The 1113042-nt window shown below is 36.1% G+C and overlaps 1 protein-coding gene across 1 annotated transcript; it reads right to left on the bottom strand.

Annotated features, from left to right (window-relative positions):
* Window positions 1-177044: 177044 nt before the first annotated feature.
* Window positions 177045-1050339, bottom strand: LOC145680968 (heat shock 70 kDa protein 4L-like). Its single transcript, XM_081752186.1, has 16 exons — window positions 1049990-1050339; window positions 941344-941545; window positions 895625-895747; window positions 894390-894626; window positions 884640-884884; window positions 849475-849551; window positions 797813-798068; window positions 785800-785924; window positions 751760-751941; window positions 721974-722099; window positions 711673-711912; window positions 675109-675329; window positions 527205-527246; window positions 386512-386688; window positions 257534-257710; window positions 177045-177814 (listed from the first exon to the last, which is right to left on the bottom strand). Exons 1-16 carry the CDS (start codon window positions 1050094-1050096, stop codon window positions 177487-177489), a joined length of 2865 nt encoding a protein of 954 aa, XP_081608312.1. The 5' UTR covers window positions 1050097-1050339; the 3' UTR covers window positions 177045-177486.
* Window positions 1050340-1113042: the final 62703 nt, after the last annotated feature.

Here is a 1113042-nt window from a genome sequence, read left to right as displayed (position 1 = left end):
CGAAAAAACAAAATACAGGGTAACTAATACTTTGTAGCGTAGCCCTTGGCATTAAGAACTGCTATAAGTCGCCGCTGCATAGAATTGACAAGATTTGTACACATGGCAGAACTGATTTTGACCCATTCTTTTGTCAAAATTCGTTTTAAGTCTCTTTTTGACGAAACGTTTTTACGTGAACCCTAGGTTTCAGATAAGCCCAAAAGTATTTTATAGGATTAAGGTCAGCGGAGTGAGAAGGAGTGTGCAATTGTTTGGTTACATTACAAATTAACTAGTCCCTATGTATACCTGCCGTATGTTTGGGATAGTGATCATGTCGGAACATATAAGTTGGTAGCATGCCCAATGTTTTTGCACTTTGCTTAACATTTTTCCGAAGAATATCGAGGTACGTAGCATTATCCATTGTACACTTTTCCAATATATAATTGCAAGCCTGGATTTTTCTAAGCCTCTTAAAATTGTGAATTTGGCAACAACGCGCTGTAGGTTGAGAAGGGAAGTCATAGGAAAGAAAGAGCAGTGCAGCCTTCCCGACACACTTTCTTGTTTACTGTTTGAAATATCCAGAACCTGTTTCATTACTTAATGTACAGTTAGTTTCAGAACAAAATAGTACTTTCGCAAGTGCAGAAAACGTTGTTGTGTTAAAGAAAACACGCAAGCTTTTGACCGAAAGAAAATCGAAAAAAAAAGAGGATTTTAAGGAGTTTCCTCTATCAATACAACTGAAAGAAATGTTTACAGTGTATTTCGGTAGTCGTTTCTTTCTATTGGAATTCAAAACTTTAGAACCTGGTTCGAATCCCAGTAGGTGACTTTATTTTAAAAAGAAACGTTTCTGCTCTTCTTAGTTTAAAGTTTCTGATTTTAGGATTAATTTCGTCCTTTCTTTCTTCAGGAGAAGTTATACTTCACAAAGTGTCTAACGTTTATTACAGTTTGTGTCCAAGTATTTCTCAAACTCCAAGGAAATGAATAATTGAAATTTTTTTCTAATTTTCCTTTTTCTTTTACTTTTTTTAATGTTAGATAGATGCTACTAAAATGAGTTAAAGCGTTTAATCTTCCCAGTGTGCGTATTGACTGTGCAATGCAAGGGATTTATCCTGACAAAATGTGTGCCCTTTAAGAAGAAATTTTTTCATCTCTGGTACGGTTAGCGCCCATCCCCTCTAGAATGTTTTTGAATCTTCAGGAGGGTAGAAATAGGGAACAACTTTTATTTTGTACGTGAAAGTATTACAATTAGAAACAAATCTTCTTTAAGAAGATTGCTTTACCGAAACTCCGTTATATATTTGCCCTTTCCGTGTGGCCGGCCGTCTGCGAAACGAAAACTTCATAAGGATTACTTGATAGGTCAGCATCAAATTTATTTAGTAAGTATGACTCAAAAGTTAAAAATCGAGTTCAATTATTTAGGCAATAATCAAATTGGTAACAAAAATAAGCATTAGAGTTTTTTTATGCTCATCACTATAGACCAAAAAAGTAACATATGCATATGGAAAAACGGTTTTTCTGATATCGATTAAGCATATCATGAGTACGTTTCATCTATATCCTTTATATCCTTTACTCTCTACTAAAACCAGAAACAGTAGAAGTCCACTACAACTTTCGGTTTCAGTATTGATTTATATAGACCAAAATTGATAAGAGATAGCGAGAAACATTTGTTTATCACTGCGAAATTAAAACACCGCTAATTCTACAGTAATTATGTGATATCTTCAAATAGATAAAAGATAATCGAAAAGTGGATCAAGACCTCCCTAGACGATGTTATTTTGCATGAGGTACCGTTATCACGAGCCACCTAGTAGCTTTCCGTTTGCAGTTATTTAGAAACGCGAAAATAAATACCGATTTTCTAAATATCTGGAAATCGAAAACAGATAAATGAGTCATGATAACGGTATCTCAAGCGGAATAACATTGTCTAGGGAGGTCTTGTTCCACTTTTCGATTATCTTTTATCTATTTGAAGATATCACATAATTACTGTAAAATTAGCGGTATTTTAAATTCGCAGTGATGAGGCCTCTTAGAACTCGATTTTGCGTTCTAAGAATATTTTCTGTTTTAACTTCCTATTCAAAGCGGAAGTTTCAACTATAAACTACTTCTATTTTTGACGTCGATCGTCATACAACAACAAAAAGTAATAGATTCCGAGAAGCGATTTCTTGTAGCAGAAAATCGACCACGTTCGGTTTTAACGTTGATCGCTTTAAAGTAAAAACAGTAGTGATGCAAGAAGTGCCCTTCTGCACTCAATTAAGTATCCCAAGATTATATCCCGTCTTCACTCCAATATACTACAACCAGGAGTTGTAGAAATTTAGTAGAACTTCCGGCTACAATATTAAGAAAATATCACGCCGTACAAACAACTCCTTCACGTACTGTATAAGGATCAAAGAAGTAATTGCGTGCTTGCCCGTCAAGCTCAGTATGATCATAATTATAAAACAAGTAGAAGTGACACGTGTACACTACCCGGAGTGATTTGACATGCCATATATATATAAGTGTTGATATGTTTAAAACAAAATGTATAAAACAAATGTTTAAAACGAGGGCTGTTGTTTATTCAGTTTGTTTTAAACATTTTAAACAAATTGTTTTAAACGTGTTTTTTTTTCGAGGGTGGATGAACATGTTTAAAACAATTAAAATGTCAAGTTGTTGAAGCTAGTTTAATTTTCTAAGAAACACAACCCATCCACCGCAGGATTTGTGCATGGAGTAAATTACAAGCAGAGTTATATTCTTATTATAACAGCAATTACTGAACGAAATTCTGCACAACAATGTCCGTATAACTAAACTAATAGAAATTCGAGTGAAGTATTTGAACATTTCTTAAATTCCAAGAATAACGAAAGTTAAACACACTATACACTATTCTAAAATCCAAATTCACAAATTCAAAACTTGAACATTTTTTCGTCACTATCATTTCCGTAATAATGAACAGTTCTCATATCATAAGATGTAAGAAATACTTTCACAAATACAATACAACTCAAAGAAGAGAGCAGTGACTGCCTACAAGGTAGCAAGATAGTCTACTACACATTTCAACTAAACAGTCTTCAAGATTCATCTCTATCTGCGACATGAATAACTAACAATGATTAGTATCTATAGGATAAAAACACAATTAACCTTTAGACGCCCGCCTATAAACTCTCACGTTGGGGGCTTTGGTGACCCCCTAATTATCACAATCATGATTCATACACTGTTCGAAATCTTGTAGAGCACAAATTCTAACGAGGTAACAATCATGCAATTTCCGCCATATTCGTAGAAGAAGAAGAAGAAACACAAAAGTCAAAAAATGTGAAAAGCTGATTTTGCGGGACCCTGGCAATCCTTGCAGTCACCCTACGCTGACAAAATGATGCTAATGTGTAGGACAGACACTTGTGACAATAATACAAAAAATGGTAGCTATTGCTGCAACATAAATCGTGATAAAATTTCATAACGAAATTCCTATAAAAACGCCATGTATATCAGTTTCGAACTGCTATTGCAGACTTCCGCGTTGGCGGCCCAGGTGATCCCCCTAATTATCACAGTCATGATTCATACACGGTTGAAAAGCTTATAGAGTATAGAATCCAACGAGGTAACATCCATGAAATTCCCGCCATACTCGTAGAAGAAGAAACAAAAGAAACATTAAAAATATGAAAAAATGACTTTCCGGGTCCTTGGCAACCCTTGCAGTCACCCTACGCAGACAAGTCTAAGTCGTCAGAAACTTGTGACAATAATATAAAAAATGATAGCTATTGATGCAATACAAAGAGTAATGAACTCGTTTTATAGGAAATATTCTCAAAAAGATGTTACGCGCAGAAAAAAATCATTGAATGTGATATTCTCTTCCCTCCTCCACCATGGTCCCACGTTCATATGAAAATCATTTTTGCTTCACGCACCATGTATAGTAACAAGAATCATGCTTCTAGACCAATTTAGTGAAATATATCTTGTCTTATACGGAACTGTTCTGAAAATAAATGTAAATTAGCCAAATCCCCCCACCCCAGCCCCCTCTAAAAGTAATAAGTACACATACAGGTTATTATCATGTAGGGGACAACTTCATTATTTCACATACCAGCGTTTATGGTTGTACCACAGAGGGGGGAGGAGTGGTTCCCAAAACCTGATGAAAAAAATAAAATAAACGAATTTCACCCTCTCCCCTCGGCCGCGGTAACTCCCCCCCACATACTGAAAATTCATACTAAGGAAAGCTTCATTCCCCAGGAACACATTGGTACCAAAACATCTTTCTAGCTTAATTAGAGGTGGTCTATTGATGTTTATTGTAAAAATAAATGTAATTTAAGTAAAATAAACGAACTCCAAAAATCGGCCAAATTTGACCCCTCCCTACTCCACATATAATCAAGTAGTACAAATACAGGATGATATCATGTAGTGCCCTACTTCATTGTGTCACATACAAATTTTTATGAGTGTACCCCTAAAGGGGGGAATATCTCCCAAAAATTCTGTTGAAAATACAAATAACATGATTTTTCTCTCTTTCCACCTCCCGCCCACATACATAAAATGTACACCGGCGGAAAACTACATTCTTCGGAAATAAATTGGTAAAAGAATCATCTTCTGACCTTAATTAGGAGCTGAGCTATTGAGGTTTAAAGCCATGACGCAGCAGGTGCGTCAATGTTCGTTTAAAGATAAAGAATGCAGACAACCAAGAGATCATAACACAGAGAAACTAAATTACACATTCCGTGAACGGAGATCGGGAAACCCCCAATTTCTTTCTCCGGAATTGAACATTTGGACGGATCGAAATTAGGGAAGTTACCCAAGTTTGGTCTAGCGGTTAGATAGCAAGCAATATCTGGTAAAAATATAATATATATGCCTATTTAGGTTATTGTTTTAAACAAAATAAACATTTTAAACGTGCTTTATTTTTAGCTTACAACAAAGTCATTTGTTTTAAACATTAAGAAGGTTTTAAACGAATAAACATGTCTTGAACAAAAAAAACATCCTTTTTGTTTCTTTTTTCAACTTTGATATATATATATATATATATATATATATATATATATATATATATATATATATATATATATATATGTACGTGAGACGTTCAACATATAAGTTTCCCTAAGCTGTAAAAAATGTATTTTTTAAGGTACACTTATAAACTATAGATACATTTGTAGGTGGGTCCTTCCTCATTTCTCCACGTAATCCTTTTTTTGAGTCAAATATTTGTCTCATCGTTGCACCAATCTGTGCAAATCCTTTGAAAAATTCAGAGCTCTGGCTATTTAGCACTCTCCCCACATTCGGCTTCACTTGATCACCAGTTGACAAAAGATCAGGTCACTTATGTCGAACCTGAATTCTTCAGGGAAACGCTTCTTCATAACACAAGCTACCTGGTCTCTTCTTCACGATAACGCCCACCCTCACTCAGCACGCAAACAAGACACAAAACTGAAGAATTAGGTAGGAACGACTGCCCTACTCTTAATACAGCCTCCATTTAGGTCCGTATTCCTTACATCTGCATTGCAAGGTGAACATTTCGAAAGAGATGAAGAAGTGAAGTGGAATGTGAAGAGAGTATGAAATAGCCAGAGCCCTGATTTTTTGCTAAGGGTGCAATGGTGAGACAAATGACAGAATATCAATGGGAAGTATGTGGAGAGGTGAGGACGGACCCATTTACACACACACATACACACACACACACACACATATTATATATATATATATATATATATATATGTTATAAGAGATCCGTTTCTTTGTTTTGTCAAAAAAAAAAAAAAGAATTCCGCCAAGTAATGGGCCGTCAAATTCGGGGACTCCAATTTATGAATTGTAGAAGACATGGAAAATGGTCAACTTCGGAGCCCCACCATTCAGCTATAGAGACAGGTAGAGTTATGTATGTGGTATGTACACACATGTGGTATGTACACACATGTCCAAAATTATTGTCGCATGTCTATAAATATGTTGTTCTAGGAATATATTTTGATAACGAATTCTTACAATGTTAGTATTTGTATAATCGGGGAAGACATGTATGTGGCAAATTTCATGTGAAAAGAGCAGTAAATAAGAACAATAAAACGAAAATAAAAGTTTCTTGTCCATTTAGCAACATTTTATTTTACTCATTATAATTTTCATATTTATAGTTCTTTTCATGTAAAATTTACCACATATATACATTTCTGATTATACACATACTATCAGTATTAAAAGTACCCTGCACAATCATTATCAAATTATATTCTTACAAGAAGACAGATATAGATGTGCGACAACCATTTTGGATATGCGTGTACATACGGATATAAATAAACTATATTTTATTAAGGTTTGGTTTGCTCATGCGTATCTTTTAGTACATAAATTAACAAATGAACGTCACCTTATCCAAAAAGTCAAAGTTTGTGAATTTTTTCGAGCACCTCCGGTTCAAATTTTAAAATTCTGTTTTCACGGTTGGTAAGACCTGGTTACCTGCTTTGCGAAAAAAAAAACTGTATTGCTTCTGTGTGTAACCGTTTTGTCGCAAAAAAAAAAAAAAAAAAAGAGAAATTGTGACTTTGATGTCACAGTTTCCAACACTGGAAACAATAAAAGTGCAACAATTTGATGATGTTTGTGGTTCACGTTCATTAAATGAAGAATAAAAGTTTTCCTGACTGCTTTTTATTATTTTGATCAAAAAATGCTCTCTCAAATAGTAAAATGAGCCTCCCACTACTCATCCGTTTTCTTAAACCCAAGTAACCTGAGGTGGAAATTACGATTACGAAACACAAAAATTTTAAGATTACTTGAAACGGCCATCCAATAAATTCTGATGATCTCTAAAAAGCCGGAATTATTACCTCAGTGATGATTTGGAATGCTCCAGATAAAGTCCCAATAAATACGATGTCATTACAGTGATAGAAAAAATGGAAAAAATGTTAAAAGAATCGATACGTTTTCTTACGCCTGCCATCAAATTAATTTACGGACTTTTTAAACAGAACAATCCCAACATAAGAATGGGTCACTCGAAGTTTTATAATATTCAACCAAAGTGGGTCAGTCCGCAACCTGCGAGGGAAGTGTGTGTAATGTGTGTGTGTTGCGTAAATTTTAAGTTAGCTGCTACTGCGTTGCAACAAATCAAAGGTGCAGCCTGTATTGAAGCTGTCATGAGTAACCTGTTTTCTGTAGTAGTATGATCCGTAGAAAATGACAGCTGTCTTCTTCAAGAATGTGGTGAATGTCCTGGAGTGGAAAGAATAAGTGGGGAGTATTTAATTATTGATCCTGATGAAAATGAAACTATTAGGTATGACATATGAAAAAACAATGATCTCGTTGAAAAAAAAAAAAAAAAAAACTGCCACTTTCTGTTTTCGTATCGTATATTGCTGGTTTAGCTGTAAGAATTATAATTCATGATTACATCAAGAAAATCCAAAGAGGATTAAGTGCTACCGAAAAGCATCATATAAAATTTCAAGATGCAAATTCTATTTTGCTTAATGTTGAGATCGCTGAAAACCAGTGGCGTATTTAGGGGGGGCTTCCGGGCTTAAGCCCCCCCGAAATCTTACTTACTATAGTAAAGTATATGAAATATCTTGCAGAATTTTCACATTTTCAGGCAAAGCCCTCCCCGAAAGTTAGCAAAGCCCCCCCGAAAAAAAATCGTAAATACGCCACTGCTGAAAACTAAACTATTATTCTGCAAAGTGAAATTCAGCGTTATCACCAGAAAAAGGGACAAATTTCCATTTTTACGGCAGTGGTATATTATTATGAAACAACTGACAGTCTTGTTGTAATAAGCGACGACAAAACACACGATTCGTCTCATGTACTCATAGCCATAGACAAGATTCTAAGAATACTCGAAGAAAAAAAAAGTAGAAAAAGTTTCGAATACATTAAAATAAGTGTCTACAATTTCCCAAGCCGTATCAGTGATTTCTGATGGTGCTGCATCACACTGTATGAATCACCTTCAGATGTTCGAAATGCAGACAGGTCCCATGAAGCAGTGGTTTTTCAGTGAAACTGCCCATACAAGAGTCTCTGCCACGGTATTGGGGGAGGGGGATTGTAAAGAATGTGGCAACGCGGCATAACCTTAGGCAAAAACAGATAATCATTATTAAAACTGCAGAAGAATTCGTGAGCATAGTGCAAGTACAAACTCCGGGTATTACTCTCGTTTTGTTCCCTGGAACTGAATTCGACAATTTGCGAAATATATATATATATATATATACATATATATATATATATATATATATATATATATATATATATATATATATATATATATATATATGGAAGAATGGGAAAGTGTGCGACCGGTAACTGGTATTCAACGAAGTCACCATGAACTAACTTTATGCTTCCCCCAAAATCGAGCAGTTCAAAGTGTAGATGTAAGAAGTGTGAAAAAAAGGAACATTTGGTACATGCATATATGATGACCAGTGGTGGGTAGCAGAAATATTATGAATAAATCATGAATTACGTGAAGTGTTGTTTCTGCTTCCACATGGACCTTCAGCATTGTACAAGTTTTCAGAAGAGTATGATAAGAGAAATGAAAATAAGTGTTTTGTGACTATCCACAATGTGCTACGAGTTGTGAATGCACCAATATCTATTGGAGCATCTGCACGGTTACATGCTGTTAGCGAAGAAGACACCGATTGGTTCATGTAAATAAATAAATAAATAAATAAATAAATAAATAAATAAATAAAAAATGAAAAACCTCAGTCAAATTTTGTTTCCGAAGACCATTTTAAGTAAGCGAACTTAAAATTTGTATGTTTCGTAATCGTAAATTCCATTTCAGATTACTTGGGTTTAAGAAAACGGATGAGTAGGGGGAGGCTCATTTTACTATTTGAGAGAGCATTTTTGATCAAAATAATAAAAAGCAGTAAGGAAAACTTTTATTTTTCTTTTAATGAATGTGAACCACAAACATCATCAAATGGTTGCACTTTTATTGTTTCCAGTGTTGGAAACTGTGACATCAAAGTTAACGGAACTTCTCTAACTTCAAAAGGCTGTAGTTAATTCATGAAACATTGGTCGATAATGGTATTTGTTGTGTCTATTATTCATGTAAAGTTGAACCATCTGACAAAATTTCAGAATTTTAATATATGGTGTTTTCGAGAAAATGGCGCCGAAAAAGGGCGATTTTTTGGAAAATATGACCATTTCTCGAACTTTTTTGCGACAAAACGGTTGCACACAGAAGCAATACAAGTTTTTTTTTCGGAAAGCGTGTAACTACGGTACTTTATACCAACCGTGAAAACAGAATTTTAAAATTCGAACCGGAAGTGCTCGAAAAATATTCGCAAACTTCGACTTTTCAGATAAACTGACGTTCATTTGTTAATTTATGTATACACGACTCCAAAAGTGCATTACCACCTGCAATTCTCGTTTTCCTGCAATAGCAGGCAACCCAAAAAGCTCGGCGGTTGGGTTGGTTGTGAATTCGAAAGGCGCTGGACCAAACCTCAATTTTGTAATAAATATATCAGTGTGGCAGACTGCAAATAAGGGAATAAAACAAATTGTTAAAAATGACAATAATATTATCATGACGGAGATGGATGACATCAAAAGTTACAAAATGATCTTACTTAAGCAGTTCAAACAAGATGAATGGCAAGAAACATATATCAGAGGAAAACATTTCTCTCCTCACCTCCCAAAAAAAGAATCTCATAAAAAAGAAAAAGTTACATAAAGTTACGTAAGTTTTAATATAAAAGCCCCACTCTATATTGTGAAAGTTGACACCCGAAAGGCAAGAACAACTGAACCAAAGTCAATGAAATTGTGCACAGATATTGTAGACGTAAAAGGAGGGAATACGAGTTTCGTATTTTCCTGGAAAAAACGGTTGGGTGGGGCACGGACCCCTCCAAACCTTTTATCACGAAATATCAAAACTGCTAGTAACCGTATCTGAGATGTGTGTAAAGGACATGAAGAATTGCAACGGAACATTTTGTATTGAAAATACGCAAAAACTAAAAGAATACGGCCTTTTTAAATTTTCTGCGGAAAAACGGATTTAGGGGCAAAAGCTCCCACCCAAAATGTTGAAACTTGATGTCCGAAAGGCAAGAAGAAGTGAACCGAAGTGAACGAAATTAAGCGCAGATATTGCAAACGTAACATGAGGATACGAGTTTCGTATTTTCCTCGAAAAAACGGTTAGATGGGGCACGGAACGTGGCACGGAAAATAAAATGTGCTGGTAACAGCATGTCAAATGTGTGTAAAGGACATGAAGAATTTAATCAAACTGCGTCTATGGACAATACGCAAAAAATAAAGGAAAACATTTATTTAAATTTTCTGTGAAAAAAACAGTTTTAAGGGGAAAAAGCTTAAACCCAAAATTTTGAAAGTTGATGCCCGAAAGGCAAAAGGAAGTGAACCGAAGTGAATGAAATTGTGCACAGATATTGTAGATATAAAATGGGGGAATACGGTTTTAGTATTTTTCTGGAAGTAACGGTTCGGTGGGGCACTAACCCCTCCAAACCTTTGATCACGAAATATCAAAACTGCTAGTAACCGTATCTGAGATGTGTGTAAAGGACATGAAGAATTGCAACGAAACTTTGTGTGGACAAAAAATAAATGAATATTGTTTTTTTATTTTCCGCGGAAAAACGGTTTTAGAGGGAAAAATTCCCACACAAAATTTTGGAAGTTGACGCCCGAAAGGGAGAAGAAAAAATGAAATCTTTGAGTTTTACGTCTCGCGGTTATGCCGGTTAGGCTAAAGGAGACAGACGCTGATGATGAGTAATGAATGAAATGGTGGAATGAAGAAAGTGGGAGGAAACGGAGAACCCCTAGGAAACCCACGCACACGGTGTTTGTCCACCACAAAGTTCACTGGGATCGAACCCGGGACCCCAAGCACCAGAGGTGAATGCTCTACCACTGAGCCACGGCGGCCCCTGAAAAGCAGAAATAAACCGAAGTGAATAAAAATTTTCACAGATATTGAATACGTAAAATGAGGATACGAATGTCGTATTTCCCTGGAAAAAACGGCCGAGTGGGGCACGGACCCCTCCAAACATTTGACCACGAAAAATAAAAGTTCTTGTAACAATATGTCAAATGTGTGTATAGGACATGAAGAATTGCAACGAAACTTTTTGTATGAACAATACGCAAAAAATGAAAGAATACGTTTTCTTAATGTTCTGCAGGGGGCAAATGAACCCACCCCAAAAGTTTGAAATTTGACGCCGAGAAAGCAAGAAAAAGTGAACCGAAGTGAATGAAATTTTGCACACATATTGTGAAAATAAAATTCACAATTCCGTTCCGTATTTCCTGAAAAAACTGTTAGGTGGGGCACGGACCACTCCAAACATTTGCTTAGGAAATATCAAAAGTGCTAGTAACAGTATATCAGATTTGTGTAAAGGACATGAAGAATTCCAATGAAACTTTATGTACGGGCAATACGCAAAAAAAAAAAAAAAATGGAGAAGGGTTTTTCTGCGGAAAAACGGTTTTAGGGGCAAAAGCTCTCACACAAAATTATGAAAGTTCACGCCGGGAAGGCAAAAAGAAGTGAACCGAAGTGAATCAAATTGTGCACGGACATTGTAGACATAAAATGAGGGAATATGGGTTTGCTATTTTCCTGGAAAAAAGGAGTGGGTGCGGAACGGACCCTCCCTAACGTTTGATCACAAAATATCAAAAGTGCTAGTATGTCAGACGTGCTTCAAGGACATGAAAAATTGGAACATAACTTTGTGTATGGACAATACGCAAAAAGTAAACGAATACGGGTTTTTCTAAGTTCTGCGGGAAAACGTTTTTAGGGGGCAAAAGCTCCCACCCTAAATTTTGAAATTTGAACTCGAAAGTCAAACAGAAGTGAGTCGAAGTGAGTGCAAATGTGAACATATATTGTAGACATAAAAAAAGGATACGGGTTTCATATTTTCCTGGAGAAAATAGTCGTGTGGGGCACGGACCCCTCCAAACCTTTGATCACAAAAAATTAAAATGCTAATAACAGTATGTAGAAAGTGTATAAGGGACATGAAGAATTGCAATGAAACGTTTTGTATGGATAATACGCCAGAAATAAAGCAATACGGGTTCTTCTATGTTCTGTTGAAAAATGGTATTAGGGGAAAAAGCTCCCACACAAAATTTTGAAAATTGACGCCCGAAAGGCAAAAAGAAGTGAACCGAAGTGAATGAATTTCTACACCGATATTGTAGACGTAAAATGAGGGAATATGGTTTTCTATTTTCCTGGAAAACAGGGTTGGGTGCTGCATGGACCCCTCCAAACCTTTGATCACGAAATATTAAAAGTGCTACCAACAGTATGTCAGATGTGTGCAAACAACATGAAGAATTCCAACATAACTTTGTGTATTAACAATACGCAGAAAAATGAATACCTTTTTTTTGTTCTGCGGAAAAACGGTTTCAGGGGCAAAAGCAACCACCCGAAATTTTGAAAGTTGACGTCCGAAAGGCAAGAAGAAGTGAGCCGAAGTGAATGAAATTGTGCACAGATATTGCAGACGTGAAATGAGGATACGAGTTTCGTACTTTCCTGGGAAAAACAGTAGGGTGGTGCACAGACCCCTCCAAACCTTTGATCCCGAAAAATCAAAAGTAATAATAACAGTATGCCAGATGTGTGTAAAGGAAAAAAAGAATTGCAACATAACTTTGTGTATGGACAATACGCAGAAAGTAAATGAATACGGGTTTTTTTATGTTCTGCGGGAAAACGGTTTTTGGGGGGCAAAACCTCCCAAACAAAATTTTGAGTGTTGACTTCCGAAAGGCAAAAAGAAGTGAACCATAGGGAGTGAATTTATGCACAGATATTGTAGACATAAAGTGAGTGAATACGGGTTTCGTATTTTCCTTTAGAAATCGGTTGGGTGGGGCACCGACACCTCCAAAGCTTTGATCACAAAAAATGAAAAATGCTAGTAACAATATGTTAGATGTGTGTAAAAGACATGAAGAATTGCAACAAAACTTTCTGTGTGAAAAAAAATAAAGAATATGTTTTTCTTTTTTTGCGGAAATACGGTTTTAGGGGCAAAATAACCCAAAACCAAAATTTTGAAAGTTGACGCGCGAAAGGTAAGAAGAAGTGAACTGAAGTGAATGAAATTTGGACAGATATTGTAGACACAAAATTAGGGAATAAGTTTCCTTATTTTCCTGGAAAAAACGGCAGGTGGAGCACGGACCCCTCCAAACCCTTCATCACGAAATATCAAAATATCTAGTAACAGTATATCAGATGTGTAACGGACATGAAGAATTGCATCAAACTGCGTGTATGGGTTGAATTGAGTTGATTTTAGTTTAGCGTCCCTTTCAGCAGCGAGGCTATATGAGACGTGGACCTACTGATTAACGTGGAATCCGAACCACATGAGCTCCCGCCGGGAATCGAACCCGGGTCACCACGCCAAAGGCGCGTACGCTAACCGCTTAGCCACGGAGGAGCTCTGCGTGTATGGGCAATACGCAAAAAATAAACGAATACATTTTATAATTTTGGTTAAAAACGGTTTTGGTTGGCAAAAGCCCCCGTCTACAATTTTGGAATTTGACCCCAAAAGACAAGAAGAAGTGGACCGAAGTGAATGAAATGTCCACTAATATTGTAGAGGTAAGGTGAGGGAATACGTGTTTCGTATTTTCCTGAAAGAAAATAAAAACTTGTGAGTGAACCGAGGCGTTGAGTTGCGGGAGAAGTGGACCGAAGCGAAAGCAATTGTATGTAGATATTGGATATGTAAAATATGGCCTCTCGTGTTTCACAAGTGTCGTGTCTCCATCCGATTTCTTTAAATTTGGCAGATCAAGTAACAGCAAACACAAACAGTATAGCGTATTTTATAGTATTTCAGGAGGCACCTTTAACACTTGCAATGTTTTTTCAGCATAAAGAAAAACACGTGTCGATTTATTTCCAGTTTGCTATTGGTATGCCAAATTTGAAGCAAAACGGATAGGAACACTTGAGAAACGCGAGAGCCCTTATTTTACATATAATATCTACACACAATTTGATTTGCTTGGGTCCACTCCTTTCTGAGCTATTACGGTAATATTTCCTTTTTTTTTTTGGATGGGACCTAGGCCCCAACACTGTTTTTCCGCAAAAATTAAAACACGTTTCATATACTGTTTTGCAAATAGTCCCTTTACGAAGTTTCGTTCCAATTCTCCATATTCTTTAGGAACTTTTGCGTATGCTTATTTGCACTTTTGATATTCCGTAATCAACGGTTTAGAGGGTCCGTGCCTCACTCAACCGCTTTTCCCAGGAAAATACGAAACCCAATTATCTGGTTTTTCGTCTACAATATCTGCGCACAATTTCATTTAATTCGGTGCACTTCTTCTTACATTTGGGCCTCAAATTTCAAAATTTGGGATGGGGGCTTTTGCCCCCTAAAACCGTTTTTCCGCAGAAAATAAAAGAAAAACCGTATTCGTTTATTTTTTGCGTATTGTCCCTACACAATGTGTCGTTCCAATTCGTCATGTCCTTCAAACACTTCTGTTATTAGCAGTTTTGATATTTCATGATCAAAGTTCTGGAGGTGTGTGTGTCCCACCTAAACGGTTTTCTTTGTTTCTCAGGAAAATGAGAAAAACGTATTCCCTCATTTTATGTCGACAATATCTGTGCACAATTTCATTCAGTTCGGTTCACTTCCTCTGGCCTTCCGGGCCTTAACTTTCAAAATTTTGGGTAATAGCTTTTGCTCCCTGAAATCGTTTCTCAGCACAAAATAAAAAAAAACCGTGTGCCTTTATTTTTTGGTATGTTGTTCATACACAAAGTTTCGTTGCAATTCTTTGTGTCCTTTACACACATTTGTCATATTGCTACTATCACTTTCGATATTTCGTGATGAAAGTTTTGGAAAGATCCGGTCCCCACCTAACCGTTTTTTCCAGGAAAATACGAAACACGTGTTCCCTCATTTTATATCTGCAATATGTGTGTAAAATTTCGTTTACTTCGGTTTCCTTGGTTTTTGCCTTTGGGGCGTCAACTTTCAAAAATGTGGGTGGGATCTCTTGCCCCTTAAAACCGTCTTCTCCGCAGAAAATAAGAAACACGTATTCGTTTATTTCATGTATAGTATCTACCTTCCAAATTTTATCAAAATCGGAGTGTTACAATTCAGAAGTGTTGCTTGTTAATAATATTTTTCTAAAATGTTATGAACAAATAGAGGGAATTAAAGCGAAAAATTGGGATCAATTGGAACTTCGGCTCCTACCAACATTGAAAGAAATGACAGCACAAGTATTTAGATGCAAGGTAGACACAAAATTTAGAACTGAGATTTAACTATATTTCTGTCATGATTTTGATGCAGACTTCGAAGTTCTTAAATGCTAATTAAGTCAGGATTTCACATCCAAATTAAGTTGCAACATAATAATTCTTGTTAGAAAACCCGAATCGGCAATGCGAATTTAAGATTAGCCGATACTTTAGATAGCATGGGAAAAAGGTGAAGAGTGTAACCTAAGTGTGCTGCCAAGTGAGTTGCGAGGCGGTTTAATAAATTGGATGTCTTCTACTCGGCAGAGTCCACTTCAACCTTTTAATTTTGTTTTAAAACAAAACATTTTTGTCATGAGTTACATTTAGGGATGCGCACGAGACGAATCGAGACAGGATTTTCCTGACAAAATTCGAGTCGAGACATGGCACTTCCAATAGAGAAATATACATTTTTCGAGTCGAGACATCACTTTTACAGCACATTTTCGAGACGAGACAGCCACAAATCTTGTCTCGTGCGCATCCCTAGTTATATTAGCACACACTACATGAGTGACAATTTATATTATGATAGAATATACTATGAGCTTTAATAGAAAAAGTGTAGACACTCGATAATTATTTTATGTAGTAAGATTTCAATAGATTCAGTGCTTGATCGTGCCGTGTATGAAGTTACAAAATATGAATTGGTTTCAACAGGCGCGGATCCAAGAGGGATTTTATAGGGGATAGGGATACAGCCCCCCCATGACGCTCAGGTGTACACTGGATAGAGTGGGTTTCAATCCTACTTTATTTACACTGGGTAAAGTGGGAAACTATGGTTTAGTCCAGCGTTTCCCAACCTTTTTCAACTTGCAGCACACTTCAGGGTAACTTGAATTCTCGCGGCACACATATTATTATTATTATTATTATTATTATTACTATTATTATTATTATTATTATTATTATTATTATTTGAAAATATAAAATACTGTAGTATTTTTTTTTGATTACTGACATCCTTCTCACAGAGAAGAAAGCTAGACCACTGTTTTTTCCCCGTGGTAAATCATTATGCTTATTTTTCATTTTAATTTAAAAATAGAAAACAATTACAATCAGATATAGGGCTCAAGTTGTTAAAAATACACTTTTTTTTCGAAAACTGTATCCAACCTTTCATTAAGAAGGAGGATCACTAAATAACGAACGAACAAACGAATCTCTTTTACTTTTAAAACACAAATATAGGTAATTCGTATGCATGTTTACTTTGCCGGAAGGATTGAATAATATTTTAAAATTTCAAGTTACGAAATAGTCTGTAAGAATAAAAAAGCAATAATGGTCATAACAATGATAACAAATACTTTTTATTCAAAATTAGAAATGTACAGAAAAATGTTCTACAGAAAAGTAACACAGTATGAAACTTTAAATTTTAGATTCATGGTAGTAATTTGAAATACAAATATACCTTTTTCTGTATGTCTTGCAATTTGATTGCTATAGAATTAATAATTTTGTTCCGATTTCCTCGCGGCACACCAGCGATCCATTCGCGGCACACCACTGTGCCGCGGCACACCGGTTGGGAAACGCTGGTTTAGTCCATCCCTTGATCATATTCTGGTTCTGCGGTGTTAATATCTGGTCAGAACTTGCTGTTCCAGAAGCCTTAAGTTCATACGCGATAAAATAGTATTTCCGCATTATGCACTTTTTTAAACTATTTTCAATATTTGTATGTATCTTCAGATAAACCCTCCGTGAAAAGTTTTATTTATTGGATACTGTATTTCTGACGATGCTTCCATTATCAAATAGTGTATGTAGTTTTATTTAACATAGAATTGCATACGACAAAACAGTAGAAAACATTCTCATTGTTTTAACTTTTCTTGGGTTGATTTTGAGCTTAACGTCCCTTTCAGCACCGAAGCTATATAAAACGTGGACCTACTAATTAACGTCGAATCCGAATCACATGAACTCCCTCCGGGAATCGAACCTGGGTCTTCCATGCGTTAACTTTACTTGAATTTGGACTCGAACGCTCTGCAGCGGATTTAAAACGGTGGACTTGCCACCCCTGAGTTTTTCAATGAATGTATTTCTTAGTAATTATTTTAATTTTACTTTTGAAAAGGTGTAAGCATTTTGCTTTTTTTTTAATCCTTGAATTATACGTTGTCAGTGTTGAATACAGGTTTCATTTTTGTACGTGGCAATAGTAACTTCTATGGTCCCCTCTCTTCTACCTCTAGACACAGAAATATTGTTTTTAATAACGCTAAATTACGATTTTTATCAATAAAGAGTGGCTGTCCTACTAACTCTTGTATCGATTTCCTGCTAAGCAAAGATAAAGTGAATTTGAAAAGGTAGGGGAACGGTAGGTATCGGCATGACATCACGCCGTCCCCCATGCCTATCTTTGCCCATTGTAATTTCTTAGGAACTGGGGGGACACCGTACACATTTTTGGAGGTGGGGGACGGCGTCCCCTGCATTCCCAAGCACTTTTAACTCTGCTGCTAAGTATTAATTGCTGTAAGGACTAACGAAAAATATTATGTGGTAATTCTACTACTACTACTACTACTACTAGTAGTAGTAGTACTACTACTACTACTACTACTACTACTACTACTACTACTAATAATAATAATAATAATAATAATAATAAATGATCTGAATGATAAAGATATTTTTTAACTTTCTAATACAATCTCTGTGGGCTTTCGCGAATCTGGATATATTGTTTTTATGAGGAATAAAGAGGCTTCAAACAACGACGATTTGTATAAAAGTCTTATCAGGTGTCTGACAGCTGACCTTGTGTCTGTTTTTTTAACACAATGTTACAAGGCGCAGAAGTGTGCGGGCATTTTGCTTTTTTTTGCCTGAGTGTAGTTTCAGTACTAAAATCAAGACTTTCGTTCTGTCGTTGGCACGTGTCGAAGCAGCTTGTTTGCTGTGCGATGTTTTGCCTTCAGGCGATCGACTAGATAGAAAAGTCAAGAAAGAAAGAAATAAACAAAACGATATGCTTGTTTTATGGAGATATGCTTGCTTCTTGGCATTAGTGTTTGAAAACCAAAACTGTTCTGAGTATTCATTTTGTTATGTCCATAATAAGTATAAAGGGAAATGTTAATTCTCATATATAGTAGGGGTAAAACTGAGGGGGAACGCGAGGGTAACGTTATATATATTAAGGATGGCCGGATCCGGATCTGAAAATCCGGATCTCGGATCTGGGTCCGGATCTCGAATCTCGGATCTGGATCCGGATCTCGGATTTCGGATCTGGATCCGGATCTCGAATCTCGGATCTGGATCCGGATCTGGATTCGAAATTCGGATCTGGGTTCGAAATTAGGATCTCAGATCTTGATTCTTATCCAAACCCACATCCCACCCAAATTGTGATAAACTTGAATATCAAAAATTCGCCGAAAGAAATTTCACGAAGTCCTGACAGTGAGGAAGAAAACAGAAAATTAAGAAGAATACTGGCAAGTCTATTTGTCTCCTTCAATCTACACTAAAGATTAAATGCTTGCCTAACTATAAAATAATCTGATTTGATCCGGATGAGAGTTCGAATGTCGAATCTAGGTCCACCCGGTTACAGGACTGAGATGAAATACATACATATTTATATTTGAAACCGGAATACAAAACACGAATATTTAAAATTCCTCAATACACCTATTTCATTGACAGTTAAGAAAACATAAACAGTTAAGATAAGTATTGACTAGTTTTTACGTATATTTATCTTGCTCAGTCTGCTCAAAATATCAAATGTATAACTTACAATTAGATTTAATAATTATTTAATAAATCACAATATGAGCACCGAGAATAAACTATGAATTTTGGTGCCCCTTATATAGATTTGAAATTTCGGATTCATACATAGAATCAGGCTGAAAGATAAATATTTGAGATCTGGAAACCGAAACAAGTGCTAGTACCAAGATCGTAGCCGTTTGTACCTAAGTAGTGCGAGCGGAAGGCACTTGCACCAAGTCCGGGTGTACTTTGGGGAACACGAGAAACTAAAAACAGATATATATTCTTTTTCAGGGTCAAGTCGCGCTTTAACATGACTTTTCATGAGTGTTGTGTTTAAATACGAAAACTGTAATGGCGACTTGTTTGAAATAAGTGCCATTTTTTTTAGCAATAAAGTTAGATACTTTCACATTGAATAAAAATTAGCAAAGCACATTTCACTGATGAGAGTGCTGGTTCTTATGGAAGCTTTCACACTGAACCGAAGATTTCCTCATGTGGGTATCGGATTGCCACAATTCTTCTTTCTGAAAGACGTGGTTTATCAGGAGGTCGGCCAAGATTCTTTTGGACTTAGCGTGTAGACTGCTTCTAGTCTCAATTATTCAAATATAGTAAGACTAACCGTATATAAAGTTGGTTCGAAATGATTTAAAATGAAGGGCGCGGTGGCTCCGTGGTAGAGCGTTCACCTCCGGTGATTGGGGTCCCTGGTTCGATCACAGCACGCGAGGTGTGGACTTTGTGGTGGACAAACATCGTGCTCGTGGGTATTCTCGGGGTTCTCCCGTTTCCTCCCACTTCTTTCATTCCACCATTTCACTCATTTCTCATTATCACCGTCTCCTTTAGCCTAACCGGCATAACCGCGGGACGTTAAACTTAAAGATTTCATTTCATTTCATGATTTAAAATATCACTAATTGACCTTAAGAGTATAATCGCGATTTATATATTCGTAAATTAGAAAAGATGTAAAAATTAAGCGTTAAAATAAATCCGATAATTCCTAATGCAACCTAATAATAGCAATAAAACTCCTTATGTAACATTTTCAAAGCTAAGATTAACAGTTATGTTCTTGAAGAGGGTTTATGGCAACATAGATTATAAATCCAATTATCATAAGTAGTACCGCTAACAGCCCCGCATTTCACATCACCATCGCCCTTCATCCTGACAATTCCGGACATCCGGGGCAATTCACTTACCCACAATGACTTTTCAGGCGTTCTAGTGACATCAATATCTCAGTTTGGGTTTGGGTTCATGCTTCGGTGAACTTTGACTATCACCATCAGCAGCTATTAGAGAATCAGAACTTATTTCTGTATTAGATAATGTGGGTAACTATAGCTTTTCGTCTATAGAAGACTGAAAGCCTGCCTTCGGTGCCCGTGGTCATGGGTTCAATTTCCGGAGAGGCACTCAACAATTTCGATGTTGACCCAGCATCGTTTGGGAGTTATCTTAAGTAAGAGGTAGCGGACTCCAGTCTAGAAAGCCGGCATAAGGACTTTGGGTGTCGATGCGTTGACTACACATCCCCACTTTGAACGTAAAGCCGCTGGTAGGAACCAAAGGACTGTCGTGCCAAGAATTTAGTTTGTTTTAATTATCATAAATGCCTTCTTTATTATTAAATTTTATCCAATATTTTCTTTTCAACTAGTTTGCGAAACTCGGAGCTAGCTACTTGTTTTCTTTTTAATTCGTGTTCGTAGTTAGAAGAACTAATCACTAAGGAAAAACAATCTTTTCAATAAAATTCGTCTCGTGTCTTTCGTAGCTCTAAGTTTAGTTATTTTTATTTTTTTTAAGTTGAAGAGCGGTTTATCATTTTCCCTCGCTTTCCCTATTTTTTTCTAGTTTTACCTATATTTCTTTGCACGGACATTGCGCCTATACCCACGTGCTTAGTGTGTTCGTTTACAAAAGCGGGCCATTTTCCTGCCACTATAGAAAGTAAGAGTGCACTGTATCAGAGGAATATTAATTGACGTATGTAAGTGAATATATCTGTGACGAAGTCATAATTACTCAGTTTTTGCATCGTACATAGTTTCCTCATCCTCATTAATCTCTTTACCTCCGCTTCCTGAATTCCAGTTGTAGTATTCTTTCTTGATAGCGGACTGATGTCTCATGTAGACTTATTAACTATAACATCAGCAATAAATAAAGTACGGTTTAATTTGCACTAATTTTAAAACATTACATTAATTAAATAATAATAATAATAATACGGAGCGAGCTCAGGCTACTTGTTATGATTCTTGCTTCGCAATTGGATAATACCGGATTCGAATTCGGAGACCAGCCATCCTGACTGAGGATTTTCCAGGGTTGTTTCTCAGTTATACTGGGCAAATGCTAGGTTAGTACCTTGATCTTAGGCTCTGGAGACCTTCCTTCCATTCCTTTTCCAATGTTTTCATCTGTTGATTACTACAGTGTAAAGTAGCCTCCGAGGATGTATCTGGTAGCTTATAGTGAAAAAACAATAACGACGTAATATATCTTCACGAAACGTGTGGGTTAATTTAACTACAGCCTTACAGTCCCAATATATAGCTAAAGTTTTAATATCAATTTCCTGACTTTTAAATACTATTTTCATATTGTTTCATCTTTCAATTTTCTCATGTATGTTCCCACCGAGAATTGAATCTGAGATCACATGAACAAATGCGAATATGTTAAATATTTTTGAACTCTTTAATATACAAAACACAAAACGCTTGAATGATACGACGCATGGATATGTTTTGGTTACCTCCTGCAATGTATGTTTAAAGAAACATGGAGGGTGAAGAAAAAATAATAGAAATCTCTTTTATATTTACTCCTTCAACACACGACCGACCTCAGAAGGGCAAGCCATAAGTTAGGTAATAAAGTCATACAACGAACAAAACCATATCGCTCTCCTGAAATTCTCACGCCAACCAGTCTATATTTTTTGTTGTATATACCTTCGAAGTGAAAGATATTCATTATTACATTTGTTGATGGTTGGACTCTAGTGAGTCAGAAACTACTATTAATAAAGAGTTTGTTTTGTCTAGTATTCCTGCGATTAAAAGGGCCTTATCTAAATGATATTTCATTTGTATATGAGAAAAGGAGAAAGTTTATTTTCTAAGAATAAAATAAATACTATCAATGTGAAGCTAACATTAAGTTTCGAAGAGGAGCTAAACAGAAAAATTTGTTACCATTTACATCAGTTTTCAGACAGTTCACTATACTCTGAAATGGGAAGAAATCAAATTTGGAAACATTTTACTAAAGCGACTTCGACAGAAAGTGCAACATGTAAATATTGCAAGGTTAAAATAAAATAAAGAACAAAGGTAGCACAAACGTGTTACGGAAACATTTAAAGGCACAGCAACCTACTATATCAGTGAATCCGAAAAAAGTTTTAACGAATTTTAGATATTCAATTTTATAAGATCACAATTTCAGATGTAGGTTTGGATACGAATCAAGATCTGAGATTCGAATTTCGGATCCAGATCCGAGATCCAGTTCTAGGTCCGGATCCGGCAAGATGCGGATCCGGATCTCACTGGATCCGGGATATCCGGATCCGAAAATTTTTGGCCATCCCTAATGTATATAATAACATAGCATATTTCTTTCCAAAATTTTATAAAAATTATTTATTTTATAGAGTTCAAAATTCGGCCAAATGTTTGCTAGTATTAATATTGCATGTTCATTTTTACTTTTTCTTGCTAAGGTAATATTATAGCGCGCTAATTAAAAATTAATTTTCTTGCATTTAAAAGCTGTTTAAAATATTGGTTGCATTTTGCAACAGTGCAGAACAGCAGATAGGAATCTAACCAGGTAAATTTCTTTCTCTCTCTTCCCTCGCTAGGTCACGTGCGTGAACTTAGGATTGTCCGCGGAGAAAAAGAAACCGATGGAATGCAGATTGACAGCAAATAAGAACAAAGTCTGTTTTCTTTCTCTTCATAGATCGTAAAGATTTCCTTGATTCTATGTAAACATCTCCGCGAATAATTACCTGTACAGGAATATTGCAGCTAACAACGTACGAGAGTTTCAGAAAATCTATCTATGTTGTTTTCAAGTGTGGGGAGTCTGTTCATCTTATAAAATCAGTTTCGAACTGTAGAGCGTAGAACAAACTCACTTATTTTTTGCATCAACTGACAAAAGTTTATATACAGATCAAAGAGAAGTCTTAGTGCGTTTTCACACGGCAACGATAATATCGGTGGAAGCATCGATAATGTCGGCGGTGAAATTGACTTCAATGTACTCAAATCGTAGCTTACACACGCCACCGATATTATTGGCCGATCCTCCGACACGCAGATGCTGTTGGCCAAGCCCCAGATAATGTCGGCGGTATCGCCGACACCGATTTTGTCGGTGGCAATGTTTTCTTATGATTGGATGCACATGTGGCCGATAATGTCGGCCGGCCAGTGGGTTAGATGAAGAGAGTGAGTGACAAGGCGCTGTATATTTTTGTTTCGTTTCTTGTCTTTGGAATTTTGTTGTTTCCATTTTTTCTATTATAATTGTATAATAATATTATTATTATCTTGTCCTATAAACAACTTCGGAACAGCTTATTATTTTTTACAGTCTCTGTTTTGGAGTAGCTAATTCCCTTTATTAAATAAGTATAAAATGGGGGAAGTTTGAAGAGTACTGGTTTCCCTCTAAATAGCTATTACCAAATAGAATATAGAAAATTTAGATAACCAAGTTCTTGATTATTTTCCACTAATTTTTAATTTTTGTTCTTTCTCTCTCTGTCTCTCTCTCTCTCTCACACACACACACTCTTTGATGGTATATTTTTTAATCTATTAATGCATTTAAATTTCAATACATTCTGGAAATTAATTTAAGCGTAATTTTCAAATTTTGATACACTGTGAACATAAGCAGATGGAAAAAAATCCTGATTATTATTACTTCCTTTTATTTTCATTAGAATTGTGTGCAGATCACTTTTCCCGGTTCCACTCAATAAGCAGTGATTTAATACAATATTTTTTGACAAGTCAAAGTAGAATTATTATTTTGAAACGAAACCAACACATTCAAACACTCTTTCCCAAGCTCCAAGGACAAGTTACTCACTTGGCATTTTCTTGATTGTGATCTCAACAATAGGGATGTGACTTCATGCTTCACTTGTTACAGACTTTTTCTCTCACTTCCGAAACTATCCCAAATCTCCCATTTTAAAAAATAATGTGTAGAATGGCAATTGAAAACAAAGACCAAGGCTATGTATCCAAGTTTTCCCTCTCCCCTTTGTACCGGGATCGACCCCCTAATAGAGTTCTGCATTTTACCTACAGTGACTGGATCAAAAGGTTGTGTATTACTGCATTCTTACCTTTCTAGTTTTCCTTAGATTTTTAGAGATGGCAGGAATTTTTCCATTCGATATTTTAATCGTTATTGAACTTGTGGAATGTAGACTTTGCATATGGGATAAGATAACAGACCCTTTCAAGGACAGGGGGCGCGGTGGCTCAGTGGTAGAGCGTTCACCTCTGGTGCTTGGGGTCGCGGGTTCGATCCCAGCCCCCGCCAAGTGAACTTTGTGGTGGACAAACACCGCGCTCGTGGGTTTTCTCGGGGTTCTCCCGTTTCCTCCCACTTTCTTCATTCCACCATTTCACTCATCTCTCATTATCACCGTCTCCTTTAGTCTAACCGGCATAACCGTGAAACGTAAAACTTAAAGATTTCATTTCATTTTTCTTTCAAGGACAGGATTGAAAAGCAAAAAGCACGGCGAGAAATTTATGCAAGCCTTGTCCAGGATTTTGAGTTCATGGACAAAAAGAAACGAGAAACGACAGGTATGTATGCAACAGCGCAAATCTGTCTTCAACATTAGGGGGGGGGGACGGGTAAGATCGTTCCCATATTATATATATACATATATAGCGATGTTCAAAATATTTCTGTAGCCGAGAAACAATGCTGTAGAGGATCAGGGGAGCAGAATTGTCTTCAACATTGGGAGGCGGGCAGATTTGAGGCTTATTCTGAGTGGACATTAATTTCATCTCACTTTCCTTTCTAGCGATCGGACACAAATAATCAAATTTCTCTCCCAAAAAACACATTTCAAATCGGATTATTGGGGAGGACAATCTCCCCAGTTCCAAGATTGGAGGGGACATGTCCCCTTCAACCCCCGGGATTTGCTCCAGTGTATGTATGGAGCATTGTAAAACAGAATTACTAATTCGAATTTTATCATTTAATCTACTATGACATTAATGTTAACTACATGGAAAACAAAATAATATATATACATGTGTTTTCATTGGGAAGGCCAATGGGGTCTGAATTTGAACGTAAACACTATCGGGGTTGTCACTATACATCTGAGCAATCCCGATAAATATGGACTCGACACAAATATTGGTCATTTTCTACTACTTTTACATGTCCCGGTAAACGCCCCCTGAGACCCCCTTGGTTCGAATTGTGAAAAAATCGCCTCTGGCCTCCAGCCGATACCGCGAAAACTATGAATATGACACTAAAATCTGCCATTTTCTACTACTTTTACATATTCCGATAAAAGCCCCTATGATCCTCTGGTTCCAATTTTGAAAAAACCATGCCTCTGGCCAGCAGCCGATGGGGGCAGTATTTGGAAGTCAACGCCTGTGTGAGTATCACCATTCATCTCAGCGACAGTGAAAACTATTGATTTGAGACTAATATCGGTCATTTTCCATTATTTTTACATGTCTCGCAATTCTCCACCCCGGTGACTCCCGGCCCATATACAATGGTGGCTGAATTAGAAAATCATCGCTAATGAAAGTATCACCATTGATCTCAGCGACCGCGAAAACTATGAAATCGACACTAATATCGGTCATTTTCTACTACTTTTACATGTCTGGGTTAACGCCCTCCTGAGACCCCCCTGGTTCGAATTTAGTCAAAAACGCTTCACCTTGGTCTGGGACCTGAACCAAGGTATCCGTGTCCAAAATTTGGTAACTCTCGGCCAACTTGTCTGGTTCCCAGGCCGGTCCCGGTTGAAAAAAAAACTCTTCGTCTTGATCTGTGGCCTAGACCAAGCTACCCGCGACCAAATTTTGAAAACTTTCGTCCACTCGTCTGGTCCACGGGCCGCACACAGATGGAGAGACAGACACTCAAGCAAACTCTATTTTATTTATATTAGAAAGGTCAGATCCACCGTTATTGTAATAGAGCGGTGCTTGAGTGATTGATCGTAGAAATTCAAAATCCAATGAGTGATAATTTCATAGCCTTGTTTTATTACAAGTTTAAACTCTTTAGTCAGTAGAGAAGAGGGCATGATTCATGGGTCAGAGTTGATGACAATGGGTTTCGGTGGGTCTTGGGTCACAGTGTGTGACAGTGGTTCATGGTGGGTGGTGGGACAGAGTGAGTCACGGTGGGTCATGGGTCACATTGGGTGGTGGGTCAGTTGGTCGTGGCTAAAGTTTTCATTGCCCCACATTGAACTACAGTGTTGAAAATTAATCAGTGAAAATCAATTGCAATTGATCAATCAATTGAAAGTAATTGCTGTGGAAATCAAAAATTGCAATTGAATTAATTGCTAATTAATTTCAATTGCAATTGAATGACTGAATTCAATTGCAATTGCTTTCCACTGCAATTACTTTCAATCGATTGATTAATTGCAATTGATTCTCCTTTATTAATGGGCAACTGCAATTAACAATTAACCATTACTTACTTCCGTTGTCAATTGCAATTAACAATTAAATTTACAGATTAATTGTTAATTGTCAATTCAATTGAAATTTGCCCAACACTGCCACTCTTCTCTTCACTGTCCCGATCCGGCCCTTCAAACTTTTTTTTCCTCCTATCATTTTTCTTCTATACTGCCTATTTGGGAAAAGTCTCAATGTAGAGGATTGCTAGTGGTAGAAACGATGCATATTCGCCGTTCTGTTGGAAGGGGGGCTGGTGGAATGTGCCGTAAAATTTTACGTTGCCCCCATAGGAAAAAATCTAGATTCGACACTACTAATATATATACAGATGGTGATCAGAAAAATGGAAACACCTGAACGAAATTGAAACTTACCAGATTAATATGGTGTCGGGCCGCCTTTCGCCTTCAGGACAGCCTTGATGCGACGTGGGATGGAGGCATAGAGGTCGTGAATGGTAGCAAGTGGAATTTTACACCATTCCTCGTGCAGGGCATCGGCCAGTTCTGTGAGAGAGGATGGAGGTGGAAATCGTCGCCGGAGTCGTGTTTCCAAGACGGACCACAGATGTTCAATTATGTTAAGATCTGGGGATTGGGCGGGCCAGGGGAGGTGTTGAACTTCATCCCGATGTTCCTCAAACCACGCTGCAACAACGCCAGCTGTGTGAATGGGTGCATTATCATCCTGGAAGATGGCGTCATTGTCCGGGAACAACATCCGGACCATAGGATGCAAGTGGTCTCCTAACATTGCGACATAATCGTTGGCAGTGATTCGTCCGCTAAGTGTGACCACAGGACCCAATGAAAACCATGATATTGCGGCCCACAGCATCACCGAGCCGCCACCATGTTTCACAGTTTCACGGGCGGAGACACTGCAGATCATAAGCTTCTTTGGGCGTTCTCCACACATAAACACGGCCCGTGTTGGGAATAGGGTGAAGGATGACTCATCCGACCATATCACACCTTTCCAGTCCTCAACGGTCCAAGTTGCATGGTCGCGGCACCATTTGCGGCGTGCGAAAGCGTTACGGTCCCTGATGAGCGGTTTGGCCCGTGCAACACGACCCCGTAAGTTCATGTCATGTAATTCGCGGCGGACTGTGATTGTCGAAACAGGATGGGGGAGGTGCTCATTGAGTTCCTCCGTCACTTGCTCCGCAGTGGCACGACGGTTCTGCGTGACAATGCGCTTTAATACCCGGCGTGTCCTGTCACTCATGATTTTCTTCCGCCCACTGTTCCGCTTCAACGATGTGGTTTTCCCGTGTGTTGTGTAGGCCGTCATCACCTTCGACACTGTCCCACGCGACACACCTAACACAGTAGTCACTGCCGTCACACTCACTCCACATAACCGCGCACCAACAATTTGCCCTCTTTGAAAATCTGAGAAATCTCCCATTTTACACTACCTCCGTCTGCTGCAGCCACTGGACACTGCTGTTCCACTGCGCCTAACGTAGTATGGAGACCGACCTATCACACCACCACCAGCGGTCCGGCGCTACGGGCGCCACGACACCACTGCCAACCCATACATCTGTCGTGTTGCCAACTACAGGTGTTTCCATTTTTCTGATCACCATCTGTATATATAATTGAGAAACACTATGTTTGTGACTATAAATCTCCCGAACCGCCCCACTGATCTTAATCAAATTTGAAACATGGATGAGTTTTGCGGCTGGGCTGGTTTTAGCCTATTCACTTTGATGGTACAACTTAGGGGGGGGGGTAAAAATAAATAAAATTTAATAACTCCTGAACCACTCGACCAATCTTGATCAAATTTTCAACATAGATGAAACTCAGGCCTGGGATCGTGTTATTTAAATTTGACGAAGTACCGTGGGGGCGGAGAAGGAGGAGAGATATATATAAAAATCAATTTATATAAGACTGAAAGCCACTATTTTTGTAACTTAATAACTCTTGAACTATATCTTGAATATCCGACCGATCGCAATCAAATTTTCAAGATATATGAGGTTTGGATCTGGAAACATTTTTGTAATTTTACTTTAACGGTACATCCTAGGGGGGAGGGGGAACGTATAAATAGAAACCAATAAAACCTAATAACTTTTGAACCATCCAACCAATCTCGATCTAATTTTCAACAAATATGAGGGTCGGGCCTTGGGTGTTTTTTTATCGTTTCACTTTGACGAGCCAACGTAGGGGAGGGAGAGGGAGCAGATATATGTAAGAAAATAAAAATAAAAATGTCTGTCTCTGTGACTTTATTACTCTTGAACCACCCGACCGATCTAAATCAAATTTTCAATATACATGAGTATAGGGGCAGGGATTACTTTAGGCTATTTACTTTGACGAAACAACGTAGGGAAGGGCGAGAGGGAGAGAAATTTAAAAATGATCAAAAATGACCGATATTAATGTTGAATCCATACTTTTCGGGCCCAATGAGACAAACAGTAACACTTCTGATGCTGTTTCAATCCAAGTTCAGCCCTAATAGTTGGGAAGGGGGAGGGTACAATGGAGGAGAGGGGGATAAACGTTTAAAAATGATCTAAACTGAATAATATTAGTGTCAAATCAATAGTTTTAGGAGTAGCTGAGATTAACAGTGACAATTCTGATTTCGTGTGCCGCAGCACGGGGGAGGGGGAGCTATACATAATAATAATAATCGAAAATAACCAATATTAGTGCCTAATCCATAGTTTTCGGGATCATTCTGATGAACTGTGACATCTTCGATCCGGTTTAAATGCAAAATCAGCTCCGCCACTTGCGGGAAGGGGAGAAAGTGATATATAAAATGATCGATAATGGCCACTATCAGTGTCAAATTTATAGTTTTCTGGGTCGCTTAGATGAGCAGTGGTACGTTCGATCATGTTTAAATTCAAATTCAACCCCACAACTTGGGGGAAAGGGAGGAAGAGATATTTAAAGATAATGGAAAATGACCGTTAATTAGTGCTGCATCCACATTTGTGGGGGGTCGCTGAGATGAACAGTGACACTTTCGTTGCCATGGCCCGCAACATAGGGGAGGAGGAAATATATATATAAATGACCGAAAATGACCATTATTGGTGTCGAATCCATGATTTTTGGGGTCGCCGAGATGATCAATGATCTTTCCGATGCTGTTTAAATCGATGCCATTAAAAACGAAAACAGCATATTTCACGGGTACTAAACACATGAAATACGGAGTTGTGCTTTAAAATTTTCATTTTAACTTAGCAAAGCGGGTAATATATGCTAGTAATACTAATAAAACTCAGGTACTGTCCTTTCTCTATTTCAAAACCACATATTTTTTAAATCTCTTTGCTATAACATCTATTACTGGAGCTATGAGTATATTTTTGTTTTTCGTCTTTATACAACACCAAGGTTATAAAGGAAGATCTTTTTAATGTGGATTCGGAACTTGAATCTGATAGGTCGTTCCCAACCATACTATCTCGCCTCCAGAAAAACTGGATTACAGGGCAGAGTCTAAAGCAAGAAATTTCTCTCTCTTTTGCTAAAAAAAACTTTAGTTCGCATACTAGTCATAGCACATGTTTAGAGGTTTTTCAACGAATCTGTATGAGACGAGACCTGCAAATGACACAATACTGAAAGTTGAGCTTACACCGGGAGTCGAATCTGGTATCATCCTAAAACAAAAAAATCCTAATGGCTGACTACTTTAATGCTCATAAATCATTCTCATGTAAAAATTTTTGGTGAGCCCGGCCCCCTAGACTCCCCGTGGATACGAGCCTGTGTGACCCCCCACCCTCGAACACAATTTTCTGGAAGAAAGCCTCTATTCTGCCTTTGGCTGTCTAGTTTACTGAAAACATGAAAAGCAAACTAGATCACAGAGCATATAGTTGGAAATGATGGACATCTTGCATTGCAGACATATTTCGTACCGTTGATGATTTTGGGAGGTTTCCCAGGGACAAAATTCCCCTCGGAGTTATATCTCCTATGGTGCTCAATATGAGTTGAGTTGATTTTGTCGTCCCTTTCAGCAGCGAGGCTATATAAGACGGGACCTACTGATTAATTGACAAACCCGAACTACATGAGCTCTCACTGGAATCGAACCCGGGTCTCTCACGCGAAAGGCACGTACGCTAACCACTTAGCCACGAAGAAGCTCGGAGCTCATATTAGAAAAGAAGAAAGCACATTATGGGAATTTCAGTGCAGACAACTAAGTACGACGACTGTTAAAAGAATATTTTTCATCTTGAATATATTGTGATAATGGTCAATCTTATTCGATAATGTCATTTTTTAAAAAATAGCATTCTCTTTTCTGTAACTTACTACAGTATACAAGTTAAATTTCACACAGTGTGCAAAAGAGGGGAAGGGATTACAACGTACGATGGGCTTCGTTCGCTTCCTATCCGATGGACAAAACCTTTCTTGTAAAATTCAGCGTTTCAAAGAACCTGTGTGGTTGCTGATTGCTACACATAAATTGAGAGAATTTTAGTACTGTCTGCCTGAAGCAAAGTCTTAATTTTAGTACTGAAGCTGCCTGAGGCAAAAAAGTAAGCACACCGCAGGCGTGGTGGCTTCTGTGCCTCGTAACATTGTGTTTAAAAAAACAGACACAAGGTCACTTGTGAGTTCTTGCAACTGATAAGGCTTTTTTTCTTTTATACAAATCATATTGTTGTTTGAAGCCTCTTTATTCCTTACAAAAACAATATAACCAGATTCATGGGAACCCACAGCAATTGTAATAAAAGTTGAAAAAATATCTGTATCATTCAGATACTTTATTATTATTATTATTATTATTATTATTATTATTAATATTATTATCACATAATATTTTTCGTTAGTCCTCACAGCAATTAATACTTAGCAGCAGGGGTTAAAGTGCGTGGGAACGCGAGGGACCCTATCCCCACCTCCAAAAAACTGTGTACGGTGTCCTCCCACTTCCTAAGCAATTACAATGGGCAAAGATAGGCATGGGGACGGCGTGACGTCATGCCGCTACCTACCGTACCCCTACCTTTTCAGATTATTCCATCCCATCTAGCCTAATCCCACCTCGCCTAACGATTTATCAGCCACTTATATCTCCAAAATAAGAATGTCTACCATTTTAGGCGAGATGGGAATTTCCATCTTACTTAATCCCATCTCGCCTAAAATGGCGGTAGGATGCAAGGAGGGAATTTCTGTACTGAAGAGGGAATTCCTCTAATAGAATTTTAACCAGATATTTCAATCAATATTGGCAATCTCTGTCAATTACAATATAAATATATAATAAGTACTATACAAGAAGAAAGCATAGGGGGAGGGCGATTTAGTGGATTTAGTTCACTTTTGTTTTTTTTGGGAATACTGGAAATTGATTGGCAAGGAGAAGCTAATCAGAAACAGGATAGAAATATAGAGGGTGTTTCAAAACAACACTTACAACGTTTGAGAGCTCATTCCTGACACCATGATAAGACAACCTGGGTGCACAATGCTTCTTTTTGGCGCTATGACCAGGCAAAATCCAGTCGAAAAAATGCCCAAAACAGCCGTAAGTCGAGAACAAAATGTCGGATCGAAGTCGGGGAAAAGGAAATGTATATTATTTTTAGCCACGGCTTCCATTAATGCACAACCCGATATGGTACAGAGGCAGCACAAAGGTCACCTCAAATAAATTGAAGAATTATGGGGATATTTTATGAAAGGGGGTTATAGCCCCACATAAGTTACTGGCACATGCAAGGAGCATTAGAATATTAATTCTGTGACATTTGTGAAAAATCTGGCGCTCACTGGCATTTCCGGAACAAAATTTTGAATTTTTATAAAGGTACATCATCTAATGCTTCGTCCCCTGTGCCCCCCTAAGGCGGTGCATTACCAAAATAGCATTCCAGATTTCAAAAATGCATACTCTTTTGCTACAATGACGCCAAATTTCACACTAATTAACAAAAACACCTTCTTCTCGTATGTCCCTACTAAGGATATTTCTGGTGATTTTCTTACTTTTGAAAGGGGGCTGTAACCCCATTATCAGTCACTCTTACATGTAAGGAGCATTGGAGCATTAATTATGTGACATTCGTGATTAATCTGACGTTTACTGACACTCCGAAAATAAATTTTGGGATTTGGTAACACATCACCCACCAGCTTTTTACGGCCCTTGCCCCCCGAAGGGGGGCCTTCTCAAAATAACGTTTGAGACGGCTTTACTAGCTTTGTGAATGAGTGTTTTTGCATTTCGTAACAAATACAGCTCATTTGCCCAAAAATCTTTACGAATAATTATTGGAGAAAACTGCTATCAAAATTTAACATTGAACCTCCCATAAGGAAAATGAACTTCTGTGTTTACATTTCCAAAAGGGGGGCTAAACATTAATTTTCTTCTATTTCCTTTAGAAATTCGAAAAATTCAGATATTTCTCAATAAGAGTGCCAAATTTTATATTAATGGTGTGAAAACTTCATCTTCTCCCAGTGCTGTAGAAAATTACACGAATTGTATAACAGTCTATATATATATATATATATATATATATATATATATATATATATATATATATATATAATTCAAAATCACGTTTTCAGTCAAAAGAAAAAAACATTTCATTTGTTTACCTTTGGAATACCAATATCTAATCTAAATTATCTAGACCCTCAAAAGTATTGTAATATTTATTTATTTATTTTGTATATTACTGTTACGCACACGCCTAAAATGCCATGATTGTTCTTTCATTTTAGTAGATATTTCTTTTAAAGTTGTTTTTTAAGTAACATTCCGTATTTTGGAATGCAAAATATTGATGATAATGCTTTTACAATAACTTTGTTTTCCTTCTGTCGTATCTTCCTTTCTCACCTCGCAAAAGTAGATTTATGGTCAAAAATGGTTGGAAAATGAAAATAGGGATATTTCACCCTGTTTGACAAGTCTTGTTATAAAATACTGTACTTAGAAGGTAAATTCTGTACCACCAGACATGTCAACTCTGACGCGAAATCGTAGCAGTTATAGTAGTATTAACTGTGGTCGTAGTAGTAATAATAGAAGTAGTAGTAATATTAGTAGTAGTAATATTAGTAGTAGTAATATTAGTAGTATTACAGTACTTTGCAGTCTTGAATAAAGAGTCAGTTTCCCAAACACACTACGATTAACATAGACTGACAGTAAGACCGTACGAACACGGCAAAAGCAGGGGTAGTGGAGGACATTTAAGGGAAAAAATGACATTAATTTCCAATCCGTGCTTGAGTGCCCGGTTCCAACCCGGAAATACGTGCGCCCGGTTCGGCCCTATAGCATTTGTGTCCGGGCCGAACAGGACACACCCAGCCCGTGCAGGGCTCTGATTCATATCCACTGCAAACGCTGTTTTTGTTCGATTTCGACTTTTATTTTAGTACTCAGACGAGAATTGTGTTATATGTCTTAATTTTCTGCATTCTTTCACATATGAAAAGATTCGTTTACGTATCTAAATGTATCATTACGTATGGAGAGCTAAATGACAAACAGACATGTGCTGATATTAATACAAAGTTTCGAAATATTGAATTATTAAGTATTTCAATCAATGTTGCTTTTTTATACAATTAATAACAAGTCTTATTATATTTAAAAGAAGAAAAACACATCTGCAAAATTTCTCCCGATTGCAAAGGTGGACTTCGAGGTTCGAACCTGGTTTACTTTTTCCCGAAGATACCCGAAGCTGGACTTAGAAAATTTTTTCCTTAAAATAGCAATAAAGAATGCCCTCGACCTTTGAGACAACATGTACCTTTCGGGAGTCAACTTTCAAAAGTTTGGTGTGGGTTCTTTTGCCCCATAAAACTGTTTTTCTGCAGAAAATAAAAAAGCAATCCTTTATTTTTTGCGTATTTGTCCATACAAAAAGTTTCGTTGGAATTCTTCGTGGCCTTTACACACATATGACATACTGTTACCATCATTTTTTATATTTTGTGATCAAAGGTTTGGAGGGGTCCGAGCACCCTAACCGTTTTTCTCAGGAAAATAGGAAACCCGTTTGCCCTCAATTTAAACCTACAATATCTGTGCAATATTTGATTCAATTTGGTTCACTTCTTCCCGTCTTTCGGGCGTCAACCTTTTTAAAATTTCGGGTGGGTCTCTTGCCGCCTAAAACCGTTTTCCCCCAGATCATAAAAAACCCGTATTCCTTTATTTTTTGCGTATTGTCCATACAAAAGGTTTTGTTGCAATTCTTCATGTCCTTTACACACATCTGACATACTAGCACTTTTCATATTTCGTGATCAAAGGTTTGGAGGGGTCGGCGCCCCACGCTTCCGTTTTCCCCAGGAAAATACGAAACTCGTATTCCCTCATTTTATGTCTACAATATCTGTGCACAATTTAATTCACTTCGCATCACTTCTTGCCTTTCGGGCATCAACTTTCAAAACTTTGGGTGGGTTCTTTTGCCCCCTACAACTGTTTCTGCGAACAAAATAAAAAACGGTATTCCTTTATTTTTTGCGTATTGTCTATACAGAAAGTTTCTTTGAAATTCTTGGTGGGCTTCACACACACCTGACAATCTGTTACTAGCACTCTTGATATTTCGTGATCAAAGGTTCAGAAGAGTCCGGGCATCAACTAACCTTTTTTTAGGTAAATACGAAACTCGTATTCCCTCGTTTTATGTCTACAATATTTGTGCAAAATTTCATTCACTTCCGTTTACTTTTTCTTACTTTTTGGCGTCAAATTTCAAAATTTTGGGATGGGGTCTTTTGCCCCATAAAACCGTTTTTCCGCAAAAATAAAAATCCCGTATTCCTTTGTTTTCAGTGCATTGTCCATACAAAAGTTTCGGTGCAATTCTTCATGTCCTATACACACATTTGACATACTGTTAGTAGCACTTTTGATTTTTCGTTATCAAACGTTTGGAGGGGTCGGCGCTCTACCCGACTGTTTTCTCTAGAAAAATACGAACCCGTAACCTCATTTTCTGTCTGCAATATCTGTGTAAATTTCATTTACTTCGGCTCATTTCTTCTTTTCTTTCGGGTGTCAACTTCAAAATTTTGGGTGAGAGATTTTGACCCCTAAAACAGTTTTCCGCAGAAAATAAGAAACCAGTATTCATTTATTTTTTAGTTATTTTGCATACACAATGTTTCGTTGCCATTCTTCATGTTCTTTACACACATCTGACATACTGTTACTAGCGCTTTTGATATTTCGTGATCAAAGGTTTGGAGGGGTCGGTGCCTCACCCAACCTTTTTCTTCAGCAAAATACGAAACTCATATCCTCATTTTACGTCTGTAATATCTCTGCAGAATTTCATTTACTTCGGCTAATGTCTTTTTACCTTTCGGGCGTCAACTTTTAAAATTTTGGATGGGGTCTTTTGCCCCCTAAAACCGTTTTTCGCAGAACATTAGAAAGTCATATTCCTTTATTTTTTACGTATTGTCCATACAAAAAGTTATGTTGCAATTCTTCGTGTCCTTTACACATATCTCAAATACTGTTACTAGTACATTTGATATTTCGTGGTCAAAATGTTTGAAGGAGTCCGTGTCTCAGCCAACCCCTTTTTCCAGGAAAATACGAAACCCGTATTCCCTCGTTTTAAGCCTTCAATATCTGTGCAATATTTCACTCAATTCGGTTCACTTGTTCTGACCTTTCCAGCTTCAAATTTAAAATTTTGGGGTGGGTTGTTTTGCCCCATAAAACAGTCTTTCCGCAGAAAATAATAAACCCGTATTCCTTTATTTTTTGCGTATTGTCCATACAAAAAGATATGTTGCAATTCTTCATGTCCTTTACACACATTTCAGATACTGTTACTAGTACTTTTGATATTTGGTGATCAAAGGTTTGGAGGGGTTGGCGCACTACGGAACCGTTTTCCCCAGGACAATACGAAACCCGTATCCTCATTTTACGTCTGCAGTATCTGTGCACAATTTAATTCACTTCGGCTCACTTCTTCTTGCCTTTCGGGCTACAACTTTCAAAAGTTTGGGTGGGGCTATAGCCTTTAAAATCGTTTTCCCGCAGATCATAAAAAACCCGTATTCCTATATTTTTTGCGTATTGTCGATACGAAATGTTTCTTTGGAATTCTTCATGTCCTTTACAGACTTCTGACATACTATTAATAGTACTTTCGATATTTCGTGATCAAAAGTTTGGAGGGGTCGGTACCCCACGCTTCCGTTTTTTCAAGGAAAATACCAAACCCATACTCCCCCATTTTATGTCTACAATATCTGTGCACAATTTCGTTCACTTCGGCTCAATTTTTCTTACCTTTCGGGCATCAACTTTCAAAATTTTGGGGTGGGTTCTTTTGCCCACAAAATAATTTTTCCGCATAAAATAAGAAACAAGTATTCATTTTCTTTTTGCGTATTCTCCATACACAATGTTTCGTTGCAATTCTTCATTTCCTTTACACACACCTCACATACTGTTATTAGTACTTTTGATATTTCGTGATCAAAATTTTGGAGGGGTTCGTGCCCTTTCCAACAGTTTTTTCCAGGAAAATTCGAAACCCGTATTCACTCATTTTACGTCTACAATATATGTGCACAAGTTCATTCATTTCAATTCACTTTTCCTTGCTTTTCGTTCGTCAACTTTCAAAATTTTGGGTGGGTGCTTTTCCCCGTAAAACAATTTTTACGCAGAAAATAAAAAAAAAAAACAGTATTCGTGTGTGTTTCGCATATTATCCATACATTAAGTTTCGTTGCAATTCTTCATGTTCTTTAGACACAACTCACATACTGTTACTAGCACTTTTGATATTTCGTGATCAAATGTTTGGAAGGGTCCGTGCCTCACCGAACCTTTTTTTTGCAGGAAAATACGAAACCCGTATTTCCTCATTTTAAACCTACGATATCTGTACAATATTTCACTCACTTCGGTTCACTTCTTATCTTTCTCGCGTCAACTTTAAAATTTTGGGGTGGGTTCTTTTACCCTATAAAACGGTCTTTCCGCAGAAAATGAAAAAAAAAACGTATTCCTTTATTTTCTGCATATTGTCCATACAAAAAGTTTCGTTGTAATTCTTCATGTCCTTTACACCCATCTGACATTTGTTACTAGTACTTTTGATATTTCATGATCAAATGTTTGGAGGAGTCCGTGCCCTACCCAGCCGTTTTTTAAAGTACAATAAGAAACCCGTATTCCCTCATTTTATGTTTATAATATCTGTGCAGAATTTCATTCAGTTCGGTTCACTTCTTCTTACCTTTCGGACGTCAAATTTCAAAATTTTTCTTGGGGGCTTTTGCCCCCTAAAACTGCTCTCCGCAGAACATTAAAACCTCGTATTCCTTTATTTTTTGCGTGTTGTCCATAGAAAAAGTTTCGTTACAATTCTTCATGTCCTTTACACACATCTGACATACTGTTACAAGCATTTTTGATATCTCGTGATCAAGGGTTTGGAGGGGTCCGTGCCCCACCCTACCGTTTTTTTTCAGGAAAATATGACCTGTATTCCCACATTTTACGTCTGCAATATCTGTGCACAATTTTATTCACTTCGGTTCAGTTATTCTTGCCTTTCGCGTGTCAATTTTCAAAATTTTGGGTGAGTCTTTTATATTAAACCTTTACTTTATGTAACTTTTTCTTTTTTAAAATTCTTTTTTTTAGGGGGAGAAGGAGAGAAATGTTTTTTTTCTGATATGTGTCTTTTGCCATTCATCTTTTTTGAACTGCTTAAGTAAGATCATTTTGTAACTTTTGATGTCATCCAACTCCGTCACGATAATAAAATTGTCATTCTTAACAATTTGTTTTATTTCCTTATTTTTCAGTTTGCCACACTGATATATTTTTAACAAAATTGAGGTTTGGTCCAACGCCTTTCGAATTCGGAACCAACCCAACCGCCGAGCTTTTTGGGTTGCCTGCTATTGCAGGAAAACGAGAATTGCAGGTGGTAATGCACTTTTGGAGTCGTGTATACAAAAAGTTACGCATGCGCAAACCAAACTATAGTAAAATATAGTTTATTTATATCCCTATGTACACATCACAACAAGTATTATAACTCTACCTGTCTCCATAGCTGAATGGTGGGCCTCCGAAGTTGACCATTCTCCATGTTTTCTACAATTCATAAGTTGTACTCCCCATCTTTGATGGCCCATTACTTGACGGGAATTTTTTTTTTCGAGAAACAAAAAAATATGGGTGTCTTAAGAAGAAGTCTAGTTGCTGTAAAAAAAAAAGTTTCAACAATATCTGAGATGATGATGGTACATTTTTTTACCTGAGTTGAAATGGGAGGCACTATATATATATATATATATATATATATATATATATATATATATATATATATATATATATATATATGTATATATATATATATATATATGTATATATATATATATATATATATATATGAGTTCACAAATATATCTTCAAAAATAAATATTTGACAGCTTAGGGAAACATATATTGAACGACCCACGTGCAGTGTTGGGCAAATTTCAATTGAATTAACAATTAACAATTAATCTGTAAATTTAATTGTTAATTGCAATTAACAATTGAAATAAGTAATGGTTAATTGTTAATTGCAGTTGGTCATTGAAAAAGGAGAATCAATTGCAATTGATCAATTGATTGAAAGGAATTGCAATTGAATTCTGTAATTCAATTGCAATTGAAATTAATTGGCAATTGATTCAATTGCAATTGATTTTCAGAGCAATTACTTTCAATTGATTGATCAATTGCAATTGATTTTCACTGATTAATTTTCAACACTGTTGTTCAGAGAGGGCGTGGGGCAATGAAAGCTTTAGCCACGACCAATTGACTCACCACCCGTCGTGACCCACGACCCACCATGACCCACTCTGACCCACCACCCACCATAAACCACTCTTACCCACTGTGACCCACAGACCCACCAAAACCCATTGTCATCAACTCTGACCCATGATTCACGCCCTCTTCTCTACTGACTAAAGAGTTTAAATTTGTAATAAAACAAGCCTATAAAATGTCACTCATCGGAGTTTGAATTTCTACGATCAATCGCTCAAGCACCGCACCAATACAATAACGGCGGATCTGACCTTTCTAATATAAGTAAAATAGGGTTTGTTCGTGTGTCTGTCTGTCTATCTTTGTGCGGCCTGTGGACGAGACGAGTGGACCGAAACTTTTCAAAATTTGGTCACGGGTAGCTTGGTCTAGGCCCCAGACCAAGACGAAGAGCTTTTTTTTAAAATTCCTTACTAGGGGGTCTCCAGGGGACGTTTACCAGGACCGGCCTGGGGACCAGAAAAGTCGACCGAGGGTTACCAAATTTTGGTCAAAGATACCTTGGTCCAGGTCCCACACCAAGGCAAAGCGTTTTCAACAAAATTCGAACCAGGGGGTCTCAGGGAGCGTTTACCGGGACATGTAAAAGTAGAACGATATCAGTGTTGATTTCATAGTCTTCGCGGTCGCTGAGATCCATGGTAAAACTCGGATGGCATTAGCTTCCAAATTCACCGTGTTCGGCTGCGGGCCGTGGGTCAACGGGAAGGGGGGGGGGATACCGAAACATAAAAGTAATCCAAAATGACCGATATTATTGTCAAATCCATAGTTTTCGCGGTTGCTGATATCAATGGCGACACTACCATTAGCGATGACTTTAAAATTCATCCACCGTTGTATGCGGGCCTTGGGTCACCAGAGGGGGGAATTCCGAGACACGTAAAAATAATCAAAAATGACCGATATTAATGTCAAATGCATAGTTTTCGGGATAGCTGAGCTCAATGGTGAAACTCATGACCCCGTTTACTTTCATATTTAGCCCCCATCAGCTAAGAAAGGGGGTCATTATAAAGGGGATCACGAGACATGTAAAAATAATCCACAATGATCGATGTCAAATCCGTAGTTTTCGCGGTGGCTGAGATCAATGGTGATACTTCCACAGGCATTGACTTCCAAATACAGCCCCCATCGGCTGTGGGCCAGAGGCATTGTTTTTTTCAAAATTGGAACCAGAGGATTATAGGGACTTTTACTGGCATATGTAAAAAGTAGTAGAAAATGGCAGATATTAGTGTCACATTCATAGTTTTCGCGGTATTGGTTGGGGGTTGGTGGGGGCCAGAGGAGATTTTTTCACAATACGAACCAAGGGGGTCTGAGGGGTGGTTCACCGGGACATGTAAAAGTAGTAGAATTTGTGTCGAATCCATATTTATTGGGGTTGCTCAGATGTATAGTGACACCCCCGGTAGTGTATACGTTCAAATTCAGCCCCCATCGGCCTTCCCAATGAAAACACATGTATTATGTTGGATATATATTCACACAAAATATATCCAATTTTAGAAATGTTTCTTAATTGTTCTCCCGTTGTTCAGTTCGTTTACATTGATATTTTATTTGATCCATGCGAAGAACGGGCATAACAGCTAGTACGAAATGGTAGAGTGTTTGTTATGGAACAAATTACAATGAATTCAATTATATAGATAATAATTATTTCCTTGTTGAATTATAGATACTTTTCAGTGGAAAACTGAATAAAATTTAAAAGTCCAAAATCAACGTAAAGCAGACCAACGTAAAGGAAAAATGTATAAAATTTTCCATATAATTAAGCTTACAAACTTAAATGGAAATTTAGCTTAATTACATGGAATTTTTTTGTGTCGTTTTGTGCGCCTATTTCCTCGTTTTCTGCGTCACCGGAAATGGGTCAATGTTATCCTACAAATATGGCGGAGCAAGTTAATGCTGTTCCGTCAGGAAGATTTCGAGGTCGTTTCCTTCACATCATCTTGTGCGTGTTTTCTACCGTTTTGTAAACCTATTTCCACGTTTTGTGAATCAGTGGTAGTGGGTCAAAATGGGCATTCAATGTGGGAAGAAAAATGATCCACTCTCCCACCAGTATCGAATTTCAAGATTGCTTTTTCGCATTGTTTAGTGCATGTTTTTACCGTTTCTGCGCATATTATCACTTTTTGTAGGCCAACGAAAGTGGGTCAAAGACGATCTGCAAATATGGCAGAAAAAGACATATCCATTCCACTTTCACGGTCCATTTTGACCCTCTCCCACTGATGCACAAAGCGACACAAATCATAAAAAATGTGAAGAATACGACCTCTACATTCGATGGTGACAGAACAGCATTATGTTATTCCGCTATACTTGTAGGCCATTTTGACCCATTTTCGTTGTCGCACTAAAGTGGAAATAGGAGCACAAAACAGTACAAAGCAGGCACTATACGATGCGAAAGAAACGACCTCCAAATTCGATAGTGGCGGAACAATGGCTCTATTTCCTCACACATAGATGGACCATTTTGACGCATTTCTGGTGATGCTCAAAACGTGGAAGTAGGCGAACAGAACGGTACAAAATACACACTAAACGATGCGAAAGTACCAACCCCGAAATTCGATAGTGGCGGAACAGTGACCCATTTAACTCCCACTTTAAAGCCTCGTTTAACTCACCTCGGGTGATGCACAAGACGAGAAATAGGCGCAGAAAACTTTTTTTTTAAAAAAAAGGCACTAAACGATGCGAAAGTAACGATCTAGAAATTCGATAGTGTGTGAACAGTGGGTCATTTTCGTCACACCTTGGAGACTCATCTTGACACACTTCTGGTGACGAACAAAACGTGGAAATAGGGGCACAAAAGGTAACAAAACAGGCACTAGTCAATGCGAAAGGAAGGACCTCGAAATTCGGTAGAGGCGGACAAGTGGGTCATTTTCGTCACACTTTGGAAGCCCATTTTGACACACTTCTGGTGACGCACAAAACGTACAAAACAGGCACTAAACGATGCGAAAGAACCGACCCCGAAATTCGATAGTGGCGGAACAGTGATCCATTTAACTTCCACTTTAAAGGCCTGTTTAACTCACTTCCGGTGACGCACAAGACGAGGAAGTAGGTACAGAAAACTTTTTAAAAATATAGGCACTAAACGATGCAAAAGAAACGACCTAGAAATTCGATAGTGTCGGAACAATGGGTCATTTTGGTCACGCTTTGGAAGCCCATTTTGACCCACTTCTGGGGACGCACAAAACGTGGAAATGGGGGCACGAAACAGCACGAAAATTCAGTACTCGATGCAAAAGGAAGGACCTCGAAATTCGGTAGTGGCGGAGAAGTGGGTCATTTTCGTCCCACCTTCGAGGCCCATTTTGACCGTCTTCCAGTGACGCACAAAACGTCGAAATAAGCACACAAAAGGGTACGCGGTGTGAAATTAACGACCTCGAAATTCGATAGTAGCGGAACTCTTGGTCATTTTCGTCCCACCTTGGGGACTCATTTTAACCCACTTCCCATGACGCACAAAACGGAAGTAGACGCACAAAACGGCGCAAAACGATGTGAAGGAAACGACCTCGAAATTCATTGGTAGCGGAAGAGCAATAATGTTCCGCCATGTTTGTAGGCCCATTTTGACCCACTTCCGGTGATGCACACAATGTGGGAATAGGCGCACATAGCGACACAAAACACGCACAAAAGATGCAAAACAAAGTACCTCGAAATTCGTTGGTGGTGGAACAAGTTAATGACGCCGTGAGCACCAATATAAGTATATACTGTAGTTCTTACCAAAGGGCGCGGTGGGTCAGTGGTAGAACGTTCACCTCCGGTGCTTGAGGTCCCTGGTTCGATCCCAGCTCGCGCAGTTTGGACTTTGTGGTGGACAAACACCGTGCTCGTGGATTTTCTCGGGGTTCACCCGTTTCCTCCCACTTTCTTCATTTCATTCATTTCCCATCATCACCGTCTCCTTTAGCCTAACCGGCATAAGCGTGGGACGTAAAACTAAAGATTTCATATCATTTTTTGTAGTTCTTACCATCAAGGCTGAGAATTGCACCGTCCAATTTTTTAGCCAAAGTAGAAGCCCAACCGGAATAGTGATGTCAACCGACCCGGCTCGGTTCAACTGAGCGTATAGCTTGAGCTGGCTTGGTTGGGATTACCCATCGACTGGGTTCAATTGAGCCAATGGCTTGAACCGGCTCGGTAAAGACGAGTTATCGACTCGGCTCGACTGGAGCCAATAGATCGAACCAGCTCCGTTGAAACGAGTCCATAGGCTGGGTTCGAGTTAGCTTAACTGAGCCAATGGCTCGAACCGGCTCGGTTGGGGTAAGCAATCAGCTCGGTTCGGTTCGGCTCGTGTGAGCCTTCGGCTCGAGCTGGCTCGGTTGGATGAGCTGTTGGCTCGGCTCACTTCTCGGTTTGACTCGATAAGTGAATGAGCTGTGAGCGAGCCGCTTGAGTCGTTGACAACCCTAAACCCGGGTCGAGCAGTTTTAAACATGTTTGGCTGGAGTCCCATAACTTCTAACAATTTTTGGCTCGAGCCCGAATACTTGCTCCTCCTGAACTCAAACCAAGAACCTCGTGACCGATGTCCTTGCCTCCTGAAGATTTCTTGACTACCGAGATCGACAGTTAACTAATTTTTAGTATCCCGATACAAACCGCCTATATTCCATGTTTATACAGGTATACGGTGTTATAACAATAATTAGTTATAGTAGTAGTAGTAGTATCATCGATAATTATATTGTCTATGTAGGATCCGAATTCAAGTCGAGTTGGGGGAAATTTTTCGAGCCGAGATCTCGAGTCGAACTCAAAGATGTCTGCTTCGAGTCGAGTTTTAAAGAAAACTCGCTCGAACTCGCTCGTGCTCATTCTTATTGTATGCATGACGGGCATATAGAGTTCTTTCGAGGGGGATAGAACCATATACATAATATATTTAAACAATACTTAGTTTCACGGCTTTCTTCCCAGGGGGGGAAAGGGATGGTAGGTATCCAGCATTTCTTATAAGTACCTTATTTGAAATATGTAAAACAGTAACAAGTGGACAATACAATATACACACATCTTCTTATCTTCAGTTTTAATTGCTGATTTCAATTGCAATTAACAATTACAATTAACAATTACAAGTTTCAATTGTCAATTGCAATTAACAATTGAATGTTTCAATTGCACCCTTTGCAATTGACAATTAACAATTAAAAGTTTCAATTGCCTGGTGACCAATTAACAATTAACAATTGACGAAAATTTAATTGCAAATTTTATGATTGAATTCAATTGCAATTGAAATTAATTGTCAATTACAAATTGAAATCAATTGCAATTGAAATCAATTGCAATTGATTTTCAGAGCAATTACTTTCAATTGATTGATCAATTGCAATTGATTTCAATTGATTTTGCCCAACACTGCCCACGTATAATACGTGATTGTTGAGTACACATATGCGTGAATTTATCCTCCTGTGGAAAAAATATACAATTAACACATTCATTCTTCCTCATTTTTAAATTCCGAGAAGTTTTGCCAAATAGTTGAACTTCCAACGAGTGCTTCATCTTCATCTCGTTCTTTTTCATGTTTCAATGCTGCCTTAGTTCCGTTTGTTCGTGAACTTCGTGCCGCTACTGCCTGGTGCTCCTTGACAAGTGTCAATAGACATGCTGAATTCTTTAATGATATAATTACACACTGATAACTAGGTCTTAATATTTTTGACACAAAATATTTCTGAATTTTAACTAGTGTTCACTTATGCTTATTTTCGAAATGTAAACCAAACCAACACGTACTCTACAATAGTTAAATGTTCTGACTTTTGCATAGCGACAAAATCTAAGCAAGTTTGCAAAGGACGCCGATATTCCTCATACGCTGCCTAGGAGCCCCACAGAAAGATCTAATACACTAACAATTAACCAACTTGATTTCAAGGTTTGCATGTAATTAAATTGTTCGCGGTCCTTGAAGAATTCTTTGGAAGAACTGGTGGCAAATATTAAATTATTTATATCTGTGGATACAGGTGTGTGTTTTACAGGTCCTGAAACATTGTAATTTGAATAGGAAGGGCCGTGCTGTCAGCAAAGCAAGTGGGGAGTTTGCCCCAGACTTCATGTCATACGGGAGTAATGTCATAGGACAATATAGGCTATTTAAAAGAAAGTATAAATTTATTTTTTTAAAATCAGTCTTGAAAACAAAATATTTAGAGATGGTGAAAAATCATTTTGTAAGGCACATTTACAAGTGATACCAAAGATGAACTGAAATAGTGTGACGTCGCATCTTCCTCAATGCTATGGCGATTACCATTTTATTTGCTAAACAACACGGGCTAAGAAGCGATGTGTTTAATTTCCAGATTGCAATCAGGGAGTAAACGAAATTGTTGTATATATTTTTAAAAACTTGGTTATATTCTTAAAAAAAACAGGTATTATGTAAATTGTATATTAAATAGCTACTATTATATGTATAATGAATGTTGATATTGATTAAAATAATAAGAAGCAAAAAATCTGATGCATGTCCGCTTATCTGAAATAGTGATGAGCGCAAGAGTCTTGGTCCTGTAGTTTTTGCAAGAGTCTTGCATGCAAGACCAAGACCAAGACCAGGAACCCCGATGCAAGACCAAGTCCAAGACTCTTGCGCAAGAATCTTGCACAAGTACCGGTAATACTTTAATTTTTTATAGAATGTAAAAAAGATGAAAAAAAAATCATTACATCTTTTACTTGAATTTCTTGGCTTCAGTAAAAATGCCGCTGGAGTGAATGTGTTCCCAGTAGTTTGTGCAATCCGTGTGAGTCGATCTGCCTCTGTAGCATATAGCTATAGTATATCGTTTTCTGAATTGGTTTTCACGTTTTCTGTAGATATTACTCGCTTTCAAGCACATCATCTTGCGCCATGTGAGCTTTTTTGGTGAACAAACGATTCGTTCCCGTCCTGCCTAGCAGCCCTCTGGCACTTTGTACAAAATATTTTCAATTATGTGATCTTTAGGCAGAACGGGAATTCCCATTTTGCATAATCTTTGCAGACAGGGAATTTTATGCGGAAAGGGATTCTTTTAGAGAAATGTAGCACTGAAATGCTTGACTCGTACCGTGTCTTTATGCAAATCGGAACTCGTGTATTGAGTCGTCCATTTGCAAAACAACTCTTGTCTATTTACAGAAAATCCCAGAAAATTAAAAAAAATGTAGAATCGTGATATTTTGTAGAACTGGCAATGTTTCAGTGTGTTTATGTGAAAAACTTAAACATCCTCAAATATTTCCAGTTCTACAAAATGCACTAGTACTAGTTGAAGGAAGGTATTAAAACAGAAAGTTGCTACGTCAAGACGAAGAGACTAGCTGTGGATCACCGAACGTCGAACCTTCTCAGTTGCAGCAAGTAGCCTGTCAATAATGGCAGAATAGCTATTATGGTGATGATCATATATTTAGCAATATTGACCAAAAAAGAGGGAAAATTAAAATAATAATAATTATTATTATCAAACCTCTTAATATTTTAGAACAATTTGAGTGAAAACTGAAAACGACTCAACTGTCTATGTCTTTTGTGTAAACTTAATTTATATAAATACTTTTGTCCTGTATTAGATATACAAAATAACGGCATCAAACTCCAAGTTATTTGAAGTCTCACTTGTGAATATGGATTACTAGCATCAATTACCCAGTTCGTTGGGTTAAACTTAAAAAAAAATAATAATATGTTTCGTTAGTCAGTCACATTTTATTAGTAGTAAAGCGTTCTCTGATATCGGTCATTTTCGATTATTTTTGTATTTCTCTCCCCTCCTCCTCCCTAAGTTGCGGGGCTGAATTTGGATTTAAAAGACATTAGAAGTGTCACTGTTCGCCTCAGAGACCCCGAAAACTATGAATTCGGCACTAATATTGGTCATTTTCAATAATCTTATATATCTCCTCCTCCCCCATGTTGCGAGGCACGGCATCGAAAGTGTCATTGTTCATCTCAATGACCTCGAAAACCATCAGTTCGACATTGATCATGGTCATTTTCGATAATTTTTATATATCTCGTTCCTCCCCCAAGTTACGGTGCTGAATTTGCAATTAAATGGGTTCGGAAGTATCACTGTTCACCTTAGCGACGCCGAAAACGATGGATTCTACACTAATATTTGGTCATTTTTGATCATTATTATGTATCTCCCTCTAACCCAAGTTACGAGGCTGAATTTGGTTGTAAACAGCATCGGAAGTGTCAATATGCAACTCAGCGACCTCGAAAACTATGGATTCGATTCGATTTGATTGGATTCGACTAATATTCGTCATTTTCGATCATTTTTATATCTCTTCCCTTCCCTCCGTGAAGCTACGGGGCTGAATTTGGATTTGAACTGTTTATCTCAGCAACCCTCAAAACTGTAGATTCCATTTTAATATCGGGCATTTTCGATCATTTTTAAATATATTTCCCCTCCTCCTCCCTAAACTGCACTGTCAAAATGATATGACAGAAACCATCTCAGGTCCGATCCTCATCTATGTTGAAAATGAGATCGAGTTCGGTCGGGTGGTTCAAGAGTTATTAAATTTTATTTTTGTACATTTTCCATTCCCTTCCCCTCCATAAGTTCTACCGTCAAAGTGATTTGATAAAAACCACCCCAAGTCCGAACCTCATCTATGTTGAAAATTTGATTGAGATCGATCGGCTGGTTCAAGAGTGATGCAGTCACAAAGACAGTCACTTATATATTTTTTTACCTCCCTCCTACCCCCCCCCCCCCTACGTTGCACCGACAAAAGTAATGATAAAAATCGCTACAGGTCTAAATTTCATCTATGTTGAAAGTTTGATCAAGATCGGGCTTGTATTTCAAAAGTTGTTTTATTTATTTTATATATACACCTTCCCCTCCCCTCCTCCGCCCTAGGTTCTACCATCAAATTGAAACAAACTCTAAAAAACTTTCCAGGACCGAACCTCATACATGTTAAAAATTTGATTGAGATCGGTTCAAAGTTATTATGTCACAAACTTAATTACTTTTATTTTTATTTATATTGATTTTTGTACATCTCCTCCACATCCCCCTCCCCTACGTTGCTCCGTCGAAGTGAACTGACAGATAACATTATGGGCTTGAACCTCATCTATGTTAAAATTTGATCGAGGTTGGTCGTTTTGTTCAAGACTGAGACCCTATTAAGTTTTATTTGTTATTTTAAGTTCTTCTCCCCTCTCTAAGTTTTATCGTCAAAGTGAAATGATGCAAACACTTCCAGGCCCAAACCTCATCTATGTTGAAAATTTGATCGAGATTGGTTGGGTGGTTCAAGAGATTAGGAGTCACAAAAATAGCCACTTTCAATTTTATTGCTGTAGTATAATGTTATATCGCTCAATCCTCGATGTGCCGTATACCTAAGGAGGCTAAGAGTTATATTGATAAACAATTATTCAACATCGAAGCACCCGTCCATGAAATCAAACTGACGGTCATATGCACTAAGTTTTTGTCAATGTCATGAAAATTTTATTTTGATATTAATTTTATGAGCATACATTAGAAATTTATAACGGATGCTTGAGTCTTGGAGCCAAGGTCATACCCATGTAGTCGACACCTATGGTGCACGGTATTACCGATGTTCATTACTACATTTTTCTTTAGTTTTGGAAGAACACCACTAATATGCTTTGAAATGAAATGAAGTATCTAGTTTAACGTCCCACGTTATTCACTAAGTCTAAGGGAGACGGAAATAATGAGAAATGACTGAAACGGTGGAATGAAAACAGTAGAAGGAAACGGAAAATCGCCGACAAAATCCACGTACACAGTGTTTGTCCATCAAAAAAGCTCATATGGTGCAAGATGACACCTGTGTGGCTTGAAAACGAGCAATATCTACAGAAAACGCGAACAGCAAATTCAGAAAACGACATACTGTAGCTATACGCTACAGGGTCAGATCGACTCCGACGGATTGCATAAACTACTGGGAACACATTCACTCCAGTAGCATATTTGCTGAAGCCAAGAAATCCATCCGCTTATTTTTTACATACTATAAAAAATTCAAGTAGTGCCGGTAGTTGTGCAAGACCCTTGCGCAAGAGTCTTGGTCTTGGTCTTGGTCTTGCATGCAAGACTCTTGCAAAAACTGCAAGACCAAGACTGTTGCGCTCATCACTAGACTTAGACAAATTTACACGTGCAATTATATATTGAAGAAGTGTACCATCAATAAACTGAAGTCTAGAAACAACATTTGCAGAAAGGCACTCTCAAAGCATAACAGAACCACCTTCATGTTTTATGCTGGGTATCGTATTGACAACATCGTTGTCCAAATTGGGTTTTCGCCGCAGCGTGTGGACTGCGTCAGACCCAAAGATATTAATTTTAGTCTCATCTGATCATAATACACTGTTCCAAAATTCCTGGCTCTTGTTAACATGTTTTTCTTGCAAACTGAAGTCGTAACTTACGGTTCTTACAACTTACGAAGGGCGAAGGGTATTCGACCATGGTAGCCGTATTTGTGTAGCACTCGACGAATCGTCTTTGTACTTACTTTCTTACCTGTAGCACGTTCTATTATATTTTTGACTTTTGGAGCACTTACTCGGGAATTTGATTTCACCTGTCTCAAAATCACTGTCCCGTCCTTCTCACTTAACTTCTCATTCTTCAAATTTCTTGGTTTAACTCTCACTGAACCCAGTGGCGAAGATTGGACGTTAAAAGTGCGAGGTCAAGACATGATCTGAATATTTGATATCAATCTTAGTTTCCCTTGTTGTTTCTAATATTTTGTTTGACGAAAAGTTGTATAACTAATAGGATACTATCTTTTTTGTTTAAATACCGTATATCGTATTTCATATTTTATTAAGTAAATTGACGAGACCAAAGGAAGTACGTACTAGCCCTTTGTACTCTTAAACAACGAAAGTGTAAGAAGAGATTTGATTCCTTGCTCATGAACATTTTAAAATTCTGTCTGGAAAATTGTGTGATCAGATTATTTAATACCAAATTTACAAAACAAATACATAAAAAGGATAATATTAATCATAGTAATAAATAATAAGGCTTGTTTTGTAAAAGTTATATTGAAACTGGGGATTAATGAACAACTTAATTGTTAATTCCACATATGTTAGTAAAGGTATGTTACTCTTAGGAAATGAAAGACAGTAAATACTACATGCATATGCTACGACATTTAAAGAAATATTTGCTTTTGCTGCTTGCCGAAACATGTTCGTTGCCATTAGGTGCAGTTTTCACTTTCTTGGAACACATCAAAACACAATACTTAGAATCACTCGATACTCCAGTTACAAAAAATAATCGTAAAGTCTAGAATTAAGTTGAATTCACTAAATTTGATTGTATATACATTCGTACACCCCTAAACACACCACTTCAATCGTGTATTACATTGCAAAGCAATGGAAAAGGTAGAAGTTGTTTCTTATTACTCTCTTTTTAGTCAATATTCCTTATTATTAGAAATAAGAGAAGACATTTTAGGAACTGCCAATTTTTGTGCAATTAAAGAATAACTTGTAAAAGACTTTTTTGTTTGAAATGTGCTCTCAATTAGTTTCAAAGCAGCTGAATAACATATCAAGCTCTTGTAAGAAGAAGTGAAAGTATGTAGGAAATGTTGTGCTTCAAAGGTTAATTTTTGGGTTATTTTCAGTGGCAATTACAACACAATTCCTGTAGCATTCTTAACTCCACGGGAACACAACAAATACGTGCTCACGCAACGGCAAATATTACATGGCACCATTTTCTCTATGAATCAGTAATACATACAAAAACTTTACATTTACAAATGAAACATTAAAAACATGAGTTACTTAAAAAAAGGGGACAACTGCCCACCTTTGCCCCCCTAATCGCCGCCCATGACTGAACCAATATACTTAAACTTATTTACTACGTATTAAACTGTTGTGTGCCTTTTTCCTATTAGTTGTCCTATTTTTCTTAATGACCATCCCTTTAATGCTAGCTTTACGATTGTCTCTTTGACGTTCTCTCTGAACTCTTTACTCTTCTCCATTTTTGAAATGTTTATCTACCTGTGTATAGCCACCAGCAAAAGTATACCCCCACTAAGTAGTCTAATTTAGGGATGGGACTTGGGTATTTACCCACTGGGTAGGTAAATAATAATTGGGTAAATACCCGGTAAATACCGAAATTTTATTTACCTACCCAAAAAATGGGTATTTATTACAAACTGCAAGATTACATAATAAGAAGACATAGTGGATTCTAAAATAACAGTATAAAATCTTCCAGACACAAATGTGGTTAAAGAAAGATGCAAACTTGCAACACTGGAAACTCAATTTATATCTGGTAACACTGTTTCAATCTTCCCCGTTTCTAATTTAGTTCAGTACTGATATTAGCTTTGAGACTTGTTGAGAGTAAACGTGCCTCTTACCTTAATTGAGTTTCCTAAGTTTTATTTTACTCAGAGAGAGAAAAAACTGAAAATGGGTAGAAGGAGAAGTTATTTTTGCAGCGCATACAATATACGAAGTGATAAATCAGTAAACTGCAAGTACTGTGGTAAAACTTATAAACACGCAAATGTAAATAAAATGTCAGATCATGTGAATAAGTGTTTCAAGTGTCCTGAAAGTTTGAAGAAAACAATTTTAAAAGGTTTACAAAGAAGAAGTTTGTCGGATTGTTAGCAAAATACCGGGACGGAACAAGTGAATGAAAGTGCACCACCTACGCCAAGTTGTAGTACCAATAAGAGCATTGATGACTCTTTAGTGACGAGTGTGACTGATAAAACTTTGATGCCAGTTTCATATAAGAGGAGCTCCTCCACGAATGAACAAAGTTCATCTAGTAGCATTGCTACTATTATGGATACAATGACAGCTGATGAAAACGTAAGTATACATATGCATAGCGTAAGAAATGTAAGTTAATGGGTTAATGAGCTCACATGTCCATCACGTATCAAGTTCCGTTTTGTGTAGAGCAAGAAGGGAGTAGTTTGCTCGTCCGAAGTGCTTATAACGTGTCTCAAAAATCAGATAAAAATTGCAAATGGCAAAGAATAGTTAACTAGTGTAATTAATGTAAAGGGAAGTCTTTACTTTAGCCATTTCAAACTTTTTTTTTCAATTCTTCGATTCAGTGATTTCTTCTTTCGATTCCAATGCTCCAACTGAACATCCAAAGGTAAGATCGCTTTAAAAGGGAGTAGTATAATAGAGTAGGGTAGAGTAGAGCAAGATACTGATAAGTAAAGTACAGGTAGGAACAGGTTAGCTTAAGATTAGGGAAGTTTTTACCATTTTTATAAAATTGTGCGAAACCGAAAGAACAAATCACGAAATCGAAGAGTCTAAAAAAATGAATGACGCAGGTGTTTTTTACTAATTGTATTACATATTTTGTTTCATATAACTCAAGAGCTTGTCATGTGACCTTGTGGAATGAATTAAGAAACGACAGGTCAAAATTGATTGGTCAAACACATGCCAAATATTCTCAAACAGTTTACATATTGTAAATAATGGCCAAATGGTTAAGACAAGTAATGGTCGAGTGTTAAGAACATTATCCAAGGAAATATTGACGTTTATGTAAGAAATGTATGATACTTGTAGTTTAAGACATGCATCCAAATTCCCAAGGTTCACGTTAATCACTTCGTAAGTAATGTTTATTAGAAATTTTGTTACCATTGTTTCCATCGAAATTAAACGAATGAATTACTTAAAATAATTACCTTTCCTACTCGCTTAGTTCAGAATTAAAATGGAAGGACATTCTTAATGTGCGAATTGATTCAAGAACTATTCATCTTTACTTTTTTCACCTTTTATTCATTAGTTTCTTATCTGGGTTATTACCCCTAGCAGAAAACTTTTAAACATTGATGTTTTTACTTTCATTACATGTGTACAATGAACTTCGTTATTGACAAAAATATGTACAATATTCAATTCTTACGTTAAAACTCATGCTTTCACTTTGCTCCAGCAAAATTTCTCATATACCACAAGCATGTGTGTATTGGGTCAATTTCCAGCGTACCAGCAATTTATGTTGAAAGCTAGGAAATACCAGCAGTTTTTTCAGGAGAAACAAGTGCATATTCCTGCTAGTACGTTTTTAGAAAATGATGGTTGCATGGGGGTGAACGACAATTGTCAAATGTGACGTCATTTCCCAACACTTATAGAAAATCTATGAAATATAGAATTGTTAAGCACAAGGGCATAATTTCAAATATTATTTCGTTTTTAATATTATCTTTTAAAAACCAGTTCCAACCAAACGCACAATCTTCACACAAATGGTTGAATTGTACTTGGCTAAGATCAGAAACTGTTTTCCATTTCTAGATTTCTAGGTTAACAACTTTCCGTAAAGGGAACACGTAACAGATATAGCTGTAGTTGATTTTTTCCATGTGATAAATTTGTATCTACAGTGAAAATTGAATGCATGCTGGTTATGTGTGCAAATAATCTTATGCATTTATTAGTGGAATAGGTTAAGATACGTGTTCAACCTATGTTGGTTTATTTTACAACATATTTTTATATTTTATCTTCTAGGCAATGTTAAACAGAATGCTAGCGAAAGCTGCCTACGTAACTGGAGCGCCATTGTCCATGGTGGAACATCCTCTCTGGATAGATTTCTTCAAGCGTCTGAGACCTTCATTCAAACTTTCAGATAGAAAGTCGTTGTCAACTTGGCAACTTGATGCCCAGTTTAATGAAATGCAAACACAGCTGCGTGTAGAGCTACAAGATTCGAAATATCTAAATCTTCAATGTGACGGTTGGAGTAATGTTCGCAATGAAGGAATAATCAATTTCATTATTACCAACCCTCATCCAATATTTGTTCACTTTATAAACACGAAAGACAACCGTCACACTGCTGAGTACATTAGAGATCAAGTATTTGAAGTCATTGAAAAATACGATCCCAGTAAGTTCTTTGTTCTCATTGGCGATAATGCAGCAAATATGCAGAAGGCTTTTTCTCTTGTCCAAGAAAAGTACCCCCATTTGTAACCATTGTCATGTATAGCACATACATTGAACCTTGTCTGCAGTGATATTTTGAAGTGTTTTTCAATTTCATCATTTATGACAAATATTATAGACATCATTAAAACAGTTAGAAATACTCAGGTCTTGAATGCACTTTTTCATGCAATTACCAATGAGAAAAACATACACACTTCTCTTACTCTTCCATGTAAAACCCGTTGAGGAAGCTACTTAAAATCTCATGAAAGTTTGAAAGCTACAAAAGTCACCCTACAGAACTTAGCTGTTCACGAAACCACTGCAAGATATACATCATTTATCAAAGACCACAAAGCAAGGTTACTTGACGATGAAGGTTTCTGGGTGACAGTTGAAAAGCTAATACACGTTCTCAAACCAATAGTATCCTGGATAAATGTATTAGAATCTGATGAATGTAACATACACCGAGTTTTTCCGGCTGTCAAAGAAATCGAAGAGCAATTAAGAAAATCTGTTCCCGAATTCCCATTGTCCAAAGCAGAAGAAACAAATATTCTTCATAATTTCGAAAGCAGAAAAGTTACAGCACTCCAACCGATTCACTATGCCGCAGCATTGCTAGATCCATCATCACAGGGGTTTGACTTGACTCCAGAACAACATGTTGATGGATTGGAGTTCATACACAAGGTTGCAGAAAACATGAAAGCAAATCTTGTAAATGTGATGAAGGATTTCGCACGCTACAAGGCAAAAGAAGGTTTGTGGGGCAAGAAGTTCATTTGGACAAGTTCAGGGGAAATGAACCCAGTAGTTTGGTGGCAAGGTTTGTGTGGAAGTACCCACTTATCTGAAGTTGCACAGCGGATATTAACAGCACCGGTATCATCAGCCGCCACAGAAAGATCCTTTAGTACATTCTCAAAAGTTCACACTAAGTCAAGGAATAGACTGACTACTTCCAGAGCCGGAAAAATTACGTATATAGCTTATAACTGGAAACTGCTTCACCGGAAACAAAAGCCGAAAGTATCAACACACCGTACAGAGACAGAGAAGATTGTTGAGTCAGAGCAGCAGAAAGGCTTAGAAAATACGTTACCGCAAGATACAAGTTCATCGCATTTGAAATGCACTATAGTATCAAGGAAAAGGAAAGCCTCTGAAGAAGACAGTGACAGTGACATTTCTTCCGTGTGCGAGATAGATGAAGACATTAGCAGCGATGATTCCATATACTCATTCCATGTATCCGATGAATCTGATGAGTAATCTTGGTAGAAATGCTATCCCATAACGAGATAACGCTTTTCAGTTATGTGTATAGAATATTTAGAAAATGCTGCTAAATCTTGAATGTTCTGTAGTTCATTTGTTCTTTTATTAGGTTTATGATAGAAATGACGTGGATGATGCTGCCAATTGAGATGTCTGAAATCAAAGTGAACTAACTGCATTTTGCCGAATTTTGAATTAAATCATAAAATCATTTCAATTAGGCGTACAAATCTAATGCCACCGAAACAGAAACTAATAAAAGAAACTGACGTAACTGTCATTTGAAGCCCATTTTCCATTGGCCCTTTATCTATCTTGTTTCCAAGAATGCTAATTTCCCGCAAAACACGAAAATACAGTTACTTCAATTTGGCTTCAGACAGCTCAGTTTTTACTACATTTTGATGTTTAGCTAGCAAGTGTAGTTTAAGTGTGAAAGTCCCCGCATATATACTCCTACCGTTTCATTTCTAGTTAATAAAGCATACATGATGTGACAGAAAAATATTTCAAATCATGTCAATATTAATAACATGTTCCCCATAGTCACTTGTAAAATGTAAATTGAAAGAAAAGCACTTATCCACGTTCAATGTATTATTTTAGTTTCTTTATTTGTAGAAAAAAAATATATTACTATTATCAAAACAGGAACAACAACATAAATCATTTGTATTAATCAAAATAATAAATTTACTGCCTTTTAATACTTGTTCTAGTTTCTACTGGATCTACTCTTACAATTTCATTTTTTTACGTACTGCAAAATAACGTCTGTTCCACATATAGTATTGAAAATGAAAAATACGCGTATATTTACCCAATTTGGGTAAATACCTGGGTATTTACCCAAGGTATATACCCAAAAAATATTTACCGGTAAAAATCCCATCACTAGTCTAATTCCATTACTTGGGGTCCAAATAATTTGCAGTTGTAAGCACGCCTGGATAAATGCAACCCAACTTACACGTTGCTAGCCCTGAGCAACGTGTTTATGCAGGTAAAATCGTGAAGTAGGTGACTAACGAAACACCTCTCCATTCTAAGATGAATCTCTATGGTTACAACGGTACGTTTTATATTTTCTTATATTATTATTTTCTTGTAATTTTGGGCAATAAATTATTCAAAATATGTACTAGGCTGGCTGCAGAAGAAGAGAAAGAAATGTTTAAAAAATATGATTGTCGATAATGTTAAAAAATAAGATCTTCATATGTTACAATAATAAGGCTTTGGATAGTATGTTGTCAGGGGCAACCATATAATATAAATAAATGAAATCAATATAAGGAACGAAATGTGTGTTGGCTCAAATATAAAATCAAAAAGGAAGAACCAGCGATATTATCGTTGTATATGGTGCCGAAACCCGGGATGAAGGAAAAAAAAGTTGATTATATATATTATCGTTGTATGGTGCCGGAAACCCGAGACCGTGTGTGTATCGTTTCGAAGTTGAGTAGAAGCGGACAACATTGAGCCAAATGAGTACTATAGATAATGGGTCGGTCGACAATCCAATAATGAATTTTCTGAACCACATGATGGACATATTAAGGGAGATATCTCAACAGATCAAGGATCAATCTCGTCAAATTCAGAAGATATGTCAGCAGATCAAAGATCAATCTCATCAAGCTCAGGAGGAAGTTCAACATAATGACGAGCAATTTGAAAGAGTAAATCAGCAAGTGGAAAAGTTGGATCAGAAGCTAGATCAATTGCAGCAACATTTTGGTGAAAAATTGGAGAAATTTCAGCAACACAATGATGGCAAGGGGGACCAGATGCAAGAACTTTGGATAGAACTAGCTGAATGTTCATATAAGCATACTGCCGTACAGATTGGACCAGATTATCGTAAATTTTCTCATCGTTCAAATGTTTTTAGTTGTTCTCCTGATATTGTGTGTAATGAAGATTCTGGTAGTTATCAGTATGCGAAAAGTTATAATCATCCTCATCATATCCAACATGATTTTAATCCTGTGGTTCATGTTGCAGGAGATAAGTTGATCCCAATATCCGCGAAATGTAGAAAGAAGACGTGTGTTTCCAACAGTGCTTGTGTTGATGGATCAAATTAATTAAATCTGTTGAATTCTGTATTCAACGAAAAGACCAGAATGATGTTGGCGAATGGTCTGATGGTGTCTTCGCAAAGCGTGATACAGTGCGTTGGTTTCCATCATTCAAGCGTGACGTTGCAAAATTTTGAAAATCTATCAGTGATGCCATACATTGCTAGGTCGAATCAAACTAACCTTAATCGAGACCAACTTCGATGTATTCATGTGAAATTGAAGTGCGATCCCAATGTGCAAGATGATGTCAAATTCATGTGTACCGGTGATGCAACCGAACCTAACCACAGAAGAAACAAAACTCGTGGTAGGACAAAGTACCGTGAGCATTGTGGAAAGAAGAGGTACAGACATGTTAAGAGACACGATATCTCGACATCAATAAAGCGAAAGAGAACTGAACCTAATTTTACCGGTGATGTAACCAAACCTAATTCAAGTAGTAACAGTAAAAGTGATAGTGATTGTGCATACGAACGTAATTTTATCGGTAACATGATGCTATCTAATCACAGCCGAAATAATACGATTTGTCAGAAACGCTATTCAGATGGCAAGAATTACGGCAAAAATTCTCAAAATAAGAAACTAAGAACTGTAGAAGTAAAGAAAGCGATTTCGATTTGGGACTTTCAATGTGAGTTGAATGAACTTGTTGGCCATGTAACTTAGACGGGGATTCCGATGTTCGCAAAGATCGTATTCAATGGATTTTGCTTTAACTATCATTATGATTTCTCGGTTTATTGTATTTTACTTTGTTATTTTATCCTGAGTTTATATCTATAATAGTAATTTCTCAAGGAATGTCTACATATATCTTAATGTTATGTGTTTTCCTGTGATTGCCAAAATGAAATATCAACCACATTATTCTTCTTATGATGCTAATAAGACGTTAATTATTATGCTATGTCCTGATTATTATCGATATTTCAATCTCAAGTTATATTTTGTTTAACTACATCTTATACTCGATTATGTTGTGTTCAAAGAACAACTATATGAATATCACATACATCTTTTTCAAAACCTTCTTCATGTTGCCCAAATAGATAATGGTTGGATTGTAACAATCATGTAATGGGCCCGAAAAGGAACCAAATAACTTGTAAGTCAAATCTCGAATGTGCCTTATCGTCGTTGAAACGTATAAATAAATGAAGATGATGATAAAGTTTAAAATAAATATGATAATAATATTATTATAAAATTTAGTATAATATATATGTATAATTATATGAATTGTAATTTTTAAATATATGAGGTGCATTCGAAAACTCGAATGATTAACATGTATATGTAAACGGTCCAGAATTCTTTTTCTTTTTCTGAAGTTAATGAATAAAAAGAAAAAGTCCGTCGGGTGCCATAATATACAACGGTACGTTTGTATATTTTCCTGTATTATTATTTTCTTGTAATTTTGGGCAATAAGTTATTCGAAATATGTACTTGGCTAGTTGCAGAAGAAGACAAAGAAAAGTTTCAAACGATATGATTGTCGATAACGTTAGAAAAAGATATTAATATGTTAAAAAATAAGGGTTTGGATAGTATGTTGTCAGGGGCAACCATATAATATAAATAAATGGAATCAATTAAGGTGCGAAGTGTGTTGGCTCAAATATAAAATCGAAAAGGAAGAACCAGTGATATCATTGTATGCTTCGGATTGTGTTGTCCAATGAACACAACATATTATTCTCAATATTGCTGTGTATGTAATATATTATTTTGTTCTATACTTTATGTTCAGAGTAATAAAAATATTGACAACGTGTGAATCAGAAAATACTTGAACGTAGATGAAAATATCAAATCTAGAACAACTGCTGGAAATAAGTTTGTAAATGATTGCCTCCATTGACACAACTTCTGAGATTCTCCTCATTCCAACATCTTTTTCTTTCTGGAGAAAGGAAGATCTTGCTCGTCACACTGAGTATGCATTGAAATTGATATTGAAACATTTGAAAAGATTTGAACATGGCCGGGATTTGAAACGGGTCCGCCGAAGAGAAGTTCAATGCGCAAACCACTTACCTACCGCGTTACTTCATATCCACTTAAACTATTAGATAGTTAAAATTGTTGCATGTAAGACTATATACAAGCTACTAAGGAGACGTTCCTCGTGTAAGGAGACGTTCCTCATGTGACTGTTACTATGACCTACTCGTGGTTTCCTTCTTCGAATAAAAAAAATTGTATATACCTTCGTCAATGAGGAAAATAACACGAATCATTCTTTAAGTTCAGGCTATCTCAACGTTTTTAATGACAGTCCCGATTTACATTACTACTATTCTTCCTCGCCTTAACTTCTAATTTCGAAAGAAGGAAAGGCGGCAGGCATTATTTTCGCATGCTTTGAATTGTATCAACACGTGTAGAAATAGAAAGTTCTATTTTTATCTTCCGTAACTGCTAGTTTATTTTCTTACATCTGTTTGAGGAATTGTTAGTAGAGTGGTAAAGCATAAAACTCGTACGGCAGACACCGGGTTCGAACCTCGTCGTGACAAATATTTCCTTCTTTATTGGAATGTATTGTTTACGAAAGCGGTATTGTAATTCTGTTCTTCCATTATTATTATTATTATTATTATTATTATTATTATTATTATTATTATTATTGATGGAATGTCGAGACTTGGCTAAATATTTTATATTTTATGAAGTTGTTGATTGAATCTCAAGTTATTTTGTAGATATGGAACGTATCTCAAATGCTGAATTACTTTAAACATTAATATTTCTATGAGTACTAGCAGTAGAAGAAATACTCTTAGTAAAAACTTATAAGCAATAGCTGGGAAACGTTTGTGCTTGATCATTCGTATGGTTGACCCATACTAACCATATGCCTTACATATTCATCAATTGTTTGGTAAACAGGTTACGTTCCCAGGCAGTACAAATCAACGTTCATACGGCTAACATAATCTTATAGTGTTGTTTCGTAGAATACTGCTCTGTTGCGAGTGCACTGAAGAAAGTTGTCTCAACAACAAGATTGGGGGAAATTTAATATTTTCCATGTTATTTACATTTGAAATAACATTATTACAAGTGGTGAAAATTTCCTTTAATTACCCAATGGGAATCGAACCCACGACCACTGAGATTTCAAACCAACGGTTATCCCACTACTCTAAGATATCGCTCCTAATTAAGGGGGAAACTTGTTGTGAAATGTGTTCAGTAAATTGCCTCCTTTTACGGTTTTAAAACTGTAAAACTTTTGTTTTGATTATAATAAAATACAAAGTATTATTTAGAAATAATAGTCAAGAGCTTTCAAATCGAAATTGTCAGAGTAAATTGTTGGAAATGAGTGACAGAAGTAATATTAGTGGATGTTGTTGCAGCATTTAGATATGGAAAGTTTAACGTTCTGCATGAGTATCGAGGTTAAATTGTTATGTGAAACTGCAGTTTAAATATCTCTCTGGATATTTTTTAGTAGTTATAATCTTTCACGAGTCATTAGTATGCATTTCAGATTGTGGAGTTCAACATTTTATTAATATGCATTCCAGTCTACTCGATATGGGGAATGAAAATCTCTAACCATTGACCCTCTTAAGACATGGTGTGTACCCCCGCACTCAAATGTTCTTTTTATACATATTTTCTGTTCATTACGTTATTTTGTATGGGGAATTTACTTTTGTGAAATGTAAAAAAGGAAAATTTAAAATGTAAACAACCCGACGCGCCGAAACGCCAATGAACCACAAAATTACATCCTCTAAATATGTTAAATCGCCTATATCCGTGATTTATTTACGTTAGAGTGAGTTTAAAATACTAAAAAAAGTACGCCGGAGTGGGCGCGAACCCCCAATCTTATGATCACTAGGTGCGTGTGCTTCCGACTTCGCCACGGAGGAGGCGAAGGAGACGTCGCATGTATAGCCATGAATCGTTGATAGGCATAAATCGGTCTATTTAATTTGGCCAATCACAGTGCTCCTTAATATAAACGACCTGAAACTCAATCCATTGGCTTTTACAACCCTACGAAAGCTAAAAGAGTTTTGAAATAAATAACATTTGTATTAATGTTGTCCATTATTGAAAAAGTGTTAAAGCAAGGATATTTTGAAATTTGATACTTTTCCATATGAAGTTTTAAAATCGTATTAACAACTTTTAAACTGCATAAGAAAAATTCCTGATCTAAAGAATCATATTAATTTATTATTTAATACAAATTACAAGCCGCTGATACAAAGAGACCATGGAGCAGTTGGTAAAGCGTTGACTCCGATTTCGGAAAGTCGTTGGTTTACTTCCCGAGGCCGGACACAGAGCTTTTTCAGGCCGCTTCCTCATTCACACCACAGATGCCTAAAGGCAGTGAAAATCCTGGATCCGGATCTCTCTCTCTCTCTTTCTCTCTCTCGCTCTCGCTCTCTCTGTATATATAGGGTTTGTGATGTTTGCGATTGAGATCCAAATGGTCTAAAGTACGCAATAAACAATACTATTTTATAGCAATAAAGTATAATATAGGCTAAATGTCGTATACACCCTAAATATCGTAACTGCCCTAAAACAGTATACAATACGCCACTTATGCAATTTTAAATTATTGCAATTACAAAAAAATAATATAACTACATACAATGTAAGAGAAGTAATTAACTCACATGACTTTGTTGCGGTACACATGGATTGAAATCTAAATTCCTTGATTTATCTTGTAAGTTTAATATTTGCTTTAACGTATCGGGTTTGACATGAACAACAAAACAAAAAGGATTCAAAACAATAAGCTAATAACAAATTTGATTACTGCATTAGTATTGAAATATTTTGATTGATATTGAAATAATTGACAAAACCCCAGGGAAGCGTTGAATTTTAATAATCTTTGCCTACTTCCAAGTATGCAACACATGAAAACTGAGAAGTCCAATTCACGTGAAAAATTATAGGGCTTCAAGTACGGTTATCACAGGGTAAGAATTCGAGGGGCCTACTATAGAATTCTGTCACATGAGTATGCAGAATGAGGTTTAAAGAACCTTCTTCCCAAATGTGTGATACTCTAGTATATCCGACAGTTTCTGGGTGATTAGATCCCGACAACGGGCTCTGTTTCTTGAAACTCATGGATGTATAGCATCTCTAAACCTCTTTCATTGCTTTTCCTTGAATTTTCTGAAATTACGTGCCTGTCAAGAGGATTCAAAATCTTTTGCTGGCGGACCAAAATCTGAACAGCAATCACTGATCAAACAGGCAAATAATACTTTTAATTGATTACTATCTCAAGGGACTTCTATCTTAGGAAATTTGAAAAGGGCCACGGCTACTATTGAGGTCCTCGTAATCAGGGGTTGAGTAATTTCATATAGCTGTATTCAATATAGGTAATAGATATGACGCTATGACAGTTCTACCCTTTGGATTCATTTTTTAAAATAGAACATAAAACTTCGACTATTAAAATAATACATGGAATTGTATATTATTTTAATTATATATACAAAATATATTAATTATAATAGTAGATAGAATTAGTTCTTCATTGATAGTATGTGAAAATATTAATAATAAATGTTATTATTATTATTGTCTCAAGGGCCCAGGTGGGAATTCCCACCAGGGCCAGTCCACCCTGGCAGCGAGGACTTCGTTTCAGCCGCACTCCATCGATTCATCGCGAAGAATCCCAAAAGGACCAACACGACCTATCGCCAGTCATGTGTTTGCGGATATTATGTATTATGTTTTCCAGACGAACTGTTTCTAAACTGAGCTACGGGGGTCAAGATTCTGCCTCTACATCGTGAAGTGAAAAATCTTGAAATGAGTGCGTATATAATAATTGTATGAATTTGGATGGCGACTGTCGCCGATCTTTAGAAAGGGAACATGGGAGAACTATGAAGTAAATAGATGCGCGTAAATTTATTATAAAATTACATGGCGAACGGGCTTCGTTTTGTCTCAAACGGTTATCGTGGAATATACACAGTTAAAGGAGAAATCTGTTGGCCAAATTGAAAAGACTCAAAGATCCCTCTGCATGCGAAAGATCCCTCTTAGTTCATCGCCTCCGTGGTGAAATGAAAGAACACGCGTTTAATAATCATAAGGTTAATGGTTCGCCCCTACGTTCGCGTACATTCTTCTTAGATTCACCTTAATGCAAAGAAATTAGGCATATAGGCGATTTAACATATTTGCGGGAGTAATTCTGTGGTTCATCGGCGTTTCGTTGCGTCTCTACCCCTGGTTGTATAAATTTCAAAACGATTCGTCGCTGCGAAGGCGCCTATTTCTGGCGGGATGTCGCTGGTTGCCCATCGCTGGTACACAGACGTTTCCGGCATGGGGTAGCTCTAGCTTCAGGTTGTTTACATTTAAGTTCTCTTTTTCTACATTCGACAAAAACAAAACGTCCATACAAAATAACGTAATAAACAGTAATATGTATAAACAGTCCGTTTGAGGATATATATAATGTCTTCGGGAGCCAACGGTTAGAGAATTTGATTTCTCCAATATTGAGTAGACAGGATAAAATGTTGAACTCGACAATATGAAATGCATAATAACGACTCGTGGAAGAATATAATTTTAAAGAAATATCTAGAGATATATTTAAACTGCATTTTCACATTACAATTTAGTCTCGATACTGAAGCAGGACGTTAAACTTTCTCACATCTAAATGCTACAACAACATCAAATAATACTACTTCTATCACTCATTTTCAACCATTTACTTCCACACTTTCGATTTGAATGCTCTTGAATATTGTTTCAACATAATACTTTTTTATTTTCTATAACCGAAATAAGAATTTTACAATATTGGAACCATAAAAGTGTGGAATTAGCTTAACACATTTCACACCAAGTTCCCTCCTTAATTAGCAGCGATATCTTAGAGTAGTAAGATAAACGTTGGTTTCACATTAAAATGGTCCTGTATTCGATTTCCGTTGGGTAATTAAGGAAATTTTGTACCATTTGTAATACCGATATATCAAATGTAAGATAACATGAAAACATTCAGTTTCCCTCGGTCTTGTTGTTGAGACAACTTTCTTCAGTGCATTGTGCAGTATGCAATAGAAAAGTGAACTACGAGGGATGACGTCAGCCGTATCAACCTTGATTCGTACTGTCTCGAATCTAGCGTGTTTAGAGAACAATTGATGAATATGTAAGGCGTATCGTTAGTATTGGTCTTATGCCTTACGTATTCATCAATTGTTCGCTAAATATGTTACATTCCCAGACAGTATGAATCAAGATTGATACGGCTGACGTCATCTTGTATTCGTGTTTCTTAGGGCACATTTCTATTTTGAGTGAACTGAAAAAGGTTGTCTCAACACTACGACCGAGAATTGAATATTTTCCACGTTATCTTACTGTAAAAGCAAAATGTTTATTTACATATATTTATACTCCACTTAACTGGCTTACATTTTCTCTGTACTCGACAGATCACAGAACTTGTACTCCACCTATAATTATTGCATATCTTTCTTTGCCATTAGTCATTCTTAAAGAACACAAATCATATTCGTAATTCCACAACTAAATCTCAAGTTTACTACACTGCAATTCTTAGTATCATTCATATCCAAAACTTAACTCGAAACACACGACATAATCATCTATATTATTTACACATAAAACTTCCCTAACAACGTACCGGCCACTCACGTATTAGCTAACACTTTTCACCCAACAATTCTTGCGTTTTAGCCATACTTAACATTTTCTCAGTACCTAAGTGATTTGCATGTAATCTACTTAAATATATATATCGTAGTTTCCTTGGTACAATCACATTTCCATGAAAGAATAACAAGTTTCCTTGTATTTCAAACTCATATCTATGTTTAAAATAGCCCTTATGTTCTTTGGTATCAAGATTGCTAGGCATCTTCTTCGGCCAACCTTTTTTTGTCCAGTTGAATACCGTCTTCATTCAGCTATCTTGTTGCATCTCTAATGCTATATCATGTTCCGTTAACAGGAATGTCTGTAACTGACATATAATTTTTTGGTATCTCTTCATCTTGCGTCGAATTATCCAAGGGAAATCGTGAAAGGAAATCAGCCACTTTCACATCTTTATGGTACACAATATCAAAACTGTAATTATTTAACAGCAAGTACCATCTTAAAAGCAGTGGCATAATTGTGGATGGCGGTGTTTTAACACCAAATATCCATCTCACCGTTTGTGAATCCGTGAGAATTTTAAATTGTCTTCCATAGATATATTTGTAAAATTTTTTTACCGCAAATATCACTGCCAATGCTTCTCTTTCAAATTGGGAGTAATTTCGTTCCGTATGGGACAGCGTTGCCGAAGCACATTCTACTGTTTGAAAATGATTATTAGTACGGTTTAAGAGTACCGCTCCTACTCCTGAGGGCGATGCATCTGTCATAATGAAAACCTCCTCATTTTCCTGGAAAGGATGTAAAATTTGAGCCGTTGCAATACTCCTTTTAATTATTTCAAATTCATTTTGGTGTTTTTGTTCCCATTTCCATCTCACACCTTTATGCAGTAAATTCAACAAGTTAGGCATTTTCATAGATAAACCGGGAATATGCCGATGATAGAAATTAACCATTCCTAAAAATGATTGTAACTCCTGTACACCTTTTGGAGCCAGAGAATTTACAATAGGTTCCAATTTTGATTTGGCCGGTGCAATATTATCTCCATCCAAATCATATCCTAAATAAGTTATTTTTTACTAAAAATATACTCTTGTCTTTCCGTACCTTCACATTAAATTCTTTAAATTTTTCTAAAACTTATACAGTTCTGTCATAGCATTTCTCTACTGTTTGACCCCAAATTAAAATATCATCCAAGTAAGTTGCAATTCCGTCACATCCTTGCAGTATTTGATCCATAAAAATTTGCGGCGAACAATTTAAACCAAAAGGTAATCTTGACTGCCTGAAAAGACAACAAGGAGTGTTAATTACCAAATATTTAGTAGACTTCTCATCCACTTCTAATTGTAGATACGCATTACTGAGATCTAAAACTACGTAATATTTGGCTCCCACCACTTTATTTAAAATATCTTGAATTTTAGGAATAGGATAAGCACACCTTTCCGTGTACCTGTTAATGGTCTGCTTGAAATCAAAACATAAACGTATATCCCCATTCTTTTTTCGCACTGCTACCATTGGCGTCGCCCAATCCGAAAACTCCACCTTCTGCAAAATATTTAATTTACATAACTTGTCTAACTTTTGTTTAACTGCTCCCATGAGAGCATATGGTATTTCATAGGCTTTTCTAAATATGGGTATAGCATCCTGTTTTATCGGTATCGTGACTTGATATCCTTGAACGGGGTTATCAATACATTCTGAAAATACCGAATTAAAATCTTTCACAATCTTCTGTTGAAAATATTCTGACTCTTTTTGTGTTTCCAACACTGGTGCCAACATATTCTGATTTAAAAAATTACCCACATTTTGATGCCTCCACATCGGCGTTAAAATATCTAACCAATCTCGGCCCATTATAGGTATAGTCATATCTTGTTGAATAATAACAAACGACAGATTATAGTTTTGATTCTGAAACGTAACCCTGATATCAATACATCCCATAGTAGAAATGTAGGATGTATTAGCATTTCTTAATTTAAACGGAAACTCCCTTACTGGTTTTAATGGGAACCATATTTCTTTCTGCGTACTACTTATCGCAGAAACAACCGCTCCGGTGTCTAGAATAAATTTAATATCATGGTTTTCACATCGTAAGAGAATTGTTGCCGGTTTCGATAATACCATTATGCTGCGTAAAATTTTCTAGTTTGTTATAATAATATCCTACCGACTGCGCCAAATGTAAAAGCAAAATGTTTATTTACATATATTTATACTCCACTTAACTGGCTTACATTTTCTCTGTACCCGACAGACCACAGAACTTGTACTCCGCCTATAATTGTTGCATATCTTTCTTTACCACTAGTCATTCTTAAACAACACAAATCATATTCGTAATTCCACAACTAAATCTCAAGTTTACTATACTGCAATTCGTAGTATCATTCATATCCAAAACTTAACTCGAAACACACGACATAATCATCTATATTATTTACACATAAAACTTCCCTAACAACGTACCGGCCACTCACGTATTAGCTAACACTTTTTACCAAACACTTACATTGGAAGTATTAACATTTCAAATGGTAAAAATTCCCTTTAATTACCCGACGGGAATCGAAGCCAGGACCAGCGGGATGAGAAACTAACGTTTATCTCATAACTCTAAAGCATCCCTGTTAATTAAGAGAGAAAAATAAGGCGTAAAGTTTCTTCAGCGAATTGCACGCTTTTACCATTTCAATGTTGTGAAACTATTGTTTCTGTGATAATAAAATAGAAAGTGTTATGCAAAAATAATAGTCATAGTCATAAGAATTCCAATCCAAATTATCAAAGTGAATTGTTGAAAGTGAGTGATAGAAGTAGTATTAATGGATGTTGTTGCAGCATTTAAGAGGAAGTTAAGCTGCAGTGTGTTATGCGAAACTGCAGTTTAAATATATGTCTTTGGGTATTTCTTTCTAATTATATTTTTCACAAGCCATTAATATATATTGCAGATTGTCAAGTTCAACATTTTATCCAGTCTCCTCGATATTGGGATTATTAAAATCTCTAACCGTTGGCCCACGAAGACGTGATATGTGATCGGAGCACTCAAACGTACTTTCTAAACGTATTTTCTGTTTATTACATTATTTTGTAAGGAAGTTTTGTTTTTTGTGAAATATAGTAAAAGAAAACTAATAATGTAAACAATCTGAAACTCAAGCTACCTCATGCCGAGAACATCGATGGACCAGCGATGGGCAACTTGCGACCCCTGGGCAAAATTTGGATGTCTCGCAGCGGAGATTCACTATGGTTCCACTTTCGTTTTGAAAATTATACCACCAGCGTTCCATCAGCGGCCGAGACGCAACGAAACGCCAATGAAATACAGGATTACACCCATAAAACATGTTTAGTTGCCTATAAGCGTGATTTATTTACATTAAAGTGAGTCTAAGAACAAAGTACTCCTGGTGAGCGTGAAACACCAACCTTATGATCCGTAGGATCGTGTTCTTCCGACTTCGCCACGGAGGCGATGAAGAAGACGTCACATGTACAGGGATAAATCTTTGAGGCCTTTTAATTTGGTCAATCAGAGTATTCCTTACTGCAAACCACCTCAAATTCAAGCAATTGCTTTTAAAACGCAACGAAAGATAAAATAGTTTTGAAATAAATAACATTTGTATTAATGGTGTCCATTATGAAAAATGTTAAACAAGGATATTTTCAAATTTGCCACTTTCTTGTATACATTCCAGCGGAGTAAAACCCTAAAATGTTATTAACAACTTTCAAATTGAGACAAAAACAAAACCTCACCAACTGGTATTAAACTTTTACAAAAACATAGACAGGTTTTTAAAAAATGATTTTTGGAACAACACCGCTTTAATTCTTTTAATTGTTGCCCGCTACATGATTCCCAACTGCTCAAGTGGCCCGATGGGTTCAAAGCAATAAACAATTGAAAGACTAACTACAGTCTAACACTAGAAATGTTCTAAAATATTGGTTAAGTGCTCAACCGGTTTGGATAAGATTCTAGTTTCAAACCGAATGTGTCGGTTTATTTCAGAAATCAAACCGTAATTTGTTCTGTTCGTTTTGAAGCAGATACTGGATTGAATTGTTTGATAATATTCTTATATATTTTGAAACAAAGCCCGAACAATATATAATGGTTTCATTTTAGATTATGTAATTGTGGATCTGCTACTTCACTTTTGAACGAAATTACTAATCCCCATGTCTTTTTCTTAATAACTTACTTTGGAAGTACACATTAATAATCAATAGAAAATAAAACCATCTGCATTGCACGGTGAACTTCTCCGAACAGATAAAAAAAGTGAAACTGAATGTGAGGAGAGTGCTAAATAGCCAGAGCCCAGATTTTTCAAAAAGAGGTTGGCCAAATTGCTGTATCAATAGGACAAATGCGTGAATCTCAATCGAAATTATGTGGAGACGTGAGGAAGGACCCACCTACACATGTATAAATAGTTTACAAATATATCTTGAAAAGTAAATATTTTACAGGTTAGGGAAACATACATTGAACGCCCCACATATAATGTAACGTTTGATGTTATCTTTGAAGTAACCAGAACACACAAGCAGGTATAAATTTCCTAGGGAAATATTATCCCCTATAAAAGTTTCGGATATGAAAGCCATCTTGTCCAAAGTGAGTGCGTCCGTTAACAGACAGCACGGAGTGGTTTCAATTTGTAATGTAATATTTTATGTTATCTTTGAAGTAACTAGGAAGAGACTGGGAGGTATAAATTTCCTAGGGAAATATTACTCTCTATAAAATTTTCGGATATGAAAGTCATCTTGTTCAAAGTAACTGCGTCCATTATTTGTTTCAATTTATAATGTAATATTTGATGTTATCTTTGAAGTAACCAGGAAGAGACAGGGAGTTATAATTTTCTTAGGGAAATATTACCCGCTATCAACTTTTCGTATATAAAGTCTTTTTGACCAAAGTGAGTGCGTCCGTTAACAGATAGCAATGAATGGTATAAATTTATAATGTAACATTTGACTTTGTCTTTGAAGTAACCAAGAATGGACAGGGGATATAAATATCCTTGGGAAATATTACCCCTATCAAATTTTCGGATATAAAGCTATCTTGGTCAAAGTGAGTGGGTCTGTCAAGAGATAACACTGAGTAGTATCAATTTATAGAATAACATTTGACTTCTTCTTTGAGTATCCAGGAACCAACAGGGAGTAAGAATTTCCAAGGGCTAAATGTGGTAAATATTTTCAGAAGTAAAACATTAAAGGAACACAGGAATTAAAGGAAAAGCTTCATAGGCGAGTAGGTCTCGTGAAGATCTATTTTATACAAAATTTCATGGCTCTCGGTCACTTCTATCTGTGTGTAAAGCTAATAGCAGATGGACATTATTTTATTATTATTAAAGAAGAGAGTTTGAAATAACGTCCTTTCAAGAGGTATACTTCATTACTTCTACGTTTCTAGTGTTGGGAAATTTATATCTCCAGGTACATGCATGGTTCCACCATAGGACGCAATGAGGAGTTGGTGGTTCTTGTTTGTATATGGATGATTTGTTATGCTTCTTTACGTTCTTACGGATTTCCATCTACTTCTAATTTACACCATATTTCTCTAACTTCATCACCTTCCTTTAATTGCTTAATGTTCTTCTTTGTTACTCCATAACAAAACGACATGATGTCCGCAATATTATTATATAAAAGGTTATATTTCTAAATACGGAAGCACAAAATCCATGTATGACAATAACAACACTCGTATTTCAATACATGTTTTCCCCATTCTATCTTTCCCTTCTCCGTATACTTTCATTGCTGCAATTCGTTTCTCACTACTACATCCAACATTATTAATTCTAATAAACCTATTTTTCCATTCTAACCCTTGTACTGCTTCGACGGATTGTAAAAATCTACAGCGATACCCATTTTCGGTATCATGATAATGATGATTTAAAGAACATTTCTTGATACAAAATAAAAATGATTTAGATTTCTTTGTTCCTCAAAAATAGACATAAACGACAAACAAGCATATCGTGACACTTCTAGATTCTAAAGTTGTCATTTTGCTGATCATTACTCTAAAAAAGGAATTTTATCTTCATATTCCCTACTCCATAAACCTTTGTATCTTGAAGTATACTTCCGTATGTTAATTTTCTTTCGTATTAAAGAACCGAGTTAAAAACGCCTATAAGGTGGACGATCAAAAGAATTACTCAGTTCACTTATTACCATTCGAACAAAGTCAGAGAATCTACGAAACACACATTATGTAGTCTTAGTGGAAAATTTTCAATTAAATTTATCAATCATAATTTTATTATAAAGTGAACATTACACCCTATTTAATTATGAGCTACTCACCACATTGTGAAAATGTGAATGACTTTTCATATATAATTTTTAAATTCTCCTATTTACTTTTACCCTAAAATATTTGTTACAGCTTCCCTTACAGATTACAATCGTTTTCTGTCTTTATCTTCAATTGCTAACAGACTAATAAACTACGTACGTGCTCAAATTTCCGTGCTACTGTTTCATCTTTCTTATCTAACGTCACTCGGTGTTGAAAAATAACAATAGATTTCTTTTCTGTTATGTTTTGATTTTCTTATCTTCTATTTTTTACTTTTATATAACATTTACGATCAGCAGGTTAGAAACTGTTACGAAAATAATAGTAATTAACGAGCTGTACTATGGTAATCATGATTGTCCGTAAGTTCTCATTAATGTTACACATTTTTAATAGCAATTAATATTGGCTTGTAATGACAACTCAAACACACTTTCTAACTTCGTATTGCGTTGTGATGTTGATTCATGAAAAATAAATTTAATGGTGATCAGTGTACAACAATGTGTGGCCCCTGATATACAATATTTCTTCTAGAAAAGTCGTTGTATACTACGATTTTATAATCACATAAATAATTTCTCACATAATCACATAAATCACATAAATCTTCTGTCATCATAATCACATAAATCTTCTGTCATTATGTTTGTCTACTTCAGCATTTGTACACAGGTCTTTACTTTCTTTCTCTAATGAGAAAAGCTGTGTTACTCTGTAATATTCATTCAAAGGTCATCCATAATATTTCAGCTGATAAGTTTCTTGCTTCTCTATAGGATAGCCAAAACGGCATGCATTCTTGATTTATTCGTATCACTAAAACTTGGCTATGTGCTTGCACATTCCGTAAAAGGTAAATTAATAATTCCCATAAACGATTACGAATAAAAGTAAAAGGATTCTCATTTTCAGAAACAGGAGGTAATCTTATCCCTAACAATTTGACTATCATTATATATCGAATGTACATCATACTGTTTGTTCTATTATTCGAAACCCTCTATTAGTTTCACATCACAGTAATAGTAGTATTTCCATATCTAACTTATGTTGTACTATTTGCACCGCTTCCTTATTTCTTCGAGATTCAAACCCGGAATAGTGGAACGTTGTACCACTAGCAATCGAGGCTCCCTAAACATTGCTTTCTAAGTTTCACAGGAGCGCCTCAGCCCTAGAGATAAACAAATATGGCAAAATTACTCACCACCTTTCACATGATGGGAGAACACAAGAAAGTACTGCTTACATAGTTTGCGTCCATTTCAAAGCCACTGATGTAGGTTTTCTGAAAGCAGCGGATTCCTTCATCACATGTGAGCACTCTATGATTGAGGCATCTTGTCCCAAAAGTTTGCTTCTTAAAAGTTTCACACGACCACCTCAGTCCAGATGAGATACACAAGAGTAGCGAAAATACTCACCACCTTTAACATAATGGGAGAACGCTACAAAATACTGGCTACATAGTTTGCGTTCACTTCAAAGCCCCTGATGTAGGTTTTCTGAAAGCGGGGACTCCCCTTATCATATATGAGCACTCTACGATTGAGGCATCTTGTCCCAAAACTCTGCTTCTTAAAAGTTTCACAGGAGCACCTCAGTCCTTATGAGACACACAAAAGTAGCAAAAATACTCACCACCTATAACATAATGGGAGAACGCGAGAAACTACTGGCTACATGGTTTGCGTCCCCTTCAAACCGTTGGTGCAGATTTTCTGAAAGCAGGGAATCTCCTCACCATATGTGACAACTATACGATTAGGGCATGTTGTTCTAAAACTCTACTCCTTAAAAGTTTCACAGGAGCACCTCAGCCCTCATGAGATAAACAAAAATGGCGAAATTATTCACCACCTTTAACATGATGGGAGACCACGAGAAAGTACTGTTACATAGTTTGCGTCCACTTCAAACGATTGGTGCTGGTTTTGTGATAGCAAGGAATCCTTTTACCATACATGAGCACCCTACGTCTGAGGCATCTTGTCCCAAAACTCTACTTCTTAAAAGTTTCACAGGAGCACCTCAAACCTCATTATATAAATAAAAAGGACGAAGGTACTCGCGACCTTTAACATGATGATACAACACGATAAAATACTGCCTACACAGTTTGCGTCCACTTCAAAGCCACTGGTGCAGGTTTTCTGAAAGCAGGGAATCCTCTCACCATATATTAGCACTCTACGATTGAGGCATCTTGTCCCAAAACTCTGCTTCTTAAAAGTTTCACAGGAGCACCTCAGTCCTTATGAGACATACAAAAGTAGCAAAAATATTCACCACCTATAACATAATTGGAGAACGCGAGAAAATACTGGCTACATGGTTTGCGTCCCCTTCAAAGCCGTTGGTGCAGATTTTCTGAAAGCAGGGTATCTCCTCACCATATGTGAGCACAATATATGATTAAGGCATGTTGTTCCAAAACTCTACTCCTTAAAAGTTTCACAGGAGCACCTCAGCCCTCATGAGATAAACAAAAATGGCGAAATTATTCACCACCTTTAACATGATGGGAGACCACGAGAAAGTACTGTTACATAGTTTGCGTCCACTTCAAACGATTGGTGCTGGTTTTGTGATAGCAAGGAATCCTTTTACCATACATGAGCACCCTACGTCTGAGGCATCTTGTCCCAAACTCTACTTCTTAAAAGTTCACAGGAGCACCTCAACCCTCATTATATAAACAAAAAGAACGAAAGTACTCACGACCTTTAAGATGATGGGAGAACACGTGAAAGTCTGCGTACATAGTTTTCGTTCAATCCAAACGGTTGGTGCAGGTTTTCTGAAAGCAGCGAATCCCTTCACCATATGTGAGCACTCAACGCTTGAGGCATCTTAGTCTCGAAACTCTGCGTCTTAAAAGTTTCACACGAGCACCTCAGTCCTGATGTGATACACAAAAGTAGCGAAAATACTCACCATCTTTAACATAATGTGAGAACGCGAGAAAATACTGGCTACATGGTTTGCGTCCACTTCAAAGTCGCTGGTGCAGGTTTTCTGAAAGCAGGAGATCCCCTCATCATATGTGGGCACTCTACGAGTGAGGCATCTTGTCTCAAAACTCTACTTTTTAAAAGTTTCACACGCGCACCTCAGTCCTGATGTGATACACAAAAGTAGCGAAAATACTCACCACCTTTAACATGATGGGATAACACGAGAAAGTATTGCTTACATGGTTTGCGTCCATTTCAAAGTCACTGGTGTAGGTTTTGTGAAAACAGGGAATCCTCTCACCACACGTGAGCGCTGTTCTACTTAGGTAATGCGTCCAAAACTCTCCTTTTTATAAGTTTAACAGGAGGCCATTATGCCAAGAGCGATGATTAAAAACTGTGGGAAAAAATACTCAGTTTACTTAAGATGACGAAAGTGAGAACGTAAGAACCAGGACCACCACAAGCAAGTTTGCGGTGCTCAACGTAGCATTCCTTACAGTAGTACGCCAATAGAGCGTTATTATTCATTCATTCAAAGATATAGTTGGTTTTAACGTTATGAATTTCCCAAGACCCGCCATTGCTTTCATTATTTTATCCACATAACTCGATTCATTCTCATTTTACGTTCCCAGGCAGACAAACAGTTCATGTACACAATAGTTTCATTTACTGTTCATCTCTTGCGATCACATATCTACTGACAAATCCTTTTGATAAAATGTTTCATCTTTTGCTATGATACCGCATATCAGCGTTTTAACGTATTTGGTTCTGGTGTAATCACATTCTAAGCAACGATTAGCGCGCTAACAAGATACAATACTACTCTTTTCAATCTCAAGTCTTGTTGGTTTACTTCAGTTCTGGACGAACTAAAACGCAATCAATGTGTGAACATTATTTCTACATCGTGAATACATCAACATCGGAAGATAATATAATTATTATCAAATCTCTTCTACATGCATCTACCAACCAATTCTGGTGCTCTAAATTTAGCGTTCTGTTTCAGCAACAACGCTATATGTAATGTACACCTACAACTTAATGTGGGACCAGAACCACTTAAGTTCTCGCTGGGAATCGAACCTCGGTTTTACTGCGTCCCAACATACAAACACACAAATATGATCAGAACTACATGATCTGTATTGATCAGAAGCACATGATCTGTATTGAACAGTGAGGTCTTTTCACATACACAATTTCAGTGTTCACCTTGACATCCGTTTTACCTTAAGATTATATAAGACGTGCATCTAGTACTTAATGCGACCCGTACCACATAGGCTAATACTGGAAATTAAACAATCTCTTGTGCCCACATGTTCATTCTAGTGGTCTTTTTCCACTTCAAAGCTATACGAAACGTGCACCTATATGTTATTGTGAGGTCCGTAGGAATCCACCATAGGGGTTCCCTGCACCATACATTATCGAAAATATTATTATACATTCACCCCATTCGAGATCTAAATATTTAAAGATAGCGTATTAAATACGTACCTTTCCAACATATACTTCATAATATTTAATTTAGAGCACGATTCTAATACAAAAGTAAATTTTTAAAAGCACAGTTAATTATTCTATTCCTTTCAAACTACACGTTAAACCACTGTTAAGATAAATACGTCACTAAGTCCTTCTAAACTATTTTACCAGTATGCTATCCTTGTTACTTCAAGTCACGACACTAAACAAAAATAAAGTGTAAAATGTTAGTGTGCTATGCGGTTGATTGTACGCCAGTGAATGGTAGAGATGTTGATAACATTACGTGATATAACAAAACCTCTTTACGACGTAAACGGCGATGGTTCACAAAAGCTGACTCTGGCACAAGTGTCACCTTAAGGTATTCTACCAGATTTCTACTATGAGCGAGTACCTCACTACCATAACACTGGACAATAAATTTTAACTTTTTTCATGCTTCGGAGAAGAAAAGTATATTTTCTCATGCAAATGATGATGCTGAATACAAAAATGAAAATAAAAATACTGAATTGCTTCGAGTTTAAGTGTAATCAACGAAATATGTGTTATGTAGTGTTGTCACTTTTAGTTTCTTGAATTTTCTACTTGGCCTTTCACTTAAGTACAGCTATTGCTTCAAGTTTGTTCACCCGAGTATCGTGGTTCATATGTCCTTTTTTTCAGAATAAACCAAGCACGCAAATGGTACTATGCGCATGTGTACATGATGTTTAAGAGAAGGGAAATTTAAGGTAAAATTGGGAATTTCCAGTCCAAAAATCCCTTTTTTCTAATATAGCACCCCTGCTACAGCCCCGGCTAAACGTAATCAAATATAACATATCTTTGAAACTATCGTAGTTTATACCTAATATATGTGCCAAGTTTCATTGTAATATCTACAATAGTTGTGAAGGAAAATATTTCTCAGTTCTGCTTGAGAATACCAAATTTCATATAAGGAAAAGTGAGATATAAAAGAAAAAGAATCCAAGCACTACTATTTATTTGAGCATCATGACTTATACGTCATTCTCGTTAGAATAAAACAGGATTTCAAATGGTACCATAAGAATGTGTTTGTGTGATGTACGAGAAAAGGGGAGAATTGGGAATTTTTCGTATAAAAAATCCTTTTTTTCAAATTCGTGCCCCCTGGTGCAGTCCCAGCCACAGGTACCAAAATACAAGACACCTTGAAACTACTGTGGTTCATATGCAATGCGTGTGCCAAGTTTCATTGCAATATCTTCAGTAATTGTGAGGGAAAAGTATTTCTGAATCATGCTTGACAATACCGAATTTTATATAGGAAAAAGTGATATATAAAATTCAAATATATAAAGTGATGTTCGTATGTAAAGAGAGGAAAATGCGTTTTACTACAACGTTAGACTCTCTACATATGAGACAATCAATCACTTGACATATAGGTATGATAATTGATTATGTATGTGCTTGACAGCGTTTATTCCAAAGAATATATAAGCGTCAGTAAGAAATTAAAACTATATAAAGTGAAAGTGATAGAAAATAACTTACATGAATATTACAAATGACACCTCTTTGCCTATATCTTGTATTGTGATGGCGCCTCTTTGCCCCTATCGTGGGTTATTCCATGTCAAATCACCTAATTTTAAAACATGACCGTGCTTCAATGTCTCAGATTCTTTTCAAATATATTTCATATATAAATACCAATGAAATTATGCTAAATTAATTTTTTCCGATTTTTCGGATGAGAAATCGGCCAGGAAGAAATTTCTGAAAAATGTGAATTTTGTTTCAATTTCACTTTCCAGGACTCAGCATCATAGAACTAAAATTACCATAACTTCTGTATTTTTGAAGTTATTGTGCTCATCCAGGTCTCCAATGAAAGCTTAATTTTTGCTCTTTGAGCAGAAACATTAATGGGCATACAAAGGAAATTTTAGGGTCTTTTACAAATTGTACCATTGCTCAAATATTACAATTATGAAACTTTCGAAATTCTTTATTAGAATTATCATAGCACATACATGATATGGTTAAAATATAACAAGGGTGCTTTTGGTATTTTCGTAATTATTAATTTTTTGGTATTTTACATGTATGGAAATATACAGATTTAAGTTTTGTTACAAATTGTGTCATTCCTCGTGAGTTACAATTATGAAACTTTTGAAACTTTTTGTATAGAATTAGCACATAAATGACGGTTAAAAAATAAAAAGGGTGCTTTTGGTATGTTTGAGATTTTTTTTATTATTTTACATGTACGGAAATATACAGTGTCAGGTTTTGTTACAAATTGTGTCGTTGCTCATAAGATACAACTACAACACTTTTGAAGCTTCTTTGTGTAGGATCATTTTATCCCATACATGATCTGGTTAAAAAATAAAAAGGATGTTTTTGGTATTTTTGCAATTATTATTATTAATGTTTGTGTTTTAAATGTACAGAAGTATACAGTTTTACTGTTGTTTACAGATTATGTCTTTCCTCTGCAGTAGTGATGGTAAATTCCGGGATTTTTACTTTCTTGATTCCGGTAAGTAAAATCGGAAAAAATCGGAATTCGGAAAAATTCCGATTTCGGACAAATCTGGAATTCGGAAAAAATCCGGAAAATTTTAGCCATCCCTACTCTGAAGTGACTACTGTCAGATTTAAAACTTTTTCAAATAATCATTTTAGTAAATATTAGGCATGGTTAAAAGTAGAACTGGTGTAATGTGTAGTTTCGGTATTACCATAATAATATATTTTTGTACTTTAACTATGACTTTCAACTTGTTTCCCAATTGTACCATCGCGTACAACTACCAAACTTTTGTAGTTTTTTATAGGATTAACTTGGATTTACTAGGTATGATTAAATAACAAAAAGGGATACTTTTCTTGTAATAATTTTGCGGTTTTGTGAATGAAAAATATAGGCCTGGCAATGTAAGAGGTTGAGTGATTATTACAAATCCTGGAAACGTTAAACAACATACCGGTAATACTTCTTAGAATTACACAGATTTGCGTACAAAATGTTGTGTCCTATATTTCACAGCTCATTCTTATCATTGATAATATGATGTCTTCTTTTAATTTTGCTTTCAGTTCCGTAAGTCCGGGCTGATTGGCTTGTAAGAGATGAAACAGGAACTTCCCAGATGGTATTTTCAAAAGGTACACAACAAAAGTCTTCATTTTCTGGCCAGCAGAATATAGAAGGCCCAGAGCGATTCATGAATTGCACTCTGACGTACATAAATAATATACAAACATACCAAAAGCACCCTTTTTATATTTTATATCATGTATGTGCTAAAATGATTCTATTAAAAAGGTTTCAAGAGTTTCACAGTAGTAACTTATGAGCAATGACACAATTTGTAACAAAACCTAACACTGTATATTTCCGTACATGTAAAATAAAAAAATACAAAAAATACAAAAAGCATCCTTTTTATTTTTAACCATATCATTTATGTTCTAAGATGATTCTATGCAAAAAGTTTCAAAAGGTTCATAGTTGTAACTCACGAGCAATAACACAATTTGTAACAACTTAAAACTGTATATTTCCGTACATGTAAAATACCAAAAAATAATAATTACAAAAATATCAACAGCACCCTTGTTATTTCTTAACCATATCATACATGTGCTAAGATGATTCTATTTAAAAAGTTTCACAGTTGTAACTTGCGAACAATGGCATAATTTGTAACAAAAAACTATATATTTCCGTACATGTAAAACATAAAAAAATTATAATTAAAAAAATACAAAATCACCCTCTTTATTTTTTAACCATACCATGTACGTGTTAAGATGAATGTACAAAAAGAAAGAGTTTCAAAAGTTTCATAGTTGTAACTTTTGAGCAATGGCACAATTTGTTAAAAAAAAAAATCCTAAAATTTGTTTGGATGTCCATTAATGTTTGACAGTGTAACCTTTTGCAAGGCTCACAGAATCTACTGAAAGAGCAAAAATTAAACTTTCATTTGACATCAATTGGATCAGCCCAATAACTTCAAATATAAGGGAGTTATGGTAATTTTAGTTCCATGATGCTGAGTGCCAGAAAATGAAATTGGCGCCAAATTCACATTTTTCAAAAATTTCTCCCCGGCGCATTTCTCATCCAAATATCGGGAAAAAAATAATTTAGCATAATTTCATTGGTATTTATGTATGAAAAAATTTGAAGAGAATCTGAGACATCGAAGCACAGTGCTCTAGGTGATTTCACATGGAATAACTCTCTTGTATTGTGGTCCTGGAATATCTCTGGTGATTGTCCAACAACTATCGGCTCCAGTGGCCCTGGTATCGTTTCTCCATCATAGATATAACTTGGTAGAAATGTTTCCCAAGTTCATCAATGACTGCTCTGCAATTTTCTGGAAAGAAATCTATGTGGGAGTGAAACATATGTATATTAATGACATATTACAACCAATTGCTTGGTAGAAGATATTTGGTGCTCCACTACTTCCTTATACTTTTGAGATCGCTCGTTTCTCAGCCTAAACATTCCTCACCACTATTCGGAAAGAATCCCATGCAATCCTCTCCTTATCTTCCAATATTCCATCAAATTTTGGATCATTGAGGAGTTAGCCAATTTGAGGGCCAATAAGGATTTCCTGACCTGATATTATTTTCAGCAATTTGTGGAAGTTTACACAGAATATATTTGAAGAATACTTTTGATGTGTCTATCAATAGCCACCATTCATCGGAATTATCTTCTATGTTAAGTTTACTCACAAGACCTGTTACATTGTTACAACATAGCCTACTTTATTACTTTGCACTGAAAATACTATTCCAGGAGATTCTGACTTGTTCAAAACTCATACACTTTTAGATCTTCTGAAACAGCTTCCCACTACTTGAATTTGGATGTCAGTAGTTCTGCGCCACTTTTTGATAACCCCAGGTAATTTGATTCAGGTTGAGTATCATATGGTGTATAGATAATGATTATATTGTTTTTTAAAAAAATCAGGATCGGTGGAAGACGATGAATCTGCAGCAAAATTTGACAACCTGGGTCCACTTTGTCCGCCTTTTGCTCTTCATCGGATAAATCATTTGGAGTCAGGTACAGAAGGTAGTGGAACCTTTAGTTCTTCAGAATGTGGCACAGTGACGATCATCTCAAGGAATATTTCGATAAGTAGTAGTCCCCTTTTTGTTTCTGTATAGACCATTAATTGCAGGAACTATGCAAAAATGGCAGTTGGAAGTATGATCTGTCTGCTCTTTCCATATCATTGTAACTGCAAGTGGCATGCATGGTCATTTCCCTTGTAGCCAGTCCCGCAAGTTTGTAGAACAAGTATTACAAGAAATATGTGATGCCAACTTCTTGCCCATATGTCCCACTTCACAGACAACGTACAAGTGATAGGCTTTCTTTATGATATGCGTGAAATTCAGCTTTTCGTCTCACTTCGTTAAAAACAATTTGCTCTGCACTGTAAACACATTTACGTGACATGTTTATGCTCAGTACAGTCATAGAACGATAAATAATAATAATAATAATAATAATAATAATAATAATAATAATAATAATAATAATAATAATAACACTGGTCAACTGTGAAAATGCTTCGGAGATAAAAGTAACCAGTTCATACTAAATTTAGTGTGCTGATAACGAATATGAAATTAGTTTCTTAAGCGCTGCTTCCGTTTTGCGTCCCTTGGGGTTTTGGTAGTGTACGAATTGATTCCCGTATTCGACAAGTTTGTCTAACGATAACATTCGAGTTGATTCCCAACACTACGTACCCTCAATGTCCGTGTTGATTCCCGGGCTGCTTTCACACAGTTCCTGCAGGTGTCGCTACTCACTTGCGAGAAACCAGTTCATTGTGCGCCAGCGATGGGGTTTGAAGTGATGCCAAGTGAAAAGGACAAGCAACTGTTGGTGACAGATGGTTACAAATTTTGTTTCCATAAGTGTCTCGTCGGTGGGGTTCTAAACTTTTAAATTGTGTTGTTCGCTCGCAATTAGATCATAATCATGAAAAAGATAACTCTGGTGCATTAAACCGGCAAAGACTTAGTAATTCAGTCAAAAGGAAGGCGAAGGAAATTCGTGTGAGCACCCGTCGAAAGTTATACGCATCGAGTTAGCTAATAGTGATATCGACACACTCACAACATGTGATTTAGTTCGAATTAGGAAAAATATTAATGCTGCTCGCTCACGCAAGCTTCCGGAGTTGCCTAATAACTTTAAAGAACTGCACGAAGCCCTAGAGAAAAGTGTTTTCAACACAAACAGGGGCGAAAACTTTGTTTGTGAACGACTCAGAAAAGAATATTGTTGGTTTCTCGTGTGAAAATAATTTGGATTTTCTTAAGAGTTCGTAAACTTTATATGTAGATGGGACTTTCAAGTGCTGCCCTAAGCTGTTCCACCAAATATTTATAATTCACGGTGTAAATAAAAAAAAAAACTATTTCCCGTTGGTATTTTTTTGCTCCTAAACAAAATCTCTGAGACATACAAGGAAGTTTTGTGCTTAATTAAAAATATCACCAATCCAGACATTATATACGTTGACTTTGAGACCGCAATCCACCAAGCAATTGCTTACGTTTGGCTCCAAACGACTATAAAGGGCTGCAGATTCCATCTCGGTCAGTCATGGTGGAGAAAAATTCAATCCGTGGGACTGTCAAATGATTTTAAATCAAAAGACTCTGAACTAGGGGCACTTCTCAAAACCTTGTTTAGACTGCCTCTTCTCCCACCAGATCAAATTGAAGACTGGTTCGTAGAAGATCTAATACGAAAACCTACACATGAAAAACTGGATGATTTTTTTGATTATTTACTTGAGATCTATATTCTCGCAAACAGCGACTTCCCACCCATAATGTAGGCCGACTTTAATAGTAATTCTGAACGTACTACTAACTGTTGCGAAGCATTTCACTCTAAACTTAATACTCAATTTTACTCTCCCCATCCAAACATTTTCCACCTGATAGAAACATTGAAGGGTGTTCAGACTGAAACTTATGTTGAACTGAGAATCGAGAAGAAGACCACTCCCCCCCCAAAAAAAATGCGGGACAAACAGAACTATATAGAAGAACAAATGATTGAACTAACAAAGTCTAGCATTACCCGTTATGAATATCTTCGGAAAATGTGCTACAAGTTTCTCCCATGTACATAATTCCATTACTTATGCTTGAGAGTTGCAACTTAGCACGTAAATAATGAGAGGAACAATAAAATAATAATAATAAAAATGTGTAATGCATTTGAACTAGTGTTTCTTAATAGGTGGTCCGCGGCATCTTTGCTAGTAATTGTGTTTCCTGACTGTTTAATGACTGAGTTCAGTGATTGAAAATATTTTAGTGGTGTGCTTAGTGATGCAAATTAAGTTGACATATTTACTCCAGCATCTTTCAAGTAGTGAAAATGGCGAGTCAAAAGTAATTTTCTTCTTTTTCTGTAGTTTGTTCACTGTATAAAATTTCTCAAATTTATATTCAACTTGTATCTGTCAAGTGAGTTATTCAAAAGTTGAAAGTTGGAATTATTTAGGATAGTTTGCTTAACTACAACTTCACAAACAGCCAAGATGTGGTTGGCACACGTAAATCGGTACGGTATGCGAAATCGGAATCGCACGGTATGGGAATCAACTCGTACGCTAAGGGTAAATACGCACTCACCAGATGGAAATCAACTCGTACGCTAGGGGTAAATCCACTGTCAGCTAATGGGAATCAACCCGTCCCTTTCGGAATCAATTCGGTATCAGCCTTCTTAAGAACGCTTCGGGTTTCAAAGAAATACGTTATCACCGGATGTGCTCCGGTACGCAAATTAAGGGTTGGTGGCAACAGGACCTGTCTGCTTATTTCAATAAACTTCAATTGTTTGACTGTTAGTTTCACTGCTATTTTCAGGATGTATGCAGGGGGTGGGTACTTGCGAGTCTTGAACCCCGAAATTCCGACTTTTTGTAAATTTAGTCTAATTTCAGTTGCAATTTTACAAAGAGATTGCCTCCCGTATAATGCTGTAGCACCCATTGCAAACAATAATGGTATTGATATATGTTGTAGCGCGATCAATTCTGCGTACGCTAATACCAAATGTAAGTACGATGACCATCTGGATCATACCTAAAAATCGGTTTGAATTAACATGGCGGTCTATGGGAGGAGCGAAAAACAGTAGTTTTTTTACGATATTAGGTACGTGAACATCGGAAATGTTTAACAAAAAACTAAAAACAAGAAACTATGGACAAAAAGTTTTCTGAAAATGTATATCTTATCATCTGGAGAAAATCACGTGACATGAAAATCGGTAGCCGAAAAAATGTATATGTACAGTTGTTTCTTTTTTATATATTTACATATTTTTTATAGTTGGATGAGTTTTTTGAGTTTTTTTTATTTTATTTCTTTTTTTGGATTTTCGTAGTTTATTACTTTTGTATGGATTATCTTATATTTTGTCGTTTTTTGGTTTGTTTTTCTTTATCTACACTATTTACAACCTAGGTTCATCGTCAGGTTCGTATGGTTGCATTGCACTTCCGTCGAAGTGCCTATTTAGGAAGTCTGAAGGAGCGTGTATCGTTTTGTCAGTGTGTCTATAGTACCCGAGATACCATATTACTGCCATTACATGTGCGCAGCAACCTGCAGTTCTTGCACCGTTGTTGCAAGTACAGTAGTGTGCTTTGATGGCTTTGTGTCCATCTAAGTCCAAGTCACACAGAATGTACAGCATGTACTGCTTACTGCTCGAATGACACGATTGCATTTTGCCTCTTACAAGCATTGGAATTGCTGGCATATGTTCGGCATAGTCAGGATGATGATTATCTTTTACTATCGAGAACTCATATTCTCCATTGAACGCGTGGTCGAAGTAGTATGACTTGGCTAGACTTTTGATGTATGTCGAGCCTAGCTCGTTCATGTCTCGTTCACTCAACTCTGGGAATTCTGGTATTTCATCAGCTGTCATCTTTTGGAACGCTGCTCTCACTTTGTTCATCGACTGAAATAACGGAGCTTGCCAGTTGCGTTCATTGATCAAGCTGAGTAGCTTCTGAGCCGCCTGAGCTTCGTTCTTTCTGTATCTTCTCTTACTGTACGCGTTGTGCATGGCGGCTACAACTGTCGTGTCTCTAAGTAGACTTCGTATCATTCTACTCCTTAACTGTTTAGCCAAGTACTTATATTTTTAAGGTCTTGATTCGTGTTTTCGATTACCCAACGGACAGCTGTGCACTCTCTTGATTTATTTGCCTGAATGTCATCGAACTGTTTATTTCCTTGGTGGGATACGGGTATTTTAACTACAAATCTCTTTTCTTCAAGCTCATTTGCTACATGGGAGAATCCTCGGTCTAGTACGAACACATCACCTGTTTTGTACAACATCTTGAACCAGGTTTGATTCACTATCATGCGGAGAACTGCTCCATCTGACGAGTTTCCACCCCAGAAGTCATCTTCGATTTTCCTAGTACGGACTGTATGTATCCGTTCGGAGCACATATCACCATTGGCTTTACAAAGTTTCGCTTTTTATGTCCAGAGTAAGACATTCTTTGATATCGAAAATAGAGGCTCTTATTCAAGTACAAGTACGTACAATCCCACACCGTTATTATCGATTCATCGTTAGTTCCGTACAATGTATTTGCGAAGATTGATTGGCTATTTTTGAGATTAGCTCGAAGAGCATCTGCATCTTCTTGTGTTTCTATTTTTACACTTATATGTTTTGGAACGAAGTTCATCCACATTGACTGACGAGCATTCTGAATACATCTAAATACACGAGTATTATCAATTTTATATCTTAGTCCAAGTGATATTTGTGATACACCAGTGTACAGCATTGTCAGATATACTCCAAACTCTATCTTATTGCATTTTGATTGTCTATTAAGTCATCAAATTGAGCTTTAGTTCTACCTGTAGGTAGTGACATTTCCACATCTGACATTTTTGAGAAGGGATCGTTTGGCTTCTCCTGTACTGAACTACCGATTCTTAGTCCTGTGATGAGTTTACCCATTCATTTACTGGCAGCTCTGAGTCCTCACTGATCTTGTGTTGAACCACTTTTTCAAGTGCTTCTTGCTTGAAGTTGTCATCTTTTTCGAAGTGATCACGACAGAACCTTGTACCGATATGAACGACTATGGCCTCTTCAACCATCACTTGGGTTATTGCCTCTTTTGTCACGTTTCGTAGCGGTTTTCCCTTACACCCTAGTAAGCACTTCGATTTCGTCTTTGATGTTCTAGAGAATGGTAGCTTTACAGTTTTCTCTTCTTCCTTTTCATCCACACTAACCACATCGTCACTATTCCAATCTGTGTCCGATCCAGTGCCTGACTCCGAACTGGGTTCTATTTCCGAACCTGCACTTGAAAGTGATTTGGAAGCTCATCTCGATAGGCTGCGAACATTGTCTCTTCTATACATTTTCATAGCACACGAATTACAGAACCACTGTCCATTCAAAATTCGCTTTTGTGCACGTTTTAGATTATCGACACGTTTATTACAATTAGCACAATGCATGTTTGATGATGATGGCACGATCGTTGCACGCGAAGCTTCCTCGGTGCCTTCCGGATGTGCGGGGTTGACCTCTGTCGATGATAGCGACTCACGGTCGCGCGCCGTCGGAATTGCTCCGAGCGGCCACGCCCATGCTCCATGTTCTGCACGTGTGCCACGACAGGAAGTTAGTCCCGTTAAATGTCCAATCGTTACTCATCGATGCATAATGGCCCCGCCTGTGAGCGAGTAGTTACTCGTACATTTTCAGGACCGGATACTTCGTATCCGATCCGGGTTGACCTCGGGCGGGGAGGGAGAGACCATTTTTACGTGTCTACAACACAGCCAACTGAGCCAAGCTCACTCACCAAATATTCGTATATTCTCTATAGACCTTATACTGCCTCAGTGTATAAGTTCTATAGAAAATATACATTGGGGTGCTGCCTATGGCAAATGAGGCAATCTCTTTAATATGATTTTGCCTCGAATTGTATATGGACCCCCGAAAAGCTTAGGACCCCTCCCAAAATAAATTCCTGAGTATGTTTGTGGCTATCCCTATTGCTCGCACTTCCTCGCTGACAAAGAAACATCAACCACATCAACGTTTAGTTTGTATTGAAGAGTTTGTCAGTGAAAACGTGTTGTGTAAGGTCATTTTATAGTTACAATTTGCCATCCTGGACGTTTCCGTGGTGAGATATTGGATGAGTGTGTTTATTATTATTATCGTTCTATGACTACTGAGCCGAAACATGTCGCGTAAATATGTTTACAATGCAGGGCAAGTTGGTGTTTTCAACGAAATGAAACGAAAGGTGGAATTTCACGCCTATCATAGAGAAAACCTATCGATGCAGTTTACCTGTAAAGAGGGAGATATGAATAACAAGTGGGCATCACATATTTCTTGTAATACTTGTTCTGCAACCTTGCGGGACTGGCTACAAGAAAAATGGCCATACGTACCATTAACAGTTCCAATGATATGAAGAGAGCTGACAGATCATACTTCAAACTTCTATTTTTCCATAGTTCCAGCAATTAAAGGCCTATCCAAAAAAGAAAAAAGTGGACTACTACTTATCCAAATATTCCTTAAGGTGTTCGACCCTGGCCACATTCTGAAGAACTAAAGGTTCCACAACCTCCCGTAACATATTCCAGTGTTTCATCCGATGAAGAGCAAAAGGCGGACAAAGTGGACCCAGGTTGTCAAATTCTGTTGCAATTCATCGTCTTCCACTGATTCTGATTCCATAAAGCCAACATAAATCATTGTCTATTCACCAGTTGATACTCAACCTGAATCAAATTACCTGGGGTTGTCAAAAAGTTGCGCAGAACTATTGGCATCCAGACTCAAACAGAGGGAAGGTTAAGATCTAAAAGTGTCCGTGTCTTGAAGACGTCAGAATTCCCTGGAACAGTATTTTCAGTGGAAAGCAATAAAGTAGGCTATGTTGTAACAATGTAACTGGTCGTCTGTGTGAACTTAACATAGAATATAATTCCAATGAATGGCGGCTATTCATAGACTATCAAAACTATTCTTCAAATATATTATGTGTAAACTTCCACGAATTACTGAAAACAAAATTAGGTCAGGGAATCCTTATTGGCCCTCAAATAGGCTAACTCCTCAATGACCCTAGGGATTCTTTCCAAATAGCGGTGACGAAAGTTTTGGGAAACGAGGGGTCTCAGAGTAAAGGTAGTAGAGTACCAAATATCTTCTACCAAGCAATGGGATGTAATACGTTATTAAAATGCATATGATTCACTCCCACATAGATTTTTTTCCAGAAAATTGAAGAGCAGTCATTGGTGAACTTGGGAAATATTTCTACCAAGTTATTTCTATGATCGAGAAATGATATCTGGGCCTCTGAAGCAAGTATGCGCTTGCCGATTGTTGTTGGACAATCGCCAGAGATGTTCCAGAACCACAATACAAGATACAGGCAAAGAGGCGCCATTTGTAATATCCATGGAAGTTATGTTTTATTACTTTCATTTTATATAGTTTTAATTTCTTGTTGACGCTTGTACCAGTATATTCTTCGGAACAAACGCTGTGCTAAGCACATACATAATCAATTATCAACCCTATAACCTATATGTCATTTGAATATTTGTCTCATATGTAGAGGGTCTAACGCATTTTCCTCTTTACGTACGAACATCACTTTATATATTTGTATTTATATCTCACTTTTCCCTATATAATATTTGTTATTGTCAAGCATGACTGAGAAAAAATTTTCCCTCATAATTATTGTAGATATTGTAATGAAACTTGGCACACGCATTGCATATGAACCACAGTAGTTTCAAGGTATCTTGTATTTTGGCACCTGTAGCTGGGGATGCACCACGGGACACTACATTTGAAAAAACGGATTTTTGGACGAAAAATTCTCAATTTTTCCCCAATTTTCCCTTTTGTCGTATATTACACAAACACATTCTTATGGTACCATTTGAAAGCCTGTTTTATTCTAACGAGAATGACGTATAAGTCATGATGCTCAAATAAATAGTAGTGCTTGGATTCTTTTTCTTTTATATCTCACTTTTCCTTATATGAAATTTGGTATTCTCAAGCAGAACTGAGAAATATTTTCCTTCACAACTATTGTAGATATTACAATGAAACTTGGCACATATATTAGGTATAAACTACGATAGTTTCAAAGATATGTTATATTTGATTACGTTTAGCCGGGGCCGTACCAGGGGTGCTATATTTGAAAAAAGGGATTTTTGGACTGGAAATTTCCAATTTTACCTTAAATTTCCCTTCTCTTATACATCATGTACACATGCGTATAGTACCATTTGCAAGCTTGGTTTATTCTGAAGCAAAGGACATATGAACCACGATACTCGGGTGAACACACTTGAAGCAATAGCTACTTAAGTGAAAGGCCAAGTAGAAAATTCAAGAATCTAAAAGTGACAACACTACATAACACATATTTCTGTTGATTACACTTAAACTCGAACCAATTCAGTATTTTTATTTTCATTTTCGTATTCAACATAATCATTTCATAAGAAAATATACTTTTCTTCTCCGAAGCATGAAACAAGTTAAAATTTGTTGACTAGTGTAATAGCATACATTCACCCAATATATCACCATGACCACGTTCGGGATTGGAAATTGTAACTACAAAAGAACCTTAACCAACATATTTTCTCTGGCAAACTCTTCAATATAAACTAAAGCTTGATATGGTTGATGTTTCTTTGTCAGCGATGAAGTGCGAGCAATAAGGATCGCAACAGACGTAGGCAGGAATTTATCTCAGGAAGGGTTCTAAGCTTTAGAGGGGAAATTATATTAAACTTTGTAAAATTGCACCCGAAATTAGTCTAAATTTACAAAAAGTCGGAAGACCTGCAAGAACTCACCCCCTGCATATGTTCCTGAGAATAGCAATGAAACTAACCGTCAAACAATTGAAGTTTATTGAAATAAGCAGAACCTTAACCCTTAACTTGGCTACCGGAGCACATCCGGTGATAACGTATTTCTTTGAAACCCTAGCCAATCTTCAAAAACTAATTTCATATTCCTTATCAGCACCTTAAAATTAGTATGAAATGGTTACTTTTATCTCCCGAGCATTTTCGCTGTTGACCAGTGTAATAGGTACCCACAAACCTATAATAACAATGGCCTAGATGGTGAAAACCCTATTAATAGTTCTCATAAACCCAATGAAATAGCAGGAGTTCAAAATGACAGGAATATTGCTCTATAGCAGTGGTTCTCAAAGTGGGGTACTAGGACCCCTCGGGGTCCATGGGACGTAGCGAGGGGGTCCACGACGCCTAAAAAATGAAATGTGTTATAATAAAATGGAACTCACAGCTGTTTTGCAAGAAGTATTTTTTTCAGTTACTAAAAAGAAAGCAATTAGAAATTATACTTAGCATTGTGAATTTAAATGTTTTCCTACTTTACTAATTTTCTGTCCTGTGAGTATGATGAGTTGTCTAAAAAGGCATTGCAACATTTGATGCCTTTCCCTACCACTTACTTATGTGAACAGACCTTTTCTGTTCTTTTAAAGCCTGAAAGCGAAATTGTCTCATTGTGGAATCGGACCTAAGATTAATGGTAACAAAACTTATTCCGAATTTCAGTGCAATTATGGAAAAGCAGGAAGAATTTCATTCCTCATATTAGTGACCGCACATTTGAAAACATTGTTTATCAAGAGAATTAACTTTTTAAAAAGGAAAGGTGCATTGATTTTCAGTCTTGAAAGTTACTATATTTTCAATTGAAATTTCGTTCACTAGGAAACAATCATGTATCTTTAGAATAAATCACTTATTGCAATATGTTTCTTGATCTTTTTCTTGTCAGTGGTTATTCTAATCAGTATAGTTTTTAATACCATGTGAAATTTCAGATACACTGAGAAAAAAAATGTAGGTGGCATACTTAAAAACGTAGGTTACATTCGTGATTCCTGTAGTTTCTGGACTTAACGTACAACCGTATATAACATCCTGCAGCAAACGTATAGCTGAAAAAGTATGTATTATACGTACTGTCTGCACAAGTGCAATGACGTCATTCGTGTGACGTTATCTGCAGTAACAAGTATATACGGAGGTAATATCTAGCTTTGTGACGTCAGGGTCGTATGTAGCATGTGGGTTAATAATGACGACATACACTGACTATCAGGACGGAGCATGATTTCAAGAAGTATGCAATATACGTTCTGTACGTATGTTTCTTGCGTTCAACCCCGAGACAGCATCTATATTGTACTTGTGCCCCATACGTACGACTAGATACAGTATACGTATTGTATGTATGTATTATACAGATTTTCCTTATGTCGCACACAGCTTGTCCAGATACAGCATACAGAATATCCGTATGCACCATACAGAGTGCATATATGTAGCTTACAGACTGTCTGCATGCAGCATATAGATTATACGTATGTCGCGTACAGGTTGGCCATATGTAATGTATAGATTGGATGTATATAGCTAATAGGTTGTCCATATGAAATATACAGATTTTACCTGTATCGAATACGTATTGCCTTCTTGTAATGTATGGATCGGACATATGCAGGATCTAGAGTGTACGTATAGTGCACCATTATTAAAGTGCTGCAACATACTGCAAAGTGCATGATACATTCTTACTGTAATGTTGTCAAATATTGTTTTACTCTGTATGAAAACAAAAATAGCTTAAAATATGGTTGATCTCCTTTGTGCCAATAATAATAAAATTAACAATACTACACTTTTCAAATCTTAGTTTGGAGCAGTGAAACTGTCCAAAGAAATGTATTTACCTGCAGGGTGTCCTATAAGTTTGGGCTTCCTGCTAATTCGTTGGAAAGCTACTGCAAAGTCAAGTGTTGAAAAGTGACACAAGCGTTAATTTTAAAATTATGGGCACAAAGCAGGGGCGGATCCAGGACGGACTTCTGGGGGAGGCGGTCGGCGGTAATACTGCTACTTTTAAGAGCTCCAAACTTGTTATGGATGGGTTTATTTATATATAAAATAAGAAAGTTTCCTCTTGTGGGGGGGGGCGATCGGGGCGATCGCCCCCTCTGGATCCGCCCCTGGCACAAAGGAGGTTAACCATATATTAAACTATTTTCGTTTCCATACAGAGTAAATCAATATGTGATATATTACTGTAAGAATTTATCATATGGTTTGCAGTTAGTTAGTTGCAGCACCTCAATAATAATGCAAAATGCACAGCCTTATACAATCCTATATTCAAACTCAAACAAGATTTACGTACAATCATTTATTAAGCTGTTATCATCCATTGCTTGTACGATATAAAGATTATTTTACCTCATTCTTTTCCTTAATAGTATCTTCTACTAAAGTGCAGTTGTTACCACAAGAGGCCTGAATAGAATTTTCCAGAAATAACTTCTCTGTACATTTTAATTAACAGGTATGTCTTTTTTTTTTAAATGTCGCAATAATTAAAAGTGTGGTGTCAGCCGGAAACGTATTCGCTTACAATATGATTCCTACTCAGTACTCGCCATTAAAAATGAAACACCAAGAAGGAGACTGGGTAGATGCGCCAAAGTTCCCAGACCGATACCTAATAGTAAGTGCAGAATACTCTTAAACGTTCGCTGTATTCGCTGTGTGACAACTAGTGCTCTCAAACGGGTCGGGTTACGGGTCGGGTCGGGTCAGGTCAACTCGGGTCGGGTTATCGGGTCGGGTCAGTCGGGTCAGCTCGGGTCGGGTTGTCGGGTCAGGCTAATCGGGTCGGGTTGTCGGGTCGGGTCAGTCGGGTCAGCTCGGGTCGGGTTGTCGGGTCGGGTCATTCGGGTCGGGTTGTCGGGTCGGGTCAATCGGGTCAACTCGGGTCGGGTTATTCGGGTCGGGTTGTCGGGTCGGGTCAATCGGGTCAGCTCGGGTCGGGTTATCGGGTCGGGTCACTCGGGTCGGGTTATCGGGTCGGGTTGTCGTGTCGGGTCAGTCGGGTTATCGGGTCGGGTCAGTCGGGTCAGTTCACTTTGGTCAACTGAGTTTAGGTTGAGCTTAAACTCGGCTGGAGTCGAAAGCTGCTGTTTTTCACTAGCTGCCTAATTAAAAATAGCAATTTTCAATTGATTTTATAGAAACCATAAATCTATTTTGAACACTTGCAGCTAGTGTTTTTATGATAAATGCTTATTTTTCTACTTGTGTGTACTTTAATTTTTAAATGTGGAAGATTGATTTTACCAATCGACTGTAATATTAATATCTACGCCAATATGGAGTCTGGATTTAGAACAAAAGTAGAAGTTATTTAAGCAACGCCAAAAGAGAGATTGGATATGGACGACCAAGCCCAAGCAGGACCGCGGTGGCTCAGTGGTAGAGAATTCATCTCTGGTGCATGGTGTCCAGTAGCGTAGCTAGAGTTTTTTCAGGGGGGGGGGCAATGAAGGGCCCAAGAGGATTTTGAGGGGGACATCTCCAATATATATATATATATATATATATATATATATATATATATATATATATATATATATATATATATATATATATATATATATATATATGTGTGTGTGTGTGTGTGTGTATTCAAGGTGAATGTTTCCATCTTTTATTGTTCATGATTTTACTCTTTGGAAAACAGTGAAAATATAAGAATTTAGTACCACAAACAACTAGGATTCATTAATGCAATTGATTTCTAATATAAGTAAATAGTTATTTAATCATGGCGTTTAAAATATGTGTAGCTGGTTGACTTAAGTGGAAGCAAATACACTTTTACAGGTAAAGAAAATAACTTATAGGTTCATGCCTCTATTTGAAGAGGATCTTTCTATTCGTGTGGGCAGCAGCAAACATATCCACAACTTGTTAAAGATCTAACGATTTAGCAATTTTCTTCTCAATATAAAGTAACACTAAGTTTTTCAACCTATCATGAGTCATTGACTTGCGTATACAAGTCTTTAATCTTTTCAAAGAAGAGAATGACCTTTCACATGTAGCACTAGAAACTGATATAATCACAGAGATGATACCTAGCTTGCAGGTTTCTAGGAATGCGTTTTTGTAGACACAAAGAAGATCAACGAAATTCGTTAAGGAATCAGCTTTCGTTTTCTTCTCGTCTTCATACAACTTAATTGTTAGAGCAACCCACATTATGCTTTATTTCTTGTTTAATTATGCTTTTTTAAAATTATGCTTTATTATTAATTTCAATGATTATTTTACATAAATCGTGTATAATGTATATTTATCATACATCAAATATTCTAAATATCTTGATCTATTTATTGATATTTTTTTGCAACTAGTTTCTCTCATATTTAATGAACTTTCTACTTAATTCATTGTAAAGAGATGTGCTTTGCTCGAATAAATTTTTTCTATCATTTGTGTGCGCCTTACAGGTACATATATACAGAAAGGGAAAGTAAAAGATGCCACAAAAAAGTACAGAAAGTGCTTAAGTTCAAAAAGAAAACATAACAATACAGTGATGACGCCAGAGGGGGGCAAGGGGGGCGAGCGCCCCCCCTAGTAGCTACTTCTGCCCCCTGACTGCCACCTAGACTGCCCCCCCAGACTCGTACAATCTTTAAACATTCTTTATGTAGTATTATATATCAGTATCATAACCAATCTCATTGACAAATTGTAGTCTACTTTCCATGAATTTACTATGTGGCAGATTAATCCTCAAGCTTTCTTCTTTGAGCGTCTGGGTATGCACGCATATTTCTGTTTTCTAATTTAGCCCCTTTTAAGGTAAATTTTAGTTATACTTCTTTCTTATGATTTTTAATAATTGTGCCTAGCGAACAATAGTAGATCTGGTCGACTTGTTTTCTTCTCATTGGATCAACTTCGATTGGAAACAAAAGAAAGGTAAAACCAGTTACGTAACTTGTTTGTATTTGTCCAGGTTTGAAGTTTTCAGTTTCATATTTTGTTTTATTTAAAACTTCTTTTTTCTGAAACATTATTCTCGGCTTCCAATATTCAGAGGATGTGCTTATAATAGCTTAGTTTGCAACTACCAGGGCTTAATTTTTTGAAGGAGATAAAAAGAGTTGTGTTTTCCCTTCCTGCAAATGATAATAATAAAATTATGGAATGAAATTGATTCCCAATAAAATGTATTGTCAGAGTGCTGATCTTTAGTTAGTAATTGGTTTATACTAGTGCTCCTTTACTTATTTTGTTTCAAAGTACTGACGTGACGTCTACCATATTGACTAGGAACTGCTGAAAAATTCGTAGCCCAACCCAGAAGGAGTGCACGTGGATTGGTGAAGTTTTACTTCTTCTTCTCTTCTCCCGAGAGTCAATATACTACCTTGTACAGTGCTCCAGCTTTTGCAGAAAAGTTAAAAAAAAAAAAAAAAAAATCTAGATTTTCTCGCACCACTGTTCGTAGCACTACCCCTATCTGATCTAAAATGGCGTCTTTCAAGTGTTATTTAAGTTTGGGAAATAAGTACACGTAATAGTTAGACGGAGCTAAATCTGCGGAATAAGAATGATGATCTAGACATTGAAATCCTAGATTATGCAATGTCAGTTATGTTCGCAGGAGCTTGATGGACAGGTGTATTCTCCTGAAGGAACATAATTCCTTTCTTTTCATTTTCCGCAGCGTTGAACTTTGAATTTTTCTTTCAGTTTTGTAAGTAATGTAGAGATTCTGGATTAAATATCTGACCATTGAGGAGGTAGTCTACCACTCCATACTTATACCAGAAGAATGTTCCAAACAGTTTCTCAACCTAATTCTGTGTCTTGAACTTCTTGGGGCGATGGAGAAATGAGTGCTACTACTCCATTGACTGTTGTTCCGATTCAGGATCATAGTGGTACAACCATATTTCATCTATGGTTACTATTCGTCAGCGAAATTGATCAGCATTACGGTCAAATTGGAAGAATACTTCTCTTAATGCCGTTACCCTTTTATTCTCCTGACATATATTTTGGGAACCCATTATGCCGAGAACTTGCGCATACCCAAGCCATTCTGAATTATGCTACCGACGAGTTCCAAAGAAATGCCCAGAATCCCTGACACAAGTTTTGCTGAGAAGATAAAAACTGAGAAAGCGGGGTGCAGACCTCAGACTATAATAAATATAAATAGCTTAAATTATTTTTGTCACACAAAAACTGGGGTGGCCTAGGCCCTCCGGCCCCCGGCTATATCCACCACTGGCTGAAATGCTGCAATTTTCAAGAATAATGTCACAAATTGCATCCATGATTCCAGGAAGAGTCATTGCTTTTAATCATCCTGGTTGTAAAGCATAATTTGTTGAGAAATTGTTACGTTTATACTAAGCCACTTACTTCTTCACCACTATATATAACGGAGGAGAGTCCCGTGGTGTTTCACTGATTTCCTAATTAATTTACTTCGGTGACTTTCCTTGGTGGAACAAAAATGTTATAACAGTAAGGATCTGGATGTTCGTGAAATTATCTGTTTGGGCACACATAATCACTTCAGAGGCCTGAGAAACAATAAGAATTTCATTATTAATATGAAAATTTATATTTGTACATACAGAGATATGTTTTTCTAAACTACGATTTCATTTTTCTACCTACTACCTACACTCCTTCTGGATTGGACTACGACATTTTCAGCAGCTCCTCGTAAATTTTCTCTCTGTCTCTCTCTCTCTCTCTCTCTCTCTCTCTCTCTACATATATATATATATATATATATATATATATATATATATATATATATATATATATATATATATATAGAGAGAGAGAGAGAGAGAGAGAGAGAGAGAGAGAGAGAGCGAGTGATACGTAGCATATAGACGAATGTGTTACTTGTAGCATACGCGAAAGTAATTCAATTTTTGTTTAGGCTTCAAAAGTTTCATTGAAAAAGATTTCATGTGCAGACGTTACTTATTTGTTAGTTACAAATTTTATTTGAAATAAGTTTAATTTATAATCATATAGATCTAACATAAAAACAGCAACGAAATACACAATGTAATGTAAAATAAGTCAAACGTAATAAATATGTTATTTTTGGTATGGCAAATAGCCGCCCCCGAAAATGTATCTGCCCCCCCTTTGTCCCCCTAACAACTTAAAGCTGGCGTTGTCACTGTAACAATATAGTATGGAGTTCTTGCATACTATTCATTGTTGGCGGAAAAATTTCTTTTACTTTCTTTTCTCCACATCAAAGGATTACACCGAAAAGTTTACAGAAATGAAAATAAGCTTTTCATTGTTGCATTGTTATGTTCTCAATGATTTTGCATTGTAAATATTGGCTTTAAAAAATATTAACACAGTATGTTAAACTTTCAGTTAAAGAGAATTTTCCAAGAATTGTGCTATATATTTTAAATTATGCTTTATGCTTTATTTTCTAAAATTATGCTTTTAAAACTAGTTTCCCAATGTGAGTGTATTTTGGCGTTCACCCAGTGTCGTGACCATAGTGCTCTCAAACGGGTCGGGTTGACCCGACCCGACCCGTGACCCGACCCGACCCGACTCGGATCGGGTCAGTTCGGGTCGGGTTACGGGTCGGGTCGGGTCGGGTTGTCGGGTCGGGTCAGTCGAGTCAGTTCGGGTCGGGTTGTCGGGTCAGGCTACTCGGGTCGGGTTGTCGGGTCGGGTCAGTCGGGTCAGCTCGGGTCGGGTTATTCGGGTCGGGTTGTCGGGTCGGGTCAATCGGGTCAGCTCGGGTCGGGTTGTCGGGTCGGGTTATTCGGGTCGGATTGTCGGGTCGGGTCAACCGGGTCAGCTCGGGTCGGGTTATCGGGTCAGGTCAATCAGATCGGATCACGGTTCGGGTCGGGTCGGGTCATCGGGTCGGGTCAGTCAATTCGGGTCACGGGTCGGGTCGGGTCAGTCTTCAACCCGACCCGACCCGACCCGTTGAGAGCACTAGTGACAACGTGGTGACATCGGAGGCGTTGTGCAGCCATCGACTAAACATATTTATTCTTCCCTGCTATAGACATTCTGCAAATTTGGACTTTCCTGGATGCATCCTTCTTAGTGCAACATTTTAAGGAAAGAGCAATTTAACAGTCTCATACATTGCTTAAAGAAAGAGCAATGATTCTCAGAATTACTCGGAAGATATATATACACAATAATTTAAAACGGTTATTTCAAACTTTGCAATTCAAAGCACGAAAAGAACTATAGATAAAGGAAAACTGATTTTAGCCAAATAGTAATTAGTAAACTCAATCACACTCAGTACCATTAGTTGCTTGGTGTTATCCGTAAGTCAGAGATCACGGTATCTCATTTCGTGTAGATTTTTGCATTTGTTTAACGCTAAAAATGTATTTTATCGCTAATTGAACTCAGTACCATATATATACCGACAGGACGTACCTTAGTCACAAGGTGACATGAGTGAAACACTAAACTATTCGATTGACACCTGCGGCCTTGTCAACACTAGAGAAAGTTACAAAGTGATTAAGTAAATACGGAACATAGTTCATACAAAGTATAGCGATGTATGAAGTCTCCGTTTCATACGACTTGGATAAAGGATACATCTGAAATAGCAACAAAGAAATATATAATGATTTCTCTGGATAATTTGGATTAGTCCAGAATTCGAACACACACACGCTGGTAAGTCCAACATTTTTTTTTAACTTCTTTCTTCGGATTCCCAATAAAGTTGACTACTGAAAAGCTGAGTTATAGATTCTGTATTAAAACAACACCTTCGCTAGACATGTTCAGTATACACATTGTCTTACATACAGAACAATACATTAGTTATTAATGCATGTCTGAAATAATAGTGCTTCGTATAGAATTTTACTTCATCCAATCGCAATAGCACAAAGATAAAAAATATTGCTAGAGATAATGTTCTTATTACAGAGAAAAAGAATTAAAATGACTTAACATTAACAATCATTTTCTTTAAACAGTGATAATATTTTATTATAATTTATGGAAGAAAGAAATAACTTGTAGTACAGTATCTTTATTAGGGTTATATATTCGTACAAAATAATGTAAGTACAACTGAGTCTGTCTTCAGAAAGGGCGTACTTTTAGCCACAACCTACACTGCTTCTTTTGACTGTCTTTCAAGCAGAATCCTGGTTTGATGCACGAAATACCTGCAACAAAAATCAGAAAATATTTAAAATGTTATATTCAGTGTGCTTAATTTGGTTGTACTTAACAATACAAAGTATCTTAACATTTTTGAGATTAAATGGACAAAATCTGTTCGGTCAGGTATGGACTTTTGGGTTGAACGTAGAAAAACTATGAAGTGTTTATTGATGCTGAACAACAACTCAAAATTTATTACCTTTCAAAAGTAAGTGGGTACCTCAATGGTGTTCGGGCTACCATGGGGTACCTAATGTCTGTATTTTTTAGATATATGAAAATATATGTCTCTAAAATGTAAGGAACTGGCATCTGTTTACCGAAAACCTCAACTCGGTAAGCCTTATGGATATCGAGATATGGGAAAATAAAGAGCGACACTACAGAACTGTGGAGTTTGCGTACTAGATGGTGCAGTTTCGGAAACGTAATTACGAGGGCTTACAACAACCTCATTAGTAGTTTCAATTAAATACACTACACACACGCCCTGATGGGGGTTTTCGGGTACCATGATATTCCCAGAACTCTCATTTCTAAATATTCTAAAATATGTCTTAATAACGTTTTAAAGAACGTTAGAGGTGTGTGTTTACCGAAACCGCAAGTCGGTACGCCTAACAGTTACCGAAATATGGTGAAATAAAAAGCGACACCATAGGTACGTGGAGCTTGCATATTAGACAGTACAATTTAGAAAATTAATTAAAATATGACTATCAAGATATTGTCAAATAAAGGGAGGATCCATATAGTTATGGGGTTTTCGTGTTAGGTGGTAAAATTTCCGAAACCGGTCATGTAAAGTTAATAAGCATCAGTAGCAATTTCATCTTAAAATAATTAGGTATTTCCATGGAGTTTAAGAACATCATGGGGTCTACCAAGATTAAATTTTAAAAGTTTTGTAAAATAGATTTTGACATTTGTAAAGAGTATTAGAAATATGTATTTACCTAAAAGTTCCAGCTAGTACATCTAGCAGCTAGAGAGACACCATACAATAAAAGCGTATTAGATCTTGAAATTTCAGAAAACAATTATTGATCCTAACAAAAGTTAAATAAGATGGTACTTATATGGATTAAGTGAGTACCTCAGACTCGTCAGTACAATTTCGATCGAAAGATTAATTCAGCTCTAAATTTTCTTTGGACAATTCCAAGCGTTCATCGGGCTCTGAAATAAAGTGAACATTTTTTGTCAATATCTAATATAGCAAGCGAGATATAAGGAATTATGCATTTTATGACGTCGTAAAAATAGAGACCCACATGGATTTGTACTTTTGAGTATTTGCTGTAAGAAGAAGAAATTTCAGAAAACAACCGTATATACCTTAATAGACAATTAAATGGGCGAGGCACGATGGCTTAGGGGTAGAGTGCTTACCTCTAGTGTATTGGGTTCTTGGTTCGATCCACGGTCAAGTCAGTTTGTAGTGCACATCGTATTCGTGGGTTTTCTCGGGGTACTCTCTTTCCTCCCACCTTTGCATTCCATCAATTCTGTCAACAACATTCACTTGCTTTAATCATAATCTCCCTGAGACTAAAATGCATAATCGTGGGTCGCTACACTGAAATATTTCCTTTTATTTAATTTTAAAATTAAATAGGGAGTTAAGTATGATCGTATCTCTACAGGTTAAGTGAATACTCCAATAGTTTCTGCAAAAAAAGATTAGTTAAATACCCTACCACTAAGCTACTGTGTCCCCGCCCACTGAATTGTCTATTAAGATATATACAGTAGTTTTCTGAATTTTTTTTCTTATAGGAAAGAGCCAAAAGTACAAATCCGTAAAGATCTCTATTTTTACGTCATAAAATATATAATTCCTTATATCTTGGTTACTATCTTAGATATTGACAGCGAATTTTCATTCTTTTGCACAGCTCGATGAACCCTTGGAATTGCCTGAAGAAAACCTAGGACTGAACTAATCTTTCGATCGAAATTGTACTGAGGTACTCATTTAACCCATAGAAGTACCATCTTATTTAATTTTGTTGCCACCAATAATTGTTTCCGAAATTTCAAGATCTCGTACGCTTTTATTTCACAGTGTTTCTCCAGATGTTAGATGTACTAGCTGGAAGTTTTGGGTAAACACATATTTCAAATACTGTTTACAAATGTCAGATTATATTTTCAAAAGCTTTTAAAATTTAATTTTGGTAGACTCCATGATGTTCTAACACTCCATGAAGATATCTAATTACTTTAAGATGAAATTGCTACTGGTGTTTATTAACTTTCCATGACCGATTTCGGAAATTTTAGCATCTAACACGAAAACCCCTTAACTGTGTTGGTCCTCCCTTTATTTGACAACATCTTGATAGCCGTTAGTCATATTTTAATTCAATTTCCGAATTGTAGCGTCAAGTATGCAAGCCCCACATACCTATAGTTTATTTTCCCATACCTCGGTATCCATAAGGCTTACCGAGTTGCAGTTTTCAGTAAAAAAAAAAAAATCAGGTCTTTACATTTTAGAGACATGTATTTCCATATATCTAAAACGCAGAAATTAAGTACCGCATTGGAACTCCATTGGAGTACTCACTTACTTTTGCATAGCAGGGTAAAAACGCCAGTGGTTCTCACTTTAAGGTTGAAAACATACTATTTTGTCTCTTCTCTGAGCATCGTGAATCTGTCGGACATGTACCATAGTTGGAAAGACTCACTGATCCTTCCTATAATGACCATGTAGTTAGAATTAAAAAAGGAGTAGCCGTTGGAGGAAAAACAATATTTTAAAATCCTTGCACCAGTAGTCGTCACCTTAAAATCAAAATGTTCCAGTAGTAGTCAGGATTTTCTACCAGTGTTCGTCACTCAAATAACTTGACATAATTTATTCAAAAACGCACTGTGTATCAGTTTAGGGTTAAGAATACAATATAAAGTAGTAAGCTTAATAACTTTGCATCACTTTTAGCACTCAAGAAATAAAATAAAAACGTTTTTACATACTTTTTAAAGCAATTTCAGAGAGAAAAATGTTAACTGAATTCAAAAGTTAACTGTATATCACTTCCACGTTAAGAGTACAATATTAAATACTATGTTTAATAACTATACGTCACTTTAAACTCTCAAGAATGAAAATAAACGTTTGTACATACATTTTAAAAACAATCTGAGAAACAAAATAAGTTAACTGAATTCAAAATTTAATTATACATCACCTTAAGCTTGAGAATACACTATAAAATACAGAGATTAATAAAAAATGAAATCTTTAAGTTTAACGTCCCACGATTATGCCGGTTAGGCTACAGGAGACGGAGATAATGAGAAATGAGTGAAATGGTGGAATGAAGAAAGTGGGAGGAAACGGGAGAACCCCGAGAAAACCCACGAGCACGGTGTTTGTCCACTACAAAGTCCACACGGCGCGAGTTGGGATCGAACCAGGGACCCCAAACACCGGAGGTTAACACTCTACCACTGAGCCACCGCGCCCCCCTGAGATTAATCATAGTGCATTACTGAAGAATGAAAACAAAAATGTTTTAGCTACCTATATTGTATTTACATGTTACCGGTATTTCTCATTAACTTTTTTTTTTTGATACCTCATGATCAAGTGTAGGGATGCGCAAGAGAAAAGATTTGAGATTGTCTCCTCTCGAAAAGGTGCCGCGAAAGTTATGTCTCGTCTCGAAAACTGGATCCGTTTCTATTGGAAGAGCTCTATCTCGTCTCGAATTTCGTAACAAAAATTCTGTCTCGTCTTGTCTCGTGCGCATCCCTAATCAGGTCCATAGCCAAAAACTTCATTTCGGAGGGAGTTCGATAGGGCTTTGGGATATCCGAATTTAGATATAGATAATCGATATTGACAAACTATCGAAACGTGTTCGAAATATCGAAAAATACAGCAATATCGAAATATAAACAATATCAAAAATCGAAAATATAGAAATATGAAAGAGATCAAAAATATGGATATATCGATCAAAAATGGATATATGATCTTGGAATACGATTTGGTGGAATAATGAGGGAGAAAAATAATCATTGATTAAATATTAAATTGAAAAGAAATAAGAGCCTGACGCTCAAATACTTATCTATCCGGCACCCATCTTGATCCCCATAAAATATCATGAAGTGCTTGATTGATTCTAAACCCAATAATAGTAATAGTAATTTAACAACAAACACAGAATATATAATTTACGCACCTTGAAATGTAGAAATTAATGATTGTAATCCCCAGCTTTCCAATAGACGTTTGATTTCTCCAAATGAAGATTCGGATATCTTGTTTCTTCTCAAGCAATAATGGGTTACAATAATCAGTTGCAGTCCAAAGCCAAGTCACTAAGTTAAGCATGAAAATAAAGAATTCATTAGTTAGATGCATACAAAATCCTACGCATATAAATCCGAATCTACTTGTATTAAATTGTAAATTTAAACAAACTAAATTATACTACTTTGGAAAGCGTCTCCAAATATAATGTTTTCATTCTAAAGTGAAGGAATTTTTAAAATCGGATGACCCGTTTGCGCTGTACACTCGCTATGCGTCCAATGTGAAATGAAAATGCAACATTGCCATTTACCTGGACCCACAACATAAGTGAGTGAAGTTACTGTCTTTTACGCTAACATGTCGATGGCCAGCCCCCGTTTCAAACAGTAACTTCATTCACTTATGTTGTGGGTCCAGGTAAATGACAACGTTGCATTTTCATTTAAAATTGGGTGCATAAAGAGTATACAGCACAAACATCTCGTCCGATTTTTTTTAAAAAGTGTTCACTTTAGATTGAAAACGTCATATTTCGAGATGTTTTTCCTCTTACATTTTGTTGTAACTCTGATAATAACAGAGTTATCCTATGTCAGGGAACGTTTGAGACATCCTGTATACATCATAAGAAGTTCCTTTCTAAATTCTACACGGATGTGGTTTCATTGAATGTGAGGTGGGTGATACACATTAGGCCTTTTGGGAGTACGTCACACGGACGACCGTAATTTTGTGTTCAAAATTTTTATGAATTGATGGGATATGTGATACATATGGCCACGGACTAGAATTTTCTCAGTATGTCAAATATGCAATCAGATTTCATGCAGCTTAATTTGGTGAAAAGCTATTGCCAATTGAACGTTACATTTACCTCTTTCTTGCAAATGTTGAACCATGCCGTTAGCACGTGAGGAATGGATCGAAATAATCAAACTGTGGGGCGGGAGGAGTATATGTGCAGTGGTTGCCGATTGCAGTCATCCACAATGTGACTCTGTGTCACATGTTTCAGTGTCACAGCAATTAACTAAATTTGAGAAGACGGGGACATTCGTGAACATACATCGTAGCGGTTCAAACTCGCGGAACCTTTTTCCTTCCCCATTTTGAACCGGTACATGAAAATGCCATTTTCTCCATGTTTGCCTGCGCCGATTTTGAAAATTCCTTCACTAATCGATTTCTCTCGTCGAGTACTACAAGAAACAGTTAAAATCTCGCGGGCCCTTTTTTCTTCCCCATTTTGAACTGATACATGAAAATGCGATTTTCTTCATGCTTGCCTGCGCCGATTTTGACAATTCTTCACTAGTCGATTTCTCTCGTCGAGTACTACAAGAATCAGTTAAAATCTCGCGGTTCTTTTTCATTCCCCATTTTGAACCGGAACATAAAAACGAGATTTTCTCTATGTTTGCCTGCGCCGATTTTGAAAATTCCTTCACTAATTGATTTCTCTCGACGAGTACTACAAGAATCAGTTAAAATCTCGCGGAACCTTTTTCCTTCCCCATTTTGAACCGGTACATGAAAATGCCATTTTCTCCATGTTTGCCTGCGCCGATTTTGAAAATTCCTTCACTAATCGATTTCTCTCGTCGAGTACTACAAGAAACAGTTAAAATCTCGCGGGCCCTTTTTTCTTCCCCATTTTGAACTGATACATGAAAATGCGATTTTCTTCATGCTTGCCTGCGCCGATTTTGACAATTCTTCACTAGTCAATTTCTCTCGTCGAGTACTACAAGAATCAGTTAAAATCTCGCGGAACCTTTTTCCTTCCCCATTTTGAACCGGTACATGAAAATGCCATTTTCTCCATGTTTGCCTGCGCCGATTTTGAAAATTCCTTCACTAATCGATTTCTCTCGTCGAGTACTACAAGAAACAGTTAAAATCTCGCGGGCCCTTTTTTCTTCCCCATTTTGAACTGATACATGAAAATGCGATTTTCTTCATGCTTACCTGCGCCGATTTTGACAATTCTTCACTAGTCAATTTCTCTCGCCGAGTATTACAAGAATCAGTTAAAATCTCGCGGTTCTTTTTCATTCCCCATTTTGAACTGGTACATGAAAATGCGATTTTCTCTGTTTGCCTGCGCCGATTTTGAAAATTCCTTCACTAATCGATTTCTCTCGACGAGTACTACAAGAATCAGTTAAAATCTCGCGGAACCTTTTTCCTTCTCCATTTTGAACCGGTACATGAAAATGCCATTTTCTCCATGTTTGCCTGCGCCGATTTTGAACATTCCTTCACTAATCGATTTCTCTCGTCGAGTACTACAAGAAACAGTTAAAATCTCGCGGGCCCTTTTTTCTTCCCCATTTTGAACTGATACATGAAAATGCGATTTTCTTCATGCTTGCCTGCGCCGATTTTGACAATTCCTTCACTAGTCGATTTCTCTCGTCGAGTATTACAAGAATCAGTTAAAATCTTGCGGCCCTTTTTTCTTCCCCACTTTGAACCGGAACATGAAAATGAGATTTTCTCTATGTTTGCCTGCGCCGATTTTGAAAATTCCTTCACTAATCGATTTCTCTCGACGAGTACTACAAGAATCAGTTAAAATCTCGCGGAACCTTTTTCCTTCCCCATTTTGAACCGGTACATGAAAATGCCATTTTCTCCATGTTTGCCTGCGCCGATTTTGAAAATTCCTTCACTAATCGATTTCTCTCGTCGTGTACAAGAATCAATTAAAATCTCGCGGTCGTCTTTTCTTCCCCATTTTGAACCGGTACATGAAAATGCGATTTTCTGCATGTTTACCTGCGCCGATTTTGAAAATTCTTTCAGTAATTTATTTCTGTTGTCGAGTACTATAAGAATCAGTTAAAATCTCGCGGGCCCTTTTTTCTTCCCCAAGCCAATATTTTTGTATATTTTGAATGTATTCAAGTATGGAACAAAAGTATTATATAATTCCCTTAGTAGGTTTCTCAACTTCATATTTTTCAACTTAAATTTTATTTATTTTAATTATTTATTTTCTTGTGACTCAATATTTATTTGCAATCGTTCATTGGGGAGAAGGGTGGCCATTCTCAAATATATAAATATAGTATTCTTAAAATTTATGTGTTCTCGTACTATTAGTTTCTTCCACTAGACCTGGAAATTGAAAAATTAATACCTGGAAAACCTGGAAAATTCAGGGAAATTGAGTTCCATATTTATGTATGAACACTGCTATTTACAATTTTTTTTTTCGAATAGGGAGAACTGTACAAAAGGGTGTTTTGGGAATGGTATAACAATAGGTTTCTGGGAGTGTTGTTCGAAATGAAATCTTTAAGTTTTACGTCCCACTATTATGCTGGCTAGGCTAAAGATAACGGGGTGTTGTTCGCAGTGTTGAATTCAGACATTTACACCCGGGGGGGAATGTCAACTGCTCGGGGGAGGGTTATTTTTCTGTATTTTTTTCAAGAAAGCAGCATATTTAACAATTCCATTCACATACACATCTTACCTAATATTGAGACTAATTGCTGATAAATATTCAATGAGATTATAATTTTAAGAAAACAATCGTTTGATTTCATCTAAAACATTAAATAAAGACTGGCAAAAATAGTTTACACTAAACTTTAACTGCTATTTACAGTAACTATTTTTATTATTTCCTATATTCAGTAATTACTGTTTGTTACTAATGTAAAAATTTTTAAAAAGATTTAAATTAACTGAAATATTTTTTCTCCTAAAACAAACATACTTAGGAATATCTTAATAAAAAGTTATCATTCTTTCTCACACTTCTGATTCTAAATCAAACATATTAGCCTTGGTTTCTTCACTGCATATACATCAATAGTTTAGTTGACGAAATCTTCAGTAGGATTAGTGCCGTGTCGTGGAAAATCAGCGCTTGGCGCGAGAGTATACGACGGCATCCCCGTATATATGAGTGAGGTCGACAGACCAGCCGCCAAAGGTGGGAAAATTTTAAAAAGTAAACCCTGCTTTTCCTTGATTTTGAGCACTTTTCATTACTTTTTTCCTTTCATTCCTCTGTTTTTCTTTCCTTCTTTTCTTTTCTTTTTCCCTCCCGAATTTTTCACCCCTTACTTCGGCGCCCGGGGCCGTCGCCCCGCTTGCCCCTCCCCCATGGAACGGCACTGAGCAGGATCTTGGCCACCTTCAATAGCAATCTTTCACTTATATACTATTATCATATTGATAAATTCTATATAAGTCTCTAATCAAGGAGGGATAACTGTTCCTCCCTGATCCCTCTAAATGACGCCCACTGAATCTCACCCTTTAACTGAATTATTTTTAATTAAAGAAAGTTGTGTTTACTTTAACAATCGTAAAACACATTTACGTCTGTTACTTCCGATGCGAGAAATGGGATTTAGGCGCCCTATTTCAAATAATGTAGGAACTGTATATTTTCAAGAACTGAAGTCTGCTGACATGAGAGATTATATGGAATGATCGAAAGATCTTCCCTATCTTTGCTTTCGTATCTCAACCTGTGCTAGTGCTACCTACTAATATATAATATAGGGCGAGAGTATAGTACATACTAAAATACAAACCTTTCTTCAACAGTTAACAATTTCATGTTCTGCCAAACTTAGTCATAGCGTTAAGAAATACAAGTTTTATTCACTATTTGGTATTCTATCTTAGATGTTACATGTTAACATTTATATAGAATGGGTCTGCGTCATTTATATGTATATTGAGAGATTGGATTTCGTCTGCACGTACACGGACAGAAAAGCAAATAATTGGGTGAAGTAATTTCTACATTTTGTGACTGAAATTTTGGGAGTTTCTCCGGGGGGGAATGAATTTTCTTCGGGGGGGAGATTCCCCCCGGGCTACCCCCTGAATTCAACCCTGGTTGTTCGGTGGGGGTCAATGTTGCCAATTTTGGGTAAAGTCGCTAAATAAGGCGAATTCGACCTCAACGATAGCGTAGGTTGACCATAAAATTTTCAGTTAAAAACGGGACAGGTTCTTGCAACCCTAGACTTTTAGATCTACCTTTGTTCTTATCAGTGCCTTGATATCAGATTTCCTCCTCTCTCTCTTTGTTACAGAGCGGGTACTTATGAAAAAGGAAAGACACGTTGAAATTTGTTCAACACACAACCAACTGCTAAAACCTCTGCTGCCTTTCGAGCAGTACTGCGAACTATAGAGTATGTTTAATATAGGGAATTTCAGTTCAATTTTTGCCTCTTTGTTATTATTAATTATTAATACTTTTAAAAGGAGTAAAGATACTGGGTTTGTTATTTACTTCTTTCATTTACATAGAACGGGACGAATACTACTTTTTCCATCTACTGACGGGACGGCCGGGACACGCCACTAAAACGGGACTGTCCCGGTCAAAACGGGACGTATGGTCGCCCTACGATAGCGACAAAAAATATTTTTTTCCGATTGGAGACTTTTTTGGGTGATTTTTAAATGACGATTTACCTACTTACACATTTAGCGACTTTTTGCTCCAAACAAAATGTTCATCTGTAGAGAAGCATTATTAGTTCAAAACAGTTTTTACGTTCTTTTTTTCTGTTTGTTTGTTTTAATCAGCGCAACTGATGAAGAGTTTGGAAATACAGCATACTCACTGCCCCTGCATTGTTATGTTACCCTTGCCCTCTAACGAAGAACAACTACAAACTTGATGTCCTTTAGTTCGCAGAGTTTCCGTTGAGAAACACACGTAATACATCATTACCGATAGCAACAAGATTAGCTATAGATTGCGTGAATAAAGGCGAAGAAGATGTTTGTTATATTTGTCCTTTGGGGTCTTTTAATTATTCTGCACTTTTTCTTTTACAAAAAAAATGCTTAACGTAAGTACTGTAGTGTTAATTATTTCGGAACTATTTTGACCACAATATGAACAAAAGTACCCGAAACAACCTGAAATGATCCCTGAATTAAAGGATTGGTTGCGCCCTATTTACAAAGATGTGAGTAGAACCAGCGGCGCAAATCTGTCTTCAACATTGGGGGGGGGGGGGGTAAGACCGTTACCATACTTTTTTTGACGATGTCCAAAATACTTATGAAGTTGAAAAACAATGTTGTGGAGGATCAGAGTTGTCTTCAGCGTTGGGAGGCTGCAGATTTGAGGCTTATTCTGGGGGACATCTATTTTATCTCACGTTCCTTTGTAGCAATCGGACAAAAATAATCAAATTTCTCCCAAAAAACACATTTCAAATCGGATTATTGGGGAGAAGTCCCCCTCAGTTCCAAGATTGGAGGGGACATGTATCCGTCATTCCCCCCCCACGGATTTGCGCCAGTGAGTAGAACATATTGTTTAGTTTACATCTACAACTTTAAAACAATGCTTATAGACAATGAATTTCTCTATTATTTTTTATAGCGACTTTTCACCCAAAATTGGAGTCGTCATATCCCGTTTCGCAAACTTATTGCCAACATTTTGGAAACTGGTTGCGAAGAGAGCTACAATGGATGAGTCGAGTTATTTCGTCGCTTCCGCTGTGAACCTAAGTACAAGATTCCAAAGAGATTAAGAAAAAATGAAATGAAACCTTTGAGTTTTACGTCCCACAGTTATGCCGGTTAGGCGAAAGGAGACGCTGATAAGCAATGAATGAAATGGTGGAATGAAGAAAGTGGAAGGAAACGGGAGAACCCCGAGGAAACCCACGCACAAGGTGTTTGTCCATCACAAAGTTCATTTGACGGGGGCTGGGATCGAACCCGGGACCCCAAGTACCGGAGGTGAACGCTCTACCACTGAGCCACCGCAGCTCTTAAGAGATTAAGAGTCACAAACATAGTCACTTTCAATTTTGTAATATATATAGGTCTATATATTGCATCACTGACTAATAACTAAAATCCTTGGATTGTATATATAAAAGTCGCCCCCCTGCCCGTAAAAAGCTTCATTCGAACTCGGAATCGAACAATTGCATCTGTAAAACAGTGCTGATTTGATTTTAACGTTCCTTTCAGCAGCAAGGCTGTATGAGACGTGGACCTACAGATTAACGTGGAATCCGAACCACATAAGCTCCGGCCGGGAATCGAAAAAATGAAATGAAATCTTTGAGTTTTATGTCCTACGGTTATGCCGGTTAGGCTAATGGAGACGGTGATGAGTAATGAATTAAATAGTGGAATGAAGAAAGTGGGAGGAAACGGGAGAACCCCGAGAAAACCCACGCACACGGTGTTTGTCCACCACAAGGTTCACTTGGCGGGACTGGGATCGAACCCGGGACCCCAAGCACCAGAGGTGAACCTTCTACCACTGAGCCACCGCGGCCCCCGGCCGGGAATCGAACCCGGGTGTCCCACGCCAAAGGCGTGTTCACTAACCACTTAGCCACGAGGGAGCTCATCTATAAGGCAATGTAAGCAAACAAAAAAACGCACACTGGATGTTTGCGCAACTGAGGATCAAAACATTCTCAATGGAGTATGAGAAATAGTTAACGCCAATCAAAGTGTGCTTTTGCTTATTTATTACTTCGTTAATACTTAATTCCTTCTAGAAATAGTGAAACTATACTATGAAGAAACACTAATAAACTAATAACAATTACGTTGTATTTCTTACCACACCACGACCATTTTTACCACCCATAGAATTTGAACCTAGTACTATACTGCATTAGTCACGCCGTAACGAAAGATGAACACCTGGCACTCGTAGCTGTTGAAGCTGTGTTGTAGCTACCTGTATATCACGCGGCCTGCGTTGGTACTCCTCAACATAAATACCTCACAGCCCAAAGCCAGGAAACATCACAGACAGAAGACAGGGGCACAAGCAGTGCCTGACACTTCACGAACTCTAAACCCGCCAAGACTCAACTCAACATGACCTTCAATTACGTTCTAGAAACCAAACCAATGCTAAGGCACAAACTTACCAACTTCCTATATGAAAACACAAGAAAAAAAATCTAACTTTTTTGGTTCCAAAGTGATGACATAACAATAATACTAAAAAGGTTTTAATTTTCAGTAACCCAAACATTAATTAACTAGGGAACATAACAAAGCAAAAATAAATAAAAATAAAAATAAATTAAATTAAAAAATAAAAATCTGACAAGTAAACTCTCCCTGACTACTTTTTTTTTTAATTTCAGTGAGGCTGTAAAATATGTCAGTATTTTCGTAAAATATATATATTTCAATGTAAACAAGTTCTTTAAACAAAAGAAAGCTTTGTAGTAGAGCGCTTACCTCTGACGCGTTAGGTCCCTGGTTCGATTCCTGCTCCCGACAAATAGCCTTTTGGTGAACACTGTAGGTGTGGTTATTCTTAAGACTTTCCAGTTTCCTTACATTTTCTTGATTCCACCATTATCATGTATCTCATTGTCACCTTCTCTCTTACATTGATGTACAATCATGGGGCGTTAAACTAAAAGCAAAAAAAAATAAATAAATAAAAAATAAAAAAAATTTGCAAATATCCTAGTAAAAATGAGTTTTCTAGACTACACAAGTGGTCCCGCGTAGGGTAGTCGCTAGCGCTCTCGCCTTCGGTGCGAACGGTTCCGGGTTCGATCCCGGGGGAGAACTCTGTCGAAAAAGTATCAAAAGATTTTAAGTCCAGCCATCCTGAATGAGGTTTCCTTGGGTTTTCCTCATTCACAGCAGGCAAATGCCGGAGTGGTACCTAACATATAGGTCCCAGGCCGTTTTCTTCCTTCCCCAATCCTTTCTTCCCTTCCTTTCCCCGGATAGTGTACTCGCCGAGGAAAGTCATCCCTCATATGGGGTAACAAGGCCATTGATGCCGAAAGCCCAGAAATCTAAATCCTAAATCTTCACTACACAAGGAAATTTCCGCGCTGAAAACGGTTTATTAGCAATTATGTTAAGCAGTCCTGTAGTAAATCTGCACCAAGTAATAAATCGTCACATATAAAATGGAATGAATAAACACATAACATTCATTTTGCTACCTTGAAACATAATATGTTTCAAAACATTAATATTCAAAGTTTTTTCAAAATTCAGATTCACCCATTCCATTCTCCTCAATCATTTACGAGTTACAATAGTAAGAATTGTAGTCATAAACTACATTACTTACTTAGTACTATATTAAAGCAAGTTACACTAAAAGAATATATAATTAATGGAATATTTAACTAAAGTAATAGTTAACTATTGTACTTACCCAGGCTTTTGTTTCCTTCCTCTCTTCTGTTCCGTTTGTAAAGAACCTCGTTTCGCAAGCAAAAGACGGTAGTTCAATGACGTCAGCCATGGCGAAAGAAAGAGTGTCTATAGGCGGTCTGGATCTTACACACAGATGGACGTATATAACGTATAGCTGAAGTATTTAACATACGCATACGTATGTAAAATACGGAAAATTGTTAGATGTCAGACAACCTGCACCGACATGATGTAACATCTAAGCGGGTAAAAGGCAGTACCTCTGTAGTATATGGATAAAGTACTCTCCGTACAGATTTCCTTAGTAAACATAACGAATCCTTGTATTTGTACAATATACCGCTGTCCGGATAATGGATTTTTCTCAGTGTAGCATTGCAAGGGGTGTAATGTACCATTACAATCTGATGTAATGATATTTTTGATGGGAGGGTGCCAGAAATTTTTTCCTACGACTGTACTTCCCAGTTAGCCAAAAAAACTGTTTATATAATTTATGTCTTTGTTCGTTATCTTATTCCAAATCAACATGGAAGACGGTAAAATTTCATTAGGAATCATATTTTTGGGAATTAATATGTTTATTCATATATTAATTAATTATAAATCGCGTATATGGATATTTTAAATGGATGACTACAAATCTCACGGTATCAGTGCTATTCGGAAATATAGGCCCACCATTGGACGGAAATTTTGGAATAATTAACCAATCTACAATTTTGGCAGAATTGTCTGGACCTCTCTTCACCCCCCTTTTAGATATCTAAAATCTAGTTTAATCCAGATTTTACCATTTTTTATTCGTTTCAAATGCTCCACCGCCAAAAAAGCTTTGTTTTGATTGGTGCAGTTACCGACGCGACATATCAACACGTGAGCATCGATATACTACAGCAAGAAGCCGAAGACGGCAGACCCAGATTTCCCCAGCTCACCAAAAAGTAGAAATTAGCTAGAAAAGCTGCTTTAATAAGGTTAATCTAGTTTAATAGTTGAATAAATACCATCCAGGAAGCCACGGGGCCATAATCTACTAAATTGTAGAGCAAAAAACCGGACTGAATAGCTGAAATAAGAAGTGTAAGTCAGTGACGCCATGTTTTGCAGATATAATTAGTGATGGACAGGTTCTACCAAGTGAAGTGCATCAGTTTGTTAGTTGTCCTTAAAGATCCATAAACAGTTTTGGAAGAGTAGTGTTTCTCCCTTAAAATCTTTTGTCTTGAAAATTATTACTTTTAGGGTTACGTAACGCCTGTCCCGATGCCCTTTCTGTTCGTGTATGTAGTGAATGTGATTTTTGTTTTTACTTATCTAGTAGTAACATGGCGGTATTTATTTTCATTGTAGTTAGGATAGTGATCATAATGCATATTTAAAGTTTCAAGATGGCTCCTGTTTACTCCCAACTTGGGGGTACAGCTTCCAGCAGGGATGGGTTGAACGTATAGTTGTCATAAGGTTCCTTTCCCTTCAGGAAAGGGGGCTATATTTTTCAATAAATAGTTTGGGCATTAACTAAACAGTTTGAATTAAGAATGTGATTTAGTGAATACAAGGGCCAATTGGCCCTGTTCCTTTCTTTCACTTTCCTTTCGTAAATCGATAGAGCCGATTTAATATGGTAAAATTTGGGCGTTGTTTATGTGAGTTAGTAGTAATGATAATTAATGTATTCCGTAGTTATAGATATGGCATGCGTGTGTTTGTAATGTAGTATTATTAGTAGTGTGTGAAATATTAAGTGCGGAAGTGTATCATTTGCTATTCACATTTTCGTAATCGATTAATAATTAAACCCATCATACCGATTTATAACAATATCAGGAAATGAGAGTGATATAGTATCAAAATTCCATGTACAAGGTCACATTCAGTGGTTCAAGGGTTGATCGTATCGTTGTTAGCCCTTAGTGTCAGAATTTAGTACTACCCGTCATTCATATGTCGATATTCAAGCATTTTGTGATTTAGTTTCTATGAGATTGACCTTTCTTTGTTGATTAGCACCGAGCAAATATAATTCCCAGCCCATATGAACATACATTTAGGTAAAGTGATCCGAAGCCAAGGTTTTCCGAAAATTACACTCTACGTAATCTAGAAATTAAAATATTTAAGTAAATAGACATTGCATATATTTTTAACAGAAGTCAGCTGATATGATGCTAGTCTTCTTTCTGAAATTACAATATTAAAATGTTTTTCGTGGTTGCAGAATAATTTCATTGTCGCAGACAGAATTTCATAAAATTAAATGATATTATCGCAGATAATGTTACTTTCTGTGCACGTATATATATATATATATATATATATATATATATATATATATATATATATATATATATATATATATATATATATATTTTAATGAAGCTCCGAAGTATTATGTAGTATTGTGTCTGTGGCAAGAGAGTCTTGAGTTCGAGTGAGGTTTTGTGTAGTGATCGGAGTGAGAAATGTTTGTAGTGATTTATAGATTTTAAAATATTAGAATGAAATGTGTATATAGTCTGGGTATAGATAGATGAAATAGGGTGTTTATAAAATACGGCGTCGTAATAAATGAATAAAATGATAATATAAATATATTGTATTAAAGAATATAAATGATAGGACACCCATATATATATATATATATATATATATATATATATATATATATATATATATATATATATATATATATATATATATATGAGCCCAGTGTATACTCCGCCACGTGTTGGCCTATATATAAGAAATGTGTACGTGCTATAAACATCTCGGGTTCTGAACCCTACACCGGTACATCACGCGAACAGGAGGGCGATATATTGTTGGACTACGTTCTTGCTTCACAATTTAGTATGCTATAGTAGTAGTGTTTATCCATAAGAATCTCGTCTGACAGCATGGGTAGCATCATATAATCGCTGACTAGACATATTTAATAATCAATTATGAAAAGACAATAGTTGTAGTAGAATTTGGGGCTGTAGTTAATTATGTTTCGGTCGGTTTCAAATAGAAAATTCTGCGACTTGAGATTTTTTTCTTTTCACGTCACTTTTTTTCTGGTTAACATACAGTGTTCGCAGAGGCGACGGGTCGGATAGAGTTAAATAATTAAATTAACTGGTTACTGAAAACTTTCGTTTTCCCCAGATGTCGAACCTCCTCTCCCCCTTGAATATTTTCATTTCTTTTCTTAGTTTTAAAACTAGATAGTTATAGAAATTAATCGACACCTTCAAGATTTGGCACTCTTGCGAAGGGGAGCTACTGGTGAGTTTTGGCAAGTCAAAATCACCAGTGCAAAATTCAGTTTATTTTTTTAATTTTTGGCAAATCAATAATTAGGGTTTCTCTTACTTTATCAACTTTAGTTTAATTTTCGTACTTTCCTCTCGACCCTTCTCAGTTTCGACGAGGTCAGATAGACTTTTTTTTGGAAATTCTAAATTAAGAGACTACACCAACCTTCCGGTAGGGCCGGAGTCTCTAAGGACACAGCCGGATTATGGTGAGGGGGGAATTTCCTTAAAGGTTCCGCCTTTTTGAAAATTCCCTTGAGGGCACGGACTTGCTGTGAATTTGGAGACAATTTATTTAGTCTACGTATTTGGGTAGACCACCTTTTCGGCATGTCAAGAATATTTTGGCTATGGATTTGTTGAGAGTGAAATTCGACCCCTATCTTTGTAGGTTTAGTTATTCTCACTTAAGTCTTTGGCGCGCTATTCTTCTTCTTCTTCTCTTCTATCTCTCCTCCTTCTCCATTCTTCAATATTTTTTAAAATCTCAACCTGCCCCCCCTCAAATTCTGAACTTGTTATTTACCAGTTACTTAACGTATAACTGATCTGAAATTACCAGCTGAGACATTGCGAGACACGATTCATGGATGAAGTATATAGTAACTGGGGTTTTCCCATCATATTTTGACCCAATGCCGAAGTGAATAATGATTTCGTACTTGACGACATTTCAATTACGTTCCTTCAACGTTGTCCTTCTGGGATTCTTTCTAAATCCATTGGTCGCTTTCCATCCATTTTGGTTTAGTAAATCTTGTAATAATTCTGTGCCCAAGATTAATATTGTGTTTAGTTTATCTTTTTATACATATATAATTAGGAATGTTATATGTTACGTGCCTGCTTTACGTACTTTTTGGATTACTTCGAAATACATATGCGAAAACCACCAAATTCGTAGACACGCGGTATAAGTAAAAATTATTTTTTTTTCATATGTCGGAAGTTGTTTGTTCTTTGTACAATGTTGCAACCTTTTGAAGAATTATTGTGGGGGTCAATGTATAAAATGTGTGCGCGTTTAATATATATATATATATATAGATAGATAGATAGATAGATAGATAAATGTATACGTCGAAATGTAAATGTGTTTAATATGTGAATAAGATAGTAAAGTAAAACGTAGAATATTAAATGGATTATATGGATATATGTAAGAGCGCTCGTGTCTACCCCGAACATAAAGTGGTTGCCAAAGTTTCGAAGCAATTATCGACGGATGTAAATATGTAGATATTCTTTTAAGAATACCGCCGCGAAACTATACAAATTTTTTCCATTGTTCTGAATAGATGTAATTAGCAATCTTCTGTGGAATTATTGTCGATGTCATGTGTTTTGAAATAACGGCAGGTGTAAAACGTAACTCAAACCATAATGAATATTATCCTTGAGTGACCAACTCGACAAATTTTTGGAAAGTGTACCCTGAATTCCCCCTTACCTACATATATATATTCTAGACCCTAATCAGTGGTTTCCTTAATATAAATCATCATAATCCCTACACCTGTGAAAGATCGTCTTAAATCTGAACACTAGATACAAGTTACACGTGATAACTGAAAGGTGTCCCAGTAACGAACAAGTAGTCTGAAATTGAACAAATAATGAAGTTGTAAATGGACTGACACAAGAGGAAAACATCCTCTGACCAAATTTTGTCTTTGGAAGTCCCTAGGTGGGAAAACTGTTCAGCATGCGAGTGCGTCTACAAACTGTTAGTTCATATTTACTCAATAAATGATTATTATGAATATATCTATATATATGTATAAATATAAACGAAATTAAATGGAGCGAAATGTTTGGACACTATGAATAGTGCATTACTAATGATTTCGAACGCTCAGTTTTGATATACGCAATATGACGTATAAGAAGTTTTAGAATGTCTCGATGTGAGATAGATTCTCATAATTTTCCACTATATTCAAAAGTTTTTTCTTCTTTCCTCTTTCATTTTTTTAAATGTAAAATGAATGTTTTCTTTGCTTATGTCGTGAATTATAAATTTGATTTAGCATGCCTGAGAGATATATGTAATTATATTACATCTTTTTTTCCTTTTGTCAATGAGATTTAATATACAAAGCTAAATTCAAAGTAATGCCGTTTGATTGTTTTGACTTATAAAGATATAATGCTATGTATTCTGTTGAAGTATAACTAGAAACTAGTCCTTTCAATATTTTTTTTTATTCTTTCTTCTCCATAAATGTAATAAATGTTAGCGAAATCGTAGCTAGATGGTTTTCTTTAATGATATATACTAACCCCATACACTGTCCTGTGCGAATGAGTATGTGTATCTGAATGATAAATTTAGTTTTTAATTTGTAGTAGTGATACTGTTTAGTTATATTAAATTTATAATATATGTGTCATGATATGTGTTAGAGTTAACAACCAAGGTCATGAAGGACCGATACTAACTGATTTAAATGGGCTCTAGGAGAGAAGCCAAAAAGCAGGATGAGCCTGAACAGGACGTCTTCTGTCACAGAAGTTGAAATTCCTATTGATGCAATACATAAATATATTAAGTTGATAACTTTGATTTTTTTTCCTTTCTTCGGCTAATTCATATGTGTGGTCGATGTCAGATTATGGAGTTCAGAGACTGGATAGTTAATATTTACCATTCAGGATTACCTTATAACCAATTAAATTCCATTTTCACCTAGCTTGGGCTAGGTTTGGGCAACTCCCTCTTGTGCAGTCGCCTTGACCCAGGTCAGGCTCGTATGTATGGACATGTGTCTATTTCCGGATCACTTCAAAATTGATCCTCCGTTATTAACCATTCAAGTTCATTACTATATTTCCTGAATTATCCAAAAATGTTTTCTCCTCCAATCCTTTATATTTCTTCATTCTTTCTCTTTTCTCTTCTTCCCTGACTCCCACTGCTACTCTTCTTTCTCACTCTTCTTTTTTCCTATCACTAACAAAACTGAAAACGGGGTCATGACGGGGAGTAGTCGCTATCAGCACGGTCAATAAGTTGTTTCGATAGTTGTTTTTTCTTCGTAAGTCCGATATGGAATGATTAACTCGAAAATGAACGTACAATACTAACAGAAAGAATAATAATAATAAAATGTATTCATGATTTCAATTATCAGATATGAGAGTATTGTATTTCTTCCTTACTGCGGGTGACTCCTCCTTCCACCCACGATTAGATTTCCCTGTAGTGTGTTAACAGGGGGTCCGAGGATCGCTTTCCGAATGAACAGGGGTCCGTGTTATCGGAAAGTTTGAGAACCACTGCTCTATAGTTTAAAAACAACTCGGCAGTAAAAGCTCTCTCTCATTGTCTTCTTTATATACTGGCTAATCTCTATAATTTTGTTTATTGGAGCGCATATTCTGGAAAATTCCAAAAATTCTGGTTTTCGTTTTTTTTTTTTTTTTTTTTTTGTAAATCGTTCAATGCATAGTATTGTGAGTAAAGTTACTTAAATTACTGAAGATATAAAATAAGAAATCTTTGAAGAAAAGCAAGAAATCATATGTGTATATAAGTGTTCGTTTATTTAATTAAATTCTTTCAGATACACTAGTTTTGCAGCTATACATTTTTGGCTTATAATTAAATTTTAAAAAATGAAATCAACACACACATGAAAGAAAGAATGATTCTTTCGAAGATAATTCGCATTGCTTTTCTTATCAACTTTCTGTATACAATCAAAAACAAGGTATAGCTTTCATATTGAAATAATGTAATTAATAGAATTGGCTTAATATAACCAATACTCTTTTCACACTTACAAATTCGGAATCGAGCAAAACTGAACGAAGTTTTGAAACCTCTTTTAATTTCCTATAAATGTACTTCGGATTTAATAATTATATAGAAGTTGATTCATTTATATTGAGTCGATGTCAATGTGTAACTGTACCGCGCATGCGCAACTCATCGTCGTGAGATTGCCACGAGCCAAGCAACAGTATCTCGTTAACCACTCTAGAGCAGTGTGGTCGAGTGTAGTCTAATGCTGTCGAAACTAAAGTTTCTAGAAGGGGTTCGTTATGGCCCTTTCCGACGGCACCACACATTAGAAATGTGTCAAATGCGTAATTTTTGTATAGGTTATGCCACTATGAATTGTATTATACAGAGTTATGTGGCTGAAAGTCCTGGGTCCATCAGACCGATGTGATCAGCTCATTTGCAATAGCAATCTGCATGCTCTAAAACAGTGTCATGTGGTTGAGCGAAAAAGGAATTGCAGGAGGTTGTATGAACGTCATCTCGTGGGTGATCGATCGAAGTTTGTTACCCTTGATGAGTCTTAGATTTACATCACCGATCGTGGTAAAGTTAGTGTCATTACAGTCAGTCCTATTGACGAAAAGGGTGGAAGCACGTTCTTCCGCCAGTGCGCAAAGTTTTCCAAAATAATTAATGATTATAGCTGATTTCTCGTACAGGGTCAAACTGCATCTCCGAAAGGTGGAGCGAAACATGAAAATCAATGCTGCGTACTACCAGATTCATTCCCTGACTGAAATGTACCAGCATGTCATTCCAGCGTGAACCAGAGTGAACTGCACAAAGAGAAAGCATCCAGTTACACTGTGGAAACATCGCTGGAATTCTATTGCCCTGTGGAACAAGAATCTAAAATTTCGACAATTCTCTTCTCTGACCTTTCTATCAAGATTCCAAATACTAGCCCAATGGACTATTGTGCATTCGGATTCTTCAAGCGGTACTTGTCCGATCATCGAGTCCGCACAACCACTGGCATGTGGAAAGTGTTTAAAGAGGAGTTGCATGCAATACACATGGCTCAGCCACAATGCATTCTCCTAGAATGGAAGCTTCAATTGCAGGCAGTAGTCAGCAGAGGTGGCCTACAGATCGAACACGACTGGTAGTGCAAACACGACTTTTTCTAGGTAAATGGTACACTGAAATTCTGCTCAATACAAATGTGTCAACTTCTCTGTTTACTTATACGTGTATTATCTTATACAGTATGAAAAGTGTATGTATAACTGACATCCAAAAGTTCTATTAAATAAATACAACAAACGTTTCTGAACAAAAACTAATTTAAAGCATGTCAAAATACAGGGTTCAGCACGTAAAACCGGCCCGTCGTAATATTCTGGTATATTGTGTTTTTGGCAACACTAAAATAATCTACCTTCCTACCGACAGATGGCGTGTCGAGGTCGGGTCGACTTACGTGACCTGCAGCAGTCTCGTGCAGCCGCAGCCAGTGAAACTTGTCGATACCAGTTGAGAAAAAGGCCTCGTTGTGTTAAGCCGGGTGAGTGTCAGTGTGTGATAATGCCGTATTCGATACCCGAGCGTGTTGCCATTGTTGAAGGGTTCATTCTCACTGGATCTTTTATGAAAACAAAGAATTTGTTTCGGGAGAAATTTCCAGGACGTTCTGTGCCAGCAAAAAGCACCATTCAGGAATTGATTGAAAAATGGCGGCGTACAGGATCGGTTCAAAATGCTCCCAATGCTCGCAGGAACAGACGACCATCTGTCTGCACACCTGAATTAAAGATGCAGGTGGAGGAGATAATGACAAGAAGTCCTCGAAAGTCAACCAGGAGATTGAGTCAACAGGTTCGTGCGAGTGAGAGAAGTTGCAGACGTGTTTTAAGGGGACTGAAGTTGAAACCGCACCGGATAAGTGTTGTGCAAGAACTGAAGGAGCCTGACCTGCAGAAGAGGGTGCATTTCTGTTCATGGCTGTTGAGCAATGTTGCCAGTGGTTTCTTGGATCCACTAATGCTCATCATGAGTGACGAGGCGTGGTTCCACCTGTCTGGGTACGTAAATTCCCAAAACAACCGGTATTGGTCGACAGAAAATCCACAGGCAATCCACCAGGTACCCTTGCATGATGAGAAGATTGGTGTTTGGTGTGCCATTTCCGCCACGCGCGTTATTGGGCCCATATTCTTTGAGACGACAGTGAACAGTGACGTGTATATGGGAATCTTGGAGGAGTTTTATACACATTTGACCGAAGAGGAGCGTCAGTTATGTTACTTTCCGCAGGACGGTGCAACATGCCACACATCAGCTGCATCATTGTCCCTTGTGCATGAGATGTCTACACCAGAGAGGACAATCAGCAAAGGCTTGTGGCCTCCTCGGTCACCAGACTTGTCCACGTGTGACTTTTACTTATGTTGACTGTTAAAGGGAAGAGTATACGAAACAAATCCACACACAATTGAAGAACTCAAGACCAGGATCCAAGATGTCACCAATAGCATTACAACACAAGAACTGACAAGGGTATATATGAATCTCCTCAATCGTGCTCACATGTGTGTTGAAGTGGGCGGAGGACACTTTCAGCACCTGCTGTGAAGGTCGCTGTGAAGGTGAGTAGTCATATTCAATACATTACATTTCATTTATGTGTTGTAGTTAATCATATTCAATACATTACATTTCATTTTATGTGTTCACTTTACGAGCCGGTTTTACGTGCCGCACCCTGTAGTTTCCCTAATTTAAAAAAAAATGCTTCCGAGACAAGAAATGAAGTGTTAGGACGAAGTTAAACACTGACGTTTGATATAATTTCTGAGAAAGTTTGCTGTCTCGTTTGCATCTGAATTAGTGCTCATCTCAAGAAATACGTCACGAAAAAGCGCGCAATTATCCATAGAGCATTGAAACCACACATGACAGTCGTAAAAGCCTAACACTTCATTTCCCTTTTCGATAAATGCATTGAAGAGAATTGTCTTCACTTCCGTAACTGATATGTACCAGAATTGAAGCTTATTTTCATCAGGAACAAAATATATGGTTCCAGGGCCCATTTTATTGTAAGATAAACGTAGTTTCCTAGCAAACAGCTTCTTCAGGAACAGATCACATCTTTAAAGAAAATAATGGATACAAGTAAGTCAGTGTATAATTATTGTTCAAACTATTACAAGATTAACCAGTAATATTCACACTAATACATAAAATATTTATATAAATAACATTTTTTCAATTATTGTGACTTTACAAATCCTCTATATGAATAAAGAATATATAACATGTGGATCTGAGCATACGGATTAGCTTATTATATTCTACGACTTTTATGTTTAATATGATGAACTTAATCAGTAATATATCACAATACATGTCTCAATCACAAGCTCCAAAAGTTAAAAAATACATAACGATATGTACAGTACGTGTGTATCCAAGTGTTTCAAACACCTTTGCAGGACGATAGAAAAAACAAAGAAAATATACCAATGCACAATATTGCATATAAATGTTCAGAACTGAATCGTTGATAAAATTTTAATGCACAAAACCACGAATATCTTAAAGGAGCAGTTCAACTTAGAAATGCATTTTTTTATAAATTATTTTTATTTGTAGAGTTGAAAATTCTAAAAGAAATGGTGTTTGTTTGATCGCGATACCTTCAGTCGTTAGCGAGTAACAGAGGAAAAAAGATTTGTGATTTCCTTTTTCAGAACTGATTGCAAACACTTAAAAATGTCATTTACATGTAGAAAATAATATCTGATGGTGGGCTGCACAAAACGTTTTTATACTATAAAGAAACTTTTTTTCTATAAAGCGTAAGTTCAGAGTTTTACGAAAGCAGCTAAAAGTTTCGAAACCAATAACATTTAGATTAGATGGCGTACAAGAATGCTACAACACCTAAAACCTTTTTGTTAAGCATGGTTCCGATTCCCAAACGTAAGTATGCTCATTTTCACGTTTTGTTGCAATTTTTAATGATGACCCTTGTGCTTCAAGGTGTGTACAGGAGCACGGCATATGTGGCAAAAATGAAATAACTTCTGTAAAGTTTGCAAGAATACGAAAAACACTTTAACGGTTAAACTTATTTTATTAGCATCACTCTCCATGGAACAACTCTCTCCACCAGTTTCATTATCATTGTCACTTGATACAGAAAAATTAAACGTTGAATCAATATCCTGAGGAACACAGTCATCGTCACTGATTTTTTTCTACAAGCCGGTATATTTTACTCCCCAATTCACATTGTGTAGCAGTTGTATTTAGATTTATTTCTAAAACAGTACCTTCAGAATTATGAGTGACACCGTCGCTATTAACCTCTAATTTGTGCAGTAAATAAAGCTCAAATTTTAATGAAGAAAGGAACAAATTAATAACAAGCTGAAAATTGGTACAGCTAATTGGAATGATGTTCTAAACAACATAGTAAAAGTTCTCTGAAATCCCACGTGACCTTCACCGCCATATTGGAAAATGTTCGCTGGAAGTGTAAATGAACAATACCCAGATAAAAATAGCAATATCTTCGCTATGGTTGAACATAAAGACATAAATTTAGTGTCGTTTTATAGAACATAAATAGAGAAACAATTTTTCTTAAAACGCATACTTTTAGAAATATTTAGCTCTAAATTCTAAAATGCCGAAAACTACCGTCAAACGGATTTAAAATTTTGTTGAATTTAGAAAATAATTATTAACAAGTTAAAAGTTGACATAGATGTTAGTAAAGATTATTTAAATGACATATTAAAATCCCACAACTTCTTCGTTTGCCATATTGGAAAATTTCCAAATGTCCGAAGTAATTAAAGGTTATATTTTGTAAAGTGAAATACATAATCTGAACCGACCTAAATATTTGAGAAACTGTAAATGAAGTTGATCCGAAGTCAATTACGATCAATGTTGGTGTGAAGGAGAAACATTATGAGTGTTTAAGGTTATTGTCCGCCAACTTTGTGGCCGTCATCTTAGAAGCAACATTTTTTATTTTAAATGGCAACATGATCATGTAACATATTAAAAAAACATCTTCGTTCGAAGAGAAATTCAACGGTAAGGTTACTCTTTCAAAACCTACAACATGTATGAAGTTGTGAATATATTGAGGTTATGTTATGTGTGAATGCTGTGAAATGTGCTGTGCGAAGTTTCGAATTGAAGGATAAAGTAAAAAAAAAGCTTTGTAACATCTCACATTGTGTATTATTTAATAACCAGGAAAAGAGAGAGCTAACACACGTAAGAAATAAAATCACATGACATGTTCAACATGCCTACCGTTCTGTGCTATTCATATCCTTAACCGTGCGACCCAATGGCTCTGCACTCTGCGAAGCATAGTTAGTGATATTTGTTCACAGGCCGTAATGATTTTCCTTTTCAGGTAGCCAATGTCATTAATTGTACACTGATAGACAATAACTTTAAAGTGCCCCAAATATAGAAATTCAACAGAGTTAGGTCGGAGGACTTTGCTGGCCACTCAACTGATCCATGCCGACCTATTCAGCAATCGGGAAAGTGTTCATTGAGGCATCGATTACATTACGACCATAATGAGGCGGTGCTCCATCTTGTTGCCAGTATTGATGAAATCACTCTTTCTCGTTTAACAAAAGTGGCATAACAGTGTTTTCAAGCATATCTCCATATTGTGCAGCATCCGAGGTCCCACCAATGAAAACAGGTCCAATAAATTTTTCGCCCCATATTCCGCACTATACCATTACGTTACTTGCACCTTGCATCATTGGTACATCCATCCAATTAAGATTTGTATTAGCCCAATAACGGACATTTTGGTTGTTAATCTCACTGTTACATAGAAATTTCCCTCATCATTAAAAACAATGTTAAGGAAAAAATGGGTCACGAGCTATCTGGGCCAACGCCTACTCACAAAACTCCATTGGTCTATCACAATCATCCTGTAACAGTTTTTGTTTCAACTGTAATTTTTAAGGGTGCCACTTTTTCCTTTCTAATATTCCTTGAACACTTTTGATACTAACATTATGTTCACTTGATAGATGTCGCACACTCTTCATAAGACTTTTCACCAATACACCAACACAGCTGCTGATATGTCTGAATCAGTTACATTTCGTGGTCGTCCTGATCAAGGTAAATCATCAACATTTCCCGTTGCCCTGAATTTGCGTGTTAGTTTTCGTTCAGTACTGTCTGTCTCTTTTCGCGATTAGGATGTCACTCTTTGAAGACGACTGTTATTGCTGAACTGGTCCTCCAGCCAAAACGATAATTTCGATTCTTTCCTCTCGAGTTAGCACCCTGTCCTATCTAAAAGATAAATGTAAAGAGACAGTTAGTTGGCTCCCGTCTACACAATGTTCTACACATAACAAAATTTAAGTCTAAATCATAACATAATCTACCCTAAATCCATTCATAACTTCAAAACAGTTGCATATTTTGAAAGAAAGCTTTACCCAGGATTTCTCGGTACTGGGTAAAATGTTCGGTACTGGACTCACACAAATCTTAATTAGATAGAGGCAACAAGGATGCAAGGTGCAGGTAAGGTAATGGTGTGGTGTGGAATATGGAGTGAAAAACTTATTGGACCTGTTTTAATTGATGGGACCTTGGATGCTGCACAATATGGAGATACGTTTAGAAACACTGTTATGCCACTTTTGTTGAACAAGGAAGGGTGATTTCATCAATATTGGCAACAAGATGGGACGCCGCTGCTTTATGGTCGTAATGTAATCGATGGCTCAATGAACACTTTCCCTGTTGCTGGATAGGTCGACATGGACCACTTGAGTGGCCAACAAGATCCCCCAATCTAACTCCATTGGATTTCTATCTTTGGGGCACTTAAAGCTATTGTCTGCAGGGTAAAATTAATGACATTGGCTACCTGACAACGAGAATCATTACGGCCTGTGAACAAATATCACCAACTATGCTTCGCAGAGTGCACAGCCACTGGGTCTCACGGTTAAGGATATGCATAGCACAGAACGGGGGGCATGTTGAACTTGTCATGTGATTTTATTGCTCATGTGTGTTAGCTCTCTCTCTTTTCCTGGTTATTAAAGAATACGCAATGTGAGATGTTACAAAGCTGGTTTTTACTTTATTCTTCAATTCAAAACTTTGCACAGCACATTTTACAGCATTTCACCCATAACATATCCTAAATCTATTCACAACTTCAAACTTGTTGCAGGTTTTGGAAAAATAACCTCACCATTGGATTTCTCTTCGAATCAGAATGATCTTTATTATGTCACATGACTATGCTGCCATTTAAAATAAACAAGTTGATTCCAAGATAACGGCCACTAAGATGGCGGACGACAACCTTAAACACGTCATAATGTTACCAACCTAACAGTAACTTTGATCGCAATTGACTTCGGATCGACTGCATTTACAGTTTCTCAAATATTTAGGTCGGTTCAGATTTTGTATTTCACTTTACAAAATATCATCTTCCAATTACTTCGAACATTTGGACATTTTCCAATATGGCGAACGAAGAAGTTGTGGGAATTTAGTATGTCATTTAAATAATCTTTACCAACATCTATGTCAACTTTTAACTTGTTAATAATTATTTCCTAAATTCAACAAAATGTTAAATCAGTTTGACGGCAGTTTTCGCCATTTTAGAATTTAAAGTTAATATTTCTAAAAGTATGCGTTTAATGAAAAATTGTTTCTCTATAAAAAAAAATTGTGTTTTCTATGTTCTATAAAACGACACTAAATGTATGTCTTTATATTCAACCATAGCGAAGATATTGCTATTTTTATCTGGATATTGTTCATTTGCACTTCCAGCGGCCATTTTCCAATATGGGATTTCACGTGGGATTCCAGAGATTTCAGGGGACGTGGGATTTCAGGGGACTTTTAGTATGTTGTTTTAGAACATCATTCCCAACATCTGTACCAATTTTCAGCTTGTTACTAATTTGTTCCTTACCTTTTGGTAATTTGACTTTTTTTCTTACTTTGGTCACTGGACATACATCGGCGGTTGTTCAATGGCTCGGATTCTAAACCTTTCAATAATATACTTGGAACGGCATTCTTTCTCAGTTTGCGTGTAAATGATTCTCCTGGTCAGGCCCGTACCCACGAGGTGCATGCGGGCCAGCCTCCGTAAAATTTTCACCAGTAGGCTTGCAAATGAACTATAATATAGTGATGAACTATATGATGTTTGGATTGGCCCCCTAACTTCTACCGCCTCTCCCCCCATCATTTTAGGTTGACTATAGGCATGCTCTGGTATTAGCTTTTCTTTCAGTATACATGACTGCTCGAAGTCGGAATCTTCAAGATGCCTGCAACAAACACGAGTCTTTTTATTTGGCACAAAATTTTTCCTATTGATTTTGTTGAGCCATAATTTATATCGATCTGGTGATTTCTCACGACTTGGAAATGTAAGAAAAGATACTTTATGTCCTCAGCAGTTTATGTCCTTTAACCGCACGAGAATTACAACCATAGGCGCCGACTTGGAGAAAATATTGGAGGGTCCAAGCAATGAATAAATATATCATCATCGTATTCAACCGTTTTCAATTAACTGCTGGATGAAGGCCCCCTCTCCCCCAAAATCTCGATCGGCTACTCCGCTGCAAAATTCACACTGCATTGATCTTCACTTGTCAGGTCAGTGTTGCCAGAGTGTTGGTTGAAACTTCAGTGCTCTATTCAACACCAGTCTGAGCTCCTCCGTGGCTAAGCGGTTAGCGTACGCGCCTTTGGCGTGGGAGGCCCGGGTTCGATTCCCGGCGGGAACTCATGTGGTTCGAATTCCACGTTAATCAGTAGGTCCACGTCTCATATAGCCTCGCTGCTGAACGGGACGTTAAACTCAAAATCAACTCAACTCAACACCAGTCTGAAAACCGCCTTTTCTATCGAATAAGAAGGCTGTAGGGATGGCCGCGAGTGACTTCGAGCGAATTTTCTTGGAAACTCGACTCGACTCCAAACAAACATATTTAAGCTCAATTCGAGAACTCGGCTCGAAAAATTTCCTCCAACTCGACTCGAATTCAGGTCGAGTTTCAAGTCGAGTCGAGCCAGAACGAGCCAAATGGAGCTAAATTTTATGTAGTTTCTAGTACTCTCTTCAACTATCCTACATAGACAGTGTAATTATTATCAATGATACTACTGGTACTACAACTTATTATTATTATTATTATTATTATTATTATTATTATTATTATTATTATTATTATTATTATTATTATTATTATTATTATTATTATTATTATTATTATAACAACACGTGTATAAACATGAAAAATAAATGGTTTCTATCTGAATACTAAAAACTTATTGACTGCCGACCTCAGTAGTCGTGAAGTCTAGGAGGCATGGCCATCGTTCACGAGATTCTGGATTTGAGTTCCGGAGAAGCAAGGATTTGGCTAAGGCCAAATATTGTTAAAAGTTATAGGGCGCTGGCCAAACATGTTCAAAACTGCTCGGCTCGGGCTTAGGGCTGTCGGCCTGGGTGAGCCGATCTAAGCCGATGGCTCACCCAAACCGAGTCGAACAAAGCTGATAGCTCAGTTGGGGCGAATCGATGGCTCATCCCAACCATGCCAGTTCGAGCATTTCGCTCCGTTGAACTGAACCGAGCAAGTTTACATCACTACCCAGATTGAGCTTCTGTTTGGGCTCAAAAATTTGACCGTGCAGGTCTCAGCGTTGTTGGTAAGAACTAAAGTATATACTTAAATTGGTGCTAACGACATTTGAGGCCTCCTTATAAAATCCTTTGTTGTCTCGTTATCGAGACGAAATGAGATGCAAGCAGTGTCCCCTATCGTGAGCAACACTAAAAGTATTCCACTTTATCGCTTACATTTCTCATGGCTTTCGTTTTCCAGTCTGATCATGCCATGATTTTAAAACGAGTTAAAACGAGCTGAACGAGCGAGCCATTTATCAAACTCGACTCCACTTGAAACTAGAGATGCAAGGGCTCGGAAAAAAACAGTCTTAAAAAATAGTTTTTTTATGCTTCGCTTATTTGCTTGGGAAATTTTGGGATTTTTTCAAAATTTTGCTTTAAATTGATAAAGCAGACTTTGTTTCGCTTCTCTACAGCACAAAAACTCATTTAATTAGTGGTTGATGTACGTAACAATATAAAACCTAAAATAAACCACGAATTTCGAAAAGATTTTTTTAAAAATTCTTAACATATTTACACTATGAAATCCTAAGGATTAACCAATAGATGCAATAATATTTTAACCTCTTATACACAAAAGTAAGTACTTTTATTTTTAAAAAATGATACACAAATAACTATCAAAATTGTATGTAGTATTTTTATTTCAAAATATTACACACCCTCTTTTTGAAACGAAATAAAACATGAGAGAAATAAATTTATATGATAATCTTAAAGGCTGCACATCAAGAGCTTGGTTTCGGGTGGTTCTGCACATTCTTGAAACAAGTTTCAACTTTCATATACATTCTATGGATATTTCAAACAAATTATTTCATTCATTGATCACATACATAATAATCTGTTATCACCTATCAAGTGCTTCGGATCTGCAAAATCGGTAAAATTCCAAATTCTATAATGCACTGACTGTTCCTTAAGCTTGTTTAGAATCGGGCAAGTACCTTATTTTCTGTTCATGGATCATATGCGTAGTAGACCGTTCATCTGATCGTGTGGTATCCTAGGCTTATAACCACCTTCACGGTTTACCCAGTCCTGAAGGTTTCTGAATTTTTAACGACAGAAATTCAACTTTTTTTAAAACCCTATGGAATATATTTAAGAAGAGTGGAAAGAATCAATCACTGTTTCAATTCATAAGAAAGGCGACAAAACTTGTAATAATTAGCGAGGCATTTCTCTTAACATTATATTAACAAGATAGATTACATACGCAGATGAAATTATTGGAGATTATAAGTGTGGGCTTAGGAAAATCGATCAACTATCGACCAGATATTTACTATTCCATAAATATTCGAAAAGAAATGGGAATATATTACCAGTACCTTAGGTGTTTATTGATTTTAAAAAGGTTTACCTCGGATAGGAGGGAAGTATTGTACAATTCTTACAGAATTCGGAAAACCGAAAAAGCTAGTTAGATTAATTAAAATGTGTTTAAATGAGTCCCAGAGTAAAGTCCGAGTAGAAAAATTCTTGTCCATGAGCTTCAACGTCGAGAATAGTCTGAAACAAGGAGATGCGTAATCTCCACTATTATTCAGCATTACTTTGGAGTACGTTATAAGGAAAATTATAAGATAGCAACCAGGCCTAAGATCTGAATGGTATTCACCAGGTTAAGGCGTATGCTGATGATGTAAATTTAATAGGGGATAATAGGAGAACAATAGAAAGAAATGCATAGGCCTCACTAAAGGCTTGCAGCGACATTGGTTTAGAAGTAAATGCAGAGAAAACTAAATACATGGAAGTTCACCGGGATCGTAATACGACAAATTGGGATGCGTTAAAATATCAAATAATACTTTCGACAAACTGGATACTTTCAAATACCTAGGATCAATATTACCAGACCAAAATCATATCCACAAAGAAATTAAATGTCGACTGAAATCAGGAAATTAGTATTATTATTCAGTTCAAAATATTTTGTCGTCTCGAATTATGTCGAGGAGTTTAAAGCTTAAAATATATAAAACGATAATAATGCCTGTTGTTCTGTATGGTTGTGAAACATGATCATTTGCGATGAGGGAAGAACGCAGACTGAGTATTTGAAAATAAAATCCTGAGACGAATATTCGGACCCAAGAGGAACGGGAATGGGGGAAACTTCATAACGAATAACTGCATAATTTATACGGTTTACCAAACATTGTTAGAGTCATCAAGTCTAGGAGACTTAGGTGGGCAGGTCATGCAGCCAGAATGGAAGAAGGTAGGAACACTTTCAAAGTTTTAACTGGAAATCCAATCGGAAAACTTCCATTAGGAAAACCTAGGGGCAGATGGGAGGACAATATTAAAATGGATCTCGCAGAAATAGGAATATAAAGTAAAAACTGGATCCAGTTGGGTAAGGATAGAAGTCAGTGGAGAGCTTGTGAACTCGGCATTGAACCTTTGGATTCGATAAGCCATATATAGAGAGAATATATTTAAGTTAAGCACAACTGCACAACAGCCATGAGTGAGTGGTTACGGTTTGCACTTCTATCGGGAAGTCCGGGATTCAACCCCGAATTCGACCATTTTGACAAAAGTTTTTCTTAATTCCATCTGTGAGTGTAGAGATAGTGCGTGTACTGTGAATCCTGGCCGACTTCCTTTATCGTGTTTAAATCGTTGTTGTTACTAATTACCAGCAGTGACGGATTTGCGAAGGAGGTTATAGGGTGGGGATGTCTTACAGATTGAAGCCTGTACCCCGAAATTACGGACTTCCTAAAGCAATCGAAATATTTGTTATGCCTTTACTCATAAACTTCAAGCTCTTCTCAAATAAAAATTAGGTATTTTTAGAAAAACTAAACATTAATATAGAAAAATCCTCCCAAAATACTTTTCTAAATCCACCACTGATTATAATTATCAGTATAAAATGGTCTTCAAGGTTGTATCCGGAAGATTATTGCTGAATACAAACAAAACGAAATATTAGTTATGCCTATACTCATAAACTTCAAGCTCCTCCCAAATAAAAAAAATAGGAAATTTTAGAAAAAAACAAACATTAAGCAGAGAAACACCTCCCAAAATACTTTTCTGAATCCTCTACTGATTATTTCTATAAACTGTATTCAAGGTTGTATCCGGAAGATTATTGCTAAATCATTGCACAGCTACAGTATAACAAAAATGTGGAAGTACGCTCTGACAGATATACTGACAAACGTACGCTCTGACGGATATATTGAGAAACATAAGTTTAACTTATGTGCTAGAACCTAGAGTAGGCCTACTAATCTCTAAGAAATGAAACCCGGATGACTAAAAAAATGACGTAGAGAAGAATAAAATGTCGATAACTCAGAAGTTAAAATAAAGTTAAATATCCTCTACAATTGCCCTCAAATACTACGTACTGTACGTATGTTTATTTTAATTCATAAAACATATGCTCCATCCATCATGATGGTGAATTCCAGAGCGAAATATGGTATTTAGGTCATTAAATCTTATTTAACTTTAGAGTATACTATAAGAAAGGTATTCAAATAGAATAATCATGAAAACGAAAAAAGCCAAAATTTCCAAAATTCTCGTTTTTTAAAGTCTTTTTTTATGTGCATAAAACCATCGATTCAAAAAAGCCGGCTTTTTTGCATCTCTACTTGAAACTCGACCTAAAAAACAGTGACTCGGTTCGGAACTCGACTCGAAAAAATTACGTTTGTCTCGACTCGTGCCCATTCCTAGAAGGCTGTTCCTAACGTTGAATTAAAGGAATGACGAAGTTTACGACAAAAATTCTTGCTCTTCTTTGTTAACTCTTCCTCGGCCGGATTATATTGGAGAGGCGAGGACCCCACCTCTAAATATTGGGGTGCCAAAAGTGTCCTGCCCCACAAAGTCGGCGCCTATGATTACAACCGAAAATACAGCACGTTTAGGCATTTCTACCTCACTTCACAGACACAGAACGCGCTGTGCTAACACGTGTTTTCTACTTCGCACCAGTGTTTGTTTCAGAAAAAATGCCTTCAGGGGCACAGTTAGTATTCGGAGTGGCACATGTAATTTTCATACGATACTATTCTACTTATTATCGTATTATAGATTTATTGTTTTGGTGTCCTGGGGACCCTCTCAGAGCTCCGGGAGACAGTGAACCACCCAAAAGCATGTCTGGAAGAACTGCTTCGCACAACACTACATATTCACTGCTCTCTCTATGTTTTTTTAATACTAATGCTGTAGGAAGAAAAACTAACAAAAACGTCCCTCAAGAATTCAACACAAAAGCAAGGCTGCTAACGAATCCAAACAATCTATTAATCTATCTATCTAATAATCTATTAATCTATCTAATCTATAAATGTACTGCATTATTAAAAGTTTATCAGCTGCGCACAAGTGAGAGGTTGCTGACTTACATTAAGTTCCTCCCTAGCCCACGTGTGACGCCAGCATTTGCGTTTCATCAAAAAGAAACGCCTATAGAAGCTGAACGAGAGGGACTATCAAATTATTAAAAAAACGTGTCTCTTATTTTTTTAAATCTTCCTATTGCACCAAACTTGTTTTTAAGTCGAACTGCTCCTTAAAAAAAATATTTTCACTAGGAAATTATGGACAAGCATATAAACACAGTAAATGTATCTCCAATGACTGATAAAACCCTATTAGGTCAGATGGAGTGCTATTGCTAGTATCACAACGCAACCCAAGTTAAACTTAACATTTATCCAGGAGACGACAGTTGGTAAGGCTGTGGAAAACTGAAAGAGGTTTATACTGTGCAGTTGTTGCACGGGAAATGTATCCAATTTAAAAATAATCTATTTGGAGGGTGTTGCCCAAGAAGTGTCATATATCAGTGATATTACAATTCATTGTGTATATAATGTAGTGGTTCTCAATCTTTTTTGACTGACGACACACTTTATTGAACGTCCAGATCATCGCAACACACTTGTTTCTTATATTATTATTATTATTATTATTAATAATAATAATAATAATAAATCAATTAGTTTTTATAATGACTCTATATACCACTGAGCATTATTGCTACTGCTGGAGGTGTTGACTGGTAGAGTTTGTCTCGATGTTAACTATTATTAAATTCATGATTTTAAAATTCTTAAATTTCGCGACATACCTTAGGAGACTACGTAGCACACTAGTGTGTCATGACACACTGGTTAAGAACCACTGTATAATGCATTATTTCACTACGTACTTACTGTATATGAGAAGGAAAGAATACTACTGATCATACGTGAGTTAGAAAACAGTCGAAGTAACTCTATGAATATCGAATCTGAAACAACTGAAGGAAATAGGTTTATATATGTCCCTATTCATAGACCTGCTTCAATTCCCGGTCAATTTCGTTATTCGAACGTCTATTTCCTTCTACACGGAAGAACATCGTGCATTCACACTGAGTATGGATCGAAATTAAAACTGAACCAAACTGAAATTTCGGACCTGCGTGGATTCGAATCCAATCCACCTGGATAGGAATGCAATGTGATAACAATTATTTACGCCGTTCATTTAATTGATGTTACACAAAAACTGTCAGCTAGTTGAAAACTTTTCATGTAAGAGTAGTCCATATATTAAGGCCTATATGAAGAGATGATCATTACTCATAATAGCTGAGATACTCATAATTTCCTTCTTCAACTCAGAAACACGTTAAATAGACCTTTCTTAATCAGAGAAATTTCCTCTTTAATTCTTTACTTTGCCGATTGTTTTGGCGCCCCACGCAAAAACGTTACTATACTTATTGCAAAGGTCTATCGATTTCGTTTTAACTTCTGGATCTACTTTTTCTCCTATAACTAGTTTGTTTTCGTCAAATTTTATTTTTTTTCTTTCTAGTTCTTCGTCTTTTGACTCGACTGCGTTACATATTACATTTTTTTTCTGAGTAATGTAATATTCACCGTAGCCTACTACTGCGTTTACTTTTAACAAGACCTTCTTGTCAAATGGACTTATGCAAAGTTGTTTTCACGTATGATTAGCGACATACTTAAAGCATGACTACTGCAGGAAACATATGTTTGTCGAACTCTTTAGTATGGCACTAATCACGCGTCAGAACAACTCTGCATAAGACCCATTGGGCCTTATGCAGAGTCGTTTTGACGGATGATTAGCGTCATACTAATAGCCTGACTACTGCAGGAAACATATGTTAGTCGAACTCTTTAGTATGGCACTATATGTTTGTCACAACGACTCTGCATAAGGCCCATTATCTCTAACGAATTTAAAACTTTGGATAGCAATGTTCCAGGCATTAAAATTTTGTACTAAGCCTCCAATTTTCTGTAAGTCTCTAACAAGTATTCATTTTCTAACCAAGAATGTTGTAATTTCACTGGCACCTATATTTTTGTCCTAGGTCGAAAATTGACAGTTTTGCTTACTACAAATTTAGGCACTAGGCAAGCTTTTAATGTTATGAACATTTTCTGATACAGACACTGTGACGACAAATACTTGCAATACTTTCTTTGATGGTTTTCCAAATCTGTGTAAAGTTATATTCTGTCTCGGTAATCTAATTTTACTTCGTGTGGAAATAAAAAGTCATATTCGTGTGAGAAGTTTTCAATGACTCTCAAGGTATGATAGAAAGTTTTCTCTGCTATAGAAAACCTAATCACAGCTATTTTATTTATTGAAATTGAGTTGTGAGTTATTACTTTAATTCTCGTCTGTATATATCTGACTATAGCTCTTGGAGGAATTAAATTCCATTAGATTAATTAGATTAATTATGGAGCAAAGTGATATTTTTTACCTCACACTTCCTAGCAACAGTTCTATGGAATATTTTCCATAAAATACTCTTGCTTGTTATACTACTAAATTATCCCATTTTATTGTACTGGAGAATGGAGTGTGGGAAACAGCTGTTGTTGAACTACATTATACAAGTTCATTTCAGAATGTTTCCAAATATACTAATAATATTTATTACCGGCTCATGAATACAGAAAGCTGGAACATAACTAAAATCTTACCAGGACACTATTATAATGTCGATGATATTCTATCTCAAATTAATCATAAAAGTGATATATTAAATTTACAATTAAAAGTTAAAGCATCAGTAAAACGAATTGAAGTCAGTAGAGTAATAAAAGATCAAGAGAGGCGTATAGAAGTACGTCTATCTCCTGAACTAGCCAGAATACTAGGTTTTGATCACATACAACAAGAAGATATTGCAGTTGTGCATCATGCTCGTTATCCACCTGATTTACAAAAATCGCTACCTACACTTATGTATATTTACAGTGATATTGTAGAACCACAAATGGTGGGTGACACAGTAGCTCCATTGTTACGTATTATAAATACAAATATTACAGAGTATGGTATTAATAATGTACATATTTTTGACAATCCTCACTATGTCTCCGTGCAACGTAAACAATTTGATCAAATTATTATTGATTTAAGAGATAGTACAGGTAATCCACTTCCTTTCCAACATGGCAGTGTATGTGTAAAATTACATTTTCTCAGACGTAATACGGTATTGTAAATTTAACTTGTGTGAATATTAGTAGTAAGAAAACAAAATGCAGTATGAGTGTATGAAATCAGAATTAGATTTATTTGCGGGTTTGCCCACTCAAACAAGTATTATAGGTAATAAAATATTTCCATATAAGCCTGTGGCTTCAATATCTGATAATGCACCAATAGAATTTGTAGTCCCTGGTCATGGGAACGATTATGTGGACTTACCATATACAATGTTACATATTAAAGGTAAAAGTACTGGTTCTCATTTAACTCCTGCCGATAAGAAAATTGGTCCTGTAAATGATTTTCTCGATACAATGTTCAGCAAGGTGCAAATATATTTGAATAATCAATTTATTTCCTACTCCTCACATACATATCCATATCGATCGTATATTGAAAAACTAATAAATTATAATGCTAATGCAAAATCAACGCATCTTCAAATATCAATGTGGTTTAAAGATACTGCAGGTCATATGGACAGTGTGGCCGATACTAATTTAGGATTTAAACAACGTTTTCTTCTCACTACTATAAGTCAGTCATTTGAATTATTGGGTTATATTCATGCTGATATTTTCAATCAGGAGAAATTTCTACTGATTGGTGTACCACTGCGTATTAAACTAATTCCAGCTAAACCTGCATTTTGTCTAATGGGTGAAGCAGATACTGATGGAAAAGTTGTAATTACAGATGCAACATTGCTTGTGAAAAAAGTTGATGTATGACCCGCGGTTAAAATAGCACAAAATAAAGTATTACGAAATCCTAAATTTAGAATAAAATATCCTATAACAAAAGTGCAGGTGAAGACAGAAACTCTGCCACAAGGAATTATGGATAGTACACTTCCCGATCTGTTTTCTGGCATAGTGCCTAAACATATTATTATTGGGTTTGTTACTAACACTGCTTTCAATGGTACTTATCAGACAAATCCGTTTAATTTTAAGCATTTTAGTATGTCATTTTTTACACTGTATGTTGATGGAACGCCTGTACTATCCAAACCATTACAACCAGATTTTGATAATAAGCTATATGTACAACCATATTCTACGTGTTTACAGGTTCTGGTATTCATTATTCTAATCAAGGTATTGATATTTCACTTGTCGAATATCCTAATGGTTATACTATACTGGTGTTTATTTAACTCCCGATTCTAGCGTTAGTGCTGCATTTCATACTAGTCCACAACGTTAAGGAAGTGTACGATTAGAGGTTCATTTTAAAGAAGCACTGCCATCTTCTGTAACAGCAATTATTTACGGTGAATTCTCCTCAGAACTAGAAACTGATTTCCAGAGAAGAAATATATATCAATTAATTAAAAATGTTAAATACCCTTGAACTTTATGAGGCACTACAACACAATTTGCCTAAAAATCATTTTATAGGTGTACATGCTGCAGATGAGCTACCTCTGTTTATTCATACATTTCCGGCAGCCATGATTATAAATACTCATTCTAGTACTAAGCCTGATAAACATTGGGTTGCAATCTAATTTAATATGCGTGTTGGTGAGTATTTCGATAGCTATGTTATATCACCCTACATACAATATCATATAAGTTTTTTTTTAAAACGAAACTCTTTGTATTATACATGGAATAATAGACGAATTCAAGGTGACTTATCTCAATTTTGCGGACATTACTGTTTTCTATATGTAGCATATCGTGCGTCTGGTTATTCACTACGCTACTGTTAAACAATTCTCACTTACCACTACTGATCGTAATGATATTATGCTTTATTCGTTTATGAGAATGTGATGGTCACTAGCGCGAGATTAAGTTCTCCGTAAATCATATGTGTGATGGTCACTGGAGCGGGATTAACTTCTCTCTAAACCATGTGTGTGTGTGTACGTGTTTTTTAATCTCTGCGATAGTCTATGTTTTTTAACTCCGACATTGCCGGTCCCAAGCCCCGGATGCAAAAGGAGGAGGGTTGGGGATTCCTACCCCCATAAAAGAAAAAATAGCTTTGCTGTGTTAAAATAGGGGTTGAAAAGGGAACGAGTACACCCCTATTATGTTAGAAGCCTTTTTGCTATGTGTTCATAGTCATATATATTCTCTGTTATGTTAAAATAGGTGTTGGAAAATAATTCATACTCTTTTATTAGCTCTGCTATGCTACATAGTCTTATTTAATTTTTGCTATGTTAAAATAGGGTGGAAACATAAGCCAAACTCTTTTTTTTTAGCTCTGCTATATGTTCGTAGTCTTATGTAATTTCGACTAAGTTAAAATAGGGTTTGAAAAGTAGTCATAAAAGAGAACGAATACACTACATAAAAGGGAACAAGTTCTACGGCGGATGTTCGATTCTGCATAGCTGGGCGATTCGTGTGACACTTTACATAGGGGTTGAAAAAAGTAGTCGTAAAGGGAAGGAATACACCCCTAAAAGTGGTCGTAAAAGGGAACGAATACACCCCTATAACGGAGGACTCAACTTCCCGACTCGTACCTGAGTCGTCTGACATCGTGTATCAGGCGGCTCTGGGAAAGTCGTTTTCTGCTTCAGGCGGGACTGATGAAATGGGTACGAGGTCAGTGGCGTAGAACTGTTATTTTTAGTCTACTACCATTCCCGAAATATGACGTTCGCATCGTAACCCTTCGCGTTATGTGCAATACGGGCTATTTTATTAATACTAGGCCTTCCTAACTCTAAATAATCTAAAAAGTGTTGTATACAATCATCACCATAAAATATTTGCTGGGCTCTACTGCATACACCACACTGTTCACTCGCATTATTGTAGCAATTATAACATCTCCGCTGATACACTACCAGATTACGCTCATCCTTTGATATGCTCATTGTTATTTGCTTAAACTGACGACACTCCAATTACCATTTTTAGGAATAGACAAACGGTTAGGCTGTATATAACACAGGTGTTTTGGTGGCGTCATGTTGCAGCAAATAATACAAAACGACTCACCATAAACATCTGGTTCCGCCCTTTTTAACCACATAGGCGTGTAAACATGAATTGCGTATTGTTAAGGTGTTGCATAATGAAGATTATTTGTGATTAGCATAACACTGAACATCATAAAATAGATTAAATTTTTACAGGAAATCACACTTTCAGTTGTGGTGCAGAGCGCATTATTCTGCCATTTACTAAACAGACCCTTACATTTACCCACATGCCTGTCTTTGTATTATATTTCTTATGACACTCTTCACAATAATAAACACATGCAAATGCTGCTCCTAGGTTGGTAATAATATGGAAGTGTTTCTCAATATATAACAGATAGATACGTCTCTCATGTCCATGACCTTTATAAAATAGTTTCTCGCCAGACAGACCATCATATACTGTTAATTTATAACGTGTTGAATGATCTTGAATTTTTTACGTTTCCGGTATTCCTCCACCTTTAACTAGATATACTTTAGCAAATTGGCATAAGTTATCAACCATATTAAACATAATTCTTGGGCTCTAGTGCAAATACGTATATCTCTCTTTGTTTTCTATATTTCTGAGTAGCTCTACCCCAACAAACAGTGCATGAGCCAAACAGTATCATTATTTTTTTTTTTATCATAACAAGGCTCTTATTTTATTTAATGTATGCCGACGTCCTGGTGAAATTCTGCTTCACCCGGCCCTTAACAATATGTAATTCAAGATGGTGAAAATATATCACAAAACGGTCCTGATACAAGAAAGATTTATTTGATTGAACCACCTTCTTTAGGGCACTCCATACATTATCAGCATTCATATTTTTACCTTCTCTAAATGATAAATAAAAAACGTTTATGAGGAAGGTTCTGATCGATAAAGGTAACACCCACTCGATGATGTGGTAGCAAATTTCTCACTAAATACTCTATCAACTCTCTTATCGGAGGAGGTTTCATTTCGATCGTGAATAAAGTGCCATTATCTCTAAACTGTTTATAACTGTGTTGCGATTCAAATATTATGGTAAATGTTTCCATTGTTATTAAACTATAGAACCCTAAGTACCCTTTTCTATATTATTATGATTAACCCTCAATGTTTTTGAAGAATCTGAAAATTTAAACAAAAAAGCACATTTTCGAAAGGTTACAGCTTTTCATATTCTATTTATTATTTCGAAAGTGCAATGCAAAATTTAAAATATTGACATTTAACCTCGATAATCAGTACTTTTGGGACATGTAGTACTTGATGAACTATTGCTAAATGAGGAAACATCATCTGAATAGGTTGCACCGCTTACAAGTTATTTACGTTGAAATATTTGAACTTTGACCTCGATGGTCAGTACTTTTGGAACATTTGGCAGTTGATGACCTATTGTTAAATGTGTAAACAGTACTTCAACACATCGCGAAATTTAAAAGTTATTCGGGTTTAAATATTTTACCTTTGACCTCGATAGTCAGTACTTTCAATACATGTGGTAGTTGACAACCTATTGCTAATTGTGAAAACAGCCCCTCAATATGTGGCTCCATTTACGAATTATTCGGGTTTAAATATTTGACCTTTGACCTCGAAGGTCAGTACTTTTGGGTCATGTAGTAGTTGATGACCTATTGCCAAATGTCAATACAGTATTTCAATATGTGGCTCCGTTCACAAGTTATTCGGGTTTAAATATTGACCTTTGACCTGGATGGTGAGTACTTCTGGGACATGTAGAATTTGATGACCTATTGTAAAATGTGAAAATACACCCTCAATACGTCTCACCGTTTACAAGTTATTTACGTTTAAATATTTGGCCTTTGTGTAATTTCTGCTATGTTACATATGACTTGATAAAATGTTCGCCTGCTATTAGTTCGTATTCTTATGTATTCTCTACTGTGTTAAATAGGGGTTGAAATAAGTCATAATCTTTTATTTGCTCGGCTATGTTCATAGACGTATGGAATCTCTGCTATGTTAGTTAGGGATTGAAAACTGTCATACTCTTTCATTAGATCTGCTATGTTAAATAGTGATTAAAAAGTAAGGCAGAGTGTTTTATGAGCTCCGCAATATTATAAAGGAGTTGCAAAAGAGAACGAGTTCTATGGAGATACGCGTGACATGATCGTAGCCTTGTGTTCGTAATTTCTACTATTTTATATAGCGGTTGAAAAAAGTAGTAGTAAAATAGAACGAATACACCTTCTTCACTGGTATTTTCAATATAAAAGAGAACGAGTACATACCCCATATTCTTTTTTGCCCATTCAAAAAGGGTCATAATAGACAATAAAAAGTTACTAAATCTGGTTTAAAAAATCGGGCGTCTGGTAAGAAAACTTTCACCAAGTGACCTCACTCTACCAACGCAGATATTCTTAGTTTTCAATACCTTCTGAAATCGTATGTTGAATGTTATATACAAATAACGGGTACAGGAGGATCCAGAAGTTTGTTGAGCAGGTAGTGCAGATCTGGGACTATGTAAATTTACAGGATGTACTATATTGATAAATTTTAAGACATGATTTATCATCAAAATAAGAAATTTATATACGGTCTGTGGAGAGAAGTACTAAGACTGGTCCATTCTGAGCTAGGACTGTTCAAAAGTATAGAAAAACTACAGTGCAGCATGCGTTATTTCGAACATAAGAACCATGGATTGGTGGTTCATATCAGCCTAAAGGAGGTTACACATACGCGGTGTAGAAATGAACATTTCAACAATGCGTAATGTGTGCGCAAGTGATTCCTCCACGCGGCAAATTCTCACATGCTCCCAATAGAATACTCAGACATGCTGTGATTAAAAGGATAGTTCAAAGGAGTCAAAAAGTAAGGCTTGACAACCGTGAACATGTAATACGACGACGCGAAGTCGGAAGTGTTACGGACAGCCAGCTCTAGAATCTGTTTTGTTAGGATTAACTTATTCTGTAATGTATAAGTCAAAGTATAGTACACACACACATTCATAGTTGGGACTTTGTAGCGTCCAGACACGTATTTCTCGCGCTCTCACAATAAATAAAATGGATACCTGTCAGGAACTGTGCTTCCAGATACTCAGTTGAATGGAAACTAATGAAGACTTGTCGCAGAAATAGCATCTAACGGTCCTATCATAAAGGCATGCGAAGATTGCAAAAAGCTAGATCCAATTACTCTGTGTGGCCCACATGAATCCCTGCCTATTGCAGACATCCAGACCAAACTACTCCCTATTAAAATTCAACATTTCGTCTGACATATGACCTTCAGCACTGCGGACTACAAGGTATTCTCCGCTGTTTCTTCAATCAACAAAAACTCCCTCAACACGAGTTCAGGCCCTTCTCAGTAACAAAACCTCCACTCTACCCAGCTTAGTGCAGAGAAGCGTCCGTTCAAAATTCCCAAACATACTGTAAAACCAGACCAGCGGTTTCACCCAGTGTACCTACAACCAACAGTTTCGCACCATACTACCTACACCCGATACCTTAGATAATACGCAGGGGACTAAAATAGATACTTCCACTGTTGACTCCGGACATGAAGATAACATAAACTCAAATAGTGCAAGCTCTCCACCTGGAATCAGCAGATGCATCAAATCACCATTTACGACTACCCTGATGGGAAAGGCTATAAATTAACTCATGGAGCAGCTCCGGTCTGCAAGGACATTCCTTACTGTGTAGTTTACAATACTCATATAATGTTTAAAGGCAACTCTCAAGAGGACTACACCGCCCTGATTCAGTTCTGCAAAGAATTAGTTACAATATGCGCTAGAGATGACAAAAATAGAACCTCTTGTCAAGATCATTATATGGCAACTCACGATTGATACACAAGTAAACAACATTAAAACAACATCAACAGAGGCTATCCCGTTCTCTCTGTGCAACAAATGAAAGGCAAAGGAGTCTTGCAAATGCCTTTCTTTCTAGTTACTTTAAAGACAAAGGAGGTAGCCAATATTACTGAATTAACTTACTTGGAGTTTTATAGAATGAAGATTGTTCCGTATCGAGCTAAACCTTATGATCAATGCCAGAGATGTCAATGACTGGGACATACGCAGTCTTCGTGTCAAGCTCAACAGGGATGCATTAAGTGTCCAGGAAATCTTGTCTCCTATCAATGATCATGTAAATCGCAAAATAATACAGTGAAATGCCAAAACTACGTATGCGAAGAAGACAAGCTTTGTCCCAGATACCATTATCACAGTCTCCGGACTGATTCATTGATGCTGCTACCGATACAAAATCTACACTTAAGGAACTAGTGTAACTATTTAAGGATCTGAAACTCTCAGCCTTTCTTCATGCCATAGAAAAAGATACGCAAAATTCAAGATACTCCAGTTACAATCAGCAAAAGTATGATTGTGCTTGAAATCTTAGCCGATCTCATTTAACCCATCAGGACCGAACCCTTACTAGAGCCACTGTACTTACTAACTTCATTGGCTCTACCAATTACCCAATACCAGAATGGCTTTCTTCCAAACTAGCCAATCGTCTCTCCACTCAGCACTCAACCTCTATATATCCTGTATATTCATAATACTGTAGGACTGCGACAGTTGCGTCCGAGTCCATTTAAACTACGTTATGAACTTACTTCCTAAACTCATCTTCACGGAAGAGACAGGAGCTAACATTATGAGCTCGGAACTCACACAGCATAAATTGTCATGAATATCTTCGACCTTCGACACACACACACACAAATGTCGAGCTACCAAAGACGCGACATATGCGCTGGGCAGGAACTTAAAATTTCACACTTAACATTTACGCCAATCCAAACACATATCAGAGATAGAGCTGTCAGCACCCAGTCCTATGGATTGGAGCGTCACGCAACTCGAAACCCACAAATTTGAAATTGTCAAGATACCCTTCGACCTTCGTTTCTGACACGTACAAGCGTAAAACAATACATCAGAGCAAGTGATAATTTGGAAGTTGAGAGACACTTCCAACATACAGGAGACTGTTAGTTCCTGGCACTTCCAACATACAGTTCCTCATACTTCCAACGTACAGTTGACACATTCAGTGTTTTCAGTTACGTGTCTCTGCTGAAACAGAAGTAGCACCAGAAATTTTTAAAGGACGGTGTTGGAGGAATTAGCATGTTTTCAACGTATTTCTACAGCTTGTACAAGACTACCGATGATTCTATTTGATGTCATAGGTTTATTGTCATTCACTTTGGTGCTGGGAATGACGGCATGCCATCACAGAACTCTCAAATAATTTTAATATCTTCTGCACAAGTTACATCTTCAGCCTCGGGAGGTTTATATCCATTCCTTCTGCGTGAAAGAATAGAAACATGCATGAAGGCATGGAGGGGGTACGGACCTCCTTCGAAACCAAAAATGAAAATGACATTGTGTTAAATGTAATGACACGAAGAGGGAAAAGGAGGTTGCTTTTGTAAATAATTGTTAGAAATAGAATGACAAAGATTTTAACGTGTGTTTAACTGTTTGTTCCAAATGACAAGTTACATAAGCAGTAACCAATGATACGCAAACTTGAGCACAGCATTGTCGGCATATGCCCTTCTCATTATTCCCTCTCTACTCCAGCTTTACGAAGAACACATTAGAAAAATTACTTGCAATACATGGTGGCGAATGAACGGATTTTCCTGCAAGAGTCAGGGAATCTGAAATTTCTAGAAAAGTTGCGGAATTCTCAGAATTTTTGCTACTAGTTAGGGAAATTTCAAGCTTTGGAAACCATAGTGCCGTTCTGAAATAGTGTGGACACTTTTTATCATAATTTTTGTCATCTATTCTCTGCAGTATCAAACATGTTATTTTAGAATCAGTTTGCTATTTGTTTAACTTGTCACTTGGAGCAGATAGTAGTTGACGGAATAATATAAACAAAAAGTTATGTGGAAAGAAAGTGTTGTTAACTCGTCGTTATACGTACCCGCGACAAATTACCGCAGTTTTGCAAAAACACCTGCAATTTTCTTATTCTAAGACAATAGAGATGGAGGGGCAGAGTTATCCCCTATCCACCCCACCTCCATCTGACCCTGACCGGTTTTGCCAGTCAAGCCAATTGTTTCGGGAGTGGAAGGGCATGTTTTGGTCACCGTGAGCAAATTGCTCACGGTGCGTGTAACCACGTAGAGGTTGTTGTGAGCAGGGTGCTAACGGGCGTGTTCTAGTGTTAAGTGTTGTATTTTAGGGGCCGTTTGCTCAAGCATTCCTTGAACGTATTGTTTGAAGGGTAGAACAACAGGTGGCACTAAAATTTTCTGCAAATTTCAAGAGGAAATTATGCTTTGAAAATAAGAAACTTTACACAAAATTTAACAAGATAAAATATAAAAACTATCTCCTTTTCTGTATTAATTTTATAATTATAAAATTGAAAACAATTAGTTAAAATAGTAGAAGCCTTTACTATAACGTCTGCAATCATAAGTGCTTGAAAACGTTCTTTAAGATTGTATGTTTTCTGTCCTTAAACATGCTGAATCGAGAGGCCTAACCTCTCTTATGTGAGTTAATGTGCGAGCGAGGATCAAGTGATGCAATACGCATTTGTGAGCAAAGCACACGTACTGCATTTAGAGGGTTGACGAAAGTCTTCACTTTTGGAGGGCAGCTTGCTTTTTGAACCTCATATCATCTTATCATTCTTTCTTTCATCTTCATCTTCATTTGGGCTTCGGCCCTAGACTACGTACCTACGATGGCGGACTCAGGCAACACCACTGGACAGACGAATCTTGGCAGACATTCTGGCTTACCATCTTTATCTCCTTCAATTCCCAGCACTTCAGTAGCACAACCAGCCACTCGCACTCGGCATTTTTCTTGGGGCCATGAACCGATCAGTGCATCTAGAGATAGGCATCCATCAAGCGAATCTACAAAATCCGCGAAACGCATCTGGTCTCGCTCACCAATAACATCCATGGATATCGAGGTTGAACGACAAAATTCTGGTGTATCTTCTGCAGTTTCATCAAATCACGCTTCTCTTTTCCATTTCATACTTACTGATTATGACACTAAGTACACAAACCCTAAAATGATATTTCTACAAATTGCTAAGTATGTTCCTCGGGTTCGAGATACCCTAGTACAAATCGTTAAAACCAAAAATTGCTACATCTTAAAATCGAATGATCCAAATTTTGGAATTACAATCCGTAATAAAGCTTCTTATGAAATTTTTGGTAAGAACGCGTAACTCACTAAACTCACGGACAAGCGACCGAAACAACAGCCACCTCCTAGAAAACCTCCGTTTCTGTCGGTAGTCATAAGGGGTGTCTCTCCTGATCTAACTGACGCCGAAATTCAAGAAGAATTAGCACAGAAAGCATTTCAGTGGACAAATGTATTCGCATTCGCAATAATACTGGTCCTACATATATGGTAAGAGTTCTATCGCGGCGGCAAGATACTATCGACTATCTTCTCAGATTTGGAGCACCTATCTATAAGAAAATTCATCGCGTCGAACCATCTAAAACTCAGGGTCCGCTACCAATCCGGTGCGAAAAGTGTCAGCTGTACAACGACCACACTACCGGCAATTGTAATCAACCTAAATGTGGTTACTGCTCCGGCCTTCATGAAACCAAAACTTGCCCCAACTTAAAAGGACCACCTAAATGCAATACATGTGGCAGTGGGCTTCACCCCACATATAGCTATCGGTGTAAGGCTAAACCAGCACCTACGCCTGAGCATCCAGAACTTACTGTTCCATTAAAAACAGCAGACAAAACTACACCACCTACTCAATCAGTATTACTCTCGCTCACAGTTGAAGATCTCATACGCTACGTTAGTCTAGTGTTGCAAAACATATTTCCGTTTCAGCGAGCTCATGTCATACAACATATCATTTCTGCAGCCAAATCGCTTTTTAACATTAATCTTCATGCCACTTATTCTAATAATTATGTTCATTTTCATATTGGATCCCTGGAAACCACGGTTTAAAACCATATACACCGTCTTCTTCATAATGGGGATTAGTTTTTTATTTGTCAATATTCGATCCTTTAAGCAACATAAACTATTACTTGAAACTCTGTTATTAGAGGAGCATATTAGTGCTTTTGCTCTTTATGAAACCGCCTTGAAGCCGAATGTATGTGCTCGTATTCCTGGTTATCAATTACAACCCTGCGACTTTCAAGATCAAGCTGCTCGTGCCCAAGGGGGAGTTGCAATCGGATATTTTCCAAAATATCCAGTTCGGACATATACCCCGCAAGCTTTAGGGCATCTCCCGGAATACCTGTTAGTCACTTTATACTTTCCATCGATCATAATCAATTTCAGTACGATATACATTCGACCACGACAACCTATACCATTAGAATATTTCCGTTGCATAGCCACTAACCATCGGAATATTCTCATCATGGCGAATATTAATATTCATAGTCGTACTGATCGCGAAAAAACAGAGTTTCACGAGTACCTAATAATCTTCAGCTTTATCTTCATGTTCTTCCTGCACATACCAGACATATCAGCCAGACTACACCAGATGTCGTCATCACCTCTATCAATCTTCTTAATGACTGTCAGCTTGCAGTTCTAGATTCCATCGGAAGTGATCACCATCCAGTTAAATTAACATTAACTCGAGGAAAACCCCCATGTCCTATACTTACACCTCGTAGGGTTCTGAGGTATGATAAGGCGAACTGGGCTCATTTTCGGGAAGACCTGGAACATTCACTTTCTAGCATTACGCCTCCAAATACTGAAACCGAACTTACTACCTGTCTTACAGCTATTACTACGGCTATTCAAACCAGTGTCCATCAGAATATCCCGATGCAACAAGTTCATTCCCACAAACCGGCTTTACCACCGACATATCTTACGCTCATCCAGAAAGCCCGACAGCATCTTCGAGAATATTATCGAACCGGGAATGAAGCATGTCTTCATCAACATCGCCAATGGCAAAGAGCTGTTCATAACTATCTTGTCGCTTATAAACGCCGTAATTGGATCAAGACCTGTAACACTTTATCCGAGGAAGCACACCCTTCTCGCTACTGGAAGCGATTTCATCAACTAACTGGCAAGACCACCACGATAACCTACCCGTTAGTTGCAGATGACATCCCTCTGTTTTCTGACGAAGAAAAAGCCAACGCCTTTGCTACACATCTACAGACCGTTTTTACGCCAACAGCTGCCTCTAAACGCTCTGAACGGAAAGATCTGTCTTGTATTCCTGCACTACAACCTTCCACAGAACATGTAATTGACCCGGAACACCCACTCACTGCTCCTATGACTACCAACGAAATCCAATTAGCTCTAAAACGGAAAAGGAACACAGCACCTGGGATTGACAACATCTCTTATAGACACATCAAAGAAGCGCCATACTCATTTCTCCTGATACTGACAACAATATATAATTTCATACTTCAAACTGGAATCTATCCTTCTAAGTGGAAAGTCTCTAAAATTTGTATATTTCCAAAACCAAATAAGCCTGGCCATTCTGTTTGCTCTTACAGACCAATCCAACTCATCAGTATTTAGCAAGATTCTGGAAAAAAATTCTTGTCTCTCGACTTCATAAGTATCTTGAAAATACTATTCTACTGCCTATCCACCAAGCAGGTTTTCGGCCTCGTTTCTCCATAAATGACCAGCTTCTTCGTCTAAGCACCATAATTACAAATCAGTTTAACAAAGGGTTTCCATCATGCCTCATTCTTATGGATTTGGAAAAGGCTTTCTTTAAGGTATGGCACTATGGTCTTATTACAAAACTACAGTCATTCAAACTTCCCACATGCTATCTCAGGCTTATTTACTCGTTCATTACAAATCGCATTGCATATGTCACATTTGGCAAAGCACTCTCCTGGCCAATATTTCCGCTTACTGGAGTTCCACAGGGGTCGGCTCTAAGTCCATTATTGTATATTCTTTATGCTTCTGATATTCCAACAGTACCACGTAATGTATTTACTTTCCAATATGCAGACGACACAGCTTTTCTTGCACTTGGTAACACTATCCATCAAATCAGCGCTGTACTACAGGCATCTCTGAATAATTTCATCAGTTGGTGCAAGAAATGGCATTTAACCATTAACAACGACAAAACGCAAGCACTGGTTTTCATACCACCTCATAGACGTTCCAGAGTCTACCGTAACCCGAAACTGCTACGAATAACAGTTGATGGATACCAAATACGCACTACCAGCACTGCTACGTACTTGGGCGTTGTGTTCTCACGGGCACTACGTGGGGCCTCAAACCCGATGTTCTACTCCATACTTACAAGATGTTTCTCCGTCCTATTCCCACCTTTGGACATACTGCCTGGTGCAATGCCTCTGTTTCCTTCTACGGAAAACTTTGTATATTGGAGCGTCACGCTATTCGTCTAGCCCACCGACTTAAACTTCCGTATCCTACGTGGCTCACGTATAAATACATGAACTTTCCGAAGATCACAGAGCATATTGCACAACTTCGTAATCGGTACATTACATCTCGCATAGAAATGGGTCATCCACTTTTCTTGGATATTCTTCGAACGGATGCTCTCACTGATGCCGCATATCGTTACAAGCATACCCCTTTGAATATACTAATTTCATTATATGTCCGCCATGCAAACCTCACAGTAGCAGAACGCGACATCTATGCCATTTATATCATTCATGCTCATATTCCTCATGTTTTTCCATCTTAGCACAGACATCCTCACAACTAACTAGGGCTTCCCCCTGTGATCATTAGTCCCGAGTCGTCCCGGGACAGAAGATTTAACCTACATCTGTCTTACTAACTTCTTTGTGTTCGTGATGTGATGGCACTTCATCTCATATTACATCATCATTATCTTTTGTTTTGCTCACCGCCACAATTATCGCACAGTTTTGTCTTATCGCACATTTGCACTTATTTTTCAATTTATATTTCACTCTTTATCTTATAATACAGTATTTATCCTTTTCTTATCTTATATTTAAAATTCATTATATTTCACTTTTCGCACCTCCATTTCACAGCCTGTTCTTGTGTACTTTATAATAAAGATATGTTTAATTACCATAAATTATGGATAATAAAATGATGATATAACCTCCTTTCTCAACTGATGACATTACCCAACTTCCCTTAGCCCAACAAATTATTTTCCAAATTGTATTTTTGTTTAGAGAACCGCATGCCAAAGAGGCTGGAGAAGTAATAAAGTTTTTGAAAACCATCATCCTTATAAGAAGCCATTTCTCTCTTCTCCCTTCAAAAAAAATGTCCTTAAACCTGGATTAGCTTTAAATTTATTTGAGCAAATGGGCCTTAAGTGTTTAGTGTAGTAGTGTTCTAGTAGGTCACTACAGAGTTTGCGGTATCTGCTCTCGTAGAAAAAACAGGAAAACTACCTTGTTATACATCAACTGCAACACTTCGATATGCAAGAAACATAAGACCATCATGCACAAACTGCACCGAGCGTGGTCAAGAACCAGCTGCAAACGATGAGGACGGAGAAGGTGACATGTAAATATACGTTCTAAATTTCACTGGACTAGTTTCATAACATCACTGTTCTAGTACATCAAAAATTTTTTTGTACATTTTTTGTATTTGTAATAATAAAATGTGTGTCAATATAACGGAGAAAATTTCTTATAGGCCAAACAGCTAATGCGGCAATTTGCTGACAGCGCGTGTTCTGGCGTTACTTTGTAAATCAAAAAGTACAGCAATATGTTTACGTGGCGTGTTCTCGTGAAGTAATAGGAAATTCAAAAACTGTGAAAACATAACAAAAATTTTGTCAAAATCTTTAGGTTAATGTTGCTTAGGTACTGAAAATGTCTATAATAAGCTAAGAAACCAAAATTTCATAAAATAAAATTTTCACTCTGAATAAAAATGTAGAAATACTGAAATTAACTATCAAAACTTGCATGAGCAAATTGCCGTCATGGCGTGTCCTCATGTTACAATTGGAGGGCGTGTACTGACGAGTTAACATTGTATTCAATGGAGAAAGGAACGCAGATATTGTAAAATATTTTACAAAACATTATTGGATATGTACTTTTTATAATAGTGGATATCTACTTTTTATAGTAGTTAGGTCACATTGAAAGGAAAATTGTTGTATTTGAATGAACAGAGGAAGAAATGTAGATATTGTAAAATCTTTTTCATTACCTTTTTGTATTCTTTACTCGAGATTTCTTCATAGTTTGTTATTAAAATATTAACACATACCCATTTTATTGTCCTAACAAAGCAATATATGTTGCCAGTAAAATAGTTTAGGTGGATCGATCCCCTGGTATGATAACCACAGTATTTCATGTCACGCCTCCCCCCATTACGAAATCCTCGCTAAACAAACCAATATATGTTGCCAGCAAAATACTTTAGAATGATCGAGCCCCTTGTGTTACAACCACAATATTTCATACCACGGACCCCCATTACGAAATCCGGTATCCGGTCGAAACAGCTCATGGACAAATACCGCGCAAGGACAAAAACACATGCAAATACCGCGTGAAAAAAAACGCGCAACGACAAAAACACCGCAAGGGAATACCGGGTGGACAAAAACAGTGCACGGACAAAACCGCGCAAGGACAAAAACTGTGCACGCAAATACCGCATGAGCTAAAACAGACAACAGCCACGGAGAAAAACCATTGATGAACAGTTTGCACTAACCTCGCTCGCACTCGAGCTCACTTCTTTAAACTGGGTTTCTGCTCACTCAGGCTTGCGATCACTTACCTCAATTGGACTCGCGCTTCCGACCATTTCCATCAACTGTTCTCGCAATCATTCGCGCTCGCGGACACTTGAGCTTGCGCTCACCTCTCTCGACTGGGCTCGTACTCACTCGGGCTTGCATTCACACGATCGGGTCAAGTTAGAAATTAGGTTGAGAACCAGTGCCACAGACTTTACAATTTTTATAGACATCCTTAGGAAAGACGAGTCAGGAACAATTACAGCATAAGTCCCGTAAGTTTGACAACCCAAATGTCTTTACTGTGTTTCAGGTGGCATAATTGACAGGTACTGTTCCTAGTTAAATCGGTATAAGGACAAAAACAGTGCATGGACAAAAACCGCGCAAGGACAAAAATAGCACATGCAATACCGCGTGAGCGAAAACAGCCCATGGACAAAAACCACAGATGAACATTTTGTACTAGGCTCGCTCGCGCTCGAGCTCACTTTTTTTCCTGGGCTCGCGCTGATTTGGGCTCGAGATCACTTACCTCAATTAGTCTCGCGCTTCCGACCACTTTCCTCGACTGTTTTCACAACCACTTGTGCTCGGGGTCAATGTGGCTCGCGCTCACCTCTCTTGACTGGGCTTGTACTTACTCGTACTTGCACTCACACGAGCGGGTCAAGATACGAATTAGGTTGATAACCACTGCCACAGACTGTTTATAATTTTTATAGACATCCTTAGCAAGAGGGGTCAGGAACAATTACAGCAGAAAAAGAAAGAATTTTTATTTTATCTATTTAAAGAAAGCAGAAAATTTAATATATTGTGTTTATCAAATATATTAAAGCATATACTTAAAAATACATAAACATATTAAATTAAAAAATAACAATATACAAAATAATAATGGAATAAAGTAAAAAAAATAAGGAAAAGTAAACTGCTACAGAAATCAAAAGTCAAATTTCCTACTTGTGTTATTAATTTTCCAAAGGAAATCGGACTTCCTAGATTCCCTTTATTAATAGAGTTTAACGTACCTGGCATTCAGAGATGACAGGACTTCGAACTTCCAGAAGTAATGTCTATCTTCCGGTGTCGGGCAGATTAAATGAGTTTACTTATTTCTATATTGCGAAAATTTTTGAATTTCTTGTGTAAAGAATAAATAAACGATAGAAAATGGCTCACATAATCAAAAGCTTGCGTGTGAGCCTGATTCTAGAATTTTATTTACTTATTTATTTTCTTACCGCAACATATAAAGTTTATAATTCTTACTTTTAGCTAACAATAGTTTTTTAAAAGTACTTTTGGATTATTTTAACCACTGTAAAATTAACCTTTCATATACTTTAAAATTACTTTCCTTTTGGAATCTGAGTGGGAGTTCATTATAGATCATCGGAGCTCTGTAATATATTTGATATTGAGTTATAGATTTACTTGTTGCTTTAGTTTCGAAATTTTTTTGCCATATTTCTGGTTATGTACGCTTTATTCCGACCCATTCGTTTCTATTCTTTTTAACATATGTTAATACGTTCTGCGAACTTAATTTTAAAAGTGGTGACACTGAAAATTTGTCATACAGTCTATCTAGTCTAGGGTTGCCAGATTTTGTAAACGAAAAACCGGGATATCAATCTCAGGCTATACAGGATGATTCACGAAATATTGTACATATTGTACAGAAAGCTTTGAAAAAAATACCAAAGTGCATATGCTGAATTCGTATGGTGATGTTTGTGACATCTGGAGTGGCTCAGGAATCCCTCTATGGGGGAAGAAGTTCAAAATTTTAAATGAAAACAAAGATTTATTTTGCCCCCATTGAAACAATCACTAAATTTTGAACAACTTTGAGAGGAAACACTTTGTCATGTCTCTCCGTTTGAGAGCTACACGAGCTCATTAATACTTCAATGCTAGGAGAGTAAATGATTGTTTGAAACTAACGCGAAGTAAGAAAGTGATCGTGAGGAAGCAAAGGATGCAATTTTCGAAAACAGTGGTTTCTCGTGAATAACTCTATTGGGGGAGGCCAACTTCAAAAGTTCAGATAGAAACAGGAGGTCGATTTTGCTTGCGTTGAAAGAAGCACTAAATATTGGACACTTTTACAAGAACAGTTCATGATAGTTGGTACCGTATGGATACTACAGAAGCTAAGTTCTTGGGGAAAAGTATGATGAGATACAATTTGCGACGTCACATTGGGGTGAATTTTGTAACTTCATATTGCAAAATATCTTGAGAAACAAGCATCGGACAAAAAAAAAAAAAAAAAAAAAAAAAAAAACCTGTACGAAATAAAAACTTATTTTGAAAAATGAAATTAAATCTTTAAGTTTTACGTCCCACGATTATGCCGGCTAGGCTAAAGAAGACGGTAAAGATGAGAAATGAATGAAATGGTGGAATGAAAGAAGTGGGAGGAAACGGGAGAACCCCGAGAAAACCCACGAGCACGATGTTTGTCCTGCACAAAATCCACACGGCGCGAGCTGGGATCGAACCAGAGACCCCAAGCACCGGAGGTGAACGCTGTCCCACTGTGCCACCGCGCCCCCCTAAAGTTAATATTTTGCAGCGAGAAATACACGTATGCTAAAATTAATCTCTGCTTCCCTACTTAGGGGCGAAACTGAAAACCGATATGGGAACTCCATCATTTTAATTGCAGATTCGGGTTCTAAGGGAAAATTACGTAAATTTTATCCGAAATAGCTTGTCGAACTCTGATAGGTGGTGATGTAATCAGTTAAAGATAGGCTCACTAAGGTATCTTCAATTAAGTTTGTTAGATAGGAGTTTAATGTCTTTCTCAGCACCGAGGCTACATAAAATTCATACGGACTATTTAACGTGGAATTCAAACCACTATAATAGGTTAAAATCAGGGATGGTTTAACCTATCCCCATATTGATGCGCACGGGACGAATCGAGACAGGATTTTCCTGACAAAATTCGAGTCGAGACACGGCTCTTCCAATAGAGAAATATACATTTCTCGAGTCGAGACATCACATTTACAGCATATTTTCGGGACGAGACAACCACTAATCTTATTTCGTGCGCACTTCTACCTATCTGAAGGCCCGGAGCTAGAAAAAATAGGTGGGCCCTGCTGGCTTCACCTAAGAGATTTCTGTGAAAGTACACTCATTTCCAAAACGATTGTCGCATATCCATAACTGTCTTCTTGTAAGAATATAATTTGATAATGATTTTGTAGGGTACTTTTAATATACTATTGTATAGTCGGGAAATGTATATTTGTGGTAAATTTCATACGAAAAGAATTATAAATGCGAAAAGTAGAATGAGTAAAACAAAATGTTGCTAAATGGACAAGAAAGTTTTATTTTCGTTTTATTGTTCTTATTTACTGCTCTTTTGACATGAAATTTCAAATACATTTCATGGCATACTGCTCACATACATGTCTTTTCCGATTATACACATACTAACATTGTAAGAAATACCGGGCGAATTCGTTATCAAATTATATTCCTACAACATATTTATAGTCATGCGACATAATTTTGGACAGTAGGAAAGTTAAGGGAATATGTTTCATGAATATGTTTCATATTTTTGGTCATATTTTATTTTATAATGAAGATTGTATCTTCATGATTCTTTTTGGATAAGCAGTTGAAATTTTGATCAGAGCAGTTGAAATTTCTGTCCACCTGTAGGTCCGGGGCTATAGTCCCCTAAGCCCTCCTTAATCCGACCCTGGCTCAAATTTCAATATTTTCACACCCGGAATAGAATATTTTATATGTAGATGTTACCTTATCTGTAAACTGCAAATTTTATTTGAAATAAATTTAATCTATAATTATATAATATGAAACAACAATACACGTTGCACTATAATTTAAGTCAAACATAAAGCTATCAGTTTTGGTATGCAAAAATAGCCGCTCCGCAATAATGTCTGTGTGTCTCCTTTGCCCTCTAAGAAATTAAAGTTGGCTTCGTCACTGTTGTAAAATTGTGCCTCAGAAGAGGTGCGTGAAGTTGGCAGGACCACTTAAAGCTCAAATTCTGAAACTCGGTGCAGAATTTGAGTACAATTTGAGCTCTCAGAAAAACCAACTCCCAGAATTTGAGCTTTCAATTTAAAGGCTCTAAGTCCATTTGAAGGGTGGTCCTGCCAACTTCACGCTGCAGGACCACCGAAAGCTCAAATTCTCAAACTCCGTCCAGATATTCACTAGAATTTGAGCTTTCAAAAAAACCAACTCCCGGAATTTGAGCTTTCAATTTAACGGGTCTAAGTCCACTTAAAACCTGCAATTTTGAACACATCGTACCAGGACATATACAGCTCAAATTCTGAAACTCCGTGCAGATATTGAGTAGAATTTGAGCTCTCAGAAGAACCAACTCCCAGAATTTGAGCTTTCAATTTAAAGGCTCTAAGTCCATTTGAAGGGTGGTCCTGCCAACTTCACGCTGCAGGACCACCGAAAGCTCAAATTCTCAAACTCCGTCCAGATATTCACTAGAATTTGAGCTTTCAAAAAAACCAACTCCCGGAATTTGAGCTTTCAATTTAAAGGGTCTAAGTCCACTTAAAACCTGCAATTTTGAACACATAGTATCAGGAGACCAACAGCTCAAATTCTGAAACTCTGTGGCGATATATTGAGTAGAATTTGAGCTCTCAGAAAAACCAAAACTTAGAATTTGAGCTTTCAATTTAAAGGCTTTAAGTCCATTTGAAAGGTGGTCCTGCCAACTTCACGCTGCAGGACCACCGAAAGCTCAAATTCTCAAACTCAGTCCACATATTCACTAGAATTTGAGCTTTCAAGAAAACCAACTCCCGGAATTTGAACTTTCAATTTAAAGGGTCTAAGTCCGCTTAAAAGCTTCAATTTTGAACACATCGTACCATGACATATACAGCTCTAATTCTGAAACTCCATGCAGATATTGAGTAGAATTTGAGCTCTCAGAAAAACCAACTCCCACAATTTGAGCTTTCAATTTAAAGGTTCTAAGTCCATTTGAAGATTGGTCCTGCCAACTTCACGCTGCAGGACCACCGAAAGCTGAAATTCTCAAACTCCGTCCAGATATTCACTAGAATTTGAGCTTTCAATAAAACCAACTCCCGGAATTTGAGCTTTCAATTTAAAGGGTCTAAGTCCACTTAAAACCTGCAATTTTGAACACATAGTTTCAGGATACCAACAGCTCAAATTCTGAAACTCCGTGCTGATATTGAGTAGAATTTGAGCTCTCAGAAAAACCAAATCTCAGAATTTGAGCTTTCAATTTAAAGGCTGTAAGTCCATTTGAAAGGTGGTCCTGCCAACTTCACGCTGCAGGACCACCGAAAGCTCAAATTTTCAAACTCCGTCCAGATATTCACTAGAATCTGAGCTTTCAAAAAAAACCAACTCCCGGAATTTGAGCTTTCAATTTAAAGGGTCTAAGTCCACTTAGAAGCTGCAATTTTGAACACATCGTACCAGGACACATAGAGCTCAATTTCTGAAAATGGGTGCAGATATTGAGTAGAATTTGAGCTGTCAGAAAAAACCACTCCCAGAATTTGAGCTTTCAATTTAAAGGCTTTAAGTCCATTTGAAGGGTGGTCCTGCCAACTTCTCGCTGCAGAACCACCGAAAGCTCAAATTCTCAAACTTCGTCCAGATATTCACTAGAATTCCAAAAAAACCAACTCCCGGAATTTGAGCTCTCAATTTAAAGGGTCTAACTCCACTTAAAACCTGCAATTTTGAACACATATTATCAGGAGACCAACAGCTCAAATTCTGAAACTCTGTGGCGATACATTGAGTAGAATTTGAGCTCTCAGAAAAACCAACTCTCAGCATTTGAGCTTTCAATTTAAAAGCTCTAAGTTTATTTGAAAGGTGGTCCTGTCAACTTCACGCTGCAGGACCACCGAAAGCTTAAATTCTCAAACTCCGTCCAGATATTCACTAGAATTTGAGCTTTCACAAAAACCAACTCCCGGAATTTGAGGTTACAATTTAAAGGGTCTAAGTCCACTTAAAAGCTGCAATTTTGAACACATCGTACCAGGACACATACAGCTCAAATTCTGAAACTCCGTGCAGATATTGAGTAGAATTTGTGCTCTCAGAAAAACCAACTCCCAGAATTTGAGCTTTCAATTTAAAGGCTCTAAGTCCATTTGAAGTGTGGTCCTGCCAACTTCACGCTGTAGGACCAGCGAAATCTCAAATTATCAAACTCAGTCCAGATATTCACTAGAATTTGAGCTTTGAAAAAACCAACTCCCAGAATTTGAGCTTTCAATTTAAAGGGTCCAAGACCACTTAAAACCTGCAATTTTGAACACATAGTATCAGGAGAGAAACAGCTCAAATTCTGTAACTCCATGCCGATAATGAGTAGAATTTGAGCTCTCAGAAAAACCAACTCCCAGAATTAGTGCTTTCAATTTAAAGGCTCTAAGTCCATTTGAAAGGTGTTCCTGCCAACTTCACGCTGCAGGACCACCGAAAGCTCAAATTCTCAAACTCAGTTGATATATTCACTAGAATTTGAGCTTTCAAAAAAAAAAAAAAAAAAAAAAACAACTCCCGGAATTTGAGCTTTCAATTTAAAGGGTCTAGGTGCACTTAAAACCTGCAATTTTGAACACATAGTATCATGAGACCAACAGCTCAAATTCTGAAACTCCGTGCAGATATTGAGTAGAATTTGCGCTCTGAGAAAAACCAAATCCCAGAATTTGAGCTTTCAATTTAAAGGCTCTAAGTCCATTTGAAGGGTGGTCCTGCCAACTTCACGCTGCAGGACCACCGAAAGCTCAAATTCTCAAACTCAGTTCATATATTCACTAGAATTTGAGCTTTCAAAAAAAAACAACTCCCGGAATTTGAGCTTTCAATTTAAAGGGTCTAAGTCCACTTAAAAGCTGCAATTTTGAACACATAGTATCATGAGACCAACAGCTCAAATTCTGAAACTCCGTGCAGATATTGAGTAGAATTTGAGCTCTCAGAAAAACCAACTCTCGGAATTTGAGCTTTCAATTTAAAGGGTCTAAGTCCACTTAAAAGCTGCAATTTTGAACACATCGTACCAGGACACATACAGCTCAAATTCTGAAACTCCGTGCAGATATTGAGTAGAATTTGAGCTCTCAGAAAAACCAACTCCCAGAATTTGAGCTTTCAATTTAAAGGTTTTAAGTCCATTTAGAAGGGGTCCTGGCAACTTCACGCTGCAGGACCACCGAAAGCTCAAATTCTCAAACTCTGTCCCGATATTCAGTAGAATTTGACTTTCAAAAAAACCAACTCCCGGAATTTGAGCTTTCAATTTAAAGGGTCTAAGTCCACTTAAAAGGTTCAATTTTGAACACATCGTACCAGGAGTATCAAAAGCTCAATTTCAGAAACTCGTTCCAGACTTTGAGTAGAATATAAGCTTTAAAAAAAAAAAACACTTTGTTTCCAAACCACTTAATTTTGTTGTAGTTAAGTGAACACTTTTTTGGAAACTGGGAATTTACTTCTTCTTACCCAGGAAATGTAAAATTCCTAAAAGCGTGGATTACTATATGTGCAGTTACCTCGAGATTTGTATGAGGGGTTCTGCCCAATTAAAATACTTCCTTGAGTATTTGTAAACAGTGTTTGTAACGAAACGTGAGCAGTTATTTTAATCTTTTGAATGCATGAAGAATATGTTTTAAACACACTTCGAAGCTTACAAAAATATGCCCGTATCGTCACGGCTTCAGCACATTATTGTGTACAAATATTGTAATACGGCAACTTCAAATAGGTAACTGTCAAGCTATCTATTTAAAGTACAAAATGATTGTAATACTACTACAATTTAGATTCTACGCCATTTATTTATACTACAAGCAGCAAACTAGACTTTTTTTTTTAGAATTACAAGTTAGAAATTTCAATTACAAGCTACAAATTTGAATTGCAGCCAACAAATTTCTACAAAGGTTTTTATCCAGTTCTTGAAATTTCTTGTAAACTCATATCGACTAATAATAAATTATACAATTGTGGAATATGGCTACGAAAACATTTCAGAAATTTAGTACACTCTTATACTATATAGTTTTATATGTACACTCTGACTTGATTCGGTCGCAGCATACAAATATTCTATCTTCACCGGGTTATCATCACTGGCATAAGTTTTTCTGTCTTATTTTTTATACATTATACTTAGTGGTGCGATTGAAAATGTTAGGGGTTAGAATAGGTCTAAAAAAGGGAACGATAAGACGAATGGTACAGGCGAACAAAACCATGAAACACAATGAGAAATCCAGATTATAAACTATATTTAAAAAATTATATTTGCCTCTTTTTCTTTGTTTATCTCGAATTGTTGAATCTTTAGTTACTGTAGGCTACCATTACTAGTTTTTATTTATTCTGCTAATTTGTAGTTTAAATGTTTATTATACTTTCGTATTTACTTATTAATTCGTTAAAATTTCTGCCAACAGAAACACTACTCATCTAAACATTCCTATACTCTTTGGCCACTCATGCAGCTACGTTGCATGGAATTTTAATGTGTCAAATAATACCTCTATGCAAAGATACTATTCTAAGGACATTCTGATTTTAATTTACAAAGCAAATAATTCGTTTATCCTTTATTTGACCTATACCAAAAACATGTACACAAACATCGAAGCAGCTGACTTTTATACACAATGCATAGTATTAAATAGATTTATTGTTGTAGAGGAGTCTTTTGAAGGTGTTATTTATTTTTATCATTAACTCATTACATATTCCACACTTTTCATTGTTTCATCTACAATATGCAATGTAATAATGTAATGCCCAATTCCTTTTTGATTGGCATTGACAGAACGGATTGGAATAACTCCACAGGCAAAGACAAACACAAAACAGAAAGTGAGAAATCCAGACTGAAGTTATGTAATATATATATATATATATATATATATATATATATATATATATATATATATATATTGCTTTTTTACCTTGCTCTTTACAATTTCCATTACATTAATTTCTAGATTTAATTTTGATTATACTATAGTTTAATTTTTGATTTTGGGATGTACTATCTTTTTATTTATTTTCGTGCCAGTAAAGTTAATACACATCCAAATATTTCTCTACACCTTGACCACACACTTTCCTATGTCACATCAATTTTTGATCTGACAAACAATACTTTGGGGCAGATACTCCTCGAAGACCATTGTGTAGTCAGTCTAGGTGTAACTTTCGGAAATGACACTTTTACTATATTAAAGTGATATGTTTTCCAAGTAATCTTGTTCTACCTAGTTTCTCTAGTCTGAGACAATAAATACAGTTGCCAACATTAATACTACGAAGCAAGCCCGTATCCAGGGGGGTCTAGGGGGGCCGGCCCCCCCCCTAAATTTTTACTGGTCCCCTCTAAAATTTTCACGGTAGGTTTGCGAATGAGCTATAAAATGAGATGAACTAATATTTTTGGATCGGGCTTCCCTAACTTCCACCGCCCCCCCCCCTACATTTTCCGGCTGGCTACGGGCCTGCTACGAAGTAGCATGTAGAAATATAAAGTACTTCCTTTTATGATATTTGATACTTCTATATATGCTCCATTTCATGCCGAAAATGTAACCACTGATATATCTTAAATGTTCTTTTTTTCTCCAAACATATTTGATATTTTTACATGCCCCTTTATAGTACTAATGTTGACACGTCTTAGAGTAAAATAATAGAATAAGATTTATTTGTACAAAAGTCCCCTGTAACAAGTAACACTGCCATCTACCTAACACATTGATTGGCTGCATGGTTAATTCAAAAAGCAAATAATTCAAGAGTTTACCCGTTCTTTGATCGACACCAAAAAATTTGCACAAAAACAATTAAGCAGCAGACTTTCCTTATATAGGTAATACACTATGTGACCTTTGTAGATAAAATTGAAGGTTTTAAGTGGACTTATACCCTTTAAATTGAAAGCTCAAATTCCGGGAGTTGGTTTTTTTTTAAAGCTCAAATTCCAGTGAATATCTGGACGGAGTTTGAGAATTTGAGCTTTCCGTGGTCCTGCAGCGTGAAGTTGGCAGGACGACCCTTCAAATGGACTTAGAGCCTTTAAATTAAAAGCTCAAATTCTGGGATTTGGTTTTTCTGACAGCTCAAATTCTACTCAATATCGGCACGGAGTTTCAGAATTTGAGCTGTATGTGTCCTAGTACGATGTGTTCAAAATTGCAGGTTTTAAGTGGACTTAGACCCTTTAAATTGAAAGCTCAAATTCCGGGAGTTGGTTTTTTTTGAAAGCTCAAATTCTAGTGAATATCTGGACGGAGTTTGAGAATTTGAGCTTTCCGCGGTCCTGCAGCGTGAAGTTGGCAGGACCAATCTTCAAATGGACTTAGACCCTTTAAATTAAAAGCTAAAATTCCGGGAGTTGGTTTTTTTGAAAGCTCAAAATGTTAGTAAATATCTGGACGGAGTTTGAGAATTTGAGCTTTCGGTGGTCCTGCAGCGTGAAGTTGGCAGGACACCTTTCAAATGGACTTAGAGCCTTTAAATGGAAAGCTCAAATTCTGGTAGTTGGTCTTTGTGAGAGCTCAAATTCTACTCAATATCTGCACGGAGTTTCAGAATTTGAGCTGTTGTTCTCCTGATACTATGTGTTCAAAATTGCAGGTTTTAAGTAGACTTAGACCCTTTAAATTGAAAGCTCAAATTCCGGGAGTTGGCTTTTTTGAAAGCTCAAATTCTAGTGAATATCTGGACGGAGTTTGAGAATTTGAGCTTTCGGTGGTCCTGCAGCGTGAAGTTGGCAGGACCACCTTTCAAATGGACTTAGAGCCTTTAAATGGAAAGCTCAAATTCTGGTAGTTGGTTTTTGTGAGAGCTCAAATTCTACACAATATCTGCACGGAGTTTCAGAATTTGAGCTGTATGTGCCCTGGTACGATGTGTTCAAAATTGCAGCTTTTAAGTGGACTTAGATCCTGTAAATTGAAAGCTGAAATTCCGGGAGTTGGTTTTTCTGAGAGCTCAAATTCTACTCAATATCTGCACGGAGTTTCAGAATTTGAGCTGTTGGTCTCATGATACTATGTGTTTAAAATTGCTGGTTTTAAGTGGACTTAGACCCTTTAAATTGAAAGCTCAAATTCTGGGAGTTGGCTTTTTTGAAAGCTCAAACTCTAGTGAATATCTGGACGGAGTTTGAGAATTTGAGCTTTCTGTGGTCCTGCAGCGTAAAGTTGGCAGGACCACCTTTCAAATGGACTTAGACCCTTTAAATTGAAAGCTCAAATTCTGGGATTTGGTTTTTCTGAGAGCTCAGATTCTACTCCATATCGGCACGGCGTTTCAGAATTTGAGGTGTTGCTCTCCTGATACTATGTGTTCAAAATTGCAGGTTTTAAGTGGACGTAGACCCATTAAATTGAAAGCTCAAATTCCGGGAGTTTGTTTTTTTGAAAGCTCAAATTCTAGTGAATATCTGGACGGAATTTGAGAATTTGAGCTTTCTGTGGTCCTGCAGCGTGAAGTTGGCAGGACCACCTTTCAAATGAACTTAGACCCTTTAAATTAAAAGCTAAAATTCCGGGAGTTGGATTTTTTGGAAAGCTCAAAATGTTAGTAAATATCTGGACGGAGTTTGAGAATTTGAGCTTTCGGTGGTCCTGCAGCGTGAAGTTGGCAGGACCACCTTTCAAATGGACTTAGAGCCTTTAAATTGAAAGCTCAAATTCTGGGATTTGGTTTTTCTGAGAGCTCAAATTCTACTCAATATCGGCACGGCGTTTCAGAATTTGAGGTGTTGCTCTCCTGATACTATGTGTTCAAAATTGCAGGTTTTAAGTGGACGTAGACCCATTAAATTGAAAGCTCAAATTCCGGGAGTTCGTTTTTTTGAAAGCTCAAATTCTAGTGAATATCTGGACGGAGTTTGAGAATTTGAGCTTTCGGTGGTTCTGCAGCGTGAAGTTGGCAGGACCACCCTTCAAATGGACTTAGAGCCTTTAAATGGAAAGCTCAAATTCTGGGAGTTGGTTTTTGTGAGAGCTCAAATTCTACTCAATATCTGCACGGAGTTTCAGAATTTGAGCTGTATGTGCCCTGGTACGATGTGTTCAAAATTGCAGCTTTTTAAGTGGACTTAGATCCTGTAAATTGAAAGCTGAAATTCCGGGAGTTGGTTTTTCTGAGAGCTCAAATTCTACTCAATATGTGCACGGAGTTTCAGAATTTGAGCTGTTGGTCTCATGATACTATGTGTTCAAAATTGCAGCTTTTAAGTGGACTTAGACCCTCTAAATTGAAAGCTCAAATTCCGGGAGTTGGTTTTTTTGAAAGCTCAAATTCTAGTGAATATATGAACTGAGTTTGAGAATTTGAGCTTTCGGTGGTCCTGCAGCGTGAAGTTGGCAGGACCACCCTTCAAATGGACTTAGAGCCTTTAAATTGAAAGCTCAAATTCTGGGAGTTGGTTTTTCTGAGAGCTCAAATTCTACTCAATATCTGCACGGAGTTTCAGAATTTGAACTGTTGGTCTCATGATACTATGTGTTCAAAATTGCAGCTTTTAAGTGGACTTAGATCCTCTAAATTGAAAGCTCAAATTCCGGGAGTTGGTTTTTTTGAAAGCTCAAGTTCCAGTGAATATCTGGACGGAGTTTGAGAGTTTGAGCTTTCCGTGGTCCTGCAGCGTGAAGTTGGCAGGACTACCCTCCAAATGGACTTAGAGCCTTTAAATTAAAAGCTCAAATTCCGGGAGTTGGTTTTTTTGAAAGCCCAAATTCTAGTGAATATCTGGACGAAGTTTGAGAATTTGAGCTTTCGGTGGTCCTGCAGCATGAAGTTGGCAGGACCACCCTTCAAATGGACTTAGGGCCTTTAAATTGAAAGCTCAAATTCTGGTAGTTGGTTTTTGTGAGAGCTCAAATTCTACTCAATATCTGCACGGAGTTTCAGAATTTGAGCTGTATGTATCCTAGTACGATGTGTTCAAAATTGCAGGTTTTAAGTGGACTTAGACCCATTAAATTGAAAGCTCAAATTCCGGGAGTTGGTTTTTTTTGAAAACTCAGATTCTAGTGAATATCTGGACAGAGTTTGAAAATTTGAGCTTTCGTTGGTCCTGCCAACTTCACGCTGCAGGACCTCCGAAAGCTCAAATTCCGGGCTCAAATTGCAGGTTTTAAGTGGACTTAGAACCTTTAAATTGAAAGCTCAAATTCCGGGAGTTGGTTTTTTTGAAAGCTCAAATTCTAGTGAATATCTGGACGGAGTTTGAGAATTTGAGCTTTCGGTGGTCCTGCAGCGTGAAGTTGGCAGGACCACCTTTCAAATGGACTTAGAGCCTTTAAATTGAAATCTGAAATTCTGGTAGTTGGTTTTTCTGAGAGCTCATATTCTACTGAATATCTGCACGGGGTTTCAGAATTTAAGCTGTATGTGTCCTGGTACGATGTGTTCAAAATTGCAGCTTTTAAGTGGACTTAGACCCTTTAAATTGGAAGCTCAAATTCCGGGAGTTGGGTTTTTTGAAAGCTCAGATTCTAGTGAATATCTGGACGGAGTTTGAGAATTTGAGCTTTCGGTGGTCCTGCAGCGTGAAGTTGGCAGGACCACCCTTCAAATGGACTTAGAGCCTTTAAATTGAAAGCTCAAATTCTGGGAGTTGGTTTTTCTGAGAGCTCAAATTCTACTCAAATTTTGCACCGAGTTTCAGAATTTGAGCTTTTTGTGGTCCTGCCAACTTCACGCACCTCCTCAGAAGACAGCAGACAGGGCGAAATAGTTTAAATGAGGTTAATAAGCAGCGACTGAGAGCAGTAGGTATTACCATTGTTTACTGAAGTTCCAGCAATGAAGAGGTTCTTCGCTGGCAATTGAAGTATAAAATGACTAGTAGTTAATGCTCGTCATCAGAAAAAAAGTACTTTTTTTCTATTGAAAGTAATATTCGAGAAATTATTGCCATAACATATGATCTCTCTTGAATGTTTTTAAAAATCCATTTCTCCCCCTCTGGAAGCTCGACAACTTATAGGACGAAAGAATGGATGTGAATTTCAAACCCCTGGTTGTTTGTTTAGTAAAATTAATTGGCTACACAAATCATCCGAAAACCTTTCGTTTTTATCTGAGACATACTATTTCTTGCACGTTATTTTTTTTCAATCTGAACAACCAAAACCGAGACAAACAGACGCCCCGAAAGCCTTTTTCGGGACAGTTAATTGTATCATTAAAAACTGGGACTGTCCAGGAAAACCGGGACGTCTGGCAACCCTAATCTAATGTACTGCCAAGTCCTTGTTTTAAACATATTCTTACAATATTATTTTCTTGAACCATCAAAGGTTTTAAATAAGTAGTGTAAGCAGCACCCCGAATCAATGTATCATATATAAGTATACTATTTACAAGAGCATAATATACAGTACGTAATTTTTATGCTTACAATATATCGTTATTCAAGAAATTTATACAATAATTTTCATATAGAAGTATCTTGAGTTTGACAACCCAAATGTCTTTACTGTGGTTCAGGTTGCATAATTGACAGGCACTCATCCCAGATAAATAGGTATAACGACAAAAACAGCGCATGGACAAAAACCGCGCAAGCACAAAACAGCGCATGAACAAAAACCGCGCAAGGACAAGAACAGCGTATGCAAATACCGCGTGAGCGAAAACAGCCCATGGACAATAACCATTTTACACAATGCTTGCTCGCGCTCGAGCTTATTCTTTTCAGCTGGGTTCGTACTCACTTGGACTCGCGATCACCTCAATTCGGCTCGCGCTTCCGACCATTTTCCTCGACTCTTCTCGCAATCACTCTCGCTCGCGAATACTTGAGCTTGCGCTCACCTCTCTCGACTGGGCTCACTATTCTTAACTGGGCTCGCGCTCACTCGGGCTTATACTCACTTCTGTCAACTGAGCTGGCACTCACTCAGGCTCGCGCTCATTTCCGCCAATATGGCTCGAGCTTGCGATCAGTTCCATAAACTGGGTTCGCGCTCTCTTCTCTCAACTGAGCTCGCGCTCACTCACGCTCACGCTAAATTCCCTCAACTGGGCTCGCGCTCGGGATCACTTCTCTCAACTTAGCTCGAGCTCAGTCTGGCTCGCGCTCATTTCTCTCAACTGAGCTTACTCTCACTGAGGCTCGCGATCACTTCTCGCAATTGGGCTCACACTCATTCGGTCTCGCACTCACTTCTCTCGACTGGGCTCACGCTCACTCGGACTCGCGCCTATTTATATCATTGAGGCTCTGGCTCACTCTGGTTCATGCTCAATTATTTAGCCCGAGACCGATTGAGCGTGAGTGCCGAGCTCACCAGCGTCGGGCTCGCTACTTTGGACCAGAGCTTTGCAAACCCAGGCCCGAAGACGGCCCAGCTCGGCCGAGATGGATCTATATTCTGTGCCCGGCTCGGCCCGAATGTTGAGCCGGGCACGAATGGGCCGAACCCTAAACTGGCCGGGCAGAAACGAGCAGAGATCTAAACGGACAGGGCGTAACCTGCCTGAGAACAACTATGTCTAATAAAAGTCAATCCTTCATATGCAATCGAAAATAAGAAATGTGTCGTCATAATATTGCAATGTCTATTTGTCCTTCTCGAATAGGAAAATCGTGTGAAAGATTACCCAAGATTTGTTTTCTATATCCTTATTCTGTCTGTCTATTTGTTATCTGTGCTTGCTCTGTGCAGTCACGTTTATTATACAATAATACAGTTCATGGACGTAAAAGACTTATACTACACTCATTACTGCATTACGAGTAACAGAGAAGATATGTAAAACGGCTAACAAACTATATGTAATACTAATACTACAACTACTACTGCTATTACTACTATTACTATTAGGATTACGAATGCTAGTGGTAATCCCACTATCGCTGCCACTGCTACTACTATTACTACTACCACTACTGCTACTACTCATTACAATACTAATACGACAGCAAATACCACTACTGTTATTACTAGTAATACGAAAACAAAACAACGAAAATGAAACTTTGAGTTTTGCGTCCCAAAGTTATGCCGGCTAGGTTAAAGGAGACGGTGATGATGAGAAATAAATGAAATGGTGGAATGAATAAAGTGGAAGAAAACGGGAGAACACGAGAAAACCCTCCAGACGGTGTTTGTCCACCACAAAGTTCACTTGGCGAGAGCTGGGATCGAATCAGGGACCCCATGCACCAGAGGTGAACTTTTAGCCACCGAACAAGCGTTCCAGGAACACCTAATCGATCCGGCGTCTTGGTGATATATTTTATCATTACATTTTGTTCTTTTTGTAGTATCATACTATAAACAATACAGGAACATATAACAACATGTGGTATTTGCCTTCCTAATTGAACATTAGTACAAATTGTATTGATCTTATGAGCACGCCAGTTCACGGTTTCGACCTCCGTGCTCTAATGGTAGAGTACCAAATTCTACCTAGTAGGTCAAGTAGCCTACTTGACATTATCATACGTTCTTTAAGTAGCTACGGCTCAGGCCGTATGGATGATGATGGGAGAATTGGTGGAATAAAACAGTGGGAGGAAACGGGACTCCCACGCACACGGTGTTTGTCCACCACAAAGCTCACATAGCACGAGCTGAGATTGATCCGACAACCTCTAGCACCAGATGTGAATGATTTACCTACTGAGCCACTGTTGTCCCTCGTTGATCAAGCATCGGTTCACATTCTACGCTGACTGGCCATAATAACTAGCATTTCTCCGTTTTTTTCTGTACTTAGATGGTAAATTCGGTACCATCGGAGTGGTTTGTAGTAGTATTAGTAGAAGTAGTAGTAGTAGAATTAGTAGTAATAGTAGTAGTATTACAGTACTTTGCAATCTTGAATATAGAGTCAGTTTCCCAAACACATTACGATTAACATAGGCTGAAAACATCAGTTTCCGATCCGTCTTTCAGTGTTTGGTCCGAGCCAGACTGACCCGACTCGACCCGGAAATACATGTGCCCGGTTCGGCCATATAGCATTTCTGTCCGACCCGGAATGTGTCCGGCCCGGTTCGGCGCGGTGCAGTTTGATATTATTTGAAACAATTTGCTATTTCCTGAAACGGGCAGGACACATTAAATATTAAGTAGGTGGTCATAATGTTCTGGTTAGACAGTATCTAATCGTAGATGGTTGAGTTTTTATAATCTTAAGCATTGAAAGGCAACAAAGTCACAATGTTGATATTGATAAAGTAATCAACGAATACCTCTTCCAAATGGTTTGTCGCTTTGGAAAATTGTGAGCAGGTTCCAGAAATTGTTATGGGTTTTCATATACCGGTATTACTTGTGAACATTTTATTCTAATTTCTTTAGGAAAAATCTGTTTCTGTTGATAGTTTCTTAGTTCAATGTATAATTGCTTAATAATAATAAATTATTATACGCAATATTTTCCATGATATGAACAAGTAGTGACTGACTACATGGAACATCATAAGTCAAGACTGTATTTTCTATAAATTTTAGAGTGCCTTCATGAACTTGGAAGGAGAGTCCCTTTTAATATTTTTGCGGCGAGGTCCATGCGCCCTTAGTTAGGCTACTGTAAATATGTAAAAAAATCATTAACATACGTAAAAACATGTGAACATATTTTCAAGTGTATTATATTTCTGCGTCATTTACTCAGTGAAAAAATATATATGTTTCATTTATTTATGTTCTAGTTGCTTATTCTAGGTTACTCTAAAAAAAATTATGCATAACTGCAAAATTACTATCAGTAACTTGCCACAGACAGTTCAAATTTTCACAAGGAACAAATGAAAATGTATTCCAAGAAAATGGAAATCACATAATAATAATAATAATAATAATAATACAACTCTCAATTACTGCCCTGAGGAATTTAACTAAGAAATGGGAAGGTATCTACCCTGGACTCAACAAGGCACCATCCCAGCATTTGCCTTAAGTAAGACCAAGGATAATCAGAAAAAAAAACACCAGTTAAGACGACATAAAATGATATTTCATTTCAAAGTTGTGCAGAACGTTTAAATATCGAATTCTAACTATTTGTTTCTGCCTTAAATAAAGATGCAAAATGAAATTTCTGTAGGTATAAATTATTAGAAAGGCATATTGTTTCCCTTCTGCTGTCCTTCTATTTAAAGTCTCGTAGTTAGTTAATTAGAAATTATGTAGGTGCATCAGCAAAATGTAAAAATATGTACAGTAGACGGAAAATATGTAACAGAGATCAAAATATGTAACGTTATTTTGATTTATGTGGCTCCTCACATCGTAATTTTCCAGCATTTCTAATTTTCACCAACGTACATACAAAGAAAACAATGTAAGAACATAAAAATCCGTGGCTTAGTTATAAGCTATCCTTAATACTCGTGAATCTCTTTTACTCAAACAGAAATTCGGTCCTCATCTAGATTACGTTTGTTTTTACTTTGCACGCTTCCCGCCTAAAGGATGGATCTGTCTGAAATGCCTTGTTGCCACGCTTGGTTGAATTGAGAGTTACAATACGCTAGGAAACAGCAAAACGCCACTCCTCTCACAAATCACCGTAACACATTTCTCCGCTTGTGGCAACTAAGCATTCCAAATACACATGGCCGGATTAACCCATCTGGAGGCCTGGGGATAGAAAAAATATGTGACCCCTGCTGACGTCGCCTAATAGATACATTTCTGTGAAAGTACAGTAGGAAAGTTAAGGGAATATGTTTCATATTTGTGGTAATATTTTATCTTCTGATGATGATTGTATATTGTATAATTCTTGATCTGATGATGATTGTATCTCAATCAGAGTGGAGGCCCCGTCCACCTAGAGGCTCGGGGTTGCAGCCCCTCTAAGACCCCCATTAATCATACCCTGCAAACACGCACCAAATAGCAATCACTTCATTTGACGGGCTGGCTGACAACTAACGTCACGTACACGACAAAGCAATGACGTCTATTGGATTAAAACGTTCACGTGAGTGCTAGCTGGAAATACTTTATAAGTTATTCAAGTGCATTGGTGGGAAGTGTGTCAAACGTACTCTAAACTCCTTCTGCCATTGTCCTATCTTTCAGTACCTGTGCATATTATGGCAATGAAATTTGCAGACGAATTATGAGTAACGTGTATGTACTTGTTATACAGAAGAACAGATGGCAGCAGATTTAAGAATGATTAATGATTTTGAGTAAACAATTGAGTCTATGTTATCTCAGTACTAGGATGAATATATTGCAATTATATACAGTAAGGTATTAGACAAAGAAACTGAGCTACTCTGAACTATTGATTAGAGTGAATTGAGAGAAAAAAGAAAACTTTACGCATGTGTTAATTGCAAATTGAGAAGTTAATTAACAACTTAATGGTCCAAGTTCCATTTGAACAAAGATGGAGTATACTCTAAGTCATAAAGGGCATCAGTTTGTTATGCTTAAGCCTATACATATTGGAAAGAAAGAACTTCGGGTACCAAAACTCTGTGGAAGTGTGTTCAGTACGATACAATTCAGTGCAGAGGAAGACTCCATGTGCAAAATGATACACCACCGGTGAAGCGAGTGCACAGCCATGCACCTGATAAGGCAACGACTGAAGCTAGAAAATGTGTGAATGCAATCAAAGAAAGAGCAAGGAATACAACATAGCCTACAATTGCTATTAGAGCTGCAGCAGCAGAAACAGTGTCCCGTGCCACACCAGGAACAATGTCACGTGTAAGTGAATTATGTAGAACATTACGCAGAGAGCGTCAGCGATCCCAGACACCACCAGCAAATCCTCGCGATCTTGAAGTGCTGGAAATACCAGATCAGTATAGAATGCTTGACGGGGGAAGATTTTTAATGTATGATAGTGGTCCGGGAAGAGATAAGTTACTTACTTTTACAACAGAAAGAAATCTCCAAATGACGAGCAGGTGTAAGGAGTGGCACGCTGATGGGACTTTCAACGCAGCGCCTCCGTTATTCAGACAGTTATATACTATTCATGCTCTACCCTATGATACCACTATTCCAACTGTATTCGAAACTTTACCAAACAAAACATAACTTTCTTACATTCTTATGCTTGAAGCTTTGAAAGAATTGCACTCCAGGATTAGAACCCGAAACCATAATGTTGGACTTTGAAAGAATCGCAATAAATGCATTTCAACAGGAATTCCCAAATGCTTTTTAACTTCCAACAATGTATCTGGCGAAAAATGCAACAAACGGGTGAGTTGGTGAATAGATACACAAATGTAGAGAATTTTTCTTTACAAATTCAGAGTTAGGATCCCTTGCGTTCGTTTCTCCAGGAGAAGTTTCCGCAGCTTTTGAAGAACTGAAACAGATGGACTTTCTTAGAAACGCCGATGAAGACGTGGAAGGAGTGCTAAATTATTTTGAGGATACGTGGGTATGACGCCCTCAGCTCGGAGAAAGTCGCTGAAGAGCACCAAGATTTGATCAGCTCATATGGAATCAACGACAAAATGTAATCGATGGTCTGGATAGAACAAACAATTCCATTGAAGGCTGGCATAGAAGTTTCAATCATATTGTTGGTGCAGAACATCCCACGATTTGGAAGCTCATAGATTATCTAAAGAAGGAGCAGGAAATCAATGAAATTCAAATTGAACAGTATATTCGTGGTGACAAAATCCAACGGAAACAAACACAAAGACGTAACAGCTAGGATTGAAGGTTTAGTTGAAACTACCGGGACACTGATTTGCCTACTATTCTGAGAGGCATTGCTTATAATTACAATTTTTAATCATATTTGTGATTATGGAAATCGCAAGTGTAAGAATTACAGTTATAATACAGAATGAACGTTTCGAAAATATATGTATTTCAGACAAGTATCTTGGGATGGTTAATTCTTATAAATACATTACAGTTTTCTTTTCATCAGTTACTTTTATGTAGTTTCAAGTATAAAATGATAACTAGAAATATAATTTTCTGTATATAAACTATGCAACTTAAATGAGGCAGGCGAAGGGAAAATGGTGTAAGTTAAAATAATAGTTAGTTAAATCCCAAAAAATGGTTTCTCCGCAGCAAAATATACAAATTTGGTGGTGAAGTGGTTCGTATACCACTTGCGAATGTACTGTGAGTGAACCCACGAAAATACATTATTGAATATTACGTTACATCACTTTTCCTTCCACTGCCTCAAATCTGAATCAATAATTCATATTTGAATGCCCAAAATGTAAACGAATTTGAATGTGAAAATATTTCAAGAAGAAATTTTGTTCTTGTATATATTATTGGTGTTATTCCTGTTTAGTTGGACTTTTCGCATTCTGACTGTCGAAAATTCAGTAAATGTCATCATAATTTTACTAAGTTACTTATCTTGTATGTGTAGAATAACCTGGAATATAATACATTTCAAGTAGTGAAAAGACTATTATCATTGTAAATGTTGAATTTTTATATTAGTCTGCATATTGTGTTGCTTGAAACATAAAAAATCATAAGCATCCACTGATTTGTATATTTTCAAAAATAAAGCTTATTTTGTTATGTTGTATGCAGTGAAACTTTAATATGTTTCCAGTATAGTGGAAAGTATATTGTAATTGTCAGAATTTCATATTACAAAGTCTAGTATATCTGATTAGCGTACGCGCCTTTGAAGAGCGGACCCGAGTTCGGTTCCCGGTGTAAGTTCATATGGTTCAGATTCTAAATGTAGAATTATAGGTTCACGTCTTATATGGCCTCAGGATTGAGAGGAACACTAAACTATAAACCAATCATCCAAGATTAGTACTAGGCGAACACAGTTAGGCACAGCATATTCTAGAAGAATGCATAAGTTCCAGCTAACCAAACAAATTCACAGATGTAGATTAAAAATATGTGTAATATTTTTTTGAAAATTTTATAAGTAAAATATGTTAATTGACAAAACGAAGACTAATGTATAAGGAACATAGGCGGCCAACATCTAACTCACACATCAATGTGAACACGGCACTGAAAAGTTATTTCCTAAACAACGAAAAATTGCACGTTTGTAAACAATGCCTATAACATACGGTACAATTAGTAATATAACGGAGCCGAACCTTAATTTATAAATTATCACGAATATATCCAGTGGTGTAATGCTAGTATTTTTCGTAGGTATACGCTCCATTGTTTTTAATAGTACAGCGTATAGAATACGCAAGACTACTTGGCATATACGCACCCCCATATAAGTTCATTCTTTCGTAAATTTAAGATGAGTATACGCTGGATTATAAAACTTTAGGTGGGTACTTCCCATACGCCGTATACTCCCGTATACAGCCCATTATACCCGTGAATATATCTTTACTACTTATTTTAATCCGTAGTTTAGGTAGAAGTATTTTCTACTAAGAACTTAATTTCTACAGAACTTAATATATCGTAAAAGTAAAATATTTTGTTTCGAATGTACCCTAAGTGACCAGAATTTTATCTGGCGGAAACGAGACTCATATAAATCTCGGGGAGAGAAGGGTAAAACTCCCAGATTGCATTTTGAGCGCCAGCAGTTTTTTCAGATGATATAACCCACAAATAATAGTGATACCGTAGTTTCTTAAATAATACACAGTGACTGCGATGGTTCAGTGGTAGAGCGTTCACCTCTGGTGCATGGAGAACTTGGTTCGATACAAAGTCGCGACAAGTGAACTTTGTGGTGGACAAACACCGCGTGCGTGGATCCTCTCAGGGTTCTTCCGTTTCCTTCTACTTTTTTCATTCCATTTCATCCATTCTCACCATCACCGTCTCCTTTAGCTGCCATAACCATGGGGTGTAAAACTTGAAGATTCCATTTTAAATTTTAAACAATACACTAAAATTGCCAGTTCGAGGCATGGCCCAAAATATCCCAATAAACGTTGGTTCCAAAATTAGCTTTATACACATTCATTTTAATGATCACTTACATTTTGAACAAATTGTGTAACGCTTTGTTCATATTTGGTGAAAAACGAAACATTTATGTAAGTGTTTTTGCCTTGCGCGGTTTTTGTTCCTGCGCTGTTTTGTGCACGATGTATTTGCATGCGTTTTTTTTGTCCTTGCGCGGTTTTTGTTCAAGCGGTATTTGCATGCGCGGTTTTTGTCCTTGCGCGGTTTCTGTCCTTGTCCGGTTTCTGTCCACGCGGTATTTGCATGCGCGGTTCTTGTTCACGCGGTATTTGTGTGCGCTGATTTTATACATCGCTGTTATTGTTTGAGCGGTATTGACCTAGAACCCGAAATCGTGGCTACGTGCCTGGATATAAAGGACAAAGGGAGCGCAAAATATTACCACCTGTAACTTTTGAGGATATTCTAGTAGTTTCTAGTAAGAGCATATCGACAACAGATGCTGCTGTCTTCTCGTTTCGTTGAAATAACATGAAAAGAATTATATTTTCTCCCCTCCCCCTCCGCTTTGGATCAGCTAGTGATAAATTGACTGACTTGTCGAATAGAAAAACGTAAGGGTTAAAAGAAATGACTAGTAAGAACAGAGCATTTTCCCTTTATTTACATAGTTTAATCTCAATATATTTTTATAATCATATACTAGCTTTTACAAACACTTAGCGATCAAAGTGCAAACTCAACCTTAGAATAGAGAGAAAGTAGTTTTCTGACTCTTTCTTAAAGTATTACTTACGGAATGTAATTAATGTCTTAAGTGAAATATGGCACCAAATGTATTAAATTTTTGATTAGAAATTTTGACTCCAAGTTATTCTACTTCAATATATACATTCTTTCAATTTTAGTATACAGTACTTGTACTTTACATCTTATCTATATACTCTACATGGTGTATAGTTTTTTTTTATCGAATTAAAATCTCTTCAAATAATCAATTCGTTAAGTTTTTAAACAAACTTCTGACATAAAGTAAGGGATTTCCATAATATTTTAAGTAAAAGGAAAACAGGAAAGTAATAAACTAAATTGTAAGACGATATCGTCATGATCCACATCTAATGTGACTTTCCAGTAACTCTGTTATCTCCTTTGCATCTGCTTTTGTCTCCATCTTAAGAACTACTTGATGAAATATCTTCGAATTATCCACACGGCATTGGATAAAAACTCTGAAATCCTTTAAACATACACCTTTGATCTTTTTCCCTATAACGGCATTCAAAACAACTCCCCTTTTACTGGAGTTTGATAGAAACCATAATCGAAGTTTTCGTTCATCAACAGGGTCTAAATAAATGGTTCCAAAACCTTTATTTTCATAATTTGAAATCACACCCCATAAATATTCATTTTTTAAAAACAGCTCACATCTGTAAGAAAAATAAAGAATACATAATGATAAAACATTTTCAAGGTTGGTTGTATCTCATGTATACATATTCAGTATAACACTAAAATTTAAACAAAATAATGTAATAGTTCTCAGTTGTCCTTAAAATTTACAAACGGTAGAAATAGGATCAACACGCTGTAGTGTTAATAAGATCAACAAAATGTAGTGTAATTCACTGTTCCTTTTGTATATTTTCCGTTTTATAATGAATGTCTTACTCACTCTTAAATCAGGATGAGTGTCTCATGATTCAAAACTTAGCATACAAGACGAAAGATCGAAATTACGTCTAGACAAATCCTCCAAGACAATCACAACATAAAACCGAAATATCGACTACATAATATTGCTAACCACATTGCTTACCGTGCATCAATTGTAGCCTTTTGCTTCTCCCTCTTTTCTTTCTGTTACATCCCTTATTATACGATTCCTTCTCAGTCAACGACTCAAACGGCTTTCTTTTCTTTTTCATCAAAAAGGCTTCTTCATTTTTCTTATTCCTAACACTTCTTCATACGGTTTGCACCAAATTTTGAGCATCCTCCACAGAAATATCCAATTCTTCCAACCCTTTTTTTTTGTCTTGACCACTTATGAATCCTACAAAGTACAATATTCCACACGAAATATTTGAACGTCTCTTTCTTAGCGTTTTCTTTCCAGATCCACAAAATAAAGTTTTCTTCTCTAAAATACATCCAAAAAAAGGAGCAATATCCATATCCTTCCTTTTTGCACTATGCCTTTCAACAATACTCTTAGTAAGTCAATTGCAACCGTTGCGTCCTTACCCTAATTAAAAAGTAAAGCTATGATCTTTCTCCACTATTTTTGATGGAACATCTTGCTCAGCTGCTGCGATGTAACCCTAATAGTTTTGTAGTTATCACAAATCTCTGAATTCGGTTTGTTACCCAACTCTATCATTATTTTTCTCAAACACCTGTTGTTTTATATAGTTCATTGCCGCGTAGGAACAACTCATTCTTGCACTTGCTTCTCTATTCTTAACTAATGTAATTGGTATATAACTAACCCATTTCGATTACCTTTTCATTCCTCATATTGGATGTACCTCTTTCAAACTGGTTTCGAAGTATACAGTAAACCTTTCGTCATCCTCGCTTATTGTTTTCTTCTTCAAGATCTAGGTTACGAGGTCTGTCCTTGTAGGCCCTTAATATATTCTGTCAATTTTCGTAAGACTTTCTTTCACTTCCTGATTTAATTCCCATTTCTCGTTTCTACTACCATAACAATATGTCCTTGTTTTCTCCTACTTTCGGAAGATCTCATCTCTATGTGTATTTCCTAAAATGTTCTTACTTTTTCTGATTCTTTCTTGGTCTACAGTTTCTTGTGTATAATTTTTCCCTTGCTGTTTTCTTTTGTAATTCATTGCTAATTTCGTATATATAGTTCTGTCTTTCTCTGTATTACTCTATTTAAAGGTCTAGGTCTACCTTTTCCTAACCTACCGTTTGTTAGTACACAGTTTCTATCCTAACTATTTCCAAGTACTAGTGAAGTATATCTCTAGAAATTGGCCAGTCCTTCCAGCCGTCATTTTGTTCACCTAAGTTATATTATCTATGACACTACGATTCTATTCCTTCCCACTTCCAAAAGTATTATAATCTTCCATAGATATTTCTGACCAATACTAGATCCTTCTCTTTCACTCCAGTCTTAACGTCATAACCTCATCATTAACAAATTCTACTTCCACTACCTTCTCTTTCCGGCACTTGTCCAGAGTTACCCTAAGATCATTACGACCGCCCTTTCGTTACCTAACAACTTCCTCGTGGTTATATGGTTAACGAAGCTCCTTCGGCGCGGAAACTCGAGTTCAATTTTTGATGGAAGTTCATCTGATTTGGATCCAACATTAAACTGTAAGTCTCCATCTCATATAGTCTTGGGGCTGAACGGAACGGTAAACTCCAAAAAATGAAATGAAATCTTTCAGTTTTACGTCCCACGTTTGTGCCGGTTAGCCTAAAGGAGACAGTGATGATGAGAAATGAATGAAATGGTGAAATGAGAGAAGTGGGAGGAAACGGGAGAACCCCGAGAAAACCCACGAGCACGGTGTTTGTCTACCACAAAGTACTAAACTGCAAATCAACCCACCAGTTTATTGCTTGAGTAAAATATTCTACATGCTATCCTTTAACTTCACAAACTGTTACAAAATCTAGTATTTTGTTTCATTCCTCTTTAGGATTATCTAATTATTCTCCCTAACATGGTATGTACAGATCGAAGCAATAAAAGTGTTACAAAAAGTTCAAGTCCAAATTACTAACAAACTCTTGCGCCATGTGCTTATGCAATACTTCACACAATTTTGTGAGTAGAGAAATGAAAATATAAAATCGAAGTTAATATTTAGATTGAAGCTATTGGAGCTAATATTGAGATTGTTGAATTTCGTACCAGCTACTAAAAAAGTATACCCAGGACATTATTTATTGGGCTATTTTTTACATTATGGTACCGATGTTGGTAATAACAAAAAATTATACACCCCCCTTTGGGGGATATTGAAATGTTTTGCCAGGGGAAACAGCATCTATCACATGGAGGGTGTAAGAGTGGTGTAAAAAAAATCCCTGCTGCCGAAGAATGTTCAGTAGAAACAAGCTGGTTTCATAAGATGAATATTTAATTCATTATTATATTTCGTGTCAATTTTGAATACATTTTTCTTTGTTTTAGTTGTTCTAACTTTAAACTACAACGTTTTGTCTGATATTCATTACATCAATGTACAAACTCTCTTAGTTTTAATTGTTAATTTGTGCAACAGAACTTATTTTGCTTCATTTATTTGACACACACACACACACACACACACACACACATATATATATATATATATATATATATATATATATGGAGTAAGGCGAATATAAAGTGGCCAGGGTGGGTAAAGTGGTCATCGGCATTTCGGCATTTTTCTCGCCTGATATACCTGACACCTATTGCAAGTAGGTCCAAACAGTTGCACTAGCTGCCATTCTAGTTCTAGATGACAGAGAGGTCAGACGTAGTTGTTGTTCTGCTTTTATGAGGAAAAAGGTGTGTTCATCTATTATTGATCTAAGGGTGAGTACTAGCTTAACAATGATTTCTCCAAATTAAAGAGAATTTGATGATTATATAGGAAAGAGGCCATACTGAAAAATGCATATCGTGCCAAGGGGACACCTGTGCGTATAAGTGAGGATTTTTCCTATAGCGTTAGAGCCATTAGAAGAGAACTTAGTGAATACCGGGTTCAAGCCAAGGCACGCGGACAAAGGGTGAGAATGCAATTCGATAAGTTATATATTGATGGGAAATCTTATACTATGGAGGGCCTACAAAACACAAATGACAAAAATCCAAGTGATAGTGTTAGTGTGAGTTCAGTGAGTGTGAAATATGGAGACGCTTCAAAGAATCCAGCAGTTACAGGTGCTTCTTGTAGTGGTGGTCCCCTGCAGAGCCTGTGGTGGTGAGTGATGAAGAGTTTCCAGCTTTGAGACAAACAAAGAATGCAGCTCGAAGGGGGAGAGATCAACCACGCCCTGGAGGATGAAGCATCCAACCATGGGAGAATGACCTTCAACAAGGTAAGACTTCTCAAAGTGAGTGCAATGATGTGTTACGTAACAATGACAGCAAGTGTGGTATAGATAACGCAAAAAATGATAATTTCTAATGTATTATATGAATGCGAGAGACTTAGGGACAAAGCATGTGAGTTTTCCAGCAACATTTCGTTGAACAATTATGATATCGTAGCAATAACAGAGATCTGTTTGTCTTGTGATTATTTCGATAACAGATACCTAGTGTATCGCAAAGATAGCGACTATAATACAAGTGGTAAAACAAGGGGGAGGGGTGTTGCTGGCAGTGCAGAACCTGGAAGTGAGTCAAGTGGCTGTTACTGACCAGAGCCCAGAAGACATTCTAGTGAAAACTATGGTTAATTACAAACCGCTTCATATCTGTGTTGTGTTTTTTGAACCAAACTCAGATCTTTCATTATACGAACATTCTTTTCATTTTATCGAAAGTAACTGTACAATAGGTAGCACCAGTGGTGTAATTACGATTTTGTTTCGGGGGGGGGGGGGAAGGCTGCAGAACATGTGAAAATTCTGCAAGATATTTCATATACTTTACTATAGTATGTAAGATTTCAGGGGGGAGGATTAAGCCCGGACGCCCAAAGTCTCTATCATTTTATGTTATTCCATGACATGGAGTCACTCAATAATGTTACAAATAGCTTAGGGAGAACATTAGATTTAGTAATAAGTAATCTTTCCAATGTAACAGTAATAAGAGGAGCTCATCCATTAATTAAAGAAGATAATTACCACCCATCTATTTGTATAAGCTTTATCTTTATCATATTAAATCATCTAGAATAAAATACAAGATAAACATATTTGATTTGAATTTTAAGAAAGGAAATTATGATAATCTCTATAATGAGTTAGCGAGAATAGATTGGCAATATCTAAACGAATATACGGATCCAAATAAAGCAGTAGAAGAATTCCATAAAGTAATTTATGACATATTTGAGAAGTGCATTCCCATGAAAAGGCCGACGCAAAAAAGGTACCCTTGCTGGTTTAGTAACAGTATAATACAAAAAATAAAAGTTAAATGGCAACATCGCATAAAATAGCTTAAGGGAAGGGGAAAGACTAATCACCTATATCTTTATAACGAGTACTGCAGACCACGTAGAGAAGTGAAGCGTAAAATAGCAATAACACATAATGATTTTATCTTTAATGCTGAAAATAATATAACCGAAGACACATAATACTTCTGGACCTACATTATAAGTCAATCCCGACATCTTTCTTCTAAGTCTATGACCTATGACGGACGGAGTCTGACTAAAAATGATGAAATTGCGGAAGCTTTTGCTCAACACTTCCAGTCCATTTACAATAAATCCTCCTCCTCAACTAAAAATAGTATTGACTCACATACATACATGGGGAATATCAGAACTTATTTCATATCATGGAGATTAGTACAAGAGATATTGAGAATGGAATAAAGAAACTGAAACCGAATAAGGCAATTGGATCTGATAATATACCACCTTATATTGTGAAGGGTTGTAGTAATATTCTGAAATATCCGCTATATACCTTATTTAACCTCTCAATAAGGATAAATGTTTTTCCGTACATATGGAAAGAATCAATAATATGCCCAGTCCCAAAACCCGGCAATAAACATAGCATAGAAAACTATCGTCCAGTAGCTATATTACCAACAAAATTGCAAAAGTATTTGAAAGTGTCATTTATGATCAGGTCATGCATCATGTTAAATCTTCAATTTCAATATATCAGCATGTCTTCCTACAGAAAAGATCCACGATAACTAATCTCACCATCATTTCAGATTTCATAACTTCATCCTTCGATAATAATGGACAGGTAGATGTAATATATACCGATTTTCATAAAGCATTTGATACTGTGGATCATGGCATACTAATTGAGAAACTTGCCAGTTTCATTTTAGTCCCCATATGATAACGTTTTTCAATTCGTACTTGAGTGAACGTAGACAATCCGTTCTGTATAAAGAATTTAAAACTAAAAGCTTTCGTGTAAATTCCGGAGTCCCCCAAGGATCTAATCTTGGACCTCTTTTCTTTTTATTATTTATTAATGATCTGCCATTTTATATACATAACTCTTACAAATTACTCTTTGCAGATGATTTAAAAATATTTGCAAATGTGAAATCTATAGATGACTTTCTACTTCTACAACAGGACCTGACTAATATACTAAACTGGTGTACTACCAATAGACTCGAAGTAAGTATTAATAAGTGCAAAACCATGACATACAGTAGACGCGGAAGAAATGTATGACTTTACTTATTTGATAAATAGAATAAATTTAGAAAAAATAGATACAATTAAAGATGTAGGTGTGATATTTGACAAAAAATTAACCTTTGCGCATCATGTGGCAAACCAAAGATGCATATAGAAATCTTGTTTTTCTTATTAAAACGACCAAAGAATTTATAAATGGTAACACTTTAAAATTGTTTTATTTTTCTTACCTAAGATCAAAAATGTGAAAACACGTAGGCAAAAGTAGAGCAGATACAAAGCAAATTCGTACGTTTTCTCACGTACAAAAGGACAGTACTTCATCCAAAGTACGAACCGTATGATAATTTACTTGATAACTTTTACACTTCAGACACATGAACAAAGACGGACGTTGAACGATCTTCTTTTCTTACACAGACTTTTGCACAAGAAAATAGACTTTATAGACATAACTACAAAAATAATGATACAGGCTCCATCCATCAAAACACGCAAGGGAAATAATGGCCTCTTGTACTGCAGAAAAGCACGTACAAATGCACTGAATATGTCACCTACATGGAGAATTTGTGCTACATACAATAAAATCATTTAAGATTACGAAGATGTAGACATATTTGACTGCTGAGAAAAGTCATTCAAAAAACTAGTATTGAGTGTTCTGTAAAAAAAATGGTAAAATATATTACTTTAATTTGGAATAATTCTGTGTTCAAACATCAGGTTCATTATATATATATATATATATATATATATATATATATATATATATATATATATATATATATATATATATATATATATATATATATTGGTAGTCAAGTTTTGTTATACTGTAACATTATGTATTTAAGTTCATATGTAGACACTGTAATTGGGCAGTAATGCCTGTTGTGTTGATAAGTAAATAAATATAATATTTATATTATCAATTGTAATGCTTCTTAATAACTTTTCTATTATTTAGTAGTGTTTTAGTTGTGTTGTTCAGAGGGAAAAAAGAAATGCGAAAGGTATGGCGTGTAATGGGGCAAAGTGGACAGAAGCAGAGGCGGATAAAGTGACCATCTCACTGTGCCTGTGGCCACTTTGCCCGGCGCTTCCAATTGATCTAAAAGTTGCTAAATTATGCAATAAATTAAACTTAATATTTTAATATTGAAATAGCCGTTCACCTATTATATACTTAAGTCCATAAACGTAGTTAGGATTCGTCTGCTGGGGAGGGGGGGCAGACCTTTTGGTCGGGGTCGGACCTTTCATTTCAGGAATACAGATAGTCATGAAGTCAGGAATTAAGACGGTGAAGTTGTCAAAAAGTTGGGGGGCAATGCCCCCTATAGCTCCACCCATGCTTAGGTCTATATTCTTGAACGAAATACTATACAAGGTATTAAACTACTTTGTTCTGTTAACTAATAAACGCATTTGACTATTTTGAAAGGTATGGTTTTTGTAGCTTCTATTTGAATTCTCTGTACTCAGTACTAGTTAACTTTCTTACGACTACAGGTAACCTAGTATAATAACGGTCTCTGCCAGTCTTTCAGATTGGGTGGACTCTAAATAGATCACTGTTGCATATAGCCATAGAAGCAAAAACAACTTGCACACCATTTGTTGCAAGCTTCCATTGCAAGTCGGTCAAGCTTGCATAAGGCTTGATTCGAAAGCGTGCAAGCATGCCGCAAGCTCGATTCCGGTAAAGAAGTTACATGAGGGGAACCTTGCATTCAGTGTTCCATTCAAACTTGACGCAAGCGTGTAATGCTGGCGAATCCAAGTCATTTGCAAGTGAGTTGCGGCCCAAGCGAATAGCTAGCGTTTGGCTTGCACGATTGCCAAGCAAGCCTGAAGCCAATGGGTCGCCAGGCTTGTTGCCTTACAGCACACTGGATTCCAGTGAAGAAATGACATGAGGGGGCAACCTTGCATTCGTAGTTCCATTCAAGATTGTCGCAAGCGTTGTTCGCTGGTGGACGCAAGTTATTTCCAAGTTCGTCATTTCCACTGCGTCTTGCGGCCCAAACTAATAGCAAGCGTTTGGCTTGCACGACTGCCAAGTAATTCTACAGCCAATAGGCCGAAAGTTTATTACATTCCCGAACGCTTGCAGAAAGAATAACGCAAGTGATCTGCGGCCTTGCGGAAAGATTACAGCAAGCATAATGCAAATTTGCATCTCGCTTGCCAACAGTTTGTACTAAGTATAACGCAAGTGGTCTATTACCTTGTCGAAAGCCTACTGAAAGGCATTTTGGCTCCCTAAAGAACGGAGGACATTCTTGCGGAACCGTGTCGCAAGCTTGTAGGTTTCGTTACGATCCGCGAAAGTCATTGTCTTTTGCCCTAGCAAATAAATATTAAAGACCATTACAATTTTCAAACACTCTACAATGTTTTTCCACATATTATTTCTCCATAAAGCGTATTCATTGAGGAATACTTAATGTTGCTCAATGAGTACATTCAGTGGAGAAATTAATATGTGAAATAACATCGTAAAGAGTTTTGAAAATGGCCTGTACTCATACATCAACAGTAGTACTGAGAGCAGTATGGCTCGCCGAGTCAGCAAATTTTTTTTCGTTGTAGGTCAAAGATCAATGCCCTTGACCCGGGGTCAATGACCTAGGTTTACTTAGGATCACCCCTCTAGATTTTAATAGGAGTACCTTCCCCACCCCTCCATTTTGGCAGAGGTACATAGGCCCACAACTTTTAAATTTTGGAAGTTACCAAACCTAAAAATTTGCTCTGGTAGCATAGGACCAGGGCATGCACCTCTATTAGTATTGCCGGTCCATCTCATTCCTTCTCATGGGTAAAATTGCCAAAAATTTAAATTGCGGAATTTTCTGACCGGATTTATCCCCTTTGATGAAAGCTAATTATTTTATATAGTTATGTGGGCATGTATAGGGGTCCATTTCCTATTACATGACATAGGTACCAAATTTCTCAAAAGTAAATCCCCACGTTAAGCGGGTTTGCATATCCAGGCTCCTAACTATGAAAACATTTACGATCACTCCAACCCCAATCATTTCACAGATTCAACCTGTTGTATATAAGTTATTAGGACGTAAAATTGAACATAATTTATGCGAAAAAGACTTTTATGCATTGCAAGACCTGTAACTGCCAAATATTCACCACAAACTTATAGTCGTATCGACATAAACAAAAAGAAGTGTGAAGCAGGAAACTATTTTACCCAAAAGTCAAAAGAGACGCACTGAAGACATACGAACTGGTCGAGCGGTTTGGGTCAATAGTCTATCAGTCAGAAATTTATGTGTTCGAACCCTGAAGGATGTATTCGGTATCTTGTGTGTTTTTTTTTTTGAAAGTGTGTTCCTATTTTCATTAGAGAACGGAGAACATTTCTTTAAATAAATCTTTGGCCACTACTTTTCTCTCAAATTCCATTAGAAGGGAACATTATATGAATTGCAAATCTAAAATACACAGCTGAGAACAAAATATTATGTTCAATATTTCATTATTATCCTTTTATTTGTAATGAAAAACTAATTATAAGCATTGATGATTTCAGAAGATTCTCCCCGGGTAATGACCAATATATGAATGAGAGAAAACTGATAAAACATTATTAGTCCACTTTGAGCATGATCGAAGATAACTTATGACCACGAAGGGGGATATTTATGTGGACAGAGTCTCAAATTCTCCCACAGGTCATGCCCTGAAATCATCACTGTTTGAAAGGTTTCCTTAACAAATAGAATATTACATTTATTTCTCGTTCTACGTTTTGAAATGGAAAAATCATAATTTTAAAGTGAATTATAATACGATAAGCATAAAGATTTATAGAACTAATGAAGTAAATATTCTTGTGTAAGTTATCGATTTCTAATCACATTAAAACTCGAATATTCGTTTGCATCGCACTTTAAAGTAAATCCTCTCTCTATATAATTCTTACTGGAAAGTATGTTTAACTCCAATTACTTAATCAATATTTTTAATAATATATTTTTATTGTAATACTTTTACTATTCAATGTTGTATATACTACATTTCCCAAAGCAAATCCTCGCAAATGTAAAGTGGACTAATGAATATTATCAAATATATTATCATTTTGTTTACGTAAATACTGCATCGCCTCATTTGAAACTTCGTACTTTAAATAATAATAATAATAATAATAATAATAATAATAATAATAATAATAATAATAATAATAATAATAATAGTAATAATAAAATCATAGCCATACCTTTATCAGAAATTCAGGCTTAGTTAATAAATGAATTCAACGTGGTCTCTATTCGAAGTTCTATTTAATCGAATCCGATAGAAATACAAAGAGAAACTTCGAGAAAAGATAAAAGAGAAACGTTACCTTGGTGGGACTGGAACTAACCTTTAAGAGTTCCTTTCAATTTACAGATAAACGCCTTAGGCACTTTGTTTCTTTTCTTTAAGTTAACTGATTCACCGAACGTATCTCAGTAACTTGTCTCTGTTTTCTACTCGCTTATACACGTTTTACAATCATTTCCGTTAATCATGAACGACAGGAACACGAATACAAAAACATCTAAGAGAATTAAAATTGCAAACTCCCTCACCGAGAATCGAACCCAGGACCCCATACACCTTATGCACACGTGCTAGCCACTATACCAGCGGGGAAAGCAAGTAAAATGCATTTTGTAGTATCTGAAGTTTACACCTATTTCATCCTACTGTAATAATGTTTACCGTATTCGTTACTTTGAGGAATGATATATGTTATTCATATAGGTTCTATCACGTATTCGTTCATAAATATTATATAAATTATCAGAATTATTCATGATCTTCCATGGAAATTCACTGGCGCATACACAGTAGACAGACAGTGTAATTGATAGGTGAGTTCAACAGATATTATATATTTCGCCGTCATTATTTAATAGCTATGTAGAAGAGATAGCAAAAATGAGTCTTTATAATGAAGATGGAATTTCGGTAGGAGATAGAATGATGAGGTGTATACGGTTTGGGGTTGATATGATTGTTGTTGCAGAATCTAAAAAGAAAATTAATAAGATGTAGAAAACTTGAGAAAGGCTTCTGAAGAATAAGGGATGAAAATAAATGTTAGAAAGAAAAATCCATGGTGATTGAAACCAAGCGATCGGTGTCAAATATAGAAGTAGGAGCGGGAAAATAGAAACAGGTGACTAGTTTTTGATGTGTGAGTAGTGTTATTAGTGATGATATGACATGCGAACGTGAAATAAAAGCAAGGATAGAAATGGCGAAAGAAGCCTTTAAGATGAAGAAAATACTATTTTGGGGGCCTTAGAGTTGAAAAAAAAGACTCATAAAATGCTTCGTGTACTGTATTTTACTGTATTTATAAGACAGAAACATGGACATTACGCAGAAATGATAAGAAACAATTGGAGGCTTTCGAAATATCTGCGTGGAGAAGAATGGAGAGAAATAGCTGGGTCGAGAGGAAAACAAATGAGAGGGATGGAAATGGAAGGAGAAAAATATTATTAAGAAAAGGAAGAGAAACTGGTTGGAATATTGGTTAAGAAGGAACTGTATCATGAGGGATGTGCTAGAAGGTATAGTGGCAGGAAAGAGAGGGAGGGGACGAATTAGACTATATAGAAACATAATTAGGCTATTGGTGATATCAAAACAGAAAAATCGTATGTGAAGATGCAGAGGTTAACAGAAGATTGTGGAGAATGGCAGCTTCTCAGCTGCGGTAAGTGACCCGCTGGTAATGGCGGAATACTTCTAATAGAATGATGCTGATGATGCACAGTAGAAACGGAAAGATCCACTTTACTGTCATTGCTAATACGAATCACAATGCAAATTTCTACAAGTTGTCAAAATGCCTAGCTCTAAAGGCTGTAGGGAACTATCTGTTAGTCTGCGAGGAGAAATTATAGCCGAGGAAAAGTGGAACAAACTCTCATTCAGATCGCTTGGGTTTTGGGCTGTGACCAGAAAGCAGTGAAGAAATTGATTTAGCGGTATGACAAATAATAATAATAATAATACTAATAATAATAATAATAATAATAATAATAATAATAATAATAATAATAATAATAATAATAATAATAATATAATAATAATAATCTCAGAAATTTATATTTATTTCCAGCAAGACTTGTGCATACCCTCGTAATGCACTATTATGTTTCTAAACAGTCATAAAATTGTCAAGCTAAATTTTGAAGCGTCATTATAACTGGTGCTTCACTTATTTATTTCACAGTTCATTTCTGTCAGTAGCTTTCGCCCTCTTACTCCCACTTCATGCTTACTCAGGAGGAAGCTGCGCGTCCCCAGGTTGGGAACCACTGCTTTCCATTAAGGAATTCTGATAGCCTGTTAGCAATTTGCATTCTGACTAATATCAGTAAACTGCATTCTTCTGTTTCTACTGCGCATGCACCAGTGAATTTCCATGGAAGATCATGAATAATTATGATAATTTATATAATATTTATGAAATAATATGTAATAGAAATTATGTGAATAACATATATCATTCCTCAAAGTAACGAATACGGTGAACATTATTACGGCAGGATGAAATAGGTGTAAACTTCAGATACTACAAAATGCATTTCACTTGCATTCCCCGCTGGTCTAGTGGCTAGCACGTGTGCATAAGGTGTATGGGATCCCGGGTTCGATTCCCGGTGGGGGAGTTTGTAATTTTAATTCTCTTAGATGTTTTTGTATTCGTGTTCCTGTCGTTCAAGATTAACGGAAATGATTGTAAAACGTGTATAAGCGAGTAGAAAATAGAGACAAGTTATTGAGATACGTTCGGTGAATCAGTTAACTTAAAGAAAAGAAACAAAGTGCCTAAGGCGTTTATCTGTAAATTGAAAGGAACTCTTAAAGGTTAGTTCCAGTCCCACCAAGGTAACATTTTTCTTTTACTTTTTCTTGAAGTTTCTCTTTGTATTTCTATCGGATTCGATTAAATAGAACTTCGAATAGAGACCACGTTGAATTCATTTATTAACTAAGCCTGAATTTCTGATGAAGGTATGGCTATGATTTTATTATTATTATTATTATTATTATTATTATTATTATTATTATTATTATTATTATTATTATTATTATTTAAAGTACGAAGTTTCAAATGAGGCGATGCAGTATTTACGTAAACAAAATGATAATATATTTGATAATATTCATTAGTCCACTTTACATTTGCGAGGATTTGCTTTGGGAAATGTAGTATATACAACATTGAATAGTAAAAGTATTACAATAAAAATATATTATTAAAAATATTGATTAAGTAATTGGAGTTAAACATACTTTCCAGTAAGAATTATATAGAGAGAGGATTTACTTTAAAGTGCGATGCAAACGAATATTCGAGTTTTAATGTGATTAGAAATCGATAACTTACACAAGAATATTTACTTCATTAGTTCTATAAATCTTTATGCTTATCGTATTATAATTCACTTTAAAATTATGATTTTTCCATTTCAAAACGTAGAACGAGAAATAAATGTAATATTCTATTTGTTAAGGAAACCTTTCAAACAGTGATGATTTCAGGGCATGACCTGTGGGAGAATTTGAGACTCTGTCCACATAAATATCCCCCTTCGTGGTCATAAGTTATCTTCGATCATGCTCAAAGTGGACTAATAATGTTTTATCAGTTTTCTCTCATTCATATATTGGCCATTACCAGGGGAGAATCTTCTGAAATCATCAATGCTTATAATTAGTTTTTCATTACAAATAAAAGGATAATAATGAAATATTGAACATAATATTTTGTTCTCAGCTGTGTATTTTAGATTTGCAATTCATATAATGTTCCCTTCTAATGGAATTTGAGAGAAAAGTAGTGGCCAAAGATTTATTTAAAGAAATGTTCTCAGTCCTCTGATGAAAATAGGAACACACTTTAAAAAAAACGAATACTTCCTTCTGGGTTTGAACACATAAACTTCTAACTGATAGACTAGTGACTCAAACCGCTCGACCAGTTTTTTTTTAATTCTTTATTAACAGTTCTATCACATGTACATTGGACAGTTATAAAAGCAATACAAAAGCGAGTTGATTAAAAAAAAAGAAAAAAAAACTGGTTATAAATCTGAAAAATTTACAGAATTGTTATGGAGCTAAGACAACAAAATAATTTGCGAAGTGTTGTTTATACTGCACATTCATTTGCTGCAAATGGTACCTTAAATAAGACAAATACACATCGACATGATATGGTCGATGTGTGGTTAGCACATAAAGAAGCGTATATGCAGCGAGCCAGACTACACTGTTATTTTTTGCTTTAGGAAAATAGTTAAAATCTGGATATATCAGAACATCTGTAGCAGTAATATGAGATGGTGAAGAATGACAAATCTTACTTATGAGTGTACTAAATTTGGTCCATATATGTTGAATCTCTGTACAATATTGTAAGCGATGCTCAAGAGTATCTATATTATGACAGTAGTCACACAGATTACAAGACACTATACCGAGCTGATATAGTCTGTCTCGCGTTTCGTATTTATTATTAACGATAAAATACCAAAGAGATCGTTGCTGGGTAGTTAAAAAGGGAGCATTAATATTTTGCCAAATATAATTCCAATGAAGTTGTGGTTCTTTCAATTGAATGTGGGGCGTGACGATATGTTGCGTTCTGAGATAATGTCGGTAGAGTGCTTTGACCGACATTAACTCAATTTGTGCTCGTTCAATTAATGCATAAGCAATATCTAAGACGGGTTCACACAAGTGTGGGAATTTAATTCCCCAAGGAAAAATATGAATCGGAGCTTCAAGGTCAATGCAACCTAAACATGCGGAGAGAACAGATGACGACACACTGACCCTATCGTTCGTAAACAATTCAATGTTTTTTTTCAGCAGTAGTGATTTTGCCTGGAGGGCTATGTTTACATAAGCTACGCCACCCTGAGCTGGTAAAAGCTCAAGCTGATCACGTGCAATTCTCAACAGCTTGTGTTTCCACAGAAAGAACAAAGCGTGACTGTTGAGGAAGTTGTATGTTTTTGTGGGAAGAGGGAAAATCTGACAGAAATACCACAAAAGACTCAATGCTTTTTGTTTGAGAAATGAATTCCTACTGATCATGTTCATATTGCGAGGCTTATGCTGTATTAAAAGACCACGTATTTTGTTTGCAATTATGTCAGAATTGTAGTGAATGGTTTGTTTGTTGTTATTGAACCATTCAATACCTAGGATTTTAACCCTAGAAAGGTAAACTACGTAAATTTTACGTGTACGAGTTGGAAACACTGATGTGACATAGCACGAACTGTGTGTAGAAATACAAACCTCTAGATATGCTATCGCGGGTTAGTTGGCTTGAAGTTCCGACGTTAATTACTTCGATAGGTGTTATGTTGGCTCTGCCAAACGATTGAGTGTAGAACCTTATACGTAAATTTGGCGTATGTTTACCTTTTAACGTAAAATCTTATACGTAAGTTTAGCGTGTGTTTACCTTTAGCGTTAGTTTTCTTGCACGCATTTTTTACGTATGTTTACCATCAATGGACTATTGTCATTCGTAAATATTTAATTATTATTTCAAAAATGGTCGAGTGTGATGCAATAAATAACGAGGAAGCTATTTTACGGATATTAGAGGAACCTCAGATTCAGAAATGGAAGAAGATAACGCTGAACTTGATGTGAGATCAGAAGAAGAAGCAGATGACTCCGACAAAGATCCAGATTATACCCCAGTGAAAATGATATTGAACAACATTTTGTGTCAGGAATTCGAACTGTAGAATGTGAAATCTCAAATCCAACCAAAGAAGCGGAAAGTTTCCACATGTAGTAAAAACGAAAATAGCAGTTTCGCCACGCATTCAAGAGAGGAATCTGGATAAAATCACACAGAGACGGCAGTATATTTTAGAAATGAGAAGGCAAATGAACTTACATTTGACGAAAGGTAAGTGGAAATTAGTGGTATTAGTGAATTGCTAGGAAAGAATAGTCCTTGGAACACAAATCCAATGACAGATTCAAGTGGGAAGATCTCAAGAAGGAACACTGCTATAACTGCAATAAGCCAGTACGTGGTGAACATCAAATCAAAATTGTTATAACTGTGTGTGATGCGAACCAATCTGACATATAATGTGAAGAACTATTCAATATGAATTCAATATTTCCTAATAACAAAAATAAACAGTGATATATCTAGACTTTCTCAGAGTTTGTTCTTAAGTGTTAATAATGTTTATTTTGCTTTTTTTCTATGTACTTCTAAAAGATTTAGGACAATAGCAGCGCCGTAACTTAGATTTTTTCTGGGGGGGGGGCAGGGGGAAAGCATTAATATGTGTATTTGGGCCCCCTAGAAAAAGTTGTTTTTCTAATTCTTGTGCCCCCTCTCTTTCCATTTTCTCTTACTCTTTATGGGTCCCCGGAGCCTGCGGGCCCTCCCACACGGCAAGATCTGCGGTGCCGTTACTTACACCCCTGGGCCCGTTCCATACATAAAAATTAATTAAGGAGACAATATTGACAAATCTCAAAGCCATACGAATAAATATTATTTCTTGGGCCCCTAATAGTAAATATTTGTTTACTGAAATGGGCTCACGATTCATTTTTGTTTTATTTACCTTTTGTGTGCTGTTTTGTTAATGTAATTAGCGAATCTGTTTGATGCTTCATTTTTAATTTCATGTTCGTACCGTATATGAAGTTAGAAAATTTCTTCTTAAAATGGGTCCTCTCAAACCACGGGGAGCTTTCCTAGGTTGCAGTTGTCACCCCTGCCCCCACAAATTACGGCCCTGGATAATAGTTGTGCTGTAATACTATCTAAACAATAAAACTTCAATTTTGGAACCTTGAACAAACCAACAATAAGAGTTTCTATATGAATCGTATATTTATAGATCATTATTTAGTGTGTACGTAAATATTACGTATGTTTACCTTTAATGAGTTAATAGTGAAGTTTGCCTTTCTAGGGTTAACTGAGTCAGCAATCGTATAGTGCGAACTGTATGTAGTCCGGTATTCGGGGTGTATACATAGTAGTTTTGTTTTGTCTTTATTTAAAATCGCTCCAGACATTTGTTGATACCTGTGTAAAAGGCTCTGAATATCTTCTAAGGTAGAAATACTGTTAACATAGAAATGAACGTCATCAAGATAACTTGCGACAGAAATGGAAGCTTGATAAACTTGTATGCCAGTGAGTCTGGTTTGTGCCGCGTATATGAGAGGTGCAACCGAGAAACTGAATAAAAGGCTCGACATGCTATCACCTTGAAGAATACCATTACAGAAAGGAATGACACAACTGAGACTACCATTGAGTTTTAATTTAGTTGTCCTGTTATGATATACTCCTTGGAGCATGGACAAAAAGGCGCCATTGAAACCAAATTTTTGTAGAACTTTAAAAAGATACTCGTGTGATACCCTATCAAAAGCTTTCGAGAAATCGGTAGATAAAATAGCAACGGGCGTAGGAGAGGCAGTCTCATGATAGGCTATAAAATCTCTTATGTTAGCTAAGGCTTCATGAATTAAAGCTTGTTGCCCATGTCCATATTGACAGGAACTTAATAACTCTCCCACATATTGTTTCATACGATGCGCGAGACATCGTGTTAAAATTTTTAAGTCCGCACTTAAAAGGCTGATAGGACGATAATTGTCTATGAAGTTAGAGTTAGGCAGTTTAGGGATTAATACAGTAATACCCGTGGATAGAGATTCCCCTAAGGTACAGGTATTTCGATATTCATTAAAGAGGTCCGTAAGAAACGGGGCAAGAATATCAATGAAAGTAATATAAAATTCTAATGGTAAATTGTCAATACCAGTAGATTTACCACGTTTCCCTAATTGAATTGATCTCTTGACTTCATCAAGTGTGAAGGGATTGTTGAGATACTCTTGAGCATTTACATCTAGGTTTAGAGGAATAAAGTCCAAAAGAGATTCATCTTCATTATGTACATTAGGTTTTGTATACAATTGTTTATAATACTGAACAAATTGGGGAAGGACCTGCGAACCTTCATAAATTTGGCCATCCTTGCCCTTAATAGAAGAAATTAGCTTTTGTTTGCCTCTGAGTCGTTCTTTGTGAATTTGCACGATGTTAGCTTGTTCCGTGTCATCGGCCTGGACAAGTTTGCTTCTAACAAAAAAACCGCGCATGCGTTGTTTATGCAACGACAATAAATGCGCTTTGATTTCTTGAATTTGAGGCCTGACCGGACGGCCTCGTAATTGTTCTTGCATGTATTCTTTGAGAAGACTAGAGTAATAGTTGTTTTGAGTATTGTATGCCTGGGTCCGTTGAATACAATATTGTTAACTTATGGATCGAAATCTAGGTTTAATTCTCTTGTCCCAAAAATACATAAGTTTGCCCTGATAGCGTGATATTAACGGAAACAAGATCCGCCATTCCTCTCGAATTAAATGCTGATACTCAGGGTCCATAAGTATAGAGGTGTTAAAATACCAAAGGGGACTACTTCTCAAAAATTTGGATACTGGTAGGGTTATTCTCATAATTAGAGCATAGTGATCACTGAAACAAACAGGTTCGAGCTTAATATTGCGCACTTGTGCAACAAGTGAGCGGCTTATGTAAAAACGGTCCAAGCGACTAGATGATTGTGAAGTATGAAATGAGTGACCCGGTTCAGCGGGTCGAAAATAACGCCACACATCCACTAAATCATACGTATTTACTATGCGCTGGAGTTCGGGAGAAAAGTTAAAGTTCGGAGTCTGGTCAATGGGTTGTAAAACAGAATTAAAATCTCCACCTAATATACAAGGGTAAGTACCATTAAATAGAACCTGAGCAAGGTCAGTGTTGAAGAAATCTTGGCGCTCTCTCTTGTTATGAGAACCAGAGGGGACATAAATATTACATAATTTAATGCGTTCAAGCATACCAAGGGAGATTCGTTCATTTGGGTAATCATTAATTGTCTTAAAAGCTAGATCACTACGATAGATAATTGCTGTACCTAGCCCATTCTCTGTAAAACGAGAATAGCATGTATGATTGGAAAGAGAACCATATTCTGGAAGGGCCACTTCTTGAGCGAACAACACATCAATATCTGCTTTGTAAATAAAATCTCTTAACGCTTCTTGTTTAACAGGAGAAGTAAATCCATTTAGGTTAATGGTGGCAAAACTAAAACTATACATAAACAAAAATAAAGTGAAACGAAGTAGTAAACACTGCATAAAGGGCTGAAAATGATACCACAATAATACAAAGAAGATAATTATAAATCTTCCCCAACAGGGGTACCAGCTTTCAACTTTTTCAAGGTGGCCCGTGTTCGTGCACCTGAAACAGGTGTAACATCTGAAGAACAACCTCCTTTAGAAGTTTTTGAAACTCCAGTAACAGTTGCCTTTAATTTGGAAAGTTTACGTTTTTCATATACAGGAGCACTAAGATCGGATTCACTGGCGGAATCACTTGTGAGTGATTGCACATTCCGGTCACGGGTGATATTCGAGTCGGCTACCAATGGCACAAGAGACTGATTATCGTGGTCCAAGGGAGCACTAGAATCCATTTGTAAATCCTTTACTGACTGTTGGTCACCTACCTGAGCTAGTTGTCCTTCCTTGAGAATTTCTTGGGCCTTACATTCAGGAGTAGACTGAGGTACTGCAGTAGATTCCAGAGGGGCAATAACTTCCGGGCCAGTAGTACGATCTTCTTCCATTTGGAGGTCGGGGCGAATGACGGGATCGTGGGATGTTTCAGGTGCTGGAACGTCATGACTTGAAGAAATACCAGGGTGAGCAGAAGTGAGCAGAGGAAATTCCGTATAGTTATCAGTATGCAGAGACACCTTTTCATGTGGGAGATTATAAGGGGTACGAAGCGGTGGCAGTGGAGAACTGCGAACTGGCGGGTGAACTTTGAAGGGCGGACCTTTTTTTCGGGGGCATTCTTGAACAAAATGGTCCTGTGAATTGCACAACGCGCAAGTTTGGATTTGACCGGAATAACTACAGAAGAGGCGCAAACCACACACTGTAATAAATGAAGGAATATTTTGTTTAACCTTCATTTTAATTAATTTACGTCCAGTACGGGTGACATAGACATGATCCGCAGAATACTGTTCGTCTAGGATTGACTGTATTTCACCATACTGAGAAAAAAACTCGTGTTAACTGTTGATTACTAAGTTCCATGGGGCACAAAGACACCTTAACGACGGTAATACTGTTGTCAGCGAGATCAAGAGGAAGTAAATATTCCTTGTCACTATCGGTGAATTAGACTTCACCATGAGTAGAAGATAGAATTCGTTCACACAGAACCTTGTTGACTAACTTAATATACAGTTGTTTCTTGATATAGTCCAGTTCAATGCTGTGTATTTGATCTATGGTTAATTTAAACGTGTTTCGGATCCACTTATGGACAAAAATTGTAGAAGGCTTTTGACTTACTTGACCAAAATTTATACGTAAGGTATTTTCACGTAAACAACTCATGTCGAAATTTCGTCGTAGAACGACCACAAAATCACTCGAAGAAATAGAAGACTAGAAGACACTAATAAATTCAATATCCCACTAAGATAATCGCACAGTACACAAACTTAAATCGACTCGTCGTGTGTTACAACACTAACAGCGAGCGAGAGACGATATGAATAGCACGAAGTGTCACGAACGTATGATTCGTATGTCTTCAGTGCGTCTCTTTTGACTTTTGGGTAAAGTAGTTTCCTGCTTCACACTTCTTTTTGTTTATGTCGATACGACTATAAGTTTGTGGTGAAAATTTGGCGGTTACAGGTCTTGCAATGCATAAAAGTCTTTTTCGCATAAATTATGTTTAATTTTACGTCCTAATAACTTATATACAACAGGTTGAATCTGTGAAATGATTGGGGTTGGAGTGATCGTAAATGTTTTCATAGTTAGGAGCCTGGATATGCAAAACCCGCTTAACGTGGGGATTTACTTTTGAGAAATTTGGTACATTGATGCACCCATTTAAATATTTGGGAGGGGTAACATGGCCCACCCATTAAGTTTTGGAAATTGTAGCATTTGGGGGCATTTGGTATCATAGTATAGGACCCTAATACGTATCACTATAAATTTGGGTTGTCCATCTCGTTCCCTTTCATTGGTAAAAAATTGCCAAAATATAAACGTAAGTAATACGTTGTACGGTACCACGTGTTTGGTCATTAACATAATTCTGAAGTCAAAAATGGTACTTTTCAGGAGAGCGATTTGATAATTTTGATGAATTTCTGTATTATATTGTATCTATTCTAATTAACACATCAAGTTGATCTTGACATATATTGTCATTTATTCTCTTTTGTTACGTATTAGCTGGAATGCTTCGAATTTAGTTTCAATGGGGAGTGGCAATGACATCGTTTTTGACTAATCTCCTTTTACCTTTTCAAATATTCAGATATTATTACTGGTCAAAGGGAATAAGTCATTCATCAGTAGTTTTTTTTAAAATAATGGTTCCGTATTTTAAGCAAAAATAGAATAATAAAGCTTTAAAAATATCCATATGGATATTCTAGTGTTAGAAATATATCTGCATCAAGGTAATAAAATATACACAAGTGTCCACACCAACGTTCATATGTTAATCGCTGATTGTTCGTGCTCATCATCGACATCATCTATAATACTAGGGTCTGTAAAAGGAACGCCTCCGCATGAAGTTAAACTGGTATAAAATGAATGGTAGACCGGATCCAGCAAAGGTATAATAATAGTGAAATTAAGTCTCTGTGTTTTTCCGAACTAATAGTGTTGGGTCCCAATTAGGTTAGGGGTACTGGTACGTTTCTCACTGAAGCTGACCCACGACGTTGCAAATTCATACAAAGGAACTTGTCTTTTTCATCACAAGACGTTTTATACTGAATAAGTCCAAATTCTTTACCGTCGTAACCACCGTATGTCAAGCCATTTTACTTGTTTTGTTCCCCATGTGTATTCTGATGGCGATGAACAAGACTGGTCTTCAGAACTTCGGAATAAGATCGAAAGTCTTTTCTCTTAATTTTAACTACTTTGAGTGGCTTCTTTCCTCGTGCCATACGGACCAAATGGTAATAATCTTGTGGAATCCTAATTTCTACTTGAGATGTTTTCTTTGCTCTCTCAATCCGCGCATGAACGCTATCACACTCCATATGTGTATCGTCCTGGTTCAAGAAATTTGTAATCTATTAATTTCAAACTGTCCTTCTGGGTCAGAGCATAAGAACACATTGCTGCAAAATTTATGTTCCGGTTCTGTCCTCCGCAAGTGTCAGAGTACATTATCAAATGTGTCACTGAATCTGGCAAGCTCATGATATAGGAAAACTTGCATGACGCAATTTGATCTGAACCTCTTCCAGTAATTCCTTCATGCCACATGGAACTTTTAAAATTATGTTGGGTAGTTGGGGCCCTTTCATCGTTGAAGACTGAGGTTTGGTTTGTAGCTTACTATAGTAATTCTCTGCGTTATAAGCGGTCAACTAATTGAGCGGCAGTTAGCACTTGTCGTAAAGAGTGACACTATAAGACAAGTAACTTAAAATGAAAACAAAAGAGTACTTTGTGCTAACAATATTTTGATGTCTGATATTGATGGAGCTGCTAATTTGAGTGGATGCTATAAAGGAGTTAAAGCATTACTGGAGAAGGATAATCGTGAAATCATTTACACCCAATGCATGGCTCATACTCTTAATTTGGTTATGACAAATTTGACTGAGTAGATCCCTGAAGCTGCAAATTTATTTGGTGTGGTTGAAACCAATGCCGTGTTCTGTCTGAATACTACTAAAGAAAGAATGTTTGGAAGAAAATGATTGATGCAAGTCACGAGGGACAAGACAAACTAAAAAGTTCAACAAGTTGGCGCAACACGATTGTGGAGCAAAAACAAGGCACTGAATGCGGTAGTCGACAGTAACGAGTTTCGCTACGAAACATGAAGCCAAGAAGAGACGACTGTCTATCATCATCAAGATTTCTTTCATTTTTATTGTTCCTCTATGATGATGTACAGGACAGGAGTTTTAATGCGAAATCAACATTTCAAGCTTAACTTTACTGAATAATTTGACAGAATTTAACACTGTAATGATGTGCTCTGTGTTTCAGGACTTGTTTACAGAAACGAAGCATGTTTCAAAATACCTGCAGTCTCACGGATTGGACTATCGTACAACCTGGAGACTTGTAGACAATTTGCTGCAGCAGCTTCAGAAGAAAATAGAGGCAAAAGATGTCTGTTTAAGCTTTACGAAAATAGAAGAATATTTTGTGTGAAAAAACAACAGCTTGTGCAATCTGGTGTAGAGATAGCAATGGAAAAAGACTTTCCGCCAGAAGAATCTTAAAGAAGAAGAAAATGTCAGGAGAGCTTGCGGCAGTTGAACTGGAAAAGAAATATAAGTGAAAATGATTTATTCAGAATAAAAAACTTCAACGAAAATTCTGAATACAGCTGTTACATGAGTCAGTAATAGATTTCAGCAGCCAAATGAACTCCAAATGCTGGATCCCAAGCACTTTTCGGAAATCGGGAAGAATGGTGTGTCTGCAGGAGCTTTCAGAGTTCTTGCAAAAAAAAAACTAAATATAAAATAGTAGGAAATATACAAAGAACTCCAGCAGTTCTTTGTCGTGTATTCTGTCACAAAACGTTCTGGTTTTTGATGGTCATGAACAGAATGGTACCCCTGAATCCGTAGAAGAAGATGATGATTATGCATCTGAGCATGCTATGGGAGATGGAACATTTTGGACGGGATTCACGGCAAGAGTGATAATAATGCTAGAAACACATTGTGTAAAAAATTTTTGTCTTATGCAGGGAAAATTTTGTACCAATTTCTGTCAGTCTAGTTGTTTTAATAATTTATACATTGCATACAAACATGCGTTGTCTCTACCATGCACACGAGTGACATGTGAAAGGTGCTTCTCAAAGTTAAAGTTAGAGAGTAAACAAATTTCAGAGCTAATTTGTGTTAATACATTTTGGACACACTTTTACTAATGAAAATGGAAAGAGATATGTTAAATTTAGTGTCTGTGAACGAAGTTATTCAGGAACTCTGCCACTCATAATCTGAACTGAAAAGAATCTTAACGTTGTAAAATTATTAGTTGTTTAGTTGTTCAGCAGTGTTTTTCATTTTCAGTAAAACGTCGTGTTCATTCCAGAGTCAAAAGTTATTATTAGTTGTTTGTTACAATTTTCAGTAAGCTGTTCTGTTCTTTCCATAGTAAAAAGCTATTAGCTATTATTTGTTTAGTGTTTCAGCTACTATACAGAATGTCTCAAAATTCCCATGACGTACGGTAACTCTCTTATTATCAGAGTTACAACAAAATGTAGGAGGGGAAACCGTCTCCAAATATAAGGTTTTCAACCTAAAGTGCAAGAATTTTTCAAATCGAACAAGCCGTTCGTGCTGTACGCTCTATATGCACATAATGTTACATGAAAATGCAACGTTACCATTTACCTGGACCCAGAACATAAATGAATGAAGTTACTGTCTATTAAAAACTTTATTTGAAGACGGTATCTCCTCTTACATTTTGTTGTAACTCTGATAATAACAGAGTTTTCCTAAGTCAGGGGACTTTTTAGACACCCCGTGTGGCAATAGAATAATAATTATAAAATATTCTCTTGAAAGTTTGTTTCTGGAAATCCTGTGCTTGCTATGACATCAAATTTCTAATGACCAATAAAAAATCATAGCTTGCAAAAACTATTATGTAACAACGAATTTACCACTACTTTACGTGATGGATCATCGCATATGTTCATTGTACGCACTGGCGCAACCAGGAATTTATTTCAGGAGGGGACAAGAATATCCAATACAGTAGTCCGCAAACGACGTGCTGCACCATTTGATATGGACAAAATTGAAAGTTTGAATTCTCCTCATTACAAGCAATTTAGTTATCCTTAATATTAACTTGCTAAAAAACCTTAAAATGAAAATTCCAATTCACAGATTCCCTATTATTACGGTTAGAAGTTCTAAAATTTGCACTATAATTATTATTTTGTACATCTTTGTTTTTGCTTAAAATGACGCACTCTTTACTAACATTTATTACTCTAAGAAATTAATGTAGGGGTTTTCTCTGTGTATTTCTTTTTCGACAGTGTTTTGACTTAATTCAATATTCGTTTATGCATTGATCTATTTTGAAATTTCACCGAAATTTTTCTGCAGCGCGGCTGTATAAGATAGACCAGGTTTGATTCCGGGAGGCATGAGCCCCCAAGCTCATAGCTGGTTGCGCCACTGATTGTACGATATTTTAGAAATTGGTGTTAGAGTCTGAGGGCCCTCCAAGGTAACAGCGGCCTAGGCCCTAATACACCCAGTCCGCCTATGACGGGAGTGTAAGCAAACATTCATGGAGAACGACTTAAGCGAAAGCGATTGTTGCAAACCAATCAACAAGCAAACATAACTAATATCACCATTCAAATTTCCTACTTGTTACTAATAACCACATATATATTTCCTTCTTTCGCACAAACACTTCAATTTACTAACAGTTGACAAAACTCTTGTGCATGCATGATCTCCAATCTTGCTTTGATCAAAGTTTTTTACCCGTGAAGCAGTATTTACCGGGCCACTTTGTCGCAGAACCCATTTGACCCAGGCTCTTTTGACGCAGCGTCCTTATGACTCGGGCCCTTTTATCGCAGAGACCTTTTACCTGGGCCCTTTCGACGTGGGGTTGTTTTGACTTGCACATTTTGTAGCGGGACCACTTTTGACCCGGGTCCGTTTGACGCAGTGCTTTTTTGACTCGGACCCTTTTATCGTGGGACTCTTTTGACCCAGGCCCTTTTGATGAGGGTCGTTTTGATTCGGCCCCTTTTGACTCGGATCCTTTTGTTGCGTAGACTTTTGGTCCAGACCCTTTAAACACGGGCCCGTTTGACTTGGGCTTTTTGTAGTGGAGTCCCATTTCACCCGGGCCCGTTTTACGATGAGCCCTTGCGATTCGAGACCTTTTGTCGTGGGACTCTTTTGATGAGTGGCGTTTTGATTCGGGCTTTTTGACTCCAGCCCTTTTGTTGCGAAGACATTTAACCCGGCCCATTTGACGCAGGTCCGATTGACTCTTACCCTTTTGTAGCGGGGCCCCTTTTTGACACGGGCCTGTTTGACGCAGAACCTTTTGACTCGGGTCCTTTTGTCGTGGGACCATTTTAACCCTACCTCTTTTTATGAAGGGCGTTTTGATTCGGGCCCTTTTGACTCAGGCCCTTTCGTTGCCGAGATATTTTAACCCGGGAGCTTTTGTAGCGGGACCCCTTTTGACCCGGGCTCGTTTAAGGAAGGTCCCTTTTGTCTCGGGCTCTTTTGTCGTGAAACCCTATTGAGCCGGCTGTTTTGATGAGGGTCGGTTGGATTCAGGCACTTTTGACTCCTGCCCTTTTGTTGCTGAGATCTTTGACCCGAGCTCTTTTGACTCCTGCCCTTTTGTTGCTGAGACGTTTGAGCCGAGCTCTTTTGTCCCGGGTCCGTTTTGACTCGTGTCCTTTTTAGCGGGGCCACTTTTGACTTGTGACCATTTTTGCGGAGACCTTTTGACCCAGACCCTTTTGACGTGGGGCCGTTTTCACTCAGGTCTTTTGTAGCGGGGCAATTTTGACCAGGGACTGTTTGACGCAGGGCCCATTTATCGCGGGATTCTTTTGATTCAGGTCCTTTTAATGAAAGTTGATATGACTCGGGTCCTCTTTTGCGGAGACCTTTTGAACCGGGTCCCTTTGATGCGGGGCCGTTTGACTGAGCTCTTTTGTAGCGACGCCCATTTTTGACCCGGGGCGTTTGACAGAGGACAATTGACTCGGATCCTTTTGTTGTGGAACCCTTTTAGCCAGAGCCCTTTTTATAAGGAGCGTTTTGATTCGCGTCCGTTTGACTCAGGCCCTTTTGTTGCGGAGACATTTTCACCCGGCCCATTTGACGCAGGTCCGATTTCCTATTTGTTACTAATAACCACATATATATTTCCTTCTTTCGCACAAACACTTCAATTTACTAACAGGAGACAAAACCCTTGTGCATGCTTGATCTCCAATCTTGCTTTGATTAAAGTTTTTTACCCGTGAAACAGTATTTACCGGGCCCTTTTGACGCGGGACCTTCCTGACTAGTGCCACATTGACGCGAGGCCCTTTTGACTCAGACCCAGCTGACGCCTGGCCGTTTTAACCCGTGCCCTTTTGTAGCGGTGCCCCTTTGACCAGGGCCCGTTTGACGTAGTTCCCTGTTGACTCGGGCCATTTTGTCGCAGAACACATTTGACCCAGGCTCTTTTGACGCAGCGCCCGTATGACTCGGGTCGTTTTTTCGCAGAGATTTTTACCTGGGCCCTTTCGACGTGGGGTTGTTTTGACTCGGACATTTTGTAACGGGGCCACTTTTTGACACGGGCCTGTTTGACGCAGGGCCTTTTGACTCGGGTCCTTTTTCGTGGGACCATTTTAACTCGACCTCTTTTTATGAAGAGCGTTCTGATTCGGGCCCTTTTGACTCAGGCCTTTTCGTTGCCGAGGTCTTTTGACCCGGGACCTTTTGACGCGGGGCAATTTCGATTGGGGTCCTTTAGTAGCGTGGCCCCCTTAGACCCGGGCTTGTTTGAGGCAGTTCCCTTTTTAATAGGACTATTTTGTCTTGGGACTCTTTTGACCCGGCCCTTTTGATATGGGTCGTTTTGATTCGACCCGGTTTGACTCGGGCCCTTTTTTGCAGAGACCTTTTAACTCGGTCCCTTTTGATGCATAGCTGACTTGGGCACTTTTGTAGCGGGGCGTTTTTTGACACGGGCCCTTTTGACGCACAGCTTTTTGACTCAGGTTCTTTTTTGTGTGATCCTTTTGGCCAGGGCTCTTTTTATTAGGTGCGTTTTGATTCGGGCCCTTTTGACTCAGGCCATTTTGTTGCAGAGACCTTTTCATTCCGACACTTTTGACGCGGGGCCTTTTTGGTCTGGCCCTTTTATAGCGGGTCCCTTATGTCGCGGGCTGTGTTGACTTGGGCCTTTCTGTGTTTGCCCTTTTGTCTGCCCTTCTGACATGGAACCCTATATATAAGGCAGCAACTGAAATACCTGGGACAGGGGGGCCTGGTGGAGTATGAGTAAATGAATAACCGATCGACCCAGGGCGCAGTAAAATTAATTACGCCACTGTTCATATCTCTTTCTTTCTATTTTCTCGACATCATGCCTGGAGATGAATGTTCTGACTAATGGGCTACAGCGGCGAAAAACAATATACGCTATCAATATTATTGTTATGGATTTTAACTTAACATATATAGGGCAATAAAATGAAAAACTCTCTATCGGTATTTTACCCCCCCCCGTTGGAAAAAATCATGCGGGCGTAAGTGATTATGATGTTTCTTAGTTACTGTATTATATTGTTCTATATACGGAATAAATACTTCTGTGTTTTGTATAATAATAAGAACCTTATCTACATTTATTACGGTCCTTGCTTTACGACAGCGAAATATATTCACGTTCAGCGAAATCGGTTTCCATTCTCAAATAATTACAGTGAGAGGAATGAAATAATTCACGCACACATTTAGGACTTAGAAAAGTAATCTGCGAACATGTATTAAAGTTCTGAAGAGTGAAAAGCGCTAGTACCAGTTGTTAATAGTTATTAACTTAACATATAAGACAGTAAATTGAAAAACTGAGAATACGAATCTTTTCAGAGAGCACAGTGCGCTGATGTTTCTAATCTGTCTTTACTCCCTATACTTACGTTATTTCCCTAGTCAAAATAAAAACTCTTAAAAATTAATCACAATTTCTTATGCAACCATCCCTTCCTTAGAGTACTGCGCGGTCACATACCCGTCACGGCGATGTAAAGGCACTTTTGGCGACGAGGATACAAATATACGGTATCCTCCTGCTTACTACAGATATCAGTACGGAGCATACGTTATCCGTATGCTATATAGGCACTGCCCAAGATGTTACATCATGCCGTTGCAGGAGGTCTGACATCTAACAGTTTTCCGTATATCATATGCATATACTTAAGTTGCCTTCGTCAGGTATATGTTATATACGTCCATTTGTATGTGACATCCTGACCGCCTACATTGTTTCATACGGAAAGTACGTATAGATGGAACACTTATATAGAAAGTATCATAAAACAAGCATTTTCAGTTATACGTCTGCTGTACGTTAAGTCCAAAACCTACAGGAATTACGCATGTAACCTATCTTTTTAAGTACGCCACCTACATTTTTTTCCCTCAGTGTATGTGTTGAACGAAAACTGACAATTTAACCTCTATTACTCAGTGTTACAAATTAAGGACGCTACAGCTTCAATGACGTCCACATTTTTGAGGCTCTACAACAATAACTACGCATGTGACATGAATGAAACAATGCACATACACGGAATATTAGTCCCTAATATTATGGAAATGATATAGCGTATTTTGGATCAACAAAAAGGTAGTTATAAGGTAAATAAATTGATTTTTTCAAAAAGTTTTATTTTGAAAATTTGCTTTAAATAAATGTTGCATCAATCATACAGATAGTTTTCAATAGGAGTTAGGATCATGGTGCCGTTTACGACAATTTGATATCTCAAATCTAGTAGACAGTATTAAAATTGACATCACTACTTGAAATTATGTAATTCGAAAACCTACCAAAAACTATTGTTGTGATGTTATAGAAGTAATAAAAAGCAACAATTGTTTTGTAAAGTTAATACTAATACGTCATACCGATATTTCCCATTATTTCCTGATCAGTTTAAGACATCGGATTGTTTCAAACGGTATTATGATCTTTACTTCTATAGACAATCATGTATGTACGTGAGTGGATATAATCAGGGGTGAAAGTGGATCTGAAAGGGTAGGGGGACGCTTGACGACACGCCGTCCCTCCTACCTATCTTTCCCCATTGTATTCTTTTAGAAAGTGTGGGGACGCCACATATATTTTCCGGAAGTGTGGCGAGACGTCTCTTCGCGTTCCCCCGAACTTTTACCTCTGGATATAATACTTATCTAAGAACAGTTTTGAAATAAAGTTCTTTAAAAAAGACACATTTTCAATTCCTCTGTAATGGGAGACCGGGTTCGTTTCCCGGCGGGAGCTCATGTGGTTCAGATTCCACGTTAATCAGTAGGTCCCGTCTCAAATAGCCTAGCTGCTGAAAGGGACGTTAAACTCAAAATCAACTCAATTCCTTGTAACGTTCTTTCTATTTGTTCGAAATACAACTTTTTATGGTCACTGTATTACTTTGGATGTGCATTGTTCCATCCGTCTGATGTTTTTTATTACTATTTTACTGTAGAAGCCTCCAAAGTCAGGTGACCTTACAATGTTTGAGCCTGTAGCGTCCTTAGTGTTTAATACTAAATAATAAATGGGGTATTGTAAATTTTCAGTGTAATAACCTGACGTAATTCAATTAAAAAAAAAACATGATTTTATGCTGGGTTGGCAACATTGTTATTTTGATGGTATTGCAGGGTATACAAACAATGCCGTATGTTCATATTTATGTTACATAATGTTTCAGCTTTTTTTCTATTTGTAACTTAAAACAATATGTAATTTAAAAGTTATAGTGATATACCAAATAAATAGAGCGTGTGTGTGTGTTTCTAATCCACCGGGACCCAGCAGTTAGCAACAATGGGTGATACACATAAGGATGAATAAGTACTAGCGAGTATAATCTCACCTCTCGAATGAGATTAAGCTGCAAGTGAGTTCTTACTCGTAGTTCGTGTGCATAAAAACAACGAATACCGATTGAGATTGTTCTCACTGATATCCAGTTCCATCTCATGTGAACTTCGGTTTGATGACGTTTCATACAGAAATGACGTAATGGAGGCAGGGATGTTTATTTCCTTTCCTTTTCTAAATCTTGTGAGTGAAAATATGTTATAAAATTAAATTCAGTGGCGTTATTTATCCAGCACAAAAGCACGACTTTCTCTTCTGCTGGATTAGATTGATTAAAGTACGGCTACTTTAGTTTGACGACCAAGTTCTCAGCACTATATAGCCCCAACTCTCGTCCTAGTTTGAGGAGCTAATTAATATTGGACTAGCGTCAATTACCCGCTTCGCTGGGTTAAAATAAGAAAAAATAATAATACAGTCATGTTCAAATTATTAGACTCAAGCTCGAAAAATGCAAAATTGATGTAGGAGTCCTAATTTCAGTTCTTGAACATTTAATTTAATGGTTAAGGGGGCAGCGTACTAAATATTTTTCAAAAGCTAACAATTTTTCTTTTGCCCGTTTTTCGTAAGTGAAAAGAGATAATGAAATGTAACTTACCACAATAATTATGTTATTCTACACTTGAAAATACGAATTGGAAGAATTTTCAGTATTACCTTCCATATAAATTACAATGTAACCGGAATTTGAATTACCAAAAAATCTAGGTTAAGGCGGCGACTAGAAAAACGAACTCAACGGTAATTGATTTATCATGCTGTCTTTGTTCCTTGTTGAGTCATTTTTAAATAATATTTGTATTTATTTTGTAATAACTTACGTAAGTCATTACAAAATAAATAAGGATCCACCAATATAAGATCCTTCATTTGTTTATTGTACAGTTGAAGTGTTAATATTATCGTTGAAGAGCAGATGGTATTAGTAAGGGGGGGGGGATATTCTGAAAGTAGTGTTTCAGTTGTTGTTAGCTATTGTGTTTTTTCCTATCAAGTTACAGTCTGAAGTGTTGTGGTTGCTGTCGCAAGAAGTTAACGACATTCAAAGCGTTCATCAGTTCAAATGGGCCAGTTTAAAATGATCGTGACGTGTTTCGTGTATCAATCTTTTATTCTGTGTAGTCTTGTACCTAGTAATTGGAGTATAATGGGAAAAGCAAAAGACTTTTCTTCGTGTAAAATGGAAGTTAACAAAATACTTCTGGTGGAAATAAGACATACACTTCAATACATTGCTAGTAGAGTTGGGATAGAACAAAAATATGTGAGTAGAATCTCTCTTGATATGAACAAGATCCAAAATATGGTTGGAAAGTGTGGGCGAAAACCAAAGCTATCGTTAAGAGGTACCAGAAAACTAAAAAGATCGGCGCTGGGAAACAGAAGTGCAAGTTCTAATAGACTTAAGCATAAAAATGGCTGAGTATGTCCAGATATTTGGCCCGAAAGTGTTCGAAGAATTCTTTGTGCCGAGGGAATAAAAGCACACGGCCAAGAAAGAAAACAAAAATTAGAGCATACTCCAATCATGGCAAAGAAGCGCCTCGAATGGACACGAGGCCTAAAATATTTGACTGCTGACGATTGTAGAATAGTGTGTTTCAGTGATGAATCACGCATTTTTGTGTCTGATGAATGTTCACAATATGTGCGACGTTGACCTGGGAGAAATTCAAGTTGGAATGTGTTGAATAAACCCTGAAGCATCCTACTTCAGTCATGGTCTGGGTGTGGTCTCTGTCTTTGGGCCTGGAAGACTGTATATAGTAGAGATGGCGATGAACCACGACCAATACCTACAAATTCTTCAAGTAGAACTGCTGTCCCAGACTGCACTCTGGTTTAATAACGTACAGTTCATCTTTATGCATGATGGAGCCCTACGCCACCGGGGCAAAGCTGTGACAAAATTCTTGGAGGACAACGAAATTAGTGTTCTTCCGTGGCCAGGCACTGGTCCTGATATGAACCCGATTGGAAACTTTTGAAGCTTCATGAAAGAAAAGCTAGAGAAGAAGCAGATTAGAACCAAACTTCAATTGATCAAGGAGATCAACAATTTGTAGCACCTCGATGCTGAATTGAAGGCAAAATGTGCTAAATTCGTACATAGGATGCCACGAAGGATAAAAGACTTAATAACGAGTAAGGGATTTCATAAGAAATATTAATCTTTGTGTGAGATATAATTTTCTTGTAAGTATTCCATTTCATTTTTTTGTTTCCAATTTGGATATACACACTTTATAGTAATTATATTTGAATGTTGCGTACGCATTTGTTTTATTGAAATTGAAAAGCATATGCCACACCCACTAGAAATTAGGACAGAGTTACAAAGTAGTAATTTGGACTAAGTTCCAACGTATCTTCTCACGCAGTATTGTAAGAACAGTAAAATATTCAGAAACTGAATGTTGAGTCTAATAATTTGAACGCGTCTGTATAATCCGTTAGTCAGTCGCTTTTTACTATCACTGAAACGTTCTCTGATATCGGTTATTTCCGATCATTTTATATATATATCCCTTCCCCAAGTTGCGGGGCTGAATTTCATAGGAAATGGTAAATTTCGTAGGAAAAGAATTAAAAATATGAAAATTAGAATGAGTGAAACAAAATGTTGCTAAATGGACAAGAAAGCTTTATTTTCGTTATATCGTGCGAAATATCGTGCGAATTCGTTATCAAATTATAATTGTAGAAAATCATATTTATAGACATGGGACAAAAATTTTGAACATGAATGTACATTACCTCTATAGCGTCGGGAAACATATTTTTTTACGCCATACAGTTCTCGCATCCTGAAGCGCTCCAGTTGAGGAGAATCTTAGCCATTATTCAGCTTTTCATTTAATGGTTGCCACTACTTCCCATTTAGTTCTTGGTACTGTGAATTGATGAACGCCAACATCTGCAACGTCAGTTTAAAACCCAGTGTCCTCAACATAACTCGGGAAAACAACTCTCATTATACAGAGCATCACTTCTGGCTTCCAGTAAATTTCCAAGCAAATACTGTGCCATCCATTGTATTCACGACTCCAAAAGTGCACTACCACTTGCAATTCTCCTTTTGCTGCAATAGTAGGCAACCCAGAAAGCTCGGCGGTTAGGTTGGTTGAGAATTCGAGAGGCGTTGAACCAAACCTCAATTTTGTTACGAATATATCAGTGTGGCAAACTGCAAATGAGAGAGTAAAACAAATTGTTAAGGATGACAATTTTCTTATCGTGACGGAATTGGATGACATGGAAGGTTACAAAATGATCTTAAGCAGTTCAAACAAGATGAATGGCAAGAAACAGATATTAGAGACAAGCATTTCTCCACTTCCTCACCCAAAAAAGAATCTAATAAAAGAGAAAAAGTTACATAACATAAAGGTTTAATATAGAAGCCTAACAACACAAACAACCGTCTACACGAAACGAAAATAGAAAGAAACATAGAATAAGGGACACCAGTGGCGTAGCGGACTTGCGGCCCTCTCATGCAAGACAAAGCCCTGATCGCCCCAGTGGATCCACTCCTCTCTTGTGAAGTAGAGTTTGAAGATATGTAGCTCATGTTTGCTGCTGACGTTGCTGATTCTGCTTTCTAGGCATGGGCAGATGCAAAGTTGAGCAAGTTTTATGTAAAACCTGACTGGACCCGAAAACGATTCTCCAAATTCTGAGTGTAGTTTTAAGTACTAAGCGAAGAAGATATAAGGACGCGAGGCACAAGGATATGATGGATCATACGGAACTTCAATTTTCACTGCACTGCAATTATACAAATAATAATAATAATAATAATAATAATAATAATAATAATAATAATAATTATAATAATAATAATAATAATAATAATAATAATAATAATAATAATAATAATAATAATAATTATTATTATTATTATTATTATTATTATTATTATTATTATTATTATTATTATTATTATTATTATAAGAAGAAGAAGAAGAAGAAGAAGAAAGGGAAGAAGAAGAGAATCGAAAAGATTTTTCCCATCTTTCAATTTTTTACTTTCGTTACTGTCTCTTTCATATATCCTCCTATCTTCCTTCTTTCCTATTGTAACACTGCATTAAAACATGAAAGATGGGGCTGTTTTTCTGTGGATACTAAAAGTACAGTATTTGTTTTATTGGTTGACTGATGACCTCGGTTGTCGAGAATTCTAGGAGGCAAAGATGTCATTCGCTAGTTTCCTGGTTTCAGTTCCAAAGAATCATGATCCCGGCTTATGCCAAAAATGGTTAGAAAGTATCGTGTGCTGATCAAACTCGTTCAAAACTTTTTGGCCCAGGTTGAACTTCGGCTTGGGCTGCCTTGATACGAAATAAATAATGATAATAGTGCACACAAGACAAGATTCTACTAAACTGTCTTGTAAAAAATTATTCTACTCCCGTTATCGAGATAAGATGAGATAATAGAATTGTCCCCTCTCGTGAACAACATTAAAACTGTTCCACATTGCTGCTTCCGTTTCTCATAGCCTTCGTTTTCCAAACAATCAGGTGATGATTTCAAAACCAGTGAGAACTAGCTGCACGGACAAGCTAAATATCAAACTCGATTCGACTCCAAATTTAATCTCAAAAACAATGAATTGGCTTGCAACTCGAATCGGGTAAATTACCTCTAACTCGGCTCGTACTCGTCCTTACTGCTTTCAGATGTTCTGAGTTTGCAATCATCAATTGTGACAAGATTAATTGTTGGTGAAGACAAGTATCACAGGTTAGAGATCTGCAGAGTATTTATGCTTTGTATATCGCTATGGCAGCTTGTGACACACTCAATAGATAGGTAGGGGACATGGTGACTGAGTGGTAGAGAGTTCACCTATGGTACATGGGGTCCCTGGTTCGATCCGAGCTCGCGCCAAGTGAACTTTGTGGTGGAAAAACACCGTGTGCATGGGTTTCCACGCGGTTCTCTCTTTTCTTCCTTACTTTCTTCATTCCAACATTTCATTCCTTTCTCATCCTCACCGTCTCCTTTCGCCTAGCCTTCATAACCGTGGAACATAAATGTCAGAGACTTCATTACAATAGAGAATCAGACAGCATCTGCTTGTGGCTTGATCCGAAACGAGCTTAGGAGAATAGCAATACTACAAGAAGCAATAAACATTCACATTTTTAAACACATTGGTGTGGTTTGTGTGTGTGATAACGGTATAAATAGAACTTTCCTATTGTTGTATATCTATTCTTGTTTGCTGCATATAAACAAGCATTAAGCATGCGTTTTCTACGCGTCACACCAACACCTTCATAATCACTCTCTAGCAGTCGTGTTCTTGCTAGGTATTGGTAAAGAAGTCACTTCTTACTTTCTAAGTGTTCACTTCGTACTGTTGGCTGTTCGGGTCCTACATGCCGAAATGTCCTACATGTCCAAAATGTTTATACATGTCCCATTTTTAGTTTTACGTTCCACGATTATTCCGGCAGGCTAAAGGAGACGGTAATGATGTAATGAACGGGAAACGGAAGAACTCTTAGAAAAGCCCACAAGCACGGTGTTTGTCCATCAGAAAGTCCACACGACTCGAGCTGTGATCGAATCAGCTGGTATATTAGTATAGGACCTCAATATGTACCATTATGAAATTGGGTAGTCCACCTCGTTGTCTTTCATGAGTAAAACAAATGGCAAAAAATCAAATTTCGGAGGTTATTGACCTCCATTGATGAACTTTTATTACCTTATATTTTAGATATTGTCCAATTTAAACATGTAATATAGTACTATAGGACCCTAATATGTACCACCATAAATTTGGGTGGTACATTCGTTTCCTTTCCTGGATAAAAAATTTGCCAAAAATTTAAATTTCGGAGGTAATTGACCCAATTTATTCTTTCCAAAGAGGGTTTTATTATTTTATATAAGCATATGAATGTGTTCAAGAGTCTATTGTCTTTTATAAGGCATGAGTACATTGATGTTTTCATTTTAAAATTCGGTAGAGATACATTGGCTCACCCCTTAAAGTTTAGAAATTATCCAATTTGTTATAATAGTACAGGATCATCACAAATATCGTTGTAAATTTCGTTCTCTTTCATGTGTAAAAGACCTTTAAAAAAGTAAATTTTGAAGCAATTGAAACTCTTTCATAAGGATGGATGTTTACAGAGTTTCATTTCCTTTATACTTTTACGGTCACTTTTTAAAATTTGTTGGGTACATAGGACCATTTCTTAAATTTGGGAAATACCAAATAACCAAATTCGTAAACGTTTTCTAGGAACTGTTGTAAATGTTGGTGTCCCTCTTATGGCCAAATATTCAAATTTCGAAGGTTATTGACCTATTTTATGTTCTTGGATACGGCTTTATTATTGAATGAGTATGTTTATTCCTTTTTGTATGACAAAAGTATACTTGTGCACCAATCTTAGATTTTGGAAGGGGTACATTTTTTATTGCTAAATCAATAATTGGTAATTGTCTTAGAGTATGAATATAAAAATTGGGTGATATCCCATTCTTTGGGTAAATCATTCTCAAATATTAGTATTGTCACGTGGTCTGTTATTGTCCTATGATGTGATTAAGGAACCAGGACATTGATGCGTTCCTCTTAAACTTTCTAGGATCACTTTGCCCAAATTTGAGAATTGTCAAAATGAAATTACGTCATTGGTCTTGATTATTCCCGCTTATGCGCCAAAATATAAACGCAAGCAATACGTTGCACCCCGTGACTGACCTTGATGAAGTATGAATATATGATAGTGTACGGAATTCATTTCCTCTTCAAAATTTGTTGTAGTACTTCTTAAGTTTGGGGGTTATCAAATAACACTTCTACACAACAGTTGGTTCTGCTAAGGTAAACAATTGACGGAGGTTATTGACCTCATTAAGAGCTAACTATAACACATAATTATATGGTTAATTCTAAGACTTAAGTATATCAAGCGAGGTACATGAGACCATTCTTTAAATTTGGGAATTCTGATAAACAAAATTTTAGTATTAGGCGCGAAGCTCGATAGTTCAATACCTGATTAATATGAAACAATACTTTGAACTTTAGTCACACCTCATAGTCTAAAATCATTGGTGGTGGTGGATTTTACCTTGAGTTTTCAGAAATCTCATAGGGTAGACTTATTGAATCTTATGACTCATACTCTATAGGCAATACATAATACTTGATATTCTACAACACTGAAATTTAGTTACAAGGTGATATAGTCTAATTACTGCTAAAGTTATTGTTGATGCAATTTGATTGGTTGATCACTATGTTTCGTGCAATCTGATTGGTTGAAGATTTTCAAATCTATGGTGCATTCAGTTTTAAGTTTTGTTTAACATTTATCGATTACTCTTTAAAAATCTTTTCTTTAACATTTTCGTTCAACATTTTGCACTCATTGATAAATATGATCAAAACCGTTTATTTGTTAAACGAATAGTTAAAAACCGGATAAAGTTTGACGGTTAACCGTGAAACATGAAATTTTTAAGTTTAATTTTTTTCAAAAATTAGTTTGAAAATTTTTGTTTGAAATTTTTCTTCAAAATTTTGTTTGGAAACTATTTGCTTGAAATGTTCTATTTCAAAATTTTGTTTGAAACTTTTTCTTTATTTTTTTAAGAAATTTTTTGAAATTTTTTTCATTTCAATTTTTTTGATTTTTTCGTTTAAATTTTTTGTTTAAAAATTTTGTTTGAAAATTTTATTCAAAATTTAGTTTGAAATTTTTCGTTTGAAAGTTTTGTTAGATATTTTTTTTGAAAATTTTGTTTTGAAATTTTTTAGTTTCAATATTTTGGTTTCAATTTTTTTTAAGTTTGTGCATTCATTGGTAAAGAGTCGTTTCGTAACTGTTTAGAACAGAAACATCCTGCAAAACTGGTTATTATGATGCAATAGTACACGTCAGAACATAGTAATGCAACGTCATCAGTTTTGCATCTTATATAAGTCTCGTTCGAGCTAGTTTTCGTTATAACGTCTTCATGTCTGCTTGTCTGCAGTTTCTGAAAGCACGTGATGTATTGAAATTATTTACCAAGATTACTGATTTACAACATAATATACCTTATAGAATCTTAGCTGACCGAATGATGCCTACAAAGTTTGGATTAGGAATCGTAGAGAAGCTTGAAAATGATAAGAATATTATTTTAATAGCAAGATATTTACCCGTGGAAGCATCAAAACAAGAACTATAACTTTTCTTAAAAACTGGATCTATAACTTTATGGTACAAAATATTCTTGGCTCGAAGTCATCAATTTGAATTTAGTACACAGCCTATTCTGTGAATTTGGTTAGGTCAGCAAATTCCGTGTCACCATGTAAGCTGTAACAATTGAAATCATTCGAACAAGTGCGTTTTAGGAGAAAAGATGTGTACTTCTAACGATAAAGAAATCCTCTTCGCAAGCTATTATCCGATAAATATATTTAAAACAAAACATGTGATGATTGGTATCAATGCTACAACGTTTGAACCTGTTATTCGATTGGACAAAGGAGAATAGTTTGGTGTACAACTGACCTTTGAAGAATGGCAAATATTATGTAGAGACACGAATCGGCCATATGAATGATTATTTTTATGATGAGCTAAATGTAACCATAGTCAAATCATTAGGCTCAAATCATGAAGTGGTATAATGCCGTTGAGATCAAACATGAAAGCACTCTTAGCAGCAAAGACAACTTTGAAAGTGAAGTAGTGTTAAACCACATGTCAATATAAAAATGTACAAAACTCCCTCACCAGGTGTCAAGAACACAAGAAAGAAAGAAATGCGCGGCGGGAGGGGGGAAACGATACCGTAGTGGAAAATTCAGACTGCATTATTTCATTGTTGTCAATAATTAGTCTGTATTCCATTCTTTCTTTCTTTTGCATTGTGTTACATTTGATAACAAATATTGATAACCATTTCATGAACAAAACGAAAAAACTTGGAGAATTGTATATATATGTATTAAGATATACATATACTGTACGTTTAAAAAAATATACGTTGGAAGTACATTCTATTTTTATACACGTTTCTAATTTACAGAGAGCAATACAAGTGTGTTGTTGACTATTGTAAATATTCATTTTTATGTCTGTGTTTGTAGTAATAAAGGAAATCGTTTTTACCCCAACTCAGGAGATCTGAAAGCATTACTATCAGGTGCAATAAACAGTGCACACAGTATACATACAAATGAAATGAAATGAAATCTTTAGTTTTACGTCCCACGGATATGCCGGTTAGGCTAAAGGAGACGGTGATTATGAGAAATGAATGAAATGGTGGAATGATGAAAGTGGGAGGAAACGGGAGAACCCCGAGAAAACCCACGAGCACGGTGTTTGTCCACCACAAAGTCCACACGGCGCGAGCTGGGATCGAACCAGGGACCCCAAGCACCGGAGGTGAACGCTCTACCACTGAGCCACCGCGCTCCCCAGTATACATACAAATATATTTATTTCTCTAGAAAGAACAGAGCGATTTTTACGAAACTTTTAGGGTTTATTAAATATAAATCAAGGTATACTTAGGTATAATTTCTATGTTACTATATGTAAGGGGACAGGAGCTAGGGGAATAAAATATCTGAAAAAGGGAAATTTTTGAGGGAATTTCCCGAAAATCCCTGTGTTACGGGAAAACTGTACGTGATGGAGAGAAACCGAGTGCATATTCGAATTCAGCGCAAAAAGTTCCTTTAAGATCAGGTGATTTTTCTCATGTAACAAACAAAAAGTTTAAATTTGTTAACTAGTGTAGTTCAATACCTGATTAATATGAAACAATATTTGAACTTTAGTCACACATCATAGTCTAAAATCATTGGTGGTGGTGGATTTTACCTTGAGTTTTCAGAAATCCAATAGGGTAGACTTATTGAATCTTGACTCATACTCTATAGGCAATACATGATACTTGATATTCTACAACACTGAAATTTAGTTACAAGGTGATGTAGTCTGATCACTGCTAAAGTTATTGTTGATGCAATTTGATTGGTTGATCATTATGTTTCGTGCAATCTGATTGGTTGATGATTTTCAAATCTATGGTGCATTCAGTTTTAAGTTTTGTTTAACATTTATCGATTACTCTTTAAAAATCTTTTTTTTAAAACATTTTCGTTGAACATTTAGCACTCATTGATAAATATGATCAAAACCGTTTATTTGTTAAACGAATAGTTGAAACCGGATAAAGTTTGACGGTTAACCGTGAAACATGAAATGTTTGTTTAAAATTTTTCAAAAAATTTAATTTAAAAAAATTTTTAAATTTTTTTAAAATTTTTGCTTTGAAATTTTCTTGAAAATTTTTGAATTTTTTCCTTTCAAAATTGTTAGAAAATTTTGTTTGAAAAATTTTGTTTGAAAATTTGTTTGAAAATTTTTAGTTTCAAAATTTTGGTTTGAAATTTTTTTAAGTTTGTGCGCTCATTGGTAAAGTACCGTTTCGTAACTGTTTAGAACGAAAACATCTGGCAACACTGTTCATCACAATGCAATGGTACACGTCAGAACATACGGTAGTACTTGAAATGAAAACCACAAATCATTGAAATTGATCATTTTATTACACTGCACTGGTTAATCACATACATCCATACCAGATAAAGGATCTGGATATTGTCGATAGACTGTATTTTGAACTTCTTGCACTAGTTTGTCTTTTAATAATAATTTTAATCCCAATTGAAGTCTTCTAAGATCTACTGCATTGTCAATTGGTAGAAACTCAATCTCCATTTGATCACACACTTTTTATCAATACAGAAATGCACCCACGAACAATGCTGACATCCATCACACCATCTAGATACATGTTGTACAATATGAATAATACAATTTTCAAAAAAAATTACTTTTTCAGGAACATAATTGTTTTGTTGTACACTTCCACTGAATGTTTTACACACTGGAATACATTGATGATTTTGTTCCATTCCGTTTGCGTTAGATACATCATGTTGCGAGGGTCATGCAATGTATTCATTTTACGTAACAGCACCATCTTCTCTTCAAGGACTGTACGCAGCACCACTTCATGATTTGAGCCTAATGATTTGACTATGGTTACATTTAGCTCATCATAAAAATAATCATTCATATGGCCGATTCGTGTCTCTACATAATATTTGCCATTCTTCAAAGGTCAGTTGTACACCAAACTATTCTCCTTTGTCCAATCGAATAACAGGTTCAAACGTTGTAGCATTGATACCAATCATCACATGTTTTGTTTTAAATATATTTATCGGATAATAGCTTGCGAAGAGGATTTCTTTATCGTTAGAAGTACACATCTTTTCTCCTAAAACGCACTTGTTCGAATGATTTCAATTGTTACAGCTTACATGGTGACACGGAATTTGCTGACCTAACCAAATTCACAGAATAGGCTGTGTACTAAATTCAAATTGATGACTTCGAGCCAAGAATATTTTGTACCATAAAGTTATAGATCCAGTTTTTAAGAAAAGTTATAGTTCTTGTTTTGATGCTTCCACGGGTAAATATCTTGCTATTAAAATAATATTCTTATCATTTTCAAGCTTCTCTACGATTCCTAATCCAAACTTTGTAGGCACCATTCGGTCAGCTAAGATTCTATAAGGTATATTATGTTGTAAATCAGTAATCTTGGTAAATAATTTCAATACATCACGTGCTTTCAGAAACTGCAGACAAGCAGACATGAAGACGTTATAACGAAAACTAGCTCGAACGAGACTTATATAAGATGCAAAACTGATGACGTTGCATTACTATGTTCTGACGTGTACTATTGCATCATAATAACCAGTTTTGCAGGATGTTTCTGTTCTAAACAGTTACGAAACGACTCTTTACCAATGAATGCACAAACTTAAAAAAAATTGAAACCAAAATATTGAAACTAAAAAATTTCAAAACAAAATTTTCAAAAAAAATATCTAACAAAACTTTCAAACGAAAAATTTCAAACTAAATTTTGAATAAAATTTTCAAACAAAATTTTTAAACAAAAAATTTAAACGAAAAAATCAAAAAAATTGAAATGAAAAAAATTTCAAAAAATTTCTTAAAAAAATAAAGAAAAAGTTTCAAACAAAATTTTGAAATAGAACATTTCAAGCAAATAGTTTCCAAACAAAATTTTGAAGAAAAATTTCAAACAAAAATTTTCAAACTAATTTTTGAAAAAAATTAAACTTAAAAATTTCATGTTTCACGGTTAACCGTCAAACTTTATCCGGTTTTTAACTATTCGTTTAACAAATAAACGGTTTTGATCATATTTATCAATGAGTGCAAAATGTTGAACGAAAATGTTAAAGAAAAGATTTTTAAAGAGTAATCGATAAATGTTAAACAAAACTTAAAACTGAATGCACCATAGATTTGAAAATCTTCAACCAATCAGATTGCACGAAACATAGTGATCAACCAATCAAATTGCATCAACAATAACTTTAGCAGTAATTAGACTATATCACCTTGTAACTAAATTTCAGTGTTGTAGAATATCAAGTATTATGTATTGCCTATAGAGTATGAGTCATAAGATTCAATAAGTCTACCCTATGAGATTTCTGAAAACTCAAGGTAAAATCCACCACCACCAATGATTTTAGACTATGAGGTGTGACTAAAGTTCAAAGTATTGTTTCATATTAATCAGGTATTGAACTATCGAGCTTCGCGCCTAATACTAAAATTTTGTTTATCAGAATTCCCAAATTTAAAGAATGGTCTCATGTACCTCGCTTGATATACTTAAGTCTTAGAATTAACCATATAATTATGTGTTATAGTTAGCTCTTAATGAGGTCAATAACCTCCGTCAATTGTTTACCTTAGCAGAACCAACTGTTGTGTAGAAGTGTTATTTGATAACCCCCAAACTTAAGAAGTACTACAACAAATTTTGAAGAGGAAATGAATTCCGTACACTATCATATATTCATACTTCATCAAGGTCAGTCACGGGGTGCAACGTATTGCTTGCGTTTATATTTTGGCGCATAAGCGGGAATAATCAAGACCAATGACGTAATTTCATTTTGACAATTCTCAAATTTGGGCAAAGTGATCCTAGAAAGTTTAAGAGGAACGCATCAATGTCCTGGTTCCTTAATCACATCATAGGACAATAACAGACCACGTGACAATACTAATATTTGAGAATGATTTACCCAAAGAATGGGATATCACCCAATTTTTATATTCATACTCTAAGACAATTACCAATTATTGATTTAGCAATAAAAAATGTACCCCTTCCAAAATCTAAGATTGGTGCACAAGTATACTTTTGTCATACAAAAAGGAATAAACATACTCATTCAATAATAAAGCCGTATCCAAGAACATAAAATAGGTCAATAACCTTCGAAATTTGAATATTTGGCCATAAGAGGGACACCAACATTTACAACAGTTCCTAGAAAACGTTTACGAATTTGGTTATTTGGTATTTCCCAAATTTAAGAAATGGTCCTATGTACCCAACAAATTTTAAAAAGTGACCATAAAAGTATAAAGGAAATGAAATTCTGTAAACATCCATCCTTATGAAAGAGTTTCAATTGCTTCAAAATTTACTTTTTTAAAGGTCTTTTACACATGAAAGAGAACGAAATTTACAACGATATTTGTGATGATCCTGTACTATTATAACAAATTGGATAATTTCTAAACTTTAAGGGGTGAGCCAATGTATCTCTACCGAATTTTAAAATGAAAACATCAATGTACTCATGCCTTATAAAAGACAATAGACTCTTGAACACATTCATATGCTTATATAAAATAATAAAACCCTCTTTGGAAAGAATAAATTGGGTCAATTACCTCCGAAATTTAAATTTTTGGCAAATTTTTTATCCAGGAAAGGAAACGAATGTACCACCCAAATTTATGGTGGTACATATTAGGGTCCTATAGTACTATATTACATGTTTAAATTGGACAATATCTAAAATATAAGGTAATAAAAGTTCATCAATGGAGGTCAATAACCTCCGAAATTTGATTTTTTGCCATTTGTTTTACTCATGAAAGACAACGAGGTGGACTACCCAATTTCATAATGGTACATATTGAGGTCCTATACTAATATACCAGCTGATTCGATCACAGCTCGAGTCGTGTGGACTTTCTGATGGACAAACACCGTGCTTGTGGGCTTTTCTAAGAGTTCTTCCGTTTCCCGTTCATTACATCATTACCGTCTCCTTTAGCCTGCCGGAATAATCGTGGAACGTAAAACTAAAAATGGGACATGTATAAACATTTTGGACATGTAGGACATTTCGGCATGTAGGACCCGAACAGCCAACAGTACGAAGTGAACACTCAGAAAGTAAGAAGTGACTTCTTTACCAATACCTAGCAAGAACACGACTGCTAGAGAGTGATTATGAAGGTGTTGGTGTGACGCGTAGAAAACGCATGCTTAATGCTTGTTTATGTGCAGCAAACAAGAATAGATATACAACAATAGGAAAGTTCTATTTATACCGTTATCACACACACAAACCACACCAATGTGTTTAAAAATGTGAATGTTTATTGCTTCTTGTAGTATTGCTATTCTCCTAAGCTCGTTTCGGATCAAGCCACAAGCAGATGCTGTCTGATTCTCTATTGTAATGAAGTCTCTGACATTTATGTTCCAAGGTTATGAAGGCTAGGCGAAAGGAGACGGTGAGGATGAGAAAGGAATGAAATGTTGGAATGAAGAAAGTAAGGAAGAAAAGAGAGAACCGCGTGGAAACCCATGCACACGGTGTTTTTCCACCACAAAGTTCACTTGGCGCGAGCTCGGATCGAACCAGGGACCCCATGTACCATAGGTGAACTCTCTACCACTCAGTCACCATGTCCCCTACCTATCTATTGAGTGTGTCACAAGCTGCCATAGCGATATACAAAGCATAAATACTCTGCAGATCTCTAACCTGTGATACTTGTCTTCACCAACAATTAATCTTGTCACAATTGATGATTGCAAACTCAGAACATCTGAAAGCAGTAAGGACGAGTACGAGCCGAGTTAGAGGTAATTTACCCGATTCGAGTTGCAAGCCAATTCATTGTTTTTGAGATTAAATTTGGAGTCGAATCGAGTTTGATATTTAGCTTGTCCGTGCAGCTAGTTCTCACTGGTTTTGAAATCATCACCTGATTGTTTGGAAAACGAAGGCTATGAGAAACGGAAGCAGCAATGTGGAACAGTTTTAATGTTGTTCACGAGAGGGGACAATTCTATTATCTCATCTTATCTCGATAACGAGAGTAGAATAATTTTTTACAAGACAGTTTAGTAGAATCTTGTCTTGTGTGCACTATTATCATTATTTATTTCGTATCAAGGCAGCCCAAGCCGAAGTCCAACCTGGGCCAAAAAGTTTTGAACGAGTTTGATCAGCACACGATACTTTCTAACCATTTTTGGCATAAGCCGGGATCATGATTCTTTGGAACTGAAACCAGGAAACTAGCGAATGACATCTTTGCCTCCTAGAATTCTCGACAACCGAGGTCATCAGTCAACCAATAAAACAAATACTGTACTTTTAGTATTCACAGAAAAACAGCCCCATCTTTCATGTTTTAATGCAGTGTTACAATAGGAAAGAAGGAAGATAGGAGGATATATGAAAGAGACAGTAACGAAAGTAAAAAATTGAAAGATGGGAAAAATCTTTTCGATTCTCTTCTTCTTCCCTTTCTTCTTCTTCTTCTTCTTATAATAATAATAATAATAATAATAATAATAATAATAATAATAATAATTATTATTATTATTATTATTATTATTATTATTATTATTATTATTATTATTATTATTATTATTATTATTATTATTATTATTATTATTATTTGTATAATTGCAGTGCAGTGAAAATTGAAGTCCTGTATGATCCATCATATCCTTGTGCCTCGCGTCCTTATACCTTCTTCGCTTAGTACTTAAAACTACACTCAGAATTTGGAGAATCGTTTTCGAGTCCAGTCAGGTTTTACATAAAACTTGCTCAACTTTGCATCTGCCCATCCCTAGAAAGCAGAATCAGCAACGTCAGCAGCAAACATGAGCTACATATCTTTAAACTCTACTTCACAAGAGAGGAGTGGATCCACTGGGGCGATCAGGGCTTTGTCTTGTATGAGAGGGCCGCAAGTCTGCTACGCCACTGGTGTCCCTTATTCTATGTTTCTTTCTATTTTCGTTTCGTGTAGACGGTTGTTTGTGTTGTTAGGCTTCTATATTAAACCTTTATGTTATGTAACTTTTTCTCTTTTATTAGATTCTTTTTTGGGTGAGGAAGTGGAGAAATGCTTGTCTCTAATATCTGTTTCTTGCCATTCATCTTGTTTGAACTGCTTAAGATAATTTTGTAACCTTCCATGACATCCAATTCCGTCACGATAAGAAAATTGTCATCCTTAACAATTTGTTTTACTCTCTCATTTGCAGTTTGCCACACTGATATATTCGTAACAAAATTGAAGTTTGGTTCAACGCCTCTCGAATTCTCAACCAACCTAACCGCCGAGCTTTCTGGGTTGCCTACTATTGCAGCAAAAGGAGAATTGCAAGTGGTAGTGCACTTTTGGAGTCGTGAATACAATGGATGGCACAGTATTTGCTTGGAAATTTACTGGAAGCCAGAAGTGATGCTCTGTATAATGAGAGTTGTTTTCCCGAGTTATGTTGAGGACACTGGGTTTTAAACTGACGTTGCAGATGTTGGCGTTCATCAATTCACAGTACCAAGAACTAAATGGGAAGTAGTGGCAACCATTAAATGAAAAGCTGAATAATGGCTAAGATTCTCCTCAACTGGAGCGCTTCAGGATGCGAGAACTGTATGGCGTAAAAAAATATGTTTCCCGACGCTATAGAGGTAATGTACATTCATGTTCAAAATTTTTGTCCCATGTCTATAAATATGATTTTCTACAATTATAATTTGATAACGAATTCGCACGATATTTCGCACGATATAACGAAAATAAAGCTTTCTTGTCCATTTAGCAACATTTTGTTTCACTCATTCTAATTTTCATATTTTTAATTCTTTTCCTACGAAATTTACCATTTCCTATGAAATTCAGCCCCGCAACTTGGGGAAGGGATATATATATAAAATGATCGGAAATAACCGATATCAGAGAACGTTTCAGTGATAGTAAAAAGCGACTGACTAACGGATTATACAGACGCGTTCAAATTATTAGACTCAACATTCAGTTTCTGAATATTTTACTGTTCTTACAATACTGCGTGAGAAGATACGTTGGAACTTAGTCCAAATTACTACTTTGTAACTCTGTCCTAATTTCTAGTGGGTGTGGCATATGCTTTTCAATTTCAATAAAACAAATGCGTACGCAACATTCAAATATAATTACTATAAAGTGTGTATATCCAAATTGGAAACAAAAAATGAAATGGAATACTTACAAGAAAATTATATCTCACACAAAGATTAATATTTCTTATGAAATCCCTTACTCGTTATTAAGTCTTTTATCCTTCGTGGCATCCTATGTACGAGTTTAGCACATTTTGCCTTCAATTCAGCATCGAGGTGCTACAAATAGTTGATCTCCTTGATCAATTGAAGTTTGGTTCTAATCTGCTTCTTCTCTAGCTTTTCTTTCATGAAGCTTCAAAAGTTTTCAATCGGGTTCATATCAGGACCAGTGCCTGGCCACGGAAGAACACTAATTTCGTTGTCCTCCAAGAATTTTGTCACAGCTTTGCCCCGGTGGCGTAGGGCTCCATCATGCATAAAGATGAACTGTACGTTATTAAACCAGAGTGCAGTCTGGGACAGCAGTTCTACTTGAAGAATTTGTAGGTATTGGTCGTGGTTCATCGCCATCTCTACTATATACAGTCTTCCAGGCCCAAAGACAGAGACCACACCCAGACCATGACTGAAGTAGGATGCTTCAGGGTTTATTCAACACATTCCAACTTGAATGTCTCCCAGGTCAACGTCGCACATATTGTGAACATTCATCAGACACAAAAATGCGTGATTCATCACTGAAACACACTATTCTACAATCGTCAGCAGTCAAATATTTTAGGCCTCGTGTCCATTCGAGGCGCTTCTTTGCCATGATTGGAGTATGCTCTAATTTTTGTTTTCTTTCTTGGCCGTGTGCTTTTATTCCCTCGGCACAAAGAATTCTTCGAACACTTTCGGGCCAAATATCTGGACATACTCAGCCATTTTTATGCTTAAGTCTATTAGAACTTGCACTTCTGTTTCCCAGCGCCGATCTTTTTAGTTTTCTGGTACCTCTTAACGATAGCTTTGGTTTTCGCCCACACTTTCCAACCATATTTTGGATCTTGTTCATATCGAGAGAGATTCTACTCACATATTTTTGTTCTATCCCAACTCTACTAGCAATGTATTGAAGTGTATGTCTTATTTCCACCAGAAGTATTTTGTTAACTTCCATTTTACACGAAGAAAAGTCTTTTGCTTTTCCCATTATACTCCAATTACTAGGTACAAGATTACACAGAATAAAAGATTAATACACGAAACACGTCACGATCATTTTAAACTGGCCCATTTGAACTGATGAACGCTTTGAATGTCGTTAACTTCTTGCGACAGCAACCACAACACTTCAGACTGTAACTTGATAGGAAAAAACACAATAGCTAACAACAACTGAAACACTACTTTCAGAATATCCCCCCCCCTTACTAATACCATCTGCTCTTCAACGATAATATTAACACTTCAACTGTACAATAAACAAATGAAGGATCTTATATTGGTGGATCCTTATTTATTTTGTAATGACTTATTACAAAAGTTATTACAAAATAAATACAAATATTATTTAAAAATGACTCAACAAGGAACAAAGACAGCATGATAAATCAATTACCGTTGAGTTCGTTTTTCTAGTCGCTGCCTTAACCTAGATTTTTTGGTAATTCAAATTCCGGTTACATTGTAATTTATATGGAAGGTAATACTGAAAATTCTTCCAATTCGTATTTTCAAGTGTAGAATAACATAATTATTGTGGTAAGTTACATTTCATTATCTCTTTTCACTTACGAAAAACGGGCAAAAGAAAAATTGTTAGCTTTTGAAAAATATTTAGTACGCTGCCCCCTTAACCATTAAATTAAATGTTCAAGAACTGAAATTAGGACTCCTACATCAATTTTGCATTTTTCGAGCTTGAGTCTAATAATTTGAACATGACTGTATTATTATTTTTTCTTATTTTAACCCAGCGAAGCGGGTAATTGACGCTAGTCCAATATTAATTAGCTCCTCAAACTAGGACGAGAGTTGGGGCTATATAGTGCTGAGAACTTGGTCGTCAAACTAAAGTAGCCGTACTTTAATCAATCTAATCCAGCAGAAGAGAAAGTCGTGCTTTTGTGCTGGATAAATAACGCCACTGATTTTAATTTTATAACATATTTTCACTCACAAGATTTAGAAAAGGAAAGGAAATAAACATCCCTGCCTCCATTACGTCATTTCTGTATGAAACGTCATCAAACCGAAGTTCACATGAGATGGAACTGGATATCAGTGAGAACAATCTCAATCGGTATTCGTTGTTTTTATGCACACGAACTACGAGTAAGAACTCACTTGCAGCTTAATCTCATTCGAGAGGTGAGATTATACTCGCTAGTACTTATTCATCCTTATGTGTATCACCCATTGTTGCTACCTGCCGGGTCCCGGTGGATTAGAAACACACACACACGCTCTATTTATTTGGTATATCACTATAACTTTTAAATTACATATTGTTTTAAATTACAAATAGAAAAAAAGCTGAAACATTATGTAACATAAATATGAACATACGGCATTGTTTGTATACCCTGCAATACCATCAAAATAACAATGTTGCCAACCCAGCATAAAATCATGTTTTTTTTTAATTGAATTACGTCAGGTTATTACACTGAAAATTTACAATACCCCATTTATTATTTAGTATTAAACACTAAGGACGCTACAGGCTCAAACATTGTAAGGTCACCTGACTTTGGAGGCTTCTACAGTAAAATAGTAATAAAAAACATCAGACGGATGGAACAATGCACATCCAAAGTAATACAGTGACCATAAAAAGTTGTATTTCGAACAAATAGAAAGAATGTTACAAGGAATTGAGTTGATTTTGAGTTTAACGTCCCTTTCAGCAGCTAGGCTATTTGAGACGGGACCTACTGATTAACGTGGAATCTGAACCACATGAGCTCCCGCCGGGAAACGAACCCGGTCTCCCATTACAGAGGAATTGAAAATGTGTCTTTTTTAAAGAACTTTATTTCAAAACTGTTCTTAGATAAGTATTATATCCAGAGGTAAAAGTTCGGGGGAACGCGAAGAGACGTCTCGCCACACTTCCGGAAAATATATGTGGCGTCCCCACACTTTCTAAAAGAATACAATGGGGAAAGATAGGTAGGAGGGACGGCGTGTCGTCAAGCGTCCCCCTACCCTTTCAGATCCACTTTCACCCCTGATTATATCCACTCACGTACATACATGATTGTCTATAGAAGTAAAGATCATAATACCGTTTGAAACAATCCGATGTCTTAAACTGATCAGGAAATAATGGGAAATATCGGTATGACGTATTAGTATTAACTTTACAAAACAATTGTTGCTTTTTATTACTTCTATAACATCACAACAATAGTTTTTGGTAGGTTTTCGAATTACATAATTTCAAGTAGTGATGTCAATTTTAATACTGTCTACTAGATTTGAGATATCAAATTGTCGTAAACGGCACCATGATCCTAACTCCTATTGAAAACTATCTGTATGATTGATGCAACATTTATTTAAAGCAAATTTTCAAAATAAAACTTTTTGAAAAAATCAATTTATTTACCTTATAACTACCTTTTTGTTGATCCAAAATACGCTATATCATTTCCATAATATTAGGGACTAATATTCCGTGTATGTGCATTGTTTCATTCATGTCACATGCGTAGTTATTGTTGTAGAGCCTCAAAAATGTGGACGTCATTGAAGCTGTAGCGTCCTTAATTTGTAACACTGAGTAATAGAGGTTAAATTGTCAGTTTTCGTTCAACACATACACTGAGGGAAAAAAATGTAGGTGGCGTACTTAAAAAGATAGGTTACATGCGTAATTCCTGTAGGTTTTGGACTTAACGTACAGCAGACGTATAACTGAAAATGCTTGTTTTATGATACTTTCTATATAAGTGTTCCATCTATACGTACTTTCCGTATGAAACAATGTAGGCGGTCAGGATGTCACATACAAATGGACGTATATAACATATACCTGACGAAGGCAACTTAAGTATATGCATATGATATACGGAAAACTGTTAGATGTCAGACCTCCTGCAACGGCATGATGTAACATCTTGGGCAGTGCCTATATAGCATACGGATAACGTATGCTCCGTACTGATATCTGTAGTAAGCAGGAGGATACCGTATATTTGTATCCTCGTCGCCAAAAGTGCCTTTACATCGCCGTGACGAGTATGTGACCGCGCAGTACTCTAAGGAAGGGATGGTTGCATAAGAAATTGTGATTAATTTTTAAGAGTTTTTATTTTGACTAGGGAAATAACGTAAGTATAGGGAGTAAAGACAGATTAGAATCATCAGCGCACTGTGCTCTCTGAAAAGATTCGTATTCTCAGTTTTTCAATTTACTGTCTTATATGTTAAGTTAATAACTATTAACAACTGGTACTAGCGCTTTTCACTCTTCAGGACTTTAATACATGCTCGCAGAGCACTTTTCTAAGTCCTAAATGTGTGCGTGAATTATTTCATTCCTCTCACTGTAATTATTTGAGAATGGAAACCGATTTCGCTGAACGTGAATATATTTCGCTGTCGTAAAGCAAGGACCGTAATAAATGTAGATATGGTTCTTATTATTATACAAAACACAGAAGTATTTATTCCGTATATAGAACAATATAATACAGTAACTAAGAAACATCATAATCACTTACGCCCGCATGATTTTTTCCAACGGGGGGGGGGGGGTAAAATACCGATAGAGAGTTTTTCATTTTATTGCCCTATATATGTTAAGTTAAAATCCATAACATTAATATTGATAGCGTATATCGTCTTTCGCCGCTGTAGCCCATTAGTCAGAACATTCATCTCCAGGCATGATGTCGAGAGAATAGAAAGAAAGAGATATGAACAGTGGCGTAATTAATTTTACTGCGCCCTGGGTCGATCGATTATTCATTTACTCATACTCCACCAGGCCCCCCTGTCCCAGGTATTTCAGTTGCTGCCTTATATATAGGGTTCCATGTCAGAAGGGCAGACAAAAGGGCAAACACAGAAAGGCCCAAGTCAACACAGCCCGCGACATAAGGGACCCGCTATAAAAGTGCCAGACCAAAAAGGCCCCGCGTCAAAAGTGTCGGAATGAAAAGGTCTCTGCAACAAAATGGCCTGAGTCAAAAGGGCCCGAATCAAAACGCACCTAATAAAAAGAGCCCTGGCCAAAAGGATCACACAAAAAAGAACCTGAGTCAAAAAGCTGTGCGTCAAAAGGGCCCGTGTCAAAAAACGCCCCGCTACAAAAGTGCCCAAGTCAGCTATGCATCAAAAGGGACCGAGTTAAAAGGTCTCTGCAAAAAAGGGCCCGAGTCAAACCGGGTCGAACCAAAACGACCCATATCAAAAGGGCCGGGTCAAAAGAGTCCCAAGACAAAATAGTCCTAGTAAAAAGGGAACTGCCTCAAACAAGCCCGGGTCAAAAAGGGCCACGCTACTAAAGGACCCCAGACAAAATTGCCCCGCGTCAAAAGGTCCCGGGTCAAAAGACCTCGGCAACGAAAAGGCCTGAGTCAAAAGGGCCCGAATCACAACGCTCTTCACAAAAATAGGTCGGGTTAAAATGGTCCCACGACAAAAGGACCCGAGTCAAAAGGCCCTGCGTGAAACAGGCCTGTGTCAAAAAGTGGCCCCGTTACAAAATGTCCGAGTCAAAACAACTCCACGTCGAAAGGGCCCAGGTAAAAGATCTCTGCGAAAAAACGACCCGAGTCATACGGGCGCTGCGTCAAAAGAGCCTGGGTCAAATGTGTTCTGCGACAAAACGGCCCGAGTCAACAGGGAACTACGTCAAACGGGCCCTGGTCAAAGGGGCACCGCTACAAAAGGGCACGGGTTAAAACGGCCAGTCGTCAGCTGGATCTGAGTCAAAAGGGCCTCGCGTCAAAGTGGCACTAGTCAGGAAGGTCCCCCGTCAAAAGGGCCCGGTAAATACTGTTTCACGGGTAAAAAACTTTAATCAAAGCAAGATTGGAGATCAAGCATGCACAAGGGTTTTGTCTCCTGTTAGTAAATTGAAGTGTTTGTGCGAAAGAAGGAAATATATATGTGGTTATTAGTAACAAATAGGAAATCGGACCTGCGTCAAATGGGCCGGGTGAAAATGTCTCCGCAACAAAAGGGCCTGAGTCAAACGGACGCGAATCAAAACGCTCCTTATAAAAAGGGCTCTGGCCAAAAGGGTTCCACAACAAAAGGATCCGAGTCAATTGTCCTCTGTCAAACGCCCCGGGTCAAAAATGGGCGTCGCTACAAAAGGGCTCAGTCAAACGGCCCCGCATCAAAGGGACCCGGTTCAAAAGGTCTCCGCAAAAGAGGACCCGAGTCATATCAACTTTCATTAAAAGGACCTGAATCAAAAGAATCCCGCGATAAATGGGCCCTGCGTCAAACAGTCCCTGGTCAAAATTGCCCCGCTACAAAAGACCTGAGTGAAAACGGCCCCACGTCAAAAGGGTCTGGGTCAAAAGGTCTCCGCAAAAATGGTCACAAGTCAAAAGTGGCCCCGCTAAAAAGGACACGAGTCAAAACGGAACCGGGACAAAAGAGCTCGGCTCAAACATCTCAGCAACAAAAGGGCAGGAGTCAAAAGAGCTCGGGTCAAAGATCTCAGCAACAAAAGGGCAGGAGTCAAAAGTGCCTGAATCAAACCGACCCTCATCAAAACAGCCGGCTCAATAGGGTTTCACGACAAAAGAGCCCGAGACAAAAGGGACCTTCCTCAAACGAGCCCGGGTCAAAAGGGGCCCCGCTACAAAAGGTCCCGGGTTAAAATATCTCGGCAACGAAAGGGCCTTAGTCAAAAGGGCCCGAATCAAAACGCCCTTCATAAAAAGAGGTAGGGTTAAAATGGTCCCACGACAAAAGGACCCGAGTCAAAAGGTCCTGCGTCAAACAGGCCCGTGTCAAAAAGGGGCCCCGCTACAAAAGGGTAAGAGTCAATCGGACCTGCGTCAAATGGGCCGGGTTAAATGTCTTCGCAACTAAAGGGCTGGAGTCAAGAGGCCCGAATCAAAACGCCACTCATCAAAAGAGTCCCACGACAAAAGGTCTCGAATCGCAAGAGCTCATCGTAAAACAGGCCCGGGTGAAATGGGACTCCACTACAAAAAGCCCAAGTCAAACGGGCCCGTGTTTAAAGGGTCTGGACCAAAAGTCTACGCAACAAAAGGATCCGAGTCAAAAGGGGCCGAATCAAAACGACCCTCATCAAAAGGGCCTGGGTCAAAAGAGTCCCACGATAAAAGGGTCCGAGTCAAAAGTGGTCCCGCTACAAAATGTGCAAGTCAAAACAACCCCACGTCGAAAGGGCCCAGGTAAAAGGTCTCTGCGATAAAAGGGCCCGAGTCATAAGGACGCTGCGTCAAAAGAGCCTGGGTCAAATGGGTTCTGCGACAAAATGGCCCGGTAAATACTGTTTCACGGGTAAAAAACTTTGATCAAAGCAAGATTGGAGATCATGCATGCACAAGGGTTTTGTCAACTGTTAGTAAATTGAAGTGTTTGTGCGAAAGAAGGAAATATATATGTGGTTATTAGTAACAAATAGGAAATTTGAATGGTGATATTAGTTTTGTTTGCTTGTTGATTGGTTTGCAACAATCGCTTTCGCTTAAGTCGTTCTGCATGAATGTTTGCTTGCACTCCCGTCATAGGCGGACTGGGTGTATTAGGGCCTAGGCCGCTGTTACCTTGGAGGGCCCTCAGCTTGGAGGAAGCTCCTGCAGACACACCATTCTTCCCGATTTCCGAAAAGTGCTTGGGATCCAGCATTTGGAGTTCATTTGGCTGCTGAAATCTATCACTGACTCATGTAACAGCTGTATTCAGAATTTTCGTTGAAGTTTTTTATTCTGAATAAATCATTTTCACTTATATTTAAGTTCTTTTCCAGTTCAACTGCCGCAAGCTCTCCTGACATTTTCTTCTTCTTTAAGATTCTTCTGGCGGAAAGTCTTTTTCCATTGCTATCTCTACACCAGATTGCACAAGCTGTTGTTTTTTTCACACAAAATATTCTTCTATTTTCGTAAAGCTTAAACAGACATCTTTTGCCTCTATTTTCTTCTGAAGCTGCTGCAGCAAATTGTCTACAAGTCTCCAGGTTGTACGATAGTCCAATCCGTGAGACTGCAGGTATTTTGAAACATGCTTCGTTTCTGTAAACAAGTCCTGAAACACAGAGCACATCATTACAGTGTTAAATTCTGTCAAATTATTCAGTAAAGTTAAGCTTGAAATGCTGATTTCGCATTAAAACTCCTGTCCTGTACATCATCATTGAGGAACAATAAAAATGAAAGAAATCTTGATGATGATAGACAGTCGTCTCTTCTTGGCTTCATGTTTCGTAGCGAAACTCGTTACTGTCGACTACCGCATTCAGTGCCTTGTTTTTGCTCCACAATCGTGTTGCACCAACTTGTTGAACTTTTTAGTTTGTCATGTCCCTCGTGACTTGCTTCAATCATTTTCTTCCAAACATTCTTTCTTTAGTACTATTCAGACAGAACACGGCATTGGTTTCAACCACACCAAATAAATTTGCAGCTTCAGGGATCTACTCAGTCAAATTTGTCATAACCAAATTAAGAGTATGAGCCATGCATTGGGTGTAAATGATTTCACGATTATCCTTCTCCAGTAATGCTTTAACTTTTTTATAGCATCCACTCAAATTAGCAGCTCCATCAATATCAGACATCAAAATATTGTTAGCACAAAGTACTCTTTTGTTTTCATTTTAAGTTACTTGTCTTATAGTGTCACTCTTTACGACAACTGCTAACAGCCGCTCAATTAGTTGACCGCTTATAACGCAGAGAATTACTATAGTAAGCTACAAACCAAACCTCAGTCTTCAACGATGAAAGGGCCCCAACTACCCAACATAATTTTAAAAGTTCCAGGTCCCAACAGCTGAACATGATGAAGAAAGTTCCTAGGAGCCCAATTGCTCAATGAAATGAAAGAAGGTCCCCAACTGCCCAATATAATGAATAAAGGACTCAGGGCCACAACTGCTCAATGTAATGAAAGAAGGCTCCAACTGTCCAATATATTGAAAGAAGGGTCCAAGGCCCCAGATACAAACTAAATCACAGTTTCTGATAATACAAGACCATAGTGAAAGATGGACCTAGCCACAAATCCAGTAACAAAGGGACCTTATTGAAAAAGATAACTTACTGATTGATGAAAGGATGGAAGAGGAGTGTGTCTTGGCAGCATAATAACAGTGATCTACCAAATTATTTAGCTTTCTTCTGTTTTAGCTTTTCTCTTTTTCTCTTTCTTTCTTTATTGTTTCATAATTTTTTTGAGAGGGCCTAGGCCGCGATTGCGGCCTAACGGCTCTGGCCAGTCTGCCCCTGACTCCCGTCTTTCTGAGTTTGTATTCTCGTGACATAGCCCAATCAAACTTTATCTATTGCTGATTTTCCCCTTACTTGTAAAATTCCATTTCTACCCCTGGATCAAAGTATAGTATGAAAAATATTCTGTGGAAAAGATTAGTTTAATTTTACTGTGAGAATACATATGTGGATCTGTATACAGGGTTAGTGAAAAGTATTGGAACAGAACAATAATAACGACATGCGCGGACGGAGGAAAAATAAACGTTACAAATTGTATTATTGCAAAACCTGCATTGATTTGGTGTGTGGTCAACATGGAAGGCATCTTGAATTCCGCCATATTGCATATCACACAATATTGTTTTAAATGTAAAAGGTTATGATTTTACACTTCAACTTAGGCTTGAATATGCCCATAAATGAGAATGTGAACTCATTTATTACACATCATTTGTTTGAGACAGAGTGTGCTATGTTTGACATATGTATCTAATAGAAAAAATGTATCATGATAGGGCAGTAACAAAGAGATGCATAGACGGAGGAAAAGCAAATGTTACAATTTGGCATTGGTGTAGAAACTGCATTAAATGATTTAGTATGCATCATAGTAGCTATCTTGATTTCCGCATATTGTATACCACACAATATTTTTAAACAAAAAGAGTATGTGTTGAGTTTTGATTTTGAGTTTAACGCAGTGGCCAGGCCTGAGGAGAGATAGGGTAGACAGCGTCTATCCTTTAGAATGTTATATGTATTAAGCCATTAAGCCTAAATTACTAACTTAAAATTTTGCAGTTTAGATTCTGAGCTTAAAATTTCCTATAATTTATTCTGAGCTCTTTTTTTAATGCTTCCGTATGAAAGACAGACAGCAATGGGTCTCGCAAAACCTTGAACATTATTCCTATAGAAGCGTAGGAGAAACAAACAGCCACGTGAGAAATTAAAGTCCAAAGACTCGTGCTATGTAGTACAGTGAAACCTCTCTAAAGCGGATAGCTATGGGGAATCACAAATTGTCCGCTATAGAGAGGTGTCCGCCTTAGAGAGGTTTCAATATTTTATGACGTAAATTAGTAAACAAGGTAATACGCAATTAGAAAACAAATATTTTTGCATGAATCATGTATTTACGAATATTACAAAAATGCCTGAATTATCCACCGCCACCTAATACTCTATGTTCGAGGCACAACATGGAAATAAGATGATATAGTTCTCTGCTCTTTACACTTGCTACTACTTACTACATTTTAAGAATGTTGTTTTAATTTGTGAGTTAATTGCAGTCACAGACAATATGTGTACCCGCCGGCCAAAAACTTGTCTTCTGCTTGCTTACAGATTCTAGCGGAACAGTACCATAACGTGTCATCCCAAATTGTGGGTAACTGTCAAACACTTTTCTGTCTAAAACAGTTTGGGTGGGAGTGGATGCAAGCAAAGGACATGAGAGTGTTGTTAAACAGAGACTTTGTCTGGGTTGCTGAGCAGTCAGTTGAGGAGGCAAAATGTCACAATGCTTCCTTGATGACACATGTATGAATTACTAAAAATGTATTTTTACTGCACTTTCCAACTTGTTTCTAGAGAAAGTGTCCGTAATACGGAGGTAAATAATACCTATAAAAGACAGGAAAGACTGTCCGTGTCCGTACTAGAGAGTGTCCGCTTTAGAGAGGTTTATCAATATGTTTTTTCCTATTACAGTGTTTGGGGATTACAAAATATGCCCGTTACGGGAGGGGTCCGTTGGTAGAGGTTTCATTGTAGTACTTGCGAAAAGACAGTTGCTGTTCTGACTACGTTAACAGGGCTACCTATCTTCATTTTAAGCTGGATTTGTAAGTGACAGAAACAGACTGCTATTTCTTCTTATTTGTTTTCATTTTAAACCATCTTTCGAGCTCCCTCTATAAAATGTTAAATTGTTGTAACGTACCCTTGAAGAACATTAGTATATATATATATATTGTCCCTATATGTCTCCAACATCAGAATAAAAAAAAGAAGACTCCCTAACGAAAAGTTTAGATGTATTGGCAATTCTATCACTTTTATGTTTTCGAGAGTGACAAGTACCGGTACTTTTACATGTCCCAGTAAATCCCCCTCCCCCGGTTCGAATTTTGAAAAAGAGAAACCTTTTTGTCTTGGTCTGGGGCCTGGATCAAGGTACCCGTGGCTAAATTTTGGTAACTCGGTCCACTCGTTTTGTCCGCTGGCGCACACAGATACAAAGATAGATAGATAGACATACAAACAAACTCTACTTTATTTATATTAGATTCTTCGCACAATAATTGTGCAGATGAAAGATTTGAAAAATACCAAAATCTGGTCATTGTAGAATTAATAAATTATAGAAAATTTAGTATATATCAACAAATTCTTCCATACGGCAAACTGAATGACTTGATATCCACCTTTCCTAACACGTTTTGCTCAGATCAGCTTAAGAATGAACTTATCAACTTATGTTCCGATAGTAACCAACACATTTCTCTTCCCAAATACTTTGAATATATTCTCAGTAATGAACCTCAAAGCATATATCAGGAAACAACGAAGCTGCTAAATATGGTATTGAGCATTCCGTCAACTCCAGGTTTTTGTAAACATTCAATGAATGCCCTGAAAAGAGTGTAACTTACTTAACGAACAGCATGACAAACTTTCTGAATTACGGACACTTACAATAAAGAACTTGGTATGGAAGCTTTGTAGGATATTTGAATTCAAAGAAAGAGCTATTAATATTTTCGCCGAAATGAAGAATAAGGTATGGAGCTCATTTACAAGACTGTAAGGTATTAATTAGATAAGGTATTTGGTATTAGGTATTAAGTTAGGTGTTGTAAGGTGTTTGGTTTTTTACTTCTATCGTTTTTTTGTTTACTTTACAGTTCATTTCTAATGTATTTAGAAATGACTATCCCTAAGAAGGGTATGGGGAAGTAATGCCCCCATTTCTTGCAAATGAGGTACCATTCAGAAATCTATGCTTCGAAAAAAAATACTATTCACCAAATTTCACTAATTATAAAAGTTTATACTTAAAGGAAGATATTAAACATATCCCTTACAAATACTATATATATATATATATATATATACACAGTGAAACCTGTCTATGCTGGCCAACATTGTTTCCATTGAAAAGTGGCCAACTTACAGAAAATAAGCATGATTCGTGTATTTTTAGAATAGGATTTCTAGTATTACTTGGTTCTTAATAAGCAATGGCACGACAGCTACTTTAAAATAATGAATATAGATTAATCATTTAACTAGTTTTTGCTAATGAGCTACAAGTGTTTCCCTCAGAGCAAAAGATGTTTTGAGAAATGTTAAGGGAATTCATATTTCAAAACCTCCACTACCTTTTGACAAGAAGTGATGTGCAAATAGTTGAGAATTGAGATGGTTAGCTTTAGCCTTGAGAATTTTCCGGAATTACTAAAGCTCCCCACTGATGAACGAAGCTGATAGGCTATAGCTAATGATTTTACCAAAACAGATAGGGTAAACAAATACGTGCTATTATTTTCGGAATTCTTGTACGTGCTTTTTCTTATTCATGTCTTCCTTCCCCAACCCTCTATCAGGGTAATGTTCTGGCCCTTGACCTCCAAGAACAAACCTTGGGAATCTATGCTTCTTTGTCTCCACTTACAAATACAGAACATCTGCCTCGCGTATGGGAATACGAAAGAGTTAAGAAAAACAACAAAATGGTACTTTGCGTGGCCAAGATATGCAGGTAAATTTATCATTATCATCATAGGGTAAACTGTTTCAATGTGACCAACTTCCAAGATAGACAGGTGGCCAAGTTGACAGGTTTCACTATATATATATATATATATATATATATATATATATATATATATATATATATATATAAACATACATTGTGGCCCATTTTAATCATTCCACGGAAATATCTCAAGAATGGTTGAACATAAATGAACTGAACAAAAACTCAAATAAGAAATACCATGGGGCAAATCGAATGATGATATCGGGGTGCCCCCAGGGCCGCTCTTCAAGTGGACCTGAGGCCAACTTAAAAATTTTAAATAAAAGTATGGGGCGAGTGACACTTCATTCAATAGATCTTTAAAAACTAAAAAGCGATGTGGCAAAAGATTGTTCATATGGGTCACCGTTTTCAAAATGGCCGCCAAGACATCTTGCCTGTATCAGATAAAACGTCCAGTATCACTAATATGAAAACGGTTGAAAATAATAGCGGATGAACAGAATAGAACTCCTATAGGAAATCACAGAGGGTATTATTCATTCCACGCCTCAAGAATGATCCAATGGAGAAAAAGATTATTAAAGTATAAGTGATAATGCTAAAGAGGAAATCTAATTCTTAGAAAATTATCTTTCCGATCTCCTTCCGTAAGGGGTGAAGTGGAAATGAATGGTAAAATTTCAAATAAGAATTCCCACATTTACTTGCAATAGGTATGGTTTGTCTGAAACACTTGGTTGAGTTGAGTTGATTTTGGGTTTAACGTCTCGTTCAGCAGCGAGGCTATTTGAGACGTGGACCTACTGATTAACGTGCAATCCGAACTACACGTGCTCCCGCCGGGAATCGAACCCGGGTCTCCCACGCCAAAGGCGCGTGCGCTAACCGCTTAGCCATGGAGGAGCTTCTGAAACACTTGGGGTGTACAAGTGATTGGTACTATAATGAACCAATATTCTGCAGACGACTTTTGAGAAAACCAACGTTTCTACACATTGTTCTAAAATTGCATTGTTCGACAAATTGGTTTCGCATTTCAGTTGATTCGTTTTGCACAAATTATTTCCTGCAATCAAAATGGAAGGTACCGTTTAACAAGAATTTTACCTACTTTTTTCCATTACAGACATATATCTCATAAGAAACATGTATAAGATAATTTTGTAGTGTAGATACAATTTGCAAAAACTAAGGTTCTCGTTTGGAATTTCACCGTTCCTTCCCGTCCCCTTCACCCACTTATCGTTGGACCGTTTTCTAGGAATTAGATTTCTTCCTTTGCATTATGGCACCTTTACTCTAATCATCTTCTCCTCCGTTGCAACATTTTCTTGCTGTGGAATGATAAATACCCTCTGTGATTTCCTGTAGGAGTTCTATTCTGTTCATCCGTTATTATCTTCAACCGTTTTCATATTAGTGGTACTGGCCGTTTTATCTGATACAGGCAAGATGTCTTGGCGGCCATTTTGAAAACGGTGGCCCATATGAACAACCTTTTGTTACAACGCTGTTTAGTGTATGAAGACCTATCGAACGAGGTATCGCGTGACCCATATTTTCATATAAAATTTCTAAGTTGGGCCTGGGCTAAGATGAAAGGCGGCCCTGGGGGCACCGCGTCAACATTATTCGATTTGCGCCATGACTTTCCTATTTGAGCTTTTGTTTGGTTCATTTATGTTCAACCGTTTCCATATTAGTGCTACTGGACGTTTATGTGATGTAGGTAACATATTTTAGCGGCCATTTCAAACACGGTGACCGATATGAAAAACCTTTTGCCACATCGCTTTTTAGTTTTTAAAGATCTATCGAAAGAAGTCTCACCCGCCCCATGTTTCCATTTAATATTTTTAATTTAGCCCCGGGCCCCCTTGAAGAGCGGCCCTGGTGGCATCGCGACATCGCCGTTCGATTTGCCCCATGGTATTTCCTATTTGAGTTCTTGCTCAGTTTATTTATGCTCAAACGTTTTCAAGATATTTCCGTGGAAAGATTAAAATGGGCCACCCTGTATATATATAATGTGTGTGTCTACTCCGCCACTGGTTTAACGTTCCGTTCAGCAGCGAGGCTATATGAAAAAAGGCATGTGTGTCACAAATTGATGCTAGAATCTTCCTACAAACTAGGTTCATCGTCCCTTTCAAAAGCATCGTAGTCTACATTATTTATTATTTCCGTAATTTCTCGGGGCGAAAATACGCCACTATCATAAAACCACGACTTGTCGCGGTGGTATTCATAGCCAAAAGCTCAACTAAAAAGAAGGAATAGTGAGCAAACTACAAGAAGGATGTGAAACAACCATACACACTTCCATTGGCTAATAGAAAAGGGGAAAACAAAAATAGCTACATGTGTTTGCCTTTTGAGTACTTATATCTTTTTAGGATGTCATGTCATTTAAATCGACGCAATACGCATGAAGGTGAAGAATATTCGTGAAAAGTAAACAGAAGGGACTAGTTGTTGCTGCTGTTGTATTCTAACAGTCAACTCAATGTTCAACTAACGGAACTGACCTTGATAAGTACTGACGGAACGCCTTGTAACAAGAGGGCAACTAATTACCCATGGGTCTCTTGCAGCTATACAGCAAGCTGTGTGCATTCTGAGTCACTCTTCTCTAAGCCTGGCTGTGTTTGCAAAAAGGGGGGCAAGGATTAAGAAGCCACCCTTGCACACCTTGGGACAGTGTGACGGAGTAACATAAAATGATCGAAAGACGACCGATGTTAATATAGAGTTAATAGTTTCGAGCAGTGCCGTATACTGGTTTGAAAGCATGGGCTACCACTGACCTTGTATATTATTATTATTATTAATGATAATAATAGAAACAGTAATAATAATAATAATAATAATAATAATAATAATAATAATAATAATAATAATAATAATAATAATAATAATAATCATTAAATTTGCATAACAATGAACAAAAAGTGGTTGTTTTTTTCTTTTTTGAACGTTTGTTTTGAGACCATTAATTTTTTCCACCGTAAATGAAATTCCACCATACATTTGCGCGGTTCTCGTGGATTACATTCGTAAAATGTAAATTTTTAAAATTGTAACTTCCATCAAAAGTCGCCTCTGTTACTGACGTTGATTGTCATTCCTTAACAGTCTTCGCAAAAATTCTGAGTATAGTAACGTAATGCAAAAATGCAGACAGTCATTATAATTGTTATGTTTATTATCGCTACCTAAATCCCAAATTTTTGCGTTAACAAACTATTCTCGGGCCCTTGTTTTGCGGAGTTCTTTTGACCGGGGCCCTTTCGATGAGGAGCGTTTTGATTCGGGCCTTTTGACTCGGGCTTTTTTGTTGTGGAAACATTTTGAATCGGGCCCTCTTGAGGCGGGGCCGTTTAAGTTGGCCTTTTTATAGCGGAACCATTTTCGACAAAGGCCCGTTTGACGCAGGTCCTTTGACTTGGGTCATTTTGTCGTGGGACCCGTTTGACCGGGCTCTATTTATGAGGGGCGTTTCGATTCGGCTCCTTTCGATTCGGGCCCTTTTAACCCGGGGCCGTTTGACTCGGGACCTTTTGAAGCGGGCACCTTTTTCAACTGGGCCCGTTTGACGTAGGGCCTTTTGAATTGGGTCATTTTGTCGTGGGACCCGTTTGACCGGGCTCTATTTATGAGGGGAGTTTTGATTCGCCTCCTTTCGATTCGGGCCCTTTGAACCCGGGGCCGTTTGACTCGGGCCCTTTTGCAGCGGGCCCCTTTTTCAACTGGGCCCGTTTGACGTAGGGCCTTTTGAATTGGGTCATTTTGTCGTGGGACCCGTTTGACCGGGCTCTATTTATGAGGGGAGTTTTGATTCGCCTCCTTTCGATTCGGGCCCTTTGAACCCGGGGCCGTTTGACTCGGGCCCTTTTGCAGCGGGCCCCTTTTTCAACTGGGCCCGTTTGACGTAGGGCCTTTTGAATTGGGTCATTTTGTCGTGGGACCCGTTTGACCGGGCTCTATTTATGAGGGGAGTTTTGATTCGGCTCCTTTCGATTCGGGCCCTTTGAACCCGGGGCCGTTTGACTCGGGCCCTTTTGCAGCGGGCCCCTTTCTTACTCATCATCACCGTCTCCCTTAGCCTAACCGGCATAATCGTGGGACGTAAAACTTAAAGATTTTTCTATATCGGTCTTTTGCCCCCCCCCCCCCCTTCGTTGGAAAAAATCCTACGGGCGTTAGTGATTATGATGTTGCTTAGTTACTGTATTATACTCTTCTATACACGGATAATATAGAGTTAAGAGTTTCGAGCAGTGGCATATACTGGTTTGAAATAGAGATGCAAAAAAGCCGGCCTTTTTGAATCGATGGTTTTTTTCACAGAAAAAGCCGGCTTTTTTGGGAAAAAAACGAGAATTTTGGAAATTTTGGCTTTTTTCATTTTCATGATTTTTCTATCTAAATAGCTTTCTTATAGTATATTCTATACTTAGATAAGAATTCCATGACCTAAATGCCATATTTCGCTCTAAAATTCATCATCAAGATGGATGGAGCACATGTTTTACGAATTAAAGCTAACATGAAGAATGTAGTATTTGAGGGCAATTTTAGAGGCTATTTAACTTTATTTTAACTTTTGAGTTATCGATATTTTTTCTTCTCGATATCATTTCAGTTTGTCGTCTGTTTCATTTCTAAGAGCTTGGTACTCTAGCTTCTAACGCAGAAGTTAAACTTACGTTTTTCTATATATCCGTCAAAGCGTACGTTTTTCAATATATCCGTCTAACCGTACTTCCACATTTCTGTTATACTGTAGCTGTGCAACGATTTAGCAATAATTTTCCGGATACAATCTTGAATACTAATTTATACAAATAATCAGTAGCGGATTTAGAAATGTACTTTGGGACGGGTTTTTCTGATTGTTTCATTTTCTAAAATCTCCTAATTTTATTTGGGAGGAGCTTGAAGTTTATGAGTACAGGCATAACTAATACTGTATTTCGTTTCGTTTATATATTTAGCGATAATCTTCCGGATACAACCTTGAAGATCATTTTATACTGAGAATCAGTGGCGGATTAAGAAAAGTATTTTGGGAGGGTTTTTTTGTTACTAATGTTTAGTTTTTCTAAACATTCGTAATTTTTATTTGACGGCAGCTTAAAGTTTATGAGTAAAGGCATAACTAATAGATATTTCGTTTGTTTTAGACATTCCGTAATTTTGGGGAACAGGCTTCAGTTCGAAAGACCGCTCCCCCCCTAACCCTCGCAAAACCGTCACTGCTGGTAATTAGTAATAATAACGATTTAAGAACAATAAGAAATGAAGTCAGCCAACTCAAAGTACACGCACTATTTCTACTTCATAGATCGAATGAAGAAAAGTTTTGTCAAAATGATCGAATGCTGAGTTGAATTCCGGACTTCTCGATAGAAGCGCAAAAGCTCCAGTCAATCATGTTTGTTGTGCAGTTGTATTTATCTTAAATATATTCCGTAGTCCTTTTTCTGTGTGTGTTGGTGGGGTGGGGAGAGTTCCATAATGATATGAAGGGTGTGAGCCAAGAACATGGTAACTAACAAATTTTCAATTGCTGAGTTACGCAGCATCAGATAGGCAGCAACGCATACCGCTTCGTTTAATCCCTCATGTATAGACTTATGTGAAAAATCAGCTTTCCGACTTTCAAAATGGATTGTGCAGCAGAAAATTTCTAATTTCTTAAAATAGTAAAATTATGGGTTACCATGTTCTTATCTCACACCCTTCATGTTCAATCCCTCTTGTTAAAAATACAGAAAACTTGAGGACTGAATAAACCGTGATGGTGCTTATATAAAATTGTAGAATTTCAAGAATATACAAAACCAAAAGCTCTAGGTGTGCAGAATTTAAGTGTATCATATAAATCTAAGTATTTTTCATATGTTTTATTTTAATTTTATTTTGTTCCAAAAAGAGGGTATGGAATATTTTGAAGTAAAAATACTACATAGAATTTTGCTAGTTATTTGTGTATTTTTTTAAAAGAAGTATTTACTTTTAGGGTTAGCTGGTTTACACCAGCTGTTTTTCTTCTTTTTTTAAATAAACAACTGGTTTAAACCGAAAAAAAATAAAAGGTACGAAAAATGCGAATCGTGTGAACTTCATGGTGACGTTTCCGTACATCAAACCATCTGCATTAGTTTTATTTCCTTTTCACCTTTTGATCAAGGTATCCCATGTTCAATTCTCGGTCGAACCACAACCCTTCTTTCATGCGTAAACAAAGTAGCGGTTCGGATGTCACTTTAAGCGAAAGTCTTCTCCTTGATAACCTCGGTATTACGTAAGGATGTTAAGCCTGAACATACGAAACAAAACTAAATTGTATATTTCTGCATGCCTGAATGCCTGTTGTTTTATAAAAAAGCCAAGGTTGCTTAAATATACTGATATAAATTGACAAAATTTATCGATTGCCTACGTAGCTTCCAACATTAGCTTGGATTGTACTTTCAATGATATGTACGCACTAAATTTATAATTTAATACCTCAGTTTTAGCGTACTGATTATGATACGTTGACCTTTAAATTTTACATGCAAAGCAATAACAGGATTTGTTCCGTTATTGTTTTACATTTAGAGTAATTACGGGATTTTCCCGATGGCTAGGGCAGTAGTTTCTCAATTTAAGAAATTTACTGACCGGACTTCTTTAAGCTTATGTGACCTCTTCCAGCATAACCCCGTTGTTGCATAATAACACCAAGGCGAAACAAATTTATTTCTGTCAATATGTAATATAAATACATAAAGCAAAATATCTAAACCCAAAAAAAACCTGGTTTAAACCAAAAAAGCCTAGTTTAAACTCCCCCCAAAAAACGGGTTTTTGGCATTTTCAAAAACAATCATGGCTCTTGCCAACCCTGCTTACTTTTGTATGTAGGAGGTTTAAAAAAATCTTATTATATACATTGGTTAATCCTTTGGAATTTATAATGTAAATATGTTGAGAAGTAAAACTGTTTGAAATATCTTTTCGAAATTCATGGTTTATTTTCGAGGTTTTATATTATTATCGGCATCAACCACTAATTAAATGACTTTTTGTGTTGTAGAGAAGCGAAACAAAATCTGGTTTATCAATTTAAAGCAGAATTTTCCAAAAAGCCCAAAATTTCCGAAGCAAAAAAGCGAAGCAGAAAAAACCGAGTTTTTTTTCAAAAAAGCCGGTTTTTTTCCGAGCCCTTGCATCTCTAGTTTGAAAGCATGGGCTACCACTGACCTTGTATATTTTTATTATTATTAATGATAATAATAGAAAAAGTAATAATAATAATAATTAAATTTGCATAACAATGAACAAAAAGTGGTTGTTTTTTTCTTTTTTGAACGTTTGTTTTGAGACCATTAATTTTTTTCCACCGTAAATGAAATTCCACCATACATTTGCGCAGTTCTCGTGGATTACATTCGTAAAATGTAAATTTTTAAGATTGTAACTTCCATCAAAAGTCGCCTCTGTTACTGACATTGGTTGTCATTCCTTAACACTCTTCGCAAAAATTCTGAGTATAGTAACGTAATACAAAAATGCAGACAGTCATTATAATTGTTATGTTTATTATCGCTACCTAATCCCAAATTTTTGCGTTAACAAACTACTCTCGGGCCCTTTTGTTGTGGAGTTCTTTTGACCGGGGCCCTTTTGATGAGGAGCGTTTTGATTCGGGCCTTTTGACTCGGGCCCTTTTGCTGTGGAGACATTCTGACCCGGGCCCGCTTAACGCGGGGCCGTTTAACTTGGACCATTTTATAGCGGGCCTATTTTTGACAATGGCCCGTTTGACGCAGGTCCTTTTGTCTTGGGTCATTTTGTTGTGGGACCCGTTTGACTGGGTTCTATTTATGACGGGCGTTTTGATTCGGCTCCTTTCGAATCGGGCCCTTTGAACCCGGGGCCGTTTGACTCGGGCCCTTTTGCAGCGGGCCCCTTTTTTTCCTGTGCCCGTTTGACTCAGGGCCTTTTGACTTAGGTCATTATGTCGAGGGACCCTTTAACCCGGGCTCTTGTTATGAGCGGCATTTTGATTCGGCCCTTTTTGACCAGGGCCCATTTGATGAGGGGCGTTTTGATTCGGGACTTTAGTCGCGCCCTTTTGTTGCGGAGACCATTTGACCGGGGCTCTTTGACGCGTGGCCGTTTGACTGAGGGGCCGCGGTGGCTCCGTGGTAGAGCGTTCACCTCTACTGCTTGGGATCCCGGGTTCGATTCCAGCCCACGCCAATTGAACTTTGTGGTGGACAAACACCGTTGCATGGGTTTTTACCCGGGCTCGTTTGACGCAGGGCCTTTTGACTTGGGTCATTTTGTCGTTGGACCCGTTTGACCCAGGCTCTTTTAATAAAAGGCGTTTTGATTCGTTCCCTATCGACTCGGGCCCTTTCAACCCTGAAACTTTTGATACAGCGCCGTTTGACTCGGGCCATTTTGTAACGGACCCCTTTCCCACACGGGCCCGTTTGACGCAGGGCCTTTTGACTTGGGTCATTTTGTCGTGGGTCCCTTTTGACCCGGGCTCTTGTTATGAGTGGCGTTTTGATTCGGCCCCTTTTGACGCGGGCCCTTTTGTTGAGTTGCGGTTTGATTCGGGACTTTTGACTAGCATCCTTTTGTTGCGGAGACTTTTGATCCGGGCCCTTTTCACGCGGGGCCGTTTGACTCAGGGGAAGCGGTGGCTCAGTGGTAGAGTGTTCATCTCTGCTGCTTGGGGTCCCGGGTTCGATCCCAGCCCACGCCAATTGAACTTTGTGTTAGACCAACACCGTGTGCATGGGTTTTCTCGGAGTTCTCCCGTTTCCTCCCACTTTCTTCACTCCGCCATTTCATTCATTACTCCTCATCACCGTCTCCCTTAGCCTAACCGGCTTACACGTGGGACGTAAAACTTAAAGATTTCTATATCGGTCTTCCCCCCTTCCCTTTGGAAAAAATCCTGCGAGCGTAAGTGATTATGATGTTGCTTACTTACTGTATTATATTGTTCTATACACGGAATAAATACTTCTGTGTTTTATATAATAATGAGAACCTTATTTACATTTATTACTGTCCTTGCTTTACGACAGCGAAACATATTCATGTTAAGCGTAATCAGTTTCCATTCCCAAATAATTACAGTGAGGCGAATGATATAATTCATGCACAGATTTAGGACTTAGGAAACATGTCGTAGTAAATTCCTGAAGAGTGAAAAGCGCTAGTAGCAGTAATTAGCTCAGTCGTTCCCTGTAGTTCCTTAGTGAATTACATAAATCTTACAGATGTTGTATCTCTTTCTTTCTCTTCTCTCTACATCATGTCTGGAGATTAATGCTTGGACAAATAAGCTAAATGGCAATTTTAAAAAGTAAGACGATCTACGCTATCAGTGACAGATGTTGTGGTGTTTAACTAAACATATAAGGCAATAGATTGAAAAACTGATGCTTGCACTGATGCTTGAAATCTGTGCCTTTAGTCTCTATACCTACGTTATTTCCCTAGTCAAAATAAAAACTCTTCAAAATTAATCACAAATTCTTATGCAACCATCCCTTCCTTAGAGTATTGCGCGCTCACATACCCGTCACGGCGATGTAAAGGCACTTTTGGCGACGAGGATACAACATACCGCTGTCCGGAGAACGGATTTTTCTCTGTGTAGATTTGAAATATTTAATAATCTGAGGCAGTACTATTTGGAAAATGTAACGTTATGTTGGATTAAAACTATTAACCTGGTGGTGTCACAGAGTATATCATTTAATGCCCCCTTTCGGCTGTTGCATGGCACAAAATCTCATCAATTTTTATCTAATAGTTTAAAAGTCACAAGGGCATATCAAAATAAACGGTCCAACCTATAGATAGGTAGATGGATAATGTTTACTACCGGGAAATAAATATATAGTAGGTATGATTTGTTGAAACGTCTCTTTTCTAGCTAGTTTTGATGAACGTGGACTTTAGATTTGAGTACAAGTCTTTACATTTCCAGAAACAAATCATTCTATTGATTTGGAGAATCAATATACAGGCTGTTATCACGATAAATGTCAGCAAAGAAAAGAACACTTGAAAATGTTGTTTTATTTGTAGGTTTTCAAACTAACTTTTTCATATGGTTACTTTACTCGTACTTCCATTTTATTTTCCTCTTTTTTTGTATTCTCTCTCTATTGAAAATTGTAAACGAAAATTCATCACGTAAAGTAGAATTACATATGTTGTGATATCAGAAAGCAAATTCGGCATAAAATGTGGCGCTAGTTTAAAGAATGCTGTGTTCTGGATATGGTAGTCCGGACGTAGCTACTGAGGAATGATTCTTTTATTCTAGCCCTCAACTGGTGTAGTGAATTTTTAGTACATAGTTAGTGACGTGAGGTCCATGGGACCGCTTACTAATTATTAAATATAAAAAGAAGCACAATTACTTTTGAAACACAAACTTGTTTTAATTTTACATTGTAGCTATAGGGTATAATACACCATACATATAATAAAGAAATATAGCAATGGGCATGGATATAACGTGCTTAAAGCAATCTGGTATAAGTTTTCTAAGCAATCTGGTAAATAAATATAGCTTTATATGTGGCTACATTGATACTGATATGCAAATTATAATAAACGAACTCCTAAAAATTATTGTCAATGGAAGGCAAAACATTTACAAATTTGTGAAATTTTTGAAGTATATATTAGCTTCGCCAATTTTCCAAAGGTCTGTTCTACCTTACTACTCACTGCATCACTTTCACTTTCTGATATGAAACATGTAAAATGTAATTAACTTTCTTCTGTAAATATAGAATCATACACATTCACACTAGATGGGCCAGGTTTGTCAAACATATTTAACGAGAACAAGTGATTATAAAGTTTTCAAAATAAATAAAATATCAACACTGCCGAGCTCCTTCGTGGCTAAGCAGTTAGCATATTCGACTTTGGCGTGGGAGAGCCGGGTTCGATTCCCGGCAGGACCTCATATAGTTCGGATTCCACGTTGATCAGTAGGTCCAAGTCTCATATAGCCTCGCTGCTGAAAGGAACATTAACACTCAAAATTAACTAAACTCATGAACACTACCCTCGAACAAAATAGTAACACAATTAGTGACGTGTGGTCCCTGGGACTTCACTAACTGCAATGAAACGTAACCGTGGCGCTTAGACATCCGAACTCTACAGCTACTTGTAGCCAATTGCAAGCGAGAAAGGCACTAGGAGTGGCAGGTATTCAAGATCAATCGTCTGCTAGAGGGAGAAGAAAAAAAAAGGTGTTCGGTGTCCGTGGGACCTCACGTCACCAATTAAGGGCTAGTTATGTTCGCGCTACATTATTGACTACTTATGTGCAATTTATGGTGCATTGTTCCGGGACTTTTGGTGGACTATAACGAATAATATCCTTGAATTTGCACACAATGTACAGTTATTTGATTCCAAGCACTCTACTATAATGCGATATGCATTTTTCATGTAGATTGAAATAAATTTTCCATTTATTATCTTCAAAAATGTGTAGTGAACTGGTCGTGCATGTAGAATGATGACCAGGTGTCACGTCAGAAGGACCCAGACAAAAGGACGAGGATATAAAGGCCCACGTCAAAAGGGCCCGAATCAAAAGGCTCCCAAATTTAAAAAGCCCGATATATATATATATATATATATATATATATATATATATATATATATATATATATATATATATATATATATATATATATATATAGGGTGTAAAGAAAGGTTGTTTACAACGTTTGGGAGATGATTCTTCAGATGAAAACAAGTAAAATTGTCTATGTAACACAATGTCCATCTCGGCCTCCTAACCGAGGTACGGAAGTCCAAAAGGGTGGGAAAATAAATTTTGTAGGCTAATTCTGGCAAAACGACAAGAGATAGAAGGGCGGTGTTAGGCGGCCCACACAAACTCTCAACATGGACTATTCAAAGATACTAAGATTAGATGTGTACAAGGCGAGCGCAAGGGATTCCCCAAAGGATGCGAAGCATGTCGCGGACGTTATGAGGGCAAAGTGAGGCATCCTTTGGGGAATCCCTTGCGCTCGCCTTGTACACATCTAATCTTAGTATCTTTAAATAATCCATGTTGAGAGCTGTGTGGGCGGCCTAACACCGCCCTTGTATCTCTTGTCATTTTGCCAGAATTTGCCTTCAAAGTTCATTTTCACACCCTTTTGGACGTCCGTAACTCTGTTAGGAGGCCGAGATGGACAATGTGTTACATAGACATTTTTACTTGTTTTCATCTGTAGAATCACCTCCCAAGCGTTGTAAACAACCTTTCTTTACACCATATATTTTTTTTAAATTCCTCCACTACCCCTGCTCTTGCCGTTTTCTTACGGACTTACCAGCAGACGCATCTGCCCCTAACTCTGTGATAATCTCTCTCCTTTTTTTTTTCTCATCTCTCTTTTCGTTTTGTATACCCAAGTGCTAGGGGGTGGGGCTTTATGACCTGAGTCCTAAAATGCTTATCTCAGGTCTTAGTTTTCTTCTTCTTATATGCGTATCCTTTATTCTGGAAATAAAAGAGAAACATTTTTAATACATACATGATAACATAGATACAACACAATTTACAAACACACAGTACTCATAACACTACAATTACAACATGACTAACATAGGTGATCTCACCTGTATGAATTATCTATGAATTGAATTCAACTTTACTATTTTCTTTTCATTTCATTTATTCTTTTTTTTAGTTCATTACCTGTATGACTATTAGGTTTTTCACCTTAAACCTTATTCTATTATAGTTATTAATAACACTTGGTTTTCACCTGTATTACTGTACCTATAGACTTCCTAATTTTGGCGGTCCTCCGCATTTCAGTTTTTATCTACTTTTTTTACACGGTCCTCTGCACTTCATATTTCTACTTTAGATCACCATAAAACACTGAAATACTACAACTACACCATTACATTTCCCTTACTACACTACACTGATAAAGACACAAAAACACACGCACACACACAAAACACCAAGGACTTGGTTATTAGACTAAGATTGTTTGGCTATATTTATGATCTTCCCTAGACATGCAGAAATTTTATCTTCTTCTTCTTCTTGCCAAGTCAAGGCTTATTTGCACTCTGTTTATTTCTAATATTTTGCTACACAGACTGATAAAGCTTTAGTCTTTTTTTCTTTGTCTCTTATTATTTCCTGTATTCCATTTAGTTCAAAATCGTTTCTTAGATGTGCTCTTATATTGTGGTCATCTTCGAACAAAGTAATGTTCTCACAGTAAAAGGTTATGTGATCGGGTGTTTGGATATTTCCACAATCACATACGTCATTATCTAAAAGTCCTAATTTATAAAATGTAGTTTTGAATGGTCCATGTCCGGTTAAAAATTGTGTCATGTGTTTATTAAAATGAAGATCTCCCATTTCTAATCTTTCGTCAATGTTAGGAAAAATATTAAATAATCTTCGGGCTTTGGTGCTATTTGTCCAAGTTTCCTGCAATTTCCTCCTTATATAATTGTCCATTTCCTCCCTCGTGAGAATTCTGTGTTTAAATATTCTTTCCACTTTTACTAGGTTGCCCTTTTGCAGCCAATATCGACCTGCTTGTCTCAGTATTGATAGATATAAGGGTTCTATGCCTAAAAGAACTTGTAGGGCTTCCACAGGTGTAGTACCCATTGCCCCGGTCATTCTTATTAAAATACTTCTTTGAATACTATCTACCTTTGTTCTTATTGTAACATTTTCTAATAGTCTGTGGCTCCAAGAACTTGAGCCATAAGCAGCGATTGTTACAAATATTGCCTTGTAATATGTTAGACAATGCCTTGCCGACAGTCTAAAGTCTCTTGCCATTATATAAAAAATTTTATTTGCAATTCCGATTATCTTCTCTTTTTGTTTATTTATATGGACTGCAAAGTTGAGCAACTGGTCCAACCATATGCCAAGATATTTAAAAGTTTCTACTCTGGAAATGGACTTAATACCAATTTTTATAATAGGATTTCTTTCCAATTTCCCATTAACTAACATGTATTTTGTTTTGTCAGGAGATATATTTAATTTTGTAAGTTTACACCAATTCAATAATTTTTCCATAACTAGGTTTGACCTTGCTTCTAGTTCCGTTCGGCTTTTTCCATTTATGATTAACGCTATGTCGTCTGCGTAAGCCACTAAGCCAGTTATTTCTTCTAAGTTATTTATGCTTCTTAATCCTGGTTGCAACATGATGTCCCAGAGCAGAGGTCCCAATATAGATCCTTGTGGACATCCCTTTGTTATGTTTTTTCTTATTTCCATATTAGAAGATGAATAAGTTACTTCTCTGTCTGTGCAGTAACTTTTGACTAACCGTAGAATACCTGCGTCAATCTGTACGTTCTGCAATTCTTTAAACATGGCCGGCCACCATAAGTTATCAAAAGCGCCAGCAATATCGACAAAAATTACGAGAGTGTACTTTCCTCCTATACCTTTAGCTCTTTCTATTAGATCCAAAAGTCTATTTATTGCGTCTGTCGTTCCCTTATTTTTTCTAAAGCCGAACTGTAGTTTACACTTGCTTAAGTCTCCTCGCTTAGCATTTATTCGTTTAGCTATTATTTTTTCTAGTATTTTGCCTAAAATGTCCAAGAGGCATATTGGTCTATATGACTTGGGAGAGGTAATCGTACCAGCTTTTTGTTTCTGCAATATGATTAATTTGGCTTTCTTCCAGTTTTTTGGGAATGAACCTAATTCAATACATTTGTTATATAACCTGACCAAGTATGGTACCCAACTTTGTCTGCAATTTTTATAAATTTCGGATTTCAAGCCATCTGGTCCTGGCGCTTTGTTACTTTTTAAATCCTTTATAATTTCCTCTATCTCCTCATTATTAGTTTTTATTTCTTCTAGATTTAAGAGTTCACCTGGATTATAGTTGATATAGTTTTCCCTGTCCTCCTTGTTTTCGTCATTGTCTGTTGATGGGTCGTCATTGGGGAGTAACGTATCTATTATGTATTCCATTGTTTCTTTCATATCGTTTGTGTATGTTTCGTCGTCTTTTTTCATAGTAGACAGCACCAAGGACGGTTGTACTTTATCTGTTATTATTTTATAAGGCATACCCCATGGGTCCATGCTTAGTTTTTCCCTGGCAAAATTTGACCATGCCTTATTTTTGTCTATTTTAAGTTTTTCTTTATATTCATTTTTAATTTCAAGATATTGATTTAATCTTATATCCTTTAAATATGGATCTTGTGCCCTTTGGTACTGTCGTCTCTTGCTCTTAATTTCCTTTTTAACACTTGTAGACCTAAATTCCAAAAATAGGTTGTACCATTTGACCTGTTTTTACTCCTTTTCTTTATTGATTTTTTAACTGCTTCCAACGTTGAATTACCTATTTCTTTTATTTTGTCATTTAGTTGATTTTCATTAACACAGTTTAAGTCTGGCAAACGAATTTCTTTATTTAACTTTTCCCAATCGATCCATTTTATCTTATAAGGTATACCATGCCCATCAAGTCTTCTAATGCTGTTGTCCGGTTTAGTTATATCAAATCTTATTATTTGGTGGTCACTCGTTGTTTCACTGTCTAATACCTTCCAGTTAACAATGGCCTCTATAAAGTTTGTAGACGCAAGTGTTACATCAATGTTCGTCTCGTTTCCATTCCTGTTTCTGTATGTCGGTGGATTATTAGGCTGATTTATTATAATTAAATTTAGTTCGTTTATCATGTTTTCCAACTTTTCTCCTCTTTCATCCAACACGTTGGAATTCCAAGAAGTTGATTTAGCGTTTGCATCTGCACATATTAACAGTCTTTTTTCTGGGTATGTATTACAAATTGACATTATGTTTTCTATATATGGTTCTATGGGATGTGAATACTGAAAGTAAGAGTTTATCAATAAAAAATCTATTAAACCATATTTTATTTGTATACAATTTGTCCATTTATTTGAAAAATGTACAATATTTAAAATCTGTAGCTCATTGTTTAAAACTATTATTGAGGCAAGTGCTTGTCTATCTTCTCTTATTATTCTATAATTAAAATTTGGAGTTTCAAACTCGTCATTTTTAAAATAGGGTTCCTGTAGACATAAGATATCAATTTTCCACTCTATACTTGTTTGAATAATTTCTTCCATAACGACCTCTGACCGCATCGTGTTTAGTTGTAAAATTCTCAGGTTATTATCCATAAAACTTAAGTATGGTAGGTTTTAACCCAGCAATTGGGCCAGTCATTTTTGTGATTGTATATAATGCGGCCGTAGAGTCGTACAAAATGTATATAAACTCTATTCAAGTCTAAATTTAAATTCCTTCTTGCATAAGCCATGTCTACAAGCTCTAGAAGTTGTCTTGGATTTGTAGGCAAGTTATTCAGACTTAATTCCATTTCATCCTCGTCTTGTGAGAAAGGAAAGACTATCTGATTTCCATTTTCCTTCAGATTGCAAATTATATGTCTCAAGGCTAGTCTTAAAATTGCAGACTGCTCTAATCTGGAGAGTTTTAATGTTAACTCAAAGTTATCATATATATTTGCAGGATCAGTGTTATTTGTTCCGTTAATCCTCTCTTGTCCATCTTGATTTGAAGACTGTCTACAGCTGCTGCTGTTTTGAGCTTCTCCCATCTTCATGATTGTTTTCTGGGCTTCTCGTTCTTCGCGTTTAGAGTTTCCAGAATCCAACGTAGTATTACGACTGACTTTATTCGTGTTCTTTTTCTTCCAATTTCTCTTAAAAATTCCCAAAATTCCGGGATGTTTATTTTTTGTGATGTCAGAGAGTTCCTTCCTTTCACCTCCCTGAAGATCGCTAAGATTTTTATTCTTATCCTGGTTTCTGCCTTCCGCTTCAGCAGCTTCTAGTGATTTATTATTCTCACTTTCCACGATTCTTACCTTGTTTATTTGTTGTTCCTTGTTCTCATATGTACCCTCTTTCAGATCTTCTGTACTAGTTATTTGTGTGGCGACATCTTTACTCTTCTTCATTGTTATCTTAGAAGTATGATTCTCCAACAATTCACAATTCACACCATATATATATATATATATATATATATATATATATATATATATATATATATATATATTCGGTTCTGTGGACAGTACCTGATTTATTTGTATTGAAAGAACATAGGTCTAGATGTGGATCTGTATACAGATTAGTTGAAAGTATTACGACAAAACAGTAATACCGATACGCGTGTACGAAGGAGAAGTAAATGTCGCAGGTGAATATTGATGCTGAAACTGCATTGAATGGGGTATGGACCTCATGACAGATCCCTTGGATTCCGCCATATTGGATATCACACATTTTTTTTAATAGAACTTGTATGAGTGAGACACTAATATTGACTAAAATCTTCCCACAAATGCGAATATATATAATTTTTCATCTATCTTTATTCGTTTACGAGATAAGGTGTGCTAGATTTGACATGTGTATCTACTAGGTAGAACAGGCAATTAATAACGAGACACATGAGCAGAGGAAAGGAACAGATTGCAAGTGTGTACTGGTACATTTACTGAAAGTCTGGACATCATGGCAGCCATCTTGGATTCCGTTACATTTAATATCACAATATTCTTTAAATGGAAAGGATATGTGAAACATATCTATTAGCTAGAATCTCTCCCGAGATGAAAATCTGAACTCACTTTTCACTAATCGGTAATTCTATCAAACGTAGCACACGCTGTCTCGTAAACGAATGTTGGTTGTAAATATGAGTTCAAATTCTCGTTTGTAGGAAAATTCTAGCTTAAATCTATGTGATCTACATACTTCTTTCTATTTAAAAATATAGTATGATATACAATATGCAGAATTCAAGATGACTGCCATGATATACATACAACGCAGGTTTTACACCAATACCAACTTATATAACATTTGCTTTTCCTCCATTCACGCGTCTCTTCGTTACTGCTCTGTCACGATACTTTTTTCTGTCAAATACATTTGTCAAACCCTGCACACCTTATCTCATAAACGGATGTCGATGGGTCAAAAATGAGTTCAAATTCTCATTTATAGCAATATGCATGCCTTAAGTCTTATAAAAAATATTGTGATATGCAGCATGGCGGAATTCAAGATAGCTTTTACTGACCATATTCCAAATAAGTGCAATTTGTGCAATAATGCCACTTGCAACATTTGCTTTTGCTCCGTCCGTGTATGTCATTATTACTCGCCAGCCCCAATCACATACTCACGTACGATAACGAATACTCATTCAATATGATATATGCATATCTTAATTAAGTCTCTTGTTCATCGTAATGCTGCCTAATTCACAGAAACACAAAACATAACCATAATTATCTCTTTTAGGTAGCAGAAAGATAACATTAATAACTTACCGTTTACGAAAGTAAGGCCCGTTTTCTAATTTCGAAATTATGTCGTCATCTTTCGTAGCGTTAGAAGTAACTGGTGGTTGGTAGTTGTCCTTCTTATTAACACTTCTGTACTTAGTTGTTTCTCCCTTCGTTCCGGAAGCTTCATCCTTCTTGTGGTTCTGTGCAGAACTTCTAGGTCTAAAACAATATAGAATTATTTGTTTTTGGTCAGAAAAAGTAATTAGGGAACTCAAATAGACTATTTAATCAGAAATGTGAAATCTTGTTTCTTATTCAAAAAATGAAAATAGCTATTTTCTATTCAAGAGCTATAGTTATTCACTAATCTGCACAACTCCTTCAGGCAACTTCGGTTCCGAATTTTACTGATTTATTAATAAAATCTGAATTAATTTAGGAAGTTTCAGAACTCATACATTGAAACTTGTTTAAGGAAACTTGGAAACTGTCAAAAGTCCATTCCGTTCTGCGCTAAAATATGATTTCCAACATCTCGAATAACACATGTCCATATAAATGTTTGGGTAACGTGTAAATTCAGAGTAGTGTAATGTTTACTACAATATGATTATGAACTACACTAAACAAAGAGTATCAATCTTCATACTGTTTTATAATCAAATACTAAGTATCTTCAGCATACGAATCAATTTACAAACTAAAATTAGATTAATTCATTTTTAAAAATAGTTTCGTTTCATTAACTTTACTAAGTTTGTAACAATACTATGAAAGTAATATTGGCCCCATACTGGGGTCAAATAGGAACTGCTGATGTTTGATGTTTGGAAGAATAGAATTTACACATTTCTAACTGCTGTAATGATAGTCGAATTTTTGAAAGAAAAACAACAGTTAACACTTCGGATGCTACTGATTACTTATGTTCATAGTAATCATGTGAATTTGAGAAATTACTTTCACATTAAATGTAGTATATACACGCACTTCTATTTACCTGGAAAAATCTTTCACTTTAATGGTGTCTATAAGCTGTAATCGATTTTTTGCTTCTCTTTTACTTCTGGCACAATCTGTACCACATTCTTTAAAATACATTATTCTGCAAACAGTAAAATAACCAAGTTCTTATTTGTTTTATAATTTACTTGTAAGAATGTTTTTTTTACACATTCTTCCTAACATTTCGAGATTTTGAGAGCATCAGAAACTTAACCGTTAGAATATCTTCATTGTAATTAAGTCGTCCATCATCCTGTTGACGAGAGACGTATAAGTTTATCAACACGCGTTACTGTGTAGTACCAGGGGTGTCATTAAGGGGGGGGGCAGGAGGGAACAATTGCCTCCCCAAGACTTTGAGGAATACATATACTTTAATCGATTGGCTACTAATATACTAGTAAAAACGTGAAAGTCTTGTGTCGGGTATGCTCTTGCCCCTCTCAAGCGAAGTCTGAAATGACGCCCCTGTGTACTACTGATTCTGTCTCCTTAGCCTAGAGGGCATAATGGTGGGACGTTAAACTAAATTTCATTTCATTTACTACTTCTCGTATTGTCTTTGTTAATAAAAAGCCACAAAAGAAACCAGATGCTTTTCGGTTTGCCGCATTTTTCTGAAGCTATTCCATACGATTTACTGAAGTGATGCTCTTATGCATTCGCTGTGTATTTGGTTCCACTCTTGTATTTTGAAAATCGATAGGAGGTAATTTCTAAATTTCGCTTAGTCCGAACGAGAACATTGAAGATAAGAATTACGATAAAATTGCTTTCACTGCCTTTACGAAACCTTTGACAAAGAATCAAGTTTAAAATACGAATTACACATAAACAGCCACGTAATATGTACACTAATAGATCGTAAAGTAGTTTGGAGAAAAACAAGTAATAACCATCCTTCCTACGTGTTCACTTCGCGATTTATCTTTGATCATAATACTTATAACTATGTCATCAAATATAATTTGTTTTGATTGAAACTTGAATATGAGGCATACACAAAGGAATGGCGCTACTTCAATAGTTATTTTTTTCAACTTTACCGTACATGGGCCAAATATACATCCTAAATTGTGACGTACCTACTATCTTCTTTATAAGTTAATAATAATTCATCAATGTGTGTACTTTGGGTCACACAGCATATCCATATAGTAGGCTAATCAATTTTTCATCACCAGTGTAGCATATCTGCTGTAATGCTTTCTGCGTGTGAGTTAGCTATAATAATTTCGTGGGTGGATTTGAGCAAGAGTCATACTAATAGGTAAACATTGCTTTTAGCGAACCCTATAGAAAAACATGGTATGGTGTAAGATCCGACGAATGAGTTGGCTAAGGAAAAATGTTGTTTCATCTCCATTTTCAGCACGTCTGATCAGCACTATAAATCACAATTCAAAATTAGTAGTAAATTTCTGACGAAACACAGGGGGGAGCGTCCAGTTGTAGAATGTAGTCGTCAAAAATTGGTATTCAGTTGGGGTAATCCCATTTTCTAACAAGCTCGGAGATGGTTCGCCAACTATAGCTTCTTTACTGAAGAAAATATGACGTAATAACTAACGCTGGTATTCTATGTACTCCGTATATATGGCATTGTGTCTCACATGAACAACGCGCCGATTCAACTTTCTACTGATATGGAAATATGCCTTCAATAAGATTGGGTATTTCTACGACACAATTTGTTTCGATTTTCTCTATATCTTCCCTTCAGTCATCTTTTCTTCGGACAATTCATCTTTTCTTCTTTGTCTCCCGGTAGAAATGCCTGCCCCAATCGCATCTTGTACGATTTTAAATAATCTCTTCACATTTTATGTCCTCCAAGACATAGGTAGATCTGGAAGTGTAACTTCATTTATCATTCATTAATCACCCTTCCATCTACATGTTCTCCTTCCCTCTCAGTTGTGAATATCGCTACAGGAGTTGCAGAGATTTATTTGGCGTCAGCAAAACGTATGACCAATGGATGTTTTCTTCCAAATAGAGTGGGCGTGAACCTATCCACAATTGTTTATATATAAGTGTAGTGTTTTGTTTGTTGCATTGACTTCAAGAATCATTAAAAAACAATTAAAATTTTAAAAGAAATCATTTTTATATTTAATATTTATTTCTTCTTTGCACCAGGGCTATGTTTTTTGTGAATTGAAGTTTCTTAATCGTTTTCGTTTGTTCTTCATCATCACGAGCAATGGGTATTGTCAACGCGACTTGTGTTTTAGTCACCTCCTACTCCCCTTGACGAGAAAGCAATTTCACTAAGTTTTCTTCGAAACAAGACAGCTCCAAACCTAGTCTTGTTGGTAACACTAATGCTTACAGGATCGCTAGAGGTACCGTTAGTTCTCTCGGTTAACGCTCCAGTGTGTTGTTCGGGCGGTTACACATACTTTTGTTGTTTAAAATGTAATTAATTCACCCGCTTGTGTACTGTAAGTTTAAAAATCTTTCATTTATGTTTGAACTCATTTTCTCGCAAAAAGCTAAAATATGAGTGGGATGTCGACATTGTGGAAAAGACGAATATCGTGTCTCCTGTAGCCCTCTATATTGTGATTTGAAAGAAAAGGATGTCCATGGTGACAGTGTAGAATCAATGGTCCGAGTAAATTTAATATTTTAATTGAAGCTATCATATCGGTGAGGTTAAAAAAATAAAGAAACCCAAAAATGGCACTCTGTTGGTGAAGGAGATTAATGATTAGCAGACTGAAGATCTATTAAAATTGGTAAGCATTAGGCAGATTAGTTTCAAAGTGAAACCTCATCAACTGTCGAATGTTAAATGAGGAATGATTTCGTGTTGGGCTCTCCATAATCCGACCGAGCAGATTAAATTAAAATTAGCTTACCAACATATTGAAATAACTTGGATTCAAGTAAGACGTCAGGTGACCTGCTTCCAACTGACTCACTGATTCTTATTTTTAGTTTGCCTACGGTTCCAGAATTTGTGAAGACTTGATATTATCGACGAAGAATGCGTCTCTGTATACCTAGTCGTCTTCGAAGTTTCAAGTGTCAGCATTTTGAGACACCAGTATCTGTGTAAATTGGTCACAGAAGCCATGGTGCAGAGTCCTGTACATCGACCAAACTGTGAGCGTTAATTATAAGGATAATCATTCTGCATGTACAGGAAATCTCTAGCCTTTCAACGAGAGCTCGTGGTTGTCGAGAAGACTTCCGCTGCAAACGTTAAGTGTCGCCTAGAGAAAAGAATCCTAATTTCGTACCTGTTTCTCTACTACGTATTGGAACGATCAAAACACCCGAAGTTTCCATTGAAACCTACACATGCTGCATGAAAGAGTACTCAACGAACTGAGAAAAGTTCTTGTTGCGTTAACCAACCTTCCAAACCTCAAAGTAAAATTCGGAGCGCTGTTCTTACGCTAACGCCATTTGATCGTCAGTGTCATACATTGCTGGCATCAACTTAATCCAGCATATGTCGTTGACTAAGCTATGTCCTATCTAAGGGAAAATTGAAACCTTAGTGCGGAAAACACGTCATTTCACTGAAATCTGATAAGATGAAAAACAAACTTATGGAAAGTAAGCGAACTGTAATTGGTTCATGAAGCAGCGTTCACATTCAATGTAGATCTATCCTATATGGTGCTATTGGAACTAATGAAACTGTTAAGTACCAGGGGATAACCCTGTTTTAGTAACCGTGTTCTCAATTTTTGCATTAAATTGAAATAATGTTCTCTGATCTTATTTAGATTATTATTTTCGTAATTCTAATCTTGTCGTATGTTTTAAAATTTGTTATTATTGCATATTAAACTTTTGCAAAATCTCTGTATTGATATGTTGTGATTTTTTGCTTTTATTCTACCATTTCAAGGAACTTATATTCAATTTACACCTTTTTAAAAAACTTATTTTTTTTTAAAGCATTGTCCGTTAGCATAATAGCGACGTGGACATATAGTGCTCAATTAGTACTTAGAAGTCTATTTCCGTACACCATCTCTCTTTGCATAATTCATTTCTCTAGTTTCAGAGGATTGTAAAACATAGATATTTAAAGTGTACATTAGTTCCTGTGTAATTCCTTCAACCACATGCAATAGGTTCCATAGTTTTCACTGTACACGTTTCCACGTGTGATATTTCGGATTTTCGGCAGTTCATAATTTCAAAAGCAGACGTTTTCGACCCAGGTTTATTACAACTTCTTACCTTTGATATAATGAATCATAATCATAATTTATTGCATCTGTTCATTGTCATACAACGTAATTGGACATGTCATTTATATATATACCGGCATACATAAACATACATACTATTATTACATATTCTTATAGATTCACTAACTTACTCAATATACATTTGATTTTAAGTATACGAATTATTTTGCAAATATTCTTCAACAGAGTAAGAGCATTGCTCTATCAAATACCATTTAAGTGTGATTCTAAAGCTATTTACAGCGACATGATATCTTATACACGATGGAAGTAGATTGTATAATATAGTATTTTGTAACTGATTTATTGTATATATTTGTTCTATGTGCATGCAAGTGGATGTCTCCTTCACTTGTGTTGTATCAGGGAATGTCTTTGTTACCAATACATTCACTACCATGTTCTTTCCAAATATATTAATATTTCGAACAAATACATTGAGGGAAAAGCCATTATTTCAAGTTCCTTAAAAACATTTCTGCAAGGAGAGTTCCACTCTATTCCTACAAGTATCCTTACCACTTTCTTCTGTAGCCTAAAGACGACAATACTTTTAGGTGTATTTCCCCAGAACATCAAGCCATACTTTATTATAGAATTAAAAAAATTGAGTAATATATACACTTCGCTGTTTTTACACTAATCTTATCTCTTACACATCTAATCTCATAACACAGTTTACTTAACTTACTTCTTACGTGTTCAATATGTGATTCCCAGTTGAAATTATTAGATATTGCAACTCCGAGAAAGGTAGTAATTTCTACATAGAGTATTTAACTGTTTTATTATTTATTCTTATTATGGTATTGGCATGATTACTTTTACCATTGTGAAAATTTAATGCACATGTTTTATTTGCATTAATAATTAGGTCATTTTTATTCATCCAAGTTGATTGGTTCATTGCTGTTTGGCAGTTTGAAGCTAATTTGCTTTCATCTTTCCCACTGTTATATTTGTATCATCTGCATATAAAGCTACACATGAACCGCTAATATTTTCAGAAAGATAATTTATATACAGGAGAAATAGATCCAAAATTATTTCTATCCATAATTCTTTCTCATTCAGCAACTTTCTGCAGGTTTCTAAAAAATGAAAGATTGCTGTCTCTGTGGATTTATCTTTCAAGGAACCATGCTGTGTGTTGGACAAAATAGAGTATTTATAATGAAACGCATTACCAAATTGAACATTATATTTTCCATAATTTTACCTATAATGAGTAGCAATGATATCTGTCTATAGTTTTCTATTTCATTGCGTTTACCTTTTTGTGTAACTTTAGTAATTTTTAATTCATCAGGAACAGTTTCTGTGGCGAAAGAAATATTTGAGAGAAAACATAATGGTTTAACTAAATATTTGTAACAACTTTTCATCAAATTGTTAGATATTTAATCAATCCCAGTAGAATTCAATTTTTCATTTGTTTTATTATGATGATTATTTCACTCATTGTTACTGGTTTTAAGGATATAGATTTATCATTTTTTAAAGTTCGTTAAGTTAGTTTTACTAGTTTCTTTGTTTTCAATAAGGGTTTGTCCTACATTTGTGAAATATTTATTAAATGATGTTGCCATGCACTTTGGATTTGTCATGTTTACGCCATCATAATTTATGCTACTTATATGAGTACTATACGTTTGCACGTTGAACTCTTCTTTAATTATTTTCCACATTGCCTTTGTTTTATTGTGTGACTGAATAATCTTCCTACTTTTATAATTTTGTTTCGCTATTTTCAACATCTTTATAACTAACTTTGTGTTATCTGTAATTTAATTCATTCATCCTAGTAGGGTAACGATTCATAGTTTTATTTAGTTGTATATTTAATATGTTTGCTTTTAAAATATCAGGTGTAATCCATTTTATTTTTCTTCTTTATTTTAATAAAATTATTTTTTTTATTGGAAATGCTACTTCGAAACTATGCTTTAAAGCATCATATATTTTCTCATATACGTCATTCACGTCGGTTAGCTCATAAACGTTACTCCCACGTCTCCGAGGTAAGCAAATAAGCAAAGTAACTAATATTATTTGAACTCTCGGAGTTTTATTATCTAATTTCTAAACATATATAATAAACGGAAGCTGTGGAAATCCTAACAACTTCATTTTCATTTCTTATTCCGTAATACTGCTTCAACATGCTCAAAGAAAGCTTGAACAAAACTTGTTCAGAACCATTCAAGACTATTTGATGAAAAGGCGTCAGCACTGACATCAGTTTTGTCTTGAATTCAATAGTTTTGTTTAAGAGATTTCTTTTCGGTCCTGCTCTAAACAGAAGAGCATTCAATAACCAATCAATGCCTGAGTTGATTACAGGACAATACATAACAACTATGTTGCTATCGTGCGACAGAGCGGCAGTTGTTGAATGAATCTTTTCCATATTTACCTGATATTCAAAGTGTGAATTATGATGATAAATAAATGCAAATATCCGCGCTGGTAATCGTGTTCATAATATACACGATTTATGTACTTAAAGTGTTTGAATGCCCATAACCATTGTTAATTTTGAGGCAATGGCATAAATATTAATTTAAGAATTTAATTTACAAGAATATCGGGTGTAGGTGCAAACTGAAGCGCCCTGGAAATGAGTACAGGTTATCCAACTATAATGTATGCAATTATTGCATCACCAAATTCGTTCATAATAACTTAAAAGTTGTTCTTAGATAGGAGTTGCGTTCATGGGTGCAGAGTATCATTATGAAGGCTGCAACTACGGGTATATATACGTATCCAAACGTATGCCATAAAAACTGTGGGGAAAGAACTAGCAACTACAAGTGAGAATGCTATTTAAATAAATTAGGGCAGTAATACAGCAGGGAGATCCACGAGGCCGTACGTCTGTAGGCAGCAGGTGAGTCATCGCATAAGTGAGAATATGACAGGATGCGCAGAAATGAGAATAAATAGTATATGAAGTACTTAATATCATATTCACTCCTTTTAACTTTACTATATCCCTTGCATTGGTTTGACACTAGTAACATTTAACTTGTAAAGGCTGGTTTTCTACATTGTGCTCTGAGTGTGGAATAACCCAGACTACACTCTTTCGTATGTGCTCACTCATTTTAGCAGCAAAATTATTAATTTTATGATGGGCTATTTTTAACCAGTACCGAGTATCAGCTAGGTTTGTGAAAAAAATCAGATGCAGTGATGGGGAACAAGTCCAGTAGTTAGGACGGAAATTACATTGTCATTGCTTCGCTTATTTTCCCAAGGATCTTATGAAATAGAGGATCTGCCCTTACAACAAAATCTTGAAGCCATACGTCACAGTTTCGCCACCCCTACTCTGCCCACTCCGCCGAATAGGATCGCAATGTTTTGAGCCAACAACCATGCGGAAACGAAAGTAGCCAATCAGATGATGGCAGAAACGAGAGTAGTCAATCAGACATGCCGATGCTCGGTTTTTTTGGGGGGCTTCATCGACTTAATAGGATGAAGATACATATGGACAGATCCTCTATTTATAACATCCTTGTATTTTCCTGCGTTTTCGGTTTCTTCTTTTAAATAGTTTTCGATATCATAGCATAAATAAGACGAAAAGGCACTAATTGTGATTCTGTTCTCTGTACACCATATGAAGAAAACATTTTTTAAAAGCTTACTACAGAGAACGGTTTTATACCTACTGACATGCTTTCTAAAAGTTTAATATAATCTTTTAAATTCGAAATGCCACCAGAAAGTTAATAAAGAAATGCCATTGATATAACTATTCATGCGCAAATCTGAACGAAATCAGTAGGCAGTTTTGCTTTCATATGTTTTCATAGTTTCGGTAAGTTGTTTTGGACTGCCACTTATCAACAAGTATATAAAACACGGTTCAATACCTCTACGCTTGAGTAAAAATTGTTTCAAGTTCATTCAAGACACTTGTTCAAGTGTTTTGAACAATATTCCTTTGAACGTGTAAATTTGAAGTACCGTAAAACGGGGTTACTTTGCACATCAGGGGTTACTTTGTACAAAATATGTAAAGAGTTTCACAGTCCTCTGTTGATAAAACCATGAACCTAACATTATATTTTTTTTAAAACAAGAGTCATGCAATTTGGGTGGGCTTCAACGTAACAGTCTCAAAACCCGTAAATCTTCCACAGATTATGGTTGGGATGATATTCTTGGACATAAGGAATAACTAAGGCAAGTCAATTCACGGGGATTTTTTCTGTTCCTAACTTGGCATTTTTGTGGGACATATGCTGTACTATTAGAATGTGGTTCCTGTGCTGGTACCAGAAAATACATAATTTTCTTTACAAATATTTTTGCAATTCAAACTAAGTACTGGTACCTGTACCATCATTCTAATATCAGTATTTGTAGACTGCGTGCACTTTTGTGTAGAAAGTAAAATGTATAAATACTGAAAAAAAAAACATTGCACAGAAACAGTATGTTAGTATGTTAATGTTGAACATACTTTTTCGTATGTTGTGCAAAGTATCCCCACCTATGGGGTTACTTTGCACCAAAGTTTGTTCTTCAATAACTATGGTCATACTGAACGTTTACTAATGAACGTGCAGTGATGTTTTCCGTATATATCTTGCTATTATATGTTTAAAATACACTGTTCTAAATCATTACATTTGTAAGTTATACGCGGTTTTCTTTAAAATTGCTTAAATATTGTTCAAAGTAACCCCCTTTTACGGTAATGAATCGTAACAGGATCGAAACATTCTGTGACCGTCTACAAGAAGCATAAGAGCAAACACGATAATAGATAGCGGGAAATTTTTACATGGATTGTTCGTCTCAAGAACAGATTTCATGTCGACATTGTCACTTCACTGTAAACAGAATCGAATTATGTTTTTATTGTATTTTAGTAGGGAAGACTGGATATGTAGCTTTTTGTTTTTTTCTCGCTCCGGTTTTCTTTATAGGTATGCATGATGACATCATACTGATATTATCCTACATATTATATATATATTGTATGATGTACTAGTATTTAATTATAACATTGATTAATTATCAACCTTATATTAGAATACTTAGCATATACATACTCAAGGTCGCCCATCAGGGGGGCAAGGTGGGGCGCTCGCCCCTAGAGGAAATTGTACTTCAGAATATCGAAAATCCAATAGAATTTTTGCATAAGTTATAGCAAAATTTGAAACTATTTTTTAAACGTCGCTTATACTTGCCCCCCTTGGAAACCACAACATGGGCGCCCTTGTACATGCCTACGTATGGAGAATGGAGCTTCAGCATTTGTGGTCTTTTGGGTGCTGGAAACGTCATCAGGATATTTGAGTTTGTGCTAGTATACGATTTTTCAATATGGTAGCATTGCGTGGAGGTTGAACAGAAACTCTCCATGGTACGATTTTTAAAATTAAAATATTTATCTTTAGTTATTTTTGTCGTCGTCCCGTTTAAAGGGTTTTGCCGTTTCTTCGGGTAAATGTCATATATAAAAGTCAGACTGCACTTTAATGTGGTTGCTCTAACAGGTATACAAATATATAGTATTTGTTTATTTATTAAGTACATATATAACAGAGAGGAGATTGAAGGGTGAAAAATAACATATAATGATGTACAATCATAATATAATGGTAGGCGAAGTGCGAAAAAGCAATGTTGTAGAATATAATACATTTAGTAGCATACCGTGCTGAGTTATAACAAATGCAAAACTGGAATGAATATAGTGCAAGATGCAGTGAACAGAGTAGATGAAGACGAAATGCAGTGCTCTCAACACCACGTCACAGGATATTGTTAGCTGACGAATGCAAGTTGTCTTCTGTTCCTGGGGCGATTCAGGAACTGATGAAGACAGAGGAACCCTACTAATGTTAATAGTAGTTACGGTTCATATGATGGGTATAGGAATTATGAAAGCTTACGTGGTTCGTAGATGTTAAACATTTCGGGATCCACTTCATAATCATCTAGTTGCAAATGATAATGAGTCATCAAGTGCTGTAGGGGAGTATGGACGTAAGTTGAGGGTGTGTCGTGATCCCGGTCGTATCGTAGGATATCAAGTAACATGGGATGCTGCTGGTCAGTTCGCTTGCAAACGTAACGAGTACGAAGCTGTACGAGATGATGCAATAAAGGTGGAAAATCAATGAGCTCGTGAAGTAACCGTGCCCGATGCGGTAAGCTGATGCTATTTGCTAGGCATAGGGTATGATGCTCTAGGATAGCCAATTTCTGATAGAAGTTTGGCGGTTCAGATGTCCAGATACTGTGACCATATGTTAATGTACTGTAATCATAAATACTTTGTATATTAAGAAGTTAACGGTTTTAATCCCCAGGTTGTACCAACTAGGCGCTTCAGCAGGTTGAGTCTATTTTGCGCTGGGCGTATGATCTTGGTGAGCTGTGGGGTTCAGGTAAGTTTGGAGTCAAAGACGACACCTAGATAAGTAAGGGTATTTGACGCCATGACAGGTGTATGATCTACCTGTAGGTTTAATCGACTTGTGTTCCTGTATATTCCTGAATGGCGTCTACCTGGCAGGAAACAATAGCCTGAGTTTTATTAGAATTAATACTTAACTGCCATATATTACACCAGTGAACGAATGCATCAACTGCCGTTTGCATATTTTTACTGATGGATTGCACTGTGCGAGCCGTCGTGAAAAAGGCGGTGCTGTCAGCAAACTGATATATGTTGATGTTTGAAAAACAAGGTCGGCAACGCACAATAGGTATAATAAAGGGGACAGTGAGGAGCCTTGAGGAACGCCAGGTTGAAGGAAGATCGGATGAGAAAATGTTCCTTTAATAGAGATATATACTGGTCGCCCAAGTAAGAAAGAATGGATGAATCTGATATATGAGGATGGTAGAAAATAGTAATGAAGGTTGTATAGTAAACCAGGCTGCCAAACATTGACGAAAGTTTTTTCTAGATCAAAGACTAACAGACAAGACGAAAACCTGTGTTGTATTGATCATAAAAAGCCTTAGATAGTCGTAACGTGTAATAAGATGAGGTCGGCTTCATGAATAGGAAGTAGGTTATGAGTTTTAAAATTAGCGAGCATGCGGCGGACTAGAATGCGCTCCAATATTTTGCAAAGGCAACTGGTGACGTGAATTGGGCGATAAGACTGTAAGTAAGAAGAGGTTTGTTAGTTTAGGAAATACAAGAACTTTTGAGTATTTAAAGTCGAAAAAAATCCAATTTCCAGAATGAAAGTATTTAAATTCCTAAGACAAAGTACAAAAGCAGGTGATGCTTGTCTGATGAGAACATGGGTAACAGAATCAAAGCCCGGATCAGTGTTGCGTTTACGGAGCAATGTCTGGTGAACAGCATCTGGTTGGATCGGAATGGTAAGTTGATTATTTGGTTCTAAAGAATGGTTGATACTTGGGAGCAGAGAAGCACATGTTAAACCTGTACGTCGGTTTATTGAATTTTGTAGGCGCTACGGTGTATGTCAACCTGGAATAGGTGAAAAAATATATTGAAAAATGACGCAAACATATTAGCTTCATCCACATCAGTTATCACTGCCTGATTATTATGTACAACAGGTATTGTGTGTGGGATACTGTCCCGATGAGTAGATGAAATTTTCGCCAATATATACTGGGTGTGATTCACCTGCAAGTGTGTTGCAAGTTTGAATCCAATGGCGCTTGTTATAGGCAACAATATAATTGTGCGTAATTCTAAGGTATTGGCGACGAAATCGAAGCGCTTCAAGATTAACCTAGCGAGATACTCACGATGTGCTCGACGAGAAGCGGATATGAAAGGTAAATAGTGCGGAAGTAATTTTGGTTTATGTAATTGCATTCTGTTGTTGAAATGGAACGGTGTGCTACATCTTGAATAGGTTCAGTGAGAGCAGCGATTGTGTGACCAAGATCACATTGTGTAGTTGGCATGAGTAGTGCTTAATAGCGTTGTCTAAATCGAAGCTATATTGTTCCCAATTAGCTCCTTGGTAGCAGAATACTTTCTAACGAGGTAACTTAGGTTGAGAGCAAGGAGATCAGTGTAGTGCTAGTTTGATAGGCACATGATTGCTACCTATAGATTGGAGCACATCGATATGTATATTCTGCGAGAGAGATGTTAATATGATGACAACATCAAGAGTAGTATTGGTGACGGGGCGTGTAGCCTTCGGTTAAACATGGAACTCGGCAATTGTTTCAGTGTGAAGAAAGTAAAGAAAATTAGTTTTATATCGCTGCGACCGGTTATGAATGTTTAGATCCGCCATGATAATGTAATGCCTAAAGGTAGAAACGATATTTCGAAAGAAGTCATAGTTAATTGCTTTTCCTGGATGGAAATATATGGTGACAAACGCGACAGTACAGAATAGAAAATAAATAGTCGTGACATTCTGCTCAGGAAGGTGGCGTGTGAGCTGAAGTTGAACCGTAATTGGTAAATAAGGACGTCGTTGGCTAACACCTATAGCTGTACCTCCGTAGAATCTTGGACCAGATGAAGCATCATGTATGAATAGGTGATATTTCGGAAATTAGCAGGAAAGATTTGGTGCGAAGTAAGTTTCGTTAAGTGCAGAGGCTGCTATGTCTTCTTCTTGGAGAGTTGTGTAAAGAGCACGTAATGGGTTAAGAATGATCGAATGTTAAGAAAAAGTAAGTTATAAGCCATAATGATTTATAGTATACAAGTGTATGTAGAAGGACCCATATTAAACTTAGACTTCGAATGGTTGAATTTAAAAGTGAACTGTAGGTATACATGATCTGATTCAGGATGTGGTTGCGATCTAAAGTATGAATGTTTTATAAAGAAATAGTAAGAAAGCGTAATAGGTCTTCAACAGTTATTGGATGGTGTAGCGAATTTGCTGACGATGGTCGAGTGTGAACAGAACGTATCGGTACCAGTTCTGGCTAAGCTGAATCTGGTTTAGGTTTAGCTTTGAACTTGTAGCTATAAGTAGGATGTTTTTCAGAAAATAGGTCACAGTGTGCTGGTTCCTTAAGATTAGGGCAGTTTTTCGAAGGAACAGTAGGCAAATTTAATGGCATTCGGACATTCAGATGTTGGATGGAATTGTATTGTGCACATTTCTCGCATTTCACCGGCAGAGGTGCTGGTGTGCGAGATGGTTAAACTTTGTAAGGGCGCCGGTATATACATGCACCGTAGAGAAGAAGTTGGTCGATGAACTGTTGTTAATCAGTAAGAACGCGAAATAAGTATGTTGGACCCTGGTTATTCTTGATACGTATACACCGCTTGACAGATAGTCTTTCTTGATGAAATTGAGAGTAAATATCTTCATCGGTGATTTCAAGTTCTAAGCCAAGAATGACGACTGATAACATTGGATGACGTCGTGGTGGAGATGGTGTTTTTCGTCCGCTAGAGCTTAAAGTTGATATGTTTGCTTTCAACCCAAAAATTTCGAAAGTAGCCTTCTTGTGGATGTGGGTGGCGAAGTTTGGATTGGTCAATTTCAGGATTTTGCCCCGACGCGTCTTGATTTCTCGTATTTCTGGACAAGGAACGTACGTTACTAGTTCCTGAGGGACAGTGCGCACTTTGTCGTATTTTGGATCATAATTAGTTACCATGAAGTTATAAACTGTTTCTTGGTGGGACAATAGTTGACGTTCACCAAAAGTGGATGTCCAATCCATATTAGTGCTGGTATTAGCAGCAGGAAAATCTGCGATCGGTCTAAGGCGTTGTTTCTTCAGATCTAATGTCTGCTCGCCATCAGAAAGAGATCTCGAACGAATTCGTTGTCCGTTGGTTACACATGTTGCATAAGTTGGAGGAACAGTGGTGGTAGCCTGTACTGGACGTGTAGTCCTGGTAACAATATGCGGTTGCGTTTTTTGCCGAACATGTGGGCCGATATTTAATGGAGATGTTTCAACAATATTCGATTGTCCGGGAGCATTGGCTCAGTCCGCCATTATGATGAGGAGTACTAGGGCTGAAGTCCAAACGAATATCAAAGAAGATGAAAAGATGATTAGATGAAGTTCAAAAAACAAGGAACTCTTCGAATGCTAAAAGTTCCTCCAGTCCTCTAAGTATAGTATTTGTGTTATGCTCACAGGTACATATTGTAATACCTGGTCCCCACTGACACAATAACAGACACAAAAGGGTAGGTTTCTTTGTAAGGTATATGCTTTACTAATATTGTTTTTTAAAGCTACCCAGAGGCTAGCAAATTTAAGATGGTTACACCCTCTTTTAGGGAAGGGAGTTCAGATGAGCATTATGGGAATAAGATATTGGTGGTTGGGCTATGAGCTGAACTTTCTTTATTAAACTTTATTATTAATATATTATTTGAAAGGACATTATGACTTTTGCTACCATAAACATACGTCTAGGCGAGGTGGAACATAAATCATGGTTAGACGTCTTAACAAATTACTACATATCATATATATATAATACTATACATAATATATAATATAGTAAGAAGAGTAAAGAATAGATATAATATAGCAGATTGAGAAATCAGACAACAAAATGTAAACTGGAGGTATAGACAAACGGTATTTGGAAGTAGTGATGGTAATGAGAGATGATATGGAGTGCAATTGACGCCACAATGCGACAAAAGAGTTATTAGAAAAATGAATGCGGTTATCTTCTGCCTAGTGTCTGCTCTTGGCCAATGGATACGTGGTGAAAATTGTTAGTGAAATGGAATCATTGTATGTATGATGGGAATATACGAGGTAGATCAATGTTCAAACGATAAATCTGGGAGGATCTCTAGATTGAGAAGGTCTGGAGGGACTGTGTAGCAATGTAAAGTTAAGAGAAGATGAAGTGGAGTATGATAGTATCATGCAGGAGATGAATGAAGTGCAAGATGATGCATAGTTTGAAGCAGTAGGAAATGGTATTGTGTATAGCGCTGAGTAATAAATTTTGAGCAGATTTTCGAGCAGAGTTTAAAGAATATCACGAGTTCGACTGGGGAGAGAAATGTGGAAGGCGATGCGGAAAGCATGTCTTTCAAAATGGCTAACTTTGGTAGTATAAAGAAGGAGCAAAATCATAAGCTGGAAAACCGTAAGAACTGAGCGAAGGAAGGCTTTCTATGTGTTGAGTACTATGTGTGATGAGAAACCCAGGTTGTGCCTGTTAGCGTTTCAGTAGGTACTCATACTTTTTTTTGCTAGTCGCGGCCGACTAGCTCAGGCCCAAAAGGTACCGCCCTTTATATCGGGAAGTGGAGTAATGGGATCATGAGGATTAGGAGAGTGTGGATGGGTACTATTATTTTTTATTAAACTTAAATTCAACATTAGTGTATACATAATCATAAATACAGTGAGGAGACGTTAATTCATTAGATTAGATAAGAATATAGTGTGGAAAAGGGTGGACATTGTGGCAATTAACCGTAATCATAAATTGAGGTCTATAACAATGAGTGGTAGTGAGGTTCACCAGACGTAACAACATCGGGTATAGTTAGCGAAAGAGATGCATATTAACTTATGATCCGAGGGCGACTCCGTCTCTGATGGAGACAGGAGAAGCGTAGTTAGACAGTAGGACTACTATGCCTAAGATGGAATAATACAGGGTAAAACCGTGGCAGTGATGTAGTCTTTGATGAATAGATGGTCTGGACTGTCAGGGGGTAAGGGTAAGTGGTAGAGGGTAAAGAGGACTGAAAGCGGGGTATGGCGAAGGACATTTGAAGAATGCCAAGCAAAATGATGCATTGTGTCTAGAAGCTTGCGATCATGAGTTTAAACCGAAAAGAAATGTAGCGGAGCCGCAAGGTTTCGAGATGATAAAAAATTGGGGAATGGAGTCCGGTCATGGAGTTCGTTGGTTGGGCTAGGAAGGCGGATTCGGAAAACTAAGCGGAGGGCATACCGTTCAAGTATTTGAAGTCTAGTATAAAACAAGGGAGCAGCGGCTATCCAGGCGGTAAAACAGAGAGTGAGAACGAAGCAAAACTTTGTAAGTGGTTAAAAGTATTCGGGTGTGTAGCCCCCAAGTTGTACCAGTGATACGGCGTAAAAGATTGAGACGATTGTAGGCTTTGGCACATATGGATTTCAGCTGAGCTGTCCACTTAAAATGTCTGTCGAAGACTATCCCTAAATATGTAACAGTGTTTTGTGGCTGGAGAGGAACGTGGTCAATGATAGACACACGAGCGCTTGTTCGGAGGAAGAAATATGATTGTTTGCTTTTTGGCAGCGTTTAGTTTCACTCCCCAGGGTCTGCACCAAAGGAAAAAGGTGTCAATAGCAATCTACAGTGTTTGATTGATCTCTTGGACAGTGTTTGCAGTTGCGAGAAAGTCTGTGTCATCGGCAAATTGATATAAACTGATATTGCAAGATAATGGAAGAAAATCGGCTACATATAAGAGATATAATAAAGGAAATAATGATGAACCTTGAGGAACGTCAGAATGGGGGAAAATAGGTGGTTGTTAATATATAACTATGGCGGCAAGAGAGAAAGTGGATGATGAAACAGATGTAACAGAGGAAGACGGAAATAAAGGAGTTTATATATAAGACCAAGATGCCACACCTTATCAAAAGCTTTCTCCAGATCGAATAAGACAAGACAGGAAGGTTTGGATGTATTGAATACTCATACTGCTTTTTTACTGTATTCCGCAGACGATAACGTTGTATCTTCGGGAGGGACTTAAGTTTAATTTCAGTGATAAGTGGAGCATACGTACGGGCTATGAGGTTTCCCAACAACAATAATAAAGAAGCTCGCTTTATTCATACATATAGGTGAACTATTCTTGTTGTTGTAACCATCGCTTGAGACATAAGGATAAATACAAAGAACCTGATTAACATCAAGATGAGACAGCAATAATCATAAGTTTTACATTAGGAATGAAAACAAATTAACAAGGGACGAATATTATAAGATCTAAGTAGTCGTAAGGTTATGACGATAAGATGAAGTGCATGGACGCCACAGTTCACAGGGCAGTGTCAGTAGTCACAAATGAGATTATCTCTCTTGGGGCTACTCAACACTGATGTTTGACATGGGGAATCCCTTGTTAGAATGAGTCACTGTGCAAGCAATGGATAAACGTGATGATTGAATTCCTGTGGATGATATGTTTGAAAGGAGTGTTGATTCGAATGCTCTCGATGTTTCTGAATATAAATTGTAAGTAGATGCTGTAAAGGTGTATAAGCATACTTATGATGAGTGGAAAAACTGGCATCAATGTGTATGATTTTCAGGAGAGTGTGATGCTAAGTTGTCTGCTTTCTATCTATGTACCGAGAGGGAAGATCTTCAAGATGTCGAGTGATATGAGGAAAGGTCAGCTTGTCGTACAAAAGATGAGTAGGGCTAGGCAAGTTGATGTGGTAGGCAAGACTTAATACATTACGTTCGATTATAAGAAGCTTCTTATAAAAATCATCCCTAGTGCTAACCCAGCCAGTGTGACAATGTGTCAGTCAGGGGGCGGAAAAGCGTTTTTTACGTATTTAACAGTGTGTCATTGTCTGAGCCCTACGGTTTTATGGCATGGTTTTAAATCAAGCGAGCAGTGCAGTATCATCCGCAAAGGTGAAAGTCTAAATCAGTTTTGGCATAACAGGTAGATCACTAACAAATAGGATATATAATAAAGGTGATAAAGCTGAATCTTGTTGGACGCCAAATGGGGGGGGGGAGAATTGGAAAAAGTACTCTTATTTATTGAAATATAAGCAAGACGGTTGGTGAGAAATAATGACCAAGCCTATCCAGCACAGTTCTTGAAGTTAAAGGTCTAATTGCAACATAGTTTGCTGCGGGAACTGTATGGGTATGTACAAGCAGTAGATGCAAATCCAGAAATTACAATTTCTGGGGGATAATTTTTCCAACACTCAATTTCACAAAACTTCAATAGCCTAAAAACTGTCTTGTTCAAAGGCTCAAGATAGTGTGAGGTGTGGCTCGGCATACAAACGAATATGATTCCTATAATCTCTGCGAATTCCAGCATCTCTACCGAGTTGCAGGTGATACATATTCATATAGGAATAACTTTCCTTCTTGATTCCGAGTCAGTACTTCCTCTGGAACTCAATGCGTGTTAGCTTCACACCAACAACTTGATGTTACAGGTTTTACGTTCTTTAAAATTAAATTTTATTCTGTTACAGGACCTCTTTAATCTCAGCACTTCAACACAATTTTGTTCAATTAAGCAAAATCAAACCATTTTCTTATAAAGGAAACTCCTTCAGACACAATTAACAATGAACTTCATACAAATGCTCACCACAATGATAAAATTACCTACTTCGCACACATTTCGGATTTGTTTTCTTTTAATTTCGGCAAATATATTTTAGAGCACCCTATTAAAAAATAGTTAAAATATAAAAGTGTTGCCAAAGTACACCTTGGAAAGATATTGATCAACTCTCCCGGAGAACTATTAACCATCTCTCCCAAGTGTAAAGGTCAGATTGTCATAATATGTGATGAAAGGGCAAGAGGAAAAGTTGCCTAGTGCATAATAGGGTATCTTACTTCAAACAAACAGATCTAATATAATCCCCTCGCAAAAACGGGACAGTTCTGCTTATTTCCCTTTCCAGCCACAAAATAACTGACAAGTTCACATAATTGACAGCTTTGAAAACATGAACACTGAAAACCTCTCATATTTTTAAGACACCAAACACCGCTTATGTTTAACAACTGACTCGTATATCGAAAGCTTTCTTCTTACCAAGTTATAGTCTAACACGGCTACTGCTGTGCAAATGAGAGCGATTGGTCATCTTTCTTGTATGGCCATCTCACTCGGAATTACCCTTTAAATAAAAACTATATATAACAAAATTTTTATTAAGTATCCGACACTTCAAAGTATTTGGAGACGAAATTAGCCAAACCAAGTCGTTGAGATCTCACTTATTTTCAAAGAAAACATAAATAATTCCCCATATATATCATATAAATTAACATTGTTAATTACTAACCAGAAAAAAACAAAAATAGATTAATACCGTGATATAAAATTACTCGTTAACTTATTGATAACGCGCTAAATTCAAAGTTTTAAAATTATTTTCAACTTCGCGGTTTTTAGTCTTAATAGCACCGTAGAGCTGTAGGAATGCCAATTACAGATGATCAAATGAAATGAATAACACCTTAAGTATTTTCTACAATGTTAATATATTTTACCAACGTAAGTTCTGTAGTTGAAGTTGGGAAATATAGAAATTATTAAAACATAACATTTCTGGCATAAGCAGTCGACATAATTTCCCGTTTATTGAGGGTAATAAGTAACATTTTTCTGCATTACACAACTGAGGCACATAAAATCATTGAACATTTAGCTTCACTTTTTTAAAAAGTACTTAGTAGCTTTTCTTTTAATATGGCAGCATCTTCTTCCGTTCCCATCTCTATTCTGATATGAAGCAGACCTATGTGCCGATGGTCTGAAAGGCATTTACGACAGATGCAGTTTTTTCCTCTTTTACGAACAGTAGTCCTGGATCTTAGAAAAGCACAGTTCAATATAATTTTCTTCGATGGGTCAGTTGAATAAAACAATAAAGAATGAGCTCTCTTAGGGGCAATGTATAGCATACAATTACCCTTGTCTTCGTCTCTCATGTCTAAGAGGTAAAACAACCGACACCTGTAAAACAAATCCAAGTAATGAAAATGAACATATTGGGAAATACTGATTAAATATACATAAATATTGTGAAGTAGCTGTGTATTAGATGTGAAGTGACCATGTGATAATTGTGTAAACTCCTAGCTTAATTAGCTAAATTCACTTATTTTTTTGGCGTGGGAGACCCGGGTTCGATTCCCGGCGGGAGCTCATGTGATTCGGATTCCACGTTAATCAGTAGGTCCAAGTCTCATATAGCCTCGCTGCTGAACGGGACGCTAAACTAAATCATCAATTATTTTATTAACTTGCTTTTATCAACGACAGAACAATGAACTCTTTAAAATTCATAGGAAGAAAACATTTTTATTAAGATTGTACATTCCCAGACAGTTTCTGTAATCACATATCTGTAATTGTTACTTTCGCAATTGACAATAAACTCGACTAGTTTCCTTCTTGCCTTTCCGCATACCTTCAACCATATTCTGATACTTCCCCGTTCATTGAATGCCAAAGCCATCACTTTACAGCCAGACAAAATCACGGAGGACAGATCGACAATGGGTATTCGCTACGAAGTTTAGGAAGGTGCAGGATCATCGACGAGGTAAGCAGATCGCACCATTGGAGGACGACCGACTCCATGTTCCAAGAATACCATTAAGCCGGTTCATCGCCGCAGACACATTTTGAGTTTGTCATCAGAGTAGTGGCATGAAGGTGTAGAAGAATATCATCGTAAAATGCGCATTATCGCAGAGAGAATTCGACGCCCCAAGCAGTTCAGCAGGATTGAGTTCCAGTTGTTGGCTGACTCCAGTACATCCAGGTTCCTCCAGGGAAAACCTTTCATCATTCAGATGATCAGGACGACACCAGTCATAACGGAATGTCAGGCTAGTGCTCTTCCTTTCTTTCTTAATTATATCCTTTCTCTCTCTCACCTATTCCCAAACTAGTCATTCTCAAAATTAAGACATTTGCATTTTATTTAAATTCAACTATAATTTCTCAGTTAAGTACCGTGTTGTGTATCAGTCTCATCCTTAATTTGTTGCATTCATTCAATGAGTATTCTGAGCTACAACTGATGGCACAACATCGGCACATGGTGGTAGATGCTGTAAGATCCCAAATTTCCAAATATTTTATATGTGATCACCGGCACATGGTTGTAGATGCTGTAAGATCCCAAATTTCCAAATATTTTACATGTGCTCACCGGGACATAGTGGTAAATGCTTTAAGATCATAAAAATCTCCAAATTTTGTACATGTGCCCACCGACACATGATGGAGATACTGTGAGGCTTACGCCGTTGTAGCGATCCCAAATTTCTAAACATTTTCGATAGATACAGTTCAACATAATAACGATGCATTTTGAGTAACGAGTACAGTGTTATTTATAGTTTTTTCTTAGAGAAATTGAGTAAAGTTACTTTTACATAAAGTACAACTGATGACACAGCACTGGCACAATATAGCAATAGTTTATTAATGCTTAAATGTTAGTCTTATGCGCCATCGGTAAGTAACATCTGCGTCTGACTTCTGATGGAAACTTACTTGACATGGATCCCATGATAAACAGATCAATGTCTAGTACGAACTCAGTGGTGCCATGGACGGTGAACTGCAAATCAAGCAACCAATATAATGTCAATCTGGAAATTTGATAGTGTACGTACGATCTTGGTAATTTGTGAATAACCCAAAAATTTCCAAAAATAATATAATCGAGAGTGTACAGAATATCAAGTGGACCTGTCTCACAACGCACCATTATACAAAGATTTAATTTGAACAGCACGACCGTGGGATTCAAGGAACACAGAACACTAAATACCAAATTGTTAATACGAGGGTTATATCGAAAGTAATGTACTCTATTGTTTGTGTTTATGTATAACACCCGAGATGGATGTTGTTGTTGTCGTATGAAAGTTTAGCATCCTTTTGAGCTATATAAGACGTGGACCTATAGCACAGCTTAGCATGGGATCCAAACTACATCAGCTTTCGTCGGAAGGTATACATGTTTTGGTGTTGTAGTAAAGAGATTCTTCTTACTAATAATTTGCTAATATCTTGTTATTTTCGTCTCTTCAGACAAATAGCAGCAGCTGCCCAAAATAACATCTGACAAAGAACTATGTATGAAACACAGGTGTATTCACTTCCTCGAACAAATTGGATCCACTGATATCCATCAACGCTTTCTGAAGGTCTAAGGACATGATTCAGTGAACTGATTGTAATAAGGAGATTCGTAGTGTGTTTCAAAATGGTAAAATGTTTGTGCATAAGCCACGGCCCGGGCATCCATGTTCAGATTTCACCCCTCACAACGAAATGGGCCTTGCTCAACTCATCTATAAGATCTTATCAAGGTTCTTATAAGATAGACAGCATAGCAGTTCAGAGATTGAAGAAGTTTTATGAGAAGGAAAACCCGGAAGACGATGACCATCTTGAAGACTTGAAGACAAAGAGATGCCATCTGTCTGCACGGAAGATCATAGAAGAAAAAAAAGATGAGATGCGAAGACCATCAAGGATCACCTACTGAAGAGATATTCAACCGAAGGAGACAATGTATAGAAGAAGTTTTCATTCCTTCTCTTCATATTAAGAATGTTGTAATTGCCGAAATTCTACCGACATGGGCAACTATAAGAAACAATACCACAACAGGAAAAGTCAAATTCGCCTGCAATACTGGCATCAATCAGAAGATTAGTGTTTATAAAGGTTACATAGTAGATATAAAAGCAGTTGACTTGGTTAATCCGACGAATGAAAGCTTAACTCCTTTAGATGGCGCAGACAAAGCTATTCAAGATGCTGCTGGACCTAAATGTTTAGAAGAATGTTTGAGTATATCATCATTGAAGTCAGGAGAAGCGAAAATTGCCAATGGTCATCGTTTGTAATTGGCCCAGCACATCCGGCACATTATGTAATTATGACATGTGGACCTCGAAATCCAGAAAAGATTTTACGAGAGCCATATAAGAATTGTTTCAAGGTCATGTTGGAAAATGATTTTTCCACGATTGTACTACCTAACATTTCCACTGAAGCGTTTAAATTTCCGAAGTTAGAAGCTGCCAAAATTCCCTTGGCTACAACAAGAATATTTTTAGAGAAACATCTAGATGACGTAGACAGTGTCGTATTTTGTATTTATGATAAAGAAAATTGGGACATCTATCAGCAATTACTCCTCATATATTTTCCCATTGATGAAGAATCTGTTAGTCCGTCTGTTTGTACGTAACATGTATGTGGCTTACTTTTATTGAAGATTGGATTGTGGATAGAACACCTTCTAGATGGATGATGAACTTTCTTTTAGCAGTGGCTATGCTTAGAAGTAAGTTTATCTTGGTTTTGAATTGCGTATCCCAATCTACCGGTAGAACATCTTTAAAAATTAAAGTACTTCAAAGAGTTGAAAAAGAAATTTTCGAATTACTAGGTTATTTACAATCAGGTAGCCTCGTTAACAAATTTGGGACACGTTGGTATCTTCAAAAATTGTACCATTTCATTTGATTGGACAACGCATGACTACAGAAGTTTCTTACTTTTATTTTTTTGAAATGTGAGTATGTAAAGAATGAAAAAAAATAACGTCACGTATATGAATAGATGCTTTGATGTTACATCAAGAACATTCAAGAAGATCGATGTCAAGACTGTAAGAACCATACTCTATCCCTCTAGATGCTCAGGATTCGATACCATGATTGATGTCCAGGATTCGATGTCCGAAGAGGACAAGATTTAAGAAAGAAGATAAGAAGAACTTATCTGTTAGGTACGGTTGTAGTTTACATGTGGTGAATAGTTCTGTCGTACTGATTTTCTATAGTTTGATTACAGCCAGTATATGGGGCTATAACCATATTTTGGAGTTCTTTTCCACTCAACGGACGTTTAAACCTAAATAACTTAAAGCTCACTTTTCTCAAACTGAAATCAGTACTCTTATTGTGTTGTCTAACTTTACTATTTTTGGTTAGTTAGATAGTAATACAACGTTTTTTTCTTTTCGCGTATTAGTCACATTCTATACTGAAGTTATTTTCTGCATTAGAGGAATATTTATACATATTCGATTTTGTTACATTTATGAACTATTTACTCCTTTAATTATCATTTTTTATTTTTTATCTCTACGTTTATAATCATTTGTATTAGTAATACTTAATTTATTATTATTCCTACCCTTTCCGACCTATCCTAAAATGAGCACTAATGTAACTCCACACTAACACTTTAAAGTACATGTCACTCACAATGATATTATTCAAGTACTAATGTTTATTTGTCTTTTTCTTACTTTCCATCATCCCATACACACTGTCGACACATGTTCAAGGTTACCCAGTGCACTACATCAACTTTCTTTGAAATACATAGTCAGCATATTGTAATGGAAGCTCTATTTAAAACAAACAGTATATTACATCAAAAACCCTTTATCTTCTACGAACATTATTTTATTTCTTCGATTGAAGTAGCTGTGTATTAGATGTGAAGTGGTTATGTGATAATTATATAAACTCTTAATTTAATTCGCCAAATTCAATTATTTCATTAAATATCATTTATCCACGAGAGTATCATGAACTCTTCAAAAACCAACGAAACAAAACGTTTATTAATGTATATTTCCAGACAGCTTGTATAAGCATGTATTTGTTAATTGTCGTTTCTGAAATCCCAATAAACACGACTAGTTTCCTTCTTGCTTTTCTGCGTTCCTTGCCGCCTAGGTTGACATTTCCTAGTTTACTGAACGTCTGACTCATCGTTTTTCGTTTACGCAAAGCCATGGAGGGCACATGGACAAGGGGTATTCGCTACAAGGTTTGGGAAGGTGCAAGATCGTCGGAAGCAAGCATATCGCACCATTGGAGGGCAACCGACTCCACGACTCGAGAATACCATTCTGTTGGTTCATCGCCACAGACATATTTGAGTTTGACATCTAAGTAGTGGAATGAAGGTGTAGAATAACATCGCAGAAGGTGCATCGTAAAAAGAAACCTCGACGCTCCTAGCAGGTCAACGGGATAGAGATCCAGTTGTTGACTGATTCCGGAGTTTCCAGGATTCCTCCAGAGAAAGTCAGTCATCGTTCAAGATAACCAGGAAAATGCCAGTCCCATTGGAATATCAAGCTAGTGCTCATCCTTCATTTTATAACGTAATGCTTTCTCTTTCTTTTACCTTTATCACAACTAGTCATTCTCAAAATTCAAAATTTTGTATTTTATTTAAATTCAAACATAACTCTTACAATTAAGTACCGTGTTGTGCATCAGTTTCATCCCCAATTGTTGCATTCATTTAATGAATATTTTAGAGATTATTGTGAGCTACAATTGTTGGCACAGCACCGGCACAATATGTGGCTGAAGGGAACACTTACCTAAATAGCATCGTCACTGGAAATATGACACGGTATTTCTTCTTTTGAATTGCTACTATGACCCGCAACCCAAAAGACAGTCCATAAAATAGCAACATGCGAATTGTCCATTTAAAAAATAGATGGTATATGTATGTCATTCGCACTGTATTTTCTCATTTGGACTTCTAAAATATGAAACATTTACTTGTGAAATACGAAAAAATCTAAGATGTTTTCGGAAAACTTCAACCGGAAAAAACTCACCCTAAAAGTAAACTAACCCTCATTGATTTTGTACGAGAAATGACATATATTAAAGTTATTAAAGAAATATTTATTTATGAAACATGTATGAACAAAATTGCCTAAGTTGTTTTTGAGAAAATTGTCGCAAAAGAAACTCCCCCCAAGTGTAAACTTCCTTTTGTGGATTTTTTAAATGGCAAATGAGTTATGCCATATTGTCAAGTTATTCATGGAACAGGTATTATATGAAATATGAATAAATGCGGATTTTTAATTAGCAATGGTTTATGCCATATTGTAGTGTTGCTAATAATACGTTTATAAAATACAAGTAAGAGCAAGGTCGCATCAGTCATTTTGAGAAAATCATTGTTTATGCGAAAGAAAGAAACCAAATAGCCTAGGAGTATACTGTCTCACAAAAGGTCAACAAAGATTAAACTACATTGTCAGATTATAAAGAAGAAGCATTTGTTTCGGTAATATGAACTTGTCTGTGTTTTGTCTGAGTTTTGAGAGATAATTTGTCTGGGTTGATTTTGAGAAAATCACTCAACAGAAGTCATCGTAATAATAAAGTAGTTATTGTACATATTTTCAGCACAAAATTGCCTGAATCATTTTGCAAAACATCGTCCGAAAACAGTCACTCCCAACAGTAAACCAACCTTTGTGGATTTCCCCAGGTCAATGAGTTATACAATTCATTCAGGATAGTAACGAAATCTCTCTTAATGAAATTGATTCTATTGGTTTTCAGAAAATCGTCCAATAAGAATTATCCCAAGACAAAACTACTACTGGGGATGTTTCAGGACAAATGAATTACTCGTTAATTAAACATTTATTTATGAAATGTAAATAAAATCGCCTCAGTTGTTTTAGAGAATATCGCCCGAAAAAATCTTACTCCCAAGAGTAAACCCCACTTCTCCAATATTCCAAAAACAACTGGTAACATCAGAGTATAGGTTTGTTTTTGAAATAATCATGTACGAAATATAAAGAAAATCGTTAGATCGTTATAAAAGACATTAAGATAAAACCCAAATTGCAAGAGCCACGCCAGAGAAGAAGAACACACCTTTTGCACAGATGAGGCAGAAGTATAAGTAGGCTTTTACCTTCAACACAATAACGCCAGGCTCCATATCATAGTTGCGACCCTGGAGCTTCTTGGAGAATTTGATTACACTGTCTTACCACATCCACCGTACAGTACGAATTTGGCGCATTTTGATTTCAATCTTATTGACCCTATGAAAGTTGGAACACACAGGCATTTTCCTGATGCGGTTGCTGTCACCAGAGTTGTACGAATTTGCTTAGCTCTGTTGGATTCGATTTTTAGAAACGTGGAATACTGGCTCCTTTTTCATTATTGGCAAAATGCATAACGAATGATGATAACCATCTAAAAGGAGGAAAAGGACAAAGTAGCTAACTTATTGTAGTGTCTAATAATCAGTTCTCTGTATCTGCACTAATACTAGTATCGCCTGAGCTGATTAATTATCGAGTTTCCACTCCATGAATTAGGTTATTCTGTCTACTGAAAGGATATTTCAAGCAAGTGACTACGATTGTAAAACGTTCATTGGCTTTAAAAATCATAAAAAGATAAAGGGAAATGTTGATAAATAAGGTCCTAACTATTCCGGTGGATTTTTCCATGAAATAAATTACCTTAATGTAATTCAAAACATACATGACACAAAATTATGGAAATCTTGGAAGAAACTATTTGGAGAGAGTACAAACAACATATGATAACTTCGTAACATGGAACACTACCTACAAAAGGGCATATAATTAAACTAGATTTTAAATCGGAACAGGAGAAAACATTGCTTCATGAAAAATTTTAATCCACAGAGAAGGATCAAAAATTCAGGTAGCTATTTTAGTATATATATAATTCTCATAATGGTTCAAATATCGACGTAGAATGACGACACTGAAACGGAGACTACATGAATTAGAAAAAAAAGCATAATTAAATACTATATTACAGAGTAGACTACCACTCTTTTGTCAACTCTCACGTGATCTACAGTTTATAAAGAACTTACTTTCATTGGGCGTACAACCATTGTGGTTCTTTTAAAAAAAGGAAGAAAAATATAAGAAAAAGGACCTATAATATTCAACGTCATGCATGAATACGCAGAGAACGATATTCGGCAATGAACAATCCAAGACACTATGTACAAACTATTAAATCAACGGCCACTGCAATTACTAAAAAAGTTGATCATTCAGTTTTAATTAAGCCTTCAAAAATTCAAAATGCCAGCAAGAATATAGAGTAAGATGAAATTCGTAGTATTTTATCACTCTCATTGAAATTTTACATTACATTTTTAAAGAAAATTATGAATCTTGTTGGTAGGTAATCATGTTCCAAAAATTATTCTATCTTCTCAACAATCCATTCTGAATAATTTTCGCACATACTTGGCAGTAGAAAAACGAGACTCTCATTCAATGGCAACAATATTTGTTTCATTTGTTTATTTGCCTGTTTTGCATGTATTTAAATTTATTCCTAGTACGAATACAGTTGTCAAAATTACAAAATAATACTATACGGTTCGACAAAAATCAAGCTTTTGTTGTCATTTACTCTCTTTCTATTGACGCCAAACCCAGATTACATGAGAATATAACATTTCACAAGTATAATTACGTGTTTGAGAGGTGGGGGTGGAATCATTCAACAAAGACAGCTGTTGGAAAATATGGTTTCTGACGACTGTTTAATATAACTCCAGAAAGGAATAAAATTTTTCAGTTGTCTTCTTGGTTGTTCATATTGACCTAGAGTTATTAGCTTTCTATTATTTATTATTGGAGGTTTTACCCGAATCCATTAGCAAGTATTACTTTTTTGAATTATTCACGTTGTTCTTTTAGTAACATAGTGCAGCATACAGAAATGGAAACAACGGTATTATTATAACTAATGATTATATAAAGTTTATATTTTTTATTTTATATATATATATATATATATATATATATATATATATATATATATATATATATATATATATATTAGACTAGCTTGATTTAATTCTTTCAATTCATACGGTTTGTGTTGGCCTAAATTCAGGAAATGTCAAAAAATACTAAAATTTGATAAATGGTCTATAAGATTCGAATATAACTCTAAATTTTAGTTTTTCACCTTGTATCGTTCTATGATTTATAAATGAAAAAAATATATAACACCTAATATTTTGGTGGGATTCAATTAGGATCAAGTAATGTTTTTAATGTAGTGTCCCAAAGTTCACTAAGATGATGCATTAGTACAAGGTATGATCATATGAATGAGTACATTGATTTTTCTCTTGATAGGACATGAGTATCATGATACACCCCTTAAAATGTTTCAGAAATATCAATTGGTTCAGCCTTAAATTTTGGAAATCGTCAAGAACATCTGTAAATTTGGATAAACCATGTTGTTCCCTTCTATGGGCAAGAATTGCAAAAAATTACAATTTGTGTAGTTTATAAACTTTTATCCTGTAATTTATTGTTTTATTGTAATATATGCTTATATTGATGAGTACAGGGTCTCTCTTTTATTCACTGAACATGTGTAATTGGAAACTTTTCCTAAATTTCAGGAGTTAATTCTCTGTTTTCAGAAAACTTTCCTTAATATTTAGGAATTGCCAAAATAAAATAAAATAAAATTTGGCAAATGTTTTCTTCGACTTGAAAATGTATTTTTTGTAAATATGAGTGATTCATGTTGATCTCTGCACAGGCAACACATTACAAAATCTTAAGTTCTATGAATTTTAATATAAGACACTTTATTATATCATACGATCACACGGATGAGAACATGAATCTTTAGCTTCTTCTTTTAATTCCCATTATTTTCCTCTATTTTTTAAAACATATTAGTTGTGCTCTTCCTATTCCCCGCTTTCTTTCCATCTTTCCTTCTACAGCGGAATGATAATTTTTTCGCAAGATGTGTCCAACTCAATTGCCCTTCCTACGGAGGATGCTGGTTAAGAGTGGCCTTTTCTCTCATATCCGTCTTAAAATATCTTCGTATGTTACACTCTCTGTCCAACATCTATTGATATACAAAATAATTTTCACACTTTTAACTTCAGTTACGACTCATAGTCCACAGTCATTCGTTGAGAAGTTATTTATGATGCAATCTGATTTGCCTATGATTTTCAAATCTTCTATTATTTACTTTTTTAATTTTTGAAAAGTTTTGTTTAAATCTCTTTTCAATCACTGTTTCAAACCTGTTTCAAAGTTGAAAATTTTTGAAACTTAATATTGTAATTACGATGTATAGTTTAAGATGCTTGGAGGAAAATGTTAGAATTTGAAACATGATACGTCAATTGTTAAAACTTATTGATATACGGTAACATTTCACACTTTGAACCTCATGATTTGTAGTCATGAAGCATATTTTAAGATTATAAATGTACACGAATAGTTGAAAACCGTTTATTAATTAATAGAATAGTTTTAAAAATCTTGGTGAAGTTTAACGATATCCCGTGAAACGTTTTTCATATCACAAAATTTCTCCTCGTCTATATTTATTTTGCTACAGAATGCAGTTGAGCTTTTCAAACTCAGAGCATTTGTAGCACCTGATAGGTAATTATTAAAACCGACTGATTAAAACAGCCAACAATTTTAAACTTTACTTTCGCAACTCATAGTTTGTCATTGACGGAAAGTTATTCCTGATGGAATCTAATAGGCTGTTCACTTTCAAATCTCTTTATTTTTCAATTTTTTTAACTTTTCGGTTTCATTTTTTTCTGTCATCGTTTCATTTTTTAAATTTTAATTTTGTTGAATTCTAATACTATAGATACGACTCATTCTAACGTCACTGGTGCAAAGTTATTCTTGGTGCAGTCTGGTTGGTTGATTACTTTCAAATCTTTGTTAAACCTTTTCTCAAAAATTTTAACTCTTGTGTAGTTCCAAGAACAATGTTACACAGGAATTACTACAGAGTTTTCTAGAACCCCATCTATATAATGTTCTTTACGCAGAACCATCAGTCAACTGAACTTTTTAATACGCATCTTTACCATAAACCTGAGATAGAATGCAAGAAAAGACTGAATTGTAATCTCACTTGATTAAAAGATATATCATGACAAACACCTCTGAGATCCCAAAAGACCCCATGGTAGTACACAAGGGTTAAAAATGTATTGTACAAAATTGTTAGTTTGAAAACCTTTTAAAGTTCGTATTGAATTTAAACTTATAGTCTAATTTCGTTAATGAAAAAAATTACTCTTGATGCAGTCCGACTGGCCGAGGTTTCAATGCGGATGTTTGGAATTCTTTATCGATTCACTGAACTACGCACTATTTCGTCACTAGCAACTTTTTATACAACTTTAATAGCGCCCAAGAGCGAATATTGCTCTTCCATATGGGCCATGACAGCACCTACACATCTCTACAGACTTGATTCTATTTTAAATTTCTTTATTGCTGTAGCCCGTTTTCGTGTTCCTACACTTCGAATATTATCTAGGAAGGAACTCTTGCGGCATCTTAATATCCAGACTTCGGAAGTACGCAGAATTATCTCTGACCTGAAATATTTTCATAAAATGGTTAATGGTAACTTAAAATCGGAAATATTACTTCAGGAACTATCTTACGTGTCTCTTCCCGTATAACCCGGAACACCCACCTATTCCATCTTGCCCATCCTATGTTGGCAATTATACAGAGGTCTCTTTTTTTTTACAGAATACCATACTGTTATAATTAAGTACCAACTGATGTGGACATTTTTTCGAGCTACCTGTGTTTGAAAAAGCAATTAAACGCGTTTTAACGGAATAATATTACTATTACATTCTTTTTTGACACTGTTCTATGTTGTTATTTTGTATTGTTTTTCGTTATTTTGTTAACATTTCCCTGTGTGAAAAAGCAAAATTATGCTATACCTGGGAATTTGTTCAACAAATAAATAATTATCTTTATTTTCTGACTCGTATCCTAAACTTTTAGTTTGAAAATTTCTAAGCCGTGTGATTGTAGCTATGACTTATAGTCTAAGGTCCCAGGTAAAATATTTAGGACTTGAAAACAGGTACGTAATTACTAAAACCGATTAATATGTAACAATAACAATTTCACACTTTCAACTTTAGTCACAACTCATAGTTTAAGACAAATAGTGGGATGGTATCCTTGATGTAATTTTACTTGCTGAGCATTTCCGTTAGATATTATTTTTTAAATTTTTTTTCAAAACTTTCTTTTTATGTTTCGAAAGGTTTGTTTAAATTTTTCAGGTTTGACACATTTTTGACTCATTAAAAGTTTTTTAAATTCTGATTCAACGTTTTTGTTTAAAAATTCTTTTGCATTCAAATGTTTCTGAACATTTTAAGTTATTACTTTCAAATTTTAATTTAAAATGTTAAAAATACCTTTACAAACTTGTTTAAACTTTCTTGAGCATTGTTTGTAAATTTTTAACATCACTACCTACAATTACTTTGGTTAAAAGATTCTTTAAAATTATTGATTAAATGTTCTAGTTTGGAAATTGTTTACGCTTGTTGATTTTTTAAAATTTTATTTAAAACATATTTGAATCTTTTATACCTGAAATCTATTAGGTCGATGAAACAATTTACAAGCCAAAGAAAATAACTGTTTTCAAAGAACTACAATTGTTTAGAACAAAATGATCTGGCAACAATGTGCACAAGAATTACTCATCATGATGCAATCATACGTGTCAAAACAACTTTATGTGACGTCCGCAGAATTATACCATATCCGTTTATAATTGTTTTTGGTACTTTTGAGTTATACTTTAAATCACAGGTTAACTAAAATTATTTTTACTTTTTTATTATCACACTGGTCATTATGATTAGTCATAGTCGCCATTAACCATAAAGCTTCCACGTTAAACAATTTTGGTACTGTTTATACGGTTCATTTGGTAACTTTTGCACAGTTTTACTTTATACGTAATTTTAATTCGAACTGAACACTTCCATAGTCTGCGACAATATTTATAGTTAGAAAATCAATATCTCTATTTTCACAAATAAACGGTTTATTAATAACAATATGTATCCAAGAACGATGAAAATCTTCATATAGTTTACACAAATGGTGTACAAAATGGATCACACATTTTTCAGAATAGCATTTTCTAGAAAGACTTTTTATTACAACACACTGCATTTGTAAATTTGTTCCCCTTAGTTTGTGAAAAATACCCAATATTTTGTTATATGTATTGTACTCAATTTTCGTTGAAGTACCATTTTCTCATCATGTATTATGCCATGCTGACGTTGAATGATCCATCTCAGAGCTAAGGTACATAAACAGATCCATTAGGCATCATTTCCAACTTTAACTTGTAATGGTATTTCAAGCACACTTCTGTATTAAACCCAAATTGGCAGGTTTTTCCAACAATCCCTCTGTAAAATAAGTATACGGTACTGGTATTAAGAAACTTAACAGTTCCTGTTGTTTTCCAATTTCCATGCATAGGTATCTTGGAGGCAAAATAACATTCTTGTCACCTTCCAGAATCATAAGTAATCTGGATCCGAACTTTGTAGAAATAACTTGCCTGTATCTGATTTTAAAGATGTATTCTGATGTAAAGTAGAAAAGTTACTAAACGATTTCTACACATGTGTATTTAGAAACTGTAAACAAGTAGCAATGTTGACGTTAATATGATGGATATTGCTGAGGACAATACTTAGATACGAGAGTAATGATATGCATGTCACAAACTTATGTGGTGCAAATTTGCAGACGTTGCATAAACTTGTTCTGACGTGTATGATGTAATCTTGTGTACAGTGTTACCAGATCTGTTAATTATATGCTAAAAAGTTTCGATTCTTAAAAGCGGATTCTTTTTTTACTTTGTAATTTTTTTCACTGACACGAGAACTTCGGAAGGTGCCAATGAGGTACGGAAGAACCAATTAGCTTGTTAGATAACGATTATCATACAAATTATCGAACAAAAAAGCTCAACTCGAAAAATCAAAAAGCAATTAAGAAGAACTTGACGTTAAACTTTCTGACAAATAAGGACAAAGTGAATCATTCTGAACATTAAATAATAATAATAATAATAATAATAATAATAATAATAATAAGTGCTTAATTGACCACCGCAGTTGTGTTAATTTTCCAACAAAATTGCCTCCAAATTCTGCCCCTGGCAACTTCAAATAAAAAGTGGTTGATAGAATATGGATCAAAAGTTATATGAGTTCCAGCACAGAAAAGCCTACTGGGTTGGACGTCTGCATTGCTCATATAAGATGTTTCGAGTACGTGGTAACTTCGGAAAAACAAGTGATTACTATGGCTTACATGTTGGAAACCGCCATTTTGAATTCCACTTTCAATACGAAGGTTGGCATGCGACACATGCTTTATATACGGTTCTTTACAGGAATGCACGGCCGTTGACCATTTTGTCCGATCACTAACCATTCACTAATTATGCTCTGCGTTATGATTGCAGGTATCACTGATTGACCCATGATGCTGACCATTTTTTCCAACCATTAAGCGTTTACTAATTGTGACTACCTTAATTTTGGAGGTGTCACCGGCGAAGAATTTGTAAAGAAAGTCCTGATGTATAAAAATCGCATCTTGCGTATGGTAGCTGCAGAGTTCAATGCACATTATTCCCAGAGGTAGTTCGTTTCCCACAATGCTATTTACATTAATCAACAGATTACGATAAACGAGATGTGCCCGATAAAACTCGCAATGTAATGTAGAGTAAGAAATCGTCTACAGATATGGTAACTACTTTGGCTGTCCTCGCATTATTCAGCACAAGTTCTCAATGTAGGATATGGCGTATATATTACGAAAATGAAGAGAGTTTACCGTCCATGTGGAAAATACTTTCCGTTCACAAGTAGCACCTATATATAATCCAGATGCACCAGCATCTGCCAGATGACAGGATGCAGTTTACAAAGTGGGCAAAAGAGGAACTACCAACCCCAATCATCCCTTGAATATGTTGCTATCTGACGGGGTATAAATTTATTTGAAGTGACATTACCCACTCTAGACTGATACATCAGGGATAGTTTGTGACGAAAGGGTTATAGTCTGGGGTGATACGTTCGGCATGAGAATCGTTTATCCATTCTTCATCTACGGCACGCTGATTGGCGACCAATATCTGCGGAATGAGATAATCTCGCTGTCAGTTTTGTCGGAGTGTAGCTCATACCCAATGTTCTTCCAGCAGGATCTTCTTGAATTTAACAAAATGATATGTGTGAGTGTAAACCTTATGTCTAGTTTTCAAGAAGGTAGATAAAAGCAAAAGCAGGTTTCTTTTTCTTTTTTTAGTAAACCTAAAAAATGCATGCCGTACAACAGTCAAGCCATAAAGATGAAACGAAATAAAAACAAGATAAAAATGAAAATGGAGAATAAGAATACACTAATCTAGCTTTTAATTATGCACTAACAAGATTCCAGTACACATGTGTAATAATATATTTAACTTCGATGTTTTGTTTAAGTGTAATATTGATCAAGGATAAGAGATGTATCAAGAGACAAATCATATTAAAATGAACAAACTGATGTGCTTGATGGAGGCATTGTCATGCTAGTTTTCGAGAAAATCGAGAGAAGTTAATTTACGAGGTCATTACTGTAAAATGTGTGTTGTTCATAGCTTGCAGTTTGCTGGAATGTTTTTCTTTTTTTTTTTTTTGACTTATGTATTCTATAAGAAAAGCAAGATCTATTACATAGTATATGGATTTATTATTTGATTTATCCTAACAGTGACACAAGTGCCATTTGTAATATTATTACTACTACCACCACTACTACTACTACTACTACTACTACTACTACTACTAATAATAATAATAATAATAATAATAATAATAATAATAATGGATTTCGAAAGTGGAATATAAAACTTACGAAGCTCAATGTAAGTGAAATTTGTTTCCTAGATTGCTTCACTAAGACACAAAAACGCTGCTGTTTATTCACAGATATATTATCAGCACTGTATTTGTGCGATTTCGCATTGTAGTTTGCTACACATCACAAAAATGCGATGCAAACTGAAATCTATATAGTAAAATTCATTTACGTTCATAATTTACGTTTGAAGTGACGTACTTCTGCAAGAAAGCATATCATTCGGCAAGAAAGCATATCAGTGTATTTCCTTCATGGTAGAATAATTCTCTTTCTACGTCGCGTATAGTTGAATGAAAATGTGCCCTCGAAAACGCAAAGTTTCCTTGCGGGAAGTTTTATAGTTCCTCAAATAACCTGAACCAATGCGCATGAACGACACATCATATTACCGGAGACTAGCCATAGAACTAACCCTTAATAGACCATGTCCACTTCCACATTACATTGCATCTAAAAATACAGCGCGTCAGTTGCCTTTCGAGATTCAATATCCCTTTCTTTCCATACTCGTTTCAAATATGGATGTCTCAAGGGGCTGGCTCACGAAAATGCATAATCTATATCCAGCACTGGGACCTGGGATGGCTCTTTTTCTCATTAATACCAAACGTAATATAGCAACATGCGGTGAATATTAGGAGTGTTGCCAATTTGAAAGATCAAATAATGGATGTTTGGTGCACATTAGAAGCAGACTTAAATTTATACTGGTTAACTATAGAAAAAAATAAGCATACCAAAGACAATTTGGAAAAAATTACTATAAAATGGAGATCTTGCACCTATCCAAACCTTGTAGCGAATACCCCTTGTCCATGTGCCCTCCATGCCTTTGCGTAATCGAAAAACGATGAGTCAGACGTTCAGTAAACTAGGAAATGTCAACCTAGGCGGAAAGGAACGCAGAAAAGCAAGAAGGAAACTAGTCGTGTTTATTGGGATTTCAGAAACGACAATTAACAAATACATGCTTATACAAGCTGTCTGGAAATATACATTAATAAACGTTTTGTTTCGTTGGATTTTAAAGAGTTCATGATACTCTCGTGGATAAATGATATTTAATGAAATAATTGAATTTGGCGAATTAAATTAAGAGTTTATATAATTATCACATAACCACTTCACATCTAATACACAGCTACTTCAATCGAAGAAATAAAATAATGTTCGTAGAAGATAAAGGGTTTTTGATGTAATATACTGTTTGTTTTAAATAGAGCTTCCATTACAATATGCTGACTATGTATTTCAAAGAAAGTTGATGTAGTGCACTGGGTAACCTTGAACATGTGTCGACAGTGTGTATGGGATGATGGAAAGTAAGAAAAAGACAAATAAACATTAGTACTTGAATAATATCATTGTGAGTGACATGTACTTTAAAGTGTTAGTGTGGAGTTACATTAGTGCTCATTTTAGGATAGGTCGGAAAGGGTAGGAATAATAATAAATTAAGTATTACTAATACAAATGATTATAAACGTAGAGATAAAAAATAAAAATGATAATTAAAGGAGTAAATAGTTCATAAATGTAACAAAATCGAATATGTATAAATATTCCTCTAATGCAGAAAATAACTTCAGTATAGAATGTGACTAATACGCGAAAAGAAAAAAACGTTGTATTACTATCTAACTAACCAAAAATAGTAAAGTTAGACAACACAATAAGAGTACTGATTTCAGTTTGAGAAAAGTGAGCTTTAAGTTATTCGACATCGAATCCTGGACATCAATCATGGTATCGAATCCTGAGCATCTAGAGGGATAGAGTATGGTTCTTACAGTCTTGACATCGATCTTCTTGAATGTTCTTGATGTAACATCAAAGCATCTATTCATATACGTGACGTTATTTTTTTTCATTCTTTACATACTCACATTTCAAAAAAATAAAAGTAAGAAACTTCTGTAGTCATGCGTTGTCCAATCAAATGAAATGGTACAATTTTTGAAGATACCAACGTGTCCCAAATTTGTTAACGAGGCTACCTGATTGTAAATAACCTAGTAATTCGATAAATTTCTTTTTCAACTCTTTGAAGTACTTTAATTTTTAAAGATGTTCTACCGGTAGATTGGGATACACAATTCGAAACCAAGATAAACTTACTTCTAAGCATAGCCACTGCTAAAAGAAAGTTCATCATCCATCTAGAAGGTGTTTCTATCCACAATCCAATCTTCAATAAAAGTAAGCCACATACATGTTACGTACAGACAGACGGACTAACAGATTCTTCATCAATGGGAAAATATATGAGGAGTAATTGCTGATAGATGTCCCAATTTTCTTTATCATAAATACAAAATACGACACTGTCTACGTCATCTAGATGTTTCTCTAAAAATATTCTTGTTGTAGCCAAGGGAATTTTGGCAGCTTCTAACTTCGGAAATTTAAACGCTTCAGTGGAAATGTTAGGTAGTACAATCGTGGAAAAATCATTTTCCAACATGACCTTGAAACAATTCTTATATGGCTCTCGCAAAATCTTTTCTGGATTTCGAGGTCCACATGTCATAATTACATAATGTGCCGGATGTGCTGGGCCAATTACAAACGATGACCATTGGCAATTTTCGCTTCTCCTGACTTCAATGATGATATACTCAAACATTCTTCTAAACATTCAGGTCCAGCAGCATCTTGAATAGCTTTGTCTGCGCCATCTAAAGGAGTTAAGGTTTCATTCGTCGGATTAACCAAGTCAACTGCTTTTATATCTACTATGTAATCTTTATAAACACTAATCTTCTGATTGATGCCAGTATTGCAGGCGAATTTGGCTCTTCCTGTCGTGGTATTGTTTCTTATAGTTGCCCATGTCGGTAGAATTTCGGCAATTACAACATTCTTAATATGAAGAGAAGGAATGAAAACTTCTTCTATACATTGTCTCCTGGGGTTGAATATCTCTTCAGTAGGTGATCCTTGATGGTCTTCGCGTCTCATCTTTTTTTTTTTTCATCTATGATCTTCCGTGCAGACAGATGGCATCTCTTCGTCAGAGTCTTCAAGATGGTCATCGTCTTCCGGGTTTTCCTTCTCATAAAACTTCTTCAATCTCTGAACTGCTATGCTGTCTATCTTATAAGAACCTTGATAAGATCTTATAGATGAGTTGAGCAAGGCCCATTTCGTTGTGAGGGGTGGAATCTGAACTAGGACGCCCGGGCCGTGGCTTATGCACAAACATTTTACCATTTTGAAACACACTACGAATCTCCTTATTACAATCAGTTCACTGAATCATGTCCGTAGACCTTCAGAAAGCGTTGATGGATATCAGTGGATCCAATTTGTTCGAGGAAGTGAATACACCTGTGTTTCATACATAGTTCTTTGTCAGATGTTATTTTGGGCAGCTGCTGCTATTTGTCTGAAGAGACGAAAATAACAAGATATTAGCAAATTATTAGTAAGAAGAATCTCTTTACTACAACACCAAAACATGTATACCTTCCGACGAAAGCTGATGTAGTTTGGATCCCATGCTAAGCTGTGCTATAGGTCCACGTCTTATATAGCTCAAAAGGATGCTAAACTTTCATACGACAACAACAACATCCATCTCGGGTGTTATACATAAACACAAACAATAGAGTACATTACTTTCGATATAACCCTCGTATTAACAATTTGGTATTTAGTGTTCTGTGTTCCTTGAATCCCACGGTCGTGCTGTTCAAATTAAATCTTTGTATAATGGTGCGTTGTGAGACAGGTCCACTTGATATTCTGTACACTCTCGATTATATTATTTTTGGAAATTTTTGGGTTATTCACAAATTACTAAGATCGTACGTACACTATCAAATTTCCAGATTGACATTATATTGGTTGCTTGATTTGCAGTTCACCGTCCATGGCACCACTGAGTTCGTACTAGACATTGATCTGTTTATCATGGGATCCATGTCAAGTAAGTTTCCATCAGAAGTCAGACGCAGATGTTACTTACCGATGGCGCATAAGACTAACATTTAAGCATTAATAAACTATTGCTATATTGTGCCAGTGCTGTGCCATCAGTTGTACTTTATGTAAAAGTAACTTTACTCAATTTCTCTAAGAAAAAACTATAAATAACACTGTACTCGTTACTCAAAATGCATCGTTATGCAAAATGCAAATGTCTTAATTTTGAGAATGACTAGTTTGGGAATAGGTGAGAGAGAGAAAGGATATAATTAAGAAATAAAGGAAGAGCACTAGCCTGACATTCCGTTATGACTGGTGTCGTCCTGATCATCTGAATGATGAAAGGTTTTTCCTGGAGGAACCTGGATGTACTGGAGTCAGCCAACAACTGGAACTCAATCCTGCTGAACTGCTTGGGGCGTCGAATTCTCTCTGCGATAATGAGCATTTTACGATGATATTCTTCTACACCTTCATGCCACTACTCTGATGACAAACTCAAAATGTGTCTGCGGCGATGAACCGGCATAATGGTATTCTTGGGACATGGAGTCGGTCGTCCTCCAATGGTGCGATCTGCTTACCTCGTCGATGATCCTGCACCTTCCTAAACTTCGTAGCGAATACCCCTTGTCGATCTGTCCTCCGTGATTTTGTCTGGCTGTAAATTGATGGCTTTGGCATTCAATGAACGGGGAAGTATCAGACTATGCTTGAAGGTATGCGGAAAGGCAATTGTACGTATTGTCTTTCCTTCGAATTAAGAATATGATTTTGAATTACAACTCAAAATGCAAAACGATCATTAACCGCATTAAGAGACAAGATACCTGCATTAAGAGCCAAATTAAAGAAATTTAAGAACGGTGCTCAGAAGTTATTTGATATTTTCCCTTGCAAATGCTGCGATAGATTAACCTGTAAGTGCGATAAATCAATTTAAATACCGAATGGGAGCTCATATTAGATCAGAGAAATCAGAGACAAATGATGAGTTGCAATGTAGATAAAGCAGAAACCAATAGGCTCAAAAGAAGGCATGACACACAGATCGATTATGATGCTGCGGTACCAAATACAAGAGGGTTACAATCGTTAACCTCAATCCCGCACTTGGAGATACATTAAGTGCTTCCACCCTGAATTCAGGCGATGAAGAGTTCGCATGGAGCTATCGTTTAGAGAATAAAATCAAAAGAAACCTAAATAAACAATAGTGAGCCCTAAACAAATGAGTACCGCAAAAGATTTAAAAGGTGTCTCGAATAAGTCGGCTGCTAAAATTGTATCCGCTGTTTTAGAAGATATGAATTTCTGAACAAAACTAAGCAAGACAAGGTAGTAGATAAAAAATCCGTAGGAAACTAGCAAAAAAAAAAAAAAAAAGAAAAAGAAAGAAAGAGAAAAAAGAAACCGTCTACAGTGTAAAGCTACTAATTTTAAGGGTCTATTTTGATGGCCGAAAATACCAAACTATAGTTCTAATTGACAATTACAGTAGGCAAAACACTGAAAAATATGCGGATTATATCGATTGGTCAGAAGTAATAGTAACGAAACCTCCAATTTCGGCTAACGTATCAACAGAAGAACTAATCGAAATGATTGTGGAAAAGACGAGGTTTCATAGTTTGTCACTTTCCCCTTCCACACACAGGCTTTGGACAGGTGTGTGAAGGTAGTAACAGAATCCTCTTCAGAAGTATGCGGTAGTGTTGCAAGAGACGGTTATATTCGCGGAAAACTGGAAACACGAAAGTATCTACCAAGCTTCGAACATAAATATCAAATTTAGTTCCAAGATTCAACTAAGGAGCTTTAAGTAAGAGGAGGGTGGGTGGGAGTAACTCGCTGTGTAGTAGGGCGGGGTGAACTTCAAGAAATGTAAACAGAAGCTTTTGTTTATAGTTCTAAAAGTTGATACAGGTAAAGATAATTTCGTATGTAAAATTTCAGATTTTTATCTTGTGTTTTAAGGGTCCCAACTTTGAGTTAACAATGAAACTATTATTGGCATATGATAAAAAGTACTTCTTTTCTGTTCAGTAGGTTACTTGTTCTAAAACATGCATTATTTTTTTAAAGAAGTATTACTTAAGTATCTGCTTTCAGAAACGCATGCTTAGTATCCGAATTTCCTTCTTGATTCCTCGGATGAAGCAATCATTCCACGTCTGGCTCTATGACCAAAAACGTTTGTGGAAACCCTGGAAACTTCTTTTACGACTCGTTCAACTGCTTGTGAATGACATTGAATTCCTGTAAATTCCAGTGGTCCTACTTCAATCTTTGCCAACAATCCTTCATCTGACATTGAGTTTACAAGTGAGGTGGCGTTGTGACGGAAGCATCCGAATCAATCATCTTGTAGTAATTTTTTGCTTCGAGATGAATCATAATATTTGATTTACAAAATTTTCTCACTCCAGCTTGATTGGTCGTTCTTGCAACAACAATCTTGATTACTGCATATTTTCTTACTTCAATGTCTGGATCTGCAAGAGCTGCAAGAATATTTTCACTATGGGCAAAATAACAATTTAACTTTAGAGATCTTATTGCAGCTTCCTTCATCTTACTATCGGGTAAATTCCTAACTTTCTCCAAAATAAAATAGAAGTTACGTGATCCATCAGTGCAGTTGGAATGGGTTTTTATCTCGAACCAACTTGGAGCATACACTCTAACGATGTAAGTTACAAGCTGCAATAGGTTTTTGGATGGATTTCTTGTGCTCATGAACAAGCAAAGGGTTCGATTGGCGAGCGTCAACCACCTGGCGTGATTAAGGGCAGCTGGAGAAGCAGTTTGTAAAAATTTTATAACAGAAGCATCAGCGTTGTCCTTTCCCTTTTGTACTGCGATGCAAGCCTTCAGAAATACTTTTGATCAGCGCTAAAATCTTTTGTGATATTCACACAAAAATCCTTGACATTTCCAGTGACGGGCTGGAAACCAACTATTGGAACATCCCGTGGATCAAAACTTAGCATCTTTCCGATATGCCCCGAAAATCCCTTTGGACCAGTTGTTTTGCCATCAATATTTTTAAAAATTTCTCTTAGTGGAAGCTCATTCAGATGCAATATACAAATGAGCAACTGTAAAGATCGATTTAAAGCTGTTTCCAGTCGACGTATAATTCCAGAATGTTCGCCGGTTTTTGTATTTGTTCCATCACATACCACAACACGCAAAGTAGCTGTCGAATCCGTGTCACGTATAACAGAGTATTTCATTTGAAATATCTTCTGCGTTGCCACTTTGTGGAGCAATATGATCCACGTATTGCTCACTAGGATATGCAATAATAACGTAGTGATCCTCCTTCTTTTTTAGTTGTCCTCCATCTGGTCCAAATAGTCTGGTTTCATCTATGCGCCCATCAAAACCAACACAAATTAGCCTGCGCAAGTCAAACGAACGAGATTCTGCTCCCTTGTCTCTCCAATAGATTCGCTGTCTCCGCAACTTTGTTGGTTCTAGTATATTTTCCGGTTTATCCAGTTTCAGGTCTTTCAGGCTGCATTAATTAATTTGGAAGTATCTCGGTTACTAACGCCAGTTCTTTCCATCATTTGGCTTAAGTTTGGATACTGATGCCTATTTTGTGCTGGCCGTTTTTCGGAATCTGTGTCTTCAGAGTCGGATGTTTCCTTCATAAGGTATTTCATCTTCCAAGGCCACACCACTTGCTTCATTTTCTTCCATAAAGTTCAACTGACAGGCAATAGTTTTAGTCGTAGTTAGGCTTTGCAAATGCTTTTTCCTAAACCGCTCTTCCTGGTCCTTCCTCTCTGCTTTGTTCTGAAGTGAACTCGAAACAATCTTGTCAATCGAACCGATTACCATTTTCCGACTCGAAGTCTGATCTAGCCAAAAATTCCACTCAATTTGTGGTACTTTTATGGCGCATTTACAAAACTGTCCATTATTTTGTTTCTAACACACTTGCAAGTACAGATATCAAATACTTGTTTGAAATTACTGAATTCCGCTTTGAATGTAAGTTATGTGCGCTTTGCTGGTGGATATTTTTGGAGCTGTTGGGCAGGTCGTATGAGCTTTGAAAGTTTGCCCAAAACACTGGAATATCCAATGACTGAAATGCTAGCTTTGTTCCAGATACTGACAAGATCATTCGCCACATATTTTAAAATATCTCTCGTAAAATATGTTTCTTTCCCCTCTTCAGGTAGCATTTTTCTGTAGAACAGGTAGCATTTAACTACTTCTTCCTTCCTCGGGAGTTGTCTTCCAGAAAATACTTCAGGTTGACCAAATAAAGAATGGTGAGACTCTGATCGAGTCAGTGGTCCTCTCGAAGATGAAGCCATACTCACTGTTAGTTTGATATACTGAAATACATACAATTTCACAGAATCGTTGTACTCGGTATGGAAAATTTAAAACTAAATACGAATGTAATAGAGTAAGAAATATACTTCACAGCCACTATGGATTAGAAGGCAGTTTTTTCTGAGGTGGTTCACCCTCTTAGATATTTGATGATAGCGTGCTGTATTCCCACTCACAGTGAGAACCCGTTTTTTAATCAGGCGGGTGTCCTCAAATCGAAAGTATAGATGATTATTAAATTGTTCTGCTCCCACTAAAAGTGAGAACCCGTTTATTAATGAGGCGGGTGTCCTAAAATCGAAAGTATAGATGATTATTCAATTGTTCTGCTCCCACTAAAAGTGTGAACCCGTTTATTAATGAGGCGGGTGTCCTCAAATCGAAAGTATAAATGATTATTAAATTGTTCTGCTCCCACTAAAAGTGAGAACCCGTTATTAATGAGGCGGGTGTTCTCAAGTCTAATGTATAAAGCTAGCTGTGACTCCCCTGTGCTCTCAATAAGAGAAAAGCACGGTGATGTCGATCTTACGATCCTTCACAGTGTAAGCTCTTTGATACAACTTTTGCACGGTACTCAAACTTAATTTTCTGAAAACAAATATTGCAATAATATTTTCACTACTTACAACCATATTTTTCAGCATTAACGTTCTTTCGGGCTCCCGGGGCCCGGTTAATTATCTTTCTATCCGGCTCTGTTTTGGCGAGGAAACATGACATTATAAATTTTGCACGGTACTCAAACTTAACTTTCTAAAAAATATATTTCAATAATATTTTCACTATTCACATCTATCTTTTTTTAAAATAAACGTTCTTTTGCCCCCCCCTCGGGGGGGGGCCCGAAAATAACTTTTTTCCAGCCCTGTTTTTGTGAAGAAACATAACATTATACAACTTTTGTACGGTACTGAATCTTAACTTTCTAAAAATATATTTTAATAATATTTTCATTGGTCGCTACTTTTTTTCTTCAAAATTAGCGTTCTTTCGGGCCCCCGGGGCCCGGTTAAATATCTTTTTATCCGGCTCTATTTTGGTGAGGAAACATAATATAACATTTTACAACTTTTGCACGGTACTCAATCTTAATTTTCTAAAAAAAAAAAAATTCAGCCATTTTCGGCCCACCCTACTGAACATCCTCTGTATTATGTATACACTTTATTCGTCTAATGCATAATCACAGTCATGCAGAGTAAAATCCACTATTTATTGCATAATTTGAGTAAATCGGTTTGATCTACTCCTTTCAAATTACTAGCATTTCTCCACTTACTTTCGCGAGAGACTGATTCATACGAGGGTCACTATTTATATTTTGAGCCTAACAATGAAAAAACAGTAATTTGTCATTGAAAACTGATTTATTGTTTTTCGAAACATTCTCTCTTATCCAATACATTTTTGCATTTGTTCGAACCATTTGTCAAAGCATTTTTTTCAATCTTCTCGAGACACCTCCATAATACGGTTTTTGAAGGCATCAATGGCTTCTTCCGCCGACGAAAATCGTTGTCCACGCAATTTATTCGACATTTGGGAACAAGAAGAAATCATTGGGTGCCAAATCAGGACTGCACGGCGGATTACCCAACAATTAGATTTTTTGAGTGTTCAAATAGTCGGTTGTTAGACGAGATGTGTGAGAGCTCGCATTGTCTTGATGAAGAATGATCCGGCGGCGCTTGTTTATTTCTCGTATTTGACCGAAGATGTCCGGAAAACAAATTGTTGTCTACCATTCCGAGTTGACCGTCCTACGTTCCTGTAAAGACACAGTTGCCACATGATCAGTTTTCTCGAAGAAACAGGCGACCATTTGTTTCGATCGCGAACAACTTTTGTTGGATTTGGTTAATCTTGAAACACCCATCCAATCGACTGCTGTTTACGTTTCGACTCATATGCATATATCCGTGATCAGTCACCTGTTACAATCTTATATACGTCTTTCGAAGTACAGTCATTGCATTTATTGAGCATTTGTGTGCAGCAATCGACGCGAGCTTCTTTTTGAGTTCTTGTTAAATTATGTGGGATCCAACGAGAACAAACCTTTCTCACAGCTAAATGATCATGTAATATTTTATATATGCTGGTAGAACTAATGCCTGGGGTTGCCTCAATCTCACAGTATGTCACATGACGATCCATCAGTATTTGGTTTTGCACAGCATCAATGTTTTCTTCAGTAACAACTGATTTTGGAGGACCTCCGCGAATTTCGTAACTGCGCGAATGGCGGCCATAAGTGAAATCGTTATAATAGCATTTCACAATGGCAAAGGAGGATACCTTCCTTACCAAATGTGGAGGTAAGTTGATCGATGCACTCTTGTCTTGATAATCAACGTTACGTTAAAAATCGTAATAAATCATCGCACGAAAATCTGTACGAGTTAACTCCATTTTTCTGTTGTCACACAATCTTCAAGTCAACCTAAACAATGCAAACATAACTATTGACGAAACATTTTAAGTACATTATGGTCAACAATGGCAAACATTTCTATGCAAACAAAAAATAACTCCTAATTACAATCAGTGTTGCCAAGGCCCAAAATATAAATACTGGCCCCAAGTCCGTATTTATATACTCTGCGCCCCTGTGCTCAAAATAATTTGCCGCCCCCCGCAGAAATTTGTCTCAGACAAGTCAACAAGCCGTGATATTTCGGCAAGCTCTTGTTGAGTAGCAGTTTAGGTACTACTAGTTACAAAAGTTACAACGTAATTTTAAATGGCATAATACTCTCAATGATAATTATGATGTGGAGTTCACACACAAACACAAGACACGAAGAGAGAGAGAGAGAGAGCGAGTAGCCTACTAGAGATCTAATGAGGCCGTCATTTTGAAGCTGGGATTGGCTGACATCCATTGGTGGACGTCACTGTGAGACACCAATAATGATTGCTGATAACTGTTAAAAATTATAGTTTACATTATTCACCGTCAGTAATGTTTTAATAGCACCGTCAGTAATGTTTTAATAGCAGATAACACAATAAGCTGTCTGTTTGTCTATAGCGCTTTTCAACTCGAGAATAATAATAGATAGAAACTAAAATTTTAATATGTTTTAAAGATCTCAGAGAAATGACCCAAATAACCTGTTCCCGGTTTCTGGGTCACACTTGAGGTGAGACATGGGAGTGCAAAGTCCCCTAAGATAACATGGGGGCATTTAACAAATACTTGAAAGGACCAATATTGGAGTTGAATTTATAGTTTCTGGAGTCGCTGAGATGAATTGTTTCAGTTTTAATTCAACTCCACTTCCCAGGGAGGGGGGATAACATTTTAAAAGTAATAAAAAACGACAGATATTAGTGCTGAATTCGTAATTTTCGAGGTTGCTGAGCTTAACGGTATCAGTTTTCATGATGTTCAAGTTCATCGTCAACCCTTGGGGTAGGGGTGGGAGGATAACTTTTTAAATATAATGAGATAAGGTAGCTAATTACTAACTACCGTGACAAACACCGTGTACGTGGGTTTTCTCGGTGTTCTCCAGTTTCCTCCCACTTTCTTCATTCCACCATTTTATTCATTTCTCATAATCACCGTCTCCTTTAGCCTAACCGTCATAACCGTGGGACATAAAACTCAAAGATTTCATTTCATTTTCATTTACTAACTACCATAATTAGAGCGAATTAAACACATTAGCACATTTTCTCGCGCTTTCACATATATATCCACTTTTAGTAACTCAGTAATGGAAAAAAATTCAAATATGCCATGTGTTGTTTAAGTGTGTTCGAGCGTTTACTATATGAAGACTCTGGGAATTCATAATACCCCAAGATCAATGTAACATTTTCAACGGATATGAGTATCGTTGTCTTCGAACACCGGATTCAGTCATACTTCTTTAAATGGGTTTGTGTGTTTCTGTTAGCGCACTGATAGAGCGTGGGATTCCCAATCATCAAGACTTAAGTACAAATCAAACAGAGATTTTTTGTGTCTTAGTAGAACTACACAAAAATAAGATACAAGGGGTGGTTGCTACGGCAAATATTTAGAGAGAAGTTTAGGTAACTTTAAAATAGGGGTTTTGGAGGCTGGGGTGTGGACACTAATATTGTCCAAGGCCCTTCCGCAATTATTACATGTTCCATTCTTCTAGCCAAGGAGTCTATTAGATGACCAACCAATCTTATCTCCTTCCCCTACCTCAGTCATGGATCGGAAACAAGGTCTTATATGTCATCCCGAGTTCTTGGTAAATCTGCTTCACACCAACTATACCTTAGATTACCCTTCACTTTTGCCCACATATTTTCAATGCAAGATCTACTCCAAGAGGCGTCCAGTCAATTAAATCAATCTCACGATGCTCTGCCAACCATTTGTGAAACACACGAGAAGTATATGAGAACTGGTCTTGCTGAATCTGAATGATATCATGAGGGTAAATGGCTGGTACTCATGGAACCATGATGTTACTCATGATGTGTAAGTACTGAGAACTGTTCAATGTCCTCCAATTGTGTGAAACTGTCCTGCACCGTAACTGTAAATCCAACCAACACACGAAATATGTAACCACTGCGATTGCAAGCAGCCACATATCCAAGGTCCTATTGGATGCCTCTCGGGCGATACACAAAACGCCGTCTCTCATTCGATGGTGTAATATGGATTCATCTGAGTAAAATAAGACTACCTAGTTGCGATCCACATTCGCATGTGCAGATACAAGATGGTAATTTTGTGTTCATCTGAGAGTGCTTCCTTCACGACAGCAACACAACAACGTAACCCAGCAGCATGACAAAGCTTTCAGAGCGTTCCTACTACTAGGAACGTGGAAAGCTTTCTTTACACGTCCTTAGCTTCCTTTTATCTAGACGTTCTTAGTAGATCTAACCGGGCTTCGTTTACTAATCTTGGATCCTCGCCGGAGTAGACACATGAGGACAATCAGATCATAAATTACCAGTGTGGTCTGTAGAACCTTATTGCCGAACGCATCGCCTGGCTGTACAGGCCGGGATACCGATTCACGTGCCAGCTGCAGATGCATTATAGACCACAAACTCTCATATGGTAATAACAGCTGAACGTCTGTTCAAGATCACTAATGCTCTTAGTTGTAAGCAGCAAAGAAACAAGTAACATCTGGTAACTGCAATGCGATTAATTACTTGCAGTACACAAACGCTGGAAAACCTTTATTGACTGAGCTACTTATAATTCAGTGAGATTCCGTATTCAACGAAACATAAACAGGGATGCGGATATGGAATAGAAAAACCCAACGTATGCATCGCAGAGAATTCTTCTTGCGTCCATGGCTACGGTATCATAAGAGACATAATAGAACACTGGCAGAAGAATAAGGGGTTATGTAACGACCGCTGTCCTCTCCCCACGAACAGTTCGAAATATATCCTAACGGGACGGGGTTTCTCTACATGCCGCCCATTTCCACGGTATCCATTGCATAGCAGTATTGGCTTCTGCTGCAATAAGGCCGCGAAAATCGTACATGAGAGCCGAATGGAATTAAACTATCTTCTACGACGAATCCTACTTCTATGCAGCATCAGAATAACCAACAAGCCAAACATTTGAAAACGTTGTTGTTGAGAAAAATAGGATCGCTGCAAGTAGCCGTTGAGCATGACGCTTAACGAAAAAAGGTACAAAATATTTGTGAAAGTGCAAAGAGGTAGCTTTGTAAGAAACTTTCTAACATCAACATACTAGGAAGAACGTATATTCTGAAACAATAATCATGTAACATTGTAGAGACAGCTAAACACTCTGAACACTTGTTAATACACTCACTATGTATTCTTTGTGTTCTTATTAAAGGTAAATAAGTCACCCCTTTCCATCTCGCTTGGTGAAGAAAGAATAGGCTACTAGATTGGCTACTAAATCTCATGTGTTTCTCGGTTCTTTCTTGGGAACGTTTCGTTCTCACATCACATATCGTTTTCACAACTATCGCAGATTTAGTTGAATGTTTTCCTAAAAATGTTTCCAATACTGAAAATTGTTCATATAATAATTAAGCTTTAGCATTTAACTCAAAATGTTATTCTGATAAAACTAACAGTTAAACTGAATACGCTTCTATAAGTACTGGAGATCATTGAGAAATGCCTTCGAGTCTCATTCTAAACGAAGAAAAAATCAGCGGGAGAAAGCGAGAAACGTCTTAGGTGGCTAATGTACTACTATGAGCAAAATAAATGACGCGTCTCTTTATTTTGAAGTTTTCTGAAAATATCTCCGTTTTCTTTATATGTTCGAAATTTTGGAAGGTTTTCCCAGCAGGAAACGTTAATAACAAACCCGTTTTTAATATTTGTGTTAGATATTAGCTTAAAATAAATAAATTAGAAGCGAAAAACATTAAATCGACCGAAATTACGAGAATTACCAACTCTGCTAAAGTGGGAAATTTTCAAGAACGCGAGGGAATTCTGCAGTTCAACACGAAGCAGCGACATCTATTTCATTGAGAAAAATGTGAATTAAATCTACAAATGAAACTTCTAACGAAACATTTCTAATGTGTCTTACTACGTGCATTATCTGCGAACTCCAAATATATGAATCGATATTAAGTATTAACATATAGATAGAGCAAATAATGGAAATTGACTATGGAAAAGGACGAATTGGTAGTACGATCGTAATGAAAAATCATCTTTACGGTAGAACAGGTGCGCTTCACGCAAGAAAACAAATAGTTCAGTTTGTTAAAGCATCGAATCTGTATGCCAGAGGTAACTGGTTCGAACCGCACCGTGGAGCAACTGTAATTTTTATTACTATGGTTATTTTATTTATTTTTTTAAGTGGGAAAGAATCAAATTGTAACATATGGGTAAAACTCATGACGATACCAAAAAAAAAAGAAAAAAATGTCGCACTTGCATTAGTGTCCCTAATTTTTGTTTGCTAACTGTTTCGTAATTATTTCCCCTGTACTCACTGCTCACTATATGCTCACTGGTGCATAACGAATGTTTTCCAGTAAATGTTAATTCTAATTTGGGGAATTTTATAAAATTTCACAATGTTTATCACTAGATAGTCTTCTATCTACTTTTTTGGACACTTTGATAACAGATTTCCCCATTAAATGATTAATTTTCCTTATATATATTTAATTACGGAAAACTTTTACAATATATTTGTTTTAAATTGAAATTGTTTTGAATTTATCGCATGAGGTAAATAGCCCGAAGGAGGGGAACTGAAGTAACTGATATTCTATGTAAAAGCAACCAATTTCAGATTGATGACGCTTCTTACCTTCAGCATATAATCTTTACGTTAGAGAGTCAGACGAAAAAATCCTTTTTTTTCCTCCCCTATGACCACTCATCTTAAACTTCTACATACCATGGTTCGTTTCACACAATTTCGGTGCTCCTCCAAAGACATTCATATAATAATAATAATAATAATAATAATAATAATAATAATAATAATAATAATAATAATAATAATAATAATAATAATAATAATAATAATAATAATCCTGAATATGCCATCCTTACATGATGTAGTAACCTTAGACATCTTAGTTTAAAATGCTTTCTTCAGTAATAATTTGAGAAACCATGTAGGATGCGCACGACGTTTTATTTTGCCCCTCTCATTTCAGTACCCTCCCAACAGAAATTAATTTCTGATAAGCAGGTCAGACAAAATTATAAGAAATATTTTTACAGTATCCTCTCCCCCTTCATGATTAGAATATCACGTAGCTTTTGTATTCTACCGAAGATGGCCCTGTGCGGTTAGGGGTAGGTAACTAAAGAAATACCTAACATATAGCGCCCCTTGATTGTAATACGAGGGGGCTATATATTAGGTATTACTGTTTCTTTATTTGTTCGAGGGAGCCCCTACACAACCAAGGGTGACAAAAAGAATAGGAGAAGTGTCTATTGATTCTAGTGGCGGATCCAGCACGGACTCCTGGGGGGAGGCGGTGAAGTGAAAGATTCTTTTGATGATGTGAAGCTGTCACAAATTACCACTTAACTATACTAAACATAATAGTGGGGTGAACCGGAATCCACTTAGTTCAAATTGATGTAAAAGTTTAATTTTTGGCTTCATATTAAAGTTCTGGTAGCAAATGAGAATTTCAGTCCGAGTGGTCAATGATCAAATCTCGGGGGGCTCTTCGGTGTAGATGTTATGACTCCCGTATGGTAAAAGGCAAAAATATTAAAATTCTTAAAGCTTTCAAAGTTTTCATCTATTTTAAAGGAATTTTTGGCTCCATATTAAAATGTTGGTTCCAAATGACAATTTCAGTCCGAGTAGACAATGATCAAATCTCGGGGGCTCTGCAATATAGGAAAAATAATGACGTCTATATCGTGATCCTATTGGTGACATCACGAGTCATAACCTAAATATAGCACAAAGCAAACGCCAGATATTGTCGGCTCTCGTAGTCGACTGAGCTAGCGCATCATGATAGTAAAAAAAAATGGTTTCGGCGTGGGTTCAAACCCTGCCTAAAGAAAGTTATTATTATTTTTATAACACTTCTTTTGTTAAAATAAGATTAAAAATAATATTCAAAAAGTGATTTAACGATTATTTTTTAAAATTTTCATTAAACTTCTTTCATTAAAATAAGTTTGCCCCAGTACTATACAGATCCATAGCAAAAGTAGTAGTAGTAGTAGTAGTAAAAGTAGTAGTAGTAGTAGTAGTAGTAGTAGTAGTAGTAGTAGTAGTAGTAGTAGTAGTAGTAGTAGTAGTAGTAGTAGTAGTAGTAGGAACGGGTTAGAATGCAACTCAGCATTCATTAGTTTCCATGCGATGTTACCAAACGTAACTCGCTTACAATGCCTTCTAACTAGAGCTGAGTGTATTTCGAAAATATGTTTGCTGTTTGGGGTGAAGTTCCAAGATTCAGCATTGACTAGGAGTTTTTGCTATTAATATCCATTCTAATAATAATGGCAGTGGACAAAAGTTAGCCCGTGTTGAAGCTTTTTGCTCCTAATTTAGTTATTTTACTTTATTATTTAACGAATATATTGAAAATGTTTTTGTCAGCAGGCACGTATGCAGGAACTTATTTCGGGTGCGGTCCAAATCTATTTGGGGGGAGGCGACTTCAATATTAGGATAAATTATAATAAAATTTTTAAAAATAACCCCCCAAATTAGGTTAAATTTACAGAAAAGTTGGGATTTCAGCGGGGGTCCAGACCCCCTGGACCCACCCCTAAATGCGTCCTTGTTTGTCAGTAACGTTTCCTCATTTTGAAATCCTCAGAAACTACGAATATATAAAGGAAAACGAGTTATTTTCGATAAAGTATCATTTCAAGGAGACGCGACATTTTTATTGGACATGGTGATACCCCACGTTAACAAGAGCAAGAATTCTTTCCCTTTGTTCTTTGCCATTGCGCTCTATCGAAAGGTGAGGTTTGTAAATGTTGACAAATAGCAATACTGAACACAACTCCACAGAAATGCATGCTGAACTTTCGTTTATAGCTACACTTTGGTGATTTACCCTCAAGGTCAATCGAGTGATAACCCAGTTCCGTCCCTGTTCTTAAGCCGTGTTCGTATTACTTCGAACAGTTTTGACGTATTTGTTTTCCAAACTCCATAGAAACAGACAGTCAGGGCCAATCATAGCATACATTTAAGCAAGTATATTTGTCGTGAAATTATTACACACATTACGTAAAGACTCTTAATATATGAATCTATACATTTATTATATAGATAAAGCAAACAGTGGAAACTACCTATCGAAAGAATAAATTAACAGCACGGTCATAATGAAAAGTATGCCTCGTAATATAACAGACTTTTTTCGCCTAAGAAATCGAAACTCAGTTGGTCAGAACAACTAATCTCGACGAATTAGTTTATTAATTCGAGCCCTGTATGAGCAAGGGTTTTCATTGCTATTGTTTCCTCTTTTTTATGTGAGGAAAAATCAAATTGTGACATCGCGATGTCAAATGTATTTGGTTAGATAACTTTGTCTTAGCTAAACTTTAAATATCAGTAACCGTCGAAATTATTTCACTTACCGATCAGTTACTGAACATTCCAAATACGTCAAACCAGTGGCATAACATGAAGGTTAACCTCTCCTCCGCAGCCCCTAGTTATGCGTCCGTACTTTCACGGGCGGACCAAGGGCCGGGCCACTGCCCGGGGCTCCAAAACAAGCCTCAAAAGGTAAATTTTATAATGTGTTTTCTACTGACTTTTTTGGTTTATATTCTTGTAAAGTAGAAGCAATTACATAATCTTTTTCCATTTCACCATGGAAGAAGAGTTTCATAGTACTAAGGGAACTGTATCGACAAATGGAGAGATTGCATGTAGAATAAAGAGTGGAGGGGGAGTAAGTATTGTTTGTTTGTTTGCTTGAGTTTAGCGTTCCACGGTTATGCCTTAATGGCCAAAGGAGATGTGGATATTGATTATAGTGGAATCCGAACCACGTTTATCGTTCAACAGTAACCCGCCGGGAATTGGACCCGGGACCACAGAAGGCAGGCGTGCTAGCCACTAGGCAAAGCGGGAGAGCGGAGTTCGTATTGTTTATAGCGGGCCATATTCTTTGTGAAGTTCTCCTAGGTAATGAATGTCTTTTTGAAAAATGGGTTTAAAATATTAAAAACACTATTATAAAATGTAAAATATAGGCTAGTACTAGGGGAGGAGGGCGCCAAAAAGTCACTTTTCCCGGGTGAAAATTTGGCCTGGTCCGCCCCTGCGTACTTTATGTATATTTTTTGGCTTTGCAGCCTTGTGCGCTTCCCATGCCACAGGGTTGCGGGGGCGCTATTTACGCCCATGCTTCGAACGTAATTCAATAACTGTTTCAGAAATTCTACCATTAGCGTGGAAACGTGAATATATATATATTTCTAATAGTCCTATAGATCTTTCACTCAGAACGCCAGATGCAATTACGTAGAAGGAGGATCTGATGTTTCCTAAGTAAGTTCCTTTCAGAAAGTTTGATATTTCTTTAACGGTGATGTAAATAAGCATACTCATTGTTATTAGCCCGACACCAAAAGATCCTGGAAAAATCCCTCTAGAGCAATGATCTGCAAAAGTTTATTCTGCCTAATTTTATAAGCGACTCAAGGGTGAAACACTTGTTAACGAAAGCAATGCTGTGTATACACAGCCATGCTTCTGACAAAATATAAAGTGTTTTGTAATCTTTAGACACTTTTCCTATTCTTTTTGCACCCTTGGTTGTGTAGGGCGCCCTCAAACAAATAAAGAAGCGGTAACATTACAGTCAAGAGGCGCTATAAATATATTACGTATTTCTTTTGTTACCTAACCATAACGGCCTAGGGTCACCTTCGGTAGAATAAAAAATGCTAAGTGATATTCCATTCACGGAGGAAAGGGTGCTCTAAATATATTTCTTATTCTTTTTGTCTGACCTGCTTGTCAGAAATTAAATACTTTCTTTTGGGAGGGTGCTGAAAAGAGAGGGGCAAAATAAAACGTCATGCCCCTCTTACATTTTAAATTTTCTTACTTGGTTGCTCAAATTATTACTAAAGGAAGCACATTAAACTAAAATGTCTAAGGTCACTACATTATGTAAGGATGGCATATTCAGGATTATTATTATTATTATTATTATTATTATTATTATTATTATTATTATTATTATTATATGCATGTCTTTGGAGGAGCACCGAAATTGTGTGAAACGAACCATGGTATGTAGAAGTTTAAGGTGAGTGGTCATAGGGGAGGAAAAAACAGGATTTTTCCGTGACTCTCTAACGTAAAGATTATGTGCTCAAGGTAAGAAGCGTCATCAATCTGAAATTGGTTGCTTTTACATAGAATATCAGTTACTTCAGTTCCCCTCCTTCGGGCTACTTCCTTCATGGGGTAAATTCAAAACAATTTCAATTGAAAACAAATACATTGTAAAACTTTTCCGTAATTAAACATATATAAGGAAAATTAAACATTTAATGGGGAAATCTGTTATCAAAGTGTCCAAAAAAGTAGATAGAAGGCTATCTAGTGATAAACATTGAGAAACTTTATAAAATTCCCCAAATTAGAATTAACATTTACTGGAAAACATTCGTGATGCACCAGTGAGCATGTAGTGACCAGTGAACACAGGGGAAATAATTACGAAACAGTTAGCAAACAAAAATTAGGGACACTAATGCAAGTGCGACAACATTTTTTTTCTTTTTTTGGTATCGTCATGAGTTTTACACATATGTTACAATTTGATTCTTTCCCACTTAAAAAAATAAATAAAATAACCACAGTAATAAAAATTACAGTTGCTCTTCGGTGGGGTTCGAACCAGCTACCACCAGCATACAGATTCGGTGCTTTAACAAACTGCGCTATTTGTTTTCTTACGTAAAGCGAACCTGTTCTACCGTAAAGATGAATTTTCATTACGATCGTGCTACCAATTCGTCCTTTTCCATAGTCAATTTCCACTATTTGCTCTATCTATAAGTTAATACTTAATATTGATTCATATATTTGGAGTTCGCAGATAATGCACGTAGTAAGACACATTAGAAATGTTTCGTTAGAAGTATCATTTGTAGATTTAATTCACATTTTTCTCAATGAAATAGATGTCGCTGCTTCGTGTTGAACTGCAGAATTCCCTCGCGTTCTTGAAAATTTCCCACTTTAGCAGAGTTGGTAATTTTCGTAATTTCGGTCGATTTAATGTTTTTCGCTTCTAATTTATTTATTTTAAGCTAATATCTAACACAAATATTAAAAACGGGTTTGTTATTAACGTTTCCTGCTGGGAAAACCTTCCAAAATTTCGAACATATAAAGAAAACGGAGATATTTTCAGAAAACTTCAAAATAAAGAGACGCGTCATTTATTTTGCTCATAGTAGTACGTCGGGACCGTCTGATACCGGGATAAGGAGTCAACTTCTACCAGGTGCCGAAGGCCTTCTCGGAGGGCGGATGAGCGAGTAGAGGTCAGGGCACCCTCTGGTCTTCAAGACCTAAACTGTCCTAAAAGGTGGTCAACGGCATGGAAATGGGAAAAGAAAATGTCAATACTACCACATTGTTTCCCAGGAGGGACGACGGAACAAAATAAGTATAATGTTTTTTTCCTGATTTAAAACATTCTGGAGGTAAAATAGTCTTTCGTTCGGATCGCCGGGTGGGTACTATTTCGGGAAGAATCATCACAGGAGAAAATAATAATAATAAGTTTCATTTCAGCGCAGGAATCTGGAACGTACGAACTTTATGACGTACGACCAAACCTGAAAATTTAAATGTGGAAATAAATAACTGTAAAGTAAACATAGTGGGCTTGAATGAAGTCAGATTATCAGAAAAATTAGATAGTGTCAGAAAATTACACCATATTTTATTCAGGTAGCGTTATGGCCGAGAATGATGTCGAGATAGCAATGAAGAACGAAGTAGCAAGAAGTGTAACCGAAGTGGAATGTTGCAGTGACCGCCTAATGTTTGTAAATCTAAGTGCGAAACCAGTGGATATTGTGATAATACTTGTAGAACTTATGTGCTAACAACCACCCATGATGCAACGAAGTAGAAGTAATATATGATGAGATTAGTGACATATTGTATCCAAGGGACGAGATAAGGTCAACGCCAAAGTAATGGGAGACTTCAACAGCGCAGTAGGAGAAGGAGCTGGGGATAAGGTGGTGAGACCATTTGGACTAGGTAGAATAAAAACACGAGGGCAAATGCTTATCGACGTCTGTACGCAACATTATATGGTGGTGATGAATACGTGGTTTGAGAAAAGAAAATCTACGCTGTACATGTGGAAAAGTCCAGGAGGTAAGATACGCTACCAAATCGATTATATTCTTGTCTAGCAACGTTTTAAAAATAGTGTACGAGACGTGAAGACACTACCGGGAGCAGACATTGATTCGGATCACGATCTTCTGATGGAGGAAGTGCAAATCTGATTAAGAAAAATGGGAAAAGAAATAGAAAATGGAATGTAGAGCGACTAAGAAGTATGGACAATAAAGTGAAAGAAGAGATAGAAGAAATGTTCTGTACAATTGGCGATACAGTAGGAAATGTTGAAAACAGTTGGGGAAAAGTTAAAACAGATTATACTTGAAACACTCCACAATAACATTGGCAGAACTCAAAGAGAACCAAGAAAACCATGGATAACTGAAGCGACGCTTAACAAAATGGAGGAACACAGAAGGGTGAAAACAATGAACATCAAAGAATACAGAAGACTGAATAATGAATTGAGACGAGAGAAGGACAAAGCTAAAGAAAAGTACATGAAAAGATATGTACAGAAAAAATGGAACTTCAGCGACATGGCAGATATTGTCCGATGTATCAGCAGAACATGAATTAGGAGGGAAAAATAAAAGTATACTGACGAATGGAATCGAAGATCAACAAGGTCATGTACTTACTGACTATCAAGGAATTCTTAGAATTTGGAAGAAACACAGTACATAAAACAACTGTATGCTTACAAGAAAGACATAACGATTGAAGCTGAGGAAAAGGTGGATGATGTAGAAATAGGACCCAGCATATCGAAAAGTGAAGTAGAACAAGTCATCAAAGACATGCGAAGTAGGAAGGTCACTGGAGACAACATACCAGCAGATTTGCTCAAAGGATTAGCAGACAATGCACTGAAAGTGCTGACTTCACTTATTAACAAGATCTACCTGAGTGGAGAAAGTCAAAGGATACTCTTGATGTTACAATGATTGCGTTACCGAAGAAAAATATAAGTAGTGCCCCAATCACAGAACCTTTAGCCTTATTTCATACACTGGAAAGATTATTGCGTGCATACTGAACACACGACTGAAAAGAATGATAGAAGAGATCTTAAATGAAGATCAATTTGGATTCCGGAAGGGAAAAGGCACCGGAGATGCTACTGGAGTGATGAAAATTATATAAGAACGAGTTCTTGGCGTAAATGAAGAGTTATTTTTGTGCTTCATCGACTGACAGAAAGCTTTCGACCGAGTCAATTGGACCAAAATCTTGAAAATACTTAACAGGAATCGGGGTCAACTTGCGAGACCGACGACTCATTCCCAACCTGTAAATGCGAAACCAATAGTGTGGAAGGAGTCAGACAAGGATCTAGTATGCCGCCCCAATCATTTGAAAAGAAATAAATCATCGTGATTGGGAAGTTGGAGTCTAACTTTGAACTTAATCGGATAATTTAGAAAAATAAATAAATTTCAGTATTGTTGCTTTGTACTATATCTTGTTACTGGTTAATTATATCGGACTTCCGAAGAGAAACATCAAAAGAACCCAATGACCGAATCTATAGGGACAACTCCCAGTGACGACCCCTCTTCAGTTTTATTAGAAGTAGGAAAAGCAAAAGTGAGGAAGAAGGTAGGAGAAAAGAAGGAAAAGAAGAAAGGAAGAAGAAACTAGAGATGAAGGGTTACTGGATAATGATGGAAATATGGTAAAGAAAATTGAAGTTATTGCAAAGGTGATTCATACTCGAATGTTATTACTTGAGAATCAATTGTGAAGTGATCCCAAAGAGACACATGTTCCCTCATACTACTCTGACCTGGATCCAGGCAACTGCACAAGTGGAAGTTGACCAGACCCAGCGCAGGTGATCAGAAGTTTTAATTGAATTGTTTGTCTGTTATTTCCAAACATTAAATAACCGTTATCCAGTAGCTGAATTTCCCTAGTGGAGATCGAACACACAGTTGAGGAAGCCAAGAGAAAAAAAAATCAAAGTGATTTACACAATTTCCACAAATAGAAGTTTCCGAGATTCCTGAAAAGACTCGTTTTTAGAGCTCATCTTGTTGTTTTGGCTTTTCCTTCCTCCGAGCCGACTTAGTATAATTTAAAGTTAGTTGTTCGTCATGAACTCAGCCATGCACCAATACACATATTTATCTAGTATTACACACACATTATCAACACTACTATTGCAAATCGAGATTAGACTACCACTTAAAGCTAAATTTGTCATTCATTAACGCGCACACACATACATACAGGACGATGTATTGATATAGGTGATTCAGTTTAAAAGGAAATTATAACTACAGTTGGTCAACATGTATTGCATCTATTAAGAATTTAAACACAAAGAAAATACTTATAGCGTGCAATTGAATACACATATAAATGTATCACTATACATGGAATCTTGGATTACATCAATATGAATTTGATCTTAACAGAAGGATGAGAGAAAGATTTAAAAAAGAATAAAAAATAATTTAAATTTTGATAAAATAAAACGTACATTTCAAGAAATCTAGCTACATTCTATAATATTTCGTATGAAAGAAAGAAAAACAAAATGATATTTAGATGAATCCTTATCTCATATGAAATGGGAAAGAAAAAAATTAAACAGTTGGTTAAAACGAGTCCTTTCTCGTACTTTCAGACGATGTTTTATATCGCACGTTCGTACAGCACCCTTTTGGTGTCCATGTACTTAAATTCACTTTATTTAAATACACGCATATGAACTAGTATTTGTAGGTTGTCAACAGCACATATTCAGTTCGTATACTTATTTATACATTTTTGTATTTTCTGAGGTTAAAGAAACGAAGTTTTGCCACTAATTTGACAGTGACTATGTCACTCGTTTGTTATTTCATTTATTGTTCCGTCCATTTACTAGCATCTTAAATCACTATCACGTTGTATCACATTAGGTGCGCACAATTATAGTTATACCCACACAATATGGAGGAAAACAAGAATTTTCAAAGTTCAAACAGGCTTTGATTGTTTTTTTTTTTTTATCGAAACCACCATTAATGAAGCGAAAACTCCAGTTAGATAAGAGGATTGGTATATTTTGAATAAAATTGGAATGTAAATGCACAGAAAGATATCAGGTTTATGAACCTGAGGGTAGATTTAATTATAAATTTGGGTTAAGATGACCTGCCTTAATCTTATGTCACATACAGTTAGTATAATAACAGACGATGTTAATATTTACATATGTTAATTAACCATATTACATAGAATTAAAGAAAATATCTAACATGCGGCGGTATATTTTAAATTCACATTTTATATTCTCGAATTCGTCGAAACTATAGCAACCAATGACCGTTCGGGGTAGGTACCAAGACCCTTTACACATTTATCTACTGAATTCAACATTATACATTTTACTTCAATATCACATTTATATTCAACACGTATTTATATATCAACATACATCTACTCAATTATCATTTAATCTTTCAAATCAATGACCACGATTAATAAAATTCGAAGGTAGCAACAGTTCACATAAGGAAAATCTGACTATATTACAAAATTCGACTAATTAACCGCGCATAATGATAAACATTTCTATTGTCAAACAATTTTAAAAGAGTGGATACTTAATGGACAAGGCAGGCACGTAAACAGAAATAATATATATAAATGTCTATAAAAATGGTAGTAATACTTATGGGCCCAAACATCTACGACAACATTGACCTCTATGGTAATCAACGGAAACAAAAGTAGAAATAATGAATAGTACAATGGAAAATTTCAGATGGATAATAATAAAAGAGACAAAAGCAAAAATTGTATCGTATACTGAACTATCGCGGTGGGTCAAATTGTGATGAAAAATGATCCCTTGATATTTGACATCAACAAATACCTCCACGAAATCGTATCTCGTGATATCACAGCCGGAAAATTCAGGTTCAAATGACATATATGTTATATGGTTGATATTTGAGACGTTCAAAACTTGGAGGAAGTTTGAATTTTTTAATTCTTGAAGAGAATAGAGGGGTAGGTAGAGGAGAAAGACAGCGGCGCGCCAAAGGAAAGTACAGTAGTACATTAAATACCACAAAGAGTTCGAATTTAGACATATGACAGTAAAATATACTTTTATATGCCGAAACAGGGGACCTACTAAATGCGTGGCCTAAATGTATGTAAATATCACCAGGTGCAAGACAAATCTGTGCCCAGAATAAGATTTTCATAAAGACAAGGGCTTTATGGAAATCTTACTACGCGTGGAAGCCGGACAACACCATTGCGGATCTCGGCCCTACCGGAAGGTCAGTGTGGTCTTTAATTCAGAAATTCTAAATAAAACAAATATCCGACCCCTCAGAAGCTGAGAACAGTTCCGAGTAAAGTATGGAAACTAGAATAAAGTGAATAAAATAGGAAAAATCCTAACAGGGATTTGCAAACACTTTAAATAAATTTTTACTAGTAAGTTGTCTACCAAATCTTACTAGTAGCTCACAATCCGCAAGATTCGCTAACCTTGAGACGTCATTTAATTTCAAAACACTATATACTGAAAAAATGATAATTCATGGACACTGGGATTTTGGACGTTCTGCTACGAAAATAACGAGATTCTACTGTAATAAATTTACTAGGTTATTCAATCCTATTCACTTCGTCGCCTCTGCGAACCATAAAAAACTCGGTTTAGTAGGTGACGTGGAAGAAAAAAATCAAAGTTGCACAGCTATTACAAGTGTAAAACAGAACGCGTATATTTAAACTGTACTAAGTGGGAAACTTTTATTCTGTTCTATAGTTACATGGAAATTGTTCGAAATCATTTGCCACATAAACACTACTCATGTCATCCGATCAGAATAAACAATTAATATGTACAGTTATTAGTGAATGCCAAGCCACGAAGTGAAAACATGATCCATCATTTTTGCACAAAATTCTGACGTAATAATCAATGCACGAAACATTTATTTTATATATATATATATATATATATATATATATATCAGGGCCGTGCTGGGATACCAATGAGGGCGGTGGACAAGTCTACTAAAAGGGCGCCTATACAAACGGGAATATATATATATAGATAGATAGACAGAGAGAGACTTTGAAAGAAAGTATGGGTGCCATTTTATATCAAAATCACCACCAAATTTGTTTTAGAATTAACGTAAATAGCTAACCTCGAATCGAAACCTTCTTTACTACAGAAAAATTTTTTAGTTCCTGTAATAACATTTCTGTCAAATAAAAAGAAGCTAAATGTATCAAGAACTTAATATAGCATGCCTATGGACGCAGGAGGCTCATTGTCGCGTTTACAAAAGCTCTCCCATTGATTTCTATCCTTAGAAAACTCAACCCAGTTTCTACTTTATATTTCAATCTTTGCAAGAACCATTTTAATATTGTCCTCCCATCTGCGCCTCGTTCTTCCTAACAGTCATTTTCCTATTTGGATTTCCAGTTAGAACTTCGAAAGTGTTTCTAATTTCTTCCATTCTGGCTACATAACCTGACCATTTGAGCCTCCTAGACTTGATGACCCTAACAATGTTTGGTAAACGGTATAAAATTATGCAGTTCCTCCTTATGAAGTTTTCGCCTTTCCCCATTCTCGTTCCTTTTGGAGTTCGAATATTGGTTGAAGAATCTGGTTTTCAAATACTTTTAGTCTGCGATTTTCCCTCAGAGTCAGTGACCATGTTTCGCAACCATACAGCACAACAGGCATGATTATCGTTTTATAAACTAGTCAACAGAATTAGCGACAACAAAAGATTTTTAACTGAATAATAGCACGAAATCCCTCCTTTCAGTTGACATCAATTTTTTTAGTAATTATGGTTTTGGTCTGTTAGTAATGATCCTAGATATTTGAAAGTATCTATTTTGTCGGAAGAAAATATTATTTGGTATTTTAACGCATCCATAAAATGCAGTATTACGATCCTAACAAACTTCCATTTATTTAGTTTTCTCTGCATTTACTTATAAACCTATATCCCTGCAAGCGTTAATTAAGATTTCTGCCTTCTATTATTCCTTTCTATTATTCTAACATTACCTATTAAATGTACATCATCAGGATACGCCATAACCTGGCAAATACGAGTACAATTCAGCTCTAGGACCTGATTGCTGTCTTTTATTTTCCTTATAGTGTTCTCCAGAACAAAGTTAAATAATAATGACGACAATGCATCTCCTTGTTTCAGGTCATTCTCAACGTGAAAGCTCGTGAACAAGAATCCCTCTACTCGAACCTTACTTTGGGATTCATTTAAGCATATCTTAATTAATCTACCTTTTTCGGTATTGCAAATTCTGTAAGCATGTTGTACGAGTCTAAAGTCAATAATTGATGTGCCAGGATGTTATATTCTCTCATTTCTTTTCAAGTATTAGTCGAATGGTAAATATCTGGTCGATAGTCGATCGATTTTACCTACATCCGCTCTGATAATCTCCAATAATTTCATCTGCGTATGGAGTCAATCTTGCTAATACAATGTTTAAGAGGATTTATTGGATGTTGACAGAAGAGAAATGCCTCGATAATTATTAAATCTGTTTTGTTGCTTTTCTTCTGAACTGGAACAATGATTGATTCTCTTCACTCTTGTGGTAATTCCTCCTTGTTTCAGATAATGAGAACGAGTTTGTGTATCTTGCTCTACAATTTTTCCCCTCCAGCTAAAATTAAGTCAACCAGAATTTCGTCTACACCCGGAGATGTGTGTTTAATTTTTAAAATACCGATTTCTATTTCTGTCTGGTTAGGTTCTGGAATATACGGTTATGGTGCATGCATTACACTTTCTCCACGCGCATTAGTTTCTGGCTATGTTTTAACCAAATCGTCAAAGAAATCTTTCTATCTATTTAAGATGCTATCTGCATCAGTGATAACTGTTCCTTTAGGTTTCTTTAATATATAAGCACGAAGTTGATAGCCTTTCTTAAGTTCGTTGATGCATTTATACATGTCCCGAATGTTTTTGTTTTCACTATTATCTTCAAGTTAACTAATTTTAAATTTCAAAAGTCGCATTTCTTTGTTCTAAAACTTTTAGAAGTTTTCTGCCAGATGACCATGAAATTTTATGTAGTTATTTCGTTCGGATTTTGTAGCCAACGCAGTTTCTTCTGTTTTCTCTTCTGTGCTACTTTAGTCCATTCCTGGTTGAACCATGGTTTGTTCCTACGTATTTCTGCGTGCTCCAATATTTCTTTTGCTGAAATTTTAACGTTATCTCTAATTTCAACCAAGTATCTTGAACACTAGTGCACTCCGAACCTTCTAAAACCGAGAATCTATTCGACACTTCAATCTGGCTCCCCTCTCACCTGACTCTCCTCTATTAAAAAAAATAAATAAATAAATAAATAAACCGCTCCGTTTTCAGATATTGAATATTTCCTTTATTTAACGATAGTCTCTCTCTTACTATCAGAATCAACGCCTCTGAACGACCGAACATCAGTTGTGCTAGACTTTTCTTTTCTGTCTACTAAAACGTGATCAGTTTGAATATGTGTTTTTCCATCTGATGAAGTCCAAGTTTATTTATGAATGTCGCGATGTTGGAATTTTGTAATCTTTACGATAAGGTTTCTGGATATTGCACAGTTCAGGAGTGTAACGTCGTTGTCACAACCTTCCTTATGCAAACCTTTATTCCCTATAATCGGTTTGAAAATACCCTCCGGTTCTACCTTCGCATTGAAACCGCCTAACAGAATTTTCATATGGTTTTGCAGGAGATAATCAAATACCCGTTCTATTCTTTCGTAAAAACTGTATTTTTTAAATCGCCATCCTTATTTTCTGTTGGGGCATGTACATTTAAAATAATAATATTACACCACCGACCCTTAAAAGAAGTAAAAGAAAATCTATCATTAACAAATTCAGCCTATGTAATTGCTGATATTACGTATTCGTTTGTGAACGGAAAGCCCTGTTTCTAGTTGGTAATTTTTCACTTGTTCCCCGTAAAAGAACGTAAAATTTCCCGACTTGACTCCTCCACTTCCTTCTCATCTAACTTCCTGATATCCCACTAGGTCCATCTTCTATTTCTAAACTCATTCGTTACACATTTTAACGCGCTTGCCATATGGAGACTTCTTATATTTCATGTTCCAAATCTAATGTCGATTTTACTTTTCGGAGTTCGTGCCAAGTTATCAGTTCTGATCCGAGGATTCTGTGAACTTATCTGAACAATCCTTTTTTTTACAGGATGAGGTTGTTAGCCCCACACCGAATCCCCAAGTTGGACGATCAGCCCTTGTCTGTCCGCGACTGTTTATTCAGTATATTTGCAGCTAACCTCTATATCCCAGAGGCCTTCTCCTCGATCCACAACCTGAGGACGCGCCGTGCCGTGGTGACAGGATGACCACATTTTACGGAAATGAATACAGTTATATTTAAGAAATACAACAGGTACTGATTATCCAAACACTGCTTTAAAAACACACAGGAACAATCAATATGCTCGGATATATGGATGCATATTAAGACTGTGAAAGCTTTGATGCCGTAAAAATCGTAAATTAGAGACTAGTGTCAGTGTAGTATTACATAAATGCATCGTACGTTTGACTATCCGAACTATTTTTGATGTACCACATTGTTTCGTTTTATAGCTATATAATTTTATAATATTTTTGTAAGTGATTATACTCTTTACCTGTTCTCTCCCAATAGCAACTGTATGAATTTATAATACAAAACTGAAATACAGAAGAGTAAATTTTTTTTAAAAAATGTGATATTTCGCAGGACATCTTATGTAAAGGGCGCCTTGTATTCTCCACAGGTTCTGTACTACCAGTCAGTTTTTGAATTTATTATACAAAGCTGGTATACGGGATAACTAAAACCACTTATCTATAATGTGATGTTTCGTAGGGCGCCTTATGTAAAGGGTGCACTGTACCTTTCACGGGTTCTTTGCCAACAGTAACTATGTGTATTTATTGTACAGAACTGTGCTATACAGAAGAGTAAATAAAATCGTTCATCTTTGATGTGGACTCGGAAGGGCGCCTAATGTAAATGGCGCACTGCACCTTTCACAGGTTCTTTACCAATAAAACCGTAAGAATTTATTACTAAAAACTTGTATCTTTATTTATACTGTGATATTTCGGAGGGCGCACCGGGACACGTCCCGGTGTCCCGGTGGGCCAGCACGGGCCTGATATATATATATCATTACTATTCTTATTCATTTATTTTTATTGACATTTATTACATACACGTATTCCTTTTTAGACAACCTTCTCTAGCAACTTTGAGCAAGACTGTTCGAAGCAGTCTTATTCATATATTAAAATCAATAAACCATTATATAACCTATTACACACTGACCAATACGCGCGAATCCAACACTCAATTCTCCCTATACACATTTCTACATATTTGCACTTCACGGATTCATATTACTATATATGTGATGAAAACTTATTATCATTGACTGTACTCTTAACTAAATGCATTTATATTCTGAAAACGACAACAATGAGGTCTTTCATAGAATATAACTAAGAGAGAGAATTTAAAACTGCCGTCTGACGACAGAATAGTGTTACGTAGGCAAACTTCGGTTTAGGAATAAACGCGAAGTTAATTTTTATCAATTATTTAATTACTAGATTAGGTAAATTATTTTGCTTTAGAGAAAACTTACTTGGTAATGTAATTCTTCTACGTATCTATTCATATGGACCAGAACTACTATATATGCATCAATAATCAGAAAAGAAGGGTAATCTTTGACTTGACTAGATTCTTAAGTTTCGGAGGAACAAACCACTAGCGGTGCGTAGTTCTTCACGTAACGCTAGGTGGGAGTATGAAAAGAAACTTTGCACTACTAAATTCACTTTGTACTGTATAAAAAGCTGATTACGCGATATATACAATGATATATTGGTACGAAATTACTATATAATTTCATTATAGATCAATGTACTTATTCCGACGGATCTAAAGGGATGAATAAACAATGAGCAACAATAGACTGTCCTTAAATAGATTAATTTTACATGCACACATACACACACACACAAACACACGTCACAACCATCATACTAAATCACACATATGCATGCTACATCAGACATCAACTAAAAAGTTACACATGACAATACGTATCACTCGACATATTAATTCTTATTATCATACAAAATTAAATATATGTTAATAAAAAAAAAATCACTAACATTGCCACATTCTAAACAGGCTCGGAAACTAAGAAAGGGGGGAGGGGTCACAGCCAGGTGGCTTTTTTATCAACTAAATCATGTTTGTTCAATTACAGAATTATATTAATGCCCTGGGAAGGACATACTAAAACTATTAACTAAAAAGAAAAGATAAGTCCCTTTCCTGAGGGGAAAAGAACCCTCACGAAAATCACTCAACCCATTTTGGTTGGAAGCTTTTGTCAATTCAAGAATAAATGAGACTCCCTATGCTAACTCACACTGACAAAATGAAATTTAACGTCGTCACAAAAGAAATTATATACACCGCCATGTTAAAAAAAAAACAATCATATATTACTACATATACAGAAATAGCTATATCTGGACAGGCTAACCTCAACTCTAATGTATACTTTTGGAGGGTGAAGGAAATTTTAAAGGGAAGCACTAATCTTCAAAATCTTAGTTTGGAGAGATCAGAAACCACTATGAATGCTGTCCATAACTATCCACGTTCACCAACATGGGGTCTCCTGAGCTGAATTACATATTTTACCGATTTTCTGACTGTTTTAAAATGAAATTTCACTGAGTTGAGACTCTTAGAAGCTTTCTCACTATTTATTTCTTAATTGAAGCTAATTTTACCTTTCAATACGGCTTTTCTGTCCAAAAATCCAAACTTTTCTAGAGAGAAAACAGACGTGGTCTTGCTCGAAGCTCTTCCCAATTAGAATAACAGAAGACGCGCCGAATATTAACGCATCAGAAACAGTTCCCAATCAGAGCAAAGAATTTTGGCGGCGGAAAATACAAAGCGAACGAAAAATAGTAAGAACTGGATGAAACCGGGTTGTGGGAGGATATGGGCATCTCAGAGGGACGAAGAGGGTTTAAATTATTATGACAAATACCAGATTGGTCGGCAATTTTAGAAATTTCTGTCCAATTACTTACCACTGTTTTTGTATCGCATTAAGAGGTATAATTTCAATTTGAAATGCCCATAAACAGTTTATACTGAAATAATATATAAATAAAGAAATTATTCCCCCAAAAATATTTTTTCTAAAATACTTTCCGAAGCTCCCATATTAATTTTAGTTTAAGTAAAGAACAAACGGATTTAATACATAGACCGCAAATTATGTGTTACAATTTTCAATGCACGGTATGTTCGGAAAGTATTTGTCCCCCCCAAAAAATTGGAATTAAAAGAGGAAGCTGAAGATCGAGAAACTTGGAAGAAACCTTTCCAAGCTCAAACATTTAAAACAAATCGTTAGTCCCCCGACTTGCCAATAGACAGAAAATACTTCATAATGTAATAATAAACTGAATATCATAATATCATATTTAGATTACTCATCTTGCATAAGTTTCTTTGCTATTGGTATCGCATACTTTTATTTTTTAGTAAATTATTTCTTATTGCTGCAACTTGAGTTACTTTGGCCACAACTTTTCAACGTTTCAGAAATCTGGATATCGTTTTTCAGATCCGGTTTCACTCGGACAAAACTGGTGATCCAGAGGAACCTAGCGACCTAGACAGACCCGAAGCTCAAAAGTAAGAAAAACATAAGCTCTACAGTATTTTGTAGCATTAATGATCTCCGCTAATCGATCTCGAATATTTACGTGTTTTATTTCCGGTGTGACATTACTTAATCAAGGTATTACATCTTGACAACTTCAATCATAATTTCATGTTTTTTCGTCTTCCCTTACTGAAAAATAACGCAGTACCTTAGAACACGAACTACTAAAAAGTATTTAACAAACCGCTGTTTCGGCTCAGCGGTATCTCTTATACTCTACGTAACAAGTTTTACGGATTTGCGTTGTTAAATTTTTACAAACCCTTATGAAAAAGCATACAGGTTATCTTTTATATAATTCTCGTGCATTTATACTCGTAGAGATCTTGTAGCTATCTTTCAATGTAATGTTTTGATTAGAGATACAAAAAAGCCGGCTTTTTTGAATCGATGGTTTTTTTCACATAAAAAGCCGCTTTTTTGGGAAAGAAACGAGAATTTTGGAAATTTTGGCTTTTTTCATTTTCATGATTTTTCTATCTAAATAGCTTTCTTATAGTATATTCTATAGTTAGGTAAGAATTCCATGACTTAAATGACATATTTCGCTCTGAAATTCACCATCAAGATGGATGCAGCACATGTTTTACGAATTAAAGCTAATATGAAGAATGTAGTGTTTGAGGGCAATTTTAGAGGCTATTTAACTTTTGAGTTATCGACATTTTTTTCTTCTCTACACCATTACAGTTTGTCATCCGTGTTTCATTTCTCAGAGCTCAGTACTCTAGCTTCTAGCGCAAAAGTTAAACTTATGTTTTTCTATATATCCGTCAAAGCGTACTTCCACATTTCTGTTATACTGTAGCTGTGCAACGATTTAGCAATAATTTTCCGGATACATCTTGAATACTAATTTATACAATCAGTAGCGGATTGAGAAAAGTACTTTGGGAGGGGTTTATCTGATTGTTTCGTTTTCTAAAATCTCCTAATTTTATTTGGGAGGAGCTTGACGTATATAAGTACAGGCATAATATTTCGTTTCGTTTATATATTTAGCGATAATCTTCCGAATACAACCTTGAAGATCATTTTATACTGAGAATCAGTGGCGAATTTAGAAGATTATTTTGGGAGGGATTTTTCTTACTAATGTTTAGTTTTTCTAAACATTCGTAATTTTTATTTGACGGGAGCTTAAAGTTTATGAGTAAAAGCATAACTAATAGATATTTCCTTTGTTTTAGACATTCCGTAATTTTGGGGAACAGGCTTCAGTCCGAAAGACCACCCCTCTAACTTTCGCAAAACCGCCCCTGCTGGTAATTAGTAATAATAACGATTTAAAAACAATAAGAAAGGAAGTCGGCCAACTCACAGTACACGCAATATTTCTACTTCACAGATGGAATGAAGAAAAGCTTTGTCAGAATGGTCGAATGCTGGGTTGAATCCCGCACTTTCCGATAGAATCGCAAAAGCTCCACCCAGTCTTGTTTGTTGTGCAGTTGTATTTATCTGAACTTAAATATATTCCGTAGTCCTTTTTCTGTGTGTGTTGGTGGGGTGGGGAGAGTTCCGTAATGATATGAAGGCTGTGAGCCAAGAACATGGTAACTAACAAATTTTCAATTGCTGAGTTATGCAGCAGATAGACAGCAACGCATACCGCTTCGTTTTGTCCTTCATGTATAGTCTTATGTGAAAAATCAGTTTTCCGACTATCAAAATGGATTGTGCAGCAGAAAATCTCTAATTTCTTAAAATAGTAAAATTGTGGGTTACCATGTTCTTGCCTCACACCCTTCATATCTTGAATCCCTCTTGTTTAAAATTCAGAAAACTTGAGAACTGAGTAAACCATAATGGTGGTTATATAAAACTATAAGAATATACAGAACCGAAAGCTCTAGATGTGCAGCCTTTAAGTGTATCATATAAAACTAAGTATTTCTCTTATGTTTTATTTTAATTTTATTTTCCAAAAAGAGGGTATGGAATATTTTGAAGTAAAAATACTACATAGAATTTTGCTAGTTATTTGTGTATTTTTTAAAGAAGTATTTACTTTTAGGGTTGGCTGGTTTGCACCAGCTGCTTTTTCCTTTTTTTTAAAATAAACAACTGGTTTAAACCAAAAAATAAAAAGAACGAAAAATGCGAATCGTGTGAACTTCATGGTGACGTTTTCACACATCAAACAATCTGCATTAGTTTTATTTCCTTTTCACCTTTTAATCAAGGTGTCCCTCCCATGTTCAATTCTCAGTTGAACCAAAACCCTTCTTTCATGCGTAAACAAAGTAGCGGTTCGGATGTAACTTTAAGCGAGTCTTCTCCTTGATAACCTCGGTATTACGTAAGAATGTTAAGCCTGAACATACGAAACGAAACCAAATTGTATATTTCTGCATACCTGAATGCCTGTTATTTTACAAAAAAGCCAAGGTTGCTTAAATATATTGATAGAAATTGACAAAATTTATCGATTGCCTACGTAGCTTCCAATATTAGCTTGGATTGGACTTTCAATTATATGTACGTACTAAATTACAAATTTAATACCTCAGTTTTAGCGTACTGATTATGATACGTTGACCTTTAAATTTTACATGCTAAGCAATAACAGGATTTTTCCGTTATTGTTTTACATTTAGAGTAATTACGGGATTTTCCCGATGGCTAGGGCGGGAGTTTCCCAATTTAAGAAATTTACTGACCGGACTTCTTTAAGCTTATGTGACCTCTTCCAGCAAAACCCCGTTGTTGCATAATAATACCAAGGCGAAACAAACTTATTTCTGTCAATATGTAATATAAATACATAAAGCAAAATATCTAAACAAAAAAAACTGGTTTAAGCAAAAAAAAAAAAAAAGAAAGCCTAGTGTAAACTTCCCCAAAAAACGGGTTTTTGGCATTTTCAAAAACAGCCATGGTTCTTCCCAACCCTGCTTACTTTTGTATATTGGAAGTTTTTAAAAAAAGTATTATTAAATGCATTGGTTAATCCATTGGAATTCATAATGTAAATATGTTGAGAAGTAAAATTGCTTGAAATATCTTTTCGAAATTCATGGTTTATTTTCGAGGTTTTATATTATTATCGGCATCAACCACTAATTAAATGACTTTTTGTGTTATAGAGAAGCGAAACAAAATCTGCTTTATCAATTTAAAGCAGAATTTTGAAAAAAACACAAAATTTCCCAAGCAAAAAAGCGAAGCAGAAAAAACCGAGTTTTTTTCCAAAAAAGCCGGTTTTTTTTCCGAGCCCTTGCATCTCTATTTTTAGTTAGTTTTTTTTTAAGTTGAAGGGCGGTTTATCATTTTCCCCTCGCTTTCCCTATTTTTTTCTAGTTTTATCTATGTTTCTTTCCACGGACATTGCGCCTATACGGACGTGCTTAGTGTGTTCGTTTACAAAACGGGCCATTTTCCTGCCACTATAGAAAGTAAGAGTGCACTGTATCAGTGAAATATTAATTGACGTATGTAAGTGAAAATATCTGTGACGGTCATAATTACTGTTTCTGCATCGAACATAGTTTCCTCATCCTCATTAATCTCTTCACCCCCGCTTCCTGAATTCCAGTTCTAGTATTCTTTCTTGATGGGGGACTGATGTCTCATGTAGGCTTATTAACTATAACATCAGCAATAAAGAAAGTAAGGTTTAGTTTGCTCTAATTTTAAAACATTACGTTAATTAAATAATAATAATAATAATAATACGGAGCAAGCTCAGGCTACTTGTTAGGATTCTTGCTTCGCAATTGGATAACACCGGGTTCGAATTCGGAGATCAGCCATCCTGACTGAGGATTTTCCAGAGTTGTACCTCAGTTTTACTGGGCAAATGCTAGGTTAGTACCTTGATCTAAGGATCTGGAGACCTTCCTTCCATTCCTTTTCCAATGTTTTCATCTGTTGATTACTACAGTGTAAAGTGGCCTCTGAGGATGTATCTGGTAGCTTATAGTAAATAAACAATTACGACGTAATATATCTTCACGAAACGTGTGGGTTAATTTAACTACAGCCTTACAGTCCCAATAGATAGCTAAAGTTTTAATATCAATTTCCTGACTTTTAAATACTATTTTCATATTATTTCAGCTTTCAATTTTCTCATGTATGTTCCCACCGAGAATTGAACCTGAGATCACATGAACAAATGCGAATATGTTAAATATTTTTGAACACTTTAATATACAAAACAAAACACTTCAATGATACGATGCATGGATATGTTTTGGTTACGTCCTGCAATGTATGATTAAAGAAACCTGGAGGGTGGAGAAAAAATAACAAATCTCTTTCATATTTACTCCTTCAACAAACTCCCGACCTCAGAAGGGCAAGCCATAAGTTAGGTAATAAAGTCATGCAACGAACACAACCATATCACTCTCCTGAAATTCTCGTGTGTATGTTTAAAAACCTACTGTTGTTCCATGCCAACCAGTCTATATGTTTTTGTTGTATATACCTTCGAAGTGAAAGATATTCATTATTACATCTGTTGATGGTTGGACTCTAGTGAGTCAGAAACTACTATTAATAAAGGGTTTGTTTTGTCTAGTAATCCTGCGATTAGAAGGGCCTTATCTAAAAGATATTTCATTTGTATATGAGAAAAAAATTATTTTCTAAGAATAAAATAAATATTTTCAATATGAAGCTAACATTAAGTTTCGAAGAGGAGCTAAACAGAAGAATTTGTTACCATTTGCACCACTTTTCAGACAGTTCACTATACTCTGAAATGGGAAGAAATCAAACTTGGAAACATTTTACTAAAGAGACGTCGACAGAAAGTGCAACATGTAAATAGTGCAATGTTAAAATAAAATAAAGAACAAAGGTAGCACGAACTTCTTATGGAAACATTTAAAAGCACAACAACCTACTATATCAGTGAATCCAAAAAAAAGTTTTAACAAATTTTAAATATTCAATTTTATCATCATAATTTCAGATGTAGGTTTGGATACGAATTAAGATCTGAGATTCGAATTTCGGATCCTGATCCGAGATCCGGACCCAGATCCAAGATCCGAATTTCGGATCCGGATCCGAGATCCGGATCTAGGTCCGCATCCGGCAAGATCCGGAACCGGATCTCACTGGATCCGGGATATCCGGATCCGAAAATTTTTGGCCATCCCTAATCTATACCATAACGTTGGATAAAAATACACTAGCTCTCACCAGGAATCAAATCCAGAACCAATGCACTTGAACCATTTGGCCACAACGAGGCACATTTAAAAACAAGTTTCGATTTTGTTAGAAAAATTGTGATTTAAAAATATATTTAGAAATGGGTACGGATGAAACGCACTGAATTTTCTCGTTCGAATTTCTTAAACTGACTCGTGTTAGGCTGCATCTATTACTGTAACATTTATTTGGGAAATGCGAATAAAATAATGTGTTTTGGAAAACTTTGTTTGAAGCAACTTACCTCCAAAAGTAAAGTACTCATTGGTCATATTTCTATTAGAAATAACTTATGTCATATATTAGAATTATTAAGGAAATAATTGTATGTGAACTATGAGCAAAAGCGTCTGAGTATTTTCTGAGAAAATCGTCAAAAAAGTCATCCCCAAGAATAAAATATCTCTTGTATATCTTTTCAGGACAAACGAGTTATGCTATTTATGAAATTCGAACAAAATTGCCAGAGTCGTTCTCGACAAAATCGTAGCGTAAAACTTACTCCGAAATGTAATATACCACTTCTAGCTTTTTAGGATGATGGAATTATATCGTATCGTTAGGTTATTTATGTAACATTTATTTATGAAATATGAACAAAATTGCGTCAGGCGTTAATGGGAAAATCGTCGAAGAAGAGTAAACTACACATTCTGAATGTTAAAGAACGAACGAGTTGTGTCATATTGTTAGGTAATTAATGCTACATTTATTTATGAAATGTGATTGGGAAAATTGTTCCAAAAAACGCATCCCATACAGTAAATTACACCTTATGTATTTCTTCAGAGCAATGATTCATACTACGGTGAAGGGTTATTAATAAATTATATATTTGTAAAAAAAAATAAGCAAAATCTTTACAGCTGTTTTTTAGACAATTTAATTATTTTAAATTTTCATCCTTCAGTAAACTACCCTTATTTTTAGGTGTCGGAGGATATATAATTCGAAAGGATAGTTTTATAAAAACTTCATGTCTAGAATTCGGTCCAGATACGTCGAACAATGTGGCCTGTATTTGAAAGAATGTAAAAGCGTTACGAACAGACAGACGAACAGGTGGACAGACATCAAAATCACTTTTTCGATATGTGGGGGCGTGAAACTTGAATTCGATTTTTATCACTATCACTACAATTTCTTCTTTCGTCGCTCGAACGTGAAAACGAATAGGAATACGACGACACGTAAGGTGATAATTTGTAATCCCCAAAATGTAATGATTTAGGTTTAATGTATTGCCATCCTAGAAAAAAAGCTTATGCGTTTGTTATATCATTTTAAATCAGTTTTTCACGCTACTATATAATGTAGAAATATGGCATGATTATCGTTCATATTCATGCTATCTTTTGGAAATATTCGTGTTCCGCATACATAGATCTGTATAATTTAGTTACGTTCAACGAAGGCATTCTTGCACTTGTGGATATGAAAAAAGAGAGAAAGTCAATACTATAAAAAGCAAAAAACACAAGCACACACACACATAAACGATAATTTGACATCAGGTCGATGTAACAAAGGATAAGGCTGGAAAGACTGTCAAGGTCACGTACGTTCTTTTTTCGATACGTCGATTAAATGATAGTATCAATACTTAAATACGTCGATTAAATGATACTATCAATAAGTTATTTCCTTATTATATTGTTTCGGTTCTTATTAAAATGAAAATTATACACTTCGTATAATGTTTTTTTAAATATATATAAATAATAATAAAATAACTGCTAGTCCGCCACTCTACCCACCTAACCACGGAGACTACGGTTTACTTGTTCTCTTTTTCTTAACAAATAGTGCTCATAACCTTAAGATAAGAGTTTTTCTGTTTAATTCTATATTTTCGTACGACATCTTAGTTACAGAAGTTAATGTATATTTGGTAAGCCATCTAGACACTAGGTTGAAACCAATAAATTCAATATTTTACTCCACTTTCCAGTTCCTTCCTTCGTCTATCGCCCCTCGTTCACTGCCGATTTGTCAATTTTCCTTCTCAATCGTGCTGTGCTACTGAAAATCCCTCAAAAGCATGGTTACCAGTATACACAAAACTGAGCGTAATTTAGTTTTTGCTTATATTTTTATTATTTTATTATATGTTTTTGGAAATATCTCCTTAGATCAATAGCTTTCTATCATCTCCACATACTAATAACTGAATTTTACTCATAAACGTAAGGAAAATGGAATAAATGCGAAAAATCGTGAGTTACAGTATACGCGCAAGTTTTTTTTTTTTTTTTTTGCGCATGTGGGTACATTTGTGAATGGCACGTGTGGCGGTATGCGTTTAGAGAGAGAGAGAAGTTCTTTCTATAACATAACACCTGCGTGCGTTGTATTTTAAGCTCATGCACAAACAATACTTGATCCAGATATGGACGATAGGGGCCGCGGTGACTCAGTGGTAGAGCGTTCACCTCTGGTGCATGAGGTCCCGGGTTCAAACCCTGCTCCCGCCATGTGAACTTTGTAGTGGACAAACACAGTTGCGTAGGTTTCCTCGTGGTTCTCCCGTTTCCATTCCTCCACTTTCTTCATTCCACCATTTTCATTCATTTCTCATTATCACCGTCTCCTTTAGCCTAACCGGCATAATCGTTGGACGTAAAACTCAAAAATTTCAGGGGGCCGCGGTGGCTCAGTGGTAGAGCGTTCACCTCTGGTGCTTGGGGTCTCGGGTTCAAACCCTGCTCCCGCCAAGTGAACTTTGTGGTGGACAAACACCGTGTGCGTGGGTTTTCTCGGGGTTCTCCCGTTTCCTCCCACTTTCTTCATTCCACCATTTCAGTCATCTCTCATCATCACCGTCTCCTTTAGCCTAACCGGCATAACCGTGGGACGTAAAACTCAAAGATTTCATTTTTCAAAAATTTCATTTCATTTCAGATATGGACGAATGACGTACCCGATCAACAAAAGCAAAATCGGGGAATCCCCGTTTCTCTTTTGTGCTAATCATTTGATGCCTCACTGCAACAGGAAATCTATGCATATCTTTCAGTGCCATCTACAGTGATTGGTGCTATTCAGCCGGTTACCAGCGGTTCGCTAGAACCGGTTGTTAATATATTTCGAGTTTGCTAAACCGCTTGTTATACTCAGACATAACAGTAAATTTTATCCAGTTATACCCAAGAACAAGCAAGTTTCAGTTTGTTTAGCTTTGTTCTTAGAAATTCTTACAGCTACAGGGTTAGATATATGGTCTCCCAGAATAAGGTGTAAGCGATTTTTTTTTTTTTAATTTCATGGGTTGCTTAGATATCAAGAATGAAAACTGGGATCACATGAGTGCCGTGGTGAGGGTTATTTACATTTGAAACGCATACATACCATTATTAATAATTGTTGATCCATTGCTGGGTTAAGGTGTTTCCAATACTTCTTGACAAACATCTATTTTGGATAATTCGTTTCCAAGATATTCGCAGTGCTACCTAATTTCGTCACAACACCTTATATTAGGTTGCTGTGTAGGTCTCTACTTGTGGTTTTAGTATCCAGTGAAAAATTTGCTTCTGTCTATCTTGTATGATTTGCTTCCTAAGAGAGAGGGAGAGAGACAGGGGCGTAAATAAGGGCCACGCAGACCCCGCATTGCGGGGTGCCCAACCCATCACGGGGCCCCAAATCGTGATGTAGGACGTAGAGAAGGAACCCCATTCCACGTTGTCTGTGGAGTGACCTCCAAGCCCTTAGTTACGCCACTGGAGAGAGATATCTTTCTATGTATCCATCTAATATCTCTTTCTCATATATATAACCAGTTAAAAAATTAGAATAGCACCACTGCCTAAAGATATGGAAAAAAACCTCCTTCACTGGAGGAAATCTCATGACAGTGACTTTCCAAAATTAGCTCTTCTGGCTCGTAAGTATTTGTGTAGGTACCAGCGTTCTATCGGAAAGAGTATTTAGTTATGGATGCAATATCGTAACTGATGCTCATACTTCACTTAGTGCAGAACATGCGAAACAACTGATTTTCTTTCCATGAATAAAAGAGCTCGTTCCTAAATAGCAGTGTCATGAATTTCAATGCATCATACATTTCTAGTCGAAAACTCAGTGTAATAGGCATATTTCTAAACAAGACATTTATTGTTCATTTTCCTCTGTATGTGTGATGTGTGTGTGTTTGTGTTCTTCTTAGTTAATCCGTTGGCTTTACAAATTTAACACTTGGACTTATTCTTTTGTAGTATTCTATTTTAATATCCAATTAAAAAACCACGCGATCAATCGAGATCTCTTTCATGTTATTATTAAATTGATAATCTTTTTGTATTAAAGAGCTTTACGCAAAGACGTGACATCTTCCATGTGAACTGGAGAGGTTTCTTGTTCTTGGTTTTGTGCAAACTAATGTCTAAAAGTGTTTATGTTTTCATTAAATTTAAGCTAAAGCTTACGTCTTATACCATTATTCAGTTTTGCTTATGAAATCAATTTAGAAAGGTTCTAAGTCATTCCTAATAATAGTGCACCTAATAATGCATATTCTAATACTTAAGCAAATACAAAGAAATAGGGAAGTGTTGATAGTACTTAAAGAGAATATGTAGATCTGAGTAGTGAAATGATAGAATGGAGGCTTTTGTTTGTTTCAGTGGGCTGAGTTATGTGGCTCAAGTTACATCTAGTAACCAGTTAACCACATACGAATAAACGGAAAATGACTACTTTGCACAAAAAACCAGTAAAGTCTTGTTTCCCTGTCTGTTTAGATTTAAGCAAATTTTAGCACAAGCATTTGATTTTTCACTCGCAATGGCAATACAGCACAAACATTATTTGTAGTGAGGATATCAAGTTGACTCGGTTAAGGAATACAGCCATGTTAATGATGAGAAATATTTTGGAGAGCACAGCTCCCCGGCTCTGCACTGGTTTTCGCTTTGTCTTCGAAAGGAACATCACTTCTGCCCAATAAAATTTTTGCACAAAGTTTGGTTTGATTCGGTGAAGAAGTGTAGCCGATAATATAAGTTAAATATACAATATTTAGGTAGATTAGGTAGACGTACAAACATCCCTACCCCACCGCCGCCGATTTGGACTATCTTCAAAAGGAACCAAATTTTTAACCCATACTAATCCTCTGTAAATTTGGCTTCATTCTGTTAAGAAATGAAGTCAAAGGGAAAATTAAATATTAACATGGAATGTTGGGGGGCATAGTCCCCAAGCCCTACATTAATTTGACTCATGAAACGGGTCGTTTTTCTGCCTCATACGAGTATCGTGCAGTTTGCTTTCATTCGGTTAAGAAATGCAAATGCAGCTGCTATCGCGAGTTAAAAAGCGTTATATATACATAAAGCAAAACCCGCCGCAATTTTTTTGAGGAAGTGTCAAACACCAATATCGAATATCAATATCAAATATCGATATCGACGATATCGGACATCGATATTGAATATCGATGATATTGGATATCGATATCTAATATCGACGATATCGATATATCGCCGTCGATATTTTTGCGATATCGATTATCGATATAAGGTGATATCGATATCGACGATATCGATATATCGACATATCGCACAGTCCTATATGGATTCCTTCACGGTAGAACTTGGTGAGCCGTGAAGCGAAGAAAGTATCAAGTACATGTTGAAGTACTAGTACTAGGGATTTAAACTGGCGTCTCCTAAGGTGATTGTTCAAGGAATGGAACAGGTGATAATCGTACGGTGCAATGTCCGGGATGTATTGCGATTGCAACAGTGTTTCCCATCTAAGGTGTCCCGGGTCATCCCGGGGTTTAGCGTTGTCCTATAACAGGAGGACCCCTTTGTGATTCAGGAGTGAGTTTTGAGTTTTTCTTGAACACGGCTCAACTGCTGACAGTACACTGTTGCATTGGTGCTCTGACCAACTTGTAGCAGTTCCCGATGCACGATGCCGCGACCAATTCACCAACCACACAGGAGAACCTCCTTCTTTTGCAGTGCTGGTTTCGGCTGTTTTGGAACTGGTTCATGGGATACTAACCAATGATGAAGGCGCCGTGGAGCTTCGTACAGGACCCACTTCTCATCAGATGTCAACACCCGTCCAGAAATGGCTCCTTCCTCAGACAAGCTGGGAAAGAAACACGGGTGTCTGCTCGTGTTGTCTTCTGGTCCGGGGTCAAATCATGTGGGACCCATCGACTCAACTTGTAGTGCTTCCCAAGTTGATGGAGGTGTTGCCGAATGGCTTCTCTACTCACACACTGAATTGTAGACATAGTTTCTCACATGTTTGACCACTGTTCGCCTCAATTGCTGCCTGAAAATCTTTATTTTGTGCATGTGTTTGTCTTCCGGTACGTGGTGCGTCTTCCAGTGTTTCGTCACCATCCTTAACCTTGTTAAGCCAACGCTGCGTAGTCGCACACCATTACTAAAGGCATATCTATCGTCCCGCTGCAACGGTGTTTCACCCAGTTTGACCTCGTACAGCATACAAACCTTTATGATGCTCTATGGAAGTCCCATGTCCACTCTGTCCTAACGCAAGTTCGCGGTGTAAAACTGAACTGCCACAACTAGGTAGTACGTTGGATATACCCACAGCAACAACTGACGTTCGTTTTATCTCCACTCACGGTGTGAGACTTAATTGAACAGAGATCTCCACAAAAAGCAACAGAACTTTAATGGTTACCTTTATATAATATAGATATCGCGAATCTCTAAAAGAAATAAGAAATGGGCGAAAGTTGGGCTAGGAACGTAAATCCCTCTTTTTACATTGCTAATTTTAACTCCCGGCAGACGGGGTGATTCAGAAGAATCAAAAAATGTGCGTGTGTGTGTGTACACATTAAGTTTTGGCGAACCTAGAAATTTTTGTGCTATACATTGGAAAAATTGTCTTGCATGTGTGAACTTGAAAGATATGAGGTGGATTTTACTCCTTTTTACCTCCTTGTATTTGATGAATTGCAACTTCAAAGAATAGGATTATTTCTGCAAGTGGAAGAAAGGCGCAGACCAACTTTCATCAAAACCCGGCAACTTTTAAGAGAGTTATCGTGGAACAAGCGGACAGACAGATAGACAAATTGCCGATCGAGTCGAATAGTAGAAGTTTCGCTGACTTGCTTTATTACCTATTGTTTTCAGCTTTTTTAACAAAATCTAAAGGAAACAAAACGTTGGAGTCAAGGCTCAAGCAAGAGGAGATAGTGCACGTCCACCTCAGTGAAAGGAAGAATTTCATAATCACCCTCATGCACTACAGAGGTATTCGCATCAAAAAGAGGATGAAAAGAACATAGATACGAACAGATCATAAGTGAACAAATGAAGCTACCCTTTCAGTCCCACTTCATCCCAAACAATAAGTTTTCGCTAACGAAGGTGGTTTTCACAAAGTGTGTGTTACAACATATACGACTTCCTAACACATGGAAGTCAAGCATGTAATACTACGAAAATATGTCAAACTACATATTAAATTTCATGTACTAAAAGGCAGTTCGATAATTCATTTGACTCCAGAACGGATTTTCGTCAACCTACATTAGAGATCTTCTATGACGAATATTGTCTAGGATGCAATTCTTTTCATCTCATACATATGATATTTCTATTCGTCTTTTACAGCATTCAAGTGGTATGGGGAGACTTCCTTCACCATTGTGAGTTAACTGAAATAACTTTAATATACAGTTCATGTATATTGGGTAATAAAGAAGACAATATGTCACGAACCATTTATTTTTCGCTAAAACTATTACATAAATTTTTTGCATAAAAATACTTTGTATGTATATCATGGAACAAGTATAAATTCATTATTGGATCTTACATAGCATGCATAACACTGTACCTAAGTAAACAAATAATCGTGTTTACATATTGGACAAACAGTAAAAAAGAAGCATATATATATATATATATATATATATATATATATATATATATATATATATATATATATATATATATATATATACTAGCAGCGTTCACCCCGCTTCGCTGCGGTCACCCCGGAACGCAATAAACCTTGTTAATTAGATAATTTTTACTTTTTCGCTTTCAAGTGATATGATAAAAACCATAGTAGATTCCAGTAAATGTTAACATTATATCGCCTGTCATTTATGTTAACCCGCCGAGTCACATGGTCATGCGGGTTGCATATAAATACGTTTATTTTTACCTATGATGAACTAATAACAAAGGATTTGTACGTATGGACACTTGAATGGTCAATTATCTCAAGACACTGGTAATTAAAAATTAAAGTGATATGATAAAAACCATCTAGGGTCCAAATCCTAATAACCCCCCAAAAATGAAAGAAATTGGTTCAGCCGTATTAGCGTGATGAGTTCACAAAGGATTTGTGCGTTCTCTTTTATATATATATATATATATACGAGGGTTGGGGCAAAAGTCATGGCAACTATTTTTTTTTATCTTGAAGATACCAGTCCGGTTGGAAAATGTGACATATACAGACGAAAGAACAAGGTGTTGACTACATGTGTGCACAATGAATAACACTGAAATATCGTAACACACTAATTTATTACGGTAGTATACAGGGCAATATGGCCTTCACGGTGCAAAAGAATGACAACACAGTACGCATACAGTTGACATGACAAACCTGGGCCTAAAGACCCTCAAAGTAGTCCCCTGCTACTTGCACCACACGCTGCCAACGATGTGGGAGGCGCTGAATACCATCCGCCTCAGCATTTGCCGCACCATGTGTGAATCGGGTCACCTGTTCGCGCACAGCACTAGCAATGCCCTCGTGTGTTGCATACCGCCTACCACGTAGTGGTTCCTTAATCTTTCGAATGAGATCAAAGTCACAAACCGAAATGTCAGGAGAGTACGGTGGGTGCTCCAATTCTTTACATCCCCAACGTTGCAGTAACCCTACACACTCTATTTTATGTTGTTTTGCATTGTCGTGTGGGATTATTGCACTGTCCACAAGACCCAGACGTTTCTCCCGAACGCCACGTCGTACCTGTCACACCAGGAAGTCCCTGTAGTACTGTGCAGTCACTGTTCTGCTATGTGGAACAAAGTGGCAAACAATGACACCCCTGACGTAAATCGGCGATCACCATCAATATGACTGGGGAAGGATTCTGACGGAACTTCTGCCTCCTTGGTGATCCAGCATGCCACCACTCCGCGTTTCAGTTCTGGTTTGTATGCCTTGGCCCAAAATTCTAGTGATGGTATCGAGACGAGACGAGACGAGACTTTATACAGTCTGGGTCTCGTCTCGGTTGATAAATAGCGGTCTCGGTCTCGATCTCGTCTCGAGTCAAAAATCTCCGTCTCGGTCTCTTCTCGGTCAACAGATGCTTGTCTCGATCTCTGTCTCGGTCTCGCAGGCCGTCTCGGTCTCGTCTCGAAAGTCTCGCAATAAATAGTGTGAAATTAAAATTGTGAAAGTATTATTATCGTACAGTCTGTCGTTTCCGCTTCTTATTTTTTGCCTACATTCTTAACTTAGAATTATGGTGTGATGTACCTCTTCGTAGCTAATTTGCTAGCGCTAATGTTTTCCATGTGTGTGTTCCAGCTTCAATCATCAGTGAGTATAACATACCTGGGATAAAGCAATAATAGTAACCCATATTTCACTTTCAGCAATACACTTTGTCTCAAATAGCCTCAATACTGACTATACAATTAAATTCTATTAAATTAACTCCAGTACTATACAGTAGTTTATTTCCTTACCTCCTACCGGATAACGCAACACATAGGAGTACGAATGTATTTAATCGCGCCGAAATTGAAATTTACAATTTCTGAGTTATTATCCAATACATTCTGCTTTGACTGTCATTTTAAAAACAGAATATAACGTTGATTCTCTTAACAAATAGAGTAAATTATTACTACATTATATTTTGTTTCAAATTGACCAAATGCTTTATTACCGTTTCACATATCAGTGTTTAATTGATATTTTAAAACAGGAACTTCTTTAACCTAGTGGTGGGAGCTACGACACTCATCTTTGCTATCTGTGTTCTCAGGTTGGATCACCAAACAAGTTAGATTCAAAGTCCGATGTTTCGTAAAGTTCACGTCTCACTTTAAGTACATTCTGTTTTTTATACAAGTTCATAAGGTCGTAATGTATTACATAAGCATATATCCAGTGCCGTAATATAGATTAAGCTTATTCCTGAGCTCTCAGCGGTGCATGTGGTATTTATTCGAGAAAACTAATCGTGCGTTCATTATGTTAAAATTTTATATTAATTAAAAATTAATTGCGAAAAAACATGGACATACATATTATATAAGTATACAGGTAATTCGAGCTATATGTATCTATTTTCTCTGTCCAGGCAAAACAAATGATTCTTAACTTTCTAGTTTTCTTTTCTATTAATTTTCGTAGTTTTGCTGCAATATGAAGAATCAAAAATATTTTTTTCGCTGTACAAATTTCGTTAAATTTTGGATCAGTTTTTACCCTACCTTATGTAACATATAATCCATAGATTTTATGGATTTTATGTCACTGGTTACTAAATATTTATAGAAAAGGTGTCTCTAGGAATTATTTATATTATATTGTACCGAAAAAGCTTTTTCGTTCTTGCCTATTCTTTTGTTTTTGTTGGTAATGCCCTCTGGCGGGACGTACTAGCACGACGGATGAGCTATCTCTATAGGTGGCCATAGTTGTGCTGGAACGTTTGAGGGAGGAAGTATAAAGGTTGTATTTCGCTACTATTATCATAATTTGTGATTCAGTTATTATATCAAAAAGGTTCTTCAAATATATATATATAATCTACGAGTGATATTCAAAGTATAATTCTGTTAAAGTTTAGAATTCGAGTGTAATCATGGAGTTTAAAGTGGAGTGCTGTAACCTCATGTCGGCTATTTGTTCTATTTGATAGCACGGATTGGATTAATAAGGCAGCGAGGTACGTAAGTTTCATGCTTTTCCTTCCTTCATTATATTATTCTTACATTTAAAGGGCCGTTTGCCATTTTGTTAGTTTTAGGCACTTTGCCTATAGCTTTTCTACCTTTTTTTTTTAATTGAATTAGATTCCTGCATTATTACCAATCGGCGTGACTAATTAGAACAAGTTAGCTGGTACTGAGGCAAATAGTTTACGCTGCTAATTGGATAATAGTCTAAGATTGAATCTATTGAAATTCTCTTTCCACTATTACGAAGACCATAATGAAATACTGATTGTTGAATTGTTAAATATATGTTGATTATTGGGTTCTTGAAAGTTTAAATATACTGTTTGAATTTCTAAAGGAGATCGGTTGTAAGAGTATTATTTTATTAACTCAAATCCTACTACTACTATTCAGAGATTTATTTTCATAGCATTGCTTGTTAGTAGCGATAATAGATTACGTATCCTTTCTATATTTCAGTGTGGAATTACGAAACCACTAAAATTAATATCGGGGGAACCGATTGATGTGTTCTCCTCTCCCACCCATACGTATACGCTAATTTTCGAATCTGAGGTTATATATAATTCAACTGAAAATACTAAGATACCGAAATTAGTGTAATATAAGTATGGTTACACATTATTCCAGCACAACTATCATTAATTTTCTGTATATGGAAGGGGTGGTAATCGTGCAATATCACTCGTAGATATACAAAAGAAAAAGTTCAGTATTGCATAATTTATGGTGTATAGGAATTTCAGTATTGCTCGCAATGAAAGAGTAAAGTATATGGGGTGTGAGATTGACACTAGAGGTCTCGGGTTCGATCCAAGTGTTGCTTTTGGATTTTCTCATTTGTAAAAGCTTATTCGTTGGTATATTACATGGACTGTGCTATTCTTGTTAAATCGGAGTTTATTTCCTTATTTGAACATAACATGAATCAGTCTAAAGACGAAAAAACTGGTGGTAAACAAAAACATATAATAGTGGACGACGAAATTAGTCTTATGAATGTCGCCGGACCTATTAGAGGTGACCGGAGTGTTCCTTTTTCCGATAGTGATAAGGACCTTGAACTGATTACCCAGAACACCGAGTCAATAACGTTAGAAGCCCCAATGGATTTGTCAAAACCAAAACTGTGTGAAATTGTTTATAAAAGTGGAAATGATAAGATGAGGCAAAGGATTTTAAATCCTGTATTTATCAACCGTCATAGTGAATCGAGTATGCCACACCTGCAGGCCAAGGCTCGCGACCTTCAAACAAGTTTTTCTTTATCTCACTCGTTACCTCGAGGCTATCAACCTACTGAACAATATAAAAACTTTTCTTTAGGGCATGGTTTTCAAAACAAATCTGTTGCTATTCCTTTTAAATCTGATGAACTAAAGAACTCAATAGCCATAATACCTTTTGAACGAATGATTGCGAATTTGCCCTTTTGTGATGGACACAATGAAGTGTTATTATTCGAGTGGTTGCTAGGTTTATATCAAATTGTAAAGACAATGTTGTATTCTTTTGACATCGTATTAATTGCTTCACTTTCTAGAACAGGAGGCGCTTTAAAACAAATTCTTTTAGAGTGCGTTACTAATAATTGTGAGTGGCATGGGGTTACAACTCGTATACGAGAAGCTTTAATTTCAGAAACCGGATTACGTGTAATAAAACAACATTTTTTAGAACGCTTACAAGACAGGGATGAAAATATAATGGAATATTTTGATCACGTGTCTGACTGTTATTATATATTATTTGGTGAATATGATTCAATTCCCATATTGTATTACATATTGGGAGGTATGAATCCCCGATTGCGTTATGAACTTTTCCGGTATTCTGAACCAGGAAGTCTTGAGGAACTAAAAGATAGGTTACAAACTTATAAATTGCAGCAACAATCTGTGTTAACGTATGAACGTATGCTTCTAGAAAACCCTCAACAAGTGCGAATTAAGTGTCATCTTTGTCACGGAAACCATAAACTAGTAAATTGTCCCCATAGGCTGCAACCTATTCATAATAAAGGTATTGGTCAAGAGAAAAGAACTTACAATAACATCAGTAATTTTAAGAAAGGAAGTGTGCGGACATTTAATGATAAAATGGTGCATCGTCCCCTTGCAGTGTTTGTTTGATACTTGTTCGACAGTTAGTTTGATCGACAATGCACTAGTAAAATTGTTGGAGAACAATAAACAAATAAAAAGAAAAAAAGAAAGTTTTGTTGGTTCGGGAATAGACGGGGAACAGTGACTATTAATGAATCTGTGGAAATACCTATCCGGATTGACTCTGTTACTATGAATATTAAATTTTTCATTCGACCTTGTTTGTCTCCAAAATTTATATTGGGTATTGATGCCGTTAAAGCTAATCATATGGTCATCGATACGGTGAACGACGTAGTGATATTGAAGGGTGGACAAGTGTGTGCCCCTATATTTTATAAACGTTACATACCATCAAGTTCAAACATTAATGAGTCTTCTAAGTCTTTTGTTAGTGGACCAGTCCAGCGGAACCGGAGGGGGAGGATCGAGTTGTTTTGGCCCACGTCTAATCCGAAAAGGCGGCTCCAGAGGGAGGTCACTAATGGAATCCAGGGAGCTGTAGGAAATCGTGGTGTGATGTTGAGAGAAGATGGTCCAGTGGTTCATGCCTTGGTTGATAGTACGAGTTATGCGGGTCGGTCCCCGGTCGCAGGATCGAGCCAGCAGTCCAGTCTTCAGAGGATAGTAACTGAAGAGTCGTTTTCGTCTACTGATGGTACCCAGGCCTCCACAAAAAGAGAGCCACCTGCTGTAGATCCTCAATTGGATAATCCGGAGGGAGAGCTTCAACGTTATGTAGAGCAGTTATATGCTTCGTACTCCGATGTTTTTACTCAAAAGGTAGGCACAGTACATAACTATACTTTAGATATTCATGTAAACGATGAATCACCAATACGGTTAAAACCTTATCCTTTGCCCCGCCAAGACCAGAAAGAGCTTGATAAAATTTTGGATAATTTATTAAAAGATAACATAATAGAAAAATCAACGAGTCCATGGGCATTCCCGGCCTTTTTGGTGGATAAAAAGACGGGAAATAAGAGACTTGTGATCGATTATTCTAAATTGAACAAGAGGTTAAATATTGTTTCTCAGCCTTCTCCCATTATGGAGGACGTTCTTTCGGCTTTGAGCAAAGGAAAAGTGTTTTCCGTGGTCGATATGTCTTCAGCGTATTCACAATTATTATTGTCAGAACGTTCCAAAAAATATACTTCTTTTGTAACTCATCGCGGTAGTTATATGTACCGAAAGTTACCTTTTGGATTAACAATGGGTAGTTATGCTTTAATGGAAGTACTTAATAAGTTATTGTATGGGTTGAAGGATGAAGGAATTGAATATTACTGTGATGATATAATTATTTTTAGTAAAAATATAGAAGAACATAAAGTTTTGCTAGAGAAGGTACTTACTATTTTCCGTAATAATGGGATTACAATATCACCAACTAAAAGTCTATTGTTTCAAACTAAGATAAATTATTTAGGATTTGTGATTTCAAATGGAAACTTGGAAATGGATCCTAAAAGAATTGATGTTATACGAAATTTACCCCCGCCAAAAAATCGAAAAGCTTTAATATCTTTGGCAGCATTTCTCCAATTTTATGGGAAGTTTGTTGAAGGGTTTAATGAAATCATGTATCCTATACATAAGTTGCGCAGTATACGGACAAAATTTGCTTGGAAATCAGAGCAACAGGCCGCTTTAGACAAAATAAAGGAGTTGTTTGAAACTCAGATTGTCTTAAAGTTACCAGAATTAGACCGGAAGTTCATAGTGCGGACGGGTGCAAGCACCCGGGCCCTTAGCGGGGTCGTCGAAAAAAATGGATAGCGCCGGGAATATTAGGCCTGTGAGTTTCTATTCGCGAACTCTTAAGCCAGCAGATTTTCATAAGAGTGTGTATAATCTTGAGTTGCAGGCAGTGGTAGAAACTCTTGAACGACATAAATTGTATTTACGTAATCGATTTGATCTTTTGATAGATAACCAAGCATTGACGTACGCCTTGAGTAATGTAAGGCGGATGAAAAAGTATGGCAGCTTATTGTATAGGTTAGCATGCTTTAATTTTGATGTTAAACATTTGTCATCAGTCCAAAATATCGGTGCAGACTTGATTTCACGGATTTATGATCCTTTCAATTTTGATATTTATGATACCACTTTAGGTGAGGAAGAAATTAAGAAAAATTTGTTAAATATAAATTTCTGGAACAATCCCAATTCTTCTATTTCCATAAAGGAACATCAGTTGCGAGATCCTGAATGTATACAGATTATTGAACAATTGCAGCAAGGTAAGGAAGTTAAATCGTTCAAATTAGTTAATGGTATTCTTTGCAAGAAAACCAAGGCTCATATTCGTCCGGATTTGTACCATAATGACCCACTACTGGGGTCACATCTAGGGGTTTATAAATCAATCAATAGAATCGCCATGAGATACACGTGGGATCGGATTTTCACGGACGTTCATGATTATATTACTTCGTGTGAATTATGCCAACGAGCGAAAGCGAGTAATGTTACCCCGCGGGGAGAGTTAATCTCTGAAGTAAGCAAAATTATTAATTCCCATTGGGACATTGACACCCTAGGTCCCCTCCCAAGAAGTATGGCTGGACGATACATATTGATAATTGTTGATAGATGCAGTAAATTTTTAATGTTAGAGCCTCTCAGGGAATTGAAAAGTTCTCTTGTTATTAGAATATTACGTAAATTGATGAACCGACACGGTTATATACATATTCTTTCCCATGACAACGCGTCAATTTTTACATCACAGTTTTTTCGTGATTTTCTTGCGAGATTGGGGATTAGAGATTGTCGGGTATCACCTTATTTTTCAGCGGCAAATTCAGCGGAGCGTCCGATAAGAGTAATTAAAGATATTTTGAAAACATATGTTCATGATAAACAGGAACATTGGGATAAGATGTTGGGAGAGATAGAATTCTCTTTGAATAATTCTATCCACGAGGAGACACGTGTTTCTCTCATGGAGATGAAATATAATTATAACGTCAATGATCCGTTAGACGTGAAATGGAGGATCGATATTTTATTTCAGAATAAACCAGATCGCGATACTTTGCAATGTGCTATTCAAAATATGGAGAGAGCGTGGCAACGTCGTAAACGGTTATATGACCAAAATAGGGTCCCCACTGATTATCAGGTGGGGCAGAAAGTTCTTTTAAAATCCCAACTGAAATCTTCATTGACAGATAAGATTAATAAAGGATTATCTATGAGATGGTCTGAACCGTTCGAGATCATTAAGCTGTTGACGAATAACACATTACTTGTTCGGAATGTAGAAAATCCGAGAGATGTAAGAAGAATGCATGTGGCGTTAGTAAAGAGGTTTCGTGAAAGGAGGTCTGTACCGTTAATTTTTGGTACTGTAGGGTTACTAATATAGAGAGACCTGTGAGTAATGATATAAGAGTAATATTGAAATTTTCAGTAAACTGTAAATAATTATATGTATATGTATGTAAATTGTCTTTGGTGTTTTTGTACTGTTTCTTTTTTCCATTTATGTAGGGTGGCCACCTGCTAATCTAGTCATGTTTGATCGGCTTCTTGTTTTGTATCTCGTCTCCATTTGTTGTGAACGTAATGGGAACCCATGATTTCTTGGTATGCTTATGGATTACTGGAAGGAGGATATGAAATGAAATTTGAAGGTCGGATACATGTATTTGTATTCATGTTATTTCGTCAGGTATTATGTTATTAGAATCGGTTTGGAGATTATACCTACATTAGAATTTATTTTGCACTTAAAAAGAAATAATTACATATTGAAAGTAATTTTCCCATAGGAATTGTTGCTATTTATTAACATATTATTTGGATCTTATGATTCTAATTTGTCTCTGGTTATAATGACAATTAATGTGTTCTGACACTTTTGCAAATAGTTTAACTAGTTGGATCCACGGTGAATTCGGATGGACGTATGTGGATTGATAATTTATTTTCTCTTTTTCTAAACTTTTCCTAGTATGAATGATTTTGTATGGTTGATCAAGGGGGATTTTTTTAAATTTTTAGTATGATTGTTTGGATGAGTGTTTGTTCTTTTCTTTCCTATACTAACATTTTTCTAATATCGTCCACAATATGTCCTTATCTGTAATTCTCTTTATTTCTCGATTCGCTCGCTTTCAAAAAAGATTTTTTTTTTGCTTGCGAGTGGGCCGAGGCGAGGGTGTAACATATAATCCATAGATTTTATGGATTTTATGTCACTGGTTACTAAATATTTATAGAAAAGGTGTCTCTAGGAATTATTTATCTTATATTGTACCGAAAAAGCTTTTTCGTTCTTCCCTATTCTTTTGTTTTTGTTGGTAATGCCCTCTGGCGGGACGTACTAGCACGACGGATGAGCTATCTCTATAGGTGGCCATAGTTGTGCTGGAACGTTCGAGGGAGGAAGTATAAAGGTTGTATTTCGCTACTATTATCATAATTTGTGATTCAGTTATTATATCAAAAAGGTTCTTCAAATATATATATATATAATCTACGAGTGATATTCAAAGTATAATTCTGTTAAAGTTTAGAATTCGAGTGTAATCATGGAGTTTAAAGTGGAGTGCTGTAACCTCATGTCGGCTATTTGTTCTATTTGATAGCACGGATTGGATTAATAAGGCAGCGAGGTACGTAAGTTTCATGCTTTTCCTTCCTTCATTATATTATTCTTACATTTAAAGGGCCGTTTGCCATTTTGTTAGTTTTAGGCACTTTGCCTATAGCTTTTCTACCTTTTTTTTTAATTGAATTAGATTCCTGCATTATTACCAATCGGCGTGACTAATTAGAACAAGTTAGCTGGTACTGAGGCAAATAGTTTACGCTGCTAATTGGATAATAGTCTAAGATTGAATCTATTGAAATTCTCTTTCCACTATTACGAAGACCATAATGAAATACTGATTGTTGAATTGTTAAATATATGTTGATTATTGGGTTCTTGAAAGTTTAAATATACTGTTTGAATTTCTAAAGGAGATCGGTTGTAAGAGTATTATTTTATTAACTCAAATCCTACTACTACTATTCAGAGATTTATTTTCATAGCATTGCTTGTTAGTAGCGATAATAGATTACGTATCCTTTCTATATTTCAGTGTGGAATTACGAAACCACTAAAATTAATATCGGGGGAACCGATTGATGTGTTCTCCTCTCCCACCCATACGTATACGCTAATTTTCGAATCTGAGGTTATATATAATTCAACTGAAAATACTAAGATACCGAAATTAGTGTAATATAAGTATGGTTACACTTACCTAGTAAAAGTGATATATATATATATATATATATATATATATATATATATATATATATATATATATATATATATATATGTGTGTGTGTGTGTGTGTGTATGTGTGTATGCAGGCCCGTTTCCAGCACAAAAATTTAGGGGGGGCGGCCCAATCATATTATACCTCACCACCATATTATAGTTCATTTGCAAGCCTACCGTGAAACTTTTAGGGGGCCAGCCAAAATTTAGGGGAGAGGCGTCCCCCCTAGCCCCCCGTGGATACGGGCCTGTGTGTATGTATGTATGAACTTTAGAGATAGACTATGCTAAGTCACTTTTTGGTCGAAATTAAGTTAACAATAGTTTTCTAAAAGACTATGTTCTTTCTAGTGGTGTAATAAAGTTAATCTAAGAGTATCCTATTACTTTGTAACTACTTAGTATAGTTTGAAAAACTGTACGATAGGTCTTACTTAAGGAACCGGTTTTTCGCTTCTCCTGTAAAATTAGGAAATTATGACTTGGTTTAGTTTATCACTGAGGTCCAGATATAATAAAATCATGACCATAATCATAATCAACCATTATCAACCAACTGCTGGATGAAGATCCTTCCAAGTCTTCACTACAACTATCTATGTTGAGCAATTCTTTTTCAGGTTACTGCCCAGTTGTCCTTGATTTCGTCAAACCTTCTTGAACAAAGACGTTTTCTAGGCTGTTTTTATGTTGTGGTATCCTGTCTAGAATTGTTTTTGTTCATCGATCATAATTTCTTGCAATATGTCGATCACATTTTCTAGTCCATGTTAAAAATCATTTCATTAGTACCAGTCATTAGTTGCCAGATAAAAAATTTCTACTGTATATATTTGGCCTACAAATAGTTCAAACCCGCTACTTTTGGAGCACAGACACGCTAGTTTTTGATCTTCTAATCTGACAACACTGACTCAATGATTTAAATCAACACAATGTGAGGACCTTCATTTGATCTAGTGGCTAGCACGCTTGACTTCGGTTCGCGTGGTCCCGAATTCGATTTCCGGTGGGGGTACAGTTGAACGACCGAAGTGGTTCGGATTCCATTATAATCATTAGCTCCACATATCCTTTAGACACCCTAGCATAATCGTTGGACATTAAACTAAAACAAAACAAACCAAAAATCAACACAATGTGTATTACTAACTGTAAGTCCTTGAACAATTGCATATAGCTATATGGTAGGATCGAGTTTGAGGTGGTTCCTGGTCAAACTAAAACAAGTGAAATGTAACTAGGGTGTAATTAGAACCTTTAATTAACCATGGTTTTGTGTACATCAGGATTAAGGCTTAGGGGCACAACTGGGGTTACTGAAAAGTTATCAGTTAAATTTAATTTTAGTTACAATTTGCATTTATACGCATTGCTGGAACCAAAACTTTGACACTAACATTAACATTATAAAGACTACGAAAAAAATCGTCTTTTGAAAACATTCTTGCACCATAAAACAAATTACGAGTAATTTTAAAATATTTTACAGTTTAGCTATGTTATTTGCACTACATTTAGAATATTATTTAGCAATTTATTTAAGTTGGCAACACTACTTAAAATAATGGAACTGTGACTTGTAATTAAAACCACCAGAAACTATTGTTGTAATGTTATAGAAGCAAACTAAACCAACAATCATTATAAAAATTTAACACAAATACGTTATTTTAAGCAGTATAACAATCACTATCCATGTGTTCGCTATCTCTGAAACGGTTTGAAATAATAATTGTCGTAAATGACATTATGGTCACTTAAGCCTTTTGGAGCCATCTAAATGATGAAACGTGATATGTCAGCGCGTTTTCGAAGTAAAGTCTTTAGAAAAAGTTAAATTTTTCATTTATGGTAAATTTGTTCCTTCATTCACTCGAAATACATTATACCACGATCACAGTATTTGACGCTAAGATACAAATGATGCGCATTGCACCGTCTCTGCCATTTGAGTTATTAGAGATCTCCAAAATGTTGATGTCGGTGATACTGTATTGTCCTTTGTTACACTGAATAATGTATGTGGTATTGTGGTTTTATTTAATATCTAAATTAGAAATAGGTAATACCTTACATAGTGCAATTTGAAAAAATACAACTTTATTATGCGTTGGCAACACTGCTTTTTTATCTAGTGGTATTGCAGAGTATCTGGAAGAATTTTCCCTTCAATATTTCACACAATATGGCACACTTTTTCAGCATTTTTAATTATATATAAATATATATATATATATATATATATATATATATATATATATATATATATATATATATATATATATATATATATATATATATATATATATATATATGCGCGGATCCAAGGGAAGGGGTATATCCCCCCTTAACGCTCAGGTATACACTGAATAAAATGAGCTTCAATCCTGCTTTACACTGGATAAAGAGGCAAAGTATGATTTAGTCCCTCCCTTGATGATATCCTGGATCGATCATATATATATATATATATATATATATATTAGAGAGAGAGAGAGAGAGAGAGAGAGAGAGAGAGAGAGGATTATATATAACAGCAGTGGATTTTGTTTCGGGAGAGGCTTGAGGAACAGGTAAGAAACATTTGTGTTGTGCGTGCAATGCGAAAAAATGATCAGAAATTTACTTCGGGAGGGGCTTGAGCCCGACACCTACCCCCTAATTACGCCATTGTACATCAGTCAACGATTCCCATATTATCTCACACAACAACTAAACAAATTTTGAGTAAAGGCAAAATACCGTCAATATTCGAGACGAGACCGAGACTTTCGAGACTGACCAAGGTCTCGTCTCGGTCTCGTCTCGATTTATAGAGGTCTGTCTCGGTCTCGGTCTCGTCTCGATTTATAGAGGTCTGTCTCGGTCTCGGTCTCGTCTCGGTATGTAAAAGCCCGTCTCGGTCTCGTCTCGGTATATAAAAGTCCGTCTCGGTCTCGGTACCATCCCTACAAAATTCATCGATGGCGATTTGTGACAAGAATTGATCGCCGTTCTGTTGCCAGCGTGCAAGGTAGTCGGAGCTAATTGCATAGCGCATCCACCTTTGAGCTTCCGTCAGTGCATGCGGTACCCACCGCGATGCGATTTTGCGTAGTTGCAACTCATTACGCAATATCCTGTGGACGGTGCGTTTCTCAATGCCACTTGCCTCCTCCAACTCCAGTAACGTCCATCGTCTGTTTTCATCCAGGAGCTGCTCGATGACGGCACTATTCCCAAGGCATTATTCCCAAGGGCTTCCACTAATTCACTGTGATATTCCATTGCATTTCTCCCTCTGAAAACGGCTATTTTGAAGTAAGCGCGCTGCTGAACACGGATTACTTCCATCTCGCACGACACTTACCAACTGACTGGTTTCACAGCCCTCGATGTGCTACTACCAGCTATCACACAGCCATCTGTTGTCCTGCATACACACTACGCCTGCAGCAGTTCCACACGACACATATAAGTTTGTGATCCGCTCACGCAAGAAAAAATACTTGCCATGACTTTTGCCCCAATCCTCATATATATATATATATATATATTGATAGATATAGATAGGTTCATGTTTACATTGTGAATCGTATGACCACCGAAGAAATAAAAAATCTTGTATTAGTGATTCCACTGAAATTCCTTCACTACGAACCAATAATTTCCATTTCAACAAAATCACTCTTCGAGTATTGCGGATTATACAATTAATTATATGAAGGGTACACGAGAATAAGTTTATTTTTTTGTGAATTTCAGTTATTACCATTTTATACAACGAATAGTGGCCTTACATATAGTAAACTATGTATTTTGAAAACGTGACGAATGTCCCTGAAATTTAGCTTTGGAAGGATCGTGTACTTTAGAAAAACGATCAAAGTCCACACATACATCGGAAAAGCGATTGAAGTCCTCAGTTCCAAAGTCCCATTGATTCAAAGCAAAGACGAGTCGAGTTTATGTGTCTATACGTTTCGTTGTGTGTTTTCATGTTTGTGCGCATAACACAATATCAGCACACATTGGTACACATTTGTTTTGTCAGTTGACTCCTGTTCTGCTAGCACATAACTTCGAGTACTGTGTTTTGCAACGGAAAACTCTAGTTCGGGTGAACAGTCTGCACCGAAAGCTGGGCCTAGATGGAAGAAAAGAAAATCATATGGGCGAGTTTCGGATGCATCAAAACAGATTCAAGCCATGAGTCACATCACTGGAGATGATTGCATGAAGTTTCATGATGAAGTCCGGATGAAGTTTGCTCCATGTTGTGGAGTTAGTGCACGCAAGTTGTATCAAATACTGTTAGACTTACACATATTCTGCGATTCCTGCCCAGGGCAGAATAAGAACTACACAATATTCGAATTTTTTCACTTTCTGATACAACGGAATGGTTTCAGAACATTCAGATTATATTTCCAGTAAGAGACCATTCATACTTAGAATGTGACAAAAACATGAGCATAATAAATATCCGATCCAAATGTGAAACACCTAATGACTGGCGTGAAGTCATTGAACACGCACGGAAAAACTGAACCTTTCATTGTGATAGACTGTAAGACGGAATTTTTCTGGCAATTGCCATTTCTTGGTAACAGATAAAAGAAACAAATGCCCTATCGCACAAAGGATAATCTCACAATTACTTATGAAGATGAATACACTGGTTCACCTTTGAAAGTCATACTTTAGTCCATATGAAACATACAAAATCATAGAAACCTCTCTACTTCAAGAAATGAAAGCAGATCCATTGTCTCCAATAAAGTAGGGTCAGCCGATTGGAATTTCCCGTGCAAAATTTGAAGACTTGCAATTCTTGAAGCAATTCTGTGGGCCAGAAGCACTTTAGTACTTCATTCAGTTCATGGCGAATACGTGAAAACGAGGTGGACAAAGACAGTAAGTAAGTTTCAGCAAAGAAACTCCCCACAAACAAGAGAGAAGGTGAAATATTATATCTATGCATGTATTATTTATTCAACAAAGGTTCTGTATTCTGTTGTGTAACTGTATTTAATTCAAATTTGACACAGTTAATCATTGTAATCTAAATGACTGCAGAATTCAATAAAAGTTTGTATTACTTAAGAACAGAAAAAAGACGTACTACTTATCAAGAACAAACTGAAAGTGATCCTTACACTTTTAAATCGCTTTTTCTCACAAAGTTTAAAAATGGACTTAGATCGTTATTTCCGTGTACTCTTCATATGTACACACAAGTTAAATTATAGGCTGACTATAAAATCCGTGCTAAGTGCCAAAACGAAAATGTTGTGTAAACAGTCTAGATTTTACTTCAGAACTGATATAAGCACGAACATTCTTCTGAGGATTACTTGAACTACTTCCACAATGAATACTAAATAGTTTTTCACTGAGTGGTGTTAGGCACATAGGCGACATTTTTACATTGAACCAAATTCCATTTTTGGCACTTAGCACGGATTTTATATTCAGTCTACAATTATTGCTATACTTATGGGACTTATCAATAAGAAATACTTATGGCTTATCTTTATGTTATCTGAAAATCAGGAATGCTCTTGTTTTGTTTGTAAAAATTGATCACGAAGTTGATTTTTTTCATACGTACTACTTGCACGATTTCCACTGTCAGATCTACATGACAAGAAGGTTTGCCAAGAAATACCACATGTCTACTTTATAATAACATTTTTTGATCACTTACTTCATTATAACTTTGATTACCTTTGCTATTTTTAAAGTTTTGAGAATAAGTTATGTAAAGGTACTTCACTTCATAAAATGAAAAGATGCTTCGAATTTAGCCAATTCCTTATTAAATAAATGTGTAATAATAAATTATCACTATTTGTTCTTGATGAGTGAATGCAACGTTTACATTCTTTTTAGCTTATTCTTTATACTCGGAACTATCTTTTCTGTTTTCTTTGAAATAAGCTGGAATTTTAACCAAGTGTTTCCTTTTCTGATTTTTCCCCTCGGATCTATTTAAATTAATTCTGACCATTAGGGTAATTCAGGATGAGTTAGCCATAGTTTGTTTAGAGCGTTACAACATGAAGAAATTTTAGAGAATTTTGTGGTACAAAGATGATTAGGCCTAATAAGTTTTACATCATTAACTTTTCATAATGAAATTTGTTTTCGATAGAAAGAATTCGACCTTATGGAAATTAACAAATTTTGCAAAATATCACATTGGCCTATCTCCCGAGGGACCCGGGAGAGATGGCCATAGAGTACCGGAATAGTTGGCCATTATGTTCTAGAAGTTACAATTACGGATATTTACTTCTCAAACAAGGACCGATACTATGGTGTACTGCTTCCACAAACATAAGAGTATTTACAAAGTTTAACTTTTACAAAGAATTTAGGCCTATCACATTATTAAGGGAATCTAGCTAGGAAGCTCAGAACTATACTAACAACAATGAACCATGTAATAATAAGTTTTAAACAAAAAAAAAACTCTTCTTAGAAAAGTATTCATTTAGCTTTATTTTCCCACAGCGGAAACAAACATCAGTGCATGTATTGCAGGTTTCCTGAAACCACCGTTTACAGCGAGCCACTGAATCCAATCGCCTTTATTCATTATGTTCATCACAATCAACATATTCATGAGCAAGATTCAGAAACTCATCATTACTAGATTGGTCATCGAATACAGTGCTTTTCTCGAGGCTGGAGCTGCTGCAAAATGACACAGATCGTTTTCTGAGAATCAGATAATTCGAAATATACTTAGGACGTCACTTAGGTCTACGTTTTCTGCTAGCATTTATGAACTTTATCCTTACTTTCTTTATGGTCACCAAAGAAGTTAAAATAGTGGTATGAAGCTTTAGTCTCTTACACGCAAAAAGTCTGATTAAAGATGATACCAATAAAATCGTCTCCAAAAGTTTGGCAAGAGTCTGTTGCATTTTAAGCCCAGATGTACTCGGTTGGTTCAGAGTTTCTTGGACCAAGAAAATTGGAATTTTAAGTGTAGTCGTCGTGCCCGTCTTCAGGTCGAATAAGCCTATCCAGCAAAGTTTTTGAAGTTAAAAGTTTATTGCCACAAAATTTTCGGCCATAAAATCAGTCTGGAATGCTGTGGGGATTGTATGAGTCTGTACGAGCAGTGGATGCAAATCCAGAAATTACAATTTCTGGAGGATAACTTTTCCAAGACTCAATTTCACAAGTCTTCAATGACCTAAAAACTGTCCTGTCCAAAGGCTCAGATAGTGTGTTGTGTGGCTCGGCAGACAAATAAATATGATTCCAGTCATTTCTTCAAATTCTAGCATCTCTACCGAGTTGCAGGTGATGCATATTCATATAGGAATTACTTTCCTTCTTGATTCCGAGTCACTACTGGAACCTCTTCCGGAACTTAATAAGTATAGCTTCACACTAACAACTTTATGTTACAGGTTTTAATTTCTTTGAAATTAAATTTTATTCTGTTACAGAACCTATTTAATCTTAACACTTCACCACAATTTTGTTCAGTTAAGCGAAATCAAACCATTTCCTTATACGCGAAACTCCTTCAAACAAAATTACAAGTGGACTTCATACAAATACTCACTACGATGATACTACCTACTGTGCATACATTTTGGATTTATTTTCTTTCAATATCGGCAAATATATTTTACAGCACCCTATTAAAAAATAGGGGCTGCGGTAGCTCAGTGGTAGAACGTTCACCTCTGGTGCCTGCGGTCCCTGGTTCGATCCCTGTTCGCGCCAAGTGGACTTTATGGTGGACAAACACTTTGTGCGTGGATTTTCTCGGAGTTCTCCCGTTTCCTCTCACTTTATTGATTCCACCATTTCATTCATTTCTCATCATCACCATATCCTTTAGCCTAGCCGGCATAAACGTGGGATGTAAAACTTGAGGATTTCATTTCATTTCGTTTTTCCTATTTAAAAAATACTACGGACAATAGCTAAAATATAAAAGTGTTGCCAAAGTACACCTTGGAAAGACATTTAGCAACTCTTCCGGAGAGTTATTGGACATTTCTCCCAAATGTAAAGGTCAGATTGTCATAATATGTGACAAAAGGATGAGAGAAAAAGTTATCTAGTGCTTAATAGGGTATTTTACTTGAAACAAACAGATTTCATATAATCCCCTCACAAAAACGGGATACTTCTGCTTATTTCCCTTTCCAGCCACAAAATAACTGACAGCTTTGGAAACAACAACGCTGAAAACTTCTCATACTTTTAGACACCAAACACTGCTTGTGTTCAACAACTGACCTGTGTACCGAAAGCTTTCCTCTTACCGAGTTATAGTCTAACACGGCTACTGCTGTGCAAATGAGAGCGATTCGCCATTTTTCTTGTATGGCCATCTCACCCAGAATTACCCTTTAAATAAAAATTATATATAACAAAATTTTTATTAAGTATCCGACACTTCAAAGTATTTGAAGACAAAATCAGTCAAATCAAGTCGTTAAAATTTCACCTAATTTCAAAGAAAACAGATAAATAATTTCCCATACAAATCAACTAGCTGAGAAACAAAGACACCACAGGTATTCAACACCGTTAATTATTAATAAGAAATTAACAAAAATAGATTAATAACTAACTAACTAACTAACTAACTCTATGGCCTATGGAACCCGGAGGTTCAATGCCGCGTTCACAAAAGCTCTCCACTGACTTCTATCCTTAGCTAACTGCATCCAGTTTCTACTCTGTATTCCAATCTCTGCGAGATCCATCTTAATATTGTCCTCCCATCTGCGCCTAGGTCTTCCTAATGGTCGTTTTCCGATTGGTCTTCCAATCAAAACTTTGAAAGCGTCTCTACTTTCTTCCATTCTAGCTACATGACCCGCCCATCTAAGCCTCCTAGACTTGACGACCCTAACAATGACCCTAATAAAATAGATTAATACCGTGATATAAAAAATGAAATGAAATCTTTAAGTTTTACGTCCCACGGTTATGCCGGTTAGGCTAAAGGAGACGGTGATTATGAGAGATGAGTGAAATGGTGGAATGAAGAAAGTGGGAGGAAACGGGAGAACCCCGAGAAAACCCACGAGCACGGTGTTTGTCCACCACAAAGTCCACACGGCGCGAGCTGGGATCGAACCAGGGACCCCAAGCACCGGAGGTGAACGCTCTACCACTGAGTCACCGCGCCCCCCGCCGTGATATAAAATTACTGGTTAGCTCATTGACAACACACTAGATTCAAAGTTTTAAAATTATTTTCAATTTTGCGTTTCCTACTTTCAATAACGCCATATAGCTGTAGGAATGTCAATTACAGATGAACAAATGAAATGAGTAAAAACTTAAGTATTTTCTACAATTTTAATATATTTCCCCAAGTAAGTTCCGTGGTTTAAATTGGGAAATATAGAAATTGTTAAAACATAACGTTTCTAGCATATGCAGTCAACATAACTTTCCGGTTTATTGTGGGTAATAAGTAACATTTTTTCTAATCTACACAACTGAAACACACAAAATCTTTGTAATAGTGTCACTTTTTAAAATTACTTTGTAGGTTTTCTTCTAATATGGCAGCATCTTCTTCCGTTTCCATCTCTACTCGGATATCAAGCAGACCTAAGTACCGATGGTCTAGAATGCATTTATAACAGATACAGTGTTTCCTTCTTTTACGAACAGTACTCCTGGATTTTAGAAAAGCACATTTTAATATAATTTTCTTCGATGGGCTAGCTGAATAAAAAACCAAAGAATAATCTCTCTTAGGAACAATGTATAGCATACAACTACCCTTGTCTTCGTCTTTCATGTCTAAGAGATAAAACAACCGACACCTGTAAAACAAATCCAAGTAATTAAAACGAATACGTATTATGATTAAAATACATAAATATAACAAGAGTTCATCACATATCGAATTTTAGTTTTCTCACGTTAATTTTAAAGCTACGTCATGGCTAAATATTAACCGTATATGTCAGTAGCGTAACCAGGATGTGTGTTTTTTTTGGGGGGGGGGGTCAAGTGCTGTTATAGGTACATATAGAGAAATTACAAACTCAAAATATATAAACATAAAATATATATATAAAATTACAAACATCAAAGTACCAAAGTACATTGTCGGACCTCTCCGGGGGGCCCTCTGGGACTCCCCTTCCCTACGCCACTGTTATAAGCCATCGACAAGTAACATCTGCGTTCGACTCCTGATGGAAGCTTACATGCCTTGGATCCCGTGCTAAACAGACCAATGTCTAGTATAAACTCAATGGTGCAAGGAACGATGAACGGCAAATCAAGCAAGCAATATAATGTCAATCTGGAAATCTACATGCTCTTGGTAATTTGTGAATGATGAAGCATAATGAAAAAAAAAGTCAAACGAGATTGTGATTATCAGAGTTGGAAACATTGAACATTGCTACGAATAGTTAATGTGCTGCCATCTATAAACTTACTTTTGATAAATTGACCTATCGAACCTTGTAGTTTTGCAAGGTAATGTGAACAGTCAACATGTTATAATTTTGAGAGTGAAATTGTTTCGAAATTGTGTCGGGAAGATGAGAAGTTAAAAGAGAAAAGTGTATTGTGGTTTGTATAAGGAAACGGGAGCATTGTGAGTGTGTGATTAATATTCCCTAATTCTAAATTTATAACCTTTTTTTATTTGGAATTTTCGGTCAAACGACAAGGTGAGTATTGGTCACCCACTTAGGAATGGCCCCGACTCCTATTAGATCATCTGTGCATGTACTTATAATTATATGTTTGGTAATTGATTTCTAGGTTAGATTTTGAGACTAAATGAAAGCTTCACATTTAAGTCAAATTATTATAAATTAAATGAGTTGTGAAAGAATAGCTAATTTTCGCCTTCCGACATTAAACCGTGATTGCGAGGCAATTTCACCAAGGAATCGGTTTGTTAGTTGTTATTATATTTATATGTTTTCCGTTAAATTATTTGTTATAATAAATTATGTCTCAATTGAAACTGATTCCTTCTAATTTAAAAACTGTTTAATAACCCTTTCTCCAAGTCTTGTTTTCCGTAACCACTCGGAAAATGCAGTGTACTTGTCTTATCTTTGACATGATTGCTGCATAGTAATTTAGTTACCTTGCAAAACTACCGGGAAATATTAAGACTTGGTAAAAAAAGAAAGGTATATGTATATTATTTTGGAATTGAACCTGAGTACGAAAATTACGAATGAAAGACCAGTCATTAATTGAAAGTGTAATAATAAGTGAAAATAGCGAGAAGGTATTTAGGCTTAGTATTAGAAATTATAGCTTTAGGATTTAAACCTGAAAAAAAAAACATGTCACATAACCTTCTTGAGTGTTTTTCAACGGGTGAGAATGGCCAAGGGAATTCTCTCCTAATTGACCTTGGCGAAGGGGAAAGAGCGAATGCTTGCGGACATGGGCGAGTAAACGATGACGATTCCTCGCTTGATTTCGCAGGTGTTGTTCTTCCTCCACATCGCGTGTTAAAGCCAGCTGTTAGACTAGCTATAAAATGTAATTTCGATAAGCTTCTGGGTGATAACATGTATAAAGCTATAGAAAAGCAGGTTAGTAAGTTACCTGAAATAGATGGAAGTAATGGCTTTGAAGTATGTAAATTTCTATTAAAATTTGACTTGTTACAAGCCCAACTCGATACTTGTATAGAAGCTTTGTTAGTAGCCTCTCTGAGTAAATGTACAGGCCCAGCATTCGAGGAAATGCAAAGGTTATTAAATATCACCACTGACTGGGAAAGAATTATAACAGCATTTTTAGAAAGATTTGTTACTCCGCTAGTTAAAATGGAATTCTTGAAAATAACGTTGTATAGAATAATGCAAGTAGAGGAATCTCTGGTAGATATTAAGGAAAATTAAGTGTATTATTCATTTTTGATATGAAAATGTCGGAGGATGAATTAACTAAAACTATAGCTAACCTTGTACCACCTGAAATAAGGGATTTAATGATAATTACTCAAGTTCCCCATACTGAGAAGGAATTAATTGCATTTGCAGAAAGTTACGAAATGAATCGGCGTTACCGGTTGGATTATAAATTAATTACACAAAAGCAAAATCAGAATGTAAAGCCCCTTGGTTATGTTAATGAGAAAAATAGGCAAAGGAATAATTTCAGTAAATGTAATTTATGTGGTCGTAATAATCATTTTTGGAAAATGTGTCCTTATAATAAAAGAAATATTCGTGGAGAAAAAACATACTATGTTAGTGAGGAACAACCTCCCTCCTTATTACAAATGCCTGTTTCGATTTGTCGAGAACTGTACCCCTGTATTATTGACTCTGGAAGTAGTCTGTCCTTAGTTGAAGAACAAGTGTTGGCCAGGATTGAACGTAGGTGCCGTCCAAAAACTAGAGTAGTGAACTTTACCCTCTCAGTCATGAATTCTGAACCTATTAAAATCTCTAAACAAGTGGAACTAATATACTTTATAAATGGTGTTAAGTTTGTAAACTGGTTTTGGGTGGTTCAACATCCATCTTTAAAACTGCTAGTGGGACTTGATTTCCTACAAAAATATAATGTTAATATAAACATTCGAAATCGTGAGTTGAACTTTACGGAACTTAATTTAACCGTAAAATTAACTCAATGGAAACAAACTAGTTGTGAATCCAGTGATCGGTGCCCACAAATTTCTCGTTTTAGGTCTGGTCCTGAGAACTCTGTGTCGCCGCACGACCTTGACGCAGGGGGAGCGGGGAAACCCAGACCTAGTCAGCGAACGATTCAGCCGTCAACCACTTGTCAACTTCGATCAGCTGATTCCAGGAACAGCGGCCAGTCAGCCCAGCAGTGTTTCCATACATAACACAGAAGAGCCAAGCGGAATTTTTGTTGGGAGGAGTCCAAAGTTCGGCAATCGAAACCAGGGACCAGCCAGCGATCTTCCACTGTACTTCAGGATCATGATGTTAGGCGAGGTGAACAGTATCAAGACATTCCAGCTGGAGTACCAATTTCCAATCCTACCATCCATTATATTTATCCGGAGGAAGAAAATACAGGTACAGTAAACCTCCATGAAAATATTTTTTCTGACGATTTAATATCATATGTTGAGAACGTGTTAGACAAATATAAGGACGTTATAAATGAAGAATTAGGAACAGTTAAAGATTTTGTTTATGAAATTAAAATGAATGATTTAAGTCCGAGTATAGCTCAACCTTATCCTATGCCACGTCACAAGTTGCGTGAATTAGATGAATACTTGGATGAATTAATTAAGAAAAAGGTAATTGAGGAAGTTTCCAGTTCTGCCTATATTTCTCCGTGTTTCCTCGTGAATAATCGCGATGGAACCAAGCGACTAGTGGTAAATTATTTTAATATTAATTCAAAAGTGCTTGTAACTGGATTTCCAGCTCCTAATGCTGAAGCTACTACTGCCAATATAGGTAAACATAAGATTTACAGTGTCCTCGACGCCAAGGGGGCCTTCCACCAATTACTGTTAGATGAAAACTAGGCAATATACTACTTTTGCTACTCCAACTAGGTTGTTAAGATATTTGAAAATGCCGATGGGTTTCATATGTCACCATTTATTCTTTCTAGTATCATGAATAGAATCTTTAGGGATCTCTTAGGAGATTATTTAGATATATTTTGTGATGATATTATTATTCATACTGATACTATTGAAAAGCATAAAGAAATATTAGAGCTAGTTTTACAGAGATTACGAAAATGGGGTATCACTATTTTTAAAAGAAAAACTAAACTATGTAAAAATAAAATAAAATTTTTAAGTTATATATTTTCAGGTGGATATATGATGATCGATGATGACCGAGTTCAGGTAATTAAAAATCTACCACGTCCTAAGAATCGTAGAGCGTTGAGTAAGATGATTGGTTTCTTGTCATATTATTTAAAATTTGTGAAAGATTATGGTGAACTGATGGGTCCTTTACATGCCTTAAAATCAAATAAAATACCATTTCGTTGGGGAAAAGAAGAAGATGAGATACTAGATCAAATAAAAGAGGCCATTATAAATCATATTGTATTGAAAGTCTCGGACTTCTCTAGTCCTTTTGTCATTCACATAGATAGTAGTAGTAGGGCCTATAGCGCGATCTTAAGTCAATACGATGATGAAGGACGTCTTCGTCCTGTATATTTCTTTTCGAAAATGATTCCATCTAGTGATTGGTCTAAAAGTATTTTCGATCTTGAAATGAAGAGTTTAGTCTATGCTTTAGATAAGTTTGATATTTATTTGTAAAAGAAATTTACTATTTATACTGACAATGCTAGTTTATCATGGATATTAAGAAATCATAAAAGGCAAAAGAAGTATGGTTCTTTAATAGAGAAAATAACTAAGTACTCTTTCGATATAATTCACCTGCGCTCTTTCAAAAACCAGATTACATCAGTCGTATGTATAATTATGTAGACTTTACTCCACCCAACAGTGACATAGAAGAGATTAATACTATTAATGAACAGAAGGTCCATCTTTCTTTTGTAAATTTCTGGAGTCATTCCATCTTTAATAAACCACTGGCTGAACATCAAAGAGAAGATCCTCAGTTGAGAGAGATAATTTTAGCTTTAGAGAGAAAGGAAAATAAGGATCCTTACATATTAAAAGAAGGTGTATTATTAAAAAGAACCAATGGAAGAAATATGGTGGTTTACGTGTAGTAATTCCCCATTCTTTGCGCTATTTTATTATAAAGTACTGGCACGAAGAATTAGTGGGGGGATGTCACGGTGGGATCCAGAAAACTATCTCTAAGGTAGCATCTAGGTTTACATGGGATAAAATGTATGCTGAAATTAGTGATTTCGTGAGACGATGTAAAATTTGTCAAGAGAGCCAAGAACTTAATAGGAAGCCGTATGGTACCTATTATTCTAAGGAGCCTCGATACCCAAATAATGTCCTACACTTAGATTGTATGGGAGCTTTGCCTACTAGTAATGGATTTAAATATATTATGGTTTTGACAGATAGTTATAGTCGATTTGTAATAATAGAACCTTTAAGATCTCTGAATTCTAAATTAATCTGTTCTAAATTAACTAAGATCTTTCTAACTTACGGGTATCCATTTTCGATTCTGCATGATAATGCGTCATACCTCTGTAGTGAGTACTTTAAACAATATTTGTTTAGCTTAGGTATTAAGAACATCTGTACTTCACCTTATTCTATGTCTTCGAACAGAACAGAGCGTATGAATAAGACGATTAAAGGGATACTCAGATCTTATATTAATAAGAATCATACGAAATGGGCTAACTATCTTTATCAAATCCAATATACTTTGAATATAATTGAAAATTGTGAAACTCAGAAAAGTCCAAGTGAGTTGTATCTTGGGCGTAAAATGTCCAATCCATTAGATGTTAACTGGATTTTAGATTTGGGTATAATAGAGAAATCACAAAATAAAGAAGAGATTAACGATATTATAATTGATAACATCGAGAAAGCTTGGAATAGGAGGCAACAAGCTTATAATAAAAAGCATGTACCTAGTAATTTGCCTGTGGGAGAACTAGTGCTTGTAAAGAAAATGTTAAAATCATCCTTGGATAAGAAATATTATGCCAAGTTTGATACTAAATATTCCGGTCCATTCAAAATTTTGAATTATGTAACACCCAATACTGTGTGGGTCGAGTTAATTAGTAATCCTGATGTAAAGTTAAAACGTCATGTTCAATTTATAAAGAAGTACTTGCCACCAAGAAATGTAAACAGTGTTGCACATATTAGTAATAATAATGACTAAACTATGAAAAAAAGGAATTGTTCATTTCCAAGATAATGTAAATTATATATATATATATATTTGTGTGTAGTTTATGTGATGTTTCTATAAGAAATGTACTGTTGTGTATTTTTACAATTCTGCAGGTACAGAATTATGTGGATCCACTATGTTTGTGTTTGCGTCTGAGACATCTGATTACCTTGAATCTACTGCTTGGTCGAGAAAAGGCGATTTTGTCAACCCGAAGGCGAGATATGTTTTCCACTCTTTTCATCTCATGGGTGCTTCCAGTCAGTCTGTGGTGGATAAGGAGGAAGATCTCATCTTGTTGTGAACATCTACTTCTGGGACTTAAGATAGGACGTCCGGACATTGGTAATTGTGTAATATCTGGAAGTTGTTGGACTACTCTTGGTGAGTCGAACTATCCTTATTTCTGCATGCAGTGATTTGACTTCTACAGTGAATTATATATGTTTTTCATTTCGCTAACCATTGTAAAGAAGCAAAACTTCCCAGAGGGGAGGAACTTAATATGAAGCATAATGAAAAAAAAGTCAAACGAGATTGTGATTATCAGAGTTGGAAACATTGAACATTGCTACGAATAGTTAATGTGCTGCCATCTATAAACTTACTTTTGATAAATTGACCTATCGAACCTTGTAGTTTTGCAAGGTAATGTGAACAGTCAACATGTTATAATTTTGAGAGTGAAATTGTTTCGAAATTGTGTCGGGAAGATGAGAAGTTAAAAGAGAAAAGTGTATTGTGGTTTGTATAAGGAAACGGGAGCATTGTGAGTGTGTGATTAATATTCCCTAATTCTAAATTTATAACCTTTTTTTATTTGGAATTTTCGGTCAAACGACAAGGTGAGTATTGGTCACCCACTTAGGAATGGCCCCGACTCCTATTAGATCATCTGTGCATGTACTTATAATTATATGTTTGGTAATTGATTTCTAGGTTAGATTTTGAGACTAAATGAAAGCTTCACATTTAGGTCAAATTATTATAAATTAAATGAGTTGTGAAAGAATAGCTAATTTTCGCCTTCCGACATTAAACCGTGATTGCGAGGCAATTTCACCAAGGAATCGGTTTGTTAGTTGTTATTATATTTATATGTTTTCCGTTAAATTATTTGTTATAATAAATTATGTCTCAATTGAAACTGATTCCTTCTAATTTAAAAACTGTTTAATAACCCTTTCTCCAAGTCTTGTTTTCCGTAACCACTCGGAAAATGCAGTGTACTTGTCTTATCTTTGACATGATTGCTGCAATGACCAAAAAAATTACCAAAAAGAATATACTCCCGAGTTTACAGGATACCAAGTGGACCTGTCTCACAACGCAACACTACACAAACATTTAATTTGAACAGCATGACCGTGGGAATCAAGGAACACAGAACACTAAATATCGAATTGTTAATACGAGGATTATATCGAAAGTAATGTCCTTCATTTTTAGTGTTTATGTATGACACCTGAGACGGATGTTGTCACATGAAAGTTTATTGTCCTTCTCAACTATATGAGTAGTGGACTTGCAGCTTAACATGGGATCCAAACCATATCAGCTTCCGCCGGGAAAGGCACATTTTGGCGTTGTATGAAGGCAGATCCTCCTTACTAATATCTAGTAATTTTTGTTCTCTTCCGACAGATAGCAGCAGCTAACCAAACTAACGTCTGACAAATAGTGTAGGCGCCTGCTATGATTCCATGTGCACTAAAAGGCCCCCTGATTGACTTCACATTCATGTTTGGTGTGGTCCACTTGTTTTTTTTTTAGTTGGTATATGATTTGGATGTGGACGGTAAGGCTGCCATCTTGGATTCTAATATAGCGGCGGCGTGACGACATCTATTTATGCTTATATGTAAATATCACAAAATTGAGATAAAAATATCATTCTAGTACCAAATTAAACAAATTAAAGATAATACATGTTTCAAGCGATTGAGTTGAAATCGTTCCTTTACATATCCGATGTTTTTAAATATGGCGGATATTATTGAAAAAAAAATAACTTTCACAGTTTCATTGCGCTCGTTTCTTAACGGATTACTACGAAACTGCAAGAGATACTGTAAAACACCTCGATGTAAACGTTATTGAATATAATCTTCAAACGGTACTTACATTTTTCCTATATCTTAAGAAACTGAGGGAGCTATACCATTTTATGTAGCCCAAGTGCTGGATTTTGAAGACTTAGATCGCGTTAAATAAAGTGGCATGCGCAAATACTCTTACAAATAAAGACGAAAAACATTTGGAAAGGTAACTAATATTGTAATACACTATTTTGGGAAGCCTACATCTCCTAGCGAAAGTAGAATTTGGACAATTACTTACAATGACGTCATCAATATGGCGGCCAAGCGGTAGAGTGCTCTGGTCCCGTGTGCAGTGAAAGGTACCTACTGTTTGACTTCAGTTTCGTGTTTGGGGTGGTCCATTTCTTTATACAAAAAATTCGTCACATGATTTGGGTGTGGTCTATAAGGCACCCATCTTGGATTCCAATATGGCCCCTGTCGCCCTGTATATTTTGCATTTATGTCCACTTTGTCGCAAAATTTCGGGTTCGATGAAACTTTTTCATCTGAATAGAATTAAAAGAAATTAAGTTTATACAAAAGTTTTCCCGTTTTGAGATTGGAAGAATATTTATAAACAGAAACTGAAGTGGTTATTTGTTCTTTCCCTCTAGTTTTCCAACATCTTCTGTGAGAAATTCGACATCGTCTGCAATTAAAACGATAATAGAGCTACGTATGAAACACAGGTGCAATTGAATTCGTGAAACAAATTGCATCCACTGATATTCATCAACGCTTTCTGAAGGTCTCCGGACATGATTTAGTGGACTTATTGTAGTAAGAAGATCCGTAATATGTTTAAAAAGTGGTAAAAAAGTTTGAGCACAAGCCACGGCCCGGGAGTTTCTACTCAGCTGCCATCTCTCACAACTAAAAGGGCCTTGTTCAACACCTGTGCTGATCGGTAGATTACGTATGACCAAGGAACTGAGTGCACAGCTGAATGTTTGCTGTAATACCTCGTAAAAGATTTTGTATGCTCTGAGTTACTGCAAAGTATGCGAGATGGGTCCCGAGGATGCTTACAGACGATCACAAAAAATCAGTGAATTGATATGTGTAGAGTCATATTAAACTTTACGTTGCTGAAAGCGACTAGTGCCTAAATAGCATCGACACCGGGGAAACGACATAGTGTTACCATTGTGACTCGCAACCCAAAAGACAGTCTATGAAGTGGCAACATGCGAATTGTCCATTTTAAAAATGGTATGAGCTACTGCACTGAACTTTCTCACTTCAACTTCTTAAATTAATGAAACACTTATTTGTGACATATGAAAAAAAATATATATAAGATGTTTTTGGGAAACTTCAGCCGAAGAAAACATCCTTAAAAGTAAACTATGTCTTGTGTATTTATTTTACTACAAATGACCTATGCATATATTAAAAGTTATTAATGAAATATTTGTTTATGAGATAATTAATATTTTTCTGACCAGAGTATGCATTTCCTTATTAAAAATAAATTATTTCTTAACAGTTTCCATCAGGGTTGAAAAAATCACGATTTTTTAAAAAAATATCATTTTTGTTGATTTTTTATTTAAATCGATTTTTTGATTTAAATAACTAATGATTTTTTAAAAAAAAAAGTAAAATTGTTCATTTTTGTTATGTTTTTGATAAATTACGGAGGTTTCCCAGTTTTTTTTTAGTTAGACTGAAAAGCAAGATTGGGGGTTTCCGGATATTTATGGTGTGTTTTCTGAAAGGTGTTTCTCATACGTGGCAATTAGTCAGAAATAGTACATCACAGTTCTCTCAACTTGTAACAGTGGGTAGTCACCTTGATCTCAGGAGTTCAATTCTGAACGATTGAACGAAAGAAAGACAACGTATTGTTTTTCTAATCCTAATTCCAACTGCAAGCGAGAAAGGATTTCGTGCAAAATACAAGGCATGTGGCTCAGAAATGCAAGATCTTGTTAGCCAGCTTAAGAAACATTTAGAAGTGTGCAAAGCAGTAGAATAGTGGAAGATTTTGGGGATGACAAGAGTGAGATTTAAAATTGACCAGTTTTGTTTAATGTATGTGAAGAATCGATCAATATCAGACAAAACGATACAACAGAAAGTGAAAAATGTAACTATTAAAAGAAATGTAGGACACGTGGTCCAAACTCTCAAGCCGATCTCTGTTGCATTGGACAGAATTCAAAGAAATGAAATAATAATATCTGACGCTGTAGGAATATGGAAGTGTCTAAAAGACACACTCCAAGACGAGGAAATAGAAAATAAATATGGAAACAGGTATACGGAAGCATTAACGCCTCCCTATTTCTTGGCTTACCTTCTGGATCTAAACAGCGAAAATTCAAATTAACTGCCCAAGGAAACGATTTAGTTTTGAAATTTGCAGAAGAAGCTTATTGTGGTACTTCTCTACTGCCAATGGTAATTAAATTTCAATCGAAGTCTCCTTCTTTCTCCAACGTGATTTTCATCAAGTTCTTCAAGGTATAACAGCCACTGAATGGTGGAAATCAAAAGCAATTATGCTTGACATGGAAATATAAAGCCAATTATGCAGATGTTTAGAAAAATTTGCATTGCACTGAAGAGTGAGTATATAACCTATTTTATATTTTTTAAATAAAATGAATATTTTTTACACTCTTCTATTTTTACTATATCGTAATAAATATCAATATCTTTTTATATAATGTTAATCAGTGTCGTTTTATATAATGACATGTGTTTATATTTCTTGTACGCACTTACATTTACCTATGGAAGAGGAATAATCATTTGATGTATTGTATAGGCAAATATTTAATTTTGTTTTGCTACACATCACTATCTTTCGCTTAAAAACTGTAAATGTATTCAAGGTAAACTTTTATATCAAGTTATCTACACTGAGTATGACCATACAACACTGTGTAAGATGGTTTAGTAGTTAGTAGAAAGTAGTTTAGCACAGGACGTAGACACTGCCATAAACGAACAGCTTGTGGTTTCTATTCAAAAATGCCATTTCTTAAATATATATATATATATATATATATATATATATATATATATATATATATATATATATATTCAATGTTCTTAATAATTTTGCAGTTACGGCAAAAAAATGTATGTGATATATACATATTAGCAAACATGGTATGTAAATTTCCGAACTGAAAATTGTCAATATTAAATTTTAAATTATTCATTGTTATTGACAATGAATTCTACATTGTCAGAATTCTTGGCCCAGGAATTTTAATCTTTTTTTAAAAAAAAAGTGTTTAGTTTCAACTTGCATTCTACTCGTATCTGATCTTAAAATATATGAGTTACGAGCTAGTAAACGGAACAACAATGACGAGGTTGGCTAATAGTTAATTTTAGATTCCTTATATTGTATCGTCTGACAGCTATCTACTAATCTGGAAACAAACATGATTAGTGATTATAATTCGTCACATTATTTAATTACCAATAATATGGCACTCCAAGAAGTACGGAAATCTGATCTTAATACCTCAGTATGTATCTTACTTGAATCATAAACTAACTTTCATCACTACACATAAACCAAGTAATCTATTAAGAACATTCCTTCTGATTATCCTATTAACTGGCATTACTGCCGCTACACAGTACGGATTAAGATACGAATTTTAGATTTAAATTGGATCAGATTTCAGAATGCTCAAAAATACTGCATTTTGTTTCAGTTTAAGGAAAAATAAATTTAATTTAAAGCATTGATTTTTTTTCAAATCGCGATTTAAATCATGATTTAAATCAATTTGATTTAAATCAAACAACCCTGGTTTCCATAGCGTAACGTTATCTTCCTCAGACGTTAATATGTATGTTCATATTAATGTAGATAATAGAGACATCATAATTAACATCTGAGGAAGATAACGTTACTTTGTGGAAACTGTTACGAAATAATTTATTTTTAATAAAGAAATTCATACTCTGGTCAGAAAAAAATATTTAAATAATAATTTCAAAGTGAACATGGAGGAAATTACAATTGTTTATGAGATCTACAAAATCGCATAAATCGTATTTAGAAAAACGAAATATAAAAAAAAGAGTCTTATATTTTTTAGGAATATAGTGTTACTAAGACTGCAAACAGAACACTAAATTATTGCAACAGCAAACTCTTAATATTAATAAGGTAGTAGTGAAATATAGGTAGAGACAAGGAAGTGCTTGTATTGCCTAATAGTGTTAAAAGTAAATGGCCTGCAATTATATTTGCTATTAGTCGAACAGCTAGAGTTCCTGGTCAGATAATATTACTAACTATTTCGATGCATACTATGAAAGGTATGAGAGAGATTGGAGTACCAGAGGGAACGAGATAAGCAAATATATGTTGGGTATGATTAATTCAGCCACAAATTATAAAGCTAAACCACAGGGGAAGAGTTAAAGTTACGGTGAATGTTAAGTGACATGAGCTAGTGAATACATAAGGGAATAGGCCCATAAAATTACTGAATAGGATAAAAGAAAATAGAGAAATAAATAGATAGGTTCTTCCTTGGTGGCTATTATCTCCAAGGATAGTTTTGAATTATTTGTGGAGAGTTACGGTAATTTTATTTGACAGAATGTTAGGCCAACGTGATAGGAATCAGAAAGATATTGGAATAATAAGTAGCCTAATTACTGTTCTTAGTCACTTAAATGATGTATTTAGAATTAAAGTAGAAAAATCAAAGGTTGAAAAAAGGTTCGTTATCATTTTCAGTTTATGGCTTTTTTTTAATATTAGCATTGTCTGAAATTGGTTGAGGTACCAGAATTGAAATATATAACGAATGTAAATAATAGGTAACAAAAAGAGAATATAAAGAACAAGAAGTCATTTTAGTGGTGATATTTAAGGGATAGAAAAATACTATTAAATAATTAAGCTTGACATACTTACATTATAAGTTAACTAATTTTTCCCATTGGAAGTGATTGTTATTTTCTACTACGTTAACAGAACATTGAAAGAACATTGCTTACTTTCAGCCATTCAATGAAAGTTCTTGTATTATTTTTATTATCCAGTTAATGAAGACGTAATGTGGACAGGCTTCAACAACAACAATTGGTATAAATCTGTGATTTTCACCACAAATTTCTGAACATTGGCGAAGAATAGTTTTGTGCGGCTAATATTGGCAGTTACTTGATTTAAACGTCTTGGGGTAGCTCTGTCGTAGCCTTCAGTCTTTCTTATTATACCGTACTTTAGGAATCCCCGGCTAATAATTAACATGTAACTGTGTTAAAATGTATTTATTACAAAAACTTATCAACCAGTGACTACATGCTGATTATATACACAGACTACTGTATATCTTACGATAGGCAATGTTGCCAGCCCTACCGTTACATCTTCCTCCTTTGAAACTTAAGGTTGGTTGAAAGGGACAAGCTTTGCCGATAGATGTCACTACAGTCTTCGTATCTTTCTTATACTTTTTACCTTTACGAAAACAAACGATTTCTCTTACAAGTTTCAGCCTAGAGACTTCAAATTTGTAGAGAAGGAACTTCGTAACCTGTCGAAGGCAACAATCCGTGCCGATTTTTTATTTCGAATTTTCTTCATTGTTGAAACAGTTATTTTGTTAAAGGTTTGAATATCCATTTAAACATTCAAGCCATTTCAACAATGAAGAAAATTTAAATAAAGAATTGGCACGGATTGTTGCCTTCGATAGGGTATGAAGTTCCTTCTCTAAAAATTTGAAGTCTCTGGGTTGAAATTTTTAAGAGAAATCTTGAATTTTTGTGAAAGGTAAAAAATACATGAGAGAGATACGATGACTATAGTGATATCTATAGGCAAAACTTGTCCCTTTAAATCAACCTTAAACAAAATCATTCAACCAAACTTTCTTTTTTTTTTTTTTTTTTTGTTACTCTTAAATCTACGAACTCCTATGTCAGTGTCACTTATACTATCTTGCATTGGTACTGTGTCAGTACTTGGAACATTATTACCTGTAATCCTTCTATCAGATACTACATTATTGTTAACATTACTTCGTGAATCATCATGTGTAACATTTTTCGTTTTACAATTATCAACATCCTGTACCGTTATAAATTCAGGTTCATTGTATGATTTTCTTAGATGAATTCTATTTCTTCTGAGAACTCTGTTATTAATATCTTTAACAGGATTTGCATCTACACTTACAATTTGATCTGGAGTCCAAGTTAGACATGTTTATATCAGACAATTAGCGGCAAAGCTGTTATAATCACTGGCGGGCCGCCACGTGAAATAGCTCCAAAACTGCATCGCAGGCACTTCAGCGGAACAGCTGTTATCGTCGCTGGTGGGCCGCCAGCAAGAAAGAGCTGCAAAACGGTATAAGTGGGCAACGCCCATATCCCGCCTTGACACCGCCTGTGTTGGCGGCCTGGCCGCTGAAGTAGGAAGCGGTCCGCCATCGATGGTGGTATATTGTCAATGGGGTACTAACCCTGCCATCAGGATTTTCCTCTTCACAGATTATTCTTTCTTTTTCCAACTTACTTAACGCAACTTTTAATTTTTGCTGGATTGTCAACGGTACCCTTCTGGGAGGTCTAGTTATAGGTTGTGCCTTTTTGACAACTGTAATATGCAATTTACCAGGATATTTACCAACACCTTGAAATACATCACTGTTGTGCATTAAGAATTCATCTTTGTTTACAACATTTACGGGGTTTATTGTCACACGTTCTATTAACCCTAACATTACACAACCATCAAGACTTAATAATGGTTTGCATGCATTACTGTTGTCTTTAATTAATAGAAAATCTATGTTCGCTTTTACGTTTTTGTGAGTACAACGCAGATTTACAATACCAAACGGTTTTGTTTTTGTATCACCATAAACTTCCAACATCATATTTGCTGGCTTATATTGTGCTTGTGAGTCAATTTGCTCGTAAACCTACAATGGAAGTATATTAACTTCAGCTGTCGTATCAAGCTTGGGCTTAACGTTTTGATCTTGAAATTTTACATTTCAGTCAATTCACGCACTTCTCCCACTTATTTTACCGGACAAACCTGGGCAGATATCACTAACAAATTACAGCTTTTATCTTCCGACTGAATTTGGTTATGTTGCACTTGCTTTATCGACTTAACTTTGCATCCCACTGCAAAATGGTTGTACCCCTTGCACTTCCTACACTGTTCACCTAACGCCGGACAATTTGCTTTTTTATGAGACGTGTTACACTTTTTACATAAATACACTAAGTGTGAAGTACTACCACTTCTATGTGCCTTATTTGTATATCCTGTACTAACCTGCTTTTGTTTTTCTACTTCCTTTGCACTTTTTATTGCCCCTGCACTTTTCTTTACGGCTCCAATCGTGGCATCATTTTTATGATGTAATAGTTCAGTTTGTTGTTTACATAATCCCGCTGCTTTCCCTATTTCTATGGCTTTATCCAATGTAAGTTCTCCAGCTCCAAACATGCGCCCTTGTACTTCTTTATCACTAACACCTAATACAATACGATCTCGTATTACACTATTTGTTTGCTCACCAAAATCCCATGTGTTCACTAGTTTCTTTAGGTCAGTCACAAAGGAACCAAACGTTACACCCTCTTCTTGTATGCGGGAATTAAACACATCACGTTCCACTACCACATTTTTGTGTGGTATGACATGTTCCTCAAATGTTTTGAGTACTTTTTCGTAATTATGGCGTTGTTCATCAGTCAAATTAAAAGTATTAAAAAGTTCAACTGCTTCTTCACCTATTAAATTAAGTAATATAGCAACCATTACATCATCCGCGTAGCACTATGGCCTGCAGCCTTCATGTACTAGTATATACTAAAACATTGCTTAAAACGTCGCAACGATGCTTGGATATTTCCCTCCAATTTTAGTTTTTCTTGTATGCGTACAGAATCTATTTCTGTAGTGATATGAAAACCACTTACTCGCCAACAGAACAGTTATGTTATTAGTAGTAATTTAATGTCCACCTGTATACTTGAGTATTTTTCACCACTGCGCCATGTGTCGTAGCCTCTAGTCTTTCTTATTATACTTTAGGCATCTCCGCTCAATGTATTTATTACAAAAACCTATCAACCAGTGACTACATACGATAGGCAATATTTCCAGTCATACCGTTACAATAACATCTGCTTTAATACCAATGCTGGGATAGGTCACGAATGAAATACATCTGCAACGGTAACTAGGATGCATCAATATTAAGAGGCGGTACAATGCGATTGTCAATATCTAGTAAGCGGAAAAAATTAGGGTTCATTTTATTAATAGGAATTATATAGGAGTCGAATTCTGTGGGGGAGAAGTTCGAGTATTCGTAACTTCAGTATTATTGATGAGCAATTTTTTTGAGAGTGATAGCCAGTTGGTGGATTTCTTCAAGAAGATACAGTAGTCGATGTGACGGTAAAGCAATGAAGATTAGTGTAATAGCTGGAAGGATTATTCAGATGGTTTCTAAGGTTTGCCCTTCTAGAAGATTGCGGTTAATGTAGGTGTTTGGTAAAAGGGAAGTTAATAAGTATCCGACTAGCACCGTAATTATAGTTACGATGAGTATTATATGATCGTGAAAAATAATATGTGTTCTATGACTGGAGATCTAGTCTCGAGCATATTGAAAACATAGTTGATTTCAGATGGCCAATTCCAAGAAAGATAGTGATATATTTGGGGCTTAGGCCCAATGTACTTATCTGCCATCTGAGAAATTTGTTAACAGCAGAAGTTCTGCGAAACTATGCTCTGCTGGAGGTAGACTTGGAATCATTCTAGTGTTGTTGTTTGTTAATCTGAAAAGATTACAGGACGAACTCTAGCAAGCGCTTCTCATATAATTAGTACGAGCCCTAAGACAGCAACAAAGGAAAGGAATGAACGTACACTTGACACTATATTTCATGTGGTAAAGGCATCAGGATAATATGAATAACGTCGAAGCGTGTCTCTTAAACCTAAAAAATGTTGAGGAAAGGTAATGTTTACTCCTATAAATATAGCTATGAATCGAATTTTTAATCATATAAGATTTATTGTAGTTCTCCTAAATAGAAGAAATCAGTGAATAATTCATGCTATAATAGCAAATACTGCATCTATGGATAACACATAATGGAAATGTGCTACAGCATAATAAGTATCAAGGAGGAAAATATCTAATGATGAATTTGCTAGTATCACTCCAGTAAGACCACCTACTGTAAATAAGAAAATGAATCCTAGGGTTCATAAGATTGAAGGAGAATAACTTATTTATGCTCCACTAAAAGCAATTCATCTGAACACCTTAATTCCCGTTGGTACAGCAATAATTATAGTTACTGCAGTGAAATGAGCTCGTGTATCTACATCCATACCTACAGTGAATATATGATGAGTTCACACAATGAATCCTAGAAAGCCGATTGCTAATACTGCATAAATTATTACTAGTACACCAAAAGTTTTCTTTCTACCACTTTCTTGGGTTAGAATATGACAAATCACGCCAAATCCTAAGAATTAAAACGTATACTTCAGGGTGACCAAAAACTCAGAATAAAATTGGTATAGAATAGGATCACCTTCCACTGAAGGGTCAAAGAAAGAGATATTAAAGTTTCGATCAGTTACAAGTATTGCAATAGAACCAGCTAGAACTGGAAGTGATAATAAAAGTATAACAGCAGTAATGACTACTGATCAAACAAATAATGGTATCCCTTCTAAGGTCATGCCAGGAGTCCGTATATTGATTACAGTTGTAATAAAATTGAAAACCCTAGCTAAGTGTAGACAAAAAATAGATCAAGAGAAACATCAGCATGAACAGTGGCGATGGAGAGTGGAGAGTATACTATTCATCCAGTTCCTGTACTACTTTCTACAATTCTTTCAGTTAAGAGTAAAGTGACGGAGGGAGGACATTATGAAAATCTTATGTTATTTAGACGAGGGAAGGCTATATTAGGAGCTCCAAGTATTATATAAGAGAAGCAAATCAATTACCAAAGCCACCAATTATAATAGGCATAACTATAAAGAAAATTATAATAAAAGCATGGGCAGTAACTACTACATTATAAATTTGATCATTGCCGATTGATCTTCCGGGTCGACCAAGTTCAGTCCGAATGAGAAGACTAAGGGATGTACCTACTATTCCTGCTCATGACCCAGAAATATATTGTACAAATGTTTGTGATCTGTAGAAAATAACCATCGTTGTAAAATGAAGAAATAGGATGGCCGAAATGTTAGGTGATAGATTGCAAATCTATTTATGGTGTAAGAATGCCTCCTATTAGGTTATATAATCAATATTGTGATGTCGGACTGCAATTCCGCAGTAGTGCTTAATATACTAACGAGGGAACGGTGTGATGTCACTCAAAGATAATTGCATCAAATTTGGTGCCATATTAGGTAATGGGAATACAAAAGAAGGTGTGGATGCATTCGTCTCGCAGGCGTTCGGAATCAGAAATAATGGGCCCTACAGTAATGGAGAAGTATGGTCTGTCAATCAGATATTGATGCGACGGAGCCTTTGTTTGCTGTTACTGCCAATGCAGAAGTTAAATAAAGTTGAATGAAAACAGAAAAGATGAACTGAACATAATCTATTACCGTTTTTACTAGTTTTGCGTCCCTTTCTGCAGCGAGGCTGTATGACACTTGAACGTACAATTTAACGTGTGGTTCGAATCACGTGAGCTTTCACCTTCAGTCAAAACTGGGCCTTTCGCGTTAAAGGCTGTACACAAAATATATGGACACCAACGAGCTTTGATGACCCTGCGTAGAGTAGTCGCTAATGTTCTTGCACTTGATGCGAGTGGTTCCGGCTGTGATTCCCAGTGGGGACGCTTGGTCCCAGGCGGGTTCTTCCTTTCCCTTTCCACAGATTTTGTGCTCGCCGAAAGACGTCCTACCTAATATGTGAGGAGCTTAAGGTCATAGATATCGGTAACACCCAGAAATATGTATAAATATGTAAATCAGGAAGCTTTATTGAAACTGGAAGGAGCAGATTTAATTATTTCCAGTTTCCGTATTGAATCTTCACATACAGAGAAGAAACAAACACAGGTAACGAAAAATGTTTTCCTATTGTGTCTGCTTCACACATACTAATAGCTTTAAAAACTGAAAAAATGTATTTTTAAACTGAAGACGAAACAAAATTACGGCATGGTTATATGGTTATACGAAAAGTTTACTTTCGACCGAACAATGTGTGTGTGTTGTAAAGCAAAAAGGCAATGCTGTTAACAAAAGAATGGAGGGCTTCACTGCGCGACAACCGAGTTTGAAAGTCCTGATTTAGACAAACTAGTAGTTTAAACCAAGAAATTACCTGCAGCTTAACACCCGACAGTGTATATAACGACATCTACAAACGTATTTGTATAATGTTGAAGTGTAATGCGCAGGCTGAGACATTTCCTGCTTATTATTACGACTGTTGTCCAAACGTCGCAGGATCGTGAAACATCAATATTTTTACAAAACGCATACTAGTTCCTAAGTGATTCGTTAAACTCACCACCATACGTCCTATAGTAATCGGAACTATGTATGTTTAAAGTTCGTTTTTTATTGACTTCGTCAGCTTGTAATCTGGAAAATATGCATTTCGGTTCTACATTTATGCTGCTTTCGTGGTCACCAACAGGATCATGACAGTCATCTCTGTAACCACCATGGTTTCAGTTTCTGGTCTCTCCCTCTCTGTCTCTCTCTTTATATATATATATATATATATATATATATATATATATATATATATATATATATATATATATATATATATATATCCCTTTCATTCTGAGTGGGTCATCCTCATAAGTATAATGTCTTAATATCTGAAATTAATATAACTTTTTAAAACATCACAACATTATTTTTATTCCAATAATTGCTTTTCAATTTAAAACTATAGTCAACTGAGTTATCCACGCATTAAAATAGTTTCATTCTTTCATATTATGGTCGAGAACAAAAATATTATTGGTACATCAAATTAATTTGCTGCTCAGGTTACACTACTACACAAAAATAACAAACCACTTTCCGTTATTATTAATTGATGAAGTGGCCAATGTACGTTCCAACTCCTAACAAATTGGAAGAAAGTAGTTTGTTTATTCTTTAAAAAAAAAAATAATGGAATGTAGACCAAGATCGGAGCATCATAAAATGTTTAGCTATGATGTCATAAAATATGATTGTTATTTCACGAAAATTTTTTTCTTACCAACTGTTATCTCTGCTATATGATGGTTGCAAAACATAGTAAGGAATAAAATTAATTGGATGTGTAACACTAGCATTTTTTTTGATAACACACATTTAGTATTATATATCATATTAATGAACATTTTTGTCGTATTATCTTAATGTGAAAAAATATTCAGAACTAAATTTCTGTTACATATACATTCTTCCTCATCTGTAAATGGTGTGTGCTTAATGTTTAATATTTGCTATTGCAGGAAGAACTACACTTTGCAGCTCAATTAAGACCATAATTATTACAACTACAATTATATGTGATATATCCACCTGAAAAGGTACAATGAATTATTTTCAAAAGAGTGTCTGGGAAGGTTTATTACCATGATATTATTGATGTCTGTTTGTTTCCTTCATTAATGCAATCTCAGTTACTAGGATCCATGTCATACTCTGGAAGTAGGTTCATTATGAGTGGCATTTTGTAGCTGAGATTGTGAGTGTAAGTCGTTGTGATGTTACAAATGAACTAGCATCTGCCACTTCATTATTTGTTTATTTATTTATTTTTGGCAAAGGTACGTATACAGCAATGATTCATTCGGTAGGTATACAGCAAGAATGTGTCAGACACCCATTGAACAAAGTCAACAGTGCCTTACCCTCGGTAGTTTCCACAGTTTTAGGATTCTGAGTCAGGAGAACAGTTAATATGTGAACACTCACGCAAAAGAACACTGTTCTTAAACTTTTCACAAAGTGTTTTTTTTTTCAATACCAAAATTTGTAAACTTGTAGGGTTTCGGTCAAGGCATGGGCAAATAACAAGGTTGTACATACATCATTCCCACGCAAAATCTTTAAGGCTGTAATGTAAGCATGTGTTCAAGAGCGTCTGTTCAAAAACCAGGTCACAACCAATCCAGAGCTTGTTTCTTCGACTTATAACATGATGTCCTCACATGAACTTATGATATGCTTACATGGTTTAGTTATCTGCAAAACCTGTCATGATTTGAGGGTATAGGCTAACCGAGTTTACGTAATTTTGGTGACCTGCAGCAACGACCATGGGCAAACAAGCTGAAATAGCATGTAGGTGTATTGCTCATGATCCTGATCGATCAGAATGAATTAATTCCCTGACTACACCCAACACTTGCGTATAATTCAACAGAAGTTTGCTTGTATTTGACTTACGAGAATATTGACATATTACATATATTCATTCACGACAGAAACTATATTTGCAATACAATCTGCTCCAAGTATGTTGTTCACTCTACGTCACCCTTTTCAGCTTGACAGTATAACTGCAGACCCAGGTTCAGTTTCAATAATCTTGGTGGTTGACCATATGATGCCCACGTAATGCAAACTGTGTTGCTTTCCCTGACATAATATCGTCGCTGGATAACCAATAGGGGTATCTCAAAAATTGCAATTTTGAATTAACATCGGTACCTTATTAGATTTTACGAGATCTACCGATCACTGTAAGAATCGTAGGCGACGAAGACTTCATTTCTAGATATTGAGTTGATGAGGGAAGGCGGAGTGATCTGTAGATCTCTTAAATTCATTCAAGATACCAGCGTTAACTAAAAAATACAAGTTTTAAGATACGTCTACAGTTCATAATACCTCATTCAGTTCACTGCCCTGTATTAACATACCTACCACCGAGTAGATTCACTAAGGTATGGAAACTTCCAAGTAAGAATCAACATTCTTTTCGACATCATTTAGCATTCCATGTTTCCAAAATAAAGGGTGATCAAAAATGACAACTGTTGCCATTTTGTATTTTCCTGCTGACTCACAGATGAACTTGAGAACTGATAATATGAATGTCTTATTTTGAGTGTAAATATAAATCATGGACAGGAACTGCAGACATGCATGGTCTGGGTGGATATGGTTACTGTTCAGTATGCGCATCATTTCTTCCCGACTTGTTACTTAAGTGCTAAATTTTTAAGATACCTCTCATAGTAATTCAATTCTATCATTTTCTCCCTAAGTCAGGCCCGGATTAACCCATCTGGAGCCCGGGGTTAGAAAAAATGTGGCCTCTGCTGGCCGACAAAATCAAGAAAAGGTTCAGTGTTCCCGAGACCTAGGACGTCATCCTGTACAAGCTTACGCGAAAAATGAGGAGCGTAACGCAACGCAACTATTCCTGTTACCGCAAACGAAAATAACAATCTTGCGATGCGTTGACGCAAAACTATACGGAATGGAGTCCTGATATATTTAAATAATCAACAACAACTTTCGAACGACATGTGGAAGGATTCCACTCAACGCACGCATTCAATTTTAGGATGAGAACATGATCCAAGTTCGAGTTACCAAAATCCGGTAGACTGTCAACGTATCCAAAAACTACGCAAGCAGTACGACAGGCCTTTGTAGAAGTTCCAAAAAATTAATCTGCGGTGACTCACGTGAATTACTACCTTCAAAACGTTCTCTCCATGATGCTTTACCGTTTCATATCAACGAAAAGCATATTCTGCAGGTCTTATTTAATATGCCAACACCTTTTGGTATGATTTTGCAGCAGAAATGATATTCCGAACAAAAGGCTATCAGGACTATTCCAAGAATGTAGTTTCTTCGAATGATGCTAAGTTCTATGAAAATGTCATTATGAGTTGACGAAGTTCTAATTGGGGTTCAGAAGAATCCAGATTTCTTTCTCAGCATACCACAGACAGCACCAAAGTAAATGTTTGATGTGCACTCATTCATGATAAAATTGTCGGCCCTTTATTTACTATAGAAAGTGCAATCACATCTATCATGTATTTCGACATATTGCAAGTGTTTGTTGTTTTCCAATTTCACGACCATAAAACTAATGTTCTCTGTAAACAAAATAGTACCTCCTTAATTTGAGGTGTAGAGCTCCGTACTTAGCACGATTTTTTTCGACGGATGCATTGTACATGGTCTGATTACCCGTTCTCATCACATTACTTTCCTTAATTTTTTTCTGAGGTTATATGAAGGACATGTGTACACAGTAGCGGCAGCTGATCTTGAAACATTGAAACAGGACATGCACAACGATTACACCGATCATGCCAGTAACGTTAGCACATATATGAAGTGAAATGGAATATCGCCTAGGCGTAGGCACGAGTCGAGTCAAACGTAATTTTCTCGAGTCGTGCTCCAAGCGAGTCACTGTTTTTGAGGTCGAGTTTCGAGTCGAGTCGAGTTTGATAAATGGCTCGCTCGTTTTAACTCGTTTCGAAATTATGGCCTGTTTAGAGTAGCGAAAGTCATGAAAAATGTAAGCAGTAATTTGGAATACTTTAGTGTTGCTCACGAGAGGGGATACTGCTCGCATCTCGTCTCGTCTCCATAACGAGACGACAATAGATTTTTTAATTAGACAGACCCCACAAAGGGGAACAAGGCAAGCACAAAATACAATTAAAATACATTTATTGATGGCAAAGTGACATCTATGGCTGATACCGTTAAAAAGTGATCGTGTAGAAAGGTAGCAGGCAGAGCCATTTGTACAGAACAAGATGTACAGTATCATGTAGCTATGTGTGCACATAACGATGGACAAGTCTTGGAACATATATTACATTTACCGCATTTACGGAATGTTTAAACGAATAGGAGACTTGTACTGCACTTACACGGTTCAATTTGATTCGCCATCTTGTGAGTATTGCAGTACTTTCTCCTGATATCATTGACATAGGCAAAAAGATGGTACGCTGTTTTCATCTACGAGGCGATATTGGGATGATATCTATATTAAAATAACCCTGACCTGACAGCTAATTTCCCCCATCTCTGTCCAATGGCATAAGCCAAGATGCCAGTTTGCTGTAATTAAATTAATTGAATTCCGTTTTGTACATGTCCCCTCGCCCTTGATGATGACGTCAGCGCTGTGGGGAGTGGACATTGAATTAGCGTGTGATCCTTAATTCTTAATATGCTCGTCCATTCCATTCTCCTTGGTAAAGGGTACTTAAAACCAGATACAGGATTTGGATCGGTGTAAACCAATCATGAAAGCAAAATAGTTTCTATTGCAAATACATGTTTTAATTAAATTCCTAAACACAGATTATTACAATTCACAGTTTCAGGGGTGGTCAATTAACCTTGAGTAAGTGTTCACCGCCTTGACCCCGTCTGGCAACGGGTCTGATGCTCCTCCGGAATATAAACCCATAATCTCGTGAACGATGTCCTTGTCTACTAGATTTCACGACTACCGAGGTCGGCAGGCAACTAGTTTTTAGTATTCAGGTACAAACCGCCTATATTTATATGCATGGTTATAATAATAATAATAATAATAATAATAATAATAATAATAATAATAATAATAATAATAATAATAATAATAATAAACAAGAAAAAGATCATTGATAATACGTGATTATACTGCTCTATGTAGGATACTTGAAGAGAGTACTTGAAACTACACACTGGATTCGGCTCGTTTTGGGTCGACTCGAATTCGAGTCCAGCTGGAGAAAATTTTTTAAGCCGAGCTCTCGAGTCGAGCTCAAAGATGTCTGCTTTTAGTCGAGCCGAGTTTCAAAGAAAATTCGCTCGTTCCCATCCCTTCCTAGGCGTACTACGTGCCACTAAAGGTGAGAGCGTGATTCATTTATCTTCCAAGAAAAAACTGATCAGTTTGCCAAATATTCCCCATTATTTAAACATTTGTCATGAATCTAACAGAAGCTAATACTTCTTACACCGAGGTAATGATTCCTCCAACTAGAAAATTATTATTTTACTTTATCGGGATAGAAAAAATTAGCGGATTTACTTTTTTAAACAGTGATAAAAAGATGAGTGTTACTTACTTCTGTTTAGAACATTCGAAAATAAAAAAATTATTATGCACTTACCTTGCAGAATAAACTGCGTCTTTTACATTCACAGAATGGTTTTGATCTTGCCTAGTAAGAGTAGTGCTTCTTCCAGCTCCAAAATCTCCTCTATCACGAGCAATATATGTTCCCGACTTGGTACTGCTACTAAAGCCTTTACATATATCAGTGTAAGTAGGAGTATGTGTATTGTGACTAGAATAATAACAATTAAAATTAATGCATTTATTTTCTAGGAATTTTAATAAAAAGAATTATTTTAGAATTAAAATGACAAACAAGCAAGGGATGTAAAATGTTTATTAATGTCCATAATATTCTCATTATAACGTATGTCACAGAAAAATGTCCCATTTCAATTCAAATCTGCAGGATTATGTTTTGTTCCTTACTGGAGTTAAAACATAATACCACCCCAAATCACCTGCATAAAATATAAATTCTTGCAACGCTACTGTAATATTCCCCCGGTGAAGAATCTGGGTTGTAACGATTTTACAACATACTGTACATGATCAGCATCACTCACACAAAAGAAGAGTAATAACGGGAACATTTTTAATGTCTCACAAGTAAAGATTCTCTCCCAAGAATCGGGGATCCGAAAACTGCACATATATTTAGACAGAGGAGGGCCACGAAGGAATACTGGTGAAATATGCCGTGCCGTCAGCAAAGGATAAATCCAATATGGCCGCCCGAAGGTCATGCCAATCGACTTTTGCAAGCAACCTCTTATCCACTTCCCATGGGCAGATTGACTTAATGTTTTGCAGATTGATATATGTATGAACACTACACATCTAATGGTTTGAAATTTCGCGGTCGTTGACGTATTGAACTCAATATGGCCGATCAAAAAATGTCAATGTTCAACGACTCGTGTCTGGGAAATGAATTGTACTATGGAAGTACAGTATCACTAGACGTGTACAAAAAGCATTAAACGGTTCAAAATATCGCCATCTGAAAACCAATATGGCCGAACAAAATCCTGAACCACACAGCTCGTACTACAAAAACGAAATTTGGTGTAAAGGTCCATTATTACTAATAGGTGAGGAAAATAATACAAATGGATCACAGTTTCTACATCGTGTATCCAATATAGCTGCGAAATACGCATATATAATATACATTGTAAACAGTTCAGGTGGTTTCGCATGAAAGTCACCTACAATTCACTGGAACAGATTTTGCAGGTGAAATGCCAGTAAGTTAAAAATGTTGCCAGTGCCTGTGTTATCTGTTTGAAAGTGTTACACGCAAACATATACTGTTCACTTCGGAAGGTCTAGAACGCACTATCCACAAACGTCCTAGAACACGCGTCTTTAAGTTTGCAAACCATATCATATAAAACAAAAATCGCAATTTCCAACACTGGCACCGTGGTGACACAGGTAACATCGTGGTTTATGATAAAAGGGTTCTATGTTCGAACCCGGCGCAAATCAAAAACATTTTTCGTTACTCACGTAATTATTAATTATTTTATACATTGTTACAGCAAACTAAATATGTATTGGTCCATTTATCATTCATGGAATGTTTCTGTTGAAACTCATGCAATTATGATGATGAAATTACGGCATATGTTTTGGTGAAATTGTGGCGTCAGAGTGCCATATAATTATTTCACCAGAATTTGACAGTATAACTTGTACAGTGTATAAAAATAAGTGTTAGATCAAATGGGGTAGATACAGGAAACAAAGTAGAAACTGTTTGTAGTCTATGATGCGTTACGGAAGTACGTATTAGGTGTTACATGTACTCTCGCAACAATCGGAAATATACGCTCGGAGAAGAAATCTAAAAGGCGCATATATATCAAAGGTTATAACAATTGTAAGAATTATAAAGTTCAATATTTTAGTCGATGGAAAATCTTATTTGCACGTTATACCAGGGCTTGTACGGTGTGAATGTTAATATACAGGAACACGAAATATGACAAAAGTCCCAGAAGACAAGAATTCCAAAGTTTTGTGCTGGTTGTAATGGAATCAAGGTACATGAAGTCAATAAAAAGGAATGTTTATGTGCAGTGATACGTCTAGTGATACTGTACTTCCATAGTAATATTCGTTTTCCAGACGCGAGTCGTTGACACATTGACATTTTGATCGGCCATATTGGATTCAATACGTCAACGACCGCGAAATTTCAAACCAATAGTTGTGTAGTGTTCATACATATATCAATCTGCAAAACATTAAGTCAATCTGCCCATGGGAAGTGGATGAGAGGTTGCTTGCAAAAGTCGATTGGCATGACCTTCGGGCGGTCATATTGGATTTATCCTTTGCCGTCGGCACGGCATATTTCGCCAGTATTCCTTCGTGGCCCTCCTCTATCTAAATATATGCGCAGTTTCCGGATCCCCGATTCTTGGGAGAGAACCATTACTTGTCAGTGCTTAATAAAATAATACCAGGTATTTACTTTCTAAGCATATCCACAGATAAAGTATATACAAACAGTAAGCTTACAACCTGTTCCAAAAATGTAAATTTATCGACAACTAAAGAATAATTTGAGCAGCCCATCTCTCCCTGGCGATAATGATTTATTCTTTCTTGTCCTGAACTACCAAGTCATCCTCCGATGTAGCGTTCCATCAGGCCAGGCGCATATTGACCACAATAAGGCCAATCAAGAGAGGCCTAAGTGAACTGACTGTGTGTCTAAACCATAACATTCGAGAGGTTTTCGCCTAACACGTGCTTGAGTGAATATTCGGTATGAGGTTTTGTTGTATTCATCACAACACTGAACCTCGGCTCGGCTGTCATGTCCTCTAGTCAATATAAGGTCGTTATCAGGGTGGTAACTGGACGGTATGAATGACTTTCAACTTATATTTGAACATGGTCAATAGACGACATCTACAAAATAATGAAGACCCTCCTTACTTTCCTAATCTTCAATATATATATATATATATATATATATATATATATATATATATATATATATTAGCTGATAATTCATATTCTTCGCATATGGGCTGTATTTCGAATTCAACCCTTGTGGGAGAATCTCCATTCATCTCGGCGACCGCGAAAACTATTGGATTTGACACTAGTTTCGCTCATTTTGGATTATTTTTATGTCTCGATACCCCCCCCACAGCAGGTGACCCCTGACCCGAATACCATAGTATCTGAATTTGAAAGTCATCGCTAATGGAAGTGTCACGATTAATCTCAGTGACTGCGAAAACTATGGATTTGACACTAATATCGGTCATTTTGGATTATTTTTACATGTCACGGTATCACCCCCGGTAACCCCCAGCCCGCAATTGAAGGGAGTGAATTTGAAAGTGAATGAGAACGGAGTTTCACAATTGATCTCAGGAACCGCGAAAACTATGAATTTGAAACTAATATCGGTCATTTTCTACTACCTTTACATGTCCCGGCAAACAACCCCCTGAGACCCCCTGGTTCGAATTTTGAAAACAAAAACGCTTCATCTTGGTCTGGGACGTGGACCAAGGTACTCATTAACAACATTTACTTGCACTCGGTTCACTCGTCTGGTCCCCAAGCCGCACACAGACACACAAAGAAACTCTTTATTTTATTTATATTAGACTAGCTGAAATACCCATTCTTCACATGGGGGCTATATTTGGAAGTCAACGCCTGTCGAAAGATCACCATTCATCTCACAAGAAAATGGTCAAAACCTGACAAGTCCGAATTGGACGAAATTTCGTATAGATATTAGTTTGAGGTCTGTCAATTGGGAATAATCATTTGATTCGGTTTTACGTACTTTACGAGATATGCAGGGTGATGCAAAACAGAATGCAACATAAGACAACTATGTAATCCCAGTCCGAATTGGACGAAATTTCGTATGTATACTAATTTGAGATCTGTGAATAACGTGGGAATAGTCATTTGATTCACCTTTGCGTATTTTACGAGATATACTGGATAATGCAAAGCAGAATGCAACATAAGACAAACTATGTAATCTCAGTCCGAATGGAACGAAATTTCGTATAGACAGTAATTTGAGGTCGTTGAATTGGCAATAGTCATTTGATTTGGTTTTGCGTACTTTACGAGATATACAAGGTGATGCAAAACAGAATGTAACATAAGACAACTATGTAATCCCAGTCCGAATTGGACGTAATTTCGTATGGGTACTAATTTGAGGTCTGCGAATAACGTGGGAATAGTCATTTGTTTCACTTTTGTGTATTTTACGAGATATACAGGGTGATGCAAAACAGAATTCAACATAAGAACAAACTATGTAATCTCAGTCCGAATGGGACGAAATTTCGTATAGATAGTAACTTGAGGTCGGTGAATAACGTGGGAATAGTAATTCGATTCGCTTTTGCGTACTTTACGAGATAAACAGGGTGATGCAAAACAGAATGTAACATAAGACAACTATGCAATCCCGGTCCGAATTGGACGAAATTTCGTATATATACTAATTTGAGGTCGGTGAATAACGTGGGAATAGTCGTTCGATTCGCTTTTACGTACTTTACGATATATATAGGATGATGTAAAACAGAATGCAACATAAGACAACCATGTAAAAAGCAAGTGCTGAAGATCTACGCTTTACTCTAATTCATGTCATAAGAGCACACAAAGGAACGAATCTACAGTTGAAATATATTGAATTTAAGTTAAAACGATACATTCCCTATCGATGGTAGCGTGGATTGCAAACGAAGTGAGTTGGATAAAAAGCCATGGAAGAGTACGTGCAGGTAAGAAATGCTGTTGCCTCACAATCTTCTGTTGCACATATATCATCGCAACTTGAGAGTTTGAAGAATATTTCGGAGACCACTGTTCAGTTCCTTTGTTACATATCCAGCCTTGCGCCACGCATACACTAACATGTCTTACAGTGCAGGGGAACAGAATTGATGATAGACCACGGAATGTAATTTCGTTATTAAAACTCTACCATGCAACTTTTCTGTACTATTTTCAATTATAATCTTGAGTGAAAGGTATTCTTCAATTCTCCAAATGACAAGTTTGTACTGCCGGAAAAAGTAAAAGTCAAGTGGCTGCGCAAATCTCGTAGTTTTGGGAGGATTTAGTTGTGTTCGAAGCGTCTTCTTGTTTAACACCTGTTGTATTTTGGGGTCATCATGATCAATCTGTCCACTCCAGGAATCTAATAGCAGTAACATGTCATCGGTAACATCAGGAATGAACAAGCTCATCAGCCATCTTTTCACAAGTAGTTTCGTGAGTTTTCCCGACTTGCTAGAATCAACGACAAGGTTAAATGGAAGGTGTCTGTCTACAGTTTGTTTAATTTTAGGTCTGAAATCTCCTTTCGGCTCTTGGAAACATATGTAAAATCGTGTCCTTAATGGAACCCAGTTTCCATTCTAATGTTGACCTTCCAAGGTGCTACTGCAATTGGTAAACGGTGCGATTCAGGGACATATGTCCTCAAAAACTCGTACTTCTTTCCACGATCTCAACATCAAACACTTTCTCCTTTTATTTTCATGTGAAGTCCCCTTTCCTCAACGGGAGATTTTCCTGCGAGTGCACTGCGTTCACCATTATCGCCATGGGATTCAGCATATTCATTTTGGTATCGACGAGTGGGCTTTCTATACCGGTGTATTACAGAATACTTCTATGTTATTTTACTTTTGCATCTCCCTGTATACCTAGCAAAGCATTCAAAAGCGAATCGAATGACTATTCTCACGTTATTCACCGATCTCAAGTAGTACCTATACGAAATTTCGTCCAATTCGGACTGGGATTACATAGTTGTCTTATGTTGTATTCTGTTTTGCATCACCCTGTATATCTCGTAAAGTTCGCAAAAGCGAATCGAATGACTATTTCCACGTTATTCACCGACCTCAAATTAGTATCTATACGAAATTTCGTCCAATTCGGACTTGTCAGGTTGGGACCATTTCCTTGTAAGTGATCACGCAAACTATGGATTTGACACTAATATCGGTCATTTTGGATTATTTTTGAATTTCTATTTCTGAGTGACTTAGATATTGTAATATGATTTTGGAATATTGTATATATATTTTTAAAAATTTAGTATACCATAGTAAAAATAAGTTTTCCTTCCTGGAAAACAGGTAATTTTCACTTTCCAGGAAGAAAAGACTAGAAAGGATATTGAAAGTCTCCGATTCAAGAATTCCGACAAAACTGATTCAAGAATAAATACAACTAGTGAAAGGCCAAACAAGATATATAAATGGGTAGCAAGATAAACAAAGAAGGAAAAACTGATTGAGGCTCCTTCGGATTGGTATTGTTTCTCAGAATGACTCATAGTAATATCACTATTCAACAACGATGATGGAAAAAGCTATTTTACCTTAACAATTAATCCCATAAGTTAAAGTCTTTAATTTTGCTATAAAGGAAACAAATAGACGAGGAGTTCATATGCCAGGAGGTCTCCCTCCGTGCAGGTTGTTTATTCATATTCAATGTGTAAATGTTTTCTAGTATTTCTTGTATGTTTGTCTAAAGAAAATAGAAAAATGCATCTAACTGTTTTTCCTTTATACTACCGAAAGATACAAGTTATTTAAGTTAATGACAGTTATTCTTCTTCACTACTTTAAATATCTTGGTGTTAATTTATGTTTCTAAAATTGACACATATAAATTCACAAAACCTAACTCTAATGTTACAGTTATGAAACAATATGAAAGTTTTCATGTTTACAGGAAGCATGCTATAAGCTTACAATCATTCATAAGTTAATGTTAATATATGATTTTGCCATTGCCCCTTAATCCTCCACTTTTGAGAGGAAAATTCAAAATTTTTGCATTTTTCATTCCTTCACTTCTAGCTTTTTTTTTAATTTTTGCTAATTTTTAGTTTTATGTTTGCAAGAAGTGCCATATAGGATTCGAGTCGTTTTCAGAAGTGATGTCACAATATGTAATTTTTCCTTTTCGCCTCTAAATTTGCTCCATGGGGAGAGAAATTTAGAAGTTTCTGGACTTCCTTCTTTACTTGCACCACAAAATCTACATTTGTGCCAAATTTAAATTTATATGTATACAGGGAGTACTAATTTTTTAATCGTTCTCTTAAGTGTTGTAACAATATATAAGTTTATCCTATTCCCCCTAACATTCCATCATGCAGGGGTATATTTCGAGTTTTTGGATTTCCCTCCTTTATTTCCACTAAACGTCGTATACTTGTGTCAAATTTCAACTTTCCATGTCTACAGAAAGTAACCTATACGTTTTGAGTTGAGTTGAGTTGATTTTGAGTTTAACGTCCCGTTCAGCAGCGAGGCTATATGAGACGTAGACCTACTGATTAACGTGGAATCCGAACCACATGAACTCCCGCCGGGACCTATACGTTTTGAATCCCATGATGTGATAATATATAATTTTTCACCTATCCTTCAATTTTCATTCTTGGAGGAGAATATTTCCTATTTTCGGATTTTTCCCCTTTTCTTTGTATCATAAATCCTCCACTCTTACCAAAGTTTCTATCTCTACAGAAATTACCCTATAGATTATGAATCAAGTGACGTAACTACGTAAAATTTGTACCTTGCCCGCTTATTTTCCGCTTGGCGTGGCAAATTTCTACCTTTCGGAGTTTTTACTTTACTTATATCACAGATACTAAACATATGTTAAATTTCAAGTTTCCATGCCTACTTGAATCACCTTACAGTTTTTGAATCAAATGGCGTTAACAATGCTAATTTGGGACTTGAACTCTTAACTTTTCTCTTTCGAGGAAGGAACTTCCAGTTTTCGAAATTTTTACCTTCTTTATGTTGCCAAATCTATGTTTTTGCCAAATTTCAAGTTTCCATTAGGATTAGGATTAAGAACTAAATTTCTGATTAGCTATCAATGGCCACGTTAGCTCGTTATTATGAGAGATGACGTCTGTCGACAATCACACTAATCGGGAACCTGGGGAGGAAGAAATGAATAGGGAAGGAAGGAATATTATATTAGGTACCATCTCGGCATTTGCCTGGATTGAATGAGGCTCACCCAGGAAAACCTCATAGAGGATGGCTGGCCTAAAAAAACCTTTTACATCTTTTCGATCGAGTGTCCTCACCAGGGATCGAACCTGGTACCGCTTGCACAAAACGTGAGAGCGTAAGCGATTACGCTACACGGGATCATTTAAGTTTCCGTATCTACTAGAAGCACCGTAAAGATTTTGATTCAAGTGATAACTGTTTGTAATTTTCCCCTGCTCGTTAAGTTTCCTGCTTGGAGAAGGAAATTTGCAGCGTTCGGATTTGTTTCTTCACTTGTATCCGCGAAACTTTATGTCCCTTTATTTGTGTCTTCATTATTCGATATAAAAAGTGCCAATAAAGCATTTTACTTCGGTTTTCTGTTTGTTTGTTTCCTCAAGCAGAGAGGCATTGTAGAACACGTTACGTCTGATTTTACGTCTTTTTGCGTCGAGACATAGAGGTGATGACGTCATAACTTAAAAAATATTTTTTCGTTAGGACTAGTTTTATTACCTTTTGGCGGGCTTTCTTTACCACCTAGCAGATTGAAATTTTGCACAAACATTTAGTTCACCTAGTATTATTTATCGAATAATTTTCACATATCTGCGTTAAAAAAAGGGGGTTCCATGGTGCAAAAAGTTTTATTACAAAAAGGATATTTTTAAACCACAAAATCCATTTTTTCGCGACTTTTACGCCTCAGATACATGATGGGTACATGTGAATGGTAGTGTTTGAAACGATGTTCTATTCTGAAGAGAACGAAGTACGAACCATGATCCTCGGGTAAATAGGGATGTCTCAGGAACTTTTTACCTGAGATCCAGTTTTATACGGGAATATGAGGCATTGTGGTGTATATTATTTTTTGGCAGACTTACTTTTGCACCTGGACGATTAAAATTTTGCAGAACCATTCAGTCGACCGAGTAATATTTCTCAGATTTTTTTTTCAGATCTCTGCGTTCACAGAAAAGGGGCCCAGAGGGGCAAAAAGGTCAAGAAAAGGGAAAGTTCAACAAAAATCCCTTTCTTCGCGATTTTTCCGTCTCAGATACACGATGGAGACATGTGAACGATACCGTTTAAAAGAATGTTCTATTCTGAAGAGGATGAGGTACGAACCATAATCCTGGGGTAAATAAGATGTCTCAAGAAATTTTTACCTGAGATCCTGATTTTTTTTTTTTTTTTTTTAGTTAGGCCTATTTTTATTATTTTATAGTGCGCTTCCTTTTGCACCTAGAAGATTGAAATTTTGCACAAAACTTTAGTCCACCAAGTAGAATTTATCAGATTTTTTCACATCTCTGCGTTAACACAGAGAGGTCCAGGGGGGGCAAAATTGTAAAACATTGATACTTTAACCCAAAAAATCCTTTTTTCACGATTTGTACGGCTCAAATACATAATTGAGACATGTAAATGGTACCATTTGAAATGGTGTTCTATTCTAAAGAGAATGAAGTAAAAAAAACATGGCCCTAAGGTAAATAAGGATGTCCGAGGATTTTTTTTTAACCTGAGATCAGGGTCTTTTGCGGTAATGTGGAACACTGTGGGGATCATTTCTAAATATTTTCCCCACTCTTCCTATTCAAGATAGGAGCTTGAAATTCTGTACACTGATTTAGTACACCCCTTAGTACTTTTCAGTTGATTTTCAGATCTCTGCGTTAACACAGGGTGGTCCACAGGGGCATCAAATTTGAAGAAAAAAACAGAAAATCCCGATTCCTCTCAAAATTACCCACCCCAGGGTCATGATAGGGAACCGTGAATGGTAACACTTGAAAGGCTGCTCTATTGTAAAAAAAAAAAAAAAAAAAAGAGGTATGAACCACGACCGTACGATAAATAGGGATGATGCTGTAGCCGCTTGACTGAAAGTTTGTAATTTATTTTTAAAAAAGGCCAGAACCTAAAAGAGTTAAAGCAAGTAAATGATAGAAGAATTGGTGGAATGAGAATGTGGGAGCAAAGGGATTAACCGAGGAAACCCACGGACACGATATTGCCCCCACAGATTTACTTGGCCTGGGATCGAACCAGGGTCCCCACGCTCCAGAGGTAGGAGTTCTACCACTGACCCACCTTGCATACATCACTATCCCTACTTTAAATTGGTACAGGGTAGTTTAGAGGAAATTCTACATATCGTGCCAAAAATTAAAAAAAAGAAACAAAAATTAGTGATTTTTTTTTTTTTTTTGTGGTTTATCTACCTTCGTTATAAAGCATACAACATGTAATACCGTTCCTAATTACATATTTTATCAATTAAACATTAAACGCAGGTACTTTTCCTAAGAGCTTAAAAGTAACAATAGCAGTACCTATTTAGAAAACATGATAGAGATAACCCTGGTAACTATCGATCTATATCCCTTGTTGCAATGTTTTCTAAAAATTATACCGAAGTAGAATACTGTATAAAAGAATCAACTGTCTCTTTATTTTGAATATACAGTACTTCATTAATAAATGTTTCACCTATTTCGATTCAGATCGGGTCTATCTACTATTAATGTTGTTGAGACGATTGTAAATGAAATAATTTTGTTTTGAGTCCAACTCGTATACATGTGACAAGTCATATACATGCATAGATTTTCCTACAACCCCCCCCCCCAGATTACGAAGAAAACCCCCAAACTACCACGACAATAATGTCAAAGATAATTCACTGTTCTACTCAGTTGTGCTGTACAGAATTTGTATTGCTAAGGAAAAGCGTAAGGTACCACCATATTTTAAAAAAGAGGAGCGTATACTGTAACTTTCGTAATGTATTATTTTTTATTTGTGTGTTCAGGGGAGAAAGAAGTCAGTAACTATTTTTTTTTAATTTTATGCAAAAATAGTGGGAAATAAAGATGATAAAAGCGAAAAATAGAAATCAATAGCAACTTTTGGCTCTTACAAACATTGGCTGAACAAAGAAATGAGAGCACAGGTATTTGGAATCAAGGTAGACGTGAAGTTTTAAACCAACATTTCTGTTTTCATTTCAATGCACAAGTACTTCAAAATCATTAAATGCAAATTAAGTCAGGATTTTACATTCAAATTAAGTTGCAACATAATAATTCTCACTAGAAAACCCGAATCGACAATGCGAATTTAAAATTAGTCTATACTTTCGATAAAATAAAATAAAAAAACAATGTAAACAGTGTAGCCTAAGTGTTTGACCGAGTGAGTAGCGAAGCGAGTTAGTAAATTATATGTGTTCTGCGCGGCAGTTCGAATCCGCCTCACTCCTTATTATTCTTTTAGACTTTTTAAATCACGAATTACATTAGCACACACTACATGGGTGACAATACCCATGCCAGAAACCTTAAGTTCATACGCGATAAACTAGCATTTCTGTATTACGCATCTTCAACTCTTTCAATAGGTGTATTGATCTTGAGACAAAACCCTTCTCGAAAGGTTTGCTCTAATGGATACGGTATTTATGATCATGCTTCCATTATCAAATATAGTTTTCTTTAACGTAGAATTCCATACGCAAAAACAGTTGAAAACTTTCTCATTCTTTCAAATTTACTTGACTTGATTTTGCATTTAACGTATCTTTCAATAGCGAGGCTATATGAGACGTGGACCTGTTGATTAACGTGGAATCCAAACCACATGAGCTCCCATTGGGAGTCGAACTAGGGTCTCCTATGCCTTTACTTGAATTTGGAAACGAACGCCCTCAAAAGGATTTAAGAGGATGCCTTGCAAGTAGTGGCGAAAATAGTTTCACTGCACCCTGGATCTATCGATTTACTCATATTAACCCCCTGCTGCACGCATTTCAGCTGCTGCGTTATATATATATAAAGAGTATAAAATGCTATTTGTTTTAGTAAGAACCTAAAGTTTTAACTTATCTTTCTCCTAAGCTATCACTACATACTTAATATGAGTTGTTTATCTCACACTGAGTTGAGGAGGAGAGGGTGCGAAAAATTCTTCTATATGGCTTGTAAAAGGTATAAATTATATTTAATTATGAATGATTACTTTAGTACACAGGTTCATTTATTATTTTTATCAGGGTGGTTGAGACGGAAAAAGCGAAGGTTTTCTGTGTTACTTTTTACTTTAAAGGTAGAATGATATCATTGCTTACAATTCTTAATATAAATAGGGAATATAGGATAGTTTTATAAGTATCAACTAAGTTTCAAACAGGCCTAACTGTCGTTTTATTCTTGGGTGGGTGCGCGGCGAGCTGATTGCAATGATTCATTATGCAAAACTTTCACTAGGCAGCTACCTAGACAAACATTGCAGTGACGATTGTCCGGGCATTGCCCAGTGTTGATCTACAGAGGGGCGCGGAGCTCGTGCGCCCCTCCAAGAGGAGTAAAGTACATAAAGTAGTCCCTAACGAACCGCTTGTTTAAAGGCTGTGGCAAAAAAGGTTTTAAAAATTTCTCTCAAAAGGAAAATTCTGAGTGCGTTTTCCACTAATTGCAGATAATGTATGTGTTTCTAGTTCATGGTAATCCTGGATCCTCTCGTGTTGAACAACATTGCTTTAATCAATGCCGCCTCCAGAAGGGCAGAGATAAATACGTATTATGAAGCACTGGAGTCCACATTTTTATTTAGCGAATCAGATATCGAAAAATGTCTCAAGTTTATATTTTATACCTGCGCCTCCTTCAATAATTCCTGGATCCACTTCCGGTATCGGCTGTAGCCAATTAACTGCTAATAGTCATAGCTTACCTTTTGAAATTTCAAACATTCTTTCAATAAGGAACAGTTTTCCGTATTCTTTTTTTCGTCCTTTTACTGTGCTCCCTGAAGCAACTGTTCCACTCGCTTCATTGTAGTTACACCACTGCTTGCAACCCCTGAGTGTTTCAATGAATGCATATTTTAGTAATTATATTAATTTCTCTTTTGAAAAGGTGTAACCACTACGTTCTTTTTAATTTAAAATTTTCTTGAATTAGACGTAGTCAATGTTGAACATAGTTTTCATTTTTATACGTGGCAATAGTAGCTTTCAAATAATAAAGGACCTGAATGATAAAGATATTTTTTCAATCTTCTATTAAAATTCTGTGGGCTTCCCTGAATCTGGATATATTGTTTTTATAACGAATAAAGATATATCAAACAGCAATTTGACAAATATGATTTGTATAAAAGAGAAAATCGTCTTATTAGTGGGTTTAAAAAGAACTAAACAACTGACCTTGTCCCTGCTTTTTTTTTAACACTATGTTACAAAGCATAGAAACAAGTAGAGTCACGTAACGTTTCTCCTGAGCTCCTGAGGGCATCTCCAGTGCTTAGACTGGAATTCTGTCAATATATTGTCACACAGGTTCATTCCAAACGTTTGGATACAACAGAGGCTAATCAAACCACGTTGTTGTACGTAATGCATGAGAATCCAAAGGATTACATTTCAGCTCTCGTAAATGTCTGTTTTAGCGTTGCACAAGCACCGACGATAAATGTTAGAGTTCCCACAAGGACTGTCAACGATGAGTACAGCGATATCGGGAAACTGGAGAATCTGCTAGACGTCCAGGAAGTGGGAGAAAACGTGTTACAATACAAGAGTAAGATAACTGGCTCATTGCTGTTACACAGCAGAGACCACACACGACCTTCTGGCTACTGAGACAGATAGCAAATTTCCCTGCTTCCCGATCTACTGCTACAAGACGGCTTAGGACAGCGGGCCTTCACACTCGTCGTGCTGCAAGGAAGAAAGTCCTCTCACAGGATCATATTAGACTACGTCTTCAATTTGCAGAGACGAACAGGCGTCGGAATTGGAACGATAGGATCTTCACAGATGAATGAGTGTTCGTTTCTGAAAGTTCAGAACCAATTTTCTTGTACAGACCAAGACGAACCAGGTATGACCCACGATATGTATACCACAGACGAAACTGTGGGAATGTTTCGGTGTCAGTCTGGGGTTTCTTTACGTCAAAGAGCTTAGAAATATTCCATCAGATCGAGGGATGTGTAACAGATGAACAGTATGTGAACATTCTTTGGAATGTCATGCTGCCATCTGTTTGACAGCATTATCCTGATGGGGTGATCTATTTACAGCATCACAGGTCACCCGTCCATGTCTCGGGTAGTTCAAAATTGACTGGCGCAGAAGGCTGATATGAATGTTCTGGATGGCCCCGCGTGGTGCCGACATGAACCCGATCGAGAATGTGTGGGCGGAAGTTAAAAGAATTATGAAGGAACACTGGCCTAATCCGTCACCCACCATAAAAACAGAATCGTGGAATTTAATTTATGCAGAAAGCGAGCGTTACTTTCGAACTCTCATTGAAGGAATGCCGAGAAGGATCCACGAGGTTATTAATGCCGAGGGACATTGGACATCCTATTAATTGGATAATCAAAACAGCCCATTTCAGGGCTAACAAATATATTTCAGAGGATTTCTCACTAGATTTAAGGCAGAGGTTTCAATCACTATATAGAAGGAACCACATTTTTTAAAAAATCAGCTATACGGAAGATTAAAACTCAGAACACCTTGATTAATGCCTTTCCCTACTTCATGGCACCTCCGTCGAAATTAACTGGACGGAAGTTTATTCTATTTACCTGTGTCTGGGAAGAACACATTGGAATAGCTTGAAAGTAGCATTCTTGAACAAAAGTCTAGTCATATAAAAGCAGATATTACGAAAAATTAACTATCACGTTTTTCTCCTTACTTCTTTCTCAAATCAATAGTAAACATAAGAAAAGATACACACTGTTCTACTTCACAGTTATTATTCAAAACAACGTTTTACAATTTAGGTAATCCTATAATGTTTTTATCGTTTCTGTTCTCTCTTCATCTTCAACGTTTAAATCTATTCCGGACTTTAGAGTAAGTATTACAAGGTAACAAATTATAACAGTCCCACTGTGACATTGTACAGCGGTGGACACTTCTAAATGGTACACCTTAGCCGTAAATCTCCATATGGCTGTACCATTTAGAAGTGTCCACCGCTGTACAGTGCAATCGGAAATGTAGGGGATTCTAAATCCAAAGCTTCGAATAAGTTTGACTCAAATACTGATATGGGATGCTTTTAAGAACACATTGTGCATCACTTTTTTGAATTTTTTGAGCAATTCGTCTGTTAATTTTGGTTAAATCACATATAATAATAATAATAATAATAATAATAATAATAATAATAATATAATCTTTATAATAATCTTTAGTTTAGTGCCGCGAACAGCTTTTGGCAAAAATACAGCACGTGGTATCAGAGTATTACATTGCGATGGAATAATAATACTACTAAAAATAATAATAAGTAAGAAAAAAAGAATGGTACTAATATAAAACACAATGTAGATAAAAGTCAGTTAAGTAGAAATAATTCACTGTCAACGCAGTGAAACTTATCAAGTTCTCCATCCATCTAAAACAACAAGAAGCTAAAAACAGTAGTCATCAAATTACATTTGGCTTAATGTTTCTAAACGTCATTGATTAAAAAACTATCAGTCAGATCAAATAAAACTTTCACCTTGTTTAATACAGTAAGACTAAAATGAGCTTAAAGAATGTGTCAATCTTTATAAAATTTCACATTTCCAATCCAAAGGAACTAAAATCATGGGATTTCTTATGCTGTGATTTGGTACTTTAAAACCTATGTTTTGTAAACAATATTCACTGATATAAACGTTATCTAGTCTTTTTTGCATGCATATTCTGTCGAAATTTTTCCGTCTATTTATAAGACTTTCCAAACATCAATAATCAATCCAATATTCATAGCTATGTGAGTAGTAGCTCATTTTCATTTTAAAACATAGCAGTCGAATAAAACATTTTTCCACAGATTCAATCTTGTTTGTCAAAGTTTTAGAAATGCTGTTCCAAATTACCGAACCAAATTCTAATTTTGGTCTTACAAGTAATTTATATAGAAATACATACGTTTTATCTCTGAAATACAGGCCACTAAAATAAATAAAATAAAACCTATTCTCCTTCTGGTACCTTGTACAATACAATTTAATGGATTAGAAAACTTTAACTGACTGTCAAATGTAATACCTAGGTCTTTGATAATGCTTACTTTCTTCATTTGTACACCATTGACCTCATATTTACTGACATAATATTGAGTTTTATTGATGTATGTCATAAGTTTTGTTTTCTTATCATTAATGTTTAGAAAAATTGTTTCTACACCACGTGTTTACTGCATTTAAGTCTTGTTACAGTAAATAATTATCGAACTCATTGTTGACTAATTTGAACAACTTCATATCGTCAGCATATAGGAGAATTTTAGAGTATTTGATGTTTTCTGTAAGATCATTGGTGGTATTCCGTTTTTTACATAGCCTACACTAGAATGTACAGGTCCAATTTTAACTTTGTATGTTCTCTTTGACAGATAACTTTCAAACCAGCGAATGTACAAAGGTGACAAACCAATATTTGATAACTTGCTAATAAGATACTTATGACTGACAGAGTCAAAAGCTTTTGATATATCTATGTATATTACATCGACTTGCAATTTATTTTTCAGTGCGTTATAGGTAAAGTCTGTAAAATGAATTAGATTTGTTACAATTGACTTGCCCTTATAAAAACCATGTTGAGACTGATTTAAGATATTTCTTACATTAAAATATATGTGTTTATGTATAATTAGTTCAAATATCTTCGAGAATGTATTGACAAGAGTTATTGGCCTGTAGTTGCTAGCAAATCTGTCTATCACCAGATTTGTACACAGGAACAACATATACTTGCTTCCACATTGAAGGATATACACCTGTATGTAATGAAACGTTATATATTTGCTAAATTAGTTGGAAGTTCATTTGCACAAGCTTTTATTACATAATAAGGAATATTATCTGGATCTGGAGTAGTGTTTGGTTTAATTACTTTAATTGCTTCCATTACATCTGATTCAGTAACGGTAGGAATTCCGATTAGAGCACTATTACTAACGACATTCTCTGGCAATACCTCTCGACTTACTTCTAAGTTAAAAGCTTCATAAAATACACTCTTAAATGCTTCAGCAATTTCGAAAGTGCCTTGAATTAGCATACCATTACAATTTATTTGCTTTGGTACTTGTTTACAGTCAGACTTTTTAAAAACGTTCCAAAGTATGAGCTGTTCTTATAAATACTATTTTCTAAACCTGAATAATAAGATTTTCTTGGTTCAGTGTATTTCTTTTTTACAAGTTTCCTTAGGTCTGAATATCTCTGATACCATACGTCATCATTTGTTCTTTTGGCTTTAACAAAATATTTAGTTTTTTTTTGTTTATTAGTGCTTTCAATTCTCGCGTCTCATCCATGGATACTTATATTTTTGTTTACAACCAATTCACTTCTTAGATACATGATTGTTAAATACAGAATATTATAAATTATATAAATGGTCAGTGGCTTCATTGACACTGTTACTGCAATTATTTATTAATTTCCCTGATGCCCTTGTAAATACCTAGAAAATTTGCTTGTTTGAAATTATATGTATTGTACTAAGGAACTGGACCATATTTGCCACTATCTATAATTTTCCACTCAAACATGAATGGGGGATGGAAGCGATCGACTTTAGTCAGTGGCGGGATGTCAAAATGCATAAAATTGTTATCCAAATTTGTCAGCAACAAATCTAATACAGTGGTGGAGTATATACCAGTTCTAGCACACCCCCTAACCAACGAATTAGGCCAAATCTTTCAAGAAAATCTAGTTCACGCACACTTTTTGACTATCGTTTTCTCTCCAGGTGTTAGTTTAAGTATACATTCCCCCTCCCAGTACTTTTGACAAATATTATTTAACACAGAAGAATAGCACAATGTTAAAGTGAGTAGGCGCATAGGCTTTTATAGCATTTAAAATCAAACGAAAATGAACTAGCTATTTTAGATATTTTATATTTAATAAATCATGAAAAAGTGTGTAATTTGTGGAGAATTAAAACAATTCCAAGATTTCGCTAGAAATGGAAACAAGAGGTCTGATAACTGTAAAAGATGTTATAGAGCAGAGAATTTGAATAAAGAAATTGAACAGGGTTTAAAATATTCTGGACCGTTGGTAAATTATTCACTCTCATCAAAAGAACGAGTGATTGAAATACATAATAAAATGTTAGAGCATGACTTTATAAAAATAATGTATTTTTTTCCGTAAGGATATAGACACTCGATTTATGATTTTAAGACCAGCTACATTATCGGAATGTAAGTTTGTAGATTCAACATATAGTCCCGTAGGTTATACATTACTAGCACCACAAGCTATTTTATTTAAAGATATAATACGTGTTGGTTTTCCACCATATTTAACTAGAAGAAGCTATACTACATCTTATAATGACTTAATTAATGAAAGAAATAATAATAATAAATGTGTTGTATGTGGAATTCCTGCATATTATAATGAAGCCTTTTGCTCCATATCCCATATAAAACTTCATGATTGGATACAAAGTAAAATGTCAGAATTTAAAGAAAATGGGTATAATATCACTAACTACAAATCGCCATTAGATGATTAACGTAATTACTAAGCATTTTTAACATTAGTTGACTAGCACAAGTTTTACTATATTTTTGAGACTAGACTTTTGGCATATGAATATTGGCTAAAGAGTTGTTTGCGTATAGAACTTTATAGCACTTAACTATAAAGAACTTAAATCTAATTTAGCTCTTCTATTCGTTGTGTTTCTCTTTCTCGTCTACTCTTAGCATATTGATCATATAACTCTTTTAACTTAGAAATCAAATCTTTCCTTAATTCTATGTTATAATGACCCCAAGCTAGAGTATGTATACCATCATTCAATATATATCTCTTGTCGTCATAAGCACTTAAAGTTAACTTGTTTTCTTCTACTGAGTATACATTATGCTTTTTACTACGAATATGATTTTGTATTTTATATAACTCTTTCTTTTCTAAAACACAGTTCTTATAATTCTTAAAAGACAAATCTTTAATAACTACAATTTTCTTTGTACCCTTTGCTTTTCTAATCGGATCATCCTGATCCCTCTTTCTCTTTAATAGCATAATTTTTTTAAACCTACAAACTTCTCTATTACAACACCTTTCAATTCGTCTTTAAATTTGCCTAATTCCTTTTTATTAACTAATTTCAATCCATATTCATTGTCTTTTTTATAATCACAGCTATCTAAATATTCATACATATCTTTCATATCTTCGTAAAAGTCTTCTGTTTCTATATGTGCTATAACAGAATCAATATCAGTCATTAACAATTTTACATTGTCTCCATATCTCTTTTTCAAAACATTGCAGTAAATGTCATACAAACATATTTTAGAGATATCTAATACTGCCATCCCTACATAGATGGGTTTGTTCAATACAATTTTAGTTTTATACAGATGAATAGTAGCTAAATTCTCAGAAAATATCGTTCTATCTTTGAAGCTCTAAATCGTCTAACAAATTTTCATTATGTACTAATCTTAAATTTATTCTTTTTCTTATATTTTCCATAGTTTTACCAAAAACAGCAATATTAGCCAACTTATAAAAATCCTTCTCAAATGCATTCTCTGCTTGTGACCGTATATTAGTATTTAGATCTATATATTTCTTTAACCAGGCTGATTGTTTAAATGTTATTACCCTATGTATTTTTTAAGCTTCATTCCTTGTGACAAATAGAATTTAAGGTTTTGATAGTGTAGTATATAATGTTCTTCATCATATAGAGTTGTCAATAACTTTGGAAGCTTTTTGTTATTAATGTAGTTTTCTGGAGCTAAGGGAAAATCTGAATGCTTATAATGGAGTTTCTTTGGATATTCTAAGTCCACTTCTAAAATATAACCATCTTCAGAATCATCTTTTGTTTCTAGTATTGTTTTTGCTGTGTTTCTCATTATACTTATTAACATATATCCATTGAAACCTCCATACGGCATGTGATCATTCAACGCCCAATCATACTCGTTATTTGCATCCATGTAAGTTATATAAGAGCTTTTTTTCTTCTTGTCAAAGTTATCTAAGTATTTATTATTTGCAACTACATATCGATTTCAACATTGAGAAATTCTACCTCTTATACCTTTCTCTATAAATAATAATTTGTCATAGTCAGTCAATAATTCTAATTTTTGTTTTGTCATCTTTAACATTGCATCCCAGAAAAAAACAGGACCGGTAAGATACCACGCTGGATCTAATTTATATGTTTTAAGAGCTGTATCTCTAAAATTTTCAATAATATCTGTTAGTTGAACAACATCTGTCTTATTATAAAGTTGAGTATATTTATTTAGCTTTTTTAAATCAAATTCTTTACAAACTCGTACATGATGCTTATGACGCTCAGGATTCATTCTTTCTCCTGTTAATCTGTTTGTAAATCTGTCTATAGATAATGGAACAGATTCTTCTAACTTTTCTTTAGAATCAACATAATCAAATGAATAATCACCTTTAGTAGTAACTAGATCAAGTTTATCAATTGGAAAAACTTTGATGTCTCTTGAAATTGTTCTGGATTTAAATTCTTTGCTAACTCTGCTAGGCCTTTTAGTAAAAATCTGAATGAATCAATGAATCTTAACTTGATAGATCTATCTTTTCCTTTTGCATCTTTATACCGAATGGTTTTTGAAAATGTAATGTAGTTTTCTTCAGTGTTAGCTATTACATCTATTTTTTCTTTCTCATTTCCACCTCCTAAACTTTTTATAAATAAATGCGCATCATACCTAGAGAGATTGTGGAAATATACAGGAATAAATCTCTGATTTGTATATTTTATATTACAATAAGAATGAGCAGCACCTCTAAATTTACCTGTTAAATGACCATGATCATGTACTTTTGTTTTACATGCATCTCTTAGTCCAGTAAAGATAGGATTGAGAAAGGAACAAATTAGTAACAAGCTGAAAATTGGTATGGAAGTAGGGGGATGTGTCAGGAGTAACATACTAAAAGTCCCCTAAAATCCCACTGTAGCTTTTCCCGCAATTTTGAAAAATGTCCGCCATCTTTAGATGACGACAAAGAATTTATGGAAATCGTCACCCTTTATGTTTATTCTTCTAGCCACGGTTCTAATTATCACAAAGCCATGAATCATATATGGTTGGAAAGCTTGAAAGACAGAGAATCTAAGTAAATAACATATATTTCCATCGTGCTAAATTTCTAGAAGAAGAGGAAGAAGAAAACAGCTTTTTTATTTTAAAAAAAGATATTTTCAGAAATCATGAGAAGTTTGCAACACTGACAGTTATTGCACACCAACGAAACACCATCAACAGATACTCTTGATATTTATCTCAATCATAGCCAACAATGACACAAATCGGTGCAATACAAGCCGAGAAAAAAATATAACTTATGTTACTTTCTGACCTCTTTATACAAAAGTGCATAAGGTGACATACACTTTCACGGTTCTAGTCAGCTTCTTTTATCACATAGGACCATGAGTTATATATCATTGGAAATCTTAAAAAACGTAAATTCGAACGAGATAACACTTATACTAAGCAATCCCAATTTGTGGAAGAAGCGCAAAACTCAAAATTTCGGGACAAAACGTGATTTTCGCATAAATTCTTTAAAACTTGCAACACTGACAATTATCGTCTGTTAACAAAACTCAGTCACCGTTTTCAATATCGTCATTATTAATTTACTTTTAAAATGGCCAACGTTTTTTCCAATGGAGTAAGCTTTAATGATATATAGTTTTACATCACTTAAATATAGCACATAAATCATTTATTGACAGCATTAGAAAGTAGCAGAAATTGGTAGTCTTCTATTCATAGGAAAATCGTAATTCACACACTTAAAATTACTCTCAACTACACTAGTCATTTGAATGTAATTTTTAAAAAATGTGTTGTTTAAACTAGAATGCAATTTTCCTCCTAGTATCCTTCAAATCATCTTAGGGTTCAAAAAACGTACACTGTCAAAGAATGAATGGAATATACCACTTTTAACGTACACACGCAAAGGTAATGGCCTTTCGGATTTAATCATTGAAGATATAAGATACCTTCGTGTTCTGAATATCCAAACTAAAATCCACCTTCTGTACGATGTAATATGGATGATTCTCAAGTGGTTGAAGACACTAATTTGCCCAAATTGGAATAGATTTATGCAGCTGGTGACAAGCAACAATCATAAGTATCAAACATATTAAGGTATAATTCAACCTCTCATCAATCTTCAACCAATAACCATGGATGCTGTATACTCGGCGCTTATGTTTGCCAGCAAAGAATGTGCGGGAAATAAGCAAAAAAGCGTGCTTAGTCACGTTGGATCAACCTTTGTACTCTAAAGCATGTGACATTGTAGCAGCATGTAGAAATTCTGGTGAATTACCGTCAGTGTTTGTTAGATTTCGGGGTTTTTCACTCTATAATGTCATTTATGGAAACAGTTGCATATATAATGAAAGGTAGTGGCATTGAAGAACTTTGATCTTGTGTGTATACTAGTAACTCCATGGCACAGATAAAGCCAGGCCATTCTTATTGCTCGTGCTTTGCGAGCTCATTTTTTTTTAACAACACGGCCCTTAGCAATTGCAATATATACTGTTTAATTAATGAATCAGACGGCACTGAGGAGTTCGTGCGTCAATTGCGAGATGTTTGTATTCCTCTGATGACTGAAGAAGATATCGATACTGATGTAGTTGTTCAACATTCATAGTCAATCAAGATTGCAAATGACCTGAAGTTATTCATTGACGCTGCTGCAAAAACAAACCGTATCTGTAACTTATTCGCTCTGTACTTTCAGCTTGTAGAAATTATGCGTCTTTTAATTCGAAAGAACTGGAGACTTGAATCTTCATCTTCACTGCATGTAAGAAATGTTACCATACTCCTATGCAGCTGAGCATCTTTTGTATGCCAAATACAAACATCTGTACTTACAAGAAATGTTGCGGTTGGAGGATGAAATGGATCTTCATCAGTTCCAGCTATTTACAGGAGACTGTTACTTCACTATTCGTAGAAAAAATCTATTTTGGAGTGGTACATGGTCTGATATGATGATTGAGCAGGTTTTAGCGAGAGCAATGAAGAGCTGTGGTGGACTGACCCATGGGAGAGGCATGACTGAAAAGATAATATCTAGGTGTGTGTCAAGTGTGCCAGCAGCGTGCTACTTACGAGAATGTCTTGAAAAATTATTAAACAAAGATAGGCATGAACTTCACACTGATCGGCATGTGGACCTGTACCAAACCAGTCAATCGCGTGATATATTACATCTAAAGAAGTTCTTGCGTTGGTTTTGCCAGCATTCTCCACTCCCTTCATATCCGGAGCTCGCGTCCCTAAGCACTGGCATGGTAGGTAATGAAATGGTCAACTGATAAATCTAAGGAAATCGGATTGGCTGCTATGGAAGGAATGTTTGGACAGACTTTGGGAAATGTGAAACTTAAACAAAACGATAAAGTCATCCCACTATCCGTAATGCACAATGTAGTGCGTATCCGTGATTAGCTACTGGCTGTAAACACCATACTTCAACTGAATCATATGAGTAGAAGTCCGAAAAAGAACTCCAGCAGTGTTTTGCTTACGAGCTTGCACCCTATTCACTTTCTCTCTTCACAGAAATGTCTATGAGAAAAACGAAAAAGTCCGCTTTGTACGACATGTTTGAATATCGGACAAATTTTAAAACTCAAATTAAAAACACTGTGTACGTTATAGATGGAGGTTTGCTTCTACATAAATTTGTTTGGCCACAACATGGAACATACCTTGACGTGCACAGCTCGTATGTGTCCCATGTACTCACAAACTCAGGAACGAAAGCAACAATTACTTTTTTATGGGTATTGCACTGAAAACTGTACAAAAGCCGCTGAGCGGGAGCAACGTGAGTCAAAGGTTCAATCAACTTTGGTGTTATTTATAAATGAAACCATATTATTAACAAAAAAAGATACATTCTTAGGTAATTTCAAAAATAAGGATTGTTTCGCCTGTGAGTTGATGGTTCATTTGACACAAGCTGGAATTCAAACCCAGCAAGCAAGAAGTGATGCTGACGCACTTATAGCTAAAACTGCTGTAGCCAAGTCTTTAAATCCTTGTAGGCACGTCGTAGTAATGGCGTGGATGTTGAGATTTTAATCATTTTGCTTGAACAAGGTAATAATCAGTACGACATCACATTTCGAAATAATAAGTACGACATTGGACGTGTACAAGACGTGAGTAAAGAATTTAGTACTAAGAAGTTGTAAGATACACAGACAAATATACTAACTGTTTTGCTCAGTTACCATGCTTTAACTGGATGCGACACATCATGTGGTTTGTATCTGGGAAAGAAAAAGCCATTGCGATTACTTCAAAAACGGGAAGATTTATGCCGATCACTTGAAGTTTTGAATCATGATAATGCTAGTGTACAATCTATGAAACTGGCACATCATTTCTACTAACACACTACGATTCCCCAGCAATAGTAAACTTACTGGATGAATTCCAGTATCACTCATACATCCTTGCAGTAAGTCGCTCCCAATTCAGAACGAAATACAATTGGCAAAACTGCCACCCACCAGTGATGCTGCGAAACACCATATCATCAGGTTCAATTGTACCGTGGAAATGATTTGCGAGCGACTGAATATGGATGAACAACATTAGGAGGTATTCTCGCACCAGCAAGAATGACCAAGGAACCCGCTCCATGTAATATCCTATAATATCCTGCACGTCAAGGTATGTTCCATGTTGTGGCCAAACAAATTTATGTAGAAGCAAACCTCCATCTATAACGTACACAGTGTTTTTAATTTGAGTTTTAAAATTTGTCCGATATTCAAACATGTCGTACAAAGCGGACTTTTTCGTTTTTCTCATAGACATTTCTGTGAAGAGAGAAAGTGAATAGGGTGCAAGCTCGTAAGCAAAACACTGCTGGAGTTCTTTTTCGGACTTCTACTCATATGATTCAGTTGAAGTATGGTGTTTACAGCCAGTAGCTAATCACGGATACGCACTACATTGTGCATTACGGATAGTGGGATGACTTTATCGTTTTGTTTAAGTTTCACATTTCCCAAAGTCTGTCCAAACATTCCTTCCATAGCAGCCAATCCGATTTCCTTAGATTTATCAGTTGACCATTTCATTACCTACCATGCCAGTGCTTAGGGACGCGAGCTCCGGATATGAAGGGAATGGAGAATGCTGGCAAAACCAACGCAAGAACTTCTTTAGATGTAATATATCACGCGATTGACTGGTTTGGTACAGGTCCACATGCCGATCAGTGTGAAGTTCATGCCTATCTTTGTTTAATAATTTTTCAAGACATTCTCGTAAGTAGCACGCTGCTGGCACACTTGACACACACCTAGATATTATCTTTTCAGTCATGCCTCTCCCATGGGTCAGTCCACCACTGCTCTTCATTGCTCTCGCTAAAACCTGCTCAATCATCATATCAGACCATGTACCACTCCAAAATAGATTTTTTCTACGAATAGTGAAGTAACCGTCTCCTGTAAATAGCTGGAACTGATGAAGATCCATTTCATCCTCCAACCGCAACATTTCTTGTAAGTACAGATGTTTGTATTTGGCATACAAAAGATGCTCAGCTGCATAGAAGTATGGTAACATTTCTTACATGCAGTGAAGATGAAGATTCAAGTCTCCAGTTCTTTCGAATTAAAAGACGCATAATTTCTACAAGCTGAAAGTACAGAGCGAATAAGTTAGAGATACGGCTTGTTTTTGCAGCAGCGTCAATGAATAACTTCAGGTCATTTGCAATCTTGATTGACTATGAATGTTGAACAACTACATCAGTATCGATATCTTCTTCAGTCATCAGAGGAATACAAACATCTCGCAATTGACGCACGAACTCCTCAGTGCCGTCTGATTCATTAATTAAACAGTATATATTGCAATTGCTAAGGGCCGTGTTGTTAAAAAAAAAAATGAGCTCGCAAAGCACGAGCAATAAGAATGGCCTGGCTTTATCTGTGCCATGGAGTTACTAGTATACACACAAGATCAAAGTTCTTCAATACCACTACCTTTCACTATATATGCAACTGTTTCCATAAATGACATTATAGAGTGAAAAACCCCGAAATCTAACAAACACTGACGGTAATTCACCAGAATTTCTACATGCTGCTACAATGTCACATGCTTTAGAGTACAAAGGTTGATCCAACGTGACTAAGCACGCTTTTTTGCTTATTTCCCGCACATTCTTTGCTGGCAAACATAAGCGCCGAGTATACAGCATCCATGGTTATTGGTTGAAGATTGATGAGAGGTTGAATTATACCTTAATATGTTTGATACTTATGATTGTTGCTTGTCACCAGCTGCATAAATCTATTCCAATTTGGGCAAATTAGTGTCTTCAACCACTTGAGAATCATCCATATTACATCGTACAGAAGGTGGATTTTAGTTTGGATATTCAGAACACGAAGGTATCTTATATCTTCAATGATTAAATCCGAAAGGCCATTACCTTTGCGTGTGTACGTTAAAAGTGGTATATTCCATTCATTCTTTGACAGTGTACGTTTTTTGAACCCTAAGATGATTTGAAGGATACTAGGAGGAAAATTGCATTCTAGTTTAAACAACACATTTTTTAAAAATTACATTCAAATGACTAGTGTAGTTGAGAGTAATTTTAAGTGTGTGAATTACGATTTTCCTATGAATAGAAGACTACCAATTTCTGCTACTTTCTAATGCTGTCAATAAATGATTTATGTGCTATATTTAAGTGATGTAAAACTATATATCATTAAAGCTTACTCCATTGGAAAAAAACGTTGGCCATTTTAAAAGTAAATTAATAATGACGATATTGAAAACGGTGACTGAGTTTTGTTAACAGACGATAATTGTCAGTGTTGCAAGTTTTAAAGAATTTATGCGAAAATCACGTTTTGTCCCGAAATTTTGAGTTTTGCGCTTCTTCCACAAATTGGGATTGCTTACAAGTAACACTTCACATCGTTGCTGCCGGTCTGACGCTAAACTATACATTTTCGGAAAGCACTAGTCCTAAATAGGATAACTACACAGTGCGACGGTCAGACGTTGCCGCGTTCAGGACTTATGGAGCGTCAAACATTAACATGGGGTTTATGAGAGTTACAGGAAACGAAGAAGAACACAAGGTTTGTGACGTTTGAATCGACGTTGTCTGATTGAGCACTTGTTTGCGTAAGTTAAAGGGTACAATCAATGTGCAAATCGTCGAACAGAGCATGAGAGATGCAAAGAGTGCGCTCACAGTGTGCACACTTGACGAACGGTAGTTCGCCGCACGTGAAGCACACGTCACCTTCGTCGAGGGAGTCAAAGCAGTACTCGTGCGGAGAGATCCACATTCCCGGCTCCTCGTCCAGATAGCCAGCCTTGTGGAAAGCGTACCGGATCAGGTTCTTGAATCGGGGTGCGCTGAACTGGTAGAGTGAAAACGACTGTAGTGCCAGGAATCGATCGCGATGCCAGATATCCATGACACTGTCCATGGCCAGTGTGTCGGTCACAAAGCGTACAAAGGACTTGTACTGACGGAAGAAATGCACATCTAAAGGCTGAATCTTTCCAGTGCAACCACCAGGAATCAGTCTCTTGTGCAACGCAACGTCGGCAGGCTTCAGTGCGTTCGATAGATTGTCGTCCTTGTTCAGAGTCCACGAGTCCAATAGCAAAACGATCTTCTTCCGATCATCAGGCATGCTTGGCCAGAACACTTGCTCGTAGAAGTCCTTAAGGTCGTCCCTGTTCATGTTGGACGTTTTGCCAGCAAATGATTTGATGTTCGGTGGATCTGCAGGCTTGTTTCCCGGAAACTTTCCACTTGGTTCCGACACCAGTACATACATCGGCCGCAGAATCTCTCCGGCCATGGTGATCACGGGCATGATCATGTAGCTGTGGGTTGTTGCGCTCATGGATCCCACAACCGCTCGCACGACTGTTGTTCCTTTGGTACGGAGAGTGCGAGTACTCTGCAACAACTTCTTGAAGCTACTCTGATCTGCATTGGCAACCTGCGTTGGTGGGATGCTTTCGCTTGCAATGAGCTCGCGAGTCGCTAATACGAAAGCATCAGCCTGCTGCTGCAAGTCCAACTCTTTCAGTTGCCAGGTCCTGCCGACCCTGTGGGTGATTGCACGGTCCACGATGTTGTTGCGCTTCTTGAATCTGTACACCCACGACGGTGATGCCTTGAACTTGAGACTCTTGTTAGGGTCCAGTTCATTAGCTGTTTGCCTAGCCCAAATTCGCAACGTTCGATCGTGAATGATAGCAGTGTGCTGTTTCTCCGCGAACATGCCCCGAACTGCCTCATTGATCTCTGCCATCAGCGTCTTCTTGTCATCTTTGCCTTGTGTTGCCCCAAAGTGACGTAGCACGCCAATGTTCCGAATATACCTGAACTGATTCTGCAGAGTCGAGTGGGTAGCACGACCGGTCTTTGTGTTCCAAGGCCTACCTGTTTTTGGATTTACCGTCCAGTAGGCATAGGCTTTTGCCTTGTACTCGCGCCACTGCTCTGGTGTCATTTTGGAGTCTTCTGGAGGCTGATCCTGGAACTTCGGCTTCTTCACAGGAGAGGGCAGGTATTCTGACGCTGATGAGCCAGATGCGGAAGACGTATGAGACTGCTGCGATGACGAAGGCATCTCTGCATCCTCCTGCTCTTGGTCTTCCTCGTCTCCAAAATCCATGTCTCCGTCCCCCTGGTCACCATCACTGTCACCGAAGCCGAGCGTACGAATCTCTTCAACGACTTCCATCCCGCTGGTCAAAAGAGACTTGATGTGTGCCACCATCCTTTGCTCTTCCAAATTTGGATTGCGCTCATTTGTCCCGATCTCGGCCACCAGAGCCCAAACGACCACTTTCGGATCCATCTTACAACGCATACCTAAAAAACACAAAAACAACACAAATGTTAGCACAGAGTACAAATGCAAGACGAATTAGCATGAAATAATACGACTGCTACAACACACATGTTAGCACAGAGTTCAAATGCAAGACGAATTAGCATGAAATAATACGACTGCTATGGTTACTCTCATAAACCCCATGTTAATGTTTGACGCTCCATAAGTCCTGAACGCGGCAACGTCTGACCGTCGCACTGTGTAGTTATCCTATTTAGGACTAGTGCTTTCCGAAAATGTATAGTTTAGCGTCAGACCGGCAGCAACGATGTGAAGTGTTACTTGTTAGTATAAGTGTTACCTCGTTCGAATTTACGTTTTTTAAGATTTCCAATGATATATAACTCTTGGTCCTATGTGATAAAAGAAGCTGACTAGAACCGTGAAAGTGTATGTCACCTTATGCACTTTTGTATAAAGAGGTCAGAAAGTAACATAAGTTATATTTTTTTCTCGGCTTGTATTGCACCGATTTGTGTCATTGTTGGCTATGATTGAGATAAATATCAAGAGTATCTGTTGATGGTGTTTCGTTGGTGTGCAATAACTGTCAGTGTTGCAAACTTCTCATGATTTCTGAAAATATCTTTTTTTAAAATAAAAAAGCTGTTTTCTTCTTCCTCTTCTTCTAGAAATTTAGCACGATGGAAATATATGTTATTTACTTAGATTCTCTGTCTTTCAAGCTTTCCAACCATATATGATTCATGGCTTTGTGATAATTAGAACCGTGGCTAGAAGAATAAACATAAAGGGTGACGATTTCCATAAATTCTTTGTCGTCATCTAAAGATGGCGGACATTTTTCAAAATTGCGGGAAAAGCTACAGTGGGATTTTAGGGGACTTTTAGTATGTTACTCCTGACACATCCCCCAGCTTCCATACCAATTTTCAGCTTGTTACTAATTTGTTCCTTTCTTGGCAGAAAAATGGGCTATCTTTACTGGATTATCTACTATTATTAAGCTTTCTATATTCTTTCTTACATTGTACTAGGACTTCTCTTATCTCTTTTCTCTGCTCTTTTATCTCTGTTATGCTATCATCATCCTCGTCCGCTATTTTGAAATGATGTTCTTCTTCCAAGTGTATAGCTCCTTCTTTTATCTTTTTCTTTAAATACTCAATTTTAATCTTTAAGCTTTCTATTTTCTTCACTAATAAACGTGGCAGGCCTTCAAAATTTCCTTCACAAATATGGCATATTGTAGCTGATTCGTATATCTCTTCTTCCTCAGATAATGGAGTCATAGGTGTATAAGTATCATATATTTTTGCTATTTTGATTGCTTCTTCCGTTAACCTTTTTATAAGCTCATCTGTTTCATTATCCCCTATGTATTCTACAGGTTCGCTTGTATAGGAATCCAAAGTGCTTTTTACATAGTAAGTAAAACTATTAGGCTCATGTAGTTGATAAGGATTTGAGTAGGATCTTTCAGGATCAGGCTGACATGTACTTATTCTTCTTAGTATTGATTCTAAGTCTGCTATTATTGTGAATGGTATTCTTAAAGAACGCTTATCATTTACAAATTCTAATATCTTATTCCAATCTCTAGGCAAAATGATCTTAGCAGCAGAATGTAAACCACAGTGTTCTTCATGCTGTTTTGAAAATTCTTCTGATTTAAAATGCTTAGCTAAACATCCCTCGCATAAAAATCTCTTATGTCCATCTTTTGTTATTTGACTTCCAACAAGCTTCCATAAATCTTTAATTAAACAGTAATGTGTTTTATTTCTTTTCTTTAAATATAAAAGACGAATATGATTTTGTTTTCTTTCTTTGGGTACTCTAAGTGGGCAGATTTTTTCATTATCATCCACGGTAAAGACACTGATAGATATATTAGCTCTATTTTCAAATTTTGCTATATCAGTAATTTGTACAGGAAAGGGAATATCTTTAAAATATTTATCCAATTCTTGCTCATATTGTCTAGGAACTCTTAGTGGATTTCTATCAACAGGATGTAATGCTTTTAGAACAGACCATAAGAAGCATTATTGATCTTTGTTTTTAATATTAATGCATGCTTTTCTTCTTTGAATTGTTTCTGGAAGTTCTATATATGATGATCCATTCATTCCTACGTATATGTTAATTCTTAGTTCAAGATAGTCAACATAATATAAAGACCAACCTAAACCTTTCCTTGAAACTCTTCCATTTCTGCCCTAATTTTTCTAGTTGCATTTTTATAATACTCATTTAGATAAGGGAATTGAAGTATAACTTCATTTGATGTTTTAAAATTATGTTCTTGAATCTATTTATCTTTTTTGAAATTACATGTAAATGACATATTTACCTTAAGTGCATTAAAATATTTAAAATACATTTTTAATCATACTTTTAACCGGTTTGCTAATTGAACGAAGGAATTTGGAAGGATCTTTATATCCCCCTGTGTTTTTTATTCTGAAAGTATGTAATCTATATTTAAATGAAATTTCTTTTAGTTCAACATTTATATTTGCTCTTTTAGGCTTCGATTCTTCAAAAATTTCTTTTTTAAGTGGGAACAGTTTTAAAGCTTTCTTCTTACCTAATCTCTTAGGTTTTGGTTTTTCAAAAATGTCTTCTTGAAATGGAAATGTTTGGTTAAAGTTTAATCTGTTTTGCTCATCTTCGTGTTCTTTAATACGGTCAATAAGTTCTGCTTTTCTTAATCGGGAATATCTTTTGATTCCCTTCTCTTTACATTGTCGTCTTAACTCTACTACAGTAAATCTATTATAATTACTCATTTATTATATAGAAAATCTTATTATCACTCTTCAATTTTTATTTTCATCAAAATTTTTAAAATCATTTTCGTTATCTAATACAACAGCTAATACTCAATTCTGACGTGGGAAATCTCAATGTCTATTAGCATATTGTATTAGAACATGGCTTTCATGGGGAGACCCATCAAAGCTACTATTGTTTTAATGAAAAATAATTCATTTTTATTATTATTTTTTTAAATCTGCCTCCTCATCATCATTTGTGGACTCAATCTCTTTATCGCTATCCCAATTTGATTCTGGTGTAAATCTTTCTTTTAATAACATTTCTTGTTCTTTTAAAAACATTTCTTGTTCTTTTACTAATATCTGTTTTTCTAGTAGTGCTGTTATGAGTTTAAGATCTTGATGAATAAGGATATGCTTATTTTGTATCAATTTACAATGTGCTTCCATATTTATTATATAGAAAATTAGCAAAAATTATTATTTTTTAAAAATTATATACAAAACGAGACTATGGAAAGGAAATCCATTCCCCAACTTAAACAATACTGCAGAGAGAAAGGAATACATGGTTATTCAGAGCTTACGAAAGAAGAAATAATAACCTTAATCAATGAGCATAAAAATAAGTCTCTAAGAACAGCTACCACAAATTCACAACAACCAAGTGAGCAAGATAAAACAGCTTCTACAAATTTACGACTAACTGAACTTATAAAAGACATGGTTCAAAAATTAAATCCTGAATATATCATAAATTACATTCAAAATCCGCTTTGTAGAAATTTAGTTATAGATGTACTTAATAGTCAAAATTTCGAAGAATGGAAGCAAATTTCAGAAATGAAGAACTTATCCATTGACTTTCTACATACTTTTGAAAACAAGGTGCATTGGCGTTCAGTTACATCAAACCATAAACTATCACTTTCGTTTATTGAAAATCATGAAGAACACATCGATTGGGTCAGATTATCAAAAAGAAAAGACCTACTTAAACACGAAAACATTAACAAGTATGGTGATAAATTTTCCTGGGACAAATTGTGTGAACCAAGGTATAGATCAAGATGTTATCATCATTTAAAACCAGAATTCGTATTAAAACAAAGAACATACAAGACAACATATTCATTGGGATTACTACACGTAAGAATATGCTCGACAAATAAGTGAAGATTTTCTTAATGAGTTTAAAGAAGAGATTGATTGGCTTGCGTTCAGTGAAAAAAATAACTGGAGAAAGTATACACAGAAACAAGCTATTAAGTTTTGTACACAATTCAGAGAATGCTTACATTGGGATATGATCTCTCATTATTCAAATTTGCTTAAACTTGCGTTCCTAAGAACCTTTAAAGATAAACTCCGTTGGAATATAGTTTCTAAAAAGTGTTACATTGAAGGAATAGAACTAACTACCTTCTTGAGCGAATTTAATTCTCTTATCGATTGGCAAGCTATTGCACTACAACTAGATGAAACACATGTGAGAAAATACCAAAATAAAGTTTATGGGCCAAAAGTTAGTTTAGATGATAAAAACAAAAAATTCATTCTCGAGTTTGAAAAAAAAAGGCTTAGATTTAAGCAAGATAGTATATACTTGTTGGAATAGGATGTTCTCTGAAAACTTTCTAATAGCGATCAAAGACAAGATCAATGTAGTTGAATTCTTAAGAGTAAATAAGCATGTTAGCAATTCCCTTAGAAACAAACTAATATTACTTTCATCAGGTTTACACTTAATACAAAACTCAGAAGAATGTCCAATATGCAAAGAAACAAAACCTCGATTGTGTAAAACAACATGCGAACATGTGTTCTGTGTTGAGTGTATGCTTACCTGGTTAGGAAATAATAACACTTGTCCTTTGTGTAGAGCGGTTATACATAACAACAACAACGACAACAGCGACAACAACGACATTGAATATTCTACAGAAGAACTTGATTTTGATAATCCGTTTATTCTAGATATCCTGAAAGTCCTGATATTGATAGCACGTTTTTTTATTAAGAAGAAGACTGGAATTAGGTTAGTGTAGATTAATGTTAAGCTTTTATGAATAATAATCATAAAAGTTATATTTTAAGCTTTTACATAGGATTAGATATTAACCGATCATATAAACCATCAATTTCTTTAACCAAATCTTCTGATAGGGATGTCCAAAACTCATTACCCTTACCTTTACGAATATCTAGTTCTTGCTGCATTATGTTGAATAACTTAATACTGTTAGGATCTAAACTTTTCGTATATTATCTCATGATTCGGATATTTTTCTTCTGCTTCATTAAGAGGCTTATATGGGCTTCTCTTTTGGCATCTGATATCATAATAAGAGAAAGGATCATTAAGTTTGTTCTTCTTGTATATGATTAGGCAATTATCTTTTGAATTATCGTCTGTATATGGTGCTGCAATTTCTTTTAAGCCCTCGTTTTGAATTTTCAATCTCTCCATTGTTTGTTCTATTTTTCCTACTCTTATTTGCATCTCTTTTTGGTCTTCTTGAATATGTTTAAAGTCTTCTGTGAAGTAATCTTCGATTATATTGTAACACTTATAATAAAACTGATTTGAAATCCAAAACCAGATACTCAATATTAATTCTTTTCTTACATATGTTCCTGATTCTAATAGATCTTGTTTATTTGTTCCTTTTGACTCAACTATGTAAATTGAGTTTTGGTGATGGAGATCTGGCCCACCTAATTTCTTGTTATAATATCGTAGGAGATCTTTTGATTTATCTAACCTTTTGCAATGTTTAAATTCTGTTCCCCCATTTTGACACAACTTAGTAGCATTGAAATATCCTGTACTCTTATTTATAATCAATTTGAAATCACCAAAAATACCTTACCAATAATTGTCTTTAATCTGTTCGTACCAAATATCGTTTAAACTAAGAGAACTATCCATAGTACCCATATTTATTGTTTAGAAAATAATTTTTAACTTATTTTTCCTTGCTATCTGCAAGTTTTATTTCGTAAGTTGCTTTAATAAAGTTCCTAGAATTAGAAGGATAGTTTTTCGTTACTGTGTAAGATGAGTTTCAAAGTAGTCCGAATTCGGTCCACTTAGTTTGTTATTATAGTATACTAGCTTTTTATGGAATAATAACCATAAAAGATAACATTTATATTTACACTACAACATTACTTTTATCTATCCAACTATTATGTGAATCATCAAATCCTAGCCATTTAACGTATACTTTGTTACCTTTCTTTCTCAACACCTTCTCCAGCAAGTATTCATCTTTGTGTTTCGTCTTTAATAGTTCTGGTTCGTAAAATCTACCTTGCACATCCTCTTCTTCTAAATCTTTTATTCTATACGTAGGTGGATTAGATGGAATAACTTCGCTAATAACAAATACTTCTGTTGACCAATTAGGTGTATATCCTTTCTCAAATAATCCTTTCGATTTACTTATACGAACATAATCGTCTAATTTGTATTTGGGTTTATCACGCTTATATTCTTATACACTTTATCCAATATTGTTCGTTCATTCTTCTTGTTAACTTCTATAGGCTTCAAACCAATTGTTCTATGAATTTGATTATTATATTCGCTAACTAGTGTTGGTAATATCTCTATCCATTTATAATTTCCTTGTTTTGTAAACTTCTTCCACATGTTTTCTTTAAGTGTTCTATTGAATCTTTCAACAACAGAAGCTTTCTTACCGCTATAGGTTGAGTAATGATTAATCTTATTTACCTCCATCAACTTCTTAAATTCCTTATTGTAAAACTCTTTGCCTTGATCTGTTTGTAAGTTATTAGGTTTTCTTATTTTTAATATTGGTTCAAACGCTTCTGTAACATTTTTACCACTCTTATCTTTAACGGGAACAGCAAAAGCATATTTCGAAAAGACATCAATAATCGTTATCAAATACTTATAGCCTTTATTTAACTTGGAGACACCTTTTAACACACCACTATCCATTTCTACAAGATCAGCTTGCCATAAGTCATCTATACCTTTAGTAATAACACTTAGCCTAGGATAATTCTTTCTGGAAGGTTTGTGAATTTCTTCTATAATGTCTTCTCTAATACCTTTACCTTCTTCTAGTCAATCTTTCTTTTTAAGAATTGAGATTTAGTAACACCACATATTGAACAAATACCTTTCTTAATATATTTCCATTCTTTGTTTGTTCTATTCTAATGGTATTTTTTTCGTATCTGTTGATTTCTTCCACTTAACATAATACATCCTGTTTATTATATAGAAAATCATTTAAGTTCTCTTTCTACGTACATAATAACAGATAGTAATTGTCCTTCGAAAGCTGAATTTTTATCTGCTTGAAACGTAATTATATCACCATTTTTAACGTCTAAAGGAAAAGTTTCATCTAAAGTATCGTTCAAAAATATATATGTAGATAGTATTTATCCAAACTTAATTCCATATGCATTATTTTCCCATTATAGAGAAACTTATAACCATTCGATAGATTAAATACTCTAAAGATTGGGTCTTTAGCATTCTTAGTTCTCAATCGACATAATAGATTTATAGTTTCTTTCTTAATGAACATATTTGCTTCTTTGCTTGATTTTTGGAAATCTTTTGTAACAAATTTATCTATATCATTCCTTCTAACAACATTCTCTAACTGCATGACATTTCCGCTTTGTATTTATTGAATTCTGATATAGGAACCTTTGCAATAAACAAAAGAATAACATTATTATTAGTCTTTTGGATTTCTTCCATATATTCTTTCCGAAAATCGTTAATATCATCTATCCTTATGTACGTGTCTTGTAATGATTTTAATACATTCTCAAATTTGTTTCTATCACTTTCTAATTGACTATTTATTGATTCAAGCTGATGAAAAGTTACTACATCTTGTTGGTCAATAGCATCAGCTTCATTAACAAGTGTTTTCTTTTTAAAATCAACCCATGTTCTATTATTTGATGAAAAACTTTATCTAGATCACTAATTGTATCATTCATCCTACTTTTAACACTGCCAAAGATATCCATATTTATTATATACAAAATTTATATCTATTTAACAGCGAGAAGAACAGTTATACGAGCTCCACCAAAATCAATCAAATCACTATTCTCATCTCGAATTGAAACTTTGAAATTATTAAATTTGTTGTGACGTATTGGGAAAAATATCTTTTCTCTAGGCTCGTATATAATTGGTTCTCTAAATTTTGCATTTGTTCTAAACGTCGCAACTAAATCTGTTTCGTTATGTGTAGTGTTATTATGCTTTAAAATCATACCTTCTGCTAGATCACAGTGAATATTTATAGTATCGAATGGGTGAAACTTTGGCACCTTATCTTCAACATGTTCTATGTTTTTGGTCAAGTTTCTTTCGCTAAAACCTAATATAGTGTTAATGGTATCAAGGTTATATCACACAATTTGATAAATATTTTAAATCTGTTTTTCTTTCTGTTTTCGGTGAATTTAATATCTAAAATAGCTTTAAAAGCATCGGAGTATGGAAGAATTGATTTAACATGTTCTTCTAATTCTTTCAAACTATATTGACCAGGTTGAACTATAAGTTGTTTTGTAAGATTAGGATAGTCAGGAGTGTTACTACAAAATTTTATTTTATTATTTCTTTCTGTAATGTTTGGTGTTAAGTATGTTTTATAAAATCCTGCAACAGCTACTTCTAAATCGTTTTCAAATGGATAATGCAAGTACATGCTTAGTACAGATGAATAACCGTTTAAATTAAATACTTTCATTTATTATATAATAAAAGTTCAAATGAATAAATGGGATATCCGAGTAAGGTTATCAGACCAAACTGTAAAAAAGAAGAATGGTATATTGCTACCTGATGATATACGATGTTTAATTGTAGGACCTAGTGGTAAAACAACACAAATGATTAACGGATTTACTAATGATTTAATAGCACCGGATTGGCTTAAATATACAAATGTTTATATCTATTCTAAAAGTTTACATCAATCTAAATACCAACAGCTAATACAACTTTTCCAAGACACAGAACGAGATATTAATAAGACAATTGCAATAGTAAAAGGAAACAACGAAGAAATTATTCCATTCGATGAGTGTGAGAACGATTCTGTGGTAGTATTTGATGATTTTATTTTAGAACAACAAAAGCATGTTAAGAGAATATTTTACTCGAGGTAGACATAAAGGTTTAAACTGTTTCTATCTTGGACAAACATATTCTAAAGTACCAAAACAACTAATAAGAGACAACTTAAATTTTCTTTGTATCTTTAGACAGGATAACACAAATTTAAAGCACATATATGATGAATTTGTTGGATCTGATATGTCGTTGGAAAAATTACAATCACTCTGCAATAAGTGTTGGGAAAAAAGCATGGTTTCTTAACAACAGATATGACTAGGAAAACGAATAATGGCAAATGCAGAAATAAAATTAAAGATTTTTTAAAAGTATAGACTGAAGAGAAACATGATTGAACGTGTATGTTGTATTACGTTAGGTTATGTTTTTATTTTTTCTTTATATAATAAATGAGTCAGTTAAGTGCTGCTAAAGCTAAGAAATATATAAAGTTAAAAGAAGAACTTGTTAACAAAAGATTTAAGGAAATTAAACATGCTAATCGAAGTAAATATGAAAAATATAAAGAGCAAGATCAACCTGTTATAGATGCAATTGAAGGTTTAGGACAAAATATATCAAAAGTAGCAGAAGGAAATAAAAATTTAATTCGAGAGTTAGTTCCAGTTGTAAATAAAAGCGCGAAAGTAGATTCAAGCTTATTAGTAACTCCTCCTGTGTATAAGAGTTCAATAAGTGAAAGTGATACGCCTATAACAGAAGAAATCAAACATATAAAAAAACAAATTAAGTATAAAGTAGAAGGAATAGAATCTTTACCAGCTACCCATTTTGGTAAGATTGCTTCGAGATATTATGCAACTAGAGATGATAAAAGTTTTGGAATTCAACCATATGATGATGGAAAAATCGTACATATGATTGGGGATACGGAAGTTAAAATTCATGGTGATGATTTAGTTATTAATAATCGACATTACACAGGAACAGAAGGCTTATGGGAATTACTAAAAAACTTAATTCAAAAAACTATAATGAAGATGATCTAGAAAAATATACACAAATAGTTATTTATTCTAATGTAGTATTTCATAACAATGATCCAAATACAAGAAAACAACGATCTAGTAGAAGTGAAAAACACAAAGAAATTATCACACCTATTTGGGAAAGATATATAAAACCAACATTAGAACCAACACCACCAAGAAAGAAAACACCAAAGTCTGGAGAAGGAATAAAAATATACAACGAATTACCTAAAGAATATATATGGATGGATGATGTGAGAAAATTAATTGATCGATTAAATTACACTAGTTAACAAATTTAAATTTTTATTTGTTACATGAGAAAAATCAGCTGATCTTAAAGGAACTTTTTGCGCTGAATTCGAATATGCACTCGGTTTCTCTCCATCACGTACAGTTTTCCCGTAACAGAGGGATTTTCGGGAAATTCCCTCAAAAATTTCCCTTTTTCATATATTTTATTCCCCTAGCTCCTGTCCCCTTACATATAGTAACATAGAAATTATACCTAAGTATACCTTGATTTATATTTAATAAACCCTAAAAGTGTCGTAAAAATCGCTTTGTTCTTTCTAGAGAAATAAATATATATTTGTATGTATACTGTGTGCACTGTTTATTGCACCTGATAGTAATGCTTTCAGATCTCCTGAGTTGGGGTAAAAACGATTTGCTTTATTACTACAAACACAGACATACAAATGAATATTTACAATAGTCAACAACACACTTGTATTGCTCTCTGTAAATTAGAAACGTGTATAAAAATAGAATGTACTTCCAACGTATATTTTTTAAACGTACAGTATATGTATATCTTAATACATATATATACAATTCTCCAAGTTTTTTCGTTTTGTTCATGAAATGGTAATCAATATTTGTTATCAAATGTAACAGAATGCAAAAGAAAGAAAGAATGGAATACAGACTCATTGTTGACAACAATGAACTAATGCAGTCTGAATTCTCCACTACGGTATCGTTTCCCCCCTCCCCCGCGCATTTCTTTCTTTCTTGTGTTCTTGACACCTGGTGAGGGAGTTTTGTACATTTTTATATTGACGTGTGGTTTAACACTACTTCACTTTCAAAGTTGTCTTTGCTGCTAAGAGTGCTTTCATGTTTGATCTTAACGGCATTATACCCAACTAAGACCAGAAGTTTAGTTTGTGATCAGTACAATGGCGTCAAGAGGACGGCGTTCGTGTGTTAACTCACCAAATAGTTTTTGTTATGTGTATGGCCAGTTTGTAGTTAAAGGACAGTGTAGATCCATTACGCCATCGGTGAAACTAGCATATTATATATATTTCGGATGTCGTGTGGGAGATCAGGACAAAACTTGGGCACCCAACATAATTTGTGCGTCGTGCTACGTCACTTTACTTGCATGGGCCAAAGGAAAACGGAGGTTCATGAAATTTGCTGTACCAATGGTGTGGAGAGAATTCACCAACCATCTGGATGATTGTTATTTTTGTCTCACAGTAGTTAAGGGACATTCTAAAAAAAGCAAATACACAATAAGTTATCCCAACGTTAAATCCGCAATTAGACCTATTCCGCACGGGGATGTACTTCCACTTCCCGAGCCCCCTACCAACTGGGAAGAGATATGGCAAAAAGACTCTGATGATGATCATGACCTTGATGAACCATCGACATCAACATGTACATCCAAGGATCCAACGCTCATCCCTGACTGTGTTCGCGAGCCATATTTCATCCGGCAATGTGAACTTAATGACCTAGTCCGTGATTTGCACCTGACAAAACAAGAGGCGGAACTTCTGGGATCAAGGATCCAGCAGTGGAACTTATTGGATGCAGAAACGAACATATCAGTGTACAGGGAAAGGCATGTTCAATTTTCAAGCTATTTCTCAATGCAAGATAATGTGTGCGTATGTACGGATATAAATGGGTTGATGGCGAAGCTAGGAATTCCTTACGTTCCAGAAGAATGGAGGTTATTTATCGACGCGTCAAAGGTCAGCCTTAAAGCTGTCCTTTTACATAATGGAAATAAAAAACCTTCTATACCACTTGCGCACTCAGTGAAGATTAAGGAATCCTATGACACCATGTCAACTTTGCTAAATCTTATAAATTACAAGGGCCATTGTTGGCAAATATGTTGTGATCTCAAGGTAGTTGGTATTTTATTAGTGCGGTTACACGAAGTACCAATGTTTTTTATGTTTATGGGATAGCCGAGCTGATGACAAACATTATGAAGTGAAGGAAAGGGAACCTAGAGTGAATTACGTACCTGGAAAATGCAACGTCAAATACGCTCCTTTGGTAGATCCTAATAAGATATTATTAACGCCACTTCATATCAAGTTAGGACTTATGAAAAACTTTGTCAAAGCCATGGACACATCTGGTGAAGGTTTCAAGTATTTGCGAGATAAGTTCCCTAACCTGAGTGATGCTAAGATTTCAGCGGGAGTGTTTATTGGTCCCCAAATTAGGAAATTAATGCTTGATGATAGCTTTGACAGCAAGTTAAACAGTGCTGAGCTAGCTGCCTTTACAGCATTTAAGTGTGTTGTGCGCAACTTTCTGGGCAATAACAAAGCTGAGAATTACACAGAAATCGTACAGGACATGATACAGAAATACAAAGAGTTGGGTTGTAGGATGTCTTTAAAAATCCACTTTTTGCACTCCCACCTCAGCTTCTTTCCTGCTAACCTAGGTGCTCCCAGCGACGAACAGGGGGAAAGATTCCACCAAGATATAATGGCAATGGAGAAAAGATACCAGGGACGATGGGATCCTTCAATGATGGGAGACTATTGTTGGGGTCTTGTTAGAGAATGCAACATTTCTTACAAAAGAAGGAAGTAGTGTACGTTTTTGCAACCCAATGGAAGTTTCATATATTGTGATAGTTTTGATTGTCTTTTCATGACCTTTTGGTACATTTGTATTATTGTTTATTGTAAATTGTCACACTTGTAAATTATATTGTATTATATTTTATATATGTGTTTGTGGTAATAAAGCAAAACGTTTTACCTCAACTTAAGAGATCTGAAAGCATTACTATAAGGTGCAATAAACAGTACACACAGTATACATACAAACATATTTATTTCTCTAGAAAGAATAAAGCGATTATTACGAAACTTGGAGGGTTTGTTAAATATGAATCAAAGTATACTTAGGTATAATTTCTATGTTAGTATGTGCAAGGGGACAAGATCTTGTGGTGTAAAATAAACGAAAAGGGAAATTTTTGAGGGATCTTCACGAAAATCCCTCTGTTACGGGAAAATCTACGTGATGGAGAAAAACCGAGTGCATATTCGAATTCAGCGCAAAAAGTTCCTTTAAAACAGGTATTTCCTTTTATGTAACAAAACCTTTGTTAACTAGTGTTATAGATGGAGAAGAAAAAGCTGGAGATGATAACTTTTATAATGAGAAAGTAGGCATGATGGATATGATTAATTCTAAACTCTCGCAATTTATTCCTAATGATTCAAAGGTTATAGGTTATTTGATAAAGATATTGAATACGTCACCACCAAAATTTTGGAATAGTGAGAAGTATGGAAAAGGATTAATGAATAGGATTTTAAACATGAAGGGGATATCAGAATTTGTATATTCCAGGCTATGAATTTTGCGGGCCTTTTACGAAGCTGCAAGAAAGATTAGAAAGAGGAGATAAAGGTATTAATCCATTAGATGAAGCTTGTAGAGAACATGATATTTACTACAGAGATAATACAGATATAGCTTTTAGACATATTGCAGACAAAGAATTAGAAAATAAAGCATGGGAAAGGGCTTTTGCTAAAGGTGCAAGCTTGATAACAGAACGAATACCAGCTTTGGGAACTGCTTTGGCTATGAATGCAAAAGTAAGGTTTGGTTTAGGTTTATAAGTACTGTGTTTAATTTTTATGGATTTTACCATAAAAGTTTTTTAATAAATATAAGTATGACGTTAAGTAGTTTTACATTTATAATTCCTAACGAGGAACTTGAACAATTAAATATTGATCACATTTTAACTAAGAAACAGATAAATGATAAAGCTAAAAAGATGAAAGAAGGTACAAAAATACATTTAACTCTTTCTATACCTCAAGTTAAGAAAATAAACAAAGAAATAAGGGCACATGATAATAAAGTTCACTATGGAGGTTTTATATTTACTATTCCAACCATTCTAGCTTTAATGGGTGCTCTTGGTTCTGCTACTGCTGGAGTTGCTACTGTAGTCAAAACGGTACAAAAATACAAAAATACATTTAACTCTTTCTATACCTCAAGTTAAGAAAATAAACAAAGAAATAAGGGCACATGATAATAAAGTTCACTATGGAGGTTTTATATTTACTATTCCAACCATTCTAGCTTTAATGGGTGCTCTTGGTTCTGCTACTGCTGGAGTTGCTACTGTAGTCAAAACGGTAGAAGATGTAAAAAAGAATAAAGCAGAATTAGAAGAACAAAAGAGACATAACTTAGCAATGGAAGAGAAACAAGGTGGTAAGCTTCCAAAAAACTTAAAGCCCGAAACAGTAAAGAAAAAGAAATCAAAGTCTTAAGTAACATAGATCTAATTCATCTTGTTAAACAGCTTAGGATAAAAAACTTTAGATATATATTTATGAATGATGAATTACCTAAACAACCAAAGAAGAATGAGTATGCTATTGTTAATTTTGATACGTGTAAAAATAAAGGAGCTCATTGGATTTGTTATTGGAAAGAAAGAAATAAAAAGTATGTGTTTGATTCATTCGGAGGTAATCCACCAAAGACACTCGTAAAATACCTTGGTCATAATATAATGTACAGTAGCAATCGTATACAACATTTTAACGAGGTAATCTGTGGGCATTTATGTATTGTAGTATTAAAAATGTTTTCAGATGGATATAGTTTTTCAGATATCATTAGTTAGGTGAATAGAAATAAGGATATTTGGAGAAGTTATATTTAAGTTTGTTTTATGGTTTGAATTCATAAAACGATAACAATATTTTTTCTTTTTAATAAATATGGATAAAGTAGTCATATGAATTACAATCTTTTAAACCTAATCAAAAGACAATCGAAAATTTAAATAAACCAAACAGATCTATTGAGTTTGATATAGATGTTGGAGATGGGTTCGTTCATCCTTATTATGCTGATATTTATGTAACTTTTGAAATTAGAGGTAGAGATGGTAATGGAGAATATACTGCTCGTCAAAATATTAGACTTGTTAATAACTTCTTCCCACATCTGTTTTCTCAAATACAAGTTAGTAAACATGGACAAATATTAGACATTATAGATTATCCTGGTTTAACTTCGAGAGCTGTAAACACATGTACAATTTAAAAACCAGAAGCAAATCATTATGATGAATGTGGATGGGAAGGAATTACATGGCGAAGAACATATGAAGAATTAGTATTTTTACTAAGACTTTTACCAGGATTTTGTTCTGATTATAAAGATATTATGTGGAAAGAAGGTTTAAATATACATTTAAAAGAAGTGGTTCTGGTGATAATGCATTTGCTATTTGGAAAACTAAAAAGTATGAGAATGATCAACCACATGCAGGTAAAGTTAAGATTACAAATATGGAGTTGAGAATGCCTATTGTTAATTATGAATCTAACTATGCCACCTTGCTAAGAAATAACATGTTAAAAGAGGGTAAAGTTCCTATTTCCTTCAACACATATCAATGTTTACAAAAATCAGTTACATGCAAATATTTGGAATTTGATCTAACCACACAATTTAACTCAAGTGAATTTGATATGCCTAATTTTGTAATTGCATTTTTCCAAACTGATAGGAATGATAATGAAGAAAGAGATTCAAGCTATTTTGATCATTGTAAAGTACAGAATATCCATTTTCGTAATTCTAGAGATAAGTCTTTTCCTTTAGAATCTTTGAACTTAGATTTTGAAAAGCATAAATATCTCAAAGCTTACGAAATGTATACAATATACAAGAGAGTTACAATTGGAAACACTGAGAGGTTTTATTATCCTAAAGAGTTTTTAGAAAATAGAGCCATGTTCGTAATTAACACAAGCAAGCATAAATCAGTAACTGTAAATGATAGAACCAATTTGAAAATAACTGTTAATTTTGAAAGCGATGTACAAGATAAAACGATTTGTTATGTTGTAATGATTGGTAAGAAAAACCTTGAATATGATGTACAAAAAGAAAAAAATAATCGAGAAGATATAAATCAATTATGTTTAGTTTGTAAGTGTTTTTATGGTAATATCATAAAAACATATATAAACCAAGAAGATAAACAGATTGTGATCCAAACCGTACAAAACGGAGCGAATCGTTCCACTTGTGTTTAAGCTAGACACTAGAATAATTTGTTTAATAGGAACGAATCGTTCCACTTGTGTTTAAGCTAGATGACTAGAATAATTTGTTTAATAGGAACGAATCGTTCCACTTTTTGTTTAAGCTAAGATGAATGATGATTGTGTTTAATAGGAGCGAATCATTCCACTTGTGTTTAAGCTAAGATGAATGATGATTGTGTTTAATAGGAACGAATCGTTCCACTTGTGTGTTGTATTTATTTAAGATGAGCTGATAATTTAAAAATGATCATAAAAAACTTATTTAATAAAATGAATATACCAGATAACATTCCACGAGAGGATCTAATTGTGTTAATTGAGGATACGATATTAACACTTCAAAATTTACTAGCCAAAAATAAGAGGAAATCATTTATGTTACTCTTATTGCATTTTCGATACTACTTTCTGCTTCAACGGGGTTTATCAATATATTTATTCCTGTTACAGTCTATTCAATTATTACAGCAGCATTTCCATCTGCTTCTGCCGTTATTACTAGTTTATCAACACGATTTAATATAGCTTCGAAGAAAGAGTATTATAAAAATATGGTTATTCAAATTGCTATGTTTAAGGATGAGCTCAATGTTATTAAAGTCAGGAATGGAGACTTACATAACAGACGAACATATAAAAGACATTATTGATAGAATTAACTATATATATAACGAGATAAGATCACTACAAAAATGAACAAATTTTTAAAAGTTTTATACAATAAATGAGAAATGGCCTTACAATTAAACAGAAAAAACAATATTACCATTTAAAAACTTGTTAAATTGCAAGATCTGGAGGAAGGAAAATCATACGAAGTAACCTTAAGGGAATTGATACAAACAAAATACACTGGTGAAAGAGTATTAGTACATTTAAATGAAAAATACAAAACCTTATTACCACAGAGATATAATGAAGATACTGATCAAGTTTTAAAAGAAATGAAAACTAAGAAACTGTTTATGAGCTATGATGGAATGAAAGATCTTTCTAATGGTTATAAAATACACCAGCTGTTCTTTAAAAATGAATCTAAGAAGTAACAAAAATGATTAAAAAATTTTTCTAAAGTAAAAAAATGGAGTGGTTAGTATGGATCCCCAAAAGAAGTTCATTCTTACTAATAATTTCAATGTAATTGTGAGAAATGTACAAACCGAAACGGAAGTAGTTTTTGATATTAACGGCTGTCTATTCAGCTTGAACTATGACCAATGGACTGAGTTTAAGAAATCATTGTTTCCCATAGAGAACGAAGTTAGCAGAAGATTCCATTATCAGTATCCAAACTTGTAATTTTAAGTATGTTTTAAATTATAGTTAATTGATTTGAAGAGTTTTATGGTTATAAAGCTATAAAACTAAGACCTTTAGACATACAAAACGCAATGCCATTTGAATTTTAAAAATTCGTATATAAATGAGAAAGTTATCTGAGTTTTTGTAATTATATCCTTAGAGTTAAGCAGGCTACAAGACATTCGAAAGATAGTAAATTTATTTCTCTATTGATGGCCGTTTGAATTTTGAAAATCGGTTAATATTTCACGAAATTACAGCAAATTTAAAATAGTATCCTGAAAGTTATGCAACCTACAATACATTCAAAAGGATAAATTTATTTCTCTATATATCGCCGTTCGAATTTTGAAAATCGGTTAATAAAGAACGGAGATCTAGCGATTCTAAAAATAGCACCCTTTCAATACACCACTGATGACAGGGTTGGTTATCGTGTTCAAAAAATTATCATGTTTACCTTATTTGGTGCTAAATCCTTGGTAATAGTTTCAAAGCTTAATACGTAATTTTATAAATTCTGGAAAAACATGTTGAAAAGAATTAGTTTCCAACCCTGTTTCTAGAATTTGTCTCACAACTTAGTATTTAAATCTAATATTCTAGTATCACTAAATGTTGATGGGACGGAAAGAGAGAGAGACGCGAGCGCTGCACGTGGTACGTTTTGAAACTAGATGCTAACTCCGCCGAGGAAGATTAGAACGGCAAACATGTATTCGCTTGAAAGCTGATCGTTGCGAGAGGAAAGTTGAGTGACGAATACATCGGCCCGAGCTATGCTTAGCCGTTAAATCCAATGTTAAGTATATGGGAGGCGAAGAATACATCGCCGTTACTTCGCTGTTATCATTCTCTCTGTTTCTATTGCACAAACCTCTCTGTCGTTCAGAGCTGATGGGAATGGGAAAGAGGGAAAGAGACCCAAGAGATATTTCGTCATGGATTCAATGACGTTATGTATTGCGTTGTCTCGTTCATGGAGACTACGTCATTGATACAGCACCATCTCACGATTGCTAGCTAGAAGCTATATTGAAGAAAGAGGCTAATGTATATATGTATGTTGGCGTGAGGAGAAGGAAAAAGAAACTGGATTGTTAATCACGCTTCAAAAAAAAGAAAGAAAGAGAATGATCATAAATCTCATGTACATGTATGTTACTGCTTTTCTCTCAACTGAATGCATGTGTGTGCGTGTGTGCAATGAGAGCTATAGTGTATATACATATATACCTGTAACAGCTGTATACAATATACTAAATTTTAAGCTTTTATAATTCAGTTATTTCTGAAGCGATTTGCACCAAACAAAAACTATTTTTCAATCAAAGACAGCACTATACGTTATAAGTTTTAGATGTAAGTTATTATTTTTTAAATGCTATAAAAGCCTACGCGATCTCACTTTAACATTGTGCTATCCTTCTGTGCTAAATAATATTTGTCAAAAGTACTGGGAGGGGGAATATATTCTTAAACTAACACCTGGAGAGAAAACAATAGTCAAAAAGTGTGCGTGAACTAGATTTTTTAAAGATTTAGCCTAATTCGTTGGTTATTGGGTGTGCTAGAACTGGTATATACTCCACTATTTAATACTCTTCCCGGATTACTACGATCATATGACTTGTTCTCTGGTTTAAATTTAAAATATTGCTTAATTCAAATATTTTTCTGCTTTTTTCTTCGAATAATAATTATCAGTTGTTAGGTTACCTGAAATCCAATCTATACCTCCTGCGTTGAAATCTCCTAATATAATTACATTAAAATATTTCATCAATATAAAAGAACATAGCCAATCGCAGTAGTTACTAAAATCTTGAAGTAACATGTCAGGAGGAAAATAAACTAAACATAAAAGCAATGGTGTACTGTCGGGAATTAAAATTTTTGCTATAATAATGTCTAAAGAACCTCAGGGAGATTAAGGATTTCATAAGAAGATTCATTTTCTATTAAGAGTAAACATTCCCCACTTTTAGACTTGTTTGTGAGTGTTAGATCTCTGTCTTTTCGTATCACACTGTAGTTTCTGGAGATTTCGGAAAGATAAGTTTTCCTTTTTATACCACGTTTCTGTTATACAATAAAAATCATAGTTCTCACAGTTTATTTCGTCTGTAAATTCTTTTTCGTGTTCAAACCATTAAAATTTTGATAGTATAGTTGTAAATATCTCGTATCCATTGATTATACATTAGTTACCTGTTGTTGCTCTCTTCCATTCCAATGGCTTGCCGACGTGGGTGCCACTATTATATCCTTCAAACCTCCCATGAACCTTGTAAACAATACTCCTTGGGCCACATGTCTGAGTTGCACATAGTATCAAAATGTTTTTCATATTCACTAACGTAAAAGGATGAATAACTGTTGTGTTTTTAATTTGGCACACTTTACAACCTCAATGTTTGCACTATCTTTAAAAAATGCACTAAGCTCATCACACGAAACACTAGGATCAAGTCGAGTCACAAACACTGCGGATACACAAGGTGGTTTTTTGTTTACCTTTATTTTATCACTAGCACTTCGACCCTGCATTACATTTAAGCTTCTTATAGGTTCGCGTGATTCATGGTTTGTTACGATTCCTGGCTGTTTTGCTGGATTAATACGCCTGGAGCGTTTGCTTACAACCTTCCATTCACTATTGTTTGCATTTTTTGTAACTCGCTCGGATTGCATGTGGTTCGCTTCATTGACTTTGACATTATTTTCATTCGAGCACCCTTGCACTATAACATGGTCAGGTGTGGGTGGTCTTTTTACAACTTCTGCAAATGTCTTTACTCTGTTCTCACTACTTGCTTTCACTAATTCGTTTAATTTGATGTTTTCTTTCTTTACAGATATTAATTCTGCTTTCAATGCCTCATACTTGTCACTTATTTCCTGTAATATAGATATTACATGGTTAACTTCTCATTCACTACACTACAGCATGAAAACTTTTGAGCTGTTATTTGAACAATTACTATCTGAGGATTTGTTTTCCTCACGTTCTAAATCTTCATCATCACAAGAATCACCACCATAATTGTCTATTTGATCAGTGTCTATAGAACTAACGTGCTTCCTCAATGTTGGAGTAACTGCCGTGTTGTCGTCTCGTTGCCTTATGCAGTTTTGACATTTATATGTTGAAATGCCTTTTTCCGAATACATTTCGTATTCAACACGTACAAACTTCAGACAGTTCTTTACATGATACCTATTGTTGCATAGACAACATGCAAAATTAGTTGTTTTCCAAAAAATGGCTTACGACACAGACCACACGTGTCGTCAGTTGGCGCCATCTTGAATAATAATAATAATAATAATAATAATAATAATAATAATAATAATAATAATAATGAAAGCTCTTCTCATTACTATTATTTGCATGAAACACAATCCTCTTTATTGGTTTTATTCCTCACTCCTTATAATTAAACTTGATATCAAACGCACATGCGGACACGGATTACATTTGAATGGTAGGTTCCATTCTTTGCAATTTGTCTGTTGCATGAACACAAATTCCCAACAACTACATTGTAAATTTCTTAGTGTAAGTTGTATTCTAACAAATTGTTTTAATATGGGCAAATTCTGACAGATATGTTTAATTACTAGATCCCGTAAACGTCGCCAACGCTCAGTGGCCTGCTTGCAGGAAAATGTCTTTCGCCGACATAGCAACGAGCCGAAGGATTGCCAGTAGTGTGCCACTGATTTCAGGGGTTAGTCGAGTCGAAACAAACGTCTAGTGTCGGGGTGTTAGTTACCACCACGTAACAGTAAGGACTTCATTTTGGTCCGCGCTTCTTCGGTTCGTCTCGGTGAATCGCATAGACCAACATGAACTATCACCAGTCATGTGCATGTGGTTATTATTAATTTTACTTTAGCTTGACGAATTGTTTTTAAAGTGAGCTCCGGTGGTCGAATAACCCCCGTCTCTACATCATGAAGTAACAAATCTTGAGATGAGTGCGTATAATTTTATGAATTTAGTAGGCTACTGTCGCCGATCATTAGTAAGTGATTATGGGAGAATTATGAAATAAAGTAAATAGACACACGTCATTCTGTAATATAATTACACGGCGAACGCATTTTATCGGATCCCAAACGGTTATCGTCGAATATACACGGTTAAAGGAGTACTCTGATTGACCAAATTAAAAAGACATGAACGACTTATTCCTCTACAAGCAAGGGAATCTTCATCGCATCCGTGGTGAAGTCGGTAGAACACGCGCTTAGTAATCATAAGATTGAGAGTTCGCATCCACCCCAGAGTATTTGTTTTTAGTGTTGTTTACTCACCTTAATGTAAAGAAATCATGCATATAGGCGGATATTTTGTGGGAGTAATTTTGTGATTCATTGGCGTTTCGTTGTTTCTTTGCCGCTGATAGTATAATTTTCAAATCGTAAGTGGGGCCACCGGGGATCGTCGCTGGCTGGCCGAAAATGTTTGGCGAGATGTCGTTAGTTGAACATCGGTGGCCCATGGACGCTTATGGCGTGAGATACTTGTCAACGATCAAACATATTTCCAATGTAATTAATGAATATATATAAAAAGAAGCTTATAGTTATAACAGTGCAAAATTATAGTGTAGCAATTTTCAGCGTTACTAACAAGAACTTATTTTGGTTCGTGTCAAAACTATTGTTTTTACAAGAAGTCTTGATCACAAAACTTTCGATTCGAATTAAATAGAATGCAAATATACAAGTTAACCATCACATTTCGCATCCAATAGTACACCCGTTACCGAACTCAATGTTCAGTGGAAATATATCGTTGTGACAATAACTCGCACACACTTGATTAACTAGTCATGTATTTAGATAAGAAGTATTTAAATTCAATTAATGTTGAAATTCAACAAACATATTTTATTTTGTTTCATTTCTTCTGCAAAGCGAATCCTTTATTTTTCGCAGATAGAAAATTTTCTTTGCTGTTAAAAAAAGGAGAACTCTTAAGACTGCAGCCGACACTTCTACTTTTGCCTCTACTCGTTCAAAAGACCACCCACCATAGCGCCTCTCGGCTCATCGCTAATAGACTGCCATTGTTAGTGAAGCTAGAATTTCTCAGGACATAAGAATAGGAATCTTGTGAATCTCGCGCAGCAGAGAACCAGGAATCAAAAATGTTTATCTTGCATCTTCACAAGTGCACATGAAGTTCATCAAACGCACGTACTAGCAAGAAACGACGCTAGAAAGCGAAGCCACGCTATTAACTGAATTTTTTGGGAAATGGTGTCACGGACCTACGACAGCGGATCAGGACCAAAAATTCCAATTTCACAAAGAGAAAAAAGAAGCATCTATTTTTTTTAGGAAAACTTCGGAAAACGCCTCGGCAGAGGACGAGAACACTCCAAGTTCGTCTTTCGTACCGAGAACATCTATAGTTTTTTTTTTTTTTTTTTTTTTTTGCTCAGATGCGCCTCTTCGGTTTCGGCAATTACAATATCATTCTTCAACCTTTATTTAATCATTAATATTTATTTCAGGAACGTGGACGAGGCTGGATTTCACAAATCACAACGTTGAACAAGAAAACAAACAAAACAAAACAAACAATAAAATTTGAAAAAGAAAACAAGATCCTAACTACTAATTATTATCTAATAATGATTAGTCTTCCTTTATATAATCTAGCTAATCTACTTTGATTCTGACTCGAGTTGAACTTGACGTTAGTCCTATCATTTACATCATGCATTGCTTCTGATCTAACTTAGCCTTTCCTGTACTATTTCCTCTTCTTCTTTTTTTCCGTTTTGTTCAAGTTTTTCTCTGTATGATTTGTTTTGGTTTCACCTGTACGTGTAATTTTACTCTCTCCTGTGCGAGAAATTAATACATTCTCCAATTATGACACTAATCACACACATCGCTTAACACTATTTAGCATTATCCACACTGATGTTTTGTAGTTTGAACACTAGCACACTATCTCACTCCTGTGTGAGAAACACAACTTGACACTATTTCACTACACTCATTACACTCACTACATTCCCCTGTCGTGTATTCTTCTCTAATCCCTTGTTTATCTCATGTTTGATGATTTTGTTTCTAATTTATGTGTCTCGGTTGTTTTGTACGTCCTCGATCCCTCGAGCAACGGCTTGGGGCCCAGGACCCACTCAGAGCACTTAGTGTGGGCCCTGGTCAATTGTGTCCCACCGCCATCGCACCGGAAACGGAAATGGCGCCTACGCAACTGAGTCACGGAGGGTCACGTTATCTTTCGTATTGATTCATATCGTTATTTAGTTCCATGAGAGCTTATATATTTGTTTATTGAAGAAACACGACGTCCCGCCACCGAAACTCAAAATTCACTCCGGCCAAACGCATCCGGAGTTCCATTCCGGTTTGTGCCGGTGATGTGTCGAGCCCACATTCACTCACACGTTTCCTTCCGGGGCACGGAATACCAGCGTTCCAGGAGATGTTCTCTGGTCCGAAAAGAAAAACACAAACACACAATTCACACACCGTTTCTTTCTCTTTCATATCTGTTGATTCCTTATTGGTTCCTATTTGCTAAATTCCTTTCCTCATATTGTTTTTTACTCCGTTCGGAAAAATCAGTAGTTATTTTATTTGCCACTTTGAAGTCTCTTTCATCGGAGATAGCATCTTCCATTCTTCTTGTTCTTATGATATTCCTGTCGTTTATTCGATCCTCAAGTAGAGGGTACCACATTATGTAATGTTCCGGTGTGCCAAATTCGCCACAATCACAGTTTCCGTCTTCTTTTAGTCCAAATCTTTGAAGGTATTGGCCATTAGCCAACTTGAGGAAAAACTCCAGTAGCTCATTTTGCATTTTGTAACTTTAACATTGAATTCGTATTCAGCGACCACGAAAACCTCTATCTACCTGCTTTCAGTTCCATAGCAGTATTTTACATTTTATCCGCCATCTTGGATCCGCCATTTTGAATGTTACACTTTTAGCATCTGTTTCATACACAGCAACATCAATGTCTCCATATACCTGATTTCAGATTCATAGCATGTTTCTTTCTAATTTGATTCCGCCATGTTGGATCCGCCATTTTGATTTGTAAACATTTGGTGTCAGATTCGTATTTAGCTACCTTTCAAACCTATATATAAAATGTCTCAAAACAATTACATCATAGCTTCTTATTTTATCCACGTTTTTTGGTGTTTCGGAGCGAGCCTTGTTCTGATCTTTAAATGGCCGCCACGCCCCCAACAGGCCCCATTCAAGCGAGATATTTCACATGTGAAGTATACTAGGTGTAACCTTTCCAATGATATATAATACATGCAGATCCCCGCGTACCACTCCATGTACTTCCCTAGTCAGTGATACCAGTGTTAGTAGAACAGCTTCTCTTTGTGGATAAAACTCGTAATTAGGCATTTATTAAAAACAATATGGCCGGAATCTAGTGGTAGAAGAGAGATCTTCAAAGTTACTATTGCCATGTATAAAACTGAAAATTGTGTTGAACATTGAAAATTAAAAATCGTATTCCTACATATAAATCAAGGAAATTTTAAATTTAAAAAAAAAAAGTGCAGAGGTTACACCTTTCGAAAAGTAAAATGAATATAATTACTAAACAATACATTCATTGAAACACTCAGGGGTAGAAAGTTTATCCACTTATATCCGTTTGAAAGCGTTGGAGTCCAAATTCAAGTAAAGTTAAGACTGTGAGACCCAGGTTCCATTCCCAGCGGGAGCTAACGCGGTTCGGATTCAACGTTAATCAACAGGTCCACGTCTTGTATAGCCTCCCTACTGAAAGGGACGTTAAACTCAAAATCAACTCAAGTCAACTCAAGTAAAGTTACAAGAATGAGACAGTTTTCAACTGTTTTGGCGTATGCAATTCTATGCTATGAAAACTATGTATTTAATAATGGAAGCATCATCATAAATACAGTATCCATTAGCGCAAACCTTTCGAGCAGGGCTTTGTTTCAAGATCAATACACCTATTGAAAGAGTTGAAGGTGCGTAATGCAGAAATGCTATTTTATCGTGTGTGAACTTAAGGTTTCTGGCATGGGAATTGTCACCCATGTAGTGTGTGCTAATGTAATTCGTGATTTAAAAAGTCTAAAAAAAATTAAGGACTGAGGTGGATTCGAACTGCCGCGCACAACACGTAATTTACTAACTCGCTTCGCTACTTACTTTTTTAAATTACATTTATTGAACTGTAATAACTAGTATATTGCAAACACTGATGTTACATTACATCAGATCAGTATACTATGTAAGCTTACAAGATCACTTTGTGGAAATTAGCAAATACAGATGTTTCATGCAGATTTATCATAGGAAAAGTCTGATGACGGGCATATTTTAAGTATAAATAATATTCTTCTACTGTACGCTTCGGCGTAGAGAACGTGGTATAATAGATAGTATGCCCGATAAGCCAATTAACGGCATTGAGTTTTGTATTGGGACACCACACATAGTCCGGAAAGCCAAGTATACGGTGGTCAAAATAGCTGGTTTACGACAGATCACTGCAAGTAATCCACATAAAGGGGTCCAGATGCGAGCCGTATCAGTGCAATCAGACACGATGCAAAACAGTATCCAGTCGACCGCAGTGCACACAATTAGGAGATTCAGAACGACGAATAGTATGAAGTCGTTCAGTGGTAGGGTGTAGATCATGAATAAAGCACAACCAAACACTACGAATGTCCGAAGATAAAATTTTGTCGTGCACATTTGGCCAGATCGCATGCCAGTCATAAGTTGGAAACTTGACAAATTCGGGGAGCAGAAGGACACATAACACTTTTGATTAAAGCGATATACAACATTTTAGTGGACAGGGTGCAAGCCTCTGATAACGGTGAGACATATGCACATGCGGAAATGAGTTCCCGCACATATGCAGGGCAATGAGGTAAAAGCGAATATATGGCGGATTATTTTCAGTTAATGAAACAATCCAGCACGATATCAATTGCGATGTGTGTGAGTCAGAATCAAGAAATAACTTCATTACACATATAAAGTTTTGCATCTTTGTCTCACATTAGTCCGTCTGTAAAATATGAGCAATAGATAACATTTCGTGGGAGTCGAATATAAAATCCACTCGAAAGAAACCTGCCTATGAGAGAGTCAATCTTCCTTGCATAACACTCAGGCAGAGGATAGATCTGAGCTGCATATCACACTTTAGAAAGAATGTAAGTATTAACAAACCAGGTGCGTTGGAGCAAATTCAAGCTCCGACATTTATTGTTTGCACCAAGTAGGCGTAAGTTCTGGACAATAGGGACCGAAATAATATATGTCAGCACGTCAGTTCGAACTGTAAAGGTAATACCAAGTATTTTGACATGGTCATTTATCAGATAATAGTGGTCAATAGAAAAGGGTGACTGGGCCATGGAAGCATTATATAACAATAACGTCGATTTATTCACATTGACTTTTTCACCACTCACCTGCCCGAAAGTCTGTAGATACTGTTCAATATGCGCAAACTGTTAATTCGTATTGAAAAGGAGTGTCACATCATCAGCGAAAGCTTTAACATTGATATTTTGAAAAACATGATTCACTGACGAGGAGAGCGACATTAGATGGTAGAACAGAGGTTCAAGCACCGAACTAAATAAATACATAGATAAAGCACATCCTTGTCTTACGCCACGACTTATGGAAAAGGGAGCTGTAAGGTGGCCATTTATTTGCACACGGGAAGTGGCAGAAGAGTACAGCGCACGAATCAAGTCAATAAATGAATCAGGAAACTCGTAGGCTCGTAGAACAGTGTGGAGATAGTCGTGGGATAAAAAGTCAAAAAGCATTTTGGAAATCCACTGATAATAAACATTCAGGTATGCGCTTAACTTTTAAATATACAGTGTTGTTACGGATCTTGCTAACACATTCTTGGTGGAATGAATTGCTGCCTGCAAATCACTAATAATCTCGTGACAAAGAAGTTTCAAACGTCGTGCTAAAACTTTAGAGAAACGTCTCATGTCAGTATTGAGTAACGTGATAGGACGATAGTTCTGTATGGTCACCGGACAGTTCGTTTTAGATATAAGGACAATAACACCTTGATTATCAATGAAATCGCGATGCCTGAAGAGTTCATTAAAAAGGTGGCATAACTCCGATACAACAATATTCCAATAGGAGACATAGAATTTATAAATTAGTCCATCTGGACCGGAACTCTTGCGGTCTTTATATGTATTCAATGTTTCTCGGACTTGGTCGGAGTAATGTCCGCCATTAATTGTTGTGTATGTCGGGAGACAGTTGGGGCATTGGCTCCGGGAAATATGTCTCTAGTGCAGTAGCATTGATTTCACCAGGATGATATAATATAACGAAGAAAAATGTTCATACAGATTAGTCTTAAGATCATTAAGATTCGTAACCTCACCAGCACCATCCAAGGTAATAGCTTTAATATAGTTGTGTTGACGTCGCTTCTGCGATTGGATATAATGGTAAAAGAAGATGCGTTCAGATTTACAAAATGATGCAGATGTGAAAGCCGTCTGATATCATTCAAGAGCCCGAAGTTGTATGCGTGTAATCTGCGCTTTAACCCTATGAATATGACTGACATTTTGAGGGCTGCTGGGTTGACACCAGAGGCCGTTTAATACAGCGTAGTAATATTCTAATGTCTGATGAGTCTCGCGCTTAATTTCTTTTCTGTACCATTGGAAAAAACGTTTTATGTTGGGTTTAACGTAAGAAGTCCACCATTCAGAAATAGTCAAAAAAATCACGTTGTTGACGTACCCAAAATTGCCAACGTTGACGAAAATCATTCCTAATGGTAGCTGGATGGAGAAGTTGAGCATTTAATTTCCAGTAACTTCTAACATGCGTATGCGAGACACCTGTCGGAATTTTAAGAACACAATAAACCGCTGCATAGTCGCTAAATGAAACTGGACATATGTCCATTTCAATTATATTTGAACACTGAGAAGATATTATGTACCACCTATCTAACCTGGAGATCATATGACTATTCTTAAAAGTAAATTTAGGGACCGTCCAATGGTTCCACAACACACCCCTGAGTCGCAACTGTTGGATATGGCGGGTAACACTGACACTAGGGTGGAAGATGCCAGTGGTATCGATATTTCGTTCCAGTACATTAAAGTTACTAGCCAGAATAATAGGATCACAATTATCTGGTAAAACCGGCACAATTTCCTCGTTATAAAAATGATCACAAGAACGGATACCCTTTTTGATTAAGATAGCACTACCCCGATTGTTGTGTCCGATATTCACAATTGCATTGTACAGTCAGCGACAGTAGAAACTGGAGGTTGGATACATAAGAAATGATAGCTTTTTACACTAGCAGAATAGTTTCACTCAATGTCTGATAGTTGGACAACCAACATGACAGCAAATACTGCCCGAAAACATAACATGCCAGGATATTCCTCCATTTGGAGGAAAAAGGATTACTATCTGAGAGCATCACTTAGAGAAACAACCACGAGATAAATCTGCAGAAAATCCACTCACTTTAAGATCAAAGAGATAGGAATTAATGCAAAGGAAACGAAAAGAATAATACGCATCATGCAGAGACCGAAAAAGTATGGAAAGCTAAACAAAATTAGAAAAGAAGGAAAGAGGGAAAGGAAAGAGCAATAGACATGGGAATAAATTAAATTTTTACACTTAACGATAAACAGTGTCCGTCTTTCCTCCTGCTCCCTGAATCCGTCCTGGTTTTTCTCCCTTCATAGGATAAATCTCATTCAGCATCAAACCCGAACATCATTTATAGTGTTTAATTCCTTCAAAAAAGTAAACTCCGTCCAGGGCGAGACTCGAACTCCGGACCTTTAGAATGACAGTCTGACGCTCTAACCACTTACCTAATCACGCTATAGCAACTCCGTGCGTTTATAAACCAGCCATTACCCGCGCTGTTAGCAAACGTCTTAAATCAGACATTGTCGGGAGTCAGTTACACTTGAAGTTTGAATTTTATTTACGGCTTTTAGTCATCTATGGCAACAGGCCCCATGTTTTCATTAAAAGCATTTGTTCTATAGATTAAAATCAAGAATAACTTAATCTATACTCTTACTTACTGTTGTCAATATATATATATATATATATATATATATATATATATATATATATATATAGAGAGAGAGAGAGAGAGAGAGAGAGAGAGAGAGAGAGAGAGAGAGAAAGAGAGAGAGAGAGAGAGAGAGGTATATTAAAATCGGATTAATGGGGTTAAAAGAGTGATTTCGTAACTTCGAAATGGGTCTTCAAGACGGTGATCGTACCACTACTGACATCTGGTACCGGTGTTACGTAACACACATTAGAAATAAAGCTTCGAAACGAAAAATTTCACGTTGTGCCGTGGATAAGTCGGTAAGGTGCCTGCTTACTGAGTGGGCAACTCGAGTACACCAATTACTTTTTCCTTCAAAATACATTTCTATATTTTTATATATGTTATTAATAATTGCTTTCTTGCATTTTTTGTAAATTATCTTAAATTAGTGAAGGTTCAGTAAAATCCAGATGATTAACATACATATATATGATTGTTTTATCCGTATGTACAGTCCAGAGATGGAGCGGGTCGGGGGACCGCGGGTCAACAGTACGTGACCCACTGCAACCCCCCACCCACCAGGACCCACTCTGACTTAACAACGTATTACGACCCACAGACTCATTCCGCTCAGTGCATTGTAGACAGCTTCTGAACACTGGTGAATTTGACTACTTTCAAGGCATCCTTTTTCTTTTCATTTGTTTCTATTGACAAAAGAACTTCAGGCAATTTTAGATATTGATATTTGCAATTGTAATAATAGCAATAGGACTTATTTGAGACGCAGCCTGTGATTTCTTAGAGGAGCTAACTACTGGAGAAAATGTCTGAATCATGTGTAGTATAATATATGAATTATTATACAAAAAATTGAATGTAACTATGTGTGCATGATCATCATATCCAAATTGCAAAGTCAAATGAAATGATTTTTGGTATATACTTAGGCCTCAATCTCAAATAGGAAGTTATACATGTATCGGTTTCATTATATTACATATTCTAAGAGGGTCCGAATTTTTGCGAAAAATTTAGTATCTCGGAAGCCATTCAAGTTGGAGAGCTGATATTCAGTATATTAATTCTTTATCTAAATAAATAAAATAAAGAGTTTGTTTGTGTGTTTGTCTGTATGTCTGTCTGTCTGTCTGTGTGCGGCCTGGGAACCAGACGAGTGGACCGACAGTTACCAAATTTTGGTCAGGGGTACCTAGCCCAGGCGCCAGATCAAGACGAAGCCGTTTTCTTTTTAAATTTCGAACCAGGGGGGTCTCAGGGGGGCTTTTACCGGAACCGCCTTGGGAACCAGACAAATAGACCGAGAGTTACCAAATTTTAGTCACAAATACCTTGGTCCACGCTCCAGATCAAAGTTAAACGTTTTTCTCAAAATTCGAACCAGGAGGTCTCAGGGGGGCTTTTATCGGGACATGTAAAAGTAGTAGAAAGTTTCCTATATTAGTGTCGAATTCATAGTTCTCGCGGTCGCTGAAATCAATAATGAAGCTCCTCTCGCAATAAACTTCCAAATTCACGCTATTCGGCTCCTTGCCAGGGGTCACCGGGGGGGGGGAATGAAATATCGAAACATAAGAAAGTGATCCAAAATGACCAATATTAGTGTAAAATACATAGTTTTCGCGGTCGCTAAGATCAATGGTGATACTTTTATAAGCGATGATTTGCAAATTCAGCTACCATTGTATGCGGACCGAGGGTCACATGTGTGTGTAGGGGGGGGGGTTACCAAGATGTAAAAATAATCCAAAATGACAGATATGAGTATCAAATCCATAGTTTTCGCGGTCGCTCAGATCAATGGTGACACTTTCATTAGCGATGACTTGCAAATTCAGGTGAAATTGCTGGCCTGGGTCACATGTGGGGGGGACGTTACCGAGACATGTAACAATTATCTAAATGACCGATATAAGTGTCAAATCCATAGCTTTCGTGGTCGCTGAGGTCAATGGTGAAACTCCGAGCGCATTCACCCCATTCGGCTAAGGGCCGGAAATCACGGGGGGGGGGGGCGACACCGAGACACGTAAAAGTAATCCAAAATGACCGATATTAGTGTCAAATCCATAGTTTTTACGGTCGCTGAAATCAATGGTGACATTTCCTTTAGCGATTACTCAAAATCAGCTATCATTGTATGCGGTCCGGAGTCACCGGGGGATACCGAAACATGTAAAAATAATCCAAAATGACCTATATTAGTGTCAAATCCTTAGTTTTCACCGTCGCTGAGATGAATGGCGATTCTTCCAGAGGCGTTGACTTCTAAATACAACTCCCATCGCCAGGGGACCAGAGATGTTCTTTTTAAATTTCAAACAGGGGTGTCTCAGTGCGCGTTTAGAGTGATATGTAAAAGTAGTAGAAAATTACCGATATTTTATCGTTTCGTTATTCAGTTTGTTTACATACATATTTTATCTGACCCTTGCGAATAGTGGGTATTTCAGCTAGTTATTAATAAATGCAAGATATAAATTATTAATAATATACAGGGTGGACCAAAAATAGGTATACAGTACCGTACTGATCAGCTCATTGCACTTTATATAATTTCTTATTGTTATCCATCAGGTAGACTTAGTTTCTATATTATTTGTTTTAATGTGTTTTACTTACATCTTGAGCTCAGAAGAGTCAAAGTACGTAACTCATAAACTAGAATGTTATAGTTGATCAATTCAGAGGTGTATGCCTACTTTTGGACTACGTAAACAGATAGGAATGTATCGTAAAAGGAAGAGACGAAAGTGTAAACATACATAACCGTACTTGACTTTATATAATCTATCTTAATCCGCGGTCACTAATCTAAGATAATGTAGGAAAAATTGCAAGAAAGAAAGTAATAATAATAAATATGACCAATTGCAAATATGGTCAATTGCCTGAAGTTCTCTCTTCAATAGAAACAAATGAAAAAAGAAGAAAAAGGAAGGCCCTGAAAGTAAAACGTAGACAATTTCATCATTCCTCAGAAGAATTTGTCTACAATGCACTGAGCAGAATGGGTCGGTAAGTCAGAGTGGATCAGTGGGTTTTGAAGCTTTATTTATAATCCGTGTGTTACGTAACAACGCTACCAAATGTCAGTACTGTTGCGACGACTTTCTTCAAGATCCGTTTCATAAATTTCCGAAATAACTCTTTTAATCCTCAATGAATCCGATATAGGCCTATATATATATATACAGTAGCGTACCCAGGAATTTATTTCGGGGAGGGTCCAAACTAAATATGAAGGTATTTTATATTAAAATTCCTAAAATTGCCCTAAAATTAGGCTAAATTTTTAAAAAGTGGAAATTTCGGGGGGTCCGGACCCCCAGGTCCCCCTGCGTACGTCCCTGTATATATATATGTATATATATATATATATATATATATATATATATATATATATATATATATATATATATATATATATATATAATATGTTGACAACAGTAAGTAAGAGTATAGATTAATTTATTCTTGATTTTAATCTACAGAACAAGAACAAATGATTTTAATGAAAACATGGGGCCTGTTGCTGTAGATGGCTAAAGGTCGTAAATAAAATTCAAACTTGAAGTGTAACTGGGGTAATTCACGAGGGAAACAATCACAAGATAAATCTGCAGAAATTCCATTCACTTTAAGTTCTAAGAGATAGGAATTAATGCAAAGAAAACGAAAATAACAATACGCATCATGCAGAGATCGAAAAAGTATATAAAGTTAAACAAAATAAGAAAAGAAGGAAAGAGGGAAAGGAAAGAGCAAAAGACATCGGAATAAATCAAATTTTAACATTTAAGGATAAACATTGTCCGTCTTTCCCCTTTTTTGTCTTGGTTTTAATTCCTTCATAGGATAAATCTCTTTCAGTATCAAACGCGATCATTTATAGTGTTTAATTCCTTGAAAAAAATGTAACAGTCTGGTCGGAGACTCGAACTGAGGACCCACAGAATCGCAGTCACACATGCTGTCCACTTAGCTATACAGGCCATACCAGGTAGGCTTTTAAATCAGGCATTACATCCGCTATATAATCAAACGTGTTGTTAAATTAGCCACTGTCTGCGATCCACCCCAGTTCCATTTGAGGTTTAAATTTTATTTACGGCATTTAGCCATCTATGGGTAGCAGTCCTCTTGCTTTCATAAAAAGCATTTGTTCTGTAGATTAAAATCAAGAATGAATTTATTTGTATTCTTGGGAGCTTACTAGTGCACCAACATACCTATATATATATATTATAGGCTGATCCAAGGGGGGCTATAGGGGATATAGTCCCCTCTTGACGCTCAGGTATACACGGGATAAAATGGGCTTCAATCCAACTTTACACTGGATAAAGCCACAAACTACGGTTTATCCAATCGCTTTGATCATGCCCTAGATAATAATCTGACACACACACACACACACACATATATATATGTATATATATATATATATATATATATAGTGCTTGTCAAAAGTTCCGGAACGAATAAATATCTCGGATAGAATGCGTTTTTTTTTTGAAAATATGAAAGATACAAAAGTTACAGGATATCAACAGAACTATCGGAAGCTCGGGCCTGTCAAAATATGTGCAGCCCTTTGTGGGCCTCACTGGGCCCAACTTTGATTTTTCAAATGAGAACCCCCATTTTTTATTACAAATTCGGTATCTCCGAAGCAAACTAAATCAAAATATGTGCTGCTTAAAGTGATAGGATGTAAATACCAGGTCCTACAGAGCCGCAAACACTATAAGGGTGAGTAGTGTGACAGGTTCTGGAACAGCTAAAAATCTGTTAGAATGCGTTTTCTGAAAATTTGAAAGGTACAAAAGTAGCAAGATACCAATAGTCCTATCGGAAGCTGGTGCATGTGAAAATATGTGCGGCCCTGTGTGGGACCCACGGGGCCTAACCTTGATTTTTCAAATGAGAACCCCATTTTATTATAAATTCGGTATCTCCGGAACAAACTAAATCAGAATAAGTACTGTTCAAAGTTGCACGTAGACACAGCCGAAAGGATATGAGGTGCATTTTACAGGAATAATTGTTGATCCCCTCAGTATTTCTTCCCACTTAGGCTTGCATAGCAACTCATTCTGTAGTTGTTAGACGTAACAGCACTTTGCGATGTCGAATTCATTTCCGACTACCCCAGTGGCCAATGTCCCATATTCACTTTGTACAGTCTGTCAAGGAAGTAAATGTACACCTGTTTTATAAATCTGGCATTCCTGCGCTCCAACCATGAAGAATATGAGAATTAAATCAATCAAATGTTTACTGAGCGGCAAGAAGAAATGTCTAATTTGAATAAGAAATTGCAGAGTGCCAAAGAGTAAGTACGAATAGTGCATGGTGTAAATAAATGACGACACCAAAAGAGAAATTCAGAAACAGCTAGTAAACGGAGAAAAAAAAGAGTAAAAATTGTCGAAGTGGGAACATAAAATACAAATGCATCCAAATATGCCAACACCTAAACGTTTGCGAAGCGAAGATCCTGGTGTAGTGGTTAAGACGCTAGATCATAAATCCAAAGAACGTAAGTTCGAATTCACTCGAAGTAAAACGATTTTTTTAAAATAATGCATACAGCACGTGAGAAGTGGTAAAAGAGAGCGTATTACCCGTTTGAAACGTTAAGTGAAAACGAGGCAAAAATTCCAGTGGCATTTATTATAGAAGTGAAACAATGAAAACGAGGTAGCAGGTATATCTAATCAGGGGTATCAGAGGGTGGTGATCGGAAAAACGAAATTTTCCCGAATTTCACACATGTGAGCCTCTACAACAGACAAACTTCATCAGAAATATGCCTATTGCAGAGACCATGTTACACCACCGATTGCGCTAGCCAAAGTTTGTTTAACAAATGGTGTAGTGCTTTTTCCTTAGAACGATAAATCAAAAAGTGTATACTGCAGATCAATGAAGTGTTTCGAATGTCCTGATAATTTCCTTCCCCTTTCAAAATTAACATGCATAAATCGTCTCTATCATGATACAAGTGCTTGGGTCTACTTTTTTAAGGATCGCTCATTTAGTATAAGAAGTCACTCTTTGATTCTTCACGATTGCTTTGAAAAAAAACTCTAAAAAAATTTGAAAGGGGACAAGCTCTAAATAGGCGGTCAATATGTGAAAGTGACATCGTGATTGTCTGTCCGATCACCACGGGAAATCGAATGAACCGTTTGAAATGAATATTTGAATACATTTAGTACTTGGACAAAAATGATTAGCTGACGTCTACTGGAAACTTGACAAAACTCACCCAAACATATTATGAATTAATATTTTACTCGTAGTTCAAAATGGCTGCTTTATTGGATAAAGAAAAAAACAAGAAAGACTTAAGCAGGAATCGAACGCAGGACCCTTTACACCTGAGACGTGGATCTTTCTAACTCTGCCACGCCTTCACTTACTAACTTTACGCTTCGTCTCATACATGAGGCGAGTTGGAACCTTTCAGACGCTTTTCCCCCAATATTTCTGGCAATTGCGCTACTCCAGTTTGTAATATTAACACTTTAAACGTGCAGTACTACCTCCGAAGTATATCCCCGAAGTTTATTTTAAAAAGTCTGCTTTCCCCTTGTTAGTTAACTCTCGCCGGGCTTTTCTCACCTTACTTCCATACAATACATGTTCTAAGCGAGGAAAGGAGTATTAAAAATGTAAAGAGAGAGAGTTTCTGATGAAACTTGTGATAGGAAGATGAATCTCGGCATTTAAACTCCTCCTTACAAATCTGTGACCACGTGGCGCATCGTTTTCGGGAATTCCAACTCTAGCAAAGAAAGCAAGGCAACTGATACAATATCTTAATTTCTAATTTTGTATTCATAAACTGGCCAAAGTGAGTAAGCATTTTAGCTGTTTACAATAAACATAGAAGATATTTGGCAGTTGGAATCACTTGGATCTTTTTCATTTCACTTCGATTGATATACTATTCTATTGGAGAAGAGGTTTGAATATTTCGCAAAAAATATTTCCATACACTTCTCGTTCGAAAAATGAACATTTGAACTAATTCGTGTCGGACCTTTAAAGATTGCTCCAGCCTATATTTTTAAACGAATTGTATATTCTATTTTTTGATTTTTAAAAATTTATTTACAGGTCTTTTGAACCCGTATTACAAACCTAGACAGCGGCGCAAATATGTCTTCAACATTAGGGGGAGGGGGTAAGACCGTTCACATATATTATTTAAAGCGACGTTCAAAATATTATGAAGTTGATAAACAATGCTGTGGAGTATCAGGGGAGCAGAATTGTCTTCAACATAGGGAGGCAGGCAGATTTGAGGATTATTCTGGGGAACATCAATTTCATCTCACTTTCCTTTGTGGCAATCGGACACAAATCATCACTTTCCTGAAAAAAAAACTTCAAATCGGATTTTGTGAGGACAGTCCTCCTCAGTTCCAAATTGGAGGAGACATGTCCCTGTCATTCCCCCAGCTTTTTCTCCAGTGAACCTCGAATCACAATTTTACGAAGCTAAAAATCAAGTTTAATTATGGATCACAATGGTTCAGCGAGCCATCAACTTTTATACACATATTTGTGACTTTAATCTATTTTGGGTTATGTGGAAATTGCTCTAAGTTTGGCTTGTAGATTAATAAAGACCTTTCACAGTTCACAAATATATCATCTTTCCTGAAACTGATAGTTCTAAGACTGATCAGTTGGTTCTATGGGAGTGTAACATCCCTTCCAGCAGCGAGACTATATGAGACATGGTTCTACAACTTAACTTGGGATCCCTAACTAAATGAACTCCCTTCAGAAATCAATCTCTTGATAGGTTGATTCCATAACTGTTACATTCTTTTCATTCGCACGTGATTATTCCCAAATAGAATATGACCTTCCAGAATTCGTACTGTCATTCCACTCGGTATGAACACTAATTTATTGATCATATTCTCATTTAATAGTGGACATGATTTCTTTTTTTCAACATACTGAAACATCTAATAATAAAACAATATATACTAATATTGTTTCTTTCCTCTTTTTTTATGTTTTTACACAGACGAGTAATTCATTGACAACATTGCGTTTTTAAAAAAGGTGTGTTCATTTCACAGTTAAAACAGAGATAAAACAGCCACCTGAATGCGCCTCAGGTTATATTGCTTTGGTTTTCTGCCTAGTGGTTTGCTCTTCTGTCCTCAGGTTAAATTGAACCAACCTGCTACTTTCATTTCAATTACTTGTATATTTAGTTTCCGATTTAAGCTTATTTTTATATTTTATTAATGGAAAGAAATCCAGAATATTGTTACTCTTGATATAGCTAGGTAGAATCATACTTGCAGCCTTATATTATTACCTTAGACGAGAATAAGAAAAATCTAACAGAAGGGCACCATAATACTACAAGTAATGGCCGTTCTTTCGACGAAAAGAAAAAAAAATACTACAATTACTGGCTGTTCCTTTGATGAAAAGTAAAAAGAGTGAATATTACAAATAACGGCTGTTCTTCGACGAAAAGAAAAAAAACGCACTTGCCGAAGATTCGAACATGGATCGGCTGATTGGTAGGATAGAACGTTACTCACTACACCACACTCTCAAGTGTTTGTTTTCTTGCTATATACTTTAAACGTTCAGTTTATGATTTTTGTTTGTCTCGTCTTACCGTATAACAGTTTCTCTGTTTTCCCTGCTTGTCACACTATTCGTGTTATTTGTTGTGTAAATTGCATTTGCAAACGTAATATGTTTTGTTGTTTTACTTGGATCCACGGCTTTAAAAGTTTTAAAGATCAATTACATTACGCGAAATGATTTTCTCATATTTGCCATCGCTTCAAGGGGCAAAAGATATAAATAATATCCATGGAAAAAATGCACTTACTTATGAAACAGAAAATCCACCACGATACATGATTCTTGCTTTCATCTCTAGATGGAGAACTTTGAGCAAAGAATATTGATCATTCACCTACCGTGCAGCCATTATTATATGCGAAAAAATATGTTACCTGGTATGGAATCGAATGAAAGTTTTCTAGTTGGAAGCCAAACATGATACTCAGTGGCGGCTTTAGGGTTTAGGTACGGGCCTACCCAACAATTTAGAAAAAATTAAACGCGAAAAGATACGATAAACAGTAAATATATTTTCCACTTTTTATATTAATGGTAGATAATTATTTAACAAATAGCATCAACCACTCCTGTAAAATTTATTTTCTCCTCTCATTAATCAATCAAATGTGTGTATGTATCCATAAGTGAGGGAGCGGGCATATTCAAAATAAAATCCGCCCCTGATGATACCGATATCCCACAGATTACTCTACCGAAAATGTATTTTTAACAAATTGTGCAGTGATTCTTTCTAAGACCAATAACATGAAAAGAGGATACTTCAGATCAGTGAAGTTTAGAATGGCACTAGTAATCCCCGTAGATATTGTTTGTCCTTTTTCAACCAACATTCGTAAATCATCTCCACCAGATGTGTGATTCTACCCTCTCAAGGATTGCTCGTTTAGTATGAGAAGTCACTCTTCGATTTTTCACGACCGTTTTGTTAAAGAAAAAAACTTTGAGTTGAAAAGAATTTGGACCTATGTTGATTAGCTGTATTACTCAGAATTTCACCATGTTATCCCTACACGATCTTCCCACAGGAAATCATAAATCAAATAAGTTGGTATTACTAAGTTCAGCCCTGATGTTTAGAGCGAACCGGTAATGTTCTTCCTGTAATGATATTTCCACCAAAGTGCATGCCGAAACTCATTTATTCGATGACCTGGAGACAAATTAGTGCCCATTAGTAAACTAAATAACATGCAATGCAGGAAAATGACATAAACATTAACATATTATACAGTAATTTCAGCACTAAACAAAAAGTATTATCAGCACTAAACATTAACAATAATAATTGCTACGAAACACTAAAACGAACAGCTGAGCTCCTAACGACAGGACTTACAGTTGTGGCCAAACTATGTTAAGAACCTCTGTGTTCAATAATCCCCAACGGACTAGAATCAATGTCCACTCGCACGAAGACGTAAGTAATTCGTTAAAGTTAAAACTATACAGTGAAGGTGATAATTTATTATTATTATTATTATTATTAACATACTTTTGAAAATACACGGCGAAATTACTGTATAATCTGTTAATCTTTATGTAATTTTCCTGCATTGCATGCTATTTAGTTTACTGGCCTGGTACTTACACCCTATAACTTTGAGTAGTACATATTTTGATTTAGTTTGCTTCGGAGATACCTAACTTGCAATAAAAAAGGGTTCTCATTTGAAAAATCAAAGTTGAGCCCTCTGGGTCCCACACAGGGACACACATATTTTGACAGGCACGAGCTTCCAATAGTTCCTTTGATATCCTACAACTTTTGTATCTTCTAAATTTTCGAAAAAACGCATACTATCCGAGATATTTAGCCGTTTCGGAACTTTTGACAAGCACGATATACAGTATATAAATTGTTTTGGCCTGCGGCCTTAACCAAGGTACCCATAAGCTAAATTTGGTAACTCTCAGCCCAGACTCCAGGCCGGTCCCGGTAAACGCTCCCCATGAGAGCCCCTGGTTCGAAATTAAAAAAAACAAACGCTTCGTCTCGATGACCCCTCTATTATGACCACCGTTCCTAAGCTGATTGAGGCTAAATTTCAAAGTAAACGCGACATTAAGTTTCACCATTGAGCTCAGAGACCACGAAAGCTATGGATTTGACACTTATATCGGTCATTTTAGATAATTGTTAAATGTCTCGGTAACCTCCCCCCACATGTGACCCGGGCCCGCATACAATTTCACCTGAATTTGCAAGTCATCGCTAATGAAAGTGTCACCATTGATCTCAGCGACCGCGAAAACTATAGATTTGATACTCATATCTGTCATTTTGGATTATTTTCACATCTTGGTAAACCCCCCCCCCACATGTGACCCTCGATCCGGATACAATGGCAGCTGAATTTGAAAGTCATTGCTAATAAAATTGTCACCATTGATCTTAGTGACCGCGAATATTTTGAATTTGACACTAATATCGGTTATTTTGGCCTATTTTAACATGTCTCTGTATCCCCTACCCGCTGACCCGCGACCCGCATACAATAGTAGCTGAATTTGCAAGTCATCGCTAATGGAAGTGTCACCATTGATTTCAGCGAACGCAAAAACTATGGAATTGTCACTAATATCGGTCATTTTAGGCTATTTTTTTACATGTCTCGGTATTTCTCCCCCCCCCCCCCCCGCTCCCCATTGCTGCTGACTCCTGGTCTGCATACATTTGTTATTAAATTTGCAATTCATTGCTAATGGAAGTGTCACCATTGATTTCAGCGACCGCGAAAACTATGTATTTGACACTAATATTGGTCTTTGGATTACTTTTATATGTTTCGATATTTCAGCCCCCCCCCCGGTGACCCCTGGCAAGGAGCCGAATAGCGTGAATTTGGAAGTTTATTTATTGCGAGAGGAGCTTCATTATTGATTTCAGCGACCGCGAGAACTATGAATTCGACACTAATATAGGAAACTTTCTACTACTTTTACATGTCCCGATAAAAGCCCCCCTGAGACCTCCTGGTTCGAATTTTGAGAAAAACGTTTAACTTTGATCTGGAGCGTGGACCAAGGTATTTGTGACTAAAATTTGGTAACTCTCGGTCTATTTGTCTGGTTCCCAAGGCGGTTCCGGTAAAAGCCCCCCTGAGACCCCCCTGGTTCGAAATTTAAAAAGAAAACGGCTTCGTCTTGATCTGGCGCCTGGGCTAGGTACCCCTGACCAAAATTTGGTAACTGTCGGTCCACTCGTCTGGTTCCCAGGCCGCACACAGACAGACAGACAGACATACAGACAAACACACAAACAAACTCTTTATTTTATTTATTTAGATAAAGAATTAATATACTGAATATCAGCTCTCCAACTTGAATGGCTTCCGAGATACTAAATTTTTCGCAAAAATTCGGACCCTCTTAGAATATGTAATATAATGAAACCGATACATGTATAACTTCCTATTTGAGATTGAGGCCTAAGTATATACCAAAAATCATTTCATTTGACTTTGCAATTTGGATATGATGATCATGCACACATAGTTACATTCAATTTTTTGTATAATAATTCATATATTATACTACACATGATTCAGACATTTTCTCCAGTAGTTAGCTCCTCTAAGAAATCACAGGCTGCGTCTCAAATAAGTCCTATTGCTATTATTACAATTGCAAATATCAATATCTAAAATTGCCTGAAGTTCTTTTGTCAATAGAAACAAATGAAAAGAAAAAGGATGCCTTGAAAGTAGTCAAATTCACCAGTGTTCAGAAGCTGTCTACAATGCACTGAGCAGAATGAGTCTGTGGGTCGTAATACGTTGTTAAGTCAGAGTGGGTCCTGGTGGGTGGGGGGTTGCAGTGGGTCACGTACTGTTGACCCGCGGTCCCCCGACCCGCTCCATCTCTGGACTGTACATACGGATAAAACAATCATATATATGTATGTTAACCTTCTGGATTTTACTGAACCTTCACTAATTTAAGATAATTTACAAAAAATGCAAGAAAGCAATTATTAATAACATATATAAAAATATAGAAATGTATTTTGAAGGAAAAAGTAATTGGTGTACTCGAGTTGCCCACTCAGTAAGCAGGCACCTTACCGACTTATCCACGGCACAACGTGAAATTTTTCGTTTCGAAGCTTTATTTCTAATGTGTGTGTTACGTAACACCGGTACCAGATGTCAGTAGTGGTACGATCACCGTCTTGAAGACCCATTTCGAAGTTACGAAATCACTCTTTTAACCCCATTAATCCGATTTTAATATACCTCTCTCTCTCTCTCTCTCTCTCTCTATATATATATATATATATATATATATATATATATATATATATATATATATATATATATATATATATATATATATATATTGACAACAGTAAGTAAGAGTATAGATTAAGTTATTCTTGATTTTAATCTATAGAACAAATGCTTTTAATGAAAACATGGGGCCTGTTGCCATTGATGACTAAAAGCCGTAAATAAAATTCAAACTTCAAGTGTAACTGACTCCCGACAATGTCTGATTTAAGACGTTTGCTAACAGCGCGGGTAATGGCTGGTTTATAAACGCACGGAGTTGCTATAGCGTGATTAGGTAAGTGGTTAGAGCGTCAGTCTGTCATTCTAAGGGTCCGGAGTTCGAGTCTCGCCCTGGACGGAGTTTACTTTTTTGAAGGAATTTAGCACTATAAACGATGTTCGCGTTTGATACTGAATGAGATTTATCCTATAAAGGGAGAAAAACCAGGACGGATACAGGGGCAGGAGGAAGGACGGACACTGTTTATCGTTAAGTGTTAAAATTTAATTTATTCCCATGTGTATTGCTCTTTCCTTTCCCTCTTTCCTTGTTTTCTCATTTTGTTTAGCTTTCCATACTTTTTCGGTCTCTGCATGATGCGTATTATTCTTTTCGTTTCCTTTGCATTAATTCCTCTCTTAGATCTTAAAGTGAATGGAATTTCTGCAGATTTATCTCGTGGTTGTTTCTCTAAGTGATGCTCTCAGATAGTAATACTTTTCCTCCAAATGGAGGAATATCCTGGCACGTTATGTTTTCGGGCACGTATTTGCTGTCATGTTGGTTGTCCAACTATCAGACATCGAGTGAAACTATTCTGCTACTGGAAAAAGCTATCATTTCTTATGTATCCAACCTCCAGTTTCTACTGTCGCTGACTGTACATTGGCAGAAATTCAAAACATTCAAAGCGGACCTCTTGCAGAAAAATGATGTCGTAACCACTTTGCATAACAAAAGTTTTTAAACTGTTTTGCTTTGCTGCATGGTGAGTGCCAGTGATATTGATAGACGGCGCACGTTAGGTCTACTAGGAGACGGACAACTTGCCATCAAGTTAATAAATACATAAAATAAGAGAACAATGTGAAAAAATAGCACCAAAAATTGGATAAGTTGTGCAAGAATACACCTCACAACAGAGGGGGAGGGGGGAAACATTGCATCCACATGGAACACAATCTCCAGAACTCTTCCTCAAGTTTGGAAAGAAAGAAAATAGAAACAAATTGAAACAAGCCGGTAAGCATCACATGAGAACTGCACTGCAGGAAAAGTAGAAAATAAAATATATGGCATATGAACCCGAAGGCACGTGAACAGTGCTGACAAGAAGCTATACACAAGAACTTACGAAGCAGTAGGTTCTGTTTCAACACTCTTCTCACGAGACTCACCAGTAGCAGAGTTGTTACAAACCATTTCAGAGTCAAGGTCACCACCGCCGCTATGTGTTTCCAGGTCACTCACACTATTGTGGATTGCTTGGCTAACACTGTCTGTTTTATTTGAGAGCACTTTTCGTTTTTTACGTAACGATCGCCGTAGTTGATTTCCATGAGCACTAGTAAAGGGCAAAGCAGATTCAGATGCATTTTCAGGAGTTGTGGCTGATTTCTTCGTAAGCTGAACATCAGACATAGACAATGGGGCATCATCCTGCGACGTTGCCAGATTAAGCGGGGCAGTTTGTAGCACTGAGTTGGTCAAGGGCGTGTGAATCGGGTCAACACACTCTTCTAAGGCCGTAGTTCTTGGCTCAGGTTCGGTTATGACATAATGATATAAAGTAGGAAATTCTGTAGGATCATGCACCAAGAGAGGGAGAGCTCGAGACACATCACTAACACTCGTAGAAACACTGGGCCATAAAGCAGGAGACTGTGAGTTTAACGAGTAATGCGGGGTTTTCGGGAGATTAACAGTGGATAAAGCTGTCATACGAAGGTCGTCCTGTTTGTGCTGAGGACGAGGTAACTGACGAGGTGGTACCTTCCATTGGAAAACTAGATGATCCGTACTCAAACAGCGGAAACAGGTATGAAGCTGTCCAGGATACGCAATTGAAGCCTTATAACACATGAAGTGGAGTTTAAAGGGTTTATGTTTCCCCAATTTTATATAAACTGCGCGAACACAATTCAACAAAGCGTATTTTAAGTGAGTGCCCCACTTTTCGTGTACTATTTATTTAATCTCAGCATATTCACGCAAGGATCACGTACTACATCATCAGTAAGTTCACACGGTAATTCAAAAATACGGACTTTAGTATAGTTAGTAGTAGCATCCAATATATTCACCACAGAGGAAATACCAGTCGAATGGCGGAAGGGAACAGAGTCTGGCAAACTACGTAAAGCTTGTTCAAAATTCAGAGCTGTATCCAGTTTAACATATACATAGAAGTCTTCGTTCTGTAATTGAATTGCAACCACTTTGTTCATCAGATCGGAAAATTTTTTACTTAACCATATGTGTATTTCAGCCGGTGACATTCGTAATTGTCTGAAATTCTAGTCAAACTCAAATTTTAACGTATTTTGTCGAATGATATTCAAAACGTAGTACTACTTGACACAATTTCCAGTAATTAACACCACTACACAGTCCTAAGCACGGGGCAAAGAAAGCTAAAGAAAAAACACATGAAACTCAGGATATGCTTTCACGGAGCGCTCAAAAACACCTCCACATACCATGAGAGCTCACGGTGAACCGACTCACTCGGCCAAACACTTAATTTGCACTGTTTACTTTTTTTCATTCTATCGAAAGTAGATGCTAATCCAAAAGTAGTATTGCCGATTCGGGTTTTCTAACGAGAATTATTATGTTGCAAATTAATTTGGATGCAAAATCCTGACTTAATTAGCATTTAATGACTTTGCAGTACTATGTGCATTAAAATTAAAAAAAAAATATTGGTTTGAAACTTCACGTCTACCCTGATTCCAAATACCTGTGCTCTCATTTCTTTGTTCAGCCAATGTTGGTAGGAGACGAAAGTTGCTTTTGATTTCTATTTTTTCGCTTATATCATCTTTATTTCCCACTATTTTTGCATAAAATTTTAAAAAACAAATATTAGTTACTGACCTCTTTCTCTCCTGTACACACAAAAAAAATAATACATTACGAAAAAAAGTTATTGCAGAAAATTATAAGTTACAGTATACGCACCTTTATTTTTTCTATTCTTTTTTTTGCACATTGTGGTACAGTTCGCGACATAGAAATTTGTTACAAAAATTTTAAGTCCAAATTAATAACATACTCTTGCCCCGTTTTCTTATGCATCCGGAAATACATGTCTCAATGGATTAGTTGCTTCTAGTACGATCCAACTCCAACTCCTCGCCTTCACCACCTCTTCTTGTCTAAGGCGATGTGTGTGACGTAGTACACTCTTTCCACTCAGACGAAACAAAAACAGGAATCAAGTTTACAATGCTATAGCTCTAAAACTGTCTTTTTCATTCGTTTGTTCTGAAATATGTTTTAAGAGCCTAATTAAAAAAGAAAAAAGTCTCACAATCTTTCCATAGCTTCATTAATACCTTTAGTTTCATTCTTTCCCTTCTTTAAAGACTGCAAGCTAGTAAGATGCTCCCTAAAAAATCAATGGAAATTGCCAATAACGGCAGTACGTTTTGTGCTTCCTAAAGTCTGTAATGCACGCACAAAGCTCGAGAATATCTACTGACAGAAATGAGTATTAATCATTTCATTTAGTTCATTTCTTTTCAGTAATTGCAAGCAAACGTTCCAAGACTGTCATTTGGGAGGACATCAGGGTGTAATTTCCCCTCCCTTGAGCTTCATAAATACATATTGTTTGATCAAATGTATAGTAATACACTAATAAAAAAGTGAAAGATTTTTGTCGGCGGAGACTCTACCCCTCCCTCCCCCCCGAATAAAATCTAAAATGACACTGCTTTTAATAACAAGCCTATAGAGTTACGATAGCACATTGCTAGAGGGCTTACATTTGGTTTCAAAAGTCGAAGGTTTGATCTCAAGCCATGTGAGTTCCTGGGCGACATTGAGAAAGACAGAGACAGAGAGAGAAAGATTGAAATATGGAGACAGAGAGGAATGATTTATATACACAGATTTAGAACTGGGGAAAAATGATCAGACAGTATTCGTATTATCAGAAAATTGTAATTTTGTGAAACAGAAGAAGGGAAAATTTCGGACTGCGAGGATCACTTAGGCAGTTGTCCAAATAAGGTGGAGAACACTTGAGAGCATCAGATGATTACGAATGGAGAGAAAGATCTTGAGAACTGCGGAATTAAGAATTTAAAAAATCTGCAGCTTCCGAGACGGGTTTCGAACCGCGAATCTTGTACTTATCGAACCATGACTTTATCTATTCTGCTACGGAGAACTCTGTACCCATTCGCATACGTTTCCTTTAGCTACGTTGAAAGTTAACTTAATGGGGTATTCCAAAAGTTGACTTGGTGAATGCGCAGTTCTGATAGGATATAAACTTCTTGTAACTTAGTTACAATGTGCATAATGAACTTCTCCTTGCTCAGAACACATTTTAGGGAGTAAAATTTCTTACTGTTGTGTTAATTAGGAGGCTAAAACACTGAAAACAATCCAAGGAGGGAAAGGGGTTATAAGTAAAAAAGTAATAGAATACGAAAAATATTGGTGTCAAATTAATAGTTTTCAGGTTTGAAGAGATGAATAGTGGCTACCAGATGGCACTCCTCACTTGTTTGTAGCCTTGAATAAATGGAAAATTGTTTTAAAAGTATATTTTACATTGAAGTATGATTCTTTAAAAAAAAACCTTGTCCAAAACATTATGTTTTATAATTATTTCCTACTGTATTTCTTATTTATAATAATATATGTTCTATATATATTGTATTCTATGTTATACGTTTCTTATTTACATTTTAAGCCTTGCATTTGAAGAGGAGCTTATGACAATCAAGAGCAGCAGAGACATACACAGAACGCAGGCCTTGGTAATCCAGAGCTCCTACCCCACAAAATCACTACTTTTCTGTAAAATATATCTAATTTTAGAGATGATGATATACATTTTAGTAAAAGATGCCCTTAAAAAGCCTTTTCTATGCCCCTGCAAAGCAGTGAAAATTTTAGAGAATGAGCAGTTAGTAATGTTTCCCCAGAAGTTATATCTCTGATAAATCCGAGTGTGATATCAGTATTTGTGCATTATCACTTTTCACCCTCAGTGTATTGAAACGCACTAAAAAGGAACTGTTCTGAAGTCTTCACTGGTTTCCCCTATGACCTCATGCCAATAGGGTCAACCTTGGACATATCCACATCTGAAATATCACATTTTATGTCAGTGATCCCGAAAACTATCCATTCGACACAAATATAGGATATTTTCGATTCTTTTTACCTGCCACTCTCCCATTGTCAACTCCATGCCAACCAAGGCTTAATTTGGACTTACGCAGCATTCACAGTGTCACTATTCATCTTTGCACATGAATTCGACACTAATATCGTTCGTATTTGACTTCTTTTACATGTCATCTTCACCTCTTGGTAGGCGTGGCTTCAGTGTCTCGCCCCCATAATTATGGAGAAATTTTAACCAACTTAAGTATAATTATAAATTACCATTTGAAAAATAACTGTACAGGTGATCTTTTCCGGAGAGGAATTCGTTAACTACATTTATTTTGCTTTCCTGAAAATTGCCAAAGGACTAAACTTCATCTGCAGAATTATGCTATGAATATAAATTTTAGTGGTTTAGTTCATTGAATGCTCGCTTAGTTGTTGCTCTCGTCACAGGAAAGTCAGATACAGTTGTAAAAGGAAAATTAAATATTTAAGTTTTACGTTCCATGATTATACCCATAACGCTAATGGAGATATTAATGCTGAGAAATAAACGAAATCTTGGAATAAAGAAGACGGAGGAAGCGATGAGAAACCCGAGAATACTCATGCGCACGGTGTTTGTTCATAATAAAGTTTATTTTTTGTCCATAATAAAGTTCATTCGGCGCGAGCGGGGATCGAACCAAGGACCCCATGCACCATAGATAAAGTTGTAAAAAATAGGCATCTAAACAAATACGGAACACTACTATCAATACGAGTTATATAAGATTATATCTTTAGTTAAACTTTCAATCAATATTGTTCTTCATTACTATTCGAAAACTTAAAGTTCTTGCTGCAAGGACGTGATAAATCATTTCAGTAGACTTCACAGTCTATAACTCTTTCACAACTTCTGTTTCATCTAAGCCTAAAGTAGTTGCATTTTAGACATTGAGGAAAAAGTGTGAAATTATATAAAAACCTCCAAAGCGGTGTTACGAAACTTCAGTGGACCCCTTTTGCAGTAGGCCTTCCTCACCACACTCCCGTTAGTTACGCTGGGTGCATGATACAGTTTCGCCCTTTAGTAATATTTTCTAAGCCAGTACGAGTTTTCTTTTACTGCTGTACGAATTGAGATGTATTTGCTACAACTGTTTCTTAAAGGAGACGAAAGATCCTATACTCAAACACAAATCATATCTTTCAAAACTCTAATGGAAAACGAAACGAATAGTCGTATACACGAACGTTTTTGAAGAGAAAAAGAGCAAGACATTGATTGCACAAACGTATAATGGTATCATTTGCATGCAAATTTATAACTTATAAAAGGTGTTGGCTTGATAGATGAGGGGTTAGTGAAATGGTTTTCTGCTGGTGGCCCTACGTTCGAATCTCGTCCATTCTTGTTCCTTTTTTCTTTTAGCTACACTGAATTTGTGCATTCCAGATCTTCAAGCTTGAACCAAATCTAATACAAGTTACTGAATTAAAAGTAGCTGACATTATTTTGAAATACGAGACATTATTACATGGTTTTCATTAGCATCAACTTTGATATCAACTCTTCCATTCTTCATTTAACTCATTTCTTCACGTGTTTTGTTACAAAAATTCATGAATCGTGCCGGAAAAATTGCTTTACCAGTTACTGGTGACTGCTTTGAAAACGAGTGCAAAGTATGAGAATTACATTTGTCATATCTGTAGTTTCGTGTGGAGAAGGAACAAGCTTGTGAACCAAAGATTTCAGAACTCAAGTTATTAATATAAACTTTGCCGAAGATTATTCACTTATATCATCATAAAAGAAATACGAAAGATGTTCTCAAACGAAGAAATATAACATACAACTTTGCAAGCGGAGGCAAAGAAACCTAACGTAACAAGACAAGACGAATCATTTACGGCGTACTGATCGTTTTTGAGTGGCCAAGGCGCTCCACCAATAACTTGGAGATCTGTGGTTCGATTCCGCGTCGGGCATTTTTCCTACTTTAGGATTTTTGATGGCGATTGATCGACGATGACATACGTTTTATTATATTCAGATATTTGAATACGCGGATGCTCAATATTTGAACTATCAAATCTTCAGGGATAATAATAGTAATAATAATACTTATTATTATCTCGTAGAATATTAAAAGCTAGGAGCTAATTATCGCTCCGGTCATACCGTTACAACCAGGAACATGACATTTGACAAGAATATTTCTGTTTTGTTTCATGTTGCCCAAGAAAAGAGAACTTTCTCATCTTGTTTCTAAAACAAACAAAATAACATGATAATTAACATTTTACATTCGAGACGGGACGAGGGTAACTCAAATTATCATGTCGCTTTGGAGATGAGAATCGAGACGAGACGAAAAGTATCGTAAACATTTCTCGTCTTGTTACGATTCTCGAAATAGTGCATGTCCATTCATTAAGTAACAATTACTGTGTAGACTGAATCTTATAGGCTTTTTGTTACTTTCTATTTTACAGCTCATTGAATTATGGTCTGTGTAGGTATTTTTTAAGCAAAGCTTTTATAATCACCTCTGTATTTCCTAAAAATTAGTTTATTATATGCCTTACTGTTGAGCGATATTCAATTATTTCTATTACAATTATTTTTCTTAAAACATACAGTAAAACATTTTCTGCATGAAACATTATTGGAAAGCTTTTGTTTAAAATGTGGGTAGTTGCAGTGGTGTATCTTCAAGGTACGGAACCCCTTTTCCGAAATCCCTACGTTTAAGTAAGTTTTTCCAAATTTTAGACCTACTTTAAAACTTTTAATACCATTATTAATACTACTACTACTACTATTATTATTATTATTATTATTATTATTATTATTATTATTATTATTATTATTATTATTATTATTCCTGAAGTGTTGTTAATTTAATGGTTCACCCTGTTCCACCCAGCTCCCGCCTGGAGGGCATTGTGCTGAATAAACACCGTGTGTGTAGTTTTCTCCGCGTCCTGCCAGTTTCTTTATTTCAATGTTTCTTTCACTCTCATCATCGACTTCTACTGTAGCTTAGCCGGCATAACAATTACTTAAAAACAAATTTTTGTATGGCTCTTCTGAGTTCAGTATCCCAACTTTCTAGATGAAATTGGCCTGGAAACTTTCCGTTTAACACTTAGGTAGTTGTAGGGACGTATGCAGAGTGTATGTCCAGATGGTCCTGACAATTGTCTCCAATCCCGACTATTTTGTAACTTTTGCCTAACGCTAGGGCGATTTTACAGATTTTAATATAATTTGTCCTCATATGAAATTTGTCTTCTACATTATTATTATTATTATTATTATTATTATTACTGAATATTCGAGACCTCAATATTACGTTCTATTCCAATGCAAACAAGCATGCTGAAGTTAAGAAAAATCAAAAGAATTTTTTTTACCCTCTATAGGAATGAATTGTTTTATAAGAGGTACTTTGGAAAGAAAAGAAGGAAAAAAAGAAGGTGTCAGCTACTGGACAATATGAAAATCAAACCTTCAATTGCCTTACGAGAAACTAAGTAGGATTTGTCTTCATCACGATACATAGTAACGCCCTTTCTTTGGGTAAAAGGCATTGGATTATGTTTGCGTTATATTCATATATTTTATCAAAATATATATACAAAATGGAATACTTCGTATTTACAATTTTGGTAGAACGAATATATGGAACGTGTTCAAAATGACGAAAGGAAATATTATTTATAATAATAGTGGAAGAACTTAGAAACAATTGCACAATGTCGTTTCAGACAAATTTATGACTTATACTAGACCTTAAGGACGACCGTTTTTTATTCATGAATTGTTTGCGAAACACGCTAAATTTTCATACAGTAGGAATCGAGAGTGTAGACTGTGACCGTCATGTTGTTAGTTTTCCCCCTGTGAAAGAAGTCGTTTCAACTCTAACTTGTAAGGACGAGAGAAATTGACTGTTTTATGTTATTATACATAAAAAATATCATCTTTGTAAATTATAAAATATTCCCGAATTTCATCGGAGGGACTCGAACTGCGGACCCCTGACTCACGAAACGATTGGTCAAGCCACTACCCTAAGACTGCTCTTTTAAGTAAGAGTCAAAAAACACTCGTGTATATAACAAATTGCAAACCTTTACGATTGCAATATTTTATTAACGATAAAACACTGATTTCGGTCATGATAAAATATTATAGTCCAGAGAATTCAAGTTTAAATTTTTTAAAAAAAGACCGTAAGTATCCCCGTAATTTATCTCTATTATATTCGGTTATTCTCGTTTTACACTTATTTCCTCGTTTTATCTCTTCGAATCAGAGAACTATGCATTTGACACCAATATTTTTCGTATTCTATTACTTTTTTTTTTAACTTATAAACTTTTCCCTCCCTGGAATGGTTTCAGTGTCTTAGCCCCCACAGTAGATTGTTGTGATGGTAATTTCTACGTATAGTAAATTCGTTTGAAATCCCTCCAAGAGTCAATGTTGCACTGTACGTTTTTTTTTCTGAGTCAAACTCTCTAAATATATATATACATACATTACAGTAAGAACTGAATTTTGCGTTAACGCCTGACTGTCGTCGTTGTGCAAACATTCATGATGATATGCCGTGGGGGAAATGAGTTACATTAAGGTTGTAAGATTTAATGTTAAGTTTGAAACATCGCAAGTTAAAGAAACGCATGTAATAACAAATATCATATTTGAAAATAATTTCGAATTAAATTAGCTGTGACTACATTACTTCAAAATTGAACTTGTGGAATGCACAGTATGAGCGTAGCTCAAAGAAAATAATCAATAGGATTGGTCTTGATTCGAAGCTCGGACCATACACGTAGGAGTAACTTACATTAACCATTCACCTAACAATGACGCACAGAGTTTGGCAATACTTTATCAGATGGTACTATCAAATGTCACCTAATTAACACAATAGTAATTAATTTTACTGATCCAAAAAGTGTTCTGAACAAGAAGAAGTTCATTATGCACATTGAAACTAAGTTACAAGAGGTTTATATCCTATCAGAACGGCGCATCCACCAAGTCAAATTGTGGAATACCCCATTAAGTTAGCTTTCAACTCAGCTAAAGGAAACGTATGTGAATGAGTACAGAGTTCTCTGTAGCAGAATAGATAAAGTCATGGTTCGATAACTACAAGATTCGCGGTTCGAAACCCGTCTCGGAAGCTGCAGATTTCTTAAATTCTTAATTCCTCACTTCTCAAGATCTTTCTCTGCATTCGTAATCATCTGATGCTCTAAAACGTGTTCTTCACCTAATTCAACAACTGCCTAATGTGATCCTCAAAGTTCGGAACCTTCTCTTCTTCTGTTTCACAAAATTACAATTTTCGTCATAATACGAATGCTGTCCCATCATTTTTCCTCAGTTCTAAATCTGTGTATATAAATCATTCCTCTCTGTCTCCATATTTCAATCTTTCTCTCTCTCTCTCTCTCTCTGTCTCTCTCTCGCCCAGGAACTCATATGGCTTGAGATCAAACCTTCGACTCTTGAAACCAAATGTAAGCTCTCTAGCAATGTGCTATCGTAACTCTATAGGTTTGTTATTAAAAGCAATGTCATTTTTTATTTTATTCGGGGGGGGGGGGAGAGATCCGCCGACAAAAATTTTTCACTTTTTTATTAGTGTATTACTATACATTTGATCAAACAATATGTATTTATGAAGCTAGAGGGAGGGGAAATTACACCCTGATGTCCTGCCCAAATTACTCTCTTGGAACATTTGCTTGCAATTACTGAAAAGAAATGAAATGAATCATTGAATAACATTCATTTCTGTCAGTAGATATTTTCGAGCTCTGTGCGTGCATTACAGACTTTAGGAAGCACAAAACTTACTGCCGTTTTTGGCAATTTCCATAGATTTCTTAGGGAGCATCTTACTAGCTTGGAGTCTTTAAAGAAAGGAGACAATGAAACTAAAGGTATTAATGAAGCTATGGAAGATTATGTGATTCTTTTAAATTTAGGCTCTTAAAAGATATTTCAGAACAAACGAATGAAAAACACAGTTTTAGAGCTATAACATCGTAAACTTGATTTTTTTTTTGTCTGAATGGAAAGAGTGTACTACGTGACACACACTGCTTTAGACAAAGAGAGGTGGAGGAGTGAAGGAGTTGGAGTTGGATCGTACTAGAAGCAACTAATCGATTGTGACATGTATTTCTGGGTTCATAAGAAAACGAAGCAAGAGTTTTTTTTATTAATTTGGACTTAGAATTTTTGTAACAATTTCTATACCGCGAACTGTACATATCAACACGAGTGGCTCCTTCTAGGTGCGCCGTTGAGCAAGGGAGGCAAAGCTTGCGAGGGAACCTGAGGTAACATCTTCTTCCTTCTAACTGACATTGCCTTGCTTTCCTTCCTCAATCACTTCCAGGCTCCAAGAAGGCACCCAAGCACGGCAAGCTGCTTTGTTCTGACGATGCACAGCTTTATGATTACAGAATTAGCGACACTCGCACGATATTTCCGCTCCTATTACTGTCCATATTTGTTTCTATTCGATAGATATATTCTGATTTAGCGTAGATAATGGAGAGTATTCTTTTGTCTATGTTATTTCGCAAGGAACATTATTAAAACTCATTTAACATTTGAATGTTATGACTGGTAACATTATATATATCGTAATTCGGTGCTGATGTTGCAGATCTTAGCGACAAGATCTAGCGGATTCCGAGAAGCAGATAGCGACAAATTTTTTTAAAAAGCGATTAATCTTGGGAAGTAACGTAACGGAAGTAACGCCTAACATTTCAAGTGACATTTCCTAGTAACGCGTTACATTTTTTCCAAAGTAACGGTAACGGTAATGCGTTACAAATTTTTAAGTAACGTAACTAATTTTAGTTACTTTTTTCGCGTTACTTTTCGGATAGATAACCACAATATATGTATACTTTTTCGGAAACAAATGTTTCTTTCCTGTAAGTGAATTTCTCAAAATGGAACTATGGAGCATGAACTACGTATGTCAATGGTGCGGGAACGTTGCGCCCGGGAAATTTCCGCACTATCCCATAAAGCGGGAAAAAATACGCCCACTACATATTTGCGCCCTACAATTCGTTTTTATATCGTGTAAAGTAGCTTCCCGTCACACTTAAAACCAGATTTGAATCTACCAGAATAGAGAACCAAACCTGTTGTTCCTTTTTCTGGCGTGTTTACAAGCTCACGCAGGAAATTCTTTCCCTTGTCATGTCTTTATTATTATTATTATTATTATTATTATTATTATTATTATTATTATTATTATTATTATTAATATTAATATTATTATTATTATTATTATTATTATTCCTTGATCACATTACGCAGGGACTCTTTTCCCTTGTCGTTTATTTTTATTGTGCCTTGATAAAATCATATAGGTAACTCTATTCTTTATCATCGTTTGTTACTCTTTATTCAATTATTTCACTTTTCATCTTTGTTACTCTGTGTTTATATTGCTTCCTCGTTTTCACTCAAATTCTTTGGATGTAGGCTTGTCATTTATTCTTTGAACAATATCTTTGAGTGAACTTGTTTTATATCTGTGCAGTTTTTTTTCAACTCTGTTGTCTAGTCGTACATATACCTTTTACCTCTCCTTCCCTTTCAAAGAATCACGGCCAAAGAATAGAAACAAAAGTGCGAGCAGTGGCTTAGCCCTCGCACATGGAGAAATTGAAGCTCCATGCCACCCTCTGTAATCCAACGCTCGCTTTCCCGATGGTCGAAGACGCTGACGAATATATCAAAAAAGAATATTGTTTTGTTACCTAGGGCAGCCAGCACTTTGGAAGAAATAGAAGAAGTGTATCCCGCGCAGATAAAATTAAAGAAGAACTCCAAGGGATAATTAAGAACAATAACATTATTTAAAGCATGGCTCACAAGTTTGTGTCCAGCACCTTGAACAGACCACAAAGTCGATAGGCCTACCTGAGACTTCAATCCAAATACCAGATAAGAGAACATTCATTAAAATAAAATAGAGTTAGGATTTTTATGAACTTACAATTTTTTTGTATATCGTACATTAGCGTTAGGATTTCTGTGTACTTACACTTTTGTAAAAATTTGAACTTTCATGTTTGTTAAATCATATCTCTCCTTGGATGCAGCCGTGCTTCACTCTCTTGCAGCACTTGTTACATCTTGGGAGGCGGGATATTGTGACAATTACTCGGACACACTTGATTAACTAGTCATGAATTTAGATCAGAAATAAATATTTAAATTCAATTAATGTTGAAATTCAACAAACATATTTTATTTTGTCTCATTTCTTCTGCAAAGCAAATCCTTTAATGTTAGTAGGTAGAAAATTTTCTTTGCTGTTAAAAAAAGAACTTTTAACACAGCAGCCGACACTTCTACTTTTGCCTCTACTCGCTCAAAAGACCACCCACCATAGCGCCTCTCGGCTCATCGTTAATAGACTGCCATTGTTAGTGAAGCTAGAATTTCTCAGGACATAAGAATAGGAATCTTGTGAATCTCGCGCAGCAGACAACCAGGAATCAAAAATGTTTATCTTGCATTTTCGCAAGTGTATATGAAGTTCATCAAAAGCACGTACTAGCAAGAAACGACGCTAGAAAGCCAAGCCACACCATTAACCGAATTTTTTGGAAAATGGTGTCACGAACCCACGACAGCGAATCAGAACCAAAAATTCAAATTTCACAAAGAGAAGAAAGAAGCGTCTATTTTTTTCTTGTTTTTCTTTTTTCTTTTTAGAAAACTTCGGAAAACGCCTCAGCAGAGGACGAGAGCACTCCAAGATCGTCTTTCGTACCGAGAACATTTATAATACTCCAAATTATACTCGAGAACAAACATATTTTTTTTAAGTGTTAACTACTATGATAACCATGGCAGGCTAAAACCGTATGCCGCCGGCTCAGTGACCACACTTTCTCCATGACTACAGTCCGCTATCTATTTTTTTGAAAATATTTTATACATTATTACGGTCATCTCATTATTATTATTTAATTGTGACGCTTCATATTGTTATTTGAACTAAGTGATTTTGGTGACTGTGAGCTGCTTGCATCTGAAAAGTTTGGCACTATGCAATAAGTGAAAAAGGAATAGGCAAGAGGGTGTGCTGCTGTCGTGCTTGATAAAAACCGTATTATTTTAATGAAGATTTACGTGCAAATGGATAAATACTTGCAAGTTCACGTAGCGCTGCATCCCAACACCATGGAAAGAGAGAGGGACATAGACACGAGTTCGAAGCCCGTAAACCGAGACAGATGCCCTACCATAAGAAGAGACTCCAGGCAGACGAGGACTTGTTCTCCGGGATTTGAACCCAGGAAGCTGAGCGGGAGACACTACCGCAAGATTTGGAAATGGACACTAGGTACCACTGTGATACGCAGGAAAGTAAAGTGCAGTTTTCATATAAAGTGTGGATATATAATCGGAGGAGGAAAGTCTTCATAAGGTAAGATGAACAGTTTTAATATTTTCTTTATTGAAGAAAAACAGAGGCCAATATTTCCGGGATTCCTGATCTTATCCATACCTACATTTTTATAAAAACTTCGGGACACTGCTTATCTATACGGAACTTCCGTAAATCTTAAGAACATTATTTTTTTTAAGATATAGAGAAATAACCTAATGCCTTTATATCATTTCTAAAATTAATTTATTGGTTTAGGAATTATTAATTTAATTCTTGAATTATTACAATGAATTTTTTATTATTTTACTGGTCAAATCCGCATACCTTAATTTAATATTTAATCGTGCATTTATTTGAAATTGTCATTTGTAAATATTAAAATTCTGGAAGGTGTCATTACAATCATTAATATGTAACTGAATATTTATTAATATCAAGTGTGAGTAATTTTCTTTTGTTTTTAAATATAAATTGCGTGTAAGATGTCTGCATATAGTATAATTTCCATCTTGATAAAATCATAATCTAGCGTAAAAATATAGTTGTTCAGATTTTATTTTTTGTGTAGGTTGTGCTACGGAAATTGGTGCTAAAGCATCAAGCAAGCTTAATATCATTTTATTGTAAATCGTCAATTATTATTATTATTATTAAAAGTAACTATTGCTAAGGAATTTCCAAAGTCCTACTATTTCAAGCAAGTTGTAGACAAATAAGTGTATATCTTCTTATCACGTAATATCTTAAGAATTCCGTAAATAATGTAAACAAGTTAGAACACTCGAGTCAAATTGTTTTTAGAAGTACCTATTTGAGCAACGAGCGCAGATGGGGTCCATAGCTGTGGAGAAACATTTTATTTTTGCCAAAGGAGGAATCATTGAGATAATCAAAAGTGTCAACAGATTTTGTTAATCAATTGGCCAATAATAGTATTTTATTGTTTATGCATTACATTTGAGTATATTTTTTTTGTGTGTAGTTAGTTTTTGTGTGATAATTTTTATTTCATTGCATTATGTTTCTATTTACATAGTGTGTGTATAAAGCTGTGTATTGATTGTGTAAAGGAAGTCATAAATCCTTTAATATTAAAGATAGCATTCACTCACAAGAGTTAATCAGAGACAAGTGTACCAATTTTTCGCAAAACATTCTATCACTTCTTACTTAATATATCTCCTACATAAGTCTTGCAGGCAAACAAAAATATTTTTTCTTTCATTCATCAATCCGATTATTGAACTTATTTCCTTTTCTTTTCTTGTTGAAAAAAGTGTTCATTATAAGTGACTTACATAAGAACTGTTCATGTCTAGGGGGAAAACAAGCAATCATAATCACAAGTTAGGCTGCTGATTAATACTCAGTTTGATAGAAATTTTCTTCTGTAAAACTACGTTAACAGTAATTATAAAGTTTGGAATAAGATAAATTCAATAAGCAGTATTAAATTGTTGCTATTTTTTTCTGTAAAACTGAATAACTTAAACATTGCGTTCTATAGCTAAAAGTGTGTTAAGAGTAATGAGATCACTTTGTCTAACAGTCGAAATTCTGATTCATTCTCAGCAAAGTCGATTCTTTCATTTCATCGCTATCATATGTAATTTGAATTAGCTTTCTTGTTTATTTTTGTAGAAAATAATCTTATTTCTCGTTAAATTTATTAGAAGTCTATTTAATGTTACCACAAAAGCATTTCTGATACAATCATTTCTAAAATATACCTGTTTCTTAACCTGTACTTGCATACCTAAAAGAAGTTACGTCAAATTGCTCTGTATTTGGAAGTTAACGTACGGTTACATTGACCATCAGAATTTTTTTCTAAATTAACTCATTTCTTTTTTACTAATTATTATTATTATTATTATTATTATTCCTTGATAAAATTATGTAGGAAACTCTGTCCTTTATCATCGTTTGTTACTCTTTATTCAATTATTTTCCTTTTCATCCTTGTTACTGCGTGTTTATATTCCTTCCTCGTTTTCACTCAAATTCTTTGGATGTAGGCTAGACTTCTCAGACATTGAACAATATTTTTGAGTGAACTTGTTTTATATCTATGCAGTTTTTTTTTTCGACTCTGTTGTCTAGTCGTACATATACCTTTTTCCTCTCCCCCTTCTTCCAATCCGAGAAAAATCCTATCATAATGCAAAGCACCGTGTTCGGTTCCAGTTTCAGTGTTTCTAAAAGCACATAAAAATTCGGATGCAAGTTAATCCTGCTGTTGAGCTTGTTGTTCCACCCTTCAACGGCATTATTTGCTCGATGCCGTTCACCTTCGCAGTTCCAGACGTCGATCAGTACATTCACATTTTGCAGCCATTCGTTCACAAAGTAATCTATAAATGCTGTAACCTAATCTTCTATTGCCATAGTACTTGGTATTATTAGCTAACCATCTTCATCGTATTCCCAGGAAATAATAACCAAAATGCTTCACATGTGAATAAGTCTTCATTTGCATTTTCTTTGTACACGATGCCAAACCTAGTTCTTGCACTTTACGCCACAAGCATTGGCTCAAATGAAAATTGCAACCCTTAATCGTACAATCCAGAAAGTTGGAAACAAGAGCAAAAATACACGCTTCTTCAAAGTCAAGCATGATCTTTTGTGCAGTCCAATCCTGTAAACACTACTTCAATTTATTAAAAAGCTAATCGTAAGTTCTCTTCTATCGTTCAGCAGGAAGGCAAAAGCTACCGAGATGATATTTATTTCATTCTCCATACTGCCAACATCTGCGTAAAACGTACACAGTTGGGCGAATTGCTTGCTGCACAACTTGAAAGTTCCATCCAAAAAGAAGTTTTTTTTTTTAATGATGCAATCGTGCCCTTCATCCAGCAAAAGAAAACTTGAATTTTCCAGCAAAAGAAGAAAGAAAGAATTGGGCAAGAAAGGAAGCAGCCTGGGATTATTATGCTAGATACCATCCTGGCATTTGCCTGGTGTGAATGAGGGAAATCCAGGAAAAACCTCACTCAAGATGGCTGTCCTGAAAAAGCTGTTACACATTTTCGACCGAGTGTCCCCACCGGGAATCGAGGCCGGGACCGCTCGCACCAAAGGCGAGAGCATTAGCGACTACAGTCTTGAATCTGGATCTTGAAGATCTCCTCGCTCTTGTCGCCTCACATATAATTCATGTTTCTATTGAAGCTGTTGTACTCGGGAACTTCCGTCACGAAATCCAATCCACGATGTACCCATTTCTTCGTGGTAGATCTTCGATAGAGGTTCGTCACTTTCTCTGGCTCTTATCTTTGTTGCCATCCGTTGAACTCGAACTTCTGCTTTAGCGACTTCTGGTTGACATTTGTGTTTCGTTGACATCTCACTTTTCCCTTTGCTACTAATTGTTTTCTGCACTTACCTTTCTTCTCTCCCACACACAGCCAAGTTGCTATCTCAGTTCTCAGTTGTTGTCTGCTTCTTCACATGATACTTGAATCTTTAATACGCAGCACAGGGCTTGGCTTTCGTCGTCTCAGAAGTTGTCACTTGTTACGTGTGATGATTTATCACACGATATATACAAGTAAAAAAAAGTTAATATGGTCATTGTTATCCTAGAAGGTTATGCTATCAGTTCCTGAACCATAGGGTACTCGAGCGCCTCTAGTAGAAGTTTCTGAACCACATACGTTCGAATGAGCTGCCGGCAGCCTAAGTAGCCATTCGAAACGATATGTCGAACTGGGCAAGGTTAATCTCTACTTGAATTGTGAATCTATAACGGTCTTCATGAAAGTTGTATAGTTTGAAAAATTATAGTGTTCAAAATTGAGAATAATGTGAATTTGATAATAGTTATTAAAATATCAACCAATTTATTTGTGAGAGTTTTCGAAATTTCTACATTTGGTGTGAATTTATATTCGGGTTAAAAAGAGGCATATCGAAACACTCCTCCCGAAGGTGTTAGATGGTTGATCAATCCTTAATTAATTGGGTGAGTGTAATTTTTTTAATTATAAAATATTCTCCTTATATAGTTATATTTCCTAAGGAACAAATATAGATTTCTTATTGGATTGACAAAATATAGGAGGTCTACTATATATTAGATTAATTATCGAAAGTTGTATTAAAGGTGTACTTCTTGTTGAAAAGAATCATAGTACAATTCAACTCAAGCTTTAAAAAGCAAGTTAATTTTTGATAAATATTCTAATTTATCAATATAGCTTTAAATTTGTTATATTTCGTTGAAAATATTTCTGTATTTCATATTTATTTTTCCACAAATTTTGTTAAAAAATTTATCAAGTTAAAAAATCAGTTATTTCAATTATCTATATTACCTAGTTTTTGCAATTTTATTTGAAGAATAACCGTTATTTTGGTAGTATTTGTGCTAGATATAGTAAAAGATAACTCAAAATTTTGAATGATACCCGATAAGGATCTCACGGAAATATTTAAATGCTAACTTACAATTCTATCCATTATTCATTGAAAATACAAATCCCGCATACCATTATTTGTCCTGGTTTTTATAACCAGCGGCCCAGGACGGAGCATTTAGAGGCACGTTATAAACATATCATTTCGAATCTGCTTTTTAAAAAAAAATAGAAGTAAAATATGAGTTAAGATTGCGGGGTTTAAATTGGCAAAATCTGACTGAGGTGAGAAACTTGTTAAGTAAGCTGATAAATGTATGGGAATTTTTCGGGATAAGCCTGTAGATATATATATATAGCTGTTTGAAATTAAACTAAGGAGGATATTATAATTAGGTCAGTTGGGATTGATTAAATGTCAGAATTTTTGGAGTACGTAAAATATATAGCCTATAGGAATAAAATTGTCAATGATTGTTAATGGGATTGTCGCTAACTGTAAGGTACAGGGGCGTCATTTCAGACTTCGCTTGGGGGGGCAAGAGCACCACCGACATAAGACTTCCACGTTTTGTACTATTACATTAGTAGGCAATCTATTAAAGTATATGAATTCCTCAAACTCTTGAGTGGGGCAATTGCCCCCGCCTGTCCCCCCTAAATGACGCCCCTGGTAAGGTATAGTAATTATTTTCGATGCTTAAATTGCATAAGAATAGCTCTTTTTGTTTGCTTGGTAATGAATATGGAAAATAAGGAAGAAAGAAATCAACTACGTTTATTTTTGAATGGATTTGAAAATGGAAATTATGGAGTTGTCGTGCCGCAGGCTGTAAGTCAACGATGGGATTTGACATATTTAGATACCGGAAGAGAATCAAGGTCATTACATATTTCTGCGGTAGATAAACCCAGCGAAATGGTTGAGTCATCCTCTATAGCAAGCAACACAACTGCGTTGTTAACAGGAGGAATGTTGCATAACGAGTTCCAATCGCTTATGTCTGTAGATAGTGAAAGTTGCGTTAGCGCTGGCACTAACCCGTTTAGTGACCTGGGGCAACAGCTGGCAGAAAAGAAAAAGAAGAAAATCGAAGTACAAATCCTTTTGTAGATAAAGACTCGATTGAGGCAAAAAAAAAAAAAAATGAATGCGTGTAGCGAACCTTTGATAAATAGTTTTATGCCATTTCAATTACCGGCTGATAAATGGAAGTATTTCTAGTAATTTATTTAACGAGAAAATACAGTATATCCCAAGTACAGATGGAACTGATGATATAAAGTTGTTTCAATTTCTGGTAGCGGTTCTTAGAATAATTAAATTGAAAATATTCCCAGTTGAGTCTGTTTTGATAGCAGCTTTGAGTAAAGCTGAAGGTCGTTTAAATCAGGAGCTAGTATCATTCTATGAAATGACTAATAATTGGTTGCAAATATCAGGGTTTTTGTTTCGGAGATTAATAACACCTTTAGGTAGGCGAGAACTTATAAATCGTTAAGTGAAAGGGATACAAAGACCTAAAGAAAATTTGCTTGATTATGTTAATAATATTTGTGATGCTTTTGAAATATGTTACGGACCTATTAATGATAGTAGATCTAGTGAATTGTTAGACATTATAATGGAGGGGATGCATCCTCAAATTAAATTGGAAATTTATAAATATAGGTATCCAATGTCATTAGATGATCTTATGGGTAATATTATGGAATATGAAAAATATCAACGCAATTTAGAAATGTATACCGCACTGGTGAGGAATTCGGATAAAAGTGAAAATCAGACGAATAAAGTTAAGTGTTATTTTTGTGGTGGACAACATCGAATTGCCAACTGTGCTTCTAACAAACAGTACCTTTTAAATAAACGGTTTGTAAAATTGAATATGGATGTGAATTCGGAAAGACGCTCTGCAGCCATTAGTGACCGGTTAGCGGCTCCGACTCAGATAATGGGAACCGGAGTTCAGACAAACGAATTACATAGTAGTGTTGGTGTTTATAAGAAACAGTTTGAATATAATGAAGGCAATGATAAAACACGCTTTGCCGGGAATAATAAACGGTCACAGTTAAAAACTAAAAGTAAGAGGTCCGAAGTTCCAAAAATGGGAAATAAAGTTTTTGAAAGAACTTTGTTAGAAGGTGGAAATAATAATTGTAGCGCGGGTTACAACACATGTACGAAATTTGCTGATCGGAAGAAGACTTCTATGGAGGGGTTCCGGATTCGATCCCGAGGGGAACATAGTAGTGAACATTTGGGAGAAAACAATATGATGTTCAATGTGAATCCTGTGAATGTGGGGGTAGGTGAAAAAGGAATGCGTGAGCAACATTGTGGAGACTTTAAAAGCAATGGCGGCTCTAGAGGGAACAGCAGTAAGAATAGGAAACCATTATACAGAGAGGATTTGCACACTTCTAGTAATTATAAACAAATAGAAGATAAGGATGAAAGCGAACATACAATTGCTGGGATTAAAATTAGTGCTGATGGAAATAAAAGTAAAATAGAAAAACCTACTCATCGGGAACATTGACTGCTGCTTTTGTAGATGCTTTTGTGCTAGGTAAACGTATTAGAGGTTTAGATACTTGTTCTACAGCATCGTTAATTAATATACAAAGCTTCAATGGAATCGGCAGTTGAACTACCCGGTGAATATATTAAATGAAAAGTTCATTGGTGTAGGTGTTGATAAACAAAAGTTAATACTGAATCAGTGCGCAGTTATACCCATTAAGTTTAAAAATCGTGTATACAGACTAAAGTTTTTCCTAGTGGAGAATTTAGAACCAGTCTTTATGGGAACAAATGAACTTAAACTGTTGAAAGCGAGCACTGATTGAGTAAATAATAAGTTATTTCTCCCTGTGGAAGGAGCGGGCATACGGTTATACTATACATTAAATACCTACCCCCTTGTTTAAATAGAGATACTCGTTCGTGTGATCTATTTTACAGTGAACCTGACCATAAGACTTCTAAATTATTCCTGCGTGACTCGGACTTGGTGGAAAGGTCCACAGTTCAGACTTTTGAATCGGATGGAGGTAGACTTCCGGGAGATCCAGCACAGGGATTTTGCAGTGTTGCCAGATCTATTAGTCCATCTTTGGATAGCAGACCCAGAGTAATAATGAGTTTAACGAGATAATTAGTAATTATCCTTCTGTTTTTTCATCACATGTTGGTAAAATTAAAGACCTTGAATATAAAATCCAGTTAAATGACTACACTCCTATTCGTAAGAAGGCTTACCCATTATCCCGGAGTTCTCAAAGTGAGATGGATAAAATTCTGGATGAGATGTTAAAGGCCGATTTAATACAACCCAGTAACAGTGATTATGCTTTCCCTTGTTTTTTTAATGAACAATAATGACGGTTCAAGGAGATTAATAGTTAATTATTCTGATTTGAATTGTTATCTTTATTTAAATACTCAGTTCACACCAAGAATAGAATACATATTGTCTGAATTATCTGATAGTTAAATCTTTAGCCATCTTGATATTCTGAAAGCATATTTAACTATACCTTTAACAAAGAAAAGCCGTCATCTAACAGCATTTCTTACGCATAGGGGTTTATATGAATTTAAAGTTTTGCCTTTTGGATTGGCAGCAGGTAGTCATGTATTATCTAAAATATTAACTGAATTATTGTATCCATTGAAAGATGGAGTTCAATGGTATATGGACGACCTAATTTGCAAAAGTTCAGACATAGAAAGCCATAAGCAATTATTGGAAAAAGTATTAAGGTTATTGGAAGAGAAAGGTTTAACTTTATAAACTAAGAAATGTGCCTTTTTTTTAAAAGATTTCGTATTTAGGCTTTATTATTGAAAATGGAAAAATGTACATGGACCCTTCAAGGCTAGAAGTTATTAGAAAGTTACCTGCTCCAAAGACAAAAAAGGGATTAATTTCTTTATCCTGTTTTTTTTACAATACTATGCAAAGTTCGTCCCGCAGTTCCATGAGGTTATGAAGCCATTTGAACGTTTAAGGGCGGCTTCTGCTGAATTTGTATGGGGACTGCAACAACAAAAAGCATTACAGGATATTAAGGAATTATTTGATAATCATGTAATGTAAAAATTACCCGATTTAAATAAGAAGTTTATTGTAAATACAGATAGCAGTCTCAAAAGTTTAGGGGGAGTCCTACAACAATATGATGATAATAATAACTTAGTCCCTGTAACATTTTATAGTAGGAGACTAAAGAAACATGGCTTTAATAAGCCGATTTACTTGCTAGAAATGTTAGCAGCTGTAGAAACTATGGAACGTTTTAGTACTTACTTACATAAACATTTTGAATGGACCATTCTGCACTTGTGTATGCCTTGATGAATATGAGAAGGGTTAAGCGTTATGGATCATTGTTATATAGACTATTTGCATTTACTTTTGAGGTAAAATCTATATCCTCTAATATGAATATAACAGCAGATTTTATTTCAAGTTTATATGATCAGAATAATTCTCAGGAAATGGAAACTGAACTTTCCCACTCCGAACAGGTAAATAACTATTGTCTAATTAACCATTGGAATATGCATTTTGCCAATATATCAATTAAAGAACATCAATTAAAGGACCCTGAATTAGGTAATATTATAAGGGAATTAAGAGCAAAAAGGGAAGTAGAAGGATATAAATTAATACAAGGCATATTATCTAAGAAAACAAGAGCCATTAGAAATCCATACAAGGTATGTTTGCCCAAGGAATTAGTTCCTAGTATAATAGAATTCTTTCATTCAAATATTTTACCAGGTTCTCATGCTAGTATAAATAAAACTATAGCTAAGATCTGTGCTCGTTTTACATGGAATGGGATATTGAAGGAAATAAGAGAATACGTATCCACTTGTTCAGATTGTCAACTAAATAGAAGCCATAATAGAAAACCAACTGAAAAGCTAATGTCTCAGTATGAGAATGTAGTAAATGGACTCTAGGCGGTAGATTTACTAGGTTCACTAGTAGAAAGTAAGTCAGGACGTTACTGCTTGATTGTTGTAGGTTCATTTTCTAAAAGAGTATTTTTAGAACCAATTAAGGTCTTGTCTTCACAAAGTGTGATTAATAAGTTATATAAATTAATGTGTAGAAATGGATTTATTTTTAGCATATGTCATGATAATCATTCCATACTTACATCAGCTAAATTTAAAGATTTTATTTATGCAAATGGTATTAAGGATATTAGTATATCCCCTTATCACCCGGCTTTTAATCCTAGTGAAAAATACGTCTCAACTATAAAAAATTCGTTACGAATATATTTTGGAAAGGAACAAAGTTCATGGGATAAAGGATTGTGGGAAAGTGAATTCTCTGTAAATAATGCAGTCCATGAAGAAACGAAATGCAGTCCTATGGATTTAGTTTTTAATTATAATGTTGGTAATCCACTGGACATTAAGTGGAAAATAAATATGTGGGACGTGAATCCTAGGGATCCAGAGTTATGGAATCGAGCTTTAGATAACATGGAAAGAGCATGGCAACGTAAAAAGAAAATATACAATCAACTCCGGCTAATGATTATAATGTGGGTAACAAGGTATTAATTAAATCACAAGTATTGTCATCGTTAAAAGATAAAAGAACAAAATCCTTATGTGCGAAATGGTGTGGACCATTCGAGATCCAGCATTTCCTGAGAAAGAATACATAAGAGTGGTTAATGTAGATAATCCTAGAGATATCCGTAAGTGTCATTTAGTTTAACGAAAAAGTATAGAGAAAGGAGAGGAAATGTATCATAAATATAATGTATTAAGCATATTTCTGTTCGTAATTCCCAATTGAAACCGTGTAACGTGGGTTCCTGTCACCACGGCATGGCGCGTCCTCAGGTTGCGGATCGAGGAGAAGGCCTCTAGATATAGAGGTTAGCTGCGAATATACTGAATAAGCAGTCGCGGACAGACGACTAGGAGTGGTCCTCCAGCTTGGGGGTTTGGGTAAGGCTAACACCCTCATCCTGTAAAAAAAGGTACTTGTTCAGAAACATTCACAAAAGCCTCGGACAAGGACTGATAACTTGGCACGACATCAGCAAAAGAAAATGGACATGAGATTTGGAACATGGAATATTAGAAGTCTTTATAGGGCAGGCGCGTTAAAATCTGTAACGAGTGAGTTAGAGAAATACAAGATGGACTTAGTAGGAGTTCAGGAAGTTAGGTGGGAAGGAAGTGGATCTGAGAATTCCGGAAATTTTACGTTCTTTTACGGGGAAGGAAATAAAAATCACCAGTTAGGAACAGGGTTTTTCGTTCACAAACGAATATTACCAGCAATTAAACGGGTTGAATTTGTTACTGACAGACTTTCTTTTATTACTCTTAAGGGACGGTGGTGTGATATTATTGTCTTAAATGTACATGCTCCAACTGAAGATAAGGGTGACGATATAAAAGATAGTTTTTACGAAGAAGTGGAACGGATATTTGACCAACTCCCGCGATACCATATGAAGATTCTATTAGGGGATTTCAATGCGAAGGTAGGACGAGAGGATATTTTCAAACCGATTATAGGGAACGAAAGTTTGCATAAGGAAAGTAATGACAACGGTGTGAGACTCGCGAACTTTGCAACATCCAAAAACCTAATCGTGAAGAGTACAAAATTCCCACATCGCGACGTTCATAAATACACTTGGACATCACCAGACGGAAAAACACATAATCAAATTGATCACGTTTTAGTAGATAGAAGAAGACAATCTAGCATAATTGACGTCCGGTCGTTTAGAGGGGCTGATTGTGACACTGATCACTACCTGGTAGCAGCGATAATACGGGAGAGGTTATCGTTGAATAAATGTAATACTCAATGCCCGAAAACGGAGAGATTTAATTTAAAGAAATTAGAAGAGAGCCAGGTAAGAGAGGAATACCAGATTGAAGTTTCGAATAGATTCTCGGTTTTAGAAGACTCGGAGTGCACTAGTGTTGAGGATACTTGGATTGAAATTAGAGATAGCATTAAAAGTTCAGCAATAGAAAAATTGGGACACGCGGAAATACGTAGGAACAAACCATGGTTCGACCAAGAATGCATTAAACTAGTAGAGAAGAGAAAACAGGCAAAATTACGGTGGCTACAAAATCCGAATGAAATAACTACACAAAATTTCGCAGATATCAGGCGGGAAACTTCCAAAACTTTTAGAAGAAAGAAACGGGATTTTTTGAAAGCTAAAATTAAGGAACTTGAAGATAATAGTAAAAATAAAAATATTCGGGACATGTATAAGGGGATCAGCGAATTTAAGAAAGGTTATCAACCTCGTGCTTATATATTAAAGAAATCTGACGGAACAGTTCTCACTGATACGGATAGCCTCCTAAATAGATGGAAAGATTTCTTTGACGATTTGCTGAACACGCAGCCAAAAACTAATGTGCGTGGAAAAAAGGAGATACACACCGCAGAACCCTATATTCCAGAACCCAATCGAATAGAAGTGGAAGCCGCTATAAAGAAATTAAAGAAACACAAATCTCCGGGTGTAGATGAAATTCCGGCTGAGTTAATTTTAGCTGGAGGCGAAAAATTGTGGAACAAGATACACAAACTCATTCTCCTTATCTGGAACAAGGAAGAATTGCCACAAGAGTGGAAAGAGTCAATCATTGTTCCAATTCACAAGAAAGGCGACAAAACTGACTGTAATAATTATCGAGGCATTTCTCTTCTGTCAACATCCTATAAAATCCTTTCAAATATTCTGTTAGCAAGATTGACCCCATACGCAGATGAAATTATTGGAGATTATCAGTGCGGATTTAGACGAAATCGATCAACTATCGACCAAATATTTACCATTCGCCAAATACTCGAAAAGAAGTGGGAATACAATACCCCGGTACATCAACTATTTATTGATTTTAGAAAGGCTTACGACTCGGTTAGGAGAGAAACATTATACAACGTTCTTACAGAGCTTGGAATACCGAGAAAGCTAATTAGATTAATTAAGATATGTTTAAGTGAATCCCAAAGTAAAGTGCGGGTAGGAAAATTTTTGTCCACGAGCTTCCACGTCGAAAATGGCCTGAAACAAGGAGATGCGTTGTCGCCATTATTATTTAACTTTGTGCTGGAATACGCCATAAGGAAAATCAAAGATAGCAACCAGGGCCTAGAGTTGAACGGCATTCACCAGGTTATGGCATATGCTGATGATGTAAATTTAATAGGGGATGATAGGAGAACAGTAGAAATAAATGCAGAGATATTATTAAACGCTTGCAGGGACATGGGTTTAGAAGTAAATGCAGAGAAAACTAAATACATGGAAGTGCGTCGGGACCGTAATACGGCAAATTGTGGAGGCGTTAAAATATTAAATAATACTTTTGATAAAGTGGATACTTTCAAATATTTAGGATCAATATTAACAGACGAGAAAATCATATTCACGAAGAAATTAAATGTCGACTAAAAGCAGGGAATTCGTGTTACTATTCGGTTCAAAATCTCTTGTCGTCGCGAATTCTGTCGAGGAATTTGAAGCTTAAAATATATAAAACGATAATCATGCCTGTGGTTTTGTATGGTTGCGAAACATGGTCGCTTACTCTGAGGGAAGAACATAGACTGAAAGTATTTGAGAACAGGATCCTGAGAAGAATATTCGGACCCAAGAGGAACGAGAATGGGGAATGGCGGAAGCTTCATAACGAGGAACTACATAGTTTATACGGTTTACCCAACATTGTTAGGGTCGTTAAGTCTAGGAGGCTTAGGTGGGCAGGTCATGTAGCTAGAATGGAAGAAAGTAGATACGCTTTCAAAGTCTTGATTGGTAGACCCATAGGAAAACGACCATTAGGAAGACCTAGGCGCAGATGGGAGGATAATATTAAGATGGATCTCGCAGAGATAGGAATACAAAGTAGAAACTGGATCCAATTAGCTAAGGATAGAAGTCAGTGGAGAGCTTTTGTGAACGCGGCATTGAACCTCCGGGTTCCATAGGCCATAGAGTTAGTTAGTTAGTTAGTTTTATTCCCAATTGAAAATTATTATAAAAAAAGATAGAAATAGTTAATCTAGTCACCATTAAAAAAAATCACAAACCATTTAATCAGAATGTTTTTAAAATAATTTTAATGTGTTTCTAATATATGTTTTTGTTAGTGTTCCAGATCAAGATGTCTTGTATCTGGCTTAAAAATGTTTGTACAAATGGTATTTCTCCTAATAACGTCACGGAAAATTTTATGGAATTTATGCGCAACCAGATGTAACGAAGCTCAAGCTTGATTGGAAACAAGATGGTGCTATGTATGATGAGTATAAAATATTTTTATTGTTACTGAATTACTTTGAAAAGAAAGAGTATTGATTACCTCCACAAGATATAAAATATTAATAAATATATTGAGAATACATTCCGTAAATTTTATGAATAGATAGCGACTATTTGTAACAACTAATAAATTTTAACTAGAGTAGTTGGGATAAATAGAATATTAGGTAGTGTGTTTGAATTTATGGGGAATTTTTTCTTTAGTTAAGTTATTTTTGGTTTTGTATGTAGTGGATAGTGAGAGTGATGGTTAGTTGGAATAAATAGTTAGATAATTATATGGTGGAAGTTAGTAGTAATAGAGACCTAGTAAGATTAACAGAATCTATCTATTCATAATTAAAATTCGAAGTGGAATACATTAATGTTATGGTAAAAATATAGAAATAAAAAGTTGTTAAACTTTTTATAGCCGGGAGGGCGATATTTGTTACGTGTGATGATTTATCACACGATATATACAAGTAAAAAAAGTTAATATGGTCATTGTTATCCTAGAAGGTTATGCTATCAGTTCCTGAACCATAGGGTACTCGAGCGCCTCTAGTAGAAGTTTCTGAACCACATACGTTCGAATGAGCTGCCGGCAGCCTAAGCAGTCATTCGAAACGATATGTCGAACTGGGCAAGGTTAATCTCCACTTGAATTGTGAATCTATAACGGTCTTCATTAAAGTTGTATAGTTTGAAAAATTATAGTGTTCAAAATCGAGAATAATGTGAATTTCATAATAGTTATTAAAATATCAACCAATTTATTTGTGAGAGTTTTCGAAATTTCTACATTTGGTGTGAATTTATATTCGGGTTAAAAAGAGGCATATCGAAACACTCCTCCCGAAGGTGTTAGATGGTTGATCAATCCTTATTTAATTGGGTGAGTGTATTTTTTTGATTATAAAATATTCTCTTTATATAGTTATATTTCCTAAGGAACAAATATAGATTTCTTATTGGATTGACAAAATATAGGAGGAAAGTTGTATTAAAGGTGTACTTCTTGTTGAAAAGAATCATAGTACAATTCAACTCAAGCTTTAAAAAGCAAGTTAATTTTTGATAAATATTCTAATTTATCAATATAGCTTTAAATTTGTTATATTTTGTTGAAAATATTTCTGTATTTCATATTTATTTTTCCACAAATTTTGTTAAAAAATTTATCAAGTTAAAAAATCAGTTATTTTAATTATCTATATTAACTAGTTTTTACAATTTTATTTGGAGGATAACCGTTATTTTTGGTAGTATTTGTGCTAGATATAGTAGAAGATAACTCAAAATTTAGAATGATACCCGATAAGGATCTCACGGAAATATTTAAATGCTAACTTACAATTCTATCCATTATTCATTGAAAATACAAATCCCGCATACCATTATTTGTGCTGGTTTTTATAACCAGCGGCCCAGGGCGGAGCACTTAGAGGCACGTTACACACTTCATCCATTATAAAATCCCGAACTAAATAATAATAATAATAATAAATTTTAGTTCAATAACGGGCAATCCATAAGAATAGTTTTCCATTATACTACAATATATACAAAAAAGTGTACTTAATTATATATATATATATATATATATACGTATATGAATATAATTAACTAAACTAACCATGTGAGTTTAATTTAATCTACACAAGGCTGTTTGGCACTTCCCAGGTATCTGTCTACAACCCTTGCGATTTGTTTCGCTTCTTAGTACACAAAATATAGAAAAGGAAATGTAAAATTATTTCAGTAATATTATCACGAAAATCGACCTATATACAATGTGTTTACTTACTGGAGTTATTCACTTCAAACACACCATTGCATTAATCCGTAGAGTTCATTGGGCTTATAATTGAGGTTTATTCTCCTCTTACATAGTCCCAAGCTATCACAATCAGCCAATGAAAACAAATCACAGGTGGCACGGCTGTGGGGAAGGATTCTTTACTCTGTAATGTCCGCCTGTAACAATCCCGTTACTATGAGTTGGAAACGAAGAAAATAACTGAAAAACTACGAAAAAGAGAAGAAAAGAAATGTTGATGGTTCATGGGTTAGTTCGCCGAAAACTTTTTTTTTGGGTTCAGGATTTTTTTTGGCCGTATATGAAAATTACATTCGATGTTTATTGTAAGTAAAAACTCTTATCTTGAGACAGTTTGATGATAAAAGAGGGTAAAATATTTTGGATATAGTGAGAATTAAATTGAGAATATTGAATATAATAAGTGAAATTTAAGATTGTAATCGAGTTGATTGAGTATTATAAAGGAAATATTTTTCAAGACTAGGTTTTGGTATATAGAGTCGTTCCATGCTGGTTCTCCTTGGTTGTTGTAGTATCCGTAGTTAGTTTAGTTATTCTTTTGTTTATGCTAACCTGTGGTATATTTTCTTGTGTTTTGTTTCTCTGGTAAAAAAACGCGTGTTTAAGGAATTTTTGTGAATTTGCCGCTTTATGATGGCTAATCGATCTGAGTTTGTGAGTATTAATATACCCGACGGGTATTCAGAACTAGTAACACGGGATAGAACTGGTTGTTGTGATGCTGATTCACGTTCAGATTTTGGGCAATTAAATATGTCATTAACTCCTCCCACTCAGGGAAGTCTTTACGCCAGACGGGTTTCAACTGAAGTTAATCGGAGTACGTGTGGAAATAATGATATTATGCATTCTGTTATCTATGGGTTTAGTAGGCAAGTTAATGCAACTAGTTTAGGAGAGTCCCAGCGAGAAGTAAGACAAGTCACCTTTGAAGCTCCATTAAGGCAGTCTGAACAGACAGGGTTTGTAAATCGGGATTCTTCAAATGTTAACGTTCCTGGAAATATTCAAGGTCACAATACGAACAGATACCTTAATCTTCGTGATTATTATCGAAGAGTCTCTCAGATAAGGAATTCTACTCCGAAAGCTCCTTTGAGTTCTCCTTTTCTAACACCAGTAAATAGATATGAAGCTAGAAATGGTGCGGAATCTGGTGTACTTCCTGGAGTTAACAGATTAGATTCTGCTGGGATCGAACATAATTTAATGGTTAAATATGCATTCAAAAGAAACAGTGAATCTCTTGAGTTGAGATTTAAGGATGTTAAATTAACAGATGGGAGTAATAGTCATCAAGTTTTCAATTTGTTGTTGAAAATAGAAGAAACATTATTAGAAACTAGTTATTCGCTCGGGATGGTATTAACCGTTCTTGTCGTCAAATGTACTGGGGCTTTATTAAGAGAAATCTTATTTGCCTTGAATAACAATGTAAGTTGATGTAATCTACGAGGGAATTTACTAAGTAATTTTGTTACTCCAGTGAGTAGGCATTCTTTTGTGTCAGAATATGTTTATAGAAGACAGAAGTTGTCTGAACAAGTTAATGATTATGTAAGGTCTGTTATTGTAGCTATGAATGTACTAGGGTTTGATGGTCCAGAATCGGAATTAGTGAGTTTTATTATGAGTGGTTTAAATCCTAATAAAAAATACAGGATGTTGAATAACTATTTACCTGCATCACGTTTGGAATTATTGGAAATAGCTGAAAAACACGTGTTGAGCTTTCGAAACCAGTTAGATTAGAATAGAGAAATGAGTGATACCAGAAAAAGGTCTAGTATTCTAGTATCGAGCTATCATAATAATGGATTGGGTCCGAATGAAACCTCGGTGAATAATTCTTTGTTAGAAAATAAATGTAGATCAACCCTTTAAGAAAATAAATTGAGTCGATCGATAGGTGGCTCTCGGGATTTTCGGAATTCTAGGGGTCCAAGTAATTTATCTGAGCCTCGAGGGAATCCTAGAACAACTTCGTCGTTTATCCCTTCAGAGATGGACAATACTGTTGCGTCTTTCGTTGTCGGAAAAATTAATAATCAGTTGACGGACATTTGCGTCGATGGTGGTTCAAGCTTCAACATTGTTCGTGCAGATTTGGTTCGTGCTTGCGATTTCAAGAAATATATTACTACAACGCAAGAAAAATTAGTAAATGCTCCTTCAGGATTGCATTTTTCCACGTACAAGGAAATTGTATTGACAGTCAATTTTTCAGGACACTTTGAAAGGGTTAGTTTCAAGGTGGTAGATGAGTTACCTTATAAGTGTTTGCTTGGAACTCCGTTTTTGCGTTCCACCAATTCGATTGTTGACTATTCTAATAATGCCTTAGTTGTCCGCGGTGGCAAGAAAAGAATTGCTTTGAACTTTAAGAAAACAGTTCGGCATTTCGGTTTTCAATCTAAAGGATTTAAGTCTGGTCCTCATGCCGGCCAGTTGAGGGGGAAGAATGCCAATCAACAGAGGGTACAGACTCGGGATTCTCTGGATCAAGATAAAACGGCCTCGATTTTTATCTACGAAGATATCTTTGATTATGGTTTGCGAGATGAAGGAATTCAGTGCAACTTGGATCTAGTTGATACCGAATCTAGGATTTTGGAGATTCGTGCACCGCATAGCTTGCAGCTTGGTCAACTCAGAGCGATGATTGATTCAGAAGTTGATTCGGGTCGACATATCGAGAATACTTTATCTTCCATGGTTGATAGTTATGTGAGAGTTCAACCGTTTAGTAATATGCATGGTGCGATTAAAAGGTCCAACCACCAATTGCCTCCGAACAGGAACTTAGTTTCTGGGACTTCGAAGCAGAATAGTGATTCATCGCAGCTTAATTCGTGTAGGACTGGTGGTGTGATTGGAAAATCTTGTGACCAGCATCCATCTTATGTGAACTTGGTGACTTCTTCATCGGGATTTAGTTGTTCGTCTGGAACAGCTGCTTGTGCTAGTGGTTCGGATGGTGAAAGTGGAATATCCATTCCTCGTTTGTCTTCTGATCAGATCTTGGGAGAGATGACTTCGTTAATTAACAGCAATAATATTAATTGTCGATCTGTTGAGAGTTTAGGTGGTGCGAATGCAATGTCCAATTTTGTGAATCCGTCCAATGAAAATTTGGTGACATCTACATGGGAAGACGGTTCTTTTCCGACTCGAACGTATTGTAATGGAAGATCTGATGGTGCGAGTGATATGCCCTTTGGGATAATTCATCCATGGGACAAATAGTGAATTCTGAATTTGACGAGAGATGTTGTAATTTGGGAGAATCTTTTCAGGATTATGATAATGGTGCGAATGAAATGTACCTTGGTCATCGGATTGACACTGATGGGGACTATACGAAATTAGTTTGAATAGTGAAAGACCTAGTAATGAGAATGTTTCGGAATCTATTGATGGTGTTAAGCAGTTATCTAGCAAAACTATTACTACAAAAAATTTTGATCTTGTTCAGAATGATGAACCATCAAGAATTCAGATTCCAGAATCTGAGAGAGTTATGAAGAGCAGTACTCGCAAAAGAAATAGGAATCGTAGAAGAAAGAAGAAAAGGGTGGACCATGTCACAGAATCCTCGAAAAATATTAGTGTCTTAGAAAAATTAGATGATGCTAGTCTTTCGGGAGTGAATAGTTCATCGAACGGCAATGAATGTAAGGACGTGGTGTTGAATAATAGTAGTGGTTCCGAAGCATCAGATGTTGACTTAGAACAATCTGAAAATTTCCATAAATTAATTCAGCGGAATCGGAAGTTTCAGCCTCCTGACCTTTCTTCTGATCAAAAGAAAATGGCTCACAATAACACGCGGGTGATGAATCAACAAAACATACAGGCAAGACTCGTGGAGATTCGATAACTCTGAGATTGTCGCTTTCATCGACTCAATGAAAAGTAAATATTCCGATGTAATTTCCGATAGGGTTGGATGTGTTAAAGGGTTCGTTGTCGACTCTATTTAAAGGAGAATAAACCTTTCAAGGATGCGCCCTTTCCAGTTCCTAAAAATAAGGAAAAAATTTTTTATGATCAAATTGAAGAACTTGTTAAGGAGGGGATTTTAGAAGAGGTTGACCATGCGAACTATGGCAGTAGTTGTTTCCTAGTGAAAAATAAGAACAATACATATCGAATTGTAGGAAATTATATAAAGGCTAATAGCTTAATTGTAAATGATGTATATCCATCCCCGAATTTAGAAGCATGTCTGACAGGACTAGCGGATAAGAAACTGTACTCTAAATTTGATTTAAAGCGGGCCTACAACCAAATTGCCCTCGATAAATCGTGAGATTACTACTCTTGTTACTCCCAAGGGGAGTTATCAGTACACCCGAGTTCCGGTAGGAATAAAAACTGGGAGCAACATTTTGTCAAGGGCTATGGAAAAGGTATTGAGTGATCTAACAGATAAGGGTGTCAAAATCTATTTTGATGTCGTCCTGGTAGCTAGCGATACAATTGAAAACACATGTTAATGGTTTAAAAGGTATTACAGGGGTTCAAAGATTATAATATAACTGTATCTCCTGATAAATGTTTCATGTTTTATAAAAAGATCAATTATCTGGGTTATATTATTGAAGGAGACCAGATGGAAATTGACCCAAGCATAGTATCTGCTATAAGAAATATTCCTTCACCTCGTAATAGGCGCGGATTGTTAAAAATACTAGGAGTATTTAGTTATTATTCTAAATTTGCGTCGGAGCTCCAAGAGCTAATGGCTCCACTTAGTGCCTTGAAATCACCTAAGATTAAATTCGCTTGTACTCAAGAACATCAACAAATTTTGGACAAATTAAAAAATGTTTTGATAGATAACGTAGTTTTAAAGACTCCAGACTTGAGCAAACGTTTTGTAGTCCAAGTCGACGGCAGTGGAAAAAGTATTGCCGGTTGTATTTCACAAAGGAATGCGAATGGGGACCTTCAACCTGTGTGTTTCTATAGCAAGAAATTCTCAGAGGCGGATAAACACCGCACTATTTATGAGATAGAATTTATAAGTCTTGTAAAAACAATATCTCGCTATAGACACTACATGGTTAATGAGTTTGATGTGTTAACAGACAATAAAGCCTTGTCCTGGATTCTTAATAACAGTAAAAGGCTCTTAAAGTACGGTCCTTTCGTGGAAACTCTTTGTCAGTTTAATTTTAAGATACGCCATATAAAACCAGCGGAGAATATAGTTGCAGATTTCTTGACACGAATCTATGATCCGTTTGAATTCAGTATATTGGATGGCCCAGTAGGATTAGCTGCATTTAGAAGAAATATGAATATAATGCATCTTTGGAACTTGCCTTTAATTAAGGATCCCATCGATAAATTACAACGAGAAGATCCAGATTTGGATAATATTATTAGAAGAATTGAGAATGGTGAGGATGTTCAAGAGTATCTCCTTAATAAAAACATTCTACTAAAAAGAACTAATTCGGCGATTAACCCCTATAAGATAGTAATCCCGAAAGATTTGAGGAAGGTGCTTATTGAATATCATCATGAAGATGCGTTGATTGGTGGTCATGCAGGTGCGTCAAGGACATTAGCTAAACTGATGAAGAAATTTACCTGGGAAGGATTGAAAGAAGATGTCAAAAATTTCGTAAGTACATGTGATGTGTGCCAAAAGGTTAAGGAGTCAAATCAAAAGAAAATGGGATATTTAATTTCGGATTTCAGTAAAAGAGTCAATTCTCATTGGATGTTTGACATAGTAGGTGCCTTGCCAAATTCAAATTGGTTTAAATTTATACTCATCGGTGTTGATAATGCCAGCCGATTTGTGGTTGGAACGTTTGAGAAACATAAGTTCCAGTGTTGTAACTAACAAGATGATGGAAATATTCAGTCGACTAGGTTTTCCGGAGGCCCTGTCTACTGACAATGCTTCAATTTTTGTTTCCGAACACTAAGAAATTTCTGTTTAGTTTGGGTATCAAGCACGTATGGCTGAGCCCCTATCACTCTGGTAGAAATGCGGCTGAAAGATTTATAAAAACCTTGAAGGCATCCCTTAGAGCTTACATCTCGACGAAGCAACATCTGTGGTCAACTCTTGTGCCGGAGCTCCAATTCACCTTAAACATAAGTGAGCATTCAGGATTAAAGATGTCACCCATCGAAGTTTATTTTGGACGTCCATATAATACACCCTTAGGAAACCGATGGAGCATCAATGATTCTGATTTTGGTGGAAAATCATCTGCTCAGATATGGAAAGAAGCTATTCAGAATAAGGAAAAAAGTTGGGCAACAAGGCGTAAGTTGATGTTACGAAGAAGAAATCCCGTTAATTTAGACGTAGGACAAAGTGTCCTGTTAAAGGCACACGTAAAATCATCATTAAAAAATAAGGTTGCAAAATCTCTAAGCGACAAGTGGTTTGGTCCATTTGTGATTAGGAAATTTTTGACTCCGAATACCGTTTTAGTTTCTGATGAGAATGACACGCCAGACTCATATCGCCGTTCGCATGTCTCAGAATTGAAGGTCTATAGAAGTAGGAGAGATTAAAATTATTTGAACCAAGTTATCCTGGTCTTGAAAAATGGTGTTTGTTTGTACATGTAGTTATGTTATAAAAATTTTAATTGAATTAAATGTGACATTTATTGGGCATTTGTTAGTATTGAAGCTTGTTATATAATTATTTATTCATTATGGCCATAATGAACAAAAATGTAAATAATAGAGTATTTATTGTTTAAGCATTTGCTATTATCATTTTAATTCTATATTTCTTGTTGACTGTATTCTTATGAACTTTACTTATTATATTTGTATATTCCGTAGCTATCCAGTGCAAGTTTCACGAAAAATTTCTTGGTGGAGAATTTTTTTTGTTTTCGACGATGGCCGGCCTGTAACGATACCGTTACTGTGAGTTGGAAACAAAGAAAACTGAAAAACTACGAAAAAGAGAAGAAAAGAAATGTTGATGATTATGCGATATATTCTCTGATTTGTAATAATTAATAAGATTTTGTAACCTTCCTTGCTTGTTGCTTTTTTTAAAAAAAAGCAAAAAGGAAATGAAGAGAATTTGTTTATGATTGTAGTGAGTGAGAGAGAGAGAGAGAAATACATTCCTTTACTGTTGGTTAGTTCAAGGTCGCTTGCGCGGTAGGAGACGTGCCTTATCGCGATCGTAGCGCCGTTGTCCTTCGAGGGAGCTCGCAGCCTTCTTGGCTGCGAACTAACCCATGAATCCCGATGGAAGGCGGACGTTTCTGCAGTCTACGACCAGGCGGATAATTTTTCCTCGATGTCGAGAAATGGGACGCGTGTCTTATTCGTTTGGCTTTGTTTGTGGTGTCTGCTATTTCCTGTGTTAAGTTACAGTTGGAAGGAGTTATATCAATTAACAAGAATAAAAGTGCAAGCTGTGTTGTGTTTTGTGATTTTCTTTCCTTTTAAAAAAAAGAGGAAATAGAGTGATACGAGTGTTGCAAACGGAAGGTTGGTGTTTGACCATACGATTTTGTGCAATCTAAGTAAGATTGAAAGGGTAAGATTATGTTTTGTGGCTTTTCCCAGTGTTCCGAATGGTGCTCGAAGTATTGAGTGAAATTTTGTCATTGTTTAAGTTTCCATATTTTTACGTCAGACAAGTTTGTTCCGTGTTTAGGAGCCCAGGGGCATTTGATGGTTTCAATCTGTAACGTGCATATCTGTATAGTTGACCTAAGTCTTGGTCGATAGGTCGCTATTTCATTTCGGCGACAAAACTATCGTAATTTTATAGAGAGTGTTTGAATGGTGGAACTTCCATGTTGGTCACTCACGGCATGGAAGAGTTGATTTGCAACTGAGTAAAAATAACCCTGTTCTTGGCTATTGCCTTAAAAATAGCATGTTATTAATGTACTAATACTCGTAATATCCAGAATCTGAAGTGGTTTTTCGGTTGGTGAAATGGTAATGTGGGATATTCGTGTGAGAACAGAGGTCTACTCCCAATTGCACGTTGGAACGCATGGTTTTTCATTAGAAATATATTCTCTGGAATCGTAGTAACGACCACTCTCTTGGTCCAATTTCCTGACGGAACGGTGGAATGATAATGTGGAAAAGCGAGTAAGAGCATTTCAATTTGATGAAACCAGACCTAAGTTCGGTCATAGTGGTTTTAGTAAGTCTAGAAACAAGAAGTGACTTTCGTTATTTTCGATTGAAGTTAGTTTAGTTGAATGGTGGAACAATAATGTTGGAGATTGAGGTGAGAGTAGTGGTTAATGTCACTAAGTAAGAGACATTATACCTTATCCTGGGTTTTTGTCTCGTAGTTTTCACTGTAGATTTGTATCGTGACTGTCGATGTTTGTGGTCCGAGAGAGCCGACTGGATCAGTGAACAAATTAGTTACCTTCCGACATTTTCGTTTTTAGGCTTAAGCATTGGTCTTTGAACTAGTTTCTCGAACACAGCAAAAGCACATTTATTCTTGTTATCAGATACAGGACGGACGACGTGCAGACTGAGATTGAGGCATAAAAAACCAAAGAAAGGTAACATAAAGAAGAATATAATAAATGAGTGTATATTAATATATATTTCAGTTGATTGTCCTTTGTTTGTGTTTAGTGTCTGTGGGTTGTCATAATCGATTCCAATAGAGTTGAGTAATAGATTATTTCTTTGAATCGCGTTAATAATTTCAAGAATACGATTGATAATTCAGCATTTCATTTTGGTAAGCGGGCTTAAACCCGATGCGTATGATATTGTTTATAATCTACTTTGTTTTCAGCATTAATTAATGCGATTAAAGACTGAAGTTAATCCATATAGTTTTTGAACGATTTGAGATTTAGATTGTTATCTGCTATTGTAGGCGAACGGTGCGGTGAGGCACGGCAATCCAAATTTGTTAAAACGATTTGATATACTTGTTAAATTAATTGTTATAGTTTTTGCCAACATATACCTTTCGGATCTCTTGATTTTGGAGATTGCCCCCTTCCCCCAAAAGGATTTATCTTGATCGATTGCTAGATTTTTGAGAACTTTCTTGAATTAAGATTTTGAATTTCAATTTAAGGAATTTTTCTCTCTTCTCTGATCGAATAAATTGAAATTGATAAAAATAAAAAAATTATAATAATTATTATTCACGAAATTCGTATTGAGATTAAATTCGTAATTGTTCCTGGATAGGGTTATAATTCCGATGAGATTTGGACTTTAATATAATCATCGACTGAATATTGTCATAGAATCAATTCTATAGATAGACTTCGAAGGAATAAAGAATTGTTTGTTGTTATTTATTTTATATATATATGTACATATGTTTATGACTTATAATTGGTATTAAATATTCACTTATTACTTGTTATGCTGAATTATCCATCTATTAACTGCCGAATGACGTGGAATTGCGTTTGTCTTCGTAGATCCCTCTGAGGTTGGACTTAGGGTAGTGTTAGTTGGTCAACATTGCATGAGTTTTGGTATCCATGAATGTTGCCCTTTTAACATCGGCTCTTATCCCGACAGCGGATGGGAACGCTACACGCCCCTTGGGCAGTGCGTGAGCTCAAACAGGTTCTTTCATCTCGCGGGGCGCAAACTTTCGGTGCAGGTAAATCGCGGGCGTATTTTTCTCTCTTTTCAGGGTAGGGCGCAAATTTCCCGGGTGCAAAATTCTCGACACCATGTCAATGACCGACAGTCAGCGACACACATAAAAATAGATAAGATCATTGCTGTTGCTGTTATTGGAAGATAAGGACAGCCTCAGGAAAATCACGTGTACTGATTGTAAGAACCTGGAAGATTTTGTCGTAGATGTTGACGGTTCCAAATCAATGCATTCAGTGCCTGAACTATGAGTGCAATGATACCAGTAGTCTATTTTACTTTTATTGCTTTTTTTAAGATGGAAAACAATTTTTTTTTACCGTTCGAACATTTGAAAGAACATTTGTAAGGTGACAATGATGGCGGACAGAATTTAAAACTAAAAAAACAGTATACTCAAAACGTATAACGATCTTTCAGATAAACTTAAAAATTGTTGTAGTGAGTATATATTTGAGAAACATGTGACACAGCATTACTGGGAACAGTTTATAGCTCATTGTGAATAATTGTCACGCTATATTATATTTCCTAAATTTGTTGTTAATGTAAATTACATATATACATAACTATAAAAGTTTCCCTTCATGTATTTCATATATTGTTACTCTAGTTAACATCTTATGCAATATTTTGAATTTCTATTATTGTTCCGTGTATTTCGTAGTTACCATGCATTTCATTTATATATATATATATATATATATATATATATATATATATATATATATATATATATATATACAATTGTACTTTATTTCCATTACTGTTTCTTTATTTTTGTCTTTCTTTTATTTGTCTCTTTTTAGTCTATGACAAACATATATTGTCATGTTTTATTATTATTGAAATATGTACGTAGTGGATTGTACTGCCCCTTAATGTGAGCATTGGCTCGTTGGGGCCAATGGAAAGTGAATATTTTTTAAAAAAAAAAAAAGTGTCCGAAATGCCCCCTCGGTAAGTATTTATAACTAACTAACTAACTAACTCTATGGCCTATGGAACCCGGAGGTTCAATGCCACTTTCACAAAAGCTCTCCACTGACTTCTATCCTTAGCCAACAGCATCCAGTTTCTACTTTGTATTCCAATCTCTGCGAGATCCATCTTAATCTTGTCCTCCCATCTGCGCCTAGGTCTTCCTAATGGTCGTTTTTCGGCTAGTCTTCCATTCAAGACTTTGAAAGCGTTTCTACTTTCTTCCATTCTAGCTACATGACCCGCCCACCTAAACCTCCTAGACTTCACGACCCTAACAATGTTGGGTAAACCGTATAAATTATTTAGTTCCTCGTTATGAAGTTTCCGCCATTCCCCATTCCCGTTCTTATTGGGTCCGAATATTCGTCTCAGGATCTTGTTCTCAAATACTTTCAGTCTATGTTCTTCCCTCAGAGTAAGCGACCATGTTTCGCAACCATACAGAACAACAGGCATGATTATCGTTTTGTATATTTTAAGCTTTAGATTCCTCGATAGAATTCGCGACGACAAGAGATTTTGAACCGAATAGTAACACGAATTCCCTGCTTTCAGTCGACTTCTAATTTCCTCGTCAATATGATTTTCCTCTGTTAATACTGATCCTAGATATTTGAAACTATCCACTTTGTCAAAAGTATTATTTGATATTTTAACGCATCCATAATTTGCCGTATTACGGTCCCGACGCACTTCCATGCATTTAGTTTTCTCTGCATTTACTTCTAAACCCATGTCCCTGCAAGCCTTTAATGAGATCTCTGCATTTCTTTCTATTGTTGTCCTATCATTCCCTATTAAATTTACATCATCAGCATATGCCATAACCAGGTGAATACCGTTCAGCTCTAGGCCCTGGTTGCTATCTTTGATTTTCCTTATAGCGTATTCCAGAACAAAGTAAAATAATAGTGGCGACAACGCATCTTCTTGTTTAAGGCCATTCTCGACCTGAAAGGTCGGGGAGAAAAATTTTCCTACCCGGACTTTACTTTGGGATTTATTTAAACATATCTTAATTAATCTAATTAGCTTTCTCGGTATTCCAAGTTCTGTAAGAACGCTGTATAATGTTTCTCTCCTAACCGAGTCGTACGCCTTTCTAAAATCAATAAATAGTAAATATACCGGGGTATTGTATTCCCACTTTTTTTTTCGAGTATTTGGCGAATGGTAAATATTTGGTCGATAGTTGATCGATTTCGTCTAAATTCGCACTGATAATCTCCGATAATTTCATCTGCGTATGGGGTCAATCATGCTAACAGAATATTTGAAAGGATTTTATAAGATGTTGACAAAAGAGAAATGCCTCGATAATTATTACAGTCAGTTTTGTCGCCTTTCTCGTGAATTGGAACAATGATTGATTCATTCCACTCTTGTGGCAATTCTTTCTTGTTCCAGATAAGGAGATTGAGTTTGTGTATCTTGTTGCACAAATTTTCTCCTCCAGCTAAAATTAACTCAGCCGGAATTTCGTCTACACCCGGAGATTTGTGTTTCTTTAATTTCTTTATAGCGGTTTCTACTTCTATTCGGTTGGGTTCTGGAATAAACGGTTCTGCGGTGTGTATCTCCTTTTCTCCACGCAAACTAGTTTTTGGTTGCGTGTTAAGCAAATCGCCAAAGAAATTTTTCCATCTATTAAAGATGCTATCCGTATCAGTGAGAATTGTACCGTCAGATTTCTTTAATATATAAGCACGAGGTTGATAGCCATTCTTAAATTCGTTGACCCCTTATACATGTCCCGTATGTTTTTAGTTTTACTATTATCTTCAAGTTCCTTAATTTTAGCTTTCAAAAAATCGCGTTTCTTTGTTCTAAAAGTTTTGAAAGTTTCCCGCCTGATATCTGCGAAATTTTGTGTAGTTATTTCGTTCGGAGTTTGTAGCCATCTTAATTTTGCCTGTTTTCTCTTCTCTGTTAGTTTAATGCATTCCTGGTCGAACCATGGTTTGTTCCTACGTATTTTTGCGTGTCCCAATTTTTCCTTTTGCTGAAATTTCAATGCTATCTCTAATTTCAATCCAGGTATCCTCAACACTAGTGCACTCCGAATCTTCTAAAGCCGAGAATCTATTCGAAACTTCAATCTGGTATTCCTCTCTTACCTGGCTCTCTTCTAATTTCTTTATAAATTAAATCTCTCCGTTTTCGGACATTGAATATTACCTTTATTCAACGACAATCTCTCTCGTATTATCACTGCTACCAGGTAGTGATCAGTTTCACAATCAGCCCCTCTAAACGACTGGACAATTATGCTAGATTGCATTCTTCTTTCTACTAAAACGTGATCAATTTGATTACGTGTTTTTTCATCTGGTGATGTCCAAGTGTATTTATGAACGTCACGATATGGGAATTTAGTACTCTTCACGATTAGGGTTTTGGATTCATAAATAACTAGGATGCTATAATTAACGATAATGGGGTTAATATGAATAAACTTCTGATGAGCAGGCCTACTTTATTACTAGTAAATAGTTTGTTGATGGTATGCAATATGGAGATTTTTTAGATCAGTTTGCGATCCTAGAGTCCCGTTAATTATAGAGTTTGGAACAACTAGCATTAGAAAGCATGTATCAATTTTAGAGTTACTGGCAAGTGTTGATTCAACCCCAGTTCATATGTCATCATTTTATTATAGTGTAATGCTTCTCTATATTCTGTATTTTTCATTATACATAACAACATTATTATTATTATATAATTAGTTTAACCATAACAAACAGCCATTTTTTCCAACGCATAGGGAAGACCACGAGTCGAGCTAAAACTCGACTCGACTCGAATTGAAATCGAGTTTCGAGTCGAGTCAAAGCTAATTTTCTCTAGTCGAGTTCCGAGCCGATTCACTCTTTTTGACGCCGAGTTTCGAGTCGAATCGAGTTTCCTAAATGGCTCGCTCGTTCAGTTCGTTTTAACTCGTTTCGACGTCATGGCCTGATTATACTGGGATGCGAAAGGCATTAGAAATGCAAGCAGTAATGTGGAATACTTTTGTTGCTCACGAGAGATGACACTGCTCGCATCTTTTCTCGTCTCGATAACGAGACAAGATTTTTATAACGAGCTCAGCTCGGCTCGGCTCAACTAAGCCGATGGCTAGAGTAGGCTCGCTTGGGGTGAACCATCGGCTCGAGCCGGGTTGGTTGGGATTAGCTATCTGCTCGGTTCGGCTCAACTGAGCGAGGGCTTGTGGTGTGCTGAAGTGAATTCGCTGGGCATAGCCAGATTTGGAGGTGTGCGCGTATGTATTTGAACAAATGAAATACTTAAATATTTGCTCCACAATGGTAGAGTGCCCTTAATGGACAGTCCCAAGAAGTATTTAAATAGAATAATTAACATAAGTTATGTAAACGAATTACATTAATTACTTGCGATTACTTAAAATTTTAGAAATATAACGAAAAGATGCGGTAGAGCTTTTTTCTTTAAAAAAAAAATTTTAAGAGGATTATGTGATTTGTAAATACAAAAGACACTCTTTACCTCAGGTAATCTGTGGTTTTACTTTAACACAGATGCTCCATTGAAATGGTCAGATTGCAACCATATACCCTTTTCTATTTATGTTCTTGCCATTCTGTTAAAGAAAAGAACATTTGCGAAATTTTTCACATACTTTAATTGATGTCTGGAATCCGTAGAAGAAACACTTCCATGCGATTTTGTTGATTTTTAATGGTGATAACGTATACATTCCACTTCCCCACATATATAATACAGATTTTACACACTGATACACAATCATAAAAAAAAACGATTTTATATTCACACGAATATTAAATTGAAAAGTGACCACAATCGATCAAAACAACAAAAAAATATTAAATTATTAACTTCTTTCTATGAATATTTGGCCTTTATATATTTTCATTCATAGTTCGTGCACGAGTTTTGATGTGGTCTTCATTTTCTTCTTTCTTGAGTTCTCCTCTTCTCACTGAAGTTCGCTCGGAATCCTGGAATATCCTTGATGATATCAACTGCTGCTACTGGTTGCTGTTCTGGTTGTTTTTGCGCTGCGCTGACCTCTCTTTATTAGCATGTCTGGATCTAGTTGAAGACATTTGTTTGATGCAGTGTTACTGTATGATTCTCATCTGGATTGCCTAAAAGTCTCTGGAAATCCGCTGCTTCTACGGTCTAGTTCCAAAGTTCATACTACACTGGTCACATATGATGCACTTAAAATTCCACTATTCGGATTTTATGTATATTTTAAACGGCAAACTACATATGAGAGTTATATGCTAGTAGCCATTGTCCTAGCTGCAGATTCAAAACTCAGTCACTACATTATTACAAAATATTGTAACTCTCCCCTTTTTCCATCTCGCCTCGTAACATGTGTTGCCTGTAAAGCATACACCGACCAATATAACGTTAAGTTCTGAGACAGACTTACGACAATTGATATTTCATATCGAGACGAACAAAATATACTCAATCTCGAGTAACCTGGCGATTCTGTTATTTAAATGTGTCTACCTCACAAAACAGACCTTTGTCACGATGAGACTTGCACTAACTATTAGAGAGGATGACCTCTGTTTATCGCGTCTTATCATCAAAAAACTCACTCCTTCCCTGTCAAACCGTTTTCTTTTCAGAGGAAAGAACATGATTTTTCAAAGGCTCGCTCCTGACCTACCCAAAATACAAAGTATAGCCACTTTTCGCGGACCGTAATGGTTTTGTCGCCAAAATGTCTGGGTAGTACACTTTCACGTAATCTTTCGTTTATTCTTAGATTATTATTGCTTGTCTTCTGTATTGAGGTTGACCACCAAATAGAGGAAATACTAAGCTTTAAAACGGTATATCATAGACTTTGTTATCCAATTGTTAAATACTTGTTTTCGTATTGTTTTCCCCGGCGTCACTATCCATTGTCTTTGTAAACAACCTTCCTTGCCGAACCCAGTACATGTGCTTTTGTTTACCTCACCTGAGTACTCTAGTGGTGATCTCTCGCAACCTCCGCACACACGCTTGTTCTTGGCTTTTTCACTTTTTTACACAATAATTATCATGAATCAACATTATATTCTATATTACATTACACCAAATATTCCTCTGATTATATTTACATCGGAATCCAGCGGTGACATTCAATTTAGAATTAATAATCAGTAAATATACACATGTCCACTGCTATGACATTCACGGTACTGCGTTTCGCTGTTGTCAAAATTACACCAATGCCAAAAATAAGTACAGTAAAATAATAAGCTTTTGTTTTAAAGTTAAGATAACAACGGAAACTTCTTCTCTGACAAAAATTACATCTTACATTAAATTTCTACAATTCTAAAATATATAATAACGCTAGGATATGACTGCATTCATTATTTTCAATGGAGGGGAAACCCACTCGCAGGAAGAGCAGAAGTTCTTCACTGTCGAAACCGCGCTTTGAAGAGAAAAAAATATAGACTGGATTTGCTGACGGGATGTAACCCAAGCTATCGGAGTTTCTGGTGTGAAAACTGGTCACTTGAAGAAAATCTAGCACCTTATTGTTCCCAAGCATTCTAATCCACTTGCTAAAATATCTGAACAGAAATACACAAAGGTTTAGGAATAGGATATGTGTCCCCAGAGCTCTATCTGCAGCAACGTTAGCAACTCTGCTCACTTATACCTAACTATTTTCGAAGTATGATTTAAATATATGACCTAGATAAAAATTTCTCTCATACCACAATTCTTCTTGACTGTAGATAGCAATCCTGTGTGCACGTACGCAGTCTCAATTGTTACGTAAATTTTTTAACAAAATACTCAGTTGTGCTTTTCCAAATTCAGCTCTCTTCCCTACATATAGATTCTTATATCCCAAATGAAAACGTTTAATTCACCTATCTTATACACTAATTAACCTAACATATTTACAGGTAATATATATACCTGTAAATATATGTGCAGTCATCCCTCACGTTATCAAACTAACCCTATGCATAATTCCAGGAATAAGTGAAAAGAAATTACTCCTATCCAAAACTAACTTATATATCTTTAATTAACATATAGATATGTATATTAATCTGATATTATGCAAAAATTTCGGGTGAAATTAACATATTTTTTTTTTAATAAAACAGCTATATGTGTGCCTTCTAAAGGCTCTAGCCGGCTCGGTTGGGTGTTGGCTCGGCTCACTTCTTGGTTCGACTTGATAGTGAATCAGCTGTGAGCCGAGCTGCTCGAGTCGTTGAGAATTCTAAACCCGGACCGAGTAGTTTTGAACGTATGTGGTCTGCGTCTATAACTTTATACAATGTTCGGCTCGAGGCCGATTATTTCGTGTTTATACACACTTTTCTTATAATAAATAAACAAATAATAATAATAGTAGGTTGTAGTAGTATCATTGATAATAATTATAGTGTCTATGTAGAATACTTGAAGAGAGTACTTGAAGCTACACACAGGATTTGGCTCGACTCGAGTCGAAACTCACCCCGAATTCGAGTTGGTGAAACTTTTTTGAGCCGAGTTCTCGAGTCGAACTCAAAGATGTCTGTTTCGAGTCGAGTCGAGTTTCAAACAAGACTTTCTCGAATTCGCTCGTGCTCATTCTTATGAGTAACGCGGTATAACATTTTAGTCAGTGTTACAATATATGAAAATGTTCATATAGGTGTCAAGTAAAAATTTGTTCATGTATCTTCATAAAGAGATTCAAAACGTGCAATAATAATAATAATAATAATAATAATAATAATAATAATAATAATAATAATAATAATAATAATAATAATAATAATCATAATTACGATCGTGGTAGTAGTAGTAGTACCGAAAGTTGAAATAATACGATTTTTTCACATATTCAAAGTTTCGGAGTAACGCGTTACTAACGCGCTACTTTCAATAGTTACTTTTCGGGTCAAGAACGCGTTACATTTTCAGGGAAAGTAACTTGTAACGCGTTACATATTTACAAGTAACTTATCCAACACTGAAAGCGACTAACGACTTTTAAAACGACTTTGCGACAAAACTGGCGAATTCTACCATTGCTTTCCTTTTTAAAAATGTCGATGCTACTGAGCGTTTGTCAAAAGATCGATAAATGAAACGAACGCGAATCATTATGTGAATGTCACTTTCATAATTCGGGTATAATCTGTGTTGTCCATGACGTCATCACTTGAACGTACCATGTGAGGCAAACTATGGCTTCTCTTGTGGTGCGGGTGATTACACGTTCGTTTCCCAAACAGAAGAACGAACTAGGATAGTGACGGCTGAACTTTCTTACAAGAGGACCTAAGAAAAAGGTAAAAGAATTTTAATCGGCCCAATATAATTTTCTAAAATAAGAATGGCACATTTGACAATTCTTGTAATACTAAGCTCTATTACCAAATGAATTTTTTGTAATCTGGTTCATACTGGAATGCAGTGATTCTCTGAAGTGAAGTTAAGTATTCATGTACCGGTCTGTTCTGATGCAATTCTATTTAAGAAAGCCCATTCTTCTTTTCATTTGTAAGATTAGGCATCATGTTGTGGAACGAAGAGAACCTTTCAGGAGGCCTCATCTCACCCGGAAGCCTAGTTTATCCATCATTGAATTTAGAGCATTTCGAATTTTCACTATGTCTAAAAGTAGATGCTATTCTCGATCTGCCAGCAAAAATAGTCCAGTCTGCACAAGAAGCTGGTGCTATTTTCGTCAGTGATGCTGACATAGCTGAAATGCTGCGTGTTTCTAAGAAATACAGTTGTGGAAAATGTTAGACTGAGATTTAACGACGATTTTTAGGTTTTGGGCACGTTTAGAAGTTTGAAAGAGAAAAAGAGAAGCCAGACTTCAAGAAACTGTCTGCTCTACTGAAAGTGTCGGAAGAACTTTCTTTTGAGTATACATAAGTAGAATGGAAAAGAGGATATTTCTAGTGCCAGAGGATATTTCTAGTGGCGATTTTTGTGTAGTTTTAACTTATAATGACTTAACTGTTACAGGAAGATACTTTTTCTGCCCATTGGAATAGCTTCTGTGGAGAGATCTTTCTCGACAACGAACAGAATATTCTGCTCTAAAAGAGCTAAACTCTCCCCTGAACATGTGTGTGCTCTTATAAAAGTGTCCATCGAGGGTCCCAAGATTAAAGATGCAAGGGAAGATGATGAAGAAAGTGTTCGCCTATTCAACGATTTCATTCAGAGAACTCACAACCGCTGGCTTGAGAAACCAAGGAGAAACCACTAGATGTGCACGGTGACTCATACTGCAGTGTGGTAACTTATGTGAAGTGAAATGACGTTTATTTTAACCTTAAATTATGTATGATTAAACTGCAAGCGAACAAGGTGATTAGTATTTGGATTGCTAGCTGCCTTTTGCAAATAAAGTGAAGTTCCTGTATCTTTGGTATTAATATGTGTTTTATGGACTTATGTATACATATGAGGGGTGGTTGAAAATCTAATTCTGCTTCCAGAAGTCGTGAGTGCTAGTTTTTTCTTATTGACTGCAATAGTTTAACGGTGAGCAAACATTTTACTAATATGACTCAAAAAGTAGGCTATGCAAGTAGCGAGCAGGTTTTATATTACATTCATTTAACTTGGTATATTAGTTCTTTAATACATTTTAACATTAAATGCGTATGAACATTAAGTGTGTATATGGTAAAAGATATATAGTAGCAGCCTAATATACAGAAGTCGGGAACCCCCCCCCCCCCACGAAAAATCTACACCCTCTGAAACCAAAATCCTGGGAAAATCCTTGTATAATGTACTACTCTGACTTAAACAAAACTTTTGACATAAAAGTGCATGATATTTTGCTTTGAAAATTCCAGTACTATGGTGTAAATGATCTTGAACTACCCCTTTCTAAGATCTACCTCACTAAAGATATCTGATGAGCTAAAAAGTTTTGTCTGGTGCTCCTCAGGACTATGTACTAGACCCTTTTATTTTCGGTGTATATACACGACCTATCTAATTGCCTACCGTATAAAACAATAACCTACGTGTACGACATCACTCTTATTACAAATGATTTTAGTTTACTTCACCTAACTAACTAACTAACTAACTCTATGGCCTATGGAACCCGGAGGATCAATGCCGCTTTCACAAAAGCTCTCCACTGACTTCTATCCTTAGCTAACTGAATCCAGTTTCTACTTTGTATTCCAATCTCTGCGAGATCCATCTTAATATTGTCCTCCCATCTGTGCCTAGGTCTTCCTAATGGTCGTTTTCCGATTCGTTTTCCAGTCAAGACTTTGAAAGTGTTTCTACTTTCTTCCATTCTTGCTACATGACCTGCCCATCTAAGCCTCCTAGACTTGACGACCCTAACAATGTTGGGTAAACCGTATAAATTATTTAGTTCCTCATTATGAAGTTTCCGCCATTCCCCATTCTCGTTACTATTGGGTCCGAATATTCGTCTCAGGATCTTGTTCTCAAATACTTTCAGTCTGTTCTTCCCTCAGAGTAAGCGACCATGTTTCGCAACCATACAGAACAACAAGTATGATTATCGTTTTGTATATTTTAAGCTTCAAATTCCTCGACAGATTTCGCGACGACAAGAGATTTTGAACCGAATAGTAACACGAATTCCCTGCTTTCAGTCGACATTTAATTTCTTCGTGAATATGATTTTCGTATATTAACACTGATTCTAGATATTTGAAACTATCCACTTTATCAAAAGTATTATTTAATATTTTACCTAAACGATATAAATAAAGAAATGCTAAACGCTTCTTCTCAATGATTTAAATCAGATAGCTTGGTATTACTCGTACAACGAAAACTCTAACTCATTTATTTTATTTCAATCAACCACTGTATTTTAAATAATCAGAATTATGTAAAATTGCTTGGTACATTTTAAAAACAAACAAACAGAACAGTACATATTCAGGAAGTATGCAAGAAAATCACTCAAGTCTTACATGCATTGCAGAAATGAGAAAGGTTGAAAGTGAAGAAATTATGATTTCAATGTATTATGCTCTTTCTTATTCACACTTACTGTATAGTAATCCATTACAGGGAAACTCTACAGATGTCCAAGACGTTCTTAAATGGTAGTAAAGGCAATATGTTGCTTTAAACGTGTAGCTGGTACTGAATCCTGTAGGGAAGTTTTTAAATGACAAAGCCCTTAATATATATATATATATATATATATATATATATATATATATATATATATATATATATATATATATATATATATATATATATATATATACTGATGTCCAAAACTTAAGCATGAACTATAAAGCGACCTAGTATCTAAATATACCAGGTTGTACGAGTGTTGGTTGGGGTTAGAAATACAATACATGAGGTAACATTATAGTCATCGTATTCATGGAGTGTCTAGTACAGAAACAGAGTGTCATGCATGATGAATATGAAACGTAAATATATATCCAATGTCGAAAGTTGTGTCCAAAATATGCCAAAGAAGAGTACAGTGTGGTATTCACGTAGAGATATCAGTGTGGAATATGCCCTCCTCGAACAGAAATACACGACTGATATCGATGTGCCATCTGGAAACAAGATTACCAAACAGTTCTTGAGGCATGGCCTGCTACTCTTGAGGGCCCATCGGAGGTCTAGAAGAGTACTGGGTGGAGGTATAAGCTCGGCAACACGTCTCCCTAGAACATCCCAAGCATGCTGTATGGGATTGAGATCCGGGAAGTACGCTGGCCACTATATTCGATGAATATGATCTTCCTCAAGAAGGGTGGCCACGGCATCCGTACGATGTGAACGAGCATTGTCATCCATAAAACGAAACTCTGGACCAGCAGCTCAACGAAACAAACGAACATGATGGAGAAGAACATCATTACAATATATGGCGCCAGTTAGAGTCCCTCCTTCTACAAACTGCAACTCACTACGTCCGTCCATCATTATCCCGGTCCAGACTATGATTCCACAGACTGGTTTGTTCGGTCCCACAACGTTTTGTTGGCGGTACCTAGTACTACATTCATATACAGATATACTGTCGTCTAGAATCAGATGATAGACAAAAGCGGCTTTTATCAGAAAACATCCCTCGCCCTCAATCCTCGTCCGACCAGGTAATGTGCTCTTGGTTCCATCGCAGACGAGCCCGTTTGTGACGCAATGTTAACGGGATACATTTCACAGGTTTACGAACACCGGGTCCTCGTACCTTAAGTCCTACCGCGCGTCTCGTTACAATTTGGCGCGATACACGTGTCCCTGTGGCATGAAGTTGAATAATCAGTTTCCGAGCATTACTGCGGCGGTTTCGTTTCGCACTTAACACCAAATAACGGTCTTCTCCAGGGGACGGTACATCGTGGACGACCCCCCAACACGTCTAGCATCATTTCCGGTCGTCTGGTACCTCGACCACATCCTTGACACTACGGGTGGTGAATTTCCAATTCTTGTGAAACACTGGTTACTGTCCGTCCTTCTTCCAATATCCCGACAATGTAACCACGCTCAAATCTATTCAAATGCTGTCTTTGTGCCGTACTACTAATGCACGCTAAAAAAAAGTCCTTCAGAAAGCAGCCGTAACCGACTCCTTCTAACTACGCACACGCACACCAATTGCAGTAGGCACCCCCACCAGCTACTGCTCAACTCGATATGCCATTCGTGGGCAGACTAGGTGGCTTTCTTCCGTGTATGACATTTTGGTCGTGAGCATCAAAATGAGTACATTTGTGGTAAAACCACATCAGTGCTTACGTTTTGGGCATCAGTATATACATAGGGTGTCCCACCAGTCCGTTTACAAAGGTCATCTCGGTAACTATTGAAGATACGAAAAAAATATAAGAGAGCAATGTTGTTAGGAAGTACGTGTTTCCAGTCTAAAATGTCGAAATTGGACCAACAGTTTGGGCTCTACAATGGTATATTGTCCAATGATAAATAAAATATGCACGTCTTTGTTGGGCAACAATGAAAGTAACTACGTGTGGTTTGAAGTATCCTGGACCAAGGAGAATAGAAGGAACGGCCACAATGAAGGATATGAAGGACCAACGTCAATCCAAGACAGTGGCGTCACCATCGGAAGGGGAGGGCGCAGGTACGAAAAAGAAATTGAGTTGAATTTATTCATGCAAACTGGTATTACTTGCTTAGTGATGTCATCGAAACGAGACAAGAGGACAATTGAATAAAATTAGAAAGGGTCTAGGTGTCAAAACTCAAAAACCAGAGAAAAGTCGATAGATATGAGTTATCGCAGTACCAGGTAAACGAGTACTACGACCATACGAGTTTTCTGAAACAGAACCAACAACTTTTAAGTTTTAAACTCCTTATAAACGTATTCTGCTTGGTACTAAGACAACTTTGAACGATACAATTCAATTCCATTTATTGCGGCACTTAGATCCTGTCTCATTATTCAATTGTTGTTTCGTCTAGAAACAGAAACACCAGTATCCTCACGTTTCCAGACGAGTTCAGACGAAGCAGATTAATTATCTCGTACCCAGTCGCTAGTGTAGAGGTAGTGTGCCTGCCTGCCACGTGGGCATTTGGGTAGCCCAAACGTGGACATGAACCCTGCTCCGACGGGCCATACTGACTAAAATTTCCCCTGGTTTTCCTCACCACCCCCGGTTGCATGCCGAGATGGTCCCTTCTCTCAGGCCAGTGCGTTTTCTTTTTCACTTGTAGACTCACCTAAAGAGTCGATGTGACCTTGGGGTAGAGGCCCGATCTCTCCTTGAACAAATAAATAAATAAAGTTTCTCGGCTGGTGAGCATCAGTATTCATTTGCAGGTATCGTCTCGGTTCGTAAACTTGTTGCCTTATCTCATTTCGCTGAATGATTGTCTAGTATCGTGTATGAGTTTTCGAAACGAGACGAGACACGAGAATGTTCTGGTCTCGTGAGCAATGCTACATAATATGTCATTGCAAAGGAATTAAAAATGTAGAAGCCAACTATTTGAGATGTACCATCCCAGCATTCGTCTGATGGGCGACAATAGCATACCATCCTCCTTCCTTTGACAAATGAATGACATCAAGAGAATACAAGTAATGCATGAGATACCAATGCTTGTCATCTGCTTGTTAAAAAACAATAAAAGAACATAAAAAGTGTACTGGGTTCAAAATCACTGTTAGGCAATTTAATAGGAGGCTGAACTCACCTCAGTGTCGTCAGACAAGGGAGCACTTAAAATGAACCAATGTCCTAACCGAGGTTTGAACCATGACAGCATAAATAGCCTATATCGTAGTCAGACGCGTTACCGACAGAGCTACGGGAATGTCTAGTCGAAATGAAATAAATGAAGAAAGGAAAAGGAAATGTCTGAATTGGAATCAGTAACTGTTCGAATGTGCGTTATTTGATGGGAAATTCCGTTGAAGGTAGGCAGAAGTAGGGGGAGTAAACTGTCAAATCTTGCAGAAAGCACCGCTAATCGACTTCTTTAAACGACCATGATACGCCTATTTTGCGCGAGTGGCAGTGTCTCACGTAATCAAGCACGAACAATATGCCACTTATCTTTCACTTCCCGTTTAGTTCTGCTTGTGCTGTTGTTTGTTGAATTGTGTGTTGCATTCAAGTAGTGTGTTGAATTGGAGTCCGTACGTCTTCGTGTGTATGAAGAATAGTGACTATTTATTCGCCTGCAAACAAAGCGGAAATGGTCCTTCACGAATCCGGTTTGAGTATACGTGCTGAACAGTTTCATCATCGCCATCCACAGCTCCTACTGTCACCAAATACAATGACTGGCAAGTTGTTGACACGCTTCAAGGATACTGGCAGTGTCATGGACCAACCTCGTTCTGGCAGACCGCGATCCGTAACCGACGATGGCACCCTTGCTGACATTGTGGCTAAAGTTATATGGAATCCAACGTAATCGATACGAAAGGTGGCCCAAAAGAGTATACTAGCCGAATGTCTTCCAAAGAATTCTGCGCAAGCATGATTTTTATCCTTTCAAGGTTCATTTCGTGCAAAAGTTGCATGGAGATGATACCAACCGACATGAATTCTGTGAATGGTTTACACGCACACAACTTATCAACCCAACTTTGCGGCTAACATCATGTTTTCCGACGAGGCCACATTTGATCTTAATGGAACTGTTAACAGACATAACTACGTGTATTGGGCAGACAGCAACCCTCATGTTGCTGAGGTTTCCCATAATCAAGTTGACCCTCATATAGATGTGTGGTGTGCAATTCACCGTAATGTTCTGGTGGGTTCTGTGTTCCTAAACGGGAGATTGACAGGTGAAAACTACCAAAAACGGCTACAAGCAATACTGGAAACTTATTTGCACAACTTGCCTCTCACAAACCACCAGCACTTTTACTGCCAACATGATGGTGCGCCACCGCACTTCAGAGTCAATGTTCGACAAAGGTTGGATGCAGAAATTTTTGGTCATTGGACCTGGGGTCGAGGTCTGGTGGAATGGAAACTTGAAATCCGTTTTTACATAGATCACCCGTGTACGATTGCTGCAGTATAACACAATATTCGGGAGACATGCGCTGCTATTACCACCAAGACAGGTTAGGCCAGTTGGCGACATTGTATGACAATTTGTGCACAGCAAGAAGGACATCATTTCGAACATCTATGCTGAGTACAGCTGCAGCATTGTTTTACCTGTTTCGGGATCTTCTAACAGGTAGGTGTCTTGAAGTGAATGGGTTATGTTAGATGCGGTATCACTTGAATGAGTGCTGAGTCCTTTCTCCTCATTTCATTCATTTGTCAAAAGAAGAAGGGTGGTATGCCATTGTCACCCATCAGACGAATGATAGGATGGTACGTCTCAAATAGCTGGCTTCTACATTTTTTTAATCCCTTTGCAATGACGTAAGTAGTATTGTTGACGAGACCAGAACATTCTAGTGTTTCGTCTCGTTTCGAAAACTCATACACGACACTAAGCAATCATTCAACGAAATGGAATGGGCAACAAGTTTACTAGTCGAGACGAGATCTGCAACTGAATAATGATGCTCACCAGCGAAGAAACTCCACTCACGGAAATGACACAAGGAGAGACTGGGCCTCCATTCCAAGGTCACGTCGACCCCTTAGGTGAGTCTAGAACTGGATAATGAGGCGGTTCTGGCCTGAGAGAAGGGATTATCTCGGCATGAACCCGGGTGGACTTACGAAAACCAGGGAAAACCTTAGTCAGTATGGCCCATCCTAGTAGGGTTCGTGCCCACGTTTGGCCTATCCAAATGCCGTATGGCACGCAGGCACACTACCCCTATACCACCGGCTGGGTACGAGATAATTAATCTGCCTCGTTTGAATTCGTCTGCAAACGTGACGATACTGGCGCTTCTGTTTCTAGACGAGAGAATTGAATAATGAGACAGGATTTAAGTGCCGCAACAAATAGAATTGAATTGTATCGTTCAAAGTTGAGTTGAGTTGATTTTGAGTTTAACGCCTCTTTCAGCAGCGAGGCTATATGAGACGGGGACTACTGATTAACGTGGAATCCGAACCACAAGGATTCTCGTTCAAAGTTGTCTTAGTATCAAGCAGAATACGTTTGTAAGGAGTTTATAACCTATAAATTGTTGCTTCTGTTTGAAAGCACTCGTATGGTCGCATTACCCGTTAAACTGGTATTGCGATAACTCATGTTTATAGACTTTTCTCTCGTTTTTGAGTTCTGGCACTTAGGCACTTTCTAATTTTATTAAATTGTCCTCTTGTCTCTTTGACATCACTAAGCAATTAATACCAGTTTGCCGTGAATCAATTCAATTTCTTTTTCGTACCTGCCCCCTCAACTTCCGACAGTGACGCCACTGCCTTGGATTGATGTTGATCCTTCTTCATATCCTTCATTATGGCCGTCCCTTCTATTCCCCTTGGTCCAGGATACTTCAACCCACACTCAGTTACTTTCATCGTTGTCCAACAAAGACGTGAACAACGTGTCCAGTTCTAATTGAATGTTTAAAAAACATGACCGTTGTTTCTTTATTGCATTTTCAAGGTTACATTGAAAGTGCTGAAATTCTAAAAAAGTAAAGCATCATATCCTACGAGTTATAAATTCCAGCACCACATAATTGTATACAGGGGTTTATATCTCTCAGGCGTTTCTTTCATGCCAAATGATAGTGAAAAAACGAAGGGTAGCCACTTATCCAGTCTAAGATGAAATTTATTGTTTAGAGTGCTTTGCCGAATGAACACCATATATCACTTACATTATAATTAATTGTGAGTGTAATGTATTTGCTTATTACATACTGCATGTAAGAAGAAAGAAAAAACTGGTCAAACATGAATTAGAAACTCCAACCGCAAGTAGGCTCAAATCTTGCAAACGATGCGAGATACTGCAAAAATAATAATCGAAGAAAATCTCACCTTTATGGTACCCTTTGCAGATTTTATTAAGACGTCTTTCACTTGTGTCTGTAAATGGACATATAGAGATGTTGTGAGAAATGACAAGAAGATTCCTGGTCATATGTGAATGATGCGTTGTGCAGAGAGCGCAGGTTCAGCTAGTTTTATTTTAAATTTTATCGGAAGTATATTGCTACTATGTAGTCTAGCACTTAAAAGTATTCTACTCTGTAAATTTTAATTTCCATTTGATTTCTATAAAACTATTTCTCGTGTGAGAAAAATTATAGCAGTTGTGATGGAAATTCATATTGTTCCTTAAGAAAAAAAATTGGACTGTGTACCTGGTGCCACTGACCTGAATGCTCTGGGTAAATTTCGAACCTATCACAGAGTAACAATAATAATAATAATGCGTGTATTGATGACGTGACCAGGCTCTTAAATGATGGGTACTGATCTACAGAAACACTACACGATCAACTTAACGGCAACGGGACTTACTATCATACTGAGCATTTAGAGGGAGGAAGCAATGGAAATAGTTTTATTTATGGTTCATATGTTGGTTTCCGGGACATGGGCTACTTATAGAACTACTGCATAATCAGTTTCATTATTCTGGAATTTTCAAGCTTCAGAACGGTAGTGAAGACACGTTATCCTCTGAAGTGGTGGGCACTTCCATACGCGGAACCTCGGGCAGGACTCGCCCTAAATAAACACGATCATTGGTTGAAACCGACAGTTTTAAAAGAGTAGAATTTATATAAAAGGCTATATTTAGAAAACGAATCGTCTGTGCCACTCTAATATATTTAAATTACAGTTCCTCTGCAAATATTACTACATAACTCCAGACAGAATATTTTGAATTACGCTCAATGATGTAGAAGGAGAAGTTTTTACTAGAAAATCACAGGCGCATGGGAAAACATGATCTTATAGTATCATTAGGTTATGTACTTTTGAATTTGTAAAGCATGTACCATAAGACGGGATTACTTTGCGCTTCAGGGGTAACTTTGGATAAAATATGAGAAGTGTTGCACAGTTCTCTGTCGGTAAAACCATGAACTGTAAGGAGAAAGTTTCAACTGCCACCGAAAGATAGATCTAACTGCATTTGGTTATAATATTGACGGTTATCACCTGTACTAATTACCCGGTGGATTTGTTGTTGTAGAGGAAAGCAGTTATTGTAAAGGCCGACAAAATTTGAAAGATTTCACGTACAAGAATATTTGTCAAAGTTACGCCAGTTTCGTAGAATACTACTGTAAATAAGGGGACTTTGAAGCAATAGTTGAAGTTGAAGTGCGAAACGTTTTAGTCATTAAAAAAAAAAATAAAACCGGAAGAAGGCGCTTTCAGCCTTTAATGGGGGTTATTTTGCACCAATCCAAAGTAACACAATATATAGGAAATTATTACTACTGGTACCTCCTGCCTTCTAATTTTAAGTAAATTTTCTATTTAGGTATACACCGGAATGGATCTCTTTTTGGAAAATAAATTACGAAGAGCGGCGGATCCAGAAATAGGGGCATATTCACTCAGAAAGTCTCCGGTGTTTTTAGAATTCAGTAGAATTTTGGGGAGGAGGTTTGAAGCTTATACGCATAGGAATCACTTAACATTAGATTAAAAAAAAAAAGAAGTCACGCAATTTGGGTAGGCTTCAGTCTGAATGCCCCAAACCCCGTAAATCTTCCACTGATTACGGTTGGAATGATATTCTTGGACATAAAGAGCAACCAAGGCAAATCACTTCACGAGGACTTTTTTGTTGCTGAGTTGGTATTTTATGGGACATATGCTAAACTGGGCCGCGGTGGCTCAGTGCTAGAGCCTTCACATCTGGTGCATGGGGACCTGGGTTCAAACCCTGTTCGCGGCAAATGAACTTTGTGGTGGACAAACATCGTGTGCGTGAGTTTCCTCGGAGTTCTCCCGTTTCCTCCCACTTTCTTCAGATCACCGTCGCCTCCTTTAGCCTAACCGGCATAAATGTGGGACGTAAAACTCAAAGATTTCGTTTCATTTCATATGCCAAACTATCAGAATGTGGTTCCTGTGCCGGTACCAGAAATAACATAATTTTCTTTACAAATATCGATAATTCATACTAAGTACTGATATTGTTGCCATCACTTAGTATCAATATTTGCAGACTGCATGTAGTTTGGTGTAGGAAGTGAAATGTATAAATACTGAAGAGAAAACACTGCACAGAAAAAAAATATTTTCATTTGTATAATTTATTTTTGTATGTGGTGCAAAGTGTAATCACCTACGCGCCAAAGTTTATATTTCAATAACTATGGTCAGATTAAATGTTTACTAATGTACTTGCAGGAATGCTATCATTAGGGCCCGGATAATTATTTAATTACATATTTTTGTAGGGGTTATATTTTTATACCAAATCAGTGTAATAATGTCATTTGTGACTCATAGTGCCTAAAAACACCCATTTGAAAGTAGATATATATTTACATATTTTACACTTATGTACATATAATTACATATTTTACTCATGAGCACATAATTTTACATATTTCTTGATATTTTCATGTTTTATAGGGATTTTTCATACAAAAACTGTGAAACAATAGACAAAGAAGTTGAAAAGAAAAAAACACTAACTTCTCTTTGAATTTAAATTGCTTGCTTTATTTTTTATTTTTATTTATTTATTTATTTATTGTTTCACTGCGTTACACCCTTTTAAAATAGTATTGAAGCGTAGTTTGGCGGATTGGTAGGGAGAGTTGGACACAACCTGATTTGATTAGCAATCGTACACTCTCGGTCGCGGTAGTAGCGCTCAATTTCTTACTTGAGATTAATAATTCAATCGAATTACTATCGCCACGCGGTTTTACGATTGCCTATCGTGTTGTCGCAAACTCGCCCCACTAATATTTTCCTTCGGCGAAAAATATTAAAGCAAATGGGGAAGTTTGCATTCACGCAATTGGTAACACTGAACTCTTTAGTAAGACTATTCATGGCTTTGGATTGATTATATTAACAAAAGAAACACTGACCAAAGCTTAAAACCCACTTTATTTTAAATTATAATTTATAACTGTTTCGGATATCTAGTGTATCCTTCTTCAGACACTATCGAAAATAAATGAAAATAGAGACATATATATAGCCATTGTTATGACAAAGTTTGAATTCTTTAACCGTCATATATATAGTCATTGTTATGAAAAAGTTTAGATTCTTTTAACAGACATATATAGTCATTGTTGTACTTTCTTATTTTTATTTATTTATTTATTTTTCTTTTTTCTTTTCTCCTATTTGCTGAGGCCTTCAGCCAATCCCATAAGTCTTCGTGTTCACTTTCCAACTAATCACGTTCCTTCATTTTTGGTGTTCATAAGGCCCTTTTTTGTCTTTTTCTCTATGCTATTCAAACTTCCTTGCCATAATTCATTAATAGGCAAGCCCCTGTCCAGTTCATCAGTTTATCTCTTCCTACCTTCTTTATCCAATCTGCTACTTTCCACTTCCTTATTATCATTCTTTTCTCCATCTCCAATACTTCCGTCTTATCACAATTAATTCCCTGATTCGTCTCCTTAACATGTTTGTATATGGCATTTGTATCTTTCTTCCTCCTACCATCATCTTCATGTTGTTTTATCCTTTCTTTCATTCTCTTTCCTGTTTCTCCTCTGTATGACATATCGCAGTCCTCACACCATACCCTGTAGATGACTCCTTCTTCCTCTTCATTAATCTTTTTAGTTCCTTTTCTCTCCTTCTTCTTTATTGATCTTCATAAAGTTTCTCCACTCTTTCTAGTGGACCCATCCTTTCTTCAATAAATTCTTCAGTTTCTCCGTTTCTTCTCCCATACTTTCTATGCCATGTCATTTTCCACTTTCATCCTCTTCATTCTTCTTTCTCCCTCTCCTCTTCCTGCGTTCTTCTTCTTTCTCTAACTCTTTCTTGCTGTAACCGTTCTTCTCTAACTCTCTGTAGAATTTCTGTGTGCTCTCCTTCCTTCCTTCCTCTTCGTCCTCCAGCATTACTATTCTTCTTATCATATTTGTTATGAAATTTCTCTTTGTACTCTTATCCACGTCGCTCCTCTCATGGCAGTACACTCCCGCTGAGCACTCTTTCTGGTACCACCTCGTAACCAGCCCTTCTCCTTGTTTTATTATGGTCAGGTCTAAAAAGTTTTTCGTCCATTTTCTTCCAACTCTATGTCCAAGCTTATGCCTTTTTCTTTATCTTCCACACTATCTTTGAAGTTCTCTAATTGTCTCCTAGTTCCTTTCCACAAGCCTAGGCAGTCATCCACATACCTACAAAACATGATCAAGTTCTTATACCCTTCTTCTTTAACCTTTTTCTCCCATTTGTTCATAATTATTTCTGCCAGTACTGGGCTCAGCCTCGAACCTATACTGATTCCTTTTCTTATTTTTACCACTTTCTCCCCTATTATACAATAACTGTTTTCCCATATTACCTTCAAAGTCTTAACTACTTTCTCTTTTGTCCATCCTTTTATACTGTTACTACCCATTTCTTCCTCTATGACACTTATTATTGCTTCTATACTAAGGCTCGGGAACATAGCCTTAACATCAAGACTAAACATAAGTTTTCTGCCTCCACTAAGATCCACTCTTCTTAACACTTCCTTGGCTTCTTCTGTGTTCTTCACTCTGTCATTCTTGTCATTCTCTTATGCTTTCACAAATTTCCTTCAACTTCTTCTCTAGTGGCTCCCAGTAGTTGCCTCTACAGTCTAGTACTGGTCTAAGCTTAACCTCTTTCTTGTATAATTTTGGGAAACCTTTCATTCTTGGTATCCTTCCTTGTATATTTACCCATTTCTTGAAACCTCTTCCTTCTTTCATTACTTTCTTCAATAGATCTTCTTCCTTCATGTCCTTATTCCCTATAACCTCATATGTATTGTCACAAAAATTTTCCAGTTTCTTCTTGTACCATTCTTTCTCCATAACTACCACTGCTCCACCTTTGTTTGCCTGTTCTATTACTATGTCCTTCCTACTTCTCAACATCATCAGACCCCTTTTTTCTTCCTTCTTCAAATTCTCTTTACTCTTTTTCTTCATGCTGTTCTTCACTGCCGCTACTGCTCTTCTCCTTATCTTCTCTCTCTGTTCTTCTTTAACGCCCGTTAAGGCCTCTTCCATTGAGTAAATCAGCTCTCTAAAGTCTATTTCCCCTTCTTTCACCTTGAATCTGTGACCTAAACTAACAAGTTCTTCCTCCGTTATTCTCACGTCTCCCAAGACCACTACTCTTACTTTTTCTCTTTCTTTCCTTTTTTCTCTACACCATCCTAAAATTTTCCCTTTTTTCATCAGTCTCTCTTTCACTTTTTCTCTAAAACTTCTCTCCCACTTCTCCAAATTCTTCATAACCACTTCTCTTACAAACACTGTCAGTCCATCTTCTATTTCACTTCTTATTCTCTCTGTAGTCTCTCTACTCCTTTGTTCTTCTTCTTTATTTCTTCTAATTACACTCCACACTAGTTCTTTTTCGGCCTTTTTTGGTAGTTTCTTAAACCTCACTGATGTGTGTTCCACTTCTTTCTTCATAATCCTGAGACCTCTTGGTGTTACTTCTTCCTCCAAACATTTCTTCAGGAACCATATTTGCTGTATGTTCACTATCTCCCTTCTTCTCCTATCTTTCCATATGTATATACTCCTTTTTAGTCTTGGAGTCACTTCGATAATAAGACTATTCATGGCTTTGGATTGATTATTTTAACAAAAGAAACACTGACCAAAGCTTAAAACCCACTTTATTTTAAATTATAATTTGTAACTGTTTCGGATATCTAGCATATCCTTCTTCAGACACTATCGAAAATAAATGAAAATACAGACATATATATAGCCATTGTTATGACAAAGTTTAAATTCTTTAACCGTCATATATATAGTCGTTGTTATGAAAAAGTTTAGATTTTTTTAACAGACATATATAGTCATTGTTGTACTTTTTATTTTTATTTATTTATTTATTTTTCTTTTTTCTTTTCTCCTATTTGCTGAGATCTTCAGCCAATCCCATAAGTCTTCATGTTCACTTTCCAACTAATTTAAATTTATTTATTTGTATATTTATTTATATAATTTAAAATAAAGTGGGTTTTAAGCTTTGGTCAGTGTTTCTTTTGTTAAAACTGAACTCCTGATTGACAAAAGCGAAGCCCCTGACGCCACAACGCATGCCGTAGGGAAAGTGTGAGCTATTTTGTCGGATATTTAATCTCTTATGCTGTCAGCAAATCCTGTTTCCAAGATGCCAAAGGACAAAACCACGTTAACAATAAGACTTAAGCATTTCATGGAAGAGTTTGAGCATTTTTTCACCGATGGAAAAGTGTTTTATTGCCAGGTTTGTGAGAAGGGTCTCTCATGCGCTCAACGTTCCCAAGTTGTGCAATACATATCCACATCACGCCATCAGACCCGAGCTTCAAAACCTAAATCACAAAAGCAATTGCTAGTAACTGAATCTCAAGCTCAAAGTAGTCCAGGGCCGCGGAAGTCTCAGTTTTCAAGTGATCTGTGCCATGCTATGGTATGTGCTGATATCCCTATTTGGAAACTAAACAAGTACTTCGCGAATTTCTGCAACAATACACACACGAAACAGTTCCAGATGAATCTACAATCACAAAGAATTACGTACCAGATTTATATGTGGAAACAATGAACTCTATTCATGATGAAATCGGTGATGGTCCTATTTGAGTGTCAATTGACGAAACAACTGATGTAGAGGGGCGACATGTTGGTAATGTTGTAATAGGTTTGTTGAAAGATAATGAAGTCAGCAAGCCTATCCTGTTAACTAGTGATTTGTTGCCGCGATGCAACCATCAAGCCATTGCAAAACTCTTTAATAATGCTATGGGACTTTTGTGACCTGATGGTATCAAGCATAACAATGTCTTCCTTCTAGTGACTGATGCAGCACCGTACATGTGTCAAGCTGCAGAAGCTTTGCAAGTATTGTATCCAAAGCTGTTACATCTAACTTGTCTTGCCCACGCATTTCATCGAGTTGTAGAATTTGTTCGTTCTAGATTTTCACATGTGGATGCATTAATTTCAAATACAAAGAAGGTATTTTTGAAGGCTCCCAGTAGAGTTGAGAAATTTAAAGAACTGTTCCCTGAACTACCTCTTCCTCCTCAGCCGGTACTAACGAGGTGGGGAAGCTGGATTTATGCTGTGTTTTGCTATGCTACGAACTTTGATGCAGTGAAACAAGTGCTACAACATATTGATTCTGAATATGCATCTTCCATAGAAATAGCGAAACAAATGTTTGATGACGAGAAGTTGAAGCATGATATTGCCTACATTCAGAACAATTTTTCGTGTCTGAGTAGTACTATTGAATCCTTGGAGAAATCATCATCTAGCCTTTCAGACAATCTTGAAATTGTTCGCTCAACAGTTGCTTCTCTGGTAGGTGTGAAAGGATCGGTTGGATTTGCAGTGAATAAGAAGATAGCTTTCGTTTTGAAGAAAAATCCAGGCTATAAGACAATCTGTATATTAGTGGAATGTTAAGTGAAGCTAAATCTGATGTCGTGGCTACCTTCTGATATGTGCAAGTTTAAGTATGCACCAATTACTTCGTGTGATGTTGAACGATCGTTTACTCAATACAAAGCTGTGTTGCGTGATAACAGGAGAGGTTTTGTGTTTGAAAATTTGAAACACATTTTCGTTCCTTACTGTAACGGAGATCGTCTGTTGAAATAGTGAAAAGACTAATTGAGAATGTTTTGTTCTTCCCGATATTTTTTACTAAATTGTGAGTGTGTAATGTACCACTATAACGCTGGACGCCCATTAGAAGTACAATGGCATAAACAAAGTTTCCGTAAAAATTCCTTCCTAAATAAGGTTAATTAAGATTAATTAGAGATTTGAGAGATTAGGCTGTTAGGTTACGTTAGTATCCGTTGTACAGGTAGGCGGGCCAGTGCTCTAGAATTTCCCCATAATGTACAGTTGAATGATCTTTGGATGATTTCTGAAAATATAAATATGCAGCAAAACTTTGTGTGAAGTGAAATGACCATTTAGTGCATAGAAACTCTTTTATACGTGATAACAAGATAAGTTTTCTGACTGAAAATTTGAAACTCATTCTGTTTTTTAGTGTTGCGGAGATCATGCTGGAAAAGTAAAAGGTAGTAAACATTGTAATTGAATAAATAGTGTAGTTACCACATTAAATGCAGAAAACGTAACAGAAAGTGCTGGCATTTTCATTTTACATATTTTGCTCTTATGAAAGGGTTCTATGAATATTTTTGAGATTTTATGGGCATATATATGTACACATTTTCATTGTTTTTAGTACATAATTATCCGGGCCTTAGTTATCATTAAATATCTACGTATTATATGTTTAAAATGCAGTGTTCTAAATCATTACGTTTATAAGTAACACGCAATTTTCTTTAACATTCCTTATATCTGGTGCAAAGTGTGTAGGCTTATGAATTGTATGTACTAAAAATTTGGCTGCATTTGTAGGTGAGAAGTACTATACACCACTGTCTACGATACTACTATTTAGCATGTGAAACAAGTACGGTGACGAATTTGACGCTCTAACCTTTGTTACCTCCTTTTCTCACTATACGTTATAAATTAATAGTTATTGTAATTTAACCAGAATGTCGTCCTTACATCTGTAACACTTCAACATTAAATAATAATAAAAAAAAAAATCATCTGCTAATGATACCTTCAGAGCGAGAGTTAACCTTGGCTTGAAATTTAAGTCAAAAAATATATTTCTGAAAACACATTTCAACAAAATAATAATAATAATAATAATAATAATAATAATAATAATAATAATAAGAAGAAGAAGAAGAAGAAGAAGAAGAAGAAGAAGAAGAAGAAGAAAGTCTATAAACTTGTTAGAAAGTTTCACGATTTTTCCCTCTTGCTAGCAAATTATCTCCAAATTGTCTCATATTCGATTTCTAGTACACTTATTATTTTATTTCGACAGGTGCAGATAGACCAGAGGACTGACATGTGAAAGAAATTGACTTGACTATTAAAAAATAGAAAACGAAAGAAAATGATGGAAACGTGCAAAGATGTATAAAGTAACATTTTTGTTGTTATTCTGAGGCGCTTAGTTATTGGCTCATAATCACGCTTTATTAAGTATATAAAAATGCGCCTAACAATAAATTTTCATTATTCTCAAATACAACTGAAATATGTACTTGCTTCTAAAAATAGAATTAGCATTTTTGTTTTTCTGCATAGAGTTTCTTACCTTTTCTTGTTGTTATGTTCCAAATTAGAATCAATATGTTCTTTAGTGTTCTCGGTATGACCACTTTGGAAATTTTCAGTGTAAATTTTTTTCTTATAGGATTTGGTTTGACTGTCTTTATTCCTGGCGTATTCGAAACAAGTGGAACTACCTTGTATCGTTGTGTTGCTCGTGGAATTATATTCATTAGTAATGTTCGCCATTAAACGATCTCCAGGTTTATGTACGATGATGAAAGATTCATCGTTACTACTATTGCCCAAATTAACTTCAGAAGCTTCTGGAGCTGTTTCTATATGGGTTCTGGCATGTCTTTTGGTTACTTCATCATTCTCATGTGTGGTACAACGTTTTCCACATTCTATATCAGCCTTCCATCTTCCCATAAAATAGTTAAATCAAAATACGGATTTCCACACACACCATTGGATATCTTCTTCAATAAGCACATATTAAGATTTTTAATACAATGGCGGCAAATCTCTTTATTTTCCATTTTTGTTTTTCCTGTTGTTAATGTCTGTAAAGTGTTACTATCAGAGGAAGGAAAATTAACTTGTACTTCTACATGTCGCATGTTTACTTCATGTCTAAAGATAGGCAAATTAATTTGTACTCCTATATGTCGCGTGTTTGATTCATGTCTCAAGACACTGACATCTGAAGCGTCCATGTTGGTTGTTAAAGGTTATAGTTAAGGAGCCGTACTTCCCATTTAGGGAAGGACGAGAAACGCCATACTCTCAGGAATTATTCATTGAATATCTACCTACTTAAAAAGTTGGTAATATACCCAATTTTAATTAGTTAATGAGTGATTTGAAATTAAAGAAGACGTGTGTGTATTCCGCTCTCGTTGTGTTGTCAACGTTGTTTATATACATAGGCGTTTTGCGCTTTTCAAATGTTCGATGCCACGTCATGAATGGAGCTGTGCGTGTGCGCATTAATGTAGGTGGCGACAGCTGTAGTCTGTAAGAAGAAGAGCAAGAAGACAAAGGAAATAACGGGTGGTATCCTCATGTGCATGCCGGCTTGCTCTGAATGCTCCTTCTCAGAGTATGCCATAGTGGAAATTACTGTAAAACAAAGGATAGATGAGAGTATAAAACTTTTGCAGCAGCATGGCGTACTTCCTTTAGGTAAGTTATGTTCCAAATGTTGTAGGGATGCGGTTTTTTGTAAGGAAAGGAATGTGTTTCGTTGTCAGAAAACAAGTTTCATTGGAAATTCGAAGAGGAAGACGAAGTGCTCCTTTTCCTCTTCACTTTTCAAGGGAACGTTTTTTTCTAGGGCTAAACTCGATTTTTTAACGGTGACGCACCTTATGGGTTACTGGTGTTTGAATAGTCGTCCAAACATCAGTAATGCTATTATGAATCTGAATATTTCCAAACCCACATGTGTCGATTGGTTTAGCTTTTGTCGTGAGGTTTGTGTTTGCTGGGCTATGGATTCCTCTACTAAACTTGGGGGTCCAGGGATAACAGTTCAGATAGATGAGTCCAAGTTCGGGAAACGCAAAAATCACTGCGGTCGTGTGATCGATGGCACATGGGTTTTTGGAGGTTATGAGGTTGGTTCTGGCAATGTATTCATGTGTGTCGTCAAGAACCGAAGTGCTGAAGAGCTGTTAAGCGTTCTTCAACAGTGGGTGAAATCTGGTACAACCATTCATAGCGACTGCTGGAAGTCATACGATAGGTTGACTGAGGTTGGATTTCAGCACTTCAGCGTGAATCATAGCTTGAATTTCGTAGATCCTGAAACTGGCGCTCATACGCAAAATATCGAGCGGTTGTGGCGAGACGCGAAGGACAGCATTCCGCAATATGGAAACAAAAGACACCATTTCGTCGGACATCTGGCCTCCTTTCTTTTCAAAAAAAAGTATCCCCCCACAACGCGGTTTCACAACTTCCTATTGGAAGTGGCTAGATTATATCCTCCAACCATTTGAGGTATGTGAAAATGAATGCTTCCTGGCCGTTATTCTCCTTTTCGTTGCATTTCTAAATGTTGCCCTTGTACTTAACATATACGTTTGTCTAGTGCCCTTGTACTTAATATATATATGTTTGTGTAGTGCCCTTGTACTTAGGTAATTGAACGCATATTTCGTGCACGTGGATACTTCTTACTGTTGCACTAGGTATAAAATTGATTCTATTTGATGTACAAGTGGTAATACAACACATAAGAAACCTAGATCACGGTGCATTCTCACTCCATATTGGAGTGTGAATGCAACATGATCTGGGTTTCTTATGTGTTGCATTACCACTTGTACATCAAATAGAATCAATTTTGTAGCTAGTGCAACAGTAAGAAGTATCCTCGTGCACCGGAGATGAGAAGTAGCTGTTCTTAACAATTACCTTGTTAAATTTGGTGCAGATGCATATAGTCCTCCATGATTGCTGTAAAAATAATAAAAAAAAATATTACAGAAAATGATGATAAAACTTACGACAGGTTATAATATTATTATTATTAGAATTTACCTACTAAGTTAGGAAAATATATTGCTCATAGGGATGCGCACGAGTCGAGTCGGGTCGAGATTTAAGCCTGTCTCGACTCGTCTCGAGAAAATGTTATCTCGACTCGTGTCTCGACTCGAAAATGTTTCTGTCTCGACTCAACTCGAATTCGAGGCGTCTTGAAATTCGAGTCGAGACGTGTTAAAATATACGCACACATCAGCCATAACATTATGACTACCTTCCTAGGCTAATTGTCAGTATGTTCACCTTTGGAAGGATAACAACGGTGACGCGTCTTGGCATGCACGCAATGATACTTGATAGGTCGCTGGAGAGAGTTGGCACCACATGTGCACACACAGGCCACCTAATTCCCGTAAATTCCGTGGGGGAGCGATGCGTTCTGAGGTCACGTTCAATCACATCCCAGATGTGTTCGATTGGGCTCAGGCCCGGCGAGTTGGGGGACCAGCACATTATTTGGAACTCGCCCCTGTGTTCCTTGAACCACTCCATCGCACTCCTGGCCTGTTTTATAATTTAGTGTTTACAAAAGTCCTTTTAAAAAAATACCAATTTATACAAGTAAAAAGTACCTATCTGTACTAGTTCTTGGCATCCAAGCAGTTAATTTATTGTAATATACTATGTATAATAGTCACGTATCATAATGTGTGATGTACAACAAATGTTACATTATATATTATCCATAACTTGTGATATGGTGCAACACATTAACGCCTCAAAACAGTTGGGGAAGCGAATAATCCAGAAATTATGGAGCACTATTGCGTTCATGGCAACGAAAACACAAAAATTATAACTATGCAAAATTACTATAGACTGCCAATTGCTCATTCAGAGAATTTATGAAGTTCACTTTATCGCAAAAGTTTTACACAAACTAGATATAGGCTACGGATAATAGTTTTATACAAACTAAATAATATATTATTATTTGTATTATATTTGAAGTACAATCAAATATCACGACATTAATTAATAGTTTTAATTAACTGAATTGAGCTGAAAATTAAATCTTGATCTCGAAAGATTAACTATTAAGTTAATGCGTTCTGTAGCTTTCAAAAGTAAATAAACGCTGGAATTGGTTTCAAGGCTTTTTCTGAGTGAATACTTTCTTCAAAATAATATTAAAAGTTATAGAAAGATTTTCGAGACATTCGAGTCGTGTCGAGATTTTTACGAGCAGTTTCCCCCGATTCGACCCGAAAATTCGAGTCGAGAGTTATCTCGACTAGTCTCTAATTTACAAAGTGTGTCTCGACTCGAATTCGAGCCGATGTTCGAGACATGTCTCGACTTGTGCACATCCCTAATTGCTCAAAATTCACCATTATACAGGATGACTCACGAAATTTGTAACAAGATCTTAACGCAGCTTGTAGTGCACAGAAACCTTTCAAACCAAAAATGTTAATATCAAAGTCGATGTACCGAATCATGTGGTAATGTTTCTGAAATCAGGGGCGTTTCAGGAATACCTCCAAGAGGGTGAACTTCAATATTTGAAATAAAAATAGAGGTTAATATTGCCTCCATTAAAACAATCATTAAATTTTGAACAACTTTAAGACGAAACACGTTGCCATATCACTTACCATTTCGCAACTACACGAACTTATTAATAGGTCAATGAAAGAGTTTCCACTGGCTGCAACTTTAAAGGAATAGTACATAATTGTTTAAAACGAAAGCGAAGTACAAAACTGAATATGCGGAAACGAACGGTGCAAGTTTTGAACACAGTGGCGGGGATACCTCTATTGGAGCCAACACTTTAAAATGTCAAACAGAGACAGGGATCAATTTTGCTTGAGTTGAAAGAAGCACTAAATTGAGCCATTTTCATAGGCAATAGTTTACGACAGTTGGTACCGTATGACTGCAAAAGAAGTTTATAGTTGGTGGACAAAAACAAAATGATGTAATAGGATCTATGATGTTAGAACAAAAGAAAATAGAAAACAATTGGTTTAAACGAACAAAAAATTAACGAATCTCCTTTTGTCAGAGTTGCAGCATGGGAGCATGAACCTGATTATTTGTAATAGAGCAATTTCAGAAAGATAAGAAAATAGCTAAAGAATCGTTTTACCCTCTGTGGAATGTAGTCGATGTACCCTTGGCTTTACAGTTGCTCAAAGTGATGCCCACAAACAGCAATACAGCTATTTATTCGCATTATATAACTGTGAACAACAGGCTGAACCTCGATCCCGTTGGGTTCCGGAATGCGGTTGTAATGCGTTGTTTCATGTTGCGAATTCTAGTTGGTTTATTGCCATAAACAAGATCCTTAATTCGACCCCAGAAAAAATTAGTCTATACAAGTAAGACTGAGAGACCTCAGAGGAAAACGTAGATTGGAACCTCTCCCGATCCAGCGTTGCGGAAACAGGACATTTTACTCTTCTATATAGATGGCAGCATTGTGTGGAGAACAGTCATCTAATTAAAACTACATTGTACGACGTATATGGAGAAACAAATTTTCCAATAGCGGCTGTAGATGGTGTCGCAAGAAATCACGAAACATTGCTCCTGTTAAATGACAATTCAAAAAGCCACGGCCAGTGATCTGAATCTCTAGAATGTCGCCGCACACGTTAGAGATCCATCGTCGTTGCCGATTGATTTCTCGCATCCAGTGCGGTTTCTCCCCTGATCAGTAAAGTGCATTGTGGAGATTCACGTTGCCATCACTGCAAGTTTCATTAGTCCATAAAATAAATACTACTAAATTCAGATGTTCTCGCAATTGGTTGACAACTTAGTTGCAGAAGTCCACAAAATACACAGTACTCTACCTTGAATGACACCAACTCTCGTGCGATCTGCGTTATGCAGATTCACTGCAACATCTGCAAATACAATAATGACAATGTATTCATTTTGTACGACTCCCCTCCGGACACCATAGCTTAGATGAATGTTTTCTGTTTACCGCAATTGTGTTGCTAATTTCTGCAAGATTGTTGGAAATAGCTTGTCAATCTGGATAGCGCACCGCATAATCGAACTGCCCTATAGTTTTCCCCATATTCTCCTAAGATCTTTAGCATTTGGAATGTCTCCAAATTCAATACAGGGTATCCACATGAAACCTCCATGATTACAAATATTAATTGCATGGAAACTATTAGCGCCATAGAATAATGGTTTGCAGCATATTGAAGAATTACTCAGTTTTTGTTGTTCATTGTTAATTGTTGTTATTTGTTGTAGGTGTTCTGCAATAAAGTTTATATGAATTTTTGTTATTTGTTGCAGGTGTTCATGAACAAAGATGACAACAGCACAAGAGAGAGTGCGGTGTGTGATGTGGATGGCTGAGACTAAATCACCAATTACCGTCAAAGGAACTTCAGACGAAAGTACCAACGGGACCCACAAGACGTCAAGACCATTAAAACATGGTCTGAGAGGTTTTTAGCCACGGGGAGTGTCAACCGACAGCCTGGCTCGGGCAAAGCACTAAGGTCTGAGGAAACTGAGGATGTGGTGAGGGAGGCCTTCACCAGAAGCCCAACAAAGTCAGTGCGCAGAGCGTCACGCGAGCTGAACATCCCATGTTCAATGGTTCTTAAGGTGCTCCATAAAACACTGCGTTTGTATGCATATAAGGTGCAAATCGTTCAGGTGTTACAGCCCGATGGCCTACCAGAAACGAATCAGGTTTGCAATGGAGACTCTGGAACGGACCGAGGATGACCCAGATTACTTGGGGAGGGTGATTTTCAGTAATTAGGCAACCTTCCACACATCAGACAAGGTGAATCGTCATCATGTGAACATTTGGGGTTCCTAACCCCCGTAAGTTGTTCGTGAATACGTCAGAGATGGCGAGAAAGTGAATGTGTGGCGTCCTTTAGAACACGACATAATTATCGGACCATTTTTCTTCATGGAGCACACAATAACTGTTCCCGTTTACCTGGACATGCTTGAACAGTTTGCTTTTCCACAGCTACTCCCTTTGTAACCAAACGTGATATTTCAACAAAATGGTACCCCACCGCACTGGTGTTTAGATGTTTGTAGGGCTTTACACCGTATGATTTCAGAGCGATGGATTGGACGCAATGAACCCATTCCTCTGCCACTGCCATCTCCCGACATAACCCCTATGGATTTCTTCTTATGGGGCTATGTAAAAGAGGTTATGTCAAAGGTTGAATCTATGCCACACCTGCACGTCATATTCCTGTTCTTCGTCACAAAATTGAAAAAGCCATCAACTCGATCACATCGGACATGCTACACAACACATGACGGGAGTAGTAATTGCGATACCTGAGGAAACTTTTTGGCCCCTGGGTCCCTGCCTCAGGACCCATGGTCCCTGGCCCTGGGTCAATGACCGAGGGGTACATAAGACCACCCCCTCTAAATTTTGGCAGGGGTACCTTGGCCCACCCCCTAAATTTTGGCAGAGGTACATAGAACCACCCCCCTTAAATTTTGGAAATTGCCAAATCTAAAAATTTGGTATGGTAGCCTAGGACAATAGTATGTACCTCTATCAGTATTGGGTGTCTATGTCGTTCCCTTTCATGGGTAAAAAATTGCCAAAAATTCAAATTTCGGGGGTTTTTGACCTAATTTATCCCCTTTGATGATGTGTTATTACCTTATATAGTTATATGGGCGTATACAGGGGTCTATTACCTTTCATAAGACATGGGTATATTAATGCACCCCTTGAAAATTTTTGGAGGGGTACCTTGACCCACCCCTTAAATTTTAGAAATTGACCAATTTAAACATTGGGTATTATAGTATAGGACCCTAGTATGTATTATGATAAATTTGGATGGTCCACCTCGTTCCCTTTTATGGGTACAAAATTGCCAAAAATATAAACGTAAGCAATACGTTATACCACGTGTTTGGTTTTTGGTCGATTTTATCCCCTTTGATGAGGTGTTATTATCCTATATAGTTATATGGTCATGTATAGGGGTCCATTTCCTTTCATAAGATATGGGTATATTTGTGCACCCCTTTAAAAATTTGGGAGGGGTACCTTGGCCCACCCCTTAAATTTTAGAAATTGCCCAATTTAAACATTGTGTATTATAGTACTGGACCCTAACATGTATTATGATAAATTTGGGTGGTCCACCTCATTCCGTTTTAGGGGTACAAAATTGCCAAAATATAAACGTAAGCAATACGTTGTACCACGTGTTTGTTCTTTTGGCCCATTTTATCCCCTTTGATGAGGTCCTATTAAATTATATAGTTATATGGTTATGTATAGGGGTCTATTTCTTATTATAAGACATAGGTACATTTGTGCACCCCTTTAAAAATTGGGAGGGTACCTTGGCCCACCCCTTCATTTTTAGAAATTGCCCATTTTACACATTTGGTATAATAGTATAGGACCCTAATATATATTACTATAAATTTGGGTGGTCCACCTCGTTCCCTTTCATGGGTACGAAATTGCCAAATTTTTAGTAAAACCACGTGTTTCGTTTTTGACCTAATTTATTCCCTTGGATGAGGTCCTATTACCTTATATGGTTGTATGGTTATGTATAGGGGTCTATTCCCTATCATAAGACATAGGTACATTGATGCACCCCGGGAGGGGTACCATAGCTAATCCCTTAAATTTTGGAAATTTCCCAATTTAAGCATTCGGTATTATAGTACATGACCTCAACATGTATCATGATAAATTTGGGTGGTCCACCTTATTCCCTTTCATGGGTAAAAAAAATTGCCAAAATATAAAGATAAGCAATATGTTGTACCATGTGTTTGGTTTTTGGCCCAATTTTTCCCCTTTGATGAGGTTTTATTACCTTATATGGTTATATGGTCATGTATATAGGTTCATTTCCTATCATAAGACATGGGTACATTGATGCACCCTTTAAAAATTTGGGAGGGGTATCTTGGCTCATCCACTCAGTTTTAGAAATTGTTTAATATAAGCATTTGGTATCTTCGTACAGGTCTTCAATATGTACCACTATAAATTTGGATGGTCCACCTCGTTCCCTTTCATGGGTGAAAAACTACCAAAAATCAAATTTCGGAGGTTATTGACCCCTATTTAACACGTTATATGGTTTATTACCTTCATATGTTTATGTTCCCTTTTAAATTTGGGAATTATCAAATAACAAAATTCGGTAAACGTTTTCTAGGACCCATTGGTATTCCTCTTATGACCAAATATTCAAAATTTAAAGGTTATTGACCGGCTTTATTATTGAATAAGTACAGGATTTATTACTTTTTTCATAAAACACAGGTGTGTTTGTGTACCAATCTTAAATTTTGGGAGGGGTACATTTCTTATTGTCATATCAATAACACTAGTTAACAAATTTAAACTTTTTGTTTGTTACATGAGAAAAATCACCTGATCTTAAAGGAACTTTTTGCTCTGAATTCAAATATGCACTCGGTTTCCCTCCATCACGTACAGTTTTCCCGTAACAGAGGGATTTTCGGGAAATTCCCTCAAAAATTTCCCTTTTTCAGATATTTTATTCCCCTAGCTCCTGTCCCCTTACATATAGTAACATAGAAATTATACCTAAGTATACCTTGATTTATATTTCATAAACCCTAAAAGTTTCGTAAAAATCGCTTTGTTCTTTCTAGAGAAATAAATATATTTGTGTGTATATTGTGTGCACTGTTTATTGCACTTGATAGTAATGCTTTCAGATCTCATGAGTTGGGGTAAAAACGATTTGCTTTATTACTACAAACAAAGACATAAAAATGAATATTTACAATAGTCAACAACACACTTGTATTGCTCTCTGTAAATTAGAAACGTGTATAAAAATAGAACGTACTTCCAACGTATATTTTTTTTAAACGTACAGTATATGTATATCTTAATACATATATATACAATTCTCCAAGTTTTTTCGTTTTGTTCATGAAATGGTTATCAATATTTGTTATTAAATGTAACAGAATGCAAAAGAAAGAAAGAATGGAATACAGACTCATTGTTGACAACAATGAACTAATGCAGTCTGAATTTTCCACTACGGTATCGTTTCCCCCCTCCCCCGCGCATTTCTTTCTTTCTTGTGTTCTTGACACCTGGTGAGGGAGTTTTGTACATTTTTATATTGACGTGTGGTTTAACACTACTTCACTTTCAAAGTTGTCTTTGCTGCTAAGAGTGCTTTCATGTTTGATCTTAACGGCATTATACCCAACTAAGACCAGAAGTTTAGTTTGTGATCAGTACAATGGCGTCAAGAAGACGGCGTTCGTGTGTTAACTCACCAAATAGTTTTTGTTATGTGTGTGGCCAGTTTGTAGTTAAAGGACAGTGTAGATCCATTACGCCATCGGTGAAACTAGCATATTATATATATTTCGGATGTCGTGTGACAGATCAGGACAAAACTTGGGCACCCAACATAATTTGTGAGTCGTGCTACGTCACTTTACTTGCATAGGCCAAAGGGAAACTGAGGTTCATGAAATTTGCTGTACCAATGGTGTGGAGAGAACCCACCAACCATCTGGATGATTGTTATTTTTGTCTCACAGTAGTTAAGGGACATTCTAAAAAAAAAGCAAATACACAATAAGTTATCCCAACATTAAATCCGCAATTAGACCTATTCCGCACGGGGATGAACTTCCACTTCCCGAGCCCCCTACCAACTGGGAAGAGATATGGCCAAGAGACTCTGAGGATGATCATGACCTTGATGAACCATCGACATCAACATGTACACCTTGTCTCAAAAAGGTTGAGCGCATTCTTTATTGGTGTTTTGAGGCAAAAATTTTCAAAGTCCAACTTCGGGTATCTTCGGGAAATAGTAAACCAGGTTCGAACCTCCAAGCCAGCCTTTGCAATCGGGAAAAAGTTTGCAGATGTGTTTTTCTTCTTTTAAATATAATAAGACTTGTTATCAAGTGTTGAAAAAAAGCAACATTGATTGAAATACTTAATGACACAATACTTCGAAACTTTGTATTAATGTCAGCTCATGTTTGTTTGTCATTTAGCTCTCCATACGTAATGGAACATTTAGATATGTAAACAAATCTTTCCATATGTAAAAGAATGCTCAAAGTTAAGACATAAAACATAATTATCGCCTGAGTACTAAAATAATAGTCAAAGTAGAACAAAAACAGCGTTTCTAATGGGTATGAATGTCATAATTTTCTTGAGAACCGTTATACATCGTTAAAAGTACCTTAGCCGAAGTCCTTTTGTTAGCTCACTGGTAAGCTGTCGGATTTCAAATCATAAGGTTGTGAGTTCGAATCTCATCTGGGGCAATGCTTTTTTAAAAATTATATTTACCGCAATGCATGAAAAAATATATAAAATAATGACATTAAATACATCAGTTGTATATATATATATAACATAATCATTGCAGAATGTAGTAATTATTATGTTTAAAATATAACATCTGAAATAGGTAGGTGTTCACAGTAGGTGTGTATTGTATATATGAGAATGTTAAATACAAGTTAAGAAACTCGTTCACTAGCAATAAATAAATCATGTAGTGTATTTATTTGCAGCTATTTGTCATATAGAGGGTAATTCTCGACATTCATAATACAGCATGTCATTTATGTTCTTGAAAACTTATTCGATGCATAAACCGAGGGTTTAAACAGAGAATCCAAAGTCGCAACGCTCGCAAGAAATTCATGAACCCCAAAGGTCACGTGAGCAGACTGGAATTGTCCTTATGAAGCACGCCACAGCAGAAAGTCTTTACATAGATTTTCAATTCAATTCCTGATATATGCTTTTGCAATGTGGAAGTGGTTATGCCTTTAGTCGCTCTCTCTCGCTCGCTCGCTCACTCTCTATTTATACAGAATATAAAAGTGGATGTATGTGTGTGTTTCAACATAATTCTGATATATCTAGCGCAATTATAACTATATTTCTTACAGTCTGGAAAAGAGTACTGTCGGGATACATATCAAAAATGCTAGAAACGGGTCGATATTAGTATCGAATCCATAGCTTCGTGGTCGCTTAGGTGAATAGTTCTACTTTCAATTCAAATCCAATTAAGCTCCCATTAGCACACAGGGTGGTTACGTAGCGACATAAAAATATCGAAATCAACCGATATTATAATTGAATCGTAAGTTTTCAGCGCCGCTAACAGTGCCGCATTTCCCATTAGTCCACATTAGTCCACATTTCACATTAGTCCCATTGCCTAGAGAGCAATATATTTGCAGAGTGCAAAGTTTAAAACTTGAATAATATTTTATTTTTTTCCGTATGAAAAAGTTAAAAATCAAGAGCAAATATACTATTTCATGAACAATCCTCTTTTACTGTTCTAATATGTATAATAATATCATAAGAAATCTAAAAATAATTCAGAACACGTTTCACATTTGTTATTTTTTGTTACGTAGTTCTAGCGGTAGCATGTAGTGAGTGGTATTTAAATGTAATAAATTCACTAACTAAGCATATTCGAATTAAGTTTTATTTTTAAGTTAGGGATGAAGGGGCGTAGAAATATGTAGTTATTGAGGGCGCCGAGTGCAAAAGTGCATAGGGGCGCCGAGCTTTTAAATGCAACACTGGTCGCTAAATTAATTGGTAGAAATTTTAATGTCATTTAAGACCAAATTTAGTCCTAACGGTGGCAGTATCCGTTTGCTCTCCTAGGAGAAATGAGAGGGGCTGACATCAAAATTATATATATATATATATATATATATATATATATATATATATATATATATATATATATATATATATATATATATATATAAGACCGACATTAGTGTCGAATCCATAATTTTCGAGGTGGATTAGATAAAGAGTGGCACTTCAGGTGCTTAATGATATAGAAAATTAGTTTTTCTTTCTTTTTTTACGTTGGTCTACTTTTCCTTGATTTGAGACTTTCAAATTTCATCCTATTTTTTACTGAAATGTGTCTGTAAGGCAACAAAGAAATAATTATATATGATAAATTTAAATTCATTTTAATTCGGAAGTTGAGAAACACTTTGCCATTATATATCGTAAAGGTCAGATCCACCAGTATTGTAACAGAGAGGTGCTTGAGCCATTGACGGTAGAAATTCAAACTCCGATAAGTGATAATTTCACAGTCTTGTTTTATTACAAGTGTAGCCTCTTTAGTCAACAAAGAAGAGGACGTGGATCATGGGTCAGAGTTGATGTCGATGGGTGTTGGTGGGTTGGAGTTGGTCGCAATGGTTCAGAGTGGTTCATAGTTGGTGGTGGGTCAGAGTGGATCACGATGGATTATTGGTCAGAGTGGGCCAATGGGTCATTTGGGTGGTGGGCGATACTGGATCATGGTGGGTCGTGGATCAAATTTTCATTGACCCACACCATCTCTGGTTAAAATTGTACTAAAGATAAGAGGCACCGAATATGCATGTCGGCTATTATGCTCAAATTTTGCACATAGATAGTACCCCACCAGAAAGCAATAAATCTGAAACGGTTCACGGTATCACCTCCTAGAACTCGAGATGTAGGGGTTTGTCTGATTGGCTAAATTAAGACGTCAATGATTTATCCATCAACAAGCAAGCTTTTTATGATCGTTTCCGTGGGGAAATCAGAAGAACACGTGTCTAGTAATCGTAATATTGATAGTTCGCGTCCACCCCGGTTTTTTTTTTTTTTTTTTTTTTTTTTGACTCACCTAAATATAAACAAATCACACATATAGGCATTTTAACATATTTTGGGAGAGTAATTTTGTGGTTCGTTGTCGTTTCATCGCGTCTCTGCCGCTGGTAGTAAAGTTTTCAAAATGGAACTGGGGCCACCGCGGATTGTCGCTGCGGGGCCACCAATTTTTGGCGAGAGGTCAATAGTTGACCATCTGTAGTCCAGCAACGCTTACAGCTTAGGGTAATGAACGATGTCTTTGCTTTGTAGACGTCATGACTACCGACGTCGGCAGTCAACTAGCTTTTAGTATTTGTTTACTAACCATCTATCGTTCATGTTTATACACGGTGTTGTAATAATAATAATAATAATAATAGAATAATTATATTGTCTATGTATTGTCTAGGTAGGACTGCGCACAGGATTTGGCTCGTTTTAGTTTGACTCGACTCTAATCCGAGTCGAGTTGGAGGAAATTTTTCGCGCCGAGTCCTAGAGTAGACCTCAAAGATGTCTGTTTCGAGTCAGGTCGAGTTTCAAAGAAAAGTCGCTCGTGCCCATCCCTACTAATGAGAGCTTAATCGGAGTTAAGCGAAATCGAAAGTCACACTATTTATCTAAGCGACCCCGAAAACTATGAATTCGACACTAATACCGATCATTTTCTAGCAATCTTTTATATATATATCCCCCTCCCATTCACCATAGGTAACCCGACAGCATTCTTTTTCAGACTATAAGAAATTTGGTTAAAATTACTCTAGGCCAGTGGTTCTCAATCTAATTCCTATCACGATCCCCTTTTATCACATCCTCTTGCCAGCGACCCTTTTATAATTTGTGTTTTATAATAAGCTTGTGTGGGATTTTTAACATACCATTTCTATAATAGTAGAATCCATTTCTTGTTTATAGTGAACAGTGCCGTGGCATGGAAAATCAGCGCTCGGGGCGAGAGTATACGACGATGTCTCCGTACATATGAGTGAGGTCGACAGACTAACTGCGAAGCGCCACCATGGTTGACACGAAGCTCCATAAAATTTTCAAAAGTAAACCCTGCCTTTCCTTGATTTTGATCACATTTTATTACGTTTTTCCTTCTATTTTATACATGTGCACATGCACTTTCCTATAGGGATGCACGCGAGACGTCTCGTCTCGTCTCGCGTCTCGTCTCACATTTGCGATACGAGACACGAGACGAGAGTGAAAATTTTATGCGAGACGCGAGACGAGACTAAACCATGCGAGACGAGACGCTAGACGAGACTCGGTTAAGTCTCGCACGAGAAGTCTCGCAACATTTATGAATTACATTTAATTGTATATTTAATAATTTTACATTTATTGAGTTTTCTAAGTTGAGCGTTAATGCCTCCAGGAACAAAAAGTGATTGGGGCAATAGACATTTTATGAGATTTATTATTAATCAAGGTTAATTTTCAGAATTAAAGCCTTCTTTAGTTTCTAAAAAAGAAAAGCTTTGTAAATTGGAAATTTATTACAGCATAGATTTAGGACTTTTTTTTGCGACACAAACACATACACGCTGGTGCGCACGAATACATGAACTTCTATTTTTGGTCTGAAAAGCGAATAAGACTCCCTATTGCTGCGAAATATGATATTTCTGTTGTTTCTGTCTTTTTCACATTACTACTAGCGATTAATGTTGGGGGATGGCGGGGAAATCCCCTCTCATCAATGTTTATCCCCGGCCCGGCTCGCAGAAATAACATGATATTTTTACATGGAATAAGTATTTTCTTTCTATATATTTATCAAAAACATCCCCCTCTAGTTCGGAAGTTTAATTCAAATACTGGTTTGGCAGGATGTCCCTATAGGTTTTGTGGGAGATGGTAGGAATGGCCCTATATCTGTCAGTAATTTTATTTTCTAGATCTGGCAGTATAAGTTGAAAGCGAAAGTTGATAAAATGCGATAATCCAACATTGCTACAAGCGCGAACGAACCAAAAGAATTGGGTCGTATTGTGTTGTGAGGAGTTCTTTTGTTGTGTACAAGCGCTTTTGGTGGTATAAAAACATCTTTATACTGGAAAATCACCCTTCAAGGAAACGACCAAAACGTGTAAATGTTGATAGTGGCGACGATATTTTAGAAGAGCCAAATTATGCTGGACACCTCTAAGCTGGAAAACAATGTTGGATCCAGCAACAATTTATGCTGGTTTTGCTGTAAATTATGCTATTAATTTGACGAAAATTAATGGTCCAGCGATCAAATTCCAGCACAACTTTTCTTTTAATTTGGAGCGGAGGGGACACAAGTTCGAATACCATGTTGAACTCTAGGTTCCGTCTCCTTAGGATGTTATAAACATTCATCCCATGGAAAGCAATGGCAAACCACCATTCACCTTGCCAAGGGACTTTTAGCTCAAATACCTGCCTTCGGACAGAATATCACATCATCATTCATTAACAGCCATAGAATAACACATTGCAAAATTTTGACCTAGAATATATGCAAGACGCGAGACGAGACTAAACATTTGCGAGACGAGACCTTACGCGAGACGAGACCAACGTTTGAGGTTGCGAGACGAGACGAAACTTTTCCATTTCTCGTCTCGTCTTGTCTCGCGTGCAACCCTACTTTCCTAACATGAGTAACACACTTCCTCCGAAATTTGTGCCCCCTTTTTTCGGCGCCCGGCATTGACAGTGGATACAGTAACTGTACTATCTATATTCCCAACGACGAAGGTGCTGGTTCAAGATGGTTGTTAAACTCCTTCATTGAAGAGGCCATTAACGTATCTGATCTAAGCCCACAACTTCTTGACCAAATAATAGAATGATCATGCTACAAGTCTTTGCAACTGGTTTTCTGTAACGAAGACTTGGACAAGTTCTGCCTGATGAGGAGAGAAGAATATCCTGGTCTGGTATCTGCTGCTTTAAAAGTAATAATTCCATTTGCTACATCGTACTTGTGCGAAAGTTTTTTTTCATGGTAAACATTAAAAGAAAGACAAGAAATCGCTTATCAGTTGAAAATGGCTTCATAATGTTCGTCACGAAGATTGAACCGGGCATTGCTGCACTAGTGAAATTACACCATGCTTAGGTATCTCATTAGGTTTCAATTTTAATTGTATTTCAATGTGCAGGTTTTGTTCCATGTGTATTTTTCTAGTATTTCTATATACAGTTCTCATTAGTATCATATCATACGTCTTTCATTTAAATTCATTTTTAAACAACTCTGCACCCTTTGACAATGTTCAGTAGACTTATTTTTTATTGTTCTTTACAGTATGTATGAAAAATAAAAGTATGCCTATCAGAACAAAATTCAAAATAATTTCCGGTATTAGATTCTAACTATATTTATCTCTTCCGCTTATCTTCGCGACCCCCTAGGAGCCACGACTCCCAGGTTGAAAAACCCTGCTCTAGGCATACATGAGTTATGTTGGAACATACATACATACACTTTTATATGTATAAATGCAGATAAGAGAGAGTTGAGAGAGAGCGATTAAGGTATTACCGCTCTCAATCTATTCACTTTACTTTTGTGATTCGTGAATTTATTACGTGACAGTTTGGGGCTAGCTAGTTTTTTGTCTTGAACCACGATCCGATTTTCGATATTCTCTACCTAAATGCTGTAATGCGAATATTGAGAAGTTACCTGCGTATGAAAATAGCTGCAAATAAATACATTACATAACTTATTTATTGCTATTACACGATTTTCTTAATTTGTATTTAATACTCACATATAACATACCGACGTTCTGTCAATACCTCAAATGTTATATTTTAAAGATAAGAATTGCTTATGTCGTGAAATGATATGAATATATATATTCAACTGATATATACAGCTGATGAATTGTAATGTAACTATTTTACATAATTTTCATGCATTGAGGAAAGTAGAATATCATAAAAGAATCTCACCTGAACGGGTATCGGACTCACGATTTAAACGCTCGGGAGTGTACCACTGAGCTAACATGACCGCTTTTCGGAAGCTGCTTCTGAAATAGAACTGAGCTCATACGTAAATTATTTTTTTCGTATGGAAATCACAATGACGAAACGAGAGTGTGAATATATAGTTTCGAAATATTGTATCATTAACTATTTCAATCAACTTTACTTTTTTTCTACACTTAATACCATTTCAACATGTCTTATTATATTTAACAGAAGGAAAAACATATCTGTACATTTTTTCCCGATTGCTAAGGTTGGCTTGGAGGTCGAACCAGCAGCTTTAGTTTACTATTTTCAGAAGATACCCGAAGTTCGACTTCCAAAGTGTTCGTCTCAATACAGCTATCATCATATCGTTCAATCTGTTTGGTATATGGTATATGTTTTTATACGTGTAAAGTCAGTATAAAAATTCATTCTTTAAACAGCTTTTCGTATGTATTAATACTCCTTTATAAAAACTGTTTTTATTATTATTATTACGGCGCACCATTTTCAGATTTCTTTCGCGAGTCGTTGACCAAGTCATTCCCCACAATAGGCGTGTCGTGCAATTAACCAACCACACGTCAGGTACTAGCTTTTACCTATTGCTTCCTGCTCACAGCTCAGAACATTGGTAACTATGGATAGACGTACAGCAGTAATTACTTTATGGGAGTTGGAAGGCTATTCTGCAACTGCAGCTAGCAGGCGAGTAGGGGTCCCGGCCTCTACAGGAAGGCGATGGATTCGGAAATATGGTCCTACACGTCAAACTGGTAATTTACGATCTTCTGGTTGTCCGCATGTGTCAACCGAAGCCGAAGATGCTTGATTAGTAAACGAAGCCCGGTTAGACCCACTACGGACGTCTAGACAGCTAAGGGAAGCTTCTCTCTTTCCTGGTAGTAAGCATACAGCTCTGCGAAGGCTTCGTCATGCTGGGTTACGTGGCTGTGTTGCTGCCGTGAAGGAAAAACTCTCAGACGACCACAAAATTTACCGTCTCGCGTTTGCACAGGCGAATGTGGGTCGCAATTGGGAAAACGTAGTTTTCTCAGATGAATCCATATTCACAACATCAAATGAGGGACGCCATTTTGTGTATCGCCCGAGAGGCACCCGATATGACCCTGGATGTGTTGCTGCTTGAAATCGCAGTGGCCATGTATCTATTTCATGTTGGGGTTGGATTTTCAGGCGCGGAGCAGAACAGCTTCACAGAATTGAAGGACATCTGGACAGTGCTCAGTACCTAGATATTATGAGTAATATCATGGTGCCATCTGTACGAGTATTTCCTCCTGATGGTGTAATTCAGTTCCAGCAAGACCAGTCGCCAATACATACTTCCCGTGTGGTTCAGGAATGGTTCGCAGGGCAGCCTGAGATTGATTTAATTAACTGGCCGCCTCGTGGAGCAGACCTCAATCTCATGGAAAATATGTGGGCAGAAGTGAAGCGTACTCTAAGGAATAGTTGGCCTGAGGCAGATCCACCGAGAACCCAGGATGACCTGTGGCATCTTGTTTCCGAAGCATAGCTGGAGGTAGGGGAAGGAGATAAATTTGTCACCCATTTAATAGATTCCATGCCCAGAAGAATGGGGCGTGTAATAAATTCAGAAGGGTATTGGACACAATATTAATGTCCCCGCCTTAACTCCCGAAAACAGTCCTTTTCAGGGCTATCTAAACGCTTCTGAAAATATTTCTAGAAGTAAACCACTCCTTGAATCCGATTTCTGTGCAATACTACTAACAAAAAAAAGATAATTCTCTGCAGGCTTTGAACTCAAGACGACCTCATTAACAAGCCCCTACTCTACCAGTGAGCTAACATGAACACGCAAATCCAACCTGAAGAAACACGACTTTCAATTTCCGGTATTCCATGACACTGATTGTCATATACTTTGCAAATGTTGTATTCAACTTGGGATATTTCGCAACACATAAACAAAGCGAAAGGGAGAGAGAGAGAGAGAGAGAGAGAGAAATGAATATGCAAAAGCATATTCAACGTATTCGAATGAGATTCTAAATAACGATATTCCGTTCTAAAGAGAATTTATGTTTCTTTCCGTGACGTTAAGGGGATCGGGAAAAGTTGTGTGTCTTGAAGCAGGATCCGACTTTGGATACTCTGTTTACACACTTTCTATATCCGTAGGAATATACTGTATTTCACGAATGTAAATGACATGCTGCATTGAGAATATTGAGAAGTTACATCTATATGACAAATAGCTGCAAATAAATACACTACATGATTTATTTATTGCTAGTGAACGAGTTTCTTAACTTGTATTTAACATTCTCATATATACAATACACACCTACTGTGAACACCTACCTATTTCAGATGTTATATTTTAAACATAATAATTACTACATTCTGCAATGATTATGTTATATATATACAACTGATGTATTTAATGTCATTATTTTATATAATTTTTCATGCATTGGGGAAAATATAATTTTCAAAAGAGCATTGACCCAGATGAGATTCGAACTCACAACCTTATGATTTGAAATCCGACAGCTTACCAGTGAGCTAACACAAGGACTTCGGCTAAGGTACTTTTAACGATGTATAACGGTTCTCAAGAAAATTATGACATTCATACCCACTAGAAACGCTGCTTTTGTTCTACTTTGACTTTTGTTTTAGTACTCAGGTGATAATTATATTCTATGTCTTAACTTTGAGCATTCTTTTACATATGGAAAGATTCGTTTACGTATCTAAATGTTCCATTACGTATGGAGAGCTAAATGACAAACAAACATGAGCTGACATTAATACAAAGTTTCGAAATATTGTATCATTAAATATTTCAATCAAAGTTGCTTTTTTTTGTACACTTGGTAACAAGTTTTATTATATTTAAAAGAAGAAAAACACATCTGCAAACTTTTTCCTGATTGCAAAGGCTGGCTTGGAGGTTCGAACCTGGTTTACTATTTCCCGAAGATACCCGAAGTTGGACTTTGAAAATTTTTGCCTCAAAACACCAATAAAGAATGCGCTCAACCTTTTTGAGACAAGGTGTACATCCAAGGATCCAACGTTCATCCCTGACTGTGTTCGCGAGCCACATTTCATCCGGCAATGTGAACTTAATGACCTAGTCCGTGATTTGCACCTGACAAAACAAGAGGCGGAACTTCTGGGATCAAGGCTCCAGCAGTGGAACTTATTGGATGCAGAAACGAACATATCAGTGTACAGGAAAAGGCATGTTCAATTTTCAAGCTATTTCTCAATGCAAGATAATGTGTGCGTATGTACGGATATAAATGGGTTGATGGCGGAGCTAGGAATTCCTTACGTTCCAGAAGAATGGAGGTTATTTATCGACGCGTCAAAGGTCAGCCTTAAAGCTGTCCTTTTACATAATGGAAATAAAAAACCTTCTATACCACTTGCGCACTCAGTGAAGATTAAGGAATTCTATGATACCATGTCAACTTTGCTAAATCTTATAAATTACAAGGACCATTGTTGGCAAATATGTTGTGATCTCAAGGTAGTTGGTATTTTATTAGGACTGCAGTGCGGTTACACGAAGTACCAATGTTTTTTATGTTTATGGGATAGCCGAGCTGATGACAAACATTATGAAGTGAAGGAATGGGAACCTAGAGTGAATTACGTACCTGGAGAATGCAACGTCAAATACGCTCCTTTGGTAGATCCTAATAAGATATTACTACCGCCACTTCATATCAAGTTAGGACTTATGAAAAACTTTGTCAAAGCCATGGACACATCTGGTGAAGGTTTCAAGTATTTGCGAGGTAAGTTCCCTAACCTGAGTGATGCTAAGATTTCAGCGGGAGTGTTTATTGGTCCCCAAATTAGGAAATTAATGCTTGATGATAGCTTTGGCAGCAAGTTAAACAGTGCTGAGCTAGGTGCCTGGACAGCATTTAAGTGTGTTGTGCGCAACTTTCTGGGCAATAACAAAGCTGAAAGTTACACAGAAATCGTACAGGACATGATACAGAAATACAAAGAGTTGGGTTGTAGGATGTCTTTAAAAATCCACTTTTTGCACTCCCACCTCAGCTTCTTTCCTGCTAACCTAGGTGCTCTCAGCGACGAACAGGGGGAAAGATTCCACCAAGATATAATGGCAATGGAGAAAAGGTACCAGGGACGATGGGATCCTTCAATGATGGGGGACTATTGTTGGGGTCTTGTTAGAGAATGCAACATTTCTTACAAAAGAAGGAAGTAGTGTACGTTTTTGTAACCCAATGGAAGTTTCATATATTGTAATAGTTTTGATTGTCTTTTCATGACCTTTTGGTACATTTGTATTATTGTTTATTGTAAATTGTCACACTTGTAAATTATATTGTATTATATTTTATATATGTGTTTGTGGTAATAAAGCAAAACGTTTTACCTCAACTCAAGAGATCTGAAAGCATTACTATAAGGTGCAATAAACAGTACACACAATATACATACAAACATATTTATTTCTCTAGAAAGAATAAAGCGATTATTACGAAACTTGGAGGGTTTGTTAAATATGAATCTAAGTATACTTAGGTATAATTTCTATGTTAGTATATGCAAGGGGACAAGATCTTGAGGTGAAAATAAAAGAAAAGGGAAATTTTTGAGGGATTTTCCCGAAAATCCCTCTGTTACGGGAAAATCGTACGTAATGGAGAAAAACCGAGTGCATATTCGAATTCAGCGCAACAAGTTCCTTTAAGAACAGGCATTTCCTTTTATGTAACAAAACCTTTGTTAACTAGTGTAATTGGTAATTGTTCTTAGAATTGGGTGCTATCTCTTTCTTTGGGTAAATCATTGTCAAATATGAGTATGATCACGTGATCAGTTATTGACCTATAATGGGATTAGGAGTCCAGGACATTGGTACATTTAAACTTTCTAGGATAATTTGAGAATGCGTCATTGGTTTTGATTATTACAGCCTATGGACCAAATATAAACGTAAGCAATACGATGTACTATGTGATTGACCTTGATGATGTAGTGTACAGGGATACATAGCTAACCTTATTGAATCTTATGACTCATAGTCTTAAGGAAATACAAGCTACAACACTGGCAAAGTTATTGTTGATGCAATTTGATTGGTTGAACACTATTCTTCGTGCAATCTGATTGGCTGATCACCATCTTTCGTGCAATCTGATTGGTTGCTGATTTTCAAATCTTTGCTGCATTCAGTTTTAAGTTTTGTTTATTTAAAAAAGTTTTTCAAATTTTTGTTTGAAAATTTTTTTGTTTGAAACTCTGGTTTGACATTTTTTTTCGTTTGATATTTTTAGTTTGAAAATTTTTGTTTCGAAATTTTTGTTTGAAAATTTTTTGTTTAAAACTTTGGTTTGAAATTTTTTCGTTTGAAATTTTTAGTTTGAAAATTTTGTTTCTAAAGTTTTGTTTAAAAAATTTTTGTTTGAAATTTTTGTTTCAAAATTTTTTTTTGGAAATTTTTTTTGAATTTTTTGTTTTGACATTTTTGTTTCAAAATTTTGTTTGAAATTTTTTATTTTTTTTGTTTCAAAACAAAAAAAATTTGTTTGAAATTTTAGTTTAAAAAATGTTCGAATTTATTTTAAAATTTTTTGAACATTTTTGTTCCGAAATTTTTGTTTGGAAAATTTTGGTTTCAAATTTTTAAGTTTGTGCACTCATTAGTGAAGAACCGGAACTGCTTAGAAGAAAATTTGGTTTGAAAATTTTTGTTTCGAAAGTTTTGTTTGAAATTTTTGTTTCAAAGGTTGGTTTGACATATTTAAAAGTTTGTGCACTCATTAGTAAAGAACCGGAACTGTTTAGAACTAAAACCTCTGGCAACATTGTGGTGCAATAGTACACGTCAGAACATGATGATGCAACGTCATCAGTTTTGCATCATATATAAGTATCGTTCGAGTTAGTATTCATGATAACATCATCATGGCTACTTGTCTGCAGTTTCTAAACACACGTGATGTGATGAAATCATTTACCAAGATTACTGATTTACAACAGAATGTACTTTATAGAATCTTAGCTAGCCAAATGATCCCTACAAAGTTTGGATTAAGAATCGTAGTGAAGCTTGAAAATGATAAGAATATAATTTTACCAGCAAGATATTTTCCCATGGAAGCATCAAAACAAGAAGAACTGCTGCGTTTCTTAAATGCTGGATCTGTATCTTTATGTTACAAAGGATTCTTGGGTCGAAGTCGTCAATTTGAATTTAGTACACAGCCAGATTCGTCAGCAATTGTGATGAAATCATGAATTCAAACGTCAGCACATTCCTTTGACGTCAGACGTAGTTGTATGAATTTGGTTGGTCAGCATGACGTCAGTAACTGTGATGAAATCATGAATTCAAACGTCAGCACATTCCTTTCCTATAAAGTCAGCCGTAGTTCTATAAATCAACCAATACACTGTCATCCCACGAAATCATTTTAGCAAGTGCTTTTCAGGAGGAAAGATGTGTACTTTCAACGATAAAGAGTTCATCTTCGCAAGCTATTATCCAATAAATATATTTCAAACAAAACATGTGGTGATTGGTATCAGTGCTAGAACATTTGAACCAGTGATTCGATTGGGCAAAGCAGAACAATTTGGTGTACAACTGACCTGTGAAGAATGGCAAATTTTATGTTCACGAATCGACCAAATGAACGATTATTTTCATGATGAGCTAAATGTGACCATAGTCAAATCATTAGGCTCAAATCATGAAGTGGTGATGCGTACAGTCCTCGAAGAGAAGATGGTGCTGTTACGTAAAAAGAGTACATTCCATGTCCCTCGCAACATGGTGTATCTAACGCAAACGGAATGGAACAAATTCATCAGCGTATTTCAGTGTGTTAAACATGTAGTGGAAGTGTGCAACAAAACAAGTATATTCCTGAAAAAGTACTATTTTGAAAAATGTGTTATGCATATTGTACAACATGTATCTAGATATTGTGATGGTTGTCAACATCGTTCGTGGGTGCATACCTGTATTGATAAACAGTTTATTTGTGATCAAATGGACATTGAGTTTCCACCAATTGATATTGCAATAGACCTTAAAAGACTTCAGTTGGAATTAAAATGATATGCTAAAGACAAACTAGTGCAAGAAGTTCAAAATACATTGTATCGACAATATCCAGATCCTATATCTGGTATGGATGTATGTGGAGTGTAATAAAATGATCCATTTCAATGAATTGTGTTTTTTTCATTTCAAGTACAACCCCAAGTTCTGACGTGTACTATTGCACCACAATGTTGCCAGAGGTTTTAGTTCTAAACAGTTCCGGTTCATTACTAATGAGTGTACAAACTTTTAAAAATGTCAAACCTACCTTTGAAACAAAAATTTCAAACAAAACGTTCGAAACAAAAATTTTCAAACCAAATTTTCTTCTAAGCAGTTCCGGTTCTTCACTAATGAGTGCACAAACTTAAAAATTTGAAACCAAAATTTTCCAAACAAAAATTTCGAAACAAAAATGTTTAATCAAAAAATTTTTAAACAGAAAATAAATTCGAACATTTTTTAAACTAAAATTTCAAACAAATTTTTTTTAGTTTTGAAACGAAAAAAAATTAAAAATTTCAAACAAAATTTTGAAACAAAAATGTCAAAACAAAAAAATTTCAAACAAAAAATTTTCAAACAAAAAATTTTGAAAAAATTTCAAACAAAAATTTTTTAAACAAAACTTTAGAAACAAAATTTTCAAACTAAAAATTTCAAACGAAAAAATTTCAAACCAAAGTTTCAAACAAAAAATTTTTAAACAAAAATTTCGAAACAAAAATTTCCAAAATAAAAATATCAAACGAAAAAAAATGTCAAACCAAAGTTTCAAACAAAAATTTCAAAAACTTTTTTAAATGTTAAACAAAACTTAAAACTGAATGCAGCAAAGATTTGAAAATCAGCAGCCAATCAGATTGCACGAAAGATAGTGATCAGCCAATCAGATTGCACGAAAGATAGTGTTCAACCAATCAAATTGCATCAACAATAACTTTGCCAGTGTTGTAGCATGTATTTCCTTAAGACTATGAGTCATAAGATTCAATAAGGTTAGCTATGTATCCTTGTACACTACATCATCAAGGTCAATCACATGGTACATTGTATTGCTTACGTTTATATTTGGTCCATAGGCTGTAATAATCAAAACCAATGACGCATTCTCAAATTATCCTAGAAAGTTTAAATGTACCAATGTCCTGGACTCCTAATCCCATCATAGGTCAATAACTGATCACGTGATCATACTCATATTTGACAATGATTTACCCAAAGAAAGAGATACCACCCTATTCTAAGAACAATTACCAATTATTGATATGACAATAAGAAATGTACCCCTCCCAAAATTTAAGATTGGTACACAAACTCACCTGTGTCTTATGAAGAAAGTAATAAATCCTGTACTTATTCAATAATAAAGCCGGTCAATAACCTTTAAATTTTGAATATTTGGCCATAAGAGGAATACCAATGGGACCTAGAAAACGTTTACCGAATTTTGTTATTTGATAATTCCCAGATTTAAAAGGGAACATAAACATATGAAGGTAATAAACCATATAACGTGTTAAATAGGGGTCAATAACCTCCGAAATTTGATTTTTGGTAGTTTTTCACCCATGAAAGGGAACGAGGTGGACCATCCAAATTTATAGTGGTACATATTGAAGACCTGTACGAAGATACCAAATGCTTATATTAAACAATTTCTAAAACTGAGTGGATGAGCCAAGATACCCCTCCCAAATTTTTAAAGGGTGCATCAATGTACCCATGTCTTATGATAGGAAATGAACCTATATACATGACCATATAACCATATAAGGTAATAAAACCTCATCAAAGGGGAAAAATTGGGCCAAAAACCTAACACATGGTACAACATATTGCTTATCTTTATATTTTGGCAATTTTTTTTTACCCATGAAAGGGAATAAGGTGGACCACCCAAATTTATCATGATACATATTGAGGTCATGTGCTATAATACCGAATGCTTAAATTGGGAAATTTCCAAAATTTAAGGGATTGGCTATGGTACCCCTCCCGGGGTGCATCAATGTACCTATGTCTTATGATAGGAAATGGACCATTATACATGACAATATATTCATATAAGGTAATAGGACATCATCCAAGGGAATAAATTAGGTCAAAAACGAAACACGTGGTTGTACTAAAATTTGGCAATTTCGTACCCCTACAACGGAACGACGTGGACCATCCAAATTTATAGTAATATATATATATATATATATATATATATATATATATATATATATATATATATATATATATTAGGTCCTATACTATTATACCAAATGTTTAAATTGGGCAATTTCCAAAATTAAAAGGGGTGGGCCAAGGTACCCCTCCCGGGGTGCACAAATGTACCTATGTCTTATGATAGGGAATAGACCCCTATACATAACCATACAACCATATAAGGTAATAGGACCTCATCCAAGGGAATAAATTAGGTCAAAAACGAAACACGTGGTTTTACTAAAAATTTGGCAATTTCGTACCCATGAAAGGGAACGAGGTGGACCACCCAAATTTATAGTAATATATATTAGGGTCCTATACTATTATACCAAATGTGTAAAATGGGCAATTTCTAAAAATGAAGGGGTGGGCCAAGGTACCCCTCCCAATTTTTAAAGGGGTGCACAAATGTACCTATGTCTTATAATAGGAAATAGACCCCTTTACATAACCATATAACTATATAAGGTAATAGGACCTCATCAAAGGGGATAAAATGGGCCAAAAGAACAAACACGTGGTACAACGTATTGCTTACGTTTACATTTTGGCAATTTTGTACCCCTAAAACGGAATGAGGTGGACCACCCAAATTTATCATAATACATGTTAGGGTCCAGTACTATAATACACAATGTTTAAATTGGGCAATTTCTAAAATTTAAGGGGTGGGCCAAGGTACCCCTCCCAAATTTTTAAAGGGGTGCACAAATATACCCATATCTTATGAAAGGGAATGGACCCCTATACATGACCATATAACTATATAGAATAATAACACCTCATCAAAGGGGATAAAATCGACCAAAAACCAAACACGTGGTATAACGTATTGCTTACGTTTATATTTTTGGCAATTTTGTACCCATAAAAGGGAACGAGGTGGACCATCCAAATTTATCATAATACATATTAGGGTCCTATACTATAATACCCAATGTTTAAATTGGTCAATTTCTAAAATTTAAGGGGTGGGCCAAGGTACCCCTCCAAAAATTTTCAAGGGGTGCATTAATATACCCATGTCTTATGAAAGGTAATAGACCCCTGTATACGCCCATATCACTATATAAGGTAATAACACATCATCAAAGGGGATAAATTAGGTCAAAAACCCCCGAAATTTGAATTTTTGGCAATTTTTTACCCATGAAAGGGAACGACATACACACCCAATACTGATAGAGGTACATACTATTGTTCTAGGCTACTATACCAAATTTTTAGATTTGGCAATTTCCAAAATTTAAGGGGGGTGGTTCTATGTACCTCTGCCAAAATTTAGGAGGTGGGCCAAGGTACCCCTGCCAAAATTTAGAGGGGGTGGTCCTATGTACCCCTCGGTCATTGACCCCGGGCCAGGGACCATGGATCCTGAGGCAGGGACCCAGGGGCCAAGAAGTTTCCTCAGGTGTCGCCATTACTACTACGGGAGATTGAACATCGACTAGACATTCTGAGAGCTACTAACAGGACCCACATAGAAGTACATATACAGACAAAAAAGACTGTTTGAGTTGCTCTTCTAGACGTCGCAAACCCTTATTCTCTGGCACTAATAGTTTACATGCAATTAATATTTGTATTGAGGGAGGTTTCATGTGGACACCCTGTACAGCATGAATGTTACTATTTACTACCGACACTTCCTACTAAAATCAGTTAACCATCAACACAATCGCTGTGGAACTGCAGTCCACGTTACTTCACGAGCTTGTAATACACAGGGGCAGTTGGGCTCAATTCAAGACACTTTATCCAGCACAAAGACAACTTTAATTCTATGCACAGGTTACTCACTCTAGGACTCTGTTCCATATTCTGGATCCTTCATCACTCCTTCTGCCCTCTGCATGTCATAACAGCAATTGCATGTCCGAGGCCACACATAATATATATTGAGAAAGGTAATGTACATTTTAGGTACTGGATCTATAGTAGTACAAATACACAACCACTGGCACAGTTTAATGAGTATACTGTTCGATACAATTACAAAGCGGCCTACAGAGCATGACCCTTGGATTTTTTAGGGATTTCATATTTGATGTACACAACATATGTCGAATGTCGACTTCATTGGTGGCTCTGAGCTATCCTTGATTTATATTTCCGTCCCTCATCCTTAACTTCGTTAGTTCAGAGTTGTTTGCTTCATCTTTAAACGCGTCATTCTTTGCATTTCCTTTCCATTTAATAACATTATGCTCACGTTTCGTAGCCAACGCGATCTCCGAATTTACTTTTGTCATGTCATGCATTTACTTAAGTTCTACCTGCAATGCCTTTTGATGTCAACATAAGCTGCTGATGCATACCACAGTAGCTGTTTCTTCCTTTGGGTCCATTAGATCTAATTTTTTTAACAACTCATTTTCTGTAGCAGCCATACGGTACCAACTATTACCTACGAACATGGTTCAATATTTAACGCTTCCTTCAACAGAAGCAAAATCGACCCCTGTTTCCATTTGACATTTTGAAGTTGGTCGCCCCCAATAGAGGTATTCCTGAGACACCACTGTTTTCGAAAATTACACCATTTATTTCCGCATATGTAATTTTGTAATTTGCTTTAGTCTCAAACAATTACTTACTATTCCTTTAGAGTAACAGCATGTAGAAACCCTTGTATTGACGTATTAATGAGCTCGTGTAGCCGCCAAATGGTAAGAGATACGGTAAAAAAATGTTTCCTCTCAAAGTTGTTTAAAATTCAGCTATTGTTCCAATGGAAACAAAATTAACCCCCATTTTCATTTAAAATTTTTAAGTTGGCTTGTAGAGCTACTTCCGAGACCCTTCTGATTTTAGAAGCATCACAATTTTATTCGGCACATGCACTTTCGTATTAATGAGTTTTGTTTCAAGTATTTCTGTGCACTAGGAGCTGCGTTAAATCCCTGTTACTAATTTCGTAAAACACCCTATATATATAAATATAAGTCAAAACCTCCTATATTCGGTGAAGCGGGATAATTCAAACCTGCAGGGAACAAATCACCAAGAAAATAAAATACACTGACAAAGCAGTTCCGATGTCATGCGTTGGTAGTTAGCATTGCGGACTAGTGTGAAGATTCCCATTTTTGTGTAAGTTCGAATTTTGTCTACCAAATATTTTTAAGTAAAGAATCTGCGAAGAACATTCATGTAGCATATATGAATGTAAGAAAATTATAAATACGTCACAGCTACCTAATACAGTAAATTAAATCACATATATAAACGAAATCACAAAGACTTCTCCTTTTGACTCTAATGTGCAATGGGCGTGCTTTCGGATTCGTTTCCCAGTGTGAGAGTAAAAGAAAAAAGTCACCATCATTCACTTTCGTTAATCACCTGTCTCCTTAACCTAAACAACATAACTGTACGGCTGTTAGACTGAAAAGAACCTTTATTTTCTTGTCTCTGAAATTCGTACGAGCCCTCGAGTTGATATAATTTCAGGTGTTTATATACGTATGATAATAAGATAAGGTTTCCCTTCACATAATATATTGCTCAAGGAGGAAGAGGTTAGAATCCTCAATCCCCACCCTTGCGTACGCCACTGCTTGTGAAAGAGAAATAGGCTTTGACCTTAAATTCGACACATTGTAATAACACGTTATCCTTTATGTATATTTACTAATAGTGAGAAGGGAAGTTCAGCAGCCACCATTTGATCTATCAATGTGTTAGTCTCGAATGAAATCCAAGCACTATATAGGACAGTCCAATTAGAATTCGCTTAGATGGTGCTCATGGGCATAATTAATAATGAACTTCGTTCTTCATAGGATTGGTATAATTTATTTCCTCAACAACATATTAAGTACCCACTGGTCTGAATTGTGCTGTGGACACCACCTTCAGAAAATGGCGGGTAAGTAAATGAACTGGTTCAATTTCAAAAAGCAGAAAATTTCCTAGCAAATTTGAGTTTTATATCTTTTCCAAGATTCAAGACTCTCCAGAAATTATGGTCACTTTCCAGAAAATTTTATTTTAAAAAAACATCTGGGAATTCGGTTGTTTCTAGAACGTTGAAATATTTTTAGTATTAATGGCCATCATTCACATCCAAATGAGTGTTTTTATAAGAAGAAGTCAATCTTATTTCTTGTCTTTTGAAAATGTGTGAAGTGTGGTCCACTCCTCTCTAACTACACTCTGTAAAGAAAGAATAGCGACACTTGCTCGGATATGGTTTTCACAAGATACGTTAACCAATATGATATTTTACATACATTACTGGTAATAGTACAATGGATATTCGCAATAAGCACTTCATCCTTAACACTTGGTCCACAGTTTCAAGTAACTGACATGCATATAATGAATTTATATACATATATAAGTAGTTATGTGTGTTTTGAACAAAATTGTTTGTATAATGAGTTACACATAAGAGTAAAATAAATTAACAAGAATAGAACAAATCAAAAAATGGAATGTCGTAAGGGTAAGATATATTGTGTACAAACATCGGGAGGTGCAACACAACAAACTAATATTTTGTATGACCAGCATGATCTTTCTGGAGTGCAGCGAATCGTCGAAGCTTGTCGGTAACAAGGCTACTACAAATTGCATCCTCCATTTCATGAAATTACACCCGGATTATCTGTTCCACGAGTTCCATCCTATTCGAGATAATTTTATATTCAGTCTTACGCTCGCATTGACTCAAAATTTTCAATTGGATTCATCTCAGGCGAGTTAGGAGGCCACAAGAGTCCCTTAATATTTACACTCTTGGACCACTTATTAAATATTTCCTATTGGTGACATGAAGAATTATCGTCCTGGAAAACAAAGTAGTCCATATTTTCTTCAGAAAAGTTATATTTAGTCGTTGTAAGAACTTTACGTTCCTAAATTTGAAAATATTTTTTGCATCAACTGACCCAAAAGCTGATTTCCCATATCTCCATCCTTCTGAAGCTTTTTGCGGTGAAGGAAGCCCATGCCATCACTCAAAACTGAATTTTTGCGTGTCTGAAACACAATCTTTGTCAACATTCTTGCTCGTTCGTATCTACAACTACAAACCACCATCGTTTCTCACTATTCTAAATGTTTATTCATCAGATAAATCTACGTTTCCAGTTTCCTAAGTGCCAGTTGCATATCGGCCCACTAATCTACGTGCTAATTCTCCCTATGCTTTTGTCAGCTTCGACTTCTTACTTCTTAATATGTTCTTCTTAATATGCTCTTTGCATAGTAAAGACAATAAAGTTATACGAGAAACTGCAATTCCAAGCTTATCTCGAATTACAGAAACGAGTTGTCGGGAACATATTCCTTAATTCCGCAGTGCTATTGATTTTATTTACCAATCTGTTCTGGAAAATGTTTTCTTTTCTCTATCTCACTCTTGACAAAGGGGCGGTTTGTTATGCTTTTTTGTTTGTGCATTGTTATTTCTGCTGTCTTTTGGTGGATTTTGAGTATTCTATTTCCCTTAGATACTTATCTTAGCTGTCCAAAGCAACAATTATACCTTGTTCACATGGCGACAAATCACATATTTTACCCATCTGCCTTGTTTACAGTCCACAAGTAGCAACAATATCATACAATAACAACGCTGCACGTCAACAAGCCTGCCGCTTAACATTGTCCAAACAACGAGAAAGCAAAAAAAAAAAAAAAAAATACTATTTACTTAGGTCTACGCAACACAAATGCAATGCAGAATTCTTATTACAATAACTTGGGAGACGCTCTCAGTGCCATCTCTCGAGAATATTACTGATACATAAATAATTAAGCGCCGTTATACACCACAGGTGTCGCAGATAAAGCAAATGAACTATCCAACTCTTCTTTATGTTCTATTCTTTTTCTAGCGGGCTACAACTATGGTTTTCTTTGTAAGTTGCTTTGCGAATTGTGGTGTCGCTTTTTTCTTTAAGAGTGTACCACTACTATTGCCTACCTCTACCTGCAGCTATTGTATTTTGTCATTTTTGATGAACGCAAGAATGTTACTTATTTCGCTTTTTAAAATGTTCATATTTTGATGAACGCAAGAATGTTACTTATTTCGTTTTTTAAAATGTTCATACAGTCCTGCCGTTAATTCAAACGTTGTACTTAAATGGAACACAAGTGGACATGACCCTTACTCAAACGATGACTATTGCAAACAGCATGGTCACATAGCTCCAAAATGCCACAAAAGTGACATAGCACTAAAGATTACACCCAAATCAATATTGCAATGATAATTTTACTGCTCTATATTTCAGCTGGTATCGTGGCGGACATAAGTCCTTTACTGGGTAATGGTGAGTGCTTAGAAAGCAAATGCAGAGTATGAGAATTAAATCTGTTATATCTGTAATTTGGTGTAAAGAAGAAACAAAATTGTGAACCAAAGGTTTAAGAATAACTCAAGTTATTAAAATAAACTATGAGAAAGATTATTGACTTATATCATCAAATACATACGGAAGAAGTTTTGAAACGAAAAGAATGACATAGAAAGTTGTATAAGTGCTGACAAAGAAACCTAATTTACACACAGTAAAGACGAATCCTTTAGCGCATACTGATGGTGGTTCAGTGGTCAAGGCGCTCGACCACTAATTTGGAGGTTCTCGGATCGGAACCATCATGTAAATATTTTTTTTACTTTAGAATTTTTGGTGTCAATTGATCAGCGATGACACACGTTTTATTATTTTACGATATTCGAATATTTGGATGTTTCAATATTTGAATTATCAAATCTTCAGTAATAATAATAATAATAATAATAATAATAATAATAATAATAATAATAATAATAATAATAATAATAATAATAATAATAATAATAATAATAATAATATCTCGTAAAAGATGAAAAGATAGGAGCTCATCATCGCTCAGATCATACCACTACTACATGCAGAAACGCCACATTTGACAAGAATATTTCGGTTTTCTTTAATGTTGTCCACGAGAAGAGAACGAGAAGAAGAATTCCACATCTCGTTTCTAACACAAAACAAAATCGAGACGAGAATTAATATTTTACATTCGAGAAGTGACAAGGGTAACTAAAATTATCGTCTCGCTTTGGAGATGAGAATTGAGACGAGACGAAATTAATCGTACAAATTTCTCGTCTTATCTCGATTCTCGAAATAGTGTATGTCCTTTCTTTAAGTAACAATTGTTCTGTAGACTGAATCTTGTATGCTACTTTGTTACTTTGTATTTTGGAGCTCATCAAATTATGGTCTCTGTAGGTATTTTTGTAATAAACCTTTTATAATTACTTTTGCACACGTAAAAGTTAATTTATTATATTCATTACTTTTCAGTGGTATTCAGTTATTTTTATTATTTTTCTTAAAACTTACACTAGAAAACTTTGTACATGAAACTTTGAAAATATTAAAACCATTATATTATTATTATTATTATTATTATTATTATTATTATTATTATTATTATTATTATTATTATTATTACTGAGGTTTTGTGAATTTAATAGTTCACCTGATAGAAAAAAGGTTAAGCTCTTCAGTCATAGTTTCAGTCATAGAGCGCTCCGCTCTGGAGCTTGTGTCTCTGGATTTATGCCAGCTCCCGCCCAGTAAGCATTGTGCTGGACAAACGCAGTGTGTGTGTGTGTGTAGGTTTTCTCGGAGTTCTATTTCCTCCCACTTTCTTTATTCCATTATTCATTCATTCTCATCATGGACTCTCCTTTAGCTTAGCCGGCATATTATTGGAACGTAAAACTTAAAAACAATTTTTCTTAGGGCTCTTGTGAGTTCAGTAGCCCTACTTTATACATGAAATTTTACTGGAAACCTTTCGTTTACCAATTAGCTAATTGTAAGGACAAACCCAGAGAGTACTGGTGGTCCAGACATTTCTCTCGAATCAAAACTATTTTTAGCTTTTGCCTAATGTTAATACAAATCTCCTCATAAGAAGGAGTAATCAAATGCTTCCTGTAGTTTATTTTTAACGCTGATCCTTTTCTTCTCATTTCATTTTGTTTCTTCCTTCCCTAATTTTTTTCATTTCTGGTCTCGAAGGGGGATCCGGACCCCCCTGGCTACGTGCCTGGTGCCTCTGATGTATAATATAAAAACATTGTTCCATTTCTCTCGGTTTTAGAGTTGAAACGGCTTTCTTCACAGGGGAAATGCTAGCAACATGTGTTTGATAAACAATTCATGAATACATAAGACATCCTTAGTACTGTAAGAGTCAAACTGTGCCTGACCAAAAGGAAACGTTATTTTTTTTGTAGCAATTGTAGAATTTTCCCAACTTTCTGCTTCTTCCACTATTACTAGTAATGTTAGAAATAATAATATTTTCGTTCGCCATTTCTATTACATTCCGTATATTTGGTCAACGAAAATTTGTATATAGGAATATTTTTGTCTATATTTGTATGTATAGTTTGTTAAAATATCAATATAACGCATACATAATTCAAATTCTTTTATCCAAAAAAAGGTGGTTACTATGTATTGTGATGAAGACAAATCCAACTCACTTTCTGTTAAGGTATCCGAAGTTTCGATCTTCATATCGTCCAGGACCTAACACTTTATTTTCCTCCCCTCTTTTCCTTCCACACAATAAACCTTCCAGAGTACGTATCTCTTATAAGGCAATCCATCCTTAGACAGTGTCAAAACCAATTTCTTTTTCTTTTTACTATAAACTTCAGCATGAATATTTCCATTTATTTCATTCTAATTTCACCCACCCAAGTCTCACTGATTATTCTAGAAGTTTTAAACCGAGAAGTCTTACAAGTATTTGGTTTAAACTAAAAGTTAACAAAAATGCAATATAAGCAGTAAACATCAATTTTAATATCAAATCATATCACATTTAATATCACATTTGAAATTTATATATGCAAAAAGTATTACACTTTCAATGTTTTCATCATATCTACATATAAAAAAATAAATAAAACACCTGAGACTGAGTTTGAAACTCCCGATCTTCAAGTTTCACAAGTTCTCTACGAAGATTGAACGCAACACGCTGGGCTACTTTTTTTTATTATTCATGGGCTTGTCTTTATACAAATAGGTGTACAAGAAACGGACTTACTCCGGGTTTAGTATAATACAATAAATAGTTCTTACATACACAAAAAAGGAACCTTGAAATTTACAATAAAAAATCCCTAAAAGTTTTTTGTTTGTTTTTTTTTTCCTCATGACGAGAAGGAAGGAGCTTGCTGTAACACCACTTCTACAAACCGACTAAAATACTGCCTTCCAACTCGGCGGGGGGGGGGAGAGCTTTCGGCGAGTACGTTTTAAGAACTCCAAGTAGGTGCGAGCATCCAGCAAAGGTACATAGCGATGGATATGGAAGATTGTACACGCGACTAGGAAAAGTACAGCTTGCTGTTTAGTTTTTGGTTAGTAACGAACATCCGCAAACAATAAATGTAACATTTTAAACTGTTGTGCAAGTCATCGACAAATGCGTCCCCAGAAGGACCTGAGACAGTTCCAAATTCCTGCAACACCCATACACCGATCGTACCGATGAGCCAATGTATCCTCCTTGGCGCACCGAGAACACAGTGGGTCAGGAACACGATTCAAATCAAATAAACGAGCGCGCGTAGAATCCAACTGATAAACCACTTGAAACCATTCAACTTGTATATATAAAGGAAATAGCGGGGCGGAGATATTAGCCCATACCTGGGGCCACATAGTCTGAGGGTATAGGTGAGGAATTCGAGAAATAATCTGCTTGGAAGTCAACGAGAGAAGGAAGTTATACAAGGTACCCGAAATATATCCCGTAGGGCAGAGAACCACCCGGCGTATGTCCAATAACGTATTAATGAAGTAATGTACTCCGGGCAACAATAAGCAAAATTAATAAACGGGGGACTCACAGGGAATTTATAACTTGGCCAGAAACATCGTATCCATTGATGTGCAAAGCGTTAATTAGTAGCGACGGCAGCATAGAAATCCAGCATAAATAGAGTTCGACATTTCAATCGGAGATGGACGAGACCCAACCCTCCCACTAAACAGGAATGATATTGCAATGATCCCCACATCACGACAGACGCACGTGTCAACACAATACGTGCTATTGTTTATAAACAACCTAGCAGACAGCAAGCCGACACCGAAGAACACCGAAAGCAGACGGACCTCACGGAAGGACCCGAGGACAAATAAAGGGAGCACGACAGAGGGACCCAGCATCAGTCGTCCAACTGATCCAATCACCTACACCGCCCTAAGATCGCACTGGACTAGGGGTATACCTATCCTTCCCGAGGTCGCACTGGTCTAGGGGTCCTTTCTACAACCAAGCCTTGCGAAGCTGCCTTGAGCTGAGGGGGCTATCCTTTCAGACTCACCGAACCGGCAGGTGCCTTGGAGACTGCCTTAAGAGAAGGGGCACCGTGCGAAACACCTATTCTCCTCTTACTTGGACATAAACAAGAGAGCGAGCTCCTACGTGGCCAAGCGGTTAGCGTACGCGCCTTTGGCGTGGGAGGCCCGGGTTCGATTCCCGGCGGGAGCTCATGTGGTTCGGATTCCACGTTAATCAGTAGGTCCACGTCTCATATAGCCTCGCTGCTGGACGGGACGTTAAACTCAAAATCAACTCAACATTAAGAAGAGAAAACACTATTTTACTCTTTGTAATCAAAGACGTTTTGTATTTAACAAATTTTATAATAAAATGATCAAGCGGATAATCTCGGTCCATTATTGACTTTACCAAAGTCATTACATGGTGACAGACACCGGAGTTTTGTACGGGACGCTCTTTTTATTAACTTTTTAACAGGCACAAGGTCAATATCAAAATCTATTTTATCTAAGTTATACTATCAAAATTCTAAGTTTAATTATCAAATTTTTCTCTCTTCCTTTCCTTAAGTGCGATTTATACCGGGAACTATATCGGGTAAACAGACATATAGATCAGGTGAGAATAACACGAATATGACAGAGGGTGCATCCAATTTATCCTTTAATACGCCACACTTAACGAAGTATGCGGAACACATGCACGAGGATCCCGACAGGATTTTTTATGCTATTCGACCATATGGCAGCAATGCAGGCATGGTCAGCGGCTAAGAAAAAGGATAATCTACCAATATATTTACAAGACACGGCACTAGATCTCGTATTACAGCTTAAAAATCAAAATCAATTTGATACAATAACTCATGACAATCCAAAATCAAAGTTAATAGCTTTATGTAGGCCAAAGGTCCCATCATATAAAGCAGAACAGGAATTGTTTGAGGTAAAACAGGGAATGGACGAGCCAATAGACTTATACTTTTTACGTAAACTTCGAGCAATAAGGCAGTTATTACCGGAAGTAAAGGAAGAACAGAGATTCACCATTTATCTTTGGGTTTGCTGAGGGATTTCCTTAATAGGATAGCATTAGAAAGGTTTGCAACGGTAGAAGCGCTACAGAATAATTTAAACACATTGGAAGCCGCTAATGACCTTTTAAGGAAAAGGGAACACGCAGAGCTATCACAAAAATTACATATGTAATACGGCCAGAACAATATACCTAACCTGCAGAATACATCCTATGGCGTATCAACCGAGGCAAAGTCAATATATCCTGGACAACAGTTATATCATCATACCTATCAAATACAAATGCAACCTGTTACACCACCAATGAACAGCTATATACCTGTATATCAACAACAAAGTAACCCTTCCATGGCAATTCCTCAACCCAACGCTCAAGAATTTCAAATATCAAGTCAGGAACCTAAGACCGTCCCCCACCAAGAGCAAAATGCTCCACACAGTGAACTCTCCATCTTGGCCAATAAAATGGCAGAATTGTCGCTGGTGATAGCCCAGACGAATTACGAAAGCCATCCGAGGAATAGGAAACAGGAAAACAGGAGGAGAATAATAACAACGGGAAGAAAAATCAGCAGATTACGGAAGATCAAATTTTGGTGTGCGCAATATGCCGGAAACGGGGGCATGGGGCATCTAATTGCTACAAGCGTCAGAAAAAACGCATAAGGCAGCCCCTTGATAAGGAGGCCGACAGTTACCATCACACGGAACGAGACGTAAAAGAAACTGGCAAAAACTACGAATTTCCTGTAATAAACGAACAATCAGGACAAATGGCAGAAAGGCGGGAAAACATTACATTAGAGGACGAAAATAACAGGTCGCATTTAACAATTAAAATTAAATTAGGCCTTCAAAATGCGATAATAGACACAGGAAGTAGTGTTTCCGTATGGCTAGCTCAAACCGTTTCCCCTGGGAAAAATATTATTCCATTTTGAACAATAATAAAAGGAATTTGAGGCAACAACATTCATTTGAATCAAATAGCTTTAATAAATTTTAAAATAAGTCAGACAAGATTCACTCATTACTTTAGAGTAATTGACAAGACAATGCCAATAAATATAGGAATATACTTTCTCTAACATTCGCGTTCCACCATCGATTTAAACAAGAATACAATCTCCTTTTTTAAACGACCGACGAAACCTCAGTTACCAGTTCAAAGCACAGAAAATACATTGTTAGCTTTAGCGACTCAGATAGTATCGCAGAAGGACCACAATTGTTTATACCTAAGCAAATAACTTTGTCTCCAAGATCGCATACGTATGTACAAGTAGCCGGAAAGAAAAAGTAGCTGACAGTGAATATGTATATGTATCACTGCTTCCTGGATTACGCGAGAAGTATAGGTTAAATGCCCTCCATCAACAGATAGAAATAATTTTAATTTTAATTTTAATTTTAATTTTAATTCATGATAATTTTAATTTCAAATCCAAATGGCAAAAGCGTAACTATATTGATGAACACGCCAGTGGCGACTCTTGAGGAAGGGCACGAAGTCTCCTTTAACGCCCTAAAAGAACCAATTTCTTTGAAAAAGCATGTCAATTAAATACAAAAGAGGAAAGGGAAGAACGTTTAAAGTACACAAAAACACTTCAATAAAGAGCTTTCTGACGTTAATCCCGACCTGGACAGAAAACAAGAGCAAGCAGTTTATGACTTGTTATTTAAATATAGAGACGTTTTTACATATGCTCCTGATGATATCGGATATTTTAGGGGATACGTTCATAAAATTAGGATTCCCAAGTCTGCCGTATTCCACGACCGCTCCCCACCTATTCCATTGAATATCAGAAGTAAGGTAGATATACAGATTCAAGAACTTATCAAGGCAAACATAATCAGGCCCACAGACAATAACGAATTCGCATCTCCATTCCTGGTGCTCCAGAAGCCTAATACGAAGGAATTTCGAATAGTTCTTAATCTGCAGAAATGTAACAGTTACAACAAGTACTTGTCGGTCCCATTTCAATCAACAGATGACGTCCTAAATTCTATAAAAGGAAAAACCTTCATAACAACCGTCAATCTTTCGAATTCCTACTTCCAAGTTTTGTTGCATCCTAAGAGCCGTAAAAATACGACTTTCGAGCTCAATCATAATAGGAATTCATACGAAATTTTGAGATGAACAAAGGGGCACACTTCAAGTTCCCAAAGCTTGTCTTTAGCTACGAGAATGATTTCGGAGGGACCACCAGATAGAATTACAAGTTTTGCCAACGACCATGTTACTAGTTTGCATAATTTTCCACAACACTTGCAGGATTTAAATTATTATTCCAGAATTATTATTTACAATTCGTATCCATTGATGTGTAAAGGGTTCATTAGTAGCAACGGCAGCATAGAAATCCAGCATAAATAGAGTTCGACATTTCAATCGGAGATGGACGAGACCCAACCCTCCCACTGAACGGGAATGATATTGCAATGATCCCCACATCACGACAGACGCACGTGTCAACACAACACGTGCTATTGTTTATAAACAACCTAGCAGACAGCAAGCCGACACCGAGGAACACCGAAAGCAGACGGACCTCACGGAAGGACGCGAGGGAGACAAATAAAGGGAGGACCACCGAGGGACCCAGCATCAGTCGTCCAACTGATCAAATCACCTACACCGCCTTGAGGTCGCACTGGACTAGGGGTCCTTTCTAAAACCAACCCTTGCGAAGCTGCATTGAGCTAAGGAGGCTATCCTTCCAGACTCACTGAACCGGCAGGTGCCTTGGAGACTCCCTTGAGAGAAGGGGCACCGTGCAAAACACCTATTCTTCTCTTTAACATTAACAAGAGAAAACACTATTTTACTCTTTGTAATCAAAGACGTTTTGTATTTAAAAAATTTTATAATAAAATGGTGAAGGGGATAATCTCGGTCCATTATTGACTACCAAAATCATTACAATATAATCCTGTACGTGGAATGCGAAAATAGAAGCCACGCCAAATATTCCATAAGAATAAAGAGTCAAACCGTTTAACAAACAATTTCGGTAAGGGAAAAAATCGAGCTCGATACCACAGTTTGGGTGCAATGTAAATACTGATCAAGTGGATACGATGAATTAAATGAAGACGATGCAAACGCTGGGAAAACAAAAGCTGGCGAATCTGTAGCAACAACGGGGACCAAACCCGGGTCGAAGAGGGGAGTAGGTTCTGACGTTAATTTGATACCTAGGACCTTCAACGATGTGACGTGAGGTACACGCAGCACCCCAGGCTTGTTAACACTCGCCCAGCGAAGATACTAGAAATAACGCATCCGACGAACGAAATAACGCATCATTTTTGACCCATCAATATTTTAATTGTTTTTAGGGAGAGAACAGTACTATTAATAGATTTCCAATTAATTTAAATCTTGATATTAATTTTGAGAATATTGATGTTAAGTGGCGAATCTTCTTACTGTCTAATCAGTTCACGAAATATTCGTCTGAAGTTTTTAAACACTTTTAGTTGGACATTATTACCCCACAGAGAACACACGTGTACAGTTTATTTACATTTTTCGTCTGCACGAGTGAAACTGGACTCAAAATATTTGATATTTACTCTGACAGTCAGTGTTACCAGTTCGTGAAGGGAAGTTTCCCATCCGTAGACTTGGAAATTTTCCAATATGATTCAATGTTTCCCGCAAATATATAACGCACACAAACACACCCATATATGCAAATTCATAACCATGCGTTTCCATTGGTACATATTTTGAAGAAAATTATCTCATATCCTACATATTTGGAAGAAAATATTACTTATTCCCGCCACTGATATGAATTTCCCGTTTTGTGGGAATTTTGTCACCTGGCAACACTGCAGATCTGTTTGAGCATGCTAAAGGAATTAGCACAGAGTAAAAGTGATCATGCAGAATGAGTAAAATGCCAACAAATCGGACGGTGTGAGGTAGGTGAAAAGAAGTATACCTAGACCGATGACCGGAAAAAGGAAGAATAGGAAAAAAGTTAAATTAAAACATTTATGCTTCAAAAATGACCCGATCTCCGTTCGGCGAGTGTTCAACAGGTAAATGAAAACCATTGAACTGTAATAGTTTAGTTTTCTGTATAATATATTGTAACCCGGAACAAAGTGTGATATGCTGTATTATTTCAAAAACCCGCGCCATAAAAACAGGATCCACCCGGCGATTGTGACAAAGTCAACATACAGAACTATATTTTGACTCAAGAAATGAGAGTGTGCAGGGAATGCAGAATTGCCAACATTCTGAGTAAAGGATCTAATGCGAGTGCAAAAAGCGGCATTGACAAACTACACCCTTGCCTTAATCCACGTTTGAGTGGAATAACAGGGGACAGATGTCCGTTAATCTGGATGCGGAAATTGTCCGTATTATATAAATTGTTAATGACCGTGCGGAAGGCTAAAGGAAACCGCCAAGCTTCAAGTACCTGCAACAAAAACCCGTGATCTACACTGTCATATGCTTTTTCTAAATCTACAGCTAGTGCACCCATAGACACCTGCCGAAAATGAAAATAAGCAAATATATCGCACAAAGAGCGAAGTGTATATGAAAGGTTATGCGTAGCATGGAGTGCCAGATGATAGGGACTAATGTAGTGAAGGATGACTGCTCGAAGTCTGTAAGCACATTGGTGAACAACTTATGATCGACGGGCAATAAAGAAACAGGTATATAGTCCTGAACATAATGCGCTGCGTGCGATTTCGGAATGAGGACTAAGATGGTTACATTACAACACACTGCTTCGCATCGTATTAAAGCATTGAATAAGGTGGAAAGATAGGGACTCAGATGTGACCAATACTGTTTATAAAACTGGATATTTAATCCATCTTCTCCGAGGGCACTGCGACCCTTTGACAGCCTGAGGACCGCAAAGAATTTCCTCCTCAGTAATAGCATTGATCAATGTCTGACATTCGTCATCTGTGAGTTGGTGAGACAACGTCGACAGAAACTCCGGGGCAAGCGTGTAGTCTATGGGACATTCACTTGCAAATTGGGCATAGTAGCGCGTGAACTCTTGTAAAATGTGCGTAGAATTAGTAGTGTTGGTGCCATCTCCCAGAATGAGGGAATGAATGGCGGTGGAACACCTTTGTCGCAAAATCAAATTAACATGATAAATAGCTATAGTCTTCGCCGGAAAATAATGATAAAAGTCTTCCAACAAATACGCCCTGATCGAAGTATGGGTGTAAATCGTTTTCAATCGGAGTTTGATACCGTTAATGCATGCCTGGTTCTCTAGGGAAGGCGGAGCGTTCCAAAATTCGCAGTTTGGTATAAAAATTCATGTAAATGGTGGTAGTCTTCTCTCCTGCCAGCCCTTGGCATTGAAAAAAGCTGCGCAATTTAGGCTTACAAAATACAATTCCACCAGGAGATGACAGAGGGGTAGTACCGCTGCATGCTGCACCAATAAGGTAATCGAAGCGAGAATTCCGCTCAAGCCATGATCTCGGTATTAATCTTCCAATAGGAATGGCCACGAGCTGCTGGAAGTAAGAAAGGCGTTTTGAAAGCTATTTCGATTGCGGCATGATCGGACAGCGCCACTAGAATTATATTTTATTGTATCACCGCAGTGCATAAACTCTCTGAAATGTATACTCGGTCGATCCCACTCTTCTTCGCAGAAGTGCAGTGGGTGAATACATGCGTTGAATTTGACACAAATAAAACGTCTTTTAACTTTAGGACCCGAGTAAGCTCCGAAAAAGTAGGGCAAGACGTAGTAGGTGTCAGAAAATCTTGGAGATCTACAATAGCATTGAAATCGCCGGCTATTATATAATGAGGAATTCCCCGAGGAAGTAAGGACGGAATGGTAGTTGCATAAAACTCATTCCTCCCTTTTGTACGTCAAAAACCCAGAATGCTCATACAAAGTTATGAAACATATGGACTGAATATAACAACGTATATCCCATCCTTCCGGTGCTAACACAACACGATCATAACTAAGACCCTTTGGTACAAAAATTACGACCAGTCTCTTGATCGCGGGTAATAATTGCTTGGTAATCGGTAAGAAACTCCAACGATGTAAGTAGAGAACTTATTTCTAGTAGAAAGCAAACATCTGGTCGACGGCTTTCGATAAACTGTTTTAGACGGGCCTTATTATGATCGGAACTGATTCGGTGAATGTTTACTGATACTAACTTAAAGAAATTTAATGTTAACATTTTAAGATCGCACAAAAAAAACGGAAGAAGAAAAAGAAATACTTGCAAACTGAAAGGGATTCTTTCAAATGAACACTGTATCAAAGTTACGTATTTTGATCCTAATATAACACAAAATGTGAGAACCCTTCTTTCCGAACACAAAAACAAATACTGCCAAATAAAACAACATAACATACAATGTGGACGAAAACCTGGAAAGCAGGTGTGAAGGTCAATACCGAGGAGTATATCCACCACAAATTAGGGAAGTTCTGAGTCTGATATAGCCCAATGTTGTGATCGTAATTCCCATGTTTCGGCTTGATCTGTCCCTCGTGTAACTTCAATGGCATACTGCTCTTTCATTCTCGTAGACGTTCGGGTAACTTTCCGTCTTTTTTGTTGGGAAGAAAAATCCGCTTGCACAGAAGTAACAATGTGTTCAGCTTGGGACGGGACATTATTGTCTTGTACTTCAGACGAAGAATCAGGCAGCACTTTTAACACTTCCTGCGCCGACGGGCGAGACGAATCAAGATCCATCACATCCACAGGCGTATCCTGTAAAGGCGGGGGTCCCACGTTCACTTTGGAATCTCCCATAACTAGGGTATTATCTTTTAGGGATGAACTCACTAGGGGGTCGCACTAAAACAGGAAACTCGTTGTTATCAGTCAATGAAGGCAACCATGAGGAGCTCTGGGCGGGGACCCGGGGGGCATTGACCGAGAGCGAAAGCGATCCTCAAGATGGAAAAGAGTGGTGCACTTTGCTAATCTCCGTCATGTGTAGAGGCGTCTGGTCAGGAGCGGCTGTAGCTGGTTTAGCGATATTCAGGGGCAACTGGGAATCGTGTAAAAATTTTGACATCGGAATAGACTGCCCTTCATAATTCACACTCACTTTACAAACTTGCACTATGATAAGAGACGGTATATGCTTCTGTATTTCCATATCAACAATACGTATGCCACTGTCTATGCCCGGGGCAAATAGGGCACTCCATAGTTATTGATTCACTTTGCGCACTTTACCATAAGTTTTAAAATGCTCTTCTAGTACTGATAATGGTAGTTGAAGCAGAAAGTCATATATATGAACCAATGGAATAGGGTCATTAGTAGCTACGATCCGGGCTGTGCTTGTTTCCCCAGATACGTGAGGGAAAGGAGCTGTTGCTGCAAATGTTCATAGGATTGTAAACCTTTAAACTGAATATATATGCTATATGATTCCGCATGTAACTGGAGCATACAAATGTTTTCAAAGATACGAGGAAACTCATTTTCAAACCACTGATAGACTTGGATAGCATTAGGTTTGACGCTTCTATATATTCGGTCAAGTATGAACTATTTTCCATAGTAGAACAAACTAATCAACTGCAAAACACTGTACACAAAGGGTGCTATGCACCAAGCACACAAAAAAACACTAAACTTAGGAAAAAAGCACAAGTCTTTCCAACGAACGTGTGAGTGCCGATATCAGGCACTCTAACGAGACCAACACTTCTCACGATGTGAACAGCTCGAGACACATGTACAGCTTGCAGCTAGTGTCTATATAAAGGACGGAGGGAAAATGCAATTCCCTCTGTATAGATTTGTGAGAATTCTGACGGATCTAGGCTTACTTGTTCGGACTTTGTTTCTGAACGATTTTCCTAGTTTATGTGAACAGAGTGTACCACTAAAAAAGCCCGAAAATGCCCTCAATCTTGTTGGAATAGGACGTAATATTGAAGTTTCAAATCTTCAGTAATAATAATAATAATAATAATAATAATAATAATAATAATAATAATAATAATAATAATAATAATAATAATAATAATAATAATAATAATAATAATAAAGGACAAATTCCGTATCAGGACAGATTTATTAAAATCTGTAAAATCGCTCATAGCACTAGGCAAAAGTTACAAAACAGTCGGGATTGGAGAGAAGTGTAAGGACCACCAGGACATACACCTTGCGTACATTTCTACAACTAGCAAAATGGTAAACGAAATGTTTCCAGTAAAATTTCATGTATAAGCCCGTATGCAAGACGTAGTCGGATCGACTGCGAACCTCGGCGGCCTTCCGTCAAAAATTTGGCGAGCCGATGGCAGGTAATGCGGCGGTAGCGTTACGAAATTATACGAATACAGTAATTTTGCCGCCATGATGGTAATCAGGCGGCATCCGCTGTTTCTCCTCGTCTGAACCGCTAGTACCTCTTTTAAACAGGCATATGGTGTCTATGTAACTGCCAGTGCCGGCTTGAAACCACCAATGCCGCCATTAATACGCCACATGGCCGCTTCGTAAACGCCAGTACCAGCTTGAAACCACCACTATCGCCATTAACCCACCAATAATAATAATAATAATAATAATAATAATATTAAAATGTTTAAAGTTGCTCTAAAATTAGGCAAACCTTACGGAAAATTAGGGATTTCGGGGAGGGGATCAGGACCCCCAGAACACACCTCTATTACTACTCAAATATTAAACGAAAGCGTTCCACTAAAGTTCCATGTAGAAACTATTCTACTGTAGATTTTAAGGAAAATAACTGTAATAAAAATAACTGAGTATCACTGAAAAGTACGGAATATAATAAATAATTTTTAGAATATACAGAAGTAATTATAAAAGCGTTACTACAAAAATACCTAACAGACCATAATTCGAAGAGGTCCGAAATACAAAATGGCATATAAGATTCAGTCTACAGAGCAAGAATGGACATAATTGTTACTTAAAGAATGGACATACCACTATTTTAGGATTGCAGGAATGATTGCAAATCTATTGTCCATAGCAGAAAAGATACTACTTAAGCTAGTGTTAGGTAACGTGTAGCAAGATGTTGGAAGTACGAGCAATTCTACTATGAACATGAAATTAAGGCCAGCTGAATTCTATTTTGTCTTTAAAATTTTTCCTGTTTTTAGGGAAAATGTAGCAAAGAATTTGAGAATAAGTTTGAGGAGACGTACAGAAATTTGGAAAGTGAGCACATTAACATTCAAAGAAAAAGTACCACAGAAAGCTGCAGAGACAAAGAAAACATAATTACGTGTCGTATTTCTTATATTTTGTGCTACTAGCAGAAAAGGGACATAACATGAGATATTCTGATCAAATTATATGTATAGTATAAACTGAAGACTTCATCTCCAAAGACTATTTAAGGATACTAAAACGGATCTTTAAATCTGTTCATCCTACAAAGCTGTACAAGCTAGCAAAATAATAAGATATCACATCCAAATAATTGCATTCCAAAATGTATAGTTCTCATTAAACAATAAAACATGCAACGACTCAGACTAAACGCTTCTCAATCTATGTTTCGATTAAATTCGTATTTCTAATCTATCTGAGGGTGATTATTCACTGCCTTTCAAATGAAGCATTTACGTTAATTACCGAATAGTACTTCGTTATCTGACTGCAAAGTCGACTTAAACTAATTTCAAATTTTCTTGCGATCAGCAATTGTTAAATGAAATAGTTGCGAAGTGGATTTTTTATATGAGCTGTGGCTGTTCTCAGGAAAATTTTTAAGGCGTTGGAGCCAGTATTATTCTCAACATAATTTCTAGAGAAGCTTACCTCAACTTTATGTATAAAGGTATCCAAGGAAGTTTTGGCGCTTTTTGTGGAGGTCTGTGTTTAATTGGCCCTCACACCGTGAGTTAAATGGGAATGCCGATAAGGCAAGGGACAATTGCTTGTTTGGGTATATCCAACATACTACCTGGTTGTAGCAGTTCAGTTACACTGTGAACTTGCGTAACGACAGTGAACATGAAACCTCCACATATAGTCATAAAGGAAGTATGCTTTACAAGTTAAAACTCCGGTTAAACGACGCTGTAGCAGGGCGGAAGATATTTTAGGCCTTTGGTGAGAGTAGTATGGGCTTGACCTGATCACAATTTTGATTATCCAATTTGGGGCCTCATAACGTTAATGCGAATGAATCACGGATGCTTTGGCCCGGGATTGCGTCACCTATTGAAATTTTTGCTTATGCTTATTCAGGGGCCATGCACGCTGGTGCAAATGAGTCAGAGGTACCTCGGCCCTGCTATGAAGTCATTGAATTGGGAGTTTTGGATCAGGTGTTATGATGATTTGTTTTTTTTTTCATGGGTGTTAAATTACTAAAAATATGATCTTGATGATTTATTACGTTATGAAATAGTACAGGTTTACGAATGCTTTATACTTTTCGTTCCCTTTTATAGCATAAAATTTGGAGATTGTTATCCCTTTGATGAGATGGACTAACACTGGTGCAAATGAAATCTTTGGTTTTACGTCCCACGATTAAGCTAAAGGAGACGGTGACGATGAGAAATGAATGAAAGTGTGGGAGAAAATTGGAGTATCCCGAGCATAATGTTGCCCACCACAAAACTACTTTCGCGGGGTTTGAACCAGGGACCCCATACAGCAGAGGTGAACGCTCTACCACTGAGCTATCGCGCTCTCCACTGGTGCGAATGAATTAGAGGTATTTGGTTCGAGCTAATGTGTTCGTATGACGTCACTGAACTTGGATTTTTGCTTGGAGGTTATGATGGCTTGTTTCGTTCCGTTATATGGGTATAAAATTACTAAAACAAGGTTTGGTCTCTTTATTGATGATCTATTACATTATGAATTAGTATACCTCAGTAATAGTATAAATTAGTATTAGTATTAATATGAAACTCGAAAACTTTGGAGTTCCTCCGTGGCTAACCGGTTAGCGTATGCGCCTTTAACGTGGGAGACCAGGGTTTGATTCCAGGAAGGAGCTCATGCGGTTTGGATTTCACGTTAATTAGTAGGTTCTATCCTCGCTGCTGAACGGGACGTTAAACTCAAAATAAACTTAACTCGAAAACTTTGGGAGGAATACTTAATTTTTGGTTAAGGTATAGTTTTCATTAACGGGACTTATGGGACTCGAACCATGATATTCAACAAATAAAACACAGTTCTGACCAGAGCAGAATGAAATATATTAAAAACTATACCTACAATGTGTTACAGTTTCAAGGACCTAACGTCCTCTTCATCAGACGTTAGGTCCTTGAAACTGTAACACATTGTAGGTATAGTTTTTAATATATTTCATTCTGCTCTGGTCAGAACTGTGTTTTATTTGTTACTCTACTTATCCAGAGCCATGGAGTTTATTCATTATGATATTCAATTATCAAAAAGTGTATCCAGGAAGCATACATTTATTTGATACGCATAAAAGAGGGGGAGGAGCAATCCCGGACTTGCTTAACAATAATAATTTATATTGTATTCGTTTGTGGATTAAATAAAACTGTTGGAAAGATTTAAAAAGCTTCTTTCTGCATTGACTTATAATCATATGTTCAAAAAGAATCGTCAACTATATCGTGTTACATATGCTTACGTATTCGTTGTCACAGTATCGTTGGCATTGTTTGTTCGAACAAGTACGGTGTTTAATTGTCAAATAGTGTGTAATGGTTTACTTTGAAAAGATATATTCATTCTTTGAGAAGGAGAAAAGGGATGAGATGAGGTTATTTCGGACCTAGTTAGTACCTCTTGTTTTCGTCTGTGGATTAAAATAAAGAAATGACGTTTTACTTAAATCTGATTGGTTGATTGTAATAACGATTAATCATACTCATGTAACGAGATAACATTGAGGAGTTATTTCTTATGACGAAACAAGAACATATATGTGTAATGATTTACTTTGAAAGAATACATTCATTCCTAGAGAAGGTAAAAGAGGGAAGTGATGAGCTGAACCTAGTTACTACCTTTCGTTTTCGTTCGTGAATAAATAATAATGACGTCATGAGAATAGACTTTTATAGGGCATGGGTACATGAACGAACACTAAAATTTCATGATTGGTGGGTTAATTTGGCAGAACCAAAGTCATGATCTCCAGAACTAATTTTAGTATTTGATCACCTAAAATTGCTAAAGATATAATTTGGGAAGGTTTCTAACCTAGGCATGCACAGTCTAGATTTAGTTTCCGAAAGTCATGAGTTTGATTCTCGATGATGGCTTATATGACTGATATTAACAATTTTTTGTGCTCTTTTGGATTTATGCTCCACATAGACGTTGTGTGATCTCTTCAAAGTAGAGTTTACTGTCACTTTATTTACATATAATGAGGATATGCGTACCTTAATGCACTCCTCTTAAGCTTTCTGATAAGAGAGAACCACGATACTTTAAGGTTAGCTTCTTGGTCTTGGTGTTAGTTCGTGTAATTTATATCTTAAATAACATTGACGGTTTAGTCAAAATCTTCATCTCAAAACATTTTAGCCAAAATTTTTCATTGAGTGCAAAGAAGGAATTGTTTCACTTTTAACCGTCAAACCTTATCCGGTTTTTAACTATTCGATTAACAAATAGACGGTTTTTAACTATTCGATTAACAAATAAACGGTTTTTAACTATTCTATTAAATTTTGAGTCCTTACTAATTTCCAGTTATTACAAAAGTTCAAGTGAAAATTTGAAACTAAAATTTCTAGAACTCAAAAGTTTAAAATCAAAAAATTTTAACTGAAATTTTCGAATTAAAAAGTTGAAACCAAGTCAAACTAGAAGTTAGAGGTAGGGATTAACCACTATTGGGCAAAGGTAACTTTTCATCAATAACTATTCTCTTTTCAAGCTTTATAGTCATAAAAGTTTATCATTTCAGATGACGAGAAAACTCCATAGAATTAAAAAAAATAGCAATTATCTGTTTGGTCATAACTCATATCATAAGGTATAATCATAACCGTTTACTGAATTTAAAATTTTAATTGTCTTGAAGAAATATTCGGGACTAAGTTTTTGAGACGATGAACCGTTTGGTAAGCCATAGCCGAATCGAGACATTGATATTGCTTGAAATGAAGTTTAATCAAGCTTTATCTCATCAGCAGCTCTAACTTACGAACCGTTTTAGTGAAGTGTAACCTTTTATTTGTTTCAGATCAACGTCGACGTGATGAGCTAGTTGGCCAGCCATAATCGGACTTTTTTGTTCATATCATCTTGAGAACACCCAAAGCTTTTTAGAACGGTTATAGGCGTTACGCTACGTGAAAACCCGCGGTCGATTCAAGGTCTTGAAAATATGCGTTTATGTTTGTTCTGTGGTAGGGATTCGGGTTTTCACGTAGCGTAACGCCTATAACCGTTCTAAGAAGCTTTGCGTGCTTTCAAGATGATACGAAAAAAAAGTCCGATTATGGCTGGCCAACTAGGTCATCACGTCAAGGTTGATCTAAAACAAATAAAGGGTTACACTTCACTAAAACGGTTCGAAAGTTAAGAGTTGCTGATGAGATAAAGCTTGTTTAAACTTCATTTCAAGCAATATCAATGTCTCGATTCGGCTATGGCTTACCAAATGGTTCATCGTCTCAAAAACTTAGTCCCGAATATTACAAGACAATTAAAATTTTAAAATCAGTAAACGGCTATGGTTATACCTTATGAAATGAGTTATGACCACACAGATCATTGCTATTTTTTTTTTTAAATTTTATGGAGTTTTCTCGTCATCTGAAATGATAAACTTTTTTGACTATAAAACTTGAATAGTATTGATGAAAAGTTACCTTTGCCCAAATTGGTTAATTCCTACCTCTAACTTCTAGTTCGACCTTGAAATCCATTCATTAATTTTACACTTTGAATTTTAGGATTGCAAATGTAGACGAAAACGTTCATTTGTTGTAAACCATTTATTTCTAAGGTTTAATCTAATTAAGTGATCACTGTAGAACCTCTGTTTAATTTTTTCTCAAAAAGTTTATATAAAATATTCGAATTATTTTTTGTTGGAATCTTTACACTTTCAGTTCGAAAATTTTAGTTTGAAATTTCAGGTTGAAAAATTTGATTTGAAAATTTCGTTATAATTTTTTTTGACAGGTTGAATCTTTTAATTCGAAAATTTCAGTTTGATTTTTTTTCGTTTGAAAAACCTTGATTTAATTTTTTTTTTGTTGTTCGAAAAATTTAGTTTCAACTTTCTAGTTCTAAAATTAGGTTTCAAATTTTTTGGTTCAAAAAATTGTGATTTGAAAATTTCAAGTTATAAAATTTTTAGCTTGACAGATTGAAACTTTTAATTCGAAAATTTAAATTTGAATTTTTCGTTTGAAAAATCTTTATTTCATTTTTTGTTCGATAATTTTAGTTTCAACTTTCTAGTTCTAAAATTTGGTTTCAACTTTTTAATTCGAAAATTTCAGTTAAAATTATTTGATTTTAAACTTTTGAGTTCTAGAAATTTTAGTTTCAAATTTTCACTTGAACTTTTGTAATAACTGGAAATTAGTAAAGACTCAACATTTAATAGAATAGATAAAAAACCGTTTATTTGTTAATCGAATAGTTAAAAACCGTTTATTTGTTAATCGAATAGTTAGAAACCGGATAGGGTTTGACGGTTTACCGTGAAACAATTCCCTCCTTGCACTCAATGAAAAATTTTGGCTAAAATATTTTGAGATGATGATTTTAACTAAACCGTCAATGTTATTTAGGATATAAATTACACGAACTAACACCAAGACCAAGAAGCTAACCTTAAAGTGTCGTGGTTCTCTCTTATCAAAAAGTTTAAGAGGAGTGCATTAAGGTACGCATATCCTCATTATATGTAAATAAAGTGACAGTAAACTCTACTTTGAAGGGATCACACAACGTCTATGTAGAGCATAAATCCAAAAGAGCACAAAAAATTGTTAATATCAGTCATATAAGCCATCATCGAGAATCAAACTCATGACTTTCGGAAACTAAATCTAGACTGTGCATGCCTAGGTCAGAAACCTTCCCAAATTATATATTTAGTAATTATAGGTGATCAAATACTAAAATTAGTTTTGGAAACCATGACTTTGGTTCTGCCAAATTAACCCACCAATCATGAAATTTTAGTGTTCGTTCATGTACCCATGCCCTATAAAAGCCTATTCTCATGACGTCATTATTATTTATTCACGAACGAAAACGAAAGGTAGTAACTAGGTTCAGCTCATCACTTCCCTCTTTTACCTTCTCTAGGAATGAATGTATTCTTTCAAAGTAAATCATTACACATATATGTTCTTGTTTCGTCATAAGAAATAACTCCTCAATGTTATCTCGTTACATGAGTATGATTAATCGTTATTACAATCAACCAATCAGATTTAAGTAAAACGTCATTTCTTTATTTTAATCCACAGACGAAAACAAGAGGTACTAACTAGGTCCGAAATAACCTCATCTCATCCCTTTTCTCCTTCTCAAAGAATGAATATATCTTTTCAAAGAAAACCTTTATACACTATTTGACAATTAAACACCGTACTTGTTCGAACAAACAATGCCAACGATACTGTGACAACGAATACGTAAGCATATGTAACACGATATAGTTGACGATTGTTTTTGAACATATGATTATAAGTCAATGCAGAAAGAAGCTTTTTAAATCTTTCCAAGTTTTATTTAATCCACAAACGAATACAATATAAATTATTATTGTTTAGCAAGTCCGGGATCGCTCCTCCCCCTCTTTTATGCGTATCAAATAAATGTATGCTTCCTGGACACACTTTTTGACAATTGAATATCGTGGTTCGAGTCCCATACGTCCCGTTAATGAAAACTATACCTTAACCAAAAATTAAGTATTCCTCCCAAAGTTTTCGAGTTAAGTTTATTTTGAGTTTAACGTCCCGTTCAGCAGCGAGGATAGAACCTACTAATTAACGTGAAATCCAAACTGCATGAGCTCCTTCCTGGAATCAAACCCTGGTCTCCCACGTTAAAGGCGCATACGCTAACCGGTTAGGCACGGAGGAACTCCAAAGTTTTCGAGTTTCATATTAATACTAATACTAATTTATACTATTACTGAGGTCTACTAATTCATAATGTAATAGATCATCAATAAAGAGATCAAACCTTGTTTTAGTAATTTTATACCCATACAACGGAACGAAACAAGCCATCATAACCTCCAAGCTAAAAATCCAAGTTCAGTGACGTCATACGAACACATTAGCTCGAACCAAATACCTCTAATTCATTCGCACCAGTAGAGAGCGCGATAGCTCAGTGGTAGAGCGTTCACCTCTGCTGTATGGGGTCCCTGGTTCAAACCCCGCGAAAGTAGTTTTGTGGTGGGCAACATTATGCTCGGGATACTCCAATTTTCTCCCACACTTTCATTCATTTCTCATCGTCACCGTCTCCTTTACCTTAATCGTGGGACGTAAAACCAAAGATTTCATTTGCACCAGTGTTAGTCCATCTCATCAAAGGGATAACAATCTTCAAATTTTAAGCCATTAAAGGGAACGAAAAATATAAAGCATTCGTAAACCTGTACTATTTCATAACGTAATAAATCATCAAGATCATATTTTTAGTAATTTTATACCCATGAAAAAAAAAAACAAATCATCATAACATCTCATCCAAAACTCCCAATTCAATGACTTCATAGCAGGGCCAAGGTACCTCTGACTCATTCGCACCAGCGTGCATGGCCCCTGAATAAGCATAAGCAAAAATTTCAATAGGTGACGCAATCCCGGGCCAAAGCATCCCTGATTCATTCGCATTAACGTTATGAGGCCCCAAATTGGATAATCAAAAGTGAGATCAGGTCAGGCCCATACTACTGTGAGGGTGTCGTCACTACGAGGACAGTGCAGCGGTGGTTTAACAAGCTTAAACTTTAAAGGACTAATTGACGCAACCCTACGTAATGGCTCTGAACCTTCATAGCTCAGACCCTAATTAAAGCAGGAAGATAATTTTGATATCAATGTATTCGTGAAGTAGGAAACTTTCCAAGAATATGCATTTTATGTACGTGGGGGTTACCACGGCGGAGAGGGGAAGGGTAAAATGTGCTTTTATTATCAGTTTTTGCGGGCATCGCCCATTCCCACTTGGGGGTAGTCATTAAAATTGGTATACGAAACAATGAAGTAGTCCACTACACGCTAATACCCTGCAAAAGTACTTCTTGGTTATGTGTGTGGAACAGGGGAGGTGCAAAGCTGACCAATTTTTATTCTTTTTTCTTTTTTTTATTTTTTTCTATTTTTTTACGAAAGTTTACATTTTCTTTCTGGATGGTTTCATTCAAAATAAGATCTTTTCTTTGAATTCTGTAAAATCATAATTCTTGATGTGTTTTTCCTACGGACAATACTGAAGAAAATGATGAGCATATAACGTGGAACTTGGAGGGTGAGGGGGCCAATGAGAAATTCAATGCATCGTTCTTTTTACCTTCTTCATATTTTTTTCTTTTACCAACATAAAACTGATTCATTATTCTTTTCTCTTCAGTATAACAATAATTCTATATTCGTGTACACACACACACACACAATTGCTTGCAGGAAGAAAAATGTCACGTGATTTATTTGCCCCAAAATTCGCCCCTTCCCCTTCATTTCTAAAAATACCAACCAAATTATTTTAATTGGAGTCTGGATCATTGCTGACACGTGGAAAACAACAAATGTTACTTTGCCGGCGGCGAATTTCGAATAACTAAGCAGAAGCATGCTTGCCAACCACCCTCTTTCACCCTGCCCTCTCCAGCCCGTGGAGGTCTGCAACCGCCCTTCGAAAATGATATACATTTCGATTTTATTACGGATTTGGTTCTGAATTTTTTACTCACTTCGTATTGCAACAATTGCTTTCATTTTTCGCATATTATTATCACAATTGTGTTGCCTACACATGAGCTTAATTTTGTTAGCATAGGGAAATTATAAGGATCGCCAGGCCCTTCCAAATTTTTTTTCATATTTTTTCCGGGTCTTTTCTTTCTTCTTCTTCTTCCACGAATAAAGCGGGAAATGCACAAGTGTTATCTCGTTCGAATCTCTGATCGATACCTTTCCAACGACGAATTATGACTTTGTGATAATTAAGGTCACCAGAGCCCCTAACATTTGAATCTACGATTTCATTAAAGTCCCTGGCCGGCGTTTAAAGGTTGAGGACGGTGACGAAACACTGGAAAACGCACCACGTAAAAAAAGAGTAACAGGTGTACAAAATGGAGATCCTCAGACAGCAATTGAGGCAAACAGTAGCCAGACATGTGAATAACTGGGACTACAATTCAGTGTGAATGAATAAACCATTCCGCAGCACCTCTATCAACTTGGGAAGCACTACAAATTGGGTCTATGGGCCCCACATGATTTGACTCCGGGCCAAAATGCAACGCGAGCAGACATCTGTGTTTCTTTGCTGTCTCGTCTGAGGAAGGAGCCATTTCTGGACAGGGTGTTGACATGTGATGAGAAATGAATCCTGTACAAAGCTCCACGTTGCTGTCATCATTGGTTAACATCCCACGAACCAGTTCTAAAACAGCAGAAACCAGCACTGCACCAGTAGGAGGTCTTCCTGTGTGTTTAGTGGACTGCTCACAGCACTTCGCATCGGGAACTGCTATCAGCTGGTCAGGGCATCAATTCAGCTGTGTACTGTCAGCAGTTGAGCCGCGTTCAAGAAAAGCTCAAAACTTTGGAGCCAGCGCTTCTGAATCGCAAAGGAGATCCTCCTATCACTGGACAACGTTAAGTCCCACGTGGCTAGGATGACTCGGGACAGCATTCTACGCCTTATGCATAGGAAACACTATGCATTCGCCATACTTCCCAAACAGTACACCGTCCGCTTATCACCTCTTCCGTTAATTGGACAATCATTTAGAGGACGCCAGCTCAAATCCCTAGTAGAGGTGAAAAATGCACTTGATACCTTCTTCGCTTCACGGCCCACCAAATTCTACCGCGATGGAATCCATTGCCTTCCAGAACATTGGCAAAATGTCGTCGATGCTGATGGTGACTATTTTAGACTTTTCAGGTACTACCATGAGCAAAATAAATGACGCGTCTCTTTATTCTGAAGTTTTTTGAAAATATCTCTATTTTCTTTATATGTTCGAAGTTTCGGAAGGTTTCCCCAGCAGGAGAGGTTAATAACAAACCCGTTTTTAATATTTGTGTTAGATATTAGCTTAAAATAAATAAATTAGAAGAAAAAAAACATTAAATCGACAGAAATCTCGAGAATTACCAACTCTGCTAAAGTGGGACATTTTCAAGAACGCGAGGGAATTCTGCAGTTCGACAGGAAGCAGCGACATCTATGTCATTGAGAGAGACGTGGATTAGATCTACAAACGAAACTTTTAACGAAACATTTCTAATGTGTCTTATTACATGCATTATCAGCGAACTCCAAATATATGAATCTATGCTAAGTATTAACGTATAGATAACGCAAATAGTGGAAATTACCTATGGAAAAAGACAAATTCTTAGCACAATCGTAATGAAAAATCGTCTTTACCGTAGAACCGGTTCAGTTCACGTAAGAAAACAACTAGCTCAGTTAGTTAAAGCAACTAGTCTGTATGCCGAAAGTATTGGGTTCGAACCCCATGGAAGTGCCGTTGTAATTTTTATGACTGTGGTTATTTTATTTATTTTTATGTGGGAAAAAATCAAATTGTAACATATGTATAAAACTCATGACGATGCCAAAAAAAATGCCGTTCTCGCACTTGCATTAGTGTCTTTAATTTTTGTTTGCAAACAGTTTCGTAATAATTTCCCCTGTGCTCACTACTCACTACATGCTCACTGGTGCATAACGAATGTTTTCCAGTAAATGTTAATTCTAATTTGGAGAATTTTTTATAAAGTTTCACAATGTTTCTCGCTTGATAGTCTTCTATCTACTTTTTTGGTCACTTTGATAACAGATTTCCCTATTAAATGTTTAATTTCCCCTATATATATTTAATTACAGAAAAGTTTTACATGTATTTGTCTTAAATTGAAATTGTTTTGAATTTACCTCATGAGGTAAGTAGCCCGAAGGAGGAGAACTGAAGTAACTGATATTCTACGTAAAAGCAACCTATTGTAGAATGATTATGCTTCTTAACTTCAGCACATAATCTTTACGTTGGTCAGACAGAGAAAAGCCCTGTTTTTTCCTCTCCTATGACCACTCATCTTAAAGCTCTACATGTAATGATTCGTGTCACATAATTTCGGCTCTCCAAAGACATTTATTATTATTATTATTATTATTATTATTATTATTATTATTATTATTATTATTATTATTATTATTCCTGAATATGCCACCCTTACATAATGTAACTTTAGATATCTTGGTTTAAAGTGCTTTCTTTAGTAACAATTTGAGCAACCATGTAACAAAATTTAAAATGTGTGAGGGGGCACGAAGTTTTATTTACCCCCCTCTCTTTTCAGCACCGTCCCAATGGAAAGTATATAATTTCTGACAAGCAGAGTAGACAAAATGAATAAGAAATATATTTAAAGTAACCTTCCCTCCTTCGTGAATGGAATATCACGTAACATTTTTTATTCTACTGAAGACGACCCTAGGCCGTTATGATTAGGTAACAAAAGAAATACCTAATATATTTATTGCGCCCCTTGACTGTAATATTACCTCTTCTTTATTTGTTCGAGGCTGCCTTACACAACCAAGGGTGACAAAAAGAATAGGAAAAGTGTCTAAAGATTACAAAACACTTTATATTTTGTCAGAAACAAGGCAGTGTATACACAGCATTGCTTTCGTTAACAAGTGTTTCATCGTTGAGTCGCTTATAAAATTAGGCAGAATAAAGTTTTCTAGATGGATTTGTCCAGGATGGTTTTGTGTCGGACTAATAACGATGAGTATAATTACTTACATCACCGTTAAAGAAATAGCAAACTTCCTGAAAGGAACTTACTTAGGAAACATCAGATCCTCCTACTTAATTGCATCTGGCGTTCTGAATGAAAGTTCTATGGGACTATTAGAAAAATATATATTTCCGTTTCCACGCTGATAGTAGAATTTCTTAAGCAGTTATTGAATTACGTTCGAAGCATACGCGTAAATAGCGCCCCCGCAACCCTGTGGCGTGGGGACCGCACAAGCTGCAAGGCCAAAAATATACAGAAAGTACGCAGGGGCGGACCCGGCCAAATTTTCACCCGGGCAAAGTGACTTTTTGGCGCCCTCCCCCTAGCACTAGCCTATATTTTACATTTTATCATAGTGTTTTTAATATTTTAAACCCATTTTTCAAAAAGACATTCATTACCTAGGAAAACTTCACAAAGAATATGGCCCGCTATAAACAATACGAACTCCCCGCTCCCGCTTGGTCTTGTGGCTAGCACGCCTGCCTTCTGTGGTACCGGATCCAATTCCCGGTGGATTACTGTTGAACGATAAACGTGGTTCAGATTCCACTATAATTAGTATCCACATCTCCTTTGGCCATTAAGGCATAACCGTGAAACGCTAAACTCAAGCAAACAAACAAACAATACTTATACCCCCGTCACTCTTTATTCTGCATGCCATCTCTCCATTTTTCGATACAGCCCACTTATTACTATGAAACTCTCTTCTTCCATGGTTATGTAATTGCCACTACTTTACAAGAATATAAACCAAAAACGTCAGTAGAAAACACGTTCTAAAATTTACTTTTTGAGGCTCGTTTTGGCTCCCCTCTTTCTCTGGCGCCCCGGGCAGTCGCCCGGCCCTTGGCACGCACCTGAAAGTACGGACGCATAACTAAGGACTGCGGAGGAGAGGTTAACCTTCATATTATGCCACTGGTTTGACGTGTTTGAAATGTTCAGTGACTGATCGGTTAGTGAAATAATTTCGACGGTTACTGATGTTTAAAGTTTAGCTGACACAAAGTTACCTAACCAAATACATTTGATATCGCGATGTCACAATTTGATTTTTCCTCACCTAAAAAAGATAAAACCAATCAATAGTAATAAAAACCCTTACTCGTACTGGGCTCTAACTAACAACCTAATTCGTACAGACTAGTTGCTCTGACCAACTGAGTTTCGATTTCTTACGCGAAAGAAGTCTGTTATATTACGAGGTATTCTTTTCATTAGCAAAACTGTTCGAAGTAATACGAAAATGGCTCAAGAACAGAGACGGAACTGAATTACCACTCGATTGACCTTGAGGCCAAATCACCAAAGGGTAGCTATAAACGTAAGTTCAGCATGCATTTCTGTGGAGTTCTGTTCAGTATTCCTATCTGCCAATCACGCTTGTTTGTAAGAGTAATATTTTACAAACCTAAGCTTTCGATAGAGCACAATAGCAAAAGAAGAAAAGGGAAGGAATTCTTGCCCTTGTGAACGTTGGATACCACCATGTGCAATAAAACTGTCGCGTCTCCTTGAAGTGATATTTTATCGAAAATAACTCTTTTCCGTTTATATATCCGAAGTTTTTGAGGGTTTCAAAATGAGGAAACGTTACTGACAAACAAGGACGCATTTAGGGGTGGGTACAGGGGGTCCGGAGCCCCTCTAAAATCCCAACTTTTCTGTAAATTTAGCCTAATTTTTGGGATTATCTTTTAAAATTTTATTATAATTTATCCTAATATTGAAGTCGGGCCCCTTCCGAAATAAATTACTGTACACGTGCCTGCTGACAATTTTCAATATATTCGTTAAATAATAAAGTAAAATAATTAAATTAGGAGCAAAAAGCTTCAACACGGGCTAACTTTTGTCCACTGCCAATATTGTTAGAAGGGATATTAATAGCAAAAACTGCTAGTCAATGCTGAAACTTGAAACTTCACCCCGAACAGCAAGCCTATTATTGAGAACTACATATGAAACATTTTATCAAAACTTATCTAGCTTTTATCTGGCATCAAATTATTATATACACCAAAATGCACTATCCTAAAATGTGTATCTAAACATTGCTCTACGTATCTACGAAGCAATGAAAATTTTTTATCGAAATATTTGGGCAGGAAACTCTAACAGCCAGCCATTTTATTTAAATCGTAATAAACCCTGTAACCGTGCGTTAACGTGAAGACGAAGCTTGATCCATTGGTAAAGTGTTGGAAGAATGAAAACTCAATGTTCGTAGGTTCGAATCTATCCACTCACCAGAACATTTTATTCTTATATGTAACGATGAAATAAGAAAGAAAAAATGTATAACCGTTAAGACAAAACTTCAACCAAGTCTGAAGAGATCAATACTAAAATAGTAACACAATGACGTCAACCAAGAATTATTTCATGTAGCGTTTGGACGAAATTACAGCTGTCAACAATTGCAGAAGTAAAAACAGGCTGATAGGCGTAATGTAGTCTAGATTTCTGAATGCATTTACTTCCTCAAAACTTCCGTCTCGTCATTGGTATGCCGTTAGTCATGGTAAAACCTTTCAATTGGAAGTGAAATGACAAACTAAAACAGTTTTAAATCAATAAATGTCTATGTGTAAAAGTAGGTGTCTCTTATCTGTAGTTCTGAGTTCCTTTTACTTTGAAGTGACAAATGAGAGAAGAAAGTATGGTGATCGAAAAAAAATCAAATTTGAGATTTCAACGAATTTACACGTAATATAGCCTTTAATACCGAAAAAGTTATTTTTTGATACATGTCCATCTGTTCGTCCGTCCGTTCGCTACACTTTTCTGTGCACTCGTCTAGAGGCCAACCGTTCAACTTATCTGCACCAAAATTTAGTTTAAGATTTTCATAGTATTTCCTATAGTTTCTTTTATTTCCCTCCTACTCCCAAAACAAGGGTAGTTTCCTGTACGATGAAAATAGAAAAAATATATTTTCTCATAACTGGCTCTAACGATGTTGTTTTCTTTCTTTCTTTATAAATCAATATTTAATTAGCAACCCTATTTTGTGGTATAAGGCATTTATCTGAGAAAAATCTACAAGGGGTAGTTTATACTTAGGGGTGAGTTTTTTCTCACCATTTTCTCAAAATGGACTCAAGTGCTTTCGTTTATATTTCATAAATAAATATTTCATTAATAACTTAACAATATGGCATAAATAACTCGTTTGTCCTAAAAAATGCGAGGGGTAGTTTATTCTTGGTGGAGTGTGTTGTCTGGGCGATTTTCTCAAAAATGACTCAAAAGAGTTTATTCGTATTTCAAAAATACATATTTCATTAATAACCGAACAATATGGCAAAACTCGTTTGTCCTGAAAAAAAATATACGAGGGGTAGTTTACTCTTGGGGGTGTTTTTCCTCCACGGTTTTCTCTAAAATGAATCAAGCAATTTTTTTCGTACTCAGAAATAGATATTTCATTAAAAACCTAATAATATGGAATAACTCGCTTGCCCTGAAAGAATCCTCAAGAGATAGTTTATTCGGGGAGTTATTTTTCCGTCACGATTTTCTCAAAACTTACGTGGACAATTTTATTGATAATTCATAAGTAAATATTTCATTAATAACCCTATATTTTAGTATAAGTCATTTCTATGAAAAACAATTACGACGGATAGATTATTTTGGGGGGCAAGGTTTTTCCCAACAATTTTCTCACACGACAGGCGATTTTGTTCAAATTTCGCAAATAAATATTTCATTAATAAGCAAAAGTATATCTTAACTCATTGTTCGAAACAATTCACAAGAGGTAGGTTACTTCTGACGTGTTCTTTTTGAACGACTTTCTCGAAAATGACTCATTTGATTTTTTCATATTTCATAAACAATTATTGCATTAATTGCTCTATTATATGTCTAATGAAAATGTGCTCAAAGTGTGAGTTAGTTTTGTAGTGTGGATTTTCTTCAATCGAAGTTTTTTATTCGATAATCTGACATTCGATGTATTTGAATAATACGATATTTTTTTTCGTATTAACAACTGCGGCCTAACACAGTTAAGAAATTGAATTGAAAAAGTTTAGTGCGGTGGCCCTGTAATTGAATATTTTTTGGTAAACACCCTAGCTTTTTGTGGTAAACTCAGGCTTTTCGTTTTCGAGCGACAAAAGAGAGAATAAAATATGGTGACTGTGAAAATAGTATATCAAATTCAGATTTCAACGGATTTACATACTTTATGGCATCTACATACCGAAAGTGAGATTTTTCGATACTTGTCCTTCCGGTCCGTCCGTTCGGTACACTTTTCTGTGCACTCGCCTAGAGGCCATACCGTTCAACGTATCTACACCAAATTTTAAACTTAGGGTTTACATAGTATTCCTACAGGAGATTTTCCCATTTTTTCTTACCGCCTAAAATAAGTGTGGTTTACTAACGGCCGAAAATCGAAAAAAGCTATTTTCTCCAAAATGGTTTAACAATTTTGTTTATTTTTCATTAATAAATATTTAATTAACAACCCTATATTGCAGTATCAGATATTTCTCTTAGAAAAATTTACGAGGGGTAGTTTATTCTTGGAGGTGACTTTTTCTCGACGATGTTCTCAGAAAGGACACTGGTGAATTTTGTACACACTTCATAAACAAATATTTAACCTTGCAGCATGGTATAAGTCAATTGACCTGTAGTAGCTTATTCTTGGAGTTGAATTTATTTCCAGTGAGTTTCTCAAACACGAACAGTTGGCAACCCTGTATCTCGACAACGAAGCTGAACTCGAAAACTGCAAGAGGGCTATTTGCACCTTTTGATGTCACGAATCATCTCCCGAAGTTTGTGGACATCTTTCAGGTTCACCCTTAATGAAGCTTCTTTTCGAAAAGTTAACTATTAACTTTAGACATTGTTCATTTTTTAAAAAAATCACAAATGCCGTTATTAATTTTAAGGCAGAGAGCTACTTTTGAGAGAATAGATCTTTAAAAATAATTTTAAAACTTAGACTTTTGTTTTCGAGACATTCCAGACAAGACGAGACATTTTAAAAGCTATCTCGTGTCCAAAACATTTGTTACGTCTTCTTTTGGATGTCACAAAGCGCGTCTCGTCTCTTTCTCGAGACATGTCTTATCTCGTGCGCATTCGTTAACACTTGGGAAGGATTATCTTTCTACTCAAAGCATTGTTTTTATAATGGTTGCATATTTATGATAATTGCCGTCAACATAAATTACAGTTCTTTCAGTTGAGTTAATTGTTTATTATTATTATTGAAATTAAAATTAAATGGAATATCTAGTTTAACGTTGCACGATTATGCACCTACGCTAAGGGAGAATGATGATGAATGAAATGATGAAATGAAGAAAGTGGGAGGAAAATGGAAAATTCCAAGAAAACCCATACCCATGCACACGGTATTTGTCTACCTCGAATTTCACTTGGCGCGAAGTGGAGTCGAGCCACGGACCCCATGAATGCTCTATTATTATTATTATTATTATTATTATTATTATTATTATTATTATTATTATTATTATTATTATTATTATTATTATTATTAATATAATAATAATAATAATAATTGAAGTGAGCTTAACGAGTTTCAACCGTCCGACTCAACCAATGTTTGGGTGCCTGTTCGTTCGTCTACTCCATGACAACTTTTCATAAAGGACATTTCCTTTTAATGAAAGTAGTAAGTGCCTTTTAGCTTTGAGAAGTAACTATGCTTGGAATTTGAAATCTGCAAAATATAAAAGGTAAAATTAACCAAATGGTGCAAGTTTACACTAATGTATACAAAACAATTTTGCAATATCAATTACGTGAATCTTGTCCCATAAAGAAGCCGAAACCCCTACACCGAAGAGCCCTCCGAGATTTGATAATTGTCCACAAGAACTGAAATTGTCATTTGAAGCCAAGACTAATATGAAGCCAATAATTTCTTTAAAATAGACGAAAAATTCGAAAGTTATAAGCATTTTCATATTTTTGCCTTTTCCCATAATGGAGCCGTAGCACACTATACTGATGAGCCCCCCCCCCCCCCGACTCCAGGATTTGATCATTCTCCATCGGACTGAAATTGCCATTTTTGAACCAACACTTTAATACGAAGCCCAACATTTCTTTAAAATAGACGAAAAATTCGAACGTTATAAACATTTTAATATTTTTGCCTTTTCTCATAAGGGGCCCGTATTAGCCTACACTGAAGAGTCCCACGAGATTTGATCCTTGACCACTGGGACTGAAATTCTCATTTGAAACCAAAACTTTAATATGAAGCCAAAAATTAAACTTTTACATCAATTTAAACTGACTGGGTTCCAGTTCACCCCACTATTATGTTTAGTTTAGTTAAGTGGTAATTTGTGACAGCTTCACATCATCAAAAGAATCTTTTACTCCCCCCCAGAAGTTTGTGCTGGATCCGCCACTGGATTCAATAGACATTTTTCCTATTCTTTTTATCACCTTGTTGGGGCTCCCTCGTACAAATAAAGAAGCGGTAATATTACAATCAAAAGGCGCTATATATTAGATGTTTCTTTAGTTACCTACCCCTAACCGCACAGGGCCATCTTTGGTAGAATAAAAAAAAATGCTACGTGATATTCCAATCATGAAAGGGGAGAGGATGCTGTAAATATATTTCTTATTCATTTTGTCTACCCTGCTTATCAGAAATTAGTTTCTGTTGGAAGGGTACTGAAATGAGAGGGGCAAAATAAAACGTCGTACCCCCTCCTACATGGTTGTTCAAATAATTACTAAAGAAAGCACTGTAGAGTAAGATATCTAAGATTTAAACTAAGAAACTAAGATATCCTTACCTTATGTAAGGATGGCATATTCAGGATTATTATTATTATTATTATTATTATTATTATTATTATTATTATTATTATTATTATTATTATTATATTAATGTTTTTGGAGCACCGAAATTTTGTGAGACGAACAATGGAAGGAAGAGGTTTAAGATGGGTGGTCATAGGGAGGAAAAACCAGAATTTTTTTCTGTCTGACTCTCTAACGTGAAGATTATGTGCTGATGGCAAGAAGTATCATCATTCTACAATAGGTAGCTTTTACGTAGAATATCAATTACTTGAGTTTTCCTCCTTCGAGCTACTTATCTCATGTGGTAAAATCCAAAACAATTTCAATTTAATACAAATACATTGTAAAACTTTTCCGTAATTAAACATCTAGGGAAAATTAAACATTTAATAGGGAAATCTGTTATCAAAATATCCAAACAAGTAGATAGAAGACTATCTAGTGAGAAATATTGTGAAACTTTATAAAATTCTCCAAATTAGGATTAACATTTACTGGGAAACAACGCGCCAGCGAGCATTACGTATAGTGAGCAGTGAGCACAGGGAAAATAATTACTAAACTTTTTGCAAACAAAATTAGGGATGCTAATGCAAGTGCGACAACGACATTTTTTCTTTTTTTGGTATCGTCATGAATTTTACACATATGTTACAATTTGATTCTTTCCCACATAAAAAAATAAATAAAATAACCATAATAATAAAAATGACAACGTCATTTCCATCTGGATTCGGACCCGCTACCTTCGGCATACAGTCTAGTTGCTTTAACTAACTGAGCTAGTTGTTTCCTTACGTGAACTGACCCTGTTCTACGGTAAAGACGATTTTTCATTACGGTCGCGCTACCAATTCGTCCTTTTCCATAGACAATTTCCACTTTTTGCTCTATCTTTACGTTAATACTTGGCATATATTCATATATTTGGAGTTTGCAAATAATGCACGAAATAAGACATATTAGAAATATTTTGTTAAAAGTTTCGTTTGTAGATTTTATCCACATTTCTCTCAGTGACATAGATGTCGCTGCTTCATGTTTAACTGCAGAATTCCCTCGCGTTCTTGAAAATGTCCCACTTTAGCAGAGTTGGTAATTCTCGAGATTTCTGTCGATTTAATGTTTTTTGCTTCTAATTTATTTATTTTAAGCTAATATCTAACACAAATATTAAAAACGGGTTTGTTATTAACCTGTCCTGCTGGGGAAACCTTCCGAAATTTCGAACATATAAAGAAAACAGAGATATTTTCAAAAAAATTCAAAATAAAGAGACGCGTCATTTATTTTACTCATGGTAGTACGTCTTAGGTCACATATCGATATTCGAAGATGGTGAGTGAAAAAGCGACAGAACTTTATTGATTACCTTTATACTACCTTAAAGAGGGATTATTAAATGTATCATTGCGATATTAATTCCGGAAATGAAATCTTTCAGCTTAACGTCCCACGAATGTGCCCGTTAGGCTAACAGAGACGGATGATTAACCCTTTTAGATTCTGATTTTTTAAAGGTAAATTATAGACTTTCAGTCAAGCAGATACAGCATCATCCGTATTTAGCCTACGATCATGGTTCGTACTTCATTTTCTTCAGAATAGAGTAGCCTATTAAATAGTATCATTTATATTTCCGAATCATGTCCCTGAGGCGGAAAATTTTGAGGGAAAATATAGGTTTTTGGTGGGAATATTTTTTCTAAATTTGGCACTCACATGTCAAAATCAACTGAAAAATACTAATAGGTGTAGGAAATTTGTGTAGAAAATTTCAAGCTTCTATCATGAAAAGTAACTGCGGAGGAAAATATTTAACAATGAGATAAGAACGTCCCCACAATTCCCCAGATGGCCCCAAAAGACCTGGATGTAATATAAAAATTTCCTGAGACATCCTAAGGCCATGTTTTGTAACTCATTTTCAGATTCTCTTCAGAATACAACAGCTTTTCAAACGGTGCCATTTACATGACTTCATCATGTATCTGAGGCGGAAAAAATAAAGAAAAAGGGATTTTTTGTTAAAAATATCCCTCTTTTACCGTTTGTTCCTCTGGACCCCCCTGCGTTAACTCAGAGATCTGAAACAAATGTGAAAAATACTAGGGGTGCACTGAATGTGTGTGCAAAATTTCAATTTTCTAAGTGCAAAGTAAGATCGCCAGAAATAATGAAAATAGACCTAACAGAAAATTATTTTTTTAAGTTATGACGTCATCACTCACTATGTCTCGACGCAGAGAAGCGTGAAACCATACGTAACGTGTTTTACAATGTGTCCATGCTTGAAAGAAAGACAAAAGACACGATTTAAAATGCATTAGTACCTTTTTGATCAAATAATGAAGATGCCGCCCTACTGTATAAAAATGTACGATAGAATTTAAAAGGGTTAAGGCAAGCGAATGATGATGGAAGAATTGGTGAAATGAAAATGTGCGGACCCGAGAAAACTCGCTGACACGATGTGGTCCACCACAAACTTACTTAGCCGTGGATCAAACTAGAGACCCCGCATCAAAAGTAAGGGCTCTACCACTGAGCCACCGTCTCCCTCTCCTTCGATATTAATTCGGCTGTATTCATTAATGGTATGCTACATTGGTAGAATTTTCGAGCTTTATTATCATTATTTTTAAGGCGTTTCTCTAGTAGAAGAAATTGCATCTTGGCTCCTTTTGGTCACAGTCATGATGTTAGTGACAGCTTCGAACGGATATTTTGTAGAACAAAATAAATAGGATTCGCGTATAAGTTTTAAAAAAATGATAAAACATGGCGAACATTTGAAAGATTTTCAAGAATAAAGAAATGTCCTAAAATTCAACTATCATAATAAAAACACCCTTTGGAGATAAATGACGACTATTTTATCCTAGAAGTATTTCATCAATTCGATGAATCCTACAATTTCCATTTATCTTTTCATATAATTCCCAGAAAGTGCACATTATTTCTGGAGAATGGTAAATCGAGGGGACAAGTTGTCCTACAAGTTTGCTACAGTGGAGAGCATGTTTAGAAGAAAATAAAATAAAATAAAAGGATATTTCTGAAAACAACACTTGGGTTTTTCTCAGGGAGGTAAAAGTCACAACATCAAGTAAACTCTGTCGTATGAAAAATGTTTAAAATGGTCTCGTTTTGGTGTAGGAAGAAAGTGTTCCTGAGGTAGGGTCTCGCCAGTCTGTTCCAGTTGTTGATTTTGACGCACGATTGTCAATTTTGTTGGTGTGATTATACTGCAAAGTGGTATAAATTAGTCTATAATAACACTCTCTTAAGACGTGGAATTCTCCTGAATCAAAAAGACTCATAGCAGGTAAGACGTGATTTACAGATACGAAGAAATCAAGAAAAAATTGATGAGTTTTACGAAAGACACATAAAGTGATGGGTGAGAGAAAAATGAAAGAAGAAGTAAAATAGAATGGAGGAATGGAAGAAAACAATTCAAGAAAAAACGAAAAGGACAGAATTCCAGATATAAAAGAATTTCCAAAAGTACACAGAAAAGAAGCTAAGACCGCTTATGGATTGGAGAAAGAATATTTCTGAACCTCTGGCGGAAGAAATAAAGAAGATAGCAAAAGACAATCACAAGTAGGAAGGATAAAGAAGGGCAAGTAAGTAATAAGGTACACAATTCAGAAAGTCAAGAGGGTGATAGTGAAAGTAGGAGTAAGAAATAAGAAAATGTTGATGTTCAATGCAGTTGACAAAGCTACGTTTCCCAGCTTACAAACTTACTATATTTTGAAGGTGGTGAAGGAAAAAAGGAAGGATAAGTCTATTAGGAAGTTGATAAAAGAAAAACAGAAAACCTTAAGAGTGAAACTGGAAAACATTATGTGTGTACAGTGGACCACAGAAATTCTTGATGTGCAATATCCGCCAGATAGGCAACTCACCTAACGCCTGCTCCAAGATTAATTACGCCTGGTAGAGTAGCTACAGCAGCAGCATGAAGTTGCCACACCTGTTAAAAGAATAAATCGTCAAGTGTGTTTTTCTGCAGGAGTGAGGAGAAACGCTGGCTGACGAAATGACAGAGGGAAGTTTTAGGATACTTGTACTCACAGTAAACAGCACAACACCAGAAAAAACACACGGACACCAGAGGCACCGATGAGAAGATTACATCTGGGGAACTTAAATAATCTTACAGTTAACTCGAGTGAGGGATTATATAAACAAGTTAACTTACTTCAAATGACTATACATATATGCGTATCAAATAATATACGGATAGCTTATGCGATATATGTATTAGGTTATTCTTTTAACTAAACACAAAGCCTTGCGCTGAGTTTTGAAACTATTAACAACAGTTCTACCTGCAAATCAACTGAAGTATGAATGGATTATTCAGGGGAAGACCCCAGCCCCTAATGAAATTTTTGGGTGTCTAACAGGGCTTGAGCTCTTAGGTTCCGGCGCCACTGATTAATACGTAATATTACTTCGAAAGAAGATCTTGTCCGATTTCATTATTCGTTAAATGACTTTTGTAACTGTTAAATTTTGGTATGCAGTAATATATTTGTAAATATTAAAAATGCAAAATTCGATAAAACACAAACGAGTTGGAGAACCTATCCGTACTAAGCGTATTTCCCCTTAGGTTGTAAATAAAACTGAAGGTTCTTGATTTGAATAATATTTGTGAAAATTTACACATTGAGACACAAGGAGAAAAAGGAGAATATAGTGTGAATAAACAACAATTTAAAAATGCACGAAATTAACGGTTAATATCAAATATAGAACCATTAACAGAATTAACTCTGTAACTCGTTTTCTCCATTCATTTTTCTTTCTTTATTTTCAGTATTACATCATTACTGAATTTCTCCACTGGAGATTATCCTTCATTTAGCAGCACCCAGCTGGAGCTCAGCCTTGTAAATGAAACATTTTAAAAAGTTGTAAACGACGAAGGAGAGACTCGAACTCGGATCACCGGTTTAGAAAACCACAATGCTAACCACTCACCTAAAGCGTTACTTGCTTGGTAAAGAGCCTTTTCGGTTCGTTCAAAATAGTAGCTTGTTAATAGTCAAGTTTAAAACACAGGAATATGTAATAGAGAACTCGAATATCACTGTATTGACTAAACTGTTAACATTTCAGATTTTTTTTTAAAAAATACAAAACTCCTTTATTTTGAATGAAATACGGCGCGTATATTATACTCGTCAACAAACTAAAGACGAATACATTACTGCGTAGTATTCGTGGTTCAGTAATCAAGGCGCTTGACCAGTAATCTGAAGGTAATAAACTCGAATCTACGAACAACCTGTACATTTTTTTACTTTAGAATTTTCGGTGGCGATTGATCAGCGATGACACATGTTCTATTATCTTCAGATATTTGAATACTTGGATGTTTCAATACTTGAACTAACAAATCTTTAGGAATAACAATAGTGGTGATAATAATAATAATAATAATAATAATAATAATAATAATAATAATAAACTAATAATAATAATTTATTATCACTCAGGGCATAACATTATAACGAGAAACATGATATTTGGCAAGAATATTTCGGTTTTGTTTAGTGTTACCCACGAGAAGAGGAATTTCTCATCTCATTTCTAAAACAAAACAAAGAAAATTAAGACGAGAATTAATTTTACATTCGAGACAGGACAAGGCTAACTCAAGTTATCGTCTCGCTTTGGAGATGAGAATTGAGACGAGACGAAAAGTATCGTAAACATTTTTCGCTTTATGGCAATTCTCGGAATAGTGTACGTCCATTCTTTAAGTAACAATTGCTTTTTAGACTGAATCCGATACGCTATTTTGTTACTTTGTACTTCAGAGCTCATAAAATTTATTAAGTTCTGTGTAGGTATTTTTGTAGCAAAGCTATTATAATTACTTCTGCATATACTAAAAGTTACTTTATTATATACCTTACTGTTCGGTGATATTCAGTTATTTTTATTGCAGTTATTTTCCTTCAAACGTACAGTAGAATACCTTCTACATGAAACTGTAGTGGAACTCTTTCGTTCAAAATTTTCGTAGTTGCATAGGTGTGTCCCGGAGGTTCAGACAAACTCCCCAAAATCCCGACTTATCTTTATGTTTTGTCTAATTTTAGGGCAACTTCAGAAATGTTGATACAAATACATAGTAAGACGCTTTCTTTGGATAAAAGACTGCGGATTATGTATGCGTTATATTGATATTTTAAAAGAATACACATACGAATATAAAAAAGAATAGTTCCTATTTACAAATTTTGGATGAACGGAGATATGGAACGTGTTGGAAATAGCGAACGAAAGTATTATTATTTCTAGCAGTAGGAGTAATAGTGGAAGACTTTCGAAATAATTGCTAGGAAACATTTATGGCCCATACTAGGCCCTAAGCATGATCCCAATGTATTCATTAATTGTTTGCTAACCACGTTACGTTCTCCTACGCAACGAATCAAGGTTGTAGACAGACATGTGAAGTCATATTGCTAGTACAATATTTCCTCTGCGAAGAAAGCCGTTTCCACTCTAACTTGTAAGACCGATAGAAATTGAGTATTTCATTACACATCAGAAGTATGAATATTGTAGTTTGGTAAAAACAACTTACCGCAGCGAGGATCGAACCCGAGACCCCTGCATTACGAAACGACTGCTCACGCCACTACGCTAGGAGTACTCTGGTAAGTAAGAGTTAAAAAAACATTCGTGTACGTAGCAAATTGCACACGTTCACGATAACGACGAAACACACTGATTTCGGTCATGATAAAATACTATAGTAGAGAGACTTGAAATTTAAATTAGAAAACAAAAATAGACATAAAAACACGCATAGACATGAAGGAGAAACTGGTTTTAAGAGTAATTCCACCCCTTAACTGGAATCTGATGCCTCAGACCATTTTCTTTTCTGATTCACCGAAAGTATTTTCGTAACTTGTCTCTATTATTCCTTTGTGGTACCTGGGTTTTGGGGGTATTTTTAGACTTTCAGTCAAGCAGTTACTGCATCGCCACTGTTTATCCTAGGATAATGGTTCATACTTCATTCTCTTCAGAATGGAGCAGGCTTTCAAATGGTTCCATGCGCATACCATATATCAGGAGAGAGAAAAGTGATGTTAAAAGAAAAATTTCGGTGTGGAAATTTTTTCACACTTTGGGCTCTTCTAGAACAGCCCTGTGCGAACGTAGAGATCTCAAAAAAATCTGATATATATAGTACTTAGTAGACTGAATATGTGTGCCAAATTTCAAGTATCTATCTTGAATAGTAAGGGCGCGAGAAATTTTATCAAGAATCCCCACAATGCCCCAAATTATAATGTTCAACAACGAAATCCCCACAATGCGATCGCAAAAGACCATGATCTCAGGTAAAAAATTTCCTGATATATCTCTTTTTACCCTAGGATTATAATCCGCCAATCATTCTCTTCAGAATAGAACTGCCTTTCAGGCGGTTTCATTCACGTCTCAGTCATGTATCTAAGGTGGGAAAATACCGAAAATAGGGATTTTTGGTCAAAATGTCCCTTTTTTCAAATTTTTACCCCTCTGGACCACCCCTGTTTTAACGCAGAAATCTGAGAAAACATCTGTTAAATACTAATCGGTGGACTAATTTGTGCACAATTTCAACCTTCTAGATGCAAAACTAAGCCCGCAAAAAATGTACCGAAAATGCCCCATATTCCCTGTACAGAAGTATATTTTGATAAAAATTCCCTGAGACATCCCTAATTACCCTAGGGTCATTTTTCGCCCATCATTCTTTGAAGTATAAAACTGCCTTTCAGGCGGTACGAGTCAGGTATCTCCATCATGTATCTAAGGTGGGAAAATCCCGAAGAAAGATTTTTTTGGTCAGATATCCCTTTTTTCACCTTTTTGTCCCTCTGGACTGCCCCTGTTTTAACGCAGAGATCTGAAATTAATCTGATAAATACTAATAGGTGGGATGAATGTTTGTGCACAATTTCAATCTTCTAGGTGCAAAGCAAGCCCGCCAAAAAATATATATAAACCGACAATGTCCCATATTCCCCTATACAGGATATTTTTTAAAAATTCCCTGAGACATCCCTAATTACCCTAGGGCTATAATCCGCCAATCATTCTCTTCAGAATAGAACTGCCTTTCAGGCGGTAACACTCACATGTCTCCATCATGTATCTAAGGCAGGAAAATCCCGAAGAAAGGGATTTCTTGGTAAAAAATATTCCTTTTTTCAACTCTTTGTCCCTCTGGATCCCGCCTGTTTTAACGCAGAAATCTGAAAAAATCTGGTAAATACTACTCGGTGGACTGAATGTGGTGCAAAATTTCGGTCTTCTAGGTGCAAAAATAAGCCCGCCAAAAAATAATGAACATAGGCTTAAAAGGCTTAATAAAAGAAAATATATATTTTAAAATTATGACGTCATCACCTCCTATGTCTCGACGCAGGAAGGTGTGAAACCATACGTAAGGTCTTCTACAATGCCTCTGGGCTTGAAAAAAACGACGAAAAAGCTCAAATATTAGAGTTATAACGCAATGTACCATGAAACACCCGTTAGGTACAAATTGTACCATAAGATCCCAAAAGGGTTAATCTTAGTAATACTTGTTTCACAGTTATTTCCAGGAAACTTGAACGACAGGGATACGAACACAGATACATCGAGAACATACAATTTCAAAGGATCACCCACCGGGAATCAAATACGGGACCGCGAGCACTGAACTATCTGAGGCAGTGATGACGTGGGTCAATGAAGAACTTGACCCACCACCCATCGTGACCCGCGACCCACCATGACCCCACTTACCGTGATACACTCTAACCCTCCACCCAATATAACCGACTCTGACCCACTCCGACCCACCACCAACCGTGACCCACTTGACCCACCATGACCCACTCTGACCCCCAACCCATCGATCCACCAAAACACATCGTGAAGAACTCTGACACATGATCCACGCCCTTTTCTTTACTGACTAAAGAGTTTATACTTGTAATAAAATCATTTTGTTAAATTCTAACTAATCAGAGTTTGAATTTGAGTTTAAATTTAGTTATTTTTACGAACCAACCCACTATCAATTTTGCATATATACCAACCCACTATCAATTTTGCCAACCCTATCATAAAGAAGAATTTTAAAAGATGCAATGTGACGTTCTGTTCATTTTCAATAAAGAGTTAATATACTGAATTTCAGCTTTGTACCTTTTTTCGCAAAAATTCGGATCCCCAGAGGAGATATTCTGGAAAAGTCAGGAAATTTGAAATTTCTAGAAAAGTTACGGAATACTCAGAATTTCTGCTACTAGTCAGAAAGATTTCAAGCTTCCGAAAACAGAGTGCCTTTGTTTAAAAGCTTGGACATTTTTTATCATAATATTTCTTCGTCGCATCATTGCAGTATCAAAGATATTACTTCAAAAACAATTTTCTACTGCTCCTTTAACCTGTCATTTGGAACAGACAGTAGTTGACGGAATAATAAGAACAAAAATTTATCTGGAAAGAAATTTGTTTACATTTGATTCAACAGAGAAAGGAACACAAATATTCTAAAATTTTTACAAGATATTATTGAGTATGTACTTTTTATAATAGTGAATATGTAGTTTTTATAATAGTTGAGGTCTTAATGAAAGGAAAATTGTTTTATTTGAATGAACAGAGGAGGGACGTAAATACTGTGAAATCTTTTTCAATACTTTTTTTTATTATTTTACTCGAGATTCCTTCATAGTTTGTTATTAAAATACCTACTAACATATCCTCATTTTATTGTCCTAACAAACCAATACATGTTGATATTAAAGTAGTTTAGATTCACCGAGCTCATGGTCCATCAGAATTTCATGTCACGCCCCCCGTTACGAAATCCTGGCTAAACGAACCAATATTTATTCCATTAAAATAGTGTAGAATGATCGAGCCTCTGGTGAGATGACAATAGTAATTCATGTCACGGACCTCCCCTTCACGATATTCTGGCTACGTGACTGTTTTAAGACTCACGGCCTATTAAGTTTTAGAACCCATCAGAATTCTGCAGCCTACGGTCGGAAAATTTGTCCATGCCGACCAGATGCCGCGGTAGGATTTCCCGCGCCGGATGCCGGCGTCTTTCAGCGCGATTTTCGACCGCGACGAATAGTAGCCTTGCCGAGCAGTCGGCAAACAGCCGAAAATGAGCATTAAATGCGCCAGCGCCGCCGTCGAAAGTTGCCTTGCCGAGCAGTCAGCAAACAGCCATAAAGGTGTAGTAAATGCGCCGGCGCCGCCGTCGACAAGAGGCCAGCATAAGGAGTCGGCAGAGAGTCGGAAAGAGGATTCTCCGACTGTTTTGCCGACTCTGACGATCGGCAACAGTCGGCAAAGAGTCAGCAAAGGCATTTTATTTTTCGATTTTCTGCCGCTTGCCGCCTCGGCAAGAGGTCGGCAATTTCGAACAAGTAGATCGTCGTCCCGCTTTGGGCGGGTGCCGGCTCTCTCCGGTGGCCCACCACCGTCGACGGCGGCAATCCCTCTTCAAGTTCGCGACTTCCTGATAGGGGAGGAGCTACCTACTGAAAAAAATACAATTCTGAATCACTATGATATATACTGTATATATTATTATATAAAAAATTGATGTAACTATGTGTTGTTAATCATCAAAGTCAAATGAAATGACTTTTGGTATATAGTTAGGCCTTAATCGAAAGTGGGATATTATCATATCACTTTCATTATAATAATATCTTAATAGGGTAGTGGGGATCCGAATTTTTGCGAAAAAAGTTTAGTATCTCACAAGCCGTTAAACTTACAGAGCTGAAATTCAGTATATTAACTCTTTATTGAAAATGAACAGAACATCACATAGCATCTTTTAAAATTCTTCTTTATGATAGGGGTGGCAAAATTGATAGTGGGTTGGTATATATATATGCAAAATTGATAATGGGTTGGTTCGTAAAAATAACTCAATTCAAACTCAATTTCAAACTCTGATTAGTTAGAATTTAACAAAATGATTTTATTACAAGTATAAACTCTTTAGTCAGTAAAGAAAAGGGCGTGGATCATATGTCAGAGTTGATCACGACGTGTTTTGGTGGGTGGTGAGTCGATGGGTTGTGGGTCTGAGTGGGTCATGGTGGGTGGTGGATCAAGTGGGTCACGGTTGGTGGTGGGTCGTAGTGGGTCAGAGTCGGTTATATTGGGTGGAGGGTTAGAGTGTATCACGGTAAGTGGGGGTAATGGTGGGTCGTGGGTTACGATGGGTGGTGGGTCAAGTTCTTCATTGACCCACGACATCACTGCCTCAGATAGTTCAGTGCTCGCGGTCCCGTGTTTGATTCCCGGTGGGTGATCCTTTGAAATTGTATGTTCTCGATGTATCTGTGTTCGTCTCCCTGTCATTCAAGTTTACTGAAAATAACTGTGAAACAAGTATTACTATGTATAATAGACAAGTTACGGAGATACTTTCGGTGAATCACAAAAGAAAATGATCTGAGGCATCAGATTCCAGTTAAGGGGTGGAACTACTCTTAAAACCAGTTTCTCCTTTATGTCCGTGCGTGTTTTTATGTCTATTTTTGTTTTCTAATTTAAATTTAAAGTCTCTCTACTATAGTATTTTATCATGACCGAAATCAGTGTGTTTCGTCGCCATCATAAACGTGTGCAATTTGCTATATACACGAGGGTTTTTTGACTCTTATTTACCAAAGTAGTCTTAGCGTAGTGGCATGAGCAGTCGTTTCGTAATGCAGGGGTCTCGGGTTCGATCCCCGCTGCGGTAAGTCGTTTTTACCAAACTTCAATATTCATACTTCTGATGTGTAATGAAATACTCAATTTCTATCGGTCTTACAAGTTAGAGTGGAAACGGCTTTCTTCGCAGAGGAAATATTGTACTAGCAATATGACTTCACATGTCTGTCTACAACCTTGATTCGTTGCGTAGGAGAACGTAACGTGGTTAGCAAACAATTAATGAATACATAAAGATCATGCTTAGGGCCTAGTATGGGCCATAAATGTTTCCTAGCAATTATTTCGAAAGTCTTCCACTATTACTCCTACTGCTAGAAATAATAATACTTTCGTTCGCTATTTCCAACACGTTTCATATCTCCGTTCATCCAAAATTTGTAAATAGGAACTATTCTTTTTTATATTCGTATGTGTATTTTGTTAAAATATCAATATAACGCATACATAATCCGCAGTCTTTTATCCAAAGAAAGCGTCTTACTATGTATTTGTATCAACATTTCTGAAGTTGCCCTAAAATTAGACAAAACATAAAGATAAGTCGGGATTTTGGGGAGTTTGTCTGAACCTCCGGGACACACCTATGCAACTACGAAAATTTTGAACGAAAGAGTTCCACTACAGTTTCATGTAGAAGGTATTCTACTGTACGTTTGAAGGAAAATAACTGCAATAAAAATAACTGAATATCACCGAACAGTAAGGTATATAATAAAGTAACTTTTAGTATATGCAGAAGTAATTATAATAGCTTTGCTACAAAAATACCTACACAGAACTTAATAAATTTTATGAGCTCTGAAGTACAAAGTAACAAAATAGCGTATCGGATTCAGTCTAAAAAGCAATTGTTACTTAAAGAATGGACGTACACTATTCCGAGAATTGCCATAAAGCGAAAAATGTTTACGATACTTTTCGTCTCGTCTCAATTCTCATCTCCAAAGCGAGACGATAACTTGAGTTAGCCTTGTCCTGTCTCGAATGTAAAATTAATTCTCGTCTTAATTTTCTTTGTTTTGTTTTAGAAATGAGATGAGAAATTCCTCTTCTCGTGGGTAACACTAAACAAAACCGAAATATTCTTGCCAAATATCATGTTTCTCGTTATAATGTTATGCCCTGAGTGATAATAAATTATTATTATTAGTTTAATATTATTATTATTATTATTATTATTATTATTATTATTATTATTATTATTATTATCACCACTATTGTTATTCCTAAAGATTTGTTAGTTCAAGTATTGAAACATCCAAGTATTCAAATATCTGAAGATAATAGAACATGTGTCATCGCTGATCAATCGCCACCGAAAATTCTAAAGTAAAAAAAATGTACAGGTCGTTCGTGGATCCGAGTTTATTACCTTCAGATTACTGGTCAAGCGCCTTGATTACTGAACCACGAATACTACGCAGTAATGTATTCGTCTTTAGTTTGTTGACGAGTATAATATACGCGCCGTATTTCATTCAAAATAAAGGAGTTTTGTATTTATTTTTTTAAAAAAATCTGAAATGTTAACAGTTTAGTGAATACAGTAACATTCGAGTTCTCTATTACATATTCCTTTGTTTTAAACTTGACTATTAACAAGCTACTGTTTTGAGCGAACAGAAAAGGTTCTTTACCAAGTAAGTAACGCTTTAGGTGAGTGGTTAACATTGTGGTTTTCTACACTGGTGATCCGAGTTCGAGTCTCTCCTTCGTCGTTTACAACTTCTTAAAATGTTTCATATACAAGGCTGAGCTCCAGCTGGGTGCTGCTAAATGAAGGATAATCTCCAGTGGAGAAATTCAGTAATGATGTAATACTGAAAATAAAGAAAGAAAAATGAATGGAGAAAACGAGTTACAGCGTTAATTCTATTAATGGTTCTATATTTGATATTAACCGTTAATTTCGTGCATTCTTAAATTGTTGTTTATTCACACTATATTCTCCTTTTTCTCCTTGTGTCTCAATGTGTAAATTTTCACAAATATTATTCAAATCAAGAACCTTCAGTTTTATTTACAACCTAAGGGGAAATACGCTTAGTACGGATAGGTTCTCCAACTCGTTTGTGTTTTATCGAATTTTGCATTTTTAATATTTACAAATATATTACTGCATACCAAAATTTAACAGTTTCAAAAGTCATTTAACGAATAATGAAATCGGACAAGATCTTCTTTCGAAGTAATATTACGTATTAATCAGTGGCGCCGGAACCTAAGAGCTCAAGCCCTGTTAGACATCCAAAATTTTCATTAGGGGCTGGGTTCTTCCCCTGAATAATCCGTTCATACTTCAGTTGATTTGCAGGTAGGACTATTGTTAATAGTTTCAAAACTCAGCGCATGGCTTTGTATTTAGTTAACAGAATAACCTAATACATATACCGCATAAGCTATCCGTATATTATTTGATACGCATATATGTATAGTCATTTGAAGTAAGTTAACTTGTTTATATAATCCCTCACTTGAGTTTATAGTAAGTCCCGTGACTGTTATCTTCTCATCGGCGCCTCTGGTGTCCGTATATTTTTTTCTGGTATTGTGCTGTTTATTGTAAGTACAAATATCAAGACTTCTTTTTGTCATTTTGTCAGCCAGCGTTCTGCTCCACTTCTGTCGTAATTAATGTTGGAGAAGGCGTTAGTTGGGTTGCCTATATCGCGGACTTTGTACATCAAGAATTTCTGTGGTCCACTGTACAATAAGGGAAAGATATTGCGATTTAATGGAATGACTAAGGATAAAATCGAGATTAAAGTGAGTAATATCGGAAATTATAATGAACAAATATGAACAGGAGGTTATAGAAGAAGGAAGAGAAAGATTAGTTGAAAGATTTGGATATATGTAGACATTTGATTTGGAATTTAGAAAGGAATAAAGAGATAGCTTGAAAAGTTTGTGAGTAGGATCGAGGGTAAAGAAACAGGAATAAGCCTAAAGGTGGAATTAGAAGACGATGAAATCAACTTGTTGGATAAGACAATAAGAAAGATAGAGGAAAGATTCAAAACAATCTGGTACAGGAAAAATGCTCAGCAGGTGTGTATTGTTACAGAGGAAGTGATGTAGATGAAGAAAGAAAAAAAGGAATTTTATTAAAAGTATGAAAAAAGACAGAAATGATAGAAACTGGAGAAGAAAAAACAGAGCAAGACATAGAAAGTTCCATAGTTTATTAGTGCAGGATGAACACAGTAAAGCGAAGTTCAAGAAGGAGAGTAAGAAAGAAGAACGAAAGAAATAGAGTGAGAGAAGAAAAAGAAGATGAAAAAAGATGGTTTGGTATAATAAGCATACGAGAAAAAACAGTCCGTTGTTTTGAAGAAGCAACTAAAGAAAGCAGGAGTAAAAATATACAGGAAAGCAGTAGGAGCATATTATATTTATTGAAAAAGATGAGAAGAGAAACCGAGATTCAATAAAGTAAGGAAGGGGTAGCGTATAGAATTACGCGCAAAGAATACGAAATGCGTTGCATAACTTAGGAGAAATAGGGAAAAAGTTAAAAGGAAGGATTAAACAACACAAGGACGATGTTACATTGAAGAGGGATAATAACGTAACGTAACGTAACATGTGAGAGAAACAGGACACAAAACAGACTGAGAAGGTATATAAGAATTGGAAAGGGAAAGAAGCAGCATTATTAGAAAATAGAAAGAGGTGGAATGGATATGAAGAGAATAGATAGAGAGATACTGATGAATTGGAATAGTGGACTGAATATCCATGACTTGTGGAGGAACATTTTGGATACAGCAGAAAAGAAAGAAAAGATAACACAGATATGTTGATGTATCTGTGAAGTGGCACAGGTGTCCCAATTAAAAAATTAAATTTTTAAAATGAATAAAAGTTTCATCATTAAAAGTTGAGGTCTGTTGCAATTAAAAATTATTTAAAATGAAAGAAAGGATATCATTGATAATTGGAAGTGACCTCTCATTTTCTCAGATGAATAAGCTGTAGCATTTAGCCTCTGCAGGATCATCAATAACAAAACACAATTTCACGTTACAATAAAAGCAAGAACAAACTGGCGAGGCACTATCTCAGGAACACTTTCTTCCTATACAAAACGAGGTCAATACAATATATATTGCTTTCATAATGTGCCTCGTGAAGGCAACGATACATTGCCGAAAGTATAATACTATTATTTATTAAAATGACTTGCTTTTAGTCAGATTTTATTTTTAATTAAGGCAAAAAAAGTTCTAAAGCTATGAACGGCATGTATAATCTTTTGAGGATTTTCTCTTCTTACCCTGCCAGCAATCAGTTCAATAACTGTATTAAAAATTACAAAAATCAAGAGCTTGGGTTACAATTTTCCAGATTTTTATAACATTCAATATGTCCCGCTAGAAATGGATCGAATTGGGCAATAAGCTCTATAGTCCAGTAAAGATAGGGTTAAGAAAGGAACAAATTAGTAAGAAACTGAAAATTGGTATGGAAGTAGGGGAATGTGTCAGGAATAACATACTAGAAGTTCCCTAAAATCCCACTGTAGCTTTTTCCACAATTTTGAAAAATGGCCGCTATCTTAAGACGACGACAAAGATTTATTTTGAAATCGTCACCTTTTACATTTATTGCTCTAGTCACCGTTCTAATTATCACAAAGCCATGGATCATATATGATTGGAAAGCTTGAAAGACAGAAAATCTAAATGAATAACATATATGCCCATCGTGCTAAATTTGTAGAAGATGAAGAAGAAAATAGTTTTTTTTTATTTTAAAAATGTATATTTTCAGAAATCATGAGAGGTTTGCAACACTGACAGTTATTGTACACAATCTCGGAGAATCGATTCATTTACTCTGATTCACTAAAATGATTCGATCATTTAATTCGTTCATATGAATTGGTCGTTCGCGCATTCCCTTAGCGCAAGTGAATTGGTTGGGAATGATTCGCTCATTAAATCAGTTAGGTTTCCGCTCATCTATTTTGCCCAAATGAATTATTCGATCATATGAATTGAGTGGGAATTACTCGATCATATGAATCGCTTGGACTACTGCACTTCTTTTCTGCGGAACTTAATAAATTCCTTGTGACGAAGTACAACCTCGTGTATCATCTTTGCCATATGACACGGCCAGCTTTGCATTGGGGTAAGTGGAGTGGCTCGGGAACTCCTAAGCTTCAGTACTGTTATGAAGTTTCAATAGCGGTTGCTCTACTCCCATTGTTATTTTTACATCCTATTTTCATATTTAGGGCTTGAGGCAAAGACCAAAACTGCTGCAATCTATTCTTTTTTTCTGTCAATTTCAGTTTTCGAGAATGTACTTTGTTGAAATATACTCCATAAGATTTTCACGGGATACGACCAGTTATAACAATTTATTTTCAACTTCTTATTGTCGCACATATTAATACGGAGAAAAATATAGAGCTCTAAGTGGAGGGGCGGACCAAGGCAAATTCTTCACCTGGGCAAAGTGACATTTTGGCGTCCCCTTCCCTAGTTCTAGCCTATATTATACATTTTATTACAGTGATTTTAATATTTAAACCCATTTTCTAAAAGAAAAATGAATACTCAAATACAGATATAGGTCCACTCTTTCTTCTACATGCCAAATTCTCAAATCTCCATTTGTCGATACATCCCCCCTACTACTATGAAACTGTCTTCTTCCATGGTGGAATGGAAGATCATGTAATTGACGCTACGTTATAAGAATATAAACCCAAAATTATCAGTGGAAAACACGTTATAAAATTTAATTGTTGATGCTCGTTTTGGAGCCCCGGGAAGTTGCCCGGCAGGCCCGTATCCATGGGGGGAGGGGCAAGAGAGGGCCGGGCACCCCCTAAATTTTGGCTGGCCCCCATAAAATTTCACGGTAGGCTTGCAAATGAACTATAATATGGTGATGAAGTATAATATGATTGGGTCGGGCCCCCCCCTAACTTCTACCGGGCCCGGGTTGCCCGGCCCTCGGTCCGCCCCTGTTTAAGTGTAATATATAGGCGACATTCATGATTTTCGTTTTAAATACAGAAGGCATTATATAATGGGCCTGTAATGTTAAAATCATTTCTGGTGAGTATTATTTTCCCAAGTCATATACACTTTGTAAAGTAAACATCGTGTTAATTGATTTGTTTTGTTGTTGTAAGTCTTAGAGTAATGCCCTGCAGGGTAAAGAAGAGCTGGATGATTAATTAAAGTAAACTGTTATCTCGCAATAATTTCTATTCTATGCTAGGGGTGCGTTGGGTCCTTGGTTTGATCTACTGTTATCTAAGTTTGTAGTGTACATCATTATGTCCGTGGGTTTTGTCGGGTACTCCCGTTTCCTCCCACACTCTCATTCCACTCACTCTTCCATCATCATTTACATGCCCTAATCATTCGTCTCCTTCTGTCTGTAAGACATAAACGTGGGATGTTAAACTGCGAGATTTCTATTTTATTCTATTATATTCTAAAATATGTTCTATTTTATTCTGACTGGCAGAAAATAATGATCTTTCTGAATTCCTTTGAACTAGAGAAGAAAGGGAGTTGACACATCAACCTGTATTTAATATTATAGTGATCATTTTAAAAGGTTTCCCTCGGGGAGACTTTGAATAAACGCGGAATGAAATGGAAACTTAAAAAGTTTTACGTTTCAGGCTTATTATCATCGTGTAGACTAAAGGAAACGATGATTATGAGAATGAATGAAATAGTGAAATGAAGGACGTATGCGAAAACGGGAGAACCCAGAGAAAACCCACACATATGGTGTTTGTCCACTATAAAGCCCATTTGGTGCAAATAGGAGAAAACCAGGGACCCCATCCACCACAGGTGAACGCTTTACCACTCATCCACTACTACTTTAATAAACAACAGATAAACATATATTTGCGAAAATACTGGTAACCCCAATTGAACCCAATCTGAGAAATGTCCCAAGGGAAACTTCTTAGCCCCAGGGTATTTTCTCCCCAGCTATCCCTGAAATCATCAATGTTCGTCTATATTCCGAAGAGAAAATCATAAGTTAGTTAAATTTAAGTTGATTTTGAATTTAATGTCCCATTCAGCAGCGAGGCTATATGAGACGTGGACCTACTGATTAACATGGAATCCGAACCACATGAGCTCTTGCTCTGATCCCGGGTCTCCCACATCCTCATGCTTACATGGAAGCTCAGAAAACCATTTGTATATTTACGACTATTTCGATAGTAGTAAAGCGAAAAGTAGGGACCACTAAGCAAGGGCGCCGATTTCTCTGGAATTTTGTGGGGGGAGCATTCATGTGTTTGGTTGCAGACAAGGGTCTAAAGGATTTTAAGACGATTTCAAATTATGCCATCGTTCATAAAAATTCATGGGTACGCACATGAATATTCGGGGGGCCCGTCCCCCCCAGGATCGATGCCCTTTCCACTAACAAGGGAATAAAGGGAGAATTGATATCGAGTTGGAACCTTGTTCATATATCAATTGAAAGCTCTAATGATGCTGATTAAGAATCTGTAATAAAAAGTTTCCACATAAATGTATTGAAGGAGTTATGTCGATTTGTCACTTTTCACAGTTTTCGCACTTTTTCACGTTATTTCAATTCCAATCGCTACCAAACTCATACAAACGACTAATTCACGCACTAGAAATCGTTTGGAAATGTTTTCGTTACTCATATTTGAGGAAACATAACGTTTGGAGCATAACAGAATCGAATGTATTAGTTGACATAAGATGTGCAGTAATGATATTTCAGCACATACTCAGGGTTATCAACAAGAAAATGGTTCAAGCAAAAAATGTCTTTGCACCAAGAGCAACGGATTCTCGCAAGTTTCTCACAATGCTTACAGTTGGCGACACCAAACCTGAAACCAAATTTGCTTGGCGAATCAAAAGCAGGATATTCACCAGTCTTATAACCAGCTTTAATAAATGCATATTGATACAACCCAATGTATCTTGGCGAACTCATCTGATTGTGTAGAATCGAAGCAAATATAATGCGCTGGTCTCGTTGAAATATTTTATACCCGTCAAGTTCGAGTTTCACATAGTGTTCAAGTCTCTTCAAATAATGTTTCCAAACACCAAACCCATAAACGTCTAGCGGCTGACAGAATCGCGTGCAGTTTTTCGAGATATTCTGAACCTTCACCATTGCGCCATTTGGCAAACACGCGGCAATTTGCGTGTGGTCTGTAAACGGACTCCAATAGTCAAGTAGAATGATATTTTCTTCGTTCGGTGAAATCGCTGCAGACAGCAAGTCTTTAACAAACTTGTCGCAGCCGTCACTTGTCATGATGCCACTTTTCGATGCATCAAGCACTAGATTTTCGGGTTTGATCATTGTTTCCCACGCCCTTGGCCCAAATTTTCCGCTAGACTCTTGGAGTTTTATCATCATTTTGTCATGAAAACTCAGCTCATCGCAACTATTGGCAACATAGTGAAAGAGTAGGTTGCAGCATTTGTTGACTGCACAACGTTTTCAACTCTAGCTTGTCCTTTGAACGCCATAGTGCGATTACCTGTCATTTCATATTGAACACCACTCTGATCGGCGTTCAAAACGGTGGCGGCAGCGATGCGTTTTTCATTGATTGTTTTGCGGATGCGGGTCGCAAATTTGCCTGCTTCCGTTTTCAAAAGCTCCTGATCTTCGAAGCAGGGCTTCGTCACGCGACTCGTGATTCGGTGGCTGGTAATACCACGGGCTTTTTTAAACTACTGTACCCACCAAGAAGAAGCCTCGAACGAATGAGCGAAATCAAGTTTGGCTGCAATTTTCATTGCCCAGATTCTTATGTCGTCGTCGTGAATTGGATGCCCAGCCGCAGCAGTTGCGTTGAAATCTTCAAACGTGTCGTCGCTTATTTGCTTAAGCTTCAATTCTCTATTGCCACCAGATGCGAATTGCCTTTTCCACGCACGAATGACAGGCCAGTCTGGCGCACAAGAGTGTTTCTTACGGATGGCAGTGATTTTTCTGCATTTGCCTCGCGGTGTCCATGCACAATCAAGAACTATCCTTATCTCGTCGTCTCTGTATTTCCGAGTGTCTGAATTTTTCGGACGACTTGCTGCTGTCGATGGTTCATAATCAGGGTCTTCATCCAAAATCGAACAGCTCCTTCGTGACGTATGTAAATGTGCCACTAGTGTATCACCGTCAATCACGCGAAAGTCTGTCAAAACCAAAGTTTCTGAAATGGCATCGCCTTTTTCTCAGCCTTCAATAACCATGTCACTAATGGCGGATGCGAAGTCAATTTCACTTGACGTTTGTTCAGCAGATTTGATCCGATTCCGCTGGATATAGTCGCTGACTTGTTCAGTTACAATTGCCAAGACATTGGCAATATTCATTTGCGTCATTTTGCACCTTGTCGTAACAAATGAACAACATTTGAGTACACATCAAAACAAGCACCTTGTTACCTCGGCGAGAGCACACTGACAACTGTTCGCGTGTGTTTACAGTCCGAGCTAGGCATGGGAGAATCGAAGCTGTTGCGCACTTTACCGCATAGATGGCAGTGCCACACAGGGACTTTATTATGCGTGCAATATGGCTTACGATGCTTTCTCACTATGCATTTCTCATAGATGATTAGCTTTAGAAGGTAGCAAGCTCTGTGAGTTGAGTTCATCGTTTTGTTTTCACCTACTTAACTAATTTCTAAACAACAAAATCTTGCAAAATGTGAAAAGTGAAAATTGACATAACTCCTTCGATACATTTATATGGAAACTTTTTATTACAGATTCTTAATCAGCATCATTAGTGCTTTCGATTGATGTATGCACAGCTCCAACTAGATATCAATTCTCCCTTCATTCCCTTGTAAGCTTTGTTCCATGTGGATAAGTGTTTCTACTGAATGAGGCAATACATTATCTTCCCAGAAAGAATCTAAGTTCGTCTTTCTACATATACATTGGTCAAATCCATTATGTACAGTACAAATATTTTACAGTGCACTTTTCTGAGTAAATATTGTATTTAGATTGAACATAATATAGTACTTTGAGTTGATTATGAAACATCAAAAATGACCCTTTTGGCTAGTGCAGCTGAAAGTGATGATAGTAGTTTAATACAATGTACGTACAGTATCATAATAAAATGAATAAATGCTCATCAAGGGTGTGTTGATATAACTACAAAATCTCATTACGTCTAATTGAGCAACACTGCCAGTACGTCACGTCGAGAACAAAGCAACAGGAAAGTTTATTTGGAAAGTAATCTGTTTCTAAGAATGTGGCTTCCTTTCTTTGCAGGAAGCAATCCAATCACACGGGAAGAAAAAAGCACGAGTGCGGTTTTCTTTCTTTTTTCACTGCCCGTCAACAGCAAACGCATTTACAGAAGCATCCCTACCAACACAGCTTGTGATTCACAATTCATTTCGATCACGGCAAGTAATTCAATGAAAAGTACAAATGATTCATTAGAAGAACAGATTCATTTGTGGAAAGAATCATAATTCATTTGATTCACGCCATGATTCGTTCATAATGGTCGAATCGTTCATGATCGACACAACACTAGTTCTTGATAGGGGTGTTCGATAAGGCTGAGGACCTATCGAACTTCGGGAGTGAAAATTTATCGAGTTGTCATCGGTTACTCGAAACCGTTCGAGTATTTGAAATTATCGAAGTTTCGGGTATTATAGAAATTTCGAGTATTATCGAAGTTTCGGGTATTATCAACATTTCGAGTATTATCGAAGTTTCGGGTATTATCGACATTTCGAGTATTATCGAAGTTTCGGGTATTATCGAAATTTCGAATATTATCGAAGTCTCGGGTATTATCGACATTTCGAGTATTATCGAAGTCTCGGGTATTATCAACATTTCTAGTATTATCGAAGGTTCGGGTATTATCAAAAGTAGTGATGGACAGTTCGGTTCCTTCGCCTCTCCAATGGTTCCTTCTTGCAGTCAAACTAGTCAAACAGCTTTTTTCATCTGATAAGTTATTGCAAAGTTATATTTGTGAGGAGAAAGGAAAGCCTACGGAAAGGGATTGCTTTTTCGTCCGACACACACACACACACACAGTAGAGACCTGCACGGGCCGGGCTTGGGCAGGCCGACTCTGTTATTTCTTTGGACCGGGTCGGGCTTGGGCGGGCCGACGCTGATTTCTCTTCAGGTCGAGCCGGGCTGGGGCCGATTAATTGCAATTCTTTAATAATTATTGACTTTTCTTAAACGATAATTGGAATAAAGCGAAACGTTGACGAAGTGTGTCCGTGAAAAATGTTACAAAGAATGCAATAGCTATTTACAGTTTGTGTTACTTAGCGGTTCCACTTTCACTGTAGAGGATTGCAGGCTTTGCGCGGTAAATTGAACTCTGACCTTGACCTTCACTGAACCCAAAATATGACAAGAAGGGTTGGGAAAGTTCTTCCTGTCGCTAAACAATATTGCCATCTTCACTTTATGCTAAAAATCAATTAACTTAGATTTTTGTTACAGGAAATTGAGTTTCTGTTCTCTCGATGACAGGCAAAGTTCTAGGAGGCAATAATACCATTCGGGAGGCAAGCGTCAAGTTGTTAACAAGTTTAGAAAATGTTTCTGAGAGTTAGGTCAAGTTTAATACTAAATTTTGAGAAAGATTGGGGCTGGAGCTAAATTTTTTAAAAAATTATCGGCCGGAGTCAGGCCAAAAACTTTTAAAATCTATCGGGCCGGGCTTGGGCCAAGAAATTTTAAAAAACTTATTGGACCGGGCCGGGCTCGGGCCGAAAATCTCCAAAACTTTTCGGGCCCGGACTGGGCCGTGCCTAGGTACACACGGGCTGGATTGGGCTCGTGCCGAAAAATTCGGCCCATGCAGGTCTCTAAAACCCACACACAGGAAGTTCAATTTATTCCTGAATTTTATCTCTTGTTTGTTATTTGTTGCCATATGTGTCAGTGTTGCCAAACATACGGTCTGAAATGCACAAATCGGATAATTTGCTCTTCATACGATATAATATACGCCCAACACCTCAACCATATTAATCACGTACGGTGTTGCTAAAATGTTACAGCAAAATTTTATTTTTAAGCCAAATGTGCTATCTTCTGTCGTGTTTGCTTTCTCTTAATGGCCACTACAGTCCGCGAGATCTATCTTGGCAGTGACGTCAGCGCTCCCAGTTGCAAGCCTACCAACTTATGCTGTTCACAAATAGTGCTTAGATGGCACACTGAACGCTTCACACGTCACATCGTAACTGCAGTTTAAAATAATGCTGGTAGAAAACTAGGGAGAATTTAGATAACAATGTATTTGTATTTATATAATACTAGTATATGCGTGTATTGTTATGACAAAGAAAGAAAAAATAAGATTACGCTAATAATTATTAGAATATTTTAAAATGTACACAAGAAATTATAACAATAAACGTAGAAATATTTCACTCTTAACTTTAATCTATGATTGGTGAGCACCCGAGATCGTCTGAATAGTCGCTATAAGATCCAGGTCCGTTTTCCCGATCACTACCTGTTACAGAACTATCGGGTTCTGAATGGCTTCCAACAATCACAAATAAATTGTCAACCTCTCCGTCCATAAGACAGTCCTTTTCCCAGTAAAACTGTTCCCATTTACGCGAGTTTTCAACAGCCTTCCCAGGCCCGTATCCAGGGGTCTAGGGGGGCCTCCCCCTAAATTTTTGCTGCCCCCTAAAATTTTAACGGTAGGCTTGCAAATGAACTATAATATGGTTGGATCGCGCTCCCCCTAACTTCAGCAGGCCCCTTCAGCTGGCCGGTCTAGGGGGGTCTAGAATCTGCATTTCTTTGTCTTTTTTGTATATTTGGTCTTGCTTTACCGGGTGTTACGACGTGTTGTCCTGTATTTAGACTTATCTCCTCTTTCACAATTCGCCACACGGATCTCTCACTGACACATGTTGCTCGGGAGGTTTTAAGAAAACTGTCAGATGTATTATTGTTTGCTGCAAAAAAAAATTGTAAACATTAAAAACAATGTCTCTTGCATCACTATGCAACGGCTTGTCCTTCTTTATGGTACTATCAAACATTCTTATACACAAAATTTCGAGAACGAGAACCAAACAAGGGATTGACAACTCTCACAAGTCACCACACACTGTATAGCCCTATACAAAGAAGAGACGTGCTTTTCAGTTCATTTCATTTCGCTTTTGTTTTGGTTTGTTTGTGCCTGCGTGTGTTTCCTGGAAGCGGTGTTCTTGTGTCCTATCGGCAAATGTTATACTCTTCGAAGCTATTCACTAACCCCCCACGCTCTGTTTCCGCGACCAGGAAACACGTTCACATATCATCTTCTAACTCAAGGACCGTGATAGGTAAAGACATGGGGGTTTCTTTAAAATAAACGTTGGACTTCCCTTCCCATTTCGTCCACAGCATGTTTGTGTCTATCTTCAACAAAACGAAAGTTTGTAGCATGTTGAAATCTGAATGTTGCTAGAATATAGCATAAATGGCTATCATTTAAAATTATTTTCCACATAGGCCTACTTATAATATAAAATTCAAATATAAAATAACCATATTCTTCATGAAAGTTATATAAATATAATAGTAAAAAATGTAGCATTTATGTCTCCTCGAACTCCAGTTATCGTTATACAAAGATGACAAGTATATTTGTTAAAAACGAATCTCCCATATTCGGTTCATTTCCTTTCGCGTTCCTGTCGTAGAGAACGGAGCTTGCTTTAAGTTGGTATTTGTGTTCGCGCATTTTCTCTTTCCTGGGATTGGACGTTGAATTGAACGAAGCGTCTGTCTTAACCAGTGGGAGGCCTTCGAGCAACAGCGGTGTCTACGTCACTGCCAAGATAATTCTCGGGCACTGTAGTTCACACATTGCCGAAATCAGATATAATGATGCTTTGGCCGCAAACTCCCCCTTTAGCCTTTCAGTAAAATAAATGTTAGTCAAATCAGTGGTGATTTCAGGGGGTTGTTCAGGAGGAATATTTCCCCATAAACATATCTCTGATCATGTTCACCGTGGCTTACCAGTATTTTTACTACTTTCACCCTCCATATTCAAAATCCCCAGGGGTAGGATTACCATAATTTCTGGATACTTTTAAGAATGGTGTGTGTTCATTGAGAAGTTAAGAAAAGTCTAATCTTAAGTTCCAAAAATGCTTATGCTCATTTTCTATACTTAAGATATATTTTTTTTATATTATTGTCTTAATTATTTTCCTGAGTAAAGTATTCTTGCGAAGAACACCTTATCGCTAATGATTGTTTCATAGATATCAGCACAAGACAAAATTGCAAGCCAAGCACTTGACCGAACACAAGGAAATTTCCGTCTTCCATTTTCTCTAAAATTTCTGGCATTAGTTAATCACAGACAATTTTCCGGATTTGGCTTGAATCTAGGACGTATGGTAAGCCTACCGGGGGAAACCTTGAAATCATTACTAAGTTTAATGAAGATGAAAAACAGAAATACATCTATTTCCTCGACAGTGAATATACAGTGTAGCATATGTTCTATACAGTCGGTTTGTACATTATGATGAATCCACACACTAGCGGATCCAGAAGCGTCGTTTGTTGGAGGCAGATTGCTTCCTGGACGAATAATGTAGGCTTTAAAAACGTAAGAGTTTTGCATCAATTCAGAATAACGTGGTGCATTATTGTATACAGAGTGTTTCAAAACAACACCGCCAACGTTTGGGAGGCGATTCCTAACATAGGGTGCCATATTACCTGATTTTAGCAGATACCACCAGATTTTCAGATCTTATATTCGTCCATCGCTTAATCATCTCTTAATCACGAAAAACCACCCGCTTTTTTGGATTGGAGAAAAATCTAAGACGACTTTGTTGATAAAGTGTTGTTATATTCAACGTAAACCGCTATATTTCTATGTTAATCTCAATCGCGAGTGGACAGATGTCAGAAACAAGATGAACATAGAAACTGTCAAGTTATTACTACTGGTTTTGTACAATATGAAAGACGTATCGTGGGTAGAATTTTATGATAAGATTCTATGCAATCGAGATTTTTTAAAGAAAGTTAAAGAGAATGAAAAAAGTAAAAAAAAGAAAGAAAGAAAAGAAAAGAAAAGAAAAAAATGGCATAATCATACACATTTTGGTTTAACCCATGAATACTAATGTATGATCTCATGGGTGCGTATTTCTTTGTAACATTCTGTCCAGTTCAAGTGAACAAGTCTATGTTGTTACGTAATCTATATGTTCAACTAATCTTTATATATTCAGAAATGATTGCAAATTGAATTACGGTATCCTTAGCATTTTGTTTAGATTAGATTCATTATTAGTATTTTTTCTTTTAAAATGTTTATACTGTATCTCATATATTGTGAAACTGTGGTATCTTCGTATGTTAGTATGATTTCAAGTAGAAATCTTTGAAAATGATTAGACATTTTATAAGAGGTGGACTAAGACTCCTAGATATGTTTTAGCTTTCTTACGATAAAAGTATAGAAATTATTTTGTATTTTTAGAGAGAAAACCATATGAACAACATCTGCCATATATCGCTTGCTTTTTTACAAAAAAAACTTGTCTTACAGATATCCTTATTAGAGATATTTTACTGTAATACTTACTTAATACTTACTTTACAATTCCAGACTCACATTTGTTGAACTTAATAAAACATCAAAGGCAAAAACTAAATTTGCTTTACTTTAGTTTTATTAGAAAAGTACATTGGAAGTGTTACTTAACATAGAAATCACTTAACAAAAATGGTCAGCAGGATCGTCAGTATTTGCAATACACAAGTTCACATCAGTACTTACGGTTTAGAGTTCCCCGCTTTTCTAATTTCAAAATATGGCAACCCTATCCTGAGACCAAGATAAAGCAAAAAGTATAGACCAACCTGGGTGCACAAATGCTTCCTTTTGGAGTTATAGACTGCCGAAAATATGAATAAATGAACTTTATAGGTCCATAGCTCCAATACTATAGGATCTACCGTAGTCGGGTCAAGATTTTATTTAGGAACTAATATGTGCCCTATCCAAATATCCAAGTTTCAGAATGATCCAAATATCCCATATGATCTTTTCGCTGACATTTTCACTACAGTAACTTAGACATACTTAACAGCACCATTTCAGCTTGAATTAGCAGTATAACTTTGTTTCCCATAGAAAAATATGATTACAACCGAAGTGCAATGTAATCGCAATTGGTTTCAAAGACAATGCCTGATTGTTTCGGAAAAGAAAGAAACAATGATAAGTAGTATATTATATGCAGGAAACGACAGGAGAGATAGGGTCTAATATTTCTTTCAACAACTGCAAAGCAAGTAACTGCACGACCATCTTTCTTTGAAAGTCTGTTTGCAACAATATACGAAGCAGCTGAGAGAACTCTTGAGGAAATAATGTTTTTCTTTTTCTTTTTTTTTTTAAAGAAGTGATCGGAAGTTATTTTAATTTGGATACGGAAATTGAATCAGAGCCATTGAAATGTAAGTCAGAGCATGTATGTTATTCTCCCCTTTCCCCTTCATCCCTTTTGTCAATCCCCGACCAAGTAAGTTTGTGGTGGACAACATCGTGTCCGTGGGTTTTCTCGGCGTACTCCCATTTACTCCCACATTCTTATTCCACCAATTATTCCATCATCATTCACTTGCCTTAATCATTCTTCTCCCTTAGCCTAAGAGACATAATAGTAGGTCATTAAACTGGAAGGTTTCATTTAGTTTCATTTTCCTTTAGTCTTCGCTCTGTCATATGTAAAGTTCGCCCTTGTGCATAGCACCATGCCATGGGGGCATATAGCGAATGTGCCCTCAGTCGTAGATGAATGTGGTGTTGTCGCATTGAATCTGAGGTTGGTAATGCTCCAGAGCCGCACGGCAACTTATGTACAAAAAAAAATATCGTAAAGTAACCAAGAGCAACAGATACCTGACATATGCATTTAGACCAAACTCCTTTAAAATCGGACAATTCATTCGAAAGTTATCGTAGCTTTCACATGCCTACGCTCAAAGTAAGAACAAATACTTGAATAAGGGAAAATTTCCGTTGTCGTATGGCAACCAAAACAATAGGTGTCTGGTGAAAGCAAACGAGACATTTTAAGCAAACGAGAGAGTTCCATCAAAATCGGACAATCCGTTCGAAAAAGTTATCGTCGGATGCCACATACAAACAGACAGACAGGACGGCCTGTAATAGGGAACTTTGCACCCAAAATTCTCAAGGTTTGTTTCACGACAATCTCAAATTCTCGAAGGAATTCGAGCCCGGATAGTAAATTTTCGAAATGGAAGTTTGATAAGTCTTCAGCCTTATCGAAAGTCTTCAGCCTCTACCTATATCAGGAGCTGTCTCTATACAGAATTATAAACGCTCGAAATCATATGCAAAATTATTTTTCTGCCTGCCCCGTTATTGGCGCAATCGGCAAAGTGATTATTAGTAGACTAATGGTGTTTTGGATTCCAATTTCAGTCGGTGATGCATGTTTTCTCTTCCTCTTTCTCTCTTCTGTGGGGAAAAGCTTTTCCTTCACTTCGTTGTTAAGAAGAGAAGTTTTAAAATGGACACCCTGTACATATGTAATACATATTATATACAACTATGATAACCTCGAATTCATTGTTTCTTCCGAACACTCCTTCAAAATATTCAAGCGACTTGACAAATGTGATCATACTGATATATTTCTGTATTTGCTGCTTTCAAATATTTCGAGACTCTCGAACAATTCGAGTGTCTTGAAATTGTATAATGTTTCTTACATTTCGAGTGCCTCGAACACTTCGAGTCCGTCGAACATTTCGGGACTCTCGAGCATTTCGAGAGTCTCGAATATTTCGGGAGTTTCGAACTTTTCGGGAGTCTCGAACGTTCGATAATTCGAAAAAATTAAAATTCTTTATCGATGAAACGGTTTTGAAATTTTATCGAATTGTTATCGATTACTCGATTATCGGAACAACCCTAGTCCTTGATATTTATCTCAAACATAGCCAACACTCACACAAATCACTGCAATACAAGCTGAGAAAAAAATGATAACCAATAATACTTTCAGACCTCTCTATACAAAAGTGCATAAGGTGACATTCACTTTCACGGCTCTAGTCACCTTTTGTTATTACATAGGACCAAGAGTTATGTATCATTGGAAATATTAAGAAACGTAAATTCGAACGAGGTAAAACTTATACTAATCAGGCCCAATCTGTGGAAGAAGCACAAAGCATAAAATTTTGGGACAAAGCGTGATTTTCATATAAAGTGTTTAAAATTTGCAATACTGACAATTATTGTATGTTAACAAAACTCCACTATCATAATTATTATTTTACTTGAAAACGGTTACATTTTCCCAATGGAATAAACTTTAATGACATAATATTTCACACTTCGTAAATATATTTAATAGCACAAAAAATATTTATTGACAGCATTAGAAGTAGCAGAAATTTGTAGTCACCTTTGTATGGAACAACCGTAATTCACACACTTAAATCGCTCTCAACAACAATAATCATTTAAATGTAATTTTGTTTTCAAATGTCTGGTTTATAACTAGAATTCAATTTTCCTACTAGTATTCTTCAAATCAAATCTAATGTTTACATTAGACGTTAGTATGCACATTAAGAACATTTTTGTAACTAGTCCATTCAGACCTATTTTATTAGAAATCAATGAGATTATTATTGTTATCTCGTTCATCTAAATGGTTTTCATCCTTTGGTTGTTTACTCAAACATCCAATTTCTCGACACTGACAAAAATTAGAGCACACACTTCCTGCTTTCCAACAACCGCACATATGACCACAACCATTTTTACAGTTACAGGATATTAAATGCATGACATTACACGGAGCGGGTTCCTTGGTCATTCTTGCTGGTACACTCCGCATCAAAAAAGTGCGACAGCTAACGCCGTGCAGCTAGTCCATCCAATATACACCTTCTTATCCCATAGTCGCGTCTGGTAAAGAGACCCCTCTCTCTCCACCTTTCTTCTCTCCCATACTAAAATTAGCTAACAACATGAACGCAATTCTAATTTCAAACTACACATGTATTAGTATCGATAAAATGAAATAACAAAAAGGAGACGAAACAAGATTCATAAGTTGATTTAGGAAGAAACTGAAACACACATAATGAAACATTGAAACCAATGGATGTCTATTACACAGAGGTTTAGAAATGAGTCAGAGAGAGAGAGAGAGAGAGAGAGAGAGAGAGAAGGCAAGAGAAGAAGAAAAAGAAAAGGGAGAACAGATAAAAATGTGGAATTTTAAACTTAATAAGAAAAGAACCTAACATTATAAAGTTCCGTTACAAGAAATGTAACAGTAATATAGAAATAACGTTTGTTCTTATATATGTGGATGCTTGAAACATTCATGAAGTCACTTTCAAAAAGGATAGCGTACTCAATTTCCAGTAGAACTGTAGATCTCACAGACACATCTAAGATAATGTCAACAGTTTAACACATACTTTGTTTCCGCGTGGTTCCGTTGTAAATTCGGTGGTGTTCATTGGACGTACTGATGCGAACTACATTCTAATAAACCCAGTAGGTAGCGTAGGTCATATCTTCCATTCTAGACTAGTAATGCAAAGTGAACAAAAAAATAAGAAAAACGAAAAGAAAAAGAAAGAAAGAAAGAAAGAAAGAAAGATAAAACTGAATGAGTGCTATTTTACTGGTAAATTTTTATCAGAAATATCCTATATTAAAAGTCCAAACCGTATCATATGAAAAGTTATAGATGTTCAAACGAAAAACTGGATGTTCCTCATACATGTAGCAGACCTTGCATTTCTCAAATTTCAACGTGAATAAATCACATTGAATTATAGGATGGAAACAAATTCATGTCGAACAAGTATAAACAAACTTTTGTTCTCAAATAGCCAAAGAGGTTGCTATTTTCAAGTCTTTTCCGAAGATTTATCTGTTCCGAACATCCAGCATCACTTTCATCTCTTGCGGATATAACGTTGTAATTTGCACAGAGAGAATGAACATGCTAGAGCTCAAACGGATCACAGTCTCAGTCGGATGATGTTTGTTAGCTTATGGACCAAGACTCGGTCGACTATTCAAACCCGTAGTGATCCGAAAATTCGACTGAGACTCGGTAACCCAGAAGATAAAAAAAGATATTTTGTTTATTCCGCTGTGTTTACACAGTATTTCTTTCAGAGATGACCAGAACTGGAGATGTTATCCCCAGAGCACGAAAAACTTTACGCTGACGTTGCCAGTAAATTACATTATCCAAGTGAAAGATGCAATGACAGGATAGGGAAACGCCATGAAAGAGAGAGAGAGTAAGTGAAAGACGAATATAAATATGAAACATACTTATCATTACAGTGTATGATGAAGAACGAAGACATTGTTTATTCCAATTTTCGCCAGTGATGCTTTGTATGTTCTATAACAGAAGATAAATATCTGTTTGCAGCCAATTTTTTATAAGAAAAGTTATACTTCCTGGCGGGGAATCGAACCTAGATTTTCCGCTTGGAAATCTGGTACTTCACCACTACACTACCTATTGCTTTACCCAAACTGTGTTCACCAAATCCTGTAATGTTTCTTTTTGAGATCGATAACACGAAAAGTGTTTACTGCAGATCAGTGAAGTGTTAGGAATATCCTGGTAAATTCCTTGCCCTTTCCCACCCAACATTCGTAACTCGTCCCTATCTTGATAAAGGTGTTTGCTTCCACATTCTTAAGCATTGCATGTCGAGTATGAGAAATCGGTTCTTCACTATCATTTTGTAAAAAATGCAACTTTGGCGTGAACAGGACTTGAAACTATGCTAGACAGCTTTATTAATTGTAACTCCATTATGTTACCACTACACTATTTTTTTAAAGTTAACTGACTCACTGAACGTTCCTCAGACTTTAACTACTTATTACTAATTCTACTTGCTTTACTCATTTTAACTTGCTTTTCCAATTATCTAGACCGACAGGGACACGAACACAGAAACATCGAGGACATTTACAATCACAAAGGATTTCCCACCGGGAATCGAACCCAGGACCCCTACACCAAAGGTGCACGTGCTAGCCACTAGACCAGCGGGGAGGGCTGCACTATCATGCCTTCTGAAAACAGAAGCCAAATATCACTTACTTTAGCCTTGATCTTTGGAACGATCAAGCTTCTTCCTATAAGGTTATTTGCATCTAAGTGCACAATGAAATTTATTTATTCGACGACCTAGAGAGAAATTAGTGCCTACTAATAACGGAAAATACATACAATCCAGGAAAAATTACAGAAATAAAAACATATTATGAATTAATTTCTCCCTGCAAAATCAAAAGTACGATAATAATAATAATAATAATAATAATAATTATAATTATAATTATAATTATAATTATTATTATTATTATTAGCATCAATTGGCCGCTTTGCTGGGCTAAATTGAGAAAAAATAATATGCTCCGTTATTCAGTCACTTTTTACTATTACTAAAGCGCTCTTTGATATCGGTCATTTTCGATGAGTTTTATATATCCCGTCTCCTTCCCATGTTGTGGAGCACGGCATCTTCAGTGTCATTGTTCATCTCCGCCACCCGGAAAACTATGAATTCCTCAATGATATTGGTTATTTTGATCTTTATGTCTCCCCCTCCTCCATGTTGCGAGCTGAATTTGGGTTTAAACATCAGATGTGTCACTGTTCATCTCCGCGACTCCAAAAATTATAGATTCGATACTAATATCGGTCATTTTTCCTTCTCTTTTAAATGTTGCTATCCTTCCCCCTTCCTTTAGTTACACCAACCAAATTATATGAGGAAAACCATCTCGGGTTCGAACTTCATCTAGGTTGAAAATTTTATTGAGATTGGTACGGTGGTTCAAGACTTATTAAAATTTATTTATATTTATATATCTCCCTTGCCCATTCCCCTTCACTAAGTTATAGTGTCAAAGTGAAATAATAAAAAACATATTAGGCACGAACCTCATCTATGTTAAAAATTTGATCGAGATAGGTCGCGTGGCTCGAGTTTTATTTGTACTTATATCTATCCCCTCCACTCCACTCTTCTAAATTTTACCGTCAAACTGATATAATGAAAACCACTCCACGGTCGAACTTCATCCATGTTGAAAATTTGATGCAGATCTGTCTGGTGGTTCAAGACTTATTAACTCATGAACATAATCACTTTCAATTTTATAATACAGGTTATTATTATTATTATTATTATTATTATTATTATTATTATTATTATTATTATTATTATTATTATTGCACGGCGAAATTACTGCATAATGTTTTTTTTTATTTTTCCTTGGATTGAATGTGGTTTCCTTTATTAGTGGGCATCAATTTCTCTCTAGGTCGTCGAATAAATGAATTTCGTTGTGCACTTAGGTGCAAATAACCTTACAGGAAGAAGCTTGATCGCTCCAATGATCACGGCTAGAGTAAGTAATATTTTGGGTTCTAGTTTCAGGTGGCATGATAGTGTAGCGGTAACGTAATGGAGTTATGACTAATACAGCTGTCCAGCATAGGTCCGAATCCTGTTAACGCCAAAGCTGAATTTTTTACAAAGTGATAGTGAAGAATCGATTTCTCATATTAGACGGGCAATCCTTAAAAATGTGGAAGCAAACATCATCATGATAGAGACGATTTACGAATGTTGGTTGGGAAAGGGCAAGGGATTTACCAGGAAATTCGAAACACTTCATTGATCTGCAGTAAACACTTTGTGTGTTATCGTTCTCAGAAAGAAATATTACAGCATTTGTTGGAAAAGCTTTAGGTAAAGCAATTAGTGGTGCAGCGGTAAATTACCAAACTTCCAAGCGAAAAATCTAGGTTCGATTCCCCGCCAGGTAGTATATATTTTTCGCATAAAATAATGGCTGCAAACTGATATTTATCTTTTGTTGTAGAACTAACAAAGCATCACTGGCGAGAATTCGAATAAACAGTGTCTGCGTTCTTCATCATACACTGTAATGATAAGTATGTTTCATATTTATATTCGTCTCTCTCTCTCTCTTGACGTTTCCATATCCTGTAGTTGCACCTTTCACCTCTCCCCCACTTTCTCACGCACACACGCTCTTCATGTGCGTGTTCCAAAGTTAAAACGGAGCAAGAGACCGATAGAGCTAGTCTGGATAATGTAATTTACTGGCAACGTCAGCGTAGTTTTTCGTGCTCTGGGGATAACATCTCCAGTTCTGGTCATCTCTGAATGAAATACTCTTTAAACGCAACGGAATGAGCAAAATATCTTTTTTTATCTTCTGGGTTACCGAGTCTGTCGAGATATCGGGTCACTACGGGTTTGAATCCTCGACTCAGTGGTGGTCCATAAGCTAACCAACATCATCCGACTGACACTATGATCCGTTTGAGCTCTAGCATGTTTATTCTGTCTGTGCAAATTACGTTATATCCGAAAGAGATGAAAGTGATGCTGGATGTTCGGAACAGATAAATCTTCGGAAAAGACTTGAAAATAGCAACCTCTTTGGTTATTTGAAAACAAAATTTTATTTATACTAGTTCGACACAAATTTGTTTCCAATTTTTATCAGGATATTTCTGATAAAAATTTACCAGTAAAATATCATTCATTCAATTTTTTTTCTTTCTTTCTTCCTTTTTATTTTCGTTTTTCTTATTTTTTGTTCACTTTGCATTAGTAGTCTGGAATGGAAGATATGATCTACACTACCTACTGGGTTTATTAGAATATAGTTTCACCAGTACGTCCAATGAACACTACCGAATATACAACGGAACCACGCGAAAAGAAAGCATGTGTTAAACTGTTGGCATTGTCTTATATGTGTCTGTCAGATCTACAGATCTACTGGAAATTGAGTATGCTATCCTTTTTTGAAAGTGACTTAATGAATGTTTCAAGCATCCTGTATATATTCAAATAGTCCTGAAAAATATATAAAAACCAACGTTATTTCTATATTACTGTTCGATTTCTGGCAACTGAACTTTATAATATTAAGTTCTTTTCTTATTAAGTTTAAAATTCCACATTTTTATCTGTTCTCCCTTTTCTTTTTCTTCTTCTCTCGCCTTCTCTCTCCCTTTTCCTCTGACTTATTTCTAAACCTCTGTGTATTAGACATCCATTGGTTTCAATTTTTCATTATGTGTGTTTCAGTTTGTTCTTAAATCAACTTATGAATCTTGTTTCGTCTCGGTTTTGTTATTTCATTTTATCGATACTAATACATGTGTAGTTTGAAATTAGAATTGCGTTCATGTTGTTAGCTAATTTTAGTATGGGAGAGAAGAAAGGTGGAGAGAGAGGGGTCTCTTTACCAGACGCGACTATGGGATAATAATGTGTATATTGGGTGGCCTAGCTGCAAGGCGATAGCTATCGCAATTTTTTGATATGGAGTGTACAAGAATACTTCCTTATGTTTTCCATCCATGTTCAGTCGCTTGCGTATCTTTGAGCAATACCTCGGCTCAAAGAACGTACACTGTCAAAGACTGGATGGAAGATACCATTTTTAACGTAAATACGCAAACGTAATGGTCTTTCGGATTTAGTCATTGACGATATAAGACTTTCGTTTTTTGAATAACCAAACTCAAATCCACCTTCTGTACCATGTAACATGGATGATACTCAAATGGTTGAAGACACCAACTTGCCCGAAGTGGAATAGATTCATGCGGCTGATGACAAGCAACAGTATCTACCAAACATCTCAAACATTCTACCTTTCAGCAATGTTCAGTCAACAAGCATGAATGCTATATACTCGGCACTTATTGCCAGCAAAGAATGTGCAGGAAACAAGAAAAACGTACTTAGTCACGTTCGTACAACCTTTGTAACGACTGCTACAATCTAAAAGCCTAGTTCAAGGGAAGTTTTATTTTTTCCAATACGTAACGACCACCTCCCTTGAACTCACCTTCTTGATCCCTGATTCGAAGTCCTAGCAACCTCGAAAGGAATCGAGAAGGGAATCTATCGCGCAACGGAAAAATAATAAAACGAAAACGGAAACAAAAAGAATGAAGAACCAGAAACTTACCTCCGGTGGATGCAGATTAGAAGAGAGAGTAATAGTTCCACTTAACTCCTTTAATAAAGCTCAACTTAAATATGTAGGTATATATATGAATATTTTACCTTAGTTATATTAAATACTTTGAAAAAAAAATTCATTTTCAGATACGATTTATTAACAATACTTCAACTAGGACTGGTGTGGTAGTTAACCACACTACTACAATTAACGTAAGGTGCCAGTATATTCATTATAGTATCATAACATTGTAAAAAAAATCTCAAGAGAATACATTTAGAATTCTGTCTGTCAATCTTATATCCAATTTGTTTAAAATATTAACCATTATCAACTTGTCATTGTTCATCATCCATGACAGAACTGTCAATAAACCAATAGTTGAAGTAAATTGTACTGTAGTTGTTAGAAACCGTTATCTGACACTTCGTCACACCACATAAGAGAAACAACTGTATTGCCGTCACAGAAAGTTACATAACATTTAGGGATTTCATAACACTCGTCATAGGTACGACATAATAACATGAACAGAGTGATTCTCGCCTGTGCGAGCGTCAGCTGAAAGAAGTGTTACCGCTTCCGGTTCAGTTCAGGTGCCGAAACGCAATCAATATAGGAACGGAGGTAATATTTACTGACATCCCCGTTCGGCACCTCCAATCATGGGCGCACTTTACTATCAATTATAATTTCATACAATTTACACGAAGTCAAATATAGTACACCTGACGTCTTAATCACCACTTCCGCATAATAGAACTCCTGTTCACACAATTCGCATAACTTAATATGCCGTAGCAACTCAAATAATAAAGTGTACAGCCGAACATCCACTGGGCAGACACAGCAACTAAAGACTCGGACGTTTAGTAATAATAATGTTCCCTTCCGGGCGGACAAGTTAGGTGGACAGTAATAATAGACAATATTAGACAATCTGGATTAGGTAGACAATGGACACGATAGTATATAACACACTTCGTAGAGGACAGTTGGATGAGACTTTGTGTATATATCAGCTGGACAACATTGGACGACTGGACGAGATATACGTATATTCTTATAGACAGACAGTTACTGACCAAACAGCAATTCGACATAGCTTGGAATGTCCACAACTTTGGAACGTGAAAACACTACTGGGAATCTGTGTCTTGGCAACCTTACTACTATAAACCTCTAAACCAATATACCAAGAAACACTGCTAAATACTGTCAATATATATATTTATTATACTCAAATTTACTCAAACTGGAGCTCTAATAGAAAATATTCACATGCACTTTTAATACGGTTAACCCCAGACTTAATGAAATTCACAGAGCTGGCTAAGACTATTCGGGGCCGCGCACAGGCCAGGCCCCTCCGGGAGGAGGTTTCCCCCATAGGAACTCTTTACTCGGACATTGTGCCGTGTATAAGATACACTCGTAAACTATACATTTTCGTACTCACAAATATTAATTTGTACTTCTGAAGAACACCAGTGCTTTCGTTATCTCAACTCTAATAAACAACTGTAGCTTTTGTTTTAACTCTGATAAACCACCGTAGTTAATACGGAGAAAGAATAGTTTCATTCAGTATGTTCGTGTCCAAGAATAATTTAACTGAACTAAATATAGATATATCCGTTGACTTTAGTAGTTCGAGTTTCAAGATTAAAGATTTCCAACAGTACCAAAATTAAGTTCACTTTACTTCGACGCTCCCATGCAGAATAATCATTGTAGATAGACTTAAAGTTAGTCACGTTACCTGTAGTGCTGCTACAAGAAGAAGAAAAATTAATTTTGCGGCATTGTTCAGCTTACACGATAACCACGACGTGCGTGTTCAACTTCCACTTTCCATATGTTAAAATTATCTCCCTTCCATCCAAACTTAGGGGAAATAACGTTCTCTCTATAACTTTACTCCTCGGAGCGTCTTATTATGTAGAATAACACCACTAACTCACTTCCAATTCGTCACAAATTAAATTTCTGGGTTAAGTTCCAAAGTTGGGCGTCCGTTTCCAGCAAAATTTTTAAAATTTACAGGAAAGATATGGATAATTTGATCGTTTGTGTGCTTGATAATATATAAAAGTCTCGAAAAATCTGTTTATTTGTTATATATAAGCGGTTATAAACATGGGACTATACGGCGAGCGGAGGGAACTACTTGGCGCAAAGTAACCGAACAGTTGCATTGTGGGAAAGAAACGAGCATTTATGTTATCAACATGGCGAATGTACAAGGGCAATGAACTAACAGTTTTAACATTTGTGAAGCAATACGTTGATAACGAGCAAAATCTTTTAAAAGTTTGTGAAGCGCACGGATTAATGAACCTAATAACAAATTGCTGAAAGTGTGGAAATGAGATAAAAAAAAAGTGGCGAAAGCGGACGCCCAACTTCGGAATAAATGCCAAATTTCTTTTAACAAAGAAAGAAACACATGACGCCAATCTTGTTCAGCTTGATGTAGAGTGCACAGTATATATATAGACAGTCATTTCACCGCTTCACTTCTCTCTCTTTCCCGCTGTTGGAAATTTTGGTGAAATTCTTATCACAGCTTTATTAAATGAAATAAAGATAATGGCATTGTAGCATATGGCATTGTAGCAGCATGTAGAAATTCTGGTGAATTACCATCAGTGGTTGTTACACTTGGGGTTTTCCACACATTGTCATTTATAAGAGCAGTTGCATATATAATAAAAGGTAGTGGCATTGAAGAACGTTGGTCTGGTGTGTATGCTAGTAACTCCATTTCACTAGATGATGTCAGGCCATTCTTATGCCCATGCTTTGCGAGCTCATTTTTTAAACATAGTTAGTAATTGCAATATATACTGTATATATAATGAATTAGACGTCACTCAGAAGTTTGTGCGTCAATTGCGAGATGTTTCTATTCCTCTTGTGACTGAAGAAGACATCGATGCTAATGTAGTTGTTCAACACTCAAATATAATCAAGATTGCAAATAACCTTAAATTATTCATGGACGCTTCTGCAGGAAAAAAAACCGTACCTCTAAGTTATATGCCCTGTACTTTCATGTTGCAGAAATTATGCGTCTTTTCATTCGTGCCGAAAGAACTGGAGATTTAAATCTTCATTTTCACAGCATACGAGAAATGTTACCATACCTCCATGCAACTGGTCATCTTTTGTATGCCAAATATGCACATCTGTACTTATATGAAATGTTGCGGTTGGAGAATGAAATGGATCCTCATGAGTTCCAGCTATTTACACGAGACGGTTTCTTCACTATTCGCAGCAAAGACATATTTTGGAGTGGTATATGGTCTGATATGACGATTGAGCAGGTTTTAAGGAGAGCAACGAAGAGCAGTGGTGGACTGGCCCATGGGAGAGGCATGACTGAAAAGGTAACATCTAGTGGGTGTCAAGTATGCCAACAGCGTTCCACTTACGATAATGTCTTGAAAAATTATTAAACAATGATAGGCATGAAATTCACACTGGTTATAAGAGGAGTGCCGGTCCTGGGTTCGAGTTCCGGATGTCCGTATTCGAAGCGCCAGATATAATGGGGTTCGATACTCGTTTGTTCCAGTCCGAGAAGACTAACTAATAACAACATTGGGATCCGAACCTTGGATCTCCCAAAAATCTCCTTTACATCATCATTCAGATGCACTGATTAGTAAAATGAAGTAAGAGGCTAGCAATAAACAAGTATCTTCACTCCTCCACGGTCCTAGGATTCGGGCGTCGCCCTAACTAGAGACATTTGCCGTTTACCCACCTTCGCTGCTGCGTCAGCTTCAAGGTATACCAGTTAATACCTGTAAAAAAATACAAGTGGGGCAGCAATGCATGGTTTACGCCAGATGGATAGTGGGAGACGAAAGTAATGTTTGTCCTTCACTGCTTATAGATACCTTACCTGTTTGGTTCTAATCTAAGCCATGTACATTATAAGAAAGTAATATTCTCCATTAACTGAGAAAGACAATATAAATCACACACTTTGACATTATGAAAAACTGCTTTCACTGCATATTGAAAAAGAAAATATTTTGCATAATATTCACATTTAACCTTTAATTTCACTGGAAATAAAACATTTACAAGCGTATTACAACACTAAACACAATATTTCACTTAAACGAGAAGATGGCCCAATCACTGCGATATGTGCACCGAAACGTAAGCGAATTAATACGCGAAATTATCGACCGAACGCAGTTTACTGCCGGCACTTCACTTCATCACTATATGAAGATAAGTTTATTTGATATTTTCATGGTACGGCTCACAGTGACACTCCTCTCTGCGTATGTTCATTCAAAAGTCGACCATAAATATGAGACGAATATGCATTCCTCACACAACAAAGTTACAAATTACTAATTTGGGTAGTTATGCCATTGTAAATATTGCGTGAAACTTATAAGGGAACTTAAGAATATACTGAATGGTTCACTTTATACATTTGCTAATATGATTTCCATGTTAGAGAGCTGGTATTTTTGCGTTTTTCTTGCTTTGTAGGTGTTGACGCTCTCTCTGCTTTTTCGCGCGCACTGTTGCCAGTTCACAGCGCAAGAATACACTGACTAAACTAAAATATAGTTCGTAGAAAACATTAAGTTTTGACTTTATTCTATTGCTAATAATATATAATGAATGGTTCATAAGTTCATAGAAATCACACTAAAAACACTGATTGTTCGAATAAGTTGTACAATCGACGATTATTGATAGACTTCACATTGTCACGTAAAACTCTGTCATCGTCATGAGGACTTGTGCGTGGGCGTTTCTCTCGAGGGTAGCAAAATTTTTCTTCTTAATATGGACTGACGGGAGGAAGTAAGAGTGTCTGGAAATGTGAGGTACCTTTTGGGTGAGAAATTCTTGAGCATTGTTCTTCTCCAACTGTTGATTAGTCGCATTTCATTTCCAAGAATTGATGTTGGAATAATACGAGGGTTGGTTTAAAAATTCACGCCAATCCATCTTGTTATAGATGGTGGACGACGGACTGTCCACTGAAGGTATTACAGAAGTGGGCAAGAACCCTGGAATCCAAATCTTCCTAACCACATTGCAACATAACAGCAATCACAGCACTCCATTAGTCCATAGAGGGTTAATGTCATTTTAAGTTCGTTCACATTGAAGATTAACAGTTTGCAACTTCACTCGAACGCACATGATCGCGAAAGTCGAAGAATAGCGAACGCGAGGGCCATTTACGATAACGCGAGGGCCATTTCGTAAATGTCTTTTGAGTCTTTTCATTTTTATTATTTGTTTATCTTTCATTTATTTTAATTATTCCTTGAAATATAAACACAAAATAATTTCACTATTTGAATATAAATCAATAGCTATTTGTAATTCAAAATATTATTCAACATTATACTTCATAATGTTTTTCAAAATTCAAACTAAATTACACAAACATATTAATATATTCAATACAATACTATATTCAATAAAGCATATTGGTAAGGTATTGTATTCAATGCCATACTTAACAATGCACAATAACAAACTAAATGTATACCAATAAATTTGAAATAGTAAAATTACTTAAAATTCTGCACTAATGCTTCTTAATTTCTAAAATAGAACACACAATATCACTCAAGAATAGCATATATCACTAAGTAATTCAACTTATCATGATTTTACTTTCCATAAAAATAAAATATTCCTTACGGCTAAATGCATAAAAATTTATTATATATGAAACACCAATATTATTCATAAAATTCAAAAGTGTATGTTCATTGACATATTAACACAAAATATTTATCAAGGATATTCAAAATAATTCACACAAGTAAAACATATGATATAGTGCGCACGATAGGTTCACATTTTATTAAGATTACATATTAGAAACACATGTGTAAATATAACACTAAAAATATTTCATTTACTATGAAATGAAAGACTGGGCACATGTGAGCTCGTCACGCTCAAAGTATATAAAAATATACCACCTGCATTAAGTATGCAAGACCCTATCCCAATTATTTATTAATATGTTTCCATCCCCGAAGCAAAGTGAAAAAATAGAATCTTTAGTTAAAATTCAAAATAATACAGAGGGGACTAATAAGAAAATTGCCTACTCCGGGCATTACATAATATGAATAACCCAAAATATTGGAGGAACCTTTGCTTCAATGTCTTCAAGTACCACTTGCAATGTTTTCGTATTCAACGAAAAGATTAATGCAAAGTAAATGCAACAATGGTTGCTAACAATTATCACATACACAACTTACTTAATACTTATTTATAGTAAGATGTCTCATTATATATTCTTTTCAACTTAACAACGCGCCATGAAGGTGGGTACAGGTAACTACCATAACTTACCACACCAAACATCAAGTATCCTCAGCTGATTTCTAATCCCAGAGGCATACTGATTAGTTAAAACAAAAAACTTGACGTAAGACATCGTAAGTATACATTACTATTGACGCATGGTTGTTATTTAGAAATTGAGAGATTTAACTTGTTGATTCAAAATATAATCATTCAGGTTTATTACCGAATGGTTTCTCACCAAAATATTTAAATTTATAACTCGAAATATTTTTTATTTTGTAAAATTGCAGCACTGTGATGGAGTATTCTGTTTAGATTTTCCACATCTTCACCATTTAAATTTATTTCATTTCACTATATTTGAAAATTCTCACTGCGCAATTCACTCTTGCACTTCGAAAAGAAACACTATATTTTTTATCATTGGAAAATTTAAATTTCTGGAAATATCACGTATTCTTGAAATATCAAAATTTTAAAAATGGTATCTCTCATTCAACATTTTCAATATCTAATGAGATGCAATAATGTATGAAGTGAAAAAATTAATATTCAAAGTTTTCCTGTATCTATCGGCTATAGCCATTCACATGATACATACAATAAAATATTATTTATTTTATTTGAGCATTCAAAATTTTGTAAAACACTAACAGCGTTGAAAAATCTTTATAGCATGAAAAATAATTACTAACACCTGAGAATTTTGTATAAAAGAACTTTTGCAATGGATATGACCAAAATTTATTTTCATTGCAAGGTCAAAAGATGGAAAATGGGCAATCCGGCTATGTAATAATGTCGTTTACCGAATTCCTTTTCGTATTGGATTTAGTACAACATCGTAAATTAAAATTGTCATGCATTCAAGAATTTTGAGTTTAACTTCCATACTCGGCATCCACTGATCTTTGTTAGTACAAGAACGCAACATTCTGTAAACAGTAGATTTTTGTGCTACCTTGACGTGAGAACTAGCAGTTACCTTACGAATGGTTTGTACACTGGGGACATTCATTATTTGAGTGTCATTACAAATGTCGGTAGCAAAGAATTTACACTTTCTACGTATGCGTAATACCTTACTTACTTTACGCACCTTTTTGCCAATTCTCAAGTTATTTTTCATTTTCGCACGGTGGAAAAATCCTTGCTTACGTTTTCTACTTTCCAAACAAAAATTTCTGTTTCTACATTTCTCGATAACATTTCGAGTTGAGTACAAAGTGTTGGTTGGTGGATAGTCACTCTGAACGTTTTGATTTAATTCACTACACCTTTTCTTACCTTTTCTGAATCTAAATTTTACAGATTTACTAGTTGCACGATGTATGCCAAGCGAACATGGAATGATTTCATTTCTGTTAAAACATACAATTACGAATATGCATACTGTACCTTTCAGCAACACTAAAGATATATTACCACTGGAAAAATAATTCAACTCACCAATCTGAATTGGTTGCGTAATGCAGCTTACTTTAGGGTAATTCGTAACATGCCGTGTATACACCACAAAAATTACAGGACTTACAGACAAACATTTTTTTCGAACAAGTAGCATTGAGCCGGAGGGGTGAAACAGCTGATCCACCCACTTCCTATCACATAAGGGACAAGTGCAGACTTTATTCTTGTCTAAAAATACTACAACAGTATCACTTTTTATTTCCCTAGTGGTGGTTACGCTAACCACACTCGTACTACTATTGGAGGTAGCCTCCATGAAGTCAACCTGCACGGTGTTTACATTTACACTGACATTTTCATTACTTACTTCATTTTCCTGAGCAAAGACAGCATTGCTATGTAAAACAGAAATATTTTCCAGCTTGGTTGTAATGCTTTGTAATTGTACGGAAGTATTTTTCAACAATTGAAACAATTCATTCCACTTAATATTTTCACTTTCGTTAGTTTGAACAAAATGTGATTCTTGGACTTCAGATAACCTACCTCTCTTAACAGGATTTGGATATGAATCACGATCATCGGCAACATTTTCCAATTTCCTCTTACACCTTTTAGTTCTAACCTCAGAAGGACAACTATGGCGGACATGTGCTAACGGGTACACGTTAAATTCATCTGCGAATTTAACTTTTTTAGGAATTTTATTTTCCTTTTCGATTTGACCCACATTACATGACATGGTATGTAAACTGACATCATTACTACGTTTTTTGAGGATAGATTTGATACTACTAACCACACTTTCAGGAGAATTTTCAACATTGCTTGAAAATAATTCTTTCTCCTTTTCATTAAACGTACTATCATGATCACTAAGAGAACTAACATCATTAGAATACTTTTTCTGTAGCCGTTCGACTATTATTTCAATGACTTTATTCTTGACATTAACGTCATCACATTGAAGTTTCAACTTTTTTGCTACATACTGAAAATATACATTTTTGCCGCGAGCACATTTCTCTTTCAATTTCTCGTATTGCTTACTTCTACGTATACCACGTACACGGAGATTGACCTCCTTTTCTACGTTTTTCCTATATTCGCAATTAAAATTAAATACAAATTCACAAATAGCAATTTTCGCTGCTCTACTGAATCTATGAGTTTCTACATCAAGGCCTAAAACATTTTGAAACTCCTCTAAGCAAAATGGAACAGTACTATACTTATATTCATTTATTACGTTAGCGTACTCTAACTCTATCTGTGCTCTTACATTCATTAAATTCAGCGCTAGCATTTTGTACGTGGATTTATGAATTATATATTCTAAAATGAACACAAAAATGTAAAAATGTAAATAACACTACATATGAAAGAATGCAAGGAACTGTTTCTTTCGCAGAACATTAATTGCTAAGTTCACATTTTAAATTTCAGTGATTGTTTCGCATTCTGGTATGCATAAACTAGGACCTACCTGCGTTTTTTCAGCAGTGTTTGGCTGATTCAACAGCTCTCGATAATTACTTTCAACCTTTTTGTGCGTTTCATACTTTTTACGTAATTCAGCCAATTGTATTTTTAGATTATCAAATTGTTTGGTCAACTCATCTTGATTTGCATTTAGTATTTGGTTAGTTGCAGCCAAATCTGCGGATAACTTTTGTACTGCTTCAAGCAGTGTTTCCATTTCGTTAGGACTTGACATTGCAAAATATTATACTACAAAACACAACACAAAAATCACTGGGATGGCATTGAATGCAAAACAGTGAAGTTCAAAAATTCGCTTTCTTCCCACTAAAGCATCTGTCTTTGTTCGGTGCGTCAGATATAAGGTCTGTCCCTGTTCGGGCGCCAGATATAAGGGGAGTGCCGGTCCTGGGTTCGAGTTCCGGATGTCCGTATTCGAAGCGCCAGATATAATGGGGTTCGATACTCGTTTGTTCCAGTCCGAGAAGACTAACTAATAACAACATTGGGATCCGAACCTTGGATCTCCCAAAAATTTCCTTTACATCATCATTCAGATGCACTGATTAGTAAAATGAAGTAAGAGGCTAGCAATAAACAAGTATCTTCACTCCTCCACGGTCCTAGGATTCGGGCGTCGCCCTAACTAGAGACATTTGCCGTTTACCCACCTTCGCTGCTGCGTCAGCTTCAAGGTATACCAGTTAATACCTGTAAAAAAATACAAGTGGGGCAGCAATGCATGGTTTACGCCAGATGGATAGTGGGAGACTTAAGTAATGTTTGTCCTTCACTGCTTATAGATACCTTACCTGTTTGGTTCTAATCTAAGCCATGTACATTATAAGAAAGTAATATTCTCCATTAACTGAGAAAGACAATATAAATCACACACTTTGACATTATGAAAAACTGCTTTCACTGCATATTGAAAAAGAAAATATTTTGCATAATATTCACATTTAACCTTTAATTTCACTGGAAATAAAACATTTACAAGCGTATTACAACACTAAACACAATATTTCACTTAAACGAGAAGATGGCCCAATCACTGCGATATGTGCACCGAAACGTAAGCGAATTAATACGCGAAATTATCGACCGAACGCAGTTTACTGCCGGCACTTCACTTCATCACTATATGAAGATAAGTTTATTTGATATTTTCATGGTACGGCTCACAGTGACACTCCTCTCTGCGTATGTTCATTCAAAAGTCGACCATAAATATGAGACGAATATGCATTCCTCACACAACAAAGTTACAAATTACTAATTTGGGTAGTTATGCCATTGTAAATATTGCGTGAAACTTATAAGGGAACTTAAGAATATACTGAATGGTTCACTTTATACATTTGCTAATATGATTTCCATGTTAGAGAGCTGGTATTTTTGCGTTTTTCTTGCTTTGTAGGTGTTGACGCTCTCTCTGCTTTTTCGCGCGCACTGTTGCCAGTTCACAGCGCAAGAATACACTGACTAAACTAAAATATAGTTCGTAGAAAACATTAAGTTTTGACTTTATTCTATTGCTAATAATATATAATGAATGGTTCATAAGTTCATAGAAATCACTGATTGTTCGAGTAAGTTGTACAATCGACGATTATTGATAGACTTCACATTGTCACGTAAAACTCTGTCATCGTCATGAGGACTTGTGCGTGGGCGTTTCTCTCGAGGGTAGCAAAATTTTTCTTCTTAATATGGACTGACGGGAGGAAGTAAGAGTGTCTGGAAATGTGAGGTACCTTTTGGGTGAGAAATTCTTGAGCATTGTTCTTCTCCAACTGTTGATTAGTCGCATTTCATTTCCAAGAATTGATGTTGGAATAATACGAGGGTTGGTTTAAAAATTCACGCCAATCCATTTTGTTATATGGTCGACATGTGGACCTGTACCAAAGCAATCAATCGCGTGATATATTACCTTGCCTTGGTTTTGCCAGCATTTTCCATTCCCTTCATATCCGGAGCTCGCGTCTCTAAGCACTGGAATGGTAGGTAATGAAATGGTCAGATGTGATAAAGCTAAGGAAATCGAATTGGCTGCTACGGAAGGAATGTTTGGACGGAGTTTTGGACATGTGAAACTTAAACAAAAAGATAGTCATCCTACTATCCGCAATGCACAATGCAGTGAGCATCCGTGATGAGGTACTGGGTGTAAACACCATGCTAATCTTCAACCGAATCTTATGCGCAGTGAAGTCCGAAGAACTGCGACAGTGTTTTGCTTACGAGCTTGCACCCTATCTACTTTCTCCCTTTTCAGGAAGGTTCGTGAGGTAAACGAAAAAGTCCGCTTTCTATGACATATTTGACTATGCCACAGATTCTAAAACTCAAATTGAAAACACTGTGTACGTTATAGATAAAGTCTGGTTTCTACATTATGTTGTTTGGCCACAACATGGAACACACCTTGACGTGTAGAACTCGTGTGTGTCCTATGTACTCACAAACTTCGGAACGAAAGCAAGTCGTTTTTGATGGGTATTGTACTGAAAACAAAAAAAAGCCGCTGAGCGGGAACAACATGAGTCAAAGGTTCACTCAGCTTTAGAGTTATTCACAAATGAAATCGTATTATTAACTTAAAAGGAAAATTCTTGGGTAATTTCAAAAGTAAGGATTGTTTCACCCGTGAGTTGATGGTTCATTTGACACAAGCTGAATTCAAACCCAACAAGTAAGAAGTAATGCTGACGCACAGGCACGTAGCCAGGGGGGTCCACCCCCACCCCCTTCGAGACCAGAAATGAAAAAAATAAGGATGAAACAAAATGAAATGGGAAAAAGGAAGATCAGCGTTAAAAATTTTAAAAAATACAGGAAGCTTTTGTTTACTCTTTCTTATGAAGAGATTTGTATTATTTGAAATACATCGTGGCGAGGTGAGCGAGATATCCTAGAAGAGTCAGGGAATTTGAAATTTCTTGAAAAGTTACGAAATTTTCAGGATTTCTGCTGCTAGTCAGGGAGATTTCAAGCGTCGGAAAGCATAGTGCTGTTGTGTAACAGCGTGGACATTTTTTATCATAATTTTTCGTCATCACGTCCTTGCAGTATTAAACATGTTATTTCAAAAACAATGTTGTACTGCTCCTTTCTTAATCTGTCATTTGGAACAGACAGTAGTTGACGGAATAATAAAAAAAAATACGTGGCAAGAAATTGTGTTAATATTTGATTCAACACAGAAAGGAACGCAGATATTGTAAAATATTTCACAAGACATTATTGAGTAGGTATTTTTCATAAGAGTTGAGGTCATAATGATAGGAAAATTGTTATATTTGAATGAACAGAGGAAGAACTTAAATATTGTAAAATCCTTTACAATACGTTTTTTTATTCTTTCACTCGAGATTTCTCCATAGTTTGTTACTAAAATCCATACCAACATATCCTTATTTTATTGTCCTAACAAACCAATATATGTTGATAGCAAAGTAGTTTAGATTGATCGAGCTCCTGGGCCTTCCGAATTTCATGTCACGCCTCCAACCCCCCTCCTCCAGTTACGAAATCCTGGCAAAAAGAACCAATATATGTTCCAGTAAAATAGTTTAGAATGGTCGAGCCCCTCGTGTGGTGACCACAGTATTTCATATCACGGATCCCACCCTTCACCAAAATCCTGGCTACGTGCCTGTGACGCAGCTATAATTAAAACTACTCTAGCCAAATCTTTAAATACTTGTAGGCAGATCGTAGTAATGGCGAGGATGTTGGCATTAATAATTTTGCTTGCACAGAGTGGTCAGTACGATATTACATTTCGAAAGGCAGAATGTAGACAAGAAGTGACAAACGAATTTAGGACTAAAAACTTGCAAGATACATGGGAAAATGTGATAACTGTTTTGACCAGTTACCATGCTTAAAGTGGATGCGACATACCATGTGGTTTCTATGGACAGGCAAAGAAAAAGGCATTGCGATTGCTTCAAAAACGGGAAGATTTATGCCGATCACTTGAAGTTTTCAAACATAAAGCCGGTGTACTCTGATTGAAGCAGGCACATCATTTCTATTTACACTATACGATTGTCCAGAAATAGTAACCTCATTGATGAATTCAAGTATCATTCATCCATCCGTGCAGAAAGTCACTGCCTCATTCAGATCGAAATATACTTTACTCACCAACCTTGCCACCCACCACTGATGCTGCGAAACATCACATCTTCGTCATCAGGCTCAATTGTGGAGTGGAAATAATACGCGAGCGACTGAATATGGATAGAAAACATTAGAAAATATTTCTGTACCAGCAAGAATGACCAAGGAACCGCTCTGCGTAATGTCATGCATTTAATATCCTGTAACTAAAAATGGCTGTGGTCATATGTGCGGTTGTCGGAAAGCAGGGAGTTTGTGCTCTAATTTACGTCAGTGTCGAGAAATTGGATGTATGAGTACACAACCAAATGATGAAGACCATGGAGATGAACGAGATAACAATAATAATCTAATTTATTTCTAATAAAATAGGTCTGAATGGACTAGTTACAAAAATGTTCTTAAAGTGCATACTAACGTCTAATCTAAACATTAGGATTGATTTAAAGAATTAGTAGGAAAATAGAATTCTAGTTATAAACCAGTCATTTGAAAACAAAATTACATTTAAATGATTACTGTTGTTGAGAGTGATTTTAAGTGTGTGAATTACGGTTGTTCCATACAAAGGAGAATACAAATTTCTGCTACTTCTAATGTTGTCAATAAATATTTTTGTGCTATATTTACGTAGTGTAAAATTATGTTATTAAAGCTTATTCCATTGGGAAAATGTAACCGTTTTCAAGTAAAATAATAATTATGATAGTGGAGTTTTGTTAACATACAATAATTGTCAGTATTGCAAATTTTAAACACTTTATATGAAAATCACGCTTTGTCCCAAAATTTTGTGCTTTGTGCTTCTTCCACAGATTGGGCTTGATTAGTATAAGTTTTACCTCGTTCGAATTCACATTTCTTAAGATTTCCAATTATATATAACTTTTGGTCCTTTGTAATAACAGAAGGTGACTAGAGCCGTGAAAGTGAATGTCACCTTATGCACTTGTATAGAGAGGTCAGAGAGTAAAATTGGTTATCATTTTTTTCTCAGCTTGTATTGAACTGATTTGTGTGATTGTTGGTTATGTTTGAAATAAATATCAAGGGCATCTGGTGATGTTGTTTTGTTGATGTACAATAACTGTCGGTGTTGCAAACCTACCATGATTTCTGAAAATATACCTTTCTAAAATAAAAAAAGCTGTTTTCTTCTTCCTCTTCTAGAAATTTACCAGGATGGACATATATGTTGTTCACTTAGATTTTCTGTATTTCAAGCTTTCCAATCATATATGATCCATGGCTTTGTGATAATTAGAACGGTGGCTACAGCAATAAATGTAAAGGGTGACGATTTCCATAAAATCTTTGTCGTCGTCTAAAGATAGCGGCCATTTTTCAAAATTGCGGGAAAAGCTACAGTGTGATTTTAGAAAACTTTTAGTATGTTATTCCTGACACATTTCCCTACTTCCATACCAATTTTCAGCTTGTTACTAATTTGTTCCTTCCTTGGCAGAAAAATGAATTATCTTTACTGGACTATTAGACATATCTTGTAACTGCTCCAAATTTACATTTAATATATTTTCTCACTCCAACGCAAATTTTGCGTTTAGTGTACAATGGTGATGATAATCCAAATTCGTTCTGTTCGCCTTGTGTGTGTCTTCGATTGTGGTGCCACCTGGTAGTACCAAAGAGAACAGTAGCAGAAGAAAAAGAAGAAGAGATAACAAAAATATGTTGAGTAATCAAGAAATATTAAGTATGTGTTGATGCTGAGCATTATTCAGCGTACTTTCGTTAAATTTGAACAATACCCTCGTCACCATACTAAAGTTTAATATTAACTATGTAATAACGCTGAAAAAGCCAAAGTTATGTATGACATTCCACAAGTTATCTACGAAATTGGTGACTAATGTTTTAGTGAAGTTTACTAGTATTCCATTAATTAATCTTAAAGTAAAACTTTACCACGTCATGCTTTGTGATAAAAGTGGTATACCTTTTCGCGGACAAAGATACTCGGCACAAAAACCATGATGGAAGGACACGAGTAAAACAGTCCTCCGACGAAATTATTCTACAATTCAATATAAGAGGAACTGAACGTAAAATAATCTTGTTATGATGTAACCGGAGTAGACGTCTTACATTTTTGGCAGAAGTGGCGGTATGAACGTTTATTATAAGAAGATCGAGTGGATATCGAAAAAGGGAAGGACTTCTGCTTCGTAATTAAAAATGTTCACTTGCGGAACAGGACTAAGATATTGAATTTATTGGAACATTCGTATTTAATCTACGAACTAATAACATCACTGGGGCGAAGGTTGTTCTAATTTCTCATTTACTTCAGGTATGTTTGGTTTCAATAATAAATGGCACTAAGAGTATTTGTAATTTTTTGTTTTATTTCCAGGAATCATGGTGTTAGTAATGTATGTGCGTGACATTTGATGTAACAAGTATATGAGAGTAGATGATGCTTTCGTCTATTCTCATTACTGCATTTTAGGTCTTCTTACGGATGCGACCTCCCGAATCCGGACCGTAGACGATAAAGTTGAGTGCGTTTATTGGAGTCATTGGGCGACTGACGGAGAGAGAGGCATTTTCTGAATCACAGGTAATTAAGTGCAAGGCTGCGTTGCTTGCGGGCTCTGCTGGAGTCGCTGAATGATGGGATTATCCGGGACGCGCAAAGCCGTACTGTCATAGAATGTCGTTCTCTCACAGGGACGATGTGGCATAGAATAGATTTCACTTCACGGGACAGATCAATTAATGATAATTCACATTATGTGATTTATAGAGGATGTAGCATTTGGAGGAAGATCTGGGTGTATTATATTAGGAAAAATGTAATCATTCGTTTATACTCAAACATGTGGCAGGTAAATTTTTCATACTTGATCAGAGTGGCTGGATGTTCATATCTCTTCTTCTTTTTGTAATGATTATGGCGGTAAGTTGGTTTGCAATAGAGACAGTATATACTGTAGTTTTTGGACTTGTAAAGTTGCGTTTGCACATCTTTTTTACATTGGTTATGGGTCCAGGGAAGTCCAATGTGATTATAGGAACTATAGTGCATTGAACTGAAGTTTTTGTTATTGCAGTATACAAGTGTTTATAAGTGCCGTGTATCTGCCTTTTGTGGAGAAGAATGGCAACACAAAGTTCGCCTGATTCCGGTACCAAGAATGAACATAGTTCAGACTCATTCACTATGAATATTAGTGGAGTAAATACAAATATTTTAAAACTAGAAGATACAAAAAAACTATGGCACTTGGAAATTTTAGATGAAATTCTCATAGAATGTGGTTTGTTGGACGCAATCGAACGCACCCGTAATGTGGATCCCGCCAAAGATCAGAGGGTATTCGCCAAAATTTGTCTTGCGGTACATCCTGTGTTACCCGCATGTTAGAAATGCAAGAACCGCCAAGGAGGCTTGGAACAATTTCAAACCCGCCTACGGGACAGAGGGTATTAGTAGAAGAGTTGCTGATAAAAGGAAACTAGCCAGATTACGCTACGAAGATGTCGATTTCATGGACATATATGTAGGGGAAATTATTTCACTCACACAAGAAGTAGGAGAGATTGGATGTCCAGCTTAAGACGAAGAGATTAACGTAATGATGCTGGTTTGTTTACCGGAGTACTTTAATCCACTAGTGATGGCCATCGAAGGAACCAAGGTGAAAGTAACGAGCGAATATGTGGAGTGCACATTGACGCAAGGTGACTTCAGGAAGAGTGAAAGTGCAAGTGTTTTCGATTCGCCCAAAGAAAGTGCATATGTAGTGAATAGCAAAAACAGCCTTGTACCAACTTGTTTCCAGTGCTCTAAGAAGGAACATATCAAGATATAATGTCCAGAAATTAAACAGGTGAAGAAATTGCAAAAAGAGAAGAACTCTCGGAAGAGCCCTTGTAAAGATTCTAGTGCAAAGTTAAATAATGTTTCACTATTGTGTATTCACACAGTTTTCGAATCACAGTTATGAAGATACAGATTGGTTAATAGATTCGGGATGTACTTCTCATTTAACGAAACGCAAAGCCTGGCTTACTAATTATTCAGGAAGTGATCGCTAGGATATAACAGTTGATAACTATCAAAAGATATGTAGTAATGGTAAAGGGAATGTGAATGCAGTTTTGGAAGATAGTACAAGTAAAATTATAACAGATGCATTGTACGTTCCAGAAATAAGTACAAATTTATTGTCAGTATACAAAGTAACGGACAAAGGCTATGTATTCTTAATTGATAACAAGCAGTGTCGTGCGTATGAGAAATCGTCTGTAAAAATTTGTGGTCCAAGTGTGTTTACGGTGTAGTAATGTTAACGGTGTTTATAAGTTAGATCAAAGCAAAAAATTTGTTTTGAGAGTAGCAGGAAATGGAGATAAAATACGAAGTGGTGAGGAATCAGCTGCCGTGTGCATGTCAGATTCCATAAATCTTTGGCACAGAAGGTTAGGTCATCTGAGTTTTAATGGTATGTTATTACTTAGAGGTAAGTTGGCAAATAAAATACAATTTGAAAATGGGTCCTTAGAACAGTACATACCTTGCATTGAGGGGAAGCAAAGAAATCAGTTTTCCCAAATGAGTTGCGAAAAGAGCACAGAGTAAATTAGAACTTATTCATTCTGATATTTGTGGTCCAATGTCTCAAACTAGTTGGGGCAACGCTCGTTATTTTATTACTTTCACTGATTACTTCTCTCGAAAAACCTTTGTATACTTTCTCCGAACGCGGAATGCAAAGGAAGTGTTCAGTAAATTCGTTGAATTCAGCCATCTTGTAGAAAACCAAACTGGTCTAAAAATGAAGTAATTTAGAAGTGACAATGGTGCTGAATACTGTAACCATTTTTTCTCAAATTTGTTCAAGAGGTGTGGTATCATACATGAAACGACTGTACCATACACCCCGCAGCAAAATGGTGTCGCGGAAAATTTGAACAGAACTGTCATGGAGAAAGCAAGGCCAAAGTTACAAGATTCAGGGTTAAGTAAACGGTATTGGGCTGAAGCTGTGTCAACACCGTGTACTTAAAAAATGTTAGTCTCACCGCCGCTGTGAAAGATTACACTCCTGAAAAAATGTGAAAGGTCAAAAGTAAATTTAAGCCATTTGCGTGTTTTTGGATCTAAAGTATATGCTCTAACTCCAAAAAACCAGCGTAAGAAAATAGATGCAAAATCTCATCTTTATTATATGGTAGGTTACTGTGAGAATACAAAGGGGTATAGGTTGACTGATGTAGTTCAACCTGGTAAAGTAATCAAGACCGGAAGTGTTGAGTTTTTGCAAAACAATACAAAACTGGGTAACGATGGTAATCGTGGCAATGCCAGTAGCACGGTATTACTACTTGTAGACACCGCCACAATCTGTAGAAGTTAAGATATCTGCTTCCCAATCCCAGTTCAGTGTAGAGGGAACAGCTGTCTCAGGGGAAGATAAAAACAATACCTCGAGTTTAGAAGGGGTAAATGCAGGTAAAGTGGAATCGAACCCGCCCTTGCCGGAGATCCCTATTTCTCTTGAATCAGAAAATGAAAGTCGGGACAGTAGTAGGCCAACTAGTGAACAAGACCGCCTTATTGGACAAAAGATTACGATATGACATACGTATCGTTGCTTACTAAGGCTAGTATAGATGAACCCGCAAATTTTAATGAGGCTATTTCTTGTAGTAATAGCGCGAAGTGGAAAAAAGCCATGGATGAGGAATATGAATCCTTGCTCAAAAATAATGTGTCGGAATTGGTAGAACGTCCAGCGAATGCAAAGGTAGTTAAATGTAAGTGGGTGTAGAAGGCAAAAACTCATGGTGACGGAAACATTGAAAATTACAAAGCTAGGTTAGTGGCAAGAAGATTTACGCAAAAACATGGTATAGATTATGATGAAACATTTTCTCCTGTAGTAAGACATTCAATTTTGAGGCTGTTGTTCGCCTTGGGGGTAGAACAAAACATGACATAGAGCATTTAGATGTAAGTACTGCATTCTTGAACGGGAATTTGAATGAGGTTATGTACACGGAGCAACCATTGAGTTACGAAGGGGATGACTCAAACAAAGTGTGCTTACTCAAGAAGAGTATTTATGGTTTGAAACAATCCAGTAGAGCCTGGAATACAAAATTACATAGGCTTTTAAGTGATTTGGGGTACAAACAATCAAGAAATGAACCCTGCGTGTATGTTAAGAATGTGCAAAGGAAGAGTTATAACTGCATGTATGTCGACGATTTTGTTTTTATCTTTAGTGAGCATAAAGATGAAAAAGAGAAATTAACAACTGAATTACAACGGCACGTTGATGTGAAGGTCCTATGGCCTGTGAAGCACTGCCTGGGTATTAAGGTAGAAAGAGATAGGGAAAAAGGTGTCTTGACTCTTTCTCAAAAGAAGTATGTAATGAAGTTGCAAAAATTTAATATGGAAAAATGTAAAATCGTCTCAACGCCAGTGGAAACAAATTTAGATCTCAAAAAAGCTGAAGTGTCAAACAGTATTTCCGTATTACAAACTAATCGGATTCTTAATGTTCTTGGCAGTATGTACTAGACCAGAAATAGCATATGCTTGTAGTAAGTTAAGTCAGTTTTACAATTGTTACAAGACATACTGGTTGGCAGCAAAAAGTGTGTTAAGGTACTTCTCAGGAACTATCAATTATGGACTTCAATTTCAGAAACGCAAGAAATGTGTCGAAATATTTGCAGATGCTGATTGGGCAGATGATGCAAATGATAGGAAGTCATGCACTGGTTTAGTTGTCAAGTTACGTTAACTCAACAGTAAACTAGGAATCTAAGAAACAGAAAACCGTCTCCTACTCAAATACTGAAGCAGAGTATTATAGCCTAGGAGACGCAGCAATAGAAGCAAAGTTTTTGAAAAACTTTTGGTGAAATTGGTAAATCTAAGCTGCAAATCGTAGTTTATAACGATAACCAAAGTTCTCACAAAATCATAGATAACACTCAGCACCACAAGAGAACTAAACATATTGATGTACGTCATCATTTTGTCAAAGATGCTGTAAAACAAGGAATATTTCGTATAGAATATAAGCAAACTGACGATATGAAAAAAAATGAAAAATGAAATCTTTAAGTTTTCCGTCCCACAGTTATGCCAGTTAGGCTAAAGGAGACGGTGATGATGAGTAATGAATGAATTGGTGGGACGAAAAAAGTGGGAGGAAACGGGAGAACCCCCAGAAAACCCATACACACGGTATTTGTCCACAACAAAGTTCACTTGGCGGGGACTGGAATCGAACCGGGACCCCAAGCACCAGAAGTGAACGCTCTACCACTGAGCCATCGCACCCCAAACTGATGACATGGTAGCGAAGGGACAGGTAAAAGAAAATTGTGTGTTGTGTGAAGGGATGAATGATACGAGCTGGGTGCATACCGTTTAGCGAACAACAGCACTAATATTGTCGTTTATTGTAATGAAATTGGAAGCAAAAGTAAGATTTCGATGCGCGGTAGTAGCTTCTTATCGCAGTAACTTGAAAGTGTACCGCTTAATGAGTCAGAATGCATCCCCGCTCGAACTAGTTGCTTTTATTTTTGTTAATGTAACAGTTGTCAAACTAGATAGTGTTGAAAGTAATCTGGACAATTGTGAGTAAGTATCCACTCAAGTACAAATTAAGCAGATCAAACAAATAACTTTCTTTGTACTCGTATGCATAATATCTGTAAATTGCAAAATCGAAAATGGTAATTGTGACCTAAGTAAGCTTCCCAACTGTAGTAGTAACTTTGTCTCTTGGAAAGAAAAAAGAATGGTTTGTCATGAAATTTTCAGTAGCGTAAAGCATGTGTATTAGGGTGGAGCGAAAATTTTTTTTTCGAAATGCGAATTTGGATAGGGGGCAAAAGTTGCATCATGTCATAATATTTTACCATAGAAAATTTCAGCTCTCTGAAATAATTTTTAGCCGGGGCGCAAGGAACCTCAAGTTTGCGATTTTGTAAATTAATTTCCATTTACCATGTAAATATTTGGCAGATCTTCGCTGGAAGCAGACTGTAAGTTTTAGTGTAGATAGGGTGCAAAAGATGCATCCTGTATCATTAGATAACAACAATAATTTTTAATTCACTAAAATTATTTTTAGCCGGGGTGCAATGGCTCTGAAATTTGGGAATAATTAGACGAAAAGTGATCAACTATAAGCAATTTGCTAGTTTGCCATAAAGAAGTTTTTTTGCTATTTAGTAACAGTCTTTTCCTGGTATAATGAACTTGTTCGCAGTACTAAGTCACTAGTATAATAGTTTGGTGGGTGGAGATAAGAGGGTACAGAACTAAATCAGGGCGCGCCCTCGTGCAGGTGCTAAAGTCTTGTGCAACTGTTTGGCAGCTTGACAATTGTTATTAGTGTGTTGTACGAGTGTTCGGGACACGTGTCTGGTTAGCGGCCGTGTTGCTACATTAGTGATTTGATTAGTTTTGCACTTTTGTGGTTACTGATGGGTTTATTATCTACAACTGTATTACAGCCTAAGATCTGGTGTTTTTGTTTTGTGCTATAAAGAAGAAAAAAGATGGCAAAATCAACCAGGTGGAATATGTCAAGAGTAGAAGAGATGTTTCGTAGTGCCAAAGGTCGCGACTGGAGAACGCTTCCAACTTATGAAGACTTTATGGCATGTTATTTATTTACGCGTCAGCAGCTGAAGGGGGCGGAAGTAAAGAACCAGCAGAGAATTTGGTTTCCACGAAGGTAGCAGAAAAGGTGAAAGACATTTGGTAACGTGTTTCAATTTCTGTTGTTTCGCTCAGCTGTGTATCAATAGTGATCAACAGTTACCACAGGAAACTGAAAATATGTTTAAAATTGGCAGTAAGAGGGAGCATGAAAGAAGAAATAAATTACAAGAATTGAAGGAGCAGGGCAATAAACCATTTGCTATAGCAGCTTGCAAGTGTTTAGATTTCACGGTGTGTCGTTACACAGGACAGTCAAAATGCCCGAGTCGGAGAGAGTGTTTTATCAGACCAAAGGATAAGTAGAAAAATGGTAATCGGTGGTATTGATGTTACTTGGACAAAGAAAAGAGAAGAAAGGAAAGCCAAAAAGCAACTAGCGGTCAAACTTTCAACCAAAACAGTACCAGTTATATTATTGAATCTTTAGACTTCTCGTCATCTTTGGAAACAAAAAACGAAGGCAATAAAGAACACTCTAAAGCTGGAGGAGATCCTGATTTTAGTTGGAAGTATCCTTTAAAGACAAGAAAGCAATCACAGATTAGATGCATAGAAATGAGAAAATTCCTCCCAACATTAGCAAAAGTGAAGGAGAAAACCGGCGTGACTGGAAGAAAAATTGCAGCTATTGCTACTGAAGTTTTGGAAGATTTTAATATTGTGAGTCCAGAGCAGCTGCAAAACATAATTGATAGTAGTAAAATACAAAGGGAGATTGCGAAAAATTGTAAAAGTGTAATAACTGAAGTGACTGTTGATAAAGAGAAATCTTGTACCATCTATTTTGATGGGAAGAAAGACCAAACACTCGCAATCTCAGTTGTGATCAAAGATATTTGTATGAAATATGTCAATCTGTCGTAAGAGGAGACTGTGATGAAAACCTAGCAGATAAGAAACCTAGGAAACTTGCGCAAACTCGCTGATTAACAATGGCTTGTAGACTTTCGCGTCTATATATATCAATGCCAAATTCTTCAGAGGAGCTCTAAACTCTCGTAAAGTTCGTAGTAAAAGTATATGTACCAGTGTAGTTCAGCATAAAACTGAAACCTCTTGCCAAATACGGAGCTAAACATTTGTTCTTGACCATAAGACTTTCGAGATGTTTGCAAGAACCATACAAGACCTTTGTCAATCAAGTAATTTCCAGAAATACATTCTATGCGAATTCTGAAAATATTCTTATTGCCATGATTGGTGACTAGCCTACAGATCAGCTACGCGAATACTTGCTACCGATAAAATCCTCCAATCCAGAAAACAATGTAAACGTGAAACTCGTTCCTTCCAACTGCCACTGTTAAACTTTGAGGCTAGTAATTACACAGAAATGATAAACTAAAATGGGTGTAACAACAGAACCGCCAATACTGACTCATATCATAGATGATAAATTGCGAGAATTTGTTCTTGAGAAAGTACAAGTATTGATATCCCTGAGTTTCCATGTTATACGCAAGCAGTTCAAAGATTAGTGAAAATACTTAATGGAGGTTCTTCGTCAGTATGTGAGCCAGGAGAGATTTCTTTATTCGTTCCAAATTTGACTTAAGAAAGTACATGACTACTTTCAGATAAAGTCGCAGTATTTTGCTTGAAGACGTGAACGAAATTTATGAAACATTCAATCTAATACTGGTGGGTAAGTGGGATGGAACTCGACGGTAGCCATCTCCATGTGGTGAGTTCTTGGTTGATGTAGCCTGTAACATACAATATGAACTTCGATAGCTTTAGAAATCCACCTAGACACGACAATAAATCATAATACCTTCAAATTACAGTCTCCTTCAAGCGAAGAGCTGCCTAATAATTATACAAATGAACAATAAACGTGTATTTACTTACAAAACCTATCAAACTTAAGGCCCATTGCACTCCTGCTAAAGAATATTTTAGAGAATTGAAATTTCCGGTGGTAAAGTGCTACAATATGATGCAACTTTTGCCCTATATCCGAATTCGAATTTAAAAAAAAAAAATTGGCTCTTTTCACTCATTTATAAAATCTATCAAACTTAAGGTCCATTGCGCCCCGGCTAAAACTTATTTTAGAGAATTGAAATTTTGCTTGGTAAAGTACTACGATATGATGCAACTTTTCCCCCCTATCCAAAATCGAATTTCGAAAAAAAAAATTTTTTTGGCCTCTTTTCACTCCACCCTAATGTGTATAGCAAACTTGTCAAAAAGCGTATTCATTTACAAGCTTACAGTAAAAAGAGAAAGAAACATGAACAAAGGTTGCATAAAGTAGGTAAGAAAGTGAAGAAACTGTTCCATCTTGCACACCTTTCATAAGCTCTCGAAAAAGGTCCTGCGTACCAATCTTAAGAGTAGATTTGAATACCGTCGTAGCGTAATGATAGACCATGATACACTTAAAAATAGTTCTGCGCACGTCTCTGAATTGTTCTCCGAAAATTCTTGCACGAATGATAATAACTTTAAATCCAGCGATCATAGTAGTCATTAAGTATTGAATCAGCTGTTACATCAGGTGCAGACCGCAGATAATTTGTAAATATTAAGAATTGTAATTTGTTTCAGAAAACATCCGTCAGGTTAGTGAGTAAACCATACGCACTGGTAAGAATCAAAAGTAAATATAAATGCCAGATGAAATGTAGGTCGAAGATGTTCGTTGATGAGAAACCGTATGTTAATTATGTCATTACAATGGGAAATTCCAAACATACAGGGGCAGAAAGAAAAGAAGAAATTGTAAAGATTGTGGTGCAATGTTGCCACATGCAGTGTTGAAAAACCAAGTGCATATATTAATATTGTGTGTTTTAAAAGTAAAACTACGATTAGAAATCACTTAGTCACTTGTGATTTCACGTTCTTGGTGTTTTGGCAAATGAAGCCGTACAAAATTACTCCTGAGTTAGAGAAACTGAAAGTAAACGTAAGTTAAACAGAATATTACCTTCTGCCGGATAGTTTATTTAGAATAAATTACATCTGCAATGGTTTTTGATACTATGCAAATTTAAAATTATTTTTGTAATCGTCGTTGTTTAAAAGTAATATTTCAAATTGTAAACTTGTTGAATTATTCTGTGTGTAGTAGTTTAGGTGTGATCAACTATAAGCAATTTGCTAGTTTGCCATAAAGAAGTTTTTTTGCTATTTAGTAACAGTCTTTTCCTGGTATAATGAACTTGTTCGCAGTACTAAGTCACTAGTATAATAGTTTGGTGGGTGGAGATAAGAGGGTACAGAACTAAATCAGGGCGCGCCCTCGTGCAGGTGCTAAAGTCTTGTGCAACTGTTTGGCAGCTTGACAATTGTTATTAGTGTGTTGTACGAGTGCTCGGGACACGTGTCTGGTTAGCGGCCGTGTTGCTACATTAGTGATTTGATTAGTTTTGCACTTTTGTGGTTACTGATGGGTTTATTGTCTACAACTGTATTACAGCCTAAGATCTGGTGTTTTTGTTTTGTGCTATAAAGAAGAAAAAAGATGGCAAAATCAACCAGGTGGAATATGTCAAGAGTAGAAGAGATGTTTCGTAGTGCCAAAGGTCGCGACTGGAGAACGCTTCCAACTTATGAAGACTTTATGGCATGTTATTTATTTACGCGTCAGCAGCTGAAGGGGGCGGAAGTAAAGAACCAGCAGAGAATTTGGTTTCCACGAAGGTAGCAGAAAAGGTGAAAGACATTTGGTAACGTGTTTCAATTTCTGTTGTTTCGCTCAGCTGTGTATCAATAGTGATCAACAGTTACCACAGGAAACTGAAAATATGTTTAAAATTGGCAGTAAGAGGGAGCATGAAAGAAGAAATAAATTACAAGAATTGAAGAAGCAGGGCAATAAACCATTTGCTATAGCAGCTTGCAAGTGTTTAGATTTCACGGTGTGTCGTTACACAGGACAGTCAAAATGCCCGAGTCGGAGAGAGTGTTTTATCAGGCCAAAGGATAAGTAGAAAAATGGTAATCGGTGGTATTGATGTTACTTGGACAAAGAAAAGAGAAGAAAGGAAAGCCAAAAAGCAACTAGCGGTCAAACTTTCAACCAAAACAGTACCAGTTACATTATTGAATCTTTAGACTTCTCGTCATCTTTGGAAACAAAAAACGAAGGCAATAAAGAACACTCTAAAGCTGGAGGAGATCCTGATTTTAGTTGGAAGTATCCTTTAAAGACAAGAAAGCAATCACAGATTAGATGCATAGAAATGAGAAAATTCCTCCCAACATTAGCAAAAGTGAAGGAGAAAACCGGCGTGACTGGAAGAAAAATTGCAGCTATTGCTACTGAAGTTTTGGAAGATTTTAATATTGTGAGTCCAGAGCAGCTGCAAAACATAATTGATAGTAGTAAAATACAAAGGGAGATTGCGAAAAATTGTAAAAGTGTAATAACTGAAGTGACTGTTGATAAAGAGAAATCTTGTACCATCTATTTTGATGGGAAGAAAGACCAAACACTCGCAATCTCAGTTGTGATCAAAGATATTTGTATGAAATATGTCAATCTGTCGTAAGAGGAGACTGTGATGAAAACCTAGCAGATAAGAAACCTAGGAAACTTGCGCAAACTCGCTGATTAACAATGGCTTGTAGACTTTCGCGTCTATATATATCAATGCCAAATTCTTCAGAGGAGCTCTAAACTCTCGTAAAGTTCGTAGTAAAAGTATATGTACCAGTGTGGTTCAGCATAAAACTGAAACCTCTTGCCAAATACGGAGCTAAACATTTGTTCTTGACCATAAGACTTTCGAGATGTTTGCAAGAACCATACAAGACCTTTGTCAATCAAGTAATTTCCAGAAATACATTCTATGCGAATTCTGAAAATATTCTTATTGCCATGATTGGTGACTAGCCTACAGATCAGCTACGCGAATACTTGCTACCGATAAAATCCTCCAATCCAGAAAACAATGTAAACGTGAAACTCGTTCCTTCCAACTGTCACTGTTAAACTTTGAGGCTAGTAATTACACAGAAATGATAAACTAAAATGGGTGTAACAACAGAACCGCCAATACTGACTCATATCATAGATGATAAATTGCGAGAATTTGTTCTTGAGAAAGTACAAGTATTGATATCCCTGAGTTTCCATGTTATACGCAAGCAGTTCAAAGATTAGTGAAAATACTTAATGGAGGTTCTTCGTCAGTATGTGAGCCAGGAGAGATTTCTTTATTCGTTCCAAATTTGACTTAAGAAAGTACATGACTACTTTCAGATAAAGTCGCAGTATTTTGCTTGAAGACGTGAACGAAATTTATGAAACATTCAATCTAATACTGGTGGGTAAGTGGGATGGAACTCGACGGTAGCCATCTCCATGTGGTGAGTTCTTGGTTGATGTAGCCTGTAACATACAATATGAACTTCGATAGCTTTAGAAATCCACCTAGACACGACAATAAATCATAATACCTTCAAATTACAGTCTCCTTCAAGCGAAGAGCTGCCTAATAATTATACAAATGAACAATAAACGTGTATTTACTTACAAAACCTATCAAACTTAAGGCCCATTGCACTCCTGCTAAAGAATATTTTAGAGAATTGAAATTTCCGGTGGTAAAGTGCTACAATATGATGCAACTTTTGCCCTATATCCGAATTCGAATTAAAAAAAAATGGCTCTTTTCACTCATTTATAAAATCTATCAAACTTAAGGTCCATTGCGCCCCGTCTAAAACTTATTTTAGAGAATTGAAATTTTGCTTGGTAAAGTACTACGATATGATGCAACTTTTCCCCCCTATCCAAAATCGAATTTCGAAAAAAAATTTTTTTTTGGCCTCTTTTCACTCCACCCTAATGTGTATAGCAAACTTGTCAAAAAGCGTATTCATTTACAAGCTTACAGCAAAAAGAGAAAGAAACATGAACAAAGGTTGCATAAAGTAGGTAAGAAAGTGAAGAAACTGTTCCATCTTGCACACCTTTCATAAGCTCTCGAAAAAGGTCCTGCATACCAATCTTAAGAGTAGATTTGAATACCGTCGTAGCGTAATGATAAACCATGATACACTTAAAAATAGTTCTGCGTACGTCTCTGAATTGTTCTCCGAAAATTCTTGCACGAATGATAATAACTTTAAATCCAGCGATCATAGTAGTCATTAAGTATTGAATCAGCTGTTACATCAGATGCAGACCGCAGATAATTTGTAAATATTAAGAATTGTAATTTGTTTCAGAAAACATCCGTCAGGTTAGTGAGTAAACCATACGCACTGGTAAGAATCAAAAGTAAATATAAATGCCAGATGAAATGTAGGTCGAAGATGTTCGTTGATGAGAAACCGTATGTTAATTATGTCATTACAATGGGAAAATCCAAACATACAGGGGCAGAAAGAAAAGAAGAAATTGTAAAGATTGTGGTGCAATGTTGCCACATGCAGTGTTGAAAAACCAAGTGCATATATTAATATTGTGTGTTTTAAAAGTAAAACTACGATTAGAAATCACTTAGTCACTTGTGATTTTACGTTCTTGGTGTTTTGGCAAATGAAGCCGTACAAAATTACTCCTGAGTTAGAGAAACTGAAAGTAAACGTAAGTTAAACAGAATATTACCTTCTGCCGGATAGTTTATTTAGAATAAATTACATCTGCAATGGTTTTTGATACTATGCAAATTTAAAATTATTTTTGTAATCGTCGTTGTTTAAAAGTAATATTTCAAATTGTCAACTTGTTGAATTACTCTGTGTGTAGTAGTTTAGGTGTCAGCCCTGCTAGTCTTTGAATGTAAAACCTAATTATTCTGTGTTGAAACATTTTGGCATTTAAAGGAACGAAAGTTATGACGTAAACGAAATTGTAAAGTGGGAAAATAAACTCATAATGGCTTACTATCGTAGGAATGAAAAAGTTAGAAAAAGAAATGAGAAATATAATGCAACCCAGGAAGTAAAATATAAAATAAAAGAAAATGATTTGGTGTTTTTGTTGCAATCACATTTAAGTTCAGCTGTGGACAAAAAAATCAGTAAATTCTTCATGCTTTATAAGGGTCCTTTGTTATATAAAAGTAAGATTTCAGATAAAGTTTTTGAGCCTTTAGGTCTTTAGGCGCCTTTAGGTGATAAAGGTTTCAGATAGATCCTTTAACTGAAGAATCTTGTGGTGTACAACTTTTGATCGTATCACAGTGTGCAGACAAACTCAGAAAACTAAGAACATCTGGTTAGAATTGGCTAAGAACCACATTCATGAAAAAGAATTTGATTAAGCAGCCAGCGAAAAGGTTGACTCTTATGAACCTGAAACTTTGGTAAATGTAAATTTCTCAAATGTGACTAAAGTTAGTTTGTCTGTTCTTAACACGAGTGAAAGTAATAAGTTTAGTGTTCAATTGTTGTTGAAAGAGCTATTGAAATGTGGCATGTATTTGCATTATCTAAATGATAAGTTCGATTGTCGAAAACGTACACTTAAATTGACTTTAAATCTTTTGTTAAATCCGAAGTTGAATGGACGTGACATGTAAAAAAATCAAGAACATGAATTGTACGTTAAAGATCACTGTATGTGAAATAATTGTTCAATATTATTGTTACGTAAAAGAAATATGAGCTGAAAACTCTCGTTTATGTGAGCAGCCATATTGTCTCGCTGATGCTTTTGCAACAAGTCATTGCAACTGGTAGTAACATCTCAAACCACCCTCAGTATGAGGTGAGTCGCCTAGCGTTTATTTAAACGAAAGTATGCTCTAATTTTAATAGAGTGAGAGCAAGTTTTTTTGTGTCAGTGGATTACTGTTAAACGAGAATTCTGTTATAAATGGCAACTCCCTCCCATTTTATTTTTAACCTTAGGGCTCATTTTCTGTGTTCTTTTTGTATTCCTACCTCACTAGGTCTTGTTGCCATACCGAACGGGTGGAAAGAAATTTAAAATATGTAATGGGGAATTGCGACTTGTAAATTTAAGTGGATAGGCGCGAAATAGCGTAAAAGTGTGGCAGACTTTTACGTCACTCTTATCGTTCCAGTACGAGAGAGTGGTAATGAATCTATTTCATATAAATATTGTATTTAAATAATATGTAACATTTCGTAGTTGTGTGTAATAATTTTATTTTATATAATTGTGATATAACGATATAAGAAGTTCGAGGATGTTTCATTATCTATATACAACTTTAAGTATAATAACTTTGAGTATGTGTAAAGTAAGTTCGCTTATTTTCTTTTGTGGAGTATTAAAGTGTTCTAGTTTTATTAATGTGTGTTTCGTCTCTTTGTGTGATAAATTCAAGAATTTGCAATATCGTGTATTTTCTGTCTACGTTTCCAAGTAGTTGCATTTATCTTTAGAAAATCATTATCACTATATTTTGTTTTCGTAAATTGTGTGTTTTAAAAAATAGTATAGATAACTATTTCAGTTTACAGCAACGTTAAAACGTATTTATGACAATTCAATGAATGAAATTGAATTTTTTTCTGTGTAAAAAAAGTTATAATGTTAATATAAAATATGTAGTGTTAATGCCTTATGCATATACGATGTATTATATCTCTATATAACATATTTGTGTTATTATTGATGACAAAAGCGCATATAGCAGTACAGGGTTTTCATAAAGTATGGACGGATTTAATTCGCTTATATAAAAATGCTCATATTGAAATCAAATGAAGTGCAAACGGTACCGGAAGGATTAAATTTTTACCTGTAATCTGCACCAGCTCAGTCCATTCACCGCCACACCTCCAACTGGGCGCCATTTACGTCCACACATTCGCGTAGGCGGCGCGGGAATCCACTCACAGCGTTCCGCCGTGTTTGATCCGAAATGCCAGCCACAGACGCCCTGATTTTGTTCTTTAAGTTCTCGAAACCACTTGGCTTCTTTGCATAAACTTCCGTTTTCACATGACCCCAAAGCCAGAAGTCGCACGGGGTAAGGTCGGGTGATCGTGGCGGCCAAGCGGTCGGGCCACCGCGGCCAATCCATCGGTTAGGGAATTTCTCGTCAAGGAACTGTCTCACCTATTTATTTCTTTAAAAGACACACACACCAATACAGCTTACAACTTACTTTTAACAGTCAACATTAAAACAACAATGGATGGAATTTGGTAAGAAACTGACACTTGCCCTCCCTTTCTCAACGTGTTCAGAGTTGCCGCTTATCTAACAGTGTTGCCAACTAAAAATTTAATCCTTCCGCTACCGTTTGCACTTTATTTGATTTCATTATGAGCATTTTTATGAAAATTATAAGCAAATTAAATCCGTCCAGACTTTATGAAAACCCATACTAAACGCATATCATGAGAATCATTTGTGTCAAAATATAAGGGATGCACATGTAATTGGTTATCTTACTAACAGTGCCAAAAAACTACAAATGAACGAAGACTTTACATAAAAAGACCAATGAATTCTTTACATATGTGCTTCAATGCCCCATGAGTTCGTTATTTTTCTTCGTTGAAATAAGACACTTTCATCCGATGAAGTACCCCCGGCGAAAGATCTTATAAAAATTCCCAGTCAACTTGTGTCATGGATGACATTGAAATATTGCTTTCAGTTAAAGCGAAATCAAGGTACAGGGATCTTCTCCCTGTACCTTGATTTCGCTTTAACTGAAAGCAATATTTCAATGTCATCCATGACACAAGTTGACTGGGAATTTTTATAAGATCTTTCGCCGGGGGTACTTCATCGGATGAAAGTGTCTTATTTCACTTGAACAAGAATTGAATTTAATTCAGCCACAGTTAGGTTTGTTGTGAGGTTGGTTCATTATAGTTTTGCTGTCTTCAACGTTTACCATTGTTTAATGCTGCACGTACATTCCCTTCGACCGCCAATGTAACCGCTCCAAATTTACATTTAATATATTCTTTACTTGAACGCAAATTGTGCGTTTAGTGTTCAATTGTGATGATAATCCAAATTCGTTCTGTTCGCCTTGTGTGTGTCTTTCGTCGATTGTGGTGCCACCTGGTAGTACCAAAGGGAACAGTAGCAGAAGAAAAAGAAGAAGAGAGAACAAAAATATGTTGAGTAATCAAGAAATATTAAGTATGTGTTGATGCTGAGCATCATTCAGCGTACTTTCGTTAAATTTGAACAATACCCTCGTCACCATACTACAGTTTAATATTAACTATGTAATAACGCTGAAAAAGCCAAAGTTATGTATGACATTCCACAATTTATCTACGAAATTGGTGACATATTTTAGTGAAGTTTACAAGTATTCCATTAATTAATCTTAAATAAAACTTTACCACGTCATGCTTCGCGATAAAAAAGGTATGTGAGAAAGAGATACCTTTTGGCGGACAAAGATATGCGGCGCAAAAACCATGATGGAAAAAGGACACGAGTAAGACAGTCCTCCGACGAAATCATTCTACAATTCAATATACTAGGAACTGAACGTAAAATAATCTTGTTATGATGTAACCGGAGTAGACGTCTTACATTTTTGGCAGAAGTGGCGGTATGAACGTTTATTATAAGAAGATCGAGTGGATATCGAGAAAGGGAAGGACTTCTGCTTCGTAATTGAAAGTGTTCACGTGCGGAACAGGACTAAGACATTCAATTTATGGAACATTCGTATTTATTCTACGAACTAATAACATCACTGGGGCGAAGGTTGTTCTAATTCCTCATATAACACTTCAGGTATGTTTGGTTTCAATGATAAATAGCTTTGAGAGTATTTGTAATTTTTTGTTCTATTTCCAGGAATCATGGTGTTAGTAATGTATGTGCGTGACATTTGATGTAACAAGTATATGAGAGTGGATGATGCTTTCGTCTATTCTCATTACTGCATTTTAGGTCTTCTTACGGATGCGACCTCCCGAATCCGGACCGTAGACGGTAAGTTTGAGTGCGTTTATTGGAGTCATTGGGCGACTGACGGAGAGAGAGGCATTTTCTGAATCCACAGGTAATTCAGTGCAAGGCTGCGTTGCTTGGGGATGAAGAACCGTGCGGGGTCTGCGGGAGGTGCTGAATGATGGGATTATCCGGGACGCGGAAAGCCGTACTGTCATGGAATGTCGTTCCCTCACAGGGACAATGTGTCATAATCTTATAATACGCATTGTCGAGAAAAATGAATTTTTCTTCATTGTCACGTAAGGGGGACCCATGACTGTTTTACAACAGAGAAAACTCTAACACACTTACCTAGTACAAAGACCTGTTTGAGATTGCGACTGAAAATAGTTTTCCAAATTTCCAACAGATTTTTACCTTGCTAAAGACGCCAAGTCGCAGTTTTTATGTTTTAAAAATTTTCGTGTAATTAAAGAAAGACCGTTTGAGATATTTCTCCGATCTGAAATGTGTTGTTGTTGTTGATTTTAGTTTAGCGTCCCTTTCAGCAGCGAGGCTATATGAGACGTGGACCTACTGATTAACGTGGAATCCGAACCACATGAGCTCCCGCCGGGAATCGAACCCGGGTCTCCCACGCCAAAGGCGTGTACGCTAACCGCTTAGCCACGGAGGAGCTCGATCTGAAATGTGATGAGTTGGAATAACCTACACGATGCACAACAAAAGACACAAGTATTCCATAAATATAGCTAGTAATTTTGGAAATTGGTCCACTGTTTAGTAGGAAATAAAAAACAAAGCTGCCATTTAAAAAATTTGATTTAATCTGCTATGCGTCTTTGCGATTCAGAAAAATTGTTTTGTACTTTCTGACTAATTCCACGTCTTAGAGAGGGTCAGTTGTAAAATAATTTAGACACCATTCTGCAGGATCATCACTAACAAAACTGACAATGTCACTTTACAATAAAAGGAAGAACAAGCTCGCAATGCATTATTTCAGGAACACTTTCTTCCTATACAAAACAAGGCCATTTTAAGCACTTTGCGTATAACCGGGTTCATTCGATGTTGTCAATTTTATCTCATTGTGTAAAACCCAAATACTTCTTTCACATTTTTTTTCTAAACATCGTCTCCATTGTACTAAACTTAGTCTGAACTTAGTCTGTAAACTTGTTTCTGTTTCTCGTTTTCTGTTTGTAAGTTTACGATTAGCAGCCCCACATTTGGTCGCTTCATGTTTTCGGATTAACACTGAGGATACAAGTCACAAACTCACTAATGGTTTCAAATATGAATAAGAACACAAAATTGTCCAAATTAAACTCTTGCTTAAAATTATATAACGAATACCGGAAGCTACACTCATTTTTCAGTAGAATATTCTGTGACGTATTGTGTTTCCTTTCGTTATGCCTTTTGTTAATTGATTTTATTTACTTCTTTAAGGCTGACATTTTAACAATCACGTGGGAACTTCAATATCGACAACTCATTTTAAACGATTATCAATTGTGTATTGTCAGCGTCTCTCTTTAGTTCAATACATTTTGCTTTCATTGCTATAGAAAATGAAATACCTCCTTGGAAGTTTCATAACAAGAAAATTCGTTTACATTAATTTAAAAAGGAATAATAACATTGTGATTATTATTTCTCGTATTCTGAAATGATTCGCCAACCTCAGGAGTTGCCGACACTAGACACGTGTCTAGTGGGGCTATTAGGTAATCCGCCACTGGTTACTAAAAGACAGTTTAACCCTTTCCTCTTATATCCGAACAATCTTTTAGGTAATACTATAAGTTATCTTTATCTTAGAAAATAATCCCGAATGATGTATTTCATCGTTTTTATTTTCTCTGTGACCACACACGGTTATGTACGATATATAGTGGTACTAAGGCTTTAATACAGAACTAAGCCTATTTGCATATAAGGAAGTGAGTTTCGTTTCACAGTGAGAAACAATGGTAGACTACCAAACTATGGAATTCAGTTCCCAAACTCGAAGTTGTACATCTGTAACTACTGGCTGCAATAGCTATTACTCGTTATATCTCACTATTTTTGTTCTTAACAGATTATCATTGAAACTTCCAGTACTAATTTTAACACTATTGGCAAATATGCGCAGTGGAGGATGAACGTAAGATCACAAACAAACTAACGACTGGTACAAGCTAGATCTTGGAATCTTATTGCGTAAATATAAGAGTATGTGAAAAATAAGAAAAGCGTCGACTACAGGTACACTCAAACATCTGAAGCAGTTACTCTAGCATCTGGGTTTTCCGATGTAATGTGAACTGTAAAGAGGTGAATTCTTTGAAAAAATAGATGCTAGCGTCATAATTTATAGATTTTTTAAAGTATAGAAAATACATCTATTTACATCCTTTTTTAGTAATCATTTAATGAATACTGCTTATACTCGTTTATAAATACAGTAACTCATTTTCCCTTAGTTGTAATATATGTTAAGAATAAGTGATCTAAATTTGGTTGCGACTTTCCTTGAAACAAGTTGCAGCTTAAATTAGGTTATAGATGGTTTAAGAACTCACATAATAGATATAGTATCAGTATACAACATGACATATAATATAAAAGCAAGACTAACAAATAATCAGAAAAGAAGGTCCTTGTATAAACTGATCGTGAAAGTATCAAGACTATTTTGTAATAAATTAATTTTAATAAACTGTGAAACAAAGTGATTATATGTACTGATACTGATTCTAATGGGTCCTCACTAAGATCTTCGTTTGCCTCTCTTATAAAACTCGCAATAAACTATGAAGGTAAGGAACAGATACAGGTTAGAGTGAGCCAGAATGAAGTTAAGGGGTCGAAAGTTTCTTAAAATTTCCAAAATTTCGCCAGTTCCCCACATCATCCCTACTTGCGGGTTTGCATCATATTTAATTTTTACAGTAATCTTTTATTCGAGCATAGTGACGACATAAATTACAATACTGACTATCAAAGGTAAACAGCGTAAAACTTATATTTTACATATCAAAATATAGTTATTTGCTAATAGTTGTTATTACCACATTATGGACAATATATTTTATAATATAAAAGCAAAACTAACAAATAATCAGAAAAGAAGGTCCTTGTATAAACTAATCGTGAAAGTATCAAAACCATTTTGTAATAAATTAATTTTAATAAACTGTGAAACAAAGTGATTATATGTACTGATACTGATTCTAATGGGTCCTCACTAAGATCTTCGTTTGCTTCTCTTATTTTCTGTAAATAACCTTGTATGAAAAATAATACGGCTGCTTTAAAAAATAAGTAATTTAATATTACTAAAATACTATTTAATGATTGATTTGGTTTAAAGATAGCTTACATAGAGTTGGACAGAGAACTAAGTATTTTGATTATGATGACCTTATGAAACATGAATTCATATTTTAAGTAAGTGGGTTTTTGTATTAGTTGTTACTTTTCTCATTTCAGTAGATGAATACTACTGATATGAAACATTTTTATTTGATTCTTTGTTAAAGTTTAGCACCCCTTTTCACTACCAAGCCTATACAAGACGTTGATTTATATTTTAAAAAAGGAATCCGAACCAGCGTAATATATTCAATGCTTTCCCACTGGAAATTGAACCCAGACGAACATGCACTAAAGAAACAGGCGCCACCCACTAGACCAGCGGGGAGGGCTTGAAATATTTTCTTGGGATTATGAATTTATACATTAGAAACGTTTATTTCCTTTGAAAGTCAATATTGTAACCAGAAGCAGTAGTAAGTTTCTACTACTCCGATTGTAAAATAAAGTCAAAGATCAAAACTATTCTTGCGGCACAAGAATTCATATCGAAACCTGCTTCTTGCTATCGGTTTTACGCTATGACAATCAATGTTCAAACTGGAAATGTTAGTTTCTCACCACTTCCGGTTTACATAGAGAGATAAATATCGAGATGACAATTCTGAGATGCTGAATTCTTATAAAGCAATATCTCCCTATCTCTAACGGTTTTTGTTCTATGATGGTCATTATTGCAACCAAGCCTTTCGTAGTGTAGTAAGGGCGGAAATTTAGTATATTCTTGGGCACTGAATTGATTCTGGAAAACCGTGTCTCGCTATATGTTACCGTTTTTGCTCTATGGCGATCGACGTTGAAATATGAAGTGTTTGCTTGCTGCCACTTCCAGGTTGAATAGAGCATAAAAGTCAAGATGTCATCTAAGTATATGAATTCTAAATCCATTTCAGAAAACTATTCTCGCTATCACTTACCAAGTTTAGTCTATGAAGATGAATATTGAACACGGATGTAGATTGATTTCTACAACTTTCGGTTTTGGTAGCAACTTAAGGGTGGGAATAGTATCTATTCTTGGGATAATGAATCGATTCAAAAAGACTGCTTATTGTTTTCTATTACGCGTTGTGCACTTCGGTGATAGATCTCTACCACTCCCGGATTAAATAAAACTTGTCAATGGATTACGAGGGTAAGTCAACTGAAAACCATAAAAGTAGAAATAAAAATCCGCGTATGGCGCCAGTGAGCTGTAAGTTAGCATGCCTGTTTACGATAGTATGCCGGATGTCTCCTAGGTGGCCGCAGCCGGCAGATGCACAAACACCGGCGCAACAACAGTTCCAAAATGGCAGCCCCACTAGCCACATGCACCGTTGAAGCCATCGTTTTGGAAAACCGCCGTGTGACAATAGACGAAATTGCAGCATATGTATACATGAGTCATGGATCGGCACATCATATTGTGAATGATGTTCTCCAGTTTCATAAGGTGTCTGCAAGATGGGTGCCCCGACAAATGGCGCCTGAACTGAAACGGCGACGTGTTGATGCGTGCGAAGACCTTTTGTGGCGTGCTGAACGTGACGGTAATGCCTTCCTGTCACGAATCGTCACTGATGACGAAACATCGGTGCATTACCATCAGCCTGAAACAAAGCGAGCGAGCGAGCAAGGAGTGGCGGCATGAAGTTCCACTTCGATGAAGAGGTACGCAACGCGGTGCACGAGTGGTTGCGCCGTCGCCCAAAAGACTTTTTTCTGCAGGTATTCAGGCTCTTCCGAAACGCTGGCGGACTTGCATTGAACGAGGAGGGGACTATGTTGAAAAGTGATTTACTTCTGTACCCTGTGTGACCAATAAATAATATTTAAAAAAATAATTATGGTTTTCATTTGACTCCTCCTCGTAGATGAACCTACTCGTGTTCCAAAACCTGAACTTTTTGCTATTTCTTCCGCTTTTGCTCTGACTCCTGTCGACAGACGAACAGATAGGAAGACAGAAAAACGAATATTGAAGTTCTATGAGATTTTTTATATTAATGCATAGTATAGTTTCGAAATCTTAACAACTCAAATGAATTCAGCTTTTTGATTTTACGAAAAATTTTCCGTTTCCAGATTCTTCGCTTTTAGCTTTTCGAAACGTTTTTCGTTTTCGTTGTTTCTCGAAAGAAAATAATTTTTCGAAAAATGCGGTCATATCCCTACTAAAATACGAATTACCTTGATAAACGGAAACGAAGAAAACGAGAAAATTTAGCAAAAAAAAAATGTCTGGCCAGTGATTAAAAACCGGTTGGAGCACACTATTTTATTCCTCCCATTTCTTTTACTATAAAATACAACATCCCTTTAAAACTAAACGAACGATACAAAGGAAATAAATAGTAGGGATGGCCAATTCCGGAATTTTTACTTTCCGGAATCCGGAAAGTAAAATCGGAAAATTCCGGAATTCGGAACAATTCCGGATTTAGGAAAAATTCCGGAATTCGGAAAAATTCCGGAATTCAGAAAAATTCCGGAATTCAGAAAAATTCCGGATTTCGGAAAAATTCCGGATTTCGGAAAAATTCCGGAATTCAGAAAAATTCCGGATTTCGGAAAAATTCCGAATTTTAGAAAAAATCCGGAATTCGGAAAAAATCCGGATTTCGGAAAAAATATTTTTTCTTTTTGTAATCCTAAGAATTTTGTTCAAATGCAAACGAACAAATTTCCTTTTTGTAATCCTAAGAATGTATGATGCAAGTTAAGCTGAAACTTACATCCTAAAGTATACACTACTCAATCTTCCCATGGTTAATGAGATGTAGTCCAAAAGTACGATGCACTCCTAATATTTAATTTTTGTTTTACTGTGATATTGTCCAGAGGTAATACATATATCACACTGAGATAAACAACTTGACAGAATGAAGATATCATACGTAGTTTTCCAGAAAATCGTGAGAAACGAATTTTTATGAAGTTAAAATATGCGTCGCTTGTTGCCAGTGTAATGCAATTGATAACTTTTATGCTGGAATAGTCTTATTATTATTATTATTATTATTATTATTATTATTATTATTATTATTATTATTATTATTATTATTATTATTATTATTAATCGTTTGTGTACTGTAAAAGAAAAATATGAACCGTTAAGTAGTAGATTTTATCTGTTGTTTTTTGAAATCTTCTAACAGTAATAACAAACTGCTTGTAAATACGCAATGATTATCAAGGACAATGGCATATTAATGTAAGGACTACTCTGCAGACTAGCAATAAACAATAAACAATAACAGATAAACAATAGTTCCAAAAAAAAGTAACTAATCTGGGCACGTCAGAATGTTCGCGAGAATATAGGGACCCATTGAGACTATACGTGGTGTAATTATTACTCAAAGGGCCGTACAATGGAGGCATTAACGTTAATGTTAATGGTACTAATGAGCACTTACTTGCTCTAACGGTTAACCTCATTTTTGAGATGATTCTTAGAAGTGGGCGTGTTGGCATGCAGTTAGAAGACATACCCATTATTTAAAAAGCACACGTTATCTGTGGAGTGCTAACGATTTGCGTCACTATCGAACACTAACATAGCACTAGCGACGTTTAAAGTCGAAATTGGAGTCTGACATAAGTGGCTTGTCAACTTCACGGACATTATATTTCCCTTGAATGCGAGAATTTTGCGTCCAGGAAATTTGCGCCCTACCACAAAAATAGGAAAAATTGCGCTCGCAATATATTTGCACTGGGATGTTTGCGCCCTACCGCAAAAAGAGGGGAAAATGCGCCGGCTATATATTTGCACTGGGATGTTAGCGCCCTACAATTCAACTTATTTTTGTACTGTGTAAAGTAACTTCCACTCACACTTGAACTAGGCTTGCCTCTCATCGTCTCAGTGAGTTACTCCATCCGTTATAATATTCCGAACAAATGAAAAAAAAATACAATTTTAGTTCACTGAAGGGCAATCCATACAAATACAATTTTTCATTATACTACAAAATTTACAATAAAAGTATAAATGACTGATATATAATTATTTATTAATATAATCAAAGAGTATAATTTAATCTACAAAAGGCTGTTTGGCTCTACCCAGATATCTCTGTTCACAATCCTTGCGAGTTGTTTGGCTTTTTAGGACACAAAATATAGAAAAGAAAATGTAAAATGAATGTAAAATCAGTTCAGTAATATTATCAAGAAAACTATGTACAGTGTGTTTACTTGCTGGAATTACACTTTAAACACACAATTGCGTTCAGTCGTTCTTTCAGAAAAAATGTTCCGGGGGGCACACTTAGTATTCCGGAGGGGGTCACTGCTGGTACTATTCTATTTATTATTATATTATAGACGTATTATTTTGGTCTCCTCCGAGGGGGCACTTTGAGAGCTCTGAGGAGGCCAGTGTTCCCCCAAAATCATCTCTGGAAGAAGCAGTGATTGCGTTGATCCGTTGTGTTCTTTTGGCTTATATTGAAGTTTATTCTCCCCTTATATAGCCACAATGAAAATAAATCACAAATGGCATGGTTGTGGGGGGAGGATTGTTTATGGTGTAATGTCAGCCCTTCCGAGCAAATGCGTAAGCTCGAATAGGTTCTTTTATTTCGCAGGGCTCAAACTTCCCGGTGGAGGTACATTGCAGGCGCAATTTTCCTTGTTCTTGAGGTAGGGCGCAAATTTCCCAGACGCAAAATTCTCGACACCGTTCGAATGACCTCGGAAGACTATATCTTTTTCAATACTTTTTTATAATTTTTTACTCGAGATATCTTCATAGCTTCTTATTAAAATACTTACTAATATATCCTCATTTTATTGTCCTAACCAATCAATATGGGTATGTTGTCAGTAAAATATTTAGATTGATCGAGCCTCTGGTGTGTAACCACAGTATTTCATATCATCCCTCCATTAGAAATCTTGGCTAAACGAACCAATATATGTTGCCAATAAAATAATTTAGAATGATTGAGCCCCTGGTAAATAACCACAGTATTTCGTGACAGACCCCCCCCCTTCCTATTACCATATTCTAGCTACGTGCCTGACTCAGCTAATTCTCTACATTCTTTACCAAGCACACATTTTCTAAAGCGGAAAATGCTCTCTAAATACCTAAGCTCATTATTTTCAGCAGATGCACAAAAATGGTAACATTCTATCTACATGAATGTTATATATGTCGATTACTGGAAACCGTTTCTCGCTATCTATTACCATATTTACTATATAATGATTAACGTTAAAACCGGAAATGGTTGATTTGTACCGCTTCCGGTTTGAATATTACATTCATCAGGGAACTCGATTCTTAACTATTGACTCTGTACATCGTGGCCAAAATTGATGGTAATCCATCAGATAGTACTTGAGACTGTTTGTTTCACTGACGGACAGAATGAATATATGGCTATAGAGTTTTGATAAACTAAATTCGTTAATTTTCGAACACAAAATTAGCCATCGAAAACCCACATGTCCTGGGTTAGAATACCATAGATGAAAACTCTACCACTGAGTCATCAATCACCCGCTTATTAGTTTTATTAATTATTATATTAATATAAATTAATGAATGCCTGCTTATGTTAATTATTGAACAATTACATTGTATACTTCGTAAAGTCAAAAATTATAAATTTGTATTTACTGTACATCAGGGGTGTAGCCAGCAGGTTTGTGTACGGGGGGCCCGTCGTTTTTGAGGGGGGGCCAGCCACAATGTACAAAGCTAAAAGAAAAAGTGTTGCTGCTAGTGTTTTTGAGGCCTGGAAGAAAGGAAAATTTTGGTTTTCTTCTGGAAAACTAAAAACACTATTTTAGCTTATTATTATTATTATATTTATATTATATTTATTGAACAATTTCCCAGATACAGCATAACTTTGCCATTTTACACAGGGACATGCTAACAAAAGAAAGAAAAAAACAAGACAACAAAAACAACAACATAGAAAAAAGAGTGTAAAAGTAAAACTATTCCGTCAAAGCTCGTTTAATTGCTCTTTCAAACACTGGGTAGTTCGAAAAAATGTCCACATCAGTTGTTACTTGATTATAACTGTTTGGTATTCTATAAAAAAGAGACCTCTGTATAACAGCCAACCTAGGACGGGCAAGATGGAATAGGTGGGTATTCCGAGTGATGCGGGAAGGGACACGTAAGGATAGTTCCTGAAGTAATATTTCCGATCTTAAGGTTCCATTAACTATTTTATGTAGATATTTCAGGTCAGAGATAATTCTGCGTACTTCAGGAGTCTGAATATTAAGATGTCGCAAGAGCTCCTTCTTAGATAATATTCGAAGTGCAGGAACACGAAAACGGACTATAGCAATGAAGAAATTGAGAACAGAATCAAGTCTGGAGAGATGTGTAGGTGCTGCCATGGCCCATATGGGAGAGCAGTATTCAATCTTGGGCGCTATTAAAGTCTTATAAAAAGTTGCTAATGAAGAAACAGTTCGTAGTTCGGTGAATCGATAAAGAAGTCCCAACATGCGCATTGAATTCTTTAGTATTGAGGAGATGTGGTCAGAGAAGGTGAGTTTTGAATCAAAGATGACACCAAGATCGTTATGACTAGCAGAATGTGTGATAGGGGAATCGTTGATATGGTATGTGGAGGGAACAGGAGACTTTTTCAAAGTAATAGCAATGCTGTCACATTTCTTACTGTTGAGTTTCAAGTGCCACATTTCACACCAGCGTGTAAGGTAATTTATGTCTTCCTGTAGAGCAATTGTGTCATGGAGACACGATATTTCTCTGTATAACTTACAATCGTCAGCAAAAAGCAGAAGGCCACTAGGTTGAGCTGATAAGTGCATGTAGAGATCATCCATATACAGGACAAACAGTAGAGGCCCAAGCACACTCCCCTGAGGCACCCCTGAGATCACGGGTTGGGGGTTAGAAGTCGCCCCTGAAAGAACAACTCTCTGTTTACGGTCCTTCAAGTAGCTTGTGATTAGAGAGAGAAATTTACCATGTACATTATTATTATTATTATTATTATTATTATTATTATTATTATTATTATTATTATTATTATTATTATTATTATTATTATTATTATTATTATTATCCATAAATTATATTCAAGATAGTTTTTATTATGCTTAATCAAGAACTACTCCCGCGACCAAACGCCATACTTTTGTGCATAACTATAAAGGTAACCAAGAAAGTTCTGTCCTTTTTCGTGGAGGTCTGTGTTCAATAAATATTGGACCTCACACCGTGAGTTGAATGCGAGTGGAGATAAGGCGAACGTCAGTTGTTGGTGTGGGTATATCCAACATACTACCTGGTTGTGGCAATTCAGACACACCGTGAACTGCGTAAAGACAGAGGGAACATGGGACATCCACAGAGCGTCATAAGAGCATGTATGCTAAACGAGTTCAAATGGAGGTCAAACGCCGTTGTAGCGGGACAGAAGATATGCCAGGCCTTTGGTGAGGGTGTCGTGACGACGCGGACATTGCAGCGATGGTTTAACATGTTTAAGGACGATGACGAAACACCCGAAAATACCACGTGCCAGAAGACCAACACATGTACAAAGAGGAACTGGGACTACAATTCAGTGTGTGGAGAAACCATTCGGCAGCACATCCATCAACTTGTGAAGCACTACAAGTTGGGTCAATGGGTCTCACATATTTTTACTCCGGGCCAGAAGGCAACGCGGCAGTCGCCTGTTTTTATTTACTGTTTCGGAGCCATTTCTTTGATTTCGGAGTCGTTGACATGTGATAAAAAGTGTGTCCTATACGAAGCTCCACCGCGCCGTCATCATTGGTTAGCATCCCATGAACCGATTTCAAAACAGCCGAAACCAGCACTGTACTAGAGTAAGGTCCTTGTGTGTGTTTGGTGCATCCGGGAACTGCTACCAGCTGGTCAGAGTATCAATGCAACTGTGTAGTGTCAGAAGTTGAGCTGTGCTGAACAAAAAACTCAAAACTCTGGAGCCATCGCTTCTGAATTGCAAATGGGTCCTCGTTTACGGGACAACGCTAAGTCCCACGTGGCTAAGATGACTCAGGACACCATTTTCCGCCTTGGATGGGAAACAATATTGCAACCACTATATTCCCCGGGTATTGCACCGTCCGATTATCACCTGTTCCATTCTTTGAACAATCACCTTAGAGGACGCCAGTTCAAATCCCTAGTAAAAGTCCAAAATGCACGTGATACTTTCTTCGTTTCACGGCCCACCAAGTTCTACCGCAATGGATTCCATGGCCTTCCAGAACGTTTTCAGAAGGTCGTCGATGCTGATGGGGACTATTTTGGATCTTTCAGATTAGGTGACATATCAATGTTCGAAGGTGGTGGGTGAAAAAGCAACAAAACTTTTCTTGGTTACCTGTTACCTTTATATTTAAATTTAAGACTTTGTATACAGAACCTATCTACACAAGATTGATTTTCTTTGAAATTTCACTTAATTTCTTTATGGTTTCCTGACAAAAATATTTATTTATTAATCGTGACTAAAAAAAACATAATTATTTTATTACACTGAGTAAAAATAAGAGAGAGAGCGAATGAAATCCAAATTGAATAGAAACATTGTTTCTCACCAAATTTTCCATCCTCTATGTCTTTTAAAACACTTGTTAAAGCATATAAAAATATATTGTAGTTACAAATCAGGTTAACACCTTTGTTTTATGGCCGTATTTGTAGTACCTTGTTAAAACGTTTGTCTTCAAACTGTCAAATATAAATCGCAGTAAATTGTGTAATCTGCTGTCACAAAAAAAGTATCCTATTTTTCGATCGGTATAAGGAAGGGATACTATACTATTTTTCGATCGGTATGAAAAAAAACAATATTTCTCCTTACTATTTTACCATAAATTATTAATTGTCAATAAACTTTGTTACTTTTAAATGAATGAAGCGAGATAACTTTACTATGATGTTTTAAAAGCTGGTCATTTGGGAGGGCCAGGAAACCATTTGGGGGGCCCGGCCCCGATGGGCCCCCCCTTGGCTACACCCCTGCTGTACATACAGTGAGCGCAGAAAGTGTTCGTACACCTATGCTATTGAAACGAGAATGCTTGCGAAAAAGAAACAGAAAATTTAAGAAGTGTAATAACACACACAATATGAATAATGAAAACTAAGCTTTATGAATATACCAATAAAGAACAAAAAGACAAGTTTAATGGTCAGAAAGTAAATAAATTCCGTAGAAAGTGTATAGAGTAGACGCAAAAAGAGATCGTACACCTGACGTACGAATACGAAACAAAGATACCACAACTGGGGTTCACTAGTATTCACCTGATTATACACCTCTGTTTATAGCATGACGAATAACAGAATGAGTTTAGTTGTGAATAGGAGTGAAAAAACTGCACGGTGGGCTGTAAAACTGGGAAGCAACCGAACAGAAACAAATGAGGAGACAAGAAAAGTAATTATTAAATTGCATAAGAAGGGTAAATCTTTGAGAAAGATAGCAAACCTTGCAGACAGACCTCGTTCAACAGTACAAACAATAATTGCGATGTATAATGTTTCTATCACTGTGCGAAAAAAAAAAAACTGGAAGACCAAGAGTGTTGAGTGAACAAGATAAACGTTACATTATTAGGGAAAGAAAAAAGGTTCCGAAAAGTAGTGCTGTGCAATTGGCAACGGATCTGGAAACACGCGGTGTTAAAGTATCAGCCAGTACAGTGCGGAATATTTGCAGGGTATCATGCTCGGATAGCCAGGAAAATGTTATGGGTGAACAAGACAAATCGTATAAAGAGACTAAAGTTTGAAAAAGAGTATAAAGATAAGGGATCAGGCTTCTTTCTGGAATAGGGTCATATTTTCGGACGAAAGTAAATTTAATCTTATCGAATCCAATGGGAGGCGTATGGTATGACGCAAGGTGAATACAGAGATGAATCCTCAAAATCTCGTCCCTAAAGTAAGACACGGAGGAGGGTCCGTGCTCGTCTGGGGTTGTATGAGTGCCTCAGGAGTGGGTCGTCTCCACTTTATCGATGGAGTGATGATCCACAAAGTGTATATTAACATATTAAAGGAAAATCTCCATACTAGTGCGCAGAAAACAATTTATTGTTCAGCAAGGCAACAACTCCAAACATACAGTGGAAAATACTCGATTGTGGCTACTCTATAATACCTTGAAACAGCTTCGCACACCTCCCCAATCCCCAGACATGAACCCTATAGAACATCTATGGTCTGTTCTGGTGACAAGAATTAGAAGGCACAGCTTCTCTACTAAAGAAGGCCTGAGAAAAGCTATTCAAGAAGAAAGGGACATATTCAGTCCCGAAGCTACTAACTAACTAACTAACTCTATGGCCTATGGAACCCGGAGGTTCAATGCCGCGTTCACAAAAGCTCTCCACTGACTTCTATAGTCCCGAAGCTACAGAACTACGAACTACTACAGGTGAAATCAATGCCACGAAGACTACAGACAATCATTAACGCACAGGGTAATCCCACAAAATAATAAATAACGTAATATACTTTATAAGCATTAATTCAATCATAAGTGTACGGTGACTTTTTGCGTTTACAAAAAAGGAATTCTCTCTTTTCTTCTGAGCAAAACAGTGATTGTCTTTGTTTGGCCTTTCTCTTGTATATAGAAATAAAATGTATGAATGTGTAGTCTTAATTCTGGTTATATATATATTTTCCACCTCCCGTTCTCATGCTAGCTGTTTTCAATATAAAGTATGCACGGTGTACGAACACTTTCTGCGCTCACTGTAGGTATGTTGACAATAAGCGAATGTTATTAGAATATTTGTTGAGATTTCTTTTCCTTCACTGCCTTTCGCCTGATTAAAAAGTAGTTTGGAGTGCTTTGGAGCAGCTGCAGGTGGGAACGCGATAATGTTTGAGACATACCGGCGACTTTTTTGTGTGTGAAAATAAGACCTTCTCATAAAGCAGTAAATAACTGCAGTAGCAATTGTCTACGTAAGTGATAAAGACATATTCAACTACAAGAAACTAATACAGTATATATATTCATTATTGTGTTTCTCTTTTAACAGCTACTAGCTAGGGATGGCCAATTCCAGAATTTTTACTTTCCGGAATCCGGAAAGTAAAATCGGAAAAATTCCGGATCTCGGAAAAATTCCGATTTTTTCTAAATTCCGGATTTTTTCCGAATGTCGGAATTTTTCTGAATTCCGGAATTTTTCTGAATTCCGGAATTTTTCCGAAATCCGGAATTTTTTTGAATTCCGGAATTTTTCCGAATTCCGGAATTTTTCCTAATTCCGGATTTTTTCCGAATTCCGGAATTTTTCCGAATTCCGGATTTTTTCCGAATTCCGGAATTTTTCTGAATTCCGGATTTTTTTCCAATTCCGGAATTTTTCTGTATTCCGGAATTTTTCCGAATTCCGGAATTTTTCCGAATTCCGGAAAGTAAATTTTCCGATTCCGGAAAACAAAATTTCCGGAATCCGGATTCCGGAAAATTTTGGCCATCCCTAATAAATAGTAAAACAGTGAAAGTACAAACCTTTTAAGTTTGTTCATCTCTTCATCGTTTCTTGCTTTTTCTTCTCTTTTCCTCCTAGCTTCTTTCTCCTCTTTCTTCTGTTTCTCAGCTTCTCTTTGTTTTCTCATGGTTTCCTCTTCTTCCTGTTCCCTCTTAGTTGCTTCTTTTTTAATCCTTTCTGCTTCTTTCCTCAAGTTCTCTTCATATTTTTCTTTCTCTTGTTTCCATTTCTTTTCCAAATCCTTCAAAAACAAGATAAACTCACTAATATTTCAAAACAAAACTCCATACTAATGGTTGCATTAGTGTAAAATTTGGTCAATAAATTGTACGTTCATTGAAAATGGTGATTTCGTAATTTTAATGACTAATTTATACATCAAAAGAAGCAGAAATAGTCCTCGACTTAAATGAAAAAAATCGTTCAGTTCTCTGGTATGCTCCAGCATTACAGTCAGCCGCGTAACAACATTTCGAATATAGGAGGGGGCAAGTCTTTTTGTTGCGCCCCTCTCACAACAGCGCGTAATTTCCACTAATCTTTACAGTATTTTGTGTGGGGGGGAATAATTGTAATTTACGAAAACAGCTATTTTAAAAACATTAAAATATTGACTTACTTGAAGTAAGGACAGCTTTTTCACCCACCCAATGTAATACTCAACACAAGAGTCGTACATTATTACTAACCTCATTTGATTTGCGACGGGATATGTATGAAGCACAGTTTACTACTAATTAATCACTAAATAGTGCGACATGATTGTTCCGTATATGTTCGGCACTAAAGCCACATTCTCACTCCCCAGAACTCATAGGCTGAAGACATATCACAACCACAAAAAATTTTTCTAAAGTGATCAACAGATTCTCACACTACACCTACACGTACACTTTTCTTACTTTACTTTCACACCACATAAATCTTCTAATGTTTCAGTACATAGATTGAACTCCACTTTGTATTGATATACCGGACTAGAGATGCAAAATAGCCGGATTTTTGAGACGTGCTTTATTTTCATTAAAAAAAACGGCTTTAGGAAAGAGAACGGAAATTTTCGCTCTTCTGACACAACTAGGATCTCATAAGTCCCACATCGGTTGCCTAACCATATCAAGTTCTTGAAATTTATATATCTTGAAATGTGCTGTTTGAGTTTCTTAAAGTCAAACTGGCAGACAAAAAAAAAAGTATCACTGCCGTTCCAGAAACATTATTGTCTCAGATACTCTTCAATAGCTAATATTAGAGCCGAGAAGGCTTCATAATTTTGTTCATATTTCAGAAGAAAAATGTTTCACTAATAGCAGCCGCATATGACTTAGTTTAAGGAACTGGAGCAACAAAGCTTAGTGCAGTGGCTCTTACCTTTTATTTTTCTTCAGAATACAGTATTTTTTTCAAGTTAGACTATGATGGGGGAAAAAGCTGGAACACACTGTTGTTTCTTCGCTAAATATGAAATATTAAAAGAAAAAAATCTCAACCCAAAAAAGCATTCTAAAGATATTCTTTAAAAAAAAAGAAATAAAAGCAGTTTTTCCGAGACCTTAAGCCACTATTCAGAACAGTTATTGTTCCCACCACTAAGAACTGTTTTCGTTCGAACTAGAAAATCATATACATTAACCCTTTTGAGATTTCCACTCTTTTAGGTAAATTTTAGACTTTCAGTCAAGCAGCTATTGCGTCGAGACTCTTTATCATAGAATCATGGTTCATACCTAGTTTTATTCGGAATGAAACAGTGTTTTCCTGATTTGTAGATTTCCCTAATATGTACCTAAGGCAATAAAATTCCTGTGCAAATTGTGAAAAAAGGATTTAAAAAAAAATAAAAGTCCCCACCTCCTGCGAATTTCTTCCCTCCGGTACACAACATGGCCTTGCGAATGTTACCCAAAAAAACTTTGTTTCACTCTAAACAAAACGAGGTATGAACCATGATACTGGGGTAAATAGTCTTGGTACTAAAATTCATTTACTATTTTTCCTAATAACTACTATTGTTATTCAACAAGCTTTAGTGTCAAGATTCTTTATCGTAGGATCATAGTTCGTAACTCTTTGTATTTGTAATGAAGGAATGTTTCCAACTGTACCATTCAAATTTGCCCATTATGTACCAGAAGTGAAAAAATCCCACTCAAATTGGGAAAAGGATATTTTTGTCAGGAAATATAAACTTTTTGAGAATTTCTTCCCCCAGGGTACATGCTAGCGCCGTTGCAGTGGTACAGTGCGAAACGTTACTTCATTACAAACAAAATGAGGTACGAACCATGGTTCTACAATGAACACTCTTGACGCTAGAGCTTATTGAATAACAATACATTACTAACCATTACCCAAAAATGGGGAGAGAAATTTTGCAAATCAGCTCTAGCACCAAGACTATTTATTCTAGAGTTATGGTTTGTACCTTTTTGTTTATAATGAACCAGTGTTTTAAATCGTATCACTTGCATGTCCCTATCATATACCTGAGGGAAGAAATTCCCGCCCAAAATGTATAAAGAAAAGGGGGAAAATCAAATTTTCAAAAATCAACTTTCTCAGAATCTTATCTCCTCAGCTACATGACAGCGCAATGGTAGTGGTATCGTTGGAAACGTTGCGTCATTACGAGGAAAATAAGGTGCAGACAAATAGGGATGACCTGTAGCTACTTTACTAAACACGTTGACTTAAAATGTGTAATAGGGGAAACATTCTTTTTTAAAAAATCACTATTTACCCTACGATCATAGTTTATACCTTGTTTTGTATGGAATGGTGGTAGGTTTTAAACTGTACCACTCATATGTCCCTGAGGGGAGGAATTCCCGAAAAAAGAAAAGGATTTGAAAAAATCCTCTTTTTTCCACTCTGTGTTGGATATTCCCGCTTCTGGTACACAATAGGGAAATTTGAGTTGTACAGTTGGAAATATTTCTTTATTACGAACACACCTAGGTATGGACCATGATCCTAGGATTAATAGCGACGTGTTAGAATTTAAAAAAAAAACAGCTAAAATTTATCATTTTCTTTGTTCCTTCGTCCATGTTTGTGACGTCACTGCCCCCCAGGCATCGCAAGCGTGACTGTAAAATGCCCATGAAACACATACTTTGATGCTTCACCGCTTGAATGAATGCAAAATCACGGTGTAAACTGTTTTACTAGAGATTTATAAAGCAAATTCCGAAGGTCGACGCCATGGTTCAGATCTGTACCAAAAGTCCCAAATTTCTCATATTTATTTTTCTTCAGAATGCAGTAATTAAGCCTCTTTTTTTTATAATGGGGAACAAAGGTGGAAAATACTTTCTTCTGACTCACATGTCTCATATATATAAGTTCAAAATTTGACGACCTGCATAAAAGCGGTTGAAAAACCTTTTTAAAAGCCGTTTTTAAGCCCTTGCGCACGTAACATCCAACTTTTAATATGTTTAACAAGAACGGAATAATATAGTTTCAATTTGATTAAATGTTCCATGTAAAAACTACCGAGCCACTGTGACCATATAGCTAATTTCGACACAAAAACTGCACACTTCAAAGAGCAGAATTCACAGTTTTCCGAAGACAGTTGCATGGTAGGAGCTATTTGTGAATTATCTACACAGTTCCTTCACGTCCAGTGAGTCAAGCCTGTCTGAGTATCCATTAAGAACTGCAAAATGGTTCAGTCTTGCCTGGGTCTTTGTGGACCTCAGATAAATTTTGAGACGCCGCAACACTGTGAAACTTCTCTCAGCAGTTGAAGATGTCGCCGGGATGACAAGCAGGAGACAAAGGACTTTCAACACTTCAGGAAACAACTCTCTTGTTTCTTTACAGAGTTTCTTGAAGTTCTCAAGCAGGTCTCTCAGATTTATTTGAAGTGGGAATAGTGGTGAGTAACTGTTGCATCTGTAGTTGTAGTCGGTCCGGATTGACATGTTTTTTTAAAATGTCACTAATGTCGTGAGAAAAGTTACCTACCAGAATTACATCCTCTATGGCACGATACTTCTTCATTCAGGCTGATGGAATCGACTAAGTTTTGCAAATGATATTGTCCAAACATTCATAATAGGTTACGCGTAATTTCTCTTCTGCGGTGTTGAATTGGTAATTTTTCGCGGATGTCTGCGAGTGTTCTAGTCTTTTCGGGGTCTATTTCCTGCGCGGTAGCTGAGGAGATCCTTGTTTGTTCTATCGAAGACCTCTCAATCAGGGGCGACAAAAGGAATAATTAATACATCTACAGCGCCTTTGGTGCAATATTACATCCTTTTTTGTGCTATCGAAGGCGCCCCTATACAATCAGGGGTGACAAAAGGAATAATTAATATCTACTGCGCCCTTGGTGCAATATTACATCCTTTTTGTTCTATCGAAGGCGCCCCTATACAATCAGGGGCGTAAAAAGGAATAATTAATATATCTACAGCGCCCTTGGTGCAATATTATATCCCTTTTTGTTCTATCGAAGGCGCCCCTATACAATCAGGGGCGACAAAATGAATAATTAATACATCTACAGCGCCCTTGGTGAATATTATTTCTTTTTTTATTCTATCGAAGGCGCCCCTATATAATCAAGGGCGAAAAAGGAATAATTAATGTATCTACAGCGCCCTTTGGTGCAATATTATTTCTTTTTTATTCTATCGAAGGCGCCCCTATACAGCCAGGGACGACGAAAGGAATAATTGACATATTGTAGAGGTATATGGTTTTGGACATGTTATTTTAGGTGATGGGAAATCACATTTATTCAAAGTTAAATTAAAAGACTTAATTATAGCAATAATAAAATATTGTCATGTTGTACAAACACGTGCGTTTGTTTATTTGTTGACTTACGTCAATAATTTGTAAATGTGTTAAACGTAATTACTGAATGTTATGGCTAGACGCTAAGTCGTCACTTTATGTGTTCGTTGTGATTTGTAATGTTGTGTACAAAATAATGAAATGTCATCAATGTGAGATGATGTATGTAACATTGACACACTTTGACTGTGGCATAACTGTCAGACTTGCAGAAAATTGTTAGTCTGGGAATTTGGTCACGATGTAATTCGGGTTGAAACCAATGTTTCACCAATAGCTGAGATAGACAGAAAGATCAACGAAGTGAATTCCAGAGTGTCTGGAAAGAACAAAAATCTCTCGTTGGAGAGGATTGGGATCAGATCAGAAGTGGAGGATGGTTAGAGAGAACCACTTGAGAGTCTTTAGCAGCTGAGCAGTGAGCTGCAAGTCCAGTTAACCTGAATAGATCAAGGGAGATCTATTATTCTACATCTTCAACCATAAACTTGGAGTATGGTTGGTTTATAGCCGGATTCCACAGAACGCCGACTATCTGCATTAAGAGAGCTTGCATCGTAAAAGCATTGTCATCCAGTCCAGGCATTCATCAGAAATTAAGGTATGTGTATCTCAGCTATGTACGAATTATTCGTGACAGAATTTCTAGATGCTGTCGATATGTGATCTGACTAATAATACTCAATCAACATGAACATACACACACACTTGATATTATTGAATAATACATTTATTTAAATGAAAGCTCAATTTGTGTGGTTTTCTCTGTTTCCACTTCAACCTACTCATTTCAGATAGTGAGTAGTAGCAATCTCCAATCGTCAATGATAACGTCATCCCCATGCAATTTAGGCACGACGTGAGGAGGTTGTTATGGTGGAGATGCGATCGGTTCGATTCCCGGAGTAGTTTTAAGTATTAACCCACCATTGTTATGGTGGAGATGCGATCGGTTCGATTCTCGGAGTAGTTTTAAGTATTAACCCACCATTGTTATGGTGGAGATGCGTTTGGTTCGAGCCCCGGTTCGTGCAGAAAGCTTGTAGTAGTAGGACATATATTTGGTTCGAGTCCCAGCACGATTAAATTTAGGTTAAGTTATTAGTATGGTAAGAAATAGTCAAGTTTATTTTAACATTCACCAGTGGAATAATACAACGTTTTGGTTCGGATCTCAAAAGGCTTAAAAGTGACTCTAGTATTATATAAAATTAACAGGTTAACCCTCACCACCCTCCCACACTACGTTGTTAAATATAAGTTGTTATAAGTAAAATATATATTAATAAATGACAGAAAATACTGTGTTGACGAGGGCACAAAAAGCAAGTATTCGGAAGACCGACAAGGAAATATGAAAATGATCAGGAACCAAGATCAGTTTCTGATAATATTGCTATAGGTGTAAAAACTAGTTTAAAACCAAAGTGGGTTTTAGGTCGTAAAGTCAGACTGTTACCAAGGACTAGAACGACTGTGAAAGTCAATCTAGTAAATTCTTAGGCTAGTAATGAGTATTTATTAGAACCTCAAGGCAATTAGAAAAGCAATACAATGTGTTTATACCGAGAGCTATCTTATCGAAAGATAATCAAAAGTTAGAGATTATTAATCCCTCAAATAAAACGATTATGTTGACAAGAAATTTGAAAATTGGCGACGCGGAAGAATGTGTAAGTGAGAAAAAGTTAAGACAGGAAGGTCTAACGGAAGACGAGATAGAGGAAGTTTTAGAAGCACGTAGAAATTATGATAAGGCGAGATTAAAATTCGGTGAAAAAACAAAACCCGAAATTAAGAAGAAATTAGAAAAACTTTGTTTTGATTATGCGGACGTGTTCGCATGGAAAGAAAACGATCTAGGTAGAGTGAAAGGTGTTGAGCACAAAATAGAATTAGAAACGGAAGTTCCTTTTAGGAGACAACAATATCCAATCCCAATTGCACTGAAAGAAAAAGTCAAGGAGGAAATAAACATCTTGCTTGAACAGAACATCATTGAGGAGAATAACAGTTCTTATAATTCCCCGATGCCCTCTGGATGCCCCGATGCGATTTGTTAAAAAGCCCTCTGGAGCGATAAGAGCAGTACCCGACTGTCGGCACCTTAACCGCCATGTTAAATTCCATTCCGTGGCGTTACCGCCCATACATCAAATTTTGACATGTATGGGAGGTCATAAATTCTTCAGTGTTCTGGATATTAAAAGTGCTTATCGTACTGTGTCTATCTCAAAGGATTCTAGAAAATACACGGCGTTCAACATTCCTGGCATCGGTGCTTATCAATATTGCAAACTCCCAATGGGATACATCCAATCGCCCGCTGTATACACTAAGATCATGGCTATGACATTAGCTAACGTTAATCCGGAAGCGGTGTCATATTACATGGACGATGTGTTTGTTTACGTAAATAATCAAGAGAAAATGGTATCAGTTTTGCATTCTATCTTTCAAAGACTGCGGAAATATGGTTTGAAATTGTCCGTTGAAAAATGCCACTTTATGGAAGAAAAAGTTTTAGTGCTAGGTCACATAGTAAGTGAGGCCGGATACGAGATTAGTCCAAAAGTAATCCAAGCCATAAAAGCATGTAAACCACCGAAATCCGCAAAAGAACTCAAATCGTTCCTAGGTTTAACGAATTACGTACGGAAATTCTGCAAAGATTATGCAGAAATTTCAGCAATTTTTCAACCATTGCTAAGAAACAATCATAAGTTCGTATGAACTGAGGAACACCAGAAAAGCTTTGAGAGATTAAAAATGCATTGTTGAATGCACCGTTGCTAGCTCCGTTCCGTGAAAATTTCGACACAAGAGTATATACTGATACTTCGACCAAATCCATAGGAGCAGTTCTAATGCAAAAACAAGTGAACGAGGAATGGACACCAATCGCATACTATAGTAGGGTATTGCGACCTCAGGAGGCTAAAAGACACATAGTGGAATTGGAAATCCTAGCAGTCGTAAGTGCGTTTAAAGCATTCAATTATTATCTGTACAACAAAGAGTTTGAACTGTTTACGGATTGTCGATGTATAAAGTACTTGCAAACAACACCGAAATTGGCACCGAAATTATTAAGATCTAGTTTGGAGATGGCGCAATATCAATATACACCTGTTCATTGTCCGGGTGAGAACAACCCAAGTGATGTGCTTTCTAGGAATACTGATATCCAACCAACGGCAGAGGATATAGATTTAGACGCATTACCGGTTAATACCGAAGATCTGGAAGTAAACATTACCTTTGATGATAGCGTAGATTTAGCCGAACTTCAAAGAAAAGATTCCTTCTTTGGACCCATCATGAATGCGATCGAACATCCGGAAGTAGCTGATGATAAGGCTGAGAGGCAGGCACGTTGGTATGTTGTGAAAGACGGAAAACTTTTTAGGACACAAAGGATGGCAAGTGGAAAGAAGTTTCTCTTGTGCATTCCTTTTTCGTTAAGGGAGCAAGTGTTTAAAAACATGCACTGCTCAATTTACGGTGGAGGTCATTACTCCTACACCAAGTGTTACAATCGGGCACTTAAGTCAATTTATTTTCCTAACATGAAAAAGTTTTTTCAGGAGGTCAGCCAATGTGTAAGCTGCCAGATTCAAAAACGAAAGGCAGGTAGGACACCATTGCATCCACAGACGTACCCAAGTTATATGCCATTCCAGCATGCAACAATGGACGAGATTGGGCCATTTAATCGCTCGAAGAACCATCGAAACAAATATGTAATTGTGTTTGTGGATAGTGCAACGAGATGTAATTGCGAAGGCAGTTCCAGCAATAACATCTGAGATCATAACGGAGAAGATTTTCGAAGAACTAATCACTAAACATGGAATTCCCGAGGTTTTAGCGATGGATAGGCATAGCACCCACCGAAGCAAAGTGATGGAGGAACTGGCAGAACGTTTTGGAATGAAATTAAACTTCGCCAATACTGATGCACATTATAATATAGGAACATCGGAACGCGCCATAGGATCCATACAACAGGTGATGAAACACTACATAGACCGAGAATTTACGAATTGCGATGAAATTCTACCTTGTATAGTATTCACCATGAATACTCAAGTACATGATGGAACAAAACATTCGCCGTATTATTTGCTGACAGGACGTGAACCCAGAACGTTCTTGGAACAAGATCTGGACATTCCCTGTGAGTATGTGGAGAATGATGAGCGAATCAAGGCCGTCAAAGAAGCAAGGAAGGTAGCATACCAAAATTTACAAAAGCGTTTTAGGTCACAAAAGAAGCAGATCGAGAAGAAATTTTCTCAACCTAACTTCGACATCGGTCAAAAAGTGTGGATAAGAGGGATGCCAAGAGCAGGTATTCCCGCTTGTTTTGGAGGAAGATTCAATACTCGTGGTATTATATTGGAAAAGATGAATAATAATTCTTATAAAGTAAAGTACGAGACGAAAAAAGGTCAAGAAAAAGTGGATACGATTGACATTCGTCGTTTAAAACCGTTTATTGGAGCGAATGATGGAGTTTGATAAACAAGAGGAAGATTCGGATTTAGACAGTGATGTCTAAGAAGAAAAAAACAACGCGTGGAAATAAACCAAAAGGTTTATTGACTTAAATACCACAACAGTTCAAGATTGTTGCGACGAAAAACAAAAATAAATTAAGTTTATAAGTTTGATTTTTTTTAATAGAGGATCTGTAAGCAAAATGTGTTTGACAGTGGACGGCGAGTTGGACCGCCGTTTATCATCCAAAGTCCGAATCCGAAGCCGAAAGAAATGTCGGTTTCCATCTGAAAACCCCGAACTGGTAAACATGTTTTGTTTACAGAATTTAGAGTTATTAGGAATATAGAGAATTTTTTAAAAAATTAGAGAAATTGCATAATTCTGTTTGTATATTAAATTATCCAAGGTACGCATACAACATAAATAAAGTAAATGAAAACATGATAAAATAAATAAATAAATAAACATAAGTATTACCTAAATAAGATTTAGAATTTATTAAAATAAACAAAATAAATTCAATAAGTAATTTTAAGTTTCAATTATTTACAGTCAACATCATGTTGAAGATTATAATTTTGGAATTGCTAATGATGAGCATGTGCATAGCAGAAGATGAACAGCAGCAGATTACGTTACCGGAGATTGGGTTAGCTTTCATGCAGAACGCATATGCTGTGCATGCAACAAACATGGTGTATACAACTGTAAAGTTACACTTAAATTTTCAAGAATCTGTGCCAGTACATGATAAGTGTACTGATGCATATGATATTCTTAATGAATATGCTATGAAAGAAAAAGAATTTAGACGAAATATTGTGAATTTGTTACCATGTCATTTCGTTTATGAAAATGGCAAGACTAGCTGTAGTAATAATCATAGGAGTAAAAGGTTTATATTTTCATGGTTATTGGGATTATCTTCTATTGGTCTATCGACATATAATTTAGTACATAATCAGCAATTGTCTCATTCAATTGATAAACTAACTAAACACGAGAACTTGTTAACTAATGAAATTAAAAGTCTAAAGGCATCATTTAATAATGAAATTTCTTTAATCCATGGAATTCTAGTTAAAGTGCAACACGTATTGCAAGGTTTTAAAAGTAAAATTCAAGAACTATATTGTTATTTACACTAATCGCAACGCAAGATACTTGCAAACTTGTTTGCTCATCTTGTGCAAGAAAGGGAAAATAAAATAATAAACAGTATATTAAATAATCAATTAACATATTACATATTGTCTAATGCCGATGTAAATGATTAATAAACCTTCATGATGTTTAGAAAAATACTATTTATAGGTCAGACATTGGGATGTTTTACCAAATGTCTAGCGTATATTTAGTAAAATACCATTATGAAGAAAATAACGTAGATTTAATATTAAAAACTCCAATCATATATGACACTAGTAACTCAATCATGTATGATATAATATCTATGGGCTATTTAATAAATAATACCAGAATATTTTACGATTTACCGGAAGCAGTTTACTTGGCGGAAGGTAAATATCATTCATTAGATAAAGCTAAATGTGAATTTAAAAGTTTTTTGTATTTTTGTGAAAGTATAACAATGGATAATTAGGCCAAATGTTTAAATAATATTGTTTTAAATAATTCTTTGAAAGGATGCCAGCAAAATTCTGAGAAATTTTTGGGAAGTGTAATATTCAGATATACACACGCAGGAGTTATGTACTCTTCTGTTGAACAGGAACGTATATGACGAAAGTGGGTGTACATCAAGAAGTTACTTCCACAAAATTGGATCAAACAAACTAAATTATGTTTCATAAATTATGATAAATTTGACAATATAATAATAGGAGAACTGGTAATTCCAACTAAGCAAATAATGCAAGTTCAAAATAAACATATTAAATTAATTGGTAACTGGACAGAGGGACAAGTTAATTTTTCTTTACATACACAAGAGTTGAATGGATTAACGGAAAACCTATTGAAATTAAAAGTCGATACATCAATCCCTGAGTTACATTTAAAAACAGATTATATTATGTACGTAATACTTGGGATCATCATAGCGTTAATATCAACAACTTCATTGCTATTAGTATTGTATTGTAGGCTTTATAAATCAATTCGGCAGTATAAAATTCTAAATCAAGAATAATAATAATAATAATAATTATACTAATAATAATAATCAATAAGTATTAATGAGATAAAGCGTATCATGTAAATCCATGTTGTATGTGCCTTGGGTTGAAAAAATTTTTTTTTACATTTCGTGATATGGAGAAGAATACTATTTTGAAAAAAAACTCAATGTCGGAATGAAAACCTGAAAAGAATAACTTTATTAATATTAAAACAATTGGTAAACATGTAGAAATACTTACCAAGCGCATGTGGTAGACACGAGTCGATAAGCCTAGGTAATAATGTCCTAGACAAACTAGGATCAGACTATCCATTGGTGAAAACGAATAAGGTATTTGAAAGAAAAATGTTACGCGGAAATAGTACGACAAAACTCGGTATTTTGGTAATGTAAGAAAAGCAGTAATAATAAGCATAGTAATAGAATATCATAGATAAAAAATAGATAAGAGCATGCAAATAGATAATGACTAAGCTCAATAATATCCTAACATCAGTGAGATCAATAGCTCAAAGCTATGTAAAACATCGAAAATTAGAAATAAATGTCTATTAATAGAAGCTAGATAAATAGATAAATAGAGAATATTATAGATACTAGTAACGTAAAACTAGAAAAATAAGCTTACGATTGAAGTATATATGTCGTAGAGAGTATGCGAAAAAAGTTTTAAAAGAAATGAACATCGAGAAGAAAAAAGTAAAACATATAGATAAAATAATAGATAACAGACGTAAAATAGTCAAAAAGGAATACAGTCGTAGTGCATCATGTCTAAAATTGTCGTAAGTAGTATGTAAACAAGGTATTTTGAACTAAATTCGTTTTCTAAATTCAAGTTTTTTCAAAAAAAGAAAGAGTGAAAATAATTGATACGTAATATCTATATAATAATCAATTGGCATATCGATAATTATTATAATAAGTGAAGTATTTATTTCATTAGTTATTTGAATGTACATGTGTGGATAGAATCAACAGGTTATGGCAATCCCGCTTCGCTATTCTAATCGCGAGGAAGGATGCGTTTTGAACGTCTCTCGCTCTGGAGCGACAGCACTCCGTATCTAAGGGGCGGAGTCAGTCAGCCAACATGGCTGCTCCGTAGCAACAAGCCACGCCTACACATGAGTAGTAACGCTGTTTTACGAAAATTTTGATGCAATACGAATGAATTCAGAATAAATAACGCTTTGTAATGTTAAAGAAAGGTGGAATAAACATTAATAAAGTTATTAGTACCTAAATATAGCGGAAAAATTAGTTATAAAGTATATTTAAACACGTAAATATGCGTGAAAATGTAGGATTGTTACGACTTTAAAAAATGATAATACGACGAAATGAGAACAAAAATGAGACAAGAGTAAAATTTAGTACTCAAATGGGTTACATAAGTCTTAGAACATTATTCATTGTTAAAAATATGCATCATTTGTGCATTTTATAGGGGACAATGGAGAAATAGAGAACATTAATAATAGGCCTATGGTAAGAAAACGTAAGATTTTACGAAAGGTGGCCGTAGACAAAGATATAGTAATATAAGAGCGTAAAATATACAAAAGCTGAATCTCACGATTAGTCATTTATATTTGCAGGAGCTATGGAAAAGAAGACTATGATATTTATTATAGCATTAACGAGTTTAGTATTATTTGTATTAGGGACGTTGATAATTATATTATATTTAGTGTGTAAATTACGGAAATTAAATAAGCAAAGAGAACAGATAGGTAAAGTTGAAAATAAGAATAGAATATACGAAGATGTCACACATACAAAACACTACGCTAGCACGTCTATATATTCACTTGTGAATAAAAATAACACTAAACACAAAAATAACACTGAGAATAACTGAGATCACTGTCGGGAGCAGATGAAATTGCCACAAAATAACTCAAGCATAGAGGATACACAAATAGCACTAGAAATAACCAAAATCCAGAGTAATGCACACGAAATCACGAATTTGCCGAATGCCGAGATCGTAAAAACGGATGAACATTTTTCTACAAACTTGAAAAGTGAAAAAGTATACTTCCGTCCATGCGAAGTTATAGTTTTGTGGATATTTTCCAAATTTTCAACGAAAATGTTACAGACACGGTTTTCACGATCAACTGCAATTAGTGACGCGACGCAACTAAGGATGCGACGTGGAGGATTTTCAATGTCATTATCAAAAAACTGCTGAATAAACAATCTATGGCATGGTTTCTACACATAGTTGCTAACTATAGGAACAAAAATGATACCAGCAGTGAAGTGATTTTATATTGTTCAAATTTTTGATCATGTGTTAAAACGAAACAACGAAATTGGACGGTGTTACCAAGTATGTAAGTGCATTATTAGGAAGTGAATAGTGTTTAATAAAGTGTATATCTGTTTAAAATAAATCAGTGTTGAAGACACTGACATTCTTGATACAAATGCTGTGGTAAGAAACATTGTGTCGAACTTTGATACCGAATGGAATGGAAAAATACAGGAACGAGAGAATAAAAAGTATATGTATGTGCGTTTGAGAGAGCACAGAGTAACATATAGTAACATGTAAAAAATAATAGATGGCAGGAGCCGACACTTCTACAAAGACTCTTGTCAAGATTTTTTTTTAAAAAAAAAAGATGAAATAAAGAGAAATTGATGTAAATAAATTATATTTTACAGAATTTGTATTTATAATAAATGGTTGTAGGAATATATTACATTGATATACGTATATATACAGGTGATGGAAGAATATGTTCAATTATTTTACTGTTTGTATTTTTATATTAAATGTATTGTCAATTTCTATCTAGAAATTTAAACGTGAACGTAATTCCCTCGTTTCGAAAAGGGGGCATGTAGAGGTATATGGTTTTGGTCATGTTATTTTAGGTGATGGGAAATCACATTTATTCAAAGTTAAATTAAAAGACTTAATTATAGAAATAATGAAATATTGTCATGTTGTACAAACACGTGCGTTTATTTATTTGTTGACTTACGTCAATAATTTGTAAATGTGTTAAATTTAATTACTGAATGTTATGGCTAGACGCTAAGTCGTCACTTTATGTGTTTGTTGTGATCTGTAATGTTGTGTACAAAATAATGAAATGTCATCAATGTGAGATGATGTATGTAACATTGACACACTTTGACTGTGGCATAACTGTCAGACTTGCAGAAAATTGTTGGTCTGGGAATTTGGTCACGATGTAATTCGGGTTGAAACCAATGTTTCACCAATAGCTGAGATAGACAGAAAGATCAACGAAGTGAATTCCAGAGTGTCTGGAAAGGAGAACAAAAATCTCTCGTTGGAGAGGATTGGGATCAGATCAGAAGTGGAGGATGGTTAGAGAGAACCACTTGAGAGTCTAGCAGCTGAGCAGTGAGCTGCAAGTCCAGTTAACCTGAATAGATCAAGGGAGATCTATTATTCTACATCTTCAACCATAAACTTGGAGTATGGTTGGTTTATAGTCGGATTCCACAGAACGCCGACTATCTGCATTAAGAGAGCTTGCATCGTAAAAGCATTGTCATCCAGTTCAGGCATTCATCAGAAATTAAGGTATGTGTATCTCAGCTATGTACGAATTATTCGTGACAGAATTTCTAGATGCTGTCGATATGTGATCTGACTAGTTATACTCAATCAACATGAACATACACACACACTTGATATTATTGAATAATACATTTATTTAAATGAAAGCTCAATTTGTGTGGTTTTCTCTGTTTCCACTTCAACCTACTCATTTCAGATAGTGAGTAGTAGCAATCTCCAATCGTCAATGATAACGTCATCCCCATGCAATTTAGGCACGACGTGAGGAGGTTGTTAATATTTATAATGCTCCGTCATTGTAACATTATTTCCTTTTTTATTCTATCGAAGCATTATATCGCCCGTACATAATGAGGGGCGACAAAGGATTAAGAAAATGTCTATATCGCTGCTTGACTGTCATATAGATATTTTTTATTTCTTTATTTTATTGTATCAAAGGTGCCCTAGACAATCAACACAAAACGAACAGAAAAAGTGTCCATTAGTTATAATAATATAAAGCACTGCACTATTTTAGCAGTGCATACAAAACATTGCTTTTGTACATAAACTTTTCATTCTTCAATCGGCTTTTAAAAATGCAAAGTAATCGTTAGGCGCTTTCGGCGCCCCCAATAACTTCTACCAGAACTTTGGGGGCAATGCCCCCCCTGCCCCCCGTCTTGTTACGCCACTGATTACAGTTATTTAACTGTTTATTTATTTATTATTTGTTCGATGGTTATTCATTTAATTCAAAGTTGTCAACTTCAGTTCTGCTTTAATTTCTTTCAAGTTATATATTACTTACTGAATGGAAAATATATCCCACCCTTATATCATGCAAATTTTAAAGCAAGTTGGAAATGCTTAGCCGGTAGGTAACTTGGACTCTGATCCATACCATAAAAAGAACATATAATGAAAGAATAATGATTCGTCAACATAACAAGCTACATTTTTCTTGGGATAAGATATTTACTTTAGATCGAGAATCCTTATTTTCTTTATACATTAGTATATGGGGTATAACAGTAATGAGGACTACACGTCTTCAACTCAAGCTTAGCAGAAAGTTATAAAAAATTATTGCATAACACAGTAGATAGTTGACCTGAACACGGTAACATAAAAAAAAACCTATCACTTTGTCTCGTTTCCTTGCTGTGATTGTAATGACTCTTAACACGATGGAGGATTCAACTTTTCTTTTTGGGAAGCTTTGCTTTTCTCTTTTCTCATATTGCCAAGTCTATCTTAAATTGTATCACATACAAGAAATAATTTTTCGGGCGTCATTTCAAAATTCTAGTTACTTGTGAAGTTCACGATACTGTTCGTATACCTATCATTGCTAACTGTGTGATCTTGTTAGTCATTAAATAACGTTGATATGATATGCAATTTTAAAAGCACAAGATATAGGAAGTCACAACACATATTCAGGCTGGTTATGTTAATGAAGGGCGATACTGACATAATTCCAAAAGCTACAAAATTTACGGGAAAGAATATCCTGACTTTTTCCGGGTTTTCTGACACTTTCTCTGGTATGTAATTAGCGACACGAACTTTTTCATGTTCATGAAAAAAAAAAGATCAAGGAAACAGGACAACGATGATACATATTTTTCAACTAATGAACTAGAAAACTAAATACCGGTAATATGGAAACATATACAATACCTACCTATTCCAAATTACAGAACACCTACCTAATTTAGATTCCTGCGCAAAGCAAGAAATTAAACGTAAATTAAACATCGTCTCTCAAATTTTAATCTGCAACGTTAGTGTCACATGAAACTATCATCACATTTGAACGGAAAAAGTCCTAGACAGTCACCAAAAAAAAAAGGGTAGACGTGTGTACATGAAATGGCTGCAGTATATTAACAACATATTTTTACAATAATAATAATAATAATAATAATAATAATAATAATAATAATAATAATAATAATAATAATAATTAATGTATGTAATTAATTTCAAGTCTCCAAACGCTTTATTTCCTCACCAATATTGCGCATATCTTCCACTATTTTAGTCTTCTCGGGTCAGCTTGTTTAGAATAATCTTAATTTCACTGTCTTCAGCTTATTCTTGTTTATTTTCCTCCTCCCCTCGTCGCTGATTTTTTGTTTCTCCAAAACGTACACTATTTCGTGCACAGTGAATCATGTATTTCCTTATGGATAGTTTCTCAAGGCCACCAGAAATAGCTACTGTATCGTACACAACTCTGTAAGCTATTAAAGTTTGTTCTTTTGAGTAGAGTATACTCGCGATTATCCGAAGTAAAAATTGTGACCAAGTCTACCTTGCATATGGAAAAACTCGGATAATACGGAGATCAGCTGTTGTTAGGTATAGTAGTATGTGGTGTAAGTGACAAAAGAATTTTCTAACACGAGAATTGTTTATTACAGTATGCTAAAACTTTGTTTTAAAATATATATATATATTGTTATATATAGTACCATACAAGATTATTTTTTGGGACATCTTCTGGTTCATCTTTGGTGCTCAGATGTTATAGCGATACACGAAGACAAACGATTGAGCCCAAAAATTTGAAACTTAGTGGTTTGGCAATAGCGAGTAGGCACGCCATATCTTGATACAACTGGAACCAGCATTTACATTATTATTACTATTATTATTATTTTATTTTATTTTATTTTATTTTATTTTATTTTTTAGACTGCCTCGGTTAATCAAGAGGCTTGGTTAACCGGGACTCGGATAATCGTGAGTTTAATGTAATAAATCTTTTTAGATTGGTTGCAAAAATTGAAAAACATTATTTTATTTTACATACAGTTTTATAGTTATTTCAGAGCAAGCTTTTGAACAATTGAACAAACAAAGTAGAAAAACGATACATATAATACATGTGCTGGTGAGGTATATCTATAGTGATTCTTAACCCGAGAAAGGTAAACTACGTAAATTTTACGTGTACGAGTTGCAAACACTAATGTCTTCTAGCATGAAGTGTGTGTAGGAGCACCAATCTCTAGATGTACTATCGCGGGTTAGTTGGCTTTTAGTTCCCACGTTAATAACTTCGGTATGTGTTATGTTCTCTGTGCCAAACGATTGAATGTAGAACCTTATACGTAAATTTGACGTATGTTTACCCTTTAACGTAAAATCTTACACGTAAGTTTAACGTATGTTTACATTTAGCGTTAGTTTTCTTGCACATTTTTTTTTACGTATTTTTACCATTAATGGACCATGGCCATTCAGAAAGACTTAATTATTACTACAAAATGGACGAGTGTGGTGCAATAAATAGCGGGGAAGCTATTTTATGGATATTAGAGGAGACTTCTGAATCAGAAATTGATAACGTTGAATTTGATGTGAGATCAGAAGAAGAAGCAGATGATTCCGACAAAGATCCAGATTACTACCCCTGTGAAAGTGACATTGAACAACATTTTGTGACAGCTATTCCAACTGTTGAATGTGAAACCTCAAATCCAACCAAAAAGCGGAAAATTGCAAAAGTAGTAGAAATGAAAGTAAAAGTCTCGCCATGCTCTCAAGAGAAGAATCTGGTCAAAATCAGAAAGGGTAGTATATTTTAGAGATAAGAAGGCAAATAAAGAACTTCCAATTGACGAAAGGCAAGTGAAAGTTAGTGGTGTTACTGAATTGGTAAGAAAGAATGGTTTTCCCTGTAAGACAAATCCAATGATATATTCAAGTGGGAAGATCCCAAGAAGGAATATTCTTTATTTTAGACCTGGGCCTCCTCCTACTGCGGCTGGTGTGCTCGAACCTCGGGATTGCTTCAACCTATTCTTTTCACAGGACATTATAGACTGCATTCTTCTTCACACGAATGAAGAGATAGCCCGACAGAGAAAGAACTACAAACAAGAGACCAGTCCAAATATCTCAGATGTCACCTCTGAAGAATTATATGCTCTAATCGGAATTTTGATTTTAGCCTATGTTATCTACGTTTACAACTTTTCAAAGAACTATGGAGACAGAAGAAAGCCTCTTAGTAGTCTTCATTTCATGCTTGCTCTGCATAATCAATTAACAGGATCATGACAGAAACATCGATTGATTATCCCTACTATCAGACGTAGTCTAAATCAAATCATACAAGGACTTGTTTCAGAAAAGGAGAGTACAGAAGACAACGGTGCTGTCAGGAAGTGAGAAAGGAAGTACCTCCAAGAAAGAAGAAAGTGCCATGGCTCCCTCTCAACAGAGCGCAAGAAAGTACTGTTCCTACTGTCTTTACGCAAAGAAGAGGATTACTACATATTGCCGTACGTACAATAAGCCAGTATGTAGTGAAAATCACATAAAAATGTGTTATAACTTCATGTGACTTACGAACCAATTTGACATGTAATGTGAAAGAACTATTGAATATGAATTCAATATTTCCTAGTAACAAAAATAATCAGTGATATATATATATATTTTCTCACAGGTTTGTTCTTAAGTATTAATAATGTTTATTTTGCTCTTCTTTATGTACTTCTAAAAGATATAAGATAATAGTTGTACTATCCCAATAATAAAACTTCAATTTTGCAACTATGATTAAAGCAACAATAATAATTTCTGCATGAATCGTATACCTAGAGATCATTATATAGTGAGTACGTAAATATTACGTATGTTTACCCTTAATGGGTTGATAGTGAAGTTTGCCTAGTAAATACGTAAAAAGGCTTTCACATTATGGAAGCTCTCTATTTACCTAATTAAATGTAAATATTGAATTGTAGAACAAGTTGCAACTTGTGGTGTTGCAGTGTGGATTATTTATGGTAAAGATTAAAATTGAAACAGTATATTGAATTTGAAACGCACAAGCCAACATCACACACCATACACTGATAAACAGATTCTTTCCTTGCTCTCTTGTTATCTCTCTGTCCCTCTCTTACAACACACAACACATCTTATCAGTACAACCTTATTGTCAGGTTTTTTTTTAAGTATCTTGTTTGGGAAGTGCCTACCTGTCAGGCATTCTATCTTCTCAGATCGGGCTGGCTGTCCGTCATCAAAATATGTAATATTCAGTACAAGTTGTGTGCATAATTGTCTGACAAGAAAGCAATACTCGCTTTTTTACCATTCACAGTGCCGTATAAATGAGCACGGTTAACAACAGCAGGCATAATGCAATGGAAAATTAGTCTCCTCCACCACTTTACACCCTTTTATTTACAGCTACATATGACAACTTTGAATAAGATAGATCAACCTTTATCTTGTGTTTGTTGTAGATAATAACTCGAAATGATTTTGTGATATATTTCTCTGATTTTCCATTGACAGCGATCATGTCACCGACATGCATTGTAGATGTCATATAAATATCTTGTTTGTCCTTCCATCAGACACCCAAAATGTTACCTTTTCGTGCAGCTACTTGTTCACCATTTTCAATTTACAACTCTTTACTGAAGCAGAAATATCTTTTTTTGTTTCTAATCATTGGTATCAAGTATATATTTGCTGCGCGTTTGCCAAGTTTACATAAAAGGAACTTAGAACTTGGAGATACGTTTCGCAGATTTCTCTTTTGAATTATAACGTGCTTATTTCTTATTTTCTTTTAAAAATATCTTTTTTGGAAACATGTGTTGTTTTCTTCTCCACATTTCCAAGAAGACATGAAATTTTCTCTTACAAGAAAGTTATTTTTATTTATGTAATTTCTAACGACATGCGACAATAATTTTGGATACAAAAGTAAACTTGCGCATGGGGAATTTGCGTTATGGAGACACATAACATTCGGACCGAAAAGAAACGGAAATGGTGAAAACTTCATAACGTGGAACTACATAATTAATATCGTTTACAAATATTGTTCGAGTCACCTAATCTAGAAGGCTAAGATGAGCAGGTCATGTAGCCGGAATGGAAGGAAGTAGGAACGTTTTCAAAGTTTTAATTGGAAATCCAATTGAAAAACCACCATTAGGAAGACCTAGGCGCAGATGAGAGAACAGTATTAAGATGGATCAAGCTGGAATAGGAATACACATTAGAAACTATGTCCAGTTGGTTAAGGATACAAGTCAGCGGAGAGATTTTGTGAACATGGCATTGAACCCCTGGGTTCCACAGGCCATAGAGTTAGTTACTCACAACAATGGTCAAGAGTGAAAATGCTTCGGAGACAAAAATAACAAATTCTTACTCATTTTAGGGTGCTGATAACGAATATGAAATTAGTTTTTGAAGATTGGTTCAGGTTTCAAAGAAATACGTTATCATCGGATGTTCTCTAATGGGCAAATTAAGGGTTCGTGGCAACAGGAGCTGTCTGCTTATTTCAATAAATTTTCATTGTTTGACCGTTAGTTTCATTGCTATCCTCGGGGACGTATGCAGGGAAAGTGTCCTGCGGGTCTTGGCTCCCGAAATTCCGACTTTTCTTTGTAAATTTAGTCTAATTTCAGATGCAATTTTACAAACTTTCATATAATTTAGTCTCAAATTGTATTTGGACCCCCGAAAAGCTTAGGACCTCTCCCGAAATAAATTCCTGCGTACGTCTCTGGCTATCATTATTGCTCTTACTTCATCGCTGACAAAGAAAAATCAACCACATCACGATTTAGTCTGTATTGAAGAGTTTGCCAGAGAAAACGTGTTGTGTAACGTTCTTTTGTAGTTACAATATGCCATCCCGGGCGTGGTCATGCTCATATATTGTATGTGTGTGCTGTTTATTATTATTATTTATCGTTCCCTGACTGGACTGAGTAGAAATATGTTGCGTAAATATGTTTACAGTGCAGAGCAAATTGTTGTTTCCAACGAAGTGAAACGAAAAGTGGAATTTCACGCCTATCATAAAGAAAGAGAGCCGACATATCATACTTCTAACTACTACTTTTGCATAGTTCCTCCAATTAAAACCTTATCCAAAAAAGAAAAAAAGTGGACTACTACTTAATCAAATATTCCTTGAGATGTTCGTCCCTGTGCCACATTCTGAAGAACTAAAGGTTCCATAACCTTCCGTACCTTACCCCGGTGTTTCATCCGATGAAGAGCAAAAGGCGGAAAAAGTCAGCCCAGTTGTCAAATTCTACTGCAGATTCATCGTCTTCCACCGATCCTGACTTCACAAAACCATCACATCAAACCTATTTGCAATATGAAACTCAACCTGAATTAAATTACCTGGGGTTGTCAAAAAGTGTCGTAGAAATACTGGCACCCAGACTCGAGCCGTGGGGAGCTTATTCGGAAGATCTAAAAGTGTCCGTGTTTTGAACACTTCAGAATTCCCTGGAACAGTACTTTCAGTGGAACATGACATAGTATGTTGTAAAAATGTAACTGGTCGTATGAGTAAACATGTTGAGCGCCGCGGTGATTTTTTTAAATGGGCCGCCATATAATTTTGTAGATGAAAAAAATAAATAACATGCAATGTTACTGGACCATTAGCACAAAACCCTTCAAAGGGGTCGCGTAGGTCTCTTCTAATAGAAAAGTCTCAACAAGATCGGACGTCCTCCTAAGAAAGTAACGAAACAGAGTCGACATGTCGGTCTCATGGGACCGACTCGGTCCGTTGAGTGAACCAAACGTCGGACCTATGGGGCATAAATGGCGCTTTTAACATGTAAGATATTCCCGATGAATGGCGGCTATTCATATACGCATCAAAATTATTTTTCAAATATATTCTGTGTAAACTTCCACAAACTGGTGAGACTAAAATTTGGTATGGAATCCTTATTGGCCTTCAAATTCGCTAACTCCTCAATGATCCTGCATTTGATGCAGTGTTAGAAGAGAAGCAGAGGATTGTATGGGATTCTTTGCGAAAAGTGGTGACGAATGTTTTGCAAAACGAGCAGTCTTAGAACCAGAAGAAAGTAGTTGAGCACCTAATATCTTCTACCAAGCAATGGTGTGTAATATGTCACTAAAAATGCATATGTTGAACTCCCACAGATTTCTTCCCAGAAAATTGCGAAGCAAGTCATTGATGAACACAAGAACATTTCTACCAAGTTATATATATCATGGAGAAATGATATCAGGGCCACTGGAGCAAGCTTGCACTTGCCGATTGTTGTTGGGCAGTCGCTAGAGATATTCCAGAACCACAATACAAGAGACAGACAAAAAGATGCTGTTTGTAATATCCATGTAAGTTATGTTTTGTCACCTTCATTTTATATAGTATTAATTTCTTATTGACGCTTTTATATTTTTTTATACAAACGCTGTGCCAAGCACATACATAATCAATTATCATACCCTATAACCTATATGTCAAGTCATTTTTTGTCTCATATGTAGAGGGCCTAACGTTATAACTAACGCATTTTCCTCTCTTTACGTAATTCTTCTTTATGACATACAAGTTAACTGTTCCGATTTAGAGCTTCAGTTTAATTCTTACTTCTGCAGTATTTAGTATACAAGGGCATATTCAACTCAAATAAAGCAAAATTAGAAAGATTTAAAATAACAACAGGTTTGTTAAATGAACGAATGGAGCCGTGTATGCAATAAAATATAATTGAGTCAAAGAGAGGGTAGAATATCATAAAGATAATTACATTAAATGTGACATAAATTTAACTTGCTATATCCACCTATATTAGGTGGCCAATAAACTGTAGTAGATTAATTGCTCAATCCAATGAAGTAGTGCAAATATGGTACTTTTAATCGTTTCATTGTAGTAATAAAAGATTATTAGTACAAATGTCACTCTCTTGCTTTAGGGACGATTGAAATAACGACAGTAACAATATTTCTGTCCACATAATCACACACATAACCATATAGACATCCAAATTATTTATATAATCGCCTGCAAGCAATTCTACAACAACGCTGAACACGGATTAATCTCCTATTTTCGTCGATTTATCTTAATCCAATGATTTATCGAAATAATTTTGAGATCAGTGTTGTCGCAACACATTATCTTCACTTCGGTGATTAATTTTTTTTCTATTCCTAACCACAGATTAACCCTCAGTTGGTGCAACTGAGCATCAGTGATTAAGATACACAATACTTCCTTCGTTTCCCCTTCATATAGCCGCAATATTGAGAAAATCTCTAAGTCTATGTATATAACAATACTATTTCCATGGCGACTATTATTATTATTATTATTAATAGCTGAACCTGCTCTCTCTACACAGCGCGTCATCCACATATTCACATATGAGCATGAATCTAATTGTCATTCCTAACAACATCTTTACATGTTCCTTTACAAATATAAGTAAAAGACATCTTGATAAAATCGGCCAGGAGTACGTACCATAAAGAGGAAATTTTTTCGATTATGTTCGATTATGTACTCCGTACCGTTTGCAAGACTAAGCCTACTTTCGGTTGGAGTTCCTAATTCATGTATGAACAGCGTTTTCTTTATTCTTGCACACATTATGTAATAAGCAAATACATTGCATACACAATTAATTATAATGTCAGTGATATCTGATGTTCATTGGGCAAAACACTCCAAACAATAAAGATTCATCTTAGCCTGGATAAATGGTTATCCTTCGTTTTTCATTATCATGTAAATGTAACCAAGAAAGTTTTGTCGCTTTTTACGGAGGTTTGTGTTCCACACTGTGAGTTAACCCCCTCAACCATATAGACGTGGCAATGATTATGGAGCTAGAAAAATGGAACAACCGCCACTCGTAACCTTTTCCACAACTGAACACAAACAAAAGCGGGTCTAATTGCTGCACCATGCGTAATTTTTGAGATCTAGCATGAAATATATTTAAACATTTAAATTTTTCTGGACTACGACCATCGTCACGCACGTGTTTTCTTCGCGTTTTTATAATGTCCTTACTTTTTTCTTCATGTAATATCAGTCATGACTTTTTTGCAATAGTTTTTTCACATACAGAATTACTTTGTGGCCTAAGCAGCAAAATTTTTGGAACTTTGCCCTCCTGAGATATTACGCACCAAAACTGGCATCAAAATCACAAATTTCAACTTTCGGACTCCCATAAATCTACAGTGCTAATAATATCATAGCTGTTGATATTTCTGCAGGCTCTTTAGATGTAATAGTATTCAGCACAAAACTTATGAACTCCCACTTTATGCCATCCGAAAATATAGTCCCTTTAAAAGTGTAATTTTCTGTACTTTTTCTGGAGATTTCATGTACTGGTTTGCCACCCTGCATATTTATTTAGAAGCAAGAGTATATATTCTTCGCGTATCCCAGTCTCTCCTGTAAACATTCATTTTTGTTTGGTGTTTGTATAATTTATACGTCCTGAGCAACTGTACTTTTCATAAACGTTTGACAATCCCAAAATTGGCACTCCACCGACAACAAAGATGGCCACTATTCAGGAACACTTGTATATACGACAATATGAATAGTGTTATTGACCTTCTTATACAGAAGGTTCGTCACACTCAAATTTTTATAGTTTTCCGAGATGGCCGAGCAACCATTTTCACTATCTTTGGACCACTTCAGATGGATTGACTCACAAGTAAATGATAGGAGACACACAAAGAAAGTGGATTACTATGTATAGATGTTGGAATGAGTTTGTAGCAAATTTCATGGACAAGTAACACGATATCAAGTGGAAATATTTTTTCTAACAAATTCATATCCGTTCGACTACGCCTCATTGCATCTCTTGAGGCCTTTCAAGTTGCGAGCATGCAATGAGTTTCGCCATTCTGATTTAGCAAAACGCCTGGAATGTCCATCAACCCGCCATACGTAACTTCTCTACTGGTTGCCTAACCGTAGTTTTGGCCTGCAACAATGTTGATTTTATGGGATCAAAACGGTCCCTTAAAATGTTGAATAGAACAATAACGACACGATTTTTGAAAATTTGAATGAGAACTGGACAATCTACACAAAATTTAGAATCGACCAGTGAAAACGGCATGTTTCTAGCACTTGTGGTTTCCAAGATATCATTGTCGAAAGGATTGGCGACAAACATTTTAATATATAGACTAGCTGAACCTGCGCTCTCTACACAGCGCATCATTCACATATGAGCATGTATCTCCTTGTCATTCCTCAGAACATCTGTACATATCCCTTTGCAGACACAAGTGAAGTTGCAAGATTTGAGCTTACTTCCGGTTGGAGTTCTTAATTCATGTACGATCACTGTTTACTTTCTTCTTGCATGCAGTATGTAAGAAGCAAACACATTACACAAACAATTAATTATAACATGAGTGGTATACAGTGTTTATTAAGCAAAACACTCCAAACAATAAAGATTCATCTTAGACTGGAGAAATGATTATCCTTCGTTTTCCATTATAATTTGGTCATGAAACGCCTGATAGATATACAACCCCTATATACAATTATGTCGTGTTGGAATGTAGAACTCGTAGGATATGAAACTTTAGTTTTTTATTATGATTATTTTAACACATCCAGTGTACCTGTAAAAGTGTAATAAAGAAATAACGGCCATGTTTTGTAAATATTAAATTACCCAATCTACGCAAAATTTGCAATCGATCAGTGAAAACGTCCTCTTTCTAAAGCCTGTGGTTTCCGAGATCTCATTGTCGAAAGGATTGGCCACAAACATATAAACGTCTACAAATATATAGTTTAAAAGAACGCCAAAGATGCCAGCACAATTTGCATTGATTTTGGAGAAGACTTATTAAAATACAAAGGTTTTGAACGATAATTTTAAAGAATAAACTTTATAAAAAATATCTATTTAAATAACTTATTTAAAGTACATATACTTTAAAATATTATTTGTCTTTATGATCTTGAAGCTTTGCTGGCGTCTACTATTAATCCAATGTTCTCGGGATTGCTGCCAGAGTGAATGTTGCTGTGCTGAGCTTTCGTTACCATACAGCGGCAACATCTTCAGAGCTATGTGTTGGAGTGTGCTGGTCGTACAATTTATATTGTGGTCTTTAGGAATTGCTATGTTTCTATTGGTTGTTTTTGTTGGCCAATGGCGTGCTCTGATTTTGCTGGTGGAAACTGCTCTCTGATTGGCTGTTGGCTCTCTTCGTACTGAGAAGCTGGATCCAGATGTCAGGTAGATTATAACCTTCGTCTCTGTTGATGGATGGCTTGTATGAACGGATGAATAGAGATTCATGTATTTTCCTGTCCCAGAACTGTTTGCTTTTCTTTAGTACTTCAATTTGGTCCCACATGGCTGTATGATTGTATTGTATGCAGTGTTCGGCTATTGCAGATTTTTCAGGTTGTTTAAGTCTGGTGTGTCGCTGGTATTCTTTCATTCTGTCTTCAATGTTCCTTCCCGTTTCACCTATGTAAGTGGCGTTACATTCACAGGTGATCCTATAGATGCCTGGTGTCTTTAATCCCAATGGGTCTTTTGCAGTTGGTAGTAAACTCCTGATCTTTGGTGGAGAGCAGTGTACAGTCTTGATGTTGAATTTCTTCAATAGTCTTGCTAGTTGGTTGGAGGTTTTTCCCATATATGGAATAACTGCAATATTTTCCTTGTCTGCCGTGTTGTCCTCTTTTGTGGTGCAATTTCTGCTACTGTATTTTCTCATGGCTGTCTTGATCTGTTTCGATGAATATCAGTTGAATTTGAATACCGTTTCCAGGAGAGACAGTTCTGTGCTTATATTATCTGGATCTGCTATTTTGTGTGCTCTGTGTATTAGAGTATTTAACACCCCCATCTTCTGTGCAGGATGATGAAAACTGGTCGCATCGAGGTAGAGATCAGTGTGCGTGGGTTTCCTGTAGATTGAATGGCCTAGACTTCCATCTGGTTTCTTGTATACGAGTACGTCCAGGAACGGGAGTCTTCCTTCTGTTTCTGTTTCCATAGTGAACTGAATGTTGCGAACCAGCACACTCCAACACATAGCTCTGAAGATGTTGCCGCTGTATGGTAACGAAAGCTCAGCACAGCAACATTCACTCTGGCAGCAATCCCGAGAACATTGGATTATTTGTCTTTGTTGAACTTGAAATCACAAATAACCGTAAATCAAAAGTTTGAAATCATAAGTTAAAAGTTGGAGCTAAGGCGCTTATATCTTCAGTTCCGTACAACTACTATCAATTCCTCTAATAATTTCCAGCGTGCTAGTCTTATCTTTGACAAAGCAAACTGGGATCAGTATCGAGCTCATCTAATGACAGCTATAGAGTCATTAGAACCACCCACTACAGAAGACGAACTCTATGCTAGCATCGACACTATCACAGCCACAATCCAGGAGGCAAGTTCTCTCTTCATACCAGTTTCCACCTCCACACCATATCGGCCAGCATTACCTCCGCAATGCCTCACATTCGTTACCCGTTCTCGACAGTTTTATCGAGATTTTCAAAGGACTGGCAATTCTGAATCACTTTGTCATTATCAGCAACTACAGCGGATGGTCAAAATCTCTATATATGCCTATAAACTACGCTGTTGGGTTAAAACATGTAATTCTCTCTCAGATGTCAATCATCCAACGAAGTACTGGAAACGTTTTAACACTCTTTGTGGAAAGTACACCAAAACGCATTATCCACTATTACAAGGGTAATCTCGAATTCAAACAGATACAGACAAAGCCAACACTTTCGCTCAATTTCTTCAAACTACATTCATACTTAATAGATCTACGCCTACATATCGCCATCCAGCAGACACAGTCAATATTTCATCTCCTTCTTTACAGCCTCATAAGTGCCATACTCTTCCAAATAATGAACCCCTAACAGAACCAATAACCGTTCAGGACATCACTACTGTTGTTCGAAATAGTGCACCAGGATTCGATAATATCACTTACCGACATATCAAAGAAAGTCCTCTTCCATTGCTTACTCTGCTTGCCAGCATCTTTACCTTCATTCTTCGAACAGGCTATTTTCCTATCCAGTGAAAGACTTGAAAGACGTTAATGTTTCCGAAGCCTCACACACCACCTAAAAGCATACCATCGTATCGTCCGATACAACGTCTACCTTCAGTAAAATCTTAGAAAGCATACTTGTCCGACGTCTACATACATACACCGAAAGACGCCACTTTCTTCCCATCCATCAAGCAGGTTTTCGATCAGGCTATTCTATCAACGATCAACTGCTTCGCTTATCCACAATGGTTACACACTATTATAATTCCGTCAAACAATCATGTCTTGTACTGTTTGATCTAGAGAAAGTGTTTGACAAAGTTTGGCACTTAGCACTTACTTATATATTCTTTAGTGTGTATTTAGCGAGTATGCTTTAGTGTGATTGTTATTTGTATGGGTTGCAATGTGTTTTAGTAATTTATACAAAAATTCAGTAAAATTTGTTTACATTTAACCGTTGCTCACGCATGCACAACACTAACGTAATATCAGATGTAATTCAACAATAATATTCATGTTGCAATAAACATTCTCTTTCAATTAACATATTACAATGATGATATTTTTCCTTAATTAAGAAATATATACTTGAAATGAAAATAAGAAACATTATTTAACACATCCACAACACAACAGTTTTTCTAAAACTGCTTTATGATACTGCTTATACGAACGTTCGGATATTTTTGCGATGATCCTCAAGTAGCAGAAAACACTAAATATCTTCGTCCTCGAAGTAGGTTTCGATAAGAGCAACGTGCAGTTATTGAGTAATCTGCAAACAATGCTGATAAATCTTCTCTAAGTGCCAACTTTCAGAGTTAGTGGAATTCGGTATCTATTCCCAACACGGCGAAGAAATTACTGGTGTTCTTTGTCACGAAGTCAGATATATTGAAATCAGGAAATCTTGCCCATCATTTCTCCTACCGTCTTTAAGTACGGGTATTTGAGAGATTTGTCCTAACCAGTTCAGATTTCGAGAGCCCTTGCCATCTTTCGATTTTGTTGAAGAGAAGCACTGGTGTCGAAAGAAAGAAGAAACAATCAGATTCTCTCGTTCAAGTACCAAAGATGACCAGCAATTTTCTTAAATGTATCCCCTTGACATAGGTTCACTGTTGTTCTTCAAGCAATTCAAAATCATTTCTTGAGGCCTGAAGCGCAAAGGTACTAAGTTATTCCTTAATAACGGGAGTGCAAACATCTCCAAGTCTCATTTCCCGGTAAGCTAATCTAAACTAGCCATGGAACATTTACATTTTGAGCGCGTAGAGAAGCCTAGCTAGCCATTTTGCGGGATGAATTGCCGCTGGGAAGTGAAACCACACTCCACGAGGTGATATTTCTTTTAGAAATACGATAGCAAGTTCTACCATCTCACAGTAATCTTCTCATGGATCTGCAATAGACAGTTGACTCTGAAGAAAATATGTAATGGATATTCTGATATCCTTTATAGCTGACTGCACATGCGCGTTAAGCACAACCTGTCTAATACTTCGTATGTCTATCTGTGCCCATGAATCTTGACACCGATAACCGGTCCGCTAGACAATATCCTCACGCAAAGTGAGAATACAGCAGCAATTACAAGTTAAAAAATATTGTCTGCAAGGAAAGGACAACAAATTATTTTGAGTTTCATTTCAAGTATACCGCAAGCAGCAGTTCTTGTCCCTGTTTTGATGACTGTTGTGTCGAAGAACATTCCACGGATAGTACCAGTTAAGCTCGACTTCACTATGAATTCTAAAATCGCGAAGGCTATAGCAGTTCCTGTTCCTTGTCAAAAGTTCCAAAACATAAAAATGTTGGCAAAAACGAGACGTAGAACAGCAACATATTGACGTAATGGGAGATTTTTTTTTTTTTTTTTTTTTTGTAAAGGTATGAAGATATCAACATTAAAACAGAAATTCATATCGTGGTATTTCGTTACTTCCACAGAGTACTGGAAGCAAATAAATATTATTTTACGATAATTTCAATTGCAAAACCGTCTAACCGTCCCCTTCTCTTTCATTTTGCTAACACGGCACTTTCAAATCTCCAGAATTGTTTTGTACCTTCCTTAAGAGCTGTATTTCAGTTACAAAATATTTTTTGGGCGTCTTATCCGAAAGAATCCTGTTTATAATATTTCAAACATTTCATATTGGCATTGAGAAAGCATACAAACATTTGGTTCAAAGAATTAAAAAGATAGAAAATGAAGTTTTATTAGAACTTATGTACCATAACTATTGTTCGCAAATTGATGCATCATTTTTAATGTCAGAATAATTTTAAATTGAGAATTTACAATATGTTTTTAAAAAAATTATGAGACGTATCATCATTAATGTATCATTACGATTATATAACTTTTCTAGGAAAATGATTAAATATGTAACTATTATAACAATTAATAAATATTGCATTATAAGGACAGAAGTTAACATTCCTATCTGTTGTTAAAGTGTTCCATTTTTAAAGATCAAGAGTTCGATTCAATTAGTCCAGCTATCCACTCGGTACTGATCCAATGCATACGCTGATGTGCAACTTTATCAGTTATTTTGCTAAACTCGTAAGCACTTCCGGCATAAACCTCTTTCCAAATTAAATACATTACAATGAAAACAGAGAAGCTAAAATACGAGACGTATTTCGAAAGCCTTTCATTGTTTCAAAAACCTTACTTAATGCAGGACAGGAAATTTCGATAAAATCAGTACTAGTGGGAACGAAAAGAGAAAAAAAGATGGAATTATGCGTGAGTCGAAAATGAGTTTACTATTGAATCGTTAATCTAACTGCATTTTGTAGATGATTCACCAATGTGATATTCTACTGGACAAGCGAGAGCAAAACATAATGCGCACAACTACAGAACATACTTTTGTTATACATTATTAATTGACGGCACAGATAAGTTTCTGTCTGAAGTTGCCATTAAAATAAATAAATAAATAAAAATAAACAACATAAACAACAAAACACAAAATAAACACACAACAAAATAAACAACAACAACAGAATACTTATTTTAAACGTTTATAAAATCTCATTCTTTCGATATTCCCTGACTTTTTTAGGTTTTCTCAAATTCCGACTTTCCAGGTTTCCCAGATTTGTTGCCATCCTGCAGAAGCAATTGTTTTCGAACCTTCTCTTTCAGGATCTGTGATTGAGAGCCGACAGAACAGGTAAACGAAGTATATGCACTATGGTATTTGTTGAAAAATTTGATGAATATATTAAAGATTAACTATAGTACAGGACATGATAGAGAGCTTTCTTTCCAGGAATTGTGAAAGTGTTCTAAGCTTCCCCAGCTAGACTTTGCGACATGTGGTAGAGATTTAAGACCTTTGCCTGCTGAAAACAGATGTTACTTCAGCTTTTTCCTTTCTTACCTTTTTTCTCTTTCTCTTTTTGATTTTCCAAAATATCAGTAAGGTCAGTTTTCGTGAGAAAACACACTTCGCGACAGTTTCTGTGTGTACAGAAGAACAACAACACTGAGAAGGATAATAACTCACATGCTCCCGAGGACTACCCGAGAATTGTGGGAGGTGAATATGAGTAGTGGTTGAGGAAGAACACCTTTCACTTTGTCCAGAATTAATGTAATAATAGTATGTAGTAAATTATTATTGTGCACATAAAAGTATTATTGCACATGTAAAGCGATAATAATATTGAATGCATAGGTTGCACAAATATGAAAGTGACAAATATTTAGCCTCGCCTGTTACGAATACAATATTGTTCGTTCGATCATTGTATCATTTTGTTAAACCTATGTCAAGTTCATGTTTATGTTTAGTAGATATATTTTATATTTAGCAGTCTCTATTTATTTGCAAATTCAGTCATTTGGTTATATCCTTCCCGTGCAGTGTGAAAGATAAAAATTGGTTGGTAACGCGCTTTCTGGACTTTAACCTTGGATATTTTAATTTTCCCCTGTTATCACAGTGGCGACTCTATCAATGATTATTCGGGTTCAGTTTACCATACATCTTCGACCTAGGGAAGAAAGATATGCTGAGATACGAATGAACAACAGAACGAAATCTGTTGCGATCCACCACGTAAGAACACTACAGTTTCTTGTGTAAGTCCACGTAAGTCGAATATTTACCGTAATCTAAGATTTGTCGAAAACACACCCACATAATAATAATAATAATAATAATAATAATAATAATAATAATAATAATAATAATAATAATAATAATAATAATAATAATAATAATAACTCATTTTAATAGTTAAATAATAGTTAATTACTTTTGATAGACAACTTTAATAGGTAATTTATTAAGTAATCAACAATAGTTAATGGTTCAGTAATAGTTCTTCCTTCACTCACTACATGAATCTGAAAACAGAATTTAGAAATTCAGTTCCACTTCTTATTTCAGATGTAAGTACCCTTCGTAGATTTTACTTATATCGGAAATTTCTTACGCAAGTATGAATTTACTTATGTAGAACTTACATAACTCGGGAACTGACAATTATACCTTAATACTGTTGTACATATTATACAATGTACATCTAAAAAAAGACACCAGATATTGAAATATAGGTAGCAAGATAATAGTATTCACGCGGGACACTAAGAAATAAGTCTAACTTGTAGAGCCGAAAAGCCATCTTTCTTAAGTTTTAAACTGTCGAAACTAACCAAAAATGAATTTACATATAAGAAGCTAGGAAACAAGGAACTTGTTGCAAGTGGTTTAAGATTTATTTAAGAAACAGTACAACAAACTCGGGCAAATATTCATCTTCAACAACCTTTCCTCTACTTGAAAAACGAATTTTATTAAGTGGGGAATGGGTGAGTTTCAGGTTCAATTTATTATATTCAAGTATAGCATTATTGTTTTAAATAATAAATTAACATTATTACTGCTAAGATTGTACTTACTATTCAAGATTGTACTCAATCCAAGATTCACAATTTACGATGTGAAATATAACAGGACCAACTGCAGGTGCACCTTTCACTTTATATTTGTGAAACTATTGCCATCTGCAGTATATTACAATTTATTATTGTTGTCCATTAGACGAAATTTTGACCTGTCTCATCACGACAGGGTGCCGTGAAAGTATTATTCTCGTCTCGATCAGTATATCAATTTATATTCAGTGTCATCTGGTGAAGTTCTGTGTCATCTCGTATCTCTTCACGGATATTCTGACTCGTCTCGTCTTGTGGCAGCACTGGAACTTATACACATGGTGTATCTGAAAAACTATTTTTCCAAGAAAGCTGCCATTTCTCCGCATAATTAGCATGTAGACAAACACAATTCATATTGTCTCGAAAGTATGACTACACCAATACACTAAACGTTTTTTCTGAGATTTCTTCCTACTGGACACTTGATGATGCGTGGGCGGAAACAACTTGATAATGTGTGACAGCAGTACGGAGTATAAGAAATCATTTCAAAGTTTTGCAGCTAAAGAAAAAAGTTTCTGAGCACCAGCTGCTCAATTCTTAATCTTAGAAGGAATTTCAATCACAGAGCTACAGAAAATATTGATCTTTTGACTCCCTAAAACGGAAGGAGTAATAAGAGGAAGAAAATAAAACTCTTTCGACTCTGCTAACAACAGCTACCACCCTTTTTCTCAGATTTGGAATAATCCAAAATTTCTCCGTCAGCGATAGGCCGGTAAGTTGTGTTATGTATTCATTAGATTTAGTTTCAAGATTGAACCTCTCCACATATTAACCAATATAACAACTGATATAAAAGAAACATCGTTCATGTGATCTATAGTCTCTGGGAGGAACTTTCCGCACTTTCAGGTCTTCACGTAGAATAACAATCAAAAAGATCCTACTATGAGCAGAATACTGAGGCAATCTGTCTCACAGCCGATTGGCCATGCTTCATAATATTTTATTTAATGATTCATGTCGTCTGATATGCTGGTGTGGTCCAAGCCTCCATGAATATTTTCAAATAATGTTCAACCTTCTTTGAATATCGCACTTACGAACGCACCTTCGTCGCATGTCTCAATAAATTGATAATGAATTTTGAAACGTGTCACTCGAAACAAATGGAGGAGAAACCGCACGTAATAATAATCTAAACTTCGGAAGTAAAAGGTTGTATTTCTAGTACCTAAAACACTTTCGTTTCAAGACAGTACCAGAAGTTCTTTATGTATCACACTGAGCTGTACTCAGAATTATAATCGACTTCGCAAAAATCCGTTATGTGATGCATGTAATACATAGACTTAATCCGAACACTGAAATCATTTCCAGGTCTTATGATTCAATCTACACTTCTGAACAATTTCTTTACTATGGACGAGATAACATTCTTTATACCGTGTGAAGGAAACACGTTCACATTTGTAAATACCACGTATTTATGTTGTAGTTATTCTCTCTCCACCAACTATTGTAATTTCTCACGTTTAATCGATGTAATTTTGCAACAAATTTAAAGATCACAAGTAAATAATTGTTTTGATGTTTGTAATGAATTGGCTACATCACGAATAATATTCAAGTAAAGATTTGAGTCTTGAGAAAATCCACAGAGAACATCTTCCTCCCTCAATATACACCATCGATAGAACGAACTGTAAGCAGTTTCTAAAATTAGAAGCTAGAAATTTTAGCACAGATCTGGCACAAGTAAAGAAACAAAGCTTAAATAATAATACCTCATTATCTAGCGTATCTAGTATCTTCGTTATACCAGTGTATGTAACATTTAGTTGGCCACCTTTATCCAGAATAATTACTTCCGAATACAAGCAAGTTGATTTCCTTATCAAAAAGCAGTCTTAAAATGGCTGTTTTGTACAGAAAATCATAAAATATGAATCTACATTGATAAAGTTACAAAGTCAAAAAACCCAACGATTGGAAATGTAATTACAACACAATTAAAAATTAAATATAATGGTTTGGGGCCGCGCTAGCTCAGTGATAGACCGTTCACCTTTGGTGCATGAAGACCTTGGTTCAATCCCAGCTCGCCCCAAGTGAACTTTGTGGTGGACAAACACCGTGTGCATGGGTTTTCTCGGTGTTCTCCTGTTTCCTCCCACTTTCCACCATTTTTCATCATCGTCTAATTTAGCCTAGCCGGCATACCATGGGACGTAAAGCGTGAAGATTTTCTAAATAATGGTTTCCCAAAATTCATTTCTGCACCCATGGAAATATGTAACAGCAAACTAATTACAATCGCTAAGTTATTCAATGGAAATATGAAATTATTGTGGTCAAAGGTATTACGGAAATTTATTGTTTTGAGCTGCGAAAGATTTTCACCTATCAAAAAATGACACACGAGACCTGTGTTGGCGATGTTTAACAGAGGATGTGTATAATTATACGATTCTCACACTCTTATGTGATATTAATATCAAAGGGAATATGTTCGTTAAATCCCAAACTACAGTTGATCTCTTCAAAAGCAAACTCCAAGACATCTATTATTACTAATGTGCACGGTCACTCAATGGGTGATGTAACTTTCTGAAACTTTCTACTTTCAAGATAACTTTGATAGTTTCAGGTCAGTAACATACAAAATGGACAAATATGATGATTCAATATGTTGCATCAAAGAACAGGTTGACTATCGTTTACCTTTAATTGACTGAAAGACTTATCTACTGCCCTTCAATACATGAAGGTCTTACCTTTAAACATTTCAGTTTTTCTCTATATACGTTCGTAGTAGAATTTTCATCTTCGTATAACCAATCCTCTACTTCTTGTCCTTTGTCACGCACAGTTTTTGCAAGCTGCGCAACTTCTGGACATGTGTCCAAAAATTTATCTGGAGAGATACGGCGTTTGATGTCCAAAACGTATTCTTCCAGACCATTTCGTGCATCCACACGATCTTCTTCTTCTTTATCATTTGCAATCATTGTTCTCTATAAAAATGAGAATTAGTACATTAATACTGCTAATATAAAAATAAGTAGCAAGAATTTCAATCTCAAACTGCATCTATACTTAAAAATTGTAATGAACATTGATTTGGAAGCTCCATAAAATATCTCTCTACATCCAGGAGCGTGTTTATACCTCACTGGATATTCAACTCGAATATACAAATTTCTCCTTATACAAATAACCATTTGAATACACTAATAATGAATTACAAGTAATTACATTAAAATCGGTCCGTTTCTTTCAGAGGAATAATTCATTTTTTCTAAATTTCTCTACAAACAACATGTACAATTTCTTTATTGTGTGTTTCAAATGACAAGCAGCATCGCCTTGAGTTCGCTTCATGCGGCATCCAATTGGCTTTAAGCGGTGTTGACAATTCGCGACAAGCAGTTCTGCAGGTTGACTTCTCGCGCTACTGCGAATCTTGACAATACCAGAGGCGCTTATTAGAAATATTGTATTAGCACATCAACTGCTCACTTTACAAGGAAGAGGAAAGAATTACGAACACATATGTGAAAATTACATCTTTTTATGTCAACTGGCTGTCATGATACGTGCTATTATAGGTTTCCATATAAAACAACTAGTAAAACAAGCGTTGAGTCCCGCGTCTAATTTCCAGTGGATTTTTCTTCAATTTGGAAAGAGAATTCAACTTTTATTACAGGATGATGAGGGGTGTGACCAGCAGAGAGGAACATTACTTTCAGGGGGAGAAAAGCTTTTCACACATTAAAAACAGAACAAATGACCTCTTTCAGAATATGTAAGCATTTTAACTCACCATACATACTATACACATAATATATTTTCACGATGCTATCTTATTAAAGACGGATCTTGTCAGTACTGAAGTTGAAAACCAGATTGTAAGGGATGAATCAATAAGCTATTCATAAGAAAACAAATGCTGTTTATAGCAGTCTGTTTATCTGGCTTTGTGTGGGTTAAAATAGTAAAGGAAAAAAACTCTAAAAAATATCAACTCAGATATTATTATGCAATAATATAGAAGTGAGTTCATACGGTGTGCGTCCAATTAGGGAAATGAGAATATAAAGCATATGATTAATTTTTGTTGTTTTAATTAGGTACAGAAACAGTATTGATGATGTTTGATTTTTTTTAAATTTTCATATTTTATTATAAACGTCCCTCATTTGTATTAAATATTAAATAAGTTTATTAAACATAAACCAGACGAACCTCATTTTGGAGCTGAAAATTGTTTGGAAAGACAGGGCCCTTTTTTCCCCCGTGGCTACACCCTTTTACAATCTGATTCATATACAGGGTGTTTGAAACAGAACTTCCTAGTTTTAAGTATAAATTTAATTGGGAAATGAATAAAACTTACATCAATGAGTACATATCATGAAAGAGAATTCCTTCAAGTTTGTTTAATGTTGGTAGACTTCAAAGTGGGATCCATTTGTGGCCCTGCACACGTCGAAACGATACTCCACTTCTCGCCACGCATTCACCAACATTTCAGGTGTAAATGTCCCAACCGCCGCGACGATTCTTTCCCGTAAATGATTGATGTCTCTGATCTTTTCACTGTACACAACATTTTTTTATGTGGCCCCGAAAGAAAAAGTCAAGTGGGGTTAAGTCTGGGCTTTGTGGTGGCCAAGGCATTGGGCCAGCCATGCCTATCCATCTTCCTGGAAAGCGAGTGTCAAGAGCAGCACGCATATGGTTACTGTAATGAGGTGGGGCGCAATCTTGTTCGAAAACACAAGCCCCTTTTCCGCCTCAATATCGTCCATTTGCGGAAAGATGTACTCTGTCAGCATATCATAGTAAACATCCCAGTTTATTGTTTTTTCTACAAAAATGAAAGGACCAATCACACGATCTTCCATCAAACCGCACCAGACATTAAGTTTGGGAGAGTCACGTTGATGCTGAATAACTTCATGTAGATACTCTGCTCTGCTCTGCAGTTATGACGTTTAACTGTTCCATTGACATGAAATGTCGCCTCATCAGAAAAGATAATTTTTTTAAAAAAATTGACATCATCATCAATTCTGTGTAGAAAGTCAACAGCAAACTCACACCCTTCGATTTTATCAGTAGGTCTAATTTCATGTAACAATTGCAATTTGTAGACGCGCAACTTAAGTCTTTTACGCACAACATCATACACAGTACCTTTAGGCACTCCTAATTGTAGACTATGTCTGGCCAATGTCTTCTTCGGGCTCCGAACACAAGAAACACGGATCCGTTCAACAACATCTTCAGAAGTTCTCGGTCTACCTGGGAATTTTGCTTTTAAAACATACCGGTTTCCTTGAAAGACTTTAGCCAATGACGGATAGTTTTTGCTGTATGTGGTTCACCACCATACCGACGCCTAAAATTACGTTGCACTGTTATAATTGACTCAGTTTTCACAAGCCAAATAACACACTGCGCTTTCTGTTGCGGAGTACACATTGTTGCTGAGTTGCTCTGCACTGCACGACTGCCTGGACTGAACTCAGGAAACAGAGGGAAAAAAACAGCACTGGTGCCGTCTCAAGGTCAAGCAGACCTGCCAACTGCAGGGGAGCCACACTTGGGGAGTTGATGAATCAACACCACAGACTAGAATAGTGTATGTCACTTTGTACAGATTCTAGGACACATTAAAACTAGGGAGTTCTCTTTCAAACACACACACACACTATATATATATATATATATATATATATATATATATATTCCTAACATCGTAAGAACAAAGTATTGGAAGTACGTAATATTGTTTTAAAATTTACTTCAAGATAGATTCTTCCTTATTCGACAGAAGAAACCCAGTATGATTTCTGTTTATTTTTTCTTTCACGTTTCACTACCTTATTATGTGCGACTTTTATTTCCTTTTCTCCTCTAGAGGGATTCAAAATCATCAAACGTCTGAATGGTGTCATAAGTTATCGTAGCCCAAAACAAACTCGAGCATATCGAGTTGCTTAGGAATCAGACGGATTGCTTTCATGCCATCTACACCAAGCCCAAGAGTGTTATTTGTTATGAACACTGATAAGGAAACAAAGGGGCTAGTTGTGAAGGAACGTAACTTCTCTTCTAGCATAAACAGAATTCATCAGTGTCTGGGTTGCTTTGTTTCGTGGTAGTTCGTTTGTTCTCCAAAATTACAGTTGACAACGTCTTTAAAAAAACCGAGTACAAGTGCAGAGTTTTTTTTTTTTTTTTAGTGCTTCGAAGTCAAGCTTGAAGAATTACTTTCTGTGTTTACTATTTTTGGAACCCATAATAAATTTACAAGACTCAGGTTCAGACAATGACGAAATATTAACTGACATAGACAGACGATAGTGAAGGTAATGTTAAAGACGAGTGTTTAGCATTTTCACTGGAAAAGTTAAAAGATAATTTAGTTGCTATATATACTTCTAGGATGCACAGTCAAAATTCTTGAGTTTGCTGGAATAGTATATTTACATTGTGAATAATGTTGCCAATATATGTGATAATCTCAACTGGAGGAAGAGCGAGAAGGGAAAGAAGAGTCCGCAATCCGGCAACACGGTGCGGAATATTGCGCACCATTGGCTACTGCCCGTGATGGTTTACACCTGAAACACACAGTTAATCCGTAAGCACTCGCGCCCTTTTTTGTAACAGCAGTACTCGCGCGGGAGTCCAGTAGACCCCCAAATCATATTTTGTTTTACAATAAAAAATACTTTTTATATAGTTAAGACAATGTAGCATAAAAACTCTAGACATGTTTTTAAAAGTAATTGCTGCAATTAGATTTTTTTGTACTCGTTTTGAGACATTTTGTTATAGTTAGGTTGCTTAGTTAATCACGCTTTTCTACCCAATTGGATTAATCACGACAGTGAGAATGAAAGTATGATAATGAGAGAGGCGAAGATACACACGCAAGCTGCTGCTTGCGCGGGAATATTAAAAAATGAAGGTAGATAAAGGGAACAACATTTTAGAACTTCAATCAGTTGTAGAATAGAGGCTTAACGGGTCAGAATTTAACCAAACGAATTTCGTCTTTTCCAAAAGCTGATCTCCATCAACTACTTGTGTCGCCAGGATATTTTTTGTGCATATGTATCTAGTTGCGTGATATTTTTATCTATCACGCATACATACAAAACATATACACGGTGTTTCAAAAAGACACGGCAAAAATTCAGGGGCAGATTCCTTACGGGTAGACAAGTAAAAACGATTCGGAAATGCATCGTTACAGAGCTATAGCCACTGACACCACCTGACGGTGTGAAATAGTCACCTTCTGTCCGGAACTGTTTCCCGACGTATTACCAGAGATTCGTGTGTGAAAGAATATGCAACACAGGTTCGAACGAAATTAATTAAGCCGATTGCGCGTTGAATGGTACAAGAATCAGAAAAAACACGCGCAAATAATGCATAATAATTAGTACTTGTAATGTCCAACGCACCCAAAAATGCAATTACACATGCTCATCAGGCATAAGAATATACCATAACGAAAGCATCGTGCAGAAGCTACAACCCAAGGAATGAAGGAGGGAAGTGTTGAACGCAAGATGTCTCGGGAGTAGGTGTGGAGGAGTACCATGGCTGACAACAAGAATCATTGCTGATGGACAGCATTTCTAATTAGATTAGTTACAAGTTAAAACATAGCATTTGTCGAAAGGTGCATGAAGCTTTGGACGCACTCTCAGGTCTAGAAGGCCATTGCAACATTAACATCTCGAAGGTATTTAAGACAGAAAATTTACTGTAATTGGAGCTGGGTACAATGTGAGCTGAAGTGACAGTAATACTGTGAAACAGAAGTGTACATTCAAAGTAAGCAAATTGTGCTGTGGAACAGACGACGTGGTGAGAATTGACTGCACTTAGTGGTGTGGAACAGAAACGGGAAAAGTGACTACAACTTGTGCTTTGAAAGACGGGAATACGTGTTTATGGAGCAAGTGTATGTACGTATCAATAGACAGTGGTGTTTAGGACAGAAGTGAAACATGTACACGAATGCAGAATTAGCAGATATGCATTTCACATATGGATTGGCGGATGGAAATGCACTAGAAGCACGGCGTCACATTCCAGACAGAAAAACATTTGAATCCCTCCATCGCCGCCTGCGTGAGTATGGAAGTTTTGCCCCACACGCTGCTGGAAACAGTGGCAGACCAAGAGCTATGATCCCCGAGGTAGGTAGAAGAGCAGATAGTGGATGCTTTTCGACACAATCCGGAGGACAGCACACGAGGAGTAGGTATGAGACTGCATGTACCTCACGCACAGATATGACGTGTTTGTCGGCGAGCGAACCTGTATCCGTATCACCTTCAGCGAGTGCAGGCTTTGTCGCCAGCCGATCATCAGCCGAGAGTGCGCTTTTGCCAATGGTACGGCGAGCAGTGTGCCGTCAATCCAAACTTCGCATCTGCAATAGTGTTTACAGATGAGGCGCAGTTCACACGTGACGGCGTCTTCAATTTCCATAATGCACATGTCTGGTCGCCAGATAATCCTCATGCGATCAGTCAAAGAAGACATCAACAACAGTTTGCTCTAAATGTGTGGTGTGGTATTGTCGGCGACACTTTCCTAGGTCCATATATACTCCCACCGAGGCTGACCGGAAACAACTATCGAGACTTCTTGGAAACCCACATTCCAGATGTACTGGATACTGTACCCCTGGCTCTGCGTCCAATGTTACATTTTCTGCAGGACGGTGCACCAGCGCATTTCAGTGTTACAGCCCGGCAGTATCTAAATGCCGTATTCCCTGGCAGATGGATAGGGCGTGGAGGACCAGTTGCTTGGCCTCCACGCTCACCAGATCTAAATCCATTGGACTATTACCCGTGGGGACATTTAAAGTCGTTGGTCTACGCATCTGCTGTGGATACTGAGGAGACGCTTCGTATTCGTATCGAAGCAGCTTGCCAGCAACTACGGAACACCCCTGGTACTTGGGCACGCGTTCGTTCATTCATGCGGCGACGGGCTGCAGCTTGCATTCGGGCAGAAGGAGGACATTTTCAGCACTTACTTTAAGGTACTACAGTATCGATTTTGTGGCGCTGGTGATGCACACAATTTACTGTTTGTGGTTGTAACTCTTGTTTGATGGTGGTTCTTTGGACTTTATGACTATACCTGTGTCGTTTTGCTTTTCTCACTGCCATTTGTATTAGTGTTGAACTTTCCAATACGGATATTAAAAGTACCAATTATTATGCATTATTTGCGAGTGTTTTTTCTGATTCTTGTACCATTCAACGCGCAATCGGCTTAATTAATTTCGTTCGAACCTGTGTTGCATATTCTTTCACACACGACACTCTGGTAATACGTCGGGAAACAGTTCCGGACAGAAGGTGACTATTTCACACCGTCAGGTGGTGTCAGTGGCTATAGCTCTGTAACGATGCATTTCCGAATCGTTTTTACTTGTCTACCCGTAAGGAATCTGCCCCTGAATTTTTGCCGTGTCTTTTTGAAACACCGTGTATATGTTTTGTATGTATGTGTGTGTGTTAGTGTACTTTTAGGGTATGTTAGTTAATAGTAAGTAACCTTAAATTCAGAACTTTCATTCATTAAGAAGTTAAGTAATTACTATAATTTCAAACATATGTTGTAGCCGAACTGTATTTTGAATGTTAAATACAAACATTAAATATATTCTTCACCTTTATTGATCAATATCGAGAAATTCCCAAAGACTTCTCCTTCTGAATTTCCGTTACATTTCTTTTTTTTCTTTTTCTTTCTTTCTTTTTTTTTTAACCGTAAAAGAATCGGAATTAAAATGCTATTTGTGTGGTCACATACAGAATGAAATTGCAAAACTTTACAATTATTACTGACAATTGAGGGGTAAATTTGGATAAGGGCGTAACTAGCAATTCTTCAATTTTACAGGAGAGCAGAAAAACAAACGACCTTATCCAATTAACCATCGTATTCACACACTATTTTTGGAGATAGGCGTTTGCTACGGAGCAGAGATATTACCTTAACACTACCTAGACACATACCGACATGCTCAAACTTGCAGAAAATATGTGTATCTTATTTTACCGCAGTAGGTCGATACGCCCTTATCCAAATTATCCCTTCATATTAATGCAATGACCCATTTCGAAAATTTTAAAAGAAAATAGTTTCTAATGTATTGAAATCGCATTTCTTATTGATAGTATAAAACGCTGTAAATAGTGGTAAATTTCCATAATTATTCTCCAAGTGGATTTGTATACAAACAAAGGTAGTTTTGTTAAGTTTAACAGAAAGTCCAAAATAAGCCTCTTGAAACCAGCTCTTATATGTAAAAGAATACATAAGGATTGCTTTTGGTTGCTGCAATGGTCTGTCCATTTAGCTTGATAAAAATTCAGCGTAGCATTAGAACAAAAGATGTTTCTCTTGTATGTATTTAAAATAAAAAAATGGCTTGGTAAGGTGAGTGTAGGGGGACGCCGAAATGTCTAGCTACGGCTCTGCAGCTAATAGACATCTTGAAAATTCAAATATATCTTTTTATAGACATATATATATATATATATATATATATATATATATATATATATAATTGTAAATGAAAAATTAAATTTTTGTTTCATGCCCCACAATTATGCCCTGTATGATCAATGAAATTGAATGATTATAAAAGGAACTGATGGAAATGAGAATATGGGAGGAAATGGGAGAACCGGGAAATTTAAAAGACTGCGGTCATTAAGGGTGAGCATCGCACTCTCATCAAGGAATTCCACTTCTGATTTACCACTGGCATTTTCACAATAGAATGCATTCAATTTTCGACAATCAACACGAGTGGTTCCTCAAGCAATAATGAACGATTCTAATAGAACGATTAGATTATACAACGAAAAAAGCACCCACAACAACTGTCTGAATAGAGTTTATGCTACCAACACATAGAAAATGAATGTCATAGAGTATTGCGTTAAATATTACACCAGCAGCGCCACCATCAAACTTAAAAAGTTTCTTGCACAGATATGAAGGTAATTGTTCAGATATCAGTTGTTTCAATCCCTCAAGTGACTACTAAAACCGTAAAGCTTCCACTACAGAAGCGTCATATTTGGAAAGATTAACAACTGCTTTTTCGAGGCTCTTACAATCAATTCTGCCTCGTGAGAAAATTACCGTTCATTCATTATCCATCGGTTTGTCTTTCACTATATCTGATTTCAATGAAACTCAAGATTACGAACTGATAGAAATGTTAGTTTCCTCTGGTAGATGGAAAGGGCATTAAGTGGATGAAGCACATGTTGGCCTAATTTGACGCCGGTATGTATGACGACGGGATTGATTTAGTTACGAAGGGCACGCGGTTGTTTTAGGATATCGGCTAGATAAAGCAATGTCTGAATTTCTTTGATCAGAGCTCTCAATGTAGAGATCAATTTGGATGGAAATGTCAGATGTCTGGGTCTCACAGATTTTTCAGAAGCAGCGTCAACCATGCCAACAAGAAGTAGTTTGGATTTTTTTTTAAAGGGCACTATACCATCAGCAGCAGAAATATCCTCACCAACTATGAGCTTTCGAAAACGCTTCTTCTTCTGAAAGGCTGATCAGTCTCTAGATCAAGCTAAATGATCACCCATACAGTTAATAAAATGCAGGGCTTGGTCGTTGTATAGAGCTCTATAAATTAAGATTTTAATGAACATATTGATGAAAAATCGTAGTTTCCGCAAGACCACATTACAGTATTTGCGAACAGAACAAATCCACACTCTCCTATCAATCCCGTTGGCATATCCTCACAGCAGAATCAGCGTAAGGCCGAAGTGGTCCAGAAGAATGGAAGATTCAACAAACGGTCATTTTCTTTGATAAAACACATGGCCCTTAAACATGAGGAACATTTGCGAAACCGACAAAAATCATAAATGAACGAAACAAAAACAACGGATTCGCCTAGCAAAGTAAATATTTTATTTTAAAAATGATGCGGAACTCTAAAAATTTCTTTAAATATTCGTCATGATTTTTTTAAAAATCAAATACAACACTTAAAATGCCATTAGACTTACTGTTAGAATTAAGTCAAAATGAATGTACCTCCCTTCGAGGAATAATCCTGACCCTCTTCCTAGACTTTCACCTACGAGCCGCGAGTCGTGCAGCAATATTCGAAAGTTAGAGGGAAACCAAAGAACATGCAAATGAAGGGTGATTAATGCATGAAGTTTGAAGCAACCCTCCCAATTAAATCACCTCCGCGATGAAGGCCCCCTACTTAAAGAAGAAGAATTGTAATGCTTATGGTTCAAATTCTTCGTTAAACTTATTATTAAAATTAATATTAACTGCAGTATTAACTTAATTTGAAGGCTTGAATTTTCTCATTCTTATTTACAAATAATTAAAAACAGAGCAGTTTTCCAAGAGTATCGGCAAGACACTGAATAAATGTTTGAATTATAAACAGAAAATTGTTATAGTAGAAACACGAACCAAAAATATATATATAAAGAAAAGCAGGGATTTAAAATTATACGAAATTCTCAAGATACAGTAAGCAGCCCTTTAAACTAGCTAACCAAAAACGTCGCTCTGCGGGAATTATCAAACGAACTCCAAAAAGCCGCAAACATAGAAGGCATCGAATTTGCATTTACAGGAGGAAACAATATTGGAAAGAGCTTTCAGAATTCAGAACTTACTTTAGACACCCTAACTCATCGGGAGTGTCTCGAGCAATCTGCTCCTATGATCAATCTCATATTGGTACGACTGGAATAAATATTGTCAAGTTGTCTAATTTGGTCAAAGACTATAAGAAACATAAATATTTTTTCGTTATTTTTCTAATCTGGCAAATATTTCATTTAAAACTTTTATGAAAAATTTAAATTATGGAAAAATACACAACATAGGTTCTTGTTCCAAATTTAGTTTTCCATTTATAATTTTTCGGAGTGCTCTAAATCGTATTCTCGTAGTTCCAGGACTCCGATCCCCTATCTGAAATGATATAGAAACAGTCTCTACTTACCTCGATCTCAATCAGACGTTGTAAATCATCTTGGAAAAACTTAATTTCAGAAAACTTGATTGGAATAGTAACGTTTCCACAAGGCTCTGATTTGTTTTCCATTGTTCCATGCATTGTTTCTTCTCCCTATACAACGAAAACTCATCATTAGTTTTTCCATACTTAATATGTTATGACCACACTGTTGCGTAAGTTACAGAAATAATAATGAAACTAACTTCAAGTCGGTATCAATCTAGATCCTAACAATTAAAATGAACCATAAGTATTTTAGAAGTCATGCTAGTGAAAAGTATTTCACCTATTTGATACGGAAATACATTGTCTTCCGAATTCGATAAACAATGGGAAGTAAAACTAATCCTTTCTCCATCAAACACTTATCACTGTTCTTATATAGGTTTTGAAAAACAAACTTTACATTGTAAGAGTCGTAATAAATGTATCGTTCACGAACTTACTTCAGTGGCTTAAGAATCAACTGTGCTTCGATTGGCAACATAAGTTTAAAAAAAAATCTAATTCTAGCTTCTCGTTTGGGAAATGAAAATTGTAAAGATAGAAAATAAAAATTTTCAAAACTAAACAGAAACTAACTATACCATCGTAAAATCCACAAGAATTAGGTTAAATAAATCTAGTTTTATGTATTAAAATAATTTAGAATGAATTGTAGAAATTATTGTACTTTAATCTCGGAGGAAAATACCAGAGGCTTTTTAGTAATTTATGTACCCACGAAACACAAAGCAATACGTTAACTAAAATGAAGACTACAGTCCAAAACGGAGGTAAGTCAAGAAATGGTCGAAAATGAGTTAACAGGAGAATAATATGGCCTGAAAGGTGTAGTTTGCACGGACTAAATTCCACAGTAAGAAAAAAGTTAGTCACTAAAAAATTTAATATCAAAGATTTTGCCTACAGAGGAAGGAGTAGGTAAGTCAGTGGAAAACAGGTCAATTGTGTAAAATCATTGACTTACCTCCTTCTTCCCCTGTAGTATTCAAATTTATTTAACACAAAACTACACATTTTAGTTTCCGAAGTGCAAACCGTTAGCTCAAATACGTCTTGTTGTTAATAGTATGGCTAGAAATGTAAATAACCTACACGCTTAAAGTATTTTTACGAAAATATAAATATTCACGTTTAATTAAACAAGTCTTGCTTCGTATATACGAATAAAAAGCAATCCTCTGTGACTAAGACATTAACTCAAGTTACAGTTTGAATTTCTACTACAATTATACATTGTATGTTTTACTTTTATTTACAAGGAAAAGACATAAATGGAAAAGAGATATTAAGGTGCTCCCCGTGGGTATTAATTAGATGCCATTACTTATGTATGAACAACTCGGCCATGGTAATTAAATACAAATACAGTACATAAAAATATTTATTTCTATTCATCCAAGCTGTACCATGTACAGAATGATTGTATTATAATTTTATGAAGCTGAGCACGGCTAAATAGAATGATTGTGTCATGTTTATTGTTTTGTTTGATATATGTTGTGTTATATCTGATAACCATGGTTTCCTGACTTTATAATGAACAATACTTTACAGCTATGAGGCAAAACTATCATCTTTAGTCAATTCCTGCAGATCAAATTGTAATGTAAAAGATAAGTTAGACATTCCACAGGCATAGAGCAAAGTCTTAGAGAAAGTTGAAGAAATTTCAGAAATCAATTCTCTGAACCCAGATCCGATCGTCTGAAAACAGCAATTGACAAAATCGTACACCAGTAATACTTAGCCTAAAATCGTCTGTTCAGAAATTAACAATAATCTCAAGTGTCCATATCTCTACCTAGTAGATCGAACTCAGACAATATTTTCCACCATTGAAATCCTCACTTAGAGCTGGCGATACACACCGCTAAGTGGAATTTGAAGAAAGTGACATTTCTGGTATTCATACTGACAATACATTTCTGAAAAACGTTAGGGTCGGGAAAAGCGCTATTGAAGTTCAATCCCATCATCAGTCGGCACAGTTCTTCATTCTAACAGAGACTCTCTAATATCATTCTTGAACGGAACGTATAATTAAATGTGTAGTTTGCCCGACGAATATGCTCTTTAGGCTAACGAGAACGGATGAATAATAAAAGTGAAAGATTATAAAATACTGGGGGAATGACAATATAAGAAGAAACAAAAGAATCCGACAAAACTAACGGTCATGATATCCACCACACGAACTCACATGGTCTGGTGGCTTCGGATTGAACCGCGGACTCCATCCACTGACGTAAACGCTCTACTACTAAGCCACCGTGCCACATTACATGGAATGTAAACCCTCCTATATACACTATGTGATCAAAAGTATCCGGACACCTGGCTGAAAATGACTTACAAGTTCGTGGTACCCTCCATCGGTACTGCTGGAATTCAATATGCTGTTGGCCCACCCTTAGCCTTGATGACAGCTTCCACTCTCGCAGGCATACTTTCAATCAGGTGCTGGAAGGTTTCTTGGGGGATGGCAGCCCATTCTTCACGGAGTGTTGAACTGAGGAGAGGTATCGACGTAGGTCGGTGAGGCCTGGCACGAAGTCGGCGTTCCAAAACATCCCAAAGGTGTTCTATAGGATTCAAGTCAGGACTCTGTGCAGGCCAGTTCATTACAGGGATGTTATGGTCCTGTAGCCACTCCGCCACAGGCCGTGCAATATAAACAGGTGCTCGATCGTGTTGAAAGATGCAATCGCCATCCCCGAATTGCTCTTCAACAGTGGGAAGCAAGAAGTTGCTTAAACATCAATGTAGGCCTGCGCTGCGAGAGTGCCACGGAAAACAACAAGGTGTGCAAGAACCCTCCAAGAAAAACACGATCACACCATAACACCACAACCTCCAAATTTTACTGTTGGCACTACACGCTGACAGATGAGTTCGCCGGGCATTCGCTATACCCACACCCTGCCATTGGATCGCCACATTGTGTACCGTGATTCGTCACTCCACACAACGTTTTTCCACTGTTCAATCGTCCAATGTTTACACTCCTTACACCAAGCGAGGCATAGTTTGGCATTTACCTGTGTGATGTATGGCTTATCAGCAGCCGCTCGACCATGAAATCCAAGTTTTCTCACCTCACGCCTAACTGTCATAGTACTTGGAGTGGATCCTGATACAGTTTGGAATTCCTGTGTGATGGTCTGGATAGATGTCTGCCTATTACACTTTGCGACCCTATTCAATTGTCGGCGGTCTCTGTCAGTCAACAGACGAGGTCGGCCTGTACGTTTTTGTGCTGAACGTATCCCTTCACATTTCCACTTCACTATCACATCACACACACAGTGGACCTAGGGATGTTTAGGAGTGTGGAAATCTCACGTACAGACTTTGACACAAGTGACACCCGATCACCTAACCACGTTCCAAGTCCGTGAGTTCCGCGGAGCGTCTCATTCTGCTTTCTGACGATGTCTAATGACTACCGAGGTCGCTGATAATGAGTACCTGGCAGTAGGTGGTAGCACAATGCACCTAATATGAAAAACGTATGTTTTTGGGGGTGTCTGAATACTTTTGATACTTTTGATTGATTGATTGATTGATTGATTAATTGATTGATTGATTGATTGATTGATAGATAGATAGATAGATAGATAGATAGATAGATAGATAGATAGATAGATAGATAGATAGATAGATAGATAGATAGATAGATAGATAGATAGATAGATAGCGAGAGAGAACGAAAGTATCACACATATTACTAGAGAGCATGCTGCTAGTACCCCAACTACAGTGTAAACAATAAAGATTACTCGGTAAAATCTTAACCATAGTACATGTAGCTGAGCAAATTTAAAAAAAGAAAGATTTTATTCAAACAAACATGGACATTTCTGAAAGCAGATTTCAGCTGAAGATATTGTTGTGTCATGTCTCTTGTTATCTTATTCTGATAATAAAGAAAGTTATAATAGAATCCAAAACTTAGAACCAACGGAATTAAAAATGCGCCTCGCTTCCCAATAGATTTTCTTTCAAACTTAGAATAACGCAAGTACTTTCTAGATTGTAATAATTCGATTCATCCAACATCATAAAACGTGCTGAGAGGATGAATCTCAATCATCGAATTTGCAAAGCGATTGGAAAAGATGACTGTGCCAAATTGCTAAAGCAAGCAAACCCTGGTGCAAGAAGATGACCTAAGTGAACCAACAGTGAAAACTGAAGCCACAATCAACTCCCAGCAGTATCATAAATAAACCTCTCCAAAAGAGAAAGAGATCTTTATAGACTTGTGACTGAAAAAGAGAACTAACACGAATTTACTTCGTATCGGAGTTAAGTAAGACTACAAGATCTTCGCTGAATGCTTCGTGCATAACTTACAGCTACGAATAGGATCTCAAGTATGAAACTAATATAACTCTTCCAATAAACGCCAAGTATGAAAATTAATATAACTCCCCCAGTAAACGCCAGCAGACTACCGACCACACATCAATCACAGCGCTGAAGGGAATATCCAGACATTTTTTGCCATAGACATTTATTAGTAAATGCTTCAATTGGACAATTACAATGAAACTCGTGTCGTATCGTCTAACGAAAACGGTGGAGTGACAAGGTTCTTACAAGTTCTGAGAGGGGAAAAAATCCCTGACTTTCCATGATTACACGAAATTCTTGAATGGCCTCCTCCTTTCCTACAGCCACTCTTTCCTACACAATTTCACAACTTCTCTCCAGCACTTTCTTTTCTTCGACTGCCTTTATTTCCATATACAGGGTGGCGGAAAAAATCACAAGAGAGAGTTCCCTCAATTTTCTCGGTTTTCCAGAACTTTTTTTCTTACTTTCCCGGTACATAATTTGCTATACAGAATTTATCATGTTGATGGTAAAAACAAACACGAATAAAACGTGACGACGATGATACACAAATAATACATAAGAATAATGAATAATGTAAAAACAAATACAACTATTTTATTATGAAATTACGGAACATCTATGTAATAAAAAAAATCATGCACAAAGCAATAAATTCACTTCTTCTGTAACTTTATTCACATGATGATAATTTTGCCACATAAGAAAGGAAAAGTCACTTTTAGACCCTCATCGAAAAAGGGTGGATGTACAATCTTGTTTTAAAAATGTTAGCCACCCACCATGCTCTGGCAAAATTCTGGCAAATATTCGCAGAAAATTCTAATAATCTGGCCTTGAATAAAGATCTCAATTGATCACACAAACTATACATTTATTTGATTTAATTACAATTCTAGATAGGAGTATAGGGCTCTTCAAACAGAGGTGGATGTCAGTTTTCTTTCTTTTTAAGAAGATTGTACCTAAAACTCCTAAGGGCCATCTTTCAACTGATTGGACCGATTGTTCGCAATCGGGCCCCGCGCCTAAGGGGGCTCTACGCTAAAGCCGTTTACTCTGCTGTCCAGTCTAATCAACTTTCCAATGCCGTTTTAACAGCATATTAGGACCCAGAGTAAATAAGCGTTTTATGGTCTCTATGGCTACATTTTGCTCATGCCGTTCCGCTCACGGGGCCCCCGGCCAAGTGGCTATGGTACCGTTAAGATGACTCTGCTACTCTCGGTTGTTAAGTACACACAACAACATATTGCAAAACAAGTACATCCACGTATGCCACAAGGGAGGGTATGGCCTCTCCCTAATAAGCAAATAAATAGTCTGTATTAAGTTTCCGTGCATAAGCAAAACTTTTCTGAATTTAATGCTGCAGTTGTTTATTTTATTTATTTATTTATTTTTAATGTTTACAACTTCTGTTAGATATTATGTCCAGGGAGTATTCTGCACACCCCCAGCACCCCTAACACTCCTCTAAATTTCCTTACACATACTCCTGGGGGTAAAAATATTGTTTTCTTTGAGTTTATGTAAAAATGTATATCATTATTCTGGGTTCACATCCTCTTTTATTTTGAATACCACACTAAGTAAAAGTTCCTGGCGTTTTTACTGATTATGTCATGTGATACTACAGCGAATACCGAGATAGTGTCAAACATATCAGTCTCAGAGCGACTTCTTTACATATCCGCTCTCTTATTACAGCTATATTAAAAATACAAAACCAGCGGACAAACTTTGCCCTCTCCTGTGATTGTATTTTTAAAAAATCAAGTCAGGAAAACCGAATGTATACTTTTTATTATTATTATTATTATTATTATTATTATTATTATTATTATTAGTAGTAGTAGTAGTAGTAGTAGTAGTAGTAGTAGTAGTAGTAGTAGTAGTAGTAGTAGTAGTAGTAGTAGTAGTACGTAGTGAATAGGTGGCTACTTATGAAGGTTTGTCTTCTAACTCGAATAATCCAATGGAAAATATGTCATCCATCTTCCATCAGTTCCTTAATGTTTGTGATCGTCTCATCACCACTTCATTTTGTCTGTAGTAGATAACAATTTCAAGCTGATTATAAATTTCATAAGTAGCTACCTACGATGTTCTCACTAGCGTACATTAAATTTTCCTAATTTCAATTATTTTCAAAAAGATACAGCTATTAAGAAATCTTTGAGCTAATGAATTCATATCAATGTACATTTCATTATGTCTTACAAATATAAACATGGAAACATTGACTTCACCATTGTATTTCTCGTAAATTTCTAGCCCAATTTGATATATTACATGACCCTCTTCCTATTTAAATAATCGAACGAGATACAAGATGACCGACTTAAATCTCTTTACCCGTTTTACAAAATAAAATGAAATTTTCAAACTTCAAACACAATGTTATGGCTTATTTTAATCAATCAGGTTTTTCGCCATTTCAGCCGTCTTTATAGACAGAAGCACTTCAAATTTTGCTTATGCTCGTTTCTTGATATTCCACACTTTTCTGCCAAGTTTGATCAAGAAACTAGATTTTGATATCGATAGGTTTACTTGAAAGGGAAAAAAAACTATGAAATACTGATACAGAACCTTCTTAAGGCGAGGCATAAGGGTGAAATATGTATTTTAAAATTCATTCACTGTCTGCATTTCCATTTGAGTTATTTCTCTGCAAAGTTAGCTGCTAAAGCAATGAACAAGATGAGCAGAACATTTAACATGGAAAAACGTTAGAAAGGAAAATAGATATAACCACTAGACAAGCAGGGAGAGCGCAGTGTATATATATATATATGTTGGCTCTACAGACCTTGGTGCAAGTTAGTTCTGGGGCCAAGAAAATGTTCCCAGTCCGGGCCCCGCACCATCTACGGCTGGCCCTGCTAAAACTAGTTGCGGTATATTAACAACATACTTTGGAAAAAATCAATAATATTATGTAATTCATTTCACTTCTACAAACGCTTTATTCTGTCACCAATATTTATTTATTTATCAACACAACAGGCATTACTGCCCAATTACAGTGTCTACATATGAACTTAAATACATAATGTTACAGTATAACGTAAAACTTTATATATATATATATATATATATATATATATATATATATATATATATATATATATATATATATATAAAGAACCTGATGCTTGAACACAGAATATTAAAGTAAAATAGTACATTTTACTTTATTTTATTTATTTATTTATTTATTTTACAGAACACTCAATACTAGTTTTTTGAAAGATTTTTCTGAACAATGAAATATATCTACACCTTCACAATTTTTAATGATTTTATTGTATGTAGCACAAATTCTCCATTCTGAGGTGACATATTCAGTGCATTTGTACGTGCCTTTCTGCAGTAGAATAGGCCACTATTTCCCTTGCGTGTTTTGAGGGATGGAAATGTATCATTATTTTGCAGTTATGTCTATACAGTCTATTTTATTGTGGAAAAGTCTGTGTAAGATAATGAGGTTGTTCAACGTCCGTCTTTGTTCAAGTGTCTGAAGTGTAAAGTTATCAAGTAAATTATCATACGGTTCGTATTTTGGGTAATGTCCTGTCCTCTTGTACGTGAGAAAACGTATGAATTTGCTTTGTGTCTGCTCTACTTTTTGACTACGTGTTTTCACAGAAGTGTTCCAATAAGTGAGGCATATTCAATTTTGGATCTTACGTAAGAAAAATAAAGCAATTTTAAAGTGTTGCCATTTATAAATTCTTTGGACGTTCTGATAAGAAACCTAAGATTTATATATGCATCTTTGGTAATATTTGCCACAAAGGTTATTTTTTTGTCCAATATCACACCTAAATCTTTAATTGTATCTAATTTTTCTAAATTTATTCCATTGATCGAATAAGTAAAGTCATACGTATTTTTCACGTCTACTGTATGTAATTGTTTTGCACTTATTAATATTTACTTCAAGTCTATTGGTAGTACACCAGTTTAGTCAGGTCCTGCTGCAAGAGTAGACAGTCATCTACAGATTTCATATTTGCAAATATTATTAAATCATCTGCAAAGAGTAATTTGTGAGAGTTACGGATATAAAATAAAATTAAAATTCATTAATAAATAATAAAAACAAAAGAGGTCCAAGATTAGATTCTTGGGGGACTCGGGAGTTTACACAAAAGCTTTTAGTTTTAAATTCTTTATACAGAACGGATCTGTACGTTCACTAAAGTATGAATTGAAAAAAGTTATCATAGGGGGGCTAAAATTGAAAGTGGCAAGTTTCTGAATTAGTATGTCATGATCCACAGTATCAAATGCTTTATGAAAATCCGTATATATTACATCTATCTGCCCATTATTATCGAAGGGTGAAGTTATGAAATCTGAAATGATGGTGAGATTAGTAATCGTGAATCTTTTCTGTAGGAAGCAATGTTAATGTATTGAAATTGAAGATTTAACATGATGCACGACCTGATCATAAATGACACTTTCAAATACCTTTGCAATTGTTGGTAATATAGCTACTGGACGATAGTTTTCTATGCTATTTTTATTGCCGGGTTTTGGGACCGGTCGCATTTTTGCCGATCCCAAACGTTTCAGCATTCTTGCCAATTTAATGTCGAGAACATAATCCAAACAACCCCTGCGGGGCTTCTAACCCGTTCCTACTACTACTACAACTACTACTACTACATTAGCTGTGGATCTATATAGTACAAGGGCAAACGTACTACTACTACTACTACATTTGCTGTGGATCTATACAGTACAAGGGCAAACTTATTTTAATGAAAGAAGTTTAATGAAAATTTTAAAACAATGATCGTTAAATCACTTTTTGACTATTATTTTTAATCTTATTTTAACGAAAGAAGTGTCATAAACATTTTTAAAAGTAGTAAAAAAAACTGTCCGTAGGCAGGATTCGAACCCTCGCCAAAAACATATTTGCTACTAGCATGTTACGCTAGACCACTCGGCTACCAGAGCCGACAACAATTTCCGTTTATTTTGTGCTATATGTAGATAATGTCTTGTGATATCGCATCTGTATCGACCAATCAGATCAGAGGATATGCTGAAACGTTTGGGATCCGCAAATATGCGGACCGGGCATATTATTGACTCTTTCCATATGTCCGGAAAAACATTTGTCCTTATTGAGAGGTTAAATAAGGTATATAGCGGATATTTCAAACTATTACTACAACCCTTCACAATATAAGGTGGTATATTATCAGATTCAATTGCCTTATTCGGTTTCAGTGTTTTTATTGCATTCTCAATATCTCCTGTACTAATCTTCATTATATGAAATAAGTTCTGATATTCCCCATGTAGGTACAGGGTTTTCATAAAGTCTGGACGGATTTAATTTGCTTATAATTTTCATAAAAATGCTCATAATGAAATCAAATAAAGTGCAAACGGTAGCGGAAGGATTAAATTTTTACTTGGCAACACTTAGATAAGCGGCAATTCTGAACACGTTGAGAGAGGGAGAGGGAGGGCAAGGGTCAGTTTCTTACCAAATTCTATCCATTGTTGTTTTCATTGTTTTTTCAATGTTGACTGTTAAAAGTAAGTTGTAAGCTGTATTGGTGTGTGTGTGTCTTTTAAAGAAATAAATAAATGAAAAACTCCTCTGAGACGACTATTTTCTTTTACCGTATCAAAGATGGCGTCGGTGAAAGAGAAAGCGCAATGTGTTCTGTGGTACGCAGAGCTAAAATCACCAATTCTGGTGTGTCGAAAGTTCACCAAAGAGTTCAAAAAGCCAGCACCGACCGAGAGTGCAATCCGAAAGTGGCATGCTAAGTTCTTGGAGACAGGAAGCGTCCTGGACCGTCCTCGAAGTGGGAGGCCGCCAACATCGCCTGCAACAGTGAGCAGGGTAAGGGAAAACATCATCAACAGCCCACAGAAGTCGATTCCTAGACGGTCCATGGAACTCGGAATTCCACAGACAACCGTGTTTAAGATAGCCAAGAAGACGATCAAGGCCAAAGGTTACAAAATCAAGATAGTCCAGAATCTGCATGATGAAGATTTGGACATCCGGTTCAACTTCTGTGACGCCATGCTCAAGCAGTTGGAACATGGCGACGTTCTCCTTTCAGCCAACATGTTCTCAGAGGAGGCAACCTTCCATGTCTCCGGGAAGGTTAACCGACACAACTGTCGCGTTTGGGGCACGGAAAACCCAAAGAAACTTGAGACACATGAGAGAGATAGCCCTAAAGTGAACGTTTGGTGCGCTGTGTCCTATGATCATCTGATTGGACCGTTCTTTTTTGAACAGGAGACCGTGAATGGAGATTCGTACCAGGATATGTTGCAGAAATACCTCATTCCGGAACTGGAGGCACGTGGAATCCATCACGACATCGTGTTCCAACAGGACGGGGTACCCCCTCACTATGCAATCAAGGTGACAGTTCCTTGACGAGAAATTCCCTAACCGATGGATTGGCCGCGGTGGCCGCTTGGCCGCCGAGATCACCCGACCTTACCCCGTGCGACTTCTGGCTTTGGGGTTATGTGAAAACGGAAGTTTATGCAAAGAAGCTAAGTGGTTTGGAGAACTTAAAGGACAAAATCAGGGCGTCTGTGGCTGGCATTTCGGATCAAACACGGCGGAACGCTGTGAGTGGATTCCAGCGCCGCCTACACGAATGTGTGGACGTAAATGGCGCCCAGTTGGAGGTGTGGCGGTGAATGAACTGAGCTGGTGCAGATTACAGGTAAAAATTTAATCCTTCCGCTACCGTTTGCACTTTATTTCATTTCAATATGAGCATTTTTATGTAAATTATAAGCGAATTAAATCCGTCCAGACTTTATGAAAACCCTGTATTTTTTCTCATGTGAGTCAATACTACTTTTAGTTGAGGAGGGGGATTTATTGTAAATGGACTTGAAGTGTTAAGCAGAAGCTTCCGCAATTTCATAATTTTTAGTCAGACTTCGTCCATCATAGGTCATAGACTCAGAAGAAAGATGTCGGGATTTACTTTTAATGTAGGTCCAGAAATGTTGTGGGTGTTCGATTATATTATTTTCAGCATTAAAGATAAAATCATTATGTGCTATTGCTATTTCACGTTTCACTTCCCTACGTAGTCTGCAGCACTCGTTATAATGATATTGGTGATTAGTCGTTCCCATCCCCTTAAGCCATTTCATGCGATGTTGCCATTTAAATCTTATTTTTTGTATTATACTGTTATTAAACCAGCAAGGGTAGCTTTTTTGGTCGGTCTTTTCATGGGAATGCACTTCCCAAATATGTTGTAAATTACTTTATAGAATTCTTCTACTCCTTTATTTGGATCCGTATATTCGTTTAGATATTGCCAATCTATTCTCGCTAACTCATTATAAAGATTATCATAATTTCCTTTCTTAAAATTGAAACCAAATATGTTTCTCTTGTTTTTTATTCTAGATGATTTAACATGCGGAAAGCTTATACAAAGAGATGGGTGGAAATTATCTTCTTTAATTAATGGGTGTGGTTCTCTTATTACTGTTACATTGGAAATATTACTTATTACTAGATCTAATGTTCTCCCTAAACTATTTGTAACATTATTGAGTGATTCCATGTCATGATATAACATAAAATGATAAAGACTTTGGGATTTACTCGTTGACTGTAGAAAATCAAGCTTTGTACCAGTTATTTCAGGCAAATTCATATCACCTACAAGGAGAATAATGCTACCTATTGTACAGTTACTTCCGATAAAATGAAAAAAATATTCGTATAATGAAATATCTGAGCTTGGTTCAAAATACACAACAATATTGTGTAACTCTTCCATTATTTTAGTCTTTTCCTTCACGCTCGTTCTAAATGATCTTTATTCTCTTGTTTCCAGTTTCCTTATTTTCCTCCTCCTCTCGTCATTATTTGTTGCTTCTACAAAACGAGTACGAGCAATCCGTATACATAATGAATCAAGAATTTCCTTGTGGATAGTTTCTCAAGGTCACCAGAACAAGTCTTCTCTTACTAATTATCTGTTACACATTTAGCATTGATTGAAAATCGTCTTTCCAGATTTGCATTTCCATGAGAGAAAATCAAAGAGAAAATTCAAGGAAAATCTAGAGCCAAAAGTTTTTTGTGTTATGCAAAAGTCATGCATTTACATAAAAAAAAAAAAAAAAAACGAGGGAGAACTAGTTGAATTACAATGGTTATGTTTGTGTGTCATAGCTTTCTGAATTGTATATTTTGTAGGTTTGTGGATGTAAACTATTATCTGATAGTACAGCTGAAGACATCAATGTTGGTATTTAGTACAAATTGTACAGTGTATCCGTAAAGTCGCGCAACCTAAAGTTTGATTGTGTATATCTTTTGAACCAAGAACTATAAGGACATGAGACCTGAAACACATGTAAGCGTGTTCTATGTAGATATTTTCGAAATCATGACCAATGTTGGAATTTGTAACGTTTTTATGTAGTGAAGAAAGAAACCACCAAATGTGTAAAATTAAAAAATGTACAAAATGAAGAAAATCAATATTCAGTTGAAGAAAACTGATTTCCTGCGGGTGAATCCCTGTGTATATATGCAATATGTATCAACATTTATCCATTGGTGCGAAAATGTGACAAAGTTGATGCAGTGTTGCCATGCAAAAAGACTATTTAATGCAAGTTTGTAAAATAGGTTTTTTTTTTTTTACAGAAACGCGGCCCCTGACAACACTGTTGTCGCAAAATTACTGCAACAGGTGTGTTTTAGGTTAATTAATGATAAGCAATGAGAATTTGCACATAATAGATAACCTGAGTTTTTTTGCCAGTTGACAGGTGAGTATTTTTCTTTATCGCAAATTTTGGAATAAAAACTCAGGTTATCAATTATGTGCAAATTCTCATTGCTTTATTCTTAATTAGTCTAAAATATAGCTGTTGCAGAAATTTTAAGACACTCATTAAGACAATTTTAAGACTTTAAGTAGTGTTGCCAGGGGTTGCATTTCTGCCAAAAAACACTCATTTTACGGACTTGCAATAAATAGCCTATTTGCATGGCAACACTGCATCAACTTCGGCACATTTTCACACCAATAGATAAATGTTGATGCACACTGCACATATACACAGGGATTCACCAGCAGGAAATCACTTTTCTGCAACTAAATATTCATTTTCTTCATTTTGTACTTTTTTTTAACACTTTCGGTACTTTCTTTCGTCACTACATAAAAATGTTACAAATTCCAACATTGGTCATGATTTCGAAAATATCTACATAAAACATGCTTACATTTGTTTCAACTCTCAGATCTTTATCGTTCTTGGTTCAAAAGATATACGCAATCAAACTTTTCGTTGCGCAACTTTACGGACACACTGTAGTTTACATTTAGTTATAAACATTCTTATTTCTCGGTATTATCCACATGTAAGCTATGAGGTATTGTGTGAGGAAAATTGAAGTCAAAGTATACATAAATGCCGTGTACAAAATTGTGGTTACCTTGGTCACCATCTGTTACTATGTTTAGTTTCTGTCAAGTTAAATGAGTATTGCTAATATCTCCTATTAAGTCACCCGAGAGATTTTCTTCAGGGCAAACTATTAACACAGGAATGTGTTTTACTATGTTGTTTTGAAGAGAGGTTCGAGTTATATATTGAGACAAATAACAAGAACGTAAGATTTTCTGAAGTAACCGGAAAAGTAGTGGTAAAAATTAAATGTTTGTACGACGAAGCATCTATCCTTACAGTATCCGATTACAGAATAGTTCAGCTAATTAATGCTTACTGTGATTCCTATTCTACGATCAGAAAGTCGTATTTTATATATACTGTATATAAATATATAAATATAAATATATATATATATATATATATATATATATATATATATATATATATAGATAGATAGATAGATAGATAGATAGATAGATAGATAGATAGATATATAGATATATAGATATATAGATAGATATAGATATAGATATAGATAGATAGATAAATAGTGTAGTGGATGGAAAGTGTTAGCATATTTCGTTAGTAGCCGTTTTTATAATGTAGAAGAAAAGCGTGTAAATTAATTTGTCTGTGAGCTTGTTGTCGTTTATTATTCGGTGAATAAATAAGGAATTATTAAGTAAAATGATTAATTATTATTTTTCCAGTTCAGGTGTATTTCTGGTTCTATGTTTTTTTATCATAGCAGAATATATTACTGTCATATGGAATTATATGAAAACGTCTAAAGTTATCAATTGGCGACGATGCATGGTGAAATCGAACCAAAGTGGAAAACAGTCTAATTCACTTTTTTTAAGTAGTTTGGTAGAGAAACAACAAATGGTAAATAGAAGTAATATATGTTGGATACAATTATTTTGCAACAACATTCCGTTGAAATTTGAGGTTGACACAGGAGCTGCTGCCACAGTAGTGCCAATTAGCATATATTACAAATATTTTAGCGATCTTCAATTAGAAATTTCAGATATTCATTTAAAGGCAGCGGAAGGCTCATCTTTAATGGTGCAAGGCCAAATCACCGTATTAGTGCAGAAAGATACATTTGCTCGGAAGATGATTATGGTGATTGTCACAGATAAGTTAAGTCATCCTATTATGGGGAGGCCATGGATTGATGTCATGTTTAAAAATTGGAGAGAACTGTTTCAAAAGCCGGTAGACAATACGGTTCTTAATATGAATTATACAACGTTGAATGATATTAGTAGTACATTAAGGCAGAAATTTTCTGACGTATTCTCGGATTCTGTTAGTCAGCCAATTGCAGGATTCAAGTGTCAGATTCCAGTTAGGCCGGATGCCATTCCGATATTTAGAAAATATTACCAATTACCGTATACTATTGCTGACCAAGTGAAGAAGGATGTCGAAGTTTTAGTCAAACAAGGAATCTGGAAACCTGTATCGTATTCGGATTGGGCTACTCCAATGGTAGTGGTGAAGAAAAAGAATGGAGAATTTAGATTATGTATAGACTATAAGGTGACGTTAAATAAGGTATTAGAAAAGATGGTTTATCCACTTCCTAAACCAGAAGATATTTTTAACAATTTGCTGGGAATGACCGCTTTTACGGTAATTGATTTACGGATGGCGTATCAACAAATATTGGTTGATGATCGATCTAAACCTTTTCTTACAGTTAATACACCTTGGGGACTTTTTCAGCCACAACGGTTACCATTTGGATTGACGTGCAGTCCCCATATATTTCAGAGGGTAATAGAGCAAATTTTAAAAGATTTTCCGGGTGTATTTGCATTTCTAGATGACATTTTAATAGCTGGGCATGATAGAGAAGAGTGTTTTGAACGCACTAATAATGTGCTAAAACGTTTACAAGAGTATCACGTTAAAGTACGTTTGGATAAATGTCAATTTTTACAACCTGAGATTGAATATCTAGGACATACGATTTCTCCAAGAGGTATTTTTCCGATGGTGAAACATCAAGAGGCAATTTTAAAACTTGAAACACCAAAAGACGTGTCTCAATTAAAAGCGTATTTAGGTATGTTAAACTTCTTTCACAAGCATCTGCCAAATTTTTCTTTAAAACTGCCTCACTTATTTGAATTATTAAAAAAGAAATAGAGATGGGTTTGGACAAAGGTGCATGATAAAGAATTCCAATTATCAAAAGACATGCTAAGGAAAGCAAAATGGAACCAACCTTTTGACAAATCAGCTGAAGTCGTTCTCATCACTGATAGTAGTGCGTACGGAGTTGGAGCTCAACTTTGTAACAGGAGACAAGGAAAACTGCATACTGTAGCTTGCGCATCAGCAACCTTAACTGATGCTGAGAAAAATTACAGTCAATTTGAAAAGGAGACCCTAGCAATAATATTCGCTGTTAAAAAGTTCCATAAATATCTATTTGGTAGACCTTTTGAGATTCAAACGGATTCGCTACCAGCAAAATTGATTTTTGGAGAAAAAACATGCATACCAACTTTAGCTTCACCCCGCTTACAAAGGTGGGCATTACTCTTACTTAATTATGACTATGTGATAAATTATTCCAAACATGTGGAAGTAGCAGATTGTTTGTCTCGGTTGCCATTGTCAGAAGAAGTGGGAGATTGGGAAATATCTCAAAGTTTTGTTACTAATATCACAGTTGATCCACCCTTGTTGGCCACGATTTGCAAGGAAACGACTCTGGATTCTACGATTAATCTGATAAAGAACTGGTTGCTTCATGGTTGGCCTTCAAGATTGCCATCAACAGGTAATGTGAAGGAATTAAAAGCTTATTATCGTCGACGTCATGAGTTATATGTGCAACAACAGTGTCTCTTTTGGGGTCATAAATTGATAATACCGGCGTCTTTAAGATCTATGATATTACAAATATTACATGAAGGACATTTAGGTGCACAAAACATGAAGGCTGAGGCAAGGTCACATTATTGGTGGCCTTCGTTGGATCAAGACATAGATCTCGTAGTTCAAACATGTACTTCATGTCAGGCTCTACACAATAAAGCACCACAACAGAAATATATATCATGGAGAGACTCAATACATCCTTGGCAACGAATCCATCTAGATTTCTTCGAGTTGGCTGGAAGAAAATTTCTTTTGTTAATAGATTCGATGTCAAAATGGATAGAAGTATGGCAAATGAACTCTACTAATACTTCAGAAACAATTACAAAGTTGAACACTTGTTTCAATAAATTTGGTTGGCCTCAAGTCATGGTAACGGATAATGGTCCGCCCTTCTGTGGTAAGGACTTCAAGGACTATTGGCTAAAAAGGGGAGTGAAGATACTGAATTCTCCTCCGTGGCATCCCCAGAGTAATGGTCTAGCGGAAAGAACGGTGCAAACCGTAAAGGGTTTGATGAAAAAGAAGTTAATGGAAAAGGGACTTTCTGTGTGTTCCTCTTCACAGTTGTTAAGGATCTTGGAAGACATAGTATATGGACTTAGGTTCACACGATCGGAAAAGTTGCATAATTCACCAGCTGGTTTACTCTTCCGTTATGAACCACGTACCCGGTATAATATCACGTATCAAGACTGTAGGAAAGGCAAAGATGACCAGGATACTAGCAAAGACAATGGTGTTTTCAACCAGAGCCAATACAGTAAAGGTCAATTAGTATGGGTCTTAAATAACCCCTGTCACTTCCCAAAATTTGTACCAGGAAGAGTTATTCGATGTATAGGTAACTCTTTGTATGAAGTGTGGGTAGAAAACAAGTGTAGAAAGGTACATGTACACCACTTACGTAGGCGAAGACAGAAATCAGAGAACATTAAAGAGTCTCGTAACGACTTACCAGTGAATAACCGGACAAGTGAAAATGTAAAAATACCAACGGCGGTAAATAGGTCTCCTGATGATTTTTGGTGGTATTTGGAAACTGAAACCTTGCCCAATAATCTTGGTTCACCATTATTATCAGAAAAAAAGGAGGATGGAACGTCATTACGTCGCTCCGAGCGGCAGCGCAGATGTCCAGATAGATATACGCCTGAATAAAAAAAAAAAAAAAAGAGGAGGAGAATGTTGTAGTGGATGGAAAGTGTTAGCATATTTCGTTAGTAGCCGTTTTTATAATGTAGAAGAAAAGCGTGTAAATTAATTTGTCTGTGAGCTTGTTGTCGTTTATTATTCGGTGAATAAATAAGGAATTATTAAGTAAAATGATTAATTATTATTTTTCCAGTTCAGGTGTATTTCTGGTTCTATGTTTTTTTATCATAGCAGAATATATTACTGTCATATGGAATTATATGAAAACGTCTAAAGTTATCAAATAGATAGATAGATATAGATATGTATAATCAAATGTACGTATCTTTCATATCCTCATGCACCTTTTGTTTCTATATTACTATAACAGAATCAGTATCACTCATTAATAATTTCACTTTATTTCCATTTTTTTTTCTTTAAATCACTGTAACAGAAATCATACAAACAGGTTTTAGATATATCTAGAAAGACATTCCAACATAGATAGTCTAGTTTTATACATATGAATAGCTGGTAGATTTCCTAAATATATTGTTCTATCTTTAAATGTATGTTTGGCAATTAATTTTTCCATTTGATAGTATTCTATCAATTCTTTCTTATATTTTCATAGGTTTTTCCAAATACAGCATTATTTGCCATGCTCGTGATCGAATTTCTGTATTTAAAGATATATTTCTCCAACCATGCTGATTGATTAAATGCTAATAGCGTTTAGAGCATTCGGGAGGTCGTGGGTTCGATTCCCGCTGGCAACCATCCTGACTGGGGTTTTCCAGGGTTTCCCTCAGTCCTACCAGGCAAATGCCGGGATGGTACTACAGGCCTACTAAAACCTACTAAAAACAGGCCCTGGCCGATACCTTCTCAAATCCTTTCCCATTGTTGTTGTTGTTGTTAGATATCCAGTATAAAATGGCCTCTGAGCTGTATCTGGTGGTTGTTAGATAAATAATATCTAGGATTTAATTCATATATATTTTCGATCGACTTCCTATATCTTTTCTCTCTACAAGATCAATCATGTTTTTAATAAATAATTTTAGCGTTTCTCTAAACTGTTCTGGTTTTAAATAACTCACTATTTCTACTAAACCCTTTGATAAAAATCTAAATGAGTCGATTAATTTTAATTGAATCGTTTGTTCTTTATTTCTTTTATATCTTATTATTCTTGAAAATGTAATGTACTTTTCTTGTGGGTTTGGTATTATATCTATTTTTTTTTCTTTTCATGTTCCACTTCCTAAGCTTTCTTTTATAAATAGATGTGTATCATATCCAGATAAGTTATAAATAAATAATAGAATAAACATTGGGTTTGCATATTTTAAGTTCCAATAAAAATGAGCTGTTCCTCTAATTTGCCTTAAATGATCATGATTAGCAACTTTTATTTTACACGATTCTAGGGGCCTCGATGGCGCAGTGGTACAGCGTTTCTGGTGTATGGTCCTTGGTTCGATCCCAGATCACCCCAAGTGAACTTTGTGGTGGACAAACACCGTGTGTGTGAAGTTTCTCGGTGTTCTCTCGTTTCTTCCCACCTTTTTCATTTCACCACTTCATTCATTTCTCATAATCACCGTCTCCTTTAGCCTAGCCGGCATAACTGTGGGACGTAAAACTTAAAGAGTTAATGATTCTATGCTTTATTGAATTTTTCAAATTTTTCCTCACATTTATCAAGTAAATATTTTACGCTTTTATTTTGCTTTATTTCTATTAATAATTCATTTACAACATCTATCTTAATATCTTTTTTTATATAAAACTCTTCTAAACGATCTAATCCTTCGTCATTTTTTTTCTAAATAACTAATTAAGATATTTAAATTCTCTATCTTCTTTTCTAATAAACGGGGAATTTATTCATATGTTCTTTCACATAAATGGGAATTTTCAGTAGATTCAAATGTATATTTTCTTCTTTTGTAAAAGAGTTTATAGGTTAATATGTATCATAAATATTTGCAATTTTGCTTCTTCTTTTAATTTCTTTACAAATACACTAATACATTATATATTCACTTTCATAAGAATCTGAAGTACTTCTAACGTAATAAGTAAAACTGTTGGGCTTATGCGCGTGATAGGTCTTTCAATAAAATCTTTCTGAATCAGGCTGGGATGTATTAATTTTGATTCGAAATCTGCCATTACTGTGAATGGAATTCGTAAAGTGTGTTTGTGGTTAATAAATTCAAGTATTTTACTCCATTCATTTGGTAATTTTACTTCCGCAGCTGAATATAATCCACGATAATTTTCATGCTCTTTTAATAACTATTCTGACTTAAAATGCTTTGTTAAACTTCTTTCACATAAAAATGCCTTATGACCATTTTTAGTTATTTGATTTCTAACAGGTTTCCATAAAACTCTAATTTAATAATGATGATTATTCTTATTATCTTTATAACTTTTTTTAAAGAAACCTCTCTATCTTAACATTACAGCATATTCTTCTTTCCTTAGTCTCGTTTGGAAGTTCTACGTATATAAAAATAACCATCATTCACTGGACCATATTTATTAATTCATAATTCCAAAAAATCTATAGCGCATAACATCCACCCACATCCTCGTCTTTGAAATTCTTACATTTCTATTTCGAGTTTGTTCTTAGCTTTTTTTTTTTTTTTTTTTTTTGTAAAATTCATTTAGGTTCGTGAGTACAAATTATTTCATTGTTGTTTTAAAGTTACGTCGCTTCAAACGCATTAAAATGTTTGAAATTATCTGTATTTTTTTAAAAGAACTTTACCACTCACATTTCAAAGTTTAGTAGAATTTCTATAACCTCCAAGGGTTTGTATTTTAAATGTTCATGATTTGTTCTTAAATGACGTTTTAATACAGCTAAGTCCGGGTACCAAACGGGAAAAATACGGGTAACCTTTGTTTGTGGTATGGCAAAGGTTTTATGATTGAATTTTATAGTTTAGTATGTGTCGATTTCCAAACCACTTGATGCCACGTTGTTCCCATTGGACAAAATTAAATATTCAAGGTGGCGTCCAATATGGCGGATCAAATATACATATTGTAAATGTAAATCTATTTCTGTAAACAAGCTGTTATTTTCTATGTTTTCTGGGTCGAGGAATTCAAAAATGAAGTTCATTTCTTAAATGAACCTACAGAGATCTAAATATACAAGATGGTGTCCAATATGACAGATCAAATATGCATATTTGAATATAAAGCAATTTCCATAAATAAGATGTCATTTTCTGTTTTCAGGATCGAGGAATGAAGAAATGTTATTAATAAAGAACAATAACGATATTATGATTACATATCTCCATATTATATATATTATTTAGTCTAATAACATATTATATTATGGCATGTCATATGCATAACTATATGATACTTTTAAGTATAAACAGCAAAGATACCGTTTATCATGAAATAAATACGTATGAATAAGAATTACCCAGATGGCGGGAAGAAACTTCTATGTACTATTCTTTTTATTTTCAGTGTAATATGAACCTGATTATTGCTATTGCTATTATTTATTTTAGTTATTTTTTGTCTTCGGGCAAATACATTTTAAAGTTTATGTTGTTGATTTTGATGTAATAGTTATATATTATAAGTGTGTGTCTGTGTTATTATACTACGTATATGTAATGGGGCCGTAGGCTTCAAATTTTCACTCATGTCCCTTTTTGGATAGACAACGTGCAACAGGCACTAGTATAGAGTTACTAAGTTCTTGCTTTTATAATTATCATTTCGGATATGAGAAACTTGGTCTGCTGCAGAGTATAATGGAGCCTCGTAGTCAACAGGAATGTTTCTTTAAATATGATAGAATTGAACTTCTCTCGATAGGTTTCAGACAATTCGATCAATAATAGTAGCAAGTAAGCACAGACAAGATATTTTTCATATGTCTGAACTAAGTTTCACTGAGAACCCTAATTCAGTTCTGTATTGCCATCGCTCATGTGTCTCAACTTACACTTCGAAACACGTATTAATTGTATGTCAAATAAGCATAACCCTACAGTTGAAGGCAATGTAGAAAAAAAGGTAGAAACGATATCTTCGCTCAGAAACCACAAAATTTCATTTTCAAGTTTACTGCATCTTCTGTGGCGAGAAATATTACACACGGGACTCCAAACACCCCAATTGCTGTAATCTTGATTCTCTAGTACGCATAGTTGACGTTCAAGGAGAAACAATAAAAGATCGCATTTTAAAGGTATGAACCTGACGTAAGGACAAGTGGGGTGAGGAAGTTCAAGGGAGGATACTTGGAGCCACCAGTGATCTGCATCCTACAGATGCAAGGTATCATCGAAGCTGTTACAAACTCTTCATGAATCCCGTAATGTTGTCATGAAAAAGTAGTACTGAGACTGCTGAAACACAGCAGGAGGATTTGGCTTTGTTGCAGATAACAGCACAAATGGTTAATAACAGTCATGAAACATGGAGCATTGTTGAACGTTTTAATATGTATCAGTGTCTGGGTGGGGAAGCACAAACTCGAAGTACTTCCATACAACAATTAGAACGTCACTTCGGAGCTGAAATTTTAGTTTTATCGTCTCCAGGAATTACAAATGTTACTTTATTCAGAAAACTCTACAGAATAAAACTACTTAGCGCTTATATGGAGGAATCTATATCAAACCATGTACGCTCACTTGCAGCAGTAATACGTAAAGAAACAGTTACATCTGACAAATCTAAATATATCAGAATCAGCTTGGACAGCGTAAAAGGTGAATGCAGAAAAACACTTCTGGAGCTTATGAAAGAACTTAAGATACCAGAGCCAGTGGCAGATACAATTCGAAGCATGGTTGCAAATGTTTGAGCAATGCAGCTACGCAATTACAACTTGCCTTTTCCAATTTTGTACAAAAGAAATCAATTATTGAAGAGCTAAGCCACTTCGGAATAACAACGAGCTATAACGAATACAAACGTTTCCTGGCATCAGTTGCCAAAGGTTGTCGTGGGAACTATATTTTCAGGGGTGTCGTAAATGGAAATGGTTTAGTAGAAGGTGTTGCAGACAACTTTGATGCATCAATTTGTTCTGAGAATGGACTACAACACACTCATGCTAGGGGAGTGATTCTTACAAGATACACATCAAGTAAAATCTTTGAACCACAGGAACAGACTTTCTATTCCATTAATACCAAAACATGAAGTGATTACATTACTAGAGCCAAGTGTTCCAATTTCAAGATACAAAGGACCGAAGAAAGTGCCCATGCCGACAAATTCCTCTGTACGTTCCATGCTATCACTGAAAATACTTGCTGAAACTGTGATATCAATTCAGAATGCTCGTTAAAGAGATTTTACATTTTTAAAATCTATTAGTGGTGTAAAAAATATTTTAGAATCAAACAGCTTCAACATGAACATGGCACGGGAGTGTGGTCGTCCGATGGTGAGTCCTACACAAATAATGTATGTTATTACTTGATTTGCCACTTACAGATCACGACATTGTACTTCATCCATTTTGGAAGTTAGAAAAATGACAAAAGAGTGTGCTCAGCCTTTTGTAATATTTACAACAGATCAATCAATATACAAAATTGTGATTTATATTATGTAGAATAGTCCTAAAGTTTTCTCTGATTTCGTACCTCGTGTTGGAGGCATGCACAAATCGATGTCATTTATTGGTTGTGTGGGAATACTAATGGATGGGAGTGGATTAACAGAAATTCTGAACTGTGCATTTGGCAGGGTAAGCAGATGTTAAACGGGAAAAAAATTCCTCCAAACATATAAGCTTTACGGCTTCTTAATGAAACATTTTACGTCCAGTAATGGATGATGCTCAAGTAACAAATTTCGAAAGTATGATGACAAATTTCGAGAAGAAGACTGAGTAAAGTCGTATTACTCGCTGGTGGGTTTACTGCCTTATTAAGCCCGTTTTATTGATGATTTGTAAGGGCAGAAAGGGAATCAGATTGGTTGAGCTGATTTTGAGTTTAACGTTCCGTTCAGCAGCAAGGCTACAAGAGACGTGGACCTACTTATTAACGTAGAATCCGAACCACATGAGCTGCCGCCAGGAATTGAACCCGGGTCTCTTGCGCCAAAGATGCGTACCCTAACCACTTAGCCACTAAGAAGTTCTAGGAAGCAGATTGGTGTCTACACATTTGGTGTGTATCTGAAATGTTGCCTTACTTTGCCGCTGCTTGTCACTGGAACTACCTGCGATATGCTCTAACATATCTTAGGTTTATGGAAAGAATGGCTTGAACACTTCTTGAGTGAAGAACATGTTACGAGGCATACTAGTGGCTTGTGGAATGGTATATGGTCAGACATGATGATTGAAAAAGCTTTTATGAGATATGCGCATGGTGAAAGAGGAACTTCTTCAAGAAGCTTAACAATGAAATACGCTGCTGTGAAACAATGGACTTTGAGTATGTATACAACAAGCCAACTACAGAACGACCTATGCAATCTGAGGAACAATGCCAGACCGAAAGAGATGCTGTATCACAAAGAAACGAGCAAAGGAAGGATTATTCGTGAATCTGAAAGGAGAAAATTAGCGAAGAAGTTCTTTAAGCCTAGCAGATCACCATGAAGGATTGGTAAATGAATTGTATCCGGAAAATAGCATCCCACGAGGCAAATGTAGCCAATACTTCCGAAAAAGGAAAATCTGTGGTCTCCAAATTTGAGCAAAGTTTACCAGATGGATTTTATGCATCTCCTCATAGAGGCCTTATCAAAATCAATGAAGAGAAGAAAAGTACCGGACCTAAAACTTCTGTTGCAATAGACACATTACTACATTCTAGGGTAGTAGCCCTTCAGATACACAAAGAAATAAACATGCTCGACGTGTTAAAATATGAACTTGAAGTAATACCTCCATCGATGTTCACAGATGATGGCCGTCTTCAGAAAGCTAAAGGCAAATCTATGTTAAAGACCAACATGGCCATACCCATGTCAGAAAGTGTTTGTAGCAAACCTTCACTTATTGCTATTGATGGTTGTGCATATCTGTGGATAGTGAACTGGCCAGCGAGAGGAACTGTTAGATATTTCTTGCAAAACATGTGTGATAAAATCATTGCACATTTGCTAGAAGCAGACGTCAACTTAATTTTCGACAGATAGTACGAATACAGTATTAAATCATCCGCGAGGGCTGCTCAAAGGAGGCAGTCTGTAGGATTTATTTTGACAGAGGAAACATCATTTCCTGCATAGAAGGTAGTCTTAACGAATAGTGACAATAAGAAGTAGTTGATTCAACTTTTAAGCAGATATGTTGCCGACAAAGCGGCAAGGTTGTGCCTAGGAAACACTCATCACTACCAACCAGGATCCATCATCCATAAAAATAAAATGTGGTATTATCGTAAACCGAATCGATTTACAAACCTTTCACGAAGAGGCACATATCATAAGGATGCAAAAGCTGATTGTAGAAGTGACAGAAAGAGGTAATAAAACAGTCGATGTTATTTGTGATGACACAGATGTATTTGTCCTTATCCTCTATTACTACTACAAATTCTCTATGTTAAATCAAATCTACAGTGTCATTAAGAGAAGCAAAGGCTACAGTTGAAAATACAAGAATATCATTTTAAGTGTACTGCATTCCACGCTCTTTCGGGATGTGACACTGTTGCTAGCTATTATGGCATAGAGAAAGTTCTAAAATGTCTCAATGATGGTTATAAACTTCAGAAATTATGTCACATCGATGTAACAGACGTAATAAAAGAAGTTACGAAGTTTGCCACTGCGTGTAATGGACTTGTATCTCTTGACATAACAAAAAGTGGAATAGTTCTGTGGGCAAGAAGAAACTAGCCAGGCACAGTATCATGCTCCTGCCTTATCTATTCCGCCAACAACTGAAAGTTTTGAACTAAATGTTAAACAGGCTCACTTTCAAGTAAGTTTGTGGCTGTCAGCAAATGATGCGACTTTGCCAGATTTCAACCTTGTTTTGGATATCTTAAAAACGAAGAAGACAAGCAGCCGATTTCCACTACCATTCCAAAAGGCACGGCTATAGCTCCCCATGACATTTTCGACATGACGAAGTGTTCCTATCGGTCAAATAAACCCTGCTCTACAATGAGATGCAACTGTAGGTCCAGAAAAGTTTCATGTAGCGTTCTTTGTCACAGCGTTCACTCAGGAGATAATTGTTGTAATCCGCTTACTTTGGGAAAATAAAAAAGGATGAATGATAGTGAAGATGATTTAGTGATCGGGGATTAATTAGTTACTGTTCAGGACATGTTAAAAATATGCCTGATTTGATAGAATAGAATAATATTCAAGTTACAAATTACAACTTTGCTTTACTGTTACGGACTATCATAAAATTATTCATTAAAAAGAAGTAGTTAAGAAATAGTTGGAAAATGTAAGTTAAATTTTAACACTGAATAAACTTCATTTTTAATTCTCGACCCTAAAAACAGAAAATGACACCTTGCTTTACATTTACAATAAGCATATTTGATCCGCCATATTAGACCGCCATATTAGCATATTTGATCCGCCATCTTGAATATTTAGATTTCTGTAGCTTCGTATAAGAAATGCACTTTATTTCTGAATTCCCTGACCCAGAAAACATTGAAAATTACATCTTGTTTACAGAAATCGCTTGTGTTGGTGCTTGGGCTTTTAGTGTTTTCAGCATATCAGAAGCATATTGAAACACGTAAGAAGCGTAGTACATTCTAAATATAAAGAAGCGTTATAAAAGTACATGAATAGAAGTGTACAAGTGTCAGCATTTTTAGCGTTTCAGAATATCATAATCCTACGAAGGAGTATATGCGAGTACATTATAACTGTTACCAGGTTATATAAGTAATTTTCGTGGATACTCGTATATTTTGGAAAGACAGAAACCCTTCTTCGATTTATACTTTATTTTTGCGACGCAAATAATTTCTTTCTTCGATGGGAGCTGCTAGTAACCGATTTCTTTCCCACGAATTAGAACAATAGAGACTTTCACTGTTCACCAATTCATATATGAGAAACGTTGTTTTGCGGTAAGAAGACTTTAGTGAGTAACAAAGATCACATTCATTTTGTGAACTATATATATGAAAATCGTATTTCTATTACTTGGATACTTCAGTGTTTCTTCCTTACTCACTAATATACAAACACTACATTATTTAGTTATTTGGAACTAAATTAAGTGTTTTCTTCAATCAGTTACGGTAATACTTAGCATGACAGATGCGACCTAACCAGACTGTCGCCTATTATTATTGTTCAGACAGTTTTATGTAGAAGTTCTAACGATCGAGTTATCGTCGTTTTCTTCTACATTGTGGCTAATGAACTGTGAATTAACGCAGATTCTTTCAACATTTAATTTGCATATCCATACAGGAGGTTTAACCTGATCACATTTTAAAATGAACTGCAACCATTGACCAGTTGGTCAACCCGGCTCGTACCTGGAGCAGTTCAACTCTTGGAGTTATCTCCGTGTGTCGATACAGCCAACATATTCGTTGAATTCGCTATGGAATTAAGCAAAGGGGCACAAGCTAAGTAGCCGCTCAAAGACTTGCACAGCGGCTAGCTCCAATTTAGTAAAGTCCCGGGTCCTCTGACCCAGTTCGAACCAGTGATCGGTTCTCAGTAACTTTTCGAGTTTGATATCGTGTTGGTATACATTCATTCAATGGATACGTCATCTTAGATTTTTAGTGAATTCTCAGCGTAGCCGCAAGGAACTTACATCGTGGGATTACTTTCAGTGTTAACCCCCATGTGCATTATTTACCGGTGTGAGAAAAGTGTTTGTGGTAAACCCCCAAATATAATATTTCGTTCATATATTTAATTTTACGTGATATAATTTTAAAGGGTTATAACATCGTAAAATGTGAAGTTTAATTTTATGTTTGTGGAAGTACTTAAGTGTCTACATCCAAATCAGTGTTTAGTGCTGTAATTATTTTTCTTCTATATATATATATATTTTTTACACATAGTGCATTTAATAAATAAGCATAGTATTATTTTATTTAATGTGATTTCGTTGCATATGTGAATGATATTTTTGTGTGTCGCGGTCTAGCCGATCATCTGGATGTGATGAGGATTTCGACACGAGACGTCCGAACTTCTCGGTGCTTTATGCTCATCTCACTGTCGAGACCTGAGAGCGATCCGGGAAAAGTTCTGTGATCGTTTTTGGAAATGTTCTTTAATGTCTTAACCAAGTAAGTTCGGATCTCCTGAAAGTAGTCATTGGTGGGACAGCAGGAGCAGATCCGGAAAGCGGTTACAATATATTATCTCAAATTTTGAAAACCATTATGAAAACATTGTTTTCAGAAACTCTAAATATATGTAAACAGTAAATGCAAACTACCACACTATAGCAAGAATTTATCCTTTCTTAGAAAAATTGTCTTTCAGGGAAACTTCTGTGGCTTCAATTATTTACATGTTGCTTAAATTAAGGCTAATTCAATTGTTATTTTAACAGTGACTATCCCTTATTACCGTCAGTACAGAAACTAGTGATGCTTGGAAGAAATACACGGAATAGAATCGCATCAGTAATAACTGGACATAAGGTTAAAAAAATTGTCAACATTTGAGTGGTCCGTATATGCACACCTGCTGAACTTAAAATATGAATAGCAAACATTCCATAAATGTCTAATATTGTCAGAATTTAAGTGTATTGCGCACAACTTAAGAGACTGCCTTACTAAAAATAACACAAAATTTACAATTTTTCTTTTGCTTGTTTTTCATAAGTGAAAGGACATAATAAAATGCAACTTACCACAATCATAGGTAATGTTGTACTACAACAGAAAAAATGAATCTAAAGAATTTTCAGTGTTGCCATCTATAGAAATTACAGTGTTGCCAGAATAACAATTTCCCTGAAATCTAAGTTAAGGCAGCGACTAGAGGAACGAACTCAACTGCATTTGATTACGTATCATGTTGTTTTGGTTTCCTGTGAACTACTTTTTAAATAATAGTTGTATTTAGTTTGTAATAAACAAAATAGTTTTAACATACAGTTATTAAAACTAAATAATACTGCTATTTAAAAAGTAGTACACAGCAAACCAAAACAACACAATACGTAATTAAGTGCAGTTGAGATCGTTCCTCTAGTCGCTGCCTTAACTTAGATTTTAGGGAAATTGTTATTCTGGCAACACTGTAATTTCTGTGGTTGGCAACACTGAAAATTCTTTAGGTTCATATTTTCTGTTGTAGAACAACATTATCTATGATTGTGGTAAGTTGCATTTCATTATCTCCTTTCACTTATGAATAAACAAGCAAAAGAAAAATGGTAAATTTTGCATTATTTTTAGTAAGGCTCTTAAGTACTGTACAACTAAAATTTAAATATAAAAGTGATGAAAGGCAATAATTCTAGGAGAGGCCAAATACGTTCCCTGCAATAAATTTGAGGGAAAAAAGATTCCACTATGGGGTGGACTCCTGTCAAATTTGAGGTGGGTCACGTAGTCCTAAAATGTACTTGAAGTAAAATTTTTGGTATATTTCGACATTGAGATAAACTTTATTGTTTTTTTTAAAAAATATCGTTGTTGTGCTTCTAAAATAACTGTTTCATATAAAAATACAGCATTCTTGTCCTTAAAATGTTATTGCTCGTTTAAGACACTGGTGATTCTGATATAAATTTGTGTATCAGAAATGAATAAAGTAAAGGTAAAAATATATACTATTTACTCTTGCAAAATCATAAATATTAAAATGAAATAGTTATTCATGTAATTTTTTCTATTGCAGAATCATACACTCTAAACTAGAGATATTTCTCTTTCACATCCTATGTCAATAAAACAAAATGTTAAGACTATTGTTACCTTATTTCGTGAATCTGTTTCTATTGGTGTAACCCTATCCGCCATCTCTCTGCGGATTATTTTCCGATGTAATGTAGCGCCTTTAACCGTAAATATACCATTATAGTTGATGTCTGCTTTGATCTCCATAAACTGTTCTATATCCTCTTTACATGATGGAATTTGTTGCATTTGGAAACTACCTACAGAAGGAAGACAGAATTATTTAGATCTTTAAAACTGAAAACAGATTTGAAGCCTGTTAGTTTGAGCTTTTAAAGCTGTAATAGCTACCTACTGTTGCAAAAAAAGAGGCAAAAATGTTTGTTAAAATTATTTGCTATATCGCAATCTTGCAAAAAACTTATTTTCCTTGATTTTCAAGAAAATCACTAAATGTAGAAAATACGTGATTCCAAATAATCAGTACGTATACATCTTGTCTACATAAAAGCATGTTCGAGAGCTCTTTCGTGGCTAAGCGGTTAGGATATGCGCCTTTGGCGCAGGAGGATCGGGTTCGATTCCCGGCGGGAGCTCATGTGGTACGGATTCCCCGTTAATCAGTAGGTCCACGTCTCATATAGCCTCGCTGCTGAACGGGACGTTAAACTCAAAATCAACTCAAATCAATATCATGTTCGATTTACAATAGGTCAAAATTCTTAACTATTTGAACCGGCATTGTTAAGACAACTGAGGAACTATAAGAAGAATGGAATTTGTGTTGACTTCAAGCTGTCTGGGGTTTGAAATCGGAAGAAAGTATCCGGTGATACGTAAATTTGTGTTGTGGACCAACATTGGAAGAAAGTGCTGCAATTCGATAAATACACTGTTTTCACCTTCAACTTTATAAACCTTTGAAACTAATTAGCATGCACAAAAACATGAAGTGTGGTGCTGGAAAAACATAAGTGTGTACAAAACTATGTAAGTCGTATGTATGCTAGATAGTTAAGCCTACATGAGGAAAACTGAAGTAGTTCTTTTTGAAAATAACTTTTAGATATAAATGAATTTGCTGAAATAGACAACATAAAACTTAAAACTGGTGTACAGCTATATTAGGTGAAAGCTAGATTGTATAATAGCTTGTAAGGTTAGTAAGATCACACGAAAAATGAATTGATCGAAGATGGACGGCAATAAAATGACTAAGCTCTGACAGACTAAATGCTTAGAAGCAAGAAACTTTCATTGAAGTTCAGCTTATAAAGATACAATAGTATATCTCGACCAGCGACGAGCGCAAACGGGCGGTTATGTAACCAAAATATAACATCAGTGTTACGAACCGGTTAACTTGTGATTAATCTATCATAATTTTTATTGTCTTGTTCGTAATGAACCACTTTAAGCATATATTCAAGTTGTGTAAGATACTCAATGTTATGTTGGGGGAAGGGATTAATGTTTCAAGTAAGGAAACCTGATAATTGCATGCTTCTTATAACTTCAGTAAAATTCTACAAATTTTCTTTGTATTAGGTATTAAAAACAAAATCTACAAAATACATATATATGAGAACTTTTTCAGGCATTAACTTCTTGTAAGATTAATGCTACTTCTGAAACTTCTTAGACTGAATATGTATTTGAAGAACAAAACTATTGACATAAATTTTTCATAGTAATAAGTTTGAACAGAACCAAGATTGTCTTTCACTTAATCTCATTGTTCAAAGATACAAACCGTAGAACGATTGGTCGAAAATCACGCGGTCGCTTCTCTCGCCGATTTATGAAGATGGGAGGAAATTCTAAATACGAAAGTTCAGTATTGTTAGATATAAAATCGAAATTAAACTAGTCATCCATTCTCTTGCAACCATATGTAGCACATTTTAGTACTTTGATTTGAAGTAAAGACTACAATTAGTTAAAAGTAATTTCTTTTTGATTGGTTTCTATCTGTGGATAATAATACAGATTTGTCAGAGGAAGGTGGGGCAGGTTTAATTAAACAAGTTCATACACCTGATACTTTTAAGCTATAGATATCTTGTGCTTCAGGCTGACCTTAGTCCTTTCAGTTCATGAAAATATAGCATGAACATTTCCACGCATTAAGAGCGATATTAAGATTATGAATAATTAAAACACTTAAATTTTATCACTATTATTATGCCCTTTCGCTGGTATTTTCATACTTCGAATCACTTAAATCCTGATTACTTTGTATCACTGATATTTACTTCACAAGTGGGGAAAAGTATAACTTACGAGGTCATTGCAATGAGGGATCGGTGACTACTTAAGACTGATAAATTCACTTCTTACCATGATGATTCTACTAGTCCTCCAAGCGGCTTGAAGATAAGTGGCTGGACTGCCACAACTGTCTTAACAGCTTGACAGCGATCTCACAAGCCGGCAAACAACGCAATAAACGATTTAATTTCTCCCGCAATTAAAAACCATTAATTGCAAGTTTAGCGTGTTTTCACTATATTATCTCTATAAAATATAAACGTTGAACATTATTGCCCTATATCCATATGAAGAACGACCTAACGAAGTTGGTGTACGACGAAGTACACGTACGTAATGTGCTGAGAAATATAAAGTAATCAGTGTTTGGTTTGGGCGATATCAGTAAAACTGCAAAATCCTGGTTTTGTAGTACACTCCTTAAGATGTTACTAGTAGACGTATGAAAATCCATATATGAACGTATGATACTCGGATATACTCGGTTCGAGTAACAATAAAAATACTATGCCTCCTTGAGAAAAAATCCAACAGAGTTCTCAGGATTCATAGTCTTCTATAAATATTTCCAACTAACTTCAGTGAAAAATATAAGGAGTCGATAAATGTTTTAAGTTAACGATACACAGAAAACAATTCGAAAAGATAAATTGGCAATTCTGAATATGTTATCGTCCGTTTGACTTCCTGCCCAGTTACGCTCTGAGATTCACAAAATGTTATTATTCCCATGCACGTTTTGTGTCTTATCAACAGTTCGCTGGTGACAAAATACCTCCAACACATCTGGATGTTCTTTTGAATAAAATGTATATTGTTCGTTGCGAAAAAGAAAACAAAAATTAATTATTGGAGATCACTTTAGCTTCTTCGTTTCTCACACAAGATGAGAAATGTCACTACCAAACACATACTGATTAAAAATTCATTGTACATTCGGATAATAACCATGTAACCATGCATAGGTTATATAAACACCATAAAGTTCGTTGAGTCTTAACTTGATTTAAATTTATACTTACAAGATGTTCTTATTGGATTGATAATTTCCATGCATATTGTGCTATCCACAATACGTTTTCGTTGCTGTAAGAATGGTTCTACATTCAATAACAACTACAGGGTGGGCGGAGATTTGCTCCCAATTGAAAACTGTTTTATAACTTCTATATAACACTGAACTAATATTCATGCAACAAAAATATTTTTTTCCTTACAATGGCAGAATTGTTGTGGATTGCTAAACTTCCACATAAGCACCACCATTATCCACCAGTTCTCGTAAACGGTTAAAGATTTGGGACAGACTTCCGCAGATATTCCAATGTACATTTGGAAAAACTTTATGAATTCGCTCCTCCAATTTATCAAGAGTTTATGGTTTTGTGCGATAAACTTCCTCTTTCGCCTACCCTCAGACGAAGAAGTCACCGCGTTAGGTCACAATGCTTTGCTGGCCGGTCAAGGGGGCCACAAAGTCCCAATTAGCGTCCTGGAAAATGGATGTCGAGCTATGCACGAACAGGACGTGCAAAATGAGGCTTTCCCCATCTTATATAATGATTAGGTCCTTATAATTATCCCAAATGGATACAATACCGTAAACATAAACTTCACGCACAGCAAGGTATCGTTCTGCATTCATTGTGTCCCGATAACGTCTTTTGTGCCACAACTTTCGGGGATGTCATGCCGCATTATACTGTGACTTCTGGGCGATGTTGGCTTTTTCCAAACTATCCTAGGATCCTCCCCTGCCCAGCAACAATATTGTGCCGGTTAAATCCCCAACATGAAACACAGTTTCATCAGACCACAGGATATTACTGAAAAGCTCGAACCAGTCTTTAAACCAAGCAAGCATCGTCTCCCCATACTCCAATCAATTATCACAGTGTTCCGGTGATAATTTCTGCAAGCAATGTAGTTTTTATAGACGAAAATTCAATTCTTCCTTCAGAACAGTATAGATTGTGTGTCGAGTTAAACGTCTTTCCCGAGATGCTTGTCTTTGTGATTTCTAAGAACTTCGTGAACCATTGCCGATCTTTCTCCGTTTTGGATGTTGAGGGGCGATCGCGTCTTCTAACATCTGCTACAGAGCATGTATCCATTAGCTTCGAATGACAATAACTTATGGTCTTTTCATCTACCAACGTACGAGGTCCTTTCTCACTTCGCCGCCATCTCTGTTACTTGTACCACGTCATACTTTGTACCCAAATGTCGGATAAGCCCGCTCACGCAAGATTAGATGGTACGCCATGGTCCGCCACTAATATCTGCAATGACATAAATGAGATATAATGTAATAAATTGTACAACTGTAAGGAACAAAATGCTTTTTGCTTCATGAAATCTGCTACGTACTGAAGAAGGTATAGCCAACTTTCAGTAGGAGTAAATTCCTGCCCGAACTGTAAATAATTGACAGCATTCTTTGTTAAACGCAATATATCAAGCTACTTATAACACCTAAACTGAAAATCCGCTGGATACACTCAAACAATAAGACTCTCCAGCCTTCTCCCTGTTCCACCCCGCTCGTCCAATAACTGCGGTAAATACAACACTGTGACCCCAGTCAAAATCGTCACTGCTAATCTGGTCAGATAATACACGTGATAAACCAAGAAAATCAAATAAATAATCAAAACAAAACATAAAATAAAGAAATCACACGCCTGAATAAAGCAGATAAATCGTAACATAATTCTTAGGAAATGAGCAACAAAATAAATAAAAATCTTCAAAACCAGGAAACGTGTAAGCTGATAAACGTATACTAGTATCATCATGGGGCATTCTTGTAATGTCATTGCCTCAATGTGGTTCATAAAAGGCACAGATCAGCAAATAAAGAAAACATTACAAGTAGACGTATGCCTATACTTTCAAAAACTTGCTGTAGAACCGTACATACCGGGTAATCGACAGTGTAAGGTATAGGCACTTAAAAAGCCGATGTAAGAACACAAACACCAAATGCAGAAAAAGCGAAGGAAACCAAGCGAAAGACATTTGCTAAACTTAAAGTAAGTGTATAAATTGAGGAGAGGGATACGAGACCAACAACACCGATTGTCTGGAACGCATCCGACAAAAATCCATCCAGATATAATAGTGGGAGTAGATAAACCACTATCCCCACCGGGGAAAAAGGCGGGAATCTCGATATAATCAACAGACTAGAAATGGAACTTTAGGTCAAAATAAATTTACAGGAACATACATGTACAAAAATGTTTTAATACAAAGGACAACATATCTGCCCAGTAAAACAACACACATCCGCGAATTTCCAAGTAAAGAAGAGTTTCTAACTTTGAAAGCCAGTTCCCAGAAATCTGGGGAAGTTGGGAAAGAGCGGAATGAAGTGTTTCAATCCACCTCGAGAAATATATTTTGTAACACAAATTACACAAAGCAACGAAACAACAGTCATCTGGATTCTAAGTAAAACTAACTAACTCTATGGCCTATGGAACCCGGAGGTTCAGTGCCGCGTTCACAAAAGCTCTCCACTGACTTCTATCCTTAGCTAATTGGATCCAGTTTCCACTTTGTATTCCTATCTCTGCGAGATCCATCTTAATATTATCCTCCCATCTGCGCCTAGGCCTTCCTAATGGTCGTTTTCCTATGGGTCTACCAGTCAAGACTTTGAAAGCGTTTCTACTTTCTTCCATTCTAGCTACACGACCTGCCCACCTAAGCCTCCTAGACTTGACGACCCTAACAATGTTGGGTAAACCGTATAAACTATGTAGTTCCTCGTTATGAAGCTTCCGCCATTCCCAATTCTCGTTCCTCTTGGGTCCGAATATTCTTCTCAGGATCCTGTTCTCAAATACTTTCAGTCTATGTTCTTCCCTCAGAGTAAGCGACCATGTTTCGCAACCATACAGAACAACAGGCATTATTATCGTTTTATATATTTTAAGCTTCAAATTCCTCGACAGAATTCGCGACGACAAGAGATTTTGAACCGAATAGTAACACGAATTCCCTGCTTTTAGTCGACATTTAATTTCTTCGTGAATATGATTTTCGTCTGTTAATATTGATCCTAAATATTTGAAAGTATCCACTTTATCAAAAGTATTATTTAATATTTTAACGCCTCCACAATTCGCCGTATTACGGTCCCGACGCACTTCTAAGTAAAACTTCAAAAACAAAAAGCAGAAATTCAACAAATCATAAAATTAACTTTAGGAATAAACACTTTAAAGGAAACAGTTAACAATATTAAAAGTCAAATAATACAAATTTTAAAAAAAATGAAATAAACGCATAAAAGAAAATAATGCTGACAACATTACAATGAAATCTGCAAATTTCTCAGGGTCATAGTATGCATTAAAATTTCTAATATACACGTTTAATCCAGATGTTTTCCTGTTGCAAGATACCTGGTCCAAAGGGAACCTATCAATTAAAATTCCAGATTACACGATTGTGGAACAAATAAAAGATGAACATAGAGAAACTACAATAGGAATAAGAGAAAATCTACATTATAAAGAATTTGATATAAATAAATAAAACTTCTCAATTAATGCTCAAACGTTAGGAGATATATGGAAGTTCATGTGCACGAGATGATGTTAGCATCTTAAATCTCAGTACATATGAGTTGCAGATGGTTAAATCTAACGTCATTCGCCAGCTGACAGTTCAAACCAATAGATGTGCAAAGAAGTGTTGGAATTCTTGTAATCAGACGTAAAGTATTGCGCCTTGAAAACGAATGAACTTTCTGTAAGGCTGCACAATAATTTACAACCTTATTTCGATACAGGCGTTAATGCTGTGAAAGTACGTGAACGCTGTTTACAGGTAAGATACATTATCAAAAGCAACAGCTAAAACATGGTTCAGTCGCTTTCTTTCTGGAAATTTCAATATCCAAGATGCTACACGGGGTGGATGACCAATCACAGAAGAAGTGGACGATATTCTGGCAAAAGACGGGCACGACCGGCATGTAACAAGTCATAGCACTGCAGATGACCTGAACATCCATTACCAAACATTGTTAAACTATATGGAGAAAGAAGAAGATCGACGTTTGAACTAAAAGTCTGCGGCAAAGTCAGCACTGACCTGAGCAAAGTTATTCTGTGAGTGTGGTATAACTGAAAGAGCATTGTGCATCACGAGCTATTGTCGCCGGTCATAACGATAGCCTCGAACCTGTATTGTTGACAATTAGCGCGAGTTCACTTAACAGTTCAAACGAAACGGTTAGAACTGTTCAACAGAAAGGGTGTCGTATATCATACTGACAACGCCAGACCGCATACATCTTTAACGATCTTTCAGAAATTAAGGGAATGGTGGAAGGTCTACCATATAGCATAAAACTGGCATCGCCCGACTGTCAAGGTTTCTGCGAAACTCCCTGAATGGTGTTAGGTTAGCTTTGAAAGAGCCCTATGAATACTATCTGTCACAATTTTTTGATCAGAAACCGCAGACATTTTATAGTAATAGGATAATGGGGTTCCGGAAAAGTGGCAGGTCGGCTAACAAAATGGTACGTATGTGTTTATACAATGTTATTTTCAAATAATAATAAATGCATTCTCTATTTCTATCACCAAAGGGTCAATACTTTTTAGTCAACCTGATATTAGGAACCCCACCCGGAGTACAGTAATACATAAAATTAGGAAAACAGATATAAAAGCTGGAGATCAAAATACAAACTCAATCGTATAAGGAACAGCAAAGTACAATAAATCAGAGATGCTATTAATTAAGGCATTAAGTGGCTCAGATAATTTTATAGCAAAACGATGGCACACCTACTAGAATTGGGAAAGAGAACCCATCAGCTCCACATGTAACATTGATAGATATAAATGTGTATTTAGCGAACAAATTGGCAGGCGTTTTATGATTCTTTCGGTAGCGACCATGATAATTGTAACATGTGACAACAAAAATAATAACAAAATAGAAAAACATGCATAGTCTTTATCCTTTCGAATACTGGATTTAACAACAATCCCGACGAACTAAATTGGCAATATTACCAAGAAACTGTAAATACAAACTTGACACAAAACCAAAATAATCATGGATAGTTGGAAGTACATAATATTACGTCACTTATATAAGAATCAGCATAAAACACACAACAGATTAATAGAATGCCCATATAAAAAAGAATAGAAAACAAAGAAAGTAAAAAGAAAAAATCCCAAACGAAACTGGTACAATTACATGCCACAAATGGTCAATAAATGCAGGCAACGTTAATGATTTTTAAGAAAGCATACATCGAACATTATTTTTAAAATTATCAAAAACATAAGGCACAGTCAAAACAAATGTTATAAAAATAAAAACGAGAGAACGTTTCCAATAAATTAAGCGACTAGGTCTCTACATCTCAATTATGATCATTTTCTGGGAAACAAAAAATCAGATAAATACAAAATTAATAAACACTGAGAATTGGGTTAATGACTTCCACCAAATTCTAACACTTCCCTGTGTCAAGAAAAATCGGGAAATGATATGAAAACGCAGTATGGAACTAGAACCCTTCAAGGAAGCTGAAATTGCTAAATGTATTAAATAATATTTTAAAAGAATACTTTCTAGGGAATAGATGGGACATATTAAAAATTTATAATAAATAGGGAAACAATACTAAAAGTACTAATTAGTTATGGAAGTCTCATACAATGCAGAAACAATCTAAGCCCATTTAAAAAGAAAAAGATGGTGAATCGGAAAGCTATAGACAAATAGCATGAGCATAATGTTTATTAAAAACCCTCTGAATGACTAATAACGATTAACAAGGTATATAGAACATAATAACATTTTCTTTTAAATACATATAGGTTCAAAAGAAAATCTATCAACGTTACGTACATTAATATTAGAAATTTCCAATGCATTTCAAATCAGCAATCACTAGAGCCCGGATTTATAAGTACATTGAAATAAATTAGCATGCAAATATGCATGATAATTGAAAAATAAGCATCAAGATAAATAAAAATAAATACAAGAAAATCAAATGAAATATCTGTTTCGGTGAAATTCCATCTTATTCGAGGGTGTAACACTATATAAGGTCATCCTGAGGTTATCTTGTGCAAAGCTCCTGCGTCTGACACTGAACAATGATTTGTATAATGAAAATGTTCTTTCCACGTCACATGACGTCACGAGGACATGTGAAAAACAATATAACTTTTTTTCGATGATATCCTCTTCAATATGTTCCTTACTGGAAAGTTTTCTAAAAATTTTGCACAGTATTTTGTAACCAAAATTTTTTGGTAATATCTGATTAAGCATGTCAAATGCAGTTTTGGCAACACCGTGAGTCTCTGAAGACTAATATTACTAAAATTTCTTCTATAAAGAGAAGTGAATGTTGTAAGGAATTATTTCGAACTTCCAACTATTTCATAAAATCGAGTATTTTAGAGAACTAATTATAGATGTAATGCAGGAAATATGGAATCAGTGATAATAACGGCAGTGCATAGGAATGCAAATTTGGACTTTTAATTTAACTTTTAATTAAAATGCTAAAATAAGAAGCATATATATATATATATATATATATATATATATATATATATAACTCTATGGCCTATGGAACCCAGAGGTTCAATGCCGCGTTCACAAAAGCTCTCCACTGACTTCTATCCTTAGCTAACTGCATCCAGTTTCTACTTTGTATTCCAATCTCTGCGAGATTCATCTTAATATTGTCCCCCCCATCTGCGCCTAGGTCTTTCTAATGCTCGGTTTTCGATTGGTCTTCCAGTTAAGACTTTGAAAGCGTTTCTACTTTCTTCCATCCTGGCTACATGACCCGCCTACCTAAGCCTCCTAGACTTAACGACTCTAACAATGTTGGGTAAACAATATAAATTATGTAGTTCCTCGTTATGAAGTTTCCGCCATTCCCCATTCCCGTTCCTCTTGGGTCCGAATATTCTTCTCAGGATCCTGTTCTCAAATACTTTCAGTCTATGTTTCTTCCTTAAGAGTAAGCAACCATATTTCGCAACCATACAGAACAACAGGCATGATTATCGTTTTGTATATTTTAAGCTTCAAATTCTTCGACAGAATTCGCGAGGACAAGAGATTTTTACCCGAATAGTAACACGAATTCCCTGCTTTTAGTCGACATTTAATTTCTTCGTGAACATGATTTTCGTCTGTTAATATTGATCCTAGATATTTGAAACTATCCACTTTATTAAAAGTATTATTTAATATTTTAACGCATCCATAATTTACTGTATTACGGTCCCGACGCACTTCCATGTATTTAGTTTTCTCTGCATTTACTTCTATACCCATGTCCCTGCAAGCGTTTAATAAGATCTCTGCATTCCTTTCTATTGTTCTCCTATCATCCCCTATTAAATTTACATCATCAGCATATGCCATAACCTGGTGAATACCGTTTCACTCTAGGCCCTGGTTGCTATCTTTGAAATTCCTTATGGCGTATTCCAGAACAAAGTTAAATAATATTGGCGACAACGCATCTCCTTGTTTTAGGCCATTTTCGACGTGAAAGCTCGTGGACAAAAATTTTCCTACCCGCACTTTACTTTGGGATTCATTTAAACATATCTTAATCAATGTAATTAGCTTTCTCGGTATTCCAAGTTCTGTAAGAACGTTGTATAACGTTTCTCTCTCCTAACCGAGTCGTACGCCTTTCTAAAATCAATAAACAATTGATGTACCGGGGTATTGTATTCCCACTTTTTTTCGAGTATTTGGCGAATGGTAAATATTTGGTCGATAGTTGATCAATTTCGTCTAAATCCGCACTGATAATCTCCAATAATTTCATCTACGTATGGGGTCAATCTTGCTAATAGAATATTTGAAAGGATTTTATACGATGTTCACAGAAGAGAAATGACTCGATAATTATTACAGTCACTTTTGTCGCCTTTCTTGTGAATTGGAACAATGATTGATTCTTTCCACTCTTGTGGCAATTCTTTCTTGTTCTAGATAAGGAGAATGAGTTTATGTATCTTGTTCCACAATTTTTCGCCTCCAGCTAAAATTAACTCAGCCGAAATTTCATCTACACCTGGAGATTTGTGTTTCCTTAATTTCTTTATAGCGGTTTCTACTTCTATTCGGTTGGGTTTTGGAATATACTGTTCTGCGGTGTGTATATCTCCTTTTCTCCACGCACACTAGTTTTTGGTTGCGTGTTAAGCAAATCGTCAAAGAAATCTTTCCATCTATTTAAAATGCTATCCGTATCAGTGAGAACTGTACCGTCAGATTTCTTTAATATATAAGCACGAGGTTGATAGCCTTTCTTAAATTAGTTGATTCCCTTATACATGTCCTGGATGTTTTTATTTTTACTATTATCTTCAAGTTCCTTAATTTTAGCTTTCAGAAAATCGCGTTTCTTTGTTCTAAAAGTTTTAGAAATTTCCCGCCTGATATCTTCGAAATTTTGTGTAGTTATTTCATTCGGATTTTGTAGCCAGTGTAATTTTGCTTGTTTTCTCTTCTCTGCTAGTTTTATGGATTCTTAGTCGAACCATGGTTTATTCCTACGTATTTCCGCGTGCCCCAATTTTTCTATTGCTGAAATTTTAATGCTATCTCTAATTTCAATCCAGGTATCCTCAACACTAATGCACTCCGAATCTTCTAAAACCGAGAATCTATTCGAAACTTCAATCTGATATTCCTCTCTTACCTGGCTCTCTTCTAATTTCTTTAAATTGAATCTCTCCGTTTTCGGACGATGAATATTACCTATCTCTCTCATATTATCGTTGTTACCAGGTAGTGGTCAGTGTCATAATCAGCCCCTCTAAACGACCGGACATCAATTATGCTACATTGACTTCTTCTTTCTACTAAAATGTGATCAATTTGATTATGTGTTTTTTCGTCTGGTGATGTCTAAGTGTGTTTATGAACGTCGCGATGTGGAAATTTTGTACTCTTCACAATTAGGTTTATGAATGTTGCAAAGTTCAAGAGTATAACACCGTTGTCATTACTTTCCTTATGCAAACTTTCGTTTCCTATAATTGGTTTGAAAATATCCTCTCGTCCTATCTTCGCATTGAAATCCCCTAATAGAATTTTCATATGGTATCGCGGGAGTTGGTCAAGTATCCGTTCCACTTCTTCGTAAAAATTGTCTTTTATATCGTCATCCTTATCTTCAGTTGGGGCATGTACATTTAAGACAATAATATCACACCACCGTCCCTTAAGAGTAATAAAAGAAAGTCTGTTAGTAACAAATTCAACCCGTTTAATTGCTGGTAATATTCGTTTGTGAACGAAAAATCCTGTTCCTAACTGGTAATTTTTTGCCTTCCCCGTAAAATAACGTAAAATTTCAGGAATTCAAAGATCCATTTCCTTCCCACCTAACTTCCTGAACTCCTACTAGGTCCATCCTGTATTTCTCTAACTCACTCGTTAAGGATTTTAACGCGCCTGCCCTATAAAGACTTCTAATATTCCATGTTCCAAATCTCATGTCCATTTTCTTTTGCTGAGGTCGTGCCAAGTTATCAGTCCCTGTCCGAGGCTTTTTTTTTTTTTTTTTTTAGAAGATGAGGTTGTTAGCCTTACCCAAACCCCCAAGCTGGAGGACACTCCTAGTCGTCTGTCCGCGGCTGCTGATTCAGTATATTCGCAGCTAACCTCTATATCTAGAGGCTTTCTCCTCGACCCGCAACCTGAGGACGCTCCATGCCCTGGTGACAGGAACCCACATTACACGGATATATATATATATATATATATATATATATATATATATATATATGACAGAATAATGTTTAAAACTTTTAAAGCCCGATCGACCATGATCAAAAGTGCTTGTATGAGTCTGTACTACCAAGTACAACATTACTGCATACTTTTATACGTGTCGAAAGAAACAACAGTTCTGCTATAACTCACGACTCAAACAATTACTGATACGAAACAGAAGCCTTTGCAATACGTCAGACACTCCCATATATATATATATATATATATATATATATATATATATATATATATATATATATAAATGTATGTATGTACGAGCATAACTCTAGAACATACGAAGTAATTTCAACCAAACTTGGTTAACATATTACTTACAATATGGAAAATAATACTGTGGAGGTGAGACCCCTAGCACACCTAGAGATTAACATATAAATGATCGCAAAGATATATTAGTGTCGAATTCAGTTTTCGAGGTCACCGAGATTAATAGTGACACATCCAATGTCGTTCATGTCCAAGTTCAGCTCCCATTAGTACCCCTAAAGTAGGAAGTTATTATGTAAAAATAATTGAAAAGAGACTGATCTTAGTGTCGAATCTACAGTTTTCGGGATAGCTAAGTTGGTTAGTGACATACCTGATGCCTTGTAAGTTCGGCCTCAGTTGGGGTAAGACTTCCTCGCGCCTCTATGGAACGTGAAAAGTGGTGATAGGTAAAAATAATTGAAAACTATCCATATTAGTGTCAAGGCCATAGTTTTCTGGATCAAGATAAATACTAACTGATATTGTTAACGTTCAAGTTCAATCCCCATTGCCATTGTATGTGAGAAAGGGTGGAAAATAAAATGTCCAACATGACTGAGATTAGTGTCGGATTCATAGCATTCGGAGTCGGGAAAATGGCTAATTTGTTTGTAAAGATTTGGGAAATAGTTGGCACCAACCTCAAGCTAGTTTTCTTAATCATATCAATTTCAATAAACGTCGTATTTTAAGCAGGGAAGATTGTTTCAAAATTTGTGCAAAAAAGCATAATATCTTATGGATATTTATCATTATACTTTTATTGAAATACATGTCCTAAGGGGAAAGGGAATTCAATTAATTTTCATGAACCAATTTTCCTCGTATGAAGAATGAGCATTGGAAAGCATGGAAGGGAAGGCACAGCTACATTAAAGATTCTAATTAGCACAATACCCCAAATTGGAATAAAAATCAACATAGAACATACTTAATATAAAGGCTATATTTACATAGTTAAAAAATAATATTATACTTAAATTTGTATATGTCAAAGCGCACAGAAACGTACATTTTAATCAACTAGTCGACACAGCCTTCCGTCAGGCGGCAACTGAAGTCTCCACGTCCATTTTAAACCACCATACACTGATCATTCTACTTTTTATGTGCAATTCCTAAATAACATTGCACTTTTAACCTCCCGACTCTCGTCTAGTGTCCTGGTCATGGAGGATAAACGCAAGACAGAACAATAAAAATATCAGGGCAAAACACGATAGGGCAGTGCTGGAGACACCATGTCCAAAGCATATGTCGAATAGTGGACTGCCGAAAAACGTTACGGCAAATTCATTTTGCACACTCTTTTTTTCAGTTTTAGAAGGCTGCAAACTCGTTGGTATTTTTATTATTATTATACCCATGTTGTGCACATTTTTAATAACTGTTTCCAACTCCCAACTCATTATTTAGCGATCCTTCCTTTGTCTAAATTTACCTTTGTTTTCTAAAATTAATAAACTAATTTTAAAACATTAATCTTCCCACTTCATTTTCAGCCTCCAATAAAATTTCTAAGTCTTCTATACTATGTTAAGTTTCTTCTACGTTTCAACAGACTTGACACAGAAATTTCCGCTTTAGCATTCTTAACATGTTTCTTAACCTGCACCTTCAGGATTTATTTTGCTTATGTAACTCCAGTGGCAACTACATTTTATTTCATAGATACCCATTTCTGATTGGGATCTGTGTAAAAACTCTTAAATTGGTGAATTCTGGGGAGCTTCCAAGTTACACGGAAACCATGCTTTTTAAATTTTTATCAATGCTGTTACCAATGTGAAAAAAATAGGTAGGCCCTTGATTTCCGTCAGGTTTATAGAAACGTGAGTTCCTTATAACCAGTTTATACCAATTTATTCATAATAGAACTGGATACCCATTCATACTGCCGAGCTTTAATAAATGGTCAATTTATATTTCTAAATGTGATTCCAAAGAGGTAAAGAAACTCTTTGAGATATATTAACAAATAGAGACAACCTATTTTTAACATACCAATTCATCTGTAGATACAAATTCAATTATACACAAGGAATGAAAAATTGTATGTGACCGTAACTCGAACCCGAGATCTCTAGCGCATGGTACCGATGCCAGAACCACTACGATACCTAGTCCGCTCTAAGAGTCAAAGAATCTTCCGCTCCAAGAGTCGCTCTGAGTGAAAGAACGCCGACTTCGAGAATGACGGAATTTATGCTGTTCAGGGAGCGGATTGGATAGCGTAGAGATTAACGCATTGGCATAGTGTTCCGAAGATGCTGTCTCAGTTCAATCATGCATTTTACCCTTTGCTTATGTTCCAAATACTTGCATTTGTCTTTGCTGAATGAGCGGATTTATAATGGATATAATGTGTGCCCCCGGTGAGTTCATGGTGGACACAAGTAACGAATTAAGTGTCGTGTCTCCTTATAGTAAGACCTAAGGAGGTAAGTTTACTTTTCTGTTCATTTTAAACCGTAAATCTGAAATAACGATGGATACTATTCAATTCAATAAGAAGTTGCAATAGGAAGTTCAAGTTGTGTATTATCTTTGTTCAGGAAGAGTACGTCATCAACATATCTTCAATAGTGTACTGTATATAATACAGGTTTTTTCAGTAGTATTTCACTCTATGTTACATCAGAATGTGAAGGAAACGTTTAGATACGATTGTATTGCCGCAATACATACTTGTTTAAACAGTAAGTACTCGTTAAAAAAATAGTCTTTTGATGGAATTTAGAAATGATTGACAAATATAACAACTGGTATACAAAGGCTGAAAAGGATAATAAATACATACCTATATCAAGGAAAATGTACAAGATTTTACAAAAAGTGCAAGGGAGTTCGTATATTAGATTAGAATCTAATCCTTTACAGAAACTGTGGCCAATACTAATACATTTATTGGCAAGTCACATAATGTAGATGATTCAGCTGCTAAAGCTCTTACAATTCTTGACCAGGATTACCCATAATTAGGGCCCGCATTTATAAACACAATCTAACAATAAAATAAGCATACAAATGTACACGATAAATTGAAAGATAAGCATCAAAATAAGCAAAAACAAATGCAATAAAATCAAATATAAAATCTGCTTTGGTAAAATCCTCTCTCATTCGAGGATGTAACACTATTTAAGGTCATCCTGAAGTTTTCTTGTGTGAAGCTCCTGCGTCTGACACTGAAAAAATAGTAAAAATGTTCTTTCCATATCGCATGACGTCATAGAGACTAGGGATGGCCAAAAATTTTCGGATTCGGATCTCGGATCTGGATCCGAAATTCGGATCTTGGACCTGGATCCGGTTCTCGGATCTGGATCCGAAATTCGGATCTCGGACCTGGATCCGGATCTCGGATCTGGATCCGAAATTCGAATCTCAGATCTTGATTCGTATCCAAACCTACATCTGAAATTGTGATGATAAAATTGAATATCTAAAATTCGTTAAAACGTTTTTAGGATTTATTGATATAGTAGGTTGCTGTGCTTTTAAATGTTTCCATAACACGTTTGTGTTACCTTTGTTCTTTATTTTATTTTAACCTTGCAATATTTACATGTTGCACTTTCTGTCGAAGTCTTTTTAGTAAAATGTTTTGAAGTTTGATTTCTTCCCATTTCAGAGTATAGTGAACTGTCTGAAAACTGATGTAAATGGTAACAAATTCTTCTGTTTAGCTCCTCTTCGAAACTTAATGTTACCTTCACATTGAAAATATTTATTTTATTCTTAGAAAATAAACTTTCTTCTTTTCTCATATACAAATGAAATATCTTTTAGATAAGGCCCTTCTAATCGCAGGGATAGTAGACAAAACAAACTCTTTATTAATCGTAGTTTCTGACTCACGAGTCCAACCACTAACAAATGTAATAATGAATATCTTTCACTTCGAAGGTATATACAACAAAAAATATAGACTGGTTGGCGTGGAACAACAGTAGATTTTTAAACATACACACGAGAATTTCAGGAGAGCGATATGGTTGTGTTCGTTCTATGACTTTATTACCTAACTTATGGCTTGCCCTTCTGAGGTCGGGATTTGTTGAAGGAGTAAATATAAAAGAGATTTCTATTTTTTTTTCTTCACCCTTCTGGCTTCTTTAATCATACATTGCAGGACGTAACCAAAACATATCCATGCATCGTATCATTGAAGCGTTTTGTGTTTTGTATATTAAAGTGTTCAAAAATATTTAACATATTCACATTTGTTCATGTGATCTCAGGTTCAATTCTCGGTGGGAACATACATGAGAAAACTGAAAGCTGAAACAATATGAAAATAGTATATAAAAGTCAGGAAATTGATATTAAAACTTTAGCTATCTATTGGGACTGTAAGACTGTAGTTAAATTAACCCACGTGTTTCGTGAAGATACATTACATCGTTATTGTTTATTTACTATAAGCTACCAGATACATCCTCAGAGGCCTTTTTACACTGTAGTAATCAACAGATGAAAACATTGGAAAAGGAATGAAAGGAAGGTCTCCAGAGCCTTAGATCAAGGTACTAACCTAGCATTTGCCTAGTATAACTGAGAAACAACCCTGAAAAATCCTCAGTCAGGATGGTTGGTCTCCGAATTCGAACCCAGTATTATCCAATTCCAATTGCGAAGCAAGAATCCTAACAAGTAGCCTGAGCTCGCTCCGTATTATTATTATTATTTAATTAACGTAATGTTTAAAAATTAGTGCAAATTAAACCGTACTTTCTTTATTGCTGATGTTATAGTTAATAAGCCTACATGAGACATCAGTCCCCCATCAAGAAAGAACTGGAATTCAGGAAGCGGGGGTGAAGAGATTAATAAGGATGAGGAAACTACTATATGTACGATGCAAAAACTGAGTAATTATGACTTCGTCACAGATGTATTCACTTACTTACGTCAATTAATATTTCTCTGATACAGTGCACTCTTACTTTCTATAGTGGCAGGAAAATGACCCGCTTTTGTAAACGAACACACTAAGCACATGCGTATAGGTGCAATGTTCGTGCAAAGAAACATAGGTAAAACTACAAAAGAAATAGGGAAAGCGAGGGGAAAATGATAAACCGCCCTTCAACTTAAAACAAAAAACTAAAAATAACAAAACTTAGAGCTACCAAAGACGCGAGGCAAATTTTATTGAAAATATTGTTTTTCCTTAGTGATTAGTTGTGCTAACTATGAACATGAATTAAAAAGAAAACAAGTAGCTAGCTCTGAGTTTCGCAAACTAGTTGAAAAGAAAATATTGGATAAAATTTAATAATAAAGAAGGCATTTATGATAATTAAAACAAACTAAATTCTTGACACGACAGTCCTTTGGTTCCTACCAGTGGGCTTACGTTGAAAGTGGGGATGTGTAGTCAACGCATCGACACCCGAAGTCCCTAATGCCGGCTTTCTAGACTGGAGTGCGCTACATCTTACTTAAGATAACTCCCCAATTGTCCTCACGATGCTGGGTCAACATCGAAATTGTTGAGTGCCTCTCCAGGAATTGAACCTAGACCACGGGCACCGAAGGCACGCTCTCTGTTTTCTATAGACGAAAAGCTATAGTTACCCACATTGTCTAATACAAAAATAAGTTCTGATTCTCTAATAGCTGCTGGGTGATAGTCGAGGTTCACCGAAGCATGATCCCAAACCCAAACTGAGATATTGAAATGCCTGGAAAGTCATTGTGGGTAAGTGAATTGCCCATTTGTCAGGACGAAGGGCGATGGTGATGTGAAATGCGGGGCTGTCAGAGGTACTACTTATGATAATTGGATTTATAATATTCTATGTTGCCATAAACCCTCTTCAGGAACAAAACTGTTAATCTTAGCTTTGAAAATGTTACATAAGGAGTTTTATTGCTATCATTAGGTTGCATTAGGAATTATCGGTTTTATTTTAACGTTTAACTTTTACATCTCTTCTGATTTACGAATATTTAAATCGCGATTATCCCCTTAAGGTCAATTAGTGATATTTTAAATCATTTCGAACCAACTTTATATATGGTTAGTCTTGTTATATGGGAATAATTGAGACCAGAAGCAGTCTACAGGCTAAGTCCAAAATAATCTTGGCCGACCTCCTGATAAACCACGTCTTTCAGCAAGGTGAATTGTGGCAATCCGATACCGACATGAGGAAATCTTCGGTTCAGTGTGAAAGATTCCATAAGAGCCAGCACTCTAATCAGTGAAATGTGCTTTGCTAATTTTTATTCAATGTGAAAGTACCTAACTTTATTGCTAAAAAAGAAAAGGCATTTATTTCAAACAAGTCGCCATTACAGTTTTCGTATTTGAACACAACACTCATGAAAAATCATGTTAAAGCACGACTTGCCCCTGAAAAATAATATTTATCTGTTTTTAGTTTCTCGTGTTCCTCAAAGTACCGGTACATGCGGAATTAGTGCAAGTGCCTTCCGCTCGCATTACCTAGGTAAAACGGCTACGATCTTGGTACTAGCACTTGTTTCGGTGTCCAGATCTCAAATATTTATCTTTCAGCCTGATTCTATATATGAATCCAAAATTTCAAATCTAGATAAGGGGCACCAAAATTCATAGTTTATTCTCGGTGCTCATATTGCGATTTACTAAATCATTATTAAATCTAATTGTAAGGTATACATTTGATATTTTGAGCAGACTGAGCAAGATAAATATACGTAAAAACTAGTCAATACTTGTCTTAACTGTTTGTTTTCTTAACTGTCAATGAAATAGGTGTATTGAGGACTTTTAAATATTCGAGTTTTGTATTCCGGTTTCAAACATTAAATATGTGTGTATTTCATCTCGGTCCTGCAACCGGGTGGACCTAGATTCGACATTCGAACTCTCATCCGGGTCAAATCAGATTATTTTTTATTAAGGCAAGAATTTGATCTTTAGTGTAGAATGAAGGAGACAAATAGACTTGTCCTTATTAGTCTTAATTTTCTGTTCTCTTCTTCACTGTCAGGACTTCGTGAAATTACTTTCGGCGAATTTTCGATGTTCAAGTTTATCACAATTTCGGTGGGATGTGGGTTTGGATAAGAAACAAGATCTGAGATCCGGATTTCGGATGCAGATCCGAATTTCGAACCCAGATCCGAGATCCGAATCTAGATCCGAGATTTGAGATCCGGATCCAGATCCGAAATCCGAGATCCGGACCCAGATCCGAGATCCGGATCCAGATCCGAGATTCGAGATCCGGATCTTCGGATCCGGCCAGATCCGGATCCGGCCATCCCTAATAGAGACATGTGAAAAGCAACATAGCTCTTTTTCGATGAAACCCTCTTCAATACCTGTTTCTTCACCGGAAAGCTTTCTAGAAATTTTGCACAGTGTTTTATAACCAGAATTTTTTAGTGATAACTGATTGAGAAGCATGTCGAATGCAGTTTTGGCAACACCTTGATTTTATGAAGACTAATATCACTAAAATTTCTTTTTCCAACAAGAGAAAGTGATTGTTGTAAGGAATTATTTCGAGCTTCCAACTATTTTATAAAATTGTGTAATTTCGAGTAGTTGTTACAGATGTAATGCGGAAAATATGAAATCAAACGGCAGTGCATAGAAGTGCAATATGAACTTTTATTTTATTTTTTTTTAATTTTTTTTATTTTATTTTATTTTATTTTTTTTTGTTAGCAAAATTACAATTTTAATTGAAAATCGTAAATATATATCTTACTTTTTACCAGAATAAGCATTTCAAGGAATGTCAACCATGATCAAAAGTGTTTGCGTGAATATATACTACCAAGTACAATATTTCTGCATATCTTTAAAAGTATGGAAAGAAATAAGAATTTTGTTTAGAAATCTGGGCTCTCCCCATAATCTATGGCTTGGCGAAAATTCTCAAATTCGATCTCTCTGCCAGACCTATTATCTCAGGATAACGTCATTTCACGTACAAAATAAGCTAAATGATTATTCGCTTTTTTTTTCAAGGATTTGAATATTTCTCGTACACACTGTGTGAAAAATACTTACAAAGTGAAACAGCAAATTAGTAATTTAGATATTCCCAATCATATTAAAGTGGCATCAACTAATATAATCGATAAGAACCCATTCATTCCTTTGCAACTGGTGAGTATTAATAAAACAAACCTGATCAAAGCACTACATATATATTAATAAAGCTTGTGTATCAATTTTAGCAATGTATCATCGCCTTCATCAGAAACTTTATGAAAGATCAATCCAAGAATAACAACTCAAACATAAACAGAAAGTGGAAAGTGGACGAGACCACCCTTCCCAAAGCCAATCAAGTTTTCCGTTTATTTCTGACACCCATCTATACAAATTTTAATTAGGTACTTCCAGAAGCGGCGTTAGGCATAGGCGAAGTAGGCAACCGCCTAGGGCCCCGCGCTTCAAGGGGCCCCGCATCGGCACTTGTAAGGAAAAATACCCCTATTCTTTATCTTAAAGGAAGCCGAAGGTGCTGATATTGAAATTATTTCGTACCTTGCGGTGCTCACAGCTGGAATTTAATACTTGGAGATGCTGCAGCTTGTTGCATTGGAGTCAAATATCTTTTTTTATTTTACAGAGACATTTTACTTTGTTCTCTGGTTCAAGCGCCAGATGGGAAGTTCTGAAAGCCAATTTCGAATTAACTCTGAAACCTTTGTGTGAAACTAGGTGGGAGTGCAGAGTGGAAAGTGTGAAAGCCGTGAGATGCCAACTGAATGAAGTTTGTGAGGCTTTAGTAAGTTTAAGTGATAACTCAAGTGACTGTTTTGAGGCAAGTGAATGTCAACCCTCATCAAGGAAATAAGGTCTTATGAATTTATTGTTTTTCTTATTATTTGGTATTACATTTTGGTACAGATTAACCAAAACTATCAGTAAAGTTTAGCAAAGAGTAGATTCCCAGATATGTAGATATTGCTTTAAAGCATGTGATTGGTTTTCAATAGTGGCTGCAGACGTACAGAGATCAAGGTTTTCAGTTAGTTCAGGTCACAGCAAGTGAATTAGCGAGTGGTATTGGCATCGAGTTAAAATTCAAAGAAGTTGTTATACATAAAAAGAAAAGGGTGTGCACATACGAAGCGCAGGATGAGGTAATACGGTCAAGTGAAGACAAATTCATAATTGAATATTTCTATGTTGTTACTGATACTTGGGCACAAAGTTGTGAACCTCAATTTCAATCGCTAAGGAAGTATCACGAGATGTCTGGATTTTTATATGATGTTGCTTCTCTAAAAAGTCTGACAGAAGAGAAACTGCTGGCTAGTTGTAAAGATCTTCAGATCGCTCTCTCAACGCACGATATGTCAGATGTGGATGGTATTGTATTACTTGAAGAACTGACAAAGTTCAGTCGTTTTTTCAGTGGTGTTAATATTAAAAATGCCATGAAATACATAGCGGAAAGTAAGTTAGGAGAAGTGTATCCTAATTTAGAAGTGGCTTTGCGGGTTGTTCTGACTATGCCTGTGTCGGTAGCATCAGCAGAAAGAAGTTTTTCGCGTTTGAAACTGATTAAAACATACTTGCGGTCGACAATGAGTCAGGACAGACTTTCCTAGTTAGCAATATTATCTATCGAAAACGACATATCTAGCAGTATTGATATGACAGAAGCGATCCAGATGTTTAGTAGCAGGAAATTTCGTAAAGTTCCCATTTAGATAAGTTTAGTAATTTTTAAATATCCTTTATGAATCTAATTTGAAGAACTTCTCTGTAGAGAAAATCAAAGGTGTTCTCTCAACTTTTTTTTTAATATTGTCGTTATAATTCAAAGTATACTCAAAAACTGCCGAAGAAATTCTCCAAAATAGAAAAGTTAAACAAGAAAAATCGAACGATTATGATAACGAGCTCTATGAGGTGAAGCTACAGCCAAATGATGATGCTTGAATGAATGGAAACTGATCTAATTTTGTTGAATTTACAATGTAAATATTTTATCGTAATTATTGTATATACATAATTTTTTATTCTGGATTAGTGTCTATGATATTATTTACTGTTGAATATATAAGTGGAAAAGAAAGAAAAAAGTTGTGACATGCAAGTGAATGGGATATTTTGGAAAACAATAAGAAATGAAAGACTTTAAAAAAACTGTTTTGTATAAATCTTATTCGTATACAAGGATAGGAAGATCTTGGCTGAAAACATTTCCCTAGAATAGTACGGAGAGAGACAAGAAGATGGATGATAAAATAGAATAAAGGTAAGTTTCTACTTAAGTGTATTTGTATGTGTAAACATATGTTAGTGGGTTTATTTAAATATTGCATGTTATTATTAAGAACATGTTGGGTTTCGCCTAGAACTTATACAGCCCGAGCAGATCCTTCCGAAACCAAACCTTGGGGGTGCGCAACTGTTGTTAAACACGTCATACTTCGCCTGGAACTTATGTAACCAGTACAATTTTCACCTGGAACTTTTGCAACATGGGACGGCTTTATGGTCTCGCCTAGGGCCTCGCGAAACCTAACACCGCCTCTGGGTACTTCTTACATACTTTCTATTATAACAATTACGCCAAGAAATGGCCATTCTTTTTCATACAAGTCTGAAAGAAGTCGTTCCAAAGCATCAGCTTCAACACAAGAAACTGATGTGCTTCTATATGCTAAGATTTTAAATTCCAAGCATTGGCAAAAGTCCTGGGTTGACATTTTCTGAAGCCGAATTCGAAAGTCAACATGCATATTCGTCTTAAATGAAAAAGAATCAGTTCGTAGTTTCAGTGATTTAACTTCACTAAAATAGACACACTACATCATCCAAATCAAATTTTAGGCTCATCTGCGAAATTTTCCAGCGCTTGTAAAAGGGATTCTTTCACAAGTAAAGGTCCATATGGTTGTTGCTCAAATCTGACGAAAACATAGCATCCGATTAAGAAAAGAAGAAATGGGATCACCAAAATTTAAGCTTCTATAGACTATAGGGAGCGGAGCTATGGAAGACAAAAATTTGAATGTCGCTGAAATGAGAAAAAGGAAGTAATGATGGTGAAACTGAATATCATACAAAGAGAGAAAGTAACCAAACAAAACTAAACTACCAACAACAAGAAGAACATCACAGATTATGAAAGACCATAAACAGAGTTGCCACCTGGAACACATTGTTCCCAACTCAGCAGAAAGTTGATATGACAGAAATATGAGATTAATAGGACTGCCTCTCATATAGTTCAACCGCGGCAAATATATACGTTCACGGCTGCTCCAAAGCCGTCATTCTGCAGTTAATACCACCAGGGAGGAGCGATATAGAAGCGACACAGTCATATCTGAGGATGTTAGAGGTACGGAGGTTGCTGATAATAACAAAATCATGCCTAGCACATTTTCTCCAGAAAAAAAAATACGAAGGTATTATATTGCAAACTTTCACATTTATTCGTCTACGAAAAGTTCAAAACTACACTATTGATTCATTGGTATGTATATAATAAATCAAATGCAGATTGATGTACATAAAGTTTCTGGTTGGGATATCACTACTAGAAGCCAGGGTGGAAAAAAATCATGATCTTTTTTTAAAAAAACATTTTTGTTGATTTTTTTTATTTAAATCGATTTTTTTATTTAAATCAAATCTTTCTTCTCACGTAATACAAGTCACGAGCTGAAGATAAAACCTTAGTAATTAATATCAAATGTTAATTATGCCATGTAAGTGAAAGTATTGGGCTTGAATTTTGAATTGATTGCCAGTCGTTAACTTATTTCATCCCAAATACAGATGCAAGGGTATTTTTTGGGGGGGAGGGACTCGTTTTTTTCTGCTTCGTTTTTTGCTTGGGAAATTTTGGGCTTTATTCAAAATTCTGCTTTAAATTGATAAAGCAGGTTTTGTTTCGCTTCTCTACAATACAAAAACTCATTTAAGTAGTAGTGGATGCAGATAATAATACAAAACTTCGAAAATAAACATAAATCTCAAAAACATATTTCAAACAATTTTAATTCTTAACATATTTTTATTATGAATCCCAAAAAATTAATCCATGTATATAATAAGTTGCAGTTAAGTTTTAACTTTCATATGCATTATAAGCAATATTTTTTTATTGTGAATTAAAAATACAAAAACAAGGAAAAACTGTTACATGACATACAGAATTTATTGTACTATGTATGTGAGTTCAAGCAAATAACACATCGGGAAGATAATAATATCTTTACTGAACAAACGCACAAAACAAATTCAAGTTTCGACGCCATAGCCTTCTCAAAAGTAACATGTTCTACTCTTTGTTCATTACGTACATCAAGTGGCTCAAGTGGTAAAACGTTGGCTTCGCATTCTGGAGGTCATGGGTTCGATTCCCACTGCCGACCATCCTGACTGGGGTTTTCCCGTGTTTCCCTCAGTCCTATCAGGCAAATGCCGGGATAGTACCAAATTTCACAATATTAAATCCCCACGTTAAGCGGGTTTGCATATCCAGGCTCCTAACTATGAAAACATTTACGCTCAGTCCAACCTCAATCATTTCACGAATTCAACCTGTTTTACGTATGTTATTAGGACATAATATCGACTGTGATTTATTCTAAAAACACTTTTATACATTGCAAGAGCTGTAACGTCCAAATATTTACTGAGAACTCATAGTCGTATCGGAATAAACAAAAGCGAGTATGGAACAGTAAACTGCTATAACAAAGGGCAAAAGAAAATGTGCAAAGGCATACAAAACGGTCGAGTGGTTTGGGTCGATACACTATCAATCACATGTTTGTGAGTTCAAACCCGGTAGCAAGTTGTTTCTTTTTTAAGTGTCTTCCTATTTTCATCCGGAGGCTGAAAATATTTCTTTGAGTAACTCATTGAAAACTTCTTTTGTTTCAAATTTGATTAGAACGGAACATTATATGAATTGCCAATCTTAAATCCATAGCTAAAAAAAATGAAGTATATTCACTACTCCATTATCCTCTGATTTGTAACGAAAACCTATTTATAAACAGTGGTGACTTCAAAAAATTATCCTCGGAGGAAAATTTCAATATGCGGGTGGAGGGCAAACATTGGTAGTCCACATTGAGCACGATCGAATATATGGTCCTGAAGGCGGAAATTTCTTAGCTCGAGAGGGGTCTCAAATTCTCCCTCAGATCACGTCCTGACAAAGCTTTTCGTAACAAATATAATATTACACTTGTTTCTCGTTCTACATTTAGAATTGGTAAAATCATAACTTATAGAGGATTATAATAAAAGCATAAGAATTACAATACCAATCATGTATAAATTATCCTGTAAGTTACCAACTTTGGGTCAGATTAAAACTCAAATATTTGTTTTCGGATTGCACTTAGAAGTAAGTCCTCTCTATATAATCCTGATTGGAAAGCCATGTTTAACACTAATTAATTAATCAATATTTATACGAATACTTTTTTATTTTACTATTTTTACTATTCAATAGTATATACACTTTATTTCCAAAATCAAAATCTCGAAAATGTATATTGCACGAGTGCAGACTCGCAAATAAATGATTCTTTATCATATATATTGGTCTCTATTCGAAATTCTATTTAATCGAATCCGACAAGAACACAGACAGAAATATCGAGAACATGTGAAAAAAAGAGAGAAAAAGGCGTTGTACCCGGCGGGGACTCGAAGTAAGTTCGAAGGGTGCTTTACAAGCCAAACGCCTTAGACCACTCGGCTATGGTAACAACTAGTGATTGTAGCAAAGGTTTCGAGTAGTAGTTCTTATTACAGAATAACATTTTCTATTGCCTAAAATTTAAACCTAATTTACTTTGATATAATATATCTATTAATTTGTTACATAAACACGTTTTTGTTACTTTGATGAATGATGCATGTTGTTGATATAGATTCTATTACACGTTCTTTCATAAATATTATAGAAGGTATCAGGGTTATTTATGATCTTTTATGGAAATTGACTGGCGCATGCGCAGTACACAGACAGTTCAATTGGAAGGCGAGGAAGGAAACGCTAACACACTGTTAGAATGTTTCCCTCGCAAGCAGTAGTTCCAACCGAGGGACGGCGGGACGTACTTCGTCCTCGTGGGGTGGCGTGAAGGAATTACGAAGTCCCTTCGTTGTCTTATATTTCTTGAATGATTATACACAATATCCAGTCACATCTTCTACACATTTGGAAGTGATAAATCGTAGTATAAATAAGCCGTCCTCCACACACAGTGATTGTTGCTTTTCCAAGATTATAAACTGAAACACTTTTTATTTCAATAGAATATAGAAGTTTCAATGGGAGGGGTTACAACCCCCTCAACCCCTTGGGTCTTCGATATGTCACTGCCTAAACTGTAACTTTCAAGTTAGAATCGAAAAATGGAGACATGTGACCTACTAAATATATTTTTAGTTCATTATACATTTTCATAAATAAAATATCCACAATTACAATGACAGTAAATACTAAGTAATTATTGTAAATCTTTCATTTTCCCTCTTTCTTCTCAATTGAGCTTGAAAAATGTAAAAATGGGAGGTTAAGAACTTCAAATATTACGTATATTTTAGCGTATTACGGAATTATATTTAATAGAATCCGGCAGGATCACAAACAGAAACGTCAAGAAGAGGTAAAACCAAATTGTACTGTGGTGGGATTCGAACTACTCTTGAATGGTGCCTCAGAATCTCTAGCCGAATGCCTTAGTCCACTCGGCTAATGTGACAAGTTGAAAATATAGTAAGCGTGTTTCATGTTCAATATTTTGTTACAGTATGAAATTTATTTTGTATTCTCTGAAGTTTAAGCCTATTTTGGCCTGATGTAATAGTCTGTTGAAATTGTTTTATGTTTACGGTATTCTTTACTTTGACGAATGATGTTGTTAATATAGGTTCTATTACGTATTCATTCATAAATATTACAGCAATTGTCAGGATTGTTTATGATCTTTCATGAAAATTGACTGGTGCATGCGCAGTAGAAACAGAAAGATGCACTTTACCGACATTTGTCATACACGCCAGTACGCAAATTCCTAACAGGTTCTCAAAATGCCTCGTTCTAAAGGTTGTGGAGAACTGTCTGTTGCTCTGAGAGGAGAAATCATAGGCCGAGCAAAAATGGGACAAACTGTGCCTCAGATTGCTAGAGATCTGGGATGTGACAAGAAAACGGTCAAGAAATGGGTTCAGCGACATGAAGAAGGTGGTGAATGGTTCAGGTCTCGGTCAAGAAGTGGAAGGCCAAAAGAGACAACTGCAGCTCAAGATCAAGCTTTAGTTACAGAAGTAATCAACAGACCTCTACGCCACACGTCAATCCTCTTGGACAAAGCCAGAGAATATAATTGTTCTCACGAAACAATAAGAAGAAGATTATTGGGGGCAGGTCTACACTGTTCAAGACCCGCTAGGAAGACTCTCCTGACTGAAACTCACAAGGCCAGACGAATGGAATGGGCACAGAACAACATAACCCAACCTCGGTCATATTGGGACTTAGTCATCTGGACCGACGAGAAGGTTTTCAAGTCTAACCAACAAGGCAGAGTTATATTGTATAGACCGCGCGGAACCAGGTATGCTGAACAAAATATTATCAGAACTTCTTGTTCAGGACGAATATCAGCACACTTTTGGGGATACATGACGGCTGCTGGTCCTGGAGATTTGGTTGCGGTGCCTGAGAGAATGAACAGCAGTGTTTACATTAATATCCTCGAAAATACGTTGTTACCGTCCTTAGAAAGAAACTTCCCCGAACAGGAAGAATATATATTTATGCATGACAACAGTGCTGTTCACACATCCCGGCAAACACGAGAGTGGCTAAGTGAACATCCAGAGTTAATTTGTATTGAGTGGCCCCCTCTATCCCCAGATTTGAACCCAATTGAACATCTGTGGGCCTACATGGTGCAAGAATGGGAAGAGAGACGTGAAGACAGAGACCAAACGTTTCTTCAAAATCATGTTATGGAACTGTGGCAACATTTTCGTGACACACTGTCGTATTGCTCGAGACTTGTATCTAGTATCTCCTCCAGACTTCAAGAAGTTACTGACTCTGGAGGTGACTACACGAAGTACTAGTGTGTTATTTTTTGTGTAAACATTTATTTAAGTTTCATTTATTTATTATATTTTTTCAAGAGCAATACTTTCGTTCTTCATTCCTTTCCTTTGCTTGTTTACTTATTAGTTCGTTAAAAGGTAAAGAAAGAGTAGTATATCTTCAAAAAGTATTTGTGAATTTACTTTGAACGTTTCTAAGAATACATTTACTTTTTTTCTTACTCTATATCATGCCCAATATTACTTTCATTTCAGTTAATTAATAACTTTATTTCACATCTCGGATGAAAGTATTATTCTTGTCTTTTTAACGATATTTTTCCTTTTGATTGTGTAATTTCTAGTTTCATTGAATCATCTCAATTCGAATGAATAAATCACATTTTGTTTATTGTCCCTTCCTTAGCTAAGTTCGAATTCGAGAACAATGTGGTGTAATATACGTTCTTTATTCTTTATATTGTGCAGTAATGACAATATTAATTATTTTTCATGAGTCCAGTTGATTAGTGAGAACTTGGACAAACATTAACCTGGTGATTCTTTACGCAATGACAAGCGTAAAATACATTTTAGCTGTTCTTTATACTTCACAGCGATGAAACATTCTAACAGTGTGTTAGCGTTTCCTTCCTCGCCTTCCAATTGAACTGTCTGTGTACTGCGCATGCGCCAGTCAATTTTCATAAAAGATCATAAATAACCCTGGTACTCTCTATAATATTTACGAAAGAACGTGCAATAGAATCTATATCAACAACATACATCATTCATCAAAGTAACGAAAACGTGTTTATGTAACAAATTAATAGATATATTATATCAAAGTAAATTAGGTTTAAATTTTAGGCAATAGAAAATGTTATTCTGTAATAAGAACTACTACTCGAAGCCTTTGCTACAATCACTAGTTGTTACCATAGCCGAGTGGTCTAAGGCGTTTGGCTTGTAAAGCACCCTTCGAACTTACTTCGAGTCCCCGCCGGGTAAAACGCCTTTTTCTCTCTCTTTTTTTCACATGTTCTCGATGTTTCTGTTGTGTTCTTGTCGGATTCGATTAAATAGAATTTCGAATAGAGACCAATGTATATGATAAATAATCATTTATTTGCGAGTCTGCACTCGTGCAATATACATTTTCGAGATTTTGATTTGGGAAATGAAGTGTATATAATATTGAATAGTAAAAATAGTAAAATAAAAAAAAATATTGATTAATTAATTAGTGTTAAACATGGCTTTCCAATCAGGATTATATAGAGAGGACTTATTTCTAAGTGCAATCCGAAAACAAATATTTGAGTTTTAATCTGACCCAAAGTTGGTAACTTACAGGATAATTTATACATGATTGGTATTGTAATTTTTATGCTTTTATTATAATCCTCTATAAGTTATGATTTTACCAATTCTAAATGTAGAACGAGAAACAAGTGTAATATTATATTTGTTACGAAAAGCTTTGTCAGGACGTGATCTGAGGGAGAATTTGAGACCCCTCTCGAGCTAAGAAATTTCCGCCTTCGACTACCAATGTTTGCCCTCCACCCGCATATTAAAATTCCCCCCGAGGATAATTTTCTGAAGTCACCACTGTTTATAAATAGGTTTTCGTTACAAATCAGAGGATAATGGAGTAGTGAGTATACTTCATTTTTTTAGCTATGGATCTAAGATTCGCAATTTATATAATGTTCCGTTCTAATCGAATTTGAAACAAAAGAAGTTTTCAATGAATTACTCAAAGAAATATTTTCAGCCTCCGGATGAAAATAGGAAGACACTTAAAAAAGAAACAACTTGCTACCGGGTTTGAACTCACAAACATGTGATTGATAGTGTATCGACCCAAAACACTCGACCGTTTTGTATGCCTTAGCACATTTTCTTTTGCCCCTTGTTATAGCAGTTTACTGTTCCATACTCGCTTTTGTTTATTCCGATACGACTATGAATTCTCATTAAATATTTGGACGTTACAGCTCTTGCAATGTATAAAAGTGTTTTTAAAATAAATCACAATCGATATTATGTCCTAACAACATACGTAACACAGGTTGAATTCGTGAAATGATTGAAGTTGGACTCAGCGTAAATGTTTTCATAGTTAGGAGCCTGGATATGCAAACCCGCTTAACGTGGGGATTTAATTTTGTGAAATTTGGTACCTACTTAAACAGGCCCTGGCCGATACCATCCCAAATTCTTTCCATGTTGTTAGGTATCCAGTATAAAATAGTCTCTGAGCTGCATCTGGTGATTGTTAAGTAAATAAATGAATAAATATCATTCCCCTTGTCAATCTGTTATAGCCTATAAGTTTATTATGTATGACTTCCGAGACTTTCATGAACATTCTTACTAGAGTAATAATGAAAAATAATCATCGTTTTATTACAATTCAACGTATTACTTTAAAAGACTGAAAAAATGCAATCTTTGTATGGGACGCTCAAAAATCACCTAATTTGTTAATGCACCTCTTGCTTCCGCCTTTGCTACCCCTACAGAAACATCTTTGAAATGCAACAGAAATGTTGAAAATGTATTTTCTATTCATTTATCACATACGTAATAATCTGTTACCACCTATCAAGTGCTTCTGACCTGCAAAATCGGTAAAGTCCCAAATTCTGTAATGCACTGACTGTTCCTTCAGCTTGTTTAGAGTGAAGAAAGTACTGAATTTTCTGTTCATGGATCATAAGCATAATAATGTTCATCTGAGCGTTTGGTTTTCAAGGCCTTGGAATATACAATATAACCACCATCACGGGCTACCCAGTCCTGAAGGTTTTCTGAATTTTTAACAAGAATTCAACATGTCATTACGGAACTTTCCCTTTTATTTTTTTAAAAAAGAGAAAAGAAAAACTACGAAATACATTTAAGTCAAGCAGGACAAACATGAGTGAGTGGTTAGCTTTTCAGCTTCTATTGGGAAATTTGGGATTCCGTCCCGCATTTGAGCATTCCGACAAGAGTTCTTAATTCCATCTGTGAATGTAGATATAGTGCATGTGCTGTTATTCCTGGCTGATTTCATTTCTTATGTTTTAAATTGTTGTTATTACTAATTACCAGCAATGACGGATTTGCGAAAGAGGTTAGGGTGTGGGTGTCTTTCGGACTGAAGCCTGTTCTCCGAAATTACGGAATTTCTAAAACAGACGAAATTTTAGTTATGTCTTTACTCATAAACTTCAAGCTCCCCTCAAATGAAAATCAGGCACTTTAAAAAAAAACTAACCATTAATAAGAAAAAACCCTCCATAAACACTTTGCTAAATCCGTACTGATTATTTGTATAAAATGATATTCAAGGTTGCATCCGGAAGATTATTGCTACATCATTACACAGCTACAGTATAACAGAAATGTGGAAGTATGCTCTGACGGATATAATGAAAAACATAACTTTAACTATGTATTAGAAACTAGAGTACTAAGCTCTAAGAAATGAAACACGAATAGCTAAAAATGAAATAATCTAAAGAAGATAAAAATGTCGATAACTCAGAAGTTAAAATAAAGTTATATAGCCTCTAAAATTCCTCTCAAATACTACATACTTAATGTTTAATTCATAAAACATGTGCTAGATTCAACATGATGGTGAATTCTAGAGGGAAATATGGCATTTAGATCATGAAATCTTGCTTAACTTTAGAGTATACTATAAGAAAGCTTTTTAGATAGAAAAATCATGAAAATGAAAAAAGCCAAAATTTCCGTTTTTCCCTAAAAAGCCGGCTTTTTATGTTTAAAAAAATCAAAAAAGCCAGCTATTTTGCATCTCTAATCCCAAACAATGTTTCTTAAGCACTAAGGAAAAAGTACGGCGACGTTTATCAACATGATACTTTTTTTTTTCAAAAGTTACTCATATTTGGCAGGGGCATACCTTAAAAAAAATGAAACTAATTTGCAGCACGAAATACATATAAAATACGCAAATTTCGCCTAAAGTTATAAAAATTTTCTACAAAAGATTTAAGTTTCGAAGAGGGAATCGGACCCCTTTATACATACGCCCTTATTATCTTGGAACAAACAAACAGACGCGCACACAAAAGAATTTTCGTCTTAAATGTCCATGGTGGTTTTCTCGTTGGAATAGTTAATGATTTAAAAACCTTATGTTACGAAGATAAGAAAGCAGAATTCCTCTGTTACCTGTTCAAAACGGGATTTTCCCTAATCATCCTCTGCATGAAACACTCGTTTTTCATATTGTGCTGTACATACATTTGCATCTTATTGTATTATGATTATCTTCCATAATTGAAATAACACAACAGAGGCTGGATTTTACTTATTTTCACTTTAATTTATTTCGGAATTTGATTTAAATCAACGATTTTTATTTAAAAAATCAAGTGATTTAAATCGTGATTTAAGTCAGACTGCTTTAAATCTATCCACCCTGCTAGAAGCCTCATAATAACTTTAGAAACACACAAATTCAATTTCTGAAATCCTTCCTAAATACAAACAGAGCTCAAGGGATTGATTATTTTGAGTAACGGGATTGGTTGTTTTGAGTAACGGGATTGGTTGTTTTGAGTATGTCCGGACATTGCCAGGCCTTAGTAAAGTTTTAGAAAAACAAAATTTACGGTGCGACGGTGCTGCAAACACTGCACAATTTTCAGTTTTAGTACCAACAGAAGTTAAAATTTTCTTGCTGTAATCTACTTACCAATAAGTTGGTAATGTAGAATGAAGTTACTCGAGAAAGCCAAAGAATTATGTATACTTATAGCTGGACACTGTATCGGAAAGACATTTGGAACCTCATCCTTTGGTGTCAATATTTCGATTTTCCTGAAATGAAATAATAAATATAAAAACTTTGCATATACCAAATTAAGGACTCGTTCTCATTTATTTCACATGGAAGTAGTCCGCATGGAGAAAGAGAAACATAATGAAATCGAACTTTTATGCAAAATATTTTTTATTGAAATCAATGGAAACCACTTTACCGATCAGGAACACCACCAACAGCTATCCCAGAAATGGGCTATAAACAAACATACGAATCAATTCCTGCTCAAAAAACATTTTATGCCTGGTCTTTCCAAATGTTTAGTTTCTCCAGTATGTAATCTATTCCCTTAAAATAATGTACTCCCCTCCCACAAACATTAAAATTTAGTTTCATTTATTTGCAGTAATTGCCAAGTAGTGGTAGTTATAAGTAAGCGCTTTTTAAATAGCCGCTGTCATTTCATTTCCCCTAGAAGTAAATACTATATAAAGTTCTATTTTATGGAAAACTTTTAAGTATTTAAATAATGACTTTATTTCATAACGATGAAATTTCACTTCAGTTCAGGCTTTCTTTGAGTTTATTCTATACTGATATTAACTAAATTAATCACATACGTGTATCATTTCGACGAATTCTAACAGTATCGTTGTGATGTAAATACGGTTCTCTTTCAATTTCAAATATTCTTAAAGCTCAATGGTAAATGTCCCATCAAATACCTTAGCGTTTCATTGTACTTGTCTTGATATGTTCTTATCACTTTATGATTTGTCACATTTACCTCTGGATCTTGTCAGGTTTAATTTATCTATTCCCCTATCTTTCTTTCTTTGTTTCTTTTACTTATAATAACAGTGGAATCAAAAAAGTGGCATGAAATGGGAAAACTCCGAGAAAACCACAAAGATATATCCCATGCACCAGAGATAAGAGCCCTACCACTGTGCCACCGCGACTCTTGGTTGCTTTTTTACAGGTAATTTTGCACTTGGTCGCCTATTCTTGAGATAGTTATCACTCTGCCCTTACGTACATTGAAAATAAAGCTTCGTTTCCATTGCTAATAAGGATTACGTGCATTTGCTTTGAATTATTTGCAGTGATCACTCCAACTTTCCTGACACTTAACGGTTCTATCACTTTTTACTACTTGGTAGGTCATTCTTCGAAAATTCATATTTACTTCATAACACGCTGATAACTACTTCGTAAAAGATGAAAAGTTTCGAAATGTTTACTGATGTCCAGTTGTACTTTGAAAACCATAAATATCATGGCTGAATCAAGTAACTTACTAGGTTACTTCAGGAAAAATAAACACTTCTGATCAGACTATATACACTTATTTATTAAAAAGAGTAAATTACAGTGTAATGGTTTCGACAAACTTAACGTTATCTTCACCAGACACTAACTGACCAGTTCCTAACTGATTAGTGAGTTCCAGAATCGTGATGGATAGAGTTGTACGTTACTTCACATTTTTCATTATTATATTGTCTTTCTGTGTGTTACATAATGGTTTTAAGTATCTTTTCGCATAATTTATTTTTAAAATCAAACATTATCATGACAGTTTTCGTCATTTTCTCTCACCAGTCCTGACCTATTTGTTGCAGAGACAACCTTTACGCAGCAGGTTAAGGCGATTTCAAACTTTTCTAAATGTCCAGATAGAAGGTGGCCACTAAGCACTAAATATTTTTAAATAAATGTTCCGAGATATATCAGAATGTGACATTCCTCTCAAAAGTATGCTTAATTTCTCAGCTTCTCAGAATTGTGGGTCTCGCTTCAACGAAACTTAGCCTTGTGAGTTAAGATCACCATATTTTAATTCTCCATCAATTAATGCATCAGATTACATGTATAATACACTCTAGCAACAAATTAGTTATTTCATTTCCTAAATATTGAGTCATCAAAGAGTTTAGATTGAAGTCCCGAATAGCTCTCCCTGAGTTAAATCAAACATTTACTTCAAACATCATTATTTAGTTTTGTGAGTATTCACAAAAAAAAAAAAAAAATTAAATGAACTCTGAACACATACCACTATAGTGAAATGATATTATTTACTAGCTGTGTTAAAATGAGAGAAAAAAGCAGCAGTTTTAAAATTGTAATGCATTGCTCCGAGTTTAATAACACATTTCCACACATTTCTTTTGAGTTTCTTCGAATTTGGAAACGAATTTTCAACTTTCGCCTCAACACAAATGTGTTCACGTCCATCAATGTATTTTGCTAAATACCACAGATTAATTATATTTGTCTGCCGCGGCCGCAGTGGCACAGTGTAGAGCGCCAATCTCTAATGAATGGGCACCTAGTTCAAGCCCAGCTCGTGCCAAGTGGGCTTTGTGGTGGAAAAACAATGTGTGCTTGTTCGGGATTTTTCAGTCCCCCACGTTCTTCATTCTAACTTTTCATTTAATATTATCATCACCGTTTCCCTCACGATTACCTGAATATTACAGAAAAAGACACAACTCTATCCTTACTGCGTGGACTTGTAATTGGCAACCTTTTGCAATGATGACTCCATAAACTTTTTTCTGATTTTTTTTTATGAATTTCGCTCTTTCATCGTATAAGTGGATGCTTCCCTTACATTTTGTCGTTTATTTTATTCCCCGAATTTTCATCTCATAAGGAATGAGGCTCCTGAGTTGCAGCGCAGAATTTTCGTTAGCAGCACTCTTCTTGGTAGACAACAGCACTCTTTTTCCTAGCACCCAGCAGAGAGAATGAGGTAGGCGTTGTTGTGTCACACCCGAAAACAAAGACAGTGTGGTGACGCGAGTAAGAGTAAAATGTAGTTCCTAAGAATATAACAGTTCTGCATCCAAGTATTCATCTAGAAGCAAATATTTTCATCATGAATCCCCCGATTGTTTATTTGCGTGTGTAAAGCGTGTGTACGAAGTATAAGATTTGTTTAATCTGGTCGATACTTTATGCTAACCACATCTACCCTGAGTATTAATGTCCGAACAACTGGCTATAACCACCAAGCACTTAATAAAACGAACGCCCCGATCAGTAACCAAACCCACTCTGGTGAAAGAAACGTCTTCCCGAACAGACATATACAAGGATCGAAACCCGTTCAGCTTGAAGAAATGCTGCACCGAACAGGAAACGAACCCAATCATGTTAAAGAAATGGCGTCCCAAACAGGACACGAACCCGATCAGTTTAAAGAAATGGCGCACCGAACAGGAACAGAATCTCCAAACCGTAAATTTTAAAATTGATAATTAATGATTTCGAGACGTGATTGTGAAACATAAAAGTGACTCGTTGCCCTTACAGTATTTTGGGATATAACATTTTGAAAGTTTTAGATTATTGTTTTTAAATTTAGAAATTTACTTCAAAATGTTTTTAAATTTAGAAATTTACGCATCAGTGTTTACAAACACCACCCAAGAGGATCTCCCACCAGATGGATCTACAGTCACATGCAGACGACGCCTTCTGGCCCCTGCCACGGAGCAGCAGCGCCACCGCCACCCAAAGGACGCTATAAATTCGATGGACGAACACAACTCGACACCAGTTTTCTGGTGACCCTCCTCTAGTCTGCTTAGCGACTTCTTAGGGTCTGTTTAGGAGTAACCTAAACCCAGGGCCTCTAGTCTGCTACGGGACTACGCCTATCCTTTCTCCTGGCTTAGCCTGCTTCGGGGCTCTGACTGGGAATCCTAACCTCAGCCGCTTAGCCTGCTTCGGGGCTCTGTTGGCCATCTAATCTACTCACTGCTTGCTTCGGAGCTTTGGGCACCTAATTCGACTCCTCTTAGCCCGCTTCGGGGCTATGTTGGAGATCCTGTCTGCGACCTTACGGTCAAAGACTACCTGATATTAGAGAGATTAATTTGTACAGTATTTTGTGGAAATACTTTCATAGTGGAAGATTTTATAATAAAATTGGTAGTGGGAGATCCGATTCCGGACGCTCTTTTTATTAAATGCTCTACCCACAAAACCTATATGAGACAAAGTTTTACATGGTAGAGGGTTTGACCGGGTCAGTATCGATCTGAATACTCCCCTACCGGCAGTATTTTATTAACTTGAAAGTGAACTCTTTTTAAGGTATGTGATTTTCTTAAATGTACAATTAGTGAATCGGACTTGACTTTATTTAGCGCAAGCCTCAAACTAGAACAGGAAAGAACACTTTTCCGGATGACGGTACAAATATGGAGCAGAGTTCGCGCCATTCTTTTAATATATTACACCTCACTAAGTATTCGGGACACGTTACGGAGGACCCCGATAGATTCTTTATGCTTTTCGACCATCTTGCATTGTGGCATTTGTGGAATAAAAAGAAAAAGAAAGAACTATTACCTATGTACTTCAAGACGTAGCACTTGATTTAGTCCTATAGTTAAAGGCCCAGAACCAGTTAGATGCCATTAATTATGAACAATTAAAAGATAAATTAGTTGACTTGAGTAGACCAAAAATTACCGGCATATCGGGCGAAATTTGAAATTTTTCAGGTCCAACAAGGTGAAAATGAGCCAATAGATGCGTATTTTCTTAGAAAACTTAGAGTTATTCGGCAAGTTTTGCCTCAGACCATCGAAGAGCAGAAAATAAATTATTTATCATTAGGTTTAAAGATTTTTTTTTTGCAAAAGATAGCGTTAGAAACATTTACAATTGTTCACGCCTTACATACACATTTATATAATCTGGATAAAGCAAATGACCTAATGAAGAAACGTGATTACGTGGAATTACAACAGGCAATTTATTCACTCTGCGATCGGAATTCGCCAATCAGCAATTTACACTCATCAGCAATCGTTGGCGCTTCCTTCCCTGTGCATCAACAACAACTGACCTATCCATTATGTAATCCAACATATAGTTGGAATCAATACCAGCAACCAGCCCCAATCTTTCCTACACCTTCAGCAGCACAGCTACAGGGTGAATCACAAAATCAGATACCTCCAAATCCTTCCCCCCCCCAAGTTGCTAATCCGAATCCCCCTCCCGAACCCCCGTCGCCTAGCACAACTACTTCTTCTAATGCAAATAATTCATTAGATTTCACTAAATTAGCAAATCAAATGGCTGAACTCACTCTTCTTGTAGCTCAAAATGCTATAAAGAATTCACAATTTAGAAGAGGTCGCCGTAACAATCAAAACAGAAACGGGAAGAAGAACAATTCTACAAATAATAGTAAAAATAATAATAGTAATCCTAAGCCGGAAACAGTTACAGTATGCGGTACATGTTCTAAAAAAGGTAATTCTTCCAGTACATGTTATAAGAACAATCAACAGGGAAACGGATAGGGGGACCCCAGGACAAACCCTCTCAAGAACATGTTCTGAGGGCCGAAAAACAGGAAAAAAGTGAACACCAAAAATTGGAAGATACATCACTTTATGCAGTGGCTCCGTTATCAGAGAGAAGGAAGAACATTAAAATGTTAAATCAGGAACATAAATTATTAATGAATGTAACAATTAATAAAGAAAAAATATCCTGTAATCATTGACACTGACAGTTCATTGAGTCTATGGCCTAAAAATTGACTTCCTCCAACACAAAATTGATTTTTTAGCACTAATTACGAGGAATTGAGAATTCCGTCGTAAATTTACGCTATATAGCTTTGATTAAGTTCAGGATTGGCTCAACAACATTTTCTCATTAATTCAGAATTTTAGAGCATGGAGATTTTTTGCCTTTATTCGGTGATGACATTCTAAATCTATTACAGACCAAATTGACTTAGAGAATAACATGTTGTCAGTATACAAGAAACCACGGCCTCCGCAGTATCCAATTAAAATTGATATTCAGGAAAAATTATCTGCTAGCGCTATGCATACAATAAAACAGCACAAGTTGGCTGATGTTTCTACAATTCGAAAGGTTGCCATACCAGCCAGGTCACATTTCTTTTTACCAATTAATGTCAAGAAGCGGCAAAAGGATAATGAATACTTTTTATCTCTCCACTAGAAAATTAGCTGGACAAATACGGACTACAAACGTTGCCTGCTAAAGTACCTAAAATAATTTCACGTTATTTATATCAAATCCTACTAGTAGGCCGGTAATGTTAAAAAAGAACACCCCTACTGCATATGTTGAAGAGAATGTTCAAGAAGTAGATTTACAGGGTGATTACCAAAAATGTGAACAAAATGACGAAACATTTTATAGAACGGAACAAGAAATTCAGAATAGGCAGAATAGAAACCAAGTCACTTTTTGATGTTAAGTAGTTCGACATCAATCCAAATTTAACGAGTCAACAGAAAAAAGCTGTACATGATCTACTTTTTAGATACAGGGATGTCTTTTCTTATACACCAACTGACATAGGCTACTTTCGTGGTTATGTACGTAACATAAGGTTAGATAAAGGAGCTCCTTTTCATCAGAGAAAACCTCCCATTCCATTGGCAGTAAGACCACAAATTGATTTACAAATTAAACAACTTTTAGACGCTAATATTATTAAAGAGACTAGTGACAGTTCCTATTCCTCGCCACTTTTCATAGTGAAGAAGCCAAATACTTCCGAGTTCCGCCTAGTTTTGAATTTACAGGCTTGCAATAAATTTACAGAATATTTGAGCATTCCGTTCCAGACCACAGAAGATATTTTACACGTACTTAGAGGCAAATCTTGTATTACGACTATGGACATAAAGTCTAGTTATTTTCAACTATTATTGCATCCCAAAAGTCAAAAATACATGACTTTTGAACTTAATCAAACTAGAAAGGCGTATAAGTTTCAACGCTGCGTAATGGGACAAACTTCGTCCGCCGCTGCCCTAAGTATAGCTGTACGCATGCTTTTAGAGTGTCTACCATCGCGCGTAACAGCCTTTGCGGATGGCCTCGTCATAGGGAGCAAGAATTGGAAACAACAACTATCGGACTTGCAATTGCTCTTTAACAGGTTAAGAAAACATGATTTTAGAGCAAACCGGAAAAAGACCCATCTATTATACTCGGAATTAGAAGTTCTAGGATTCACAGTTAATGAAAAGGAGATCAAAATATCACCTAAAATTGAAACAAAATACGAAATTTTAACAAAACCGACCTCTAAACGGACCTTGAAGAGTTTTCTGGGACTATGCTCTTATTTGAGAGCACATATTAAAAATTTTACGGAAAAGATGGAACCATTTCAAATTCTTTTGGACAAAAATTCAAAATTTAAATGGACAACACAGCATGATGAGCTATTTGAAAAACTTAAAACGGATATATACAAGCTCCATCTTTGTTTCATTTTGATCCATCATTGGAAATCCGAGCATATTCAGATGCATCATCAACCTCCGCAGGCGGCATATTGGCTTGTTACGATAATAAAACCAATCAGGAACGTGTTGTTTCCTATTGTGGTCGACGTTTTACGAAAAGTGAGAGAAAGGCCTCAACATAGTAAAAATAACTATATGTACTGATATATGTTCTTGGAAAATTTCGATATTTCTTACTGAATAGAAGATTTAAATTATTTATAGATGCTAAATGTTTGGCTTCACTCATTACCCAACCGGACAAAGTCGGGAAATTTAGTCGTTATAAGATATTCCTAGCGGATTACAATTTTGAAATTCAACACATTAAAAGTCAGCAGCATCCGGCACACATTTTTAGCAGCTTAGAAGACAAACAAGATATACAAAAGGACGAGAATCAAGAAGTTGATAACTTCTCCGACACAGAAGACGCTAAGTTTTTGCTTCACACTCTTTAGAGCACACCTTTCAAATTGACCAGCCCATTATATTACCTAATTTAGCAGATGAACAAAGGAAGGACCCTTCATTTTCGGATATCATTACTGTAATGGAAAATAAAGAATCTAACAAATTATCTACACTCCGTGCGGCGAAATATTTTTTTCTTAAAAATGGATTGTTATATAGGACTCAGAAATACCATTAATTAGGACTGCTGTATTTACTTTGCGTACCGAAATGTTTATTAGGCAAATGGTTCGAGGCTATCCATAACAACCCAATGGTACCGCACTTAGGTTATACCAAGACATACCAGTCGGTGCTTAGGAAATACTATTTTTCTAATATGAAAGCTTACATAGCCAATAGAATAAAGACATGCGATCTTTGCCAAAAACTCAAGAAGTTACCAGCTAAACCAGCGGGCCAATTGCTCCACCACCCATCTAAAACCATTGCCACTGCCTGGCAGTACGATTCAATTGGGCGAGTGCGGGTCGAAGATGGAAAATTCAAACACATACTAATTGCTATTGAAATGTCCACGCGATACTGTGTCACTAGAGTTGTAGAAGCAGAAGAAATTGAACAATTTCTTATATATGACATTATTCTTAAACACGGAGCTTTTTCATACCTGTATTTGGACAGACACCCTGTACATAACGCTAAGAGGCTGCAGAACCTAGCAAAATTCTATAATTTTGAATTTAAATTTTGTCCAGCGTATGACCACAAAAATCTGGGTGCAGTGGAAACGTTCCACAGAACCATACAGAACGCTCTTAAATTTTTTGTACAGGAAAATCAAAATCACTGGCCAAAACTAATTCCATGCATAACACTAGCAATTAAGGTACATTCGTACAAGCCGGAACTAAATATTCAAGTTTTTTTCTTATGCATGGATATGAACCTAAGACCATCTCTGATATAGCATTAGCATCAACTCCGACGTTATGCGTCAACAAAGAACATTTGAATAAGATACGTGGGATCGTAAGGAATAATTTAATCGCAAGTTATAATAAACAGAAAAGATATTTTGACCGCAGACATCAACAAACTAATTTTGATAAGGGCCAGAAAGTACTTGTATTTTTTCCCAATCGTCAAATTGGGATACCAGAGTCCTTTTCATCCAAATACGTAGGACCTCTAGAAATTATCGAAAGAGTTAACCCTAATCTTTATAAGGTCAAATTTCCAGACTCGTATCGTCAAACAATACAGGAGATCTCAGTACACCGAATTAAGCTATACCATGAAGATAGTAAAGACATAGAACAAGAATAAATAACTTCTTTTTATTTTCTACACGAGCGAAGACTTAAAATAAAAATGTATACAATAGCCAGAGCGGAGCGCAAGATATACTATATGATCTGGAATATCTAATCTTTTACATATTTCTCTTTCAATTGGCAGCTCAAAAAGAAAAGAACAAGATAACTACATAAACGCATCTAAATTATTTAACTCAATTGGCAAAGAAAATTGAATAACATAAAAGTATTTTAATCATTCTCACTTCTTTAAATGAAAAAAGGTAAAGCAGTCACCACTAGGAAAAAGGAAATACAAAGACAAGAATTCAGACAGATAAAAACACTTTTCATTACGATGCAAACAGTCATTTCCTCTTAACTTTACAAAAAGCTGATTCATTTATTTTACGCCTGAATGAAAGAATGCTGAGATTTGCATTTCCGCATTTAAAAGGCAACTGATCTTTACAAGTGCAGCTAACCTATAATTCTACATTTTCATCGATATTTTTTTTCTTTTCCTCTATGAACTACATATTGTCACCGACATTATGTAACTTGAACATTATACAGGATGACCAGGAATTCAGAACTATCATTATCATCATCATTGGCATTTAAAGCTGGATTATTTTATTGAAATACACATCTTTAATGCATATATTTTAGAAACTTTAAACCTTATACGGAGTGACCAAGAAATCATACTGTTCGAATCAGAACTTTTCAAACAAATCTTTATATCTCTGTGTTACTAGCATTTTTTTTTTAGTATTTGTAACTTATTATTTTATACATATTATATGACCGTCTTCACTCAATACCAAAAATATCAAAAACGACTCGCTTAGAAATATCTCCTCCAATTCCGATGCACACATTTAATACCAATAATATGACTAAGGAGCAACCGACATTTCAGGCTCCAACACCACTAACTATAAGTGAATTATTATATGTCTATTAAGCCAAAGCTGAAAACAGAACTACCTCGAGGGAAATGAAGAGACATATTAAAATGCACCAATCCTGCCTGTGATTAGGGACTAACTGTTTAGTGCTTTCTTCCGCTACCTTATTACTGCTCCGAAATGTGATTTTTCAGTGTTGCAAGTGTTACTAATATTTTTAGTTATTTTTGTGCGATACCTCAGTGTTGCCAACCCTCATATAACGAAAAATAACCCTTCGGCTTATTTTTTCAAACAAGCCAGGGGAGTGTAATATCCTATGTGATGTAAACAAACAATTCCACGCATCAGTGTTTACAATCACCACCACGTGGTTCGGCAAGAGGATCTCCCACCAGATGGATCTACAGTCACATGTAGACGACGTCTTCTGGCCTCTCCCACGGAGCAGCAGCGTCACCGCCACCCAAAGGACCCTATAAATTCTATGGACGAAGACAACTCGACTCCAGTTTTCTGGTGACCCTCCCCTAATCTGCTTAGGGACATCTTAGGGTCTGTTTAGGAGTAATCTAAACCCAGGGCCTCTAGTCTGCTACGGGACTATGCCTATCTTTTCTCCCGGTTTTGCGTGCTTCGGGGCTCTGTTGGCCATCTAACCTACCCACTGCTTGCTTCGGAGCTTTGGGCACATAATTCCACTCCTCTTATCCTGTTCGGGGCTCTGTTGGAGATCCTGTCTGCGACCTTACGGTCAAAGACTACCTATAACTAACCTTTGATATTAGAGAGATTAATTTGTACAGTATTTTGTGGAAATACTTTTATAGCGGAAGCTTTTATAATAAAATTGGTAGTGGGAGATCAATTCCGGGCGCTCTTTTTATTAAATGCTCTACCCGCAAAACCTATATGAGACAAAGTTTTACAATATATATATATATATATATATATATATATATATATATATATATATATATATATATATATATATATATATATATATATATATATATGGCAAAAGCCAATCTGAAATGTGTGCAAGTGCTATATTCGTGTAATTGAAAATATAAGCCGGTATATTCTCCAAAAAAATGAAATGAAATATTTACGTTTTGCGTTCCACGGTTATGCCATCTACGCTAAAAGAGACGATGCTGATGAGAAATGAATGAAATAGTGGAATGAAGAGAATGGGAGGAAACTGGAGATCCCAGAGAAAAAGACGCACACGGTGTTTTACCACGATGAAGTTCACTTGGTGCGAGCTGGGATCGAAACACGGATCCCATGCGCCAGGAATGAACGATCCACCACTGAGCCACCGCCACCCTCTTGAGTCTCCGGAGTGTGATATAGTCGTGAGAGAACTTTGGGAGAGCGTGTAATAAGTGCCTGGAGCTACACTAGAAATATCTAATTTTGGTGAGATAAAAGTTCAGAGCCCTAAAATTTCATTTATTCCATCTTTACCTTTAATGTTAGTATTGTTACTTTTATATTTTTAATTGTTGTATTTTATTTCTGATAATTGTTATGCCCAGGTATTGCTCTACCATGACTTCTGAGAACATCCCATAAGAAATTCACTAGTAAAAACAAATATTCATGAGTACTTCCTGAGTCATGTTTGGTATTTCTATACTAATTTCTAAATATTCAGGTATGGTTATGTTTACCTTAGTTTTCGTGTCAGTTTACATAGCCCTTTGTTTCATGTTACAATAATAACAAAAAAGTGAATGTGTCACAGTGGTAAAGTTCATGATACGTGTTAATAGAAGTACGGAAACATTACGCATAAAAGTTCTTTTGAAAAACAAAACAAATAATACATACCAATTGGGAACTATAAATTTTATAGTTCAGCTGTTCGCTGCTAATTAAACTTCGACGTGTTTCACAAAGAACATCAACACGCAAACTTAACTTCTATGGTTTGGGTAATATTTCAGTGCTTTTAAAATTTAAGAAAATGTCATAGAGACTTCCATAAGAAATTTACCTCTCATTTCCTGTTACTTCTTCCTTCCATACTAAGGTGACTAATTTGTGAAAAATATCCTTCACTTTGATCTCACGGATTTTAATTGGAGTCAACATTGCAGCCTGAAGGGCGCACCCTTTTGCAACGGCCTCTTCCTGCTTAAGAGTGCTACTTGCTACCTTCCCAAATACTTTCTCAATTAACTTCTTAACAGCAGGAATACGAGTAGATCCACCTACAATTTCCACAGCGTAGATATCATCAACATTGATCCCTACAAATTAAACAAGAAATGAAGCAGATGTACTATTTTTCTTTCAAGATTTGAAACAATTACGGAAAAATCAAATTTGACGCACATCAGCAATCTCCATAGATCTACTTCTCATACAGCAAACTCTTAGCTTATCCTTATATAAAACGAGAGTTAGAAAAACTGTATTACACCCACAAGTAACATATTTATAAGCCACTTACTTTTAGCAAGACAGCAGACCCACGGGGTAGGAACTTAACTCGTTCCATAGCGCTGTTCGTGAATTGAAATGTTTCTTACTTACTAGTACAGCGGATTAGCTAACCTATTGTGCACTTTTTGATAAAAGCACCAAATGTGGTACAGAGTTAGACAGATATAATATGAACAAGTTTGGATGTGGAGCCATCGGCAAACTGACCCCTGGCGGCCATTTTCCAAAATGGCCGCCAGTGAACACCCTAAAGACAACAGAAGTAAGATAAAGTTTGTTGTTGAAGGTTTTAGTGAATGTTTATTGAATGTTTTGAATAAAGACATGCCGTCTTGTAAGATATATGTCGGCTCAACACCTACAAGGGTAATACTTAACCCTTTCATTCCCATTGCATAACTAAGACACAGCCACAATTTTGGAAAAATTACAAAAACTTTCCAGGTGTGCTACTTGAGATACTATATTACCGGAGTGTAAATTTTGGTGCTTTTATCAGAAAGTGCACAAATGTTGAAATATCCTAGCTAAACTGCCGCACTATTAATAAACAATCACTAATTTGAGCAAGCTTTGAAATTTCGAAAGATGCTGGTTTTTAATACTGATTTACATATTTACTCATTCTTTCTTCTGTTTCCAGAACAATGATGAAAGTCTTCAAACTCGTCAAGCCTCGTGGTGAAGAAGCAGAAATAGTACGTTCTACCTCCAGTCGAACAGTAAGAACAGAGACAGACTAGTCATTATCCTTTATATGTCAAGAAGTGACGCAAGAGTCGCTAACATGTCCATCCAGGAATACGCGTAAAGACAAGGGGAGCAGCTACAACATTCTCGCATGGTAACTTAAAAGGTTCAATGGTCTTGAGCTTCTCCCCAAATTATTTCTTTTTAGCCAATTAGATGAAGGAAGTGGCGATGAAGCAGCATTGCTTGTAAACAATGCACGATACCACAAAACCTGCATGCTCAGGTATAACAAAATCAAGTTATAGCAGAGAAGAGGCAGTTGAAAATAGGCCAAGATGACGAAGTACAGGAAGCTGCTGAACGCAAGCAAAAATGCAGTTTGTCACAACAATCAAGTACTAAGCCTAAACAACGAGAAGTGAAATGTTTCTTTTGCGGAGAAACTGCTGGTCGCGCCCCTAATCATGAAGCTGCGTCATTCCAACTGGACTCGCGTGTCAGGTCGTGCGCAATGATTTTGGACGATATGGGCCTACAAACGAAACTCAACGCTGGGGACATCATTACACACGATACGAAGTACCACAGCAACTGTCTCGTAAACTTGCACAATCGCGTTCGGAAGATTACGGAAATGTCTTGTAAAAGTTCAAATGATGAACAAGCAATAGAAGGACTTGCCTTTGCACAACTGGTCGTGTTTATTGAAGAAGCTTTAGTGGAAGGCGAGACGGATCCGGTTTTTAAAGTTGCAGACCTGGCGCAGTTATATGCTTCGCGGATGGAACAGATATTGGGAGTCAAGTATGAAGGCAGAGTTCACACGAGTCTTCTTAAACAGAGACTGCTCGCTTACTTTCCTAACAAGTGTGTACAGCATCAGGAGAGCCGTGGCAAAGGCTTGTGAACTGGATACAGATACTGATGTTCATCTGGCGCGCGCTGCCCAAATTGTGCGACGCAAAATCTTCGGAGATGACAAGGTGCTCAACGGATTTCCTCCAGAATATCAACAGGATTCCGTACCATCCGTGTTGCTTGTCCTATTCACTATGATCTTGGAAGGATCAAGTATCGAAGACCTTAGAGAAAGCACTACACAAGTGGCACTGTCTATCAGCCAACTCTTCAAATTTAATTTTGTGAAACACCGAAGAACCGACACAGGCAGTACGTCTCGACCAGTCCGGCATGCCACCACGCAGGAGACGCCACATCCCATTTATATCGGACTCATGCTACATGCACACACTCGTAAAAGGGAGCTAGTCGACAAGCTGGTACACATGGGAATTTCTATTTCCTACGACCGAGTTCTGTCCCTCTCCGCACAGTTGGGGAACAGTGCCTGCCGCCTCTACCACCAGAAGCAAGTAGTCTGCCCTCCCAGGTGAGAGCGCCAAAGTCTTCACCAGAGCCGCTGTAGACAAAATAGACCATAATCCAAGTTCTACGACCTCAAAACAGTCATTTCATGGGACTGTTATTTCGCTGGTGCAACATCCTGCGTTCCATAGAGCCGGTCCTGACCGCGGCATCAATATCCTCGGAGGTCGAATGAAAGAGGCCTCAAATCAGTTGACGGTTTGCCACAGTACTATACAGATGATTCATCCGTCAACAGCACCATCAAAAACACACATATACCGGTTACCAACGTAACATCCCTGAGAGGCAACAGCGGCCTTAAGCAACATATTGAAACAGAGTATCTTTGGCTACAACACACCCAATTAGCCGTAAAAGAAAATTCCCCATTAGAAAACACTTCATGGGCTGCATATCACACAAGTCTGCAGTCCAGTAACACAAGTCGGGCTATCTGCCCCACCGCACTACTCCCACTCTTCCTGGAGAGTGCCCATACCGTAGCTATGATCAAGCACTCCATGGATGTCGTCAGGAACGCCGTGGAACATCTTAACCCTGGCCAGATTCCAGTGCTCACATTCGACCAACTGCATTTTGCACTGGATTGGCAAAGCAAATTCAGTGGAAGTGGCCACAGGTGTACGCTGAAGAGAAGTTCGTCATCCTCTTCGGAGGTCTTCATATTTAGATGGCAGCACTGAAGACCATTGGTAACTTGGAAGGGAGCGGATGGGTGCAAGAACTGGTTGATGCAGAGATCACCAGTGCCAGGACTGTGGATTCCTTCCTGCGGGCATCACATATCACTCGAACCAGGAGAGCGCATCAAGTAATAGCAGCAGCCCTCTTTACCCTGCAGCAGAACTTCTACAACCACTACATTGACCAGTTGCTTGACGCCAGCACCGAGCAGCTTGAGTTCGCGGAGTGGTGACAGCAAAAGGTGGAGACCTGCCCTCAGTTCCACTACTGGGCAACTGTACTGGAATTGAAACTGACGATCTTGGTGTACGTGCGCTCTCTGCGCCAAGCGTCGTTTGCAATGTACGTTGGTGCCCTCAAAAAACTATAGTTCCCTGTCCTGGATCACACCAACTACGCGCGTTGGATTCCTGTGCATCTGCGAGACCAACCGCTTTACCTCTCAGATTAGAAGAGGTTAGAGACCATAGTGGAACTGCCGACTAAACACTCTGAAATCGCTGGTGATTTCTTCGCACGGAATTTCAGTCCACAAAACGACTAGGCCGTTCTCCGCCATCCCTATCGATCAGGCCGACGAACAGAACATTGCAGCTATAAAAGAAGAAGGAGGTGCAGTAGGTCTGACTGACAATCCCAACGCACTGCGACTGTGGATGATGATTGCACCATCTAGGACCAGAGGTTGCCAGGCTCATCGAAGAGTTCCAGGACTCTAACCAATAACGATTACAAGACACAAAGCATTACGACCAGACATCGAGTGTGCAAACATCTTTCCAAAAAGATGTACAGAAAATTATTAAAGTGATAGAAGACTTTGGAAATCCATTTGAAGAGGATAATCAAGATCTGTTGGTATTCGACATCAAGGAGATCTCGAGATGTAGACGACCTCCGTCGTGCATATAAAGTGGGACAGGTGAAGTTTGACAATTCTGTCAGAGAACGCCTGGTAGAGGGAACGAAACCCATACAAGATCCTATCAAAATAAACCACCTCAATATATTTGGTCAGCCTACTACAAAACCTCAGGCAAAGGGCAAGCAGCAAATGAAATCCCTCAGAAAGGACGAGAACCTCTTCTCTCGTTTGTATATCGGATGTCAGAACAGAGATGGAAATCTAGACGAATTCTCCAAACATGAAAACCAAGCTTTCCTTCATGCACTATCGGACAGCGGTGGCATCCGGTTTGGTATAAAGAGTGATCTTCTCAGTTGTCTAGAAGACTTCAGTCAGCCTAGGTCTGAGGTTTCTCTAACAAGCTGCATTGTCCTGGATGGAGCAATCATCATCCAGTTGCTAAAGTCTGCTACGGAAAAAGAATATGCCCAGCAAATTTTTGTGCCTCACATGCTCTCAAAATTTCATCAAGCCACGCGACTGGACCTGGTATGGGACCGCTACACAAACTCGTTGAAAGGTGCAGCAAGAGCCAAGCGGGAAAAAGGGGTGAGAAAACGAGTGGTGGGTAATTCAACTATACCCGGAAACTGGGCCACCTTCCTCAGAGTCGACGAAAACAACAGAGGGCTGTTCATCTTCCTCTCCGACATCCTCTACGACTTATTCCAGCTTGTAGACAAGGAGCTGCTCATCACTAAAGGAGATGATGTCTTGAGGAAGCCACCGCTTCTGGATACTTCAGCCCTGGCACCTTGCAAACATGAGGAGGCCGATATCCGTATTATGTTACATGCCGCCCACGGTTCTCATAATGGCCACAAGAAGATCCTTATATGCACAGTAGACACTAATGTTGTCCTGGTGGTGGCTCTGCTACGCACCTTGAATGAGGAAACTGAAGTGTGGATATCCTTCGGCTCGGAGAAAACGTTCCGCTGCTTGGCAGACCAAGAGATTGCCCGGGCTCTGAGTCCTGAAAAAGCTCAGGCACTACAAATGTTTCATGCTTTGACGGGCTGTGACACGGTCTTCTGCTTCGCCGGACGTGGAAAGAGAACAGTATTGGCAGTGTAGACAGTGCTACCTGAGCTCACGCAGACGCACAGAACACGCAGAACAAGCACAGAAACGGAAATTGACAAGGCACGTCGCAAACAGTTTGCAAAGAAAAATAACGTCCAGCTGATCCCACCGAGAAGAGCAGCTCGAGCAGCACGTCCGAAGAGTAGTATATCAGGGCGGACAAGTCTAGGGACAGGCCCTGATTCCTGCACCAACACTGCCATCACCAACCGAATGGGGTTGGATCAAGCCCAGCGGCGTGTATGAAACCCTATGGACAACGCTACCCGAAGAATCCAAGATATGCAAATGCAAAGACTGAATGAAAAAGTACAAGTGCAAGAAGGCCAGTCTGGAATGCACACCACTGTGTGCTTGCGACGGAGAGTCCTCTGAAATGTAAAATTATTAACTAAATATATATAACTTACAAATTATCTGGCATACTTTTCTTCAAAACATTCACTAAAACCTTCAGCAACAAACTTTATCTAACTTCTGTTGTTTTTCGAGTGTCCACTGGCGGCCATTTTGGCAAATGGCCACCACGGCCGCCAGGGCTCAGTTTGCCGATGGCTACACATCCAAATTTGTTCATCTTACATCGGTATACTTCTGTGCCAAATATGATGCTTTTATCAAAAAGTTCATGTAACAGAAAAATTGTACAGATACTAACAAATTTAATAGAATCACGTCGAGTTAGAAACACGTCAAAGTCTGGGTTTGCGACGGTCAGATGTTAGGCAACTCTGTACTATGTAATTAATAATAGAACGGCAGTGTGCACTGAACTGAGTAGATGGTGGTGCGAAAAATGGGCGATCCCTGATTTCAAAAGAGGGCAAATTGTTGGCGTCCATTTATGTAGTGCTAGCATGACGAAAACGGCAAATACGTTGGGTGTATCACGAAGGACAACGTCCAAAATGATGACGGCATACAAAACTTACAGATAAACGACATTGGTGAAGAGGAATAGATAGGAACAGTGGTCGGAAGAAAACCTTCAGACAGGTTCCGCCGAGCATTCAAGTGGACTATCACTCAGATCTGTCGTGCGACTGCGGTGTATGTGAAAAAGAAAGTCTTCACGGCAACTTTCTTCGTTCTATCTTAACATCAATGACATTCTGTTTCATCTAATCTTAGTGAAATAGGTACCTGGGGAAATAAAGGATCCAGAGCGTGGTGCTGACTGCATCACGTCCACTATGTGCCGAAGTTTAGAAAGTGTGTAATAAGCCTTTGGCTTCACATAGTTCATAGCATCATTTACGTCTGTCACGAATCCTGGCACTTTTTACTTTTATAGGAAGATTACAAAACGTCACAGTATATTTAAATCTAAATATCACTTCACACATGTATATATCAATAACATCAACTAAGGCGACGAATTTGTACATTTTGTTTCTGTATGTATTGTTTGAATAATTATGTGTTGTAATACCAAAAACACATTATTCAATTCTCTAGAGATTATCTTCTATGACGTGAAGATATTTAAAAAATGCATGTTCCTGGCTATTCTATTGACATTTTGGTCCCTGTGATTATAAACTTTAAGAATAAACTTTACCAGCAGATAATTTTATGGTAAACGAAAAGAACTTTCTTTAATATATTTATGGACACTGATGAGACAGTACTTGACCCTTTGTGATCACTGGGAACAGATACTGTTAATGAAGAAACGTTCCGAGTTCTAGAAGCATTTATACGTTCTGTATCCTTAAGAATCCCGAAGATAACATCCATGAAAGAATTGCGGTGGTGGATTTTCACCAAAAACCAAGTCGATGGATCACGCATGCCTCCAACAGAAGATACTCTGCGTCCGGCCATTAAAAGAGAAAAATTTTCAAGCCGTAATATGGTGTAAAGAACATATTGCGAATCCAGAACAACTTGGCAATGACTGAGTGGGGTTGGACTGTTAATTGGAAAGAGCATACGAGCCAATAATGTGTGATATCCCCTGTGGACCTAAATAGCTTCTCTCAGCGATGAACTTGAATCATAGTAATGAGATGGTTACCTCGAAGCGGACTACGCAGATATGGATACAGTACGCAGTGGATTACGTAGATCTGTTACTAGGATAATGTGAAGGATAATAAACTCTCGTGAAACAAGGAGGAATTGAGTATTGTCATAACTCGATTAAGGGAAAGCCTTTGTTATGTGACTTCTTATTCTATTGTTTCGTAAACCTGTCCATCCGTCTTTCGACCTGCTGCCGATAGGTTGAACAGCTTAAAATCCCTGTGGCGCGAAGGAACGGAAATCAGGAAGTGTTTGTGTGTTTCCTTTGTTCCCCTTTCAACCATTTCTTGTTTTCTCTTAGTGCGTTCTGAATATGGTCTCGCGGTGTAGTGTAGTGGTGTACATTATAATATTAAAAAGAATTAATGTTATGAAGATTGAAGTAAGAAGGACAACTTGGAATTCTGAAGTGCCCCGATGTCTAACCTGTGGATTCACACCAGAAGAAGAGCATCCTTCACTTTTCAGTAAATGAATATAATAAGAAAACGCATGACTGGAGTACTTATTCCATAATAATTAAAACATATTTCTAAAATACTTATGAACATCGACAGAGTTAATATTAATATGGATCACATAATATAATAAATTGTAGGAATAGGTGTAATGATAATTAAAAAATATTAATTGCTGCTCTTGAGTGAAATATTAGATTCTGTATACTGTTCTTTTCCTTACGTTTTATATACCAACGATTTTGAAAATAAAGTAATATTCGTATTTCATGCTTTTTTAATAAATTTAGCTATTTGGCATAAATAAATAATACTAATAGTATTATTTTGTCAAATGAAATATTTTTTCTTAGGAAAAATGCTTTTTTTTAATATTTTAGCTAAAACGGCTACATTTACTTACAAAGTGTTAACAGCATAATGTAGAATTTACTTAGACTTTTCTTTTTTAAAGAAAGAAAATTAAAATCGAATGATTAGGAGCGAAGTTATAAGGAGTTAAGCGAGCGATAACTCATCATTTTCCTCACCCCCTCCCAGTCGCAACTCTGACATGTCCACCATCGCTTTTTCATTCCCTACCTTATAAGGAACAAAATGATGCCATCCACAATACTCTATCATTTAATTGCACACGGGATATCACTAGAAAAAAACCCACCATAAATAATATACATATACTATGGTGAGCCTCACTTGAATTTTGGCAGGGGTGTATTGAACCAAACCTTGAATTTGGAAAGTATAAAAATTTTTTTTAAAAAAATGTATAGGACTAGGTTATATACTCTGTAAAGTTGGGTGGCCCATCTTGACCCGCTTGATGGTTAAAAAACTGTTAAAAGTAATTATTTCCAAGAGGTACGTTATGGTTCATTTCTTAATTTGAAAGGGTACTATAGCTTACGGTAGACTGAATGTTAAGTCCATAAAAGACGAGAGTAGAGCTACGTACTTTGTAAATTTGAGTATTTTCTCTTGTTACATTGGATAGGTAAAAAAAAAGGAAAGAAAGAAAGAAAGAAAAATATATTTTGGATAAAGTAAGCATGATTCATCTTCTAAATCATTTTGTATCTTTGAATGGATATAAAATTGCCAAAAATATAATTTAAAAGAGGATTCTATTATTTATCTCAACTTTCTTTTAACTTATTGTACGTTAAATGGATAGAACGTACATCTTATTCAAAAAAGAATGAGCGCATTGATTATGGCTATTTTGAGCTAAAAATTTTCTAAATCTAACTTCGGGTATCTTTGGAAACAGTAAACCTAACAATGGTAGATTCGTGCCCGAAGCGAACCTTCGCAATCGGGAAAAATTGTGCAGGTGTGTTTTTCTTCTTTTAAGTGTAATAAGACATGTTGAAATTTTAAGTGTAAAAGAAAGTAGTAACATTCACTGAAACATAAAATGCTATAATATTCCAAAATTATGTATACTTGTGAGCGCATGTTGGTTCTGTCACTTACGCTTTCACACGTAAAAGAATATTTCCCATCAAAGGAAAGAGTGAATATAGTTCTTGCATCCATAGTGGAATATAAAAACAAAGCAAAAAATCAACATTTCCAATGGATATGAATGTCAACGTCTTGGAAACTAAGTTATATTTCTTCAGAAGGAACTCCGCAGCACTGCTCATGTTAGCTCAGAGGTAAAGCAGGGGACTTCTAATCGTAAGGTTTCGAGTTTGATTCCCGTTTGGGTCAAACTTCTTGGTATGCAATACTATTACTCAATGAATGGATACTTATATGAAATAATTAAATTAAAATAAATCAGTTATATATATTCATGCAATTATTTCAGGACAGAAGTAATTATTTTGTTTAAAATTTAACATTTGAGATGTAGTAGGTGTTGACAGAACGTCGATATGTGAATGTTAAATATAAATTAGGAAAATTTTTAATAGCAATAAATAATTTGTGTTGTGTATTTATCTGTACCTATTTGTCATACGGAAGTTACTTCTCAATATTCACATTACAGCATATGATTTACGTACTTGAAATGTAGTCAGAGGCGCATAAAGAACATCAGAAAATATCCAAATCGGATCGTGGTTCCAAACAGGAAACTCATCATCCCCAAAATATACCCTCGGGAAGTTCACAATCCCCACATCTTTCCACAGGTTGTCAGTTCAATACTCTGAAATGATTTTTATATAGAAGTAGTGAGGCTTTCGTCACTCTCTTATCTGTATTCATATAATACAGATGGACGTAAATGTGTTTTGTGTGCTCGAGCATAACTCTGGAATGCCCGGAGCAATTTTAAGCAAACTTCCTACACATATTACTCACAACCCGGAAATAAGTACTATTAGTGTAAGACTCCTAACACACATTGGGGAAGTGGGAACGATTGATATTAGTGTCAATCCATAGTTTTCGGTGTCCATAAGCTGATTGGTAACAGTTCCCATTCCACTCAAGTGCGTGTTCATTCATCAGTGATGCTAAAACCTCTAGCACATCTAAGGAAAGTACGAGGAGTGACATGAAAAGATCGAAAATAGCCAATATTAATGTCGAATCCGTAGTTTTCGATCGAAAATAGCCGATATTAGTGTCAAATCCGTAGTTTTTGCAGTCGGTGAGATGAACAGTGACACTTCCAATGCCGTTTAAATGCAAATTCAACTCGATTAGTATTCCTGAAGGGGGATGGTAACATGTGAAAATAATTGAAAATGACCGACAAAAGTGTTGAATCCATAGTTTCCTAGACGCTGTGTTGATTGGGGACAGTTCTGATGCTGTTTAAATCGAAGTTCAACCCCTGTGGTGGAGATACCTCTATAACCCTTTTAGAAGGACGGCGACGGGCAGACATAAAAATGACAAGAAAAAAGACCGATATTAGTGTCGCATCCACAGTTTTCTATGTCCCAAAGATTAGTAATTATAATCTCGATAGCGTTGAAGTCCAAGTTCAGCCCTCATCGGCATAGGAGAGGAGTGAGGAATGAAAAGTAAAAGGTCTCAAATGACTGAGGTTAGTGTCAAATCCATAGGTTGCGTTCGTGAAGCTATGAGATTACAATCACGATGACATTTAATTCCAAGGCTAGGCATGTACGAGAATCTCGGCTGGATTTGGAAGTTAAAAGGGTAGCAGCGAAGACTTTGCTCGTACATCTAGAAATATTTGGATGTACGTATGTGTGTCATTGTATATACCAGCGCAACTCCGAAACGTATAGATAACTTTAACAAAACTTGGTAGACATATAACGTTTAATCAGGAAAAAATACTGTGTTAGTAAGACACTTCAAGGGATGGGAGTGACAGGTAAAAATATTTGTGTGCAATTCATAATTTTCTGGGTGGCTGAAATCAATAGTGACGCTCCCAATATCGTTTAAGCCCAAGGCCATTTCCATTGACAGAGATTCAGGGAAGAGAGGACAAAAATAAAGTATCAAATGATACTTTTCTCAAACTCGTAGTTTTTGCGGTCAGGAAATTGTCTGACCCGTTATCAGTGAGTTTTAGAAGATAGCTTGTACCCACTTCAACCATGGAATTTTAATCATATCAGTTTGATTCAAGGCATATTTTGTGAGAGTAGCAGGGTTGGCTGGTTTAAACCAAGGTTTAAACCAGCTGGTTTTTTTTTAAAAAAAAAACAACTGGTTTAAACCAAAAAACGATAAATGTTCGTAAAAGTGTAAGTGTTTGTAAAATCTTGAAGAACACACATTTGTGGGTTATCACGTTTCACTCCCGTATATTATTCGTATTATATTCAGACCTAAATTTCCCATTCATTACTCAAAAAGATTATGCTACAAAAGCAACTTTTTTTTGTATAAGTTTATAAATGTTTGTTTTGTGATTTTTTGTAGTTGTTATTTTTGTTATGTAATTGCAATCAAAGAAAAATTCTAAATACTGTTTCGTTTCAATGTTTACTATTGATAAAATACATCGAAATGTCGTACTTTTTGTGTGTGTGTGGGGAGGGGGAGGTCATACAGACCCCACGAGAGGCATTTAGTGAAATGAGAAGTATCTTTGGTATCAATTTTATGTATAAATGACTTTGAGCCAAAGTGGACTCAAATAATTCGTATCTTTATTCGCTTTTCTTACTGATATGCAAATTAAGTCGTTGTATTTCTTTAATTTGGACCAATAAAAGTCGTTGTTAACTAACTTGAACTAAATTAGTTCTTCTGTACTCCGTAGTACTTTGAAATTGTCCATATGTAATTCTGTATAATGGTTTCACTTGTGCAACTGTTTATCTTTTTGTCCTTCTGAAATGACTCTTGACAGTTACCGGTATATTAAGAAGCATGTAAAGATCAGTACAACGTATTTTTATCAGGATTCCTTCGTGAGTGAGTTGGCAGACGTATCGCATTTGTGACCAATTAGTCCTGGTTCCAAGTTCAAATGGAGGACAATTTCTCTCGGATGTAACTGGAGAAGCAGTTTTTATTCCGCTTTAAGCTTATGTGACCCCTTCCAGCATAGCCCGGCTGTTGCATAACAACATCAAGGCGAAACAAACTTATTTCTGTCCATATATGATATGAATATATAGAGCAAATTATTTAAACCAAATAAACCTGGTTTAAACCAAAAAAACCTGGTTTAAACCAAAAAACCCGTTTTTTTTGGTTTTTTAAATAAAAACCATGGTTTTTGCCAACCCTGGAGAGTAGGGTGTCCTAACATTTATGTCAAAAGAAGGGTATCTTCCGTATTTTTTCATTAAACTTTCGTTGAAATAAATATTGTAATGGGAAGAGGATTCAAATATTTCCTAAGTGCGAAGAATAGGCATTTCATTAGTATGTGCGCGCGTTAGTAAAATCTGTTGAGTATATAAAACGTATATATCCGTCTTTCTGATTGAACATTAAAGAAAATTATCTGAACAATTGAAATAGAACTCAGAAAATCGACATATATAAAATGAAACTTTCTAAAAATAACTATTGATTATGTATAAACAAGGCAAAGTTGAATTGCCAATCTTTTAGTACGAAAGGAAATCCCCGATCAGTTCAGGTGATAAATTTCTTCAGCGGCTTCCCCTTTTAAGTACTTTGGCACAGTTTGGAGATTATGCTCTACTGGAGTTTATATGTGAATTGTACCACGAGAATGCCAGAAGTTTTTTCCATACTGAAATTTAAAAATTGTTGCCGTACTGAAACGTATCAGCTTTAAAAGCGCATGCCCTCCAGTGGTGAAAGGTGTAACTGCAAGACTACAGGTTTATTTGTTTGAAAATTAAAGCGCTGGAAGTGTAGGTTAGTTTGAACCTGTCAGTTGGCAAAAATAGTGCTCGAGCGACCTAATTTGTGTGCAATGAACTTTTATGATTTCAAGTAACGTTTAACGCAACAGCAGTGCCACGATCGTTTAGAAAAGTTTGTCGGTGACTCGTCCTCTTCACGCGAAATCTTTTAAAGTTGTTTTGAAGGATTTAAACGCGGCCGACAAATTTTGACAGATAAGTCTCGCTCTCAGCCCTCTAGCACCGAAGTTACAGATAAAATGCCACAGCAGTAACAACGTATGAAAGAGGATCCCCTTATCACATACGAAGAAATTTAATCAATTTTGAAGATTGGATGAACTGCAGCCCAGTCCACAATAAAAGATTATCTCGATCGTTCCAAGTGTTCCAGTCGGTGGATCCCACATACGCTTACGCCTGAGCTGAAAGATGACCGCGTGGAGTCTTGCCGTTACATGTTAAAAAAAATCGCGCAAGCAAAGTAAGAACGTTCATAATATCGTCACAGGTGACGAAACGTGGATACAACTACGATTTTGAAACAAAACAGCACTCGACAGTGTTATGTTTTCAAAATGAAACTCCATCTTTGAAAGTTAAATGAGTAGGGAGTGTGGATAAACTTACGGTGGAATCTCCTTACTCTAAGACCGACCATGTAGGAACTATACAGTTAGATGATCGACGTACAGTGACAGCAGAGTCATACGCTTACGCCTGAGCTAAAGAACACCGCATAGTATGGTGTCGTTATATGTTTAAAAAATTTTAGCATGGACAAAGTAAAAACGTTCATAATATCGTCACAGGTGACGAAACGTGGATATACAACTACGACCTTGAAACAAAATAGCATTCGACAGTATGGTGTTTTCAAAATGAAACTCCACCTTCGAAAATGAAATGAGCAGGGAGCTTGGATAAAGTTATGGTTGAATCTTTTAACTCTAAGACCGGTCATGTAGGAACTATACAGTTAGTTGATCGACGTACAGTGACAGCACAGTAGTAGCGTACTTACTATCTTTCGAATATCTTTGAAGCTTGGAGATCTGGCCACCGAAAGTCTCCATTGTCTCACATTTGTCTTCATTACGACAACGCACGACCACATATAGAAGATATCTTTAGAATTTCTATAAGAAATTAGATTCTGTATTCGTCAGCACCCGGCTTTTTCTCCAGATTTAGCTCCGTGTAACTTTGCCCTCTTCCCAAAATTCAAGAAAAAATTTCGAGGACGTTAGGTAGAATGTTATGGAGTGGGGTGAGAATCACTGTTCGCTTTTACTAGAAATCTCGGATATTCAACACTGGATCTAAACGTGATATTACTGGAATATTTTGTGCTATGTTTGCAATTAAGATATCATCCTGGAAAACAACAGTCGAGATGACGGATAGCAGGTAATACCAATTCCGAGACGTTAGCCACTAGACCACAGGGTCAGGATATTACTGTTTGACGTTTTAATGTATATACGATTTATTCACGTTTCAATAATTTGGTAATTTTGAGAGCTTTCTACTGGCTGGTTATAAGTTTGTTACATGTTTGTTTCAGCGACACAGAGCCATGCAGTTTTAAAAGTGATGAACCATTTACATCTCACCGGAGTCGTAGAACTCAAATTTAATTTTAAGTCTTTTAGGCAATTTTGGCTCAGCCGACCGGATGATAAAAAGATGCAATGAAGAGAGTGAGGAAACGGGAAAATTGGATAAAACCCCCCCACACAGTGTTTGTCTACCACAGTTTACATGGCAGGAGCAGGGATCGAACCGATGACCCATAGCACCAGCGGTGAGTTCTACAATTGAGCTACTACGGCCCTACAAGGAATCGTTTAAAATCTTATCGTTACTGATAGAACTATCCACCATATAATTCATTTCTCACGATCACCGTCTCCTTTAGCCCAGCCGGTATAATCGTGGGATGTAAAACTAAAAAATTTCATTCTTTTTATGAATTTATTTATGGCCTTTCGGAAATTTCACTATGAGCAAAATGTTGGTTGGACGCTCTCAGCTCTACGAAGTTAAACTAATGTCATATAATGTATTTTTTGTAACTCATTTTTTCTTCTAACGCTGATTTTTCCTTTTCGCATAAACTAAAAATATTTTATTGTTGTTTGATCAGAAATCAAAGTTTGATAAAAATCTGAAAACGATTTCGAACAGAAACTATAGTTAGATTAATCTGTCGCTATAAATGTGTACATAATACATGGTTATACGCGTGACAACGATTTAACCTTGTTTGGAATACTTTATTTAATTATTTAATAATTATTTATAAAAATCAGTACCGGTAAATTATTTACATCGGTAAAACTTAATTTGGTGTATAGTATACTTTGATCTTTGGTCTATAAATAGTAAGGCAGTAGCTTACTCATACAGGTATATATTCAGTTCTTTTCTGCTTCCTGACATTACACAACGCTGCAACTTCTGAAGTTAAAAGATTAACGTCTGACAGCGATTTGGCCTCTATTTATTATCCAAGTCGTACTTAAGCCTTATATTTATTATTATAGTTTCTATTACACTATTTTTTATTATTATTAACTCTCAGCTACTTGTTTTAGTTTTTATGCATTTCCTTACCTGATTCTGCATGCATGTACAGTACACGGTAGTTTAACAAATGCAGAACCAGGCTTTGAGATCAGGTTAAAAGCAATTACGTTTTATCTTATATAAAACGCGCTATTGCATATCACGAACTAATAAGATACACTGCACTCGCGAATCTCGTCATTTAAAAACAAATTAACAATTCAACTTTAACTTGCATTTGCATTATTATTAGTTATTTTTAGTTGATATTAATGCTATTTCATTATCTATTTCCTGCATCACATTTTAGAAGTCATTTCTTTACCCATCATACACACACGTATAAATATAGTGAGACAGAGAGAGAGAGTGAGACAGAAAAGATTACGGATAAAGGATTTACTGTTATATGTAGAACACCCACAATTATCCTTCCCTCTCCATCTCTCTCTCTCTCTCTCTCTCTCTCCCTCTCTCTCTCTGTTTTACTCATAAGCAAATAAAATTAGAAAGAAAGATAACTAAAGATAAAGTGACAAACACGAGAAGATCTATAAAAGGATCTATCTATCTATGTCTTATTAGCTTTTCCAAGGTCATGCTCGGTTTGAAAGATAGCTTGGTTACTTGCTTGCAAATTCTATACTTTTGTCATTTGATGAAAAGCAGTTATTGTCTTATTGACTAGTAGAACAAAATACTTAATCGAACTAGGACTCGAACCTGTGTCCGTGTGGTACTATTTTATAACGAAAAGGCTTTAACGCTTAGTATTTTTAGAAACAAAGAAATATGGCTCGGATTTGTCTTTCTAAAACACTACCAGATTGTATGATGATAAGTGGGCCATTTTATTATACATTAGTGACTTTAGATAAGGAAGATTAGATTTGTTTAGGTTAGTAATAATGAAACAAACTTACTGCTTGCGTAAGAAATGATAATTGATTTCCACCTGTTTTTTACGTAACAGAACAGGACTGTGGAGACTTTTCTACGTTTAAATCCAGAATATATATTTTTATACGTGTAAAAGCAGTACAACAACTCATTTTGTTACGACAGCTTTTCTTATGTATGAAAATGTATTTATGAAAACTATTTTTATATTCCTTGCACAATTTTGAGATTCCTTTCGCGAACGCTAACCAAAACGTTCTCCACAAGTGGCGTGCCCTGCAAGTAACCAATCGCATCCTACTTACCAGCTCTTATTCGTTTCTTTGCTGCTCACAGTTCAGAGCATTGCTCATCATGGACAGAGTTCAGCTGTTCTTACCTTATGGGAGTTAGAGAGCTATATTGCAACTGCAACTGGAAGGCCAATGGGTACCCCGGCCTCTACAGCCAGGCGATGGATTCGGCAATATGGCACTACAGCTCAGACTGGTAATTTGCGATCTCCTGGTCGTCGTCATGTGTCTACCGAAGCGCAAGATGCAAGATTAGTAAACGAACCCCGGTTAGGCCTAATAAGGACACCTAGAGAGCTAAGGAAGCTTCCCATTTTCCTGATTGTGCGCATACAGCGCTCCGAAGGCTTCGTCATGCTGAGATATGTTGCCGTGTTGCCGCCGTGAAGGAAAATCTCTCAGACAAACACAAAATTTACCATCTCACATTTGCACATCAGAATGTGGACCGTAACTGGGAAAACGTAGTTATCTCAGATAAATCCATATTCACAACATCGAATAGGGACGCCGTTTTGTGTACAGTCCGAGAGGCACCCCATATGACCTTGGATATGTGGTTCTTTGCAATCACAGTAGTCATGAATCTATTTCATGTTGGGGTTGAATATCCAGTGGCAGTGCAGGACAGATTCAGAGAATTTAAGGGCACTTGAACAATGGTCGCTACTTATACATCATGAGTAACATCATGGTGGCATCAGTACGAGTACTTCTACCTCATGATGTTATTCACTTCCAGCAAGACCAGTTCCAGTATACTTCCCGTGTACTTTAGGAATGGTTCGCAGAGCAAATTGAGATTGATTTAATTGACTCTCCGCTTCGTTAAGTAAACCTAAATCCCATGGAAAATATGTGAACAGAGGTGAAGCATACTCTAGGGGACAGTTGGCCTGAGGTAGATCCAGCAGAACTCGGCATGACCTGTGGGGCCTAACTCGGGATGACCTGTGGGGCCTTGTTTCCGAGGCATGGCTGGAGGTAAAGGAAAGAAATAGATCTGTTGGGCATCCAATAGATTTCATGTCTAGAAAAATGGAATGTTTAATAAATCCACAAGGATTTTGAACACAACACTAGAGTTCTCACCTCAACTCCAAAAACAGTTCTTTAAAGAGCAAGTAAACTTTTCTGAAAATATTTCTCGTAGCAACCACTCATTGTATCATTTTCTTCCAATTCTATTAAGACAGAAAAGTCTTTGTGGGATTTGATGGTCTAAACTTCCTGATAATTAACAACCCTGACCTCTATCAATGAGCTAATATGAACACGCTTACAAACCCATTTTGAAGAAAAATAACTTTGAATTTCCGGTGTTCGATGACAACAGTACTAAGATAAGTTAAAAATTTTGTATTAAACATGGAATATTCCAAAACCTGAACTCTCGATGTAGTAAATATTTGAATATACCTTAACAAAAAATGGCATTGAGAATATCTGAATTTACTTCCATTACTGAATTCATGAAAGTGTGGATTTATACGGTTTCTCTGCTATAACTCTTGTCAAGTATGTATGTCATGTCTCCTATTTTTCATTATGGGATTATCACTTTCTATAATTGCGAAATTCTTAAATTCCAAAAAACGACATTCTGGAATTTGGAGAAAGAATTAATGACTTCCTAATGCTACCTATTCGACCACCGCTGCTTCTTGTATAAAATGACACAAAACCTCAGACCGAAAGTGCGTAACGAAATAGTTACGTATTTCAGTCTTTTGCTTGAAGTGTAAGAAGATATTCTAGTAATTTCAAAAGAATACAAAGAACCACTTTATTCAAATTATTCAATAAAAACTGTATTTTACTTTGCATAACTGTGATAATGCATCAGACGAATAAAGTGCATACTAATACATAATTTTAGCAGTGTATTAAATAAACGCCAGATGCAAATCTGTAACTCGTACCTTTAAGAACTTAAGTCCTATGGTGTAATGGGAATATTGAAAAGTAACTTCTCTATGACAAGTACTTGCGAAAAATACACAACACGAACCTTTACACGCTTTACAGCCGTTACACATTTTATTTAATTTGTATTTAACATCCGTATATACCGATATTCTGCCAACAACTACCTCATTTCGTTCACGTTTCGTCACCTGTGACGATATTATGAACGTCTTTACTTTGCCCGTGTAAAAACCTTTTTAAGTTTATACCGATACCACTCCATACGGTCATGTTTTTGCTTGGGCGTAAGCACATGTGGAAACCACCGACTATAACGCTTCGAAAGACAAGATAATCTTTTATTGTGGACTAGGCTGCAGATGATGTTTAAATTTCCTCGTATGTAATATGGGGATCCTCTTTCACACGTTGTTACTGCTGCGACATTTTTAACCGTAACTTCGGAGTTAGGGCCCCCAGAGCGAAACTCATCTGTCAGGATCAGTCCACCGCGTTCAAATTCTGCAAACCAATTGAAAAGGTTGCGCGTTAAGGGGCAGAGTCCCTGAGAAACTTTCCTAAACGATCATGGCACTGCTCTTGCGGTAAAGCATACTTAAAATCGAAAAAGTTCATTACAAGCAAATCACGACGACCGAGCTTCATTGTTGCCAACTGACAGGTTCAAACTACCCTACACTTTCAGCCCTTAATTTTCAAATAAACCTCTAGTCTTGCAGTTATACATTTCACCACTACAAGGGATACGCTTTCAAACGTGATACATTTCAGTACGAGCAACGCTTTCTGAGTTTTGGTATCGAAAAGCTTTCTGGATGCTCCTCGTACAATTTACATATAAACTCTAGTAGAGCGTAATATGGAGTTAACATTGACTGCGCGAAAGAATTTAAATATGGAAGGTGGCAGAAGACATATATATTGAAGGAAATTTAACACATGAGATGATCGGAAATTTCCTTTTGTAATAAAAAGATTAATAATTCAGATATTCTTTGCTTCTACATTATCAATAGTTCTTTTTCAATTGGAAATTTATATATATTATGCACGTCATTCTTCTGAGTGTTATTTCAATGTTTCAGATTATTTTCTTTAATGTTCACTCAGAAAGCAGAGGAGTATATAGTTTTGTATACCCAAGAGATTTTTACTAATTCACGCACTTCACGCATATATATATATATATATATATATATATATATATATATATATATATGTGTGTGTGTGTGTGTGTGTGTGTGTGTGTGTGTGTTAGCTTAAATGGCCGTTAGTTTAATATAAAAATACAGAACATACTCTACTTTTAACATAAATATTAAAATACCCTACCCCCACAAAATACGCCTTTAATCGAATTGATTGATCTGAAAGAACAGCTTGAACTTTATAGTAACTACCTTCCAAAAGTCATTTAAAATGGGTCAGACATTTTCCCGACCCCGAAAAATATAAATTCGACAAAATTTTCTCCAATTTCTATGTTTTACTTAGCACTTCTCCTCTTTCATCCTCTGGCAATGAGAATGAACTTTATTTTAAACCCCATTTGGAAGCGTCACTATTCATTCAGCGATCCAAGGAATTGGACTGCACAATATCAGTCGTTTTGCATTATATTTACATATCATTCTTCCCAACTCATATCTCTTGGGGTGTCTTGGTATATCAGTTTTTTTTTCTTTTTTTCCAGATTAAAAGTCGTATGTCTACCAAGTTTGGTTAAAATCGCTCCAGAATATATATGTATGCTAGTGTATCCATTCATATACCCACATACAAATATTTATAGACGTGTCCCTGTAATATCCCAATCCAGCTAACATGATCGTTCATGTTTAAACGTGGGATTAAATTGTAATTTAATAGTTTGAAGAACTCAAATGATAAAAAAACGATCGATAGTAGTGTTGATTTCAGTTTTCATTAGTGTTGATAGCAGAAAATGGGGCATGGGTAGCCCATTAAAGTCACAGTTTGCCGTTAAGATGTTAACGGATTACAAACTCCATTAATAAATTCGACCGAGACAATCGCTCAAGCTGTAGATAGGAGAAAACGGAATTCAAAACTTCACTTTTGTTCAAGGGTTATTGTGTGAAATAAAGAACGGATGTAAGTCGCTGTTATCTGTTAGAATGTTAACAGATTAATTCCATTAATGAGCTAGGCCGAGATAATTGCTCTATCAATTGCTAAAAACACAAAACACAAAAATTCGCTCTTTGTTCAAGAGTTATTGTGTGGACTAAGTCTCGTTATCCGTTAAAATATTAACGGATGGACTTCATTAACAATCTCGGCTGCGATAATCTCTAGCTATCTACAGCTAAAAGAATAAAGAATTGAAAATTCTCTATCGTGTGGAGTAACGGACAGTTAAGTTAGAAATAAGCAGTTTATCTTCCAACATAACGTGACCCGATTTGATAGCTCGAAAAGCTGGGAATTGTCTTATTCCCCTTGATATCTTGCATACACAACAGAAGATACGGATAACTATCAAAAGGTCGCTGAGCAACATTACTATTTTTAAGCCAATGCACAGAAAAAGAATAACTTCACTGGAAAATTGATGAGTTGGTTTTTGCTCAATCCATGATTTAAAAAAAAATATCTAACAACCGGAAAGAGTTGAACGTAGTATTGGAATACCTGGAACTGAAATGGTTGTTGCCTGCATAGAAACACTGGATACAATGAACAGTAGGGTGGAACGAAAAAAAATAAGTCTTGATTTTTAATTTGTAATAGTACGGAAAAGTTGCCATTTCGTGTAGATAAGATAAAAATAAAATACGAAAAATATTGGAGCACGTCTTGAGGTGCCGCAAGGACGATAAAGTTTCATAAAATTGCAATTCCCGATGTAGCCCTTACGAAGATGTAATGAAGTGCTACTGTTTTTATCAGGCATAACCTCAAAGTTGCGTCAGGGAAGGATCCTAGTGTAAGTGAAATATGTGAGACTTTAGTTCCTAAAATAGAACAAATATGGTCAAGAGCTTTTATTCCCACTGTTTCTTATCTTAGAATTTCGCAAATGATAAAAGTTTTATTATGTTAAATATAGGAATTTATTAAGGTTTAAATGTAGAAAAGGGTCAGTTAAGTTTGACTCGAACCTCGCAAAATTTAGAGAAGCTAAACATTTATTTGATATTGCTCAAGGTAACCAGACGTCGTCCCGTTTTAGCCGGGACAGTCCCTTTTTTCAACCGTTGTCCCTTTTGTTTTTATTCTCAAACGGGACGCCTAAATGTCCCGTTTTTAAGCAAAAATGACCCAGGTGTCCACTAATTATTATTCAAAATATAAATGGTCAATGCAAATTCTACACTCTTCCGTACCAACACTCATTTGGAAGGTTCAGCCGTGTCTGGAACTTCTGAATGTTCAAATGGGAATTGAGTGATAATTTGAGTGTTCAAGTAGTTAAAAGTATTGTAGGGTAGTACTTAAGTTAGAAACGCTGTGTTATCACTCTTAGTTGGGTATTTTGTAAATTGAAAACACTGCTGAGTCCCAAAATGCAATGTGGAAGTCAGATATTTACCCCCTCCTCCCGTCGCCGATTCGTACGCGTCCCGTTTTTGCAGGTACAAATTCTGGTCACCTTGATATTGTTGCCCGAAAATGTCAAAACTTAATACTTGTAGTTGTATAAAAGAAAGAAAAGCACCTGTTTTAGAACAAGAGTTTCTAAAAGATAAACGCTCTACCAGGTAAATAGTTATAAGTTATGTTGATAGAGCTACCACAAGCGCTTTGAAGAAGAAAGAAGCAAGAGAAAGTAAAGAGCTACAGAGAACAGTTAAGTTTAATCAAGAACGCACACGAAGTACTAGTGAACAGAAACGGTTACTGACGACATTGATAGCACTGAAGAGCAAATAGAAGAACAAAAAGACGACTTTTGAAGAACAGCTACCAGGCCCTTTAAAACTGAAAAAAGAGTAAAAGATAAACTCAAATGCGTACGAAATTGCCATTTGTAGCTTCCATTTGTGACCGTATCAGAATATCAGATAGAGCTGCTGCAGCTATAGCTGGTGCTGCTTTACAAGACCTGGGTTTAATCACAGGGGAAGACAAAAGCAAAGTAATAGACAGGATGAAAATTAGACGAGCAAGATCAAAAAATCGAAGAAATGTCATTAATGATAGTCTTTATCAAATAATCAAAAATAGAGGATTGTTGTGTGATGGAAAAGAAAACAATAGTTCAAGAAAAGAAAGGAACTAAGTTATACAAAAAAAAGTTATTTTAGAAAAGCACGTTTCACTAATAAAGGAACCAAACTAAAAGCTTTTAGAGCACGTAACACCTAAATCTGGGACTGGAAAGGACATAACAAACAGTATACTGGAGTTTCTTGAAGATAACGAACAACTTTTGAACTTTACTTTTATTGGGTATGATGGAACCGTTGTAAATACTGAACATAATAATGGTGTGATTTCTTCGATGGAAAATGAAATAGGAAGACCTTTACAATGGTTAGTTTGTTACATGGAAATGCGCTACCTTTGCGACATTTTTTTTATCATTTAGGTGGTAAAACGAAGGGGGCCAATGAATTTAAAGGCGAAATAGGTCACCAGCTGGAAAACTGTACTAATCTTTCTGTTGTTACTTTATTGCCAATTGAAAATAACCTTCTTCTTTTGGAGAACATAAATGATTTAAGTACACATCAGGAGTATTAGTTCGATATGTGCATCGCTGCATCAAGTGGAAATTGTTCGCTAGATTTATCTTTAAGAAACCCTGGAAAACTTGCTCACTCCAGAGGTGGATTACATTAGCAAACCGTATATTTAGATTGTGTGTGGTAACTGAAAATCCAACTGAAAACCTCAAGACTCTAGCTGAGTACATTGTGAAAGTGTACGTACCTGTGTGGTTTAACATCAAGTTAAAACTTTCATGTACTTATAGATCCAAACATCTGTTTAAACTTATCTCATATGCACGCTATCTCTCTGATGATTTCAAGAACGTTCTAGATCCAGTTATTCAAAGAAATGGGTACTTTGCTGCGCAGAGAACCTCCTTTTGTCCATGGTATGTGATGAGCGCAAAAATGTAAGATTACTCGGTTTACGGCGTGTTTTAACAGCAAGAACAGAAAGTAGAAGCGGAGTCAGGAAGTTAAAGTTCCACGATAAACTTTGATGCAAAGGATTACAACATGATCTCATGGGCTGAAAATGACATAACTAAATCCCCTTGGTAAACCATGTTCCCAGAAACTCTCTCAAAGACTATACACGGAAGAAATCTGAAGCTCAACCAAATAGTAAAGTGGACCCGCTTATCTACTTTCCCCGGCTTCCTTGTCACACGCAGGCAGTGGAAAGACTTGTGAAACTGGTGACCAAATCGGATCAAAATGTGGTTCATTCCAAAGAGAAGGATATATAGGAGCAAAAATTGACTTACGTGAGAACATGTCAAAAGACTGCGGCCAACAAAATATTAGCCATTAGCCCCAATTTCATATCCCCATGAATTTGCTCGAACTTGAATGCAAGCGATAGCGTTGATGCATAGAAGTAGTATTGGCCCCACTTCAGGAAACTTTTTGGCCCCTGGGTCCCTCCCTCAGAACCCATGGTCCCTGGCCGGGGTCAATGACCTAGGGGTACATAGGACCACCCCCTCTAAATTTTGGCAGGGGTACCATGGCCCACCCCCTAAATTTTGGCAGGGGTACATAGGACCACCCCCCTTAAATTTTGGAAATTGCCAAATCTAAAAATTTGGTATGGTATCCTAGGACCATAGTATGTATCTCTATCAGTATTGGGTGTCTATGTCGTTCCCTTTCATGGGTAAAAAATTGCCAAAAAGTCAAATTTCGGGGTTTTTGACCTAATTTATCACCTTTGATGAGGTATTATTATCCTATATAGTTATATGGGCGTATACAGGGGTTTATTCCCTTTCATAAGACATGAGTATATTAATGCACCCCTTGAAAAATTTGGGAGGGGTACCTTGGCCCACCCCTTAAATTTTGGAAATTGACCAATTTAAACATTTGGTATTATAGTACAGGACCCAAATATGTATTATGATAAATTTGGGTGGTCCACCTCGTTCCCTTCTAGGGGTACAAAATTGCCAAAATATAAACGTAAGCAATACGTAGTACCACGTGTTTGGCTTTTGGTCGATTTTATCCCCTTTGATGAGGTGTTATTATCCTATATAGTTATATGGTCATGTATAGGGGTTCATTACCTTTCATAAGATATGGGTATATTTGTGCACTCCTTTAAAAATTTGGGAGGGGTACTTTGGCCCACCCCTTAAATTTTGGAAATTGCCCAATTTAAACATTTGGTATTATAGTACTGGACCCTAACATGTCTTATGATAAATTTGGGTGGTCCACCTCGTTCCCTTTTAGGGGTACAAAATTGCCAAAATATAAACGTAAGCAATACGTTGTACCACGTGTTTGGTCTCTTGGCCCAATTTATCCTCTTGGATGAGGTCCTATTACCTTATATGGTTATATGGTTATGTATAGGGGTCTATTCCCTATCATAAGACATAGGTACATTTGTGCACTCCTTTAAAAATTTGGGAGGGGTACTTTGGCCCACCCCTTAAATTTTGGAAATTGCCCAATTTAAACATTTGGTATTATAGTACTGGACCCTAACATGTCTTATGATAAATTTGGGTGGTCCACCTCGTTCCCTTTTAGGGGTACAAAATTGCCAAAATATAAACGTAAGCAATACGTTGTACCACGTGTTTGGTCTCTTGGCCCAATTTATCCTCTTGGATGAGGTCCTATTACCTTATATGGTTATATGGTTATGTATAGGGGTCTATTCCCTATCATAAGACATAGGTACATATGTGCACTCCTTTAAAAATTTGGGAGGGGTACTTTGGCCCACCCCTTAAATTTTAGAAATTGCTCATTTTATATATCTGGTATTATAGTACTGGACCCTAACATGTATTATGATAAATTTGGGTGGTCCACCTCGTTCCCTTTTAGGGTACAAAATTGCCAAAATATAAACGTAAGCAATACGTTGTACCACGTGTTTGGTTTTGATCTAAGTTATCCCCTTGGATGAGGTCCTATTACCTTATATGGTTATATGGTTATGTATAGGGGTTTATTCCCTATCATAAGACATAGGTACATTTGTGCACTCTGGGAGGGGTACCTTGGCCCACCCCTTAAATTTAGAAATTGCTCATTTTATATATTTGGTATTATAGTACTGGACCTTAACATGTATCATGATAAATTTGGGTGGTTCACCTCGTTCCCTTTTAGAGGTACGAAATTGCCAAATTTTAGTACAACCACGTGTTTGTTTTGGCTCAATTTATCCCCTTGGATGAGGTCCTATTACCTTATATGATTATATGGTTATGTATATTGGTCCATTCCCTATTATAAGACATGGGTATATTGATGCACCCTTTAAAAATTTGGGAGGGGTACCTTGGCCCAGCTCTTTATTTTGGAAATTGCCCAATTTAAACATTTGGTATAATAGTATAAGACCCTAATATATATACAGGGTGGGCCATTTTAATTAATCCACGGAAATATCTGAAAAATGATAAAACATAGAAGAAATGTTTCAAGTACACGTTATATATTGCTAAGGGGAAACCCAATTCCGCCAAAAGTACCCCTCCCCGCCCCCCGTAAATGGGGGTAACGGGGGGTAACTTTGAAATGTCAAATGGGAACATGGGTCGAGTAATACCTCGTTCGAAAGGTCTTGGAAAACTAAGTAACGCTGTACCAAAAGATGTTCCATATTGTGCACCGGTTTCAAAATGGCCGCCATAATATGGTTCGGAAACTCCAGTACCCGTACTGTGAAAACCATGGAAGGTAAATGAATGGAACAAAATTGAAATACGTAAATATCATAGGGCATATCGAACGGTGTAGTCCCTGTGATCCCAGTGGCCTCCCTAAAGGGGTCTTGGGGTCTAACTTCAAAATTTCAAATAGTAACATGAGTCGAGTGGTACCTCGTTCGATAAATCTTGCAAAATCTAACATATTGCAGGAGAAAACGATTGATGTGGAATGGCAGTCTTCTCAAAAGGCCGCCGAAACATAGTATCCGTGTCAGAGAAAAGGTTTAGTACCCGTAATATGAAAGCGATTGGAGATAAATCAACAAAAGAAAAACTGGAATAGGTAACTGACGTAAGGCACATCGAGAGGTGTTGTCGGGGTGACTCCAAGGGCCAACTGAAAGGTATCCGGGGCCAACTTGAAAATTTCAAATAGCAGCTTGAAGCGAGTAACATCACGTTACATAGACAAATTAATATCAAACAGCTTCTGTAAGAAAATTTTCGACATGAGACAGCGTTTTCAAAATGATCACAAAGACATGGTGACTGTGTCTAAGAAAACGTCTAGTGCCCATAGTATAAATACGGTTAGACATAAATGAAAATAACGAAAATTAAATAGGAAAACCACGGAGGCGTTCCAAGGCTCGAGAATAATACAACAGGGATAAAAATATTAGAGTAAAATTGCCATAATGTATAAAGAGAAATCCAAGTCCTGCAAAATAATCTCTCCCTGCGCTCTGTATGTGAGTGGGGTGGAAAGTAAAGTAAAAGTTCAAACGAGAACTCTACTTTAATTCGTAAATTAAGGCTAACCTTACAAATAGGTATGGTATGGTTGAAACATTTGTTTGTAAGGATGACGCTGTAGTGACTAAAAAAGGTGAAATTTTATTTGAACGGTAACGCATATCTGTATGGCTAAGTATGATTTGATACGACAATAGAAGGAACGTTATACGAAAGAAGTTGTCGAATAATGCAGTTGCTGGAACTTACGAACGTGTGAATTTGCTAATCTCCGTCGCCACAGAAACTTTTATGCAATGCGTGCTGGTTATTCAGAAAGCATTTCGGAGATATACGCACACACCGTTTCGTCCCTCAAGCTCACAATATGACATGAATGCTAATAGTTAATCAAAATGTAACTGTGGCCATCCGCGTTAACTTAGTGCACCAATTCTCTATGCATGAAGTTTGCCTTCCAAACAGCATTGGGTAGGTCAAGCGTACGCCCGAACAGTTGTCCGGTCGGACATTGAAATTTTGAAGTTAGCCCACAAGACCCCTTCAGGGAGGCCACTGGGATCACAGGGATTACATCATTCGATATGAACTATGATATTTACGTATTTCAATTTTGTTCCATTCATTTACCTTCCATGGTTTTCATACTACGGGTACTGGAGTTTCCGAACCATATCATGGCGGCCATTTTGAAACTGGTGCACAATATGAAACATCTTTTGGTACAGCGTTACTTAGTTTTCCAAGACCTTTCGAACGAGGTATTACTCGACCCATGTTCCCATTTGACATTTCAAAGTTACCCCCGGTTACCCCCATTTAGGGGGGGCGGAGAGGGGTACTTTTGGCGGAATTGGGTTTCCCCCTTAGCAATATATAACGTGTACTTGAAACATTTCTTCTATGTTTTATCATTTTTCAGATATTTCCGTGGATTAATTAAAATGGCCCACCCTGTATATTACTATAAATTTGGGTGGTCCATCTCGTTCCCTTTCATGGGTACGAAATTGCCAAATTTTAGTACAACCACGTGTTTCGTTTTTGACCTAATTTATTCACTTGGATGAGGTCCTATTACCTAATATGATTATATGGTCATGTATAGGGGTCCATTTTCTATCATAAGACATAGGTACATTGATGCACCCCGGAATGGGTACCATAGCCAATCCCTTAAATTTTGGAAATTTTTCAATTTAAGCATTCGCTATCATAGTACATGACCTCAATATGTATCATGATAAATTTGGGTGGTCCACCTCGTTCCCTTTCATGAGTAAAAAAAAATGCCAAAATATAAACATAAGCAATATGTTGTATCACGTGTTTGGTTTTTGGCCTAATTTATCCCGTTTGATGCGGTCTTATACCGTATATGGTCATATGGTCATGTATATAGGTTCTTTCCTATCATAAGACATGAGTACATTGATGCACCCTTTAAAAAATTTGGGAGGGGTATCTTGACTCATCCACTCAGTTTTGGAAATTGTTTAATATAAGCATTTGGTATCTTCGTACAGGTCTTCAATATGTACCACTATAAATTTGGATGGTCCACATCGTTCCCTTTCATGGGTAAAGAACTACCAAAAATCAAATTTCGGAGGTTATTGACCCCTTTGATAAGTATTTAGCACGTTATATGGTTTATTACCCTTATATGTTTATGTTCTCTTTTAAATTTGGGAATTATAAAATAACATAATTTGGTAAACGTTTTCTAGGACCCATTGTAGATGTTGGTGTTCCTCTTATGGCCAAATATTCAAAATTTAAAGGTTATTGACCGGCTTTATTATTGAATAACTACAGGATTTATTACTTTCTCATAAGACACAGGTGTATTTGTGTACCAATCTTAAATTTTGTGAGGGGTACATTTCTTATTGTCATATCAATAATTGGTAATTGTTCTTAAAATTGGATAGTATCTCATTCATTGGGTAAATCATTGTCAAATATGAGTATGATCACGTGATCAGTTATTGACCTATGATGGGATTAGAAGTCCAGGACATTGGTACATTTAAACTTTGTAGGATAATTTGAGAATGCGTCATTGGTTTCGATTATTACAGCCTATGGACCAAATATAAACGTAAGCAATACGATGTACCACGTGATTGACCTTGATGAGGTAGTGTACAGGGATATATAGCTAACCTTATTGAAACTCATGACTCATAATCTTAAGGGAATACATGCTACAACACTGGCAAAGTTATTGTTGATGCAATTTGATTGGTTGATCACTATCTTTCGTGCAATCTGATTGGCTGATCACTATCTTTCGTGCAATCTGATTGGTTGATGAGCTTCAAATCTTTGCTGCATTCAGTTTTGTTTTAACATTTAAAAAGTTTTGATTTTTTTTGTTTGAAAGTTTGGTTTGACATTTTTTCGTTTGATATTTTTAGTTTAAAAATTTTTGTTTCGAAATTTTTGTTTGAAAATTTTGTTTGAAACTTTTCGTTTGAAATTTTTGTTTGAAAAAATTTTTGTTTGAAAATTTTGTTTGAAATTTTTTTGTTTGTAAATTTTTGTTTCAATTTTTTTGTTTAAAATTTTTTCGCTCGAAATTTTTTGTTTGAATTTTTTTCGTTTCAAAATTTTGTTTCAAAGATTTTTGTTTGAAATTTCTGTTTCAAAGTTTGGTTTGACATTTTTAAAGTTTGTGCACTCATTAGTAAAGAACCGGAACTGTTTAGAACTAAAACCTCTGGCAACATTATGGTGCAATAGTACACGTCAGAACATAGGGTTGTACTTGAAATGAAAAAACACAATTCATTCAAACGGATCATTTTATTACACTCCACATACATCCATACCAGATAGTGGTTCTGGATATTGTCGATACAATGTATTTTGAACTTCTTGCACTAGTTTGTCTTTAGCATATAATTTTAATTCCAATTGAAGTCTTTTAAGGTCTATTGCAATATCAATTGGTGGAAACTCAATGTCCATTTGATCACTAATAAACTGTTTATCAATACACGTATGCACCCACGAACGATGTTGACAACCATCACAATATCTAGATACATGTTGTACAATATGCATAACACATTTTTCAAAATAGTACTTTTTCAAGAATATACTTGTTTTGTTGCACACTTCCACTGCATGTTTCACACACTGAAATACGCTGATGAATTTGTTCCATTCCGTTTGCGTTAGATACACCATGTTGCGAGGGACATGGAATGTACTCTTTTTACGTAACAGCACCATCTTCTCTTCGAGGACTGTACGCAGCACCACTTCATGATTTGAGCCTAATGATTTGACTATGGTCACATTTAGCTCATCATGAAAATAATCGTTCATTTGGTCGATTCGTGAACATAAAATTTGCCATTCTTCACAGGTCAGTTGTACACCAAATTGTTCTGCTTTGCCCAATCGAATCACTGGTTCAAATGTTCTAGCACTGATACCAATCATCACATGTTTTGTTTGAAATATATTTATTGGATAATAGCTTGCGAAGATGAACTCTTTATCGTTAGAAGTACACATCTTTCCTCCTGAAAAGCACTTGCTCAAATGATTTTACGGTATTGGTTGATTTATAGAACTACGGCTGACGTCATAGGAAAGGAATGTGCTGACATTTGAATTCATGATTTCATCACAGTTACTGACGTCATGCTGACCAACCACATTCATACAACTACGTCTGACGTCAAAGGAATGTGTTGATGTTTGAATTCATGATTTCATCACAATTGCTGACGAATCCGGCTGTGTACTAAATTCAAATTGATGACTTCGACCCAAGAGTCTTTTATAGCATAAAGATACAGATCCAGTATTTAAGAAACGCAGCAGTTCTTCTTGCTTTGATGCTTCCATGGGTAAATATCTTGCTGGTAAAATTATATTCTTATCATTTTCAAGCTTCACTACGATTCTTAATCCAAACTCTGTAGGGATCATTTGGCTAGCTAAGATTCTATAAGGTACATTCTGTTGTAAATCAGTAATCTTGGTAAATGATTTCATCACATCACGTGTGTTTAGAAACTGCAGACAAGTAGCCATGATGATGTTATCATGAATACTAACGCGAACGATACTTATATATGATGCAAAACTGATGACGTTTCATTATCATGTTCTGATGTGTACTATTGCACCATAATGTTGCCAGAGGTTTTAGTTCTAAACAGTTCCGGTTCTTTACTAATGAGTGCACAAACTTTTAAAAATGTCAAACAAAAATTTCAAAAAAAATTTCAAACAAAAATTTTCAAACAAAAAAATTTGAAACAAAATTTTCCAAACAAAACTGTTCAAACAAATTTTTTTTTAAACAGAAAAAAAATTTGGAAACGAAAAATTTCAAACGAAAAAATTTTAAACAAAAAAATTGAAACAAAAATTTACAAACAAAAAATTTCAAACAAAATTTTCAAACAAAAATTTTTTTCAAACAAAAATTTCAAACGAAAAGTTTCAAACAAAAATTTCGAAACAAAAATTTTTAAACTAAAAATATCAAACGAAAAAATGTCAAACCAAAGTTTCAAACAAAAAAAATCAAAACTTTTTAAATGTTAAAACAAAACTGAATGCAGCAAAGATTTGAAGCTCATCAACCAATCAGATTGCACGAAAGATAGTGATCAGCCAATCAGATTGCACGAAAGATAGTGATCAACCAATCAAATTGCATCAACAATAACTTTGCCAGTGTTGTAGCATGTATTCCCTTAAGACTATGAGTCATAAGTTTCAATAAGGTTAGCTATATATCCCTGTACACTACCTCATCAAGGTCAATCACGTGGTACATCGTATTGCTTACGTTTATATTTGGTCCATAGGCTGTAATAATCGAAACCAATGACGCATTCTCAAATTATCCTACAAAGTTTAAATGTACCAATGTCCTGGACTCCTAATCCCATCATAGGTCAATAACTGATCACGTGATCATACTCATATTTGACAATGATTTACCCAATGTATGAGATACTATCCAATTTTAAGAACAATTACCAATTATTGATATGACAATAAGAAATGTACCCCTCACAAAATTTAAGATTGGTACACAAATACACCTGTGTCTTATGAGAAAGTAATAAATCCTGTAGTTATTCAATAATAAAGCCGGTCAATAACCTTTAAATTTTGAATATTTGGCCATAAGAGGAACACCAACATCTACAATGGGTCCTAGAAAACGTTTACCAAATTATGTTATTTTATAATTCCCAAATTTAAAAGAGAACATAAACATATAAGGGTAATAAACCATATAACGTGCTAAATACTTATCAAAGGGGTCAATAACCTCCGAAATTTGATTTTTGGTAGTTCTTTACCCATGAAAGGGAACGATGTGGACCATCCAAATTTATAGTGGTACATATTGAAGACCTGTACGAAGATACCAAATGCTTATATTAAACAATTTCTAAAACTGAGTGGATGAGTCAAGATACCCCTCCCAAATTTTTTAAAGGGTGCATCAATGTACTCATGTCTTATGATAGGAAAGAACCTATATACATGACCATATGACCATATACGGTATAAGACCGCATCAAACGGGATAAATTGGGCCAAAAACCAAACACGTGATACAACATATTGCTTATGTTTATATTTTGGCATTTTTTTTTACTCATGAAAGGGAACAAGGTGGACCACCCAAATTTATCATGATACATATTGAGGTCATGTACTATGATAGCGAATGCTTAAATTGAAAAATTTCCAAAATTTAAGGGATTGGCTATGGTACCCATTCCGGGGTGCATCAATGTACCTATGTCTTATGATAGAAAATGGGCCCCTATACATGACCATATAATCATATTATGTAATAGGACCTCATCCAAGTGAATAAATTAGGTCAAAAACGAAACACGTGGTTGTACTAAAATTTGGCAATTTCGTACCCATGAAAGGGAACGAGATGGACCACCCAAATTTATAGTAATATATATATATATTAGGGTCTTATACTATTATTACCAAATGTTTAAATTGGGCAATTTCCAAAATAAAGAGATGGGCCAAGGTACCCCTCCCAAATTTTTAAAGGGTGCATCAATATACCCGTATCTTATAATAGGGAATGGACCAATATACATAACCATATAATCATATAAGGTAATAGGACCTCACCCAAGGGGATAAATTGAGCCAAAACAAACACGTGGTTTTCACGGTTAGCTTTCCCGGGGTTTGAGTCAGACTGGAGTCGAACCTCGGTTCAGCTGAAAACGCTACATATGCGAGGATTCGTCCGCTGGGTCGCCTGAATATGACTTCCCCTCCTACTTCACTCCTAGACCAACCCCTCTCCGGACGGATTCCAGGGCTTTGGAGAAAGGAAAGTCTTAAAAGTGGAATAAAAAAAAATTGCGAGCGCCAAAGAAAATACTTTGCTCCCGATCTTCTCTCATATTACACATGCTGCATAGCTGAAAAAGGAAAATGTTTTTCTAGTTTTGACTTTCTGGGAATAGCTGCACTGACTTTCATTGTGCTGTATAATTTATACAAAAAGGAAAATGGGTAGCCAGAAAAATTATTATAAATTGATTAACGAAGAATTAATTAATTAATTAATTAATTAACAAAGAATTACCAGGTTACTTAAAAAATAATGTTTTAATTGAAAGTCAGCTCAACTAGATCCCTATGTAGCAATACTCAAAGCTTTGTTGTTCTGCCTAAATTGAGATTAGAGGGGATCTGAACTTGATTGAATAGAAAAGATAACACTGAATTTGGATAACATTGATAGAATTTTTAATTTAGATAAGAAAAACAGCAACAGGTAACAACATCTGATGAAAACATTTGCATTAAAAAAAACATTCTATTAAACTTTTACTGTAAAGGTTCTTAATTTTAAAAAAATGAATTTACTACATGGATCTCGAAATAGCTTTCTAAATTTTGAATGTCTGCAAAGTTACATAATACTGATATGTAATATTAATACAAACGGCATTTTAAACCAAATTACGATTCTTTAATTAAAATTCAAGTTTGTAATAAGATTTTACATTACAAGTTAATTATCATAATTTCATTTGATAAATTTGAATAGTTTTCCTATCGTATACAAATTACTTGTATTGACAATACCAGAATCGAATCTATGAAGAAGCTGATTGATTAGTTTGATCAGTTACTTAAATGACAGAAAACTTTTAGAAAAGTATTGAAGAATAGCAAGATAGAATATTGCTTAAATACGGGTCATGACCTTTAATTTTGAGAGTTACTTGAAAGAAGATTGACAAGGAAAATGAAATATAGTGAATGATCAATTTTTAGAGTACATAAAATTCAGTTTCATAATTGGCTTTATATTTATGAAAGCAAACCAATAATACTAGTTAATACTAATACGAAAATACCATAGTTGTATTTACATACTTCACATAGGTGATTCACACTTGACATAAACATACATTACTATAAATCAATACACAGGAAATTAAATCACAAATCTACTTCTAGAGATCGATCTTTCTTGGCCAATATTTATACCCTACATTACTTTAGGTCGTCGACGCCTATTTTCTCTAACAACTACCTATAGAAAGACTAAAGTCTAAATATGATTTTAAAATTAGTCGTAATACTTTATGTTCGCTTACATACATTTCGTCATATGTATTCCATTTTCTATACTTCGTACAATAACCAAAAATTATCTGAGATACTTTCTTTCCAACATAATGAAAATGTAGTAGTAGTCTATCAATAACAAAACAAATATTTCTTGTTTAAAAAAAATATATTCCTGTCCCTTGAGAGCGGACTAAATAATTTAATAGTAACCAATTATATTCGGAAGTTATTATTTAAAATAATTTATCGTAAGTAAGTTACATTTCGATAATTTTTTATTATATTAACTAGCAATAAATATGTATAATAACTGATGTTTTCAACCTTCTTAATAAAATAAAGTGAAATGATGTTTAAAAAAAAAAATAAAGCTAGTTTTCGTGGTGACGAAGATAATGATTTATTCGCCCTGAAACTGCACTCGAATATTTTCATAACTCACTTCAGGATTCTGTCGAAAACACACACAAAAAAAAGTCTATTGCAAATAAGTTTATCACTGCATGATCAAACTATAAAAATAAAAAAAATGAGTAGCGTTTCTGCGAAGTTTGCCACTAGAAATCCCTCAAACATTAATGTTCTTTCGTCACTTCAATCGTGGGCAAATGACTGTTGAGTCAGTAGCAGTCAACATCTGAATAAATGTGCCAAGAAAAGGGAGTAATGTGAAAATGACAACAGAAGTCACATTACGATCATCTGGACACTTCCAAACTGACCCATATAATACGAATTGTTTGGCGTCCCTTTGGGCGTCTTGAAAGTATTCGTGCCAAGAAAGATTTATATGAAAATGGAAAACGCCTCCCAATAGGAAAGCAAGTATAGATCCTACCTTGTCTTTTAATTTTACACGACACGTAGAATCCTCATGTCCCACTTGGAGTCCGGGGTTAGAGCATCCAGCCGGGCCTTGCACTAGCTTTGTGGAGAAGACACAGAGCACCATTTTACACACACACAAACTGTCCATTTTAATACGAGAGAGAGTTCAAAGTATGAAGAAATTTGGTATATCAGCACCTTCGTTGCTACGACACTAACTTAGAGTGTTTATTTCCTGAACATATTTGTATAATAACGATAAATAAAAATATACATATGTGTGCAAAGACGTTGTGAAGAAATCGTTATTTCTTGTGTTCTCGCTGCACGCTTCCTGTAGCAACTGATTTAGTTTTTAAAAAATAACCTTTCTCTCTCTTCTGTTAATTTTTGAATTTTCTTCTCTCTGTGTGGGTGTGTTAGTGTGTCCGTTAAAATGGCTTGGGTTTCTCCGCCACCCGAGAACAATAAATTAACATGGTGACAGCAAGGGTCCTCGGATCTTCAGTGAGATGACCACTGCTCTGGTTTTTAAAGATATTTTCTTCTCTTTCCAGACTCCAAACAGAACACGAGAAAAAAAATACAAAGTGAAACAAAAATAAAAATACAAATTTTATTTAATAATACATACACAATTGTGAGAGGTGACGACTGTCATAATTACCCCCCTCCTAAGATGAAGCACGAGATGAAGTGAAACGGAAGATCTGCTTCATCTCAACGGAGTCTTTGTAAATGACAATGAGTCACCGGTAACAATTTTACAGATGTGTTTTACATAAAAATCCTGACCCTAGTATTGTTCTTGTTATTCTACAGTTGAGGGTTGGCTGAGAAATTCTTGTTGTCATACCATAACATATTGTAGGGTTCCGAGTCCGATCAAAGTTGGACGAGCCGCCAGAGTGCTACTTATGTTCGCTTCAATTTGGATATTTTTGGCGCCTTTGTATACATAAAAATATATTGCAACAAATTATTATTTTTTTTAACGCAACTTTAACATATTTTGAATGCAACGTAATTGGCTCTTTGATATTTACTCATTGATGTGGTGCTGTATCATATATTGTTTTGGTTCTTTGGAGATGCGTCCTGGTATGTCCGGAGGGTGCTTTTGGAGGTTTTTGTTCTTCTCTTTGCGAGGTTATTTCTTTATTGATATTTTAGCTTATAACTCTTGTCATGCTGTACTAATTTTACATGATCCACTTGGACTTCATTTATACGAACAATTAATAAAATACGAGAACATCTATCTTCTACCATACTGGGTAGGAACAAACTTAAAATATTGGTGGACCCTGAGGAAGTTCGCTGCTTCAAGCGAGTATGTACTCTAGCTCGGCGCGTTAAGACCTACAGGAAGTCTACACCTCAAATACGAAGGAACGTTGCGTTGAGCTTCTTAACAAGTGCTTCTAACGCAAGTTCTACTTCGGAGCTCATTCGGGACCGTAGTACAACCGAGTGCTCTAACTTTCATTTTTCTCCAGTCAACAAGTGTCATATTCATCGCCAGCCACAATGCGTGGTCATTCACACGCGTAAAAACCTTCTTTTTAATTTCTCCTCCGTCGTCAGTATCGCATGTCTCCGTTTCCAGATTCCTATCTTCAATTATTTTCAAACTCAGTTTTGAAGCCTCAATTACGTGTTTTCTTCATTTTCTTCTTTCTCTTCCTTGTGAGAGGAATGTTGTAGCGATATGTATTTTAACTTTGAGAGGGCGCGCTGTTTCTGTTATCACAAGAGCGCTGCTCACCTCGACCAGATAGTACTTTTTTAAATTTTTTTATAGTTTCTTCTATTTAAAAAAATCGCTCTACATTACTATGAATTTACTCTTCCTGGCGCAAGTTTCTCACATGACAAGTAGCGGCTTATTCCTTTGGCACTCTATTTGATCGTAAACTCGAACCCTGGAGTCACAGGCATCTAATAATTTAGTTGGCTTTGGTCGTCATCGGAGATCCGGCCGTCTTCGCCTCTGTCAGGTGGTGCTTCCTGTCTGGAAATCTCTCTGACGTGTACTTGTCTCCCTCTTAGCGTGTACACTGATTCATCGGTGGAAGTTGGTCTCACGAACATGTTGTCCTCTTTTTCCAGAAACTTGAATCGTGTGCGTTTCTTTCGCACTCTTTTTCTATGATTGCCATTTAGCCTCTCATGAGTTCTTTTCCTCTTCTTCAATCGCTGCCTTTTAGTCATCTTACGTTGAGACTGTTTTCTATGCATATTTACACTCATCGGATTTACTGAAGGTGAATTCAACGGCTGAGGTGTTGCTATCAGTTGCTTTAGATCTGCATTATGTAGCCCTGTAGCTATATGCTCTTCCTTTTCAATCTGTTGCTCCTTTTCACGAATTTCTTCAGTGCGTTCTCTGTCTTCCTGTTTTTGGAGACTTTTGCTGGCCACAATAATTTCACTTGGCATTTCCTGCTCGCACTCAATAACATCTTGAACATTATTTAATGCATTTCCAGAAGTTTCTTCTCGTTCTTCCCTTACCTTCTCACACTCTTGCATTTGTTTTTCATTTGATCTCTGCAAGTTTTGGGCCTGCTGATTGAAAAGTTCACTGAACATTTGCGTAAGACCCTTTTCCAATTTTTGGGCTCGCGTTTGTTGCTCTTCCCTCATCTTTTGAAACTCCTGTGTCATGCTTTGCATAAACTGTTGCAAGAGTGTTTTTACTTGTGTGGCCGAGAAGTCATCAACACTCGTACTGAGTCTGCTGTGCTGCCTTGATGTCTGACTCTGCATGGCCATCATCTTATTTTATTCTGTAAATAACATCTACATAAATAAAGTAAAAATTATTCATGAAGCAGATAGTGCCGCCTTCACTCCAGTGCTATTTAGATATCCCAAATTTCTCCATATCTTTCTCTCTCTCTCTCTGATTCTTTTATAAATACTCACTAATATTAAAGATTTGTTACCTTACACACACACACACACACACACACACACACACATATATATATATATATATATATATATATATATATATATATATATATATATATATATATATATATATATATATATATCAATAGATCCTAGTAGTAAATATTGTACTCTAACGTAATATAAAAATTATGAATACAAAAACATGAAACTAATAAATTCATAATACGAAGCACAAACGTAAATCTTAGTCTAAAATTCTACTAAAAATACGAATATACAAATATGTCACGAATACATATATACTAGTACTGATTTACTTGGTTCGAAGTATGAATACATATAGGCCTATTAAGATAAATTTGCTTATTGAGTTGACTGTACTTACTTTTTTTTTACCTGTTTCTTTCCGGTATCCTCTTCATTTTATTTCTTTTTCTCTGCTACTCAATCCATTCAAGTTCAATCAAAAGGCAGAAAGAAAACAAACCATTTCTAAGCTGTAGTCAATACTCTTTATTTTACTTTTTTTTCTTTTTTTACGACGTTCAGAGGGCTCTCCCCCTGTCGTTTTTAGAAAGGCTAGTGTGTAAACCGTCATTTGTGAAGTCTTCTTTTTGACCTGAGTTTTCCTCCCTTCTGTGCTTCAAATACTCAGAGGACGTGAAGCAAAAATTATGCAGCACACAGAATGTTTCTCTCTCTTCTTTCTCTTTTTTTTGTTTGTTCTCGGTTGTATCCGCAATAAATAGGAAATTTTTAAACTATCGAAAATGAAAGTTCAATGTCATGAGTGTTGCCACACTCATCAATTTCGTAGTTAGGAAGGGAAAATATTTTAATTTGATGTGAAATACTCTAATTTAAGTAAAGCAGGTCAATGATTGCAACGTCACATTCGTATCGAAAACACGAATCCCAATTTTGATGCGACATTTTGTTGCAGTAAACATTATTCGTGTTCCTGTTCGATGCACTATTTTTCACGCTAAACATTATTCGGGTCCCTGTTCGCGGGGCCATTTTTCACGGTTAGCTTTCCCGGGGTTTGAGTCAGACTGGAGTCGAACCTCGGTTCAGCTGAGAACGCTACATATGCGAGGATTCGTCCGCTGGGTCGCCTGAATATGACTTCCCCTCCTACTTCACGCCTAGACCAACCCCTCTCCGGACGGATTCCAGGGCTTTGGAGAAAGGAAATTCTTAAAAGTGGAATAAAAAAAATTGAGAGCGCCAAAGAAAATACTTTGCTCCCGATCTTCTCTCATATTACACATGCTGCATAGCTGAAAAAGGAAAATGTTTTTCTAGTTTTGACTTTCTGGGAATAGCTGCACTGACTTTCATTGTGCTGTATAATTTATACAAAAAGGAAAATGGGTAGCCAGAAAAATTATTATAAATTGATTAACGAAGAATTAATTAATTAATTAATTAATTAACAAAGAATTACCAGGTTACTTAAAAAATAATGTTTTAATTGAAAGTCAGCTCAACTAGATCCCTATGTAGCAATACTCAAAGCTTTGTTGTTCTGCCTAAATTGAGATTAGAGGGGATCTGAACTTGATTGAATAGAAAAGATAACACTGAATTTGGATAACATTGATAGAATTTTTAATTTAGATAAGAAAAACAGCAACAGGTAACAACATCTGATGAAAACATTTGCATTAAAAAAAAACATTCTATTAAACTTTTACTGTAAAGGTTCTTAATTTTAAAAAAATGAATTTACTACATGGATCTCGAAATAGCTTTCTAAATTTTGAATGTCTGCAAAGTTACATAATACTGATATGTAATATTAATACAAACGGCATTTTAAACCAAATTACGATTCTTTAATTAAAATTCAAGTTTGTAATAAGATTTTACATTACAAGTTAATTATCATAATTTCATTTGATAAATTTGAATAGTTTTCCTATCGTATACAAATTACTTGTATTGACAATACCAGAATCGAATCTATGAAGAAGCTGATTGATTAGTTTGATCAGTTACTTAAATGACAGAAAACTTTTAGAAAAGTATTGAAGAATAGCAAGATAGAATATTGCTTAAATACGGGTCATGACCTTTAATTTTGAGAGTTACTTGAAAGAAGATTGACAAGGAAAATGAAATATAGTGAATGATCAATTTTTAGAGTACATAAAATTCAGTTTCATAATTGGCTTTATATTTATGAAAGCAAACCAATAATACTAGTTAATACTAATACGAAAATACCATAGTTGTATTTACACACTTCACATAGGTGATTCACACTTGACATAAACATACATTACTATAAATCAATACACAGGAAATTAAATCACAAATCTACTTCTAGAGATCGATCTTTCTTGGCCAATATTTATACCCTACATTACTTTAGGTCGTCGACGCCTATTTTCTCTAACAACTACCTATAGAAAGACTAAAGTCTAAATATGATTTTAAAATTAGTCGTAATACTTTATGTTCGCTTACATACATTTCGTCATATGTATTCCATTTTCTATACTTCGTACAATAACCAAAAATTATCTGAGATACTTTCTTTCCAACATAATGAAAATGTAGTAGTAGTCTATCAATAACAAAACAAATATTTCTTGTTTTAACAAAATATATTCCTGTCCCTTGAGAGCGGACTAAATAACTTAATAGTAACCAATTATATTCGGAAGTTATTATTTAAAATAATTTATCGTAAGTAAGTTACATTTCGATAATTTTTTATTATATTAACTAGCAATAAATATGTATAATAACTGATGTTTTCAACCTTCTTAATAAAATAAAGTGAAATGATGTTTAAAAAAAAATAAAGCTAGTTTTCGTGGTGACGAAGATAATGATTTATTCGCCCTGAAACTGCACTCAAATATTTTCATAACTCACTTCAGGATTCTCTCGAAAACACACACAAAAAAAAGTCTATTGCAAATAAGTTTATCACTGCATGATCAAACTATAAAAATAAAAAAAATGAGTAGCGTTTCTGCGAAGTTTGCCACTAGAAATCCCTCAAACATTAATGTTCTTTCGTCACTTCAATCGTGGGCAAATGACTGTTGAGTCAGTAGCAGTCAACATCTGAATAAATGTGCCAAGAAAAAGGAGTAATGTGAAAATGACAACAGAAGTCACATTACGATCATCTGGACACTTCCAAACTGACCCATATAATACGAATTGTTTGGCGTCCCTTTGGGCGTCTTGAAAGTATTCGTGCCAAGAAAGATTTATATGAAAATGGAAAACGCCTCCCAATAGGAAAGCAAGTATAGATCCTACCTTGTCTTTTAATTTTACACGACACGTAGAATCCTCATGTCCCACTTGGAGTCCGGGGTTAGAGCATCCAGCCGGGCCTTGCACTAGCTTTGTGGAGAAGACACAGAGCACCATTTTACACACACACAAACTGTCCATTTTAATACGAGAGAGAGTTCAAAGTATGAAGAAATTTGGTATATCAGCACCTTCGTTGCTACGACACTAACTTAGAGTGTTTATTTCCTGAACATATTTGTATAATAACGATAAATAAAAATATACATATGTGTGCAAAGACGTTGTGAAGAAATCGTTATTTCTTGTGTTCTCGCTGCACGCTTCCTGTAGCAACTGATTTAGTTTTTAAAAAATAGCCTTTCTCTCTCTTCTGTTAATTTTTGAATTTTCTTCTCTCTGTGTGGGTGTGTTAGTGTGTCCGTTAAAATGGCTTGGGTTTCTCCGCCACCCGAGAACAATAAATTAACATGGTGACAGCAAGGGTCCTCGGATCTTCAGTGAGATGACCACTGCTCTGGTTTTTAAAGATATTTTCTTCTCTTTCCAGACTCCAAACAGAACACGAGAAAAAAAATACAAAGTGAAACAAAAATAAAAATACAAATTTTATTTAATAATACATACACAATTGTGAGAGGTGACGACTGTCATATGGTTGTACTAAAATTTGGCAATTTCGTACCCCTAAAAGGGAACGAGGTGAACCACCCAAATTTATCATGATACATGTTAGGGTCCAGTACTATAATACCAAATATATAAAATGAGCAATTTTGTAAATTTAAGGGGTGGGCCAAGGTACCCCTCCCAGAGTGCACAAATGTACCTATGTCTTATGATAGGGAATAAACCCCTATACATAACCATATAACCATATAAGGTAATAGGACCTCATCCAAGGGGATAACTTAGATCAAAACCAAACACGTGGTACAACGTATTGCTTACGTTTATATTTTGGCAATTTTGTACCCTAAAAGGGAACGAGGTGGACCACCCAAATTTATCATAATACATGTTAGGGTCCAGTACTATAATACCAAATATATAAAATGAGCAATTTCTAAAATTTAAGGGGTGTGACAAAGTACCCCTCCCAAATTTTTAAAGGAGTGCACAAATTTACCTATGTCTTATGATAGGGAATAGATCCCTATACATAACCATATAACCATATAAGGTAATAGAACCTCATTCAAGAGGATAAATTGGGCCAAAAGACCAAACACGTGGTACTACGTATTGCTTACGTTTATATTTTGGCAATTTTGTACCCCTAAAAGGGAACGAGGTGGACCACCCAAATTTATCATAATACATATTTGGGTCCTGTACTATAATACCAAATGTTTAAATTGGGCAATTTCCAAAATTTAAGGGGTGGGCCAAAGTACCCCTCCCAAATTTTTAAAGGAGTGCACAAATATACCCATATCTTATGAAAGGTAATGAACCCCTATACATGACCATATAACTATATAGGATAATAACACCTCATCAAAGGGGATAAAATCGACCAAAAGCCAAACACGTGGTACTACGTATTGCTTACGTTTATATTTTGGCAATTTTGTACCCCTAGAAGGGAACGAGGTGGACCACCCAAATTTACCATAATACATATTTGGGTCCTGTACTATAATACCAAATGTTTAAATTGGGCAATTTCCAAAATTTAAGGGGTGGGCCAAAGTACCCCTCCCAAATTTTTAAAGGAGTGCACAAATATACCCATATCTTATGAAAGGTAATGAACCCCTATACATGACCATATAACTATATAGGATAATAACACCTCATCAAAGGGGATAAAATCGACCAAAAACCAAACACGTGGTACTACGTATTGCTTACGTTTATATTTTGGCAATTTTGTACCCCTAGAAGGGAACGAGGTGGACCACCCAAATTTATCATAATACATATTTGGGTCCTGTACTATAATACCAAATGTTTAAATTGGTCAATTTCCAACATTTAAGGGGTGGGCCAAGGTACCCCTCCCAAATTTTTCAAGGGGTGCATTAATATACTCATGTCTTATGAAAGGGAATAAACCCCTGTATACGCCCATATAACTATATAGGATAATAATACCTCATCAAAGGGGATAAATTAGGTCAAAAACCCCGAAATTTGACTTTTTGGCAATTTTTTACCCATGAAAGGGAACGACATAGACACCCAATACTGATAGAGGTACATACTATGGTCCTAGGCTACCATACCAAATTTTTAGATTTGGCAATTTCCAAAATTTAAGGGGGGTGGTCCTATGTACCCCTGCCAAAATTTAGGGGGTGGGCCATGGTACCCCTGCCAAAATTTAGAGGGGGTGGTCCTATGTACCCCTAGGTCATTGACCCCCGCCAGGGACCATGGGTTCTGAGGCAGGGACCCAGGGGCCAAAAAGTTTCCTGAAGTGGGGCCAATACTACTATAGAACACGACTCTGAATTAACCAGAGTGGCCAGATGCACCGTTCCTGCGTTATCGCGTTCCAAATTGTGGGATGCCACGAGATGGCGCCAGTATCGAGGCGCAGCTGCGAGATCACTTCTAAACGCCTCGAGGGTATTTGTGTAAAGTGTGAAGCTATCACGTTATAGTGGTCACAGACATAACTCCGTATCGTCTTCAACTCGTTGATTAAGCTCGTTGTTGTGAGTCTGGAGCATGTACAGTAGGATGTTGTTCACACATGGCCACCATTATTTGATACTTCTATTTCGGTCACAACTATGAGTTTGAGTGCCCGGTCATCAACAGTCCAACGTTTCTCTTCGTATTGAATGTTTTCCATGATGAGAATATTTCTGATTGAGTTTCATAAACTGAAGTGCCACGTCGATGTTAACCTCGATGCTGGCGCCATCTCGTGGCACCCCACACTTTTGGAACGCGATATCTCAGGATCGGTGCATCTAACTACTTTGGTTCTTACACAGTCGTGTTCTACGCATCGGAAGTTATCGATTGCAATCACGTTCGGGCAAATTTATGGGGAGACGAAATTTGGGCTAAAACTGATACACTCTTTGATACAAAAAAAAAAAAAAAAAAATTAATGTGTCAGTAAAGTAAAAACACACATTTTGCGGCTGTAGTAATTTGTAATCATTAAAGGTATTTTAAACGATGAAAAACGAATTTTCAATGTCTTTAAAAGTGTATTATGATATTTTTCACGTGTATTCTAATAAAAAAAATACACATAATTGATTTGACGAGCTTTTATTTCAACTTTATTTACTACTATTTGTAACAACAAAAATAGTTCCTAAAAGTTTTAAAATTAGCAAAAATACAAAGTTTTTCGCAATAAAGTTTCTAATTATATTTTTTCCAATTCTAATGTTTATATATGTATTTATAACTTTTTGTAGCATTATATGTACGAGAAAACCATAAAAAATAATTTACCAAAGTTTATAATTTTTCAATCTTTAACTTCTTTTTACAAACTTAAGGCTTTTTGAGGCACCTCAAGATGTAGTGTAAAAACTAATTTTCTTCTTCTTCTTTTCGAACTTAAAAGGCAAATTTTCCCCATTATTACATGACTAAAAAAATTAAATTGGCCATTTTCGTTCCACGCTAGTGAACACTGAACACCACAGGTACCAAATTTCACAATAGTAAATCCCCACGTTAAGCGGGTTTGCATATCCAGGCTCCTAACTATGAAAACATTTACGATCACTCCAACCCCAATCATTTCACAGATTCAACCTGTTGCATATAAGTTATTATTATAATTGAATGTAGTTAATACGAAAAAGACCTTTATGCCTTGCAAGACCTGTAACGCCCAAATATTCACCACAAACTTATAGTGCTATCGACATAAACAAAAAAAGTGTGGAGCAGGAAACTACTTTGCACAAAAGTCTAAAGAAGCTCAGTGAAGACGTACGAACTGGTCAAGCGGCTTGGGTCAATAGTCTATCAATCTGAAGTTTATGTGTTCAAACCCTGTAGGAAGTATTCGTTTCTTTTTTCCCTTAAAAATGTTTTCCCATTTTCATGTCTTTGAATAAATCTTTGGCAATGGCAACTACTTTTCTCTCAAATTCGATTAGAAGGGAGCATTATACGAATTGCAAATCTACCTGAAAACAAAATATTAAGTATGTTCAATATTTCATTATTATCCTTTGATTTTTAATGAAAAACTAATTATAATCATTGATGATTTCAGAAGATTCTCCCCGGGTAATGGTCAATATATGAATGAGAGGAAATTGATAGAACATTATTAGTCCACTTTGAGCATGATCGAAGATATGGTCACGAATTTATGTCGACAGGGTCTCAAATTCTCCCACAGGTCATGCCCTGAAATCATCACTGTTTCAAAGGTTTCCTTAATAAATACCTAGGTAGAATATTACATTTATTTCTCATTGTACGTTTTGAAATGAAAAAATCATAATTTTAAAGATAATTATAATACGATAAGCATAAGGGTTTATAGAACTAATGAAGAAAATACTATTGTGTAAGTTACCGGTTTCTAATCGGATTAAAACTAGAATATTCGTTTGCATTGCACTTTAAAGTAAATCCTCTCTCTATATAATTCTTACTAGAAAGCGTGTTTAACTCCAATTACTTAATCAATATTTTTAATAATATATTTTTATTGTAATATTTTTACTATTGTCGTATACACTTCATTTCCCAAAGCAAAACCTCGCAAATGTATAGTGGGCTAGTGAATATTATCAAATAAATTATAATTTAGTTTACGTAAATACTGCATCGTCTGCTTTGAAACTTCGTACTTTAACTAATAATAATAATAATAATAATAATAATAATAATAATAATAATAATAATAATAATAATAATAATAATAATAAAATCATAGTCATATCTTATAATAATTTCAGGCTTACTCAATAAATGAATTCAATGTGGTCTCTATTCGAAGTTCTATTTATTCTAATCCGATAGAAATACAAAGAGAAACTTCGAGAACAGGTAAAAGAAAAATGTTACTTTGGTGGGACTGGAACTAACCTTTAACAGTTCCTTTCAATTTACAAATGCCTTAGACATTTTGTTCCTTGTCTTTAAGTTAACTGATTCACTGAACGTATCTGAGTAAGTTGTCTTTATTTTCTACTCGGTTATACACGTTTTACAATCATTTCCTTTAAGCTTGAACGACAGGAACACGAATACAAAAGCATATAGGTCAATTAAAATTCCCCCACCGGGAATCGAACCGGGGACTCCGTACACCAAAGGCACACGTGCTAGCCACTAGACCAGCGGTAAGAACGAATGAAATCTGTTTTGAAGTGTCTGAAATTTATGCCTATTTCGCCCTTATGTAATATGTCTATTGATGTTTTTATGTTTGCCGTATTCGTTACTTTGAGCAATGATATATGTTATTTATATAGGTTCTATTACGTATTCGTCCATAAATACTATATAAATTATCAGAATTATTCATGATTTTTCATGGAATTTCACTGGTGCATGCACAGTAGACGGACAGTGTAATTGAAAGGTGAGTTCAACAGCGATTATGTATTTCGCCGACATTATTTAATAGCTATACAGAAGAGATAGCGAAAACGAGTCTACCTAATGAAGATGGAATTTCGTTAGGAGATAAAATGATAAGGTGTATACGGTTTGGGGTTGATATAGTTGTTGTTGCAGAATCTAAAAAGAAAATTATTAAGATGTAGAAAACTTGAGAAAGGCTTCTGAAGAATATGGGATGAAAATAAATGTTAGAAAGACAAAATCCATGGTGATAGAAACGAAGCGATCGGTGTCAAATATAAAAGTAGAAGCGGAAGAAAAGAACAAATGACTAGTTTTCGATATCTGAGTAGTTATTAGTGATGATATGATATGCGAACGTGAAATAAAAGTGAGGATAAAAATGGCGAAAGAAGCCTTTAGGATGAAGAAAATACTATTTTGTGGGACCTTGAATAGAGTTAAAAAAAGACTCATAAAATGCTTCGTGTTCTGTATCTTACTGAATGTATAAGGCAGAATTATGGACATTATGCAAAAATGATGAGAAACAATTCAAGGCTTTCGAAATATGTGTGTGGAGAAGAATGGAGAGAAATAGCTGGGTCGAGAGGAAAACGAATGAGCGGGTGTTAGAAATTGAAGGAGAAAGATATTATTAAGAAGAGGAAGAAAAACTAGTGGGATATTGGTTAAGAAGGAACTGTATCATGAGGGATGTGCTAGAGGGTATGGTGGCAAGAAAGAGGAGGAGGGGATTAGACTATATAGAAACAGAATTAGGCTATTGGCCATATCAAAACAGAAAAATCGTATGTGAAGATGGAAAGGTTAATGGAAGATCGTGGAGCATGGCAGTTTCTCAGCCGCGGTAAGTGACTCGCTGGTAATGGCGGAATACTTCTGATATAATGATGCCGATTATGCACAGTAGAAACAGAAAAATCCACTTTACTGTCGTTGCTAATACGAATCACAATGCAAATTTTTACAGGCTGTCAAACGAAAGCAGTGGTTCCCAACCTGAGGACGCGCAGCTTCCTCCTGGATAAGCATGAACAGAGAATAAGGCGGCGAAAGCTACTGGCAGAAATGAATTGTGAAATAAATAAATAAAGCACCACTTATAATGACTCAAAAATTTAGCTTGACAATTTTATAATGACCGTTTAAAAAATAATACTGTACTAGGTGGGTGTGCTAAAGACTTCCTTTAAAGAAATATAAATACCTGAGATTATTATTATTGTTATTATTATTATTATTATTATTGGTCTCCCACTTCTTGGCCGAGATATGAAATATTTAGCACCTTCTTCATATCACTACACCAATTTCTTCACTGTTTTCGTGTTACAGGCCACAACCCTAGCTATCCGAATGGCAGTTTGTCTCATAGTTACTCGACCTATGATTTCCCCTCTCATAGTAACAGATAGTTCTGTAAAGCCTTTGGAGCAAGGCATTTTGACAGCCTATAGAAATTTGCATTGTGGTTCGTATTAGCAATGACAGTAAAGTGGGGAATTTTACTTGACATAAATGTTTTTGTATTCGTGTTCCTGTCGTTCAAGCTTAAAGGAAATGATTGTAAAACGTGTATAACCGAGTAGAAAATAAAGACAACTTACTCAGATACGTTCAGTGAATCAGTTAACTTAAAGACAAGGAACAAAATGTCTAAGGCATTTGTAAATTGAAAGGAACTGTTAAAGGTTAGTTCCAGTCCCACCAAAGTAACATTTTTCTTTTACCTGTTCTCGAAGTTTCTCTTTGTATTTCTATCGGATTAGAATAAATAGAACTTCGAATAGAGACCACATTGAATTCATTTATTGAGTAAGCCTGAAATTATTATAAGATATGACTATGATTTTATTATTATTATTATTATTATTATTATTATTATTATTATTATTATTATTATTATTATTATTATTATTATTAGTTAAAGTACGAAGTTTCAAAGCAGACGATGCAGTATTTACGTAAACTAAATGATAATTTATTTGATAATATTCACTAGCCCACTATACATTTGCGAGGTTTTGCTTTGGGAAATGAAGTGTATACGACATTGAATAGTAAAAATATTACAATAAAAATATATTATTAAAAATATTGATTAAATAATTGGAGTTAAACATGCTTTCTAGTAAGAATTATATAGAGAGAGGATTTACTTTAAAGTGCAATGCAAACGAATATTCTAGTTTTAATCCGATTAGAAACCGGTAACTTACACAATAGTATTTTCTTCATTAGTTCTATAAACCCTTATGCTTATCGTATTATAATTATCTTTAAAATTATGATTTTTTCATTTCAAAACGTACAATGAGAAATAAATGTAATATTCTACCTAGGTATTTATTAAGGAAACATTTGAAACAGTGATGATTTCAGGGCATGACCTGTGGGAGAATTTGAGACCCTGTCGACATAAATTCGTGACCATATCTTCGATCATGCTCAAAGTGGACTAATAATGTTCTATCAATTTCCTCTCATTCATATATTGACCATTACCCGGGGAGAATCTTCTGAAATCATCAATGATTATAATTAGTTTTTCATTAAAAATCAAAGGATAATAATGAAATATTGAACATACTTAATATTTTGTTTTCAGGTAGATTTGCAATTCGTATAATGTTCTCTTCTAATCGAATTTGAGAGAAAAGTAGTTGCCATTGCCAAAGATTTATTCAAAGACATGTTTTCAGTTCTCTGATGAAAATAGGAACACACTTTTATGGAAAAAAGAAAACGAATACTTCCTACAGGGCTTGAAATAACTGTAACACAAAATGAAAGGCCAAATCTTCAAGTTTTGTTTTCATGTAGTTATTCATTTCTACTACGCACCGCTATGGTCGCATAAACAAAAGTGGCAACTGTTCAACAACGCGCGCAGAAAGCGAGGTAAGTTTCTGAGATGAATCTGGTTTTAACGCAACGAAATTTCATATGAATGAACAGATTGCTAAAGGATCGTGTTTACCACTCCAGTGAATTGTATCCCAGAGTTACAAACCCGAATCCGTGATAACAATTGCAACCGTAACAGAAGCATATTGGAGGGAACATGGCAAGAAGTTGAATACAGACAATATTGTTCGTGCTAACAACGGAACATATGTCAAGGTGGATTATTGTGTATTAATGCGTGGAAAATAAAATCTGTAAGCCTTCTTTGAATTCTCTGAAATTCCATTAACCTATTATTCGTATTTTCTTTTCCACGATTATTTGAAATTTAGCCTCAGCGGAATACTCGAGCTCAACTCCAGTATTCCAAAATCCTTTCGTTTGTGTTATGCCGGTAAAATCGAAACTAGTTGGAACGAAAAAGGAATTATGCGTGTATCAAAAATAAATTTACCATTGGATTGTTGATCCAACCGTATTTTATGATTGGTTCACCGACATGATACTCCACTGCACAAACGAGAGTAAACGAAATGCGCACAATTAGAAAACGTAATTTTGTTGCACATCGTTAATGGAAAAACGTATACGTTTCTAAGTTTGAAACTGTCAATTAAAAAACAAGCACCGAACCTCATCTGAAATCGTTTGAACTTTTATTTTAAATTGTTTTAAGATCTCATTCTTAGGAAACAGAAATTCCCTGACTTTTACAAGAATTTTCTTAGTATTCCGTCTTCTGAAATTCCATAACATTTCCCAGTTTGCCAAGTTTCTCGCCACCCTGGTTAAAAATGAAGAACAAATGAATGAAAGAAGTTGATAGGGAAGCTTCGTACACACCCAAATGAAGTATAAGAAGTTGCAATTGGAAATTAACAGTAACTATAATTACGACAGTAAGTTAAGTTTATCTGACGGCACAAATTACCCTGCTGAATAAAACTATAAACAGATTCGAATGAAGGAGTAAAGAAAAAAACAAATGTAACCGAATTTTATTTTTTTCGCATAAAGGAATTTTACTGTAATGTACATCTTGAAAGTCATACTATACAAGACGCCCAACAGATAATGAAAATATCAAATATGAATACTGACATCAGTAACAACATTGTTTCTTGCGCCAAAGCCGAAACTGAACAGAAGAGTTACAAAAAATAACAAATTGTCAATTTTCTATAGTTAGAACCTAATACTAAGAGTTTAAGCTATTATATCTCTTTCTATTAAATAGTTTTAACGATAAAACAACATATAAAAGCAATATCTTTCAGATCTAGCAATTATATATACATACCTGATGTTCTAAGGAATTCTCGAAAAACATTTCCAACATTTTCAATCACTAACGTACACAAAGCTTCCATCTCCGATCTGAAAAACATCAAACGTAATTACTTATAGGAAGAAATTTCTGACTGCCAAACATGTTTATTTCTGTCTTTATTTATTATTACTTAGTACAAACTTCTCTACTTCTAAATAAGAATTGAAAGACTGAGTTATATTTTCTTAGTAACAGCGAAGTCATGAAGGTTGGAATCTATTATGAAAGTGGAATTGAAATCCTACTTGGAGTTTTATGTCAGTTCATGTACTCTCAAAAAGTCTGAACCAAGCAACACGCGCACCGAAAGTGATACTGCTTCTGTTCTAGTCATGAGAATCCTGACTGCAAGTACTAGCAAAAGTAAACTTTTCGAAAGAAAATATTATTCTTAATTACACTACCTTGACCTCCTTTAACTGCCAATACATAAAGATAAAATGTGAGGACAAATGTAACTATTTAAACACTAATAGTTATTGTGCCTTCTGGTTATAAAAACAAAAAAAGACTAAAGTTGTTACAGATACGCTGCTTTTTAGATTGACATTAATAATTTAACGTATTAATACATTAGACGTTTAACGTATTTGTTCTGTAAATACACAATGCATTAACAAATAGTCAACAAAATTAAGATAAAAAGAATTCCTTTTTTCTCTCAGAATCAAATACATTTACTCACGATTGAACATAACTTAGGTAGTGTGATATTATAATATTACCTGTATATTATTATTTATATTATTATTATTACTATTAAGAATAATTTTTCGAAATATGGAAATACAAAATCTGAATTTCGGAAAAGGCAATACTTTTAAGTTTAAATCAAATGCTTATTGTAGCTATATGCATGCCAAATGAATGTCTTTCTTCACGATATTTAATTCCTATACTAAAAATTAATATCATGAGCTACTTTCTGGCTCCATCACAAATTCGTAGTTGTGTGAACATGACGGAAGACTTTCAAGCTATTCTGTAAATGATTCTGTATGAGGTATTTCAGTCCTTTCCTAATCATCACATGGAAAAGCATTTGAAGAAGAGCAAATCACTAGATTTTCTTAAGTTAAATAAATATAAAATCTGACAAATCACTTACATTAATAACTTGTGTTGTGTAATATGTTTGCTTTGGTCAGATTCTATATGAAGTTCTACATTACGTAGTTCAGAAACTAGAATGACAAGTATTTATTTTAGTGTTTATATAAACGAAAAACACGTTGTCTGCTGTATCACAACGCAGAAATGGCTGAACCATTTGGAATTAATTTTTGAGCATTTCTATTTCAACTGTGCCCCTTCTGGCGCTGCTGTCGATGTTTGTTTTCCCGCACCTCCCTCCAAAGAGGAGGGACAAGTTGTTGCGGCCGAGATCTTTCAATTGTTAGATGCAGAAGCGTTGCCAGAATGGATTATTTCATGGACTTGGCTGTCTTCTGTCTTGCTAGCCATTCTAAGTAGCCTACGATCTTCACTCGTAAAGACCAAATGATTGAATGACAACTTGGCAACGTAGCGCAGAGGACATTAACTTCTTTTCCGTAAGCAAAGGGAGGATTTCTTCCGTCAAAGGAAGCGGGGGGTGGGGCCAAAGTATGTTTCGCATATCTTCCGAGGGCACAAATGAGATAGACAGGCTCTAGTACTACTTTGAACTGGATTTTATGTAATTTTTATTAACCCTCCAAAGACCAAGCGGAGAAGGCCCCCCACGGCTGATTCTCCTCGTTCGTTTTAATCTATGTGTAGAAAAATATTAATCTTCTAAGCATGTATCGATTTCTAGATAACTGATATTTAGAGGCTTTATGGTTAGTTTGGCTGCTCCATTTAATGACGAAATAATATTTTATATTAGTGGGGGATGTTACGTCCCTCGCATACGCTACCAAAATTTTTCACTTGTAATAGGACAGAGCGGGGGATACAAAGTCTCTCAACTTAGTTATTAAACTTTTAATAAAAATTATTTGTTTTTAAATGTTTCATTTTTTTTACAGAATAATAATGTAAAATGTTCTTAAATTTCTGCTGAAACAAATATTGTTCTGCTTCCTTTAACACTGAAATCTCGTACCCGTAATTTTTCATACTTCGTGCAATTACTGTTGGGATGTATAATGAGGCGGTTAGTGATATCTGTAATGGAATGCTTGATGGAGTCTCATTCTTTCAAAATACAGTGGAGACGATACTATGTTATGATATGGTTCTACCTACATTATCGCACAACAATGGACACCGAGACAATTAAATGCTACCTTAAAGACGATGAAGATTCTGAATTTTCTGGCTAAGACACTGATAATTATAATTTTGTTCCTAATGAGTGTGATAATGAACAGTGTGTTCAAGAGTCCATGTTTGAGGAAAGTGATAACATTGTGGAAGTGGTCCTGACGATTTTGAATTAGAATTACAATTATTAGATTACCATTTTGTTGCACCATCACGTAAGAAATGGAATAAGAACCCTCAATAGATATATATATAAAACGACGTCTCCACAATACAGTAAACAACGCTTCGGTTTGATTGCATACAGTAAAAGTATAGATACAAAGGGCAGTTGTTTCCATTTATTCATTTCTTACCATATTGTCGTATTAATTCGCAAAGAAACGAAAAAAGAGACACTGCTGGTATATAACAAGTACAAAGAAAAAGACTAGAACTAAAGAATGGAAACCTGTAAACCCAGTCAAAATTATAGCTTGGATAGCTTTGCTTTTAGCAATTAGATCTGTGCACAATCACAAAATATCCGTAAATGATTTATAGTTTTCAAGCAGGACTAGAATGACTTTTTTTTTTTTTTTTAGATCTGTGCAGAATCACAAAATATCCGTAAATGATTTATAGTTTTCAAGCAGAAGGACTAGAATGACTTTTTTTTTTTTTTAGATCTGTGCACAATCACAAAATATCCGTAAATGATTTATAGTTTTCAAGCAGAAGGACTAGAATGACTTTTTTTTTAACTAGAGCTTACTCAGGTATCGATTCAAACAAATAGCAAGATTCATTCGTTTTCAATAGGAAGGATTTCGCTCTCAAAGAATAGAAAAAAAGAAAGAAAGAAAACGGGTAACAAATTGCAGGCCATAAGGAAAATATCTAACTTGTTTCAAAATACATGGCTTAAAGCTTATAGTTCGCTTGAATGCTTTACTGTTGATGAAAGATTGGCAACGTACAGGGGCAAATGTCCATTTTGTATTTACCTAGGTATATAAAATCCAAGCCGTATAAGCATCGCTTGAAAATCTGGACATTGGCAATGGACACCGAGACGGTTATATTTGTATCATGCAGGTACACACAGGCAAACACGGAGAAAGGCGAGAAATTGATCAAGGGAAACGAGTGGTGCTAGATCTGACAGAGCCCATATTTGGAACTAAAAGCGGAACAACTGCCGATAACTTCACGTTCTGTGAGCTCGCTGAAGAATTGCTTGAAAGAAATCTAACGTACGTGGGAACTATGACGTGATATTCCAAAAGAATTCCTACAAACCCGTTGTCACTCTCCTCACTCAAGTCTACTTGGATACAGTTGTAACACCACATGTTTATATGTTCCTGCGGTAAACAAATCTGTTATTCTTTTAACCCAACATACATCGGTTGAAATTTCAGACACAAGTGACAAAACATCAAAATACTGTTAGACTACAATTCCACAAAAAATGGTGCTGTTGTAGATAAAATGATACAGGAGTATACACGTTCACGATCAACACGGAGATAGCCCTTTCGTCTAAGTTATGTTAGGGTCTACTCATGCACCAAAAAACCTTTAAATCCGGCGCAGCAATTTAGGAAGAGTTAAACGTCAACCTTTGTTTATATCTATATCTATCTATCTATCTATCTATCTATATCTATCTATATATATATATATATATATATATATATATATATATATATATATATATATATATATATATATATATATGCTCCCCCCCTTCGTCCGTCACCCAATCATGCACTAAAATCGGTAAAAAAAAAGCCTAGGACAAGTTAGCAAGCAAACTTCGTTATACTAATTTTAATTTATGTAGATACAGATCACAAAGACTCACTCCCCAGAAGGCTACGAGTGGAGCATGTTTAAGAAAACTTATGCGCAGGCAGCGAATCTGCTTCCAATGCCATTCTGGTTACATTCCTGTATCCACTTTATGGAAACAATATTAAAGACGGTTTCTTAAATGGTTCAGGTGCCACCGTCATTTAAAATAAAAAGTGAATTTCTTTTCACAATGTGAAAGTACGGTAGACTTCCAAACTATGTGAATCCAACACTCAAACATGAAATGGTATATCTGTAATACTGGGTGCAATACTGGGATAAGATCGAAAATATAAACTGTTTCTCGGACGCTGAATCCATATTAAAACGTCATTACTAGCTGTTTATGCCTTATGGACAATAATATAGTAGTAGAAAATGGATCGATCTGGCTCAGTTTTAGCCAACTCACAAGCCCCTGGGAAAATGACCACCATGCACCGTGAGCCCACGGTCTTTTACGACCTCCATTTTAGGAGTGAATTTGTTCCCTTTTATGACCACTTTTTAGGGGGTGTATTCGTTCTCTTTTACGACCTCCATTTTAGGGGGTGAACTCATTCCCTTTTATGAACACTTTTCCAACCCCTATTTTAAGATAACAGAAATTACATACGATTACGAACACATAGAAGAAGAGATAACACATAACACTACGTAACACCCAGCAGAACAGATAACACATAAGAATACGTAACATAACAGGGTGAACTCGTTCTCTTTTATGAGCATATTTTCCAACCCCTACGAACACAGCAGATAACACATAAGAGTATTCCAACCCCTATTTTAACATAGCATAGAATACATGGAGACTATGAACATACAGCAGAGCAGATAACAAACATAACCATCTCCATTTTAGGGGTGTATTCATTCCCTTTTATGAGCATATTTTCCAACCCCTATTTTAACATAGCAGAAATTACACTGAGACTATGAACACACAGCAGAACAGATAATACATAGCACAGCTAATAAAAGAACATGGCTTATTTTCCATCCCTTATTTTAACGTAGCAGAAATTACACTGAGACTATGAACACACAGCAGAGCATAAGAGTACGTAACATAGCAAGGGTGTATTCATTCCCTTTTCCAACCCCTATTTCAACATGACAGAGACTACGAAACATGGCGGACATAGCACAGGGGGTGTATTCATTTTCTCCACCCCTAATTGAACATAGCAGAAATTACACTGAGAGTACGTAACACACAAAAGCTCCATTTTAGGGGTGGACTCGTTCTCTTTTATAATTACTTTTCCAACCCCTATTTTACCATAGCAGAAATTACATAAAAAAATTTTTCAACCCCTGTTTTAAGACAATGAATACCTATGTAACATAGCGATTCGATACGCTCTTTGAACCGATTTGGATGAAACTCGGCATATGGGGGTTTTCGACCATGCTGAGTACGAATATCATACTTATTTTTACCTGGGTCCTATAGTTTATGTGGCATACGCCCTTTCTATGACAATTTTAACCAATTTGGGTGAAACTCGGTATATGGGGGTTTCCGGACATGCTGATTACGAATATCATACTTATTTTTACCTGGGTATTATAGTTTCTGTGGGATACGCCCTTTGTATAACACTTAAAACCTAATAACTCAAAAACGAAGCCACATATTGAAGTGCTGTTTCCAAATCTAGTAACTGGTGATCAACTACTAAAAGTTTCAAAAATAATGGTCATCGAGGTCAAAGGTCAACATACTTAAAACCAAATAACTCTTAAATGAATCCACATATTGAGGTGCTGTTTCCAAATCTAGTAACTGTTCATCAACTACTACAAGTTCCAAAATAATGATCATCGAAGTCAAAGGTTAACATACTTAAAACCTAATAACACAAAAACTGAGCCACATATTGAGGTGCTGTTTCCAAATCTAGTAACTGGTCATCATCTACTACAAGTTCCAAAAATAATGACCATCGAGGTCAAAGGTCAACACACTTAAAACCCATAACTCGAAAACGAAGCAACGTATTGAGGTGCTGTTTCCAAATCTAGTAACTGGTCATCAACTACTACAAGTTCCAAAAATAGTGGTCATCGAGGTCAAAGTTCAAAATACTTAAAACCAAATAATTCGAAAATGGAGCCAAATATTGAGGTGCTGTTTCCAAATCGAGTAATAGGTCATCAACTAGTACATGTTTAAAAAAGTACTGACTATCGAGGTCAAAGGTCAACATACTTAAAACCAAATAACTCTTAAATGAATCCACATATTGAGGTGCTGTTTCCAAATCTAGTAATTGGTCATCAGGTACCACATGTCCCAAAATAATGACCATCGAGGTCAAAGGTTAACATACTTAAAACCTAATAACACAAAAACTGAGCCACATATTGAGGTGCTGTTTCCAAATCTAGTAACTGGTCATCATCTACTACAAGTTCCAAAAATAATGACCATCGAGGTCAAAGGTCAACACACTTAAAACCCAATAACTCGAAAACGAAGCAACGTATTGAGGTGCTGTTTCCAAATCTAGTAACTGGTCATCAACTACTACAAGTTCCAAAATACTGATCATCGAGGTCAAAGGTCAACATACTTAAAACCTAATAACACGAAAACTGAGCCACATATTGAGGTGCTGTTTCCACATTTAGTAATAGTTCATCAATCACTGCAAGTTTCAAAATAATGACCATCGAGAGCTTGTAAACGGAGCAACGGATAAATTTTGTACAAAGCAGAAAAAGGGAAGGAGGAATAAATTTGAGTGGCCTATTCAATTTTGTACCAACGAGAAATGCCATTTTAACTAGCTGAGAATTATATGTCTTCTTGTACTAATTAAATAAACGAAGGAATATTGTACCAATGAGAAATGTCATTTTTTCTAGACCATGTTCTAATATTTAAACAAACGAAGAGGTGAATTTGAGTGACCTATTCAATTTTGCATCAACGAGAAATAATTGCGTATTTTAAACAAACAATCGGATAAATTTAACCGGCTCAGAAGTTCAATACTATTTTGTACTCTTGAGTGAGCTTTCCAATTTTGTAGCAAGAAGGACCATTTTTTTTAAAAACTAACTCAGAATTTCATTTCATTTTTGTAATACTCAAATTTGGATGAAGTGTTTAGTTTTGTACGAACCAGAAAAACTTGATTGGATTATTTCCTTAGGTACCAACTGGAAAAAGTGAAGGACCATTATTCAAATAAACGAAGAAATACCAACTAGAAAAAAAGAAGTGAAGTATGAATAAAATTTAGGTGGACTATTTTCTTTTGTACCAACTGGAAAAGAGAAGAAGAGCTACTTTAACTAGTTCATTATGTACTGTTTAAAGAAACGAAAATTGACTATTTAACTAGCTCAGAATTTATGTAAGAATAATTTCGATGTTCTACTTTTTATACCAACGAGAAAAAAATGAACTAGCTGAATATTTAAATATACGAAAGAATAAATTTAAGTAACCTATTCAAAAAATGAAGGGCTATTATTCAAATAAACGAAGGAATACCAACTAGAAAAAAAGAAGTGAAGTATGAATAAAATTTAGGTGGACTATTTTCTTTTATACCAACTGGAAAAGACAATAAGAGCTACTTTAACTAGCTCATTATGTACTGTTTAAAGAAACGAAAATTGACTATTTAACTGGCTCAGAATTTATGTAAGAATAATTTCGATGTTCTACTTTTTATACCAACGAGAAAAAAATGAACTAGCTGAATATTTAAATATACGAAAGAATAAATTTAAGTGACCTATTCAATTTTGTACCAATGAGAAATGGCATTTTTAACTGGTTCAGAATTTTACTACTCAAATTACCAATGGAATATTCTACCATTTTGGAGTTTTTATAATTTGTGTCAACTTCAACAAACAAAAGGAAAAAGCAAAAAAGGATCATTTTAAACTAATCTAATAAACGAAGGCATAAACATGAGTGAGACCAGAGAAAAACCGAAGAAGACCCACTTTAACTAACTGAGAATTTCTGTACCTTTTTGAACTATTTAAACAAACGATGGAATAAATTTGAGTGGCCTGTCTTTTGTACTAACCAGAAAAATCGAAGAAGGTCCTTTGTACTAGCCCAATGAACGAAAGAACAAATTTGGGTGTTCTACTCTTTATACCAAACAAAGAAGAACCATTTTGTACTACTCAAATAAACGAAAGACCAATTTAACTAGCTCAGAATTTATATACGTTTTGTTTAGGTGTCCTACTTTTTGTACCAGCGTGAAATGCCTTTTTAACCAGCTCAGTAGTATTCAAATAATCAAAAAACCGAAGAAGGATCATTTTAACTAGCTCAGAATTTCTGTACTTTTGTGCCATTCAAACAAATGAAAAAACTAAATTTGGATGGAGTATTATTTTTTTGTGCCAAGCAGAAAAAGGAAAGGCGAAGAAGGATTTAAATAAATGAAGGAATAATTTTGAGTGATCTATTCAATTTTATACCAATCAGAAGAAAAGCAAAGAAGGGCCATTTTAACTAGCTGAGTATTTCTGTGATACACAAATCAACAAATGAATAAATTTGAGTGACCTATTCAATTTGGTATCAACAAGAAATACCATTTTAAATAACTCAGTATCTTATACCTTTTTGTGCTATTTAAATAAACGAAGAAAGCGAAGGAGGTCCAATTTAGCTAACTCAGAATTTTATACCATTTTGTACTAATTAAATAAACGAAGGAATAAATTTTTGTGACCTATTCAGTTTTGAAAACAAGCAGGAAAAGAAAAGAATTAACATTTTGTACTAATCAAATAACCATATTAACTAACTCAAAGAAACGAAAGAATAAATTTTGTTTGCAATTAAAAAAAACGGAGGTCTATTTTATGTACATTTTGTACTACTCAAATAAACAAAGAAATACCATATTCTGCTACTCAAACAAACGACAGAATAAGCTCAGAATTTCTATACCTTTTTGTGTTATTCAAATAAACGAAGGAATAAATTTGCGTGACTTATACCAACCATGAAGGTCCATTATACCATTTGTATTACTCTATTTCATTTTTGTAACAATCAGAAGAAAACAGCTCAGAATTTTATACCTTTGTGGTGTTACATTTTGTATATTTTTGTGTCATCCAGAGAACAATTTAAATTGACTCTCCCGTCACTAAGAAAAGCTCATAAAATATTGAACGTGAGATTTAACAAACCAGAGTTGAGTCATAATTGTGTAGAACAGACTACATAGCAATTTGCGTACTAAAGAAAAAAGAAGAAAGAGCATACTTGACCATTTTGAATCAGCAGAAGAAGAGATTATATCAAAGTAAGAGAAGTTTTCAAATTTCCATGTTTCATACCATCTATAAAGAGTGCTGCAGATATTTAAACAACGTTACGAATGCGTTACCTAACGTTTGTATTGCTAGTATAGTGAGAGTCCTAAGGTACTGCGTATTGCTCAACGATTCAATTATTTTTTAAAACTTTTTTCCTCGTCTAAGTTCAAAAAGACAAATATATATTTTTGCATTTATGTATTTTATTATAATGGAATATAAGTTTATAGAGTATATTTGGAAAATAATAGAACATACATCATGATGTTTTATATTGCTTGAAACATATTATTAAACACGGAGAATGCATAGAATGCTTTTATTCTAGGTATATAAATAGATGTATCACACTTGATTTGTTTTTGCTGAAGAGTAGAAAAATGACTAGCATGGAAAGTGCTTATGTTTCACCTAGAGAAAAAGAAATTCAGCGTGAAAACGAGAAACCTATACTGTTAATCCAGCCGTCTGACCCCGATTTGCCAGATGAATTACGTGATAAAGTGAGAATCATATATCCAACACAAGAAATAGAAGAAGTGTATTATTTTAGACGCTATAATAGATATAATGATGAAATACTCCCGGAAAGTGATGATAACAGTGTTTCAAATATTACCTGTTTTGAACTGGAAGCTAATGAGTGCGACTGTACTAGTGAAACTATTAGTGATACATGTGTTATACAATTATTTAATGTGTATACACCAAATTCAGTATTATTATGTGAAGCATGTTCTAAACATAATGAAAATGAAAATGATCACAACTGTTTGCTGCAGTATGATTACGAATTATTGCAAAAGGTGTGGACAATCTTGATTAAACGTGAAATGAGAGAAAAAATCTATAAACTCTATTTAAAGAAGCATTTTAAAGGTTGTAATATTAAGAACACTTATACTTTGGAGAAAAAATTTAATCTGGTATATGAATACATTACAGAGTGTGATTATTATATCAACAAAATAGTAGAAATGTTTTTAGAGAAAGATAAACAATTATTTAATTCTGTAAATGAACACTGAGCCCACTGTAGCATATGCATTTCATTGTGTAAGAATAGAAGAACTTGAACTGTTAACTGGATCAATTTGTAGTATTGTAATATTACAAACATTGGACTCTGGCAACTGATTTGTCAGGGAGAGGCAATTTAAATTGTTCTCTGGATGACACAAAATGTAGCACCACAAAGGTATAAAATTCTGAGCTGTTTTCTTCTGATTGTTACAAAAATGAAATAGACCACCCGTAATACAAAATGGTATAATGGACCTTCATGGTTGGTATAAGTCACACAAATTTGTTCCTTCGTTTATTTGAATAACACAAAAAGGTATAGAAATTCTGAGCTTATTCCGTCGTTTGTTTGAGTAGCAAAATATGGTATTTCTTTGTTTATTTGAGTAGTACAAAATGTACATAAAATAGACCTCCATTTTTTTTAATTGCAAACAAAATTGAATAGGTCACTCAGTTTTAATAGCACAAAAGGTACAAATTGACCTTCTTTGCTTAAGCCACTCAAAATTTATTCTTTCGTTTCTTTCAGTTAGTTAATATGGTTATTTGATTAGTACAAAATGTTAATTCTTTCCTTTTCCTGCTTGTTTTCAAAACTGAATAGGTCACAAAAATTTATTCCTTCCTTTATTTGATTAGTACAAAATGGTATAAAATTCTGAGTTAGCTAAATTGGATCTCCTTCGCTTTCTTCGTTTGTTTAAATAGCACAAAAAGATATAAAATGGTGAGTTATTTAAAATGGTATTTGTTGTTGATACCAAATTGAATAGGTCACTCAAATTTATTCATTTGTTGATTTGTGTATCACAAAAATACTCAGCTAGTTAAAATGGCCCTTCTTTGCTTTTCTTCTGATTGGTATAAAATTGAATAGATCACTCAAATTTATTCCTTCGTTTATTTAAATCCTTCTTCGCCTTTCCTGGTCAGTACAAATTCTTTTCTTTTCCTGCTTGTTTTTTTTCATTTGTTTGAATGGCACAAAAGTACAGAAATTCTGAACTAGTTAAAATGATCCTGCTTCGGTTTTTTGTTTATTTGAATACTACTGAGCTGGTTAAAAAGACATTTCACGCTGGTACAAAACGTATATAAATTCTGAGCTAGTTAAATTGGCCTTTCGTTTATTTGATTAGTACAAAATGGTTCTTCTTTGTTTGGTATAAAAAGTAGAACACTCAAATTTGTTCTTTCGTTCATTGAGCTAGTATAAAGGTACCTTCTTCGATTTTTCTGGTTAGTACAAAAAACAGGTCACTCAAATTTACCCCATCGTTTGTTTAAATAGTACAAAAAGGTACAGAAATTCTCAGTTAGTTAAAGTGGGTCTTCTTCGGTTTTTCTCTGGTCTCACTCATGTTTATGCCTTCGTTTATTTAAATAGTTTAAAATGGTAATTTTTGCTTTTTCTTTTGTTTGTTGAAATAATACAAAATGGCCGTTTTTAGAGTTGCCACACACAAATTATAAGTCCTTTGTTAATTTGAATACTCCAAAATGGTGCAATTTCTTTGTTTTTCTCGGTGGTAAAAAACTAAATACTCCATTGTTTATTTGAGTAGTAAAATTCTGAACCAGTTAAAAATGCCATTTCTCATTGGTACAAAATTGAATAGGTCACTTAAATTTATTCTTTCGTATATATAAATATTCAGCTAGTTCATTTTTTTCTCGTTGGTATAAAAAGTAGAACATCGAAATTATTCTTACATAAATTCTGAGCCAGTTAAATAGTCAATTTTCGTTTCTTTAAACAGTACATAATGAGCTAGTTAAAGTAGCTCTTATTCTCTTTTCCAGTTGGTATAAAAGAAAATAGTCCACCTAAATTTTATTCATACTTCACTTCTTTTTTTCTAGTTGGTATTCCTTCGTTTATTTGAATAATAGCCCTTCATTTTTTGAATAGGTTACTTAAATTTATTCTTTCGTATATTTAAATATTCAGCTAGTTCATTTTTTTCTCGTTGGTATAAAAAGTAGAACATCGAAATTATTCTTACATAAATTCTGAGCTAGTTAAATAGTCAATTTTCGTTTCTTTAAACAGTACATAATGAGCTAGTTAAATTAGCTCTTCTTCTCTTTTCCAGTTGGTACAAAAGAAAATAGTCCACCTAAATTTTATTCATACTTCACTTCTTTTTTTCTAGTTGGTATTTCTTCGTTTATTTGAATAATGGTCCTTCACTTTTTCCAGTTGGTACCTAAGGAAATAATCCAATCAAGTTTTTCTGGTTCGTACAAAACTAAACACTTCATCCAAATTTGAGTATTACAAAAATGAAATGAAATTCTGAGTTAGTTTTTAAAAAAAATGGTCCTTCTTGCTACAAAATTGGAAAGCTCACTCAAGAGTACAAAATAGTATTGAACTTCTGAGCCGGTTAAATTTATCCGATTGTTTGTTTAAAATACGCAATTATTTCTCGTTGATGCAAAATTGAATAGGTCACTCAAATTCACCTCTTCGTTTGTTTAAATATTAGAACATGGTCTAGAAAAAATGACATTTCTCATTGGTACAATATTCCTTCGTTTATTTAATTAGTACAAGAAGACATATAATTCTCAGCTAGTTAAAATGGCATTTCTCGTTGGTACAAAATTGAATAGGCCACTCAAATTTATTCCTCCTTCCCTTTTTCTGCTTTGTACAAAATTTATCCGTTGCTCCGTTTACAAGCTCTCGATGGTCATTATTTTGAAACTTGCAGTGATTGATGAACTATTACTAAATGTGGAAACAGCACCTCAATATGTGGCTCAGTTTTCGTGTTATTAGGTTTTAAGTATGTTGACCTTTGACCTCGATGATCAGTATTTTGGAACTTGTAGTAGTTGATGACCAGTTACTAGATTTGGAAACAGCACCTCAATACGTTGCTTCGTTTTCGAGTTATTGGGTTTTAAGTGTGTTGACCTTTGACCTCGATGGTCATTATTTTTGGAACTTGTAGTAGATGATGACCAGTTACTAGATTTGGAAACAGCACCTCAATATGTGGCTCAGTTTTTGTGTTATTAGGTTTTAAGTATGTTAACCTTTGACCTCGATGGTCATTATTTTGGGACATGTGGTACCTGATGACCAATTACTAGATTTGGAAACAGCACCTCAATATGTGGATTCATTTAAGAGTTATTTGGTTTTAAGTATGTTGACCTTTGACCTCGATAGTCAGTACTTTTTTAAACATGTACTAGTTGATGACCTATTACTCGATTTGGAAACAGCACCTCAATATTTGGCTCCATTTTCGAATTATTTGGTTTTAAGTATTTTGAACTTTGACCTCGATGACCACTATTTTTGGAACTTGTAGTAGTTGATGACCAGTTACTAGATTTGGAAACAGCACCTCAATACGTTGCTTCGTTTTCGAGTTATGGGTTTTAAGTGTGTTGACCTTTGACCTCGATGGTCATTATTTTTGGAACTTGTAGTAGATGATGACCAGTTACTAGATTTGGAAACAGCACCTCAATATGTGGCTCAGTTTTTGTGTTATTAGGTTTTAAGTATGTTAACCTTTGACTTCGATGATCATTATTTTGGAACTTGTAGTAGTTGATGAACAGTTACTAGATTTGGAAACAGCACCTCAATATGTGGATTCATTTAAGAGTTATTTGGTTTTAAGTATGTTGACCTTTGACCTCGATAGTCAGTACTTTTTTAAACATGTACTAGTTGATGATCTATTACTAGATTTGGAAACAGCATTTCAGTATGTCGATCCATTTAAAAGTTATTTGGTTTTACGTTTGTACCTTTGACCTCGATGGTCATTATTTTGGGACATGTGGTACCTGATGACCAATTACTAGATTTCGAAACAGCACCTCAATATATGGCTCAGTTGTCGAGTTATTTGGTTTTAAGTATGTTGACCTTTGACCTCGATGGCCACTATTTTGGAACTTGTAGTAGTTGATGACCTCTTGCTAAATGTGGAAACACCACCTCAGTATGTGGATCCATTTTCGAGTAATTAGGTTTTAAGTATGTTGACCTTTGACCTCGATGGTCATTATTTTGGAACTTGTAGTAGTTGATGACCAATTACTATATGTGGAAACAGCATCTCAATATGTGGCTCCATTTTCGAGTTATTAGGTTTTAAGTATTTTGACCTTTGACCTCGATGACCATTATTTTTGAAACTTTTAGTAGTTGATCACCAGTTACTAGATTTGGAAACAGCACTTCAATATGTGGCTTCGTTTTTGAGTTATTAGGTTTTAAGTGTTATACAAAGGGCGTATCCCACATAAACTATAATACCCAGGTAAAAATAAGTATGATATTCGTAATCAGCATGTCCGAAAACCCCCATATACCGAGTTTCACCCAAATTGGTTAAAATTGTCATAGAAAGGGCGTATGCCACATAAACTATAGGACCCAGGTAAAAATAAGTATGATATTCGTACTCAGCATGGTCGAAAACCCCCATATGCCGAGTTTCATCCAAATCGGTTCAAAGAGCGTATCGAATCGCTATGTTACATAAGTATTCATTGACTTAAAATAGGGGTTGAAAAAATTTTTTATGTAATTTCTGCTATGGTAAAATAGGGGTTGGAAAAGTAATTATAAAAGATAACGAGTCCACCCCTAAAATGGAGCTTTTGTGTGTTACGTACTCTCAGTGTAATTTCTGCTATGTTCAATTAGGGGTGGAGAAAATGAATACACCCCCTGTGCTATGTCCGCCATGTTTCGTAGTCTCTGTCATGTTGAAATAGGGGTTGGAAAAGGGAATGAATACACCCTTGCTATGTTACGTACTCTTATGCTCTGCTGTGTGTTCATAGTCTCAGTGTAATTTCTGCTACGTTAAAATAAGGGATGGAAAATAAGCCATGTTCTTTTATTAGCTGTGCTATGTATTATCTGTTCTGCTGTGTGTTCATAGTCTCAGTGTAATTTCTGCTATGTTAAAATAGGGGTTGGAAAATATGCTCATAAAAGGGAATGAATACACCCCTAAAATGGAGATGGTTATGTTTGTTATCTGCTCTGCTGTATGTTCATAGTCTCCATGTATTCTATGCTATGTTAAAATAGGGGTTGGAATACTCTTATGTGTTATCTGCTGTGTTCGTAGGGGTTGGAAAATATGCTCATAAAAGAGAACGAGTTCAGCCCTGTTATGTTACGTATTCTTATGTGTTATCTGTTCTACTGGGTGTTACGTAGTGTTATGTGTTATCTCTTCTTCTATGTGTTCGTAATCGTATGTAATTTCTGTTATCTTAAAATGGGGGTTGGAAAAGTGTTCATAAAAGGGAATGAGTTCACCCCCTAAAATGGAGGTCGTAAAAGAGAACGAATACACCCCCTAAAAAGTGGTCATAAAAGGGAACAAATTCACCCCTAAAATGGAGGTCGTAAAAGACCGTGGGCTCACGGTGCATGGTGGTCATTTTCCCAGGGGCTTGTGAGTTGGCTAAAACTGAGCCAGATCGATCCATTTTCTACTACTTAATTGAAATCAGAAGTGCTAATTAATATAATTCCGTTTGCAACAGAGGAATAATATCTAGAGATGCAAGGGCTCGGAAAAAACCGGTTTTTTTGGAAAAAAACTCGGTTTTTTCTGCTTTGCTTTTTTGCTTCGGAAATTTTGGGCTTTTTTCAAAATACTGCTTTAAATTGAAAGAACAGACTTTGTATCGCTTCTCTATAACACAAAAAATCATTTAATTAGTGGTTGATGCTGATAATAATATAAAACATCGAAAATAAACTATGAATTTCGAAAAAATATTTCAAACAATTTTTCTTCAACATATTTACATTATGAATTCCACAGGATTAACCAATGTGTATAATAAGAATTTTTTAACCTCCTATATACAAAAGTAAGCAGAGTTGGCAAGAACCGTGGTTGTTTTTGAATATGCCAAAAACCCGTTTTTTGGGGGATGTTTAAACCAGGCTTTTTTGGTTTAAACCAGGCTTTTTTGACTTAGATTTTTTGCTTTATGTATTTATATTACATATTCACAGAAACAGCCTAAGTTTCGCCTTGTTGTTATTATGCAACAGCGGGGTTATGCCGGAAGAACTCCCATAAGCTTAAAGAAGTGCGGTCAGTAAATTTCTTAAGTTGAGAATCTCCCGCCCTAGCCATTGGGAAAATCCCGTCATTACTTGAAATGTAAGACAATAACGGGAAAATCCTGTTATTGCTTTGCATGTAAAATTTAAAGGTCAACGTACCATAATCAGTACGCTAAAACTGAGGTATTAAATTACAAATTTAGTACCGGTACGTAGATATCATTGAAAGTCCAATCCAAGCTAATGTTGGAAGCTACGTAGGCAATCGATAAATTTTGCCAATTTCTATCAATATATTTAAGCAATATTGGCTTCTTTATAAAACAACACGCATTTAGGCATGTAGAAATATACAATTTGGTTTGTTTCGTATATTTAGGCTTAACATCCTTACGAAATACCGAGGTTATCAAGGAGAAGACTTTCGCTTAAACTGACATCCGAACCGCTACTTGGGTTACGCATGAAAGAAGGATTGTGGTTCGACCGAGAATTGAACATGGGACACCTTGATTAAAAGGTGAAAGGGAAATAAAACTATTGCAGGTGGTTTGATATCTGGAAATGTTACCATGAAGTTCACACGATTCGTATTTTTCATTCTTTTTATTTTTGTGGTTTAAACCAGTTATTTAAAAAAAAAAGTTGGTGTAAATCAGCCAACCCTAAAAGTAAACACTTCTTTTTAAAGAATACACAAATAACTAGCAAAATAGTATGTAGTATTTTTACTTCAAAATATTCCATACCCTCTTTTTGAAACAAAATAAAATTAAAATAAAACATAAGAGAAATACTTAGATTTATATGATACACTTAAAGGCTGCACATCTAGAGCTTTTGGTTCTGTATATTCTTGAAATTCTACAGTTAAGTTTTATAGAACCACCATCACAGTTTACCCAATCCTCAAGTTTTCTGAATTTTTAACAAGAGGGATTCAACATATCATTACGGAACTCCCCCCCCCCCCCCAAAAAAAAAAGACTACGGAATATATTTAAGTTAAGCTAAATACAACTGCACAACAAACATGACTGAGTGATTAGCTTTTGCGCTTCTATCGGGAAGTCCGGGATTCAACCAGCATTCGACTATTCTGACAAAGCTTTTCTTCATTCCATCTGTGAATGTAGAAATAGTGCGTGTACTGTGAGTTGGGCGACTTCCTTTTTTATTGTTTTTAAATCGTTATTATTACTAATTACCAGCAGTGACGGTTTTGCGAAGGTTAGGGGGACGGTCTTTCGGACTGAAGAACGTTCCCCAAAGTTACGGAATGTCTGCAACAAACGAAATATCTATTATTTATGCCTTTACTCATAAACTTTAAGCTCTCGTCAAATAAAAATTACGAATGTTTAAAAAAAACTAAACATTAGTAAGAAACCCTTCCCAAAATACTTTTCTAAATCCGCCACTGATTCTCAGTATAAAATGATTTTTAAAGTTGTATCCGGAAGATTATTGCTAAACATATAAACGAAACGAAATATTAGTTATGCCTGTACTCATAAACTTCAAGCACTTCCCAAATAAAATTAGGACTTTTTAGGAAACGAAACAATCAGAAAAAACCCTCCTAAAGTACTTTTCTAAATCCGCTACTGATTATTTGTATAAATTGGTATTCAAGGTTGTGTCCGGAAAATTATTGCTAAATCACTTCACAGCTACAGTATAACAGAAATGTGGAAGTACGGTTTGACGGATATATTGAAAAACGTACGCTTTGACGGATAAATATAAAAACGGGCAAGTTTAACTTTTGCGCTAGAAGCTAGAGTACTAAAAGCTCTTAGAAATGAAACACGGATGACAAACTAGAGAAGAAAAAAGATGTCGATAACTCAAAAGTTAAAATAAAGTTAAATAGCCCCTAAAATTACCCTCAAATACTACATTCTTCATGTTAGCTTTAATTCGTAAAACATGTGCTCCATCCATCTTGATGGTGAATTTCAGAGCGAAATATCACATTCAGGTCATGGAATTTTTATCTAACTATAGAATATACTATAAGAGAGCTATTTAGATAGAAAAATCATGAAGTTGAAAAAAGCCAAAATTTCCAAAATTCTCGTTTTTTTCCCAAAAAAGCCGGCTTTTTATGTGAAAAAAACCATCGATTCAAAAAAGCCGGCTTTTTTGCATCTCTAATAATATCTAAAACAAAACATACTCTTGTATGTCCTGAATCCACATAAAAAAGCCTCCTTCTCGTTACCTATTTCTGTTTCATTCATTATGCGATCAGTGTTGTAACCGGAAATCGTTAAGTTTTTCACCAGTTCCGGTTTGAACAGATATATAAAAGTAGATACAACACTCATTCCTCGAATGTGGAATCTATAACAAGAAACTGCCTTTCCATATCTCTTATTGTTTTTTCTCTACAGAAATAAGGGGGCCGCGGTGGCTCAGTGGTAGAGCGTTCACCTCTGGTGCTTGGGGTACCGGGTTCGATCCCAGCCCCCGCCAAGTGAACTTTGTGGTGGACAAACACCGTGTGCGTGGGTTTTCTCGGGGTTCTCCCGTTTCCTCCCACTTTCTTCAATCCACCATTTCATTCATTAATCATCATCATCGTCTCCTTTAGCCTAACCGGCATAACCGTGGGACGTAAAACTGAAAGATTTCATTTCATTTTTCTATAGAAATAAATATTGAAACCGAAATTACTAGTAACTTTCAACCACTTCTGCTATCGGTAGAATGCTGCGAGTTCTGATGGTATGTTATCCTGAGATGCTAAATCAGTTTTTTAAAAAATCTCGCTATCTGCTACTGTTGTTTTACTATGACAATCAAGATTAAAAGCGAAAACAGTTGACTTCTACCACATCCGGGTTGAATAGAATTATCGAAGGAGAATCTTTTTTGGGAGCGCTAAATCGACTGAAAAATAAAAGCTTGTCATTATCTCTTATATCGACGGTGTTAAGGTAAAACGTCGTAAGCCTCATTTCCAACAATTTCTCAGGAGAAAAAAAACTCTAACTTCCATTTACATCCTTGCAAGACTAAAGTATAAAAAGTGGTTTATTTGCCTTAATAATACACACAAGCTCACAATATTTTTCTCACCTAGCCTGACCTATAGTGAGCTGAATAAGATTAAAATCCACATTTTCAATTTTTTGAGGGTTATGACCTTTTACCTTACACCGTCGAATGGTGATAAACTGGATATTTCTACCACTTCCGATTTGAATAGAGGGTTAAGAGAGAAAATTGAATCTATTCTTGGGACGTTGAATCGATTGCGAAAAATTGCCTCTGTACATCATTTACCATTTTTATTCTATAGAAATCAGCATTGAAACCAATAGTACTAGTAAATTTCAACCACTCCCGGTTTGCTATAGTGTTACGGGTGGTAATGATAAGTTCTCTTGAAGTGCCGAATCGACTGTAAAATACTGCTTGTCACCGTCTGTTACCGTTTTTGCTCTATGACGAACGACGTTAAAAACAGAAACGGTTCATTTTTATCGCTTCAAATTTGAATAGAAGGCTAACGGAGAGCATGGAACTTCTTTTTGTAAGTGTTGAATCGATTTTTTAAAAAAGCTTCTCCATATTTGTTACCGATTTTGCTTTGGCACGTGTGAATAAACATGTCCGTTTTAAAAGACTTCCGACACTTATGTATAGCATAGCTTGAAAGAATAATAATAATAATGATAATAATAATAATAATAATAATAATAATAATAATAATAATAATAATAATAATAATAATAATAATAATAATAATAATAATAATAATAATAATAATTAACTAACTCTATGGCCTATGGAACCCGGAGGTTCAATGCCGCGTTCACAAAAGCTCTCCACTGTCTTCTATCATTAGCCAATTGGATCCAGTTTCTACTTTGTATTCCTATCTCTGCGAGATCCATCTTAATATTGTCCTCCCATCTGCGCCTAGGTCTTCCTAATGGTCGTTCTCCGAGTGGTCTTCCAGTCAAGACTTTGAAAGCGTTTCACCTTTCTTCTATTCTAGCTACATGACCCGCCCACCTAAGCCTCCTAGACTTGACAACCCTAACAATGTTGGGTAAACCATATAAATTATGTAGTTTCTCGTTATGAAGTTTCCTCCATTCCCCATTCCCGTTCCTCTTGGGTCCGAATATTCGTCTCAGGATCCTGTTGTCAAATACTTTCAGTCTATGTTCTTCCTTCAGAGTAAGTGACCATGATTCGCAGCCATACAGAACAACAGGCATGATTATCGTTTTGTATATTTTAAGCTTCAAATTCCTCGACAGAATTCGCGACGACAAGAGATTTTAAACCGAATAGTAACACGAATTCCCTGCTTTTAGTCGACATTTAATTTCTCCGTGAATGTGATTTTCCTCTGTTAATATTGATCCTAAATATTTGAAACTATCCACTTTATCAAAAGTATTATTTAATATTTTAACGCATCCATAATTTGCTGTATTCCGGTCCCGACGCACTTCCATGTATTTAGTTTTCTCTGCATTTACTTCTAAACCCATGTCCCTGCAAGCGTTTAATAAGATCTCTGCATTTCTTTCTATTGTTCCCCTATCATCCCCTATTAAATTTACATCATCAGCATATGCCATAACCTGGTGAATACCGTTCAACTGTAGACCCTGGTTGCTGTCTTTGATTTTCCTTATAGCGTATTCCAGAACGAAGTTAAATAATAATGGCGACAATGCATCTCCTTGTTTCAGGCCATTTTCGACGTGAAAGCTCGTGGACAAAAATTTTCCTACCCGGACTTTACTTTGGGATTCATTTAAACATATCTTAATTAATCTAATTAGCTTTCTCGGTATTCCAAGTTCTGTAAGAACGTTGTATAATGTTTCCCTCCTAACCGAGTCGTACGCCTTTCTAAAATCAATAAATAGTTGATGTACCGGGGTATTGTATTCCCACTTTTTTTCGAGTATTTGGCGAATGGTAAGTATATGGTCGATAGTTGATCGATTTCGTCTACATCCGCACTGATAATCTCCGATAATTTCATCTGCGTATGGGGTCAGTCTTGCTAATAGAATATTTCAAAGGATTTTATAGGATGTTGACAGAAGAGAAATGCCTCGATAGTTATTACAGTCAGTTTTGTCGCCTTTCTTGTGAATTGGAACAATGATTGATTCTTTCCACTCTTGTGGGAATTCTTCCTTGTTCCAGATAAGGAGAATGAGTTTTGTGTATCTTGTTCCACAATTTTTCGCCTCCAGCTAAAATTAACTCAGCCGGAATTTCATCTACACCAGGAGATTTGTGTTTCTTTAATTTCTTTATAGCGGTTTCTACTTCTATTCGGTTCGGTTCTGGAATATACGGTTCTGCGGTGTGTATCTCATTTTCTCCACGCACACTAGTTTTTGGTTGGGTGTTAAGCAAATCGTCAAAGAAATCTTTCCATCTATTTAAGATGCTAAACGTGTCAGTGAGAACTGTACCGTCAGATTTCTTTAATATATTAGCACGAGGTTGATAGCCTTTCTTAAATTCGTTGATTCCCTTATACGTGTCCCGGTTGTTTTTATTTTTACTATTATCTTCAAGTTCCTTAATTTTAGCTTTCAGAAAATCGCGTTTCTTTGTTCTAAAAGTTTTGGAAGTTTCCCGCCTGATATCTGCGAAATTTTGTGTAGTTATTTCATTCGGATTTTGTAGCCAGCGTAATTTTGCCTGTTTTCTCTTCTCTGCTAGTTTTGTGCATTCCTGGTCGAACCATATTTTGTTCCTATGTATTTCCGCGTGCCCCAATTTTTCTATTGCTGAAATTTTAATGCTATCTCTAATTTCAATCCAGGTATCCTCAACACTAGTGCACTCCGAATCTTCTAGAGCCGAGAATCTATTCGAAACTTCAATCTGGTATTTCTCTCTTACCTGGCTCTCTTCTAATTTCTTTAAATTGAATCTCTCCGTTTTTCGACAATGAATATTACCTTTATTCAACGATAACCTCTCTCGTATTATCGCTGCTACCAGGTAGTAGTCAGTGTCACAATCAGCCCCTCTAAACGATCGGACATCAATTATGCTAGATTAACTTCTTCTTTCTACTAAAACGTGATCAATTTGATTATGTGTTTTTCCGTCTGGTGATGTCCAAGTGTATTTATGAACGTCGCGATGTGGGAATTTTGTACTCTTCACGATTTGGTTTTTGGATGTTGCGAAGTTCACGAGTCTAACACCGTTGTCATTACTTTCCTTATGCAGACTTTCGTTCCCTATAATCGGTTTGAAAATATCCTCTCGTCCTACCTTCGCATTGAAATCCCCTAATAGAATTTTCATATGGTATCGCGGGAGTTGGTCAAATATCCGTTCCACTTCTTCATAAAAACTGTATTTTATATCGTCATCCTTATCTTCAGTTGGGGCATGTACATTTAAAACAATAATATCACACCACCGTTCCTTAAGAGTAATAAAAGAAAGTCTGTAAGTAACAAATTCAACCCGTTTAATTGCTGGTAATGTACGTTTATGAACGAAAAACCCTGTTCCTAACTGCTGATTTTTATTTCCTTCCCCGTAAAAGAACGTAAAATTTCCGGAATTCACAGATCCATTTCCTTCCCACCTAGTTTCCTGAACTCCTACTACGTCCATCCTGTATTTCTCTAACTCACTCGTTACGGATTTTAACGCGCCTGCCCTATAAAGACACCTAATATTCCATGTTCCAAATCTCATGTCCATTTTCTTTAGCTGAGGTCGTGCCAAGTTATCAGTCCTTGTCCGAGGCTTTTGTGAATATTTCTGAACAAGTGTTTTTTTGTTACAGGATGAGGTTGTTAGCCTTACCCAAACCCCCAAGCTGGAGGACCACTTCTAGTCGGCTGTCCGCGACTGCTTATTCAGTATATTCGCAGCTAACCTCTATATCTAGAGGTCTTCTCCTCGATCCGCAACCTGAGGACGCGCCATGCCGTGGTGACAGGAACCCACGTTACACGGAATAATAATAATAATAATAATAATAATAATAATAATAATAATAATAATAATAATAATAATAATAATAATAATAATAATAATATTATTATTATTATTATTATTTACTTGGACTTTGCTAAAGCATTTGATAAATTACCTCATCTCTTACTGATAAATAAATTGAAAAGATCTAACTTCCTAACTGTATTATTGATTGGTTGACTTCATATTTAAATGAAAGGAAATTTGTGGTAAAATAAAAAGGAAAAGTTTCTGCTATTCATAATAATACTTCCGGCCTACTCCAGGGTTCTACTCTTGGTCCTCTATTGTTTTTGCTATATATTAATGACATTTGTGTTGATTTCGCTTGTACGTATCTTTCATATGCTTATGATATCAACATTTTCAGTCAAATTAAGTCCAAACAGAATCAAGATACTCTCCAAAAAATATAGATATCATTGTGAATTGGTTCAAGGAAAATTTCCCACCTCTGAACTTTAGTTAAACGGAAGGAATAATATTTTTGAGGAAAGTTAACCCTTTAATCTACAAATATAGAATAGGAAATCAAGATATCCAATTTGTCAAGCATGTTAGAGATTTAGAGGTAATATTAAATGAAAAATTGCTTTTTCAGAAAAATCCTCAGGTTAGTATCTCCAAAGCTAGGAAGAATTAAACAATGTTGAAATGGTTATGTTGAAATTTTACTAATATTAACACCTGTACAATTCTCTACATGTGTAATGACAGGTCTCATCTTGAATATTGTACGGTATTTTGGAACAGTGACGCAAGATAACTTAGTTACAAGACTGAATCAGTTCAAAATTCATTTCTATCCTGGTTAAAATGGAAATTTAAAGAAATAAGAGGGGCGAGCTTGTCAAACATAAGAGCGGATCATAATCTTACGCTTCTCTCTGACAGGCGTCAGCTCTTTCACTTGAAATTTTTTCATGTAATTCTCATGCAGATATTGTTCTGGAGAATTTTTTCTCGATAAGAAGTCCTCACAGAATCATTAGGAATTTTGTTCCGTTTATGAGTAAATATTTAATTAGGTCTTCAATATATAGAAGTATAGAAACAGCTACCAATTTCCACCCTGTTCTTAATGTGTTTCATGAAAGTTTCAAAACGGTGCGTAAATTATTTTTTATTTTTTAAATAATTTATGAAATTTCACAGTACTTTTATGCTTGCAATTGACTGTCTAAATTTTCCTTTGTATTTTTTATTATATATATATATATATATATATATATATATATATATACACGCGCATCAAAGGGAGGGGCTATAGCCCTCCTTCACGCTCAAGTATACACTGAATAAAATGGGCTTCAATTCTGCTTTACACTGGATAAAGCGGAAAACTATGGTTTAGCCCCTCCCTTCATTGTATCTTGGATCCGCCAGTATATATATATATATATATATATATATATATATATATATATATATATATATATATATATATATATATATATTGTATTAACTTTCTTTGAATTGTACGAACACTATTTTTTTAAATTCTGAACAGATACACACGTTTTGTTTTTTTTATTTTGGCGTTCTAATGGTCATCTTCTGTAAAATTTTACTATGCGAGTTTTGTTTTTTATGAGTGTTGTGGAACAATCATTTTAGTCTTTCTTTTTATTTCCAACTTTATATTCAGTAATTATCTGTTTTCTCATTTATATATTGTTATTCCTTATTATATTTCCAATACTTGTACTTAATTTGTATCTTTATTTTACAATGTATTATCCTATATATAGTACTATGAAGTAATCAGTATTGCATGTGTATTTTCTTTTCTCTTGACACACTAGTCGCTGTATGATGTTGTGTCAATAAATAAATAAATAATTATTATTTATTTGTTTATTTATTTATTTATTCATTTATTATTCGTCAGAAAATGCCGGACATAAGTCCAATAACAATTTTCTGTACATATAAAACATTACACTGAAATATAATAAAATAATAAAGGAGAAAAGTGCATTTAAAAATATATTAGTCATTCATGCAAATACAAAAACAAATAAGCGTGTACAGAGATATCAAATATAATAATCACATATGTTATGAAGAGTGACATCTGTTGAATTGTTTTTTGATAATACCAAAATCTCCAATAAATATTAAGATGAGAGTAGCTATTGGCCATAGACAAATACTTACAGATAGATACGTTAATTAGGTTAAGTTTGTAATCCGCAATAGTTGTGTAAGGAACATGCAGGTTAACAACATTAATTAACTGTAGTTTACTAGTTTGAATTCCATGCACTAATTTAAGATCATATTAACTTCTTCTTTCTGATAGTTTCAAGATTGCAAGTAAGTGGCTAATTTCATCATTGTTTTTGAGGGACAAAACTTAAATTTCTAGCATAACCAGGAAAGAAAGAAATTTTGAACAGATTCAATGTCGTTATAAAAGTATTGTACGCTTCTGTTCCAAACATTAGAACAATATTCAAGATGACTTCTAACATTAGCGAAATACAAGGTAACAGAAGTTTTCATTAATACAGTCTCAGGAGATTCATTTGATAATGCTTAAATTTCTTCTTGCTTTGGAGATAAGCTGTTCAAGATGCTTGTTAAATAATAATTTATTATCAAATATTATACTCCGATCTTTAGTGGACTCAACATACTTATCAGAAATATTATCAATAACATATGTATAATAAATAGGATTAGTTTTAGTGGAAAAAACTAACAGTAAGAGTTCTGTTGAGATTTAAAGGTTTAGGCATTACTGCAAAACCATTTAACAACACTACCAATATTACTTTGAATAACAGTACAGTCATAAATAGAATTAATAGAATGATAATTTTTAAGTTATTAGCATACATAACAAAATGGCAGTTAATGTACTCGTTCAAATCACTTACAAATAAACAAGAAACAGAAGCGTGCCAAGTTCGACCCTTGAGGAACGCCTGAGAAAATATCGTGAACTGAATAGATACAACCACGATATCTAAACACAAATTTTCTATTAGAAAGATATGATAAGTTTGAAAATGAAACACATTTCTAGTTATTAATCTATACACATGCAAGTCTTAACCTTACAATGGCGGATATAACCATAAATTATCTAATAGAATTACCATTATAAACTAGTAACTGTTCTTAAGCAAAATAAAGCTTGTTTTTCCACGACAGGTCATCAATCTGCACTAATTGTCTCAATAGTTACTGAGCTTCACCCTGCGGCGCAGAATGCAAAACCAAACGCATTTTTTCTCAGTATATGTATATATATTCTCAGTCTATGTATATATTTCACCCCACGAGCACCAGACTTTTTTGATGCATTTCATTTCATTTTATTTCGTCTTTATAATCATACATATTGCACGAATTTATGTGTATGAATAAGATTCGTCAAAGTAAAAAGATACATAAACATACGTAGTTGTGACATATACATACCGATTAGATTGATACTAGGCTATATATATCTACGCTGTAAAAAAAATCCAAAAATAGACGTTTCCAATATTGTCAGTAATCAACTTCATTTTCACATCTAGGAATTCAATCACGGAATAAAATCAGTGCTGTAACAGTTAGATTTTCAATAACCTCTTAAATTATTCTCTTTATTCAGTAAATTATTCTCTTTATTCAGTCACCCGAATGTATTAGGAAGTTAATTCTATAATATGGTACCCATAAATGTTGGATTCCTATCGCATAACTTTGTACAATGCTGTTTCCTAGGGCTTTTGTCTTATTTATGCGTTGCTGATGTGATAAATAAGTCAATGTTGGTTTTAACGAAGAGCAACATGCGAAATATGTATAGAGGGTAAAGGCAATATTTTAAGTTCCCTGAATATTGATCTACACGAGTCGTTTATTTTGACCCCTGTTATTGTTCTTAAAACCATTTTAGAATCACGAACATACTACTTTTCTGGGAACTTCCCCACAAGATTATATTATATGTGAGTAAAAGAGTTCGAAATATAGGTTACGAATCGTATCTAGTTTTAAAACATGATTGATTTTAATGCATAGGGCATTTTATTGAGCTTTTGGGCCAATGAAGATATGTGTGTTTCCCAAGAAATATTGTGATTTAGCCAGTCCCAGAAATTTGGTTGAGTTAGAGTACATTATTTTTAGATTGTTTAACCTAATATCAATATTTACGTAATGCTTATTTTGAATGTGATGAAAATCTAGAGATGTAGATTTGTCTGTATTTAATTGTAGTTTGTTTTGGACAAATCAGTTTTCTAAATTATGGGTTGTCTCATCAATTTTATCGCGGATAATATCATAACTTGTATCTGCTATAATTAAATTTATACCATCAGCATACATAGTTGTATTTGGTAATGTTACGTCATTTGGCATATCATTTACATATAACAAAAATAATATGGACCCTAGTATCGACCCTTGAGGAACACCAGTAGAAATGTTTTTAAATTTGGATTTATGACTCAGCTGTCTGACACAAATTATATTTTAACAGCTTGGGCACGATTTTGTAAATAAGATTTAATCTATGAGTTAATAACTCCTCTTAAACCGTCACTGTTAATTCATTTATTTTGGCATGTTCTTTGTGTTCCGTAAACACTCATTTATTTATTTATTTATTTATTATTATTATTATTATTATTATTATTATTATTATTATTATTATTATTATTATTTAACTCTGTATTGTTTCGATCTTTAAAAATTGATTGATTTCTTTTTGATATTCAATGTTTTTAGGCTGTTGACTTTGGTCCTCAAAAAATCGGCTATTGAATGATAAATTTAATATAAACAAAATACGATTTATTGATGGTTGCAGTTATAAAATTAAACAAATAGTATTGCGGAAACAAGTGAATATATTATCCCCTCACGGGATAGCAATTTTCACTACTCTATCCATAGCTCAAAATAAACCAGTAAGGAAAAACAAACTTACACAACAACTTCTAGTCCTATCATTCAGAAATTGTCAGACCTGTAAGCTAGTAGGCTCTACTCTCATAAGCTGAAGTGATGAAAATCCCCCGCTCCTTCCACCAATCTTTTTTATTTCAAAGTTTATCTTGCTATTTAATTTTCAGCTAGTAGTTAAAAGTCACTTTAATAGTTATGTATTTAAAGGTTGGGTGTTAGCATGCGGGGTCAGATTAAATTCAGTTCCATTCTGGTTTTCATTTATTACCAGTTTATTGCCGTTTATTTCCATGTTTTCTTTAAATGTGGTTTTTAGTCATTCACTATCTTTAGAAACATGTTTTAAACAAATAATGACTTTTTTTCGTCCTTCCTGGCGAGTATGTGACAATATAGATCTAATTATTTCCAAAATGGCAAAGCACTTGCGTTCTACTTTCCACCCGGCGACAAGTGAAGTGTTTCCACTAGGCAACCTAGTCACTATCTCTGGATCATCTAATCGAATCAACTTCAGAAAATAGAGCCTTTTCAATTCAGTTTCCAGTGGATTCGTCGCCTTTGACTAGCAAGCGATTCACTCTAAGTCCTGTTTACACAGTCGACTGAGTTTAAAGTAACATCAGTTCAACTGAATCGACCACAAATCGACTAAATCGACTGTTTCGTTCATTTTTTTGAAAGATGAGTAGTTTTCAAAAGTAACTTTTAATTTGCAATTCGTTTCCGAATATCTGGTAATAAAGGAAATCCCGACATGTTAAAAGAAATGTAGTTTGTGTGAAGCACGAGCAGATATATACTTTGATGCATGCTCTGTATGTTAATATTTATGGTTGAGATGTCTGTTGGTGCAATTGTGAATCAGCCAAAGATTCATCTGAAGCTTTGACACGTTCTTATTTTCTACGAAAAGTAATCTAACGGTTAGTATTCGTAATTCGCAATCTAGATGTCCTAGGTTCGAGTCTTGTGACTATCTTGACTGAGTTATGTCTAGTTAAACCACCCAAATGCCAGAATTATGTTTTTAAATATAGATCCTGGAAATTTTCCTTCCATTCCCTTTACTCTTGCCGTTGTTGTTACTGACTGTTATTGGATTTCCATTACTTATTTGTATGTTGAACTTTAGTGAAACCACCAAGCAATAAAAACCAATGCTATATGAGACGAGGGCCTACTGTTTAAAGTGAAATCCGAACTAGCGTAATGCATGGGGAAGGACGGAAGCGGCAAGGGACTTTATGTTAAGTACCATCCCGTCATGCCTAGTGTGAGTGAGGAAAATCTCACTCAGGATGGATGATCATTCTGGAAGCTTTTAATGTTTTCCCACTGCGAATTGAACTCGAGAGTAGTATTAATTTTAATCCTTCATTATTATTTTGTCTTGAAACGTCATTCGAGTGATAAAATCTAAGCTTTCATTCTCGTAGAAGAGAAAAGACCTGTAACAGTTAAAGAGAAAATTGTCTGGCAACCTTGATATAAGGTACCATAAGTCACACCTAACTCTAACCGCTGTTCTTGGAAGTAGAGAGATTTGACAGTTTGCAACCGACTATTAGTCAGCGTGTGTGGAGAGTCACTATTTCTTGTTTGTAGTGCAGCACTCTATTTCTCCCACTTCATCATTTTACAAAATGTCTCATCATTAATCGCTTTAATCTAACTTAGTTTGGGCAACTTTACTTGGTCGCAAGGAGGTTCACAGGAAAGTATTTGTGCCCCGCGTAGTGTACTTGCCAACGCTCTCGCCTTTGGTACAAGCGGTCCCAGCTTTGAATTCCTGTGGAAACATTATCGAAAAGGTGTAAGACCTTTTACAGATCAGTACAGATCAGCCATCCTGAGTGAGGTTTCTGCTGGGTTTTCCTCACTCATACCAGGCAAATGCAAACCTATGAGTGTTGCAAAACTATTTTAATTTTTTTCACGAAACTAGTTTCTCATCAATTTTCTCAATGGTTTCTTCTTCTTCTACAAATTGAGCGTAAGAGGTCCCAAATATTTCTCGCTAGAATTTGTGTTCCATAAGATTTCCAACGAGGCACAGTTTGTTATTTTGGGATAATTAGGAGACGATCACAAAGCCTTCCAATGTAAGGTTCTGCGATTTCTTTGACATTTTGGTCAGGGTCTATTATAACTAGCATCATTTCTAAATTTGAGGGTGCAGAACAAAAATTAAGGTCAGATTCGTTTTTAGCAGCTCAAAAACTATAAGGAACACATTCTTTTATACAAAAAATATTTTTGAAGTTCAATTTTGTTGAACAGTGTATTTAAAGAAAACCTCTGATGACTGTAATACATTACAGGAAAGAATAAAAGAATAAAAGAAAGAAATGACACGATAATATATGAGTAAAAATATTTTATATACCTTAAGGAACAATAAACAATGCACAATATTCAGTGGTTCACATGATTTTGTGAATTGCATATGGTGACGCTACTGCTATTAACGTACGAAGATTATACAATCACCCAAATAATCTCTCAAGGTAAGGGTTCGGCTTCTTACACTGATAGTTACACTTTTAAGTTTATTGTGAATTAGATAAGGAAATCTACGTGGAAATATACTGAATACGTCAATAACTTTATAAACTAAAAAGATTATGTAATGCTTGCAAGAATTAGTGTTTTCCTAGCTCTCGTAGTCATAGGCGGAGCTAAGAATTGTCTGCTGAGGGGCAGACCTTTTGGTCGGTCTCGGAGGTCTTAGTAGGTAGCCATCTTATAGGTAGCATTTTTATTTTTTGTCAAAAAGTTGAGGAGGCAATGCCCCCCCCCCCTAACTCCGCCCACGCTCGTAGTTTACATGACAAATATGTTCTTTATTACTAGGAAAATACTGTCTTCAGTTTCGCTTTCCAGTTTACAAGTCAAGAAGGAACTCTGCAAATATGTAAATCTGTTCTCAGAGACATGTAATGTTGATCCATATACTTTTCTTACACTTTTCTCTAATTTACTTTAAGTGCGTCATACCTATAGACTCCATTGACTAAACAAAGGAGTTACTAAAGCTAAATGATTCTGAAACTTTGCCTTTTATAAATGAGATATAAAACCATAAAATTAAAAAGTACAGTGTGGGATAAACTTGGCGTGTAGTCTTAGCGAATGAAACGTTGCCTGTGGTAAAGGAATGCAGCTAAGCAGACGGATTACAGAGCGAATTAGGGAAAGTGGTACATCTGCTATTTTCTTCATCATCTATGAGATAAAAGGTTGTATTTCATGACTGCTATCTAAACACTTCTTTTAGACTTCCAAACCATCGTATATACGTATGGGAAGTCTTATAAAACGACTAAGTCCCTCCGTGGACTTGTGGTTTCAACACTGATCTGATCGCTATGAAATCGGTAGGTTTCATCTCAAGATTTTATTTTCCTGTTGAAACAGAAAATGACCAATTCAGTTTCAATAATGATTCCATAGAGCATAAACGTTTAAAAAACCGAGAAATGGTTTTTTGACATGAATTTAGCATCCCAAGGATAAGTTTTATCTTGACTTTTATCATTCGATCCAAACCAAAAAAATCAACTATTTCAAGGGGGGAAAGGGGGGAAATTCCCAGGCACCTCTGAACACTTCTCCGGAACCTCGTTCCCTCTATGGTTTCTAGGGGAAGGGGACTTGGTAATGACCCCAACCTTCAAGTGTAATTACAAAAAATAAATTTATATACAAATAAAAGTAATCAGTTTTTCAACTTACTAATAAGGAATCTGTGTCGAAATAGAATCTACTCCGAGAAGTTTTAGTACAGTGCAGTGGCGTATTTAGGGGGAGGGCTATCGGGCTTAAGCCCCTCTCGAAATAAATTTTATGGTTTTTCGCATTCCTCGAAGTGTTTCAATTTCCACACTGCATGAATGTATACAAAGAGGTGACAACACTGCAGCCGTTTTATTTGTTAGCAGCAGTAAAAGGAAGCTCGATACGCCATCACCAAACACCATCAAGTTTGTCTCACGCTTTAGTATAAATTTCAGTTTGAATATTGGTCTAACTATATATAGTAATAATTGTAAGAAAAAGCAACAAACTGTTTTTGATATTGAGTCAGCGTTCGACTGGAAATTATAGATCTACTGCTTCCGGTTTCAGTATTGAATTTGCATCGTTTGGAAATTTACCGTAGTTTCACACTGTGAAACGACATTCACTTTTCCCATTTAAAATTGCATTTCTAATACTTGTTCTCCTTTTGAGATGCATGTTAGAAAGTTGTCGAATTTCCATTTTTGAAACTAAATTCAATCTTACATTTCAGTCATTAAAAATACGACACTTTACGACAAATTTGTCATTATATTACAATACCCGAAACATGCTTTAAAAATCAGAACATGCTTCATCTTTCAAACGCCCTGTGGCCGTCATCTTTAGAGGGAAAAATAAAAGAAAAAGCAGTATAGGGTCAATCTATCTAAAGTGGTCCAAAGATAGTGGAAGTGGTTGCTTGACTGTCTCCGAAAATTATAGAAATTAGAATGTGATGAATTTTGTGTATAAGATGTTCAATAACACTATTCACGTTGTCGTATATACAAGTATTCCTAAATGGGGGGTTATCTTTGTTGTCGTTGGAATGCCATTTTATGCATTTGCAAGCGTGTACGAAAATTACAGTTGCTCAAGACGTGCGAATCAGACGAACACGAAACAAAACGAATGTTTATAGAAGAGACTGAGGTACATGAATAATATATACTCTTGCTTCTAAATAAATAAGCAGGATTGCAAACCAATACATGAAATCACCGGAAAAAGAACAAATAATTGCACTTTTAAAGGGGCTGATGTTGGAATGGCATAATGTTGGGGGTTTCCTAAGTTTTGTGCTGAATATTATTGTATGTAAAGAGTCTGCAGAAATATCCACAGCTATGATACTACTGGTGCTGTAGATTTATGGGATTCCGAAAGTTGGAGTTTGTAATTTTGATGGCATTTTTGGGGCGTAATATCTCAGGAGAGCAAAGTGATGAAAATTGCTGCTTAGGCCACAAAGTAATTCTATATGTGAATAGACTATTGCAAAAAAAAATCACGTCTTTGTATTGAGGAAAAAGTGAGGACATGGTAAAAACGCGAAGAAAGCACGAGCGTGACGATGGTCGTAGCCCGGAAAAATTTAAATGTTTGGATATATTTCATGCTAGATCTCAGCCCGCTTTCGTTTGTGTCCAGTTGCGCAAAAGCTTGCGAGTGGCGTTTGTTCTGCATTGAATTGAACGAAATGTACGACAAACTGGCATCTATGGCCTATGCCGTGGGAAAGGTAGCGGCCTGGGCCATTTTAATGTAAATATCATTTCCGCACTCACTTGAGAAAATCCCAGTCAGGGTGACTAGTCCAGCGATTTAACCTGCACCTTCTGAATGCAACCCAATACTCCAATATAGTTACCGGAGTTCGATATATGTACATCTATCTATGCTATATATCGCAACCTTGTGAACACATTAACTTCCGTAACTGGGATTGGACTTCAATGACACTTTGCTGATACATTGAGTGCCTTAATAGTACGGTTCAGTTCCACGATGGGTGTCTTGGGAGTAAGGAGGAAGCTAATTCCCTCCCATATATACGTGGCAATGACCATGGAGCTGGAAAGATGAAACGCCACTCGCAAGCTTTTGCACAAATGAATACAAACGAAAGCGGGCCCAATTGCTGAACCATGTGTAGTTTTTGAGATCTACCAAAAATATATCCAAACATTAAATTTTTCCGGGCTACGACCATCGTCACGCATGTGCTTTCTTCGCGTTTTTACCATGTCCTCACTTTTCTTTCTCCATGTAATATCAGTCCTGATTTGTCTGCAATAGTTTATTCACATACAGAACTACTTTGTGGCCTTAGCAGCAATTTTCAGCGCTTTGTTCTCCTGGGATATTACGCCCCAAAAATGCCATCAAAATTACAAACTCCAACTTTCGGACTCCCATAAATCTATGGCACCAGTAGTATCATAGCTGTGGATATTTCTGCAGACTCTTTACATAAATAGTATTCAGCACTAAGCTTATGAATCCCCCACTTTATGCCATTCCAACATACAGCTTCTTTAAAAGTGCAATTTTCTGTACTTTATCTGGTTATTTCATATATTGGTTTGCAATCCTGCTTATTTATCTAGAAGCAAAAGTATAGGCCTATATTCCCCGTATACCTCAGTCTCTCCTGTAAACATTCGTTTTTGTTTCGTGTTCGTCTGATTCGTACGTCCCGGACAACTGTAGTTTTCGTACACGGTTGCAAATGCATATAAAATGGCACTCTACCGACAACAAAGATGACCCCCATTCAGGAATACCTGTATATACGACAACGTGAATAGTCGTCGTGAATAGTCGTTTCTCATACACAAGGTTCACCACACTCCAATTTCTATAATTTTCGGAGATGGTAAAGCGACCTGCTCTGGACCACTTTGTATTATAGATTAACCCTATAGCTTTCCTAAACTAGGAATCATGAAACAAAAACAAATGTCTTTGATAGCCTCTACTGTGCAGAATATATGTCAAGTTGATCTATTACCTTAAATAAACAAATCAAAATAATTTATTTTTCTTCAATACTCTTCTAGTGAAAAAACAATTACTAATTTTATTTTTCTACACTTTAAAATAAATGTGGTTTCACTATTTTATGCATACATACTCTTCTTACCTTTCCATTTTCCCATGAAAGTCCAAATCACCCATAAAATTTTCAATATTGAAAGAGATTTTGTTAGGATTTACTGATATTTGCTTTTTCAACTTCTCTACCTCCACAAGCAGTCTCCGATAAAGACGGTGATAATTTCCCTGGTGCAGTCCATTCTTTTCAAGAAATGTGCGCATGAAACGTTCAACCAAGATACGGTCAATATTACGTCCACCAAGGAACGGGTGAGAAATACTGTTCAGCACCTGTAAAGTAATTGCACCAAGTAATATAAAACAATTACGGTAAGTGTATTTATTGTAAATACTATTGATGTGGAAAACATTCAAAGACGTAACGTAATAACATAAAAAATATCAACTCATATCACATGAATCTAAATCTTAACATTAAGTCTGATATAAAATATTTATTATTTACTTAGATTATTCACTATTACTACTCTTTTAATCTTAAGACTAGAATTAAATTATCGCTAAGAAAACAAGAAATTATTCCTTTTTATTAATCCTATGTCCCGCTAAGGAAGCCCTTATAAATAAATACTGTATGGTTTATATAGAGACTAACGTAAGTAAGTTAAAAGCAATGGACTGATTCAAGTACAGTTTTGTCTTACAAGAGCCTACTCTTCCAAGATCCGCATTCACATTGGTCAACCTTTATTTATGCTTTTAAGTGGGAATAACGTATGTATACACTTAATAACAAATAGCGGTTCAAACTGTTAGAAGAAAACTTAGAAACCACTCTGTTTGTCATGAGAAAAAGTGTATATTGCTTACCGTTATCTCCACAACAACCGATTTCCTACTCTCCTCCTCTAATTAAATTTTATCCGTGTAATAAAATCATAAGTTCAAATCCTTGTTATTTGATTTCTCTACTTTACACGCACACCTACACATACATATGCACCAGGTTGTAATTAATCCGTTAAAAAATGAATGATTAAATTTTCCAAAAGTTAATTTTTAATTGATAATCCTTAAAAATTTGTAACAATTAAAAAATTAAACGTTATTATTTTCTCGAAAACTATGTGAAATGAATATTTTCTAAGTTAGTTTGCAACTTATTTCGAAAATTTTACAGCGATTTTACAACAGTAACGGTTATACAACAGACCTTTTCCCCAACCCTCTCCAACTCTTCGAGACGAGAATAACAAAGATGTTTGATGATTATATTACTCATTTTCTCTCATATTACACAGAGAAAAATCTGTTCTCCGGACAGTGGTATATTGTACAAATATACGGAATTCTCTTGCTTACTACAGAAATCAGTACGGAGCATACGTTATCCATACGCTACATAGGCATTGCCCTTAGACGTTACATCATGCCGTTGCAGGATGTCTGATATCTAACAGTATTCCTTATATTATATTCATATATGTATGTTACCTTCGCCAGCTATATATTATATACGTCCATTTGTATGTGAGATCCTGACCACCTATATTGTTTCATTCGGAAAGTACGTGTAGATGGAACACTTACACAGAAAGTATTATACAACATGCGTTTAATGTTATACGTTTCCTGTACGTTAAGTTCATAAATTACAGGATTTACAAATGTAACACACGATTTTACGTTCGCTACACACATTTTTTTCTCAGTTTACATGCACAAAATGTGTTTCAATTGGTATTTAGAATTGTTTGAGATTTGGTCCGTCCCATTTTTATTTCCTTCTCTACAATGTAATGGTCACGTATATTTAATCTCAGTCGGTTATCTATGGCTTGATTACCGGATGATAAAGTGCGAGTATCGTTGTTATCTGTTTAAAAGAATGCGTACAAGCAAGAACAATGAAAAAAAAAACACATGTGTCGAACTCACTAATGTTAAGCATATACGTCCTGCACACATTTTCCTCTTTTATGTTTTTAACCAAGATCACGGAAGTACACTGACCAGTCAAAGCATTCTGACTACCCACTACTTTGTAACGAAGTCTTTGGGATGAAGTAAGAGTGATGAAGCAAGACAGAACTTGCCCACCAGGTGGTGGTGAGATCTCACTCGATCAGCCAAAGGCTGCTTTGCGTAGAATAGATAAGGCTGGCGATTTATCAGAGGGTGATAAGAGGCCAGTTTGTGATGTCCGGACAGCTGGGAACAAAAATCTCGGAAATATAACGATTTTTCGGGTGTTCACGAGCTGCTCTGGTTAGTGTCTTCCAAAGGTAGGAAAATGACAAGGAGTAGGACAACCACACCTCATTAAAAATATCGGACGTCAAAGGCGCAAACCATGGCACAATTAGCAGCAGACAGCAGTGAACAAAGCACGAACGTGTCTGAGCACATAGTTCACTTTGCACTGTCGTATCAGGACTCTGTACTCAAAGTCCCACACGCGTATCAAGGTTAATCGCACGGCATCGTCGATTACGACTAAAATGGGAACGAGCTTATCGTCATTTTATCGCTGAACAAAGTCATGACGTTGCATGGCTCAAATCACAATACTGCCTTCATTGCATCAAGCAAGGGTCAGAATTCGCCGTCTTCCAAGGCAATAGCTACCCGAGATGTGCACACTAGGACAATGAGATCTGTGATGTCTCCATTATGATTTGAGTAACCTTCACATGCTCAATATGGGCCCAGTAGTGTGTGGGGGTCTACACTGACGGCTCCTGACCATCGGCAAACCATTGCTTATCATATGCACCCATTCATTTCGAACAAGTTTCCAGCTAGCAAAAGCATCTTGCGGAAGGATAACGGTCATTGTCGTAAGGCCAACGTTATGCTGCTGTGGTTCGAGCTGTACAGAGGTGAATTTCAGTTGTTGCAATGGCCCCAACCTCACCTGATCGGTTTCATGTCAGAAGGATCCGGACAAAAGGGCAAGGACAGAAAGGTCCGTATCAAAATGACCCCGCGTCAAAAAGATCTGGGTCACACGGACCCTGTTACAAAAGGGCCCGGGTAAAAACGGCCCCAGGGCCAAAGTCTGAAATCAAAGCAGGAGTAGAAATCAGGGATGCACGAGGCGATAGTGTCCCCTAAGTTGAAGTGTTTGTCAAAAAGAAGAAAGAATATCAGTGATTATTAGTAACAAATAGGAAACTTGAATGGAGATCCTGATTTTGTTTGATTGTTGTTTGTTCTGCAACAATCTCTATCGCTTAAGTCAGTTCTCCATGAAAGTTCCGCTTGCACCCTCGTCTCTCTGGGCTTGCATTCTCGTGACATAATCCGATCAGACTTTATCTATTAATGACTGTCCCATTAGTTATAAAATTCCATTTCCACAAAGTACAAAAATACATATTAGTATGAAAAATATTATGTGGAAAATATTACTTTAATTTTGATGTAAAAAGACATATGTGGATCTGTATACAGGGTTAGACAAAAGTATTGGGACAGAACAATAACAACGACATGCGTTGACGAAAGAAAAGCAAATGGTTGCAGTTGGTATTACTGCAAAAACTGCATTGATTTGGAGTGTAATCACCGTGGAAGCCATCTTGAATTCCACCATATTGCATATCACACAATATTTTTTAAACGGAAAAGGGTATGATTTTACACTTCAATTTAAAATTGAATATTTCCACAAATGAGAATGTGAACACATTTTTGACACATCGTCATCTGTTTATGAGACAGGATATGCTATGTTTGACATATGTACCGTAATTGCGGGCTACTTGGACCCTTAAGGAGCTACTTGGACCCATACCAAAAACTCGTTTAAAGTCCCATATGCAATACAATAACGAGTGAGTTCAGAGTTAGATCCGTTAGATGGGATCATAATGCAGACGTACACACATTGAAACTAGTTCTGTGGTAGGCTACGATTGAGCAGCATTGGTGAGAAAGGTCGTTGACGAAAAGAGTGTATTTTTTTACCGCCAAACTTTTATGTGTGGACACTATTTGCAAGGAAGTGGAACCAATGCTAAGTAAACAAATAAGTAGCTACATATAGGCTAATGAAACTGACATGGTAAACTTTCTCATATACAATAAGATATGTGCGTAACTGCATTATTTATGAAGTGTGTACATATGACCTGGAAAACATGGATATTTTGTCCCACCACATCTTTTGTTATCTTTATCCCACCCCATCCTTTGTTATCTTTATCAATGAAAAATAAAGGTCTCTTGTCGCGTGTCACACAAGTAAGGACTTTTCATTGTTTCCTTAAGGATACCGGTACAAAATGGTAAATCAATATAAAAGATTGCCTGCAGGTTGAAAATATGCTGATTTTTCATAACAGCTTGAAGAATGTTTACCAGCAATTCAGTCGGGGAAAATGTCGCAAAAAGAAACAGAAGCTCACTTCAAGATAAGTCGTTCCACCATAGAAAGAAGATTAAAGAACAGTTCAAGGCAGAAACCGGGCCATCTGAAAGTGTTCACTGAAGAAGAAGAATTAGCTTCGCTAGTCATCTTGATAAAGTTTGTGATTTCGGATTCCTCGTTAATTAACTTGATTTCAGATTTATTATGAAGTCCTATTTAGCCATGCATGGGAGAACTGTCATTGCTTTCTAAGACAATCTTCCCAGTCGAGATTGGGTGAAGTTATTTTAGAAACTGCACCTCCAGTCAATGACTAGATTCGCTGCTAATATAGATAGGGCTCGTGCAGCTGTAGAAGAAAACGTAATCAGCTATTGCAGTTATTATATTTGATAGTACCTCTTAACATGTTCTCTTTGTGGTTTGCAGTAAATAAAAAGTGTTGTTCTTGGAACACCTACGTCCTACTTAGTCTCAGAGCAGATTTCAATGGTTTTCTGTAGGAGAATATGGGGGTGGGTTCAAGTAGCCCGAACGCGAGTATTACTTGGACCCATTATTTACAATAACACTGTTCAACAACGAAAATGTAAATTGAACAAAATAAGCTAATTCTTATTGATTTTGTGGTGCTGATCACGAATTTGAAAGTTATTTTCGAATATTAGCTCTACTTTTCGTTTTACAGGCATGTTTAATAATAGCGCTTTAAAAATAAATATATTCGCTTCGTTTGGGGTAAAATGTTACACTGATCTGGCAACACTGGAGAAACTATATGAACGCTTGGTTTCATTGTGTTCCTTATCTCAGTAGTGTTTTGCTATTGTTAGAAAAGACAGGTTTAATGCAGTTATCAGCGTTTTGGGTGTGACGTGTGTGTAGTGCAGGACATAAAAATACAACTACAAGTACTCAAAAATACTGATATTTCGAATGTATATTTTTAAATAGTTGTCGGAACTATTTCAAGTGACATTTTGAGGATTTCAATAAACAAAATGCCGCGAAATTGTGTAAACAGTGCGGATAGCTTCTGCTACGTGTGTGGGGAAGTGACATTTTCCTCACAAAAGCAGACTATAACACCACTAATAAGAAAAGCCTATCAATATTACTTTGGTTGTAAAATTGGAGACCAAGATAAATCTTGGGCACCCCACATTGTGTGTAACACTTGTGCCAGCAAACTAAGAAATTGGATTAATGGGAAGGGGCGCTCAATGCCTTCTGCAGTGCCCATGATTTGGAGGGAGCCAAGCGACCACATCAGAGACTGTTATTTTTGTATGGTTCCTTCCGTCAAGAAGGGAATTTCCACGAAGAAGAAGCGGGCCTTGATCTATCCTAACATTCCTTCTGCAATGCGACCTGTTCCACATGGAGAAGGACTCCCTGTTCCTGACCCACCTAAAGAATACGATCTTTTTTCTGATGATGATCAAGAAGTTGAAGCTCCTAAATCAAGTACTTCGAAGGACCCTACGTTTGTTGTAGAAGAACCTCCATGTGAACCACATAGACTTACTCAAGAGGGACTAAATGATCTAATCAGAGACTTGGACCTCTCGAAAAGCAAAGGTGAAATTTTAGCGTCACGCTTAAAGCAATGGAATTTATTGCAGGAAAAAGTAAATATTTCAGTGTATCGGAATAGGGAGAAGATGTTCACTTCATTTTTTACTATGGAAGACACACTTGTGGCATGTACAGATGTAAATGGTCTCATGAGGGCACTTAAAATTAATTACGAACCTACGGAGTGGAGGTTCTTTATAGATTCGTCCAAGGTGAGTTTAAAGGCAGTGCTTTTACATATTGGAAATGAACTTCCTTCAATTCCTGTAGGTTACGCAGTTCATATGAAGGAATCTTATGAAAACTTGAAACGTTTACTTCAAGCCATTAAATATTACGATTTTCAGTGGCTCATTTGTGGTGACCTTAAAGTAATAGCACTGTTGCTAGGTATGCAGTTAGGGTATACAAAGTATTGTTGCTTTATATGTGAATGGGACAGTAGAGATCGTGGATCTCATTACCGCAAAAGTGATTGGAGTACCAAAGAAACTCTTCAGCCGGGAGTGAAAAATGTGCAGCATGAACCACTGGTAGATCGTAACCGAATTTTGCTTCCCCCTGTACATATTAAATTAGGTCTTATGAAAAGTTTTGTTAAGAGCATGAACCAAGAGGATGAGGCCTATAAGTACCTAAGAGGACAATTCCCTCGATTAAGTGATGCCAAAGTTAAAGAGGGTGTTTTCATAGGGCCACAGATTAGGCAACTATTCAAAGATCACAAGTTCGACGAAATTCTCCAAGGTGAGGAGAAAGCTGCGTGGGAAAGCTTGAAGAGTGTTTGTTCACAGTTCTTGGGAAGACACCGAGCAACAAATTACAAACAACTGGTAGCAAAGTTGTAATTGTGCTACGAAAATCTTGGTTGCAATATGTCTCTGAAACTCCACTTTCTTCATTCACATCTAGACTTCTTTCCCGAAGATTGTGAAGCAGTAAGTGACGAACATGGTGAGCGTTTCCATCAAGATATTGCAGCCATGGAGAAGAGATATGAGGGAAAGTGGAGTTCTAACATATTGGCCGACTACTGTTGGACTATTGCAAGGGATGCTCCAGATGTAACCTACAAAAGGCAAGCCAAGCGAAGACGCTCAAAATAAAATAAACATAATCCTGTACAAGGGATCACTTGAAACTTTTGTCTACATTGCACTGTAGTTCTTGCACAAAAAGGTATTTGTACATATTTTTCATGTTTTGATGTTAATACTGATTTTTATCACGGAATTGTTAATGTTTAACTTGACCACGGTTACTATATTTTCTGTATCATTGTGAAACTGGTATTTGCGCAATTTTGAAAAAGGAAGTACAAGGGTATAGAAAGCTATAGGTTAGGGTACTTCTTAACTCCCCAGCTTATCACATCACGGTGAAATAGATAAAAAAAAGTGAAATGTAGGTTTTTACAAGGATTTTGCTTAAATGTTCTATAAATATTAATACATCTGTATATATACAGCTACTGTTGTACAAGGGTGTTTTTATTTCACAACCTGAGCTAAGAAAATTTTTCTATTATCGTTTCCTTTCATATTATGCTTAAATGAATGTAAAAATCGAAATTTCAAAGAATTTACATACTTTCGATCAAAATTTGTTGAACAGTGTAATCGCCTGTGCTTTGTTTTCAATATATGTAACTAAAACTGTACTCGATATGTACAATAAAGCCTGTAGCTCAACTTTATATGGGTTATGACAATAACTTTCGAGTTTTCGTGGATGAAAAAGGCCGAAAGAACGAATTTATTGCAAAATTGGGTCCAAGTAGCCCGCATCTACGGTATCTAATAATAGAAAAAAGTATCATGAGAGGACAGTAAAAAGAGATGCATGGACGGAGGAAAAGCAAATATTACAAGTTGGTATTGGTGTAAAAACTGCATTAAGTGATTATATGTACATCATGTCAGCCATCTTGAATTCCGCATATTATATACCGCACAATATTTTTAAATAGAAAGAGGTATGAATATTACAGAAATTTAGGTAGAATTTTCTTACAAATGATAATCTAAACTAATTTTTGACCGACCGCCATTTCTTTAGAGATAATGTATGCTACGTTTGACATTTGTTTCTAGTAGAAGAATCTATCGGGACAGTATCGGAAAGAGGGCGTTCGTCTTTTTCTTCACGTTCTGTTCGTTTGCTTGCATTTCTAAAATATTGTGGAATGAGTTACCACGTATGTTAATAGTAAGTATAACATATTTTAAGATATTTTAATAGTAAGTATATTTGCTACTAATTGTTACTTTAGAACTATAAAGAAATTGAATGCATGGGAGCCGAGCACCATATGTCATGCACATGGTTTCACAGTAATTTGTGACAATGAGCATCATATTTGATGCTCAAGAACCTGAATACGTTAGTAATTTGTGAAATCAAGCATGAGCATCATATATGGTGCTCATGGCCCCACAGTAAAATAAGGTGAGCACCACATATGATGCTCATGGCAGTCAACCTGTTAACGTGTGAAGTTTCGAATATTCAGTAGAGCTCAACGACTTTGTTACCATAGTAGCGGATGGTAACAATGTTTTTATCTTATCAGTGTATTGTGTTGTGTGGGGTTACTATGGGAAGGGTATAATGGTAGACTAGCTAGAAAGAAATAATATATTATCCAAATTAAGAAATACTTAAATTTTCTAGAGCTTTCGTAGATAAGCCCAAAAATTGGTGGGAATATGTGTTATTTACCGACGAATCTAAATTAAACCTGCATTTGGGACCGAACAGAAACAAACTTCGGGAGTTGATTTGTGACATCAAAAGAAAACAAAAAGTCCTCTTGTATGTTGTCGAATTCATGTCGTGTACGAGTGACAGGGGTGCTAACTTGGAATCGACAATCGAATTCAAATGCGACCTCAAATGCGGAATTCGACAAAATTTTTACCTTCTTTGGATGTATATATATGTGTTAACACATATATACATATATGACTAGCAAAACAAAAATAGAGAATTTACGAATTATAGAATAATAATCCCTTTTTTACAATTAACTTTTGTAGTATAACCACGATAGGCCTGGTTCAGAGATAATATTCAGAAGTCCCTGAATTGAAAGAAGCAATTCTGGCTACGCAGGTTACTTTTATACGTTGTGCTTGTACAATAAACCTGTAAATAACTAAAATAAATTAACGTGTTAAGATTAGAGTTTTTAAAATACAACATTTTCTATTTTTCCTATTGATTTGAAATTAATTTCCTTTGTGCAATTTCTTTAAAAATTACCAAAAGAAGTGACATAAAAGGACAACTTTGAGAAAAAATCCTGGTTTCTAATTAAATTCCAGACTTTTCCAGGCTTCCACCTACAAGTACATTCCAGGTTTTTCAAGTTTTCCAGGTCCGTAGAGACTCTTTTATAGCAAGCTTTGTCACTGAAAATGACGAATTAAAATTTCTTTATTTTTGAACTGATTTCTTGGTTGGAGTTTAGCGCCCATTCCCAGCACACAGAATACACGAGATGGGAACTTTACTATTTAAAATAACTTGCTTTTCATGCATGGCAAACACTCTCACTGAACAAACCTCGGTTTCATACACATACAATGTACCATTTTAGCAGTTGGTTACGCAAGGCCACTAACCATTTCAAAATAAGAAATTCAACATCTTTCGCTTTAATTCATTTTATGTTTTAATGTGTTCATACCAATTAAACTAATTCACCTTCTAGAATACTGATATCTTTTCTTGCACAAAAGTCTGAATTCAAACCTATGGGTCAATTTTAACCTTCTCTGAAAATAATTAAGTAAACGACCTTGTTTTTCTTAAATAGTTAAACAACGTAAGAACAAAAGAAAACATATAGTAATTTTCTATATTTTGACGTTTTCTTACCCTGAGATCGCCTTTATTGAACTGACAAGCAAAAACTTGCAAAGAAGAATGGCCCCAATCCACAAACACTATAGTTTTAGGTTTGCTTCCAGATGGAGGAAGCAACTTATCCTTGTAGATTCCATATGATAGTGCTGTTGCAGTAGTCTCATTTAGCAATTGCAAAACATTTAGTCCTGCAATCTGTGCAGCATTAAGAACCGCCTGCCTTTGAGAATTTGTGTAGAATGAAGGCACCTGCAAAGTACCACGTAATAAATAAATTTCATCATGTTGTTCGTTTCCAATATGTATAAGCAACTCATTTTGAAGACAGTCGCAAATTGATTCAACGTTGGCAACAATAAACGAAAACTACACTTTATTTTATACCTTGTTCAGAAAAACTTTACTACACACTTTCAAAAGGACTACTATTCACATTTATGCATTACCTTAAAACAAATAAATATTTAGTAAAATCCGACCTTATTTAAAAATCATACAATTGTATTCGTGCTTAAAATTACGAAATTTCGCAAAGAAAACGACATTCCACATGCAAATTTCTAACACGAAAGTAGATTGTACATTTACATTTCGTTTCGACTGATTAATACTTACTTAATTGTTTTACTGAACACTCTCGAAAGGAATTTGGAAAAACAATTTATGGCTTAGAGGAAACAAGAAATCAGGAATGCTAAAGAGAGCAAAAATATATACTTACACGTGATTATGAAGTAAATAAACTTTCCAAGTTCATTGGCTTTTTTTCAGTGTATTGCATACATAATAAATCTTAGCCCATGGTGGGGATGGTCCGAGTGATTTTGCTTTGTTCTTCATTGAAAGTTGATCTAAGCCACGTATTTTTTGCGTTGAGTGTCTTGAAGCTGCTAATATTCCAGTTTCACAAACATCTTACAAACTAAAAGGTTACATTGATCATGTAGTTAAATGAAACAGTTCAATAATTAGATTATGATTTCCCTTTTCAACAATATGGCTATTTGAAACGTAACAAACAGCTCAAAAAGAGAAAACCGAACCACATATACTATTGGAAGTCGAAACTGAATTTTCTGCACCAACGGCCGGATTGCTGATCATTCAGCCACAAAGAAACTGTTAAAGCAGCTCAATAACACTTATGATTTCTTGACATAAATATACTTTCTTCAACTTTCTACAACTTTCAATATATATCAACTTTATAGTTCTATTATACAAATATATCAAAATTATATACTAACCGATATCACGCAACCCTTTACTTCCTTGTTCAAAGCATTCTCTGCAATTTCTTTCAATTTTGTGAACATCATAGCTGTAATCTGCTCAGGTGAGAATATTTTTTGCGATCCCATGTATTCGACCTGCAAATAAAAGCAATGTATTTTTAATTTACTCTTTTTCCCTCAAAGTTTGAAGAATTGAATCTCATTTTTAGGTAGTACGTCGTGTGTTTTTAACTCTCAACCGATTATCATTTTACTGATCTTATTGCCATCCTCCTCAAGGTCATATTCCGACACTTTGGAGATTAATAGTAATATCAGTGAAATGACCGTTGGTTGAGAATTAAGAAAACAAGACGTATAACTTGAAAACTAGAGAAAAATGCTCGACTTTGATCGCGAAAGCTTAAAACATTGAATTGGATCTCATGTTCCTTTGTACGAGAAAAAGGCAAGGCAATTTAAATATATATATATATATATATATATATATATATATATATATATATATATATATATATATATATATATATATATGAAATAAAGCTCTATATATAGACGTTTGAACACATGATTTTCCTTTTAGAACACTCGATGAACATACGCAAAGGCTACTGCTATTTGTTCATGATACATTTGTAGTAAAGAAAGAAAGAATTATACTGCATTTTCAACAAATATTGCGGAAATCTGAGTTTTGCAAACAGGAACAATTAAGTACAACTTTCCAAATATATCATTTTTTTTTCTCTCTTGGGAAAGGGTCTTGGTATATCTCTGTCATGCTAATTCTCATAATTCGCTGAATGGGGAATTAGTACAGGTCTCCCAGACGCCAGATTTATCCTGTCTCGCAAGGAATTGTTTAAAACTTCAAATGTTCTGATTTTCCTCTAAACCATAAGTTAATATTCGTGCAATATCTAAAAAAAAATGCCGCTATTATTAGTCATCGATATTTAACTGATAGAAATAATTCACTCTCTGTCGCTCATTTAGTGAGTGTTGACCAATTATTTAATAAATTCTGATACGAGTATTTCAGCAAAAAGCAAGTCCACAACTATGAATATATTGTAAATTTTCGTAAAGTATTCCGGCTTTATATTCTAGAAATAGGGGAGACCTAAACTAGTATTAATTTCAATCAATCATTTAATCGTTAATAACAAGGTCACACATTTAATATCAAGTGGTTATATATATTTTGGTGTCGTAGCTTTTTCATTTGTGTGTGTGTGTGTGTGTGTGTGTGTGTGTGTGTGTACGTAAGACATCAAATGTTGGTACCTGCATCTGTTTAAACATCTTCACAAATGGTACCGGAAAGTTTGTTAGGACAATTTCTGGTCCCAACAAAGAAAACAGCTCTAAAATCTTTATTTTCAGTCGTTTGCTATAGAAACCAAACTTGATGGTACATATATTTTATAAGGACAACAGAAAAAAATATTAGAAGTTGTAATCTCTTTCACTTAGTCTTCTATTCATTTTTTTCTCAGGTCCCAATAAGGACGCAATCATTAAAATGCATGTGTAAATAGTGTGTAAAAATGTCGACTTTAATGACCTCTGGTGGTACCACACATGAACTAAAAAAGTGTGTAAACTTAAAATGCCGACTGCACGTATTGGGATCGAAGTGAGGAAACGTAAGAGGGGAAGTAAAGGGGTATAGAGACGTAAGGGGAGAACAGTGTGTGTATCGATTATGAAAAATAATCTGTGTTCTTGGTACCAGGCCAATAACTCGGCTGATATTGTACGTAAGATGTTGGAACAAAAAAGGACATACTTTAAGGAGTTTAATTTATCAGAACTCCTTTATACATTTACCCAATCCATTCGTTTGAGAAACAAAATATCTAATGACCTAATTGATCAATATTGATCTAATTCGGTCAAAATGTAGAAGATAAAAAGCTCGGAAACAAGTTCGTTTTTTGAACCAAATTTCCAACTAAAAATAACTAATGTCTGTTTTAACTATTGTCTGTTTTAATGTTGCTTGCTTTAGAGCAAAAATGATAATAGATAGAGAGACGCGGCTTTCTGGAGTCGATTAAGCGTCCCAAGATTATATTAGTTCTTTAACTTCCAATTTAAACATAATATATTAGAAATTCAGGAATAATTGTTTCCAGCGGTGAGATACTTCGAGCGATTGCCCCCATGCAACATATATATCAATCAATTCGTCTTGTCGAAAGAAAGCTATTGGTACAGGAATTGACCAATTGGTCACATGCGATCAACTATTTCCGGTATACGGTACCTAATAAAGCTTCCAGAGGTGGTGGTTGTATTTCCAGTAATTGCACAAATGCAACACATATATTAATGAATTTGTCTTGACAAAAGAAAGCAATCATTGATCACATTCGGTCAACCAATATTGCTTCACTGTGCCTAATACAGTTTCCGGGGTTGGAACATTTCCAGCGATTGCACCCTTGTAACATATATATCAGTCAACTCGTCTTGACGAAAGAAAGCGATTGGTAATGGAATAGGTTCCTTTCGGTCATCCACTTCCGGTACACGGTATCTAATATAGTTTTCGACGGTAGAATATTTCCAGTGATTTCATCGGTGCAATATGTACATCAATCAACTCACCTTGACGAAAAAAGCAGTCGGTACCGAAATTGCTAACAACCAGTAAACTATATCTGGTACAGAGTACCTAATACAGTTCCCGGCGTGGTTTGTTTTCACATGAAACATGCATCAATCAACTCCCCTCGAAGAAGAGAATCGTTCGGTACCGGAATGGATCACTTCCGGTCAACTACTTCCACTACATTTTCGGCCTACATAATAAAGTTTACGGGAGTGGGGTGATTCTAGCAATTGTACTCACGCAACATATATACATATATCAACTCGTAATGACGAGAGAACAATCGGTACTGGAATTAGTCACTTCCGGCCAACTACTTAAAGGTACATCATAACTATTAGTTTCCGGGGTGGGGAATATGCAGCTACTATACACATGCGACATACATATCAATTAAGTCGTATTGATAATCAAAGCGGTTGGTACCGCAATTGGTCACTTCCGGTCAATCACTTCCGGTATACGGTACCTAGTATTTTCCAGATGTGGGGTATTTTCAGCGATTGCAAAAATGCAACATATCTACTATCTAATATAAATAAAAATAAAGAGTTTGTTTGTATGTTTGTCTGCCTGTCTGCCTGTGTGCAGCCTGGGGACCAGACGAGAGAACCGAGAGTTACCAAATTTTGATCAGGGGTGCCTTAGTCCAGGCCCCCGATCAACACGAAGCGCTTTTTTAAATTTCTGACCAAGGGGGTCTCAGGAAGAGTTTAACGGGACCGACCTGGGGGACCAGATACCTTACGAAATTTTGGTCACGGATACCTTGGTCCAGGTTCCAGACCAGAGTGAAACGATTTTGTCAAAATTCGAACCAGGGGTCTCACGGGAGCGTTTACCGGGATATGTAAAAGTAGTAGAAAATGACCGATATTAGTGTCGAATTCACAGTTTTCGCGGTCGCTGCGAACAATGGTGAAACCCCCATCGCATTAACTTCCAAATTCACCCTATTCGGCTGCGTGCCGGTGGTCATCGGGGCTGGGATATACCGAGACATAAAAATAATCCAAAATGACCGATATTAGTGTCAAATCCATAGTTTTCGCTGTCGCTGAGATCAATGGTGATACTTCCATTAGCGATGACTTGCAAATTCATCTACCATTGTATACGGGGCGGGCGTCACTGTGGGGAGAGGTACCGAAACATGTAAAAATAATCCAAATTGACCGATATTAGTGTCAAATCCATAGTTTTCGCTGTCGCTGAGATCAATGGTGACACTTCCATTAGCGATGACTTGCAAATTCATCTACCAGAGTATACGGACGTGGGGTCACTGTGGGGAGAAGTACCGAGACGTAAAAATAATCCAAAATGACCGATATTAGTGTCAAAACTATAGTTTTCGCGGACGCTGAAATGAATGGTGATACTGTCACAAGAATTGACTTCCAAATACAGCCCCCATGCAAAGGATGGGTATATTCAGCTAGTATATCAATAAACTCGACTTAAAAAAAGCGATTGATACTGGAATTAATCACATCTGGTGAACTACTTCCAGTACAAGGTACCTATTAGATTCCAGGGTGGGATATTTCCAGCGATTGAACCCTTACAATATATATATATATATATATATATATATATATATATATATATATATATAGAGAGAGAGAGAGAGAGAGAGAGAGAGAGAGAGAGAGAGGAAGCGATTAGTACCGGAACTGCTCACTTCCGGTGAACTGCTTCTGTTACATGATGTCTGCGTTTTTGCAGGTGGGGTGTTTCCACGGATTGCACACAAGCAACATGTATATTAACCAGTTCTGAAGAAATAAACTGGTCGGTGCAGGAAATGCTCGCTTCTGTTCAAGCACTTCCGGTACACAATATATAATATAGTTTTCGAGCTTGGGGTGTTTTGAAGGGTTGTATGCAATATATGTATCAATAAACTCGTCTTGACGATAGAAAGAGGTCGCTACCGAAATTTATCACTTCCGGCTAACTGCTTTCGGTGCACAATACCTAATACAGTTTCCGAGGGTGGGGTATTTCCAGCGATTGCACACTCACAACATGTACATCAAATTGCCTTGCCAAAAGCAAATAATACATATCAGGTATCAGTCACGGTGTATCGGATGTGGATTGGAAATGACCAATACCGGTACCAATTTGTTTCTTTCATTAGGTCGGATTGATTGTTACATATGTTGCATAGGTGCAATCACAGAAAACACTCCACCCTGGAAAATATTAGGTATTTTACTATATTCCGGAAGTGGTTGATCGGAAATGACCTATTCCGTATCAATAACATCGTTTCATCAAAGCGAGTTAATTGATATACTTGATGCATGTGTGTAGTCTCTAGAAACACTCTACCCTCGGAAACTAATTAGATGCCATGTACTGAAAGTAGTTGACCCCTAAATGAGTAATTTTGGCACCGATAGCTTTCTTTTGTCAAGGAAGCTATCCACCCGGTACCTATTATTTCCAGAAATCCACTTCAACTCCGGTTTCGATATTCTACATACAGAAAAAATGTTAACAAGAAGCAGTTCAGTTTCTTGGAATCGATTCAGTGTTCTAGGAATATGTGCCATCTTATCTCTTAATTGTCTATTCAAACCGGAAATGACACAAATCAACTACATTTGATTTTACGTTGATCACCACAAAATAAAATTCGTAATATATAACGAGAAGTGGTTTCCTGCAACCATTTAAGTGTTCCGAGAATACATTTCTCTATTCGAACCTCTCCATTAAAACTGAAAATGGCAGAAGTCAACCACTTCCAGTTTTAACGTTGATCGTTATAATAAAATCAGTAGTAGTTAGCGAGAAGCTGCCTTGTGTAAGCAATTAAGAGCCTCAAGTTCTTAATCCATCTCTACTCATCTTTTTATTAATATCAAAATTGTAAAAATCAACTATTTACAGTTTTAACGTTGATCAATATGTGACTAAAGCCGTAATAGATAGCGAAAGACAGTTTTTTGTACTCAATAAGGGATTCAAACAATATGTTCCATCCCAACACTAATGTTTCTACTCTAATGAAATGAAGTACTAAAGTAGCAGAAACCAAGCACTTCAGGTTTTATCGGTCTCTTTTGAGCAAAGACGGTAATAAAAAAAATCTATTTTCCAGAATCGACTAAACATCTAAAACAGATTACATCTTCATCCTTAACACTGTTTGAAAACCTAACGTGGTAGAAATTCACAACTTCCGGTTTCTATAGTGGGCTATATATACAGTAAAAAATAACAAAGCGAGAAGCTGTTTCTTCGAATAGATTTAACGTTCTAAGAATAGGTAATATGTTCTGTTTTAGTCATTTTTATGAAACTGAAGGCACAAAAAATCCGTTTTCGGTTTTAATGTGAGCACCATAGAATAAAAATATTAACAGATAGTGAGAAACGGTTTTCTGTAATCGATTAAACACTCAAATTATATATTAATCTGTACTGTAATTTCTCTACTAAGATTGGAAGAGGCAGAAATCAACCACTTCCGGCTTTAACGTCAGTCGTTATAGAGTGAAATCGGTAACAGCAAGAAGCTCTTTTCCTCTATCAGTTAATCGTCCTAAGAATATATTTTATCTCTGCTCTAATCTATCTTTATAAAGGGCTGGTAGAAATTAACTACTTCCGCTTTCAATGTTGAACGTCATATAATAAAACCTGTAACAGATAGCGATAAGCTGTTTCCTGCGATCAATAAACATTCCAAAATATATATGGCATCTCACCTCTCTTTACTGAAACTGGAAATGTCAGTAATCAATCACTTCCAGTTTAACGTTGATCGTTATAGAGTGAAAACTAATAGCAACAGGCGGATTTTGCAATCGATTTAGCGTCCAAATAATCCATCTCTAAACAAAAACCGTAAGGGGAAGAAAACAACCACTTCTGGTTTAAACGGCAGTCCTTATAGGGTAAAAGCGGTAATACATAAAACCAGTTTTCTGCAATCAATTAAGCTTCCAGTGAATAGACTACGTCTCCATCCTTAACTCCTTATTGAAATCCAAAGTGAGAGATACTCACTATAACTTCTGGCTTCATTCACCACTTGCGTTTTACAGAGCAAGAATGGTAGCAGATGGGGAAAGCTGTTTTTCGTAATCGATTTATCGTCCTAAGGATAGGCATCGTCTTTTCTTTTAATTCTCTGTTCAAATCAAAAGTGACACCAATCAACCACATCCGGTTTTAACGTAGATAGACATAGAATAAAATCCGTAATATATAGCGAGAAACAATTTCCACAATCGATTAAGCATTCAAAGACTATATTCCATTCATACTCTAAGCTCTACTGAAACTAGAAGTGGCAAAATGAACAACTTCGATTTTAGCGTTAATCGTTATAGTGAACTCGGTAACAGAATAGCAGTGTCTGCTATATATGTGCCTCAAACATATTTCACCTCTGCTATAATCTTTCTATTAATACCAGAAGTGACAAACAAACTACTTTAGGTTTTAACGTTGATTGTCATTAAATTAAAACATAATAAAGAGTGAGAAACTGTTTTCTGTAAAAAAAAAAAAAAAAAAAAAAAGGATCTCAAAAATATATTCCATCTCCGCTGTAATCTATGCTAAAACTGAAGTGGCAGAAAGCAACCACTTACGGTTTTAACAAAGATCGTTATAGAGTAAAAACGGTAAAAGATAGGGAGCAGTACTTTCCGGTAGCGTCCCAAGCACAGATTACGTCTCTATCCTTCATTCCCTACTAAATTCGAAAGTGATAGAAATCCACTAAAACTTCAGGATTTCGATATTGATTTACACAAAGCAAGGATGATAACAGATAAAGAGAAGGTGGAAATCCACAACGACTTCTTATTTCAAAATTAGTCTACATAGAACAAAGGTGCTAAGATATAGCAAAGAGCATAGAGCAAAGGTGCGGGTGTCTTGTACAACGGCTATGTTCGTCAATTCGTCTGGTCTTCCGTCCAACTGTCTGTGGACAAGTATTGCAGTTTATTTTTTCTCAATTGTTTCAGCGTCTCAAAATGGTATACAATTGGCACCCACAACATTCTACAGAAACAGATAATGGTTGAAATACCGGCTTGAATTCCGGTACTTATACGGCTTGAATACTTATTTCCATGAAGCGAAAAAGGTAAAAGATATCAAGAAACTATTTTCCATCGATTCAGGGCCCCAAGAATCGATTCCGTCTCCTGCATTACATACAAACCGGAAGAGGTAGAGATTTTTTCTTAATTTTTATTATAGTTTAACACTAATCTTACTTCTATTAACAGGTTTATTTAAGTACAAGCCCAAAATTTTGATGGCCAGTAACTTGGAAGCCAAAGACTTTCATTAAACCAAATTTAAAATGTTGGTAGATTTAAAAAGCGTAATATGTATACGCAATATTGTGCTGTATGAGCCTTTAGTTTATGACTTGTTGGCCATCGAGTTTAGGTTTTCCCCGAAATTTCATGACAAATAACATGAGAATCAGTTTTGCACACCATAATATATCATATGCATATTAAACTCATGACGGTCTACCCCATGTGAAACTTGGTGAAGATCTATGAGTTTCATGGTAAATTTGACTACATCGAAATCTCAAATTTGATAGCCAATAACTCGAGAAGTAACAGTCTCAACCTAATTAGATTTGAATTACTGAAATATTCTACTGCGCTTAGTGGGTATATGAATTACAATATGTTGTATGTTTTTGTTCAGGAGTAATGTTGCCCACGAGACGAGAAGTTTTTTCCTCGTTTCGTTTCGATTCTCGACGTTTTCTTGCTTGTCTGGTCTCGATTTGTTTATCATCTCGTTTGTAAAATATATGTACTTACTTTACATATTGATATTCTTCTTAATGTCTTCTAGAAGTTATCCGATTGCTTCCACATGACGAGAGATCCACGAAGAATGTGTAATAATAACAGTTAAATCATATTTATTACTGACGTATATTGTATAGACTTGCATGTTTTTAAACTTTGATAGATGTTCTTCATACTTTTTGTAGATCAGTTTATAGTTTTCATACTATGAATCATGTAAACATTAAATAGTGATTGACTGACAGAGATCTAACACCTAAGTGAACAAGCGTTACCACGAGACTCAAGAAACTTCTCGTCTCGTCTTAATTATTTATTATTTTTTATACACATTTCTAGTAATTTACGGCGTCTATAACCTTAAACTCTTCATGTATGGGGGATGACTTATTTTGGTGAGCACCATATCCAGGGAAGGCGGAAAAGAAGAAAGGAATGGGAAAGAAGGAAAGCGGTCTGGGCCCTATATGTTAGGTACCATCCTGGCGTTTGCCTGCTCTGAAAGAGGGAAACCCAGGAAAAATTTCTTAGGATCCTGGCTTGAAAAAACAGTTACAACTTTTAGATCGAGTGTCCTCGAGAATCGAACCCGGGACCACATGCACGAAAGATACACGCGCTAACCAATAGACCAGCGAGGAAGGGTGTGATGTATTTGTGATCAAGTTGTTAATGCACGTGGTCTTGATAGAAATCTCGCCTAGGCAGAATCTCAAGTTGTCAAAACTACGCTGCTCAAAATTTCTATCGCTCAATACCTCGCGGAACGAAATCGCTCTTGCCAAAATCTTATCATAAACATTTACTCAATGTATTTCTGGGGGTAAAGTAATAATAATAATAATAATAATAATAATAATAATAATAATAATAATAATAATAATAATAATAATAATAATAATAATAATAATAATAATAATAGGGAGAAAAGGAGAGAGTTAACTTACATGAGCCCAGGAACGCTTACTTTAGACACTAAAAGCCAGTGGCAGATCTAGAAGGTAAAAACTGGGGGGAGGGGCAGATAGACCCCCGACTATGATAGGTATATCAAGAGTTTACTACAAACTGCCAGAAATACTGTATATAAATAATAGCTTAAATTATTTTATGTTTCCTCGTCCCCGGGCTAGATCCGCCACTAGAAGCGTAAAAAAATGACGGGTTCGGAATGAATGAATATAATACTAAACTATACCCAAATGAAGAGAAATCTTATACATCGAATCTAGTTTCCTGCTTCATTTTCCCCCTTGAAAATCAATGACACTATAGGTGTATTGTACGTACAAGTTCGAGATAGACCTTTACCTGCTATATAAGAGTTTGAAGTATTATGTTGTGCAGGCTTATGGTTCCCGAGTTATGGCCAGTCGAAATTTGCGTCATACTTTCGAAATCAAAAACCCATACACCAATTCATCCATCACTACACACCAACATGTGAAATATTATGTTGTGTACGCTTTAAAATCCCGAGTTACACGCAAGCTAATTTCTAAATTACTGGACATAACAAAAGCATAATAAATGCCGTTTAGACAGCAATCAAAAATCAGTCTTGGGCAGGAATTATAAAAATCAATGCTTATTTCACTTGTAATATAATTACCTATGTGTTATCTTTTAAGTTTATACACATATGAAATACTCTAGAAGTCATGCCGAAGTGTTATACTAACGGAACTCTCTCCTAGGTACGATTACGTCCCGGAGGTTCAAGCAGGCAAGATTCTGTCCCGAGAGATTTAGTTTGGCTTGGTTTTGGTCGGGGTGAGGGGAGATTTTGGCCAGTGAGGTTTTAGTCACCCAGCTTTCGACCAGATGGGATTTTTCGCGGCGAGAATTTGGCCACAATAATTTCAGCCACGCGAGATTTTGCCTGTGAGGTTTTATGCTCCAAGGTTTTGAATATATCAGGTTTTGACCAGGAGAGATTTCGAGGCGCAAGGTTTTTGGGGCACACAACATTTTGACCAGGGCAGATTTTGGCCCGGGGAACTTTTTGGGTGGCGAGATTTTGCTCGGGCGAAACTTTGGGCAACGAGATCTTGGCCTCAACATTTCGGCCGCGAGGCTTTTGTACTGAAACTGTTGGCACACGATGCATCTAGGATACCCACGTAAAAAGTATCTTCTTTTCAATACAAAGTTTAAATGGAACGTCGCTAACAGGGTTGAAGAAAATCACGATTTAAACAAAGAAAAAAACATTTTTCTTTATTTTTTATTTAAATCGATTTTTTTACTTAAATCACTCGTACTTCTTTTTTAAACGGAATACAATTTAAGTTATATTTCTTTTTAACTTTTTTCAGATTGGTTGTTATATAAAGTTAGAATAAAAACGAAATTGGGAGTTTCCAAACATTTATGTTAAGTTTCTCACATGTAACGGTTACTCAATAGAAATGAATTATGATTCTCCCAACATACAAGAAGGGTGATAGTGATATTCCACTTCTCAATAATTGGACACAAAAAGATACTTATGCTAATCATATTGCGTATTTGTTTTAGGAATCGTAATTAGTAACAAAACAAAGTACATTATGCACGTGTAGAATTTGCTGCACTTTTGCAAATCACAAGAATTTTGCATTGCGTTGCACAGATAGTATATAACTAACTAGCCTACTAACTCCATAGCCTATGGAACCCAAAGGTTCAATGCAGCGTTCACAAAAGTTCTCCATTGACTTCTGTCCTTAGCCAGCTGTGTTCAGTTTCTAATTTATATTCCTATTTCTGCAATGTCCATCTTAATATTGTCCTTCCATCTGCGCCTAAATCTTCCAAATGGTCCTTTCCCGATTGGATTTCCAGTTAAAATTTTTGAAGCGTTCGTACTTTCATTCAGTCTGAAAACATGACCTGTCAACCTGAGCTTCCTAGACTTGATGACCCTAGCAATGTTTGGTAAACGGTGTGAAATATGCAGTTCCTCTTTATGAGGTTTTCCAACATTCCGCATTCCCGTTCTTCTTGGGTCTGAATATTCGCTTCAGGATTTTATTCTCAAATACTTTCAATCTGCGTTCTTCATTCAGAGTAAGCGACCATGATGCACAGGAATATAGCACAATAGGCATGATTATCGTTTTATATATTTTAAGCTATAAAATTCCTCGACATGATTCGCAAAGACAGAAGATTGTGAAGTAAATAATAACATGAACTTCCAACTTCCAGTCGACATTTAATGTCTTCAAGGATATGGTTTTGGCCTGTTATTATTGATCCTAGAAATTTGAAAGTATCTAAAGTGAGTATATAGGATATCCCGTTTAAAAGTTTTTCTTTTTAAATAAACTTTGTACTATATTTTAATATTCTTTTCATCATAACATTCTCATTATGAATATAAGTGCATTCTGCTTTGAAACTGTATAATTATTCAAAGTAAATTTGCATAAGAACATAAATTCTGTATGAATAAAAATATCTGATTTCAGGTTATCTGCACTCAGTATGACAAATAAAATATGATATGTGTAATACCATTATAAGTAACATCTCTCAGTAGTAAGATATTTCTAACCAAAATGGCATTTTCTCTTCAAATATATTTTTTTCTTTCTATTTCAGTATTAACAACTAGTAGATATACCCGTTCTTAGCTCGGGTAGAATATGTATGGAAAATATATGAGAGGTATATTTATACCCTCTTTTCCACCCCTTAGGATCCGTATTTGAATCGAATAGAAATCCAACTCGACCGAAGAGCTGTCTAACTTGAAAAAACCCTTTCAACTAGTGTGGCCGTTAGATATTGTTTGCAAGAACTCGAAAAGTACCTTCCCCCTATCCCTTCTTACAAGAAACGGACATGAACGTGCTATCCGGAATCCGAATCAAACCTAGTACATTCAATAAACATAACAAAGATATGTTCATGCACAAAAATTAGGTCCATGGACAACGGAGTAAATTCCTGGGGCCCATTAGGTCTAACCCAGTTAGTATAAAGAAAATCGTAGACTCACAGTGAGAAAGCTATTGCATCAACACTGTTCATTGGAAAGTCATGGTTTATAGTTCATTCTCTTCAGCATGAAACAAACTTTTCAGAGGTTCTATGTATTGGGGACCATAACGTTCTTAACAGGGAAAATTGGGAGAATGTAGGGAAAATTCCCCCCAGAAATCCCTCCCATCAACTTTGGACACCCCTGAACTAGCCCGGAGTAAAAGCACATGATCCAAATGTATCTTGAAAATACTATCTTATATATAAAAGAGAACGTACAAATCCTTTGTTCCCTCATCACGCTAATACGGCTGAACCAATTTCTTTCATTTTTGGGGGGTTATTAGGATTTGGACCCTAGATGGTTTTTATCATATCACTTTAATTTTTAATTACCAGTGTCTTGAGATAATTGACCATTCAAGTGTCCATAACGTACAAATCCTTTGTTAGTTCATCATAGGTAAAAATAAACGTATTTATATGCAACCCGCATGACCGTGTCACTCGGCGGGTTAACATAAATGACAGGCGATATAATGTTAACATTAGTGCAATCTACTATGGTTTTTATCATATCACTTGAAAGCGAAAAAGTAAAAATTATCTAAGTAACAAAGTTTATTGCGTTCCGGGGTGACCGCAGCGAAGCGGGGTGAACGCTGCTAGTAGGGAATAAGAAATGTTTGCCAAGTTTTGTATTGATAGACGGAATAGATATGAGGGAATAACTCGTATACCAATACACGCTTTCCGCTCATACCTATTCTGTCTATCAATATGAAGCATGGTAAACACATTTCATATTTACTATAATATTTTTCGAGATACATTTCGATAATGTGTTCTTACCCGGGGCTACTTTAGAGGGGTCCAAAGTTGATGGGAGGGATTTCTGGAGGAAGTTTTCCCGACATTCTCCCATTTTTCTCTGTTTAAGTGCGTTATGGGCTCCAATACATAGCACATCTGGAAAGCTTGTTTCATGCTGAAGAGAATGAATTATAAACCATGATTTTCCAGTGAACAACGTTGATGCAATATCTATTTTACTGCGAGTCTACGATTTTCTTTACACTAATATGGTTAATGGGCCCCAGGGACTTTCTCCGTTGTCCATGGCACCTAATTTTTGTGAATGAACATATATTTGTTATGTTTATCGAATGGACTAGGTTTCATTCGGATGTCCGGATGACACGTTTATGGCCGTTCCTTGTTAGAACACTATTTTAATCCAAGTCGCTAATGATAAATATCGAAGTCAACAAAAAAATATGTTTAAAAATTCATTTTAAACAGTTCAATCTTATCCCTGCTCCACTCTGGGACACTTCTCAATTTACTACTGAGTTACATATCTCTAATTTAAAGGGTTAAAGAAGTACATATTTTTGTTATACATCTTGAATTCCTCCCCCTTGATATGCATTTTGGTGAAAGTCTCAAAATTAAAATCCCAGCCCGAGTGAATTGCTCTTTACTTAAGAATTCACTCCAAAGGATTGACTCATTTTTCCGTGATTATAAAACAGACCAAACTCATGTTTCTTCTCATATATCGGTAATAACATAGAAATGGCCTCACCCTTAAATGAATTTTCTAAAACGCTGGAGAACGTTGCCATTTATTAATAATGAGGAGGTTATATATGAAGTTTCCGAACATGAGAGGCTAGTGACATATTCTATTTTTGGAATACAGTCCCTCTACCATCTCCTTTAGGATACACATTTTAATGAAAGTGACATGATAAAAATGGGCTCGATCCGAGTGGTATGTTCAAAAATTCATTTCAAACGGTTCAGCCGTTTATCAGTGATTACGAAATAGACAACGTAAATTTGAATGAAAAGGAAGAAAATATAGAAATTTACTCCTTTCCACCTTACAAGTGAAAGTTTTGGAAACGTATGGTCACGTGTCCAACTATTTTTAATGAGAAATTTTCGTATACCAAGTTTTATTTCCCGAACTAGCGAAACCACTATAACACTGATTTTACCATAAATTTTGATCCCATTCTCCCCACTTACCATACACATTTTAATCAAACTAACATTATAAAAAACCCAATTAGAGGTAGGTGATAAAAATTATGTTCAAAACTTGATTCCAGACAGGTCAGCCATATAAGGAATTTGCCCCCTCCAATCCTGCCAAGTAAACAAAGAAAATAATTTTAAAATTATTTTTGTTCTCAACACATTAGGGAGATTAAATTTTGCGAGTTTTATCTCATTCCGATAATTCTTGAGAAGTATACCCCCTGTCAACCTTATATATGCAAATGGATTTTCTTTTTAATTCTAGGCCCAAGAACTATGGATCCTGTGAGTTACATTCCAAACGTCACAGCTCTTGTGGGCTAGCCTTAAGACAAATCCTATAGGATTTTATCAAGGTATATGCCCCCTCCATTCCGGCAAGTAAACCAAGAAAAATATTTTAAAATTATTTTCGTTCTCAACACATTACGGAGATTAAATTTTGCAAGCTTTATCTTATTTGGACAATTTTTGAGGGGTATGCCCCCTGTCACCCCTTATAAATGTAAATAGATTTCCTTTTAATTCTAGGCCCAAGAACTATGGATCCTGCGAGTTTCATTCCAATCATCCCAGTTCTTGTAGGCAAGCCCTAAGACCATACCTATAGGATTTTATCGAGGGATATGCCTTCTCCACTCCGGCCAAGTAAACCAAGAAAAATATTTTAAAATTATTTTAGTTCTCAACTAGTGTTGTAAAATTTCCGGAAATTTTGAACCTGCTGGTAAAAACCAAAAAGTTGGAAAAATTGGGAAAATAACAAAAATCTTTGTATTAAGCTAGAGTTACTAGTAATGAGACCTTTTTTTTCTTTCGAACGCGTGAAAAATGAAGTTGAGAAATTTCAATATAACGAATATTTAAAAAAAAAAGTATTCGGAAATAAATATTTATTCTTGAAAATTAATAGTCTGCACTCATTTAATTTATGTGCATTTTAGTCGTTTACACCTGGATGTGCGATAATTACAGAACCATGGTGGAAAGACTACAAGATGTTTGCATGGGCATGTCGCCTGAAGCGCTGTCGTGGCTGTGACGTCATCTGGTTTGCAAGAGAGAACGAAATTCTTTGTCACTTTGTTCTTTAAATGATATCGAGAATGCCTAACTGTGCAGTGTACGGCTGTAGTAATTATTACAGAAAAACTAAAGATACTAATATAAAATACTTTAGATTTCCTCAAAAAGAGGGGGAATGTCTCCAGAAATGGATTTTAGCTTGTATACGACAGGACAAAATAATCCTAAAATATGGTAAGTTTTACATAAAAATAATAAATAAATGCAATCTTATATATAAAAGAGAACGCACAAATCCTTTGTTCCCTCATCACGCTAATACGGCTGAACCAATTTCTTTCATTTTTGGGGGGTTATTAGGATTTGGACCCTAGATGGTTTTTATCATATCACTTTAATTTTTAATTACCAGTGTCTTGAGATAATTGACCATTCAAGTGTCCATAACGTACAAATCCTTTGTTAGTTCATCATAGGTAAAAATAAACGTATTTATATGCAACCCGCATGACCGTGTCACTCGGCGGGTTAACATAAATGACAGGCGATATAATGTTAACATTTACTGCAATCTACTATGGTTTTTATCATATCACTTGAAAGCGAAAAAGTAAAAATTATCTAAGTAACAAAGTTTATTGCGTTCCGGGGTGACCGCAGCGAAGCGGGGCGGGTTAACATAAATGACAGGCGATATAATGTTAACATTTACTGCAATCTTCTATGGTTTTTATCATATCACTTGAAAGCGAAAAAGTAAAAATTATCTAAGTAACAAAGTTTATTGCGTTCCGGGGTGACCGCAGCGAAGCGGGGTGAACGCTGCTAGTGTTAAATGAAATTGTAAAAAAAGCGATTTCATTATGACGTTTCTTTTTAGTATTAATAATATGTAATAATAGTATATAGAGCTACAGTAGCTTGTGTTGATTCTGCATGCAAAAATCCAATAGTACGACTTAAAAAGACGAACTTTGATTCATGATCCGGATTCGAAATCATGAGGGAGGGGGAGCGACAGAGGTGATCATTACTCTTATCGTTTCCTTCTACATAAGATATTGAGACAAAATTTTCCCCACAGAGGCAGGGATGTAACTCGAGAAGGGAGGCACGATTGATCTAGGAGGCTTACCTCCCTCGAGTTACGCATATGGAGAACATTGAACGCGTTAAAGTAGTTCAGATCCCATTTCATTCTGAAGGTCTGCATTCCATGTAGCCTCGGTGCTGAAACGGAACGTTGCACTTCAAATTAACTAACGAATGGAAGGTTCGTAATAACGATTAACGGTTATAAAGATATATAACAATGTATTAGATCAAGAGAATAAAGTATTCACCTACCATGTCAGGGCGTCATTGTCGGGACATTTTTACACTCAGATTTTGAAATTTTTGTTCATTTTAATCATAACTTTGGATACTTATATATACATATTTAGGGGCCCCCTCCAGAATTACAAAATTACAAATGACTGCACTAAATTTAAAACTACAGTAGATTTTTAACCAATCAAGGAAGCATGGTGGCTGAGTGGCAGAAGGCTCACCTCTGGTGCAAGGGATACTGGTTCACTTCCCAGTCAAGTGAGTTTGTGGTGGACAACAGCGTGTGCGTGAGTTTCGGGGTACTCCCGCATTCTCATTCTACCAAATTCCACATAATCATTTACTTGCATTTATCTTTTGTTTTCTTTAGTCCAAGGGACAGGAAAGAGAAAACTTATCAAGAAAATTAAGAAAATTATGTAATTTTATGGTTTATATGTTTTCTAGTATAGCTGTAATACCCCTACATCGTCTTCAGCTACGCCTAGTAGGCCTACTTTGTTTCTTGCTTGAAATAATCATGTTGTTGCAATTTCTTTGTTTGATGTGCTTTGTGTATATATATATATATATATATTTATTTCTGTATATTTTTAGAACACAATAGTATATGTAACGTTTTATTTCGTACAAATCTTTAATAATACAGTTTGTTATGGCGTAAATTTTGACACTGATATTCAGAGAACTGTCAATTTCACCAAACCTTTTGTTCAAATACAAATTCTATAAATAAGCGATCAGCGATTTCAAATAAGATTATTTTTTTTATAAATCAAAAATAAAAAACGATGTTTAAAATATTAAATACGTGCGTCCCTGCTCAATAAATTTTTTAACCTCCCCTGAGATTCTGATGAAACTTAATAAGAGGGAGCAACCTCTTATTAAAAAAAAAAAAAAAAAAATCCAAGCATAACGAAAATATACGTACGTGCATCTCTGTTTACGAAAACCATGAATTTGCTCCTGAGATATTCTCAAAATTTATATGGGGTCATCAGTAAAGAACTCTTTTTCATGCAAAATAATAATAATAGTAAATCAAAACTGATCAATGTGTTAGAAAATATACTTGAGCATACATAAATATATAATAATGAAATGCATTAACGACACACTGTGTTATAGATTATTCAGGCCTATACATACTCGAGTGTATTACTTCAGATGTTTAAAACAGAAAAGAAAAGAAAGAAAGAAAAGAAAAGAAATATGATGAGTGAATTCAAAATTGTTTAATATGAACTGATATTGTTGTTTCTTTTGCTATTGTAAATATCTTCCTTTGAATTCACTTACCTTAAGCATTGATTACATTACGTTTATATAATTATTGTTTGTACTAAAATTTTTACTTCGTTGAAGATCACTATAAATAGAAAAGAAGTTTGCGTGTAGGATACCGGCGAGCAAGCGCTAGTTAAAAGTTCATCTGACCCTCGTTGGCCACGTTTGAGATAGGGATGGCCGGATCCGGATCTGGCCGGATCCGAAGATCCGGATCTGGATCCGGATTTCGGATCTGGATCCGGATCTCGAATCTCGGATCTGGACTCGGATCTCGGATCTGGGTTCGAAATTCGGATCTGGATCCGAAATCCGGATCTCGGATCTTGATTCTTATCCAAACCCACATCCCATCCAAATTATGATAAACTTGAGTATCTAAAATTCGCCGAAAGTAATTTCACGAAGTCCTGACAGTGAAGAAGAGAACAGAAAATTAAGACGAATATTGACAAGTCTATTTGTTTCCTTCATTCTACTCTAAAGATCAAATGTTTGGCTTACTTAAGAAAAAAAAATGATCCGGATGAGAGTTCGAATGTCGAATCTAGTTCCACTCGGTTGCAGGACCGAGATGAATATTTAAAATTCCTCAATGCACCTATTTCATTGACAGTTAAGAAAACATAAACAGTTAAGACAAGTATTGACTACTTTTTACGTATATTTATCTTGCTCAGTCTGCTCAAAATATCAAACGTATACCCTACAATTAGATTTAATAATTATTTAGTAAATCACAATATGAGCACCGAGAATAAACTATGAATTTTGGTGCCTGTTATCTAGATTTGAAATTTCGGATTCATACATAGAATCAGGCTGAAATATAAATATTTGAGATCTGGAAACCGAAACATGTGCTAGTACCAAGATCGTAGCCGTTTGTACAGTGGCGTATTTACGATTTTGTTTCGGGTGAGGCTTTGCTAACTTTCGGGGGGAGGCTTTGCCTGAAAATGTGAAAATTCTGCAAGATATTTCATATAGTTTACTATAGTAAGTAAGATTTCGGGGGGGAGGGCTTAAGCCCGGAAGCCTCTCCCCTAAATACGGCATTGCGTTTGTACCTAGGTAATGCGAGTGGAAGGCACTTGCACTAATTGCGCATGTAGTTTGAGGAACATTTTCAAAGCTAAAATTAACAGTTATCTTCTTGAAGAGGGTTTACGGCAACATAGAATATTACAAATCCAATTATTATAAGTAGTACCTCTGACAGCCCTGCATTTCACATCACCATCGCCCTTCATCCTGACAAGTGGGCAATTCACTTACCCACAATGACTTTTCAGGCGTTCCAGTGACATCAATATCTCAGTTTGGGTTTGGGATCATGCTTCGGTGAACCTTGACTATCACCATCAGCAGCTATTAGAGAATCAGAACTTGTTTCTGTATTAGATAATGTGGGTAACTATAGCTTTTCGTCTATAGAAGTCGGAGAGTGTATGGTATTATAGCAGGAAATATTTGATACATAAAACTTAGATAGTCAGTATTTAGGAGCAACTTTTAAAATAATCAGTTACTGTAAATGTGCTACAGATTAGCCGAGAAAACCCGACAGCCATAGTCGAGTGGTCTGCGGCATTAGGCTGTGGATCCTTTTACTGTAAATGTCTTGGATTCAAATCCCGCTTCAAATGAACGTAAGCCCGATGGTAGGAACCAAAGGACTGTCGTGCCAAGAATTTAATTTGTTTTAATTATCATAAATGCCTTCTTTATTATTAAATTTTATCCAATATTTTCTTTTCAACCAGTTTGCGAAACTCAGAGCTAGCTACTTGTTTTCTTTTTAATTCATGTTCATAGTTAGCACAACTAATCACTAAGGAAAAACAATCATTTCAATAAAATTCGCCTCGCGTCTTTCGTAGCTCTAAGTTATTTTCAGCTTTTTTTTTTTTTTTTTTTTAAAGCTGAATGGCGTTTTATCACTTTCCCCTCGCTTTCCCTATTTTTTTTTCTAGTTTTACCTATGTTTCTTTGCACGGATATTGCGCCTATATGCACGTGCTTAATGTGTTCGTTTACAAAAGCGGGCCATTTTCCTGCCACTATAGAAAGTAGAGTGCCCTGTATCAGAGAAATATTAATTGACGTATGTAAGTGAATATATCTGTGATGAAGTCATAATTTCTCAGTTTTTGCATCGCACATAGTTTCCTCATCCTCATTAATCTCTTCACCCCCGCTTCCTGAATTCCAGTTCTGGTATTCTTTCTTGAGCAAGGCCTATTAAATGGGAGACTGATGTCTCATGTAGGCTTATTAACTATATCATCAGCAATAAAGAAAGTAGGGTTTAATTTGCACTAATTTTAGAACATTACGTTAATTAAATAATAATAATAATACGGAGTGAGCTCAGGCTACTTGTTAGGATTCTTGTTTCGCAATTGGATTATACCGGGTTCGAATTCGGAGACCAGCTATCCTGACTGAGGATTTTCCAGGGTTGTTCCTCAGTTATACTGGGCAAATGCTAGGTTAGTACCTTGATCTAAGGCTCTGGAGACCTTCCTTCCATTCCTTTCCCAATGTTTTCATCTGTTGATTATTACAGTGTAAAGTGGCCTCTGAGGATGTATCTGGTATCTGGTAAATAAACAATAACGACTTAATATATCTTCACGAAACGTGTGGGTTAATTTAACTATAGCCTTACAGTCCCAATAGATAGCTAAAGTTTTAATATTAATTTCCTGACCTTTAAATACTATTTTCATATTGTTTCAGCTTTCAATTTTCTCATGTATGTTCCACCGAGAATTGAACCTGAGATCACATGAACTAACTCTATGGCCTATGGAACCCGGAGGTTCAATGCCGCGTTCACAAAAGCTCTCCACTGACTTCTATCCTTAGCTAATTGGATCCAGTTTCCACTTTGTATTCCTATCTCTGCGAGATCCATCTTAATATTATCCTCCCATCTGCGCCTAGGTCTTCCTAATGGTCGTTTTCCTATGGGTCTACCAGTCAAGACTTTGAAAGCGTTTCTACTTTCTTCCATTCTAGCTACATGACCTGCCCACCTAAGCCTCCTAGACTTGACGACCCTAACAATGTTGGGTAAACCGTATAAACTATGTAGTTCCTCGTTATGAAGCTTCCGCCATTCCCCATTCTCGTTCCTCTTGGGTCCGAATATTCTTCTCAGGATCCTGTTCTCAAATACTTTCAGTCTATGTTCTTCCCTCAGAGTAAGCGACCATGTTTCGCAACCATACAAAACAACAGGCATGATTATCGTTTTATATATTTTAAGCTTCAAATTCCTCGACAGAATTCGCGACAACAAGAGATTTTGAACCGAATAGTAACACGAATTCCCTGCTTTTAGTCGACATTTAATTTCTTCGTGAATATGATTTTCGTCTGTTAATATTGATCCTAAATATTTGAAACTATCCACTTTATCAAAAGTATTATTTAATATTTTAACGCCTCCACAATTTGCCGTATTACGGTCCCGACGCACTTCCATGTATTTAGTTTTCTCTGCATTTACTTCTAAACCCATGTCCCTGCAAGCGTTTAATAATATCTCTGCATTTATTTCTACTGTTCTCCAATCATCCCCTATTAAATTTACATCATCAGCATATGCCATAACCTGGTGAATGCCGTTCAACTCTAGGCCCTGGCTGCTATCTTTGATTTTCCTTATGGCGTATTCCAGCACAAAGTTAAATAATAATGGCGACAACGCATCTCCTTGTTTCAGGCCATTTTCGACGTGGAAGCTCGTGGACAAAAATTTTCCTACCCGCACTTTACTTTGGGATTCACTTAAACATATCTTAATTAATCTAATTAGCTTTCTCGGTATTCCAAGCTCTGTAAGAACGTTGTATAATGTTTCTCTCCTAACCGAGTCGTACGCCTTTCTAAAATCAATAAATAGTTGATGTACCGGGGTATTGTATTCCCACTTCTTTTCGAGTATTTGGCGAATGGTAAAAATTTGGTCGATAGTTGATCGATTTCGTCTAAATCCGCACTGATAATCTCCAATAATTTCATCTGCGTATGGAGTCAATCTTGCTAACAGAATATTTGAAAGGATTTTATAGGATGTTGACAGAAGAGAAATGCCTCGATAATTATTACAGTCAGTTTTGTCGCCTTTCTTGTGAATTGGAACAATGATTGACTCTTTCCACTCTTGTGGCAATTCTTCCTTGTTCCAGATAAGGAGAATGAGTTTGTGTATCTTGTTCCACAATTTTTCGCCTCCGGCTAAAATTAACTCAGCCGGAATTTCATCTACACCCGGAGATTTGTGTTTCTTTAATTTCTTTATAGCGGCTTCCACTTCTATTCGATTGGGTTCTGGAATATACGGTTCTGCGGTGTGTATCTCCTTTTTTCCACGCACATTAGTTTTTGGCTGCGTGTTCAGCAAATTGTCAAAGAAATCTTTCCATCTATTTAGGAGGCTATCCGTATCAGTGAGAACTGTTCCGTCAGATTTCTTTAATATATAAGCACGAGGTTGATAGCCTTTCTTAAATTCGCTGATCCCCTTATACATGTCCCGAATATTTTTATTTTTACTATTATCTTCAAGTTCCTTAATTTTAGCTTTCAAAAAATCCCGTTTCTTTGTTCTAAAAGTTTTGGAAGTTTCCCGCCTGATATCTGCGAAATTTTGTGTAGTTATTTCATTCGGATTTTGTAGCCACCGTAATTTTGCCTGTTTTCTCTTCTCTACTAGTTTAATGCATTCTTGGTCGAACCATGGTTTGTTCCTACGTATTTCCGCGTGTCCCAATTTTTCTATTGCTGAACTTTTAATGCTATCTCTAATTTCAATCCAAGTATCCTCAACACTAGTGCACTCCGAGTCTTCTAAAACCGAGAATCTATTCGAAACTTCAATCTGGTATTCCTCTCTTACCTGGCTCTCTTCTAATTTCTTTAAATTAAATCCCTCCGTTTTCGGGCATTGAGTATTACATTTATTCAACGATAATCTCTCCCGTATTATCGCTGCTACCAGGTAGTGATCAGTGTCACAATCAGCCCCTCTAAACGACCGGACGTCAATTATGCTAGATTGTCTTCTTCTATCTACTAAAACATGAACAAATGCGAATATGTTAAATATTTTTGAACACTTTAATATACAAAACACAAAACGCTTCAATGATACGATGCATGGATATGTTTTGGTTACGTCCTGCAATGTATGATTAAAGAAACCTGGAGGGTGAAGAAGAAATAACAGAAATCTCTTTTATATTTACTCCTTCAACAAACTCCTGACCTCAGAAGGGCAAGCCATAAGTTAGGTAATAAAGTCGTACAACGAACACTTTTATTAATACTTATAATACTACACAACCATATCGCTCTCCTGAAATTCTCGTGTGTATGTTTAAAGATCTACTGTTGTTCCACGCCAACCGGTCTATATTTTTTGTTGTACCTTCGAAGTGAAAGATTTGTTGATGGTTGGACTCTAGTGAGTCAGAAACTACTATTAATAAAGAGTTTGTTTTGTCCAGTATTCCTGCGATGAGAAGGGTCTTATCTAAAAGATATTTCATTTGTATATGAGAAAATAAGAAAGTTTATATAAGAAAGTAAATATTGCAAGGTTAAAATAACATAAAGAACAAAGGTAGCACAAACGTGTTATGGAAACATTTAAAAGCACAGCATCCTACTATATTAGTGAATCCGAAAAAAGTTTTGACGTATTTTAGATATTCAATTTTATCATCACAATTTCAGATGTAGGTTTGGATACGAATCAATGTCTGAGATTCGGATCCAGATCCGAGATCCGAATTTCGGATCCAGATCCGAGATCCGAGTTTCGGATCCAGATCCGAGATCCGAGTTTCGGATCCAGATCCGAGATCCGAGTTTCGGATCCAGATCCGAGATCCGGACCCAGATCCGAGATCCGAATTTCGGATCCGGACCCAGATCCGAGATCCGGATCTGAGGTTCGGATCCGAGATCCGGATCTGAGATTCGGATCCGAGATCCGGATCTGAGATTCGGATCCGAGATCCGGATCCGGCAAGATCCGGATCCGGATCTCACTGGATCCGGGATATCCGGATCCGAAAATTTTTGGCCATCCCTAGTCTGAGAGCAAGATGACGTCATGCACCAGAGCGACAAGAATGTAGCACTGCATTGCATCCACCTTGTAGTGTTTACACCATGTACAGAACTTTTACAATTGCATACACATCTACCATCATGAAGCGTTTGTTTTGCAACAAATAGGGCTCTTGAATGAAACTGAGTCCTTAATGTGCTCTTTGATCTGGTGAAAGTTTGTTAATTTTAACCAAATTATTTCTTAAAAGAAAGAGCAGTAGGCAAATTTCTCTATTACTCGTGCACTTAGATATATAATTACTATCATTTAATATTCAAATACAGAATTTACTATAAACTTTATGAAAGTGAATATATATAAATGAAAGTGAATATATTTGAATTTAAAAACTCTTGAACCACAATACTGATCTCAATAGAAATTTTCAACATGGATAAATTTAGTGCCTGGGATGGATTTTAGCATTTCCCTTTGAAGGTGCAACTTGGAGGAAGGAAGTGCGAATATATATTGAAAATTACCGATCTTGGTGTCGAACCCATAGTTTTCGGGGTTGCTAAGATGAACACTGACATTTGCAATGAAGCTTAAATTCAAATTCAGCTCTGCAAATTGGGGGAAGGGGAAGGGTAGGTATATAAAAAAAGGAAAATAGCCTATATCAGTATCGAATCCATAGCTTTTGGGGACACTAAGGTGAACAGTGACACTTTCGATGACGTTTAAGTCCAAATTTATCCCCGCAAATTAGGGGGAGGGGGAGGTAGACTATAGAAAAATGATGCAAAATAATCGATATTAGTGTGAATCCATAGTTTTCAGGACTCCTGAGATAAACAGTGACATTTCCGATGCAGTTTAAATCCAAATTCAACGCCAAAACTTTAGAGAGGGGGAAGGGGATGATATATATATGAGTTAAAAACGATTGAAAACGACTGATATTAGTGTTGAATCCATAGTTTTCGGGGTCGCTGAGATGAGCAGTAACACTTCTAATGCTGTTTAAATCCAAATTCAGCGCAGTAACCTGGAGGTTAGGGAGAGGGGAGTTATATATACAAATGATCGAAAATGACCGATATTATATACTGTCGATTCCATAGTTTTGGGGTTGCTTTGATGAACAGTAACACTTCCGATGCCATTTAAATCCAAATTCAGGCCCATAGCTTGGGTAGGAAGAGAGATATAAAAGTAACTGAAAGTGACCGATATTAGTGTCAAATCTATAGTTTCAGGGGTCGCTGAGATGAGCAGTGACATTTCCGATGCTGTTTAAATCCAATTTCATCCCCGTAACTAGGAGAGAGGAAATATATAAATATGATCGAAAATGACCGATATTAGTATCGAATCCATAGTTTTTAGGGTCGCTGAAATGAACAGTAACACTTCCGATGCCGTTTAAATCCAAATTCATCCTTGTAACTTGTGGGCGCGCAGAGGTGCCCGATATTAGTGTCGAATCCATGGTTTTACGGGTTCTGAGATGAACATTAACACTTCCGAAGCTGTTTAAATAAGATTCAGCCCCATTAGTACTAGTAAAAGGGGGAAGGGGTGACATGTAAAAGTAATTGAAAATGACTGACACTAGTGTCGAATTCATACTTTTTGGGGTCCCTAAGTTCATTGGTGACACAGTTTTGGTGCCCTTTATACCCAAAACGAAACGTATTTTTCCCGTGCGAAGAACGGGTATTCTGCTAGTCTTTAATAATAACGAACGGAAGTTACACATGTTAAATTTATTAATATATTTGTCACTGCTCAAATTTACGCACTTGTACGGCGTATGTGCGTATATGTAAATAAGATCATCTCTCTTTTTGAGTTGTTCGAAAAATATATAAATAATAAACAGGCATTTTTATCAAAAATCAGAAAACTAAAAAGTAAAATTAAAAGCTGTAGCTTTAAAAATTTTTCCTGCTAGCGAAATACATTGTATACATTCTGCAGACACGTTACAGTAAATAAGATTAGCATCAGGTGAAGAAATAGTTTTTAAATTATACTTTCCAGGTATTGCCAATATTTCTGAACAAGATATTTTTTCTATGGGTTCATAATTTCCGGAAATTTTACACAGCACAAGGAAGATACGTATCCCCATAAAATATATATTTGATTTTAACACACTAGTTATAACTGAAATGATTATGGCCCTGTTATTTTAACAATTCCCTGCCGTAAAACGGTAACATTATAATATTACTAAGATAATCTAAATGCGTCTATGTTAATTTTTCTAACTAGGATTATATTTTAGTATCATTTGTAGTCATAACTCCATTATATCACGGTGCTTACTTTAAAGGAGTGGTGCAAATATATATGTTGTCACAAAATTTCCCTATTCTAATACAAGAAATATAACTACTCACTGATCTTAACTGTAAACTAGTAAATATAAAATAGTTTTCATTTTAAAAGCATAACGTAGTAAAATATTCGAAAATTTCAATGTTTCCAAATTTTTCCGTTTTTCTCCAAGCCCGGGAAAAAAGGTAAAAAAACTGTTCTTTTTAAACCCAAAATTTCTATTTTTTTCAGGCCTTTACAACACTATTCTCAACACATTAAGAAGATTAAATTTGGAAAGCTTTATCTTATTTGGACAATTTTCGAGGAGTACCGTATGCCCCCTGTTACCTCCTATAAATGTAAATAGACTTTTTTTTTTAAAAAAATCTAGGTCCAAGAACTATGGATCCTGCGAGTTTCATTCCAACCATCCCAGTTCTTGTAGGCTAGCCCTAAGACTCAACCTACAGGATTTTATCAAGGGATATGCCCCCTCCACTTCCGCCAAGTAAACCAAGAAAATTATTTTAAAATTATTTTCGTTCTGAACACATTAAGAAGATTAAATTTTCTAAGCTTTAACTTACTCGGACAATTTTTGAGGGGTATGCCCCCTGTCACCCCCTTATAAATGTAAATAGATTTTTTTTAATTCTAGGTCCAAGAACTATGGATCCTGTGAGTTATATTCCAAACGTCCCAGCTCTTGTGGGCTAGCTCTAAGACCCAACCTATAGGATTTTATCAAGGGATATGCCCCCTCCACTCCCGCCAAGTAAATCAAGAAAAATATTTTAAAATTATTTTCGTTCTCAGGACATTATGAAGATTAAATTTTGTAAGCTTTAACTTATTCGGACAATTTTTGAGGAGTATACCCCCTGTTACCCCCCATAAATGTAAATATATATTTTTTTTTAATTCTAGGTCCAAGAACTACGGATCCTGCGAGTTTCATTCCAATCATCCCAGTTCTTGTAGGCTAGCCCTAAGACCCAACCTATAGGATTTTATCGAGGAATATGCCCCCTCCACTCCCTCCAAGTAAATCAAGAAAATTATTTAAAAATTACTTTCGTTCTCAGGACATTAAGAAGATTAAATTTTCTAAGCTTTAACTTATTCGGACAATTTTTGAATAGTATGCCCCCTATCACCCCCTATAAATGTAATTTTTTTTTTTAATTCTAGGTCCAAGAACTACGGATTCTGCGAGTTTCATTCCAATCATCCTAGTTCTTGTAGGCTAGTCCTAAGACCCAACCTATAGAATTATATCGAGGGATATGCTCCTCCACTCCCGCCAAGTAAATCAAGAAAATTATTTAAAAATTATTTTTGTTCTCAGGACATTAAGAAAATTAAATTTTCTAAGCTTTAACTTATTCGGACAATTTTTGAGGAGTATGCCCCATATCACCCCCTATAAATGTAAATAGTTTTTTTTTTTTTTTAATTCTAGGTCCAAGAACTTTGGATTCTGCGAGTTTCATTCGAATCATCCCAGTTCTTGTAGGCTAGCCCTAAGACCCAACCTATAGGATTATATCGAGGGATATGCCCCCTCCACTCCCGCCAAGTAAATCAAGAAAATTATTTAAAAATTATTTTCGTTCTCAGGATATTAAGAAGATTAAATTTTCTAAGCTTTAACTTATTCGGACAATTTTTCAGGAGTATGCCCCCTATCACCCCCTATCGGACAATTTTTGAGGAGTATGCCCCCTATCACCCGCTATAAATGTAAATAGATTTTTTTTTAATACTAGGTCCAAGAACTATGGATCTTGCGAGTTTCATTCGAATCATCCCAGTTTTTGTAGGCTAGCCCTATGACGCAACCTATAGGATTATATCAAGAAATATGCCCCCTCCAATCCCTCCAAGTAAATCAAAAAATTATTTAAAAATTATTTTCGTTCTCAGGACATTAAGAAGATTAAATTTTCTAAGCTTTAACTTATTCGGACAATTTTTGAGTAGTATGCCCCCTATCACCCCCTATAAATGTTAATAGTTTTTTTTTTTTTTAATTCTAGATCCAAGAACTATAGATTCTGCGAGTTTCATTCGAATCATCCCAGTTCTTGTAGGCTAGCCCTAAGACCCAACCTATAGGATTATATCATGGGATATGCCCCCTCCACTCCCACCAAGTAAATCAAGAAAGTTATTTAAAAATTATTTTCGTTCTCAGGACATTAAGAAGATTAAATTTTCTAATCTTTAACTTATTCGGACAATTTTTCAGGAGTATGCTCCCTGTCACCCCCTGTAAAAGTAAAAGGATTTTTTTTTTTAATTCTAGGTCTAAGAACTATGGATCCTGCGAGTTTCATTCCAATCGTCCTATATTTTATAGGCTAACCCTAAAACCCAACCTATAGGATTTTATCGAGAGATATGCTCCCTCCACTCCCGCCATGTAAACCAAGAAAAATATTTTAAAATTATTTTCGTTTTCAAGACTTTAAGCAGATTAAATTGTTAAGTTTTATCTAATGATGTCAAGGAGATTAAATTTCGCAACTTTATCTCATTCGGATAATTTAGGGGTATGCCCCTCTCACCTGTTATGTATGTAAGTAGACTTTTTCCTGTTCTTAATTGTAGGCCAAACAGTTATATATTCTCCAAGTTCCGTTCTAATCGTCTCAGTCCTAGCCTAGGCCTAAGAGCCAAATATTTACTCAAGAGTAATTACAAGAAACACATTAGTATATTTTAAATAAAGATGGAAAGAAAAATATATACTTATCTATTGATATTCCACCACTCTTCCGTAGAGTTAAGTAAGATCCTCATTTAACACTATTAAAATACAGTTTCACTATTAAACTTCAACCTACAACACGAAACAAATCACGTATATTTGTTGCAGACACGGCAAGCAATCAGGCCCCCGCGTTTCGGTATCGGGAATTTCCCGAGATATGATCATCTGTACTCAACGCAAAGATGCCAACCCACACTAGAAGTTTCTCCTCAATGTTGTATTTCGACGTTTCCTTTTGTTTTTCTTTTTTTTTCTTCTATTTTTGTCCCTAAGTTTTTTTTGAAAGAGATATGTAGTAACTCTGAGAATTAAAATGGGTCAGCAGGAGTTGAGTCTGGGCTATTGAGTAATGTAAACGCATAAACCAAACAATGTACAGTTGTTAAAAGGCATTTGGCATAAGAAAAAAAAAACAATTTAGAAAATTTCCCCAAAAATTCTTTTAAAAAAACGATTCCCTACACATTTCCAATTGATTCAGATACTTCCCCAAACTTGGGAGCAAATGCTGCAAGTTGAAAACACTGATTGAGGAAAGAGATCTGTAACCCCCTCGTCTCCACCTCACCTCTTTGTGTGTTTTTTTAAGAGTGTGAAGTTCAATATATCTTGTTGGTACTGAAACCTTTCACACTCTACAGGCATTGTTCAGACCAGGACCCAAAAAACATAGTAAATCATTACATGGGATATCTTGGAAACTACTTCGTATAAGCTACAGATGTCTCCACCATCGTCAAAAAATGTAATGACAAACACGTGCATATAAGTCTTACTTCTCTAAAAGCATTATTTCTGGTCGTAGACTTGGTCCCAACGAGGTCGGTTTGACAGCATGTGGCTGACAAGTTATGCGTTACGTGTATATATATATATATATATATATATATATATATATATATATATATATATATATGTGTGTGTGTGTGTGTGTGTGTGTGTGTGTGTGTGTGTGTGTGTATGTGTGTCATCGAACCATGAAGAAGGAAAGGAAAAAAGTGTTAAAATTATTCAAGATTACTTCTCTACTTTAACACTACGTAATATTTCAAGAGTATATTTTGTCTCTTCACCTTTTAGAGCTCTTTCTCACCATCATACAATGTATCTAAATTTATCATTTGCGATGAGGAATAGAGAGCATTAAAACAGAAAATGGGAGTTCACGTTTCCAACTAGGCGTTTCGGAGATTTATTCAGAAACTCAGCATGCGCACCAAAAATTAGAAATTGCTGAGAACTCTCAGCAGTACACACGGAAAGGTCAATGCACGTCCGGCAGAACAATATGTGGGACTACAGTCATTAAGGACGAGCATTTCACTCTCATCGATGAATTTCGTTATCTGACACCCACAATCGTCGGTTCGAACGCGTAAGAGGAGCAAAGTGATAAGGACTGAAACTAAAGAGCGTAAAGGACTGATGAAAGTTTGTGAAAGTAAGTGTCCCCAGGGCCTCCGTCGAAGACCCCCTGCGTCAACTTCGAAATCCCAAATGAAAACATGGGTCGAGTGATATCTTGTTCGATACATTTTGGAAAACGAAACTACTTTGGTAGGAAACAAGTGTAGATATGGGGACCCGTTTCGAAAATGGCCACCAAAAATGGACCCTGTTTCAGTTAAACTTGCATGGTCCGTAGTTGGAACACAGAGGAGAATAAACAATGGAACAAAAATTAATGTATGCAAATAGTACAGGACGCATCGACTGGTCTTGTGATAATCCCCAGGAGACCCCTTGATCAAGGTCCGTGGGCCAATTGAAAATTTCAAATGGCCACATGGGTTGATGAAAAAACGCACTGGAAGTTTCGTGTTCAAAATGCGGTAGTGTTTAAACACACAGTTGTAAAATTTCAAAGTACAAATAACTAACGGTAATACTAAAAAGGGACGTATGCGAACCGTGACAGCTAGATATTAATGAAAATTGGTACCCTGACTAATTGTGGATCGCTAATCATCGTGGTGAGTAGTTTGTTACAAACTACTCGCCCAAATGAATATTCATGAGTGTCGATATTTCTGACATTTTAGCACTTGGTAATACACGGCCGGTTGACAGTTTGAAGAATGGATACACCTTTTTTACGCATACTAATGACACATAATGTATGCAGGTGCGGCCGGAGGTAACATGACACATAATAAATGTTTCCGGTTAAAAGAAATGTTAATTGGATAAGCAGAATACAGAAAAGACCTTTCGGGAATAAAATATGCAGATCACACACGTAGAACAAGGTAATTCATTAATATGCAGCACATGTAACGCGGCAGCTGTTGCTGGAGAATATGCTAGAAATTTGGATCGTTGGAATGGGATATCACGTGATGGACGAAGCATATTAAATACCCAGTGTTTTTTAGTGAAAAGTAGTTATAGATTGGTTTTAAAGCATGGATTTACCGAAACCTTTGAATTTTAGTACAAGAGGTGAAAGTGATCTCGCAGAATCGTCATCTTTGCCGGGGGCAGAGGTTTTATCCCAACCGGTGGTGATTTCGCATTTTCCGCCATTGGAAACAGAAGTTACCCCGGCCAACTTGGATGTATTACCGGGAACAGAATTTTCATCCCAACCGGTGGTGAGCCCGCAATCTCCGCCACTGGAAACAGAAGTTACCCCGGCCAACTCGGATGTATTGACGTCTTTATCGGGGACATCCCAACCGGTGGTAAGCCCGCAACCTCCGCCACTGGAAACAGAAGTTTTCCCGTTACTTGATGTTGAAAACGAAGTAGAAGAATATCCCCCTACACCTTCACCAACAGTGAGTAATTCCCCGGTGGAGAATTGGAAGTTGGAAGAATTTTTGAATTTAACATGTGAGTGTACTGTGGAACGTACATCATTGGATTGTATAAAAGACTGTATAATATACTGGAAACCAGACGATATATGTATTTGTTTTGCTTGCGGGTTCGGAGACGGCAGTCAATGGACACACGATTGTTTGGTGTTGGATACGGAATCTCTTGAACGGAAAGGTATAGAAGCTGTAACGAAATTTGAAGTTCGTGAAGAATTATTATCAATTTACAGAAAAAAGCATGGACAGCCTTTTGCGATGATATGGAATTTCATTCAACGTTTCCGAGATCTTGTGTGGGACTTTGAATACAGACCCATTCTATTAAAAATTTTACTAGAAAAAGATTATGGGAAATACGTGGACATATGGTAAATTGTGTATTGTTTGATTTCCTTTTATTAGTAATCATGTATTGTGATAGTGAGAATTGTGGACAAAACATTAGTGAAAATTGTGTGTTAGAAACGATAACTGTATACTTACGCTCAAGTGGAATAAGTGGTATGCAGCATAATCCTGGAACTTTTCTTGAAAAGCACTTGTTGAATGATAAGACTTTAGTAGAACTCTTTGAAATTTTTCATGAACGGCATCGTGAAATTACAATCACAAACTTTATGTTAAAAACTGGTGAATGTTTAAAAAATACTGAATTTATTGGACAACTTATTCCAGTTGTCATGGAACGTTCGTGTGAAATTTCAGTTTGCCATAAAATGTATATTGTAGACATACAGGGATTTAAGATTTCCCCGAATGAATTTGTGATACGTGAATTTTGTCTTACTGCGTGTGATGATACTTTAAATTTTCATTGTTTAGTAAAAGTACCATGCGAATTTAACGATTTACCAATAGGTTGCCAAAAACAAATCGATTGGCTTACAAACCACTTGCATGGCTTGTCATGGTCTAGTAAGACTGGCTATCTCGTATCACATATTCGGAATATTATGTATGATTTTTGTGCACCAGATGCAACTTTCCTTTGTAAAGGTGGGGAAAAATCCATTTGGATAAAGAAAATCTTTGCGTTAGCAAACGTTGTGGATTTGGAAAGAAAAGGTTGTCCACCATTAACAGAATTACAAGGTACCGTTTGTAATGAAATTTGTTCATTTCATAAGCAAGTAGAATCAAAATCGGCATGTGCATATCGAAATGCACAACAATTGAATTATTGGTGGAAAAATGAGCGATCCACAACCCTTACTAAGGACATAGCAAGTTTAATGTTTTCATTGTAATCTTAAAATTATTGTAAGGAAGATATATTTTATGGAGAAATAAAAATATAAAAGTTTAAAAAATTGGTATTTATTTATTTCTAAAAATCTACAAACATCAATTTTTTTTCTTTTTCATTATGTTTTCTACATGTTTTTTGACAAGCTTATCATTATTTTTTAATTTTTTATGATTAAACATTGCAATACATTTGTCAAATGAAACACCACGTATCATATAATACAGAAAATATAATACAAAATATCTACACATGATAGAATGATTATCTTGAACTTGTACAGTATTTACAAAATAGAGTTTACAATTCCTTTGTAGGAACTGTTGAATTAGTTTAGGCACACCCTGTGCCAGAGAATCAAAATAGTATCCATGTTTATTGTTATTGATATAGATCGCTACCCAATGGCTACCAGGTAAATCAGACTTGTCCAAATTAATAATCAGTCCTACAGGGTGTTGAACAAGTATAGGTAAACGATCAATGGGATAAATTCCAGTCACATTTGCAGCGGTAATACAGTCCTTTAGTAACACTTGTAATAATTGATCACTATACATGTTTATTAGTCTATTTCATCCTTACTTTCCTCCTCTTGTTTTATTTTTGATGGAACATACGTTGCACTATTTGGATTTACGTATAAAACATAACCATAGACTTTTAAGTATTCGGCATATAATAAAGCTTCACGCACACAGCACTTAAATTGTCCAAATCTATGTTTTAAATAAGCACAAGAGTAAACATGAAATCCCAAGGAAGACGCTTTTGGGCACTGTAAATCTTCTAAATTCACAACAGTCCGTTCCAATAGTTGCTGCAGATAGTCCTGACGTGTTTTACCATAAGTATACAAGGTACAGGTATTAGCACAATATTGTTTCAATATAGTAGGTAACAATGAGTAATCTACATCGCCATTGTACCAGTCAATACCATAATCATGTTGTACTAGATGTTTATTCGAAAGTATGAGCGGCACACGTAATTCATGTAATGGATATGGTGGTTTAAAAATCCAACTTTGTACAAAGGGGATATCAGGATTTACAATTGCAAGTTCCTTAATAATAATATGATCATCATTATCGTTGAACGCGGAGAAGTGAACAATAACCCTCATGGCACTCAAATGACGAAATTTTGCATTGTATGATCAGTATATACATTCCTGTCTTTATCGATTTGAATGAGAGAGTCAAATTGAGCGTACACAATACATGTAATGGAATTTTGTAGAGGTTGAGAAAATGATAATTTTAAATTGACAGGGGAATCACGTATGACATCCCACGTAGAATCATCTAATGTTCCTGTTGGAGATAGAATGAACGGGTACAAAGTGTATCCATGTCGAAATTCTTCACGGGAAATTGTATGTGAATGATCTTGATAATATATACCGGTACCGGAAAACAGAGTGGAATATGTTTGAACATATAATCCATTTTCAAAATTAGGAGTGAGGGGTGTCGGTGGAAATGATTTTGAACCAACTTGTAATTGCAGTTTGTTAACGTTAAAATGTTGAAATTCAAAAGGATTTACATGTGGTTGACCATTAAATGCAGCGTTTGATACAAAACCTATAACAACACCTTTTGGTACTTTACCCAAAAATAAATTATCGAGATTATATGAACTTACTTCTGCGGGAATGGTATAGGTACGAGTTTCAACACGAGTAAGAGGTATGCTGGCCGGAATGTGTTCCATGCCAGCATTGATTTGCATAGCTAAGTCGGCAGCAATATCTAGACGCCGCACGTGAAGTGTTACGTCTTCAAGTTTGACTTTATATGCTGTATTTTCAGCAGACATTAAACAAAACGTATCTTTTGTACGATGTAATTTTACACGTAAGCTTACTTTATTAGGAAGCATACATCCCACACCGGCAATATCAGCATGGATACGGCCATACATATCGAATGATGCACTATTTCTAACATACTGGGCACGATTTGTAAATCCAGTATTTGCATTACCTAATACATTAAATTGGTTTGCAGTATCTTTATACCATAATCCCCCAGTTAAATGGGTTCGAGCGGCATCACTACCATAATTTAATAATGTTTCGATATAAGCCCGGTACGGATATGAACCAGATGATGAACTAATTAATTTATCGTTTAATAAAACATCAACTTGACTAAATAACGAATGAAGAAAATTATTTACAGGTGCAACAATATCCGCCGCAACTAAATTTGTATTATCGTTTTTTGTAATTTTACATTTTACATAGAGATACAAGTATGCAGTGTGAATAAAATCACCAGTTTCACCAGGTACAACAAATTCAATTGGTCCTTCTGACGATAAAGTAGAAACCGGACGATATTCAACAGTGGAAGATGACTCAATAGCAGTTTGAGTCATTGGAATAGTAAACAAATCAAGTTCACTTTTACAACATTCAGGACTACTTCCACTGAGTAAAGCCATGATTAACTAAATATATCACCGGAATATTTTCGATTACGTTTGACCGGAGGACCGAATTGTACAATAGCAGGAGCCTTACGTTTTCGTGGACGTCTCTTACCACTACCGGTTAACAACTGACTAAGTTTATTTGCAGCTTTAGTTTTTAATGTTTCTCCAGCTTCTTCTACGCGAGCACGAACGGATTCTTTAAATGGACGGTCTTCTAGTACATCACCTGCAACTTGTATTCCTGTTTGTAACGCTTGCCGGCCTACAGCTTTGGCACCTTGTTTTAATAAAGGCAATGCAAAACGAAATAAACCTTTAAAGAAACTACCAATCCCATGACCCCGTTGATAAACTGGACCTGAAAAGAAGGGAAGGCCACGTCCCCGCTGATAATACGTATGTTGCTTTTTCATTTTCCAGGAGAACGTTTAAAATGAAGTGTCACTGTCAATGTCCCGGAACGAAATGGTAAATTTCGTCCTGCGTGGTCCTTTAGTAGTATTTCAACACTGTTAAAGCAAAATTTAGAGAGTTGTATATAGTGAATATCTTGATATCGTAACGTTTAACTTTTCCATAAGTCATATTGCCAACAGTTCCAATACGTAGTAAGGGAGCTTGCGTATCTCCCACCAATTGATATTCAATAAGATCAGTATACACAAAAATTTGAAAAGGATATCCAATATCTAAGTATGGTTGTTTAAATCCCTGTTTTTGAATAATGAGATCATTTTTTTCATGAAAACCTAGTTGTATAGCCAAAGTAGGTGAAAGTGTTATAAATTCAACGTTTGGTTCAGAAGTAACATAAATAATATTAGAAGCGTTAAATCGTATAAATTCTGAAACTTTATTTAATTCTTCCAGTATGTGTTCAATGTTTGCATAATATCCAGGAGTAATTTTACTTTTCATAATTTCATGACCTTCTAATTTGTACCAAACGATATTTTCATCTTCGGTGACATTATGACACGTTAAAAGAATATGTATTTCACTTAATCCGACACACCAATCCGTATCTGTTAAACGTACAGTATTTTTCAAATTATTAATGAAATGGGTTGGACTATTTTTAGGATAAACGTCTGTACTTGCATTTGAAACCAGTGTAATGTAGAAACTGTCTTCGATGCTTTCAGAAATCATTTTCGTTTAAAGTGAAGTGTCAAGTTCGAAGTTCCAAAACGAAATGGTAAGTTTATACCGAGTTCATCTTTTAAGTTTACTTCTATTGTATCAAAATATTTCTTTTCAACTTTCACGTACTGCGGGTTATGAAATAAAATATTTTTGATTCGTCCATACCGCTCGTAAAATATACTAATTTTACGAAGTAAAGGTCGAATTTCTTCTTGTTGTTTTACAATATCCACACATACGTTAACTTCTGTTGGAATATTATAATCAAGGTTACAGGGATATTTTCCCTGAGGAGCCAGAAATTGTTCCGTATGTTGATCTTTTATATACACCACTGAATTATAAAAGTTTGAATTTTCATTCATAAAACCGAGTATATGTTGTAAACCTTTTGTTATGTCTAGAATACACCGATCACGTGACCGGAAGGAATGTTGAATATACACTTGATTCTTAAAATAATTATATTTTATTATGCGTACTTTCTCGGGAATTAGATTTAAGATGGCTTTAATGGATGCATAATATCCCTCCGTTACTTTAACAGGATATCGAATATATTCACCATCAATAAATGTATCGATTGTAATTTGTTCACCCGGACCAACATTATAAAAACTCCACTTAATTTGTGTTAAGCCCACAACCCACTCTCCGTCCGTTAAATCTATGGCCCTTGCAAGTTTTACTCGAAATGAGGATGTTGTATTATCAAAAAGTGTACTACTTGCATTGGAAGGTAACGTCACGTAAAAACCGTGTTTCAATGACGAATTCATTATGCAGACTGAATACTAGATACTCGAATCCATGAATTCATACTTTCTGGGTAGCCTAACCATTTTACGAAAACCCACCCCTTCTTACGTTGAAGAACTTTTTCAATTAAATAGCTTTTGTTTGAGCTTAGAAATATTTTTTGTAATTCTTCAGCATAAAATATTCCTTTAATTTCATCACCATTCCAGTCTTTTAATTTATAAGTTACAGGATTTGATTTTATACATTTATCAACGAGAAATATTTCTCGAGACCAATTTCGCAAATATCCTTTTTCAAGCTTATGTTTATATTTAGTAATACGAACATAATCTCCTGCTTGAAATTTACAAGTTAATTTCTTCTTATGTACGGTCTTTCCGTACAGCGTATTCCACACTTGATTGATATTTGAATCATTTACTTCTACGGGTGGCATTTTAATAGTTGAATGATAACTATGATTATAATTGTGTACAATTTGATCCAACACATCAATGTACCAATACGTATTTTCTGCAGTAAAATAACGATATATTTTACTTTTAATGGTACGAATTACTCTTTCTACTAACGCACATTTCATTTCCGAATGTACACTATAATGATTAATCCCAAAATCTTTAAACACTTTCTTTACATGGCGATTATAAAATTCTGACCCTAAAGCAGTTTGAACGTGAACCAGTAATGGCACTTGGTTTAAAATTGAAGTTACTGCATTAGCCATTTCAGGCCCTTTCTTTGTTTTCACAGGAATGCAATACAAGTACCGTGAAAAAATGTATATTGCACATAAAATATAGCGATATCCGTCATTATACTTTGCAATATTTTGCATGTCCGCCAAATCGCATTGTAATGTTTCATTAGGACCACTAACATAATATTGTTTCCGTGGAAATGTTTTTCGTATTGGAGCGTGCATTGTATATGCATCTTGTGATGCTAACCATTTTTTTAATTTTCTCTCGGGATAATTTTGTTTTACGTTCTAATGTACTAACACTGGATAAAGATGCAGGATCTGAATACTTGTAATAGATTTTTGATAATTTTGTCAGTTCTTATTTACATTTTATATTCTTTCCAATACCGAAATACGTTAGCTGCAATTGCGGGAGATACTGCAGTCGAAGAAGAATGCCGTTTTCGAATTTTACTACCAGTCACTTTCGGGGTTGTAAAAGCAGGTGAAGGCGGTCCTGGTGTACGTGAACTAATAAATTCCCGAGGAACATTAATATCATCCAATAACGTTTTAAATGACTGTAATCCTACTGGTTGTGTTGAATATTTCCGTGTACGAACGACATCATTTACTAAATCAATAATATTGGAACCGGGAATGATATTTCCATCGATAGCTACTGTACCTGTTTGATCCCACGAGATTTTCTGTGAATTAATGAGTTGTTTAAGTAATAAATCCGTTTTCCTTCGAAGTGTTTTTGGTACTGATTGTAATATGTCGGGTACAAGAGTTAAAATACCACTATCTGTAAGACTACTTGCATTTTCTGAGTCAACAATGGGTAGGGCAATAGGATTTTCCGGTGTGGGACCCGATTTATAATGTAAATATTGATGTAATACTTGCTGATACAATTTCCATTTTTGTTCTCTACTCAAATCTGTACGATGTAAGATTTCGCTCATATCTTTATCTAGTCTTGATTGATATGCTTCATGCGTCTTTAAATTAGATTGTATTCTATGAAGTGCATTTTCTGGAACTAATAGCATTTTACGTAATTCCGACATGTTATCTTCCAAAAATTGTTGAGGCTAAGGCACCAATGAGTGGCCCGAGAATTAATGGAAGTAATGCACCACCTTTCTGTAGTAATAATTTCTTTTTCTTTTTAAGAGAAAGTTTTGAGGAGAGAGCACGTAAGATCTTCTTATGTCTACGGAGCCTTTGCTTCTGAATTAATGATATGGGGATATTTCCTTTTATAGTATTTTTTGCTACTTGTGATATGGTACGAATCGAATCACCCGGTGCGTTTTGAAGAATAACTTTCCGATCGGATGGCTTGCATTTCGCAAGCGTGCAGAGCGTATTATAATGATGTTTTACCTTCAACATCTTGATGCTAACTAAACATAAAACGGTGTGGTAGCGTTTTTAACACTACTGTACACATGCATTATTTCTCCGGGAAATATATTTGTTCTCAGTCGCAGGGCATCATGTGTTTGTTGTGTAAGATCAAACAATAAATACGTGTGTGGTTTTTGTGTAATTTCCTCAAAGACATTTACGAGTTGTTTGCTTTCACGAGGCATAATTTGTCTTGCTAAATATTCAATTTGTAACTTATCACGTGGATTCTTAAATACCACTATATAATGTGCATTTAAACTAATATCTCGAGCATGCCGGTTTTTTGGAAATAAATTTTGAACAATAAATATTACGGTTAATTTCTTGTGGTGAGCGTACTTGGTAAATAATTTGGCCACATCGTCATTTGTTTCTGACATTAAATCATCTAATATGAGTAATGAATTTTCACTTATATCAAAAGTATTTATATCGGGGATTCCTTCCAGAAAACGTATTTTTGCATCAACGTCCAAGTTTGGTATAACTGCGCCATAACACCATACAATTTCTTTAAAGGAAACATTAAACATATCATTTCTTTCTTTGATTAATCGATTCACAAAGTGAGTTTTACCAGCACGGGAAGGACCAGCTATGAGAATAGTGCACGGATGTTTAAAATATAACATCTTCGTTGCAAATGACACAATGTGATAGAGACTCTGCTTTTTATCCCCAAAAAAACGAGTCTCTGGCCAATCATTTATGAGATCTATAGCCATACGGAACAGTAACACTTCTTGGCACGTCAGTCACAATGTCAGCGTCTATTTGTCTGCGTTTACTGGTCACCATTCGATGTGTCTTTAGTTCTCTTCGAGAAAACATGCGCAAATCTGGTTTCCGAACAATTTTGGATAGCATTTCGATTACAGTTGCCTCCCGATTCCCCGTCACTAAATCATAAAAACTATCAAAATTAATTTTATCACTTGTTCTGTGATGTAATGTTATTCCACATATTTTATAGACATATTTCATTTCCCCACTAGCATTGCGTAAAGCGTAGGCGTAATTCTTTGCACCTAATGCTATTACTTTACGTATTTCCAACCTTCGGGAACTTCATTTGTTAACCCACCCAAATACGAACTTAATTTTAATGGGAGTTGCTCATCTTTTCTTTGTATAAACATGATACTGTCCGTATCGCAATAGATTACATTCTGTTCTCCAACACTTGTTAGTAGATCATACAACCACAGTCGTGCCCATGAGGTTATAAATGTTGCCAGCACAACATTTGAAAATGCTAATGGGATATTTTCACTCTCACAGTCTTTATATTGAATAATTAAATGAGTTTCACCAACTGGTGTTACAGCTTGAATTTCATATTTAGGATCTGTTAAAATTTTTAAAAAATCCTCTGCTGTATCAACCATTGTGCACTGTGAAAGGTCTGTTCTTTGTCCCCATTTCCCGTACAGCGAATTCAAAAACAGTTTCGCTGTACTGTGCAGGCCTGGATTATATTCTATGTTCTCATAATTTAACTGTATTCCCTCATGCCTGAAATATTCTTGAATGTACTTTTCCTGCTCTTCTTTTGTAGTGCATTCTGCAGGAAAGCCTGAAGCTTCTTGTTTCATTTGTAAAAAGGATTTTACATATGACCCAAATAATCCTTCACAAACATCTTTTTCCGGGACTAATAAATCAAACTCCCATATTTCATGAATTTCAATTAGCTCATACCCATTGTCTAATGCTTTGTGCAGTTCGGGGGTACAAAACGTACCGGTAATGATACGTTCAAGATCTATGTGCGTACATTCATCATCATTTTGTTCATCCATGCACGATTTACACAATCCAAAGATTAATCTTCCTCCCGTAACATAAGGGAGGATTGGAAAATATAAATCGGAGGGTGGAAGAACACTGCATTTTACAAGTCCATGAATGTTTCGCACATTGGGGAAATTGGGGCCATTGTGTACTTTAGGTACATTCACAGGCATGCCTCGTTTACACATTGTTGCGGGATAAAGCGAGGTGACATCTACGTAAACTACTTATTCGTGCTCTGCACAGTCTACATATAACTTAAAATTTTCTGTTCTACCTCCTTGATAGGCAGATTTCGGAATGAGAGGATCACGAATACTACACTACGATATGATGGCGTAGTGCCTGAAAAGAGTACAGAAAAGCTGTGGCACGAAGGGTATCAAATCTGTGACAAGAAAGCACGCCAAAATCTATTCTCAAAGATTAATGACCTGTGATAGGTGTCAGTCGAGAGTGTAGAAAACGTTAGCATGTGAGACAACGATGAAGATAAAATGTACTGCATTCAGGATTGTATGGCAAAATACGTACATTTCTCGCCTTAGCCGTACACTTGATATCAAACCTGTTAGTCACAGGATGCTACTATGCTTTACTATCTACTGTACATCTGTTCCTTCTGCAGTCTTATTGTAGTTGTACATTTGTTCGTTTCATTGTACGGACCCCATAATTTCTCAACTTCAGAGCCTCATATCTCCCTCATTTGGCAACACTGATAACTCAAATTTTACTTATTTTCTTTTACGTTTTAGCCAATTGTTTTAATGCCTTAAAATGGTGTATGTTCTATTTGAAAACTATAAGTTTGGTTCGACTGGAAACACTGATTGTGTGACATACTGCCGTGTTCTTGGTCACGTGTTCCCCTCTCGTAGATATCAGATTTTATCTTTACACCTTTCTATTTTCTGCCTTTTCCCGCCGTTTTAGTGGTATAACTCGGCACAGCCTTACCCAGTCACTGCTTGGTATATATTATACATAACGAGTAAACAAGGCATTTCCGCACCGAGTGACTATCACCACGATGATTAGCGATTCACAATTAGTCAGGGTACCAATTTTCATAAATATCTAGCCGTCACGCAGGGACGTACGCAGGGGGGGGGGACCTGGGGGTCCGGACCTGCCGAAATTTGGACTTTTTTAAAATTTAGCCTAATTTTAGGGGAAATTTTAGGAATTTTAATATAAAATACCTTCATATTTAGTTTGGACCCCCCCCCCGAAATAAATTCCTGGGTACGCTACTTCCGTCACGGTTCTCATACGTCCCTTGTAAGTAAATCCTACATCTGAGAACAACAGAAGATCACTTGGAAGACCATTTCGATTTATCTAAAAAGACCAAGAGCGGTCAATTGGCTTTTAGAGTAAGTGTAACTAATAAAGAAAGTATACTAATATCTTTGTAAGATTGAAGTACTGTAACTTAATGAGCCGTAAACAGAAAAAGTTAGAAAATCCCAGTCCTAAGTTTTTGTAAAGAAAAAGAATTGTAAGGAACACAAACACAAACATTATTTAGCCAACTAAAACATGTATCCTTGTACGCAGTAAAATGAAGATAAGAAACAGTCCATCATCCAGTGAGTGTAATATTTTGTCTATTCTGAATTATATTTTTAAGGACAATAAAATACAAAACGAACAAATAACTACTGTATATAGAATCTGCGAAGAAACTGCGTTTGTCAATTACACACACATACTTTCGCATACAGTGAACACAACACATGCATTACATATGATGGTTTTGATTACTTTCCCTGAGCACTTGCCACATATATTATTTTCTTATTATTTTAACTCTTTACACAAACACTACATGATTCTGAAGTTCTGTTTCTATTGCATCTAGAAAGTACATGACACTGACTTCGCTTTCGATTGACTCCAGATACTGTTTGCTGTAATTCTTTCGAATTCACAGTCCGATTTCAGAGCATCTATCAGATGAAATAAAAATATCTACCTTGAAACATTTTTCCCTGTTGCCTCTTTGAAAACGATTCAAGGATTGATTCGTGCAAGATCAAGTACATTGTAGAAGACGTACACAAGCCAATGACGACACGCAGCTCGGACTGAGTACTTACGAGACCTACTATATAAACATATCTCTTAAACTGAATGTAGAATTGGACGGTTTCATATATCTTCTTGAATCCTTCAATTACTTCAACACTATTAAGAAATATACTACGGACTAAAGCAATCTTGTTCTTCTTTTCCTGATGAATGGTGTAGTGTAATCTGGTGTTTTTAGTATTGTGGTGCTGTGAAGAATAATCTTAAAATTCTGGTAGTATCCCAACATTATCTTTTCACTCGATTGACTGTGATTGACTGTGCCAACAATACTTGTTCTCTTGCTTTTAGTCTTGCATTTAGTTTTAGACTAGTGGAAAAAAATGTCCATCGTCACATTATTCCCTTTCTTTACATAAGGCTGCAAGAGTTCCATATTCTGCCATAGGTTCATTGTCAGGTCGATGTTCATCTTCACCAAGATATAGGAATCCATTACAAGCGTATTTTGAGTCGACATCAACTAAAAGCCAGAACTTAAAACCAGGTACAAGTATCTTTGATTTCGTAGATCTGTTTCATACAGCTAATGAGAATTTATATGTCTGAAGTCCCACTGGTCTACTGTGAACGCAGGTCGAAACATTGATACTTCATGATTTATCTGAACCTACTCTTTGCCATTGTATTTTTAAAATAGGTAGACCACAGGTGACTGATCCCAACAAATCCAAATCAAGGTAGCTAGCATTGTAAATTTTTACACTAAATCTTTCATGCATAAAGCAAACAAATGAAAGGATCTAATTCTTGGAGAGAAACAGACAAAATATTGTCTTTCAATTCCACACTTCTGTTTCTGTACGTAATTTGCTGTGCCGTAAACATCGATTTATCACAAATTAGCCTCCAAGTGCGAATACATTAGCATTATTACAATTACGTTTGGTAAATGAAAAACGTTCTGGTGAATCGTATAAATTCTTCTTACGAAATCTGCCTTCTCGTCTAGCTCTAATACCACGACCCTTCAGATACTACTGTTATATTTTCCAAGTATAATTTGGCCGGAATGTAGAAAGTGTGGACAATCTCTCTGTTGCTTTATTCCTTCAGGTGGATTACTCCTAGGTGGAGAGTAGGAATCATTTCAATGTAACTTTAATCAGAAGAACTTTGGCATCTTCATGGTATACGGGCTATCTTCAAAAATCTTCATCGTCGAAAATATCACCTACGATCTGCATCTGGTATCGAAGAATTACCATCAGATATTTCTTCTGTTAATATTTGTTCTTTTTTTTTCATTCATAACACCAAAATCACACATGAGACTTTTTCCATAATAAAATAAAATAAATAAAATAAAATAAAATAAAAAATGATGACCACGAACATTGAAATTGAGAAGTTTCTAGTAAAAGTAAAAAAAAAAGAAGAAGAAAAAGTTTGCTTATTAATGCGTTAATACAGTCCAATATCTCTACCATTTCATAAAAGCCGAATTACGTTTTGGAGAAAAAATCTCATTTTACAAGCGGAACATTATTCTTTAAAAATGTTATGGCAAAATAATTTGAAATACATCGATTCATATTATTTTTATTATTAATAATAATAATTCTAATTATAATAATGGAAAAGAATATAAACGAAGACTTATTCAGCGCAAGAAAAGTAAATTAATATCATTAGCAGTCAAATTGACCCTTACGATCTTTCTACGTACAACGTCGTATTGCTCAAAAACAATTGCCAACCCAGAGACTCAACTTCAAAGAAATCATCGCACAGTTAATTCATGGAAAGTCAAAAAGTTATAGAACACAATAATTTACTACTTGCTAGTTATATTTAAGCAAAAGTTCGTAGCGATCAAAATGACCGCTCTGATCTTTGTAAAGGTAATTTCGTTTTCACTTTGGATGCACATACTATGGTTTGTTATAAATTCACATCGCAAGTAACTACACTTGACAATTATTTTACAGTAGATTATTATATATATGAGTAATCAATTATTGAATCAAAAAATTAACTATGTGTTACTGAAAGTTTCTACTTTAATTAAAGGTTGTAATTAAGCATACCTTGATTCCTATACCGCCGTCATCTCGTCTTAAAATCTCGAATGGCAAGAAATTGATTTCCTCTTGCTGGACAATTTGGTTGTCGTAGCTTTCACCAAGAAGTCTTTTGAATCCAAAGACGGTGTTGTTTATGTTAGTTATCATTTGACTTCTTGCCTTATTTCCCATTACTCTGTTTCTCTCTGTGAACCCCACATATGAACTAGAAAGAGAAAAATATCAAGACACAATCTATTCTTTAACACTAACAATACAGAAAGTAAAACGAAATTCAAGTGACAATACGATAACCATCCGAGCCTAACACTGTCTCCATACGTACCTTTTAAGTGTCGCTTAGGTTGAGCGGGGATCTGTAATGCATCCTCTATATGAGTATTCGTACCTGGAAAATGAATTGTTGTTTTTTGATTAGTTGGTTTGGAGTTTTTACTTGGATTGCAATTTGGCGTCGCTTTCAGCACCGAGGCTATATGAGATGTGGATTTCCATTTTAACATGGGATCCGAACCATATGAGCTGCCGCCGACTCAGATTCCGCGCTAAAGATATGTACCGCGCTAACATATAGCCATAAGGGAGCTCAATGAATCGTTTTATTTATGTATCGATTGATTCAAGTTTAATGGGAATGTCAGCGACTGGGTTCTATGTCCCCGTCACGATAAGACCAACAGCCGGCACATGCTATTCATAAAATAAATTCCTATGCTATTCATAAAATAAAAATAAAGTTAAAAATCAGATTTCTAAAAAGTGAAAATTGAATGTAAGTTCGACAAAATAATACAATAAAACATACAAGCTGTTGCAAACAGGAATGTGAAAAACCCAGGGTACTTTTTTTAAAAGCCCAGCCCAGTGGGTCTAATTGAGTAAAATTGGATTTTCTTGGACAAAATTGGGTTTTATTAAATTTTACACTTACATTTAAAACCGTATTCCTACTTAAAACACCACTTAAGCATTTATGTTCTATTGTATGTATCTTCGGAATAAAACTGTGGAATTCCTTTGTCGTATGAAGGAAATCCGTGAAGACCTATCCGCGTTTCATGGGATATTTTGTATTTGGCTTTCGCTTATATTTCGATTTCCAGAAAGGAAGAAGTAGACACTTTTGTAGAGTAACAAGTAATTCTATACAAGATAGAATAGAAATAAAATTCCCTATTTCACTCACGATTCAAGACCCAGGCGTCCTTACTGAAGATTTCTTTAGTTTCCCTCAAAACATGCTAGGCAAATACCAGTATCTCAAAGGCAGAAGTCAGAGTTGAAAGAAAGTGACTATATTGACCCTTTTGTCACAAACACTGTGTCACGCACACATATCATCAATTATTCCTCAGAACCAATATGCTTACTTCAAAGTGATTTTTGTTTGTCTTGTGTTCAGTTCAGAAAGTATGACACTATAACAAAATGCATTTTTCGCTCTTTACGTTCTACGATATAAGGTGATGAAGTTCCTTCTCAAGCTTTGGCTTGAAATGAAGTCATATGTTTTAGAGTAGCGTAGTGTCTTATCAGTATTGTTTGTCGGTACTTTAGGTCCAGTTCATGAGTGTATATTAAGAAATGAACATTAGAGCATTTCCCCCTTTACTCTCTCTCCATTCCCATTGCGCTCCTTACATCGAGAAAACTTGACATGATTTAGTTTTAGGCAAACAAGGGAAATAAGTATTTTAGGTCATATTTATGTAGATCTGTTGTATTTTTATTAGCGAAAAGTAATTGAGTGGTATATTTTGAGTGTAATAGGTGACATATTAGAAGGACAAGAGTTGTTACTGAGTTCAGTTCTCCGATAGTATCTTAGTAGTTTGTTAAATAAAAGTAAAGTAAGTTCCTAATTATGTATTCATAACACGTAGCAAGCTGCTTTACTTTCTTGCATTTTACAATCAAACTTGACATTGATGAATAGCTTTGAATTACATATTCCGTGAAGATGTTGTACATAATAATTGTTTTTACGGGCGGTCTTTTTATAGTATGATAGTTTGAAGAATGGATACACCTTTTTTACGCATACTAATGACACATAATGTATGCAGGTGCAGCCGGAGGTAACATGACACATAATAAATTGGTTTCCGGTGAAAAGAAATGTTAATTGGATAAGCAGAATACAGAAAAGACCTTTCGGAAATAAAATATGCAGATCACACACGTAGAACAAGGTAATTCATTAATATGCAGCACATGTAACGCGGCAGCTGCTGCTGGAGAATATGCTAGCAATTTGGATCGTTGGTATGAGTGAAAGAAAGCACTGGAAACTTCCAGATCTTTTTTTAATTTATTATTGTTGGAATAGGGGAAAGAACACACTCGAAACTTCTGGAAAGATTGAAGGGCATATAAATACTGATGCATTTGCATGATGTGTACATTTAGAAAGAAGAGGGCACCAAGAACATCAAGTGTTAACTTTCCGAAGAAGATATTTTATTACTAGGAGAGATTGGAAGATTGGTAAGTACTAACGTTGTAGTTTTCTTGTATTATACTTGTTCATTTTTTATATGGGAAAGGGACATATTGTAATTGTTTGTAGTATAAGGGGGACGGAACTGTTTGGTTTTATCGGAAATTGATTGCGGATTTTCCGGCATTGAAAAATGATATGACTCGGTGTACTTTTATGGAATTATAACGTGACTAAGATATAGTATAATGTAATATGTAGGGAATCATCATTAATGATAGCACCGGGACTCGAATGAGTATTCTCCCACGTGGAGAACCGTACGCTAAATATTTTTGCTTGCAGTGCGAACTTGTTACTTATACATAGCTATTTATTGTGTTTAAACACATTCAGGTATATATAAATTATATTGTACAGAAAGTTAGCAGAATGCGCCCCCCGGGACTCGAATGAGTATTTTCCCAAGTGGAGAACCGTACGCTAATTTTTATGCTTGCAGTGTGAACTTGTTACTTATATATAGCTACGAATTGTGTATGACATAACAGGTATATATAAATTATATTGTATAGAAAGTTAGCAGAATGCGCCCCCGGGAATCGAACCAGAGCTTTTCCACGTGAAAAGCCGTACGACAAACATTTTGCTTAGCAGATGTTGTTACTTATATGTAGCTATGAATTGTGTAAGACGTATAACTGGTATTTAGAAAGTATATGGTAAGAATTATTATTATTATTATTGTAAACTGTTGTGTTTTGTTTCATAAACGCTAGTGTAACAATGAGGTTATATGGCGACAGAACGTTTAACGTTACCGCAGATTGAACTTAAGGGTTTTTCATGTTGAAAGCTAAGGCAATAAAAAGAGACCCGAGATTGTTTGAACATATTACCCAGGATGAAATGTAGTAGTGAAGTTAAAAGGGAAACTTTATACTTATATTTTGTAATTGGAAATCGTAATACGGTAACTAATTGCATTTTTTTTTCTGTTTTAGGTGCTGAAGCATATAAGTGATAGAATCGAGAAAAAAGCAGAGAGCACGAAAGACGTGGATTTCAATTGGATCATTACTTAAACAGAGATAAATTAATATTCGGTATTATTATTATTATTATTATTTTCAAAATTTTGTTTGTTTTCAGGTTTTTTAGTCAATGTATACATATATTGATTGCACTTTTTTGTCTTGTATTTTACAGAAAAAAATGGAGTTTTACTTTGAGGAATTTAACGTGATTGATGAAACCATTTTCCAGGGAAGACTGAGAGGCTTGGATACTGCTGAACATGTTTTACATACGTGGCAACAAGTAGTGGACCTGCAAGCAGCAGGGTATGTTGGATCGTCTGAAATTGTAAGTGATCTACTATCGCTTTTGTACCTATATTATAAAAATAATCAATATATCATACTGAATAATGTTCGCTCAGCAGCGGACATTATAGAGCTTTTTGACCACGGATTTTTCCGTGAAGATCGACTGTATGATGCGGCATTTATGTCATATTTAAATTATATGGCCACTGAGAAGGGTCAGTTAGAGCGGGTGAGTGATAAAAGTGTATCCGCGTTCTTTTCATTTACGGGAAATCGATAAAATGTTCAATCAGAACATAATGATGATAATGACTCATTACATATTGATTGGGCACTATTAAATGAAATTAATTTGGATGAACCAGTAGAAATTCAAAATTCCGAAACTGACTTTACAGAGATGTTGTGGCAAAAATTACAAGAAATTGAGGAAGAAAATGCGCGTGTTGATCGTCTGAATAATGCACATTATTCAGAAGATATGCGACCCACAACTTCTCAGCACCCTCCATTGCGAGGGTATGGAGGGAATGAAAGAGAGTGTAATATGTTTGAAATTGTGGGGAGAAATGTGAGAGAGTACCCGCGTTTCAATATGAAAGGGGTGGAAATTATTGTAAAACCAACTGTACAACATGTAATTACAAATCCCATGGATTATATTACATCCATGATGGATTATGCGCTTTCTGCCGTTCTGAGGGATACACGACCTCACGATTTTGTTGGTTTAAGAATAAATTCCGACCGAGATCTTCTGAATAAAGAAGTGTTTGTTCCATAGAGAAAACGTCAAAATTTGAATACCGATGTGGTTCTTAGAACGGTGGAGAACGTATTAAATAGCAACGAATCATTTCTTTTAGGAAATCAATTAGAATTCCGGTTTGATATCGTTGATGGATTACACGGACAGGGTATAGGTAAACGCGCAGCGGTAAGAAAATATGCAGAAATGAGTATTTTTGTCAAGGATCATGTGGTGGCCACAAAGGCTAGTGATTTTCTTTGTCTGCCAAAATCCATAGTATATTGGATTACAAAGCATGAACAAAGCAGGCAGGCTTTATATGATATGACCCTGCCTACGAAGAAAACATGGGGAAATAAAGCACAAAAATTGTGTAACGATGCGAAAATGTACGTTGAACGGAAACAGGGATTTGATTTGGAAGATGTAGTTGCTTTTCAAAATTATTTAGTGAAAAAGAATTATCAAATTGTAGTATATGAATTACCGGAAAATTCCAGAACACCTGTGGTACGCTACCCAGGAATAAATGCTGAGAAAAAGATATTTATTCTGTATCAGAGAGGGGATACTGTGGGCCATTTCCAGCCCATTAAGAATATTACTTCGTTTATGGGTAAGACAAGTTTTTGCTTTTCATGCTTGGAAGGATTTCATGGAACACGTGCGGCTCACCAATGTCAGATGAGATGTTCGTACTGTGAACATTTTCATGGTAAAGAAACTAACGCGAAATTGGTACATTGTACACAATGTAATAGAAACTGTGCTGAAGGCACTTGCTTTAATAACCATTTAACACTAAATAAAGTAAAGAAATCCACATGTGATTACGTAAAATTGTGTAACGCATGTGGTGTAATCTACGATGTGAGAAAAAGAAAATCAGCTCATGTATGCGGCGACTACTATTGTAGTCTTTGTAAAGTGCACGTAACTGTTGGGCATCGATGTTTCGTTCAAAACTGTAAGCTAAAACGCACTGAACGGTTTTTGTATATTATATTTGATGTGGAAACCATGCTATTAGCACCAAATGAGAAAGGTGAACGGGAACATGCCGTAAATTTATGTTGTTGTTTGAATGTATGTTTCCACTGCATAAATACTGGAGTAGATAGTTTATGTTTCAAATGCGGAGATAAAATATCCGGGAACCGTATGTTTTCTTTCACAACCATGGAGGCGTTTATTGAACATGTGCTTATGGAAAGACCAGAGTATCAGATCATTGTGGCACTTGCTCACAATAATTCGCGATATGATGGCCTATTTTGTGTGCGGACACTTATTGAGAAACAAAAAATAACTCCACATGTTCTTATGCACGGTCAAAAGATATTTCAAATTAGTATTAGTGATCGTTTTTATTTTCGGGACACTTTTCTTTATCTTGGTGTAAAATTATCCAAATTACCGAAAACCTTAGGATTGAATGTTGAATTGAGAAAAGGAGATTTTCCATACCTCTTTAATACAGAGGAACATCAAAATTACGTTGGAGAATGGCCGGCATTGCATTATTATGACCCAGACTCACGTAGTACGGCAGACCGGGCAGAACTTATGCTGTGGCATGAAGAGCGAGTACGGAATGGTGATATTTTTGATTTTCAGAAAGAATTGATGGAGTACTGCCGGAACGATGTGCGTATATTGGCGGAGGCAGTAATTAAATTTACCTCCATGATTGAAGAGAAAACAAATGGTATTCAATGTTTTATTTCCAGCACGACGATCGCTAGTCTAGCAATGTTGACGTACCGGTGTCATCACCTGATTGAAAACACAATTCCAGTTATTCCTCCAAACGGGTTCCAACTTACTCAACAACAGAGTATTAAAGCATTAAAATGGTTGAAGTATATGGAACATGTAACAAAGAGATCTATTGTTACTTCGAATAATGCGTTGGAGGAACGGTTTGGGAGATATAAAGTCAATGGTTTTGACGCTAAAACAAACACTATATATCAGTTCATGGGATGTTACTGGCATTCCTGTAAAAGCTGTTATAAAGATAATAGAAACAGCATTTTATGCAAAGAAAATGGTGCGTACAACACCTTTGAAAAGAGATACGAACAAACAGTGCACTGCCGCAACTATTTGAAAAAAATTAGGTTCTAATTTAATAGAAATTTGGGAATGTGAATGGGATGTAATGGTTAAACGTGATAAACATATACAGAAGATCCCGGAACAACGGTGCAAACATATTCGTGATCCTCTCATTCCGAAATCTGCCTATCAAGGAGGTAGAACAGAAAATTTTAAGTTATATGTAGATTGTGCAGAGGACGAATACGTAGTTTACGTAGATGTCACTTCGCTTTACCCCGCAACAATGTGTAAACGAGGCATGCCTGTGAATGTTCCTAAAGTACACAATGGCCCCAATTTCCCCAATGTGCGAAACATTCATGGACTTGTAAAATGCAGTGTTCTTCCACCCTCCGATTTATATTTTCCAATCCTCCCTTATGTTACGGGAGGAAGATTAATCTTTGGATTGTGTAAATCGTGCATGGATGAACAAAATGATGATGAATGTACGCACATAGATCTTGAACGTATCATTACCGGTACGTTTTGTACCCCCGAACTGCACAAAGCATTAGACAATGGGTATGAGCTAATTGAAATTCATGAAATATGGGAGTTTGATTTATTAGTCCCGGAAAAAGATGTTTGTGAAGGATTATTTGGGTCATATGTAAAATCCTTTTTACAAATGAAACAAGAAGCTTCAGGCTTTCCTGCAGAATGCAGTGCAAAAGAAGAGCAGGAAAAGTACATTCAAGAATATTTCAGGCATGAGGGAATACAGTTAAAATATGAGAACATAGAATATAATCCAGGCCTGCGCAGTACAGCAAAACTGTTTTTGAATTCGCTGTACGGGAAATGGGGACAAAGAACAGACCTTTCACAGTGCACAATGGTTGATACAGCAGAGGATTTTATTAAAATTTTAACAGATCCTAAATATGAAATTCAAGCTGTAACACCAGTTGGTGAAACTCATTTAATTGTTCAATATAAAGACTGTGAGAGTGAAAATATCCCATTAGCATTTTCAAATGTTGTGCTGGCAGCATTTATAACCTCATGGGCACGACTGTGGCTGTATGATCTACTAACAAGTGTTGGAGAACAGAATGTAATCTATTGCGATACGGACAGTATCATGTTTATACAAAGAAAAGATGAGCAACTCCCATTAAAATTAAGTTCGTATTTGGGTGGGTTAACAAATGAAGTTCCCGAAGGTTGGGAAATACGTAAAGTAATAGCATTAGGTGCAAAGAATTACGCCTACGCTTTACGCAATGCTAGTGGGGAAATGAAATATGTCTATAAAATACGTGGAATAACATTAAATCACAGAACAAGTGATAAAAGTTTGATAGTTTTTATGATTTAGTGACGGGGAATCGGGAGGCAACTGTAATCGAAATGCCATCCAAAATTGTTCGGAAACCAGATTTGCGCATGTTTTCTCGAAGAGAACTAAAGACACATCGAATGGTGACCAGTAAACGCAGACGAATAGACGCTGACATTGTGACTGACGTACCAAGAAGTGTTACTGTTCCGTATGGCTATAGATCTCATAAATGATTGGCCAGAGACTCGTTTTTTGGGGAATAAAAAGCAGAGTTTCTATCACATTGTGTCATTTGCAACGAAGATGTTACGTATAAACATCCGTGCACTATTCTCATAGCTGGTCCTTCCCGTGCTGGTAAAACTCACTTTGTGAATCGATTAATCAAAGAAAGAAATGATATGTTTAATGTTTCCTTTAAAGAAATTGTATGGTGTTATGGCGCAGTTATACCAAACTTGGACGTTGATGCAAAAATACGTTTTCTGGAAGGAATCCCCGATATAAATACTTTTGATATAAGTGAAAATTCATTACTCATATTAGATGATTTAATGTCAGAAACAAATGACGATGTGGCCAAATTATTTACCAAGTACGCTCACCACAAGAAATTAACCGTAATATTTATTGTTCAAAATTTATTTCCAAAAAACCGGCATGCTCGAGATATTAGTTTAAATGCACATTATATAGTGGTATTTAAGAATCCACGTGATAAGTTACAAATTGAATATTTAGCAAGACAAATTATGCCTCGTGAAAGCAAACAACTCGTAAATGTCTTTGAGGAAATTACACAAAAACCACACACGTATTTATTGTTTGATCTTACACAACAAACACATGATGCCCTACGACTGAGAACAAATATATTTCCCGGAGAAATAATGCATGTGTACAGTAGTGTTAAAAACGCGGCCACACCGTTTTATGTTTAGTTAGCATCAAGATGTTGAAGGTAAAACATCATTATAATACGCTCTGCACGCTTGCGGAGTGCAAGCCATCCGATCGGAAAATTATTCTTCAAAACGCACCGGGTGATTTGATTCGTACCATATCACAAGTAGCAAAAAATACTATAAAAGGAAATATCCCCATATCATTAATTCAGAAGCAAAGGCTCCGTAGACATAAGAAGATCTTACGTGCTCTCTCCTCAAAACTTTCTCTTAAAAAGAAAAAGAAATTATTACTACAGAAAGGTGGTGCATTACTTCCATTAATTCTCGGGCCACTCATTGGTGCCTTAGCCTCAACAATTTTTGGAAGATAACATGTCGGAATTACGTAAAATGCTATTAGTTCCAGAAAATGCACTTCATAGAATACAATCTAATTTAAAGACGCATGAAGCACATCAATCAAGACTAGATAAAGATATGAGCGAAATCTTACATCGTACAGATTTGAGTAGAGAACAAAAATGGAAATTGTATCAGCAAGTATTACATCAATATTTACATTATAAATCGGGTCCCACACCGGAAAATCCTATTGCCTTACCCATTGTTGACTCAGAAAATGCAAGTAGTCGTACAGATAGTGGTATTTTAACTCTTGTACCCGACATATTACAATCAGTACCAAAAACACTTCGAAGGAAAACGGATTTATTACTTAAACAACTCATTAATTCACAGAAAATCTCGTGGGATCAAACAGGTACAGTAGCTATCAATGGAAATATCATTCCCGGTTCCAATATTATGGATTTAGTAAATGATGTCGTTCGTACACGAAATATTCAACACAACCAGTAGGATTACAGTCATTTAAAACGTTATTGGATTATATTAATGTTCCTCGGGAATTTATTAGTTCACGTACACCAGGACCGCCTTCACCTGCTTTTACAACCCCGAAAGTGACTGGCAGTAAAATTCGAAAACGGCATTCTTCTTCGACTGCAGTATCTCCCGCAATTGCAGCTAACGTATTTCGGTATTGGAAAGAATATAAAATGTAAATAAGAAATGACAAAATTATCAAAAATCTATTACAAGTATTCAGATCCTGCATCTTTATCCAGTGTTAGTACATTAGAACGTAAAACAAAATTATCCCGAGAGAAAATTAAAAAATGGTTAGCATCACAAGATGCATATACAATGCACGCTCCAATACGAAAAACATTTCCACGGAAACAATATTATGTTAGTGGTCCTAATGAAACATTACAATGCGATTTGGCGGACATGCAAAATATTGCAAAGTATAATGACGGATATCGCTATATTTTATGTGCAATTGACATTTTTTCACGGTACTTGTATTGCATTCCTGTGAAAACAAAGAAAGGGCCTGAAATGGCTAATGCAATAACTTCAATTTTAAACCAAGTGCCATTACTGGTTCACGTTCAAACTGCTTTAGGGTCAGAATTTTATAATCGCCATGTAAAGAAAGTGTTTAAAGATTTTGGGATTAATCATTATAGTGTACATTCGGAAATGAAATGTGCGTTAGTAGAAAGAGTAATTCGTACCATTAAAAGTAAAATATATCGTTATTTTACTGCAGAAAATACGTATCGGTACATTGATGTGTTGGATCAAATTGTACACAATTATAATCATAGTTATCATTCAACTATTAAAATGGCACCCGCAGAAGTAAATGATTCAAATATCAATCAAGTGTGGAATACGCTGTACGGAAAGACTGTACATAAGAAGAAATTAACTTGTAAATTTCAAGCAGGAGATTATGTTCGTATTACTAAATATAAACATAAGCTTGAAAAAGGATATTTGCGAAATTGGTCTCGAGAAATATTTCTCGTTGATAAATGTATAAAATCAAATCCTGTAACTTATAAATTAAAAGACTGGAATGGTGATGAAATTAAAGGAATATTTTATGCTGAAGAATTACAAAAAATATTTCTAAGCTCAAACAAAACCTATTTAATTGAAAAAGTTCTTCAACGTAAGAAGGGGTGGGTTCTCGTAAAATGGTTAGGCTACCCAGAAAGTATGAATTCGTGGATTCGAGTATCTAGTATTCAGTCTGCATAATGAATTCGTCATTGAAACACGGTTTTTACGTGACGTTACCTTCCAATGCAAGTAGTACACTTTTTGATAATACAACATCCTCATTTCGAGTAAAACTTGCAAGGGCCATAGATTTAACGGACGGAGAGTGGGTTGTGGGCTTAACACAAATTAATATACCGTGGAGTTTTTATAATGTTGGTCCGGGTGAACAAATTACAATTGATACATTTATTGATGATGAATATATTCGATATCCTGTTAAAGTAACGGAGGGATATTATGCATCCATTAAAGCCATCTTAAATCTAATTCCCGAGAAAGTACGCATAATAAAATATAATTATTTTAAGAATCAAGTGTATATTCAACATTCCTTCCGGTCACGTGATCGGTGTATTCTAGGCATAACAAAAGGTTTACAACATATACTCGGTTTTATGAATGAAAATTCAAAATTTTATAATTCAGTGGTGTATATAAAAGATCAACATAGGGAACAATTTCTGGCTCCTCAGGGAAAATATCCCTGTAACCTTGATTATAATATTCCAACAGAAGTTAACGTATGTGTGGATATTGTAAAACAACAAGAAGAAATTCGACCTTTACTTCGTAAAATTAGTATATTTTACGAGCGGTATGGACGAATCAAAAATATTTTATTTCATAACCCGCAGTACGTGAAAGTTGAAAAGAAATATTTTGATACGATAGAAGTAAACTTAAAAGATGAACTCGGTATAAACTTACCATTTCGTTTTGGAACTTCGAACTTGACACTTCACTTTAAACGAAAATGATTTCTGAAAGCATCGAAGACAGTTTCTACATTACACTGGTTTCAAATGCAAGTACAGACGTTTATCCTAAAAATAGTCCAACCCATTTCATTAATAATTTGAAAAATACTGTACGTTTAACAGATACGGATTGGTGTGTCGGATTAAGTGAAATACATATTCCTTTAACGTGTCATAATGTCACCGAAGATGAAAATATCGTTTGGTACAAATTAGAAGGTCATGAAATTATGAAAAGTAAAATTACTCCTGGATATTATGCAAACATTGAACACATACTGGAAGAATTAAATAAAGTTTCAGAATTTATACGATTTAACGCTTCCAATATTATTCATGTTACTTCTGAACCAAACGTTGAATTTATAACACTTTCATCTACTTTGGCTATACAACTAGGTTTTCATGAAAAAAATGATCTCATTATTCAAAGACAGGGATTTAAACAACCATACTTAGATATTGGATATCCTTTTCAAATTTTTGTGTATACTGATCTTATTGAATATCAATTGGTGGGAGATACGCAAGCTCCCCTACTACGTATTGCAACTGTTGGCAATATGACATATGGAAAAGTTCAAACGTTACGATATCAAGATATTCACTATATACAACTCTCTAAATTTTGCTTTAACAGTGTTGAAATACTACTAAAGGACCACGCAGGACGAAATTTACCATTTCGTTCTGGGACATTGACAGTGACACTTCATTTTAAACGTTCTCCTGGAAAATGAAAAAGCAACATACGTATTATCAGCGGGGACGTGGCCTTCCCTTCTTTTCAGGTCCAGTTTATCAACGGGGTCATGGGATTGGTAGTTTCTTTAAAGGTTTATTTCGTTTTGCATTGCCTTTATTAAAACAAGGTACCAAAGCTGTAGGCCGGCAAGCGTTACAAACAGGAATACAAGTTGCAGGTGATGTACTAGAAGACCGTCCATTTAAAGAATCCGTTCGTGCTCGCGTAGAAGAAGCTGGAGAAACATTAAAAACTAAAGCTGCAAATAAACTTAGTCAGTTGTTAACCGGTAGTGGTAAGAGACGTCCACGAAAACGTAAGGCTCCTGCTATTGTACCATTCGGCCCTCCGGTCAAACGTAATCGAAAATATTCCGGTGATATATTTAGTTAATCATGGCTTTACTCAGTGGAAGTAGTCCTGAATGTTGTAAAAGTGAACTTGATTTGTTTACTATTCCAATGACTCAAACTGCTATTGAGTCATCTTCCACTGTTGAATATCGTCCGGTTTCTACTTTATCGTCAGAAGGACCAATTGAATTTGTTGTACCTGGTGAAACTGGTGATTTTATTCACACTGCATACTTGTATCTCTATGTAAAATGTAAAATTACAAAAAACGATAATACAAATTTAGTTGCGGCGGATATTGTTGCACCTGTAAATAATTTTCTTCATTCGTTATTTAGTCAAGTTGATGTTTTATTAAACGATAAATTAATTAGTTCATCATCTGGTTCATATCCGTACCGGGCTTATATCGAAACATTATTAAATTATGGTAGTGATGCCGCTCGAACCCATTTAACTGGGGGATTATGGTATAAAGATACTGCAAACCAATTTAATGTATTAGGTAATGCAAATACTGGATTTACAAATCGTGCCCAGTATGTTAGAAATAGTGCATCATTCGATATGTATGGCCGTATCCATGCTGATGTTGCCGGTGTGGGATGTATGCTTCCTAATAAAGTAAGCTTACGTGTAAAATTACATCGTACCAAAGATACGTTTTGTTTAATGTCTGCTGAAAATACAGCATATAAAGTCAAACTTGAAGACGTAACACTTCACGTGCGGCGTCTAGATATTGCTGCCGACTTAGCTATGCAAATCAATGCTGGCATGGAACACACTCCGGCCAGCATACCTCTTACTCGTGTTGAAACTCGTACCTATACCATTCCCGCAGAAGTAAGTTCATATAATCTCGATAATTTATTTTTGGGTAAAGTACCAAAAGGTGTTGTTATAGGTTTTGTATCAAACGCTGCATTTAATGGTCAACCACATGTAAATCCTTTTGAATTTCAACATTTTAACGTTAACAAACTGCAATTACAAGTTGGTTCAAAATCATTTCCACCGACACCCCTCACTCCTAATTTTGAAAATGGATTATATGTTCAAACATATTCCACTCTGTTTTCCGGTACCGGTATATATTATCAAGATCATTCACATACAATTTCCCGTGAAGAATTTCGACATGGATACACTTTGTACCCGTTCATTCTATCTCCAACAGGAACATTAGATGATTCTACGTGGGATGTCATACGTGATTCCCCTGTCAATTTAAAATTATCATTTTCTCAACCTCTACAAAATTCCATTACATGTATTGTGTACGCTCAATTTGACTCTCTCATTCAAATCGATAAAGACAGGAATGTATATACTGATCATACAATGTAAAATTTCGTCATTTGAGTGCCATGAGGGTTATTGTTCACTTCTCCGCGTTCAACGATAATGATGATCATATTATTATTAAGGAACTTGCAATTGTAAATCCTGATATCCCCTTTGTACAAAGCTGGATTTTTAAACCACCATATCCATTACATGAATTACGTGTGCCGCTCATACTTTCGAATAAACATCTAGTACAACATGATTATGGTATTGACTGGTACAATGGCGATGTAGATTACTCATTGTTACCTACTATATTGAAACAATATTGTGCTAATACCTGTACCTTGTATACTTATGGTAAAACACGTCAGGACTATCTGCAGCAACTATTGGAACGGACTGTTGTGAATTTAGAAGATTTACAGTGCCCAAAAGCGTCTTCCTTGGGATTTCATGTTTACTCTTGTGCTTATTTAAAACATAGATTTGGACAATTTAAGTGTTGTGTGCGTGAAGCTTTATTATATGCCGAATACTTAAAAGTCTATGGTTATGTTTTATACGTAAATCCAAATAGTGCAACGTATGTTCCATCAAAAATAAAACAAGAGGAGGAAAGTAAGGATGAAATAGACTAATAAACATGTATAGTGATCAATTATTACAAGTGTTACTAAAGGACTGTATTACCGCTGCAAATGTGACTGGAATTTATCCCATTGATCGTTTACCTATACTTGTTCAACACCCTGTAGGACTGATTATTAATTTGGACAAGTCTGATTTACCTGGTAGCCATTGGGTAGCGATCTATATCAATAACAATAAACATGGATACTATTTTGATTCTCTGGCACAGGGTGTGCCTAAACTAATTCAACAGTTCCTACAAAGGAATTGTAAACTCTATTTTGTAAATACTGTACAAGTTCAAGATAGTCATTCTATCATGTGTGGATATTTTGTATTATATTTTCTGTATTATATGATACGTGGTGTTTCATTTGACAAATGTATTGCAATGTTTAATCATAAAAAATTAAAAAATAATGATAAGCTTGTCAAAAAACATGTAGAAAACATAATGAAAAAGAAAAAAAGTAGATATTTGTAGATTTTTAGAAATAAATAAATACCAATTTTTTAAACTTTTATATTTTTATTTCTCCATAAAATATATCTTCCTTACAATAATTTTAAGATTACAATGAAAACATTAAACTTGCTATGCCCTTAGTAAGGGTTGTGGATCGCTCATTTTTCCACCAATAATTCAATTGTTGTGCATTCCGATATGCACATGCCGATTTTGATTCTACTTGCTTATGAAATGAACAAATTTCATTACAAACAGTACCTTGTAATTCTGTTAATGGTGGACAACCTTTTCTTTCCAAATCCACAACGTTTGCTAACGCAAAGATTTTCTTTATCCAAATGGATTTTTCCCCACTTTTACAAAGGAAAGTTGCATCTGATGCACAAAAATCATACATAATATTCCGAATATGTGATACGAGATAGCCAGTCTTACTAGACCATGACAAGCCATGCAAGTGGTTTGTAAGCCAATCGATTTGTTTTTGGCAACCTATTGGTAAATCGTTAAATTCACATGGTACTTTTACTAAACAATGAAAATTTAATGTATCATCACACGCAGTAAGACAAAATTCACGTATCACAAATTCATTCGGGGAAATCTTAAATCCCTGTATGTCTACAATATACATTTTATGGCAAACTGAAATTTCACACGAACGTTCCATGACAACTGGAATAAGTTGTCCAATAAATTCAGTATTTTTTAAACATTCACCAGTTTTTAACATAAAGTTTGTGATTGAAATTTCACGATGCCGTTCATGAAAAATTTCAAAGAGTTCTACTAAAGTCTTATCATTCAACAAGTGCTTTTCAAGAAAAGTTTCAGGATTATGCTGCATACCACTTATTCCATTTGAGCGTAAGTATACAGTTATCGTTTCTAACACACAACTTTCACTAATGTTTTGTCCACAATTCTCACTATCACAATACATGATTACTAATAAAAGGAAATCAAACAATACACAATTTAACATATGTCCACGTATTTCCCATAATCTTTTTCCAGTAAAATTTTCAATAAAATGGGTCTGTATTCAAAGTCCCACACAAGATCTCGGAAACGTTCAATGAAATTCCATATCATCGCAAAAGGCTGTCCATGCTTTTTTCTGTAAATTGATAATTCTTCACGAACTTCAAATTTCGTTACAGCATCTATAGCTTTCCGTTCAAGAGATTCCGTATCCAACACCAAACAATCGTGTGTCCATTGACTGCCGTCTCCGAACCCGCAAGCAAAACAAATACATATATCGTCTGGTTTCCAGTATATTATACAGTCTTTTATACAATCCAATGATGTACGTTCCACAGTACACTCACATGGCAAATTCAAAAATTCTTCCAACTCCCAATTCTCCACTGGGGAATTACTCACTGTTGGCGAAGGTGTAGGGGGATATTCTTCTACTTCGTTTTCAACATCAAGTAACGGGAAAACTTCTGTTTCCAGTGGCGGAGGTTGCGGGCTAACCACCGGTTGGGATGAAACTTCTGTTCCCGGTAATACATCCAAGTTGGCCGGGGTAACTTCTGTTTTCAGTGGCGGAGGTTGCGGGCTCACCACCGGTTGGGGTAAAAATTCTGTTCCCGGTAATACATCCAAGTTGGCCGGGGTAACTTCTGTTTCCAATGGCGGAAAGTGCGGAATCACCAGCGGTTGGGATAAAACCTCTGCCCCCGGCAAAGATGATGATTCTGCGAGATCACTTTCACCTCTTGTACTAAATTTCAAAGGTTTCGGTAAATCCATGCTTTAAAACCAATCTATAACTACTTTTCACTAAAAAATACTGGGTATTTAATATGCTTCGTCCATCACGTGATATCCCATTCCAACGATCCAAATTTCTAGCATATTCTCCAGCAGCAGCTGCCGCGTTACATGTGCTGCATATTAATGAATTACCTTGTTCTACGTGTGTGATCTGCATATTTTATTTCCGAAAGGTCTTTTCTGTATTCTGCTTGTCCAATTAACATTTCTTTTAACCGGAAACATTTATTATGTGTCATGTTACCTCCGGCCGCACCTGCATACATTATGTGTCATTAGTATGCGGAAAAAAGGTGTATCCATTCTTCAAACTATCATACTATAAAAAGACCGCCCGTAAAAACAATTATTATGTACAACATCATCACAGAATATGTAATTCAAAGCTATTCATCAATGTCAAGTTTGATTGTAAAATGCAAGAAAGTAAAGCAGCTTGCTACGTGTTATGAATACATAATTAGGAACTTACTTTACTTTTATTTAACAAACTACTTATCTTATTTGTATTGCCAAGCAGGATGAAAAATGTCTTCACCCACGTAAATTCTAGATATTGCAAGGAAACTTCGTATGTGCATTACGTATACGGCATAGTATTTTTCAATGTAGATTGTATTTGGGTATTTGTAGCTGAGCCCACTCCACAGAGCGCCAAATTTCTAAAAACAAATTTTTAGATGAAAATTTCCCTATTTATCCCAAATTTTTCTTTTCTCGTACGTTATGAAACTATGAGCATGTACAATTGAAATGTGATATTGTCAAACTAGTCAACGAATTCCTCTTCTAAACGTTTCACCGACTTAGAAGGTTGTGAGCAGCATCGAGAAATTTTGGTGAGTTTCTATATATCACTTTGTGTTAATTTACCTAACAAGATATTTCTCTTAAGAAATATTTTATCCCATGAAATTGCTTCGATTATTATTATTATTATTATTATTATTATTATTATTATTATTATTATTATTATTATTATTATTATTGCTGTTCGGCTTCTAGTCCCAGGCTGCTCGCTCTTCTTTTTTTTTCACCTTTTCAACATCTTTATCTGGCTCCTTACACTTGTCAGCAGCTGTTCCTTCCTCTTATTTGTTGGGACTAGTAACACTGCGAGCGTTAGTCGACCACAACCAGTAGCTACTTTATAACAGTGACTGCGTGTTGCTGAAGGGCTTGTGGCGGTTAAACAGGGACTTTTTCCATCTTGTCCTGGCTCTGTCTCTTATTTGGGAAGGGTCGTGTGGTCTTCATTATTTTAAAGATCATCTGACAGTGTCGAGGAGTGACTTTCTTTTATTTTTCTTTATCTGTTTATTATCTCTTGTTCAGTTTGCTGCCTGTCCTTCTCCATTTGAGCTGCATGGAGAGGATGTGTATATGCTTATTTTCCTTTTAGCTTTTACTTTTAGTTATTTGTATTTTATTTAAGTATGCCGGCATAAGGTAATTACCTTATTTGTAATTCCCCAATTTATGGTAGGCAAGAAGTTGTTAACTGTTGTATTTGTTCTGGAAAATCTCAATTGGAATGTCTACAATATTCAGGTGAAGACAAAGATGAAATTTTATGCATGGATTTTAAATGTACAAAGTGTGAAAATCAGACAAGTTTGATTTCAAGTAGATCTGAGTAAACATGGTGGTAGTACTCAGATTGTTGGAAATCAATGGGTTCAACTGAACTTCAGTTAAGTAATCAGAATAAACCTCTAAAAGACGAAACGACATCTCTAGTAGCTGTTCGAAAGCAAATCGAATAGTGTTTTGCTATCATGAAACATATATTTTTTAAGCATGAAATTAAAGCTTTGAGGTCTAAAATAGCTAGTCTTAGAGAAGAAAATAAGAAGCTTAGATCCCTTCTACCCTTCTAAGAGACAAACTTAGATGAGGTTAAAAGAAAGAAAAAAACTCAAAATTAGTATCGGGTAAAGCCTTAAATGTGTCTCAATGTACTGTTAATCATTCAAGTCAATCTAAGGTTGATAAGGATTTACACAAGCTTAAGTTAGATGATAACAAAGATATTGAGGAGGAAAGTGAGGGATTATGGATACAACTTGTATCAAGAAATAAAACGAAAATCAATTATAAAAAAATAGTAGTTGTTATTCAAAATCTGGGAATAGATGTTACAAAGACTTCACAAATTGGACATTATAAATATACTCCATAGTTCTGAATAATCACAATAACATTTTAAAACATTTTTCTGACCAGAATAAAATGAATTATTTAATAACTATACTATTTTTGTTACAGTTTCAAGGACCTAACGTCCTCTTCATCAGACATTGAGAAAAGACAGATGACAGCAAATCTTATATCTTCCTCAGCCGTAAGTTAGCATTTTCATTTATATAATTTTAAGTGTTGTTTTTATATATATAAAATTTTAAATTTGTAATATGTAACAATATTATATAATTACATTGTTAATACATATTATTTGTCAATGCAATTTTACAATTCTATTGATCTTTATATAAAATAAAATAAAATAACAGAAATTTGAAAATATTCAAATTGCACTAATATTCTTATGCATTTTTCTTTTCTATCACTTCTAATAATTTCTCCCATTGCTCATGTATATTTATACCACTTGTCCAGTTCATTAAGTTCTCCTCTTGTTCTTTCTTTATTCTTCTTGCCTCCTTCCACTTCCTAATAATCTTTCTTTTTTCTCTTTCTAAACCTCTAGCCCCTTCCCAATCTATCATATGTCCCGTTTCCTTCACATGTTTGTAAATAGCATTATTTTCTCTTTTCATTCGAACATCATCTTTATGTTGTTTCAATCTGTCCATGAGCCTTTTTCCCGTCTCCCCTATGTATTTCATGTCACACTCACTACCTTTCACTTCATAGATAACTCCTTCTTCTTCCTCCTCTATTTTGCTTTCCCTCCTTTTCTTTTTCTTCCTTATGCACCTCAACAACGTTTCTCCTTTTCTATATGTCTTAATATCTCCTTCTCTTAATAACCTCTTTAGCACTTCCGTCTTTTCTCCTATGCTCTGAATTCCATACCACTTTTTATTTTCTTCCTCTTCTTTCTTTTTTATATTTTCTTTTCTCTTTCCTTTTATCTGTTCTATCCTATATCCATTATTTTTAAGATGTTTATAGAAATTTTCCAAATCTTTCTTCTTTCCCTCTTCTTCACTATTGATGTTCTCTATCCTCCTTTCCATGTTCCTAATGAAGTTCTTTTTCGTTGCTTTGTCTACGTCACTTCTCCAGTGAAAATAAATACCTTCCCAACACGTTTTTTGATACCAACTGGTAATTACTTTCTCACCTTGCTTCTCTATCTTCATATCCATAAAATTGATGGATTTATTTTCTTCTACTTCTAATTCTAACCTTATACCTTTTTCTTCGTCTTCTATGAGTGCAACATATTGGTCCAGTTGATCTCTATTCCCTGTCCATATGCCTAAACAATCATCTACATACCTGCTAAAGAAGATTAACTTTCCCTTTGCTTCTTTTGTCACTGCATTGACAATTAACATGTATTAACAATGTAATTATATAATATTGTTACATATTACAAATTTAAAATTATATATACGGTGTATATATATAAAAACAACAATTAAAATTACATAAATGAAAATGCTAACTAACGGCTGAGGAAGATATAAGATTTGCTGTCATCTGTCTTTTCTCAATGTCTGATGAAGAGGACGTTAGGTCCTTGAAACTGTAACAAAATAGTATAGTTATTAAATAATGCATTTTGTTCTGGTCAGAAAAATGTTTTAAAATGAAATTGGACATTCTTTGTAGTAATAACAAAACTGATTTAGTGTCTAGTGTGAGGGAAAAAGCCTTATTTGTACTAGATTTAGTCCATCTGCCTCCGTTAATGATTTTGAAAACTTACTAAAAGAACATTTGAAGTCCTTTAAATGTACTTAATTGAGAATTAAATATGATCCGTACTCATCTTTTCATATTGAGGTTAACAGCTGTGACTACAATTTTGTTAATGTTCCAGAAGTTTGGCCTAGAGGTAGTCTTATTGGCCCTTTCTACGACAAATTAAAAGTTTTTTTTTTCTGATAGCCATGATTATGACGACAAATCGAAGTGAATACATAACCCAAGAATAATTATGAAATTCTGTCTTAAGACCAAATATGAACAATTTTCTCCTCTGTAGCAGACTTGCCTATGATATAATCATTACGGAGAATTGGTTAACTAGCTTACATAATAGTGAGGTTTATTTTTCCGGATGTTTATAATACCAAATAGCTTATACAAACCAATTGTTTGTGAAAGAGATGGAATAGAATTTTGTGCTGTTAATAGAAATATTAAAGCAATACGAAGAACTGAATTTTAAATTTTTAAAGAACGTATTTTTCTTGAAATTGTCAATAGAGCTGGTAACCATTTATTACTATTGTGTCCTTATTTTCACCCTCATTTGCTTCCTATTGTTTATGAGAGCTTCTTAAATAACATCTTCGTCAAAATTAATCCTCTGAAATATAATATCCTCATTGTTGGTGAATATAATATATCGAAAGTAGATTGGGCCAGTAAGGTTCTTCCCGGCATACATTATTACGCCAAATGTAAGGCTAACGTATTATTTTTGTTTCTGGACGATTATAACTTGAATCTTATTCCACATGTTTCGAACTTGGGTTTAGTTATGTCTACTTTTAATGTTGTTGCTGCTAAAGATATCTCATACACCCTATATCGGTAATCTGACTCATATCACTATCCTATTGAGATCACTATATTTAATAAGTTAGTACTTCGGATGCTAGAAGTTTACCTACAAAGGTAACCCAGACAGTTTTGTCGCTTTTTGTGGAGGTCTGTGTTCAATTAGCCCTCACACCGTGAATTGATTGCGAAGGGAGATAAAGCGAAGGTCAGTTGTTGGTGTGGGTATATCCAACATACTACCTGGTTGTGGCAGTTCAGTTACACCGTGAACTTGCGTAAGCACAGAGTGGGACCTCAACAGAGCGTCACAAGGACGTGTATGCTGTACTAGTTCAAACTGGGGTCAAACGCCGCTGCAGCGGAGCGGAAGATATGCTAGGCCTTTGATGAGGGTGTCGTGACTACGCGGACAGTGCAGCGGTGATTTCACAAGTTTAAGGACGGTGACGAAACACTCGAAGACACAACACGTGCCGGAAGACAAACACATGTACAAAATAAAGATCTTCAGGTACCAATTAAGGCGAACAGTGACCAGGTATGTGAGGAACTGGGACTAAAATTCAGTGTGAGTGAAGAAACCATTCAGCAGTAGCTTCATCAACTTGGGAACCACTAGAAGTTGGGTCGATGGGTCCCACATGATTTGGTCCGGGCCAGAAGATAACGCGAGCAGACACGTTTTTCTTTGCTGTCTCGTCCAAGGAAGGAGACATTTCTGAACAGGGTATTGACATGTGATGAGAAGTGGGTCTTGTATGAAGCTCCACGGCGCCGTCATCATTGGTTGGCATCCCATGAACCGGTTCCAAAACAGCCGAAACCTACACTGCGCCAGAAAAAGGTCTTCCTGTGTGTTTGGTGGACTGCTCGCGGCATCGTGCATTGGGAACTGCTACCAGCTGGTCACAGCATCAATACAACTGTGTACTATCAGCAGTTGAGCCATCGTCAAGAAAAGCTCAAAATTCTGGAGCCACAACTTCTGAATCGCAAAGGGTCCTCCTGTTACAGGACAACGCTAAACCCCACGTGTCTAGGATGACTCGGGACACCGTTCTGCGCCTTGGATGGGAAACACATTGTATCCGTCATACTTCCCGGACATTCCACCGTCCGATTATCACCTGTTCCATTCCTTGGACAATCACTTTAGAAGACGTCAGTTCAAATCCTTAGTAGAGGTGCAAAATGCACTTGACACCTTCTTCGCTTCACGGAATACCAAGTTCTACCGCGTTGGAATCCATGGCCTTCGACAGAAGGTCGTCGATGCTGATGGGGACTATATTTGATCTTCCATGTACGTCTTAGATGACATATCGATGTTCGAAGGTGGTGGGTGAAAAAGCGATAGAACTTTCTTGGTTACCTCTATAAATACTCTTTTCACAGAAGTAACTATTTAGCCTTATACCAGAAACCAGCGGATGCTGACTACACTAATCTCTTGTTAACTGAGAATATTAATTTTGTTGTTGATGCTGTAGAAGACGCTATTAAATCTAGTATGAATAACACTATTCCCATCTGTAAGCCTAAAACCAGGAGATATCCTTTATGGTATTTTAAGGATCTCATTTCCTTAATTAAAGCTAAAGTCACAGCGTACAAAAAATTTCAAACCACTAAATCTGATGATGATTGACAAGTTAAATATAAACTTCGTGTGGATAGACAAGCCTATGTTTCTAGTATTGAAAGTTCTCTGACATGAAATCCACACAAATTTTGGGATTTTGTGAATAAGCATAATAATGGTATTAAACTTTCTTCAGGCATTATGATAGAAAATGAATACGTAGATGAGTCTAATAATCTTGTCAATGCATGGGCTAAGTTATTTGAATCTATATCTCAAAGACGCTCGTCCTATGATGAAATTGACCTGTCGCATAATACTGGAAATAGTAAGTTTTATCAAAGTTTTACTGAGGTCTGAAAATTAATGTTCTAGTGAAATTGATGGTATACTCATTTCTATAATTAAACGAACTATCTATATCATAGCCTCTACTCTTGTTTCATTGGAGTATATTAACCTCTATCTATCCTCATAGTTGGAAAACTGTTGTTTCTCCTATTCCTAAAACTGATGGGAAAGATTATACTGATTAGATCCTATTTCTATCATGGGAATATTATCTAAAATTTTTATAAACTTGTCTATAATTATCTCTAAAACCATGTTTCCCCAGATTTTATTGATCAACAAAATGGTTTTATGAAAAATGAATCTACTTTATCTAATTTAACATGTTTTATAAATATGGTATTCTTCCTCTAGTGAAGACACAAGGATAAGTTGCTGTAATATAGTTTGGTTTTTCTAAGGCCTTAGACAAACTTCCTCATGATATATTAATCAATAAATTAAATTCATAGATTTTTCGCCGAAGTTTATTAAATGTTTTATTTCGTATCTAACCTTTCGGAAATTTGTTGTAAAATATAAAGGTTGTGTTTCTAATACACATAATATTTTTTTCTGATGTTAATCAGGGCTCTAACTTGGGTCCAATTTTGTTTCTCTTGTCTGTTAATGACTTAAGAAATTATTAGTTGTCAATTTCTTATGTATGCGAATGATTTGAAGATATATTGTACTATTAATAATGTTCATGACTGTAAAATTACAAAAAAAAAAAAAATCTATTCTCACCTGGTCCAAAATTAATGCTTTACCTTTGAATCTTAATAAAATCTTCACTATCCTTTACTTCTAAAACCAATCCAGTACATTACATTTACGACAATGATAATATTCCTGTTAGAAAGGTTGTTTCTATCAACGATCTGGCTATTGCTTTTGATTCTAAATTGTTATTTAACTAATATCCTGAATGTATAGAGTCTAAAGCTAGCAGGAATTTAGGAATGATAAAACGGATCTCTAAAGGTTTCTCCTCTTTGAAAACTTGTTTAATATTATATTATGCCAATGTTAGAAGCCATCTGGAATACTGTATGAGTATTTGGAATAAAGATGCCCAATATTTAAAACCAAAATATTGAAGTAGTTCAAACCTTGTTTCTCTCTTTGTTACGATGGAAATGTAAATTTCTCTCAGAGAAGACCTATGGCGAAATTGGACACCTAATTGGCTTACTCAAATTATCGGAACGGAGAACTACTTGATACGAAACATCTTCACAATATTTTGAACGGCAACATACCATTAACGCTAATAAATCTTCATGTTCCTAACATGTTAATAGGAAATTTCAAAATTTTAAATGTAATCCTATAGATGTCGCAGTATATTAATATTTGACAAATGCTAACAATTACTCACATATTATTGAAGTTTTAACTGCTGATTTTCTATCTTTTCAGACACAATTCATTACCTACTACTTGTTCTAAATTGTATTCTTTTCTGCGTGCATTGTTTAGTATTGGTTCGGTTTTGTTTTATTTTATTGTATTGTATTCTGTGTATGACCTATTACTATGGCTGTATTTTTTATTTTAATTGTATCTATTCTGTATGTTTTACTCAATGTATCTCTGTATCTTTATATTCTTGTGTTTTACGATTCTGTTTTTTTTATGCATGTTTTTTTGTTTGTATTGGTTAATTCTTATATTATTACCTTTTGGAAATTGTATTGGACTTTGTGTCTGTAATTTTCTGATACCAATAAAAATTATTATTATTATTATTATTAATATTATTATTATTATGTGCAATTTTTTGAATAACATGAACAAGTAGTGACTGAGCACAGGAAACATCCAAGGTCAATAATATGTTCTCTATAAATTTTACGTGTTTTCATGAACATAGATAGAGGGAGGGAGGCTTCTGACATTTTTGCGGGAAGGCTCATGCATTCTTATTTAGGCTACTGAGCCAGGTCCGCTTCAGAGGGCGCGAAACGTAAAGGTAGTTTTGGGGGAATTTTTTCAATTTTACTCCAAATTTCCCTCATCTCATACATCAGCATATGTGTGCATGGTACCATATGTTGAAAGTTTGTTGCATTCTGAAGAGAATAACGTACGAACTATGATACTCAGATGTATAGTACTGAAGCAGTAGCTTTTTAACTAAAAGTCAACATTTTCCTCAAAAAATGTCGGAATCTAAAAGGTTCACTGTATTTTACAAAAATTATTTTTGTTTTTGAAAGAACTAAAATGTTGGACTTTTCAAAATCTCATTTTCAACTTCCATTTTGTTTTCTTACAATATATTTTACGATTAAAGAACCTTTATGACTTTTGATAATCGTACTATATACACCACACACTCTACCAGGTATGCAAGAAAAATTCGAGAGTCCTTTTTAATGCAGCTACTTTTAATTTTTATGTGTGTAATGATCCAGACGTAGTGTGAGAAAATGAAGGCAGATCTTGAGTAGTTTCCTTTCTTAGCTAAAGTCTTTGATTCAAACTATGGTATTACGAAAAAAAGTAAGATTCGTGCATTTGTAATTATTGTAAGAGAAGATTTTGTTTCCATTTTATTCGAACTCTTTTTCGTTTCTATGTGGGTATTCATCAAAATGCTGTGTAAAAAAGTCCTTTTCAAAGTAAAGTTTTTTGATTTGTAATTAACTGACATTTAGAAAATTACATTTTATTATTTGTTTGCCCTAATGTGCGAGTATGTACTACAAAAGCAAAGGAAACGTAATCGAATTGCTATTCGTCCCAGATTAGAGCTGAACAGCGTTACAGACAATTTGATCGAACTCGAATTAAATTCGTTATATATGACCCTGATACATTTTTTACAATAGTAGGGAGAGTGCTATACCTACGGCCAAAATTTGGATTTGAATGTTTTCTGATCCCTGTAATTCATTTTATCGCAAATATAAAATTTAGGCACATAAATTGGGCTCTCTTGAATACAAAAAAACTTATGTCTAGTTCAAAATGTCGTTAAAGAAGAATTATTTTTATTTTACCAAGATCTCTTTTTTTGGCCGTAGGTACAAAAGCCCGTTGTACCTACGGCCACCTATTATTTGAAACCACAAACAGGTTGAAGTTTGAAAAACAGTCAAGAATAGGCCACAAATAAAGTTTTATTTTAGTTAATAAACAGGTAGTAATGGAAAAAGATCTTTGAGCAAAAGTTATCAACGGTTACGCTCATTAATCGCACACATTTGTCTGAGAAATGCAAATTTCATTTTTAACCCAAGTTGAAATCGCTGAAACCAACTTAAAATGAGAGAAAATGGGATTGACGTGCAGTGGATCCAACTTTTGGTTATGGCAGCTTCTTAAGATATCAACTGGTGAATGTCAAGGCCCGTTTAGTCATCTCTTTATTTACTAGTTTTCGTGGTGCTCCTTTCGAAGTTCTCTTCAGAAGCTTTTCCTGTTTCTCTTGATAGGCTTTTGCTACTTTCTTAATCTCTTGTGAGCTTGTTAGAATCCTTGAACTTCCTTTCTGTTGCCCCCACCAATTCGTTTTCCGGGAAGGGGCCTTGGGATAAGGCCTCAAAACTTCTGGCGATATCAACAAGGATGCTGATGGAGCTCCAGGCATGATGATGGCTTCCGAGATACGAGGCTCTTGCTGATTTATGCCTATTGCTGGTTCTAAAAGCTGTTCATCCATGTTCCTCAAGGATGGTCCTCTTCATTGTCATCTGCTATTTGTTCACGGGCCCTAGTGTTTTGGCCGTAGGTACAGTTGATTCAATGGCCGTAGGTACAGCACTTCGCCATCTTTACTTTACCGGTTGTCGGTGACAAACCCAAAGTGGCTTGAAAGAAATAAAAATCGGGAATCAATCAATAGAATCACTATCAATACTTATAAGGAATTGTTGGTACTTTTGCATGCGCTGTAGGGGAGAGAAAAATTATAGTTTGTGTCCACATATTTTTTACTTTGACCTCACGAAAACAAAAAAATAAACAGCTATATACCAGACCAAGATTTCGGAACGGCCACGTATGGAACTGAAGGGCTCGAAACGAAATCTTCTCTGACCAATTCCCGTCTTTACCGACAACACACGACTTTTAATGAGCACTGGCCGTAGGTACAACCCAAGACTACTCTATATAGAACAGTCTTGGGTACAACCGGCCGTAGGTATAGCACCCTTCCCTATTCTCTTCTGGAGATCTCCTTTTGGTAATAGTTCTTTTGGAATTTGAAAGTCAATTCTTAAACTAGGAGTGTATTGAGAAACAACAGTAAAGAAACTAACTATCTCATTAAGGTTATCATTTTTATCCAAGTTTTAAAGTATATTTTTAGAGGCGAGTTTTACTGGGGGCTCTTATTGTAGGTTTTTATGTGGGACTAGGAGAAATTTAAAGAATCCTGGTTGCAAAATGCCGAATAAAATGCCTGAGTGGTGAATCTATGCATGAAAACAAGCCACCAAGTCTGTGTACGAAAATGCTGCCGAGTACGTCTTTCCCGCATTATGACCAGCTGAAATATCTGAAAAATGAATATAGCTCAAATATCACCAACACCAGAGAAAGCAGTGAGGTGAATTTTTGTAAACCACACTCATTGAAAAGCAGGGTGCGAAATCCCGGGGGGGACGGGAGGGATTTCCCCCCACCAAAAATTTTACACTTGCGTTTCCCCCTCACCAAAATCTGTATGGGGGGACACCTTAATAGGAAAATATAAATAGCTCTATAATAAAAATTTTCAGACAAACAATAATTTAAATGCATTCTGTTTTAAAAAGCGTAGTTTATTTGTAAAAGGATCAGGTGTTTAACTTTTTCGGTTGTTGACGAGATGAAGACCTTTATTCTCTAGCGTACCAGTTGCATGAAAAATTGGTAAAATTTCTCAAACAAACAGATTGTTTTTCAATTTCAGTGGACGAATCTAGAAACAGGTTTGCGGATAAGCACTTGCTATTATATGAACATATGTGGACGAAGAAAATAAACCTTGTCGTTTTTATAAATTAGTGCCTGTAGAAAATGCCGATGCAAAATCCCTTGAAGAGAAAATTATTCAAGCATTTTCCGAAGATGGCATAGCTATTTTTAATCTGAAAGAAAATCTTGTTGGATTTTAGTTCGGACGGGGATGCAAGTGTTTACTGGGAGAAACGAAGGTGTTGCTGCTCAAATTAGAAGAAATGTCAACCCGTGCCTAATTAGCGTACACTGCATGGCACATCGAATTGATCTTGTTTCTAAAAGAGGTTTTGGTGATGTGAATGCTGTTCACAACTTTGAATGTTTGTTAGGCGAACTTTACAAGGAGTTCAGTAAGTCATCTACATCTGCAACACTTAAAAGTATCGCGACAGTCACAGATGCCTCAGGACTGCTGAAAATCAAAACATTGTTTCACATAGGTTGGATTTCAAATAAGAAGAATGCATTATTGGCAGTCTTTACATAATTTTCTTGTATAATGCAATTCCTACTTTTGGAGTATGAAAATACTGACAATTTCAACAGAGACAGTTTTAAACTAAATTTACAAAAAAAAAAAAAAAAAAAAAAAAAAAAATCTGAGAAAAAGAACATTCTATTTGCTCGGTTTTCTTCTGGATATTGCGTCCATTCTGTCTAATATTAGTAAAACGATGCAAAAGGAAGCAGTTTCGAACAATGAAATAGAGAAAAATTGACCCTACAATCCAAGCTCTGAGAGAAATGCGTATGAAAGATGATATCTACCAAAGTCTTTGTAAAGATAAGTATTTAGTGCCCTGCAGACAAGCATCTGATACAGGGAGTGATGATAGTGAGTTTGATCAAATAAGGGGGCAGGTAATATAGGGTTTAATAGACGAAGTGGAAAGAAGGTTTCCTTTTAATGATGTGCTAAAGTGCTTTTCAATGTTTGAAAATAAAGATCGTTTAAGATCGTGAAAATAAAGATGGTTTATACGGTAACGTAGACGTATATAAAGCAGCTTAATTGTTTGGATTGAATCTTGATACTGCAGAATGATTTGGTTTGATTTAGTTTAACGTCCCACGGTTATGCCTGCTAGGCTACAGGAGACGTGAACTTACTGATTATAATGGAATCCGAATCACTTTGGTCGTTCAACCATATCCCATCGTGGAACCGGGGACCACGCTCACCGAAGTCAAGCGTGCTAGCCAATAGACCAAGCGCGGGTTCTACAGTGTCAGAATGGAGAGAGTACAAGTCAAGTTTTAAGTCGGTAAATGATTTTCAAGTTCTTAAAGCCTTAACGCGGAAAGTTCGTTCTGTGCCATTATCAACTGCTACGGCACCTGTGAACGTGGATTCAGTGTTGTTCATATTAAAAGTTCCGAAAGAAACCGTATGTTGGCGAGTACCTTGAAATCTTTGTTGATAATTAAACTCAGTGGATTTCCTTTAAAATTATGGGATGCTATTACTGCTGCTCATACGTGGGTTTCTTCTGGCCATCACATGTTCAACTCTCGTTACACACGTAAAGAAAGTGAAGTTTAATCTTAAAAATTTTCTCTAATGTAAGATACGTTATTGCAAACTATATTTTAGGTCTATAAATACAGTAACACAATCATTCAATACTCGTATTATTGTGGCTCTCTTCGGTGGTCTAGTGGCTAGCACGCGCGCACCATCTTCGGTGCACGAGGTCCTGGGTTCGATTCCCGGTGGGAGCGCCTTAAAAATTTGAACGATTACCGTGGTTTGGATTCCACCTTAAACTGTAAGTCCACATCTCATATCCTCGCTGCTGAAAAGGGTCATTAAACTTAAATCAGCAAATCAATCGTATTATAGTGTTTGTGCTTTTATTTTCTAAAATTTAACGTCCTACGAATATTCAGTAAGGCTCAGGAAGACGGTCATGATGAGATGAATTATAAGGGTGGATTAAGATAGTGGAAGGAAGCGGGAGGACCCCGAGAAAACCCACACACAATTGTTTGTATACCACAAGCAGAATTTGGTGCGAGCTAGGATCCAACCATTGATTCCACGCACCTGAGGTGAGCGCTCTACCACTGAGGCAACACGGCTTTTTGTTGTCTATCAAGTATTTGTATTGAAATCATATCTGTTATTTATAATAATATATTGTTGCTAATAATACAATATAGATACATAGTATTATTTAGACTTACAAAGGTGACCGTATATTTGAACGACCAAACTGAAACACTACATACGTAGCGAAGAAACGAGAATTTCATTTAAAAAATAATAAAAACTATACTCTGACTCTACAGCTCATGAGGATCTATGGCTGGCCAGGTGGAGCGCTTCAAGTTAGTAGTTCTAATGCTTGGTTAGGATATCGGTTCTCAGGGTCTATTATTTCTGACTTATAAATCTCTACCGCTATTTTCGTGAATGCAGTCTTCAATATGATGGTAAACACAAGGGTACTAGCCACGAGAGTCTACCCTGGACCATACGCACCGAAGTGTATATTAAATGCAGTAGATAAGTTACCAATTTTGGGTAAATGAATAAATAACATTAATGTATTTTTAAATAACAATGACTAGTTTGAACATTTATTATTATTATTATTATTATTATTATTATTATTATTATTATTATTATTATTATTATTATTATTATTAGTAGTAGTAGTAGTAGTAGTAGTAGTAGTAGTAGTAGTAGTAGTAGTAGTAGTAATAATAATAATAATAATAATAATAATAATAATCCATTAATATTTCAATTTTTTGGAGGCTCCAAGAAGCTTTTAGTGTGGATCGCTGAACTTGTATGCATTAAATAACATATGTTTTACCTCTATAATAAAAAAAATCATTAACCCTTTTAAAAAGAAAAAAAGCAATCCACAACAAAATCTCTAATTTACATTGCGTTGTAGCGAGCATACAACGACCAGATTTCTACACCACAGAGAATTGGAGAGATGATTGTGTTCCATCTTTTGTTTGGTGCCACCACTCTTTTCTTCTTATGTCGAAGTTCGCTCTTCATCAGAACTAAATTATGGTCTGAGTCGACTTCTGCACCTGGGTAACTCTTACTGTTTTTCACTTGATTTCTAAATGCTTGTCGGACTAGTATATAGTCTATTCGGTATCTTTCTTTGTCTACTGGTCTTGTCTATGTGTATCTTAATGGTTGTTCGAAGAGCGTATTTGTTACAGTCAGATTATGGCTTTTACAGAACTCAACTAATCGTGCACCTCTCGCATTCCTTTCTCCTAGGCCGAAATTCCCAATGACATTGTCTTCTTTGCCTTCCCGACTACTGCGTTCCAGTCACCCATGATGATTAAGTTGTCCTGGTCTTGAACTTTCACCAATACTTCTATTTGCTCGCAGGTTTCTTCTACTTTTCATCTGTGTAGCTTAATGTAGGCATATATACTTGGATTATCGTCATATTCCTCGGTTCTGATGCTATCTTCAACGTTATTATACTTTCATTGTCTCTCCAGCTGCCTATAACTTTCTCTCCTATCTTCTTATTCAAGACAAAACCGACTCCTGCTGTACCATTTACAGCTTCCGAACAAATCATTCTGAAGTCCCCGCTCGACATGTCTCCTCCATCAGGCCACCTAACTTCGCTGATTTCCAAGATATCTATCTTCATGCGTTCCATTTCTTTCTTTAGGTTTTCCAGTTTTCCACACTGTAACAGCGATCGCACATTCCAGGTTCCCATCCTGTAGGGGTTTCGTTTGATGACGACCGAGGAGGCCATGATTTGTTTCCCTCTACTGCCGGGGACGACCCTCTGAAAAACAGTAGGGTCGTATTCTCTAACATTACTTATTCTTATTTCTCTTTCCACGTTGTTTTCTAAAGACTGAGAAAGGTGGTAGTGTCCCAATTTCTTCCACCTCTCAGTGAAACAACCACAGACGACATCCTGTCCCTGCCTGTTTTTGTCCACATCTGAGCCTTGCCGATGTCAATCATCTTCAACCTCGGTGTGGTAATGGTAGAACTGCTGCCCACTGCCATCTCTCTTCGTCTGGCTCCTACCCCTAAAGACCTGTTCGGCATAAGAAGCCCTCTGATAGCGAAGCTATCTCCGGCATATAGTCCAGTCATTTTAGGTGAAAACATCAAACAAATTGTAAAATAAATAAAGTAAGGGTCTTTAGATTTTGAATAATATCCCAACAACATATCAAAGGTCTAGAAAAATCCAAGTAGGAGAAAACCGCCATATTGAATTCACTCTCAAAATCTAGAAATTTTCAATTTTGCTCCAATTTACTTGAAATATATATCAAATGAATAGCTTTTATAAACCAGGACTCATCCAATTGTGTTTCTATTCATGTTTTGTTTACTACAAAATAATACTAATATAGGTAATAAAGTTATGAACATTATAAGGATATGATATCAGTATTTGTAAGAGATGATTAAACTTGTACAGAATCGTTTTAATTACTAAATACTCTTTAACCCTTATAGGATCTTGGCTTTTTGAGCTATTTTTTAGACTTTCAGTCAAGCAGCTACTGCATCGTCACTATTTATGCTAGGATCATGGTTCATACCTCATTCTCTTCAGAATAGAGATGGCTTTCAAATGGTACCACTTGCATGCCCATACCATATACTAGGAGAGGGAAAATTGATGTCGAAGGGAAAATTTTGAGGGGGAAATTTTTTTGTCCAACTTTGGGCCCCCCTGCCCCCCCCCCTGTGTGAACGTAGAGACCTCCAAAAAATCTGATAAATAGTACTTGGTAAACTAAATGCGTGTACCAAATTTCAAGTTTCTATCTTGAATAGTAAGGGCGGGAGAAATTTTATCAAAAATTCCCACAATGCCCCAAATTACCACAAAACACTATAATCTCAGGGAAAATATTTCCTGAGACATCCCTAATTACCCTAGGGACATGTGTCGCCCATATTCTCTTCTGAATAGAACTGCCTTTCAGGCGGTACCATTCATATGTCTCCATCATGTATCTAAGGCGGGAAATTCCAGAAAAAGGGATTTTTTGTCTAAATTTCCCTTTTTTCAACTTTTAGCCCCTCTGGACCCCCCTTGCTTTAACGCAGAAATCTGAAAAAAAATGTTAAATGCTACTCGGTGGACTGAATGTTTGTGCACAATTTCAATCTTCTAGGCGCAAAAATAAGCCCGCCAAAAAATTAGAAAATTCCCCATGTTACCCTATACAGAAGTATATTTTGAAAAAAATTCACTGGGACGTCCCTAATTACCCTAGAATAATAATTCGACCGTCATTCTCTTCAGAATGGAACGGCCTTTCAGACGGTATGACTCACGTGTCTCCATCGTGTATGTGAGGCGGGAAAATCATGAAAAACGTCTTTTTTTTGGTCTAAAAATCCCTTTTTTCAATTTTTCCCCTTCTGGACCCCCCTGTTTTAATGCAGAGATCTGAAAAAAATCTGAGAAATACTACTAGGTGGGCTGAATGTTTGTGCACAATTTCAATCTTCTAGGTGCAAAAGTAAGCCCGCCAAAAAAAATATACCCACCATGTCCCATTTTTCCCTATATAGAAGTATATTTTTCAAAAAATCCCTGAGACGTCCCTAATTACCGTAGGATAATGATTCGACCGTCATTCTCTTCAGAATGGAACTGCCTTTCAGACGGTATGACTCACGTGTCCCCTTCATGTATGTGAGGCGGGAAAATCCTGAAAAACGGGATTTTTTGGGTAAAAATATCCCTTTTTTCAACTCTTCGCCCCTCTGGTTTCCCCCCTGTTTTAGCACTGACATCGGAACAAAAATCTGGTAAATACTACTCGGTGGACTGAATGTTTGTGCAAAATTTTAATCTTCTACGTGAAAAAATAAGCCCGCCAAAAAATAATGAACATAGGCTTCATAAGGGAAATTTTCTATTTCAAAATTATGACGTCATCACCTCCTATGTCTGGACGCAGGACGGTCTGAAACCATACGTAATGTCTTCTACAATGTATCTGGACTTGAAAAATAAAAAAAACCGGACGAAAAAGCTCAAATAGAAGAGAAATAACGCAATGTACGATGAAAAATCCGTATCGTACAAAATGTACGATAAGATCCCCAAAGGGTTAAACATTCTGAGAAAACACAAGAAAGACCATGCTGTCATTTTCAACGTTATCACTCTCCATCAGAAACACCATCGTTGTATACACTATCTTCTGTATTGGATTTACTGCAGAGTTTACATGACATTTACTGCAAACTGATGAACATTCGAAACCATGCTTTCTGTGTCAGTACCTTGAAGTATGGCAATCTATCTAGCATTTATATCTTACGGTGTCGAGCCGAGCTGGTGGTGCTGGTGGAAGATTAGTAAGTATCGGAAGAAGTTGTCCACCTTGAAACCGCCAACCCTAATCCTCAGGTATAAGGGATGTATTGCCTTTCCAATCCAGAACTTGATAGTAGACCCGTAAACTATGGAATTTTGTAGCAGCTAAAGTCGGAAGTGACTGGAATTGACGTCCTTTGTACTGAAACATCTGTATCTGAGCTCATCTAACGTATCAGATGTCTTTCCTTCATACATGGCACAAATAGCATATTTCCCGACAGTAATTAGGTCTTATTTCAGTTTGTTTGCATTTTATCGAATACTTCAGCATACTTCAAAAATGATGTATTTTTCATGATCTTCGTTAGACCTTTGTCTTTGCCAATCCTAAATAACCGTGACGTGGTGTCACATACCAAAATCGCATGAATAAAAAGCAAGCTGCTGCAGACATTTAATCCTAATGAAGACTTTGCAGATTGAATGCTCCTTCTCGGATGTTGGTTGCACTACGCTTTGGTTCTAGTCTGAAGAATACTTTTTTACTTTCCATTTTAACATAGAAACACAGGAGTATCAGGACAACAGTGTCGTCTGCAATGACAACATCACTTTGTTCGGACGCATGAACTAATGTCTGGGCAGTCAGAAGGTCTGCATCTCCTCGAGCACGTGTCTGACATTCAGCCAGTTCAAAGATTTTACTAAGCATTATCAAAAAATGCTGCTTATTCGTTTCGTTTGACAGAGATCTTTTTTTAATTGTCGGTTTCATATTCATAGAAAATAAAACATTAGGGAAACATTTACCTTCGCTTCTCCTAATATGATGCGTTCTTAATGGAAGAACCATCCAAATATCCATCAAACAAATCACAACCGATTTACCATACCTCTTCAGAACGTAGTTTATATAGCTATTACAGATGTCTGAGAACAGCATACCAACCGACCATGATACTCGATGTAGTAAAGCACCTCCATCGAGTACATATAGAGGATCTAAAAGTGGTGTTTCTGCTGCAGACATTTGACTTTTTTCCACCTTGGTCCAAATGGCATTGGCCAGAACCGATTTATTTGCTTTCCGTGGAAGAACTGAATCAACAAAGATAGCTGCAAAGTTCATACTTGAATATGCTCCTCTTATCTATATCCTGTTTTTCAGAAACAAAATCAAGTCTTTGGAATGGCAATTGTGGGCCAATATTGATGACATCTTGAACTATTTTAATAATCTTCGATCCCATAGTAACAGCCTGTAAATTTCGTTTGAATGGATAGTTCCAAATGTTCTGACCCTAAATGGACTGAACCATTAGATCATCAGCTTCTTTTGCTTTGTCAACGTTGACATTACTGTAAGCAACTACTCTGAGTCATGCCAAACTACACAAAGTTTCATTAGGAATGAATGGGCTTCGATCTAATAGAGATGTCAAGATTTCCTTGGTATCTAAGCAGTCTCTTGTCTGTCCGGTGTATGAAGCTTCTTTGTTTTGTTCACTGGTATTATACAAGACAGTAACGAACTCTTGCATGGCATTGTTGACCTCTGTGCAAGCAATCGTGCATTGAACCCATGCTTGTCGCTATGCTTCTGTCATTCTTCTCCCTCTAGTTAACCATTCTGTTGATTTGATACTTCCCATCAGTGCCTGTTCAATGATAAGATCACGGAAAAGACCTGCCCAATACTCGTTACTACGACGAGCAACATGTTAACTTTTTTGGAACTTGCCGTACACAATCGGGTGAGACTTCTTAATTTCTTGCACTTTTTTAAGGTGTACATACACTGTGCTTGTATACAAATTGTGCCCTGTTGCAGCAAAGCATGGTAGCATATCCTTTAGAGTTAACAAATGTAGATTCCAGTCACCGGTAAGCTCTACCCGAAGGAAATTCTTTAAAATATCGACCATTTTCATGTAATACACCAAAAATCTATCGGTTCTTGTTTCCACCTTGTACTTGCCCTTGATACTTTCTAATTTATTATTTATATCTAGTAATAAGGTACATGACCCATCTTCTGCATGGTATGAAACTGTATGGTGTTATAATGAAAATACCTCAAGAAGCATATCAAATGCCTTTCTCAAGCTTGTTACTGGCTAAAGCGTTTGTAAATGGCTTGAAATAACCTATCAATTTCAAAAGCATTTCTATTCGATACAGATTTGAAGTTGGTTTGAACAATAGTTGCATTTTATAGATTTGGAGAGTAAATCCAAGATGGTGGTCAATATGGTGGCTTTCCCATGCTTGGTTTTCTCTAAACTTTTGATATGATGTTGAGGATATTCCAAGTCTAGAAAAACTTACTTTGTTTCTTTTACAATTAGTTCGATGTTTAGCGCTTTTTTTATCTAAATTGACTGGATTAATAGCTCTTGGGATCACTAGACCACGCATCCCCTCCCTCCTTAGGGAGGGGTTTGTACTTTAAGGAGTCTTTATCAGGTATTTACCGAAGATCACAAATATTTACGTGTCATTTGTTATTTAATTACATTATTTTGTATTAAATATTTTACTATCTATATATATATATATATAGTGTAAGTGTGCAAGCCTGTTATATACAAAAAAAAACACAAAAAAACAATGCTTTCAAATCGCAAACCAGTAACGAATGAATGCATCTTCTGGTGAACTACAAGATAGTCTGTTTCGTGTAATCTGTGGTTGAACTTGTGTGAATTTGTATTAGTGTGAGTAGATCTTCCGGTGCAAAATCACATTTTAATTTGGTAAAGATATGCATCCACAAACCGTGAGTAAACTTGCGGAGGACTAGAATGTTTTTGTGAAAAAGTAGTCCTTGTAAATCTTCAATCATCGTAATATAACTATAAAAATATTAAAATCAGCTACTTATTCCTTCAATATTGATTCATCAAGTTTGAGGAAATACATATAATTAGTGAATTAGTCATATCACGTGTACATGATGTATGATGTAGCAGTTTAGCAGTGGTGAAAGAATACAATCGAACAAGTCATACATTCATTCTGAATAATGACACGCAAACCGGAGGAAGAAACATTTCAACATAGTGCAGATATTATGTAAAGTTAGTGAAGAGAAAAACATCAGATGAAGTTGAATTAATAGTAAACTTGTTTATACTTTTATAGTGATCACTGAAGTTTATTAAATATGTGAATCGACTATTTACAGTGCGAATTTCGCGACCGTAACCGTAATCGTCCGTGTGGTGTTGCGTCGGTTATTCCTTTACTATGGGCTAAAGGACTGCTATTCATAAATACAGGTTTAAAGTAAACATTTATACTAAAACACTTACTTTATAATATTCCGAATGTAAAATATATGTATTAGTGAACACTAAAAAGGGCAGTAAAAACAAATGCCACTAAGACAGCCCGAAGAATATACATGTTAAACAAAATTGAATTTCTTTAATGAAATTGCTCCTCTTTTATTGCATGGTTAGTTGTCTGCATGTTAAATTGGTGATGTTTGTGCTTGAATGTGAATAACTGAATGAAAATCATACCGGTATTTCATACAGTTATTCACATGGTGATTCTTAGTGTGTTAGCGCTATTGAAAGATCTGATCACTGAGTAATTCAAGGTTTTGGTTCGAATCCCAATGTGGTAGTATAGAATAAAACAGCGCATCGAACAGGATCCGAAGCCCAACGGTTACAAATAATGGTTTCCCGAACAAGAATCGAACCCCTCACGGTAAACAGGAAATGTTTTGTAAAGGAAACCTGAAACCATAATAGCGTTTTCTTTAAGCATTCGAAGAAAGATACTGTGTTTTGTTATTTTTCTAGTGAGAAATGTGTTACAACTGTACATTTAAAACTTAATTTAAAAATTGATAGCAGACACACTGACAGTTTTTTATCAACCATTTTATTTAAACTTAGAAGCAATGTTACAACATTCTGATAACGAAGTCTTTCAGATAAGATAGAACAGTTATCTTTACGACCTTAATTTGAAATTTACCAACCAGTATCAACATCATTACATTTCCAAGAAGGCAAATTTAAACTTGAAATATTTATCAGAATTTGTAGTTTTGGTATCTTGAACATGTAATATCGTATTTTATTTCTGCATTTACGAATAGGCTACATTAAAACATTAATGCAACGATATTCGATTTGTGTACTTTCGTACTGTTCGCTCAGGAAATTTAGAGTAACTGTTATATTGTAATGTATGAAACAATACGAGAGATATTCTTCGTGTATTTTCTTATAGGTGTACGTCGGACTCATTTGTATATATTTCAGGATATTATGAACAGAAGATGTGTAATAAACATTTTTTGCTGCTAGGTAGAGCATGCATATCATATACTACATCAGTAGTGTTCTATTACGTCAGGACGACAGACATTTTGCGAAGTAACGCAGATTTAGCCACGTATTGTCATGTTATAGTTAAAACTGTTACTAATAGAAGTTTGATTTCTAGCACGAGTATATATGGAACTTAATCTATTGACAAACTATCGAATTTCATATGATTATATCTTTCCTTCAAATTCCTACGAACCAATTCACCTTTTCCTCGGATGTCTATACTATGAATTCATCTTCAAGACGATCAGTATTCTAAAAGGAGAAGAAATATAACGCCAACTACAAATATGCTTTGATATCTTTAAATAGGTTTAATACTGATTTACATATTTTCAGAATTATAGGATGCAGGGTTGGCAAAAACCATGTTTTTATTGAAAAAAAAAAACAAAAAAAAACGTTTTTTTTGGTTTAAACCAGTTTTTTTTTGTTTAAATAATTTGCTCTATGTATTTATATCACATATGGATAGAAATAAGTTTGTTTCGCTTTGGTGTCATTATGCAACAACCGGGTTATGCTGGAAGGGGACCCATAAGCTTAAAGCAGAATCCAAACCGTTGCTCACCTTCCGAAAGAAATTATCCTCCATTTGAACTCGAAACCGGGACTAATTGGCCAAAAATGCGATACGTCTGCCGACTCACTTACAAAGGATTCTTGATAAAAATATATTGTACTGATCTTTACATACTTGTTAATACGTATAGTTGTCAATAGTCATTTCAGAAGGATAAAAAGAAACAATTGCACAAGTGAAACCATTATACAGAATTGCGTATGGACAATTTCAAATAATGCAAAGTACACAAGAACTAATTTAGTCCAAGTTAGTTCACTACAACTTTTATTACTTTAAGTTAAAGAAATACAACGAGTTGATTTGCATATCACTAAGAAAAGTGAATAAAGATACAAATTATTTGAGACTACTCTGGCTCTGACCCATTTATACATAAATAGATACCAAAGATACTTCTGATTTCAATAAATGCCTCTCGTGGGGTTAGTATGACCCCGTCCCGCAACAAAAGTACGTTATTTCGATGTATTTTATCAATAGTTAACATTACTAACACGAAACAATATTTGGAATTTCTTTGATTGCAATTGCATAACAAAGTATACAAAAAATCGGCTATTTTCTAATATCGGTTATTTTCGATCCTTTTAAAATATCCTCCTCCCTTAAGTTGTATTGTCCAAGTGAAATGGTAAAAAACATCCCGGGCCAAACCTCATCTATGTTGGAAATTTGATCGAGATCGGTCGTGTGGTTCAGTCACAAACGTAGTAACTTTCATTTTCGATTATTTTTAAGTATCTCCGTCTCCTCCTAGCACAAGTTGCACCGTAAAAGTAAAATGATAGAAACCATCACAATCCTGACTCATTTATGTGGAAAATTTCATGGAGATTGGTCGCGTGGTTTATTAGCTTTTATTTATTATATATTCCCCCTCCCCTACATTGTACCGCCAAAGTGAAATAATAAAAATCATTCTAGGCCCGACTCTCATCTATATTGAAAATTTGATCGAGATCGGTCGGGTGGTTCAAGAGGTACGAAGTCATAAATTCACAAGTGACTTTCATTTAGATAGATAGATAGATAGATAGATAGATAGATAGATAGATAGATAGATAGATAGATAGATAGATAGATAGATAGATAGATAGATAGATAGATATGAATCGAGATAAAAATTCAATAAACAAAATGGGACCGATTTATGCACTCAAACTATTGCAAACAAAACTCATACACAACAATACGTATATTATCATTTATTCAAAGTGTATTATTTTTATATAAATTTAAAGTAAATAATGACTGAACGAAAGACATTCTATATATTGAAAGTAATAGGCAATATGCCCTCTAATAAACATATTTTAAGTGAATAAACTTCTTACACAATATTTTAATAAAAATAAAATTTCGAAAGTGAATTGAAAACTGATTGTAGCAGTGTTGAAAAAAATCTTCAGGCAGTGAATTTATTCCTCTTATCTCCACTTTGAGGATATTTAAATCATTTTATCAACGTAGAACTTCCGTCTAGGGTACAGAATTTCTGAAAAAACGATACCTTTCAATTGAATCTTTCATGGAAAATCGGAATCCAAGAATTTTAAAAAAGACAAGTGGACTTCAAAATATCAAGTGAAATTAATTTCGCTCTTAATATTTACTAATTGGTGAGGAATACACACTTCGTTTATATGTTACATCATTAATGATATAATGCCCAGCAAAATCATTCACTTTATCAAGATTTACGCCACTTCCGATAAAGCGAAAGAGCTGATACCTTTTATTATTTCTCCAATCTTTTTTGTTATTTCATATCAAAATTCAAGTTAATCACATTTTCGAAACAATGCTACCAGTAATAACTAGAAAATATATCATCGAACAGTATTGCCAAATATATTTTTTGGTGAAAACGAAAATTTTCAACATTTCGTTTCAATGAATTTTGAAACAATTCATGGCCGGAGTTCTTAATTTGTTTCAGTATGCTAGTAGCAAATTATTCCGTGCCCATACAAATTATTCCATGTCCGTACCAGTTGTAACCGATAGACGGTTCCATGATAAGACACACAAGATTGGGAACACAAGCGTTCTGTGAATTTCAGAGCGTAATTATTGGGCAGAAAGCCAAACGAACGATAACACTCAGAACTGCCAATGTATTATTACTTTCCAAAGTGATTTTGTGTGTGTGTGTGTGTGTGTGTGTGTGTGTGTGTGTGTGTGTGTGTGTGTGTGTGTGTGTGTGTGTGTGTGTGTGTGTGTGTGTGTGTCGTTAACCTAAAACACCTATCAACTCATTACATTTTTCATTGAATTTAGTTGCAAATATTTCTAAGAGATTATGAACCGTGAGAAGTATTTGTTAGCCATATTCTGAAGGAGATAAAAGCGCATAATGACTCAGTTCTGCTCGAAATGAGCGTAGCAGCCTATGTGCAATTTATCATACATTCATACATGAATTTCCATTAGTCTACTTGTAACATCTAAAAGAAGCTACTACTAAGACCGGGATTTTCCAGTTTTACTGATAACGTCCAAACCCAGCCTGAGAAACTTAGTACTTCTCAGGGACAGTGCAGCTCTGTACATCGTCAATGTACTAATCGCATTGAGTCGTTCTTCAGCTATTGAATATAAACCAATGGTATTTAACGTTTTATATTTTACACAAATAATATAGTGAAAACGCGCTAAAGAGTCGTCTACATATTACGTAACGCGGCAAGGGGAAGGAGGGAGTTCGGCCTTGTGTTATGATGTGTGACAAGAGGGGAGAATGGGTTTACGTCTTCGTTACGTAACGTTTTTGTTGTAATTTTTAATTAATAGATAAATATTTCTATCTTTTGGGAAATTGCGAACATATAGCTTATATAAAATGAATCACGTAGAAAGGATTCCAAGACGCTACTACCCTATGCCGTAAACGTTGCCAACATCTAGTGGCCTACTTGTCGGTAAGTGTCGATCGTTGCTATAGCGACGCGTCGGACTGCCGCTAGTGTGCCACTGGCGGCAGGGTTTCGTCGAGTCGAAAGAGAGATCTAGAGTCGGAGCATTGAAGTTACCACCGCGTAGCAGCGAGGACTTCATTTTGGTCCACGCTCCTTCGATTCGTCGCGGAGAATCGCGAAGGGACCAACACGAATAATCGCCAGTCATGTGCATGAAGTTATTATTATATATTATATTTTCCTGACGAATTGTTCCTAAAGTGAGCTCCAGGAGTCAAGTGTAACCCGTGCCTCTACATCATAAGGTGAAAAATTTTGAAATAGGTGCTTATAACTGTATAAATTTAGATGGCAACTGTCGCCGATCATTTGAAAGTGAATATGGGAAAACCATTAAATAAAGTGAATAAACGCGCGTCATTTTGTTATAAAATTACATGATGAGCGGATTTTATTTGATTCCAAACGGTTATCGCAGAATATACACGGTTACAGGGGCACTGATTAGCCAAATTTTAAAAAAAATCTCAACGATTTATCCCTCCACAAGCGACATTTTCTTCATCGCCTCCGTGGCCAAGTCGGAAGAGCACGCCCCTAGTTATCCAAAGGTTGGTGGTTCGCGCCCACCCCGGGAAACTTTTTTTTAAAAACTTTTTATAGGTTTTAGACTCAGCTTAATGTAAACAAATTACGGATCTACTGTAGGCGTTTAACATATTTTGGGGGATTAATTTTGTTGTTCATGGCGTTTCGTCGCGTCTCTGCCGCTCGTGGTATAATTTTCAAAACGGAAATGGGGCCACCGCGGATCGTCACTGCGGGGCCACCAATTTTTTTGGCGGGATGTCGCTAGTTGCGCATCGGTGGTGCACCAATGCCTACGGCATGGGGTAGGCACCAGAATGGCTCGCAACGGACCCAGTGCGTATTACAATACAGTAAAATTCCGTTTTGTGGCTATCGCCGCATTGCATTTACGGCACACTAAGCTTTCCTGGAGTTAGTTGTTAGCGATCGTAACCATCGCTTAAAATGCCCTTGCGTTCCCACTTGTATTGCTTTTTCTGAGAATGTGATTCAAAACTATTGACTTGAATCATTACCCACTCTATGTATTCTTCTAAATAGTTTCGCATATGAAACAGAAAGAAACTCTTTTTCGTGAAATATTTTCCTCGACAGAACGATCCACGATTAGCAGAGGAAAATAAAATATTAAAAACCTAAATCGTCGGATACCTATCTCGTAGTGAATTTTTTGCTCTTTAGATCTCAATTTTCCTTTGGAAATCAAGTTTATTCACATTCTAACACTGATTTAGAACACGAAGAATTTGAAACGGGATAAACTGAAGTCCAAAGACCAAAGAAGATGCTCGAAAGTTTATGAACAAACGAAGTCCCTGCTCCTCCACGTGTGCAGCACACCGAATCTATGGTCGACGAGGAACGGAACTTCTTTCCATTGCAAACACTGGCGAACTTCAAATACAGGAAACATCCTCGATTCTGGAAGAAGAGGTCGATGTAAGTTCTTTAGATCTTGTTTCATTTGCATCTTTCAGCAGTACTCCCTCCTTGGGAAAACATCAGTATGCAATTTAGAAGAATTAAGACTGGTTATTTAAAAAAACCTTACGGAGTTAAAATATTATTACGATACTAACATTTTCTAATACTTTGATTTCTTGGCAAAAAAAAGACACTTCAAATTTATTTATAATACAAGCATTTTGTAATAAAATGTTCTGCATTAAAATGAGTTTTTTGTTGTAATAATCCCCAAAAAAGAAAAATTGGTAAAAAACAAAAATAAAAAAGGGAGTGAGGCTCGACCTTGCATTACGAAGTGTAACAAGGGGAGGGGAGGGGTAAAAATTGGTCAAAAATAGCGTTACGTAAAATGTGAATGGCCCCGGAAACGGGACTCAGTTTTCCATTGCGGGAGGAAGTTGAGTCCTGCATTATTCGCCGGCTATGAGATCACAGTCCAGCTGTTAAGACAATTGCGGTAGTCAAGCGAATTATTTTGAAGCCACTTGGAGGGCTAGTAGAATCATATTGGCAATAAGTGGAATTCATCACAGCCTTGGATAATCAGCGATCCGCCTACGCCAGTGACTCCCGAAGTTTTACTTGTGAGGTAAATATCGGTATATTTAAGTCATTCAAAGTGTGAGAATACCAGCAAAAGGGCATAAAAATAGCGATAACATTTTAAGTATTTTGATCATGTTATATTTTATATATTGTAGTTTTTATTATATACTGTACAATAAACATTCAGTATCCTGATGACGTATTCGAATTTGTTTTATATGATTGTTGACATTTCATGCACCTCCTATAGGCTATCGTTGCATCAACGTTTACCAGTTCGGAGAGACGAGAATCTTTGTCTCTCCATATTTAACATTTATATTTACTGTCTTTTCCTATTTATATTACGGGTACTTAAAAAATGTCCAATATTCTGACCCACTTAGGGTATTTTTTTCTTTCTTTTTAACATACCAGGTTCCCGAACAGATAACAAAACCGAGGCAGATAATAATTACTACTCTTCCAGGCCAGATCCCAATTTTGAACTTACCAGGAGTAACCGAGTTCCACGCTTATTCACCATTCTTTTTACAAGGATGGGAAGTAGTAAATAGTTTGTCACATAGGTATATTCCACTAGACACGCAAAAAGAATTCATGAGTTTTACGATCTGATTGCTGTTATTGTTGAGAAGATAGAGGTGTAGTTGTATCGTTAGTGATTTTCTTTTTGAAGTGTAACGTATTCAATTTGTAATTAACTGACAATGGAGAACGGTATTTTATTTGTACTAATAGTTCGTACGCGAGTATGTACTGCAAAATCAAAAGGAATGTAGTCGCATTGCTTTCTATTCCACACTAACGGCTATGCCTGTTCTTTGCACAGGGAGAATTAGGTTTATGGAAGATATTTTGAGCCTCCTCTCCGCTTTAGGATACCTATATAAATTAAAGTTTAATTCTACTTTTAGCAAATTTTAAACTTCTTTCCCTCTTAAGATACGCTCTTTAAGCAAAGTTACGAGATAAAATCCCAGCTTGAGGTAGTAGCATGTTCAAAAATTCATTGCAACTTGTTCAACCTAGGTGTTAACTAAGTTCAAAACTTCATCTCAGGACCAGGGTTAGGTATTAGATTTTTGGGCTTTTGGTATATATGGCCATATTAGTCCGTTACGTAAGAATGTAGTCTCTCCGCGATCACAATGCACGAGAATTGCAAAAGAAAGAAACGGGAAAGTAATCGGCTTGGGACCATTATGTGAAATACCATCTCGACATCTGCCTAGTATCAATTAGAAAATCCCCATTTAGGATGGCTATTAAAAAAAACTTTTACACTTTTTCAACCGAGTGTCCCCACTGGAAATCAAACAAAAATCAAATAAAATAAAATAAACTGCTCGGCTGTTTCCTCATGGTGCGATCACAAACAAGATCCTTTTCATTTTATATAATAGTATGACCTATTACTAAATAAATATTTTAAGCCAATTCTGAAACTAGGTGTGTACTAACAAACACGGCTGAAAAAACTAATTACACTCACATTACGATTATATTTCAATCCGGAGACTTTAAACTATATTTATGGATTTTTGGGGTGTTGTGAATTTTATCCCTCAAAAAAAATGGCGACTTACGGGCCGGGGAAAATTTCAACAGCATCCTTTCTATACTAACCTTTTATGCGATAACTGAAATTAAAGACCGGAAATGGTATTCGATATATGATAATTTGGAAAACCAAAAATCCAATGTTTCTTCAGTACGTAGTATCCTAAAATAATTATTCCGGTATGCAGAAGAAACCAAATGAAATATCTTCCAAATCAGGTAACAATATTGAGTCAATTCTATTAATGCAAATATACAATATTATAGATTTTGTTTGTTTGTTGAAAGTTAGCGCCCCTTCCCAGCACCGAGGATATGGACGACATGAACCTACAGTTTGAAGAGAATCCGAACCACTATTATGAATTAAAATTTTATAGTTCTCCGGTATAAACACTATAAATACAATCTGGTTGTACCTGCTTGCAGTTAACCCCCCCGCCTCATGTTAAATTTAAAATTATTTTTACGTCAATCGTTTGATCATCGTTCGATCATGTATGATCAACAATTTTTAACGTTTGGTCAGCTTTCCTAAGAAATATAAGCGATATTAATTAGGGAGGACAAACTACACGCTAGCCCCCCCCCCCTTCAAGCCAGATTCAAAATTTTTCGATGCCAATCCTTTAATCATCGTTTGATCAGGTTTGATCAACTTTAGTAACAGATGTAAGGGTTCCAAAATCAGGGGGCAGCCCCCCCACATCTCCGATTCGACTTTTTCTTATGTCAATTGTTTGATCATCGTTTCATCAGGTACAATCAACAATTTTTAACATTTGATCAGCGTTACTAACATAAATATAAGCGATTTTTAGTAGGGGGCTAACTACACGCTAGCAACCCCCTTCACGCCAGATTCGAAATTTCTCGAAGCCAATCGTTAGATCATCGTTTTATCAGGTTTGATCAACAATTTTCAACGGTTGATCAACTTTAGTAATCGAGATATAAGGGTTCCAAAATGGGGCTCAGCCTCCCCTACACATACGATTCGACTTTTTTGGTCAATCGTTTGGTCATCGTCTGATCACGTATGATCATCAAATTTTAACGTTTGATCGGCTTTCCGAACATAAATATAAGCGATATTTATTAGGGGGAAAACTACACGCTAGCCCCCCCTTCACGCCAGATTCGAAATTTTTCGATACCAATCGTTTGATCAGGTTTTACCAACAATTTTCAACGTTTGATCAACTTTAGTAACAGAGATATAAGGGTTCCAAAATCGGGACCATCATCCCTACACCGATTCCTCTTTCTTATGTCAATCGTTTGATCATCGTTTGATCAGGTATGATCAACAATTTTTAACGTCTGATCAGCTTTACTAACATAAATATGAGAGATATTTAGTAGGTGCTAACTACACGGTAGCACCCCCCCCCCCTCTTCACGCCAGATTCGAAATTTTTCGATGCCAATCATTTAATCATCCTTTGATCAGGTTTGATCAACAATTTTCAACGTTTGATCAACTTTAGTAACAGAGATATAAGGGTTTAAGAATCGGGGCCAGCCCCCCTACATCTCCGATTCGACTTTTTCTTATACCAATCGTTTGATCATCGTTCGATCAGGTATGATCAACAATTTTTAACGTTTGGTCAGCTTTCCTAAGAAATATAAGCGATATTTATTAGGGGGAAAACTACACGCTAGCCCCCCTTCACGCCAGATTCGAAATTTTTCGATACCAATCGTTTTACCAGGTTTGATCAACAATTTTCAACGGTTGATCAACTTTAATAATCGAGATATAAGGGTTCCAAAATGGGGCTCAGCCTCCCCTACACATACGATTCGACTTTTTTTGTCAATCGTTTGGTCATCGTCTGATCACGTATGATCAACAATTTTTAACGTTTGGTCAGCTTTCCTAAGAAATATAAGCGATATTAATTAGGGAGGACAAACTACACGCTAGCCCCCCCCCTTCAAGCCAGATTCGAAATTGTTCGATGCCCATTCTTTAATCATCGTTTGATCAGGTTTGATCAACAATTTTCAACGTTTGATCAACTTTAGTAACAGAGATGTAAGGGTTCCAAAATGAGGGGGCAAAACCTCCTACATCTCCGATTCGACTTTTTCTTATGTCAATTGTTTGATCATCGTTTTATCAGGTATAATGAACAATTTTTAACATTTGATCAGCGTTACTAACATAAATATATGCGATATTTAGTAGGGGATTCTCGAAGCCAATCGTTTGATCAGGTTTGATCAACAATTTTCAACGTTTGATCAACTTTAGTAACAGAGATAAAAGGGTTCCAAAATGGGGCTCAGCCTCCCCTACACATACGATTCGACTTTTTTTGTCAATCGTTTGATCATCGTCTGATCACGTATGATCAACAATTTTTGACGTTTGATCGGTTTTCCTAACATAAATATAAGCGATATTTATTAGGTTGACTAACTACACGCTAGCCCCCCCCCCCTTCAAGCCAGATTCGAAATTTTTCGATACCAATCGTTTGATCAGCTTTGACAAACAATTTTCAACGTTTGATCAACTTTAGTAACAGAGATATAAGGGTTCCAAAATGGGGAATATCATCCCTACACCGATTCGAGTCTTTCTTATGTCAATCGTTTGATCAGGTATGATCAACAATTTTTAACGTCTGATCAGCTTTGCTAACATAAATATAAGCGATATTTACTAGGGGGCTAACTACACGTTAACAACCCCCCCCCCGCTTCACGCCAGATTCGAAATTTTTCGATGCCAATAGTTTGCTCGTCGTTTGATCAGGTTTGATCAACAATTTTAAACGTTTAATCAACTTTAGTAACAGAGATATAAGGATTCCAAAATAGGGGGCCAGCCCACCTAATCTTCGATTCAACATTTTCTTATATCAATCGTTTGATCAAGTTTGATCACCTTTAGTAACAGAGATATAAGGGTTCCAAACTGGAGGCCCAGCCACCCCTAAACCTCCGATTCCACTTTTTTTATGTCAATCGTTTGATCAGGTATGATCAACAATTTTTAACGTTTGATCAGCTTTCCTAACATAAATATAAGCGATATTTATTAGAGGGATTAACTACATGCTAGCCCCCCTTCACGACAGATTCGAAATTTTTCGATGCCAACCGTTGGATCATCGTTTGATCAGGTTTGATCAACAATTTTCAACGTTTGATCAACTTTAGTAACAGATATATAAGGGATCTAAAATGGGAGCCACCCGCCCCTATATTTCCGAATGGACTTTTTTTATATCAATTGTTTGATCATCGTTTTATCAGCTATGATCAACAATTTTAACGTTTGATCAGCTTTCCTAACATAAATATAAGCGATATTTAGTACAGGGGGCTAACTACACGCTAGCCCCTCCTTCACGACAGATTCGAAATTTTTCGTTGCCAATCGTTTGATCAACAATTTTCAACGTTTGATCAACTTTAATAACAGAGATATAAGGGTTCCAAAATAGGGGCCAGCCCCCTTACATCTCCGATTCGACTTTTTATGTCAATCGTTTGATCATAGTTTCATCAGGTACAATCAACAATTTATAACATTTGATCAGCGTTACTAACATAAATATAAGCGATATTTAGTACAGGGGGCTAACTACACGCTAGCCCCCGCTTTACGCTAGATTCGAAATTTGTCGATGCTAATCGTTTGATATTCATTTTATCAAATTTGATCAATGATTTCCTACGTTTGATTAACTTTGTTAAGAGATTTGCAATCCCGTAACAAATAAAAAACAATGAAACATATTTAAGTACTATTGCAAAGAATGAAGCAACAATGTGTAATGGAATCTCAACAATGTTTGTTTCGAAAAAGTACAGGCATATTCACAATATAAAGTTGGAGGGGCCAACTTTACACTGCCCCCCAGTCCCCCACTTTCAAAGTTCGACTCGAAATCGACGCCAATCGTTTGTTTTTCGTTTGTTATTGATTGTTTTGAAGGAAAAATTGTTTGTTTCGAAAAAGTTACGGAGGTTTTCACTAAATACAATTTGGGGGTGGGCAATTTTCCGCTGGGGTCTTTAGTATTAAATTTCGACTCGACATCGAAACCAATCGTTTGTTATTGATTGTTTTGAAGGAAAATTCGTTTGTTTGGAAAGACGCACGGACATATTCACAAAATAAAGTTGGGGGCCAACTTCACGCTGCCCCACTTTCAAATTTCGACTCGAAACCGAAGCCAATCGTTCGTTTCTCTTTTGTTATTGGTTGTTTTGAAGAAAAACTCGTTTGTTTCGGAAAATGTACGGACATATTCACAGAATATAGTTGGTGGGCAATTAAACGGGGGGGGGGCTACACATAAGAAATCCACTCCTCAACAATTTTGCCGTACCTTTTGGTTACATATGAAGGTAAACAAGAAAGTTGTGTAGTTTTTTTGTGGAGATCTGTGTCCAATTGACCCTCACACCGTGAGTTGAATGCGAATGGAGATAAAGCGAAGGACAGTAGCTGGTGTGGGTACGAGGGGAGGCTGGAAAGTTCATGAAATCACCAAGAAGAAATTTATGTGGAAGATCCATTTTAATACACTATTCAACTATTCCTCCGGAAGCTCAATACGCTTTTCGCAACGATGTTACAACATTTCTAACCCGTGCAAATAGAAGTTCTTGTCCTACTGTGCAAACCAGCCCTGCACCTCCGCAATGAGTGCTTCATCGGATGGAAAATGTTTGCCTTTGAGATGTGTTTGAGATGTGGGAAGATGTGATAGTCGGAGGGGGCCAGATCAGGTGAGTAGGGTGGGTGAGGTACACATGTGAAGCCCAGATCCACCAGTAATTGCATGGTTTGATGAGCCTTATGGGAAGGTGCATTGTCTTGGAGAAACTGAACACCACTGCTCACTTTTCTCCAACGATTTTTCTTCAGAGCCTCCTTCAGCTCAATCAAATATTTGGAATAAACTCTAGCATTCATGGTTTCACCCTTTTTAAAATATTTGATGACACCGTCCTTATACCAAATCACCGATGCAAGCACCTTCCTAGCTAATCTTTGTCTTCGGAACTTCATGGGTCAAGGAGATCCACTGTGGCACAACTCCATGGATTGCTGTTTACTGTCTGGCTCAAACCTCTTGACGTTTCATGAGAGTCAATGAAGTGCGAAGGCGACGTTGCCAGATTGCAACTTCCCTTCACGCGTGCAAATTATATTAAACAGTCGCAAATAACATATATCAGTAAAAAACTTTGATTCTACAAATATATAATAATTGACAACAATAAGAAACAAAGTAAAATCAAGAGTACCTTCAAAATGATTCCTGCTAATCCAGGGGCGAAGCTAATGGTTCGTCCTCATCCTCATCCTCACTGTCGTCACTATCACTACTTTCGGTCATATTTATTATTATTGGTTCCAAAATTTCTTCGCGTCGTATTTCTTTCACAAAATCATCATCTTGCAGTTTTTCTGCATGTTTCACAGAAGCAGCCCACTATTCACGAGTCACTTTATCGAGTTCTTCGGTAACTAAATTTTCTACGTCCGAAATTTTAAAAGTAGTGTTTTTCTGCGCCACTTTACGTTTTACTTGAGCCCAAAATAAACTCAATTGCATTGTATTGGCAGTGGTATGGGGGAAGTCGGATAATTTCGTGTCCCCTTTCGATCGCAAGTTGATCCAATTCATATATTTTCTGCCTGTTCTTAAAAGGTAGCACTTTTTCCAGGAGTTCTGTTTTCGTTTCTGAGGGGGAGAAGGGAATGCCGTTCTGTTCCAACCAATGCATAATATCTTGCTTTTTAGTAGATGTGTTAGGGATTTTGTTTATACAGACCGAATGATACGGAGCATTGTCCATAATGATTATGCTGCCTTTCTCTAAATTATTTAAAAATCTGTTTAAGAACCAGTCTCAAAATGAATCTGAGGTTATTTCCTGGTGATAATCTTCAGACGACTTTGACCTAACACCCATTTGCTATCATGAAGGAAACCTGTTTTTTCTTACCCCAAATAACAAATAATGAGTTTACTACCTTTACCTATGGGTAATTTGAGTCCTCCATTTCTCGATGAATCCTGCCAAACAAATTTGACAGTGTGATTTTGATTGACCCACGTTTCATCTAAATAGAATATAGGTCGTGTATCTCCCGATGCTCTAATATTATTAATTCTTCACAAGAACTTCAATCTTGCCGCAACGATGTCCTCCCGTTACGTAAGAAATTTTCGACCATCATTCGTTCTGCGATAACGGAAGCCTGTTTCAATAATCTTTTTGTTGACGAAGCCGAACCAGTGTACGATATTTTTTCTTGAAGTGCACATGTAATGTTTTTTGACACTCGGAAATTCGCCCTTGTCATGCACGACAGAAGATATCTTTTTCGAAGTCATCTAATTTTGTGACTCTTTAGGAACATTGTGTTTTATTGGGGAAACAAATAATTTTGGGACACCTAGTATTTTTGCTTTCTTAACTTCCCTACATATACGCGAAACAGTCGACACATTTACGGAACACGTCTCTGCCGTCAGTTCTTGGCATCTGGAAAAGTCGAGATTCTTCGGCTATCTTCAGATGCGTATCTTGTGATAAAAGAATAAACACTGAACACTACTTTTCGAACTTTACTACCGTAACCACTAGAACGTTCAGTCTTACTTGTACTGGGTTTACTAAGGGACATAGTGAAACGCAAAGAATATAGTTTAATCTAATCTTCACTACAACGAATCTACATAAAAACTACAACGAAATTTTCTTCGATCGCACACCCCAAAGTAAATATTCAGACTGATGGTGATACTATGCTTCTTTGTTTCTCCAGTTATTGAAAGGCAGTTTGTGTGGGTTTTATCTTCAACGTGGACTCTTGCATTCAAATATTTTGGGATCCATTTGGCACTGACCTTCCGCATACCCAAATATTCTGCTATTATGATATCCACACGCTCACGCGATATCCCCATATCAATGATTTTGATTGATATATACATATCCTCCATAATCATGTCATGCATTTTGTCTATGTTTTCCGTGGTCACTGGATTTGAAGGCCTGCCTGAGCGAGGTTCATCTTCAGACTCACGATGACAAGTCTTAAAACGCCTCACCCATTTCGCTACTGTTGTATATCCAGGAGCATGTTCCCCCAAAGTATACTGCAAAGTTTTATGAATTTCCATAAAGGATTTCTCTTGCAGCACAAAAACCTTGATGACACTGCGAAGCTCATTCTTCTCGAATTTAGATAGATCCTCAGCCTTATCTTCTTACAGAAGCTGTAAAAAAGTAAACAACAATGATAAAATGATCATATACGGGATGAGAGGTTCGCAATATATGACCTTTCTAATGACTACAATGATATGTTTCAATTTTTATTTCTTCTTGGTGATTTCATGAGTTTTCCAGCCCTTCTCGTATATCCAACATACTACCTGCTTGTGGAAGTTTAGTTACACCGTGAACTTCCGTAAGGACAGAATGAACGTGGGACCTCCACAGAGCGTCATAAGGGCGTGTATGGCGTACAAGGTCAAACTGGGCGGAGCTGAAGATATGTCAGGCCTTTGGAGAAGGTGTCGTGACTATGAGGACAGTGCAGCGGTACTTTAACAAGTGTAAGGACGGTGACGAAACACTTGAAGACGCACCATCTGCCGGAAGACCAATACATGTACGAAACGAAGATCTTCAGGCAGCAATTGAAGCAAACAGTGGCTAGACATGTGAGGAACTGCAACTACAGTTCAATGAGAGTGGAGAGACCATTTGATAGCACCTCCATCAACTTGGGAATCACTACAAGTTGGGTCGATGGGTCCCACGTGATTTTACTTCGGGCCTGAAGGCAACTCAAGCAGACACCTGTGTTTCTTTGCTGTCTCGTCTGAAGAAGGAACCATTTCTGGACAGGGTGTTGATATATAATGAGAAGTGGGTCCTATACGAAGTTCCACGGCGCCGTCATCATTGCTTAACATTACATGTATAGGTTCTAAAACAGTCGAAACCAGCACTGCACCAGAAGAATGTCCTCCTGTGTGTTTGGTGGACTGCTCGCGGCATCGTGCATCGGAAACTGCCACCAGCTGAGCCGTGTTCAAGAAAAACTCAAAACTCTGGAGCCAGCACTTCTGAGTCGCAAAGGGGTCCTCCTGTTACAGGACAACACTAAGCCCCACGTGGCTAGGATGAATCGGGACACCACTCTACGCCTTGGATGGGAAACACTATTGCATTCGCCATACTCCGCGGATATTGCACGGTCCGAATATCACCTGTTTCATTCCTTGCACAGTCACTTTAGAGAACGCCAGTTCAAATTCCAAGTAGAGGTGCAAAATGCACTTGATATCTTCGCTTCACGGCCCACCAAGTTCTACGGCGATGGAATCCATGGTCTTCAAGAACGTTGGCAGTTGATCTTCCACGCACGTCTTAGGTAACATATCGATGTTCGAAGATGGTGGGTGAAAAAGCGACAGAACTGTCTTGGTTACCCTTATATATATATATATATATATATATATATATATATATATATATATATATATATATATATATATATATATACATATATATATATATATAAACACTTGAAATTATATGAACCCATGAACTTCCGCGTACGCTATTGATTGCGTTCCTCTTCTCATTGTTAACCATTTTCTGCTTTGAACAGAATTTGGAAGTACACATTGAGAAAAAAGAAACGTATGTGGTTGTACGTAAAATCGTAGGTTACATGTGTAAATCCTGTAGTTTAGGACGTAGGCTACACCAAACGTTAGTTTATACATACTTTCCGTATACGTGTTCCGAATAAAGGTAATTTCCGTACGAAGGAAAAAACTGTATATTCGCTGTAAGGATCTCATACACAGATGGACGTTTGTAACATATATTTGACGTATCTAACGTACGTGTATGTATGTAATATACGGAAGACTCTTAAAGTCATACATCCTGCAACGGCATGATGTAACATGTAAGCGTGAAAAGTATGTATAGAGCGTCTCACCCTTAGATTGCAGTACAGGAGTAAATGGCAATGCTTTTCCTTATGCCCATTGTTGCCAAACTTAGCCTGAATTTTAGAAATAGTTTATTTTACTAGGTATGAATAAATTATTGTAGAACATTGTATTCTCTATCAAATAATCTGTTTTTCTCACATCAAGAAGAATTTTCAAGTATTGAAATAAATTGACAGAGTGAAATCTTGCTAATGGCAAATTCTAACGTCGCGTTAAATATATCACGTCATAAGTTCGGAACTCCAAGAGATACAACGTTGAAACTTATACAGCTATTAACACCATATTTGGTGCCAATGTTGGAAAAGTTTGCATTCAAAAAAACTTTTTGAATTTTAAAATAAAAAATAAAATGTAAGAGAAAGTGCATATACTATTGCAATGCAATATCTAAAAAGTTGACTAGTGAGAAACTTTTTTATTTTTCAGGTTAGATGGGGGTGCAAAGCGAGAAAAATATTGAGAAAAGATTGAAATTATTTTTAAAACAATTCGCAGGTCAATATCTTTCTTCATTTAGATTTTATGACTTTTAGTGTTAAGCATCAACTTTCCAAAGCGCGCGCATCTGACCAGAAGAAAAGCAGTGATAAATCTTGCCGATGCTATTTTCCTTATAATGTTTGTTTTAAAGTTACTGATGTAGATTATTGTGCTATACCGATGAGTGTTTACTGTTGATGCTATGCGAGCACGAATCTACTGCTTAACGGAAGCATATTCGCAAAATCGAATCCTGGACCACACCTACGATTAACATTGCGTCAACTCCACTCAATCTTACGTTCCACTACTTACTTCGCTTGTTTTCCTTGAGTTGCACGCATGCAAGCACACACAGACACAGACACACACACAGACACACAAACACACACACACATACACACACACACACACACCCCTGTTTGTCTACCCTACAAAAGGCGTATGCAAGCTGGGCCATAGGAAAACCGAGTATGCATTCATATCTAATTTAGTATTGATGCTACTTTCCTAATACGTTTCCAAAAGTTGCTTCGAAGATAGAGCTACATTCCCAGAGGCATTAGAATGCAATATCTCGACCTTGACTGGACGCGTAGAAGTGAGTACCCAAACCAACTGGGCATTTGCAAAACGAGTAATTTTAACAAACGAAGACACTAACAAACAAACAAGAATATTGTGTGTAAAATGTGTATAATGCGAGTTCAGTGAGTAAATGTGAGCAGTGCGATTAGAGCAACTGCTTTAAACACTAGTTAAATTTGTAGCAAATGAAACATATGGATTAATGCTGTTGACTTTCTTGGGTCCTCAAATTTCTTTTCCACCAATTATTTCATAATCATTCACTCTCATTAATCACACGTCTATTATAAGCTATAGAGTATAACCATGGGGTGTAAAACTACAAATTTCATTTGATTTCGAATGGAATAGCGCATTGATTCAATCCCCGGAGAAGCCAGTTTGTGGTGGACAACATCGTTTCTATGGGTTCTCTCGGAGTACTCCCATTTCCTTCCACATTCTCATTCCACTAATTCCTCCATCGTCACTCACTTGCCTTAATCATCGACTTCCTTAACGTAACGACATAATCGGGGACGTTAACTGTAAGATTTCATTTCATTTTGAAATGGAATGGCGAGACTAAAGTAGGGTTATATCTGTTTGTTTGTTCGATGAAGGTTAGTGTTTCTTTTCAGCACCAAGGCTGTATGAGACAGAGACTTATATGTTAAGGTGGAATCCGAACCACTATAATAGTTTAGATTTTATTAATACTTCCATCAGACCATGTGACCAAAGAGGCACGTGCTCGCTACAAGACCAGCGGGAGAACAATATTATATGACTACAAGAAACACGAAACAAGATACATTATTCATACCAGGTGGGATACCCGCGTTCTATTCCCGGTGGGAGTTCATGCGGTTAGTATCCCATGTTAATCAGTAGGTCCCGTCTCATATAGCCTCGCTGCTGAAAGGGACGTTAACTCAATTATTCGTACCATCGAATTTAATATTTTTGTTATAACGTCGAAAATGAGGTACTAAATGGCAAGAATATTGGAAAACAAGATAGAAGATAAAACGAAAAAGGCAGTAAGTTTAAAATTGACAAGGAAGGGATTTTAAAAGGTTAAGACGTTATCAAGTTACTTGCATTAACACTTAGCAACAACACACAAATATACTATTAAACTATTGAATTAGTATACTATTAGTTCGTTACTATAACTATTATACTATTGAACGTCGTAATCTTGTATCACTTAAAATTTATGATTCTCTGACATATTATATTATATTTGTCTAACCGAATCAACAATATCTATTTTATTATTTTAGGCGTAGTAACTATGAAACAAACCATAGCTTATGCTAATATGCAATGTCTTCAATTTTAATGCGAATGGTTAGCAATAACTGTGCCTTCACTTTTTTGATAACTTTTTTTTTATGTTTGTCTTCACATATTTACAGTACTTTTACATAATTTTTTACTTCTCCATACAATTGCTCCCAAAGGATTCGACTAAAAATTTAATGAGAGAATAGCGAGACCATTGGAATCCAAAATTAGTCACCAACAAAACTTGATCCGTGGCTTCTGCATGTGCAGCATTGTTTTCTCGATTTTCTGTCTTACCGGCATGCTTCAAAGACTCACTGCCTTTACGAAGTATTGTGAAACTCAAATGCTACACAGTGCTTCATATAGGCATTATATAACTACCCATGAGAATTTGTAGTTGACTTTCTCAACTTCAGGTAACAAAACCTAAATGCAACATTCTATTCAATATTATTATTATTATTATTATTATTATTATTATTAACAATAATAATAATAATAATAATAATAATAATAATGTGTAACTCTGTTACTGCTCGACTACTGACATTTGCGCAAGCCACTTGATATGCATATACTTTCAGTTGAGTTGATTTTGAGTTTCACATCCCTTTCAGCAGCGAGGCTATATAAGCTCGACATACTGATTAAGGTGGAATCCAAAAAACGTGAGCTCCCGCCGGGAATCGAACCCGGGTGTCCCACTCCAAAGGCGCGCACGATAACCGCTTAGCCACGAAGCTCATAGACATCTGCTTTAGGTGCAGTTTTCATTTCTCTATTGCAAAAAAAAAAAAAAAAAACAATTCGGTATATTATTGTCGCACTGTACTTGTATATACATAAATGCACTACCTCAGTCTCTTGAATCATTACAGGATCAAGTTAATGTCAATTTAGCAGACAAAATTATATTTTTCAATATAATCCTCCCGGTCCGACATTACATACTTCAATATCAGCACCACAACTAGAGAAAGATCAGAAGTCTAACCTCAACGTCGTAGAATCTCCACACAAGCTGAAAACTACTGTTTAAAACGATTTTTCTTTCCTGCCTAATTAAACGGCAGAGCCCTATTTAATAGTTGCACAAACCAGTTTGCATAACCAAAATAGAAAGGGGAATTAAGGGAATAGGCGATTAAACAAAAAAAACTATTAGAACGGGGTGAAGTATAGAGGAAAACGGGACACCACAAAACCTCCAACAAAATCCACAACAGAAGATTAAATACTGGACTTCGCAAAATGTAGAAAGCGTAGGTATTGTGCTTCTGCCTATTTTAAACGTCCAAAAAGCGAGTCCATTGGAATCCAGGAGTCAAAGATCAAGCAATTCTAATAGAACAAAGCCCATAAATAATCACTAAATTTCACAGACGAACACTGCTAGTGGACACCGGATCTACCATTTCCATCTGGCCTTTCGAATATTTACTTCCTGATGTTCAATTAATACTACATAAAACGGTGGTTAAAGGGATATGAAATAAAATTAACTTGAAATATGTAGCAATGGTATCATTCAGCGTTGGGAAACGACATTATCTCATTCCTTTTGTATAAGAAGGAAATCATGTATTCCAATTATTTTTGGTTTAGACTCGCTTAAAAGCTTATATGTTACAATCGATTTAACAAAGAATCTTATCTCCCTATTTAAAAATCATAAGAAGTCAACATTACCAGAAAACAGGAAAACATTTTATCACAACACACGACTCATACTTAGACAAAGACAAAAAGCTTTGTTTTTTTATATCGACAAACACATTAAGTTAGTTCCACATTTTCAAACATTTACTGCAGTAATAGCAAAAGACAGATTGATGATTTTGCATCTTTCTTCGTATCGTTTCTCCATGGCTTACTTGACAAATACAAACTATTGAGCAAAGGTTAGACGTAAACAACTGACTAGTAATTTCAAATCTAAATAGTTATCCTGTAACTTTAAAGAAAAATACACCATTGATGGATCTTGTAGCATGCCAGGATTAATCTTTTGCAACAATGGAAGCGAGCTCTATAGAAGAAAATAAAAATTGTACAGGAAAAGACGTTCAAAATTCTTTGAAATATAGATAAAAACTTTTCAAAATTGATGTTTTTGTTATTAATCCTAATTTAGACCAGTCGCAGAAACAGGCCATTCACGAGTTATTATAAAAATATAAAATGCTTTTATACACTCCGGACGGCATTGGACATTATAGGGGCTACAATCACAAAACAAGAATCCCTAAGTCCGCAGTGTTCCAGAACAGATCTCCCTGTTCCAATGAATGTTCGAGATCAGGCAGACCAACAAATTCAAGAACTCAATAATGCTAGAATTATACGACACGCAGACGATAATAGCTTCGCTTCGCTACAGATTATTGCCAAGAAATCAAATAGGAACGCATTTAGAATTGTTTTGAATTTACAGCAGTGCAAAACATACATTAAGTACCTGTGGGTGCCATTCCAGTCAACTGAGTATGTGTTAAACACTTTGAAAGGCAAAAAATACATAATGACTTTAGATATCTCCTCGAGCTAGCACCAAATCTTGCTCCATCCGAGAAGCCGCTGATACATGACCTTCGAGGTCAATCACACAAGAAAATCTTACAAAATTCTCATATGCGTGATGGATCATAAGACTACCATGCAAGCTCTCTTAATTGGAACTAAGATGATTTTACATTGATAAACGAATAAGATCTTTTGCCGATGATATCTTGCTGGGAGTCATACTTTTCAACAATAGCTATAGAAATTTTATTTTTAAATTTAAGCAATTTTTGTGCTTTACCTAAGACATATTAATTTAACTCAGAGCTAAATGTTCTCGCATATTTAATATCAGACAATTCTATTAAAATCTCAGCAATAATAGCCAAAAATACAGAATTCAAGATTCCACCAAAAGAAAATTTTGCAAAGTTTTACGGGCTTATGTTCCTTCTTACTGGCACATATCAAGGATTTTGCCATGGAAATAGAACCGTCTTAACAGATGTTTCTAGAGCAATATTTGTATTTTTCAAATAATCTTCTGGATTCTGTTTCTGTTGTGAGGGCTGTAAGGTTCCGTACGTCAGGTGTAAGCAAGTACTAGAAAGCGTGCTTCATTAACGAACACATGTTTTCTGTTCACAACATAATCACCAACAGACGGTGGAAGGAGGATACCAGAAAGACGCGAAGTTGGTTCCGAGGGAAATCGAATGCGGCCAACACTCTCCTCACGAACTTCCCTTTCAGAGGACAGCCATAAAAGAAGACCTCAAGTGGACAGAAGAATAAGTTCCAGTGCTGATCGCTAACCTTCCTAAACTATTTCTGAGATCCTTTTGTGTTACGGAGATTTCTTTAAATCCAACTTCTGTTGCCGTAATAGGCAAAAGAGTATTTCTATAACTACCTACTCCGGAGGCTGCAATAAGCAAAGAGATACAACTATACTATCTCCTGAAACTACGATGAGTAAGAAAGATATCCTTTAAATTACCACCCTAGGCCGCTGTGGGATAGAAGATTTTACCTTTTAATCTTAAGCTACTTATAACCATCGACTTCGGTAGAGGCAAAAGCATTGCAGCTAAGCCGCATAGTGTTGCTACTGTCGTTGTAACCATAACACCGATCTGAAAATAAGCTAGCAACTATTTATTTCAAACTAATTTACGGCTTTAAACTTTTTTCAGAGGAATATTGAAACATGTGTCGCATGGATGTTGCTCTGAATAGATTCGAGTGCACCGGAATATATTCACTGAACCCTCAGATATTTACAAGCTCGACTATCACTCTGTAAACTTGATTCGTGTTGTAAGATTATACATTAGGACTAATTGTGATGACCCACAATGTTCAACTTCGGTAGGAGTTGAGGAAAAGGATTATATTTCTTGTTTGTCGTCTGCAGCGAATCCATGTTCTCCACATATAACCAAGATATCAGAATCTTCTCGTCCATCAACTAGTAAAGAACTCTCCAGTAGTGAACAGTTATCATCATTGCCGGAAAATCGCGAGACGTTTAGCGTCACGCACCAAAAGAACTGTGTAGACTGCGATACCATATAAGAGGTAAATTGAAAGAAAAAGTGACTTCAGCAAATCAAGTAGCAAAGTCCGGACCTGACTCCGCTCGACTTTTTCTTTTTGGGATATGTCAAAGACCTGTTTTACCAAGACTGTCCTACTACATGGGAGGATATAATGGAGAGGATCCGTAAAGGCTGTCACGAACTAAGTGCAAACTAAGTGTTAAAAGAAGTCAACAATGTCCCGGTACACATTCGCATATGCATCGCACGTGCTGGACGATGCTTTGAACCCTTACTGTAAGTAATTTTGGTCCAAGTACGATATATTGGTAAGAATGTTCGGAATTTGCTGTTCACCTTATTTATTTATCCTCAGTTTGTTTATTTGTACTATTTCTGAAAAATGATTCGTGCAGTGAATTCCGAAAAGTGATTTCAATTAAAATGTAGTCTATACAAAACTTAATTAGAAATTTAAGAAGATCGACAGAGTGGCAGAAGTTTCATAAGTCTGAAACTTTAGATTTTTTTTGATCTTTTATTCCTTTCACTTTACATCCAAATTTCTTTCATAAGTAGTTTTCTTATAATCAAAGAGTGTTTCTCTGTTTTAAATTGTTTCAACCCCGGAATTTAAACTACATACTGTCTTGTAATTTTGTTTTCGTTGATACGTGCACGAAATTTGTCGCAACGTTTGATACTAAATGCTGTAAAGAGTTTCCGCAGCAGAATATTTGATAGAAAATGAGTTATTTGGAGTTGTCTTGGAGTCATTGCCAAGTAAAACTGTTGTTCTGTAATTACAATTCAACAACAAATAATACAGATGCCAACAGAAATAAGACAGATTTCTTTGTCAACTATACTTCCAAAGAAATCGAAAAAGAAAACTTCACATTTGAAATTTTGGAGATGACGGACCGTATAGGTAATCCGCTACGTCATTGAATATGAAATCACCATTTCATTCTTCCCATACAATTTACTCATTCAATTTTTCGTTTAAAGTGTCTATGCGCATCAAGAGCCGAGGGAAATGCCTCGGACGTATGATCAGATAGTAACAATTTCACAAAAAAGAACAGACAATGCTAAACTGTATAATTTATCGAAAAGTGTTAACTGTAAAAGTTGTTTCTTTTTCAATAGCATTTCCAAAGAAATCGAAATTGATACTTTACATTTGAAACTTTCTAGTTGATCTCCGTAGAGGTATTCCCCCTACGCCACTAGACATAGATACAACACCATTTGATTCTTCACATACGATTTGGTCATTCAGTTTTTTTGAAGTGTCTACGTTCATTACGAACAGAGAAAAATGCCTTTGCCGGCTGGACTGATAGTAGCAATTCAACTTCAAATAACAGACGTAGATCCCAAACCACAGAATTTAACGATAAGTGTTTCCCGTTAAAGTTGTTTCTATTTCAATAATACTTCCAAAGAAATCGAAATTGATACCATTTTCCATTTGAAATTTTGGAGTTGACCACCGTGGATGTATCCCCGCTACGCCAATTGATATAGAAGCATCACCATTGATTCTTCACGTACGATTTTGTCATTCGGTTTTTTGTTGTTGTTTGAAGTGTCTGTGTGCACTATGAACAAAGGAAAATGCCTGAGATGGCAATTGGTCTGAAGTGGTAATTCAACAACAAATAACTTAAGTAGATACCAAACCGTGGAATATGACGTAAAGTGTTTCCCGTAAAAGTTGTTTCTTTATCAGTAATACTTCCAAAGAAGTCGAAATTGATACCAGTTTCCATTAAAAATTTTGGAGTTGATCCCTTTGATGCATTCCCGCTACGCCATTGGATATGGGAGTATCACCATTTTATTCTTCAGATACGATTTACTCATTCATTTTCTGTTTGAAGTGTCTGCGTACACTACGAACAGAAAAATGAATTTACCGGGTGGTCTGATAGTAGCAATACAACAAATAACAGACGTAAATCCGAAACCGTAGAATTTAACGAAGAGTGTTTCCCGTAAAAGTTAATTCTTTTTCAGTATTACTTCTAAAAAATCGAAATTGATACCATTTTCCATTAAAAATTTTTGAGTTGACCCCCGTTGGTGTATTCCCGCTACGCCACTGGATATGGAAGTATCACCATTTGATTCTTCATGTACCATTTGGTCATTCATTTTTTGTTTCCAGCGTCTACGTGCACTAGAAGCTGAGAAAAATGCCTAAGGCTGGTGGTCTGATACACCCTCTCCCCCTCCCTACATTGCACCGTCAAACTAAAATGATAAAAGTCATCCCAGGTCCGAACTTCATCCATGTTGAAAATTTGAATGAGGTCGGTTTGGTGGTTCCAAAGTTATGAAGTTTTACTAGTATATACCCGCTTCGCTGGGTGAAATGAAAATTTAAATGCACAATTCCATATCTCACGTGTTCTGTACCCGTGAAATATGCTGTTTTCGTTTTTAATGGCATCGAATTAAATGGCATCGGAAAGATTATTGATCACCTCGGCGACCCCGAATATCACGTATTCGACGCTAATATTAATCATTTTCGATCATTTTATCTCCCCGTCTCCCAAGCTACGGGACTGAGTTTGGTTTCAAACGGGATCGGAAGCGTCATTCTTCATCTCAGCGACCCTAAAAACTACGGATCAGACACTAGTATCGGATAATTTTGAACATTTTTATATATATATTTCCCCTCCTCTTCTTTCATGTTGTGCGGCACGGCATTGGATGTGTCACCGGTCATCTGAGTGACCCAGGAAACTATGGATTCGACACTATATGGGTTATTTTTTATTTCCCTCTCCCCCTCTCAGAAGACGCGCGGCTGAATTTGGAATTAACACCATAAGAAGTGTCATTGTTCATCTCGGCGATATCAGAAACTATAGATTCAACTCTAATTTCGAATCATTATATCCCCCTCCCTCATGTTGCGGCCCATGTCATCGGAAGTGTCACCGTCCATCTGAGCGACCCCAAAAATGTGGATTCAGCACTAATATCTGTCATTTTCGATCATTTTTAAACCTATTACTCCCCCTCAACCAAGTTGAAGGTTTGAATCTGAATTTAAACGGGATCGAAAGTATCACTGTTCATCTAAGCGACCCAGAAAACTATAAATTCTACTGATAGTGGACATATTCGACCATTTTTAATATATCTATTTCTCCCTCTCCTTCAACTTGTGGAGCTGATTTTGGATTTAAACCGGATCGGAAATGTCTCTGTTCATCATAATGATCCCGAAAACTATGGATTAGACACTAATATTGGTCATTTTCAATCATTATTATATACAGCTCCTCGTCCCCTCATAAGTGCTGCGGCACACGGCATCAAAATTGTCACGGTTAATCTCAGCAAATCCTAAAACTATGGATTCGACACTAATATTAGCCATTTCCGATCATTTTTAATGTTTATTCCCCTCCCCTACGTTGCAACTTCCCCCTCCAACTATCAGGGCTGAACTTGGATTGTTACAGCATCAGAAGTAACACTGTTTTTCTCATCGATCCCGCAAACTATGTATTCAACACTAATTTTGGTCATTTTGATCATTTTTAATTTCTCCTCCTTCCCCCTCCCCTACGTTGCATCGTCAAAGTGAGTAGCCTAAAGTAATCCCTGCCCGAAAACTCATGTATGTTGAAAATTTGATTAAGATCGGTCGGATGGTTCAAGAGTGATAAAGTCACAAAGGTAGTCATTTTTATTTTTTTACATATGTCTCTCCCTCCCTCTCCCCTATGGTGGCTCGTCATAGTGAAACGATAAAAAGCACCCAAGGTCCGACCCTCATACCTGTTGAAAATTTGATCGAGATTGGTTGGGTGGTTCAAAAGTTATTAGTTTTTATTCATATGTTCCCCTCTCTTCCCCCTTCCCTAGGATCTACCGTTAAAGTGAAATTACAAAAATGTTTCCAGATCCGAACCTTATGCATGTTGAAAATTTGATTGAGATTGGTCGGGTGGTTCAAGAGTGATGAAGTCACAAAGACAGTCATTTTTATTTTTTTTACATATATCTCCCCTCCCCCTCCCCTATGGTGGCTCGTCATAGTGAAACGATAAAAAACACCCAAGGTCCGACCCTCATACATGTTGAAAATTTGATCGAGATCGGTTGGGTGGTTCAAAAGTTATTAGTTTTATTAGTTTTTATTCATACGTTCCCCTCACTTCCCCCTTCCCTAGGATCTACCGTTAAAGTGAAATTACAAAAATGTTTTCAGATCCGAACCTCATGCATGTTGAAAATTTGATTGAGATCGATCGGGTGGTTCAAGAGTGATGAAGTCACAAAGACAGTCATTTTTATTTTTTTACATCTATCTCCCCCTCTCCCACCCCTATGCTGGCTCGTCATAATGAAACGATAAAAAGCACCCAAGGCCCGACCCTCATACATGTTGAAAATTTGATCGAGATTGGTTGTGTGGTTCAAAAGTTATTAGTTTTATTAGTTTTTGATCATGTCCCCCTCCCCACCCCCTTCCTTAGGATCTACCGTTAAAGTGAAATTACAAAAATATTTCCAGATTCGAATTTCATGTATGTTGAAACTTTGAATGAGATCGGTCGGATAGTTCAAGATTTATTAAGTTACAAAAATAGTCACTTTCAGTCTTATATAAATTGATTTTTTATACCTCCCTCTCCTTCTCCCGCCATACGTTGCTCAGTCAATTTAAAATTATAGAAACAATCCCAGGCCTAACCCTCATCTATGTTGAAAATTTGATCAAGATCGGTTGAGTGGTTCGGGAGTTATTAAGTTTTTTTTTATTTTTTATAACCACTCCCCCTCTCCCCTCACTTTTACCATCCAAGTGAATAGCCTAAAACCAGCCCGGCCTTGAACCTCATCCGTGTTACAAATTTGGTCGAGATCGATCAAGCGGTTCAGCAGATTTAAAGTCACAAACATAGTGATTTTCAATTATATATATATGTAGATATATTTTTATATACACACGTCTCCCTCCCCTCTCCCTCTCCTCAGCTCCAGTAAAAAAAGCATTTTAGGCTTAGGGTTATTTTTACGTAATATTCATATCCCAGTCCTTACTCTGAATAATTCCTCTGCTATAGCTGCTATTTTTCTTTAACGTTTCAACAAATACTTGATTGGCAACAATGGTGAACGCAGCCGCTGGGAGTTTGAATTGCTCTAGTTCCTGCTTGGAATACACACGTAGATGGCACTGCGTCGGAATACACACCGATCGAGAAACGAAATTTTTCAGTCTGAACACACACCTTACACACACAAACCGGCTGTATCCGTATAAACGAGCGGAGTCAAAAGAACTCGCGGCGGGGGCCCTATAAGGGTCCTGAACGCGCTAAAAGTAAAAAACATTTTGAGCAACCACTAAAAAATGCTCGCTTTGCAAAAATTGCTCAGAGTGCTGCTCTGTAGACCGATCGACCTACAAAGATTGGCGGGTTCACCAACGCACAAACACACACACACATACACACACACACACACACACACAAGTTGATTTCGTTTGCAATTCCACTTCTCTTATTTACTTTGAATACACAGATGAAAATTACAAAAGCGTTCATAACAAATAACTTTATGAGCTCACAAAGCAGAATGAAAGGCCTCTTTATTCTTCCCCCTCCCCCCTATGCTTCTTTAGGAAGCAGGGTTTGATAATTCTGTTTGTTTTTTGTTTCCTCGCCCAATGATTTGTATCTTGTTGGCTGTCACTATACGTGATTTAAAATCACAACTTACGCGTTTGTTTAGAACGGATATAATGGGGTTTATTTTCATTCTTCTTCTGTTTCCAGACTGATAATGTGTGTCGGAGGTGTCAGAAGTGAGTATAGAAACTAGGGAGGTTCAGTTCCCATTTCACCATTGCATTTGTCATCATCATCATCATCATATTTTATTGGCAGACCACTTGCTGCAACTCAGAAGCTTCCATGATCCACGGTCTTCGGTTAACTTCTTCGTCTTCACGCATGATTTTTCTATTTCGATATCGTCCAGTAATTGTAGTCTCTTTCGTCCCCTCCCTCTTTTTCCTGCCACCATACCCTCTAGCACGTCCTTCATGATACAGTATTAAACATCGGAAGTGGGGAGAAGCCGCCTTCACAATATACTTTATGATGTAACTTGTTTGACAAACGGAATTGGATTAGCGAATATTTTGCGCACACAGACGAATGAGCGTTCTCGTACGTCACATTTTCTCGTCACTTATCACTATCACCCTACTCCAGTTTTCACTCTTATCCAACTTCAGTAGCAGTAGGCCTATCTTACCCATTGCTATTCCTTAGTTTGCCGCACAATCGGTGCAGGAAATTTGTGTTTAGAACTGTTTAGCCTGCCATTTATTTCAATCATATGTTTTCTATTCGTTTCATATGTTCTCTGTATTTCGTATTGCTTCCATCAAAATTTCATTGCAACGATTTAAAAAACCATCATTTTAAAAAAAAAACTTCTAACACACAATTGTTAGACTGTTATTTCGTACCTTCCAATTCGCCGTTCTAAATGAATTTGCGCGATTGGAATGACAAAAGAGTTGAAAATATATGAATTTAAGAAGAATTTATTTACAGACTTATCACTCTTTCTGTCTTTCTTGTTCTTTCTTCGAAAGAAAACATACGGCGGAAGAAATGTGGCAACAGCGCGCTCCATTTACTCTGTACTGCAATCTAAGAGTGGGACGCTCTATAGCATATGGATAACGTATGCTCCGTATAGATTTCCGTAGTAAACATAAGGATTCCGTATATTTGTGCAATATACCGCTGTCCGGATAACGGAATTATCTCTGTGTAGGCAAGCGTGAAGGCAACCACCAACATTATTATCAACATATCTTTAATAATGTTCGATTTTTGTTAAAATAATCAACAACGAACAAAAAAATAAATGAATGAATTTAGTTATGAATCGAAATTTGAAATTTGACAGACCAGTGTGAAGTTCTCTCACTCAATTTTATTTCGTAAATGACTTCTTATTTTTGGAAACAAACTATTTTCTCTTAAAATCAGTCTATAAGAAACGAAAAACAAATATTTAGTTTGAGATTTGAATAGAAAATTAAAAGCAGAAGAACCAGTGAAGAGTCGACCACCAAATATATCCTCGCAATCTCTCTTTTTGTTTTTCGAAACAAGTGATTCCTCTTTCCTGAAAAGTCAACAATAGAGAAACAAATCCCTTCCATTAACATTATATCGTAAATATATCCTTGTTTTTCGAAACAAGCTAATTTTGGAAAAATAAACACACTGCTGAACAAGACTGCACTTATTTAATATAAAAACACATTTACACGTGACGTTTCGATCTTCTAGCCAAGATCCTCATCAGACGTACACTGAGTGATACAAAAATTACTCAAGTATATATACACAATTCATCTTTCTATCTGCTCTCTCATTGGCCCGTTCAAACAGCCAATCAGAAGCCTGGACATCTATCACAACTGACCAATGAGACAACATAACATTCTATCAGAAAGAAACAACAAGGAGCCAGCAACCATTGAATACATTCATTCATATACATTTTTCTGTATTTATCATTAATATTTCTCCATTCTTTATTAATGCTGATACCTTTGGTCCAATTCATTAAGTTTACATCCTCTTCCTTTTCTATCCACCGCTAATTTTCTTCGAAATAATCAACGACATACCCATATCAAATAATCCAGTTTGGTCTTGAATCGAAATTGGTAAGTAAAAGAACGAGGGTGAATTTGTCTACATCCGAAATTTATTTCGTAAATCCCTCTATATTATTTGAAACAAACGATTTTCTCTTCAAAACAATCAACAACAAACGCATTTCAACAATTGATTTTGCTTTCCAATCGAAATTTGTAAGTGGAGGGACCAGGGTAAATTTAGACATATTCGAATGTTGTTTTGTAAACATTTCTTTATGATTTTTAAAACAACGCCCTTTTACTCCAAAACGATCAATAACAAACAAAAAACAAACGATTGGCGTAGGATTCGAATCGAAATTTGAAAGTGGGGGGGCTGCGTGAAGTTGGCCCTCCAACTTTATTTTGAGAATATGTTCGTACATTTTTCGAAACAAACGATTTTTTCTTCAAAACAATCAATAACAAACGAAAAACAAACGATTGGCTGCGAATTTCAAGTCGAAACTTCATACTAGAGAGCCCAGCGTGAAATTGCCCATTCCCAAATTTTAATTAGTGAAAATCTCCGTAACGTTTTCGAAACAAACGATTTTTTCTTCAAAACAATCAATAACAAACGAAAAACAAACGATCGGCGTCGGTTTCGAGTAGAAATTTGAAAGTGGGGGGCAGCGTGAAGTTAGCCCCCCAACTTTATTTTGTAAAAATGTCCGTAACTTTTTCGAAACAAACGATTTTTCTTTAAAACAATCAATAAAAAACGAAAAACAAACGATTAGCGTCGGTTTCGGATCGAAATCTGAAAGTATGGGGGGGGGTGCTAGTGAGAAGTTAATATTATACATACTGTGCCGGTGCTGTGTCATCAGTTATAGCTCAGAATATGAAATGAATAAATGCAATCAAATGGGGATGGAACTGATGCACAACACGGTACTTAACTGTAAAATTGTGGTTGAATTTAAATAAAATTCAAATGTTTTTAATTTAGAAAATGACTAGTTGGGGAAAAAGGTGAGAGAAAGAGAAAGGTTGTAATTAAAGAATAGGAATGAGCACTAGCCTGACATATCCAATGAAGCTGGTGTCGTCCTGGTCATCTGGAATGAATATCTGGAGAAGTCTGGATTAGCTGGTGACAATCAACATCTGGATCTTAATCCTGTTGAACTGCAAGGGGCGTCGATGATGCGTCTTTGCGATGTTGTCCTTTTACATTCCCATTCTACTAATCGTAACTAACAAATGTATCTGCGGCGTTGAACCGGCAGAATGGTATTCTTTGAACTTGGAGTCGGTGGTCCTCCAACGGTGGGATCCGCTTCTCTCCGATGATCCTGCACCTGTCCCAATCGTATGTTGAATACCCCTTGTTGTTCTGTTCCTCCTAGTTTTGTCCAACTCAAGAATGATGACTTAATCGGGAAGTATCAGGCTGTGCTCGAAGGTATGCGGAAAGGAAAGAAGGAAGCTAGTCGAAGTTTATTTAACAAATGTGCATTTACAACATGTGTCTGAGAATGTACACTTCTAGTCAAAGTTTTCTTCAATAAGTTTCCAAAAGTTCATGCTTCTTTATATCCAATACACAGTTACTTCATTTCCAATAGATGTATCCTTCACACCCCCTCCTCGAAATCAAAATACACGAAAATTTTAATTTTCCGTAGTAGAAAAAGAAAAAATAAAAATATTGAAGAAAGTCCAAAAAAAAAAATTTGTTCATTAAAGGTAAGAGAGTTCTTTGTGTAACATATTGTTTGTTTTGAATTAATCCTTGACCACAAACTGCAAAATGCTGAGTGTGCGTTCCTAAGACAGTTCATATAGTTTACTAGGTAACCTGAAGATATGACGACAGCGTCTCTGGGAAAATGGAAAATAAGAAAAAGAAAAATAAACATTAGTGCTTGCATAATATCATTGTGAGTGACATGTGTTAGTTTCGAGTTCCGTTAAGTGCTCAGGGAAGGGAAATGAAAGGTAGGAATAATACTAAATTTAATTATCACTAACATAGCTCATCAAAACTTAGGTACGTATAATAAAATAAATCATAATCAAATAAATAAATATTTCATAAATATAGTATAATCTAATGTAGACCTCTCTCTATATATATGTATATGTATATGTTCCTCTAATGCAGAAAAAAAAAACTTTAATATTTAACGTGACTAATACGCGAGAAAAAAAAAACGGTGTAATACTATCTAGCTAACCAAAGATAGTAAAGTTAGACTGCACAAGAAGGGTACTGATTTCAGTTTGAGAAAAATGAGTTTTAAGTTATTTAGGCTTAAAGCGTCCGTAGACTGGAAAAGAATTCCAAGATATGGTTATAGCCCCATATACTGGCTGTAATCAAACTATATGAAATCAGCACGACAGAACTATTCACCACATATAACCTACAACCCTAACTAACATATAAATTCTTCTTATCTTCATCTTCTTTCTTCTTTAATCTTGTCCTTTTCGGGCATCGAATGCTGGACATCAATCATGGCATCGAATCCGAGACATCTGAAGGGATGGAGCATGGTTCTTGCGATCTTGATTTCAATCTTCTTACATCTTCTTAATATATCCATCGAAATATCTATCCATACGCGTGTCGTTGATTTTCTTCATTCTTCACATACTCACATTTGAAAAAAAATAAATAAATAAAAGAAAGTTCTGTAGTGATACGCTGTCCAATCAAACGAAATGGTACAATTCTTGAAGATACCAACGTGTTCCAAAATTCGAAGTATTCCAAGTTTCAAAGTGTTCTAAATTTTCGAAGTGTTCTACCGGTAGATTTGGATGCACAAATCAAAACCAAGATAAACTAACTTCTAAGCGTGGCCAGTGCTAAAAGAAAGTTCATCATCCATCTACAAGGTGTTCCTATGCACAATCCAATCTTCAAGAAAAGTAATCCACATACAAGTTACGTACGGACAGACGGACTAACAGATTCTTCATCAATGGGAAAATATATGGGGAGTAATCGCTGATAAATGTCCCAATTCTCTCTATCATAAACACAAAATACGACACGGTTTACGTCATCAAGATGTTCCTCTAAAAATATTCTTGTTGTAGCTAAGGCAATTTTGGCAGCTTCTAACTTCGGAAATTTAAATGCTCCAGTTGAAATATTAGGTAATACAATTGTAGATAGGTCATTCTCCAACATCACTTTAAAACAATTTTTATATGTCTCTCGTAAAATCTTCTTGTCTGAATTCCGTGGTCCACATGTCATAATTACATAATTGGCTGGTAGACGATAACCATTGGCAATTTTCGCTTCTCCTGGCTTCAATGATGATATGGTCAAACATTCTTCTAAAAATTCAGATCCAGCTGCGTCTTGAATGGCTTTATCTGCACCACCTAAAGGAGTTAAGGTTTCATTCGTTGGATTTACTAAGGCATCTGCTTTTATATCCACTATGTTACCTTTATAAATACTAATCTTCTGATTGATGGCAGTATTACAAGCAAATTTCGGTTTTTCTTCTGTAGAATTCTTCCCTATAGTTGCCCACGTTGGTAGATTTTCGGCAATTACAACATCCTTAATATGAAGAGAAGGGATGAAAACTTCTTCTTCCAAACACTGTTGCTTGGGGTTGAAAATCTCTTCAGTTGGTGGTCCTTGATGGTCTTCGCGTCTCGTCTTCTTCTTTTTCATCGTATGGTCTTCCGTGCAGACGTTGATAGGCATCTCTTCGTCAGAGTCTTCAAGGTGGTCTTCCTCTTCCGGGTTTTCCTTCTCATAAAACTTCTTCAATCTCTGAACTGCTATGCTGTCTATCTTGTATGATCCTCGGGCGGTCTTATACTTAACAAAATACGAATTTGGATTTTCCACACGTTCAATTATGCCTGGACCAATAAACTTTCCGCTGAATGCTTTGGCGTGACCTTTCTTTCTTGTGGTGTCTAAAATCCAAACTTTTTCTCCTTCTTTAAAAGCAGGTTTCGTATGTCTCTTGTCAAAAAATTTTGTCGCCGTTTTATGACGTTTGTAAAGATTTTCTTGCGCTTTGTCTCTAATCTCTTGTAATTGCTGTAAACGAATGGCATTATCCTCGTATTGACACGGGGTATTTAAAATTGCCTGATGAAGTAACCTAGGTTTGAAGCCAAAAAGACATTCAAATGGTGAAATTTGAGACGATAAATTCTTGGTGACGTTAAGCGAAAAAACTATGGGTTGTAATAAGTCAATCCATTCTCCTAAATCTTTGTCACATAAAGCTGATTTCAATCGTTGTTCTATGTTTCTAATACTAATTTCACAAACACCATTACTATAATGCCCATGTACATTTACAAAACGCATGTTAGCACCAATCATAGTACATAATTCTTTAAATAGTCCACTAGTGAATGCACTGCCTTTATCTAAGACAATTTCATAAAAAATTCCAAACTTTAAAATTACTTTATGATAAAGAAATGAAGCCAAAGTACTTGCTGTAACATCAGGAAGGGAATCTGCAATTATGTATCTAGTACAACTGTCTACTACAACTATCATATATTTGTGATTTAACATATTATTGGGGGAATAATTCCCAGCTACATCTATGTGGATGCGATAGAAGGGGGGAACGGAGGGATAAGTAAGCAATGTACCATACGGAGAACCAATTTTTGATTTCGATACTTGACATATCGTACATTCTTTACATTTCTGATATATATATTTCTTCATGTTGGGAAAATACACTGTTTTTACTAACATATCATAGGTTTTAGAATAACCAGAATGAGATGATCCCAATGCTGACGTATGACAAGCATTAAAAACTTTATAACGCAAAGAAGTAGGAACTGCAACCAAAAATCTTATACCTTGAGAAGTTTTCTGCTTTCTATACAAAATTCCATCTTTAATAGTAAAATATAATGCTTGGCGTTCTATTTTAGGATTCCTATTTTCTTTCTGTTCCAACCAAGAAAAAATATCTTTAAAAAACGGATCTTTACGCTGTTCTGTTGCCAGATTTGGCTCATTTAAAATTGAAAATGAATTTGTGGTCTGAGTAAACAAAATTTTCGGATCTTCTTGATTCTTTTTCTCGTCTTCCAAATCTCTAGGGGGGTTAGAAAAACGTGAAATGGCGTCTGCCTCTACGTTACTGGAGCCACTGATATGTGAAATAGTAAAATTATACGATTCGATCTCACTCAACCATCTAGAAATCTTACTTACATTCTTTGTTTGCTTCAAATAAATTAAACTATGACAATCTGTCTTCAAATAAAAATGACGACCCAAAAGAAAATACCTAAATGAACGTAATGAGTACAATAATGCTAGTAATTCAAGCTGATAAGGGTGTAATTTTTTCTCGCTAGGAGACGTTGCACGACTACAATAACTAATGGGAACTAGATTTGTGTCGTCAGGTGAATTTTGAGGTTGTTTGATTAGTCCAGAAAGAGCGACTTTGCTGGCATCAAAATAGAGATACAGAGGATAATCAGGCTTGTACCTCATGAGACAAGGTGCTGAAATGATGGCTTGTTTAATATTATTGAATGCTGTCTCCTGTGCGTCCTTCCAACGAAAAGGAGCGTCTTTTTTCAACAAAGAAAGTAACGCTTCTGCTAATTGACTGAAATTAGGTAAATACGAACGAACAAAAGAAGCCAATCCTAAAAAACTTTTGACCTGTTTCTTTGTTTTGGGACGTTGATAGTTGGAGATTGAGTTAATTATTCGTTTCGAAATAGACAAACCATCTTTACTAACAGTGTGACCTAAAACATCTAATGAAAAATATCCCAATTTTGTTTTTTCTGGGGAAAGCTTTAAACCAATTTCTTTTATTCTTTGAAGCAACATACGAGTTAACTGCAAAATTTCATCAAAACTATCACTAGACCAAAAATAATCGTCAACATAGGCAAATATTTTATCTTGTGGAAGACCTTCCAAGGTGAGTTTCACTAATCTGTTCATACCGCTAGTAGATGTCTTGACACCCTGAGGCAAAAAATTAAAATGGTACGATCCCACGCCCGGAATCGAAAAAGCTGTAATAGGTTTAGATTCTTCAGTGAGGGGAATATTAAAGAAAGCTCCAAAAACGTCGCTAGAACATAGATATTTGCGTCCTGCCAAATTAGTCAAAATATCCTGGATAGGAGGGACCGGAAAACTGTCAGGAACCACTTTCCGGTTAATATAACGGGCGTCTTGCACAAATCTATACTGTCCATTCTTCTTTTTAACAAGCATTACCGGAGACTTATACGGACTAATACTAGGTTCAATGATCTTACTTTTCAAAAAAATATCTACTTGTTTTTTGATCTCATCCCGTAGATGAAATGGTATCGAAAATTGGGGTCGATTCACTGGGATATTGTCTACTAATTCAATTTTATGCTTATATCCTTTAGCACAACCATAGTCAAATTCATTCCAAGAAAAACTAGAATAAAATTCTTCTACTAAATCATATAATTGCTGCTGTTGATGTGGCAACAATTCAGGGTTAACATTTACTCTATATTTATCATAACCTTCAGGAAAAGATTTCGTATCTACTGCATTAACCTGATGAACCTTATTATTAGTGCTATTTTGTTTCTTGAAGTTGGTATCACTGATAACATTTTCGGCAGAACCCAAAACAACATCTTTTTTTAAGTAAAGTTTACTTTTGGTAGGATTAATCACAGATATTACCGGATGAATTTCGTCTACAACTGATTTACGCACAAAAATTTCTGCCTGCGTATCTATTAACTCATTGGGAACTAATAAATTGCGATTTCCTGCAAGATCATTTACTTTTTTTAATGTAACTTGAACACTTGAATTTGGAGGCAAAACAACAGAGCGAGCCACTAAAAATTGAGGTTTATATAATTTTGCTATATGGTTAGAAATTTCTTCAAAAGAAACGTATGGCGGCAATTCAATTCTTGGAGGAATACCAAATTTAACAAAACTAAAAGAATTCTTATTGTGATCAACCATTGCAAGATGACTTTTCAAAAAATCTTGGCCAATTATGCTATTATACGGAAAATTATTATACACTCGAAAAGGATGCGTAAAATACTGTCCTCCTAATTTAAATTTCACTAAAGCGATTTGATCACTTCCTTGAGAATTTCCAGTGATACCACGAATAAAAGTAGTTCCTTTAAGTATTTTATGCTTATTGCTTAAACTATTACCAGAAATTAAGCTAACAGTACTGCCTGAATCCAATAGAAATAAATGCGGCTTATTATCAATATATGCTTTAACATGAGGCAAATCAGCTTCATATTGAATAGGAACATAATATCGCTTACTATTTCTAACATTATTACACATATTATTGTCTACTTTATTCCTATTATTCGATTTAACATTCTCATTTACATTGACAGAAGCATAAGGCAACGGATAAGCAAAAGATGGAGAGGATTCATGAATAGGATTTCTTCGCTCCAAACGCGAATGCTCATAAGATTGTATACACACAGATTTTCCTTTGTGTGCGTGAGAAACTTTCGCGAGCGCTGTTCTTTGCACAAGATCTTGTAACTGGACTTTGATACCTTCTAACTGAGCTATCAATGTATTTTTTTCAGGCTGACTTACAATTTCATTTTCGTTCTGAATATTAACATCTAAAGTATTTTCTTTTTGCTGTATAGCATTATTACTAACAGGATGTATATTGTATTCGTTTGTTATTGCCAAGGACTTCAATTGCTGACTACGCATGCTGACAAGAAAATTAACTCTTTCCTCTAGACCTAAGGACTTTGCTAACTCAATAACAGTCTTATATGATTTTCTTACAACTACAGAATAAAACGAAGGCAATAACCCATCGATTATCAAGTTAATTTGTTCGGTCACTGGCATCTTCGGATTGTACTCGAGTATTAATTTCCACTTATGAAAAATGTAATCTAAGACAGATTCAGAATTTAACTGCTCTCTATTTCTCATTTCTTGCTCTAAAACTTGCGAAACTATATTATCTTCATAAGCCTCTATTAATTTCTTCTTAATCTGTACATACATGAGATTATCATATTCTGCGGTCGATTGTAAAGCTAGCAGATAAGCACGAGCCCCGTTTTCTAAACAATACGGCAACAAATGACGTTTCTGTACATCACGTAGGTTATGAAGGACAGAAAAATCCTCAAAATGACTAAAAAATGATTGAACTGACTCGTTCAATTTGCCGGAAAATTTGGGAGGTTCTACTAAACGATCTATAGCAGAAGACATAACACTAGTATTCTCCATTATATCTATTTTCAAAATCACACTTGAGATAAATATCTTACACTACTATGTATATATATCCAACACCAAAATGTAAATAACACAAAGAAAAACAAAATATAATAACTTGACAAAATTTTCTCTTCTCACCCACTTATCATTCGATTAAAATACAACAAAAACAAAAAATTACTCTAACAGAGCAAATGAATAAAGTAGCGAGGGTGGGCGGGTGGGTTAAAAGTAACTCTACTCAATTTGTCTCGACAAACTATAAATTACACACTACAAATTACTCAAAATTTGGGATCTTAAGCATCTACCGAATATTTAGAATCGTAATTTATCAAAATTTTAGGATCGTAACAAAGGCGTAAGCCTCACAACATCTCCACCATGTGCCGGTGCTGTGTCATCAGTTATAGCTCAGAATATGAAATGAATAAATGCAATCAAATGGGGATGGAACTGATGCACAACACGGTACTTAACTGTAAAATTGTGGTTGAATTTAAATAAAATTCAAATGTTTTTAATTTAGAAAATGACTAGTTGGGGAAAAGGGTGAGAGAAAGAGAAAGGTTGTAATTAAAGAATAGGAATGAGCACTAGCCTGACATATCCAATGAAGCTGGTGTCGTCCTGGTCATCTGGAATGAATATCTGGAGAAGTCTGGATTAGCTGGTGACAATCAACATCTGGATCTTAATCCTGTTGAACTGCAAGGGGCGTCGATGATGCGTCTTTGCGATGTTGTCCTTTTACATTCCCATTCTACTAATCGTAACTAACAAATGTATCTGCGGCGTTGAACCGGCAGAATGGTATTCTTTGAACTTGGAGTCGGTGGTCCTCCAACGGTGGGATCCGCTTCTCTCCGATGATCCTGCACCTGTCCCAATCGTATGTTGAATACCCCTTGTTGTTCTGTTCCTCCTAGTTTTGTCCAACTCAAGAATGATGACTTAATCGGGAAGTATCAGGCTGTGCTCGAAGGTATGCGGAAAGGAAAGAAGGAAGCTAGTCGAAGTTTATTTAACAAATGTGCATTTACAACATGTGTCTGAGAATGTACACTTCTAGTCAAAGTTTTCTTCAATAAGTTTCCAAAAGTTCATGCTTCTTTATATCCAATACACAGTTACTTCATTTCCAATAGATGTATCCTTCACAATACCTAAAAGAATTACCCACTAAAAGCCACACTTTTTGTTTAAAACACGGTTTACGATTAAACTGAATATGCAACCAGGTTCCGTAACTAACAAGATTGCTGGTCTTCACGAAAGGAACCGAGCTAACACGATCGAATCCGATCCACTGGACGAATTCTGCTAGCCTGGCCGTAAATGACCGTGCAGTGCAGCTAGAAGATGAGAATGAGAAATAGAAGCAAGCAAAAGCGTTTCATATGGTACCAAATTTTACAAAATTAAATCCCAACGTTAAGCGGATTTGCATATCCAGGCTCCTAACTATGAAAACATTTACGCTCACTCCAACCTCAATCATTTCACGAATTCAACCTGTTTTACGTATGTTATTAGGACATAATATTGATTGTGATTTATTCTAAAAACACTTTTATACATTGCAAGAACTGTAACGTCCAAATATTTACTGAGAACTCATAGTCGTATCGGAATAAACAAGAGCGAGTATGGAACAGTAAACTGCTTTCACAAAAGGCAAAAGAAGATGTGCAAAGGCATACAAAACGGTCGACTGGTTTGGGTCGATACACTATCAATCACATGTTTGTGTGTTCAAACCCGGGAGCAAGTTGTTTCTTTTTTAAGTGTCTTCCTATTTTCATCCGGAGGCTGAAAATATTTCTTTGAGTAACTCATTGAAAACTTCTTTTGCTTCAAATTCGATTAGAACGGAACATTATATGAATTGCGAATCTTAAATCCATAGCTAAAAAGAATGAAGTATACTCACTACTCCTTTATCCTCTAATTTTAACGAAAAACTACTTATAAACAGTGGTGACTACAGAAAATTATCCTCGGGGGGAATTTCAATATGCGGGTGGAGGGCAAATATTGGTAGTCCACATTGAGCACGATCGAATATATGGTCCTGAAGGCGGAAATTTCTTAGCTCGGGAGGGGTCTCAAATTCTCCCTCAGATCACGTCCTGAAAGCATCATTGCTTAAAAGCTTTTCGTAACAAATATAATATTACACTTGTTTCTCGTTCTACATTTAGAATTGGTAAAATCATAACTTATAGAGGATTATAATAAAAGCATAAAAAATACAATACCAATCATGTATAAATTATCCTGTAAGTTACCAACTTTGGGTCAGATTAAAACAAAAATATTTGTTTTCGGATTGCACTTAGAAGTAAGTCCTCTCTATATAATCCTGATTGGAAAGCCATGTATAACTCTAATTAATTAGTCAATATTTATACAAATATTTTTTTTATTTTACTATTTTTACTATTCAATATTATATACACTTCATTTCCCAAATCAAAATCTCGAAAATGTATATTGTACGAGTGCAGATTCGCAAATAAATGATTATTTATCATGTATATTGGTCTCTATTCGAAATTCTATTTAATCGAATCCGACAAGAACACAGACAGAAACATCAAGAACAGGTGAAAAAAAAGAGAGAAAAAAGTGCTGTACCCGGCGGGGACTCGAACTTAGTTCGAATGGTGCTTTATAAGCCGAACGCCTTAGACCACTCGGCTATGGTAACAACTAGTGATTGTAGCAAAGGCTTCGAGTAGCAGTTCTTATTACAGAATAACGTTTTCTATTGCCTAAAATTTAAACCTAATTTACTTTGATATAATATATCTATTAATTTGTTTCATGAACACGTTTTCGTTACTTTGGTGAATGATGTATGTTGTTGATATAGATTCTATTATACATTCTTTCGTAAATATTATAGAAAGTATCAGGGTTATTTATGATCTTTCATGGAAATTGACTGGCGCATGCGCAGTACACAGACAGTTCAATTGGAAGGCGAGGAAGGAAACGCTAACACACTGTTAGAATGTTTCATCGCTGTGAAGTATAAAGAACAGCTAAAATTTTACGCTTGTCATTGCGTAAAGAATCACCAGGTTAATGTTTGTCCAAGTTCTCACTGATCAACTGGACTCATGAAAAATAATTAATATTGTCATTATTGCACAACATGAAGTATAAAGAACGTAAATTACACCACATTGTTCTCGAATTCGAACCTAGCTAAAGAAGGGACAATAAACAAAATGTGATTTATTCATTCGAATTGAGATAATTCAATGAAACTAGAAATTACACAATCAAAATGAAAAACATCGTTAAAAAGAGAATAATACTTTTATCCGAGATGTGAAATAAAGTTATTAATTAACTGAAATGAAAGTAATATTGGGCATGATATAGAGTAAGAAAAAAGTAAACGTATTATTAGAAACATTCAAAGTAAATTCACAAATACTTTTTGAAGATATACTACTCTTCCTTAACGTTTTAACGAACTAATAAGTAAAGAAGCAAAGGAAAAGAATGAAGAACTAAAGTATTGCTCTTGAAAAAATATAATAAATAAATGAAACTTAAATAAATGTTTACACAAAAACTAACGCACTAGTACTTCGTGTAACCACCTCCAGAGTCAATAACTTCTTGAAGTCTGGAGGGGATACTAGATACAAGTCTCGAGCAATACGACGGTGTGTCACGAAAATGTTGCCACAGTTCCATAACATGATTTTGAAGAAACTTTGGTCTCTGTCTTCACGTCTCTCTTCCCATTCTTGCACCATGTAGGCCCGCAGATGTTCAATTGGGTTCAAATCTGGGGATAGAGGGGGCCACTCAATACAAATTAACTCTGGATGTTCACTTAGCCACTCTCGTGTTTCCCGGGAAGTGTGAACAGCACTGTTGTCATGCATAAATATATGTTCTTCCTGTTCGGGGAAGTTTCTTTCTAAGGACGGTAACAACGTATTTTCGAGGATATTAATGTAAACACTGCTGTTCATTCTCTCAGGCACTGCAACCAAATCTCCAGGACCAGCAGCCGTTATGTATCCCCAAAAGTGTGCTGATATTCGTCCTGAACAAGAAGTTCTGATAATATTTTGTTCAGCATACCTGGTTCCGCGCGGTCTATACAATATAACTCTGCCTTGTTGGTTACTCTTGAAAACCTTCTCGTCGGTCCAGATGACTAAGTCCCAATATGACTGAGGTTGGGTTATGTTATTCTGTGCCCATTCCATTCGTCTGGCCTTGTGAGTTTCAGTCAGGAGAGTCTTCCTAGCGGGTCTTGAACAGTGTAGACCAGCCCCTAATAATCTTCTTCTTATTGTTTCGTGAGAACAATTATATTCTCTGGCTTTGTCCAAGAGGATTAACGTGTGGCGTAGAGGTCTGTTGATTACTTCTGTAACTAAAGCTTGATCTTGAGCTGCAGTTGTCACTTTTGGCCTTCCACTTCTTGACCGAGACCTGAACCATTCACCACCTTCTTCATGTCGCTGAACCCATTTCTTGACCGTTTTTTTTGGCACATCCCAGATCTCTAGCAATCTGAGGCACAGTTTGTCCCATTTTTGCTCGGCCTATGATTTCTCCTCTCAGAGCAACAGACAGTTCTCCACAACCTTTACAGCGAGGCATTTTCAGAACCTGTTAGAAATTTGCGTTCTGGCGTGTATGACAAATGTCGGTAAAGTGTATCTTTCTGTTTCTACTGCGCATGCACCAGTCAATTTTCATGAAAGATCATAAATAATCCAGACAATTGTTGTAATATTTATGAACGAATACGTAATAGAACCTATATTAACATCATTCGTCAAAGTAAAGAATACCGTAAACATAAAACAATTTCAACAGACTATTACATCAGGCCAAAAAAGGCTTAAACGTCAGAGAATACAAAATAAATTTCATACTGTAACAAAAGATTGAACATGAAACACGCTTACTATATTTTCAACTTGTCATATTAGCCGAGTGGACTAAGGCATTCGGGTAGAGATTCTGAGGCACCATTCAAGAGTAGTTCGAATCCACCACAGTACAATTTGGTTTTACCTCTTCTTCACGTTTCTGTTTGTGATCCTGCCGGATTCTATTAAATATAATTTCGTAATACGCTAAAATATACGTAATATTTGAAATTCTTAACTGCCCATTTTTACATTTTTCAAGCTCAGTTGAGAAGAAAGAGGGGAAAATGAAAGTACAAAGATGTACAATAATTACTTAGCATTTACTGTCATTGTAATTGTGGATATTTTATTTATGAAAATGTATAATGAACTAAAATATATTTAGTAGGTCACATGTCTCCATTTTTCGATTCTAACTTGAAAGTTACAGTTTAGGCGATGACATATCAAAGACCCAGGGGGTTGAGGGGGTTATAACCCCTCCCATTGAAACTTTTATATTCTATTGAAATAAAAAGTGTTTCAGTTTATAATCTTGGAAAAGCAACAATCACTGTGTGTGGAGGACGGTTTATTTATACTACGATTTATACTACGAATATCCAAATGTGTAGAAGATGTGACTGGATATTGTGCATAATCATTCAAGAAATATAACACAACGAAGGGACTTCGTAAAAGCTTCACGCCACCCCAGGAGGAGGAAGTGCGTCCCGCCGTCCCTCGGTTGGGAAATACTGCTTGCGAGGGAAACATTCTAACAGTGTGTTAGCGATTCCTTCCTCGCCTTCCAATTGAACTGTCTGTGCACTGCGCATGCGCCAGTCAATTTCCATAAAAGATCATAAATAGCCCTGATACTTTCTATAATATTTACGAAAGAACGTGTAATAGAATCTATATCAACAACATACATCATTCGTCAAAGTAACGAAAACTTGTTCATGAAGCAAATTAATAGATATACACTATATTATCAAAGTAAATTAGGTTTAAATTTTAGGCAATAGAAAATGTTATTCTCTAATAGGAACTACTACTCCAAGCCTTTGCTACAATCACTAGTTGTTACCATAGCCGAGTGGTCACAGTTCACCGGTAGACGTGAAGGAGTACGGACGTTTGCTCCTGCTCGTTGTGACTACCGAGTAGCCAGTTATGTGCGGCTAGCTAAGTGGTATTTCAAGTGACTGTGATTAGTGCTATCTTGCTATAGTGAACAGCTTTGACTTGTAGAGTATCTAGTTATTGTTTGAAAAGTTTTTTGTTTGATTTGGTGCGCATCATGTTTCGTGGTTTACGTCAGAACACAGTGAAACTTGCATTCGATAATAGTACACGACATATACGCCCAACTGCTTTGGATATCCATGTTTGGCTGGATGAACAGGTACATGTGAATTTGGATCAGATTGATGGTATTCAATTAAACAGTGAGGAATATTGCGTGTTCTTGAAATTTCGTTCTCCAGAAAAATTTGAACAATTTCTCCTCAATACACCTAGTGAGCTTCCGTTTTTGCATCAAGATGGCTTCCGGAGCCTTGTTTCAGTGCAAAATGCTTCAGATATTCTTACACGTGTGTGTATCACAGATCTCCCCCTTGAACTAGATGTTAGTTTTCTCAATTCTGCCCTCAGTAATTACGGAAGTGTGAAAAAGATAGAAAATGAGCAGTGGTCCCAGAAGTACCGCTTTCCTGTGTTTAATGGCGTACGTATAGCGTATATGGAACTCAAGAAGCATATTCCTTCGAAATTACTCATCTAAGGTTATCGAACAAGTGTCCCCAACTTGCTTCGCATGCCACCAGGTCGATCACACGTTTAATTCTTGTCCCCGACGCCTACAGCGCGCCAAACATTTGAGTACAGCTCCTCTGAAGCTCAATATGTCCCAGTTATCTGGAAAAACTCTTCCTCAAACTTCTCGTTACTCAACCGATCAGAGCTTTCAACCTGGTAACAGTACATTAACAAGGCCGTATCTGCCTCATTACCCAGTGACCACAGTGCTCCATCGCTACAGGACCTCAATGAGTTTCCAGTGCTGACTGTGCCTACTTCCATGGATCGACCCACGGATACCGGGATACAGGATTCAATAACTAGTGCGTCCCCCGAAAATATAGGAGATCCGGCCATGGTGCCTGATGTCAATGACCAGTGTTCATTAATAAGTGTGTCGGCAATAGAGGAGGCTTCCAACACCAGTGCTTCGCAGATACCGCCTACTAAAGTACTTCACGACCTTCCACCTCCTTTATCTGAATCAGTAGATGCGGAAAGCAGCAAAACTGTGAGAACGGTTTATATAAGTGAAAAAGCAGGTAAGATTGCCTTGTCAACACACAAGAAAATCAAAACAAACACAGGGAAAGAGAAGGCTGTCGTGACACGTGACTCACGTGAGCCTGTTGTTGGTGCTTCGATTACATCATCGCAACCTAGCTTCTCGACTGTCCTTGACGATTCAGTACAGTGTAAAGAATTACCCTGAATAGTGTTGTTTTTTTCTTTTTTCTGTTTGTCAGGTCTCATCATGCAGTTTGTTTATTTTGCAGCCCTAATAACTCTATTTACTTTCTATCCGCTGTGTATGTCTTATCCTATTGTCACTGTTCGTAAAGTAGGTACTTTAAATTTAAATGGTATAACTAATCCTACGAAACAACGCTTGTTACAAAACTTTATACGATTACATGACTTTGATATACTCAATTTGCAAGAACTCAAAATTGCCGATTTAAGTTTCATAGATCGGTATAATTGTTTTGTTAATCTTGGATATAGTGGTAGAGGTACTGCAATATTAGTGAAGAAAGGAATCCATGTGCAACACCTTACTCGTTTACCGTCTGGCAATGGGCTCAGCCTTGTATGCGATAACATTCTATATGTAAATGTGTATTGTCTGTCAGGTTTTCTATACAAAACTGACCGTGAAATTTTTTTCAATGCTGATATCGTGCCTCTGTTTTCTATTCCGCATACGAGTATTATCCTTGCTGGAGATTTCAATTCCATTTTGTTTTGTGACGATTCTACTGGCTATTTTAATAAATGCTTAGGGTTAGAAAGACTGGTCCACGGATCCCGATTAGTTGATACCTGGCGGTCCAAACGAACTGATATCATTTATACGCATGTCATTCCATCAGTGAAGTCACGCATAGACAGGATCTATACCTCCTTCGATCTCGTACCTCGTGTGTGTGACATTAGTGTTCTTATGGCTCCGTTTAGTGATCATAGTGCTGTGTGTATGTTGCTCAAATTTCCTCCCCCTCTCCTTGGTTTGAACCCAACGTTCGGTCCCTCTAACTGGAAACTTAATCTGATGATATCTGATGATATTAAAGAACTGTTTCGAGAGAAATGGGCTTACTGGTGTCGACAACAGAGATATTTCGGCAGTTTAAATTTGTGGTGGGTTCAATATGCTAAGCATAAAATTAAATCCTTTTTCCAATGGATGCATTCTGAATACCGCCAGAACAGCAAAAATACCATTGACTACCTTTACAAAGGGTTACATGAGTTGTGGCAACAGCCTCCCTCTGCGCACACGTATATGCATATTAATAAAATAAGAGCAAAATTAATTCGATTAGAAAACGACTATTTACAGACTCACAAAATCATTCGATTCCAAATTATTGTTGTCCAATGAACGAGTTACATTTTTCCACATCATGCGGCAACATAATAGAAGGAGAACTAATTTTATGGAACATCTTGTATTAGAAAATGGCCAAGTTGTCACTGCATTACCTGATATTATGTCCAGTTTAACACAGCATTATGAACAACTACTTGAATCGCATCCAGTTGCTATTCAGATATGGCCCACTTTCTTTTCGAATATATCTTGTAAATTAACAGCGGCTGACAATGCACAATTGTTAGCCCCGATTACTAAACAAGAGATTTATGATGTGTTAAATACTACAAAGCATTGTAGCAGTCCTGGAAAGGATGGACTCATTTTTCTCTTCTATAAACAGTATTGGGATGTGGTAGGAGATATTTTCACTGCTGTACTTAATGATATGTTTCAATCTGGCAATGTTATGCAAAATGATGGTATCATTATTTTAGTTCCAAAAAAAGGAGCCGAAGCTCATATTTCTAATTTTAGCCCCATTACGCTTTTAAATATTGATGTAAAATTATTGTCTAAGGTATATAAAGTACGCATGGAAAAAGTTCTCGAGAAACTTTTAAGTGGTAAGCAAGCAGCGCTATCAAAAGAACGTAATATTTACTATGCCCTGTGTAGCCTACGAGACATCATGGGATATTTTCAAGTGCAACAGCTCCCTGCCTGTGTCACTTCTATAGATTTCAAACATGCTTTTGATTTTGTCGAGCATAACTATCTTTACGCTGTATTACAAGCATTTGGTTTTGATTCACGCTTTATTGATAATATTAAAAATTTATATCACAATGAAAAATCCCAGCTTTACATCAATGGTTACTTTAGCTCACCCATATCTATCAAGCGAGGTATTCGCCAAGGATGTCCATTGTCAATGTTGTTATTTGGCTTAGTTCTTCAACCTTTATTGCAAAATTTGTCCTGTTTTCCAGTCTTACATTTACATGATTTTCAAAATATTGTTTGTTTTGCTTTCGCTGATGATGTCTCAATCAGTTGTACCACTGTTGCTCAAGTCAACTATGTGCACAAGTGCTTAAATAGCTATTGTAATGCTAGTGGAGCAAGTATTAATGTCAATAAAACGAAGAGTTTAACCTTTAATAATTGGGCGACGGTCAATAAAGGGTTAACTATCTGTAACTCAGAAATTGTGACGAAACTAAAAATTTTAGGTGTTAATTTTATGAGTAATCTTGATCCAGACTCAGAGACAGTCTGGACGCCAATAATCAATAAAATCAGGACAGTTGTTCTCCAAAATTGTCATCGACAGCTGAATTTAATCCAGAGAGTATGGTATGTAAATACTTATATATGTTCTCAATTATGGTATACAGCACACGTATGGCCACTTCCGGACATCTGTGCCAAAAAAGTGCAATCGATCAATGGCTGGTTTATTTGGTGCGACTTTTTCTTCCTAGTTCCACAGGTAGTACTGGTGTTACCAGTAGACAATGGTGGCCTTGCTTTAATCGATGTACGACTCAAGTGTAAAATATTTTTATTACGTAGCTATAAATTGTATCATTTGGACCATAGTCATACACAACAATGGCTACAATGTTGGACGCCTACCTTACCTGCTCCAAATCCACCCAATGTTCCTTTCCTTCAACACGCACCCTTATATGTATATAAATTCGTCCTAGCCTGGAGTTATCTATCTAAACATGATGAGATCAGAGAAATCTGTTCTCGTGGTCTTTATCTGTATTTTTTTAAAAATGACCTTTACTACAACTACGATACGAGTACAGCAGAACAATAATAGTTGTAACTGGAATCGCATATGGTTTAATATTCATAGAAAGTCTCTTCCGACTTGTGTACGTAGTTTATGGTATGGTGTTGTGCCTTATATTCATGCTACTAATCAACGTTTGTTCGACATCCATTGCATACCACATAATGCGTGTTCCCATTGTGGACACCCCGACACCATTCTCCACAGATACACCTCTTGCCAGCTAGTAATGTCTGTGTGGTTAAAACTATGTGCTCTCCTTCCTATCGTGTGTCGGACATCTCCACACCATTTTACACCTGATAATATTACCTTACCCGATTATCATTGGTACCATCCAACCCGCAATAATGCTGTTACTTGGCTAATAGGACACACCTTATACTATATTGATTCCAGTCGCAGTCACATAAGTGTCACGGATTATCATGAATTCTTAAAACGCACCAGGTGGAAAACTTTGGTATGGTACCTTTCCAAAAGAATTTCGCAAACTTTCTTACTGCCTCATTTTAACATGATATGACTAGTTTAATATCTGTAAGATCATATTTGTAGTACCTCTAAATTTCTATATAATACTGTCTCTATTTTAAAAGTTCCTGTTTACTTTGATACGCTCAAAAAAAAAGACGTTTAAAAAAAGTGGTCTAAGGCGTTCGGCTTATAAAGCACCATTTGAACTAAGTTCGAGTCCCCGCCGGGTACAGCACTTTTTTCTCTTTTTTTTCACCTGTTCTCGATGTTTCTGTCTGTGTTCTTGTCGGATTCGATTAAATACAATTTCGAAAAGAGACCAATATATATGATAAATAATCATTTATTTGCGAATCTGCACTCGTACAATATACAGTTTCGAGATTTTGATTTTGGAAATGAAGTGTATATAATATTGAATAGTAAAAATAGTAAAATAAAAAAAATATTTGTATAAATATTGACTAATTAATTAGAGTTATACATGGCTTTCCAATCAGGATTATATAGAGAGGACTTACTTCTAAGTGCAATCCGAAAACAAATATTTTTGTTTTAATCTGACCCAAAGTTGGTAACTTACAGGATAATTTATACATGATTGGTATTGTAATTTTTATGCTTTTATTATAATCCTCTATAAGTTATGATTTTACCAATTCTAAATGTAGAACGAGAAACAAGTGTAATATTATATTTGTTACGAAAAGCTTTTAAGCAATGATGCTTTCAGGACGTGATCTGAGGGAGAATTTGAGACCCCTCTCGAGCTAAGAAATTTCCGCCTTCAGGACCATATATTCGATCGTGCTCAATGTGGACTACCAATATTTGCCCTCCACCCGCATATTGAAATTCCCCCCGAGGATAATTTTCTGAAGTCACCACTGTTTATAAGTAGTTTTTCGTTAAAATTAGAGGATAAAGGAGTAGTGAGTATACTTCATTTTTTTTTAGCTATGGATTTAAGATTCGCAATTCATATAATGTTCCGTTCTAATCGAATTTGAAACAAAAGAAGTTTTCAATGAGTTACTCAAAGAAATATTTTCAGCCTCCGGATGAAAATAGGAGGACACTTAAAAAAGAAACAACTTGCTCCCGGGTTTGAACACACAAACATGTGATTGATAGTGTATCGACCCAAACCACTCGACCGTTTTGTATGCCTTTGCACATCTTCTTTTGCCTTTTGTGAAAGCAGTTTACTGTTCCATACTCGCTCTTGTTTATTCCGATACGACTATGAGTTCTCGGTAAATATTTGGACGTTACAGTTCTTGCAATGTATAAAAGTGTTTTTAGAATAAATCACAATCGATATTATGTCCTAATAACATACGTAAAACAGGTTAAATTTGTGAAACGATTGAGGTTGGAGTGAGCGTAAATGTTTTCATAGTTAGGAGCCTGGGTATGCAAACCCGCTTAACGTGCGGATATAATTTTGTGAAATTTGGTAACTTACAATAATACTAAGCTTTCGATAAATGATATAACTTTCATTGCAAATAAAGTAGTAATGATTGTTTAGATTTTAATTTATAATTTAAAGGTAAGCGGTGCTTACCTTGCCTATATTAAGAACACGCCACTGGTCTGAAAGTATTGTCCTATAGTTCTGTTCGGCATACGGAAGTCACATGTTGTAAAGGTATGTAAAATTTCGGCATTTCGGTAGAAGGGATAATATTTTTTTTTCACAGTTCGGCTCGCTTCGATCATGACGACATTTGCAGAAAACATTTCCAATATTGACAGGTTACTTTTCAAATATAAGTTATAATTTTACTATTGCAGGGTTGGCAGTAAAAAAAAATTAAAAAAGGATTTTCCTCTAAAAAAAGGGATATTTTCGAATATATGGGTATATAATTTCCCAACGGTACCGGTTACTGGAACGATTGTTTAATTTTCGGAAAGTACGGTCATCTACGAATAAAAAGAGTTATAACACATTCCGCAACGATAAATAGGGACGTAATTATACGTTCCCGAGTAAAACCTAACAAAATACATGTGAAAAACAAATTTTTTAGGTAAATTCCACATTTACTGGCAACCCTGAGCTACCAGCTAATTTTAAGTATGATATTCGTGTTCAGCGCCTCGAAATCTATAAAGATTGGCTATTTTCGTTTCTGAAAAAAAAATAAAAAGTGAAAATTTGTTGACCAGTGTAAGGCTTCTGCATTTCTTTCCATTGTTTGATCCGGTATGATCAACAATTTTTAACGTTTGATTAGCTTTCCTAACATAAACATAAGCGACATTTAGTAGGGGGGCTAACTACACGCTAGCCCCTCCTTCACGACAGATTCGAAATTTTTCGTTGCCAATCGTTTGATCAGGTTTGATCAACAATTTTCAACGTTTGATCAGCTTTAGTAACAGAGATATAAGGGTTTAAGAATCGGGGCCGCCCCCTACATCTCCGATTCGACTTTTTCTTATACCAATCGTTTGATCATCGTTTGATCAGGTACGATCAACAATTTTTAACGTTTGATCAGCTTTCCTAAGATATATAAGCGATATTTATTAGGGGGACTAACTACACGCTAGCCCCCCCCCCCCTTCAAGCCAGATTCGAAATTTTTCGATGCCAATCCTTTGATCACCGTTTGATCAGGTTTCATCAACTATTTTCGATGTTTGATCAACTTTAGTAACAGAGATATAAGTGTTTCAAAATGGAGCTCAGCGTCCCCTACACCTACGATTCGACTTTTTTTATGTCAATCGTTTAATCGTCATTTGATCAGATATGATAAACAATTTTTAACGTTTGATCAGCTTTCCGAAAATAAACATAACCGACATTTAGTAGGGGGCTAACTGCACGCTAGCCCCCCTTCAAGCTGATTCGAAATTTTTCGATGCCATTCGTTTGATCAGGTTTCAACAACAATTTTCAACATTTGATCAACTTTAGTAACAGAGATATAAGAGTTTCAAAATGGGGAGCTAGCCTCCCCTACACCTCCGATTCGACTTTTTTTTTTGTCAGTCGTTTGCTCAGGGATGATCCTCCTATTCGATCCTCCCGTACACCTCCTCCTTGGTATGATCCTGCCCTGCACCTCCGATTCGACTTTATTTATGTCAATCGTTTGATCATCGTTTGATCAGGTATGATCAACAATTTTTAACGTTTGCTCAGCTTTCCTAAGATAAACACAACCGACATTTAGTAGGTGGGGCAAACTACACGCTAGCCCCTCCTTCACCCCAGATTCGAAATTTTCGATGCCAATCGTTTGATCAGGTTTCATCAACAATTTTCAACGTTTGATCAACTTTAGTAACAAAGATATAAGGGTTTCAAAATGGGGGCCAGCCTCCCCTACACCTCCGATTCGACTTTTTTTGTCAATCGTTTGCTCAGGTATGATCAATAATCTTTAACGTTCGATCAGCTTTCCTAAGAAATATAAGCCATATTTAGTAGGGAGGACTAACTACACGCTAGCACCCCATTCACGCCAGATTCGAAATCTTTCAAAGCTAATCGTTTGATTATCGTTTGATCAGGTTTGATCAACAATTTTCGACGTTTGATCAACTTTAGTAACAGATATAAGTGTTCAAGAATGGGGGGCCAGCCCCCCTACATCTCCGATTCGACTTTTTTCTTATATGAATCGTTTGATCATCGTTTGATCAGGTATGATCAACAATTTTTAACGTTTAGTCAGCTTTCCTAAGAAATATAAGCGATATTTATTAGGTGGGACTAACTACACGCTAGCCTCCCATTCACGCCAGATTCGAAATTTTTCGATGCCAATCGTTTGATGTTCATTTTATCAAATTTGGTCAACGATTTCCTACGTTTGATTAACTTTGTTAAGAGATTTGCAATCCCGTTACAAATAAAAAACTATGAAATACATTTGCATCAAACAGTAATTTACAGCAATATATGATTGTAAAAATATGTAAATAAGTTTCGGAGATATAGCGTATAGTATGTAGTATTTAGAAACAATGGATAACAATATAATATATATGTAAAATTTCTCTGAACAGTTGATATATTATTTTTATTATTCTATTGTTCGCTTGTTTCTGTTGCACTAGAGAAGAAACACCTCCTCCAGTTCCTTTCCAGGTAGCAACGTACCAAGAACTGACGAAACGTTGCCAGGTTGGACCACAATGGATATACGTTGGAATAAGAAGGATGCTGAACGTACATCTCCAGAAACGATAGATATGCGTCTGCCTACCTCTCTGATAAAATCAAGGCTTCTAGAACCCCATGCTCCACTGGTCTCGATAGCTATTGGAGCAAATATAAATTTATCGAGGAGATTATTGTATTTCCTTTCCTTTTCTGCCTCTCTACGTCTAGCAACTTCTCCAGCATTCACAACGGTCAACGGCAGGCTTGAATGGGCGAATGTGTTCGAACATGTAAAATCCCATACTAGAGATTTGCCTCTCATCCAAGGTATTAATGTCATGCCATCAGGTCGTTTACCATCGGAACGACAACAGCCTGACGGTTCACGAATCGAAGGAATTCCTGCCGTCGTGATGGCTCGCAAAATGATGTCATTAACAGATGGATGTCTGGTGTTTCTGCCTATGCTCTTCATGCATGAGAGGCCATGCAGGCCGCGTTGGGTAACTTGATCCCCGCAAGCTGGACAGCGATGTGGCTCACAAACAGCTGAACCTAGTCTTAGGGCTACTGCGATTCGAAAGGTTTCATTAGACATGTGAAGACTTAATTGGGGAGAAGGTAACGCATTTAACCATGCACCAGCATGGGGAGATGACGCAGCTTTATCCTCTGGAGCAGCAACGGATTGTAAAAGAAGCAACGAATGAAATATATTTAAGTGCTATTGCAAACAATGAATCAACAATGTGTAATGGAATCTCAACAATATGTTCTCGATTGCCAACATTTGTAGAAATAATAGAATGCATGTATTATTATTCACCATATAATAGTGTGTGCATATAAATATTTATTGGCCGAAATGCTTGGGTTCGTAAACAACAATATTTATGCAAAATATTTAAAATTAAAGCTAAAAATAATAATAAAAATACTTGAAATATAAAACGCTGAATAATGCCTTCAGCATTGCTTTTATATTACAGTGGTGCAATCTGTTACAAAATATATATGGAAGTTCCATTTTTAAAATAAATCATCATAGATAAAAATACATATATATTTTTAAATATAATTTCCAATGGTTGTAGGGAAAACGTTCAAATATGTTAACAAATATTCAGGAGGGTATGTTGCGTGTAAATGAAGCCGCCGAAAGGGGACCCGGGATGCCAAAATATTTGTAGAATATAAAGGGGACAGCGTCCCGTAATACCTAAAGCCGTTCCTCGGCGCACAAGTAGATAAACTTTTAAAGTTTATTTTGTTCGCAGTTTACAATAGGAAGGAAAATGTATACAAATAAGAAGTAAGTACGAGTACATGTACAAGAAACATCACAATAAATACCGTAAATTGATGCATGAAGATGCTTCGGCTGCTATTCGATGTTTTTGATTCAGATTCTTAAGCTATTCCATGGTCCACCTAAGTAAAGAAAAAATCTTTATTTCATGTTAGCTTTACATACTTTTTTTGTGAAAAAAATAACGATATGTTGAATTCCTCTTGTTAAAAATTCAGAAACCCTCAGGACTGGGTAACCCGTAATAGTGGTTATATATTCTAGAGCCTAGGAAACCACAAGCTCAGATGAACAGTCTATTACGCATATGATTCATGAACGAAAATTCGGTACTTTTCCGATTCTGAACAAGCTTAAGGAACAGTCAGTGCATTACAGAATTTGGAACTTTACCGATTTTGCGAATTCGAAGCACCTGATAGGTAGTAACAGATTATTACGTATGTGATCAATCAATGAAAAATTTGTTCGAAATATTCATACAATGTATTTGACAATTAAAACTTAACTGAAAAATTTCGAGAATGTACAGAACCACCTGAAACGAAGCTCTTGATGTGCATATAAATGTATTTCTCTCGTTTTACTTTATTTTGTTTCAAAAAGAGGGTGTGTGATATTTTGAAATAAAAATACTACATACAATTTTACTAGTTATTTGTATATATATATATCAGTGATGTGCCGTAAACTATAATTTTACGTCTACGCGATTGTCTACTGTAATCTATACGTAATCTACATTACACCTTTTCCCGTGTAGAATATGTAGACAACCACTATCAAATGTAAGGAAAAATTTCGTCGCTCGTTTGTTCATATTTCCTCATTCAGTTGTTTCGCTTCGGTGCAGCGAGCATTTTTGACGATCCCAAACGTTTCAGCATTCTTGCCAATTTGATGTCGAGAACAGAACCCAAACAACCCCTGCGGGGCTTCTAATCCGTTCCTACTACTACTACAACTACTACTACATTAGCTGTGGATCCATATAGTACAAGGGCAACGTACTACTACTACATTTGCTGTGGATCTATATAGTACAAGGGCAAACTTATTTTAATGAAAGAAGTTTAATGAAATTTTAAAAAAAAAATGTTCGTTAAATCGCTTTTTGAATATTATTTTTAATCTTATTTTAACGAAAGAAGTGTTATAAAAAATTTTAAAAGCAGTGAAAAAACTGTAGGCAGAATTTTAACCCACGCCAAAAACGTTTTCTTTATTAGCATGCTGCCCTAGCCCACTCGGCTACCAGAGCCGACACCATTTTCCGTTTACTTTGTGCTATATGTAGATCATGTCTTGTGATATCGTATCTGTATCGACCAATCAGATCAGAGGATATCTGAAACGTTTGGGATCCGCAAATATACGTGCAGCGAAAGATTAGGGAAACGAGTAACACATAAAAAGTAGAGGGAATTATCTAATCTGTATGTTTACTCTGCTCTGCACATACCACTTCCTTAGATTTTCCACTTCGAGCACTGCTTTTATAATGAAATTTACAAAACTAATTCTCACTGTAGGTTTTCAGTCTTGAATCTGCTGTATTTGCCAATTTTTTCTTGCATATTTTACAAAATGCATAATATTTTTCATTTTCCTTCATCAAGACGAAACTAAGTATTCGAAAGTTACTATTCGCTGGTCTAGGCATTTTATTTTGTATGCAATATCGCAAGGTAATGACAAAATAAAGCTCCTTTATTGTCCACGATGCCTTATTAAATTACGTGTTGTTGACATATTCTACATAGTCTACGTTGTTTACATTGTCTACGCATAGTTGACACGTAAACGTAAACTATCGTTTTTTACGCGTAGACGCACATCTCTGATATATATATATATATATATATATATATATATATATATATATATATATATATATATATATAAAAGTACTCACTTTTGTATATAAGGTTTAAAAATTAGTATACAGTGTGTTTCAAAACAACACCGACAACGTTTGGGAGGTAATTCCTGACACCAAGATAAGACGAAAGGTATAGACTAACCTGGATGCACAAATGCTCCCTTTCAGATTTATATGTATACAGAATTCCGATCTCTTTAATTTTTCTAGAAATTTTGATATCAAACATTTGTCGTAGTAGGTAGCAACGTAGCTTTGTCCCTTTCTAAAGCATTGGTTCTTAGAAATTGTTGAACAAAAAATGATTTTTCCGCTAGGGGGGGAATATTGATATTAAATATAGGGGAAGCTGTCGTGAAGTTAACCCTCTTTAATAACAAGGAGTTTCGTTTCATGTGTGAAACTGTAGTTCACTTCCAAACTATGTGAATTCAATACTCAAACTTGAAATATTACATCTATAACTACTGGTTGCAATAAAGTAATAAAATCAAAGATAGAACCTATTCCTCGGACGCTGAATCCATATCAAACAACCATTAGGCCTACTTGTTATACCTTACTGTTTTTGTTCTAATGCGATAAATGTTGAAACCGGAAATTGTAAATTTAAATCTCTTCCGGTCTGAATAGAAGGTTCGGAGATGGAACATATTCTTGGGACGTTGAATCGATTGGAAAAGATCGCTTCTCGATATCTTTTTCAGTTTTTGCTCTACGGAAATCAGTATTCAAACCTGAAGTAGTAGTAGTAAATTCCAACCACTTCCGTTCTCTTGGTGGAGTATTGGGGGTTGTGATTATATGTTCTTTTGAGACCCTTAATAGATTGCAGAAAACCTCTTGTGCCTATCTATAACCATTTTTGTTTCCTGGCGAAAATTGACGAAACCGGGAATGGCTAATTTGAACCAATCTCAGTTGGAATAGGATGTTAATGGAATAGATGGAACCTATTCGTCGGACCCGCGCTGATGCCATCTACTCTGCTGTCCAGTCTAATATACTCTCCAGTACCGTTTTAACAGCACACTAGGTTTCAGAGCAAACAAGTGTGTTGTGGTCCGTAAAACTAAATTTTACTTTTAATAGATGTGATTAATACATGCCATTCGCTTGCGGGGCCCCGGCCAAGTGGCTATGGCACCGTTAAAATGGCTCTGCTACTCTCATTTGTCAAGTACACACAACATATTGCAATACATGTATATCTGTAGACTCCTCAAGGGAGGGTATGGCCTCTCCCTAACAAGTAAATGAATAGTTTGTATTAAGTATTCGGCCATAAGCAAATATTTTCTGAATTGAATGTGAAAATAGATGTATCCAAAGAGTATTCTGCTCACCTCCAACACCCCTAACCCTCCCTTATATTTCCTGGGCGTAAAAATATTGTTTTCTTTGAGTTTGTGTAAAAATGTATATCATTATTCTTGGTGCGTACCTTCTTTTATTTTGAACACTTCAGTAAGTAAAAGTTCCTGGCGTTCTTATTTCTTATGTTATGTGATACTACCGCGAATACTGAGATGGTATTAAATAAATCAGCCTCAGTGCGACTTCTTTGCGTATTCTTTCCCGTATTATAGCCAGAGCCGTAGCTAAGGGGGGGCCAGCGGGGCGCCCGCCCCGGGCGCTGACAGCAAGGGGGCGCCGAACGAGCAAGGAGAAAGAAAAAGTGGTGTTGGACATGAGTAAAAGACGAGTCGCCCCCAGAAAGTATTGGCGCCCAATTGGATCAATATTGCTGTCGGTTATCAATGAAATACGTAGATTTCTGAAAAAAATTTTTGCTCGCTTCGCTCGCAATACAAGAGTTTAAATAAGTTTTACGTATTACTTAGAGAGTTATTATAGATGATTTCTTCATGACATGTGGTATACAAGGTGCCGAGTAATGACTTATAGTGTACGCAGGAACATTTTCAAAATCAGAAAAAAGTTGAGAATGCTCCAAGAGCATTGTCAGAACGAACTTAAAAAGAATGCAGAGATGATATCACGGGAACGGTAAGCCTTCTCTTTCTCGCAAAAATTAACAAAACAGCATCTCTCTATGACTTACAGTTCTCGAGATATTGTTGCTTAAATATCTAGAAATTCGGTAAGTTTGGCCAATATCTGGGGAACAATGTCCAGTTGGCCAATAGAGAGTTAATCAGTGGCCACCGGTTACTACTTGGTACCAAAATGTTCACCATTCTCTTAGATATTGATCAACTCCAATATGATCTCTGTGTGACTTATGGTTCCCAAGATTTGGCTCCTTAAATTTCCTGAAATCGGAACTATCCTTTGGCCAATCATAGAGAGATGGTATCACGGGAACGGTAAGTCATAGAGAGATTATATCGGTGTCAATCAATCCCTAATAGAATGTTAAACATTTTCGTACCGATATTAACTGATGGCCAATATCCAACTAGCCACTGGTCATGGCCACCAGTTAATATTTGGTACCAAAATATTTACCATCCTCTTAGATATTGATCAACATCAATATCATCTCTCTACAACTTATGGTTCCCGAGCTACGGCTCCTTAAATATCTAGAAATTGGTCATTTTTTTTCAATATCACGGGAACGGTAAGTCATAGAGAAATTATATTGGTGATAATCCATCCCTAAGAGTATGGTAAACATTTAGGTAACGATAATAATTGGTGGCCACTGGCCAAACCAGTGGCCAGTTGGACAGTGACCACCAATTACTATTTGGTACCAAACTATTTACCATCCTTTCAGATACTGATCAGCACCAATATAATCTCTCTATGCAGATTGGTGAATGCCAGAGAAGTATGATGTTGGAAACAAGATGGGTCCTGGGGGCGAAGCCCCCAACGAGGTCTGGGTGCAAAATTCCCAGAATAGACCTATATTCAACTTTGTTACTGCGTGCATGGGGATCATAACCTAACACTTGCTCTCACATTCATCCCAGCTCAATTCAAAAGCAGCATTGCATCCAGAATGCGGTTTTCCTATAACATTTTCATGCGCTATATTTCTCAAAAGTGCCAATATGTGCAGGTTTTCTCTTTGCATACAAAAAGAACAATGCTTCCGCTACGACATATTAAAAAATCACAGATATATTATGCCATATTTTCTACTAAAATGCCATTCTATCGTTTGACCATAGTTTATATGCTTTCAGTACCACAGCATTTTTGAAATATGATATTAAGTAGGGGATTATCGTACGGATATGATAATGATATTAGCATCATTCCAAATATGATTATTGACTACATCATATCAACATTCTAAATATACAAAACGATACATACATGTCGGTCGTCTCACCATGTTTACCAGCCACTGAATATCTACACGCAATGTAAGAATAGTCGCATTCAAAGTCAATTTCCTATCTTCTGTCACTAAGCAGCGCCTCTCCGGCTTCAGCGGATAACCAAATTTACACGTCCCATGAATTCATTGTAAACTGCTATCACTTCTTTTCCTGTACACTATCTTATGTGTACACTATTAAGGTTTTATTATAACAAATTATATCGAGTCAATCTTTTGCTTCATTTGTCGAATTTTTGCTAAGAATTGCCTGTTTGGCCCCAGTGTGCGACGGTGAGAATGAAGGTATGAAAGTGAGAAGAGTGAAGAGACACATTCAAGCTGCTGTTTGCGCGGAAATATTAAAACTAAATGGAAACGAGGGGAACAATAACATTTTCGAACTTCAAGCAGTTGTAGAATAAGGGCTCAAGGGATCAGAACTTAGCCCAACGAAATTCGACTTTTTCAGACACTAATCACTACCAATGATTTACTTTTAAATTCCATTGACTTATCAATTGCTTCCAATTAGGAGGAATTTATTGGGGTCATTTTTCATCAACATTTTGTATCGCCGGCATATTATTTTGTGCACACGTGTCTAGTTGTGTGATGTTTTTATCTTCTACATACATACAAAACATAAGTACACACACTCTTTATATATGTACGTGTTAGTGTATTTTAATGTGTTAATTAATAATAAGTACCTTAAATTCGGAACTTTCATTCATTAAGAAATTAAGTAATTACTATAATTTCAGACATATTTAGTAGCCAAAGTATATTTTGGATTTTAAGTACAAAAATTGAACATATTCTTCACCTCCATCGATCAATACTTAGAAATTCACAAAGAAGGATCCTTCTGAATTTCCATTACATTTCACAAAATATTTCTTACCGTAAAAAGATCGAAATTAAAATGCTATTGATGTGGTCACATACAGAATAAAATAAAAAACTTTACAATTATTACTGGAAATTAATACTGTCACCCATTTTGAACAATTTAAAAGCACATAGTTTTTAATGTATTGAAATTTCATTTCTTTTCTATAGTATGAAACGCTGTAAATAGTACTAACTTTCCATAACTGTTCTCTTACTGTATACAATCAAAGGTAGTTTTGTCAAGTTTAACAAAAAGCCCAAAATGATACTCTTGAAAACAGCTCTTATTTGAAAAACGATACATAATGATCGTTTTTGGTTGTTGCAATGGTCTTTCCAAGAAGATTAATAAAAATTCAAAGTAGCATAACAACAAAAGCTGCTTTATTATATATATATATATATATATATATATATATATATATATATATATATATATATATGTAGGGGCGCCGAATTCTACTTCGCCCCGGGCGCCGAAATCTCTAGCTACGGCTCTGATTATAGCTATATTAAAAATACAAAATCAGAGGACAAGCGAGTCGGAAAAAGCGAATGTATACTAGTGCGTACTGAATAGGCAGAATATATGCATATAATTCAATGGAAAACATGTCATACAACTTCCATCAGTTCCTTAAAGTTTGTGATCGTCTGATCACCAGTTTATTTTGTCTGCAGTCAATAACGATTTTAAGCTGACTGTATCTTTCATAAGTAGCCACCTACGATGTTCTCACTAGCGTACACTAGGTTTTGTTGACTTAAATTCCTTCCAAAAACATACAGTTGTTAAGAAATCTTTGAACCAACGAATTCATATCAATGTGTATTACAAACTTACAAATGTCTTAAAGACTTAAACGTTATGTCTTACAAATATAAACTTATGGAAACATAAATTTCACCATTGTATTTCTCGTAAAATTCTAGCCCAATTTGACATTACATGATCTCCTTCCTATTTCAAAAAAGTCGAGGGAGATACAAGATTGCCGACTTCAAGATGACGGCCATGATAAGCATATCCTCAAATAGATGTCTACTTCCTCCCGGTAACGGTTAATGTGTTTTTGTTTTTCATCCCTTTACCTGTTTTACAAATAAAAGGAAATGTTCAGACTTGAAACACATTGTTATGGATTATTCTTATCAATCAGGTTTTTGGCCACTACGGCTGTCCTTATGGACGGAAGCACTTTAAATTTTGCTTACGCACGTTTCTTGATATTTCGTACTTATCTGCCAAGTAACTAGATTTCGACATCGATAAGTTCACTTGTAAGGGAAGGAAACTATAACATTCTGGTACAGAACATTCTTGAAAAATTGCGTGGCACAAGGATGGAATACGTGTTTAAAATTATTCAGTCTGCATTTTCATTTGGGTTATTTCTGTGAAAAATTAGCTGCTATAAGCAGGGGCGCCCGAATAAAATTTTCTAGAGGGGCTCATCTCCATGCCCACCCAACACAAGTACATACTGGTCATGTGTGAAGAATGTTCCTCGAGGTACATTGGAATGTACATGATAGGTACGTGAATAGAGCAATCATGTGAAATACACATGTAAGGAATAAGGTTACTTCCGCCCAAAAGTACGTGCATGACACATACCGAGGAATGTATCTATTATGTGTATATCACGTACCGTGTATGTACTTGACACATGTACTAGGCATGTTAGTAATGTTCCTTAGGGTAGTGCTATTCAACAGGGGGTGCGAGTACTTAAATCCTAAAACCTTGACGCTTCATTTTTACGTTCGAATGTACTTCTATATATATATATATATATATATATATATATATATATATAAAAAAAAAAAAAAAAAAAAAAAAAAAAAAAAAAAAAGCCACGAAACTAACAGAAAACACATTCCCTTTTCCGGTATCTGTGTAGCAATTTATCTATCTATTAAAATGGTACAGTAACATTTAAGAGCGACCGAGTTCTAACCTATAACCTTAGCATTCAAACCTTTGATTTGCGGTTATTTGTGATTTCACGTTTATAACAAAGACAAATATTTTTAAAAGAGTGTAGTTTAAATAAATTACTTAAAGAAATATTTTTCACAAAGTTTATCCTTTTAAATTATTGTTCAAAGGCCTTTGCCTTTAGTAAGCCTTCTCCGAAATAAATGCAAATGAATTGTGCTGCCATCTTTGGAGCTCTTTTAAAATACGCATATATGTTTTTCGACAATGAGATCTCAGAAACTACAGGCTCTAGACAGATGACGTTTTCACTGATCGATTGCAAATTTCATGTAGATTGTCCAGTTCTAATTGAATATTTTAAAAAAAAAAACATGGACACTATTTCTTTATTACATTTTTACGGGTACATTGGAAGTGTTGAAATTAAAAAAAAATGAAAATAAAATAAAACACCACATCCTAATCATTATACATTCCAACACCACACTGTTGTATATAGGGGTTGTATATGTCTCCGGCATTTGTTTCATAGCCAAATAATAATGGAAAAGGAAGGATAACCATTTCTCCAGTCTAAGATGAACTTTTTTTTGGGAGTGTTTTGCCCAATGAACACCATATATAACTGACATTATATTAATTTTGTATGTAATGTATTTGCTTATTACATACTGCATGCAAGAAGAAAGAAAACACTGGTCATACATGAATTAGAAACTCCAACCGGAAGTAGGCTCAAATCTTGCAAACGGTGCGAGATATTCAGAAAAATAATCGAAAAATCTCCCCTTTATGATACCCCTTGGCTATTTTTTAATCAATACGTCTTTAACTTGAGTCTGTAAAGAGACATGTACAGATGTTGTAAGGAATGATAAGGCGATTTATGCTCATATGCGAATAATGCGCTGTGTAGAGAGCGCAGGTTCAGCTAGTTTCTTGCAAAAATTCTTCAATCGAAGATTTATAATCGCCACTGATTTTCAATTTTGTCGATATTATCTTCAAATTCCACAGAAGGTGAAAGAAGAAGCTAAATCAGTAAAAGATGTTTCACCGGTTTCAGGCTTATTGCCACTGAAAAGCGACATTTCCTGAAGGATGTCTATATTATCAGGCTGAATTTCTTTAAGGAGTTAGTTTATACTTAAACTTACGTCTTCCCGAAAACGTCTAGTTTTAACGTACAGGTTTTGAACTAATTCTCTGTTGTGTAATGCCGTGTGCGTGGGTTTTCTCGGGGTTCTCCCGTTTCCTCCCACTTTCTTCATTCCACCATTTCATTCATTACTCATCATCACCGTCTCCTTTAGCCTAACCGGCATAACCGTGGGACGTAAAACTCAAAGATTTCATTTCATTTCATTTTCTGTTGTGTAATGTCACAATATAACCATCAATGCTAATTTTATGAGGACAATTCTGACAGTGGGATTTTAATGTTACAACCTAGAGAACGCATCAAACGTCAGAAAATTGCAAAATGACACACAGAATATATTAAAATGTGGCTAAACTCAGAAAGTGGCTATAGAAGTGAAAAGCATATGGCTAAAAAAGCCACTATTGGCTCTTTGGAAATTATGTGACTAACGACGTTCTCAAAATGGCCAGATCTAGTCACAAAGTGGCTAAATTGGCAACCCTAGTCGCAATACGAAGCAACTTACGCACAATCATGCCATGATACATGGGGTATGTGCCATTCACATTCCTCACATTCCAGTGAAGCATGTAAAAGTACCTTTCAAGTGTCAGAAATTCCTCGAAAGGCACATACCTAGCGACACATGCTATGCATATGAAATGTACATTTCTCAAGTACCAGGTACGTAAACGATACATATGGAACTTAAATGGCACGTTCCTAGAATGTACCTGGTTGGGTGGGTGGTTGCTATATTACATCTTGTATTTCTGGTATTTAATGTACGTGGTTTGCTATATTACGTATACATTTTCGTGAGCCAGAAGGGGGCCCGAGCCCCACCCTGCTCTCCCCTGCGGGCGCCCATGGCTATAAGCAATGAAGAGGGTGAGCGTTTTCACCACAACATTTTACAGATGGAAAAACGTTATAAAGGGAAATGGGTATAATCATTAGATAAGTAGGGAGAGCGCACTATATATATTGGTTCTACAGACCTTGGTGCAAGATATATGTAAATCTAGTGCCCCGCAAAATTTTCCCAATCGGGCCCCGCACCACCTAAGGCCGGTCCTGGCTACATCAATCACAAAAGAACCGCTCTCGATATCACTTACCAATTTTGCTCTGATACTGTGGACAGAAGAAAAGACGGACAGACAGACAAAGCAGTACTATAAGACTTCCGACACTGATGCTTAGCACAATTTTAAAATCTAAAGATGGACAACTTTGGTTTTGGGACAGTGATCGGAAAGGGCTGATCTAATCTGATATAAAGAAAGAACTAATGATAGGCCTGGTCACCAGATGTATGTGGGGTGGCTAGGCCCCCCTACTTCGTCGGCTTACATCTCGGCAAAAGGTCTAAAGAAACGATGATGTATCGACTGGCAAGGAAAAAAATGATTATGCTGCCGTGAATTAATCTTCCTAATTAAAAAATGACTATTGGGCTTTGGGGTATTGATCAAACGCCGGAAATGTCTGATCAAGTCTGATTAAAAAAAGACACAACGATTGTCGTTGTCAAATGTTTAATCTGCTGGATGTGGTGGACTGCCTTCGACCTTCGTTGGCTCATATTGAGGCTAGGGGAGAAAATAAACACTTATGTATCGATTGGCAAGGGGAAAAAAGACATTAAATTAAAGAGCTGGCGTGATGTCAGATATACACCAGTAACATGAGTTGAGACAGAATTCTCTTGAGGAATTACGAGACGGAACAGCTTACTTGGAATTGAAAAACGTTTCACTAGGCTATACTCACTCATGATACTAGGCTCAACTCACGATATTTTCGAGACAAGTTGATCAGACGATGAAAATTGTTGCTCAAACCTGATCAAACGATGATCAAAAATTTGGCATAAAAATTTTCGAACCTGGCTTGAAGGGGGGGAGGCTAGCGAGTAGTAAGCCCACTACTAAATATCGCTTATATTTATATTAGTAAAGCTGATCAAACGTTAAAAATTGTTGATCATACCTGGTGAGGAGGGCTAAGTGTACGCAGGTCTGGTTGTGTCTTGCTTTTTTTTTCCTCCAAATAATAATCTATTATGCTAATGAAAGATAAAGCAAGCAAACCTGCAGAGGACAGATGACACTTCTTTTTATAGAATTCAACGTCAAGCTTTCAATCTCAATATAGGCATATCAGTTTGTAATTTCAGTAAAACTAGCTCTTTTATGTTTTATCCTTATTTCTTGATTTTCCTTCTACATCTGTTAAAAAATATATATTTAAAAAACTTGTTTCCACCTTCAATGGTAAGGAACTTGTTTGTGACAAAAACATTACTAGTTTTCATATCAAAACTGTGATAACTAACTGAATAGAATATGTGTTCGCTACTTTTCGAGAATTGAGTTCTTGTATTTGACAACAATCTGCAATTCATACTGGGATATGTTTGACCATTTGCATAATGTCCATGTAACAAACTAATGCAACCTAAACATGATCTATGAATGTTTTATTTAAACAGTAGCGTCATTGCAGACTTGGCTTCAGGGGGGGGGGAAAGACCCCTTGATATAAGTAAAATTTCGCGTTTTCACTGACTTACTACTATTCTATTGATAAAATCTATATAAATCTCTAACTCAGGGGTAAATGCCCCTCCCTGTCCCCCTAAATGACGCCCCTGTATTTAAATAGGTCAGTTTAGTAAATTTAACTATCATCATCACGAAATTTGTTTCCAACAAGAAATACTTATTTTAAATAATAAACTTAGTTATGACAGATTTTGCTATCCCTCGAAACTTGCCACCCCGTCAAATGTGCACGTATGATAGAGCCCTTCCTTAGCGTTGGTCCGTACTTCTTATTTTGACACATAAAGCCGAAGTCAAACAAATTCTTATGAATAGTTTATTGGCACATTCCTTACAACCTGTGAATCTATTTTGCTTAGTGTCAAAATTCATGTTTCGACTGGAAATAATAACAATATACGTGTGTAGTCTATTTATGGTGAGTTGTTAATTCTTGCATATTCTGAAATATGGCTTTTGGTTCACCCCACCCCCAAGAACAATTTGCTGGGCACACTTTTATATACGAGGGACTTAAGTCTGACGCCCTTAACACTGTTACAAAAAGGGCACGGTTATAAGCATATCGTAATTTATAAGCAATTCATGATGAACTTAATGTTTTTATATTATCTTAATTCACGCGCATACCAACCATCGTTGACACACGGACCCATCAGGTTTACCCTTCTCTTAAGCAGGTTGGATGCAATGATGCATTCTTGCTTTTAGTGGCCACCTAACACAAGTTGGTTGGTGTATTTAATGTTTTCTTGAAATATGTCCGGACGTTGTACGTTGTAAACATAAAGTTACCTCCTCCTAAAACGAATCTGTACCTAAGTCATCCAAGAATGTAACTTAGCCCACAAGAAATAGATTTATATGCAGGGGCGGCTTTAGGACTTTAACTTTAGGTAGGCCTGCTCCCCAGGCCCGTATCCACGGGGGCTAGGGGCGCCGGGCCCCCGAAATTTTCACTGCCCCCTAAAATTTTCACGGTAGGCTTGCAAATGAACTATAATATGGTGATGAACTATAACATGATTGGGTCGGGCCCCCCTAACTTATAACGGCCCTTCCCCTACATTTTTGGGCTGGCTACGGGCCTGCTGCTTCCTCGTCTTCGGGTTAGAAAAAATACACATTTGATTGATTAATGGCAATATGAAAATACTTTTATAGTAGTGGTTGACGCTATTCGTTAAATAATTATCTACTATTAATATAAATATTGGAAAATATATTTACTCCAGTGGCGGCGGTTGGACGTCAAAAGTGGGGGGAGAGACATGATCTCAATATTTGTATATCAATGTTAGTTTTTTGGTTGCTTCTAACATTTTGTTTGACGAAAGGTTGTATAACTATTAGGATACTGTATTTTCCAGTTAAAATACTGTATATCGTGTTTCATATTTTACTAAGTAAATTGACAAGAGCAACGCAAGTAGATACTAGCCCTTTTTACTCTTAAAGAACGAAGGTGTAAGAAGAGATTTGATTCCTTGCTCATGAATATTTTAAAATTCTGTCTGGAAAATTGTGTGGCCAGATTAGGGGCTTATTTGATAACAAATTCGCAAAACAAACAGAAAGGATAATATTAATCGAACAGTAATGAAAAATGAGGCTTGTTTCGCAAAAGTTATATTGAAACTGGGAATTAATGAACAACTTATATTTTTAATTACATGCATGTTATTACATGTTATTACTCTTAGAAAAACAGTAAATACTACAAGCATATGCTGCGACATTTAAAGAAATACTTTTGCAGCTTCCCGAAAAATGTTCGTTGCCATTATGTACAGTTTTCACTTTCTTGGAATACATCAAAACTCAACAATACTTAGAATCACTCCACACTCCAGTTATGCAAAATAATCCTAAAACCTAGAATTATGTTGAATTCACTAAATTTAATTGTATATACAAAATTGTATACAGTATGTATACCCCTAAATTCATATATTACACTGCAAAACAATGTCGCACCTTTGACGTGGGAGACCCGGGTTCGATTCCTGGCGAGAGCTCATGTGGTTTGTATTCCATGTTAATCAGTAGGTCCAGGTCTCATATAGCCTTACTGCTGAACGGGATGTTAAACTCAAAAAAAATCAAATCAAAATATTCGTTACCATTAGAAAGAAGAAAATACATTTTAGGAACTGTCAATTTTTGTGCAATTAAAGAATAATTTGTGAACAGAGTTTCTTCCAGACATGCTTTTGGGAGGCACTGCCCCCCGAAGCTCTGAGTATCCCACCCCCGAAGGAGACCAAAATGATACGTCTAAAATATAATAATAAATAGAATAGTACATGCAGTGCTCCCCCCGGAATACTGATTGTGCGCCCCAGAACATTGTTTCTGAAAGAAACACTGTTTGTGAAGAACTTTTATTTTTTTATTTTTATTTATTTATTTATTTATTTATTTATTTATTTTTGAAATGTTATCTCAATTAGTTCTAAAGCGACTGACTAACATATCGAGCCCTTGTAAGAAGAAATGAAAGTACACTCGAATTGTGGCACTCCAATAGGTTAATTTTTGGGCCATTTTTCGTGGCAATTAAAACGCAATTCATGTAGCTTTCTTCACTGTACGGGAAGACAACCAATACGTACTCACGGAACGGCAAATATTTGATGGCACCATTTTTATTCTATGAACCATTAATACATACAAAAACTTTATATTTCCAAATGAAATTATATACATTAATGGGTCATTTCAAAAAAGCGGGGCCCCCTAATCGCCGCCCATGATTTACTCCTTAGTGTTTATATATTTTTCAAAATTTCTGGCTAGGCCCGTGCCTACCCGCTAAAGCCGCCACTGTTTATACAGTACCAGGAACATAAAATTGTAACATAAATGAAAGAAACACAATAACAAATACCTGAAAGTTTATACTTACGGAGTCGCTCGTTGGCTAAAGTCGTTTGAAAGGATTTCAATCCCACACTCTCTCGCTGCAGCAATGTGACACGATTCGTTTCCAAAATCAATTCCAATCACAGACATGTTTCTATCTGATATTCACAATTTGTTAACAATGTAAATACTTATCATTATTTGAATCCCTTCCGAAAGACCACACACAAAAACAATTACGTCGCTCCCAATACTTAACTCACTCATTCACATCCATAACCTCCTTTATTCACTGACGATATCGGGTCGGGAAACTCCCGACGATTGTACGTGCGTGTTGCACCATTAGAGGACGCTGCTAAAGCTTGGGAGGGAGAGGGGTCACGTGGTACGTTGCTGCTATCTACGCTTCTTTCACATTTAGGCGGCTATTTGCCGTCGCTGCTCGCGGCAGTTTGCCGCGTGAGAAGTATACCCTTGTATAATACGCGGCTCTTTGCCGCGGATGAAAAATATGCGAGCAGGGTTGCTGTGCAATTGAAGAAACAAAACCTTGTGACTCTTATCGTGTTATGGTGGTTGCAATGGACAGACGCGAAAAGTGTCTTCTACTCGCCTTGTTAAGACAGAGAGAAATAAAAATAATACTAATAAAAAAACGTTTACCTTTTTTTTTTTTTTTTTTTTTTTTTTTTTTTTTTTTTAGAAGTGGTATCTTGAAGGAGATTTTTCTATATTGTTTTCACAATTGATAGACTTGAGCAAAATAGCGGCCAGGTCTGGATATTTAAAATACCATCCCGATATTCAACTATTGTGACTGGGAAAACTAGAATAAAGTCTAAGAACAGTCGGTGATTGAGATCTATCCCAGAATCTCAAGTCAACACTCAACCACTGAGCCCAAGGCTGGTCTGTAGGTATTCTTATTCTTATTGTTATTCTTATTCTTCTTCTTATTATTATTATTAGTTATAGTATTTCGGGTTTATTCGTTTGTTTTAAGCGTTCCGATTATTGACTCGAGTCTCTTTAAGCACTGGTCTAATCCTTGAATTCAAGGGACTATTCAAGGAATTACACCAGGGGCGTCATTTAGGGGGGGGCAGGAGGGGGCAATTGCCCCCCCAAGAGTTTGAGGAATACATATACTTAATCAATTGTATACTAATATATTAGTACAAAACGTGAAAGTCTTATCTCGGTAGTGCTCTTGCCCCCCCAAGCGAAGTCTGAAATGACGCCCCTGAATTACACCAATAGAAGTGTTAAGAGTTATATAAAATACGGTATATTTATCAAATATGACGTAATCAAGGTAATCCTAAGGTACATTGCTAAGGTACAGTATTATTACTAAAATCCGGATTACGAATTTTTATGTAATAAATATATATATAGCAAAATAGTACATAAATGTATAGCAAAAGCTGTAAAATATGCAATATTGTTCAAATATTTGATAATACATATTTCAATTTGGGGTACCAGAAATTTATAAAATTAAAAGCTTGTCTGCCCAGCGCTACCTACACATTTATCCCAATCTTCTATTACATAGAAAAAAATAATTTGTATTGATTTGGACTCTTTTTAATCAATGATCTTTGGATTCGACACTTCGGTAGTATCGGTCGTTTTTAATTATTTTTACATGTCATCTTTTCCCATATATTGTATGTAACATGTTTGGTTAAATCACTCGAGGTATCCTAAGCTAGAACATAAAAATATACATAAATATACAAACACACACATATATATACGTAAAACACACACACATACAAATTATCGCAATCACTCTCTACTCTTTCCTGGCAACACTTGCTCCCTCCTCCAACACCCAAGCGGCATTTCGCCGCCTATATGTAAAGAGCTTCATTGCTTGCAATGTCCCGCTTGGCTGTACGCGGCAATTTGCCGCGCCGCTTTCTAGCAGGGGGAGGCGGCTGTTTTTCCTCGCCGCGATAATTTGCGGCGACCGCCGCGCATATATGAAAAGCTCAATTGTTTGCAATGTCTTTCTACCCTGAGCGGCAATTCGCCGTCGCCGCGCGCGGCAGTTCGCCGCCTTGGACAGACGCAAAAAGTGTCTTCTACTGGCCTTGTTAAGACAGAGAGAAGTAAATAAATTTTAAAAAAAAAAGTAAGAGAAAGTATTTTTTTTTTCTTTTTTAAAGAGAAGTGGTACCTTGAAAGAGATTTTTCTATACTGTTTCTACAATTGATAGACTTGAACAAAATAGCGGCAAGGTTCTGGATATTTAAAATACCATCCCGATATTCATCTGTTGTGACTGGGAAAACCAGGATAAAGTCCTTTCGGGATAGTCGGTGGTTGAGATCTATCCCAGAATCCCAAGTCAACACTCAATCACTGAACCCAAGGCTGGTCTGTTGGTATATTATTATTATTATTATTATTATTATTATTATTATTATTATTATTATTATTATTATTATTATTATTATTATTATTATTATTATTATAGTTTGGGTTTATTCGTTTGTTTTAAGCATTCTGACGAGTGGCGTATTTACGATTTTGTTTCGAGAGGGGCTTTGCTAACTTTCGGGGGGGGGCTTTGCCTGGAAATGTGAAAATTCTGCAAGATATTTCATTTACTTTACTATACTAAGTAAGATTTCGGGGGGGGCTTAAGCCCGGAAGACACCCCCCTAAATACGCCGACTATTAACTCAAGTCTCTTTAAAGCACTGCTCTACTCCCTGAATTCAAAGGACTATTCAAGAAATTACAACCATAGATGTGTTAAGATAGTTATAAAATATATAAAATACGGTATATTTATCAAATATCACGTAATGAATTCTCTCTTGCTTTGCTAAGGTACATTACAGTATTATTACTAAAATACGGATTACGAATTTTTATGTAATAGAATATATATATAGCAAAATAGTACATAAATATATAGCAAAAGACTGTAAAATATGTAATATTGTTGAAATATTTGATAGTACATATTTCAATTTTGGGGTACCAGAAATTTATAAAATAAGAAGCTCGTTTGCCCAGCGCTGCCCGCACATTTATCCCAAGGGCGGGATACATCTATTACATAGAAGTATCTATGTAATTTTCTATTACATAGAAAAAATAATTTGTATTGATTTGGACTCTTTTTAATCAACGACCTTTCGATTCGACACTTCGGTAGTATCGGTCGTTTTCGATTATTTTTACATGTCATCTTTTCCCATATATTGTATGTAACAAGTTTTGTTAAAAGCACTCGAGGTGTTCTAAGCTAGAACATAACCACATACACATACACACATATATATATACGTAGAACACAAACACATCCATATTATCGCAACCACTCTCTAGTCTTTCCTGGCAACACTTGCTACCTCCCCCAACACCCAAGCGGCAATTCACCGCCTATATGTAAAGAGCTGCATTGCTTGCAATGTCCCGCTTCGCTATACGCGGCAATTTACCGCGCCGCTTTCTAGCAGGGAGAGGCGGCTGTTTTTCCTCGCCGCGAAAATTTGCGGCGACCGCCGCGCATATATGAAAAGCTCAATTGCTTGCAATGTCTTTCTACCCTGCGCGGCAATTCGCCGTCGCCGCGCGCGGCAGTTCGCCGCCAAATTGGAAAGGGCTGTTAGTGTTCTGTTCAAGGTTATGTGGTATTCAGTGCTTATAAACAGAACTGCCAATTCCGTAACTAAATATAATGACAATGGATGATTTGAATTATATTGAGACACAAGTAACGATTTAAGCTTTAATAAATTACAAAACAAAGCCAGGATACGGAGAAATTTTCGAAACAACTCTTGTTTTTTCTTGTACACTGAAAAGATAGTCTTTATTTGAGGGCGGTGTTGCCAGATATGAAGATTGAAAAGTAGCAGGGTTGTGCTTTAAAAGTAGGGGATTTGAACTCTTTGTAGCCCAAACATAAAAATGAATTATTTTGCAGCTATATACTGGCTACACTTTCAATAATTTCACACACAAACACACACACACACACACACACACACACATATATATATATATATATATATATATATATATATATATATATATATATATATATATATATATATATATATATACAGTGGCGGCGGTTGGACGTTAAAATTGGGCGGGCAAAGCATGATCTGGATATTTGTATATCAGTGTTAGTTTTCTTGCTTGCTTGTAACACTTTGACGAAAGGTTGTATAACTATTAGGATACTGTCTTTTTCAGTTAAAATACCGTAGATCTTGTTTCATATTTTATTAAGTAAATTGACAAGAGGAACACAAGTAGTTACTAGCCCTCTGTATTCTTCAACGAAGGTGTAAGAACAGATTTGATTCCTTGTTCATTAACATTTTAAAATTCTGTCTCGAAAATTGTGTGATCAGATTAGGGGCTTATTTAATAACAAACGTCCAAAACAAATAGAAAGGACAATCTTAGTCAAATAATCATAGTAATGAATAATGAGGCAGAGTCACTCCATATTCCAGTTATACAAAATAATCCTAAAACCTAGAATTATGTTGAATTCAATAAATTTAATTGTATATAAAAAAATGTATATATACATCCCTAAACTCGTATATTACACTGCAAAAAAAAAAAAAAGAAAAAAAAAGAAAAGAAAAAGGTAGAATTTGTTTCTTATTACTCTCTTTTTAATTAATAGTTCTTATTGAGCTCCTTCGTGACTAAGTGGTTAGCGTACAAGACGTGGAAGACTCGGATCCAATTCCCGGCGGGAGCTCATGTGGTTCGGATTGCACGTTAATCATTAGGTCCACGTCTCATATAGTCTCGCTGCTGGACGGGATGTTAAACTCAAAAAAATAAAATCAAAATATTCCTTACTATTACAGTAGAAAGAAGAAAAGACATTTTAGGAACTGTCGACTTTTATGCAATTAAAGAATAACTTGTAAAGGACTTCTTTTTTCCGAAATGTTATTTCAATTAGTTCCAAAGCGGCCGACTAGCATATCGAGCCCTTGTAAGAGGAAATGAAAGTACGCTCGAATTCTGGCGCTCCAATAGGTTAAGCTTTGGGCCATTTTTCGTGGTAATTAAAACGCAATTCCTTTAGCTTTCTTAACTCCATGAGAAGACAACCAATACGTACTCACGGAACAGCAAATATTTTATGGCACCATTTTTATTCGATGAACCAATAATGCATACAAAATTTAGTATTTCCAAATGAAACTATATACATTAATGAGTCACTTCAAAAAAGTTGGGGGGTATGTTAAAATTGGGGGGACGGGGAGACTAGAAAACTAGTAGACCCGAACTAAAGTTATGTCAAAATTATGAGAAAGTCTACTTTACGAATAGCATCCGCTCTTTCTACCTTTGGCAACACAACTCATCATAATTTTCTTCTACTAGTAGTAGGTTACTTGCCGTAAAAAATGATAAGTTTATACATAATATGGTTCTTAGGTAATTTCTTCACCTTGACATTCCTACCGGTGAATTCCTGCTCACTGTTCTTAAACGCATTTACAGCAATGTAATTTTATAGTCCTCATATATTTCGATTTTTTAGCTAACAAAATCTTAACTCTTTGAAAGAAGACTTATGATGATACTTCATTTGATTGCGAATTTCGAAGTTTTGATTTTCATTCTTCTGTATTTTTAATAAACTCAAAAGGTATATTATCTACCTTTTTGTTCTTCTCTTCGCTGTATGTTTTTGAACTTGTCCAATGAACCATCCACGTTTACTTCATTTTCCATTTTAATGTCTAAAATCAAAATGTATAGTTTATTCTTGCTGTCATCCGGCTCCTCACTTCCTCAAACTCAATTAGCGTATTGGGCCGCGGTGGCTCAGTGGTAGAGCGTTCACCTCTGGTGCTTGGGGTCCCGCCTTCGATCCCAGGCCCTGCCAAGTGAACTTTGTGGTGGACAAACGCCGTGTGCGTGGGTTTTCTCGGGGTTCTCCCGTTTCCTCCCACTTTCTTCATTCCACCATTTCATTCATTCCTCATCATCATCGTCTCCTTTAGCCTAACCTGCATATCCGCGGGACGTAAAACTTAAAGATTTCATTTCATTTTTTCAATTAGCGTATTAAACACTCATTTCTATCTTTAGTTTCTACATTGTTATATTAGTTGTCCCTTGCTGCCCTTCTACAGTATTCTCATGAAATTTACTCTTATAACCTATATAATATTCAAATTTATCTATCTTTTTTAAATTCTTCTTGCCACCTTCGCTTCTATTATATATGTCCCTGTCTTTGTAGATTTTCCTTCTTAATTCGAAGATAAACCTTCTTTACATCCTTTCCTTCCCTTCTCCAGTCTCCTTGTCATGGAAACCACTTGTTGCTGGTTAAGTAATGAAAAAATTGTATGCCTGCAGCCGAGACTACTTTGACTAACCAAGAAGCATAACTTTAAAAAAAAAAAAAAAAAAAAAAAAAAAACCTTTGAAAGTGACGCACGTCAGGTGGACATTCGAATCACATTAACCTAATATTTAAGAACAGACATAACTTTAATTTGTTCTGTTTTCCTTCCTTCATGTAGATCTAAATAGTTTCATCCTTGATCCATTTATCTCGTACTCAAAATATTTGGGGTGACGCGTCCCCCTTGTCCCCCCGCCAGAGACGCCCATCTATATATATCCTTATATCGATTTAATGGAAGTACCTGGAGTTGGAAATACGTCAGATGGCTGGGTTGGTAACGGTAAGGCGGCGACCGCCACTTCGGACTGTTGGCGTTGGTGTGTTATAGCAAATTTTATACTGCGTAAGGAGCAGTAGAACTGCAGTGTACAATGTACTGGGCAGATGGTGATAGTATAAAATGGACGGCCTTTCATATTTCCAAGGAGACATGTTTGCGTAAGTCATTTTGGTGGGCTCTTAAATACAGTTTATAACGTTTCAGTATTTTTTTCACTGTTATTCCCCACTTCTTTAATATATTTGCTAAATTCTTTATCTGGCAGCCATGGATTTAAAAAGTTTTATATTGTAACTCCACTCATTCATTATGTTAATATGGATAATATACTAACACTTAAATTTGTGATGTTTACGTGTACAGAGGTTCATACAACTATCAAGCCTAGACATTGATTGACTGCAACAGCAAGACGTTCGGTGATAATCAGCAGCGCGAATTTAACGAAAGTCTAGTGTTGCCAGACCTTGAGATTAAACAGTCCTAAAAGAAGAATTAAACTAAACTTAGTATCGAACATGTTAATAGAATACTCAACGAACAAAGATTTATTGCATTTTATGAATTCAACAATTGTTTATAACTGTAGTAATTTGTGATTACATATATGAAAATAAGAAAGTAGCGCATTCTTAAGAGTTATAGCCTCCAGAAAATTGAAAGTAGGCCAAAAAGTAGCGTGTCACCCAATTTGAAATTTTGATAGCGAAGACACTTAAATATCGCCCAAAACGCTACTTGCACCTTAATCTGGCAACACTGTTTGGGGGTAGAAGTGCTGCCAATGATTTAATTCAAATTTCCGCTACGTTCTTGAACAGTCTGACTTTTAGAATTTCACCAGAAAATATGGTGGTTTGAAAATATTGTCAAAATCATGTTATTGCTTAGTTAAAAAAAAAAAAAAAAGCACACACTTAGGCATTATTTCTTAAAAATTTAGAGGAACTTAGTAATAATGCTTTATTAACATTAAATCGTAGTCTGAGCAGGGGTGGCTTTATGATTTTAATTTTGGGTAGGCCCGCTCCCTCTCTTATATATACATATACACATTTGATTAATTAATGACAATAGGAAATTACTTTTACAGTAGTGGTTGATGCTATTTGTTAAATAATTATCTACCGTTAATATAAATAGTAGAAAATATATTTACTCTTTATTGTGTCTTTTACCGTTTATATATTTTTCATAATTTTTGGGTAGTCCCGTGACTTACCGGTCTACCTGCTAAAACGCCACTGAGTCTGTGTCGACATCTTTAGCTTGTTTAGTCGAGTAAGTCCCCACCTAAATGATAATAGAATTATGGAATCTGTATAGCGGGCCGGGTAGTGTTGCCACGAGACGACACTTCAGGCTGTCTCGTCTCGTCTCGTGCAAAGCATATCTCGTCTCGTGTCTCTCTTTCTCGAAAAAATGTGCTGTTCCATCTCGTGCCTCGTCTCGAGATGTTTTGTCCCGTATCGTCTCGTTTGTCTCGTCTTGTCTCCTAAAAAATATAGCAGCATACCATGGGAACGAAAGTAAAATGTAGCAGACTGCACCATGCTAATCAAGATACAACTAACTTATTACCCAGAACACACAAGACAAGAAATGTCACGGTAGCTACACCGTGAAGCATTCACCTCTGGTGTGTGTGGTAGTGCGTTCGATCTCGCTAAGTGCCATGTGAGCTTTGTGGTGGACAAACATCGAGTGTGTTTGTTTTCTCGAAGTTGTCTTGTATCCTATCAGTTTCTTCATTCCACTAATTTTCCCATCATCATCTATTCCGAGTGGGCCAAAGTTGCCTAAAGATCTTAAAAATAAATTCAAATAAGCTCACAAGGTAAGGACAAATAGTTTACAAGATAATATATCTCTGCTGTTAGTTGTCTGAGGCTTCTCAACCCTGGCTTTTTTTTTTTTTTTTTTTTTTTAACATTCTGAAACTGAAATTTGTTTCACCAGTTTCAATACACGAATATACAGTAAATTGCTCATAGGTACGTCGAAGATGAAGACACTAATCTCAAATAATGTTTACACGACAAGCAAAGTGTTCGATGTAAAGATGCCACCATCCCCGACACTACCGTATACTATCAGCCCACTTGCTTTATAGTGTCGGTATATATATATATATATATATATGTGTGTGTGTGTGTGTGTGTGTGTGTGTGTACACTTTGATTTCATATAGGCCTATTCCAGCCTTTAGGTTTCACAGTGTTAATCCATACCAATCCAAAAACTACTTTCCATTTTAGCATGTTTAGATTTGTTGCAATTATTATTAAAAAAAAAAAAAAAGCTTGGAACCAAATAATTTTAAGAGTACCGGAAAGTATTTGATTGAAATTTTATAGGTTACTGCACGTAAGCTCTACTTAAAGTGCCATGGGAGCTGAACGACACATCGGAGGAAAGAATGCTTAGGGTCAGTCTACACCTCCATGTACGAATCTGTTCCAATACCCACGGGGTGTGTGCCCCTATATGGTGGTTGCCCCGTTTGTGTAACAAACTCATGACAGTACACCCAGATTAGCCTAGTGGTCTAAAAAAAAAAAAAAAAACGTACACGTTCATACCAAGCCGAGCGGTCTGCGGCGATAGACCATCGGCTTGAAGGCCCCGGGTTGAGTCCCGGAAGGGTCATGTCTATGGATTTTACAGCATTTGCTTTTCCATATTGTGTCAGGGGGCGAAATCGTACGAGATAAAAGGATTTCAGTCTGAAAAATTTGGAGAGAATATCCTCACCAGGTTACTTTCATGGGAGTAAGGAATTAGTAAAAATATAGGATATACATTTTATAGCAGGGTTAAAAATATGGTTTGGGTATCCTATTGATTTTCTGTTAATTATGTTCTTCAATGTTCGAATTTTGATTATTCTCATGATATTTTCTGCTTTCAACGGAGTTTCATGAATATTATTCCAAATGTTCTTTATACTTATAAAGTTCGAAGGGTTTTATGCGCCTGTAAGAAACCATTTTTTGAAGATAATTACTCCCGTTACCCTAGGAGACATCTACTACGTTAAATACAAACTGTTAACAGGGTTGCCAGCAACATACGAAATTTAATACCATACAGTGTTCTACTAATTATTCGATATACACAAACCAAATAAAAACAAAGATGGCATACTTCAATAATTATAAATGTATCAACTAAACTGCAATATGTACAGTACAAAAATGGTCAAGATATAAGGTGAAGATTAAACAACACAATGAAAAAGTAATTTTGAAAACAAGAGCGAAACCAGAAATGACCGCTGATTAATCGTAGCAATAACTATCCAATATTAATCTACATAAATACCACTAAAATATAAACCTACTTAGAATGTGGGGACGTCACCATGAAAGACCAAAAATACGAGGTGTTCTTAAAAGTAATTATATGTTCCAAGGTTAAGCTAATTTTCCATTTAAAACCCATGAAACGGAAGTGACCTTATACAAATCCAAATCTAAATTATACAGTAATAATCTACCTAGATTCTTATATAATTGACAACCGCTCAGAATCTAAAGAGAGTACAACAAAAGACCGAAAACACGAAGTGTTTTAAAAATAATTTTGAAATTTTTGTCCAGCTCCCATAAGATTTAAGACACAAAAACCGGTAGTGACCTTATAGAAATCGAAATCCAAGTTATGCAATCATAATATACATCGATCCCACTATAACGTATAACCATCTAGAATCTATGTACTGTACAACAAAAGACCGAAAATACGAGGTGTTTTAAAACATAATTTTGTACTTTTAGGTCCGGCTCCCATACCAATTAAGACAAAAACCGGAAGTGACCTTATAGAAATCGAAATCCAAGTTATGCAATCATAATCTACATCGATCCCACTATAATTTATACCAACTTAGAATCTAGGGACGGTACAACAAAAGTCCGAAAATACGAGGTGTTTTAAAAAAAATGCACTTTTAAGTCCAGCTCTCATACCAATTAAGACACAAAAACCGGAAGTGACCTTAAAGAAACCCAAACCTAAGTTATGCAATCATAATCTACATCGATCCCACTATAATTTATACCCACTTAGAGTCTAGGGACGGTACAACAAAAGACCGAAAATACGAGGTGTTTTAAAAAATAATTTTGCACTTTTAGGTCCAGCTATCATACCAATTAAGACACAAAAACCGGATGTGACCTTATAAAAATCGAAATCTAAGTTAAGCAATAATGATCTACATCGATCCCACTATAATTTATGCCTACTATAATTTATGCCACCTTATAGAAACCCAAATCCAACTTATGCAATAGTGATCAACATCGATCCCACTATAATTTATACCCACTGAGAGTCTAGGGACGGTACAACAAAAGACCGAAAATACGAGGTGTTTTAAACAATAATTTTGCACTTTTAGGTCCAGCTATCATACCAATTAAGACACAAAAACCGGAAGTGACCTTATAAAAATCGAAATCTAAGTTAAGCAATAATGATCTACATCGATCCCACTATAATTTATGCCTACTATAATTTATGCCACCTTATAGAAACCCAAACCCAACTTATGCAATAGTGATCAACATCGATCCCACTATAATTTACACCCACTGAGAGTCTAGGAAAGGTACAACAAAAGACCGAAAATACGAGGTGTTTTAAACAATAATTTTGCACTTTTAGGTCCAGCTATCATACCAATTAAGACACAAAAACCGGAAGTGACCTTATAAAAATCGAAATCTAAGTTAAGCAATAATGATCTACATCGATCCCACTATAATTTATGCCTACTATAATTTATGCCACCTTATAGAAACCCAAACCCAACTTATGCAATAGTGATCAACATCGATCCCACTATAATTTATACCTACTGAGAGTCTAGGGAGGGTACAACAAAAGACCGAAAATACGAGGTGTTTTAAAAAATAATTTTGCACTTTTAGGTCCAGCTCTCATACCAATTAAGACAAAAAAACCGGAAATGACCTTATAGAAACCGAAACCCAAGTTATGTAATAGTGATCTACATCGATCCTACTATAATTTATACCCACCTAAAATCTAGGGACGGTACAATTAAAGGCAGTATATACGAGGTGTTTTAGAAAATAATTTTGCACTTTTAGGTCCAGCTCCCATACCAATTAAGACACAAAAACCGGAAGTGACGTTATAGAAATCGAAATCCAAGTTATGCAATCATAATCTACATCGATCCCACTATAATTTACACCAACTTAGAATCTAGGGACGGTACAACAAAAGTCCGAAAATACGAGGTGTTTTAAAAAAATTGCACTTTTAAGTCCAGCTCCCATACCAATTAAGACACAAAAACCGGAAGTGACCTTAAAGAAACCCAAACCTAAGTTATGCAATCATAATCTACATCGATCCACTATAATTTATACCCACTTAGAGTCTAAGGACGGTACAACAAAAGACCGAAAATACGAGGTGTTTTAAAAAATAATTTTGCACTTTTAGGTCCAGCTATCATACCAATTAAGACACAAAAAACGGAAGTGACCTTAAGAAATCGAAATATAAGTTACTCAACAATGACCTACATCGATCCCACTATAATTTATGCCCACTTAGAATCTAGGAACGATACTACAAAAGACCGAAAATACGAGGTGTTTTAAAAAATAATTTTGCACTTTTAGGTCCAGCTCCCATCCCAATTAAGACACAAAAACCGGAAGTGACCTTATAGAAATCAAAATCCAAATTATGCAATCACAATCTACATCGACCCGACTATAATTTATACCGACTTAGAATCTAGGGACGGTAAAACGATAGACCGAAAATACGAGGTGTTTTAAAAAATAAATTTGCACATTTAGGTCCAGCTATCATACCAATTAAGACACAAAAACTGGAAGTGACCTTATAGAAATCGAAATACAAGTTATGCAATCATAATCTACATCGATCTCACTATAATTTATACCCACCTAGAATCTAGTGACGATAATACAAAAGACCGAAAATATGAGGTGTTTTAAAAAATGATTTAGTACATTTAAGTGCAGCTACCATACCAATTAAGACACAAAAACCGGAAGTGTCCTTATAGAAATCGAAATCCAAGTTGTGTAATAATGATCTACGTCGATCCCACTATAACTTATATCCACCTAGAATCTAGGGGCGGTACAACAAAAAACCGAAAAAACGAGGTGTTTTAAAAAATAATTTAGTACATTTAAGTGCAGCTCCCATACGAATTAAGACACAAAAACCGGAAGTGACCTTATAGAAATCGAAATCCAAGTTATGCAATAATGATCTACATCGATCACGCTATAACTTATAACCATCTAGAATCTAGGTGCGGTACAACAAATGAACGAAAATACAAGGTGTTTTAAAAAAAATGTACTTTTAGGTCCAGCTCCCATACCAATTAACCCTTTGGAGATCTTTTGGTACATTTTGTACCATACGCGTTTTTCATGGTACATTGCGTTATTTCTCTTCTATTTGAGCTTTTTCGTCCTTTTTTTTTTTTTTTTTTGTTTTTCAAGTCCAGAGACATTGTAGAAGACATTACGTATGGTTTCAGACCGTCCTGCGTCCAGACATGGGAGGTGATGACGTCATAATCTTAAAATGTATTTTTTCCCTTTTTAAGCCTATGTTCATTATTTTTGGCGGGCTTATTTTTGAACGTAGAAGATTAAAATTGTGCACAAACATTCAGTCCGCCGAGTAGTATTTATCAAATTTTTTGTTTCGATGTCAGTGTTAAAACAGGGGGGAACCAGAGGGGCAAAGGGTTAAAAAAGGGATATTTTACCCCCAAAATCACGTTTTTGGTCATTTTCCCGCCTCACATACACGATAGGACCACGTAAGTCATACCGTCTGAAAGGCCGTTCCATTCTGAAGAGAACGACGGTCGAATTATTATTCTAGGGTAATTAGGGCCGTCTCAGTGAATTTTTATCCAAATATACTTCTGTATAGGGTAAAAGTGGGGCATGGTAGGGAAATTTTTTCTGGCGGGCCTATTTTTTCACGTAGAAGATTGAAATTTTGCACAAACATTCAGTCCACCGACTAGTATTTACCAGAAGTTTTTTTTTCCATTTCTGCGTAAAAACAGGGGGGGGGGATCCAGAGGGGCAAAAGTTGAAAAAAGGGAAATTTTGCCCAAAAATCCCTTTTTTCAGGAATTTCCCGCCTTAGATACATGATGGAGACATGTGAATGGTACCCCCTGAAAGACAGTTCTATTCTGAAGAGAATGATTGGCGGATTATAGTCCTAGGGTAATTAGGGATGTCTCAGGAATTTTTTCCCCTGAGATCATAGTGTTTTATGGTGATTTGGGGCATTGTGGGAATTTTTGATAAAAATTCTCCCGCCCTTACTATTCAAGATAGAAACTTGAAATTTGGCACACACATTCAGTATACCAAGTTCTATTTATCAGATTTTTCTAAGATGGCTACGATCACACAGGGGGGTCCAGGGGGGGCCAAAGTTCGAGAAAAAAATTTTCCCTCCGAAATTTTCACTTTGACATTTTTTCCCGCTTCTGGTATATGGTATGAGCATGCAAGTGGTACCATTTGAAAGTTAGCTCTATTCTAAAGAGAATGAGGTATGAACCATGATCCTAGGATAAATAGTGACGATGCAGTAGCTGCTTGACTGAAAGTCTCAAAAATAGCCCAGAAAGCCAAGAGCTCCTAAGGGTTAAGACACAAAAACTGGAAGTGGCCTTACAGAAATCGAAATCCAAATTATCCAATAATGATCTACATCGGTCGCACTATAATTTATACCCACCTAGAATCTAGGGACAGTACAACAATAGACCGAAAATACGAGATGTTTTAAAAAATGAATTACTACATTTAAGTGCAGCTACCATACCAATTAAGACACAAAAACCGGAAATGACCTTATAGAAATCGAAATCCAAGTTATGCAATCATAATCTACATCGATCCGACTATAATTTATATGGACCTAGAATCTAGAGACGGTACAACAAAAGACCGAAAATATGAGGTGTTTTAAAAAAGAATTTAGTACATTTAAGTGCAGCTCCCATACCAATTAAGACAAAAAAAAAAACGGATGTGAGCTTATAGAAATCGAAATCCAAGTTGTGTAATAATGATCTCCGTCGATCCCACTATAACTTATATCCACCTAGAATCTAGGGGCGGTACAACAAAAGACCTAAAACACGAGGTGTTTTAAAAAATAATTTTACACTTTTAAGTCCAGCTCCCATACCAATTAAGACACAAAAACAGGAAGTGACCTTATAGAAATCGAAATCCAAGTTATGCAATCATAATCTACATCGATCTTACTATAACTTATAACCATCTAGAATCTAGGTACGGTAGAACATAAGTCCGAAAATACGAGGTGTTTGAAAAAATTTGTACTTTTAGGTACAGCTCCCATACCAATTAAGACACAAAAACCGGAAGTGACCTTATGGAAATCGAAATCCAAGTTATGTAATAATGATCTACACCGATCCCACTATAATTTATACCCACTTAATATCTAGGGTCGGTATTACAAGAGACCGAAAATACGAGGTGTTTTAAAAAATAATTTTATACTTTTAGGTCCAACACCCATATCATTTAAAACCCAATAAGAGGAAGTGACCTTATAAAAATGGGAATCTAATTTATACAGTAATAATCTACATAGATTTCTATATAATTGACACCCACTTAGAATCTAGGGACACTACTACGAAAGACCAGATATATAAGGCGTTCTTAAAAGGAATTTTATAACCTAATGTACAGTTCCATTATCATTTAAGACCTAAAAACCGGAAGTGACCTTATACAAATCGAAATCCTAATTATGCAATAGCAATGTAGATTGATCCGACTACAATTGACACCCACTTACAATCTAGGGGCGCTCCCACAAGAGATCAAATATATGAGGCGAGTAGGTAAGGCGTAAAAATCTTTCCTTTTTGGTAATTACTGTAATGAGACTGTACCTAGCGCAATGAGCTTTTTGCAATTGAAGTCATGAACGAGTATGGTGTATGTAATTGAAGTTATAAAAGAGTACGGGGTGTTAATGATAATATGAATTAATTTTTTATGTGATTTACATATGTATTTGTTATTTACGTATGACATAATGTTCCGCGCAATGAAATGAATCCCTAATTACGATTTTTTATGATTTACATATACATAATGTCTCGCGCAATGAGTTTAATCTATAATTACCATCTTTTATGATTTACATATACATAATGTGCTGCACAATGCAACTTATTTTTAATTACGAATTTTACTTGTAGTTTTAATTAGTTTAATTACGAATTTACCTTACACTTTTATAATGGGGAACAACCAATATTTTTTTATTGAATTTTAAAGCTAATTATCTTATTGAATTAATTAACGTATGATACTTACCATATGTACATACTTACGTATGAAGAATTGTGCTTTAGCATTTGTGGTCTTTGATTGGTGGAAGCGTTATTAAGAGGTTGCGTTGACTTATGATTTTTTAATATGGCGGCATTGCGTTGTTTTTGAGCAGAGTTTTCTCCATATAGCGAGTTTTGAAATTTGAATACGTGTCTTTACTCGTATTTTTTTTTGCTAGCCTAAAGCTAGCCCCACCCAAGGGTTACGCCCTCGACTCGGGAAGAGGTAATCAGGAAAATGGAATATGGACTACTGTTGTTGGGATAAGTGATATTTGTCCATTTATTTATTTATTTATTAACATTTAATGGTCATTGGATTTTATGATCTTGTGATCATAAACATTAGCATAAGGTAGATATGAAATGATTATGTGGTATGAAAGTAATGAGTATGTGCAATACACATCACAACACATAGGTGAGGTTAGAAGAACAAGTGAGGTTATCTTCTCGCCCTGGGGCTACGCGGGACATTGATGTAAGACAGTTGGTTCCCTGTTAGTACAGTAGGATTACTGTGGATGATATGATGGAAAGATGAAATTGTAACGTACACTGGTAACGTTACATTCTGTTTTTCTTATTGCTGTAGTGTTTGAATTTTCTTTATTTCAGTTTGCGTTAGGTTGTACTTTATTCCTAAAAGTACTAAGTTGTGTTTAGTCTGTTATTATCCATGATTCGTTCATTATAGTTATTATTTTATATTGATACCATACGTGGCCTAAGTAATTTTGATCTGCACCATAGTCTGGGTATGTGTATTCTCTACCTGCGCGGTAGGCTATGTGATTATATTTAGAAACTAGTTAGGCATCGACTTAAATTAATTCAGTATTAATACGTAACATATGTTTTATATTCGGTAAATATTATTGACCCGCGTATAATATATCTGCAGGACTTCGTTAGTGGAGAGAAATCTCATTAAATAATTATTACATTGAAGTTGAAATTTTAACATCGCTACTCATTGCAATAAAAATTGTGTATGACCCTTTTACTCTCAAATATAACCTATGATAATAACTGCAGCTTCACGAACAAATTTTGCCATTATATGGAAATGTAAATACATATGTATAAACATTTTAGGCCTACCTTAAATGAAATTTATATGAAAACGAAGTTCTTCTCTACGTTACATATTATATAATTCATTTCTTTTCATTTGCTTTTCATTTGTTTACATTACTACAAGTATTACGCTGCGCTTTTGTTTGAAAAAAAAAGAAGAGAAGAATTCAGCTATTTTAAGAAAGAATGTGACGACTTGGAGCTTTTATCTTTAGAAATTTATTATGCGAAATTGCACGATCTTTTGGCTAACCTGTGAAAAGAAATTAGGCATTCTTGGACTAACCTGGTGTGTTTAGATAAAAGGATAAGCTCCAATTCTAAATTAGATTCAACCTTATGTGGATATTAGTCGTCACTTTTGAATGTTCGCCTTGTTAATCATGGAACTGGATGGTGAACCTGTATTGTCGGGAGCAGCGTCATGATGCGGCCAGAAGTCACCCCGTAAAGAGGAGTGGAGTTTGGTGGTGTCAAGAGATTGCTAACGACGGTTAACTTTGTGGAATTCAGGTAACCCAAATTTTCTTTAAATTTATAGACAGTCAGGAACTCGCAGCTATTAGTAAAAACCAAGATGGCGACTTTCACGCTACCATCGTAATAATAATTTCCTATCAAAGTAACTTTTGAATAACAGTGTTCTAATATTTGTGTGTGTTAATAATGGCGAATATGACAATGTCAGGTTAATCTGTGTGCGGCTCCACACATCTTAAACATTCCGCAATTGTCTCTCCACTAATGTAGTCTCTCAGAATTATCGAGAAATATGACAGCGATCATAAACAGTTTCTGTTGCTACGGTAACGATGTATAAAGCCAAGTGTTAGGTTTCCTACTATCTAAATAGTCTGAACCGTAGAGATAAGCAAATAAAATGCAAAAAGAAAATCCAAGTACGGAACTTAATCATAATTTTTGTTTTGTATTCTATTGAGATCAGGTTGCTGACACCTAATAATGAAAGCGTTACCTCACTTGTAGATGTACTCACGGCATCAGCTTGTTGTACTTACTGACTTACTTACTTACTGATAGACTTAGTGCATGATAGACTGATCTGTTATGTTGAATTGATTCTTTTCTTGGCACTGCAATTTTGAAACTGTTTTGAAATTCTCCCAACAAAACAATATGTGTCACTAGTGCTGTCTGGTAGATTTTTTTTTGTAGTGCATGCATGTTTCATTTGTATATAGTTCACGTTTGCATTTCTTCATTATTTTGGGTTTTGAGGCTAAGTTGAGAGATTCAACGTTATGGCCGTACATAGAGTGGTGATTCCTCATATCTGCCACTATTTTTCTTTTATAATGAGTGTGAGAAAGAATATAAAATGGTGGAACACAATAGAGGATGAATAGTCGCTCATATAAACCCATAGCTTTGATAAAGACAGCATAATTGTTAATCGCATAGTCATGAGGAATCATGAAATAAGGATCTTGTGAAAGAAGGAGAATTACAATGTACTGTATTTTTCTATTTACATTGCAATGTGCCATATTTAGCTTGCGTTTAAATGATTGTCAATCAGTCTAGGATAGCATCAAAGCTCGCTTTATGTGATACTATAATGAGGTACTTATAGAAACAAAACAGATAACATGAACTGTATAATTTTATTTTACTGTCAAAAGAATACAGATTTATTTTTTTTTCTAATCTTATAATTATGTTGTTGGATATATGTATATATACATTTTTTTTAAATCAGATGACATTTGATGTAAGCTATATTGCTAATAATGTCAAAATCTCTTTTTTTTTCTCTCCTGTATGTCGTTACCTGAAAAATAATAAACGAGATCGCTGACTATATATGTATATATAAAGTGGGACTACATAATTTAGCCTTATAAACAAGTTAAATCAAATAATCATGGCAGTTGAGCGTACGTAAACAAATAATGCTTTATAAGTTCTAACGTGCGGGTACTACCTTAGAAGAACTCTGGAAGATGAGTCAGAATGCGTTGGATATAAACCACGAAAATAGTTTTATAAATACATCCGTCGTTTGTAGTATTTATGTGGTTTGACCATTCTAATATTTCGGTTTAGACCGATATGAAACTGTTTTTTTTTTTTTTAATCTTTTCTCATCCCTAGAAAAGAGCGTTACAAAAATTGGCGACCTTCAGCTTTAGGATTTGTATAATATTTATAGTTATGACTAAGATATGTACTACCGTTCTTAGATTTTATAAGGCTGTTGCTTTCGCAAATTAGATACTGTTAATTACTCATTGGTGGAGATTTTGTTCGGGAATGTTTGAGATGTGTGGCCGATATGATGAAAAATATGAGTCTTAGTAAGTCGAGTATAGATCGACATGCACCTGAGAAACATAGTTGTTGTGAGAGTACAGGTGATTCTAATAATAATATATCAATAAACTGTGAAAGTTGTGGAAATTGGTTCCATACAAATTGTGTGCAACTATCGTCAGAAGAACTTAAAATATTGAAAGAAAATGATGGTAGCTGGTATTGTTTAAACTGTCAGGCACAAAGAGAAAGAAATTCAATTGATGAAGTTAGTGAAGGTGCAAGTGCTGCTAATAAGGAGGATAGAGGAGTAAAAAGTGTACCGACAATCGAAATTAGTGGGGGTCCACTTTTGGAAACTTTAAAGACCCTGATTACCGGATTAGAGACAAAAATTGACACTAAGATGGCAGTGATTACCGGATTAGAAACAAAAATTGACACTAAATTATCCGCACATATGTGTGAATTAAAATCAGAAATGCTAAAAATGTCTAATGATATGTCTTCACTTAAGGAATCTTTGAGTAATATGAAAACAGAATTAACTCATGATTTAGGACAGGTTAGATTAGAAATTAGTGATACAAAGAATCAATGTATGGAAAGTATAAGTGAGCTTCAGACTAGTTTTTCCAAAGAATTGAGTGATATTGTAACTGATGTTAATACTGTTAAAACAGATGTAGACAATATAAAATTAGGATTAACGGAAACTAACGAAAACCTCGATGTAAAAATTGAATCTGTAGTGAAAGAAATGTCTGACTTAAGAGTAGAAATAAGTAAAGTGAATATGGACTGTCAAAAAGAAGTTAAAGTTGTAAAAGAGCAACAAGCTGACGATAGCCGGAAATTGCGCGAACTTAACGAGGCCACTGTTAATATGGTAAAGGTGCTCGAACGAGATGTAATTGAGGCTTATAGACATAACCGGGACCAGTGTAGGCAGAATATGGAAAATTTGAAGGAATCCGTAAAAACCCAAATTTCCGAAGCGCAAGATAAATGCGAAGCTCTTCTCCGCGAGACGGTAGTTAGACAAGAAGAATCATCCGCTAATAATAATAGTAGTCGGGATAAAATATTTCAGAAAGATAGATTCGAAATTGATGTTTCGGAGGGCGACAATAATGAAACCAAAATATATAATTTAGATGGATCGCGAATTAATGATACACCTTCACGTAGGAGATTTTCTTCTTCCACCGATTCGGAGGAAGAAGGGAATGGTCACCGGAATGATAAGAGAAAACGTTATAGAAATAAAAACTATCGAAATGAACCTCCTGTTTTAAATTGCAGTAATGTGAGTTGCGAACCCCTTTCGGAGTTACTCGCAGGAAATATACATTGGGGAAATAGCCCGTCACAAAAGCGATGTGCTGGCTCTTATTTAAAGGAATTACATCATTTTCCAAAATTTGATGGGAACATGACACAAGGAACTGCGCAAATTTTCTTGGATGACTTAATCCAAACGATGAACATGTATGTTCTTACCGAGCAAGATCGAATATATATAATAGCGAGACGTTTGGAAAAATCTGCAAAGATTTGGTATCGAAGTGTTGCGAACCAAATAAAAACCTTTCAAGATTTTGTTAAGTTCTTCAAACTGCAATATATATCTGAACGGATGGAGAGGGCACAGAAACGTCGTCTCTATTCGTTGAGATATGATCGCACAAAATATTCTTCATTGCTGGACTTCGTCCGTTATATCGTAGAAACATATAATTCTACTGTGACTGTGCCATAGGATCAAGAGCTAAAAGATCTGATTTAAGAATGTTTACCTACAGAGGAATCAAAAATTCTGAAGTTAGGGTCGGTTAGTAATGTCCAAGATTTGATTCTTAGAATAGCCGAACTGGAATGTAGTCCTAACAGCCAGCTTGATAGTCACAGTGGTCCAAAATTCCAAATCAGGAAACAACCGAATGTGAGACAAACCTTTGTCAATCAAAGAAAAAGAGCTAGTATAGATAATGCGGTGCAAACAGATCCGATGAACGTCGAAAGTTCTGTAAAAGAAACTCTTTCAAATAATCAATTATTTAGAAATGGAACTGGAAATGTACAACGCCGGAACTGGAAGAGTAATCGAAAATTTAAGAGAAGTTGGGGAGGAAACGAAATTAAGAAAAATCAACCTGTTTCGGAAATTCAAACTTCACCTATGATGTATGGAAATATACCGCTGCCATACATCAAACCAGGGATGTATAATATCAAACCACCATTTGTGCAAGGTCCTCCTGTACCTATTGTGAGTTCTCCTTTCCCTTCTGACATTCCAGTGATGACGTCAGTCACCTCTTCTTTACATCCGCCTTATCCCTCTGTGAGTGTTGAAGCAATGAACACTAGTAGTCCTTCCGTTTCGACTAACAATTGTCAGGCTTCGGAAAACAGGTTGAGCAGTCACCTTTAAGGGGAGACGATGACTGCTCAACAAAACTTCTCTCCCCATATAAAAATTTCGATAAGACTTGTGATACAGATTATTCGCTTACCAGCTGTCGAGGAAATTTAGAAATAACTCCTTTTAAGCTAGTAACTTATTTTGTTTTAAAGGAAGAAGAAGAGGATACTACTCACCATGACTATGAGATTTTTCCTTCCCCTTCAGTAAACTGTGAAGTGGGGGGATGCAAATAAAATGTATATTGCATACTGGAGCTGAGCTAAATTTATTAATTTATAACATTTGGACGAGATTACAAAATTCTTTTCGGTCGGCGAAGTTAAAACCTACACCCAGAATCCACTTGAATGCTTTTGCTGGGAAAGATGACTTCTCAGTTAAGGGTTTATTAGAGTTAACCCTTAATATTCAAGGAAATTTATTTGATGTCCCGTTCTTTATTGTTAAAGATATGAAGGCTGGACTGTTACTGGGATCACCTTTCTTTGCAAAATTTCAAGTGGTTTTGGACAGTGAAAACCGTAAACTTATTTTGAACAACAATAATTCCGAAAAAGTAATTTTAGATCTATCCTATCCAAAAATCTTATTAGTACATCTTGATAATAATAATGTGTCTGATGAGTGTAATGTACCCTCTTCTCCGAGTAAATGTGATACGGATTTCGGAGAAATTTCCGAAACTGAAATCAATGAATACATTAATAAGCGTGAAGATTTGGATGCCGATGTTAAAGCTAAACTGCAGACATTGTTATTTAAGTATAAACATCTATTTTGCGAATATCCGAAACCGATAAAATGTGAACCCTATAAAATTGAACTAAGTGATCAGGATCCTGTCGTCGGAAAAATTTATCCCATTCCTCAGGCCATGCAAAAAGAATTTGAAGACGAACTAAATAAATGGGTTAGACTGGGAATTGCTAAAGAACATCCTAGTAGCTATCGGAACCCGATACATTGTGTAAGAAAAGCTTCTGGGGGTGTGAGACCAGTGATTGATCTTCGCTTGTTGAACAATAAGGTCATAAGTCCGAAAATTCAAGTCGAACCCATAAACGAAATCCTCTCACGAATTTCGGGAGCAAAAGTCTTTAGTTCAATGGATGCAACCATGGGTTACTATGGCGTCAGATTGCATCCTGATTCATTTCAGTGTACTAGTTTTATCTACTTAGGCCGGCAATACGTACTTTGTGTCTTGCCTATGAAACTCAAGTCGAGCCCTAGTATATTTCAAAACATTATGAATTCTTATTTCGGATTAGATACTCGGCATTTTGTAGTGGTATACTTGGACGATTTACTTTGTTATAGTCCAAACATACTGGAACATTTTAACCATTTAGAGAAACTATTCAAAATTTTAGAATTTGGAAATTTTGCGTTAAATTTCAAGAAATGTCAATTCGTGCAAACAGAAATTTTGTTTTTAGGGCATGTAGTCAATGGATTTGAAGTGAAATCAAATCCGAAACACAATGAGGCAATTAAGTGTTTCCCGATTCCTAAAACTAAGAAAAAGTTAAGATCTTTCCTAGGAATCCTATCATGGAGAAGAAAATTTATTCCCCAATTTGCGGCATTAACTGCACCTTTCTTCGACCTCTTAAAGAAAGATAGAAAGTACCAACTTACTCCTGAATTATTAGAACGGTTCTACCAATTGAGGATGTTACTGACTGAGCCTCCTGCGCTCAGTCAACCTGATTTCTCAAAACCTTTCCACTTGTTCTCGGATGCGTCATTGGAAAATTTAGCCGGTTATCTTGGACAGTACGACGAAACAGGAGAACTGTTAGTTATCGAGTATGCAAGCCGTAAGTTAAAATTATCGGAAATATCCTACTCTATTTTCCAGTTGGAACTTTTAGCGGTCCTGTTCCTGTGTGAACGCTTCTCCTATTATATCCTGGGCAGGCAAGTCACAGTTCATTGTGATAACAATGCTGTGACCTATGCGTTCACATTACAAAATTTGGATACGAGAACAACAAAAATTTTATTGAAGTTACAGCGGTTCGACCTTCGGTTCGAACACATTAAAGGAACCGACAATAAAATAGCAGACATATTAAGTCGTAATACTCCTGAATGTAATGCCGAACCTAGTAATTACCAAATAAATTTTGTAAATTATAATTCTGATACCTGGTTTGAGATGAATGAATTGGCAAACTTACAATCGTCAGATAAGTATTGCTGCGAGTTGATAAATAAGTCAAATACTGCAACAGTACCTGATCGAGTTAAAGTTATTGATAACCTATTATATGTTCGAAATCAAAAATTAAATAATTGGCTTTTAGTAATTCCCACAGCTTTAGTTAAGAACATAGTGAAACAAATTCATGAAACAGGACATTTCGGAGTAACAGTGTGTGAAATTAGCTCAAGAACTATTCTTTTGGAAGAACCAAAAACAAACTTTTAAAAACTATATAAAGAACTGTGAGCTCTGTGCTCAGACAAAATTTTCAAACCAAGTTATTGCACGGGAAGACCTTCACATCCGGGCTGATAAACCGCATCACAAGATATGTGTGGATTTGGTCGGGAAACTTCCTTGTAGTTATGGTTATTATTATATATTATCGATAATAGATGTTTATACTCGATTTGTCTGCTACTTGCCTTTAAAAACCTCGACTGTTGCGGAAATTATCCGAATTCTAGAAAAAGAATATTTTTCCATATGTCCTTATCCAAATTATATAGTATCGGATCAAGGCCCACAGTTCTTGTCTCAGAGCTGGAAAAAGTTTTGTATGGAGCATCGGATCCATCATATCCTTGTGACTCCCTATAACCCAAAAGGAAATGGGATAGTGGAGCGTTCCCATCGAGAATTAAATCGTATTATTCGATTGATGTGTAGTAAGACTCATACAAAGTGGAAAAACGTAGTAAAGTTCGCGCAGGATTTGTTAAATTATTCATATAACAGTACCATTGGTTGTACCCCTGCGGAACTTTTTATATCTTTTTCGGCAGCGGATAGATTCAGGGAACAATTCCCATGGCCTTTGGAGTTACGGGATATGGAGAATTCGAGGCGACACATACAAGTAGAACCTCGATGGTCAACAAAAAGAAAAAGAAAACAAGATAATAGATCGAATCGCTCTATAGAAATCAAAGAAGGCAATCTTGTGATGGTCCGAACTCATTTTTTATCAGATGCATTTAAGAAAGTTACACACAAGTATATGCCTACCTATACAGGGCCTTACCTCGTGACTAAAGTTGTTAATAATATGGTTTATTTGAAGGATCTCAAGGGGAGAGAGGTATCGAAACAAAATTTATCGAATATAAAACTATTCGATTGTTCTATCGAGAAACGGAACGAATTACTCAAAGGGTTCGAATAAAAAAAATTTTTTTTGAAGGCCCTGGGAAAAATGTAACGTACACTGGTAACGTTACATTCTGTTTTTCTTATTGTTGTAGTGTTTGAATTTTCTTTATTTCAGTTTGCGTTAGGTTGTACTTTATTCCTAAAAGTACTAAGTTGTGTTTAGTCTGTTATTATCCATGATTCGTTCATTATAGTTATTATTTTATATTGATACCATACGTGGCCTAAGTAATTTTGATCTGCACCATAGTCTGGGTATGTGTATTCTCTACCTGCGCGGTAGGCTATGTGATTATATTTAGAAACTAGTTAGGCATCGACTTAAATTAATTCAGTATTAATACGTAACATATGTTTTATGTTCGGTAAATATTATTGACCCGCGTATAATATATCTGCAGGACTTCGTTAGTGGAGAGAAATCTCATTAAATAATTATTACATTGAAGTTGAAATTTTAACATCGCTACTCATTGCAATAAAAATTGTGTATGACCCTTTTACTCTCAAATATAACCTATGATAATAACTGCAGCTTCACGAACAAATTTTGCCATTATATGGAAATGTAAATACATATGTATAAACATTTTAGGCCTACCTTAAATGAAATTTATATGAAAACGAAGTTCTTCTCTACGTTACATATTATATAATTCATTTCTTTTCATTTGCTTTTCATTTGTTTACATTACTACAAGTATTACGCTGCGCTTTTGTTTGAAAAAAAAAGAAGAGAAGAATTCAGCTATTTTAAGAAAGAATGTGACGACTTGGAGCTTTTATCTTTAGAAATTTATTATGCGAAATTGCACGATCTTTTGGCTAACCTGTGAAAAGAAATTAGGCATTCTTGGACTAACCTGGTGTGTTTAGATAAAAGGATAAGCTCCAATTCTAAATTAGATTCAACCTTATGTGGATATTAGTCGTCACTTTTGAATGTTCGCCTTGTTAATCATGGAACTGGATGGTGAACCTGTATTGTCGGGAGCAGCGTCATGATGCGGCCAGAAGTCACCCCGTAAAGAGGAGTGGAGTTTGGTGGTGTCAAGAGATTGCTAACGACGGTTAACTTTGTGGAATTCAGGTAACCCAAATTTTCTTTAAATTTATAGACAGTCAGGAACTCGCAGCTATTAGTAAAAACCAAGATGGCGACTTTCACGCTACCATCGTAATAATAATTTCCTATCAAAGTAACTTTTGAATAACAGTGTTCTAATATTTGTGTGTGTTAATAATGGCGAATATGACAATGTCAGGTTAATCTGTGTGCGGCTCCACACATCTTAAACATTCCGCAATTGTCTCTCCACTAATGTAGTCTCTCAGAATTATCGAGAAATATGACAGCGATCATAAACAGTTTCTGTTGCTACGGTAACGATGTAAAAAGCCAAGTGTTAGGTTTCCTACTATCTAAATAGTCTGAACCGTAGAGATAAGCAAATAAAATGCAAAAAGAAAATCCAAGTACGGAACTTAATCATAATTTTTGTTTTGTATTCTATTGAGATCAGGTTGCTGACACCTAATAATGAAAGCGTTACCTCACTTGTAGATGTACTCACGGCATCAGCTTGTTGTACTTACTGACTTACTTACTTACTGATAGACTTAGTGCATGATAGACTGATCTGTTATGTTGAATTGATTCTTTTCTTGGCACTGCAATTTTGAAACTGTTTTGAAATTCTCCCAACAAAACAATATGTGTCACTAGTGCTGTCTGGTAGATTTTTTTTGTAGTGCATGCATGTTTCATTTGTATATAGTTCACGTTTGCATTTCTTCATTATTTTGGGTTTTGAGGCTAAGTTGAGAGATTCAACGTTATGGCCGTACATAGAGTGGTGATTCCTCATATCTGCCACTATTTTTCTTTTATAATGAGTGTGAGAAAGAATATAAAATGGTGGAACACAATAGAGGATGAATAGTCGCTCATATAAACCCATAGCTTTGATAAAGACAGCATAATTGTTAATCGCATAGTCATGAGGAATCATGAAATAAGGATCTTGTGAAAGAAGGAGAATTACAATGTACTGTATTTTTCTATTTACATTGCAATGTGCCATATTTAGCTTGCGTTTAAATGATTGTCAATCAGTCTAGGATAGCATCAAAGCTCGCTTTATGTGATACTATAATGAGGTACTTATAGAAACAAAACAGATAACATGAACTGTATAATTTTATTTTACTGTCAAAAGAATACAGATTTTTTTTTGTAATCTTATAATTATGTTGTTGGATATATGTATATATACATTTTTTTTTAAATCAGATGACATTTGATGTAAGCTATATTGCTAATAATGTCAAAATCTCTTTTTTTTCTCTCCTGTATGTCGTTACCTGAAAAATAATAAACGAGATCGCTGATATAAAGTGGGACTACATAATTTAGCCTTATAAACAAGTTAAATCAAATAATCATGGCAGTTGAGCGTACGTAAACAAATAATGCTTTATAAGTTCTAACGTGCGGGTACTACCTTAGAAGAACTCTGGAAGATGAGTCAGAATGCGTTGGATATAAACCACGAAAATAGTTTTATAAATACATCCGTCGTTTGTAGTATTTATGTGGTTTGACCATTCTAATATTTCGGTTTAGACCGATATGAAACTGTTTTTTTTTTTAATCTTTTCTCATACCTAGAAAAGAGCGTTACAAAAAGTGAATGAATATCGAGATGAAATGCATCGAGAAGAGGAATATCGGGATGATTCGGAGAGACAGTGTAGCGATAGAGAGTAAAAAGCAGAGATAGAGGGGTGGGGCGTAATGGTGGGAGGGTAACGAAGTCGGCTGCAGTATGTACTGTGTCCATGAGTAGAGGGTGGTTCATGGTCAGTCGATGAGTGATATATTTTAACCGAAGATGTTCTATGTGGGAAAGAAGTGTGGGAAAAGTAATGCGACTATAGAGATCGGCAGTGGGGCTAGGTAAGGATATACGGTAAGCGATTCTGAAGGCATGACGTTCTAAGATTTGTAGCTTTTTATAAAAGAAGGGTGCTGCAGGTATCCAGGCTGTGAATCCGTAAGTCAGTTCTGGTCGGAGAAAGACTTTATACGTAGTGAGAACTGGAGAGGTGTTGAGACCCCAGTTGGTGCCAGTCAAGCGACGGAGTAGATTAATTCGATTATAGGCTTTGGTCAAAATAGATTTTAAGTGAGGTCTCCAGGAGAGATGTTTGTCCAAGAGAAGTCCTAGATATTTGGCTGTGTTGGAAGTGTGAATTCGTGTTCCTTGTACGTAAACATTCAGCAACGTTGGGTTCCGGTGAACCCTAGTGCGTTTGCCAGGAGGCATAAAAACAATTGCTTGAGTTTTGTCGGCGTTGATTTAAAGTCGCCATTTGGAACACCAGGAGGTGAATAGATCGATAGCTTCCTGAAGATGTTTGTTGATGTGCTGTATGGTTTTGCCAAGTGCCAGAAATGCAGTGTCATCCGCGTATTGAAAAGTGCTGACAGTTGCTGGAAGAGGTGGAATATCTGCCACATAGAGAAGGTAAAGAAGCGGAGACAAGGCAGATCCCTGTGGAACGCCTGAATATAAAAATACTGGATGAGATAATGCATTGTTAATGGAGATGTAGGCTATGCGTCGCTACTCAAATGTCCATATGTTTATTTATTAGAATTTCATAGAACGGAATTACCATTGCCGTATAAAAATCTTTAAAGTTGAGCCGTCACATGATTATTACATAGCATTGCGTAATGATTATCATACATAAAATACTAAATGCTTTCTTTTGGAGCGTAAATTCCAGAAGATTTAATAGTTTTTTTTTTTAAATCCACCAGTTGATCAGTAGGTAGTTTGAAATATTCGTAAATCTACTGAAAAACCAGCAAGGTTAGCAACACAGTGAAAGGTGAGTGGGAAGGGGTGAACCAATAACAATCAATCCTATACTGGGATAATGTACGTCTTATCAACCTTTGATCAACTGGGAATCATAATTAAATAAAACGCAACTGTTCCTATTGAAAAATTAACACCTAACAACTTCTTCGTGAATGCAGTAGTCGTGAGAAAGTTGTTTAAAAAAAGAAGTTGCTACTGCTTATCGCAAATTTATTGTGGAATGAAACGTGCCGGCTTCCAACTTAAAAAGAAAAAAAGCTTTAATAAAAGTACTTTTCAGTTATTATAACGCTATTTATCACGAATCCATAAAGATTTTTAGAACAAAAGTCATTTATATTTTCTCCGTACAATCAAGTCTCCAATAATAACGTGAGGATCCCTTAAGTTTTAAAGTTAACCTTCTCATTTCCAAAGGACAGTAGAGGGTAAATTTTCACACGTCAATTTTCCTTTCCAAAATATTAACACCTTATTCAGTTCCGTATTCAGAGGGGGTTACCGGAAATATAATAATAAATCCAGAAAGAAATTTTAATAAATTATCAGTAAATTATAACTGATTCTGTTACTTGGTTGACCTGGTGCACTTTCCATCTCACATTCATACTTATACGTGACGTATATACATTTTGTATACTTACATATGTGCTCAGTCTTTGAAATCATTCCTGTAGTTCTGAATTCGGAAGGGGTCACCGCAGATATAGAATTAGATTCACAAGGACATCTTTATAAATATCTCTAAATTATGATACGGATTCTATCAACTTTTCGAACTGATGGACTTTCGATCACACATTGATACTCGCCATATGTCCGTATTTTGTAAGGACTGTTTGAATTTCTGGATCCGTTTCTTGTCCGTATCGTACAAAGCATGAAATAGGAAAATGTCCGTATTTGACAGTTTTTCGTGCTATCGGAAATTACCGAGTCCGAAATCGCTAAAATTTCGGCTGAAAAGAACTATGTTTTCATCATATATTTTAGTTACTAATAATAAAGTAGGTTATGATTTTAAAAAAGTGTCTCATTTTTCCATGCTAGACTTATAACCGCTACCAGGTCATAGAATAATTTTTTGTGGACACTCTGTATATTTCGTAAAGACAGTGATCTTTATTTTCGATGTATACTTTATTCTGCAACGCACATAAGTTCTTTCTTTGGTAGGAATTGCTTCTTTCCCACACAATTGGACAAAGAAGTCTTTCATCGTTTTCTCATATATATATTTAAACATTGCTTTTACTGAGAACATTTCAGCTAGTGACGAACCGTTTCAGTGTTTCTCCCTGACTCATTATATACACAGTATATATTCTATAGTTATTGGGAACTGAATTAAGTGCTTTCTTTAATCGCTTATGGAAACATTATAATAGATTAGAGAAATACGGGCTGACCAGATTTTCAGCAACCAAAGTGGCACCAACTGCGTTGTTTCGTACTCGTTATCTGTACTTTCTCACGCCAAAGTTATCGCCGTGTCTAGTGCATTATGGGCAGTTGACTAAAATTAACATAAATTGTTTTTCGTATTCTGTTTGTATGTGCATACAGGTGAGTTAACTGAGTGATTATTGAAATGAACTGCCAACACTTTTAGTTGATCATTGCAACCCGTACCTTGAGTTTTGATGCTCAGGAAGTTTGACTCCAGGTCTGGAAGCCGTAACCACGTATCTTGCGTCGAGCTTCAAGTCTGACTTTTGGTTAAGGGGCACAAGCTATTTAGCCGGTGAAGGACGTTTTCTTACGGCTAGCCCCAACTAGTGAAGTCCCAGGTCCGCAGACCTTGTGCGTTTAAAATGTTATACACGCGTCCTCCAACCTCAGCATTCTACTTTTTCTAATTTGCTGAAGAATCACCTCTACGTTTTAGGATGGTTCAGCGTAACAACTGGATTCATCGTGGGACGATCCAGACAACTTTTCCCCAGTGCTAACCCCTCAAGTGTGTCAATGGTGTGAGAGGAGCATTTACAGTGAAATTCGAATTACAATCTTATATATTTAAAGGGCTATCGCGCACTGAAAAGTCAAAGTGTGATTTCAGCGGCGAAAATTATTATACATATTCAGTGTTCAGTGTTGTGTTCATTCCTCTTCGTTATTTTTTTTATATATGATAGTGTTCTAATAAATAAGTATAGTGTTATTTAATCCAGTGTGTTTTCGTTGTTTGTATGAGTGATGTTTGTGTGCGTTATGGTCTGGATGACCGTCTGATCGTCCGTGAGGTTTTCGAGACGAGACACCCGAACCTCTCGGCGCCTAATGCTCATCTCATTATTGAGACCGACGAGCGATTTGGGTACAGTTTGTAACTCTTCTTGGAGAGGTCCTTCATCGTCCTGTCCAGGTAAGTTCAAGTACCAAGAAGATACTTATTGGTAGGACCACGAACCACGAACAGCGACCAGATTACACGGAGTGGTTACAAATAAATGTTCACCCAAATAGAGACCTCGAACTGAAGCGATTACAAATAAATGACGCCCGAACTACCGACCCGAATCGAGACCGTTGGTGCTCGAATACTTAAAAGATAAATATTTTAATATATCACTTCTTTTCCAGCTTAGAACCAGTAATCTCAAAAAAAATCTTCTCTTTCAGATGATTGTAATCATATGTTTTTGTGATAGCTTATTTTATTTTGCTCAACTTGCCATACACGCAAGCAGAATTAGCTTTACTTAATGAGAAATTAGATTTACTTTCTCAAAAATTAGAGGCTAGAGAAAGCAAGCAGCAAGAGAATTTTGCTAGGTTAGAGCAAAAATTGGATAAAAATAAAGAAAATTTTGTCGAATTAGGTCAGAAGATAGACTGTTTACGGGATGTGTTTCATGCAAATAGTCAGCAAATAGTAAATACTGAAAACAAAACACCGGAATGTGAACCCCAGTTACAGTTAGATGTTCCTACTGGATACGAAACACCGGAATTTGAGCCTCAGTTAGTGACTGATATTCCTAGTGTAAATAAAACATTGGAATTGGAACGTGAGCTAGACACTAACACTCCTAATGAAAAGGAAACGCAGAAACTTGAATTCCAACCAGAGACAGGCATCCTAAACCAACCTCGTAACATATCTAATAATGATTCTATTCTTTCAGAATCTAATAACATCCCTAATAGTAGTAGTGGTGACAATTGCGAACATATGATTGTAGACGACAGAAGTCGTAAGCGCACAACAACAGCTGTCACAAACCACAGAGTAAAAAGCACAAACGAGGTTACAGTTATAGCAATAGGCAAAGATACGCAAACCGGAGCGTAAACAATACGAAATTTAAAGTTAATCAGAACCAAGACCGCACTCGAAAAGGCAGTAACAGAAACAGAAGGAGTCGTAAATCACGGCCACGTAACGTGAGTTATCACAAACGAGACAGGAACCGCAATTTGTATGACAACATTAAGCATAGATTTGTACGGAGAGGTAACCGCTGTGGGAATAGACGAACAAACCGTAATTATCAAAGTAGAAATAGTAATCATAGGAAAAGTAAAAAAAGTAACCAAGACTTTGTATGTTGATACGAATTTTCTTTCAGGAAAGCAACGCATTTCTTTCAATCTTTCTTTTAACTGTTCGGTGATAAACATTCATTCATTTTTCTTCCTTTTTGCTTTTAGTTTTTGATCAGAACACCTGGATACGAAAAGAAGAACTACGCATTTCTTTTCAAACTCCTTTTCCTTCAAGCTTTTAACAGTTCAGCAAAGAGCAGACAACACGTTTTTCTTTCTTTTCTTGTTTTGATAAGGCAGTCGCCAGACTCTAGAACCACTTGTGCTTATGGTTACGTATGTCGAACAATACACAGCTGATTAATTCTTTTCCTCTTTTTGTCTTTGCTCCGTGTAGCACTTCATACCTCAGTCAGCTGTGCATTAGTGTTGCAAACCTTATCACTGACTTACTATTAGTTTAATGTCATTAATTTTTTCTTGTTTTCATTTCAGATGTTTAAATTTAGACTTTTTAGTAAATAATTAACGTATCACTATACGTAGGGGAATTGCATTTTAAAAGCAATTTGAAATCTTGGCGAGATTTCCGTACCCTCTGCCAGTGGGAAGATGTTTTGGCGTTATAATATATATTTTTATTGTGTTTTATTTTTTTAAATTCTTTTTAGAATCCCTTCCCACTTTCCCAATTCTTAAACATGTTATCATACGTATGACTCATAATCAGTTTGATTTCCTTTTAAGAAAAGGAAAATGTATAGATAAGAAAATTTTTAGTTGTTAATTATATATACCGTATATTTGTATATTTGTCATTGAAACTTAGTACGTAATCTCATGCGTAGAATATGACACTTTACACTTATAATCAATATTAAATTCCTTTTTCAGTGTTAATCTTAGATCTTCGTTTTCATTTTGAAGTGTTTACTGTAATTTGATTGATCCTCATTTACGTCATTTACTCGATTTTGACTTTATTTGAATTTCCAGGATGTGACATGATATATTTTGTTCGAAGAGAAAAGTTTAGAACGGAAAGTAGGCTAAGCCTTAAACGAGTGAAACAGGCATTTCCTTGTTGGTTCATAGTATGTGCAGGAATGTCGTGTGAATAGTATGTTCTCCGAACGAAAGTAGTAATCTTTTTATTCAAGAAGGAACTATATGAACAGATAATGTGATGGTAAACGGTCGTTCTTCTCCCATATTGATATGTATGCGGAAATATGTTTAACTTCTATATTTTTTGTAATTTCTAATTAACATTTTTTTGTCTTCTCTAGACCACTGGACGACCGTAGGGAAACTTCTTCGGGTAGGATATTTTATGGGGATAAATATTTTTTAGGGAGGCAATATTTCCTGTAATTGCAGATCTCTTGCAATAATGGATGTGGCTAATCCATTGGATATTCCATAGCTAACTGTATTTTCGCCATCAATCGCAAAATATAGTTTTTCATTTCTCTTCTTCCTTTATGGTACCCGTAACTAAACATGCGTATTCTTATGTTAGATTTTTTGAGTATATTTTGATGTCTAGTAACATTTCAGTGAATATTTTAATGTTTATGAACTGTAATTCTATTATGTGGATTTGTATGCTAATGTGTTGTAATATTTTTTATTAATTTTGAGCAAATTGTATTTTCGTTCTAGTATGTTCTAGAAACTATTCGAATTCGATATAGATCCCGAAAAATAAACTTATTTTCTTTCTTTCCAACAGCATGAAGCCATAATGTTTTATGAAAATTACTTTGTCAATTATTTCGTATGCTCGATGACTTTGAATTTTAATGTGTTAATAAAACCATTTTGAATATTTGTAGCGAAGATGTCTAAGGAAGTTTAACTGTCGTTGAGTGACATAACTGTTTTGTAGGGAATTTAATTGGATGTTTCAGATCAACCAGAAAGTTGTAATGTCGTTGACTCCATTTTTGTATTTGTATCTCGTTTTTCTTTTAATAGGTCTCATGTGTTTTGTCTTATAAAGACATATTTTACGGTGCTACGAGAGCATTTGTATTTTGTGTGTTTATACATCTTTTCTAGGTGGAAGACGTATGTTATGTTCCAGGGAACATACGCGTATTTTACTGAATATTAATCTTTATATTTCAGTTTTGTACAGAAACATTTTGTAAGTGCCTATGGTTGCAGGCCTCTTCTCGTTTCTAGTTTTGCCTCGCAGGCGTCGATGGCATATTTTGTGTGTAAGTACGTGTAGTATTACACATTTTCCCACCTATGGTTTTGGTCAATTCATGGCGTAATGACCATTGATTTTCAGGAATGTTTGGACTAGAGTCAACTTCCTTGATTCAGACCTTTGAAAAACTTGGATCAATATTGAATAGTTTTCAACGCTTTATTAATTTTTTTTGCAGATAATACCCACCTATTCTGGTAACCCTACAATGTTTACGTTTTTGGAAATGAACAACAACCATTATTCTAGGCCTGAGCTAATGATAACTTTGTTTCAGAACGAAACCATTTGTTGTATTGAGCATTATCGGATTACTCTCGATTTTTACATAACGATTAGATGGCATTTGATCTTATGGCGTGCCGAATTTTCTTCATACATGTCAGCGAAATCACGATCTTTTCCTTGATATGCAGAATCATGCTTATTTCTTGGAATCACTATGAACGTCATCTTTGACACTTAATTTAATTTTTTTATTTTTGAAAAACGATTTTTCGCTCTTTTCTGCCAAACAACACGAGGCACAGTTAAAAAAAAGGGAGAAGGGACATACAGGCGAAAATATTATTTTGTTTACATATTGTCAGTTTATCATGTGTTTACGTTTCCATTCATTTTACTTTTTCAATGATTTTCATATTTTTCAAATATATTATAGTAATATCGAAACTTTGACAATAATTTTAATATTTTAGTACCTTTCATATGTTTGCTATTTGCATATTCATTCATATTCTAATATAGATATCAGTATATTTAAAAGAAGACATTTACTAATTTTTATTGAGATATTTGATAATTCTTTAAGTCGATGTTTTCTTGAATAGTTATTGAGTGTGCATATTTACTTCATATTATACAAAATAAAGTGATCGAAACGGAACACTTAAACATTTTACGAAAAGTATTTATGTGTTAAAAAAAGGAAGAATTAAATAGGCCTATAATATATTTACTCCATATTACACAAAATATAGTGATCGAAACGGAACACTTAAAACATTTTACGAAAAGTATTTAAGTGTTTTTTTTAAATGGTAAGAATTTTATTAGCCCTACAAACGCTTTTTGCGCATTTTCAGTGAAGTTATCATACAGGTGTTGTAACAGTACTTAGTTTCTCACACCAGTGTTATTTAAAAAAAATCCCCTTCTCCCCTCATCAACTCGCCGTTGGAGAACCATGGAGGATACTCACACAGGAAGGCAGCATGGTTTCAACATGTGAAGAAACGGAAGATAAACCCAACTGCAGCAATCGTTCAAGAGGATCTTATTACTGCATAGAACACTTCGATTGGACATTGCTCATGCAGGAACCTCATCATGTTGTAGTGAGTGGACAAGTTATTTAACTATTTAAAATAGCCCTTTTTCAGGAGAAAAACCATTCATCGTTTATGCACGTGTCTCACACCATATGACAGTGTTGCCAACTAACTAATTTTAATTTTTTGGTGAAAAACCTAATTTTATTCATATTTCTTTAGACGGCCAAGGGTTCTCAACCTGTCTACGTGTGCACTTGACAGGTCGTCCCCTTTCAGACACCATATATAACCGCTACCAGGTTATAGAAACATTTTTTGTGGACACTCTGTATATTTCGTAAAGACAGTGATCTTTATTTTCGATTTATACTTTATTCTGCAACGCACATAAGTTCTTTCTTTGGTGGGAATTGCTTCTTTCCCACACAATTGGGCAAAGAAGTCTTTCATCGTTTTCTCATATATATATTTAAACATTGCTTTTACTGAGAACATTTCAGCTAGTGACGAACCGTTTCAGTGTTTCTCCCTGACTCATTCTATACACGGTATATATTCTATAGTTATTGGGAACTGAATTAAGTGCTTTCTTTGGGTTACATGCACAGGACCGACACGGCGTAGGGCCGACACGGCATAGGATCGACACGGCGTAGGATCGACACGGCATAGGATCGACACGGCATAGAACCGAAACGGCATAGGATCGACACGGCACAGAACCGAAACGGCACAGGATCGACACGGAATACGATCGACAGCAGAACTTTCATACGATCGAAATAATAAAAAATACATTATTTTATAATTACGCAATATTAAGTAACAATTATTTTCTTAAGGATATATAGGAGAGAACCGTCATACGATCGAAACGGCATAGGAACGAAACGGCGTAGGATCGACACGGCATAGGACCGAAACGGCACAGGGCCGACACGGCATAGGACCGAAACGGCACAGGATCGACACGGCACAGGACCGAAACGGCATAGGATCGACACGGCACAGGACCGAAACGGCATAGGATCGACATTCTGTAGGGTGGTCAACACTTTCTGAATATATCAATATCGCATATCCCTCACCTTGAATTTGTGGATATAAAAAATTGTAAGGATAAATAATTCTAAATGGTCTATTATATATATATATATATATATATATATATATATATATATATATAAATTGTATAAAAATTCTGTTCGTAATAGATCCATGTCCCACACCTTTAATTTTGTGATATTAAAAAAAATGACGCTAAATAACTCCAATAGTTGATTCGAGGTTTTCAAACCGAATAAATAATATTATTTTTCTGATATTTTTATAATGCTGTAATTTTTTATGTATACTAAGTTGAAGTATGTACATGTAACTGCAATTTTAAAATTGTAGGCTTAGAATTTGCGTTTGGAAATTTGAAATTTTTTAAGGGAATCAATGCACCTATGTGAAGTTGCCTCCTTTCAAATTTCGAATTGAAATCGGAAGCCAATCGTTTGTTTTTCGTTTGTTATTGACTTTTTTGAAGAAAAAATAGTAAAAATCGTATCTTTCTTAAAACATAAAGAGATGTTTACAAAATAAAGTTGGTATATGGCCAAATTTACCCTTGTTCCTCCACTTAAAATTTTGATTGAAAATCAAAATCAATTGTTTGATATGCGTATGCTACTAATTATTTTGAAAAAGAATAGTCTGTTTCGAAAAACATAAAGAGTCTTTTCAAGAGAAATGGGTGATGGAATTTCATATTGGCTCCACTTTAAAGTCTCGAATCAAAACCGAAGCCAAGCGTTTCTTATTGGTTGTTTTTTAGAGCAAATCGCTTGTTTCGAAAAAATAGAGAAAGAGATTTACAAAATAAATTTAGAATGTGATCAAATTCAATCTGATTCCTTTACTTACAAATTTCGATTCAAGACCAAAATCAATCGTTTGATATGGATTTGTTGTTGCTTGTTTGGAAGAAAAGTAATTTGATTCGAAAAACATAAGAATATAATTAAGAAATAATGTTGATGAAGGTGATTTGTTTCGGGGCGGGTTGCTTATTTTGAAGAAAAAATCACTTGTTTCAAAACAACCAGTAAAATATATCTATTTGCAGGATACATTTGGTGGTCAACTTCATACTGTTTTTTCTGCTCTTAAATATCGATTCAATACTGAAGCTAATAACGTGTTTTCCTTTTTTATTGATTGGTTTGAAGAGAAAATAGTTTGTTTTGAAAATTATTAAGAGGCATTTGCAAAATAAGGTTGGGTGGGCCAACTTTTTGGTGGTATTTCAAATTTCGATTCAAAATCAAACTCAATCATTTATTTTTCGTTCGTTATTGATTGTTTTGAAGAAAAACTGAGAACCATTAAAGAAATTTTGATAGTAAAGGTGGTCACCTTCACAGGGTCCCTGCACTTCAAATTTCGTTCAAAGCATAAAACGGTTAAAATAATAAGAGAAACACAATCAGTACTCTACGCAAATGTTTAGGGGGTTCAGGGGCTTTAGGAACACAAGTTTATATAATATCAAGTGTTTATATATATAAACGTGCTAATATGATAAACGTGCTTAATTTTGCATAATACCTTGCTCAAGGGGGGTTTCAAAGTCCTTAATCCCTTTCCTTCAGTACGCCACTAAACATCAATTATAAATCATTCGTTATCCAAATTGTACTTCTTGTACTGATTCAATTCTTAACTTCAAAGTTTAAAATTATATGCGCACTTATTATGCTATTGGCAAAGAGCACATATTTTATGACAGTGCGAGGAAGTTTCTTGTTTTAACAATTGAAAGAAAGGAAAACACCAATAAAAGTAATAATAATACCTGACACGAATTCCGATAGTAAATCATATTTCATTATCTTATTTGAAACTTTGAGAAAATTGAAGCTCTACACCGAATACAAATTGGATAATAAGCAATGCTTTATAATTGCTTGATACATTTCAAATTGAGAACAAAGAGAGTGATACTGTTTAAAAGAAAGATTGGATAAAAACAAGAATTTTAGGAATGATCTAAAAAATGGATCAAAATATTATGATCTTGGCTAATATTAATTTTTGGATCAGTTACCATAAAATATTCGAACGGTCTCTAAATCCAGATATGTAGTTCTCCAGGTATAAGGAGTACAAGAAAAATTTCGATTAATGAAATATTTTGGATTTTTTTATAACGGGCCACAAAATTTTTGGACGGTCCCTAAATCGACTTTTCATATTTTTTACGTAATAAGCATATCACACTGAGTTAAGTGATATCTTGGGTTGTGTTACAGTACATGTAGTTCTCCATATATAAGACATACAATAAAATTATTGATTGAATGAAATATATTGGACTTTTTGGATCAGGGGCTACAAACGTTTGGACGGTCCCTAAATCAAGGTTTCGTATTTCTTTCGGAATAAACACATCATGCTGAGTTAAGTGATAGTTTTGGTTTGACTGCACTTTATGTAGTTCTTTAGATAAAAGACTACAAGATTTATTTTTTATTGAATGAAATATATTAGATTTTTTGGATCAAGCTCAACAGAATTTTTGAATGGCCCCTAAATCGAGTTTTCGTATTTTTCAGGCACTAAGCACATCATACTGACACACTAAGCACAAGGAAGGGTCACGCAGTGGCTCCGCTGAGATCCGAACAAGACATTTGTGTTTGCATTTGAAATGTTATAACTAGATGAATCCCAAAGTTATACGTGCCACCGGGAGGAATATCGTGAGTTACAACATATTTTGTAATGTAAGAACTACAAAAAAATTACATGGCAGAATAGTTTGAACCGTTCATTTGTTCGGAAACGGTTGGGTAAGTGGAAAACTCGACCAACACGTATCCCATTATTTTCAACGACAACCTTTTCAGGGTAAAAAACTTTGTCCCAGGGTCCCCCGCAGGGTCCCAGACGGGGTCCAACTTAAAATTTTCAAATGGCAAGGGGGGTTAAGTGGCACATCATTTGAAAGCTGTTGTAAAATGAAAGAAAATGCAGCAAGTCTCGACTCTCTACAACAACCCTGTGCAAAATGACGGAGGATCAAAATGTAAACAAAAACTTAATTGAAAAGTCCATGGTCACCCCTATAAATCGGAAATGGTGAGACTTGAAAATAGGAAGGGAGTCTGGCATTATGTTCAGAGTACAACAATTTGAGTGAAAACGTCTTGTCCCAGGGTACCCACAGGGTCCCAGGTGGGGTCCAACTAAAAAGTTTCAAATGGCAAGAGAGGTTAAGAAGCTCATCGTTTGCAAGATCTTGTTAAATGAAAGTAGGTGGAGCAAGTCTTGACTTTCTACTACAACCCTGTCCAAAATTGTGGTGGGTCAAAATGTAAATAAAAGCTTAATTGAAAAATATGGCCACCTTGAATCCAAGGTGCTTAAAACCTGTCATTCATAACAGTACAAATCTAAATCTCTATTTTTCTCTATTATGTATTTAGAAATACTAGGAAGACTAAACAACAATTGAATTTCGATTCACTTCAACTATTATTTTATTCGGTAACAACATATATATGGTTTCTTCTTAATGCACGTTCGTCACGGTTCTCTCGCATTATTTACTTGAATATAACGAATATGCGATGAACACACAACTATGACTTCCTACTCATAGTAAAAAAAAAAAAAAAAAGTTGAATACCTTCGGGTATTTTTCTAATTTTGTCATACGTAGTTCATACAGAAAGAACTTGCTGCATCAGTAGGTTGGGGGCTCTATTGTAACGTATTCGTGATGGTTACATTTGTATGTCATTCGTTGGTTTGATCTCAATACTTCAAACAATACCAAATAAATAAAAAAAAAATCATTTGCAAGATTGGCAAGTAGTACCAAACATATGTAAGTCATTTCAGTACACCGAACTGCGTCAAACTTTGATGGCTTGGTCACAGTATTCCAAGAAATAACATGTTTATATACAAACTCATTTTTCACGCTGGCAGCCATATTGTCTCGTTCGGATCTCAGCGGAGCCACTGCGTGACCCTTCCTTGTGAGTTCAGTCATAGTTTAGGTTTGGGTACACTATATGTTGTTCTCCAGATATAAAGCCTACAAGAAATTTTTTGTCTGAAATATATTGGATCTTTTGATCCAATAATAGTCCTTCATCCTCCATTTATACATTAAGCAAGTAACAGTATAACGTGTACATTACGTGATACACTTTGTATTTTATGGTGTGATGTTTAATAATAAATTATTAACAGAATACCCGTTCTTCGCACGGGGAGAATAGTTTCATTTTGAGCATAAAGGGCACTGGCATCTGAGTATGGATTTTAACTGCATCGGAAGTGTTACTGTTCGTCTGAGTGACTCCAAATACTATTTCATCGACACTAATATCGGTATTATTTTTTTATCATTATATATAGAGGGTGTAACTTAATTAATGTAATGAACGTCTGGAGGTGATTCCTGGACTCGGAAGAAGAATTTAAATGAAACGAAGTCTTTAGCTTATCACAATTATAACTTCTATGCTAATGGTAACGGATGATCAATGAACGGCTTCCTGTTCAACTTAAGAGTGTGTAAAAATGGAAAAAATAACTTTGATCCAGAGTAGGTCTATAACGACTGTGCATAAGACAGTCAGGGGCAAAAGATCATGTATGATGAACTAGAGTATAAGGGATTCTTCACATAATAACAGTGATTTCCACAAATTATGTGAATATAATTTGAGCCAAAGTAAGCTGCATTAAAAGATTTCCTCCCCGTAATGCATAAATTCGTGGAAGATAATAACTGCGAGTACAGAAGGAATGAAATTCGACGATACTCAAGGTGTTGCGCGTGTTGCACAAGGAAAGAAAGAAATATAAATACAATTTCAAATTATCGATTTATTCTGTTTCGTACAAGGTAGGATAACTGTGAAATACTCAGAGGTACCTTGTACAGTATTTGTGCAATGCAGTATGTGTACACGAGACAGCTATGAAGAATAACAGTTCACAGTCTGATATTGTCGACCGTTGACCGCATTGCAAAGATGACATCGGCGAAGCAAATTTTTCCGTGTGTGGTCAAGCACATCTGAAATTTCGTAGATGATTGCCGCAGCTATATTAAATCGAGCTACAAGTTCTTCGACTGTCGTGGCCGGAGTTTCATACGTATCCCCGAAATAAAAAATCAAGCAGCGTGAGGTAGAATGAACGAGGTTGTCATAACACAGGTTTTTCTCTCCCAATCAAACGATCTGGGAATGTTTCATTTAGGTAAGTCTGCATATTCCTGTCAAAATGTGCTGGTGCACTGTCATACTGAAATCACATCTGCTGTCTTATGTTCAAGGGCACATGTTCTATCAATTTTGGGAGAAAATTACGTAAAAATAAAAGATACGTACTCCCACATAGGCAGGCCGGTAATAAATAAGATCCTACCACAAAATTATCCACCATACCACACCAAATTTCTGCTGCTGATCGTTTACTAGAGTTGCATGTGGATTTTTACGCCACACACATGATAGTTTCAAGACGGTCTCTGATCATTCTACGTACGCTGTCTTCAAGTTCAGCTGTCCATATGGGGCTATTTCCTCCGATTTCACGTACGAGAAACTGAAGGGGCCCCTCTCTCGAAGTCGAATATGGAGGCGTGAAAAAATACAAGGAAAGTTACTATCTTTTGAGGGCGACGGTCACGATATCAACCGGTCACGATATCAACGAACGGCCTCGCCTCTGGGCTATTGCCCCTTGCTACTCCATAAATGAGTTGCATATCTGCCAGCTCGTGGACAGGGTAATCTTCCATTGCGCAGGCGTGTACAGGTTAACACAATCAATTTTACTTAAACACCAACGTCTACACTTTTACACGACCTTAAATACCTGGACATAACCCTCTACCGTTGAACGCAACACTTCACATTCTGTTATACAGCAATTACACGTGTAACAATAGAGCATCTGACTATGTATATCACTCACAAGTTGCGTACATGCTTATTACAACTCAGCCATGCTAATTGATGCCATTCCACAATAAAACTGCAAGACAGCCTTCTGCAAGCGACTCGCAATTGGCACACAAGGGACAATAGTTCCGTAGGTATTCCTCCGTGTAGGTATTCCATACAACTCTAAGGTACAAATGGTGATCAGAAAAATGGAAACACCTGAACGAAATTGCAACTTACCAGATTAATATGGTGTCGGGCCACCTTTCGCCTTCAGAACAGTCTTGATGCGACGTGGGATGGAGGCATAGAGGTCGTGAATGGTAGCAAGTGGAATTTTACACCATTCCTCGTGCAGGGCATCAGTCAGTTCTGTGAGAGAGGATGGAGGGGAAATCATCGCTGGAGTCGTGTTTCCAAGACGGACCACAGATGTTCAATTATGTTGAGATCTGGGGATTGGGCGGGCCAGGGGAGGTGTTGAACTTCATCCCGATGTTCCTCAAACTACGCTGCAACAACGCCAGCTGAGTGAATGGGTGCATTATCATCCTGGAAGATGGCGTCACTGTCCGGGAACAACATCCGGACCATAGGATGCAAGTGGTCTCCTAAAATTGCGACATAATTGTTGGCAGTGATTCGTCCGCTAAGTGTGGCCACAGAACCCAATGAAAACCATGATATGGCAGCCCACAGCATCACCGAGCCGCCGCCATGTTTCACAGTTGGGCGGAGACACTGCAGATCATAAGCTTCTTTGGGCGTTCTCCACACATATACACGGCCCGTGGTTGGGAATAGGGTGAAGGATGACTTATCCGACCATATCACATGTTTCCAGTCCTCAACGGTCCAAGTTGCATGGTCGCGGCACCATTTGCGGCGTGCGAAAGCGTTATGGTCCCTGATGAGCGGTTTAGCCCGTGCAACACGACCCCGTAAGTTCATGTCATGTAATTTACGGCGGACTGTGATTGTCGAAACAGGGTGGGGGAGATGCTGATTGAGTTCCTCCGTCACTTGCTCCGCTTTGGCACGACGGTTCTGCGTGACAATGCGCTTTAATACCCGGCGTGACCTGCCACTCATGATTTTCGTCCGCCCACTGTACCGCTTCCCCGATGTTAGGGAGTCTCGGTCTCGTCTCGATAATTCGAGACGAGACCGAGACCGAGACGGACTTTTACATACCGAGACGAGACCGAGATCGAGACAAACCTCTATAAATCGAGACGAGACCTTGGTCAGTCTCGAAAGTCTCGGTCTCGTCTCGAATATTGATAGTTATTTTGCCTTTACTCAAAATTTGTTTCGTTGCTGTGTGAGCTAATATGGGAACGGTTGACTAATGCACAGTGGCGTATTTAGGGGGTAGGTATGGGGCTCAAGCCCTTCCAGAAATATATTTATGATCATTTTTTCGCATTACACGTACAACACAAAGGTTTCTTACCCGTTCCTCAAGCCTCTCCCGAAAAAAAATCCACTGCTGTTATACATAATCTCCTCTCTCTCCCCCCCCCTCTCTCTCTCTCTCTCTCTCTCTCTCTCTATATATATATATATATATATATATATATATATATATATATATATATATAGGCGCAGATCTAGGATATGATAAAGGGAGGGGCTTGAGGGCCGGGAGGGGAGAGGAGGGACCATACTTTGCCTCTTTATCTAGTGTAAAGCAGGAATGAAGCTCATTTTATTCAGTGTATACCTGAGCGTTAAGGGGGAATATAGCTCCTTGGATCCACGTATATATATATATATTCAAAGTGCTGAAATTTTGTACCATGTTGGGTGAAATATTGAAGGAAAAATTCTTCTAGATACGCTACAATACCACTAGATAAAGAAGCAGTGTTGCTAACGCAAAATAAAGTTTTATTTTCTCAAATTGCATTATGTAAAGTATTACCTATTTCTAATTTAGATATTAAATAAAACCACAATACCACATACATTATTCCGTGTAACAAAGGACAATACAGTATCACTAACATCAACATTTTGGAGATGACTAATAACTCAAATGGAATGGTGCAATGCTCATTATTTGTATCTTAGCGTCAAATACTATGATCATGGCATAATGCATTTCGAATGAATGAAGGAACAAAGTTATAAGAAATGAAAAAAATAACTTTTTCTGAAGACTCTACTTCGAAAACGTGCTGACATATCACGTCTCATCATGTAGATTCTTCCAAAAGACTTAAGTGATCATATCATAATGTCATTTACAACAATTGTTATTTCAAAAGATACCAAACACTTGGATACTGATTATTATACTGCTTAAAATATCGTATTTATGTTAAACTAGCAGCGTTCACCCCGCTTCGCTGCGGTCACCCCGGAACGCAATAAACTTTGTTACTTAGATAATTTTTACTTTTTCGCTTTCAAGTGATATGATAAAAACCATAGAAGATTGCAGTAAATGTTAACATTATATCGCCTGTCATTTATGTTAACCCGCCCCGCTTCGCTGCGGTCACCCCGGAACGCAATAAACTTTGTTACTTAGATAATTTTTACTTTTTCGCTTTCAATTGATATGATAAAAACCATAGAAGATTGCATTAATGTTAACATTATAGCGCCTGTCATTTATGTTAACCCGCCGAGTGACACGGTCATGCGGGTTGCATATAAATACGTTTATTTTTACCTATGATGAACTAACAAAGGATTTGTACGTTATGGACACTTGAATGGTCAATTATCTCAAGACACTGGTAATTAAAAATTAAAGTGATATGATAAAAACCATCTAGGGTCCAAATCCTAATAACCCCCCAAAAATAAAAGAAATTGGTTCAGCCGTATTAGCGTGATGAGGGAACAAAGGATTTGTACGTTCTCTTTTATAATATAGATTTTTATAATGATTGGTGCTTTAGTTTGCTTCTATAACATTACAACAATAGTTTCTGGTGGTTTTAATTACAAACCGCAGTTCCATTATTTTAAGCAGTGTTGCCATCTTAAATAAATGCTAGATATTATTCTAAATACAGTGAAAATAACGTAGCTAAACTGCAAAATATTTTTAAATTACACCTAATTTGTTTTATGGTACAAGAATGTTTTCAAAAGACGATGTTTTTCACAGTCTTTATAATGTTAATGTTAATGTCAAAGTTTTGGTTCCAGCAATACATGTAAATGCAAATTGTAACTGAAATTAAATGTAACTGATAACTTTTTAGTAACACTAGTTGTTCCCCTTAGCCTTAGGCCTGATATACACAAAACCATACTTAATTAAAAGTTCTAATTACACCCTACTTACATTTTACTTGTTTTTTTGTTTGACTACCGACCACCGTAAACTCGATCCATACCATATAGCTATATGCAAATTATTTAAGGACTTACAGTTAGTAATACACACTGTGTTGATTTTTGGTTTGGTTTGTTTTAGTTTAACGTCCCACGATTATGCTAGAGCGTCTAAAGCAGACGTAGAGCTAATGATTATAATGGAATCCGAACCACTTCGGTCGTTCAACTGTACCCCCACCGGAAATCGAATTCGGGACCACGCGAAACGAAGTCAAGCGTGCTAGCCGCTAGACCAAATGGAGGTCCTCATATTGTGTTGATTTAAATCATTGAGTCAGTGTTGTCAGATTCAACACAAAGATAAAAAAACTAGCGTTTCTGTGCTCCAAGAGTAGCGGATTTGAACTATTTGTAGGCCAAATGTATAAAATAGAAAGAATTATTTGGCAATTAATGACTGGTACTAATAAAATTATTTTTAGCATGGGCTGGAAAATGTGCTGGACATATTGCAAGAAATTATGATCGATGGACAAAAACAATTCTAGACAGGATACCACGAGATAGAAACAGCCTAGAAAACGTTCTTGTACAAGAAGGTTTGACGAAATCAAGAACAACTGGGGAGTGACCTGAAAAAGAATTGGTCAAGATAGATAGTTGTGGAGAAGACTTGGAAAGACCTTCATCCAGCAGTGGATAGATAATGGTTGATTATGATTATGGCTATGACTTTATTATATCTGGACCTCAGAGGTAAACTAAACCAAGTCACAATTTCGCAATTTTACAGGAGAAGCGAAAATCCGGTTCCTTAACTAAGACCTATAGTACTGTTTTCAAACTATACTAAGCAGTTACAAAGTAATAATTAAAAAAAGTATAGTTAACTCAATTTCGACCAAAAAGTGACTTAGCATAGTCTACCTCTAAAATTTAAAATTCATATATATATATATATATATATATATATATATATATATATATATATATATATATATATATATATATATATATATATATATATATGTATATATATATATATATATATAACTTTTACTAGGTAGGGTAGGGTAAAAACGGATCCAAAATTTAACGAAATTCGTACAGCGAAAAAAAAATATTGTTGATCCTTCATATTGCAGCAAAACTACGAAAATTAATAGAAAAGAAAACTAGAAAGTTAAGAATCACTTCTTTTGCCGGGACAGAGAAAATAGATACAGATAGCTCGAATTACCTATATACTTATATAATATGTGTGTCCATGTTTCGCAAGTAATTTTCAATCAATATAAAATTTCAGCGTAATGAACGCATGATTAGTTTTCTCTAATAAAGATAACATGCAGCGCTGAGAGCTCAGGAATAAGCTTAATCTATGTTACGACACTGAATATATGCTTATGTAATACATTACGACATTATGAACTTGTATAAGAAACAGAATGTACTTAAAGTGAGACACATACTATACGAAGCATCGGACTTTGAATCTAACTTGTTTGGTGATCCAACCAGAGACCACAGACAGCAAAGATGAATGTCGTAGCTTCCACCACAAGGTTAAGGAAGTGCCTGTTTTAAAGTGTCAATTAAACACTGAGATGTGAAACGGTAATAAAGCATTTGATCACTTTGAAAGAAAATATATTGTAGTAATCATCGGCGCAAATCTGTCTTCAACATTGGGGGGGACGGGTAAGACCGTTCCCATATTATATATATATATATATATATATATATATATATATATATATATATATATATATAAGCTATGTTCAAAATATTTATGAATTTGGAAAACAATGCTGTGAATGATCAGGGAAGCAGAATTGTCTTCAGGGGCATATTTAGGAGGATATCAGGCTCAAGCTCCCCCCGAAATAAATTTGTTAGTTTTTCGCATTCCACGTACAACAATAATCCTTCTTACCATTTCTAAGAATGTCATTGACCTTCCATTTTCTTTTGCTCTTTGTTCAGAAATAATACTGTATTTGTCAAATTTCATTCCATGTAAGAACTGCGTCCTTTTGTTCTTTCTTTCGTCCTTTCTACTTTTCTTATTCTTTTTCTTGACGTTACTTTCTTTCATTTCGCCTATCATACTTTATCGACCGTTGTCAGTTGTGATTCCAGTCTGCCGTCATCAGTAACACCAAAACTAAGAGGAGTTGATAAGCGAAACTGGTGTTCCACACAAATTTGCGCGGATATCAACATGACAGGACTTTAGTTATTATAACAAAGGAAAATTTATATCGTTTAGTTATTTTTAAAAGAAGGAAATGTTTGAATTAAAGAAAATCAAAACGGGGGAATAATTAGCCCGGGAAATTAGGAAGGCCAAGAGGATGCTTCCTTTTTCTTGTATGAAAAGAATAAAGGATTATGTTCACTCCTAAATTTTTGTATCATATCATATAGGATTTATTGGTCTGCAATTCTTAACCATTATAACTTCAATTTATGCATAAAATATATTTAATTCTCAAACTCAGGTGGGCAATTGCCCACTTCATTCCTTGTGTTGGGCATAGCCCCTCGAAACAAAATCCTAAATACGCCATTGGTTGTCTTCAACATTGGGAGGTGGGCAGATTTGAGGCTTATTCTAGAGAAGGGAAATGAAACTCATATTACGGTAGATGAATCTGATCAAGTGTTGTAGAGTATATTATATATTAGGCGATGCAGATGAAGTAGTAATACCTATCAGTATTACAAATCACTGCCCTGAACACATTCTGAAATCTGAATACATGCATATTTATAATTGGTATGTTTCTAATTAGGCATCCACAAAGATCCACGTTAAAATTATTTTATAATAATATAATAATATAAATAATGACTTCCCCAAAACTATGAAGAAAGAATATCAATTATGTATGACACAACAATACTCTTTGAGCAAAATGATGATAATCTCAATAACATTACAGGAATCATTACAGAAATCTGACGCATGCCATATACTCTTTAGTTAACAGATGTAACCTTAAGATTATGGAGAAAAATATTCCAGCAATTGAATTCTTTTCTTTGCTTACGAAGCATCCTCTCTCGAAAGAAAAATTGGGACACGCGGAAATACATAGGAGCAAACCATGGTTCGAACTAGCAGAGAAGAGAAAACAGGCAAAATTAGGTTGCTACAAAATCCGAACGAAATAACTATACAAAATTTCGTAGACGTCAGGCGGGAAACTTCCAAAACTTTTAGAACAAAGAAATGCGATTTTTTGAAAGCTAAAATTTAGGAACTTGAAGATAATAGTAAAAATATAACATTCGGGACTTGTATAAAGGTATCAATGAATTTAAGAAAGGCTATCAACCTCGTGCTTATATTAAAGAAAGCTGATGGAACAGTTCTCACTGATAGAGATAGCATTTTAAATAGATGGAAAGATTTCTTTGACGATTTCCTGAACACGCAGCTAAAAACTAAAGTTCGTGGAGAAAGGGAGATGCATGTCGCAGAACTGTATATTCCAGAACCCAACCGAATAGAAGTAGAAATCGCTATAAAGAAATTAAAGAAACACAAATCTCCGAGTGTAAACGAAATTCCGGCTGAGCTAATGTTAGCTGGGGGCGAAAAAAATTGTGGAACAAGATGCACAAACTTATTCTCCTTATCTACAACAAGGAAGAATTGCCACAAGAGTGGAAAGAATCAATCATTGTTCCAATCCACAAGAAAGGCTATAAAACTGACTGTAATAAGTATCGAAGCATTTCTCTTCTGTCAACATCCTATAAAATCCTTTCAAACATTCTATTAGCAGGATTGACCCCATACACAGATGAAATTATTGGAGATTATCAGTGTGGATTTAGACGAAATCGATCAACTATCGACCAAATATTTACCATTTGCCAAATACTCGAAAAGAAGTGGGAATACACTAGCTCGGTACATCAACTATTTATTGATTTTAGAAAGGCTTACGACTCGGTTAGGAGAGAAACATTGTGCAACGTTCTTACAGAATTTGGAATACCGAGAAAGCTAATTAGATCAATTAAGGCATGTTTAAATGAATCCCAAAGTAAGGTCCGGGTAGGAAAATTTTTGGCCACGAGCTTTCACGTCGAGAATGGCCTGAAACAAGGAGATGCGTTGTCGCCATTATTATTCAACTTTGTCCTGGAATACGCTATAAGGAAAATCAAAGATAGAAACCAGGGCCTAGAGCTGAACGGTGTTAACCAGGTTATGCGTACGCTGATGATGTAAATTTAATAGGAGATGATGGGAGAACAATAGAAAGAAATGCAAAGGTCTTATTAAACGCTTGCAGGGACAAGGGTTTAGAAGTAAATACAGAAAAAACTACATACATGGAAGTGCGTCGGGACCGTAAACGGCAAATTATGAATGCGTTAAAATATTAAATAATACTTTTGATAAGGTGGATACTTTTAAATATCTAGGATCAATATTAACAGACGAAAATCATATTCACGAAGAAATTAAATGTCGACTAAAAACAGGGAATTAGTGTTATTATTCAGTTCAAAATCTCTTGTCGTCGCGAATTCTGTCGAGGAATTTGAGGCTTAAAATATATAAAACTATAATCATACCTGTTGTTCTGTATGGTTTTGAAACATGGTCGCTTACTCTGAGGGAAGAACATAGACTGAAAGTATTTGAGAACAAGATGCTCAGATAAATATTCGGACCCAAGAGGAACGGGAATGGGGAATGGCGGAAACTTCATAACGAAGAACTACATACATTATACGGCTTACCAAACATTGTTAGGATCATCAAGTCTAGGAGGCTTAGGTGGGCAGGACATATAGCCAGGATGGAAGAAAGTAGGAACGCTTTCAAAGTGTTAGCGGTAAGATCAATCGGAAAACGACCATTAGGTAGACCTAGGCGCACATGAGAAGACAATATTAAGATGGATCTCGCAAAAATAGGAATACAAAGTAGAAACTGGATCCAGTTGGCTAAGGAAGAAGTCAGTGGAGAACTTTGTGAACGCGGCATTGAACCTCCGGGTTCCATACACTATAGAGTTAGTTAGCTTACGAAGCATGAGTAGATGCCTAAGTTGATACTACAAATAGATTAAATGCGCATTTACTGAAAAGATGGGTTCTACCGACACTGGATAGTCTATATATTCTTCGTGTGCTAGGGCCTAGGGGAGAGGAGGAGATAAGATTTTATATCAGGTTACGTCACGCACAGTCGCACCCCTTCATTTTCATTAAAAATGGAAAAACCAAGAGAAACAAATTTCATCTCCCTTGCTTTTGTGGCAGTCGGACACAAATCATGACACTTATCTGCAAAAAGGCACTTTTCAAATCGGATTATTGGGAGAACCTCCAGTTCCAATGTTGGGGGAGACATGTCTCCCCATTTCCCCGGAATTTGTGCCCGTATCTACAGCTGAGACAACTTTCCAGCATGAGGAGACGGTCATATCCTCCTCTGGCATTTATTGCAATTTGTGCCCAAGTAGCGGAAGTGGAATTAATACATATTGACGAGACTACTAAACGCACTACAGCACGAAGTTCAGTTTGAAATACTACAGAATAGGGTTCTTTTTAAAAGATGGAAAAGCCAAGAGAAACCAATTTCATCTTACATTCCTTTGTGGCAGTCGGACGCAAATCATTACACTTATGCCAAAAAGCACTTTTTAAGTCAGATTATTGGGGGGGAGACAGCCCCCCCAGGTCCAAGATTGGAGGGACATGTCCCCCTCGTCCCCCCTGGGATTTGCGCCAGTGGTAGTAATAATTTACTCTATTTGTTAAGATAATGACCGTTATATTCTGTTTTTAAAATGACAGTCAAAGCAGAATGTATTGGATAGTAACTGAGAAATTGTAAAATTTCAATTTCGGTACGATTAAATACATTCGTGTTGCTATGTGTTGCGTTATCCGTTAGGAGGTATTGAACAACTCTGTTTCAAAGGAAGGAAATAAACTACTGTATAGTACTGGAGTTAATTTAATAGAGTTTAATTGTATAGGCAGTACTGAGGCTATATGAGACAAAGTCTATTACTGAAAGTGAAATGTGGGTTACTATTAGGGTTTTATCCCAGGTATATTATACCCACACTGATGATTGAACCTGGAACACACGTATGGAAATCATTAGCGATAGCAAATTAGCTACGAAGAGGTACATCATACCATAATTCTAAATCAAGAATGAAGGCAAAAAATAAGAAGCGAAAACGACAGACTGTACGATAATAATACTTTCACAATTTTAATTTCACACTATTTATTTCGAGACTTTCGAGACGAGACCCGAGACGAGACAGAGACTTGGCCTTCGAGACCGAGACCGAGATCGAGACGGCGATTTTTGACTCGAGACGAGATCGAGACCGAGACCGCTACTTATCTACCAAGACGAGACCGAGACTTTCAAAGTCTCGTCTCGTCTCGTCTCGATACCATCCCTACCCGATGTGGTTTTCCCGTGTGTTGTGTAGGCCGTCATAACCTTCGACACTGTCCCACGCGACACACCTAACACAGTAGCCACTGCCGTCATACTCACTCCACATAACCGCGCACCAATAATTTGCCCTCTTTGAAAATCTGAGAGGTCTCACATTCTACACTACCTTCGTCTGCTGCAGCCACTGGACACTGCTGTTCCACTGCGCCTGACGTAGTATGGAGACCGACCTAACACACCACTACCAGCGGTCCGGCGCTGCGGGCGCACGACACCACTGCCAACCCATACATCTGACGTGTTGCCATCTACAGGTGTTTCCATTTTTCTGATCACCATCTGTACATTAGAATGTCGAAAAAATACTATCCTTTTTTTAAAATGTACTTTCAAAGAGCTTCCTTTTAGAAAATTTCTCCAGCAATGACAAAATCAAAATGTAAGTGGTCTACACTAGGATAGTATTTTGGTATATTCACAATAGCAATGAAGTTTTTCATAGCTCAGGGAAAAGTTGAGGTTTGCCAACTCGAAGGAAGGGGAAAACGCCATCTAAAGTATTCCTGGGAGAAGATTCAACTAACGGATAAATCAAGTATACTGTTCCAGCGCACTTCTTGGTATCCTTATGCAACGTGTACAACATCCCTTGTTTCTCCACTTTTGTTGCTTCTGTGCACAGAAGTACCATATTCCACGGAATTACATATTACGAGGAGGAAACCGTTTAATGCAGCTTACTTTTGCCCCATATGTATTCACACAATATTTGGAATCCCTGGGTCATGTGGAGAATTCTTTATAATCAAGTGTGCAGGCGGGACATAGAGCCCGGTTCCTCTATTTACACCTAGAATTCTTTTCCTTTGCTTCAAGAGAGCTTGGTTTCTCCTTTATACCAGCGTTAGGGTCGAGTCGAGCCAAATCTGGTGTGTAGTTTCGAGTATTCTCTTCAAGTATCTTGCATAGACAATATAGGTTATCAATGATACTGGTACTACTACTAGTACAACTTTTAGTATTATTATTAATAATAATAAATAATAATTATAATTGTAATTATAACAACACTGCGATTAAACATGAAAGATACGCGGTCTGTATTTGAATACTAAAAAACTAGTTGATTGCTAACCTCGGTAGTCGTGAATTCTAGGAGTCAAGGATATTGTTCACGAGCTTGTGAATTTGGGTTGAGGGTTTAGGTTGAGTATTCGGGCTCGAGCCAAACATTGTTAAAAGTTATAGGGCACTGGCCAAATATCTTCAAAACTGTTCGCCCCGAGTTTACAATTGTCAACAACTTGAGCAGCTCGGCTCACAGCGCACTCACTATAGACCCGAACCGAGAAGTGAGCCGAGCCAACAGCTCACCGAACCGAGTCAGCTAGAGCCTTCGGCCCAGATGAGCCGAACCGAGCAGATGGCTCATCCCAACCAAGCCAGCTCGAGCCGATGTTTCATCCCAAGCGAGCCGGCTCGAGCCATCGGCTCAGTTATTACTTACATTTCTCATGGCTTTCGCTTTCTAGTGTAATCAGGCCATGATTTCAAAACGAGTTAAAACATAATAATAATAATAATAATAATAATAATAATAATAATAATAATAATAATAATAATAATAATAATAATAATAATAATAATAATAATAATAATAAATATAAGTATTCCATACATATAGAAATGCTTTTGACCAAGCACACAAGAAATTTAGCACTATCATTCTTTTGTCACTCACAATTATTAATATTCATATAGTAAATATCTTATAATTCTTATATATTAAAATCAATTGACAGGACTTTGATTGCTTTTATGAGAAATAAATGTTTGGTTTTATAGATCCTACGCAGTGGCGATGATAGTGCGTCGTTTCGGTCCTGCGCCGTGTCGATCCTGTGCCGTGTCGATCCTGTGCCGTTTCGTACCTATGCCGTGTCGATCCTGTGCCGTTTCGGTCCTATGCCGTGTCGATCCTGTGCCGTTTCGGTCCTATGCCGTGTCGGCTCTATGCCGTTTCGATCGTACGTATTCTATGCATATAACTTGCACAGGCATAGAATCGACAGGAGTTTATAATTTGTAAGAGCAAAGATTAAACAAATAATAAAAATATTATTTTTTTAGTCACATGATTAAAAGTTAAATTATTTCAGAGCAGCGGCGTGAGAGCAAACCGGCACAGGACCGAAACGGCATAGGATCGACACGGCATAGGACCGAAACGGCACAGGATCGACACGGCACAGGACCGAAACAGGTTTCTGAGCTGAATTGTCGGTCGTATGCCGTGTCGATCCTGTGCCGTGTCGATCCTGTGCCGCATCCCCCTTTCTTTAATCGCTTATGGAAACATTATAATAGATTAGAGAAATACGGGCTGACCAGATGTTCAGCAACCAAAGTGGCACCAACTGCGTTGTTTCGTACTCATTATCTGTACTTTCTCACGCCAAAGTTATCGCCGTGTCTAGTGCATTATGGGCAGTTGACTAAAATTAACATAAATTGTTTTTCGTATTCTGTTTGTATGTGCATACAGGTGAGTTAACTGAGTGATTTTTGAAATGAACTGCCAACACTTTTAGTTGATCATTGCAACCCGTACCTTGAGTTTTGATGCTCAGGAAGTTTGACTCCAGGTCTGGAAGCCGTAACCACGCATCTTGCGTCGAGCTTCAAGTCTGACTTTTGGTTAAGGGGCACAAGCTATTTAGCCGGTGAAGGACGTTTTCTTACGACTAGCCCCAACTAGTGAAGTCCCAGGTCCGCAGACCTTGTGCGTTTAAAATGTTATACACGCGTCCTCCAACCTCAGCATTCTACTTTTTCTAATTTGCTGAAGAATCACCTCTACGTTTTAGGATGGTTCAGCGTAACAACTGGATTCATCGTGGGACGATCCAGACAACTTTTCCCCAGTGCTAACCCCTCAAGTGTGTCAATGGTGTGAGAGGAGCATTTACAGTGAAATTCGAATTACAATCTTATATATTTAAAGGGCTATCGCGCACTGAAAAGTCAAAGTGTGATTTCAGCGGCGAAAATTATTATACATATTCAGTGTTCAGTGTTGTGTTCATTCCTCTTCGTTATTGTTTTTATATATGACTAGCAGCGTTCACCCCGCTTCTCTGCGGTCACCCCGGAACGCAATAAACTTTGTTACTTAGATAATTTTTACTTTTTCGCTTTCAAATTGCAGTAAATGTTAACATTATAGCGCCTGTCATTTATGTTAACCCGCCGAGTGACACGGTCATGCGGGTTGCATATAAATACGTTTATTTTTACCTATGATGAACTAACAAAGGATATGGACACTTGAATGGTCAATTATCTCAAGACACTGGTAATTAAAAATTAAAGTGATATGATAAAAACCATCTAGGGTCCAAATCCTAATAACCCCCCAAAAATGAAAGAAATTGGTTCAGCCGTATTAGCGTGATGAGGGAAGAAAGGATTTGTACGTTCTCTTTTATATATATAGATAGTGTTCTAATAAATAAGTATAGTGTTATTTAATCCAGTGTGTTTTCGTTGTTTGTATGAGTGATGTTTGTGTGCGTTATGGTCTGGATGACCGTCTGATCGTCCGTGAGGTTTTCGAGACGAGACACCCGAACCTCTCGGCGCCTAATGCTCATCTCATTATTGAGACCGACGAGCGATTTGGGAACAGTTTGTAACTCTTCTTGGAGAGGTCCTTCATCGTCCTGTCCAGGTAAGTTCAAGTACCAAGAAGATACTTATTGGTAGGACCACGAACCACGAACAGCGACCAGATTACACGGAGTGGTTACAAATAAATGTTCACCCAAATAGAGACCTCGAACTGAAGCGATTACAACTTCATTTAGTTAGATTTAATATACGTAATGTGATAACTTAAAAAAATTATTTTTAGGTAAGAAATTTCAAAATATGTGTTCTAATTTTGGCCACCGTATTTTTGATGGGTCGCCATTTTAAGGCTTCTCCGTAATTTGAGTTAAAAAAAATATATATAGCAACCCTACATATATGAGACATATTTATGAGTTCTCTCTTTGAAATAAGTCATTTAATTCTAAACTCGGAGGAGGGTCACCAGAAATATTCAATTAGATCCACGAAAAAAGGTTAATAAGTATTTATAAATTATGACTAGGAATTTATGACGTTTTTGACCTTATGTATTTTCGAAAGAAAATTGATACTCATATTTGCGAAATATACGTGATTTCTCTTCGAAATAAGTCACTTAACTCTAAATTTGGAAGGGCGTAACCGGGAATATAGAATTAAATTGACAAAGAAATCTTAAACATATCTGTATATTATGATTCTGTATCTGTACATAACTAGGATTCCATGAACTTTTTGACATTATGCATTTTCGAGCGCACATTGTAACTCATACATGTTTAAGATATTTGCTCTGTCTCTGAAATAAATCACGCAGTTTTGAATTCGGAGGGGAGTCACCGGAGATACAGAATTAGATTCAAAAAGAAATGTTAATAAATATACGTATTATGATTAGGATTCTATGACTTGTCTGACCAGATGCACTTTCGAGAGCACTTTGATACTCATATATGTGGTAGATATGTGCTCCGTCTTTGAAATAAGTTTTGTAGTTCTGAATTCGGAGGGGGGTCACCAGAGATATAGAATTAGATTCAGGAAAATATGTTAATAAATATGTGTAAATTATGACTAGGTTTCTATGACCTTTTGTACCTGATTCACTTTCGAGCTCACTTTGATACTCATATGTGGTAGATATGTGCTCTGCCTTTGAAATGAGTCATGTAGTACCTAATTCGGAGGGGGATCACCGGCGATTTAGAATTAGATTCACGGAGAAACGTTAATAAATGTATATACCGTATTTCTTCGAATATTAGGCGCCATCGAATCAGAGGCGCACCTGAAATTTCACCTCATTTAAACTCATCTTAAAAAAGCTTCGAATCTAAGGCGCAGAAATAATGTACAAATACATCCCTCTTTCGATAAGCATCTTCTTATCAGTAAAACGAAATATCATTGCTCGTGAGCGATTACCATCTTTGTGCAGTCTATCATTGTTAATTTTATTTTTCAAACTATCAGTATTAAAGACTGCAGTAGATTCTATGTTGTAACCTACGTGCAATTAATAAATATGTGCATATATTGCAGTATATACACATCGAATCCAAGACGCCATCGAATCTATTTAATATAAGGCGCACTTGAATTTTGGATTTCTAAAAGCTGACAAAAGGTAAGCCTCATATTCGAAGAAATACAGTAAATTATGATTAGGGTTCTATAACCTTTTGTATCTCATTCACTTTCGAGCGCACTTTGATACTTATATATGTGCTAAATACAGCATGTGTTTTATCTTTGAAATGAGTCATGTAGTTATTAATTCGGAGGGGAGTCACCGGAGATACAGAATTAGAATCACGAAGAAAGGTTAATAAATATATATAAATTATGACTAGGATTCTATGACCTTTTGTTGACTCACTTCCAAGCGCACTTTTGATACTCATATATGTGGTAGATATATGCTTTGTCTTTGAAATGAGTCATGTAGTTCTTATTTTGAAGGGGGTCACCGGAGATATATTACTGTATTAGATTCACGGAGAATCGTTAATAAATTTATACTATATAAAAATTATGATTAGGATTCTGTGACCTTTTGTATCTCATTCACTTTTGAGTGCACTTTGAGTTGAGTTGATTTTAGTTTAGCGTCCCTTTCAGTAGCGAGGCTATATGAGACGTGGACCTACTGCTTAACGTGGAATCCGAACCACATGAGCTCCCGCCAGGAATCGAACCCGGGTCTCCCACGCCAGAGGCGCGTACGCTAACCGCTTAGCCACGGATGAGCTCTTGAGTGCACTTTGATACTCATATATGTGGTAGATATGTGCTATGTCTTTGAAATAAGTTTTGTAGTTCTTAATTCGGAGGGGTCGCAGGAGAGATAGAATTAGAATCACGGAGAAACGTTAAGAAATATATATATAAATTATGACTCGGATTCTATGACATTTCTACCTGATTCACTTTCGAGCGTACTTTGATACTCATATATGTGGTATATATGTGCTCTGTCTTTGAAATAAGTCATGTGCACACCGCCCATGATTGCATTCATTTTTATCTCCTGTTTATTTTAGTGTACTGTCAACCCTGCTCTTATTAGTTAGAAAAGTTTGCAGATATCTGCTAAAATGCCTACGGTCTTCATGTGCATCTTCCACATTTTTATCACAATAAATTTGTAATTAGTGCCAATATTTTGTTTGTATTTTTCACTATTTTCATCGAAATTTCTCTCACAAACACATATATTTTTTGCAGTCGAAATATCTGTAGACTCATCGATTATTAAGCTAATTTTTTGTTTCTGTAACATACAATTCAATTCCTTTAAATGATATCTACTAATGACTTTTTTTTATCACACCCATTGCCTTAGTTCTACCTAATTGAATCTTGTTATCAAGTTTAAAATCAAGTAACCCACTTTTAATTGCATGTGTCAAATAATCTGCCGTGTTCATGGAAATATTATGTTCGGATAAAAAACCACATAGCATTATTTAAGCTCGTTTACCTTGTGTATCCAACGTGTGAGAAGTAGACGTGGGTGATGAAAAATCTAGTTTGTTTTGGGTAAACCCTAAACGTTTCACTGCACTTAAATGTTTTTTAATCTTTATCATTTTTTTTTACTACAGTCAACTCAGTAGTAAATTCGGTTTTACAAACTTTACACCGGCTTTATACACATTATCACTAACAGGCTCTAACCAGTCTTTGAATACAGAATCACTTAACCACTCTTTTCTGAATTTTGTTTTAAATCTTTATGTTTCAACTCAGCCCGTACCTTTAGTTTCTTTTGTGGATTAGACGACTCTTCAGGATAATTTTCCATAGCTTTTACGTGTTGACGCGATACTTAATTACGCCAAGTAATTACGCGATACATAATTTCATTTTTAGCAGAACGATTCCTTGTTTTTCACATCCAAACAAAGGCGCTCACATTCCCGTGAGCGAATAACAGAGCCATCTTACATGAACAAACAATATTGCCACTTCCACGTAAATGTGATGGGTGCAGGGATGCAGGATTACCAATTCACAAATCGTTATTGATTTATTTTCGCGAGATTGACTGTTAAAAATGTGTTTTGTAATTCTTTAATGCACACCCACAATTTATTTGCACGTTCAAAAACTGCTAAAACGTGAGCGTACTAAAATTATCGTATATTCACCTAACTTATTATCGCAAGAACATTATCGTATATCGTATTAAGGCTTAAATTATCGTATATCACGATAAATTAACGTATGGTTGGCAACCGTGAGTGGCAGCGTGATTTCTGGCCAATGGTTTCATCACCGGTATCTTTGAGCAATGAGATAACAGTGGAGTACAATCTTCCTTCTTCTCAAACTTCATACTTTGAAAAACTTACGAAAGTGGTTACGTTGTTCAAATACGTATTCACTCTAATCAGTTTCAGAAGTAGCATTTACCTTGTAATAACACAATGCCTGTAAGAGTTACAAGCAGGCTAGCTCGGGAGCCAATGGATAGGACCCCCAATGCAATTCTGAGAAAAATTATTCTCGAGGAAAGGACCCCGCTCAGAGCTTATGGAAATCTGGTTTTCATTAAGTTGTCTGGTATTGCAGTATGTTGTGTATTAGATGCCCTGATGAAAAGTCTCAGTGGGCACGAAGTTCTAAAACCCCACGTTTTTGAGATATCAACGAATTATTTTCACAACTTAAAGGAATACGCTTCCTCGTAAACTGAAAATAATAATTAGGCTGACATTTTATCTATAAAGTATGAACAAGTCTCACTAGGGTATACTAGGGTTTTTGGGGTCGCTGATTCCGAATCCGAAGTAGATTAACCTCCATCACGTCAGGTTCAAGATCATTTGAAAGTCAAATAGAGAGGAGACGTTGCAAAACTGAAAAAGATACGTAAATGTTTTTTGACATGCTGGATGCGATTATGTCATTTTCTTGACAAGACAAGGTCATTTCAAGGCCATTGCCGGGTCATTTCGGGGTTAATCTTGAAAAACGGTCGGAAAATCTTGAAGAAAAATCATAGATAGATTTTTAGGGTAGCTGATTCCGAGTCTGATGTCTGTGTTAATCGAATTTACGAGTGATATTGTTTATTTAGTTTTCCAGACAGCTATTTGCAATATCGTTTTCTCCAATAAGGAATTGTTCTGTATCTCACTTCTCATCATTCTTTAACTTCCACCTCCAATATTTCACCTTCATTTCCAACGTTGTTCACAATACCATTACTAGCATCTTGTATGTATTCCAGTAGATCTTCGACCAGGCTATTTGATTTGTTGTTGATGTCGAGCCCATCCTAAATGCCATAGGACACTGGTTATACACGCACAACAACTTAATGTTTTAGCACCAGACTTAAAAGTGCAATAATACTCTAATATCGAACCATCTACTTCCACGGCCCCTATAATTCGTCATCATTTACTGCAAAGCGTGTCCAAAGCTGATATCGAGTAGGGTTTCTAAATCTTCAAAAGATTCTGAAACGTGAGAATCTTGGGTCAAACTTATTTATATCTAATTGAAAAATATCAGTACTTTCATCGTCTAAATAAAGCTTTTTCCAGCTATCCTGAAACCGTATCTATGATTTTTAAAATTTTTCTAACAGTTTTTCAAGTTTGACCTCGAAACGAGCCTGCAATGGCCTTGTAATGACCTTGTCGTGTCAAGAAAATGACATAATCGGATCCAGCGAGTCAAAAAACATTTACGTACTTTTTGTTCAAAGTTTTGCAACGTCACCCTCTATTTAACCTTCAAATGACCTTAAACCTGACGTGATGGAGGTTAACTGACCTCGGATTCGGAATCAGCGACCCCAAAACCTTAGTATACCCTAGGAGGCTAGTTTATTTTTCATAGATAAAATGTCGACCTAATTATTATCTTCAGTTTACGAGGAAGCGTGTGCCTTTAAGTTACGATAATAATCAGCGGATATCTAAAAAACGTGGGGTATTCGAGCTCCGTGCCCATTGAGATTTTTCATCAGGGAACCAAAATACACAACATATTGCAATATCAGCCAATTTAACGAAAACCAGATTTCCATAAGCTATGATCGGGGTCCTTTGTGACATCTAGTCACAATGTGGAGAGAGGAAGGTGCGGGCGTTATGTTTGAACGTGTGAACGTGTATCCACTATCTATATGGTAGGCTTTATACGGAAAACAGTATGATGTTGTACATTTGCAAATACATTTGTCTTTCAACTGTATTCACTTCAAAGCAAAAGGGTCCGATGAGGGACGTACCTTACACTCCCATAGGTCCTGCGTTTCAACGGGAAGGAAGAGAAAGGTAGGGGAAGACTCCTTGAAAGAATTAATGTTCCCGGAAGTAGGAAATAAATACACGGTTCTGATTGGTTGGCGTTATCCGTTTCTTGCCACGTAGTATACATATAACAGAAAGAAAACGCCAGACTCTGTCGCCTCTCGTTTCGAGCGTGCTAGGAATGAAAGTCGCTTCTGGCGTGGGTTCAAACCCGACTGAAGGAAAATTTCTTTTTCTTTAAATTTTCATAACACTGTTTTCATTAAAATAAGATAAAATAATACTCAAAAAAGTGATTTACTTACGTTAAGCGTGCAGTTTTGCTATACGGATCCATAGTATAAGTAGTAGTAGTAGTAGTAGTATAGTAGTAATAGGAACGGGTTAGAAACTCCGAAGGACTCGTTTTGTTCCACCTTGACTCCCATGATATAAATTTAGCCTGGCCAACTTAACCTTGTGACTAACTTAAGACAGCTGGCTAGCGTAGCGCAAGAAAAATATTACTTTCGGAAGTATTACTCTACTGAAAGGGTCGTGCTAGGAGACCCAAGAACATTCGATTGTTACTGAAGCATGTTTAGATTACATTTTTACTGGGGAGCTAGCTCGGCAAAACTTGACGACAAAACCACCAGGAAATCTACTGTTCGGTCGCATAAACAAAGAAAATTTATATCAGAGGACTCGATTACAGAATCAAAGTAAACATCATGTCTTTCCTTTGTTTATGCGACCGAACAGTAGATTTCCTGGTGGTTTTGTCGCTACTATCTGAATTTTCT

This window comes from Thermobia domestica, chromosome 3 (genome assembly GCF_964235325.1).
Source record: "Thermobia domestica chromosome 3, izTheDome1.hap1.1, whole genome shotgun sequence".
NCBI lineage: Eukaryota > Metazoa > Arthropoda > Insecta > Zygentoma > Lepismatidae > Thermobia > Thermobia domestica.
This window is presented reverse-complemented; position numbering and strand designations above follow the sequence as displayed.

Bases quoted from the DNA above. Each gene is read 5' to 3' on its own strand.
- LOC145680968 (XM_081752186.1), bottom strand. From the start codon at position 1,050,096: ATGTCTGTGATTGGAATTGATTTTGGAAACGAATCGTGTCACATTGCT. The intron at 798,069-849,474 runs GTATGTATATAT...TTTAATTTGTAG, and splicing joins AGAATTCCTTAGAACATCAG to GGATCAATGTTGATGATATC. The intron at 711,913-721,973 runs GTAAGTAGAGAC...TCATTTTTATAG, and splicing joins AACGTCTGATTGAGATCGAG to AGAACAATGATTGCAAATGA.